Below are 1,112,320 nucleotides of genomic sequence, written 5' to 3'. Positions count from 1 at the left end.
GAATAAATCTGATCACTTTTGAAAAAAGTATACATAGAAACATGCAATACAGATTTTGTTAAAATATACTTAGCTATGCGGGCACTATGTTAAACACACTCGTGTGGAAGTGAGTATAAAATGTGGATTACTTCATTTTAGACCTCAAACGGGACTGACTTTTTAAGGAAGCTTGACGCATGTAATGATTCCAATTGTTTGAACTTCTAGTTAATATTATAGTAATGAGCCAGGGTATAAAATCTGTACTTGTCCAGTAGTTTCAAGGAAAATATTTTGGTGCACGTACTAATCTTCTAGGTTGAGTTGAGTGGCAATAAATGCAACCTGAGAGCAGTAACATCCGATTTCATCAGCTGAGAGAGACCATCTAGCTTACTTCTCTCTGTCCAGAATCATATTAATTTAGATACCTGCAAATGGCATCTGACTTGTGATATATGTAGGAGAATAATTATTTTAAGCATGAATTCTCTCTCTTTCTTGGATTGATGAACAGAGGTCTGAATCTCAGTTAACTAATAACTATTTTAGCAGAGTTTGGGAGGAGACTTGTTTAACAACAGGAGGTCAGTATTATACAATGAATATGAAATATGCCTATGCCATAATAAGGGAAACTTTAGAGTGGCCAAATGACAGCAACTGATCTGAAGAATAGAAGGGAAAGGTTATGTCTGTAATGACCTGTAGGTTCTCAGTGTACTCAATACTGTCAAAAATAAATTGGTATGTGCAAGGAGAAAACATACCAAAGAACATCCACATCCTAAGAAGAATGTCGCACATCTATATTGGCTAAAGGGAAACTAAACTGAGCTTGTCCCTGTTTGAACTCACATGGTGCTGGGCCTCCTTCATTCATTTACTTTGACACATTTTGACACATTCAATATTCTTCTATATTGCTTAAGGGTTTTGAGTATGTGAATCTAGTATTCTTAGCTGGACAAAGGGGCTCTTGTGAACAGTCAGATTTCTCAAAGTGCCCTCCTGAAAATGATCTCCAGGATGGAAAAGCTTCATAATCCCCTTATAAATGTCCATGCAAAAAGATCACCAGCAAATGAGGCCTAGTTAGTTTCTGCTTTCAGCTAGACTGTGATCCACAGTGACCTCTCACCCCTTTTCATCACACCATATTGTCAATTCAAGAAACCCTGCATTAAATCACAGATGGTCTTGTGAGGTTCTCCTAGTATTGTCTTGTGTTTCAATATGGTGGTTGTATTATACTGAGGTGTTCTCCAGGCTGTATTTTATCTTCTACTTGGTTGTAAGAGAACAGAATCCAGGGAAATGTTTTCCACTTAGAGTTCCAATCCTGTTCTCTTCCTTAGGTCTATGTGAACACAAAAGCGGACTTCACCTGCTGTGCAAAGTAGTAATGCCCACTGTCACTGAGCATTCCCTCTACCGCCCAGGAGTTCCCTACAACTCTTTATGCCTTGCTTTTTTGTTGCCACCTGGTGGACAACAGGGTACTAAGAACTGGAGGAGTGGAGCCTCAGAGGCCACCAAACTGTCCTGGAAACTGTTTCTCCAGATGCTTGATGGTGACATAGTTCAAGTGGGCAGAGGGCTGCTCATCTTCCAGGACTGAGCTGGAATGCGTTCCCTACTCTCACAAGAAAGATGTGGACTTTGTTTGCCTTTAGCTCTATGTGAAAAAGTGTTGCAAATCCTTCATCCCCTTGGAGGCTCAGGCTCCACAACGCTAAAACATGGGCATAACAACAACTTTGGCGTCACTAGAAGGGTTTCATAAGTGTATGACATGCCATCCAAATCAGTTAACATGAGAGGGCTATATAAACACAATGCATTATTGTTATTATTACTACTGTTATTATTATTATAAACTTATGACAAGTGTGGTCATCCCACTTCTCCACAGGAGTTAGGTTAAAACTCACAGCTTCAGTGGAGGCCAGATCATGCTGGGATAGACGTTCTGTATTTGTGGCCCAGACACGTGAAGTGGTATTTTTACTCACCTGGGGCTGGGGCTGGGGCTGGGGCTGGGGCTGGGGCTGGGGCAGACACTTCATTTTCTGGAAATGAAAAGAATAATGGAAGTGTTAGTCTCACTTCTCACAGGCAAAAGCTATTTTCCACAGCCCTAGGCTGCACTCAACTCCAGGCAGCCAACTCACCTGTACTGACAAGAGGGATGGAGCAGGAAAAGCATCAACCTGTGACCAAGTCACACTGCCTTTTGGTGTATGGTGTGAGGTGAGGATCTAAATGGTATTCTATAGACTTCCATGGTGTACTGATGGACACAGCACAGGTAAAATGGGGATCCGGGGTGTCCTTGCCAGTTAGTTATCCCCTCAGGCAGCAGGCAGAGCATTTAATGGCACTGAGCCTGTTTTCCTTTTCTGGAAAAGTGGACGTGACACCCATCCCATATGCATAGGTTGCAAAGAGGATGATGCATAGGTTGCAAAGTACTCACATCCTGTAGAGCCTAAGGTGAGGATGGTGCTCGGTAATGAGAGCCCGCTTTCCCCAGAGAGCAAGGACACTGCAGCATCTCTTATCATGAGGCCAACCACTGCTCATTGAGAAACAGAATCAACCCCTCTCCCAGTCATTTCTGGGAGTGCACATACCTGGAGTAGACTTCTTTCCTTTTTTAAAAGTATTTTATTTATTTATCTATTTATTTATTTGAGAGAGAGAGTGCATGAGAGGGCGAGGGGAGGGGCAGAGGGAGAAGGAGAGAATCTCAAGCAGACTCCACGCCCAGCATGGAGCACAGTGCAGGGCTTGACCGCACGACCCTGAGATCACGACCTGAGCCGAAATCAAGATTTGGAAGCTTAACCGACTGAGTCTCCAGACACTCCCTGGAGTAGATTTCTATCCACACTTATCCAAATTTTTGAGAGCTTTGGTTTTGAGGTTTTATATCTGGCTTTGGATATCCAGAATTATAGAGCAGTCTGGCAGTGAATTCTGTTAAAGAAACTTCTGTTAAAGAATATACTATGTCCAAGTAGCTAAAGGCATATCCCATGACCAAAAGGCATGGAATTTCCCCTGTTGAATCCCCATGGATTCCCTGAACTGGGAATTAGTGACCTGTGTGTGAATCAGCTTCTCCTACTCTAGGGCAGTTAATGAAGGTAATCTCTTTTAAACTTATTTTCTGCTTGATAAATAAATATCAAAGAAAAGTTTTCATATTATAAGCACATGTGGGATCCCAGGAGCTTTGTCTTTGTCCAGATCTAGGATTTTCTACTTATTTTCCCCACAGCTGCCTCTTTCCAAGCAAAGAGGAAAATAGCTCACAACAAACAGTTTAGCCCAAAGGTTATCACTATGCATAGTCCAGGCAGGCTGGAATGAACATGAAAGAAAGAATGGACTGCACCCCAACAGAAATCAAGAAAGGAGGAACACAGGACTGTCAGGATGCCACAATGTCTCCTTCCATCACAATTTTTGTGTGTGTGCTGGGTATAAACTCCAAATTAAAAAAAAAACAACAACAACAAACTATTTTCATTCAGATGACCATAAATATGTTGCTATTTACTAAAGAGGGAGAAAAATATAAAACCAAAGGAGAGAAAACTTATAACCTTATGGCAGAAGGTAACATGGCAGGAGCAATGTAGTTTGAAGATATAGTGAAACAAGTGTCCCTTGGATGGCATCGAGGGAAATGCTTTAGTTTCTTCACCACGTCATGGGAAGGATCTGTAGTGCCAGGTCAACCAGAAGACAAAACCCTGGGCCAAAGCATTTTATTTTCAGAGATCTGAGTGCAGAAATGGAAATCTAATGTTGACTCCTTGGCTTTGGGTGAGTTGTTGCAGCACATGGATATCAGAATACAGAGAGCAAGAAGCCAACTTCTTTGGCATACTATCTTTTGGACAGGGTCATTGTTGCCTAATGCCCGAGGACCTCTGCCTGGCTCTCCCTGCAGACAAGTTTCTCTGCCCTACAGCTGCAAGGATTACTTAATGCCCCAACTGTGTTTCATCCTGTTATTCTACCAGACAGGGTCTCCCTTACCTATTTGGTTAGGTCTACACTCTTTAGGTTCACATTCAAAGCCATTGCCAGTGGGCACTTCCTCCTTCCCTCTCCTTAGCCCACCCTGGTGGCCCCCTCTGTTCTAGAGCTAGTTTCTCTTTTCAACTTCTGACCTTTCTGCCCCTGAGAAGAGTGATGATCTTCTCCTCAACAGACCTTTTGTTTATTCTCTGAATGTGGTTGTGTCAGGTAGACCTCAGTTTGAATCCTGACTCTACACCTTATTAGTTGTGTAATCTGGGGCAATTCCTTAATCTCTGTCAGCCTTAGTGTCCTCATCTGTGAAATAAAAGCAAGGTGCTAATCTAAGTAAAGTGTAAGCACAGCTCCTACATGTAGATAGGGCTCTATAATTTACAGCAATAACTACTACTGTTATTTTGTCAGTCTTGGTCTATCTTTTTGATACTTCTCTGAGGATTCCCAAAGCTAATTTTCCCTTCTGTTCCCCTCCCTTATTCTCTTGGCATTCTGGACCACATGATAATATACTCTTCATTCATTAATTATTTTAAAATTATTTTCCATTTATCTCAGTGTATCTATGTTTCTTTTCCCTCCCAAATGAGTAAGGAAGGACAGGGATCTTTCATTTCCTTTCCTATCTCCCTAGCACCTCACTTTATTGTTGGAAACACATTAAATGCATAGTGAATTGATAAAAAAGAATTCAAAGGGCTTCATTGGTGATCGTGTAGGGACTATCACATTGGCCATGATTTCTCAGCATCTATGTAAACAAAAGCCCATTTTTGTAAGGGAAGCTGTGGTTACTTAAAATCCTGTTTTGGAAGTAAGGCCAAGGGTGAAATCTAATCAAATAAATAAAAGAGAATTATTCTGGATACTGAAACTGTAAATGTGTTCTGAATGTGAATTGTCCATTTCCATTGTGTTTGTAGGCCCCGTGTTCTATGTAAAAGCCCCCAAACCAAAACAAAATGAGAACTTAAAGGGCTTAGTTCAACTTCCAAGAAATCCACAGAACTTCCGATCATTAACAGCCAACTGTATTATAGTCAGAACTACAGAAATATTATAGGATATTAATGCTGGTATTTTTAGAATGTTTGCAGGAAGTGGAAGTAGGAAAATACATGCCTGCCTAGTATGGAGGCAGAGCCAGAACTTTTCCTTCTTAAAATCATAGAAACCCTGTTTCTTTATAGCTAGTGGAGGAATAAATAGGTAACAACTACTTTTGGCACCCACTGCATGAAAGGCGCAGTGTATGTTAATGTATGTTCATTCTTATCATCCTTACTACTCTCTGAAATCAGTGCTTTAATCATCCCCATTTTGCAGATGGGAAGTGAGGCCCTCTGAGGTCCCGCAGCCCATGAAGGGTGGAGCCAGGCTCTGCCCCAGGTCTGCCTGACCAAACCTGGGCTTTGCCACATGAGGCTGCATTTCCCTTCTCAGCTGCCATACTTGGTGGAGGCAGAAGTGGATTGATGGACTTTTCAGAATTGGTTGGTCTTATCGCCATGGCCACATAGCCTCCAAAGGATGTTGTCCTATCTGTAGGAGTGGAATGTGCCTCAAGTTCCTTTCCTATGCAGTGGAAACAATAGCATAACCTATCTTAAGAGTTGTTGGCAGAAACAGATGAATTCCTGTGGGAGTAGGGAAGGTGGTAGACACTATATACACTTTAATCTCTCTTTCTATGGTTATCATTGTTACCGTCACCATTTTACTCTGACACACCTGGGAGAACGACACTCCTGTTTTTCCACACGCCACTCACTAGAGATTTGCTTTATTTCTAGGTCTGTGGCTGCATCATGTTAGAACATGCTTGGAATTGGGGTGGGGGCTGAGGAAGCAGAGGAGGTAGGCCCCTCACTCCCCTACTGTAAAATGGTAATAATAATTGATGTTTGATGAAATTTACATACACTGCAGTCTGTACAACGTAGATAAATTGACCAGCCAGAAAAAGATGAACTCGCAATAGTTTTCAAGACATTTGAAACAAAGAATTCCAGCTGTCCTAGACCTGGAGAAATAGGAAAACTGGAACGGTAAAGGCCATGCATTAAAGGAATTAGACTGAAAATGCACGATTGCAGGTACGTCTCAGGACCCCAAAGCATCTCCTTTTGCCTTAAAGGAACTGCTCTTGCATTTCTCTTACTCCAAGGCATCTTTTGTCACCGACAGGTTCTGCCATGCCCAGCTTCACCCACGCCTCTAAGAGCCATTTGCATGTTCCCCAGATTCATTAGCTGCCTCTATGACAATGATTCATTCATAACGATTTCCACAGTACCCACTGAATGGGGACTGTAGGAAGAAGGACCCAGGCAACCGGAATTCATTGAGCATAAATCCATTATAAATCTCACAAGAGTGGGCATTTATAAGATAAGATGCTTGTGTGTAAGAAGCTCACAGGTTGGGGCACCTGGCTGGCTCAGTCAGTGGAGCAGGCAACTCTTGATCTTGGAGTTGTGAGTTCAAACCCCACGTTGGGTATAGAGATTACTTAAAAAATTTTTTTAATTAAAAAAAAAGAAGCTCACAGGTAAATTAACTACTCTTTTCTATCAAGTTAGTCACGAAACCAGGTGGCTTTGCACTCTCAAAACATTCGAGACTCACAACATTTGTAGTTCCTCTAGTGCCTCTGAAATTGCTGTGCGCATAGGAATCACCTGGGGTTTTGGTCAAGTGCAGATTCTGATCCTGGGGGTCTGTGGCAGCGTTCAGGTTTCTGCATTTCTAACAGGCTCCCACGTGATACTGATGTTGCCAGTCCACAGCCCACACTGAGCAGGTAGGCTCAGACTATGCCCTAAATATCACCTGATCCTGTCCCATTTCAAACGTGACTGTGAATGGTAAAGGGTCTACAGTACATGGGGACTTCTCCTCTCCGATCATAAGCTTCTTGAGGACAAGGCCTGTCTCCTCCTCCTTTTTCAAATTCTGCACAGCAGGTGCTCTATAAATATAGTTGACCGGCAGGCTGTTCCTACCCGCACAAAAGCCCCTTCTCCTCGCTGCCAAGAAATCAAGAACCATCCGCTGGCTCTCCCAGGGCAGCTTTCTTCATCCGCGTTACCCACAGGGAACACTATGTCTCCCACTGGCGACCCTTCTGCTGGCTGAATGCTGAGAGGCATTCGCCCCACCCCATCATTTCTAACAAGGGCAGGAGAGCAATCAGGCTGGAGTTTTGGCCCTCAGTGCCCATACAAGTCTTGCCTTTCTAAGGAATTCCCCCTTTCAAAATCTGGGCTGCATTTCTTAGCAAATAACCCTCAATCAGCCGTGCCACCTCCACGGTCAACTAGCTTAGCCCTGTCCAAACGCTCAGGAGGCACCAGCCTTGGGAAGCTCTCCACGTCTTTAGGTTTAGTGCAAAAGGTTTTTTATTGAACGGAGGCCCTGCTATGCTTGTGCTTATTCAAAAACCCAAAGGCAAATTTTGTAAGACTTTTGTGCCAGGTGAATAAAGTCGGGTTTTTGTCTCCCTCTTCCATCCTCCCCTATGGTCTTGATTAGGAAACACACAGATAGGATGGACTAAAGGATATATAAGTTGCTGTTTTAAGCTTCTTTTTAATAAAAGGAAGAAACTCGGAAACCCAGAAAATAATAAGCCCAAGGAAATATTTTTTGGGACAACATAAAAACTAACTAGATTCTGAACCAGCAAGTAAAGCTACCTCCTTCCTTCTTAGGCAAGGGCGGCTGTTCTTTGATCCTTTCTAGTTCACAGATATAGACTTTCTCTCCCTCTGCAACACTGAAACGCGTTCAAAGGGCTTGATCTATTTATGGTGGATTTTTCCTATGACCACCTACTGTAAAAAGCACAGGTATGCTACCAATGGCATGCCTGCACCGAAGAGTGCCAGAACATTCTAGCTGCAGGGCGCTGGTCGCAGCTAGCAAACAGACAGCCCATATGTGGCCTTGGTGCTCTGCCGGAAGACCAGGAACCCAGGAACTCCATAAGTGGTTTGGCTTTCTCCGATGCAGTCCATTCCTATTTTCCACGATCAAGCGTTCCATGGTCAGTAAATTGAGGGAGGAAAAAAAAATCTTCAGTCTTAGGAGGCATTAATAAACCTGTATGTGTCTCCACACCAAAATGATATAAACATCCCAGCTCTCTCCTTCCCTTGGGCTCACGGGCTCATATAATACATTGTTTGACCTACTTAAAAATATTTTATGGGCCCTCAGGTGCAATGTAATTTAGCCTTTTGCTAGCTTGGAGAGCATAATTACAACATATGAATATGTTGTATGGCATGGAAAAGACAGGAAGAACATATAATAACGGTTGTTATCACTGAGTGGTAGGATTATAGGCCTTTTTTTGTGGCTTTCTTCTTGTCGCTTTCTTGGGATAAAATAAATGTGCCAAAGGCATGCTTTGGTGACTTGGTGTGCAGGAGAAGACTGTTGTTCCTAACTATTATTTATTCTCAAAGTCGCACTCTTGGTTTGAAATAAACTACGTGAATCCTTTATTTTTGTGAACATTGTGGTGAATGAGGCTCTATCTGGCCAACTCTTGTTTTTGTCATTTTTGGTAGTACAGCAAATTATCTTTCTTCTTAGGTTAAATAGGCTAAACACTGTCTGGCATATCCCCCATTGATAGTGGGGTTTGGCACTGTGTGCATGTGGCAGCCTAGACCTCATAGGCCCAGCACAATGGAAACTGCTTTAATATAAAATATTATTTACACGGAGGTGTTAATAATGCTTAGGAGAGGTTTTGGTTATATGAATTATAAGCGTCACCAAAAATATCAGCAAACACAATGACAATGCATTTGTACTGGTCATATTTCTTATGCATCAAAATCTAGATTTTGGACATAAATGAATGTGTAATGTAACATTTTCACAGTTATATGCTTAATTTGTCCCCTATTTTATTCATTATAGGCTGTGGGTGTGGATATCTTATACCTTGGGATTTAGGAAATTAGACATATTTTTAGAGGCAATTCTTTACTGATTTATAATAGTGATTCCTAAAGTATGGTCTGGGATCCTCAAGAGCTCCTGAGACTTTTTTGGGGAGTCTATAAGGTCAAAACTATTTTCATAATAATGCTAAGACATTATTTGCCTTTTTCACTCATATTCTCTCACGAATATGCGGAGGATATATAATGTGTGGTGACATCAATGCTCTGAAACTAATAGAACGGGTACTGTGTATTTTTATGTTTTAAAAATTTATCAATTTTAATTTCTAACATAGTAAAATTGATGGATATAATGCATGTAAAAAAACACATTTTAGTTTCTCAATAATTATTAAGTGCCAATGTATCTGAGACCAACAAGTTTGAGAAACATTTAGAATTTATAGTAAATCTTCTTAAAAAACTGTTTTGTGGGCGCCTGGGTGGCTCAGTTGGTTAAGCAACTGCCTTCAGCTCAGGTCATGATCCTGGAGTCCCGGGGTCGAGTCCCGCATCGGGCTCCCTGCTCAGCGAGGAGCCTGCTTCTCCCTCTGACCCTCCCCCCTCTCTTGTACTCTCTCTCATTCTCGCTCTCTCAAATAAATAAATAAATCTTTAAAAAAAAAATTATTTTGTGTCTGTGCACTTTAGAAAAAATAAACTCATGTCACATGCTCCATTTAGGAAAAATCTGTAGCCTTGATTAATAAAACGAATGAAGCAGTCAAAATAAAAGCCATAAACTGATTTGGTGGGCTGAAATATAACTTATTTTCCTTTGTGTACAGTACCCGAGACAAAAGGGCAATATTGTCTAGTACCACCGCCCCTACTCAGAATTCAGCTATCTAGCCAACCTCACTTGTCCAGATAACAGCTGCTGACCAGCCAATTTAGAAGGGTCTCCAAAATGCAAATTTGGATTTGTCTCCAGCTCCCCAAGCCCTGTGCACTGAGAGTGCAAGTGCTTTTCTCATAAGAGAGCCCACCCAGGTCCTCAGCAAGCCTGGGAACTGGGACTAGGGTGAGGCAGGCCAGGGGCCAGATTTAAGGAAGCACTCACTCACAAGTGCCAATCCAGCACTTGCACGACCCTGAGAGTGAGTGCCTCCTTAAACATGATGCCGCAGGTGCCCCATGGACGCTCCACAGTGCAGCCCCACTCAGGGGGATTAAAGACCTGGCCTTGGGTCCACAACAAACAACAAAGAAAAGAGAGGGCAGCTTCACATACTGACAACAAGAGTAATAAAAGAAGACAGCAGACTTGTAGCAAGGGATGAAACAGGAGGGCTATGAAAAACTGGCCACAAATTCAAAATACAAGTAATATGAGCTCATTTAATACAAAAGCAAATAATTTGGGCTCTCAGGATACACTAACTGACGTTTATAATTTAGGACACAGTTAAGTTATAGGCAACTGTCCTTTGTTTTTAAAAGCAAGGAGTAATATGTTGTATTTTTGGTATGTTTCTATCCAAATTGGTTGAAATAATAAGGTTCAAGAGCGAAATAAATTCTTAGATATCCAAGGAAACCAGCTGTTTCAGAATTCTTCAGTCAGTTAAATCCATATTCATTTACTGTGGCTAAATATTGCCAGACCGTATTTTAAGGTTCTGAAGAGATGAAGTCCAATTGTGCATCAAGTATGCAAATTTTCAATGACTCATTATTCAGCTTGATGGAATTTCCCTGAACCCGCAGGATTTTTTCCCCCTCCTAGTCAAATTGTTCTTATGTCTTTCTAATTACACATGTTTCAACTTCCAGATGTCATTCCACACAGGAAGAGGATTAAGATATGGTTAGAATTGCATAGCAACAGACAGCTTCTCACTGTTAACATGGGGCTTGCTAAGATCTGATGAACTGTCTCTTTTGCATTATTCTTACCATATCTTGAAGTGAGAATCAAACAGGGGTTGGAGCGGCATAGATGGGGGTGGTGGTGTGGGAAAATCTCTACTCATATGAAAAAGTTTAAAAATTTAGCACAGGTCACAAGGAAATTATTGCAAAAGTGATTCGAATTGTTAACAATGTCCCCTTTTAGTCCCTGATTATGCCTCTCCCGGGGGTCTGTTCCTGGGCAGACCATCAGCATAATCACACCACGCTTACGTGCGTGGTTCTATGGTTATCAGATAAACCCCCTAAAGGCCTTGCCCCAAGGCATTGCTGGGCCTCAGATTGGGTGACTTTTTAAAAATAGAGGAAGGACAGGCCTGCTGCCAGGTGGGGTCATAAAAATAAAATTCCACAGCAGTAAACACAGTGGCAGTCAATCAATCACATCCATATGCGGTCATGGGGAGTTCTTTATGTGGATATCCCAGAAATATTCAGACCTGAGGAAGACCCCACCTGCTAAAAGCACCCCTGGTGGGGAGAGAAATCTTAATGTTCCACAAACCCAAGCCTTTCAACCTTTGGGGGTGGATACAGTTACACGGTCAACTGTGCAGGGTGACCCTTTCATCTAAGTGGGAAAGGCCATGCTCCCACAGTGGAACAGTGAAGAAACAACTGGTTATCTTCATCTGTTTAACAACTGGAGACCCTCAGCTGGACATGGCATATTTCAGTGGGAACACAACAGAGCCTCTGGAGTACAGACCTCTTATTTGAGCTGGGCTTCTGTGGGGGAAAGCGAAGATGATTCACAAGTAAAAAAAGGAAATACTCAGGGTGTTGGTGATGATGGCTAGGATAATAACAGCAACTGTTTGGGAATGCATTCTAAATATTGACAATATTTATTAAATAAATATTAAGGCAAAGAGCAGGCGTTGTTAGGTACCTTACAGTGGTTGTTACGGGTTGGTGGAAATGCCCTCAAAGTTTAGGTGAAGAGGAAGGCACTTAACACCTTATGCTATATTCTGAGTTTGCTGTTTTAGAAGGAATATACTTAAGTTCTTATGTGCTAGGTCCTGTTCTGAACTTTTTACCTTATTTATCTTATTTCCTTTGTGCAAAGACCTAATGGGTTAGGTACTATTATTATTCATATTTCACAGAGGAGGAAGCTGAGGCGTATGAAGTGTAACTAACTCAATACATGGTGCAGCAGGAATTGGAACAGTCTAGAATGTTCTATGAATAGTACACTTTGTTTATGTCACTACACTTAATAATGAATATTAGTTAATATGCATAAGGAAAAAGCCAAAATGCAGACTATATGCAGAACAACTCTAAGGACATCTAATTTAAAAAAAAATGAGAAATTAAAATGAAGAATTATACAAATAGGCGAATTTTTAGTCATAAGTAGAACATTCTGTTGCAAGATATAGAAAATTTTATTACATGCAAAAGCTGATATTTGATAAAGCAAAGAATTCCTGAGGAGTTTAAAAAGAGATTTGATACTATTTAGAGGGAGAGTTGGATGATTTTGGAGGGGAAAAAAAACACCCATTTTCTAGCCTCGGTTCTTATAAATATCTACAGTACAAGTCAAAAAAATGAATAAAACAAAATTATAAGATCTAATATCTGACATAATATTAAACATAACTTTAGGTGTTGTATTGATGTGCCAAATTGGCCCATAAAAAGATTCCTAAGGGAGTGTAAAAGGGCAAAAGGCTTATCAAAGTGGATTTCAGACTTGAAAGGCATAATGAAAGTCAGATTACAGTTAGCTTTTTATGAACTCATTTTAGAGAGAGAAGTAAGCGTGTGATTAAATGATCCTGGTTTGCCAAATCAACCACTTCCCACCCCAGTCTGATGAAATCTAAAATTTTACTCTGGAAATGCATAAAGAATGCATTGCCCATAACACAGGAGTGGAAAACCCATAAATAATCTGCCCCGTGAATGGGAACATCCTGAAATTCGGCTTGTTGTCTATAGGCGAGGCTGTCCAAAACAAATATACTTTTCATAAATTAAACCTGGGCCTAGCCACGCAGAAGAGGGAAGACAATATCGTCACTTTGATAGTTTGGGCCTGTCTTTATAAAAAGCTGTGGGGACCGAAGCCCTGTTCTCTCTCATTATGAGACAATTTGCCTATTTAGAGGAAGTTAAGTGGTAAATTCTTTTCCACAGCTTCATATTCTTTAATTACTACACTTTCAAATTTGAGGAAACTGCTCTCAAGTAAACAATGGCTACTTCATGATTACCCTAACCAGGAACACTGTAAATCAGGAATTGCCTTTCTGCATATTTTTTGGGTTTTCCTCGGGTGTCATAGGGCTGGACCAACAAGGACTCCAGAAAAGACATCTGTTCCTGTCAAGAACTGACATGGAATAAAAACAAAGAAAGAAGACATGGCCATATCCCCTCAGGTAATAAAATAAAAATTTTCTGCTTATTTTTGATTGCTCGAGCTTTCTTTAATCCTGTTCTTTATTACCTAACATATCCAAGTATGTCTAGAGATGAGGTCTAGAATTACCAGAAGTCATAGGTTGCCAAGAATATTTTGTGTCTCTTAATATAGGTTTCAAAGACTAATTAGGGAGGAGTGCAGATAAAAATAGTAATTATTAACAATCATAAAAATTCTTCTCTGTGTGTGCATAAAGAGCCTACAAGTAAATTTTAGAGAAAGTAATTATAAGAAATTTCAGCAAAAATAACAAAAATGCTTTCTAGGGCAGTAAAAAACCACAATACTTATTTTGTTTCATGGCAGTTTCATCCCACAACTCTCTAACATTTTAAAAAGGGATATATTTGCTTACAAAAGTATTGCAAAAACATTGTTTTCATATTTGTTCAAGTTTCTAAAAAGACCATTTGTTTAGGTATCGTGCCCGTGCATTTCTTAAAAGTGACTTCAGCCTGGGTGGTTTCTTCAGCGTTCATGTCAGATTCAGAGATCCTTTGAAATTGCTATAAATAAGGAAAGTGTGAATTGTGTGTCCATAAGGGGCCTAAAATAAAATGTTTCAAGGCCATGTCTTGTGTCCAAAATAAAGGGAGTCATTGAGGGAATGGAGGCTTGTAAGTGCTTTCCTTCTTTTGTCTTAGGTCCCTCAGACCCACTGGAGAGCCCAGCATTTTCCTTTGTTCGTTTCAGGAACTCTCTTACCACTGACTTTGCTGGGCTTTGAAAGGCCTGGGGAAGACTTCTTCAGATTTACTGGTTGAAAAGCAAGGATACAACTTGTTTTTCCAAAGTTTTTTTAAAGCGATATATTTAGGGCGCTTGAGAGGAAAGAATTGGCCAGTCCTTTATTTATCTTCCTAACAGGTGCAGCCCAGGCAGTCATAAAAGCAGGCTACTGAAAAAGAATGATTTTGCCAAGTATTAAGCCTCTCTGGTGTGCATTTGCCCCAGAGTATTCCTTCTCACTCATTCCTCCCTCACTCATTCCTCTACTCACAGCAGAGAGCTCAGATCTGCCCCACTCATCTCCTGTACAGTGTGGCAAAATTTTTTCAGGGGGAAGAACATCATGGTATTCATTCATACAACTTCTTTATTCCTCATCCAAATCTACAACTTGGTCTAAATGAACCATTTCAAATTTGGAGGAAAATCATTGCCCTTGATCAGATAGCTCCTCCCTCTTCCCCCATTCTTTCCCTTTCTTCCTCCAAATTAACTTTCCCCCAATTTGAATGAAAGGTCATATTCTATATGTGAGATGACATTTCCCCTCCCAAAATTTATTTTGCTCTTTGAAATAGGCCATCTAGTCTCATGCAGGTAGAACTTGAAGGTCAAGGAGCAAATCTGAGAGGGAGGTTTGCCATCACCAGGTCACCTTTCCTGTTGATGACTAAGCCTTGGGCGATGCTGAGGAATAAGCAAGAGGTAATGAATCCTGCTCTATATTCAGATAGGTTTGGGGCAGAAGTTTAAAATGTGATGAAATCTCTAGGGACCAAGAAGGAAGATAAAGCAAGGGAAAAACTCCTATGGGCTGAAAGAAAGTTTTCCTCCATTACCATGTTCCCATCCATTCCTACTGAAAAAAGCCAAGATAGTTTTGACAGATAGATCTTGTATGTTGACGTGACAAAAGAGTCCGTAGCAATGATGCCGTACCTTTGATTCCTGGAGTTATCAGAATGGTCCCTTAAAATCACGGTCATAAATGAACCTATGTTTTGTCATATGTTTGAGTTTTCAAGAAGAGATCTTACATGGAAGATGAGAAGGCTACAGTGTCTCTCCCAAGGTTGTATGAGTCACACCCAAGCACCAAGGAGAACTTACGCCTTTTCTGTACAAGTGAAGTACATGAAGGGCCTGATGTATCACAGAACAAAAAGTGAAACTCGTGTTAAGTCCTCAACTTGGTGTTTTGTTTTGTTTTGTTTTTAAAGATTTTATTTATTTATTTGACAGAGAGAGAGCGAGAGAGGGAACACAAGCAGGGGGAATGGGAGAGGGAGAAGCAGGCCTCCCGCGGAGCAGGGAGCCCGATGTGGGACTCGATCCCAGGACCCTGGGATCATGACCTGAGCCGAAGGCAGACGCTTAATGACTGAGCCACCCAGGCGCCCCTTGGTGTTTTTTTAGAAGATAATTTTTCTAAGTCCTATAGATTCTGACAGTTAACAACTGTCTAAGTGTATTAAAGAACCAGATTTTAATGATCACATACTGCAGAGATAGAATTCTGAGGAAATCATTTTTGTGGGTTGAAAAGCCATTCATAGTATTTCTAAACTAAGAGATTCTACCACAGAAGAATTTTCTAATTTCTAATTAGAAATTTTTTAATTTCATGTGGATAAGAATCACTTTTTGACAGGAAAGGAGGAATTTCTAGTGAAAGGTGATTCCTTTACATAGTAGAACCCAGAGGCAATTAACCATGAGGGCTTTTAGAACAGAATCCCAGAGACTAGCTAACATTAAGTGCTCAATTAATAGTTCATACATAAATACATGTATCGGTAAGGCATTCTGGGAGATTCCCACAAATCTGAAACTTCTGCCCACATCCTGTTACTCTTTGATTAGAATAACTTAATTTTGCTAGGCCTCAGGTTCTGCATGAATCCCCAGTGTAAGACAGGCCTTTTATTTCAAACTGAAATACAGATACTATAGTTCTCTAATGAATAAATATACAATTGATGAAGGTGGAAAGGAGGGCAATGGGAAGTGGTTACTCCTTAAAAATAAGGCTTTCTTTCTCCAAAAGGGGTTATTGAGCCATCCAGAATATTTTCAAAAGCCTAAGTCAGGACTGTTGACTAGTGACTTCCATTAGACTTCCTCCTTGATGTCCAAAGTTACACCTGTCCTTCCTCCACCTCCACAGAAGATTTTAGTTCTCCCAAGACCTAACGTGAAGCTCCCAGAATTCGGCCACGGTAGGTTGGGAGGCGGTTAAGAGAGACATCTTTTACAGGTGCTGAAAGCTCAGTCTCTTTTGAGGAGTTGCCATGTCCTCCTGGATCCTAGGCATGTATCCTATCAAGATTCCCTGCAAGTGGTGATGTCCTTCCTGGGCATGGTTCTCCCAGCTGGAGAGGAGATATAAGGAGATCTATAGGGACTGGAGGAACCTGTTCCCTGGGAGTGTTTCTGCCCATAGTTTAAAATGTCTCTGACTCTTAATCTCAGGAAACAAAGTGAGGGTTCCTGGAGTGGAGGGGGTGGGAAGGATGAGGTGGCTGGGTGATGGACACTGGGGAGGGTATGTGCTATGGTGAGCACTGTGAATTGTGTAAGACTGATGAATCACAGACTGTACTCCCACAACAAATAATATACTATATGTTAATAAAAATAAAAAAAAATAAAATGTCTCTGAAGAGTTGGTTTGGTGGCATGTTTTATTCTTGAGGCTATCATCCAGAGGGATGTTTTTATGAAACAAAACCACCCCGGTGAAAATGAAATCAGTTAGGAGAAGGTACAAGAACCAGAATAGTTCTTGAATTGCCATACTCCTTAGTCCTTAAAGGAAACACTATTAAAAGGCAATGATTTCACCAGGAAAATTGTGTAAGGGGCAGTTCCTTTAAGAATCAGTTCTGCTGGGGGCGCCTGGGTGGCTCAGTCGTTAGGCGTCTGCCTTCGGCTCAGGTCATGATCCCTGGGTCCTGGGATCGAGCCCCGCATTGGGCTCCCTGCTCCACGGGAAGCCTGCTTCTCCCTCTCCCACTCCCCCTGCTTGTGTTCCCTCTCTCGCTGTGTCTCTGTCTGTCAAATAAATAAATAAAATCTTTAAAAAAAAAAAAAATAAGAATCAGTTCTGCTGATAAGGAAATAAACAAACAAACAAAATCCCTGTACTTCCTCAAAAGATTTTAAATATATCAGTAACCCTCTTTTTATCCGTACTACCCACCATCCAAATTTAAACTAATTGAAGAATCTATGAGTATAAAATTACTGTCCTGGGTGGGGGGACTCCAACACAGAATATCAACAGTGTTTTTATGGCAAAAGATGATCATGGGGACTTTGGCATCTGTATTGATTAATTCAAAAGGAAAAAATAAAAAAAAAATTTGGGGGGAATGCTGAAGTTAAAGATAGATCTTCCTCTTTGTAGCTCTAAAATTTCATTGTCTCTAAAAGCAGAGTGGGGGGGGGCCTGGGTGGCTCAGTCGTTAAGCGTCTGCCTTCGGCTGAGGTCATGATCCTAGGGTCCTGGGATCGAGCCTCGCATTGGGCTCCCTGTTCTACGGGAAGCCTGCTTCTCCCTCTCCCACTCCCCATGCTTGTGTTCCCTCTCTCGCTGTGTCTCTCTCTGTCAAATAAATAAATAAAATCTTAAATAAAATAAAATAAAAGCAGAGTGGGTCAGATTCAGTTGTCAGACCAAGAGTAAAACTTCGTCACATCTAGGAACCAGAATAAGTTAATTAGCTTTATAGGCTCTACAGTCTGTCATCTTATTTATTAGTTTTTCAGCTTGTCATTTTCAGTGGAGCATTAAAATAACACATGCAAATTCATCCATTAAATGCAGGATAATTAAAACAATATTCTGTCCTTAGTCAGGAAACATAGAATGCATTTCATCCAAATAAGCCCTGAAGAGGCTAGTCAAGTGACAGATCAAATAAAAAGGACACTTAATACACATGTAAATCATTTGCATTACAAATAAGACACTTTAGCAGGGGTTGGACTCACTGCCTGATAGTTGGGATTAAGTTCCCATATTAATGCATGCATTTGGTGTGGTTATTTCGGGTGGAAGACTTCATCCATCAATGCCCTCCACCACTAAGTAAAGCCAACCTGTAAACTGATCACCACAGCCTGTCAACACTGGTTACTTAATTACATAAAGAAAATATATTTCAAAGACTTTTGGTAATTTGGGTAGTATTTCAACTTTAGGTTCAATGTCTAGGATCTTTTTCAAGGTTCTTCAAAACAATGGTTAAAAGCAGTTTTAAGAATTAAAATTGAAAATACTAAATACTATTTTTATGCTTCCTGCTCTTTTTTTTTTTGCTTTTATTTGCAGAAGTCAAAAATAAAGATTCAGTAAGCACTAATGAAGACTAATATGAATGAAATAATATTTTAAAAAGATATTTCCATTAAAAATTAAACTCAATGTACTTGTGCTGTTAATTTGTGTTTTTCATTAGTTATTTTAGTAATTTCTAATTCCAATTTATTTATGTTGCTAATTAGTTTTTAAATATTGATTTTTTCATAGAAAGGAGAAACTACTTATTGGAGGAAGCATTCTTCTAGTGAAGAGTATTATAATACTTTCAGTGTAATTATTTTTAAAAGGCTATATATTATGAATAAGTCTACAACAAAACTCATTAAAGAACACAATCTAGCAGTGATATTCAAAGACATTCTCTTTTACCCAGTTGTCTGATTTTGTTTTTTGCATGCAAGAATTTAGCAATATAATAAGTAATGAAGTTTCAAAAGCACTGATAAAAACAAAAAATACCTGCATCTGTCTATCTGTATATTTTAAATGTCTTTCCATGAAAAACTATAGCAAATCTGGATATATTGTCATAAATTCTTTTTTGAAATCTTGATCAAATTTATTAACTAAGAAAGCACTGCAAGCCCCTCCCACCACCCACGAATTGCAAATACATGGTAAAAAGTTTGTGACTGAACCTCAGAGAATATACTTGAAAATGCAATCTGTTCATCATGACCAATTAACATCTTTACATGACGTTGTGAGGATCCCTTTCAACTGAATGATAAAATTATAATTTGATCATTTTAGTCAATATACCTTCCTAAACCATCTGCATCAGATATATTTCAATTGGTTATACTCTTCTTATATTTTGCCTCTGGTCTGTTTATTCTAAAGGATCTTTTCCTTAAATCACAGTGGTTCTATTATTTTTAGTCTGTTTAAGAAATAAACGTATTTTATTAAAAAGCACAACAAAGAGATTTATGGATGAGTCTTACCCTCTTTCTTAGTGGGTTCTGGCATGACCACAAGAAAACGTTATTCTCCAAAGAGTTTGTTCCCCTCTGACACCGGTTGACAGAAACCCCACAAGCAGTCAGAGATGGTGCAGGTCAGTGTGACAAGCAGCTGGGGAGAAGTCCAGGGCTTTTATACTCTGCACAGCAATCATGTTGGCACCACCCTTTCTTCAACACAGGGATGCTGGAACTTGACAGCTATGAGGACCTTTCTCACATTTGTTGTCTGCACTCTGCCCTCTCGCCTACTGGAAGGAATCTCCTGTCCATCTCATGTGGCTATGAGAACACCTCTAACTTTCTAAATTCAGCTGCAGCTTCGTGTTCCTTCTTACTTTTCTCTTTCTGTCTGACAGAGGCATGTGTCAACTCAGGAGCGCAGAATGTTTGTCGGATGACAAAAAATTAAGTTAAAAATCATAATATGCTTCAACATACACCTTAATTTTCACTAAGATTATAAGGGGAAAAAGATATCTGTGTTTAGAGAACAATTTTATGCTCCCATTAGCTTTTCGTATTCACCTGTTCTTAATTATTGGTTTTAATTTTCTTTTTTAAAAGATTTTTTTAATTTATTTATTTGAGAGAGAGAGAGAGTAGAGCGAGAGAGAGAGAGCATGAGTGGGGAGGAGGGGCAGAGAGAGAGGGAGATGCAGACTTCCCACGGAGCAGGGAGCCTGTGAGGGGCTGGATCTCAGGACCCTGGGATCATGACTTGAGCTGAAGGCAGATGCTTAACTGACTGAGCTACCCAGGTGCTCTGGTTTTAATTTTCTTTCCCATTTTTATTAACATGTTAATATTAATTTGTCAAGCCAAATTTCTTTTTTTAAAGATTTTATTTATTTATTAGAGAGAGAGAGTGCACAAATGGGGGAGGGGCAGAGGGAGAAGCAGAATCCCTGCTGAACAGAGAGCCCCACTTGGGGCTCGATCCCAGGACCCTGAGATCATGACCTGAGCTGAAGTCAGATATTACACTTAACAGACTGAGCCACCCAGGGTCCCTGTCAAGCCAAATTATACTGATGATCCTGTCTCATTTTCTTTTCCAAGAATAGCAAGTGTTTCTGTTGAGGAATACTTAGCATTTACCTTTTTTCAAGAAATGTCCTTTAAAAAAAATTACAGGGCATATAAAAGAATGAAGTAATGATATACGCTACAACATGGGTGAGGCTTGAGCGCGATATGCTAAGTGAGAGAAGCCAGGTGCAGAAGACCACAGTGCACAATTCCACTGATATGAAATGTCCATGTTAGGCAAATCTATAGTCAGAAAGTCAATTAGTGGTTGCCAGGGGCTGAAGGGAGCTGGAATTGGGAGTCACTGTTAATGGATATGGAATTTCTTTGGGGGACGATGAAAATGTGTTCTAGAATTAGGTAGTGATGGTTGTACTACTTTGTGGATATATTAAAAGCCATGGAATTGTACACTTAAAAATATATGGACTGTGAGAAAAAACAGTCAGATAGACCAGTAGCCATTGTCTTGCTTCAGGATGGCAAACAGACACATAAATGTAACCTCACATATTGGCAGACTATATCAGATTTGGCCACTTTCTCCCAAAACTCTCATGGAACTGACAAAGAAATATGAACTGCCCCATGGTCAAACTAAAAAAGACACCTTGCTTTCTTTGTCTACATGCATGGCACCTCAAAGACCAGGACTCAAATTAGTTTATGTGACAAGACGACTGTTCACGTATCTTTATTGGTATGTGTTTTTGAGATTATTTTCAAGGGACTTTGATTGATTTGTACTGAACCAGCCACAGTGTCTCGTTTAATTTCCCTTGTGGCTGAGAGTGCAGCTGGTCAGACTTAGCTCTACCAAGCTCTGTGCCAAGCTAACTTTTCATATAAGGATGGAAACTCAACTTAGAACTCAATAGCATCATGCTTTAGCTATGTGGTGGGGAGGGGGAGGAAAGCCAGTTAAGGTCAGTGAACATCTTCTACAACGAAAAACTTTTTTTCAACCACATAGCGAGACTGGGCACATTGTTCTGCTTTTTAAGATATTCCTGTGCTCTTAGACATGAAACAGCTAAATGTCAGCCAGGAAACAGCAGATTCTATAATATAAAGTTAGAAGTGCCTTGAAAGATACAATAACTTTTTTTCCTGAGTCTACCATGATAGTATCAGTTCACAGCTGAAACAAATTAAAGAGGCTAGAATCTGAAGTCAGACCCTTGGGTTCTATTTTTCAACCTACCATTAACCAGCTGAGTTACTCTAAGAAAGTCAGGTGGCCTTTCTAGGCCTCAGTTTCCTTCTGTGTAAAATGAGGGGCTGAAAAAAAAATGACTTCTGAAGCCCCTTCTAGGTTTAACATCATGATTCTATATGAGTGGTCCCTAAAAAAGAATCCTTTTTTCCCCCAACATTCCCAGCACACTGAACACCACATATGAAATGGACATAAGGACAAAGTGTCATATTGCAGAAGAATGTCTATAGTGATGGACAGATTTCACACATGCCACAAAAGAGGTGCCATGCCACATTGGCTTCTGCAGAAACTCCATAGGGTCTTTAATGCACTGATCATTTTACTGAAGTGAGCTAATGCCAGGATATATTGCAACCCATGGAGAAAATATTTTATGACCTGGAAAACTTTTAGTGATACAGGACTTGATTATAAAAAGACAGAAACTTATTGGAGGAATTGGAAGTATGGACAAATTCTAGGATAAATGGTTGTGAAGTGTATAAGATGGTGGAAGTAAGATTTAAATTAGAATAATAAGTAGATTATGTGTAATTTTTCCAGGACTGTATTGTTTTAGGAACACATAACCCTTGTTTCAGATCTTACATATCCATCTAGTAGATACAGACTTCACTCCAACATCACTGTCAGGAAGTGGGGAAAATGGTCAACAAGGCTCTTTTTTTCTTTCACTAAGTGCTTTTTTGGGTTTTTCCTTTTTTATTACTTAGGGTTATATTTGGGTGAATATAGCCCTAAAATAACAACAGTTAAATCAAGATAAAACCATTTCTTGCTCACATAGAGCAAATCCAAAAGTAACTAGTTTAGAGTATTTATAGTGGTTCCACGGTGTCATCAGAAATCCAGGCTCCTTCTTGCTCCACCATCTTCCAGGTAACTTCATGGCCCTAGTGTGGCTGCTAGTGCTCTGGCCATTAGGTCCACATTCCAGGCAGCAGAGAAAAAGAAAAAAGGTCTCACTTTCTCCATTTTAAGAAGACTTTTTTGAAGCTCTACACAAAACATCTAATACATCCTATTGGCTAGAACTTGATTATATGGCCGCATTTGGCTACAAAAGAAGCTGGGAAATATAGTTTTTTATTCTCAGTGGCAATGGACTTCTATTGCTAAAGAGAATGAAGAGAATGGCTGTTGGACAAGCAAATATCAATCTCTGCCATATCTTCCAAAACAAAAGCAATAATGTTCCGTGCCCCAACCAAAGAATACAGAGAAGTATAAATATAAGCCTCATCCTCTGTCCAACCTTGTTCTCACTCCATGGTGTGACTAAAGGTCTAAATTTCCTTGCATATAAAAGTACAAACTTACATATTCATATACAGGGAGTTATTCATCTATTTTTTATTTACATTACTCTTCAACTTGCTTTTTCCATTTAACCTGTCATAGACATCCCTTCATGCTAATATATATGTGTGTGTGTGCGTGCATATATTTACATATGTGTGTGTATATGTATATATACACATATATATACCTAACTCAATCTTTTTAATAGCTGAATAATCATTCATGGTATGGATGTGCCATAGTGTGCCTTATTTTTTCAATTAACTTCCCTTTTGATGGACATTTAGGTTGTTTCCAGTGTTTCACCACCACAATTAACACTGTAGTAAACATCGTAGACTATAACCTTATATATTGATACTTTCAAATTAGCAGGATAGATTCTTAATAGTGGGCTTGTTGGTTCAGATGCCTAATTTGAATCTTAATAGATTTTTACTAGAATACGCTCCCAAAAAAAGGTTGCCTATGCAACAGGTTAATCAGCAATATAGAAGATTGCCTATTTTCTCATACCCTGGATGTTATCATTAAATAAACCAAGAACGGGGAGCCTGGGTGACTCAGTCGTTAAGTGTCTGCCTTCGGCTCAGTTCATGATCCCAGGGTCCTGGGATGGAGCCCCGCACTGGGATCCCTGCTCCGCGGGAAGCCTGCTTCTCCCTCTCCCCCTCCCCCTGTTCTGTTCCCTCTCTCGCTGTGTCTCTCTGTCAAATAAATAAACAAAATCTTTAAAAACAAAGAACAAAAAACTTGTCAACTCAATGCATAAGAAATTATTATTCATTATTTGAGTTTCATGTTTATTGGTGATCTGTTTCTTTTTCTGTGAATTGCTTTTTTCAAATCCTTTAGTTTTTATTAGTGATATTAACTCTGTCATATATGTTTCAAATACTTTCCCCTTTTTTGCCTTTTGATTTTATGATATCTTTTGCTATAACAAATTTTTAAATTTGTATTTATTCAAATCTATCATGTTTTCCTCTTTGGCTTCTGGATCTCCTGTCTTACTTTTTTTTTTTTTTTTAAAGATTTTATTTGTTTATTTGACAGAGAGACACACACAGAGAGAGGGAACACAAGCAGGGGGAGTGGGAGAGAGAGAAGCAGGCTGCCCGCGGAGCAGGGAGCCCGATGTGGGGCTCGATCCCAGGACGCTGGGATCATGACCTGAGCCGAAGGCAGACGCTTAACGACTGAGCCATCCAGGCACCCCATCCATGTTTTTGCACCTGTCTTACTTTTTTTTTAAAAAAAAGTCTCTCCACCCAGGATTATTCAAATACTCTTATAAATTTTCTTCAAATATTTTTAAATATTAAAATATTTTATTGTATGAATTAGGGGCTATAAATCTGTTTGAGTTCCCTCCCCCCAGCTTAACAGGGACTCATGCCAGAACCATTTCACTGTTACTTTACCACTGACTTGAAATGTTACCTAGAGTTTGTTAAGTTCCCACATAAACTTGAATCTATTCATAGATGCGACGTACATTTTTCACTTGTTGGTGTGTTTTCTCTTTAAACCCATTAAGCAGGGATGCCTGGGTGGTTTAGTCAGTTAAACGTCTGCCTTCAGCTCAGGTCATGATCCCGGGGTCCTGGGATCGAGTCCCACATCGGGCTCCTTGCTCAGCGGGAAGCCTGCTTCTCCTTCTCCCTCTGCCTCTGCAGCTCCCCCTGCTTGTGCTCTCACTCTCTCTCTCTCTGACAAATAAATAAATAAAATCTTTAAAAAAATAAATAAATAAATAAACCCATTAAGCAATTACTCCCTATTTACCTCTCTGTTCAGCCTCAGCAACCAACAATTTGTTTTCTGTCTCTGTGGATTTACCTATCCTGTGAATATTTTATATAAATGGAATCATACAGTATGTGACCTTCTGTGGCTGGGGTATTCTCTCTGAAATTGATACTGAATTCTGTCCCTTTCTGACAATAAATAATCTCCAACTATGAATAAGTAAATTAATTGGGAAAAAAAGTATTTTTCACCTACAGGATACATTTCCAATAAAATATTATTTTGTGCTTAATAATTATCTAGTAATATCTTTTATGTTACTTTAATTAATTGTGTATAAATAATGCTTGTAACAATAACTTAATTCCGAATACATTGCTAACACTCTAAAGACCTGTGGTCACAGAAAAAAAGTTTTTAAAAATTTCTAATAATATAACTTTTAAGGCAGAGAGATATAAGATAAAAAAATTTTTAAAACTTAAGGTAGGGTGCCTGGATGGTGCAGTAGGTTAAGTGTCCAAATCTTGATTTTGGCTCTCAGGGTCATGAGATTGAGCCCCACATTGAGCCCCACATTGGGCTCTGTGCTCAGCATTCAGTGCAGAGTCTGCTTGAGATTCTCTCCCTCTCCTTCTGCCCCTCTCGCTCATGCTCTCTCTCACTCTCTCTCTAAGATAAATAAATAAATATTTTTTAAAATGTAACATAAGAAATTATATTAAGTGGGAATAGAATCCTATAGAATGAAAATATTTACTCAGGGAGAAAGGGAATAATGTTATATTTCCAGGGGTTAAAGAACTTACTTATACGTTTTGAATATATTATCATAGGTATTATATCACTCTGACATTTTTATTCCATGGAGATATTTAAAATAGTGAGGTTACAGATTTATTTTTATTTTTGATGCCAACTTTTATAGAAGGTTGGAAATGGCATTCTTTGCAACTATTTAAGCTTATGACAGAAAATTTTAAATAGCAACTGGAAAGGGGTGCCTGGGTGGCTCAGTCAGTTAAGCATCTGACCCCCCACTTTGTTTTTTTAGAGAGAGAGAGAAAGTGTGCATGTGTGCGGGGCTGGGGATCAGGGCAGAGGGAGAGGGAGAGAGAAAGAATCTTAAGCAGGCTCCACACTCAGTGTGGGGCCCAACTCAGGGCTCGATCTCACACCCCTGAGATCATGACCTGAGCCAAAATCAAGAGTCAAGACACTTGCCGGACTGAACCACCGTAAGTGTTTGACCCTTGATCACTGAACCACCTAAGTGCCTCTAAGTGTATGACTCTTGATCTCAGCTCAGGACTTGATCTTAGGTCGTGAATTCAAGCCTGGAGTTGGATTCTACACTGGGTGTGGACCTACTTAAAAAAAAAAAAAAAAAGCACTTTGAAAATCTGTTAAGATCATCCAAAATTTTCTTTGAAGGTGCATTAGTCAGCTCAAGCTGCCATAACAAAATGCCATAGATTGGGTATCTTAAATAGCAGACATTTATTTCTCGAAGTGTGGACGCTGGAAGTCTAGATCAGAGTACCAGCATGATCAGGTACTGGTGAAGGCCCTCTCCCTACCTTCAGACAGGTACTTTCTCATTGTGTCCTCACATGGCAGTGAAAGACAGAAAGCAAGTTCTCTGGTGCCACTTTTTTTTTTTTTTTTTAAAGATTTATTTACTTTAGAGTGGGCGAGGGGCAGAGGGAGAGAGAGAATCCTCAAACAGACTCCCTGCTGAGCGCAGAGCAGACATGGGCCTCCATCTCACAACCCTGAGATCATGACCTGAGCCGAAATCAAGGGTTGGATGCTTAACTAACTGAGCCATCCAGGTGTCCCTCTGGTGCCTCTTCTTATAAGGGCACTAATCCCATCATGAGGATCCCATCCTCATGACCTCATCTAAACCTAATTACTTCCCAAAGGCCCAATCTCCAAATACCATCAATTTAGGCTTAGGACTTAGCATATGAATTTTGGAGGCACACAACTCAGTTCATAGCAAAGGATATGTGAACAAAATAGCTTCAGGGCTTTGTTTAAATGACCCATTTCAGAAGAGGACAGTGGTTAGGAAGAAGGGGCCCATAGATCTAAGTGGCAGAAACAGACCTTGCCTCTCCCCCTGATTTTCCTCTCTTCCTTTGCCTGGGCCCTTGGGGTTTTGGGGTGGGGGGCTTTCCCCAAGATTCTGTTGCTGGCCCTCTGCTCTCTATGTACATTCTCTCCCTTGGTGAGCTAATCCGCTCTTGCATTCTCAGCTATTACTTGTGAAAGACTCCCAGAACCCATCTCTGACCTTATTCCCCAGTTCTACTTCTGAACCGACCATGTGTATTGAATATTAAAAATTTAACACATTAGAGGGCGCCTGGGTGGCTCAGTCGGTTAAGCGGCTGCCTTCGGCTCAGGTCATGATCCCAGGGTCCCGGGATCGAGTCCCGTATCGGGCTCCCTGCTCTGCGGGGAGCCTGCTTCTCCCTCTCCATCCGCCTGCTTCTCTGCCCACTTGTGCTCTCTCTCTATCTCTCTGTCAAATAAATAAATAAAATCTTTAAAAAAAAAAATGTAACCCCTTAGAGATGTAATAATTACTAAAATTGTTATATTTCCTTCCATTTTCTTCCCATGCATATTTAATGGAGAGTTTTGAGCTTTAACTAAGTCGTGAAAAGCACAGGTCCAGGATCCAAAATGAGATGAGTCAAAATATAACAGAAAGCAGGTTACCTAGTAATTTAAAATGTGAAGCCTGATCCCACAGAATTATTACTGACATTCTCAGGTCCATCAGTTCTCCCAGTCATAAACTGCTTCATTGTATGCAAAACAAGGAGGAATAAGTGGCAAAGGTGATAAAAGTTTGGCGAATTTGCAAAATTTTAGCAAGAGTTTTGCAAAGCAATAACTAAAGTGAATTTTATTTCTCTTTCTTTCCGTGTGTGTGTGTGTGTGAAGTTTGTTCTATGTGCCCTTAAAGTTACCAGGACAGTGATGTTTCTACCCACGACATCATAAATTGATATTATGAATAACCGATCTTTAAATTTAGCTCACTAATGAACAGATGTTTATAAAATGGAAGATCCCCCCCGCAAATACTCAATGGGAATCTATTCCATTTTTAAAAACTTTCTTGCACAAAATGTTCCTGGACTCATCATTCTTGAAACGAGAAAGAAAGAAACCTGCCTTCTTGACATTCCTTAGTGTGACTTTGAATTTCATCTCACACCAAGTACAAGTTCATGCTGGAAGCCTTGCAGGCTATCAATAGAACTCTGCTCACCCGCCTTATTTTAAAGCAGAAGCATGTTAAGCTCTCTAAGCCTCCTCTCATAAGACATACCCTTCATCTCCCAAATTAGTCCTGGTGCCTTTGCTGGACCCCTTCCAAGACTCAGATGTTCTTTTAAGCTTCATGTCCTACCACACACCATGCAGTAGACTACAAGCAGTGAGAGTTCCTTTGCCTCAAAAATCTCCATTAATTTATGGACCCTAACAATGTCCAGCCTCCATATCTCCTCTGTGCTAACTGTGCTTATTGAAAACACACAAAAGTTTTCCTAAGTTTGATGACTGTAGATGATGTGTACATTTTTTTTTTTCAGTAAGAAACTAAAAATGAAGCAAGACAAAAAACATAGTAGAGTGTAATGTAACTCAGAGGTTCCTGACCTTGACCCATCACTTCCCATCTGCAGATTTTCATTCCTAGTTTCCGGCAGCTGAAGCAGCATTCCTACCCATCATAGTGGCTCCAAAGCTGACCGATTTGGGGAGGATAAACTCAAAGGTGACTTCCTCCACAGAGTCTTTTCTGATGCTCCAGCTGGAAATTATCTCTGACTTCTCTGAATATGGACAATCCTTGCATGGTAATTACAGTCTTGTTTACCTCATATTATCCTTATTTATGTGTATTATTGCTTAAGCCAGAGATCTCAACCTGGTAGCCTATGAGCTAAATCCAATTTGCAGATGAATTTTGCTTGGCCCACATACTTGTTTCATACAAAAAATATAAATATCATATAAAATATAAATGTATGGCTTCCCTTGGAAATATTTGGTCCAGATAGAAACAATATGGTGGAGCTCATAGGGACCACCCCAGTTTGTTTCTTGGGCCACTTCAGTCATTTGTGTTACATGCCTAGTCCAGGTGGGCATTTGAACTTAGAATACTTTGTCTAGACTATAGTATTCTTGATTAAGACAAGATCTACTTGTCTTAATCATATTTTTAGCCTTACAGCAGACGCTTAGTAATTTGCAGCTGGAAAAAAAAAAAAAGTATCTGCTCTGAGAGGCAAGCCTTTCTTTCTTTCTTTCTCTTTCTTTCTTTCTCTTTCTTTCTTTCTCTCTCTCTTTCTTTCTCTCTCTCTTTCTTTCTTTGTTTCTTTCTTTCTTTCTTCTTTCTTCTTTCTTTCTTTCTTTCTTTCTTTCTTTCTTTCTTTCTTTCTTTCTTTCTTTCTTCTTCTTTCTTTCTTTCTTCTTTCTTTTTAAACTGACTTTGAGGTATACCATTGGGATCTGGCCAATTCCTCCTCCCATTCCCTTATCCCATGGTAACACTGTTCAAAATCTATCAGTAAGTATGTACTCACCTTCTACTATGTGTCGAAAACTTGGAGATACAAAACAAACAAGTGTTGCACCCTGCCTCATCCCAAGGGGGAAATTTGAGGTAACAAGAAATATACACATGGAATAATTTGTGAGCAAGATATCATTGCAATTTCAAGACCGCACAGAAAAGTGTTAAACAGATGAGATGCTGGAGCCAGACAGAATTGGGTCTAGATCTTGGCCCTGTACTTAGAATCTTCCAATACTGAGCAAAGTATTTACCCTCTGAGCCTCAATTTCCTCCATCTTTTGCTGGCTCCCTTTCAAGAGATCTAGACGGGGACAATAATAACATCTGCCCTATAGAGATGTGAGAGGATTAAATGAGCTAACACATGTGAAGTCCGTGGCATCATGTCTGGACCTGCTAAGGGTTTTACAGGTGGAAGGGGTTAGTCCTGGCAGCTAAATGATTCAGAATCACCTATGGCAGATACAAGAACATCTCATCACTTGACAAAATTTGCCAAGCCCTCTTTCTCATCTAGTCCATATTATCAGGTGCTATATTCTACTAAAAATGGCCGCTTAATATTCAGACTTTACTCCCATGAGAGATTGCTGACGCTGTGTGTGTGGGTGTGATGAAAAAGATGGGCTTGTCACCGTGAGTCCTTTCACATGGTGGACATATAACGGCCAGCCCTGGATCTGCAGCTGCAGCTGCTATTTGCAGCCCTGGGGCCTCTGAGATGGGATTCTGGGGCTCAGATTTATTTTCTGCCCCGTGCCTTTGTTTGAAAAGACTCTGGTCCCGCTCAGCTGCCCTAACGGTTGCTGCTGTCCCGCAATGCCCTCAGTTTGCCTCCCTGGGTGAAGGTGGGTTTCCTCCCTCGGCTGTCTCTCAGAAAATTCAGGGAAGTCACCGTCATTATTTATTAGTAAACATTTATAGTGTCCTGGACATCTTGCTAAGCATTTTACATGTATTATCTCATTTAATTCTTAAAAAACTCTGTGAGATGGGAAGCCCTTTTATCGTCATTTTAAGATGAAGAAACTGAGGTACAAGGAGATTAAAATTTTTCCAAAGCTCACAGTAAGAAGTGGAGCAAGTATCTGAAAGCAGGTATGTTTCCCAGAATCCATGGTCCTTTTTTTTTTTAAGATTTATTTATTTATTTGAGAGAGAGAGAGGGCATGCAGGGGGGAGGGGCAGAGGGAGAGAGAGACAAGCAGACTCCCCACTGTGCATGAAGCTGATGGGGAGTTCAATCCCAGGACCTTGAGATCATGACCTGAGCCGAAATCAAGAGTCAGACACTTAACCGACTGAGCCACCCAGGGGCCCCAGAATCCATGGTCTTAACCATTAAACTATACCTCCTCAAATAAATATAGGTGAACATCTTTCCTTTGAAAACATATTTCTTCCAATCCTCAGTTGTTTAATGTTCCTTTAGCATGACAAAGAGGGTAACAAAGAGAGTCCCTCTGTAGGCTCACTTCATAGATCTCCATAGTGTCACCTGCAACAGTACTTTAAGGACTCTGACTAGCATTTGGGCTAAGTGAGGAAAAAGGAGTGATCCATTAGCAAAATCTGCAATGGACTTTCAGAATGTCTATCTATTGATTATGAAGTGAAAAGATCCACAAGCAAGGATCTTTGTATCTTAATTTTGAGGGAATGTGTCAATAGAATGATTTCATGAGTTAGGACCACAAATCAGACAAAGTCATAGCATCATCTTAATATTCCTAAAGGGTATATTGTCCTTAATTTCCATAAAACAAAATAGAGAAACATTTTCATATCTTAGGACTTTGTCAAGTTCTAAGTTTTTTTTTAAGAGAGAGCACTTGCATGAGCCTAGGGGGTAGTAGAAGGGGCAGAGGGACAGAGGGAGAGAGAGAATCCCAAGCAGCCTGCACTGCCAGCTCGGAGCCTGGTGTGGGGCTCATCTCACATCCCTGAGATCATGACCTGAGAGGAAATCAAGAGTTGGACGCTTAACTAACTAAGGCACCCAGAAGCCCCAACTTCTAAGTCTTTGAAGTTAAGAAGAAAAACATTTACATATCTTCAAATTATATCAACTCCAAAAGTCTTTAGGAATAAATGAGAAACCTATGCACATATCTTAAGAGCTGAAGAAACACAAAATGCGAACATCTGATTAGCATGGTTCAGAGTTGGTTGGGAGCTGCAGACTCTTGACAACGGAGAACTGGGTACTGCAAGATAGAGGACAGCCAGCCTCTGGTCAATTTTCAAAGCCCAAACCATAGTGACTACAAGAAGGAGCTCAGGTTGACAGCGGAGTGCAGAATATCTCTGGAGTTCTAGGTCTCATGTCTGGACAAAATCTCTGGTCCCAAATGATCACTAGTACCTAGAATAGTTTCTTCATTGTGCAAAGGGCAAGCTCAGTTAGCTAGCATAGTAATCATCTTCATTAAGTGATGATGTGTTTTTTTAAACTCTGGAAATATTTAAAACTAAGTGTAGGAAAGTTTCAGAGAAGCAAAACCATGGTATGAATATTTTTGTATTGATCTTTGACATTTGTACTGTACTATTTAGGAGACAGCCTCATAATTCCAATATAAAATGTGTAATTGATTTAAACTTGTGGTTTTAAGTTGAAACCTCATTGAGTTTTTGGGCAATATCAGCATATCTTAGAAAATTTTATTTTATACACACACATGAGTTATTTAAATATTTAAGGCATTATTTAATTAATAAAAGTAAAATCTTTTAAAAGAAAACCAAATATATAAATTTATAAAACTTAGCCTATTAGAGTGATGTGCTGTTTTAGAAAGATGATTTAGCTAACTAGATTTATAAATGGAACAATCTAATGCTATCTCTTTAAAAGTGATGGCTAAATTTTACCACAGGTAAAAATATAATTATTACATTTGTAAGCTCATTTTAAAAGCTTAAAAAACCTAGATTTATAATGTGCAATTACAATAAATTTTTTATTCCAAAATAAATTTCTGAATAATCTTTTCTGCATACAGAAGCCTCCAGCACACCCTAAGCCTTCCAAGTGCAGGAAGCATCTCTAACCTGTCATTTGATTCAATTACAGTCTCCTGAGATATCCAAGACTCCTATGACTAATCCTTGTAAGGGACCTCAATCCAATTCAGTTCAATGTCTATTTATTGAGCATCTCCTTTGGGCCTAACACAGTGTTAGCACTGGGTATTCAACAATGAAAAGACCCAGCACCTGCCCTCAAAGAGCCTATAGTTTGCTGGGGAGACAGACACTAACAATTCACCTCACGGCAGTTCACCATATTATCAGACTCATGGTGGAGGGATGGATTGACACCTCTTCAATACCACCTAGTGGACTAGAGCTCACCGTTGCTGATGCCACTGTTGGTTTAGTATGATTGTTGGTGACACCATGAAACTATTCAAGAAGCCAGATATGATTTCTTTCATTGGTTGAAGAAGAGTCTGTCCCCACCTGCATGAAGGACTTACAGTCAAAGTTGCATTAACCACACAGCATGGCTGTGGCTTCTCGCATATTCCTTACCAAGGTCAATAGCTCTACCACCAACCTAGTCGTCCAAGCCAGAATATTTGATTTCACATTGTCCCCACTATCCTGCAAGCTCTGCTGAGTCTATTTCCACCATAACACCATGGTCATTTACCCTCTTACAGACAAAGGGAGTAATATTATCACATTGCACATCTAGACCAAGTCTCCTGTTCATCCATGTGTCTCTATTTGTGTATGATTTGCCTCCTGGACATATTCCCAAGAAGATCTACAGAGTCAAATCCCAAACTTATATTACATAAATGACTTAAACATCTAATAACATTTTTTAAATCCTGTGGTTTGCATGTATGTGATCCTGGGCCTTCCACACAGGACCTTAGTTAGCAATCCCCCATGAACTTTGGTCTGTTCTATAATCCCAATTAGGTAATTAAACATTTTCTCCGAAGACAGTTACTAAAGAGGGAGGAGGTTCAGATACGGTATCTAAGAGCCCCTTAGACCTTCCCTTCTAGGGATTAAGAACTTTCCCACACAGGCCCTTCTGCTCCTCAGGACCATGTGGATGGGTTCTGAACCTTCCAGGCTAACACCACAAAACAAATATTTAAAAACCGAAACTAGAACAACCAACTTGGAAAAATGCCGGGCAATATTTACAAAAGCTGAACATGACCCTGCAATTCCACTCCTAGTTACATACCCAACAGAAATGCATTTTTTTATGCACATGACAAGACAAATAACAGCATTTGTCATAATATAAAGAAAACTGGAAATAATTCAATTGTTCACCACCACTATAATGGATAAGTCATGACACATTGGCTAGCAATGAGAATAAATGATATGGATGAATGTCACAAACCTAATGCTAAACAAAAGGGGTAGAGAAGCAAAAGACACAGAGAAAACATGCTATACCCTTCTATCTATGAAGAACAAAACAGGCAAAGCTGACCTATGCTGGTAGAAGTTGTAATGTTCTGTTTCTCAATCTAGATGCTGGTTACACCAATGCATTGTGTCTGTGAAAATTGAGGTATATACTTATGATATATGCACTTTTCCATATGCATATTATACTTCAATAACATTTTCTAAATGGAAACAATAAAATAAAGTATTTTAGCTATGTAAAAAATCAGCTTTGAGAATACAGGATTTGCTCCAAAATAATACAGAAAGCAAGGAACTTGGTAGAATATAAATCAAAAAGATTGGCTATGAGTTGATAGTTGTTGAAACTGGGTGATGGGTCATTATACCTATATAATGAAGGTTCATTATCATTCTTCTGTTTGAAGTTTTTGATAATAATACAAAAACCAGAGAAAAAAGCTGACTACCTATCTCAGGCTAATTGTGACTGGAAAGAGACTGCCTGGAGGAAATGAAGTCACCTTTCCCCACTTTCTCCTAGTGTGAAATCTTTGGGAAATAACAATTTAGTAAAAGCTTCTTTATTCAACACAGTAAGATGGTGGGTTAATAAAAAAAAATCTGATAATTTTTTTAAATGATATGTACCAATATTTTTATGTAAACTTTACAAGTGCACATTCAGTCATCATTCTTTTGGTATAAGACTGCATCTTTTTCTTTTTTAGATATGCTGACTGGAGATCTTTGTTATATTTATCACATAAATGACATTCATAGGATTTCCAACATTTGTTTCTTAAAAACAGAACCAAGACTTAGTCCTAGAAGTCTTCTAGATTATTACCATTTTCTAAGTCTTATAGTTCATGGTTTGACAACTTACGTTGACATTGATTTTTACAATTTGAATTAATTTATGCGTTCCACCTAGTTATTATAGAAACAACTCTCCACATTCATATTTTATCTGTTTACTTAACATTTAATTAAATTCCAATTACAAGTATAACTGGCATACACAAGTTTGGGAACAAACAATACTCTTGGTAAGTTCATCACTCCAGTGGTAGGAGAGATAAGCCTGTGTAGTTAAGAGTATTCCAGGGTGCTAGGGGCATCGGTCGGCACGTGTTTGTAGAGAAAGTAAAGAGAGGTGGTTAATTGGCCAGTCAGTTAAGTAGAGTTCGATAAAGACAGTTAAGATAGTAATATATAGGGACACCTGGGTGGCTCAGTTGGTTAAGTGTCTGCCTTCAGCTCAGGTCATGATCTCAGGGTCCTGGGGTGGAGCCCTGGGTCAGGCTCTCTGCTCAGCAGGGAGTCTGCTTCTCTGTCTCCCTCTGTACCTCTCCCCACCTTCCTGCGCTCGCGCGCGCTCTCTCTCCCTCAAATAAATAAAATCTTTTTTGAAAAATATAGTAATATCTATTATTTCTTGACTGCTTAGATATGGTACCTAACTCAAGCACTATGCTGAGCATTTTGCATAGATTATTCCATTTAATCCTTTATTAAGGATTCTGCATTCACGATTTCATTTCATTCTTCCAATGTCCCTGAAATTATCATCACCATTTCACAGATGAAAAAAACAAGTTTCAGAGAAACCGAGTCATTTGTCCAAATATATAAATATTTAGGAAGTACAAGAGTCAGAATTTCAACTTGTGTGGTCTGTCTCCATCACCCACCCTTTAACTGCTGTGGTCTCTGTTTCTCGTGTTCAGTCAGCCATGAAAAGCTGGGAAGAAATGGTTAAGACATGTCCCCATTACCTAATGTAGGAGAACACCATTTGACCAAAAATGTCCTCCACTTGAAAGTGTCACAGGCTCACATTTTGAGGGCTTACTAAATAGGGGAGAGGGCAAGACACCAGAGGAAGCCAACTGTCTGGCTTCATCTTTCTTAGGAAACTGGTTCTGAAGGGAGCAAAAGAACTTGGTAACCATAATTAGTAGCCATGAGGCACCCTCAGTAAGACAACTTCACTTTCTTTAAATAATTTCTGTGGGTATCTTTACACAAGTCAGATTCTCTTCTCTCCCCCAACTGTCTTGGTTCTTACGGTCCAGTTGCCCCCTTCTGAGGAAGGGAGGAAAAAAAATGTTAAGTTCTAAGTAGATGCTTGCAAGTTGCTCAGGGAATTTGAAATAGAAAATTTCTTTCAGATTTAGGTGGTTTGCAACCCTGATACCCTCAGAATCTCCTGGGGAACTTTGAAAAAAATACCCATACCGGGCCTTTCACTGCCTCGTTCAGGTCCACATTCAGATGTAATTGGGGTGGGTGGGACGGAGCTCCAGCACCAGGATTTTTTTTTATTCACATTCCCCCAGGTGATTAAAATGCACAGCCAAATTTACAACCACAGGTGTCAACAGTCAGACTTTTAAGGACCGAGTGGTGTAGTTGATTGGTCCAAAGGAAGGATTCCTCCAGGTGGAGCTCCCTTTTACAGTGGGGGTATTCCTGAAAGGCCACTGGAATTATAAACACCTCCTTGCTCACTAACTTTATAATTTCAAAAGGCCTATTTTTTCTTTTGTTGTTGCTCACTGACACTTCAGCTTCTTTGTCAAGTAGCAATGATCTAATAATTCTATATCATATAACTTTTTAAAATGTGTGAAAATTCACCACCTATTTTCCCCCCAATATCAATATCATGATATTCCAGGGGAGGAGTCAATGATATGTTCAGCAAACTTAGAACAAAACAAAGATATTTTTGTATTTTACTGGTCCACATCACCCGACTGTTTATGAAATAGTCTGTTAGAAAAGACCCTAACTTTACATTTTCTAACTGATTTGAAAGGGAAATGAGAGAAGGAGAGAAAGATCTGGATATTTTTTCAGAACTATACTTCCGCAGGTTATGCTAATGATGAGCAAACCCTGTGCGTCAGAGTATAAAATCGGCCCCAGAGGGACCAAAGTGGAATTTTCACAGTGCTACATGGCGCAATTGGTCAAATGTGTCATAAATTGTTATCTTCCCTTTCCTGCCAAACCCAAAAGCCCATCTTTCTTATCTATTCTGAGAAAATCCCATGTGTTTGAATTGTTCTTTAAGAGAGACAAGAACTCTGTCGGGACATTTCCATATTTACAGAAAAGGGAAATCATACATTTCCAGTTCTCTCTTATATTTCTCTTCAAGGTTTACTCAAGGTCATATTAATGTTCTTTTTTTGTAGGAAAAACTTTACAGTCGCTTTGATCAAAATGGCTTTTTTTAAAGAAAGTAAAATATTAAACTGAGCTTTTCTGATACATTTATGTTAAAAGACACCGCTGCCTACCCAAAACAAAATGATGTGTCATCACATTTTTAAAAAATTAGACTTTGCTGTTCCTTCCTTCCTCCTTGGCCATTTTAAACATGTATATTTATAGGTTTGATGAAATGCATACTTTGTATATATTTATCCCATCAACTCTACATACTTAAGGAGATTTATAGAGTCCTTTTCCCAAGCATAATGGACTGAAATCGCTCTTCGTGACCTCTCAATGTCCCTGTAGCTCTGTGTTCCCCTCTGTAAACTGAGCGACCCTCACAGGAGTCTGAAATTTTCTGAGAGAAAGGGACAGCTCTGCAGGTTTAAAAAAAGTTCTCCCCTCCAGAATTTCCCAGTTTCTAAAGACAGAGAACTAGAGACACTGGTTGAGAGGCCCTCCTATCGGGGAAGATTCTTCATCCCAAAATAAACTCTTCCTGCTCAAGTTAGAGCCTCGGGCTTAAAGTCTCAGCGTCCTGGAACCAGAACAATACAAACATGGGCTAAGTGGAATGAGACAGGAGCATTTGTACATGATGTGATCATCGCTTTGTTAGTGCAGACTCAGTGACACATCGGGAATGTGTGGAAGTTAGGGGGCATTTTAGTCAATATAAAGGAAGACTAGGTGCCATCTACTGGTGAAGAAACTGAACACTCTCCATTTTTCCAACAAAACTTAGTGTCTTTTCAGACAATGCAGTGTGCAGGAGCTGGTTATAGGATATACAAATCATCATCCTGTGGTCATGATAAGCTGGAAAGTCTGTCGAGCACATTCCCCAGCCTGCTTTGGAAACTTACATTTTCATTTCCAAAAATTTACTCTACAAAACTCTGAACAAGAGGGTAAAGATTATGTAAAAGGATATTTACTGTGGCACTGTTTGCAATTACTAAGAAAATGAGCCAAGGGCCCAGTAATGGGAGTCTGATTAAATATATTATATCTATCTGCTGCACGATAAGAGGGCACATGCAAAGGAACTTATAGCCATCAAAAAGAAGGAGAGGGGCGCCTGGGTGGCTCAGTCGTTAAGCGTCTGCCTTTGGCTCAGGTCATGATCCCAGGGTCCTGGGATCAAGTCCCACATCAGGCTCCCTGCTCAGCAGGAAGCCTGCTTCTCCCTCTCCCACTCCCCCTTGCTTGTGTTCCCTCTCTCGCTGTGTGTCTCTCTCTGTCAAATAAATAAATAAAATCTTTAAAAAAAAAAAGAAAGAAAGAAGTAGAGTTAAACAGTTTGTCATGGAGCCTATGTTTGACATATATCAGGGGGAAATAAGCAAGCAGAACAGTAATATATATATATCAGATATATATATATATGATACATTTAATGTGATCCTGTTTTGTAAATAATATGGAGGATTATTCAATAAAGTAGTGACAGTTTTTATACCATGTCCCATTTGTAACCAGGATAAAAAAAAAAAACAACACAAATGATTTTTAAAGGAAAATAAGAAATTTGCAAGATTTAGCTATGTAGTATTTTATTATTTAAATTTTTTACATTTCTAAAAAATGGTTTATGCCCTTTTTAAAAACTTGATTTACATATGCACTTCCTTTTCTAGGAATTTATTGTACAAAAAAACACTTGCACGAAATACCAAAGATTGTGTAAAATCATGCAGATGTAGAAAAGTTATAGAAATAGAAAGGGGAAAAAATCCCACATGATATACAAAAGAAAAAAATAAATCACCTGAAATTCCACTCCCCACGTATTCAATGTTGTTGGTATATTTCCTTCCTTTTGGTATGGTTTCACACTGTTCTTTTTTTTTTTTTTTAAAGATTATTTATTTATTTGACAGAGACACAGCGAGAGAGGGAACACAAGCAGGGGGAGTGGGAGAGGGAGAAGCAGGCTTCCCGCGGAGCAGGGAGCCCAATGCAGGGCTCGATCCCAGGACACTGGGATCATGACCTGAGCCGGAGGCAGACGCTTAACCACTGAGCCACCCAGGCGCCCCTGGTTTCACACTGTTCTTTACACACACGTTTTATGTGCTGCTTTTCTGCGCCACATTACAATAACTCTAGAAACTGCCCAGTTTTTTTTTTTTTTTTAAGATTTATCTATTTGACAGAGAGAGAGAGACACAGCGAGAGAGGGAGCACAAGCAGGGGGAGTGGGAGAGGGAGAAGCAGGCTCCCCGCAGAGCAGGGAGCCCGATGCGGGGCTCCATCCCAGGACCCTGGGATCATGACCTGAGCCGAAGGCAGAGGCTTAACCGACTGAGCCACCCAAGCGCCCTGAAACTGCCCAGTTTTAAAGACACTCCTTCTTACTTCCTATGCTGCATCTTGAGGTAATTTCAAACAAAGCATTCACAGTTTTACCCTCCCATCTTAGCCCCTTCTCTTTGTTAACCTACTTGAAATATTGTTTACATGCCGTCACTAAGGATAAAACTCTAGCATCTTCCAAAATAGAGACCAAGGAAACGATCAGATTTCTCTAATGCTCAACTCAGCATAATAACTTGGCTGATGAAATAAATACATGCTGAAGAGTGGCACACAGGGCCTTGTAAATAAAGGGCTGGTTGCAAATATCACAATTCTTGCAAAATCTGACCAATTAAGAAAATAAGATCCTTTGGTGAAATGAAACCAACTGGGAAGATAGACTTAATCTGGTTGAAATCTGAGTGAAGAACAGTGTAAGCCACTAGGAAAACTTATTTAGAGAAGTACTTAATAAGTCCGGCTTATGTACTTTCTCTTTAATCGACAGGGAGGCTCCTAGTGGACTTGGAAAAGCAAAAAGCAGGGGTTTATGCAACCCTGAGTGTTGACGGAAAATTTTATTCAAGTGCTTGGCTCACCTAAGAAAGGAGGAGAGAACAATTGGGTTGACAATGATAGCGAGCTGGAGGCTTGAGAGTTTTGCTACGTGAGGCCCCACTGTATTACACTGTGAGTTATTTTGGGACGGTCACAAGAGTACTTGAACCCTGAACAAAGAACCTCTCCTTGCCTTATCCTACTGCAGATGGGAGTGAAGTGTTTCAAGTGCCCCAAATCTGAAGCAACTGTGAAACTCCAACCAAAAGGCTAATGGATGGGGGTCTTTTCCATTCTTTTGGTCTGCCTTTCTCCTAAAAACCAGTAACGTTCCCAAACGCATGTTAGCCCCGTTTTCTCGTGGCATTTATAATTGTCTGCTTAGGGGGCATTTGATAGGACTGATGCAACAGAGTGGGCATCTGATACAGCTGGTGACAGGTACAGTAAGGAAATGTCACTAACTCCGGTTACACTTGGTTTTAGCCAACTTTGTCCTCAGAGCACTGCCTTCGGTACTGGTGGGAGTTGAATTTAGAAAAGGAAAAACAGCACTACCAAGAACACGTGCCCAAAGTCATTTTCCCTTGCCGGTAAGCAATTCAGGAATATTCAAGCCTTCAAGATTTTCCTACAGGAGAATAAGTTTTAAATAATAATACAGAGAAAAACACTTTTTAAGAAAAAAAATTTAGTTAACATACAGTGCAATATTGGTTTCTGGAGTGAGAAAAACACTTTAAGATAAAAAACAAGCCACATTAGGGTAAGTTGGATAATATTAGCTTCCCTTTAAGTTCAACATTACTCAGTATCCACTCTGGAAAATATCCCTGTAGCAAGTGAAAACATAGATCCCAAGCCTTATTATAGATTAGTACTGGCTACCTAGTCTTTTTCCCCTTCTTCCATTGGTCTGAACTCGACTTAGATCCCAGATGAACAAGGACCTTTCATCTAAGCAACAGACTTCCAGGGCAGTTATAAATATAGGCTCAAACTGCCTTCCTCATGGGGTTAGGTTTAACTTCTGATATATGAAGTGCTAATAGTTTCAGTGAAGACCTGGCAAAATATCTGTAGTGTTCTCTTTCCTTGTAATATATTATGATTCTATTACCCAAGCTAATTACAACTCATTCAAATGAAAATTTCTCCTAGCCCCTTTGCTTTCTATCCTCATCCCATTTGGATTTAATTATAATGCTCAAGTTCTATTTCATCAAAACATTTAATATAAGAAGAAAACCATTCTCAACTCTCCATCTCAAGAGGACTAATATAATATTACTCTTTACTGTTTATGACTACAACAATCCTATGTGGAAGGTAGTATTATCATCCTCATTTTTCAGATGGAGGAACTCTTTTTGCCCAAGTTACACAGCTAGTAAATGGTGGAGATGAGATCTGACTCTGGATTATCAGGTTCCAAGCCCATAGTCTGAAGCTTGGAGAAAATATAAGCTAACTAATACCCTCGGGCTTTCATTTTATCTCCCCCCACTCAATATCAGCTTGTTCATGTATTTTGAGCACAATTCAGTGATACGTTTGTTGCTGATACAATTCTTCAATTAATTCACTTTCACACATAATGCTTAAAGATTTAGGCAATAACATCTTCTCCAAAGATACCAGATTATCTTACACCTATGGATAGAATTCATTCACTGGCTGTGCAAATTCTACCATACTAGTAACACCCAACAGCCAAATCAATAGAGTAAAAAAGATATTTTCAGTTACAGTCAGGTGGTTGGGTCACCCCTTTCTCCTTTCCATCCTGGCAACACACCTGCTGTGGTTACTTCTTTCCCATGCCTTACCACTGCTAACTTGGTTCTCCTCTTACATTTGACTCTGACACATTCCTGCCTGCAGGTTGCCAAACACCCTTGTGATGGGACAAAATAAATAAATAAATAAATAAGTCATGTAAGAGTGTCTACAATTTTCCTTTCCTCTCTGCCTTGCCAAAGACAATTCTCCCTCTTCCCAAAGCCCTAAAAAAAAGAAGGATTCTTGCTTAATAGAAGAAAAACTAGGTCAATACAAAGATGAGGAAACTGAGTCATAGAAGTTGCTTTCCCTGGGGCGCCTGGGTGGCTCAGTTGTTAAGCGTCTGCCTTTGGCTCAGGTCATGATCTCAGGGTCCTGGGATCGAGCCCCGCATCGGGCTCCCTGCTCAGCGGGAAGCCTGCTTCTCCCTCTCCCACTCCCCCTGCTACTGTTCCCTCTCTCGCTGTCTCTGTCAAATAAATAAAATCTTAAAAAAAAAAAATATTTAAAAAAAAAGAAGTTGCTTTCCCTAAAGTTCATTCTATGGTTAAATGACAACACAAGATTCTAAATCTAAATGTTGCAGGAATTACATCTTGTTAACGCTTGTACCCCCGTAGCGAGGTGCAAAATGTGGTAGCATGGCGCTACATGTCTGGTCAAAATTTGTTGTGTGAATGAAATAGATAGGAAAGAAAAAAAAAAAGGAAAAGAGAGAAGAAAAGTGGGGCATCTGGGTGGTGCATTCAGTGAAGAGTCTGACTCTTAGTTTTGGCTCAGGTCATGATCTTCGGGTGGTGGGATCAAACCCCACATCGGGTTCCACGCTCAGCATAGAGTCTTACGGAGACTCTCTCTCCCTCTCCTCATCCCCCCATGCTCTCTCTCTCTCTGAAATAGATAAGTAAATCTTTAAAAAAAATGAGAGAGAAGAAAAGAAAGGAAATTGCTAGCAAGTGGTATTTATTACTGTGCTTGAACGCATGGGAGGCAGTGATAAATTAGGTGAAATTATTATCATGGTTGTTTTTGTGCTTCTTCTAACTAGAACCCGTTGGGTGACATCTGAACATACCTAGGTTTATGCCTAATTCTGCGTTAGAGTTGGTTGTGTAATAGTGAGGTGTTGAATTAAGTTGTCCTTGGATGTCACTGAATACCCAATTTTCTTTCTGGGTTTTCATTCCCCATGGATTTTGCCAACCAACAGATTTGGAGGCCTGTTATTTACTAGTGACTATGCAGGGTGAAAGAGGAACAAAAAATAGGTAGGCATGATAATCTTGTTGGGGGCATCACAATATAGAACCAAATAGTTACAGTACAGGATGGTAGGTGGTCTGGTGGAGAAATGTACCCAGTGCTGGGCACAGTGGACAGTAGTTCCATCTTCTATGGGAAAGAAGAAAATAGTCAGGGAAACATTTCCAGAGGAACCCTGGAGGGTATGAAGGACATTCCTGATAGAGAAAGAAGCCAGAGCAAGGGCACGGAAGCATACACATCATGCTGTGTTCAGGGACTGGTGAAAAGGCTGGTGGGGCTGGTGCAAAGTGCCTGGTGGGGCCTGCACAGTGCCAGGGGCAGAGACGAACAAGGAAGCCGAGCCAGACTCTGAGGGGCCTTCTTTGCTCAGCTAAGGAACTCAGGCTTCTTCTTTCTTTCTTTTTTCTTTTTTTAAAAATAACCAGGCTTATATCATTTTCTTGCATAGATATATATCTGTGCATTCCTTGTTCTCCAGTCTCCTTCTGAGGGGACCTGCCTTCACCAGCCTGTACCTTGGTCCTTCTGGCAAGAAGTCCTAGAAAACTCTGTTTTGGTAAGACTGCAACTGCCAGCCACAGCTTGATGAGAAGCCTGGAACAATGGGAATATTCTGGAGATGTGTGTGTGTGTGTGTGTGTGTGTGTGTGTGTGTGTGTGAAGGGGTGTGGGGAGAGACATAATAAACATTTGTCTCAAGTATGCCACAAAACATTATTTTTGTTGTCCAAGGAAAAAGTTCCTAAGAAATTTTGTTTCTTAAATCAGCTTTCATTATATATGTATTTTCGCTATTACATAATTAACTAATCTTAAAGTAAAAGGTCAATAAAATTAAAGAGGTAAATAATTCCATTTAAAATACCAACTACTAGCATTTACAAAATTTTTTGTCTTTTTTATTTTAAGCATTGTGTAAATCATTTTTTATATAACTAGTATAAAGCACACATGTCCTATTCTACTTTTTCACTTAGGGTATCTCAGAGTTCTCCATTTGTCTATTCATTTGCTCATTTATTTTATAAATTATAAAGTAGTAGTAGTAACCATAAGGATATGCGTATCTTATCTAATCGTCAAAGCAAATCTATTGGTTAGATACTCTTTTTTTTTTTTTTAATATTTTATTTATTTCTTTGAGAGAGAGAGAATGAGAGAGAGCACATGAGAGGGGGGAGGGTCAGAGGGAGAAGCAGACTCCCTGCCGAGCAGGGAGCCCGATGCGGGACTCGATCCAGGGACTCCAGGATCATGACCTGAGCCGAAGGCAGTTGCTTAACCAACTGAGCCACCCAGGCGCCCTATTGGTTAGATACTCTTGTTATCCCCATTTCAAGACGAAGAAACTAAAGCCCAAAGAAATTGACTGACATGCTTAAAGTCACACAGCCAGCAAGCGATAGACCCAGGACTCAATCATAGGCACAGTAAGTATCTAGTTCTGGCCTTTATGATTCTATTACAATGTACTTAGTACATTATGGTTTGCTTAATTACTCCCTGGTTTTTAGCCATGTGAGTTTTCTATTACATTGTTGAAGAAAAATTTATACATTTTTTTAAAAAATAAAAGGGGCCATAGAGAGGGGAGAAGTAGCTATTTCTTCAGGATATATTCCCAAAGTGAGTACCATTTATTCTAGGAAATTTGGTTATGTGGCTCAGTTCCTTTCAACAATGATGCTACTGATTCTTGCAGCCCCCAATGACCTGTCAACATATCTGCTGCTCAACGGTCCTGCCAACAACGAGGGCTTTTCTCCCCGCACTTTATTTGATTTTCTTTTCAAATCTCAAAAGAAATACCTCTTTTTTGCCACAAGCCAATAATACAATGAATAAGCGAACATTCTCCTCTGTAGGATTTCCTCTACCACAAATATCATCCTCCCTCAGATCTCAAGGTAACTAATAGTAACAGTTGAAATAATCCTTCCGTACCCTTCTCTGCCACATACAAATATATTTATACATATGGAAGCCTTTTCCTCTTACCTTTTCTAACTTGAATGGATTGAGCTATACACATTATAGTACAACTTGTTTCCTCACTGTATCGTGAATATTACTTAAAATAAATACATACAGCATTACTTTTACTAGTATGGATATACCACAAATTTTCTTTTTTTTATGTTAATGGATTTAATATTTTTGCTCAAATAATGCCACACTAAACATCCTTGTATAAATATCCTTATATTCTGGTGCTTTTATTTTTTCAGGAGAGACTCCAGAAAGAACCAAAGGGTATGAATGTTTTTAATTTTATTGTATACTGCTACATTTCTTTCCCTAAAAGTTGTAGTAACTCAAAATTTTTTTTTAGTAATTCAAATTTTTAATAGCAATGCATGACAATGTCTATTCCCTCATAATCTTGTCAACACTGGATATTACTAATATTTTTAATATTTCCCCAAATACTTCCCCCCCAAAATGGTATCTCATTGTTTTAATATACATTTCCATGATTACCGGTGAGGTAGAGTATCTTTTCATGTATTTATCATGTTTATTAGCCCTTGAGGGAAGTTTCTCTTCTATGAATCCATTTTTATTTATAAGCACTTTATAATGTATTGCTCTAATTGGAAATCCATGCATGAGAAACAACAGTCTTTATAAATCTTTATGAATTGATAAATGTAGAAGTGCTTATTTCAGGTGAGAGAGGAGTTGTATAGATGGGTTGATTGTGAGGTGTTTCTATTTACTATTTAAAATTTTTTAATAGATATTACTCTATGTGCACACACAGAGTTGTTTCTGTGTTCTCTTCATTTTGCTCTTCACTCTGCTTTTCTTTTTCTCCATAACAGATCCTGTTGGTGCCCTCCCCATGACCCCTGGGCACTAACCATTCCAGCGCATGCTTGTAGGAGTCATTTCCACTTAAGGGCCTGTTCTTGGCCCCCTGGAAGCAGGCTAAGTGGTTGGGAATTGGAAGATAAATACCTTAGCTTCCTCTCCTCTGGGGAAGGCAAATAATTTTGAGATGCCTCTGAGATGGTCTCTCAGAGTTCCCCAATGTGATTGCTCAGTGACACACCATTATTGGCCTCCTCTTCCCTGTCTCTCTTCCCCACCTCTTTATTAATGCTTCCTCCAGGAATATCTACTTCAAGCCAGGCATTTTGTGAACTGCTGGCTACATACACTCTGTTGAGTAAGATGCCCAAGGTTTTTCTCCATGTGAACTTAGTTTTATTGCTTTTTTTATTCTTTGTTTCTGAACTTGTTGAAGAGCATCAGCAAGTGCAAGTTGCAGAAAACAGATGCTACAGAGCCCAACATGGTTCGTTCATAAGGAGGTCTAATATTCAGATGGTGTTGGAGTGAACTCAAAGAGGCAGAAAACTTGGAATCTGCTCCTTTTCCCATTCTTTGCTAGGAATTTGGCATGAACATGTCTAACTTGAGACATGTTTCCATAATCAATACCAAGTGTTTACATCCCTTACCCCAGCCCTACCCCAGCCCCACCTCCCAATTAGGAACCCAACCTGACTGATAAGGAAATCCTCAGTCACAGGAGATCTCAGAGCACAGTGTTGGTCTTGACCCCACATCCTGTTCAATGGATTGTAAGGACTCCCTTCTACACACACACACACATACACATACACACACACACACACACACACACATATATATTAACAAAATGAAGAGTTAGAGTACAAGCTTCAGAAAATTTCTCTTTTAATATGTGGGTTGCTATGGGGATGGGAGTGTGGCAGAATTGGAGAGGGGCTTGTGGAAGTGACTATAAATGAAGCTTAAGTAATTTTCAAGAACGTTTTCCTCTCTAAGTCAGGCTTGAGCAAGAGCATCACGTTGGGCTCCCTTGGCTTCTGATGAACACATTTTTATGTTCACTTATTTAATAACTTCAGTGTGGTAGGTAATTGATCTACCATGGTGAACACATACCTGCCTGCCAGGGGTTGATGGTGAAATAAGACACCTTCATTAGCAAGTAGAGGCATAAGTAGGATACATAGTACCAAGCAAAGAACAGGGGCTATAAGAAGAATTCTATTTTATATTTGTTATTTATTTACATATTACATTTGTGATAGCATAAAAGGGAAAAACAGAGAGAGGCTTGGGGAAGGGAAGCTTTCTAAGGAAGCATTAGTAAACTGTGGTCATAAGAATGAGTGACAGTCCTGAGCCATGCCTGAGGATGGAAATGGAGAGCAACAGCACTGCACGGGTTAAGGAGTGGGAAAAAAGGTGCTACATTCTGGGACTGAAAGCACAGGGAGCGTAGAATCTAGTGAATGAGATGAAGAGTGGGGAGTTGGGGTTGGAGTTGGAGGTGGTGCCTTGTGCCTTCATACCATGTGTATTCACATGTCTGTCCCTAGAAGATTGTTATTTCACTCCTAGAAGTCTCTTAAACTTGGATTTTCTGTGCCTCAATTACCTCTCTGAAATATGCATTGATAACTGGGCCACCTGTTTGGGAAAAGATGAACCTGCTTTGGATAGAGACAATTACCAGGAAGGAATAAAAAATGATGTGTGCCAATAATCCCACTAAACCTTCGGGAGTATATCCCTGTGTTGATACATGAGACCATTTGCCAGGGTCACCCACGTAGGCTTTCTGTGCTTCCTGAAACACTTCCTTCCCTTGGCTCCCATGACTCATGCCTTTTCTAGTTTCCTCCTGTGTTAACATTTGCTCCTTTTTCTCCTTTGCAAGCTCTTCACTGGCTCTGGAAAGATGGGAGTCCTTCACAGGTCAGCTCTCATTTTTGCTGGTTAGTGCCTATTTATCACTCAAATTTCATTCTAAGCATCAGTTCCGTGGTGAAGGGCTTTCCTGGTCTCCTTGACGAATCAAACCCCCTTGTGGACTGAACGTTTGTGCCCCTCTAAAATTCATATATTGAAACCTTAATGTCCAATGTGATGGTATTTGGAGATGGGGTATTGGGACATAATTAGGTTTGGATGAGGTCATAAGAGTTGGGACCCCATGATGGGATTTGTGTCTTTTTAAGAAGAGGAAGAGACCAGAGCTCTCTCTCTCTCTCTGCCATGTGAAGACACAGAGAAGGTGGCCATGTGCAAGCCAGGAAGAGAGCTTTCACCAGAACCTGACCATGCTGACACGCTGATAATGGACTTCCGGCCTCCAGAACTATAATAGATCTCTGTTGTTAAAGCTGCCCAGTCTGTGATATTTTGTGGTGGCAGCCTGAGCTGACTGACACACCCCCTCTTCCAGGCATGGCATCATTCTCCTGTCCTTCAGATGTCCTTATAGTCATGATTTTCATTTAATTGGTGTGATTAATGGATTTCTTTCCAGGATTTAGCTCCATGAGTACAAATGCTCATTTCCTAAGGTTCTTATCATAAGAACTAGCTTCATGTAATGTAGTCACACAGTCCCCATGCTCAGAAGGACCCCATGCTTGGTTTAATGCTCTGCAGTCACCATCTTGAAATTCTCAATGCTTTTTGAACAAGGGGACCTGCATTTTCCTTTTTCACTGACCTCACAAATTATGTAGCTAGTCCTGCTTATCTTTTTTTTTATCTCAGCACTGAGCACAGTACCTGGTACATAGTAGATCCTCAATAAATATTAGTTGAATGAGTGGGTGAATGCATTAATAACTGACTGGCTGAATATAAAATGCCAGAGCTAAGAATTATGGCTGGGTTTGTCTGACTCCAAAGCCTATGCATTTTCTGCCTCCCCATATACTGCTATTTGCACTTACATATGGAGCTGGGTTTGATTAAATCTGCCCAAGGACCTTCCTCTCTCACTTATTTTCCAAATTATTTTCTCCTGGGGCATCTCTGGGGTAGTGTTGCTGTGGCAGCATTCTCTGGCATAAACATCCCTCTGAGTCATAGAGCAATGCCATCGCAAGGGGCCGGGACAGCTGCAGCTGTTAGGCATCTGTGAGTTACTTTGAGATGGCATGAAAAATATCTCCTGATTGGTTAAATCTACCTTACGTCCTGCCCCCGGATCTGTAGGATTGACATTTCCAGAGAATACTTTTATATACATATGAAAATACACCACCTGCTGCTGAAAGGAATGGACCTTCTCAAACTCAAGGAAGAGAATCTTTCACTTCAAAATTAATTCAGATTTTATCTGAAACTCTTTGACACCTCCCTAGTTATAGTTAATTAACAGGAGTAACATGAAGGGATTACACTTGGAATCAGGAAGTTGGGGTGGTCTGGGAGAATTGATTCAGTTTAGGTAAAGGAATTTGCGAATTGGCTTGCCTCCCCAAAACCAAGAGGTCTGTCTCCATGGTTAAGCGTGCAGTGAGATAGATTTGCAAAATCCTACCTTGAAGCAACCATCAAAGCTAAAAAGCTGGGGCCGCCTTTGGTGCAGTGCCCACGGGGCAAATATTTAGCTCTTTCAGCATTCCAGAGATGAGCTCTGTGCGCATAAACCATCTTCAAATGGCAAGCTGGGGAGAGGTTCAGGCTCAAAGAGAATTAGCTGGTGTGCTTTCAGTCATGCATAAATCATACCCTGGGTGAGGGGCAAGGGGCAAGGGTTGCTGGGCAAATGGATCAGCTCCAGGAATAGCAAGGCCTAACATTCTTTAAATAAAAATCGGACCAGGGCTTTTTTGGTGAGATTGCGCTTTGCCGCACCAACAATGTCACTTACCCTATCACGGTCGTGCCACCTTTGCTTCAGTTTGTCCTCTGGGTATTATGATGCAGGGATGGCTAAAAAATCCCATCTACTTTGGGCTCCTTGAAAGGGTGGAGGGTATTATCTTTTGGATTGATAGGTTTAAATGGCTGGTGGTTAGAATCTCAAGGAATCCTCAGTCTGCTTGGTAACTCTGTGTACCCTAAAAAAGTCTCAAGAGCTGTGTTTGAGGTCCACATGAGTCTCTGGGAGGTACAGAAAGGACACTGTAGCACATTCATCCATCCCAGACAGATCAGGAACTCTCAAAGACCAATTCACTCTCTCTGATACCATCCCAAGAGAACGCTAGACCAGGAATATCTCCTACCAGCCACTCAGCTCTCATATAATAGTATTGATAATAATGGTAAAGGAATCACCAACACTTTTTTAGTGATCAAAATATACAGAAACTATTCTACATGTATAGACATTTTACATGTATTGATTGATTTACTTTATGCAACAGGTCTCTGAGATAGGTGCTATTATTCCTCTCCTTTGACAGATGAGGAAACTGAGGCACAGAGAGTTATGTAGGGTCCCTCTGCCTAGGGAAGGGACTACAGTGGTTTTCCTCACCATATTTCAGGACTCTGTTGTAGGAGTTTGCAAAGGTGACTTGAAAAATAGGTTTCAACATAAGACATTTGGTGGGGATGCAAACATTCAGTCTACAGCAGTGTTAACCACTAGGCAGTTTTGTGTGGTAATTTTTAGGTATCTCCTTGTGAGGCCCAGCCTACATTTATTCCTTTTTCTCTGACACTCAATAGAAATGTTGGATGACAAGTTTGAAGAAATCTTCCAGACAATATGTCAAAAAGAAAAAAAGAAAAATAGAGCAAATGTAACACATGAATAATAATAAGAGTTATAATAAGAAAGAACAGAGAAAATGAAGGCAAGGAAAGCCTCAAAGAAATAATTCGAGAACATTTCACAGACTGAAGTATTTGAGCTTCTAGACTGAAAATATCCATCAAGCATCTTGGAAAATGTATGTGTCTAGTCCCAGACCTTAACATCCACTGCTTACACTACCTCTTCTCTTGGATATCTTTGAGGCATCACCAACTCCACAAGTCAAAAATTGCACTCAGGGTGTTTCTCCCCTAAAATCTTGTTCTCTCTGTGCTCCGTATCTTGAGGAAGAGTATAGCCATCCATCTAGTTATACTGCTTAAAATTCCAGGAGTTTGGGGCACCTGGGTGGCTCAGTCGTTAAGCGTCTGCCTTTGGCTCAGGTCATGATCTCAGGGTCCTGGGATCAAGCCCCACATCGGGATCCCTGCTCAGCGGGAAGCCTGCTTCTCCCTCTCCCTCTGCCCCTGCTTGTGTTCCCTCTCGCGCTGTCTCTCTCTCTCTCTGGCAAATAAATAAATGAAATCTTAAAAAAAAAAAAATTCCAGGAGTTTTCCTGACATCTCCCTCTCTCCTACTTTCTATATCCATTTCATCTCTAAGCCCAGTTGGTTTTACCTTCTGTCTTTCAGATCCATCTACTTGTCTTCACATTTGACTTCACCTCTTGCCTGGATGATAGCAATAGTGTTCTTATCTCCCTCCATCCTCTCTTAACCTTCTCTAACCCCCCTCCCCCCACCCTTTGCCCACCTTGTTATCTAGTTATCTTCTCTTTTCTTTTTTTTTTTTTAAGTAATCTCTACACCCAACATGGGACTCAAACTCACAACCCTGACTTTTGCCTCGTTGCATCCGAGAGAGCAAGATGGGTCACCAGCAGCTGTACTGGAGCCCTCCGAGGAAATTTGGCCAGGGTTCTCCTTCTTGCCGCGTCTGCTCAAACCGCCACGGTCTGATCCGGAAATACAGCCTCAATACGTGCCGCCAGTGTTTCCGTCAGTACGCGAAGGATATAGGCTTCATTAAGTTGGATTAAGTGAACTTCCTTGAATTGGTCATCCAAGATAACCTACCTTAACTGCAGATATCCAAGATACCTACTTTAATGCCAACTCATTGTACATAAAATAAAAATACTTCAATTACGAAAAAAAAAAAAACAAACTCACAACCCTGAGACCAAGAGTCACATGCTCTTCCAGCTGACCCAGGCACCCCTCTAGCTTTTTTTTTTTTTTTTTTCAAAAGACAAATCTGATCATGTCTTTCCTCTGCTCTTACCCAGAATGGAGATTCTTTGGTGAGACTGAAAATATGTAAGAGCTGCACTTCCTTTTCTGGACAGTTGGTTTCTTCAGGGGTTCACATATAAGCTGTGATCAAAATGCCTCTGTCATATGCTCTGCTAAACACTGAGAGAAACATGAGACTAAGGCTCAGAATTGGTTGGATAACTGAAGAAGAGCAGCTAAAGGGAGGACCAGACGCAGGAGTTGGATTGGCTGTTATTTTAGGTTGCACTTGATAAGAAATAAAGACCATGTGTAGCCCTTTGCCTGGTCTCTATGTCTTGGTGTCCTGACATTTTATTTCATCATAATTACAAAGAATCAAAGTGAGGTTTGACCCAGCAAAGAAAAGCATCCCTAAGTTTTGGAGACCCAGTGACAGCTTCCCATTGTTCTTTATGTAAGTATAAAGATGTCTGGCCCTACCTACTTCTAGCTAAAGCTCAGCCAGCCTGCCCTCACTGTTTCAGTCTCTGTCCCTCACTGTGCCCCTGCCACCCCAGGACTTCTATTCATGCTGTTCCCTCTGTCTGGAATGCAGTTCCCTGCTCTCACTACTTGGTTAACTCCTACTCATCCAACTCTCAGCCCTATCAGCAACTTCCCTGACAAAATCAAATGCCTTCCTCATAGGCTCTCAAAGCAATCCTTTCTCTTCTCAATAGCAATTATGTCAGTTGGTAATTTTATTTGTGTGACTATTTGGTTAACATTTCTATCCCCCCTGGACTATAAGCTCATAGGGACAGAGATTGTATGTTCTGCTTCCTTTTGACTCCTCAGTACCTAGCAAAATTTCTGGTCCATAGTAAGCCCTCAATACGTATTTGCTGAATAAATGGATAGTTGAATGACTGTATATGTAAATGAATGAAAGAATTAAGATTTAGAGTCATCAAAAATATGTTTTTAAGTGGCCCAAAACAACTGTTGTAGAATTACTCCATTGTTTATTTAAAACCTGTCATAAAAGAGCTCCAGGTAATAATTAATATAGCATGGTACTTAGGCCCTCAAATATATCCTGTGGTATTAATGTGGATTTGTAGCTGTAAGCCGTAGTTTCAAGAAGGCAAGTGCTATCTTCTGCTATAGTGAATCATGGTTTCAGTCTCTTAAGAGATCACCAGAAAGCAAGCTGGGATAATTTTATAGCTGTGAGCCTAATTTTATATCCCAATAAAAATATGATATTGCTTATTTGGAAAATTCAATAAGAATCTATTTGTAGGGGTGCCTGGCTGGCTCAGTTGGTAGAATATATGACTCTTGATCTTGGGGTCATGGGTTCAAGCCCCATGTTGGGCATAGAGCCTACTTGAAAAAAAATTTATTTATTTTATTTTTTTATTTTATTTTATTTTATTTTATTTTATTTTATTTTATTATGTTATGTTAGTCACCATACAATACATCATTAGTTTTTGATGTGGTGATCCATGATTCATTGTTTTTGTATAACACCCAGTGCTCCATGCAGTACATGCCCTCCTTAATACCCATCACTGGGCTAACCCATCCCCCCAACCCCCTCCCCTCTAAAACCCTCAGTTTGTTTCTCAGAGTCCATAGTCTCTCATGGTTCATCTCTCCCTCCGATTTCCTCCCCTTCACTTTTCCCTTCCTTTTCCTAATGTCCTCCATGCTATTCCTTATGGGCTATTCCACAAATGGGAAAAAAAATTTATTTGCAGACTTAATAGTGTAAGGAACTTAAAAAATAATAATATAAGGAACTTTGTTGAGTTACAGGCTACCCATCTTTGTGAAAGTATAGCTCAAGACCAAACTCTCCTTGATAGTCTTTGTTTGAAGTGAGATAGGAATTCTGGAGTGGCATGTGATTATCTTCGCAAAATGTCAGAATATTGTCCCTATTTGGAAAGCTCAGAGCTGGGCCTTATTGATAGTTTGCTTTGATCATTATAAGGATGTGGTTAAATGAATATCTGATGATAATAAAAGGTAACATTTACTGAGCACCAACTCTGTGTCAGGCAATGTTCTAAGTGCTCATTTAATCCACATAACAATTCTGAGTATCATTTTTCCCAGCTTATAGATGAGCAAACTGAAACACAGAGGTTATGTAACTTTCCGAAGATTACATCCCTAGGTACTCTGGCTGCAGATTACCCACACTGCCCAATATGGTGCCCACTAGTTCATGTGGCTGTTGAGCACATGAAATGTGGTCAGTCAGAACTGAGATGTGCTATATGCTAGATTTTGAAGATTTAGTATGAAGCACATACATCTCATTAAGTTTTTCTATTGATTACATGTTGAAATGATATTTTAGATAGTGTTCATTAAGACATGATTAAAATTAGTTTCATTTATTTCTTGTTTTCATGTAGCTATGAGAAAAATTTTCAATTACATTCATGGCTTATATTCTATTTCTATTGGACAGCATTGATCTTAAACTGCGTTATACTGTCATTTCATCCGGTAGCAAGGCATTTCATTGCTAATGGTTGTATTTTGTATAGGACTATTAGCAATGCAAATGGATTGATGAAGATTGTGGAAAGAAACAAAAGAGAAGCGGAGATGTCACCTGAAGTTATCGGCAGTAAAATCTCGAAACAGTGAGACAAGTTGGCTGTTGTCTTAAGCATATATAGCTCTGTGGCACTATTTGTTGTATAGAATGCCTACTCATTTCTAGACTCTGTCCTGGTTCAAGCCTTTAATGGGCAGACACCAGCAACCAATTAACATCTCCCTTATTCCCTTATAGAAAATAAAAAACACAACATAACAAAACAAAACATTCCTCTTGATTTACCTTGGTGCCCGTCAACATAACATTTCCCTCTACCTAGAGATGGCATTATTTCATAGATTTGTTCTTTTATTCCCAAGTCAGATGAAATCCTTGCCTTTGATGTTTTGAGGAAATATAGCCTCCTTCTCTCCCTTTTTGCAGATCCTAAGGAGCAATGGATGTGGGGACACGGAGAGAGGAAGAAAGAAACAAGAAGAGAGGGACTCCACATGAAGAGGAGGGGACCATGGTGGTCGTGGCCCAGGGTACAAAGAGGACAAACTCTCCTTGTCTCTCTATCCAGTGGCCACAACCCCCTATCACAATATGAGCTTTGCTCTCCTTTCCCCATTCACCATGTTCCTCACTACTTTGACTTGGAAGCCTCTTTCAGGATTTAAGTTTTAGTTGTTTTCATCTGAGTCTGCAAAGGGGCAGAGTAATTAGACAGAGGTCAGTCATACAGGAATAGAAAAGGGTGGACCACAAACAACATGGGTCCTGATGACGTCAGAAAAATTTCTTTTTAAGACTTAAAGAAATGTTTCAGAGTCACAAGATGAAATGGCGATGCCTGAAGACTCAGAACCCAAGATGTGAACATTGAGTCCCAGACTTGGGATTCTTTGGCTCTCTGAACAGGTTACTCTAAGGTACACCCTATGGGGCCTTCACTGGACAATCATTGATCCCCTAAGAACACCATGCCCAGGCTAAAGTTCTTAAAGACATAACTTAAGTATTTATTTTTCCTTTTGCCCTAGCAAGCCTCATGTGTTGACTCAGTAGGCAATGGATGTTAAGGTCAGACCTACTTAAAAAAACAAAAATTAGAAACTGCTCCCAACATAATATAAAGTGAAATAAACAACAAATGGAAAATACAATAGTATAAACAACATTAGCCTGATTCAGTTTTTTAATTTGTGTATATATTTTACTGAGTCTTCATATATCACCCACTAGAATGTAATTCCATGAAGGCAGAGATTTTTGTCTAGTTTGTTCATTGCCGTATTACCATTACCTAGAAAATGCCTGGCCCCATAGCAAATACTCAAGATATTTGTCAAATGAATGAATAAATTAATATATAATAGGAAAAAGTGCTTCAAAATGTTAATGAGGTGGAGAGATGGTAGACGAACTGTATTTTTTCTTCATAATATTTTGCATTTTCCAATTTTAAAACAACTATGAATTATAACTGGGACAAAATAAAGATTAAAAAGACTTCTGGATGATAAATTTTTAAGGCATATTCGTGTATTTAAAATAATATAAAATTTTTAAAAGCGGGGGGCACCTGGCTGGCTCAGTCAGTAAAGCATGTGACTCTTGATCTCAGGATTGTGAGTTTGAGCCCCACACTGGGCATGGAAACTACTTAATAAATAAATAAATAAATAAAATAACATAGATATTGCCTCCTTTTTACTATATGTCCTGGGGCACCAATACATGCAGGCCAAACTAGAAGACATTCAGCATGGAGGCTGCATTTTAACTCAGGACCTGCTGTCTATTGGGCACTGTGGACACAGAAGGTTGAAAATGATAGAGCCATTGCCCTTAAAGCAGGTCATAGGAAAGAAAATCTGAAGGGGTGGTATAAAGCTTTAAAAAAATCCTTGCAGGGGCACCTGGGTGGCTCAGTCGCTTAAGCATCTGCCTTCAGCTCAGGTCGCGATCTCAGGGTCCTGGGATCAAGCCCCGCATCGGGCTCCTTTCTCAGCGGGGAGCCTGCTTCTCCCTCTGCCTGCCGCTCTCTCTGTCTCTGACAAATAAATAAGTAAAATCTTTAAAAAACAATCCTTACGGGGCGCCTGGGTGGCTCAGTCGGTTAAGCGTCTGCCTTCGGCTCGGGTCATGGTCCCAGGGTCCTGGGATCGAGCCCCGCATCGGGCTTCCTGCTCGGCGGGAAGCCTGCTTCTCCCTCTCCCACTCCCCCTGCTGGTGTTCCCTCTCTCGCTGTGTCTCTCTCTGTCAAATAAATAAATAAAATCTTTAAAAAAAAAAAAAAAAAAAAAAAAAAAAATCCTTACAATTGTATTACATTTATGATTTTACATTATCACAACAGAACAAATAGAGAATTTCTGAGGAATCAGGGTAGGTGTTATTCCCACATTACAGATGAGGTTGTGTTGCGGAGAAATTGAGTTGCTTGCTTAAGGTCAAGTAGTTAGAAAATAGTAGATCCACACACACCCGGGTCTTTACACTGCCCTGCGTTTGTCAGTTTTCCAAAGAGCTGCCACAAGGAGGCTCTGCCCAGGGCTGGGGGAGGAGCTGTAACTATAAATTTGTGCTTTTCTAGCTACATGTGTCTATTTAAATTTAAATTAATCAAAATTAATTAAACATTAAACATTCAGTGCTTTAATTGTGTTAGCCACATTTCAAATGCTCAACAGCCACATGCGGTTAGTAGCTACTGAAGGGGACACCTCAGAATAGGATATTTCCATAATCTCAGAAAGTTCTATTAGATAGCGCTGTTATAAATTCATTGTAATTGGTTTTTGTTAACAAATGACAAACAGCAATTGAACAATGATCAAACAATCCATATAAGAAGTATGGATTATATGTGTATTGAATAACTTATATATGATATATAAGGCCTCATTTAAACCTCATAGCAACTTCTAGAGGAAGGCTCTATTATTATCTCCACTTGCAGATAAGAAAACTGAGGCCAGAGGTATGAAGCAGTCAAGATCATATAGCTAGCGAAATGAGATAGTTGGGACTTGAATGCGGCCCGTCTGGCACCGGAGCTGGTGAATTTAACTAGTCGGGCATTCTCAAAGTGTGGTCCCTGGACCAGCAGCATCAGCATCACCTGGAGACTTGGTAGAAATGCAAAGTCTCAGGCCCCACCAGTCCTCCTGAATCAGCAACTGGTGGAGGGGCACAGCCTGCTCCGTTTTCGCCAGCCCCCTAACCAAGTTGGGTGCATAGTCCAGTCTGAGAACCACTGCACTCTGCTGTGCTGCACCCCCACTTTTAGGCATCTCTGACCTACCCAGCCCTGTGCTCAGCATTTGCTACTGGGATATATTATTTTATTTTTTAAGATTTATTTATTTATTTGGGAGAGAGAGTGCGCACGCCGGAGCAGGGGGAGGGGCAGAGGAAGAGAATCTTCAAGCAGACTCCCTGCTGAGTGCGGAGCCCAACACGGAGCATGATGCCATGACCCATGAGATCACGACCTGAGCCCAAACCAAAAGAGTCAGACCACTTAACCAACTGAGCCATCCAGGCACCCCATTACTGGGTGTATCTTAAACTTGGAATCATATGTCTAAAAGAATCTTTTCAGCAGATAAAAGGATAATTAACTAACATGTACTGAGCACTTACTCTGTAGTAGACTCAGGGGGCCATTTCTCACTCAAATGGACTTGGAGCCATCATCTGACTTGTCCACAGTCATACAGTTAATAAGTGGTGGGGCAGGGGGGCGCCTGGGTGGCTCAGTCGGTTAAGCGGCTGCCTTCGGCTCAGGTCATGATCCCAGAGTCCTGGGATCGAGTCCCGCATCGGGCTCCTTGCTCAGCCGAAAGCCTGCTTCTCCCTCTGCCTGCCTGCCACTCCCCCTGCTTATGCTCTCTCTCTCTCTCACTCTCTCTGTGTCAAATAAATAAATAAAATCTTAAAAAAAAATAAAAATAAAAATAAGTGGTGGGGCAGGGATGTGAATCCAGGCTCCTGGCCCCAAACCCCATCCTCTTCACCATGAACCCTTACTTAAAGAATGGTGGAGAAGCAACTCTTCGTGTCCCTAAATAAAAATGAGTTTTCAAATTCTCTGCTGCTGGAATGTCCTCCTCATTGCTTGTCTCCTAAAGGACACAGACTCTCCCTTCTCCTCCCTAGGTCACATTCTATCCATTTCTTAAAGTGTATCCCAAGGGGATGGGTGAAACAGGTGAAGGAGATTAAGAGTACATTTATCTTGATGAGCACCGAATAATGTATAGAATTGTTGAATCACTATATTATACACCTGAAACTAATATGACACTGTACATTAATTATACTGGAATTTTTTTACAAAGTGTATCCCAACATAAAAATAATTTTTCACATCAAAATATATCTGCTCTAGAATGTGCCAACCTGAGGTTCAGAATTTCTATCCTGAAGGTTTTCAAACAATAAACATTCATTCATTCATTCTTCCATATAACAAATTATCAAGTGCCTTTTATGTGACAGGTGCAGTCCTAGGCAGTGAAGAGCAAACATGGTTAAAAAAGGAGGTTCCTGCCTTCATGGGGCTTATGTTCTAGTGGAAGAGACAGATAATAAACAGGTAAGCATATAAATAGAAATAATAAACACATTGTAAAAAGTAGTAGGAAGGAAATAAATAAGATGCTGTGCTAGGGGATAAATGTTTGTCATTAGGCATAAGGGTAACTTCTCTGAGAAGGTGACCTTCAGGCTGTTACATGAAGGATGAGGCAAAGCCTGTCATCCAAAGAGCCTAGGAGATGGCATTCCAGATGGAGAGAACAGAACATGCAAAGGCCTGAGGCAGAAAAGAGCTTAGCTGGTCCTAGGAACTGACACTCTGTGGAGCATTAAGGGGGTAAGGGGAGAGCTAAGCTGAGGTTGGAGATGCAAGAAGGAGCCAGGTCATGCAGGGTCATGTGGGCCAAGATAAGAAATTTGCATTTTATTCTAAATGGGATTTTATGCTTTAGCAAAGGAATAGCATGATCACAGTACCTATTTAATAACTATTTGTTGAACAAGTAAATTGATCAAGGGCATTTAAAACTGATTCTAGTAAGAAGAACTCTATTTTTGGGGCACCTGGGTGGCTCAGTCGTTAAGCGTCTGCCTTCGGCTCAGGTCATGATCCCAGGGTTCTGGGATCGAGCCCCGCATCGGGCTCCCTGCTCCGCGGGAAGCCTGCTTCTCCCTCTCCCACTCCCCCTGCTTGTGTTCCCTCTCTCGCTGTGTCTCTCTCTGTCAAATAAATAAATAAATAATCTTTAAAAAAAAAAAAAAAGAAGAACTCTATTTTTTCTTCTCAGAATAATAAAGCGGCAGCTCTAATTTATGAAACACCTTTTATATGCCACTGTGCATTCATCAAATGTCCTCGCAACAACCTGGTGAAGTGGTACTATTATCATCCCCTTTTTACAGCTGGGGAAACTGAAATTCATAGACATACCTTCAACACATTTACTCAAGTGTTTTTTGAGTTCCTTATCTCATGGATACTAAATGGCAGATCTAGTCTTGAACTTAAGACTGATTCTGAAGCCCATGCTCTTTTACTAAGTTATACTAAGTCTACTGAAAATTAGAGAATTGAAAAATCTATAATCTCCCTAGATTTGCTCTATAATTTGTAGGTAACAGCAAGTACAAAATGGGAGCTGGCTAGGTTGGGTTCAGAGCACACCATAAGCCTGTACCCCTGACCTTTTATCCCCAACTCGGAACACTACTATGCATGACACCAGGATCTCTTGTCATGGGTGGAGACAGGGAGCTGGCCGGCTCCACGTGTCTACATTCCCACTTGCTGTCCCAAAGGTCCAACTGCCTGCAGCTCCCCGACGTTATGCCCTGATTGCTAAGTCTGGTCTGGCACAGGGACAGAGGGACTCCGAGGCCAAGTAGTTGAGAATTCTTGCTGGCCGCTTGGGAGGGCCAGATAACACAAGTGAGACGCTGGCATGCTAAAAAGAGGGAGTGCTATTTTGAGAATCTGTTCAAGTAACGTTTCACAGTGGAAAAACGGTGGCACTGTGCACAGGATGTGACCTGACAGGAGTTATGTCTCAGGCGTCAGTGCCCTGGGTTTCTATTTTTATTGCTAAAACTTGCAATTTGAGCCAAAAAAGGCTGGCCCCTAAGAAATAAGTAAAGATTGGTATGAAATCTGGAAAAATTTCTGGAAATGTCATGGATCAAGATTGGAGGGTCAATCTATTAAATATATTATGCCATATCCACCAAGGAATACCATGAAGCTATTAAGATGATAATATGAAGCTCTACTTGCCCACAAAGAAATATGTTCATACTACATTTTTCTGTGTAAAGAGATGATTACACAGTGCACACTTATGGTACCATTTTGTAAAATACATGCATATGTATATGTGTATAGAAAAGGCTTGGAAGGAGATATTTTTAAAAGGTAATTATTGTGCCTTTATATCTATATTTCATGAACTTTTTACAAGAAGTATGGACTATATGTGTGCAACCAAAAAAAAAAAAATGAAGCTATTGCCATTTTGAAGAAAAAAGATGGTGATCAAAGGGGTCCCTGACCAAATGATTAAGGGGAATCCTGTAAGGTAAAGATTAGGTAAGAAAGGGCCAAAGTCCTTAACTTGTGCTTTCTTTCCATTATCCTGAAAGAAAGGGTTTTATTCCCCAAATTATACCAAAACTGCTTATACTGTGATGATTACATGTGAGATCAAGATTAGATGTATAGTTTTGGGTGCAAAGAATATCTAAAAAGTCAATGAAGGAAAAAAGAATAAATAAAAATTAATCAGCCATTATATCCACAAATTTATACTCAGTTCATGGGAACTAATTAACATGGAAAGCTTTGGCTGGGACCAGGACCACTATTTACATACGGGTAATAGAAGTCTACCAAAGGCAGGGAGCCCTGTGAGAAAAGAAACTAAATGCTGCAAGAGCTTCAGGCACCTTGACCATGAGAGTTAATATAATGGACACATTGCAGAGAGAAAATAAAACTCACCTCACCATGTGCTAGTGTCACATTCATCTACCATGTTAATTTTCTTAGTTCTTCAATTTAGAGGGAGGGTTTTTTTCCTCTCAAGCCTCCCTTGACTGGATATTCTGCCTAAAAGTTGATGTATTTAAACTGCATAACATTTTGAGTAAATATTTAATTGGAAAGAGGGTCTTTTTCATTAATACTTTGGAACATACATTAAATATTATGCAATTATCATATGTAGCACAAAGTTCTCTGTGGCTGGGTTATGGATTGAATTGTGTCTCCCCAAAATTCCTATGTTGAAGTTCCAACTCCCAGTATCTCAGAATGTGACCTTATTTGGAAATAGAACTGATACATAGTTAAGTTGAGGTCATACTGTTGTAGGGTAGGCTTTTAATCCAATATGACCAGTGTCCTTATAAAAGGGGAAAATTTGGACACAGATAGTTGCATAAAGGGAAGATGATGTAAAGAGACACAGGGAAAGAGACCAAGAACAGACTCTTCCCTCACCGCCCTTAGAAGGAGCCAACCCTGACATCTTAATTTCCAAGCTTCTAGTCTCCAGAACTTTAAGACAATAAACTTCTGTTGTTTCAGCCACCCAATTTGGTGTACTTTGTTACAGAAACTTTAGCAAATGAATACAAGGAGCAATATATCCTAAGGATATGTGTGCGTTAAATTCTAATAATAGGCATTTGAGTTGGGTCACCATATTTTCCTCCTTTATGGGGGATGTCACCAAAGCTCGAAGTGAAGAGCATACCCAAGGTCAGTCAAAGTTGGAAGTTATCTCCGTGTTCTCTTTCTACCTCTGGGTTCCTCCAGAAACTGTTCTCAATCCAATAATTAGAAGGATATTACAAATGGTAAAGCTATTTATCCCAACCAAACCAACCCCTTGAGGAGATGCAGACCTTTCTACCCATCAATAGCAGAAAGAGTCCTGGATCAATTATTAAAGGTACCATGATAAGTTTAAGGAAGACTTTGTGCTTGCTGAGTTTTCTCCAAGGAAAGAAAACCATTATCTAAAATTAAGAGTCTTAAGGGTCTATGAAAGAAAACCATTATCTAAAATGAAGAGTCTTAAGGGTCTATGAGCAGTGACAAAGCCCCTCTCCACCATTTCGCTTTTATGTCCCCAGTTTTAGTTCTCTGCAAGACGTTTACGACATTTTTGTTTGTTTGTTTATGATCTGCCTCTCCCTTCTAGAAAGTGAGCTCCATGAGAGCTGAGACCTTGTCTATCCTGTGCCCCACTGTATCCTTGATGGTGCCTGGAACATAGCAGGCTTCAATAAATGTTTTCTGAATAAACAAATAGATCATTTTAATACTAATTAATAAAGAAGTTAGGCAGTTTTATAAGATGTTGCAGTCAAATTCTGTTGATGCCAATTCTTAACGCTAGTGTAAGGGTGGGAAGATTTTTAACAAATTCAAGCTCACCACACACTCTCTGAGAGGCTGAATGGTTTCTTCCTTAATGCTGTATGGAAAGATATAATTGAATGATTGCTCTGTGTAGTAGAAGAATCTTAATATATGATGATGCATTTTGGGCTGGAAATCTGGCACAATCAACAGAAAAGAAATGTTTCTACATAAGGCTAGTAAATTAAATTTCCAAGTTTATTCCTAGGCCTAATGACTTATTAAATTTTCTCAGTACCAGCATGGTAGTTAAGATCAGAGTCTCAATAGTCAGACAGTCCAGACTTAAATTCCAGCTCTGCCCCTTCTCGGCTGTGTGACTGTGGACCCAAAGTCAAATGAGCTGAATAAGTTATTCAGTATGGAGGTAATAAGATAGCAAAAATATTTTTATGAGTTTGAGTGACATATTCCTTCTCTCACTCAGGGGACATGATAGGATATTCTTGCTTTACAAAAATGTTTTTACATCATCCTGATATCATGTAGTCCCTACATATAAATGCTTCTAAAAATATCCATAATAAACATTGGGTTGTTTTTGCCTCTGAAAATATTTACATAAGGAAAACAAAAAAAAATACTAATTTCCTGTGACCAAATGCATACAACTCATGGTTTTCCTTGTATTTTAAGGTGCCTTACATGTTTTAAAGTACAGCAATATAATAATTCCATTTGAATAGCCTAAGAAACAGTAATGTCTCTTGCATTCATTATCTAGCCTCCTTATATAAGATCAGTGATTTTAATAAAAGTGCCACACAAAATTGACAAATCATGTCACTGTCTTTAAAGCAAAACTCAAAGTTAGCTTACAAAAAAAAGGCAATGAATAAAATAATGCAATAAATAGAAAGATAGATAGATACACAGATATACTTTATGCCCCAGTCTACCCAAAAAGTCTATAAAGAAACAGGCAATAAATACACATAAAAGTGTGTTTGATAGGGTGCCTGGGTGGCTCAGCTGGTTAAGCGTCCGACTCTTGGTTTCAGCTCAGGTCATGATCTCAGGGTCACAAGATAGAGCCCTGCATGGGTCTCTGTGCTGGGCATGGAGCCTGCTTAAGATTCTCTCTCCCTCTCCCCCTGCCCTCTCACCCTGCTGGAGTGCTCTCTCTCTCTCTCTCTCAAAAAAAAAGGTGTGTTTGATAAATGAAGATAAGAAAAAACAAAATAAACATATACAAAAGATGAATAATTGAATCAGAAGTTATGAATAAGAGTGTTTAAATGGATAAATAAATGAAAGGGACTGATTGTTATTGAATTTCTATGATGTTATGTTCTGAATTTCCTGGCCATTGTGGCAACAAGGAAGGAGGAAGAAGCAAATTAGATGCAATCATTGCTTCTCAAACTTCCCCATTTAAGTTTGAGGAGAATGATTCCTGGGGTACATAAACTGAAACAGTTCACTAGAAGTGAAAAACTATTTTATGAGTTAGTATAAGAACTAATGGAAATAGTGTGTTCTATCATTAATGCATTGAAATTTGTTTTAATAAAAAAATAATGATTTTTCTTGTCCCTATCTGCATAGAATTTGTTCTCCAAAATGAAGTAGCATGTTGATCCTTAGCTAAACACCATATTCCCACAACATCATACATTTCCTCTTACTCCTGGGAAGTAAATATGCAGTTTGAAAAACATATGTTTACAAAACTCTCATATTCTGATTTATTTGTTAAAATCATTCAACAGACTTTTTAAAGTAAAATATTTAAAGTTAACACATGTGCAGGGATACATCCTAAGAAATAGTATTAAAAAGAAATAGGTTATACCTTATAAAGACTGAAACTTAGTCTTGAATTAGTTCAGCCCCTAACTGGCTTAAGGTGATCTCCTAATCTATATTCTAACCAAATCTACAAAAAAATTCTTTCTGGAGGAAATAAGATCATTCAGAGTCTATAATTTTTCATATTAAATATCTGGCATTCATTTTAAAATGACCAGACATACCAAAAAATGGGACCAAGAGGAAAAATAGACAATAGAAATAGACTCACAAATGATCCAATGGAGAGGTAGTAACTGCCTTGGCCAAGAAAAGTGTAAGAACCAAGCTGATTTGCCTCTGCCTGAGAAGTTTAGAATTTGGAGGCAGCAGGTATCATAGAAAGCAGAGGGCAACATAGGGTTGAAAACAATGATTAGTTGGAAGTCTTTAAATGGAGCAGCTTCATCTCCAATTCCTCCATCAGAAAGGTAACTCTTCTATCTAATAGGAAATTATAAATTTATTATGTGAAGAAATTGAATCAGAATGGCTCCAACTTATGGTTGGAGGGTAGAGTGAAATGTGAAGCTAAAAACACTAGTATTAAGTGAACATCTGCTTATTGAATACTTCGATCCTTTTTCTTTTTTTTTTTTTTAAGGATTTTTATTTATTTATTTGACAGAGAGACACAGCGAGAGAGGGAACACAAGCAGGGGGAGAGGTAGAAGCAGGCTTCCCGCTGAGCAGGGAGCCCGACGCGGGGCTCGGACCCTGGGATCATGACCTGAGCCGAAGGCAGACGCTTAATGACTGAGCCACCCAGGTGCCCCAACTTTGATCCTTTTTCAACCTGCTCTGAGAACTCCAGGAACCTTGTCAGTCTCCCTCCAGGAGTATTATTCTTGGGAAGATTACTTTGCAGGTGAGAGTATTTGGGTTTCCTAAAGAAACAGCCAACTCTCAACCACACCATTTTAAAGTGAAGCCCATAGTTAGCAAATTCCACCAAAAAATACTTTTTAGTGCATGTTAGTGGAGAGTCAAGAATCACCAGACATTTGAAGAAAATCACAAACATAAGACAGAAGGAAAAGTAAATAGGAAAAAAATAGAGAGGAGTACTTGGAAAGAAAGGAAACTATGCTGGAAATGGAAGAAAACTTATATATTTAATAACCTTAGAGAGATAGTAGAGGATAAGGCATAGTGGGGAGGAAATTATCAAAGAAATAACAAGAAAAATATCCTATAACTAAAAAGCTTAAGTCTCCAGGTTTAAAAGATCCCATAAATGCTCAGCATATTTTTAAAGATACCCATGCCAGGGCACAAATCAAGAAATTTTAGAATACCTAGGATAAAAAGGAGATCCAAAAGCTTTGAGAAAGGAAAAGAAAAGGAGCTATTGTCTCAAGGGCATGTAGTGTCACAAAAAACAGTGAATATGAGAAAGCAAGGGAGAAATGCCTTCGAAATTCAGAAGGAAACTGGTTTTTAACCTTGAATTCTCTACCCAGTGGAACCATAACTCAAATATAAGGATAAAATGAATATCTTTTACATATACATGGACTAAAAATATTAGCCTATTATGAAGCTACATATTATGAAGTTATAACAAAAGTTATTTGAAGGGTGCCTGGGTGGTTCCATCAGTTAAGCGACCCACTCTTGGTTTTGGCTCAGTTCATGATATCAGGGTTGTGAGATCTAGCCCAGCGGCAGGCAGAGTCTGCCCAAGATTCCCTCTCTTTGTTCCTCTGCCTCCCCACCCCACCCCCAATTCATGTGCTCTCTCTCCCTCTAAGATAAATGAATGAATGAATGAATGAATAAGTAAATAAATAAATAAATAAAATAAGAAGTTATTTAAAGATGTTCCTTAGCAAAATGAGAGGAAGCCTGATATCCTGTAAGTGTGGGCCCAGCATAGAAGAGTGCAGGCTGATAATGTTAGTTGATAATATCTAAAGTTGGGAAACCAAGAAATAGTAGCACTAGCATTTATTTAGACATGTGTCATAAATATAAAAGAAATAGCTAAAAAATTTGAAGTGGTTGCCTCTGGAGAGCAGGTCTGGAAGAAGAGACGGTTAGAACAAGGTTACTACTGTTTTTCTTTTTTGTTTGTTTGTTTTTGTTGTTGTTTTTTAAAGATCCCATCTATTTGACAGAGAGAGAGACACAGAGAGAGAGGGAACAAAGGCAGGGGGAGTGGGAGAGGGAGAAGCAGGCTCCCCACAGAGCAGGGAGCCCAACGCAGGGCTCAATCCCAGAACCCCAGGATCATGACCCGAGCTGAAGGCAGACGTCTAACGACTGAGCCACCCAGGTGCCCCTACTGTTTTTCATTATAAACTTTTTAGAACTCTTTGAAGCTTAAATTCTGTACATGAGTACTTTGACAAAAATTTAAAAATATACTGATTTCTAATTATATGGATTTAAGACTGATTAATATCACACTGTTTTCCAAAGGTATACTAATATAAACTTCCATCAACAGTGATGGAGAGTAGGTGGTTATTTTATATATGGTTTTTGCTAAAAGCATTGAATAATCTTAGCAAAGGCTTTTCTGCAAAATGATAATACTATGAAAAAATAGCAGTGACACAGGAGAGAACCTATATTAGTGCATGCCTAAGATAGTCTTTACATCAGTAGACACTATGGTGTAGTAGAAAGAATTAAATGAACCTGAATTAAAATTGACAATGGGACACTCATTAGCAGGATGACTTTAGAAAAGATAGTTAAATTCTTCTGGTATCAGTTTCTCTATCTATAAAATGGGGTGCTAACACCCACCTCAATCCATGGTATAGTCTGCCTGAAAGAGAAGGGGAAAGAGGGAGAGAGGAGACAGCAAACAAACTAGTATTCTAGTAAATTCAATCTTCTGCTCTCGTCCAGAATTGATACAACTGAGTGTCATAAGTAACTTGATTCAGTTAATGGGTCATATTTGGTCTTTCCCCTCCTCCAGAAACCGACACTAAGACAAGAATGTGAAAGTTAGTAGTCCGAGAGGTGGTTCCAGGAACTAGCAATAGGGAAATAGGGAAGTGCAAGAACATTTCTCAGCATTATTCCAACTATGGGATGAAGAAGCAGAGGTAAGTAATCTACCAACTCCCATATGTCATTGATTGAGAACTGCTTCTAAGGAGCCATTAAAAGCTTGAGTACTTCTAATGTGCCCCCTCTCATCCTCAAAGCAAGCTCTGGCAACCAGAAAATGCTCTTGGGGAAAAATCAGTATTGGTTATCTTATTTAATTGTAACTGGTTGATTATATTATTTTGAGTTCTTCAAACTTAATCCCAATGAAATTAAATCATGAAACTGGAACATTGTAAGAGTCCTTTGAACAAAGGAAAACAGATATGAAAAAAGCCTCCATATTGTGAAAGTTAGAAATTATAGACTTCAATTTCTTAGGTTAGCTTCAGTTATAAAATATAAGTTAAAATTTTATTCAATGTTTGGAGAATTTAAATACTGTGCTGAAAGTGTCTTCTCAGAAAGATAAGGAAAAGTTGTTTAGAGGCTATTTAAATTCCTATGAGCACAAAAGTACCAAGAACAAAGAGCATTTTTGGAGATTAGCCGGGTAGGGCAAAGGTCTTTAAAATTAAACTATACATGCTATGATCCTTGTTACTGTAGTTAAAAATTCTAATGAACTTTTGTCATTCTTTTGGCTGCCCACCATCTGAACCCCATTCTATGTTTGGGGAATTTTTGACCTTATAAGTCTTGATAGGATGCAGAAACAGTCTCCCACTATAAGAATTGAAAGTTCCAGATAATCACTTTTCTAGCTTTCTTTGCAGTCAAGTATGGGCATATGACCAAGCATGAGCCAACTAGAAGTTCCCTTCCCAAAATTTGAACGGGGATCTAGTGATTTATAGAAGCAGGGATGGTAGACAACCATCTGTGAATGCAATGGCAGTTGCAGCAAGATAGTTTCTGGGGGCAATGGTGATGCTATGGTAGCTCTTTTCAGTGATACGTGAGACGACGTTAAGTTGAGGCATCTAGTAATTGGTAACACTGGCAGTGTTATGTGATGTCCTAACTTGGCCAGAACTTTGATGTGGTTTAGGGCTTTACGTCTGGCTGCTTATTCTCCAGCTTCCTCAGAAATTCTGTAAGCAATATTTTTTAATACATCCCAGTGAATACCTCAGTGAGGTAAACCTTCAAAGCTGATTCCAGTTAGCTACAACCAAAAGAGCTCAAAATTCATTACCAGGAAGTAGGGTGTTGTCAGTAGCAAATGCTAAAATGTGGGATTAGCAATCTCAGACTTCTGAACTTGAATTAACATACTGCTAGTCAGTACTGAGGAAAGAAATCTTTCAAATGCCTATTTCAGATATGACCATACAAAAAATAAACTGGGAGATTATTCCAAGAGGCAGAACCAGGGATCATGAAAGACATGATGAAGGGCATTCCCTGAAGAGAATGTAAATAGGGTCAGCCTCATTGACTGACGGGAATTTACTCCTCTCCCGGGCGGGAATCTCACCATCCCTGTGTAGTTTGGGTAAGATATGCGTTATGGGGAAGTGACTGGGAGTGGTTTTCTGCTCTTGCCCTTTTCCAGTCAGACTTTATATTGTAGTTTATTGCTGAACCATGAAGAGCAAACACAGTTATGGATCAGAGGAGACAAATGAACATTTGTATGAATTATGTTTCTAGCTTCTGTAAACTTGATGCTTTAACGTCTGCCCTGCATGCATATGCCAGACACACCTGGTTCTGGACAGCCCAGTAATATGCCTGAGTTACCTTGCCTTAGCCAACTGCCTCCCTTGTCACCTTCTCCATCCCCCTCCAGGAGGAATCCTCCCTAGGGTGTGATTTTTAAATACAAGTCAATCAATCCAGAGTCTACACCCCAACCACTTCCCTTGTGGGGTTCTCATGCTCTGGGCCACTATATACCCATCCTAAACACCCCAGGGCCAGGTACCAGGCAACTAGGGGAAGCCTTTTTGCCCCACTAAATTATTTAAACTAGCCAATCCTAAACCTGTTCACCTGCCTCACCCATTTCTTCTTGCAGAAACCACGATAAAACCTCTTGCCCAGTTTCCCTTTCCATCTGCCTCATGCGTGACCCAAGTGCTTCTCCATGTAGCCATCTTGGCATGATGTGTACTCTCTTTCTTGGAATTGTGAGTGCAATAAATGATTTCTTTGATGGCACTCTTACCATGTCTAAATAATAATAGTATTAAAACTACATTATCCAGCAATTCTGGACTTGGATGTAGTAACCTGATAAGTTACTTCCTCTTAGGGAATACGTGAATAATTTCAATAAAGGCATGAACACCTTTTAAGTATGTAGAGATATTGGGCACTCAAAGTGGTGGACTATAGCAAACATTGTTGGTTTTCCACTCAACATCCATTACTCTCTCCTTTCAGGCAAAACACTAGTTTCATTCAGGTATTCATCTCTCTCTTCACTGACCCAAGGGATCATGACCCTTTTCCTCCTCCAGGATTGAATTCCATTTGCTCTGAGCCAGTCACAGTGGTCTCTTTCCCCTTGTCAGTGAATGATTTAGGCCTGAGCAGGGATCCCAGGTATGGACAATAGGACATGAGATGTTCTGGGGGGTTCTGGAAAATTTCCCCGACTGAAAAGAGGACACTGGAAGAAGTGGCTCTTTCTTTTGGACACTGCTGTGCTGATAAGAGTTGGAACTGCAGTAGTCATTTTACTCCTAGCAAACCTGAGGAAAAGGCCAATGGCAAGAAGTGTAACAAAAGACTCACCAGATAACGAAGCCAGAACAATAATGTATCATGGTAGTAGTGTACTCTTCCTTTGGACTTCTTGATCTGTGAAATAGTAAATTTTCTTATCATTTAAACCAGTTTGAGTCAGGGTCTTCTGTTACTTGCAGCCCAGAGCATCCCAATGAACTTCCCTGCTTTTACTAAGAGTTAATAAGAAACGAAGTGTTCCAAGAGTTATCAGTCTGACTTATCTGAAACTTGTAAATGTGATCTTTTGTCACGTAACTTGCTATAATTTCATTGCTTATGTAAAGCATGATTATTAAATAAAATTTTATTTGTTCACCTATATCATAAATTTTTGATTACAGGAAATTGTTCACTTAAGCTGCATATGAACTCACTGGCCTTTTGTTGATTAATCCTCCACTACAAATCCTGGGTGAGTGTGCTTATCAAGGAGAATCTTCACTAGCTTCCACAGCTGTCGGGAATTAAACTATCTGATAGCAGATCCAAACATTGTATGAAGGTTTATTCCTGCACAATTTGCAAATTTCTCATATTTGAACCACATCTACTTCTTTGACACTGACTGTTGACTCATCAGATCACCACTGAAACATTCATGTGCTCTCTTCATTTGGATTTCTGATTCTGGGGCCCACTACCAAAAACCAAAACAAAACAAAACAAAACAAAAAAAAAACCTAGATGCTCTAGATTCTTCTTCCACATTTAGTTCTTTATTTAACTAGTTCGTGGCCAAGCTAAGTCAGGGCTGTTCCTGACAGACAATCCTTGAGGTAGTCTATTTCACACATTTATGGGATGCCTCACTGTGCTTGCCTGACAAAGCCACACAATCCCTACCTGCAGACCCTTTTCTTTCTAGTAACTATCCACTGCTCTTAAAATCCATCCAGGCTTAAAGAGGCAGCCATCTATTAAATTCAAGCTAATTTTTCACCATATTGCAAAGGCAAACATAAGAGTATCTTCAGCTTTGAAATGGGGGGCAGGAAACTTGAAGAAATATGGTTCATTTTAGTTGTTAAAAATGTTTTCATTAACTTTCATCAATCCATGAGAAAGGAGTAAATTGCTTTAAGCCTATTTTACATTAATATCATCAGAATTTGTATGATCAAAATACAAACTCAAATTCCATCCAGATTACATGAGTTGGATAAAAATATTATTAACCAAAATATCTAAATATAAATTGTGGTTATATGAATGTGTACATCACTCCAACTCTGTGGAGGACAGGCATCAATAATGTTGATAATAAAGGAACACTATCCATGTGAAATGAGAATATTCTGGGTCCATTTTATATTTATAAAGTCTGGAGATTGAAGAAGAGATTTCAGGCACTGTCTTTTAAAAATCAGGAGCTGAAAAGCAGTAAGAATAAATTCCTCTTATATCCAGCAACACTGATGAACTTCGTATTGTATTGAGGGAAACAAAAGCAGATGCAAAAGAATACAAACTGTATGATTCCATTTATACGTTCAAGAAGGTGGGCATTGGGAAAAAGAGAACCTTATGAGATGCTGAGTATCCTCACCTAGATGATGGTTAAGTGGGTGTATGTATCAGTCTGTACAGGTTAGATATAATTAATGCTGCCACATTGATGCACTTTACATACTTCACAATATATGTGTGCCCAATCAACCAATAAATTGCTCTTTGGTAAGGCATTAGGTAAACTTTGGTTAAATACTAATAAAACTTACAAATCTATATTGACAGAATTGAAATTTCCTAACAGAAGAAACCATGTCTGTTTCACTTAGCACTGGACACCACCTCACTGGAGAAGAGTTTGAGTCATTCAGCCATGTGACAGTGACAAGATAGAGGTTGGGATACCATATACTAGGAAATGAAGGGCCATGATAAGAGTCTAACAAGTCTCTCTTCCCTGTCCTTTGGTGGTGGCAGGGAGTAACACCCTGTTTGAAGTAGGGCCACATGGCACACAATATATGGAGGTTTTGGTCTTTAAGGACTGACATGCTCGTGAAAATGGCCTTTGGTCAGCCCACTTTGGGTAAAAGGCAGAGCCCAGATTTCTGCCCAAGACAAAGCTACTCTGTAGAACAGTACGAAACGGACTGGGGGCTGACTGGGGGCTTTTGGGAGAATTGTCAAGATGAACCCCTCAGGCTGGCATTGGGTTTAAGTGGGACTATGGAGAGAAGTAAAATGTTAATGGAATTTTATTGTTGGCTGAATGATCTGTGTAGTAAAACCTCTTCATTTCCTCTTTGCAAAGTCTGGTAAAATTTATGTTGTTCATTTACACAGCATATTTCTTTGTAGGAAAATGAACATAAATGCTGGGTCCTACTTTTAAGGTGAGCACTGATTGGAACTGTCTTGCTCCTTTTGGGCGGCTGTAACAGAATACTGTAAACTGGGTGTCTCAAACAGAAATTTCTCACAGTTCAGGAAGCTGGGAAGTCCAAGATCAAGGCGCCAGCACATTCAATGGTTAAGAGCCTGCTTCCTGGTTCACAGGAGGCCGTCTTGTGTCCTCAAGCAGAAGGGGTAAGGAAGCTCTCTGGGTCTCTTTTATAAGGCACGAAGCCCATTTGGGAGAGCTCTTCCTTCCAAAGAACCTGCCTCCAAATACCATCACACTGGGGATTACGTTTCAACATATGATTTTGGGGAGGATGCAAACATTGTTTATGCCAGAAGGCCAGACTACATTTGCAGATGGCCAATAACATTACCTTCACTTAGTCTGCCATGTTTTTAAGAATCCCTGAGGGATGAAGGACACCAGGAGGACACAAAAAGGGCAATGGTACAAATCAAATAGGGTAGGCTCCAGGAAGCTCTCGGCCTCGACTGAAGATAGCCCATGTAGTCTAGGAAGCTCTCCTGGGTCATGGTAATACAGATGGGATATGTATGAACCTGCCAAGCAGGAAGTTAAGAAACAGGGTTTCCTTCTTCATTCCTGATGGAATGTTGAGAACAAACCATAGCTTTCAAGTCCTGGTTCCTCTCTGGATTTATTTGCTAGTCTCTATCCTTTATCAAAATCTTTTTCTTTTCTTTTTCTCCAATTGTTCCAGCCTGGTCTTAGCTGGGCTAGTTCAAGGGAAGAGGAAGTCTTGTTTCGAAGTTGGGCCAGAGAGTGGTAACAAGGCAAGAGCACCTTCTTGTGGCTGAGTAGCAGGTAGCAAGAAACGTTAGCTCCTGGATCTACCCCAGGGGAGAAATGCCAGGAAATGCTTTGTGAAGTATAAGCTTTGGAGTTCTCTTATCATTAAGGTAGGTCTTTTTTTCCTTAGATCATTTCTTTAGCACCACAGGGTTACAGACCATGAGGTCTGAAGTGCAAAGAAAATAGTTTTTTTAAAATCATGAATGTATTTTAGCATGAAGACTATCATATGCAATTTTGTTGTCACTAAAGCCATCAGATATGTTAGAGTGGTATTTTTTTTTGCCTTAGTGTATGACAGGAAAACAATATTTAAATCAATATAGGTCAAATAATCTCTACTAGCATTGTTTATCTAAAAGTGTTGCATAAACAATAGTAAGAGCAAGGACATTTCGTCTGTACTTTCAAATGGGGCTCGATCATTTACAAGTCGTTCACTGGCAGCTTTTTTTCACCAAGTCTGTACAGATTATAATCTATTTAATAAAAGATTAGAAACAATGAAGTTAATTGTTTTTTCCTCTCCAGCATTTGCTTTAAGAGAAAAATCTTGAAATTGGTAGGGATTTCTGATGCCAGGGAATCATGAAATGTAAGAGAATATTTAGCAATCAGGGTGGCTTAGCTCATGATAATCAGCATATGGACAATTATAATTTGCATTCCAGTTACTGAAGCTGAGAAAGCCTTGCTCAGGTTGAACATACGGTGAGTAGAAGATCTCTTTTTCTAAGAAATAAGATGGAGAGAGTCTTTGGAGAATGGCTTCACTGAATTGGTAAGTTAGCTTTCTTCGGATTTTGGTGATTTCCCCAGTTCTTCCATAATTCCTCAGTGCTCTGGCCATTTTCTGGTAAGTCATGGTCTTCCGATTGCCTTTTCTTTTCCCCCAAAGTTGGGCAAGTTTTTCTTTGTTTTTTGACACAAACTGAAAGATGCCTTTGGTTTTATCTACCCACTGAATACAAGATGCCATCTCAGGATTACACAGGGATTCATGAAGGTATTCGAACAGTCGGAGCTTCTTCCTGCCTAAAATTGAGAAAAACAATGTCATACTCCACATGGCTATGCACAAGGAAACAGCCTCAAGAAGGGTTTGTTGAGTGCCTACTAAATTCAAAGCTGCATTGGGACTTGAAAGTCAGAGCTCTGTTTGGCCTAACTGAAGTTTCAGTTGGACCTTGCTTTGTTGGGGATGTTGTAAAAATTTTTGTACTGTCCTTCACTGGAAAAGGAAAGCCTGGTGCCTTTTTATCCAAGTCTGCCATCTGTCAGGTGGTCTTTCTTCACCATTAAATCTTGAACTACTAGTTCTATGTCGTATGTTAGAACAACGAAACTGAGCAAAATGAACTGCAAAGTTTAGTGGTTTTAAATAAAGAGAAGCCTCAAAAGCCATTTTCAGAAAGCAAATCATTTGAAAAGGCTTTATTCAAATAGTCAAGTCAAATGAGGTAAGGAATGTGAAAGTATTTTATAAAATGCAAAATAGTATTCAAATATAAAGTAATATGAGTAAAATTAATAACAAAGACTTAGGTAAAAAAAAAAACTGGTCTACATAGTTATGCAAAAAATAAAGAATAGAAAAAACTGGAGTGGAAATGCCACCTTCATTGCCATCTTCATGACATTTTGACATCATTTATGAGCAATGACAACGGGCATTGTGGTTATTTTTCATTGCTGTGAAATAAAATGGTACCACCAGAGTTTATCTCTTTAGGAATACAGCCCTATATTTCAGAATGTCTAGACAGAAAACTTCAAGAGGATTTGTTGTGATTTTTGTTAAGTTGATTGGATGTCTTTGGCCTAACATAGAACAAAGGGGACAGCCCATTTTGTGACTTCTGAATTGGCCTGTAAATATGATGCCTTACCAGATCTATCAGTAGCTAACACATTCATGGCCAAATTCCCTTTTCCCCTAGAGAGAGTGGAATAGTGGATTCCCAAACTGCTTTGAACAGTCTCTGGGGAGTAATACTCTTGCATCAGTCATCATTCATCCTAAAACCTCAAAGGTTTTTAAGATTATCTTTTTGTGGTTGTATTATCTCGAAATTACAAATTGAGAAATGAAAGGGACTTACCAAAAAACACATCATCAATTAAAAGTCACAGCCTTAAACTTTGTCTCTTATCCAGTGGTCAAATCAATGATAATGGATCCTCACCTTTTAAAATTTGTTCTCAGTTTTGAAAAAATATTTCAATTTTTATTAAAATATGATGTGGGGCTCCTGGGTGGATTAGTTGTTAAGCATCTGCCTTCGGCTCAGGTCATGATCCCAGGGTCCTGGGATCGAGCCACACATTGGGCTCCCTGCTCCTCAGGAAGCCTGCTTCTCCCTCTCCCACTCCCCTTGCTTGTGTTCCCTCTCTCGCTGTCTGTCAAATAAATAAAATCTTAAAAAAAAAAAAAGTATGATGTGCTCAGAGTAAAAGATTCAAACAAAAGCACAAAATGAAAGTAAAATTCCAGTCTATTCTACTACATATTTTAAAAAATTAAAAAAATTTGAATATAAACATACACACATCCTTTAAAAATACCAGTGGTGGGACACCTGGGTGGCTCAGTCGGTTAAGCGCCTGCCTTCAGTTCAGGTAATGATCCCAGAGTCCTGGGATCAAGTCCCACATCAGGCTCCTTGCTTAGCACGGAGCCTGCTTCTCCCTCTCTCTCCCTCTGCTTGTGCTCTCTGTCAAATAAATAAAATCTTTAAAAAAATAAATAAAAATACCAGTGGTATCATATTATTTTGCAGTTTTTTTCAGTAATTAATATATCTTAAATCAGAGAACAATACAGAAATTAGCTATAGATGGGTAAAATACCCAGCTGTTGAAGTAACAACAGTTACTTCCGGGACTTAACTTGGGAAGAAAGAAGGAACACTTCAACTTTAAATAATGTGCATTATTACTTTTAAATCATGGAATTAAAAAGGATTAAAACAAACAATTTACTTTAGAGGGGTTTTTTTTGTTTAAGATTTTTATTTATTTGACAGAGAGAGAAAGCACAAGCAGGGGGGAGCGGCAGGCAGAGGGAGAGGGGGAAGCAGGCTCCTCGCCAAACGGGAGCCTAATGCGGGACTCGATCCCAGGACCCCAGGATCGTGACCGGAGCTGAAGGCAGCCGCTTAATCGACCGAGCCACGCAGGCACCCTAGAGTTCTTTCTTTATCAACGCATTAAGATATGCCTTCTTGCCTTTTAACAACTATGTGTTCTGTTTTATGCATGTACTATTTTTCTCTGGATAATGAATCCCCAAATAATTTTGAAATTTCATTCTGTTTCAAATGTATCCCTGTTTCAGGTGGAAGATGAAACTTTAAAAACAGAAAATGGTGGGTGATATGGCCCATACTGGCAAAGCTTTACAACATAAAACATCAATGAAAAGATAGACTTTACATCCTGGAGTTTATAGTTAGTTAAAAAAATAATAGTAATAGTGACAAGCTAAACACTTGGACTGAGGTAGAAGTGTTATTCTTCTTATATTAAATTACTACTAGTAACAGTTCAATATTCAATACCAATATTCAGTGATACAGATTTATTTTACGTGTGTGATTTTATGCATTATTCTTTGCTGGATTAGATTATTGCTGAATATTTAGAATTTTGTTCTAGGATACAGTATTCTAGGATGCAGATATAGGAACAAAACTAATTTTCAAAAAAAATATTCATTGAAAATAATTTAGAAATTATGATATGAAAAAAATTTCATTGTAAAATTATGATGCATCTTACACATCTCTGTACCTTATACACAGACAGATGCAGTAGGTAAGTTCCATTCTTTTCCTTCAACAAACAACATTGCAAGGAACATCCTAATGTGTATAGTACACACACACACACACCCCCTATGGTCTCTTGAGAAATTATCCAGTGCCAGGCTATGAGTGTAATGCTTTACATGGACTTTCTCATTTAATTTTTACAGCAATCTTACAATGTTTGTACAATTATCATTATTTGTTCTTTGAATGAGGACACTGTGGTACAAAAAGTTAAGTGATCTTCCCAGGCTCGCACAATTAATCCAGAATTCACACTCAGTCACTCAGTTACATAGTCCCTAAGAGTCGAAAGATAAATTTAAGTCTTTGGTAGTTATTGCCAAATTGCCTTACAAAACTTTGTACCAATTTACACTCCCTCCAACAGCACATGTGCCCGTGTGTGGCCCACAACACAGCCATCAGAGGCTACTATCCTGCTTTATCACTTTGCTCACTGTTAGGTGAGATCACCACCATCTTCAATTTATGAAATCAAGGTTTCAAATTTATGAAATATTGAAATTATTATGAAACTTCATTTGCAGGAAACTTAATGGAGAAGACAACTTCTATACTAAGGCCTTCATGATTAGGGTTAAGACTGCTAAAACAACTTATGGAAAAGTTCCCCTTTCTATACCCCAAATATAGACACATTATTCTTGAATATAGATTTATTTGAGTGAAGTGATACTTTGCAGCTTCACATTTTTATGAAACAATAGGAAGGCTCACCCAAGATGAATGACTTGGAGTGGTTCAGTCTGTCAGAGGTAAATTATTCTTAATCACAATACTATAATATTTTGCAAATGCAGTTCTAAACTCAGATATGAAATCCCTTTAAAGTTGATTTGAAGAAGATTTGGTTCTTTTACCTGTAAAGAGAGTGATGGATCCACATACCTTTTCCTCCCTTTTGATGGAGAACAGCAGGTTGTACCAGTTGGTTTTCAGGGATATTTGGCAGAGATTGATGAGTATTTCCTTCAAAATAGAGGTCCGCAGCACTGTTCTATATAAATAATGCAGCAGGATGTTAAGTGGGACTTTCCATGTGGCCCCCAGTTGATGGCTAAAGTCAAAAGCTGAGGACAAAAAGAGTGCTAAGCATCTCCCAAATTCTAAAAAGTATAATCCTCAACTGTAGCCAGATATCTCCCAGGGCAGAACTAGCCTCAAACCCACATAGAGAGAGGACCAAGGGATGGAAGGTACTCTTTGGCTTTGTGAAGACTTTCATATCATCCCTTCCCTGGAAGAAAGAAGAGGGGGTTGCTTCCTTCCTTCTCCCTAAAAATACCAGGAAGAAAATTTTAAAGAATTATCAGTACAAAATTGAAGTGCCAGCAAAAAGGGGAAGAAGATGGGCTTCCATTCCTCTGTTGGATGCCCATCTGGGAAAGAGGAGACAAGAGAAAGATGACAGTCAAGGGAGGGCAGAGCCAAGAGATGGGACAGGAGGAAGCAGCCTGAGCTGTTACCATTACATATGGCAAGGATATGTAGGTCTCCATGGGTTAATTCGACAAAGATGGACTTGAGACACCTTACCATACCCCCTAAGAGACTTCCCAGCAGGCAAGGAGTCCCCCCCAGCCACAAGAGGCTGTGATATATACTGGGGAGTGGGAGTTGAAGGGGAAGCAGGGTTGCCAGATTTAGCAAATAAAAATATCCGCATGCTGTATTTTACCTGGCAACCCTAAGTAAGGTAGAAGAGGTTAAGCTGGAACCCAAATTCCCTGTTCAAAGAAATGTCCTGCGGAGAGGCCTTAACAGAACAATTTAGAGGGTCAGGGAAAGGACATTTGACATAGCATGGTTGAAGGTAATGACTGAAGAAAAAAAAAAAGAAAAAAGAAAAAGCATTTCAAATTTACACCACACCACATGGCATTAAGAAATAAAATACAAGGGCGCCTGGGTGGTGCAGTCCATTAAGCGTCTTACTCTTGGTTTTGGCTCAGGTCATGATCTCAGGATCATGGGATTGAGCCCTGCATCAGGCTCTGTGCTGAGTGCAGAGTCTGCTTGAGTTTCTCTCTCCCTCTCCCTCTGCCCCTTGCCCAACTCACTCACTCTCTCTCTCTCAAATAAAGAAATAAATCTTTAAAAAAAGCAAAAGAAAATAATACAAAAGAACACATGAATGGAGAGATAGATGGTGGGGACACTTTGTTTGCAGGGAGCTATAACAATATCCATGAGTTGGTCCAAGACGTGTAGCTAGCTCTGAGCTTGGGAAGGGAAACAGCAGATTAATACAAGATTGTAGGTAAAGCCAGTGCAGGGGAAGTTTGGACTCTGCCCTATGGCTTATAGGGGAACCATACTTTTTTGCAATTTTCCAGGTGGACGAGAAGCAGTAATGTGAGAACCCTAAAAACACATCTTTCTAGAAGTCATTCAAACCCTCTGATGCTGGATGGAGAGCAATGACAGAGAGCAGTTTCCTTCTTGACAGCCTTGCTGAGGATCACGCATGTTGACTGTCAAATTCACAGCACTGATGTCTGTGAGTGTTCTCACAGTCACCGCTGCCTCTAAGCTGGGTTTCAGCAAGCTTACACCAAGTGGAAGGCAGGTATGAATAGGGAATTTGCCTGTTACTGGGAGATTGGTCTACTGGTACATGTACTCACTATCACTGTTCTCCAATTATAGACAGGTTCCTCTGTAGGCAGCACACCATAGCAGTTGGAATATCCTCTGACATGAGAGCAGTGGTTGATGAAAGCCAGGTAATTTTTGTAATCTAATTTAAAAACAGAAAAAGAAACTCCAAAAGTCAAAGTTTACAATTGCATGTGTGTGTGCAATGTGTATGATGTTTATATATGCATATATGCTTATATATGTGGTTGCTTCATCATGTGTTCTCTATCACTTTGCATTTCCCTACATTTATTGCATTATACTGGTTATCTTTTACATATCCCATTTCCCTTACTGGAGCACATGTTCCTTGCAAGCAGAGATCCCATGATTTCTTTTATCTTGGAACTTCCTGAAACACCCTGTGTAAACTCAATAGGCAAGATACCTGTATTTCACCTACACTATCTTTCACAGTCTATAGGGCAATGGGTGAGGAATAATAAGAATATTTACTCTCAAAAGAAAAGAATGTTCTTCTGAGTAGAATATCTCTTGTATGGAAGGTCTATAAGATAAAGTAGAATAACCAAAAAGCCCACTCTGAACAGTTAAAATTATCTATTAGAGGGCGCCTGGGTGGCTCAGTTGGTTGAGCGACTGCCTTCGGCTCAGGTCATGATCCTGGAGTCCCGGGATCGAGTCCCGCATCGGGCTCCCTGCTCAGCAGGGAGTCTGCTTCTCCCTCTGACCCTCCTCCCTCTCATGCTCTGTCTCTCATTCTCTCTCTCTCAAATAAATAAATAAAATCTTTAAAAAAAAAAAAAAATTATCTATTAGATAAATATCAACCAGTATGCTTAACAGCAAATAATTTTATGTGCTAGTATTCCTATGTGGAATGTCATTCTCTATATTCTTGCATTTTCATATGTGACACTTTAAATTTATGTAGGCTAGGTAACCCTGGAAGCTTTTTGCCTTTGTTAGAATAAACCCTAGATGCACTACATTAAAATGGTCTTCTCTGTTCTAATACGTCTGTGTGCCCAAGAAGCCATTTGATTACCACTAAAAGAAGGGACTGACATCTTTACCTGGGGAGTACTGAAGATCTCCGGTTGAATGTTGCCTCAGCACCTCAAAAGCATCCTCAAAGGCTTGTCCCAACTTGTCTTGTTCAACACAGGACTGCTGCAACAATGGCAGAACCCTCAAGTTATGAAATTATCAATTGAACTTAATCTTTCTGATATAAAGGAGGGTTTCTCACCCACGACACTATTGACACGTAAGATTAGGTAAGTCTTTGCTGCGAAGGGCTGTCCTGTGCATTGTAGAAAATCTAACAGCCATCAACAGATGAATGGATAAAGAAGATGTGGTATATATATACAATGGAATATTATGCAGCCATCAAAAGGAATGAGATCTTGCCATTTGCAACGACGTGGATGGAACTGGAGAGTATTATGCTGAACGAAATAAGTCAAACAGAGAAAGACATGTATCATATGACCTCACTGATATGAGGAATTCTTAATCTCAGGAAACAAACTGAGGGTTGCTGGAGGGGGGGGTGGGGTGGGAGGGATGGGGTGACTGGGTGATGGACACTGGGGAGGGTATGTGTTCTGGTAAGCACTGTGAATTGTGCAAGACTGTTGAATCTCAGATCTGTACCTCTGAAACAAATAATGCAATATATGTTAAGAAAGAAAAAAAGAAGAAGAAGAATGTAGCAGGAGGGGAAGAATGAAGGGGGGGAAATCGGAGGGGGAGAAGAACCATGAGAGACGATGGACTCTGAAAAACAAACTGAGGGTTCTAGAGGGGAGAGGGGTGGGAGGATGGGTTAGCCTGGTGATGGGTATTGAGGAGGGCACGTTCTGCATGGAGCACTGGGTGTTATGCACAAACAATGAATCATGGAACACTATATCTAAAACTAATGATGTAATGTATGGGGATTAACATAACAATAAAAAATTATATAATTAAAAAAAAAGAAGTAGAACATTAAAAAAAAAAAAAAGAAAAGAAAATCTAACAGCATCCCTGGTCTCTACCCACTCACTGGATGCCAGCAGCACTCTCTCAACCCTGGTTGAGATCCACTGCTCTATAATATACAATATTTAGAGAACAGTATTCATTCTATGGTATAGTATTTAACATTCTCATAAAATTTTAGTAAGGAGTTGTATAGCAGGAGACTGATTTGAAAGAGGGATCAAGAAAATACCTTTAATGAAACAATCTGAATCACTGCTTAAAATGGAATGCTCTTAATTTCAAAAGCATGTCCCCAAGATGTAAAATTAAACTTTTTTTTTTTTTTAAGATTTTAATGTATTTGAGACCCAGAGAAAGTGTGTGTGAGCGGGGAGGGACAAAGGGGGAGGGAGGAAGAATCTGAAGCAGACTCCATACTGAGCATGGAGCCTGAAGCGGGGCTGGATCCCACCACCGTTGAGACCATGACCCAAGCTAAAACCAGGAGTCGGACCCTTAACAGACTGAGCCACCCAGGTGCCCCCAAATTGAACTGTTTTGCAAACCATTTCATGCCCTTATAATCTAATCCATATATTTTATTTTCAAAATGGAGGACATTCATCCTTCAAAGAGGATGCTCATCCTCCAAAGAAGATTAAAATGCCAACTTACCATGCTTCATTAATATATTGACAATTCTGAAAAAGATTAATAAACAAAATTAATAGTGTATTAAATTTGCCTCTGAATTAAAAGATCTTACTCAAAGTATTTTCTGAAAATACCTTGTAGGAACCAAAAGTACCATCTGAAGTCTCTTTAATGAGTACACATTTTTCTTCTTATAAAATTGCCTACAAACTTTTTTTTTTGCTTTTCTATTATTACAAAACTTTTTAAATGTTAAAATAGCTAAAGAGAGTTAATTACCTAAACTGCTTAACTTATAAGAGAATATAAAAGTAACTCAGGAGAACACTTAAGTATTTCAAAATTCTTTTAAGAATTAAAGTATTTAAGGGGTGCCTGGCTGGCTGAGTCAGTAGAGCATGCGACTCTTGATCTTGGGGTTGTGAGTTTGAACACCACATTGGGTGTAAAGATTACTTAAAAATAAAATCTTTTCTGAAAATCAGAATCCTTTTTACCTTAGCATAGTTCTCCATTTATATTGGTGATTTCCTTTTTTTCCCCCCCAATCTTTCTGGTGTCAACCTACTGAGAATCTGGTGAAAGATAGGCTTTTTCTCTCTTGAAATGTGAATCTACATTACAAATAAAATTTACCCTATAAAACCCATCCATTGACTTTTTAAAATCCTAGGATAAGAACCCTGGTCTACTTTCTTATCCATGTAAGTTAGATATTGTTTTAAATAAACAGTGATAAAAACAAAACAAACATTAAATGGTTTTTAAAAGATGTAAGTTCTATAGAACTAAAAACAAATCTACATAACACGAAAGAGCATGTGGGGGGTCCAACACTGCTTATCATTTTATTTAGCACAAGCAACTGTTTACACAAGTTATCATTTACCCTGCAAACAGTGAGTTTACTCGTTAACACTGTAGAATACAAAGAGATGATATAATCTAACACACTATTACTATACATATCCATCAATATAATCATTACATCAATATAATATGTCAGCAGACACTGAAATTCTATTCTGCTCTTCAAAATCACTATGCCATGTCAGTTCAAAGAAAATATGAGAAAAAAAAATCCCTAAAAAAGGTAGGTAACTATGTAAGGTGATGCAAGTGTTAACTAATCTTATTGTGGTTATAATTTCGTAATATATTCGTATGTCAAATCATCACATTTTCCACCTTAAACTTGTATCTCAAAAAAGCTGGAAGACAACTTTCCAATGTGAGAGATGTTGAACATTTTAGCAAAAACTTAAGGGAAAAAAAGAAAGAAAACCCATAAATCACGCCTGGGCTATGATCCCTAATGATTATCATCAGTATATGTATTTTTAAAAAGCCATGTCAATGACTTTCAATTAACTATGCCTCAACTCATAAGCACCAAAACAAATGAGTGTTGTAGTTTGAATCGAATACTTAAATGCCTTTAACTAAAATACTCCACAAAATTATCACAACAATCACAACTCTTAAAAGTAGCAAACCCAAAGGGAAGAAAAAAGCTCAAAAACGCTATTGATCACTTCAATTGCTTAATATTTCTTGTATCTGAACAATCAATATGAGAAACATTCTTTAGGGCAAAGAAGAAAATTATCACAAGGTATTTTGAAAAACAGAGGCTAAACACTTACCAGGAAGACACTTCAACCCTTTACAAAGATGTTTCATTAATATCAGAATCGTTAAGACAGAACTGTCAAGAACTCACTGGCAGAGTTGCATTAAATAGCTGTTTTTAAGGAAGTGCTACAAAAGGGGATTTTTTTTAAAAGATACAGTGTACTCATGATGTCTATTTCACGATACAGCCAATAGACAACAGGGGCTATTATTTTGAAGAGACATGTTGAAGTTTATATCCCGTGGGCCAAAAGCATCCAAACAAACCCCATGATTCCCCGGCCCAGCCTAAATTGCAGAGCCTCTGGCCCCCCACAGACACACTGGAAACCTCTGACCTGCACAACTCTCGTTCATCCCTTTTTTGTTCCTGTTTTTCCCCCCTGATTCTAGACCCTATATTGCCTTTCTTGCCTGGACTGTAAACAACCTTCACTCTGGCCTTCCCAAATTGGCCTCTTTCCTCTCAAACCACTTCGCTCCTACTTATCGCCTTACTTAGAGATCTTAAAGGCGCAGGCTCTTGTCCTGGCATTTGAGGCTCCTCATCCCAACCTTAGCCTTATTTACCACCATTCATTTAGGAGCAGGAAATGGAATCCATTGCTATGGTCTTCCCTCCATACCTAAATCCAGCAGAGCTTCCCGAACAGTCAAGAATGGCTCATGCGTGGTGATCCGGGATACACTTGAAGTTGCTGATCTGCAGAGAGGTCCAGTTCTCTTATTTAGCTAGAAGTTCTACTGGAGATGGATTTTGGTGGCTTTGATGGAAATCATGGGGTGTACCCTCCACCTATAATGCTTCCTTCCCAGTCCATCCATCTGCCCCGTTACCCATTCCATTTTACCTGTCTTTCTGATCTAGTATCCACATGTACCAAGCAGAAATAACTTTCCCTTCTGAAACACGTGTCTGAACCACCCTTACCTAACTGCAAACTTCTACCATTTTAAAAGATACCACATTTCGCCAGGGGGAAAACCACCTAAGAATTTTTTGTAAACCTTTTGGGTGGGGAGAGAGATTTTCTGTTTTGCATTGTTGGAATCTGAGCTGACCTTTGATACGGGACTATTGTTCTAAACCATCTACTTTTTGGACCCAATTTGTTATGCAAATGTAAACACACATCCCCTCTTCTGAAATGTAGATGTTATAGTAACGACCATATAAAACTGTAATCACTAATGTTGATGAGGTTTTAATCTGTACCATTTCCATGTCTACGCCCTCCGCTTTGTTCCGTTTGATTCATTTATTTAACAAGTATGTATTTCTGAGCTTTTTTCTCTACTGGACAGTGTCCAGTGTCCTGGGACTATAACCCTGAACAAGTTCTAATAAGGAGAAATGATTTTTTTTTTTTTAAAGCAAACTACTCAAGTGTTAGATTATGAGTACTAAGAAAACGATAAGAGAAAGGTGATAGGGAGAGAGTATGGAGTCATGATGAATGGTCACGAAAATTCTCTGAGGAGAGAATGTGTGTGTGAGCTGAAATCTAACAATAAGAAAGAGTGAGCAAAAGAAATGCAGAGATGCAAAGAACCAGGGAAGTAGCTCCTGGCAGAGGAAGCAACAGGTGTAAAGAACCTTAAATAGAAATGAGTGTGGTTTAGTCAAGGCATAGGAAGAAAGCCATGGGGGGCTCAAGTAAAATGAGCCTAGGGGCTGAGAGGCAAAGTTAGAAAGTAGGAGGGAGGATCCAGAACAACCCATACATCAAGCCAGAAGAACCAAAAAATATATTTCAGAAGAATCAAAAAATTGCATGTGATAGTATTTGCCTGCTTAGCCCCATTTTACAGATGAGAAATATAAACCTAGGCTCAAAAAGGCTTCATGATTTTTCCTAAGGTCCAATTGCAAGTGAGAGATAGGTTGGGCTGGATCTAGATTTGGGTCTAGATGTGGGAGATAGGCTGGGCTGGGTCTAGATTTGGGTAATTTCATGAACATAATCTCAACCAACATGCTGGAGCCCTGTGTCTGCAGGTTAGGTTCCATTTGACCAGGGTTCTCAGTCCACATGGCAGCCTCTGTAACACTCAACAGATACTTATAGGAGTGCAGGCTTGGTACATATTTGAAATGAATGGAAAAATAAGTGAACTTGCTAAGCCAGTATTTTCCCAGCTGGTGTCTCCAGAGTTTTATTCTGCAAGATATTAATAAATGGACCCTTGAGTGGCAGCCAGGGTTGCTATGTAGAACTTCTTCAGTCAAGCTCAGTTTGTAGAGTAGGTGACTCTTGATCTTAGAGTTGAGTTCGAGCCCCACATTGGGGGGTAGATTGTACTTAAAAAAAATCTGGGCACCTGGGTAGTTCAGTCCATTAAGCTCTTAGTTCGGCTCAGGTCATGATCTCAGGATTGTGAGATCGAGCCCCGTGCACTCAGTGTGGAGTCTGCTTGACATTCTCCCTCTCCCTCTGCCTAAAATAAATAAATAAAATAAATCTTAAAAAAAAGTCTTTAAGAACTTCTTCAGCCAAAGCAATGAGCACACTGATGTTTTTTGACACAACCCAATATTATAGATGAGAAAACAGAAACATAGTTTGGTGTTCTTTGTAGGGCTAAGATGTAAAAACGCTTTCAGCAACTTGAAAAGATGATGCAAGTCCTTCTAGCATTTTAGAGGTCAAAGCTTCTATTCCTTGAGAATCTACTGAAAGCTGTTGAGTTCTGTCCCTAGGAAAATGCTATCAGCACACATTATCAGGCGACCCTCCAAGTAGGGCCAATAGACTCCAGTTTAGGAACTCCTGCTATATTGTATTTTCAAAGCCTTCTTATTTAGGGTCTAAGTACTTTTTTTTTTTTTAAGATTTTATTTATCCATCTGTCAGGGAGAGAGAGAGAGAACACAATTAGGGAGAGTGGCAGAAAGGGGGAGAAGCAGGCAAAGGGAGAAGCAGGCTCCCCACTGGGCAAGAAGCCCGATGTGGGACTCGATCCCAGGACCCTGGGATCATGACTTGAGTGGAAGGCAGACTCGCAACCGACTGAGCCACCCAGGCATCCCTAAGTACTTCTTAAGACATTTATACCCAATAGACAAACACATACACAGAACATCTTTATCGAGGTAGACATCAACGATTCCCTCAACACCAGAAGTGAGCTGAGTAACAGGGGCTCTAAAGAGAGGATTCCTGATGAAGTCTCTTTTGCAGAAGTTCATTGTCCTCAGTGGTAACTGAGATTATTTTAGAAAATCTTAAGCAACAGATGTTCTGGATTCTATATCATCTGGTGCCAAGCTTCAGGTGGAAGACTGCATTTTCTGAGAATAGAGAGCTTCATATATATATATATATATATATTTTTTTTTTTTTTTTTTTTTTTGAGAGAGAGAGAGTGAAGTCTTCTGTTGGGCTCCATGCTGGGCGTGGAGCCTGCTTAAGATTATCTCTCTCCCTCTCCTTCAGCCCAACCACCAGCCCCCCAGCTCACATGTACACTCACTCTTTCTAAAAAAAAAAAAAAAAAGAATGTGGTGCATATATACAATGGAATATTACTCAGCCATAAAAAGAAAGAAATCTTGCCATATGCACCAGCATGAATGGATATAAAAGGTATAACTAAGTGAAATAATCAGAGAAAGATAAATGCCATATGATTTCACTGATATGTGGAATTTAAGAAACAAAACAAATGAACAAAGGAAAAAAGAGACAAACCAAAAAACGGACTCTTAACTCTAGAGAACAAACTGATGGTTACCAGAGGAGAGGTAAGGTAAGGTAAGGGGTGAAATAGGTGAAGGGGATTAAGAGTACACTTATCATGATGAGCACTGAGTAGTATATATAATTGTTGAATCACTATATTGTACACCTGAAACCAATATAACACTACATGTTAACTATACAGGAAGTTTAAAATAATAATAATAATAAAATAATAAAAATAATAAAGAAATAACTCCACTATTTAAGGGATTAAAGAACTGAGTCTTAAACTTAGTAAGATCTTTGGGCGTTTGGGGCGCTCAGTCAGTTAAGCATCTGCCTTCAGCTCGGGTCATGATCCCAGGGTCTTCAGCAGGAGGCCTGCTTCTCCCTCTTCCTCGGCCTGCTGCTCCCCCTGCTTGTGCTTTCTCTCTCTCTGTCTGTCAAATAAATAAATAAAATCTTCAAAAAAAAAAAAAAAAAAGGAAAGAAAAACTTAGTAAGTTTCTGAAAACCTAGCAAGCAAATAATATTGCTAGATTTGGAAAAAGGTGCTAGAAAATTTCTTATATCAGAGTAGGAGAATTCATAGAATCACAGATTATAAGACAAATAACTAGCCCTCTCATTTCAATAATTACTTACACTAGATGATTCTTTGAAATTTATTGAGACTTGTTTTATGACCCAACATAGGGCCTATATTAATGAAGGTTCCATTTGTATTTGGAAGAATGTATATTTTACAATTATTGTACATAGTGCCTGATAAATGTCAGTTAGATCTAGTTCACTGATAATACTGTTCAAATTTTCCATATTCTTACTGACTCTTTTTGGCCTGCATATTTTATCAGTTATAAAGATTACAGAAGATTACAGAGATTACAAGGAGTAATGTCCAACAACAATTGTGGATTTGTCTATTTCTGTCTTTAGTTCTGTTCATTTTTGCTTCACGTATTTTGAAGCTCTATTATTAGATGCATATTCATTTGGAATTGTTATGTGTTCTTGATAAATTGAGTCTTCCATCATCATAAAATTTCTGTATTTCTTTTTGGTAATCCTTTCTGGTAATCCTTGAAGTCTACTTTGATATTAACCACACTAGCTCTCTTATCCTTTTTACTTTTGACATGTCCAATCTGCTGTGTCTTTGTATTTAAAGTATGTCTTTTGGGTTCAGTGGCTTAAACATCCAACTCTTGATTTCAGCTTTTTGTGATCTCAGGGTCGAGATCTCAGGGTCATGAGATCAAGCCAGGTGTCAGGCTCCTTGCTCAGTGGGGAGTCTGCTGCTCTCTCCCCACCCTCCCCTCCCCGCCCCCATCTGTGTGCCCCACCCCCCATCTGTGTGCCCCTCCCCCGGCTTGCTCTCTCATTCTCTAAAATAAATAAATAAATCTTAAAAAAAAAAAAAGAAATTTAAGTCTGCTATCTTCCTATTTGTTTTCCATTTGTCCTATTTATTTTTGTTCCTTTGTTCTTTTCTTTCTTGCTTTCTTTTGGATAAAACAAGCATTTCTATTATTTCATTTTATTTCTTCCATTAGCTTTTTATATTTTGATTATGTTATGATATGATATACTTCTGTAATTTTTGAGTTACCATTATACCATTTCATGTATCACGTAAGAACCTTATCACAGTACACAGTTGACCCTTGAACAACACAGGTTTGAACTGTGCAGGTCCACCTATATACAGATTTTTTTTTTATAAATACAGTACAGTGCTGTAAATGTATTTTCTCTTCCTTATGATTTTCTTCTCTTTTTTTTAAAGATTTTATTTATTTGACAGAGATAAACACAGCGAGAGACAGAACACAAGCAGGGGGAGCGGGAGAGGGAGAAGCAGGCTTCCCGCTGCGCAGGGAGCCCGATGTGGGGCTCCATCCCAGGACCCTGGGATCATGACCTGAGCCGAAGGCAGACGCTTAAACGACTTAGCCACCCAGGCGTCCTCTCTGTGAGTTCTGATTCTGATTCCATATCTCCTATCTGTGTAAACTGGGGCAGCTTACTTAAACTTTCTGTTTCCTCTCTGTAAAATGCGGATAATGATTTTACTTACACATAGAGTTTTGAAAATCTGAGGGAATCCATGTAACGTACTTTCGACTGTCCTGACATTTAATAAATGCTCAACAAGTGTTAAGTACTGCTTTATAATTATCCCCCTTCACTGATGAAGCAACAGAGGTTCCAGGAAGCCAAGTGCCTTTCTCAAGGTCACATGGCCAGTGAGTGGTAGAGGTGAAGGTTTTTCAAACCAGTTCTATCTGACTCCAACTGAAGACTTTTAACCATTCAACCAGACTTTGCTTCCTTATCTTTGGAGTGAAACTGAGACAAAATGAGAATGAGAATAAGAATTTGATAATGGCTCTAGAGAGGTTTTATTGAGATAGTGTGGAATAGTAGTAAACATATACTGTGGTAGCTGTGCCATCACCAAAACTGTGCATCTTCTACCACAATTGGGACCTGCAGCCTAGCTGGCAAGCAGCAGAGTCAGGACTCAAACCCAGATCTTCCCTTGCCGTATCTGGTGCCTCTTTCCAATAACCAGGTTGCACAAATATTCTCCACAGTCTCTATGTATTTACTGTAATTAATAGCTCCTATCAGTGTTCATACCAATGGAGGAAACTCCTTTGACATAAGACTAGTGAAAAACCAGGCGTCTGGGTGGCTCAGTCAGTTAAGTGTCTGCCTTCTGCTTGGGTCATGATCCCAGAGTCCTGGGATAGAGCCACCTCGGGCTCCCCGCTCAGCGGGGAGTTTGCTTCTTCCTCTGCCTCTCCACCACTCCTGCTCGCTCTCTCTCAAGTAAATAAATAAAATTTAAAAATAAAAAAAAAGACTAGTGAAGGCTCCATAGAGAAGGGGAGACAACAAATCTATTCTCATGGTCTCTGTGGGGTGCTGCAAGGGTGGCAATTTGTTATCCTGTGTTCTTTTTTTTTTTTTAATTAAATTAGCCAACATAGAATACGTCATTAGTTTTTGATGTAATGTTCAGTGATTCATTAGTTGCTTATAACACCCAGTGCTCATCACATCACGTGCCCTTGTTAATACCCATCACCCAGTTACCCCATCCCCCCCACCTCCCTTTCTGCAACCCTCAGTTTGAGAGTCTCTCATGGTTTGTCTCCCTCTCTGATTTCTTCCCATTCAATTTTTCCCTCCCTGTCCCTATGATTTTCTGTGCTATTCCTTATATTCCACATAAGTGAAACCATATGATAGTTATCTTTCTCTGATCGACTTATTTCACTTAGCATAATACCCTACAGTTCCATCCATGTCGATGTAAATAGTATTTTTTAAAAAGATTTTATTTATTTATTTGAGAGAGAGAGAGCGCGCATGAGCAGGAGGAGGGGCAGAGAGGGAGAAGCAGACTCCCCGCTGAGCAGGGAGCCGGATGCAGGGCTCCATCCCAGGACCCTGAGATCATGACCTGAGCCGAAGGCAGACGCTTAACTGACTGATCCACCCAGGCACCCCCTATGTAAATGGTAGTTATCCTGTGTTCTAAACCATGACTGATCCTGTGCAGGGACACTCTCTGACAACCTACTGGTATACCTGACTGCATTTTAGGCAGGGAGAGGTGTGCTAAACCATAGCTGAATTCTTAATACATCCTTATCTTCAATCTAGAGAGCAAGTATCCCTCTTCCCTTCAGCCCTTCTGGCCTCAGAAGCTTCTGAACTCAAACTACTCACTGGCCTGGGAAAGGGAAGAGGAATGACCTCCCTCCTCCTCTTACTGGGGTCGTCATGCCTATTTCACTTTCTAGTTCACCAGGAAGACAGGCTTACAATGGGTTCTGCTTCATCTCTAGGTCCTTTTGGTTAGGATTTTTTTTTTCCTAGCAGTTTATAAGTGGTAACCCTATGTTTTAACAAAATCCATTAACAAGGCTACAGTGTCCTTGGTTATGGAGAAGCAGCAACCCATTGCTACAGAAGTTAACTGGTTAACTGGTAAGAAACTGGTAGGGAAAGTGGGGTGGAGGTGGGGGGTGGGATACTCTGAGCTCAAAGCAGTTTGGGAAACTGACACTTAATGAGACCCCAAGTTACAGCTAAGGTATGTGTCTATAACTGGCTCTAAGTTTCTAGAGCCAGCTGGCATGCATTATGAAATATATAATATCTTTATATTGAACTTTTATCAGGTAACTGAAATTAACAATGGAAATACTCATTTTTAAAAATCTATCGAGTGCCTTTGGTATGGTTAGAAAAGAGAGGAATTGCAGGGCGCCTGGGTGGCTCAGTTGGTTAAGCATCTGCCTTCAGCTCAGGTCATGATCCCAGGGCCCTGGGATTGAGCCCTGCATCAGGCTCCTTGCTCAGCAGGGGTCTACTTCTCCCTCTCCCTTTATGTTTCTCTCTCTCTCTCTCTCTTTCCCTCAAGTAAATAAATAAAATCTTTAAAAAAGAGAGAGAGAAAGAGAGAAATCGCTCAAAGATCTTCTTCAGGGGATTCTCAGTACTTTTTGCTCCAGTTTTTCACTTTTATAATTTTTATTACTTTCACATATTCTTCATGATAACCACCACCACCACCATGATCATATAACCTTCTACTTCCATAGGATTCTGTCGTTTTCAGGGAGACGCCTCGGTGGCTCAGTTGCTTAAGCATCTGCCTTCGGCTCAGGTTATGGTCCCAAGGTCCTGGGGTTGAGTCCCGCCTTGGGCTCCTTGCTCAGCGGGGAGCCTGCTTCTCCCTCTGCCTGGCTCTCTCCCTGCTTGTGCGCTCTCTCTCTCTCTGACAAATAAATAAATAAACTCTTAAAAAAAAAAAAAGGATTCTGTCATTTTCAGCATTATCTCTGCTGTAGTACTTTGACAACTCCAGAGAGGAAAAAAGTAGTTCTCATATAGCTTTTGCTTTCCTGAAGCAGGTGGCAAAACACTGTAACCCAACATGGGATCTCAGTGAAGGTCAGATGAATAAATGAGGGCCGTGCATCATCTATACTCACAAAAGCCCATGAGGCTGGCAAGGCAAGTCTTCTTACCATATTGCTGGTGAGGAAACTGATGCTCAGATAGGTCAGAAATCACTCAGTGAGTTAGTGTTACTTAGAATTCAGGTCTCCTCATTTGCAATTCAGCTTTTCAGATATCATCTCTGGAAAATGTTGGCAGATACCAACATTGTCTTTTATTTTTTTATTTTGTCTTTATTTTAATGTTTTTCATCAATGTCTTTTTATTTGCATATTGGGCTGACTGCCCTCTTCAAGCAAATATATAAGGTACAACGCTCAGGTATCCTGGTTTATGGTTTGCATTTGATTCAGGGTGTCAGTCTGCTTCTGTTTTAATTATATCCATCTCGATATGTTATTACAGTCTCAGGAAAGCTTCTTTTCATTCTATGAATGGCTGTAAGTATATACACTGGTACATGAGTGCCAGGATATCTGTACAAAGATGGTGTTAGCAGCCATGTCTATAATAGAAAAGATCTGCAAACAACTCATATCTCTATGGAGAGGGAAAGAAAGAGGTATTTATATACACACACACACACACAAAGATAGATATCTACACAGATACACGTATATATACATTGGCGAGAGAATGAATTGTGGTATGTTCGCATAATGGAATCATATAGAAGAGTGAAAATGAATAAACTCCAGCTAAATGCAATGACAAAGAAGAATCTTGACTACAATATTCAGTGAAAAAAGTTAAACCTAGGGGCGCCTGGGTGGCTCAGTTGGTTAAGCATCCTCCTTCAGTTAAATTCATGATCCTGGAGTCCTGGGATAGAGCCCTGCATTGGGTTCCCCACTCAGCAGGTAGTCTGTTTCTCCCTCTGCCCCTCACCCTGCTCATGTTCTCACTCTCTCTCTCTCTCAAATAAATAAATAAAATCTTTTTTTTTTAAAAAAAGAAAACCTAGAAAACCACTTAAAATATGGCAAGATTTTTAGAGTTCAAAAACAACTAAACAATATATTTTAATCAGCTTTTCTTTCTTTTTTCTTTCTTTCTTATTTTTTTCTTTTATCTATCATCTATCTAGCTAGCTACCTATCATCTATCTAGCCTATCATCTTTCCATGGTGTGTGTGGGGGGGGCGGGGGTGTTTGTAAACCAAGGGAGTAATAAGCACAAAGTTTAGAGCAGTGGATACTCCTAGGAATGGAAAAGCAGGGAGATTCAAGGAAGTAGCACATAATTTATTAAAAATGTTTTAGTTTTGGGGTGGGGGGCATTTGGGTGGTGCAGTAGGTTGAGCGTCCAACTCTTGGTTTTGGCTCAGATCATGATCTCATCAGGCTCTGTGCTCAGTGTGAGGTCTGATGGAGATTCTCTGCCACTCCCTCTGCCCCTCCTGCTCGTGCTCTCTCTGTCTCTAAAATAAATAAATACATCTTTATATATCTCTTTAAGATTTTGTTTATTTGAGAGAGAGAGAGAGTGAGAGAGAGAGAGAGAGATCACGAGCAGGGGAAGGGTAGAAGGAGAAGTAGACTCCCCACTGATCAGGGAGCCCAATGCGGGACTCGATCCCAGGACCTGGGAGACGCTTAACCAACTGAGCCACCCAGGTGCCCAATAAATAAATCTTCAAAAATGTTTTAGTTTCAGGACCAGGAGATGGCTTCATATATGTTCATCTTATTACAATGAAAGCATATATACAAAGGGAACAAGCAATATAAGAAAGTCATCTAACAAAGTAAGTTCCAAAAAAGAAAATTCTAAGGAAGCTATTTTGCTTTGAATATGAAAATACTCTTTAGTCAGTGTTGCAAAATTACGTTTTTTATTCTATTAAAAGTCCTTCATGGTTCAAATATAATCTGTGTACATTTATGACAGAAATTTAGAAATATGACTGTTTAGAAAGCCGATTTTGTCCTGCTCACCTCAGCCTCCAATCAATTCTAAGTGCAATTTCTTGTTTGAAGACCTACACTAAATGGGAATAACTTTTGCCATCAGATAACACTGCACTTTACATATGGACTCTAGATTCGTGTTTCTTGGCATGCTACTTTGGAAAAATATAAAAGCAGACCCACCTGATTTTAAATATATTTGGTAAGGCATCTATGTTTTCTTATTTTGTTTAATGAGAAACCAAAAAGCCCAGTTATTTTTCTTTTGCATTCATGGTAGAGATTCAATCGTCAGATTTGTGGTACTGATTTGTGCTAATGTGCCTAAATGTTCAGGCATTTGCAAGGATCACCATCAAATAGGTTCAAAGTGAGAGTCTCTCAGGAACCTGGACAGAGGAAACATAATATTGTTCCCATTAGATGAAACAGCAAGAAGAATAAAAACAAGCTCAAAACCTCCTGAAAGAAATGGGTGAGCCGGAATATCCAAAAAGAGGATGAGTCATTCAGGAGGGAATGCTACTAATCCTCAGAGAAAGAAGTCTATTCTAGAACTATCCAAGAAGTATCCAGAAGGAGAGGTAAACCGCTTCTGGGGAAAACCATCTCTATTGTGGAGATGGATGCTGGGTGTGGTAGAATACTCGAGAATCTCTTAGGAGACCATCCTCACGGTGGGATGCAGAGACAGATAAGTTTGGGCTGGGCTGGTAGGTTCCAGGAATAACAATCTACAATATCTAACCCTAATCTATCACCATAAATGTATAGCGGTAAAGGAAATATATTTACCCGAATTCCTCTTGAGGACAGTGCTATAATAAATCATTGGAAAAAAATTGTTTGATCAACTGTGGGGCAGTTTGGGGAAGTGAAACACATGGACATCGGTGGGAAAACAGTCCAGGCAGAAGAAGCTACCAGGGAGATAGCAGGTCAAGGGCTGAAAGAAGCAATGGGGCCGTGGGCTTCTTAGGAAGGAGAGTCCTGTTTAATTACAGGATTATATTGCTTGCTTGGAGGCACTGAAGAAAGTGATCTTTATCTGACCTTTCCTGCAGTCAGAACTCACTTCTAAGTACTTCAAATATCAGATATTTTAGGGATATGGATTTGAGCGTGCACCAAATTAGGAGCCTGCCTAGGATGCCTGTTTTGTTTCCGTCTTTTCTGATGCTGTTAAACATTCACCGGGGCTTGCTCTGGGGAGGAGAGGCATTTAAATTCCCCCTCTAGCAATTTGAGTTGAGAGCCTTCAAGCCTTTACACTAGGAGTACATCAAAACAAAAGGTAGATTTGCCCTACTAGGAATTTTAGCCTGATTTTGTACCTGTCATTTCAATCCCTGAAATTGGATTAAGGCAATCCCTGTTGTTAATGTCCTTAGGCACTTTTCAGTAGAAGATTACACCATAGCCTCAAATTACTTCTACGTTGTTTCAAATACAATGTTCAGCAGACAATAAAGAATCATCAGGCACATAGATTAGGCAAATTGAAGGAGAACCAGTAGTTCATGACAAAAAAAATTAGAGATAACCACACAAGGGCTTCTGACACTGGGCTTGTCAGCCCAGGCTTAAAAATAATTGTATTTATAGTGTTTAAGGAGATAAAACAGAAGATTGAAAGTCTCAGCAGATAAATGGCAATTATTATTTTTTGTTAAAAGCAGAGTTGGGGGGCGCCTGGGTGGCTCAGTTGTTAAGCGTCTGCCTTCGGCTCAGGTCATGATCCCAGGGTCCTGGGATCGAGCCCCACATCGGGCTCCCTGCTCAGTGGAAAGCCTGCTTCTCCCTCTCCCACTCTCCCTGCTTGTGTTCTCTCTCGCTGTGTCTCTCTCTGTCAGATAAATAAATAAAATCTTTAAAAAAAAAAAAAAGCAGAGTTGGGGGGCATGACAAATATGAAGGACCAAATAGAAATTTTAGAACAGAAAAATGCAAAAACCACAAATAAGAACTCAATACATCCATTCACGCTTTCTCTATTTTACAAAACAAAACAAAGTAATTTTGTTGACCTTTTCAAAAAATTTCGACTGTTGCTTTTATTGTTTGCTTCTTTGATTCATTCTCACATTTAATACATCCTTCCTTTATTCTCTTTGGATTTGTTCTGTATTTCCTTTCTAATCTCTTATTTGGGATACTTGTCTTTAATATTTGTTTGTGCTTGTTTTGTTTTTTAACCACTATGAGCCTATGTAAGACTAAAAACATCGCTTTTGCTCTATCTCACAAATTCTGATACAGAATATGTTTACCATCATGCTGTTCTAATTATTTGTTAACTTTCATTATGATTTCTTCCTTGACCCAGGAGTTATTTATAAGTATGTTTTTAATTTCTAAATACAGTATCTCAAGGTCTTTTAGGATAACTTCTTTGTTATTAACTACTAACTCAATAGTGAGTGATTAGATCATGCTCTCCAATCACTCACTGTTGAGAAAAATTAGTAGCAAAAACAGAACCTAGCAAATTTTTTTCTGTGAAGAACCAAGTAGTAAATATTTTAGGCTTTGGGAACAATTTATGGTTTCTGTTGCATATTGTTCAATGAAATGTTATGTAGCTACGGCAATGAAGTACTTTTTTATATCAATGTGGAATTCTAAGATACATTATAAAATTAAAAGATGCACGATACTAGTGTATATAGAGGAATTTGATTGTATTTATAAGGCTATATTAAATATTATGTGTGCTTACATATACATAGAATAGCCTGGAAGGATACATAAGAAACTGTTAAAAAAATGAGTGTGTCGGGGAACACTAGTGGTTGGGTGCCAGAGATGGAAGACTTGCTTTTCACTATATACTGTTTGATACTCTTTGAATTTCTTTTTTATCATATGTATTACCTAGTTAAAAAAATATAAAACCTTTTCAAAAATGAGAGGTTGGCATTTTATCATATAACACATGTTTAATATATACCTTCCTTCTTCGTTCAGAAGAAATTTTTCACAATTAGGGATGAAAGAGGGGATGAGTGGGGTGCCTGGGTGGCTCAGTTGGTTAAGCGACTGCCTTCGGCTCAGGTCATGATCCTGGAGTCCCTGGATCGAGTCCCGCATCGGGCTCCCTGCTCAGCAGGGAGTCTGCTTCTCCCTCTGACCCTCCCCCATCTCAAGCTCTCTCTCTCTCTCTCTCATTCTCTCTCCCAAATAAATAAATAAATAAAATCTTTAAAAAAAAAAAAAAGAAAGAGGGGATGAGTAAGAGTATACTTACCGTGATGAGCACTGAGTGGGATTGCTATTGTTCTTAGTGCACAATTCAAGGAAGCCAACTTTATTTTTCCTTCTACATGCTGTAGACTAACAATATATTAATAGGAAAAAAAAAATCATGTGCCAATGTGGTTTAGAAACCAAAAGTCAGGGGCGCCTGGGTGGCTCAGTTGGTTAAGCGGCTGACTCTTGGTTTTGGCTCAGGTCATGATCTCATGGGGTCAGGGTCCTGAGATCAAGCCTGAGGTCAGACTCAGTGCTTGGCGGGGAGTCTGCTTGAAGATTCTCTCCTTCTGCCCCTCCCCCCACTCACATGTACGTGCACTCTCTCTCTCTCTCAAATAAATGAATAAATTTTTGAAAAACATAAAAGTCAGAATTTAATCTATATATTTAGGTAAATATTATGGAAGTATACACTTGGAGATTAAATTATAGAAATAATATTTTTTTAAAAAGCCCAAGAAATTAGCAACTTTCCCAAAAGATAACAGTTTACCTGTATCGATAAAGAATAGGGTTTTTTTTTTTATCATTCTCAATAATTCCTTCTTATTTATTGCTCTAACTCCATTACAGACAGTTTCTTCAAACACAAACATTTTTTTAAATATTTTATTTATTTACTTGACAGAGAGAGATAGCGAGAGCAGGAACATAAGCAGGGGGAGTAGGAGAGGGAGAAGCAGGCTTCCCGCGGAGCAGGGAGCCCTATGTTGGGCTCAATCCCAGGACCCTGGGATCATGACCCAAGCCAAAGGCAGACACTTAACGACTGAGCCACCCAGGCGCCCCACTTCAAACATTTTCTAAAGTTTATCAGAAGTTAAATTACCTTAATTCTTTGTGTTTCCTGTACCACCATTATAAATATTTTGAAAACCTTCAATATTTTTTCCTTCATATTTTTCAATCATTTCCACACTTAACATAGTAAGAAAAAATTTCCTAGTCAATTGTCCCATTAATTTCTTTCTTAATTTTAGCCATCATTGTTTTCCTTTTATTATTTTTTTTCTGATCAAGATCAGGAATTGCAATTTTCAACTCTTCTGCATCTGTGATTCAAAACCCATCACATAAGAAAAGGCCTCTTTAACGTTTGACTTTTATGATATATTCAGTTCAATTAAGAAAAAATTCAGTGTTGGGCGCCTGGGTGGCTCAGATGGTTAATCGTCTGCCTTCGGCTCAGGTCATGGTCCCAGGGTCCTGGGATCAAGTCCCGCATCGGGCTCCCTGCTCAGTGGGAAGCCTGCTTCTCCCTCTGCCTCTGCCTCTCTCTCTCTCTGACTCTCATGAATAAATAAAACATTTTTAAAAATTAAAAAAAAAATTTTTTTTTAAAAATAAAGAAAAAATTCAGTGTTGGGGTGCCTGGCTCATTCAGTAGGTAGAGCATGTGACTCATGAGCCCCACATTGAACACAGAGGCTACTTTTTAAAAAAAATCAGTGTTATTAGGATTCATTAAAAGATAAACTGAGGCACATTAAAGTTTACAAGAGTTTATATGAGCAAATATTGATTTGAATTTAGATTTCTAAAATAGTATACAAAATATTGATTTGAGTTGGGCAGCACCAAACCAAAAGTGGTTAAAAGCACTCCCTGACAGAAGCTAGGGGAAATGTTCTTAGGCGCCTATAGAGCAGATATAGAAGCAAAGCAGGGAAATTGTTTGACAGGCTACAGCTTAAGCAGTTGTTTTATGTGAGAAAGCCTAGTTTACTGTTTGTGATTGGTTGTTCTTAAATTTTTTTCTTTCTTTCTTTCTTTTTTTTTAAGATTTTATTTATTTATTTGGCAGAGAGTGCACACAAGCAGGGGGAGCAGCAGGGCAGAGAGAGAAGCAGGCTCCCCACTGAGCAAGGAGCCCTATGTGGGACTCCATCCCAGGACCCTGGGATTGTGACCCGAGCCGAAGGCAGACGCTTAACCGACTGAGCCACCCAGGCGTCCCGGTTATTCTTAAATTTCATCCTCTTGGATATGAGTGCATTTACAATTGACTATGTCCTAGGTTTTGGTTTGCTTATGTAGGCTATTAGGCATGAGAGTCACCTCAGTCTAATAGTCTCTTTGTTTAATTGCTTTAACTGATACAATTTACATTCAATAAAATGTACCCACTTCAACTGTGTACATTTCAAGTGTGTTCAGTTGGCTCTATTTAATATTGTACTGGAGGTCCTAACCAGTGTAATAAGGCAAGAGAAAGGAATAAAAAGCATACAGACTGGAAAAGAAGCTGTAAAATTGTCTTTATGTAAAGATGATATGATTAGCTATGTATACAATACTAAGAAATCCACAAAAATGCTACTGCTACTAATAAATGAATTTAACAAGGTGGCAGAATATAAGGTTAATATAAAAAAAACCGATTGTATTTCTATATATTGGCAACAAACAATTGGACATTGAAATTTGAAAACAGGATCATTTTTTTAAATTTTTTTTTTAGATTTTATTTATTTATTTGAGAGAGAGAGACAGAGATAGTGAGAGAGAGCACAAGTGGGGAGGAGAGGGAGAAGCAGTCTCCCCGTAGAGCAGGGAGCCTGATGCGGGACTCCATCCCAGGACCCTGGGATCATGACCTGAGCCAAAGGCAGACACTTAACCGACTGAGCCATCCAGGCGCCCGAAAACAGTATCATTTATAATAGCATTTTAAAAGCACAAAATACTTAAGGATAAATAGGTGTAAGGCATGAACACTGAAAGCATTGTTGAGAGTTATTAAAGAGATCTGAATAAGTGGAGAGTTATACAATGTTCATGGATTAGAAAGCTCAATATTGTTATGAAGTCAAATCCTCTCAAATTTATAGATTCTAGATGATGCCAATCAAATGCAGCACATGACTTGTAGAAATTGACAAGCTGATTATAAAATTTATATAGAAGTTCAAAGAATGTAAAATAGCCAAACAATTATATAAAAGAAGAACAATGTTGGAGACTTACCATAAAGTCACAGTAATCGATATCATAGTATGATACTGACATAAGGATAGACATGTAGATCAATGGAAAAGAATAGAGAGTCCAGAAATAGACTTACACATGTATGATTGATTAATTTTTTAAAGTGAATCTGGAATAATTTGATATACAGATGAAAAAAAAATAAACCCCAACTTTTACCTTATAACATATATAAAAATTAACTCAAAATAACTCGAAGATTTAAAGTAAAGAAATAAAACTCGAAAACTTCAATGTGAAAACATAAGAAAAAGATTTTATGCCCTTATATTTGGAAAGATTTCTAAAATAGGATACAAAATACACAGAACCTAAAACGGGAAGAATTGATAAGTTGAACTTCATATAAATTTATACCTTGGCTCTTCAAGAGATCCTGAGAAGATAATTAAAGGCCAAGCCACAAACTGGGAGAATATATGTGCAAAACTTATTTCTGATAAAGGACTTGTATCCAGAACATTAAAAAAAAAAAACCTTTAAAACTCAATAATAAGACTAAAACTCAAGTTTAAAAAGAGGACAAAAGATTTGAACAGACACTTCACTAAAGAGAAATATATGAATGATAAACACATGAAAAGATGCTCAGCATCATTCATCATTGGGGAAATTCAAATAGAAATCACAATGAGCTACATCTACACACATGCTAGAATGGGTATAATTAAAAAGATTGATAATTACTAAGTGTTAGCAAGGATATGAAGCAATTGGAACTTTCATACATTGCTGGTGGGAATATGAAATGATATAGGCATTTGTGAAATAGTCTGTTTGTTTCTTATAAAGTTGAACATGCACCTACTTTTTGACCCAGTCATTCCACTCCTAGGTATTTGCTCAAGAGGAATGAAAACATGTCTACACAAAGACTTGTACAAAAATGATCATAGCAGCTTTATTCATAATATGCCCAAACTGGAAATAATCCAAATTTCCATCAACTCTTGAATGAATAAACAAATTGCGGTATGGCCATACAATGGAATTTTACTGAGGAGAAAAAGGAACAAACTATTTTACACACCCACTCAACATGGATGAATTTCAAAAGCATTTTGCTTAGTAAAAGAATTCAGATACAAAAGACACCATACTGTAAGATTCAATTTATATGAAATTCTAGAACAAGTAAAATTATAATGTTACAGACCAGATCAATAGTTATCTAGGATCTTTTTCTCAATTTAAGAAATCAAGAGAAATGGTTAAGAGCTCAGACTCTTAAGGTTGGAAACAGACTCCTTGGGTTGAAATCCCAGCTCTGCCATTTCCAAATTCAATTTTTCCTGTGCCTAATATCAGTAACACTAACAATGACATCACTGACATTACTTATGATAGGGCGCAGAGGGGTTAAATAACTTGCCCAAGGTCACATAGCACTATCTACCTGAGGAAAAGACTCACCTTGGTATGAGTATCACCTATGGTGATACTATGCAGAGGGAAATTAATCCTCACCCTCCTATTTAAAACCTGGAATCCAGCAAAATTCAGTTTAACCCATTGATTGAGCCTGTACAAAAACAGGACAAGACTTCTGTCCTTTGGGCCCTGAAAGTCTTTAGGGAGTTATATGAGGAAACAGCTGGAGTAGTTGTGCAAGAGAAATAGACACAGGAAAAGAATTTTGAAACATTAGTTATGCATGGATATGAGATGAAGGTCTGCATGAATCAGGAAAAGCCACAGAGAGAAGGGACCTTGGAAAGGCACTTTAAAACGTGCTATTCAGAATTGTCTTCAGAAGAAGTGCTAGGTCCCCAGGACATTGCAATGGGGCCTGACTTATTCCCATATAACTATGGTTTAAGTGGGAGTCAATCTCAACTCTGTTCAGCTAATAGTTTTTATCTCTTTTAAAATATAAGTTATTAGGAATGTAGCATGTGCCTAGCATTGTTCTGAGCACTTTGCCCATGTTAAATCATTTATTCTGTACTTCTTGTATTAATCAGAAGCATGTATGCAGAAAAAAAGACATTCAAAAGCTTTTTATCCTCTTTCAGAAATGATGATGGCTGGTTAGATAGGACAAATCTGTGGGAAATGGGAAATAATGCTCCGGTAAGTATTTCTCACAGCTTATCTCTGCTTTGCAATATTCTGATTTATAATCTATTTGTATCCCTTTTAAATACAGTTTTACTCTCCCAGTTTAAGGTCCTCTATAGAACTATTCTTGGTGATTCAGAAACTCTTCTGACCTGGGGGAAAGGAGATTGGGAAACTTTGCCATTTGTTTGCTTGTCTTTCTTGGGTAGTTTATCTGCCCCCATGCTTTAGGGGAGGATGGGAAGCCACCAGTATCTGCGTTTTTTGTTGAGTGATTGATTTAGTGCATCAGTGCTTTGAGCAAGAATGAATTTGAATGGAAGGGGTGGTTTTTCTACATCTCAACCACTCCACCAGAGCCTTGGATTTCTGTTGCCAGAATGCCTTTGCTTTCAAAGGGGATTTCCATTTCTCCTCAGTTTTTATATTGCCATGGAACTAATGGTCACAAAAATTCATGTCCCCTTCCAACCACCCCACTCAGAAACTTCACTTTTTTCCTCCTTCAAAACCTCCAAGGAGGGGGAAACCATAACTTTGCTTTGAAGAGCAAGCCTAGTGAATCAAAAGCCTTTATGATAAAGGCAATTATAGTTTGGATTCTACCAGTCTTATCTACAGTAAATTCTCTACAGTGAATTATGTAGCATTCTGTACATATCCTTGCCAAAAACTTACTTTTCTGTGGCCAGAGTAGTGCCTGGTGCCAACCAGGCCACGAATAAATGCTTCTTTTTTTTTTTTTTAACTTTCTATTTTGAAATAAGTCAAAATTTAAACAATTTTAAGAATAGTACAGATTTGTCAATTGTTAATGACATGCTATATTTGCTTATATTTTTTATTTATACATATATTTACAAATCCTTTGAAAGCAAGTTTTAGACATCATGCCCCTTTATGTCTAGATAGCTGAATGTACACGTCCTAAAAACAAGGACATTCTCTTATATAACTGTGAGATAATAGAAAATATATATTGGTCTCTGCCCCTGGTTCCTGACACAGAGCTCCTGAAACTCTTATAAATTCCTAAGTGATAAGAGCAGTAGAAGCATCTTTTGTTCTGTTGAAGTGACTCTGGGTAGGCTCCTGGATGGCTCTGGATAGGGGTAGTCACCAGAAAGACCTAGCCTTGATTAGAAGCTTGGCATCTTTGGCCCCAACCCCCAATTCTCCAGAGAGGGGAGAGGGGCTAGAAATGGAGTTAATATTTGATCATGTCCATGTGAGGAAGCCTCCATAAAAATCCCAATAGTATGGGGTTTGGTGAGCTTCCAGATTGGTGAACATATCCACACCAGGAGGGTGACACACCCCAATGCCATGGGGACAGAAGCTCCCATACTCAGGATACTCCTAGACCTCTCCTTGTGTATCTCTTCATCTGGCTGTTCATCTGTATCCTTTATCATATCCTTGAATAGACTCATAAATGTTAAGTGTTTCCCTGAGTTCTGTGAACCTCTCTAGCACATTAATCAAATCCAAGGAGGGGGTCACTAGGACCTCCAATGTATAACTGGTTGGTCAGAAACACAGGTGACAACCTGAGATTATGATTGGCATCTGGACTGAACCCATAGGTGTGGGATCTGACACTATCTCGAGGTAAATAGTGTCAGAATTGAGTTAAATTGTAGGACACTCAGTTGGTGTCACAAAGAATTACTCGGTGTGGGGGGAAAATCTCCACACATCTTATGGCCAGAAGTGTTTTGTATGAGCAGTAAAGGAGACTCCCAGGGAAGAAACACACAGGTGGAAAACTGAGGTTTTTCCTTTCAATAACCATGGTATAATTACCTTAAAACAGCTGTCTCTGATTGCCATTGTAGGGGTTAATTATAATAATAACAATCACTAATTTTTATTGAGCACTTACTTTGTTCTAGGTCAAGAACTAAGAAGTGCTTTATTACATTCACTGCTTCCTTTAATCCTCATTACAGGCAAATGAACAGCTGACATTCTCATTATGATCAGTTTCCAAAGGAAGAAACTAAGGGATTCGTTAATTTGCTCAAGGTCACAATTGCTAAGTGGGATCAGAGATTTGAACCAATATGTCAGGTGCTAAAGCCTGTGCTCCTAGCCACTCTGACTTAATCTCACCTATATGATTCATCAGAGTAAGACTTCGAAAAACAACCGATTGGTTTTTAATAATAAGAATTATAAAATCCATTTGTGTGATGATAGATAACCCCAATTTAGCTATTCAGTTGAGTGTCTATTGTTAATGTCACCAGTAGTGGAGAAAACTGAGACCACGTGCATCCTGATGAGACACTGAGAACACAACACGTGTAGCATTTTTGCCCAAAGTTCATGATCTGAATCTAATTGAGAGAAACCCGAATTGAGGGACAGTCTATGAAATAACTGGCCAGCACTCTTCAAAAATGCCAGTGCTATAACGGACAAAGAAAGACTGAGGAACTCCTCCAGACATAAGGGGATTAAGAGAACCACAAAGTGCAATGTGTGATCTTGAATTGGGTCCTGGAAGTGGGGGTCAGAAAGGCTACAAAGGACACGGGCCCTTAAAACTTTCTCAACCTCTTTTGTCATGGAGGTGGGGCCATGTGATCAATTCTGGCCACAGGACTACAAGTGGAAGTGCCATGTGCCACTTCTGGACTAAGGTCCTCGCAAGACAGTGTGCTGCCCCCATCTTGCTCTCTCACCCTGCCGTCATGACCTTGGAGGCTGTATGTTCTAGGTAGAGTAGCTACAAGATGGAGATGGGTCTCTTATCAGATATAGAATTTAAATGAATAAGAAGTAAACCTTTTTCCCTTAAGCCACTGAGATTTCAAAGTTTATATTTTACTATACAGAATCTAACATTTCCTTGATTAATTTAAGTAACGTCCACGTAATGTGTGAACAATGACTTGACAATTATTTAAAAGACTAAATATACTTTCAATTTTATCTTTACTGAGAGTTGAGTCTATGTTTACTGATATTCAACAAATATTTATTGAGCTCTGACTATAAGCCTGATTGTTCTGGTAAGTGGCAAGTGAAACCAGAGTTCCTGTAATCGTGATAGGAATAGTCTAATGGGAGAGACAGGCATTCATTGAATAATGACATAAGTAGTTGCAAAGTGTTCTGCTTGGAGGAAGGGAGAGGACCAGAGGGATATGAGAGTCTGTAACTGAGAAATGTGGTCTATCACTAGCTGGGTTGCTTGGGTAACTTGGCTTGGCAGCCTCAGTTTCCTCTATAATATGAGTCCATTGGCCTTGCTTATCTTAAAGATCCCTTCCGGCTCTGTTATCTTATATTTCTTTGTCAATTCTTCCCTTTTCCCTTGTTTGTGTGAGAATTTTTTTTTAAGATTTTATTTATTTATTTGAGAGAGAAAGGAGAGCACGCCTGCACATGAGTGGGGGGAGGGGCAAAGGGAGAGGAAGAAGCAGACTCCCCACTGAGCGCAGATCCCAACAGGAGACTCAATCCCAGGACCTGACTTAACTGACTTAGCCACACAGGTGCCCTGTGTGAACACTTTTTAAGTGAGAAAAAAACTAATTTAGCAGAAACACTGGCTAGCAGAAAAGGCAACATGACTTCTTTTCAAACCACTAATTTAAATCTAATACTGTTAGGCAGCCTCTCTCAATGTTTTTGCTGAAACTTTGGAATAATGCTTATTAATCATCTTCAGGGGAACTTTGTGAACTATGAGTAAGCAAGTTTCATTGAGTAAGAAAGGCAGGAGGTTTACATCCATTTAGCAAAGATGACTCTCTCTGGGGTAGAAGTTGAAAAGTACCCATAGAAAGCTGCGAGAGGGGGAAATATCTTCCCCGCTAGCTACCTGAAACTGTATGTTATTCATGACTTCAGAAAATGTTTGAATGACAATGAAAGTGTTAACTGGGGAGAACACTTACTAATAATTTCTTTTTTCCTGATACTTGAGTGTGAATGTCTTGTAGTAACTGGAAGTCACTAAGGGATAAACAAGGGAAAGAGCTCAGAAAGATCTAGAACTTGAGAGACTTGGCCAGAGACTTGGGTCTGAGTGCAGAAGTTAGTATGCTCTAGGAGGGCCCTTGCTGCAACGCAGAAGAGACCACCCAAATGAAGGATCAAGGAACAATAACTTTACTTGGCAATGTTGCCAGGGGCTGACAATCAATACCTGGCATGTTCATTACCAAATAAATTCATTACCTAATGCCAAGCACCACAATAATGTGGAATAGTGGTCTCACATAGTCTGAGGAAAGAAATATAGTCTAAGCACTTTAAGCCAGAGAAGAAAGGGGTATGATCTTTTTCCCTGAAATGACTGGAGGTCTTTGCTATGAATTTCATAACATCTGTATACCCTAGAAAGGTGTCAAAGAGGAAAAGGACAGAAAAAAATTAGCACTAACTTCAATTCATGTGACTTTGTTTCCCACGTTGATGCCAGCGAAAAAGCCAATACATAACTGCAAAATAACTTAAAAAAAAATACATGACTAAGCAAAACTGGTATTAATAAGCCAGTTCTTCTTTTTGTAAAGGACTCGAAACTTGCTAACATAATAGGAGCAGTTTTCTCATGCCCAAAGCACCATTTTCACATCCCACATTTTGCCAGTTTGGTATTTCCTTCCTTATTGCTTAAAAGATTGTTAGAAAATTTGAAAGGAGAAAAGAATTCAATTAAAATGCATGTAAACTGTTCTTTAAGAATTCTGGTAGGACAAGGAGAATTTTAAAAATCAGAAACAATTGAATATAAGGGTGTTTTGATTTTGTTTTTGTGTTTTGAGAGGACAAGGAACTCTGGTTAATGTTCTATATCCTTAGGGAAAAATGTTGTGTTTGTGTTAAAAGTAAATATGATTTTTTCATATTTCATTCATTGAAGCATAGTAATTCACTTTATTTCATATGATTCTTGAGTTGTCTCAAACAAAAGGTCCACATGTAGCTTGTAAGGAATTTAAGGAAAAAGAGAAAATTTCTCCATAATAATACACTTGTCTAGTTTTACAGAAGGGACTTTGAGGACCCAGTGATTTTCCAATCTTTTTCTTTTTCTTTCTTTCTTTTTTTTTTTTTAGCAGTGGAACTGATTTCTATAATAAACTCTCATCTGGAAGGTCAACATATAAAACACATGAAAACTACTCTGGTGGGAGAGGGGACTGAAGACCCCAACCCAATTTCAATCCAGTACTCATTTCAAATAAACTTTCTTTGCTTTATTACTTTATCACCAGAGTCCAGCAGAAGATCTGGCATATAGTAGGGCCTTGATATATATTTGTTGAAGGAATATATTATGCTGCCTCAGTCAATATCAAATAGAGGCTATCCCTTATAATACACATTAGAAAATTTATAAAAATAAATAACTAATAATGGAAGCTATTATTTAGTGTATTATTTTTAATAGCAATTGGCCAGGTAATAGTTGTCCCTAAAATACATTTTAGTACTTGGCAAAGCAATGTTAATTCATTTTCATTTGAGAAGTATATTTTGAGTTCAACAGTGTGCCGTGCTGAAGTGAACTGGAAGGATAAAGTAGCTGCTGTCCACTTTGCCCAGACACTGTTCCCCAGTCCTTGTATGACTGGCTCCTTCTCATCTTTCACCCTTCAGGCTTCAGCTGAAATGTCACCTTCTTCAAGACCTTCCCTGACCGTTCTATCTAAAATAGCCCCTTCTCCCCAGTTAATTACATTTGATCACATTACCCTACCCATTTCCTCCATAGCATTTATTGCAATCTACACATAGCTTGTTTATTTGTTTACATGTTAAATGCAACACGTCCTCCTTTGCAGGGAAATCCCCAGGACTAAGCATAGTGGTTGGCCTATCACCAGGGCTCAATGATATTTGTTCAATGAATGGATAAATAAATAAACATGTGTAGTGCCCAAGAGCACACACCTGCCTGTGATGAACTTAGAATTTAAAAGGAGGGGCACTTGGCTGGCTCAGTTGATAGAACATGTGACTCTTGATCTCAGGTCATGAGTTCAAGCCCCACATTGGGTGTATAGATTACATAGAAAAAAGAAGGAAAGAGAATTTAAAAGGAGTTTGAGTTCAGGTTGTGCTTGAAATGGCTGTGAATGGAGGGGTTCCCCAACCCTGGAGAGGCAATCTGGAGAAATAGAAAAGTTTAAAATCAGTTAGTATCAGCTCCCTGCTTGAACACCACAGACCCACTTTTTTCCATCTTTGATACTTATCCTCACTTTTCTCAGTTGTAAATGACAACAATAACATCAATTTTGAAGTCCATTAATAAAAGTCAACTTGGGGGTGCCTGGCTGGCATGTGTCTCTTGATCTTAGGGTTGTGAGTTTGAGCCCCATATTGGGTTTAGAGATTACCTTAAAAAATAAACTTTAAAAACAGAACAAAACAGGGGCACCTGGGTGGCTCAGTTGGTTAAGCATCTGACTCTTGATCTCAGCTCAGGTCTTGATCTCAGTGTCGTGAGTTCAAGCCCCACACTGGGCTCCAAACCCAGTGTGGAGCCTATTTAAGTAAATAAATAAATAAAAATTAAAAAACAAAATAAAACAAAACAAGTCCATTTTGATGTCCATTAATTAAAGTCCCATTTTGCCATGCATGCCAAAAAGGCTCATGTGAGGAAAGAGGACTCTACAGGAGCACTTCATTGTGTGTGTTTAGCAGTGGGAGTGGGGTGGTATGTGTGACTCATCTTGAGCTAATGAATATAGTTTCATTAAATGGAGTGAGACCCAACTGGGAATATTTGGACTTCAGCTGAAGAGGGTCTACCAGAGATCTATTTGCATGAAAAACCCCTGAGCTTCATAGGAAGACTTATTCCAAGGGAATTACTGGAGAAGAAAGCCAATTTTGAGTGTTGCATGTTGTTTATCACTCAGATTTGAAGGGCTTGTGCATCATGTCAAAGCCAAGAACTGGACAAGTCGTTCTGACCCAAAAGTTTTAGTGGAGCTTGGTAGGAGAAGAGACGTCATGTTGTCCTTGGTTGTGCAGAGTATCATGGTATGAACTTCTCTGTGTGATGGCACCAAAGGGTTCACCTATATCTCTCATCACTTGGAGTCTGAGAGGGCATATCTGTGGGATTTTCAGGGCGAGGGGCTAGAAATCTTCCAGTCACATATACAGGATAGAGCCCAAGAAACATTGTTTATTGATGTTAATGAATTTCTACCTTTTCATTTCACTTTCTTCCCCTGTTTTTCCCCAATAGAACATTTTACCACTGTTTTAAAAGAATAAGGTAAAATTATGTGTATTGATATAGAACATTTGTCAAGATACATTATTGTTAAGTGTGAAAAGATACTGAACAGTGTGAATATTATGCTACTATCTAGATTAAGGGAAGCATACATATACAAGAATACCTCGGAGATATTGCAGATTTAGTTCCAGACCACTACAATAAAGCAAATATCATAATAAAGCAAGTAAAATGAAGTTTTGATTTCCCAGTCCATATAAAAGTTGTGTTTAACTATACTATAGTCAACTAAGCATGCAATAGCATTATGTCCTAAAAAATAATGTATAGTTGCCACAAACAAGGCAGGGTTTAGGGGCACCAACCTCCATACAGTCAAAAATCCACATATAACTTGGCTCCTCCAAAATTTAACTCCTAATAACCTATTATTGACCAGAAAATTTACTGACAACAACAGTCAATTAACACATATTTTGAATGTTATATATATTATATACTGTATTACAATAAAGTGAGCTAGAGAAAAGAAAATGTTATTAAGAAAACCACAAGGAGGGGTTCCTGGGTGGCTCAGTTGGTTAAGCGTCAACTCTTGATTTTGGCTCAGGTCATGATCTCAGGGTTGTGAGATTGAGCCATGCGTCAGGCTCACATGCTGGGCATGGAGCCTGCTTAAGATTTTCTCTCTCCCTCTCCCTCTACCCTTCTCTCTCGCTCTCTCTCAAAATAAATAAATAAATAAATAAATAATCACAAGGAAGAGAAAATATGTTTACAGTACTGTATGTATTTATCGAAAACAACCCACATGTAAATGTACCTGTGTAGTTCAAAATCATGTTGTTCAAGGGTCAACTGTACATCTTTATCAATAAATATTTTATTGCTAAAAAATCCTATCATCTGAGTTTCAGCAAGTCATAATCTTTTTATTGGTGGAGGTCTTGCCTTAATATTGATGACTGCTGACTGATCAGGCTAGTGGTTGTAGAAAGACAGGGTGGCTGTGGCAGTTTCTTAAAATAAAATGACAATGAAGTTTGTCATAATGATTGACTCTCTCATTTGCAAATGATTTCTCTGTAGCATGTGATGCTGTTTGATAGCATTTTACCCACTGTAGAACTTCTTACAAAACTGGAGTCAATCCTCTCAAACCCTGCCATTGCTTTATCAACTAAGTTTATGTAATGTTCTAAATCCTTTTTTGTAATGTCAACAATCTTCACAGCATCTTCACCAGGAACAGATTACACTTCAAGAAACCACTTTCTTTGCTCAACCATAAGAGACAACTCCTCATCCATTAAAGTTTTACCATGAGATTGCAATTCAGTCACATCTTTAGGCTCCACTTCTAATTCTAGTTCTCTTGTTATTTCTACTCCATCTGCAGTTACTTCCTCCACTGAAGTCTTGAACTCCTTAAAGTCATCCATGAGGGTTGGAATCAACTTCTTCCAAACTTCAGTTAATGTTGATATTCTGATCTCTTCTCATGAATTCCAAATGTTCTTAATGGCATCTAGAATGGTGAATTCTTTACTTTGCCCTGATCCATCAGAGGAATCCCTATGGTAACTATAGCCTTGCAAAATTTATTTCTTAAATAATAAGGCTTGAAAGTCTAAATTATTCCCTGATCTATGGGCTGCAGAATGGATGTTGTGTTAACAGGCATGAAAACATTAATCTCATTGTCCATCTCCATCAGTGATCTTGGGTGACCAGGTGCATTGTCAATGAGCAGTACTATTTTGAAAGGAATCCTTTTTTCTGAGCAGTAGGTCTCAATAGTGGGCTTAAAATATTCAGAAAACTGGGACACCTGGGTGGCTCAATCAGTTAAATATCTGCCTTCGGCTCGGGTCATGATCCCAGGGTCCCAGGATTGAGTCCCACATCAGGCTCCCTGCTCAGTCGGGAGTCCGCTTCTTCCTCTCACTCTGCCTGCTGTTCTCCCTGCTTGTGCTTGCTCTCTCTCTCTCTGACAGATAAATAAATAAAATCTTAAAAAAAAAAATACTCAGAAAACCATGCTGTAAACAGATGTGCTATCATCCAGACTTTGTTGTTCCATTGATAGAGCACAGACATAGTAGATCTAGCATAATTGTTAAGAGCTCTTGGATTTTTGGAATAGTAAATGAGTATTGGCTTCAACCTAAAGTTAGCTGCGTTAGCCCCTACCAAGAGAGTCAGCCTGTTTGAAACATTGAAGCCAGGCATTGATTTCTTCTCTCTAGCTATGAAAGTCCTAGATGGCATCTTCTTTCAATAGAAAACTGTTTTGTCTACATTGAAAATCTGTTGTTTAGTGTAGTCACCTTCATTAATTGTCTTAGCTAGATCTTCCGGATAACTTGCTGCAGCTTCTATGTCAGCACTTGCTGTTCACCTTGCAATTTTATGTTATGGAGATGGCTTCTTTCCTTAAACCTCATGAACTAACCTCTTCTAGCTTCAGATTTTCTTCTGCAGCTTCCTCACCTCTGTGAGCCTTCATAGAATTGGAGAGAGTTAGGGCCTTGCTCTGCAGTAGGCTTATCTTAAGGGAATGTTGTGGCTGGCTTGATTGATCCAGATCACTAAAACTTTCTCCATATTAGCAATAAGGCTGTTCCACTTTCTTATCATTTGTGTGTTCAATGGAGTAGCACTTTTCATTTCCTTTATGAACTTTTCTGTTGCATTCACAACTTGCTTACTATTTGGTACAAGAGGCCTCACTTTTGGCCTATCTTGGCTTTTGACATGCCATTCTCACTAAGCTTAATCATTTCTAGTTTTTGATTTAAAGTGAGACACATATGACTCTTCCTTTCACTTGAATACATAAGAGACCATTGTAGGGTTATTAACTGGCTTAATTTCAATATTGTTGTCTCAGGGACTAGGAAGGTCCAAGGAGAGGAAGAGACATGTGGGAACAGCTGGTTGATGGAGCCGTCAGAACACACACATTTATTTATTTTTTTAAAGATTTTATTTATTTATTTGAGAGAGAGAGAATGAGAGACAGAGAGCACAAGAGGGAAGAGGGTCGGAGGGAGAAGCAGACCCCCCGCTGAGCAGGGAGCCCGATGTGGGACTCGATCCCGGAACTCCAGGATCATGACCTGAGCCAAAGGCAGTCGCTTAACCAACTGAGCCACCCAGGCACCCAGAACACACACATTTATCAATTAAGTTTCCTGTCTTGTAAGGATGCTGTTCATGGGGCCCCCCAAAATTACAATAGCAACATCATAGATCACAGATCACCATAACAAATATAACAATAATGAAAAAGTATGAAGTATTATGAGAAATACCAAATGTGACACAGAAACATGAAGTGAACAAATGCTGTTGGAAAAATGGTGCTGCACTATGCAGGGTTGCCACACACCTTCGATTAGTAAAAAACAGAAATATCTGCCAAGTGCAGGAAAGTGAAGCACAATAAACTGAGATTGCCTATGTATGTGTATATGCATAGAATACATTTTGAAGGATACATGAAACTATTTATAGTGATTAATTCTGAGAAGGTGACCCTGGGTATGGAAGTCAGTGTAGGAGAGAGACTTTTCATCCTTTATCCTTTTGTACTGCTTGAACTTATTTTTATATATATATATAAACATATGTAACTTTTAAAAAACTATGCACTGCAAAAAATAAAATTAAATTTGAAAATGACTGATAAATTTGTCTGAACTTCCTCATATTGATTATTACTATCTATCCCAAATAAAAGGAAAAGAACACATCACTTAGAAAATAATATGTAGGGTGCCTGGTTGGCTCAGTTGGTTAAGCATCTGCCTTCAGCTCAGGTCATGATCCCAAGGTCCTGGGATCGAGTCCCGCATTGGGCTCCCTGCTCATCAGGGAGTCTTCTTCTCCCTCTACCCTTCCCCCCCTGCTCATGATCTCTGTCTCTCTCTCAAATAAATAAAATCTTTAAAAAAGAAAATAATATGTAAATATTTTCATATACATATCTATTTATAAATAATAAGGAAATTTCTCATTTTGGGTAGGTCGGTTTCTTTCCCAGTAGCAGAACCTAGCAATTCTGCTTAAAAAGTCTGGTTCTCATACTTGGGTCCAATCTTAAGGCTACCAAATACTAGCTCTGCACCTTGGGTAAACTACTTAACCCATCTAACCTTCAGTTTTTTGTTCTTTTTTTTTTTCTTTAAAATGTGGAAGGGATGCCGGGGTGGCTCAGTCAGTTAAGTGTCTGCCTTCCGCTCAGATCATGATCCCGGGGTCCTGGGATCTAGCCCCACGTCTGGCTCCCTGCTCAGTGGGGAGTCTGCTTCTCCCTCTGCCCCTTCCCCTGCTCATGCTCTCTCTCTCAAATAAATAAATAAAATCTTTTAAAAAATGTGGGAGAATAACAGTATGCATTTTATAGGGTTGTTTATGAAGATGGAATGAAGTAAAGTAGTTGACACTGACTGACCCAAAGTAAGCATTTGATAGATGGTATTAGAAAGTGCATATGATGAAAATGAAGGACAAAAATGGGAAAAATTCATGGGGAAAGTCAATATTTGTTTCCCTTTTTGAAAAATGTGGACATCCAGTGACAAATATAGATAATAGGACACATTTAGAGAAGTTCCATTTGTGTAATTGCCATCAAGTCATTTCCAGCCAGTGGTTAAAGTTTGAGTCTCTCAAGGATGGCCGACCATTGAGAGCTGAGTAGGGTGTGGGTAAAATGGCAGGACTCCCCAGCCAGCCTAGAAGAGACTAGGCTACCTCTTTCATCTATGTGTGTTTCTTGATGCTTTCACCATTCATAGTTTTTCCACGTCTCATTTAAAAAGGTGGAAAGGGCCATGGATTGAAGAGAAGGAGAAGAGTTCAAGCCTGAATCTAACTACAAGCTGGGTAACCACGGGGCTGCGATATCCCCACTTATAAAATGAGGAGACTGGCCCTAGTGATCTCCAGTGTTCTTCCAGATTCTATAGAGATGACATTTCCCCCCCCAAAATTTCATTTTAAGTAATCTCTACACCCAACATGGGGCTCGAACCCACAATCCTGAGATCAAGAGTTGCATGCTCTACCAACTGAGTCTGCCAGGTACCTCAAGAGAGATGACAATTTTTAAGAATAACAAAAGCCCCTTCTTAGTCCTAGTGGTCTCCATCAATTGTATATCCTGTGTTGCTCCATTCTGTTGAACTCAGATTGGGAGGTGACAGAGCTTTGCAAAGTCTGAACTAAAAATAACCTCTTTCCATAAATATTTTATCAGAGCTAGAGAAGTAAATAAAATAAAGACAATTAAACTTTTTTTTTTAAAGTCTGCTGAGACTTTTCACTTCATTATTTTGTGAGGAGAAGTTTCCATCAGAGGTGGGTAAACTTAAAAATGGAAATCATTTGGAGTTTAAATAAAACAAACTGATTTAGATCACTAAAACCTACTAACAAGGAGATTCATTGTGATTAATATCTCCATTTAAGTGATACAGTACTTCTACTAGGTGTACTCATTTAGCTCATATTTTCTAGCATTTTGCAGAAATGTTATACTTTATGCATAATCATGATTAAAGTGCTTTACATTTGTGGAGCTGGAACTTCACAGTCTACCAAGAAATTTTTGGTTTGATAACTTACAACCAGAACATCTATCTGGTCAAGAATTTGATAATATACAATATAGCTCTTTTCTCTTGTCAAAAACAATAAATTGATATTTGAGTTAAAGTCTATCTTATAAAACAAATACTGCAAGTTTAAAAAAAAACTTTAATGGAAATGCAAAATAGGGTACTATGTTCTGAAATGCTTCGAACTTTTTTCCCACAATAGTGAGTTAGGCAATAGTCAAAGAACTTCCTTATTTTAACTTTAAAATTTAAAACAACTTCTCTATATCAATAATAAAGACTTTGTTTTTCACCAGAGTTCACTTCATTGTTTGATATGCAACATGGTATTGGGTGTAAGGCAGTTTGTTTAACCAAGCTATTGAAATCATGATACAATACTAACTTTTATTCTATAGGACCAATCTCTTATTCTATATAATGCCAAGTTCTCACATGTAATATATTATGTGTATTTGGTGTTTAGAAATTGGGACAGAAACAGTGGTAGCAATTTTCATTGTTTCAGAAACTGCAGAGAGAAATTTGAATTTTAATATAAACTCATTTTAGATATTTTGATATCACTTATTTTTGAAAAGATCACATTGTTTAGATTGAACTGCCTCATATAAGTGGACTGGGGAAATTCCATATTGGATCTTTCCTTCATATTCTAGAAAACAATAGAGTACAGTAAAACATTTGATTTCTCTCTGGAGTGGTAATGCTGAAGTGAGTCATTCATTCATTCATTCATTCATTCAACAATGATTTGTTGAGTACTTCCTATATGGGAGGCATTGTATTAAGCCTTATAGTAAAGAAAACTAACTGGGTACTTGCATATACACAATAACCAATAATTATCTGTAGATGATGGGTCGAACAAAAGCACCAACAATAGATGCTTTAATAGAGTGAAAAAAGATGGAGTAGGGGCACTAGGGCAGTCAGAGAAAGCTTTGCTCAGGAGTAAGTGCCTGAAAAGATGTGTTGGATTCATACAGGAGGAAATAAATGGAGAAAGCACCCAGAGAGGAGAAGCAATATACAAAATGTTATAGTGTTAGTCACACGGAAGGCATGTCCAGAAGACATAAAAAGGTTATAGAAGACAGTTTTATAATTCCTTGAAGGGTGGTCTGTGGACCAGTAGCATTAACATCCCTGGGACCTTGAAGAAACACAGGATCAGAATCCGATCTCACATGTTCAGGGTCTGTGGGTGCTTTGTATATATACATTAAAGGCTGAAAAGCTCTAATCTAGTCCAATCCTTCCTTTTGCAGAAGAATCTGAACCACAGAGCAGTGGGTGGCTTCCCTGTTAATAGCAGTAAACTTCACTTCAGAACCAAAATCTAGAGAGTCCTGGAAACACTGAGTTTCCCCCCAATTCACAATGTTTGCCTAAACTAGAGAGGGGTAGCTAGTAAGTTGGACCTGACTGTGGAAGTATTTGATCGCCAAGTTAAGAAGGTCAGGCCTCATCCATTCATGTATTTAACAACCATTTACTCAACTCCAATGTAGTAGCAGTGGGGATGCAGAGAAGAATAAGAAAGGCCCTGCCCTTAAAATCCTCACAGTCTTCTGGAAAAGTAAGTAACCAACAATTATAAAGATCTTTGGAAAATGAGTTTTAAAGGCTTATGATAGAGAAATTAACATGAGCTTTATTCAGTTAACATTTATTTAGTACCTAGTACATGCTAGACTTTCATTAGAAGCAAAATGGTGGTGTTCAGGGGTATTTGAGAGTGGGGAGAAACAGATGAATCAGTTAAGTGGCTACTGCCTAAGAGTAGGAAGTAAAGGAAGAATGAATAGGGTTTGGTCACTGTGAGGCTGATGGAGGGCCAGAGAAAGCAGCAAGTTTGCATTAACCAGAAGTGGTAAGGCAAGATAGCATTTGGATCACTGAGCAGAGAAATAGGGAAGCTGGGAGAGTGAATCAGATTTGGGGGGTTTTGTTTGTTTTACTCTTCTTTTAGAAGAAAATATAGGTGTAAATCTTCATGAGCTTGGATTAGGCAATAATTTCTTAGATATGACACCAAAAGCACATGCTACAAAAGAAAAAATAGGTAAAATGGACTTCATCAAAATTAAAAGCTGTGCAGGCTCCTGGGTGGCTCAGTTGTTAAGCGTCTGCCTTCAGCTCAGGTCATGATCCCAGGGTCCTGGGATGGAGCCCCGCACTGGGCTCCCTGCTCTGCGGGAAGCCTGCTTCTCCCTCTCCCACTCCCCCTGCTTGTGTTCCCTCTCTCGCTGTATCTCTCTCTGTCAAATAAATAAAATAAAAATCTTTAAAAAAAAAATTAAAAGCTGTGCATCAAAGGACTCTATCAACAAAGTGAAAAGACAACTCACAGAATTGGAAAAGTATTTGTTTTGTTTTGTTTTTTTTAAAGATTTTATTTATTTATTCGATAGAGAGACAGTGAGAGCAGGAACACAAGCAGGGGCAGAGAGAGGGAGAAGCAGGCTCCCCGCTGAATAGAGAGCCCGATGGTGGGCTTGATCCCAGGACCCTGGGATCATGACCTGAGCTGAAGGCAGCTGCTTAACTGACTGAGCCACCCAGGCGCCCCTGGAAAAGTATTTGTAATCATCTATTTGATATAGATTTGGTATCCAGAATACGTATAGAAAACTTTTACACTCAACAATAAAAAGATAAATAATGAAAAAATAGGCAATAGATTTGAATAGACATTTCTCCAAAGAAAATATACATATAGCCAATAAGCACGTGAAAAGGTTGTTAGTTATCAGGAATTATTATTTATCAGGAATATTAAAATAAAAACCACAATGAGATACCACTCTACACCTACTGTGATGGCCAGATTTTAAAAAGTGGAAAATAAATGTAGGTGAGGATGTGAAAAATAAGATCCCTCAAACTTTGTTGGTGCAAATGTAAAATGGTGCGAAATAGTTTTAGCAAACAATGCAGCTGGAAAACAGTTTGGTAGTTCCTCAAAAAGTTAAACATAGAAAAAAAAAGTTAAACATAAGAGTTACCATATAATTTAGCAATTCCATTTGTAGGTATATACCCCACAAAACTGAAAACACTTATTGCTACAAAAACTTGTACACAAATGTTCATAGCATCATTATTCAAATAGACAAAAGCGAGGACAACCCAAATGTCCATCAACTGATGAATAAACAAAACATGGTATATCCATTTAATAGAATATTATTCAGCCATAGAAAGGAATGAAGTGTTTGATAAATGCTGTAAATGAATGAACCCTGAAAACATTATGCTAAGTAAAATAAGCCAGACAAAAATTGGACAAATATTGTGTGGTCCCACTTATCTGAAATATCTAGAATAGGCAAATTCATAGTGATAGAAAATAGATTAGAGGTTACAAGACACTAGGGGAGGGATCAGCTGGGGAATTATTGCTTAATGGGTACAGAGTTTTTGTTTGGGGTGAAGAAAATGTTCTGAAATTTGGGTGATCATTGCAAACCTTGTGAATATACTAAAAGTCACTTAATTGTACACTTAAAATTGGGAATTTTATTGTATGTGAATTACAACTCAATAAGAAAAAAAGACATTTATTTTTATTTACTTTTTAAAAAAGATTTATTTATTTTGAGAGAGCAGAGGGGTGGGGGCAGGAGGGGCAAGGGAGAGTGAAGGAGAGAATCTTCAAGCAGACTCCCCGCTGAGCACAGAACCCAACATGGGGCTCCATTTCATGACCCTGAGATCATGACCTGAGCCGAAATCAAGAGTTGGGCGCTTAACCGGCTAAGCCACCCAGGCACTCCAAGAAAAAAAAAAACACACAAAAAAACCTTTAAAGAGAACTCCTTCTCTGTTGGCAAAATACATGTCATTGAAAGGAAACATTTGAAATATAAATAGACATCTTGCTTTGTGAAAATCACACGCCTAGTTATGATTTCAAAATGCTCCTTAGTTTACAATTATAAATACACAGTATGATAAGCCCTTCTGAAGCTTATATTTATTATATATTTATATTTATTATATTTCATAGGTTTCCGCTTCATGGAATATAATCTGAGCAAAAGAATGTAACTTCCACTAGGTAATGAAACATACAGAAATGTTAAGTTTCCAACTTTGGAAACTACAGATTCTTGAGTCATGGTCATGTGTTTGAAAATCAATTTACCAAATGTATAGATCATGGCTCAGTTACAGAAAGCATCATAACCTAGTTACTCCAGCTCTGGAAATTAAATGATCAGGGTTGCTGTCCTGGCTCTGTTTCTTAGCTTGTTTCTACTTCATCTATAATTGAGGTGGCAGGAATTGAGGTTCCTTTTAGCTTTAAAATTCTGAACTTGATCTTATTGTGACTTTATAGTCAAAGGACTTTTGAACTTGTTTTACTTGCTTGGACTGCATTAAAACATTCACATTTTAAAATTTAGTAAATTATTATTGGACCATGAGATTTGAAAAGGATTAAATTATCCACTCAGCTTTTAATTGGACTAATTGATCTCAGTCTATGGAGAATTAGTTTGAAGCAATACCACCACCTGGTGGCCTCTCCTCAAATAAGACAACCGCCTCGAAAATGATAGTTCGGCCTTTATCAAACTATGACAGGTGGTTCGGATGTATCTATTTTAGGAAACACGTTTAATTATATTGCACAATATATGTTTAAGTTAACTAACGCTTATAGCATTCGCCTTAACAACTTATTTTATAATTCAACAAATTCTGTCAACAAATATTTTAGTGCCCAAGTACAAGAACAAAACAGTGAAAAAAACCACAAAAATATTGCCATTCAAAGTCAATATATAATAGGTATAGTAAATAAGCACATTATGTTTAGTGGCAAGTTCTAAAAAAACAGGACAAGGAGGATGTTGGGTAGGTTGCAATTTTAAATAGAATGACATTTGAGCAAAGACTTGAAAGGTGAGGTCAATTCTATGTGCTTGTCTGAATAATAAAATTCCACAGACTTACAATCCAAATATTTAGTTTTAATTCTAGCCTGCCACTATAATTCTGTTTCCTCAAGTATTTCTTTTTAGTAAGCAGGAACTGTAATACCAGGCCAATATTAATAAGAATGACTACATTTTGAAAAATGATATTGCCCTAAAGATAAGTATCTTTCCTAGGTAATGACTGTCTTTAGTACCAGAAAAGATACAGGAAGTGGAATTTTTGTTATCTTACTTTTCACAACCTTAAATTTTCCTTTATACATTGAAAACTATGATCCCATTAAAGTAGGAACTGCTCTAGTCTTAGGAATTGAGATTGAGAGAAGGGAGGAGAAAGTAGAGGTGCGATGTTATCACCAATAAAGATTAACTAAGTTTCTCTAAGCAGTTTATGGCTTTGCTTTTATGTCTCAGCATTTTATGAAACAATTTAAATTTTCTGTCTTAAACACCCTTGGGTTAATGAGTGCACCCTTGAGAGTAGGGTTTTAGACAATTTAATAGGCATAGCATAAGGCCTTGAACATAGTAAATGGTCAGGAAAGTTATTTTAGTTGTCCTAAATCTACATTAGAAAAAAATTTAAAGGTAATATCTTAATATTTGGGGATTTTTCTTTAGATCAAAGGTTTCTGAATGGAGAAGAATTTTTGATGCAACCAGGAAATGAGATCAAATCTTAACAGACAAAGCAAAGAGTTAAATGGGTAAAATTTAAAAATAAAGTGTTTCAGGGCACCTGGATGGCTCAGTCGTTAAGCCTCTGACTCGGTTTGGCTCAGGTCATGATCTCATGGGCCCTGAGATCCAGCCCTGCCCTTAGCGAGTGTGAAGAGTCTCTTCCTCTGCTCCCTGCCCCCCATGAATAAATACATCTTTAAAGAAAAATAAAGTTTTTGATCAAATCGCCTAAAGAGTTTTTATTACACTGTTTCCATAGTGACTTGTAATTAGGTGCTTAATACACATTATGAAAGGCTGAAATGCCACCTAATAGTATTAACAATGCTTTTTAATCTGCATATAGCACTTCAGTTTACACAGCGTCCTCACATAGGTTTCATTTGTTTATTTGGTTCAGAATATGCGGTGCAAATATAAACTTTACAGCTATCTTTCCTTTTAGTTCTCCCATTAAGGGAATTTGTATTTTCAGACAACTATGTGCATTATACTGGAAACATAAATCTGACATGGACAAAATTTGAAGTGGCAATGGTCAAGATATGACAAGTGGCAGCTGCTAATCTTGGTGAAGATATGGACTGCAGGTGGGTGAAGAACAGGTGAAAAAGGTCAGTGGAATCTCAGCCCACTTAAGTCCAACAGCTGGGACAACGTAAAGGTCCAGGTGTTTAAAGAGTCACTCAACTCTCTCCATAAATAAATAAATAAATAGATAGATAAATAAAATAAAATAAAAAACAAATAAAACCAAACTTTTCCTTGTGAGGAAAATTTCTGTGAATTTATGATTTAGAAGTGGGGAAGGGAGGCGAGAGCAACAGGCAAATCTGGTTCAATGCCTAGGCAGCTGGAAAGGTCTGAAAATTGAAGGAAAAACCAAAACAGTCCATAAACTCTGTTGAATGGATGAACATCTCTAAATAAAAACATAATGCAAAAATTATATTTGGAAGGAGGCCTAAGAGTTTACAAAGGTGACTTCTATGAAGAACTGTGGGATTGGGGGCTAGGGATAGGTTTACTTTTCTATGTACCTTTACGAATTTTTAAGACACGCACGCTCAACCTTAGAAAGATTAGAGTCTAGGAGAATCCCTTCTTCCCATCCTCCAAGTATCTCTTCCTTTCTCGCAATACAATTTCCTGTCAAGACCGGCAATACTCTCGACGCCCCTTGAGGGAACAGGTCCTCAGTCCTTGTGAACTGAACCAGTTCCTCCGTACTGCCTATCCCAGAAAGGTGGCCAGTTAGGTGGAAGAAAGGGGTGAAGGGCTCTAACGCTGACCCTACAGGCTATTGCGACTCCAAAAACCTCCAGTTAGCGGCCTCAGGTGTAAGGTTGATTAGCATTGGCCGCGCGGGGCTGTTCCTATTATTACGTAGTTCTATTTCCGTGTGGGAGAAAGCACCCAGGCAAAGGTGCGTCGCCCCCGCACGGCGCTTTAGGACCTGCAACTTCCACGACGCTGCACCCTGAGCCGGCGTCCAGTCGGGCTACAGCATCGAGGCCCAACTCGAATTCTTGGTTGGCAGATTCGCCACTGTTGGGTGTCAGAATTTAAAATGAAAATTCGAATTTCTCTATTTTGGAGACCCTTTCAGTACAAGAAAACAGAAGCAAGAGAGATTTGGGGTCCTTGAATATTTTTATCCTCTGGCTTCCACCCAGCGGGCCGGGAAGTTTCGTCGAAAGTGACGACGCGGACGCTCAGGTCGCCGTTCCTGGCGCATAGTCGCCGCGGCCCGTCGCTCCCGCCCACGCCGGGAGTCCGACGTGGAAGTTGGTGGCCGACCGGACTTCCAAGGGATCCGCCTGGGAGCCGGAGCCGTAGGCCAAGGCGAGCAGAGGTGGCGGCGCCGAGGCTCGAATAGGAGTCGCTGCCAAGGCCGGGGGCCTCTCACCACCGATAAGGGCGGACAGGCGGTTCATCATGGGTGAGGGATCCGAGAAGGGCTCCCGGACGCGCTGGAGGGGCTGCGGCCGACGGCTGGGGTCAGGAGGAGGAGAGGGCCCCGCCTGGGAAGCCCAGAGTAGCCAGCTTTTCAGGCGCGGGTCGCTGAAGACTTAACTTACCTTGGCTGTTCACCTGTGGGGGTGGACCCTGCCTCGAGCTTTTGCCGCTGCCCTCACTCTTTTTCCTTTCACCCCAGAAGGGTCAGGGGGTGGGGGTAGCGCGGGCCCGGAGAGCGCTGCGGCCTGGGAACCCGGCCCTGAGCCCTTTCCCCTGACCATGAACTTTTCCCTCACCTCCTCAGACCCAGCTCGACTTGGGGGGCAGAGTTGGCCTTGAGAAGCTTGGCAATTTGTCAGTCGCAGGTGCGCTGAGGTTTCTTGCGTGAAAAATGAGATCTGACCCCACAGTGGAAGCTTGATTCTCTCTTCCTGGCCCCTGGGATTGCGTCAATTTAAAAAATCCAAAAAGAATTGTTGCTCACAGTGTTTTATAGCCAACTTGGCATTTGCCTGCTTATCTGTAGCTTTTCATGTAGATGATAGAGTAAGGTGGAGAAGGAAATGGGGAGGGTACTGGTCATTACTGGTCAGTGAGTGAAATTTTAATATCGATATTTGGAGTGCTAATTGAGGGCACTACATTGTCATCACAAGCACAAGCTAGCTTCCCTCCCCGCTGGAACCCAAATGAAGGTGCAGATTTTTAAACTGGTTTACAACTGTCCAAATAATGCAAATTCTTTGGATTATTTTAATTCCTCTACCATTTTCCGGGGGATTTCCTTCTTGCCCTGGATCATAAGTGCTTTCCTGTCTTTTTCCATACCTCCCTTTAGTTTTTTTTTTTTCCTTAAAGATTTTATTTTTAAGTAATCTCTACACTCAAGGTGGGGCTCAGATTTACAGCTGCGAGATTAAGAGTAGCATCCTCTACAGACTGAGCCAGCCAGGTGCCCCAGTTTTTTGTTGTTGTTGTTGTTTTTAAGGTGTAAAAGGTAGAAAGGATTTTGTCAAGTTACACACCTTCTGTTACACTTTCCCAAGGTTCTCTGGCCCATGGTGTCTTCGTTTTTCCAAATTTGCGGCTTTTAATTGTGCCATTTCTTTGTCAGATAACCATGTATTGCATATGACATCACTTCAGTTGTCAGCTGTTTTTTTTTTTTATTTATTGTTAATGTAACTTTCTTTTAACCTTCTCTAATGGCTTTTGGTGGGGAAGGGCCAAAGTGTTTTTTTTCTGGTAATCATTAAAGAAAAAATGTATTTTAAAAAAGCTTCTGTGGTGCCTGGGTGGCTCAGTTGAGCCTCCCGCTCTTGATTTCGGCTCAGGTCATGATCTCAGGGTGGAGAGATCCAGCCCTGTGTTGGCTCTGTGCTGGGTGTGGAGCCTGCTTGGAATTCTCTCTCCCTCTCCCTCTGTCTCCCACCATGCTTTCCGCGCGCTCTCTCTCTCTTAAAAACAAAAACAAAACCCTTTCTTTTGTTGTAAAAAGAGTAATAAAGACTAAATCACCACCTCCCCTACTCTTAGGGATTTCTTATTTAAATGCAATCCAAATGAATCAACGCCTTAATCTGTTACCAGGAGGCCCTGCTGAGATAAAGGATAATTTTTTAATTTTAATTTTTTTCCAGGTTTCTTGAGGTATGAATGACAAAACTGCATATATTTAAGGGGTACAATGTGATGTTTTGATATACATTGTGAAATGATTACCACAATCAAGCTAATTAATACCTCTGTCACTTTACATTAGCTTTTTTGTGTGTTTGGTAAGAACACTTTCAGATCTACTCTCTTAGCAAATTTCAAGTGTACAATACATTGGTTTGCTGTAGTTACCATGCTGTTCACTGGGTCTCCAGAACTTACTCATTTTATAAGGAAAGTTAGTACCCTTGACTGACATCTCTCCCATTTCCTCCACTCCCCAAGCATCTGATAACCACCATTCTATCATTCAGTCATTCTATCATTCAATCACCAGTGGTGATTCTGATAATCACCACTCTGTTCACAAGTGCTTTTATATTACACATTACCTTATGTACAAGAAACTTTCTGGAAATATTTCATGGTACAGTGAATGTAGCTTTATTATTTTTTTAAGTGAGTTTTCTCTCAAAAATAGGTTTTGTTATTTTGGGCTTCTGTATCTCACTTTATTTTGCAAGTTATATTGGTTACAGAGAAATCTCAGTGATTGAAGGTAGTTATGATGGTGCTCGTGTACAGTGATAATAATTGCTTTTCACATGTGAGAACCTCATTGTCCCACTGTCATTCTGATTTGTCCCTTGGTGTTTAGGGGTTATGAGATCATGCTAAGGTATCTATATTCTCATGATTAGAAAGTGAGCTCCAGGGCGTGCCTGAGTGGCTCAGGAGGTTAAGCAGCTGCCTTTGGCTCAGGTCATGATCTAAGGTTCCTGGGATCGAGCCCTGCATCGCTCTGCATCAGGCTCCTTTCCCTCTCCCTCTGCTGCTCCCCCTGCTTGTGCTCTCGCTCTCTCTTTTTCTCTCAAAGAAATAAAATCTTTAAAAAAAAATTTTATTAAAAAAAATGAGCTCCATGAGGACAGTGGTTCTTGTTTCTCTTATTCTGGAATATATCTTGTGCCTTCCTGACACAGTATCTAGGACATGGTGACAATCAGTAATTACTTGATTGATGTTGGTTAATATATATCATTGGGAGCAAAGTTATGCACCTAAGAATTGAGGACAATATTACAGTATTATTTAATTTGGTATAGCTTTCAAAAGGCAAGATTAAATGTTTTGTGGACTTAGTTCACAAAATGATATTGAATGAATTTTTTTCTTTTATTATTTTTTCAGGTGGCTTTTTCTCAAGTATTTTTTCCAGTCTGTTTGGAACCCGGGAAATGAGGATTTTAATTTTGGGATTAGATGGAGCAGGAAAAACTACAATTTTATACAGATTACAGGTTGGAGAAGTCGTTACTACTATTCCTAGTAAGTGTTGGTATGATAAACTAATTGTAGGGGTTTTTGTTTTCCATCTAATGTAACTTTATTTCTGATTAAGTAATTCATATAATGTAATTTTAATATAGTAAGGTTTGTAAACTTCTAGTGTGGACATAATATTGATAACATTTTTTATAAATTTAGAGGCAATTTGTAAACCCCTGTGCATGGCTGGGTTTTGCTGTTTTTAAAGTTGGCTAGAGTTAAGCCACTTAATCTCATTGAGAGCCAGTATATTTATTGATAAAATGAAGATAATACCCACTGACTTTAAGGGGGAAATAAATGAAGTACATAAAATACTTTGTAAACCTGTTTAAAGAATTATATAGGTGTTAAGTGGTATTATTGCACCTGATGTGCTTTTTTCCCCCTATATTTGTTACTATTTTAATTAAGATTTGTTTCTCTTAAGTAATTCTATTGATTGCTTGTAAAGAACTGAGGGGAAGAGACTGACTCTTGAATTAATCTGGTACCTAAAAGTATCAAGAGAAGAAATACCTCAACTTTAAATCAGTTGTTGATATTTTAGAAGGATATTCTTAAACAGTCCTGTTTGACTACATGAGAATACTGTTATTTATACTTTTTAAATTTGTTGACGTGAATTTACTTAGAGAAGATTAATATATTTAAACTAAGTTTAAGAGTTTGTAGCATTTGCTCAAGAGTATTAAATTATGCCTCTAAAATCACTCTGTCACGCAAGGTATTTCTATATTTAGTAGTATTTAAATTTCCAGATTAAAAAAAAAAGTCTAGGTTTTATGAAAGAAGAACTTTTTAAACCCTGTGGCTTCTGTTATTTCTTTGTGCCACCTTCAAAAAATTTCAGTTCCCTTGGTTTTTGTTTCTCAAAATCACCCATCTCTATTATGGTTAAGTCTTGGCCCCTGCAGTGCACATAGCCCAGTGGATTGCATTTCAGTGAATTCACTTTACAGCATACTCTTGTCCTGTGCATATAAACAGTGTTTGTAATCGAGGTAAGATGGTGATTACACTCCTACTTAATTCTAAGGGAGACATCATGAACTTGCTTTTTAGTTTTTCACTCAGGTTTATTATAGCTATTTTTTAGTTGTGATAGGGAATGCTTACCATATACTCATTAGCATCATTTACCAATATAGATTTAAATTTAAAACAAAAATTAATTGTCCAGTTATAGCTATAAGTCATTTCTTACTTTTTTTTAAGCTTCTAAAATCTTAGTAATCAGTTTTTTCAGCATCCTCTGTATCCTTCCTTAGATTCTTTTCAATGAAAATAGTATCCTGCCTCAGCTGTGTGATGCTAGAGCTCCACCTAAAAAGGATGTCAGGGAAGAGATGGGACATCTCCCCTTTGATCATCCAGCCATGACCTTATTACAAATGAGCTCTTGAGGAAGTCTGCAGAGGGTCTGTGAGATTGCCACACTTAGAGAACCCAGTTTCCATAAAGTGGTATATAGCTGTTACTGAATCCTTAACCCACTAAAGTTTAGAATTTGGGCTTTCTTGGTTTTGTTCCCTGTTTCCTTGCTGCCTATCAAAATTCCATTTTTGGTAATATATCTACGGCTGTTCTTTCTAAACATAACCTTCTAAACACTTGTATGCCAGGATTGTATTATACAGGGAGTTTAACGTAGTAGGATTTCTATTGAGCTAAAAATTCTGTATTTGCAGAGGTGATTGGGGATTCTTATATAACCTGAAAGTGGTGCTGAACTTGCTAATTGATGGTGTGTGTGTGTATAGCACAGCAACTGTTTTGTCTTAAATGGAATAATATTTTAACCAATAATGTGATTCAGTAGTAATTTCATTAATTGCTAAAATTGGATTGGATACTTTGAAGGTAGAACGCGTTAGTCTACGTATACTACTGATTTTGATTTCTCTTCTAGCTATTGGATTTAATGTTGAGACGGTAACATACAAGAACCTTAAATTCCAAGTCTGGGATTTAGGAGGACAGACAAGTATCAGGTATGGTACAGAGACCAGATTACTTTGTAGTATTGAACATTTATTGGCCCTTTTAAGGTTAAGAGCAATAAACCAAGTATGTTTTCTTTTGTAATTTAAAGGGAAGCCACTTAATTTAAAATGAGGTAAAACTGCTTATTTGCTCAGTTGAATTAAAATAAAATTTAAGGAAGCCAGTTCTTCAGATATCACCTTAATGACAAATTTTTTCATGAAAATCTCAAGATCTACTTCAGTAGTTTTTAACTGAAAAGGGTCTTCCATTTAGTTCTTGTCATTTTGTGAAACAGACTGTTTTGGATTTTATAAAAATAACTTTCAATCCACCATTTAGGGCTAATGTGAACATAGATGCCCTCTAGAACTTAGGTCTCCTGCCCAGCATTCTGTGCTTGGCATGGCAACTGTGGATGTTTGGTGACTGTCAGTGTTGCTCACTATGGTACCTACCATCTTAAAATGTAAGTAGTACATTCTCCAAACATCCTGCTGCCTTTTAACTTGTTTTATTTTTTGAACTGCTTTTGAGTCCCTCTTTAATTTTAGCCATTTCTACTTCATGAAGTCTTCAGTAGTCAATTTAATGTCTGCTATATAAAATCATATTAAAAGTTTTTTAAGAACCCATTCCTTAAGGAGTTCCTAGTTAGAGATTTATTAAATGTTAACAGTAACGTCCGTGTATAACTTTATCTCAGTACAGTTAGTGATTTTATAGATTGATTATAAAGTACTTTCTTAGCCTAAAGTCTGAACTCATTTTGAAACTTCTTGATCCTGTGATTTAATGTTTATCATTCCACCCCCATCATATCTGAAGGATATGATACATACCATCAGAAACAATGAATCATGGCATTGATTCTAACATGGGGGGGGGTGGCAATATTGGCATGTAAACCCTCCAGTCCCCATCATTGCCAAGTCCTAGCATATAAATTAACATAGCAGGTTGTTTTTCTTTCAAATAATAATATATTCTCCCTTTCTGAATTTTCTTTAGGCCATACTGGAGATGTTATTATTCAAACACAGATGCAGTCATTTATGTAGTAGACAGTTGTGACCGAGACCGAATCGGCATTTCCAAATCAGAGTTAGTTGCCATGTTGGAGGTAAGAAAACTTTATTCGAATGTGGGGAAATCTTTTACGTTTGCTTGCTAGTTTTCATTGTTACCACATGTAGGAATAATTAAAAGGAAAGCAGGGATTTTTTTCCCCCCTTGTCGTTAGTATAATTTTCTTTTATACAAATTATTTCCTATTCCAGAAATTCGGTTGGGAAGAGAGAAGGAGACAAAAAGACAAAAAAAAAAAAATCAAATCAAATCCAGCCATGTAACTTCCTTTAAACTAGATTTCTTGATTTCTAGGAAGCTCAGAGCTGAACTCTTTCTAAACTGAAAATTATTTTAAGTTACTCCTATGAAGTGCTTTTTTATAAAATCTATTTCTAGTTGTATAAGTTAGTTTATGGAAGCAGATAAGGGTATAAATAATAAGAAAGCCTATTTGTTTGTTTTAGAATTTCTGGGTTTCTGGCACACCTCTGGCCCTTGTTTGTTTATCTCTTCCAGCTTTTTCATTCTTTATTCTTCCCTGTGTTTACAGTCCTTTAGCCATACTGACCTTTCTGTTCTTTGGATACACTAAGCTTGTACACTGATCACCTGGCTTAGGGCTTTTTGCACCTCCTCATCTTTCTGCTTGTAATGCTCTTCCTCCAGATCTTTGCATGGCTACCTTCTTGGCATGTTTTATCTCCCGTTTCTGCCTCAGAGAGCAGCCTCAGTTATTTTCTAACACCTTATTCTACCTTATTTTTTGTACCACTTACTGTTTCTTTGTTATTTTAAAATATATTTGTTTGCTTATATATGTCTCCCACCCTAAAATGTAAGTTGAGTTTACCCTAATATTCCTGATGTGTGGAACAGTGTACAACTTAAAAACTCAAAACATTGTAGTCACTGAAGATAATTTATTGGCTAACTAAATTCAGAGGATGCATTAAATAATCAAAAGTTTAAAAAATCTCCAGTTGTTAAATAAGCTTTTCGAATGTACTTATGGTTAATTTAATAATGAAATTACCTTTGCTTGAGAAAATTAGATGAGTAAGTTCCCTTTTCCTATGAGAACTATGATTCTGAATTAGCCAATCGTTGAATGCTTAAATACAAGTTTTCTAGGCCATTTGATTACCTAGGTAGAAACATTTTTGGAATACTTTGGACTTCTGATTTCTTGACTACTGACTTATAAATTGCAGACCTAATAGTTTTAAACTTCTGCTTAATTTTTTTCACAACATAGCATCATATTTATCATAAGAGCTTCTTAGACCAAATTTAAGTATAAGGAATTTTAAGGGACTGTTTAACCCATCAGTGTAATGGGTTTTTTAAAATAAAACCTTTAGTTAGATGTAATTCAAATGGTATGGATTTTTATCATAAAAAGTACTGCGTAAAAGAAATGCGTTATTAGCTTCAGTTTACAGTTCTTGAGTTGTGCTGGATTATTTGTGATATTAGGATTTGACTTGTATAATTGTATGAGAACTAAAAATTGTATTCATTCTTTAGGAAGTAATTTTTAATTGATCCAGTCAATAAATATATAATGTAAAGTACATGTAGCATATGATCAGGTCTGTTATCTGTTACATTCAAACTTAGACAAAACCACTGTAAGTGATCCCATTTTTGTACACAAAAATAAATTCTTCCTGGAGTAAAGAATTAAATGTAAAAAATAGAAATTGTTAACTCCAAGAATATGTAAGTGAATATGGTTAACATTTCTGGATAGGGAAGGTCTTTCTAAATCAAAGGATTGGAAGGAATTACAAAAGAAAAGATAGATTTAATTATATTAATACAAACAAAAACCCTGCAAATACAAATTAGGGTAAAACAGGGAACCAGGACATAGTTTTACAACCAGTGACTAAAGATTAGTGTTCTTAATCATATCAAGACCCTTTGCAAATAAATAGAAAACTGAGCAAAAGGCATGAACTTACAGTGCACACGAGAAAACTGTATTGCTGGTAACATTTGCATTTCTAATACTCTGATAAATAAGTAATGAGATGCTATGTTTGGAAAAATATGTAATTTCTAATTCTTCCAAGGCTGCATTGAAGAACAGTACTGTCATACACTGTTGATGGAGTCTAAAGTGTTATAACCTTTCTGGAAAGCGGTTTATTAATATATATATAACAATAACCCAAAAAAAGTTCATACTTTGATTCTATTTTTGGAGAATTTATTAAGGAAATAGAGATTCACACAAAGAGTTCTGTGTAATGACTGTGTCCCTTGAGTTTCTGTAATAGTCAAGTAAAAAGAATCTAGTAAGAGTCTAATACTGAACAGTAGTTATATAGTTTATGGTGTATGCATTCATAGTATAGAGTATATTTAACCATTAAATTTTTTTTGAAAATTTTGATTGGGAAAATATCCATGATTTAATGTTTATTTTTTAGAGCAGGGTATAGAACTGTATGTAAATGTGATCTCAAATGTATAAATGTATTTATTAATAAACTATAAGTATCTGAATTACAAAGCAGTAGAAAATACCCAGAATGTTAAGAGTGATCATGTTTGGGAGGTAGGATTATGGACGAAGCTTCTTTTCTTCATACTTTTCTATAATTTCAAATGATTTATAATGAACATTATAGATTCATAATTAGGGAATATACTCTTTTTTTTTTTTTTAAGATTTTATTTTATTTATTTGACAGAGAGAGAGAGAGACAGCTAGAGAGGGAACACAAGCAGGTGGAGTGGGAGAGGGAGAAGCAGGCTCCTGGCCGAGCAGGGAGCCCGATGCGGGGCTCGATCCCAGGACCCTGGGATCATGACCTGAGCCGAAGGCAGACGCTTAACGACTGAGCCACCCAGGCGCCCCGGGAATATACTCTTAAAATAATGTATTTGTTGGCATTTCTTTCTAAACTCAAGGAAGCAAATTGATTAGAGAAAATTAAATACCTTCTATTTTATTTAGGAAGAAGAACTGAGAAAAGCCATTTTAGTGGTGTTTGCAAATAAGCAGGACATGGAACAGGCCATGACTCCGTCAGAGATGGCAAATTCACTTGGGTTACCTGTGTTGAAGGACCGAAAATGGCAAATATTCAAAACTTCAGCAACCAAAGGCACTGGCCTTGATGAGGCAATGGAATGGTTAAGTATATTTCCAGAAGTCATTTGTGCATTTGTTCGTGTGTGCAGCTGTTTGCACACATGTGTGATTTCCTCTTAGTCTTAAGGATGAAATTCAGATTACTTAGCAGCTTATCATATTAAGTTCTTCCAGCCTTTTCTTCCACTGGTCTTCCATATACATCAGCTATTATTTCAATCACACCTACCTGATTATAGTTAGATAAGCCAGTCTTCTGCCTTTTTTTTAACTTCTCCCTTCCTCACCACATCCTCCATTCCTTATCCTTCAGGACTTAGGTTAAGACTGTCTTCTCAAGAACCTTCCCTTGCATGTCTCCATGCCCACTGCCTTACCACACACATAGTTGGATATCCTTGTCACAGACCAGTGATACAGTAGTTACACTATCCTGTAATTGATTAGTGCATCTACTCATTAGATTTTAAGCTCCATGAGGACTGAGACTAGTTTTCACCTCTGAGTTATCCACATCTAGCCATGCTGCAGTAGTTACAGCCCGGAAAGAAGATATTTGGTCTTTTTGATTATTCATTCAGAGCATAGACAAAAGTGAAAGCTAAAAGGCTTTCATGGAAATTGGGTTCATAACATCATTCTGCAGTGTAACTGTCTTAGCCTTCGTCATTTAAAGTGCTTTGGAATCCACTTTCAGTATAAAACTTATCATAAATGATCATGCTGTATACCTGAAAGTTTGAAGTTAATGTTATGAAACTGTCATTTTCTCTTCACAGGTTAGTTGAAACGTTAAAGAGCAGACAGTAATTCAATCACTTCTATCCCTGTGAAATGAAGACTACATCACATATCCCTTTGGAAACAGTTAAGTGTGCTTCATGCTACTAAATGTTAAAACTGTGTGATTGTTGGCATATACTGAACTGACTGCAATATTTGTAATAAATATAAAAAATAAGTATTTGGTTGGAAGGGTAGTTCACCCATGATTGAACCAACTGAATGTCTGTTCTATGTAATGTAAAATCTTTCCTTGCTTTCTTAAGTATATATTCTATTTGTATGGAATTCTTATTCAAATAGAGTCCTATTAAAGAATGTACTCTTATTGAGGAAAAACCCTCCTATTTTTGAATTAGTGGTTGCCGCTTGTTTGTATAAACACTAATAAATATCTTAACTCAGATTTTTTTCCCCTAAAATGAATTAAGTTCTTCCAAAGATTAGACTTAGTAGAGTAGGAACACAGTGTGGGTAATACAGTTTTCATTTGTTTAATGACCACTTTATTTAAGCTGTTTTGTTTAAAAGCTTTTGGGTATAGGCATGAAGCTGAAAAATTATTTTGGTGGTTAACCTCACTGATGTCTATAATTGTCATTTTATAGTACTTTATAGTAGCCAAAAAATTTTTCATATATACAGGAACCCTGTGATGTAGGTAGGACAGGTTGTAATGTCTTTATTTTATGGACATGGACCCAAGGTTCTGATAAGTTGGCTTGCTCAGGGCCACCTGCTAGTGAAGTCAGAACAGGGCTGAAAGTAAGATTTCATTGTCAAGCTCATCCCATAAACTATACCATAAATTCCTGAAAATGTCAACACTGGTAACACAGACAACCTCAATTGCTTAAATAAAATTATGCTAATTGAAGTAGACACGGTACATTCAAAATAATTTCTATAAATTTGTCTATACTAGTAGAGGTAGTAAAAACAATCCTAAATGGTTATATTTGATGGAATCCACAATGTATTAAAGGAAATTTAAAAAAATCTGTTTTAAGAAGCATTGTAAGAGATGTCTTTATTGTCTTTCATTTCTTTTATCTGTAATTGGACATGTAAATTTGGTGAAAAGTCAAAACCATTACTGGTTGTACAGGGAGAAATGGAGCATTCTTGGTTTTAAAAAGTAGACTTATTGCTAGGGTATCAAAAACAATTATGTTCAGAGGAACTTTTCAGACTACCCAGTCTACCACAGGATTGTCTATAGTGGTGACAGAATATGGTCCCTTGTATTTACTTAAACTTGGGGGAATCTTTAAGTTGGACAACCAGCATTTAAAAAACTTGATGCCCGCGGCACCTGGGTGGCTCAGTCATTGAGCGTCTGCCTTCGTCTCAGGTCATGATCCCGGGGTCCTGGGATCGAGCCCCGCATCAGGTTCCCTGCTCTGCAGGAAGCCTGCTTCTCTCTCTCCCGCTCCCCCTGCTTGTGTTCCCTCTCTCGCTGTGTCTCTGTCAAATAAATAAATAAAAATCTTTAAAAAAAAAAAACTTGATGCCCACTGGTGTTCTTGTGAACACTAGTGGTCCATTCCCTATTCCTGCCAATGCCTTTCCAGAGGCCTGTAGCCTCTTTCCTTCATACTTTTGGTCATTTAGGTCAAATGAATGTGGCTTTCTCTTTTTACCTGTGGGACTTTAATCTTTTTTTTTTTAAGATTTTATTTACTTATTTGACAGCGAGAGAGGGAACACAAGCAGGGGGAGTGGGAGAGGGAGAAGCAGGCTTCCCGCTGAGCAGGGAGCCCGATGTGGGGCTCGATCCCAGGACCCTGGGACCATGACCTGAGCTGAAGGCAGACGCTTAACGACTGTGCCACCCAGGCACCCCCTTTTTATGGGGGGGGGGGACTTTAATCTTTTTACCCATTCCCCAGTACCGTTCTTAATTTGGTCTCTGAAGTCTTTTTTGGAGACCTTCTTCCAGGCCCAAGTGTTCTCAGTGCTGCATCTGATGTTACTGAGAATGTAATTAACATTGTTTCATACTTTCCAAATCGCTCCTGATGGACAGACTTTTTCATATATATCCTTGGAATCCTGTGTGGTGCCTGGCACATTATGGCATCTTAGAGTTATATGCATGGTTGAAATAGATAGGTTATATGTTTGCCAGCTAGGAAATAGTACTGCTTCAACTTCTACTTGGGTTTCCTTCTGGTCAGTGGCAGTGTTTGTACCTAAGTAGCTAGGTGCCCCCCACCCCCCACCCCAGCACTTTAGGAACATTGTGAGAAGTGTGGGCGGAGAGAGGCCCTGGCAGGCAGATGCTGGGCAGCACATAACCCTTGCCATCTTGAATACTGAACACACCTGAAGTAGTAGCAAACACTAGCACTTGAATGATTGTGATCTGTTTTATCACAAAGGCTAGAATGATAACCAGAGCATACACTAATTTTAATATGGTATAAATTATGAGGTCCTTGTCTAGTAGGAAACAACTATACAGGTAAGTTACAGGAGTTTGAATGTTACTTATAAAAATCTACTGAATATTATTTTGCAGAACCCTGAAAATGGGAAAAGCACCAAACTTAAAATCTGAACACGAGTTCTAGGCACAAATGGCCATTCCTTCAGTTTGTTTTCCATAAAACAAGAAATTTGGACAGATCGTATCAAAGGCTTCTTTTAGCTCTAATGTTCTGTTTTATAACTCTGGTTGGTAATTGTGTGTGTCATGTGTTAACATTTAAAGAGTGGTGGAATTTTGTTATTAGAATACTTGAGATGCACTTTAAGTTGTAGAAATGTAAGCTCCTTGAGGGTAGGGACCATACCTTATTGTTAGTCTCCCTTGCATCTAGTGTGGTGCACTTGGCATACAGTAGGCACTCAATAAGTATTTACTAAATTGTGTGCAATATCCCTGAGATATTTGTTCTTTCTGATTTTTGCCTTAGTGTTAACTTCTGATTTTTTATTTTAAGAATTTTTATAAAAGCTGTACATGCACTTTAAATCACTTAGAATTAATTGCAGTCAGCCTTCTGTGATGCCCCATGTTTATGCTTTTGGCACATTACAAACCCCTTGGAAGTGTGAGAACTCCTGTTTGAGACAAACTACATCAAAACACAGATGCTGAAGTTCAACAATGTTTGAACATTTGATTTCTATGCCATATGCTATATTCTGACTCCATAATTAGAAATTACAAAAAACATAGGCTTTCAATCCTGGGTGTGAATCCTGATTATGCCACCTGCAACCTGTGTTACCCTTAGGTAAATTACCTAACCTGAGTCTCAGTTTCTTTTTTTTCAAGATTTTATTTATTTTTTAACAGAGACAGACAGTGAGGGAACACAAACAAGGAGAGTGGGAGAGGGAGAAGCAGGCTTTCTGCCGAGCAGAGAGCCCGATGTGGGACTCGATCCCAGGACCCTGGGATCATGACCTGAGCCGAAGGCAGATGCTTAACGACTGAGCGACCCAGGCGCCCAAGTCTCAGTTTCTTTATCAGTTAAATAAGAACCAATTTTAGTGGCTCTCAGGAATACTATGAGGACTAAACAAAATGTTAGCAAAGTATCTGGCACATAGGATGGATTCTTCCCTGCCCCCCCCAAATATATTGAACACTAAAGAATGTTGCTTCCACATCAGGTATAGATTGAGACAAAGATACCGTATAGGTGAACAAGATAACACCACATTGTTTTCCAAAGTGGTTTATAAGAGTTCCCTTTGCTCCACCACGCTTGCCAACACTTGGCATTGTCAACCTTATCAACCTAAAGGGTTCAAAATGGAATTTCATTCTGATGTTAATTTGCATTTTTGTAATTATTGAGGTTGAATATAGGAGTGATTCAAAGTATTTAAATAACCAGACATAGCTGATGTAGGAGGACCCCTACTCATCCAGGTGTTAATCCTGTAATTTTTCGTGTGGGGAGATAGGGATTCTAGGGACTCACATAGCCAAGGCACTTGTGTGTCTCAAGGCAGTGACTACTTACCAACTAGTACATAAGTACTTGAATGTTTAGGAACCAGTATAGCCACATCAGGTAAGTATTAATGTTTAAGGGCCATTTCTTTTTCTTCTCTGCAATGACTTTCTCCCTTCTGACACTTTTTCTACTGGATTGTCTTTGTTGATTCATAATTACTCATTATGTAACCTGGGTACTACTACATTCATTATCCATATATGCTACATACCATATCCCAGTTGTGTCTGCACAAGTAGAAATTTTTTAATTTTCATGTAGAATTTATTACATGTTCACTATGGATAGCACTTCTTGTGACTTACTTTTGGTATCTGACAGGGAAAACTACTCACCCTTTTCAGCTTATCTTCCATATAAATTTTAGAATCAGCTTGTTAGGATAATATGAAGAATTCTTGGGATTTTACACAGATATGCCTTTAACCAATGGAATCCAATTCGGGAAGAACTTTAGTATCTATCTTATGATACTAAATCTTGCTGTTCATGAACATGGTTATTTCTCCATTTGTGCAGATTTCTTTTAATGACTTTTGATAAAGTTTTATAATTTTCTCCATAAAAGTATTGCACATCACTTGTTTTATTCCTAACTTCTACATTGTCTTGCTATTTTAAAATGTGTCTTAAAAAAAATTATCACTAGTGTCACATTTTTTAGACTGTGAAGATACAGTAGTATTATGAAAATGTTTTAATTTAAAAAATATGAGCATGATTATATTAAACTGTGTAATATACAATCTTTGCCAGTTTAACTTAAATAATAAAACCTGCTGTGATTTCAGACCAGCAGATACACTGAGAAGTTCATGCTTTGGGGTAAATTGAGATACTTTATCAGCAGAGGGAGCATATTACTCCACCATTGCTAAATCTTTCAGGCTGTGGCTCTTTTGTCTCTTGGTCTTATAGCCTGGACGTAGGAACTCTATCTTTCTCTTCTTCGCTTCACTTTTATTTTTGTGTTTCTTCAGCTTTTTCTTGGCAGCAATATCAGGATTAGTTACGAACTTGAAAAAAAAATAGAAATTTTATATAACTTTTAAAGTAAATCTTAAACCAATAAAAATCAAATGCAGAAATGGGCCATTCTGTTCACCTTTAAATATCACACATGCAACACATTCCCATTAAGGAGAATCTGGAGCCCCAGCTGTAAAGTCGCCACTTCTCAAACACAGCCAGTTCCTCTTTCCTCCCCGAGTAAGTGTGACACACACGCATGCACACACCCCTGATTAAAAATATTGAGTCTAATGAACACACCATATTTTCAAACAGCAAACGTACCTCTAAAGCCTTCCTCTTTTTCCGGAGTGCCCTTTTCTCATTAGCCTGTTTCTGTACTGAGGCAAAGGCTAAGGAGAAGCTCTCAAGTCCAACCAGCTTTTTGAGTAATTCTATGATTTCCTGGGATAGATTCTTCAGCATAGGATCTAATCATACACAGAGTAATAATCAGAGATAGGCATGTAGGAAAGGACACATTTGAACATCTATAAGATCAACAACATGCAAAATATAAACTCCTACAGCATTATCACTTTTATTACTTGAACATTAAACACTGATCTAAATCCAGCCTTTACGTTTCTGAGATGGGGCAAGGAAGTGTTGGGCATGACACTCCCAGCCACCACTCCTCTGGGATGCACCAAGAAGCCCACTTTCTTTTGGAATCCTGGCTCAGAAGACACTAATTTGAGAACCCGACAAACATTTGGGGATACTTTATTAACCTCAACTCTGTGCAGACAGGGGAAAGGTAAGTGTGTCTCTAGGCCCTCTCTAATTCATGGGTCATAGATGTTTAGCTCTGGCCATAACCTTTTTTCAAGGGGGGATAAAGACTGAGAAGCTGACAAAAGTCTTTGCTTCCCCACCCTTCCCTGCCTTCTGTCTCCCAAATGCAAATAACCCACAGGTTTTTGTATTCAATTTCAGGAGCTGTTCTAGGTTACAAATTTCTTGAAGATGGGGAATAGTAGGGTCTTTTCTACCACTGAACCCCCAGTGCCTGGCAAATATTAGGATCTCAATAAATGCTGGGTGATGAGAACCAAAGCAGACCTGGCCTTGACCATTGCTTTTCCTCTGAGAGGAAGGAAACTTTCTCAAGGTTGTAAGACTAAGAATAGTTCCTGCTTTGACATTCACTTTGTTTTATTTTATTTTAAAACTTAATATCCACTTTACCTCCTCTCTTTCCAACTCCCAATTCCTTCTTTTCTTATTATCAAAAGAGACTGCTTAGGATCAGTGAGGGCAATGTACCAAATGCCCAGGCAAGAAAAATGAAAAATAGGAAAAGTAAAAATATTTTAAAAGTATTTCACACTTTTGGGGCACCTGAGTGGCTCAGTCGGTTAGCTTCTGCGTTAAGTGTCTGCTTTTGACTCAGGTCATGATCTCGGTCCTGGGATGGAGCCCCAAATTGGGCTCCTTGCTCAGCAGGGAGTCTGCTTCTCCCTCTGCCCCTCCTCCCTGCTTGTGCTCTCTCTCTCTCAAAGAAAATCTTTTAAAAAAAATATTTCACACTTTAGCCTTACAATTAACAATAAGAGAATATCAGGACATTTTATTCATTATTGTCCATAGCACCATGAGGTTTAGAACCACCTCAAGTTATGGATTTCTTTGCATATTTAACCTATGCTTAGGAGTAAAACATCTTTTAGGAAAGAAACATTCACTCTTCGACACAAGAAAGCACATAGAAGGCAGTCAAGTATAACAAATATGCCTTTTTTGTTTGCTACTAATTGTTTTGATCCCTACCAAGTTTTCTTAAACTCTGGCAGGAAGGGAGGGAAGACAGAAAGGAAGAAGGAAGCATTCAGGAAAGAAGTGAAGATTCAGAAGACAGGTGCAGTTACCCTGGTCCGAGTAGGTGCTGTTCATTTCTCGGAACAAAGGAGCTATGATCACTGGGAGATACGGCTTCACCTTGTCTGTTCCAAGATCCAGTGCTACAGCTCCGAGAAACTTAAAGATGCACGATCTCTGAAAGTATAGATCATTCATTGTTCGTTTGAAGTGTTTCTCTTGCAGCCCTACAAACAGTTAACTTAGAAAACAAGGTCTCTTTTGGGGCAGATATTACTGCTGCAGTTTTGGGTTAAAAAGTTCTAGAGACTTGGGAGGATTACTAATACCACTACAATGCTTTTTTCATGTATTTTTTTAAGTGACTACTTTCATTCTATACACTCATCGCACCTTTAAGGGGTTTCTAGGTGAATAGGCAGCCTCCAGTTTTGCGATCCGGGACAACTTCTGGATCAGCCACAGCAGCGTGGCTGGCTTGCTGTGTTCTTCCTTTGCCTCCTCGTTCTCTTCTTTGTCAGAGTCCATCTTCACATCTGCACAGGACTTGTGTTCTTTTACTTCCCCTCTGGCCACACCATCTCCTAAAGCTTCTTGTTCTTCCATGTCTTCTTTTATCTTACCTTGCTTATCCTCGGATTCAGGTTCCAGTAAATATAAGACTTTGGCTACAAATAACAAATTCTTAACAACCTTAAGGTGGGGGGGAGAGAAAGGGAGGAATTGGGACTTTGATTTCGAAATACAGCTTAGTGAAAAATAGGTATTCTACAATTAGGAAAAAAAAAACAACCATCACTGGGTATTGTACTATTAAACTGATGACTGTTCCATATTTTGATAATCTTCAGTTCTACTTTATAGTGTATCCAAACCCATTTTCATGTAACTCATCTACTTGGCCTAGTTCTACCCTCCAAGGTCACAAAGAATACTAAGGAAATGATTTCATTCCAGACTATCCATTTACATTTTTAAGAGAGCTTTCATTCCTCCTCCATTAAATCTCTTCATACAAATAAGTTTCCATTTATTGAGCAATGACTTTATACCCAGCAATTCTAATTCAACTCTAAAATCTCACTGTTAGGTACTATTATCAGGAGAGAAAAGCAAGGCTCAGAATTAAGTGACTCACCCAAAGACAAAGAAAGTGGTCAGCCAGGATTTAAGTCTTTAGAATTCAAGCCTAAGTTCTAAAGCACTGAGCTCTTTCTCCTTAAATCCCATCTCATCCAGTTAAACAGCCCAGGGACCAATTTTAGACTTAATAATAATAGACCCATATATTGAGTCCCTAACTCTGACATCCATGAAATCTCGGACATAGATGTTTCACACTAATTATGTGAAGGAGGATGCTAAGTTGGTTTTGGGTTTCTTTACCTTCCTGGTTGCTCTATTAGAGGTGCTGTGTGCCAAAAGTTTCCCCCAAATGAAGGACTCAGAACCGTACACACTGTCCAAGGCTAGCCTGGCCATCAAGAATTCATGCCAAGATTCTAATTTCCTTCTTCTAGAACGTTGGCCTTCCTGAAGATAGTCCCAGTTTTGGAGGCCTTTTCCCCTTGTGGCAGCCACTTCACCCTAAGATTACAGTGAACTAAATTCTATAATTTCTTTCATCCTGGGTCAGTACTAGTAAATCCCTTCCTGTCCCAAGTTCCTATGGTTGTATCTGTCAACCTCTGTTCAGATTGATATTATGTGAGACCCTACCTGCTACTACCCTGGCAGGATTTCTCTGGTCTCACTTTGCTATCCACCAAAAAGCTTTCCATTCTTTCTCTGGCCCTGCCATATAATGAAGCATGCTATATTTTCATGAAAAAGGGATGGAAGTATCAGGGTTTATGGCATGCTACTTGAGATCACTCTTTGGATACAGCATTCAGTTTCCAGTTGTCCCATAACTTAATCTACATTGCTGCTCTATCTTGTCCATAATGACAAGAGTCATGATCCAGTGCCTTGCTCATATCCAGATAAGACATCTGTGTCATCATCTACCAACCCAACGGCTTTACCAAAGGAGATAAAAAATAAACAATAGACCCTATTCAGAAGTAATTTACATATTTATAAATGCTTCCATTTTACTTATAGTTACATTTTATAATATGGAAATCCATAAAACTTTTTCATGATTTATCTGCCTTCTGTTAAGGACAGACAATTCTCAGACCACACTGTAACATGACCATTATTACTTTCTCTTCAGCTTCCAGGAGTAAGGGAAGGAAATTCAGTAATACAGTTTATTGCAGAACAATCACAATCAATCCAGTCAACCAACTAATGTCCTTCAAAGCTTTGGTCACAATGTGGAATAGATCTTAAAATTAAACATGAAAAGATAAATAGCCTCCCACTGTATCATCTTTATTGGGAATTTTAAATTGGAATTTTTAATGGATCCATCCCCAAGATGGATCCCAGAGCTGATCAGAACTGAACATATATTTCCGTGTATGTCTATATTTAATTCCCCAAGCATTAAAATAGGAAAACACAAATACCAAATGCAAGCCTACTGCTAGACTTGGTGGACTAGATCCCTTCTATTAAACCAGAAGGATGACAATACTTACCTGCTCTCCTAGGGACTGATCTAAGAATTTGGAATGCAGTTGATGGCAAGAGGCTAGGGAGATACTTTTCATCTGTGGAAAGAAAATGGACATTGGCAGACACAATGCAGGATATTTCTCACTGTTTTTAAAAACTCCAAGTAACTAACTGTAATAGAACAACGGAGGTGCTAGATTTTGCTCTGAATGACTTGTATAGGTCTGGAGAGGGAAGGTCCATGACCAGAAATTGTGTCATGCCTCCTACCTGCCCCAAGCACTTCAGCCGCAAAAAATGGGATACTTTCAAGCTCTGGGGCGATATAATCCCTCAGATTATTAGTAGAAAACTTGACAACATTCCAATATTTTCCTTCTTTCCTTCCCTTCCATCTTCTACTCATTCAGTATTTATGGAGTTCCCACTATGAGTCATGCATTGTTTTAGGCCCTAGGAAATCAGAGATGGATATAACATGATCTCTAACTAATATTTTCATGAACATGATCTCATTTAGGAGGCAGGACCGACAGTATTGATATCATTTAAAAAAGTATTTTCCAATGTTGATAAAGAATTTGAGGGTGGTAAAAAAAAAAAGAATTTGAACAGATAATAGAGGATGAATTTGCTAAATAAGCAAAAGTCTGACTAGACTGATACAAATTATTTTGGAAAACCCTGGCCTTGAGGTTGACCCTTCTCTAGTTCCCAGTACTCCTATAGAATCACATGTGCAACAAAGTCAGCTGTTAAAGAGTTTCTCCCTAGGGCCAACCCCAAGATAGTTACATGAAGCAGAATGAAGATCACAAAGAAAGAAAAAGGTTTTAGGGAAACCTTACCTTTTGTTCAAGGTCATTTGTTAGGAACCTTATTGCTACAGGTACTGAGAGTTTCTTTTTAGTTTTTTTGGCCTTCTGTCTTCTAATAAGTTCCTCTGGTTGGCAAGAGGCAAAGAGTAATCCAAAAATCTGGGCTGCAGTGAGCCACACCCAGCTGTGTGGATGTCTCAGGTGACAGTGCACATAACCTAAGGGAACCAAAATGCATTTTCAGATGTCTCAACTTTCCTGACTCTTCGGTGGTAAATATGATTAGGGTATGCATTCATTATCTATTATGTGCTTGGATTTAGGAACCAAAAAGGGACAAAATAGTCCCCGCTTCCTGGAAACTCTCAAGGAGCTAGGGAGAAGTGAGGTGGTGAAACACTGGAAACAACTAGAAAACCAACTCCTAACATGGTGAATGACAAAAGAGGTAGGAGTAAGCCTAGAAACAGACCGGTTCCATTAGAATTAGTTTTAGGTTCAAGGGAGATAAGGTGGCTGTAACACTTAACAATTTCTTTCTTTTTTTTTTTTTAAAGATTTATTTATTTATTTATTTGAGAGAGAATGAGAGACAGAGAGCATGAGAGGGAGGAGGGTCAGAGGGAGAAGCAGACTCCCCGCTGAGCAGGGAGCCCGATGCGGGACTCGATCCCGGGACTCCAGGATCATGACCTGAGCTGAAGGCAGTCGCTTAACCAACTGAGCCACCCAGGCGCCCACACTTAACAATTTCTAAATTAAGTAACATAAGTAATATATACAGGCACATATTTATTTCTAATAATTCTTGAAATCAGTGGAAAGTTATCATTTCTTGAGGCTTTCTGTGTGCCAGGCACAGGGCTAAGTGTGTTACATGTATTATCTTGTTTAGACCTCACAAGAGTTCTGTGACATTAGAATTGTCAGTTCCATTTTACAGCTGAGGAAAGGTTTCAGACAGGCTAGCTGAAGTGCCAAACTGTAATAGGCAAAACCAGGCCTGGGCCCCAGCTTCATCTGGCCCCAAAGCTTATACTCCTATGTTACCTGGCCACTCTGAAAAGCCTTGTGGGTTTTAGGGAACAGGATTAAAATTCTGGATGAACCATGTCATATCTGAGTTTTAGTCTATGATGCTTTATTTTATTAACAGGGTTTTACTTTTGTTCTCTGTGTATTCTATTTTGTAACAATCTGGCCATGCCTCAGTGAAGTCATACCAGAGTGGGCTATATAGTAACTTAGTAACTGTACTTAAAGCTTTCACTTCAATGTCTATTTCCCACAGACTAATCCAAATTGAATATGTTAAATTAAAAATTCTAGGATCTTATTTTTCATTTAAAGAGTGATATATAATAAATGTCCCATAGAAATTAAATGGTTTACTAAATCATGGCACATTTGCATGGTGGACTATTTATAGCTATTTTAAAAAATCATTTACTGAGTGTGTTATGGTATAATAATATTCTTATTTAGGTACAAACAAGATAATGAAATGTATTACTTGTGAAATCATAAATATATAGTACTTTTCTTAGAAAGAAACGTTTTCACTGTAATCAGTTTGAAAGGGCCTTTTAAATCTTTTTCTCATGGACTTTTTCCCTAACATTATATACTTTCTAAGTGTTCATATTCTAATTTCCCAAATCTGTTTTCAGTATTTCTATTACAACTAATGTGTTTGTTTTTAGATTTAAATAAAAAGGAAACACTTACTCCAGATTTTATTCAACGTCTCAGAGGGCTTGGTAAACTGAATAATATTACATTCCTTGATTAGTTTACTAATCAGTGTAAGAAAACTAAACAGAAGGCGATCTGCAGCTTTTTCTTCAGTCTCTTCCATGATCTAGAAACAGGATGGATGTAAGTCAATTAAGACAATTTCAAAGTCTCTGATGGATGTTTTTACTCCAGCATGTAAATCTGTACCAGGGTTTCTCATCTCAACTGACATTTGGGGTCAGATTAATTCTCTGTTGTGGGGAGCTGCCCTGTGCACTGTGGAATGAACTACAGCATTCCTGGCCTCTGCCCACTAGGTGCTAGCAGCACCCTCCACCCTCCACTTGTGACAAACAAAAAAATGTCTCCAGATGTTGCTAAATGTCCAGAGTAGGTGGTGGTGGGCTGGTGAAATCACCTGCTGGAGAAATTTTGATCTTCATATACTATGGAAGATAACTTACTTTAAAACCTCATTAAAAAAAAAAGATCCAACTACACAATTCTTTTTTTTTTCCAACTACACTAAATTCTTCCTTTCATTAATACACATTTTTTTGAACACAAATAGTATTTAATCTATTAGCTAAGCCACCTTCAGTAAAACTACAAAAATTAGCAAAAGTTTTATTCTCTGGCAAATTACTTACATCTTTAAAGTTTTCAGGATCAATTTCCTTTTCAATCACAGGAAGAATAGTTCCAAGTCTTCTCTCAAAAGAGACTCCTTCACTTTCCACAAACAAGCCACAGATGAGGGCAGCCAGTTGTCTATTTAAGCTCTACCAAAAATAAACCACCAGAAGACAATGTTAACACAACTTGGGAGGCCATTTCCAAAATCATAAAATGAAGGTGGGCATTACTCTATCCTCAGTATTTCTTTATGATGCCAGAAGTCAACAGAATATGGGCCTCTGGTGGCTAACATGAAAAATATGGCAAAATCTTCATGCCCAAGAATAACATTAAAAAAAAAATGGAACTCATCATTATCCATTGATTAATACTTTTTCCATTTTAAATTAAAAAAAAAAATCATGGTGAGTACCAAATAATATACAGAATTGTCAAATCAGTGTTGTATACTTGAAGCTAATGTAACATTGTATGTCAATTATACTTAAATAAAAAATTTTAATTAAAAAATTGAAATATTCATACAGTACCCCCATTCCCCATTCTGACTTTAATACTTAAAGCCAGTATTATGACATATGTTGTTTATATTCCACAAACACGGGCCACTGATGATGGTGGTAGAGTCAGCAATGAGATACAATCATTGACAAAAATTACATTTCATTAGCTGAATAAGCAAAACTGAAAACAAAGATACTCAATGGGGACTGGTTAAGCACGTAAGTGATACATTCATGTAGTAGTGTAATTGGCAGACAGCCATGCAGTGGGACTACATATGTATTCTTACTTAAAGTGAACACCAAAAACAGACTTTTCATTGAAATATGACTAAAAGCAACCCTAACCTTTTTTGCTCCAAACCAGGTGGTAACCATTTCAAAGAGCCAATCTTTTTTCTCAAGGTTGATTTTACTGAGTAAAGATTTGATTGTCATGGATGCCATCTTTTTACACATGGCAGAGGCATCATTCACCATCATTAGACAAAGAGGAATAAAGAACATTCCGCAGTTCTCATGGAGCAGTCCCTAAAAGAAAACAGGCAGTTATGAGCACACTCAGATTGGAATTCTCACAGGTGCCCATATGGGAGGATTGTGGCTCCCAGGGGTCAAGGGGAACACAGCTACAGTTTGTGATTCAAGGTACCTGAGGGAATGTGTCAAAGAGGTAGGAGATCATTTCCAGAGCAGACTCTCTCCCAGTCTCATGTTCGTAACTAGGGCAAGAAGATTAGATAGACTTGTTAGTATCTTTTAAATTTACCAATAATTGTTTTTAAAAATTTTAAACATTGTTTTAAGGTGTTTGTTTCGGGGCGCCTGGGTGACTCAGTCATTAAGCGTCTCCCTTTAGCTCAGGTCATGATCCCAGGGTACTGGGATCGAGCCCCGCGTTGGGCTCCCCACTCAGTGGGGAGTCTGTTTCTCCTTCTCCCACTCCCCCTGCTTGTGTTCCCTCTCTCGCTGTGTCTCTCTGTCAAATAAATAAATAAAATCTTAAAAAAAAAAAGGTGTTTGTCTATTTCTTAAAAAGTGGAAAAACCTCCATTTTCCCAATTTTAATGCTTATATATATATATGTATATATATCATGTATATCATGTATATCATGCTACCATACAGCTTTAAATGTAATTTTGTTAGATTTTTTACCATTCTCCTTAAGTAGACTCTAATGAAAATCAATGCCCAGACTGAATTCGAAAAGCAACGTACAGAACCGTCACAGGAAGCCATGCACATTGTTTGATAACCAAGTCAATGATTCATATGATAAGACCCTTAGAGAAGGTGCCATTAGGTTTAGGTTTCGTCATTTTTAAGACAGCTGCCACATTAAAATGAGAGAGGATACTAACCCTCTACCCCTGTGTAGTTTATGGCTTAAACTTACTTCAGTTGAGCAAGCATGAATTCCAAGTTTGGTCTCAATTTGTCACCCAGGGGATAGTCAAGAATATATTTCAGAAAAACCTAGGAACAGAAGTCATACAGATGATTATTTGGGTCCTGTCTCTCCAGGATTCCTGCTTCCTAACCTGCTTTCTGACACACACTGGTAAGTTATAAAGACCTTGCAAAAGAGTAATCAATCAGGTGAAGCCTGCCTTCTGAGTCAACAATGCACTTTCCTTTCTCCTCTGACCTCACTTACTCAGGTCCTGCCCCATATGCCTGATTAATACTCAAGTCCTGGCCTACTACTGGCATGGTTGTTTTGGGCTCCAAATCTAAGCTCACATGTAGGAAGCACCTCTCTTCCATAGTTGGTATGCTGTGGTGGACTCAGTATGGACTGTGGTTCAACCCTGTATTTCCCCCTGAATAAGAATGACAATGGTGATAATATTAATACTGATAATAGTTAACTATTTATTAAACATCTTCTATATGCCAAACACTGTACTAAGTGTTTTTCAGTTAACTGTCATCAGTCCCTTGGAAGGTAGGGGATATTAACTCCATTTTACAGATGAAGAGAATGACATTGGCACAGAGAGGTAAGTTAACTTGCTCAGATGACAATGCCAGAATTCCATGCCTCGTCTATCTGCATCCAAAAGCTCTGTTTTCAAGCGATTATACTAGTCAGCCTCTTTTACTAATAAACTGCAAAAGCTAAGGCACATCATTATACTTCTTAAGGCCTATTTTTTTCCCAGCCATAAAATGGGGGTATTTCTTCTGAAGGGTAACTCAAATAGAAATCAGTATGTAAAGTTCTGGACACACAGCTAGTGCTTAATAAATAATAGCTGGCCCTCTCCTCCTTCTTCCTAACAATATTCAAGGAGACTTTTTCTAAAGACCTGCTTCCTCCCTTTCCAACAGGGCCTCCTCAGCAGCCCACAGCTTCCTTCAACCCCAAGTTCATATTTCCAGTTCAAACCCTTCTATCCTGGATGTGATATGCACTCATATAATCACGGATGAACAAATGTATAAATACAGATCTTCTCACGTCACTCTCCTCCCTTGATTTCAATAGCTTTCTGCTATTAGAATAAAGCCCTAAAATCTTTAACAAGACCATAAGGTCTTGCCTGAACTGGCTCCTTCCCCATCTTCATCTAGCTCCTCTAAAATGTGAGGCCCTTACCGCCCTCAAGGTTTACCTTCCTCAGGCTTTGGCTACCTCCTTTCACCTGGAAAGCTAATCCTTATTCTTCCCTCACATTTTGGCTTATAAGCCAATCCTCAGGAAAGTCCTCCCTGATTCTAACACCAGGGTGGTCCTCAACCTGATCATATGCTTTTCCATATTTTCTCAATTCTAAGAGGCACAGTTTTTCACATTTTAACATCTCTGAAATTGGGCTATGTCTTAAAATTGATGGCATCTTACCGTGTCATAGATTTTTTTTCTTTCTTTGAGGTATATAAATAATGGTGTGTCTTGTAAAAGATTAAATAGGACAGCGCTTTCCCCCTCCTGGCACTTACGATGGTCTGTAATTAAAGAACTGGAATTTTTGCTTTGTGCCTGTCTACTATAAAAATTTCATTGATAGGGACTGTAAAAATTTTGTTGACTGCCTTTCCAGCAGCACCTGGCACCCAGTGATATGCACAGTCAGTTGATGACTGGACCAATGGATGGAAACCTTTGGTGCAGGTTACTATGCTGCAGAAGGAAAATGTCTTCACCCATGTGAAACATTCCACATGTTATGGGCTATCACTCAAAGGGCTCTATGTTAACTGAAAATGCCCTTAAGACAAAGCAGAGTTGCTCCTCAGACTTGGTAAGTAAATGGGTTCCTGAGTCTTAAAATAAAGCAACAACAATGTGACACAAAATCATCTTCAGAATTCAGCCAATGTTGACATGTCTCTATCTAAAAACCAAACTGAGAAGACAGGACCCAATCCTTGCTATGGGAATAAGGTCTCTCTACAAACCTGTCTGCACTGGACTCTGACAGGTTCGCTTTGTGCAGAAATTGCCAACTTGGATACTTTCCGCATGACATCATCAATTTCCGGGACCAACAACTTTCTTGATAAAATGGCCTAAGATACAAAAGGAAAAGACATCTAATTTCATGTTCTACTGCAGATGGGTGTAAGCTGACCTGATGTTAAAGCAGTCATAGGCAATTTCAAAAATAATGGAAGTAATCTCCAAAAGAAAAAGAACATACACTTAAAAATATTTAAAATGGTGAATTTTAGGTTTTATATAGATTTTACAATTTTTAAAAAAAAAGGAAAAAAACTCCAATGTCCAATACAATAAATACAAGCATGGTATTTTTTAACCTATATTTATTTTCCTATATTTTTATAGAAGTCTCTGGAAGTGTTAATAGAGAGTTCACATTCAAACATCTCAGTAAGTAGATATATTAACTTACAATTAATCCACCAAAATCATCATAACAATGTTTATAATTAATTTTGGAAATCTACAGCTAGTCAAAACACTATGTTCCACATTATTCTAAGTATCTAACCCGAGACTCAAATCCAACATTCTGGTGACACTGTACCTTCAGAAGACCAAATGCAGTAGCCTGTCTTGAAGTATCATAAATGTCTTCCTCAGCATATGCTAGTAGAACTTGAAGCTGCTTCTCGGTTATCTGGTAAGACTTCACTTTCTTCACAAGTATGGTCATACACTGCAAATTACAATAGTGAGGTTAATAACCAGGACATCCTACAAATGAAGATCCACTGAAATGGTATGGACTTCATACAACATCAATGCTTTTTTACACAGGATACCAATCCTCTGGCCTTAGCAAATTAATCTGGAAAAAATTCTGGCCAAGACTACAAACGACGATGGAGAAAACTATACTTTTGATGTTAATTCTGGTCCTGGCTATTTTAAGTACAACTGAAAACACCTCACCTTGAAACAATTTACCACCAGGTGGAAGTTCTGGCCTCTGGCAGCTCCAAGTTTTGCATAGTCCTTCAGCAAAAGGAAAAGGTGTTTGGTCAGCTGTTCTGCTTTTGTTTCTATGGAAGGCAGAGGGAACCTCAAGACCCAGATCAGGCATTGTAAAGCACCTGTGATCACCTGAAAAACAAAAATAAAACCGATCAACCTGTGTAGTGACCAAACGTAATAACCCAGCACCCAAGGCTGGGTAGACTCTAAAAGCAATCAAGTTGAAAGAGTGAAATACTCTGCCCAGCGCAGTCTGGAAGCACTATACCAAAAGCCTAAGAAGATAGGAAGGTTTCCTATTCTCTATGGTAGAACTTATTGTTTCTCCGTGGCAAGTAAAGATATATTGCAAGCAAGTAAGAAAAAGTGGTCACTGTATTCTTAACCTGTATGAATAAATGATTGGATGGGTTGGCCAATTTTAGCACCTTTGTTTTGTGGGTGGAAAAATACATTATAAATGACTTCTATTTTCTAGAATGGTACTTTATCCATTCTAAGCATATGTGTATAAGGTATTCTATATATTAGAAATACAAAGATAAAGAGAACATGGTCCCCCTATTTTCATTCTGTTTTTTAATTTTTAATTTTATTAAGTAGGCTCCATGCCCAGTGTGGGGCTTGAACTCACGACCCTCAGTTCAAGAGTTGCATGCTCTACCAACTGAGACAGGCGCCCCACACCCTTCCTCTATTTAAGGAACAGACAGCTGGCTCAGAAATTAAGCATGGGAACAATACACTATAGAATTTAATATAGTTAAGTGCTGTGCAAAAGATATGAAAAACATATGCTGGAACCAAGCAATTACATGAAAATCCATGAACCTCTGGGCTAAACCTTAGAGATTGCTGTTCAGCTCTACCTAACAGACCCATGCTATTCTGGTTGCTGTAATGGTCTTTTTGGACTGAATTAGATGAAGACAAAGGAAAGGCCTTGGGAGTCACAAAGGCCAGGGATCATATCCCAGCTCTGTAGTTTATTACCTATTTGACTACAGAGATGTTACTTAACCTCCTGGCACCTTCACTGTAAGAAAGGCAATCAGAAAATGGGAGAAGTGTAGGCTCTGGAGTCTGACAGACTGAGGCTCATATACTAGATCTGTGATCTGGGCCAAGTCACTTAGCCCAAGGCCTAGTTTTCTCATCCATAAAACAGAAGCATTAATAGTATGTGCCTCATGGGTCATTATGAGGATTCATACCAGTGGGGGATAGTAGTATCAAGGTTGATGAAGAGGATTAGTGCTGACACGGGGACCCCACTACTCACCCTCATAACACTGTTGTGAGGATCAAATGAAATAAGTAACGTACGTCCCAGGGCTTGTAAAACTATTAAAGGCTATCCAAATACATGGGATTATTACATTGGAAAGCAATGTAATGCAGGGAAGAGAGGTAGTTTATAATATCATAAATCCACTTAAAAACTCAATCATCTTGTGAAGCACAAGCCTTGAAGTTCTGGATATTTTGCACAACATGGCTCTTGTGAAGGAACAGAACTCACCTTCACATCCATGGAAACCAGGCAGTCTATGAGGAGAGAGACAAAAGGATCCAACATTTCCAGAATAGGTTCACTTGAAGACTTGATCTTGGAAGTCTTCAGACTCAGATGTAGCAGCTAAAAGATTCAAAACGATATTTCACACCAGTTGCCCACAAGACCAAATGAGTTAGGTAAAGGTGAAGTGATTTTAAGAGACAAACATGAAATGTTAAGATGCTTCTGTCCTAATGTGACAAAATTTTGAAGGAATGGGAAAGGGCCTGGGAGACTCTCTTGTAAGTGAAGAAAGTGGGAGCTCAGGGTGGAGCTGAGATGCTAAGTTCATTTACCAAGTGATTACTCAGCATTTACTGTGATTCAGATGCTGGCTCTGCACATAGGACATAGCAGTGATCAAGATGAACACGGTCCTGCATGATGGATCTTAGCCAGGAAGACAGACTAGCAAATAATTAATTGTAAATGCAGTGTGCTTTGAGACTTCTGTGGGGACCCAGGCAAAGGGAGGAGCATGTGGTGAGGTCCTGGAGTGGGAAGAGTGTGGGGACTAAAGAACAGAAGCCTGGGGGCTGGGATGTGTGTTGCAGTGGTACAAAAGGAAGCTAGGCCTCATAGCCCAGATGAAGGACTGGGCTCTCAGGAAAAAAGGGAGCCAATGAAGGGTTTTAAAAGGAAATAAATGATCAAGTTTTTGTTTTTAGAAGCTCACATCTTTTTTAAAAAAATTCAAAATAAATTTAGAGAAGTCCATACAAAACAATAGTGAACCCATAATAATAATGTTAGAGGTCAGAATCATTAATTCTGAGATAGTTATATCATCAAAATAAGTACTGGAAGAGAGAAATGGTAAATGGACCAATTCACCTTTTAAAAAAAAAAATCCCATAATTTACTTATAGTAAGGCATTTACAGTGGAAATGAGCAGTACTGGAAATCTAGCAGAGGATTAAAATAGGCACACTCACTGTGGGTAGCAAATTGCATTTTAAGGTTAATTCTTACCCGAAGCCCAGACTCAATAAATATGTGCATGTTGGTTTTCCTGCTCACAACAGCTTTCTGCCCACCTCGAACTGGAGTTGGGGGGAGCAGAAGACAGCTCTCGGGTGGGAGACGTGGATCTAGTGCAGGGGCTCCTCGATTTCTGTCAATCATGAAGGAGAAACAGGGAGAAGAACACTGTACGCTGCATTCCAAGCAGTTATTGTGGCCCTGCCTGGTGACTGGAGCCCAGCGCTAAGTAATGTGCTGCTCACTGTGGGCATTTTCTCTCCTTTAACCGTGAGAAACAAGAGATTCTTAGGTTGTTCATCAAGGTTGTACACAACCCCAGAAAGAGATATGAGATTGATGAACACACAGTTAAGATGAATAGTAAGGAGACACTCCATCTGAATTTTGAAAACATATGCCAAGGAGTTTCTTTTAGAACCCAGAAGCAAAATCCAAAGGAAGGTACTTTAAAACCTTTTAAGGTCTAAATATCTGTTTAATCAGTATATATTTAAAATCTACCCTAACTTTGATTCAATAAATAAAACAAAAATGGTCTCAGAGAAATGCCAAAATACCTGGCTGCTAACTCATTCATTTATTGTAAAAATAATCTCAAGGTGAAATTTATCACTTGGAAGGACATTAGCTCAAACACCACTAAGTAGTACCATCTTATAACTCAGGCAAATACATATATATATACATATATATACACTACTAAGGTAAATTATTAAATTAATCCACTTACGAGTAAGAACTAAATGGCTTATCAGAAGCAAGCACCTAAGGATAGGTTTTTTGTTTTTTGTTTTTTTTCAAACTTACTTTTCTTTTTCTGTTAACAGGGGGAGATTTTCACTGACCAAACCATAACTGAGCAATAGAATGGATTCTGCAGTCATTTCCTGATTTACAATTAATCCTGCTATGATTCGGCGCAAGGTTTCATGAACTTTCCGGGCCAGTTTTAAACTTGTGGTATTTTGTAAGATCTAAAGGCAAACATAAATATCATGCTGAGGTAACACAGAACTGCATTTTCATTTGTTGTAATGGTAGTTTTTAAAATATATATTTGCTTTTTAATATATGTTTGGTTTTGTTTTCTAATTAAAAAAGAAACATTCTTAATAAAATTTCAAACAGAACATATAAAGTATTATCTACACATAACCTCAATTCCAGAGACAACCACTATCAGCAGGAAGTGCACCTCTGGATATCTTGTACTCCCTCTTGTGCTCTCTGTTGGTGAGAATTTGGGGCACAGGGCTGGAGATATGATGTGACACTTGGAAGATGTCAACCCTCTAAGCGCATTAGAGGAAAGCACACACACATAGACATCAACAAAATGCAGTCACTACTCATCTGAAACCATGCTAATAAAGTGCTGTGATGGCCAAGCCTCAGGGTTTGATATTAGTCATTGGGCCAAATCAGAGGAACTTAATGGGAATCCAAGACCACCAACCCCAACACAAACCTCAGCACTATAAAGCTATTCCCTTCCCTTGCACAGGACATGGTATTAATAACTTTCATTACCTTGGAGGAACTTGATAATATACATGGAAAATTCACATGCTCTGTTGACTTTTTTTCATCATCAAAACATATCTAACATTCTTAGTTAGGTAAGATTAATGCATGGTAGGAACAATTACAGAGTTAATCTAACACCAAAACATTTGGAATTATGGTTAATTCTTGTCATTAAATAGTGCTGGTTTTAGTACATAAAATTGTAATAAAAGGAATTATTAACATTTATTGAATGTTCACTCCTGCAGTAGGCACAGAGAACATTATAAAGGTAAGTAAACTACAGTCCCTGCCCAATAGGAGGCAGAATGAAAACAGTGCAGAACCCCAAAGATACAAATGTAGGGACCTGAAGGGGTACATGCACCCCGATGTTTATAGCAGCAATGTCCACAAGAGCCAAACTGTGGAAAGAGCCAAGATGTCCACCGACAGATGAATGGATAAAGATGTGGTGTATATATACAATGGAATATTATGCAGCCATCAAAAGGAATAAAATCTTGCCATTTGCAACGACGTGGATGGAACTGGAGGGTGTTATGGTGAGCGAAATAAGTCAATCAGAGAAAGACATGTATCATATGACCTCACTGATATGAGGAATTCTTAATCTCAGGAAACAAACTGAGGGTTGCTGGAGTGGTGGGGGGTGGGAGGGATGGGGCGGCTGGGTGATAGACATTGGGGAGGGTATGTGCTATGGTGAACACTGTGAATTGTGTAAGACTGTTGAATCACAGACCTGTACCTCTGAAACAAATAATACATTATATGTTAAAAAAAAGAAGAAGAAGAAGATAGCAGGAGGGGAATAATGAAGGGGGGAAGTCAGAGGGGGAGACGAACCATTAGAGACTATGGACTCTGAGAAACAAACTGAGGGTTCTAGAGGGGAGGGGGGTGGGAGGATGGGTTAGCCTGGTGAGGGGTATTAAAGAGGGCACGTTCTGCATGGAGCACTGGGTGTTATACACAAACAATGAATCATGGAACACTACATCAAAAACTAATGATGTAATGTATGGTGATTAACATAACATAATAATAAAAAAAAAAGAAAAGAAAGGCGAAAGCAGTGCAGAGAATGTGAGCTTTGGAACAGAAAGATCTACAACTAAATCCTTACTTTCCTCTTTAACCATGACTTTTCTGAACCTGCATTTTCTTATCTGTTAGATGGAAGTACCATTGATCTCAGAGTGGCTGTGCGGATTAGAAGTGATAATGAAACACAATGCTTAGAACATAATACATGTTCAATAAATGCCACTTTTCTCCCGCTTGGCAATCTGGGAGTAGCAATCTGACTCCACAAAAGCTATGTTGTTAGCTGCTCACTTGACCCAGCTATAAAATTCACCTGCATTTCAAATTTTTTGCTTCTGCATCACATGGTTTACACCCAGGACTGGTTCCTGGTTTAGAATGCCCAACTAGGGCTGCCAGCTAGTGGCTACGTAGTACAGGTGCCCTTAGCTCCAAAGGAAATCCTGGTGGTCAGGTGCAGCATTAAGGCTTATCCCGCATGGCTCTCAAGAACTCATGATACCGTAACATGGGGATCTCCTGTATTGCATTCAAGTCCTTACCTCTTTTAATGGAAGGATAAGTTTTGTAACCTGATCTTTTCCTACAAACTTGCCCAGGATTTCATAAGAATCATAACTTTTGCTTCTTCGTGCCTCCATGACTTTGGAGAGGATCTGCTTCACTTCCTTCTCTTCAGCAATGGCACCAAACAACTCATGGTTAAAAATCTTTGAGAGAAAAAAGCCAAATGGCAATTATATGCAATCAGCAAGATACGTCAACATACGTAGTCTCTGATACATCCACATCAGGGGAAAGCAAGTCAGACAGGACTGAAATTAGATGGTAAGAATTCCTATTAGATTTCACTTTTTCAAGGTAGTTCAGGGACCAATTACTGAAAGACAAGCAAATACAGAAACACCTAAGGGTTTTTTCTAAGGGGAAACAAAAGAAGAATACTATATAGATTTACATATATAATTACGGAATATACAGACAGGTACTACTTCTTTGATATTACCCAAAAGCAGCTTAATTTCTCTTTAAAAAACTATATGATATGATATTTGCAACTTAATTACCAAAACTGATGTGTTTAATTCAAAATGTTTAAGTGTCTACATTTTTTTATAAACAAAGACTGTGTAGCACTTAATCCCACCCCCCAAATTATCACATTACCCAATTTTAAAAATTGATTATTAATTTTTCATTATTCTACTTTTCATTGTTCTAGGTAAAGCTTTATAACTTTTATATAAACCGCAGACTAAATATATCTCTGATTATTCCTTTAAAACAGATTCTTGGAAGTAGTTGAAATTTTTGCTTATTTTAAAGTTCTTGATACACAACATCAGCTTTCTTTCCAGAAAGGTTACACCAAAACTCACGACCTACTGGCAGTGGCAGGTGCCCATCTCACGTCACTTGATCAGCTTTTTAAACCTCTGCTAATCTAAGAGATAAGACAGTACATTATTTTCATTTCTATAGGCTATAATTATTCCTTAATTTGTGAACTGATTTCCTGTGTCCTTTGCCCAGTGAAAAAAAAACAGTGAAACTTCCTTTTTCTAAATCTTACCTCCATCATTATATCTAAACAAGAGTCCAAATCCCCAACTTGTAGCTTGTTCGTGAGGCCTTGCAGCAACATGTAAACAGTGAAAGTTAGCACATGGACCTAAAAGGAAATGCACAGTGAGAATATGAATGGTGAAGAATACCACATTAGGAAAAAAATAAGATCTAGGAAGTACTGCAGAGAGCACTCGAAGTAGTATCTGGCATTACTATAGGGAGAAGCTTTGACAAATATCACCGTGTAAAAGACTAACCAAATGATCACTTTGAGCAAGATGCTCAGAAACACATTTCCATGCTTGGGATCTATTACTGACTATGACTAAACCAGGCCAGATTTATAAAGAAAGGCACAAGAGCCTTGAATTTTAAAAACCAACCTGTGAATTAAGGGGCTTGCCAATGTTGAGTGCAATCAAAGCTGTTCTGAAGGAAACAGACAAATTTTTGCCCTTAATACTAACCATAGCTAACATTCCTAAGAGCTTACTATGGGCTATTAGTACTATTGTATTAATACCACATACATGTATTAAATCATTTAATCCTCACCCACTGTATCTATGGCGTAGGTGCTATATTATCAGCACTTTTCAGATGAGGAAGCTGAGGCACAAAGAGATCAAGTAACTTGCCATAGGTTGCATGGGTAGCAGTGGTAGAGTCAGGATTTGAAACCATATGGACCGGTGCCAGAGCCCCTGCTCTGTATCACTATACTATGTTGCCTCTCAAGCTTTTTGCATTCTTTATGCTGCTTCTAATGCTATAAAATTATCACAGTGAACATCAGATAATGATCACAGGCTAAGGAAACATAATTGGTTATCAATATATAGATTGGATTTTATTTTTTAAGTAATCTCTACACCCAGTGTGGGGCTCAAACTCAACCCCAAGATCAAGAGTTGCATGCTCTACTGACTGAGATAGCCAGGCGCTCTTCGATTGGATTCTAAAGGCGTAATTTCATATGTATCTACTGGAGATCTTTATGTACTTTTATATACTTAAAATGTTTGCTGTGGGCTTTATACTTAAAAGTCCTTTTGGAGGGGGATGAAGAATGACATTTGAGGAGTACAATTTTGCATAGTGTCTATACAGTTAACACTAAAAGCCAAACTAGTTGTTCTCTCATCCCTATTTTAATTATTTTAACAAATCATGGAATGGACTTAAAGAACAGGTGGTTAGAGAAAAAAGGGCTACTCATTTAAGTATCTCAGGTGCTCCATTAAAATATAGATGAATCCAAAAGACAGAGATATACTGTATTTATCCTTCTATGCCCAGGCCTAACACTGCACGTCACATAAAGCAGCCATGGAATAAATGCTGGTTGGAAGAACAGAATAAAAATGAATACTGACAGGGGCTCTGATCCCAGGTAAGATGAAGAAAGCACACTCTACTCTGTCTCTCCCACTGAAAGCAGCTGTTAACACCTGGAAAGGATGCACGGAACAGCTATTGGGGAAGAACACCAGAATGCAAGTACCACCAAACTTCCAAGGAGTTTACCACTGTTTTCTGTTCAGTATCCCCCAGCTAACATGCAAGTGGATGCCAGGACGAAGGGAACTCTGGGAGAAGCCCCATGGCTTCCGAGTAGGAACAGGAACATATAATGCTCTAAGTGAGGGAGGAAATCCCTGGTTTTCTTTCTTTCTATTTTCTGTTCTCCCACACCCCAGCCCCCTACAATCCTGCAGTGATGGTGGTGGCAATGGCCTAGAAATGGGAATTGGCAGGAGCCACAACTCTGTGGGAGGGGACCTTCCTCTGCTTTAGTGGAACTGCATGCTGAGAGGGTAGGCCAATGCTAGCTACTCTTCTCTTTCTGTTTCGCCACCACTAGGCCCCTCCTGTGGGCACAGCCGTGGGAAGTGACAGCAAAATGGGAGCAATAAAGCCCCAGCCTTCTACCTGGAGGACTGAAACAAACGGAAAACTACAGTGCTAGCAAAGAAACTGAAGATACAAAGAATTAAATGGAAATTTTAGAACTGAAAAACCCAACAACCAAAGTAAGAAATTCATTGGATGAGCCCAGCAGCAGGATGGAGATGAAAAAGGAAGGAGTAAGTGAACTCGAAGACAGATCAATAAAAACTATTCACATCCAAACAACAGAAAGGAAGAACTGAAAAAATAAAAAACATGAAGAGAGCCTCAGGAACCAGTGGGACAAAAACAGAAAGTCTAATATTCATTTCACTGGAGTTCCAGGAGAGGACAGAGTACAGTGCAGAAAAAGTATTTGGAGAAATAATGGCTCAAAACTTCCCAAATTTGGGGAGCAAATCTCAAATAGGCTACCCCCCCGTAGCCCCCCCTAACCGCAAAAAGCAAACTCAAATACATCATAATCAAACTACTGAAAAATAAAGGCAAAGAAAAAGTCTAAAGCAGTCAGAGGAGAAAACGATGCATTACTTAGAGGGGGAAAATGATCTGAGTAACTGGATTATTCATCAGAAAGGCCAGAAGGAAGTGATTCAACATTTTTAAAGTGCTGAAAGAAAAGTACTATTAATGATGACAGAAAACTAAGAGCATTTGCTGCCACCATACTTGCCCTACAAGACTGCTGACAGAAGTTCTTAGGCGGAAGGGAAACAATTACCAGAAACTTGGAAATTCAGAAATTAAAGAAGGACAGCAAAAATGATAAATATCTGGGCAAACTAACAGACTATTTTTTTCTTCTTGAGTTCTTTAAAATATGTTTGACAATTACAAGCAAAAACTGTACCACTGCCTGATGAAGTTTTCAATATATGGAGATATAATAGATAAACAACTATAAAATAAAGGATGAAGGGATCCATATGGCGGTAAGGTTTCTATATTCCACTTGAAGTCATAAAATACTGATTCTAAGTAGAATAATAAAAGTAAGTATGTATATGGTAATTCCTAGAGCAACCATCAAAAAACTATTCAAAGAGAGACAGTTAAAATGAATACTGATATTTTAATGTGTTAGATTTATAACCTATAGAATAGGAAGCTTTACCTTTGAGCAAATTCAGATACAGAAAGTAAAGCTAACTACCAGAAGTCTTGACTGGATACTTGAAAAAAACAAGCTACAGTTTTTCTCAAACTTGATATCACTCAGGGATCTTACTGAAATGCAGATAGTGTAGGTTAGGTGTAGGGCCCTAAACTGGGCATTTCTTTTTTAATTTTATTTTATTTCATTATGTTATGTTAGTCACCATACATCACTGGTTCTTGATGTAATGATCCACAATTCATTGTTTTCGTATAACACCCAGTGCTCCATGCAGTACATGCCCTCCTTAATACCCATCACCCGGCTAACCCATCCCCCCACCCCCTTCCCCTCTAAAACCCTCAGTTTGTTACTCGGAGTCCATAGTCTCTCATGGTTCATCTCCCCTTCTGCTTCCCCCCCTTCATTTTTCCCTTCCTTCTCCTAATGTCCTTCCTTATGTTCCACAAATAAGTGAAACCATATGATAATTGACTTTCTCTGCTTGACTTATTTCACTTGGCATAATCTAAGTGAAAATTTGGGTATTCATCCTTTCTGATGGCTGAGTAATATTCCATTGTATATATGGACCACATCTTCTTTATCCATTCATCTGTTGAAGGGCATCTTGGCTCTTTCCACAGTTTGGCTATTGTGTACATTGCTGCTATGAACATTGGGGTGCATATGGCCCTTCTTTTCACTACATCTGTGTCTTTGGGGTAAATACCCAGTAGTGCAATTGCTGGGTCATAGGGTAGCTCTATTTTTAATTTTTTGAGGAACCTCCACACTGTTTTCCAAAGTGGCTGTACCAACTTGCATTCCCACCAACAGTATAAGAAGGTTCCCCTTTCTCCACAACCTCTCCAACATTTGTTGTTTCTTGCCTTGTCAATTTTTGCCATTCTAACTGGTGTAAGGTGGTATCTCAAATGTGGTTTTGAATTTCTCTGATGGCTAATGATGATGAACATTTTTTCATGTGTCTGTTAGCCATTTGTATGTCTTCTTCAGAGAAGTGTCTGTTCATGTCTTCTGCCCATTTTTTGACTTGATTATTTGTTTCTTGGGTGTTGAGTTTGAGAAGTTCTTTATAGATCTTGGATATCAGCTCTTCGTCTGTAGTGTCATTTGCAAATATCTTCTCCTATTCTGTGGGTTGCCTCTTTGTTTTGTTGACTGTTTCCTTTGCTGTGCAGAAGCTTTTTATCTTGATGAAGTCCCAATAGTTCATTTTTGCTTTTGTTTCACTAGCCTTTGGAGATGTGTCTTGAAAGAAGTTGCTGTGGCCGATGTCAAAGAGGTTACTGCTATGTTCCCCTCTAGGATTTTGATGGATTCCTGTCTCACATTGAAGTCTTTCATCCATTTTGAGTTTATCTTTGTGTATGGTGTTAGAGAATGGTCGAGTTTCATTCTTCTGTATATAGCTGTCCAATTTTCCCAGCACCATTTATTGAAGAGACTTTTTTCCATTGCTTACTTTTTCCTGCTTTGTCAAAAATTATTTGACCATAGAGTTGAGGGTCCATATCTGGGCTCTCTCTAACAGAGAATATAGACATTGGTCTATATGTCTGTTTTTGTGCCAATACCATGCTGTCTTGGTGATCACTGCTTTGTAATATAGCTTGAAATCTGGCAACGTGATGCCCCCAGCTTTATTTTTTTTAACATTTCCTTGGTGATTCGGGGTCTTTTCTGATTCCATACAAATTTTTAGGATTGTTTGTTCCAGCACTTTGAAAAATGTCATAGGAACTTTGATCGGGATGGCGTTGAAGGTATACATTGCTCTGGGTAGCATAGAAATTTTAACAATGTTTATTCTTCCGATCCATGAGCATGGAATATTTTTCCATCTTTTTGTGTCTTCAATTTCTTTCATGAGTGTTCTGTAGTTCCTAGAGTATAGATCCTTTACCTCTTTGGTTAGGTTTATTCCGAGGTATCTTACGGTTTTTGGTGCTATTATAAATGGAATCGTTTCTCTAATTTCTCTTTCTACGGTTGCATTCTTAGTGTTTAAGAAAGCAACTGACTTCTGTGCATTGATTTTGTATCCTGCCACATTACTGAAATTGCTGTATGAGTTCTAGTAATTTGGGGGTGGAGTCTTTTGGGTTTTCCACATAAAGTATCATGTCATCTGTGAAGAGAGAGAGTTTGAGTTCTTCTTTGCCAATCTGAATACCTTTTATTTTTTTTTGTTGTTGTCTGATTGCTGTTGCCAGGACTTCTAGTACTATGTTGAACAATAGTGGCGAGAGTGGGCATCCTTGATGTGTTCCTGATCTTAAGGGAAAGGCTCTCATCTTTTCCCCATTGAGGATGATATTCACTGTGGGTTTTTCATAGATGGATTTTATGAACTTGAGGAATGTTCCCTCTATCCCTATACTCTGAAGAGTTTTAATTAGGAAAGGATGATGTATTTTGTCAAGTGCTTTTTCTGCATCAATTGAGAGGACCATATGGTTCTTCTCTCTCCTCTTATTAATGTGTTCTATCACATTGATTGATTTGCGAATGTTGAACCACCCTTGCATCCCGGGGATAAATCCCACTTGGTCGTGGTGGATGATTCTTTTAATGTATTGTTGGATCCTATTAGCTAGGATTTTGTTGAGGATTTTGGAATCCATATCCATCAGGGATATCACTGAAATTCTCCTTTTTGATGGGGTCTTTGCCTGGTTTGGGGATTAAGATAATGCTGGCTTCGTAGAATGAGTCTGGAAGCTTTCCTTCTGTTTTTATTTTTTGAAACAGCTTCAGGAGAATAGGTATTATTTCTTCTTTGAATGTTTGGTAGAATTCCCCAGGGAATCCATCAGCCCTGGACTCTTTTGTTTTTTGAGAGGTTTTTGATCACTGCTTCAATCTCATTACTGGTTATTGGCCTATTCAGGTTGTCAATTTCTTCCTGTTTCAGTCTTGGCAGTTTATAGGTTTCCAGGAAGACATCCATTTCTTCCAGGTTGCCCAATTTATTGGCATATAGTTGTTGATAATAATTTCTAATAACTTCCTATTTCCTTGGTGTTAGTCGTGATCTCTCCCCTTTCATTCATAAGTTTATTAATTTGGGTCCTTTCTATTTTCTTTTGGATAAGTCTGGCCAGTGATTTATTGATCTTATTAGTTCTTTCAAAGAACCAGCTTCTAGTTTCATTGATCTGATCTACTGTGTTTCTGGTTTGTAATTCATTGATCTCTGCTCTAACCTTAATTATTTCTCTTCTAATGCATGGCTTAGGCATCATTTGTTGCTTTTTCTCTAGTTCTTTAAGGTGTAAAGTTAGTTGGTGAATTCGGGATTTTTCTGTTTTTTTGAGTGAGGCTTGGATGGCTATGTATTTCCCCCATAGGACCGCCTTTGCAGTATCCCATAGGTTTTGGACTGATGTGTTTTTGTTCTCATTGGTTTCCATGAATTGTTTAAGTTCTTCTTTGATTTCCTGGTTGACCCAAACATTCTTGAGCAGAGTGGTCTTTAGCTTCCAAGTGTTTGAATTTCTGCCAAATTTTTTCTTGCGATTGAGTTCCAATTTTAAAGCACTGTGGTCTGAGAATATGCAGGGAATAATCTCAATCTTTTGGTATCAGCTGAGACCTGATTTGTGACACAGTATGTGGTCTATTCTGGAGAAAGTTCCATGCACACTCGAGAAGAATGAGTATTCTGTTGTTTTAGGGTGGAATGTTCTGTATATATCTATGAAGTCCACCTGGTCCAGTGTATCATTCAATGCTCTTGTTTCCTTGTTGATCTTCTGCTTAGATGATCTGTCCATTGCTGAGAGTGGAGTATTGAGGTCTCCTACAATTAACGTATTATTATCAATATGACTCTTTATTTTGGTTAACAGTTGGCTTATGTAGATGGCTGCTCCCATGTTGGGGGCATAGATATTTACAATTGTTAGATCTTCTTGTTGGATAGACCCTTTAAGAATGTTATAGTGTCCTGTGTCTCTAACTACAGTCTTTAGCTTAAAATCTAATTTGTCTGATATAAGAATTGCTACCCCAGCTTTCTTTTGAGGTCTGTTGGCATGGAAGATGGATCTCTATCCCTTCACTTTCAGTCTGGATGTATCTTTAGGTTCAAAATGAGTCTCTTGTAGACAGCATATGAATGGGTTGCCGTTTTATGGGAGCATTTAAGTCGTTCACATTGAGCGTGATTATTGAAAGATATGAATTTATTGTCATCATGTTGCCTGTGAAGTCCTTGTTTCTATAGACTGTCTCTAAATTTCTGTTCTATATTACTCTTGGGGTCTTTCTCCTTTTATAGAACCCCCCTTAATATTTCTTGCAGGGCCGGCTTAGTGGTCACATATTCTTTCAGTTTCTGCTGTTCTTGGAAGCTCTGCATCTCTTCATCCATTCTAAATGACAACCTTGCTGGATAATGTATTCTTGGCTGCATGTTCTTCTCATTTAGTATCCTGAATATGCCTTGCCAGGCCTTTCTGGCTTGCCAGGTCTCTGTGGATAGGTCTGACGTTATTCTGATGTTCCTCCCTCTGTATGTAAGGAATCTCTTCCCCTTAACTGCCCTTAAGATGTGTTTCCTTGGTTCTAAGATTTGTGAGTTTTACTATTACATGCCGGGGCGTTGGCCTATTTTCCTTGATCTTAGGAGGGGTCCTCTCTGCCTCTAGGACACAAATGTTTGTTTCATTCCCCAGATTAGGGAAGTTCTCATCTACAATTTGCTCAAATATATCTTCTAGTCCTCTCTCTCTCTCCACCCCCTCAGGGATCCCAATAATTCTGACATTGGAACGTTTCATGGTATCACTTATTTCTCTGATCCTTTTTTCATGAATTTTGAGTTTTTTTTCCCTTGCCTCCTCTTTATCCTTCTTTTCAATCAACTGGTCTTCTAGATCACCAATTCGTTCTTCTGCCTAGCTTACCCTAGCTGTTACATCATCTAGATTAAATTGGATCTCATTGATAGCATTTTTAAGTTCTGCCAGTTCAGCTTTCATTTCTGCCCTTAGAGACTCTGTTGCCATTAATCAATTTCTCCATTCTAGCTATTGTCTTCACAAATGCTACCCTGAATTCCATTTCCGACACCTTGGTTATATCTGTATCCATTTGTAAATCTGTGACAGAAGTCACAGTCTCTGAGTCTTTCCTATTTTGGGGGTTCCTCCTCCTAGTCATTTTGTTGAGGGGTGGTTGAGGGAATGTACAGAGTCCAAATTATTGACCACAACCGAAGCAAGATGCACCTGTTTTATAGGGACCTTAGGGTTGCAAGCCTCTTGTTCTCCCAGCCTGTCTTCTGGGGGAGAGGCCTGCTGCGCTGTTTGGGCAGAGTTGCCCGCCCGCTGTTGCGGGGGAGGGGATGGGCTCAGTGAAAACCGGTTTTTTGGGGCTTTTGTTCTCTGACGGCTTTCCCTGGCGGTTTTCTGCATCTCTTCTGAGAGTCAGAGCAAAAGTGATCATTTCCAACCCTCTGCCTCAGAGCGGAGAGATCGCAGTCTGTTCTTCAGTGAGCTCTCCAGGCCACACTATCTCCGTTTCTGTCTGTGCTGCTATAAACTGCAGCATCCTGGGTTGTGCACCCCTCAGCAGGACTCCTAGTCCTCACCTCCAGGTCAGGACACGTCTCTGCCCTTTGTGCTTCTACAACCGCCAGCTGCCACCAGTTTGCACATGCGCGGCCCCGCCGCTCTGGGTTTCCGTTTGGGGGACTGCCCTAAAGTCCTTTCCCCATTGCTACCAGTCTGTGAGTCTGTACCCCGTCCCCAGTGCGGAGGCTTTTGTGCTCCTGTGTTATTTCACCTTCCCGGCGCCAGCGCTTATGGTAGCTCCCTCCCCCTTCCATTTATCTTCCAATATCTGCCCGCGGAATCACGGCTCCCTGCTTCATACCTCGAAACCAACCACCTGCAATACTCTGTTTGTGAAGTTCCAGATCTATCTTCTTACATCTCAGGCTGATTTTGTGGGTGTTCACAGTGGTCTGGTAGATACCAAGCTCAATTCCGGGGACTGGTTAGAGTAGGGTCCCCTACTCCTCCTCAATCTTTTCCTCCTTAATTGTGCATTTCTAACAAGCTCCCAGGTATTGCTGATGGTGCTTATCCAAGATCCACACTTGTGGAGTAGTTAGGAGCTAGCCAGTCATGTCACTACTTAAAGAGCTTTGTACTCCATCTGGGGTTTCTATTTTATTACTTCTATCATATGGTTCAACTCTTAAAACAAATGTGTATGTTCTTTATTATTCACATTTGTGATAATACATTCAACATGCATTCAACAAGAATATTTTTAAAAACTCAGAAAATACAAAACTTGGTATCAAATGATTTGGGAAAAAAAGACAGGTTATATAACCCAGGCCTGTAAGTGACTTTATAAAAATCAAATATAAGAGCTTTTTGTTTTTTTTTAAAGTAGATTTTTAAAATGCTGATTAGAAACCTGTGAATATTCTTGATTGCTACTGCAGTGGATCAACTTTACTGTAGACAAACCCATAGCACCTTCACTTATAGAGTTCAAATTGCAAATATTTGAATTTCAATCTGACCTCCGTGAATATAAGGCACATAATGCAATTTACCTGATATCCGCGGACAAGGGTAGTGTGTAACTCTTTTAAAATATACTGTAGGTAGTGCACACCTAGATCTTCTATTATTTTTGCTAGAGTGCTGCGTGCAATGTCTCTGATTTCCTGTGCTCTGTTCTTGAGGAGGGCACACACTTTCAACAAAATACTAGAAAATGAAAAGTTAAAAAGGACTAATCAAAATACAGAAGCAAATAAAAATACAAACATCCTTTTGTCTGTTAATTATTCAGTAACCCAAATTTCCCAGTTAAGATTCGAAATCACAGCATATTGTGACAGTACTTCTCTTCCTCACAAAAGAGATTCAAGAGTCAGGAAGAAAGAACTGATTTTTGAGTTTCACTGAACTTTTCTAATTTGTCACACAATATACCTTGGCAGATTAGCTTCCATAACTTCTTGTGGAAGGGACTGCATTAGTTTAACCATGGCAAAAGCTAAAGGAACTCGAACTACTTCCTCATCATTCACAACCTTGGATTTTATGAGCTTGTGTTCTTCTTCCCTTTTAGTCTGTAAGAAAAATTTAGGTTAAACTAAAACAAAAATAAATGGATCAGGGACCTACAAACATTGCAACCTTGCATTTGAAAGATAAGCTCTTTTGATACATCTTATGACCATTTCCAAGTTTACTGTCTTAAAATGAAACTAAATTATGCAATTTGAGAATAACCCTCTAAAAATCATAAAACTAGTAGGAATAAGGTTTTTTCCAAAGGAGAAACCAGAAAAAAATAAAGCCAAATTTTCACTGATGTAGATTAAGACTGCTGTGAAATATATAAAAATCGTAAGAAATCTCTATCAATTGGGATTTTCAAGACTTTGAGTGACACTGTTGGTATATAAGAAATACAGTGCCTCAAATAAGAAGTTATATTTACAAATATACCAAATGATCAAGTCAGTATTTTACACCAGGGGCTGGCAAACTTCTGTAGAGGGTCAGATAGTAAGTATTTTTGGCTTTATGATCTCTCTTGAAGCTACTCAACACTGCTGTGGTAACATAAAAGCTGAATTAGACAGTATGTAAAACAATGAGTGTGACTGTGTTCCAATAAAACTTCATTTATAACAACAGGCTGCAGGCTAGATCCCGCCCATGGACCACAGTTTGCCAATCAATGTTTTACACTGAGAAGGAAAGGCTCTGACTTCATGAGAATCCACTGCTAAATATTAACCCTGTTAACCAGGAAGAAGATGAATTTTGAACAGCAGAGAAGTGGCCAAATGTTGAAAAGGAAAACATACTCTAATTTTTTAAAACTTTTTCTTTTTTGGAAATAAGAGTCATCTAATTAACTGCTTTGGAGATAGAAAGCATATGTCTATCATATGAAAACCATAATGAAGAAACATTAGCTGTAGCAGGAGATGAACCTAAAGATGATGAGACAAATGAAGGGAGGTAAAACTGTGAAATGTTGAGGTAAAAGAAAATCCAAAAGCTGAAGTCAATCAATGATAGTTAGGAGCCTCAGTCTGACAGGGCCACACAAACACCCGGGTTCACACAGACATCCTGCGCCCCAAACAGAATGATTACCGTAGATGCCAGGCATTTATGTAGCCGGGGAAGGATATCCCCAGTTATGGTTCCTTGGATATTTTTAATTGTTCTCTCCAATTCTTCCTTATTCCGAGGAAGGAAAGAGATGGACTCCGTGATACACTCAGGTTCTCTAGCTGGTGTCCCTTCACAATCAGCTGGATCAGGATTTCCCAATTCTTGGCTCTTGTCTGACAAGCTCTTACATTTGTTTTCCTTCTCTTCCTCATCCATTTGCTCTAATTCCATGGTTTCATGCTCTGGCAACTCAATCACTTCTATTGTGTCTATGTTTAGTAAACAACAAAAGTCACCTTAAATCAAATAAGGAAACAACACAGTTGTATTACGTAGTCTTTCCCACCAACATCCAATAAAAACTAGTCATCACTATGGGTAGGCAAGGTAAGTGCTGAGGAAACAGCACTAAATGAGAGGGTTATGGTTTTTTGCTGTCTTACAGTTTGGAGCCTAACGACGAATACAGACAAGTAAACTCACAATTATGAGGGTGGGAGAGCGAGTACAGGGTACTTTGGGAATATACTAGGAGGCTAGGCCGGGAGGAGGGTCTTAACCAAAAGAAAGCTTCTAAAGTACTGTGGTTGGAGGTTTCCAAAAACAAAAACCTATACTCATGAGCATGAAAATCATAATGGCAGCCAACAGTTGTCATGTGGAAATGTCCCTTACTATAGGGTCCAGTTTATAAAAGAAAATCAGGCAGTACAGTACTGTGGGGAAAGTCCAGGCTTGGCTCTGCTCATAAGCCATGTGACCAGAGTAGGCTCTGGATTCTTTATCGGTAAGCTGGAGATGGCACCTACTTTGCAAGGCTATTGTGAGGATTAAATGAGATAAAGTCTATAATGTACCCAAAATATGTTTCTGACACTTCACTGACTTTCAAAAATGGTAGCTATTAGTCTTTATTTTGTTTACTGGCCATGTAGCTTTGGGAAAGTTACTTTACACTTCTGAACTGTAATTTCTCATATCAAAAATAATGGGGTAACTAACAACTAAGGTTCTTGTAAGATTCTTATGAGAACAAATAAGATAATGTCTATATAAAGGCCCAGGTCATAGAAGGTGCTCAATAAATGTTTCAAACTTCAGTCATATCTAAGAAGAAACGAGACAGTTAAGCAAATTAAGTATCTTAATTTTTAATGTTTCTGTTTATGCAAAATTGCAAAATGCAGATTCCATTGCCTGAAGATAAACTGTTGAGGGGCTGTAGTACATTAATAGTTTAAAACATACATAGTTCCTACAAATTCAAGCCAGTCTTTGCTATTAGTGTGGCTCTACAGTGATTTTACTGTGAATCAAAGAATTAGAAAATTTTGAATAGGAAGGAATGTTGGAGTAGTGCAAACTGAGGGCCAGAATATTTCAATGTCTTTAGCAAAAACAATTAGCCTATTGGCCCATTTAAGTGTTCATTCTTTTCTTTTAATAGGTTAAGGAAATTTCTAATTATTCTTTATTTGATATCAATAGATACTGAATTTAATCAAATGTTTCCCTTGTGTCTCTTTAGATGACCACATGTTTTTTGCATGCTAATATGTTAAATTCCATTAACCAAGTATACCAACTTCATGAGTTAGTGGAAGCTTCCTCTATCAATCATCTGAAATGGCAGGCATAAGGTTAAAATTCCTTAAATATTTGTAGAACTTGCCTATAAAACAGTGTGAACCTGGTATTTTCATCAAGAGAAGGTTTTTAAACTATAGTCAATTTCTTTAGTGGTTAGAGATACACCCAGATTTTCTATTTCTTCTAAAGCCAGCTTTTGTATTTTATTTTTCTAAGAATTTGTATGTCTCACTCAAGTATTCAAATTTATAAGTACAAAGATCATAACATTATTTTACCTTTTTCATTTAATTGTGACCTTTTAAAATTCGTAATGTTTATTATGCCTTCTATTTTTACTGACCAATTTTGACAGAGCTTTGCCAATTTATAATCTTTTCAAATATCTAAAATTATTTTTACCTTTTATGATCCTTTCTTATTGTATCTACTTTATATTTCATCAATTGTTGCTCTACTTTTTAATTATTTCCTTATACTTTCTTTGCATTCGTTGCTTAATGTTCTTTCCATACATGCAGGTGGTAAAATTGGATTTCTATATAAATAATCTACAGCTCAGATTTTTTACCCATATAATTTAGACTGGCCTTCTCTATTGTTAAATAAGTTTTTACACAAATACTCAAACCATCTTCTTTAACTTCCTCCTGACTTATTCACTGGTCACTGCTCTAGGAGCAGAAAAGGGTGGTAAGCTGAATTTTGCCATCTTTAATTCATCATCATCAATTATCCAAGAACAGAATGGAAATTTAGTTTAAGAAAGTTTTAAAAACTTACTTTCATCATTCTGGATTTTTCTCACTTGTTCTTCAAGAGTTTTATGGTCAAAGTGGAATGCTTCTAACACTATTACTAGCAAACTGTTAAAAAAAGAAGGTACACAGAAATGTTTGCTTGATTCACAACATCATTTGATGATTAAAAGTAAACATTTAAAGACTTACAAACATTAATATTATTTTTACTAGTTTTAGTTATTTTTGATGTTAACAAACATTAACATAACCTCAATACAAGGCAAAAGTAAACTGAGATGAGTGAGACTACTTCAAGAAATAATCCAAAACTGACATTTTAAAAACAAAGAAGTTTGACCATACATACCTGACACCCAACTTTTGATTGATCTGTCCTGTCTGTAAAACATGAATGAAATGTTTCAAGTAATAGATATATGCTGACCAAGAGAGATGTCTGCAAATAGCTCCAATAACTTCTGTGGCAGCAATGGTTATATTTTCATGCTGTAAAACAAATCAAGAGCATCAACATAGAATTACATTTACTAACAAAATACAGAGCTAATTTCACACATTAAAAAGCTTAGACAGTAGGTGATCAGCAATTACAGAAAGGAAGGAATGAGCAAGCTATACTCCATTCCCCCCCCACCTAGTTCTAAGAAAAGACACTGTCAATTAAAGGAATGAAACTGTACTTTCATTAAATGGTATTAATACACTTTGGGCTTTTTTTCCACTCAGACCTCTCTGATGGGTTCAAGCCTACAGACTGTGAATGAAGTAAATTCATATGTAAAAGTTGACAAACACTAAAGTTAACTTTAACACACAGTTCAGCATTCAACAGTACACTGTGTTGGAGACATCTCTTTCATGCCATTATAGAGAACAGGGATTGGATTTACCCTCATACCTTAAACTAGACAAGTAGACAAAAATATATGAAATAGCAGTTTTCAGACTCTGGACATCAAACAGTACAGTTCAGTGCTCCCTGAGAGTATGGCAACAAATGAAGCGTGTCTTATAATTGCCCTAATTCACAGTGTCACAGCACAGGAGGAGAAACCCAAAAAGGGCCCAGTGGTCTCCCTGATGTAAGGAGACAGAGTTGAGGCTATGGCAGCTAGAGTCCACAGGGCAAAGCACCAGACAGGAGAGAGCTATACAGAGAGGTAAGCTGCACAGGCATACAAAGAAGCAGAAAAATACCTCTCACAAGAAGAAAAATCAACCAGTTGAAAGAGACCCCAAAATGACACAGATGATAGACTTATAGTAGACAAAGGCAGTAAGACGAATGATAAAATTACATTCCATAAGGTCAAGAAGGGAGAGGAAAGCAAGAACATGTTAAGGAGAGAGAGGTAAGATATAAAAAAGGCCCAAACTGAACGTCTAGAAATGGAAAAGACAGTTCTGGGAGGGAAGACACACTGGATGGGATTAAAAGCAGATCAGACTCTGAAGAAGAAAAGTAGTACTTGAAGACACAGTAATACAAAAATGAAACAAAATGAAACCCAGAAAAAAAAAGTAATGGAAAAAAAAAAAAAAAGAGAGTCTCAGTGTGTTTGAAACAACTTTGAGTGGCCTAATATATACTGGGGTCTCCAAAAGCAAGAAGGGGACCCAAAAGTATCCTTGAAAAAATAATGGCCAAAAATTTACAAATTTGAAGAACACTACAACTCAATAGATCCAAGAAGCGCAACAAACCCCGAACATAAGAAACATGAAGAAAACTACACTAAGGCACACTGTAATCAAATGGCTTAAAACCAGTGATAGAGAAAATCTTCAAGGCAGTCAGAAAAAAAAAAAAAAAGATACATTACACTCAGAGTAATAAAGATAGGAATGACTTCTTTTTGGAAATGATATAAACCAGAAGACAAAAGAGCAATTATCTTTAAAGACCAGAAAGAAAAAAAACCTGTTAATCTAGAATTCCATACCTAGAAACATTACCTATAAAAGCAAAAATGAGAAAAGACAAATAAGAACTGAAAGAATTCATCACCAGTTGTGCTACAAAAAATCTGAAGGAGGTCTTCCTTCCTATAAGGAGTAAAATGATACAGGAGTATGTCTGGATCTACCCAAAGGAATGATTGGAAAATTGTAATTAATTGGAAGTGACCAGAAATTATAAATATGTAAGCAAATATAAGAGATCTTTCCTTACTTTGGAAGATTTCTTCAAAAGATAATTGTTTATTTTTTTTTAAGATTTTATTTATTTATTTGAGATATAGAAAGAGAGAGAAAGCACAAGCAGGGGGAAGGGCAGAGGGAGAGGCAGGCTCCCCACTGAGCAAGGAGGGAGATGTGGGACTCGATTCCAGGACCCTAGGATCATGGCCTGAGCTGAAGGCAGACACTTAACTGACTGAGCCTCCTAGGTGCCCCAATAATTGACTGTTTAAAGCAAAAATAACAACAATGTATGGTGTGGTTTAAAACTGATACAGAGGTAAAATCTACAAAAAAAAAAAAAAGCTCCATGATAACTAGTAAGCCAACAGAGACAAAATAAAATCATTTAAAAAATCCAAGTAATCCAATACAAGGAAAGAAAAAAGAGGGACAAATGGAAAATAAATAACAACATCAACAATTTAAACCTAACATATTAATAATGATATTAAATGTAAATGGCCTAAAACCAATTAAAAGGCAGAGATTGTCAGATTTGATAAAACCGCCAAGACCCAGTTATATGCTATCTACCAGAAACCAACTGTAAATATAAAGTCACAATATGGTTAAAAATAAAACTAAAAGGATATACCATGTTAACATCAACCAAAACTAAATATAACTTATTTTTTCCATCTATACCTCTTTCCTATTTTACTGCCATCAAAGTATAAGTTGGTTGTGCTTACTGACTCTTTAAACTGGAATTTTGGGGAGTAATCTTTTATTTACTTAGGTAATTCTTCAAAAATTTTTGAAACAACAGGGGAAACCTAACTTTGCACAACACCATGTGATCAACACAGCATAAATTCAAGTCACAACTCCTGATATCACCTCAATTAGACTTAAATTTCTGGGTACTGTCTTTCATTATTCTAAACAATAATCTATCAAGGCCTTACAATGTGCCAGGCACTGTTTTTGGCACTATGTAGTATAATAGTGAAGACAGTCCTAAGTTCAAATACTGATTCTCATTCTGTATGTCTCTAAGAAAGTTAAATACCTCACTTATTCCCAGTTTACTTTCCTGTAAAATAGTGACAACAGTCCCTATAGGGTTAAGCTGTGGTGATGATGAAGTAAGATTATATAAAGTACTTAGAATAGTTCCTGTATCTGGTACAATGCTAATGAAAAGGTAGCTATTATTTAACTTCATTTCTTATGAGCCATTTGGGAAAACAATGATTCTGCTGATTAATGGCATTTACCAGAATTAAGTCCTATGATACAAAAATAAAAGTATACTATGTTAGGAATGTGATCATTTATTTCTAAGAGGGGAAATATTTTGTGGTTGGCCTCTGCGGGCTAATAATAGTGAAAATAAAAATTACAGCTACCATTTATAGAGCATTTACTATGTGCCAAGTACCATTCTAAGGGCATGAGAACTATTTTAAGTCTCTAATTATTGTGACAACATCAATATGGACGTTACCAACCCCACAGGCACTTTGGAAAAGTGTCATGGCATGGGTAGAGGTTTAACGGTTTCTAGATCTAATGTCCTACCTTGAGCATTTTCTCATCAAAAATTGGAGTCATGGCATAAGGCATGATGTAATTCTGAAGAGCTTTAGAAGAGAGCACAACTTTGCCTTCCATTAGCTGTTTTGCCAGTTTCTTCAAGGCTCTTGCTCTTCTGTGGATCTATGAGTTAGATAAAATAAGAATTAGTTACTGAATACACTCACCTACAACCAGCTCCATTTCAGTATCATGTTCCTTTTCCATGAAAAGATTAAAGGAGTGAAATACAGTCCATGTGTTATATGAACAAACACCTGTGCCTTGATTTGTTTCCAGAGCTATAATCCATAGCATTTGTTTAATAATGGATCCTAAAACATTTATGTACTTCTTAGGAAATGGCAGAGAAATGTGACACTATTATTGTGGTTTATGATACCATGAAAAGACCCCAGGAAAATGATCATTTCCTGTGCTAATTTGACTGATGATCATGAAGACCAAGGAATGAGAGGCTCAAAACATTTTGGAAAATTAATATATCTTTTTAAATGAGATAGAACAGTTTGAAATCCTTATTTTATAGGCAGAAAAACGACAACAACAACAACACGGATGTGTCTTCTACCTGAATGTGCTTCATATTCTCAAAGAAGTCCATTTCTGGATCATGGCAATCAGTAAGCTGTACCAAGTCTTTAAATTCTGGTTGATCTGGAAAGGTTTGAATTAAACAGGAAAGCACTGTGGTATAATCCTGTTGTATGTTCTGCAAATGCCAAGTTGAGGAAAAAAAAAAAATTTTTTTTAAGAATTTGCTTTCTAGATAATATAAAGAGACACACAAAAAAGCCTGTATAATTATTTTTTAATTTTTTTTTTAAAGTAAAACATTCCTACTGTAAACACAAACTGTAAGATCAGAAGTGATCACTCTCCTTTCTATTCCTACTGTCCTTTTAAGAATTTGGTGAGTATTTATGCAATCAAGTATTTTAATTAAATGTACTAAGCCTGACTGCTTTTCAACAACAGCCTAAGTAGGGAAAAATAAAAAAACCAAAACCCACAACAGTAGCACGTAAAAGACAAAGATACAATTGCAAACCCCAATACCTCTGTCTGGCTCTTCAATCCTTTCCTCAACTTCTCCAGGAGTGAACGATGAATGATTTCCCTATATTCTTTCTCTGTGACGTTCAGGGCAGCTAGTTTTTTGATGATACTCATCAGGCACATGCTGGCATTATCACTTAAAGACATGTCTCCTAACTGGAAACAGGAGAAGAAACAAAACAAAACAATTATTCTGTGCCATAACTATAATATGGAATATTATTTTCCAATGGAAGAGTTTACAAAATGTTACCACTCCTCTACGTGAAGATCCCTCCTAAGAAATGGCCCCCAAGTACATCATACCTAAAGAAGAACCAAATGTAGGGCTGTGAGGAATATGCAGGTATACCTCAGGGATATTGTGACTTTGGTTCCAGACCACAACAGCAAAGTGAAAATCATAATAAAGTGAAATAAATAAATGAATTTTTTGGTCTCCCAGTGCATGTAAAAGTTATGTTTACACTATACTGTAGTCTATTAAGTGTGTAAAAGCATTATGTCTAAAAAAACAAGGTACATACCTTAATTAAAAAACACTTACCATGATCTGTGATTTCAGTGCATCATAATCACTGATCACAGATCATCGTGACAAATATAATCATAATGAAAAAGTTTGAAATACTGTGAGAATCAACACAACGTGACACAGAGATATAAAATAAGCAAATGCTGTTGGAAAAATGGCACTGATAAGACTTGTTCAAAGCAGGGTTGCCACAAACCTTTGTTAAAAAAAAAAAAAAAAAATAACCCAAAACCCAAAAAACACAGTATCTGCAAAGCATGATAAAATGAGGTATGCCCGTAGTAAATAACTTTGAAAAACCATGCTTATTGAGAAGTGACACTCTGATTTGGAAAATACGGTGAAATAGACTTTTTGATTAGTTTTATTTCTCAAACAGAATGAAAGGTTCACTAAAGCCAGTTTTCAATATTCAGTGTACTGTGTAACTGAAAATGACAGATTTGGATGGTATAATTCTGGTTAGTTGTGCTCCAGTTCCCGGTTTGAACAAGGTAGGTAGTGAACGTGGAGAAAGAAGTATTGTCAACTCAGCCAACCAGGCAGTGATTTGGAATTCTTTGTGCTAGAATTTGACATAAAATATGAAGAATTAGCCCCAAATGTGGAGATTACTTTTTCATATATTACATAATCATTAATATCAGATGAATAATTATAAAACGCCACAAAGAGATTACTGATGCCATTACATGGTTAACTATAAATCAAGGGTTTCATTCTCCCCAGTTTTGAGTTTTAATTCAGTTCAGCAACATGGTACTTAATATAGTCCAAACCCTTTATATTTCTGTATCAATAAAAGTAATATAATACATATATATTATATATTACATATATATAATATAGTGACAAAATAATATAGTGACAAAACTTCAACAAAAAAGACATAATTGAAATACTATAAAATTCACCCTTTTAAAGTGTACAATTCAATGGTTTTTAGTATATTCACAAGGTTGTGCAACCACTACCACTATCTAACTTCAGAACATTTTCATCACCCCCAAATAAAACCCTGTATCAATCAGAAGTCCTCCCCTCGGTTCCCATTCCTCCCTCACCTGGCAGCCCTAGTTAACTACTAATTTACTTTCTGTCTCTATAAATTTTCCTATTCTAATACACAGCTTATGGATTTTTCAAAGTGCTTCCACATGTATTATTTTATTCAAAATTTGTCTTTTAAATCACGACAATAACAATATGGTCTTCACCAAACAAAATAGTCTGCAGCTAAAAGAAATTTTACACAAAAATCTTTGTCTTGCTCAAAATACAAATTAAGAAATCAGGTCATGTAGTTGTATTATCAAAACAATGAAAAACAATCCATAAATTTTTGCTATAAAAACCTACCTCCATATTATAGAAACAATTATGCATAACTGGAACTAGGTAGTTAACATCCACAGTTTGCATCTCTTTAATATAAGAGGTGATGGTCTGGAATGTTGAGAAGCGAACATCAAAGTTGATATCATCAAGATGTCTTTGATCAAAGGCGTTAAGCTACAAGAAATGAAAACATTGAAACACTGTGAAACACTGAAAACAGAGATGAAGGTATATAAATCTTAAATAAACAAAAATGATAATACTTTTGAAGCAAAAGAGAAATATAAGACTTTCTCTCTTACCTTGACAACATCAGTAATATATTTTAAACCACTTTCAAAATCAGAAAGAGTCTAAAAGGAATGAAAACAGTGTATTATTATTGAATAAAACCTTAACTTTTCTGCCCTCCTCCCTTCAACTCCCCCTTTCCACTCAAATTTATATGAAACATCATGTTGACACCAAGAAAGCTGTTAAGATGTGTTACATGTCATAGTTATCTTTTTAAAAAGGGGTGGTTTGGGGGTAGAAATGAGTATTACAGACCTGGAAAACTGTACAAAGCAATTGTCTTGACAACTTATTCTTAATAACTGAAAAGAGTTTTGCTAGAGGCTTGAGGAAGCTTGTAGGCTCCAAACAATGTTTCAACAGGTTTTGCACTGTCACCAAAATATCAATCTCTGTATCCTTAAGAAGAAATAGTAAGAGAAATCGCATTTCAGTAATTTAGAAAACCGGTCAACTTGGCTTTAATATTACAGCACAAAAAACAAATAATTATCAATAAGCAGCAGAAGTAGTAATTAGAAAAGTTATTTCACAGGCCTTTAAAAGTTCTCAGCATTTTAACTTAACATAAAATCCACAATAATATCCATTAACAGTTTCTTCCTTTAATTCTAATAGAAAAAGACACATGGTTTTGGAACATAATTTCTTCTATGTCTAGTTCAAAAAGGGCCAAGAAAAATGAGCTTGTTGAAGAAAAATACACACTTCTGGTTGTCTACAGATCTGTGGTCTTCTATACTGAATTACTATGTGGTAAGAGATGTTCAGTATAGCTACTAAGGTCTTGTTGAGTTTGAGCCATGGGAAGACTGACTTGAGACTGAACTAAGGTTTGAAAATCATTTTAGAAACTCTTAGCTGCATGTAATATTAATATAGACTGACTTTTCATTCAGTTCTGCAACTGTGATCCATATTTAAGATTACACAATACATTTCCTGGGTTCCAGATTTGTTATTGATCAAAGTGAGAAAGGAAAAAAAAAAAAAAATCCTGAAATGGACTGGAAGCTAAAGAAATGAAAGTGACTTTTAGGACTGATGATGGTGCTTCTACCTTCTTGCTCACCCTCATTCCTACCTCTGTCCCAATGTTTCTTCTCTATTTTTAATTTTATATTTCTGTATAAAGTCTTTTTGCAAATACATCACAGAATCAAACCAATGAAATTACCGCTCATGGATAAACCTTAATAATGAAGTGCCACTTCAAAGACAAAGCCAATGTCCTGTGACTTTGTACCTGAGCAATATTGCCACGGTGGAGGAAAGGAAGAAGAAGTGTAATGAGTAGAGAACTTTGTTCCTTGTCTCTCATGAACTTGCTGATCCTAGAGAAGGGGAAATACTGATATGTAAGCAAGATAACACAAGAGTACTCTCAAAAGTTAAACTTTCTGTAGAAAAACATGTTACAGACACAGGTGGCTTTTATGTGTTCATGTAGGAAAAGTTTAACTGACTTATTTATAGCAGTGTCCACTTTTATTTCTCTCCAACTTCAGGCTCATGGCTACTATTCTATTTCTCTTATAACATCTGATTTTGTAGGTGGGTTATAGTAAACTCCGATGCTATAATCTAACAATTAGTAATTTAAAAAAAATTTTTTTAATTATTATTTTTGTGACAATTAGTAATTTCTTATTTTACAAAGAAAATAACATTTTTTAGTGCCAAGACTTGTTTAAGGCTTTATGTACAGTATTTCAATTTAACTCCCACGATAGCCTTCAATGTAGGAATTATTTTTAGCCCCATTTTGCCCAAAGAAAACTGAGACTCAGAGAAGCTGACGTCACACAGCTAAGAAATGGTAGAGCAGACCTTTCAAACCCTGGTCTTTCTGGTGCCTAATCTCTCATCCACTTTGCACTACCACACAGCCTGTGATAAAATTTAATGAGTGTATTCTGTGTGGTTTCCCATTCTGCATAACTTAGAAATACAATAGTATAAATAAAACACTTCAAAGAAGTTCCTGAAAGATTCTAATATATCATTTTTTGTTGTTGTTGAGGTCACAGAAAAAATAAACTTTAAACAGCTAAGTCCTGTAACAATTTAAGAGTTTAAAATGGAAACATTTTTTACACTCTGGTTTATCAACCTTGCTACAGAAATCTCAATTATATATTACTAGGTCTACTGCCAAAAAGAATCTTTAAAAATCCTTGCAAGATCTTCACCTTAAAAAACAAATAAACAAAACAAACACAACCTGCTCTTTTAAATGAATTATTTTTTTATCAATTAAACTAAAAAAAATAGGAAAAATATGTGATCTCATGTAACTCAAAATTATAACTGAACAAAATATATAAATCTATTAGTCAAGTCTGGAATTTTGAAGACTGTTCTCTCATAATAAAATGAAGGCAGATGCCATAAAAGTTTTCTAATGAATATTCCAGCAGAGAAACAGAATTCTACATTAACTTAAAAATGGAGGGCATTTAAAACTACTGAAAATCTTTTCAGCTTACTACCACATTAAAATAATTGAAAAACTAGATATAATTTAGCAAAAAATAAAACCACGGATAGTATTGTTATCTTTTAAGGACCAATATATCACTTACTTTGACAGAATGCCAAGTTCCTTACTGACTTGTGCCCTATTCTTCTTCTTTTTCACCTTTTCTGCACTTATTGTGGTTTTGCTGAGATACTGGAGAATTGCAGGAACATGAGGTAGAATTAATTGTCCTCCCATCGTGATAGACTCTGAAAAAAAAAAAAAACAGTGATAAATGTTTTTATTTTAATTAACTATTTTCTTAAAGGATAATCATACACTATCTTCATAATGACAGACAAGGAGAGCACTCAATTTTCATAAAAATTTAATAAATTTCAACTCTAAAGATTAAATCACTTTTTTCTTAGTCACAATAGCTGTATTATTAGCTAAATTAAAAATTTATATCAGAGACCCCTGGGGCTTTATGTAAGCCATTTTTGGTAGTAAAAGAACTGTTAGGATAATTTGACAGGAAGAATTCAGAGACTGACAGTGGAAGTCATTTAATAATTTCCTGATGGATAGTTGAGCTCTCTGGAGCATAATTATGAATTTCTACCACTGGAAAGAAAATTCAATTTATAGAGAAAAGAAAGTCTTTTAATAATATAAGTAATTAAAAGAATCAACTTGTATTGACTTCTTCCTTTTTGAGGACACAAATGCTAGTTCAGAAATCTAAGAATCATTTGCTTTGTACAGCAAACATACCATCTGCACTTTGTGTGTATACGCATCCAGTTACTGGCAAGCTCAAAAGTGTTTCTGTGGGTTCAAAATCTGGAAGGTTAAGAAGGTCATCGGCTATATCCATCACAATAGAGGCTGTGGCTTCAGAGAGATTCTTTGCTGAGAGAATTGCAAAAACGTTGGTCAGAATATCACACTCTGGGTACCCAGGTTTCTGTTTAGCCAGGAAAGGAAAATATCTGCAAGGAAAAACATTGAAATTGTCATCTTATTTCTCAATATATTTATTTCTGAAAACATGCTCCATATGAATTTTCATATTGAGTTCAAATATATATGTGTATGAACATCAAAAGGGAAATTACTTTAAAATCTAAAATTTGATGGGTAATTCCAGGCACCTCAAAAGATTATGTTATTTAGGCACTTTATGTATCTCTCATTTAATCCTCATAACATCTCTAGAATGTGGTAACATTGTCCCCACATTACAGATAAAAAAAACTAAGACGTGTCCAAAGCCTGAGTTAATAAGTAGTAAAGCTGAGCTCTGAACCACAGTCTAAGCCTTTTCTAAAAGAAGTGTATTGAAGACAGGCTATTTTTCAATTATAAGCCTTCTAGAATGTGAACGTTTATACACTCACATAAAAACCAATGCACTACAACATGGGAATCAGGAGTACAGACCAAAGAAATATTTGCTGTATCAGGATATGCAACATTCAGAGATCATGATCATTTTTTGGGAGAGGTGGGTGAATCCATCCCCAAGTATGAAAGATGAAAGACTCACACAAATGATAGAAGCATCCCACCCAGAGGAAACACACCAACAAGGGTAGAGAGCACAGAGGCTTTCCAGCCAGTGGCAAACCAACAATTGTTTTATGTCAGGGATGTAGTCCTCTTAACAATCAGCAGGAAGGTAAAACCGAAAAAATTCAGATAGTTTTACTAATTTATCATCCTTTGAAAAAGAGCTCAAGCACTTTTAATTTACTTAGTACTAACAAACTGAGGAAAAGTTCTAAGTGGTTGTTTTCATACATCTTTGTCCAACAGATATTGGGCATGGCATGGGCAGGTACCAAGCTGATGACCTTCTTAACCTTCCAGATTTTGAACCCACAGAAACACTTTTTTTTTTTTTTTAAAGATTTTATTTATTTGAGAGAGAGAATGAGAGACAGAGAGCACGAGAGGCAAGAGGGTCAGAGGGAGAAGTAGACCCCCCGCTGAGCAGGGAGCCCGATGCGGGACTCGATCCTGGGACTCCAGGATCATGACCTGAGCCGAAGGCAGTCGCCTAACCAGCTGAGCCACCCAGGCGCCCACAGAAACACTTTTGAGCTTGCCAGTAACTGGATGCGTATACACAGAAAGTGCAGATGGTATTACACGTTACCATCTCTATTATCAATGAGGTAGGTACTGCCATTATTTCTACGCTACAGGTGGTAAAATGGAGGCTCAGAGAGGGGAGGCCAACTTTGTCAAAGAACATGCAGTGGTGCTAGGATTTGAAGCTAGGTCTGTGTGGCTTTGGAGACTGTTCTCTTAACCACTATGTTGTATGTTGTCTTAACATTTTTTCAAGCACAAAAGGTGAGAGGACTGCTTTCAGTTGCTGCCAAGGTCCTGGCAAGAACCCATTCAAATTCAGTGCAACTTCTAAGTGACCAAACTGTGTTTCTTGAACAGCAGTAGAACTTGAAGCCAGGGTATCCTGGACATGCTCCATGCTTAAGTGTACAGCTCTGTCAGAAATTTCAGTCACTCTTTCAAAACGTAATGAATACTGACTAACCATGGATTAAGAGGGACACAAACCCCCTGTGGAGGAAGGTACAGTAATAAATGAGAAATGGTCTCTGCCCTCAGGGAGCTTTAGGTAGGTCAGCTATTAAGAGATGAGTGCACTAAAGGCAGCATGTAATCACAGGCCCTTCCGGGACTGGGAAGCTCAGGGGAAGAAGAAATGGAGCCACGCGGGGTCATGGCAGTCAGAACCAGAGCAGCTATCAGAGAGAGTGGCCAGGGACAGTCCCAGTTTATCTTGGTTATCCTGGCTTAATTATTTATAGCATCTCTTTTCACCCTCAGGAATATAGTCGGGATGATATGATCACTCTAGTTAGTGAGCAAGTTTTTGTTGTCCTGAGTTCACTTAATTTCTGAGACAATTTAACCTTAGTTGTGAGCTTGAAAATACTGGCTATAGTTCAGCTCTACTTGCATCTGTCCAAATACAAAGTAAAATGCTAGACTTCTCTGTAGATGAAAACCTGTTTGAATGTCTGACACTATATAAACGGTAACCATACTTCAAAATAGAATTTTCTTTTACTGAAGAGACACATTCCCATTAAGTGGTTCTGAAATATGCATTCTTTAATTCTTCCACAAACAACAATATACATGCATATCTGTTGTTATGGAGATTTCAAGGGAAGGCAATACTTCTAAAGATTTCTTTCAGGTAAGAGTTACATAGAAAATTAGTTCTGCAGCCTACGTCCTCTATTGCTCTGTGGCTTCTATTTTTCTCCAACCCATAATGAGAAAGAAACTGCAGAACGTACGATGAAGTGGCATCCAATGATGGGGTTCTGTACCTTAAGTAAGAACCCAACTAATATAACAGGGAGTCACTACTGCCAAGTCTTCTTGGATGAAGAGTCCTTCATAGGACATGCGAATTATACAGCTATAAAACATTTCTCAAGTATGCCTATGAAGTGCTGCTTATAAATGTCCAGTTATAAGACAAGATATGAAACAGCTTTCTCAAGTTGGGAAATAAATGAAAAGAGGCCTTATTACCAGTAAAAATATTTTAAACAGGTTTTCCCAAGGAAGACAATGTCAAGCTCTTTGGTTTGTTTTTGATGACTATTTAATGATGGGGAAATGTTCATGATATAATGGTACAAGAAAAAAAATAAAATCAAAAGTTGGTTATACAATATGATACCAATTTTGTAAAAACTGATGCCAAAATATTAAAATCTTGACATTTACTGAATCAGTAGTAAAAAAAAAAAAATTTTTTTTTTTTTAATTCTACCTTTCATTCTTCAAAACAGATCAGGACAAACTTAAGTCTGTTTCCGTCACTGAAATAAACAACATAGGTTTCTACACTCCTCAGTAAATATGCATTTGGTCTGTGACACAAGCATCTCTGAACCATCTGTAGATAAAGATCTTGTAAACAGCTCATAATGTCTGTAAAAGGATGTTGATTTATGACCATGAGAACTCTATGTATATTTAGATAGTTTTACAAGAATGGAGGACATCTAGAAAATCTAAAAAAGCCTACGAAATTTCCCTGATTTTAAGTGGTAACTGGGAAAAAGACATAGAATGCCAATGACAAATCAGCTTTTATTTTTAAGCAAGCATGCAAAAAATAGGAATATTTATAGTTGGCATAACTACAGGTATCCCTGGCTTTTCGAAAGTTCATGTTATACCACTTTGCTTTTATGAAAGAAGGTGGTAAGCGAAAAGAGCCTTCACCATTTGTTTTGCAGCGAGCCGTTACAGGGGCAGCATGCACCTCTTGAGCAGTGACAACGGCCCCGTCAGGCTCCTTCCCTGGAAACTACACTCAGCAGCTCAGCATCCAGCCGCCAGAGCTGTGAACAGTGTCTGGGAGCACCTGCACTTTATCTCGATTTATTTTGTGCATCCCTTAGCAAGATGTGACCTAAAGGTATCGGAAGAGCCTAAGAGAAGTTATTTTTTGGATCTAGAAACACTAAAACATTCTTCCATATAAATTAATAGGAATTACTTCTTTGCTTTATGCCATCTCGGCTTACAAAAGGTTTCACAGGAATCCTCTACTTTCAGACAGCAGGGGAAACCTGTATCTGCCATGTTTCACATTCTGTTTTTCCCTTTCCCAGGCCAAATCAAACTACTGAAACAATTACTACAGATTAGAAGAACATCCCTATCAATTCCAATACTTCTGATTTTTAAGTATTAATGAAACTGTAAAACTAGCAAAAATGTTTAAGTTTTGCTAGAATACATACTCTACAATTTTAACTTACATTGCAAAATGTTATTTTACCTACTTTTTATAAGTGAACACTCCAAGGATATCATAAAAAGTACCTCTTCCCTGCTCTGGGGTACCCAAACCTCCACATGCTACAGTAACATTAACAGTTTCTCATGTATCCTTCTAGACATTTTCTACTTCATTTTATATTTATATCCATGCACAGGTATTTTTCTTGGATTACACTGTTCAGCAACTTGTATTTTTCTTTAAACCTGTGTACTTTGAAATTCAGTTACCTTATTCTCTTTAACGGCACCTGTGGTATTTCACCATAAATTATATTATTAGTAACCCTGACTCATTTTGACTAGATTGGTCTAAAACACTGTCCTTTTTAAAGATGGGAGAAAAAGGGTCATACCTTGCATTTCTGCTCCAGATACTAATTAGTTTCAGCAGAGGAGTAGGAGAATACTGACTCTCAGATCCAAGCCTTCTGATCTAGGACACAAAATAAAAACAGAATACAAAATAAAAACACATACAGAATTGTGTGTGTGTATGGGGGGGACAACTAAAAAGCAGAACAAATATAGAAACCACACCAGAGGATAAAGGGCCAAGGGACAGAGATTAACATTTAAAGGACAGACTGAAGAAAAAATAAAGGAATCCTAAATAATATCTACACGGGAAAAATGGCAAAGATGGAGAAAGGAAGTGCTAGACACTTAAAAGGAATGAGGTACTTTAGGTTTCAACTGGTTAAGAAACGACAGAGCTCAAGCAGCTAGAATTCCTAAAATCAAGTCTCCTCTATAGTCTTTTTAGCTATAGTTATACCAGGTGTCATTACAAAATGGTTACAAACAAGGAAATATGTAACGAGAATATCTGTGTATTTTCTCTTATGCTTGTCAAAATCCAGAGACACATCACTGAGGTGCTACAACAATTAGATTCCATTTGCTTAAGAGACACAATCATATTCAAAATAACCTTAAGTATAAATGTCACGGTATTACAGAAACCAGCTCTTGAGCTTTAGGTGACAGTGGAGGCAAAGAAAAGTGTTCTTAAACTTCCAGAACCAAAGGAAGACTCGATGTAAAAGACCAGGACATGCATTCATAGACTGTGCTGGTTAAAGTAATAACAAAGGAAGTAGCATATGGTATCCAAGCAGAATGTAGTAATGAAGTTTACCTGGGGCCAAACTGCACCATGAAATACAGCATCAATTTCTTCAGTTCTGAATTGGTAAGACTCCCAATCCAGAAAGATGTCAGTTACCATTTTGATTCCAAGACGTCTTAAATTTTTCAGTGGGTTAATAAACCTGAGGTGTATCTATAAAACAAAGATCTTCTGTTAAAAAAAAAAATGTATTTCATTCTTATCCTTGATTCCTCAAGGAGGCACTATTCCTCAGATGGCTAAGAATCAAACTGGAAATCCTGTTATTAAGTCTGTTGACTGTGGCTCTGATTCACATGGAAATTCAACTCATCATATCATACTGCTTTTCGAATCGAACAAGATGGGAAAGCAGAAGACTTAAAAAATCAAATGGTGAGATGTGCTCCATTATCACTGCCCAGTAAATTCATTTTGAAGTGTCCTTATGGGGGGGGGGAATCACAAGTGGAACAGCTGTTTTGTGTCCTACATTGTTGTATTTCTTTATCCAAGTAATTGTCTCAAATAAAATCCTAATTTCTTCCTATGAACAGAACATTCTAAATAAAACAAACTTTTTTTTTCCTTTGCCATCACAATGCCTTACATTAGGAGGAAAAAATCAAACATTTATTTCAAATGAAAGTTACTTTCTCTTTTGTTTTCATAACTTGTACTATTATTTTTTACTTTTCCTAAAACCAGGAGTTTTCAATTACTCTTATTAAAATTAGTCTAGGACCCTAGTTAAAGAATTTATGGTGTCTCTATACAGTAGAATACCTCACACAGTATAAGAGAATGAGGCGACTGAATCAAGGCATGAGAACATCTCAAAATATATAGCTCAAAGAAAAATGCAATTTGGAAAAAAATAAAAATTTGTCTGTTTAGAGGCATAAAGGCTGGAGTGGGTGGATGTCTGAATTAACAGCAAACTTCTTTCATAACAGACTCTGCTACTTCTACTGGCATCTCCTTCCCTGCGGGTTACAAAATCACAAATATGTGGCCAGTTTCTTCAGGCTCAGAGCAGAATAATTTATTGAGCCGCCACCAATGAGTCCAATGGCATGACAGCCATAGGTCTGACCTCAGCTTAAAATCTCACTGAAGGAAAATGTATTAAATTACATGATAGACTGAAAATGCCAAAGATATCCAATATGGGAGGAATTATAAATTTGAAAAGGGAAAAGCTTCATGGAAGAGGCAGAATTTCTAGTGGATCTTAAAGGAATGTTGTAAAAACCAAACAAATGAGGTAAGGTGCAACCCCTAATTGTTTTTCCATTTGATTAATATACTGTGGTCTCTGGATATGTAAGTGGCAACTTATTTTTACATGTGACCTTAGTGACCTACATCAAAATCCAAAAACCACCCTGAAATTTATGAAGACAACACAATACTCTAATATAATGAACATCAAGTTTTATGGCCACAACATCATAAGAAAATTGTAGACTTTAGTTCCTAGAGGAATAGTCCATTTGACTGAATTTCATGTATATTTAAAAGTCACCCTGTTGTTTAAATGTTCCAAAATAATAAAATCAAACTAAAACAAACCTCATGATATACACTTCAGTCAATGCCTTGTAAATGTATAACTTAGCTCAAATACACAAATGTAGAAGTTTAACTTACTTAAGCAGTATTACTGTGCAGTAATTCACTATAGTACCTCAAGGCATTCTTTGAACTTGTCCAAGAATTTTTTAAAAAACTCCAAACTATCAAAAAGCTTAGCACCTCACTAATGATCTATGAAATTGCATAAATGATCTTTTGAGTTACTGATTATTGACTCAGGAGTAAGGCTACATTACTGAGTAACTTCTAAGTTAACCAAAAAGTCAGAGAACTTTTACAGAGTTTATAAAATCTCTAACCTTTCATGATTTAATATATACAAGTATAGATAAAGTCACTATCACTCACTATAAGGCATAAATGAAAATTCTCACAGAATTCTCCCTATGGCCATGAAGCTCTCATATAACATAAAGAATTTTCCAAGACCTGTTTTCAGCTTCCACTGTTGGCCCTCCATAAGCCTCTTTTTCACAAAGTAATCAGAGTGAAATTTTAAAAACATCAAACAGACCTTATCACTCACTCCCTGGCTTCAAACTTCTCCAGTTTTCCCAGTACACTTCCAAGTGCATCCATCTCAGAGCCCATGAGGCCCTACCTACCTCTCGACCTTATGATTCTTCTCCCTCCTTGTGCTCTAGCCATCTTGCCCTTCTGTCTGTTCTTAGACAGACATATGTCAAAATTGTTCTACCTCAGGGACTTTGCACTACTAGCCATTTTCTCTGCCTGAAATGTTCTTCCCACAGCTGGGTAGATAGAGGAGTTCAAATATTACCTCCTTAGGACACTGGCCATCCTAACAGTGTGGTCACTTCCTATCACATCCCCTCAATTTATTTTAAACTCTTCATGGCTTCATGTCTCTCCTCAACATGCTCATGCTTTCCTCTACTTTTGTGAATATATGGAGTGTATTCCTAATAGCTGTTTTAAGTTTTTGGCTAATTCTATCATCTGTGCCACTGCTGCATCTGCTTCTATTGATTGGTTTTTTTCCTTATTATGAGTAAAATTTTCATCCTTCTTGGCATGCCTGGTAAAACTTGACTGGATATCAGACACTGAATTTTGTTTTCATTTAAATCATTTGAAAGCTTTTGAGTCTTGTTCTCAGATGTAATTAATTTACTTGGGAAAAGCATGAGCTTTGTAAGCTTTCTTAGCTGTTGCTAGGGCAGCCTTTATTCCAGAGCTAATCTGGTTCCACTACTACTGAGGCACTCCCCTGCCTAGGACTCTTCCTGGTGCCTTGGCTATTATGAAGTTTCTGCTCTGGCTTTTGGGAACATGAGCTGTTCCTAGCCTTGTGCTAGTCAAGAGGACTGTTCTCTGCCTGTTCCTTTCTCATGGTTCTTCCACGTCTGTTCAAGATGGATCAACAGGGACTTGATTTGGCCTTCCTTCTCAAGCAACTAAAAAACTGAAGAGAATCTGTGAGACAATGATTTTCAGATACTAGACAGTGGGCAGCAAAGGGCAGTAAGCCCTGAGAGGGTAAACAGATGAGGTGAGTCTTATACGTTCCCCAGATTCCTGCTTGGAGTTTCAGGGATTAGTGGGAGAAGGAAGAGTCCAGGCACAGGCCAGTCATCCTCCCAGGATGAGGAGACAGAGTAGCGTGGCTTGGGGAGAACGAACAGGCAGAGTACTGGAGGGGAGAAAGCTACACAGACATCTGCAGAGGTTCTCATTTACTTCCCTCTCAGGTCTCACCACCAACTGACATTATTCTAATTATTTGTGTATTTATTTTTTTTATTTTTATTTTTATTTTTTTTTTAAAGATTTTATTTATTTATTTGAGAGAGAGAGAATGAGAAAGAGCACATGAGACGGGGGAGGGTCAGAGGGAGAAGCAGACTCCCTGCCGAGCAGGGAGCCCGATGCGGGACTCGATCCCGGGACTCCAGGATCATGACCTGAGCCGAAGGCAGTCGCTCAACCAACTGAGCCACCCAGGCGCCCCTAATTATTTGTGTATTTATTTATTTATTCTTTTTCTCCCATGATACTGAGTCCTTACCTGTCTCATTCCCTACCTAGAATGATATCTGGTAGATGGTAGATGTGAAATAAGTATTTACTGAATCAATAAATGGACAGCAATTTTTGTTTGCCTTGTTCACTGCTCCATCTCTGGTGCTTACAACAGTGCCTGTCACATAGCACGGGCTCAATTAATATTTGTTGAAGGAATGAATGAAAGAATAAAGAAAATGGTGTCTAACAAAATAGAAGGTGTGTTCTAAATCCCTGGAGCTTGGTCATCAGAGAATATTATGTCATCACTAAAGCAGACTTATATCCATGTGTAGCCCAAAAAACAGCATAAAATTCTGGCTGTCAATTTTTAGTTATCATGACCATATCTGAGAGGCAGTTTACCAGGCATATCCACAAATCAAAGGAAACAGATTTTAGCCCAATTAAAACTGTGCCCATTTATCATTTACTGAGAATCAACAGCAGAAATCTGAGTCTAGATCTTCACTTCAAGTCCCACTAAGAAGCCTTTAGTCCATAAAGACATTAAGTTTCCCTAAGCTTTCCAAAGAGTGCACTCATGCCCACATACTTGTTTCAACAGAACATAAATATATAGTCTTTAATACAATTCAGAAAATATTTACTGAGCACCATCTTGTAAAGCCTCTGGCAGTTAGCTCAATGCTGGGTCTTGCTACTTATCCTTATTCAAAACATTGCACTCATAGTAGGCAAGAATTTACTTGTAAAAGACCTCTGGGCAACTCTTATCTCAAAATAACAAGGATGATGCTAACCGTATTCTGTTCATTCTCCAACCATTCTTGATAGAGTTGGAAGATGTCCTATACCTCGAGGCTCTTGAAATCAGCTCAACTAACCCTGATTCTAGTTTGAGATGTATATAGAACTAACTCACACCCTATTATTTAAAACCTCTTTAAAATATACAAGTGACATACAGCTGACCCTTGAACAACACAGGGGTCAGGGGCATTGATCCCCTGCACAGTCAAAAATCCCTGTATAACTTTTGACTTCCCAAAATCTTAACTACTAATAGCTTACTGTTGACTGGAAGCCTTACCGATACCATAAACAGTCAAATAACACGTAGTTTGTATGTTTTATGTATTATATAATGTACTCTTACTTTATAATAAGGTCAGCTAGAGAAAAGGTTATTAAGAAAATCATTAGGAAGAGAAAGTACTTTATGGTGCTACACTGTATTTATCGGGAAAAAAATCCCATTTGTAAGTGGACCCACACAGTTTAAACCCATGTTATTCAAGGATCACCTGTAATTTGCATCCTCCAACTACACATAAATATTGAAGACAGTGAAGACTGTTAGATATTCAGGTCCCAACCAATTTTCCAAGTAAAATGCTTTAGCCCAAGAAGAAAGCAACTACAGTGAATGTCTCTCACCTTTTCTCGCTGGTCAAGGATGTGTGATGCAGTCGCTGTCATGCACAGCAATATCTGCAAAATCTTTGGTAAGTATGCACTGATCAGATGACTGATGTTCTTCAATACTATTTCAAGGCTATTTAAGATACCATGCTGACGACCTAAAGGAAGAACTTTAGACAGATCCAAATCTTCTACTGCTTGAATGACTGCAGAATGACATTCTCCTAGTGAAACAGAGATATCATGTAAAAGGAAATATTACTCTCTAATTACAGCTTCCTTTTGTCAATTCCCTCAATTATAGAATATTTTCTACTGTTCCAATGATTTACAGATGATAATGTACTTTCCTAATGTATTTTCTCCTGATTCTCTTACCAAATATTCAATGAACTAGGCATGACAGGTTTTAGTATTATGACACTATAGATGAGGAAACTGAGAATAAAGGAGAAACTTGTGCCAGAATTAAGTCTCTAAGCCCCATTCTCATCCTACTTAGACTACTCCCCAAAACCTGAAATAGTAATAGTCTTTTGTTCCACCTAACAACTTCCCATACATTTTTCTCACTCTCAGCTTTCACTGTCTATGTTGACTTGAGCAGTTTCATAGAAGTGTCCTGCCTGCTACATTAGAAGCTTCTTGAATGCTGAGGATCAAATGTTTTCTCTTGCCACCCCTGGTGAATAAATAAAAGAACAGTCTTTTATAAACAGGCACCAAATTGATTTCATAATTTACTTAAAAGACTTGAATTGTTATTGCATGAGCTTTACTTCAAACCAACTGGTATGAAATCATGAACTTGCTAATTCATACACCTAAATGGTCTATCCAAAAAGAGTATCATTTATAGCTATCCTCTTACAATGGAAGCTGTTTCACTAAACAAAAGCCTTTGTCTTCCTTCATCAGAGCCAACTTCCTTTGCAGGGCAATATTACACTGAATGAAAACATTTTAACAGATGAATCCATTATCATAGACACAATACAAAATTTCATACAACACATTACCATGCAAATAAATACCTGTGTTGCCTAAAGCAAAGCGATTATGGGGTGAGAGCAGAGATTCTACCGTCAGAAAGATCTACTATTTTCTAGCTGAGTGGTCATAAGTAAAACAGTAAACTCTCTAGGCCTCAGTTTCCTCATTGGTAAAATGGGAATAGTCAAGTAATGATACCTCAGGTGGTTGTTTTAAGGATCAACTGAGCTGTATGTAAAAGGGCCCATCATAACATCTGGCATGGAGTAAATGTTAGCTATTATTATTATTATTAATTACTAACATTACATACCAGAGAACAGACCATAGAGCACTTCAGCTCACTGGATATACCTATTATATCCACTTAGTTTAGATGGTGACGTTGAGAGCATAAATATTTACTTTTCTATTTTCAAAAGTATCCAGGGCACAGGAGGTATTCAACAAGTCTTTACTCAATAGATGAATGACTCAGTGAATGAATAAATACTAAGACAATTAAAATTAATTTCTCAGCATGCCCTAAGTTTCTAAGGAGAAACCTATTCATTGTATCTGGGTAAGTACCATTTTTCAAATGGCCTAAATGCACAACAACAGCAAAAATACACTTTTCTTTTCTTTCTTATTTTATTTTATTTTATTTTTTTAAAGATTTTATTTATTTATTTGAGAGAGTGAGAGAGAGAAAGAGCACAAGAGGGGGGAGCGGGAGAGGGAGAAGCAGACTCCCTGCTGAGCAGGGAGCCCGATGTGGGACTCGATCCCGGGACTCCAGGATCATGACCTGAGCCGAAGGCAGTCGCTTAACCAACTGAGCCACCCAGGCGCCCTCTTATTTTATTTTTTTTAAGTAATCTCTACACTTAATGTGGGCCTCAAACTTACAACCTCAAGCTCAAGAGTCATATGCTCCACCAACTGAACCACCCAGGCACCCCCAAAAATACACATTTTCTAATCAGGGGCTTACTGACCCATGGATGATGATAATCGCCAGGATCAACTGTGAGCTCCACCTAATTCAATCAAACTTTAAAGGCCACCAATGAGATTGGAAGGAACAATCCCATTAGAAAGATGTCCAAGAGCATGGGAAACCTAGCCTGAGACATCTGAAGTCTACAGCAGACAATACACATTCAGAGTAGCAGGAAGTTGAGAGCTACCGTTCTTGAAGTGCTTCACAGGTTCAAACAGCAGGTCTAAGAATATCTGGATCTCCTCCGGTTGGGTCCCAGCGAGGAACCTCAGGACAATGGACATGCGGGTGCCTGAAGCGGCTTTCCCCTGAGTTTTACTGCCAGTCTTATTCTTCATTCGGCCATACAAAATTCTAATAAGTCAAAAGAATATTATTTTGTTTGCACATTAATCCTAAAACATAATACTAGTCATTTTGTTTTCCTAAGAGGCTAGAATAGCAATTCAACAGACTTAAAAGGTTATATTATAAAACAAGGAAGGATGAAAATAGAAATTAGATATTTAACATAGAAAATTTAGAACAAAACAAAAAACAACAACAACAACAAAACAAAACAAAAAAAAAACAAGGCTGAGGGAAGCAGGAACAAAGAAATAATAACGATAAAAGCAGAAAGGTGGCTCTTTGTAGGAGGAAGAAAACAGTAAAATACGCAAGCCAAATAAAATTGAAAATGAGAATACATAGATTAAAAGCAAGTAAGTGAATACAACTCTAAGTAAAATAAGGAAACTGGAAAGACTTCAATTAAATGGGTAATTCTCTGGAAAAGGAAACAGAACAAAACAAATAAGCAAAAGGAAACTTAAGAAGAAAACTTGAATAGAACAGTAATCATGAGTAAACATGGAACCCGGGCGCCTGGGTGGCTCAGTTGGTTAAGCGACTGCCTTCGGCTCAGGTCATGATCCTGGAGTCCCTGGATCGAGTCCCGCATCGGGCTCCCTGCTCGGCAGGGAGCCTGCTTCTCCCTCTGACCCTCCCCCATCTCATGTGCTCTCTCTCTCTCTCATTCTCTCTGTCTCAAATAAATAAATAAAATCTTTAAAAAAAAAAAAAAAAAAAAAAAAAAACATGGAACCCATACAGTTCTTCAGATGAATTTTTTAAATTTCAAGGAAAACTAATTCCCATGCTATAAAGTTTCATAGCTAAGAGAAAGAAGGAACAGTCCTTTCTCATTTATGAAGGTTGAGATGGGTTGAGGAACAAAAATAAAATTATAAAATTATATACCAATCTTGCTTATAAACATAAAACCCATTTCTAAATATAGTATCCAGTGCTGCATTAAAACAATATTAAAGCCAAATAAGGATTTATCCCAGGAATGCAAGAAAGAATCACTAGTAAAGCCTATTGGACTGATATAGATCAACGGCTCATAGGAAAAGTTAATATAATCATTTTAATACATGCTTAACAGGCATTCTAATAAAATTCAATATCCATTGCTGATAAAATACTAAACAATCTAGTGATAGGACTTACTTTCTTAGTATGGCAAATGTTAATTTATAATAAATGTTAGTGCTTTAACATTCGAAATTGAAACACAGTGGTTTTTAAACTTTTCGATATTAGGACCCCTTTATATTCTTAAACATTTTTGAGGTCCCCAAAGAGCTTTTGTGCATGTGAGTTTTATCTATTGATATTTATCTTGGCAGAAATTAAAATGAGTTAATGTAAATAACAGTTTTAATGAAAAATAATTTTATTTTCCAAATCTCTCCCCCACCAAAAAATAGTGAGTCGAGAGGCATGTTTTACTTTCTTTTTTTCACATTTCTTTATTGTCTTGCTTATTAGAAGATAACTGGATTTTCCCATCTGCTTCTGCATTCAATCATTTGCAGTATATTATAGTTGAAGAAAATCCAGCCTTAAACAGATACGGAGCTGGAGAAAGGAAAAAGTATTTTGTAAGCCTTCAGGTAATTCTTTGGAGATCCTTGTGGATATCCCACTTTGATACTACAGCAAACCCCAACAAGTTAAAGGCTAGTTGCAATGCAGAATCTGAAGCCTTATTAATAAGCTTTGTGATCTCTGTTACATTAAAGTCCATCTGTCTGTCTTGCACGTTGAATGGATCTTTAGCCATGAATGATTCTGTAACTTGCATCCATTATTTGGAAAACACGCCACTCCATGAGAGAACTCGGATTCAGCTGGAGTGCTTTATGCGCACTTCCCACTTCATCACATAAAACAATAAAAAGACAAGTACTCGAGGCTTAAGACTTACCAAGAACATTAAACGAAACTAGCTTTTTTTCTTTTTTTAAACTCCAGGTGTGCGACAATGAAGAATGCCCTGTACAGTTCGGAGCCACTGTCCTGGTTAGTGCTAAGGCACCCGCAGTTTTACCCACCGTTGTTTTTTGTGTTGTCAACACAAATCTGGGCACGGTGCTAAAAGGTAATGTCTTAGTAGTAGTATTAAAAAAGTTCTAACCTCGGGGACCCCCCGAAAGCATCTCAGTGACAGCCCCTGCCAAGAAGGAGCAGACCAAATTTTAAAAAGGGCTGCTCTACAAGCATTACTGTTAAATCCACTAGCAAGACAGGGATAATCACAAACACTACCACCACCGTTAATTCTTCTATGCTGTGTAGGTAATACGTAAATTAAAAAACAGAAAAAAAGAGGGTTTTTTTAACCATAAAAGAACGCAAAATTAATTTGACTAACATTTTCTACAGGCCATGAAGTTTACCTTCCAGCAGGGGAGAAGAGTGATAAGTAGGAGGCTATGTCGGACGATTGTGAGGAAAAATAAAGCAAGGTAGGAGACTACCAGGTGATGAGAAGAAGGTGTGATTTTACATAAGGTGATCAAGGAAGGCATCCTGACAATATGACATTTGAGAGGAGACTGAGTGAAAAAGAAGAGCTAGTGGTCATGTGTTCAAAGCACAGGGAAGAGCAGGTCCACTGACATGGAAGTGGGCTCTGCGCGGGGCGGTGAATGGGTGGTGGATTGGACAGGCAGTCTGCAGCTAGGTCATACCAGGCCCTTGCAGGAGGAATAAGGACTTTCTACTTTATTCCCAGTAAAATGGAACCTCAAGGGTTTTTTTCCTTTCCTTTTTTTTTTTTTTTAAAGATTTTATTTACTTGAGAGAAAGAGAGAGGGAGAGAGAGCACGGGGGAGGGGCAGAGGGAGAGGGAGAAGCAGGCTCCCCATTGAGCAGGGAGTCCGACTCGGGACTCGATCCCAGGATCCTGGGATGATGACCCGAGCCGAAGGCAGAAGCTTAACCAACTGAGCCACCCAGGTGCTCCCTCAAAGGGTTTTTTTAAGCAGGAGACTAACACTTTGATGACTGTTATTGACTACTACATTTTCAACTAAGAAAATCCAATAAAAACAATTAAAACTAGTAAGAAAGGTTTGTAATGTGGATGGTTAAATAATCAACACCAAGAATCAATAGCTTTTATATCTCATAGTTATATACCCAATGAATTATTTGTACTATTTCTCAATAATAAAACTTAGAGGAATAGAGGATTCAATTTTAACATTATTATTAAAATAACTCCATGGCAAGATCTTTCCTTATGTTAGGGACAAAATTTTTTTTTTTTAGATTTTATTTATTTATTTGACAGAGAGAGACACAGCGAGAGAAGGAACACAAGCAAGGGGAGTGGGAGAGGAAGCAGGCTTCCCGTGGAGCAGGGAGCCCGATGCGGGACTCGATCCCAGGACCTTGGGATCATGACCCGAGCCGAAGGCAGACGCTTAACAACTGAGCCACCCAGGTGCCCCAGGGACAAAATATTTTAAAATAAGTCTCTATAACAATTTGATTTCCCCAAAAGGTTCAATTAAGAAAAAAAATCAAAATAAAATAAAAAATGAAATACTCCATTATAATCACTGAAAGAATCGTAATAGTATATTCATAATTGTTTTTGTGATCAACTTTTAAAAAAATCAATTTTAAACAGTGTAAATACCTCATCAGAATAGGAAACAGATCTGCTCGGTGGGCTGTTTTCACTACTGTATTATCTTCAGAAATGCTAAAATGCACTATCTCTTCCTTAAAGCTTCTGTCTTCAAGCAATCTTTGTAAGTTTTCCCTTTAAAAATGGAATATAGCACAAATCATCACTTAAAAATCAATGGTACTTTAAAAAAGTGCAATATGGTACAGTAATTTGTATAACTGAACTAGGAACTAAGAATATCTACGTTGTGGTTGACATCCATAAAGGAAAATTTTCACAAAATGACAGGTTTTCAAATTTTAAAAGGTAAAAGTGATTATGAGGAATAAAGACTTAGTCAACAATTCAGCTGTTTAAAAGAGATTAATATAAAAGCTTTCTTCAGTTCTCACAGAGAGTGATCATTATGATTCCCTAAGTAACCACCAAGATTTTGACATTACTGAAGCAACAAGAAATGATATAACCTTCTCAACATATACTTATCAATTAGTTGTCTCTTTCCTACCTTATTATCTATGGAGAAGCATTCTTAATACACAAATATACTTTCAATTTTCATTTCTTACCTGAAAATAGCATTATGATTATAGAAGAAAAGGGAAATTTCCAGGCCTTCATAAATTTATTTTAGAAGAGGCTCTCATGTAGAAAGTTAAAAACCAGCCAAAGAAAGCACATTTCTTTAGCTTCAAATAACTTACCTGTAAGGGAGGATATGTGGATGTCTGTATGTCATTATACAATCCAGGGTTATTTTTTGCACCATTTGATCTTGATGTAGCAACAACTAAGAATAATATTTTATAAAATAAGTTAATGAAGTTACATATACACACACCATGGGATAGTAATTTACTTGTGTTAATTTGCTACATTAGATTTCTTACAATCTAAATTTTTAGATGTGGGTTAAAGCTGGTTGCTGACAACAGCCTTACATCTTCCTGGAGGTATAGCACAAATAGAATACGTGCAATGAACAAAGTGGAAACAAAACTCTGACCCCTGAATCCCACATGCCAGACCCTCGGGTCTGTCAGTCTTTTGGTCAAGGCCAAATCCCTTCATAAATTTGGGTTTATACCAGCGGGGCTGGTCCCATGATGAGGGAAAGCTCCCACAACGCTGTGAAAGTAATGGCAATCATAAGATTCCAGGAAAGAAGACCTGGCACAGAGCCTCTCAGATCAGTTAGTTAAGAATTTTGCTTCCTGCAGTTTTGAGCTCTTGCTTTATAAACAAACTGTATCTGAATTACGGGGCAGAATGAGGATAAATTCTGCTGAAATCATAGAAGTTCCACCTAAAAAACATCCAAATGAAAAAAGGAAATTTTGTATCCCCAGATGGCTTAGAATGACATCCAGTGCTTATTCTGCTTCTGACATCAAATTTTTTCTGCCATCTTTTCTGTAACTGAAGATCATATATTGTGACTGAGATAGATTCTTATTCCAACTATCCAGCTTTCACTCAGTGTAATAGATCCTGAAATCCCAGCACTCTGTAAGGCTAACTTACCTAGAAGTAAAAAGTAGTTACCTTTTTTTTTGGCACAACCCCCACTGTTAATACAGCTGATCAATGTTTAGTCACTCAAAATGTCTTTAAAATTAACAATATTAGTACAGTCTAAATCTGTTTCTCAGGACACAGAAAATAATTATTAAATTTTTGAAACACTGTACTTAAAATGTAGACATGGGCCCTATTCATCAACAATTATTAAAAACCTAAAAGTTATTTTGGTGAACAACAGAGAAAACTCACAAAGAACTGCAGTGGCAAGAATTTATTTTACTTACCTGAAGATACAGCTCATATAATTTAGATTCCAGATATAAGGCTCGTGGATTTGAAAACTTAGAGAAAACTTGCAAATGAGCAATTAACTGCCTAAAAAAAACAAAAAACAAAAACCATAGGGTATTACAGAATTAAAGAACAGAGATTTTCTTTTTTTCTTTTTAGAGACAGCGAGCACATGCATGTGGGTGGGTGGGGGGGCACAGGGAGAGGGAGAGAGAGAATCCCAAGGAGGCATGACACCCAGTGTGGAGCCCAATGCAGGGCTCGATCTCACAAGCCTGAGATCATGACCTGAGCTGAAATGAAGAGTTGGACACTCAAGCAACTGAGCCACCCAGTCACCCCCAGAGGTCTTTTCTTTTTTTTGAAGATTTTATTTATTTATTTGAGAGAGAGAGAGCATGAGAGAGAGAGCATGAGAGGGGGAGGAGGGGCAGAGGGGGAGGGAGAAACAGACTCTGCTGAGCAGGGAACCCAATGCAGGGCTCGATCCCAGGACCCTGAGATCATGACCTGAACTGAAGGCAGACACTTAACCGACTGAGCCACCCAGGCATTCCATCCCCAGAGATTTTCTTACGATCACAGTACCCACCAATTTTAGTCTTTCTGACAAGTATGCCAAACACCTTGACTATAGTTTCACTGTTAATTACACAAACAAGTTTTAGTTATTTGCATTTCAGAAATTATTCTCCAGAAATTCTGTATCTCAGGCAGGCCTTCCCCTAAAGTCCAGGCTTCCCCACCCCAGAAAATCATTCAGGATGTGCATAGAATGGTTTAAATTAAACCAGACACAGAAAGAAAGTAATCAGAACAGCGATATATTTGCAAAGCTGAACACAGATAATTTTTGGAATGATTCCTTGTCTGGTTTCTATGCAGTAGACAGAAAGATGGTAAAATACATTCTTCCTCACTTTCATACAACATAAACACTGATGTCAGGAAAGAGAGGTCCATATTTGCATAACCATAGCTCTTGCTTACCAAGAAGGAAGAAGAAAGAACACCCTGTGGTCAGAAGTTAAATATGGAGATGTGACTCCAAGCTAATGACATCATCCACTGCAAGAGGTCAAGAAGAGAGCTTCCACTACAATTACTCGCTTGACTTCTTAATCCATAGGCTCCAGGGAGCTTTAAAAATACTTGGCAAACAAACTGTTTTCTCTCTGTGTATAACTGATAAGATGTATTAGGGCTTTAAAAAAAAACCCTGAATGAATAAGTGGTTACAACTTGGAGAGATTTTATTTGCCTGTTTCAAGAACAAAAGCAGGGACAAGTGAAGAGAGACAGAAACCAAGCTGCGTGTGTGGTACTGACTTTGGGGAAAGTGACTGAACGCTTCAGAGTCTGATTTTCCTCATCTTGACAAAGACAAGATCTGGACTTTGTGCAAGGATTGAACGAAAAAACAAGAGTTATGGGGCCTCTGCTCCTAAGAATTTAGTAAACAATGTGCCTCTCTGCTCCTGGGCAAAAAAATGCAAAACTGTAAAAGTCTTACTGGTTAATAGAGAGAAAATAATCTGGAAGTTATGACCTTCTTACATATGATAGAGAAATAAGTAAGGTAGCACTTCTGCTTATATTTAGCTTAAATGCCTGTGATGGTTAGTCTTATGTGTCAATCTGTCTAAATTACAGTATTTAATTATAACATTAAATTACATGTAATGAAATACTAATCTATGTGTTGCAATTAAAGTATTTTGTAGATATTCACATTTACAATCAGTTGACTTTAAATAAAGGGGATTACCCTCAATAATGTGGATCGGCCTCATCCATGAGGTCTAAAGAGAAAAAACTGGTGTTTCCCAGAGAATAAAGAATTCTGCCACAGGACCATGACATAGAAATCCTAGTCTGTGAATTCTGGACTCAAGACTGCAGCATCAAATCCTGCCTTTCTGGCCTGCTGTCTTGTCCTACAAATTCTGGACCTGCTGGCTCCCATAATCACGTGAGCCAGTTCCTTAAATCTGTTTATACACACACACACACACACATACACACACTCCTTCATCCTCTTGGTCTGCTTCTCTGGAGAGCTCTGACTGATAGGATGTCCCTACATACTTATCACTGAGTCCTTGCAGTTTTACAAATAAACTTTTAAGACTTTCTTTTGAAACATCCATTCTTTCCCCCCAATATTTATTATATTTTTATGAGCCAGGTAGCGTTAAAGAGCCAGAGAGAGGGGCACCTGGGTGGCTCAGTCGGTTAAGCATCTGACCCATGATCTCAGCTTAGATCTTGATCTCAGGGTTGTGAGTTCAAGCCCCAAGCTGGGCTCCATGCCCAGCGTGGAGCCTATTTAAAAAAAAAAAAAAAAAAAAAAGAGCCAAAAAGAACAGGAGCCAATTTACATGTTTTCAATAAATACTTGCCAGCGAGAAGCATGACAGATTATAAATCTGGGATTATGAATGTATTGAGGTGGCACGAGGAATGTGATTACCAATTTACTCACATTTTCAATGGTGTATGTTAGCAATATTCTAAGTTTGGCTACAGACGTGGACCTTATCCTTAAAGACATTCTGATTTACACAGCAGATCTATAAAAAATTAATATCCAGGGCAAGGAGAGGCACCATGATACAAGCATGGATGGCTCTTCTGAAAGTCTGAAGCCGAGTTAAGAGAACTTTCAGTTTAGAAGAGAGGAAAAGCTTCAGTGAAGAAGTAGTACAGGAACTGTTTCTGGAAGTATGAGTAGAATTTCAGTTGGTAGAAATGAGGCAAGGGCACAGCAGAAAGAGGGAAGGACACAGAAAAGGTCCAGGGGTGAGAAAGATGAGGCATGACTGGATAAATAGTTTATTCATTTATTCACCGAAGACAAGGACTAATCTTTTGCTAGCTATTTGCTGAGGACATGAAGAAGAAAACCGTGATCTTTGTCTGAGAGGGATAGCAGGGGACAGAACGCTCAGAGATCTGTCAGGTAGAAACCGAGAAAGAACTACAGTTCCAGGATGCGCGGCCATGCTCTTTCTTGCCCCTCTGCCTTACACACTATTTCCATCAGCTGCAGAGTCCTTCCCTGCCCCAGCTGCCTGGCCGACTTTCATCTTTCAGCTTCAGTGGGGCCCTCGGTAGCAGTCTTCTCTTTGTGGTAGAATTAAGTCATTTTTTAGTATGTTCCTGTAACACGTTGGTTTTTTTGTTGTTTTTTTATTTGTCTTATCCTTGAACTCCTTTAAAAATACTTCTATAAAAAAATTCAACCAGGCATCAGACTGCTTCCTGCGTAGTGGAAGCTAAGTACCCTTCATCTTTGCAGCCCAACACTCATTCATTTGAGACACAGAGCTACAGAGAGAGAGAGAGAAAGCATGAGCAGGGAGAGAGGCAGAGGGAGAGGGAGAAGCAGGCTCCTCGCTGAGCCAGGAGCCCGATGTGGGGCTCGATCCCAGGACCCTGGGATCATGACCTGAGCCAAAGGCAGACGCTTAACCATCTGAGCCACCCAGGAGCCCCTGCAGCCCAACACTTAGAAGGCACTCAATACAGTTGCTGAATGAACCAATAAATGGTTCGTGGGAAGACTCAACAAAGGGGCGTATCAGATTGAGATCTAAAGTTTTAAAATAACATGGAAGCACCAATACACTGGATCCTTGCTGCCCCAATTCAGACAGTCTTCAAGTAAGCTGCAGGAACTTCTGAAAGCCTGATCACTTCTACTTTTTCTAAGATTTCTTAACAAGTTAGGTAAATGAACAACCCACAGGACAGTAAAGAGAATGTAAAAGCATGGGGAAAAAAAGGCAACCAGGCAAGAAGTCAAAAGGCAAAGTAAAAGTGCTGACACAGTTTATTTACAAGAGAAGAGATGTTCCATTACGTGGTCCCCTAGCAAAGAAACATAACACCCGGTGCCATCAAAGTGAAGGGGAAAGGTCCAAGAGCATTCAACCACTCCAGGCCCAATACTCTATCTGTAAAAAAGACATGATTAGATGACCCCAAAGTCCCTCCAACTCTAACAGTCTGAGGCTAACTAAGAAAAAATTAGTAATAACAAACAACCAAAAAACTCTGAAGACAGGAAGTTAAGAAAATCCCCGGGGGATATACAGCACTTATGTAAGTAATCATCTGGGTGGTTCATCTTGTCCAAGGCTCTGTCACACTCAGGCCACCAGAGGTCTCATCCCATTTCTCCTAGAACCCTGGATCTGTGATCTTTCAGCAACGCTGAACTTACTTTGCTGCAGCTCTTCTTGTCTTTTTCTTCTGTGAGGGTTCGTCCATGGGTACCGCTTCTTCCTCCAGCTCTTCGGCGTCTCCAGCAGCAGGTTCCTCTTCTACTTCCTCTGCTGCCCCCCCTTTGGCTTTCCTTCGCAGATCCTGGGTTGGAGCGACTTGAAGGTCTGCCGGGTAATACTCATTGCTACAGTGGAAAGAGATGAAGCCGAAATGTCCTCATTCTGTTTAGGACAGACGGATGCACGGCCACGGTTCAGAGTCACGCACTGAGCAGTCTTCAGCGGCACCTCAGCCGAGCCTCCTCACATTATTCTTTTTCATTCAGCCCCGCTGAAGTACCCTATCTGACAAACTACCAGTAACTGCAGTTGCACTTTTAAAATCGCACTGTTGAAAAGTCCCTTTTGGACGGAGTTGGAATCAGTCTCCCTGTTTCTGGAACCATAACTGGGGAAGGCAGTGTAGGGTTGGATTATATTAAATAATTAATTAAAGCATAGCATTAAGAGCATGCTGGTCACTTTCCACCAGACACATTCTACTCTGCCAACGTCCTTTTGCAAATACAGTGCCGCAATGAAATTCAGTCCTCTGGACGTGGTCTGGTAAGACAGATGGAACGGTCAACTCTGTTGCTTTAGGGGGCAGTCACAACATGACACTGACTCAAACTGAATGTCCAAGCAATGAAAATCAGTAAGTCTTTCCCTCTGTCTCTTTAAACTAAGCTTGTGGTATTCACATTGGTATTCACATTTATTTTTATTAAATTCCATCCCTTTAATTGTGGCCCATTGTTTTAAGTAACTAATATCATCTTGAAGGCTGTCATATAGTGCACTGGTTTTGTGTCACTTTAATTTACTCATCCAACAGTTATTCATTTGTTGTCTGTTTTGTGCAAGGCACTGGGCTATGGATGTAAGGAAACTGATCAGACAGACTTTAAAGTCTGCACTTAAAAATATACTGATAAAGTAACATGTGTGAGGACAGCACCCGATCAACACACAGAAGAAACTCCAGGTTAATACACATTAGACGACACCTGGAGAGTTGAGATGCTACACCATATTCGATTTTGTATTGTCACCCAGCAGGATCTAGCACTTAACACATTAAAAACGGATGAGTGAGGATTAAAATGAGCCAAGGTGCTGTGTCACTTATACACCATACCATCATCCACTTCATGACACCCTAGTATATTCTCAACACTCAGTTAGCCATATAGGACATATTTGTTTAAACCTTTTCTCCATACGTTAACTGAGAGAACTCACACAGAGCGCTTACAAGAGTGCTCCCAGTACGCGGCAAGTACTCATTAGATGTCACCTATTATCGGGATACTGTTGTCATCATTAGTGATTCCTGCTTCTGGTTTGGTTTGCTCAAAGAATGGTTATAAGAGACTCACAAATTAATTCTAATACTGAATGGTTTGAAACAGGTTTCGAAATACAAATTTCTAGTCAAAAACTAAAGAATAAAATAAGATAAAATAAAATAAAAAGCCCATAATATGTTTCAAAGTTGGAATTAAAGGTGACATTTGAGTTTTCCATTAGTTTGGATCATCTATATAAAAGTACTTGCTACAGGTAATCATTGCCAACTAATTTTAAATATTTAAAAAAATTGTGTATCTTTAGTCTCTAAGTCTTTTTAAATTCAGAAACCACTTCTCTTTACCGGCTCCTCTCTCCATCTCTAGTAATCCATTTGTAATCTACTTCTTTCTTTAGGGAAAAATTTGGAAACTTAACATGGTAAGAAATTTATTTCCTATTAACACCATTAGTCCTAGCTTGCATGTGTATAGCTTTTTGCACTCCACAAAACAAGTGATAAACATTATATGATCTTCAAAACAAAGCAAGGAAGCTAAATATCACTGTTTTCATTCTCTAAGTAAATTAAAGCCTGAAGAATCAGGTGAAAAAATCATTACTCTTCCACCATGGTATCTAGTGACCTGCCTGAATTTTCGCTTATAACCTTTGCCAGAATGAATTATTCACGTAAACTTTTCTACTTATGCATTGGATCCTATCTTCTCTTAACTGTTCAAAAACATGACTCCAGCAATTTTATTCCTGCTCTTGCATTACAAATTCCCCCCCCCTTCATTCAAACCAGCGTTATACAAATATATGCTGTTTAAATCTTTCATAGCTACCTAGCAACAACAGCTCTCTCTGCTCCCACATCTCCCTCCACCTGTCTGCTTCTTTTTTATAAGAACTGTCCATACTCGTTTTCATTTTTCTTCTTCATTTCCTTTTAAGCTCATTTTAATCAGGCTTTCATCCCTATTAGGTTAACCAAAACAACTCTTGTTAAGGTCACTTCTAAAGCCAATGGTCAAGCCTTATGCTTCATCTGACTGATGCCTCAGATACGTTTGATCCAACTGATTACTTCCTCTTTGAGATACTTTCTTCACTTGGCTCCTGGGATACTACGAGGTCTTGGTTCTTCCTCTGTCACTCTTTCCTGGCTTCCTTTGCTGGTTCCTTATCTCCAACCTCTATAAATAGCAGTATCAGTCCTTGGAAGTGTTTTCTCTCTACATCTGCACTTTAGGTGTGGCCTCATTCCTGGTCACTTAATTTAAAAAAGTCATCTGTATACTGATGATCCTCAAATTTATAACCTTTAGGCCAAACCTTTCCCTTGAGCTTTAAACTCCAAATTCAACTGCCTACTTAACACTCCTACTTAGATGTTTATTCGGTATCCCAAACTGAACATGTCTAAAAATGAACTCCGGATCTTCCCCACAAATCTGCAAACCTCTTCAATCCTCCCAATCTCAGTAAATGGTGACTCTCTTCTTCCAGTCGCTCAGATCAAAACTTTAGAGACATCCCCAATTCCTCCCTTTCACCCTCCTGGATGGCCCCTCTGCCCCCCAAACACCCATACGTCTGATCTGTTGGCTGACCAAACCCCACAGGCTGATCTGGTTGTAATCCTTCAAAAATATTTTTTACTGAATTCAAATCCAAGAATATTCAGAATTCAACCACCTTTCATCAGTTGTACTCTGTACAAGATAATACTAGTACCTTGGTCAAGTCACCATCATTTCTTGCCTGGACTTTCATAATCTCTGAAACTGGTCTCTCTGTTCTGGCCAACCTACAGTCTATTCTCAACATGATAGTTAGAAAAATCCTCAAGAAATTGAAGTCATGCCATCCCTCTGTTTAAACCTTCTAATGGCTTTCCATTTCACTAAGAGAAAAAAACCAAAGTCCTTTACTATCACTTAAAGGCCCTACACAATTTGGTCCCCTGTTAAGTTTTTGCCCTCATTTCCAACTACTTTCTCCTAGGGTCACTGCTCCGGCCACTGGCACTTCCTGGCTGTTCCATGAACAAACCAAGCATGTTGTGGTTTGCAGCCTGCTTCACCTATACCGATGGCAATTTCCCATATAATGAAGTATTACTGGAAAACATACTTTTTATTGAATGATTAGTACTGTTCTGTACATCATATCCCTTATCTTCAGAGTTTTAAAGTAACCCAACTCTCACACAGCCTACTTAGTCACAACAAAACGATGCTTCAGAAAGTTCTTGTTATTCTTTGAGAGTATATTCCCTCAGCATCCTGGGAAACATCAGGAGGCTCACAACAGAGTGGCTGGGCTTGGGTTACTGGAAAATAATGCCCCAGGCAGGAAATAAAACAACAAACAACAGGGCAAGAAACAACAAGGGCTTTGTACATTGATCGAATTCAATATGGCCTTTCTTATTTTGTAACCTGGAATTTTTATTTTTAGATTTTTTTAATTTAACCTGGAATTTTTATTAACATCATTTATAGGCTGGTGAGATTTTGACTTGTGTAAAATTAAGTGGTGACAAAAACTAGTTGTTTTCTGAGAGAGCCAGTGCTATACAGACATACTGACATATAAAAACACTCAGGCTACTTGGGAGCTTAAGAACTTTGCATCTTCTCTTCTTCACACCCCACCAGAGACGTTCCTAGAAAAGAATACTTACTTGATAAATCTCAAGAAAAGTGGGGAGAGCTCCCTGGACCGTGGCTCTACCCTCTCCGGGAATTTTGCCAGAGCTCGCCAGAGCAAAAAACGAAAGTTGGTGTGGTCCAGTCTTTCCTGACAGTCAGTTTTCAATGCTAACTGTTCATGATAAAGAGCTCCAACATCTCCTTCCTGAGTTTGCTCCCAACTTTCATCTCCAATGGACTCCTCGTCTCTGACATCATTTTGCAGCTCTTTCTCTGCAACGTGAAAAGTCGTCAGAACCACTAAAGAAATGTTGGCATTTGTCCTATGTGTTTCCTCAAGTGAGGGCGTTTCTTTCTCAATATATGAGGAAACAATAAATTATATCCAAAGGTTATCAAGATAATTCATTTTTCATTTGCTTCCCCATTCATGTGCAATAAAGCAGTAAAAAATTAAATAAACAACATCTTTTCTTCCCAGTCTCCCCTTCACTTCCCTTACATACCAGCGTGTACAGCTGCTTTTTCTAGATGTTCATAGTAGACTTTCCAAAATTGCTTATTTTCCATTTCGTGCGCATGAGAACTAAGAGAAAAGATCACAAAACAAAATATGTGGTATAATCCTTTTAAAAGATCTCACATAGGAAAAAAAAAGTGAAAGGATATAACTAAAATTTAATTAGGTTATCCCTGAATATAGGGCTTAAACAACATTTGTACTTCTTTATATTTTTCAAAATGCCTGCACTGAGCTGGAATTATTATTAATTAATTAATTTGAGTATAGTTGACACACAATATTAGTTTCAGGTGTACTTAGTGATTTGACAAATTATTATATTATGCTATGCTCACCACAAATCCTAGCTACCATCTGCCCTATTACATTGCTATTACAATATCACAGACTGTATTCCTTATGCTCTGCCTTCCGTTACTTATTCATTCCATAACTAGAAGACTGTATCTCCCACTCCTGTTCACCCATTTTGCCCAACCCTCCCATCCCCTCCTCTCTGGGAACCATCAGTTTGTTCTTTGTATTTGTAGGTCTGATTCTGCTTTTTGTTTATTCCCTTTTTTTAAGATTCCATTTACAAGTGGAATAATATGATATTTATCTTTTCAGTCTGACTTATTTCACTTAGCGTAATACTCTCTAGGTCCACCCACATTATCTCAAATGGCATGACCTCACCCTTTTCTGTGGCTGTGTAATATTCCATAGTATACATATACCACATCTTTCTTATCCATTTGTTTACTGATGGACACTTAGGTTGCTTCCATATCCTGGCTATTGTAAATAATGCTGCAGTAAACATATATCTTTTTGAACTAGCGTTTTTGTTTTCTTTGGTAAATTCCCAGCAGTGGAATTACTGAATCATATGGTATTTCTTTTTTTAACTTTTTGAAGAGGAATTATTTTTATAATCACAAAATACTAAAGGATATTTTTAAAAACCTAAGCAGATGCCTATAAGAAGACTATTTTTAAAGGCACAATAATGGGAACACGCATCAGGTATGAGGCAATATAGCACAGTAAAGAAAGGAGAGGACTTAAGAGAAAACTGTTTGTTGAAAGCTAATGTTAAGTGTTGATTTTTCTTCCACCAAATTAAAATATACTTTTGTTAACAAAAAGGCAAAATAAAAACTATATGAAACATACCTTTCAGAATTTGAAAAGATGAATCATGTGTTTATATAATCTGGTATCTTAGCAACAATAGTCTCAAAATGTTTATATTCTTTCTGTCATTAATTTTCCAAGAATATGATTTTTTTTTTCTGTTCCTAATATTTTACTGATCACCCCTAGGCCTGTGCATGACCACATGGACTCCAAGGAGGGGGTCAACATTCACCAGCTCCCAGATGGGAGCATGAGAAGGCCCTGGCCTAGCTCTTAGGGGTCACAGACTATGGAGTTTGAAGGAGCAGGTCTGGCCTTTCCTGAACAGCACAGGGCACCTGGCCAGGTGAGGACCAAGAGCATTTTTTTTTTTTTTTAAAATTTGGAGATTGGATATCATCTATCATCTTTAATTAATAATGCCACAGCCCAACACCCTTTTTATTGCTATAGCTGGTTGTGATTAAGTGTGTGTGTGTAGAGTATGTGTTTGTGTTCCTAAACAGATGACGGGCCAGTAGAGACTCTTAAGCAGGTCTCAGCCAACAGCTCTACTGAGCAGCAACCTGAAGACAGTCTCCATAGAGACACAGGTTAGACTCCTGCCTCCCTTTTTCCTGGCTACTTTTCATGCATTCTGAGGCCTGTGTCAGCCCAGATTAAAGTGCTTCTTAGCAAAGATCAGTCTCCAGTTCCTAGGCATCACTGCCTCTGACCACAGGGATGTCCGTGGGCAAAATACAGATTGTTAGGCAAAGGTGGATAACCATTACATAAGACATGAACTATATATGTTGTTGACTATATACGTGACAAATAAACCAGTTTTCAGACAGATAAATGTACCCAACAGGAGACAGCCTACCAGCCATGGAGAACCATTAAAGGCATTCAGTAACTGAGAAACCAACATTTTTAATAGTGGGCTATTGGTAACACATATATCAGATTCTTCCTTAAGCGCAATAAACAAAATTATGAAGTTGATGTTAGGAAGGCCTTGATTTTCAGCATAATGGTCTGATGGTTCTAAAGGGCAGTAAAAGGCAGACAAATTGGTTCCAAATTGGAAAGAGATTTGTTTATTCTACTTCTGTCAGATAAAAACCAATGGTTAGGGTTCTGAGAAGTCACACATGATATATTTCTAATCTGACAAAAAGCCAGAGTAGACCATCTGAAGACAAATGTCTGCAAAAGGACAGACTACATATGAGACACAATATATGTATTTTCTATATGATTATTAAGGTCCTTTTTAGAGCTAAGGGAATTTTGCCTTAGACAACTAGGGTTTTTTTTTTTTTTAAGATTTTATTTATTTATTTGACAGAGAGAGAGATAGCGAGAGCAGGAACACAAGCAGGGGGAGTGGGAGAGGGAGAAGCAGGCTTCCCGCCGAGCAGGGAGCCCGATGCGGGACTCGATCCCAGGACCCCGGGATCATGACCTGAGCCGAAGGCAGACGCTTAACGACTGAGCCACCCAGGCGCCTGACAACTAGGGTTTTAAAAAGTCCTTATTTTTAAACTAAAGTGTGGCTCACTGACTCAACATACATAAAATATTAATAAAATATGTAAAGTATAAATATTAATTTATATAAAAATATGAATATATTTATAATATATATTTTCTTTTCTATATACAAATAGATACATAATATATAATACAAATATAAATATACATTAATAAATATATAAATATAAATAAAAATTTAAACTGAAGTGTGGCTCACTGACTCATATATAAAATAAAATTTTGCAGTTATTACATAATATCTTGTCACTGTAAAAAAAATCAACAATGCAGATGAATCATATAAAGTAAAAAGAGAAAGTCCTCCAAAGTCATTTCACTGCACAAAGAAACATACACAGAACATTCAAACTGTTGAAAAACTTGGCATTAGAGAGAATAATTGATGTTTCCTTTTTCTTTACTTTGTCCCACAAAGGACTGGAGCTACAGATGCTATACACACCCATTCATTTAAGTCATGCCTAGAAGGAGTAGAATAATGGCCTGATCACTCCGCAGTAATAGTTAAAAATATAACGGCTTCATCCGTTTAACCCATGCTTACCTTATGAGTTCAATGACAGGATCCCAGAGGGCACTGAAGTTAACATATAACATGCCTAATAAATAACGAAGCGGCACCTGCGATGATAGGAGGCAAGTTTAGTAAATGGGTAATAAAACTACAATAGAACACCCAAAAATACAAATATCGTAACTCAGACAACCAGAGGTTGGAAAGAAGCGTGTGCTTTAAGGAACAAGTTGTAGGTACCAATCCAAAATTCAGTGTATAATAATTTTCCAACTCTCCCCAAAACGTCACTCGCTATTTAACAGAGAAGAATCATTAAAGCAAATGTACTCAAACTCACTTTAGATGTTCACAAAGGGTACAGCATTTGAATCAACAGACCTGACTCATGATTAAATTCCCACCTACCAAATACTGCTCTTACTGTTACCATGTAGGACAAAACCTGAGGAGTAAGCAGTAAAGCACAGATACCGAGGAACCCAAGACAGTACACTGTGAATGGCAGCTGGGGCTTTGCAAGCAGTGGCTGAGTTTTCAAAACTAGGCATCAAAGGTATTCAGTTCAGAGGGTCTGAAGTTTTCTCAGTCGCCTTGAGAACAACCATCATTATTACTCACATCCCCATGTGCTAGGGAGGCATCATATAGGATGGTAGTTCTAATAATATTTGGAGGTGAGGTGTTTGTTACTATTTTCGCAGCAGAGCCCTTTTCCAAAACGAAACAATACAGACCAGTAATATATAAAACAGGTTAAGAGTGGAACCACTCTGATCTAAAGGGAATGACTCTACTCGGCCGTCCTGCCAAAGGGATCTGTGATCCATCTTCAAGGGTCATGGATGAAAAATCCCCAATACCAAAAGTAGAGGCCTGACATCCTGAGGTAATGAACAAAACTGAGGAAGGATATCAAGTTTTAAACTTGACGTTGAGTACTCCTGTTGCCACTTCCTACCTACCTTCACATATCATGCACCTAGTCAGGAGAACAGAGGAGAGTAAACTATTTCCACTTCGAAAAAGCTGGCAGAGCCATTTAATTCAAAGCATCTAAGAAAACTGGAGATTTATCTAGTTGAAAAAAAAAATTTTTTTTAACTACTTGATATGTTTCTCTTTTCAAAAGCCAGCAAAACAGATCATAAAGCATAAATTAAGTTTAAAAAACAGGGACACTGTTTTATACCTCCTGTAACGGCCCGTCAGGGACTGCAGCCTGTACCACATCATGTCTTAGTTTTCTCAGATGAAGAAGCTTCTCTCTGTAATCGCTCACAGTTGCTGGGACGAGTTCTGCCTGGCGTAATATAGCAAAGGCAGACTGACGCTCTGAGAGCCCATCATCCTGAGTGAATGGAGAAAACAAAGGAGGCAGGTCAGTATTTTAATTTCCCAAAAAGACCATGAAATGTGGCCAAAGATCTAAAAAAGAAAAACAGGGCTATGTTAATGTTTTAAATTAAATAAGCAACATTTTTTTGGGTAAATGATTCATTTCTCCTCATAGTATTTACTTTTTGGTAGATAATTTAAGATTAATGTTTAGCACAGAAATAAGTAGAAAACAGGAAACTAATTCTCAAAATGACTAAAATCGACTGGCCACATTTGTTGAAATAAAAATGTGTATATATACCACTCTACAATTCTACTTTTAGAAGTAGTACTTTGCATTATGGGAATATTTCCCTATTCAAAGATATCAGCATAAGGATGTTCACTACCCTTTTACTGGAAAAGCTGAAAAATTACAAACAACCCACCTAAGCATCCATCAACAGAGAACTGGTTATGTAAGATATTTTAAACTGTGGTATACTGTTTAAACTTCTGAAGAAATGAGGTAAGCCTCGAGGTGCTGATATGGCAAAACCTCCATGATGCCATTTGTTCAAACTATACATGTGGATACAAAAAATCTGAAAGAATATTCACCAATTACCTGTGAATTTTCAGTGTGGGCAGGAATAAGAATTACAACAAAAATTTCAGTTTTTAAGATAGATATTTATACAACAGTGTTTGAATTTTCTGCAAAAGTGTCATTTTGGAAATTAAAAAATGAATTATGTTTTTAAAAAGTTATCCAAATTAACAGTTAAAATACCTCCATCAATTCTGGAAGTCGAAGCTCAAAATGGTTTAGGATCCTTATTGTCAAAAGCCGAATCTAGAGAAAGTAAAAGGCATGTTTCAAATTCCAAAGTTTACACATAAGAAACTGATTTACAGGGGCGCCTGGGTGGCTCAGTCGTTAAGCGTCTGCCTTCGGCTCAGGTCATGATCCCAGGGTCCTGGGATCAAGCCCTGCATCGGGCTCCCTGCTCCGCAGGAAGCCTGCTTCTCCCTCTCCCACTCCCCCTGCCTGTGTTCCCTCTCTCGCCATCTCTCTCTCTGTCAAATAAATAAATAAAATCTTTAAAAAAAAAAAAAGAAACTGATTTACAGCCAGTGAGATCTAAGTGTTATAGAATTAAGAAAAATATACCACTATCAGAGAGATACATGTTATTCTATCCCTTATTTCATATTAGACACCAACCAACACCTTATTCAAATAGTATATGGAATAATTTAATGACCAGATAAGACTAGAAGATAAAGTTGCCCATAGAACCATGTTTTTCTTTCAACTATGACACTATAAGCATCTCTGCAAATAAATGCAAAGAATCTGATTAAGTATACAATTCTGTTGCAATTAGTGATTTTTATTCGTATGTAATGTATTTAGATATCTCTGTACACCTGACCAAACAGCAGAATCACCTAGGGGGCTTTAAAAAACTATGCAGATTTTTTCAGTTTCAGCCCTACTGAGTCAGAATTCTGGCCTGTGAGAACCCAGAATTTGTATTTTTATTAAGCTCCCCAATGAATCCTGCTGCAATCAATTTGTAGGTCAGTGTTTAGGAATCACTGCTTTAAACAGAAATCATCCCACAGAAGCATTTTCTGATGAAGGAGCTCTGACAACCACTGGCAATACATACAGAATCAAAAGATGAGAGACTGAGGACACATCACAAAACACCATTACCTTGGATATGCCAGTTGAAATGTTTGCTTGTAACTTGGGAAATAATTCCATTAAAGCTTCCTCAGAAAGTGGCCCTTTGCAGCCACATAAGGATAATCTCTGATAATAGAGATCGGCTAACAGCAACACAGATGGCTCCAAAGGAAATGTTCTGCAACAAGATATTTATTAGACCCAACCTGCACCGTACAGTCGAGTATGTGGACTATAAGAGAAACTACAGAAAATTACAACTGGTGAAGAAACTGTAAAAGGGACCAGGTAAAAGTTTTATGCGGACATTTAGCGTCATTTTAGAGATAAAGAATCTGAGGCCTTGCAACAGTGAGTAATTTGCTCGAGGACGACAGACAGCTAGGTGGAAGCACTCACATATATCCTATCTCTGTGGGAGTTGCAGAGGGATGTTTTCTCAGGGAAAGAGCACAGAAGCTATGGCACCTACCTTAAGCTAATATGTCTCCATTTATTTATTCATTCTTATCAGGACATATCTCAAGGATGATCTGAGATGTCCGAGATGGCCTCACACAGGCCAACAAAGCAGCTTCATTCCCACTGCTTGGAACCCCCAGTTTTGGTTCCATGCAAGAAATATGCCTGTTGGAGGTGGGCTTGGTGCTGCGATCAAGAAAAATGTTCCACAACAGCTCCTTGCCGGGCACCCGCTACAGCAGTGACACTCAAGTCTCCCCAGGTCAGGAACGCAGAGAGCCCCAGATCCCACATCCCTCATGATTTACTCCCTTGCTGCTTCTGTGCTTCTGCTCAAATGTCTCTCTCATTCTTGGTAAGGCTTTCCCTATTTGAAACTGTTGTCCCCAACCTCCAGACTCTAACTATCCCGACTCTGCTTTAATGTTCTTACCACTGTCTAGCATGCTATACATTTTACTTATTTATTTTGCTCAGCGTTTCTTCTTGCTAGAATGGTAGCTCCATGAAGGCAGGGTTTTTTGTGTGTTTCATTCACTGACTGTGTCTCCCAGTGCCTAAAAAAGGGCCTGGTATGGGGGCGCCTGGGTGGCTCAGTTGGTTGGGCGACTGCCTTCGGCTCAGGTCATGATCCCAGGGTCCTGGGATCGAGCCCCGCATCGGGCTCCCTGCTCGGTGGGAAGCCTGCTTCTCCCTCTCCCACTCCCCCTGCTTGTGTTCCCTCTCTCGCTGTCTCTCTCTGTGTCAAATAAATAAATAAAATCTTTAAAAAAAAAAAAAAAGGGCCTGGTATGTGAGAAAAGCAAATGAATATTTACTGAATGAAGGAAATAAATAAATCTGTTTTAAAAAGAAATGGGACTAAAATGGATTAGACTCTAGGCGCGCCTGGGTGGCTCAGGTGGTTAAGGGTCTGCCTTTGGCTCAGGTCATGATCTCCGGTTCCTGCTCAGCGGGGAGTCTGCTTCTCCCGCTCCTTCTGCCTCTCCCCCTGCTCATGCTCTTTCTGTATCTCTCTGTCTCAAATGATTAAATAAAATCTTTAAAATAAAATAAAATAAAATGGATTAGACTCCAGAAAAAGTCATCAACTACTTTACCAGGTTTTCAAAAGGTGTGACCTTTAGAAAGGGGCTGAGCTGAGTAGAAAATGGCTTTCTGGTAACAGCCCAGTGCTATACCAAAGTCGGGAGCAGGCTGACATCAACTTACAAAAACGAAAGGAAAAACTGGGTTGTGTTGGTATGTAGTAAAAGGACCACAGGAAAGTGTTCTGAAATGGTGATCGTGTCAAGCTGAGACAGAATGAATGTAGTAGAAGTATGTATGTTGGAACAACTCAGGAAGTTCTAGAAGGTCAACACAGTGCAATGTTAGGGTTGGAAACAACCTACAACACTAGTTTACACACATGGTAAAATACGTCTCCACAAAGATGAAGAATCTGCATTTAAAGACTGTGTAAAAACTGTACTTATGTTAAGGATTCAAATCAATAATACATTTCTAATACGAATACAACTTAGGTATAAAGTAGATCAAAACAAGGACTTTCATTATGCCCAAGATTTCACAAAAACAGAAGCTTTTATATTTTATTTGTGATTAAGATAAATGGGAGGTATATTTACTCACAATACTAAATTCTTCACACGTTCCACAGGAACCAAATGAAGAAGTTCAGAAGATTCTTCCAAACTTAGCAGAGTATTTACAGCTTGACAAAGAACAAATAAGTTTCCTAAGGGCAGAAAAACAGGAGAAACTACATAACTTATTCCTTTGACACAATAACTACCAGACATCTCATTTATCTAATATTTGCTATTTATAGAAGTTCTTAAAGTGAATTTGTGCCTCCTTATCATCTATCAAATGTCAGAATATAACAGGAAGGAACTGAAAAGAGAAGGTTCCCAAGTCTTGTATTTCAGGTTTCTTAAGAGAAAAATATATTAAAAAATAGAGAATAAAATGTATGTTTCATTAGTTAAGATGAGAAGAAAAACTGGTGGTCCCACTCACTGGCATTATCCAAATTAGAATTTTTAAGGAGATGCACTTATACTTTTCAAAAGCTAATCAATTATTTTTTTAAATTAGATATTCATTTGGGGCACCTGGGTGGCTCGGTTGTTAAGTGTCTGCCTTCGGCTCAGGTCATGATCCCAGGGTCCTGGGATTGAGCCCCACATCGGGCTCCCTGCTCTGCGGGAAGTCTGCTTCTCCCTCTCCCTCTCCCCCTGCTTGTGTTCCCTCTCTCATTGTGTCTCTCTCTGTCAAATAAATAAATAAAATCTTTAAAAAAATAAAATAAAATAAATTAAGATATTCATTTAATCTTAGACCAGAGGCTGGCAAACTTTGGTTCACAAGTCAGATTTGTAGGTAGCCTGTTTTTTATACGGCCTGCAAGCGAAGAATGCTTTTTATATTTTAAAAGGGTTGTTTGAAACAACAAGCAAACAATAAAGAATATGCCACAAAGACTGAATATGAAAACCTAAAATATTTATTATCTGGTGCTTTACATAAAAATTTTGCCAACCCCTGCTCTCGATACTAGAAAAGTGCTGTCCAATACAACTTTCTGCCGTGACAGAAACGTTCTGTACTTGGGCCGATATGCAGCTGCAGTCCAGTATGGTAGCCACCAGCCACATACGGCTACTGAGCACTTGAACTGTGATGAGTCTACTTTATTCTCTAATGTGTCTGCTTAGTATCTAACAGGGAACCTAGCGCAGTAATATCTAAATGAACGAACAACTACTATACACAATGTTAGAAAGGAAACACTGTACTAAAATGAAACAAAATACCTACTTTCAAACTGCTGTTCTCAGGCTAGTGAGGAGGTGTTCAAGTATACAACAGGAAAGGGTGTTTTGAGCAGGGCAGGCTAGTATCTTGCTCAGGGTAAAGCCAATGACAGTGCCTGGATATAAGGCATATAGAGAGTGTGCGTGGGAGACGGAGAACAAGACGCAAGCTGGACTTGAAAACAAGGGGTCTCAGACACCATGGCCCCCTCTGACACTTCGTCCTCAGATTCAGCCTGTGCTCAAGCTGCCCTCACCTGGGTGCCACGCTGTGACGCACAAGTGCCACATCTCCATCTTACCCTATTTTTTCTGTATTTACCATAGAGGGGGTGGTGTCAGAGCACAATGTTAGCACTATTCTATAGGATTCCATGCGTTTACAGTCACTTTGGCTGTGCCAGAAAAGACAGAAGAAAACAAATGGGGATTGTAACTGACCTTTTCCAAAGCTGCCTCTGTCAACATTCATGAAGAGTGACTCTATGAAGCATGTGACTAGTGGTATCACCTTATCTTTCTCAGGAGGTCTGTCCAAGAAGCCGGGAGACAAAGGGAAAAGTTCAAACCAGCATTCAGTGGCTTTTTCAGGGAATAGCAAGGAAGGGCTAATAAACGCTTAAATCAGCATGCTATGTATCTCTTTCACAATTAACCAGTTTATTTTCTCACCTAATATGAGGTAACACGACAAGGGCTGCCCAAGAATGTGAAAGGTAAGTAGGATCTTTATTTGGGGGTAACTGAATTATAGATAAGAGGTGGTCCAATACTGGGGTCTGTTCTTTTCCTCCCTTGGATCTGGTCTTCTTCTGCCTTAAATAGGATCTGAAGGAAGAGAAGAAAAACAAATGTTTAAAAGAGGAGAGAACATAATCCCTCTTGACCTCTGAAGTTTAAAATAAAACTGGTTCCTTTCCACGCGTGGTAGATTTGTGGGGAGGAGGGAACTGGTGGTGGTGGTTGAATATAAGTAACAAAACAAATGCGAGTCGTTTACTGATTTTCGGTAAGAGGCTTTTTCGATGCCTTTGGTTCTACTTTTTTCTATTTTCTATTTTAATTTGCTTCATAACTTAAAGCAAGTCTCTTCTAGTTTTATGTATTATTTCTGAATTTTCTGATTCATTCAGATTCCTTCTTTCCTGTCCATTCTGCTGATGGACATATTTTTAAAAACTGGAGAGGTAATTTATTGTAATGAACGGACTTCCTTCCTCTATTCCCCCTTTCCTTTTTGACACAAATTTTACTACTTTACAAACATAGAATGATGTTGCACATAGTGGTGAATTTGACAAATGTCACTAAAGTGATTATGATTTAGAACTGCCTCTGCTTCTTTAATCTCATAAATGTTCACTCGATGACATTTTCTGACATGACATTTGGCTTTAGGTATCTGTTACTTTGGCACTTTTCTTGTTTGCCTCTTTTCCCTTTTGCCAATGAACTACACCTCAGTTCTACTTGAAAGACAGAAATCTAATTGAAAGAAAAGTCATAGAAACAGTGAGTAAAATGATTTGTTTTAATAATTTATCCCCCATGTCCAGTTTGGTTAACTTGTTACATAATAGAAGTGGAAGATCAGGTTTTTAGTCCTGTGTCCCTATTATCATGAAAATTAACTAAAAAGTTCTATTCTTTTTTGTTTCATACTTATCAAGATACTGAATGTTTGGAAATTATAACAGATAGTTTAGTTAATTTCACTGACAATTTCTGAAAGACACTATACCTTGATATATAGTCTTTCTAGTAGTAAAGACTCAACAATCTGCAAAAATCTTACAAGAAAACACTGAGATGCTTTAAAAAAAAAAAAAAGGCAGGTCATTGCTTGCCTGCTTCATCACACCTGCCAATGAGCTCCTCCAATAAAATCCACACTCCTTATCTAACCTTACAAGGCCCCATGTGATCTGATGCTGGCCTGCCTCTCATGTCCTCTCATTCCACCTTCTTCCTTGCTCCATGCTCTGTACACACACAGGCTTTCTTTTGGTTCCTCAAACATACTGAACTTATTCCTATCCCAGAGCCTTTATACTAAGTCTTCCCTCCACATGGAAAGCTTTTCAACTAGATCTTTGCAAGGCTGGATCCTTCCATCATTACAATCAGCCCAAAGGTCCCTTCCCCGGAGAGGAGTCACACTGCCTCTGCATTCATTCTCCCTCTCAACACCCTAGTTTTATTTTTCTTTTTATCATTAAAATTATCTTGTTTATTTGTTATCTGTCTCATATCCCTCCACTCCAAGAATGTCATCTCCCCCAAAAGAAGGAACCTTGTTCTTATTATTATATACCAATGCCTAGAACAGTGCCTGATACAATTAGCATTTGTCAACTGATAGAATAAATGTACCTTCTAAAGAATCTTTTCACATCTATTATCTCTTTCTAGTCTCACAACAAATCTGTGAGACAGGTGGATGGAGTATTACTAAGAATATTCAGACAAAGGTAACCATTCACATATATCCTATCTCTGTGGGAGTTGCAGAGGGATGTTTTCTCAGAGAAAGAGCACAGAAGGTGTGGCACCTACCTTAAGCTAATATGCCTCAATTTATTTATTTATTCTTATCAGGACATATCTCAAGGAGGATCTGAGATGCCTGAGATGGCCTCACACAGGCCAACAAAGCAGCTTCATTCCCACTGCTTAGAACCCACAGTTTTAGTTACGTGCAAGGAATATACCTGTTGGGAGTTGGTTTGGTGTTGCAATCAAGAGGAAAGTTCCAAGGGAATAATTCTACAGGAGTTACTAATTATTCATTCCTCAGGAATCAGAGCTCAGTAAACTGGAAAACCAACAGATTCTATTAGCATGTTTTGATAGAAAAAGCTACTTTTAAGGTCAGCAGAAGAGCAACATGTGAAGAAGACGAGCTCCTCCAGAATCTCAAGCTGACCCAGAATCAAAAACTAACTCTGCTGTGTGACTGTGGGGACAATGACACCCATCTCAAGGGATGCTGTGATGCTTCAAAGCGGAGTACTCAGCAAAAACTCAAGGAATGTCCATCTATTCCTACTGCCCCAAAGCAAACCCCAAATGCAGCAAGTCTAACAAATCCCAGAGAAATAAGAAACTTAAGTATAAACACATAGGAATGATAAGGGAACTGGTTTCCTGATCAATAATTTCTAAAAACACATCCACAACTACTGGAAAAATGATAATCAGAATCCTCACATATTTATATAAACCCTGTTTTCAATTCTAAAGGGTATTAATTATTTTTATTTTTTTTTAAGATTTTATTTATTTATTTGACAGAGAGATAGAAAGAGAGCATAGGCAGAGTGGCAGGCAGAAGGAGAGGGAGAAGCTATCTCCCACTGAACAGGAAGCCCAAAGCAGGGCTCCATCCTTGGACCCTGAGATCATGACCTGAGCTGGAGGCAGACACTTAACCGACTGAGCCACCCAGGCGCCCCAGGGTATGCATTATTTTTAATGAAATTAAGAAAGTAATCCATGGCTCTCTTAACAATTCAAACAATGCAAAGGTATATAATCTAAAAATTAACAGTCACTTCTTTCTTCCCCTTCCCATCCTCCTGACATAAAGTTAAAATTTTGTGTATCCTTAGGGAAATGTCAACTCTCCCCAAATTGATCTATAGATTAAACGCAATTCCAAACAAAATCCCACCATGGTTTTTTTGTAGACATAGACAAGACTCTTCTAAAATTTATATAGAACAGCAAAGGACCAGGAATAGCTGAAACAATCCAAAAAGGAAAAATAGAATGGGAGGAATTTTTTTTCAAGATTTCAAGACTTATTTTAGACAGTCTCTATTAGAGGAGGATAGATACATGGATCGATGGAAGAAAATAGAGAACCCAGAAATAGAACCACACATATATGCCCAACTGATTTGACAAAGGTGCAGAAGCAGTTCAATGAGGAAGAATAGCCTTTTCAACAAATGTTGCCAGAACAGTGGGCATCCACAGGCAAAAAAAGAAACTTGACCTAAACCTCACACCTTATATAAAAATTAACTCAAAATGGACCATGGACTTAAATGTAAAACATAAAACTATGATACTTTTAGAGAAGTAGGAGAAAATATCTAGGACCTACAGCTAGGCAAAGAGTTCTTAGACTTGACATCAAAAGCATTATCCATAAAAGAAAACTTGGTCAATTGAACCTCACCAAAATCTAAAACAGTGCTCTGTGAAAAATCTTAAGTGAACAAAGACAAGCTGTCAACTAAATGAATATATTTGCAGACCATTTATCTGACAAAAAAAACCTTTGTCTAGAATAGATAACGTGTTCTCAAAACTCAACAGTAAAGAAACAATCTAGTTACAAAATGGGCCAAGGAAACAAATAGATATTTCACTAAAGAGGATATACAAATAGCAAATAAACCCAGGAAAAGATGGTCAACACCATTAGCCACTAAGGAGATGCAATTTAAAACCACAATGAGATCTCACTACATCCTACTAGATTTGACAAAAAATAAAAATCAGTGATGATACCAAATGCTGGAGAGGATGCGGAGAAACTTGGTCATTCAGACTGCTGGTGGGGATATTAAATGCACAACTACTCTGGAAAACTGCTGGCAGTTTCTCATCAAACGAGAGATGTACTTAGGATATAACTCAACAATTCCACTTTCGGGCATTTATCTCAGAGCAACAAAAAGTTATGTACATGAATGTTTGTAACAACTTTATTCATCATACTAGCTCAAAACTAGAAGTGACCTAAACATCTATCAACGAATGAATCATTACATGGACAACACTACATCCATGCCATGGGCTGTGACTCCACAACAAGCACATGAAAAGATGTTCAACAAAGGGATGGACTCTTGACACACACAACTTGGATGGGTATCAAGGGAACTGCATTATTGAAAGCTGATCTCAAAAGGTGTATTCTCTAATTCCATTTATATAATATTCTTAAAATGATACAATCATAAAAACAGAGAACAGATTAATGATTGCCAGGGGTTAAGAATGGAGAGCAGAGCATCAGAGTGACTGCGGCTATTAAAAGGAAGCACAAGAGATCTTTGTGGTGATGGAACAGCTCTGTATCTTGACTCTGGTGGTGGTTATGAATCTACACATGTGATAAAACTGCATAGAACCATACAGCCAGATACACACACACCCAGAGATGAGCGCATGTAAAACTGATGAAATCTGAAAAATGTCAATTTTATGGTTGTGATATCGCAGTTAACTTATGCAAGATGTTACCACTAGGGGAAGCTGGGTGAAGAGTACACAGAACCTCTCTGTACTATTTCTTTCAACTGCATGTGAATGTGCAATTATTTTAAAATAAAAAGATTAAAAAAAAATCAGTCACCTCTTTCTTTCACATACCATCCTCCTGACATTAACCAGGTTAACCTGTTTACGTATCCTTCCATGTCTTTTCCTATGCTTACTTACACTTTCTGTTTTAACGTTGCAAAATGGGATCATACTAAACGACTATTCTACAACTTCCTTTTTTCACAGAACAATATATCATGGACATCTCCCCAGTTAATATACAGAGATCTTCATTTTTTACAGCATTCTTATGTATTATAAAGTGGATAATCTTACCAACATTACAGGGAATAAAAACTTAGAACTTACCCCACCGTCTGTTGTGAAAAGACCAGGGGGTACTTCTCAATTGCCATCGAGCCAGCAGTGGGAGGTGCTGCTTTGTTCAGAATGAGCTTGGCCAAAATGGCCAGAGCTTCATCTTTGACAGCAGCCTCATCAATCAAGAAGCAATTTTCAATATACAAGAGAAAGCTTGGTAGGAAAAGCTAAAAATAAGAAAGGAAATCACATTTATTAACAGATATACATTTCATAACACCTAAGGAAGAGAAGATTCTAACACTTCCACAGAGGGAAAAATAGATCATAAACACAGGATCAGAAATCATAAAGGCATGAGACCTCTTCTCCACAGAGACAATGAAAGCTAGAAGACCATGGAGCAATGCCTAAAAAACTGAGGGAAAATGACAAAATCTATAGTTCTATACTTACCTTGCTAGCAATATGAATAAAGACATTTTCCAAGGTACTAAATCTCAAAATTTTACTTCCATTTGTCCTTTCTCTAGCACCTCTGGAAAAAGTGTACCATCAAAATAAGAGAGTAAACTAAAACAAGGGAAAGGTGTGGGACGCAGGAAATAGGAGAAAAGCAAAAGGAAGTCCTATTACGACATCCATGCCGTGGGCTGAGAAAGCAACTCATTCAGACTTGCACTGCTCTAGGAGAGGAAAGAAAAAAAAAAAAATTGAGCTGCTAAATTTTCTGACATGTGAAAGGCTGTTGGCAGACAGACTCACTGACCAGCTATTCAAGGAAAATAATTTCCAGTTTTTAAAGAATGAGGCAATCTATAACTTCAGGAAAAATGAAAAAGTATATGAAAAAGGAAACGTAAATATAAAATACTCGTTTAGAAGGATCAATTATATGGTGAACAGGAATCCAACCAAAATTTATGATGTAACTCCACTGAGACGATGAGAGGTAAAAAAGAACCAGAACCCATCCACCATAGGAGGAAATCTACAGAAGAGTACTAAAACTAACGAATCAAGGAAAAGCAGTGTATTTGAATGATTAGAAAATATAAAGTAACAGAAAAAAATAGATAAAATCCAAGAGATGTGGTTGTTCTCGGCGAGGAAGATGGGAGTGGAAATCAAGTGACTAACTTTTAGTCCTGCTTGACTTTTAAAACTACATACAAAGAGTACTCTGATAAAAATAAGATGTTTATAAAAAGACCAAAGGTAACAGGGGAGAAGGAAAAGATGCAGTTGCTAAGAAAACCAGAGCAAGGTAAAGGGCTCTCATTAGACAGGAAGGAAAAGGGCTAGGACATGAATGAAGAAGGTTTTTCTCGAAGCAAATGAGAATATATTAATGACTAAAGGGGAAATCAGAGAACAGACACAGAGACAGGCTTCCATGAAGTATGCTATGGGAGATCAGTTACAAGGAGTGGCAAATGTTGGATGGAAGGGAGGGGATAGGGATAAAATAAACGCAGGATTTAATGGGAAAGATTTCTACCTTATTACATCAGGTATTTACTTAGTAGCAATGAAGTGCATTACTAACCATCCTGCAATCCAAATGTTTCTGAAACTATTTTCTATGCTTCCAACTCACATAAAAGTTCCTTAAAGTCTTTTTTCAATTTTACTACATGGTTCTGTAACTTCCTAAAGGATTATTTAAAAACAAGTTGATTATCTAATGTCATTTCAATGCCCTAGCATATGGAATAAAGTTTTACTTGTAAACTAAAACTGAAATGTAATTCTTTTAAAAACTATGGACTAAAACATCAAATACTTATTCTATTCCTCTCAAAGAAAAATCACAAGGATTTTAAGTTTGATTATTTTATCATGACAGATTGATAACAAAACAAAACAAATCCAAAACTTTAATTGCTCACCTGCTCAAACTGCTTCATAACAAACATAACTTCAGAAAAATCCAAAATTAAACGTCTTTCAAATCTGCTCTCAAAAATCTGTGGACCACAGGTAAGAAACATTAAGTATACAGAGAGTACTTTGTCCATTCCTGAAAATAAAAAACATCGTAAGCCTTCAAAGTCCTCTAACTTGTAAGCAGGAAGTGGTGGGACGCTTGATACAAGCTAATAGAGGCAAAAATAACTTGACTGCTGAATTGACCACTGTGCGGAGGGACACATCCAGGTGTGAGACTGGCACTGAACCCTTCTCCCTGGGAAAGTAGCTGGAGTAAGGGAGTGGCAGGCACACTTCAACCAGTTTTCTGTAAAATGCTTGCCCTTCAGCTGAAAGAACTTACTTACAAATGTTAGGGGCACTGGGTTTCTAGTGCTGAGCAGGGCTCTGCCTAAGAGCTGCCCAGTTCTTTCCCAGAGACAGAGAATTATGAAAGGGCAAGCAGCACTATTTCAAATCTTGGCTTTGTCACTGACTTGGGAAAAAATCTGTGGACCACAGGTATTTTATACCTTTTTCCATACTATATACTGCTGCACTGCATGAGTCTAGGAGGAACCTAATTGGTCTTTTATTTTCAATCCCACTTCCCTACAAGCCATCTTCTAAACTTATTAAAATGCAAATCTATCAAATCATTACCCTGCTTAAAATTTCTCCAGGGCTTTTCACTACTTGCAGGATAAAACCCAACCTAACTTTGCAAAGCCAAGGAGAGCGTCGCTGATATACACCAAACCTCCTCATGTGTCCTTGTACCCAGTGGCATACATTTTTGGACTTTTCTTTTTTTTCCATTTCTGGACTTTTTGATGCATCTTCTGCTGTTCCCTCTCCAGGAATTTTTAACCCCTTCACTGACTGGCAAATGATACTTAAACTTCAAGGACTATGCCAAATATAAGTCCTTTGGAAAGCATTCTCTGTCCCTCAACCCCAGGCAGAATGAATCATTATGTTTCAATATGACATCAATAGATTAATTCAACAGATTATAATAACTCACTCCCAGGGCCCCACTTCCCTAACAATCAAAAACCACAGGTATCAGAATGTCCACCCTGGAATACCTAGTCCATACCCAGTACATGGTAAGCTATACATGCTTGTTGAATATTTTTCATTTACTTTATCACACTCTTTTGCCTCTTTCTATTATAGCATGCAATTCACATCTCCTTGACAAGATTATAAATTCCCTGAAGGCTGAGCCTTTGCCACACTTCATTTGTATTCCCCAGGAGGCTTACTCAATGCTAACTATCTTATTAACTACTCAATTAATATCTGTTGAAGTAAATTACTTTTTGTATGGTTTCTTTGATAAGAGTCTCTGGCAAGGAAACATTTTCACCCAGGATCAAAGCAGAAATTACAGCCAAGAGGGTCTCCCGGCAAGCTGTAGAAAGACTGGCTATTTGTAATGTTTGAGATAATACCTGTAAAATAAAAGAAAAAACAATGCACACTTAGCAATAGCTTTTAATGAACAGACTCTAAGCAAATGAAGCTGGGAACTCACCTTACAAACATCGACAGGTTTGATTATCTTTGATCCGTTCCCATGTTTCACAAGTATCAGATACGTTTCTAACAACCTTTTTATCTGTTCAGAACTTTCCCCACAGTTAGTTGTGGTTACTTTTGTATGTAGATCTAAGAGTGATTCCTGCCAATGGGGAATTTAACAGAAAGAATAACTATAAAATATCAAACTCATCTGTTAATCCAATAATGAAAAGTATTGGGTGAAGCAATTCAAATTTTCACACTTTTATTTTGAAAGAAAGACACATTTACCAGGAATCACTAAGGATAATAATAGCTAATATTTTTGAGTGCACGTTTATACAGTGCTTTATAAGTATTTACTCACAATCCTCATAGCAACCATGAGGTAGAGAATATTACTGTCTCATAGTCCCACCAGATTAAAAAAACAGGGAACAGAGATTTAAGTAACTTTCCCAAGTCAGTGACAAAGCCAAGATTTGAAGAGAGGCAGTCTGGCTCCAAAGGCTGTACTCTTAACCACAATGGTCTACTACATCTCAAAACATCAAAAAAGTACAGGGGATAGAGAGGGGGAAGAAAGGGGAGGGAAATCCTAATTATGTGTGTGAAAGTATAAAGACAACAATTATAAAATACAGTCTCCAGCAGTGGTCTGCTAAACTAAGAGCAAGAACAATCAACTCTTGGGCTCCTTATTACACACAAATCCATAAAAATTAGAACTCACTTGCAAACATTCAAAAAATGTACCAAAATGTTCCTTGTAGATGTAGGACACAGTGGATTTGACCATGTTTTTGAGTGTTTCTCCAACTAAAATCCATGGTAGTTGAGTTTCTGTTTCAGTAACTGGTCCTAGTTTTTGTAAAATTAGCTTCACTGCCTGTGGGAATCCAATAATCATTAAAATGGACATGTACACTCTTATTTTTAAGTATTACACTGTTATTTCCCACTGATTATTCCCCACTCTGATTAAGCTATATTAAAATCTGATCTGGAATAATCAAAGATATGGCAGCTTTGATGGTTAAGTTAACTACATGTCTCAAAAGGAATTTCCCAACTAGGATGGAGAATTTTACCATCCAACTGCTCACTCCTCGCTCATTAATCAATTTATGTTACCTTCTAGGATCGAGGATAAAGAAAATAGCAATGATTTTATAAGTAAACATACCTAATCACCTAGAGCCTAGGTAAGCATTGTTATTAAAGCCCTAATGCTCCCCCCTTAGTGCTTTTTATTTATTCCAGACTATCCTCTCTCCATACCATTTACATAAATCTTAATTTATTTTTCTTTTAATCTCTTTCACACAGACTCAAAATATCCTCCTGGTCATTTACCTTCCCTGTACAGGAATGAAACATGTTTCTAACTCCTTTGCACATTTCAAAGAGCAACTGTCCAACTCCTTCTACCTTTTCCGGATGTTCATCAAGATCAAGAAACATTATATTGAAAAGTGCATTTTTATCAGAAACCTAAAACACAAAATGCAAATGGAAAATTGTATTTACAACACAACAAATCCAAATGAAGACATGTTATTTACTGTTCCACAGGTTCATAGTTAAATGTAATTAGGATAAAATTCTAAAAGGAAGAGACACTTAGAGTGATTTCAAACTACTATAATAGTATACCACTTCTAATTTCACACACAACACTGATTCAGTGAAATAACATAAAGCTCTGTGCCAAGAAAAACTACACAAGGCAACATTCTATCTTTTAAAGTAAATCATATACTTATGAGTAGAAAAGAAATTAATACCAGTGTTTCTGTTTCATTACAAGAACCCTCTAAAATTTACTATGGAAATACAAGCAACATTATGATATCAGTTTCTTCTGTGAAATTGTCATAAAAGTTTCTATTACTCTCACCATTCATATATTTACTGACTTGAATTAGAGGGCACTTCTGATATACATACACTGAAAGCAACCGAAAACCTAAGTGACAATAAAAGAGTGACTCATATTATTTCACATTAGTGAGCAAAGACAACCTAATGATGAGATAAATTCAAAATAGTAGAAGGTTTTTTCATATATATACATATATACACACACACACACATTATAAAAAATATGTTTCTGTTCATCAGATTCTTGAGGATTAATGAACAATAAACATATAAGATATCAGACCAACCTTTCTCATCAAAAAAGTAAAACTTTCAGCAGCAAAGTTTCTTATATGTAGTTTTTTATGAGCCAGGAGTGTACTATACATGCTATAAATGAGAAAACAAGACATGTTTAATCACATTTTAATAAATATACACTCCAAGTCAACTATATGCCCCACCCTGTACTAGGTATGCAAGGAATACTTGGCAAGTATAAAGCAAATGGTTTAAATCTTGTTCAATTACCAAGACAGAAGATGAAGGTAACAGAAAAGAAAAATCCTAGGGTTGGTGGTGCAGGTCTTATAGAAAAGACTCCATGATTAGCTGAAACTTGTAGGGATTCCTGAATGATGAGAAGAATTCAGGTGGGTACTGGAGTGCATTTGACTAGAGATAAAAACAAGAGCAAACACAGGGTGGGCAGAAACGATCACAGTCAAAGGACAAGGAAGCTAGTCCGTCTGAGAGAAAAAGGGTGTTGGGGTTTGGGATGGCTGCTGCAGATAAAGCTGCCCAGGTAAACAGGTAGCTCTGAACACCAAACAGAGGAATTTAGACTTTAGCTTACATCTGTGTAAGCACTAACTGTGTTACTTCCTCTAACCAACACAACCCCATGGAGTATAGGTACTGTTATCCCGGTTCCACAGCTAATGAGCCTGAGACAGAAAGGCCAAGCAACCTTCTCAAGGTCATAGACACGTAGCTATAACTAAATAATTACTTGTACAATCACATTGTTTAAACGGGTGACATGGTTTAAGCATGGTCTCCTATTTTTACCATATCCTCAGTACCTAGCACTTTCTTGCCCACAGCAGGTACTAATAAATATTGGCTGAATGAGAAATGAATATTTCGGAGAGAGTAATTTAGTAACAGTATACAGGATGAAATAAAAGAAGAGCTGGCAGTCCAACTAGAAAGCTGCTCAAGTCATGTGAGCATGGGCAAACAAGGGCACGAAAGAGGCTTATGGTAGAGGGAAATGCTGAAAGATGGACCCAAGAGGCATTTCAAGAGTCCTTGCAGTGGAAGCAAAGACCTTACAGTGCCCACAAGGCCCTTATATGATCTGGACCCTCCTAGTACAATGTAGCACCATCTAATTACTCTCCGCTTATACACACTGCCCCACGACCATGACTCCTTGCTGTTCCTCGCACACGCCAGGCATGCACCTAAGATGTTCTCCTGCTAAACTGTAAACTTTGCACAGAGAGGGATTTTTATCTGTTTTATTTGCAATTGTATCTCAAGTGTCGTACACATAGGCAGGGCTCAATAAATACTCACTGAATTGAGTACCTGAATAACAGAATCAAGAGGATTTGGAGTCCTTGAAGACAATTGGGTCAAAAATGCCTCTAAGACACCAAGCCTCAGTTGATGAGAAGAAAAATGGAATCACTGTTGGAAAATGGGCAACCAAACAGGGCCTAGCAGAGAGTACATGTTTACTGAACACATGAATGGATGAAGAGTTACTTTGAGTGGGAATGTATTGACTCTGATTTCAGTAATACCTAAGTGGAAATAGCCAGGCTGTTGAAGATGTCACACTGAGAGCAAATATATTTAGAACTGGAAAGCCCGCCTTAGGAGATAAAAAAGTAACAACAGAGGTCATGATCCCAAATAAGCTATACAGTGGTCCCCCCTCCCTTATCTGTGGTTTCACTCTCCATGAGCCATGGTCAACTGCAGTCTGGAATCAGATGCTCCTCCTACTGACTACGGTCAGAAGATCGACAGGAGCCCAGCATTACGAGACAACACGTACGTCGTCGTTCCCCTCACTTCATCTCATCATGTAGGCATTTTATCATCTCGCATCATCACAAGAAAAAGCGTGAGTACAGTACAGTAAGGTATTTTTGAAGAGAGATCACATTCACACAACTTTTATTACTAAAGGTTGTTCTAATACCAGTTATTGCTGTTAATCTCTTACTGTGCATTTATGAATGATACTTTATTACAGGTATGTACGCATAGGAAAAAATATAGCACATATCGAGTTCAATACTATTCTATGCTTTCAGGTATTTACTGGGGGTCTTGGAACATAAACCCCACACATAAGGGGGGACTACTGTACATTGCCCTAAGATCTTGCTGGTTTTGAATGAAGTAATCTTGGTTTCTAATACATTTTACCAAGTTTCACAGAGAACTAGTAAAGACTGGAAAAATATTTCTTTCTCATTCTTTGTTCAAAGTAGGGTAGAGGGAAGGGTGGTTCAATGAAGGGTAGGGTGAAGGGGGGTGGTACAAAAACAAAATCGACAGTTCTATCCCACACCCACACCTATATTTGGGAGGAGGGCGTTAATCTTCATATTCCTGTGGCAATTAAAGTATGTAGAAATAATCAGTAAACCAAGGGGAAAATTTGATCAAGTCCCTGACTGAAACTGATTAGAAACAATCTTTCTCTTAAACACAAAGGAACTATGGAATTCATCCTTTTTCCCTGTCCACATTTGCTCACAATGTTCCCTGAGTATCTCTTTGGGCTTAATTAATATGTTAGGGGCTGGGTAAATGCAGACATTTAAGACTGGATTCTTGAAGTGTTCACAGGTTTGTAAAACACATCATTACACTGTGAACAAACAATTATAACAGAAGTTGTGTGATGTAAGTGTATAAAATGCCAGAGGGGTTCAGAATAAAAAGCTTTTTGGCTAAGGTGCCCAGAAATACCTGTGGAGGTTATGAAAACCAAGCTTGGCTTTGATGGCCAGAGGCAGGATTTTAGTAGCTGGAGAAAAGAGAAGATCAGGTCAATACAGACTAATAGAATAGACTATGGACCACTTTGGCTGCAGAACCAATTTCGTATAATTAGAGACTGAGTTGGAAAGGCAGTGTGGTGTCAGAACGAACCCAAGGAAAAAACAATCAAAAAAACATGCCAAGTTAGGCAGCCATGTCAGCAGGTATACATGACGGGTATTGTGCGTATTTTAACTAAATACGGGGTGGGAGAGGGAAATCCTGGCTGTCAGTATTGATGAAGACTGCACTTGACCAAAAAAACAAAAACTTGAGACTTAAACACTAAAACATTTCATTACTGAGGAGGACTGTCCTATTTAGGAGCCTCAAGCACAAGCACACAGTTGTTTTCACAGAGGCAATCTTGAGTATTTAACACGTGTATATTGCTTTTGCTCTCAAAACTGATGCAAGTGGGCAGCAGGACTGACTGTAGACAGACTTGAGAAATCTTTTGGGGATGATGGAAATGTTCTTAAACTAATTATGGTGATAATTTGCACAACTTTATAAATTTACTAAATAGCACTGAATTGTAAATAAGGTAAAATAATATTTAAAAACGACAAAACCCCTAAACCAAACCCGTATTAGAGAGAGAAAAGGGTCACCTGTATATATTGGACATGTCCTTCACCATTAGTCTCCACAGGTACTTGTAAAGATAGGACAGTGAGGTGAAAGCCCATTCTAGTAACTCTGTGTCCTGAGTCTCCAGGATTGAGGTGATAGTCAGGAAAAATTCCTGAAAATGTGGATAGAAGTCCGTCTGCAGATCTCGTGCCAACTGTACAACCAAACTGGATTAAAAATAAGTAGAGGTAATTGATTGAGACATATATATCAAAAAACAAACACTGCAAATCTATTTCACGAATGATAGCAGATTGCCTGTGATCACAGGATTAATTAAACCTTTCAAATCGAGTCTTAAGAGATATATAACATTTTTCACATTTTAAGAGATTAGCAAAGAAATCAGGCTGGAGCAAGAAGGTGCATTTCATCACAAGTTATGCTCAGTCATTCCTGTAGTGTGAAAGAAAAATAGGGTTTTCTTAAATGTATAAAACAAAAGCAAAAAAAGGATACCTCAAAGATTCTGCTTTTTGGCAAAGCACTAATGTTCTGATCTAACAGAAAAGGTAAATTCTTGTTTTTAAATTCAAATACCAGATATAAGGCAAATGTAGCCATAAAACACAACCTTTATTAGTTTCTTTTTTTAAAGACAATTTATTTATTTAAGAAAGAGAAAGAGAGCATGGGAGAGAGCGAGCACAAGCAGGGGGGGGATGGGGGAGAGGGAAAAGCAGACACCCCACTGAGCAGGGAGCCCAACACAGGGCTCAATCCCAGGACCCCGGGATCATGACCTGCACCAAAGGCAGTCACTTAACTGACTGAGACATCCCAGTGCCCTTTAAAACCACCTTTCTCTCTTTTTTTAAAGATTTTATTTATTTATTTGAGAGAGAGAAAGGGAGAGAGCACAAGTGTGGGCAGGAGCAGAGGGAGAAGCAGACTCCTGGCTGAGCAGGGAGCCTGACGTGGGGCTCGATCCCAGGATCCTGAGCTGAAGGCAGAAGCTTAACAGACTGAGCCACCCAGGCGCCCCAAAACACAACCTTTCTTAAAATTCAGGGAAGCGTTATTGAGCTTTCTCTCAACATACTACTTACTCCAAAAGGGGCTGATAGGCAAAACTGTTCTTGATTTGCAGGTGAGTCTTCAGACTCTGAACTATCTCATTTTGATGATAGACCAACTGATTGAAGGACTGGCATTTGTCAATAACTTCTTTGTAAAATTTGCCTGGGTAAAAAAAAAAAAGAGAGCGAGAATAGGTTCTGCTTTTCTACCATACCACTATTTAGTTGTTTTGAACACATAAAGTGCAAATGAAGGGAGAATAAAATAGGAACAAAATGGAATATACCAAAGTGTTCTGTAAGGTTCAATTCTCTCCATTTCAGCAGACCCTCAAAAAAGTAGGTTTCAACTTCCTGCCAAGATTAAAGCAGTCCATTAATTAGGCAATTCAAAAACTATGATCAAAGTAAATAAGAATAATGATATACCTTGAGACAATGATAAGAGTCAAGAGTTTAAAAACATTTCTTTTAAAGGGCATTAACTAACACACTTAAAAAGCAATGAGCTGTACAATATAGGCACATGATTTACAAAAACAATATTTTATTGATTTGGTTGCAGCAAATAATTCTCCAAAACCTATGTAATAGTCACACTAAACAGAAAATTTTTTTTCTGTTTTCTACAATTTTAGGCCCAGGAAAAAAATGTGCTGACTTTTAACAGTTCTTTCATTCTGCTTTTAGAAATATGAATTATAACCTTGTGGGGAAGTACTCTGGCAATTATTAAGATGAAAAAAAAAAAAAAAAGCCAGGTATGTCCTCTGACCCATCAATTCCCATTTTAGAGATATTTCTTATAAAACTTACAAACATACCAGTATAAAGATGTTTATTCAGCTCTACTGTAGTGGGGGAAAAACATCAAACACCCTAAATATCCAACAATAGGAAAATGTTTAATGTAACCTATGGCCCACACATACTAAGGTATATTATATGGCTATTAAAATAGTTACATCTATATTGAATTAGAAGGATGTTGATGATAAACCCCCACAGTGATAAAAGCAAGAAATGTAGTGAAGTACATAGGAGGAACCAATTTTTTATAAGTACACACGTTTGCACATATTATATGAGAGAAAAGTACAGAATACATATATACCACATTGTCAATATTAGTTTCTTTGACAATAAGGAATGGGAGGGGTGAGATAACAGGTTTTTCTAAGTTCACCAATATGCTGTCATGTTATTTAGCTTATTATCACAGTATATATTACTTTGTACTTTGGAAAAGTAAAATCAATAAATTATTACTGTGTGTGTGTGTGTGTATGGAGAGAGAATATAAACTAGTATACACACAAACAGCATGCCAAATCTTCTACAATCTCAAAATATGTCACTTTCCCTTTGCATTGTGATTCACAGCCCCTACCACAAAGGGATGGAGTCTACTTCCTCACTCCTTGAATCTGGCCTCGCTTTCTGACTTCCTTTGACCATAATGTGTAACGGAAATGATCTTGCAACCGGCAAAGTTAGGCTTTAAGAGGCTTTGTAGCTTCTGCTTTCTCTCTCTCGAAAAGAACCTGCCATCATGAAAAGAAGCCTATTGGAGAGTAAGAGACCACGAGGACAACCAAGACTAACATGCCCCAGTCAAATGTGATTGAGACCATTGTGGACCATCCAGCCCAAGATCCTATCCTAGGCTCTCTTCTCTACTAACTCGACATTCTATCTCTTACCCATCTATCTCTCCTGTGGCCCACAAACCATATACTGAATGCTAAATCTGTAATTCCACCTCCAAAGTTACCTGTACTTCTCCAGATCCATCATTTGGATGGCCATAGGTATATCAAATTTAACAAGCCCCAAATGGAACCAACCCTGTGCTTCTCTTCCTATAAATCTATCTTGGTAAGTTACGTTCTCAACCACCCAGTTGTTAGAACCAAAAACCTTAACCCCCTTCCTCCTTTCATAACCAGCAGGTCACAAGACCTATCCATTCTACTTTTTTAGTATCTCTGGAATCCTTTCCTTCTCTCCCTCTTGATTGCTACTTAGATGACTACCATATCCTCACACCTGGTTATCCTGACTCCAGTCCTGCTCGTTCTTCCACATTAAAGCCAGAAAGATCTAAAACTTAGACCTGATCATGTCACTCACTGCCCTACAATCTTTACAATCCTAGAATGACATCCCATAGCTTCAGGATAAAATGCAAACTTAGCTTGACACATGAAGTCCTCTATGCTCCTTGACTACTTCTTCAGCTTTATCTCTCACCAGCTATGTCCCTCCACTACCCCAGTCATCATCAACACACATAAACATCACATATACAATTATAACCACAGTGAAATGCTTTGCAGTTTCTTGAATGTGACATGCATTTTCTAGCCTCTGTTTATACAGGCTTCTCTCTCAGCCTGAACCAGCATTTTCTGTCTTCTTTGCCATGCTAAAACCTATACAAATAACAAGACTCAATTCAGCTTTCATCTTGTCTACATTACCTTTTCAACACCCCACCCTATACCCACAAGGAATTTAGGTTAGGTTCCTTCAGTATGAGTTGCCAAAGGCTTATGCGCTTATCCAGATCACCTCAGTCAACACACTACATTCACAAACTGGAGATAAGGCAGCCAAAGAGACAGTGAGCAGAGTCTGACTAGAGCCAAGTGAAGAACTGTAAGAACTGAAGTTGAATCCCTAAGTTAAAGGCATGATATACAGGACCTTAAAAGGCTAACAGAGAAATAATGACTTCATGTAGCAAAACGAGATTTTTAAGTAGAGGTGTGACTGAGTTAGAGCATGTTTAGAACTGGAAAAAATTATGTGGTTTAGCCCCCCTTTTTTTTTATAAAGGAGGAAACTAAGCCCCAGGAAAGTGATGTGCTCAAAGTCTCTTTAAAATTGCAGCTTCAGGCATATGAATCTGCAGCAGAGCTCAGAATGCACATGGGAAAGGGAGAGGCTAGAATCACAGAAGCCACCTAAGTGTCTCGTTAACTGTCTAACACAGCATCACCCAACAGAACTTTCTACAATGATGGAAATGTTCCACATCTGCACTTGTCCAATATCATAGCAACTAGCCACATATGGCTATTGAGCCCTTCAATTTTTATCTTGCTTTAATTTACATTTAATTTGTTGTGTGTAGCTACTGTATAAGATCACACAGGTCTAATGCATTTCATGTTCATAAAGGAATGGCCTAAAAAACAATTCACTTCTACTAAGAGGAGAGACTAAAAAATCAACTACGAATACTTGAAGATTGGCTAATATAATGTTCTCTTACCTCATCATAGCTTGCAGTTCTATCAATCCGGTGAATAATATCAATATTCACATTCCCCAGTCGTTCAGCAAATGTAAGGAACTGTTGGGGGATATTTAATATACAATCATCATTTAATACTTATCACATCTTGAATCCCTGTTTTGAATGCTGTATAATAATCACATGTTGACAATTTCCTTGTGAAAACAGAAAATTTAAAGTTTCAATAAGCTTCCTCCTGTACTATCATGACAAATACCGGTATGCTTTGCTTGCAATTTCAGACTTGTATTTTCAATCAATCATAAAATATATAATTGTGTTTTGTAACTAGAAGTAGACATCACTGATGAATTACAAAAGTGTAAAAACAAACTCAAAGACATAGTCTTAAAGGCCCTGCACTACTTTATGAAAATAATTAAATACTTCCATGAATGTATTTGCAGAAGTTCAGTTGTGTCATTTCAAATAAAATTTCCATGCTAGATTGTGGTGGACCAGGTGAAAGCTGGCGATGTGGCCTCGCCAGATATGTTAGGTTTCATGACCCGCTACAAGACCAGGGATCTGGTTAAGTCGTTTCAACAATAGTGTTTTAAACACATACAGACAAACGGTTGTACAGTAACAAAGGAATTCTCAGGGAACAAACAAAAAGTGATGTCACAGCCATTAGCTGGAAATCACTCACCTCCTCCCGCCGGCTCGCCCAATTTGATCTTTATGGATAAAAGAGCAGTGGAGAACATCTCCTGAGCAGTTAATCTATGATCATGAATTTCACTCTGGGTTAAGGGAATTCCCAGGGAAGTCAGGCCCCACAAACTACAGGCGAAGTCGGCTATCCAGACGTCTTTCCCCACCTCATGTTTACTACACCCGGAAAATCTCCCTCCTTTGCCAGATAACGGACTCACGCTCGGCCCAGAACACTGCAGCCCCGGGAGTCCCGCTCAGACCTAGTAGCAAGGCTGAGGCAGCAGGGACCCACACCCCTGTTCTGGGCCCAAGTTCCTTTGCTCACCCGGTACGTGTTTTCGGTCTTGTGGGAAACGGGCTTTGTCTTCATGGCTGCAAAGAGGCAGGGGGCCGCGAGGACCTAGTTGGGAGGTCGAAGGGATGCAACAGACGGTACGGAGAGAAACTGCTTGCACTCTCCGATTCCCCGGTGCTCGGACTTCATCACGTGCGGCTTGTGCCCCTGGGCGCCGCCATGTTGAAGACGGGGAGGGGACTGGAGGGATCACGTGGGCGGAAGAAGCGACAGAGCAGGCGCAGCCTCCTGGGAACCCGGCGGGGCAGCGGAGAGCAGCTGTAGGCGTAGGCGTGGAGTTCTTCTTTCTCTCATTTCAGGAAAGATTTCTAGGAAAAATGTGTATTTTTATTATAAAAGAAAACATGCCAGTCAGCATTGTCAGCAAACAGTCATTACCCTTCAGCTATGCACCCTGCAAAGCTCTTTACATCAATAATTTCATAGTAAAACTCATTGTGAACGCTACGTGAACATAATTAAGGAGCATGTTTTTAAACCCCTTTGGCATACGAAGAAAGCAGGGATGTGCAGCTGGTAAGTGGCAGTCTAGCAGAAGTCTCCGAGCGTCAAAGTCTGATACTCTTAACCACTACCTGTCCAAATAAAATTGAAAAATAGAAAAGGAATTTTAGGGGAAAAAATCTTATAATTTCATGTGCAGTCAGTTAATATTTCGGTGTTTTTCCTACCACTCTTTTTTTTTTTTTTTTTTTTTTTAAAGATTTTTTATTTATTTATTTGAGAGAGAGAGAATGAGAGAGAGCAAGCACATGAGAGGGGGAGGGTCAGAGGGAGAAGCAGACTCCCCGCCGAGCAGGGAGCCCGATGCGGGACTCGATCCAGGGACTCCAGGATCATGACCTGAGCCGAAGGCAGCCGCTTAACCAACTGAGCCACCCAGGCGCCCTTTCCTACCACTCTTATGTTGTGAAACATAATTGTACAAACGGTTGTATGTATATTTTTTTCACTTATTCACTCAACAAGTATTTCTTGAGAATCTACTATGGGCCGTGCCCTGTTCTGTGAGCTGAACAAGACAGACAATAATAATATTAATATAATTCTGTTTGGAAGTATTTAGTGTGATGCTTACATCTTACACAGGAGAGATGTTAAGTAGACAACTGAATACATTCCTGCACAGAGCACAGTGTAGAGGTCAGGGCTGGAGGTGTGACTTAAATGCCTTAAATACTCTTCACTGCTGAGCCATGTTGGGTATTTAAAGCCATGGAACTGGTTGAGATCATTTAGGGAGAGAGTGATGAAAAGGAGGATGAAGAAGAGAAGACCCAGTTGGACCTTGGAGTGCTCCAACATTTAGCAGTGGACTGGAAGGAGAATGGGATAGAGAGCCAGTGAGGTAGATACAGACTAGTCTTGGCATGGAAGAAGAACCCGTGGTCAACTATGCTGAAAGGTGAGGCTAAGAAAGGAGCTGCTGGATCTGACAAGGTGAAGGTCACTGGTGACCTTGATAAGTACAGTCCAGTGTTGAAGAAAGGAAGCAAAATATGCATGGATTGTGGAGGAAATTGGGTGAAGAAGTGAAGTAGGTATAACACTTTCGTATTATTATTGGCATTACGACATCAGTATTTTCTATGTCATCACGGGGTTGTAAGTATTTTTAATGGCTCCATAGCATTCATGGATTTTTTTAATAATAAAATATAGAAGTGCCCAATAGTTGGCTGGCTTCCAGTAAGCTGTTTTTTTTTTCTTTAGGTGGTTCTTCACCTTAATGCATCACAGATCTCTTAAGGAAGTCTGTGAAAGCTGTAGATCTTCTCCTCAGAAAAGAGCAAATAAAGTCGTTCACACTAAAGTGCATAGATGATTTCAGAAAATTAGAAGTCTGCAGTCATCTGAAGGTAAGAGCCCCCACTCTAAGCAATATTCCCAAACTATTGCTAAAATCACCCCCCAGATAATTGTGTCCTTTCCTTTCTCTGTTATTTATTTTTGGTAATGGAGTTAATGGGACAATAAGGAATGGAGAGAAAAATGAAAATCAAGGACACTAAAAGAACTGACATTTGCAAGTTACGTATTGCATGGTTACCCATTATATGATCCTCATATACAAGCATACCTTACTTCATTGTGCTTCACTTTATTGCCCTTCACAGATACTCTTTTTTAGAGATTGAAGGTTTGTGGAAACTCTGCGTCAGACAAGTCTATCGGTGCCATTTTCTCAACAGCATTTGCTCACTTCCTGCCTCTGTGTCACATTTTGGTAATTCTTGCAATTTTTCAAACTGTTTCATTACTATTATATTTGTTAGAGTTATCTGTCATCAGAGATTATGACTTGCTGAAAGCTTAGATGATGGTTAGCATCTTTTTTCAGTAAAGTATTTTTTAAGGTTTTTATTTAAATTCCAGTTAGTTAACATACAGTCTAATATTAGTTTCAGGTACACAAAATAGTGATTCAGCACTTCCATACAGCACCCTTAATCCCCATCACCTGTTTCACCCATCCCACCACCCACCTCCCCTCTGGTAACCATCAGTTTGTTCTCTATAGTTAAGAGTCTGTTTCTTAGTTGGCCTCTCTCTATTTTTTCCCCTTTGCTCATTTGTTTTGTTTCTTAAATTCCACATATGAGTGAATTCACATGGTATTCGTCTTTCTCTGACCTGTTTCACTTAGCATCATACTCTCTAGTTCCATTCATGTCATTGCAAATGGCAAGATTTTTTTTTCATTCATTTGAATCACTTTATTGTAATATTTGTATTATTGTGATGGTCTGGAAGCGAACCTGCAATATCTCTGAGGTATGCCTGTATTGACAACTCTGGTTGAACAACCTATTTATATAACATGATGGTTGAGAGCATGGATGCTGGAAAAAGATTGCCTGGGTTTATGTTCTAGCTCTGCCATTTATTAGTGGTGTGACCTTGGGGAAGTTACTTACCCTCTCTGAGCATGATTTTCTTAAATGTAAAATGGAGCTAACAAAAGCAACTATTTCATAGGGGGCTGTTGTGCAGAATAAATAAGCTAATGGATGAGTGGCACTTAGGACGGTGTCAGATACCATGACTGTGCAACCTTTGATTAATTACTTATATGAGACTTAGCTTTCTGATTTATTAAATGGAGATGATAGTAATACCAATCTTTCAAGTTATTGTGTTGGCACATAGCAAATAGAATAAATATTTGCTGAATGGATAAATAAGTAAACATTTATTCTAAACACATGCACGTGTATATACATGCACCCGTACACTCATGTGTACACACCATTGCCTTCTATGTTCAGCTTGTTTCTTCCTCATTTCCACTCACCACTTGCATTTCCGTCATGAATATTAAATTCCTTATTTTCTTTTAAAAGCTATAAGAGGAGGCTCAGTTGGTTAAGCATCTGCCTTCAGCTTGGGTGGTGATCCTGGGGTCCTGGGATCAGGTCCCATGTCAGGTTCCCTGCTCAGTGGGGAGTGTGCTTCTCCCTCTCCCTTTGCCCCTCCCCATGACTTGTTCTCTCTCTCTCTCAAATAAATAAAAATCTTTTAAAAAAGATATGAGAGGTTAACCTAAATTAACCTGCATTTTGAACAATTTAAGCATCTACATGTTTTTACATACTTATTTTCATGATTTCTACTCTTTATTTCTATCCTTAACTAGATTACTGATGTCTTCTTTAGGAAGGATGAGGAGTCTCATAATTTGGATATATTTCTCCTTTTCCATTTTCCTACTCTCCCCTCGGGTTATGCCATTGCATCAAATTGGTTTTTGTCTTGGTTGTTTTACATCATAGTTGCTTCTTTGAATGAGAGGTGGGGTGACCTTGGACTCCACTGCCAGGTCTCCCAGGATCCCTTGCTCTGCCACTACTGTGTGGGTCTCAGTTTACTGAGGCAATTCAAGTGCCCCTCATGGGGTTGTTATGAAGAATCAGTAACCTAGTAAGTTGGTTTTCCAAGTGTGGTCCCCCTACCAGCAGCATCAGCACCCTATGGGAACTTGTTAGAAATGCAAATTCTCAGGCCCCACTGCAAACCTACTGAATCAGAAACTCTGGAGGTGCAGCCCCTGGTAATGAGTGTTTTCACAAGCCTGCCAGATGATTCTGATGCAGGCTTAAATTCGGGAATCACTGATTTAATGTATGTTAAAGCATCTAGAACATTGGCACATACCTCACTCTCGGTGTCTGAGGTTCAGGTTAGGTACCAGGGAGGGCCTGTGTCCGAGACTGCATTTCTTTGGCTAACTAGTTGGTTCAGAGAAGAGCATGTGTCCCAAACTGGGCTAAGAGCCCTATCTGGAACTTTGGGTAGAGCTTTAGGGAAAGAGATGCTTCCTTTTTTTTTTTTTTTAATGTGCCAAGATAATAGGAGCTTGAAGCTATTGGTGACCATTGTTATCACTACAAGGAGAAGTTGGCCTGAAAATGAAGTTTATGCAAAGGAAAATAGAGCTGAGAGAAAAATAGGGAGGGAAGGGAAAGGGAGAGAGAGATCAAGAGATTGGGATTAACTACTTTGAGCCACTGGATCCATCCATTCCTTGGGTTTTTTAGTTACCTTACTTCATTAATTCCCCTTTCATGACTACGCCCGTTTTAATTGGGTTCTGTCACTTGTAACCAAAATAATATTTACACAACTAACGTAAAATTTTTGTGTTGCTGATAAACAAGGCTGGAAACTTAAACTTTCCTCTAAACACAAATATTTATGTAAGGAGTAAGAATCAAAAATCAAATATAAAATCTTGATGATAGGAGTCAGTGTGATGAATTGGAAAGAATATCAGGCCAGGAGTCAGAAAACTTGGGTTCTAATCTTGGGAGGTTTACTCCGCTGTGTGACTTTGTAAAATTAACCCTGTGTCAAAAGAAGTAGTGTACATTTTCATGATTTAGATGTTGCATTATGTGAAGTCAAAGAATTAATTGAGTTGCTTCCAGAACTTCTTACATATACAAAATGGTAAGTTTTCAATATTAGTAAGAGAAGGCAGAGGAAAGGACACTTTTTAGTTTTACATATACCACTCTTTGATCCATGATAGAATACTTTAAAAGATACACTTAAACATGCATCTGAAGAGGATGAAAAGGCAAGCCACAGAATGGGAAAAAATATTTGTAAAACACATATCTGAATAAAGACATGTGCCCAAAATATGCAAAGAACTTTTAAAATTCAACAATAAAAAACTCAATTAAAAAATGGGCAAAAGAGGGGTGGGTGCCTAGGTGGCTCAGTCATTAAGTGTCTGCCTTCAGCTCAGTTCATGATCCCAGTGTCCTGGGATCGAGCCCCGCATCGGGCTCCCTGCTCGGCGGGGGGCCTGCTTCTCCCTCTCCCACTTCCGCTTGTGTTCCTGCTCTCGCTCTCTCTCTCTGTCAAATAAATAAATAAAATCTTAAAAAGAAATGGGCAAAAGAACTGAACAGACACCTCACTAAAGGAGATACACAGATGGCAAATAAACATATGAAAGATGCTCAATGTTATATGTCATTAAAGAATTGTAAAATAAAATAACAGTGAGATACTCCTACATACCTATAGAATGGCTAAATTCCAAAATAGTGACAACACCAAGTGCTGGTGAGGGTCTGGAGCAATAGGAACTCTCATTCATTGCTGGTGGGAATGCAAAATGGGACAGCCATTTTGGAGATACGTATGTATGTATGTATGTATGTATGTATTTAAAGTAATCTCTATACCCAATATGGGGCTCGAACTCACAACCCCAAGATCAAGAGTCACATGCTCTACCGATTCAGCCAGCCAGGTGCCCTCTGTGTTACCTATTATCTATTTCTTACAAAGCTAAACAAAGGCTTATCATATGGTCCAGCAATCACTCGCTTAGGTAAGCTAATGAATTGAAAACTTATGTCCACACAAAAATCAGCACATGAATGTTTATAGCAGCTTTATTCATAATTGCCAAAACTGGGAAGAATTAAGATGTCCTTCATTAGATGAATGGATAAACAAACCATGGTACATCCATATAATATGATATTACTCATCAGTAAAAAGAAATGAGCCATCAGGTTATGAAAAAACATGGAGGAATGTAAATGCGTATTGCTAAGTGAAAGAAGCCAATTTGAAAAGGCAACATACTGTATGACTCCCAACTATGTGATGTTCTGGAAAATGCAAAATTTACAAAGACAGTAAAAAAATCAGTGGTTGCCAAGGACTTGGGGAAAGATAGAGAGGGAGAGACGAAACCAATGAAACACAGGATTTTTAGGGCAATGAAACTATTCTGTATGATAATGTAATGGTGACTACATACCCATAGAACTATACAACACAAACAGTGAACCCTCAGGTGTACTTAGACTTTAGTTAATAATGGTGTATCAATATTGAGTCATTCATTGCAACAAATATACCATACTAATGTAAGATATTCATAATGGGAGAAGTTGTATGGAGATGGAAAGTGGGTATATGGGAATTCTGTGTTCAGTTTTTCCTAAACTTAAAACTGCTCCAAGAATAAGGGCATCTGGTGGCTCAATCAGTTAAGTGTCCGACTCTTGATTTCAGCTTAGGTCATGATCTCAGGGTTGTGAGATCCATGGGCGTGGAGCCTGCTTGGGGTTCTCTCTCTCTCTGCCCCTCCCCTGTCCCTAAAAAAAAAAAAAAAAAACCTGCTCCAAGAATAAAGCCAATTAATTTTCTAAAAATCGCACTTCCTCTTAACTTCTTCTCCTTCTAAACCTAAAGTCCTTTGGAGAACAATATGGCTACCTGAGATGGGGTTTAGAAAGACAACACCCTACTCTTAAATCCTGGGAGTGCCGACAGGAATTTGGACCAGAATCTCAATACTAGAAATCAAGAAAATTTGGATCTGTGAGATCCAAAGTGAATTAGAAAGAGAAATGAGTGCCTCCGAACGCCAGAAAAAAAATTCATTTACTCACTCAGTAAGTCTTTATGAGTGCCTACTGTGTGTTAGGCACTGATCTAAGGGTTGAAGATACAGCAGTAAAAAAATTCTCTAACCTTATGGGGCTCATATTCTAGTGTGAGGAGATAAAAAATAAACATGTAAATCTACAGATCATTAGATTGCAATAAGGGCTATGGAGATATAGTAGGTGGAGAGAGAGTGTGGCAAAAACTCTTAATTGTTTCACAGAATTTGTTCTCTTTTTCATCTTTTAGAAGAAGAATCCCTATCTCAAGTTTTAGCTGGTAATGTGGTCATACATTTTCTCCCCTCCATTTTATACCTGGGTATATTGTGACCAAGGTCAGGCCAATGGATTATGAGGGGAGGTGTTTCATGTAACTTGCAGGTCATGTGCTGAAGGATAAAGCCACTTACGTTGGAATCTTTCTTTCTCCTTCCCACTGGCTGGTAAATGGCATGGACTGAACCCTCCTTGGAAGCCAAGTGTGGAAGATGGCAGAGCCCCCAGCTTTAGATTGTTCAATTCTTGACTGTTGCATGAGAAGGAAATAAACATATATCTAATATGAGCCACTTCATTTTTGGATCTCTTGGTTATTACTGCTTAGCTGGTACCTAATTCAGGGAGCACCAGAGCAAAGTGGGGAGGGTTCATTATGTTATATAAGGTGGTTAGGGAAGCAGAAATCTGAAGGAAGGGAGTGGGGGAGGGAGCCATGGGGCTATTTGGGTGATGATAATTCCAGGCAGAAGGACAGCAAGTGCAAAGGCCCTGAGGCAGGATTAAGCTCTGGTCTGGTCCAGGACTAGCCAGGAGCCCAGCTTGTCTGGTATACAGTGAATAAGGAGGAGAGGAAGTCAGGGTTGGTGTGGGGGAGCAGATTGCATAGGACCTATACACTATAGTAGGAAATTGCTGAAACACCCTCTTAGAAAGACCTGAGAGTCTCAAGGCAAGGACAATGGAAGAGAGTCCATGGAAGAGGACATTGCCAGATGCCTTGTAGGTTAGAAGAAAGGAAGACTGCCATCCTCTTCTGGAGGGTTTATAAGATGATCTATGCTTAAATACATGTGGTAAATACAAGTGGTCATTGTGGTGTCAACACATACCTTTGGATGTATTCTTTTTTTTTTTTTTTTAAAGATTTTATTTATTTATTCATGAGAGACAGAGGGAGAAGCAGGCTCCCAAGGAGCAGGGAGCCCGATGTGGGACTCGATCCCAGGACCCTGGGATCATGACCTGAGCCGAAGGCAGACGCTTAACCATCTGAGCCACCCAGGTGCCCTGGATATATTCTTTTAATCAAATACTATATTTACAATAAAATGCCATCTGGAAAGATGTATTTTCCAGAGATTCTGTGGTGATTTAACTGAAGTGATGGGTAATACTCTACCTAGAAGTGATCAGACCCTCTGTCTGAAGAGCCATGCAGTCACGGTACTGCAAGCATTCCTCATTTTACAGATTGGAGCACCCCAGAGAAATACAGTGACTCACCCAAGATGACACAGTAAGTTAACTGCAGAACTGGGAACTAGAATCCAGATGTCCTGACCCTAAATTTAATAGTTTCCATTACAATCAGCTTAACTTCGTGCTAGGTATCAAGGTGGTGGTGGGTGTTTCAGATCACAAAATAATCCTGATGACTTTTGACCTGGGTTTGGTTGGGGAATCCATTATTTTATTTCAGCAGCAGATTTTCTTTCCTAATGATTCCTTACTCAAGGAGTGTGGAATAGAAAACTTCCCTGCTAACACACAAATCAGATCATCTGGATAGCGATGGTTAGTATTAATAAAGGACTTGGAGTTTTCAAAGAAGTTAGAACCCATCATCTCTGATCCTGTGGCAAGCCCTATGAGGTAAGCAGGGTAGATCTAATTTCTATCATATTGTAAATGAAGAAACAAAATAATCTCAGAAACAGTAAGTGACTCAGCCAAGGTGACACATCTTTGATTTATTGTGCCACACTTTCTTACCCGACATTCAAAGGACTGGTTGCCACATGCATCCTCCAGATGATTAATAGCTGACACTTTATAGCTCTAGACCCAGGGTATCTCCTTGAAAAAACAGGGGTAGGCATGTGATCCTAGTCATTTACTTGAATTATTGGGAAACAGAAGTCCTATTTCTGCTTAATGATGAATACAACAGAGTTTAAGCTGAAAGCTGTGGGTGGCCATCTTATCCAATGTGGGATAAGCATGCATGAGTATGAAACTAAGACAGACAAAGGTAGAACTGAAAGATGGAGGGAATCAAGTTCCCAATGACAAAATTGGTGCATCTAGATCTAGCTGTGTCTACCCTTGCACTTTTTAATAACATAATCCAAAAAATTCCTTGTGTGCTTAAGCAAGTCTGGGTCAGATTTCTGTCACTTGCAACCTAGATTAATTTTCATGATGAGTTATTCTGATTAATACAGGCATAGTTCATTTACCATATTTTCTGCTTTGCCTGAAAGTTAACCATGTCAGTTGTCTATCGCCACAATAAAGCTTCAGGAAAACAACAACAATGACAACAACAAAATAGCCATAGGGGCGTGCAACAAGTCTACATTTGGCTGGGTGTTCTGCTGTTCTGGGTTGGTCTTGGCTGATCTTGGCTGAGCTTGTCAAGCATCTCTGGTCTGCTGATAGCTTGGTCGGCAGCTGACTAGTCTAGCATGGCTCTGACTTGGATGACTTTGTTCTGCTTTGTTGTGGTCTCTCATCATCTAGCAGGCTAGCCTGGGCTTTCCTTGTGGCCAGCTAGAGGCCTGAGTGAGCCTGGAAGAGTGCAAGGCCCAGGCTCAGGACTCTCACACCATCATTTCCACTGTATTCTGCTGGGCAAAATAAGTCACAAAAGCAGCCCATATTCAAGGGGTGGGGAAATAGTTTCCATCTCTTAAGGAGAAGAGTTGCAAATTTCCATTGTAAATGGCATAGCTACAGGGAGGAGTGGAGAATTAGAGCTGTTTTTGTAATCAGTCTGCCACACTCATCTTTGTTTCCTTTATAAAACCATGGTGATAAGGAGGTAACATAAGCAGATGGACACTGCAACTTAACCAGATGCTCACCAAGGGAAACAGATTCCTTCAGTGTATCCAGCAGGGTACGATGCTACCCTGTCCTTATTTCACTCATTTATCATGAGTGATTTTTCTTTAACTTGGAAACACAGAAACCCTATTCTGAAAGAGACTTTAAAGGTCATCTGGCCCACCTCCACATTTTTCAGAAGAAGAAACCTGACCCCAAATTAGGGCCATCACTCTGACTTCCATTTCTGTTATCACATCACCTTCTCGCCCAGAGTCACACAGAGACAAGCCTGGGCCCTTATCCGGTGACTTCCAGTACAGCAGGCTCTCCATCATCTTGTGCTGTTCTCTTCCCACACCAAGGCAGTACAGAGTGAAGACTACATACTCGAATTTTGGAGTCAGCCAGCCTGGTTCTAATCCTTGTTTCATCACTTAATGAGCTACAAGACCTTGGACCAATTATTTGCCTCTGGGTATGATGTTAGTAGTGCGTACCTCATAGGGCTGTTGTGGGGATTAAATGAAAGAAGGTAAATAAATCACATAGTAAGTGTTCAATAAATTTTACCTATCATTGTTTCTTAAAACACAGCACTTTTCTATTTGACTTGTTCAGGCCTACATTTAGTCTGGCTTTAGGAGTTTAGGGGAACTGAAAATATCATAACTCCTAATATTTGGATTTCGGGCAGTAAATAACTTTTTAAAAATTATGTGGGAGTACAATTCCATGTTTCTTATGAGAAGAGATGCTTATAGCCTAGTTCATCTGTTTCTTTACTAACAGATATTTACTGAGGGTGTCCTCAGAGTTGGGCATTGTATTAGTTTGCTATTGGTGCAACATATTACCACAAACATAATACCTTAAAGCAATGCATGTTCTGGAGGCCTGAAGTCTAAGATGGGTCAGCCAGGGGTGCCTGGTTTGCTCAGTCGGTTAAGCGTCAAACTCTTGATTCCGGCTCAGGTCATGATCTCAGGATCGTGAGATCAAGCCCTGCATCAGGCTCTGCACTGAGTGTGGAGCCTGCTTAAGATTCTCTCCCTCCCTTTCCTGCTGCTCCTCCCCCCCGCTCCCTTCCCCACTTGCCCATGCATTCTCTCTCTCTCTAAAAATAACTAATTTTTTAAAAATCTAAAAAAATTAAATAAATAAAATGGTCAGCCAGGCTGTGTTCTTTCTGGAGGCTCTAGGGGACAATCTACTTCTTTGTTTTTTCCAGCTTTTTGAGGCTGCTAGCATTCCTTGGCTCATGGCCCATATCACTCCAACCTCTACTTTTATCATCACATCTCCTTCTCTTCCTCTGTTTCCATGGTCTCATTGCCTTCTCTGACCTTCCTGTCTCCTCTCATAAACCTCTCCCTGTGGCTTGTGCTTGTATACAGCATGGTGGCCTGGAGTAATCAGACTTCTTACATGGCAGCTCAGAGCTCCTAGAATGACTCTTCTCCATAAGCAAGACAGGAATCTTCAATGCCTTTTATGCACTTTCATGCACTAATCTTAGATAGCTTCATTTCCATTATATTCTGCTGGCTGAAGCCATCATGAGCCTACTCTATTTCTAGGGGAAGGGACATATATCACATGTCTTGAGGGAAAAAGTTTCAAAGATTTTGTAGTTAGATTTTAAAAACACCCAAATGGACTTCCCAAATCTGAATTTTTTTTTTAGTCACTATATTTTCCTTGCCATTTCACCTGCCTTGGGACTGTGAAGGTATCTGAAGTTGTCAGTGGTTTCCTGCAGGCTTCTGAATTGGGTGGCAGTAACTCTCTGGCTCTGAGGCAACAAAGCTGAAAGCTAGTGGGGATCTCCCTGAATTTAGCTTTGGAAGCCTTTCTGCCAGTTCTGCAAGCACCTATTTCCTGTATTAAGTACCCTTCTACTTGAAATAGGTACCTAGAGTGATATCTGTTTTCCTTACAGCATCATGACTGATACAAGCTCCAAAGTCTGCTCTCTCTCTTTTCAAAAATTAAATTCAATTAGCCAACATATAGTACTTATTAGTTTCAGATGTAGAGTTCAATAATTCATCAGTTGCATATAACACCCAATGCTTATCACATCACATGCCCTCCTTAATGCCCATCACCAGTTACCCCATCCCCCCATCCACCTCCCCTCCAGCGATCCTCAGTTTGTTTTCTAGAGTTAAGAGTCTCTCATGGTTTTTCTCCCTCTCTGATGACTTCCCATTCAGTTTTCTCTCCCTTCCCCTATGATCCTCTGCGCTGTTTCTATTCCACCTATGAGTGAAACAATATAATTGTCCTCTGATTGATTTATTATGCTCAGCATAATACCCTCCATTTCCATTCATGTCAATTTAAATGGTAAGTATTCATCCTTTCTGATAGCTGAGTAATATTCCATCATATATATACATATATATATATATATATATATATATATATATATATATATACCACATCTTCTTTATCTATTCATCTGTCGATGGACATCTCGGCTCTTTTCACAGTTTGGCTATTGTGAACATTGCTGCTGTGAACATTGCTGCTATGAACATTGGGGTGCAGGTGCCCCTTCAGATCACTATATTTGTATCTTTGGAGTAAATACCTAGTAGTGCAATTGCTGGATCATAGGGTAGCTCTATTTTTAACTTCTTGAGGAACCTCCATACTGTTTCCAGAGTGACTATACCAGCTTGCATTCCCACTAACAGTGTAAGAGGGTTCCCCTTTCTCTACATCCTCGCCAACATTTGTTGTTTCCTCTGTTGTTAATTTTAGCCATTCTGACTGGTGTGAGGTGGTATCTCATGATGGTTTTGATTTGTATTTCCCTGATGCTGAGTGATGTGGAGCATTTTCTCATGTGTCTGTTGGCCATTTGTATGCCTTCTTTGGAGAAATGCCTGTTCATGTCTTCTGCCCATTTCTTGACTGGATTATTTGTTTCTTGGGCATTGAGTTTGATAAGATCTTGGATACTAGCCCTTTATCTGATATGTCATTTGCAAATATCTTCCATTCCATAGGTGCCTTTTAGTTTTATTGACTGTTTCCTTTGCTGTGCAGAAGTTTTTTTTTTAAGATTTTATTTATTTATTTGACAGACACAGCAAGAGAGAGAGCACAAGCAGGGGAGGGGCAGAGGGAGAGGGAGAAGCAGGCTTCCCGCTGAGCAGGGAGCCCGATGCGGTGCTCAATCCCAGGACCCTGGGATCATGACCTGAGCCGAAGGCAGATGCTTAATGACTGAGCCACCCAGGCGCCCCCAGAAGCTTTTTATCTTGATGAAGTCCCAATAGTTCATTTTTGCTTTTGTTTCCCTTGCCTTTGGAGACCTAGCAAGAAGTTGCTGTGGCCAAGGTTGAAGAGGTTGCTGCCTGTGTTCTCCTCTAGGATTTTGATGGATTCCTGTCTCACATTTAGGTCTTTCATCCATTTTGAGTTTATCTTTGTGTATGGTTTAAGAAAATGGTGTAGTTTCATTCTTCTGCATGTGGCTGTCCAATTTTCCCAACACCATTTGTTGAAGAGACTGTCCTTTTTCCATTGGATATTCTTTCCTGCTTTGTCAAAGCGTAGTTGATCATAGAGTTGAGGGTCCATTTCTGGGTTCTTTATTCTGTTCCAGTGATCTATGTGTCTGTTTTTGTGCCAGTACCATACTGTCTTGATGATTACGCTTTGTAAGAGAGCTTGAAGTCCGGAATTGTGATGCCACCAGCTTTGCTTTTCTTTTTCAACATTCCTCTGGCTATTCGGGGTCTTTTCTGGTTCCATACAAATTTTAGGATTATTTGTTCTAGCTCTGTGACAAAAGTTGATGGTATTTTGATAGGGATTGCTTTGAATGTGTAGATTGCTCTGGGTAGCAAAGACATTTTCACAATATTTGTTCTTCCAATTCATGAGCATGGAATGTTTTTCCATTTCTTTGTGTCTTCCTCAATTTCTTTCATAAGTGTTCTGTAGTTTTTAGAGTACAGATCCTTTACCTCTTTGGTTGTTTTTTCCTAGGTATCTTATGGTTTTTGGTACAATTGTAAATGGGATTGATTCCTTAATTTCTCTTTCTTCAGTCTCATTGTTAGTGTATAGAAATGCAGCTGATTTCTGTGCATTTATTTTGTATCCTGCCACACTGCTGAATTCCTGTATGAGTTCTAGCAATTTGGGGGTAGAGTCTTTTGGGCTTTCCACATAGACTATCATGTCATCTGCATTTGAATTTCCCTGATGGCTAATGATGATGAACATTTTTTCATGTGTCTGTTAGCCATTTGTATGTCTTCTTCAGAGAAGTGTCTTTTCATATCTTCTGCCCACTTTTTGACTTGATTATTTGTTTTTTAGGTGTTGAGTTTGAGAAGTTCTTTATAGATCTTGGAGGACATTAGGAGAAGGAAGGGAAAAATGAAGGGGGGGAAATCGGAGGGAGAGACTATGGACTCTGAGAAACAAATGGGGTTTTAGAGGGTAGGGGGGTGGGGAGATGGGTTAGCCTGGTGATGGGTATTAAGGAGGGCACATACTGCATGGAGCACTGGGTGTTATGTGAAAACAATGGATCCTGGACCACCATATCAAAAACTAATGAGGTATTGTATGGTGACTAACATAACATAATAAAATTTAAAAAATTAAAAAATAAAATTACAGAATGCATAAAAAGAATAATATCATGTCATCTGCAAAGAGTGAGTTTCACTACTTCTTTGCCAATTTGAATGCCTTTGATTTCTTTTTGTTGTTTGATTGCTGAGGCTAGGACTTCTATTTTTTTTTTTTTAAAGATTTTATTTATTTATTTATTTGAGAGAGAGAGAATGAGAGAGAGCACATGAGGGGGGGGAGGGTCAGAGGGAGAAGCAGACTCCCTGCCGAGCAGGGAGCCCGATGCGGGACTCGATCCAGGGACTCCAGGATCATGACCTGAGCCGAAGGCAGTCGCTTAACCAACTGAGCCACCCAGGCGCCCCGAGGCTAGGACTTCTAGTACTATGTTGAACAACAGTGGTGAAAGTGGGCATACCTGTCATGTTCCTGAGCTTAGGGGAAAAGCTCTCAGTTTTTCCCCATTGAGAATGATATTCACTGTGGGCTTTTATGGATTTGTAGATGGATTTTATGATTTTGAGGTATGTTCCATGCATCCCTACGCTGTGGAGAGTTTTAATCAAGAAAAGATGCTGTATTTTGTCAAATTTTTTTTCTTCATCAATTGAGAGGATCACGTGGTTCTTGTTCTTTTATTAATGTGATGTATCACGTTGATTGATTTACGAATGTTGAACCACGCTTGCAGCCCAGGAATAAATCCCACTTGGTCATAGTGAATAATCCTTTTAATGTATTGTTGGATCCTATTGGCTAGTATCTTGGTGAGAATTTTGGCATCCATGTTTATCAGGGATATTGGTCTGTAATTCTCCTTTTTGGTGGGCTCTTTGTCTGGTTTTGGGATCAAGGTAATGCTGGTCTCATAGAACAAGTTTGGACGTTTTCCTTCCTTTTCTATTTTTTGAAACAGCTTCAGAAGAATAGGTATGATTTCTTCTTTAAACGTTTGGTAGAATTCCCCTGGGAAGCCATCCAGCCCTGGACTCTTGTTTGCTGGGAGATTTTTGATTACTGCCTCAATTTCCTTGCTGGTTATGGGTCTGTTCAGGTGTTCTATTTCTTCCTGTTTCAGTTTTGGTAGTTTATAAGTTTCCAGGAATGCATCCATTTCTTCCAGATTGCCTAATTTGTTGGCATAGAGTTGCTCATAATATGTTCTTTTTTTAAAAAAAGATTTTATTATTTATTTGGCAGAGAGAGAGAAAGAGAGAGAGCATACAAGTAGGGGGAGTGGCAGGCAGAGGGAGAGGGAGAAGTAGGCTCCCCGCTGAGCAGGGAACCAGATGTAGGGCTCGATCCCAGGATGTTGGGATCATGACCTGAGCCAAAGGCAGATGCTTAACCGGCTGAGCCACCCAGGTGCCCCACTCATAATATATTCTTAAAATTGTTTGTATTTCCTTGGTGTTGGTATGATCTCTCCTCTTTCATTCATGATTTTATTAATTTGGGTCCTTTCTCTTTTCTTTTTGCTAAGTCTGGCTAGGGGTTTATTGATCTTATTAATTCTTTCAAAGAACCAGCTCCTAGTTTCATTGATCTGTTCTACTATTCTTTTGGTTTCTAGTTCATTGATTTCTGCTCTAATATTTATTATTTCTTTTCACTTTCTTGGTTTAGGCTTTATTTGCTGTTCTTTCTCCAGCTCCTTTAGGTGTAAGGTTAGCTTCTGTATTTGAGACTTTTCTAATTTTTTGAGAAAGGCTGGTATTGCTATGTACTTCTCTCTTAGGACTGCCTTTGCTGTATCCCAAAGGTTTTGAATAGTTGTGTTTTCATTTTCATTTTCATTTGTTTCCATGAATTTTTTAAATTCTTCTTTAATTTCCTGATTGATCCATTCATTCTTTAGTAGGGTGCTCTTTAACCTCCAAGTGTTTGAGTCCCTTCCAGATTTCCTCCTGTGATTAAGTTCAAGTTTCAAAGTATTGTGGTCTGAAAATATCAGGGAATAATCCCAATCTTTTGGTACCAGTTGAGACATGATTTGGACGTGATTGATTCTGGAGAATGTTTCATGTGCACTCGAGAAGAATGTGTATTCTGTTGCTTTAGGATGGAATGCTCTGTATATATCTGTGAAGTCCATCTGGTCTAGTGTGTCAAAGACCTTGTTTACTTGTTGATATTCTGCTTAGATAATCTGTCCATTGCTGTGAGTGGGGTGTTGAAGTCTCCTACTATTATTGTATGATTATCAATGTGTTTCTTTAATTTTGTTATTAATTGGTTTATAAAATTGGCTGCTTCCAAGTTAGGAGCATAGATATTTATAATTATTAGATCTTCTTGTTGGATAGACTCTTTAAGTATATAGTTTCCCTCTTCATCCCTTACTACAGTCTTTGGTTTAAAAATCTAATTTGTCTGATATGATGATTGCTATCCCAGCTTTCTTTTGATATCCACTAGCGTGATAAATGATTCTCCACCCCCTCACTTTCAATCTGGTGTGTCTTTAGATCTAAAATGAGTCTCTTGTAGATAGCATATCAATGGGTCTTGCTTTTTTTTTTATCATATCTGATACCCTGTCTTTTTATTGGAGCATTTAGCCCATTTACTTTCAGAGTAACTATTGAAGATATGAATTTAGTGCCACTGTATTACCTGTAAAGTCCCTATTTTTGTAGATTGTCTCTGTATCTTTCTGTTCTATGTTACTTCTGGCTCTCTCTTCACTTAAAGGATCCCCTTTAATATTTCTTGCAGGACTGGTTTAGTGGTCACATATTCTTTTAGTTTCTGTTTGTCCTGGCAGCTCTTTATCTCTCCTTTTATTCTGAATGACAGCCTTGGTGGATAAAGTATTCTTGGCTGCATGTTTTTCTCATTTAGTACCCTGAATATATCATGTCAGCCCTTTCTGGCCTGCCAGGTCTCTGTGGATAGGTCTGCTGCCAGTCTAATGTTTCTACCATTTTAGGTTAAGGAGCTCTTGCCTCAAGCTGCTTTCAGGATTTTTCTCTTTATCTCTGAAATTGCAAGCTTCACTATTATATGTTGGGGTGTTGATCATGTTTATTGATATTGAGGGGGGGTTCTCCACCTCTAGGACTTGAATACTTTCTCCCCAGATTAGGGAAGTCTCAGTTATGATTTGCTCAAATATACCTTCTGTCCCTCTCTCTCTTTCTTCTCCATCTGGGACCCCAATAATTCTAATATTGTTTTGCTTTATGGTATTGCTGATTTCTTGAAGCTTCCCTTCATGGTCCATTAGTTGTTTTTCTCTCTTTGCCTCAGCTTCCTTCCTTTCCATCATCTTGTCTTCTATGTCACTGACTCTCTCTTCTGCCTCATTTACCCTAGCTATTAGGACATCCAATTTAGATTGCATCTCAGTTAAAGCATTTTTAATTTTGGCCTGATTAGATTTTATTTCTGCACTAAGAGATTCTCTAGTGTCTTTTATGCTTTTTTTCAAGCTGAGCTAGTAAGTTTATAATCATTATCCTGAATTCTAGCTCTGAGATTTTACTTGTATCCATATCAGTTAGATCTGTGGCAGACAGTATTACCTCTGGTTCTTTCCTTTGTTGTGAATTCCTCCTCCTAGTCATTTTTCCCAGAGAAGAATGCATGAACAAGAGAATAAAATCAAAGATATCAACCACAGCCCAAGTGAAATACACTCTAGACAAATCCGAAGGGGTCAGGAACCAAAAAAGAAAAAAAAATGGAAAAAAAGAGAGAATATAATTTCCCAGGTGGACAAAACAGGGTGATACACTTGGTCCTGAGTGTATTTTGGTCTATTTGTTAAAAGACACTAAATCCCAAAATTGTAAAGAAAGCAAAACTTATATAAATATAAAAATAAAACTGAATACAGTGAAAGGAAGCCAGAAATGAAGAGTGTATCTGTAAAATGTAAATGTAAAGATGAAAGCTAAAAAAAGCCTTAAAAACAAAGAGTTGGTAAAATAAGAAACTAGTTGAAAAGTAAAAAAAGAAAAGGAAAATTTTAAGCTGAAAGACAAAAGAATCATGAGAAAAAACCCTCAAATTCTATATACTGTTTTCCTCTAGCACTGGAGTTTTGTAGTTTTGTGTGCTTGGTGAACTTGGTGTTCACCTGTTGTTCCAGCTGGCCTTCTGGGGGAGGGGCCTGCTGTGCTGATTCTCAGGTATCTTTGCCTGGGTGGAGTTGCACCACCCCTTACCAGGGGGCCAGACTCAGTGTAAGCTGCTTCAGGTTTTTCTGTGTGGCTTTAGTTCCCTGAAGGCTTTCTGTGCCAGTTTAGAGGATGAAAATAAAAATGGCCATGCCCCGATCTCCAGCCCCAGAGCTGATAGATCAAGGCCCCTTCTCTTCAGTAAACCCTCAGGGAAAAGCAGTCTTCACTTTTGTGTGCACCATACTCTGAAGACTACCGTGGTGCAGACAGGCACCAATCCTCCTGGGGGAGGGAAGAGGATCACCACAGGCCTGATGCTTGCAGGACCCCCACACGGAAAGCCGTCACCAGATCCTGCCCCAGTTCATGGTTTATGGCAAACCCAGCTGAGAGCCGATTCCTGGGTTCGCTGACTGTACCCAGTTTCCCCGCTCCAATGCTTGGGAACTCTGCCAGCTCAGGCACCCCCATTCTTTCTGTGACTCCAGGGATCCTGAGACCACATTCTCCCACCTAGGATTCTGCTCCATTTCACCATCTAAGCACCTTTCAGGCAGAGACGTCTCTCATTGGAACAGACTTCTAAAAGTCCTGATTTTGCACTCTGGGGCTGTATGACTTTCTGGTAGCCACATTATGGAGACTCCCTCCTCCCACCATTTATCTTCCAATATATCCCCTCTGATTCACTTCTGTACACTTCCTACCTTGCAAAAAGTGGTTGCTTTTCTATTTGTAGAATTCCAGCAATTCTTTTCTTATATCTCAGGTTGAATTCATAGGTGTTCAGAATGATTTGATAGTGATCTAGCTAAATTCAAAGGACCAGATGAAATGAGGTTCCCAACTCTTCTACCATCTTGCCTCCCTCTCTCCAAAGTCTGCTCTGTTAACTGCTGTGTCTCACCTTATTAACCCTTGCCACCTTTCTCAAGCTCCCAGCCTGTTCCCTCACAACCCACCCCCATTCCTGCACAGCCAGCATGCCCTCGGGAAGATGACTCTGCTTCTTACTGCTCAGGAGAAAAGAGTACATTAGGTATGACTTCTGTCAACTATCCTCTCTTCCCAATTGGATCTATATCTACCCTTTTATTTTCTTCTGCTCCATCTTAAAAGAATTACTCTGTAATTCTGGGGGGGGGGGAAGGATAAGGTGTTTTTATATGGTACATGACACCCTTCATTTACCTTTTCAACCTAATTTTCTGCCACTTTCTCATATGTGCCAATATTACAGTAGACTAGCTGCATTAATAAAGAGACTCATAAAATAAGTGGAATTGTTGCTGTTAATAAAAATACCCAAAGATACATAATTTCTTATGTAATTATAAAATTCATTTCTTGTTCAAATAACAGTGCTGGGCAGGTGAATAATCAGTGGGGCAAGCGCACCTCTACTTAGGGATCCAGACTGATGGAGACTGGACCATTTTCAACATGTGCTTTCCAAGGTCACTCTTTCTAGACATCCAGAAGGGAGAAAGCATGTGGAGGATATAGATGGGAGGTTTTATGGGTCAGGCCTGGAAATGGTACATCTTTTAGTTAGAATTCGGTTACATGGCTACACCTCACTGCAAAGGAGGATGGGCAGTGTAATCTAGCTGAGTGCCCTTGAAGACAAGAAAATGGGTTTTGATGAATAGCTATCATTATGTGCCATTGTGCCTTAAACCTTGGAAATCTTACTTAATTTATCAATAGTTCAGCTTTATCATTTCTTCTTTATTTTTTAAAAATTTTTAAAAAGATTTTATTTCTTTGATAGAGAGCACAAGTAGGCAGAGCGGCAGGCAGAGGGAGAGGGAGAAGCAGGCTTGCCACTAAGCAGAGAGCCCAACATGGAGCTTGATCCGAGGACCCTGGGATCATGACCTGAGCCAAAGGCAGACACTTAACCAACTGAGCCACCCAGGCACCCCAGCTTTGTCATTTCTAAATTGAGGATAATTGTTGTACCTCCTTCCTAGGGCAGTTGTAAGGATGAAATGTGTTGGTACTGGAAAGACTTTAGAACATTGTCTGGCACAGAGTCAGCATCCTGTCAAAGTTATCTGCTATTATTATAATCCTTAGATGTTACTTCCTGTGTCAAGCTTTTCTTCTCCCTTTTTCCTCTTGCCCTTTTCTTTTTTTTAAAGATTTTATTTATTAATTTATTTTAGAGAGAGAGAGAGAGGGAGGGAGGGAGGGAGGGTGGGAGTGGGGCAGAGGGGGAGGGAGAGGGACAAGCAGGTTCCACGCTGACCATGGAGCCTGACGTGGGGCTCCATCCCACAACCCTGAGATCATGACCTGAGTCGAAACCAAGAGTCAGGTACTCAACCAACTGAGCCACCCAGGTGCCCCATCTCTTGCCCATTTCTCTACCAGAGTTGCGTTGTATTGTAAATACCTGTTTTATGATTGGTGGTTCTTCCTCTACATGCTTCTTGAGGGCAAGGATTGTTTAGTTATTTTTGTATCTCTAGTACCTGGTAGTCCCTGGTACCCTGGTAGGTACTTACTAAGTATTTATTGAAGGAGGAAAAGAGAAAGTTAGTAAGGAAAGAAGGAAGGAAGGGAGAAAGGGAAGGAGGGAAGGAAGGAGGGAGGGAAGGAAGGAAGGCCGGCCCTGTAAAGATCAACACCTTGTCATGGGTAGATTCATGAAAGGTCAGCCTGGTAAGCTGCAGAGCAACTTTAGTAGTCACTGTATTCCAGGTCCCAGAGGGTCACTTGATACTCCTGCCAGCTCAGGACTAAGGCTACTTGCATCACTTTCATGCCTTGCATTGGACACCCCTGTACACTGCCTCACATCCTCTCAGCCTAGGTTTACTCCAGCCAGTGCTGTAGCATCCAGCTACCAGAGGTGTGAACCTATAGTCCCTTACCTCAGAGGCACTGCATCTCATTCTGCCCTGGGGCTGTTCTTACTCCTCTTTGGACACCTGCAGAAATGTGTTTTGGCTTCCACATATGCAAACATGCAAGTGCAAGGGAGTTGGCATCTATGTCACAGGGCATCTTAACCAGTGAAGGATGGGAGCTAGGGAATAAATGTTCCCCTCTCCTGGCTCTTGGGCAAACAATTCTAATAGGGTGACCAACTCCTCCTGGTTGTCCCAGGACTTTCCTGGGTTTTTTTGCACTGAAAGTCCATGTTGCAGGAACCCCCTAACTCTGAAAGGCATTCTTTAAGGTTCCTCCTAGGGTCCCAGTGAGGTCAAATCCCAGTTGCCCAGATCTTAATAACATACCTTTATGGTCCTTCCCTGCTTCCCCAGATTATAGCCCCAAATAAACTACCTCCACGCAAGCCCCTTCTCAGACTCTGCTTTCTTTTGGCCTCTGAATTGGGTAACCCTGAGCTTACCTGTACAGTGAAGAGCGTTTTCAGTTCTAGAAAACTAAAAAAAGGCAGAGGCAGAGGAAATGAGTCACGGCCCAAAAACAGCCAAATTATCACTTTCCTGATGTTGCCACAAAATTAATCTAGAAGATATGGTGTGGTTCAAAGATATTATCATGAAATGTTTATTATAAGGTTTAATTGCTTCAACAGCAAGGTGTTAGAAAGAACTGCAGACAGGCAGAAGACTTGGCTTTTAGTCCCACTAAAAGTATTTAAAATTCTGTATGACTCTTGTCACTTTTCTTCTCCTTGGGCCTCAGTTTCCTATCTGTAAAATAGGAGGTTGGATTGGTCACTTTTGCCTTTACCAGTGGTCCTATCCTTGGCTGTTTTAGTTACTCATGGGGTGGAGGGAGGGCAGAGGCTTGAGGGAGGTCAACCGGCCTGGTGGCTAGGGAGGGAAAGGGGCTGAGGGTTCATACTCATATCAGTAGTTGAGTACATGTGGCAGAAAGATTTTATAAATGGGTCCCTGTGGACTGTGAAGAACCCCTAACTCAGAGGAGGAGCAAGATGGCAGAGGAGTAGGAGACCTAAATTTCATCTGGTCCCAGGAATTCAGTTACATAGGTATCAAACTATTCTGAACACCTACGAACTCAACAGGAGATTGAAGAAAAGAAGAGCAGCAACTCTCTGAACAGAAAAGCAACCACTTTCTGGAAGGTAGGATGTGCGGAGAAGTGAATCCAAGGCGATATTTGGGAGGATAGACAGCGGGGGAGGAGGCCTCCATCAGCTACTACCAGCAAGTGATAGAGCAGCGGAGCACAAAATTGGAACTTTTAGAAGTTGGCTCTGCTGAGGGACGTCGCTCCAGTGGCTAAGCGGGGGGTGGAACACTTGCTGGGACAGTGTGGTCTCAGAGCCCTCAGGGTCACAGAAAGACTGGGTGTGCCCGAGTGTGGCAGAGCTCCCAGGTATTGGAGCGGGGAAGCCGGCTGCAGAGACAGGGCCAAGGAGTGGGCTCTCAGCTCGGGGTTGCCATAAACCGTGATCTGAGGCACCGTCGGGCCACTGCTCTTCCATCAGGGACACAACAAGCGGCAGATCCGGGGAGACTCCCCTTCGTCCCCGGGGAGGAGCGGCGCGGGAGCTCACTGCAGGGATCTGCTGGGTTTGGAGACTCCACACGGGGTCGTGAGCCAGAGACAGAAACACTCGGTTACAGGCTGGGTGAGCAGAGTGCGGCCGGAGACCGGGGAGACGGGAGTGATTGACTGCTTTTCTCTGGGGCTCACTGAGGAGTGGGGCCCCGAGTCTCAGCTCCTCTGGGGTGGAGATTGGAAGGCCACCATTTTCACTCTCATCCTCCAAAGCTGTACGGAAAGCTTGCAGGGACCAAAAGCTCCTGAGAGCAAACCCGAGCAGATTACTTACCCCAGGCCGGCAAGGGTGGGGTAATTCAGCCTCCGGCAAAGACATTTGGGAACCAGGGCAACAGGCCCCTCCCCCAGAAGATCAGCAAGAACAGCCAGCCAAGACCAAGTTTACCTATCAATGGGAATGGCAGAACGCCTGCACTAGGGGAATACAGTACATAGAATTCATGGCTTTTTTCCCCATGATTCTTTAGTCTTTCAAAGTTAATTTTTTTTAATTTTCTTTTTTTTCTTTTTCTATCTTTTTTTTGAATTTTTCTTTTTCCCTTTTTCAACCAACATCTTATCAATCCTTTTTTTTTTTAAATCTCTTTTATTTTTCATTTTTAGAGTCATATTTTATCCCTTCATTATAGTTAACCTTATTTTTGGTGTATAAAGTTGTTCTCTCTTTAAAATTTTGGGATACAGTTTCTTCTAACAGACCAAAATATACCCTAAATCTCCAGTGTATGGCTTTGTTCTAGTCTCCCACCTGGTCACATTCTCTCCCTTTTTTTTTTTTTTTTTTTAATTTCGCTTCTTTCTTTTTTCAACCAACTTCTTATCTTATCAATTCCTTTTATAAAATCTTTTATAATTTTGATCTTTACAGTCATATTCCATCCCTTCCTCGTATTTACCCTTATTTTTGTACATATATAAGCTTTTCTTTCTTTAAAATTTTGGGAGGCACTTTCTTCTACCAGACCAAAATATGCCCCAAATCTAGTTTGTGGCACTGATCTATTCACCAGCCTGATCATATTTGATCATATTCTTTTTCTCTTCTTTTCTTTTCTTTTTTCTTTCTTTCCCTTTCTTCCCCCCCGGTTTCAGGTCTCTTCTGATTTGTTTAGTATGTATTTTTCTGGGGTCATTGTTACCCTGTTAGCATTTTGTTCTCTCATTCGTCTATTCTCCTCTGGACAAAATGACAAGACGGAAAAACTCACCTCAAAAAAAAAAAAAGGCAGTACCAACTGCCAGGAACCTAATCAATAAGGACATTAGTAAGATGTCGGAACTAAAGAACAGAATGACGATTATAAAGATACTAGCTGGGCTTGAAGAAAGCATGGACAATATTAGAGAAACCCTTTCTGGAGAAATAAAAGAACTAAAATCTAAGCAAGTCGAAATCAAAAAGACTATTAATGAGGTGCAATCAAAAATGGAGGCTCTAACTGCTAGGATAAATGAGGCAGAAGAATTAGTGATATAGAAGACCAAATGATGGAAAATAAAGAAGCTGAGAAAAAGAGAGATAAACAACTACTGGATTACTAGGGCAGAATTCGAGAGATAAGTGATACTGTAAGATGAAACAATATTAGAATAATTGGGATCCCAGAAGAAGAAGAAAGAGAGAGAGGGGCAGAAGGTATATTGGAGCAAATTATAGCAGAGATCTTCCCTAATTTAGGGAAGGAAACAGGCATCAAAATCCAGGAGGCACAGAGAATCCCCCTCAAAATCAATAAAAATAGGTCAAAACCCCAACATCTAATATTAAAACTTACAAGTCTCAGAGACAAAGAGAAAATCCTGAAAGCAGCTCGGGACAAGAGATATGTAACCTACAATGGTAGAAACATTAGATTGGCAACAGACCTATCCACAGAGACCTGGCAGGCCAGAAAGGACTGGCATGATATATTCAGAGCACTAAACGAGAAAAATATGTAGCCAATAATACTATATCCAGCTAGGCTGTCATTGAAAATAGAAGAAGAGATAACTTCCAGGACAAACAAAAACTAAAAGAATTTGCAAACATGAAACTAGCCCTACAAGAAATATTGAAAGGGTCCTCTAAGCAAAGAGAGAGCCTAAAAGTAACAGACCAGAAAGGAACAGAGACAATATACAGTAACAGTCACCTTACAGGCAATACAATGGCACTAAATTCCTATCTTTCAATAGTTACCCTGAATGTAAATGGGCTAAATGCCCCAATCAAAAGACACAGGCTATCAGATTGGATAAAAAAACAAGACCCATCAATATGCTGTCTGCAGTAGATTCACTTTAGACCCAAAGACCACCTCCAGATTGAAAGTGAGGGGGTGGAAAACCATTTACCATGCTAAAAGACATCAAAAGAAAGCTGGGGGGGGCAATACTTATATCAGACAAATTAGATTTTAAACCAAAGACTGTAATAAGAGAGGAGGAAGGACACTATATCGTACTTAAAGTGTCTATCCAACAAGAAGATCTAACAATTGTAAATATCTATGCCCCTAACATGGGAGCAGCCAATTATATAAGCCAATTAATAACAAAAGCAAAGAAACACATCAACAACAATACAATAATAGTGGGGGACTTTAACACCCCCCTCACTGAAATGGACAGATCATCTAAGCAAAAGATCAACAAGGAAATAAAGACTTTAAATGACACACTGGACCAAATGGACTTCATAGACATATTCAGAACATTCCATCCCAAAGCAACAGAATACACATTCTTCTCTAGTGCCCGTGGAACATTCTCCAGAATAGATCACATCCTAGGTCACAAATCAGGTCTCAACTGGTACCAAAAGATTGGGATCATTCCCTGCATATTTTTGGACCACAATGCTTTGAAACTAGAACTCAATCATAAGAGGAAAGTCGGAAAGAACTCAGATACATGGAGCCTAGAGAGCATCCTACTAAAGAATGAATGGGTCAACCAGGAAATTAAAGAAGAATTTTAAAAATTCATGGAAACAAATGAAAATGAAAACACAACTGTTCAAAATCTTTGGGATGCAGCAAAGGCGGTCCTAAGAGGAAAGTATATAGCAATACAAGCCTTTCTCAAGAAACAAGAAAGGTCTCAAATACACAACCTAACCCTACACCTAAAGGAGCTGGAGAAAGAACAGCAAATAAAGCCTAAACCCAGCAGGAGAAGAGAAATAATAAAGATCAGAACAGAAATCAATGAAATAGAAACCAGAAGAACAGTAGAACAGATCAACAAAATGAGGAGCTGGTTCTTTGAAAGAATTAACAAGATTCATAAACCCCTGGCCAGACTTATCAAAAAGAAAAGAGAAATGACCCAAATAAATAAAATCATGAATGAAAGAGGAAAGATCACAGCCAACACCAAAGAAATACAAACAATTATAAGAACATATTATGAGCAACTATATGCCAGCAAATTAGATAATCTGGAAGAAATGGATGCATTCCTAGAGATGTATAAACTACCAAAACTGAACCAGGAAGAAATAGAAAACCTGAGCAAACCCATACCCACTAAGGAAATTGAAGCAGTAATCAAAAATCTCCAGACAAACAAGAGCCCAGGGCCAGATGGCTTCCCACGGAAATTCTACTGAACACTTAAAGAGGAATTAATACCTATTCTTCTGAATCTGTTCCAAAAAATAGAAATGGAAGGAAAACTTCCAAGCTCATTTTATGAGGCCAGCATTACCTTGATCCCAAAACCAGGCAAAGACCCCATCAAAAAGGAGAATTACAGACCAATATCCTTGATGAACATGGATGCAAAAATTCTCACCAAAATACTAGCCAATAGAATACAGCAGTACATTAAAAGCATTATTCATTACGACCAAGTGGATTTATTCCTGGGCTGCAGGGTTGGTTCAACATCTGCAAATCAATCAATGTGATACAATACATTAATAAAAGAAAGAACAAGAACCATATGATCCTCTCAGTTGATGCAGAAAAAGCATTTGACAAAGTACAGCATCCTTTCTTGATCAAAATTCTTCAGAGTGTAGGGATAGAGGGTATGTACCTCAATATCATAAAAGCTGTCTATGAAAAACCGACAGCAAATATCATTCTCAATGGGGAAAAACTGAGAGCTTTCCCCCTAAGGTCAGGAACACGGCAGGGATGTCCACTATCACCACTGTTATTCAACATAGTATTAGAAATCCTAGCCACAACAATCAGACAACAAAAAGAAATAAAAGGCATCTGAATTGGCAAAGAAGAAGTCAAACTCTCACTGTTTGCAGATGATATGATACTTTATGTGGAAAACCCAAAAGACTCCACCCCAAAACTGCTGGAATTCATACAGAAATTCAGTAAAGTGGCAGGATATAAAATCAATGCACAGAAATCAGTGGCATTTTTATACACCAACAACAAGACAGAAGAAAGAGAAATTAAGGAATCAATCCCATTTACAACTGCAGCCAAAACCATAAGATACCTAGGAATAAATCTAACCAAAGAGGCAAAGAATCTGTACTCAGAAAACTAAAGAATACTCATGAAAGAAATTGAGGAAGACACAAAGAAATGGAAAAACGTTCCATGCTCATGGATTGGAAGAACAAATATTGTGAAGATGTTAATGCTACCTAGAGCAATCTACACATTTAAAGCAATCCCTATCAAAATACCATCAACTTTTGTCACAGAGCTAGAACAAATAATCCTAAAATTTGTATGGAACCAGGAAAGACCCCGAATAGCCAGAGGAATGTTGAAAGAGAAAAGCAAAGCTGGTGGCATCACAATTCCGGACTTCAAGTTCTATTACAAAGCTGTCATCATCAAGACAGTATGGTACTGGCACAAAAACAGACACATAGATCAATAGAACAGAAGAGAGAGCCCAGAAATGGACCCTCAACTCTATGGTCAACTAATCTTTGACAAAGCAGGAAAGAATGTCCAATGGACAAAAGACAGTCTCTTCAACAAATAGTATTGGGAAAATTGGACAGCCACATGAAGAAGAATGAAACTGGACCATTTCCTTACACCACACACAAAATATACTCAAAATGGATTAAAGACCTAAATGTGAGACAGGAATCCATCAAAATCCTAAAGGAGAACACAGGCAGCAACCTCTTCGACCTCAGCCACAGCAACTTCTTCCTAGAAACATCACCAAAGGCAAGGGAAGCAAGGGCAAAAATGAACTATTGGGACTTCATCAAGATAAAAAGCTTTTGCACAGCAAAGGAAACAGTTTACAAAACCAAAAGACAATGGACAGAATGGGAGAAGATATTTGCAAATGACATATCAGATAAAGGGCTAGTATCCAAAATCTATAAAGAACTTATCAAACTCAACACCCAAAGAACAAATGATCCAATCAAGAAATGGGCAGAAGACATGAACAGACATTTTTCCAAAGAAGACATCCAAATGGCCAACAGACACATGAGAAAGTGCTCAACATCACTCGGCATCAGGGAAATCCAAATCAAAACCTCAATGAGATACCACCTCACACCAGTCAGAATGGCTAAAATTAACAAGTCAGGAAGCGACAGATGTTGGCAGGGATGCAGAGAAAGGGGAACCCTCCTACACTGTTGGTGGGAATGCAAGCTGGTGCAGCCACTCTGGAAAAAAGTATGGAGGTTCCTCAAAAAGTTGAAAATAGAGCTACCCTACGACCCAGCAATTGCACTACTGGGTATTTACCCCAAAGATACAAATGTAGGGATCCGAAGGGGTACATGCACCCCAATGTTTATAGCAGCAATCTCTACAATAGGCAAACTATGGAAAGAGCCAAGATGTCCATCAACAGATGAATGGATAAAGAAGATGTGGTGTATACACACACACACACACACAATGGAATATTATGCAGCCTCAAAAAAATGAGATCTTGCCATTTGCAACAATGTGGATGGAACTAGAGGGTATTATGCTGAGCGAAATAAGTCAATCAGAGAAAGACATGTATCATATGATCTCACTAATATGGGGAATTTTTAATCTCAGGAAACAAACAGGGTTGCTGGAGTGGTAGAGGATTGGAGGGATGGGGTGGCTGGGTGATAGACATTGGGGAGGGTATGTGCTATGGAGTGCACTGTGAATTGTGTAAGACTGATGAAATCACAAACCTGTACCTCTGAAACAAATAATACATTATATGTTAAAAAAAAATAAGATAGTAAGAAGGGAAAAATGAAGGGGGGGAATCGGAGGCAGAGATGAACCATGAGAGATGATGGACTCTGAGAAACAAACTGAGGGTTCTAGAGGGGAGGGGGGTGGGGGAATGGGTTAGCCTGGTGATGGGTATTAAAGAGGGCACGTTCTGCATGGAGCACTGGGTGTTATACGCAAACAATGAATCAGGGAACACTACAACAAAAACTAATGATGTAAAGTATGGTGATTAACATAACATAATAAAATAAAATTAAAAAAAAAAAGAACTCCTAACTCATTTCCCTAACATTCTTGAGTTTTAGCAATCTCAAGTCCTCTGTCCACAGTGCCAACTAGACAAGATTTCAGGCCAAGAATATTTGCCTCTGAGATATTTTTTAATTATTATTTTATTTATTCCGGGGGGGGGGAGGAGCAGAGGGAGAGGGACAAGCAGACTCCATGGTGAGCATGGAGCCAGACGTGGGGCTCCATATCAGGACCCTGAGATCATGCCCTGAGCCAAAACCAAGAGTTGGATGCTTAACCGACAGAGCTACCCAGGCACCCCTTGCCTCTAAGTGTTCAGAAATATCTTTATAATATCCAAATGCCTGGAGGCCATGATCATCACAGCCAAGTCAAACCTCCAGCACATTCCAGTGTGCTGGAATGGCTTATACCTGCTTGCAAAAGCTGATTGCTGAATATTCAGGAATTTTGCGAGCCAATCAACCACAGGCAGCTTGAAACCAGTCATGATAGGAATGTTGACACCATGGAAATTGGAAAACACTACAAACAAATTGGGGCTCCCTTGGCCCCTTGAGGTGGTTCACCAGCACATCATTAGATCCAGCTTTGAACACTGGTAGCTTCTTATCCAGGACTATGGATTAAGAATTTCCTTTCATTTTTTAGATTTTATTTTATTTATTTGAGAGAGAGAGAGAGAGAACAAGCAAGGGGGAGAGGCAGAGGGAGAAGCAGCCTCCCCACTGAGCAAGGAGCCTGATGGGGGAACTTGATCCCAGGCCGCTGGGATCATGACCTGAGCTGAAGGCAGGCTCTTAACTGACTGAACCAGGTGTTCCTAAATTGTATGTCTTAAAAAGATTTTTTTTTCCTCCCATGCTGTTTGGATTGTGGACACAGTGAGCAGAGTCATTAAAACCTGTCTTTCCCTCTCCCTCAGCAGTGGCTTGACAGATTCTGTGAATCTAAGAGATGCAAATCCCTGCAGAGACAAGGCAAGTTTCTGCAACTCCAAGCCCTACAGGTTCTGACAGGGGCTGGCCCTGCCAGGAAACTCTCAGAACCACATCAGGGTGTTATGCTGCCATTTCAGGGGTTTGTCCTCATGAATTGTTGATTTGGTGGCTTTGGGTAAGGATTTTGGAAGCCTGGTTAGAATACGTGCTCTGCTACTTGGGAGACAGGGTTATGTTTAACCTCATTGAGCTTCCTCATGCGTAGAATGGATAGTACATATTTGAGAGGGTTTATGGGTTTACCGTGAAGCTAAGAAAGTTTAAGCATCAAGGTACCTCACTTGTATGGGACCCTTCTAGGGAGTCTTTAGGCATGTTGTATTTTTAATTTTACAATTGAAAAGCCCCCCCCCCCCCAAAGTGTATGAACTTCAGAGCCTCACACAACTTGGATCAGCTCCTGCTAGTGGGAGTAAATCACATAACACATGTAAAGCGCTTAGCCCAGGGTCGGGCCCATTATGAGAGCTTCATAAATAGTCCTCGTTGTAACACAGGTACTTTTCCTCCATCACCACACATCCCACATGATTATCCTCCATTCCAGGAGTGTCCTCACTCAACCACATTCTGTTCATAGTTTGCCTTTCTTCCATCTATAACATTGGTTTTTCCAATCACTTGCCACTTTGCTAAACTTATTCCATGAAGTGCAACGTTCACTGTGCTACTATGTTCATTTTAACGATGGGAAAACAATGGTTAGCAATTATGCTCTTCACAGAAGTGATGTGACGGCAAGGAGAGATAATAAATTGCCCAAATTTTCTTGGTGTGATGGGAAATCAAAGTCATATTAATGCTTAACAAAACATCCAACAGGTTGGGGAACAAAGGGCAGTTGAGGCAACACTGTGATGTTTTGCCAGTTGTTAAACAAAGAGGCCAATTGTCAGTCAAGCATGATGTAGAGACACTTCCCTTAAGAGCATGTATATCTCAGAATTATCAAAGGGCTCTAAGTCACCCTAATAATGGCCTTTGACCACAAGCAGAGAGAATGAAAGCCACATTTAGTCTTAAAAGATGCAGCACTTTACACTGCAGTTGTAATAAGGTTCTCACAGCCATTTGTCTTTACTCAGGGTGAGTGAAGGGGTGAGTGAATGCCTGTGAGCCTTGCATGGTACTCCTGCCCTGAGCTGTAAGAAAGGAACTTGACTCAGATGCAACTTGGGTGCAGCCATTATCAACAGCCTGTTGTATACAAGTGCTGTGAGTGGTGATGAGTAAAACCAGGTCTCTGGTGCTTTCTACCATGCAGTGCTGGAAAGTGTCTGGTCAGGTGGAGAGGGTATGGCCATTGGATTAGATGAATCTGGTTTAATTCTGGTTTTGCTTTGTACCAGTATGTGATTTAAATTTTTTATGTAACCTTCTTGAACCTCACATTTCCTCATCTGTAAAATGGGAATGATACCACTCATCTTGCAGGATTGCTGAAACATAACAAGTACTCTGTAAATGTTAGTTTCTTTACCTCCTTCCAAAAGCCGTAGAATCTAAGTGCAATTTTAGTCCTCTCAAAAGCTGTTTAGGTAGCTTTTCTGAATCTTGTATTATTTTAGTAGTTGAAACATTTTCTTTGTATTGCAAAAACAGTACATTTTTGTGGCACAAGAATTTAGAATAGGTAAGCAAAAAGGAAAAAATTAAAAATTACACACAATTCCAATATATAGCTATAACTTCTATTAACACCCTTGGGTTAGCCTCCCAGAATAGTTTTTATGCCTATAAATATGTATGTTACTAAAGATATAACTACAGAATACATGCAATTTTATAACCTGCTTTTCTCAATACAATAGATCATTATTCTGGGAAATCCTTGGGAAAATCTCTCTCATGACAAGGCCAGGTTAACAGTTCTACTTTATCAGGGGAAGCAGTTGAGATTAACACACTATGACAATTGTCTATTGTTGTTAAGAAAGTTACACCAAAATTTTGGGGCCCCTTTCCCAGAGAAAGGCTGTGTAGCTACTATAAGGAAAGGAAACAAGTAACATCTACAAACCCCATCTTAAAGCCCCTTTATTTGGAAGTCATGCTTGTTTTCTTTTAACTAGTAAGAAACTTATCTTGTTGTATTTAAAGCAAGGCAAAAAGAAACTTATGATTGGATACTGTCTTAGCTTGGGCTGCTGTAACGAAATACCATAAACTGGGCAGTGTAAACAGCACACACGTATTTTCTCACACTTCTGGAGAATTGAAATCTGAACTAGGGATGCCGGCAGATTTGGTTCCTGGTAAGAACTCTGTTCCTGGTTTGCAGATGGCCACCTTCTAGGTGTGTCCTTACGTGGTGGCAACAGAGAGCTCTGGTTTCTTCTTCTTATAAGGACTTAATCGCACTGGGGGCTTTACCCTTATGACCTCATCCTAATTACTTCCAGAGGCCCACCTTCTCATACCATTATATTGGGGGTTAGGGCTTCAACATATAAATTTGGAGGGGGATACAAACATTCAGATCATAACAGATGTTGTTATAAACCCATAACTTCTGCCCTAGAGAAGATAATAAGAGGGGTCAAAATACCTTTATGATCCATCTTGTTAGAAAAAAATTACTGGATTGACTCTAACAGGCAACCAGTCTACTGCTTGGATGGTTGAGGAATCTTACCCCTGACTGAGAGATGGAAGCAGTACTAACATCGGTCTATAACGTAGTGGAGCAAGGTAGAATGGCACTACTTGTCTCTGATATCTCTTGTGTCCACAATATCCTTCTCACTGAAAGGGAAAAAAGAATCAAAATAAAGTCTTGTTAGAAGAGGAGCTGTTTCCCTAGTTTGGGCACGTTTTAGACTAATCCTGACTATCTTCCATTGCCATACATATAATGTTTGTACATTATGCAGTTTTATAGATTGTTCCTCAGTTTCTCATGAAGATAGGGATTAAGAAAATGATCCAACTATTTACAAAAGCCTACACTCCAGGGATTGCCTCTTACCGTCATTCCAGCAAGTGCTGTGAGCCCCTACTATGTTCCACACACTGCTTTATGTGCTGGGAATACTGTGGTAAACAAGACAGGCAAAGTTTCTCTTCCCATGCAAATTACATCCTACTATTTGCTGACAAAAAGTATGGTAAGATAAACTTATTGCTGAAGATTTTCACTTAGCGATGCATCAGAAGCAAGGTGAAGGGAGCCACAACATGAACAGGGAGACTTTTATGAAATGTCGATTTCACTTGAGAATTTAAGGGGCAAGGACATAACTTTTTTTTTATTATGTTATGTTAATCACCATACATTACATCATTAGTTTTTGATGTAGTGTTCCATGATTCATTGTTTGCGTATAACACCCAGTGCTCCATGCAGAACGTGCCCTCTTTAATACCCATCACCAGGCTAACCCATCCTCCCACCCCCCTCCCTTCTAGAACCCTCAGTTTGTTTCTCAGAGTCCATCGTCTCTCATGGTTCGTCTCCCCCTCCGATTTCCCCCCCTTCATTTTTCCCTTCCTGCTATCTTCTTTTTTTTCTTTTTTTGTTTCAGAGGTATAGCAAGGACACAGCTTTTTAAAATTAAACATTTTATGGATTTTCAACTAAATTTTTAATGAAATTATATAGGAAATGAGGCCACACCAATATTTCTTTTTTTTAAGTTAGCATAATGTATTATTTGTTTCAGGGGTACAGGTCTGTGATTCATCAGTCTTACACAATTCACAGCGCTCACCATAGCACATACCCTCCCCAGTGTCCATCACCCAGCCACCCCATCCCTTCCACCCCCCTCTTATTTGCAGCATCCGCTCACAGCTACACCCCTGGATCACACAGGATTAGAGCTGGCTCTCCTCTGCATGTTGAGGGCATTTTGGTGGTATTGTTTGACAAGAATTGCTCTTGAGTTTATATCACCTTCATAGCATTGTTGGGAGAATTAGATGAGATGACCAGTATAAAACACCTCACACTGAACTGGCACGTAGAAAATGCTCCATACATGTTAGATCCCTATCCTGCCCTCATTCCACAGAACACTGTGAAACATCCATGGGCTTTGGAGCCAAAGAGACCAGGGTTTGAACACTGGCTCATCACTTATTTGCTGGGGTGTCTCTGAGTGTCATTTTATGTATCAGGATGTCCGTTCCTGGGGTGAGGTGCCTGTCTACTCCTCTTTGAGGGTTCTTTCCCATACCAAACTAAGATTTAAAAAAGGGAAGAGAGAAAGCATCTTTGTTACAAAGAGGAAGAAAAATTCAGTCCGTTTGCCTACCAGAGCATTTGATTTATATTATGGGAAATGGCCAATTATGAGCAGGTGATTGGATTGTCTTGTGAATGTTTCACTCAGAGGTTGGGAATAAAAGAGCTGTTTTCTTCATCCCCTTGACCTGAGCACAGCACTTGAAACCTCTTCTCTCCCACATCCAAAGACGGCCACTGGCTCCACCAAGGAAAATATTGGTGACCCCAATTAACTAGTCACCTGAGCCATAGTCTAGAAAGAATAAGCAAGGCCTTAGGGGAGGACGGAGGGCCAAGAAGAATGATGAGGACTTGGAGGAAAGAGGAGAGAAGGCATCCAGAGGGAAGGGATTGCCCGATAGCTGAGGATGTGGTATGGACTGAGAGGTGGCTCAGGGGAAAATCTCTGTGCATGCATGATAGAAAGACATCCTTCCCTCTAGTGTTCAAACAGAGAACACAGTGAAGAGGTCGTGTATTGGATGGTAATACTACTACCCTCTTTCTCCACTCTGTTCTCCTTCTTTAAACTCTAAAATTTAAGATCTAAGCACTGAGAATACTATGGTGCCACTCTACCCACCCAGCCACCAACCACTTCTGTTTGTAATTGTGACTGGTTTACTGAATGAGCTAAATTTGGTGGTATAAAACCTTCTGGCCAACTCCATGTTTTGGTAAATTTAGTAATTATGATCACCCTGACCACACTGCAAATGCTTCCCTCTACCTGGAATGTTTTCTTATCTTCCTTCCCTTGGTGAACTCTTACTTATCCCTCCAAAGTCAGATCGGGCATCATCTCCAGGAAACGTTCCTTGATCCTACTGGAGTTTCCATAATACATCTCTACCCTGTGGCTATGTAAATATGTTAGAGTATCTACTGGTAGACACATTCATCTTTTTATTCCTTTTTATCTAGTCTCGGCCCTGCCAAATAAATAGTTGCTGTATGACAATTGTATTTATTGCCCTTCGTATCTTTGGTAAAAAATGATAGTACAGGCATCTCCAGTTATGCATATTTGCAGATCAGATTCCCTGGGAAGCAGACTCTGAAATGGGGTATTATGTGCAGGAAATTAATTGGGGAGAGCTGTCAGGATCAATACCTCTGGAGTAATGAACAAAGCAAGAATGTGGCAGAGGAAGAAGTTGGGAGATAAGGCTGACACAACAGAGGCCTAGGCTAATCCCTTTGGAGCAGAAATGGCCCTGCAGACTTGTCCTGAGTTGTCATGAATTGGAGCAAGAGACCAGGCCTTCTCACCAAGGCTTTTCAGTCAAAACATGCAGACTGCACTGAGAAGGGGCATGATCTTGAATGCAGAGGCTGTCTTCAGCTAAGGATTGTGTGAGCTATTAACCATTATAGCCTCTGCAACTGAGGGAGTGCAAGGGGAGGGAAATGGGATGGCACATGCCTGTGTCCATCATAGTTCACACCTGGTGCTGCTTGAGTCCACATGCTTCCAATAAAGGGGCTTTCCTGAATAGCAAACATGAGTATGCTCTTCCTTAAAAGGTCTATACCCAAACATGGGTAAATACCTTGACATTCTGGTTTATACATCAGTTTTTTATCAGCTTGGTGAGCATGAGTTTTGCCCAGGTAGGGTTCTGAACCTAAAATTTAAGAACCAGATTTTGAATCTTAGCCTGCTAAGATATTTGGAAGCCCTCTTCATTTAGCTATCACTCTATAAATACGGCATTTCTTGAGTAATAGAAACTTCTTAGAAATATACTCATCTGCAAGAAAATTTAAAATGAATACACAAAAAAACCTGAGACTATAAGTTTTGTTGTTTCAACCCATGCAAAATAGATCCTGGACTAGGGACCCCCTTCTACCCTTGTCCCTGAAAGTAATTAGCAAAGTCCTGTCTGAATATCTCCTTCATTGACATCGCTCTTTGAATGTAAAGGTTTAAAAACCAAAGATGACCAAAGCAAGTAAAACTTTGTGAATTTGGAAATGCAACCTCTTAGGTCTGAGGGGATAGTTTGAGAGCACTGAAGTTTCAGTGGATGGTGAGAGAAGCAAAGAGGATTAAACCAAGTTTCTGTCGCTTAAGTCTTTAGTGAAATTAGAGTTGGCACAGTTTTCTTTGACTCTGAATCTGAGCCATATTTTGAAAACAAGGTGGGGCCACTGCCAAGAATAACCTGCCCTTTGTTTGACCAGTGCTTATAAAGTAACTTAGTAAGTTTTTGCAAATGTCAGGACTTATGGTCTCAGATGGGCTTCCTACTGTTATGGGTTGAATTATATTCCCACAAAAAATGTATATGTCGAAGTCCTAACCCTCAGTACCTCAGAACCTGACCTTATTTGGAGAAAGGGTCTTTACTGAGGTGATCAAGCTAAAATGAGGTCATTGGGGATACTCTAATCCAATATGACTGATGTCCTTATAAAAATCTTGGAAATTTGGAGACAGACACATGGAGAGAATGCCAAATGAACATGAAAGTGGCTGTCTACAGGCCAAGGAGAGAGGCCTGGAATAGATCCTTCCCTCAAGGCCCTCAGAAGGAACCATCCTTGCCAACACCTTGGTTTGGGACTTCTAGTCTCATTCGGTTTATGGCATTTTGTTACTAGTTAACTAGTACCTGAATGCCTCTTTTCCATTTGTCACAGAGGTAATTATAAACTATGGGATGGGTCTTCTGGTAGCAGGTAACAGAGAGACCATAAGTGAATCTAGTTCAAGCTAGTTTAAGTGAAAAGTGAGAACTTGTTATAAGGGCAGATGGTCTTCTTAGAAAACCAAAGGCATCATATCATCTGCAAAGAGTGAGAGTTTGACTTCTTCTTTGCAGATTTGGATGCCTTTTATTTCTTTTTGTTGTCTGATTGTTGTGGCTAGGACTTCTAATACTATGTTGAATAGCAGTGGTGATAGTGGACATCCCTGCCGTGTTCCTGACCTTAGGGGGAATGCTCTCAGTTTTTCCCCATTGAGAATGATATTCGCTGTGGGTTTTTCATAGATGGCTTTTATGATATTGAGGTACGTACCCTCTATCCCTATACTCTGAAGAGTTTTGATCAAGAAAGGATGCTGTACTTTGTCAAATGCTTTTTCTGCACCTATTGAGAGGATCATATGGTTCTTGTTCTTTCTTTTATTAATGTATTGTATCACATTGATTGATTTGCAGATGTTGAACCAACCTTGCAGCCCAGGGATAAATCCCACTTGGTTGGGGTGAATAATCCTTTTAATGTACTGTTGTATCCTATTGGCTAGTATTTTGGTGAGAATTTTTGCATCCATGTTCGTCAAGGATATTGGTCTGTAATTCTCCTTTTTGATGGGGTCTTTGTCTGGTTTGGGGATTAACATAACATAATAAAAAAAAATTTCCATAAAAAAAAAAAAAAAAAGAAACCGAAAGGCAAAGATCTGGGCTGTGCCACAGGGACAGACTAGAACCAGTGGCTCACTTATTATCAAGGCTGGTTCTATCTCTGCAGAGGGACTGGCTTTGAGTTTCCAGACCTTGTAGCAGGACAGATAGATAGGTTCCCAAGTTTACATAGTTGAGGTCCAGTTACCAGAGAATGACCAAAATCTCATAGTACCAAACCAGAGGAAGGGACACTAGCTCAGCTGTGGTCACTGGTTTTATTCCTCTTGTCCCTGCTTCAGACCAGTCACATACCAGCATTGCTGCTGCAAGTGGGTTATGGAGGGAAAGGGCTTAATTTATTAGGACTGCTATAACAAATTACTACAAACTGGGTGGCTTAAAACAACAGAAATTTACTCTCTTGCAGTCCTAGAGACTTGACGTCCAAGATCAAGGTGTCATGCTCTCTCTGAAGGCCTTAGGGAAGAATTCTTCCTTACCTCTTCCTAGCTTCTGTGGTGACTAGCAAACCTTGGCATTGTTTGGTTTGTAACTACCTCACTCCAATCTCTGCCTCCGTTTTTACGTGGTGTTCCCCTCTCTGTCTCTGTGTTCAAATTTCTCTCTTTTTATAAGGATACCAGTCATTGTATTAGGGCCCACCCTAATCCAGTATGATGTCATTTTAACTTATATTCTCAGAGACCCTAGTTGCAAATAAGGTCACAAACACACGTACTGGGGCTTAGGACTTGAACATATCTTTTTGGGGAACACAATTCAAAACACAATAGATGAGCAATCCAATAGGTATCCACTACACAAAATTCACTTTTATTAGTTCCTGCCTTCTTTGACTTTTCTATCTCCTGGGATGAACTAGACCTTCTTGTGCCAACAGCCTGACTTTTCAACCCCACTGTCTGTTAGCATACATCATCAGTCATCTCTTTTGTCCTCTCCCTCTTATCTCTGAAGAAGGGTCTGGATAGAGTTATTGGATAAAATACAGGACACACAACTGAATTTGAATTTCAGCTAAACAGTGGCTAATTTTGTAGTGTAAGTATGTCCCAAATATTGCATTGGAGACTTGAATTTGTATTTGCTAAATCTAGCAACCCACGTTCTTCACTTAAAGACCTGGAAGTGTTCTAGATGAAGCATGTGTTCTCCAGGATGCCATCACACCAAAATATCTATACCTGACCTGTTTTAGTCAGTTAAGTTACCTGTCTGTTGCCTGTTGGCATTTCAGTTTAAAACACCTAGTTTAGAGATAGAAGCCAGTTAGAAGATGAAAGTTGGGTGGAAGATGACCAGTGACTGAACTAAGGCAAAAATACAGAGATGAAGAGGAGAGGGGTGGATTTGAGAACCATTAGGATGCAGAATAAAGTATTTGATGCCTGTTTGAATGACCAGTTTCATCAAGTGGGCTACCAAATAAAGTCAGTCAATGGAGATATTAATACAGGAGGAAATGAGGTTGTGGGGTAAGGTGGTATCTTTGTACTTAGTCATTTTGGGTTTGGGGTGTCCTTTAGATGGTTGCATGTGGAATGCTCAGGAAGGATGGAGGGGCTGCAGATATAAATTTAGAACCTTAAACATGTATTAAGATATGAAAGTTGATATAGGAAGGTAGTTGGGATTTCCTAAAAAGAAATTATAGTGTTAGAAGAAAAGGAAATCCTGTGGAAGACCAATATTTCACCAGTATTTAAAGTAACAGTAGAGAGAATCCAGCAAGAAAACAGACATGGTTAGGAAGTAGATGAACCAAGTAAGAAGATAGACAGATATGTTTGTGCATTGTATGAAATAAGAAAATAGTGGGATAGAACCTAAATATTCATCAATAGGGCATTGGCCAAATATATTTTACAACAAGCATACAATGAAATACTGGCAGCTGGGCGCCTGGGTGGCTCAGTCATTAAGTGTCTGCCTTCGGCTCAGGTCATGATCCCAGGGTCCTGGGATCGAGCCCCACATCGGGCTCCCTGCTCAGCAGGAAGCCTGCTTCTCCCTCTCCCACTCCCCCTGCTTGTGTTCCCTCTCTCGCTGTGTCTCTCTTTGTCAAATAAATAAATAAAATCTTTAAAAAAAAAAAAAAAAAGAAATACTGGCAGCTGTGCAAAGAGTAAGGAAGCTTCTGTGTTCTGATATGGAGGAATCTCAAAGACATGTTATGTTGTTAAGTGAAGAAAGAAAGGTACAGAGGGGCATCTATAGTATGTTATGAATATAGGAGGGGAGGGAGGAGGGGAAATACGTATTGGTATTCACTTGTATATAAAGAAAAACAGTCCCTGGAATGCGATACAAGGAGCTAGTATACGAGTGGTCATTTATAGGGGGAAGGTAGGAACTAGTTAGATGAGAGGGCAGGGGTGCCTGGGTGGCTCAGTGGGTTAAGCGTCTGCCTTTGGCTCAGGTCATAATCCCAGGGTCCCTGTGTCCAGCTCCCTACTCAGCGGGGAGTCGGCTTCTCCCTCTCCCTCTGTGTGCTCTCTCTCTCTCTCTTTCAAATAAATAAATCTTAAAAAAAAAAAAAACTAAAAAAAAAGATGAGGGGGCAGAGGTGGGACAGAAAATTTTAACTGTAATCATTTTTAGACTCTTAGAATCTTAGATTAGGTGAATGTAAAATGATATATAATCTATTTGAAATGTTAAATAAACTGAAGGAAGGAAGGAAGGAGGGAAAAAAGAGGGGAGGGAAGGAGGGTAGGAAGGGACATGTTTAGATTCCACCAAGGTCTACCACAGGGTACTAGGAAGGCCATTTGGCTCAGGACATTCAGGAAGGGTCTCAAAATCACATCTCCAAAGGAAATTTTACCCACATTCACCAAGAGTACATTTATCAGCAACTTTATAGATTTTATTTATTTATTTATTTGACAGAGAGATAGAGAGAGAGGGAACACAAGCACTGAGGAACTGGAGAGGGAGAAGCAGGAAGCAGGCCCCCTGCTGAGCAGGGAGCCCGATGTGGGACTCGATCCCAGGACCCTGGGATCATGACCTGAGCCAAAGGCAGATGCTTGATTACTGAGCCACCCAGGCGCCCCTTATCAGCAACTTTAAACTTGTGTCCCATCATCAGGTATATTTTGAAGTAATGTTTTTATAAATACTTTAGTTGCCCTTTAGATAGCACAATTTGTACACCATTTATGTTTTGTTTAAAAATTAACTTGTTAGGGGTGCCTGGGTGGTTCAGTTGGTTAAGCATCCAACTCTTATTTTTATTATGATATTTTTTATTATGTTATGTTAGTTACCATACAGTACATCATTAGTGGGGTTTTTTTGCATTTTAAATATAAATTGGTGGTTCACTTTTTTTTAAATTTTATTTTATTATGTTATGTTAGTCACCATACATTACATCATTAGTTTTTGATGTAGTGTTCCATGATCCATTGTTTGCATATAACACACAGTGCTCCATGCAATACATGCCCTCCTTAGTAGTCCATCACTGGGCTAACTCATCCCCCCACCCCCCTCCCCTCTAAAACCCTCAGTTTGTTTCTCAGAGTCCATAGTCTCTCATGGTTGTCTCCCCCTCTGATTTTCCCCCCCTTCATTTTTCCCTTCCTTCTCCTAATGTCCTCCATGCTATTCCTTATATTCCACAAATAAGTGAAACCATATGATAATTGACTTTCTCTGCTTGACTTATTTCACTTAGCATAATCTCCTCCAGTTCCGTCCATGTTGATGCAAAAGTTGGATATTCATCCTTTCTGATGGCCGAGTAATATTCCATTGTGTATATGGACCACATCTTCTTTATCCATTCATCTGTTGAAGGGCATCTTGGCTCTTTCCACAGTTTGGCTATTGTGGACATTGCTGCTATGAACATTGGGGTGCATATGGCCCTTCGTTTCACTGCATCTCTATCTTTGGGGTAAATACCCAGTAGTGCAATAGCTGGGTCATAGGTTAGCCCTATTTTTAACTTTTTGAGGAACCTCCACAGTTTTCCAAAGTGGCTGTACCAACTTGCATTCCCACCAACAGTGTAAGAGGGTTCCCCTTTCTCCACAACCTCTCCAACATTTGTTGTTTCTTGCCTTGTCAATTTTTGCCATTCTAACTGGTGTAATGTGGTATCTTATTGTGGTTTTGATTTGAATTTCCCTGATGGCTAATGATGAACATTTTCTCATGTGTCTGTTAGCATTTGTATGTCTTCTTTGGAGAAGTGTCTGTTCTTGTCTTCTGCCCATTTTTTGACTTGATTATTTGTTTTTTGGGCATTGAATTTGAGTTCTTTATAGATCTTGGATATCAGCCCTTTATCTGTAGTGTCATTTGCAAATATCTTCTTGCATTCCGTGGGTTGCCTCTTTGTTTTGTTGACTGAAGTTTCCTTTGCTGTGCAGAAGCTTTTTATCTTGATGAAGTCCCAAAAGTTCATTTTCGCTTTTGTTTCCCTTGCCTTTGGAGATGTGTCTTGAAAGAAGTTGCTGTGGCCAATGTCAAAGAGGTTACTACCTATGTTCTTCTCTGGGACTTTGATGGATTCCTGCCTCACATTGAGGTCTTTCATCCATTTAAAGTTTATCTTTGTGTATGGTGTAAGCGAATGGTCGAGTTTCATTCTTCTGTATTAAGCATCCAACTCTTGATTTTGGCTCAGGTCATGATCTCAGGGTTGTGAGATCCCCACGTTGGGCTCTGTGCTGGGAGTGGAGCCTGCTTGGGATTCTCTCTCTCTCTCTCCCTCTGCCCCTCCCCACTGCTCATGCTTTCTCTCTCTTTCCCCCTCTCCCTCTAAAAAAAAAAAAAGCTAAAATAAAAAAATAATAAAAATTAACTTGTTAAATTATTAACTTGTAAATATTTAAGAAGACCTGCATATCAAGTAGCCATGTGTTTGCATTTCTTTATTTTATAGAGTTGGGAACTTCCAGAAATGATAATGGCCTGGACTTCTTTCTATGTGTTCCAGCATCAGACCTGACCTGTTTGAGTTAATGACTGTACTCAGGAAAGCAGTCTTGGGTCTTCCATAACTTAAATATGATTTTTTTTCATAGTAGGATCTCAAACCAAACCTGGCTCATTAATTTTTATGTCTGGGTTGTTATATAAAGGTGTGTTTTTGCAAACTGTTGCTTAGTTTGAATTGTGAGGTTTTTCTTCCTAATCCAATTGAAAGGGGCTGTATATATTTAAGTTCTGGATCCTCACTAGATAGAAGAGAGTTCAGGATTTCAGATTGTGCTTCTTCCACAGGATGTAGATGTATATTTATTAAAACACACATGGCTATACATAGGTTCAAGCATCTCTTTGTAAGAAAGTTCCAGTATAAGTGGAAACTTTGCTTCTACTGTTCTTGTGAGGCAGTATTGCTTAGTGGTTAGGGGCACTGACTCCAGAACCAGACTGTCTGGGCTAAATTCACTCAGCTGCTCCAACTATAAGTTGGCAATCTGGGGCAAGTTAGTTAATTGTTATGAGTCTCTATATTCCCATCTGTAGAGTGAGTATAATAATAGTTGTTCATATTAATTATTATACCTACCTCATAGGGCTATTGCAAGGGTAAGAAAAAAGTAAAAAAAGAAAAAATGTAGTAACTTCAAGCACTTAGAACAGGGTCTGGCATATAATAGAAACTATGTAAGTGTTAGCTATTATCATCCTTTTAGAGTCCTAATAGGACTGGCAGTTTTCTAAGTGACATGTTTAGTTCATGTTTGAGTAAACAACATGTAATATCCTGGATGCCTAGATATATCAGGTACTATGCTAGCCTTTGAGCAACAACAAAACACAATACCCATTTTCCATTTCCTTAAAAAAAAAAAAAAAGCACAACCCAAACATACAAATCTAAAAAAACTTGTGGCTTGGGTTGTAGAGGTTCTTTTATCTAAAGCAGGAATCCTCGGGGCGCCCGGGTGGCTCAGTCGTTAAGCGTCTGCCTTCGGCTCAGGTCATGATCCCAGGGTCCTGGGATCGAGTCCTACATCGGGCTCCCTGCTCAGCGGGAAGCCTGCTTCTCCCTCTCCCACTCCCCTGCTTGTGTTCCTGCTCTCGCTAACTCTCTCTCTGTCAAATAAATAAAATCTTAAAAAAAAATAAAATAAAGCAGGAATCCTGGGAGTGTGACCATGCTCTGTAACTTAGAACGCTGTCACTTTGCAAGAATGAATAATACGGGGTATGTATTGAGGTCCCCCATGCCAGCTCTTCCTGAATATGCATCTGTACAGTAGTCCGCACTGCCAGCATTGGCAGGGTGTGGTGACATCAAGATGGGGCTTGGTGTGGGGACACACAGTTCCTGGAATTTGCCCTGTTGGCCTCTCCTAGGGTGGCCTCTGTCCTGCTTTCCAAAAATTTTCCTCCAGCTAGTCTAAAGCTGAGATAATGAGGCTACAAATTATTTAGTTTGAAAATTCGGACTCTATTCTAGTTAAATCTTTTGTACACATTGTTAAGTCACTTGCATTATTAGCAGGGCTGAGGGGCTCCTACAGCGCATTCTTTTTCATTTTATTTAAAAGGAATTCATGGGGCTTTTTCACTTTGCATTAAGGATGAGCATGTGGAAGGGGAAAAGTGGGGTAAGAGAATTAACATTTACTTAGCATTTCAATTTAATGTGCCTGATAGAGATTTTCCAGTTAAAAGCACGCTGACCACAATGTCTTGTCTTCCCTTTACCTCTTATAAGGAAAGAAAGAACCTTTTTAAGGGTCAATGGGGATAAGGGACCAATGGCCTATCATAGTTCTAGCATCAATTGTTGTTTCTGGAGGGTGTCTTCTTTCATAGAAGCATCTACCATCACTTGGGAGGAGGGCCATAATGATTAGATTGACCTGTCCCAAACATTGGCTGTCAGACCTGATGATGTTTCTGGACTTAAGGGTTCTTCCTAGAGGTCTTCCAGGCTATTATCTATAGCTGTCAATGCATTCTCCAAATAGGTCCTAGTTTTCCTTGATGCATTACAGATCTCATTTCTCCATGCAGCTCATAGATACTTCAAGTCAGAGGCTGCAGAAATTTACTCGATGAAGGACTACAGATTAACAGCAACCATATGCTAATAGTGGAGTGTATTAAATGTACATTTAACTTGCTTGAGAGAGAGTACAAATTGGAAACATGCCCAAATTGCCATGGTTGATCTCTATCATGGCTTCTTCTGAGGCTGCCCTCAGTTCTATTACCTCTGGAAATCTTGGGGGTTTTAAAAAAATTACTATTAGATCCCTTCTCCTCTTAAGTTTCATAGAGTGGTCAGTCTGTTAGGGGTGTGTGTGTGTGTGCGTGTGTGTGTGTGTGTGTGAATCTCAGTCATGAATTTTTCCCCAGGTGGGTTGAGTTGAACCTTATTCCAACTCCATTGTTTTACCATCATCAGAATCCCAGTGGGAGGTCTCCATTCCTGAGTGAACTAAAACTCTTCCGGTGCTGGCAATGCCAGCCACCCTACATATTCTCCAGTTTATTATTATGAAAGAACATAAATGCGCATTCTTATCAGTATGTTATCTATCTATACCTGAGCTCATAAAAATGACATCTAGGAATCAGAAATTTTGTTTTTCTTAAATGGGCTTATAAGTGCATTAGGAGTGTATCATATTCTAAGTAAATACTTTCTAGATGCAATTTTAGATACCAATTATAGATTTCCTTTCATGTGCAAAAATTAAAGCATTGATTACACACTAGCAGAAATAAAAGCTCTTTATTTATCAAACACTTAGAAAGCACTTATATGTCCTAGACACTGTTATAAATTGCTTTATAATAACTCATTTCAACTTTTTCACAACCTTGTGAGCACCTACTATGTGATTGTAAAGCACTGTACTTTATTGCATTCTTATTCTCACAATAATCCTTGAAGGTACTTAGTATTATTCCCAATGTTGTGACCACTCCTCAGAAACAAGAGGGACCCCAACCCCAAATTGGGTTTGCATGTCAAGACTGATAATGGCACATATATACCAAGAGGGTATGAAAAAGTTTATTACATAATGACGCTTTCTCGGGAAAGCAGGGTGGCTCCCAAGGAGATGGCTTGAGAGAGAGCATGGAAATGGGACTGGCTCAGGTGTTTTGTTTTGTTTTGGTAGTTGGGGGATTGGGCTAGGGTGAGGGTTTAGGGAATTTTGAACTTCCCATCAACATCAAAAGAGGGAGCATCTTGGCATTCTTACCAGTCTTCCCAGATGTAGGGAAGAAGGGTGAGGCTTAAAAGCTCTCAGTAGTCAAACTTCAAAAAATGGAATCAGATTCTGTATTATACTGGTTTTACCAATGAAGAAACTGAGATTCTTTGATATTATGTTTTGAACTAGGAATGACCTTAGATCAGTCTTTCTGTGTGTAATTTATTCCACATTGTTCTGTGGTCACATACTAGGTACCCATCTTGAAAATGCACACCCCTGATCATTGTAGGGCAGTGAGAGACATAGGAAAGCCAAAACACATTGCAAATCTATCTATAACAGAGAGACTGGAAAAATAATGTAGCTTGGCATGGTGGAAGGAGCATGGCCTTTTCAGTTAGGTTATTGTTTGGCTTTGCCTTGCTTTGCTTTGGATTTGTTCACCTTGCTGAGTCTTAGTGATACAGAATACCTCCAGTGACATGGAACTTTATGAGGTATCCCATTCCATTTTAGGGAGTTTTGTTGGAAATTTCTTTCTTATGTAATGGTATTTTGCTACATTAAGTTTGGTCTGTATATGCATTCTTTGAGCACTGGCATATCAAGACAGGTTGTCAGGAATTCTAAAGTATGACTATAACTGGCCATCTGGAGAAAATATTAAAGAGGACTTTGTGTAGTAGAGGGTAGATATAGGGACAGTAAGATCAAACTCAACAACAGGTGAGAAGAAGGCCATCCTCACCCTTTTGGAAATCCAAAAGACACTGGAAACTACCCCAAGTGAGGAGAAAGTTGCAGTATCTAGGACATTCATTGATTACTAGCAATAGTTTTGGTACAACACATTTGCTATTCAAATGTTGCTATAGCCCTGTCCCAGGAGAGCTTAATTCCCAGACTGGCTCTATATCTCACAATTTTACAAGCCCAAAAGTAAATGTCTCTTTTGTAATTGTTCTGGCAAAAGTCCCAGGGCTGACTCTTCATTGATCCAAATTGGGTCATTACCCACATACCTGTCCATCAACCAATCACTGTTTTTAATCACAAAACAATCACTCTTATCTGTTAGGCCTGAGTCACTCATTTGTGCACCCCTGGGGTGTTGTGGTCAGCTTACCTGCACTGCATCAATTGAGAGCATGGGAGAGTAGATACCCATGAAAACTGAGCTGTTGCCCAAACGGTGAGAAAGTGATGCTGGGCAGGCATGACAGCAGATGCTCATGACAGGTCTGCAAAGAGTGACTTGACTCAGTTTTCATGTATTTCTAACTGTGTGAGAACTCAGCATCTTCCTCAAGGGTAGCATTCACTTGGGCTATGATGCGAATGGGGACCCTGGATTTTTGCAGTGCTTTGCTCTTCTTCCTCTCTCCCTGCTATGACTATTTCTTCAGCTTCTGGTCTTAATAGGTTTTCAATAGATGGAGGAGAGATAGGACTCAAAGCACAGACTTCCACAGAGATACTGATACTGGGAGTTCAGGTAAGTCACACTATTAAAGAGTCCAGTGCCTAGAACCTAGTGCCAGGGTCTTCATGCTGTTGATTCAAACCTTCCAGCACATACACATGCTTTCTCTATGACAGAGAAAACTGCTAATAACTATATCTTCAGAGTTGTTTCATATTTATCATAGGTCATGTGTGTCTCTGATAATAATAGTAGTTGTCATTTAATGAATGCTTACAAATGAGTTTTTGGAACATTGCCTATTTATAAACTGGGAATTGCCTGTGAATTTGGAAATGTGTGTCAGCATTAACCTGACTAGACATGCTATTTTGGTCATAAACCAATAGGGTTTTATTTTCTTATCCCTGTGTTTGACTGACATTAATTCCTTTGCTGTAAACCACTCAACTGTAGATACAGAAGTCTTCTTTCTCTGTTCCTTCACGTAACCTCAAAAGGGTAACATTTGAACTGGAGGAAAAATGGAGGTAAAGGTAGAATTTATAAGCTAAAGGGAAACATTATGTGTTCTGTTTATCATATGGTATATAATGTACTGTATAAAATATAAAAAATCACACACACATTGTATATAACTTTCTTTCTTTCCAAGTTTTAAGTTTGTGGTGTATCTGTGATTTTAACCAATTTATCTTGCCTTCTCTGATGTATGTCTTAAGAACTTACAGGGGAATCCAAATAGATGACAAGTGTAAAGTCAATTTAAAGTGCTTAATGGAAAAAAATAAAGTTCAGGGAGTACTTGACTGTCAGTATCTTAGAGCAAAATTTTGCTCTACGGTTTATTATATGTCTTTGATTTCTCAAGGTTTCAGAAGTACAGAGGTATCATTACAGAGGTATAATTACAAGGTATCAAAACCAAGTTTTCCACTTTGGTTTAGAGATTTGTTTTAATTTTCTATGCATCATTTCCAAGCTCCTTGACCTTCTAGACCCCCTAGGCCATTCTTTCTTTTTTTATTTAAATTCAATTAGCCAAAATATAGTATATCATTAGTTTCAGATAGAGTGTGCAATAATTCATCACTTGCATATAACACCTAGTGCTCATCACATCATGTGCCCTCCTTAATGCCCATCACCAGTTACCCCATCCCTCCACCAACCTCCCTTTTAGCAACCCTCAGTTTGTTTCCCAGAGTCAAGAGTTTCTCATGGTTTGTCTCCCTCTCTGATATCTTCCCATTCAGTTTTCTCTTTCTTCCCTTATGATACTCTGCATTGTTTCTTATATTTCACCTGAGTGAAACAATATGATAATTGTCTTTCTCTGATTGACCTATTTCACTTAGCATAATACCCTCCATCCACGTTGATGTAATTGATAGGTATTCATCCTTTCTGATGGCTGAGTAATATTCCATTGTGTGTATATATACATACCACATCTTCTTTATCCATTCATCTGTCGATGGATATCTCAGCTCCTTCCACAGTTTGGCTATTGTGGACATTGCTGCTATGAAATTTGGGGTGCAGGTGCCTCTTCGTTTCACTACCTCTGTATCTTTGGGGTAAATACCTAGTAGTGCAGTTGCTGAGTCATAGGGTAGCTCTATTTTTAACTTCTTGAGGAATCTCCATACTGTTTTCCAGAGTGACTATACCAGCTTGCATTCCCACTAACAGTGTAAGAGGGTTCCCCTTTCTCCACATCCTCATCAACATTTGTTGTTTCCTCTGTTAATTTTAGCCATTCTGACTGGTGTTGGGTGGTATCTCATGGTGGTTTTGATTTGTATTTCCCTGATGCTGAGTGATGTGGAGCATTTTCTCATGTGTCTGTTGGCCATTTGTATGCCTTCTTTGGAGAAATGCCTGTTCATGTCTTCTGCCCATTTCTTGACTGGATTATTTGTTTCTTGGGTGTTGAGTTTGATAAGTTCTTGATAGATCTTGGATACTAGCCCTATAACTGATATGTCATTGCAAATACCTTCTCCCATTCTGTCAGTTGTCTTTTAGTTTTGTTGACTGTTTCCTTTGCTGTGCAGAAGCTTTTTATCTTGATGAAGTCCCAGTAGTTCATTTTTGCTTGTTTCCCTTGCCTTTGGAGACCTGTCTAGCAAGAAGTTGCTGTGGCCAAGGTCGAAGAGGTTGCTGCCTGTGTTCTCCTCTAGGAGTTTGATGTATTCCTGTCTCTCATTTAGGTCTTTCATCCATTTTGAGTTTATCTTTGTGTATGTTGTAAGAAAATGGTCTAGTTTCATCCTTCTGCATGCGGCTGTCCCAATTTTCCCAACACCATTTGTTGAAGAGACTGTCTTTTTTCCATTGGATATTCTTTCCTGCTTTGTTAAAACTTAGTTGACCATGGAGTTGAGGATCCGTTTCTGGGCTCTCTATTCTGTTCCATTGATCTATGTGTCTGTTTTTGTGCCAGTACCATACTGTCTTGATGATTACAGCTTTGTAATAGAGCTTGAAGTCCGGAATTGTGATGCCCCCAGCTTTGCTTTTCTTTTTCAACATTCCTCTGGCTGTTCAGGGTCTTTTCTGGTTCCATACAAATTTTAGGATTATTTGTTCTAGCTCTGTGACAAAAGTTGATGGTATTTTGATAGGGATTGCACTGAATGTGTAGATTGCTCTGGGTAGCATAGACATTTTAACAATATTTATTCCTCCAATCCATGAGCATGGAATGTTTTTCTATCTCTTTGTGTCTTCCTCAATTTCTTTCATAAGTGTTCTATAGTTTTTAGAGTATAGATCCTTTACCTCTTTGGTTAGGTTTATTCCTAGGTATCTTACGGTTTTTGGTGCAATTGTAAATGGGATTGATTCCTTAATTTCTCTTTCTTCAGTCTCATTGTTAGTGTATAGAAATGCAACTGATTTCTGTGCATTGATTTTGTATCCTGCCACATTGCTGAATTCCTATATGAGTTCTAGCAATTTCGAGGTGGAGTCTTTTGGGTTTTCCACACAGAGTATCATGTCATCTGTGAAGAGTGAGAGTTTGACTTCTTCTTTGCCAATATGAATGCTTTTTTTTTGTTTTGTTGTCTGATTGCTGAGGCTAGGACTTCTAGTACTGTGTTGAACCATAGCGGTGAGAGTGGGCATCCCTGTTGTGTTCCTGACCTTAGGGAAAAGGTTTGCAGTTTTTCTTCATTGAGAATGATATTCGCTGTGGGCTTTTAGTGGATAACTTTTATGATATTGAGTTATGTTCCCTCTATCCCTACACTGTGGAGAGTTTTAATCATGAAAAGATGCTGTATTTTGTCAAATGCTTCTTTTACATCAATTCATTCTTAATGAATACTTATGCCAGCTGTGAATACATACCAGGGCAAACAGAGGGTTCCAGCAAGCTAATGTATTGGTGCCCCTTCAAACTGATATTATTTAAATTTGTATTCAATTCTCTAGTCAAGCTTTCAGAGGCGATCCCAACCCTGGCTGACACTTGACTGCAGCCTTGTGTGAAATCATGAAGCAGAGTCATGCCTGGATTCCTGACTCACAGAAACAGAGAGATAATAAACATGTGCTATTTTAAGCCACTACATTTGTGGTAATTTGTTACACAGCAATAGATTAATGAAGTACTGAGCAGGGAAGTTTGCCTATACCTAGCCAAAACTTCCAGTGTTAACTAGAACCACCCTTCTTACAGGATAATTTGACAATCAACTGTGTGAACTGAACATATGCTTCAGAGACATTACCTCTTGTACTGGTCAGAACTTTTTGGGCTGCCAGCAACAGAAACCATGTAAAAATGAGACTTATTGGCTTATATACCTGAGTGTCAAAGGGTATACTAAGGACACTCAACCTCAAATCTACTAAAGAGGACTATAATTGACTCTTTTGGGGATATATGCCAATATTGGACCAATCACTGTGACTAGATGGATAGGTTACTCTAAGTAGGTGGCTTGAGTTGCATGTGTATGCCTGTAGTGGAGAAGTGTGGGGAAGGGACATTGCATCTGAAGGCCTCATCATGTAATAATAGATAGTTATCCAAAGGAAAATTGAAATTTCATTTCTAGAAGAGCAAGAAGGTATATAGGGCAGGCAAAAGAGCAGATATTTTTACCATACTACCTTCAACCCAGCATGTTATGAAAATATTGCTTCCAAATACATGCAAACATTTCTAAGAGAAATTCTGGTAAATATGGAATATTAGAGTTCTATAGTTTCAGTGATTTTTTAAAAAAGCTTTTTAGTAAACTATAACATGCATTATAACGTGCACATATCATAAGAGTACAGATGGGTGAATTTTCATAAACTGAGTGTACCCTTATAACCAACACCCCATCTAGAAATATTACCATCACCACAAAAGCCCTGCTGCATGCTCTTTTTCAGTCATTATTCACATTCCCCTTCCCCTGTCAAGAATAACCACTGCCTGGGTGGCCCAGTTGGTTGAGCGACCGACTTCTGGTTTTGGCTCAGGTCATGATCTCATGGGTCATGTGATAGAGCCCCATGTGGAGCTCCCCACATGGAGGCCCATGTCAGGCTTCACTCCACTTGGAGTCTGCTTGGGATTCTTTCCCTCTTCCTCTCCCTCCCCCTCTATCCCCCCAACCCACCTGCTCATGTGTACCCTCTCTCTCTCTCAAATAAATAAATAAATCTTAAAAAAAAAGAACCACTGTCCACTTCTAACAACATTGATTAGTTTTGCCTATTTTAATATTTTATATAAAAGGAACAATAGTATATGCTCTCTTTCGTGTTTGGCTTCTTTGCCCAACATTTTTTCTAAGATTCATCCATATTGCTATTATAGTTCTAAATTATTCCTATTTCTGTATAGAATTCCATTGTGTGACTATATTACAGTTTATTTATCCATTTTACTATTGATGGGCACTTGGGAAATTTCCATTTTGGGGCTACTATTTAGAGCACTGCTGCAAACATGCTAGTGCATGTCTTTTGGTGAACACATGTATGAATTTTTGTTAGGTATATAAATAGTAGAATTGCATACATTAACATTAGTGCCAAACAGTTTTCCGAGAGGTTGTATTGATTTACATGCCCAATATTGGTGTATGTGGATTCTGGTTGCTGCAAATCTTTGCCAAGTCTTAGTATTTTTCATCTTTTTCATTTTAGCCATTCTGGTGGGTTAGATGTAATATCACATTATGGTTTTAATTTCCAATTCCCTGATGACTAATGAAGATGAACACTTTTTAATATGCTTATTAGCTATTTGGATATCTTCTTTTTTTAAGTAAGTCTTATAGCTATTGTCCCATTGTCTTTTTCTTTAATAATTTGTAGTTCTTTATATATTCTGGATATAAGTCATTTATCAAATATAATTATTGCAAATATCTTCTCCAACTTTATGGTTGCTTTTTCATTCTTAACCAGGTCTTTTGTTGAACAAAATTCTCAATTTTAACACAATCTAAATTATCAATTTTTTCCTTTTGTGCTTAGTGGGTTTTATGTTCTTTTTTTTTTTCTTTTTTTTTTTTTAAAGATTTTATTTATTTATTTGAGAGAGAGAATGAGATAGAGAGAGAGAAAGAGCATGAGACGGAGGAGGGTCAAAGGGAGAAGCAGACTCCCTGCCGAGCAGGGAGCCCGATGCGGGACTCGATCCTGGGACTCCAGGATCATGACCTGAGCCAAAGGCAGTCGCTTAACCAACTGAGCCACCCAGGCGCCCCGGGTTTTATGTTCTATTTAAGAAACTTTTCACACTTAATTGCAGCAATGTTTTATCATATCTCAGTGATATTTTAGGAACCACAAATTTAGGTGACTTCTCATTAATAATAGACATCAGTTTAGGTTGATATTTCAGTTACTTTTGAAAGGCCCTTGAATTTTTTGTTTGAGGGTAGAGCCTAATTTAGCAAACAAATGTGTTTTGGGATGTTACATTTCAGTAAAATATTATTTTCACCTTATTTTTTGGAAGGTTCTCTTTTTTAGTTCTCAAATTGGAAAGAAAACTCAAAATGTTGTTTACTTAACTTTATGACAGCTTGGCCTAAAGAAAAAAGCACCCATTTACTACAATGAGCTTTTGTCAGATGCTTTTTGGTAGCGAATCATTCACTCTCTCTGAGCCACAGTAACCTCTTCTGCAAATGTTGGGGAATAATTCCCGCCATGTCAATATCACAGTGTTGTTATGAAAATAATAGCAGCAATAATAACAATAACAATAAGATGATAAAATGCCTGCAATGCATCAACTCTTTATGGAGTAGCTACCATGGGAAGACACACTGACAAGGAGTTTGGCAAATAAGAGTGAGTATGACACAGAATTGGAGGTTTACTACCCACCAGGAGTGACAGGAAAGTATCAAAAATGATTGCAATTATGGGGAAAAGATGGTCTCTTCCACAAATTGTGCTGGTAAAACTGGACAACTATATGCAAAGGAATTAAACTGGACCATTTTCTTATGCCATACACAAAAATAAAGTCAAAATGGATTAAGGACCTAAATATGAGCCTGAAACCATAAAATTCCTAGAAGAAAACATAGGCAGTATTTTTTGACATTGGCCATGGAAACATATTTATAGATATGTCTCCCTTCAGGCAAGGGAAACAAAAGCAAAAATAAACTATTGGGACTAAACCAAAATAAAAAAGCTTTTGTGCAGTGAAGGAAACCATCAACAAAACAAAAAGGCAACCTACTGAGTGGGAGAAGATATTTTCAAATGATATATCTAGTAAGGGGTTAATATCCAAAATATATAAAGAACTTATACAAGTCAGTGCCCCCACCACCACCAAAATAATCTGATTAAAAATGGCCAGAAGACCTGAATAGACATTTTTCCAAAGAAGATGTACAGATGACCAATAGACACATAAAAAGATGCTCAACATCTATTCCACATATGAGTGAAACCATATGCTCAACATCAATAATCATTCTGGAAATGCAAATTATCATATGTATGGAATTGTTGATAATTATATTGCACACTTGAAATTAATATAAAATTGTAAATTATGCTTCAATAATAAAAAATATGTTAGAAAAAAAAGAAGCAGGAAAAGCTATATAGAGGAAGGGGTCAGTAATTTTGTTTTGTTTTGCTTGCCAACAGCCTTCACTATTCTGTTGAGGTCTGTTCAAATATCTCCTTATTTCAATAAACCCTGAGCTTTTTCAGGAAAAAAGATGATTACATTTTTTTCATGGAGAAAGTTAATTTACCAGGGAATAAACTCATTTGAATTTCTCTAGAGAAATCTTCTTATATACTTCTTCCCAAAGTATAGCAAAAGACTTTATAGAGTTACATGCAAGTAATAAAACTAAGCCAAATATAGAACCAAATATATAAAAGATTCAGCAGTTGAATGAAAATCTTCAATCTGACACTAACATTTGATACCTTACACAAATTTGTGGCTCTGTTTTGTTAGTTTCTGCTCAGAGCCTGGCTTTCTTGATTATTTTGGAGGGCTAACTACTTTTTCAAAGCCTGCTATTGATTAAAGCCATTTTGGAACACTGTGAGCAGACACCCAGTTTACAAGGCCTATCAGAAAACCTGTCTGCTTACTTTTTAATGTTATTTTTAACCAAAACTGGCATTAACCCTTCTTGGCTTCGCTTACTTTGAAAGACTTTAGACTGTGTCTGAAATCACAATCACCTCCATGGAAGACTGTCATCATGTAAGTTGTTTACATGGAAATGCCCTTGATGTAGGCTTGCCAGAGTTAGCTAATAAAAATACAGGATGCCCATTTAAATTTGAATTTCAGATAAATAACACATACTTTTTAATGTAAGTATGTTCCATGCTTATACTAAATTCAAATTTAACTGGGCATCTTGTAATTTATCTGTGATCCCTACCAAGGTGTTGAAGATAATTCAAAGAAAAGGATTTTTAAAACTGTTTTGTATAATGGTGGCATTACAGAACTAGAATATGCATCTAAATTATAAGATTTTTTTAATAAAAAGGGATCACCTTATCTTATTATCAGACTTTATAACATTATAGCCAAGAAAAGTACATATCAGGAGGTAATGAATCACAAAAAGTATGTAGATTTCATTAGTATATGTTGTTATTACACCTTGACCAGTCTCTTAAATTAATAAACAGTTCCTTGTAACCTCTCTAAAGTCAACCTCAGCTTATTTAATGAGTCAGATTGACTGGTTTTTTTTTAAACCACTTTATGGAGGAATGATTGACATGTAAAAAGCCATACATATTTAATGTATAATGAGTTTGGGTAGACCAACTGGTTTTATCCAAATATCATAGGGAATAATGAATAAAACAGATAGGAAAATTGTATTACCATGACAACAGATGAAATGGGGAATTCCCCATTGAAGATTTGCCTTAACCTTGACCGGTTCCTGGTTTCAACTTTGTTTCCTCTGACTTAGTGGTTGAGAGGTACAAGAATCTGTAAGGGAGTGCCCTAGTGCCTCATTCCTTGTTTAACCATTATCTAGTAATAGCAGCTTGTTATTACATAACCCAAGCAGTAAAACACCATCAACACACAGAGGACTTACAGAAATGAGAGGGCTGGGGCTGTGATGTATGAGGCATGCCTTCAGGAATTTTTTATCCTTTCAAGTATTTTAATAATGCCTTTTATAGAGTCAGTATTTTCCTGACACAATATGCCTTCTATACTCAACATGAATTTCCTTTGATTACATTTCTTTGTGCTCTTAGTAGTTATAGTTTTATTTTTAAAAGTGAAAATTTACTCTTCTGTGGACAACAATCAATAGAAGAATTTTGCCAGAAAGCAGGAAAGGCAATAAGAAGTCTTTTCTCATTCTGTCAGTAGGAAGTATCTTTTAAAAACTTAGACTTTCTTTGTTTAGCCAATTATTTTTCTCAAGAATTGTATCTCACTGAGTACAAAGTGAGATGCCTAAAGGTTGGGAAAAAGTTGAAGATTGTTACTGCTTTTGCAAATCTGAGTCTTGCAAGTCTAAATCTTGCCTGAGGACAGAGAGTAATTGGGACAGTAAAGATAAAAGAATTGTTAAGAGGTTCAAAGAAAATAAGCAAATAAAAAAAGAAACAATTATTAATTCTAGGAAAAGCAAAAGGTTACATAAGAAAGTCAGTTTCTTTTTAATACACTATGTGACTTGGCTATGAATAATTATATAGCCATAAAAAATATATGCTGAATTTTTCTCTAACAAAAAATTATGATACATCTCTACTGGGAAAATTGGGAACAGAAAGTGTGTGTATGTGTATGTGAAGATGAAGAAAAGAGGGACCTGATTTCTCTGGTAGGGAGGTAATAGAAAATACCTAAGCCTTAAAACATCAAGAAATAGCTATAGTACATAGCTACTTAGAAACCTGGGGGTCAATACTAGAAGAAACAGCTAAAAGAATATAAAGTGGTTTTTCAGGAATGAGGACTTAATGGGAGGGGGTATTTTGGTTATAAGCCTTATAGTCCCATTTGACTTTTTATCATATACATGTATTAGCTTAATTAAAATAAAATTTTAATAAAATCAGGACCCCCCCCAAACAAAACATATCAAATTTAAAAAACAATAAAACAAAAGGAGGGGACTGTTTCAGGGAAGGGCGTGAAATATATTCTTAGTTCCAAACACATTTTGTAAATAAATAAGACTTAGGTCCATCAATAGATTAGATTAGATTAGATAGATATGATATAGATATCCAGGTTGATATCTGGATAGATAATATATTTAGAGAGATATACAAATATATAGAGAGTAGATAGATAGATAGGTAGGAATATTACTCAGCCATAAAAAAGACTAAATTCTTACCATTTGTGACAAGGTGGATGGACCTAGAGGGTATTATTCTAAGTGAAATAAGTCAGAGAACAACAAATACCATATGCTATCATTTATATGTGGAATCTAAAAAATCAATAAAAAGCAGAAATAGACCCATAAATAGAGAACAAATTGATGGCTGCCAGGGGGAGGGGGATGGGCAAAATGGGTGAAGGGGAGTGACAGATACAAGCTTCCAGTTATGGAATGAATAAGTCATGGCAATAAAAAGTGGATCATGGGGAATATAGTCAATTTTGTATTATAATAGAGTTGTATGGTGAGAGATGGCAGCAACACTTATGAACATAGCATAATATATTGACTTGTTGAATCACTATGTTGTACACCTGAAACTAATGTAACATTGTGTGTCAACTATACTTCAATAAAAAAAAACATACAAAAAATAGATTTTAGGAACATAACCTGTTCATAAGGATGGGACTTCCTACCTTTCAAACTCAATAATGGTATGAGATCTGCCTTAGGAGATTCTAGATACAGCCTGGCTTCCCCCACCTTGCTCCCTTGTTCAATCCTTTCCCATTACACGTTGGGGATGAAGAGCATTGCCTTTTGGAGGATTGCAAAGCACCAGCCTAACAAAGCTAATGTTTCTAGGATCATCCAACTCAGTTTTCCTAGAAATAAGCATGGGAATGAAGTTTTGAGGCCTGTTGAGCCCTTTTCTGATCTGAGAATGAGTTGGGAAATTCAAACCTCCTTCCTTTCTTTGCTCTTTTCAAGGAGATGAAGGGGCTTGTGATGGCACTTGAGGGGGAAGGCTTTTGCCAGATTAAGCACATAGGGTGCCATGGGAAATAAATAAAATTGACAATAGATTCAGTTTAATGAGACTTTGACAACTTTCAGAATTCTTTTTTTTTTTTTTAAAGATTTTATTTATTTATTTGACAGAGAGAGACACAGTGAGAGAGGGGAACACAAGCAGGGGGAGTGGGAGAGGGAGAAGCAGGCTTCCCGCCGAGCAGGGAGCCCGATGCGGGGCTCGATCCCAGGACCCTGGGATCACGACCTGAGCCGAAGGCAGATGCTTAACGACTGAGCCACCCAGGCGCCCCGACTTTCAGAATTCTTTAGTCAAGCTTCAAATTTGGGGAGACAAGAGAAAGCTCTTCATCTACTAGGTTTACACTTGGGTTTAGATTGGGGTGCAGGTGCTTTCCACTTGGCTAGCAAAGTTCTCCAACTCCTAGAATTTGAAAAGCAGCCAGGGCTGGGCTGGGAGCATTTCATATAACTGTATAAGCCAAGTTTCCCCCAGGAACCAATTATCCTTTGGCATAAAACAACACTTGACCAGTGAAAGTTCCAGCACACCACCTGGTCCAGGTGGCTGCCCTTTTGAAGAAGAAAGGACAGAGGGGATACTCACAGTGCCAGTGAGCAGAACTCTCACAATGTGGGGAAACATTCCTTCTCTTCTACCTTTACAAGAAAGGAAACTTGGAGTGTTCTCTGCAATTGGCCCTTCTCATCACTGAGGCTCTGGGCCCATTTGCTATAGTAGATTGTTCTGTGCTGGTTCTGTTGCTGAGAAGACAATGATCCCTATAGACGATTTTCTGCTATTATAGATTTTTTTACTTCTTTTTTTTAAAAGACTTTATTTATTTATTTTGAGAGAGAAAGAGAGCATGAGCAAGGAAGAGGGGGAGAGGGAGAAGCAGGCTCTGTGCCGAGCAGGGAGCCTGATGGATGTGGGGCTCAATCCCAGGACCCCAGGATCATGACGTGAGCCAAAGGCAGACGCTTAACTGACTGAGCCACCCAGGCACTCCTTTACTTTCTTCTTAAGTCCTATCTCCACACTGAGAATATAAGATCCTTGAAGTCGAGGATTGTGTGATGCATTTCTTTTTTATCTGTTTCTTTTTTGGGGGGAGGGTACCAAATTACTTTATTTGAAGAATGGTACAAATGAAAGAAGTTAAGTAGATGTTTTAGCACAACTTATAGAAAAGGTAAAGGTGTAGATACTCAATATATGCTATGTGTTGATGATGACATTTACAAATACTTTCCTCTGTTTATACAAAATATTGAAGAATAGCCATCATAAAAATGTGGGTTAGACTATGAGTATAATAGGTCTTCTTTTTCCTTATCTGCGTGTTCTGATTTTTATACAATGATTGGGGGTGGGAGAGAATCTCTACCCTCAACAACCTTCTTCCCTCCTAGAGGGAAAAGGGGCCACAAATGTATTTGAACATAAAATTAACTAACTAAATATATACATATATACATTAAAAAAAAAAACAGCCAAAGCTAACTTTTATTGAGCACTTATTATATGCCAGGAACTGCTTTAAGTGCTTTACATGTGTTAGCTCATTTAATCCTAAAAATGATTCTTCTAATCACAGATGTCTCACGTTGTCTTAAGAAACATCCTGTGCTTAAAAACTGGGTTATTTCCTGATTTTACGCAAGCAGACTGACATACTTTATAATCCTAGTCATCATGATACAGTGACACCTGTACATTCATCTGAAAGACTTTAGGGACATGGTCAATATATTGGCACAAAGGTGTGCCTTCACTCCATCGTGAAATTGGGACTTGTATATGTCACAAGTATAAATGCAAATGAACTAAAGAAATTATTTCTAATCATTGGAGATTTTGAAACTGATAGTCTACTGGGTCCCATATCACTGCCTCATGGCATGACAAGAACTTGCTCACCAGATGACAATTCTCTGAGTATCACTCTGCTTAACTAATTCATCTTAAGAAGCATGGAGTGACCACATGTGCACTTGAAACAATTCTATTTAAAGTGAAATATAGCCTGTAACATAGAGAGTTTCTGAGGTTCACCTTCTAGCTCTGAGGATCCCCCCATCTGATAGGCAATGGAAGCTACCTGAGATTCTCTGATGTTTCCAGGGAAGCAAAAATCATATGTAATGAAAGCAGAGAAGTTGGTGCTAACCCAAGGCCAACCCATCACCCCACCCAAACCAGAAAAGCAGGCGCTTGATGCCATGGAATGTGCTAATTCCTTCTGCCAACCACCAGCTGGACTCAGAGCTTCCTGAGGTAGTTCCTGGAACTTTGGGCAAATGGAATTGAGAGAACAGGTCACACCACCACTGTCAGAAACTGGAGCAGTCACTGCAAGTACAGAATCTATCATAAGTACTATTAGCAATAGAAACAATCCTGCCTATTTAGATTGGCCTACTGACATTCTAAAACATTTCTCCACTTTGGCCCAGAGTCAAGAGTAGACGCTAGAGAGGGAAGAAGTAGGAGTAGCTATTGTTGGCAGAAAGGACAATCAGAATTTTGAAGCTGGGAAATCCTAAGACTTTCCATTTCCCAAAGAGGAAACAGAGGCATAGAGAGATTCAGAGACTTACCTAATATCACACAGCACGGTCAGTACTGGAATCCAGATTTCTGGACTTCCAGTTCAGCATTGTTTTACTTCAGATATTATTTTTTTTTAATAAAACAATGTAACATTTCAGAAAATGGAAAGTTTAGCAAAAAAAAAAAATTACCCATAATCACAACTTTCCAATAACTGTTGTCATTTTTATTTTCTTCTAACATCATTATTTTCATGTCTTTAACATAACTATAATAATTAATCATGTTTCTCTTTTTCAAAACCAAAAAATAAGCCTTTTCTCACTTAAAATTTTAGTGAATCTTATATGTTCATTCCTGTTTATATTTTGTGTGTTTGTTTCAAGTTTTTATTTAGGTTCCAGTTAACATATAGTGTAATATTAATTTCAGGTGTAGGGTTTAGTAATTCAACACTTATATACAACCCCCAGTGCTCATCACAAGTGCGGTCTTTAATCCCCATAACCCATTTAACAATCTCCCCCCCCCCCCCGCCCCCACACACCTCCCCTCCAGCAATCTTCAGTGTGTTCTCTGTAGTTAAGAGCCTGTTTTATGGTTTGGCTCTCTCTCTTCCCGCCCCCCCCATGTTCATCTGTTTCGTTTCTTAAATTCCACATATGAGTGAAATCATATGTTTATTATTGACTGCTTACATGCATCAGTGTACTGTTGTAAATAACACAATCCCTGTCCCACAGAACTAACATTCTAGTGGGGTAGACATAGAATACATAAATGAATAAGTAATGTACAATATTCTCCAACCAATGAGGATAATTTGTTTCTGAATAAAGGCCCTTGTGGGGGGAAATATAGCTCATTTTCTCATAGGCTGAAATTGTAACTAGCATTAATTCAACTGGAAAAAAATTTTTCTCTAAAAACCCCTAAATTAACTCTCAGTTATGCTAAAAACAAAGCCAACCCCATTAAAATACACCCAATTCTATCATAGGTAAATAACTATCATAAGACTGTGCTCACAAAGCATCTATATGCTACCCAGTGTTTATGTAATTAAATGTTTAAGAAAAAAAGAGCAATAAAGAATAAAGATAGTAGGAAGGAAAAAATGAAGGTGGGGGGAATCGGAGGGGGAGATGAACCATGAGAGACTATGGACTCTGAGAAACAAACAGGGTTCTAGAGGGAAGGGGGTTGGGGGGATGGTTTAGCCTGGTGATGAAAAAAAAAAAAAAGAGTAAAGACATGAATGAAAACGATGCACAAAATGAATATTTCCATATATTTGGAACTATTTTAAAGGGAGAAACTTAAAGCAATCCACATCATTTTCAAGGCTGCAAGGATGACACATGGGTGCTATGCCAAATGTGCCCAGTGACTTCTAGCCCAGGAAGTCCAAATCCATCTTCCTGAATGTGAAGAATGACTCATAAGCTGAAATGAAGGTATTAGTTCTTGTAACATTCCCTCCACCCCCACTGCAAACACAGTTCTATCCAGGACAGCAGGACTGAATAGAATAATGGCAGGTAGTGATAAGTGGTAGGAAACAAAAACAAAAATATATTTTAATATATTTTAATAAATATATATATGTATATATGTATGTATATATATGACTAAAGTGTCATTCAGGAAGCTACTGGATGGTGTGTGCAGCCAAGACAAAGGAGTATACCGAAGAAGACACATGAGATTCAGGTAATAAGAGATCAACTGGGAAAAGACTGGGAAAATCCCTGGAGTATGATAAACTGAGATCCCAGGGCAACAACTATGTAGCAATTCTAGAGGGCAAACAGTCCACAGTGATGACCTGATGTACTGAGACATATTGAGTGGAGATTTACATTCTTGAGGAAGAGTTTGGGAAAGAGATGACTGGGAGAAGGATGCAGAGGGTCTTCTTTTATTGAGTATATAGATATTCCCTTAGTCCCCCAGTTTTCAGTATAACAGCTAGGCTACAGTTGTATCCAGTGTCCTCTGTCTAGAGTCTCTCTGGTTTAATCTCTTCTGGAAGTGAAATTAAGTCTTCTGCTGGGGTGGGGGAGGGGCTGTTGCCCAGCTGCCCAGGGTAGGGATAAAATTTCCTCATATATAGATTTTTAACCAATTCTATTTTCAGCTGCCCCTCCCCAGCACCCTCTCCCCTTCAGGAATTATTGCTACCTCCAATTCCTGATCTTTTGGGGCTTCTGAGGCACAACTAAGCCTGCTTCCAGGCTTCCTACACTGTTGGCTTGAATTTGAGCTTCCTCTGGTTTTCTAAGTAAGTTTCTACTTACTCATCTGCTTTTCGGCTTCCAAAATTTTATTCTTCTTTTGTCTTTCACTCTGTTTATCTTTTATGGTTTATACTATTTTTGTTCCATGGCAGTCATGTCAGTGACGTTTGAGAGGGAACAAAGGGTAAATATGTGTTCAATCTGTCATGCTGTTTAAAAGCTAGTTTTCTTTTAAATTGTAAAATATTTGCATACAGTTTAATGAATAACTATAAAGTGAACAATCATTGACCAATACTCAAATCAAGAGATAAAACATTGCTAGCACCCTGAAAGCTCTCTATGTATCTCTTCCTGATGGCAACTCGCTACCTCTCCCCAGAGATAACACTATTCTACCTTTTATGATTACAGCTTCCTTCTTTTTCCTTATGGTTTTACCACTATTTACAATCATTGTGAAACAACACAGTATAGTTTGGTCTGTTTTGGAATTTTATATAAATAGAGTCATACAGTGCATGTTCTTTTGTGTCTGACTTCTTTTAGTTAACTCTATAAAATTCTACCATATCGTTGCACACATCCATTTTGATTGTGTGAGGATACCACAGACTATTAATCCATGTTACTGTGGATATACTTTTGGGTTGTTTCCAGTTTGAAGTAAGTCTTATAGATGTAGACATTCTTGTGCATACTCCTTGGTACACAGATACGTAAATTTCATTTGGTATAGAACAGGAAGTGAAAATTTGGGGTCACAGTGCATGAATATCTTCATCCTTATATTACCAATCATTTTCCAAAGTATTTGTATCAACATTATATGCATGTTCCCACTGCTCCACGTTCTCACCAACACTTGGTATTATCTGACTTTAGTTTTTACCAATTTGGTAGCTATACAACCTAACATACTTAGCGGGAAATACAGTTGACCCTTGAACAACATGGCTTTGAATTGTGCATGTCCACTTATATGCTATTTTTTCAATGAATACAAAACAGTACTGTAAATGTATTTTCTCTTCCTTATGGTTTTCTTAATAACATTTTCTTTTCTCTAATTTACTCTATTGTAAAAATACAGCATATAATGCATATACCATACAAAATATGTGTTAATTGGCTGTTAATATTATTGGTAAGGCTTCCTGTCAATAGTAGGCTATTATTCAGGGAGTCAGAAGTTATCTGTGGATTTCCACCATGCAGTTAAGGTCAGTGCCCCTAACTCCTACATTTTTCGAGAGTCAACTGTATTTTGCTTAGTTTTCCATGTACCTGGCATCACTTTATCACCCCACTTTTTGAAAGAATTTTTAAAACTCCTCTCTCATAAAGGTCAAACTGTAAGGCAATCTATATATTTCATTGTTTTTTTGTTTGTTTGTTTGTTTTTGGATATGTTCCACATGGAGCTTCCTAGTCTCCCTGGATCTTCCTGTCTTCCTCTTTCTGCATTTTATCCCTGTTTTCATAGAGCACATTCTCCAGAAGCTTTATAAGAAATGGTGTGTAGAGAATACGATTTGGGGGACATTGCATATTTGAAAACATCTTTCTTCACCTCTCATATTTACTTGATAGTTTGATTGGGTTAGAATTTTAGGTGGGAAATAATTTTCTAAAGAATTTTGAAGGTACTTTATTGTCCTCTAGTTTGCAATGTTGCTATTGAGAAGTCTGATGCCATCCTGATTTCTGATCTTTGTATGTGATTTCTTCCTTTTTTTTTTTTTAACTTCTGGAAGCATTTAGGATTGTTTATGTATGGGGTTCTGACGTTTCAGAATGTTGGGTCTTGATGTGGGTCTTTTCTTTTAAAAGATTTTATCTATTTATTTTAGAGAGAGCATGCACATATGAGTGGGGAGAGGAACAGAGGAAGAGGGAAAGAGAGAATTGCAAGCCAACTCTGCACTGAGCATGGAGCCCAATGTGGGGCTCGATCCTAGGAGCCTGAGATCATGACCTGAGCCGAAATCAAGAGTCGGTCGCTTAACCCACTTAGCCACCCAGGAGCTCCTTAATCTGGGTCTTTTTAAATTCGCTTTCTATGCACTTGGTGAGCACTTTCAATCTGAAGAATCTACCATTGAACACTCATGAAAGAAATTGAGGAAGACACAAAGACATGGAAAAACAATCCATGCTCATGAATTAGAAGAACAAATGTTGTTAAAATGTCTGTGCTACCTAGAGCAATCTACACATTCAGTGCAATCCCTATCAAAATACCATCAACTTTTGTCACAGAGCTAGAACAAATAATCCTAAAGTTTGTATGGAACCAGAAAAGACCCTGAATAGCCAGAAGAATGTTGAAAAAGAAAAGCAAAGCTGGGGGCAACACAATTCCGGACTTCCAGCTCTATTACAAAGCTGTGATCATCAAGACAGTATGGTACTGGCACAAAAACAGACATATAGATCAATGTAACAGAATAGAGAGCCCAGAAATGGACCCTCAACTCTATGGTCAACTAAGTTTTGACAAAGCAGGAAAGAATATCAATGGAAAAAAGAGTCTCTTCAACAAATGGTGTTGGGAAAATTGGACAGCCACATGCAGAAGAATGAAACTAGACCATTTTCTTACAACATACACAAAGATAAACTCAAAATGGATGAAAGATCTAAATGTGAGACAGGAATCCATCAAAATCCTAGAGGAGAACACAGGCAGCAACCTCTGTGACCTCAGCCGCAGTAACTTCTTGCTAGACAGGTCTCTAAAGGCAAGGGAAACAAAGGCAAAAATGAACTATTGGGACTTTATCAAGATAAAAAGCTTCTGCACAGCAAAGGAAACAATTGACAAAACCAAAAGACAACTGACAGAATGGGAGAAGGTATTTGCAATGACATATCAGATAAAGGGCTAGTATGCAAGATCTATCAAGAACTTATCAAACTCAACACCCAAGAAACAAATAATCCAGTCAAGAAATGGGCAGAAGACATGAACAGACATTTCTCCAAAGAAGACCTACAAATGGCTGACAGACACATGGAAAAATGCTCCACATCACTCTGCATCAGGGAAATACAAATCAAAACCACAATGAGATACCACCTCACACCAGTCAGAATGGTTAAAATTAACAAGTCAGGAAATGACAGTTGTTGGTGAGGATGCAGAGAAAGGGGAACCCTCTTACACTGTTGGTGGGAATGCAAGCTGGTGCAGCCACTTTGGAAAACAGTATGGAGATTCCTCAAGAAGTTAAAAATAGAGCTACCCTATGACCCAGCAATTCCACTACTAGGTGTTTACACCAAAGATACAAATGTAGTGATCCAAAGGGGCACCTGTACTCCAATGTTTATAGCAGCAATGTCCCCTATAGCCAAACTATGGAAAGAACCCAGATGTCCATCGACAGATGAATGGATAAAGAAGATGTGGTATATATACACAATGGAATACTACTCAGCCATCAAAAAAATGAAATCTTGCCATTTGCAACAACGTGGATGGAACTAGAAAGTATTATGCTAAGTGAAATATTTCGATCAGAGAAAGACAATTACCATATGATCTCACTCATATGTGGAATTTAAGAAATAAAACAGAGGATCATAGGGGAAGAGAGGAAAAAATAAACAAGATGAAACCAGAGAGGGAGACAAACCAATAAGAGACTCTTAATCATAGGAAACAAACTGAGGGTTACTAGAGGGGAGGGGGGTGGGGGGATGGGGTAACTGGGTGATGGACATTAAGGAGGGCACGTGATGTAATGAGCACTGGGTATTATATAAGACTGATGAATCACTGACCTCTACGTCTGAAACCAATAATACATTATATGTTAATTAATTGAATTTAAATAGAAAAAATCATGTTCTTAAGATTTTGGGAAATTTTCTTGAATTTTCCTTTGATAATTTCCTTTCCTCTATTCTCTCTCTAGAATTCCTTTAGTCATGTTTTAGACTCCCAAGATTGAACTTCTAAATTTCTTTTCTTTTAGCTATTTTTCATCGCTCTGTACTTTTGTCCTGCTTTATAGAAGGTTTCTTCAATTTTATTTTCTGACCTTTCACTAATTGTTAATTTCTGCTTCTATATTTTTTGATTTCCAAGAGCACCTTCTTATCCTCTGTGAAATTAATAGCAAACTCTTTGCATTTCACAACATGCAGAATTTTCCTGTTTTCTCAGAAAATAGTAACTCTAGATTTCTAGGGTTTCCCTTTGCTTCGTGCATTGACTCTGTTTTTTTAAGGTTTCTTTTTTTATTTTAAAGATTTTATTTATTTGAGAGAGAGCAGGAGCAGGGGAGAGGGGCAGAAGGAGAGGGAGAAGCAGACTCCCTGCTGAGCAGGGAGCCTGATTCGGGGCTCCCTCCCAGGACTCTGGGATCATGATGTAAGCCGAAGGCAGACACTTAACCTGACTGAGCCACCCAGGCACCCTGTAATGTTTCTTTTCTAGTTTGTTTTTGTCTCTGTCTTTCATGCAAAAGGTTTTTCTCTAATGGATACTGATCCCTGACTATCCATTCATATTAAGGAGAGAGGCAATAGAAGCCAGCAGGAAAGTGTGTGTGGAGGCTGGGCTCATTAATGGAAGGGTCTCACTTTAGAATGGTCAGGTGGGGGCCCTGCTTTTTTATAGAACCCCTAAATGCCAGCATTCTCTTGGGCTGTTTGGTTTCTTCAGAAAGAAATCCTCTCCAGTCCTGCCTGAGAAAGTATACAAATTTGGAAGTCCTCATGCTGGGAGCCTAGCCCGAAAAGGATAGGGAGGGTGTCTCGCCATTCAGTAGACAAACTTTCTCTAATCCCTGTCTTCTAGGAAAATGCCTCACTCTAGTGCTTAGCTGTGAGAGGTATCCTTAGCCAGAGTTTTTTTTTTACTTTAACCTCTCCAGAAGGTATCTGTAGTTTTCCACCAGGAAAAAAGAGAGACACTTACCTGACTGCCAGTCCCAAAGCACTCCTTATACGAGTCTGCTGGTTTTTCATTCTACCTCATACTCTACCTTTAGAAGTATATGGCCTCTCTGATTTCTGACTTTTCTCAGGGGTATTAGTGTACAAATTGCTTTGTCAGCTTCCTTTCCTTAAGGTATTTCACAAGTGAGGAAAGCTGAAACCTATGTCACTTTCCACTTGTCTGTCTACATTCATTCTTCCCAAACTGTGGCAGACTTTTTATTGGCGATCATCTCATCTTGCCTTCTCTCTGTCCTATGTGCTGACACCTTTTTTTACTCCTTTGATGCCACATTAGTGGTGATTTAGGAGATACTGGTGTATGCACAAAGAATATATTCTAGTACATGGTTTTCCTTCTTTGTGTATAACTTTCTGTATCCAAAAGAAGATTTGCAATTATTTGTAATAGAAGATAAATATGCAGGAAAGGTTGAAACTTGGGGAAAACAACAAAAACTAAGTAGCAAAAGGAGGGAAATATCTGTACTAGTCTAAGGGTCCGGGCTGTATAGGCTAAGGGTCTGGGCTATGATAGTACAAAAGTTGGCCTTACTAAGCTGCTATGGCAGTTTTGCGAGAAGGAGAAATATGATGAGTTTCGTAGCCCTTATTATTTAGCAGGAAGCATACCAGAACATCAGATAAAACTTCTCCTACTAAATTTATTGGGTTGGTTGATCCCATTACTTAATAAAAGTACCTAGTACTACAACTCAGAATTGATTACACTGAGTTGGTTAGAGTGAGACCCAGATAAGAAAGAAACAAAAGAAGATGAGTGTGAGTGTATAGATACTAAGTACTGATTCATATACATCTTTCCCAACTCAAGCCATGTGACGAAATGGCAATTGTACTGACCTGAAATTTCCAACTTTACTCAATGTTCCTAGGTGGAAGGATGTTAAGAAAGTACCATGTAGAGGAAGACTCGTGTGCTCTTATCTTCCTTTGCCAATTCAGAAGGATATTCTTAGAGTCCCCCAGTAACTGTGATTGTGATTTCAAGGTAAAGAATAGGCAGACAGCAGAGAATTATGTTGGTAGTACACTTTCCTTTACTTTTCCTTTCAAAAACAAGAAGAAACCGCCCATAGGTAAGTATATGAGTAAATCTAGATTCAGGATCCAATAAGATTTTACTCTCAGATTTCCAAATTTCACTTTTAGAAATTTGGGGGGAGATTCTGGATGCCAACAAGCATTGTAAAGTAGGATCAATGCAGTAGGTTTAGCATATTTTTTAGGCAACAAACAGTGCTAGGTTCTGGGGGTTTACAAAGATGGGCAAGCACAGTCCCTTTTCCCAAGGAGCTTATCTTCCACCCACAGGAGATAATAAAATGACAGACATTTAATTGAGGAGACACCTTGCAGAGCTTACCATCCTCTTAGGTGGAGAACTAGTCCCCCTTCCCTACCCTCAGGGTGAATCCGTGCAGCCCACAATGAGAACCCTGCCCTTCTGGCCAGGGATGATTGGATTAGAGGTCTGGGGACATGTGACCAAAGCTGCACCAAATGGATTTCTTCTCCCAGTGATTGAAATTTAGTATATGTGCTGCCGAAGGGAGCACCCAGTGATTGAGAATTAGAATTTAAAGTTGCTACTGGGTTTCTGTGGTCCACTGAATTAAGGGCATTTTTTTACCATGCACCTGTGGCAATGCAGAGAACACATCTGGAGAAAGAGAGGGGGAAAATGAAGCAGGCATGTAGAATGGCTTTCCATTTGCTGCTTTTGGACTCATGGAATCCATAAGATAACTCCTGCATTAAGAGCCTTGATCAAAACAACTGCAATACTGTACCACCATGAAGGCCAACAGATGAGTATAAACATGCTAAGAGGACTAAGGTAGGTGAGAGAGTACAGCTGCTTGTAAAGCAGGTGGGATTAGGAGATGCTGTTTCCTGGTGAGTTTGAGTGCCAGGCAGTGAGAACAGGAGAAAATGCTGTCTCTGTCCAAGAGAGTCATAAGTGCAAAAATAGTAAATTTTACACAGCTGGGACTTAATTCCAAGCCACATATTTGTTTAAAGGATTGAATTGCTTGTATTTAGCTTCTATTTCCTTCTTTAGTTCCCTATGAAAATGTTATACAAATAATGCCAGCTCACAAAAAATAAAATCTGAGATCGCTTTCTTCCTTCACATACTGGGTTGGGCTAAATGCATTCTGTGGATTGTTTACCAAGGATCACCTCATAAATTATAAAGATGTATGACAATGAACAAGGGTGGCCTGAAATAGACCTATGCCAGGGTACTTTTGACTGGAGGGTCTATTTTACAGGAAAAACCTGGGAGTCACATTGCTTTGCAAGGCTGACTCATGTATTGTTAGTAATATTTCAAGACAAGCCACTTAAAATATGTCCTGGGGACTGGAAATGATCTTGTTTTCCATATGCTTTCAAGTGTCTTCATTTAAGTGTACATATTTATGCCTACATTTAACATCTATCTACATTTGAACTCTACAAAATATGTGATTCGAAGAACAAATTCTGAGATCAGACCTGGAATAAAAATCTTAATTGCCACCATTTCCTTGGGCAAGTGTTTTCATCTTCCTATGCCAGTTCCCTCATTTGAAAAATAGAGATGACTCCTACTTCAAGGGTAATTGGGAGAATCACACTAGTTAATGTGCAAGGTGCCAAGCATGTTCTATGTCACATGATAAGACTCCTTAATAGTAGGTATTATTAATACTACAGAAACTGTCATGTTTAGGAGAGACTGTTGGGGATCAGAAATGTTTATTGAATGAAAAGGCTGTCCCCAATAGCACAGATTTCTTCCTCTCCTTTGTAATTGCTTACCTGCCTAAGGACTGGAATGAACTCACTGCACACCGTCACCAGAATCGCCCATTAATTTATCAGATAAGGCAATCTAAAAACTCTAGGTGTATCTTCTCCTAAGGACCCGGACTGTTGAACTGGAAAGCTGAAAGTACAGGCGTGACAATTACCCTTCGACCCACACTCCCCCATAGGTCGCCTGCTTATTTAAATGGTGCGTCCCCGCAGGTGCCAGTTGGTAACCTTTAGGCGGAGAGCTCCTTGTGGATTCGCGGCAGGACGCAGCTGGAGGCTCCAGTTCTCCCAGGTGTCCGCGGCGCTCCGCGATCCCGGCCACCCCGAGTCCGGCACCAGGTGAGGGGGGTTAACGTGGTGGAGGTGCTCCCCGAAGTCCCAGTTAGAGGAGCTGAGCTGGCTGCGGTGGGCGCAGAGGCTACTGACGGCGCCTTCCCGCCTTCCCACCTTCGCGGAGCCGCTCGGGGCTGCTCGGGGCCGGTGGGGGGACGGATAACTGGAGGACGCCTCCAATCCCCGCGGGCGCCACGCCCGCCGCGCCAGCGGCGCCGGGAATAAGAACAGAGCGCGGAGCGGCAGAGGTAAAGCTCGGGCTCCGGCAGAGCGTCGTGGGGCCACAGTTTGTACGCAGGGCCCAGGAGACCGAGCGACCATGGACGCGACGCGGGGCATCGGCACCTTCGTGGTGTGGGACTACGTGGTGTTCGCGGGGATGCTGCTCATCTCAGCTGCCATCGGCATCTACTACGCCTTCGCGGGGGGTGGCCAGCAGACCTCCAAGGACTTCTTGATGGGCGGCCGCAGAATGACTGCCGTGCCCGTGGCCCTGTCCCTCACCGCCAGCTTCATGTCGGCCGTCACCGTCCTGGGCACCCCCTCGGAGGTCTACCGTTTTGGGGCCATATTCAGCATCTTTGCCATCACCTACTTCTTTGTGGTGACCATCAGCGCGGAGGTGTTCCTCCCCGTGTTCTACAAACTGGGAATTACCAGCACCTACGAGGTAAAGGGCGGGGGTGGGGGGTGGGGGTGGAAGGGACAGAGCTTTTCAGGATCTTGGAGGGATTTTCCTGGGGGCAGACTCACCCCCACGTTGAAATCTCTCCCTGTCCATGTCCATCACCTCCCCTGCCCCGCCCCCCTTTTGGGGAGAGGTGTCCGGTGAAGGCGACAGAATCTTGGGGCTTACTCTCACGAGCTCAGTGAAAAAGAGAGGCTTCCAAAGTAAACGGAATGATTTGGACTAGTGCTCACAAAGGCCCTTTCTCCTTTAATATCTTTGATTCGGAGTCAAAGGGAAAGATTTTAATACTTTTTATCTGGGGGAGGGCAAGTTGTTCGAGTCTCAGCCCCTCCTCCTTGAAAGGAATCCCCTGTCCCACGTCCCCAGGCACCATTCACTTTTCCAGGATAGTTGGAGAAGAATTTGCACTCTCCCCTCCGTGCCTCCACACACACACACACATTCCCTGGAGAGGCAGATTCCCAAATGGTTGAGGTGCTGTAACTCTAGTCTCAGTCCCTGCATTTGAGACCAGATTCTACCATTTACTAGCTGGGTAACCTTGGGTGATTCAGTTAACTTTTGTGCCTGTTTTTTCATCTCAAAATGAAAATGATATCAACTACCTCATCCAGTTGTTGGGAGGATTGAATGAGATGATTCAAGTGTAGCATTCAGAATAGTGTCTGGAGCAGGGTGAGTGCTGGATAGACGCTGACCCTAAGGATTTGTGGTGGTAGTGGCAGAGGTGGTTTGGGGTCACTAGGAAGATTTGGCTGCAAGGTTCTTAAACAGGCCTACCTTCTCTGTATGTGGAAAGATGATTAAGGAAAATGATCTTTCCTGTTGCGTAGCTCCACTGGTTATAGATTTTCTTCAGTTGTCTGCAGGAAAGGGCTTTGCAAAGATGGGGAATGTTTGGTTTAGGTTAAAGAGCTGTTGAATGGGAGTGCAGGGTGGGGATGGGGGAATAAAAGCTCAGGGGAGTGGGGGGCCTGTTCAGTGCCCTCACTGGTCTCCTTTCCCCAGGTACTAACCCATGAGCAACATGGACAAACCGGGCAAAGTTTCCTCTCTCACAGGGCATGATTCAGAGGGTGCTGACACTCATTCTCAGCAACCACCTCAGTCCTTGAGTTTAGGTACTGTGTGCTCTACTCCAGAGCCACTGGAAAGGTGGCTTCCTAGTGAGGCTGGTTCAACTGGTGCCGGCTACAGGGCCTCAATGGCTCAAGTGTTGGTGACAAACACCTGGGCTATAGTGACGCCATCCAGGGCGAGGCACCCCTGGGGCAACAGTGCCTTCCACTCACTCTGGCCATTGTGTTTGGGAGAGTTCAGTCATCATCCCAGAAGTGAGCAGGATGGAATTTCTCTGTTTTGCTGAAAGGTAACAAACTGGCTATCCCAGACCAAACTCTGTTTTCTTTTTTTTTTTTTTTTTGACCCTTATGGTGTTTTGAAAGAAAATTAATTTAGCATTTATGATAATGAGAAGTCAAATAAAATTCCAGATTCTAGCTTCTTTTGAAAATTTAGAAGCCTGGGGGTGCCTGGGTGGCTCAGTCGGTTAAGCAGTTAAGCGTCTGCCTTCGTCTCAGGACATGATCCCAGGGTCCTGGGATTGAGCTCCATGTCAGGCTCCCTGATGAGCAGAGAGCCTGCTTCTCCCTCTCCCTCTGCTGCTCTCTCTGCTTGTGCTCTCTCACTCTCTCTATCTGTCAAAAAAATAAATAAAATCTTAAAAAGAAACAACAACAACAATTTTTTTTTAATTTATTTATTTGACAGAGAGAGATAGCGACAGCAGGAACACAAGCAGGGGGAGTGGGGAGAGGGAGAAGCAGGCTTCCCGCTGAGCAGGGAGCCCGATGTGGGGCTCGATCCCAGGACCCTGGGATCATGACCTGAGCCAAAGGCAGATGCTTAACGACTGAGCCACCCAGGCGCCCCCAACAACAAAAATTTATAAGACTGGTGACACCAGGCTCACATTCCCTGTGGTGCAGGAACTCCAGTTATAAGGCCGTTGCTCTCACCCCCTGTTAATTTCTATATTGAGGCCTCATCATTGTAGGTGCATGGTTACTTTCTTATGATAGAGAAATCTTTATCTGCATTTTTGTCTTCCTCAAAAATGCAAAAGAGAAAATGGACAGGGGTGAAGGGAGTACTTGGTTTTGAGAGAGATGTGAGAGGACATATTTCTTAGCGGATATGAGGAATATTCCAACATTTTAATATGTGAGCACCTGGCTGATCCACTGGTGTATGTTCCCTGATGAGCCCTTAGGCAGTTTGAGTCTGTGAGCTCTGATCTGTAGTTAACCAATTCCAGAACTCAGAAAGGGTTTCGAGAACCTGGCAAGAAGACTTCAGTCCCCAGAGAGGAATGCTCCTCTTAATAAGCACTGACCCATTCCTCCTTGGGGGCAGCAACATTAACTCAACCAGAAACAGATTTCCTGCGGTGGAGGCTGTTAGCAGGTTCCAGCTAAAAATGGCAAAAAGTTAACTTTTACCGAATGCTTAATACATGTGTGGTGCTGGGCTGCATGTTTTACATACACACGTTATCTGTCTCGATACTCAAAACAATCCTTATAAGGGAGGTACTATGAGAACCCCATGTTGCAGACAAAGTTAAGCTACATAAGAGAGTATGAGGCAAAGTAGACACATGCCTGGAGGCTAGGCGGTGGTGCCTACTGGCTGCTTCTGAAGGCTCTGGTAAGTCTGTTATATCCTCAGGCGGGGCTTAGAAGAGTGCAGAGAGAACAAGAGAAGTAGAACAGAACACCTAGAGTTGTGGGCATGCTGGGGATGTCCATGACTGGTGGATGCCCAGCAGTGGGGGGTCAGGGAAGTTAGATAACATGCTTTGTCCCTGACGATTGGCCATAGCAAACACTTTCTTGTGAGCAGTTTTTGTTTTATGCTGAGCGGTGGAAACATCTACACAGAATAAGAAGTCCAGCATTGAGTGATACCCTGGCATTCTTGCTCAAATATGAAATCTCTTCCTACTTACATTTCTTAAGCTAGAATTGACTGTTCAGAAGCATTTTTATTATCTATTTATCCCTGCCTTCAAAGTATAGGCCTGATAGGTGTTTAGCCACTTCCAGACCCACAGATAAGTATAATGCAGGAATCCAGTTTCATTCCCCACTTTTTCGGGATCTTTCTGGATCTATGTAATCTGTGTATTGGAACTGAGTTGTCCAGAATATGTGTGTGTGTGTGTGTGTGTGTGTGTATATGTGTGTATATAAATATATATGTTTATATATATATTTGTGGATTATATTTATTTGTATATATATTATTCATATATATTTATGAATATATATGTATGCTTATTTTTTTTTAAAGATTTTATTTATTTATTTGACAGAGAGAGAGCACAAGCAGGGAGAGGGGCAGGGAGAGGGAGAGGGAGAAGCAGGCTCCCCACAGAGCAAGGGAAGCCCTATGTGGGACTCGATCCCAGGACCCCGGGATCATGACCTGAGCCGAAGGCAGTCGCTTAACCAGCTGAGCTACCCAGGCACCCTATATATGTATGCTTATAATTGTGAATTACATTTATCTGTGGATTTGAATACCACCTTCTTAATGTCTTAGTTTTGAATAACAGTTTATAATATTTCCCCATCCATTTATATCATTCAGTAGTCTCCAAACCCCTGCAAAGTAAGAGGGGAAAGAATTAATACTGTGATCCTCATTTTTAAGAGGAGGAGCCTAAGATCTTCAGTGACTGCCCCAAGCTTGTGCAGTTACAAGTAGGACTGGGTTGAGGGCTGGAACTCCTCCCCAAAACTATACTGTGCTGCATATTTTTTACGTTTCAGTTGTTTCAGAAGGTGTTACTATATATCAGTGCCACCTACTCACTCAAAGCCATGGTCAGTTAGCTTACTTATTTATGTGGAATAATGTAGTTGTTCCCTGCCCAGATTTGGGCATTAAATGGTCCTAGACTTGCATTGTGGCTCTGAGAGCTATTAGGTTGCAGCTTTGGTGTTCTCCCTGAGCCCCGGTGCCCTCCCCCGTAACAGGTAGTACTGGCCTCAGGGAGTTGTTGGGAGGACAGTGTACACAGCGAGTACTCTATAACTGTTACCTGTGATTTTGGAGCAAAAATATCTAGTGTTGTTTCCCCAGATTATTACTTAATGTCAGTTTTTCCTCTTTTTTTTTTTCTGGTATAAAGACTGTTTTCAGCTTTAAAATTCTCCCTACGTGAGTAATAATATTCAAGTTAAAGAATGTTTGAGACCCCAGCTTCCTTCCAGCTCTAAAATTCTATGATTCTAACTCTATATTATGACATATAATATAGGAGATGGGTCGACTATATTTTAAGATACAGCAGATGCCAAGGAGAGTAGGAAAAATTGGCAGGGTTTTGGATCTGAACAGAAACTGACTTAGGCCGATTTACATAAAAAATCATTTATTTGGGAGGATATAGGGGTAACCCATAGAACAGAGTGAAGAGCTGAACAAATAGGCTGTGAAAAGGACAGAAGCCAGGGAAGCCTCTTCAGGCCACTGTCAGATCAGTCTGCTTCTGCTCCAATCATTTTCTGTCTTTATATTATACCTCCAAGATCCAGATACCCATTGGAGAGAGGAGCTGATTGGCTGAGCTGGGTCAGGTGACCACCCCCTAGTCAAAAGAGGCAGGGCACCTTGATAGACAATTCTATCACAATTGCCTTCAGTGGGAAAGGGCTGATTCCCAAGTGAATCAGGGAAATGTCTGAAGTAGATGCCAAGAGAAAGGGGAGAACAGCACTTTGCTCATTTTAAAATTGCAGAATATAATCCATTTAGATGATATTCTGGAAAAGCCAAAACTAGGGATGGAGAACAGATCAATGATTGCCAAGGTTTAGGGGTTGGGGGAGAGTTTGACCACAAAGGAACAACGTAACAGAGTTCTCTGAGGGTTTTGGAACTGTCCTGTATGTGTTAAAACCCAATGAACTGTACTTTAAAGCAAGAGTAATTTTGCTTTATGTAAAGAAAAATAGTAGCAACGTGGGAATACAGAATACAAACATTTATGAAATTGCTTTAAATTTCTTTTTTAAATTTAAATCAATTTAGTTAACATATAGTGAGTGTATTATTAATTTCAGAGGTAGAATTTAGTGATTCACCAGCTGCATATAACTTCTCATTACTTCAAGTGCCCTCCTTAATGCCCATCACCCAGTTACCCCATCCCCCCACCCACCTCTCCTCCAGCAACCCTCAGTTTGTTTCCTGTAGTTAAGAGTCTCTTATGGTTTGCCTCCCTTTCTGTTTTTATCTTATTTTATTTTTTCTTCCCTTCGCCTATGTTCATCTGTTTTGTTTCTTAAATTCCACATGAGTGAAATTATATGGTATTTGTTTTTCTCTGACTGACCTATTTCGCTTAGCAAATACCCTCTAGTTACATCCATGTCATTGCAAACGGCAAGATTTCATTCTTTTTGATGACTGAAGTTGCTTTAAATTTCTAACCCCTTTACTTGTTAAGCAGCTGATTTTTGAAACGTGTATAAAGTTTTCACATAGTAACCATTTCTTCCTTTTTTGGAAACAGTATTTAGAACTCCGATTTAACAAAGGTGTCCGTCTCTGTGGAACAGTCCTCTTCATTGTTCAAACAGTAAGTCACTCTCCATTAATTTCCTTTACCTTTTGTTGTCTAAAATGTTTTCAGCCAAGGCATCTGGGCTAAGCTTATTTGGTAAATGCATGAAAGATAAAAAAGAGGTGTTGAAAATAGGAGGAAACCAAAAAGGGAAAACCCTTGTCATTATTTTCCGTTCTTCATTCAGGTTGCTGGAGGCTTGTCATGATGGTTGTCACTTCATTTACATCGATCTTCCTCTTGGCAGCTGAGTGCTTTAGGGATGGGTTTGATAATGGAGGTCCAGGAAGGAGTTTTCATTCTCATCCCTATTTGTACTACACTTGATCTTAGCCAAAAGGCCGAGAAGCGATTCTTTCTCATCCCTATTTGTAATTCTCTTCTCCAATGGCAAGCTACCTAAGCATTTGCAAAAGCGTAGCAGAGTACCTTTGTAAATTATTTAACTTGACTCCATTTTATGTCTCTGTAAATTGCATAACTTAAATTGGTCATTAACACTTCCAATGTAAAAGGAAGGAGCCCTTTGGGGTTTGGTAAAGATCCTGCCAAAGAACTGAACCTCGTAGCTTGCATTTATCAACTGTTCAGACCCTCTTTGGATCATTTTTAGAAATGCTTACAGAAATGGAAAGTGGGGAACAAGTGTTAGGAAGATGGTACATGGCCATGTTTTCAAATCTTCAACTTGGTCAGGATAATGACTGTGGAAGGCTGGTTCATTCTTGCAAAAAAGAGGAAAGCATCTCCCACTTGCAGGACTTACTTCCATTGATCTACCCATGTAATATAATCAGACATTCAAATACTATATAATATGGCTTTTTTCATAATATGTTTTTATAGAATAAACATAAAATCATAGAATCATAATACATTTTTATAGAACAAATCACATAGAATATATATGATATATTTGAAAGATCAAATGCAGTAAAAATGTTCTGAGAAAAAAGACCATATTTTTCATACTGTTGTACCCTGGATTAATAAGTATTTGTTAGGTGTATGAGTGAAAAATAACATATACAAAAGATGGAATACAGTTTTTGTTGGCTTTCAGGATTTTTTTAGTGCAAATTTATACTTTTGTTTAATAAATGAGCATGCAAACGTTTTAAAACCAGTTTCTAAAATTTTCAGTTTTCCCAATTAATTATGCAGTGATTAATAATAGTTTGAAAGTATATGAATGAGGGACCATCTCCTTTTAAATTTATATTCTTTCTTTCGTTCTAATTGTTTAGATTGAGGAGAATTGATTTCAAGTTTGAGGTGATAGATCAGTGACTATCTGCATTAAGCACTGTGTGAAAAGTCCATAATTTTAACAAAATTGGTCATAAAAGATTTTTGTAACCTATGACCACACCACAAACAGAAAAGGAGAATCAACTTTACTTAAATAACATTTTCAAGTTACAAACATATTTCATTAAGTATATTGAAACTACTGTTTTAATTCATTGTTGAGTTTATAGAAAAAATCGATAATTTATTTTATAATTCATACAGTTTATTTGGTTTCTTTTTTCCCATAGATTCTGTATACTGGAATTGTTATTTATGCCCCTGCCCTGGCTTTGAATCAAGGTACATTCTAGAGTTACTAATTATGTCACTCACATTTTGGGGATCACTTTTAATAGACCTTATTCCCTCTTTGGGGAGATGGGGAAACGAAGGGATGTTTCCAGGAACCTGCATCAACTTGAGGGGAACAAGATGGGCTTAGTGTTTAGCAGCTTCTTTGCATTCCTGGATCGATAGCGCCAAAAGATCTATGATTAATAGAAGGGCAGACCTCCCTGAGGAGTGAATCTCTGAAGTGCCAACCTGCCATGCTCCATTAGTTCAGAATGAACAGCCCCTTTGGTCTATCACCTCGAACATGAATGGCTGCACTTTCTTCCTTGGTGGCTGTAATCTGGAGCCCATAGTCAAGAGGCTTCTGTGTTACTCAGCTCAGTTCCATTGTAAAATATGGCAGGGAGAGAGCTTTTCTTATTTCCATTTCTAATGTGGTCCAAAATGCAAGAGAAGGAGATCTGTGTAATTTGAAATATCATCTTGCTCCTAGCGACAAGATGAAAGATGGCTATGGTGTCCTTTTAAACAAATATATGAAGATGGTGTGATTGACATATTCCTATACTCTTTGGTTTTGAGCAGATAAAAGCCATGAAACTGGAATAGTTTACTTCAGCAAAAGTGCATTTTAGTCATATCCTCAAAAGGCTTTGGGAAAACCCCATATCCTTTGAATTCTTATCAATTAGATGTGAGTTTATCTCTAAAGCTTCCTTATGAAATGTACAAGTGAACTCTGATGGGATAAATGTGATGTAGTTCCTGGAGTTCATATAAAATTGAAAAGCCCTGCTAAACCCACACTCTAATTTCCTGCTTTCATGGTAAATAGATAGTAATTATTACCTAAGTTTATAAAGTACAATAGTATCGTTACAAAGAATTCCATTATATAACATGCTTTTGAATTCTGAATGTCAGGCATGTTCCATGTCAATATTACCAACATCATGAATGGGTCATTTCGTGTATAAAGAGCTGAGCTATAAACTTTATAAGTTACCTATTGGCTGTAAGTATAATGTAAGTGTAATTAAAATTGTGGCTTTAGGGTTTTAAAGTACAGTTCTGGCAGTAAGAGAGTACTGCCTTCTATCTATGAAGAACTCAAGGACTCTGCTCTCATCAGTTTATTGGACTACTCCCTAGAAATTAGAACCCAAGAGGCTGCTGCATTTTGACCACTTGAATATCAACTGCATATTTTACTGTGACCAAGGATAAATATAGTACTTGGTGTGCAACAGATGCTCCACAGAAACTTGTTTAACTGAAATGGATCTTAACGTTCTCTAGGTCCAATCGTTTTCCTTTTACCTTTTTAAAAAAATATATAGAGGGGCACCTGGGTGGCTCAGTCGTTAAGCGTCTGCCTTCGGCTCAGGTCATGATCCCAGGAACCTGGGATCGAGCCCCACGTCGGGCTCCCTGCTCAGCGGGAAGCCTGCTTCTCCCTCTCCCACTTCCCCTGCTTGTGTTCCCTCTCTCGCTGTCTCTCTCTCTGTCAAATAAATAAATAAATAAAAAATCTTAAAAAAAATTTAAAAAATAAAATTAAAAAAATAAATATATAGAAAACTTCAAACACATGCCAGTAAAAAAAGAGAACAGTATATTGAACTCTAATGTACCCTTAACTCTACGCTAAAGATTATCAACTCTTGGTTCAATTCATTGTTTCCCTCACTAGATTATTTTGCTGTAAATCTGAAGTATTTCATCATTTCATCTGAATTCAATGTCTTTTAAAAATAAGCTAATTTTTTCACTGAGGTATAATTGACATATAACATTGTATTCTATTATAATGATTCAAGATTTGCATATATTGCAAAATGACCACCACTATGTCTAGTTAACATCTGTCTCCATACATAGTTACAAAAGTTCTTTTTCTTGTGATGAAATATTTACTCTCTTGGCAACTTTCAATAAACATGCAATACAGGATTATTAATTATAGTCACCATGCTGTACATTACGTCTCCATGACTTATGTATTTTATAACTGGAAAGTTGTACCAGGATGTGTTTTGTAAACACAATTATACTATATCATATCTAAAATATTAACATTATTTTTAAAAATATCAATATGAAGTCAATGTTCAGATTTCCTTGATTTTTTTCAGTGTTTGTTAGAATTAGGATTCAAATAAGTTTATGTAATTGCAATTAGTTGATTTGTCTCTTAAATTTCTCTTTCTTGCTTTTAAAACTTTTTTTTTTTTTTTTTTGCTCTACACCTAGAATAGAGCCCAGTGCAGGGCTTAAACTCACAACCCTGAGATCAAGACCTGAGCTGAGATAAAGAGTCAGATACTTAACTAACTGAGCCATCCAGGCACCCCTTTTGCTTTTTAAAATTAAAAACCCTTTTTTGTTGAAATACAGCTTATACATAATAAAATGTACAGAAATTAAGTGTACAGTTGGATGAATTTTAACAATTGTACATAGTTGTGTGACCGCCACACAACTCAAGATACAGACTGTTTTCTTTTTTTTTTTTTAAGATTTTATTTATTTATTTATTTGACAGAGAGATAGAGAGAAAGCACAAGCAGGCAGAGAGGCAGGCAGAGGGAGAGGGAGAAGCAGACTCCCCACTGAGCAGGGAGCCCGACGTGGGGGCTCGATCCCAGGACCCTGGGATCATGACCTGAGCCGAAGGCAGCCGCTTAACCGACTGAGCCACCTAGGCGCCCCCAGGCTATTTTCACCATCTAATCCTAGGAGATTTTCTTATGCTTCTTTGTAATAAACCCCCCTGCCAACCCAAGCTGCCACTTCGATTTTTATCACCATAGATTAGTTTTCCCTGTTGTTAGATTTTATATAAATGGAATCAAATGGTGCCTTTTTTGTAACTGGTTTGTTTTGCTCAACAAAATGTTTCTGAGATTCATTCATGTTGTTACATGTTTCAGTAGTTCATTCCTGTTTATTGCTAATATTTCATCATCTGTATCTCTACATCTGTTTATCCATCAACAACATTGGGTTGTTTCCAGTTTTAGGCAATTATGAATTAAGACTACTAAGATCATTCTTGTACAGGTTTTGTTTTGTCTTGCTTTGCTTTTTTTTTTTAATTCATTTGCATTTCTTACAACCTTTTAAAGCAGAATGTGACTTGAACACTACATTTCCACTCACAAAACTTGCTGAGTTACTTTTTGAACAGCTTTACAACACACCTAAATAGGCTTACAATTTTGCTACTCTAAACAATGCTCTTCTTTGGAAAACAAGCCCTATAGATAGTTATTCCCATCAAGTTGGTTCAGTTTAACATACTAGTTTCTAGATGCCTGGTACATGCAGTTGATAACTACAGGGGATAGAAGATTTAAAAAGTAGATCCTAGAAGGTGAAAATTGTTTTAACCAATACTTTTCTTCTAAACATCAAGGTATAGCTCAGAACACTTCACTGACAAAAAAATTTGGTCTTACTAAGAAATCTGTTTGATTGCTAAACACTTTAGACCACACAGTTAACATTAGGTTACATACATCTTACAACAAATGTTATCTCCTTCCGTTAAAATAAGCCAATGTGAAACTAGGAACAAAAAACTAGCTGGGCTTTAGTTCCTAAATACCACAGCATCACACTCAGAAATAAATCTTATCTTCTCCTCAAATAGTTCTTGACACATCATATAGATTTTTAAAATGTTAACAAAAATAAAGAAAAACATTCTTGAAAATATATTACCAGAGGGAATAAAGATAAAGTATTGAATACATGTACAAATAATTCTTGGGATAGCACTTAGTCTACTTCTTCCATGCACGATGTGTTGTCATCCCCTTTGAGGAACAGCATCTCTTCGGCTATGACAACATTGTTATCATGAGCAGTAGTGTCATCTTCGTCAATACCAAGACCAAGTTTAATCATCCTGTAGATCCTGATAGCATGTATCTGAGGATTTGCTTTTGACACATATTTTTATCTCTATTGGGTGAATACCTGGAAGCAGTGTACTTAAACATAACACCTATTATAGCCCAGTACAGGGCAGATGCAGGTACAAAATTTAAGAGAGACTGGAAAATAATTTTTCTAAATGGTTGTACCATTTTACATGCCCACTCCACAATGTATGCATGTCCAAGTTACTCCAGTTGTGCTTCTGCCCTGGCTTTGAATCAAGGTACATCTTAAAGTTACCAATTATGTCACTCACATTTGGGGCTAATTTATTTTATAGGAAAACAATTGACTTTTGTACACTAACCTTGTATCCTACAACCTTGCTCTAATCACTTACTAGTTCCAGTTTTTTTTTTTTTACATCAATGATCATGTCATCTATCAACAAAAGAGAATTTTATTTCTTCTTTCCCAATCTGTATACCTTTTATTTCCTTTCTTGCCTTATTGCATTAACAAAGACTTCCAGTACAATGTTAAGAAGGAGCAGTGAGAGGGAACATCCTTATCTTGGACCTGATCTCAGTGGGAAAGCTTTGAGTCTCTCAGTCTTAAGTAGGATGTTAGCTGTAGGATTTTTGTAGACAGTCTATCAAGTTGAGAAAGTTCCCCTCTATTCCTAGTTTACTGAAAGTTTTTATGATGAATGGATGTTGCCTTTTGTCAAATGCTTTTTCTGCATCTTTTGATATGATCATGTGATATTTCTTTTTTGGTGTGTTAATATGATAGATTCCATTAATTGATTTTTAAATTTTGAACCAGCCTTGCATACCTGGGATAAATCCCTCTTGGTCATGGTGTATAATTCATTTTATACTCTTTTGGATTCAATTTGCTAATCTTCAATTTGTTGAGGATTTTTGCAGTTGTGTTCATGAGAAATATTTGTTTGTAGTTTTCTTGTAATGTCTTTATCTGGTTTTGGTATTAGAGCAATCCTGGCTTCATAGAATGAGTTGGGCAGTATTCCCTCTGCTTCTATTCTCTGAAAGAGATTGCAGAGAATTGGTATAATTTTTCCTTAAATTGGTAGAAATTACCAGTCAACCCATCTGGGCCTAGAGCTTTCTGTTTTGGAAGGTTTTTAATTATCTATAATTTCTTTAATAGATATAGGCCTATTTAGATAATCTATTTCTTTTTGCATGAGTGTCTTGGCCTATTTTGTCTTTCAAGGAATTGGTCCATTTTATATAGATTATCACATATGTGGGTAGAGTTGTTATCCTTCCATTTAAAAAGAATATAATATGCCCCTCTGCTTCTTAGATAAATGGTAGCAAATTATACAACTTTTCTCTTTCTTGGTCTCATCTTAGTTACATGCATAACTTGTCTTTCAAGCACTGGTAGAATAGTGTGTTTATTTGAACCATGATGACACATACTCTATGACCCCATTCAGTCTGGATAACTACCTCATAGTATCAAGTTGTTTCTTAGCTTCATTACAATATAAATGCTTTTTCATGTATTTAATTTAGGCAATGTTGGATCTAGGTATGCTCTCTGAGGGTAGAAACCAGTTCCATTTAACTTATTGAGTAAATTTGTTTGGGGGCATTTTATGAGATTTGGACCTAGTTCTAGGCAAGAGTAGAGAGGTATGTAGAAAGATAGTGCCCCATAAATGATATAGCTTCCTACTGATGATTTTTTGAGAAATATTTTTATTATACATGTTTCGCAGTTATGCAGACATTTTCTTTTCTTTTTTTCTTTTTACAGTCACAGGATTTGATCTATGGGGCGCAGTAGTGGCAACAGGGGTGGTCTGTACATTCTACTGCACACTGGTATGTCAAGAGCATTATCTCTTCTTTACTCTACCAACTGTTTTCCAAAGTTGAAAATTCCAATAGTTGTGTTCTGCAAACTAGGTTTTTCATATGTCCTCCCCTACTCCTACCTCCCACAGTGTAACTTTTTATAAGAAATAGTCCATCTAGGGAAAAATTTGATTCTTTATAGAACATTGATCATAACTGAAACTTTTTTCCTTTACATGAACCATTGCAGTGGTCCTCAGTGTTGTCTCCTAATTAATCCTTACTATTGCTAAATTATTATATTTGCATTCATATTATTCCTCAGCTTAGAAGCCTAATTTCCCATTGCCTATAAGCAGGAATCACAGTCAAAATATGTAACAACCAGATACTATGGACAATGATATTATTATGGATGCTAGTCCCTAGCAGTTGTACAACTCTTATGGCATATGGGACATACTAGGTCTTAAGACTTCAGTGGATTTTTTAGAAGATGGGGATCTCAGGGAGGGGATGGTTCAGCCAAGGACATAGGACCTGGAGGGAGACACTTGGGAAGTTTTTGGCAGTGGCAAGTACAAAACAATTTTAGTATTTCAACAACTGGTATGACCTTCTATGTGCATACTTGATTGAATAGCAGCCCTGCCAATAGGATAAAATCTATGATTATTTTGCCTTTTGCAATTTTACTCTGAATTTTCTTCCCAGCAATCTCCCTCTACCATTTCATTTTGCTCCAAAAGGTATATCTGGCCACACTCAACATGTCATGGACTTTGACTTCTTTATGCTTTTGCCCATGCTGTTTTCTCTTCTGGGATGACCTTCCATCTTTGCCTCTGCTTCTGTCTGGAGGCTTGGCTTAAATCACACCTTTTCCTGAAGGTTCTCCCAACCTTACTATCTACCACCTTGAGTCTATTCCTTAGCCAAGATCTATGTTTTCATTACTTTTGTCCAGCATAGTATATAACCATGTAGATGATTAATAATGTCTGATAAGAGCATTAATCCTAATATACTTTTTCCTCAAAGGGTGGTCTTAAAGCTGTTATCTGGACAGATGTTTTTCAAGTTGGGATCATGGTGGCTGGATTTACATCTGTAATTATACAGGCTACAGTGATTCAAGGTGGGATCAGCACTATTCTAAATGATTGCTATAATGGTGGAAGATTAAACTTCTGGAAGTAAGTTGCTATTTATCTCCTGGTCAATAGATCACTCCTTTTGTTGTTGTTGTTGTTGTTTTTTCTGTAAAAATAATCTCATTATTGAAGTAGTAGATTTACATTAGAAAACAAATAGATGGCTAAGAATGTGGTACAAAAAATTGAAGCTGGTAAGTTAATGTGTGAGGGGTTTCCACCAGGTCTTTAAGGGGTTAAAGCAGTCAGATGGTTACTTAGGTACATGGAATGTAACTTCCTCCTGAGAAAGGATTGATAGCAAAAGAGTGTTTTTCTTTCAGATATTAAAATCTGGAATTGGTCAAAGGGTGGGGTAGGGTAATTAGGGAAGAGATAGTGGAGAAATAAGAAAAGGAAACCTCTTAAGAGAAAAACACTAAAGGGCCATGCTGTCATTTTGACAGTTCTTTGTTTCAAGTAGCCTAGAGAATTTTTCTATTGGTATTATATATAAATATTTTATAATATTCTATTATTTCTAGAAGATTGACTAGAAAGTTATGACTAATGCCTAAAGTGTCAGTATATTGTATGATATAGCATTTCTTAAACAGCTATTTAGGTTTCCTAGAGAAAGACCAGTGGAGAAACTAGATATTTTATCACATATATACCACACAACTTAGAAGAATATTTATTTTTATTTATTTATTTTTTTTAAATTTTATTATGTTATGTTAGTCACCATACAATCATCATTGGTTTTTGATGTGGTGATCCACGATCCATTGTTTTCGTGTAACACCCAGTGCTCCATGCAGTACATGCCCTCCTTAATACCCATCACTGGGCCAACCAATCCCCCCTCCCCTCTAAAACCCTGTTTGTTTCTCAGAGTCCATAGTCTCTCATGGTTCATCTCTCCCTCCAATTCCCCCCCCACCTCATTTTTCCCTTTCTTCTCCTAATGTCCTCCATGCTATTCCTTATGTTCCACAAATAAGTGAAACCATATGATAATTGACTTTCTCTGCTTGACTTATTTCACTTAGCATAATCTCCTCCAGTCCCATCCATGTTGCTGTAAAAGTTGGGTATTCATCTTTTCTGATGGCTGAGTAATATTCCATTATATATATGGACCACATCTTCTTTATCCATTCATCTGTTGAAGGGCATCTTGGCTCTCTCCACAGTTTGGCTATTGCGGCCATTGCTGCTATGAACATTGAGGTGCATATGGCCCTTCGTTTCACTACATCTGTGTCTTTGGGGTAAATATCCAGTAGTGCAATTGCTGGGTCATAGGGTAGCTGTATTTTTAAATTTTTGAGGAACCTCCACACTGTTTCCCAAAGTGGCTGTACCAATTTGCATTCCCACCAACAGTGTAAGAGGGCTCCCCTTTCTCCACAACCTCTCCAACATTTGTTGTTTCTCTCCCTGTCCATTTTTGCCATTCTAACTGGTGTAAGGTGGTATCTCAATGTGGTTTTGATTTGAATTTCCCTGATGACTAATGATGATGAACATTTTTTCATGTGTCTGTTAGCCATTTGTATGTCTTCTTCAGAGAAGTGTCTTTTCATATCTTCTGCCCACTTTTTGACTTGATTATTTGTTTTTTGGGTGTTGAGTTTGAGAAGTTCTTTATAGATCTTTGATACCAGCTCTTTATCTGTAGTGTCATTTGCAAATATCTTCTCCTATTCTGTGGGTTGCCTCTTTGTTTTGTTGACTGTTTCCTTTGCTGTGCAGAAGCTTTTTATCTTGATGAAGTCCCAAAAGTTCATTTTTGCTTTTGTTTCACTAGCTTTTGGAGATGTATCTTGAAAGAAGTTGCTGTGGGTGATGTCAAAGAGGTTACTACCTATGTTCTCCTCTAGGATTTTGATGGATTCCTGTCTCACATTAAGGTCTTTCATCCATTTTGAGTTTATCTTTGTGAATGGTGTTAGAGAATGGTCGAGTTTCATTCTTCTGCATGTGGCTGTCCAATTGTCCCAGCACCATTTATTGAAGAGACTGTCTTTTTTCCATTGCATGTTTTTTCCTGCTTTGTCAAAGATTATTTGACCATAGAGTTGAGGGTCCATATCTGGGTTCTCTATTCTGTTCCCTTGGTCTATATGTCTGTTTTTGTGCCAGTACCATGCTGTCTTGGTGATCACAGCTTTGTAATATAGCTTGAAATCGGGCAACGTGATGCCTCCAGCTTTGTTTTTCTTTTTCAACATTTCCTTGGCGGTTTGGGGTCTTTTCTGATTCCATACAAATTTTAGGATTGTTTGTTCCAGCACTTTGAAAAATGTCATTGGAATTTTGATCGGGATGGCATTGAAGGTATAGATTGCTCTGGGAAGCATAGACATTTTAACAATGTTTATTCTTCCGATCCATGAGCATGGAATATTTTTCCATCTTTTTCTGTCTTCTTCAGTTTCTTTCATGAGTGTTTTGTAGTTCCTAGAGTATAGATCCTTTACCTCTTTGGTTAGGTTTATTCCGAGGTATCTTATGGTTTTTGGTGCTATTATAAATGGAATCGTTTCTCTAATTTCTCTTTCTACAGTTGCGTTGTTAGTGTATAAAAAAGCAACTGATTTCTGTGCATTGATTTTGTATCCTGCCACATTACTGAATTGCTGTATGAGTTCTAGTAATTTGGGGGTGGAGTCTTTTGGGTTTTCCACATAGAGTATCATGTCGTCTGCGAAAAGAGAGAGTTTGAGTTCTTCTTTGCCAATCTGAATACCTTTTATTTCTTTTTGTTTTCTGATTGCTGTTGCTAGGACTCCTAGTACACTATGTTGAATAATAGTGGCGAGAGTGGGCATCCTTGACGTGTTCCTGATCTTAAGGGAAAGGCTCTCAGCTTTTCCCCATTGAGGATGATATTCACTGTGGGTTTTTCATAGATGGATTTTATGAACTTGAGGAATGTTCCCTCTATCCCTATACTCTGAAGAGTTTTAATCAGGAAAGGATGTTGTATTTTGTTGAATGCTTTTTCTGCATCAATTGAGAGGACCATATGGTTCTTTTCCCTCCTCTTATTAATGTGTTCTATCACATTGATTGATTTGCGAATGTTGAACCACCCTTGCATCCCGGGGATAAATCCCACTTGGTCGTGGTGGATGATCCTTTTAATGTATTGTTGGATCCTATTAGCTAGGATTTTGTTGAGGATTTTGGAATCCATATTCATCAGGGATATCGGTCTGAAATTCTCCTTTTTGATGGGGTCTTTGCCTTGTTTGGGGATTAAGGTAATGCTGGCCTCATAGAATGAGTTTGGAAGTTTTCCTTCTGTTTCTATTTTTTGAAACAGCTTCAGTAGAATAGGTATTAGTTCTTCTTTGAATGTTTGGTAGAATTCCCCAGGGAATCCATCAGGCCCTGGACTCTTGTTTTTTGGGAGGTTTTTGATCACTGCTTCAATCTCATTACTGGTTATTGGCTTATTCAGGTTGTCAATTTCTTCCTGTTTCAGTGTTGGCAGCTTATAAGGTTTCCAGGAAGGCCTCCATTTCATCCAGATTGCTCAGTTTATTGGCATATAGTTGTTGATAATAATTTCTAATAATTGTTTCTATTTCTTGGTGTTAGTTGTGATCTCTCCCCTTTCATTCATAATTTTATTAATTTGGGTCCTTTCTCTTTTCTTTTGGATAAGTCTGGCCAGTGGTTTATCGATCTTATTAATTCTTCCAAAGAACCAACTTCTAGTTTCATTGATCTGATCTACTGTGTTTCTGGTTTGTAATTCACTGATTTCTGCTCTAATTTTAATTATTTCTCTTCTAATGCATGGCTTAGGCATCATTTGTTGCTTTTTCTCTAGTTCTTTAAGGTGTAGAGTTAGTTGGTGAATTCGGGATTTTTCTGTTTTTTTGAGTGAGGCTTGGATGGCTATGTATTTCCCCCATAGGACCGCCTTTGCAGTATCCCATAGGTTTTGGACTGATGTGTTTTTGTTCTCATTGGTTTCCATGAATTGTTTAAGTTCTTCTTTGATTTCCTGGTTGACCCAAACATTCTTGAGCAGAGTGGTCTTTAGCTTCCAAGTGTTTGAATTTCTGCCAAATTTTTTCTTGTGATTGAGTTCCAGTTTTAAAGCATTGTGGTCTGAGAATATGCAGGGAATAATCTCAATCTTTTGGTATCGGTTGAGACCTGATTTGTGACCCAGTATATGGTCTATTCTGGAGAAAGTTCCATGCACACTCGAGAAGAATGAGTATTCTGTTGTTTTAGGGTGGAATGTTCTGTAAATATCTATGAGGTCCATCTGGTCCAATGTATCATTCAAAGCTCTTGTTTCCTCGCTGATTTTCTGCTTAGATGATCTGTCTATTGCTGAGAGTGGAGTATTGAGGTCTCCTACAATTAACGTATTGTTATCAATATGACTCTTTATTTTGGTTAACAGTTGGCTTATGTAGATGGCTGCTCCCATGTTGGGGGCATAGATATTTACAATTGTTAGATCTTCTTGTTGGATAGACCCTTTAAGAATGATATAGTGTCCTTCTGTGTCTCTAATTACAGACTTTAGTTTAAAATCTAATTTGTCTGATATAAGAATTGCTACCCCAGCTTTCTTTTGAGGTCCGCTGGCATGAAAGATGGATCTCCATCCCTTCACTTTCAGTCTGGATGTATCTTTAGGTTCAAAATGAGTCTCTTGTAGGCAGCATATGGATGGGTCCTGTCTTTTTATCCAATCTGCAACCCTGTGCCATTTTATGGGAGCATTTAGGCCATTCATGTTGAGAGTGATTATTGAAAGATATGAATTAATTGTCATCATGTTGCCTGTGAAGACGTTGTTTTTATAGATTGTCCCTGTAAATTTCTGTTATATATCACTCTTGGGGTCTTTCTCCTTTTATAGAATCCCCCTTAATATTTCTTGCAGGGCCGGCTTAGTGGTCACATATTCTTTCAGTTTCTGCCGGTTGTGGAAGTTCTGCATCTCTCCATCCATTCTAAATGACAACCTTGCAGGATAAAGTATTCTTGGCTGCATGTTCTTCTCATTTAGTACCCTGAATATGTCTTGCCAGGCCTTTCTGGCTTGCCAGGTCTCTGTGGATAGGTCTGACATTATTCTGATGTTCCTCCCTCTGTACGTAAGGAATCTCTTCTCCCTAACTGCCCTTAAGATGGTTTCCTTGGTTCTAAGATTTGCAAGTTTTACTATTACATGCCGGGGTGTTGGCCTGTTTTCCTTGATCTTGGGAGGGGTCCTCTCTGTCTCTAGGACGCGAATGTTTGTTTCATTCCCCAGATTAGGGAAGTTCTCAGCTACAATTTGCTCAAATACATCTTCTAGTCCTCTCTCGTTCTCCACTCCCTCCGGGATTCCAATTATTCTGACATTGGAACGCTTCGTGGTGTTACTTATTTCTCTGATTTTATTTTCATGGATTCTGAGTTGTTTTTCCCTGGCCTCCTCTTTTCCCTTTTTATCTATTATATTGTCTTTCAGGTCGCTTATTCGTTCTTCTGCCTCACTTACCCTAGCTGTTAGATTATCTAGATTGGATTGGATCTCATTGATAGCATTTTTAAGTTCTGCCAATTCACCTTTCATTTCTGCCCTTAGAGACTCTATGTTGTCATTAATTGATTTCTCCATTGTAGCCATTGTCTTCACAATTGCTAGCCTGAATTCCATCTCCGACATCTTGGTTATACCTGCATCCATTTGTAAATCTGCAGCATAAGTCATAATCTCTGAGTCTTTTCTATTTTGGGGGTTCCTCCTCCTAGTCATTCTGTTGATGGGTGTTTGAGGGAATGTATAGAGTCCAAATTATTGACCAGAACCCAAGCAAGATGCACCTGTTTTCTAGGGACCTTAGGGTTGCTGGCCGCTTGTTTTCCCAGCCTGTCTTCTGCGGGAGGGGCCTGCCGCGCTGTTACTCAGGCAACCCTGTTTGGGCGGAGTTGCCCTGCCCCCCTGTGGCGGGGGATGGGCTCAGTGGGAATCAGTCTTTGGGGCTTTTGTTCTCTGGCGGCTTTCCCTGGTGGCTTTCCACATCTCTTCCGCGAGTCAGAGCAGAAGAGACCGTTTCCAACCTTCTGCCTCAGAGCAGAAAGATCGCAGTCTGTTCTTCAATGAGCTCTCCAGGCCACACTGTCTCTGTTTCTGTCCATGCTGCTATAAACTGCAGCGGCCTGAGTTGTTCGCCCCTCCACAGCACCCCCAGTCCTGCCTCCAGGTCCGAGCACGTCTCTGCCCTTTGTGCTTCTAAAACCGTCAGCTGCTCCCAGTTCACGCATGCGTGACCCCACCAGTCCGGGTTTCCACCCCTGGGGCTGCCCTAAAGTCCTTTCCCCATGCTACCTGTCTGCAAGTCTGTGCCCCGTCCACAGCGCGCGAGGCTGTCACTCACCGGCGGTGTAGGATCCCCACGGCCAGGCACCCTCCCACTGCCGTTTATCCTCCGATATCTGCCCGCGGAATCAGGGCTCCCCGCTTCGTACCTCAAAACCAACCGCCTGCGATATTCTGTTTGTAGAGATCCAAATCTTCTTACATGTCAGGCTGGTTTCGTGGGTGCTCAGAGTGGTCTGGTAGATATCCAGCTCAATTCCGGGGACCAGTTGAAATAGGGTCCCCTACTCCTCCGCCATCTTTCCTTCTCCCTTAGAGGAATATTTAAAACACCTTCTACTGTGGATCAGTAGTGTCATTCTTGTTATCATGTTCAATATGGGGAGGGGCTCATTTTGACATGGACTGGCTTATTTCCTCTTTAAGCAGTCCTACTTTGAGACAGGCAAGCCGAAATCGTTGGCAAGAAGAAAGAAAAAAAATTTCTTACTTGGTGACTCTCTTCTAGTTTTCTGAAAATGGTGCTAATGTTTGAGAAGAGCCTTTTCAGAAATTGGACTGGGACAATGTGTTAATTTGCAGAGAAAGTTGAATTATGATGAATCAACTTCAACTATTTTCAATAATCTTTTTTTTTTAACCTCAGGATTCAGATTCCAAGGAAGAGCACCTCCAGTTGTCCTAGCTTGGGCATTATTCCATCCCTTAGTAGGGGTGGAGCAGGACATTTTATTGACAACCATTTAGACTATTTTATGGTGAAATGGTCTTTTCCCCAAAGTAAATTGGGTTGTTGTTACTAGAGGACAGGAGAATGGATACCAAGAAGCAGAAACAACCAGTGGCCACTCAGAAGATCTTGATTACTCCTAAATTTCCTAGTAGGCAAGACTGAAGGGAGGGGGTATGGAACCAATCATTTTTCTGCAAGATAACTGTCACTTTGTACAAAGGCAATCCATATTGCTGCACTGAAGTGACAACTTGTACACCAATAAGAGATTCTTAAAAGTAAAAGATTAGACACTTTTGTGACTTTTACTTTAGAGGCTGCCAACCATTAAATAATAATGAAAAGCCTTATTGTATATCCCTTGTGAGTCTGATATGTTTGAGAATATGGTGGGCAAAATATCTGCTCTGGTGGTGATAAACCAAGAGAAGGATTTTGTGTTGGTATTTTCTGTATGGTCTATAGTTGTCTTATATATTCTGTATGGCCTAAAACCACTAAATTGGGTGTTCTAAATCTTGTCTTACTTCCCTCGAGTAGATTCCTGAATCCTTTTGTCTCTTGATTTCCATTAGCTAATATAGTAGCTGTTTTCTCTATGGGTTAAATGGTCAACACCCTTGAAACACTTAAACTTTGATATGAAGTGTTAAAGAATAGAATAGAGGCTCTTATATTTCCATAGGAATGCTGGGATATACATGAAATCAGAACACTTTACTCAACTAATCTTAAATATAAGATTGAAATGGATTTGCAGAATTTCATAATTTTTAGAAAGTTTCTATGAAAGCCAATTTTGCAGAAATTTGTCAACCTCATCATGGATGAACAGAATCATTCCTTCCAAGATAATGCATTAAGAAGAGTCAAAGAAACATGTATCATATGACCTCACTGATATGAGGAATTCTTAATCTCAGGAAACAAACTGAGGGTTGCTGGAGTGGGGGGTGGGGTGGGAGGGATGGTGTGACTGGGTGATGGACACTGGGGAGGGTATATGTTTTGGTAAGCACTGTGAATTGTGCAAGACTGTTGAATCTCAGATCTGTACCTCTGAAACAAATAATGCAATATATGTTAAGAAAGAAAAAAAGAAGAAGAAGAATGTAGCAGGAGGGGAAGAATGAAGGGGGGGAAATCGGAGGGGGAGAAGAACCATGAGAGACGATGGACTCTGAAAAACAAACTGAGGGTTCTAGAGGGGAGGGGGGTGGGAGGATGGGTTAGCCTGGTGATGGGTATTGAGGAGGGCACGTTCTGCATGGAGCACTGGGTGTTATGCACAAACAATGAATCATGGAACACTATATCCAAAACTAATGATGTAATGTATGGGGATTAACATAACAATAAAAAAAAAGAAGAGTCAAAGAAATATTAAATACAGAAGTTGAACTTTCTTTGTAGCAATATTTTGGATTTAAGTACATGTCATAAAGTGACTTTTCACTATTAGCATTTAACTTGTGCACACAGCATTTTAAGAAAGCATGATTATAATGACATGGTAATTTTAGAAGATGAAAGCCTTTAAATTGCATTAATTGACTGAGTTCTTGAGCTTGAATATAAATTAGAAATATGACTGTACATGTGCTAGGAGAGAAATTATATATGCAAAATGTGTCAATTTTGTGTTCATTTCAGTACCATATCTATTGCTCTGATGCACTTAGGAACTTTACTGTCTTTATTGCTCTCTCTCTTTTTAGTTTCATGCTCTTCTCTGATTTCACCATAGCAGACTTGTTTAAATAACAGTTTCCTAAGGCCACAGGAGAACAATTTTTATGAAAGCTCAGAATAATTAGAACATTAATTTTTCTTCAATCCCATCCAGAATTTCCAATTCTCTGAAAGTATCCATTTTTATTTCATTGAACTTAAATTAGGAATATTTCTGCCTTTTTTATTATTTAATAAATTTGTACATATTTATATCTGTATGCATATTTACATAGATATACATTGCTTGCTTCCAAAAAATATTCTAGGAGAATTTTCTATAGTTTTTTGCTGATAGTTAAAATTTGTTTTCTGTTTCCTTTCATTTAGTTTTGATCCCAATCCTTTGCAAAGACATACATTCTGGACAATTATTATAGGAGGGACCTTCACATGGACCAGCATCTATGGTGTCAACCAATCCCAAGTGCAGAGATATATTTCCTGTAAAAGCAGATTCCAGGCAAAAATGTAAGCCAAACTATGGTATGGAAATCATTAATAACCATCAGTTGTCTTTATTGAAACTTGTTAATTAGTCAAGCTTTGTTCAGGTTTAAGCCTTTTGTATCATGAAATTCCAAGAAATAAATGATATACTTAGTTATAAAAAGATCAAGTAAAACAAAGTGGTACTTATATTTTAAATCAGATATTTGAAATATTTATATGATTTATTAAGTAAAATAAATCTTATTAAATAAAAAGGCATTTATTGTATATCTATTTGTATAAGGAGTTATGGAGGATAAAAATTAGAATTATATGGCTCTTATAATGAAGGAACTTAACATCTAGTTAGGAAAATATATACAAGTGTGCAAAAAGTGAAATAACACTAGAAAGGTATGACAGTCCCATTGAACAATATAATGATAGAATAAATGGTCAAGGACATTATATTGCCAGATGTGCTGGTATATTTTATTTTCAGACACAGTCATGGGTTTATAACTCTGCTCTAATACCTGCTATTTGAATGGGCTAGTTACTTAGTCTCCCTGAATCTCAGTTTCTAAACTTATAAATTGAGCATAAGAAATATTATATATCTCATGAGAGGTATTGTAAAATATTATGCTTCGCAAATACTTGGTAGGGATCCAATAAATGTGACCTCAAATCATAGGACGTGAAGGCAGAAAATGGGTGAGAGATTCCTATCAACCAAGCAGATCCTGAATAATGACCATATGTGGGCAGGTGGAGAATAGTGGGAAAGAATTCCAGATATACATTGATTTGGACACAGCCCAGAGGTCAGAAGGATGACATGGTCAAGCCCATCTTGACTTGAGGAAAGAGTATGAGTGGTCGCTGGTTCTTTCTCAGGAGGCCTCAGATCAGTGTGGTGACCACCACTCCCTATGCTGATAAATAAAGCTGACTGGACCCACATGCATTTAGGAACTTAAAAATTATAAATAGATTAAGAGTAACAGGGTGATTAGAGTAGGACAAGGAATGGCAATTCTATTTCTATTCAAAGAAGAACATGAAAATATTGTGATGTCACATGTTAAAACTCAATATATTGAGAGTAAATTGGTTTAGACATTATCTGTCTTTGGAAAATTCCATAGTAAAAGATCTACACAAATATCAGCACAGTAACTGGATATAGAATCCCCAAAAGTGAGCTTAGGAGTTCTGGTATTTTAAGGAACTTTGAAGGAATGTAATTTATCCATCCAATAATCCACTGGACTTTAAATCTATATTAGAGCTGATGCTTCTCCAAAATTAATTGTGCATATGCTCTTCTGTTTCTTTGGGAACATGAAACTCAAAGGGCCCAATTTTATAACTAAGAGACCAACATTAGAGCTTTAGATCTTTCTTAATAAGAAGCAATTTCCTTTGGAATGGCCCTCAGCAGACTCCCTGCGCTGAGAGGAACCATTTTCTCCTACTTTTTAACACTGGCTCCATAGGAAGAATGAATCCCAGTCAAAGAGTTAAGACCTACTGACATTGATTGACTGGGGACAGTATCAGATGTTATTGATAAGTGATCTATTTGAGTGGCACTAAAGTTAAATAAAACTATATAATAAAGTATTAACCTCATATATGAACAAGGGTATTTGAGCAGGAAAGTGTCTGGGTATGTTTTCTGATGATTTGGAGATGAGCTGTAGTTACTTATACTATTTTTAGTCAATAGCAAAACATACAGTAAATTTAGTCAATCAAGGGAAAAGGCTATAGCAATCTGTTGTTTGGTAGCTGTTGAAGGTGAGTTCTCCTGAAACAGACTCTGAGATGGAGGTTGGCATTCCAGAGTCTGTGAGGGAATCACCACCTGTAGAAGAAAGAGAAGAGAAGGAAGCAGAATTGGCCCGAGAGAGAAGTTGGATTGTAATGCATTCTCAGCCAAGGCCTTAGGGAAAGCCCTAATGCTGAACTGACTCCAGTTTTGTCCCAGGTTAGGGTAAGGAGACTGGGTTTTAAGATTCTGAATCCAGTAGTCATTGGACACAGGTGCCCCAAAGAAGGAGGCGTGACATTGGGGATTGTACCTCTCTTCAGCCTAGGGCAGCTTGTTACAATATCCACTACAGCACTCCTGGGAAAAAATGTAGACACCTTAGAACAATGTTTACTATTCAACTGATTATTAAGACATAGAACTCAATGCCATTAGCACTCATAATGTCAATAATTACCATTTAACAAATGTTATTACATGCCAAGCACTGTGTATATGATACATACTATTTCACTTAATCTTAAAATTCTGCGAGGTAGGCATCGTTATCTATAGGTGTACATGAAGAAGCTGAAGATCAGATAAGCTAAATTACTTGCCCGGGGTCACATATGGTAGATGGAACCAAGATTTATGTTCAGATCTGACTCCAGTGCTGTTATACAAACCTTTACAATCTCCTGGAGCACACACCATGTATTATGATGCTGAACATTGTTTGGGAAGATACCTGTTCAAGGAATGCAGGTTTGCCTCTCATACTTATTAGGTGATATTACAAACCACATTTAAACAAGTTTAATGAGTTTCTATGTAGATGCTAACAATGTTTAGCAGTCTATAACTGCATTACTTCTAAAAGCAAAATGAATAATAATTACTGCTCTGTTGACCATTAAAAAATCCTTATTTCATGACAAGAAGACCTGAAGTAGTATAATTGGATACCATTATAAAGCTGACAATGCCCATGGAACTCTGACCAGGAGGATACATTTATTCAATAGAGAATCCCCCATCTATTCCAAGTATTTCCAAATACAGTGTTGATTGACAGCATAAGCAGACGGTTAGTCTAGAATAAAACAGATAGCATTTTTGATAACCAAAAGATAATGTGCATTTATTGAGTAATCATGAAGGTCTCTTCTGTTTGTGTAACAAGTTTCCTAATCTTTGGGATGGAAATTACAATTGACATTTGCTGGTTTGTTTTCACTTCCTTAGGTCTCTCTACATCAATCTTCTGGGGCTCTGGGCAATCCTCGCCTGCTCAGTGTTATGTGGGCTTGCCCTATATTCCAGGTACCGTGACTGTGATCCTTGGACAGCCAAGAAAATATCTGCACCAGACCAGGTTCAGTACCATGTCTTTCTTACATGTGCATTAATGTTATCCAGAAAGCTGATTAGTTGGGAGGAAAGAGTATTCATGTTTTTGTAGAGAAACAGCAAATGAGAACAATATAATCATCTTTAATTTCTCGAAAGCATTTGGCAAAATTTATTTTAGCAGATATAGCAAGAATGAAGAATGCTGTATCCAAGATTAAAATACTGAAATACCTGGAAAATTTCAAGCCCATTGTTAAACAGAATTAGGTCAAGACTGGGAGTAGAAATGTAAACACGGTTAAAGAAAAAAAAAAACATGTAAACCATGGTAGTGTAAAATATTTTGTGGGTATTCTTAGATCACTTTTTTATCAACAGCTTACCTTCCAGTTGTTTTTTTTTTTTTTTTTAAGATTTTATTTATTTATTCATGAGAGACAGAGAGAGAGAGAGGCAGAGGCAGAGGGAGAAGCAGGGTCCCCGCGGAGCAGGGAGCCTGATGCGGGACTCGATCCCAGGACGCTGGGATCATGACCTGAGCCGAAGGCAGACGCTTAACTGACTGAGCCACCCAGGCGTCCCTACCTTCCAGTTTTTAAATGATAGAGAAACAGATCTAATGAGTGAACATTTATTGAGTACCAACTACGTGGTGAGATTCTGTGCCCAGAGCTTTGCGTGCTTTATCTCTTTTAATTCTCGTAACCTGGTAATTCTGATTTTAGAGTTGAGGAAATGAGTGACTTGCAGAGAGGTTATATTACTTGCTCAAGGTCACATAGCTGATAAATAAGTATAGCCGCAAGCATTCATCATACTGTCGTAAGTGCTTTATATAAACTTCAACTTTGAATCCCCACAGCTACACACTGAGGTAGGTGCTATAATTTTCTCCCTTTCAAAGATGAGGAAACTGAGACACAGACAAACTGTGTAATAGCTAGTAAACCTAGAACCAAATTCAAGCACAGGGAGTCTGCCACTGGAGTCTTAACTTTGTTTTTTGTTTTTTGGGTTTTTTTAAAAGATTTTATTTATTTATTTGACAGAGAGAGACACAGCGAAAGAGGGAACACAAGCAGGGGGAGTGGGAGAGGGAGAAGCAGGCTTCCCATGGAGCAGGGAGCCTGATGCGGGGCTCGATTCCAGGACCCTGGGATCATGACCTGAGCCGAAGGCAGACACTTAACGACTGAGCCACTCAGGTGCCCCCAGAGTCCTAACTTTGAACCTCTATGCCATATACCACCTTTCAGAAAGTATAGCTAGAATTCAATGTTAGACTCCGAAGCTTGAGTTCTTGCCAAAATTATGGTCTAAGACTGGCTTGCAAATTAAGTGTCCAGGGTACTCTTTAGATTGAAGATAGATTGAAATTTATGCTGACATAAATGCATCACATACTCCTGGAAAAAAATGCAACTTGGTGGGGTTAGAAAATGAGAACCTCCTTGAGCTGTGCCTCTCAACCCTGTATTCACATGTGTCCTCCTGTTAATAAATAGATCTTTCCTATTTGCTCAGAGAATCTAATAATCATGTTTACTCTGAAGATGGAGGCACTCTTTCCTTATATTCTTTCTAGTGAGGAATATTTTGTCTATAGTTTATATCATGAAGATAATAGGGATGTTAAAAATGTTTCTCATATATCTTCCCCGATCCCTAGACAACAACAAAAAATACCTACAACTTCCTATCCTTGAGACTTCTTGTCATAGAATGCATTCAGTGGTGTCTTGCATGCATGCACCTTTAGAGAGCCTGTGCTAAATTTTTTAAAAAGAAAGAGGTTTCCTCCTAATTGGATGATTCTGGTATTATGTTGATTATTGAGGAGTTAATTCAATTAACATTTCCCTAGGGATACAGTGCACATAAGGCACAGTAGTAGAAAGTCAGGTCAAAATCTTAACCCAAGGAGAGCAAAGATATATTTCTGCAACACTGCTGGAGCTCACCCTGGGGAAGCAAGATTAGTGTCTAGATAGAGTTTTACTATTTTTCTATCTATCAGTCTCACCTTGCTGGTTCTACCTATACCTGAGGGGGCCACTCAGAATATGAAATATCACACCAAAGACTTTTGAGAAAGTTGATGTTATGGTAGAGGATTTTAGATCTTGTTATCACAGTAACGATGGAAACTTTGACTTTTGCTTATGTATGGAATACTGTTTGAAGTTACACTTTTAAGATACCTTGGGAAAACTGGAACTTGATTTCATATAGAGATAAGTTCTATTCTCTCTTTCTGAGAATAAAAAATTAGTAAGCTTTGGATAAAGTGGAGACATTCTTAAAACAACTCAACACAGATCCTTGCCACAGTGGAGGATGTTCTTCAACATCCCATAACAAACTATTGTCAAATAAAATCAGAAGAGGCTGATAAGAGAGGACATGACATCCACTCTATACTATCGGAGAAGGACTCGAGGCTGTTTCAGTGCAAGTGAGGGGACTTTTTCTAGAAAATTATCCTCTTAGGACCCTTTTGATTTAAAAATCAGTTTTGCCAAAAGACTGTCACGTGAGATAGTATGGAAGTAATACACCTTCCCATCCTTATTTAATATTTATTTTTTAAAAAGTAACTTATCAAAAGGTAAGTTGGTATCAGGAACTTTTTAAAAAGAAGCAAGTTTCAGGAACTTCCCAAGGTTACTCTCCACTTGTCACTATGTCTCATACTATATGCAACTATAATTACACTTTCAGTCCTGGGTAGTGATTAACGTTCTTAGAGGTGAACTTTGAGTCATCAAGTAAAGTTAAGTGAATGCTTCTTATTACGTAAGCATAGAGGTATGTAAAATATTTCCTTTAAATTGATTTATTATTCCAAAGAATGAGAACAGCTGCCTTTTATCAAGCATTTACGATATTCCATGTACTATATTAAAAACTTTACATAGATGATGTAATTTAACTTTTATAGCAAGTCTATGAGGTTAGTATTATTATCCCTACTTTACAGATGAGGGAACTGAGTTTTAGAGAAGTAACAAAAACCACTTCTGTCTGAATCCAGACCCTGTATCCTTAACTACTCTGCTATTCTTTTAAGTGTTAGCAATAAAAGAGTTTGATTTTTCATATTTGGAAATTTCAATTATATGGAATAGGTTCCTTTAGTTCTTAAAGAACACAAGATAAATGAGGCATTAATTAATTTTATTTGATAGCAAATAGCACTCAGAAGTCAATTTTGGAATTTTTCAGCTCATGCCTTATTTGGTACTGGACATTCTGCAAGATTTTCCGGGACTTCCTGGACTTTTTGTGGCCTGTGCTTACAGTGGAACATTAAGGTATGTACTGTGACTCTAACAATACATGGTTTCCCTGTTGGGATCTTTCTTTTGTTATTGGATATTTTTGGGGATAAAGCTGAATTCTGGACATGAGCACAAATGGCCCAAAGTGGGTAATCTACTCCATGTATCCTCTCTGTTGGTCTCACTTTTATCCATGTGGACTATCAGTCTATTATCCTCAGTCTCCACTTTTAACTTGGTCTCTACTGTAATACATCATTACATACTCTGTAGGGTCACCATAATAATGATCAGTTGATGGTAGTTCTCACTGATTATCAAAAATGGGTGCCTATAGTCTTGGTTTAAAATGTATGTATAGCTAAAGCATGGTCAAATGGAAAATTATAATTAAAATCTCCTATTATGTGCTGAATAATATACACTGTCCAAAGAATCTTGTTCTGTGTTTCAACTTATTCATTGCACTTTCTTCCAGTGTTTGTGCCAGGGAATTCTTATTATAACCATGTACAGTGTATGTTAGTAAGGATCCAGGAAATTAATATTATTGATATTAATGGCATATGTTTGTGAGGATTTATGACAGTCCTTTCTATGCACAAAGAAGTCATTATATAGTAGTACTATGTAGTCTGTGTAGATTCTTTCCATAGACACTGAGGATTTATTGCAAAGCGGAAGCAACATAAAATTGTTTTCTCACTATTAAGCCTATGGATGTTACCTGAATCATTCTTGGATGATAACAGCTTCCAGAAAGAGGATGTTGTGATCATTAAAATATAGTAGAAATCTGGTTATATTTCAGAAATGACAGTTTGTTTCCCCCTTTCTTATTCCTACTTAAAGTATTATTAAAGTTAAAATATTATAAATCAAAAGATTGATTTTTCTCTTACAGCACAGTGTCCTCCAGTATTAATGCTTTAGCAGCAGTAACTGTGGAAGATCTAATTAAACCTCACTTCAGATCGCTCTCAGAAAGGTCTCTCTCTTGGATTTCCCAAGGAATGAGTGAGTTTCCATTTTCACAATTCCTTTTTACCTCCAGGAGATGATTTTTAGAAATACCAGAAATCTTTTCCATGGAAGATACAGAGTAAGAACCTTCAAGTGTAAATGTACATATACATATGCATGCCTATGACTAAATGCAGTTATGCCATATTTGCAATCCAGATTTGAGAGACACTTCAAGCAATTAATTTTCAGGGGTCCTTATTTTTTTTTTTTAAGTTTTAACTTAAATTCCAGTTAATTAACATACAGTGTAATATTAGTTTCAGTGATTCAACACTACCATACAATACCTGGTGCTCATCACAACATGTGTACTCCTTAATTGCCATCACCTATTTCATGCATCCCTCTACCAACCTCTCTTCTGGTAACCAAAAGCTTGTTCTCTATAGTTAAGAGTCTGTTTCTTGGTTTGCCTCTCTCTTTCCTTCCCCCATGCTTATTTGTTTTGTTTGTTAAATTCCACATACAAGTGAAATCATATAGTATTTGCCTTTCTCTGACTGACTTATTTCACTTAGCGTTATATACTCTAGCTCCATCCATGTCATTACAAATGACAAGATTTCATTCTTTATGGCTGAGTAATATTCCATTGTATATATGTACCACATCTTCTTTATCCATTCATCAGCTGATGAACACTTAGGCCGTTTCCATAATTTAGCTATTATAGACAATGCTGCTATAAACATTGGGGTGCATGTATCCCTTCAAATCAGCATTTTTGTATTCTTTGGGTAAATACCTAGAAGTGCAATTGCTGGGTCATAGGGTAGCTCTATTTTCAGCTTCTTGAGGAATCTCCATACTGTTTTCCACAGTAGCTGCACCAGTTTGCATCCCCACCACCAGTGCAGGAGGGTTCTCCTTTCTCTGCATCCTTGCCAACACCTGTTATTTCTTGTGTTGTTGATTTTAGCCATTCTGACAGGTGTGAGGTGGTATCTCATTGTGGTTTTGATTTGTTTACCTGATGATGAGTGATGTTGAACATCTTTTCAGAGGTCCTTATTTGGCTGTCTTTCTTTTCTCACTTCTTCCTTTCCCAAATCTATGTTAAAATTCTTAGCCACAGAAAAAAATTCAACACTTTTCCTTTTCAAACTTTAGCCAACAGTTTTAAGAAATACCCTTAGTTTGGAGCCAAGAGCCGCACTTCTTCTTTATTATATAAGAGGGCACTGTCAGTTTAAAGTACAGAACACTGGGTGTTACACACAACTGATAAATTATTGAACACTACATCTGAAACTAATGATGTACTATATGTTGGCTAATTGAATTTAAATTTAAAAAATTAAATAAAAAAAAGCCTAAGCCAAAAAATAGAATACATAGTCTGTATGTATGAATTGAAGATAAAGAAACAGAGTGTTGTGATTTTTGACCCATCTTTATTGTCTATTCTATCTGTACACGTAGACTGCCCTGGAGATAGTCAATTAAATTGTACAAGGAATGTTCAACTTCTATTGATAGATTGTAGGACCTTATTAGGGGTTAAATATCAGGTGAATGGAAAGGTTTAAAGACCCCAGTTCCCAGATATCCCAAATATAACAATCTGACTCAAAGAAATCTGGCTAGTGTACTTCATTCTTTGTGTTTGACATTTTGGTTATATGTGTTCTGGAATGAATGACTAACAAACTTGTTTTTGAAAAAGAGTGTTTAACTTGAACCCAGTAACACTAGACTGTCAAAGAAACAGTGAATAATATTCTATTTTGAACCACAATTCTATATGTAATTGTCTTAATGATAGCCTGGAATAAATACTTAATTTATATTCTTCAGTGTCCCTTGAATTTAAATAACATTGCATCATCTTATTATGTGCCCAATTTTAATCCTGGAGCATAATTTCAGAATGATACAATTCTTCCTAAAGAGTATTTAGATTGATTCATTATAGGATTATTGAAGCTATATGGTTTTAAATAGAAGCTTTTGAAGCCAGACAGACCAAGTCTTGCTTTACCAGTTTACTAATCTCAAACAAACCCAATAACCCAATACAGCTTGAATTTTTTGTATGAAAAATGTTACAAAAAATATTCATCTTGCAGGTACTATGAGGTTTAGAGATAATACATATAAAATAGGAAGCACTAGCTGGTGCTCAAGGAAGGATGTTGATGATCATTAATAACAAATTAACTCTGCTAGTGTGGATGAGGTTTTCATTTACTTTGAAGGGTTATATAAAGTCATTATTTTGAGGTCTGTACAGTAAGGACATCATAGAGAAGAACATGGCAAATAATTTGTATATGTTTCCATCAACTTTGAATACCAAAAACCCACAGTGGTGACCATTTATGAGCTATCAGATAGAGAAGACTCAAGATAAATATGTTGGAAATACTATTTACATTAGGATTTGGAGGCATAAAAAAAATCATTGCGACATGAGCTCTATGTACAAATTTAGTGTAAGGTTTCCATTCAGGTGCAATAAGGTTATTTACCCAATATACTTAACAAAGGGGTGAGTGCTGGTGTAAATTAGATAGATATAAGGAATGCACTAATTATATGAGCAAATTTATCATTCCTTTTTTTGTGTTTTGATTTTTATGTGTGGGAAATTATATTGACTGATTTCAGGTGATTTGTGCTAAATGGAAATCTTCAAAAATAAAAATCTGGGGGCATGTGTGTAAATTTTCCTATAGTTTAAAAAGTAAAACATGTATTTGGAGAAATGAAGGGGGGAAATCGGAGGGGGAGACGAGCCATGAGAGACTATGGACTCTGAGAAACAAACTGAGGGTTCTAGAGGGGAGGGGGGTAGGGAGACGGGTTAGCCTGGTGATGGGTATTAAAGAGGGCACGTACTGAATGGAGCACTGGGTGTTATATGCAAACAATGACTCATGGGACATTACTTCAAAAACTAAGGATGTAATGTATGGTCATTAACATAACATAATAAAAAATATTACTAACCAAACAAGTCATAAGAATTATTAAAAAAATGTATTTGGAGAAAATCTGGAAAGTACTGAAAGCCAAAAGAGAAAAAAAATTCTATAATTTGTAATCTGACCAGCTGTGGTGGCTTGAGAATTTCTATAAAGTTTGGAAAAACAATTTGTAGAATGGGTAATATCATACTTGATACTATCTTCCTTTGTAATTTAACAGGAAAGGCTTGGGGATGTTGATGGAGATTACAAAAGGGCTAAAGGTCATAAACCACCCCTTGGTGTGGATTGTAACTTCCCAGGAGGAATGAATACATCAAATCAGATGACTCTAATTTCTGAAGTTTATTACTCCCCTCCCCCATCATGTCATACAGAGCAGAGCTGGACTGTGTCCCGTTTCTGGCAAACTGAAAACAGAGACCTGAGCCTTCCTTTATAAACAAATGTTTATGGAGGATTAGATTAATGACACAATAGTTCTTAGCCTTAAAATCCCTATGGTTAATGCTAGGGATTTTTTTACTTATATAACCTAATGTTGTCACTAATCCCAGGACACAATATCAGAGTTTTCTTTCCCCTTTGCACACTGCTGATCCTGTAGGAAAACACCCCTTCCCTTTTTTTGGCTGGCTCTGATGTATGTGGCCGTTTTTCACCACAATCATATTAATTACTTTGAATCAAAGGTGGGTAGCTTATTCTATTGAGAATTCTAATCCTCTGGGTCTGAATTTTACAATGGCTTCTACATCATCCATCTAGGTGTGCTGTTTGGAGCTCTGTGCATTGGAATGGCTGCACTGGCATCACTAATGGGAGCTTTGCTGCAGGTAAGAGCTGATTCTGCAGGGTTTGAGTCATAAACACTGAATTCGTCCTTTTTTTAAATGTTAATGTGACCGTCCTTCCAGACTTCTCTATCCATCTATACATAGCCATATCAAGGAACAGAGTTGACTAAATTCTTTAAAAATTTTTAAATTAAATTTTCTATTTTGATATAATTGTAGATTTATATGCAATTTTGAGAAATAATACAGAAAGATCCCATATACCCTTTACCTAATTTTCCTCAATGGTGTGAGATTTAGATTGATGTTCTTTTTTCCCCCCTTTCTCTATAGATGTACAATTGTAAAGGCTGTCTTTCTTCCATTGAGTTGCACCTATATCAAAAATCCGTTAGGCTGCCTGGGTGGCTCAGTCAGTTCGGCGTGTGACTCTTGATTTCAGCTCAGGTCATGATCTTGGGGTCATGGGATTGAGCCCCTTGCCAGGCTCTGCCCTGAGCACAGAGTCTGCTTGCTCCTCTCTCTCTGCTCCTTCCCCCACTTGCACATGTGCTTTCTCTCTCTCAAATAAATAAAATCTTTAAAAAAAATCAGTTAGGCATATTTGTGTGGGCTTATTTCTGGTTTCTCTTTTCTGTTCTATTAATCTATGTGTCTGTCCCTCTGCCAGTAATATATAGTCATGATTTTTGTAGCTTTATAATAAGTCTAGAATCAGGTAAACTAATTCCGTCTATTTTTTATTTTTTAATTTTTTTTATTATTTTATGTTAATCACCATACATTACATCCTTAGTTTTTGATGTAGTGTTCCATGATTCATCGTTTGCATATAACACCCAGTGCTCCACGCAGAACGTGCCCTCTTTAATACCCATCACCAGGCTAACCCATTCCCCCACACCCCTCCCCTCTAGAACCCTCAGTTTGTTTCTCAGAGTCCATGGTTCGTCTCCCCTTCCGATCTCCCCACCTTCATTCTTCCCTTCCTGCTATCTTCTTCTTCTTCTTCTTTTTTTTTTTTAACATATATGGTATTATTTGTTTCAGAGGTACAGGTCTGTGATTCAACAGTCTTACACAATTCACAGCGCTCACATACCCTCCCCAATGTCTATCATCCAGCCACCCCATCCCTCCCACACCCCACCACTCCAGCAACCCTCACTTTGTTTCCTGAGATTAAGAATTCCTCATATCAGTGAGGTCATATGATACATGTCTTTCTCTGATTGACTTATTTCGCTCAGCATAATACCCTCCAGTTCCATCCACGTCATTGCAAATGGCAAGATTTCATATTTTTGATGGCTGCATAATATTCCATTGTGTATATATACCACATCTTCATTATCCATTCATCTGTCGATGGACATCTTGGCTCTTTCCATAGTTTGGCTATTGTGGACATTGCTGCTATAAACATCGGGGTGCATGTGCCCCTTCAGGTCCCTACATTTTTATCTTTGGGGTAAATACCCAGTAGTGCAATTGCTGGGTCGTAGGGTAGCTCTATTTTCAACTTTTTGGGGAAGCTCCATACCGTTTTCCAGAGTGGCTGCACCAGCTTGCATTCCCACCAACAGTGTAGGAGGGTTCCCCTTTCTCTGCATCCCTGCCAACATCTGTCGTTTCCTGACTTGTTAATTTTAGCCATTCTGACTGGTGTGAGGTGGTATCTCACTGAGGTTTTGATTTGGATTTCCCTGATGCCGAGTGATGTTGAGCACTCTCTCATGTGTCTGTTGGCCATTTGGATGTCTTCTTTGGAAAAATGTCTGTTCCTGTCTTCTGCCCATTTCTTGACTGAATCATTTGTTCTTTGGGTGTTGAGTTTAAAAAGTTCTTTATAGATTTTGGATACTAGCCCTTTATCTGATATGTCATTTTCAAATATCTTCTCCCATTCTGTCGGTTATCTTTTGGTTTTGTTGACTGTTTCTTTCGCTATGCAAAAGCTTTTTATCTTGATGAAGTCCCAATACTTCATTTTTGCCCTTGCTTCCCTTGCCTTTGGCGATGTTTCTAGGAAGAAGTTGCTGCGGCTGAGGTCGAAGAGGTTGCTGCCTGTGTTCTCCTTTAGGATTTTGATGGATTCCTGTCTCACATTTAGGTCTTTCAACCATTTGGAGTCTATTTTTGTGTGTGGTGTAAGGAAATGGTCCACTTTCATTCTCCTGCATGTGGCTGTCCAATTTTCCCAACACCATTTGTTGAAGAGACTGTCTTTTTTCCATTGGACATTCTTTCCTGCTTTGTCAAAGATGAGTTGACCATAGAGTTGAGGGTCCATTTCTGGGCTCTCTATTCTGTTCCATTGATCTATGTGTCTGTTTTTGTGCCAGTACCATACTGTCTTGATGATGACAGTTTTGTAATAGAGCTGGAAGTCTGGAATTGTGATGCCACCAGCTTTGCTTTTCTTTTTCAACATTCCTCTGGCTATTCGGGGTCTTTTCTGGTTCCATACAAATTTTAGGATTATTTGTTCCATTTCTTTGAAAAAAGTGGATGGTATTTTGATAGGGATTGCATTAAATGTGTAGATTGCTCTAGGTAGCATTGACATCTTCACAATATTTGTTCTTCCAATCCATGAGCATGGCACGTTTTTCCATTTCTTTGTGTCTTCCTCAATTTCTTTCATGAGTATTTTATACATTTCTGAGTACAGATTCTTTGCCTCTTTGGTTAGATTTATTTCTAGGTATCTTATGATTTGGGGTGCAATTGTAAATGGGATCAACTCCTTAATTTCTCTTTCTTCTGTCTTGTTATTGGTGTATAGGAATGCCACTGATTTCTGTGCATTGATTTTATATCCTGCCACTTTACTGAATTCTTGTATGAGTTCCAGCAGTTTTGGGGTGGAATCTTTTGGGTTTTCCACATGAAGTATCATATCATCTGCAAAGAGTGAGAGTTTGACTTCTTCTTTGCCGATTTGGATGCCTTTTATTTCTTTTTGTTGTCCGATTGCTGTGGCTAGGACTTCTAATACTATGTTGAATAACAGTGGTGATAGTGGACATGCCTCCGTGTTCCTGACCTTAGGGGAAAAGCTCTCAATTTTTCCCCATTGAGAATGATATTCACTGTGGGTTTTTCATAGATGGCTTTTATGATATTGAGGTATATACCTTCTATCCCTATACTCTGAAGAGTTTTGAGCAAGAAAGGATGCTGTACCTTGTCAAATGCTTTTTCTGCATCTATTGAGAGGATCATATGGTTCTTGTTCTTTCTTTTATTAATGTATTGTATCACATTGATTTGCAGTTGTTGAACCAACCTTGCAGCCCAGGGATAAATCCCACTTGATAGTGGTGAATAATCCTTTTAATGTACTGTTGTATCCTACTGGCTAGTATTTTGGTGAGAATTTTTGCATCCATGTTCATCAAGGATATTGGCCTGTAATTCTCCTTTTTGATGGGGTCTTTGTCTGGTTTTGGGATCAAGGAAATGGTGGCCTCATAAAACGAGTTTGGAAGTTTTCCTTCCATTTGTATTTTTTGGAACAGTCTCAGAAGAATAGGTATTAATTCTTCTTTAAATGTTTGGTAGAATTCCCCTGGGAAGCCATCTGGCCCTGGGCTTTTGTTTTTGGGAGATTTTTTATTATTGCTTCAATTTCTTTAGTGGTTATAGGTCTGTTCAGGTTTTCTATTTCTTCCTGGTTCAGTTTTGGTCGTTGATATATCTCTAGGAATTCATCCATTTCTTCCAGATTATCTAATTTTCTGGCATATAGTTGCTCATAATATGTTCTTATAATTGTTTGTTTTTCTTTGGTGCTGGTTGTGATCTCTCCTCTTTCATTCATGATTTTATTTATTTGAGTCATTTCTCTTTTCTTTTTGATAAGTCTGGCCAGGGGTTTATCAATCTTGTTAATTCTTTCAAAGAACCAGCTCCTAGTTTCGTTGATCTGTTCTACTGTTCTTTTGGTTTCTATTTCATTGATTTCTGCTCTGATCTTTATTATTTCTCTTCCCCTCCTGGATTTAGGCTTTATCTGCTGTTCTTCCTCCAGCTCCTTTAGGTGTAGGGTTAGGTTGTGTATTTGAGACCTTTCTTGTTTCTTGAGAAAGGCTTGTATTGCTATATACTTTCCTCTTAGGACTGCCTTTGCTGCATCCCAAAGATTTTGAACAGTTGTGTTTTCATTTTCATGTGTTTCCATGAATTTTTTTAATTCTTCTTTAATTTCCTGGTTGACCCATTCATTCTTTAGTAGGATGCTTTCTAGCCTCCATGTATCTGAGTTCTTTCCGACTTTCCTCTTATGATTGAGTTCTAGTTTCAAAGCATTGTGGTCTGAAAATATGCAGGGAATGATCCCAATCTTTTGGTACCAGTTGAGACCTGATTTGTGACCTAGGATGTGAACTATTCTGGAGACTGTTCCATGGGCACTAGAGAAGAATGGGTATTCTGTTGCTTTGGGATGGAATGTTCTGAATATATCTGTGAAGTCCATTTGGTCCAGTGTGCCATTTAAAGTCTTTATTTCCTTGTTGATCTTTTGCTTAGATGATCTGTCCATTTCAGTGGTGAGGGGGAGTGTTAAAGTCCCCCACTATTATTGTATTGTTGTCAATGTGTTTCTTTGCTTTTGTTATTAATTGGCTTATATAATTGGCTGCTCCCATGTTAGGGGCATAGATATTTACAATTGTTAGATCTTCTTGTTGGATAGACCCTTTAAGTATGATGTAGTGTCCTTCCTCATCTCTTATTACAGTCTTTGGTTTAAAATCTAATTTGTCTGATATAAGGATTGCCACCCCAGCTTTCTTTTGGTGTCCATTAACATGGTACATGGTTTTCCATCCCCTCACTTTCAATCTGGGGGTGTCTTTGGGTCTAAAATGAGTCTCTTGCAGACAGCATATCAATGCGTCTTGTTTTTTTAATCCAATCTGATACCCTGTGTCTTTTGATTGGGGCATTTAGCCCATTTACATTCAGGGTAACTATTGAAAGATATGAATTTAGTGCCATTGTATTGCCTGTAAGGTGACTGTTACTGTATTTTGTCTGTGTTCCTTTCTGGTCTCTGTTACTTTTAGGCTCTCTCTTTGCTTAGAGGACCCCTTTCAATATTTCTTGTAGGGATGGTTTCATGTTTGCAAATTCGTTTAGTTTTTGTTTGTCCTGGAAGCTTTTTATCTCTCTTATTTTCAATGACAGCCTAGCTGGATATAGTATTTTTGGCTGCATATTTTTCTCATTTACTGCTCTGAATATATCATGCCAGTCCTTTCTGGCCTGCCAGGTCTCTGTGGATAGGTCTGTTGCCAATCTAATGTTTCTACCATTGTAGGTTACAGACCTCTTATCCTGAGCTGCTTTCAGGATTTTCTCTTTGTCTCTGAGTCTCGTAAGTTTTACTATTAGATGTCAGGGTGTTGACCTATTTTTATTGATTTTGAGGGAGGTTCTCTGTGCCTCCTGGATTTTGATGCCTGTTTCCTTCCCCAAATTAGGGAAGTTCTCTGCTATAATTTGCTCCAATATACCTTCTACCCCTCTCTCTCTTTCTTCTTCTTCTGGGATCCCAATTATTCTAATATTGTTTCATCTTATGGTATCACTTATCTCTCAAATTCTGCCCTTGTGATCCAGTAGTTGTTTATCTTTTTCTCAGCTTCTTTATTTTCCATCATTTCATCTTCTGTATCACTAATTCTCTCTTCTGCCTCATTTATCCTAGCAGTGAAAGCTGGATAGATTTTAGTTCTTTTATTTCTCCAGAAAGGGTTTCTCTAATATCCTCCCTGCTTTTTTCAAGCCCAGCTAGTATCTTTAAAATCATCATTCTGAGCTCTAGTTCCGACATCTTACTAATGTCCATATCAATTAGGTCCCTGGCAGTCGGTACTGCCTCTTGTTCTTTTTTTTGAGGTGATTTTTTTCCATCTTGTCATTTTGTCCAGAGTAGAATAGATGAATGAGAGGACAAAATGCTAACAGGGTAACAATGACTCCAGAAAAATATACACTAAACAAATCAGAAGAGACCTGAAACCGGGGGAAAAGAAAGGGAAAGAAAAAAAAAAGAAAAAGAAAAAGATAAAAACAAACAAAACAAAACAAAACAAAACAACAGAATATGATCAAATATGATCAGGCTGGTGAATAGATCAGTGCCACACACTAGATTTTGGGAGTATTTTGGTCCGTTAGAAGAAAGTGCCTTTCAAAATTTTAAAGAAAGAAAAACATATATGTACAAAAATTAGGGGTAATATGATGAAGGGATGGAATATGACTGTAAAGATGAAAATTATAAAAGATTTTATAAAAGGAATTGATAAGATAAGAAGTTGGTTGAAAAAAGAAAGAAGAGGATTTAAAAAAAAAGGCGGGGGAGAGAATGTGATCAGGCAGGAGACTAGAACAAAGCCATACACTAGAGATTTAGGGTATATTTTGGTCTGTTAGAAGAAACTGTATCCCAAAATTTTAAAGAGAGAAGAACTTATATATATATACCAAAAATAAGGTTAACTACTATGAAGGGATAGAATATGACTCTAAAAATGAAAAATAAAAAGATTTTTTAAAAATGGGATTGATAAGATGTTGGTTGAAAAAGGGAAAAAGAAAATTTCAAAAAAAAAAAAAGGTAAAAAAAAAACTTTGAAAGACTAAAGAATCATGGGAAAAAAGCCATGGATTCTATATGCAGTATTCCCCTAGCTCTGGAGTTCTGGTGTTCTCATTGATTGGTAAACTTGGTCTTGGCTGGCTGTTCTTGCTGATCTTCTGGGGGAGGGGCCTGTTGCCGTGGTTCCCAAATGTCTTTGCCGGAGGCAGAATTGCCCCGCCCTTGCCCGTCCGGGCTAAGTAATCTGCTCGGGTTTGCTCTCGGGAGCTCTTGTTCCCTGCAAGCTTTCCCTACAGCTTTGGAGGCCAAGAGTGAAAATGGCGGCCTCCCAATCTCCGCCCCGGAGGAGCTGAGAACTCGGGGCCCCATTCCTCAGTGAGCCCCCAGAGAAAAGCAGTCAATCACTCCCATCTCCCCGGTCTCCGGCCCCACTCCGTGCTCACCCGGCCTGTGACCAAGCATTTCTGTCTCTGGCTCACAACCCCGTGTGGAGTCTCCAAACCCAGCAGATCCCTGCAGTGCACTCCCACGCCACTCCTCCCGGGGGACGACGGGGAGTCTCCTAGGATCTGTTGCTTGTTGGGTCCCTGCTGGAAGAGCAGTGGCCCGACTGTGCCGCAGATCATGGTTTATGGCAACCCTGAGCCGAGAGCCCACTCCTTGGCTCCATCTCTGCAGCCGGCTTCCCTGCTCCGATACCTGGGAGCTCTGCCACACTCAGGCACCCCCGGTCTTTCTGTGACCCCAAGGGTCCTGAGACCACACTGTCCCAGCAAGTGTTCCACCCCCCGCTTAGCCACTGGAGTGACATCCCTCAATGGAGCAGACTTCTAAAAGTTCCGATTTTGTGCTCTGCTGCTCTATCACTTGCTGGCAGCAGCTGATGGAGGCCCCCTCCCCTGCCATCCATCTTCCCAAATATCGCCTCAGATTCACTTCTCTGCACGTCCTACCTTCCAGAAAGTGGTCGCTTTTCTGTTCAGAGAGTTGCTGCTATTCTTTTCTTCGATCTCCTGTTGAGTTTGTAGGTGTTCAGAATGGTTTGATCACTTTCTAGTTGAATTCCTGGGACCAGATGAAATTTGGGTCTCCTACTCCTCTGCCATCTTGCTTCTCCCCTCTCAGGTAAACTAATTCCTTCCACTTTATTCTTATTTTTCAAAATTGTTTTAGCTATTCTAGCTCCTTTGCCTTTCCATATAAAGTTTAGAATAATCTTCTGTATATCTAAAAAAAATGATGCTTAATTTTGATAGAATTGCACTAAACCTATATATCAATTTGGGGAGAAATGACATCTTTACTATGTTGACTCTTTGAATCCATGAATATAGTATATCTCTTCATTTATTTAGATCTCTAATTTTTCTCATAACCATTGTGTAATTTTCAGAATACAAGTTCTGTGTATATTTGGTGAGATTTATACCTTATAATTAAAAATTTGTTTTAAGTTTTTTTAAAGACATTTATTTGAGAGAGAGAGTGAGCTTAATTGGGGGGAGGGGCAGAGGCAGAAAATCTCAAGCAGATCCCCACTGAGTGCGGAGCCCAAAGTGGGACTCAGTCCCATGACTCATCAGATCATGACCTGAGCCAAAATCATGAGTTGGCTGCTTAACCAACTGTGAGCCACCCAGGTGCCCCATAATTTTTTTAAAGTATTAATTTTAATTCCAGTTAGTTAACATACAGTCATGTATTAGTTTCAAGTATACAATATAGTGATAGTGATTCAACAATGCCATACATTACCTGGTATTGTACTCATCATGACAAGTGTACTCCTTAATCCCCATCACCTATTTAATCCATCCCCCCATCCATACCTCCCCACTAGTAACCATCAGTTTGTTCTCTATAGTTAAGAGTCTGTTTCTTGGTTTGTCTCTCTTTCTTTCTTTTTTTCTTTGCTTCTTTGTTCTGTTTCTTAAATTCCACATGAGTGAAATCATATGATATTTGTCTTTCTCTGACTTATTTTTCATAGCATTATATTCTCTAGCTCTAGCCACGTCATTAATAATGGCAAGATTTCATTCTTTTTTCTTTTTTATGGCTGGCTAATATATATATATAATCTCCAATCAGTGGACACTTGGGCTGTTTCTATATCTTGGCTATTGTAAATAGTGCTGCTATAAACATAGGGATGAATATATCCCTGTGAATTTGTGTTTTTGTGTTCTTTGGGTAAATACCCAGTAGTGCAATTACTGGATCATAGGATAGTTCTATTTTTAACTTTTTGAAGAATCTCCATACAGTTTCCAAATATGTATTACCATCAAGGGTGGCACCAGTTTGCTTTCCCACCAACAGTGCACAATGGTCCTTTTTCTTCACATCCTCACCAACACCTATTGTTTCTTGTGTTGATTTTAGCCATTCTGATTGTTATGAGGTGATATCTCATTGTAGTTCTGGTTTGCATTTCCCTGATGAAAAGTGATGATGAGCATCTTTTCATGTGTCTGTTGGCTGATGTCTTCTTTGGAGAAGTGTCTGTTCATGTCTTCTGCCCATTTTTTATTAGTTTTTTTTTTTTTCTGGTGTTGACTTTTATAAGTTCTTTAAATATTTTAGATACTAACCCTTTATCAGATCTGTCATTTGCAAAAGTCTTCTCCCATTGAGTAGGTTGCCTTTTAGTTTTGTGGATTGTTTTCTTCACTGTGCAGAAGCTTTTTATTTTGATGTAGTCCCAATAGTTTATTTTTGCTTTTGTTTCCCTTGCCTCAGGGGACCTACCTAGAAAAAGTTGCTACAGCCCATGTCAGAGAACTTACTGCCTGTGCTTTCTTCTAAGATTTTTATGGTTTAAGCTCTCACATTTAGGACTTTAATCAATTTTGAGTTTATTTTTGTGTATCATGTAAGAAAGTGGTCCAGTTTCATTCTTCTGCAAGTTGCTGTCCTGTTTTCCCAACACCATTTGTTGAAGAGACTGTCTTTTTCCTAGTAGATAGTCTTTCCTGCTTTGTCAAAAATTGACTGACTATATAATTGTGGGTTTACTTCTGCATTTTCTATTGTGTTTCATTGATCTAAACGTCTATTTTTGTGTCAGTACCATACTGTTTTGATTACTACAGCTTTGTAATACAACTTGAACTCTGGAATTGTGAAGCCCCCAGCTTTGCTTTTCTTTTTCAAGCTTGCTTTGGCTATTTGGGGTCTTTTGTTGTTCCATATAAATTTTAGGATTGTTTGTTCTAGTTCTGTGAAAAATGTTGTTGGTATTTTGATAGGGATTGCATTAAATGTGTAGATTGGGTAGTATAGACATTTTAACAATATTTGTTCTTCTAATCCATGAGCATGGAATATCTTTCCATTTCTTTGTGTCATCTTCAATTTCTTTCATCAGTGTTTTATAGTTTTCAGAGCACAGGTCTTTCACCTCCTTGGTTAAGTTTATTCCTAGCTATTTCATTATTTTTGGTGTAACTGTAAATGAGATTGTTGTCTTAATTTCTCTTTATGCTGCTTCATTACTGGTGTATAGAAATGCAATACATTCTGTAGATTGGTTTTGTATCCTGTGACTTTACTGAATTTGTTTATCAGTTCTAGCATTTTTTTTTTTTTTTTTTGGTGGAGTCTTTCAGGTTTATATATATAGTGTCATGGCATCTGCAAATAATGAAAATTTTACTTCTTCCTTACTGATTTGGGTGCCTTTTATTTCTTTTTGTTGTCTGGTTGCTGTGGCTAGGATTTCCATAACTATATTGAATAAAAGTGGTCAAAGTGGGGGCACCTGGGTGGCTCAGTCAGTTGAACATTTGACTCTTGACTTTAGTTCAGGTCATGATCTCAGGGTCGTGGGATCAAGCCCCATGTCGGGCTCCATGCTCAGCACAGTGTCTGCTTGGGATTCTCTCTCTCCCTCTCCCCCCCACTTGTGCACTCTCTCTCTCTTTCTCTAAAATAAATAAATAAAATCTTTAAAAAAAAAAAAGTGGTGAGACATCCTTGTCTTGTTCTTGACCTTAAGGGAAAAGCTGAGCTTTTCCCCATGAAGTATGATGTTAGCTGTGGGATTTTTGTATATGGCCTTTATTTTGTTGAGGTATGTTCCCTCTAAACCTACTTCGTTCAGAGTTGTGTTGTTTTTTTTTTTTTATCATGAATGGATGTTGTACTTTGTGAAATGCTTTTTCTGCATCTATTGAAATGATCAATTGAAATGAATGAAATGTATTTAGTTCTTATTCTTTCTCTTATTGATGTGATGCATCACATTGATTGATTTGCGAATATTGAACCACCCTTACAACCCAATAATAAATCCCACTTGATTGTGATAAATGATTTTTTTAATGTATTGTTGGACTCAGTTTACTAGTATTTTTTTAAAAATATTTTTACATCTATGTTCATCAAATATATTGGCCTGTACTCTTTTTCTGTGGTGTCTTTATCTGGTTTTGGTATCAGGGTAATGCTGGCCTCATAGAGTGAATTTGGAAATTTCCTTCCTTTTCTATTTTCTGGAATAGTTTGAGAAGAGTAGGTGTTAATTCTTCTTTAAATGTTTGGTAAAATTCACCTATGAAGCCATCTGGTCCTGGACGTCTGTTTATTGGGAGTTATTTGATTACTGATTCAATTTCTTTGCTGGTAATTGGTCTGTTCAGATTTTCTATTTCCTCCTGTTTCAGTTTTCATAGGTTATATGTTTCTAGGAATTTATTTCTTCTAGGATGTCCAATTTGTTGTTTTTCATAATATTCTCTTATAATTATTTGTATTTCTGTGGTGTTGGTTGTTATTTCTCCTCTCTCATTTGTAATTTTATTTATTTGAATCCTTTCTTTTTTTTCTTAATAAGTCTGGCTGGAGGCTTATCAATTTTATTAATTTTTTCAAAATCAGCTCCTGGTTTTATTGATCTGTCCTACTATGTTTTTAGTTTCTCTATCATTTATTTCTGCTCTGATCCTTATTATTTCCTTCCTTCTGCTGGTTTTAGGCTTTGTTATTCTTTTTTCTAGCTCCTTTAGGTGTAAGTTTAGGTTGTTTATTTAAGACTTTTCTTGTTTCTTGAGGTAGGCCTGCATTGCTATAAATTTCCCTCTTAGAACCATTTTTTCTGCATCCCAAAGATTTTGAACATTGTGTTTTCATTTTCATTTGTTTCCATGTACTTTTTAATTTCTTCTTTTGCTCCCTAGTTGACCCATTCATTGTTTAGTAGCATGTTATTTAACCTCCATGTATTTGTATTCTTACAGATTTTTTTCTTGTGGTTAACTTCTGGTTTCATAGCATTGTGGTCAGAAAAGATGCATGGTATGAGTTAGATCTTTTTTAATTTGTTGAGGTTTGTTTTGTAGCTTAATATGTGACCTATTCTGGAGAATGTTCCATGTGCACTTGAAAAGAATGTGTATCCTGCTTTTGGCAATGGAATGATTTGAATATATCTGTTAAATCCACCTGTAGTGTGTCATTCAAAGCCATTGTTTACTTGTTGATTTTCTGTTTAGATTATTTGTCCATTGATGTAAGTGGGGTGTTAACATACCCTAATATTAGTGTATTACTATCAATTAGTGCCTTTATGTTTGTTATTAAATGCTTTATGTATTTGGGCACTTCCATATTGGATGCATAAATATTTACAATTGTTATATCTCCTTGTTGGATTATCCCCTTTATTATTATATAGTGTCCTTCTTTGTCTCTTTTTAGAATCTTTTTTTTATTTTTATTTTTAAAGATTTAATTAATTTATTTATTTGAAGGGGGAGGGGCAGAGGGAGAGGAAGAGAATCTCAAGCAGACTCTGTGCTAAGCATGGAGCCTGATATGGGGCTCAGTCTCACAAACCTGAGATCATGACCTGAGCTGGAATCAAGAGTCAGACGCTTAACCTACTGAGTCACCCAGGTGTCCTAGAATCTTTTTTTAAAGTCTAGTTTGTCTGATATAAGTATTGCCTCTCCAGCTTTCTTTTGATGTCCAGTTGCATGATAATTGTTTCTCTACCCTCTCACTTTCAATTTGCAGGTGTGTTTAGGTCTAAAGTGAGTCTCTTGTAGGAAGCATATAGATGGGTCTTGTTTTTTTTATCTATTATGTCACCTTGCATTTTGATTGGAGCATTTTGTCCATTTACATTCACAGTAATTATTCTTTTAAAAGATTTTATTTAATTATTTGAGAGAGAGAGAACACAAGCAGAGAGGAGGGCAAAAGGCAAGGGAGAAGCAGACCCCCCCACTGAGCAGGGAGACCAACGCAGGGCTTGATTCTAGGACCCTGGGATTATGACCTGAGCCGAAGGCAGATGCTTAACCAATTGAGCCATCCAGGCACCCCTCACAGTAATTATTGATGGATATGTACTTATTGCCATTTTATTTGTGGTTGTTCCTTTGTGGTTGTTCCTAAAGATTTTCTCTGATCCTTTCTTGTCTTTCTTTCATGGTTTGCTGGTTTTCTTTAGTGATAAATTTGGATTTCTTTCTCTTTATTCTTTGCATATTTATTAGTGGTTTTTGATTTGTGGTTACCATTAGGTTTGTATATAATATCTTCTGCATATAGCAGTCTATATTAAGTCGGTGGTTGTTTAAGTTTGAACCTATTCTTTACTCCTCTCCTTCCCACGTTTTAGGTATATGTTGTCATATTTTACATCCTTTATTTTGTGAATTCCTTCACTGATATTTTATAGAAATATTCATTTTTACTGTTTTTGTGTTTCCTACCTTCATACGTTACTTTTAGTCTTTCCTTTCTACTCATAGAGTCCCCTTTAGTATTTCTCACAGGGCTGGTTTAAGGATCATGAACTCCTTTAGTTTTTGTTTGTCTGAGAAACTCTTTATCTCTACTTCTATTCTGAATGATAGCCTTGCTGGGTAGAATATTCTTGACTTCAAATTTTTCCCATTCAGCATTTTAAATATATACCATGCTAGTCCTTTCTGACATGGACAGTTTCTGCTGAAAAATCTGCTGATAGCCTTATGGGGTTTCCCTTGTATGTAACTGTTGCCTTTTGTCTTGCCGCTTTTAAGATTTTTTTCTTTATATTTTACCATTTTAATTACAATATGTCTTGGTGTGGATCTGCTTTTGTTGATTTTGTTGGGGGTTCTCTGTGCCTCTGGGATCTAGATATCTGTTTCCTTCCCCAGATTAGGAAAGTTTTCAGCTGTTATTTCTTCAAATAAATTTTCTGCCTTCTTTTCTCTTTTTGTTCTGGGATTCCTATAATATAAATGTTACTGTGTTTGATGGAGTCACTGAGTTCTCTAAGTCTGTTGTCATTTTTCATAAGCCTTTTCTCTCTCTTTTGTTCAGCTTGATTACTTTTCATTACTCTGTATTCTAGGTCATTGATTTGTTCCTGTGTTTCTTGCAGCCTACTGTTCATTCCTTCAGCATGTTTCTGATTTTGTTTATTGGGTCCTTTATCTCTGCTATATTATTCTTATCTCCATGTTAATGGTCTCACTGGTGCCTTCCAGCCTTTTCTCAAGTCTAGCAAGTATTTTTATGATCATTACTTTAAATTCTCTATCAGACATGTTACTTGTATCTGTTTCATTTAAATCTCTAGCTGTGGCCTTGTCCTTTTCTTTCATTTGGGACAAATGCCTCTATCCTCTCTTTTGTCTAAGTCTCTCTGCCTGCTTCTCTGTGTTGCATGCACTCTGCTATTGTGTCCTGGCCACTTTATCCTTCAGGCCAATTGTCTGCGGAGGCTCTCTTTGCCTACTGTGAGCAGTATTTGTTTCCCGACCTGAATGTGGGGAATTTTAACTAGGTGTACTCTGGTCTGCTTATGAAATGAGTCCTGTTGCCACAGCTGCCAGAACTGAAGCCCTGCAGAATTCGTGGATAGGGAGACATGGTGTGAGCAGGGGTTTGGGCCAGTCTTCTGGGGGAGAGGGCCCACTGTGCTGGGACTGAGGCAAGCATGACTGAGATGGGCAGTTCCACTGGAGTGGATGGGTCTTGGTGTAAGCAAGTTGGGTAGTGAGTGTCAGCACTGTACTGGTTCCCACAGGTGGCCCTGTGCTTATGCTGAGGGGCAGTGAAGGCCAGTTATCTTTGTTCCTGGAGGGGTCTCTCCATGAATGCTGCCTCTCTGGGACATGCTCCAAGAAGAGCAAATAACCTCCCCACTATGTGCCCCAGGCACTCTTCAGATTGTTGTTTCCATGCTGTATGTCCACAGGCTATTTGCCCTGCTTTCTCTCCAAGAGGAGCCCCAATGCCCCTGGGCTCTCCCGAGCCAAGCCCACTGACCATTAAAACTCCAGGCTTTAAGCCCTGCTGGTTGCAAGAACTCATGAAATTCAGCCCCTCTCACTTTCCAAGCCAATTGCTGTTGGGAATCATCTTCCCTGTGCACTCCCCTGTGTGCCAGTCTGTCTCTTACCCTTGCCTGGGACCACAGCTCTCTCCCTACCACAGTGGCCACAATCTGTTTCTCTCCCAAACTATGTCTCCACACTTCCTACTTTCTGCCATGTGGCCTCTTCTCTACCTTTAGTTGTGGAGTTTGTTCTGCCAGTCTTAAAGTCAATTTCTGGGGTATGTACGATGACTTGATAGTTATCTAGTTGTATTCATGGGACAAGGGGAGCCTAGATTCCTCCTACCCTGCCACCATCTCCCTCCTTATCCCAGTATCTAATTTTTTAAGTGATTATGAATGATATTGTACTTTTAATGTTGGTGTCCATGTGTTTGTTAATATGTAGAAACACAGTTGATTTTTGTATATTTGTATTGTATCCTGAGACCTTGCTGAATTTACTTATTAGTTCTTGGGATTTTCTACACAATCACGTCATCTTCAAATAGGAACAGTTTTATTTCTTCTTTTCCAATCTGTGTGTATAGCTTTTATTTCTTTATTGCACTGGCTTCAACTTCCACATCATGTTTAATAAGAGTAGTAAGAATAGATACCCTTTCCTTGTTCCCCAGTCTGGATGAGGAAAGAATTTAGGTTTTCACTCTTAGATATAATGTTAGCTGTAAGATTTTAGTAGATGCCCTTTACAAAGTTGAGGAAATCCCCTATTTCCCTATTTTCTATCTTTCTGAGAGTTTTTATTATGGATGAATGTTGAATTTTGTCAAGTGCTTTTTCTGCATTGATTGATATGGTAATATGATGTCTTCTTTAGTCCTTTGACATAATCAGTTACATGATTGATTTTCAAATGCTTAACCAGCCTTGAATTCCTGGAATAAACTTCACTTGGTCGTGGTGTGTAGTTATTTTGATATATTTCTGAATTCTATTTGTTAATATTTTGTTAAGGATTTTTAAAAAAATTTTTTTATTGTTATGTTAATCCCCATTCTTTACATCATTAGTTTTAGATAAAGGATTTTTACATTATGAGAAATATTGATCCGTAGTTCTTTTTTTTTTTTGTAATAGCTTTGTCTGGTTTTGGTATCACAGTCATTGTAGCTTCATAAAATAAAGTGGGAAGAATTATTCTCTGTTTTCTTAAAGAGCGTGTATAAAATTGATGTAAATGATTTAAATGTTTGGTAGTATACTCTAGTGAAACCATCTGGGCCTGGGTATTCCTTTTTTGGAAGTTTTAAAATTAAAAATTAAATTTCCATAAGTTATAGGGCTATTCAAATTATCTATTTCATATTGAGTGAATTATGATAGTTTGTATTTTCAAGAAATTGGTTCATTTCATCTAAGTTGTAAAATTTGTGTGTGTGGAGTTGTTGATAGTATTCCCTTATACATTTGGTGTCTGCAGGGTCCTGTAGTGTTATTGCCTGTTTTATTCCTAATATTGGTAATTTTATCTTTTTTTCTTTCAGTCTTGCTTGAGGTTTGTCAACTTCATTGATATTTTGACAGTTTTGAAAAACTGTCTTCTCATTTCACTGATATTCTGTATTGTTTTTCTATTTACAATTATTGCCTTTTGTTCTTATCTTTATTCTTTTCTTCTGTTTGCTTTGGGTTTATTTTGCTGTTCTTGATATGAGACCTTAGATTATTGATTTGAGACTTTTCCTCTTTTATAGTGTGTGCACTAATTGCTAAAAATTTCCCTGTCAGCATTAATTTAGCTGTGTCCCACAACTTATCATATTTTGTATTTTTAAATTTCCTTTGAGATGTCCTTTTGACCCATGAATTATTTAAAAGTATGTTACTTAGTTTCCAAGTGTTTAGAAATTTTTCTGTTATTTTTCTGCTATTGATTTATAGTTTCATTCCAATGTGGTCAAAGAGCACACTCTGTATGATTTTAATTCTTTAAATCTGTTGAGGTCTATGTTACAGCCCAGGATATGGCATTTTGGTACATGTTCCATGGGCACTTAAAAAGAATGTGTATTCTTAGGTGTTAGGTGTAGTGTTCTAGAAGTATTAATTAGATCCTGTTCATTGATGGTGTCATTGAGTTCTTCTATATCTTCTGATTTTCTGTTTAGTTGTTTTTATCAATTGGTGAGAGTGGAGTGGTGAATTCTCAACTATAATTGTGTATTTGTCTATTTTCCTTTTAGTTCTATCAGTTTTTGTTTCATGTATTTTGAAGTTCCCATTTGATGCATATATATTTACGATTTCTATGTCTTGGTGAACTAATTCTTTTGTCATTATATAATGTTTCTCTCTGATAATTTTATTTATCTAAAGTCTAACTTATCTGATATTAATGTAGTTACTCCTACTTTCCTTTGACTAATGGTTGCATGATACACCTTTTTTCATCCTTTTACTTTGAACTTGCCTAATCATTATATTTTGAATGAGTTTTTTGCAATCAGTATATGATTGGGCCATGTTTTTAAATATATCTGCCAATTTCTGTCTTTTTATTGATGTATTAGAACATCTTCTACACTTACTGTAATTATGGGTATGTTAGGGTGTAAGTCTGCCATTTTTTATTTTATGTTTGTTCTTTCTATTTTCTTCCCCCCCCACCTTTCTGTAGGATACATGAACATTTTTTAGAATCCATTTTATTTATCTGTATTGTTTTGAGTTTGCCTCTTAGAATAGCATTTTCAATTGTTGCTTTAGGTATTACGTTATATAAACATAACATAATCTACTTGTTTTGTCATTTTACCAGTTAGAGTACAGTATAGAACCCTTACCTCCCTTTATGTCTGTTTACCCAGTTTTTAATACAGTTGTCAAATATTTACTCTACATACATTTTGAATTACATTAAGCAGTGTTATCACTTTTGTTTCAACAATCAAATATAACTTAGAAAACTCAAGAGGAGAAGGAAAGCCTATTATATTTAGCCATATCTTCACTTATTGTATTTTTCCTTCCTTCCTAATGTTCCAGGGTTCCTTCTTTTTATCATTTCTGTTCTGTTTAGAAACTTTCTTTAGCCATTCTTTTAGGATAGGTCTGCTGGCAAAAAATTCTCTTCGTTTCCCTTCATCTGAGAATGTATTGATTTCCCCTTTATTCCTAAAGATATTTTTGCTGGGTATAGGATTCTGAGTCAGCAGTTCTTTTTATCCAGCTCTTGAAAAGTATGTGCCACTTTCTTCTGGCCCCCATTATTTCTGATGAAAATTTTGCTGCCACTGTAATTATTTTCCCGTGCAGGCAAGGTATCATTTTTCTCTGACTACTTTTAAAATTTTTTCTTTGTTGTTAGTTTTCAGAAATTTATTTCAATGTGTCTTGGCATGTATTTCTTTGGGTTTGTCCTATTTGGAGTTTGCTTGGCTTTTGAATCTGTAGGTTTATATTTCTTGTAAAATTTGGGAAGTTCATACATTATTTCTTTGAGTACTTTTTAGCCTCACCCTTTTTCTCCTCTAGGACTCTGATGACATGAATGTTAGATTTTTTGTTATACTTGCACAGACCCTGGAAACTCCTTTCATTTTTTTAAAGTCAATATTCTCTCTGTTGTTCAGATTGGGTAATTTCTATTGGCCTATCTTCCAGTTCACTAATTCTTTCCTCTTTCTCCTCCATTCTGCGGTTGAGCCCATCTATTGAGATTTTTATTTCAGTTAGTATTTTTCAGTTCTAAAAATTTCCATTTGGTTCTTTATATCTGCTATATTTTTGCTGAGACCTTCTATTTTTTTCTAAGACCTATTTTTTCATTTATTTCAAGCATGTCTTAATTACTGAAGCAGTTTTGTCATGGCTATCTGGGACCCCTGGACCTCCCCATGATCCAGAAAGTTGAAGGTCAATGCTGAGCAAAGCAGGTCCTCCAAACTCCTGCTTTAGATCTAAAGCTTGGGTCCATTCTGGTTTGCTTGCTTGTGGCATACCAGTTGGTAAAATAGTTTGATCTCATCCTGATTATATGAATGAATGAATGATGTCCAGAAGCTCTAAGCTTATCTAGCACATCTAAGCCAAATCAATAAAACTCCTCTGAATGTGCTTTTCTCCATAGTCTGCATTATTGCTTATAACTATTATTGTGATTGAGTCCCCTTTTTTTCATATATCAACTCTGGCCTGAGTATATACATTGAGGTGTTCTAGTAGGGTCATCATAACTCCAAGCCAGTTCTTCCTTGCTTCATTTCTAACCAAAGTATTATTTCCTGAGACAGACCTTTTTTGGGATGTATTCTTTGTGCCTCCAAAACTGGCTCACAAGTCACACCATCATAGCCTGCTTCATGGGCCATGTGACTTATTTCACATTTTGCAGTGAAGTCTGTCTTCCTTCCTATTGGGCTTTGGTTCAAGAGAAGTTATGAAATGACTCCCTAGGATTACATTCTGAACCCATATCCTCCTCAAACACTAGTTATTTGTCATCTCCATCCACACTCCTTTCCCTAGTCCACAAGGTAGGCTTCTTATTTTTTTTAACGTAGGACTGCCATCTATATTCTATAAAATTTTTCTTGACTTGATACTTTTTCTTTGATTTAGTTATTCTGTTATCAAGCCCCTTTACTCTGTAGAAAAACCAAGGTGTCCTCTAATCCTTCTTTTATGGTTCTATCCACTCTTAAAAATTATCCATTGGCTTATTGGGAACTCACATCTCTTAGGATTTTCAGCTTTTGCATTTTTCCATGAACAGATGAATAGTTGAGACAGAGAAACAGAAGCATTCAAGTTCTGATTACCTATTTGCCAATTACAAGGTTGCCATGATTTTCAGGAAGAGATTGATTACTTCAAATCCTCATTCTGATGGAATTACTTTGAAACACTTTGACTTGGTATTTGAGATTGCTAGTTGCTGACTTTATTTATTTATTTATTTATTTAGGCAGCACTCAGCATATTTGGCATGGTTGGTGGACCACTTCTGGGCTTGTTTGCTTTGGGCATTTTGGTTCCCTTTGCCAACTCAATTGTAAGTATAAAGAGTGAGTATGTGTAAAGCTTACTTTCCCAACTATAGTAGCAGCTCTATAGTTTTTTCTCAATTGGAAAGATATAGTTCCTTTGATATCTGTCATTAGTGACTTGATGACTTAAATTACTCATATTGTCTTTGCTGGGGTATAAAGTAAAGTGCTATGCACTGGGACTTTGCATATATGAAACTAAATGGAAACTGCCAAAATAATATATATTATAAATATTATATAGCTAAATCATAATATTATAATATAATTATATAACTAACCATATAACATAGAATATATAACATAACTAAAAGATATATATTATGAAACAATATATATTATATTGTACACTATATATAGTATATATTATGAATAGTATATAATATAACTAAAGGAGCAACATTTTTTGTGCATTTATCTTTTTGCCCTTCTTGAAAATCACTAGGATTTCTAGAAACATTTTTTTAAATTTAAAATAAATTAACTGACATATAGTATATTATTAGCTTCAGAGGTCACTAAACTCTACCTCTGAAAATCACTAGGATTTAAGGAAAGGAGATCAACAGGCTCAGATGTGAAAAGATTTAAGGGAAAAAGAGCTGAGGATACCTGTGAATAGCCAGAGTACAGCAAAGAGAAGCAATAAGATAAGTGTTTCACCACCTTGACCAGAGAGTTTATAGTCCTGATATTTAAAGCTGTAGTTCCAATATCATGGTTCTGGCCCCAAAGGGGTGATCATAATTGGGAATAGTATCCAGAATGAGGTAATATCTCTTTTCTACAGAGACATTTCTGTGCTTTGAAGTACTAAATTTTGTTTGGAATAAATTAAGTTGAAATTATTTCTCTGAAAGCCAGGAGAAACAGGGTCAGTCCTGCTGTAAGCTGAAGTTCAGGAAAAACTGATAATGTATATATGGTTGTTTCATGCAGACGTTGAATAAAAGCAGAACCATGACTTTGCATTTAGAATTCCATTTTCTTCATGAAGCATTAGGGATTGGTAAGGCAGCTACTAATAAGGGCTATTACCATTATTATTAACAACAATTCTTAAGGAAAATAATTCTTAACAGATGATAGCTACACCTGTGGTAAGCATAGCATAGTGTATAGAGATATTGAATCACTGTGTTGTATCCTGAAACTAATGTAACATTGTGTATCAACTGTACTCAAATAAAATTTTTTTAAAAAATAATTGTTCTCAGGGAGCCTGGGTGGCTCAGTCAATTAAGCGTCTGCTTTCGGCTCAGGTCATGATCCCAGGGTCCTGGGATCGAGCCCCGTGTCAGGCTCCCTGATCAGCAGGAAGCCTGCTTCTCCCTCTCCCTCTGCCTCTGCCTGCTGCGTCCCTGCTTGTGCTCTCTCTCTCTCTCTGTCAAATAAATAAAATATTTAAAATAATAATAATTATTATTCTCAAAAAAATAATTGTCAATGAAGTATCATATGAAAAGCTAGTTTGGTAGAAATTAATCACAATGAAAGAATAGTTTGTATCTACCTTGGAATGTTGAAGCTTTGATTAGACTCTTTGCATTATGAAATGCACAGTGGTTTGTTGAGTGTCTGAAATATTAAGAAAGACTGACTTGGTTTTTGACATTTACTACCATACCACCGTGGGTTGCCTTCAGAAAAGCTGTAGCAGACTAGGTCCCACATAACCTTTTCTCAGGAGAAGTATGATATTATTACTCCTGTCATAGGAGGTACCTCTTTTTACAGTACCCACATTTTTCATTAGCAGAATATCTACTCTTGCTTTGGAATGGACTCCCTGCCTTCCTCTCTCCCTACGTCTTTCTCTCCCTTCCTCTCCTTCTCTCCTTCTCTTCCGTTGCTTTTCATCCTCCCTCATTTTCTCCCTCCTTCCCCCCCTTCCTCTCATTCATTCATTGAATATTTATGAGCTAAGCACTGTCCTGGGAATAAAGAACACTGAATATTTCTGCCCTCATGGGCTTTACAATTTTGTGGATTTTTGATCAAGCCATGTACAATGCTGAGAATAAGCAAGTATGGGCTGTCAACAGCTGGCTACACTACTATTCCAACCTCATATTATTGAAAAAATATTTATTGCATGCCTGCTATATGTCCGGCACTGTAGGTGCTGGGGTACCAAAACCAAAAATATCTAATTCTGCTTTCAAGGTTCACAGCTTAATGAAAGAGCTCATAGTGTTTGTCCCCAACGTAAGTCATCTGATCTTGTCATCAGCCTTCATCTTATCCCATCAACACACCATTCTTTTTTCCTGCCCTGTGATTTTGCTTATGTTTTTCCCCTTACTTCAAATATTCTGCCCTGTCTTCTCTATGGTGAGCCCAAGGCAAAAGCTGCTCTGTCTGGTCAGTATTCTTAAAAGAAGGGGGAAGTTTTCACCACAGAAGAAGAGGCCTACCAGCTTGAGGTTTGCTTTTGGCCCACTCGTTTGAACTAGGGCTTAAATCATTCAAGGTCCGGCAGAACACCTGGACTGCTGGTGAAAAGCAGAAGTGGGGAACCCAAGTTTTCCAAAGATTGAGAAACCAAATGTCTTCAGAGGGGACATCTCTTCTTGTCTTTAGAAATACTTGGTGTGGTTGTATGCAACATTGCAGTCATTTGTGAACACTGCTTCCTATTTCCTCCCTAATTACCCTGAAGCACAGTTACAATCATGCATATTGTTAAGTATGGAAATGAACTCTGTGTCTGCTTTCCCCTTCATAGTCTGTTGTTCATTTGGCATACCATTTGTTCACAGATTAAGCAAAAATAGAGGGGGCAATTGGCCTGGGGTCAACCATGTGATTGTTGTAGTTCTTCGGGTGTGAAGAGAGGAGGAGGCCAGAACAGAGTGCTAGCCATGGAAACAGAGTAGAAGGGATGGAATTATGAGATTGACAAAAAGAAAAATGAGCAGGGTGAGATAGGGATATGAAAAGAGAATGGAGTTACTGAGTCCCCAGGGCTCTGGGCTGAGGGTCCAGTGGCCCACACCACCCTTGACAAGAAGCAAGGATCTTGGGAGAGAGAATGCTTTTAGGAGAGAAGATGGTAAATCTGGCTTGGACCATGCTGAGCTTAATCTTCTGATGTTAATTTCTATCTCAAAGAAAACTATATTATTTTTCTTTTAAAAGCATTCTTGTTTTACAGGGAGCACTTGTTGGCCTGATGGCTGGATTTGCTGTTTCTTTGTGGGTCGGAATTGGAGCTCAACTTTATCCTCCACTGCCTGAAAGAACTATGCCACTAAGCCTTGAAACCTATGGCTGTAACAGCACATACAATGTGACAAATTGGGTGACAACCACAGAAATGCCATTTTCTACTAGTGCTTTTCAAGTACACAATGTGGGAAGGTATTGAATTAAGCTTTATAATGTCATATTTTAAAGAAGTGGATGTGACAGGTAGAGAACCCCAGTTGCTTTTTGTCTTGCCTACAGTGCTGTGATTTTCCCTAATTCTGAAACGGGTGGAGCCCTTGTGGCTTTCTGGCTATAGTATTTTGTTTGGAAACAACAAAAATTACTGTATGTTCTTAATTTTGGTAGAAACCTCTGCCTCACAGATCTGGAGAAGACTTGAATAATAACAAAAAAATTCTATTATGGGTAAATGCTACCAGATATCAGCTCTAGTTGAATGAAAAATCAGCTTGTGAACTAAAAATGTTTTAAATGAAAAGCAAAATTATAAAAGAAACGTTGCTTATATAGGTTTTGAAGTATAGCCTTTATAGTCTAAAAGCTACAATCATCTAAATATGTTAGATCATTCCTATTTGTTTAGATTTAAAAATTCCTGATCTTTAGAGCACTGGCAATGGGTTGCAGCTGTGATCAACTCACTTGCTAGAGTTTTCTGTATGCAGTATATTTTGGGCTCTGGATCCTTATTTCATCTGATTTAATGAAATGATGTAGATCTATGGGTAGGTGAGTGTTCTATAATATAGTGGATATAGGGCAAGACTTTCTTTAGTGGACAATTAAATGTCTAGCGTTAAAGCATAAACCCCTTGGAGATATTCAAGGAATACAAAGATGAGGTTGCTGCCCCCAAATTATTGCCCCCAGTTCCAGCTTTCCTAGAATGAAACCATTAAAGACTCATCCGCTTTGGGTCAAGACATGATGGCTGCCTTTTAAACTGGACGCACTCCTGAGAGAAGGAATGTGACTTATTATTCGTGATTCATGTTCCAAACAAAACCCAACTATGAGAATGGTTGCCAATGGAAGTTCAATGCTGGTAAATGCTGCATGAGTAGAGAGAAAAGGTAGTTCCAGAGCCTGAGGCATATTTGGGGGAGGTTTGACTAGGTGGGGTGCCGTGGGGTGAGGGGCAGAGAAATGCCAGAAGCAGTTTGGACAAGCATGAACACACTAATGTTTGTGGGGGGAGGGTAGTTGTTTGAGTCAGAAAGGGAGAAAAAAATAATAAAAGGGTACATGGGAGGACGTTCAGGATATACTTCTTGTTTCCCAATTTTGCTTAGCATTTGTCCTGATTGTATAAATCTCTTTATTAAAGAGTCTGAAGCAAAATATTTATTTTGATTCTGAAACAAATAAATTAGCTGAAATAAATTTAGTATGTGCCTGGTACCATAATAATTACTTTTATATGTTAGCTTATTTGTAAAATAACAGGTAATAAACAAGAATTTCTAAGAATGAACTATATACTCAGCTCTGGGCTGGCCATTTATGTAGTATCCCAAGAAAGTCTTCACCTCTTATTCACTGTGGTTCCTGCCTTCCAGGAAGTTATAGTCTATATGGAGAGAGTGTGCTAATATACACAAAACAATTAATTCAGTAAGCACAGTAAGTATAAAACTAGCACATGGTAAATAGTAATAAAGACTTGATAAATATCTGTTAAAAGAATGGATATAAACAAAGTTGGAATGATTAGCATCAAGACTTTAGAGAGGTAGTACTACTTGAAGGATACAGAGGTTGGCTAGAAGGAGAGGGTCTGGAAAGTCACAAAATGACCAGAAGGGAAGTTGGACAAGAAAATAAACACTTAAACAATACCCTGTGGTAGGTAGTATTCATAGGCAATCAAGAGAGCCAGAGGGATGAGGAGCCTAACTGTTGCTGGTGGAGTCAAGGAAACCTTAGGGGAGGATTACGTGAGCTGGAATTAATCAGGTGAACAGGGTTGGGCAGAAGGGACAGAAAGAAGTGTATATTGCACAGTGGAGAAGCAGTATATGCAAAGGCATGAAGGTCTGAAGCCACATGGTATTTTAGGAAATCATATATAGTTCAGTGTCCCTAGAGTACAAAGGAAGTAAACTACACAGCTGAAGATGAAACAAAGTACCCTTTGGTTGCCTAGATACCATGTTTCCATTACCTACATTTAGTTTTTATTCTTTAAGTTCCCAATGCTTGATGGGTATATACTGATAGCTCGTCGTAGTTTTAATTTGCATTTCCTTTATGATTAATTACATTCAATACCTTCTTATTATATGTTTTTTGGGCCATTTCCATTTGGATATTTACTTTTGCGACTTGGCTGTTGAAATCTTTTTTTTTTCTTAAGATTGTATTTATTTATTCATGAGAGATACACAGAGAGAGGCAGAGGGAGAAGGAGGCTCTCCATGGAGCAGGGAGCCCGAGGTGGGACTCGATCCCAGCACCCTGGGATCATGACCTGAGCCAAAGGCAGACGCTTAACTGACTGAGCCACCTAGGCACCGGCTATTGAAATCTTTAATCCAGTTTTAAATGGATTCTCAGTTTTTTTCTTATTTATTTAGGACTTTTTGATATAGTCTAGGTACAAAATATATTTTGAAATATTTTTCTCCTGCTTTGTGGGTTGTATTCTTATTCTCTTAATGATACTTTTTGGTGGTCAGAATTTCTTCATTTTAATTAAGTTCAACTTATCAGTCTTTTTTTTTTTTCTTTCAAGTTTTTATTTAAATTCCAGTTAGTTAACACATAGTGTAATATTAGTTTCAGGAGTAGAATTTATTGATTCATCACTTAAATATAACACCCATTGCTTATCACAAGTGCCCTCCTTAATGCCCATCACCCATTAAACCCATCCCTCCACCCATCTCCCCTCCAGCAACCCTCAGTTTGTTTTGTATAGTTAAGAGTCTGTTTTATGGTCTGCTTCTCTCTTTTCCCCCCCATGTTCATCTGTTTTGTTTCTTAAATTCCACATATGAGTGAAATCATATGGTATTTGTCTTTCTCTGGCTGACTTATTTTGCTTAACATAATATACTCTAGCTCCATCTACATTGTTGCAAATGACAAGATTTCATTCTTTTTTATGGCTGAGTAACATTCGATTGTGTATATGTACCACATCTTCTTTATCCATTCATCAGTTGATTGACTTTTTAGCCCTTTCCATAATTTGGTTATTTGGTTGATAATGCTGCTATAAACATTGGGGTGCATGTACCTCTTCAATTCAGTATTTTTTTATCCTTTGGGTAAATACCTACTAGTGCTATTGCTGGATCATAGGGTAGCTCTATTTTTAACTTTTTGAGGAACCTCCATTCTGTTTTCCAGAGTGGCTGCACCGGTTTGCGTTCCCACCAACAGTGTAGAAGGGTTCCCCTTTCTCCACATCCTCGCCAACATCTGTCGTTTCCTGAGTGGTTAATTTTAGCCATTCTGACAGGTGTGAGGTGATATCTCATTGTAGTTTTGATTTGTATTCCCCTGATGATGAGTGATGTTCAGCATCTTTTCATGTCTGTTAGCCATTTGTAAGTCTTCTCTGGAGAAATGTCTGTTCATGTCTTCTTGACTGGATTATTTGTTTTTTGGGTGTTGAGTTTGATAATTTCTGTGTAGATTTTGGATATCAACCCTTTATTAGGTATGTCATTTACAAATATCTTCTCCCATTCCAAAGGTTGCCTTTTAGTTTTGTTGATTGTTTCCTTCACTGTGCAGAAGCTTTTTATCTTGATGAAGTCCCAATAGTTCATTTTTGCTTTTGTTTCCCTTGCCTCTGGAGATATATCTAGTAAGAATTTGCTATGGCCAATGTCAAAGAGGTTGCTCCTGTGTTCTCCTCTAGGATTTTGATGGCTTCCTGTCTCACATTTATGTCTTTCATCCATTTTGAATTTATTTTTGTGTGTAGTATAAGAAAGTGGTCCACTTTCGTTCTTTTGTAAGTTGCTATCCAGTTTTCCCAACACAATTTGTTGAAGAGACTGTCTTTTTTCCATTGGATATTCTTTCCTGCTTTGTCAAAGATTAGTTGACCCTATAGTTGTGGGTCCATTTTTGGGTTTTCTATTCTTTTCCATTGACCTATATGTCTGTTTTTATGCCAGTACCATACTGTCTTAGTCACTACAGCTTTGTAATATAACTTGAAGTCCAGAATTGTGATACCTCCAGCTTTGCTTTTCTTTTTCAAGATTGCTTTGGCTATTTGGGGTCTTTTGTGATTCCACACAAATTTTAGGATTGTTTGTTCTAGCTCTGTAAAAAAATGCTGGTGATATTTTGATAGGGATTGCATTAAGTGTGTAGGTTACTTTAAGTGTAGACATTTTAAGAATATTTGTTCTTCCAATCCATGAGCATGGAATGTTTTTCCATTTCTTTGTGTCATCTTCAATTTCTTTCATAAGTGTTCTATAGTTTTCAGAGTACAGATCTTTTACCTCTTTGGTTAGGTTTATTCCTAGATATCTTATGTTTTTGGGTGCAATTTAAATGGGATCAATTCCTTGATTTCTCTTTCTGCTGCTTCATTATGGGTGAATAGAAATGCAACAGATTTCTGTACATTGATTTTATATCCTGTGACTTTACTGAATTTGTGTATTAATTCCAGCAGTTTTTTGGTGGAGTCTTTCAGGTTTTCTACATAGAGTATTATGTCATTTGAGAATTAAACCAAGGACTATAACAAGAAATAAAGAAGGGCACTAAATCAAAATAAAGGGGTCTATCTAGCAAGAAGATCTAACAATTGTAAATATTTATGCCCTCAACTCAGGAGCACCCAAATATATAAAACAACTAATAACAAATTAAAGGAACTCATTGATAATAATACAATAATAGGAGGGGACTTTAACACATGACTTGCACCGATGGACAGATCATCTAAGCAGAAAATCAACAAAGAAACAATGGCTTTGAATGACACACTGGACCAGATGGATTTAACAGATACGTTCAGAACATTTCATCCTAAAGCAGCAGAATACACATTCTTTTTGAGTGCACATGGGACATTCTCCAGAATAGATCACATACTAGGTCACAAATCAGGCCTCAATAAGTACAAAAAGATTGAGATCATGCCATGCATATTTTCTGATCACAATGCTATGAAACTTAAAGTCAACCATAAGAAAAATTTGGAAAGACCACAAATACATAGAGGTTAAAGAACATCCTACTAAAGAATAAATTATCACTCTTTTCCTATATTTTTAGTCCTTTGTGTGTCCCAATTAAGAAATCTTTGCTTTTCCTGAGGTCATAAAGAGATGCCTCTAATTTTTCATTTAAAAGCTTTATTGTTAACTATTTCCATTAATGAAATGTAATATACTTTGGAATTGATTTCTGTAGGTGCTGTAATGAAGACTCATTTTTTCCCATATGGATATTCAATTAACTAAACACCACTTATTGAAAAGACATTTCCTTTGCCCCATTGCAAGGCAGTGTCAAATTAGACGTAAACCAGATACTATTTTCTTGTGCGTCTGTATCTTGATTCTCTATTCTGCTCTATTTTGTCTGTTTTTCCCCCGGTAATACCACATGATCTTAATTTCAATAGCTCACTTCAATGTGTTTCCCTTCTTTCTGGGATCTTGGCCCCTCAAGTCCTAATTGTTGTGACTCTCTGGTGTCTTAAAAAAAAAAAAAGCCTGCCTGCCCCATTCCTCCACTTTTTAAAAAAGATTTTATTTATTTATTTGACAGAGAGAGGCACAGCGAGAGAGGGAACACAAGCAGAGGGAGTGGGAGAGGGAGAAGCAGGCTTCCCGCCGAGCAGGGAGCCCGATGCGGGGCTCGATCCCAGGACCCCGGGATCATGACCTGAGCGGAAGGCAGCCACTTAACAACTGAGCCACCCAGGCGCCCCTCCTCCACTTTTTTTACATTGTTCTTAGCCAGATGGGTGTTCTAAATCAAGCTACTCTATTAAAGCTGAAATTGGGATTCTAGAACAATCATTTTGAAACAGATCAGGTCATGTTACCCTTCCATTTAAAATACTGCCACAAGTGCCGTTGCCCAGAGTAAAATCCAAACTTCATACAAATCTAACAAAAAAAAGACCTCTGCCTTCCTCTCATCTTGTATTACTCTTATGTTGCTCATTATGGTTTAGTCAGCTGGTGTTTACCTCTCTCTAGGATGCTTTCTTCAAGAACTTTTTGGTATTCAGATCTCAGTTCAAATGTCACTTCTTCACAAATGCCTTCTCTGACCACACATTAGAGTGTAGTTCCTTCTTTCCATTTTGTTTCATGTTACCTTGTTTTATTTTCTTTATAGTACTTCCACCAGTGGAAATTATTATATTTATTTGTTTAATTATTTATTGTATTTCTCTCTCCATTAGAATGCAAACTTTATGAGGGCAGGAGCCTTATCAACCTTTTTTTATGGTAGACTTTCCAATGGCAAGAACAGGGCCTGGGACATAAAGCAGAGTTGAACGAATACACATGGACATTTAGTATTATAGTGTATGGTCAAGGTTAAGTCAGGCTTTTAATTCTTGATCCAACAAGATCAAGTTGGAACAGTAGATTATGACATTAAAAACATTGTTAAATATTTTGTTTTGACTTTGCCATGCATGAAGATTTTCGAGACTGCTCTGGTTGCTAGTAGCATTACATGAAATCTTACAGTTATGCTTTTGTTCTCTCTTAGGACTCCACTGATGGATAACTGGTATTCTTTATCATATCTATACTTCAGCACTCTTGGAACATTGGTAACGGTATTCATGGGAATGCTAATCAGTTTACCAACAGGTAACTATCTAAACATTAGTATTGTTGTATTTACCTCTATATCAGCTTTTTCTGTATCTATTTTATAGCTATTTATGTTATTTTTCTATAGTCCTGTTAACAACTAGTTTAATTACTTGTTCCATTTTCCTCATGGGAAATGTGAGTGCCTGGACTTGAAAGCAGAAGATTCTATTTGAACCTTTGTTCTGCCATTTACTAGCTGCATAGACTTACGGAAATCCATATGGCTACTCTGAGACTTAGCTATCTTATGTATAAAATGAGAATAGTGACAATTGACTTGCCTATCTCACAGGTTGCTGTAAGATAAAAATAAAGTGCTTGACAAAATCATATGTAGCTACTACAATGCTAGGATTTTACATGTATTATTACAACAATCCTGTGTCATGATCTTTTCATTGTCCTATGCTGACTTTTTGTAAACTGTAAAGAGGAATACACACGTAAGGAATGATAATTACAATCCTTACATTTGAACATAGTGTGAGGCTTTTTTCACATGTCCATAAACTTTAAAAACATTATTTAAAAAAACAGACTGATAATACACATCGTATACACTGCTCTCTGGGATTGCTATAGAGCTTTTCTTCTGGGACTTCATTTTGTCTTCATTCTGTGAATTCCCTTGGTGTCCCTCCTGTGTTGGATTCCCTGTTGCCTGTATTGCATTATTTATAATTCTTGTTTATCCCCTTAACTGAATGGAGCACATCCTTTAGCATGTTCTTGAGAAAGGGTAGACAAGAGATTTTGAAGATGTGGTGTCTCTGGAAAAAAATTCCTTTAATTATCCCTTATACTTGATTGATCATTTGTTTGATTAGAGAATCCTAAAAAAAAACCACCTTTCTTGTTTCTGAGAGGATGTCTTAATTTTCTCCTAGCTCATTATGTTGTTATTTAGAATGCCAGTGCCATGCTACCTGTTGGCCCTTTGCACGTGACCCATTTCACAATGACTGCTTTGCCTGAAGACCCTTCAGTTTGAGGACATTTTCCTATATTATTTCTTTTGTAATTTCCTGTGATTTTCTGTTTTATCTCTCTGGAAACTCTTGTTAGTCAAATGTTTGAGTCTCAGATAGTGATTCTAATTTTCCTCTCTTTTCTCTCCTATTTTCCATCACTGTGTCTTTTAGGTGACTACATGGGATAATTTTCCAATTTCTTTTCCAATAACTCTCAAAGGAGCACTCTGATCCAGTTTTGAGAATAGTCTATAAGGGAAGGAGGGCAGGTAGGAGGCTATTGCAGTAATCCAGGTGAGCGATCATGGTGGCTCGAAGCAGGGTAGTAACGTAGAGCTAGTGAGAAGTGCTGGGCTCCCTGATTTCCTGCATTCCCTCACCCATGTACATCCATAACAACCAGAGTGGGGGAAGGTAGCCCCACTGCCCTCTTCATCAAATGTGCAGTAACTAGTCAGAAATCCTATACTTTGTCCTAGTATGTCTGATGTCTTTGTTTGCTTTCTACTACAAAGCTACAGCACTGTGCCACTTGAAGGAATTCTATCAATCCTGTTTTGTGGCTCCTGAATAGCACTGCCTTTCAAATTCTGTGATACTTGTATTTATAATTAATAAATTATATTAATAATTAGCAGTAATATTAATATAATCATATCAACAATTATATTAATTATAATTATTATATATTGCAATGCATAATTATACATTTATAATAAAGTTTGTAGCTATTTATTACTTCTCAAACAGTTGTTTTAATCTATTCTGTTTCTTTTCAAAGAGGACTGTGCCTTTCTTCATAAATTAAATTACCAACACAGTAAATTTATTCTTTTGTTTGTTTTGATATATTTTAAGACAGATTTTAAAGTTTTCTTACCAGTAACCCAATTATTCAGATCAGGAATATACCTAAACCATCTCCTTGTACTATTTGACCTTAGATCCTTGTTCAACCCATTCCTTTTTCTTTAAGAAAATGGAGTATCAGAGCATTCCCTTTGAGCACTCCCTTTTTTTTTTCCTTAAAAGTTTTTATTCTGATGACCATATATGACTGCTTCTTTTGTTTTATAAAGTCATGCTTTACCTAGGTGAGCAGGCATCCACTGATAAAAAACAATTCAACTTCATTAATTTCATAAATGACTTATTTCCACTTCACAGCAGCAATGAACACCTTGAAAAAATAATCTAGAAACATGAAATCCTTGGGAAATAAATAGGAATACTAGGAATACACTGCCTGGGAAATAAATAGGAATACTAGGACTCAGTAAGAATTCCGGCCATACAGACTTGGTTGGCATTTCAGTTTCACCTAACCATGTACTGTATACCGTGAGTGACCCTGTCTCCTCATTAGTAAAATACGGTAAATAATGCCCTAAGTAGACCACGAGCTATGAGTAGAATAATTGTTTTACTCATCTCTGTCTCTCCAGCATCTAGTAGAGTCTCTAGTGGATGGTAGGCACTCAACAATGTTGAATGAATTAACTTAAAGTTGATCCTGTCTCCAGAACAGCAGAGGTTCCCATAATTAAAAGCCTAATATTTGTACTGAAGTGGTGGTTCCCAAATATTAGAGAGCATGAAGATCACTTTAGAAATTTGGTAAAAATCAGGATTCAGTGGCCCCACTCCAGAGTTTCTAACTGGGTTGGTCCAGGTTGGAGTCTAAGAATCTGCATTTGAAGTATGTCTGCTAGATGATTTGTACAAAAGTAGTTTGAGAACCCACAGTTTTAAAAAGCTTTGTCTTTGATCTACAAATAAAATACCAAAACAAAGAAAAATTTTTATAAAGCAGAATGTTAGGGAAGAGGAGTTGAAACACCAATCATTATATTGATTTTTATTTAACTAATTTATTCAATAATTCATAATTTCCTGCATTTCTTCATGCACATCTACATTCATAGCCATCAAACTAGGGGAAGGCAACTCCTCTGAAGCAGAGGCAGATGGCTTGATATTTTATTGGTAGATCACAGAGGATGCTTTTAAATCAGTTTCCCTACAAGTATTGGGCTCGTAGGTTAAGTACCATTGAGGTAGGTTACTTGCATTTAAGAACCATCTCATTCATCTTTAAACAGTAGACTCATTTGTCATACTGAGGGGCTTGCAGGATCTAAGACTAAAAGAAGGGAAATGGTGAACCAAGTATTCAGCACTATGTAAAAGATTCTCTTTCTCTGTGTGTTTTATGAGTGCCTAGAGATGAATGTGCACAAGTTAAATGCTTGTATGATGGGCCATCACTGGGTAGTTACAGATATTTTTGTAACATTGTAAATGACGTAAATGTTTTTCAGGAGGAAGAAAACAAAACGTAGACCGCAGATTCCTATTAACCAAAGAGGACTTTTTATCCAATTTTGACATTTTTAAGAAAGTAAGTTGGCTTTCTTTCTCCTTAAATTAGTAAGACTGTGCTTTTATCACCAGGATAGAATACCAGTTAATCCTCAGACTCTTTTGAACTCTGACGGACAAGGAAGGTATTTGCCCTATTCTTTGATGGTCTATTTCTGTCGTATATCTTGTCTTCAATAGACCAAAGCTGATTTAGAGAAAGAAAAGCAGTAACAATTATTTAGAATTGAATAGTTCCTTTGTTTTCCAATCACTATATTAACATTTTCTTTTAGAAGGAGCATATTTTAAGCTATAAATCTCACCCAGTAGAAGACGGTGGAACTGATAATCCTGCCTTCAACCATATTGAATTGAACTTCCCAGATCAAAGTGGCAAGATGAGTGGGACTCGTTTGTGAAACATCTGTGATACTAGATGATCTTAAACAGTGACCCAGTTATATATGTTTTCTAAGATAATTGGATCAGGTTTAGATTTCTTTTTGGGGGGAGGGTTCTATAATGAGTGAAGTTTTTGGGGAAACTTTTGGGGGTAAAATTTTGTTAAAGCAAAGTGCAAACTCTTCACTTACTAAACTCATTAATTGATGCTGCTCTGGAGTTAAGAGTTTCAGCATTGGCGTTTCCCTCTATTTCTCTTTTATTTTAATGAAGCTGTCATTATGAAAGTTATGACCACATATATGCTGAAGGATTAACATACACATATACACACATACTTGATGGTCAAAAAGAGTATTTTTAAATTTGGGCATTATTAAAAATATTTTCCATGCATTTGATGCTAGCATATAAGTTTTGGGGTTTGCCAAAATCAGAAGTAATACTGAAAAGACCTTTTCTCCTTCAACATACTCTATTTTTAGGAAATAATGAGGTGACAGATCTATGTTGTCTAGATCTTTGCTTCTCATTGATCCATATCAGCCCTATCAGGGAGCTTATTAACCTTGGAACCAATTCTGGTTCAGGAAGGTGGTAATCAAGAAGCATCCTGTTTGGGACAGAACATGGCCCCAATGATCAAGGTCTTTTTGGTGCTATGTATCTATTCTTGTGCCTTTTTTTGCTAATTGTCTAGAGCTCCTGGCCATTGGCTGCTTATATTGCCTTACACTCTGGTTTTTACATGCAGTCCTAGTTTCTGACCCATCAGCTCAGGTTTTGTTGTACACTTTACTTTGCTTGCCTTCCTAGTTTCCTATCTACTGTGTTACCTTGGGCTTCTATGTCTTGAGATACCCAATGTGAATCATGCTACCCAGATCCTGGTTCACTAAGTCCCAGACTACAAATTAGAAATCCTATGAGCCTGATACTGACTAAAGTACTTTCAGCATAGGTACTTGTGGATTTGGTGACCCAAGAACATTTACATAATTAAAATGGTTAAGCTATGTGGAATTACATGATTGTGTTGAATGATATTAATTTGAATGTCAACTAATTTGCAGTCAATTGAATTTAAAGTGCATATGCTTAGAAGTCTTGAATTCTAGTGTATTCACCCATTTAAAGAGCTAAAGTACAAAGGCAAACACTACTTTTTTTTTTTTTAATATTCTGAATTACTAACTATATGCTTTGTTCCATGCTTTAAAACTTCAAGTAGCAATCTCAATTGCTAAGAGTTTGGTCACAGACTTTTATCAATAACATTTATTTCTACAGTTCCCACATTAGATACTGTTTAGAAATGTGTTTCTTTTGTTTATTTGCTTGCTTTACAATGTTTTAAAATAACGTGAGAAACATTTAGGTACATTAAATATATTTTAGAATTAAATACTTTTTTGCTTATTTCCTGGTATTTAGGTAAGTATGCTCTGTACTTTTAAAGGTTGCCAATTGAAAACATGAAGCAATAAAAAAATAGGAAGTAGCATTTGTCTAAAGAAAGATTTATATAACATTTAAATTAATGATGTGTTCATATATTTCATATGTGTATAGATGTTATTTTTTTAATCAATATGTTTGTAAGCATGCATCAAACTGTAAATCTTTCTACATTTTTTAATGAGTAGGAAGATATAATCTTATTTGTTTTATGCAAGTGTGATTTGAACTATTATTTATTTAATAAGTGTAAATGCACATGTGCGTAGAATGCTTCAATTGTATGGTGACTAACATAATAAAATAAAATTAAAAAAATCAATTTTGGAAATCAAAGTCCAGTTATATAAATAATTTTTTTTCCTTATCTAACTGCAAAGGGATTATGCAATGTATTCTTTTTTTTTTTTTTTAAGATTTTATTTATTTATTTGACAGAGAGAGACACAGCGAGAGAGGGAACACAAGCAGGGGGAGTGGGAGAGGGAGAAGCGGGCTTCCCGCAGAGCGGGGAGCCTGATGCGGGGCTCAATCCTAGGACCCTAGGATCATGACCTGAGCCGAAGGCAGCCACTTAACGACTGAGCCACCCAGGCACCCCTATGCAATGGATTCTTAATGAAAGATATGATACTTCCATTCTTGTCCACTTTATTTAACTAAATATATCTTTGTGACTTTGGGAACTGTTGATATTTTACCTTTATGAACACATAAGAGTGCCAGACCAGATTCTTAAGAAATCAAAATACTGTCATTAATTATGAAAAATCATTTATCTTATCTGAATCTTTGGGTGAAACCAAAAAGAGGTAAAATGTTAATATATCATAATATAAATGAAATCATCTAATGTTCTTAATTATTTCTGAATTACAACAATCCCAACAAGAGGGAAAAGCCACGTAAGTAGTCTATTTTCATTTTGTCATTGACAGATTGTATGACCTTGAATTTATCCTTAATCTACTCTAATGATGGAATTTAACTCTAAACACTTAACTACCTCACAGAAATAATGTGAGTATAAAAGATTAGATAGCACTTTATTAGCTCAAATAGTGTTACTTAAAATTTTAATATGATTGGAAATCAAAATTTGAGACAAAGGTCACTTGCTAATTTTAAAAAAAGACAAACTGTTAATAATTTGTAATGTAATGATGTGGAGATAGTTCCTTCTCTAAAAAATATGTGCCATAGAAATATTGAACTCTATTTAGGAATCAGCAGGATTATTCAAACAGAGAGAATGGAAACTTTACTTTAAATAAAGCTACAGACCAATCGTATTCACTCCATAGAGAAATGAAAATTTTATATGTAGGATGTAAAATGGTATAAATATATATGCATCTATTTGATTGCTTATGCATTAATTTTCTCTCTAGACCAGTGGTTCTAATGGGGCAGTTCCTGCCTGAACATTTGGAAATACCTGGATACATTTTTGGTTGTCACAGCTGGTGATGAGGTGTTACTGGCATCTAGTGGATAGAATTCAGGGACACTATTAAACATCCTGTAATACATAGGACAGCCCCTCTTCACAACAAAAATGATCCTGCCCCAGTATCAATAGTGTTGGGTTTAAGAACTCCTCCCTGACAGGTTAAGGTTGCAATCTTGATTTTCCTGAAGTTACACATGCTGGTTTTGTTCCTTTAGGGAAATTCCCTTGACTCTTCTATCTGATCATTCTCATCTACAGGTGAGGATTAAAGTTTCACTGGCATACGCAATGTTAGGATACAGAATAATGACCGTATATTTTCATAGCATTTTGAAAATATTAAGGAATATAAAATTGTGAATAATTATAAAAACAACTCTTATGAAAGTTTCATTTTGCAACATGATTTCCAACATTAACGCACATTAAGATGAAGGAAATATCAAATATATGAATATGAAGATTTCATAATTTTGTTTTACTTTTGAAAACCCCAGGAAGTATAGTTTATTTGTTAACAACTCAGTTTCTGTCCATGATGTAGACACAAGGGACAGGGATAGGCTTGAGATCAGGGGAATGACTCTCTGTGTCAATTCTTGTAGGAAATTCTTAGTTTTTTCCAATAATAGTTGTTGATACAGAGTCAACTGAATGCATGTGCAGTTACTGAAAATTCACCACATAATTTAGTTATTGTAAAATTTACTTTTATATATAAGTTGTGTGCCCATTGTGAAAAATCTTGAGGGAACTGAACATTACAGTGTAAAACATGTTTGCATTTCTGATTTTTCAACTTGCTGATTAAACCCTCTGCAAGTGTCTTTGCAGTTGTCTGTTCTTGGGGAAGAAAAGTCAAATTGAATATAATTAAGTTTATCAGGTTTTACAGAGTTATTTCCACTCTACCACATAAAGGACTTTTTCTGTATATTACATGCAGATTATAAAAGTGTAAGCAAATAAACATGCAGAACTTTTGTCGCTGAAGAATATTTTATGCTTTAAGTAATTAACACTGTATTTGAAAATAAAAAGTCACATCTTCAGTGTGATAACTGGATCCTAGGGTAGTTCTATTTTTAACTTTTTGAGGAACATCCCTACTGTTTTCCACAGTGGCTGTACCAGTTTGCATTCCCACCAACAGTACAAGAGCGTTTCTTTTACTCCACATCCTTGTCAACACCTTTTGTTTCTTGTGTTGATTTTAGCCATTCTGACAGGTGTGAGGTGATATTTCATTATAGTTTTGATTTGTATTTCCTTGATGATGACTGACATTGAACATCTTTTCATGTGTCTGTTGGCCTCTTTGGAGAAATGTCTATTCATGTCTTCTACCCATTTTTAGTTTGTTTTTTGTTTTTTGGGTATTGAGTTGTATCAGTTTTTTATTTGGGATACTAACCCTTTATTGGATATGTCATTTGCAAATATCTTCTCCCATTCTGTAGGTTGTCTTTTAGTTTGTTGATTGTTTCCTTTGCTGTGCAGAAGCTTTTTGTTTTGGTGTAGTACCAATTGTTTATTTTTGTTTTTATTTCCCTTGCTTCAGAAGACCTATCTAGAAAAATGTTGTTACTGCCAATGTCATAGAAATTACTGCCCGTGTTCTCTTCTAGGATTTTTATGGTTCAAGGTCTCACATTCAGGACTTTAATCCATTTTGAGTTTATTTTTGTGTATGGTGTAAGAAAGTGGTCCAGTTTTATTCTTTTTGTCCCAACACCATTTGTTGAAGAGATTGTCTTTTTCCCCATAGCATATTATTTCCTGCTTTGTTGATTAATTGACCACAGAATTGTGGGTTTATTTCTGGATTTTCTATTCTGTTCTATTGATCTATGTATGTATTTTTGTGCCAGTACCACATACTGTTTTGATTACTACAGCTTTGTAATATAACTTTAAGTCTGGAATTGTGATACCACCAGCTTTGCTTTTCTTTTTCAAGCTTGCTTTGGCTATTCGGTATCTTTTGTGGTTCCATTTGAATTTTAGGATTGTTAGTTCTAGTTCTGTGAAAAATGCTGGTGGTATTTTGATAGGAATTAAATTAAATGTGTAGATTGCTTTGGGTAGTACAGACATTTTAAGAATATTTGTTCTTCCAATCCATAAACATGGAATATCTTTCCATTTCTTTGTGTCATCTTCAATTTCTTTCATCAATGTTTTATAGACTACAGGTCTTTTACCTCTTTGATTAGGTTTATTGTATCTATTATATCTATTAGTGGTTTTTGATTTGTGGTTACCATTCAGTTTATATAGAACATTTTCTGCATATAGCAGTCTTTATTAAGCTGATGGTTGCTTAATTTTGAACTCATTCTTTACACCTTTCCCCTCCATGTTTCAGATGTTTGGTATCATCTTTTACATCCTTTTGTGCTTCTCTTGACTGATTTTTATAGATTTACTTTTTTTTTTTTTTTTTTTTTTGCTTTTGTGCCTTTTATTTTTCTTAGTCTTATTTATGGTTTTTGTTTTCCACTCACAGTCACACTTAACATTTCTTGTAAGGCTGGCTTAGTGGTCATGAATACTTTTCACTTTTGTTTGGGAAACTCTTTATCTCTCCTATCCTGAATGATAGCCTTGCTGGAGAAAGTGTTCTTGGTTGCAGCTTTTCCCCTTTTAGCACTTTGAATACATCATGCCACTTTCTTCTGGCCTGCAAAATTTCTGCTGAAAAATCAGCTGATAGCCTTATGGGGCTTCATTTGTATGCGACTGTCTTCTTTCCTCTTGCAAACTTTAAAATTATTTCTTTAGCACTATTATTTTTGCCATTTTAATATGTGTTTTGGTGTGGAGCTGCTTGGGTTGAATTTGTTGGGGGCTCTCTGTATCTCCTGAATCTGGATCTCTCCCTCCCCAAATTTAGGAAGTTTTCAGCTATTATTTTTTCAAAAACATTTTCTCCTCCCCTTTCCCTCTCTTCTCCTTCTGGAATCCCTATGATGCAAATATTTTTATGCTTGAGGGAGTCACTGAGTTCTCTAAGTCTATTCTTATTACGCAGTATTTGTCTCTCACCTGTTCAGCTTGGTAAGTTTCCACTACTCTATTTTCCAGATCACTGATACATTCCTCTGCTTCCTGTAGCCTACTATTTATTCTATCTATTGTATTTTTTGAGTTCTTCATTTATTGAATTCTTCATTTCAGATATGTTATTTTTTATCTTTTTGTCAAGGGTCTCACTGATGTTCTCCATCCTTTTCTGAAGTCCTGTGAGTATCTTTATGGTCATTACTTTAAATTCTGTATCAGACATATTACTTATTTCCTCTTTCACTTATATCTCCTGTTGTGATTTTTGTCCTTTTCTTTCATTTGGGACATATTTCTGTGTCTCATTTTGTCTACCACTCTGTATCTATTTCTGTATTAGGAAAATCTGCTCTTGAAAGTAGAAGACACATGAAGAAGAGGTCCTGTAGTGACCTCCAGTGTAGTGTCCCCTGTTTACCAGAACCTGGCTCTTCAGGGGAGTCTCTTATGTTTGTTGCTTGCATTCTGCTATTGCATCTGAGTCACTTTACCTTTCAGTCCAGACATCTTCACTGACTCTTTGCCTTTTGTGGGCTGTGTTTGCTCTCTGTGATGTTAGTGAGACCCAGGCATGCTGCCTCTGAGGGGCCATGACAGCAGAAGGGCTTTTTCTGGGTGGTGGTGTTAGCAAAGTGCACTGAGTTGCTAGTCCTGGCCCTATCCCCTACAGCCCAGTAGCTGCTGGGAGTGCAGCATGCAGTAGCTGAAGTGGCCAGGGGCCTGTAGCATCTGTTCATGAAGTGGCTGGGTGTGGTATCTGTGCTCCTCGTGTCTATGTGAGCAATGGCTGGGTAAGAAGTGTGCAGCCGGGGTGTGCAACACCTGTGCATGCAGTGGCTGCATAGGATGTGTGGGATTTAGCAAAATTTGTGCTGAGCACCAGTCCTAGGCCAGATCTCCTGAAGTATGGTGGCCATGGGTCTATGGCACACATAGGCAGTGGCTGGGTGAGGTACATGTGGCATTAACAAAATTTACACTGAGCCCAGTGGCAAGGCCAGCAGGCTTGGAATCCTCAGGAGAACTCATGAGCTGGGCTCACTGTGAGCAGGTTGGGTAGCAAGTGTCTGTGCAGTGCTGCTTCCCACACATGGTTCTGTGTTTATGCTGGGGAGGGGGGGCACGGGTAGGAAAATGTCACCTGCCAGCTCCTTTTTTCCCCAAGAAGTCCACCAACATGCTTCAAAATCAGTATAAACAGATTTCCCTCCCATTGTGCAGGAAAATGTCACCTGCCAGCTCCTTTGTTCCCCAAGAAGTCCACCAACATGCTCCAAAATCAGTATAAACAGATTTCCCTCCCAACTATGTTGCCTCTCCTTGGGCTGTTGTTTCTTTAAGCCAGGAGACTGGCTATCACTCACCTTCCCATTGCTGAGTCAGTTGACTTAAAGCGCCAGGCTCCAAGTCCCAGTGGTTATACAAATTCATGGAATTTAGCCCCTTCTAGTTTTCAAAGCCAACATTATAGGGATTCATTTTCCCCATGTGGGCTCTCTGGTGCTTTCCCTTTTCCAAGACTACAGCTCTCTCCCTCCTGCAGGCAGCTCCTGACCACTGTTCTTGCCCTTCCTAACCTCCCCAGTGCAGCTTCTTCTATACATTTAGTTGTGGAGTTTGTTCTGCCAGTCTTTGGATCACTCTCCGTTTTATTTACTTGGATGTGAGTGATATCTAGTTGTAAACGCAGGATGAGGTGAGCTCAGGGTTCTCCTACTTCACCATCTTCCCAAGGCTCTCCAGCTGATACCTCCAGTTTTGTTTTGTTTTTTCAAGATTGCATTGGCTATTCAGTGCCTTTGTGGTTCCATACAAATTTTAGGATTGTTTGTTCTAGTTCTGCGAAAAATGCTGTTGGTATTTTCATAGGGATTGCGTTAAATCTGTAAATTGCTTTGGGTAGTATGAACATTTTAACAATATTTGTTCTTCCAACCCATGAGGAATGCTATGGATTTTTATGTTAATTTTGTTTCCTACAACTTTACTGAATTCTTTAATTTTTAGTAATTGTAGTCAGACTTTATATATTTTCTCGATAAAAAATCTGTAAATAGAAACAATTTTACTTCTTTTGCATATCTGATGTCTTTTATTGTCTGATTGCTCTGGATAGGACTTTAAGAACTATGTTGAATAGGAGTGATGAGAGTTGGTATCTTTGTTCTTGCTCTTAGAGGAAGAGCTTTCAGCTTTTCACTATTGAGTATGATGTTAGCTGTGGGGTAGCCATATATGACCTTTATTATGTTGAAGTATGTTCCTTCTATACGTAATTTGTTAGGAGTTATTATTATGAACAAATGTTGAATTTTGTCAAAAACTTTCTGTGCATCTATTGAAATAATCATATTTTTTTCTTTCATTCTATTGATGAGATGTATCACTATATTGATTTGTGTATGTTGAACCATCATTGTACCCAGGGATAAATCCCACTTGATCATGGTGAATGACCCTCTTTTTTTTTTTAAAGATTTTATTTGAGAGGGAGCATGAGCAGGGAGGAGGGGCAGAGGAAGAGGGGCAAGCAGATTCTGTGCTGAGCACAGAGCCCAACGCAGGGCTTGATCCCAGGACTCTGGGATCATGACCTGATCCAAATGCAGATGCTTAACTGACTGAGTCAACCAGGTGCCCCTGTAAATGACCCTCTTAATGTGCTGCTGAATTCAGCTTACTAGTACCTTATTGAGAATTTTTGCTTCTTACTCATCGGGGACATTGGCCTGTAGTTTTCTTTCTTTATAGTGTCCTTTTCTGGTTTTGGTATCAGAGTAATCCTGACCTTGCAAAATGAGTTTTGAAGTCTTCCATCCTCTTTGATTTTTTTTTTCTTTTTCTTTTTTTTTTTTTTTGTGGAGATTTGAGAAGTATTGACATTAATTCTTAAATATTTGGTAAAATAGACCATTGAAGCCATCTGGACTGGAGCTTTTCTTCGTTGGGAGATTTTTGATTACTGATTTGATTACCTTACTAGAAATTAGTCTGTTTAGATTTATTTCTTCCTGATTCAGTCTTGGTAGGTTGCATGTTTCTAGGAATTTTTTCATTTCTTCTAGGTATTCCAGTTTGTTGGCATGTAGTTGTTCTTAGTTGCCTCTTAGGATCTTCTTATTTCTGTGGATTAAGTTGTAATGTCTCCTTTTTCATTTATAATTTTGTTGATTTAGGTCCTCTCTTTTTCCTTGGTTAGTCCTGCTAAAGGTTTGTCAGTTTTGTTTAACAAAACTAACAGTTGGTTTTATGAAAAGATAATCTTTTGGAATTTTCTTGTTATTTCTGCTCTAATATTTATTATTTCCTTCCTCTGCTATCTTTGGCCTCAGTTTTTCTTCTGTTTCTAGTTCCTTATGGTGTGGAGTTAGGTTATTTGAGATATTTCTTGTTTATTAATGTAGGCATTTGCTGTTATGAACTTCCCTCTTAGAACTGCTTTGCTGCATCCCATAAGTATTTTGTTTCAATTTTCATTTGTCCCAAGATAATTTCTTCTTTGATCCATTGGTTGTTCAGGAGATTGTTATTTAACTTCCATGCATTCATGAATTTTCCAGTTTCCTTTATTGAGGTCTAGTTTCATACCATTATGGGCAGAGAAGATACTTGGTATGATTTCAGGCTTTCTGAATTTGCTAACATATAGTCTATCCTAGAAAATGTTCCATGTGCATTTGAGAAGAATGTGTATTCTGGTGTTGTCAGATAGAATGTTCTCTATATGTCTGTTAGGTCCATTTGGTCTATAGTGTTATTCAAATCTGCCATTTCCTTATTGATTTTTCTGTCTGGATGATCTTTCCATTATTGAGAGTGGGTACAGAAGTCCCCAACTAGTACTGTATTGCTGTATTGCTGTTCATTTCTCCTTTTAGCTCCATTACCTTTGCTTTATATATTTAAGTAAGTGTTCTGAATGTTGGGTGCAAATATTTACAATTGTTACATTTTCTAGATGGATTAACCCCTTTATCATTGCATAGTGACCTTCTTTGCCTCTTTTTTACTATTTTAGCTTAACACTTATTTTGCCTAACGGAAGTATAGCTACCCTTGGATTTTGTTCTGTTGGTTACCATTTATTTGAAATATCTTTTTCCGTCTCTTCACTCAGTCTATGTATGTCTTTTAGGCAGTATATCATTGGATTTTTTTTATGCATTCAGCCATTCTATGTGTTTTAAGAACCTGAATCAGGCAGATCTGCATCCCACCGAGTTCCCTGGTCATGGCTCTGCAGATAAAGCCACTGGTTGGGACTACTTCTTGGGCATTGCAGCTAGGAACTCAGTTTTCCAAGATCTGACTGCTGGTTGTTGCAAGCCCCTCCCCACTTCTCCATCACAATCAGATTCCCAGTGGTCAAGTCCTGCAGATTCCCCTGCAATTCCTGGGGGTAAAATTGGAATGGGATTCCTAAAAAGTGACCCACAGCACTGGGAGTGCTGGTTGTCCACACTGGGCTCTCTTTCCCTCCCCTGGAGGAACTGTAGGCTCAGGCAAGACCTCTTGGCATAGCACAGTACCAGCCTGGAGGAGGGGCAATGTGGTCAGCATGTAGCTGCTCCTCTTACTCTTCTAATGTGGTCTTTTTTCGGTCTCCATGGTACAGAGGATGCTTCAGCATTACCCCTGCATTCTAAGTTTCTCTCAGTGGTCTTATCCATGAATAGTTGTTAGTTTTCATTTTGTGAGGAAGAGCAAAGTCAGGAACCTATGTCTCCATCTTGGTGATGTTACTCCTGACACTTGATTTCTTGTAAAGTACATCAGAAATTCTCTTCTATAATCTTCTTTGCCTTTCTCCCCTCAACAAATCTAAAACCACCTTAAGATGTTCACCACATTTTCCTTGTACCCCAAACAGGGAAGGTAAATAAGTACATTCACTGTAGTGGTAGAAAGAAATGAAGGAAAGAAGAGTGGGCAAGCAGGACGGTGGGAGGGAAGAGGAGGGGAGGGAGAGAGTATAGGAGGAAAAGAGGAAGAGAGGAATTGTATGCCAGAAATGTATCAGGAATTGTGATTGTCAGAAGCACTTGTAATAGCAAAGGCAGAATTCCAGAGGCAGAAAACAATTCTGGCTATAGAGCTGTCTTAAGTTCAACTTATGCTCAGACCAGGTAGAAAGTGGTACTTAAATGTTTACTTCTTTATCCCGACCAGTGTGTGTGGTAGTCCTCTACCTAGCTCTGAATGTTCATGGCCCATCCCAGACCCAAAGAGGGGTTCGCAATTCTTTCCTTTGTCCCTGCTACTCTCCCTGCCCCAAGGATTTATTGGGCCATGATGCTTGGAGCTTGGAGAGGCATAGCAAACAAAAGTTACAAGCTGAGTCAGTAGAGCAAGTTTTGTCTTATTGGAATGTCTCTTTGCATTTCATCTCGAGACTTTTCATAGAAATTCCTCTCCCAGGGGCTACTGCAAAGTACTTCACAGACTTCTTAGCCAAAGACTGAAAAAAAAAAAATTCCTTCAATGTCCTTTTGTCTTCAGTTTCCATAAAGTGCATCTCCTTAGTTTAGGCCCTGCTAAGGTTAGAATTTCATTCCTAGGAACATTAGGTCATGGAAAGACAAAACCAAGAAATGGTTGAAGTTCTGGCCTGCCCAAAGCCACTCTTGACTGCCTGTTTCTATACAGACTAAGAAAACATCTAAGGTCTTTGGGAATCAATCAGCTTAAGAGAACACACATCTGAAAGAGGATAGTGTTTGATAGATATGGTAATGGGAGCACTCTCATCTCCCTAACCGACACAGGTAAGATGGTAACATTGTTCAATGGCAGGTTCTGCTATCTCCAGAAAAAGTTACCACAACAGGCATGCTTAGAAAAAAAATTTTTTCCCCCAGGGTATGTCTTCTTCCTAGGATTAGCAGACCAGACTAGTAAGCTGGATAATCAAAACAGCATAAGTGTCATTGGCTATATTTCATATTTCTTCTTCAAAGTATGTCAATGGCATTTTCCAAGTTCTTCTGTGAGATTTCTAATTAGGTGGCTTGGTACTCTAAAAAGGTAGCATAGAAACAAGATGGAAAAGGTGGATTTAGAAAAAATATATATAGTCTCTCTGAAGGGTGAAGTGATTTCTCAGGAGTATGTAGGAGTAATAAAGCTTTCTTTAAAGATCCCACTCTGATTTCTCTTATTCTATGAGAAAAAAATACAACAGAATTTCAGAAGACCCAACTGAAAATATTCCATGTGCATAAATTTATTTTAAATTTTATTCCATCACATTATACAAGCATTAAACATGGCTTCATGTTGATGACTATTTAAATGTGAAAATTTATCATTCATGTCAGTACCCTTTGGCTATTTACAAGTAAGGAATTGCTATGTACTTTATATATCTCTGTATTTGTATGTACATATGTAAGAATACATGACTATACATATGTACACACAGAAATACATCTATGGCCATACACATAGCTATAGATATGTCATATATAATAATCTCCTCAGAAAGATCTGAAATTAAAAAAAAAGAAAAAGTTGTAAACAGGGTCTTGTCTGCATTATTCGGTGACATGGAATTAGGACCATATGATGACATTCTAGGAATGTGTGTCCAGGTGTCTGAATACCCTTATTAGCCCAGTGTCTGTAAAATTCACATGGGGTAGAATGCAAAAAAGGTAGCAAACAGGCTGAAAAACAGGCCCAGTATACAAGTTCCCCTTGGTTTTAAAAACTTGAGAATGTAACTGCCCATGACGTGCATGCTTGCTTGGTCAAGAATGGTCTATGGATAGATAGCAATTGTGTGCTGCAATGTGATTTCACAGCAGCATGATTTCCCAGGTAGTCCTTTAAGGGTGCTGACCCCCCCGATGCTGCCAATGTCTGCGACATGCACTGCGGTTGTGTTTTAGTCATTCACTTGAATGTGCTTTTGCACAGCTGGGAGAAGTAAACAGAATTCAGGTCCTTGGCTTGGAAATGAACAATTACCTAGAAAGAGAAAAGAAGGTATTAAAACCCTATGTACACACAGTGGCTTAAGAACGCAGTGTGCAATGGCTGGTTTGTACTCACATGAATCAAAGGCATTCAAAGAATTTGTAACCCCAAACTGAATCAGGTATGGTATAAACATTATTGTACCTGCTTTAAGACTGAGTCAGAAAGGCAGTCTGAAGCAAGGTGACACCCTGCCAACCGTTGGCAGAATAGAGACAGACAAACACTATGCTTTCAAGCAAAAATCAGAAATGGCCTCCGGGGAGAAAGCAGCCCATAGTGATGAGACCAGAAGAAACTCCCAATTGGTTACAGCCCTACAGGCCAATGCAGCCCCTGCTGCACCCTGGTCTCTAGCCTCTGGAGCTCCTAGGAACAGTGCTCTTCACTAATGTCTGCTTCCTACCCCCAAACAAAGCCATTTGGATAGTTAGTCTTTCTCCTCTGACGGCTGACCAGAGCCAGAGAAGAGGTGATTTGAATGGGTGTCAGGGTCAGGGGTTTGGAACAAATTCTAGGATCCCAGAAGGTTAAAAGCTGGATAGGCTCTTAAAGATTTGTTCAGTCCAACTTCTTTACTTTTGCAAATGTGGAAATCAAATCCACATGAATATTCCATTCCAGATCCTACAGATAGAGAATGGAAAAGCGAGGTCTAGTATCTGGCAGACTGTAACAAAATGTTTAACAATACAAATCCCCTACAGTATTCTTTTTTTTTATTATGTTATATTAAACACCATACATTACATCATTAGTTTCTTTTTTTTTTTTTACCGTAGGTTTCTTTTTTTTTCATTTTTTTATTATGTTATGTTAATCACCATACATTACATCATTAGTTTTTGATGTAGTGTTCCATGATTCATTGTTTGCATATAAAACCCAGTGCTCCATGCAGAACCTGCCCTTTTTAATACCCATTACCAGGCTAACCCATCCTCCCACCCACCTCCCTTCTAGAACCCTCAGTTTGTTTCTCAGAGTCCATAGTCTCTCATAGTTTGTCTCCCCCTCCAATTTCCCCCACTTCATTTTTCCATTCCTGCTATCTTTCTCTTTTCTTTTCTTTTTTTTAACATATAATGTATTATTTGTTTCAGAGGTACAGGTCTGTGATTCAACAGTCTTACACAATTCACAGTGCTGACCATAGCACATACCCTCCCCAATGTCTATCACCCAGCCACTCCATCCCTCCCACCCCCACCATTCCAGCAACACTCACTTTCCTGAGATTAAGAATTCCTCATATCAGTGAGATCATATGATACATGTCTTTCTCTGATTGACTTATTTCGCTCAGCATAATACCCTCCAGTTCCATTCATGTTGTTGCAAATGGCAAGATTTCATTCCTTTTGATGGCTGCATAATATTCCATTGTATATATATACCACTTCTTATTCCATTCATCTGTCGATGGACATCTTGGCTCTTTCCATAGTTTGGCTATTGTGGATATTGCTGCTATAAACATCGGGGTGCATGTGCCCCTTCAGATCCCTACATTTTTATCTTTGGGGTAAATACCCAGTAGTGCAATTGCTGGGTCATAGGGTAGCTCTATTTTCAACTTTTTGAGGAACCTCCATACTGTTTTCCAGAGTGGCTGCACCAGCTTGCATTCCCACCAACAGTGCAGGAGGGTTCCCCTTTCTCTGCATCCCTGCCAACATCTGTCATTTCCTGACTTGTTAATTTTAGCCATTCTGACTGGTGTGAGGTGGTATCTCATTGAGGTTTTGATTTGGATTTCCCTGATGCCGAGCAATGTTGAGCACTTTTTCATGTGTCTGTTGGCCATTTGGATGTCTTCTTTGGAAAAATGTTCATGTCTTCTGCCCATTTCTTGATGGATCATTTGTTCTTTGGGTGTTGAGTTTGATAAGTTCTTTATAGATTTTGGATACTAGCCCTTTATCTGATATGTCATTTGCAAATATCTTCTCCCATTCTGTCGGTTATCTTTTGGTTTTGTTGACTGTTTCCTTTGCTGTGCAAAAGCTTTTTATCTTGATGAAGTCCCAATACTTCATTTTTGCCCTTGCTTCCCTTGCCTTTGGCGGTGTTTCTAGGAAGAAGTTGCTGTGGCTGAGGTCAAAGAGGTTGCTGCCTGTGCTCTCCTTTACGATTTTGATGGACTCCTGTCTCACATTTAGGTCTTTCAACCATTTGGAGTCTATTTTTGTGTGTGGTGTAAGGAAATGGTCCAGTTTCATTCTTCTGTATGTGGCTGTCCAATTTTCCCAACACCATTTGTTGAAGAGACTGTCTTTTTTCCATTGGACATTCTTTCCTGCTTTGTCAAAGATGAGTTGACCATAGAGTTGAGGGTCCATTTCTGGGCTCTCTATTCTGTTCCATTGATCTATGTGTCTGTTTTTGTGCCAGTACCATACTGTCTTGATGATGACAGCTTTGTAATAGAGCTGGAAGTCTGGAATTGTGATGCCACCAGCTTTGCTTTTCTTTTTCAACATTCCTCTGGCTATTCGGGGTCTTTTCTGGTTCCATACAAATTTTAGGATTATTTTTCCATTTCTTTGAAAAAAGTTGATGGTATTTTGATAGGGATTGCATTAAATGTGTAGATTGCTCTAGGTAGCCTTGACATCTTCACAATATTTGTTCTTCCAATCCATGAGTATGGAACGTTTTCCATTTCTTTGTGTCTTCCTCAATTTCTTTCATGAGTATTCTATAGTTTTCTGAGTACAGATTCTTTGCCTCTTTGGTTAGATTTATTGCTAAGTATCTTATGATTTTGGGTGCAATTGTAAATGGGATCGACTCCTTAATTTCTCTTTCTTCTGTCTTGTTGGTGTATAAGAATTCAACTGATTTCTGTGCATTGATTTTATATCCTGCCACTTTACTGAATTCCTGTATGAGTTCTAGCAGTTTTGGGGTGGAGTCTTTTGGGTTTTCCACATAAAGTATCATATCATCTGCAAACAGTGAGAGTTTGACTTCTTTGCAGATTTGGATGCCTTTTATTTCTTTTTGTTTTCTGATTGCTGTGGCTAGGACTTCTAATACTATGTTGAATAGCAGTGGTGATAGTGGACATCCCTGCCGTGTTCCTGACCTTAGGGGGAAAGCTCTCAGTTTTTCCCCATTGAGAATGATATTTGCTGTGGGTTTTTCATAGATGGCTTTTATGATATTGAGGTATGCCCCCTCTATCCCTATACTCTGAAGAGTTTTGATCAAGAAAGGATGCTGTACTTTGTCAAATGCTTTTTCTGCATTTATTGAGAGGATCATATGGTTCTTGTTCTTTCTTTTATTAATGTATTGTGTCGCACTGATTGATTTGCAGATGTTGAACCAACCTTGCAGCCCAGGGATAAATCCCACTTGGTTGGGGTGAATAATCCTTTTAATGTACTGTTGTATCCTACTGGCTAGTATTTTGGTGAGAATTTTTGCATCCATGTTCATCAAGGATATTGGTCTGTAATTCTCCTTTTTGATGGGGTCTTTGTCTGGTTTGGGGATCAAGGTAATGGTGGCCTCATAAAACGAGTTTGGAAGTTTCCCTTCCATTTCCATTTTTTGGAACAGTTTCAGAAGAATAGGTATTAATTCTTTAAATTTTGGTAGAATTCCCCTGGGAAGTCATCTGGCCCTGGGCTTTTGTTTGCTGGGAGATTTTTGATGACTGCTTCAATTTCCTTAATGGTTATAGGTCTGTTCAGGTTTTCTGTTTCTTCCTGGTTCAGTTTTGGTAGTTGATACATCTCTAGGAATGCATCCATTTCTTCCAGATTATCTAATTTGCTGGCATATAGTTGCTCATAATATGTTCTTATAATTGCTTCTATTTCTTTGGTGTTGGTTGTGATCTCTCCTCTTTCATTCATGATTTTGTTTATTTGGGTCATTTCTTTTTTTTTTTTGATAAGTCTGGCCAGGGGTTTATCAATCTTGTTAATTCTTTCAAAGAACCAGCTCCTAGTTTCATTGATCTACTGTTCTTTGGTTTTTATTTCATTGATTTCTGCTCTGATCTTTATTATTTCTCTTCTCCTGCTGGGCTTAGGCTTTATTTGCTGTTCTTTCTCCAGCTCCTTTAGGTGTAGGGTTAGGTTGTGTATTTGAGACCTTTCTTGTTTCTTGAGAAAGGCTTGTATTGCTATATACTTTCCTCTTAGGACTGCCTTTGTTGCATCCCAAAGATTTTGAACAGTTGTGTTTTCATTTTCATGTGTTTCCATGAATTTTTTTAATTCTTCTTTAATTTCCTGGTTGACCCATTCATTCTTTAGTAGGATGCTCTTTAGCCTCCATGTGTTTGAGTTCTTTCCGACTTTCCTCTTGTGATTGAGTTCTAGTTTCAAAGCATTGTAGTCTGAAAATACGCAGGGAATGATCCCAATCTTTTGGTACCAGTTGAGACCTGATTTGTGACCTAGGATGTGATCTATTCTGGAGACTGTTCCATGGGCACTAGAGAAGAATGTGTATTCTGTTGCTTTGGGATGGAATGTTCTGAATATATCTGTGAAGTCCATTTGGTCCAGTGTGTCATTTAAAGTCTTTATTTCCTTGTTGATCTTTTGCTTAGATGATCTGTCCATTTCAGTGGTGAGGGGGAGTGTTAAAGTCCCCCACTATTATTGTATTGTTGTCAATGTGTTTCTTTGCTTTTGTTATTAATTGGCTTATATAATTGGCTGCTCCCATGTTAGGGGCATAGATATTTACAATTGTTAGATCTTCTTGTTGGATAGACCCTTTAAGTATGATGTAGTGTCCTTCCTCATCTCTTATTACAGTCTTTGGTTTAAAATCTAATTTGTCTGATATAAGGATTGCCACCCCAGCTTTCTTTTGGTGTCCATTAGCATGGTACATGGTTTTCCACCCCCTCACTTTCAATCTGGGGATGTCTTTGGGTCTAAAAGGAGTTTCTTGCAGACAGCATATCGATGGGTCTTGTTTTTTCATCCAATCTGATAGCCTGTGTCTTTTGATTGGGGCATTTAGCCCATTTACATTCAGGGTAACTACTGAAAGATATGAATTTCGTGCCACTGTATTGCCTGTAAGGTGACTGTTACTGTATATTGTCTGTGTTCCTTTCTGGTCTCTGTTACTTTTAGGCTCTCTCTTTGCTTAGAGGACCCCTTTCAATATTTCCTGTAGGGCTGGTTTTGTGTTTGCAAATTCCTTTAGTTTTTGTTTGTCCTGGAAGCTTTTTTCTCTCCTTCTATTTTCAATGACAGCCTAGCTGGATATAGTATTCTTGGCTGCATATTTTTCTCGTTTAGTGCTCTGAATATATCATGTCAGTCCTTTCTGGCCTGCCAGGTCTCTGTGGATAGGTCTGTTGCCAATCTAATGTTTCTGCCATTGTAGGTTACATATCTCTTGTCCCGAGCTGCTTTCAGGATTTTCTCTTTGTCTCTGAGACTTGTAAGTTTTACTATTAGATGTCAGGGTGTTGATCTGTTTTTATTGATTTTGAAGGGGGTTCTCTGTGCCTCCTGGATTTTGATGCCGGTTCCCCCCCCCAAATTAGGGAAGTTCTCTGCTATAATTTGCTCCAATATACCTTCTGCCCCTCTCTCTCTTTCTTCTTCTTCTGGGATCCCAATCATTCTAATATTGTTTCATCTTATGGTATCACTTATCTCTCGAATTCTGCCCTCGTGATCCAGTAGTTTATCTCTTTATTTGGTCTTCTATATCACTAATTCTCTCTTCTGCCTCATTTATCCTAGCAGATAAAGCCTCCATTTGTGATTGCACCTCATTAATAGCCTTTTTGATTTCGACTTGGTTAGATTTTAGTTCTTTTATTTCTCCAGAAAGGGTTTCTCTAGTATCTTCCATGCTTTTTTCAAGCCCAGCTAGTATCTTTAAAATCGTCATTCTGAACTCTAGTTCAGAATGTACTAATGTCCGTGTTGATTAGGTCCCTGGCAGTCGGTACCGCCTCTTGTTCTTTTTTTTGAGGTGATTTTTTCTGTCTTGTCATTTTGTCCAGAGGAGAATAGATGAATGAGAGAACAAAATGCTAAAAGGGTACAATGACCCCAGAAAAATATACACTAAACAAATCAGAAGAGACCTGAAACCAGGGGAAATGAAAGGGAAAGAAAGAAAAAAGGAAAAAGAAAAAACAAAAAAGCAGCATATGATCAAATATGATCAGGCTGGTGCATACATCAGTGCTACAGATTTTGGGCGTATGTTGGTCTGTTAGAAGAAAGTGCCTCCCAAAATTTTAAAGAAAGAAAAACTTATATATGTACAAAAATAAAGGTAAATATGATGAAGGGATGGAATATGCCTGTAAAGATGAAAATTATAAAAGATTTTATAAAAGGAATTGGTAAGAAGTTGGTTGAAAAAAGAAAGAAGAGGATTTAAAAAAAAGGGGAGAGAATGTGATCAGGTAGGAGACTAGAACAAAGCCATACACTATAGAGATTTAGGGTATATTTTGGTCTGTTAGAAGAAACTGTATCCCAAAATTTTAAAGAGAGAACAACTTATATATATACAAAAAATAAGGTTAACTACAATGAAGGGTTAGAATATGACCCTAAAAATGAAAAATAAAAAACGATTTTTTAAAAAAGCGATTGATAAGATGTTGGTTGAAAAGGGAAAAAGAAAAATTCGAAAAAAAAAAAAAGAAAATTAAAAAAATTAACTTTGAAAGACTAAAGAATCATGGGAAAAAAGCCATGAATTCTATGTGATGTATTCCCTTAGTTCTGGAGTTCTACCGTTCTCATTGATCAGTAAACTTGGTCTTGGCTGGCTGTTCTTGCTGATCTTCTGGGGGAGGGGCCTGTTGCCGTGGTTCCCAAATGTCTTTGCCGGAGGCGGAACTGCCCCGCCCTTGCCCGGTCCAGGCTAAGTAATCTGCTCGGGTTTGCTCTCGGGAGCTTTTGTTCCCTGCAAGCTTTCCGTACAGCTTTGGAGGCCGAGAGTGAAAATGGTGGCCTCCCAATCTCCACCCCGGAGGAGCCTAGAACTCGGGGCCCCACTCCTCAGTGTGCCCCCAGAGAAAAGCAGTCAGTCACTCCCGTCTCCCCGGTCTCTGGCCTCACTCAGTGCTCACCTGGCCTGTGACTGAGCGTTTCTATCTCTGGCATACGACCCCACGTGGAGTCTCCAAACCCAGCAGATCCCTGCAGTGAGCTCCTGCACCGCTCCTCCTGGGGGAGGAAGGGGAGTCTCCCTGGATCTCCTGCTTGTTGGGTCCCTGCTGGAGGAGCAGTGGCCCGACTGTGCTGCGGATCATGGTTTATGGCAACCCCGAGCTGAGTGCCCACTCCTCGGCTCCATCTCTGCAGCCAGCTTTCCTGCTCTGATACCTGGGAGCTCTGCCACACTCAGGCACCCCCGGTCTTTCTGCGACCCCGAGGGTCCTGTGACCACACTGTCCCAGCGAGGGTTCCACCCCCCCGCTTAGCCACTGGAGTGACATCCCTCAGCAGAGCCGACTTCTAAAAGTTCCGATTTTGTGCTCTGCTGCTCTATCACTTGCTGGTAACAGCTGACAGAGGCCCCCTCCCCCACCGTCTATCTTCCTGAATATCGCCTTGGATTCACTTCTCTACACGTCCTACCTTCCAGGAAGTGGTCGTTTTTCTGTTCAGAGTTGCTGCTATTCTTTTCTTCGATCTCCTGTTGAGTCTGTAGGTGTTCAGAATGGTTTGATCCCTATCTAGCTGAATTCCTGGGACCAGACAAAATTCAGGTCTCCTACTCCTCCACCATCTTGCTCCTCCCCCTCCCCTAGAGTATTCTATAGCACTTTATTGTTTCATACGTGTCTTGCCTTATTTGAGCTGCATATTAGTTCTGCGAAACAAGCAGGCTCAGAAAAATTAGGCAATTTCCCCCAAATCACAGAGCCAAATGGCAGATCTGGGAAATGGCAAAATTATTATGTTGCAAAAAATGTCTTGCCTTTAGTGAAACCAAGGCCTACTTTGGAATTGAGGGTCGGGGCATCATTCAATATCTATATACCACCATTATCCCTGTGGGTCTGGGGTCTGGGTGATTTCCTCCCAGTCTACCCTCCTATCCAACTCATGGTAGCTTCCTGGGACTCTTAACACAGATATGGGGTGACACTAATTCACTAACTTAACAAACATCTCTGCAGATATCTGTTACATCTTAACCAATACAAAAAGTGAAAAACATAACTTTTTGCCCCTGTATATCTCATTTTTCTTTTGGAGACCAAATTTTGAACAATGTTTTCAAAGTTAGTCTTCAATTAAGTGGAGAAAGAGAAATGAAGGGTGAGGAAGGCAAAAGAAACGCTATAATATTAGATTCACAGAACACCAAAATGGAGAACTCATCTAATTATTTTATCACTGAAGCAACGGAGGCCTAGAGGTTAACTGACTTGCCCAAGGACACACAGCAAATAGACCTGCCAGAGAGATTTCAGAAAAACTTTCTGATAAGATATGTGGGAACATTATGAAACTTTCCTACAATATTTTTAGCCTTAATCCACCTAACTTTTATTAACAATTGCATTTAATGGGTGCCATGTACTTAACACTATGCTAACTAGTTGGAAGAATAAAATTACCATCCATAAAGACTTTCCTGAAGATGCTTACAATTGTGCTGGGGAAGCCTGATAACTATTTGAAAATCATAAATTAACGATACAGATCCATATATATGTCAATACATGTAGCACTGATGAAATAACCAGAGAAGTTTATAAGAAATGAGTCTCAGTGGGCTTAAGAGTGGGGAAAACTTCTTAGAGGGTATGATGTGACATGCACCAGCCTGGGAGGGAACAATAAATGGGTGATGAAGGGAAGGCAATCTTGGGTGAGAAAAAAAGGTGACTTTAATATCCCCAAGGCAACATGATTCTTCTTTCTGTTTAAAGAGAATTGCCAGACTGGAAGGGAGAGAGGAAGGTTTATTTCAGGGAACACCGAGGCCAACTCCTAAAGACCTTGACTGCCAGGCCAAGAGTGGCATGGAGGTAGAGAAGAGTTGCAGAAATTATGTGCAAAGGGAAGATAAAGTTCAATTGTGCAATTAAGAAATAAGCTGGTTTGGGAAGCTTCTAAGGAGTTTGATTTCTATCAGTAGGACAATGACAAGCTTTGATTCAGGGAATTTAAAGTGCACCCTTCAACCCAAGGAGAGCTTTTAGACCATGAGCACACCTCTCACCTACCTGGTCACGGCCACTCATTGTGGTGTGCTTTTCCATTTTTCTTCCTCTCCTTTCGTTCCTTCTGGAGACGCTCCAGTTCTGCTTCATACATCATCTCCTGAATCAAGTACTTCTCTCTTCTCATTCGATCCCTTAGATCTTTTGGGAGGTCTGGGATCAGATATGAAATGAGGTGCTTTATACAAAACACGAGATGCTAAAAACATAAAGGAGAATGAATACAACAAGTTAGGTCTATTGCCCACCCTCAGCTGGAAAGAGCTCTGGAACTTGGTGGAAGAACTCCTCTCACTCCAGGGATATGGAGCCTCTTGAGTGTCTAGAAAGTGGAAGGAGGCCAGGGAAGGTATGTGAGGATAAATCACAGGGATAGGCGAGGACTGAACTTGGTCTGATGACACCTCATAGGAAATGAGAAAAGGAATCAGGACAGAATGTGGAGAAGGAGTGGTCAGAGAATGCAAAGGAGAGCCAGAAGTACCTATACCATGGAGTCAGGAAACCCAGGGTTAAATCCTGGTTCTGTAGTTTTTACTACTAAAGAGCTGTCTGCTTACCTGGGAATAAATCACTCTGAGCTTCAATTTACTTATGTATAAACTGGGCATTATTGTGAAAATTGTAAGAAAATGTTTCAAAATGCTTTGCAGATTGCTAAATTTGCTTTGCAAATTTTTATTGCAAGAATGATCAGGAGGCCTAAAGGAAGTGATCATTTCAGGAAGAAACTTTTTTTCTGGTAAACTGCCACAAATTCTTTACCTGACTTATTAACAGCTGAAACTCTAGAAACACTGTCATTTCTGTTTGTCTATATGATGATGACCAGGAAAGTACCAGATGATAATTTAAAGGCGCTCATTATTCTAAAGTATTAAATAAGTGAATTCCCAGGGAAGAACAGCTTGTCTTCTCTTGATTACCTGGAATGAAGGAAAAAACAATGGAGGAAGAGGTATAGGAAATGTCTAGTCCAAGCCAAGGAGCAGTCCTGGTTTGCGTTAATCTGGCTTTAATATATGTGACGGGAGATGAAATTTCCATTTATAAGTACAGTCCTAGAAATGCAAATGATTTCTAGTAGCAATTTTCTTAAAGACTAAAAGAATATAGGTAATAGCTAGGTAGATTAAAAGTCAATTTTGAGTCTAAGATAACGCTTATTTGTGTCTTGAGTATGAGTGATGTCATGATGACACACAACCAGAGGCTACCACTTGTACAAGAGCCAGTTTAGTGTTTTCCAAACTATAGTCCTTGAACACCTACATCAGAAAGAATCATCTTGGAGGGCTTGTAAAAAGCAAATTACAGACATGATGTATCTGAGTCTCTAGGAGTAGTGATGAAAACTGCAGTTTTCTTAAAGTTGAAGAACAATGGCCCTAGAACATTAGGACTGATGATTTCTGACTTATCCATTAACATTCAACAATGGAGTTTCAATTGTTTATTGGACAACTCAAGGGGAAGAAAAAGATTTTAAAAAGAGGGTGTATAATATCACTATAATACTTCTGGACATAGTCACATTGAAAGTTCTCACACTTACGTTTATGTATTATTCTTAGTTACTTAATTATGGCAAAGGAATTGGTTAAGAGAACTTACCTCAAACACAATGATAAAAGCCAATCGAGCTGCTAGGACGTGCCAAAACTGCAGTGTGTAGCCATAGGGCACCAGTGAATGAGGAGGGTCACGGTAGTCTCGGTATCTATAAATATACAGGAGAATGAATGTTACATTCCAAACCATGATTTTCCCGACTCCCAAATCTCATCCATTCCCACTATGTAGTCCTCATTCATGATAGATAGTTTAAAAAGTTTCTCTATCCTAGATATTTGTCACTTGTCCATCATTTCTTCTTCTGGTAAAAGAATATCTCTTCTCTGGGGAATTGTCCATGTGGGTTAGCAGGGTTCACCGCCCCCTCCCCCGACCCCAGTTCAAAAGATGAGTCAGACCTGATCAGTGAGACCCTTCACCAGGACTTCTGCTAAAATGATCATTTACTGAATTATAACTAAGTCCACAGAAGGTAAAAGCCTGGAGCTCCTGCTGGCCATCACAGACGGTGTAGAGAGAGCTTGCTTGAAAAGGAAGTCATCTGAACACAGAGCCAGTAGAGAGGCACTGTCTTGCTGACACTGCTGGAGGCTTGAGATCCAGCCATTAGTAGTGTTAGTATCATCCTGCCAATCTCCCAGTTATCTGAACCAGTTAATTTCTTTTTAAGTCCATTTATACTGGATTTCTGCCACTAAGGAGTCCTTCCTAATATATGTTCCCACTATAACTTTTGAGTCAGCATCAAATTCCATAAATATTTGTTAAATACCTTTTAGGAACCAGGCACCTGTCCTAGGAACCTAAAATCATTTGGCTCCATTTTATCTTTGCCATTATCATTACTATTACCATAGGTGGGCAAATTGAAAAATGACTCTCAGTATTATAGAGTTTTCATGTGTCTTGAGCCCAGTATTCTTTTCAATAACCCCAGAAATGAGGAAAGGTCTAGAAATGCTAATTCTTCCAACAGTTCTATGTGTAAACATACCAAATTCCCTTATCTGAGGAAAAGTTATGATTATCCAGGCTCTCATGTAAGATAATACCTAACCTCAAGGTCAGCACTAATTTGTGTATGAGGATACAAGATAACTCCTATGCCGAGTATCTTTTTTTAATTATGTGTATTTGACATACAATGTCCTATTAGTTTCATGTGTAGAACATACTGATTTGACAATTCTATACATTAGTGTTCATCAAGTATAGTCACCATCTGTCATCATACAACATTATTACAATATTTCATTTATTTCTTTTATTTCATTATTTCTGTTTGCTGCTGTTATTTTATTTACTGAAAGAGAGAGGGAACTTATTTTGATTTTTTTTAATGCTGCACAAGACAATATTTATTTCATTTATTCCTTTTCTTTTATTTCATTTATTTCTTTTATTTCATTATTTCTGTTTGCTGCTGTTATTTTATTTACTGAAAGAGAGAGGGAACTTATTTTGATTTTTTTTAATGCTGCACAAGACAATATTTATTTCATTTATTCCTTTTATTTCATTTATTTCTTTTATTTCATTATTTCTGTTTGCTGCTGTTATTTTATTTACTGAAAGAGAGAGGGAACTTATTTTGATTTTTTTTAATGCTGCACATAACATTATTACAATATTGACTATATTCCTTATGCTGTACTTTTCATCCTGAGACTTATTTTAAAACTGGAGATCTGCAATTCCCATTGTCTATTTAGCCTATCCCCCTACCCACCTCCCCTCTGACAATCATCACTTTGTTCTCTGTGTTTAAGAGTCTGGTTTTTTGTTCATTTGATTTGTTTTTTAGAGTCCACATATAAGTGAAATCATATAGTATTTGTTTTTCTCTGACTTATTTCACATAGCATAATACTCTCTAGGTCCATCCATATTGTCACAAATGTCAAGATCTCATTCTTTTTAATGGCTGAGTAATATTTCATTGTATGAATATAAACTACCTCTTCTTTATCCATTCATCTATCAATGAACACTTAGGTTGCTTCCATACCTTAGCTATTATAAATAACGCTTCAATAAACATAAGGGTGCATGTATCTTTTTGAATTTTTGTTCTCATTTTCTTTGGGTAAATACTCAGTAGTAGAATTGTTGGATTATATGGTATTTCTAATTTTTTGAGGAACTTCCATAATGTCTTCCACAGTGGTTACACCAATTTACATTCCCACTAATAGTGCACAAGGATTCCCTTTTCTCCACATCCTCACCAACACTTATTTCTTGTCTTTTTGATACTAGCCATTCTGGCTGGTGTAAGGTGATATCTCTTTGTGGTTTTGAGTTGTATTTCCCTGATGGTTAGTGATGTTGAGCACCTTTTTATGTGTCTGTTGGCCATCTGTATGTCTTCTTTGGGAAGATGTCTATTCAGATCCTCTGCCTATTTTTTAATCTGATATATATATATATTTTAAAGATTTTATTTACTTATTTGACAGAGACACAGCAAGAGAAGGAACACAAGCAGGGGGAGTGGCAGGCAGAGGGAGAAGCAGGCTTCCTGCCGAGCGGGGAGCCTGATGAGGGGCTCGGTCCCAGGACCCTGGGATCATGACCTGAGCCGAAGGCAGATGCTTAACAACTGAGCCACCCAGGCGCCCCTAATATTTTCTTTTTTGGTGTTATTTAATTTCTTTATATATTTTGGATATAAACCCCTTATCAGATGTATCAATTGCAAATATCTACTCTCATTTACTAGGATGCCATTTTGTTTTGTTGATGATTTCCTTTGCTGTGCAAAAGTTTTTTCTTTTGATGTAGTCCCAATAGTTTATTTTTGCTTTTGTTTCCCTTGCTTGAGAACACCTATCCATAAATATTTTGCTGAGGCTGATGTCCAAGAGATTATATTGCCCATGTTTTCTTCTAGGAGTTTTATGGTTTCAGGTCTCACATTTAGGTCTTTAATCCATTCTGACTTTATTTTTGTATATGGTTATAAGAAAGTGGTCCAGTTTCATTCTTTTGCATATAGCTGTCCAGTTTTCCCAACACCATCTGTTAAAAAGACTGTTTTTTCTCAACTGTATGTGTTACCTTTTTCATAGATTAATTGACCATATAGGTGTGGGTTTATTTCTGGGCTGTCTATCCTATTCCATTGGCCTATAGGTCAATTTTTGTCCTAAGCAGAGCATCTTTGAAAAGTATCAAGTACTATAGAAATGAGTTGTCACTATTATCATCACAATCATCATCTTAATTCATTATATACCTTAAGTATTAATGATAATTATCTATTTTGTCAGTAAAATTATATTTATGATGCATATCTGGTACTGAAATTAAGAATTAAGCTATTAGTACCTTCAAGCTATTGGTTCTATCTATAATGATGAGGATTAGGTAATTGTCTAGAACACTTTTATTTTAATATATCGTTACATAAATGGTTCCTGTCAAAGGTCCAATTTATTTAGGACTAAAAGTTTACATGAACTATTCTTTCTTTTACTTTTTGCAGAGCACAGCTAGTCAAGAATCAGGAACTGTGTTTTCTGCAATTAAGATAATAAATGTGATTCCTGTGTTTGTCTTTAGCTACCTATACTTCAAATATAGTCTGAGTAAACATTCTAAAAGAAAAATGGCAGTATGCTTTTTATTATACATATGATTATTAGACCAAAGTGTATTTATAAAGAACAATTTATAAAAATTGTTTCAAGAGTTACCCTCATTAACTCCTTAAACTTTTTACATGACAGCATTCATTAAAACAGAAAATTCCTTTTGGAACCTACTGCTCCTTTCCTACTATGCCTCAGCTCTGCTCTTTTAGCCTTCATTGTGACTGCTCCATCTCTTAGCTTCTTAGACCTTGTTCAGCTTTTCATTTGAAGAATGTTAGTAAGTCTCTCCCTCCCCAGATCCCTTCTAAATTCACTGGGTAGAAAATCATGGTTTTCCCTTGACTGTTTCCAAAGACACAATATAGATGTATCATTCTTAAATTTCTGCTACAAATTTGTAGCAAATAAATGAATTCATTTATATATCAAACATAAGCATTCATTAAATAAAAGTATGAAGACTAGAAAGATGAAATACTTTTTATGATCCAATGATGAAACAGATTATCAAACATGACTCTATTTGTCAAATTGTACATATATGACTAGTAGTTTGCCCCCCACCCCTATCTCGCTGTTTGGCTTTATGTGGTTTCAGTTACCCTCCCTACCAGTCAGGAGGCAGATGATCCTCTTTCTGTCTGTTGTCACAATGTCAATAGTAGCCTAATGCAAGGTCACAATGCCTATGTCATTCACCATGCTTCATTTCATCATGTAGGCATTTTATCATCTTACATCATCAAAAGAAGGGTGAGTATAGTACTAGAAGATATTTTGAGAGAAACACCACATAACTTTTCCTACAGTATATTGTTATAATTGTTATATTGTTGCTAATCTCTTATTGTGCCTAATTTATAAATTAAACTTTATTATGTAAGTACGTATAGGAAAAACATAGTATATATAGGGTTTGGTACCACCCACGGTTTCAGGCATCCACTTGGGGTCTTGGAATGATCCCCTGCAGATAAGAGAGGACTACTGAATTATGCAAATATGAAAACACTTGTTTTTAGGTGGTGATCTTACATTTTAATTAATGATTTTTATGTATTTTTAGAATTAACATTCTTAAGTTGAAAATAGAGCTACCATATGACCCAGCAATTGCACTACTGGGTATTTACCCCAAAGATACAAATGTAGGGATCCGAAGGGGTACGTGCACCCCAATGTTTATAGCAGCAATGTCCACAATAGCCAAACTATGGAAAGAGCCAAGATGTCCATCGACAGATGAATGGATAAAGATGATGTAGTATATATATACAATGGAATATTATGCAGCCATCAAAAGGAATGAAATCTTGCCATTTGCAACAACGTGGATGGAACTGGATGGTATTATGCTGAGCGAAATAAGTCAGAGAAAGACATGTATCACATGATCTCACTGATATGAGGAATTCTTAATCTCAGGAAACAGAGGGTTGCTGGAGTGGTGGGGCGTGGGAGGGATGGGGTGGCTGGATGATAGACATTGGGGAGGGTGTGTGCTATGGTGAGTGCTGTGAATTGTGTAAGACTGTTGAATCACAGACCTGTACCTCTGAAACAAATAATACATGTTAAAAAAGAAAAAAAAAAAGAAGATAGGAGGGAAAAATGAAGGGGGGGGATATCGGAGGGGGAGATGAACCATGAGAGACTATGGACTCTGAGAAACAAACTGAGGGTTCTAGAGGGGAGGGGTGTGGGGGAATGGGTCAGCCTGGTGATGGGTGTTAAAGAGGGCACATTCTGCATGGAGCACTGGGTGTTATACACAAACAATGAATCATGGAACACTACATCAAAAACTAATGATGTAATGTATGGTGATTAACATAAAAAATTAACATTCTTTACATTTTTAATAGTTAGAAAGCACTTCTGTTCATAGCTATGGTGAGTTGACAATATATCAGATAATTAATATACAGAGATCCAGTTGCTGAGAATATGCATCTATTTGTTCACCTCTGTATAGTATACATCCATTTGTGGGTCTATCACAGAGCTCTGCTAATTTGTGCACAAAGGAATGCGATGTGTCTAACACTGGCACTTCTGATTCTTGTTCTCAGAATCTATGAAATTTTTAAGAAGTTTCAGTTTTCAGAAGCAGCAGGTTTCTGGCCTTCCTATTCTCTTAAGCTATTGTATCATAAAGTCAAGTTTCTCTCTAGAAAACTCCTTACTGCTACCCTAAGGCAATTAAATTGCAGTGGTGCTAATGAGTTTGGCTGTCATCTGCTTCATTGCCCTCAGCTGTCTCCAGAACTATGCACTGGAAAGCACGCTGAAACCAAATTTGGGGTCTACCTGACTTTATGATCTTAGGTAATTCATGAAGCTTCTCTGGACATCAGTTTTCCCTAGTAACACAATTAGGGTCTCTCCATGTCACCAGGCTCTATAATTTTGGACTCTCTTTTCTTCTTTGAGTTTGCGGATGAATGTTTAGGTGGAGCTCTCAGTTGATGTGCCAGCCTACTCCTGATCCCACTGGCCTTTTCAAATGAGGCAGAGGTTTGAGAGGTGCTCAGATGTCATTTGTGCCCTATGTGTCTGTTTTTGATGCAGTGCTATTTATTTGCCAAATGACTGGCTACATGTTTACTTGTGCAAAGAAAACACTTCCCTGGTCCTGCTATAGAAAGAGACAGAAAGACCAGTTTCAAAGCTAACCGAATCAACATTTTACTCCTCTCATCTTATTATCTTCAAAGAAACTAAGTGGCATTAATGTTTGGAGGAATTTTTTCAAGTGAGTCAGAGCTGTTTTCAGAAAGTAACACTTGTAGTTTCTTGGCTTCAATTTTACATGAAGGAAAGGCAGGACGTTCCCACTTGACTTAAGTTAGTGCATTCTCTAAAGCTGCTTTTGTTTCTCAGGAAATGGATTATTGGCTTGCAAACGTATTTTTTTCCAGTGCCAAGTATAGTTAATTCATTCCCATTTTTAAAGATCTAAAAGTATGTGTACCTTTAAAAGAATGATACTGAACTTCACATAACCACCATCCAAGTTAAGACACAGAACATGGTCAGTAACTTAGAAATGCCTCACTGGCAATCCCAGATACCCAAAAGTTAATTACTATTTAATTTTCTGCTTTTCTCTATTGTTATACTACTTATACAAGTGCTCCTGAATAAAACAGTGCTTAGTTTTGTCTGCTTTGAACTCTATATAAATTAAATCATATTGTATGTTATTTTTTATTACATCTTTAATATGCAATTTTTAAATTCTCAAATCTATTCCATTTTCTATTTATTTGATCCAGTGACACCACTAGACTGATTATTTTAATTTTATACTAATTCTAATGTAAGGTAAATCTCCACTTTATTATTCTTCAAAAGTATCTTGACTATTCTCATCCTTGGCATTTCCATATAACATTATTTTCAACCTCAGGTACACAGAATTGGCCTAATTATATTTAATTTTTTTAACTAACCTCATTGATCAATTCGTGTTCTTTTCTCTAACCTTTATATTTATTTAATACTTAATATGATGAACTCTCATATCTACCATGTAACATAAGAATTAAAACATTATTCAAGAATTTACACCTTACCCTCTGTGCTCTTCCTTCTCATCCCCTTGCTTTCCTTATCTTGAATTTCATTTTTATTATTAACAAATGTTTGTATCAATATTCATTTGTCTGAATATTATACTGTTTAGTTTTGGTTTTGAACTTTATAGAAAAGATATTATACTGTATGTACTCTTCTGAGGTTTTTTCTTTTTTTCTTTTGCTACCATGCTACTAAGATTCATCCATGCTGTCCTAAGTAACACCACCAAGGATGTTAGCCTGTAATTTCTTTTCTTGTGGTGTCCTTGTCTGGTTTTGGAGTTAGGGCAATGTAAAATGAGTTAGGAAGTATTCACTCCTCTTCTATTGTTTGGAAGATTCTGAGAAGAATTGGTATCAATTCTTTGGATGTGTGGTAGAACTCACCAGTGAAGCTGTCTGGTCCTGGACTTTTGTTTGTTGGGAGTTTTTGTTTGTTTGTTTGTTTAGAAAGGGAGAGAGAGTTGGGAGGCGGCGCAGAGGGAGACAGAAAATCTTAAGCAAGTTCCATGCCCAGTGTGGAGGCCCACTTGGGATCCATCTCTGAGATCATGCCCTGAGCTGAAATCAAGAGTCAGATGCTTAATCGGATGAGCCACCCAGGAGCCCCTGTTGGGAGGTTTTTGATTACTGATTCAATCTCTTTACTAGTTATTGCTGTGTTCTGATTTCCTGTTTCTTCCTGATTTGGTCTTGGTAATTTGTATGTTTCAAGGAATTTATTCTTCTAGGTTGTCAAGTTTCTTTCTTTTTTAAGACTTTGTCACAGACAGAGAGAGAGCAGCAGGCAGAAGGAGAAGTAGGCTCCCCACTGAGCAGGCAGCCCGATGTGGGGCTCGATCCCAGGACCCTGAGATCATGACCTGAGCCGAAGGCAGATGCTTAACCAACTGAGCCACACAGGCACCCCCTAGGTTGTCAAGTTTTTGCTACATAATTGTTCACTAGTTTCTTATCCTTTGTTCTTCTGTGCTGTCAGTTATAATGTATCCTCTTTCATTTCTCATTCATTCCAATCTTTTTTTCTTGGAGAGTCTAGCTAACAGTTTGTAATTTATTTATCTTTTCTTTTTTTTTTTTTTTTTTTTTTTCCAAACTTGCCTTATTTATTTATTTATTTATTTTTTAATTTTTTGATTGTTATGTTAATCCCCATACATTACATCATTAGTTTTAGATATAGTGTTCCATGATTCATTGTTTGTGCATAACACCCAGTGCTCCATGCAGAACGTGCCCTCCTCAATACCCATCACCAGGCTAACCCATCCTCCCAACCCCCTCCCCTCTAGAACCCTCAGTTTGTTTTTCAAAGAAGAACCACCTCCTAGTTTCATTGATCTTTTCTATTTGTTTTTACTCTTATTTCTGCTCTGATCTTTGTTACTTTTTTCCTTCTACTAACTTCATTTGTTCTTTTTCATTTTGTTTTCTTCTTTGAGGTATAAAGTTAGGTTGAGATTTTTCTTGTTTCTTGAGGTAGGCATGTATTACTATGAACTTCCCTCTTAGGATTGCTTTTGCTTTATCCCATACGTTTTGGTACATTGTATTTCTATTTCCGAATGTCTCAAGCTAGGTCTTATTTCTCCTTTGACCCACTGGATGTTCAGTAGCATGTTTAATCTCCACATATATGTGAATTTTTCCAGTTTTATTTTTGTAATTTCTCATCTTATACCATTGGGGTCAGAAAAGATGCTTCATGTGATTTCAATCTTTTAAGATTTATTTATTTGAGAGAGAGAGAACAAGCAGTGGGGAGGGGCAGAGGGAGAGAAAGAGAGAGAGAGAGAGAGAGAGAGGCAGACTCCCTGCTGAGCAGGAAGCCTGATGTGGGGCTCGATCCCAGGACCTGAAGATCATGACCTGAGCCAAAGGCAGACGCTTAAATGACTGAGCCACCCGCACGCCCCGTGATTTCAATCTTCTTAAATTTATTAAGACTTGTTTTGTGGCAGAACATGATCTATTCTGGAGATTTTTTTTTTAAATTTAAATCCAATTTAGTTAACATATAGTGTATTTCAGTTTCAGAGGCAGAGTTTAGTGATTAATCAGTTGCATATAACACCCAGTGCTCATTACATCAAGTGCCCTCCTTAATGCCCATCACGCAGTTACCCCAACCCCCCCACCCACCTACCCTCCAGCAACCCTCAGTTTGTTTCCCAGAGTTAAGAGTCTCATGGTTTGTCTCCCTTCCTATTTCATCTTATTTTATTTCCCCCCCTTCCCATATGATCCTCTGTTTTGTTTCTTAAATTCCACATATGCATGAGATCATATAATTGTCTTTCTCTGGTTGAATTATTTCACTTAACATAATACCCTCTAGTTCCATCCACGTCGTTGCAAATGGTAAGATTCCATTTTTTTGATGGCTGAGTAACATTGCATTGTATATATATACACCACATCTTCTTTATCCATTCATCTGTCCATGGACATCTGGGCTCTTTCCATAGTTTGGCTATTGTGGACATGGCTGCTATAAACATTGGGGTGCAGGTCCCCCTTCAGATTACTATGTTTGTATCCTTTAGGTAAATACCTAGTGGTGCAATTGCTGGATCTTAGGGTAGCCATATTTTTAACTTTTTGAGGAACTTCCACACTGTTTTCCAGTGGCTGCACCAGCTTGCATTCCTGCAAACAGTGTAGGATGATTCCCCTTTCTCCTCATCCTCACCAACATCTGTTGTTTCCTGACTTGTTAATTTTAGCCGTTCTGACTGGTGTGAGGTGGTATCTCATTGTGGTTTTGATTTGTATTCTGGAGAATGTTTCATGTGCACTTGAGAATTATGTATTCTGTTGCTTTAGGATGGAATGTTTTGTATATATCTATAACATGCTGTATAGGCCAATGTTATTTTTCTGTCAGGATGATTTATCCATTGATGTAAGTGGGGTATTAAAGTTCTCTACTATAAGTGTCTTGCTATCTATTTCTCCTTTAGGTCTATTAATATTTGTTTTATATACCAGGTGCCCATGTTGGGTATGTTGGGAAAGTTGTTGGATTGACTGACCCCTTTATCATTATATAATGATCTTCTTTGTCTATTACATTTTTTTAAAAAAAAATCTATTTAAAAATCTATATTTAAAGCAGGCAATATAGTTTTCCCAGCTTTCCTTAGGTTTTTATTTGCATGGAATATCTTTTTCAATCACTTTATTTTCAGTCTATTTATGTTCTTACATCAGAATTGAGTCTCCTAGGTAGCAAATAGATCAGTTTTGTCTTTTTATCCCTTCAGCTACTCTGTCTTTTGATTGAAGAATTTATTTTATTTACATTTAAAGTTGTTACTGATAGGTATGTACTTACCACCATTTGTTAATTATTTTGGCTGTTTTGGAGTTCCTCTCGATTCATTTCTTGATCTCTCCTTTTATGATTTGATGGCTTTCTTTAGTGGTGGGCTTAGATTCCTTTCTCTTTCATATATCTACTATAGGTGTTTTGCTTTGTAGTTATTAGGCTTACATATAACAACTGTCTAAGTTGATAATTATTTAAGTTTGATCACATTCTCAAGCTCTATACTTTTACTCTCCCTCCAACATTTAGTTTTTATGTCATAATTTCCAAATTTTGTGTATCCCTTAACTAATTATTGTGGTTATAATGATTTTTACTACTTTTGTCTTTTAAGCTCATACTAACTTTAAGTGATCATTTCCACTTCTTTTCTATATATTTACCAGTGAAATTTATACTTTCATCTGTTTTCTTGTTACTAATTAGTGCCCCTTCATTTCAACTTAAAGAAGTCCCTTTAACATTTCTTGTTAGGCTGGTCAAGTAGTGATGAACTCCTTTAGCTTTTGCTTGTCTGGAAAACTCTTCATCTTCCCTTCAATTTTGAAGGACACTGTTGTTGGGCAGAGTATTCTTGGTTGGCAGTTTTGTTTTGTTTTTTTCCTTTCAGCACTTTGAATAAATCATGCCACTTTCTTCTGGCCTATAAGTTTTCTACTGAGAAATCTGTAGTTTTACGTGTGTGGGGGGGGTTCCCCTTGTACGTAACAAGTTGTTTTTCTCTTGCTGCTTTTAATATTCTTATAACTTCTGATTATAATGTCTTGGTGTAATTCTCTTTGGGTTACTCTTATTTGGCTCCCTGGATCTGGATGTCTGGGTTCCACCCCAGAGATTCTGTTTTAATTTTCTAGGTCATAGCTTGGTCAAGAGGAGATTTTAAAATTCTCCAGTGGATTTTAATGCATGATCAAGGTTGAGAACCACTGCTTTAAAACCACTCAGTCAGAAAGGGCTGTCTGAGCAAAACTTCCCCATGGCAGAGCCAGCCCAGGTTTGGCTAAGAGTGCCATACTCACCTGCAGTACTTGAGAGGAGTCCCCGAGAACTCACTGCCATCAGACTCAGGCTCAGATCGGTTCTCAAAGTCAGAAATTTGAAACACAGATAAGCTGGCATTTACATAGCCAACCATGCACCTGAAAAAGAATTCTATAACTAGATCTCTGATCACCTCTGCATCCAGTTCACTAAAGGCTTTACTTCCTAGAAGCTCTCGCACTTGTAAATGCCTTTAGCTGGCTCTGCCTTGTCATAAGCACTCAAGTTAGGATATACTGAAAAACCCTGGGTATGTGGAATCAGAAACAAGTCATTCTTTTATTCTAGTTCTTCTTGTTCAGAACCATCATACAGAATATCACTACCCCAATCAATACTTCAGTGAAATAGGGGAGAGACAGCATTGCATGATTAGTAGGCAAATCACTGTTTCTTTCCTTGATGATGTAAACACACATGCACACACACATTCCTTTATTAATGAATATCTACGCTCTCATAATGCCCTGGATATGACTGGTGTTACTATGACCTTCCTCCAAACTCACATCCCTTGCTATAGTCATGCTAGACTATATTCCTTGCATATACCATATGCTCTCATGCCTCTGTTCAGGTTGTCTTTTCTATTGGGATTCCCTATTCATTTCCTTCTAAGTAGAAATAGTGCTCATTTTTCAATGACCAACTGAAATGGCACCCCTTCTGGGAAGATGTCCTAATCCCCCCAGAAAAAACCTCATTCCCTCCTCTGTATGGTGCTGCTGTACTTAATACATTAGGTACATTACTGTACAGCTTGTGCTAGACTTGCCTGCATAGATGAAGGTCTTCTTTAGACTGTAGTTGTTTTTGGAGCAGAACAGGTGTCATAAGTATTTTTTATATCTTGTGTAGTGCAGGAATCCGTTAAATATCAAATTCAATTGATTTTATTTGAGGAAAACTAAAGCATCAGAGATTCTGTCAAGGTCTTAAGCATGGACCAGGAATAAAACTATTGCCTCCATACCCCAGGGCTAATAAGCTTCTTGAGGACATAGCTTCTATTCTGTACTAGGAGTCCGTATATTAAAATACTAAAAACTTAGGTTTGAGGGTCAAATTGTAGCTCTTCTGCTTTCTAGCCACGCAAATTTTGCAAGTTATGTAACTTCTTTAAGCAACAAAAGTGCCTACCTCCTAAGAGTCATTGTGGGGATTAAATGAAATGATACATGTAAAGTGAGTGATAGAGTGCCTAGCCTATAGGAAGATCTTAATTAAATGTGAGTGGCTATCATTAATTTCTTGTATCTTGCAGAAGGTCAATAAATAATTATTGATTTAATGAATAAATCATAGCTTTCAAATTCTCTTCATTAACTTGTCTGGCATGATTATTCCAAGCTGCTGAACACCAAACCAAAATGAGGACACAAACGCAGTTCTGAGAGAACATGAGTTCTGTGTGCTGTCTTGATCAAGACAAATCACTGGGGTTTTATCATGGCCTTAAAAAAATGAACCAAGCAGAAGGACCCATTTGTCAAGTCACTTATGGGGGAAACAGATGGTCAGTGGGTATGTAATATGCCTTAATCCAACTGGCAGCAGGTCTCCCCTACCATTCCTTGGAAGGGTAATTTGGAATAATGTCTCCCTCCTCTTTGAACTGCCTAGAACATGACATAAAAGCAAATTAGTGCTTTGATTATTAGCTGTCATAGAGAAGGAGCCAGTTTTTGTGAACTATAGAATGTAGCAGAGTTTTCTCAGGAGCCAAACAGTGGGAAAGGAAAGGTGCTCTGGAAACTGGCAGAAAACAGGCCCAACATTGAAATGAAGTACTCACAACCCCTCCCACACTCATCTCCCAAAGCAGCCCTGCCACTTTATTGAAATTAAAGCTGTGGCCTAATGGCTGCTCTGTCCAAAAACTCAATTGAGAAAAATCTAAATTTAAATAAAATATCAGTCTCATGGACAACACTCTACTTTCAAAGTAAAGAGGATGTATCTTTGAACTATTTATTAAGCATATTCATGTAATGTCAGTCATAAATCCAAGTTAAAAATGTGCCTTTGGTGGTTCTATACTCCTGCGTACAAAGCATCACACATGGACGTAAGACATGTATACATAGTTATCAGCTGTGTAAGTCTTCCTTCCATATCCTTTCCATAATCAGGGAAGAAGAGGGACTGCTAAACTCAACTGTCTGGGCATTTCTCAAAGTCTTTTCACTGTGGTAGAATCTTATCTATTGCCCACAATAAATAGTGGAGGCACTCATCAAATCAGGGAAATGAGATTTCCCACAGTTCCCTGTATGAAGTTCAGCCAATGGCATTCATGTGTGAATTCGGAGGCCATAGGCAGCAGTAGATCCCATGTCCATCCCTATATGCTGGCAGGAGATCACTATACCCTCAATGTGGCCACCAGCTCCAAGTTAGAGGAAAGATGAAGCTATACTGATGATGAGGCAGAGAGAGCGAGAGAGAGAAAAGTATCAGACAAAGGAAGGGTTTCTGTAAATATAAAAAATGTTAATTTTCTTAAGGGACTGGTAGATGGCTTCTGAAGGATTTCCAAAAAAGGAGATTCAGAAAATATCTTATGTAAGGGTAGGATTGTTTGAATTAGGATGCATGCCTTTTCCAAGTAACTTCTGTAAAGATCACATTCATTTAAATTTGAGAATTCTGGTTTTAAAACCATTCATGACTTACTGTTTTAATCCTTTAATGAAAAAGATCAACTAGTGATCATTAGTAATCAAGTTTAAGGAAAAGAAAAGAACCTGAAGTTGACTTTTGAGTTTGTAGATTCCAGATCAAACTTATTGTGCAGTGTCTCTGAATTTTGCTATTAAATTTGCCTTTGAGGTTTTAGATATAGTGACACAAACAGAATGTGGATAGGGCTCAAATGATGAAAAAGCTAGAAGAAATAAGATCTGGTTTACGCATTTAAAGTCAAATGTGCCTTATAGATAATAAATGACAAATTTAAAAATTTATAATTAGGCTAATGAGATGACAGAAGAAAGTGGACTTCTGACTTATTGCAATAAAAATGTCAGATATTATGAAAAAAGAAAGATTAAATCTCTGTACAGTTGGCTTTATGTTTTTAAATGAAACTTTGCAATTGGTTATGTTGGTGATCTACTGACTTACAATTTGCAAAAATATATTACTTTATTAAGATATTTGTGGTTCATTCTGTGACAGTTTGAACATGTGTCCTTGATCAAGTCTCTAAGTCCTTATTATTTCACTATTTCTACATGAAAACCAGCTATATACCTTACAATAATCCTAAGGCCTGCACATATTCTTAAGGAATGTTCCACATCTCTAGCTTGATAACGAAGTAATTAGTTTATTAAAACATTCAATGGATGGGGGGGGCTCAAAATGATCTTTTGTGCTATTTGAAAAATAATTTATTGATTAAAACTGTTCTGTCAGAGTTAAATTTCATAGTATACACCTTCAATTTTGCTTCATAATTTGTCTCCAAATGCATATTCAGAGGTGATTTTAGTTCTCTAAGCACTTTTCTAGAGGGCTCATATGAAAATCACTTGAAAGAGGAAGTGACTTCATTTTGCAAACAATGAACAATCTGAGCATGGGCATTGGTCCAGGAATCTACCTAGGCAGGCTGCAGCCAAAAAGAAGAAATGTCTTAAGAGGAAAAATGAAACACTTGAAAATTGCCTGTGTACCCATTGTGTGGAGTACATTGCCTTAACTCACAGTATTCCTCCCATGTTCAGATCTGGCTGGAAAATGAGAATGTCCTCCCCTCTATGCCCCTGAAGATGCATTCACTGAACACTCACGATAGTAGGGAGACTGGCTGGAAGGCACAGCCAGGAATGGCTGACACATCCTGTCATAGATATAATGGTCATGTGAACTGAGTGACTGGATATATGCATGAAATTCTCATCTTTGGAGAAGCCAGGGAAAGCTGAAAAAATGGTAAGAAGGAGGCCCTGAGGTAGTCTGGGGTTTTGGAGGTTGGTTTGGTTGGAGTACTTTTGATTTAGAGTCAGCTTCAATTGAAATAAGGCATTTCTACAGGTGAATTAAATCATAATAAGTGGAATTTGACTATGCACATACTACCTCAAAAGCCTGTAACATTCTAAAATTTGACAATGTTGCTCCTCTATGAAATCATTTCTAGCATTTCCAAATTGGGAAAAAAAAAAAAAACCTTAAAAAGGATAATAGAGTAGCTGGTGGGGCAGAAAATAAGATTCATGAAGAAACTTATACAAATGCAACTATTTGAAAACAAGAAAAATGACCAATGGATTAGAAGATAGAAGGTAGATCTATAAATATTCAAAGTGGCAGAAGGCTCTTACATGAAAGGTTATATATAAAAAATAGCCCAGGGAGCCCAATAAACCTAAATCAAGGAGACTGTTAAATTTTAATCTCTATGAATATTGTCTTAAATCTACTGTCAACATTCTAAAGCTTTTTTTTAAATTTTTAAATTTTAATTTTTTTTTTTTAAGATTTTATTTATTTGACAGAGAGAGACACAGTGAGAGAGGGAACACAAGCAGGAGTGGGAGAAGCAGACTCCCCACTGAGCAGGGAGCCCGATGCGGGGCTCTATCCCAGGACTCTGGGATTATGACCTGAGCCGAAGGCAGATGTTTAACTGACTGAGTCACCCAGGCGCCCCTACATTCTAAAGCTTTGATTCACTATCAACTGCACATAAATGTTTCCATTTTATTTTTGGGTTCCCCCCAAACCAAAACAGGTTTCATTATATTTGCGGTCCAGAAAGAGTTTAAATAACCATTGGGACTTAAACCCTCGGGGAGTTCTCTCCTGTTAGATGAGCTGGATAAACATTTATTGACAATGGCCCCCAGGGCTGTGTGGTTCAGGATGGAGAGCACTGTATGGCTCTAGGCTTTGCCTTCATGTGGATTCTATCAGTTACTCTGCCTTGTGATTCTGGATTTAACCTCTCAATCTTTTTCTGCTCTTCAAAGTGAGGGTAATAATGCCTGTCCCACTCCCGGGGGGTTGTTTTGAGAATCAAATGCAAAACGATGGGAAAGTGGTTTAAACAAAGGCAAGCTTTTCTAGGCTCAGTCAAGCAGAGAATGTTGGCTACAGTCAGAAACAATATGTGAGTAGTACAACATAAGCCTTTAAATCTCTTAAAATGGGATGGTAGGTTCACTTAAAGTTGCTTGATAATTAGTGTCTAATGGCCACATGGTTATTATAGTAAAGAACTTTATAGAAGCCTCTTCAAATACCTGGATTGTAAGCTTTATTGCATTCAACCATCCATGCCTTAGAGCAGTAATGTAGGATTAATAATGAAATTGGAGCTAGGCCAGGGGTGCATGAATTTGGCTGACTTGATTTGGTAGCACTTTATTCCTTGGGGCTAATTGAACTACAGTGGTTATACGGATTAGTTTAGTTCTGACTAGTAAACCAGGAGGTAGGGCTGCCTGTGTGAGTAGTCATAGCCCACGTGGGGTGATTTCTGGGGCATTGAAAAGTCTCCCAAAACATACTCCACTCTGACCTACAGACCTCTAAATCCCACAATTAGAATTGGATTATTTTTACTTTAGCCAAACAAGGATTTTTCTCCCATTAAAGTAGGTTAAATTTCTTGTCTCTTTCCAAGGGTATAGGAAGGAAATCTAGGCGATGTGTTATAATTTTGCCTGGACTTTACCTGACCAGAAATACCCAGAAAGCCCTGGCTTTTGGGAATCACTTAGGTGATGCCACAGAATTGAATTTGCCTGGGGTAATATGTACCTTGGTCAGGTCAATAGCCAGGAAAGAATCATTCAGTTATTTATTCCACAAATATTTATTGAGTACCTAACAGGGTACTTAATGCATGGTTGCATATTTCCCATGCAGAATTTGCAGAGTCTCCATATGATGTCACAAGAGGAATCAGATTCTAACTGTTCCTCTTACAAACTCATAAAAATGGCATAACTGTATACTCTATCATGTGCTACTTTTTTGGGCTACACACATTAGCATACCATACATTTCTGAATTCATAGTGGGCAGGGCTCAGGGGTAGGGGAAATGATTAATTCCACCTAAAACTTGTGTTACTTATATTGAACCCCATCTCTTCAGTAGATCATGATGTGTTTTCTTTGGCTGAAAGTGTCCTCATAATTCTACCTCTCCCACTACCATCCTTCTCATCCTGGGTTGCTCCAATGCAGGAGCTTCTGTCTGAGTGTACCAGCATCATACAGTGCATAGGGAGTGGGGATTTCATGATAGTTTTATGACAAACTTACTTTTGTCCAGCTTCTCCTTGGCCTGCACAAGGTCCATACTTATAGGCATACACCAAGCGAGGGATAAAGTCAGATGTTATCGCGATGACAAATGCATTTGTAATAACCGAGAGAATTCCAATGCCTTCAAGGATGCCATACCAAATTCCTATTCAAAGAGAAGTGTTATATTAGTTCCAGACACAACAGCAGAGATAATAGTACAAAAACAACTGGGGTAACTCATTTCAATAGTCCTTTCCATGGGTCCTTTCAAATTCCCAAATACACTTGTAACCAAGAGTAAGAATTTGTACTTGCAAACACCTTGGCATTGGAGGAGTTTCTGGGAAAGTGCCAATGCTCATGACTTAATGACTCAGTCAGGATCAGACTTATGTCAGAGAGTTCTGGTCAGCGATAAGGCACTGATACATTATCCAGTAAGATGAGCGCTCACACTGTTAAACCACTACCAGGCTGGGAGCTCCTGAAGGGTGCTGACATCTGGGTGGGCCCAGTCCCTGCTGCACTGACCTAGGGTAGGTACTCACTGAATGTGGGTTTGTTTCATAGGGAGGTTAAAGACCGCTGTGAGTCAAGTACATCCATATTCAATTCTCTTCTATACACACTGAGCACCTGCTGGCTCTGTTCTAAGCATTTGATGCAGAAATGAATAAAAGATGGTCTCTGATCTCAGGCGGTGCACAAGAGGCTGCACCTGATTCGACTCAGCCTCTCTTGTCAAAGACCAAAGGCCATCTCTGTCTTTCCCTGTGACTCAGGGAAACATTTGGGCAAAACAAAGTAAAGCAAATGGAAGATTACTTTAAAAAGGAAAATAAGTGATAATCAAAATTCTAGATTCCAAGTTCAAATAAAATCGAGAATCTATTTAAGCACAAATTCTCTAGTACTGGAAATTATAAATTTCCAAATAGGCAACTTTACTTCTTGTCTCTTATTATTTAAAGCTAACATAATTATTCTTTTGCAAGAATAAGTTAAGTCATCTTACATGGAAACCATAAGTAAAAATTTAAAGTTGATGTTTGTTTTTATTTTATCCACCAGATGGTTAATATCTTAAAAAAATTTCAAATCCAACTTACCTATGTCTTTGGCCCTTGAAGCTAAAGGTCGCCTCCACTGTGTGACAAATTTGTACGCATCAAGTCGAATTTCAATTATGTTATTCAGTAAGGCCAGAAGTGGTGCTAGGGGAAAAGCTGCCACAAAGATAGTTGTGAATCCAAACTGAAGAACTAGGGAAGAAAAAAGGAAAAAGAACAAAGAATATTGGTTTTCCATTACTATTTTCAAAAGGATAATAATCTTAATGTGTCCTTGTCTTCGCCCATATTTTTTCCAATATAGAAGCCCAGGAAATATCTCTTCCAGAAAGATAGCCAGGACACTGGAGAAAGAGGTACTACCTGGGCCTGGAAGGAATGACATCCTAGCAATGATCATACCTAGGATCCAGATCTTGTTTTCTAACTACCATTCTCTAATAACAGGGCTCCTTGAAAAAATGTTTGATTCCACAGCCATGGCAGGGAAAATACAAGGGGAGGCTGGAATATCTCATGATGCCAGAAAGTTAGGAAGTCCTTGAAATCAAATGGGGAGCATATCAGTAGGACACAGGACAAACTTGAAGGAGCTACCAATGGCAAAACCTGGAACAATACATACAACAAAATAAATGATAGTATTGGGTTAAATCCAAAGACTAAATATCTAAGTCCATACTGATATAAATGCTTATATAAATAACTGAATAAATGGAGGAGAAGGGATAGCTCCTCCCTATGGTAGAATTTTAATTAACAAATTAGAAAATAAATGCATAAAAATAAATGTAAAAAGAATGATAAAGATAGAAAATTACCATTGGTCAACAACATCACAGTAATTATTGCAGACAAGAACCAGTAAAGAATGCTAAAATTAGTAGGGGGAATTATAGTAAAAAAAAAAAATAGGACATTTATATATTCTCAAAAGTATCTCCATACATGATAGTAATTACAAAGAAAAAAACATTATCTTTACAGTGGAAAAACCTGGTAGCCATCACCTTCACCAAGTAAATATTACTTGTAATAAGACATATTGACATCTCATGCCCCTGATATGATGTACTGAGGATACATCGTTTCTGTGGTGATCTTGCCAAAAAGGCATCATGAGAAAACGTTAGATAAACCCAAATTGAAGGACCTTCTACTGAACTCTAAACCAGTACTCTTCAAATATATCAAGATCATGAAAAACAAAGAACTGTCATAGATTGGAAGAAACTAAGGAGACACAACATTTAAATGCAATGTTGGATCCTGGACAGTCAAGGACAATAAAAAGTAAAAAAAAAAAAAAAAAACTGGTAATATTAAAATAAGGTCTGTGATTAGTTAATAGTGTTGTATTAATGTTTATTTTCTGGTTTTAATAAATATATAACATATTAACATTAGGGGAAACAAGGTGAAGACTATATGGGAGCTCTGTATTTTGCAACTTTGCAAAATAGAATGTTAAAAACAAACCGAAACAAAAAAAAAAAAAAAAAGAAAAAGGCAGTCCCTGATGCAAAGCAACCAGAGAGCATAATAGAAAATTTAAAAATACAATTTATTGGGCATTGTGGACTGCAAAAAAGTACTTGGCTAAATGGATGACTACATAGTTTGTTTTTGCTTTTTTAGACTATTTTAGAAAGTAACAAAATAATGACTAACACATATTCCATTTCTATGTAACAGCCACTGTTCTAATTACTTCACATATATTAGCTCATTTAGTTTTCACAATTACCCTATTGTAGGCACTAAGAGGTCAGGTAACTTGCTTGACACACAACTAAGAAGCAATTGCTAATGTGGGTAATGTGGTTCAAGAGTCCTGAAGAGTCAGTCCATTTACCTCATCTCTTTGGCACTGCCACCTCCAGGATGTCACCTGTCTTTGGTCACATTCATACTCTATGCCTATGCTGCTGGCCCTTCACCCACCAAGAGACACAGGAATCTCCCTTAGTTCTCCCCTTGGCTTCCTCTTTCTGCTTTCTTCTTTCCTTAGGTCAGTCCATCTACTCTCATGACTTCATTATTATCTCTCTGATAAGGATTCTCAATTCCCTATCTCTTACTCTGAATCTTACCAGGGAATTTCTAGTTGTCTGCTGTTAATGCTACAGAAGCAGCACTCTCCAAACCCTGATTCAATCTTAAACCTCAATCCCTCATCCTTAAATCTGTTCCTCCTTTCATGTCTTCCTTCCTTTCAGATTTGTCTTGCAAAAAAACCAGGTCTCCTCTAGCTCACTTTTCATGACCATTAGCCTCCAAGTCTCCACTCTCCCCACTGGAGTTCAGACTCATGTTCTAACTGACTTCTCTGCCTCAGACTTTCACCTCCCTCCGCCATCTCACTGCTGTCAATATTGGTTAAAGCCCGTAATCAATCATTAATCATTTCCCTATTCCAAATGTTTCAGAAGGTTCTCATTGCCTATAGACTAAATCCCCAACTTTTCACTGTGCCATTCAAGGATCTTCCAAGCCTCATGTCCAAAATTACCTCATGCCTAGACAGGCTTCCCAAACAATCCTCTACTTTGGCCACATGAGACTTCTGGTTTTATGGGGTCATGTCATATACTTAGTGTTTTTATTCATACTCTGGTGAAATTCTATTCTTCCTTCAAGGGTAAGCTTGATGTGGCCTCTGCTGGAACCTCTCATAATTGTAATTACTGCTTCCTCAGTAGCTTCTGCAACTCTACTTACATTGGAGAACTTATTTTGTCTTGATTTTATGGCTCTTTCCCTGTATGGTACTGACTCTTATGTTTAAGCCTTTGATCCATTTTGAGTTAATTTTTGTGAGCGATATAAGACAGGGGTCCAATTTAATTTTTCTGCATGTGTTTATCCAGTTTTCCCAACACCATTTGTTGGAGACTATCCTTTCCCCATTAAGTATTCTTGGTTCTCTTGTTGAATATTATTTGACCATACATGAAGGAGTTTAATTCTGGCTTTTCTATCCTATTCCATTGGCCTGTGTGTTTAATTTTACTCCAGAAAGATACTGTTTTGTTACTACAGATTATAATATGGTTTGAAATCAGGAAGTGTGATATCTCCAACTTTGTTCTTTTTCCTCTGGACTGTGTTGGCTATTTGAGTTCTTCTGTGGTTCCACACAAATTTTAGGTTTTTCTTTTACATTTTTTGGTTAAAGATTTTATTTATTTGAGAGAGGGAGAGAGACAGACTCCCCACTGAGCAGGGAGCCTGATGCGGGGCTCAAATCCAGGGCCTGAGATCATGACCTGAGCTGAAGGCACCTGCTTAACTAAGCCACCCAGGCACCCTGGTTTTTTGTTTTTTGTTTGTTTGTTGTTGTTTTTCTGCTTCTGTGAAGAATGCCATTGGTATTTTAATGGGGATTGCATTGAATCTACAGACGACTTCGGGTAGTATGGACATTTTAACATTAATTCTTCTAATCCATGAACAGAAGATGTCTTTTTTTTTTAATTTCTTTTTTTTATTGTTATGTTAATCCCCATACATTACATCATTAGTTTTAGATATAGTGTTCCATGATTCATTGTGCATAACACCCAGTGCTCCATGCAGAACGTGCCCTCCTCAATACCCATCACCAGGCTAACCCATCCTCCCACCCCCCTCCCCTCTAGAACCCTCAGTTTGTTTTTCAGAGTCCATCGTCTCTCATGGTTCTTCTAGATGTCTTTCAATTTGTGTCTTTTCAGTTTCATTCAGCAAAGTCTTATAGGTTTCATTTATACAGATCTTTCACTTTCTTGGTTAAATTTATTTCTAGGTCTTGACTTTGATGCTATTCAAGATGGAATAGCTCTCTTTCTCTTTCAGATGTTTCATTCTTAATGTATAGTATATCCTGCAACTTTACTGAAATTATTAATTAGTGCTGACAGTTTTTTTTGGTTGAGTCTTTGAGATTTTCTATATATAAAATCATTTCATCTGCAAATAGTGATAATTTTACCTCTTTTCTGATTTGGATGCCTTTTTTTTTTTTTTTTTTTTTGGTCTTACCTAATTGTTCTAGCTGGGAATTCCAGTACTATATTGAATAAGAGTAGGGAGAGTGGGCATCCTTGTCTTGTTCTTGATCTTAGAGGAAAAGGTTTCAGTTTTTCTCCACTGAGTATATTAGCTGTGGGTTTATCATATATGGCCTTTATTATGTTGAAGTATGTTCCTTCTATATCCAATCTGTTGAGGGTTTTTATAATGAAAGGAAGTTGTATTTTATCAAACGCTTTCTCGGAGTCTATTGATACTATCATATGATTTTTATTTCTTGTTCTACTAATGTATTACATTCGACTTGCCTATTTTCAACCAGCCTACATCCCAGGGATAAATCCCATTTGGTCATGGTGTTTGAATTCAAGAAGACATTAAAATGATTAGTTTACTAATATTTTGTTGAGAATTTTTGCATTTATATTCATCCAGGATATTTGCTCATAGTTTTCTTGTAGTGTCCTTACCTGGCTTTGGTATCAAGGTAATTTTGGCCTTGCAAAATGAGTCTGAAAGTGTTTTCTCTTCTTCTGTTTTTTGGAATAGTTTGAGAAGGATTTGTATTAATTCTTCTTTAAATGTTTGGCAGAATTCACCAGTGAAGCCATATGGCCCCAGGTTTGCTGTGGTGGGATATTTTTTATTACTGACTTAATCTCTTTGTTTGTGGTCTGTTCAGATTTTCTATTCCTTCCTGATTCACTCTTATAGGCTGTATGGTTTTAGAAATTTATCCATTTCTTCTAGGTTACCTAATTTGTTGGCATGTAATTGTTCATTATAGCCTCTTATAAACCTACGTATTTCTGTAGTGTCTATCGTATTATCTCCTTTTTCATTTCTAATTTTGAGTCTTCTCTTTTTTCTTAGTCTAGCTAAAGGTTTGTCAATTTTTTTCAACAAAGCAGCTCTGTTTTGTTGATCTTATCTATTTTTCTGGTCTCTATTTCATTTATTTCTGCTCTCATCTTTATTTCCTTCCTTCTAGTAACTTTGGGCATAGTTATTTTTTTTTTTTCTTGTTCCTTGAAGTATAAAGTTAGGATATTTGCGATCTTTTAAATTTCTTAATACATGCATTTATTGCTATAAACTTTATTCTCAAAAACTGTGTTTATTACTTCTGGGGATGATGGCAGAGTAAGAAGATCCTAAGATCACCTTGTTCCTAGATATACCTAGTTAACACCCACATCAGTGTAAATAACCCAGAAAATGACCCAAAGATGGAAAGAACACTCTCCACAGCTAATCCTATAGGAGAGGCTACATCAAAAATGGTAGGAAGAGTGAAGACACAATTGGTAACCAAACTGACCTGTGAGACTGTCCACTGGAGGGAGTGACATCACAGGTATAGAGAAGGGAGAAGAGTAGACCTTACATGAGGCATCCCAGGAATGGTGGACCAGCTTTGGGAAATGAATCCCCATAACAAACATTTGGCTTTCTAAAAACTCATGAAGTTAAATGCCTGTGGTTTTCAATCAGTGGGGTCTAACATCTGGAACTTTTAAAAATGAGCAGCTCAGCTCTGGGAGAGTTAGAGGGTGATAGGAAACTCAGTCCTTGCCCTTAAAGAGACAGCACAACAAACAACCCCACAGATATAGGATAGAAACAGCAGTTTTAAAAACACCTGGGGTATATGGGAAGACTTATTTACTTATCTCAAAACGTGTGCTGGAAGGGCAGGGATCTTTAGGAGACTTCTCCAAGAACAAAAGAACTGGTGGGTGCCATTTCTCTCCCTGTCCCCTAGCCTAGATACATGGACACCTGTGAAAATCAGCATGAACACCCTCCACCTAGCTTGCTAACAACTCACCCTGCCCCTGTGCTCTCCTATGAACCCACCCCATCCAATCCACCCTTGGCAGGAGTCCATCCAAAGCAGTGGCATTGTGCAAGCAGCACCCACAGTGGCCAGCAGCACTCCAAAGTGACTCATTCCCTGGGGAGAGGGAAGATAAACCACACTTACCAGTCCAACTGCAACCCCAGCAGTGGTCTTGGGGCAGACATCTGGTCTGACTGCAGGCCCTGCCCACAAAGCCTCTCAGGGGACAACAGAGGGAGTACACCTGCAGTTTGGTGCAACTACAACTGTGGCAAATGCCTAGTCTGACTCACTCAAGCCCAAGGTGGTCCCAAACTGGCCCACTAACAACATAGGGACTAAATGATCCCCACAATAGGCAAAGAGAGGCACTGAAGATGATTGGACTGAAGACAAACATGGTTCAGCCCCAACAGTATGGCACACAAAACACACATAGGAGATACTCCTGAAGTGCCCAGTTCTGGTGAACAGGGGACATTGCACTGCAGGTCAGTACAGGATCTCTTCTTCAAAAGGCCACTACTTTCAAGACCAGGAGATGTAGTTGACTTTCTTAACGCATAGAAACAGATACAGAGTTAGACAAAATGAGACAGAAGAATATGTCCCAAATGAAAGGACAGAAGAAAATCACAGCAAAAGAGCTACACAAAACAGAGATAAGCAATATGCCTGCTAAAGAATTTAAAGTAATGGTCATAAATATACTCACTGGACTTAAAAGTGGAGGATCTCAGTGACACCCTCAAGAAAGAAATAAAATATAAAAAATGACCAATCAGAGATGAAGAACTCAGTAACTGAAATTAAAAATAAACTAGAGGAGATAAAAAGTAGACTAAAGGAAGCAGAAGAACAACTCAGCAACCTGGAGGACAGAGTACTAGAAAGCAACCAAACTGAATAGGAAAAAGAATATTAAAAAAAAATGAGAATAGATTAAGGGAACTCAGCAACACCATGAAGCGTAACAGTCTCATCATAGGGATCCCAGAAGGAGAAAGGAGAGTAAAGGGTGCAGAAAATATGAGAAATGATAACTGAAAACTTCCCAAATCTGGGGAAGGAAGTAGAAATCCAGATCTAGGAGGCACAGAGAGACCCCAACAAAATTAACTCAAGGAGGTCCACAAAAAGACACATAATAATCAAATGGCAAAAAGTAGTGATAAAGACAAAATTTTAAAAGCAAGAGGAAAGAAAACCATTACATATAAAGGAAACCCCATAAGACTATCAGCTGATTTTCAACAGAAACTTTGCAGGCCAGAAGAGAGTGGCATGATCTACTCAAAGTGCTGAAAGGAAAAACCTATGACCAATAATACTCTATCCAGCAAGGTTATCACTCAAAATAGAAGGAGAGAGAAAGAATTTCCAAGACAGGGTGCCTAGGCAGCTCAGTTGTTTAACTGTCTGCCTTTGGCTCCGGTCATGATTCCCGGGTCCTGGGATTGAGTCCTGCGTCAGGTTCCCTGATCAGCAGGGAGTCTGCTTTTCCCTCTCCTCTGCTGCTATGCGCTCTCTCTCTCTGTCAAATAAATAAAATCTTAAAAATAAAAAGTTACAGGAATTCATTACCACTAAATCAGTCTTAAAAGAAATGTTAAAGGGGACTATTTGAATGGAAAGGAAAGACCATAAGCAGGAATAAAAGTAGGAAGCATAAAAGCAGTAAAATTAAGTATATCTGTAAAAATCAAAGGATTCACAAAATAGAATGATGTAAAGTATGACACAATATACCTAAAATGTGGTGGGGGAGAGGGGAAAGAATTTAGTGCTTTTGGAATGAGTTCAAACTTAACCAACCATCAACTTAATATAGACTGCTATGTGCATAAGATGTTATATATAAACCTAATGGTAACCACAAATCAAAAATCAGTAATAGATATAAAAAATTGAAATACAAGTATATCACTAAAGAAAGCCATCAACCTATGAAAGAGAGCAAGAAAAGAAAGGAACAGAGAAGAACTACAAAACAACCATAAGACCAGTAACAAAATCGCAATAAGTACCAAAATATCAATAATCACTTTGAATGTACATGGACTAAACACTACAATCAAAAGACACAGGGTGACTGAAAGAATAAAAAAGCAAGACCCATCCATTTGCTGCCTACAAAAGACTTATTTCAGATGAAAAGGCACATGCAGATTGAAAGTAAAGGGAAAAACATTTATCATGCAAATGGAAGTGAAAAGTAAGCTGGGTAGCAATATTTGTATCAGACAAAATACACTTTAAAACAAAGACTGTAACAAGAGACAAAAAAGGACACTACATATTTATAAAGGGAACAATTCAATAAGAAGATATAATTGTAAATATTTATGCACCTAACATGGGAGCACCAAAATACATAAAGCAGCTATTAACCCTCCAAAGGAAGTAATCAATAATAATAAAATAACAGTAGAAAAATTTACCATCCCATTTATATCAATGGATAGATCTTCCAAACAGAAAATCAACAAGGGAACAGTGGCTTTGAATGACACATTGGAACAGATGGATTTAACAGGTATATTCAGAACATTCCATCCTAAAACAGCAGAATACACATTCTGAAATTCAAGTGTATATGGAACATTATCCAGAATAGATCATGTTAGGCCACAAAGCAAACTCAACAAATTCAAAAGACTGAAATCATATTATGCCTCCTTTCTGACCACAATGCCATGAAACTAGAAATCAACCACAAGAAAAAATCTGGAAAGAACACAAATATATGGAGGTTAAATAACATGCTACTAAACAATAAATGAGTCAACCAAGAAATCAAAGATGAAATAAAAAAAATACATGGAGACAAATGAAAATGAAAACACAATGGTCCTAAATCTTTGGAATGCAGCAAAAGCTGTTCTAAGAGGGAAGATTACAGCAATACAGACCTAGCTCATGAAGCAAGAAAAACTCAAATAAATGACCTAGCCTTATACTTAAAGGAGCTAGAAAAAGAACAAACAAAACCCCAAACCAGTAGAAGGAAAAAAGGAATAAAGATTAGAGCAGAAATAGGGCGCCTGGGTGGCTCAGTTGGTTAAGCGACTGCCTTCGGCTCAGGTCATGATCCTGGAGTCCCTGGATCGAGTCCCGCATCGGGCTCCCTGCTCGGCAGGGAGTCTGCTTCTCCCTCTGACCCTCCCCCCTCTCATGTGCTTGCTCTCTCTCATTCTCTCTCTCTCAAATAAATTAAAAAAAAAAAAAATCTTAAAAAAAAAAAAAAAAGATTAGAGCAGAAATAGATATAAAATTAAAAAAAAAATACTAGAACACATCAATGAAACCAGGAGGTGGTTCTTTGAAAAGATCAACATAATGATAAGCTTTTAACCAGACTCATCAAAAAAAAAAAAAAAAAAAAGACTCAGACAAAATCAGAAATGAAAAAGAAATAATAACCAATACCACAGAAGTAACAAAGGATTATATGAAAATATTATAAAAAATTATATACCAACAAATGGGACAACCTAGAAGAAATGAATAATTCCTAGAAATATATATGCTTGTAAACTGAATCAGGAAGAAACAGAAAATTTGAACAGACTGATTACCAGCAATGAAATTGCATCAGTAATCAAAAAACTCTCAAACATAAGTTCAGGACCAGATAGCTTCACAGATTAATTCTACTAAACACATAAGGAAGAGAATTTTAATTAAACTATTCCAAAAAACAGAAGAGGAAGGAAAACTTTCAAAATCATTCTGAGGCCAGCATTTCCCTGATACCAAAACCAGATAAAGACACTACAAAAAAAGAGAACTACAAGCCAGTAGCTCTGATGAAGATAGTGCAAAAATCCTCAACAAAATATTAGCAAAACCCAGCAATACATAAAAAAATCATTCACCATGATCAAGTGGGATTCCTGGGATATAAGGGTGGTTCAATATTCATAAATCAATCAACATGATTCATCATGTCAGTAAGAAAAAGGATAAGAAATAAATCATTTCAGTAGATGCAGAAAAAGCATTCAACAAATAAAACATCCATTCATGATTTAAAAAAAATCACCACAAAGTAGGTTTAGAGGGAATGTATCTCAATATAATAAGGCCATATATGAAAAACTCACAGCTAACATCACACTTAATTGTGAAAACTGAGAGCTTTTTCCCTACGGTCAGGAACAAGACAAGGATATCCATTCTCACCACTTTTATTCAACATGGTACTGGAGGTCCTAGCCACAGCAACAGACAAGAAAAAGAAATAAAAGGCATCCAAATTGCTAAGGAAGAAGTAAAACTTTCATTATTTGTAGATGACGTGATACCATATATAGAAGACACTAAAGACTTCACCAAAGAAACTACCAAAACTGATAAATGAATTCAGTAAAGTTGTGGGATGTCATATCAATATACAGAGAAATATGTTGCATTTCTATACACTAATAATGAAGTAGAAGAAAGAGAAATTAGGAAAACAATTCCATTTACAATTGCACCAAAAATAATAAAATACCTAGGAATAAACTTAACCAAGGAGGTGAAAAACCTGTACTGTAAAACTATAAAACATTGATCAAAGAAACTGAAGATGACACAAACAAATGGAAATTTATTCCATGCTCATAGATTGGGAGAATGAATATTGTTAAAATGTCCATTCTCCCCAGGGCAATCTACAGATTTAACGAAATCTCCATCAAAATACCAAAAGCATTTTTCACAGAACTAAAATAATCCAAATATGTGTATGGAACCACAAAAGACCTTGAATAACTAAAACAATCTTGAAACAGAAGAACAAAACTGAAGGCATCACAATCCCAGATTTCAGGATATACTACTAAGCTATAGTAATCAGAACAGTATGGTACTGGCACAAAAATAGGCATATAGATCCATGGAACAGAATAGAGAGCCCAAAAATAAACCCACAGTTATATGGTAAAATCATCTATGACAAAGAAGGCAAGAATATGCAATGGGAAAAAAGTCTCTTCAAATCCTGCTGGGAAAATTGGACAGCTACATAAAAAAGAATAAAACTGGACCACTTTCTCACTCCATACACAAAAATGAACTCAAAATGGATTAAAGACCTAAATGTGAGACCTGAAACTATAAAATCCTAGAAGAAAGCACAGGCAGCAATTTTTCTGACATTGGCCATGGCAAAATTTTCTAGATATGTCTTCTAAGGCAAAGGAAACAAAAGCAAAAATAAACTACTGAAACTATATCAAAATAAAAAGCTTTTGCATAGCAAAGGAAACCATTAAAAAACAAAAAGACAACCTAGTGCATGGGAGAAGATACTTGCAAATGATTTATCTGCTAAAGGGTTAATATCCAAAATATATAAAGAATTTATACCACTCAACACCAAAACAAAACAATACAAAAAAAAAACAAAAAAACAAACCCAATTATAATGCAATGAAAAACTGAGAAGACATGAACAAACATTTCTCCAAAAAGGACATACAGATGGCCAATAGACAAATGAAAGGGTGTTCAGCAGTACCCATCATCAGGGAAATGCAAATCAAATCCTCAATGAGATATTACCTCACACCCATCAGAATGACTAAAATAAAAAACAAAGGAAACAACAAGTGTTAGGGAGGATGTGGGGAAAAAGGCACACTGTACCCTGTTGGTGGAAATGTAAACTGGTGCAGCCACTGTGGAAAATGGTGTGGAGGTTCCTCAAAAAATTGAAAATTTAATTACCATGATTCAGTAATTCCTCTACTGGTAAGAATATGAAAACACTAATAAAAAAATGCACCCCTATGTTTATTGCAGCATTATGTACAATAGCTAAGATATGGAAGCAATCCAATAAAGAAGAGGTGGTATTTATATACAATGGAATATTAGCCATAAAAAACAATGAAATCTTGCCATTTGCAACAACAGGGATGGATCTAGGGGGTATAAAGCTAACTGAAATAAATTGGTCAGAGAAAAACATATACCAGATGATTACACTCATATGTGGAATTTAAGAAACAAAACCAAAGACCAAAAACCCTGACTCTTAAATATAGAGAACTGGTGGTTACCACAAGGAAGGTGGGTGGGGAGATGGGTAAAACAGCTGAAGGGGATTAAGAGTACACTCATCATGGATGAGCACTGAGTAATGTATAGAATTATTGAATCACTATATTGTACACCTGAAACTAATATAGCACTGTACATTAATTATACTGGAATTTTTTAAAAAACTGTCTTTGTCCTATAAGTTTTGGTATGTTGTACTTCCATTTTCATTTGTTTGGAGATATTTTATTTTCCTTTTGATTTCTTTGATCCATCGGTTGTTCAGAAGTACGTTGTTTAGTTTCCACATACTTGGAGATTTAAAGTTTCTTCTTGTTTACTATGTGTAGCAACACAGAAGAAGCTTATACACATGATATTTAGTGAAAGAAGCCAGTTATAAAACAGTATATATTGTACAATTTCATTCACAGGGAGATTAAAAAAAGGCAAAATTAATTTACGGTGTTAGAAATCAGGAGAGTGGTTAGTGAGGGTGTTATGACTTGGAGAGAAAACAAAGAGCCTTCTTTGATAAGTGATAATATTCTATTTCTTGACTGACCATACAGGATGGCAAACATTTTCTTTAAGGAGCCGGACAGTAAACATTTGAGGCTTGGTAGGCCAGTCTCTGTCAAAACTACTCGACTCTACTATTGTGCAAAACCAACTATAGACAATATGTAAATAATTGGATATTGCTGTGAACCAATAAAACTTTATTTACAAAAACAGGCAATGGACTCAATTTGACCTGAGGGCTGTAGTTTGCCAAATTCTCACCTATATAGATCGGTAAATATGTAAAAATTTATTGATCTGCACACCTATTTATATACTTTCTGCACTATTATACTTCAAATATGCTTAAAAAGATAAATAACAAAGCACAGAAGTCATTAAGAAAATGAGAAGAACAGAAGGAAGCAGTTAGGATTAACCAGTCTGCTTGAGATGCTTCTGAGATTTGTTTCTTGCCGCAGATACTGCAGTATTTGGAGCACTACTAATTCTAGCCACATAAAAGCTTCTTTTCAAGCACTCAATATACCAACATTATTGTTCATTTCCTTCTTTACGGGAGAAAAGTCCATTAAGAGACCTCAAAATGGTTAGTTCTCTTAATGAATTCCCTTTATTAAGTTTTATTATTAATGCCCACATTGATTTCTTCTCTAAGTTATATTATCCTGCCATTCTATAACTGAAACTCCAAAAATACCAGTAGATACTTAAGACATAAGCAATCTAAGAACATTAAGCATCAATTCTACTACTCCTTTAATTTTCAGATTTTCCCAGAAAGAACTCAGAAGTAATGCATCTCGCTCATCGCTACCCCCACTTTTACCCCAATGTTACAGAGCTTAAACATAACTGAAAAAAAAAAAACCACCCACACACACTCAATATATCTGCTGAGCAATTTTGTTAGCTTTTCTCCCCTGGGAGATAAGAACAGGAAAATAATAGTGATGATACAAATAACATGTACCAAGTGTATCCTAGGAGCCCAGTCATTGTTCTAAGCCCTTTCCATTTATTAACTCATTTAATCCACCCAATGACCTTATGAAATGGTTACTCTCTTTATTATCCCCATTTTAGAGGTGAAAAAATTGAGACAGAGATTAATTGTCCAAGTTTCATAGTTAATAAGTGATAGGGCTGGGATTTGAACCCAGGTAATCTGGTTCCATAGCTTATGCTCTTGGATACATGCTTGGGTACATGTACAACATACAAGATAAATAGCTTGGGTTTGCTTAATAGAGAAATCTAATTCCTTCAATGTAAGTGCAGCATAGCTTAAGCATTCCCAGCTTCCTGCCATCCTCACCAAGAGAAATGGCTGCTCCCCCACCCCTTCTACTGATGCATCCTGCAGCATCTCGGACACTTTATAACTCTGGCTTTCCCCCACTAGCCCATGTACTCTTTGAGAGCTGGGACTCTGCCTTATTCCTTCTTGTAGCTCTAGTGTCAAGCATAGCATCTGCCTGGACATAACATGGCTCAATACATGTCTGCTAAATGAGTGAATCAATCATGCCATGATAACTCCTTTTTCTTTGGTTCACCAAGTTTTCCAACTCATTTTTGTTTCCTGGTGATTGATTACAAGGGACAGGACACAATGTCATGAAGAATTTGAAGTGCCTAGGCTTTTGGCACCATCTCTACGGATTGAGCTTCTTAAAGGAAGAAACTCCCTCCTTGCATTCAGCTGGAGAATCCCCCCACACTGCTGGCCTCAATGATAGAGGGTGCATGTCTAGCTGAATATAGCTTGAGATCTAGAATTGGCATTTAGAATTAATAAGATAAAATAAGATATTTGCATACTCATTTCTAAGTATTCATCGAAGAGTCCATAGGCATTCATGGGCTGAAGATTGTAGTCCTTTTCCCACTGTGGGAAACTTATTTTTCTTTCAGGCCCACGTTCTTGTCGTACTTTCCTTCTGGTCCACCAATTCTGAATTAACCTGCACAACAAGATCAATTCCTTTAAAAAAATATATGACTGTTCATAAGACTTAAGACAGACTTCAAATATAGAACCATAGTTTAAAAATGTTTAAGATCAGCTGCCAAGGAAATAAAACCTTGGATTAGGAAGACAGTATCAATGGCTATACTTCATGCATTTGCACTTCAAGTGAACAGAATGACTTTTTAACTATTCATGAAATTGTTTCATGTTCAGTGTCGTCTCAGAGGGTGGGATAGAGGACTAAGAACATCTATAAACTGATCTTCTAGCACCAAGGTAACACCCAGACCTCGGAGTAGAGGAAGGTTTGGCCTAGCTGACTTAATTTAGGACCCATGGGCAGTCTTACCATGTGGGTCCTGACCTGCATACTCTGAGGGCCTGGAAGATCTGCAGACCCACTAAATGCTTCCCCTCTTAGCACATGGAAGCCTGCACATCTACAGCTGGACTTGCCTGCTTTTAGCTTGAGCTCAACACGGGCTCTGAGTCCCAGTAAAATACATCTCACACTGGTGAGGTTAACACATTAATCTTTAGTAAGTTCAGGAGTGCATCTTATGATATGGAACAGGGTTGAGGAAATGGGTGCAAGAGCCAGGTGTGTGTGCTATAGGGGACAAGGGAAAATTGAGGGGTATTCAAGAGCAGACATGCCAAAAAAACACAAAAACAAATTGTGAAATAAAGGAAATAATGGGACGGGTATCAAAGACAAACGACCTACTTCACAATTTTGCTCTCTGTCCATACTACTAGAAGATAAAATACAGTTCCCTTGATGTCTCTGACATTTTGATAAATTATGGCTTATACTTTAAAGTAGCATATAATGTTAATTTTTAAATTTTATGCATTTAAAAAAAGTTTCATAGAAAACATCAAGCACTTGGCATAAGTTTTCTAAAAATCTAAGAATAGAAAATTACTGGGATAGCTTCTGACTGAGAGCTAAGAGGTGACTTTTTCGAAGTGATCCAAGTTCTAGCTAATCGTTCTGGCTGAGTGGTCCTCCCTGAAACCTGGAGTTCTCTATGGAGACACCAAGCTGACATGGAAACCAATAGGTGTGGAATTAAAGCAGAAATAGAAGTAGCTGATTTATGTTCCTTTAAAACTTAACTGACCAGAGCTGAGCAAACATAGCAGAATTCAAGGTTATCCTTAAAAAAGTGATGCAAGTTTTTGCCTATTGTCATCAACATAAACTATTATCACCAGGTGACCATATTTTTACTCGTTAAGATATGTTGACTTAGAAATACTCTAGTTTCTTTTCTCCGTCCCTAAACTTTTCTCTTTTCCATAAGTTCCTTTTCTGTACAGTTTGAATTTAAAGTAGTTTAAAAAAATTACCATTCCTGATTTATCATGGGGGTGGGATGGGTAGAGCTCTAGTTAATGGGTTCTAACTAGTGAGAGCCTTGTAATGCTACAGCATGAGGGTCAAAGGCATTATTTAAAGGAGCTGCAAGCAAGTGTTCAATATTTAGGGCCCCACAGAGACTTTTTAAGAATATTCACTATCATTCATACTTCTTGTACTAAATCTTCCTAAAGAGCCAATGTTTATTACTTTCATGACTGCCTTTGAATAACTGAGCATGAGCACTTTAGCTCCAGGTATATGTACTGCCTTAACTGCTCAGTCTGCATTGCTTATCTTACTTGCCACACCTAGAAAAGCCAATAATGAGCAACGCTGCGTCTCAACTATAGATGTCTAAGGTACTTACGGGTAGCCAAGTTCCATGAAATTATTCCAGGTCTGCTTTAGCACCATTATAATACCCATTTGCATACAGAGATCAATAAGGCATCCACTAGGGTGGCACTGCGAGGTAAGCAAACACAGAAATTTCAGAATCAATGGAGAGGAAGAAAGAGTGTCTGGTTTCTAATCTGCACAAAATTGCCCTAGGTTATTTAATATAAGACTGTAGAAAATAAGGAATGATGGGAGAATACAGACCTCTTCTAGTCTCCATCTGTTTATCAGCCTCAAGTAGGCACCTGGGTGTCCTGTAAATCTTTAACACACAGAAAAACAAACCATTAGCATACCGTAGGTCTAAGCTTTTCGTAACTATTGTGTTCAGATTAGCACATCTCCAATGAAAATTACTGGTACAATCAGGTCTGAGAGAATTAGGAAACTCTCCAGAGCTGCCATAGCTGCAGCTTCTGGAATTCTCCAGGGAATATTTATTTCCCTTCTAGACTATCTGGCTGCTGACCACAGAGGCCAGCTCTTGTTGCTCGCTGTGACTTTGAACATTTTCTGCTAAATATCAAGTGCTCTGGCCTGTGTAACAAACAGCATGTTGGATTGAAACACATTCTGATCTTTTTGAATAGAAGTTTAATAAAAAAAAACAACAGCTTTACTGTTTGACTAGAATTCCACACTGAAGAAGCTCGATACTGAGGAGAAGCTGCTGCATCCATCCCACCAAAACGCAACACTCACCTGTCTCCGGTTCTTATAGCCTCAGAAACTACTTCCCGACACAAAAGAATTCATAGGGCATGACTACTTAACACAGGAGCCTCTGCAAATCCTCGTAACTGCTGGATTCAGAAGTTGCCCACTCTCTTCTGGCATCCTCTGTCAGCCCCTTTCCTGTCTGGATGTCCTTCCCTCTTCTGTGAAGGTGGGCATCCAGAACACACTACAGACCGCCCACCCCATTAGGCCACCTGCTCATATAGGTGTGAGATCCTGGGGCCTGACCCAGGTGTGGATGGAGCCCACAAGTTTTAAATCCATCCTTCATTTGTGCAAATGCTTTTCCTCTATGTACCTTAGCAAGAAAATGCGCACAGGTAACTTTTGAGTGGAGCGACCATTCCCCAGGATGGGAATAGGAAGGGAAAGGAGGAAGCTAATCTCTTTTTACCCTTTGTGTAAATCACTCTAAAGGAGGTGCTTCTCTCTCACCCTGGTCAGTGACCTCTGAGTGCTCTGTCCCTGGCCTGCAGAAGTGTGGAGAGATCAGGTCCTTACCTTCCAAGGAAGAACGCGATGTAAAATGTGGAGCTGTTCAGATTGACAAACTGAAAAAGAAACATTTTCAGGGTGAAGCTGTTCTCCCACTCAGACTCTGTGCGAGGCTGTTCTGTGGACACAAAGGGAGTAGAGTTTGAGAGGTTGCCTTTGACCCCTTCTTAACTCCCTCTGCCCTACTCCCTATACACACAGGGCAGGAGCAGAGGTGTCCTAAGGAGGCTGCACGAGACCCCAGTTTGCCTATAAATGGTGTGTGATGGAATGCACCACCCATGAGATCCTCAAGCTTGCAGACCAGCCCCAACCAGGGTGTGGTGGGAAGCAGCTAGTGACATATCTGAGGGGATGCAATATCCAGTTTGTTCTGCTGTGACAGGATGCCCAGAGAGCCTGGAGTAGAGAGAATGAGGGCTGAAGGGGCCTCATTTCCTTTTGCTCTTAGTTTCTGCCTGTGGGGTAGGGCCTGTGTGGGGTCAGGTCCTCTCCCAGCTCCTAATTAATTCCTTGTTCTCAAATTCTATTCTGCTGCGGGAGAGGGAGTCAGACCCCCCCTCTCAGAATACTGAGAGTATCTGACTTCTTTGCCTCTCACCCTCATCCATCATTTTTCATTTGCATGGACAAATACCAAGGAGATGACCTCATTTTAGAGCTTTTACTGTATATTACCATCTGTATCTTACAGTATTCTGACCTCAGTCAGGCGCCAATTCTCATCTCCTTATATTTTGACTTCCATAAAGCAAGTGCTCTTTGGACATTGTGATATGAATCAAAATATGAATCAAACTTCCAACTTGACATCTCATGTCAAATGCACCTATCCTTCCCTAGGAGCTGCATCCTCATCCCAAGCAATGTCAAAGAAAATATATTTAATTCCATAGTACTTTCTCTGTTTCCACATTCCCTGAGCTTCTTTCTAATTGCTCTTTACCATTTCACCCCATCAATTCCTTTTCTACTAATTCCTCAAACTGCTTGCTAGGAGCATATCTGAGAAGGGGGAGGAGAATCATATTTAACAAGGCTGTACTGCTGTTGAGGGAAAAAAGACAAAGGATTTTTTAAGGGTTTTAGCTTTACTTCACTTGTGCTACTTAACTATTGGTTACATAGGAAGGTCTCCCAGGTTGTTAGCCAGCTGGGTGGGTGCCCAGGTATCCTGACCACAGATGGGCCAGAGCTGTATCTCCCTGGAAACTTTGCCAGCCTGGATCAAGGTGCCATTGGACACAATCTGCTAATGCAGTGACCTCTTCTGTGGATATAAACCTCTTTCTATCTTTCTGGGCAAGGCGTGGTAATGATGGAGGATTTTATCGACATTAAAGGAGATATTCCAGGTATCTAGCTCTGATCTGGCACATAGAAAGGCTCAATAAATGGCATCTTGTATTATGATTATTATAAATAAGAGCACTTTTGTGATTTCTCCCCCCCTCTGGACAAGTTACATATGGGAATGTGCTAAAATAGGTTTACGTGTGGGAGCATGTAATTTTCTCAAATTGCATAGAGTAAAATGACTAATGTTTCATTAATAAAATTGGGACAATTTCTTTATCTTGAAAACATGGAAAATGTACCGTGTATAGCCAGCTACCAGATTGTTCTAATGTTTTATGGAGTCAGAGAAATGTTCTTAGGGTGAATGTTATTTCTATAAATGTCAGTAATGATCAGGCCACCTACATTCCTAGTAGAAGGTCCCCAGTCTTCAAAGCAACTAACCTTGCTGTGGTTTTTATATACCACAAAAACTTGATACATTTTTAATTAAATAAAAATTGTAGGCAATAGCAAATGAACACTTTTCTAAATGATTTTGGGTACTTTACTACTTTTGTGATGCTATATTTTTGTGCATTAAGAGAAAACCTGCCTCAAACTACATTAGCTCATGATAGATAATGTTTATGACAGGTTTTAAAGCTTTAAATAGAAATGATCCCCCAATTACTAGATGTATTTAAAATGTCCTGTTGAAGGCAAAGAACAAATTATTGTATGCAGTTCGAAATAAAAAGAGTATTTCTTTTGAGCAGTGTTTCAGAAATCAGTCTTTGAAAAGATACTTCCCAGACCACAATACTGTACCATGAAATAAGAAGGGTCTCACTTACCTAAATTTGTCAGAAGAAGCGCAACTTTTTCATAAAGCTGTAAAATAAGTTCCATACATTTAACAAAAAAGCTGTAGATGCTACAAAATCCATAATTATAAAGGAAATAGGCAATCACGTCACGAGTGAAAATAATTTCATTAACCGCCCATTACTCAACAATGAACACATGGTAAACAAACAGTTGTGTCCTTTCAGGGCAAGAAAGAAATGCACAAGGTCGCATTTTACTATTTTTAAAATCTCACTTCCTATGTAGGAATAATTAATTGGCAACAAGGCTAGCTGCCACTAATTGCCAGCTTGCTAAATGAGCTGGGCAAATCACAACATTCCTGGGCCTCAGCATCTCTAAGACTGATCTGATGGTAAGATTCTGTAATCTCACTGTTTATGGACTGGCTGTATTTTCTAGATTAGAGCATTCATAAATACTGAAGTGATGAAACCTTACTAGGAACTCCTAAGCTTTTGATACTCTGCTTTTCCATTAGTACATTGGATGCATCCTTAACTCACCCAGCCATCTGGTAAATGGAGGGTCCTGAGAGGGAAGGGAAAGTGTGTGTGTGTGTGTGTGTGTGTGTGTGTGTGTGTGTGCGCGTGCGCACACACACACCTGTGTATGAATCTGTATATGGAAGTGCAGGGGGCACAGTTCAGGGCAAACCCAGCTCTAGGAGATTCCCCAGAGAGGGTATAAATTGAGAAAAAGAACAAGTGTCTTCTCTAAAATGAGAGACAGTAAAATGGAAAGGAAAACTGGTCAAATGGATTGGAACAACATGAAAATTAAGATCACATTTAAAGTAGTGAAAATGACCTAGTTAAAATTCCCCAGGCTGGAATTATGACTTTACCAGCCAGCAAGCTGTAGAGCTTGGGCACATTACCTCATCTCTTCTTCAGACCACTGTTTTTCTTTTATGTGATTGAGAATGGGTATTGGACTCATTGATCTTAAGGTCCTTCCAAACCTCTGAATTCTCTTATCCAAGACTTCTGCTAACTACAGAATTAGGTAAAATACGGATTGTATGACTCTAAACTTGGTTTTGCTATATAGTAAGATAACTAATATGGTCATAGTATCACATTTTGTGTACAGAAGCCACAGACTCTTAAGAGTCCAAAGTTAGAAGAGATTGGTGTAATTTTCAATAAGAAATCCTGTGGTATAGTCATACATTTAAATTTTATCTTAAAAATACTGGTTAACCACAGATTAGGACAGATGTTTTAATAAAATATATTTTACTGTTACACTCTATCATTAAAGTTATGTAATTTTCAAGGAAAAATAGGTTTGACTGGTAGACCACCTTTCTCAAAATACAATTTTTGATTGTCCAGTTTATCCTTTAGATCTTTCATGTTGACATGCTTTTGTCCAAGTGCCTCACTTTGCACTCCTGTCTCAAAGGTTTTGGTAGCTGGTGACATGCCAATGTTATTTTGGTTTGGACACCGAAAAAAAAATGGAACTTAAAAAAGGAATAGCACAGGAGTCAAAATATGATTAATATTAACCTTTTGAAAAATAAGGCAAAGTATATGGGGACACAGTTGGGATCCATAGCATCTGTGAACATTTTATAAATGTTGAAAATGCAAGGGGATGGACAGTGAGGCTTTGAGCAGGATGCAACCAAAAGGGACAAATAAGCAGAGGGCCTGATGACCAGCAAGAGACTTTTAGATGAGTGGCTTCTGGAAAAGGTCTGACTTCTCATTAGGCAGTTCAGATAGAAATCATGGAAGGTTTGTTCTGATAAAAGCAGTAGAAAATCTGTTTCCAAACTGGATGCCACAAATTCTAAGAGTTAAAATCTGTAACTGACAAAAAGCTTTCTGATTTTAAGTAAAATTCCAAAAGGAGTTATGAGTACTTCTAATTTGATCTTGTCCACCCAATCAACGTATGTGGGCTTGTTCTGATGCAAGCCATGTTTTCTGGTTCACTTCTTTCTCAAATAAAACCCTGTGGTTTTCACTGTTTAGAGTATAATGAAATATTGGATTCATATTGGTATGGCTGAATAAAAAGGATGGTTATAACTTTCAGTCTCCTCCTGGGATATATTCTTTGTTGGCATCTTTTGTTTCTGACCACCATATTGAGATGTTCTTTGGTCACTAGTGAAGCAAAATGGGATTAAAACAGTATGACAAGGACCAAGAAAATCCATCCTATTCACTCCATCTTTGAGGTATTTACTTTTCAAGAAGAAATAAAATGAAAATTAGTAAGTGCCCCTTAACCAGTCACTAATAAGTATAATATTTTGTTGGGATCCAGAATATTTTTTTTAAAGAGCGCCCCATGCTAGGAGCCCAATGCAGGGCTTGAACTCACTACCCTGAGATCAAGACCTGGCTGAGATCAAGAGTCAGATGCTTAACTAATTAAGCCACCCAGGTGCCCCCAGATCCAGAATTTTTTATAAAATAAATTTTATTTTATTTTTAGAGTATACACTACATAAGAGTAAATACACATCACAAACAAAACAAAACAAACAAGAGTAAATAGATGTCATAAAATCTAGAAAATAGGCATCCTTATATATCTGCTTCTTCAGTTAGGGTTGGACAACTCTAGCAGAAACTCAGAAACAGGGTATGTGATCTATAACAATATTATTTAAAAATTACAGGCTGTAATGAACAGAAGTTAAAAACCAATCTAGATCTCAAGGTTTTTATATTAGATTAATGGAAAGTATTAATGATTCATGTCTAAATGATTATTTTTTTTGCAAGACCAGTATGGCCAAAATTTCAAGTAGTTGAAAATAATTTATGTAGCTATAAAAAATGTATATTGTAGGGTCATGAAAATATCTTAAGTAATTTCAGAAGTCAGTAGATAGTTTAGTTCTGAACTGGTCAAAGCTACATTATAGTTATTAGTCTGTCACCTGTTATTTATGTGATGTTTGCTTAAGGACTTACTTTTTTATTTTTTGGATATTCTGATGAAAATCCTTCCAAACTATATTACACACTCAGTTGCCTTCGTAATGGAACCTGCAAGGCCTCAGGGCATAAGACAGGACTAGAAACGTGTTTGCTGGGATGAGGATGTCATCAGACATGGGCTGAGGAGAGTAAGGCGATTGCTTCTGCACAGAAGGGTCTTGGATGATGCTGCTTTGAAAGTTCTTACATATGTTTCTTATTTTCTTTCCTTCCCCTTGGCTTATCAGTTCCTGCCCTTGTCAGAATTCTTGCTTTAGGGGCGCCTGGGTGGCTCAGTTGGTTAAGCGGCTGCCTTCAGCTCGGGTCATGATCCCAGAGTCCTGGGATTGAGCCCCATATCGGGCTCTCTGCTCTGCGGGGAGCCTGCTTTTCCCTCTCCCACTCCCCCTGCTTGTGTTCCCTCTCTCGCTGTCTCTCTCTCTGTCAAATAAATAAATAAAATCTTTAAAAAAAAAAAAGAATTCTTGCTTTAGTAACCTTCTGTTTTTTCAGTCTGATGTTGGTGAGAAATTAAAACACCAAAGGTGTTCACGTGTACCTAAAATAAATGAAAATACCCCTTAAGGGCATTCATAAAAATAATACATGTTAGCTTTGGTGTGTAGACTCTACATCATCCATTTTGGTGACTCTGAAATGCTTGTTAGATGAAGCATAGAAATGCCTAGTAGTCTAGCTCCCAGCACATAGTAGGTGCTTTGCAATGTCCATAACTATATAGTTTTCCCACTCCCTATGCTCCCTTCTTCATTTTTAGTTTACTTTCTCTTTTCTCGGCTGTGTCTCATGAAGTAGAGATTGCTAGATAAGTGATTTCCAGTCCAACAAAGTATCATTCTGACAACATTGGTATGTCTGCTCAAAATGTATGAGCAACCATGTATTTATAGACTCACTGCATGTATTTATTTCTTAAGATGTATAAATTAAATTTTCAATAAGACATTAGAGAAAAAGAGGGCCTTAATTCATTGCAAACTACCTGGACACAGAATATTTCACTACTCTGGCTGGTTAATTTCACCATGAATCACTCCCCTTTACAATGCATATATTCCACAATTAACTTTGAGACAAGCTGAGTCCTGGAGGAGAGAGGGCCAGGGTGTGCCACACATCCACTCTCAACCTCCACTTGACCACACACTTATACAATCATCATGTCAAGTGGTTTAGCAACTGCTCTTATTTCATTTTTAGAACTTCTGTATTCTGAAACTTTTTTCTAAAATAATATAGAAGTCCCTGTGTATTTTAATAATAAATGGTAACAGTAATAGCAGTAATAATAATAAATCAACTATATTTCATTAGCTCAGTGATGACTTGCTCACCTAAGAATCCTAAATGAAGTTTTTTATTATTGGGTAGGTTGAATTCTCTTAAGAATCACTCTTGAGTTTATTGGTTATAGAATTTAGAATTATTTAAGGAGCTAGAAATGACAATCCAAACAGATTAAACTATATTGATAATAGCATTAAATTACTTGGCCTTTGGAAAACCCTTTTCTAGTGATGAATTTCAGCATTATGGCCCAGATTTAGGATGCAACAAAACTAAGGGTGAGGGAGCCATAATTAATTGAACAGCTACTCCATGTCTATCACTCTACATACATTATCTTATTTATTCCCTGCTAAAAATCTCTAACGTCAATATTTTTATGTATAGGTTGACCTCAAATCTAAAAATGTCAGCAAATAATACTATTCTGCAAATAATAACAATTTACTGAGAGCCTACTATGTGCTAGGCCTTGTTCCAGACACTGGGAAATAACAAGAGTAAAAAAAACAGACAAAAGGGGCGCCTGGGTGGCTCAGTTGGTTAAGTGACTGCCTTCAGCTCAGGTCATGATCCTGGAGTCCTGGGATCGAGTCCTGCATCGGGCTCCCTGCTCGGCGGGGAGTCTGCTTCTCCCTCTGACCCTCTTCCCTCTCGTGCTCTCATTCTCTCTCACTCAAATAAATAAATAAAATTAAAAAAAACAGGCAAAAGTTTCTGCCCTCATGGGCCTACATTCCAAGGGAGAAGACAGATAATAAAATAAATTAAAAACAGTGTATTATATGGTAATAAGTACCACAGAGAAAAATAGAGCAGGCAAGGGGATAGGAAATTGTTAGATGGCAGGAGTGGGTTACAATTCTAAAACTGAGTCACCACGGAAACCTGATATTAGAAAAGTAACATTTGAACAAAGAAATGAAGGAGGTGAGGGATTAAGCCATACAGACCCCATGGGGGGGAATATTCCAGGCAGAGAGAAGAGGAAGTAAAAATCCCTAGAGTGAGAGCATGGCTGGCACATCCAGGGAACAAAGGGAAGGCCAGCCTGGAGCAGGAGAAGCAGGGTGAGTAGGCAGGAGACAAGGTCAGAGATGTCACTGGGGCCAGAAGGAGAGCCCTGGAGGCCACATGAAGATGTGAACTTTTATTCTGAGCAAGAGGAAAGCCACTGGACATGGTGAACAGAGCAGTGCCAGGAGCTGGTTCACAGGTAAGAAGCTCGCACCAGCTGCCGTGATGAGTCTAAACTGAGGGAGCAAACATGGGGGCTGGGAGACCAGTTAAGAAGGCACCGCAATATCCCAGGTGGGAGCTACTGGGATCGTGGACCAAGGTGGGACTTGGGGATGTGTGAGAAGTGATCAAACTCTGGAAACAGACACTGAGAGAAACAGAGGAGTCAAGGGTAATGCCAAGGTTTTCAGCCTGAGCCACTACCACGGGGGGAGCTGTGGAGGAACTGATATTGGAGGGAAGAGAGGGGTTCAGATGAGGGTGGTGGAGTAGGCAGCTGGATGTATGGGGTTCAGGGGAGACATCCGGGCTGAAATACAGAATTGAAAAAGGCCTGAAATTAACACAAGCAACGTGTACCCTCCTGATGTGTCCCTTGCAGGGTTATCTCAAACAATACTTTGGATACTGACCACTTTCCTGTCATTCAGAATCAAAAGGAAATGGGAGCCAGCCCTGTTGAGCTATGTCACAGATTCTGGGCTGGGCCTTTAAAATACGTTCTTTCTCGGGGCGCCTGGGTGGCTCAGTCGTTAAGCGTCTGCCTTTGGCTCAGGTCATGATCCCAGGGTCCTGGGATCGAGCCCCGTGTCGGGCTCCCTGCTCAGTGGGAAGCCTGCTTCTCCCTCTCACACTCCCCCTGCTTGTGTTCCCTCTCTCGCTGTGTTTCTCTCTGTCAAATAAATAAATAAAATTAAAAAAAAAAAAAAGTTCTTTCTCTAAGTTTCCCCAAGGGGTATATAAACAGTGTTATCTTATTGGGTAAATTAAGGGAACGAAGATTCAGAGAGGGCTAGTGCCTTCCACTATAGAAAATCCTGGAGCCTAGATTTGACTCAAGCTTCTCAATCCCCAGACCTGAGTGCATCTCCTGCCAGGCAGTTTGCCGCCCAGCCATCAGTGCTACATGACAGACTCACCCCTCCGAGGCTGGGTCCCTTTAGCAACAGAAGAAAACCGCAGACCACAGAGTTTATCCATCAGGCTAGTTACCTTGTAGTTCACTTACCACATTCAGCAGCATAATGATGCAGAAGTTGATGCACACGGCAGTCCCTGTGGTTGCAACCTGAGAGTTATTCCTGATTAACGCCCACTTAAAGGCAGCAAAAGTGCTGACAGTCACCACCCGGTAAATGACGATCCCGAACACGGCAGCGATCACCACACAGATCTGGGAGGAAGACAGAGAGCCAGTGAGCACCGTGGTGGAATGTCTCAGGAGGAGAGTTCCCACCACTGCAAAATCCCACCTTTGTAAAACAAGAAAAGGAAATGACAGTACTGACTTAAAAAACCACAATAAAATGCTAACTTTTCACTGTGGTTAATACTTTCTCTTGCCTGTATTTTCTTTGTTATTCAAATAGAAGAACCATCGTTCTTGAAAGCTGATAAACTGTGTAAGCTATGGGGTGACATTTTATTAAGCAGTGTATTAGATTGAGCATTATTATTATGGAAATCTTATGATGTCACTCTTCTGCGTAAAACTCTTCATTGGTTTCTTTTACTCTTAGGATAAAAGCAAAGCCTTAATGGTGGCAAGACTTTCTCCACCTCATGGAATGCCATATTCCCTTTTGTCTGGGGACTCCAGAACCCTCATGGTTTCAAATGGGCTAAACTTCAAGACCATTTCCTTTGCCTAAAGCCAAACACACACACACACACACACACACACACACACACACACACACACACACACAGGGCCTAGTTAATACCTATTCCTCCCTCACACCTCAGCTCCAGAACCACTTCATAACTAAAGTTTTTCATGACCCTCAGACTTTGTTATTGTTATATAGTACCTATACTCTTCTTTAGTATCCTATTTATAATTTCTAACAATTTGTTAGTTTGATTATTGACAGTCTCCCCCATTTAGAAAGTACAGTAGACCCCCCCCACCATCTATGGGGGATATTTCTAAGGCCCCCAGTGGATGCCTGATACCTCGGACAGTACCAAACCCTATATATACTATGTTTTTTTCTATAGATACATACCTATGAGAAAGTTTAATTCACAAATTAGGCACAGGAAGAGACTAATAACAGTAACTAATGATAAAACAGAGTAATACACTGTAATAAAGGCTGTGTGAATATGGTCTCTCTTCCTCTCAAAATATCTTATTGTACTGTACTCACTCTCCTTGTGATGATGTGAGATAATAAAATGCCTACATGATGAGATGGAAGTGAGGCAGATGACATAGGTACTGTGATGTAGCATTAGGCTACTATTGACCTTCTGATGATATGTCAGAAGGATCATCTGCTTCTGGCCTGGGGTTGACTGCAGGTACTGAAACCCCAGAAAGCAAAACTGCAGATAAAGGGGAGGGGGGCACTGTAAACTCCATCAGGGCAGGTACGGCATCTGTTTTGCTCACCATGGTTTGTACAGCACCTTAGCATAATTACGGGTGCATAATAAATATTCAGCTATTTGTTGCTGAACAAGCCAACTATTTGATAGGTACATAATCTCTTATTAATCAGTTATGAACATTGAACTGAGAGATCTTTCTCTGAAGATTTCATGGTATGTGACAAGAACACGACATGTCTTCTATCTACTGGGAACCTGAGACTCCAAAAAGTTTGTGTCTTTCATTAGGTGACTCAATGTATCGGAGTAAATACTTTTACTAACTTAGTTATCAAAAACTTTAAGCTGAGCCTCAGGATGGACTCTGCTGACTTAGAGATTGCTAGAAGCAGTCCTCTGTTTTACACCGTTTTTGGCTTCCTATGAGTGACATGCTCTAAAAGCTTGAGTATAAACCCTAGCTGGAACTGGCCAAAATTACTACACTAACAACTGCCCATATCTTAATCTTCGAGCTATTGATGGGGAGATCGGGGAAATCTACACTGAATTTTAGGGTGGCAATGTGGTGGAATGGACCCCTCACTGGACTCAGTCAGAAGTCAGGTCTGGGTCATGGCTCAGCTTCTACCTAGCATTGTGACTGTGGACACATAGTTTGTCCTCTCTATGGCTTTGGCTTCCTATGCTCTAGGTTGCCCATCTTAGAGTAGGAAAAACTTACTCTATGTCTACAGGTCTTGTAAGAAACAAAAAGCAAGACAATAAATATGAATGTACTTATTAAAGTCAAAGGATGACACAATTGCTTACAGAGCAGTGTCTGTAGAATTTGAATCTTGGTCTGAGCCAAGAGACTCCTGGGCATGCTGACCACCCTTTCATCTCCCCAGTTTCTTTGGCTAAAGAGGGGGGGCAGGTAGTATGTCCAGATCTGCTGTCATCTTGTCCTTCCTAATCTAATGATCTACAATACCTATTTATACACTCCACCATTTGAAAAGAGGAAAGGAGAATCCTAACCACGACTTAACCGTTCTAAAATGACATTTCTGAAAAATTTGCGTTAAGTTCTGTTCAGTGATTAACAGGGTCAAAGCTGATCACCAAAGGACTTCTTTTTAGGAAAAGCCAACAACCTAGGTTCAAGGTAGTGTTTTTCAAACTGACATAACCATTAGTGAATCTGGAAATCAATTTTAGGGGGTTATGGCTGGCATTAAAAAATAGACTATAATAAAACAAAAAAATCAGAGTATTGCATATTGCAAAGGTGAGCATTGTTTCAGTTACTCTGTTTAGTTTTATACATCTCCTGGCATGGCGTATACTGGGTTATGACAGAGAATGTAGTTCTTGTATGGGCACGGCAAGCAAAAGGTTTGAAAAACCCTGCTGCAGGGCCTATCTCAACTTTTATTTCCTTTCAGCAAGGCACAAAGAGGCAAGCAGAAAGAACTGAAGCTCTTGGCTGTTTACTGGCTGATCCTGAACAAGCCCCTTAGCCTTCTGGAGTCCCAGTGGCTCCAGCTGGAACACAGGGACAGTGTACCATCTCTGACCGCCTCATGGTGTCTCCGTGAGGAGTAAATAACAGAATGTGCAAAAATGTTTTGTAGAATTATGCAAATGCCTGATCTGATTATTGTTGATACCACGCTACAGTGTACTTAATGAAACAAAGAGTTTTGTAGAAAAGTTTCAAACCATAAAAAATATCCCAGATGCAGAAACGATAAGTCGGCTGCATTTATCTGCAAATGCTTGATATGGTTCTGGCTTTCCCGAAATGGGATTCATTCGCTCTTTCTTGGAGTACTTGGCTTCAAACTGGGGCCGTATTTCTTCCTGAAGAACAAACAGACACATTTTTTTATGCATTGGAGAGATATATACACCCAATTAAAAAAAACTTTTTATACTCTACTGTAAAACTGAATCAACAGCTACCACATTAATAAGTCAATCAGTGAAGTGGGCTCAGAGACCCAGGTTTAAAGGTTTGGAAATTGGCCACTTGAAGAAAATCTAAAGGGTGATGATCTAGACTTATTATCACCAAGACAGTGTAATTTAGACTAATAGTTAAGTGTCTCTGTTTCTTATTAAGCTGTGCTTGAAGAAACAAACAGAATGAGAAAAGGGACCGCCTCTCCTGTCCCTAGCAGTTTGAAACAACTACTAAACTTTTACTTTTATTACCAGGGAATGTTATGGACACTAGGGAAAAGAAAGTTTCTGAACAGCAAAATGCCTAGAATTCATGTTGTGAGTTACAAGGGCAAATATAATTCTTAGTTTCCTCCTACAATTAAAAATTTTTTTTTCAATTGAGGCAGCCAAAAATGTGAATCTACTTTTTAATAAGCTCCTGTAAGAATCATTCACCTTTAACCAGTAGGTTTTAAATGTATTAATTGGTATTGAAAACAAGGTAAACATCCTTCAAATCCAGCTAAAATCAAGGCGGCTCTAATTCTACATCAAGCTGAGGTTTTGTTTCATTTAGTTGAATCCCATCTAACGTGAAAAGCTTCTGACTAAAAAGCAATTATGGGATTAGGAACAGGAAATCAGCAAAAGGGTATGCTAAAGTGGTTCTGGTTAATTAAGTACCTATTCTACGTGAATGTCTTTCAAGAGGAGGGAAATGAGTGGAAAGTCTGGTGAAATGGAGATTGAGTTAACCCAGGCAGAAATGCTCGGGACTCAGATGGAGAGACCGACAGGAAGTGAAGAAGGAGCTGACAGAAGACAGGTTCTGGACAACGGGCACAGTTTGGCAGTAGCCTGGGTGTGCAGGAGGAAGGGCAGCCTCACTCCTCCTGCACAAGAGGCCCAAGGCTGGACTTCACTCAGTGACAGGTAATGGGGAAGGACGGGGGGAGATACAGTTATAAACAGGTTCTGCCTTCTTTCACTTGTTTTAGGAAGTGACACTTGAAGATATAAACAGAACAGACCTGGAATCTTCTGTTTCTTTGGGAAACTCTGAATTTATCAGGCTGTGAGTGTCATCTAAGAGTCACTGAGTTAATTGTCCAGGGACTTGAGGCCGATCAGGAGCTAGACCTGTGTTTCCGGGTGTCGTGGGCTAAACTGTGTCTCCCTTCCCCTGAAAATCATTTGTTGAAGCCCTAACCCGCAGTACCTCAGAGTATGACTGCATTTGGACAGTCTTTACAGAGGTAATTAAGGTCAAGTGAAGTCATTACAATGACCCCTACTATGACTGGCTCTTTACAAAAAATTTAGACACAGACATGCACAGAGAAATGATGATGTGAACACAGAGGGAGCAGACGGCTGTCTACAAGACAAGGAGAGGAGCCTGCAATGGATCTTGCCCTCACAGCCCTCAGAAGAAACCAACTGTGCCAACGTCCTGATCTCAGACTTCCAGCCTCCAGAAATGTGAGCAACTAATTTCTGTTGTTTAAGCCACCCAGTCTATGGTCCTTTGTTATAGCAGCCCCAGAAAACTAATACACTGGGTTCTCCGTGAAGAAGTCATGAAGCTAGTTAGGGCTTTCTGTATTGCAATCTGAGTACCACGGGCTAGAATAAGAGGCATTTAGACATTTCTACCAAGGAGGCCTTCTGAGGAGTGGTTTCCCCTCAGCATTTATGGACTTGAGGTCATACTTCTGAGCCTTTACAGCTCTGGGCACTGTCCAAGGTTTCTGGAGAGCTCACAGAAACTTTTCCCTGGAATTCTCTCACGAGGTTTCCTTCCATGTACCTAGAGCTGTAAGACTAATACTCTCCTGCTAAAGTAAAGAAAATGGATACCATTTAAGAAAACTAAACAAACCTTACTATTAATGCTTCTGATGTCTCTACCTACAAGTGAAATGCTTTACTGAGCCACAGAATCTTAAACTACAAAGCAATCACAATATTGTCTTTTCCTTCTTTTAAATTCTGTTCGTTTTTATACTACCTGAAGTTTTTTTTGTTTTTGTTTTTTGCAAAGACAGGTATTGAAATGCTTTATGAGTTAACCTGACTTCTGTCACAGAGCAGAGGGGTAACTCAAGAGGACTGTGTGTTTGTTGATTTGCTTTTTGAAAAATTCTGATGTAAATAATACAAACCTCCTCTTCTTCCCAGTCTATCAGATCCCAGTCATAGGCAATTACGGCTCGCCTTCTTTTCCAGAACTCCAGGAAAACTGTCGCTGGAACAAGCAGAGAAACACAAAGATGTTTTTAAATAAAACAGTGCTGTTAACTGTCACTGAATAATGAAGTCATTGCAGAGAATGACAGTTGTTTGTGTAGCATCCTTGAATATCAGAATTTCTAGCTCAGCTTCATTTAACAAGGACCTTTTCTGAGAATTACTAAGCTTGTGTCAAACATAATGAAAAATTAGAGATTTCATTTAGAATTAAATTAAGCTGATTTTCAAGTCGAGGCAGAACAGACTTAGAATAACAAAGCTCCCGGGATATAAAAATACAGAAAACTAGGTTACCAACATCTTGCTCATTGATAGAGTATTTATTTTTAAAAGCAAGGGGACAGGTAAGGGCAGAAAAGCAAAAATAAAACTTAGCAGTTTACATGTATTTGACTGGTAGTGATGCTGTCCCAAATCCTCTTCACAACAAATATCTATGTAAAGCATATTTTACTTTTTTATTGAAAGAAACAATTTTACTATTTTACTCTTTTTTCCCCCAAACTATTTCTTTGTTGTTACATTAAAGGAAAAAGTGTGCAAATTCCGTTAAGAACCTTTTTTAATGAGGCGTGGGGTAGCTGGTTTTCCCACCCAGGGAAATCTGGAGGTTTATCCTCATTCAGGCAAAGTAACTTTCTACTCAATTCAATTATTATACAATGACAGAGGGGAAAAAATAATCAAGACATAATCTCGCTGCCTTGGAAGTCACAAGCCAAATGATAGGACACAGAACACACATATATACACACACGCTCAAACTTGGAGGATGACTGCAACACAAGATATCATAGAGACATCCAAGAGACAGAACTTGTGGGTCCATCTCTCTTGGGCCTTGCTATGGTACTTAGACTTACAGAGGCAAGGGTCCAGGGCCGACCTGGTAGGCAGGATTTTCTAAAGCAGGGCTTTAGTCAGGACTGTACACTCTGGCCTCAGAAAGGCCTGATGGGGGACCGTTCTAGGACAGCCTAAGGCCACAGGAGACGCATCCAGTCTGTCCTACTGGCCCTACCACCCCACCTGGGGGTCTCATCTGAAGGAACTGACTTCTACGACAGACCAGTGGCTGTCAGAAATATTCCACCCTTTCTTCTCCCTAGCATGTGCTGAATCCTGCCTGGAGGAGAGAGAAGCTCTACTCAGTAATTCCCTTTTGTGGCTAATAATCCTCTTCCTCCCTTCCGTGACTTGGGAGGATGAGAAGAAATTAGTTGCTTGTACAATTGCCATTCTTTTGTGTTTTTGTGTGAAAATACATCTGAGGAAGAATCTGCTGCTATCTCTAACCATGAACTAGGATATAATCAAATACAGGTTGTCTCCGTTCAAGGCAAATATTCAATCCCACACCCTTATTATTCCATGATTTAAATTTCCTTGCCTAAATACTCCCAGGCCCAGGAGCCCACTGCACTTTGAGCGTATCTAGTTACATGCCGCCTTACATCGTGAATTCACATTTTCCTCTTTGTCTCCTTTGAAGCCGGCTTTATGTTAATATACATATTTGTCTTCTACCACTGTATCACTCAGTACTATAAGTTTGATTAAAAACTATTATTTCTTTTATGGATTGATTCTCAAAAGGCTTAAAATTTCTAAGTGTTTTGTCAAGATTTTCTACTCTATGGAATTCTTTCCACAAAAATTTGGTCTAAAATACCTTTTTCTCAAAGTATCAGAAGGTTTAACCTTACTGCTAGCATTTTGAACTTCTCAGATTCCAATCTATCTTTCTATGTAGATAATGCTTTTTTGAAAACAAGGTCTGACCAGGTGTGGGTATCAAGGAGCCACACCACCTACAGAAAAAGCCCCCATTACCAGCCCAGGATGCAAGGCTCCTGATGACCCTGCCTGTGTCTAACTCTCTGCCCTAACTTGTACCCTAGACTCCAGGCTACCTCACTAGCAGTTTTCACAGGTGAGCTGTGACGTGAATTTCTTAGCGTTGCCTACACTGTTTCTTCGGCTTATAGTGTTCTTCCCTGTTTGGGTCCATTTAGCCAATCCCACTCTTGCTTCCAGATTTGGCCCTATGTGTTCTGCAATCACTCCCTTTGAACCTTTTCTATACACATGCTGAGTTGTGCAGGTAACTCTAGGTCAGTGCTGAGCATAGCATTCAGCACCTAAAAAACAAGAGAAAAACTTGAGAGTGTCTATCACTAATTGTGGGCTTCTTGAGAATAAGGGCTATATATTAGCTGTCTTTATATCCCCAGGGTCTAGCACAGTGACTGGCATCCAGAGAGGCACGGTAAATGTACAAATGACATGCTGTCATGAAAATGAAAGCAATGTGACAAATTATTCTTTTCTTATTTATCTAAATCTTAGAAGAAATTAGGGTATAAGTTTGAAAAACATGCAATTATATCTTGTGAATGTTTTTTTTTTTTTTTTTTTTTTTACAGAGAGAGAAAGAGAGAGAGCACAGGAATGGGGCAGGGGGAGAGAGCGAGAAAGAATCCCAAGTAAGCTCCACGCCCAGCACAGAGCCTGATGCTGGGCTCAATCTCATGACCCTGAGATCATGACCTGAGCTGAAATTAAGAGTTGGACGCTTAATGGACTGAGTCACCCAGGTGCTCCAATAACATTCTATTCTAATTATTACTCCTACTACTTGGTTGCATGGACCCTGTGGCAAGGACTACCTACCTCTAAGATGCATTCTTGCCTTTTTCCACAGTAAAAGACTGTTGCTGGTATCATGGCTGCCCATCTATACCGTAGTTCTCGGATCTCCTTGCTGTTAGATATGGCCAAAGGACAGTTCTCACCAGTGGAGTGTGAACAGAACAATGTGACGTATGCCACTTGCCTGTTGATATCTTAAGACAGTGAGGGTGCTTCTTCCACATTCTCTTTACCCTTTTGGATAGGCGGAGCCCACACAACTCAGACGATATTATGCAAATGATGTCAAGGTCTGGGAGGATGGTAAACAACTTCTTTGTAGGAATATGAGTCCCTGAATGATCCTGTGGTGCAAAGCCATCTGCCAATCTGGAATGCTTACCCCATTCAATCACTGAGACATTGCATGAGGCATAAAGGTGAAAAAACTTACAAATTACTTCCCTTACATATTTTATATAGGGCAATATCAAGCCACAATAATCCGAAACGTTATTAGTTTTAGTGATAAGACAGAGCTTTGAGTGCTCTCTTCTCTCCCTTTTCTACTCTATACCACGTTGTACTACTTACCTAATCTACCCACAAATGAAGTTCATCCGATGTGTTAACATCAATGCCAAATAACAACCCTCACAGCATTAGAAAAATCTGAGACTTCTGAATTTAAGTATAGGAAGGGTCAAGGTTAGTGTTCAGGTAGGTTTGTGTTCAAATACCAGGATACGTGGCTCAGAATTGTACACAGTTGAGAAGGTTGTCACATGTAGCCCATAAAGGACACAAAAAGGACACGACAGAGTGTTCTGCAGGCCATCCTCTATTATCATTTTCTTAAATAGAACAATTATAGTCAATTTCAAATCAATTTGTGGCAGACTTCTATGCATTTACCAAAACCATTTCTTATCTTTCTAGTCATAGTTAGATTACATTTTCCAGCCTTTAGTACAGTTAGATGTGGCCACGTTTTGGTAAATGGAAAGTAAACAGAAGTGATCTATGTTAGTTTTGGACTAAAAAATTAGGAATTGTATCACCCCTATCCTTCTTTTCTTCTTTTGAGGGGTGAATGGAGAGGACTCTAAGGATCCAGAAGGGGATAGAGCCACAGAATAAAAGGAACCTGGGTACTTAAATGACCATGTAGAAGGCTGACAACCAGAAACGCCTGGCTGGGTTTCATGTGCATTTTTTTTTTTTTTAAGATTTCTTTATTTGAGAGAGCGTGAGAGAGCAAGCATGGGGGGGGGTGGGTTGGGAAGGGGGGTTGAGGCAGGGCTTGATCCCACACCTTGAGATCACAACCTGAGCCAAAACCAAGAGTCAGATGCTTAACTAACTGTACCACCCAGGTGCCCCTCATGTGCATGGGTTCTACTAAATATCTAGGTTTTGCTTTTTGTGTATTACAGCAGTTAACTGTAGTCATCCTAACTGATACAGGTTTTTTTTTTTTGGAAAGTACAACCATGGTTAACATTTTGCAAACAGGAAGAAAAAACCCACTGAGTTACTATTTTTTGTCACCTTCCTAAGGCATTTTGAGAGTCTTATGCAGGAAAATCTCCCCTTTAAGCTGCATACCATTGGGTTCCATGGCAGGGTTGAAATACTGCACTATTTAGTCACTGTATAGTAAAAATTTATTACATTTTAGGTACTATGTTTTATTTTCTCAAAAATCTGTCAAGGTGGGTATTATTTTCATCATCCTATGAATGAAGAATCTGAGGTCCAGAGAACTCACATGGCTAAGTAAATGACAGAACTGGGATTTGGGCCTAACATGGTTTTTTTTTTTTTTTTTTTTGGTGGGGGAGCTTAAAACAGCAAATTTATTCTCTTACAGTTCTAGAGGTTAGAAGTTCAAAATCAAGATGTTGGCAGGGTTAGTTCCTACTGGAGGCTCTGAAGGAGAGTATCTTCTATGCCTTTTTCCTAGCTCCTGGTAGTTGGTAGAAATCTTTGCATCCCTTGGCTTGCAGAAGCACTATTCCAATCTCCCTGCCTGTCTTCACAAAGCATCCTACTCTGTGAGTGTCTGTCTCTCCATTTTCTCTTCTTGTAAGGACAACAGCCATACTGGGAATACAGTATGGCCTTGTCTTAAGTTGATTACATCTTCAAAGACCTTATTTCCAAATAAAGTCATTTACACAGGTACCAGGAGCTAGGACTTAAACATATCATTTTGGAGGACACAATTCAATTCATAACAGGGTTATTTGGGCTATTACAATGACTAGGGGCAACTGGCATTTAGGGTAAGACCCAGGGATGCTATCTGTCTTATAGCTAGAAGGTCACAGTCTAATCTGGGGCTTCTAATTTCTATTGAATCAGGAAAAGCCGAAAAGAAAAAGAAAGCCTACTCTTTGAACCAGAGGAGGACTTTGCTGAAACTAGTTATAAAAACCAAAGTACCATACCTCAGGTTATAGGTTCCCTGTGAGAGCCTGGCATTTACTCTCTATTTTTTCCCTTAGATCTATGCTTTTTCTCTAGAGGCCTGGAAAAACCCACATTTATTCCCAAAGATGCTAGGAATACATGCTGCTAGTTTTTGCCCTTTGGTAACATAATAGGTATTCAAAAGCCTAATTTGATCCTTCATTTGGAAAATTTCTAGCCTGGGAGTTCAGAAGAGAATTGTGTCTAATGCTAGAAAATTAATTATAAAGACACGTTTACTCCTTATTTTTGAAAAAATCCCAAGGGCTTAAAGATCCTATAGCCTAACTTCTGTTAGACTGTGGCCAGAAATAAAATAGGCAGTATATAGGAAAAAGGAAGGATGATTTTTATTTCAGAAAAGTGACCTGCTGTCTGATGACTCAAAGCATTTTCAGAAACCTGGTCAACATGATTCTCTTCCTAGGAAATTACACATAGTCATTTTTCTCCCAATTCTAATTTCCTTCTTTTTAAAAGTGAAATGAATAATACTAATGATTTCATTATTTATGTCCTTTATAACTTTCTGAGAATGTTCATTTGGAGAAGGTACAGGGAAGTTACATGGATGTGCTTCCCAAGAACTTAGAAATAGAGGAATGAGGTCACCTCCCGAGAGCTTAACTCATAAAACCTACACATAATGAATGAGCTTAATAAGGAGTCACAAACTCAAATGCTAAAATGACCAGAGATCAGTACAAAACCTAGAAGAGGAAACCACACAATAGGGAATGGTGGGGAGTGGGACCAGTTGGGGAGTGTGTGCACCAAGTAAAGTGATAGGTGTTCTTCAGTTTCCACTGACGGCACTGTGGCCAGATCTTCAAATTTTTCAAGAGAAACTATAAAAATGTATCTTCATGTGAACTATCTCAGTTTCAAAATAATAGTTTATTTGTATATTTTTAAAATTGGTGAGGACCAGAGTATTTTTATTGGTTGCTAATTTACAATATTTGAGGTGGGCTTTGGCAATAATAATGCAAGTGAATGTAAATGAGTGACTAGAGAGTTTGTGTAACACCCCAAAATGCCAAGATGAAATTAATTTCAGGATCCAGGAAAAAACAGGAATGTGACTATATTTTAAGAAGCTGAAGCTTAATTATTGTTATTAGAACCGTTCTGGAGAAAGTCAATGTATCCAGATAGGCGGTGGCCAACTTGTAACTTAGGAAAAACAAGGGTCTAAGGATACAAATTTTGCAGTTTAATCTGATGTAGGGTATTAGAAGTGTATCCTGACATAAATCGGTCTCTGGGGTATTCTATGAAATGAAATAAAGATGACTAAGTATTCAACAGAAAAAAAATAGTTGCTCCCCTTTTTCACTCATTTAACAGTTATTAATTGTATTCTTTTGATGTGCTAGGGATTCGCTAGCTACACTGATTTCCAAGCTCAAACAACATATGATGATTAATTCGGCTTCTTAAGTATTCTGACACAGGAAGAAGGTGCTCTAGATGGTCATTATAAAATAATATTCTCTACCATATACTTGCATTTTCACATTCTGGATTATGCACTAGTGCTTGCAGAGTTTAGAAGAGGTTTCTGTTTGCCCAAGTCCAATTAGCTTTGGGTATTCCAAAAGTGCTTCTGAACTGGTAAAGATGAGGAGACACCATGGGTAATGGCAGTTTCCCCAAGTGACCACAGTTCTCTGAGGCCCTGCCTGAGTGTATGCTTCCCTTCTATAAAAAGCCATCAAGCTACAGCAGACTGAGGATTTTTGCTTCTACCCATAAGGATTAATGGCTTCAATATAAGAAACAACTGTTTTCAGCACTGGACAAGACATAGTACAGAACTGTGATCCCTGAGAGAAAAGAAATAAGTAAGGTGAGCCTTAGGATCACACCAGCTCATTGTTTGGAGGTCATTCACAGGCTACAATTCAGGTGGTTGAGCCCAAACAGAGCCTAGTGGTCTTACTGAGCTTGGGAGATTAGAGTGGGGAGAGTGAGGTAGCAAGAATTTGTGGGGCAGAGTACCAGAGAGAAGGGAGCTATATTGAAAGAAAGCTCAAGGTATCAGCAATGAAGTTCCTTCTCCTCTTTACATGCATGGGGTGAAACTAGATGAGGCTGCTTGATGGTAGCTAAACAATCCTCAGAATTCAGAGGGCTAAAGGAAGTTTCCAATCCCACCAGTCAGAGTACAGAGATGTTGCAACACACAGAACTGATACAAGACCTCATAAAGATCATCTCTTAGTAGTGGGTCTGGACCTACCCTAACAAGCTAATAACAAGTCTCGAGGTGATTTAACTGGGCTGCAAGAGAGCTAACTGCATACCTAAACAAAGTCCAACAGTAAGGAAACATAATAAAAAACAAAATTCAACACTCTTCAGTGTTTAATAAAAAATTCCCAGACATACAAATAAGCAGGAAAATAAAGCCTATAAACAGGAGAAAATTCAGTAAATCCCAGGGAGATAGCCCAGAACTGACAGAAATGATAGAACAAGGGTGATAAAACAACTGTTATAAGTATGCTTTGTATGTCAGGAAGATAGAAAAAAACATGAACACAATGAGGAGAGTAATACCAGGCATAAAAAGCCCCAACTGACTGAGATTTGAGAATGGAAATTGAAAGTTATGAAAAGAAAAATACACTGGATAGGATTAACAGAAGACTAGACTTTTCAGAAAAAAAAAATCAGTGAATCTGAAGACAAATAATAGAAACAATTACAGATGAGACAAAGACTAAAAAGAATGAAAAATGTGAACGAGGCATAACTGACCTATAGAACAATATTGAGTGATTCTGGAAAAATTTCAAAATTGGATAAAAATTAAACTTATTGATGCAAGAAACTTAATGAACCACAATTACAAGAAATGCAAAGAAAATGACAACAAAGCACATCTCAGTCAAATTCCTGAGAATAAGAAGTAAAAAATCTTCAAAGCAGATACAAGGGAGGAAAATCTTATGTAGAAAAAAAAAAGAAAGAAAAGGTCAGCAGACATCTTATAAAAAACTGTGCACGCCTCCACACAATGGAAAGGCATCCCTTAAGGCAGGGTTTTTCAATCTTGACACAATTAACATTGTGTCAACGGTTTTGAAAATATTAAGTCATTTTTCTACATAAAAACAGTCCATATGTTAGTGGTACTTTAATCTTCAGATTAAATGATAATCTGAGATAGAATTGTCAGATGATCTTCCAAAAGAAACTCAACAAGGCCATATGACTTCAGGAAAAGAAAGACTGTAAATTTAGCAATGTTTCTCAAACTCAACACTATTGATATTGTAGACCATTTAATTCCTTGTTGGGGGGGTGGGGTGGGTGTTGTTTTGTGTATTGTATGACATTTAGCAGCATCCCTGACCTCTATCCACTAGATCCAGATGGCAGTATCACTCCTTTCTTTCAGTTATGACAACCAAAAATGTGTCTACACATTGTCTAATGTCTCCTGAGAGGCAAAATTCACTCCTGATTAAGAACCTATGCTCTAAAGTATTGAAAGAAAAAAACCCCCTGCCAACCTAGAATTCTACATCCAGCAACAATATCTTTTAAAAATTAAAGTGAAGCAAAGATATTTTTAGATCTTAAAAATCTGGGAAAATTCATTACCAATAGACCTGCATTATAAGAACTTTAGTTTTTCAGGCAGAAGGAGATGATACCAGATGGAAATCTGGATTAATATAAAGATAGGAAGAGCACATAAAAACAAGTAAATAAAATACATGGGTAAATGAATTTTTTCCTCATTTCAATCTCTTTAATAGATAATTACCTGCTGAAAGCCAAAATAATAACAATGTATCAAGAGGTTTACAACATGTAGAGTAAAATATATAACAAGAATAGCAGTAAGATATAGGACAAAAATAGCAGTATATGGCAATAATAATACAAGGGACAGAAAATAAAAGGTGAAATATACCATTTTAAAGTTCTCATACCACATGTGAAATAGCATTATATTATTTGAAAGAAGGCTGTTATAAATGAAAGGTGTATATTATAAATCCTTGAATAACCTTATAAGAGTAAAACAAAGAAGTTTTAATAACTAATAAATCAATAGTGGAGATAAAATTAAATCATGAATTATATGTTAAAAAAAAAAGAAGATAGCAGGAGGGGAAGAATGAAGGGGGCGGAAATCAGAGGGGGAGATGAACCATGAGAGACGATGGACTCTGAAAAACAAACTGAGGGTTCTAGAGGGGAGGGGGGTGGGGGTGGGAGGATGGGTTAGCCTGGTGATGGGTATTAAAGGGCACATTCTGCAAGGAGCACTGGGTGTTATACGCAAACAATGAATCATGGAACACTACATCAAAAACTAATGATGTAATGTATGGTGATTAACATAATAATAAAAAAAATAAATAGAAAAAAAATTAAATCATGAAAATACCTAATTCAAAAGGAGAGAAAATGATGTAAAATAAAACAAATAAAATAACACATATAAAGCAAATAAAAAGAATGTATATTTAAACCAAATGTATTGATAATTACATTGAAGGTAAATGGTATAAAAATTCTAATGAAAAAGCAGAGATCACTGGATTGGATAAAAGTAAGACTTACTATTACCTGTGTATAAAACACTTTAGATATAAAGACATGGATAGGTAAATGTAAAGGAAAGAAAAATATACCACACAAACCCAAATCAAGAAAGACTGGCATGGATGGGCGCCTGGGTGGCTCAGTTGGTTAAGCGACTGCCTTCGGCTCAGGTCATGATCCTGGAGTCCCGGGATCAAGTCCCGCATCGGGCTCCCTGCTCGGCAGGGAGTCTGCTTCTCCCTCTGACCCTCCTCCCTCTCATGCTCTCTGTCTCTCATTCTCTCTCTCTCAAATAAATAAAATCTTTAAAAAAAAAAAAAAAAAAGAAAGACTGGCATGGCAATATTAATATCAAAGCATACTTGAAAACAAGAAATATTATTGGGAATAATGACGGAAATTTCATAATGACTAAGGGGCTTCAAGTAGACATAACAATCCTATATTTAAAAATACATGAGGCAAAATGTGATATAACTGAAAGGCAAACTAGATGAATCCACAAATAAAGTTGGAATTAGTATAAATACAGATGACTAAAACAAAATAATCAACCAAGTGGACCCAAATGAAACTTACAAAACATAAAACTTAACAACAGCATAATATATAGTCTTTTCAAATGGGCATGGGACGTTTGCTGAGATACCTTATTGTGGGCTATAAAACAAATCTCAGTAAATTTAAAAGGAATAAATCATGCAAAATATGTTCTCTGAGTTAAACTAGAAATCAATAGCAGGCAGATACCTAGAAAATCTCCCAAACTTTTTTAATTAAACAATACACTTCTATATAACTCATGGGTCATAGAGAAAATCAGAATGGAAATTAGAAAATATTTCGAACTCATTAAAAATGAAAATATAATGTGGAGGATACAACTAAAGCAGTACTTAGAGGAAATTTATAGCATTAAACTCATATTTGAAAAGAAGAAAGGTCTCACATTAGTGAACTAGGCATTCACCTTAAGAAATTAAAAAAGAAGAGCAAACTAAACCTAAAGTAAGCATGAGGAAGGATACATAACAGCAGAAATTAATTAAAAAAAAGAAAACATAAGAACAATATAAAAGCACCATTAACAGCAAAAGCTTGTTCATGAAAAGATCAATAGAATTGATAAATTCCTATGCAGAATGAACAGAAAAACAAGAGAAAGACATGAACTACAATTTCAGGAATGAACAAAATTATATCACAAAAGATTCCACCAAAGGTAAAATATGAGATTATTATGAACAAATTTATGCCAATAAGTTCGCAAGTTTAGATAAAATGATAGAGTCCTTGAAGACAGAAGAAATAGATAATCTAAAGAGCTCTATATCTGTTAAGGAGAGTAGGTTTGTATTAAACACTTTCCTGCAAAGAAAACTCCAAGCCCAAGCAGCTTCACTGGTGAATTCTACCAAACATATAAAAAAGAAGTAATATAATTTTTATGTAAACTTCTCCAGAAAACAGAAAAAAGAACATTTCCTCTATGTGGCCACATTACCGCATAACCAAAAAAACACTGGAAGAAAATTATAGACATTTATGAAAACTGATGCAAAAACCCTAAAAATATTTTAGCAAATCAAATACAGAAATATAGAAAAAAAGATAATACAGTTGACCCTTGAGCAACATGGGTTTAAATTGTGTGGGTTCACTTATATGATTTTTTGGATACAGTTACTATAAATGTATTTTCTCTTCCTTACAATTTTTTAAATAATGTTTTCTTTTCTTTAGCTTACTTTATTATAAGAATACAGTATATAATATATATAAACATACAAAATATGTGTTAATCAACTCTTTATGTTATTGGTGAGGCTTTCAATCAACAGTAGGTTATCAGTAGTTAAGTTTTGGGGGAGTCAAAAGTTATATGTAGATTTTCAGCTGCACAGGGTTTGATGAACCTAATCTCTACGCTGTCAAGAGTCAACTGTATATTATGATGAAGTGGGTTTGTTTTGGAATTCAATGTCACTGTAGTATTTGAAGGTGAATCAATTTAATGAATATATCAACCATCTTTTTAAAAAGCAGGATTATCTTATTAATACAGATGAACACTTTTAACAAACTCAATATCCATTCATGATAAAAATTCAGTCTCTAGAAATAGAAGTAAAATTCTTAAACTCGATAAAGGGATATTTACAAAAATGTATTTCCCATTATACTTAATAGTATAAGACAATACTTCCCCCCAACACTGAGAACAAGGAAATGATGTCTGATGTCATAAATTCTATCTAACATTATTCTGTCAGTGTAATAAAGTAAGAAAAATTAAACCCATATGAATTAGAAAAGAAACAAAATTGTATTTATTTATAAATGTCATAATCATCTATGTTGAAAATCCCAAGGAATCTACAAGAAAGCTAGTAGCACTTATAAGTGAGGATATTTACAGGATATGAGGTAAATGTACAAAAATCAATTCTACTTTTATATAGTAGCAATGAGCAACTGGAAATTAACATTACAGAAATAAAACTATAAAAAATCAAAAATATTAAATAGTGATAAATTTAACAAAATATCCAAAACTATACACTGAAAATAATACAAAATTGCACAGAGAAATTACAGATCATTTAAATAAAAAGTTAAATAATGTTCATGGATAGACATATTTGATATTCAGTTTTCAACCTTCCCAAAATGATCTCTTGATTCAACTCTATCGCAGTAAAAATATCAGCATCTTTTCTGGTAGAAACTGACAAATTGATTCTAAAACACATAGGGAAATGCAAAGTCCCTAATATAGCCAAAACAATGTTTAAAAAGAATAACATTTCAAAGCTTACTATTATGTTATAATAATCAAGACAGTGTGTTATTGCCATAAAAGCACACATATCCCAACAAACAAAAGTTAAGGCTAGACAGCTTCACTGGGGAATTCTACCAAATATTTAAAGAAGACTTAATACTAATTCTTTTCAAAGTCTTCCAAAAAATAGGAGATACCATTTTTTTAAGATTTATTTATTTTAGAGAGAGCGAGCGAGTGTGCACACAAGAATGAGCGAGTGGGGGGAGGGGCAGAGGGAGAGAAACCCAAGCTGACTCCATGCTGAGTGCAGAGCCAGATGCAAGGCTTGATCCCATGACCCGGAGATCATGACCTGAACTGAAATCCAGAGTCAGATCCTTAACCAACTGAGCCACCCAGGTGCCCCGAGGAGGTACCATTTCTAAATTCATTTTGTGAGGCTAGAATTACAGACACCAAAACCAGACAAGGATGCCACAATAAAAGAAAATTACAGGCCAATATTGAGATGAACACAGATGCAAAATCCTCAACAAAATATTAGCAAACCACTGGGTGTTATATCTAAGTGATGAATCACCAAATTCTACTCCTGAAACCAATATTATACTATACGTTAACTAACTAGAATTTAAACAAAAGTTTAAAAAAAATAAAAAAGTAAAAAGTAAAAAAAAATATATTAGCAAACCAAACTCAACATTACACTAAAATGATCATTCACTATGATCAAGTGGGATTTATTCCAGGAATGCAAGGATGGTTCAACATCCATAAATCAATCAACATGATAGACCACATTAACAAAATGAAAGATACAAATCTTATGATCATCTCAATAGATATGGAGAAAGCATTTGACAAAATTCAAAATCCATTTATGATAAAAACTCTCAACAAATTGGGTATAAAGGGAGTGGATCTCAACATATTAAAGGTCATGGATGACAAGCCTACAACTAACATTATACTCAGGTGAAAAGCTAGAAGGTTTTCCTCTAAGATCAAGAACAAGACAAGGATGCCCCCACTCTCACCACTTTTATCAACATAGTGCTGGAAGTCCTAGCCACAGCAATTAGTCAAGAAAAAGAAATGAAAGGCATCTGAATTGAAAAGGAAGAAGTAAAACTGTTACTGCAGATGACATGACATAATGTAGAGAAAACTCTAAAGATGCCAATAAAAAAACTGTTAATAAAAAAATTAATAAATTCAGTAATGTTTCAGGATACAAAATCAACATATAAAATTTATATAATACATAAATGCATCAAAAAGAATAGCTAGGAATAAATACATCCAAGGAGTGTGAAAGATCTGTACACTGAAAACTGTAAGACACTGATGAAAGAAATTGAAGAAGACACAATTAAATGGAAAGATATTCCATTTAATTGGATTGGAAGAAATATTAATATTGTTAATATGTTCATAATCTACAGACTCAATGCAATCCCTATCAAAATTCCAATGGCATTTTTCACAGAAACAGAAAAAACAATCCTAAAATTTTATGGACCCACAACAGACCCTAAATACACAAAGTGATCTTGAGAAAGAAGAACAAAGATGGAAGCATTGCTCTCCCTGACAGAACCATATATAGAAACTGAATTTTCATTAAATCAAGTTTATATCTCATTTATACATGGAGTCTAAACACAAACAAAGAAACAAACAAAACCCCTAAGGTCATGGATACAGAGAACAGATTGTGGTTTCTAGAGGTAGGGGCTGGAGGTGGGCAAAATGAGTGAAGGTGGTCAAAAGGTACAGATTTTTACTATAAAATATACATATTTTGACTATAAAATATAAAACCATAACATAAATGCCATGGAAATATAATATATAGCATGGTGACTATAATTAACAATCCTGTATTGTTAGTTGCTAAGAGAGTAGATCTTAAAAGTTCTTAACAAGAAAAAAAGTCTGTAATGATGTGTGGTAATGGATGTTAACTAGTGTTATTGTGGTGATCATTTTGCAATATATACAAATACTGAATCATGTTGCACACCTGAAACTAATATATGTCAATTATAGCTGAATAAAAATGATTTTTTAAGAGCACACATGCGGATCAAAAAAAATTCCAGATGTAGATCCACACATATATGGACAATTGATTTCAAGGAGGAAAAGGATAATCTTTCAAGTGGTACTGAACAACTGGCTATCCATATAGGCAAAGAAATAGATCTGACTTTACCTTATATACAAAAATCAACTTGAAATAACTCATGAACATAAATATAAGAGCTAAAACTATGAGCTTTTTAAGAGAAGACATAGAAAAAAATCTTAGAGACCTTGAGTTTGGCAAAGATCTTAAATAAAAAATTAAATGCACAGACAGAAAAGAAAAAAAGTAAAACCTCTTGCTTTTCAAAAGACACCATTAAGGAAAAGAAATGCAAGCCTCAAACTGGGAATAATATTTGAAAAAATATATAAAGAATACTTTTAACTTAAAAATAGGAAAACCAATAACAAATGGGCAACAATCTGAACACACACTTCACCAAAATGAGCAGATTTGAAATAAACTCATGAAAACATGTTCAACATCACTAGTCATTAGGGAAATGCAAATTAAAACCACAGTGAGATAACACTATACATCTACTAGAATGACTACAATGATACAGACTGATAATTCCAAGTCTGTGAGAATGTGGAACACCTGAACTCTTATATAACGCTGCTGGGAATGCAAAATGACACAGGCATTTGGAAAACAATTTCTTATAAAGTTAGACACTTATCCTAAGATCAAGCAATGCTCCTCCTAGTTATTTCCCCAAGAGAAATAAAAGACTTATGCAAATATGCAAAAATTCTAATATCCAGTGATTCTCAGGTTTATTTTTTAATAGGCTAAAAACTGGATTGGATCCAAATGTTCATTAATTAGTAAATGGATATACACATTTTAGTATATCCAGGAAATGAAGTACTATTCTGTACTAAAAAGGAACAGACTACTGACATTTGCAACAACATAAATGAATTTCAATCACATTAATCTTAGTGAAAAAAGCCAGACACAAAATGCTAAATATTGAATGATTCTATTTGCATGAGATTCTAAAACAGGTGAAATTATAGTGGTAGAAAGTAGGTTAGAGGTTGCCAAGCGACTCACTGCAAAGTCATGAGGAAACTTTCTGGAGGATGAAAATATTCTATTTCATCATTATGGTGATGGTTAAGTGACTATATACATTTGACATAACTTGTAAAATTGTACATTTAAAGTTGCTGGATTTTATGTAAATAATACCTAAATAAAACTGATAAAAACTTCCCATAATCCCCTCACCCAGAGAAAACTACCATTAATATTGTGACATAATCACTTTGTTTTCATTAGTATTTAAAATACTTGAAGTCACATTTATTTGTACACTTTATATCCTGTATTTGCAATTTTTAAAATACAATCTTTGTGTTCTATTACTTGCTTTGAAAGACTAATTTTTAATGGCTGTTTATAATTCCCTTAGAGATTCTTCTGTTGTTGGATATTTATTTTGCCTATTATAAATAACTAAAACTAGGAAAATACATTTATGTGTAAGGTTTTTATTCTGTAATTTAGATATTTTCTAAAGCCGATTCTGCATATTTTGACTGAATATTGGAACAGCCTTCTAAGTGACCCCACTTTCACTCCCCTCTTGCTGTTGTCAGAGTTACTTCCCAAACACAACAGATGATGTCACTCTCCAGCTTACAACTTCAGTTGGCCTTCTGTTGTCTACAGGGTGAAGCCAAGGTTCCCTGTTGAAACACAAATGTCTTATGATAAACAAACCTCAGCCCTCAACATACTCTCTGTTATGGGTTGAACTGTGCCTCCCATTGAAGATATTGATGTTTGATGGCTGCATATTATGCAGCCATCAAAAGGAATGAAATCTTGCCATTTGCAATGACATGGATGGAACTGGATGGTATTATGCTGAGCGAAATAAGTCAATCAGAGAAAGACATGTATCATATGATCTCACTGATATGAGGAATTCTTAATCTCAGGAAACAAACTGAGGGTTGCTGGAGTGGTGGGGGGTGGGAGGGATGGGGTGGCTGGGTGATAGACATTGGGCAGGGTATGTGCTATGGTGAGCGCTGTGAATTGTGTAAGACTGTTGAATCACAGATCTGTACCTCTGAAACAAATAATACATTATATGTTAAAAAAAAAAAAAAAGAGAAGATAGCAGGAAGGGAAAAATGAAGGGGGGGAAATTGGAGGGGGAGACGAACCATGAGAGACTACGGACTCTGAGAAACAAACTGAGGGTTCTAGAGGGGAGGGGGATGGGGGGATGGGTTAGCCCGGTGATGGGTATTAAAGAGGGCACGTTCTGCATGGAGCACTGGGTGTTATACACAAACAATGAATCATGGAACACTACATCAAAAACTAATGATGTAATGTATGGTGATTAACATAACATAAAAAAAAAAGATATATTGATGTTTTAACAAAGCCCCAACCTCAGAATATGACCTTATTTGGAAATAAGGTAACTGCAGATTAACTAGTTAAGATGAAATCATACTGGATTAGGGTGGGCTCTTAATCCAATTCGATTTAGTGTCCTTACAAGAAGATTGCCATGTGAAGACACAGAGATACAGGGAAAATGCAGGTGAAGATGGAGCCAGAGATTGGAAAGATGCACCCACAAGCCAAGGAATGTCAAGGATTGCTCACTGTCATAAGAATCTAAGAGAGAAATATGGGACAGGTATCCCTTCAGAGCCCTCAAAAGAACTGACTCTTTTCATACCTTGATTTTTGACTTCTAGCCTCCAGAACAGTGAGAGAATAAATTTCTGTTGTTTTAAGCCATCCGGTTTGTGGTCCTTTGTTACAGCACTCCTAGGAAACTAATATGTACGCTATGTCCCTCTCACGTTGAATGGCCTTCCTTTTCAGAACCTAGCCCACACTGTTCTCAGTTCAGAATGTTTTCCACACCTCCCTCCAAATCCACTCTTTGTTTGGCAAATTTGACTTGGTTTCAGGATCTCCTTTTGGATGAAACCATCTCTGCTTTTCCTTTTGGCTTCAGGAAGTGGGCAGCATGGATCCTCATTTTTCCCATTGTAAACAGGAAAATTGATATCCTATACTATAATTACCATCTCTCCCTCAACATACTATGAGATTTTTGAAAAGAACAGAGATAACATCTTACTCATTTTTGTATACCCATTGCCAAGTGATAGAATGTACAGTCTGCTGAGTAACAAAATCTTAACACATCCCACAAAAAGTGCATGACATAGTATACAAACTTTGGAATGACTTGAGTTAGGCAGACCAGATTGGGTTTAAAATCCAGACTCCACCACTTAGCAGTTGCTGGGTAATCTTGGGCAAATTGCATACGCTCTCTGTACCTCAAGATGTTCATCTATAAGACAGAGATTATAATTTCTTTCTGGTGGGTTATAAGAAATTGATGAGGTATCATATGTGACTATAACTACACACCTAATAGGCATTTAGTAAATAAATAAATATATATGTGTAAATATTTATATATATATTTATATATATAAATATATAATCATTATATTTTGTTGGACCTATACATAAGACTATAAAGATAAAATTAGTATAAATATCTAGAAATAAAAGGCAATTATTATAAAACTTATTTTCAAAAATGAGACCTACTTCACTTACAAATTACTGACAGAACCATATAAAGGATCTTTGAATTTCCATTAAAATAACCACAATCTTGTTATTTTGATTGGAGAACACTGAGGACCTTGATATGTTTATTTACTGAGGTCAATTTAATTTTGGGCAATCAAAGGAAAAGAAAAAAAAAAAAAGGAGAAAAAAAAAACAACCAGAAATGAAGAAAAGAGAAAGATAATCTGATTCCTGACGAGTCTCTGCCAACATCTAGCTCCCTAATGACTCATTTTTTTTTTTTTCCCTAGAGAGAGAAGCTATTTTAGGCCTTAATGGTTTTGTCTCTTGACTCTTTCTGAACAAAAATGAACATTGAGGAAAGAGTCACACTGTGGTTCGAGCCCAGAGCCCTAGGCTCACAGTGTACCTTGAGGGTCCCCGGGAGGACCAGCTATCACAAAAGTAGTGGGGTTCTGGCAAGCTTTTAACCCCACACAAAGGCCCTTCCCAGCTGCTGTGGACTGGTTCCAAATGGAGCCCTATTGTTTCTTTGGTGAACACACAAAGCAAAAGGCAACAAAATAAACATATCAGCCCCATCCTTCAGAGGTCTTATAAACCACTCACATCTGTTCTCAACATCTCTGTATCTAGCAATTTCCCAAAAATAAAGTGCATTTGTGTTCTTAAATGTAACTTGTCAATCATAAAAGATGAGTCTGAGACCATCAAACTGAGCTCCATTAGAACTGACACACTTTTATAGAACATCACCATTGCAAAACAGTATAAATGGGGCTTGGGACAAGTTTAACAGTCCTTTAAATTTAGATCTCTGAAGCAGAAGTAAATAGGGTTACAAACAGTACATGAACTAGCAATAGAGTGTAGAAGCTAAGAGTGCCCAGTTTAACTCCTGACTTTGCCACTTTCTAGCTACTACCCCAGCTTCCTCATCTATCACATGAAGATAATAATAGTACCTTCCTCAAATGTTGCTATAAAAATTAACTGAGATGATACTGTACAATGTGTAGGATGGTGTCTAGTAGATAGTAAGCCCTCTGTAAGTGTATGCTATTATCATAGCTGTTATTATTGGCCATTTTAGATTTCTGCAAAAAGCATAGACTCATCTACAATGAAACACCTGGGGTAAATCATTCTTTTTCTCAAACTATCACATTTCTGGGAACCACAAAAGATTTAAGCAGTAAATTGTCAACTAAGAAAAAGCAATTCAGAGGATGAATTATTCCAGGCTTGCCTTGCCTGGAGTGGCCCTAAAATGTTCCCTTCTGCCCAAAGGTTATTACAATATATCTATAAGATTCTTACTGATTACCCTCCAAGGCCCAAGGACTGTCAAATCTCTAACCCACCCACTTGCAACTCAGAAGCTTCTCAGCTCCATGCTCCAGGCAGCCACCACCAATCAACTGAGGTTGGCAAGGATAAAATACAACTATTTGTTATCACCAGCATAAGATGTTACAACCTGCAAAGAAGGGATGCAATCCCCTTTATAATGGTGGTACTGGGTGAGGGGTCAGGGAGATTATGACCTCTGCCTTTTCTCCATCCATCCATCCAACAAATATGAATCTGTCTTCAAAAGAAATGTATGAAATTGCCAATAACCATAACGATCGTCGAGGAACATGAACCTATGAGGTAGATAAATTGTGTATGCAAATCATTTTAAGTGTCCAAAGAATGCCAGAAGTCAAATGTTAGACAAATGTCATTATACCAGAATTTCATTTCTCTACAGTCTCAGAGGATAAACTGGGAGAAGAAAACATTATTTCAGTCAAAACTGGTTAAATACTAAAGTGGGTAAGGGAGTTTTGTGTATTAATTCTTCCAGTAAATTATTCTCTATACATAAGAAGTAACTCATTACATAGTAGACTCATGGCCCAAAGCAGAGCTGCCCAATGGGTATGCCAGGGATGATTATAGGTGTGCAAGAGGTAATAATCCCTTCATCTCTTGGGGCAGGTAAGGCAAAGGTACTTAGGGCAGTATCATGTACATCAGTATGCTGTGCAAATAGTATCATTTCATATGTGTGCCATGAATGGAAAAAGTTTGGGAACCACTGGTTTAATAAATGAATACATTTTCTAAAGTATCCTCAATTTTAACTATGGCAAAGCTTAAGCACTGGGTGGCTTATTATACTTCCTATCATGGTTACCAATACAAATATGTTCTAGGAAAATCCAGATATACATTCTTGATCTGAGAGCTCAGTCCCATAACCAAAATTCTGTTATGATTAGCTTCCTTTGTTTGCAAGGGACAGAAACGCACATGCACTAAGGTATAACACAGATAATGAGGGCTTTTCACAAGTCCTATCAAGGGAGGCAGGAATCCCATGGGAATTAAAAGACTGAGCCTATTCAGAACAGGATACAGAAGCTAGCAGTTTGAGAGACTCCAGCCACAAGAGATCCTACGTCTTTACCCTGATATTCTACTAACAACATGACTTCGCTACATTCTCTCTTTCTCTTTGGGGGATTGTCTTGCATTTTCTTCCAGTTGGCTACCAGTGGGCTTCTGGACCCTCTACTTTATATCTCTTTCACTAGTACTTTGCTTTTGCTTATTTCTAGGTTCTGATTTCTCATAACTTCAACCTGCTTTTAATTCTTCCTGATCCCTGCTTCTACCTCATGGTCAATCTCAATTTCCTTCTTTGTCCCCACTTCCTGTCCTGTCTGCATTTTTCAGTGTCAATTCCTATTGCTAACTCCCTGTCTCTCTCCATACTTTTCAATCCACATTCTTGAGAATAAGCCTGTGGGTGATCTTTCCAGTTCCTCTTTCTATAGAACCTCAGGTCTTCTTCCAGGCCACTTACTACACTATGTTTTGACTAAGGTCTTGGGTCCAATCCCCACTGAATAAGAGGGGCTGGAGTCACAGGTTTCAAAATATGTTCCTTCAACAGAGCTGTAGTGGGAGAAATTTTCCTTTGGAGATCTCTAGGTAGGGAAGATAGAATATATCTAGAACAAGCCTCCTCAAGAGAACAAGGTTTTTATATTTTCAGTTTGATATCAAAGAGACCATTTAAACACATTCATTGTCTTAGAAAGAAACTCTTTTGATAATTTGCTTCTCTATCCCTTCTCTTTCCTTTTCTCCATCCATCCATCCAACAAATATGAATCTGTCTTCAAAAGAAATGTATGAAATTGCCAATAACCATAACGATCGTCGAGGAACATGAACCTGTGAGGTAGATAAATTGTGTATGCAAATCATTTTAAGTGTCCAAAGAATGCCAGAAGTCAAATGTTATTAAGTTCAAAGGACGAAGATGACAATTCAGCTAGTCTCTGAAAGATAGAGAAGATCTGATATTCATTCCAGACATAAAGAACAACATGAGCCTAAGCCTTGAGTTAGCAGAGTTTTGTAACATCAAAACAGAGATTCTGGCATTTTAAGTTCTAGAGGAAGTGCATAATAATTGTGAAAAATTCAAACAAATTGAAAAAAAATATACTCTAAATTTGTTCACTCTTTTCTATACTACTAAATCAAAACATTATAATGATTCCACGAGAAAGATACTATGAAACCCATTTTACAAAGAAGTAGGTTAAGTACTTTCTTTGGGTTAAGAAATTCTTTAAGTGAATGTTCCATCACACCTTGTTATTATGGAGCTTTTGACTTTAGCTGATATAGAAGAACTCAATTCAGTTTTGTAAGTAGCTCTTGTTTTTTGGGGCTCATTTTAACCAGAACTGGAAGGAAGCCAGAGGTGGGCACTTATACATTAGCTGGATGAAAAGATTCCACTTACAACAGAAAGTCCCAAATACTTCTATGAGTACTTAGATCTTTACCAGACTTTCTGACATACTATAAGGTTTATTTTTGTCTCCAACAGAAGGTGAATTTTACTTTAATAATGGGATGTTGATGAAACTGTTGAAGGTTTAAGAGAAATCAGATGTATTTCCTCTCTATGACATTACTTTTTAAATAAACTAAATGAATTTTTAATCAGCTCATGTCTAATAGAATGGTCAACTGAATTTACTTAAGCCTCTTCCTTTCATAGCCACATGACAAAGTCAGATTTCTGAAGGAACATATTATAGAGCAGATAAAGGGAACTCAAGTTACGTGGCTATAGAACACTTACCCCAGACTGCCATGAAGACAGCAAAGAAGACAGTCGCTCCATTATCAAAGAGGTGGGTTACCTGGGAACAATATGAATCAGAGTTAAACTAGTTTCTCATAAACTGTATTTCAATTCACACTTTTTTTCAAGTTCTGTAAAAATAAATGAATGTTGCAAGGTTTCTTTGGGAGATATTCCTTTTGGATCATAATCAAGAAGGGGGTTTCTCCAACTATGAAGTAGTTTGGATAAGCAAGAGAGAATCTGTTCCCTTTAGGTGGTTATCACCTAGCTGAACATTTATCAGCAGCCCCAACAGTGCCAAAAATTTTTCTTTTATGCACCATAAAAACTGTTATATGTGGACATATGGATATACTTATATTTAAGACCAGGGAGGTGTTATTGTTGCTGCTTTAAAGCCTCCTGATTTCTATTTTTAATGCCTCATTTATTTACTTTGAAAACATGGCTATTTTGTTTGTGTAGTTTTGAGCAAACATTTTCTGGGCTGCTCTCTGGATTTTAGTATTACAAAGAAGACAGAGCAGACCATTAACAAAATCCACTTCCACCTTTATTAAAGCCTCAGGTAATCATTGTATTTACCTATTACACATAACACAAAGACAGCTATCTACTTTATTGCTAGATAATATATTCTATCACAAACACCACAGCAGAAAGCAAAGACATTCGTCCTGCAAAACTGCCACGCTCATTTCCGCCTCCAGGATAAATCACACCAATGTCACGCGGAATTGAAATGATGACTGAAACGTTCATAAAGCATAACCTTTTTTGGGTGCTTTATAGCTCTCTATAAAATATACTTTACTATCCCTTGGAGAATGTGCCAACTATAAACAGGTCTTTTCCTGTTATATCAGAGTGTGAAGTATTTCAAAATTTCCCAAAAGTTTATGCCTTCTTTTTCTTTGAACATAGGAGAGAGGAGCAGCATTCAAATACCTAATGTAGATAAAAGGCAAAAGCCAATTTATTTCATATGCCAGAGGGAGTGTTAAGTTGTATATTGCATACTGTATAATGCACTGAGCATTAAATCAAGCCCGAGAGTTCCAGTGGTGTATATGGGTGGTCTGTGCTCTCTATTAGGGTGTTTACACGGAGTTGGTGGAAGTTGTAGCCTGCACCATCAGTGTAGATTCTGGAATGAATTGTGGTGGGCATTGTTTTTGGCTGTTCACATTATCTTTCTCCCCTCTCCTGGTAGTAGATGTCTCTCATGTAGGTCACTAGGGGCATGTGGCTCAAATATAGAATTGATTATAGAGTCCTTCCCTGGGACTGATAAACAAACATTTGGAGAGAGACATTTTTCTGCTGCACTTACTTGGAAATATGTGACTCAGGAGGGGTAAGTTAATGAGGACTCCTGGTTCCTACTAAAATGGCAAGTTAAAATAGAGTGATGGCTCCTTTTGCCAAAATCAACCCTAGAGAAGCAAGATATTAGATTCTGGGAACTAACAAAACACAAAAACAAAGACCCTGAGAAACCCCCAGGCAGATGGTAAGTTGCCTTGAACAGGTGTGTGTGTGTGTGTGTGTGTGTGTGTGTGTGTGTGTGTGTGTGTGTGTGTGATGGAGGTGGTGGGATACAGGGAGACTTAGTGGCAGTTCCCAAGCAAAGTGGGAGCTTGGCTTGGAGCAATACACAAGTTCTACTCCAGCCTCTCCCTCAATGGTCATTGGACAGTTAGGGTCTCCCGTCAAATCGGCTGCGACAGGCCAAACCACAGGGGCTGGTGGTTGGGGTAATTTCAGAGTTCTGCCTGGTTGAGGAGATGAGGAGGTGCTGCCTGGCCAGCTGTCCTCAGGCATTCTCTCCTCGGTCCAGGTCCTCTTAAATTTCAGGCCTGGTAGTTTATAATCAAGGAAGAGTGGCTTTATCCAATTCTGTTTTGTTCCCGGGCAGGCTTAAAAATGAAACGCTGACCAGAAAGTCCTCTGGAAAAGTGCAGCACACAGTGGTGCCTGAGACACACTGTCCTCTCCTTTCTGTAAACTCACCAGGAGCTGAGTGCCTGGCCTCTGACCATCACCCAAAGTGGTTGACACCTCCAGGGGACAAACACGCACAGGTCAAAATAATGAAGTATTTGGGGAAGACAGCTGACTCCAAAGAATTCCAAACTAGGCAATATACATGTTCTGAAATAGACATTCTGTAACAGTAGACCAAGCATTTTTAAAAAGCATAAAAACATGCTTAAGGAGACAAAGAAGATATAAGCCTCATGTTGTGACAGTTAGCAGCCACCTTCCCGATCATGTGAGGAGAACCTCTCTGAAGAAGGATCATGTAGACAGCCAAATAGAGACATCTGAGGCCTGGAGGATCAGTTTAGGCCTTGAGGCCCTTGTCCTCAGACAGCGTGAGCTATTCCAGTACATTTTTCCAGTGAAATGAGCCAATAAGTCCCTTTTGGCTTCAGCCAATTTCAGTTGGGTTTCTGACCTCGCAAATGTAAAGGCTGGGGATAAAGCATTCCTGATCGGCAGAACAGCCATTGATTAGATTGGATCTGGGCTCTGATTGGATCCAATATCCCTATGCATCCTCAGTCCCATGAAATGATTTGGCCTTTCTAATAAATGCTTCTAAAGGAAACTCTACAGAACTTCAATTCTTTCATCAGAGGCTTTTTTTAGCTTTCATTTTACTAAGTGTTTTAAGGAAGGACCCACTCTAAAATCCAGAATCCGAACATCTTGTAGCCTCAGTATGGCACAATGATATGTTCTGCAATCAGACAAACCAAGGCTTAGCTAACTTAGCCTTACTGCTGTGTGACCATGGATGAGTAATTTTTACCTCTGAGTAAAATGAGAGTGATAACATCTACCTTGAAGTTGCTGTAAGAATTAGAAATAAAAATGTAGGTTGCCTAGCTACTTTTATGTATACAGCCTGGCTATTATTATAATTATTATTGTTCTAGATCAGTATTATTGTTCAGTAGAATAACTGCTCAACTAGCTCCTATAAAATCTGAGCACTCTGAACTATCCATGATGATCCTTTTAGGGAACTATCATGGATCTCCCTAAAGAGAGAACTTCACTCAGGTCATATCTTTCCATGTAAAAAACAAATATCCCCGAACAACAATAACAAAAGACTGCATTTCTGAGATTCCCAAAAAGCAGAATTTTTGCACCTGAGTCATTCAAGCTTAACTCATGATCTTTAAACAAGATTATATTACTGACAAAACTCTCTTGATTCTCACCAAACCTATATTTACCAAGCTCATTCTGTTAGTTTTTCCTCACTCACTTGGGTCTATCTCCAAAGGTAGGGAGAGTATTTTGTGCTTTTTTGGTCTCGTGTAGCACTTATCCAGACCTAAGATCACAGCTGGCTGCTGTGGTTTGGGCTCTACCCACATAGATTGGCACCTGCGGTGTTACAGGCATCATGGATGGGCGGGCTCCTGGGCTGTCTATCAAATGTTCTCTCATTTAAAATGAACAAAACTCTGCCATGCCAACAGTGTAATTAAATAGATCCAAGCTGCAGGGATTGCAGATATTCAGTAAAGTCTGCCGACCCTTTTTGTATCTGAAATCTGGGAAAGTTGACAGGTAGTGGTCTTGGAAAAGTCTTCAGCAGCCCATACTCTAGCTATTGCTTTATATTAGTGACAATGTCCATAAGTAAGAAATAAGGAACTTGATGAATGTATCTAAAATTTTAATAAAGTAAGGCATAACATGAGAAAGGGACATGAAATAACATATAATAGACATAATAATGCTATGTATGTTTTTTTCAAAGTACTTTTCCATATATGTACTATCTTCGTTGGTCTTCATGATAAGCCATGGGGCAGAAAAGGTAGGTATTACTGCCTGCATTTTAGAGATGAGAAAGCTCAGCCTCAAAGAGACTGTCCATGTGCCCGGTCAAGAAGGCAAGTAACTGAACTAGTCCTGAATCTAATTTTTTTTTTTTTTTACAATAACAATAATGAAAGAAGAAAATGATGGCGGCTCTCATTTACTGAGATCTTACCATCTGCCAAGCACTTTGATCAGTAAAGATTTTATCTCATTTCTTATAACAATCGTGTAAAACTAGCATCATGTTCTCCATTTTACAATAAGAAAACTGTGGCTCAGAGAGGTAAATTACTTGTTCTGGGACTGACAAGTGGTAAAGAGCAGAGTCAAGATCTGAGTCTTTCTCTGACTCTAACAATCGTACTCTTTGCAGTGTGCATACTGCAGCTTCCTGTGATGATAATCAGAGCTAATACGCAAACAATGAATCATGGATCACGACATCAAAAACTAATGATGTACTGTATGGTGACTAACATAACGTAATAAAAAATAATAAAAAATTAAAAAAATAAAATAAAATACATATACATATACAGTAAAAGACATATTTGAATAAGAATACCAAGTGATAAGAGGTAACCCTCTCCTACAATATCAACTTGAGACTCAAAGACCAGCAATGACAAAGAGAATATAGTTACCCTCTGTTCCTCAGGGAAAAATTCAAACTACCCAAAATGCCACAGATTTGAAATTACCTTGGCATAAACGCAGCTATCTGACAGCCTCATGAATGGACAATATTTATCGCACACAGGACACATGATGATATCTGTAGCTTGGCAGACTTCTTTACTGGAAGAGAGAATAGGACTCCTTTTTAATGACATAAGAGCATGTTTTCTTCTCCAATTTCACCAGAATCCTTAACCACTAAATAAGATCCAGTAGATTATTGTCCTTAGAAGCTTCCTAGCCTTCTGTTATTAATGTAAACAAGCGCCTGCACATTTTAATAATTTGATAAACCTACTTATTTATGAGGTTGTTTCTTGGTTTTACATATTAATAAGTTAAAACTCTGAAAATACATGAAGCACAACATTGGATATTATACCCTAAATGACACAAAAGTCATTCACAACACTGCACAGATTTGAAGCAACTTCATACTGAAGTATAGAAACAACCAGGTACCTAAAAGTGCCTGCTTCAATCTCTAAGTGCATGGTAAGTGAAAACCAATAATGGAGGGCTGAATAAAAATAAGATGCGCTAGTTCTAGGGGAAAACTATATCCCCATTAACAATTCCACCAGAAAGTAAAATATTTTTACAGGAGGCAGAATCAATCAATCACTTTTACTTTTGCAACCACTTTTAAAAGGCACATTTATTATTTAAGATCATCGTCTAGCCTGGCAATAAAATCTCTATGAATACCTTAAACTATATTCTGGTGAGAGAGCTAAGATAACAATCCTCAACACTGAATCATTCTCAAGGCCCCAGCAAGTTGGTAAGATGTCTTTCCAGCTTAGGTTTAAACAGTCCTTGTAAAAACACAGCATTCATAAAAAAGGATTATTAACCCACCATTTTGCAGGATTAGCAGAAAGAGAAAAGGTAAAAAAGTCAGAAAGAGAGCAACTTTTAGCCAGTGAATGGAAGTGATTTTTCTGTGGACACGGAGTGGCTTATATGTCCATAAATGTAAAGTCTGATTCCCTGGTAACTGAAGACTACAGCAGGAGGCAATGGATGGAACATCTAGTGAACTGAGCCTTCTGAATTCTTCCCAGGAGTGACTGAGAAGGAAGTTAGAAGGAAAAGTGGGCCCACAGTCCGGGAACATCCCCAAAGCACCACCACCCATCTCTAAATTGAAGCAAAGGCAGGCTCACCCAGAGCTCCCCATACCTGACTTGGCAGTGATCCAGAGTAATGACTCCATACAAAAAGACAAACAATCCAATGAAGGCAGCTGGGAAGAGCATGCCGGTGTACCAGCCCAACCAGGCAAAATACAACCCAATCTTCTCTCCAAAGTACCGCCTGTTTAAGACACAAGAGCCTTGCAAATCATAGTGAAGTGTTTAGAATGAGGCATTATAAAATACTTTGCTCAGTCATGTTACTGGCCTTGCTGATACATGCATCCAAGAGAATAGAGCACTTGACCAAACTAAGGCTCTGGCTTAAATTTCTTCTCCTATCATTATATATCAGAAATAGATGAACCCTTCCATAAAAGAGCATGATTATATACAAGCTTGTTCTGAGAACACAAATAAACCCATGCGCATTCAGGAAGATACGACACTTACTAATACAGAACCAGGAGAATTTGAAGTATTGGTGACAACACATCATCTCATCTTTGCTATTTCTGAGTGTGTGCTTTTTTGTAACAAATGTATTATAATTACATATATCTTTAAAAATAGGAAACAAAGTTATTGCAAAAAACTTTAAACACCCTTTCAATATTTCATAGCTTTCTAAGATGTTTACAATGCTAGAATCACAAGATATTAGAAAGAAAAAAACTAATTACAGAGATTCAAAATGAATTGGTTATGAGAGCAACTTTTCCTTTTAAGTGATGATTTTTCACAAGTTTCAACATCTACCTCAATAAATATTTTTTCTGAGACTAACCAGTCTGCCTAGTGCCCTGCAGTGTGTGAAGTTTAGAAATGTCCAGGGAATTCCTTGCTTTTTCTTTCTCAAACACCATTAATAATATAATTGACTTATGTTAGAATACAACCCAAATTCTGCTTTCTATGCCTCTCAACTGCTATATTTCATTAGTTAGAAGTTAATTACTTTTTAGTCTAATATAAGAATATTCTAATTATTTTTTTTAATTTGCAAAGTTAATTTATTCAGGAAAAATATGAAGAAGCAAAATATTTTAGATTATATAGACATGCTTACATTTTTTAAATTTTTCCTTTCTTTTCTATTTCTAAGATTAAAAATACTTAAATACATTCTTTCAATAGAAGAAAATCCATCATAGTAGTCACTTAAATCACCTAATAGCTTTTTTTTTTAATTTTATTATGTTAGTCACCGTACAATACATCATTAGTTTTTGATGTAGTGATCCACGATCCATTGTTTTCGTATAACACCCAGTGCTCCATGCAGTACGTGCCCTCCTTAATACCCATCACCGGGCTAACCAATCCCCTCTCCCTGCTCCCCTCTAAAACCCTGTTTGTTTCTCAGAGTCCATAGTCTCTCATGGTTCATCTCTCCCTCTGATTCCCACCCCCCTTCATTTATTCTCATTCTAAACAAATGTTGCTGACCACCTGTTTCCAAATCCTGGCTTCTGCTTTTCTCTTAGAATGTCCAATGGTTCCTAAAAGCTCCGAAAGATGGAATAAAGATCATTTATCCTATCTTCTACTGTGTCTCAACAGAAACTTTCCACTCTCTGAAGACTTTTCCAACGTACATTCAAATACACAGATATATTCTTTTATTCATTCAACAAATAAAAAAAAAATACTTTCCATGTGGCAAATATTGTGCTAGGAGCTGAGGATACAAAATCAGCTTGGTCCCTGCTCTTGTGCAGCTCACAGGCTGACAGAGTAGACAGACATCAATCAATTAAAGAAATAATTTTATAATTAGAACATTGGGAAAAGGGCTACAAAAGGAGATGAACACAATTCCCCAAGTATATAAACCAGGACCATGTGACCACCCTACTTAGGGGAGACTTCTCTGAGGAGGTGACTATTAACTAGGTGGGACTGGGGACAGGATCAAGTGTTTCCAGCAGAGGAACCATAAGTATAAAGACCCTACGGCAGAAGGGACCAGGTGAAATAAAGGCAGTGTGCCTGGAACACTGATAACAAGAGATGGGCTGGTGAGGTAGGTGGAGGCTGGGCCTCCCGGAGGGTCTTATAAACCATGCTAAATGCATTGATCCTTGTCTTGAGAGAATGTGAAAATCATAAGAGAGTTTTAACATTCAAAGGACATAATCAGATTTAATTCCAAAAAGATCACTCTGCTTGCAGGGTAGAGAATGGATTGGAAATGACCAGAATGGGAAAAGGGAGACCAAGTATGGGACAATAGCCATCATCCAGGTTATTAGGTGAAGAAGGCAGTATGATAGAGGAAGTCCTGGGGTGTGTCCAGAATCAAGAGACATGGAGGAAGCAAAATCTGTAGGATAAGAGCTACTTAAGAGTTGAGATTCCCTAGATACTCCACAACTTCATTCTAATGAAATATTGCTTATGCTTTTCATCTCCATTCCTTTGGCCTATACAAATCCTACTCTCTTCCAGGCTCAGCTCTACAGAGCCTTCCACGGAGGCACCAACCCATATCTATCCTTTCCATTTTTCCAAATTGTTATAAAACTAATCACCTTCATCATACATTTTACCTAACTGCATAGTCTTTTATTGTTTTCTAGTTGTTTCAAGTATGCAGAGCCTGTTTTACTGAAGGAAACTGAGTTTCTCAGATATGGTGGCTTCCATTTGTCTTTGCCAATATTATTTAGCATCATACTAGAAACACAATGGGCAGTTAATTAACACTCATTGACAAACAGGTGGATATTTTGCCTGCAGTAATTTTCTGTAATTTTTGATCAGTGTAATCCTGTAATATTGGGACTGAGGCTGGTAAGAGCACTTACTTGTATTTTTTTCTTCCTCCACTGTTTTAGCATGTATTGAGACCGGTCAAAAGAAAATGATCTCATCTCAGAAAGTATTTTCCACTCACCCAGATCATCTGGATTATTTGTTACTAACACAAAGAATAGTATACAATTCATCAATGACCCTGGGTCAGTAGGAATAAATACTTAGTAACAAGGACTCTGGCAGGAAGAATGACTACCCAGGGAGACAAAATGTAAAGTGAGTTGTCTTATTATGTCATTTTCCTCTGGGCTCATTTTTTTAAGGGCACTAGTGAAAGTAAACCAAATCCAGCTAGTCTAGAAAATGAGACATGATTTTCTTTTTTATAAGGAATCCACGAAGTGTGGATTGTTGCTACCCAATTTTAATAACCAGTCTCTAAATAATGAGATGTCAGAGTATAATGCTGCCATGGCAGAAAGTTGGACATAAGTAGTTAAAAAAACATACATTTCCACTGTACAATTATCATAGGTTAAAAGCTGATATACTAATATACTAATTTGACTTGCAGAATTAAAACAATCTTTAAAGGTTATTAGTTGAAAATTACAATAAGCCTGAAATTTATTAGAATGATAGAACTCCATTTTTCTTACTTACATAGAAGGTGTAAGTGTGTAAGATTAATATTCCATTTGTCACTAATATATGTAAGCCTGTCACCTCTCTGCAATGGTTACTGATAATTTGTCAATAACAGTCACATGGATGACCTGCTCCATATAAAGTCCTGTGGAAGGCCTGACTGATCTCACAGGCCCCTTCCTGAGACCTTTTTGGAGGAAGCACCATCCTCATCAGAGTGAGGTCTAGTTTACCAAGAATGACCGATGTCCTCTGATGAGTTGCCTTCTTGAGATGAAGCCAGATTTGAGTAAGAGCTGTGTAACTCAGACTTTTTCCTTGTCCCAGCTGACAGCCTGCCCTAATCATTCTGTGCAAGTTTTATATTTGCAGCTGGTTAAGAACTCACCTTACAAGATCCAAAGGCTGGTATTTATACCACACGCCCCAGGAGGCCCAGCACTCATAGAGCAGATGTCGGTGGTTTTCCGCTCCGTGGGTTCTAATGGAGTTTTTACTTCTGTAACTTCCCTGGGATAAAAACACCACCTTCCAGTGAGGTAATACCAAAAAATCCATAAGGAAAAGCTGATAGTAATACTAGTCTTTTATGGAAGGAGTAGTGATAGAGGTGATATTAGAAAGAAATGGATCCATACTATTGAAAGGAAAGCAGTTATTGTGGACATAATCTTGTTGATGGTGCTATGTAGTAAAAAGCACATGCTTGCTAGGAATCAGGCAGGTTTGAACTGAGTTCAAATTCAGTTCCACTACTTCTTAGCTAGGAGACCTTAATTTCTCTGAGCCTTAGATTTCTAGTTCATTATGGAACTAATAATTCCTGCCTCATTAAGTTTTTTAATGGTTTGAGTGAATAAAGTGTCTTGCCTAGAGGTCATGCCCAAGACTTAGCTCTCTTTTCCATTTGTCTCAGGACAGGGTGGTTGGTAAACAGCCACAGCTGTACCCTTGCCTTATCCACACAAAAACCCTAAAATACAAAAGCTGGATAGTACCTCAAAATTACAACAATTCAAATCTAATTCAACCACCGCATGGGGCAAATGAGGAGACCCAGGGCCAGACAGCTGGAGGTTTTTCTGAGTTCAGTTAGTGGCAATGCTAGTTTCATAAACAGAAAAAGTACTTTCTGGAGGACTAATTATTAATATTAACCTGAGAAGTTCTTTCTTAGTGGAAGGTGAACAAGACCGAGAGACAAGAAACTCAGGTTCTAGTCTCAGCTCAACCAACAACTCACACAGTAACTAGAGGGGGCTAACCTTTCTCTAAACCTCTATTTAAATTTTTAACATGAAACAAGGGCAACAATATCTTCCCTTCTTGCTTTTCTGCCTCTGAAGGTTATTAGGATGTTAAAGAATATAATTAAGTTAAACTGAGAGGAAAGAGTCAGCAGTGATTATGTTACTGTTTCTGCTATTACTAATTTAGAAGGTCTCTTCTCATAGAATACAGGGTTTTACTGAGGCATGAAAGCCAAAGAGAAGAGGCCTTGAATTACTCCATGTAGTTTCAGAGCTGCATCTTCTCAGACATCGTCATACCTGCCACCTACTCACCTGCACAGATACTTCTGCTCACCTACCATTGTTCAGACACTGCCCTTGCTACGGGCAAGGGCTCGGCTGTGGGAGGATGCAGTTGTCACTGAAATCTTTTTTGGGCAATCCAATGAATAACTACAGGAAGCACATGCTGTTTTGGGGGGTGGGAATCTGTCTTGAGAGTTCAGAATCACCTGTGTGTGGCTTTAAAAACCTTTGGGTCAAAAGGTTTGCTTTTGTCATATGAGAGGGATCATTCCAAAAATGTTTCATGGAAGTCTGTAAATAGGGTCTGAGACCAAAGCTTCTAGTTTTCTTAATGAATAAGATTTGTAAAATTCTCCATCACCTTTGCATCCTTGTGGTGTTTAAAACAACAGAAGCAGCACTGTAAGCCAAATAAAAGGTATGTTTTGGAAAGACTTGCCATTTGCGAATTGTTGGAACTGTTCTGCAAAGTTTACTGGCAAACCATTAACATTGTTTCCAGTAGAAGACTTCTGGAAATAACTCCCAGGAGTTCCAGCCTGGCTAGTTTGTGAGGTCCTACAGGGTATGGGCAAGGATAATCGTCTTTGTGCTCTTTGTCACACAGTGACCGGTACAAAGTAGGGGTTCAATACCATGAAGATGACAACAATCTCTCACCAATCATAAGGATTATGTCCCTGAAAACCTATGTGTACAAGAGAATTCTGGGTTAAATAACCCAAGATTGAATGGGGAAAGCAGGGTTAAGGGTAACCACAGTTATATTTGCTAAAGTCCTTATATATGACAAAAACCACGTAGCAAATAAAGAGAATATCAAAATTTATATATCTTAAATGAGCAATAATAGGTACAATACTATTCATTTCCATTCATCACCCTGTGGTTACCAGAGGCTTTTCAAGATGGTTCCCTCCTACTCTCTAAGGAATAGCTATAAATTTCTTTGTTACAGAGACCATACGTTTCAGGAACATTTCCCCCATGGGTCTGGTGCCTCATGCAAATTTTCAGTGCTTCTTTAATTTTATGACTTGGAGTTCCTCTGAATCCATGCTGAGTGACTCTTGATTCAAGTATTCTTACAATTACATAGAAAAAGATAATATAGAAATAAATCTATCATGGGGGAGAGACGTCACAATGCAAGTAGACCCTCCCTAATTATCCACTGAATAAATTAAATTCATTCTGAACAAATGTCATATCAACAACTCAGTTAATGACTATTCCCAGAAGCTAATTTAATAACAAGAAACTGACAGAGGAAAGGCAGGACAATACCTCATGCAGAGGAAATGCAGCTTCATAGGAGCCATTGGTAAGCAAACGATTCAGACCTAAAACAAAAAAGTTCAGTTCGAATTAATACTGGGTTTGAATCCTCACAACGTTCAAGACTAATATAAGGGTGGTACTTTTTGGAGAAAACAATTAGGGTTTCAAACGTGATTCAAACCCAGCTGGGGACTCCAACAGTTTAGAAAGTTTGGCTATCTGCTAGGAAATTGGAATCGAGAGCTGGGAAATTGGATTTTCAAATAGAAAAAAAAAACAACAACAACAAAAAACGGTGAAGTATACCTACTACAGTGCCAGGCACAAAGATGGGAATGTACTGAGGAAAGTGGGTGAATTTATCATACCCCCAAAAAGGTTTTCTACCAGGAGCTCTTTTTATATTTTCATTCAGAAGCTTTAATGTGGATAAATCTAACCCTTCTGCATTGGACTAGTGGTATGATTTTGAAAAAGTCTTCTTGTCCTCAGGCCTCAATTTTTTCATACATAAAATGGGGGAGGGGTGTTGGATATGTGGATCTCTTTTAGAGAGAGAGCACATGTGCACAAGGGAAGGGAGGGGTAGAGGGAGGGAGAGAGAGAGAGAGAGAGAGAGAGAGAGAGAATCTTAAGCAGGCTGCATGCTGGGCATGGAGCCTGATGCAGGGTTCGTCCTCATGACCTTGACTGAGATCATGACCTGAGCTGAAATCAAGGGTTGGACACTTGGGGTACCTGGGTGGCTCAGTCGTTAAGCGTCTGCCTTTGGCTCAGGTCATGATCCCAGGGTCCTCGGTTCGAGCCCCACATCGGGCTCCCTGCTCAATGGGAAGCCTGCTTCTCCCTCTCCCACTCCCCCTGCTTGTGCTCCCTCTCTCGCTGTCTTTCTCTCTGTCAAATAAATAAATAAAAATATTAAAAAAAAAAAAAGAGTTGGACACTTAACTGACTGAGCCACCAAGGTGCCCTGGATATGTGGATTATTTTAAAAATAGCTTTATTGAGGCATAAATGACATACCATAAATAGCACAGATTTAAAACATACAATTTGAGAAGATTTGACTTATATATGCACACCTGAAACCATCAGCACAGTCAAGATAGTAAACATATCCATACCCCAAAGTTTTATCATGCCACTTTGTAACTGCACTCCTCCCTATGCCATCTCCAAAGCAAACACTGATCCGCTTTCTGTCATTATGAGTTTGCATTTTCTAGAGTTTTATATAAATGGAATTATACAGCATTACTCCTTTTTATCTGAATTCTTTCACTCAAGATAATTTTTTTATTCCATCATAGAGATATATAACTGTTTACTATTCCCCTTGATATTTGTTTCCAGTCCTGAGCTATTACAAATAATGCTACTGTGAGCATTTATGTAGAAGTCTTTGTATGGATATCTGCTTTTATCTCTCTTGGGAAAATACTGAGAAATGGAATAATGAGATCATATGGTGGGTATATATTTAACTTTATTTGCCATCTGCATATCTTCTCTTGTGAAATATCTGTTCAAATCTTAGGCTCATTAGTTTTTTTTATTATTGAGTTATGACTTTTTAATATATTCTAGATGTCTTTCATTAGACATATGCTTTGATTTTTTTTTTCTCATAGTATGTGGATTCTCTTTTCATTCTCTCAAAAATATACTTCAAAGGGCAAAAGCTTTAATTTTGATGAGGTTCAATTTATCCATTTTTTTCTTTTATGAATTGTATTTAAGAAATTCCCAACTAACCTAAGGCCACAAAAATTTTCTCCTGGAGTTTTTATAATCTTAGGTTTTATATTTATTTTTTTTTCAAGAATTTTTATTTATTTATTTGAGAGAGACAGAGACAGCACAAGTGGGGGAAAGGGACAGAGGAAGAAGCTGACTGCTGAGCAGGGAGCCCGATGTGGTGCTCAATCCCAGGACCCTGTGATAATGACCTGAGCCAAAGGCAGATGCTTAACTGACTGAGCCAACCAGGTGCCCCTAGGCTTTATATTTAGATCCATGATCCATTTGAGTTAATTTTTATATATGGGTTAATTTTTTTTTTTTTTTGCATATGGTTATGAATTGTTGCAGCACCATTTTTTGAAAAGAGAATCCTTTATCTATTGAATTGTCTTTGAGCCTTTGTCAAAAATCAATTGTCCACATATGTGTGGCTCTACTTACGGATGCTCTATTCTGTTCCACAGATCTATTTGTCTATCTTTACATCAATACCACACTCTTTTGATTACTTTAGGTCTATAATAATTCTTGAAATCAAGAAGGGTTAATCCTCCATTTGTGCTTTTTTTTTTTTCAAAGTTACTTTGGCTATTCTAAGTTATGAATTTTTTAATCAGCTTGTCAATTTCCATAGACACATACACACACACAACCTTGGGAGTTTGAATGAGATTGCACTGAATCTATAGATTAAATTGGAGAGAACGGACAATATTGAGTCTTCTGATCTATGAACAGGGTGTATCAGGGTATATTTTTTAAGTCTTAAATTTCTCACAAATGTTCTGTAGTTTTCAGTGTACATACCTTACATATCTTTTTTAAAGATTTATTTATTTGAGAGAGAGAGAGATGGGGAGACGCAGGAGAGGGAGAGAGTGTCTCAAACAGATTGCTCTGAGCACAGAGCCCAAGTGCAGGGCTCAATCTCAGGACCCTGAGGACCACGACCCAAGCTGTAACCAAGAGTCAGATGCTCAACAGACTGTGCTGCTCAGGCACCCCTTACATATCTCTTGTCAGATAAGTCTTTCATATTTTTTTTTTATATTATTGTAAATGGTATGGTCTTTAAAATTTTAATTCCTTAGTGTTTGTTGCTGGTTTATAGAAATACAATTGAGTTTTGTATATCAGTTTTTTTTTTCTTGCAACATAGCTATACTCATTCTACTAGTGTTTTTTTAGATCCTGTTGGAGCTTCTATACAGATGATCATGTCATCTGAGACTAAGGACAGTTTTACTTCTTTTTCAATTTGGATGCCTACTATTTTTCTTGTCTTATTGCATTGGCTAGTAAAATGATGACTACAAGAGAAGACATACTTGTCCTGTTCCTTATCTTGGGGGAAAGCATTTAGTTTTTACCATCAAGTATAATTTAACTATAAGTATTTTATAGATGTACTTTACTAAGGTTGAGGAAGTTCCTTTCTATTCACAGTTTGCTGAGTTTTTATCAGGAACGAATGCAGAATTTTGCCAAATGCTTTTTCTGTATCTATAGAGATGACCATATTGTTTTCCTTTTTTACTTTGCCAAAGTAAAACAACAAACAAACCACCAAACAAAAAACCAACCTTGCAGACCTAGATAAGCCCTACTTGATCATGATGGATTATCCTTTTTATGTATTGTTGTGTTTTATTTACTAAACTTTGTTTACAATGTTTGCCTCTATATTCATGAAGTATATTGATTTGTAGTTTTCTAGTATAGTCTTTGCCTGGTTTTGGTACCTGGGTAATACTGCTCTCATATTCTCCGCACTTCAATTTTGTGAAAGAGTTTTGTAAAATTGGTATTATTTCTTTCTTTTTTTTTTTTTAAAGATTTTATTTATTTATTTGAGAGAGAGAAAGCATGAGAGGGGGGAGGGTCAGAGGGAGAAGGAGACTCCCTGCCGAGCAGGATCATGACCTGAGCCGAAGGCAGTCGCTTAACCAACTGAGCCACCCAGGCGCCCCTCTTTCTTGAATGCCTGATAGAATTCACCAGTAAGATAATCAGCCTGTGCGGGTATTTCTGTGAGAAGATTTTCAAGTACAAATTCAATTTCTTTAATACATATGTATCTAATTAGGTTCTTCTCATTTTTAATGCTTGTATATATGTTTATTATTTTTTAAGTTTTACTTAAACTCCAGTTAGGTAACATACAGTGTTATGTTTCAGGTGTACAATGTAGTGATTTAACACTTCCATATATCACCCAGTGCTCATCACAGTGCATTCCTTAATCCCCATCACCAATTTAACCCATCCTCTACCCACCTCCCTTCTGGTAACCATTAGTTTATTCTCTATAGTTAAAAGTCTGTTTATTGGTTTACCTCTCTCTCTTTTTGTCCCTTTGCTCATTTGTTTTGTTTCTTAAATTCCATATATGGGTGAAATCATATGATATTTGTCTTCCTCTGACTTATTTTGCTTACTATAATACTCTCTAGCTCCATCCGTGTCATTGCAAATGGTTAAGATTTCATTCTATTTTTATGGCTGGGTAATATTCCATTATGCATTTATACCACATTTTCCTTATCCATTCATCAGTTGGTGGACACTTGGGCTGGCTACTGTAGATAATGCTGCTATAAACATTGGGGTTTGTGTATCCCTTTGATTTAGTATTTTTTGTATTCCTTGGTTAAATACCTAATAGTGCAATTGCTGGATCATAGGGTAGTTCTATTTTTAACTTTTTGAGGAAACTTAATACTGTTTTTCAGAGTGGCTATACCAGTTTGCATTCCCACCAACAGTGCAAGAGGGTTCCCTTTTCTGCACATCCTCACCAACACCTGCACAATCTATACATTTAATGCAATACCTATCAAAATACCAACAGCAGTTTTCACAGACCTAGAACAAACAAAAATTTGTATGGAACCATAAAAGACCCCAAATAACAAGAGCAATCCTGAAAAAGAAAAACAAAGCTGGAGGCATCACAATTATGGGTTTCAAATTATATTACAAGGTTGTAGTAATTGGGGCGCCTGGGTGACTTGGTTGAGCGTCTGACTCTTGGGTTTGGCTCAGGTCATGATCTCAGTGTGGTGGGACTGAGCACTGCATCAGGCTCTGCACTCAGCGCAGAGTCTGCTTGAGATTCTCGCCCTCTGCCCCTAACCCCACTTGCTCTCTCTCTCTGAAATAAGTAAATAAAATCTTTTTTTAAAAAGCTGTGGTAATCAAAACAGTATGGTACTGATACAAAAATAGACACATAGATCAATAGAACAGAATAGAACACCCAGAAATGAACCCACAATTATATGGTCAATTAATCTTTAACAAAGCAGGAAAAAATATCCAACGGGAAAAAGTCTCTTCAACAAATGGCATTGGGAAAACTGGACCACTGTCTTACACCATACACAAAAATAAATTCAAAATAGATTAAAGACCTAAATGTGAGACCTGAAACCATAAAAATCCTAGAAGAGAACCCAGGCAGTAACTTCTTTGACATCAGCTGTAGCAACTTATTTCTAGATATGTCTCCTGAGGCAAGGGAAACAAAAGCAAAAATGAACTATTGGGACTACATCAAAATAAAAAGCTTCTGCAGAGCAAAGGAAACAACAAAACTAAAAGGCAACCTATGGAATGGGAGAAGATATTTGCAAATGACATATCTGATAAAGGGTTGGTATCCAAAATATGTAAAGAACTTATATAACTCAACAGCCAAAAACAAATAACCCAATTAAAAAATGGGCAGAAAACATGAATAGACATTTTTGTAAAGACATACAGATGGCTAACAGACAGATGAAAGATCCTTATATCACTTATCATCAGGAAAATGCAAATCAAAACTACAATGAGATATCACCTCACACCAATCATAATGGCTAAAATCAACAAAATAAGGTTATTTTTTCTTGAATGGGTTTTGATTATTTGCATCTGTCCAGAAATGTGTCCATTTCACTTAAGTTGTTGAATTTATTGACAAAAGATTATTCAAATATTCCCTTAATATACACCAACATTTTTGGTGACAGCATCTCTCCTATTCCTGGAAATTTAGGAATTTGTGTTTTCTCTCTTTTCTTCCTGATAAGCTTGGCTAGAAATTTGCATTAGTTTTCTGTCACTGTGTAACAAATTACAAAAAATGTAGTAGCTAAAAACAATAGCCATTTATTATCTCACAGTTTCTTTTGGTCAGAAGTCTGGGCATGCTTTACCTACATTCTCTGCTCTGGGTCTCACAAAACCAAAGTGAAGGTTTGAGCTAGACTGCATTCTTACCTGGAGGTTCAACTAGGAAAGGATCCACTGATTATTGACAGAATTGATTTCCTTGCAGCTGCTATGTTCACGACAACTTGCTACTTCAAAACCAGCGAGAGGGAGGGAGTCCCTGTTGCCGCAAGTTTCTGAGCTGGGGGCAAGCCTAAACACTCTTTTAAAGGGCTTGCCTGATTAGGTCAGGCCCACCCAGGATGATCTTCCTTTTGATTAAGTCAAAGTCAAACTGATTAAGAACTCTTTCACATCTGGAAGATCTCCTAAACTTTTCCAAGTAATGTAACATAATCACAGGAGTGACACAATCACTTTTGCAATATTCTATTGGTTAAATGTAAGCTATAGTTTCTACCTACACTTAAGGGAAAGGAATTACACAGGGCATGACTAAATGGGAAGTCACCTTGGGTGTGTTCACCATAGGGTTTATAAATTTTTTCAAAGGAATAGCTTTTGGTTTCATTTATTTTCTCTATTTTTTCTGTTTTTTATTTCTTCGATTTCTTCTCTTTTATTATTTCATCTACCTACCTTCTTTTTCTTTTTCTTGTTTCTTAAGGTGGAAGGGAAGGTCATTAATTTGGACATTTCTTTTCAGATATAGGCATATGGTACTATAAATTTCTCCCTAAGTACTGTACACTTTTTGATATATTGTTTTCATTTCCATTGAGTACAACATACTGATTTTTCTTTTGATTTCTTCTTTCACTGAGGAGTTATTTAAAAGGTATTAGTTTTAAATATCTGTAAAATCTTGAGATCATCTTCATATTAACATCAAATTTAATTCCACTGTGGTCAAAAAACATACTCTCTATGTATGTTTTTTAGGTATATAAAGAGACTTGAATCTCTTTAGATTTATTAAGTCTTGTTTTATGTCCCCAAACATGGCCTATCTTGGTTATGTTCTATGTGCACTTGAAAACAAAACAAAACAAAACAAAACAAAACAAAACAGGTATTCTGCTGTTGTTGGGAGTAATCTAAAAGATCAATTATGTTCACTGATAAAGTTGTTCAGGTTTTCTAACCCTTACTGATTTTCTATTTATTCTATTAATTACTGACAAAGAAGTACTTAAATATCCAACTATAATTGTGGAGTTGTCTATTTCTCTTTTCAGGTTTCAGTTTTTGCTTCATGTAGTTTGAAGCTCTAGGCTTTTAGGATTGTTACATCCTCCTGATAAATTGCCTGAATTTACTTTTATCCCTGGTAATATTCTTTGCTCTGAAATCCATTTTGTCTGATATCAATATAGCCACTTCAGCTTTATTTTGGTTAAGCATCTCATATAATTTTTTTTTTTTTAAGATCTTATTTATTTATTTGACAGAGTGAGAGACAGCGAGAGAGGGAACACAAGCAGTGGGGGAGTGGGAGAGGGAGAAGCAGGCTTCCCGCCGAGCAGGGAGCCCGATGTGGGGCTCGATCCCAGGACCTTGGGATCATGACCTGAGCCGAAGGCAGACGCTTAACAACTGAGCCACCCAGGCGCCCCTCATATAACTTTTTTGAACACCTTTTACTTTTAACCTATTTGTGTCTTCAAAGTTTCTTGCAGGCAGCAAAGAATTTAGGCCTTGATTTTTTACTCAGTGTATTAACTTCTGAATTTTGGATTGGGATCTTTAGAACATTTATGTTTAATGCTCTGTGAATTATGAGGTGTTCCAATTTCACTGGAAATCCTTTGGGGTTGTTCTTTCACTGGCTTTGGGTAGTTTCCTAATACACATGCACTAATTAGTACTCTGCTAAATACTTAAGGGGGGCCCTCTGATGATCTTCAGGGTTCTCTCTTGGTGGAACTTTCTGCTTTTTGGTACTTTGTTCTGTGAACTCTAACTGCCTTGGTTTCCTTGGACTCTTAGCAACATCTTCTCAATTCAGGGAGTCTACCAGGTTCTGCCTGGGTTCTCCCTCCCTAGGCTGCCACCTAGAAACTATGTCAAAGTAGTAAGCTGATGTAATCATGGCACTCACCTCATTTGTTTTCTGTCTCTCAGGGATCTCTATTTTTGGCTGCCCACCATTCAGTGTCTTGAAAAGAATAGTCTCCTACACTTTTTTTTTCTGTTTTTCCTTTGATTATTTCAGGTGGGAGAGTAAATCTTGTGCCTGTTACTCCATCTTGGCCAAAAGTGGAAGTTGAATGCGTTGGTCTTTAAAGTGTCTTTCAAGTCAAGAATTATGCTGCTTCCTAAAATGTACCTCAAGGATGATGACTAGAAGGATGTCTCTCAAGTGGCTAATAGGGGAATGCTCCCTACGCTTAGATCCTGATTAGAGTCCAGAAGCTTAGTCTCACTGGAAAATGGAACATGCACTGATTCACTTTTTACTGATGCAGGGTCAATCAATGTTTAGGTACATTTAATCACAGTAATACAGTAATGTGTTTTAAGATGACTGACATTAACACTAAATGTCCAAGAAAAACGTGAAATGCAAATATCTGTAGGGCTTTTGTATTTTGTCTGGCAGGCAGGAGGCCCTCAATAAATACCTTTGTAATGAATGGATAAATGATTATGTGGAAAGCTCTGATTGCCTGGAGTCTCTATTGAGAAATACACATATCTCATCAATAAACTGAATTTCAAACATCTCAGATATTAGAAAAAAACAGAATTCACAGGGACCTAATAAGAGACTCTGATGATGACCCCCGTAAGTTTATTATAATTTATCAAAATCCTGCAAAGTGAGAAAGTAGTTAATATTTGAAATCTACCACTTCACTAACTTCCCCTTTGAGCACCAATTTTGAAAATACAAGTCAATTTCAAAATTTATTTTATGTACTTATATTGTTAAATAAATCTATGTTGCTCTATTAATTGCTCTATTTTGAAAGTGGATTTCAACAGGTTTGATTTTCACAGTTGTAATAAATTCAGAGTGAATCCGGAAAACTTATATAGTGGTAGTTTACACTCCAGCAAAAAGTCCTTACAAATCATGTTTACAAATCAGTATTTTTGTGTTATCTCTAATCAATGTTGGGTCATGGAAGATGCCACTTTCAGATAGAGTTTCAGGTAGAAAATAACATTAGATAAATACTATTCTATCAATAAATTAAATTTTCTTCTAATATGTTATTTCTTTTATTTATGAAACCAAAGATGACAATGAAACATCAGGTCAACAAGCATTTGTGGTTTTACTCCATATTTTTCAGCATAATGCCTGACCCTAGGTTAGTAATTTACTCTGTGATTGGTCACTTCTAATTAGATAGTTCTCCAGATCATCATTACCAATTTTTAAAGCACTGAACTGATGAATGGATAAAGAAGATACATACTATATATACATATGGTATACACACACACACACACACACACACACACACATCTACACACACAATGTAATATTACTCAGCCATAAAAAAAGAATGAAATCTTGCCATTTACAATGATATGGATAGAGCTACAGAATATTATAATAAGTGGAATAGTAAAAAAACAAATACCATATGATTTCAGTCATATGTAGAATTTAAGAAACAAAACAAATGGGCAAAGGGAGAAAAAACAGAGGGGAGGCAAACCAAGAAACAGACTCTTAACTATAGAGAACAAACTGATGATTACCAGGGGGGAGGTGGGTGGATGGGTTAAATTGGTGATGGGGATTAAGCAGTGCACTTGTTGTGGTGAGCACCGGGTGTTGTATGGAAGTGCTGAATCACTATATTGTACACCCGAAACTAATAAAACACTGTATGTTAACTAACTGGAACTTAAATAAAAACTTTAAAAAATAAAAGGCACTGGAGTTCTTGGATAGAATTCTCTTTCTTCCAACAAATGAGAAACTTTTATAAAGGTCATTTCTTACCAGTAACAATACAACACTTCCTGCATTCCTTTAGAATATTTACAAATCACTGTCTCCTTTTGTCTCCATCTTGACTACTTGTAAAAATAGCTCACATCTTGAGATGCAAAAGTTAAGTGCAATAATTGCTGAATGGCCACATTGTACACAATTTTTACTGTGTAAGGATGATGATGGTTGGACATTAATCATGTTTAAAAGATTTTCCATTCAGTTCAACAAGCACTCCTACTATATGCCAAAACTGTCCTAGGCAATGATGCTAGAAAGATGAATAAGGCAACTTATTTACAATGAAGGAGCTTATCGTCCAACTAGCGGTTTTTAGCTGCAGATTCTCAACACACTAATGTGTTATAATAAATTGTGAGGTGTGCTGCAAGTTATAGCATCAATATTAGTAAAGGCATTGTTTTTTATAAATTTGCATTTTATAAAATAATTCAGACTAGCTACTGCCATAATCATTTAACTTCATTTTTTTTTAGCACTTTCATGATACAATGTTAACTGAAAAAGGTATGATAAAGTTAGTGTAGTATACCCTAAGTCTGTTAAAATTACATGGGCAAATGGGGGATAAATATGAAAAAAGTAATTAACATAATATTTAAATTATTTAGTACACCAAAATGTTAACAGTGGTTCTCTTTAGGTGGTAGAATTTTCATAATGTCATTGAAAATAAAGAATTCAAGATAATAAGAGTTGTACATGATTAATTATCAAATAAACACTCTAAAAGTAATTGCCATTGGAATTCATGGGAAGAGGGAAAAATTCCTTCAAGCTGGAATGGTCATGGAGGACTTTATAGAGAGGACGTGTCTCAAACATGGGTGATTGATGCAGAGAATATGAAGATATACCAATCCACAACCCCGTTGATGTTAAGAAAGATCTAAATCAGGTTTGATTTTACCATACCCACCTACATAAACTCTCACTGAACATATTATTTCAGGTGTATCCAGATTTGGACTAGATAGCTATCATTTTCTCTCTATTATATTTTAATTTATGCAGCTTGGGATCAAAGTAGTTTTGGCAGCTTCACATACGAGTGACTCACACTGAGCTTGCATTCAACTAAGCCTCTCAAGTCTGTTCCTCTCATGATGTTGTTGAGCAACAATTCTCCCACACTGTACCAGGGTAGTTGTTTTGCTGAATTCGAGTGTAGGACTTTACATTTACAAACCATTAAATGTCATCTTGTTGGATTTGCCTGAGATTTCCAGATCACTGAGATTTTTTAGGCTCCTGACTCCAATGACAAACATATTTAATGCATTCTTCCAGAGTCCACCCCACCTGAAAGCTTGATGGGCAGGCTGTTTAGGCCAAGTACCAGTTATCAATATATTTGCCCCTTAGCTCCAAGTACACTTTCATTGCCTACTTTGCAAAAATGGAGCTAGACCTTGTAAATCTTTCTCCTTTACCAGATCGTACAATGTTAAGCTTCGTCCGTAGAAGGCCCTGGAAAGACCTGGAGGAGGAAGTTTGTCTTCCTGGCACCAGTCTGCTCCCTCAGCAGGCTTCTGCAACACACGGCTTCTATGGCACCAACTTCCTACAGGGCGTGATGGCCAGGAGCACACGGCACCTCCCCAAGGGCAGGTATCTCCTTGAACAGCTTCACAGGGCAGTGCTGTTGGTGCAACACCTCCCAGTGAATGGCTTCCCTGGAACCCCTCTAGGCAGTTCCCCCTCCAGTCCCCCCAGAAAACTGCCCTGCCACCTAGTGAACCACAGCTACACCACTTCCAACAGAATCTAGGTCTCAGCTTTGTGGGGAGAGTCTCTCTAGAAGTGGTAGCTGCCCCTAATATCTGCTGTATCTTTATTCTCTAGAGTTCTCCTTAACCTTTACTACCCAATCCCTGATTACTCCAATCCTCTCTCATAGTTTTTATATTAATATAAATATTTAATAATATATTTTATATTAAACTTTCTCTGTAAAAATCATGTGTGATTTTTTGTCTCCTGACTAGGTCATTATTCAAACTATTGATAAAAATCTTGTTTGGAAAGAGATAAGGACAAAGCCACCTGAAACCTCTTGATCTATGATAATCTGTTTAATAAGGGAGAAAATCTGGTAATATGGAAAGGTTCTCATAAAAATGCCCCAAATATAAATTATAAGTGTCCATCAATAGATGAATGGATAAATATGTGGTATATATACATACCCCCCACACACAATGGAATATTACTCAGCCATAAAAAAAGAATGAAATCTTGCCATTTGCAACAACATGGATAGATCTAGAAGATGGACTGCTAAATGAAGTGAATCAGTCAGAGAAAGACAAATAGCATATGATTTCACTCCTATGTAGAATATAAGAAACAAAACAAAGAATAAAAGAGATAAACCAAAAGACAGACTCTTAACTAAAGAGAACAAACTGATGGTTACCAGAGGTGGGAGTGGATGGGTAGGTGAAATAGGTGAAGGGAATCAAGGTATACTTATCAGGATGAGCACTGTGTACAGAACTGCTGAATCCCTATATTGTACACCTGAAGCTAAGATAACATTGTATATTAATTATACTGGAATTTAAAAAGTCAAATGAAAAATAAAATACATATATATGAATTATGGAAGCTGTTTAATGGGGAAGGTGATTATTTGGAGAATTTGCTCATGTGTGACAGCTTGTCTCTTCACTTGCCTAGAACAACTCCCCCTACCTCCTCCCCTGCCACCACCATCTTCCCACATCAGCCCCTTCTTTTCATCAGGTCTCAGTTCAAACCCCGGCTTCTCAGTGAAGCTTCCCCTGACCGCTTTATCTCAGCTTGAACTCACCATTTCAATTTTTTCATATTACTCACTGTATTTACTTATTTGTTTATTGTCGGCTTTTAACTTCTTGAATATATGCTCCAGGAGAGAACCATGCCCATCTCCCCAACATCCAGCCCAGTGCCTGGCACATAATAAGCATTCCATAAATATTTGTTGAAACTGAGAGAATTTCTCTATGATCTTAGGTAAATGAGGTAACATGCTATTTTAAAGAGATCTAAGAATGATATTAAGATTTTTACACTTGTGAGTTATCCATCAAGGGAGTAGAGATTTTATAAATGATGAGCGGTTCTAGAATTGATATAAACTTTATAAAACCAAAGGAAAAAAGTCTGTAATCCCCAAAATTAGATGTAGCTTGTTATACTAATATACTACTTACCAATTTTGTTTTTTCCTTCTTCATACTTTATTCTTTGTAAAATATGATGTACGATTCTACTTCTTGTGGCATTGTTGAAGAAAGTGTCTTTGTTGTGTATGATGAAGCTGCACACACATATTGAAAACACAAGCTGAAGGTTAACTGGAGATGATGAATCTAATCTTTGACATAATGTGGTATTACTCATACAGAGGTGTCTTCAATCAGTCACAGAGAGGATAGGTCTGGAACAGCATAAGAGAGCCCAGAGATCACACCAGGGGCAGGAGGCTCACACACCTCAGTAGTTTTGGTTCTTGGTCTCCTGAGCATTAACACAATTATGCCAGGAAGGAGCTGGAGCTAAATGCAATTTAGAAACCTTAAAATAAATTTTTTTCCTCAGTAAGGTCATTAGATAATTCAACTAAAAATGTATTTTGTTTTTATCTCCTCTCATCTCCCACCCCACCCCTTCCATGTCATAACCACCTGGTTTTTCAGAAATTTTAAGATGTGAAACTGGTTTGGGTGGTGGATATAGGAGTTAGGTAATAAGCTCTGGTCTGGCTCAGGGCCTCTGTCTGTTCTTTTCCCATGTTCCTTGCTTGATGGGACTCCTCTCCTAAAGCATATACTTAAAATTGCTTTCTTTCTCAGCCAGTGGATGACCCAGGGCTCACACACACACACACACACACACACACCCCCAAGAAACTGGGTTTCCCAGTGGATACTCCTACCCTACTGACGACTGAGAGGGTTTAGGTGACAGAGCTTCCAGGACCACAATATCCGGCATGAAGTGGACAAATGGTACAACATTAGACATACTGTAAGTATAACTGCTTCATAAATTGTGAAGCTTATTAACTCAGCAAACTTTTATGAGGTACCTCCTAAGAGTGGGGACACTGTGCAAGGCATATCAACATTGGCAGCCACGGCCTTCAAAACCCAGCTCATAAGCCGCCTCCCCCAGTAGGCCTCCTCACCCCTCCAACTCCACTCCTTTCCCACAGAGTTCAGTATTCCCTCCTCTATGCTACTTCTTATCTTGTAAGCACATCGATTTATCAATTATTCTGTATTGTCACTTTTTTTCATTCATTCATTCATTCATTCATTCATTCACTTTCATTCAGCAAATGTTTATTGAGGGCTCTGTCTAGGGTACTGATTACAGAGTGGTAAACAAAACAGATAAAATCTTTGTTCTTGAGAGGCTTACAGTCTAGCAGGAAAGACAAACCATAAATGAGATGAACATAATAGTGCAGCAGAGATGGGCAGAATCAACCTCCCTTTGCATGTCTGTATCCCACACAAGACTGTGAACTCATTCAGGAAGTTTGAATCATACTAATTTCTGTAGCCCCAGCATCTAGTGAGTGGCTGGTACAAATTATAGGTATATGTTTTTGAATAGCAGTAGTTGAGGGTCATTCGGATTTATGTTGGGAAAATTGCTATTAAATGTTTTTCTTCAAGAAGATGGATTCCCAGGAGTTGTCCAAATGTCAGGAGGAAGAGAGAAAACTGACCTAGAAAAGATAGTCCAGGCACGGGGTCTGGTTTGGGAACAGCGGGGAATGTGAGTTTGGGATAACATACAAAGTGGATAAAGGCCAGAGAATATGAAAATAAAATGCAATTCATGTGAGTTGATTCCCTGGAGAAGTATTTTCCTCTCACTTTTACTTCCCTAGGATTCTGTTATAGAATACTATTCTCAGAAAAAGTAATTTGACTTGGTGGATGAGAGATAAATGCTATGTGAGTGAATGAGGAAGCTGCAGAGTTTAGTTGGTATTTTCTTTCGGTTTTTCTGAAAACATTTTATTTCATCAGAGGGAGAGAGGAAAACCGAAAGTTACACTGAATGCAGTTCCTTTTATTTTATCCTCCTCTGCTTTTTCACCTTATTTAAGACAGACCATTCCATTTTAATACCAAATAAAGATGCCATAAAGAAACAAATAAAAAAGCCCATTTTTGACTCACAATACCAGATGATAACTGAAAGCTCATAAGCATGACCATGCTTGACAGGACAATTCTGGCCTAAAAGCCCATGTCCCTCCACCGTTAAATGGTTTTCTGCTTTCTTCTCCTTTTACAGCACCACATTACATTCGGGAGCTCATGTAATAGTTCTCTATAATAAGCACTGCAGATGAGCTTCAAAATTTTGTTCTCTTCTTCCTTATATCTAGGTTGTACCTGGAGCCTGGAGATTCTATAGTGGGAACAAATATATAGGGCACGTGCCAGGCACTATTCTAAGCACTCCAGATATATTAACTCATTCAATCCTTGCAATAACCAGGACATAGTATTTTATAGCTCCATCTTACAGGTGAAGAATCAGAGAAGGTGAGTGATGCACCCAAAGTCACTCAACTAAGGGGGAGAGCCAGGATTTCAACTCAGGCAGTCTGGCTCCAGAGGCTGCCCTCTTACCCACTCCACTCACCTGTCTCCCTGTGCCAGAAGCTTCCTGACTCCTGGAGGCTGCCTCTCCTTGAGATTAGCCCAAGAGTTGCTCTGCCTGGAATGCTTTCCTTGCTTCCACTCATTCTTTGAGCCTCAGCTCAGGGCACATCTCACTCTAAGGGTCTTCCTTGATCCCCTTGCCCTCCCCCTGAAAAGTAATGTGGTGCTACAATAAGAGAAGGAGGGAGAAAATCATTTAATGCAGCTTTAAATTCTAACATTACCCTTCCTTCCCCTGAAGACTTTGAAGTGAGACAGTCAACAGAATAAACCCTAGTTTTGTCACTTACTATGTGCTATTGGGACTGTCCCTCAACTTCCCTGGATCTTGGTTTCCTCATTTATGAAATGGGGAGAACACTGTAATTACCCTCATAGCATTTTTGTAGAATCAGGCGAGATGACAAGGATTGCAGAACCCCACTGTCCGGTGTTTAATAAGCTCTCAGAGTTAGCAGTCATCGTTGCTGTTGTTTCTATGACATCATATAGAAACTGTCTGCCTACATACCTGACTTCTCTGGATGAGCTTCTTGAGGGCAGGGACCAGCCATGCTCATCTCTGTATTCTCAGCACTAGTACGGGGCGTGGCACATGAGCAGCCCTTACAATTGGCTCAAATGAACTGACCTTCTGGAGAACACTTGCTAACATTGGGGGCTATGTGACTAAATATCATCTCCTTATACCTTGGCATCTACTTCTTCTTCCTGGAAATATTTCTACCCATTTCATCTTTCCAGCTATCACATGAACCATTCTCTCCACATTGCCAAAGGATTTTCATACATGGTGTGGAATAATCTCATTTTCTCTGTTACTCTTTGAAACTGAAGGGCTAAGAGAAGGCACAGTGATGATTCTTGGCATCATTGTTCTCAAACTTTCCTTAACCACTTAACCAAAACAACTTCCTTCAAATGAAATCACACATATATACGCATGCACACACACATGCACGATGTAAGCTGAGCTGTTCTGGCAAACATAAAACGTGGGGGCTCAGTCTCTGAGGTGTCAGCGCTCTGTGTAGGCTTAGAAACTCTGCTTTCATACATTACTGGTGGGTCAGCAAACTAGTAAAAATTCTTTAAGGGCCATTTGACCAAGTCCATCAAAATTATATATATCTTATATATATGTTTAGTTATAATAATATTAATAACTATATAGAATAATTACATTATATAATATATATACTTATCTTCTGGCCAGCAATTCTTTTAGAAGTTTATTCTACAAATACATTTACCCATGTGCAAAGTGGCATTAAGATAATAAAAAACCCTCATTATGGCATGGGTTATAATAGCAAAATTCAGTGGGAGTAAAGATAAATTATAGTATACCTCAACAATGAAATACTCTGCATCTGTAAAGAGATTAAGGGTGTTCAGTATAGATATAAGAAGATCTTCAAGATACTACAGGGGAAAACAAGGTTCAAAATAGTCACACAGCTATTTGTTGTTGCTTTTTTTTTTTTTTTAAGATTTTATTTGAGAGAGAGAGAGCACACGCAAGCAGGTGGGGGCAGAGGGAGAAGCAGACTCCCCGCTGAGCAGAGAGTCGGACATGGGGCTCAATGCCAGGACCCCAGGATCATGACCTGCAGCAAAGGCAGATGCTTAACTGACTGAGCCACTCAGGTGCCTCACAGCTATTTGTATCAAAGAGAAAAACATACATATATAAGGAAGTACACATAAATGTAATCATGTATTTATTTGCTTGCACATGCACAGGATGACTATGGAAAGGACACACAGACATCCAGAAATACTAGCTGCCTCTGGGGAGATCTAGGAGGCTGGAAAGGAAGGAAACTTCACTGACACACTCAGGAAATTTTTATCATATGTAAGTACTACCTATAAAAAAAAACATGAAATATTTTTTAAAAGAAATTTTTAAAGGGAAAATGCAATTTCTGTTCTAGGTGTGTTCTCTTCTTCGCCCTGAAGGATAAGGAGAGGAATAAACTGAATTGGCAGAGGAATAATTATGTGATTGAGGCTCTGCACATATATCTCCTTGTCCTACCCTTTGGAGTGGTTATGTAATATGCCCAAAGTCACACAACTGAGGAAGGATTTAAAACCCATCTGTCGGTTCCAAATTTTCCCATTCATCTGTAAAAGGAACTGCTGAGAGCACATGCCTGCCTGTATGCATGTGTGTGTGAATGGCACTTTCTGGATGCTTTCATCTGGCCCCATGAGGAAGGCCCTGCTGACCTGTCACCAAGTAATAGGCAAACCTGAGCCTGAAGTTCCTACAGATTCCCCTCTAGGGTCTCTACTCCTGCTTTCTCTGGAGGTCAGCAGCCCTCAATTTTCACTTGATGAGCCTCCCAATCTCCTCCATGTTAGGAAGGGCAAAAACTGGACGAGAATATGCGATGAAATTATGTTTTAGCTACAGACTCCCTGAGGCTGTGGTTATTTGCATTCTGTTATATGTTTTCCTGCAGCCAGCCATCCATGGCAGTGTTGTAAAGTACTGTGATATGCTGGCTGTAAATTTTATGTAAATGTTCTGCTTGTTCTGTACAAAGAATTGTTCACTGAGAGTGCTACATGTGGAGGTGGGCAGTGGGTACAAGGGAATGTGGGTGTTATGCATGTATGTATTTTGAGTGAAGGTAATGAAAAGGTGGAAAGAACCTAGTTTTTCTCCTCAGAGGAGCCTCTATTCTTATTAGGTAAAATGAGAAACACACAAACATTCAAGGGTGTGAATTGGGGAAAGGTGTTCATTAGAGCCGGGTATAAAATCAGCTTATCATTAAATGCGTTACTTTTATTTTTTTTTTAAGATTTTATTTATTTGACAGAGAGAGACACAGCGAGAGAGGGAACACAAGCAGGGGGAGTGGGAGAGGGAGAAGCAGGCTTCCCGCAGAGCAGGGAGCCCGATGCGGGGCTCGATCCCAGGACCCTGGGACCATGACCTGAGCCAAAGGCAGACGCTTAACGACTGAGCCACCCAGGCGCCCCTAAATGTGTTACTTTTAAACAAATACCAACTCGTGTTTTATTTTTTAAACTTTCCTCTTAGGCAATAGCTATTAAGATATGACTACACTTCACAATTAATTTAGTACAAATTATCTACAGTCCAGTGTTGTTGAATAGGAATTTCTGAGATAATGAAAATGTTCTTTATCTATGCTATCCAAAATGGCAGCCACTAGTCACATGTAGCTACTGAACATTTAAACTGTGGATAGCACAAATGAGAAAGTAAATTTTTACTTTTACTTAATTTTAACTGATTAAAATTAAAATATAAATAGCCACATGTGGCTAGTAGATAGACAATTGCCTCAAATGTGAATGACAATTTGAGCATGTGGGCAAAGCCTCAATAATGGAATCCTTATCCTGCATCTCCCTTTGACTACAAAAACTGGAGGAGGAGAGTGAGTGAAAATGCCCTATAGGACTATGTACAGGTCATGGGTTCAAGTCTTCCTCTTCATTTTAGCTGTGTGGCTTTGGGGAAGTCAGTGAGTTTCTTTGGTACACAGTTACTTGTCAGGAAAATGAGGGTCATATGTCTTGGTTGCCCAAGGATGGGGTTAATCACAAAGTGAGACTATAAAGTATTGAGATAGATCATCAAACCTAGTTGGTAGGTGACTGGACAACTCAAACCCAACATGTCCCAAATAGAATTCTTGATCTATACCCTTGTAAGGTAATCTGCTTTCCCCCTCATCTTTTCCATCTTAAAAAAATGGCACTGTGACACATCCAATTTCTCAAGTCATAAACTTGAGATGCATCCTCTATCCTCTCTTTCTCTCATGTTCAATATCCAATCAAATTCTTTGAGTTCCTCTTCCCAAATGTTATCCTGAATCTTATCACCTTCTTTGCTTTGAAGTTGTTTCCAAGAGCACTGTAATAATTTCCTAACTATTCCAATTTCACTTTCTCCCATCAGTTCATTCTCTCTATAGCAAGGATCTTTTAAAACAAAATCTCATCCCTCTTCTGCTTAAAACTCTTCACCAACTTCCCATAGATTTGGAATAAAGCCTAAACTCCTTTCCATGGTCTACATGCTCCTGCTACATGGTCTGGTCCTGCCTACACCAATGCGCTTATTTCTTCTCTTCTTCCTCTTGCTCATTATAAACCAGCAACATTGCCTTTTGTTCTGCCCTTGAAAAAACCCAGCTTGATACTGTCCAGGGCTTTTGTTCATACAACTCCCAGGTTTTTGCACAACTTGTTTCTTTCCAACATTTGGGTCTCAACTTAAATGTCACCTTTAATACCTTAGCTAGGATAGTTACCCTCCTGTCCCTCAAGTCTCTCTCTCTTCTATTACCTTGTTTTATCTTTTTTTCTTATGTTTTACTTTCTGAACTTTTTTTTTTGGCGGGGGGGGAGATGTATCTACACGTTCATTGTCTGCCCACCTTCCCCTATGGAATGATTGCAACCAAATACTGACTCCACATGGGACCAGTGGAAGAACTGGCCAGCTTAACTCAGGACAACTGCTTAAATAAAAGAATCAGGAACAAATAAAATGTGTTTTAAGTTAATTTTGTGATAGAATCTTATGTAGCAATGGGTGACCAATATGCGAGTCTTTTCTGATGGCTAAAGTTGTATTATTTCATAATACAAAAAGAATAGTGAAATCTAATGCTTTGAAAAATATTTCAGAAAACTTTCTCAATTAGACTTTTAAATAGAGATTTATTTTTTAACAAGGAGAAGAAAGGTGATACAGTTAACTGTCACTTAAATTATGTCCTCAAATTAATGAAAATCTAAGTAGGAACAAAGCAACCAATTAATTTTTTATGTGACAAGGCCTATTTTGAGAGTTTTTTTGGGCTTTAGGTACCGCAATGCAATAACTAACTTCTTATCTTAAGTGTAGCTGTTATGAGTAAAAGGATGAGATAACTATCAGACCAAATATATAATATACATAATATTTAGAGTTCTGACCGTTTGGTAAAGATTTTAAAGCCTCTTCATAGGATTAAGGCGATAAAGCTGCTGAAATACAAAGCAACGTGAGACATTTTTCTTATTCCATTGGTCATTTCTAATTGTACTTCATGACATGTCTTTTCTATTTGAACATTATTAAATACAAATTAAGCAATACTTGCTCTTGAGACTTCCAGGTAAAGATGGGAAATTAAACACTTGCATTTAATTTGGCTCTCAAGGCCTCATGAAAATAACATTAATGTGTGTGTGTTTACTTTTTTAAAAAAATATTTTATTTATTTGAGAAAGAGAGAGAGAGAGCACACAAGCAGGGGGAGAGGCAGAGGGAAAGTGAGAAGCAGACTCCATGAGCAGGGAGCCCTATGCGGGGCGGTGTGTGTTTACACATAAACTTTACCTTGAGGTATAAACTCTCAAGGAACAAAGACAGCCCAAAGCAGCAGCAAAAAAATGTTGGAATGTGAGAAGCAGACAAACAGGTAGTAACAGACTTTAGCAGATTCCTAAACCAGCTCTGGGCAAGACCAAGAACAGTCATATTTAGACTACAACATCTCACAAAATTTTAGAACTAGGGCATCAGTGGCCTCTAGAAGCCGGGTGAAGGGGATGCTAAAATAAGTACTGGTTGAAAGCTGCTTAGGAAGAAGTTAGATCCTGAGATCTTCACCTGTACTTTAACAGAAGCCTGGAGAGTTGCGTTTTGTTTTTTGTGAGGATTTTTTTTTTTTTTTTTTTTTGCATAGGGTAATAATACAGCCCCTGAAGTATAAACATCAGACATGGTTAGGGGTAGAGGAACCATAGCGAAAACTGGAGGACCAAGTGAATGTTTGCATTCTGGATGCCAAGATTCCCAACTGTCTTCATCCGCTTAGGCTCCAGAACATTGGCAGCCAGGTTTTGACTTTCTAGACAGGACACTAGCAGAGACTTCTCTGGGAAATCTGACCAGTTTAAGATGAAATATCTGAAGAGGGAGAGATTAGAGACTCCAAAATGAACCCCGCCCCCCAGCCATTTCCCTTCAACAAAACTACCAGTTGATAACCCCATCCATTACTCTGAAATTGTACTGAAGTTTTACATTTCCTATTCTTTAACATGGACAGTCAGCCAAAGATTACTGGGTATCTGAAGAAATTCATTAACGAAAGAGAATAATAAAGACAGTAAAAAATAAACAGAAACATGTTAGAGGATATTAGACTATGTGGAGTGATCAGACATTAAAAAAATACCATTATGCTCAGAAAGTTAAGATATTTTAATTGTGAAAAAAGCTCAAAATAGGATTTTAAAAAGCCAGAACATTATGAAAATTAAAATAGCCCTTGCAAATTAAAACAAAATGATAGCACAATTTAAAAACTTAATAGAAGCATTTGAAAATAAGTTGAAATCTTCCAGAAAATAAGTTGGGAAAAATCTCCTAGAGCAAAAATTTGCAGATTAACAAAAAGGAGAGAAAAGACAGACATGAGAGGATCAGCTAGGAAATCTATAAAGAAAAAAGGGATAAATCATGTGCAAAATTCAAAAATTATTCAAGAAAATGTCCCTGAACTGAAAAAGAGTATTCAAGTTGAAAGGGTCCAGGGATGATTCAATAACACAAATGAACACAGAGCTACCTCAAGATACGTTACTGTGATATTTCAGAACACTGGGGACAAAGAGAAAACCATACAAACTCACACAGAGGAGAAAACAGGTTACAATAGAGAGAATTAGGAATTGGAACGTTTCTGAAGTCCCAAGTAGCAATACTGAGTTTTGGAATCAAAGGAATAAGACCTTCAAAATTCTGAGGGAAAAGTATTTATGATCAAACAATCATAAAGAGTGAAACACAATAAATATGTGTACTCTAGCTGCTATAACAAAGTACCACAGATTGGGTGGCTTAAACAAAATAAATTAATTTTCTACACTCTGGAGGAAGAAGCTGCCTCAAGCCTAGATGGAATTACTTCTTATAAACCCAAAAGATTGCAGGCAAGAAAAGGAGGAGGAAAGCTGCAGGAGAGAAAAGAGGACAAGAGAAAAAAGTGGTATCTTGGACTTGCTAGCAGTTCAGACCAGTCCTAAATTATCTCCATCTTTAGCAATGGACAGAGAAAATCAACATATATAGAATGCACATACAGCAAAATTATCTATTCATATATCAGGTACATTTATTATTAATAGGCAAATTTATTGAACATTTACCATAGGCATTTATATAGTGTGCTAATTTTCACATTGCACGGGTAGTATTAAGTATCCCAATTTACAGATAAAGAAATTGAAGCTCAGAATGACACAGCTTGTGAGCTGCAGCGCTGGGATCCGGGGCCCAGGTCTCACAGACTCCAGAGCCTGTGTGAGCTCAACCACTAAGCCTTAAGGACAGACACTGTGATTCATTCATCCTTGTCCAGCCCTACACAGTGCCTGTCACAGAACTGGTACTTGATGCTGATTGAACTGAAATGGATATTCAGGATGAAAATATGAAAGCACTGCCGTATTTACATTTATTAGAGATCACTGTTATTTCCCATTCAAAAGTGAGCCAGAATGAAGAGGAAATCATTTAAAAAAAAAAATCTGTAAAAACAATTTGGAAACCTAGTGATTTCCTAATTAATCCTCAGAGCAGAAAAATCCAATTTAGAATAACCCAGGCCTCAGCTCTCTACTAATTAGGGTGCTACTGTAATTGAGTCAATAGTTAAGGTTTTGCCTGACTTACTAAGGCAATTATCACTGCATAAATTGATCATTCAGTGACTCATCCGTGGCTATTGTCTTAGTCTGGTCTTGGTCATGGGTCTTATTTTTATATTCCCTTATATTGGAGTGGAGTAGGACTGAGTGCTAACCAAAGGGACAGATCTACTTTCTTGCAGTTCATCTATATTGCTGTGGTCAGCAAACACCTAGAAACTCTGACAAGTATCCACAAAAATTGAAAGTTGGTAAAAATTTATTCTCCATAATTCCCTGGTCTTTTTTCTTTTTTGACATCCCCCTCCCCATCTTAGTGAGATCCTTTATCTATCCCTGCTTAGCCAAAGTGCTCCCTCTTAGCTCTTCCTTCCTCCTCTTATTTTTTTTTTTTAAGATTTATTTATTTGAGAGAGAGCGCAAGCATGAGCAGGGCTGGAGGGGAGGAGAAGGAGAAGCAGGCTCCCCACTGAGCAGGGAGCCCGACGTAGGGCTCAATCCCAGGACCCTGAGATCATGGCAGGACCCTGAGCTGAAGGCAGACACTTAACTGACTGAGCCACCCAGGCGCCCCTCCTCTTCTTTATTTTTAGATCTCTAGAAAAGAGCTGATAAGCTTACTCATAATGGGTTATAAATGAAGAATAACATTAAAACTTTCATCTTTCCCAGGGACATTTATTTTAAATGCGGATGACTTTAGCCAAAGGATTAAATTTCACATTGTAAAACTCCAGGTATTAGAGGTTGTACAGTCATGGAGTTCTCTCTCAGCTCCCTCTTCTCTACCCTCCTCTGTAATGCTAGAGCAGGGACTCTGCCAACTACAGTTCTACTTGTGGCTGGCTCTCTGATGTTCTGCCAGTAGGGGGCACTACAGAGAGGGATTGGAAGGGGAACAACAACAGGTGAAGGGATCTGGTCTTTGCTGTTTGCCTAGTGTCCTGACAACATAGATCCAGCAGTGATTCTTCAGTCTCAAAGTCGCAGTTGGTTCCAATTTCCATCTTAAAAAAAAAAAAAAAAACCCACCCCAAACTAGACTCACCACATTGTCCCACAGCCCAGAGGTACTAGCACCAGCAGGGCAGCATTTCCTCCTCAGAGGAAATGGGGGGTCAGCTCCAGCGGGCAACCTTCTCTGAGCTCGAAGCTTCTGATAAACCCAACTTCTTCCTTCAGACCCCCTAGCCCTAGGGGCAGTATCTTCTTCCCACACCTCCTGCAGTTAACATCTGTGGACTCAGTGCTCCCTTTATGATATTTTATTTCTCTGATACTTATTTAATGGATTCTCCACATTAACCTCTCCGCTGAAACAACTGCTAGGTTTCAGTTTTCCTGAGTGGAGCCTGAGAGGTCCAGGGAGCTAGAAAGAGAAACATCCTTCGGGAAAAAGGCCTTCTCTCTCTTTGAAATCATATACAACATAAACAACCATCTACCTATCCTGCTTGTTAATCTGACAGGAATATCACCGTGGTATCAAGATGGTTTCTGAATTTGAATTTTGAAATATTTCAATTCCAAGTCCAATTTCTACCCTACAGAGTTTTTCTCTCATCTGCCTGTCTTTGTTAACTTGTATGGAAACTTTCTTTCCTAAAAATATGGAGGGTGTTCAAAACAAAGCAAAACAGTGCAAGACGTCATCCGAACCCTAGGTAGAGCTATAGACTAATGTGCTATATAAATGTGACAGGACAAAATAGTATTAACATAACGTATTCCTGGGTAGATTCCCAATTTGCTGCTTTTCTTAAAGATGATACATTCCTACCCATTATCATGGACTTGCAGTCCCTCTTTCTGGGGAGAAGTACGATTTCCCATCCCATTTCAGTGCTTGGCCCTAAGACTTGTTTTGACCAATGGAATATGAGCAGAAGTGATTATGGCACATCTGAGCAGAAATTTTAAGAGCCAATGTGTGGCTCTACCATAACTTTTTCCCTCTGTCATGAGAATGCACGTCTTAGGTATAGGTTGCATCTTCAACCAATATCACATAAGAAAGAAAACATGTAAAGCAGAGTATCAGCTGGCCCACAGCTAATATATTATGTGAGCAAGAAATAAGTAAGACGCTTTGAGTAAGACATGGGGATTTGAGGGATGTTAGTGTAGCAGAACCTAGCATAATCTGACTGGCACAGTCTCTCACCCAACAAAGGCAATCCTGTAATTTATGGCTTAATTTACTCTGTCCTGAAGAGGATGGATTTTTTTTCTTCTTCCTTGTGGAGAAGCTATGCCAGTCCACGTAACAAAGTGATGGGAGAGAGGGGTAAGGCTTATGGGGAGGAGAGGAATGAAAAGCCGTGGACGCTTCAGTGGAGGAGAGATACTTTTGTCAGAGATAGTAAGGGAGGGTGTGAAGGAAGAAGAAACGATGATAACAAGTGGTTGCTGAGACCATGTACTTGGCTTTTTTGTGTCCTTTGAGAAACTTGAATAAAAACTGGAAATCCCTTCTAACTACTTTTGGCTGCTGAATTGTGCTTTGTGCAACACCAGAGATATGGAAACAAATAACTGGGGTACAATATAATCACTGCTGTAATCACAGTATTTACAAAGGCTAATGGGCCCAGAAGTCGAACGCCATCTGCATGAGACACGAGGGGTTTCGCAAAGATGACAACATCTGAACTAGTTCCTGAGGGAAGAACAGGCTTTCACCAGATAGAGGGAAGAGCACACCTTAGGAACACATAACAGGAGTCCCAGGATAGGCAGGTAGCCTCCAGTGCTGCGTGGTAGGAACTTTTGGCACATCCAGCCTAGGAGGCTGGGAGGAGGGGAGAAAAGCAGTTTTGTGTGCCATGCCCTAAGGAGTCTGAACTTGATCCGAAAGGGCTTAGGAAACCCTTGAAAGCTGTTAAGCAAGGAAGCAATGCAACCACATGTGGCAGTGCGTTTTATTCACTGCTAAGGGATGAGGGAGGGTGGAAATCCAAGGTACTCTCCTTGTCAACCTGTGGGCTGTGAACTCTTGGAGGAAGGGTATACTAATTGTACAAAGGTGCTGTATGAGTTAGTGGTAGGAGCCCTGCGTGTGCCCCAGCTACATGGGTGTGGTGGATATGGGAGTGGGGAAAGATGAAGGAGTTGAGCAGACTTCTAATTGTTCATGCAAGAGTTGGTGGCCACTTTGACTAAGGCACTGGCAGTGAGGTCGGAAAGGAGGAGCTAGGACCAAAAGGACTGAGTGGTAATGGTGGACAATGAGGAAGAGGATAGTGTCAAGGTTGGTCAACATGCAGTGGTGACACCATTAATCAGGAGTGGAAAACACAAAATTGATGTTGTGGGTGTCGTACTGGGGGTGAGAAAAGTGGGAAATGAGAAGAATCAAATTTATTCCCAGGGATAAAGACATTTCTAAGACATGGTTCTGAATTATCAGTCATTTGTTGAATAAAGTACTATTCACAAAGGCCCCAGGTTTAACTCCTGTCCCCCACCCCCCGCAGTGCCATTCTCAGATGTAAGATGCACCCTGTCCAGGCTCTGGATTTTAGAGGGCTCATAAATCAGCCTCCCCAGATGTACTGCTTCCCACAGGGTGAGGTATTGGCCAGGCCAAGAGGATGTGCCCACTTGCAGCCTACCCCCAAATCACCAAGCCATTTCTGGTCTTTGTGGACCTCTCAGGCCTACCTCCTAAAGACAGATCTATGCTTACCAAGTAACCAAGATGTTTGCAGGGGACATGGACGGCACCTGGGCATGGGGCTTGGGTGTCCACCCACATGAGCCTGAGGCCACTCAGTGTGGGACAGAGCTGGGGATAGGAAGAGAAGAGGGCAGGCCATGAAGGTGGTGGGGGGGAGGATTTTCCCCACACCCCACCAATGGAACAGATTTCTAAGAATCCTGAGAACTTAGACGTTCAGGTCTTTATGCAGGTATATTTGTCAAGGTAGTAAAAGAAACTGTTGTACTTGTTAACATGATTTGTTACTTTTAATTATTTAGACATATGGTCTATAAACTTCATTTGTACTCTTGCCCCAAGCCTTACAATTGTTATAAGCAGGTCTGCCCTTCCTTTAGATTCAAGAGTGTAGGTTTAAAAGAGATAAATCTATTGTCTTTCATCCCCAAATCCTAATGAAGATAAATATGGGAGCTTGGGTTTGAGTATGCTAGCAGAGTAGGTAAGAGTGAGCTCGTGGAATCTGTTCAGGAGGATTTCCCACTTCTGCCAGCTCTGTAACTCCGATAACTGACTAACCCTCTCTGTTCCATTTCTCCATTTCTAAATGGATATGACAATACTACTAGTCTCATGAATTACCTGATGTCTAGTGAGTGCTTGATGAATGATAGCTGTGGTATCTTGGAAAGAGCATGGGTTTGGCAGATTTGGGTTCTAAACCCAAAGTTTGCTTGTTACTGTGTAGCCCTGGGTAAAGTACTTAACTTCTCTCTGAGTCTGGGTTCTACCTTTTATAAAGTAAGGATAATGAAATTATGCATAGCTGGGTTATTGCAAATAAAACAATGAATGAAGAACAGGCAGCACAGAGCTCCCCTACTGATCTCCCTTGTTCCTCCGGACCATTGTTCCAGATGATGTAATGCACAGTGTGATTATTCAACATGCAATCCACCCACAAATGCAGTCCTAGTCCCTTTGCTTCCCTTTTTGTTAACCCTTGCTTCCTTTATTATATGGAAATTTGGCAAAACTTCCCTTTTCCTATAAATGCTTTAAATTGCCTTTCTACCATTTTGTGAGTAAAACAGTATCTTTCCAAATTTAATATGCTCCAGTTTAAAATTTAAGTTAAAAATATGTTCACATATATAAATATACATATGACCACAAAATAACATTCTCTACTACAGTGTAATACTTGGCACACAATACATTAAAAGTATTTGTTGAATGAATTGATGAAAGAAATTGAACATGACGCCAACAAATGGAAAGATATTCCATGCTGATGGACTGGAAGAATTAATATTGTTAAAATGTCCAAAGCAATCTACAGACTTGATGCAATTCCTATCAAAATACCAACAGCATTTTTCATAGAACTAGAACAAATAATACTAAAATTTGTATGGAACCACAAAAGACCCTGGATATCCAAAGCAATCTTGAGAAAGAAGAATGAAGCAAGAGGTATCATAATCCCAGATTTCAAGATATACTACAAAGATATAGTAATCAAAACAGTATGGTACCGGCATAGAAATAGATACACAGATCCATGGAACAGGACAGAGAATTCAGTAATAAACCTATGCTTAGATGGTCAATTAATCTACAATGAAGGAGGCAAGAATATATAATGGGGAAAAGACAGTCTTTTCAATAACTGATACAGGGTAAACTGGACAGCTACGTACAAAAGAATGAAACTAGACTTTCTTCAACCATACACAAAAATAAACTCAAAATGGACAAAAGACCTAAATGTGACACCTGAAACCATAAAAATCCTAGAAGAGAACACAGGCAGTAATATCTTGGATATCAACCTTAGCAACATTTTACTAGATATCTCTCCTTGGGCAAGAGAAACAAGTGCACAAATAAACTATTGGGACTACACCAAAACAGAAAGCTTTTGCACAGCAAAAGAACCATCAACAAAATAAAAAGACAACCTACTGAATGGGAGAAGATATATCCAATAAGGGTTAATATTTTAAAATATATAAAGAACTGATACAACTTGATACCAAAAAACAAACAAAAAACCAAACCAAAATCAAACAAAAAAACCCCAACTAATCTGATTTTAAAATGTGCAAAGAACCCGAAAAGACATTTTTCCAAAGATATACAAATGGCCAACAGACACATAAAAGAGTACTCAACCTCACTCATCATAAGGGAAATGAAAATCAAAACTACAATGAAATATCACCTTACACCAGCCAGAATGGCTAGAATAAAAAAGACAAGATAAACAAGTGTTGGAGAGGATACGGAGAAAAAGGAACCCTCATGCACTGTTGGTGAAAATGTAGAAAACAGTATGAAGTTTCCTCAAAAAATTAAAAATAGAAATACCATATGATCCAATAATCCCACTACTAGATGTTCACCCAAAGAAAACAAAAACACTAATTCAAAAAGATATATGCACCCCTATGTTTATTGCAGCATTATTTACAATAGCCAAGATACAGAAGCAACCCAAGTGTCCATCCATAGATGAATCAAGAGTTGATACACACACACACACACACACACACACACACACACACACACACACACAGGAATATTACTCAGCCATAAAAAAGAATGAAACCTTGCCATTTGTGACAACATGGATGGACCTAGAGGGTATTATGCTAAATGAAATAATTCAGACAGAGAAAGACAAATACCATATGACTTCTCTTATATGTGGAATCTACAAAACAAAACAAATTAACAAAGAAACACCAAAAAAACCGACTTTTAAGTATGGAGAATGAACTGGTTGTTGCCATAGGGGAACGGGTAGGGGAACGGATGAAATAGTTAAAGGGGATTATGAGGTACAAACTTCCAGTTATAAAATAAGTAAGTCACAGATGAAAAGTATAACATGAGGAATACAGTCAACAATATTGTAATAATGTTATAAGGTGACAGATGGTGACTACACTTACCATGGTGAGAACTGAGTAACATATAGAATTGTTGAATCAGTACGTTGTACACCTGAAACTAATATTAGCATGTATGCTAATCATGCTTCAATAAAAATGTATTGTTGAATGAATGAGTTAATAAATGAAAAAACTATTTATAGGTGGATAAATGGAAAATAAAAATTTCTAAGTGCCTTACTCATAGTTGGTCCTACAGATACTAAGAAAACACAGCTAACTAACTATGGGGTTTCCAGACACCCAAAGGTGTATTTTCCCACATGACTAGGTGCATCTTTTGCCTCTTACACTAAACTCATTAAGTTATGTCCTACTTAAAAGAAGGCACATCATTTTCAGAAACATAAATCTCAGGCTGTGTGGCTTGTTTCATTTTCAACTCAGTATAAAACTTTCCAGGACAGATAGGTTTCCCCTGACTTTATGGATCAATAAAAACAACCTGCATATTGAGGATCCTAATGCCAAATAAGTGATTGCAATAAAACATGTGTTGTGAGCCCTGCTGTAAGTCATGGGGGCACTAAGAGAACATTAATCCCATCTAAATCAATATCAGTATCTCTTTGCCTAAAGGACTCTCTAAAGATTTCAGATCGATGAAAACACCAGAAAAACTCCGAACAGAAAATACAAAAAAAAGGCACATGCTGGAAGAATCTGTAGCTTCAGCCATCCATGTTGACAGGAGTTAGAAAATAAACGTACATATATTACTGATAAATGTGAAATGGCAGTGTATCCTGCCTTCAGTCAGTTTGGGCTGCTATAAAAAATTACCATAGACTGGGAGGTGGCTTCTCAACAACTGAAATTTATTTCCAGGAGACTGGAAATCTGAGATCAGGGTGACAGTATGGTCCAGGTCTGGCAAGGGTCCTCTGCTGGTTGCAGACTTCTGGTTGTATTCTCCCACAGTGGACAGTAAACTAGCTCTCTGGTTTCTCTTTAAGGCACTAATCCCTTTCATGAAGGCTCCAGCATCATGACATAATCACCTCCTAGAGGTCTCGCTTCCTAATACTATCACAGTGGAGATTAGATGTAACATGTGAATCGGAGGAGGCATAAACATTCAGTCCATAACATATCCACAACACTGAATAACATTTAGATTGAAAGGAATGCTATTCCAGTTCAGGTCAGATATTTAACTTTGCAAAAATTAGCCTTTGTCACCTCAAACTTGCCCTTTATACACTAACTGCAACTTTTCAGAGATTCTCCCAAGAAATTTCACTGTACTCGTGGTTCTTCTTCTTCATCATCATCATCACCACCACCACCACCACCACCACCACCACCACCATATCTATCAATTATTGAGTGTTTTCTATGGGCCAGGTACTGGACTAAATATTTTACACAAGTCATTTCATTTAATGTCCCTAAATCCTATTGCCACAACCCTCTCTTCTTTCTTTTCCTCCTGCCCAAACTTACCTGTCTTCTGTTCTGGACCCTTGGGGTTTGCAGATTGGCCAGTTTATATAGTTGTGCTATAGGCAGAATAATGTCAACGTCCTAATCCCTAGAACCTATGACTATTTTATATGGCAAAAAGGATTTAATATTTCAGATAGAACTAAGGTTACTTGTCAGATTACTTCAAGGTAGGGAGATTATCCTGGACCATTCAGCAGGCCCAGTGTAATCACAAAGGTCCTTAAAAATGGAAGAGGAAGGAAGAAGAGTCAGAGAAGGAGGTGGGATGACAGAAGCAGGGTCAGAGTGAAATGATGTGATGTGAAAAGAACTCAACCACTGTTGCTGGCTTTGCAGATGAAAGGAGGGGCCCAGAGCCAAGAATGCAGCAGCCTCCAGAAGCTGGAGAGGGCAAACAGATTCTCCCCCCGAGCCTCTACAAGAGAATGCAACCCTGTCACACCTTGATTTTAGCCTGGCGAGACCCATGGCAGACTTCTAACACTTGCATTGTGTTAAGCCATGAAATTCATGGTGATTTTTTTATAGCAGCCATAGAGAACTGATATATAATGTTTGAGGATAAGACTGGAGCCAGAGTGCCTTACCTTAGAATCCAAGTCCCACTACTTACCGACTGTGTTTCCTTGGGCAAGTTATTTAACCTCTCTGTGACTGTTTCCTCCTCTATAAAAATAGGGATGACAATGCCTTACTCACAGGCCTAATAGTCATCAAAATCCCTACTGTTGTATTGAATTACTTTCTTTGAAATAATCTGAGTTTTGAGAGGGGCCTTCTGGAACTACAATGTTCCAATGAATGACTGACCCTAATGTTGATAGCTTTGGGCCGCACAGCTGGCTGGAGCAGGAGAGCTTTCTGTGGGGTCGGACTCTTAGGCTCCCATACAATTATGGCTGATAAGCAACGTGTAGGTCCAGTTTGGGTGATACCATGTAAAACCACCAATTTGTATTGTACAATGATTTATAAAGATGTCTACCCACAGGTTTGCTTTTATTATTTCTCAAACACGAATATACACTGAAATGGAACATGAGGCTCTTTGCTTTTTAATCAATTCTCAGCTATAATTCTTGCAGAATGTAGTTCAAACAACAAAGATTTACATGAGGTTAGTTTAGGATATACTGCAGTATTTTGCTGATGTCTAAACTCCTCCAAAACATTATAGCCCCAAGCAATTAAGTCTCTAGAACCATGCTGAGGGACCTACCAAAAACAGCCCATGGAAAAGCCCTACAAGATGTTTGCTCTAAGGACGTTGCTAAGGAAATTGTTCACTGCTTTATTCACAGCCCTCCCCCCTTTCCCTGGGCGAGAATTTTATTTCTTGCAAATGCTAGGAAAATGCTAAGAAAAGCTCTGCTTCACTAAGGGATTGGTTTTCTTCCTCTCCGACAATCAGAACTATGTGACTTACTGTGTTTCTCCCTCTGCTCTACCCACTATGCTTAAAGCTCAATTTGCTGGCTCATTTATTAACCATTACAGATAGATAGGCTATTGAGGGCTGCAAATCTAAGCCTGTTTTTTTTTTTTTTTAACTTGAATGCCTGCTCTAAATGATATTCTCCTTAATTCAGAATATTTACTTATATTTTACCATTTTGTTTACCCCACTTCAAATGCTTTAACAAATTCCAAAGCTAATCAGGTATACTTACATGCACCTGTTTGCGCTAGTGTAATGCAGCTGGAAGGTAAACTGTACTTTGGCTCTCCCTGTGTGGCACAAACCTGAGGTATCAGCATTGTGGAGAAAACACACTTCTGCTCGCTAATCTGCCATTGATTGGAGCGACTACGAGCAAGCCACTCAGTCTCTCTGACCTTCATCATACACCTGTACCCTCAGAGTTGTAATGCACCTATGGTACAACTCTGGAATACAGTTACAGATAAATGGTGGCTACTACCACCTTATCAGCACAACTGTTGCTACCACTACTTGAAGACAGCTGTTACACAGCCAAGTGACTGATTACTACTGTCCGTACCTCACTGCCATGGTTTGCTGGCTTATTCAGAAGGCAGTCAAAGAGAGGTTCCAGAGAACCTCCCACCAACAACCCTTCAGCAACTTTCTTCTGTCCTTACCAGCCCTCACTGCCCCCAGCACCAAGATTTCCATGGTTAGTTCTTTCTTGGGCACAAAGAGCTGTGTTGTTTTGTTATTCCTTAAGATCATGGTCTAAAAGGGCAGAAAAAAGCATGTAAGCCAATTTCACGTCAAGTGGTCTTTTGATGCACACACTTGACATTTCCCACATGCACATGACATATGCATTAAAATGTATGATGTAGGAGTTAAGTGTCAGGCATTAATCCTGAGAACAGAATTTAATAGCCATAAAACTGGATAGGGAAGATAGTCTATTAGCAAAATTGAGACCAAAAATAAATCAACAAGCCAGGGGTAAATTCAAATAGAACACGGAGACCACAACTGACTGACTAGTTGACTATGGTTTTCAACTTTTCATATGGATGTTCTGGGTTTAGATGAGAGAACCAGACTCTGGAGTCCCGGCTCTGTCCTCCCGAAGTGGCAACAGTGTCAACCTCAACTCTGCTGTGCCCTTTCCTGTTCTGTTAAGTCTTATGACCATAATCATACCCTAGGTGTCACTGGCTGCCAGGCAGGAACTTCTAGCCCTCAGTCGCTCAGAGTCTAGCAGGGGGAGAAAGGCATGTAAGCAAATTTCATCTCAAGGGGTCTTTCGATAATGTCGGTTTCATACATGCAGAGGACACATGCTAAAATGTTTTGTGTACAACCAAGCTTTGCAAGGAAATGGGCTGATACTGAGTTATATGTGATATCTATTGTGACTGCAGACTTTTAAAAGCTAGAAATGTAAAAATATATATACATATATAAATAAATACATCATCTCTCACTGGGATGTCTGCAGTTGCCTCCGAACTGGTTCCTGCTTCTAGTCTTGCTTCCTACAGTCTGCTCTTAAAGGAGTTGGAATGATATTTTCAATAGTTAAGTTAGACTATCACTTTCCTTTGTAAAAGCCAAGGCTGTATATAATCAGCCTCCCTCTTTCCCTTCTAACTCATCTCTGTTGCTGGTCTCATCATTTCTATTCCAGCCACAAAGGTCTTATTTTCACCCACATGTGCTCACAGATTAGGGCCTGTGCTTTGGCTGTTCCCTTACATGGAACCCCCACTCTGTTCCCCTCCTCTTATCTCCTTTAAGTCTTTTTCTAATCACACCTTCAATCTGAGGCCTACGGAAGAATTTCTTTTGAAAATTTAACCTGCACCCACGTCCCCATGCCAGGGTTCTTCATTTTTAACCCCTACTCCTCTTTTTCTCTTTTTCCATAGCATTTATCACATTCTAACATGCTTTACAATTGATTTTTTTAACTGTTTACCTCAACACTACTGACATCCAAGGCTGGAGACCTCTTTGTTGCGGGAACTGCCTGTTCACTCCATCCCCTAGATACCAGCAGCACTCTCAGCTTCCAGTTGTGACCACCAAAAATGCTTCCAGACCTTGCCAAATCATGCACCTACTGAGAACCACTGGTTTATAATTTATTGCCAGTTAGCCCCAGCTACAAGGTAAGCCCCAGGAGAACAAGGATCTTGGCCTATTTGTTCACTGTTGATTCCCAAGCACTGAGAACAACAACAGGTGTGGGGCGAGCGCATGAATGAGTAACTTTTTAGACATATGCACCTACAAAAAACACAAATTTCAGAATCTTCTACTAGGAAATGGTCAATATTTAATTTCGCCTCATTTTTCATAGGTTTGCATAAAAATAAACTAATGGCAATAAGAGGAATAAAATTACAGGGAGAAACATTTTCCCGCTTATATCTAACACAAACATTTCCTGAAGGGCAATTCAATTGATCTAGTTCTTGAAAGAATGTATCGTATATCTACTATAAAAAATGGCACGCATCTTATCTACATTTCCTTTTCTCTGTCTACCAGCACAAACCTTTCTTTTGAGTATCAACCTTAAAAAGTAACTGCCTCACGGATATTACTGCAAAAGCCATTGTAAGAACAAAGGGTGATGCTATTTAAGCAGGCTAACATTCACAGACAAGGAGGTGACAAGGAAAAAAATTAAATCTTAAATGGAATTGTCTGTCATAATTATCAGATTCAACAAGGATGTCAGAGACTGGGTGGTCCTGCCCGAAGGGTGTCATGTAATAAAAGCCAGTAAAGCAATGGTTCTCAAGTGGAGAAAGTGCTGTGATTTTGAGCCCATCCCCTCCCCGCCACCCAGGAAAATTTGGCAATGTTTGTAACATTTTTGATTTTCACAACTAAGGGGAGAGGGGGCTGCTGCTAGCATCAAATGGATAGAGGACAATAATCTACTAAACACTCTATAACACACAGGACGGCTCCCTACAACAGAGCTATTCAGTCTAAAACATCAACAGCACAAAAGCTGAAAAATCCTATAAGTAGACTGTAATGCTTAAGACTGTGGAATCTGGAGGCTCCCTGTCTGAATTTGAATTCCCACTCCATCACTGAGACAGACTGCTGAGTTGTTCAGCAAACCTGCTTCCTTTTCCCTCTTGGGCGTACAGAAAGACTAGTTATATTAGCATCCCTTGAGTAGAGGTAATTACGTGACTGAATTCTGGTCCATGAAATGTGGGTTTAAGTGCTCTACACCACTTCTTAGCCTGGCCCATAAAAACTTCCTACAAAATTACTCATCTCTCTTTTCCTGTCAACAAGATGCAAGGGACCTTGGGGATGGCAGTTACTAGACAGAAGCAGCCTGGGTACCTGAATGACTGTGCGGAGCAGAGACATTGCGCTTGATCATTCATGGTAACCCACATTAGACAATGATGTGAACAACAAATGAACTTCTATAGTGTTAAAGCACTGATATTTGGGGGTTGTTCCAGTGGGTGGACTAACCTAGCTATGTGACCTTCTGCAGATTCCTTAACCTCTTTGTGCTTTATTTTCCTCATCGGCAAAATGGTGACCATAATACCTCCTCTCTCATAGGGTTGTTGTAAGGATTAAGGTTCTTAAAATAGTGTCTGGCATCTAGTAAGAGCTTTCCTATCTGTAAGTGTTTGGTGATACCATATAAAATGACCAATAACAGCATATGTGGACTTGCAGACATGTATACTCACTGGTTTGCCTATATTGCTTCTCAAACACTGATAATGTTCAAACAGAATGCGAGGCTATTTGTTTTTTAATTGATTCTCAACTTTAATCTTTTGTACAATGTAGTTCAGAGTATAAAGATTCATGATTAGATTATCCCATGTTGTCTTTATTACTCGCATCCTTACTCCATTCATTTAATAGACAAATATTGAGCATCTATGGTATGCCAGGGATTGTGTTAAGTATCAGAGATATAATTGTGAGCAAAAACAGACATGGTATATGCCTCCATTGAGTTTAGTTTACCTGGAGGGTTTAAGTATTAATCATATAATACCCAAATAATTACAAAGGTACAGAATTTCAAATTTAAAAAAATGTTACATAGGAAACATGTGACTTAAAGAGAATATAGCAAGGGGAACTAGTCTTTGGAAGGAGGAGAGGCGGGCTTCCCTGGGAAGAGTTCTGGAGCTGGGTTTTGAAGATTGAATAAGAGTAAACAAGGGGAAAGGGAAAGAAATGGGAAGAGAATTCCATGAGAGAAAACAGCATGTGCAAATTCCCTGACGGAGGGTGCATCCAAAGAACTGAGAGAGGCTGTATGTGTCTGGATCATAAGAAGGGAGGGTGGAAGACAGTGAAGGCAGATAAGGTTGGAGAGGAATTGATCTAAGGCCTTGTGGGTCATCTCAATAATTTTGGTATTTATTCTAAGGTTTTTAAACAGGATTAAGTGACATGATTAGAAAAACATCATTCTGTATGCACTTGGGAGAATGGGTTGGAGGTGGGCAAGGATAGAACCAGGGAGACCTGTTACATTACTTCCAGGTTTCAGAAGTGAGATGATGGTGGACATTGAGAGAAGTTGTTAGATTACAGAGACTTAACTTGTAAAATCATCAGACTTTGGAGATGTAGTGAATGCAGAAAGTAGAGGTGAAGGAGAGGTCTAGAATAGCTTCCTGACTCTGGTTTCAACAACTGCACAAATATTAGTGCTATTTACTAGACCAGGGACAATGGAAGTGGACCACACTGGAGGAGAGAATGGGTTGAATTTGGTCTGAGAGGAGTGTGCAGTGAGCTAACTTCACACCATCTATATTCTTTCTTCACATGATTATTCTATTTTCATTTTTATCTATTCATTTATCATTTAACAAATCATTATTAAGCACCAACTATGAGATTCAAAAATGATGATGTAGACATAGCCTTTCAAGAACTTTACTGTCTATATGGTTCTATATCAAGAGCTATGATAGAAAAAAATATGTATTATCAAGATATAAAAGAATGCACCTCACCCAGAATTTATTTCTAAAACCTAGAAGTAATATAACTAATCTCCCTGGTTCTATCCTTGCCCACGTCCAATCCATTCTCCCAAGTGCATACATAATGTTGTTTTTGAAAAGCACAAATAAGGTTGGAAATCTTGGGAGGTTTTCTGAAGGAAACACCTCTAATGAAATCTGAAAGAAGGGAGTCTAAGGGAAAGAGTACACCAGGCAGAGGGAAGACCCTGTGCAACAAGAGACAAAAGGGCTCTGTGAGTTAAGGTCAAAGCAGTTCATTATGGATGAAGTGCTCAACAGGAAATGGAAGCAGGAGCTAGTGAGCCAGCTTAGGACTCTGGGCTTTATTCTGAGCACAAAGTATTTTTAAGACTTCTTTTCCATTTTGATCATTATTTATTAAACTCCTAATTTTTTTCTCTTTTTCCACTACATTCATGTACATGCACACACATGCACACACACACACAAATATCTATTCTCTTTTATTCCTAGACAAACACAATATCAAATATTCTGCAAAACCAAGAAGTCACATGGGATTTTGGACTGCATTTGGACAACCAGGAAATCATATTATAAGCCCTAGAGCTCATTAACAAGTTACTTCTGATTACTTTAAACCCATTAGTGTCACCTTAAGGAAGCATCCATCTTTAGGGAATTTTTTTTTTTTTATTATACCAATCATTTCCAACTGGACAGCCAGCACTCCTCAAGTCTTACTTCTACACATTCATTAAAGAGATGTTGTCCATGCGGCATGACAATTCTCAAAGAGAAAGAAATCCCTACTGCCCATGATGTTCAAGCCCCCTGTTTAATTTTTCATCACCCAACTGCATGATGGAACTGCCTAAACTACCCTCTTGATCCCACTGAGACCTGATTCTTAGGTTTCCTTCCTTCCAGCTATCCCTCTGCTTTTTCCTTCTTGGTTCTCAGGTCTGGAAAGCTCATCTTCCACTGATCACTCCTTTTTCAAACAATAATGCCAGGTTTTCTCACACTCTATGCCCATTCACAGAAAACTACCTGTAGTTCTTCAGACACTCCATTCTGTTTCATGCCCATATACCTTTTTTTTTTTTTTTTTGAGAGAGAGAGACAGAGAGAGGGTGGAGAGGGGCAGAGGGAGAAAGAGAGAGAGGATCTCAAGCATGCTCCATGACCAGTGGGGAGCCTGATGCAGGACTTGATCTCACGACTCTGAGATCATGACCTGAGCCAAAATCAAGAGTGGGATGCTTAGCCAACTTAGCCATGCCCATATACTTTTATACATAAATTATTCTTTCTTGAGATCTGTTCCCCCTACTACCTACCTGGACAAATGTTATCCTTCAAGACCCATCTCAAGCATTTTTGTGTGTGTTCAATTCTTATTTTTTAGAACCTCCCTCAAAATCTGCAGTGTGGAGCCCTCTTTCTTTTAAGTAGCAGCCATCATATTGTGAACAATTATTTAAAATGGTCTTTCTGTCTCTACTAGGCTGGGGTAAAGACTGTGTATTATTTATCTTTATATCCTCTGCACCCAGACAGTGCCTGGCAACAAGTAGAAATCAAATCAGAGACTGATGAATGAATTAATTATTCAGTGAACCAATGCCCAACATATCAAAAAAGGTCTCTCAAATTTGTGATAGAGGTGGCTGAGTACCTCTGTGATCCCACAGGCTATCATCCCTCATTTATTATATATTTTAAAATACTTATAAAGATATGAATCTTGGCTCTATTCTCTAGAGAGCCTGCTGGGTGCCCAGGTGCTTCTGACTTTGAGAATCCTGCTAAAAAATTTGTTCTAAAGCAAGAAAGAACATCAGGAAACGTAACCAGCCTGAAGATGAGTAGTGGGAAACCTTCCTCTTCTATCTACCTACATCCATTTGAAGTAAAGCAAAACCCCAGGCACATACCCTATATTTCATTGATTCTTCTAGCCACCTACTTATCCATTCATGTATCTATCCATCTGAAAATTATGAGACGCTCCTGCACTGTGCTAGGTATTCTCAGGCAGTTGAGAAGCAAAGGGAAAATTCTGTATGTAAATCAGACTCTACTCCAGAAGAATTTAAAACATAAAATCACTTGTCTAAGAAACTTCAAGATAAACAACACAGGCATAGCAAAGGTTTAAGTTAAGAGCAGGAACATGTCAGCTTTCATCTGTCTTTTTCTCTTAAAAAACACCCATAGGTCTTGATCTTTGAGTTAACATGAAACCCTTTTCATTTCTTATTTCCTGCAGAGGATATAGCTAGGATTTTGAGGCCAGGCTGTGAATTTCATGTCTTTTTCAATAACCCTTTTAAATTTTCACATAATGTGGCTGGGTTGGCATCAATCTGACTTGTGGGGATCCAGAGTTTGGCTATTTTAGAGGCTTATGAAGTTGTTTCCCTTGCATTATACATTATTATATATTATATATTATATATTTTGATGCAGAACATCTACTCTTTGATTTTTCTTTTCTTCTTCATCTTCTAGAAGTCCAAAGACATTAACTGATTTACTGTGCTGAAACATGCCCCCAACCATACATTCCCTGTAACCTGACATTCGCCATTTGGTTTATTTTTTTCTCAAAGTTAACAACCTATTTTTTTTTTTTTTTCAAAAAATCTGTTACCCTCTTCCTCCCCTTGGGAAAGTCCATTTTACTAAAGCTGTCTCTATGGCTGGAGCGGGGAGAGCCAGGAATTCTGGAAGTCTGGCTGAGAGCAAGGCTGGGCCAAACTTATTTATTTGCCTTTTGAGAGGCTGTTTTTGCCTAGTTGTTTACAGTCTTTGGCATGCTTTTCTCTCCTACCACTGATTCCCCCCCATCCCAATTTCTTGTCATCTCAAAAGCTTCAGAGTCAATTCTCTATCACTTTTGCAATTCCTCAAAGGCTTAATTACTTAGCCAACCTTTCCCCCTGCATGTCAAAAGTGAGAAATTACTGTTCAGAGACTGTCTGACGGAGAGCCAGCAAGTGGGCTACTCAGGGATATGGCTTTTCCTGGGGGAACTTGGTGAGTTGCTGAAGAAAAGGGAACTGAGAAGTGAACAGAGATTGATTAAGACAAACCAACGACCCCTCTTTTCAATAGGGCCCGGGGTAAACCAATTTCCCTGTCATGTCGGTTATATGCTGATGAGCCTACAGGGGCTCTGAGCACGGGGACTGGCAGAGCCACCAAATAGAAGGATCCTGGGTCTCTGAATCACCATGGAGAAGGTCGTTCACCCAACACACATATGAACACATGTTCTACTATGTCAAGCCACTGAGATATGGGGATTGTTTGTTAGAACAGTTAGCTTACCCTTATACAAAAGGGATATGAACACTCACAGGACTTTCAGGGAAGAAAGGCACTAAGCTGTTCCTTCCACATGCCAAGGACTCAAAGGCGTGCAGAAGGCTCTACCACAGCTGCATGTCCTTAGTAAGATAAAGGCTTTCACATGAAACACTCACTGGTGGATCCTTTGCTGGCTGAAAGGGGCAGTGTAGCAGTCATTCTCCTCCAGGTCTGGTAGTGTCTCCTTGTCCAGCCTCATGGGCTTCTTAGGTAACCATCTCCGAAACCTGCTTATTTGTTTATCGATCCTGTGGTACATGAAAGGCAAGACCAAAGGGTACAGCATGTCAGCATTGCCCCATAACACAGGAGGGAAGTCTCCACAGAGCCATAATTATGACACCACACACTCCAGGCACTCTCACTGTACATGAGTACATGATAACCCCGTTTTACAGACAGAAAGAAGAGCGCCTCAACTCCAGTGTTTTTTCGATCTCATCACAGGTCCTCAATATTATTGTCTATGAAATAGTGGCCAAGAGTTATATGTTCACCCACATGCCAATAAATGACCAAGGCTGGAAGGCTCTGGAAAGGAAGTGCACAGCCCCTTAAGCAAAGCAGCAGAGACCTTAACTTCTTACATTCTGCAGGTTCTAGAAACTCATTTTGTATTTGGAGAATTTCCCCATCTTCCCTTGGTTAGGGAAGTGTTCTAGCTGTAGTTAACTTTCAGCAGGGCAGCTGACAGCAATCCCAGTGGTTGCCTGTGTGCACAGAGCGTGATGTCATGATTTGCTTCCTGCCTCTCACACCTTCCCTGAGCTGCCTCTCAGCAGACAGCAGGCTGTTCAGCTTTCATTCTGTCTTTCAAGCTGACTCCATGGCTCAAGGTACGGGGGCATGATGACACATGTGTCACTCTGGCTAGGGCGCACAATGATGCCAAGTCACAGAAAACAACAGCATTGTTAGGGTGGTTTACAAGCCACAGTTTTCCCCTACCCCTTTCCCAATTCCCTCTGGCTTCTGCTGATGAAAACATCTGGCTTCCAAGTGACCAGACTGTCAGTCATTCACAGAAAACCACTAGAAGGAGCAAAATGCACAGCACACTTGAAAACAACTGTGCTACCTCAGCTATCTATACCCACTGAAGAAAGTATCTTCTACGAGCACGTATCAAGTAGCATTTCTGTGAGGCAGATTGAACAGGTACCATACTCAGTTTACACATCACAGAAGAGACCCATGGAAGGTATCCAGTTCAAATTACCCAGCCAGTGAATAAAGCCAGGAACAGAATGCAGGTTTTGGACTCTTGATTTTAGGGATCACCCTATCAAAGTAGTTGATACTGGAAATCTTCAATTAAGGGCTACAGAAGGGACGGATTCCTCTAATGAAGAAAATATCTAAATGCCTTCTAGGTCTATTAACTACACATGGAGTTTGGGCAGGATTTCATCAAAAAATATTTATATGGCAATTTATCCTTTTCAATGAAACTTCCAGGTGAAGGAATTACTTTTCCCATAACCAGTCAGCTCCAAGATGAAAAATAATAGTTAACTCTTTTACCACCTCTTTTATTCTCTGCAGGGCTCCAGTCTCACCACAACCTCCTTCTGCCTAGTGGTGGCTGGCCTTTCTTCAGAACCCGTGAAAGTTCAAAGTAGACAGAATCTCACAACTTCTCTAGGCCCTTTCTCTCAAAGACAACTCGTACCTCCCACATATACACACACACAAATAAAGATTCTACTCAGGGTCATGTTCCCAGAAGAGAATAGTACATTGGAAGGGTCCAAAGCAGGGGCGGGGGGAACAGTTCCTATCCCCTCCATCCTTCCTCCTCCTGGTCCTCTCCTCCCTTACCACTCTTTAAAGACACTTAAAGTATAGTAACATAATGCACATCAGAGAGACAGTAGAACGTAGTGATTGAGAACATGGGGTTGCAGTACCTGGATTCAAATCCTGGCTCTGTAAATATTAGCAGTGTGACCTTGGGCAAGTTATTTAACTTTGCTGTGCCTTAATTTCCTTATCTATAAAGTGGGCATGATAATAATATTCAGTTCATAGGGCTGTGGTGATTAATCAATATGGACATGAAATCTCCAGAACAGTGTCCGGTGTATACTAGGTACTGGCTATTATTACAATCTTTTTCCCCCCAAAATAAGAATTTGAGCACCCAGCTTGCCTCTTAACATTGTCTTTCTTTTCAATTCAAAGTTAATTGTGCTTCATCAGCATCTACAGCTTGTCCAAGTTCAATGATTTAGTCCTTAAATGGACTCATAAATTATACTTCCTAGGCTAAGCTGGTGGCCTTCCCCATAACTCCTGGCTTTATTTCATCTGATTGCCTTTAAACTCATTCAAGAAAGAGGACATTGGCCCAGAGGCTTTTCATAATAGAGCTTTTACCTCCCACACATCTCCAGTCTGTGGCACTAATCGGATTACACTTCGAGAAGTTCACATTCTTACAGAATCTGGGCTCTGCGTACCACGACTATGAATTAAATCCAGCTGGGTACAGTGCTCAGCGTGGATAAAAACAAATAAAGCTGTGAAAAAGCAGACATCAATACTCTATGGGAATGAAATGGCAGCTTTCAGCAACAGCTTATAGCACCACAACTTAAATGAAATGTGGAGATGGTGAAGAGAGAGTGGAACAGGGTAATGAAAATGATTCATTGAAAAATGAGGAGGGGCCAGAAGTGGAATGAAGAGAAGGGAGGCTCCTAAAAGAAGCTGGGATGTAGAACTGGGGTGCCTAAATCCTGGTTCTGTTGCTTATCAGCTGTCTGACCTTCCACGATTCACTCACCTTCTTAAGCCTTATTTTAAAATGGACTAATCATCATCATCACCATCTTACTGACCTTGCAGGGTTGTCAGGAAGCCTGTGCTTCCAAAGGATGGTGTGCATGCAATGCTTTGGAGAAGCTGCCAGGCAAATAGTGTTATTAGTAACTTCTTAAGGACCAAGGAGGCTAATATAAAAGTGATGGAAAGCAGAGGAACTGGGCTTTTAAAACATTATGGTGGAATAAAGATATTCAAAAGATATCTTAAAAACAAAACCCCTGAGACACTGGCTGGGGGTGGGGGTGGGTAAATCGGCCTTCAGTGGGGTAGCCTGAGCCGAAGCAGGAGGGCAAAGCATGGACTGTACAGGTTCTATCACACATGCTGGTCCATGCTGTGTGCTCTTCAAAATGACAGAAACAAACCCTCAAATGTGGTCAGCGGTTTGTACCCTCTTCTGGGCAGAATGGTTCCTGAAAGATGTGTGTACCCTAATCACTGGAACCTGTGAATATGTCATGTGACATGGCAAAGGGACTGTAAGCAAGGTTACGGACCTTTAGAAACGGAGAGCATACTGGATTACTCAGGTGGACCCAACTTAATCATATGAGCCATTTAAAAGGAGAGAACTTTGCTTAGCATATTACCCTCTAGCTAAGCGAAGTCAGTCAGTCAGAGAAAGACAAATATATGATTTCACTCATATGTGGAATTTAAGAAACAAAACAGATGAACATAGGGGAAGGGAAGGAAAAATAAAATAAGATGAAATCAGAGAGGGAGACAAACTATAAGACACTCTTAACTCTAGGAAACAAACAGGTTGCTGGAGGGGGGGTGGGTGGTGGGATGAGGTAACTGGGTGATGGGCATTAAGGAGGGCACTTGATATAAAGGAGCTCTGGGTGTTATATGCAACTGATGAATCACTAAATTCTACCTCTGAATCTAATAATATACTGTATGTTAATTAAATTGATTTTAAATAGAAAAATAAAAGGAGAGAATTTTCTCTAGCTAGAGATAGCAAAGATAAGGCAGAGGGGGGTGGCAGAGAGATTCAAAGTGTGAGAAGGACTCAACTGGCCATTGCTGGCTTTGAAGATGAAGAGGGCCAGCAGCCAGGGAGTGCAGGCAGCCTCTAGAAGCTGAGAATGACTTTTGTCTAAGAACCCTACAGAAATTGCACAGAACTGAATTGTGCCAGCAACCTGAACAAGCCTGAAGATTATTCTCCCTCATGGCCTCAAGAAGAGCCTAGGCCAACCAACACCTCGACGTTAGCCTTGAGAGACCCTGAGCAGAGAAATCAGTTAAGTCTCCTCCCCTGGACTACTGACCTGCAGAATTGTAAAATAATAAATCTGTGCTGTTTTATGCAGCTAAGTTTGCAAGAATCTGTTACAACAGCAATAGGAAATTAATAGACCTCTGAAAACAGTCTTGATCTGATCTTCCCCTTGAGACCTGGCCCTGGCTGTTCAGGCTCCCAATGTTGAGGTTAACACTCCACATGCTACTCTACCTGCCAATCCGGTGGCTCTGGGAACAAGGATCTGTTTCTCTGTGGCTGGATGCCACTCTTCAACAAACACTCCCGTCCCAAACTTGCTACTTAGGCATCACTGAGGATCCTCTTCCACAGTGCAAGTAAAAACACAGTGCAAAAGCCACCAGGCTGGAAAGCACGAGACCCAAGCTGAGTTTCTGATTCTGCTGTTTTTTAGATACTACATGTTGCTTGTGATGTGGGCAATAGTATCTTGGCTATATTCTAAACAAACTTGAATTAATAAAGAGCTTTCTTTTTCACAGTATAATAGATAACCTTTCATACAGAATGATGGACTCTGAAGTTGAAGTAGGTTCACAACTTGTACATCTCTCTAGGGATGAGTGCCATACTGGGCAAGTGACTAAACCTCATTGACTGAATGCACCTGTTTCATGAGTCAGTGGTGAGGACTACACAAGATAACAAATATCAGGTGTTTGCTCAATGCCTTATATGTACAAAATGCTCAGTTCAGTGGTGGTATCTAGGATGAAGAAGATGATGAGGATGATAAACTCTTATGTAGAGTTATCAATGGGAATTTAAGAGCTAAGATTCTCACTTGTATATTGAGGTCTGTGCTCCCATCTTCATCTAATAAACTTCCCTAAAGAGGTAATCCTGAAATTCTCTTAGATATGTGAGTTGAGGAACCGACTAACTAGAAAGTATCCAATTTGTCTCGTATGCATAGGAGTTGGGCTTACTTAATAAAGTCTTTACTGACTGGGAAAAGCAAAGAGAAAATGTTGGCTTAATGATTTAGTATTGATTTTGGTTGGACACATTATCATTTTGTTCCATTTCTGCCATTTATTGAGCAAAAGCCCTCTTATAGACTACATAGGCAAATCAATAAAGAGACAATGGATCAATCATCCACTTGGGCATTTCTGGCCTTTACTTGTCAAGCTAATATCTGGACTAAAATGTGGGTATTTTTATAGAAAGTTGTTATTACAGTAAGTTCAGTGTCGTGTTCCCCCCGCCCCGCCAAGCTCTAGCTCATGGCAGGTCATGTCATGAGTGACTGGAAAGAGCTGCCAGCACAGGACAGGTGAATGGGCACATACTGCAAGCTGTGTCTTGGAAATGTGCTTTGGGAAGGTTCTGCTTGAACCTCTTTGATCCTTGGTTCCCTTGGCTGCAAAGGGGAGACTATACTATCCACCTCAGTGGGTAGTGATAATTAAAGTGGTGATAACTAAAGAAAAGGCCACATACCAAAGGACTTCACTCCCCACATGCTAAGCCATCAGTAGGCCTTTATAAAGTACCTACTGTGTGCAGAGCCCCAACCTGGATGCTGTGGGTATACCCTGAAGAAGACCAAGGCTTTTCTCTTGAGCCACTAACAACCCAGGAGGGAGTATGTACTAATGACAACTTAATTAGGCTAAATGAAATGAAATAGGCTACTTCAGAGACACCTGGTTTTCCCCAGATCAGACTATTATAATAATAGCATCACATTTCAAACAGATTACATTTTTAGGGATGATATACCTAGAGGGAACCTACAGATAAACTTTCCTCTCTTTTTTTTTTCTTTTTTTAAATGGAGGCACCACACAGAGCCCTACATTGCAATAAATGAAGCCCTCCTGGACTGATAACAGTTAGACAGCAGGAGCCTTGGATTTCTTTTTCCTCTTCTGAGAGCCAAGTCTCCTATATTTATAGCCCTCTCCTTGGATAGGAGTTCGGATTCTTTTAGGTCACAAGGCTACTAACTGGGGCACAACCTAAATATCTCATAGAAGAGTCCAAAGGCTCTGGAACATTTACATGTATTAATTTTTTAAAACTAGGATGGAAAATACAAGTCATTTTGTCATTTGCCTGTATACTCAACTGATAAGATTGCAACTGCACTGAATGTATAATGTAGCAGGGGCAGCAGACATTCTGCCAAATGACTGCAAAGGATAACATTAGGCAGGTATGCATGGGGGAGTGGATGGAAAAGGAATGAGTAGTAATGAGACTTTAGCTACAAGCCACTGACCATAATCAAATTTGTTCCTTTGTAATCACATCTTCTACAGACTATATTTGCAGTATTTGGCGAAGGCAAAAAAAAAAAAAAAAAAGGCAGAAGACAGATGATAAATTCCCTCTCTTTATTGGATAGGCAATTTATAAGGACTATAAGTCTGCCCAAAGAGTCAAAGCAGCATTTATTAGACCAAGTACATGATGAAAATAGCATTTACTCGAAGAATATAAGTCTAAACTACATGAGTGTGTTTTATGCGAGTAGGGTGATTTTCAAAAATAAAGATATTTGTGAAAAGATGCTTTATCTCTCTGCCTGCTCAGAAACATCATAAAATCATTTCCCTTGGCATTAAAGGAGATAAGGTTGTTTCAGGGATGCTTTTGCAAAGTAATGAAATTATCATTTATGTGGATGAAACTAAAAGCTAAATTAAATATCCATATTTAGTATGATATGAGAATTTTAGAATACTAAGTCAATGTTTTATTATTGGTGTACAACCAGGATAGCCAGATGTAGATGTGCCCTTCAATATGGCATATCAGAGCTGGCTACAAAGAGATACTCTCCATTGTCTAAATCTGTTCTGAGGTGAAACAAGAGTTAAAATAGTTACCAAAATTTCTGACAAACTGCACTTTAAAAATGACACCAGACATTGGGCTTCACTAAGGTACACCACTACAGTGATGTGTTAAGCAGTGTAGCTTGTCTTAGAAGGCATTCTGAATCAATGTGTCACACTATGACAATTAATTAGGATTTCTTTTCCCTTCACTTTGAGTCTTCCAGTTATATATAAATGAGTCTTCCAGTTATATCCTTTTATAGTTACGACTTATGCACTTGAAGTAACACTAACTTTTTCAGGCCAAAGTTTACTGTTCAGTAAGTTGTTCTTTCAGTTCAAGAAACAAGGATTTCCCAAACTTTTACTCACTTAAAACCTCTCTGCTGCACACATGGAGAATATGTGATTGGTCACTTGTCACAGTCTCCTCTCCTCTGCTTCCTTCCTCTTGGCTCCTGTTCTTAAGCCTGTCCCCTCTCTATTTTCCTCTATCTCAAAATTTATCAAGGTAGTAGTGAACTCTCACTGCCTCTGATTCATCAGGGCCTTCTATTCTCCACCAGCTGTAATTTGGGTCTATTACCCTCCTCTCCATGGCTGTCATTCTCAAAATGTAGTCCCAGATCAGCCACATTAGCATCACTTAGGATCTCGAGAGAGGTGCAAATTATTGTGCCTCACCTCAGAAACTCCAGGGGTGGGCTGGATAATCTGAGTACTAAAAAATCCTGAAGGTAATCCTGAGGTCCACTCAACTTTGAGAACCACCGCTCATGGAGACTGCTATCATGGCAGTTTTCACTAACTTCTAAATATTAAAAATTGATTCTCATCTCTCAGCCTCCATCAGAAGCTGAAGAACACCCATTCTTATGGGAACTCTTTCCTGGTCCCTTTGACACTGTCCTCCCTTAGGTTGCCTCCTTAAATTATTCTTTTTCATCTTCCTTCCATCTCTTCCTGCCTCCTTAACAAGATTTTCCAAGGAATTGCCATTGGCTCTCTTTTTGCACTTTACATCCTTCCCTGGGGAACTCCATCCACTCCTCTGGCTCAAGTCATGACTTCTATACTTCTGACTCCAAATTGGATTCTCTAGTCTTACTTCCAGTTTCAATTGCTTTGCCTTCATTTCCAGAGGCCTTCAGGACACCTATGTGTCAAAGATCTACTTGTGAGTTATAATACAGAATTATTAAAACAAAAATCATCATCTTTCTCACCATACCTGTACCTCTTCTGAATTTTCATTCTCCTTTCACCTTCCACATTTTCCCAATCCCTTAGATATAGAAACCTTTCTCTCCCCCATCTCTCAATTTCCAAATATTTGCTAAGTCCTTTTGCCTATAGTTTCATAATCTTTCTCATACACTTTGCCTTTTTGCTCTGTAGATTATTTTTCATCTATCCAGAACTACAATCTGAACGTTCTTTGGAGTAAAAGCTGAAGAGACAGAGAGATTATGGCTTATTTTAAGGAAGAATTTCCTAAAAGTCAGGTGCCCAGAGTTGTGTTCTGAAATTCCCTGTCTCCACAGATGTTCAAACATGGGATGGTTGACCATTTAGCAGAGGTTCAGGTATCTGTTGAATGGCTGGACTTGATGACATCTGATGTCCAACCCAACCCTGAGATTTATGGTTCCTTTTACCACCATTTTCTTTTAAGTCCTCATTGCTCACCCCTCCCCCATAGTGAGGGCAAATGTTTCAGTTCCAAGTCTGTGTCTGACACTTTAGGCACCCCTGGTTTTTCTATGCTTTTCTATGTGACCTCCTTTTTCCTCACTCAAATCTTCTCACATGTGGAGATTCATTTGCCCATTCACCCCACCTACTATGTGCTAGGTGCTGGAAATATAGAATTGGAAAAGCCATCCTTGTCTTCACATACCATCCAGGTGGAGAGATGGACATCTACATCATAGATTAGAGCACAGGTCCAGCAATCTTGTGTTTTAATAAGCCCTCCAGGTTATTCTGATGCTGGTTAAAGTTTGAAAACTGCTGAGGACTACTGATATAGGCTAATATGTTACCTCAGAGTTTTATAGAAGGTCATCATATGACAAGGGACTAATCTAAATCATGGTGAATCCAAATGTCATGGCTGTTGTCTAAGCAAAGAAGAACTGCTAGTAAGGATATTGTGCAGGGAAATTTTAGAAAACACATCTTAGTTTCTTTGGATGTCAATTCTTGTATCATACTTTATTGAGGGTACATGTATTTGAGTAAATCCACTAGAATTTGTCAATTACTCTTACACTTATCATTCTGCATAGCACATAAACAGAGTAAACTTGAATCTTAATTCTCACAGAACTGAACAATAGGATTTTCAGAGAAATGTAATGGTCTCCAAATTTAACCATCAGCTCAACTCAGGGTAAATGATCACATAAGACCAATTAAAATTTTAAAATTAAATTTCCAGTGATCACAACAGAATTGAATTAAAGGACATCACTGATGCTTCCCCCTTTCTCCCTGGCTTCTCAAAAATCGAGAAACAAACTTTAGAAGGATACATAGTACATTAAAGGCAATCTTTAGCCAGCAGAATTTTGGGTGGGTGGGGGAGGTTTAAAAAAAAAAAAAAAGGTAGGAAGGGCTTCTGATAAGGTAATACATCTGCATATTTTATTAACAAAATGTTACTAATATAGGAGGGCCCCACCCATTGGGGGCTAGACAGCTATCAGCTTTTTGAGATGTTGTCTGTCTGCACTTCAAGATTTCAAGTTACTTATATGGTGGAGGGTGGGATTTGTGTGGAAAAAATAACATTCAGACCAAAGATGTGCTGAACAGCTGGGTTTTTTGGTAATTTATCTAATAGAATGGGCTAAAAACAAAAAACAGCCCCAACACACGTGCAGATAAATTCTGTCCTTCTGAGTGTGGAGAAATCACAAGGAAGGTTCTTAGAGAAACATTTCCATCTTTGCTTTTTTCTTTTCAGGCTAACCTGAAATAGCTATTTTTGGATTGTGCATGGCAGCCAGTTTTGCCACGGGACAAAGGCCCATCCTCCCCAGCTTGTATTCCTTGTCACTGTTGGAACAAACAGGCCAGCATATCAAACACATCATGACAGAGCATGCTACTAACCTGCTCATGAACTTGTACCGGCGGGGCAGGTAATAGATTTTTCTCCTGGAAGAACAGCAAAAATGAAGCCAGTCGAGAAGAAAACCCATCGTCAGTTACAGTTTGAACTAGCAAGGAAGGAAAGGAGATTGAAGATAGAAGCCTGTAAGAGGTGAAGAAGAAAAAACTAAAAAGAGATTAACAGTGAGAAATGTAGTGGGAACATAGGGCATGCATTTTTGAGTAATGAAATCTTATGAAATACTTTCCACGGATATTTCTTCCTCTCATTATCGTCATTTTTTATGGTTGCTCCTCACTTACACAGCCTGTGCAATGATTTGGAGCAACTGGTATTCGTATGAATTTAGCCGAGGTCAGCTTTTCTTCAAGGAATGAAGACATGGACAGCCACCCTCCTGGCTACATGCACAATTTAATGGGCATACTATTATATTAACTAATATTTACACAGCGCTTTAGTTTACAGAACACTTCTCTCATTTGACATAGGCAGGGTAATATAAAAATATGTATTTTACAACCAGTATGGGAAGAATACTGATCAGCATCAACATCCTGCTGCAAATAACCACACTGGGGCATACTTCCTAACCACTGGCCCTGATTACAAGTGAATTAAAGAGGTAAAACAAGGAATCTTGGAAAAAATTTTTTTAAAAGTGAGACTTGTTAAGAATGTGTTGTACTTCTGTATATTTGCATTTTTTAAAGCATTACAGATTAAAATGTAGGGTGTAATCTGAATGGAGAGCATATGGATTAGATGCTTTATAAAAATGCAATCAGCCTTTCTATAGTTTGGGCTTCCACCAATGGAGTAGTAATGAAACTAATGTGGTTTATATGTATTCTGAACTGTTACTGAGCTCTCTCACTTAGAGAAAATGGGAAGACTATATACAAGTTGCTTTGCATATCTGTGAAAACTTAAAAATATATTCATGTTTTTAATAGGTAAAACTAAGAATAAGAAGAAGAATAAGAAGCAGTGGTTGCTAGGGGTTTGTGCTAGGGTGGGCAGCACAAGGGTTGGACAGATGGAGTAAAGAGGATTTTTAGGGCAGTGAAACTACTCTGTGTGACACCATAATGGTGGATACATGACATTATGGATTTTTCAAGACCCACAGAACTATACAACCCAAAGAGTGAACCCTAAAGTAAACTATGGACTTTAGATAATAGTAATAAATATATCAATATTGGTCCATTAATTTTAACAAATATACCACATTAATGCAACCTGTTAACAATAAGGAAACTGTGAATGGGATGGGAGGGGATATATGGGAACACTGTACTATCAACTCAAATTTCTGTAAACCTAAAAATGCCCTAAAATTAGTCTATTAATTAAAAAGAGTCCATATCCATGGACATATAGGTATTTAAGAAGCAAATTTTATTTACAAATTCCCATAAGAAAATTATTCTTCAACTTTGTTTCAAACATAGTAGGAATAAAAATCCAAGGAGACTAAACTTGGGATTCAAACGTGTACTCTACAGAAAAAAATAAATACACATAACATTCTTTGAGGCATTCCCTGTAGCCAAACTGATGTTTGTACATTTTGTGGAAGTGATATGGCAGGAAAATTCCTCCTTTGGAAATACTTAGATCTTCTTAGGCTAGAGTTATTTATCTGAAACACTGGATAAAATAATAGCACATATTTTAAATGCATCAGGCTGTAGTTAGTGAAGCTATGCTTAGGTAAAATCATGTCAATATTAATGAGGCCAATTAGTGTCCACACATTAACAGTCTTTTCTCCTAAAACTGTCCTGCAGGAACACCTACATTTAAAAAGAAGACTATTACATATAATAGTCTATTCATAGTTAGTATGGTTACCATTTATTCCCTGGATCACATTCTCTTAATGCGGCATAAGGAAAGTATTAATGTTGCTTGGAGGCAGCGCTTTTCTGCTACATAATGAGCATGCAGAAGTGTTGGCTATGATACAGTCAGGCCCTTCATATATGAAGTGCTTCCAGGTACTAGGAACTTGCTATACATTAACACTGCTCAAGTTTGTACAATTTGCTTGGGTTCTTTGCTTGAGAAATGTGTTCAGGTGTGAAGTTTTGTGAGACTGCTGGGGACGGATAATGTATCAATTTCACTAAGTTTTACTATCTCACTTTTATCAGAACATAGACTTTTGATCGTTGGCTATAAGATGCTGGTCTGATATATGACTCTAGCTAAGCATAGATTTCTTTTCCTTTTAGTCTTGATGTGTGATATAGTATTAATCCATATTGGACAGTTATAGCATTGATAAATAACTGGCTTTAATTATAATTACAGTATAACAAGTTTCAATGGAAACTAAATTGATAAATGACTCAGTGATTTTATATAATATTTTTTAATCCTTGGGTTCTCAGATTTCCTTTGTCACATTTTAAATATACAAATAAATCAAAAGTTTAGGACTATGTTTATCTCAATTCCTTTGAGAATTTTGCCTTGAGGTAAACAGATGCTAGAAATCCCAACCTCTATTTTGACTTGGTATTAGAACATAAAGGCCAATAAACAAAGAAAATAAGATGCACCAGGGAGATACATTACAGACCTCTGAATGGAAACTGCTCTTCTCTAAATGTGTCCCTAGCGCCTCTCCGTCTCTATAATTTTCCACAGCTCATTAAGAGGTATATTTTAGAATTGGCACAAGTTTGCCTGGTTTCTGTCATCTGACTTGGTCTTATTGGCAAATTGTGAATCAAGAGTATTTAATTCTTTAGCCCCTTTAGAACTGTCCTTGGTACTAAATCCCTCCATCTCCTTTAGAAGATTCCATTATTTACTTCCCACATATCTTGGCATTTATAATTTCAAGTTTAATACTTTATTTTATTTCCATCTAACAAATACAGATCACTTTTCTTTAATCTGTATGGAAAATATGAATATTCACTATGAAATGAAGGTAAATTAATCCTTTAAATAACTAAGCAATCCTCATATTTTCTAATTACCCTTGGAAAAAATATCTATGCTTGTTTTTGCACAGTATTTATGACTTGACTTTTTTAAAATTTAAAAACAGTTTATTTAAAAAATAGATCATATTTTTATGAAATTTTTTGAACTTGCTTTACTGGAAGCAGATTTGAATGTCAGGAAGGATCTGCACCACTGATGCCTGGGGTCTGGCCATTCAAAGCAGCAACACACAGGACTTCTGAAAATGGCATTTTAGAAATGAAAATGCTACTTGGAAAATGCTTCTTTCTCATAGGCACTTGACAAATCTACCTGCTAAGGACTGAATTAGCCAGAAATTTTCACAAAAAGCCATGAAGTCATTAGAAATCACAAAGACTTATGCATTTCCTAAACATTTTAAAGGATCTTCTCTAATAGTGTTCCAGTCTGCATTTCAGTTTTATTTGTTTCAAGAGAGGAGCACATTGGTTTACAGGGAAGCAGCAAGGAGTAGGGAAAATATATTTACACCTACCTGAAAGGCATTCTTACATTCATTTGTTCTGCATATCTTCCAAGCACTTCCCATGGGGCATGCAACTTCACAAAGATAATGTCACTATTTATTAGAGAGGACTGAAACAGAAAAAAGAAACTAAATTGAAAAGTATATCCAAGTCTCCTATGGTTTAAATTGAATTGGAACTTAGAACACATGAATCTATATGGAGTTTAAGATTTAGGGCATTCTTCACCAAAGAATTGGGTCCTTATGTGTGCATCCATTCATTCAAAAAATATACCACTGTGTGTCAGGCACTGGAGACCCAGCTGTGAACAAAAGAGATATGAATGGCATTTACATTCTGCAAACATACAAAAAAAAAAAAAGAAATAGGCAAAAACAAGTTTAAAAGAAAAGAATAAATTCAGATGGTGATGAATGTTCTGAAGATAATGAAGTTAATGGGAGAAGTTATAGGGAGGAGGGCACACACTACTTTGGGCAAGGGGTGCAGAAAAGGCCCCTCTGCAGAAGGGACATACAAATTTGAGACACAAAGGAGCCAGGGCTGGGTAAGAGCATGGGATGTGTGTTCTAGGTGCAAAGGCCCTAAGCTGGGAAATTGCTTGGTATGTCTGATGTTCCGGGGGCAGTAAGGAGAGCAGAGTGGCTGGAGTGTATTTATCATGAAAATTAGCATAAGAAGAGGCTCAAAAGATGAGAGGAGCCAGCCTGTGTAGTGCTTTACCAGCCCCAACAGGACAACTGGACTTTATTTTAGGAACACTGGAAAGTCATATTGATTTAGGTTTTCAAAGATCACTGTGGTTGCTGCACGGAGAAAAATTATAAGGGAGAAAAAATTTTGCTGCAGCAAAAGCAGAGAGAAGAAGAGATGCTCTCCATCAACCAGGCAAAAGCAAAAATTGGTGGTGGTGGAGATGGGGGGACTTGGTGATGTGAGCCTTGCATCTGGGTCAATGTCAGGGAAGGCTTTTTCAAAGGACTATGTTCTTTGGCCCAAAACTTTTGCCTCCTCTTGGGATTTTTATCAACACAGCACATAGACAGGGAAGTAAAGCAAGACTTTATATTTTATTTTTTAAGAGATTTTATTTATTTATTTATTTGAGAAAGAGCGAGCGAGAGACAGCCCAAGCTGGGGGAGGGGCAAAGGGAGAAGGAGAAGCAGACTCCCCGCTGAGCAGGGAGCCCGATGCGGGACTCGATCCCAGATCCCAGGACCTGGAGATCATGACCTGAGCCAAAGGCAGACACTTAACTGACTGAGCCACCCAGCACCCAGGACTTTACATTTTAATAACCACCCAACAAGTTTTGTTCTATGTCTCTGGCCAAAGGGACAACTCCAATTAGATTTTCTTTGGAAGTCATTTCCCAGGGGGAGGGCTGGGTTGTGGAAGGAGGTAGAAGAAAAATGAGAAAATAGTGAGCCAAACCGGCTTAAACCAGCAAAGTGGTCTATTATTTATCCATATCTTTTTCACACAGGCTCATTCTGGACTGCATGCCATTTAAATTTTTATAGTATAAGAATGTCAACAGATGTGTTAGGCTTTTGTGCCTAACCTCTCCTTGTAACAGTATTTATAAACAATCCAATACTTTTACACAGCTGACAAATATGGAAGCTCAAATTTATGGGGTAAATCTGCACTACGGGGAATTGTTTTTAAATTGCAGATGATGTGCAATTGCAATTCATTGCTCATATTTTCATTCAGAGTCTTCTTGCTGGGCTTATAAATATTTTACTTAATTTATAAGAATTCTTCAAGCTATTATGAAAATCAAATTGGTATCAACTACAAAGTTCCCAGGGACTCTGACAGTGCTGAATTTCCCAAGAGGAGGAGGTCCTGGGCCCAAATTCACAATGGTGGAGGGCACCCTTTGATACTGGTCTGAAAAACCAAACATTCTGGCAATTCAGGACGAAATGAGGTTTTATATTCTAGCTTGGGACAAGCAGATCTCTGACTGTAAGCCCCCTAAAAACAAGGAAAGTTTCTGTTATTCACGTTTAAATCCTCTGGGCCTAGCACAATGCCTGGTCCAGAAGGAGGACACAACCAATACTTATCTAATTCAGAATATGGTTAGTGAAATGTGAACAGTTAGTCCTGGCCCAGACGAAAGCTGTTTGTCCTGTGAAGCAAGAAGTACCTGCAGATGAAGTGACTCTTGAAGCCAGCATAGCTGATAACTGCAAATGAGGTGCCCACCCAGGGAACAGACAGGTCAGTACACACTGAAGATGTGATGGACCAGTGCTGGATCTCTTTGCACGAATTGGTTTTCTATTTAGTAACCTATTATATCCAATTCTCTCTATACTGGGTACTTAGAGCTATGTAGCCAGGGCGAGTGTGAATGAGCTCACAAGTGGCAGTGTCCATACAGAACACGGAGAAACCGCACACACCCACAAAAATCTCCATCCTGTCCCATTCATGTCTGCAGATGTAGATCTGAGATGTCTCAGCTTATCAGTTGAGCATTTTTGTACATTGGAAAAGACTGCCATTTATTTTCCAATATATAGTACAGTTTTCCAAATTATAAAACAGAAGAAAGACTATTTTCTAAAAAATAATGGATCTTATTGTTTATATTAAAGATATACTTCAGAGTCTGGGAAGGTTTTGTGGCTTTCCCACCTGGAAATGTTAATTGTGATAATGGGAATTCTTTAAACTCACTTAGCTTTCCTATAAGATTCTACATTTACTTGTTCTTTTTTCTCTCATCTTCCTACACGACAAAGAGGGAAACCATACAACAAGGAATATGGGAATGTGACTGATTCACAGATTCAACCAAACTATGATTTATAGCAGAATATAATCTTAGGATATACTCTCTTCATAAAATTATTATAATAGCTAAATTTACAAAAAGTAAATACAGTGGAATAAAAATCATTTTGTAGCTCTCCATGAATATATGAAAACATTAAAGAGAATACATTAAAATATTCTACTTAGGGCACATTTTTTAAATGCCACATTTATGTGTGTGGAAAAGCCAAGTTCATCATCTGAACACATACAAAGTCAACTAAAATTCTAATGTGGGATCTCTTCCATTTTCTGCAAAAAAGTATAGCTGTTTTGAATCATTCAGCATGATAAAAATAACTTCATTTTGCTTATTTCAATTATAATAATTATAAAGCCATTACTTTATTATTATTTTCTAGAGCTTTGTAATTTTGGAAGCACTTTCACATTGTTACCTCATTTTATTCCTACGCAAACCTTGCAAGGGAGGCTTTCCTTCAATTTCTTAAAGGGGAGAGAGAGACTGGTCAAGTAATTCACTCATAGCCAAACTGAACATTTATCCCAGATACAGTTAAGACTCACATCCCTTGACTCCCTTGTCAATTCTACCTAATAAATTCTGAGGTTTAAATAATTTCTGAATTGTTCTTTTATCAGTTTATATAAACTAAACTGAAAAGAATTCTATATATTAGAAAACAAAGCAATAAAAATGAAGCAAAATTAAGCTATTAATGAACTGAGATTTGATTTGAGACAATTAAAAGTTATTTTCATAATCTTGAGAAAAACGTTAACTGAATTCCCTTGGACGATGATGGATGTCTATTCATAGGTCGTGTGTGTGTGTGTGTGTGTGTGTGTGTGTAACTTATTATTTACACTCAGTTTTTAAAGGATGAACTGAACTTCAGCCCAGAAAAATAAATATGAAACAGATTACTGCTAATTATATGGCTCATATATCACTTTTTTTTTCTACCACTGAAAGATTATGCTACTGTTTCTAAATAGGTTTTTCCTCATTATTACATGTTCCTTTCCACATAAATCCAAGTGCACAAGTGACAAAGCGAAGAGAAATGAAAATGATTTTTTGAAACAGAGTTGTTTCATTAATATCCCACCCTTTAGTTTAGAACCATGGGGAGAAGAAAAATGGCCAGTTAGAGGAGTTTGGAAAACATCCTGAGAAATTAAGAAGTAGCAAGGAAACTACCTCCAGTAGAAAGAGATAATATTCACAGAAAACATTCCTTCTTTCTTTCCTTCATTCAACAAGATCCCATTCAACATCTTCTATGCACTAGATGCTAGGAGTGCAAGGATATATATAAGTCCTGGTCCTCGCCTGGGTATGTCATGATTTAGTAAGGGAAGGTTAGATCAAGCACCAGTAAGGAAAAAGAGAAATATCATGCCATTATCTAATTTAAGGCATCTCTCTCAGACATATATGGATGCACACATGTTTACATCTCATGACCCCTGATACCATTGCTGAGGAGATGCTGATGGAGAGACAGGTTGGAAGTGGGGCATGGAGATAGAGCACAAACTCAGTTTTGGAAATGTTAAGTTTCAGTTACCCATGAGAAGATGCCTTGTGCATAGTTAGATAAATTAGTCTGGAGCTCAGGGGAGCAGTCTAGGCAAGAGATACAAAGTAAGCATGGCCAGGACATAGATGGTATTTAAATCTATGGGATTGGAAGAGGTCACTTTGAGAGAGAGTATAGGTGCAGAGCCACATGGGTAGCTGAACTTCAGAAGTTAGTTTAAGAATGCACACTCTGTATTTGTATCTTTGGGGTAAATACCTAGTAGTGCAATTTCTGGGTCATAGTGTAGGTCTATTTTTAATTTTTTGAGGGACCTCCATACTGTTTTCCAGAGTGGCTGCACTAGTTTGCATTCCCACCAGTACTGTAAGAGGGCACCTGCACCTCAATGTTTATAGCAGCAATGTCCACAATAGCCGAACTATGGAAAGAGCCCAGATGTCCACTGACAGATGGATAAAGAAGATGTGGTATTTATATACAATGGAATATTACTCAGCCACCAAAAGGAATGAAATTTTGCCATTTGCAACAATGTGGATGGAACTATAGGGTATTATGCCAAGTGAAATAAGTCAGAGAAAGACAATTATCATATGATTTCACTATATATGGAATTTAAGAAACAAAACAGATGAACAGAGGGGAAGGGAGGAAAAAATAAAATAAGACAAAATCAGAGAGGGATATAAACCATAAAAGACTCTTAACTCTATGACACAAACTGAGGGTTGCTGGAGGAGTGGTGGGTGGGGGATGGGGTAACTGGGTGATGGGCATTAAGGAGGGCATGGGATAGAATGAGCACTGGGTGTGATGAATCACTAAATTCTACCTCTGAAACTAATAATACACTATGTGTTGACTACATTGAATTTAAATAAAAAATTAAAAGAGAAAAAAACAAAAAAAGAATGCAGACTCTGAGGTCAGACTACATATATTCATATTCATATGTGTCTCTCTTACCAGCTCTGTGATCTTGGGCAAGCTATTTAACCTCTCTGTGCCTCAGTTGTTCAACTGTAATATGGGAAATGACAGCAATAACTAACTATGGAATCATATTAAATGGCATAATATGGATAAGATGCATAGGTAAAAACATGTTAATTATCATGATCTCCAAAAAGGGTCACGCCGTATTGGTGGTGTTGGGAAGAAAACAGCACTCTTACTCATCCAAGTTACAAACTGTAAATGTGGCAAATAAGGAACCAATATCTAAGGAGAATTTTCCAGTCTTTGACTACAAGTTTAAGTCTGAAGAAACCCTGAGAGTCAAGCCCCCAATTTCTGTCTCAGGATCCCTCCATGGTCCCCAGGGTCTCTTATATGTTCCTCAAGGACATTCATTCATTAACATTCAACAGATATTCACTGACTACTACATATCAGATACTCTGTGAATATACAAGGTAGACAGAATTTAGTTCAGAGTAGTAGACAAACATTAAACAACACATAAACATATGATTTAAAATTATGAGACGTGCCAAAAAGGAAAAAATATAATGCTGTGGGAGAGAAGAACTGGAGGCACCTGGCTTTAGATTGCCTGGTTGACCTCTGAAGGTATGGCATCTAACCTGAGATCCAAAAGATAAGAAAGGGCTAGCCATGGAGAAGCCAAATGAAGAGCATTCCAGACAGAGGGAACAACAAGTATGAAGACCTGGAGATTGTACCATAAATTGAAAGGTGACTGGACATTGTAAGGTGTGAAGTAGGGAGAATTACCTGAGATGAGTTTGGAGAAAATGGCTGAAAATGGAGAAAATGGCTGAAAATGGAGAAAATGGCTGTGGACAGATCATGCCAGGCCAAGTTCAATGTGGTAAGGAGTTCAGATTTTATTCTGTAAGGTCACTGAAAAATCACCAATGGGTTAAATGCAGGAAGGTAACAGAATTATTTGTTTTATAAAGCATACTGTGAATGTCCTGTGGAAAATGTCCCAGAGGGAACACAAGACTTGGAAGGTCAATAGGAAAGTTATTCCAGTAGGTCAGGTGAGACCAGATGATGGCTGAAACCAGAAGGCAGATATAGTGAGGAAAAAATGGACAGACTAGAGATTAATTTGGAGGTAGATTTGAAAGGATTTAGGACTGGTCAAATGAGAAGAGAGAGAAAAAAATCCAGTGTCCAGATTAGTGTGCATGTTGTTTCACCTGGAAAATGAATGGATGGCTGTACCAAACAATGAAATAGAGAAGAATCAGGGAAAAGATGTCTGTTTACTTTGGGATATGCTATGTTTGAGATCCCTAGGAGATATTTACACTCAAGTGTGAAGTAGGCAAATGGGTATGTGAGTCTGGCTCGGGGTGGGGTTTGGGGAGATGGGACTTATTAATTTGAGAATTACAGACACACCATTGATATTTAAAAGCACAGAACTTGATGAGGTTACCTAAGGAAGTTGCAAAGACTAGGCACTAGGGCACACTGACATTTAGAAGGTCTGGAAGAGGAGAAAGCAACCATCAAAGGAGACTAAGAAGGAGCCACCAGAGAAGTAGGTGGGAAACAACAAGAGGGACAAAACAAAGCTGGGAGGAATGGGGGTTTCTAGAAGGATGACAGCTCAGGGAACCCTTCCCACAGCTAACCCAGGCTGCTGCCTCAAGTTGGCCTTATTCAGTAGTGCCATTTGTCTCATCTCTGCTGCTGCAGCTGCCTCTTTGTGCTTGCTGACACTGCCACTGGCCCTGGCTCTGAAGAGGATGCAGAGCTGAGGTGGAACAGTTTCCAACAGTGTTCAGCTCTTCCCTGAAGGGAAGCCAGGAGCTTCCATGAGGAGTCAGAGCTAATTTCAAGGACGGCACACAAGTACCAAGCCAGGTCTCTCCCAAGTGCCTCTCCCTGCCACATGCAAACCAGCAGCAAAGAATGAAGCCCACACACGGCTCCCTTTGCCCACAATGGGGAGAGCTGTCAGCCCTCTCAGAGCACTTTGTCAAGGGCTCAGAAGTGCCTTGAGTCTGTGCTCTTCACCTGGAGTTCCCTGTCTCTGTCTGTATGCTCTCCACACTTCTCCCAGGAATTCTCAGGCAAAAACTCCTGCCAACCTCCCAGGATTTCTGAGATGGACATACAGATCGACCTCCCCTCTACCTCCATGCCTTCATCACACATACATATGCTGATTTCAAAATAAAAGCTCATTGCAATTTGAGTTTCATTTTACATCTATGATATAGGTCTGAATGAGATCATGATCTTGTACATACTCACACATGGATAGAGCATGTATGTGTACACATAAAGGAAATATACCAGAAATCACATTTGCCACAGAAACCTTATTCTGGGAAATTTTTATCTATTTATTTTCATTTCAGGTCCATTTTCACTGGTTGGTTTATATTAAAACAGGATGGTGGCAATTCTTAAAAAGTAGCAGGAGAGAGAAAAGCAATTTAAAAGGATTTGATTAATCATTTATTTATCAAACATTTATTGCATGTGTATTAATCACTAGTTCTGTGCTGAGAAAGGGTCATTGGTGTTATAAAGAGGCAACTAACTCTGATGTGCCTTGGTCTACACAAAAAAGGAGCCAGTTCCTGTCCATGAGAAGCTAATACCCTAGCCATGGAGATACAATAACTGAATATGTAATTTGAGGAGAATTATAAAACAATAAATAAACAATGCATGATATGTAACCTTTCTTCATACATTGAAAAAAAAAATAGAGTAGAGAAACCACATGGTGTAATGCTTAAAAGTCCTAGCTCTGGGATTCCTAAGCTTTGGAATTCAAGGTTCAAGGGCCAGATAGGCTACCATAGTAGCTGATGACCTTGAGCAAAATATTTCATCTCTATAAGCCTCCATTTCTCTCATCTGTGAAATGTGAATAACAGCATTTACTTCAGATTTCTTCTGAGAACTACAAGGTTTAATGCATGCAAAGTATTTAGTTAGTTCCTTGTGCACTAAAAATGCTCTTTAAAGGGTGAGGAAGGTATGTGAATCATCATCAAAGGCATTTTGAAAATATTTTCAAAAGTTAAAGCTTTGATTGAGGAACAAAAAAGATCGCTTCTTCCAACCTGGTTTGCAGATTTTGGCCATGAAAATGTAGTGATGGAACATTAGGAATAAAGAGGTATTTGCTTGGAGGGACTAGGAAAGGCAGTTGCATGTGAAAACTAAAGATTGTTTCCTCTCCATTGATATTACAGAGTGAATGTCTGGTTCAAGGGAGCCTGCCTCTCTCACTTGCAAGCTCATTAGATTCTGGTTTCATCTAAAATAAATAGAAAGACTGGGGTTATGTCTGTACCCAAAAGGAAGAGGGAACAGGTGGAATGGGAGAATGAAATGGAGGCCTGTTTGGGAATAGTCTCCATAGGTCTAGGTTCGTCCACAGCACCCCGAGAAGTCTTGGGGCCCTACAAGAGATTGCTGAAGTTAAAAAGGTCCCTTTATCATCTTAGGTCAACTGAACTCAAAAGATGATGCCAAATCCTTTATTTAAACTTGAAGGAAATGGTCTTAAAAGAGCTGGAACTTAGGGCACAGAAGACTAAAAAGACCTAGGCATAGATACTTTCCAAAAGTATCCAGAAGTATCCTTGCCTTGTCTTGAAAGGTAACCATTGGCCAACTGGGTGCTGCGGTGCAGTGGAAAGAACACCTGGGCAGGAAAGAACACCTGCCACAGCTTTCCATTGCACACCTGGGTAAGTCACTTCACTCCTCTCTCAGTTCCCCTCTGACCACACAGAGATAACATGACCCCTGAGCTGCAGACTTCCACAGTCTTTGAGGCACAGATTGGAATAAGCTATGAAAGCATGTTTAAAACTACCCAGTCCCGGCCCTGTCTCTGACTGGACCTTCGATTTGGAAACTGATCTCTTCCTCTCTGCCCTCAGTTTCCTCACCTTCAGAAGGAAGGTCTGGAATCATTCAGTTTGTTCCAAATGTGTTCAGTGGAAGTGTCCCTGGAAATCGTGGTGGTCTTTGCAGATGACCATGAATCTCATCCTGGGAACTGTAATTTAACACTCACTCACTTATCCATTCATGTATTCCACAAAACTTTACTGAGAGCCTGTGAGGCGTCAGGAGGACAGCTATGAATAAGACAGACCGAATCGTTGCTTCTGTGAATTCTACTGGGGAGAGAGAGACTCTCAATAAACAGGTATATAATATTTCTGATGGTATGCTTTGAAGAAGAATAAAGAAGGGTAAGGAAATAGAAAGTAATGGTGGGAAGAAGATATTATTTTAGATAGAGTGGTGTGAATAGGCTTTTTGATAAGGTGACATTTGAGCAGAAACCTGAAGAAAGCACTTAAGAATGCAGTTTCATTATCCAAGGAGAGAACATTCCAGGCAGCAAGAAGAGTCAAGGCAAAGGGCCTGAGGCATAAATATGCCTCCTGTTTCATTTTATTGAGCACAAAGGGTCAAATCAGGGTAGTCACTTGCACCTGTTCTGTATACCCTAGGGCAAATAGCTGGATGTCACTTTCTCATAACTGTATTGGTACGAAAACAAAGCAAACCCTTAAAATGCTGGGTCAAAAAGAAAAAGATATTAATTTCAGCTAGGAACTTAGATAAGCCTCTTGGAGAAAAAGACCGCAGTGGTTCAGACCTAAAGACACATACAGATTGAAAGTGAAGGGATGAAAAAAGATATTCCATGCAAATAGAAATAAAAAAATAAAAGGCAGGGTAACAATACTTATATAAAAAATAGACTTTAAGAAAAGACTATAACAAGACACGAAGAAGGGCCTTACATTATGATAAAGGGACCAGTCCAACAAGAGGATATAACAATTATAAATCTCTATGCACCCAACATAGGAGCACCTAAATATATAAAGCAAATATTAACAGATGTAAGGGTAAAAATTGACAGTAGTACAATAATAGTAGGAGACTTTCACACCCCACTTACATCAGTGAGTAGATCAACCACACAAAAAAATCAATAAGAAAACAGTGGCTTTGAATGACACATAAGAACAGATTGACTTAAGAGATATATACAGAACATTCTGTCCAAAAACAGCAGGATACATATTTTTTTTCAAGCGCACATTGAATATTCTCCAGGATAAATCATGTTAGACCACAAAACAAGTCTCAATAAATTAAGAAGATTGAAATCACATCAAGGATCTTTTCTGAGCAAATTGCCATGACCAGAAATCAATTACAAGGAAAAAAAAAAAACAGAAAAAACACAAACACATGGACATACTACTAAACAGCCAATGGGTAAATGAAGAAATCAAAAAGGAAATAAAAAAATACATGCAGACAAAAGAGAATGGAAACATAACTGTCCCAAATATTTGGAACATGGCAAAAGCAGTTCTGCAAGTATATAGTGATATAGGCTTACCTCAAGAAACAAGAAAAATCTCAAACAATCTAACCTACACATAAAGAAACTAGAAAAAGAGGAATAAAGCCCAAAGTTAGTAGAAGGAAAGTAATAATAAAGATCAGAGTAGAGGAGCACCTGGGTGGCTGGGTCAGTTGAGCATCTGGCTCTTGGTGTTGGCTCAGGTCATGATCTCAGGGTTGTGGGATCCAGCCCTGAGTAGGGGGTCTTCACTCAGTGAGGAGTCTGCTGGAGATTCTCTCCCTCTCCTGCTGCCCCTCCCCCTGCTCGTACTCTCCCTCTCTCTCAAATAATAAATAAAATCTTTTAAAGATCCGAGTAGAAATAAATGAAATGGAGGAAAAAACAATAGGAAAGATCAATGAAACCAAGAACTAATTCTTTGAAAAGATAAACAAAATTGATAAACCTTTAGCCAGATTCATCAAGATAAAAAGAGAGAACTCAAGTATACAAATTTGTACAACCACTGTGGTAAACAGTATGGTGGTTCCTCAAACAATTAAAAATAGAAATACCATACAATCCAGTAATTCCACTACTGAGTATTTACCCAGAGAAAATGAAAACACTGTGTGTGTAAGACAGTTGAATCACAGACCTGTACCTCTGAAACAAATAATACGTTATATGTTTAAAGAAAAAAAAAAGATAGTAGGAAGGGAGAAATGAAGGGGGGAAAATCGGACGGGGAGATGAACCATGAGAGACTATGGACTCTGAGAATCAAACTGAGGGTTTTAGAGGGGAGGGGGTGGGAGGATGGGTTAGCCTAGTGATGGGTATTAAAGAGGGCACATACTGAATGGAGCACTGGGTGTTATACACAAACAATGAATCATGGAACACTACATCAAAAACTAATGATGTAATGTATGGTGATTAACATAACATAATAAAATAAAATTAAAAAAAGAAATGAAAACACTAATTCAAAAAGATATATGAGCCCTATGTTTGTTGCAATATTATTTACAATATCCAAGTTATGGAAGCAACCTAAGTGTCCAATGATAGATGAATGGGTAAAGAAGTTGTGGGCTGTGTGTGTGTGTGTGTCCCTATATTATACCTTAGAGGATATTATGTTAGGTGAAATAAGTCAGACACAGAAAAACAAATATCATATGATTTCATCTGTATATGGAATCTAAAAAACAAAACAGAAACAATCATAAATACAGAGAAGAAATTGGTGGTTGCTGGGGGGGGAGGGTGAAGGGGATAATGAGGTACAAACTTTCAGTTATAAAATAAATAAGAATGAAGGGGGGTAAATCAGAGGGGGAGACGAACCATGAGAGACTATGGACTCTGAGAAACAAAGTGAGGGTTCTAGAGGGGAGGAGGGTGGGGGGAATGGGTTAGCCTGGTGATGGGTATGAAAGAGGGCACGTTCTGCATGGAGCACTGGGTGTTATACACAAACAATGAATCATGGAATACTACATCAAAAACTAATGATGTAATGTATGGTGATTAACATAATAATAAAAAATAATAAAAAAAATAAAAAAATAAATAAGTCACGAAGTGAAAAGTACAGCATAGGGAATACAGTCAATAATATCGTCATAATGTTATATGGTGACAGATGGTAACTACACTTACAGTGAGCATAGAATAATGTATAGAATTGTCAAATCACTATGTTGCACACCTGAAACTAATACAATATTGTATGTCAACTCTAATTCAATTAAAAAAAAAACAAAAACAGTGGCAGCGGTAGTGCTACCACATGCTAGGAAGTATTTTAGGGGTTTTACATACATTAAATAATATAATCTTCACCAAACCCTATGAGGCAAGCATTATTGGTATCCTAATTTATTGCAGACAAGAAATCAAAGCACAAAGAGGTAGAGTACCCTTGCTAAGATCACACAGTAAGTAAGGAGTGGAGTCTAGGTTCTCATCAAGGCAGCTGGACTTCAGAACAATTCTGCACCAGAGGAGAGCCGGGGCTAAAGGGAATGTATTTTCTCATGGATTCAATTCCACTGTCATTTTATTTTTTGGAAAAATGCTTAGTTACACATTGGAATCCAGGGTATAGTGCATACAGTTCCCTCTACACATCCTAAAATGAATGTTAAGGCCAGTAGTCAAAACAAATTTGAAACCCAGTTCTTCCACTCACGATGTGTATTTCTGGGCACGTTATTAGTTCATGAGCCTCCATTTCCTCATTTGTAAAACGGGGATAACAACACACACCTTGCAGGGTTGTTCTGACATTGACATGGTTGTGCTATAAATGGTTGACTAAGGATTTCATCTTCTTCCCAGAGTTACTGAATGCTTGATGGACATTCCGCTAACCCCTTGCTGATGCTACAATTCTATTCTCTGAAACTTATGGAGAATTGTACATTTCTGGAGGGGTAAAGGCTCGAGGTAATCACGAAGCAATTTCTGCTCCTCTCAGCAGGCCTGCCATCTAGCCAGCTGTGTGTCATGCCATCTAGCCACCTGCACTTTTCTGAGCTTCCATTTTCTCTGAAAAATAAGGGTGTACATCTCTAAGGAGATTTTTTTTCTTTTTTGCATTTTTAAACTTGATTCCCTTAGGGACACATGAGAATTTGTGAGTATAGTTCAAAAAGACTCTTCAGCTGATTCTGATATAATTCTCTCTCTACAACTCATGCACTCATGCACAACACACAGTCACTATGCCCTGGTGGAAAGAAACCTCTGAGGCACTGTATATATTCCTAAATGGCCTCAATGTTCATTCCCTGAGAATGATGTTAGCGTCAGCAACAGGAAATACATGTGTGAAATGACCGCTCACTCCTCCTCAGCAGACATTTAAATGGGGTTGTCCATTCATGCTCTAGTCTCATCTACTTGTTTTCCCTGGATGATCTCATACCTTCCCAATGGCTTTCAATGTCACCTATCGTCCAAAGTCTCCCAGATTCTTATCTCTGGCCCAGACCTCTCTTCTGAGTTCCAGATCAGCCTAGCCAATGACTACCATGATACTTGCCCTCGGCTGTCTCATTGGCACATCAGACTCTATGTGTCTAAAATGGATCCACTTCTCTGGTAAAACTGCTCTTCTCCTGAGTACCCCCAGATTCAGGAAATGGCAAAACCAGCCATCAAGTTGCTCAAGTCCAGGAGTTGTCTTTGACTTCTCCTTCTTCCTTACCCCACATACAATTACTCACCAAGTCTTATTGATCTTCCCTCTTAAAATGCCTTTGAATCTGCCCACTTCTCTCCACCTCCACTGCCACCATCCTCCTTTGAGCCACCATCATCTATCTCCTCAAAGACTGCAACAAACAGCCTCTTAGCCGGGCTTGTTCCAATTCCATTCTTCTTCTTTTTTTTTTTTTTTTCCAATTCCACTCTTGCCTTGTGTATTTTCACTGGCATCAGAAACATCTTTAAAAATGCATTGTGATCCATGGTTTCCCATGGCTCTCTGGAAAATCACTAAAGTGGTTATTTCATGCCACTCTTTCTTTCTCTAGGTTCCAGTCACATGGGCCTTTCTTCTTCTTTCTAAATCACCAAGCTCCTGACAGTCTCAGGGTTTCCTCATATGCTATTTTCTCTGCCTGATAAATTCCAGGCTCTTTCAGGTCTCAAGTTATTTGGTAGGCAGAATTTTAATATTATCTGCAAGATTCCCACCCTCCTGTTGTACTCGTCTGGTATAACCTCCTCTCCTTGTGGAACCTGTGAATATGAGGGGCTATCACTTCTGGGATCAGGATACTGATCTGCTGATTGAGTTAATCATAAATACAGATTATCCTGGATTGACCTTAACTAATTAGGTTAGTCCTCAAAAGAGAGCCTTGAGATCAGAGAGATTCTGCTGCTGGTTTTAAGGAAGTGAGCTACTGTATTGTAAGAGGGTCGGGGCGCCTGGGTGGCTCAGTCGGTTAAGCGTCTGCCTTCGGCTCAGGTCATGATCCCAGGGTCCTGGGATCGAGCCCCGCCATCGGGCTCCCTGCTTGGCAGGAAGCCTGCTTCTCCCTCTCCCACTCCCCCTGCTTGTGTTCCCTCTCTCTGTCAAATAAATAAATAAAATCTTAAAAAAAAAAAAAAAAAGAGGGTCTATGATGGTGAGGAATCATGAGTGGTTCTAGGAGCTGAGAGCAGTCCCTGGTTGGCAGCCAGTAAGAAAATGGGGGTGTTGGTCCTACAACCTCTAGAAACTAAATTCTGCTAAAAACCATGTGAGTGAAGCTTAAGCTCCAGAAAGGAATGCAACCTGGCTGACACCTGATGGTAGTGTTGTGGGATCCTGATCAAAAGACCCTGTTGAATTATACCTGGAATCCTGACACCTGCAGAAACTATGAAATCATAAACATAGGTTATTTTAAGCCTCTTTTAAATTTGAGGTAATCTCTTATGCAGCAATATAAAACTAATACACGTCACATTTCAATGAGTTAATTCTGTAATTATGTATTACACTGTTGTCTCTAGGAGACTGTTCAGCTTCTCCATAGCTGTATTCCCAATACCCAGTATGTTACTAAGCACACAGACATTGAGAATGAATGTTCCCTAAATTAATTTATGAACATCTTGGAGTCTAGACTATGAATAGCTTTTTCATGTTGTTGATTACTTTGTTAAAACCCTATTAGAAAAAAATTCATCTTCTTGCTACCACAAAGGCTTCAAAATGGCTTAAATTTATGAGGAGCTCAAGTAAACACTCCTCTAGGTCACAATCAGGAGAGATCCAGTGGTAAGGAGCTAAACACAAATCTTCACACAGTTCATCAAAGGTTCCCTCTATTGCCCTTAAGTGAACACCAATGCAACCTACTCTTGGTTACTCTGTATCAACCCTGGTGATTCCTACATCAAGCTTAGGAAACTTACTTCACATCAGGTTATCTGAAGAAAATCAATATCTGGTCTATCATTCAAGATGGGCTAAGTTATGCTACAACAACAAATAACCCCAAATATCAGTGACTTAAAATGGTAGAGCTATTTTGTCAATATGGTAGCTACTGGCCATGTGTGGCTACTGAGCACTTAAAATATAGCTAGTCCAAATTGAGATATGCTAGCTGTAGAAAATACACTAAATTCTGAAGACTTAAAATACCTGAAATAAAGAATGTAAAATACCTAATTTCTATATTGATTACATGTTTAAATAATTTCATCTATTGGATTAAATAAAACTATTAAAAATTGATTTGATTTTTTTTTTTTTTTTTACTTTTGACCTGTGACTATTAGAAAATTTAAAATCACATAACTTTTATTGGCTGGTGTGCAATGACAAAGGTTGATTTCTTTTTTTTTGCTACCTGTCCTTTGCAGGTCAGCTCACTTTAGTAATTCAGTGATTCATGATGATGGGTCACTGTGTCAGAGGGAAGGAAGATCCCAAAGGGTCTCATAAGGACACATGCCACTTCTGTGCCCATCCCATTGGACAGAAATAGTCATATGGATCCATTTGTCTATAAGACCATCAGGAAGAGGGATTATATCTGATGAGTAGTGCTAATTAATACACACTGGTATAGAATAGCCTTCCTCCATCACCTACTTAGGATCACAGTAAATCTAGCGTATAAAACAAATGTCTTTTCTTCCTCACAACATAATGAATCATAAAGCTGGGGAGAGCATGTGCTATGGTGAGCTCTGTGAATTGTGTAAGATTGTTGAATCACAGACCTATACCTCTGAAACAAATAATACGTTATATGTTTAAAAAAAAAAAAAGAAGAAGAAGAAGATAGTAGGAAGGGAAAAATGAAGTGGGGGAAATCGGAGGGGGAGACGAACCATGAGAGACTATGGAGTCTGAGAAACAAACTGAGGGTTCTAGAGGGGAGGGGGGTGGGAGGATGGGTTAGCCTGGTGATGGGTATTAAAGAGGGCACGTTCTGCATGGAGCACTGGGTGTTATACGCAAACAATGAATCATGGAACACTACATCAAAAACTAATGATGTAATGTATGGTGATTAACATAACATAATAAAAAAAAGTGTTATATCACTATAGTGGGGGAAAAAAGTCATTCAAACAAACAACGTTATTAAAGGTAATCTTAACTACATCCCAAGCACTATATTGGCCCCTGGGGATATAGAGAAAGCTAAGACCTGTTCCTGCATCTCAGGGAACTCACATTTTAGCAGAGCCATTATTATACTAACTATAAATAATGCGATGGATATGAACAGAAGTTGGTTTAATGTCCTATGGGAGGATAGGAGTGAAAATGCTTCCTTTGTGGATGATCCCTCTGTGTAGCACTAAATCTCTCCTCGGAAGTAAGGAATGTCATTTCTGATCTACATAACCTGAAAAGTCCTTTCACTTGTTACAGATCATCATAACATCTCCCTGTTCCTTCAAGGTAGCATATTAGATAAGTTGAATGTGGAGACATCTATATCACTATTATGCTTTATATTATCATAAATGATCAACCCACTGATAACTAACATACGAATAACCCATGTGTCATTATGCCCTTACTAAATTACAGTGATTAACAGCCATAAAATAAGCACGACCCAGAAAGGACAGATGCACAGGGTGGCTGGTGCCAGTGAAGAAGCAATTTAACTTTGGAAATACCTTCTAATGAGCTTGGAAAGGTTAGGACATCCTTCCTAGGCCTGTTCTATTTATCTTTTGGTGGAAATGCTGATCAAAATTGGAGAATGCAATAATAGGGCACATAGCTGTATAGCTTACAAAGTGCTTTTTCCTAAAGGTTATGAAAAAGTTGTCAAGAATGGGGTTCATTGAGTTTTGATAACAAAGAAATGTACCTGATAGGTTATACCTAACTCATATCAGCATTATGCCAGTAAGGAACCGATGTATCTCCTTTGCCTATTTTATAGCACTAAGATATCTATCTATTGACATAGATATAAATATACAGATATATATTAGGTATTATATAATATATAAATATTAAATAGGTTAAATATTAGATAATATAAATGTTAATATATATTAGATAATGCATTTGAAACCATGTTGTGTGGGTTACATTAATGTGTCCCTGACATTGAGTTCTCTTCTCCTTCAGGGAAAATGGTCTTCTGAGTTTTCTGGTCCACTATGGTAGGCTGGAACCATATCATGAGCTCTGGCTATTGAGCTGTGAGCAGAACCTTGAAGACTGCTGTGTGATTCATCTTTCCCTGCTACAGAAGGAGGTGTCTGGGTGAAACTTCCCTGGTAACTATAAGAGTAGTCTCCTTCCCCCTCCCCTATTATCCTGACATCAAGAACTAAACCCTGTTGCCTTAAGCCTCCGAGATGACAAAGCCTTGAGTGACATGGGAAGTTATATAAAGATCTGCATGGAACTTCATGAGATCACAAGGAGATCTAGCAGGAAAGAGAACCCAGAAACAAGACTGAGGATACTCCATTATTTTGGAGATCAAACAGAAAGTAGGCAAGCAAGGGAGACTGAGAAACGGCCAATGAAGAAGGGAGAAAGCTAGGAGAGCATGACATGCTCCAGAGCCAACTGAACATTTTTCAAGGTGCAAACAACAAACTATGAGCAGCGATGCTGCTGACAATGTCAGTAAGATAACAGAGATGACATGACTGCTGGATTTCGGTAATGGCCGACCCTTATGAAAGCTGTTTCTGTTGAATGAAGGAGAAAGCTCAGCCTGAGTAGTTTGAAAGGCAAATGGCAGGTGAGAAAGCGGAGACAGTGATACCAGACAAATCTTTCAGGAAGATTTTCTGTGAAGTGGAGAAGAAAAATGGGGCAGTCATTGGAGGAGAACATGGGGGTCAAGGGATTTCTCTCTTTAAGATGTGAGTTACAGAACAAAACCAAAAGACAACCGACAGAATGGGAGAAGATATTTGCAAATGACATATCAGATAAAGGGCTAGCATCCAAAATCTATAAAGAACTTCTTAAACTCAACACCCAAAGAACAAATGATCCAATCAAGAAATGGGCAGAAGACATGAACAGACATTTTTCCAAAGAAGACATCCAAATGGCCAACAGACACATGAAAAAGTGCTCAACATTGCTCGGCATCAGGGAAATCCAAATCAAAACCTCAATGAGATACCACCTCACACCAGTTAGAATGGCTAAAATTAACAAGTCAGGAAACGACAGATGTTGGTGGGGATGTGGAGAAAGGGGAATCCTCCTACACTGTTGGTGGAAATGCAAGCTGGTGCAGCCACTCTGGAAAACAGTATGGAGGTTCTTCAAAAAGTTGAAAACAGAGCTACCATACGATCCAGCAATTGCACTACTGGGTATTTACCCCAAAGATACAAATGTAGGGATGCAAAGGGGTACATGCACCCCGATGTTTATAGCAGCAATGTCCACAATAGCCAAACTATGGAAAGAGCCAAGCTGTCCATCGACAGATGAACGGATAAAGAAGATGTGGTATATATATACAATGGAATATTATGCAGCCATCAAAAGGAATGAAATCTTGCCATTTGCAACGACGTGGATGGAACTGGAGGATATTATGCTGAGCGAAGTAAGTCAATCAGAGAAAGACACGTATCATATGACCTCACTGATATGAGGAATTCTTAACCTCAGGAAACAAACTGAGGGTTGCTGGAGTGGTGGGGGGTGGGAGGGATGAGGTGGCTGGGTGATAGACATTGGGGAGGGTATGTGCTATGGTGAGCACTGTGAATTGTGCAAGACTGTTGAATCACAGATCTGTACCTCTGAAACAAATAATACCATATATGTTAAAAAAAAAAAAAGCAGCAGCAGCAGGAGAGGAAGAATGAAGGGGGGGAAACTGGAGGGGGAGACGAACCATGAGAGACGATGGACTCTGAAAAACAAACTGAGGGTTCTAGAGGGGAGGGGGGTGGGAGGATGGGTTAGCCTGGTGATGGGTATTAAAGAGGGCACGTATTGAATGGAGCACTGGGTGTTATATGCAAATAATGAATCATGGAACACTACATCAAAAACTAATGATGTAATGTATGGTGATTAACATAACATTATAAAAAAAAGATGTGAGTTACATGTGAGAACATGTTTGTAATGATTGAGAAGAGAACAAAAACTGATAATGCAGAAGAGAGAGGTGACAGTTACAGGAGCAATGTTCTCGAGAAGGTGAAATGGGAGGGGATATAGCACATAATAGAAGGGTTCCTGGGATAGTGGCAGACACTTCATGCATAGCAACAGAGGGAAGACAGGGATAGGGATAGATGCAGAAGATCCCACCCGACTGCTTCTGTTCTCTATCAGAGCATAGGCAAGGTTATCAGTGGATCCTGTGTGTGTGGTGGTGGTACAAAGGTGAGACAGTCGACGGGTGAGAAGAAAATGTGGAATAACAGGTGGCCAACTCCCTCATCTATTTAGTCTCTGGTCAGATGTCACCTTCAATGAGCCCCCTACTCAATACCCTATTTAAAATCAGAGTTCCTTCACCCCCAGTACTCTCATATCCTGTTCTACTCTTCCCCTTGCCATATCACTTGCCACCTTCTAATATACTATGCTATTTTCTTATTTATTCTGTTTATTGTTCACTGTCTCCTTCATTAGAATGTAAGCACCATGAGGATAGGGTTCCTTTGTTTTGTTTACTGATGTTGATGATGGTGATGAAATGATGGCTAAAAACATGGTTGGGACAATTAATCAACAGGCTCATTATCATATTTGAGGTACTTCCCAGTGACATTTTAGAACATTTAAATTAATTCAAAGCAAGTTTTAGCTCCAAATATTTAAGGGTTTACTTAGACCTCTCTTTCCCTAAAAAGACTTCATTTTTTTTAAAGATTTATTTATTTATTTTAGAGGGGGGAGGGGCGGAGGGAGAGGGATAAAGAGAATTTCAAGCAGACTCCCCACTGATCACAGAGCCCAGTGTGGGCTTGATCTCATGACCCTGAGAGATCATACCTGAGCCAAAGTCAAGAGTTGGACATCCAACCAACTTAGCCACCCAGGCACCCCAACAGACTTCATTTTAAAGGGAGATAAAGGTACATGTTCACTAAGTATAAACAGAATTTTTAAAAAAAGGAAAATCACAAATTAAAATTCAGTACTGACTTGCTGATTGCTTTTCTTTGTTTTGCCAACCAAATAGAGTGCTGTATGACATAATGAATCAAGACTAGTAGTTGTTTTTTCATTCTACTAGAGTTTGTACAACTGCAGGGCGGGAGATCCCTTCCAGCCATCAGAATAACAGTGGATGCCTCAAACATAATGTATACAGTGTTATCCATGAGTTGCCGAATAAGAACTAGATTTCAGAAAACCCACAGGCACTTATTAGTTTGAAAAGCTGAATCAAGGCAGCCTCAAATGAATGCTAAAGTGATTTACTGCTCTGCACTCCAAAATAATATCCTGGCTAAACCAAGGAAGCTATAGACAGTGGAGGAGAAGAGGCCCCAAGAGGAGACATAATGCTTTTCTGAAACAGTAATAGACATGAGGTCTCACCATGTGTAATTTTCTTTCCTGCCTGCTGGACTGCTAAGGTCAAGGGAAACAGCGGGCAGTACAGTTTCATTCTTCTGCCTGCTCTACTCCCAGCCTTCCATAAAGCTCTTTTTAATTTCAACACATGTAAAAAAAGTCAGAATGGAGAACAGAGGTGGAAAAAAAAGAACTCTAGTGAGCAATAAACATCATTTTCTTGTAAGACCATCACAATCTTGGTTAAGTTTGCAGGTAATAGCTGACACCATTGGTTTATTAAAACTCTTGGCCTGAAAGAAATCCAGAAATGAGATGACTCTATTTAAATAGAAGCAAAATGGGATGGATTTGTTTGCAAAAAAGCTAAATGACACTACGTTAGACCACTTAAAAAAAATAACTAGGGGTGCCTGGGTGGCTCAGTTGGTTAACCGTCTGTCTTTGGCTCAGATTGTGATCTCAGGGTCCTGGGATCAGGCCCCGCAAGTCTGCTTCTCCCTCTCCCTCTGCCCCTCACCCCTGTTCGTGCTCTCTCTACTCTCTCTCTCAAATAAAATCTTTTAAAAAAATAACTAAAAAATGTATATCTAGCTAGTATCAGTCCAGTCATTAAGGCCTAGGAAAACAATTATATCTGACATGAATTATATTCATGGGAAATTGCTGAATGAGCATAAACAATGTGAAAGTCAAGATGAAATGATGATCCAGGCACTATGCTAGGCTCTGTAGGGAAGCCCTTGCAGTCCTCATGGGATTTCCATGAACTAATTAAATGGGGAAGCAGAGATGCACAGAGGAGCCCTGAGGCCTCAATCAGAAGTTATGCCTTTGCTCATACTGTTCCCTTTCTGGAATGCCATGCCCTCTACTTTCCTGCTCAGTAATACCTATTCATCTATTCATCCCAGGCCACTTCCTTGAGCCTTCTTGAAACCTCTGGACAGAGTTTGAAGTTTCCTTAGTGCTTTCACAGAAACTTTTCAGGCTGTGTACCAATCATCTGTTTCATAGCTAGCCAACAAGTTCCTCAACATACTGAGCATATTATGGCAGGTTATATTTTCCAAGGATGGCCCTGACAATAGCTTTCATTCTACACATCTTCTAGAACATTTCCACTCTTCATCAAAAGGTAGAATCTGTCCCTTCCCTTTGATATAGTAGAAGAAATGCTTCTCTATCTAGGTCATAAAAATGCACTTCTGCCTTGTTCTCTTGGAACCAAGCCACCATGTGACAGGGAAGTCTGAAGAAGAGGAGACTCAGAAAAGCCTGTGGAGAGATTACATGGAAAGGAATCAAGGCCCACAGCCCACAGGCCAGGTTGAGCTCTTGGCTAACAGCCAGCATTAACTTTCCAGCTCTGTGAATCAGCCATCTTGAAAAGGGGTCTCCCAGACCCCTAGAAAGAGCTGCTCTAGCTGATACTGATACAGAGAAAAGCTGTTCCTGCTGGCCCTGCCCAATTGCAGATTTGAGAGTAAAATAAATGAGTGCTATTTTAAGCTACCAGTTCTGGAGTTGTTATACAATAATAGGTAACTAAAACACTTTATTTTTGATTATCCACTGCCTGGCACAGTGCCTGGAATATGACAGACACTCAATACACATGTGCATGATGATCAATACTCTAACACAACAAGAGTTGGAAGTGGTGGAGAGGACCTTCCTCTTTTATTCCTCCTGTGGGCAGTTGTGGGGGGAGGAGTTTTCAGCTTGTCTTTCCTTTGTTCTTTCTCTTTCCTCTGCATCACAAATAGATGGATGTCTCTTTATGCAGGCTGTGAGTTACTATTCCTCAAATTAAAGATTTGGTCTCAATGAATTTAGCTCTGCTTTGAACAAAGAGAACTATTTGGTGTTAGCATCAAAACAAGGGTGTGGGTGTGGAGAAGTCACTGTGATTGTGGACAATTCACCCAGCCATGCCCATGTGAAACACCAGAAAGGGCTATCCCACCACCATCTTGGTGGGGGTGGTATTAAGGTTTATGACTTACAACTGTAAAACCATTTGGATATGACAGAGAGGGGGCTGGCATAGCCCTAAGTGAAAGGACAGGTGGCTTAGTCAATCCTGTTAGGAGTAGGGCTGATGGTTGCCTATAATGTTTTTTTGTCAGCTTGGCATCTCTGCCCCTTCCTAAGGCCTCCTCCCTATCGCTGAAAAAAATCTAGGACTACATTTTCCAGAATCCCTTTCCCTGTGAAAAGATGAGTGAAGCCTAGGTGAAATCTGGAAGATGGAAAAGAAGAAGCTATTTTTCCATCCCAGGTAAGCAGTTAGAGACAGTTGTATAAGTTATCAGTGTAAGTTAAAGACAGCTTCAGTAAGTTTTTTGAGAATCATTTGTGTCATAGTCAGACATTCTTGAGATCCCTATAGTGGCTTCCAGGCCAGCTCCTGGGACCCACCCTTATGGTATTTCAGGAAGAAGTTGGAGGTGGCTTCCCTACCCTTCACTCAGTAGCCTTTTCAGCAGTGGTGTAAGCTTCTATATTGAACGCTTCATTCTTGGAAGACACAGAATGGCTTATCCTCATGCAGAACCCTAACTCTAAGCAGTTAGAAACAGTAGGGAAGACATGAAAAGAAGAAACTTTAGTGTAAGTACAGACAAAAGCGTGGAAGAACTCAAAAAAGGTTGCACCAACAGAGGTGACAGCTAAACTGATGAATGGCAAAGAACAAGTTAAGGAGGCGGTTTGCAACAGGTCAGATCTCCCCAAAGAGAGACTGCTCAAGCATTTGATTTGTCCCTGCTCTGTGCCCTGGAAGAAGTCATTTAGATGCAAAACACCACAGTCCTCCCCCCACCCTTCCCCCAGCCAAACCAGCTGGTTCCCCCTCCCGTAGTATCACCTCCCTATTCAGTTGTTCTACTTAGTCTTCCTAACCTCATCTCTGCCCACACAAGCAAAAATGCAAGACAAAAGTAAAACAGTGGAAAACTCTAAACTGCCTTAAAGTGTAGGGCTTAGGAATGCAAATTCCAATTTCTCTGTGCGTATTAGCTCCCCCATTATTTTAGAGACTTTCTCTGAACTTCTGGAATGAAATAGTGACCCCTCCAGTATTCCTGCATATTTTCTCCATAGTACTCATCACATCTGACATATTTGTTTATTTAATGCCTCTATTCCCACAATAAGAGCAGATACTCATTAGATATTTGATGAATGAATAAAGAATGAATCCATCTGGAAAAGGAGTCATCAGACACTAACAACTGCTCTTAAAATATGCCTAAAACACAATAGGAAGTGAGTTAAACCTTGGTCTCTGCCTCAAGGGACAGTGCTGCATCATCACTTTTGCAACCAAAGTATATCAGGCTTGGTTAATAAAATTCAGCTTATAATTCATCTTTTTCAAAGTTTCCACCTGCAAGGATTACAGGTAGGAGACCGTGGATTTATAGTTTTCTGGACTGCTTCAAAACTTTGAAATTTCTCCACCTCATTAATGAATAAGTAGTGCCATATCCCCAGTATATATACTTTGAGTAATCTTCAGCAGTTTAAAATAACATGTAGTAAAAACAAAAGACACAAAAATAACAGCATAAATAAAGGACTTCAGTTCCGTTCAGAGGTGCAACAATGCAATGCCTACATTTGGTACATAGTAAGTGATGACAATGCAAAATGTGTTTTATATCAGACAAGTTCAGTTTAGACCACTAGGAAGTTTTTCAGATTATTTTGTCCTGTGGGATGGTAACAATAGTTCATAATACCAACTCAGTTCTTCAGCTGGGCCTTGTATAATGGGTATTTTTTTCTCATTAATGTTATACTGTCTTTAGCAAAGGAATATACATGAGTCATAAGAAATATACACTGATTTAGAATAAAGTTTTGAGTAAGTCAGTTCAAGATAACTTTGTACTGGTCATCTTGACCTGGCAACAGAAGTATCTTCCTAAAATAAGCAAAAGCAGTGGAGGCAATGATAATTAGGCCCTCGGATCTTTAACTGGTCTAAAAATTATAGTAAAAGTAAGGGGGTTGGTGGGGGAAAAGGAGAGAGAGAGGGAGAGAAACAGAAGAGACAGAGAGAAGAGAGGGAGACAGAGAATAAGACAGGGATAGAGAAGGAGAGAGAGGCCTCCCCCACAATTTGATGAAACTGTCTTAAGAAGATGGAGCAGTAACTGGGTATTTACCCCAAAGATACAAATGTAGGGATCCGAAGGGGTACGTGCACCCTGATGTTTATAGCAGCAATGTCCATAATAGCCAAACTGTGGAAAGAGCCAAGATGTCCATCGACAGATGAATGGATAAACAAGATGTGGTATATATATACCATGGAATATTATGCAGCCATCAAAAGGAATGAGATCTTGCCATTTGCAACGACGTGGATGGAACTGGAGGGTGTTATGCTGAGCGAAATAAGTCAATCAGAGAAAGACATGTATCATATGACCTCACTAATATGAGGAATTCTTAACCTCAGGAAACAAACTGAGGGTTGCTGGAGTGGTGGGGGGTGGGAGGGATGGGGTGGCTGGGTGATAGACATTGGGGAGGGTATGTGCTATGGTGAGCGCTGTGAATTGTGTAAGACTGATGAATCACAGATCTGTACCTCTGAAACAAATAATACATTATATGTTAAAAAAAAAAAAGAAGATAGCAGGAGGGGAAGAATGAAGGGGGGAAATCGGAGGGGGAGATGAACCATGAGAGATGATGGACTCTGAAAAACAAACTGAGGGTTCTAGAGGGGAGGGGGGTGGGGGGGATGGGTTAGCCTGGTGATGGGTATTAAAGAGGGCATGTTCTGCATGGAGCACTGGGTGTTATACGCAAACAATGAATCATGGAACACTACATCAAAAACTAATGATGTAATGTATGGTGATTAACATAATAATAATAATAAAAAAAAGAAGATGGAGCAGTGAGAACAAGGACGTGATTCTGATGGACTGATATGGGGCAGTTGTAGGTGACACCACAAACGACTGAGTCCTGGCAATGAGGTAAGACTTACCATTGGTATCTTTGCTACCTACCAGATCCTTTTAAGGCAAGGACCCTCAGGCCAAGAGGTGATGGGGTTGAATGCCTGAGATCATGAAACAGATGACCAATGGTTGAAGCCACTCCCTTTACTGTCAATACCAACAGCAAGCATTTACTGAGCACTTAATATGTGCCAGACTCTTACCTAAGCACATTATAACATGTTAACTCATTTGATCCTTATAATAGCCCTATTAGAATTATCTGCCACGTAATAAGTGAAGAAATTGAGGCAGTAAGAGGTTGAGAACCTTACTAGTTATTTATTAAGCCCCTGAAAGGCCAATCTTACCCTATCTTTCCCCTCAAATACATAGGTCTCTTTCTGATTCAAGAGTCTGATGTTAAGAGTGTTTAAATCAGTTAGTCTGCAATGAAATAGCTGCCTTTAGTTCCTCTAGCTACCTCATGTACACTGCAACACACTATATAATGTTGGATCAAAGAGTCTAACTCAGTGGTTCTCAACAAGGAATGATTTTGCACTCATCTGCTTCCCTTCCTGGCGATATAAGACAATGACTGAAGACATTTTTGGTTATCATAACTTTGGGAGGAGGCGCTACTGGCATCTAGTGGGTAGAGGCTAGGGATGCTGCTAAATATCCCTTGGTATACAGGACAGCCCCCTACAAGGAAGACTTATCCAGCCCAAAATGTCAATAGTGCAGAAGCTGAGAAACCCTGGAACTAAATTGATTGGTGTTACCTAGACACAACCATGGAAATCAGCTCTTCACTGACTGGGCAAAATTAAAATGCCCATATGCATTTCTTCTCTCTTTATTTCCATCAAGGACCCTCATGAATTCCCTGGTTATTGGGATCTCGAAGTGAGCCATCTGAACACCATAGACTTGGCAACATCTCTACTACAAACTCATTATCAGTGGTAGTGAATGCTAATGGTGCCTGGCCCAGAAGTCAAGCTTCCATGAATGTTGGAGAATCACCTTTTGTCAAAAAGGAGCAGCATCCACCTCATACCACCTCCACAAACCTCAGCCAATAACTAACATGGGGACCCTTGGTTTAAAGGTGACCCAGCTCTGTGATGCATTCTCTGCTGCAGAGCTTCCCTGTTGAATCAAAGAACACATTTTTGGCTTAGCTTTTCTCAAAGGGCACTGTCCTGCTCCCGGAGAGAAGGCAGGCAAATAACCTGGGGGCAGACAGTGTGGAAATAGTGATCTGAAAAATGCCTGCGGCACACAGCGGGGAGATTATTTGCTATTCTAGAGGCAGCATTCTGGGAGACATCTCTCTAGGAACAAAGGAACTGGCTGGTGCCATTTCTGTCCCCCACCCCTCAGCATAAACACAGAACCACCTGAGGGAAGCAGCTCAGCCCAGACACTGGCTGCCTAACTTGCTTACACCAATCTCCCCCAACACATACACACACACACGCCTCCCTACCCACCCCTATGCTGCTGTGGATCAGTCAAGCTTGCATCAGTCCCAGCATGGTGGGCCCCTTTCTCCAGAAGACCAGCACAAACTCCTGCTTACACCATGTCTCTTGACCAGGTAGTTCTGCAGGGCCTCAGTTCTGGTAGAGTCTGTGTCAGGTCTCATTTCACAAGCAGACAAGAGCACACCTAGTTAAAACTCACCACATTCAGGCCAGGAACCAAACATTGCCTGCTGCCGGCAAAGAGTCTCTGCAGATGACTGGCATGAAGGATAGAACAGTCAAAACACAACAGCAGAGCACACACAACACACACCAGAGACACTCCCTAAAGCGCCAGGCTCTGGGCACTCTATGACCTCTTCTTCATAAGGCCATTACTTTTAGGAGCAGGAAACATAATTGGCTTTTCTAACACAGAGAAGAAGGCAGAGACTTAGACAAAATGCCAAGATGGAGGAGTTTATCTCAAAAGAAAGAACAAGAGTGGCACCTGGGTGGCTCAGTCAATTAAGTGTCTACCTTTGGCTCAGGTCGTAATCCCAGGGTCCTGGGATCAAGCCCCACATTGGGCTCCCTGCTCCACAGGGAGTCTGCTTCTTCCTCTCCCTGCCTCTCTCTCTCTATCTCCCTGTCAAATAAATAAAATCTTAAAAAAAAATCTTAAAAATCTTAAAAAATCTTTAAAAAAAAAAGAAGAAAGAACAAGATAAGGCCACAGCCAGAGATCTAAGTGAAACATATAAGAAACATGACTAATGGAGAATTTAAAGTAACAATCATAAGGATACTCACTGGGCTTGAGAAAAGAAGACATGATTGAAACCCTTAAAACAGAGATAAAAGACTCCAGAGATGAAGAATACAATAAGCAAGATTGGAAACAGGCTCAATGCAATGAACAGCAGGCTGGAAGAAGTGGAGAAATTGATTAGTGAGGGACCTAGAAGACAAAATAATGGAAAACAATGAAGTTGAACAAAAGAGTAAAAGAAGAATTAAGCAACACGAGGATAGACTTAAGGAAATCAGTGACTCCATCAAACATAATAACATTCATATTACAGGAGTCTCAGAAAGAGCAAAAGGGGCAGAAAATTTATTTCAAAAAATAATGGCAGAATACTTCCCTAATCTGGGGAAGGAAACGGACATCCAGATTCAGAGGCAGAGAACTCCCAACAAAATCAACAAAAGAAGGCCAACACCAAGACATACTGTAATTAAATTTGGAAAATATAGTGATAAAGAAAAAATCTTAAAAGCAGCAAGACCAAAGAAGTCCTTAACTTACAAGGGGAAATCTATAAGGCTAGCTGAAGATTTCTCACCAGAAACTTGGCAAGCCAGAAGAGAGTGGCATGATATGTTCAAAGCACTGAGTGGGAAAAATCTGCAGCCAAGAATACTCTATCCAGCAAGGCTATCATTCAGAATAGGAGGACAGATAGAGTTTCCCAGACAAACAAAACCTAAAAAAGTTTGTGACCACTAAACCAGCTCTACAAGAAATATTAGAGGGGACTCTGAGTGTAAAGGAGAGACCAAAAGTGACAGGATCAGAAAAAATGTCCAGAAACAACCAAAAAACAAGTAATAAAATAGGAATAAATACATATCTATCAATAATTACTTTGAATGTAAATGGACTAAATGCTCCAATCAAAAGACACAGGGTGTCAAAATGGACTAAAAAAAAAAAAAAAAAAGCAAGACCCATGTATATGCTGCTTATAAGAAACTCATTTTAGACCTAAAGACACCTGCAACTTGAAAGTGAGGGTGTGGAGAAACATTTATCGCACAAATGGATGTCAAAAGAAAGAGTAGCAATATACATATCAGACAAAATAGACTTTTTTATTCTTGTATTGTTTTTATCCTGCTTTGGTATTAGGGTAGTACTGGCTTCATGGAATGATTTTGAATGTGTTACCTCTATTCCATTATTTGTAAGATTTGATAAAAATTGTCATAAATTTTTTTTTAAATGTTTGGTAGAATTCACCAATGAAATCATGTGGTCTTGGGCTTTCCTGTTCTGGGAGATTTTTGGTTCCTAATTCAACTTTCATTCTTGTTATTGGTCTAAGAAGATTTCTTATTTCTTGGATTCAAGATTCATGATTCAATCATGGTAACTTGTGCATTTTTAAGAATTATCTTTTTTTTTTTGTAAGTCATCTGATTTGTTAGTATATAATTGTTTATAGTAATCTGTTATCACACTATGTATTTTCTGTGGTTATCTGTTGTATTGTTTCCTCTTCCATTTCTCATTTTGTTTTTTGAGACTTTTTTTTTCTTAGTTAATGTAGTTGCCAATTTTTTTGGGGGGGGGACTGGCTATTACTTTCAATGTTATGTTATTGCTTATTCTGGTCTTTATTTTATTTCTGATTTTTCTTTGTTATTTCTCTACTAAATTTCAGCTAAGTTTCTTCTTTTTCTAGTTCCTTGTGGTGTTATGTTTATTTGAACTTTTCTTAATACAAGCATGATAGCATAAATTTTACTCTAACATCTGCTTTTGCTGTATCCCATAGGTTTTGGAATACTGTTTTCTTTTTCTTTTGTTTTGAGACATAGTTTGATTTGCCATTTGATTTTTTATCTGACCCCTGGCTTGTGCAGTAGTGTGTTAATATTTACATATTAAATATTTAATATTTACAGTGTAGATTTTCCAGTTTTGTTTATTGTTGATCTTTTGTATTATTGTGGCTGAAAAACATACTTGGTAAGATTTCAGTCTTCTTAAATTTGTAGTACTTGTTATGTCTCTTTTTATGTGATTTAACCAGGGGATTCTTCTGTGTGTACTTGAAGAAAATCTGTACTCTATTTTTATTGGATGGAATGTTTTACATATATATTTTAGAACCATGTATTCTGAAGTATGCTTCAAGTAAAAAATATTCTTGTTGAAAAAAAATAATAACTGTAATTGAGGGTACTCATTTAAAATAAAGCTTATCAGAGGGGAGGTGGGTGGGGAGGGGAGGTGGGTGGGGGGATGGGTGAAATAAGTGAAGGGGATTAAGAACTCACTTATCATGATGAGCAATGACTAATGATGTATAGAACTGTTGAATCACTATATTGTATACTTGACACTAACGTAACACTGTCTGTCAACTAGAGTGGAATTAAAATAAAAAACTCAATGAAAAAGCCAATGGTAACCCCTGAAAGACACTGCTATGGTCTGAATGTTTTATGTCCCCCGAAAATATGTTGAAATCCTAATCCCTAAAGTGATGATATTAAGAGGTGGGAGTATTTGGAAGGTTATTGGGTCAGAAAGGTGGAGGCTTCATGAATGGGATTAGAGCCTTATATATAAAAGAGATCCCAGAGAGCTAACTCACCCCTTCTGCCATGTGAAGACACAGTGAGAAGGCAATGGCTCTGAACGAGGAAGTGGGCCCTCAGCAGACACCAGATTTGTGGGTTGCTTGATTTTGGACTTCCCAGTCTCCAGAACTGTGAAAAATTTCTATTGTTTATAAACCATCTAGTCTGTGGTATTTTGTTATAGCAGCCTGAATGGACTAACACAGACCTTCAAGGAACCTCTAGGGCTTTGATGTTCAGAGAAAAATCTGTTTTATCTGCTCTTTGCTTATGATTATCCTTAAATTTCTTTTCCCTTTACCTCAACCTGAGACCCTTGGTAATACATATGTGTGACATATAAGGAAGTAGAGATTATTAAGTAAAGTAAATCTCTCTTTTAAGGCCAGAAAGCACTAGAGGACAGGAATTTGGATAGTTCAGTTTGTCCTGACACTCATTATCATGGTTTTAACTATGAAGGAAGGGAGGAGTCCCTGTTTCTCTTCTCCTCATATCTCAGAGCTTTGGATCCTGAGAGAGCATCTACAGCAACTAGCTGGATATGGTTGCAGAACATACACAGGGATGAAAAAGAGAAAGGGTAGTATGAGCAGGAAGCCTATGTAGGCAGAGAACATCTGGGTGAAATTAGTTTTAAATGGGGAAATCTTTGTGATTTTCCCTTGATTAGGGTAAAGCAAGACTAGGATGGGCAAACAAGTATAGTTTAGGTGTTTGTTTTTTAAAGCTCTGATCTATAACTTCATTCCCTGATGAATCCAAAACCAAATCCTCTGGAAGCAGATAAATATCTGAACCTTGACAATGCTAAACTTGTTACCTAATGTATTCTGAGTTTTTCCAAGAGCATTACAGATAATGATGAATCTCATTAATGCATATACATTAGCAACATATGGTCAGTTGATGTTGCTATTCCTAATGGTTACATTTTAAGGCATTTGTAAACTATACAAAAAACTTTCTGAAGTTTGCCTTGAAAACTATTTTAAAAGTAAGTGTTAATAGCTGGGTCATAGGGTAGCTCTATATTTAATTTTTTGAGGCACCTCCACACTGTTTTCCAAAGTGGCTGTACCAACTTGCATTCCCACCAACAGTGTAAGAGGGTTCCTCTTTCTCCACAACCTCTCCAACATTTGTTGTTTCTTGCCTTGTCAATTTTTGCCATTCTAACCGGTATAAGGTGGTATCTCAATGTGGTTTTGATTTGAATTTCCCTGATGGCTAATGATGATGAACATTTTTTCATGTGCCTGTTAGCCATTTGTATGTGTTCTTCAGAGAAGTGGCTGTTCATGTCTTCTGCCCATTTTTTGACTTGATTATTTTTTTGGGTGTTTAGTTTGAGAAGTTCTTTATAGATCTTGGATACCAGCCCTTTATCTGTAGTGTCATTTGCAAATATCTTCTCCCATTCCGTGGGTTGCCTCTTTGTTTTGTTGACTGTTTCCTTTGCTGTGCAGAAGCTTTTTATCTTGATAAAGTCCCAAAAGTTCATTTTTGCTTTTGTTTCACTAGCTTTTGGAGATGTATCTTGAAAGAAGTTGCTGTGGCCGATGTCAAAGAGATTATTGCCTATGTTCTCCTCTAAGATTTTGATGCATTCCTGTCTCACATTGAGGTCTTTCATCCATTTTGAGTTTATCTTTGTGAATGGTGTTAGAGAATGGCCGAGTTTCATTCTTATGCATGTGGCTGTCCAATTTTTCCAGCACCATTTATTGAAGAGACTGTCTTTTTTCCATTGCATATTTTTTCCTGCTTTGTTGAAGATTATTTGACCATAGAGTTGAGGGTCCATATCTTGGCTCTCTATTCTGTTCCATTGGTCTATATGTCTGTTTTTGTGCCAGTACCATGCTGTCTTGGTGATCACTGCTTTGTAATATAGCTTGAAATCGGGCAACGTGATGCCCCCAACTTTGTTTTTCTTTTTCAACATTTCCTTGGCGATTTGGGGTCTTTTCTGATTGCACTCCTGGGTATTTACCCCAAAGACACATAGTGAAAAGAAGGGCCATATGCACCCCAATGTTCATAGCAGCAATGTCCACGATAGCCAAACTGTGGAAAGAGCCCAGATGCCCTTCAACAGATGAATGGATAAAGAAGATGTGGTCCATATATACAATGGAATATTACTCGCCATCAGAAAGGATGAATACCCAACTTTTACATCAACATGGGTGGGACTGGAGGAAATTATGCTAAGTGAAAAAGTCAAGCAGAGAAAGTTAATTATGATTTCACTTATTTGTGGAACATAAGGAACAGCATGGAGAACATTAGGAGAAGGAAGGAAAAAATGAAGGGGGGGAATTGGAGGGAGAGATGAACCATGAGAGACTATGGACTCTGAGGAACAAACGGAGCATTTTAGAGGGGAGGGGGTAAGGGGATGGGTTAGCCTGGTGATGGGTATTAAGGAGGGCACGTCCTGCATGGAGCACTGGGTGTTATACGAAAACAATGAATCGTGGATCACCACATCAAAAACTAATGATGTATTATATGGTGACTAATATAACATGATAAAATAAAATTTTTAAAAAAGTGTTAATATACTTTATTTAGCTGTTATAACTATAATGATGATAATAAAGATTTATTAAATGCTTAAAATATGACAGGTATAGAGCTAAGCACTTGATATGAATTCTCACCTAACTATCATAATAACCATGAAATATATCTCATTAGTCTCATTTTGTAAATGAGCTAACTTCCCCAGAAGCACACAGCTTTTAATGGTGGAAAAAAATAAGCACTGAGACTGTCTAGCCCTAGACTCCTAATCACTCTATTAGCTATCTATGACTATATAACAGAGTACACCATGAATTTACAGGCTTACTACATACACTAGGGATTTCAGAGTTTCTGTAGGTCAGAACCCAGGCACAGCATAGCTGGCTTATCTGCTTTGGGGTCTCACCAGGTTCCAATACAACTCTTGGTTAGGGCTACAGTCTCATCAGAGGCTCAAGTGAGGAAATGGATCTGCTTTTAAATTACCCCCAGTTGTTGGCAGAATTTACCTCCTTGTGGTTGTAGGACTGAGGTCCCTGTTCTCTTGCTGGCTGTCAACTGGGGGAAACTCTTGACTCCTAGAGGCTTCCCCACCTTTCTTTGTACCTGGCCTCCTTCATAGACTGTCTTACAACATGGTAGCTTACTTCCTTAAAGCCAACAAACAAGAGTCTCCCTAATACAGTTGACTAAGATGGAGTCTTATATACCATAATATCACAGAAGTGACTTTCTACTACATTTGCCGTAGTTTATTGGTTAACAGCAAGTCACAAGTCCTGCCTGCATTCAAGGGGAGGAAATTATACAAAGGTGTGAAAACCATGAGGCAGGTCTCACTGACTTTAAGGTTCTTTGACCACAACCACTAGGCAAGTAACAAAATGGAATCATGCTTGCGCCAACTTTTCAATTTTTGCCAAATGTGCATATCATCTACAATATTTTAATTATTTAATATTTATTTATTTAATATTTACTTATTTAAAATAATTTAATTATTTTAATTTAAGGTAAAGTAAAATAAAAAAACAAAGATTTATACTGTACTATGTATTTGCTTATATGGTCTCACTTAATCGTTGCACAATTCATGGTAAGCAATATCATCTTCCTTATTAAAAATACGGAAACTGAGATCCAGAAATGTTTGGTAAGCCACTCAAGATGACACAGCTGGTAAGTAGTTGTAACAAGATTCAAATCCATGGCTCCTGGCAGTCAAAGTGCACAAGAACTACAGTCTAGACAGCACCCAACTTCATTAGAAATCCCAACTTTCCTCATTCCTTTTCCTAACTCTACCTGTCTCCTCAGCCTTTCTCCTGACCTCCTCAACTCTGAGATCCATCTTCAAATACCAGAAATCAACACAATATAAGAAAGAAGAGAAAGTATGCTCAGGTTTTGATCCTAGCTTTATCTCTTGTTGGCCTTGTCCCCTGGGGCAAATTATTGCTTTGCTTCAATTGTCTCATCTATAAAATGGGGAGGGATGATAATAGTAGGTGCTTAATAAATATGAGTTAAAATTTTAATACTATTTTTGTCATAATCTCAAAGGAAAACGTCCAAGATAACTAACTTTGAGTGTTGTGTATGTGTTTATTGCAGTTAGGTTTTCAATCCTTCCAGAAATAAGTGAAAATAGAAAAAATTTTGACAGAATGCATTATTTTGCATTTTTGTGTGTGTGCACACGTTTTTAAAGCTTACTATAATTAATCACATTTAGGAGCAATGATGTTGAGTAGGACTGAGTGGATGGGATCTTGAGCCCAAAGCCAAGAGTTGGCCTTAGCTAGGAGCATGGTCAGGATACCCTTAGCACGAGAAGGAAGGTTGCATTTGTGGGCACAGATGCAGGCAAGTGGGTCCCTGCAATGGGAGGAACTTATGGTCATTCTTTTCTTACTGCTTCAAGGACATTACTCCGTAAATTCTTCCTTCGCTCTTCTACGACAATTTTGCAAAGTAAGTGATTTTTATTAACATGAAAATATGCAGTTATTTCTCCCATCTTAAATAGAAAGAACTCTTTCTTGACCCAACTTCTTACTCCAGTTATCACCCCATTTCTCTCTTTTGAAAGAGCTACTTATAACTGCTCTCTCCAATTTTCTCCTCCCATTCTTTCTTGAATATACCTCGGTCATGCTTTCACTTTCACCTCCCCACAGAAACTTCCCTTGCCCAGCTCACTAAACTCATTCACATTGTTAAATTCAATAGCTAACTTTGGTCCTGATCTTACTTGCTCTCTCAGCAGCATTTGACACAATCGCTCCCTCCTGAAACACTCTCCTCCAGGCACTACCACCTCTGAGTTCCTTCTGGCTCCTTTCTGCTGACTCCTTTATCCTCCAAATTCACAACACAGGTATGTCCCACAGTTCAATACTTGGATCTCTTTTCCATTTGTAGTCATTCCATTGGTGAGCTCATCCCAGTGTATCTCTCCCAGTCAGAGCTCTCCTGTATTCCAGACTCTTCTGTCCTACTTAGCATCTCCAACACTGGGACACACCAAGCTTAACCTGTCTATAAGAGGACCCACTCTTCTCCGCATCCCTGTAAATGGCAACTCCTTTCTTCCAACTCCTTAAATGAATAGCATAAACAGATAAACAGCCTGTGACCCTTCTCTCTTACATCACTCTCTCAAAGTGTCTGAAATTCCCATAAGGTCTACTTTCTACTCTTCTCAACATTTCTGCTGTGTGCTTGACCAACCCACCATCCTCTCCTAATGAACAACAAATCTCCTAATGAATCTCCCTGCTTCTGCCCTTGCCATGACTCCCCTTTCCATTGTCCAAAATCAGCAGGCAACCCGCGTGACCCTAATAAAACAGAAACCAGATCTGGTCATGCCTCTGCTCAGAACTGTCCAAGGATGTCCTTGTCACTCAGAAAAGCTAAAGTTTCCCAGTGACCACTAAGGCCTGATGTCCTCTGTCTTCCATTGTCTCTCTGGAGTAATTTCTCACTATTCTCCACCTTGCGCAGTGACTACTGTCATATTGGCCTCCTCACTGTTCCATGAACACACTAGGGAAGCTTCTGCCTCAGTGCCTTTGAACTTACTGTTCCCTTTTCATGGAAGAGAGGTCTACCCTTGCCAACTTCTATAAAATTACAAATCCCTTCCAACACTTCCTGCTTTACTTTCTTCCCCATAATGTTTACTGATATTTTATATACATTTACTTTTTAATTTTGTGCTTAAGTTCCAACAGAAAGGGCTTTCTGTCTGTTTTACTTACTGCTGAGTTCCTAAGTACTTGAAGCAGTGCCTGGCATAGAGGGAGTGTGCGTGTTTGACGAATGAATTAACTATCATCAAAATGGTATGATTTATCTAATTATAGTTATTTCTGTGGGTCTAAAGAGAAAGAGCACTTCATTAATACACTACTACTCACACATTCCAAGCAATTCAAAAGTCATCTACAATTTGATTATTTATATGAAGGAAAAGATAAACTTCTTATTGATGATAATCATTTCAAAATAGGTACCAAAACGCCAATGACGAACATAAAATTATTTAAAATTTTTCATTTTAGAAAAAAAATCTGAAATGGAAAATGTAAGTAAATATGAGTTTACCTTTAAAAAGGGGGATTTCCTTAAATAGACACTAAGAAGCAGATCATTTGGACTTAATGATACTTCACTTGGGAATTTTGCTGTGGACTGCTTTCTCTGGGCTAATATGAAAGATGAGTTACAGAATGTTAAAGACCCAGGGTGCCACAAGCACTTAGCTGCTGACTAATCAGGCAGGGGTAAAGTTTTTTTTTAGAGAAGATTAAATTTGACTATGTCTTCACTTTTATCATGAATTAGATTCTCCTAGTTGTTTCTTGAAATTCAGTGTTAAAAGAGAAAACCATTCTCTTACTGTCAAAATGTTCAACTACAGAGCCTGTCTTTACCCATTTGAAGGCAAAACCTCTAGGTCTGTGAAACATGTTTTCCATTAATTGTTGGGCATCAGGACACACAGCTAATGAAGAAAAAAACACTAATCATACAATGTATTTAGTGTTAATCATTTTCTATATATATGGATTCATAGTAGGCTTTCTGGGTTTTCTTTTTTGTTTTCCACCTTGAACTAAGTTCTTTGTTTTCTGTGTAAAAGAGTGAAGTAGCTTCTGGAAGCTGAAATAGCTATTGATATTATGGTCTCTTGGCTGTAGATGTTTATAAAACACTTGATTTAAATAAGAGTGCTTTTGATGGCTTCTAAATCTAATAACACAATGTAGATACAAGTTTATTGTTCAACTAAGGGACATTCTATTTTAATTATTAGTGACAGGGAAAAAATTAATTTATCTATAATTGCCTGCTACCTCTCAGGCAGAGAGGAACCTCAAAGACTCTCCTTGCTGAGCCTGCTGTGGCCATGAGAACACAGAGCAGAGCTCAGAGGCTGAATTAGGGCCAATTATGCCATGTATGCAAAAGACGAGCTGGGCAGTGGGAACGGCTGCTTAGAACGAAGGTTCCAGAAAGAGGAAAATCTAGCTGTTGGTAGTGGATAGAGAATTGTGGGGAAAAAGGAGAAATAGGAATGCTGCCGTCCAGAGAAGTCTTGGAGGGAAAAGGAAGAAGAAATGCTTAGATAAGTTTTTATAAAGTTTTCTATATGGTGACATCACCCTTTTTCGAATTGCTATTTTTTCTAATATACATTAAACAAATACCTAGCTATTAAAATTTCAAGAAGTCACAACCAAACAAAATTATCTTGTATACAATCAAAATCATACAGCAATCATCCAGCACACCATGGTCAGCAAAACTGGGTAACAAAAGGCAGAACAATTCTCTGCTGCCTGCTTTAATTCCAGTAGATGAATACTGTAGCACAGACGATATTTTAAGAGACACATAGAAGATTTGCAATCTCTGTAGTATTGGGTATTATTCAGAAAAGTATTGAACTTTTTGAGTTTTAACTAATAAGTCATAAAATGGCATTATAATGATCTAGGCAGAAGTAACCCCAGGAATGGAGAACATAGTTACGAAGCTTAAAATAGAAATCTCTCAGTAATTGAACAAAGCTACATAGTTTTGATGGGAATTAAGACTCTGACAGAGTCAGGGGCGCCTGGGTGGCTCAGTTGGTTAAGCGACTGCCTTCGGCTCAGGTCATGATCCTGGAGTCCCTGGATTGAGTCCCACATTGGGCTCCCTGCTCGGCAGGGAGTCTGCTTCTCCCTCTGACCCTCCCCCCCTCTCATGTGCTCTCTCTCATTCTCTCTCTCTCAAATAAATAAATAAAATCTTTAATAAAAAAAAAAAAAAAGACTCTGACAGAGTCAGAATGGATCAGAAGAAGGACTTTCATTATTAAGGATCAGGTGGCAATTCACATTGCTTTATATAAAAATTCTGAATAAGGAATAAGAATAAAAGGTGAAGGAATGATTTTTAAGGATAAAAATATTAGGGGTGCCTGGGTGGCTCAGTCAGTTAAGCGTCTGCCTTCGGCTCAGGTCATGATCCCAAGGTACCGGGATTGAGGCCCATGTCGGGATCTCTGCTCAGCAGGAAGCCTGCTTTTCCCTCCCCCTCTGCCTGCTGCTCTGCCTGCTTCTGCTCTGTCAAATAAATAAATAAAATCTTAAAAAAAAATAAAAATATTAATGCACTACCAATGTTAAGAAAAGAGTATACAGTTGTCTCCATAAAGAAGAAGATTTATCAAAGATACGTTCTATGGGTAGAACAAAGATTTCCTGGAACCCCACAAAAGTGGAAACAACATATTTAACTCTGTGTGTTGCTCCAAGGAAACCTCCAACTGAGACAGTCTTTGGAGAAACCCGGATTCACTTTCCTGAGAAGGAGAACCTGTTGTGGCCACAATCATCTTGCCATTTTTTTTTTAAGATTTATTTATTGGAGAGAGAGAGCAAGAAAGAAAGAGTGAGAGAGGGTGTGCTCGCAGGAGGAGGGGCAGAGGGAGAGGGAGGGAAAGGGAAAGAAGCAGACTGTGCACCAAGCAAGGAGCCAGATGCCAGGCTTGATTTCAGGACCCTGAGATCACCTGAGCTGAAATCAAGAGTCAGATGCTCAACCGATGGAGCCACCCAGGCGCCCCTTGCCATTTTTCTAATTCTCTTTTTGGAGATGTTCCAGAAAAACACTGCTCTGTTTCATAAATGCTCAAGAGTTGAGGTCAGTCTAACAGATCTGGAAAAATCCCACATATCTAAAGTGTCTTAAGATCAGCATGCAATCTGTGTGTGCCATACAAAGAACGTGGATGTCTGATTTCAAAGATCTATCCCCTCAACCTTGAGAAGCAGAATCAGAAGCAAACATTTTTAACTGCCAATATGTTCTTCTCATTGACTATGAAAAGCTCCAGAGGCTTTGCAAAATGTTTAAGGAAAATGTAAGAAGAGTTATGTAATCTAGCTAACAGGGCCAAGTTCTATAAATGTTCATGGTATTTTGCGGTACACAATAATCTCATTGTGGGCCAGAGGTGTGGCTGGGCCTCTGGTACCTTCCTTAGTAATCTTTCCCTTAAAAATCCCTATACGGAGAAAGAAGAAGGGGAGAGAACAAAACACTGGTAAGGTAACCCTTGAGTTACTGAGCCTGATAAAAAGACACCTGAATGTCTCTTAAAATGGAATCATTTTCTATAGTCCAGCTGTTTTTGGCCAAATCAGCCAGACAGTCTCTCCTGGTATGTGAGGATGCCCAAGCTCATTATGTTTCCTGAAATGTAAAAGGAGGCTCCAGAGTGGGATGATTGCATTTTATCCAAAGTTTTCTTAAATCCATGTAATAGAACCCTCCATTCACACAGAGAAACTGCAGACATAGGAATTCAGGTAAATCGTAACACTTTGAAACAACACTTAATTGAAATAAGAGTATTTTGATTTTCATGGAATCTTTTGGCATTATAATGCTCTCAAAGGCAAACTGTGCTTCGAAAAATTAATTATTGGAACATTCCCCAAACACTGCAGACTGGCAAATTCTGACCAAATGAAATGTTCTGTTAATATAACGAACATAACATAATGGCTTATTTTTAAATCGCCTCTCAATATGAATAGATGCATATTTGTGTTTCTTCTCACCCAAGCAAACTATTTACCTCTTTCTCCATTTGTAATCCTTCTGCTCTAATATTTCTTTCAAATACTTCTCTCTTTTCGGTCTGTGGGTTGGATTTTCTGTACACAAGAATATAGTCAATTCGACACTTTCCATCTCTGAAGTAAAGTCCATTTGACTTGTTTTTTTCCGGCACTGTCTGCACACAGAGAGAAAGAAACCAGTTTAAGACACTCATAAAAATGAGCCTGAGGTAATATTAAAGAATTAAAAGTAAATGAATTTTTCATTGTGTTTTACCAAAATTACATTTTTATTAATGAAAAATGTAAACAGTAGGGAAGAAAAAACAAGAATTGGAAAAAGAATTGTGCGAAGTGGACAAAACTTAAGACACCTAACAATAATACCAAATGTTGGCAAGGATGTAGGACAACTGAGAATGATCATATTCTAAAAGTGAGAGTGAGAACGGATATACTTACTCTGGAAAACACACTGGCATTATCTTGTAAAATTGAACATTTGGATAACATACAACCCATAACAAGAAAAATCCTTATTAAAGCAACTTGGAGACATATATATGACTATCTATAGCAGCATTGCTCATAAGAGTAGAAAATAAAAAATGTGAATCAATTCAAATGTCCATGGACAGGCAAATAGGTAAATAAATTGTGGGACAGTCATACAGTGGAATAGCAGTAAAAATGAATGAACTACAGTTACATCGAATAGTAAGCACATATCTTAAAACAACATAGAAAAAAAACAAGTCACAGAAGACTTCATACTACATGATTTTTAATAAAGCACAAAATAAAATGAATCTAGAAAGAAGTTTTTAAGGCTATGTATGTGCATGGTAAAGCTATTTTTAGAGCGAGAGAATAAAAAACAAAAATTCAGGAATATGGTAGAGGGATGGGATTAAAAGTAGCTTTGGTGGTTTTAGTATTATCCTAGTTCAACATTCCTCAAAAATTTTGCCCACGGTAAGAAAAAAACATTTTACTTTGTGATATCTGTGTGCATATGTAAACATACCAAGGATCTGAGACAAAAGTTTCACAAGACAATACTTATCCTTTCTACTTGCATACATGCTAATATTAATTTTCCATTCCACTAAAAATAATTGGAGTTAGTAACCCACAACTAGGTTGCCATGATAATTTGAAAAATATCATCTTAGTTCATCAGTTGGATGGTAGTTTAAGGTGTTCATTTTATTATTATGCTTCAAAACTTACATGTAAGTTATAAGTATTATTTTGTAGTGACTACATATATAAAAATTAAAGAACAAAATAGTAGGTATAATTTTCTTCTAGGCTCCATAGGCTTGTTATAATCATGCACAACACTGAAAGAGACTATCAAGTACAGGCCGGTTAGGCTCGAGCCAGGTTTCTCAGGCTGATAGATTTCAAAAACATGTCTATGAACCTAGGAAGTGGAAATGGGATTAGGGGGCTGGCTACCTTTTCTATAGGCCCAGTTTACATCAGTTTTCAAGTAGTGGTGTATGGGAGGCAAACATACCAGACCTCCAAGGTCATTGCTATAATGTACATTCTTGCATAAGTGCTATGCATGCCAGCTCATCCAAAAGGGAAAATATTAGCCAGAAGGGATGGAAATGTCACATCCCATGCCTTGGTGTAGACATTCTCAATAGATGATCAATCCTCACTGATTATTTTTTTTGGTTTTTGCTTTAAGAGGTACTCAGAAGCCTACCCAAACAAACACTTTCTTAACAATTATTTGCCAAGCAAATAATAATAATCTAAATCTGTAGATTTAGCACATCAGCATCTGCCTGCAAAAACAAGGTCTCAGCCACGGCATCATGAGGGGGGTTAGCAAAGCCTTAACCCTCCTGAGACTGTTTCCTTATCTGTAAGTTAAGGAGATAAGACTAGGTGCTCTTTGAGGTCCCTTTTGAGATATCTCCTTTATGTCACATCATAGTACTCAAGGTAACTGTGTGAAGAGATGACAAAGGAATGAGGTTTAAAAAAAAAATACATGGACAGTAGCATATGGTGTTGGTAGAAAGAGGTCTGGGAAGCTTGGTAGAAGTAAACAATTTTTCCTGTTCAAAGGCGTCATCCTGTCAATGGTTAACTGGCTCTGGAATAATAAGAACAAGAGGACTATGCAATAAAAGACTCTTATTTTGTGTTCCTATTACCTATACCTAATGCATATACAAAGAAGGTATTAAACTCCACTGAGACAAAATCTAAGCAAGAGTGAATGCCCCTAACAAAAGACTTTTCTTCCAAAACGACATATGAACAGATGGATCTATTTACACTTGCAATGAGTTTCCAGATTACAGAGGCAAACAGAAACTACTGAAAGCTGGTCCATTTTGTGTGACTGTTCTATGTGCTGGGGGATTTACACAAGGAAGTCCATGCTTGTAAAGCTTTCTTTCTACTAGTGACACTCAGAATGTAGACTATCATAAAATGACAAGTGGTTTTATCTCCCTTTATATGAACGAAATGTCTCTAGGTATAAGAAGGGAAATACATCACTTAGTGAAAGTTTGTTTTAAACATAGGTAGATTCAGGATCCCTGAAATGTGCTAGACCTATGGAGGAAATCAAAAGAATATAAGACCTGCCCCTTGTTTTCTGGAAACCTACAGTTCAATGAAATGATGACTTTAAACAATCCACTGGAATATGCTTCACAGGTTTCCACCTGGATGAAATATTGTACTTGTGAGAAATCATACACTTACCTCTCCTCCTGCTTCCAATCTGCTAGCATCATCTGAAGTACTGGTCAGGTTTCCAGGGTGAAGCAGAGAATCGTCATCTTTGCAAGGGCTGTTGACAGCTTCTAATTCATCAAAAAGAATATTGACATCCTTGGCCACTAAAACCAAAATAAATACATTACAAGTGGGGTTAAGAATTTGGGATCTTAAAAGAAATACCAAAATAGAAGACACCTCTCTTTGGCTTCATATTTGTTCATTGTTTCAATAACACCTTGAATGACAGGTATATTATTTCCTAAAAGAAAAAGATGTCAGATATAAAATATGTTTGATTAAAGAGTGTCTTGATTAGGCAAGATCAAGGACAATGTGAAGCAAAGTAAAGTACCTCCATAATATAAATAAAATTTGCCTTCAATGACAAGAGGAGGTGTTATGTTTGTTTAGTTTTCTTTCACATACTTGTTTAGCATAAAGTACTTTCACTTATTACTTCTAAGAACTCATTCTCTGTGTTGGACATAACCTTTGTTATTTTATCTCATTTTATTTTTCATGAAAGTGCTATATAACTTGCTAAGTGAACCCATATTATGTGCCAACTGCAAGGTTCAGTAAGATCTATAATTTTATTCCTTTGTTACTTCCCAAGGTCTAATAACGAAAACCTCATGCAGTAATAAAGCATGCAGTTAGGTTTTCTGCATTTCTTCTTTCTCTAATCATGAATTGAAATCATGAAGTTACCCATTCAGGGGCTTTCCCAAGAGACTGTTGATGCCAATACATAAAGCACTATATATCAGATTTCCAAATAAAGACTATAACGGTCAAATGCATAATGCCTTGAAGTGGACCAGAAATGACAGTTCAGCAGTAGTTAGTGCCAGGTACAGGACCCTTCCTTAGCAACTCCAATGACAGACCAACATTGCAATCACTCAGGGTTTTTAACCCACCACAAGCTGTGGCGCAGAATGATTTGTAGGCAATACAGTACTATTCACATAGCACATACAAGAGTATTCATCCTTTCATTCAAAAAATTTTTAGAGAGGTGCACACTATGTTTTGCACAGAGTTGAGTGATAGCCATACCCTGATAAATAAAAGTGACTTGTCTTCCTGCCCTTGTGGTAGTAAGTAAACAAAACAAATAGTCGAAGAATGGTAAATTGCATTGAGTGCTATAAAGAAAAGAACACAGTATGGATATAGAAGGAATAGAGATCATCTACTCAGATGGTGTGACCAGGTTCTAAAGCAGCTCATTTAACATCTAAGTTTTTCTTCTGTAAAATAAAATCGGCATGGCAATAAAATTAACATTTACTGCTTAGTATGATAGGCTGAATCATGGCCCCCAAAAGTGATCGAATTCCTGGAACACATGAATATGTTACCTTCTATGGCAAAAGGGACTCTATAGATGTGATTAATTCAAGGATCTTAAAATGGGAGATTATGTTGGATTATATGTGTGGGCCCAGTGGAATTACAAGGGAGGCAAGAGGGTCAGAATCAGAGAGACAGATTGGAAAATGCTAAGATGTTGGCTTTGCAAATGGAGGACAGAGCCATGAGTCAAGGAATGCAGATGCCCAAGAATGTAGGGAAAGGCAAGAAAGCAGATTCTCCCCTAGGCCTGCAGAAGGAACACAGTCTTGCTGGCACCTCGATGACTTCTGACCTCCAGAACTGTAAGAAAATAAATTTGTGTTAAGTCACTAAGTTTGTGGTAATCTGTGGCAGCAGCAAGAGTAAACTAATACACTTACTACAGGTGTTTAGACCTCGCAGCTCCAAAGAAAGAAACATCATGGTCTTTTCATACAACTGGGATTTAGGAGCACCTCTGCTGTGACAGGAACGCAAGGAAAGGAACAGTTTTGAAGGAGCACAGTTATGTCTAGTGTGGGAGATGTCAAGAGGAAAGACAACTTCTCTGACAACCCTACATAAAGAAACTCCCCCTCCTCCAATTATTCTCCATCCCTTCTCACTGCTCATTTCTTCACATCACTTATCACAAACTGTAATTATATTGTTTATTCATTTGTTTACTGTGTGATGGATATTTACCCTTTTAGAATGTAAGTTCCACAAGGGACCTTGTCTGTCTTGACCAGAGGTCCTGGCACAGCCCTCAACACATATTTGTTTAATGACAGAACAATGATCTCAAGGTGGACACAGTCTAATGATGTCTGAGAGCCCCTTTTCTCCAATGTCTTATGGTTCTAGGACTTTGCATATACATTTTTCCTAAAACAATTCTTATTCACAAGCCAGGAGCTCCACAGTTGCAAGTAGATACTGATGAAATTTTTAAGTACATAGTGATTAAATTTCAAGTAGATATTGATTAGATTTGAACAACAGGATAAAAATATTTCAGCAAAGTAGATCTGCTTACAATTCTAAACTCCACCGATCAGCTATGTGAACTTGTGTTCCCATTACCTCACTGGTGAGGCAGGTATGGGAAACTTCTCTCAGGGTGGCTGAGAGGATTCAGTGAGATCATATACATGTTAGTCTGACCCACGGCAGATCTGCAAGAAATGTTGGTTTATCAATTTTAGACACTGGGGCCTTACGTCAGCACTTGAGCCTTAGCAACACAAAACAGAAAAGGTGAGGCATTTACAAGTTGGAATGGTTGTTATGAAGGGTAGACTTGGGGTAAGGTATGAAATAAAGAAGCTAAAGAGGACACTGAGATTCATGTCCAACTGACTGACTGGCACCCTGGGTTCAAACTCTTGAATATCCATTCATCCTTCCATGAGAATTGCCCCTTTGCTTTTGCTAAGGTAGAAAATTACCAGATCATCTTCTGCTGGTGTCACTTTCTGGTGTTGGTAGAATCAGTTCTATAAAGCCCTCTATATTCTGGGGTTCCCAACTAGGACTCTGTTGTCACCCTGGAGATATATGGCATTGTCTGGAGACATTTTTGATCGTCATGGCTAAGGAGAGGGGGGTAGTGCTAATATCTAGCAGGTAGAGGCCAGGGATACTGCTAAACATCCTACAATGTCAGAATAGCCCCCTACAAGAGTTATCTAGTGCAAAACGTCAATAGTGTTGAGGTTGAAAAATTCTGCTCTACATTAAAGGCGCAACTATTTGATTCTAGAGGAACCAGCTCACTTGAAAAAAGAAAGAGAAGTCTGTTTTCCCTCCTGCTGCCCATCAGTATTACTGTCCGAAGTTGTTATGGGGCTAATGTTACCTGAGTTCTCAAGGGAAATCAGTATGTGGTACAATCTGATTTTTAGAGAATTAAGTGTTATTAAGGCACTGTTTTCACCTGCCAGCCTCTCAAGAGCCTTAGCAGAGATTAAAAATGCTGATCTGTATGGAGATTAGCATAACAATAAAAAAATTTTAAAAAATGCTGATCTGTCAAAAAATGCTCAGCTGAACACATGGTCAGAAGAAGACAGTAGAACATGTAGACAAATATACAGACAGAAGAAACATGTGCCCTTTACCAATACTCCCCCATTGTTACTGACAGAGCAGCTTTACAAGCTAAGTTTTAGAAACAAAATACAATATCCTTTGAAGCAAACTTACATCATTTCTTTAAGGAGAAAAACAACCCCCAATTTCAAAAGTTAATCAATTTTTTAAAAAATCTGTTTATTCGGCAAGTACTTAGTGGGTGCCTACCTTGGCCAGACACTGTGCTGGGTTAGGTCAAGTACTGGACATGGCAGACACGGCCCCTGTCCTCACACACCTCACATCCAGCCAAGGTGACAGTGGAGCCTTTTCATCCATGGCATGGATGTCACAAAGATACTCTACATCCAAACAAAGTTACTTTTAATGGATGCCTTCACCTTCCATGCAACCCAAGTAACAGACCTGCACTGCATCCACTCAGAGAGGGCTGTGTGAACAGAACTGGGAAGCTGAGTCACAACAGGTAGACACCATACACTTGGAAAGCAAGAGAGAGGCTCACATGATTCTCCCTCACAAAAAGCCGGCACTCAGCCTTATTTTTTTTTTTTATTAAAGATTTTATTTATTTATTTGACAGAGAGAGACACAGCGAGAGAGGGAACACAAGCAGGGGGAGTGGGAGAGGGAGAAGCAGGCTTCCCGCCAAGCAGGGAGCCCGATGTAGGGCTCGATCCCAGGACCCTGGGACCATGCCCTGAGCCGAAGGCAGACGCTTAACGACTGAGCCACCCAGGTGCCTCGGCACTCAGCCTTAGACGACCAGGGAACAGAACAGCAAAGACTCACATGTAACAGCTACACAAGAGTCAAAAACCTCATATTGCCTGGGAGACCAAAAACCTGCTAGAGTCTGAGTAAATCATCAAACTCAGCATAGGAAAGAGATTCTGAGTAAATCATCAAACTCAGCATAGGAAAGAGATTTCTGTAGGCTGACTTGCTATGTTATTCCACAATAGAGACGGAGCAGAGAAGTCAGAGGACCAGAAGGCAGAGTGATCCTGACATATTTCATGTGATGGGAAGGCAAGTTTACCTCAACAGTACTGAATCTACTCATTAAATACTTATAATTATTTATTCAGTGAAAATCCCTTGGATTATTACCCATTATTCATTCTCTACGGGGAAAAAGATCACAAATATATTTCAAGGGCTCAAATAAATAAGCAAATAAATTAATGATCTTCCGCCATTTGTTCACTGAGAAAACATTTAGGTTAGGTGCTAGGGTGGATGAAATCGAATCAGTGCTAAAAAGGCAGGGAAAATAAACAGTAAGTGTGTCTTTTAGAGAGTAAGAAATAAATACTAAAAAATCAAAGCCCTCGACTCACTGCTCTTTTAACTCTCCTATTCCTCAAATGCAGCAGAAAAACCCCACAGAGGCATTAACAGCACAGGAGTATTTAATCTCAGTATTTTCTGACGCAGAGAAAATCAAGTGAAATTATAGGTCACTGAAGAGAACATGAGAGGACTGTGTAGTGTAATCCAGGTTTCTATATCTGCCCTCCAGAGTGCCAGTTCATTTTACTATTTTTGTCCCGAGTTCCAAATTATTACATCTGATATTCAGAATTCTGAAGATATTGCATACTGACCTCAAAGCCTCATTAGAAAACACACAAAAAAGGACACCTTCAGGAATGATTTAGAATGAAAAGAAACAAAAAAGCTTGTTTACATCTTAATTTGAACATTTAGCTGGCTGTTTTATAACAAGTTCATCTTTATATCTAGCCCTAGGGTCTCTTCCAGGTGAAGGCCCAAGGCAGCTGTAAAACTGACTAGCAAATAGGAGGTGCTCAGTGCCCATTTTTAAGTAAATAAAAACTAGTTGTAAGATTCTATCAATTTGTTTTCTTATTCTAGTTATCTTAGTGGGATTGCTTCAAAGTATCTGTTTCTCTCAGACCCAGAGACTGAGTATGAAGTGGGAAGGGAGACAGAAGAAAGGGCACTATTGAGAGCCAACCTTGTATTAAGGATTTTCAGGTCTGTTTTCCCTTTTTTTCCTCAAAATACCTTAGGAGAAGGGCATTATAAGAAAGAAGGCAGGTTCAGAGACAGTAAGTAAGGCCATACAGCTAGTAAGTGACAGAGATGAAACCTAACCCAGTTCTGACCCCTAAATCCATGCTGTTTCTAGCTGGCTTCTTGTTTCTGTGGAAAGCATCCTACTGTTCTTAAATCATGTTTGGCTTGGGGAGCCTGGGTGACTCAGTCAGTTAAGCGTCCAACTCTTGGTTTCAGCTCAGGTCACGGTCTTGGGGTCCTGGGATTGAACCCTACATCGGGTTCCCAGCTCAGTGGGTCTGAGCTCTCCCTCCGTCCCTCCCCCTCCTCCTCCCTTCTCATGCATGTGGTTGCACACACTCGTGTGCGCTCGCTCTCTAATAAATAAATAAATAATCTAAAAAAAATCGTGTTGGCTTTCAAGCACAGGAAGTCCTTTAACCACCAGCCAGCTATCTTGTCACAGTTTTAATATTTATCTGAATAAAGCTAGACTTTACATCTGTTGCTGGACAGGTCTGACACTTTTTAAAATTTAACAAATAGATCCAGTTAAATGTTTTTAAAAATTCAGAGAAACACACAGACTCAGCACAGCTTTGAGCACCTTAGGCCGGGATTTTAAAGACCAAACATTACTTAACATGTATACCAGCAAGCCTAGGACTCTGCTCAATATACTTCGAGTGAATCTTACAACATCCCTAAGGCAGAGACTCTTTGGTTTACCAATGAGAGGAAAAAAGGGCCTAATTTGGAAAACTCAAAATGAAGTAATTGGAGAAGACATAAATCCTCCCTTAGCTAGTTTTATTCCTTTCCAAAGGTCAGTGGATTTCAAAGTGTGTTCCCTGGAACCCCAGGATCTTTTGGGGGGAGCTTCAGGGGAGATGGAAGGGACAAAGAGGAAACTGAGTGGGAAAAGCACTACACCCTCTACCCCCAGCCACCCCAAACAACTAAGTTAACTTTTTTATATATTGAGATTATATGTGAAAATATATTTGAGTGAGAAACAATAGATTCTACTGCTTTAAAAAGTTTGGAAACCTCTGCTAGTGTGGTACACCAACAATTAAATGATTATACTAACATCTCCCCAAAGAAAACCTGAGGAAAGAAAGCTAGGGTTCTAATTGTTATACATATGAGAGTAGGCACTTTTTTTCTGCCATGGGAAGTTTACTTGAAATACATTAAGATTCAAAATATATCTCTGCAAAGAAAAAAGTCATAAATTTTTTTTTAAATATGTGGTCATTAAAAAAATTTCATTGGCATTTCCTGGCTCAGTAATGATACAGTTTATAAAACAGAGCATAGACCATAGCATGGGGCATCCATAGGACACTCTGTCATGGGGCAAAGATCATTAACTTGTTCCTGGGAAAGCATGTTTCTCATGAAGAGCTTCTCTTGCTACTAACTTCATTCTAAAGAAAAGGACAGACACCTTGATTACTTCTACAACAAGGCAGATAATAACAGTACCTCTTAACAACCTGAGAATGATACTTAGAGAAGAACCAAGTACGTAATTCAAGCTTTGCTCAATAGCCTTGATTATCTCTTCACAACATGAAATGAAGTCAGTGATGTTCTGCATTAAAGATCCTCAGAGTCTCCTGACCATAACTTCCCCTTCTTTGGAAAAAGCATGAGCTCTGGATTCAGACAAGCCTGGGTTCAAATGCTAGTCCTCACACCTACTAGCTCTTAGATTGGGTTATTTAACTTATTCAAGCTTTAGTGTCTTTATCTTTTCAGTAGGGATAATACAATGGTCCCACACACGATTGTTGAGAGGAATGAAGACAAGGTAGCAGCCAACAGTAATGCAGCATTTGCCATGTGCCAGGCACCATACTAAGGGCTTTTCATAGATTTACTAGAGCTATCCCCCTTCAGATGTAGAAATTAAGGCAAATAGAATTTAAGACTAAATGCAGTAATATGGGTAAAAGGTCAACCACAGAGTTGCCAGGCAAGATTATATGTTCAATATATGTCAGCACCTCCGTCTTCCCCATCTTCCCCTTTGAAACAGCATGACCATACGGATTAAAAATAAAACTGGAAGTCAGGGCTCAAGAAATTGGATTCAAAATGACTCATTGGATGTCATTGAGAAATGACTCAGTCTCCGTGGGCACAGAAGCACAGAGCTCCACCAAAGCAGGAACACCACTGTGATCACGTGGACACACGTGCAAGCACAGAGGGTCCGACCACAGGGTAACAACGATCCTTCCAACCTCCAAGTCCTCATTTCAAACACTTTGCTTTTTGCTCTCTTTCCTTCGTTAGAACCTAATGGACTATAACACAATAATGTGCCGTGGTTTGAATGCCACTTGAGAGTCCCCACAGTCTGCAACTGTATATACTAGGAATCAAGAAAAGAAAAACTGAGGACAAAGCAGGAGGGGTGGGCAACAAAAAGTGTGGAAGGGGAGAGAAATGATCCCTAGAAAAGGCTGGGCACTGGTCATAATTTAAAGCAAGAATTAAAAGGTTCAGTATAGCCTTTGAATAATATCTTCTTTAATGGTTTGCTGATATAATAAATGCACATACACATACACACCTGCTTCATGGACTACAGAGCTTTAAGATGTGATTCTCAATCTAATTTCAGAATGAAATATTTCTAAATGTCTACTTCTAAAAAATGTCCAGATTTTAAAAGTCTGGTGGCTAAAAAGCAGGGTATTTTTGTTTTAATTGATATTATTGTACCTAATACAGTAGGCACTAAAATCCTTGGACTGTTAGAGGGTAAGAATCTTACTAGACAAACTCATCATGACATCAAGTTAAATCTGTCTCTAAGTCCCCACTCCAACTGGCCTGGTAGACCAGGTCAACCACAATTTAGATAATTAATTTCAGTCATTACTGACATTCCCATTCCTCTACCCCCCATATGAAGGACTGTAAAAGGTTCTGACAGAAGTTTTGTAAAGAGCAGAATGTTTAGAGACCACTCAGGTCTCCAAGCCACACTGCTACTGCTGAGCCACCCACTTTGCAAGTTTAGAGTAGAATTCATTCACTCACTCACTCACTAACAAAATTTGTTGAGCAGCTACTATACTCTGTATTCCGTTTAGGGTACTAGAGATACAACAAAGAAACGGGAAGATGAGACTGCCCCCTTCCCAGGATCCCTGAAGTTCCCTGAATTATGGAAGACCTGCTCCTTCCTCAGGCTGGAGAATCATAGCCAAGGCTGGCTGTTCAGGTGGCTCAAGTGCAGACTCCAGGCACACAACCCAGCCATTACCTCCCTTCCCCCCCCAACTCATGGGAAGCCATGCTACCACTGCAGGACAATCTAAGGGAACTGGACAGGAAATGCCTTTTCTCCCTCTGTCTGTGTGGGTATCTCTGTGTGTCTGCCTCTTTTTATGAAGGATTAGCCACTCAGAAGCCCAGACTTTCAGAAAACAAAAGCCAGGAACTTCAGATAACAGAGAATGCTGCTGAAACAAAGGAGTTTAGGGGACCTAGCTACCATCTTGGGATGGGGAACAACGGGTTAGAATAGAGAGAGGGAAAAATTACATCAAGGAAAACACGCACACGCACGCACACACACACCCTTACTTTATACTGCCACATAGAAATGCTTTCCTCCTAGAAAGCAATCAAGTTGTTTTCATTTTGAACAATAAAACAAATGTGATCTGTGTTTTAATTTCTCTTGAACTGAACTGTGCACCGAAACGTTCACTACTGCTTTAAGATACAGTGCATAATATAGTGCCAGACACACGACAGGTGACATGGAGAGATGGGTGAATAACTTTTCTTCTTTATAAGTTGTACATCTGTTATAGGGAAAGTTGAGAAACAGCTTTTAAATAGCTAGCCTCTCTAAAACATCTTTTGAACAGATAAAGCCATTTTTAGGGCATAAGCACTACAGGAAAAAAATGTAAACATATTTTACAATCTAGAAGCATGGGGAAGAATTCTTGCATCAAGACATAACAAAATAAGATTTTTTTAAAAAAAAATCCAGAGTAGTTCACTTTTCCTAATCGTGTTTATTTAATCTTTTATTTATCAGAACAAGGGCCAGCATATGACTAAATATTGACAATCAAATATTAACCATATAGCCTTGGGGAGGTATACTCAATTTTTTCACCTTTAAAATGGAGAAAACACATCTACTATTTCTTGTAGGGTTGTTTTAAGAAAAGAGATAGTAAGGGAAGAGCACTTACTATAATGGCTGGCCTACCTTAGACACTCAAAAAATGTTTCAAATTCTCTCTCACTCCCAGCTTGATCTTAAAGATCATACCTATATGTCCACAAAATTCCAAGAAAATAATGAAATCTTTCCATCATCTAAACAAAAATGTTTGCAGGAGAGAAGGAATTTTTCTGATGTCCAAATCCTATCTATTTTTACATTTTTGTAATTTGGTCTCTCGAAGCTTCCTATAAACAATAATCTAAGGTACAGCCCTTGAAGAACCAAACTATATGTTTTTATACTTAGAAATTTCAACTAACTTGTTAAATATCTGAATCACATTTGGAATCTAGGGTGAAACTGAAGGTAGATAAATGGCCCAAATCTTTCCTACCCAAAATGACGTTGGCCAAGTAGGCAGCTTCCCAAACCTACTTAGCATAAAACTTATTTTTTTTAAACAAGAAGACAGATTAGTTCCAAAGTATTAGAAAATCCTTAAACCTATAAAGAGTTTATTTGCATTTTAAGGTGAAATAATATTTCCCTTTTCTTATTTTTAAACTTAAATATTAACTACTCATAAACATACGCTTCTACTTGTTCACAAAGAGCTCACCATTCTAAACAATAAAAGTTATCATATACAAATGTGTCTTTAGTAAGATATGCTAACAAAAATTACTGTAAAAACAGTCTTATAAACATTTAATTCATTTTGATGTAAGTTCATGCAGCCCTAAAAAATTTTTAAGTTCATCTCCTGCACTTGCATAGAAGCCAACTTTTATCACTTATTAAAATTTAAAAAAAAATCCTTTCAGCACTATATAATATATCATCTTTCAAATCAGATGAAGTAATTACAGAATTTTATAACTTTCCATGAAAAAATTATTTTCGCTCCAATGTCTATTAATTGGATTTTTAATCTCCTGGGGAAATTTTTTCTCTTTTATTCATAACCTAATATTAAGGGATTGCCCAAGCAGAACAAATAGCTGGTCTTTTGTCTTTTTCATTAAAAGTATTTCTCTTAGAACCAGCCTCATCTTCAATTTCAGGATCCTTTTCCTTGATGTGTTTAAACCCCATACTGAGCACATTCAGAAAGGAATTAAATGAAGGGTAGGAGACCCTCCATTCCAGTCTGGCCTCCATTCTTGATATTACCTTGGTATGTAACTTCCACCCTCAGTTGTCCTACCTATAAAGTGGAAGTATTAATTATTTCAGAAGGTCAGGAGGGCAGTATGATGACAAAAGGGGATAACTGCTATAAAGATGTTTAAAATTGCTCATTAAAAGTTTAGTATTAGAAATGCAGTGTCACAAAACTAAAAGTAGCAAAAAATTACAGTGGTTCTTCCTACAGTGCTCTTCAGATCCAACTCCTTCAAACATAACACTGTAGAATACTATTTGATTTTAAAAGAGTATCATTATCTAGTATTGGAGCTCTGATAATGAAACACGAATGTTAACGACTTAGTCTATGATACCACATCATCCATCCTCAATGTTAAATCTACAACTTGACTAAATGTATTGATTAAGATCAAATTCTTAGTAAAAACTATAAAACAAAGTAATGTAAGAAGAATAAATGATTAATCAAAATGCTTAGAAGAGAGGGGTCACTTCTCAAGTCACAGCCCATCATCAGTGACTTGAGATACTCATTTTGGAGAATAAATTTATGATTTCAGGTTACTGCATCAACATTTACTTCTTACTACTGTACATCTGAACAAATGAATAGTATTCTAGTAATAGTATTCTCAAAAATTTATTTGATTATGATTAATCAAGGAATCTAAAAAATTATAGTACCTAGCAATTTACTAAATATTATCGTATACTAAATATAGAACTAGAGTTCTTCCATCAGGCTTCTTCAAAGACTCCAATACTGTGTGGCTCAGTTTCACAAACTAAACCTGCATTTCACTAACCATCTCTTCTGGTCTCAAAATTATTTTACACAGTATCTCCTTTACGACATTTTTTTTTTAAACTTGGCATCTAGGGTTTCTAGTTTTATTATCCCTCCCAAGTATTAGAATAGTTTCTCCTTTCATGGTCAAATTAAAATTTGAGGGAAACTTACTTTCTTGTATTGCATTAAGAATCTCTGAAAAGTCCACATCACTCTTTGGGCCGTCAGGTAGTATTTGCATATCCAGCTGGTAGCCTTGCAAATCCACACCTCCTTCTAGAGAAATGAAAGATATTCATGGAGTTTGCACTGGTTATCAGAGAGCCCAGCATTAGGGTCCCAAGGAGAAGCAACGTCAAAATCTAAAAAGAACAGCCAGCTGATTTGCCAATGATCCTCCCTCTTAGAAAAATGACTTTAAAAAAAAATGAGAAATATTACCAGCCATTTGCTCCTTATGGGACCAACAAGGTTTAATTGTATTTCCAACGTAAAAAATTAGGCAATTACTTTATTAAAATACCACACACTTCATAGTATTTACTGATGACTTCTTAGGTGAAGAATAAAACATGTTAGCCTCCACCCAAGGACATTTAAAATTATTTTCAGCTTCACATGGCTAAAAAGTAATATTCAACACAAATACTTTTTTTTAAGATTTTATTTATTTATTTGACACACAGAGAGAGAGAGAGAGACAGTGAAAGCAGGAACACAAGCAGGGGGACTGGGAGAGGGAAAAGCAGGCTTCCTGCAGAGCAGGGAGCCTGATGCGAGGCTCGATCCCAGGACCCTGGGATCATGACCTGAACCAAAGGCAGACGCTTAATGACTGAGCCACCCAGGTGCCCCTCAACACAAATACTTTATATCATCTTCTATAAAATTATAATAATTCATTCTTAGAAAAGGATTTAATATTCTTGATATCACAGGAAAAAAGACATCATTTTTCCCATCACAGTTGAACTTCCCTGCTATATCATTTTTCAATTATACCAGAATACTTTTATTTCTTCTATGAAGTAATTAAATCTCTTGTGCTAGATTTGTCTCATGTATTTTTGGTATGCTCTAAAGAAGAGGGTTTTTTTATGCTGTTCCACACACCTATAGAACATTTAAGGGTGCCAAAGAAAACAAGACATCAAAAAGTAGCTTTATCACTAACAATAATAAACCTTCAAATGCTTTTTAAAATAATCACTAAGAACATCTCCAGTCCTGAGGAGTCTAGAAGGGCTAAAAAGCCAGTGCTAAAATAAAAAGATAGCCTGATGAATAGAGTGGGACATAGCTTCCAATATTTTTGTAGAAATAATTATTTCATAAGCCCAGGAATTATTCTTAGCCTTGAATAAATTTCAGTTACACCCTGAAATCAAAAGAATACAACACAGTCACTATCGTATAAGGACACTCATTCTAGAAGGGACATGAACACAGGTAATATAATAGACGATGAGCTTTAGAAGGGCAGGAACTTTTACTTGCATGCTATCACCCAGTACCTAGAACAGTGCCTAGCACCGAGTAGGCAGGCCCTCAATAAATGCAGGCTGAATGAATGACTAAGGCTACATGATAATTATGAAACAAAGGCCATAGAGCCACAAGGAAAGTTATAAGCCCAGATTATGGAGTCCTGCAAACCAGCATTCAAATTCTTATTAGGAAACACTGAATCTCTCTAAATCTTGGTTTTCTCATCTATAAAATAGGGGTGATAATAACAGTCTCACAGAACAACCATGAAGACTAAATGAGATAATGCATGAAAAGCTCTTAGCTGTCAAATAGCACTCAGTAAATGGAAGCCATTATATTATCATCCATAATAATGTGTTAAAGGAACATTGACATTTATACAGAAACTAGCTACTGAATAACGAGATGGAAGTCACAGGTCTGTTCTTTGGGACACCAGCATGCATTTCAGTGACTATCAAGCATGTCAAGCACTGCAGATACAGTGAACTTCTTAAATGCATGCATGTGGTTGTCTCACTGAAGTTAACAGTTGAGACTAAGCTTTTCAACAGGAATTAAAATGGGTTATTTGGTTCCCCCCGCCCCCCATGGCCAGTTACTGTGCATAAGTACGGGGAAGTTCTGCTGCTTTTCAACCTCTGCTAAGGCTAGATGCCCCTGTTCTGCCCAATAACCAAAGGCCTCATAATAACAATGACAAAAAATAAATAAGAATATTCAATACTGCCTATAGGCTGGTTCTGGGCTATGTACTTTACCATCTCATTTAGCCTTTACCTTTGAAAACAAGGTGCACTGGGAAGGAATAATTTGCCCAAGGTCACACAGCTACTACGTTGTCAAGATGCAACTCCAACCCATGCTCCCACCAGTCTTGAACACTCCCATATCAAAGCAGTCACAAATACAGGCTGTTAGAAATAAGGGAAATGGATTTACCAATAGTCCCATATTCTAGTGCTTCAGACCATGACCAATACCATTACATAACCTAAAAAGCAAATGACTTGCTAAATAGGCTAATAAACAGGAGCCCAAATTATTTACCTTGTGTGTCTTAGTCAGGAGCTCATAAATTCATATAGAAGTAGTTTTGACTAATAAATAACTACAGTTTCTAATAACCAAAATTCCACAAATTTTAGTAATTACTTTTTTGTTAGAGAACAGTATAGGAGCATAGAAAGTCACAAAAGAAGCAACATAAAGGAGGCATTCAGGTCGTTAAAGTCTGTCTTTAAAGAATATTTAATGCTTCAGATATCAAGAAAATGTGAGGAAAATGGATACAAGGATAAATAGATTTGTTTCAAGTATGTTTATAAAAAATACCTTTTTGACCACAGAGTTGAGGGTCCATTTCTGGGCTCTCTATTCTGTTCCATTGATCTATGTGTCTGTTTTTGTGCCAGTACCATACTGTCTTGATGATGACAGCTTTGTAATAGAACTTGAAGTCCAGAACTGTGATGCCACCAGCTTTGCTTTTCTTTTTCAACATTCCTCTGGCTATTCGGGGTCTTTTCTGGTTCCATACAAATTTTAGGATTATTTGTTCCATTTCTTTGAAAAAAGTGGATGGTATTTTGATAGGGATTGCATTAAATGTGTAGATTGCTCTAGGTAGCATTGACATCTTCACAATATTTGTTCTTCCAATCCATGAGCATGGAATGTTTTTCCATTTCTTTGTGTCTTCCTCAATTTCTTTCATGAGTATTCTATAGTTTTCTGAGTACAGATTCTTTGCCTCTTTGGTTAGATTTATTCCTAGGTATCTTATGGTTTTGGGTGCAATTGTAAATGAGATTGACTCCTTAATTTCTCTTTCTTCTGTCTTGTTGTTGGTGTATAGGAATGCCACTGATTTCTGTGCATTGATTTTATATCCTGCCACTTTACTGAATTCTTGTATGAGTTCCAGCAGTTTTGGGGTGGAGTCTTTTGGGTTTTCCACATGAAGTATCATATCATCTGCAAAGAGTGAGAGTTTGACTTTTTCCTTGCCAATTTGGATGCCTTTTTACTTTTTGTTGTCTGATTGCTGTGGCTAGGACTTCTAATACTATGTTGAATAGCAGTGGTGATAGTGGACATCCCTGTCACATTCCTGACCTTAGGGGGAAAGCTCTCACTTTTTCCCCATTGAGAATGATATTCGCTGTGGGTTTTTCATAGATGGCTTTTATGATATTGAGGTACGTACCCTCTATCCCTATACTCTGAAGAGTTTTGATCAAGAAAGGATGCTGTACTTTGTCAAATGCTTTTTCTGCATCTATTGAGAGGATCATATGGTTCTTGTTCTTTCTTTTATTAATGTATTGTATCACATTGATTGATTTGCGGATCCAACCTTGCAGCCCAGGGATAAATCTCACTTGGTCGTGGTGAATAATCCTTTTAATGTACTGTTGGATCCTATTGGCTAGTATTTTGGTGAGAATTTTTGCATCCATATTCATCAAGGATATTGGTCTGTAATTCTCCTTTTTGATGGGGTCTTTGGTTTGGGGATCAAGGTAATGGTGGCCTCATAAAATGAGTTTGGAAGTTTTCCTTCCATTTCTATTTTTTGGAACAGTTTCAGAAGAACAGGTATTAATTCTTCTTTAAATGTTTGGTAGAATTCCCCTGGGAAGCCATCTGGCCCTGGGCTCTTGTTTGTTGGGAGATTTTTGATTACTGCTTCAATTTCCTTGGTGGTAATGGGTCTGTTCAGGTTTTCTATCTCTTCCTGGTTCAGTTTTGGCAGTTGATACATCTCTAAGAACGCATCCATTTCTTCCAGGTTATCTAATTTGCCAGCATATAGTTGCTAATAATATGTTCTTATACTTGTTTGTATTTCTTTGGTGTTGGTTGTGATCTCTCCTCTTGCATTCATGATTTTGTTTATTTGGGTCATTTCTCTTTTCTTTTTGATAAGTCTGGCCAGGGGTTTATCAGTCTTACTAATTCTTTCAAAGAACCGGCTCCTAATTTCGTTGATTTGTTCTACTGTTCTTTTGGTTTCTATTTCATTGATTTATGCTCTGATCTTTATTATTTCTCTTCTCCTGCTGGGTTTAGGCTTTATTTGCTGTTCTTTCTCCAGCTCCTTTAGGTGTACGATGAGGTTTCTTGAGAAAGGCTTGTATTGCTATATACTTTCCTCTTAGGACTGCCTTTGCTGTATCCCAAAGATTTTGAACAGTTGTGTTTTCATTTTCATTGGTTTCCATGCATTTTTTTAATTCTTCTTTAATTTCTTGGTTGACCCATTCATTCTTTAGTAGGATGCTCTTTAGCCTCCATGTATTTGAGTTCTTTCCAACTTTCCTCTTGTGATTGAGTTCTAGTTTCAAAGCACTGCAGTCTGAAAATACGCAGGGAATGATCCCAATCTTTTGGTACTGGCTGAGACCTGATTTGTGACCTAGGATATGATCTATTCTGGAGAATGGTCCATGGGCACTGGAGAAGAATGTGTATTCTGTTGCTTTGGGATGGAATGTTCTGAATATATCTGTGAAGTCCATTTGGTCCAGTGTGTCATTTAAAGTCTTTATTTCCTTGTTGATCTTTTGCTTAGATGATCTGTCCATTTCAGTGAGGGGGGTGTTAAAGTCCCTCACTATTATTGTATTGTTGTCAATGTGTTTCTTTGCTTTTGTTATTAATTGGCTTATATAATTGGCTGCTCCCATGTTAGGGGCATAGATATTTACAATTGTTAGATCTTCTTGTTGGATAGACCCTTTAAGTAGGTTATAGTGTCCTTCCTCATCTCTTATTACAGTTTTTGTTTTAAAATCTAATTTGTCTGATATAAGGATTGCCACCCCAGCTTTCTTTTGGTGTCCATTAGCATGGTACATGGTTTTCCATCCCTTCACTTTCAATCTGGGGATGTTTTTGGGTCTAAAATGAATTTCTTGCAGACAGCATACCGATCAGTCTTGTTTTTTTATCCAATCTGATACCCTGTGTCTTTTGATTGGGGCATTTAGCCTATTTACATTCAGGGTAACTATTGAAAGATATGAATTTAGTGCCATTGTATGGCCTGTAAGGTGACTGTTACTGTATATTGTCTGTGTTCCTTTCTGGTCTATGTTACTTTTAGGCACTCTCTCTGCTTAGAGGACCCCTTTCCATATTTCTTGTAGGGCTGGTTTCGTGTTTGCAAATTCCTTTAGTTTTTGTTTGTCCTGGAAGCTTTTGATCTCTCCTTCTATTTTCAATGACAGCCTAGCGGGATATAGTATTCTCGGCTGTGTATTTTTCTCATTTAGTGCTCTGAATGTATCATGCCAGTCCTTTCTGGCCTGCCAGGTCTCTGTGGATAGGTCTGTTGCCAATCTAATGTTTCTACCATTGTAGGTTACAGATTTCTTGTCCCGAACTGCTTTCAGGATTTTCTCTTTGTCTCTGAGACTCGTAAGTTTTACTATTAGATGTCGGGGTGTTGACCTATTTTTATTGATTTTGAGGGGGGGGTTCTCTGTGCCTCCTGGATTTTGATGCCTGTTTCCTTCCCCAAATTAGGGAAGTTCTCTGCTATAATTTGCTCCAATATACCTTCTGCCCCTCTCTCTCTCTCTCTTCTTCTTCTGGGATCCCAATTATTCTAATGTTGTTTCGTCTTATGGTATCACTTATTTCTTGAATTCTGCCCTCGTGATCCAGTAGTTGTTTATCCCTTTTTTTCTCAGCTTCCTTATTCTGCATCATTTCGTCTTCTATATCACTAATTCTCTCTTCTGCCTCGCTTATCCTAGCAGTTAGAGCCTCCATTTTTGATTGCACCTCATTAATAGCCTTTTTGATTTCGACTTGGTTAGATTTTAGTTCTTTTTTTCTCCAGATAGAGTTTCTCTAATAACTTCCATGCTTTTTTCAAGCCCAGCTAGTATCTTTAAAATCGTCATTCTGAACTCTAGTTCTGACATCTTACTAATGTCCGTGTTGATTAGGTCCCTGGCAGTCGGTACTGCCTCTTGTTCTTTTTTGTGAGGTGATTTTTTCCATCTTGTCATTTTGTCCAGAGGAGAATAGATGAATGAGAGAACAAAATGCTAACAGGGTAACAACTACCCCCCAAAAATATACACTGAACAAATCAGAAGAGACCTGAAACAGGGGGAAAAGAAAGGAAAAGAAAGAAAAAAGAAAAAAAAAGAAAAAGATAAAAACAAACAAACAAACAAACAGAATATGATCAAATATGATCAGGCTGGTGCATAGATCAGTGCCACACACTAGATTTTGGGCGTCTTTTGGTCTGTTAGAAGAACGTGCCTCCTAAAATTTTAAAGAAAGAAAAACTTACATATGTACAAAAATAAGGGTAAATACGATGAAGAGATGGAATATGACTGTGAAGATGAAAATTATAAAAGATTTTATAAAAGGAATTGATAAGAATAGAATTTGGTTGAAAAAAGAAAGAAGAGGATTTAAAAAAAAAAAAGGGAGAGAATGTGATCAGGCAGGAGACTAGAACAAAGCCATACACTAGAGATTCAAGATATATTTTGGTCTGTTAGAAGAAACTGTATCCCAAAATTTTAAAGAGAGAGCAACTTATATATATGTACCAAAAATAAGGTTAACTACTATGAAGGGATAGAATATGACTCTAAAAATGAAAAACAAAGATAAAAAACTTTTGCACAGCAAAAGAAACAGTCAACAAAACCAAAAGACAACCAACAAATGGGAGAAGATATTTGTAAATGACATATCAGATAAAGGGCTAGTATCCAAAATCTATAAAGAACTTATCAAACTCAGCACCCAAAGAACAAATAATCCAATCAAGAAATGGGCAGAAGACATGAACAGACATTTTTCCAAAGAAGACTTCCAAATGGCCAACAGACACATGAAAAAGTGCTCAATATTGTTTGGCATCAGGGAAATCCAAATCAAAACCTCAATGAGATACCACCTCACACCAGTCAGAATGGCTAAAATTAACAAGTCAGGAAACGACAGATGTTGGCGGGGATGCGGAGAAAGGGGAACCCTCCTACACTGTTGGGAATGCAAGCTGGTGCAGCCACTCTGGAAAACAGTATGGAGGTTCCTCAGTAAGTTGAAAATAGAGCTACCATACGACCCAGCAATTGCACTACTGGGTATTTACCCCAAAGATACAAATGTAGGGATCCGAAGGGGTACGTGCACCCTGATGTTTATAGCAGTAATGTCCACAATAGCCAAACTATGGAAAGAGCCAAGATGTCCATCGACAGCTGAATGGAGAAAGGAGATGTGTTATATATATACAATGGAATATTATGCAGCCATCAAAAGGAATGAAATCTTGCTATTTGCAATGACGTGGATGGAACTGGAGGTATTATGCTGAGCGAAATAAGTCAATCAGAGAAAGACATGTATCATATGACCTCACTGATATGAGGAATTCTTAATCTCAGGAAACAAACTAAGGGTTGCTGGAGTGGTGAGGGGTGGGAGGGATGGGGTGACTGAGTGATAGACATTGTGGAGGGTATGTGCTATGGTGAGCACTGTGAATTGCGCAAGACTGTTGAATCACAGATCTGTACCTCTGAAACAAATAATACCATATACGTAGAAGGAAGAAAGAAGAAAGAAGAAAGAAGAAAGAAGAAAGAAGAAAGAAGAAGAAGAAGAAGAAGAAGAAGAAGAAGAAGAAGAAGATAGCAGGAAGGGAAAAATGAAGGGGGGGAAATCGGAGTGGGAGACAAACCATGAGAGACTATGGACTCTGAGAAACTGAGAGTTCTAGAGGGGAGAGGGGTGGGGGGATGGGTTAGCCTGGTGATGGATATTAAAGAGGGTATGTACTGCATGGAGCACTGGATGTTATACGCAAACAATGAATCATGGAACACTACATCAAAAATTAATGATGTAATGTATTGTGATTAACATAATATAATAATAATAAAAAAATATCCTTTTATAGGACTAGGAAAAAAGGCAGGAAGAAAATAGTCCAAATGGGTACACAATTTGTCTCTCATGTATAAAATTATGGGTATATATTTTTTTATTCTTTATCTTCTCTATTTTTTTTTACAATAAACAAAATATTTTTATAATTTTAAAGTCATTAAATTCAGATTGTGGCATGGGGAACATTAAATATTGAGAGTTCAGGATTCAAGTCTTTTTTTTTTTTTTTTTTTTTTTTTTTTAAAGATTTTATTTATTTATTTGACAGAGAGAGAGACAGCGAGAGCAGGAACACAAGCAGGGGGAGTGGGAGAGGGAGAAGCAGGCTCCCCGCTGAGCAGGGAGCCCGATGTGGGACTCGATCCCAGGACTCTGGGATCATGACCTGAGCCGAAGGCAGACGCTTAACGACTAAGCCACCCAGGCGCCCCCAGGATTCAAGTCTTAAAGACTACAGATGTTAAGCCAGTAATGGATTAATCTAACATAAAATTTTCTAAATTAATGCAATTCTTAAAATATATAATTTAAAGAGCTCCAAATTGCAGGATGCAACATTCTCATCATGGTAAACTGTAAGATCACATTTAGAATCCCTAAAATATAAAGTATTTTCCTTCCTCTGCTCAGAAGAAATATAAAATATACTTTAAAGTGTAATATAAGGGTCTGGAACTTCTGGAAGGAAGTCATTCATTAATGTCCAACATGACAAAGTAGGGGATGCTATAAAACAAGGACTTTTGTAAACTTTCCTAAATAGAAAGTGATCACTTGTGCAAGGACATTTGCAAATGAATCCTTCAAGGTGACGATCTTTACCTTTAGCTCATACTGCCCAGTGAGCAAGACAAAATACTTCAATACAAGAAGTTCTATGTCTACTTTGAACTTCTGATATTTATTTGTTGTTAGTCCTATAGTTTTGATATGATCTCTAAAATCAAAGCTCTTTCTACAGTCACTGATGCCTCTGACTTTAAGTCAAAACACAAAGCTCTTTTTCAGAAGCAAGATGGTGAAAGTGTCATAGTTTCAAACTGATGAAGTTTTAAAATAAAACATAACCCACTGGGTTTCAGTAATTGACATGCAACCAAATGTAATCCCAAGGAAACTAAACCAATAAGTTACATTAAAAAGGGAAACTTTGAAAGGATTCATGAAGATGTGGAGAATATAATGAACAATTTTAAAAATCAAAAATAGCCATAAAATTCATGTGATCTCCAAATCTGCCTTGAGCTTTTCTTACACTTGATTGAGTGATGATACTCAAATCTTAATTGTGACTCTGTTGTGTGAGAATAAAGCTGAAAGTAGTTCCAATAAAAAGGAACTTTGATAACAGTGCTTACGTTTAAGACCTTCCGCTGAGCAAACAATATGTTAAAAAATCATTTTAGATTTGTAACTAGTTTACATGGACTTAGCTAAATGCTTATATACAAAAGGAATTAAAAAAAACAAGCTCTAAATAGGAGTCTCAATTAGCACATACATCGATGCCTCTCCCATTCCATCTCTGTCTGTAGAAATCCCTTTCTACTTTTAAGGCCCAAACTAAGTGCTCCACTTCAGGAAGCATTTCTTGACCCTAACAAGCAAACACCATTTTCTACCATTTCTATTTTGAACTTCTATAGTTACCTATATTTTATCTTTTCTATGGTACATGTTTTCCATCAAAAATAAGGTAAAGTATCTAGCACAGTTTGGAGTAGACACAGACAACATGTGAGCTCCTATCTTTTCCCATCTAGATTTTCTTCTTCATCTCTAGCACCCTCAACTAGATTATAACATGATGGAGGCCTGGGACCAAATTACATCTACCTTTTTATCTCCTATAGAATCAAGATCAAGGCCTTGAACATACTAATTGCTCAATTAAAGCTCTTATACTGCAATTTCATATTACTAGTAACAGTGGATACAGACTGAGAAAACATCCCAGTTTTCTTTCATCATCCATAATTTTAAGGCATCTTGATAGGTTATCTATCAAGACAACTATGAAAGACATGTTCTAAATCATGCATTTACTTTTTTGTGAGCTCTTCTCAAATCTTGTCAAATAATAAAGAAAATGCTGACGTACCAACATCTTAAAGCTTATAATGAAAGTCAACAGTTGCCAACCTTACCCCTTTCTCAACTCCAAGCCTATTCCTTTAGCACAAATACTCTCAAGAGTTTGTTTTTACTTCTTTTGGCTATTTCCATGTGGGTATTCCATTGTTTCTTGATCAATTTTATATATTACTTATTATTTCCTACTATGATAAAAGACAATATAAGTTATATGACTGACTGCCACTTCCTCTTGTCCTCCACCCATCCATCCAATCATTATTTTTAGTTATTCTGTTATATTGCCTTAGTTTAACATTAAATGACTTAAAATTCAATTTCTTGTTCAAATATAAATAGATCTTATATTTGCAAATTAACACAAAGTGGTATAAAAAAGCAGATTTTGATACTACATTGACCTGGATTTGAATTCCATTTTTATGTGACCCTGAGCCATTAAATAATGAGCCTCATTTTTCTCATTTATAAAATGGAAAGGATGAAATTTTTGAGAAGCTCCATTAAAAATTATGAACAATTGTTTACATACATGCAATTATGGCTCATAGTGTTAGATCATCAAGTGATGATCAATTTTCTATGTCTCATCTGTCTAATTTTATAATGACATATTCCGTCTCTAAAAATTAAGGCCAATTCCAAGTTTAGGGTCTAGACTAAATGAAAACAATGCATTAAAAAAACTCTGTAATTAGACTTGGAATAATTATTTCATGTTGAAACAAATAAAGAGAAGTGTGACAAGTTAAATCTTACCTTCGCCATGCAACACAAAAGAGAGGGAACTCTATAAAGTAGGCTAAAGGGGACAATGGTATTTACTGTGATTTCCTCATAATGAATGATGCTTGATTTGAGCATCTGTCTACATTCTATTTATATTCTGCAAATAAAAATTGGTAGTTCCTGTCCTGTGAGGTATTTTTAATACAAATTGTCAAGTGCAACATTTTTACAGAATAGCAAACAGTGATACATCAAAACTTGATATAAATATCTAAAATAAATCCTCACCTGTAATATTTTTGGACTTAATAGGCTGCAGAAAACACCATTTCTGTAATTGAGAGTTTGTTTTCAATTCCCCATAGTGAATTCAGTGTTTCTATGACAGTGTTAAGATGAAGAACGGTATTAAGAAGGGGGAGAGGTACATTCTGTCTTCTTTACAAACTTTCCCTGCATCAGACAGTGTTCAAGATAGATCTTTTAAGGAGCAAGAAAATAAATTCAGTTCTTCTGAAGGATCTGAAATTGGAAACCCTAGATTTACACATGGGATATTCCACTGGTTCTAGAAAAACTTTCCATCTCTGTGTCTTTACTTCATTTATAGTGCTTACCAAAATCTATTTAGTATGCTATAAGCTAAAAAAGCTTCGCAAGAGAAGATGCTTCATAAGTGCTATTGTGGTGAGCACTGTGAATTGTGTAAGACTGTTGAATCACAGATCTGTACCTCTGAAACAAATAATACATTATATGTTAAAAAAAAAAGAAGAAGAAGAAGAAGAAGAAGAAGAAGATAGCAGGAGGGGAAGAATGAAGGGGGGAAAATCGGAGGGGGAGATGAACCATGAGAGACTATGGACTCTGAGAAAACAAACTGAGGGTTTTAGAGGGGAGGGGGTTGGGGGTGGGGGGATGGGTTAGCCTGGTGATGGGTATTAAAGAGGGCACATTCTGCATGGAGCACTGGGTGTTATACGCAAACAATGAATCATGGAACACTACATCAAAAACTAATGATGTAATGTATGGTGATTACCATAACATAATAATAAAAAAAAGTATATCAGAGAAAAAAATAAATAAAAATATAGATCAAAATTAAAAAAAAAGATACACAAATCATTCTTTCATATTAGTGTTGCATAACTATAAATCTAGTGATATTGCAAGATCATTCTCTTACAAAAGAAAGCTCAGCATTGTATTAAAAGGAATAAACAGACTGATTCACCCACACCAATCACTGTAAAATCTAGATATTCTTTCAAATGATTAACACTGAGTAGTTCTAAGGACTCAATTCTGGACTGGGTTCTGACTGGAGAACCACATTTGGCTAATAGCGGGTAGATGTTTTTTGAGTCTAAAATGGAAAGAATAATTCTAGTACTTGAGCCAGTAATGGCTGACTTTCAACAAAATTGTTTCCATGTTTCTCAGGATTGGCAAAACAGTGATCTCCTAAATTATAATGCATCCTTGCACTAGGAGTTCCAAAGAGGGCTTGGAAATCAGAGCTGCAAAGCTCCAAAGGGCAGGAAGGATCTGTGAGTCCTGCAGGCAGCGCTCCATGGGGGGCAAGCAAAGGAGGGGGGGGGGAATCTTCCAATCTCCTAGCTGATGAGTTCTGTTGCTATGATGACATGCATTCTTACAGAGGAAGGGAAGAAAAAACCTCAGGATTAGGAGGGTTTACAGAATAGAAACTGTGAGACCTTCAGCATTACTACAATGTTGCTATTCTCTTAACTTGCATGATAAATCTACAGAAGAGCTTCAGATGAATGTATCAGAGTATGGCCTTGCAAGACAACAGCCTCATGAGCGTTCTGTCCATTGTGTACATGACCTTCACCTCTAACTGAGGAAATTAAGCATAGTAGAAGTTTACTATTAACTACCATAATTAAGGGCTTAGGTTGGGGTTAGGTTACTAGTTATAGTTGTATGGTCTTGAGTTAAGTTGTAATTTAAATCTTTCCCAGCTTCCTAAATATAAAATTTTTGAAATAACCTTGGGCAGAAGGTAAGAGTTTTATGTTACACAAAACACAACCCTTGTTCCAGAAATTAGTCATTTGGTTTTCCTTGTGACTGCCTTTTCTGCAGCTTTTCTTCATTCATTTTGTGTGTTCAAATGGTTGTGAAAGGATCCTTCAGAAAATTCTCTCTTTATGCATCATATAAGTCAAAATATGTGCATATGTCCCTCAGCAAAGGGAAAAGAAAATGTAAATATCTAAGGGAAGAATTTGGCACATATTTTTAGAAAACACAATTTTGTTACTCAGCAAATGAGAGCAAGGAACACAGATACCAATGCCCAAAATAGCTTGTTTTCCTAAGCACCCCATATTTACTAAACTCACAACACACATCAAAAAGGAAAAAAAAAAAACTTAAAGAGGAAGAGATTCAAATGAAGGATGATTAGTGTTATTTCCAAATCATACAACTGACTGTTCTGAAAGACACTGCGTTCACCTTCAACACTACGAGAAATGAAACAGAAGTCGAAAGTAAATCTTATAGTTCTTCTACCACATAGTTTCAAAGCCACGTGGAAGATCTTATCTTCCAGTCACATGAAAAATCCATTTCACAAATAAAACAAACATGTAATTTCACCCAGCTTCAGATCTATTCAGGAAGAGTAGCCAGGTTCTTTAGGTTCAGTAAAGAAGCTTCAGTCACAATTCTCAATGTTTGTTTCCAGATAAAGTGAAAAAAAACACCAAAATTTCACTCTCAACTAACTCTCATCTTCAAGGGGAAAAAATGGCACAGCTGGGAAAAAAACTCGTAAGAAATTAGATATAGGTCTTAGTTAGGGTGCACCAATTACTGATTTTATACTTTTGGGCAAGCAATTTCCTTTCCTGAGCCATAGTAAAATAAGAATAATTCCACCTCATGGACTAGTGGAAGAACTAAATGAGATATAGAAGAAATATTTGTGAAAGCCCCTTAGAGGGCGCCTGGGTGGCTCAGTTGGTTGGGCGACTGCCTTCGGCTCAGGTCATGATCCTGGAGTCCCAGGATCGAGTCCCGCATCGGGCTCCCTGCTCGGCGGGGAGTCTGCTTCTCCCTCTCCCGCTCCCCCCTCTTGTGCTCTTTCTCTCTCTCACTCTCTCTCTCAAATAAATAAAATCTTAAAAAAAAAAAAAAAAAAGAAAGCCCCTTAGAAACAGTGAGGCATCATTTAATGTGAGGTAGTTGTCTTATGATCATTACTGTTTTAAAGAACAGCCATCCATTTGCTTTTTCCTTACTTTTTCCCTAGAGAATGAGTTGAATCTCGACTCTCATTCTGGCAGAACTAGAGATAAGTCAGCCTTCATTTGGCTTCTTAAGGAAGACACAAGTCTTTCTTAGCTTTTTTTTTTTTTTTTTAATCTCTCCTTACTTGCTCCTTGTCTCTCTCTGTCCCTTTCCCCATAGCTCCTGGTACTGCTGTTTTAAGAGGTGAAAGACAACATGAAAGGCACTTGCTGAGTTCAGTCTGTTCCCTAATTTGAGATCAGACCTTGACATGAGGGCCAGAAAGTAATAGTTAAACTCAGGGAAATGGGAATGTGTTCCATAATATTGGAACCAGAAAAAGGGAGGATGAAAAAAATAAAGGCCTAATGCAGAGTAAAACAAAAAAGAAGCTACAAAGTAGAGCATCACTTTCCAATGAAATCCTGGTCCTTTCTTCAGCATGGTCTTCTTATGCTAAGATTTGAACTATTATAGGGCTTGTAATTTAAATTTTCCAAGGCTCTGTTATACTAACTTGCTAGAAATATATTGCCACCACATCATTTGAAGAAGAAGGTAACATTAGCACATTGAATGAAAGAACCTGATTTCAAGCTATATTACAAAGCTGTGATCACCAAGACAGCATGGTACTGGCACAAAAACAGACATATAGAGCAATGGAACAGAATAGAGAGCCCAGATATGGACCCTCAACTCTATGGTCAAATAATCTTCAACAAAGCAGGAAAAAATATGCAATGGAAAAAAGACAGTCTTTTTCAGTAAATGGTGCTGGGAAAATTGGATAGCTATATATACAGAAGAATGAAACTCGACCATTCTCTAACATCATACAAAAAGATAAACTCTAAATGCATGAAAGACCTCAATGTGGGACAGGAATCCATCAAAATCCTAGAGGAGAACATAGGCAGTAACCTCTTCAACATCAGCCACAGCAACTTCTTTCAAGATACATCTCCAAAGGCAAGTGAAACAAAAGCTAAAATGAACTTTTGGGACTTCATCAAGATAAAAAGCTTCTGCACAGCAAAGGAAACCGTCAACAAAACAAAGAGGCAACCCACGGAATGGGAGATGATTTTTACAAATGACACTACAGACAAAGGGCTTATATCCAAGATCTATAAAGAACTTCTCAAACTCAACACCCAAAAAACAAATAATCAAGTCAAAAAATGGGCAGAAGACATGAAAAGACACTTCTCTGAAGAAGACATACAAATGGCTAACAGACACATGAAAAAATGTTCATCATCATTAGCCATCAGGGAAATTCAAATCACAACCACATTTGAGATACCCCTTACACCATTTAGAATGGCAAAAATTGACAAGGCAAGAAACAACAAATGTTGGAGAGGTTGTGGAGAAAGGGAACCCTCTTACACTGTTGGTGGGAATGCAAGTTGGTACAGCCACTTTGGAAAACAGTGTGGAGGTGCCTCAAAAAATTAAAAATAGAGCTACCCTATGATCCAGCAATTGCACTCCTGGGTATTTATCCCAAAGACACAGAGGTAGTGAAAAGAAGGGCCACATGCACCCCAATGTTCATAGCAGCAATGTCAGCAATAGCCAAACTGTGGAAAGAGCCGAGATGCCCTTCGACAGATGAATGGATAAAGAAAATGTGGTCCATATATACAATGGAATATTACTCAGCCATCAGAAAGGATGAACACCCAACTTTTACATCAACATGGATGGGACTGGAGGAGATGATGCTAAGTGAATTAAATCAAGCAGAGAAAGTCAATTATCATATGGTTTCACTTATTTGTGGAACATAAGGAATAGCATGAAGGACATTAGGAGAAGGAAGGGGAAAGTGAAGGGGGTGGAAATCAGAGGGGGAGACGAACCATGAGAGACTATGGACTCTGAGAAACAAACTGAGGCTTTTAGAGGGGAGGGGGGTGGGGGGATGGGTTAGCCTGGTGATGGGTATTAAGGAGGGCACATATTGCGTGGAGCACTGGGTGTTACATAAAACAATGAATCAAGGAACACTACATCAAAAACTAATGATGTACTGTATAGTAACTCACATAACATAATTAAATTAAATTAAATTAAAAAAAAAAAAAAAAGAATCAGACTACCTGATGTGGAATCTTGCCTCTGCCATCTACTGGCTGTATGTCCTTGGGCAAGTTATTTAACCTTCTCTGTGCCTTAGTTTCTCCAGCCATAAAAATAAGGATAACAGCATGAGCATATTAGGGAAATTAAATGAGATAAGGAATGTAAGCAGCTTAACGGTTCTTGAGGTTGAGAATATGGTAGAGTGATTAATAAATTGTAGCTATAATTTTATTTCTGTCAAACACTTAATACCTCTGTATACAGACAGAACTACATTGCAGCTTCACTGGAAACAACAACATCCTAAAGTTTCTCTTGTGTGAAATCAACTTGTCCCAGCATTTAGACACCATATATATACATAAGGACAAAATAAGCATAAAGGGCTGCTTAGGTTTTAAATTAAAAGATAAAAGGAATTGTGTTAGAAATTATTTGGGAAAACCATGAAACATATCAGTAAAAACACCATTTTACAAACTCTAAAAGAGACTAAAGGACAAATTCTGGGATTAATGATATCCCTCTGGGACTGTGTGATAGGCCTAACAGATAAAGAAAAAGCAATAGAAGAAATATTTTAGATTGCAGAAGGCTTCTAATTCTATTTTATATGGCATAGTCATTAAAATGGGATAATGTGATCTATACCCACTAAGTTTTACAGTTTTGAATTCAAAAAATTGCAATCAGTGCTTCAGTTTACTCTGCTCTTGACCCTTATAGTCCCAAGCTTGGTGACATTTAATACTTTTATTGTCGGTCTATAAAGGGGAATAGAAAATAATATTCATTAATTATGAGTGGCTAAAAGATAAGGTCAAGTTGAAATCAAGACACAAGAGAAACATCTGAAATAATCAGAAGAAAAACGAAACCACACAAATACAAGACAAAGATAAAGAGCTCCTGTGTCCGTATAGCACAATGAAAATATTAATTCCAGCACAAGTTAACCGGAAAACTGCTCTATGGTACAGTGACTGAGCAAGAAAGGGTTCTGGGACATATTCACCTTCAGGCTTCTGAATTTTGTCTATGATAGTGAAAACAAAAGTGATCACTACCATTTATAACTGAGCACCTACTACGTGCCAAGGATCATATTCAGCATTTTACATTAATGAATTTATTAACTTGTCCTAACAATGTTACAGAGAGTTGTCAGCTATAGTGCGTAAAAATACAGAGTACCCAGTTAAATTTGAATTTCAAATAAACAACTAATAATTTTTTATTATAAGTGTGCCCCATGCAATATTGGGAAATACACCAAAAAGCATTTGCTGTTTGTTTGAAATTTAACTGTGAGTCCTGTATTTCATCCGGCAACTCTAACACCATGAAATAGGTATTAATATCCTCATTTTGCTCATCAGAAAACTGAGATTCACAGAACCTAAGTCATTTGCCCAAGTCTGTATACCTATCAGTTAACATATCTGGGTTCAAAATCTCTAGCAACAAAGCCTATATTCATAACCAGTCAATGCATTTTCTCTGTTATTATGTTCTCTCCTGTATATGAATGGTCATCCCTCCATCCTCCTGTTGACATTCTAGTTGACCTTCAAAGTCCAATTTGTAGACTACATACTTTGTGAATCCTTAAATTTTTCCCACTAAGAATATTCCCATAACTTTATTTGTATCTTCATTCCAGCCCTTAAAACAGCTTGACTTCTATTATAGCAGGTTACATACAGGTCCCTATAGTGGACATTCTTGCATGTACATTTCTCTTTTCTAACATCCCCTCTATTTCCTTTTGGGGCAGTGTCTTTCCCTTACCATATGTAGCTCAGGTGGGAGGAGAAATTGAGGGGTCCTACAATCCTATTATAACAACTGAAGGGAGAAATCTCCTTCTGTCCTATCCTTTCTTTCATTACAACCTACCCAGCCAAGGGAAAGGTATATGGTCAATAAGACTGCTTCTTCCAAGTCTTCAAAACTTGAGCCAAATAATGCAAAACTAAGACAAATGGTAAGGGTTCATTTATTCCAGATAATCAAATAATTCATTTCTTGGTTTCTGTTCCTTTTCCAAGGCTGGTTCCATCCATAGGCTTTCCATCCATATCCTCCAGATTTAAATTCTTTCTTTGCTTGGATTAATAATTAGTTTCAGTTGTTTATAACCAAAGAACCCTGACTGATTTCTCTTTGGACATGACTGTAAGCTCCCTAAGTCCATGTATAATAGAGTTTTATACCATTCCAGTCCCAACAAGTTACCTTCCAAATAAATATTTGTTTGTACATAGTAGGAACTCAGAAATGTTTGTAAACTTAAAGGGGGATAAATGAATTGAAATTGTTCAGGGCTGATAGCATAGAAGATCAACAAAACTCTTATTTTTTCTTTTTGTACTTCACAACAAGTCTGAGTGAGCTTTTAGAAAGCACTTTGAGAATTGGGATTATTAACTTTGTAAAAAGTGGATGGATCACATAATAGGCCTCAATATTACTAAAATGTCTATGATGCTTCTAAGATGTATGACTCACTACAAATAAGTTTGCGAGCCCTTTTATAATCTCCCAACAGAGAGCTATGATGCATTAGTGTAAGTATACTAAAAATAAAAGGATGCAACTGAAGTCACATCTTTCTTGCAGAAGTTTTAAATATACATATTTAAAAACAGGTTTTTAATTATAATTTGTTTAATATAATTTTTAATTATAATTTGGTGCTAAAGAATTTTTTAAAAAATTAAAAAAAAAGAATTTTTTAATTTTATTATGTTCTGTTAATAACCATACATTACATCATTAATTTTTGATGTAGTGTTCCATGATTCATTGTTTGCGTATAACACCCAGGGCTCCATTCAGTATGTGCCCTTTTTAATACCCATCACCAGGCTAACCCATTCCCCCAACCCCCTCCCGTCTAGAACCCTCAGTTTGTTTCTCAGAGTCCATAGTCTCTCATGGTTCATCTCCCCCTCCGATTTCCCCCCCTTCATTTATTTATATTTTCTACCATTAGCCAATGCAAGTAGGGTTCAACATCTATGATAAAATTATGGATAAACATAGTGATGTTTTTAAGGTGAGATCAGTGACTTGACAGATGCTAAATTATCTCACACTGACACTACACCATTAGAAAATACTTTAACACTTCTTTAAATTACATTAATTTCAGCATAAGATGTCAAATAAACACTGACTGACTCTACCTGGATCAGACATGAACAAAATACTCTATGTAATTCTGGGCACTGTATATTCAAAGAGGCAGTAATTGAAATAAGATGGTTTCTAACAGCAGAGTGAGTAGGATGGTAAATAATCTGAATACCGTAACATTGAAGGAAGCATTGAAGGAACTAGGAAATGTTTCAGTTGGCAAATAGCTCAAGATGAGTTTTTAAAGGAACATCATTTGAAGGAATTAGATTTAGTCTGTGTAACTTCAGAATGCAAACCTATACCCAGTGGGTGGACTAGATTTCGACAAACAGCAAATAATCATTTAGTAAACCTTTCTGTGAATAAAGCATGGGGTCAGTGCAGATGGAAATAAAAGATAAATTGAATATAGTTCCTGCCTTCCAGGAGAACTATGAAATCTAAAAAACATATGGACTTCAATAAAGCTTCTGAATTCTGTGGAAGTACTGGAAAGTGGGAGACCAATTCTGAACAGTGAGGTCTAGGAAAGCTTTTGAGAGGATGTGGAATTGGGTTACATTTTGAGGAATGAGAAGGGCTAAGTAGAGATTTACTGGGGGAAGGGGTATTTTCAAAAGTGGGGAAGGAGCATGTCCAAAAGAGCTTATTTGAGAAATAGTGAAGAGCTATATATGGTTAAAGTAGAATAAGGCAGGCTGGGGTACAAAAGATAAGCCAGGATCTTACCCTCTAATGGTGGCCTCTTTATTGACCATCTTCTATGTGTCTAGCACTAGAATGAAGGTATGTATGTAGATGCTGCACAAAGGCCAATTTTGGCCCAATAAGAGTGCTTACTGTGGTATATTCCTAATAGTTCATGAGTTCTTGCTCATAACCCAAAAGAGTCAGTGATAGTATTTTCTCCATCCTCGATTAGAAACAGGTTCAGAAGGGAGCTTGAATTCAGACTCAGGTCTGTCTTACTCTAGAGCCCACGCCCCCCACTACAGGGTGAAGCTCAGAGTTCAAAAGAAGTGTCTTTCACTGGAGGATTCAAGTCTGTGCTACACCACCTGGTAATAAATGAGGGGAAACCATCAGGGAGAACTTATACTGATCCTTTTACTTCTGTTTTCTTACCTTGGCAAGAATCTGACCAATTTCTGACAGAATCTTAACTGACATTTTAAAGTATACACATTGTAAAGTTTAAGATGATTTTTATTGAACAGGTAAAAGATTCACCTTTACATTATTAGAAATACAATAATTTTTTTTGTAAAAAAAAAAAAAAAAAAGATAAGCCAGGAAAAATAGGAAGAGGTTAAACTACTAAGGGCCTAAGAAACTGAACTCACAAGGTTGCACTTTCTTCTGGACAGCCATAAAGATTATTAAGTAGAGGAGGGATAATATTAATGGTTTTCTTTGGAGGAAAACTTTGAGATGTCCCAGAAAATTAATTAAAGAAAGCTGTGGAATGCAATTCCCCAACATCCAAATCCCTTCCACTGGGCCCTCCAGAATTCTCCTCCCATCATCAGTCTTTTCTCAGATTGTTCCCTTCATCATCTTGCTCTTATGAAAGCCTGGCTCTTCCAAAGGTCACTGCTTCCCTGTGGCTCTTTCCTATGGTACTATTTGTCTCCTATAGTCCTGACACCAATGGACCTGGAGAGGAAGAGGTATCTTCCTTGAGTCTTAATGGCACCTGCAGACCACTGGTCTTCCCTATTCCCTAAACATCCCCAGTCTTGAATCTCAGGTTGTTATATCACCTTCAATCCTTCATCATTGCATTCACCTGCTGCCTCCGGGTCATGCTCCCTCATTTCTGGATGAGGTCAAGTCCTGGCTTATTATCCCTCTTCTAAACACTATTCAATCCTTGACAGTTTCAATATCTATATAGATGATCTTTCCCAAACCCTGGCTTCTCAGTCCCTGAGAATTCTTTCCTCCAATGATCTTGCCCTCCACCCTATTACAGCCACTCATTTCATACCCTAGTGTAGACCTTGTCATTACTAATAACAGCAAACCCCTCCATAATATCAGTGCCAGGCATGCCACTCACCCTCTTAAAACCACCTCTTAACTTTCTAGCTCTTCTCCCTACCCTAAACCTGACACCCTTTCAACCCCTCTGGAACCTCCAACTGATTCTATCAACTTCCCATTGCCCCCATTCCCTTATTGGCTTCACTCCCCTCTTTACCAAGCTTGAATCACATAATTCAATGTGAATGTCATCATTCCCTCTCATACACCTTTGATTCTCTCTCTCTCTTTTCCTAATTCCTTGGCAAAATCACAACCCTGACTAAATGTTAACTGTCCATCTATTCCATGTCTTCATGTATGTACCTAAACAAAGTTAAAGAAAAATACACAACCACGATGACCTGTCCTACTTTAATTTCATGACCATGAATCTCAAATAGCCCTTTAATAACTTCATTCTCATTCTCAATGGTGACCTTGCTTCCTACATTACAGATAAAACTGATACAGTAGTAAAGAACTTTTTAGACCTTCATCACACTGCCAACAGCCACATGTACTCTGTCTTCCCATCTGTTATCACAGATAAATTATTCATAATTCTATTGTGCATAGTTCTCATCTATCACTGACACACACATCATGAATTCTCCCCTCTCCTGAACATCATAAATTATCTGCTGGAGATGTTCTATTTTGAAAAAAACAAAATGCTCTCTTGACTTTACTTCTTCTCCAGCCAGGGCCTTATTTGTTCACTAGCCTTCACAGCAAAACTGCTTTTAAAAAAGTTGTCTATATTCACAATATCTAATTCATATCCTTCCATTTTCTCTTAAACCCACTTTAATCAGGGTTTCACCCACACCACTTCACCAAAACTGTTCTTATCAAAATCACCATCGATTGCCACTTTACTAAAATCAATGGCCAACTCTTAGCTCTCATCTTACTTGACTTTCAGCAATATTATCCTATATAATCACTCCTCTCTTCTTGATAAACTTTCTTTACTTCCAAAACATGTAATTTCTAGTTTCTAGACATCCTTGACAGTCATTCTTTCTTAGTCTTCATTCTCTCCTACCTTTACTATTGGAGTCACTCAGATTCCAGCCCTTCATCATCTCCCCTTCTCCATCTTTACTTCTTCCTTCTGTCATCTCTTTTCATCACTTGGCTTTAAAGACCATTTATATGTCAACAACAGTTGATTTTATATCTTCTTCCCAGACCAATCTCTCACATCCAAGACATGCTTATTTCACCACCCACATGATCTCACCAGTTCTTGATATTATCATGTCCAAAATCAGACTTCTGATCTTGGCCCTACTCTTCCCTAAAACCCACCGAATGTGCTTCCCCTGCAGCCTTCTCCATCTCAGTTGATACCAATCCAATTTATTCAGGCCAAAAACCTTAGAGCCATCTTTAGCTCTCCTTTCTCTCTTACCCCACATCCAATCCACTGGGAAATCCTGATGGCCCAACTTTAAAATTTTTCCAGAATCCAAATTCTCACTACCATTTCTGCCACCCTTAGTTAGAGCTACCATCATTCCTTTTACCAGACTGTTATGATGGCCTCCTGTTTGACCTTTCTCCTTTCACCCTCTCCATCTATAGTGTATTCTCACACAGTTGCCAATGTGGTCCTCTTAAAATATAAGTCACATCAGGGCACCTGGGTGGCTCAGTCAATTAAGCATACTGCTCTTGATTTTGATTCGGGTCATGATCTCAGGGTCCTGGGGTCAAGCCCTGCATCAGGCTCTGCACTCAGTGGGGAATCTGAAGATTCTCTCTCTCTGCCCCTCCCCCCACCTACTCGTGCACTCTTATGTTCTCTCTCTCTCTAGAATAAATAAATAAATCTTAAAAAAAAAATAAGTCAGATCATGGGATTATTCTGCTCAAAAACCTGTGAGAATTCCCATTTTGCAAAGAGCTCTAAGTCCTTATAATGGCCTTCAAGGCCCTGCTCTATCTGAGCTTCCTAGGCTGGTATTTCCCCTCATTCCAGGCTCAGGGGGCCTCTGTGCTGTTTCTCAAACTTCCAGACTCATTCCTCATTCATTGATGTACCCCAAATACTTGAAGAGTGCCAGGTAACCTAATAGGCCTCCAATAAACATTTGTTGAAGGCAAGTCAGATAGAACAATTAGAAAGCTATTGTAATTTGTCAATGTTATCCCAAGAAAGCTGAAAAAAATGTACAATAAAGCTATTGTAATAGTCTGAAAAATAGCTAATGAAGATTCAGTTCAATCCTACCCTGCAAATGTTTTCTGAAAGTGCAAAGATAAATAATTCCTGCCCTTGAAGACCTTATGGTGGAGAGACAGACAGGTAATTTTAAAATGTTAAAAGATAATAGAACAAAACCAGGGCATCCTAGAGAGAGCAGCATGAACAAAGGTTGGGAGACATGAAATACCATCATGTGATGGAGAACTGAAAGCAAGTCAGTTTGATTAGATGTGATGGTCTGGTTGATATGACTATTTGGCTAGACTACAGTCCCCAGTTACTCAATGAACACTTATCTAGGTGTTGCTGTGAAGGTGTTTTGTAGATATAATTAAAGTCCATAAACAGTTGCTTTCAGTAAGAAAGATTATCCTAAATAATCTGTGCAGGACTGATTCAATAAGTTGAAAGGTCTCAAAAGCAGAGCTGAGGCTTCTCTGAAGAAATTCCTCCTATAGACAGCAGCTTCAGCTGTGCCCAAAAGTTCCAGCATGCCATTCATGATGGCCTGCTCTATGGATTTCAGGCTTGCCTACATAGCCTTCCCAATTATGGAAGCCAATTTCTTGTAATAAATCTCTAAATATCCATCTTCTCCTGGTTCTGCTTTTCTGGTTGAACTGGGACTGATAAAGTAGAATATAAGGCTTAAGGCAGAAAGGGGTAAAAATGAAGGATGAGAGGCAGTAGAGCTAGATCAGGAAAGGCATTTGTTTTTTTACATGCTCAGAGGTTTGAACTTTACCTCATATTCAGTAGGATCAACAAGCCGAATGACAGGATTAGGGGTAGAGATGAATTATTCTGGATTTGATATAAAGGATGTACTGGGACAGGAAGCCAGGGGAAGAGAGAGATGCTAGTGGTTGGGAAACCATCCAAGTTACCTGTGAGAGAAGTAAGAGGAGAACCAAGAAAGAAGGTCATCATGGAAACAAGGGAACAGTGTTGTGGGGAAGAAGTGGTGGTCCACCCTGGTCTGGTGCATCAGAAGAGTCTGCCACTCAGCATTCTGTGATAAAAGGAGGTCACGAAGGGCCTCAAGACAGCTGTGATAGAGTGGATAATCTAGAAACCAGATTGTATTAGGTTCAAGAGTGGCTAGGAAGTGAGAGAGAAGAGAAAACAAGAGTAGATCATTCTTTTAGAGGAGGAAACATGGCAGAAGAGAGAAAAGGTCAGTGTCAAAAGAAAATGATTAGAATGGAAGAAGCTTAAGCCTTCTTAAGCCAAAAGCAAGGGAGGAGAAAAGACGAGAAAGAGGGTACATATTCTCCTGAGTGAGGCTCAAGAGAGGAGGGGTGGCCAAAGCCACAGGTGAAGTCTTGGTCAAGGACAATGGGAGGACCTTCACTTTCTGAAAACTGGGGGAAAGAGAAGTAGAATGAAAATAATGCAGAGATAAATTTGGAGGTGGAGGGTAAGGAATCTGCAGTTATTCACACCCAATGGCCCTGGGGTAGCTCAGTGAGTTTAGGAAACAAGGTTATCAGTTGAGAGAGAGATAGTGTGACATATCTAGAGACGGAGGCTTGGCTTCAGTTGGAGCTGGGTGGCCACCTGCCAGGACATAACCAGAGGAATCAGGATCAGGTTCAGGACTTCTAAACTGCCTCACAATTCAATGTTTCTATGAATCAGATGGGCAGAAATGTTGCCTTATTCACTGATGTTTTCTCAACACCCAAAACAATGCCTGGCATGTAGAAGGCACTCAAAGTAAATTCGCTGAATGAATGAATGAATGCATACTTAGATAAGCCTCTCATCCAAACAAGCAAATAAAACCTTTTAGTTGAAATTACCTATTTTAATTTAAACTCATTTTAACATTTTTAAGAAATCACAGATGTTTTCCAGAGCCTTGAAACTTAATACAATCCCAGTCTTCGCTCCTAATCTCCAGACAATACAGCCAAGGCAAATCAGATAATGCAGGCTTCAAAGTCAGCATTTTTACCTTGAATTTTTCCCTGGACTATCTTAGAGCAAATTATCAAGAAAATGGCCAAATCTTTATTTTATTGTATTATACAATTAAGCTTTTCTGAACTGAGTAAGAGTTTACTCACTCAGATTTTCATTTAGATTCTACTATTATAGGTAGAATGTAGCCTTAACCTTTTCTGACACATCAAGCTCTTTCTCTTCTTTTTGGTCTTGGTGACATTTACCACTGACCAAAGGGAAAAGAAGGGAAAAAACAAGACTCTTTAAAAAGGCAAGTTTAAAAAAAATAAACATAAAAAAATAAAAAGGCAAGTTTAACTGGAATAAAAATATAATGCAGGCAATATTAGGTTGCTGCTAAAATGGGTATCTGTTGAATATTTCCCATGCATTACCTGGGTGGAAGACTTTGGTTTTCCCATTGGTGATTCCAGAAGAGCTTGCCTCCATTTTTATTGACCTTCTGCCTGGTGGAAGTGAGGAATGCCTGACCACGGGCAGGCGACGTGATCCTGGGCGGCTTGCCACACTTCGCCGTTGATGGATTTGCAAACGCTTTTCAGCCCCATGAATAGATAAACTTAAACCTGGAATGAGAAATAGCACCATTATTATTAAAGAAGTCACTTCTGAATGGTTAAAATGCCAAATTATTTTCTGGCATGAAATACAGACAGCATAAGTAATTATGGTTCAAATTCTTAAGGGATGCTAATGACACTGGAATTCTGATACTGATTGATTTTCACATTGCATTATTCACTGAACATTAGTTCATTCAAAAGTGGACATTCTCAGTTCTCATGACAAGAGTTTTGTGAATGAGATCCAATAAAGTCAAATATTAAAATTTTTTCCAAAATCCTGGGAAAATATGCACTTATTTAGATTAGAAACTGTTGCTGGGGTATCTGGAATTTCAATAAAAATCGAGCAATTTTTTTTCCTTTCTTAAAAATATTTTAATTCCAGTAGAATTAACATACAGTGTTAGTTAGTTTCAGGTATACAATATAGTGATTCAACAATTCCATACATCACCCAGTGCTCAATACAACAAACGCTCTCCTTAATGCCCATCACTTATTTCACCCATCCTCCCATCCCCCCATGTACTTCCCCTTCACTAACCATCAGTTTGTTCTCTATAGTTAAGAATCTGTTTCTTGGTTTGTCTCTCTTTTTCTTTTGCTCATTTGTTTTTTTTCTTAAATTCCACATGAGTGAAATCACATGGTATTTTACTTTCTCTGATTTATTTCATTTAACATACTCTCTAGCTCCATCCACGTTGTTGCAAATGGCAAGATTTCATATTTTTATGGCTGAATAATATTCCATTATATATATATATATATATATATACCACATATTCTTTATCCATTCATCAGCTGATGGACACTTGGGCTGCTTCCATAATTTGGCTATTATAAATAATGCTGCAATAAACATATGGATGCATGAATCCCTTTGAATTAGTGTTTTTGTATTTTTTTGGGCAAATACCCAGAAGTGTGATTACTGGATCATAGGGTAGTTCTATTTTTAACTTTTTGAGAAACCCTCATACTGTTTTCCACAGTGGCTACACTAGTTTGTATTCCCAACAACAGTGCAAAAGGGTTGCCCTTTCTCTACCTCCCCACCAAAACTTACTGTTTCTTGTGTTGATTTAAGCCATTCTGACAAATGTGAGGTAATATCTCATTATAGTTTTGATTTGCATTTCCCTGATGATGAGATGATGAATGATGCTGAGCATTTTTTCATGTGTCTGTTTCTTTGGAGAAATGTCTATTCATGTCTTCTGCCCATTTTTAATTGAATTATTTGTGGGTTTTTAGGTGTTGAGTTTTTAAATATATTTTGGATAGTAACCCTTTATCAGATATGTCTTCAAATATCTTCTCCCATTCAGTAGGTTGCCTTTTAGTTTTATTGTTTCCTTCACAGTGCAGAAACATTTTATTTTGATGTAGTCCCAACAGTTTATATTTGCTTTTATTTATATAGTGTCCTTCTTTTAAGTTTTTACAGACTTTGTTTTAAAGTCTACTTTGTCTGATTTAAGTATTGCTACTCCAGCTTTCTTTTGACACCCATCTGCATGATAAATGTTTCTCCATCCCCTCAATTTCAATCTGCAGGTGTCTTTAGGTCTGAAATGAGTCTCTTGTAGGAAGCATACAGATGGGTCTTGTTTTTTTAACCACTGTCACCCTATGACTTTTGATTACAGCATTTAGTCGATTTACATTCAAGGTAATTATTGATATATATATATGTGTTAATTGCCATTTTGTTACTTGTTTTGTGGTTGTTTTTGTAGTTTTTCTCAGATCCTTTCTTCTCTTTCTTTCATGGCTTGTTAGTCTTCTTTAGTGATATGCTTGGATTCCTTTCTCTTTATTCTTTACATATCTATTAGTGGGCTTTGATTTGTGGTTACCATTAGGTTTGTAGATAAAATCTTCTGCATATGGCAGTCTATTAAGTTGATGGTCGCTTAAGTTTGAACCCATTCTTTACTCCTCTCCAGGTTTTAGTTATGTGGTATCATATTTTACATCCTTTTATGGGTCCCTTGACTGATTTTTTACAGAAATACTTATTTTTACTGTTTTTGTATTTTCTATTTTTCATACTCTCATTTATGATCTTTCCTTTCCACTCAAAGAGTTCCCTTTATTATTTCTTGTAAGGTTGGTTTAGTGGTCATGAACTCCTTTAGTTTTCGTCTGTGAAACTCTCTCTCCTTCTATTCTGAATGATAGTCTTGCTGGATAGAGTATTCTTGGCTATAGATTTTTCTCCCTCAGCACTTTGAATATATCATGCCACCCACTTCTAGCTTGCAAAGTTTCTGGTGAAAAATCCACGCATAGCCTTATGGGGACTCCCTTGTATGTAACTGATTTCTTTTCCCTGGTTGTTTTTAAAAATTTTTATCACTACTTTTCACCATTTTGATTACTATGTGTCTTCATGTGGATCATCTTTGGTTGATTTTGTTGGGGGATCTCTGTGCCTCCTGGATCTGGAAATGTTTCCTTTCCCAAATTAGGAAAGTTTTCAGCTATTATTTCTTCAAATAAATTTTCTGCCCCCTTTTCTCTCTCTTCTCCTTCTGGGATCCCTATAATGCAATGTTATTATGCTTGATGGAGTCACTGAGTTCCCGAAGCCTATTCTCATTTTGCGTAATTTTTCTCTCAATTTTTCAGTTTTATTACTTTCCTTTACTTTGTCTTCTAGTCATTAATTCATTCCTCTGCTCCTTCCAGCCTATTTAGTCCACCAAGTTTATTTTTAATTTCACTTATTGTGTTCTACATCTCTGATTGGTTCTTATTTATGTTTTCTATCTCTTTGTTAAGGGTCTCACTGGTGTCCTCCACTCTTTTCTCAAGCCCAGTATCTTTATGATCATTATTTTAAATTCTCTCTCAGGCATGTTACTTATATCCATTTCACTTAGGTCTCTTGCTGTGGTTTTGTCCTATTTTTTCCATTGTGATATAGTCCTCTGTCTCCTCATTTTGTCTAGTTCTCTGTGTCCGTTTCTGTGTGTTTGGGAAGTCAGCTACATCTCTTGCTCTTGAAAGTAGTGGGCCAGCTGCGCACTTTTAACTAGGTAGTGCTGGTCCTCCTCCACAGGGGATATACAGCCTTAGCAGAGACCTGGGCTAGCCTGGCCACTCCACAAAGTACCTGCAGGTGAGAGATGCATTCTTAACAAAGTGCCCACATCTTCCACAGGGGGTTGGGAGATATAGTGTTGGTGAGGTCTCTGTGGGTCTTTTCAGGGAGGGGATCTGCAGCACCAGGATTGAGGCAGGACTGGCTGGAGGGGCAGGGCACAGTATAAGCAAGTTAGGTAGGGAGTGCTGGTGCCCTGCTGGTTCCCACAGGTGGCTGTGTGTTTATGATGAGGAGTAGGGGAGAGAAATGGCACCTGCCAGCTCCTTTGTTCCTGGAACAGTCTCTCAGCAAACTCTGATATTAGTAACTAACTTTCCTTCCTGTAAGCTCCAGGTGCCTTTCAAACTGCAGCTTCCAGGCTGCATCTTCACAGGCTGTTTGCTGTGCTATCTCTTTAAGGGTAAGGGCTCAGCTTCCTATTGCCGTCTGGGCTCTGAGAGCTGAGCCAGCTGATTTTTAAAGTTCCAAGGTTTAAGGCCTGCTGATTTTAAGTACTCGTGAAATTTGGTCCCTGATTCTCAGAGCCAAATGCTATAGGGATTTCTCTTTCCCTTATAGGCTCCCCAGTGTGTTAGTCTGTTTCTTACCCCTCTCTGTACCTGTGGCTAACCTCTGTCCAGCAGTTAAATCCACAGGGTTTAGGTTCCCACCAAGCTCTTGCCTCTCCTACCCTGTTCAATGTGACCTCTTTTCTACATCTAGTTGTGGAATTTGGCCAGTATTTGGGTCCTTTTCTGAGTTGTTTGCTCTGAAGCAAGTATTACCTAGTTGTATCTGTGAGATGAGGTGAACTTAGGGTCCTCCTACTCTGCCATCTTCCTAGGAGTCCCCAAGCAACTTTTAATTAAAAAAAAAAAATGAAGCAACTTTTTTCATAGGATTCATGTATAGACCTCAGTTGAAGATTGAACTCAGATTTATGCCTCTGATAATCAGAATTATGTACCTTTTTAGAGGTAATTTACCCAGGAAAATTTCAAACATACCAAAAGCAAAAAGATTAGTGTAATAAATTCCGTGTACCCATTACTTAGCTTCAACAAATATCAAGATTTTTTCCATAAAGCTGGGGAGAAAAAAAAAGATTTTTCTAATCTTGTTTCATCATATTCCACTCCCTTTGTTGTTGATTTGCTTTTTAGGTGCTAGAATAGTTTAAAGCAAACTCTAGACATCATGTCAATCTCACCAAAAACAATATTGATTGTATTGACTTACACTGATTATATCAATATGGACTACACCTGATACATATGAACCATATAAAAAATTCAAGATATTTTAAAATAATAAAATTATTAATAATCAAAAGATTTTTTAAAAGAACACTCATTGATCACCATTAGAGGTTGCTAAAACACCAATTCATTATTCAGAAAATTGATAAAGGGAAAGAAGCAGGCATTTATCCTTGCCTTTCCTTTACTAACCATATTTCAAGGTAACCAAATAGTTGATAAAATAATGTTTTCACTACAGATTTCCAACTAATAAATTACTGATGGAAAAGAGAATTGGAAAGTAATTTTAGAAGCCTCAGTGAGATATGAAAGGTAAGTTTTGTCTAAAGAAGCACTATGAGGACAGAGCTAGAATTCAAACTCATGGAAGACTAAATCCAGATCTTTAAAAAAAAAAAAAAAAAAAAAAGGCCAAGGAAAGATGTTAGCCTTATTTAATGCCAACAAGCCAGGGGAACATGGTCAGGAATTATGCCATCTGATGGAGGAAAGTTGAGCTTCACCAAATTGCAGAATTTTTTATTAAGAGGAGAATATCTTGAAATTTGAAGGTAGAAATTAGATTTGGAAGTTACCTTAGTGGTTGGCTAACTAATCCAGTGCCTTATATAGATGAAGAAACAGCCTGGCAGGGAAAGACCGTCTACTTATTATCAGTACTGGAAGGCCATAGTAAGAGGTCTATTTAAACCCAGAAATGAGGGAAATAAAAGCCTGCTCAGAGGTAAAGTGTAAATCTGCAATCATGGGTCATGTCTGAGGTATAAAGAGTTATCTTAAATTTCCCCAACGGGTGGAAAAATGATGTGACCTGGGCCAAACTGTAAATTCTAACAAATGTTAAGAAAGGATGACTCAAATCAGAATGAGGTTTGGTCAGCCAAGCGTAACAAAAACAACAAACAACAACAACAACAAAACTTGTAATAAACAAACATGAGTAGTGCCCATCCAGACAATAGCCTAAAAGTTTAAGTGTTCCAACAGCCAGACAGTCCTGAGACACAATTTTTCTCTTTATTCTGCCCTTGCCTATTCTTTATTCTCCCTTATTCTGCCCTTGCTCTAACAGCACTCACCAGACAATCTTCAGATTAGGATTTGGTTTCCACTGCAGGGAGAGAGTAATCATACCAATGTTCCCATCGACCCAGCAACCAAGGTTCTCAGTGTGGGCTAACAAACTGGCATCCTGAATTTCTTTCTACACTTATATCTCCTCATGATTGCTTAGAATGAATCTGCCCACAGATCTGGTTTCTAAGGCCACAGTGCTATGAGCCTGAGATTTGTTCTTGGGAAATTCACACAGGTAAGGCCAGCCATGGTGGGTGACCCCTTAGGAGACCCCCTGGCAGCCTTCCCCTCACAATGCATGCCCCACTCTGATGCTCAGGTGCCTAGGCAAGTGTGAGCCTTTTACTCCTAGGTGTTTCTCTGTGGGCAGAACTAACACAATAGCATCAACCTGGTATTATTCCACTCTGTCATGTTCCCTACCATGGTTGTATGTTCTATATTTCCAGAGAGATGCAAAATGAATTATCTGTAGACCCTCCAAGAATGCAGAATGTAGACAAATTTTCAGGTGACAGATGTAAGGGCTAGGAGATGTTTTAAGTCAACAGCAGACAGCACATGCAGTCTGAGTCTGCAACCATGAAACAGACCACTCTTGAAAAAACATTTCTCCTTGTCCCTTTTACAGAGGATTATTGGGCTAAAGGAACCAGGACTATGACTCAGTGGCTACTTCTAGCTCATATAAAACTCCTTTCAAGGAAGTATAAAATGTTACAAATGACAATAAAAATTACACTGTGAAAATAAATGGCATAGGTACTTGGAATTGTTGAATTCCATATTAAAAATACAATAATGTAGATCATGGGGGGATATGTCAAAAAAATTCATGAGTATTGCCAGGAAAGGATGGATATGGGGAAGATGGGTATGTTATAAGGGAATTGGGGAGGAATTCTTACTGTCTCAGCAAATTCATATGGCCCTCCAGAAATTAAGATTTCTCAGAGGTGCAAATAAAGGACCTGGCCCATCAGAGCTCTCTTTATACAATGGTTAAATCCACAGGGGAGAGATAGAGCACATAAGACATCAAATATACTCCAGATATGAAAAGTTAACATTTATCGAAGACTCAGCAATTACATCTTCAGAAACGAATTATCAGTCAATAAATTGCATCATCCAATTTGTTCTTAATTACTTTGGGAAAAAAATGTTGAGGCTGATCATCTATTAAATGCCAGGAACAGTGCTAAATATTGGTCATTACACCATTAATGCCTCACCCTAATCCTACGAGACAGAGAATTTGTATCTACATTTTACAGATAGGAAACCTGAGGCTCAGGTTACTTGTCCAATGTCACACGAGTAACTGAAATTTTAACCCTCATCTTTTCCACTACAGCATGCAGCCTGATGAATTTACTTAATTATATATCAATACATAGGCTGTTTTTTTGTGGGTTTTTTGTTTTTTAGAGAGGGAGGGGGAGGGGCTGAAGGAAGAGAGAGGAAGAGAGTCTTAAGCAGGCTCCACACCAAGCATAGAGCCTGACATGGGGCTTGATCTCACAACCCTGAGATCATGACCTGAGCTGAAATCAAGAGCTGAATGCTGGACTACCTGAGAACAGGCAGAGCAGAGTCAAGAGCCAGCCAAGGAAATGACACTGAGTCTGTTGACCTGTGCAACCAATTTTTAATCTCATGCTTACTGTTTCACTATATATTCATCGTCTTTTCCTAGACTCCTTAAGGCCTGAAACTTCGCTGCTTTCCTCGGCTTCAGCAGACAGCTTCCTCCCCAACGCAGCTAAGATGGAGCCCAGGCAATGTCAAGTTTCTAATCTTACCACCTTTCTACCTCCAAATATCTTTCAAAAAAAGTACCTTTTTTTCTTGAGCCCTATCATCTACCTTACTTGATAAAAGATCTGCAGGCAGAGCCTTGAGAAACACACACCTTTAGGGATGAAGAGAGCAAGAACAGTAGGTGTTAAAATGTTGAGTGCTGGAGCCAGGGTTTCTGGGTTCAATTCTTGGCCTTACCATTTTCTACCTATTTTACCTAGTACAAGTTATTTAATCTTTTGTGCCTCAGTTTAATCACCTGTAAAAGGGGACAATAACAGTTTCCACCTCACGGAGTCATGAGAATGAGTTAATACCTACAAAGTGCTTAGGGCAGTGCCCAGCATACAGCAGGTACGCAGTGCAGGGCAGAGGTCATCATTGCCTTCTATCAAATAAATGACTTCCCTGCACTTTTCACTCTCACTCCTTAGGCCCTAGAATTTAACACCATTGCCTCTGGTCATCTGTTTTTAAACTTTTCCTTTGGTTTCCATGACACTCATGCTTCTTGCTACTCCCTCTCCTAACTGGAAACTCTCTTCCTTGTTCCCAAAGGTGGGGGTGTTAGTTTCCTTGGGCTACCATAACTTATTACCACAGCTTTGGTGGCTTGAAATAACAGAAATTTATTATTTCCCTGTTCTGGAGGCTAGAAGTCTGAAGTCAAGGTATTAGGAGGACTGTGATTTCTTCAGAAGCTCTGGAGGTGACCCTTTTCTCCTTGCTTCTCTCAGCCACTCATGGGTTCTGGCATTCCTTGGTATTTCTTGCCTTGTGACCACGTCACTCCAATGTCTGTCTCCATGGTCTCATCACCTCCTATCTCCCTCTGCCTTTCTCTTATAAGGACATGGGTGATGGCATTTAGGGGCCACCTGTAATACAGGATAATTTCTTCATCTTAAGGTCCTTAATCACATCTATAAACTCTTTCCAAATAAGTTCACCTCCACAAGCTCTGCGGATTAGAACATGGATGCATATTTGGGGGCTATTATCAGTCTACCACGGGGGGGCGGTATTTCCCAACATTTTGACTTTGCTCTTCTCTTTCTCTTAATCCTCTCCCCAAGCAATCTTCCAGATCCCACATCTCCAGCTATTGTCTTCATGTGGTCATCTCCCAAAGTCACTCGCTCTGTCTCCCAAATTTCAAGCCCATATTTCCTACTTGGCCTGAATCTTCTGAGAAATTCGATGAGTCCACAGAAACACAATAAAGGTTTAATATTTTGATAAGAGAACACAAGCTCAGATTTCTTTTAAGTACCTTATATTTTCCTTAAAATCCTATCTAAAAATGGGAGTATTTTTCTCAATAAAATAAAATTCTTTGGTGCTCTTTCTCTCTGGCTTACTTCCAAGGTGCACTAGCTCTGGCTGCATTGTGCAGAAGTGCACCCATGTAAAAGCGATTTGCTTTCATCTAAATGTCACTCCTGTGATTCAGAAGAGCTCTGTGCCACGGGAACATCTGCAGTTCTGCCGATGTTTTACAACTTGCAGCCAGAGCGCCTCTGTGTTGCATCACTCTCCTTGTCATTTCTTAGATAAATTACTTTTCAAACCACTGAAAACCTATGTTTTGAATGTCACTACCATGAGCAAAACATAAAACTCACCTATTCCTGATTAAGAAAAAAAGTAATTTGTGCAAGGGGATATTTATTTCTACTTTTCTCTTTTTTCTCAGATTTAACTACAAAGTAGAGAACGAATCTGGCACTTCCTCTTCCCAAAACACTTATGAGAACAGAAGTGAAAATTCTCCTGGCTGCTTCTCAGGCTTAGAATTGCTTTCCCAAACTTCTGGAGCTTTTCTAATATCCTCTTTTATTTGGTTCAAAATACATTTTACAAAATATTTATAAAATAGGCTGATACCCCCCCATATCCTAGGGAGGAAGAAGACTCAAACATGTAGATTGCACATAGCCAAGGGTGTACGCCAATTATTATTAGCTTAGGTATAATCCCATTACAGGGGGCAGAATTTGTGCAACCTCAATCAGATGAGCTCAGGTGGACCCACGGCAAACATTCTGAGGAGCTCTGAGTGTCGGAAATGGTGGGTAACTGAATGTGGGCACGTTCCAGGGAGCAGTCACAAATGTGGAGATGTAACCCATTTGAGATCCCTCTGGAGGCCTGAAGATGGAGCACTGTTTAGTCTTATTAGATCTGATGAGAGGATTTGCTACAATCCAACCTTCCTCCATCACACCAGGTCCTTGGGTGTGTCATGTCTCCTTCAGTTTGGTCTCCCTGCATTGTAGCAGGTTATTTGATGGATTGGCATCAACATATTACACAAATCCAGCAGTACCAACACATCAAAACACATCAAAACTTCCAAGTCACTGTTACTTGTAATTTTTTGTGACAGTTGTCTATCTAAAGCCACATGAACTTGGCATTCAAGCACTTTGAAAAAAGACCAAAATGCTAAAGATTAGATATATTACCTAGATTTAACTTTTGGTTCAATGTCTACATAAAGAATTTACAGAATCAGAAAGGATAGGAGCCTATAAGAATGTATAACCAGCATTACTAAATTAAAATAAAGTGCTGCAGATAAATTACCAGGGTTTCTCTCCTTCAAAGCCACCTCTAGATCCTACTATATCCCCTTTTTGTAACTTCTTTGTTTCTTATGCCTGAGGCTGATTGAGAGTTTCCTCCCCCCCGCCCCCACTACAGAATTTTACCAGAAGCACTTCATTTCAGGAAACCACAGTGACACAGGGAATTACTGTCCCCAGTTCATACCTTCTTGCTACCATGTGGCCCATCAGTACTTCCCAATAAGGAGGGAAAGTATGTTCCCTGCTCTGTTGATTTTGGACTTGGTCATCATGACTTGCACTGGACATAATGAAAGCAGAGACATGAAACGTGCTTGCATAGTTTTGCCTGAGTTAATTATTCCCTGCCCCCCCCCCTTAGTTCAGCACTTCTGAGGGTCCTCTACAAGATCTACTCCTATTGGATGGCCCCTTTTCCACAGCTCTCTTTCTGCTGGGCTCTAATATTACCCTTGCCTCTTTACAAATAGTTAAGCTCCCACTGTTGCCAGACCCTGAGTGCTTCACTACCTCTTAATTTCCGTAACACAATCCCTCCTATGCAACATAAGAATCACTTTTATTAGTCTGTTCATTTGTTAGAATTCTGTTTTCTCCTGAACCCTGGTTATCAGAGACTTGGAAATCCATCCCTTTCAATTTTAACACTTAAAGCTTCTACATCCTCATAAGTCAATGACAACATCACTGAGAACTTCCTTGGAAGGTTCTCAAAAACTTCATGTGTGCTAACCTTCACCTTTATTCCCCAAGATTTTCTCATTTTATGACATTTTTGTCATCTTTTTTTTTTTTTTCTTCACTACTCTGAAGGCTAATCTAAACCCTGGATTTCTCACTTCACCTCATCCTGCAATATTTTACTTATCCTAAATCTTACATTCTCACACTGGGGAGCACTGAGAAAATGGCTATGGAATTCTTGTCATCCCATGAAAGTTTAAGGGTTTTCCTTGTGTTCTGTGGCCTTAGACACAATGTACTCCGCCCCCCCCAACACACACAGAGATATAAAACTTCTAACATGAAATTTGTCATAGATCATATTTAAGGATGTAAACAAGATGGAAGTAGGCAATTACAAGAGTATCGTTTAAAATTAACATCTTGGGAAAGAGCTCTTTTTGAGACCTTCAATTGTTTTTGATTGGTTCGTGGAACAAACATTTGTTAAGAGCTCACTCCGCTAAGCACTGAGGATTCGAGGATTCAGAGATTAAAGGATAAAGTCCTTACATTCATGGAGTTCAGAGTCTGACAAAGGAGGCACACCCCAGTCCTAAAAGCAAAGAGCTAGGGCTTCCAATGTCATCTGGAGAAAGATATCAACACTTCTTGGATTTAAAAAAGATCAGGTCATTTTGTCTTTCCTTAAGCAGCCAGTGAAAAGGCATCTCTGGTTTTTCTAAAACAAATTTAATTATTTGGAATTTTTCATAACAGACAGTGGTGTGGTCAAATGTTATCACACCCCATGTACATACAGTTAGGGGTAGGCAACAAAAATAACCAAGAAACTAGGTGTCCGCTTCACATGGTAAAACCCACACATTGTGAAAAAGTAAACATAGCAATTCCTAAATTTCAGTGGAACCACTTATTAAGTGGTATCTCCAAGTGAGCAACTTAAATAGCATAAGAACATTATTCCTTAAGATCCTTGGACTCAACTTTAACTTATCTTGGCAATCAATAAAATGCTTCTAGAAGTGAAACAAAATGGCTTATTACCAGTAACATCAAATGATAAGCATTAACCCACTAAAAGGAATAGTACTTTATACAAGATTTTGGTCATTTAGGCAAGTGAGCAAAAATTTAGTTAGAAAGAACTCTTTTTTACAAAATAACTTATTTCTACTGATAATGACTAAGCTCTACACCCTCCTAGGCCCAATCACAGAAACAAGGATGATGAAGGCAGAATCTGTGTTCCTGCAAGGAAAAAAAAAGTATGCAGAAGTAACTCTAACAGAAAGGAGAGGTGAAAGGGCCACAAGGGAGGTATTCAGATTATGTACACTCCAAGCACACTTCTCCTATAAAGAGTCATATAGTAGTTTTGCTTTGTGGGTCATATATCTCTGTTGCAATTATTCAACTCTGCTGGTATAGCTCTAAAGAAGCCATTGACAATTTATAAATAAAGGAGTGTGGCTGAGTTCCAATGAAGTTTTACTTTTAAAACGAGGCAGTGAGTCAGATTTGGGCTGTAGTTTTCCCCGCTCAGAGTTGTGGGGAAAGGCTATAAGGAAAGGCTTCATGAAGAGAGCAGTACATGGTGTCACTAAGTTTAGACAGCTGGGTAAGTTTCTAATAGGCAAAGATGGAGGGAAAGAGTATTCCTGGCAACAAGGCAACAAGGGCATGAGGGTATACAAGAACAGAGTGAATTCATGGAAGGAAGAAGTGTCCAGTTTCGAAAATGTTTAAGATAGGTGAGCAGTAACACTGGCTACTTAGACTGAAAGTAATGACAAGAAAAACTGACTTTTATATGGAATTTTAAAATTTTTAGACAATTTGTCAAGAGCCTTGAATGCTGCACGAAGAGTATAACCTTCACTTCATTTTAGGACAGTGAGGAATCACTGAAGATATGTGAGCAAGGTTGGGAGGGTGCATCATCAGAACAGGGATTTAAGAAGAGATTGCCTACTTCAACTGGGGAAAAAGATCAGGGTAAAAACCATAGGCGCCTGGATCAGAACAGTGGCAGTAAGGATAGTAAGGATACAAACAGAGAGACTGCAAGTAGATTCTGTAGAATTTGATAAACTTTTTGGGGTTTAGGGGTGTGAGGAAAGAATCAAAATTATCTTTGGATCTGAAGATAGTAGCAGAAATAAAAACAGATGGGATATTTGATAGGCAAGATGTTGGATTAAGCTTTGGATATGCTAGGTCTCTGGCTCCCCCTAGAAAAATAACTCTTTTCCAGGGTTATTATTTTTAAGCCATAGTCTTTGGATTTGGACATCCAAATAAAATGGTTCACCCAGCACTGCCAGAAATAGAGGTGTGGAGTTTGGAAATGTTGCTGGCTGGAGTTCTTTGCCTAGAACTGCACTGAGGGGGCCAGTGAAGGAGACAGATTAATGCTAAATCTCTGAGAGATACCATAATTTTTGTAGAAAAGAAATGAGATCTCAGATAAATCTTGAGGGAACTTCTAGAAGAGGAGTAACCAAAATAACAGAAACAATTGTCAGCATTTGTGGAGGGTTTACTACTTGCCAGGCATCATTCTAAGAGAAACAAATATGTTAAATCATTTAATCATTGTGTCAATCATACATGAGACATACACATTCTTTATTTCCATCTTACAGATGAGAAAATTGAAGTGCAGAAATAGTGTGTAACTTACCAAAGGTCACACATAAGTGGGACAGCCAGGATTTGAACCCAGGCAGCCTGACTAGCCTACACAGCAATATTGCTCTCAGTAGGAGAAGGGAGTCAAAGGGACTGACTGCATGCTAAAGGAACGTTGAAGAAGTTGAGAACAGAGAGAGGTTTAAAGTGAACTGAGACAGAAATGGATGCCAAAATACAAAAAGCTGAAGAATGAGAAGATGGGCAGTAAACACAGGAAGTGCAGACAGTGAATCCAATACCCTGAATTTAGGCCCTGTGGCAGGCAGAATAATGGTTCTCCTGGAATCTGTGAATATGATACCATACACATGGCAAAGAGGACTTTGCAAATTTGATTAAGGACTTTGATATGGGGAGATTATGCTGGGTTATATGGGGAAACCCAATCTCATCATCAGGCCTTAAAAGCAGAGAACCTTTTGTGGCTGGGGTCAGAGAGAGATGCTCGATTGCTGGCTCATGGAAGGGACCACGAGGCAAAGAATATGGCAGCTCTGGAAGCTGGAAAAGGAAGGGAAACAAATTCTCCCCTAGAGCCTCCAAAAGAAACAAAGCCCTGCTAACAATTTGATTTAGGCAAGTGAGAACTGTGTCAAACTTCTACCTTGCAGAACTTTAAGATAATAAATTTGTGTCATTTTCAGCCACCAAGTGTGTGGTAATTTGTTACCACAGCAATAAAACACTAATCCAGGTTCCCATGTCTTCTTAATCTGATTAATATTTTTGCTAATGATTCCAACACCCTGGTCTCTCAGCCTATCCCAGGCCATCACCACTGACAATGAGCCTTCCCCAGAGTCAGCATGGCCTCCCAGATGTTCAAGGCAGTGTACTCAGGGGACAGGGAAGGAGACAGATGGTAAAGTTGGCTCTGTCTGAATTTCCTTAATCAATATTTAATTTAACTGGCCATAAAACAAATGTTAATTCAGAAAAGTCTAAAAATTTATCAAAACTAACTTCAGAATACAGCCCACTAATTATTTACTGATTACAGCTCTATGCTAATAATGGTGCAATTAGATTTTTAGCTGTATAATGTGCTTCTATAGACACTAGGTTTAACAAATGTTTGAAAAACAGAAACAAAATGACACTAAATTACATGCACTTTGAAATTTAACTTTTTAATCAAATTTACAATGATTATTTCCGGAAGAACAATGAAGGTTATTTATGTGATTTGAGTTATAAAACTGATCTTGACTAATTTCAGTATTACTTAATTAAATTTCTGATACAGTTAATTAATAAAAATTTGTATGGCAGACAATTTTTATATCTTAAGGCCCATTTGAAATGCCTTAAATTGTAAATGTATATTTTTTTCTTAAACATTTAAAATAATTTATCCCTTACTTTGCAAAAATATTTAGCAAAAGGATTTGAGATAGCTCAAAGCAAGGTATATTTTTATTCTATATGATCTTTAAAATTATTTTGTCATCTGTTACACAGTGTTGAAAGCCTGTCCATAAGGCAACATTGGCCTAAATAATACGTTAGTCCAGATGGACTTAATAGATATATACAGAACATTCCATCCAACAGCAGAATACAAATTCTTCTCAAGTGCAATGGAACATTCTCCAGGATAGATCATATGTTAGACCACAAACAGGTCCTAATAAATTTAGGAATACTGAAATCCTATCAGGCATCACTTCTGACCACAATGGTATAAAACCAGAAATGAATTACAAAAAAAAAAAAAGGAAAATACACAAATATGTAGAGATTAAACAACATGTTCCTGAACAACCAATGGGTCAAAGAAGAAATCAACAGGGAAATCAGAAAATATGAGCAAAATAAAATGGAAACACAACATACTAAATGTATAGGAAACAGCAAAAGCAGTTGTAAGAGAGAAGCTTATAGTGATAAACACCTACATTAAGAAAAAAGAAACATCTCAAACAACCTAACTCTACACCTCAAGAACTGGAAAAGGAAAAACAACTTATGCCAAAGTTAGCAGAAGGAAGAAGCTAACAAAGATCAGAGTGAAAAGAAAACAGACTCGAAAGATCAGTGAAATGGAGAGTTGTTTGTTTGTTTGAGAAGATCAACAAAATTGACAAACCTTTAGCTAGACTAAGAAAAAAAGAAAACTAATAAATGAAAGAGGGATTACAACTGATAACACAGAAATACTAAGAATCAATAGAAAACTACTATGAATAGTTGTATGCCAACAAATTAGATAGCCTAGAAAAAATGGATAAATTCCTAGAAATGTACAACTTACCAGGACTGAATCATGAGCAGAAAATCTGAATAGACCAATTGCTAATAAGGAGATAAAAATCAGTAATCAAAAGCCTAAGAAATGAAAGTCTAAGACCAGATGGCTTTATTGGTGAATTCTCCAAACATTTAAAAAACTGAATACCAATCATTCTCAAACTCTTCCAAAAAACAACTGAAGAGGAGAGAGCACTTCTAAACTCATGTTATGAGGCCAGCATTACTTTGATACCAAAGCCAGACAAGGAGACTACAAGAAAAGGAAATTACAGGCCAACATCCCTGATGAACATCCTCAAAAATCCTCAGACAAAATATTAGCAAATTCAATTCAACAGCACATTAAAAGGATCATACATACACCATGATCAAGCTGGATTTATTCCTGGAATTCAAAGATAGTTCAACATATGCAAATCAATATATGTAGTACACCACATTAACAAAGTGAAAGATAAAAATGATATGATCTCAACAGATGCAGAAAAATCATTTGACAAAATTCAACATCCTTTCATAATAAAACTCTCAACAACCTGAGTATAGAAAAAATGTACCTCAACATAATAAAAATAAAAACATATGACAAGCTCAACAGCTAACATCATCCTCGATAGTGAAAAGCTGAAAGCTTTTCCTGTAAAACCAGGAACAATATGAGGATGCCTATTTTGACCACACTTATTCAAATGGTGCTAGAAGTCCTAGCCAGAGCAATTAGGTAAGAAAAAGATTGAAAGGTATCCAAATTGGAAAAGAGAAAGTATAGTAAAATTCTCTCAGTTTGCATGATGTATTATTTATAGAAAACCCTAAAAACTCCAACAAAACTGTTAGAATTAATAAATTCAGTAAAGTTGCAGGATACAAAAACAACCTGCAAAAATCAGCCACACTTCTATACACTAAGAACAAACTATCTGAAAGAGAAATTAAGAGAACAATCTCATTAATGGTAGCATCAAAAAGAGTAAAACATTTAGAAATAAATTTAACCAAGCAGGTGAAAGATCTGTACACTGAAAACCACAAAACATTGATGAAAGAAATTTAAAAAGACCCAAATAAGTGATTAGATATTCCGTGCTAACAAATCGGAAGAATATTGTTAAAATGTCCAAACAATCCACAGATTGAATACAATCTCTATCAAAATCCCAATAGCATTTTTCACAGAAATAGAACAAACAATCCTAAAATTTGTATGGAACCACAATAAATCCCAAATAGCCAAAGCAATCTAGGGAAAGAAGGACAAAACTGGAGGCACCACACTTCCTGATTTCAAACTATGTAACAAAGCTATAGTAATCAATACAAAATGGTACTGGCATAAAAATCACACACAGATCAATGGAACAGAAAAGAGGATCCAGAAATAAATTCATGCAAGAGCCAAGAATATACAATGGGGAAAGGACAATGTCTTTAATGAATAGTGTTAGGGAAACAGGATAGCTACATTCAAAAGAATGAAACTGGACCTTTATCTTACACCATACACAAAAATCAACTCAAAATGGATTAAAGACTTGAATGGAATACCTGAAACTGTAAAACTCCTAGACGAAAACATTGGAGGTAAGCTCCTTGACACTGGTCTTGGCAATGTTCTTTTAGATTTGATATCCAAAGCAATGACAACAAAAGAAAATAAATATGTGGGACTACATTAAACTAAAAAGCTTCTGCACAGCAAAGGAAACTATCAACCAAATGAAAAAGCAACTTACTAAATGGGAGAAAATGTCTGCAAACTATATATCTGATTAGGGGTTAATAACCAGAATATATAAAGAACTCATACAACTCAATAACAAAAAAGGAAAGAATCCAATTTAAAAATGGGCAGAAGATCTGAACAGACATTTTTCCCAAGATGAAATACAAATGGCTAACAGGTACATGAAAAGATGCTCAATATCACTAATCCTCAGGGAAATGCAAATCAAAACCACAATGAGGTATCACCTCACACCATGCTAGGGTGTCTATTATTGAAAAGTCAAGAAATAACACATATTGGCGAGGATGTGTAGAAAAGGGGACCCTTGTACACTACTGGTTAGAATGTAAATTGGTACAGCCACTATAGAAAATAGTATGGAAACTTCTCAGAAAATTAAAACTAGAACTACTATATGATCCAGAAATCCTACTTCTAAGTGTGTATCCAAAAAAAAGTCTAAACATTATCTTGAAGAGATATCTCTACCCCCATGTCCACTGCAACATTTTTTACAATAGTCAAGACATAGAGACAACCTAAATGCCCATCAATGGATAAAGAAAATTTGGTAGATACCATGTATTATATAATATTATTAATGTAATATTATTCAGCCATAAGAAAGAAGGAAATCCTGCTATTTGCAATACATGGATGAACCTAGATAAAGACAATTACTGCATGATCTCACTTGTATGTATAATCTAAAAAAAATCTAAAAAAAAAAACTCATGGAAACAGAATGAATTGGTGATCCCTAGGGTTCAGGGGGTGGAGCAAACAGGAGCAAACAGGATGAGGCTGGTACAAGGGTACAAACTTTCAATTCTAGGATGAATAAGGTCTATGAATTGAATGGATAACACTGGTGAATGTTGTAAATACAGCTAATACCGTATTATACAAATAAAATTTGCTGAGAGTAGAACTTAAGTGTTCTTACTGCATACATATATACATATATACCACACACACACACACACACACACACACACAGAGTAATATGTGAGATGATGAATGTGGTAATTAACTTGATAGTTGTACACTTTAAATTTATTTTTTAAAGATTTTATTTATCTATTTGAGAGAGAGTGTGCCACAGAAGGAGAGGGAGATGGACCTGGGGCTCAATTCCAGGACCCTGGGATCATGACCTGAGCCAAAGGAAGACACTTAACCACCTGAGCCACCCAGGTGCCCCTAAATATTTTTAATTATATCTCAATAAAGATGAAAAAAAAAAAAGGCTGTGTATTAAATCATTGTTGCTATGACAACTGCTTTTCTCCCTTTTAAACAACTGTGTTGGATTGTAAAATTCCACAAGCATGTAACATTAGAGTTGGAAGAAAGCGTACAGATCATCTATTCCAACAACCTCGTATTCTAGATGAGGAAGCTGGAGTCTAGAACAGTTCCATGATAGGACCAGACAACACCACAATTTCAGCAGCAGAGTAAAAACTAAAATCAGATCTTCTGGTCTCAAACTCTTCCATCACAACAGACTGCTAAGACTTAACGATAGAAACCTAATGGGAAATCATTTATATTACGATTTACATATTATTTAGAGTGGAGAATTTGATAAGCACAGCCAATCAATGCTTGAATATATTCTGCAAATAAACTGATGAAAAGGCATATGCTTCCACAAAATCTGACTCCTAGGAGTGCACTGGGTGGATGCATGACAGGTGTAGGGATATAAAGAAGGGAATTTCAGAGAAAATGGTCACATAGATAAACTTCTTCACAGCTTAGAGTAGGTACTCTTGCAGCACAAAGGCCTGGCTGGAAGTTGTACTAAACATACCGACACGTTTTTGTTTCTGTAAAGATTTTTATTTGTTTTTTTGAGAACGAGAGCAGGGGGAGGAGTAAGGGGAAGGGAGAAACAGACTGTCCGCTGAGCAGGGAGTCAGATGGCAGCCTGATCCCAGGACCCTGGGATCATGACCTGAGCCAAAGGCAGACTCTTAACTGACTGAGCCACCCAGGTGCCAAAACACAGCAACATGTTTTAGTGAGGTCTTGCATATGGGCAATGGTGGTAAGGATCCACTGGCAGTGACCTTAATTTACTCACCTCACAGAAAAATCACATCATTAGAAAGAAATATAGTCAAGGTTTTTTTTTTTTTAATCTGATGTGGAAGCTGTGATCCATGCTGTTCTTTGGATATGAAATGAGAATTAAGTTTTGATGTAACTTTTTATTTTTTCAATTAACTTCAGACTTAGAATATTACAATATATTTTCCACACTGCAACAGAGCATGGTGATTAAGAACAGATTCTGGAGCCAGACCTTCTGGATTCAAGTCTGGACTGTGGCCTTGCACTTCTATGCCTAGTTTCCTCATATGTCAACAAAGGATAAAGACAAAATCTATCCCAAAGAGTTATTGTGAAGATTAGATGAGTCATGTGTCTGGAACGGTACCTGTCTCTAATAAGCACTCAATAAATATTAGCCATTATAGAATGATTACCAAGATGTAATTAACATATCCATGATATCACATAGTTAATGTGTGGTGAGAATGCTGAAGATCTCAGCAACTTTCAAGTATACAAAAAATGTCTACATACAACTTTCTCCAAATACTTAGCTTTTAATTCATCAAATATTTATTACACATTTACAATGTGCCTACCACTGTGCTAAGTGCTGAAATAGATGCAAAAGAAGGAGACGATCTGCTCCCAGCCCTGAGGGATGTCCAATCTCACAGGCAGACCACAATTACATTCATAAGCTCTAAGCCAATCCCAGATCCCCAAATGAAACTGGAGCTCACAGTTATCTAAAGCTATCAGCTCCACTAGTGGAGGTTGAGACTAATCTATAAGTCTCCAAACTTCTTAATTTCTTACTCCTTTATCTACAACATGATTTCCACTAGGACAGGAATTATATAAAGTAAAAAGCTAAGTTGAGTGAATAGTAATACATCTACTATTGACAAGGATATGTTTCAATGGCTTGTTTCCCTATCAGAAATTTTAACGGCACTAGAAATTTTAGAAAGTGAGATTTATGGCACTAAACTCAATACATTAATACCAGGAGGCACACAGAACCCCTCTCAAAATCAATAAAAATAAGTCAACACCCCGACATCTAATAGTAAAACTTATGAGTCTCAGAGACAAAGAGAAAATCCTGAAAGCAGCTCGGGAGAAGAGATATGTAACCTACAATGATAGAAACATTAGATTGGCAACAGACCTAATCACAGAGACCTGGCAGGCCAGAAAGGACTGGCATGATATAGTCAGAGCACTAAACGAGAAAAATATGCAGCCAAGAATACTATATCCAGCTAGGCTGTCATTGAAAATAGAAGGAGAGATCAAAAGCTTCCAGGACAAACAAAAACTAAAGGAATTTGCAAACATGAAACCAGCCCTACAAGAAATATGGAAAGGGGTCCTCTAAGCAAAGAGAGTGCCTAAAAGTAACATAGACCAGAAAGGAATAGAGACAATATACAGTAACAGTCACCTTACAGGCAATACAATGGCACTAAATTCCTATCTTTCAATAGTTACCCTGAATGTAAATGGACTAAATGCCCCAATCAAAAGACACAGGCTATCAGACTGGATTAAAAAACAAGACCCATCGATATGCTGTCTGCAAGAGACTCATTTTAGACCCAAAGACACTCCCAGATTGAAAGTGAGGGGGTGGAAAACAATTTACCATGCTAATGGACATCAAAAGAAAGCTGGGGTGGCAATCCTTATATCAGACAAATTAGATTTTAAACAAAGACTGTAATAAGAGATGAGGAAGGACACTATAACCTACTTAAAGGGTCTATCCAACAAGAAGATCTAACAATTGTAAATATCTATGCCCCTAACATGGGAGCAGCCAATTATATAAGCCAATTAATAACAAAAGCAAAGAAATACATTGACAACAATACAATAATAGTGGGGGACTTTTAACACCCCCCTCACTGAAATGGACAGATCATCTAAGCAAAAGATCAACAAGGAAATAAAGGCTTTAAATGACACACTGGACCAAATGGACTTCACAGACATATTCAGAACATTCCATCCCAAAGCAACGGAATACACAGTCTTCTTTAGTGCCCACGGAACATTCTCCAGAATAGATCACATCCTAGGTCACAAATCAGGTCTCAACTGGTACCAAAAAATTGGGATTATTCCCTGCATATTTTCAGACCACAATGCTTTGAAACTAGAACTCAATCACAAGAGGAAAGTTGGAAAGAACTCAAATACTTGGAGGCTAAAGAGCATCCTACTAAAGAATGAATGGGTCAACCAGGAAATTAAAGAAGAATTAAAAAAATGCATGGAAACCAATGAAAATGAAAACACAACTGTTCAAAATCTTTGGGATACAGCAAAGGCAGTCCTAAGAAGAAAGCATATAGCAATACAAGCCTTTCTCAAGAAACAAGAAAGGTCTCAAGTACACAACTTAACCCTACACCTAAAGGAGCTGGAGAAAAAACAGGAAATAAAGCCTAAACCCAGCAGGGGAAGAGAAATAATAAAGATCAGAGCAGAAATCAATGAAATAGAAACCAAAAGAACAGTAGAACAGATCAATGAAACGAGCTGATTCTTTGAAAGAATTAACAAGATTGATAAACCCCTGGCCAGACTTATCAAAAAGAAAAGAGAAATGACCCAAATAAACAAAATCATGAATGAAAGAGGAGAGATCACAACCAACACCAAAGAAATACAAACAAGTATAAGAACATATTATGAGCAACTATATGCCAGCAAATTAGATAACCTGGAAGAAATGGATGCATTCCTAGAGATGTATCAACGACCAAATCTGAACCAGGAAGAAATAGAAAACCTGAACAGACCTATAACCACTAAGGAAATTGAAGCAGTCATCAAAAATCTCCCAACAAACAAAAGCCCAGGGCCAGATGGCTTCCCAGGGGAATTCTACCAAACATTTAAAGAAGAATTAATACCTATTCTTCTGAAACTGTTCCAAAAAATAGAAATGGAAGGAAAACTTCCAAACTCATTTTATGAGGCCACCATTACCTTGATCCCCAAACCAAAGACCCCATCAAAAAGGAGAATTACAGACCAATATCCTTGATGAACATGGATGCAAAAATTCTCACCAAAATACTAGCCAATAGGATCCAACAGTACATTAAAAGGATTATTCACCACGACCAAGTGGGATTTATCCCTGGGCTGCAAGGTTGGTTCAACATCTGCAAATCAATCGACGTGGTACAATACATTAACAAAAGAAAGAACAAGAATCATATGATCCTCTCAATAGATGCAGAAAAGGCATTTGACAAAGTACAGTATCCTTTTGATCAAAACTCTTCAGAGTATAGGGATAGAGGGTACATACCTCAATATCATAAAAGCCATCTATGAAAAACCTACAGCAAATATCATTCGCAATGGGGAAAAACTGAGAGCTTTCCCCCTAAGGTCAGGAACGCGGCAGGGATGTCCACTATCACCACTGCTATTCAACATAGTATTGGAAGTCCTAGCCACAGCAATCAGACAACAAAAAGAAATAAAAGGCATCCAAATCAGCAAAGAAGGAGTCAAACTCTCACTGCTTGCAGATGATATGATACTTTATGTGGACAACCCAAAAGGCTCCACCCCAAAACTGCTAGAACTCATACAGGAATTCCGTAAAGTGGCAGGATATAAAATCAATGCACAGAAATCAGTGGCATTCCTATACACCAACAACAAGACAGAAGAAAGAGAAATTAAGGAGTCGATCCCATTTACAATTGCACCCAAAACCATAAGATACCTAGGAATAAATCTAACCAAAGAGGCAAAGGATCTGTACTCAGAAACTATAAAATACTCATGAAAGAAATTGAGGAAGACACAAAGAAATGGAAAAACGTTCCATGCTCATGGACTGGAAGAACAAATATTGTGAAGATATCAATGCTATCTAGAGCAATCTACACATTCAATGCAATCCCCATCAAAATACCATCAACTTTTGGGGGCGCCTGGGTGGCTCAGTCATTAAGCATCTGCCTTCGGCTCAGGTCATGATCCCAGGGTCCTGGGATCAAGCCCCACATTGGGCTCCCTGCCCCACAGGAAGCCTGCTTCTCCCTCTCCCACTCCCCCTGCTTGGGGTCCCTCTCTCATTGTGTCTCTCTCTGTCAAATAAATAAATAAAATCTTTAAAAAAAAAAAATACCATCAACTTTTTCCAAAGAAATGGAACAAATAATCCTAAAATTTGTATGGAACCAGAAAAGACCCCGAATAGCCAGAGGAATGTTGAAAAAGAAAAGCAAAGCTGGTGGCATCACAATTCCAGACTTCTAGCTCTATTACAAAGCTGTCATCATCAAGACAGTATGGTACTGGCACAAAAACAGACACATAGATCAGTGGAACAGAAGAGAGAGCCCAGAAATAGACCCTCAACTCTATGGTCAACTAATCTTTGACAAAGCAGGAAAGAATGTCCAATGGAAAAAAGACAGTCTCTTCAACAAATGGTGTTGGGAAAATTGGACAGCCACATACAGAAGAATGAAACTGGACCATTTCCTTACACCACACACAAAAATAGACTCCAAATGGCTGAAAGACCTAAATGTGAGACAGGAGTGCATCAAAATCCTAAAGGAGAACAGAGGCAGCAACCTCTCCGACCTCAGCCACAGCAACTTCTTCCTAGAAACATCACCAAAGGCAAGGGAAGCAAGGGCAAAAATGAACTCTTGGGACTTGATCAAGATAAAAAGCTTTTGCACAGCAAAAGAAACAGTCAACAAAACCAAAAGACAATCGACAGAATGGGAGAAGATATTTGCAAATGACATATCAGATAAAGGGCTAGTATCCAAAATCTCTAAAGAACTTATCAAACTCAGCACCCAAAGAACAAATAATCCAATCAAGAAATGGGCAGAAGACATGAACAGACATTTTTCCAAAGAAGACTTCCAAATGGCCAACAGACACATGAAAAAGTGCTCAACATCGCTCGGCATCAGGGAAATCCAAATCAAAACCTCAATGAGATACCACCTCACACCAGTCAGAATGGCTAAAATTAACAAGTCAGGAAACGACAGATGTTGGCGGGGATGCGGAGAAAGGGGAACCCTCCTACACTGTTGGGAATGCAAGCTGGTGCAACCACTCTGGAAAACAGTATGGAGGTTCCTCAGTAAGTTGAAAATAGAGCTACCATACGACCCAGCAATTGCACTACTGGGTATTTACCCCAAAGATACAAATGTAGTGATCCGAAGGGGTACGTGCACCCCAATGTTTATAGCAGCAATGTCCACAATAGCCAAACTGTGGAAAGAGCCAAGATTTCCGGGACGCCTGGGTGGCTCAGTCGTTAAGCGTCTGCCTTCGGCTCAGGTCATGATCCCAGGGTCCTGGGATCGAGCCCCACATCGGGCTCCCTGCTCTGCGGGAAGCCTGCTTCTCTCTCTCCCACTCCCCCTGCTTGTGTTCCCTCTCTCGCTGTGTCTCTCTCTGTCAAATAAATAAATAAAATCTTTAAAAAAAAAAAAAAAAGAGCCAAGATTTCCATTGACAGATGAATGGATAAAGAAGATGTGGTATACACACACACACACACACACACACACACACACACACACAATGGAATATTATGCAGCCATCAAAAGGAATGAGATCTTGCCATTTGCAATGACATGGATGGAACTGGAGGGTGTTATGCTGAGCGAAATAAGTCAATCAGAGAAAGACTGTATCATATGACCTCACTGATATGAGGAATTCTTAATCTCAGGATCGGGTAGGGTATGTGCTATGGTGAGCACTGTGAACTGTGCAAGACTGTTGAATCACAGATCTGTATCTCTGAAACAAATAATGCAATATATGTTAAGAAAAAAAAAAGAAGAGGAAGATAGCAGGAGGGGAAGAATGAAGGGGGGGAAATTGGAGGGGGGAAATTGGAGGGGGAGATGAACCATGAGAGATGATGGACTCTGAAAAACAAACTGAGGGTTCTAGAGGGGAGGGGGGTGGGAGGATGGGTTGGCCTGGTGATGGGTATTAAAGAGGGCACGTTGTGCACGGAGCCCTGGGTGTTACGCACAAACAATGAATCATGGAACACTACATCAAAAACTAATGATGTAATGTATGGTGATTAACATAACAATAAAAAATTAAAAAAAAAAGAAGTATCATCAGGTACTTGAGGACAACTACATAAAGAAGGCAAAGAGTTACACCTATCAAGTGCCCAACGTATGTTGGACAGAACACTGTCCATATATTATCTCCCTGAATTCACTGGACTATAATCCCATGGGGATAAGACTAAGATTAATTCACTACTATCTCCTCAGCACCTTCCATATTGCTTGGCACACTATAGGTCCTCAATAAATGTTGAATGGATCCTTACACAGCCCAGCACATCACATGGCCAACAGGAGAAGTGGTACTCAAACTTGCTCAAACTCTTCCCACCCCACCAGCATATCTTTAATGGACAATATTGCTTTGTGATTCTAGAGGCCATGATTTGTTGACTAGCTAAAAAACATGACATTTTGAATAATACTAGAAAAAAATTGAGATACAAACTATGGTATTACTCACCTGCTCACCACTGGGGGAAGGGCCATACTATCGCAGACTCTATACTGATTAGTGCATATTAACAAGAACAGCTCTGAAATATAGCATAGTACTCAAGCACTTGGGGTCTGGGGTCAGAGATTTATGTCTGAATTTTGCCAATTACTAGCAAGTTCTCTGAACCCCAGTTTCTTCATCTGTTAAACAAGGACAGTAATAGAACCAATTCTGTCTAAACTCCACTGTCCTTCTACTCTAGACTTGCACCTGGAACAACTGAAAGATGCTGGAAAAAGGTCATTCAACCATGTTGACTGTAAATGGATGTGTGCAAAATCTCAAATGGGACCTAAGCACAAGATTGCCCCCAAATCCTACCTTCTTATATAAACTGACCTGTCAGTTCTCCAAAGTGACGCAGCAAACTCATGACACCTTCTACAAACACCTCAGCTACTAACCTCATGTCAGACTCCTTCGAAAAAGAGGCAGTCAGCCTAGACCCAACTCTCAATCGCCAACCTACCTGAACCCATAGGCTCTGTCTTCTCTGCTTTTGAAATAAAGATGTCTATTCTTACAATCACCCCCCCACCACGTGTCCTCCACATGCTCTCTCTCACCTACTCAAGCACTTTCCCCACGATTGTTCCCTTTCTCACTGCATCACCAGTATCTCCCTGTCTACTGAGTCCCTCACATTGCAGATAAACATCCTTTACTTTCAAAAACATCCCTTGACCCAGCAGCCCCTTCCAGCTACCATCACATTTCCCTACACCCTGCCCACCACAAAACTGCAGGTAGAGTCATCTGTAAGACCATTTTTTTTTCAGCCAATCCCAATGGGCTTTCTGCCCTTTCCACTCTACTCTGCCTCTTGTCAAAGTTGCCACCAATCTCCATCTTGTCAAATCCCATAGTTATTTCTCTGTCTTTATTTTCCTTGATTCGCTCACAACTTCTTCCACCATAAAAGCCTTTCCTTGCCTTGCCCTCAGGACCCCACACTCAATTTCCTCTGCCTCACTAGGAATTTCTCCTAGGACTGACAAACTTATATATGATTTATAGGATCCACTGAAGAATGAAAATGTAGGGTCCTTAAAAAATTAAGAATTCCATGACAGTAACAGTAAACCATTAAACCAAGCATGGACCCTTTAAAGCACAGAAGCCCTGTGCACACACCTGTGAAAGTCGCATGCCCATGAAGCTGGCTCTGGTTCCTTCCTCAAGGTTAGAGGAACCCTAAACACCAACACAAACCATCTTCTTCTATCTATGCCCTCCCTCTAAGGCTCTCATTTGCTCTCCTGGCTTAATAACCATATCTATGCTGATGACATCTAAATTAAATCTTTAGTCCCAACCTCTCCTAAGGTCCAGACTTTTTTCTATTTTGGGAGGGAGAAAGAGAGTGTGTGAGTGTGGGTGGGGTGGGGGTGAGGCAGAAGGAGAGGAAGAGGGAGAATCTTAAGCAGGCTCCATGACTAGCACAGAGTCTGATGCGGGGCTTTATCTCACAACCCTGAGACTGCGACCTGAGTTGAAATCAAGAGTCGGATACTTAACCAACTGAATCACCCAGGCACCCCAAAGCTCCAGACTTCTTTATCCAACTGCCACCTTGGCAGCATGTCTAGGAGAGATCTCAAACTTGATAAGCCCCCCACAAAAAACCCAAGAACAATAACTTCTGCGTTTTCCCACATCCTCCCCACAAAGCTACCCCTGCCTCAGTGCTCTGATTTCAGTAAATGACAACATTCTCCCAGTTGCTCATGCCCAAACTTGAAAGTCATTCTTGATTCCTCTGTTGTTTATATCAGAAGCAATATGTCAAAAAATCCTATAAAATATATATATATATATATATATATCCCTAATCTGATCAATTTTTATTACTGCTTCCACTCTAGCTTAATACTTGGCCCATGAGAGGAGCACAATAAATATAAGGGGTAAATGGGGTTGTTGTGAAAATTATGATGTAATTAGTATAAAATCCTTATTGCAAGTTGGTGCTCAATAAATGGTAATTGTGGATGTGATTAATAATTAATAATAATAGCAAAAACAGTATGTTTATGCATCATTGTGGCAGATACTAGTCAGTCACCAAACCTAGCTCTTTTTTTTCCCCCACACAGCTAGATTGCATTCCCCAAGCTCCTTCTCCTGCAGTGTTTGTGCCCATGTGTCTGAGTCCCTGTAGTGTTTGTGCCTGAGTGGGATGAGGGCACAGGCGACGTGTGCCACCCTGGCTCACAGAACCTTCCTGCAGGAAATCACCCACTCTCTCTTCAGGGTGTCAGTGGGTTGGTATATATTGGAAACCACGTGTTGACGATGGCAGAGGACAGTCTTGGGTCCTTGGAGATGGGGCAGAATTTCACTTCCTCCCTGCAGGATAGCTGGACTTGAGCTGAGTGAGAGACTTCTACTGTGTTCAGCCACAGGGATTTTAATGTTCATCTGCTACAGCCACAAGTTAATTTAATTAACACAAACTCATCACTTCTCTGGCAGCAGGTCTCTGGAGTCTGTGTAGTTTCAGAAGGAGAGAGCCCCACAAAGGACTGGCTTAGGAGTCCCAGCTGTAGGATGTTGGAAGGAGCCTCTGAAAGTATTCTTTCCAGTAATTATTCTATGTGACCTCTGGAGTCAGGCCAAGAGTAAACTTAGGATTTTTGTCTTTTTGTTTGCTGGCACGTAGTGGGCACTCTGCGTTTGTTAAATTAGTAGATGGTGGGGAGAAAAGGTCCTAGGTACTTAGGACTGAACATTATTTACTTCCTATGGGAACCTCAGGGAAGCATTTGGATTATACGATAATTACTTTCAATGATTTGTAGAAATCACATAGTAAGTACTTTGTAGATGGCCAATGTGTCCCATTTTTATAAAATTACAGCTGCTTGAATATAAATTAAAGTGCAAACCAGGTCATTTTTGTGGCTTTTTCCTATCAACGTACAAATTAACAAGGTTCTTATGGTAACGTATTAGTTTATTAAAGCTAAAAGAGTAACTAAATTGGATTTACATTTATTTTTAATGACTTGCTTAGCTGAAAATGTGTGTTAATTCTGCAGCTAATCCTCATTATCACTTGACATCATAGAGTGAAAGGCAAATGGTTACCTGGACACAGGAATCCATGTTCCTGACTATAGCAGCTTGCCAGGGTTGCTCGGAAAATTGAACTGACCTCATGATCATACATTCACTCTCCCTTGGGGGCTGGTGGGTATCCTTCAGCTGCCCTGTTCCACTCCATCTCCTTTGCTCCCACTCTTCCCTGTGACAGCATCTAGAGTACTGTGACACAGCTGTTCTGTTTTTATAATTTCTTCCTAACTGAAAGAAGGGCAAAGCAGCACAAGGTGTTACTCTTTTGTAATTCCCAAAGCTTAAGTCAGAGCTTGGCATTTAATAGGTGCTTAACAAATGCTGAATGAATGAATGAACAAAAGCTATTGAAAAAGTTCATCCAGTAACCATCTGGCTGCTGAGACTAGGAAAACAACATCCTCAATGCATCATAAATTCAGTTGAGTTATTAGTGGCAATCCCGTATAAATGCAAAGACATGTCAGCTAAGCTTGCTGCTCAAAATTTACAGTCGGCCATCATGCACCGAGCAGCCCTGTGTACAGAATGGTAAATAATTAACAGTCTGTGCTCTCGGGGCTCTCAGTCTACAGCAGGAGAAAGACTTGTAAAAAGATACATTAACAAACCAAGAGGTGTTTAGTGCTATAACAGAAATGCATCCAAAATGCACTGGGGCACAGCTCTGGGAACAGCTAATTGCTTCTAGCAGTCTCAAAAAAGAAAAAAAAAAAAGAAAAGAAAAGAAAAAGAAAAAGCACTTCATAGAGAAGTAGACTTTCAAGTTATATATTGAAAGGTGCTAAAAAGTTTGGCATGGAGAGAGAAGGGTTTCTCACAAACACCACCCCATTTATTTGTACAGAGTTTGATTAAAGAAATTTTTATCTCTTGAAGAATATGGCTTAGATAGTTTCATGGGCATAATGGATTATGTAGCACCTTTTTGTCTTGTCTAGTCCTTTCAATAAAACGGACGTGATATATGACCTTCTTTCTTTTAGCAACAGCTCATCAAAATTTAAGGGGATATAAAAACTCAGTAATCACAAAGTGATGGATGGAGATAGACTACTAGGTCTGCCCTAGTAAAATGATTTCCAGGAAATAATTAATAGCCCCATACATGGAGACAGTGATGTTAAGAGGCACGTAAGAGGCCACCTCTTAAAGGAGGTTTTTTGTCATCTCCTAGGACTGGGTAGGAGAGATGCAGAAGAGTAAGAGGACCCATTCTCCATATAAATAAAGACATATCCCAATAATACCTGAAAAACACCACTGTGGAGAAGGAGACTTCTTTAGAAACAACGAACCTACATCCTTAACTTATAGAATATTGTAGAATTTTATGTTTGAAAATCTAAAGTAATTTCAAGAACAAATGAAAAAATAGTTCTTGCCTTGAACTAATGCATACAGAAGCTGGGATATTGATTTCCTGGACTATGGATCACCCTGCCACACTACAAAAGTTTATTTACTGTCCTGCAGTATCTAAAGGAAGGGCTTGCAAACCCTAATTAAAATTTAAATGAAAGTAATCATCAGATAAAAATGATCCACAGGCTAAGGGAATAAAATAAATTATGCTATGACAGTATTTGAAGAAAACAGATCAGGATGGTTTTCTAAAAAAGAAAAAAAAATCCTACAAATCTATGGAATGACAAACTGTCATGTTTCAAGGACTACACTGTAAAAAAAGTTAATGAAAACTGAAAAGAAATCCTCACTGTATTTAGTTTTTCAATAGACAGCCGAGGATGCTTAACTAAATTCCATCAGCTGAAATACATGATAAGGATGTCTAAAGAAAGTGAAATAATTATTTTGCGAACTTTTAAAAACGGGAGTCACAGGATGCTCTGGAGTTATAAATAAAGTACATTTAAAACGAGATTGGCTGCATAACTGTATAAAATATTACAGGAAAATGACAAAAGTGCTGACTCTGTCCCTCAACTTAGGATCTTCTTAGCTCCTTTCTGGCAACCCTTCCTACATAGTGACAATTGCCTTGAGTTCCAGCAATTGCTGTCTCCCATCACTGCTTCAGGCCTCCATATCCCTTTATGAAATTCCTCTCAAATTATCCTAACCTGAACATGTTATTTGTTTTCTACTAAGACTGTGAAGTGGGATTCTGGCATTGGATTGCTCATGTTATTTGAGAAGTGCAGGCAAAACCTCCTTGCCAGGAGAAAAGGGAAGGCCAATGACCCAAGCCAAGGATGACATCAGTTACTTAAGTTGTCACCAGTGGTGGCACAGGATGAAGTACAGGTGGAAGGCAAGGTGCTGGGTGGTTAAGAGGCCAAGGCAATTTATTGCTATGGTGATGGTAGTGATTATAAATATTATCAAGTCTCTTATCGCAGCCCTAGAAGGTGTACAAATGGAAAATGAGAAATTGAAATCTGTGAATATACAATTGAGAGCATGCATGAATAAGACAAAGTTCCCATAGCTCCTCATCTCCTACAGTATAGCAATCCCTCATCTTCTAGAGTCATGGCTGAGGACCAAGCCTAGAGCCAGATTATAAAGGTTGTAGAGCTGCAGTGCTGATCAACAATCAGCTCCACCAGGTGTGTGATATTAAGGTAAGGTCTTGGTGGGCAGAGTGTGTGATCCTGATAAACGGGCAGACATAGACAAAGCCAAAAACTCTGAACCCATAAAATCCTCCTGCACATGGGGATAGACATTTCCTCCCTAAGGAAATCAGCCTCTCCCTGCATAATAACCTGTTGGCGGTTCATCCTCTCCCAGAACCCATTTCTACCACCTCTCATTGCCTCTAGGTCTATACCTAAGGTTAGGTCCTAGTAAAGCCTGGGGAGAACCTCGCCAATCTGTATTGTCAGGAGCCAGGGGAGAATTTGAGAGTTTCTAAGGGCACTGGTCTGGTTTAATTCAGCACCAGGATACACTCACCCAAGATTTAGGATTTAATGTTTTTGCTGAGCACCAGAGAGTGGCATCACTGATTTGACAAATCATCAAATTAAAGCCTGGACTCAAAGGTGCCCTAAGTTTATGATGTCACATTGAATCTTCCTGCCATCCTGTATAGTAAGGGTCAGCGAACTATGGCCTATGGGCTAAATCTGGACTGCTGTCTGTTTTGGTACGGTCCGCAAACTAAGAATAGTTTTTAGTTGCTTTAATGTTAAAATACAAGCACACAAACAACCACCACCACCATCACCACAACAAAAATTATCAGTCTTTGGCAAAAACAGTTGAATTTTGTGTCTTGACCAAATATTTACCATGTGGCCCTGTACAGAAGTTGAGGGAGCTGATTTCTACTGTAGGGGAAAGAGTCTAAAGCCTTAGATGGGATGCTGAAGTGGCTCTGTTACAAGCAATCACCAATCCCTAACCAGAACTCCCACACTTCACCAAGACTGGGGAGGGGGGCACCCTTGAAAAGCTGCAGCTGTCCTCTGCAGGTGAAGATGGTATGTGGCAGGAGGATGCTGAAATGAAATCAAGTTCTTTGATCTCAATGAAGATAAAGGGATCCAAGAATGGTAGAAGCCAGCTGGTGGTACCTGACTATCAGTGACGAGCTGGATGCAAGACTGAGTGGTAACTGGAGCCTTGATCCACAAGGATCAAGATTCCAAGAAATGAAATAAAAATAGATTGACCTATGAAGGTGCTACTTGACACATACGAGAGGAAAAATTCTAGGTCTGATGGGCCGAGATCTAATGCAGTCACTACAGTAGGGCTTCTCAGCCTCTTACCAAGTTTCATTAACCCACAGCTTCTCAACAGAGGGAGAGGCTGAGTCCTTTTGAGGACAACTCTACAGTGCTGCCTCACGTATCCCTCAAGCCTTCCCGGGAGGATCCTGTGGCTATTTCTAAGGTGACTATGCACTAGAGAAAGAAAAATACTCAGAACGTCCACAAACTAGATACTGGGTCTGAATTTACACTGCTCTCTGAATTACTGCTTTGGTGCACGATTCAAAGGAGGGCAACCTATGGAGATAGGTGATAAGAATCTTGGCTTGAGTCCACCTCACAGTAGGCCCAAAGGACCAGAGACTTATCCCAGGGCTATTTCCCCAGTCCCAGAAGGTACAGCAGAAACAGATATATTTATCAATTGGCAAAACCCCCACACTGATCCACTGACTCATTGAATTAGGGCCACATGGACACTCCTAGAACTACCCTATCCAATAGAATAAACTAAAATCATTGCCACACACGTAGGGGAACTGCAAAGATTACTGCTACTACCCAAGACTAGAAGAATTAAAGGGTGGTGATTCCAATCTTATCTTTATTTAACTCAGAAAAAGCCAGATGGTTTGTGGAGACTATTGGGAGACAATCACAAACTGAACGAAGTGGCATTGCCAATCACAACTGTGGCTCCAGCAGCAGTATTTTTTATTGTGGGAATCAACAGACTGTGGCATATGGTATGTAGCTACTAACCAGGCAAATGCTATTTCCCTCCATCCCCATAGTAAAGGAAATCAGAATTAATTTGCTTTCAGTTATAGGGAAAAACAGTATACCTTTACCGTAGCAGCAGATCCCTCTGTCGTTATCATTCTCTGGAGCAGTTCTGCCAGGACCACTATTCATGGACTTGCAGCATGCCTTATCCGTTTGCTGTGTTATCTTATCTAACATGGCCTGTGTCCAGGGAATGTATTTGAGACAAAAGATACTCTCAACCACGGATTTACTGATCTTACCATGTTTCCACATCAACAGCATTTTACATAATTTATCTCCGCCTCCACCAAAATATACTGGTCCAGAAACAAGGAGGAGAGGTGAGAGCGTTCTTATACTAACTCTCACCCTAATACCTAACAATCCACTTACAGAATTTTTGCTTTTCATCCCCATGACCTTGACCACCTGATCTGGGAAGTCTTAGTGCCTTAGTGCCTGGTGACATGCTTCTAATCAGGAAACACAGTCAGAGTTCCACTGAGTTGGAAGCTGAGATGGCTCTGGGTCACTTGGGTTGGTCTTATCACTAAGCAGGCAAGAGAAGGACTCACTGACTAATCCCAATTACCAGGGAGAAACTGGGCTAATACAGTATGGAGGACTATGTTCCTCCATGGAACCAGGGAACACTGAAGCAACCCAATAAAGAAGGGACGCCAGAACTGAGATTCTGCAGGAATAAAGGTGTGGGGTCGCCCTCTTCCTGCCCTATCTAGCCAAGAAGCTGGAGGAAGTAAGGGACACAAAGAGCGAGGGTGGAGAAAGACAACTCATGCAACAGAATCCAGCACTGCAGCAACTGTGCTTTGCATTGTTCCTTTATTCCCTTGCTCCTGGTTTGAGGATGGAGCATCACTGAAGTGACATTATTCAACAATGAACCATAGCTGATGGGGCTTGCTGAAACCCCTGTGAAGGCAACAAGGACATTACACTTAGACAAAAGATAAACGCATATACAGAGGGGCAAAAGGGGTGGACTGTGCTATCACCCACTGTCCCTCCAGATCTTCTCTCCACCCTCTCCATCCTGTCCTATGCACTGAGAGGCTGACTTGGATGGGTTCTATCAATGGACTCCTCTCCCCTGTGGCTTCTGGTGGGTTCTGCCAATGAGAGCCAGCAGAAGGCAGGAAAGCTAAAGGAGAGTGATGTCAGGCTATTAATGTCCCTGTGTTAATTGCTGCCATCTGGAGGCCAACTATGTAGTTGGCCTCTAGACTTAAGCAGACTCAAATATACATCTTCATTTCCAGCAACAACTGGCTGTGTCCCCCTACACAAGTCTGCCAGAGGCTTCTATCTACCTCTACCCCCTCAGGCCTAGTGGAGGTAAACAGAGCTGCAGTTACAACCCCAGAGCGCTGTACTGTTCCTGTGGTTTCCTTACACCCTGCCCACACCTTTGCAAATGGTCCCTTTATTACATTCTTCTCAAATTATCCTAATTTGAGTGTTCCATCTGTTTCATGCCGAGACCCAGATTTATATAGCATCAACAGGGTAAAACAAAATGCAGCTTTTGTGAGGCATTATTTTGTTTTTCTGAACACACACACATAAGAAAAATGATGAGATCGGCTCAAGTAAAGTCCTTGAGGCAAAAGCAGAGCTTATTATGAAAGGTAGGTGTGTGTGTGAGAGAGAGAGAGAGAGAGAAAGAGACAGAGAGTGAGAGAGGGAGAGAGAAAGAGAGAGAGGGAGAAAGAGGGAGGGAGGGAGGGAGGTTGAAAAGGGTGTTCCCACTGACAAACCTAACCTTAAAGGGAGAGGAAGCTGTAGTGACAAGGGGGAAAGAGACCCAGGCCTGTCTGGCCAGTTAGAATACCATATCCTCTTGGCCACTGTGATTGGCTCAAGAGTGAGCATATGATGGTATCAGAGTGATATTTTGGGACTTTTGCTGCAGTGACCCAGAGCAAGGAAGGCATCCACAGGGCTGGAACCACTGTCAGCCACCTTGCAGCTAAGAGTAGAAAGCCTGCCTGAGAAGGAAGCCAACCCAGAGGAAAACGGAATCCCTGGATCAAATCATGCCTGAAGCTAGATATTCCTTTGAACTTCTCTTTTGCTCAAGGCACTTTGAGTCATGTGCTCTGTCACCTACAATAGAAGAAGTTCTTCCTGTCAGTGACAAACCAAGGACATGGTGGGATAAGCCCATCCTGGGTGCAGGCATTAAAAGGGTAGATTATAAAGAATTTAACAACAATAATAGAACCCACTATGAGTCAGTCTGCTTTTTATTATTACCATTCACTGGTAATTTTAAACCTTTTCAAAATATCCTCTCCTTAAGTTCTAAATAATTGTGGCAGTTACTATAAAGTTTAATAACATACCATCCATATATGTTTTAAATTAGCTTATTTTATTATCTTTAAATAAACTTAGTGTTCTAACTGGCAAGGAATTCAGAGAACTCTCTATTCTACAGTTGACCTCCAGACTTAAGCCAACTCAAGTACACACCTTCATTTCAAAATTAAGCTCAGAAGTAGGCCCAATTCAGCCTAGTGGAATTAGAAGAGGCTTCCCAGAAAAGCCAATACTTGAGCTGAGTATTGAAGGTCAATGCCTTCGTCTCATGTCTAAATAAGTCTAAGAGATTCCTAACTGGTCACCCTTTTCCTGTTCTACCCACCTGACAGTCGATTTTCATCACATCAGCCAGATCCTTTTAAGACACACCTCTGCCCAAAAAAACTGCACAATAGCTTCCCACTTCACTCAGACTAAAGATCAAAATACACTGATCAAAAAGCCCTACATGGTTTGTGCAGCCCACCCCCAACCTACCCCTCTGACTCTGACTTCTTTGTGTCCTCCTAAGCATGCTCCTGTCTCAGAGCCTTTGTATTTGCATTTCTCATTGCTGTGAACCCTTCCAGCTCCTCTTCATCCCCTGTGCTCATGGCTTTCTTCCTTGCTTAAGAAATCTAATAAGCACCTTATCTACTAGGCTTTCCTTTCCCCGCAAAAATTAGCAGCACTGCCCTGCCCCACTCCCACATTCATGATCCCGCTTATCCTCTTTATTATCACCACCTGGCATACTATGTATTTACTTATTTGTTAGTCATCGGTCTCTTCCAATAGAATATAAGCTCCCAAAAAGCTGTCCTCACAAGGCTTAGAACAATGTCTGGTGTAGAGTAGGCTCTTGATAAATATTTGAGAATAAATGAACAAACCCGGGGAATGGCTTTTTGGGCACTGGAGAAACTGCTGAGACAAAAGACAAACATGAAAAAGTGTGCGCCATTTAGGGAATTTAAATTTAGAGAGGAGGGAGAGAACGGAAGGGTAGGCAAGTAGGAGCCTGATCACAACAGCTTTGTGTATGCATGTTCTCCCAGATGCCGGGAATCCTTTTTGGGAAGAAACAAATGAAATGGGGCTGGTGGGAGGAGGAGAGGGATTAAGACAAAGCTTCCACTGGACCAAGGCGAGCACACAAAGCAGCATGTCGATAATTCCTCAACATTCAGAATAGCATGTATTAAGCACATTTTGAACCAAATAAAATTCTTCACAATCCCTGGTTAAATAATAAACTTTGAATCAATAACATTCACTTGCCAAGCTTTAGCATCAGGATTTCCTCCTAATTATAATGCCCAGTGGAAAGATGGTCAAGATGCAAGCTCAGCATCCAGCTCCAAACAAGCTGATATGCAAATACACCATCCCTCCAGCCAAAGTTGTACTAATGGTACTTTTTTAAATAAAGCTTTTTAAAGGCCCTGGTGGCATGGAAAATACAACTTAAGAATCCACATTGAACTGTTCCTTTGTGCCTGGAAAATTAGCCAAGGAGCTACCACCAAGGAGGTGAATGTACTTCTCGCAACCACAAATACTATGATATTTAACACCAAATAGTCATTGATCACCTATCATGTGCCAGGCAATTTTTTGGTGCCTTTCACTGATCTATCATCATCTAGTGCCCACTAAACGTCACACATACTGCTAGGTGCCCAGGGTTAAGAAAGAACGAGACAGCATCCTGCCCTTAAGAAGCCTCTGGAAACACGGCGGATCTCTAAACACAAAACTGTCATGCAATAGGTCAGGCACTACTATAGAGATGCAGAAAAAGTGCATTCTCAGAGCAAATGCTCCAAAAGTACTTAAATTTTCAAGTCTGCAAATCATCCGTGATCCATGTATAGGATTATACATTTTTTAAAAGATTTTTTTATTTATTTGAGAGACCAAGACAGAGAGCGAGAGTGCGCGTGCACACACACACGCAAGCACAAGTAGGGGGAAGGGGAAGAGGGAGAAGCAGGCTCCCCGCTGAGCAGGGAGCCTGACGTGATGTGGGACTGGATCCCAGGACCCCAGGATCATGACCTGAACTGAAGGCAGACACTTAACCGACTGAGCCACCCAGGCGCCCAGGATTATACATTTTTATGAGCTTAAGATGCTAGAAGAGTTTATTGTATTAGTCAGGATGGATTAGATTTTGCCACAGAAACAACCCCAAAAATCTCAGTGACTTAAAACAACAAAGATTTATTTCTTGGTCGGGTTACAAGTCCTGTTGTGAGTCAGCTAGGGGACTGCACATATCATCACTCAAGAGACTCGAGTACAGCTATGGTCAAGAATCAGAATACTCTGTGGTGCCTGGGTGGCTCAGCCAGTCAAGCGTCTGCCTTCAGCTCAGGTAGTGAGTGATTCTGGGGTCCTGTATCAAGCGCATGGGGGCTCTCTGCTCAGCAGGGAGTCTGCTTCTCCCTCTCCCTCTGCCCCTCCCCTCTACTTGTGCACAGGCTCTCTCAAATAAATAAAATCTTAAAAAATATTTAGAATACATCAAAGCATGCATTGACTCTCGAATCTTTTGCTCAAAAGTGACATCTATCACTACCACCGCATGTAGCTGGCTCTGGCAAGCCATATGCCCATATCTGAGTTCAGCTGAGTAGGGAAGAGCAACTGTATGATACTGTATCCCAAAAGAGGGAAGGAATCAAGTAACTGTGAACAGCCTGGAAGGCTACCTTAAAGATGTAACAGAGTGGAAGTATAGGAAAGTGCTGTTCCTGAATATGTTTATATTACTTTGTGCCCTAAGGCTTGACTTTCCCTAAGGGTCCTTGCTCTTTTTCTCTGGGAGATGAAAATCCAGATACACAATGACTCCTTTTGTGAAATTCTACTCCTATTTGGCAACTGTGTGACTCTTGCTTCTAATACAAGTTTGAGTCACTGCTGTTGGGAGTAATTAGAAAATGAGGAAACGGGGGTGGAAAATAGAGAAAGGAAGCAGGGCAGATGGCAGAAGAGAAGTGTTTTTTGCGATGAAATTATTGGCAAGAAACAGGAAGCTAAGGGAAAATAGACCCCAAATCCTGAAACTCCACTTGTATCTCTGAGAAGAGAGAAAGCTAAATCACACCGGCATTGATTATTTTCTGTGCCTGGTTCTTCATTTCAAGTAAGACAAAAGCCTTTTTATGTGCAAATTAATGTAAACAGAGGAAATTAAAAGGGATCTTCTTTGAACTATGAAGGAGCATAAAGTTTCTAAGAAGCAAGGAATAAGTAGAAATTAATTATATAATCCATACCCATATAAATATAGAAAATGTCAGTTTCCTATATTTAGTATGAGGTTTATAGCTTTATTTTAACAAATATAAATTATATATGTGGTTTCCAGAGGCGTAGTTTAAAAAAAATTGCTCTTCCTGACCCATGAAGTCCCCGATCTCAAATTCTTCTACCTCTGATGACAGAATTTATGTTTTCATACATATATCCCTGCCAAGAAATTAAGGAATGGTTACATTTAATTTTCTTTGCTGGTTCTAACGGTTTGATTTCAAATGGAGGTCTTTAATATTTAATCTGTTTCATTTTGTCTTCTCCCATTGACCTATTTAGTAAGAAAAATCTTTTCTAAGAGAAGCAGTAACATAGATTATTTTATAATTTCAGTTTAGGGAGGTTGTAGTTCTGTTACAAACTCACAGAGCTTCAGAGATCATCTAATTTCTTTCTTTTGTCCCACATCTACCACTTCTCAGAGCTGATGTAAAGCACTCAACCTCTTATTTCACATGGGTGATTCAATGATGCCATCGTTTTGACAGCTGAACCCTGAAAATCTTGATGTGGCACCACACCTGTCTGCCTATCAGCTTCACAGGGAGGCAGGATGGCCTGGAGCTTATGAGTGAGGGTCTTAGAGTCAGTACTTCCCTCAGCACGTGCATTAATTAGTGACCCTGGGCAAGCAATTACATTCTCTGTGCCCTTGTTTCCTCATTTAAGGGCTGTAGTGAGGATTAAATAAGATCATGAATGTAAAGCGTTTAGCACCACACGTGGAAAATAACGAGTGCCCCATAAATGTTAGTTACTATTATTACCACCTAGTATTGTCATTCTGTCATGAGGAGCTACTCTACCCAAAAGAACTTCTGGTTCTGCTTTGTCTGTTGTACATTTGAGGTTGTCCATTTAAGAAGGTTTGCTGAACTTTATGTTTTTTTTTTACCTGCAAACTTCTTAGCAATAAAGAGGAGTTTTTAAAAATGTGATAATGTCCATGGCCCCTGGCAGTGACCTCCAAATGTACCTGGATGTCCTCTCAGGCATTTCAAGAATGCTTGAGCCTCCATATGCCCAATAAAGGCTGCCCCACTCCCATAGACACCACACTGCTTTGCTCCGACCGAAACAAAAGCACCACCACCTTAAATCTTGATGAACCCAACTAACTAGAAAAGAAATGAAGTCCACAAGAGAATCATATTCTGCTCATCTCTCCCTCAGCCTTACCCCTACCTCCAATCAGAAAGTCCTGCCAAGTTTCCCTCTTAAATATTTTTTTAAAGATTTTATTTATTTATTTGAGAGAGAGAGAATGAGAGAGAGAGAGAGAGAGAGAGAGCATGGGATGGGGGAGGGTCAGAGGGAGAAGCAGACTCTCTGCTGAGCAGGGAGCCGGAGGTGGGACTCCAGAATCATGACCTGAGCTGAAGGCAGTCGCCCAATCAACCAAGCCACCCAGATGCCCTCCCTCTTAAATATTTTAAGATCCTCTGCTATCCTAAAAGATAAAGCCCATACTGCTTACCGTGACAAGCACAAGCTAGCCATCTAGTCATTGCCTTAGATCCTGACATTCTCTGCCTCACAAAAGATTCTCCTATAATATGAAATGGCTTTGGTTCCCATATTCACCTTGCTATTTCCCACCACATGCCTTTGTTCCTGCTGGAACACATTTCCTTCACCACAGTCTTCACATAATGGGCAAACTTCTTTCTACCCACTCTTTATGATACAATATAGACATCATATTCCACAATTTCTCTCCCACCCACCTTGCCAAGCTAAAATAGTATCCCCTCTTCTGTGTTCTCTGAATACCTTCTACCCATCTCTATCATTGTCCCCACTCTGTTTGACCATTATTGATTTTTCTATTTTTCCCGACCAGCTATAATAGCTGGCCATATAACTTTATTCACCTCCTTTTCTTCAGAAGCAGTGCTTAGTATAGAGCCATGAACAGATGTTCAACAAATATTTCCTGAAAAAGGGAACAAGTTTACCCTCAGATATACCTCCACATAACAGTGTAAACTTGGAAAAGTTTCCTAAATTCTATAGCAATCATTTTCCTCATTTATAAAATAGAGAACAGGCTAAGACCTCTGCCTACCATAAGGGACCATGATTCTACAATGTGTGCTTTTCTAAACCCAGCATTTGCAATTAGAGGCAGAAATGAAAACTGTGGCTGATTATATTCAAAACCATTTAGCAAAGTACTCAAGATCTACAATCCAACAACTTTCCTTCAACTTCATCTGTCACCTGCCCCTTTCCTTCACCCACTGTTCCAGCCACACCATCAATATCAATGTTCTCTAAATGCACTGTAGAATTTTCCATGCCTCTGGCTTTGTCCATTAAGTTTTCTCAGCATGGTACATTCTCCAGCCACTCCTTGCCCAGGGAGAGCCCACTCTCTCCTCTACCCTTCACTGTAATGCAAGCTCTTCTGTGAAATTTCTTCCTTTGGATTAGAGGAAGATTAAATTTGACTATAGCACTTGTTCCTTTTGCCCTAATATTATAAAACTTAACACAGCTACGTCCCTGACTTCACTGTAAGTTACTTGAAACATGAAGTAGGTCTTATTCATCACTACAGTGTTCAAAATGCAGAGCTGCCCTCCCAGAGGTATTAAAAAAATGCTCTTGGTTGCTACGTAAATGTATTTCCATAATGTTACCATAAGATGAGAAAGTCCACTCAAAGGACAAATTGGCAATGCCTGACCAAGAATTTTTAATTGAACATCTTGCTTCCTGAGATATTAGCCATAGAAAATAATGTAAAAGCTACATATTCAAAAAAATATTCTGGGAAAATTTGTTTAAAACAATGAACAACTGAAAACAGGAAACTCTCTAAGCATGATAGAGTACGTCAATTCAAGAAACTATCATAGAGCCATTAAAAGTGGTAATTTGAGGATTACTTAGAAATGTGGGAAAAAATGTAAACAAGAGAGTTAGAACACAAAATTAAATATGTGGCATAGTCATAACTACAAAATCCTATGAATAAAGATTTGAAGAGACTACATATAGACCATTCTGCCCCAATTATGGGATTATGGGAAGTTTTCTTTTCCTTTTTTATAAATCACCTCCAATGTTAGCATAAAATTGTTTTAGTAACTAATGATAATAATAAAAAGTTTAAGGACAGAAAGTAGAAGTTAATGAAGATAAAAAACAGAAATAAAGGAGAAGAGGGAGGAGGAACAAGATGGCGGAGGAGTAGGACCCTAAATTTTGTCTGGTCCCAGGAATTCAGCTGGATAGGGATCAAACCATTCTGAACACCTACAGACTCAACAGGTGATCGAAGAAAAGAATAGCAGAAACTCTCTGAACAGAAAAGCAACCACTTTCTGGAAGGTAGGACGTGCAGAGAAGTGAATCCGAGGCGATAGTCGGGAGGATAGATAGTGGGGGAGGGGGCCTCCGTCAGCCGCCACCAGTAAGTGACAGAGCAGCAGAGCGCAAAATTGGAACTTTTAGAAGTCGGCTCTGCTGAGGGACATCGCTCCAGTGGCTAAGCAGGGGTGGAACCCTCACGGGACAGTGTGGTCTCAGGACCCTCGGGGTCACAGAAATATCGGGGGTGCCTGAGTGTGGCAGAGCTCCCAGGGATCGGAGCAGAGAAGGCTGCTGCAGAGACGGAGCCAAGGAGTGGGCTCTCAGCTCGGGGTTGCCATAAACCGTGATCTGCGGCACAGTTGAGCCACTGCTCTTCCAGCAGGGACCCAACAAGCGGCAGATCCGGGAAGACTCCCCTTCCTCCCCCGGGAGGAGCTGCACAGGAGTGCACCGCAGGGATCTGCTGGGTTTGGAGACTCCACACAGAGTCGGGTGCCAGAGATAGAAACGCTCGGTCACAGGCTGGGTGAGCACAGAGTGCGGCCGGAGACCGGGGAGACGGGAGTGACTGACTGCTTTTCTCTGGGGGCGCACTGAGGAGTGGGGCCCCGAGTTCTCGGCTCCTCCAGGGTGGAGATTGGGAGGCCGCCATTTTCACTCTCGTCCTCCAAAGCTATACAGAAAGCTTTCAGGGAACAAAAGCTCCCAAGAGCAAACCCGAGCAGATTACTTAGCCCGGACCAGGCAAGGGCGGGGCAATTCCGCCTCAGGCAAAGACATTTGGGAACAACAGCAACAGGCCCCTCCCCCAGAAGATCAGCAAGAACAGCCTACCAAGACCAAGTTTACCCATCAATGAGCACGGCAGAACTCCAGCACTAGGGGAATACTGCACATAGAATTCATGGCTTTTTTTCCCATGATTCTTTAGTTTTTCAAAGTTAATTTTTTAAATTTTCTTTATTTTTTTTCTCTTTTTTTTGAATTTTTTTTTCCCTTTTTTAGCCAACATTTTACCAATCCCTTTTTTAAAATTCCTTTTTATTTTTCATTTTTAGAGTCATATTCTATCCCTTCATTGTAGTTAATCTTATTTTTTGTATATATATAAGTTGTTGTCTCTTTAAAATTTTGGGATACAGTTTCTTCTAACAGACCAAAATATACCCTAAAGCTCTAGAGTATGGCTTTGGCTTTGTTCTTGTCTCCTGCCTGATCACATTCTCTCCCCTTTTTTTTGTTTTTTTGTTTGGTTCTGTTCTAATTTCTCTTCTTTCTTTTTTCAACCAACTTTTTATCTTATCAATTCCTTTTATAAAATCTTTTATAATTTTCATCTTTACAGTCATATTCCATCCCTTCATCATATCTACCCTTGTTTTTGTACATATATAAGTTTTTCTTTCTATAAAATTTTGGGAGGCAGTTTTTTCTAACAGACTAAAATATGCCCAAAATCTAGTGTGTGGCACTGATCTATTCACCAGCCTCATATATTTGATCATATTCTTTTTTTTTCTTTCCCTTTCTTTTCCCCCTGGTTTTGGGTCTCTTCTGATTTGTTTAGTGTATATTTTTCTGGGGTCATTGTTACCCTGTTAGCATTTTGTTCTCTCATTCATCTATTCTCCTCGTACAAAATGACACGACGGAACAACTCACCTCAAAAAAAAGAACAAGAGGAAATACTGACTGCAAGGGACCTAATCAATATGGACATTAAGATGTTGGAACTAGAGTTCAGAATGATGATTTTAAAGATACTAGCTGGGCTTGAAAAAAGCATGGAAAATACTAGAGAATCCCTTTCTGGAGAAATAAAAGAACTAAAATCTAACCAAGTCGAAATCAAAAAGGCTATTAATGAGGTGCAATCAAAAATGGAGGCTCTAACTGCTAGGAAAAATGAGGCAGAAGAGACAACTAGTGATATAGAAGACCAAATAATGGAGAATAAAGAAGCTGAGAAAAAGAGATAAACAACTACTGGATCATGCGGGCAGAATTCGAGAGAGAAGTGATACCATAAGATGAAACAATACCAGAATAATTGGGATCCCAGAAGAAGAAAGAGAGAGAGGGGCAGAAGGTATATTGGAGCAAATTATAGCAGAGAACTTCCTTATTTGGAGAAGGAAACAGGCATGAAAATCCAAGAGGCACAGAGAATCCCCCTCAAAATCAATAAAAATAGGTCAACACCCCAACATCTAATAATAAAACTTACAAGTCTCAGAGACAAAGAGAAAATCCTAAAAGCAGCTCGGGACAAGAGGTCTGTAACCTACAATGGTAGAAACATTAGATTGGCAACAGACCTATCCACAGAGACCTGGTAGGCCAGAAAGGACTGGCAGGATATCTTCAGAGCACTAAATGAGAAAAATATGCAGCCAAGAATACTATATCCAGCTAGACTGTCACTGAGAATAGAAGGAGAGATAAAAACCTTCCAGGACAAAAAAAGACTAAAAGAATTTGCAAACACCAAACCAGCCCTACAAGAAATCTTGAAAGGGGTCCTCTAAGCAAAGAGAGAGCCTAAAAGTAACATAGACCAGAAAGGAATAGAGACAATATACAGTAACAGTCACCTTACAGGCAATACAATGGCACTAAATTCCTATCTTTCAATAGTTACCCTGAATGTAAATGGGCTAAATGCCCCAATCAAAAGACACAGGCTATCAGATTGGATAAAAAACAAGACCCATCGATATGCTGTCTGCAAGAGACTCGTTTTAGACCCAAAGACACCCCCAGATTGAAAGTGAGGGGGTGGAAAAACCATGTACCATGCTAATGGACACCAAAAGAAAGCTGGGGTGGCAATTCTCATATCAGACAAATGGGATTTTAAACCAAAGACTGTAATAAGACATGAGGAAGAACACTATATCATACATAAAGGGTCTATCCAACAAGAAGATCTAACAATTGTAAATATCTATGCCCCTAACATGGGAGCAGCCAATTAAAAACAAAATCAAAGAAACACATCGACAACAATATAATAATAGTAGGGGACTTTAACACCCCCCTCACTGAAATGGACAGATCATCTAAGCAAAAGATCAACAAGGAAATAAAGGCTTTAAACGACACACTGGACCAAATGGACTTCACAGATACATTCAGAACATTCCATCCGAAAGCAACAGAATACACATTCTTCTCTAGTGCCCATGGAACATTCTCCAGAATAGATCATATCCTAGGTCACAAATCAGGTCTCAACCAGTACCAAAAGACTGGGATCATTCCCTGAATATTTTTGGACCACAGTGCTTTGAAACTAGAACTCAATCACAAGAGGAAAGTTGGAAAGAACTCAAATACATGGAGGCTAAAAGCATCCTACTAAAGAATGAATGGGTCAACCAGGAAATTAAAAAAGAATTAAAAAAATTCATGGAAACAAATGAAAATGAAAACACAATGGTTCAAAATCTTCAGGATGCAGCAAAGGCAGTCCTAAGAGGAAAGTATATAGCAATACAAGCCTTTCTCAAGAAACAAGAAAGGTCTCAAATACACAACCTAACCCTACACCCAAAGGAGGAAGAACAGCAGATAAAGCCTAAACCCACCAGGAGAAGAGAAATAATAAAGATCAGAGCAGAAATCAATGAAATAGAAACCAAAAGAACAGTAGAACAGATCAACGAAATTAGGAGCTGTTTCTCTGAAAGAATTAATAAGACTGATAAACCCCTGGCCAGACTTACCAAAAGGAAAGAGAAATGACCCAAATAAATAAAATCATGAATGAAAGAGGAGACATCACAACCAACACCAAAGAAATACAAACAATTATAAGAACATATTATGAGCAACTATATGCCAGCAAATTAGATAATCTGGGAGAAATGGATGCATTTCTAGAGATGTCTCAACGACCAAAACTGAACCAGGAAGAAATAGAAAACCTGAACAGACCTATAACCACTAAGGAAATTGAAGCAGTCATCAAAAATCTCCCAACAAATAAGAGCCCAGGGCCAGATGGCTTCCCAGGGGAATTCTAGCAAACATTTCAAGAAGAATTAATACCTATTCTTCTGAAACTGTTCCAAAAAACAGAAATGGAAGGAAAACTTCCAAACTCGTTTTATGAGGCCACCATTACCTTGATCCCAAAACCAGACAAATACCCCATTTAAAAAAGGAGAATTACAGACCAATATCCTTGATGAACATGGATGCAAAAATTCTCACCAAAATACTAGCCAATAGGATCCAACAGTACATTAAAAAGATTATTCACCATAACCAAGTGGGACTTATTCCTGGGCTGCAAGTTTGGTTCAACATCCACAAATCAATCAATGTGATATAATACATTAATAAAAGAAAGAACAAGAACCATATGATCCTCTCAATAGATGCTGAAAAAGCATTTGACAAAATACAGCATCCTTTCTTGATTAGAACTCTTCAGAGTGTAGGGCTAGAGGGTACATACCTCAATATCATAAAAGCCATCTATGAAAAACCCACAGTGAATATCATTTTCAATGGGGAAAAACTGACAGCTTTCCCCCTAAGGTCAGGAACACGGCAGGGATGTCCACTATCACCACTGCTATTCAACATAGTACTAGAAGTCCTAGCCACAGCAGTTAGACAACAAAAAGAAATAAAAGGCATCCAAATTGGCAAAGAAGAAGTCAAACTTGCTCTTTGCAGATATGATACTTTATGTGGAAAACCCAAAAGACTCCACCCCAAAACTGCTAGAACTCATACAGCAATTCAGTAAAGTGACAGGTATAAAGTCAACGCACAGAAATCGGTGGCATTCCTATACACCAACAAGACAGAAGAAAGAGAAATTAAGAAGTCAATCCCATTTACAATTGCACCCAAAACCATAAGATACCTAGGAATAAATCTAACCAAAGAGGCAAAGAGTCTGTACTCCGAAAACTATAGAATACTCATGAAAGAAATTGAGGAAGACACAAAGAAATGGAAAAACGTTCCATGCTCATGGACTGGAAGAACAAATATTGTGAAGATGTCAATGCTACCTAGAGCAATCTACACATTTAATGCAATCCCTATCAAAATACCATCCACTTTTTTCAACGAAATGGAAGAAATAATCCTAAAATTTATATGGAACCAGAAAAGACCCCGAATAGTCAGAGGAATGTTGAAAAAGAAAAGAAAAGCTGGCGGCATCACAATTCTGGACTTCAAGCTCTCTTACAAAGCTGTCATCATCAAGACAGTCTGGTACTGGCACAAAAACAGACACATAGATCAGTGGAACAGAAGAGAGAGCCCAGAAATGGACCCTCAACTCTATGGTCAACTCATCTTTGACAAAGCAGGAAAGAATGTCTAATGGAAAAAAGACGGTCTCTTCAACAAATGGTGTTGGGAAAATTGGACAGCCACATGCAGAAGAATGAAACTGGACCATTTCCTTACACCACACACAAAAATAGACTCAAAATGGTTGAAAGACCTCAATGTGAGACAGGAGTCCATCAAAATCCTACAGGAGAACAGAGGCAGCAACCTCTTCGACCTCAGCCACAGCAACTTCTTCCTAGAAACATCACCAAAGGCAAGGGAAGCAAGGGCAAAAATGTACTATTGGGACTTGATCAAAATAACAAGCTTTTGCACAGCAAAGGAAATAGTTGACAAAACCAAAAGACAATTGACAGAATGGGAGAAGATATTTGCAAATGACGTAACAGATAAAGGGCTAGTATCCAAAATCTATAAAGAACTTATCAATCTCAACACCCAAAGAACAAATGATCCAATCAAGAAATGGGCAGAAGACATGAACAGACATTTTTCCAAAGAAGACATCCAAACGGCTAACAGACACATGAAAAAGTGCTCAACATCGGTCGGCATCAGGGAAATCCAAATCAAAACCTCAATGAGATACCACCTCACACCAGTGAGAATGGCTAAAATTAACAAGTCAGGAAACAACAGATGTTGGTGAAGATGCAGAGAAAGGGGAACCCTCCTACACTGTTGGTGGGAATTCAAGGTGGTAGAGCCACTCTGGAAAACAGTATGGAGGTTCCTCAGTAAGTTGAAAATAGAGTTACCCTACGACTCAGCAATTGCACTACTGGGTATTTACCCCAAAGATACAAATGTAGTGATCTGAAGGGGTATGTGCACCCTAATGTTTATAGCTGCAATGTCCATAGCCAAACTATGGAAAGAGCCAACATGTCCATCAACAGATGAATGGATATAGAAGACATGGTATATATATACAATGGAATATTATGCAGCCATCAAAAACAAACACAACATCTTGCCATTTGCAACAACATGGATGGAACTAGAGGATATTACTCTGAGCGAAATAAGTCAATCAGAGAAAGACAGTATCATATGATCTCACTGATATGAGGAATTCTTAATCTCAGGAAACAAACTGAGGGTTGCTGGAGTGGTGGGGGGTGGGAGGGATGGGGTGGCTGAGTGATAGACATTGGGAGGGTATGTGCTATGGTGAGCGCTGTGAATTGGGTAAGACTTTGAATCACAGACCTGTACCTCTGAAACAAATAATACAGTATATGTTAAAAAAAAAAAAAAAAAAAGGGAGGGAAAAATGAAGGGGGCGAAATCGGAGGGGGAGACGAACCATGACAGACTATGCACTCTGAGAAACAAACTTAGGCTTTTAGATGGGAAGGAGTGGGGGATAGGTTAGCCCGTGATGGGTATTACGGAGGGCACGTATTGAATGGAGCACGGGGTGTTACATGCAAACAATGAATCATGGAACACTACATCAAAAACTAATGTATGGTGACTAACATAATAAAATAAAATTAAAAAAAAAAGAAATAAAGGAGAAAAAAGGATGTGCTGAACAAAGCTGACATTACTAACACATAGAAGCTACGCATACAAATATAACAAATAAAGTGATCAGAGCCAAGTTTGAAAATAAGAAATGGAATAGTCCAGGTACAAAAACAAAGAAGAAACTCAATTCCCGATAAGAAAGCAGAAAGTGATACACTTGTGGTGCAAATGGGTTTCAGATTAAGACATAAGAATTTAGGAACTTGGGTCATAGAGCATATGAGGAGGTAAAAGCAATGGGCTTGGGACCACATGAGGTAAGAGCTAGTATTAAGTCTCCCTAAACAAAGCCCCGTAACTCAAAATGTCACCCAGTCCATGAAAAAGGCACTAGATAAACTCTGCCCACTCACTCAAGAAAGTAGCAAGGAATCTTGCTGATTGAATAATGCCATGAGAAAGGAATAAAGAAAAACCACCTATGAGAAATCCAAACCCTAGGCTTGATCATGCATAGGTACAGAATTCAAATTCATATTTGCATGGAGTGAGAATCCTGAATGGAGAAATTAACATAGAAACTGGTTCAAGATCTAAGTCAGTTAGTAGCAAACATCAAATGTTTCCGGAAGGACCCATGTAGGAGCCAGGTCATATGGAACTCCACCAACGCAAACATAAACAACCACAACAATCAAAACTCCTGCAGAAAATCAGTTCACAAAGGAAAGCTACAAACTACACAAGAAAATGGAACATGATGAGGAAGATTAAGTATATAAAAAACAATAATTTGTGCCCCAAGAATTAAAGAAATAGAAAATTTTTAAAGAGACGATGTTTTACTATAGCAAATTAGTAAAATGGACTAGGACATAGTTCTATGGGAATAAAAGGTTGTTCTGAAAAAGAACCAAAAAAGAAGCCAACTTAAGAGAGAGTTAAAAAACTAGAAGATAGAACTGGGGAAATCATGTAGAATGCAGCAGAGAATGAAATGAAAAATATACAAGATCCATTAAGAAAGCATGAAGCATAGAATAGTCAATGCTGTGTATACACAAGTTTTAAAATGAAAGAAGAATAGCAAGGGAGAAAGTTCAAACTAGTGACTGAAAAATGTTCACAACTGAAAGAAGACATGGGTCTCTAATACTTCTTAACCTGACCACAGCTATCACAACTTAAAATTGCACTCCTTCAAAGAAAACAGGAAATAGCTAAAGCAAATAAAGACAACTGCCAACAAAGAAAACATGAGCAGACTGACAGATCGCTCATCAGCTACAAAAGATGCAGGAGGCAATGAAAAGGTATCTTCCAAGAATGTCTAAGAAATTATCTTCTAAGAATTGAGGAAAGATAACTCCCTTTAGAATTCTATACTCAGCAACACTATTATTCATAAATGAATCAAAAGAGACATTTTCAAGCAAACATGAAAGGTTTTACCATGCATAGAGCCAAAAAAGATGCTCCTTGTTAAGAACCAAGGAGAATCCGAAGGAATAAGTGAAATGCAGAAAGCATAATAATAAGCAAATAAACTGGTTATTATGTTGGTAAAGCTACATAAAACTACTGACAACAAGAAATAATAGTTAATATAAGAGGACCAGAAAGCAGGTGTAAGTAAAATACTAAACCAAAGTACTACATAAAGGTGTAGGAAGATTTAGTATTTAGATTCTTGTGCTATTGGGAAAGAGGACAGAGATATTATCTTTAGCCCTTGACTAATATACATGTTAAACCTCTATGGATACTACTTTCTTAAACCTCTATGGATACTTGACTTTAATAAGTCAAGGAAAAATGCTATAATTTATATATAAGGTAAAGGTAAGTAAAAGACTATAGTTTTGAAAGTCTGAAAGGAAAGACTATAGTCTTTACTAACAGGAAAAAAAAATTTGTTTAAAGCCCAAACCAAAAGGAAGCAAGAAAGAGAGAAAAAAAATAATAATACAGAAAAGAAATAGAAAGCACATAGTAAAAGTGAAGACAAAGAAAAGTTGAGGTTTCAGATGAAAGGAAACTAAAGAGATAAGACAACTAAATACAATGCCTGAGCCCAGAGAGGAAAAACTTTGCTGTAAGGACATTATTGGGGCAATTGGGTTAATTTGACTATGGACTGCACATTAGATAATAGAATTAAACCAGTATCATATTTCTTGAATTTGATCATTAAACACTGGCTTATAAGAGCATATCCTTGTTTTTAGAAGATACTTAGGATTATAGGGTCATATAACCGCAGCTGACTCCCAAATGGTTCAGAAATAGTTACAATGAAAATATGAATAGACAGTGATAAAATAAATGTGGAAAAATATTAACAATGAGTGAATCTAAATAAAGAGTATTAAGGAATACATGGCACTATTCTTGCAACCTTTCCGTAAGTTTGAAATTTTTCAAAATAAAAAGTTCTAAAAGTCAACAGAATAAAGGAGAGAAATCATATGCACACTAGAGGAAATGGGAAATTTCTTAATCTGATGATTAATCTGCAACAAACATCATACTGAATGGTGAATTACTGAAAGTTTTTCTTTGAGATAGAGTACAAGGTACATATGCATGCTATCACCAGTTCAACACTGAACAGATGAAATTATCCAGGACAGTAAGACAAGAAAGAGAAAAGGTTTGAAAGGAAACAAACATGACTATCAGTATTTATAGATGATATAATTATGTTCATAGAAAATCCAAGAATCTACAAATAAATTTAGCAATGTTGCTAAATATAAAGTCAGTAATTTAAGCATTAAATATATCTCTAATACCAGTAATAAAGAGAAAATTAAATTTAAGAAAATATTGTATGAGCATCAAAATAACAAATATCTAAGACTAAACCTAAAAATAATGTTATGCATTATTATGTATAAAGAAAACTGGAAAACATGACTAAAAAAACTAAGTAGCCTTAAACTAATAAAGAGCTACACTGTGTTCACAGATTGAAAGTTTCAATATGTTTAAAATATCAATGCTCCCCAAATTGGTCTCCAAATATAGATCCTATCAGGTTTTATATATAAGCTTATGCTAGAATTGATATGTAAACCCAATAGGCAGAATAGGAGACCTTCTTGAAAAAGATAAAGAAGAATCTTATGCTGTTTGCGATAGAGACACTGACTATCTTTAGCCTTCAGTAAGTACACACATAAAACACTTCTGTGTACAATTAACAGTAGACTTTAATAGGTCAAGGAAGTATACTGTAATTTCTACAGTCAAGATAAATGAAGGGCTTTATAGGTTTCAAATGAACAGGGAAAAAAACAGAAGAATTTGCCAAATCTTCGATATCAAAAGTTACTTTTAAACTACAGAAAATAAGAAAGAATAGTATTAGTGCAGTGATTAATAAATAGACCAATGCACCAGAAGCAAGAGCTCAGAAGAAGATGGATGTGAATAAAGATATTTGAATTATGGCAAAGATAATGACTGAGAAAGGAAATCTTTTAAATAAGTATGTTTAGATCTAAATATGAGGGTAAAACCAGTAAATTTTCTGGGACATCTTATAAGAAAATAACTTAGGGTAAGGAAAAATTTCTTCAACAGGACATACAATGTACTAACAATAAAGAAAAAGACTGATAAGTTAGACAACACTGAAATTAAGAAATTCTGTATATAAAAGACATTATTAGGAGAGTTTTGAAAAGTCAAGCTACAGACTGGGAGAGGTTTTCAACACAGATCCCAGACAAATGGCTTGTATCCAGAAAATATAAAGAACTTCATATTAATGAGAAAAAGATAATAATTAAGTAGAGAAATGGGCAAGAGATTTGAACAGGCAACTCACCAAAGAGGAAATTCAAATGGTCATGAAACATATGAAAGGTGCTCAACTTCATTAGTCATCAGGGAAATGCAAAACAAACCCTAAGATACACTTACACACACACCACATGTATTATTAAATTGCTTCCAGAAAGCTTATACCAAGTTATGCTTCCTAAAGGACTGCCATTTCACCTTATGCTCACTAAGTTTGAGTATTATCACTATTATTAATTTGCCAACCTAATGGGTGAGCCAGAATGATAACAGTTTTAACTTGCATTTTTGGAATTTTATAGATTTTTATTATTTTTACATATATATTGACTAGACCATGTATATTTTTCTTTTGAGACTTTTCTGTACTGCTTCTACTATAGACTGTCCGTTGTGGTAAACACTCTTAGTTCCCTCTTTCTTAACTAAGAAAGTGCAGATTGTAGTCAAAGCAGCAATGTAGCCAGTTCAAAATACTTGCTCCTAAAGACTCCCCTGAAGGTAAGAGCAGTTATGTGACCCAATTTTGGCCATGAAATAATCAGATGCTTACTACTGGAGGTTCTAGGAAAATGATTTGTTTCCTAATGAAAAAGAACAGTCTTAGCTGCCCTCTGTCCTTCCCCTTCTTCCTCTTGTCTGGAATCAGAACTTCATTTCTGGAGGACAATTTTGTGAACAGCATGACAGCCACATACATGCTTAGTATGGTAAAAGAAGACTATATCCTTGATGCCTTCCTAGAGACTTTTGAACAAGCCTTGAATTACCTACCTACTGGCTTTCTTTAATGTGAGAAAAATAAAGCCCTATTAGGACGAGCCTCCGCAGTAGGGTTTATCACATATATCTGAATGCAACCTAACTGATACTACAAATGAATTAAAAAAGGATAGGTGTAAGTTATTTTTTTAAATACACTATTTTCGTTAATTAATGCTGTAAATGGGTTTTAGGAAGTTTATAAGCAAGAAAACACCAATTTCAAAAGAAAATATATGCTAGATACAGGTGGATGAAAAGTTCTTAAGAGAAAATTAAGAGCAGAGTACTGAAAAATGTAGAAAGGTAAGCAATTTTCTGATAAATTATAAACAAGCAGAATTAACCCAAAAAGGAGTAAAAACCAGATAACCAATAAGAAAGTAAAAAATGGAAGGAAGAACATTTCCTCACCGACCTCACACATTTTCTGATCTTGCCCTCCACCTAACTCTCCCCCTGTTTCAGCCACACTAGACTTGTTGCCATTCCTCCCACATGCCAGGCTGCTCCCACCTAAGGGTCCCTGCTAGGCTCTTCCCTCTCCTGGATGTGTTCCTTTAGGTATCTATGCTTTATCAAACAGCTAGAGTAATTTTTAAAAAGAAAGTCATGTCTGATCACTCCTCTATTTAAACCCTTGGAATAGTTCCCATGTCATTAGGAGTAAAAACCCAAGTACTCAACAATGGTTTATGAGAGCTGGACCACTCCTGCTTCGAGCCCATTCTCTTTCAGACCTCATTTCCTGCTCTCTCCCCCTCACCCACTCTGCTCCACCCACAGTAGCCTTCTTAATGTTCCTTCAGTATGTATGCCAGGCATACTCCCACTAATAACCTTCACATTTGCTAATCCTCTTCCTGGAACATGCACATCCACACATCTGGTTGGCTTACTCCCTGGCCCCCTGAGGTCTCTGCTCAAATGTGTACAGAGCAGTGAGGTCTCCCCTCAAGGCCTCACTTCAAATATCCCTCATAGTTGTTATACTCTGCCTCTTTTATTACACACCACCTGATGCGTTATAGAAGTACTCCTTTAAGAAATTTCAACTTTTTAATGAAATTGTAAAAATATATAGGAGGAAATATAGGTAAATATCTGTCTGCATTGTGGATGTGGAAAGGATTTATAAATACAAAAGCTAGGAAAGATTCACAAAGAAAAACATCAATAGATTTGATCTAAATAAAATTTCCTGAACTTGCCTAGTTCAAGAAAATTAAAATGCAAGGAAACTAGAATTATCTGAAAAAAAAAAATTGTGACCATAGAAATATAGTTTACATGGAAATAGCATTAAAAATTTATGAAGTAGTAAATCTCCTAAAGACAAATACAAAAGGACAGGTAGGGATAGATATTTAAGAAAACGGGAGAGAAATATGGGTCACAAATTTCTAAAATATTCTATTTCACTAATAATAAAATTAAAAATTGAATCAGGAAGATATAATTTTGCATGGTTTTAAAAAATGACAGTGTTGAAAGAATATAGTGATATGGGCAATCTCATCAATTGATGGTGGAGCTATAAATTAATAGACTTTTGCTGGAGGCATTTTGGTAGTTTGTATCAAGAGTTTAAAAAATATTTATATCCTATGATCCAGTATTGAGATTTTCAGGTATAAATCTAGGGTAATCATATATGCAGACTAACATTCAAAGATAATGTCACTGCAGCATATTTTATAAAAGCTAAAAATTGGAAACATATACCCCACAATAAGAGAATGGTTAAATAAATTATGTTGTATACATAACATGGACTATTAATGCCCCTTTAAGAATTTAACCATCTGGGAAAATGTATATTATAATATTATAATAGTTGAAAAATGCAGGATGCCACATCAAAAATGTATCATCAAAAATGTCAAAGGAGATAGACCAAATATCAATAATTTCTGCATTTATATTACAAAATAAGGACTTTTTCCTTTTTAAAATATATTTCTATATTTCCTAAATTTTTCTCAATGATCAGGAAAAAATTAGACCTAATGAATTTTATTTAAAAGACAATAAAAATGCATGTTTTAAAATATAGTGCTCATGATCCAAGTTCTGCCAGTTTAATTATGAGTTACAGTGAATATTAATCATTCTATTGGGTATTTCAGGTAAAATTTATGCCTATCATTTAGATATAAGGAATAATAGACTATCATTTTGTAATGCCAGAAAAATCACCTAAGGCAAAAATCAATAGCTCCAAAACAGAAAAACAAAAGAAAGTGATATTGAACCTGGCACCAGTACTATGGGAAATCCTACCAGGAAGTGCTGCTCATTATCATGATCTCTTATCAAAATGGAAAGACTAGGAGAAGAATGATTCTCTTTAGTGGTTAAGACGGTACATGTACAGGGAAGAACCATGCACATCTAGGTCAGTCTTTTAACTGTCTCAGCCAACTGTTGTGTTTGCTATTACTTACTACCTTTCCAAATTCCTTTCTTTAATCCCACACACAGTCCCCTCTCCAAGAATCAGTGGCAGAATAGTGTTGAAACTCTGATGAGATGGGTGAGCCCGGTGATGGGTATTAAGGAGGGCACGTACTGCATGGAGCACTGGATGCTATACGCAAACAATGAATCATGGAACTCTACATCAAAAACTAATGATGTATTGTATGGTGACTGATATAACATTAAAAAAAGTATTAAAAAACTCTGATGAGAACATGTTTAGAGTTATTTTTATTAACAGTGTTTAAACAAGTATACTCAAATTATTATTTAACCTATAAACACAAACATTCTAAAAACTCAGCCTCAACGGTAACTTACTGGAAGCTCCCCAAGATCTAGCTGCTCAGGTACTTTCAACTCATTTCAACCAATTCTACTTATTAAGAAAAGACCATGTGCTTAATGGTCAGAGCCACAGGTCCTGGATATTCAAGGTACCACCGGAGTTCTGTGATGACAATTAATAGGACAATTGAGACAATCCCTGTTTTTGGCAATTTGCCAATATTACAAGGTATGTACCCAATGATCCAGCAGGTAGAACTCAAAAATTTTTCCTGCATATACAAATGTACATCTCAAATAACAGGTACAAGGAAACTAATTCATAGATACAGAGTTTGAAATAGGAACCCAAATATCCCAACAATAAGGTACTAAAGTAAATGAATGGATTGGGATACATTCATAAAGTGGATCACCTTGAAGTTAAAAGAGATAAAAAGAAGGTCCTTGTGTATTCATTTACATCAGATGTTTACTGAAACACAGCAGTGAGTAAAAAAAATCTTAAGTGTGTAGCATATGGTACCATTTATCTTTTAAAAGGCATAAAACTGCAATACTGATTGCCTTGGGTTGAAGAAATTGTTAGCTGGGGAACAGAGGCAGGAAGGAGACTTCTCTGTATACTTTCTTGTATCTTTAAAATTTTTAACAGGTTATATAGGTGTTATGTCTATAAAAATAAAACACTTGAAAAATACATACATAGGACAATTTATCTGTATGTTCCTGTTTCTCCAATATGCACAATAACAATGACTGCTAACAGCCCAAGGTTTTTTTTTTATTCTACTAAAATATGTGTCTACTGTAATAGGCAAATGTTCTCCAACTCAGAACAATGACAACCATCAAAATATCTTTCTAGCCAAAGGTCAGGATTCTTCTATTTTCCTTATCAGTTAATTCACACATTCATTGATTTAACTATGATTAGCTGAGTACTCTCCATGGGCCAACATCTGTTCTAGGGTTACAAAGTGGAAAAGACACAGGTCTTATTTTTTTTTTAAAGATTTCCTCCCTCCCTCCCTCCCTCCCTCCCTTCCTTCCTATTAGAGAGAAAGAGAGAGAGAGCACATGCGCACACAAGCCTGGGGGTTGGGGGGAAAGGGGCAGACGGAGAGGGAGAGAGAATCTCAAGCAGACTCCCCACTGAGTGCAGAGCCAGATGTGGGGCTCGATCTCATGACCCTGAGATCATGACTTGAGCGGAAATCAAGAGTCGGAAGCTTAACGAATTGAGCCACCCAGGTGCCCTGACATAGGTCTTATTTTAAGATACTCACTATACAGTAGGAAAGACAGAAGTAAACAGACAACTTATTCAGTCCATAACTATTTATTTAGCATCCATAATGTGCAAGGCAAATCAATACAATGTGATAATGTGGAAAGGAAGAGCAAAGGCCAAGGACAGCCCAGACAAGGGTGCCAGCTCAATCAAAAGAGGTGAGAGAAGTCTAAGAGGTAAGTGGGAATTACCCAGGGCATGGAAGGGGTAAGAATTCTCTACCATGTCCGAATGTAGACAAAACCAGTGGTACATTCGGCAACCTACCAGTGGTTGGCTTGGTTTGAGAGAAAGTGCGAGGGGGTCATGAGGAGAAATGAAACTGGGGGCAATGGACCAGGAGAAGTGAGACCACAAAGGACCAAGTTCATACATTGAGATGTTAGCCCAAAAGCATCAAAGGGACATAAACGTTTTCAAGCATTTGGGATTCCCACAGTTTCCAAATGTGATTGTACATCATTATCACCAAAGAGTTTGATTTTCAGGTTCCACTCCAGACATACTGAATGAGAATTTTAGAGCATGAAAATTTAAGTTTTTAAGATGTTGGCTGGTGATTTTGATGGTAAACCAAGTACAAGAACCACTGGTATCTAGGATCTCCTGACAGAAATTAAAAATACTTTGTTGATGACTGAGAAAGAGACACAGAGAGGTCTTGCCTCCTCCCTCCCAATGCAAGTGCTGAGTAAGCAGAAAGCTGGCTTCACTGGGATTTTCCCAACACTTAAGACAGAGAAAATGGAAAGCAGGAACAATGAGATAAGTCAAGGACAGTCCCCCAAAGGGGAACATTTACAAGTCTCTTACAAGGAGAAAAACAAGCAATGAGAGCTCAGTTGACAGAGACACAAAAATTTCTCCTCTGATTTTTTTTAAAAGTCAGTACAACACACCAAAGCAGACAGCACACTTTAACATTATTTTATCTCAGCAACAGAGTTAAGAGTTACAGCATCATATTGGGCATTTGGATGCACACAGCACATACAACCTCAATTGGCCTGAAAACTGCAAGGTATTTTCACCATCTGAGACAGAATGAGAAGCAGCAATTTGCTACTGTATGTGCTTTACTGAGGACTGGGACGAACTTCACATTCACTCTTTAATGCATCTCTATTTTGTGCTTGCCTTCCTTTTTAAAATTCATCTTGGCCACACTTCGAGGTATTTTGCAAGATAATTACACAGCAATTCTGACATGGAAACAAAAGAAAAGGGAAAAAAATAAGGAAAACCAAAACACCCCATAAAGATATAGTTTTAAACATTTAATGGTCTTAAATCTAGATGAGTCACATACTAAATAAATATGACAAAGTGTATGCTTATTAAATCTATTCAGTCACTCATTCCATGAGTATTTATTGAGCACCCACTCTGCAGCAGGTACTGTGATAGGTGTGGTTAGCAGTGATCTAGACAATATTCTTTCCTGCCTTTAGTTTGTATATTGGTGAAAATAGACACCAGACAAAACACAACAAGGATATGGGCTAAGTCCCATGAAATAAGGGCACTAGATGATGAAGGAACATACAATGTGGGGACCTAATCCAGCCTGGAGGTCATGGGGAGCCTTCCCTATAGACTTTGCTAAAGATATGATCAGGGAAAATAAGTAGGACTTAGAGAGGGATGGGGAGGGGCAGAGGGAGGAAATATATGTGTGAATAGATTGGGGGGTAATGGCAGAGAGGGAATGAGGGTATATTCCAGGTAGAGGGAAGAGCATAAGAAAACGAGCAGAAATGAGATAGAGCATGCTATGCTTGAGGAACTGAGAACATTCTTATGGCCAAGCATAGAAGGCAAAAGGAGAGTATCAAGAAAGAAGTCTAGGGAGATAGGCAGGGGATAGATACACATGGTATCTACTTCATCCAGAATATTCCCATAAATCAGGCAGAGATATGTACTTTTGCCCCAGTTTACAATTAGCTCTCGAATATAAAATTTAAGTGGCTTGGCCAAGGTTACCAAATCAAAGCCAACTCAGAAGTCTGCTGCAGTAAATCCTCTTGTCTAATGGTTCTATCAGATGTTCAAATCAGGACATTGCTTTAGCTCCAAATTATGTAAAGTTAATCATAACTTTAAAAAAGAGAATCAAAATGCACATTATCCATACTTCCATTTGAGCAATGATAGAATTTGGAAGCTTCATAATTTTTATTTTCTTTTGAAGGACTGTGTACTAAAGAATAACTTCTGATGCCTTAATAGATATTAGCATCAATAAAAATTTTTCTGTTTATAACACCAAATTGTTGAGTAATATAGTTTTTTCAAAACGTTTCCATTGGGGGAAACTGAATAAACTGTATGTGGATTTTCTCTGTATTATTTCTTATGATTTCATGTGAATCTACAATTAATCAGAATAATAATTTCAATTGAAAAGTCAAATTACTGGTTTAGCCTGAAGTATCAGTAAGATGACGAGAGAAAATATGACCCTTATTATTGTGATCTTCAATTTTTCAGTGTTTAGAGTATTAATTTGTTCAAGGTCTTGGGACTATACAGAGCTAACACTAAACAAAGGATATCTAGGTGCAAGATGCCTTACTAATTAATTTGCAATCTCATTTATGCCTCACAATAACTGTAATGTCAATCTATTAACTAATTCAGATGAAATATTAGAAAACAAACACAAAGCAGTTAAATAATTTTTATAAGCTCAGGACTTGTGAGAGCCAGTGCCAGGATTCAAATTCAGGTCTGTGTGACCCCAAAACCAGGTTTCTAAGTTACCACCCAGGTCCTAGCTTCTTTCCTTCCACAGGTCATTCACTCACTTGAGGCATCCATGTCTTCTATTCAGTGAAGAATTTGAACCAGATGGCATCAGATTTCACTTCCAATTCTAAATATCTGGTAACTTATATTGAAATGGTAAAGTAAATGTTATATATGCTATCCAAAAAACAACTCTATAATAAAATATTACTTTTTCCCCATTCCCCCCCCCCCCCCATTTCTTTAGTCTGGATGGCTGTTGGAGGGAACTATGCAGTGTGCTTTTTAAAATTCTTTGAAAGTTCATCATACAGACATGTATCATATATAAATGTATGTATCACATAGATAATAAAAAGATTCTATAGCAAGTATCTTAAGCCATGAAAAAAGGAAGCAAATTTATTGGCTCGTGTTACTGAGATGTGCAGGGACAGGCTAATTTCAGTCACAGATGGATACTCAAAAAGCCCCTGGCAAGAGACAAAGGAGGGAGAGAGACTGCCTTAAGCTGAAAAGGAAACAGAGACCTTGACTCCAAGCTATCTTGACCCTTTAAGCCCCACAGTAATTACCATATGCCAGCCAGTCCTCTACCCACATGAACTTTTCTTTTAGATGTCATCTCAAATGTCTAAGATTCCCTTAAACTCACATCCCCCTCTGGGTCCTACTCTCTCTGGCCCCTTTACAGCTTCTTAAGAGAAATCAATGCACTCACCATCTCCATCTGCTTTTCCCTCCTTCTGTTCACCCCTTAATCCCTCCAATCTCCCCCCACCCCTAAATCGCACCAAAACCACTTGTGCTTAGGGCACAAGGACTTCCATCTTGCCAATATGATGCACCTTCTGTGCTTTCAGCTTAATCTTCCAGTAGAACTTGACAGGATAGACAACTACCTCAAACTTCTCTTCTTGGATTCAGCAATAAAATATTCTCCTGGCTTTCCTTCTTCCTCTCGCGCTGTTCCTTTTCAATCCTTCAGCTGTTGTGTAAGGAGATCAGATCCCTGAGGCTGCTATATGGAGAGACCTCAAAGAAAGAGTTGCCTGAGGAGCCCCAGCCACTGGAGTCTTTCCAGCCAGGCAATCTTTGTGAGATGGAAAAGCTTTGAGGGGACCCCAACCCCCAGCTGCTGCTTAAAACCACGACTAAGAACTACTTAGATGAGCCCACTCAACCCCCAGAATCATGAGAAAAAAAGATTGCTATTGTTTTAAAAAGTTTTATTTTTAATAATCTCCTCTTCCTCTACCCACCAATTAAACTGGATTTCACCAAGGTTTGTCCAGGGCTCTTTTATTCTCCCTCTTCCTTGCCAATCTCCCCCATCCCCATGGTATTAATACTGTGAATATATGGACCCTCCCAAATTTAACTCTTGTCTTGACCGCTCCAATGGCTGGCTATCTATACCTCCATGTGGATGCTTCATAGGCTTCTCAAGTATAATAAGCCCCAACCTTAACTTTTCATCCCTCCTTCTCTATCCCTCCCAAAAAAAGCCAGCTTCTCTTCTGCTTTTCTCAATAAAGGGCTTGCTCCATCCTCCACCCATTAGATAGGCCAGAAATATCCTTCTGCCTTATCATCCCACACAGCTAGTCTACTGGCAGCTCTTGTTAACTCAGCTCCCAAAATATATCTTGAACCTATTCCCTTCTCTGCAAGTCCACTTCCCCCATCGAGTCCAAACCACCATCCTCCTACCTACAGACCCAACACTTAATGGGTCTCCTCACATAGAGTTTTATCTCTTTCAAATACATTATTGACAAGGGACAGAGGAATTGCTGTGAAATGAAATTCAGAGCATGTTTCGCTCCTGCCGGAAACCCATAAATGGCTTCCCAAATCCATATAGGAGAAAATATAAAACCCAGTTGCACCTCCAAGTACTCCCCCCAAACCCAGAACTGTAACTTTTCATCCTTCCTATCTCTTTCCTAAGTATTGCATTTCTTTCCTCTTGGTACTACTCCCATTCCGTTATACTGTTTTTTTATTCACAGCCCTTAGCAACAGCTGAAATTATCTTTCTGATTTATTTAACATCTAATTCCCGCCTCCAGAATATAAGCTTTGTGAAGGCAGGCACCTTATCTTGTTCACCTCTGTAACCCTAATGCCCAGAACAGTGCCTGATGTACAGTGGACACTCAATAGGTAATGGCTGAATGAATGAATGCAGCATTAACATCTTTGATGTGCCTTGCCTTATCTCTGAAGAAACAGAAATAAAGTAGTAAGTTTATTAGCTTGAATTGTATCTGAAGAGAAGTGTCTAATAACCAATATTCTTTCCTTCTGACCACTTTTTCAATATGAACAATATTATATATTCCAGATTAAACTCTAAATTCCTACCACCACTCTCAGATTATTCCATGCCACTCTATCAGCATGGTTGATTTACCCTAAAATGACTAATCAAGCTCTTCCTTTCTCCTTGTTCAAAATTCTAATCAAGTTAAAAAGTAATTTATCTTGGAGGGATGGCAGTCATTCCTAACAGTAACAGAATCTTCTTTTCTCTCTCTGCCTTCTACATTACAGGGTACTTTTTGATACTGGTAAGATCCCCAATTCTGTTGAACACTTTGATGAGGATTTGGATATATAATTCTGGGACCAGAAGTTAAGGAGAATTAAACTGCTCTATAAAAAGAAATTGAAGTTCTTAGGAACAGAGGTGTGAAGGATATTTTCTTAATATAGATGAGAAATATTTTTATAGAGTTATAATATCATAGTGATGGGAAATTTTACCAATCCAGACACTTCTTTAGAGAACATGATAATTCTTGACTGGCCTTGACAATTTGTTTTCTCAGAAACATGATTTGGTAATGAGGAGGATAATGATGGTGGTGGTGGTGGTGGTAGTGACCACTAAAATAATAATAATAATAATAGTATAGTTATTATTTATTAATTATAATAAAAATTATTATTAAGTAGGCTCCACTCATGACCCTGAGATCAAGACCTGAGCTGAGATCAAGAGTCAGATGCCCAACCAAATGAATCACCCAGGCACCTCAGAGACCACTAAAATTACTAAGTGATGACTATGTACCAAGTACTGTCCTAAGCAGCTGGAGTGCACTACTTCAGTCCTCCTTACACTTGCCTAGAGTCCCCCAGAGAGTAAGTGACTGAGTTGGATTTAAACCAATATTTTGGCAAAAAAAAAAAAAAAAGAAAGAAAGAAAGAAAAGAAAAGCAACAGCTCCTTTACCATAATTCTAACAAAGATCCACTGGCTGGTGATGCTGGTGAAACAGGAACTTTGGGAAAAAGAAACTGTATCATGTAGGAGTTTGTCCAAAAAGAAGAGAAAGCCTGAGTTAAGACAAACAGGATTTTAATAAAAGTGCTTATGGGCGCCTGGGTGGCTCAGTTGGTTGGGCGACTGCCTTCGGCTCAGGTCATGATCCTGGAGTCCCGGGATCGAGTCCCGCATCGGGCTCCCTGTTCAGCGGGGAGTCTGCTTCTCCCTCTGACCCTCCCCCCTCTCATGCTCTATCTCATTCTCTCTCTCAAATAAATAAATAAAATCTTTAAAAAAAAAAAAAAAGTGCTTATCAACCTTAGAAGTAAAGCAAGCATGATGTTATGCTCAGGCTGTTCTAAATAGGAACCCACCTCCCTCGAAATGAGCCAGAGACCCTAAGAATGACAGCCACATAACACACACGTATTGGGTGCACACACACACGCACAAACAGCTCTGAAGAGCAGGCAAAACAGCAAGCTTCTAGAGAAAATAATATAGTTAGGAGAGAACTTTCTGAGGGTGTCAGGTTTTAAAACAGGCACACAGAAGATGGTAGGGGAAACAAGTAACAAAGAATGAAATAGACGAAAAGCACTGACCTGTAAGAATGTCAGTCAAGTTTAACTAAAGCCAGGAATGAGATGGAGCCTGTCAAAGATGACAAAAAGGTTAGGCTGCAAAAACAAAGACATTCAGAGCCAGGAAATGAGTAAGAATATTATGTCCTTGGCTTTGGGTCGGGGGAGGGGAGGGAAGGGAGACTGCAGTATGAGCATTTGTCAGAAGCTATACTGTATATTTGGCTGAGATATATGCCAGTGTCAGGTCCACCAATCTGGTTGACTCTGCTACCAGGTAGATTCTAGACACCCACAAGGAGGCAACACACCTTTCTTAAAACACACTAACAAAAATGTCATTGAAGATAAACAATCATCCGACTTCATTTACTGTCTTCTACAAAGAGAAAAAAGTAGACTAAATATTGTTTAAAAGTCCTTGATTAAGATTAGAAAATGATAATGAGAAACCCATAAATTATTTTAATAAAGTTCAACTTTCAGGCTCTGGTAAGTTTTATCCTAAGTGTCTGAAAGACTAGCCCAACTATGCAGAATCAAAAAATGGTTGTATACTAACACAAAATGTAACAGTCCAAATTCTTCCTTGCCTCAGGACCTTTGCACCTGCTGTTCTGTCTGGATTACCTTTCACCCTGGCTCTGTTTATGGTTTGCTCTCTCACTTTACTCAGGACTTTCCTCAATCATACCTCCTCAGCCTTCCCTGACCATTCTATTTGTATAGTTTGCAACCTCCTATCCTATATCCATCACTCCCTATCCTCTTACCCAGCTACATCTTCCTTCATAGCATTTACGACTTCCAAAGAGATACTTCCACCTGTTTATTATTTGCCTCTGCAGAGGAATATAAGCTCCATGGCAATATGTATTTTGCTCATTCACGACCTTATCCACCATACCTAAAACATACCAGGCACTCAATGTATATTTGTTGAATGGATGAATAAATAAATGATTATGTGCATGAGTAGGAAGACCTAGCTCAGTAACAGTTTTTATGGAAAAAGTCATGATGATATCAAATAATGGCAAGATTAGTATGAGCCAATAAAGCTAGGTGGGAGCATTTCTTAAATGTAACTTTAGGCCTTATTAGTATAACAGTAATATCTCAGGAATACATTAGAGTCTCTCAAGTGTATTTACTTTCATAATATCTATCTTTGGGCTGCTCTCCCCAAATTTCTGTTCCAGTAGATATGTGGTGAGGCATGGGTTTTTTGTTTTGTTTTGTTTTTTAGAGAGTTGCCATTGCTCACTTTCCTTTAAGAACCAGTGGCTAGACAAATGGAGACAGTCATTTCATTGGGTTTTGTCAAATCATGCTGTATGCATACCTAAAGGATTCTATCAGGGTCTGGAGAGCCAACTCAAAAATAACATGATGTGGTAGTTTTGAAGGTAGTTTTATTGTATATTGAGTGGAGGCTAACCAAAGACAAATGCAGGAAATAACATTTCATAGTCCAACATGCCCCCTTGGCCAATTCACAGTTGAGTAAACCTGACCAGTTCCTCCAATAAATGTCACTTCAAGGATCTGTAGAGGAGTTCCGATACTGCCAGTCTGGAAAAGGGATATGCTTGGCCTGGAAATGAAGTGACAACTTGTGAGGGCTGCCTTCACATACCTGAGGGTCTATGACTCAAAAAAAGGGATATGGTTTTATTTTGCTCCTAAATCCTCTAGAACAACTCAATAGGAACAAGTAAAAAGAAGAGTGCTGAACAAGGAGCCATCCAACCTTGGTCCATCTCATTCTTCTCTGACACTTGTTACTACTAACCAGCATGACCTGAACAAGTTGTTTACACTCTCTGGGTCTCAGTTCCCCAACTGTAAGTGGTATAATGACTGTTTTTTTCTGAACCAACCTAGTAGTACAAACTGTTTCAAACTGGGGAAGTTCAAATGGAAACTGACAACACAGGTTATCAATGTGGCTAACGTCATTTATCCTTAAGACGACATTTATACTATCCTTGAGTACCAGAAGGGCTATGTAAAAGTACTATGGGATCCATGTTTGGATGAAAAGAAGCAGTGTAGTTATGTGACTCAGACTTCAGAGAAGACCAATACACACTGTAGACTACTGTACATTTTACAATAATTCACTAGTTTTCTCAGAGTCTAAGATCACAGACACAGAATCATTGTTTCTTGCCACCCTAAATTAACCAGTGGACAGCATCCAAATCCACTCAATCTACACAAATGAAACAAAGCTCTGCCTAAAGAAGTCTCTAAAATACTTACTTGTTTTAAATCTACAGCAAGCAAATTTCAAACAAGCAGCAGGTCCTGGATATTTTATCTTATTTCAATGAACGGAAGATGTCTCTGATTTTAAGATGCCCATTATATGTACTGAGAATTAAAAACAACCAACAACAACAACAAAAAATACTACCACCAATTAAACTATGAAATGCTTTCTGATCATTTATATTTTTTATTTTGTCTCTATTGAAAGGCTCTTTTAAACTTACTTAGACTGGTATTTTATCCTCTATCATTCTTGTACATAAATTAAAAAGAAATAGATTGGTTAAGTTATCCCTAATCTTTATTCATTTGCACAGTGTGAATGCCCAAATCAGTTTTGACTAGGTGTTTCCAGTCTCCGTGCTTTCCACAACATCATTCTCTGTGCCATTGAGAGGGATCCCATGTTATCTCAGATTTTCTCATTGGAGTACTGACACCAATTCTGCAAGTTCTGGTACAAAACCACAGATAAAGGCAAGGACATCATAACAGCAGACTGGCCAACAGCACATATAGGATGCATCTTAATTCCAGAGAGATAGAGACATGCATCTTAGAATCAGTAAACTATAGCATATAATTCCTGCGAGAATCAATTTTGAAAAATCTTCTGATAATGCAATAGGCTTATCTTCCCAAGTACCTCATTGGTGGTGTTCTCAGTCTTCCACTCTTCAAGGCTGGATTTGGAACCTACCCATCTTGTCCCTTTTCTTTCATCTACTCTATCTAACTATATATATATATATATGTATTTGTTATTATGTTATGTTAATCACCATACATTACATCATTAGTTTTTGATGTAGTGTTCCATGATTCATTGTTTGCGTATAACACCAAGTGCTCCATGCAGTACGTGCCCTCTTTAATACCCATCACCAGGCTAAACCATCCCCCCACCCCCCTCCCCTCTAGAATCCTCAGTTTGTTTCTCAGAGTCCATAGTCTCTCATGGTTCGTCTCTTTTTCAATCCTCACTTCACAATGCCTGAAGGACATGCACTTTACTCCTTAGTCCCACAGCCACATCCTCTTCCAGGACTCCATCCATTTCACACACACTTTAGGATCTCAGTCTAACTGCCCTTTCCTCTTGCAGTCTCTCTGCAATCCAATGTATCAGAATCAATGATGACCCTAAAACACCCTTGTATTCATTAATTCTTTAAGAAAAAGGGAGCCAGTGAAGATGCCCAAACACCAAACTCCCTTGAATGCCCCCATAATCTGACCTCACTCAAACTATTTCCCACCTTCCTCATCACACATGTGGCCTTGATGCGCAGGCTGTTCTAACTTTTGTGCCCACCATAAGCATTCCCAACATGTCTTTGCTCAAGCTATTGCCCACTTACCCAGTTCTTATCCCTTTCTCTTGGCAAACTCTTCCTTGACTTTTTCAGGCCCCGTGAACTTCCCCTTTTTCTGTATTCCTGTTACACTAATGGTATTTCTTGGTTTTAGACCAAACATGCACTCTATTCCTCTTCCCTATGAGACTGTCAGCTTACAATCATCAAAAACTTAACAAATCTTGGGGCTCAGTCATCTCCTGTCAAGTTGGCACCCAACTCATTTTTAGTTCATGCCCCTTCCAACCATTTGCTACTACATCCCCTCATCTTCACTACCACCAAACTCAGCCAGCTGGTGCCATTGTATCTTATATTCCATACTTAATCATCACAGGGATAAGCTAATCAGCCATGCCCCCTACCCTGACCACCAAAAGGCCAGCTATGTTACCGTGTAATATTGAATACCCAAGCCTCCCCCATTTTGAAGAGAATCAGCTGGTCTGTTAGAAAGGAAGGGGTAGTTCCAAGAGCTATGGGGATTTTCTGAGAAGTGGAATTGCTTCAATATGTCTATGATGCTTCTATCAGACAATCACATACTGACTTGGAAATCTAAAGATAAAAAATCGATTAAAGCCATACTTTTATGTGACTTAACCACTAAAACTCTTAGGCTCTGACTTTTGGGCATAAGAAAACAATTTTTATTCTTAATACTTCTCCCAACAATGGTTAGAATTAAGAGATGTAATATGGTACAGACTCTGGAGCGAGGCTGCCTCTGTTGGAGTCCCAGATCCACGGCTTAGTAGATGCATGACCTTGGGCAAATGACTTTAAATCTCTGTGCCTTAGTTTCCTCATCTGTAAAATGGGAATGAGGACAATACTGCTTATCTCATAAGGTTGTTTTAAGGATTAAACCAAAAATTCTCAGAATATATCTGGCACAGAGTAGGTGGTCAATAAATATTAGCTACCACTATCATTATCATAATTGTTTTTGATTATTGTTATTATCTTTTACTATTAAAAGAACAGCTGGCAGACCTGGTCCAAACACAAGGCAAAGCCTGGCTCCTCTGACAGCCTTTCCTCAACCCACCCACGAACAGTACTTTTCTCTGACCTCTTGTTACCAGTGCTGTTGAATCACAGTGCTCTTCACTTTCAGTGTAAATTCCTTCTCTAAGGATATCAACCCAGCTTCCCTCATGACTTCTACTCCTATTGTCTCTTAAAGGTCTTCTGACATCTTCACTTAAACAAACCTTCCACAAGAACTTCACATATAACATCTCTCTCCTAGCTCTCCTTGACCAATGGGATAAATCCCAATCCCTCAGCCAGCATTCTTGTGTGCATCTCACATGGCACTATTACAGTGTTACCCTTTATCAATGATCTAGAACTTGGCTCATGATGTTCTCTTCACCTGGAATCTCTTTCCCTTTTTCTCCATTTTATCATAAAAACTTTCTCAGGAGCATTTCCTGTGCCTTGATGGAATACCTTCTCTTTCCTCTAGACTCTCAAAGTGTTCTATTCCAAATATTCTAGTATCATAGCCATTATAACATGGTATGTTAGTTAATGGCTTCTCGCTTTCTTGTTAAAAGTTTAAGGAAAGGCTTCATATTTAAGTTCATTTTTGCACCCCTAATGCCTAGTACAGTACCTGACACAAAATGTTTTTCAAATTGATTAATAGGCTTCCAAACCCAGACAAGCCTTTACTAGGTGTTTTAAGTACTTAACACAAATTTACATTTCTGTCTGTGAGGACTCCAAAACCTGAGAGATGGAATATAAAGGGAAGTAAAAGAGGTATTTTGCAAAAATTATCAACTCCAATAAATACTGGTTTAGCAGACAGAATATTATAAGTAATGCTTTATATTTTTCTGGCATTGTCATATTTTTCACTGGATGAATGGGGTCCTCAGGCAGTGGTCCTGCTGTCACTAATTGAAACGTGTTTTCCTGATTTCAGCTTGGATTGTTTTGTTGATTCATGTAGCACCTTGCTTAATTAAATAATACAAGCGTTGGGTTACATAAGGGCACCAAACTTCCACTTCATAATTCAAGAGGACATGGTGGAAGGAGCAACTCAGCATTAAATAAATAGCTGAAGATACTGGCAGCACCAGTTGCAATAGAAAAATTCAAATTATCAGGTGCCTAATAGCTGCCTGCAGCCATACGGGATGCATTTCATTTTACATTTGGATGTTCTTTGGGTACACTGCAGAGAAAAATTACAACAACAAGCCCAAAAATTTCCACATGGAGATAAAACAGTACAAATAAACCAATAAATCAAATCCCTATATTGCAGTAAAATAGTCAACTACATTGGTATTACAAATCATGCAACTAATACAGATATTATGTGTATCTCTCTAAAATCCTTTTTAGCAGTTTTTGTTTTCAGTATTTCATAATATCAAAGCAATCATGCCAGGGACAGGAAAAATACTGAGTAGAGAATAAATTGCAGAGATTCAAATCCCAGCCCTTCTATCCTCTGTGACTTTTCCTTATTCCCTGTCATCTCTGTAAGCCTCACCTATGTGTGATCAAGGAAAATAAGTCCCTCCCTAAGTATTGTGCCCAAACTATTCATTATTCAGTCACTCAAAATGAATTTAAAAATACATAAAAGAGATATGCCAACAAACTGAGGGTTCTAGAGGGGAGGGGGTGGGCGGATGGGTTAGCCTGGTGATGGGTATTAAAGAGGGCACGTTCTGCATGGAGCACTGGGTGTTATACGCAAACAATGAATCATGGAACACTACATCAAAAACTAATGATGTAATGTATGGTGATTAACATAATAAAAAAAAAAAGAGATAAGCCAGTGGGACGCCTGGGTGGCTCAGTCCATAAGCATCTGACTCTTGGTTTCGGCTCAGGTCATGATCTCACAGTCAAGGGATCCAGCTGGGTGTGGGGTTCCGTGCTGGGTACAGAGTCTGCTTCAGATTCTTTCTCCCTCTCCCTCCCCTTTGCTCCTCCCCGCACATGCTCTCTAAAATAAATAAAATCTTTAAAAAAAAGATATATGTCAGGCACTCTACAAGCAGTTAAGGAAGCAAAATGAGTAAGACAGGTCTTTCCGTGAAAGAGCTCACAGGCTGGTAGACACCTAGCCAGGCCTGTCCTGCTGCCTGGGTACAGTGAACCCCACCCGCATGCCTAATGTGGGGGCTCACTGTAATGTACTGAAGGCACACATCTGTGCCTCCTATTAGACCATAAGGCCCATGGAAACAGAGGCCACGTGTTGTTCATGCATTGCCTCCACGGTGGTCTAGTTCCCTCCTACATCTCTTATCTCATCTCCCTCTCCTTCATTCTACTCCAACCACACCGGCTTCCATGCTGTTCCTGAACCTGCCCAGGGTACACATGCCTCGGACCCTTTACATTTGTTGTTCCCTTTGACGTGATCGCTCTTCCTTTGCACATCTGCATTGCTTGCTCCCTGTGCAAACCAGTTTTTGTTCAAATGTCCCCTTCCTGCCATGACCTTCCTTGACCACTTTTTGAAACTGCAAGTTCTGTACCAAAGCATTTTCTACTACTCTGCCATGATTTATTTTTCCTCTGTCACCAACATTACTAACACAACCCAAATTTTACTCATTTTGCTCATTGTCTCACTCCCTCACCAAAAGGCAGGCTTTCTGAAGAAAGGAATGTTTATATATATACTACTGAATATAGCACATACACCTAAAATAGGTACTGGTGCACACAGTAAGGGATTAACATGCAATGAATAAACTATAGGAACTCTAAAAAAAATAGTATAATACAATCTGTGCTCTCAAAGAAATGAGAATTTCTGGAGATTGAAGGGCAAAACTGGTAGGGAACATCTTGTTTGGTCACCAACCATCTATTTCTCCTTCTTAAAAGCATCACATTTTTCTTTTAAGGAGGTTATCTGTTTCCCACTATGTGTAGTCTTTGGGGATGGTAAATCCAGGCACCTGGCCTTCTAGGGCAATCAAAAAAAACAAATCCTTTAACTTATTGCCCTGGTGTGGTTGGGCTGAGCTCGTTACATGGTCTCTTCCAATTTGCATCCCAAGAAATTGCCACAACAGTGTGAGAAGTGGTTGGAGTTCATTCATCTCTTCAGCGGCTTGCTGATCCAGCTACGAGACCATCCACCAGATTCTTCATTCCTCATCCATTTGATACTGCCTTGTTCCCATCCATTCCCAGCCCTGGTTCTCCGGGCTCTGGTGAATTCAGTGGGCTAGGCAGAGCCTACCCCCAAATTTTCTTTTTTCACTCAAGTTAGCCAAGTCCATTTTTAAAGCTTCTAGCCAAAGAGCCCCAACTGATACAGCATGAAAAAGAAAATAATTCACAGTGGTATCTATTTAGTGACAAATAACTTTCCTTATTTGGCTCAGAGAAGGATATAAGTCCCATGGGCTTCATGTAAGAGACGGGACCAGACCTAGTCTTTGAAGAATAGACAGGATCTGGATGTTAGAGAATGATGAGGCTCTGAGGCAAGGGAAACAAAACCATGACTTTAAGAACTCCTATGTGCCAGGCACTCTGATAGACACCTGACCCAAGACCAGCAAGAAAGTGGTGGAGCTTGGACTGGAGGTAGTATCAAAGTGTGGTTTCAAGGGAATATAAGATTAAGTGACTAACAGAAAAACTGCTTAATTAGAGAAGAGCTGAAAAGATTTGAGATTAAGTATGAGGTAGTAAATGGTAGAACATCTCAGTTTAAATCTTCAGGTTATGACTACTCATCTCTGAGTAGGATTCAGGAATAAAAGTGAGGCTAGAAACAAATTTGGTAAGAAACACAAAAATTTGTGTTTCTTACCAAATTAGTTTATGGAATAGTGAATGAGTTATCTAAAATGGTAAACTAATGTAATTATGCATATTACTAACAATATGTTCCATTTGTTTATTATTCTTTTCATACAATGTCTTCCTTGAGCTGCAACAAAACCCAATGATTATCATCAGGTGCTGGAATGAAGGTGTTAGTTTTTCATTTCTCAATTACTTAAAAATAGAGACTGGGCACCATAAGTTACATATTCCATTTTCATTACACTGTCTAGTTCCTTAATACTTCTCTGAAAACCATGCATAACCCTTCATATGGGCTTAGTTCTGGTGTTCACAATTAAATGGAGAGAAACTACTGAGCATTTTTTAAAGATTTTATTTATTAGAGAGAGATAGTGAGAAAGAGCATGAGCAAGGGCGAGGGAGAAGCAGACTCCCCGCTGAGCAGGGAGCTGGATGTGGGGCTCGATCCCAGGACCCCAAGATCATGAATGACCTGAGCTGAAGGCAGACACTTAAATGACTGAGCCACCCAGGTGCCCCAACTACAAAGTATTTTGAAAAAAAAATTGTTTTACTTGGTTAGAAGCGTCAGTCCCAGGCAATCAGTTTGCTAAAAGTCCAAAAATCAGTGCTTACACACAAGTTTAAATATTTATTGAGCTTAAGTGTTCAAAGCATTAGCAGGAAATGAACAATATATTAAAGGCGATGAGATAGATCTGGGAAAGAAAGCAATGACTGAAATCTTGTTTCCTTTACCTTCTTTTTATTTAAGATGGTATCTTTAAGAACATGTAGTCCATAATGGTCCAATAAATTCATTTCTGTTGTGATAAGATAAACCTAACTCAGCATATCTTGAGAGGTAAATGGTTTTAACTTGGCAGGTGATTACCTGAAATCATTGATCAGTAGGTCTGAACACACACACACACACACACACACACACACACACACACACACAAGCAAAAAGCACAGCAAGGAAAAGAACTATTAGCTGAATATTCCTGACTAAAGCAAATGTTCCAACATCAGCAACATAAAATAACGTTTACCTAAATGGACACTTTACACATGTTTTTGAGAAATCAGAATGACTCCTGAGGTGATGAGTGAATGCATGCAAATGTCATCAGTTCTATGTGGATTAGAAGATTGGGTTATTTAAAGAGATATTCCTTTGTCACTGCTAGTTCTCCCTAATAGGTGTTTCAAAGAAACTACTGGTCTTGCTTCTTTGCCAACTGACCCCAACACCTACCCCAACCTACCCTTTAGCAAAGACAGTTTTGGTCATAGATTTTATAGAAAGGATTCCTGCATTGAACAACAAAAAAAATAAGTATGGACCTTAGTGGGCCTGCCGGGCCTCCTGAAATATAAGGGTACATAATTCTCCTGCAAAGGTCATCTGTGCTCTTTCATGATAGGTGGCATCTTGAAAACTTACACAAAGGAGCAGGGGAGGAGGAGACTCCCTTTCTTCATCAGCCTTCACTCAGAGGATGTGCAGCATAAGGGCTAAGCACAAGGATAGCAGAGACTGATGGGTCTCAGCTCAAATCCTGACTCTGACGTCAGAAATGAGTATTGGACTGGTAACTTACAAATCATATCTTTTGTAATATGGGAATAAAGATGGTGACTGCTATATTTTAACTTCCCAATACATATTAACCACCAATATTTTCAGGTATGCAGGCTTCAGAAAAGAAGACTCATTTTATAAATTATTTAGTTCCATTCCATCACTCCACTAGTAAGTGGTAGCCCAGAGAAGTGAGGGGACTTGCTCAAGGGGTCACATCTAAGTGGCTTAGTGGCAGACAGCCATGCAAAACCCATGTTTGCCTACACCCAGGCCACTATAGTACAACTTGAAGCCAGGATCACAGATGTATTTCACGAACTACACTTTATTTAAGTATTAAACATATCCTATGGTCAAACTTGCCCATACCCTTTTCCTGTGCCAGTCCTTTATTACTACGCTCAGGAACCCAGTGTTCTCAGATTGCTTTCTTCCTCCCCAGTCCCATCAAAACCAGCTCATCACTTTTCCCATGAGTAGAAATAATTGATTCTGGTACATATCACATAGTAGGCACACAAATATTCATCAAATCACTCAAAATTGAGTGACTTTATTTATGAAGCTACCTGTTCAAAAACAAAAACTCAAAAGGATCCGATCTGGAATTTTAGCAAATCTCCATCAGAAAACTGATGGAGGAAACATTTTCTTTTTGGAGGGGGCCCTCTCCAGATACCTCTGAAATGCGTAATTCACAAGCATCAATATACTCAGAGGGCCTTATGCAAGGCACCTGGTACCAGGAAAATGGCTAAATATCAACTATGAGATGTTTGCAATAACGTCAAAGAAAAGTCACCCAGTACAGCGTGGTAATGTCTTAAATGTCACAGCGTTTTCTACTAAAGTACTTTTATCAATAGCCACAGGATCTTTATACAGTTTTAAATATCATTTCAAAATGGCATATTTAGCCAAGTTACAATGCAATAGAAAAGGCATTGTAACAACACAAGTTGTAAACACATTAAAATTTTAAAATGTACTATACACATATTAAGCTTTTCATGAGAGGAAATACATTTTTATGTTACTAAGGTATAGATCTAGTCTACTTTCCACAAGAAGCAGGTTTCTTATAACACTTATAAAAGCCTTCTATCACTGAAACAGCCAAAAAAAAAAAAAAAAAACAATTTTAAAGATCTTTTTTAAAAAAAATATCCAGACTTTTGTGCTCAAAGTAGATGGGTAAGCCAAGAGTGAATACAAGTTGAATTAACCATGTCTTAAGATAAATATGCTGGAGTAGTGAAATAAAATGTGAGAAACATGATCTCAGCAGCCAGGTCACGACTGACGGCAGGAGCAGAGCACTGTCTGAAAACCTTGTTCAAGCAAGGAGGATGACAAAAGAGCCCTGGAAGGGAGACTGGAGAGCCCATGTGATGTTCATTATGACCCAAGAAGCAACCCCATAAGTGTCATCTGCTATCAAGGCTGACAAGGCTGTCCCGGGTGACAAAGCCTACTATGGTGCCATCCCAAGTAAAGGAAAAGGCATGTTGGGATTAGGTAGGAGAATCTGTTTGGGTCCTACTCAAAGAATACTTTGAAACACTTGTGTAGAAAAATGTAACAGACTCCTAAGTACTGTTTAATTTCCAAAGCATCCTAAAAACACCACTCATTTTCTTAAGCAAATGTAGAACCATCCCCTAATTAATCCCCTGGTTTTCCATCTCAGACTTCTTACCACTTCCATTTGAAAAAGCAAGTAGAAAAAGGTGGTCTCCTCACATCATCTGGGGTCTCTTACATATTCTCTACTTTAAACAGCAACTCTACATTGCTTCAGAAACATGGTTGACAAGTGGAAGAAGCAGCCACCAAGTCCAGCAATAAAAACCATAAAACATTTAGAGAGCATTCTACAGTTTATAAAAGCTCTCATGTCTATATTTTCGCATAAGCTCCAATATAAGGATATGCAATAGGCAAAATGACTACTCCTCCGTATAGACAAGAACTATATTTCAAACAAATTAATGGACTTGTCCAAAGTCACACAATTATTGAGTAGAAGAGCCAAGACTAAATATAATACTGTTATCACTCTCTAACATGGTACAACATCTCAAATTGTGGACACAGGTCCTGAGAAACCTATAGAAAATATGGAGTGACAGAATTTTACATGGACAGTGCATCATGGAAAGCTATGGCACCCATTTCACAGAGGACTAGGTCGTGGCATTCATTAATTAAGTCAAAGAAAGAACAGTATACAAAGTTTTTTGTGCAGCTCATTATACTTAAAACTGATTCTTCCTGCAGTGTTGCAATCAAGCATAACCCAATATGCACAACTTTAATATTGAGTGAATTACCTTGTACTGATTTCTTCTCTGAATTCTACCCAGGAGTAATAAAAATATCTTCATAAAGCAAAATACCGATTTTGACTTACATTCTAAAAATTCTAATGACAGAATTCCTACTGGTGATTTCTACACATATTGTACTGTGTTAAGGGAGAACAAAGTCAATTTTTAACTTTTCCACTAGGACTGGGATAATCTAACAACTAAATTAAAAATCTTGATATGAAAGTAGAAAGGGACTACTTCTGTAGAACAGCTACCGTATGCCATACTTTGTGTGTTGGCCATTATACATATACATGTGCATATGGGCATTTTTATATGCATATATAAAGAACTGCACAAGTACTACTGACGATACGGATATAGATACATAAGTCTCTAGGGATCATCATAATTACTTTATGGGGTAGGGATTATTAAATTTATTGGACTGATGAGGAAATTGAGGATCAAGAGAGACCTAAGTTACTTACGTAACTTGCCTGAAGTAACTCACCTAATAAGCAGCAGTTAGTTATTTGTTGTTGTTGTTGTTGAAGTAGGCTCCATGCTCAGTGTGGAGCCCAATGTGGGGCTTGAACTCATGACCCTGAGATTAAGACCTGAGCTGTGATCAAACGTCAGATGCTTAACCGATGGAGTCACACAGGTGCACCAACAGCAACAGAGTTAGTTTTATTTATTTATTTATGTTTGCTTTCATGCTGTAATGATTTTATTTTTTTTAATTTTATTTTGTTATGTTATGTTAATCACCATACATTACATCATTAGTTTTTTTTTTTTTTTTAAGATTTTATTTATTTATTTAATTGACAGAGAGAGAGAGACAGCGAGAGAGGGAACACAAGCAGGGGGAGTGGGAGAGGAAGAAGCAGGTTTCCCGCCGAGCAGGTAGCCTGATGCGGGGCTTGATCCCAGGACGCTGGGATCATGACCTGAGCCGAAGGCAGTCGCTTAACGGACTGAGCCATCCAGGCGCCCCTACATCTTTAGTTTTTGATGTAGTGTTCCATGATTCATTGTTTGCGTATAACACCCGGTGCTCCATTCAGTACATGCCCTCTTTAATACTCATCACCAGGCTAATCCATCCCCCCACCCCCTCCCCTCTAGAACCCTCAGTTTATTTCTCAGAGTCCATAGTTTCTCATGGTTCATCCCCGCCCCCTTCATTTTTCCCTTCCACTATCTTTTTTTTTTTTTTTTTTTTTTTTTTTTTTACCTATAATGTATTATTTGATTCAGAGGTACAGGTCTGTGATTCATCAGTCTTACACAATTCACAGCACTCACCATAGCACATACCCTCCCCAACATCTATCACCCAGCCATCCCATCCCTCCCATCCCCCACCACTCCAGCAACCCTCAGTTTGTTTCCTGAGATTAAGAATTCCTCATATCAGTGAGATCATATGATAACATGTCTTTCAACATAGTTTTAAACCAAGGTCTATAACACCAAAGAACTTGATTTTAACCCCTACATTATGACAACATATATTGACTCAGTTTTTCCATACAGTAATGTATTGAAAGAAATCAAGATATATTTTTTGCACATGGAACTCTACCAGCAGAGTACTCTAATAAGGGTACTTTGTCCTAACTAAAGAAGAACAAAGTTTAACTTAAGGATCTAGTAAGCTATATTAGGTTAGAGAGAAGAAAATTATTTATATATGTATTTCTAGCTCCACTTTTTGCCCCTGTTCTTACCTGATTCCTGCTTAACTCCTGGCAATGGGATATCAGTCTTCCCATTCCTTTACAATCAATCATGTATAAAAATTACAAAGAATAAGGTGGTACTGTGTGGGCTGTTATTTTCCTAAATTAAAATAGCACAAAACCAAAAACTTGAAAAAAAAAAACACGGACTCATAAATATAAATACTAGTAATTTTGAACATTTTTTTCTTAAAGTCTCCTACACACACAGGCAAATCACTTAAAAGACTTCTACAGTTTTTAGAGAAGTGAAGGATTACTAAAGGTGGGAAAGCAACAGCAGACCTGCAGTGCTATAATCCTCCTTGCATGAGCCACTGCCACTTGGCAAATGGGAATGAGATTATCAATAATTAAACACAGTATCTAAAGTTGAGAAACAGAATAATCCTGTAAGTGCTCTCTCTGAATGGCGAATATATTGGGGAAAAGGGGAGTGGGTAAAATATTAAATATATGTAAGTTTCATACAAAATACTAAAAGGAACACAAATAAGGAAATGGTCTGAAGTTAGACTAGACATCCTAACTGGCCAAGACAAATGAGACTGTGGACCCTACTTTGAATATAAATGCCCAGCACCCCCTAGTGGCTGGTGCACATTTAATTTTTTTTTTTTTTTTTTTTTGTCAAGAACACATTAAATCTTGTTTCTAGAAATAAGACTAGATTCAGCCTACCTCTTTACATCTGAAATCATTTCAGGGGAATACTCCTTTTAGCCCTATACCACTAGAAACCTTCAGTTTCTCTAAGATATACATGTTAGAAGTGGGGTAAGTAATGAAGGCAAAATATATAGGATAAAGGGACGTCATGTAAGTTTTCTCCTGGGGAACTGACCCGCTCTGGAACTTCCGCTAAAGTCCTTTGCGCCTTTAAGTGGCTGGACTTCATACCTATTTTATCACACACAAAAACCAGAATCTAAACCATAAAGCAATCAATGTTAAGAACATTTTCTTTGTTACCTAAATAATCTTACAGAATGAGATGTGTCTAATTATATCATCAAACATTGACATTTAAATTTCCTCCAAACCAATCATTTGTGAATTCGATTCATTCAGTTAGTATTTATTGAGCTCCTACTATGTGCCAGGCATTGTTCCAGGCATAGCAGGAGACAAAGCAGTAAAATAAATCCCTACTTTCGTTGAACAATACAAACAAAAATACATTTAATTAAAATGTATAGTTTCTTGGATTACAAACAAGCTAAGGGGGAAAAAATCAAGGAAGAAGAGATATAAACTCTTATGGGGGAGGGGTTTCTTGTTTTTTGTTTTGTTTTGTTTATAAGTTTAGATAAGAAGACCAGAGAGAAATCAATGAAAAAGAGATTTTTAATAAAAACCTGAAGAAAGTGAGAAAGTGAGCCATGCATATAATGATGGAAAAACTGCCCAGGCAGAAGGGAAGTACAAAGGTCTTAAGCAAGAACATAATCGGGTGGGTTCAAGGATCATCAAAAGGGCCTGTGTGGCTGAAACAGGGTACATGAGGAGGTGAAAAGTAGATGAGTTGAATACAGAACAGTAAAGAAAGCCACATCGTGTAAGGGCCATCATAACAACTTTGGCTTTTATTCTGACTGAAGCAGAAAGCCATCATATGATTTCAGAAAAGAAGTGATATGATCTGACTTTAACATTTTACAAAATTACTCTGGCTGCTGGATTGAGAAGAGACTTTGAGAGTGAGAATGAGGAAGGGGCAGGACATAAGCAGGAAGACCAGTGAAAAGTCTTTAACAGTGAGAGAATGGTGGCTTGCACAAGGATGGTCACAGCAGGGTGGTGAAAACTGGTCAGATTCTGATTAAATTTAGATTATTTTGAAGGTAGACCCAAAAGATGTGGGATATGAGAGAGTGCAGTAAAGGAAGATACCAAAGGTTTCAGCCTGAGTAACACAGAACAGAGCAGTCATTAACTGAGATCGGGAAGACTGCGGGAGGAATTAGTTTGGGGAAAATATCAGGAGCTCAGTTTTAGCCATGTTAAGTTTGGAATCTCTATGAAATCCCATACTTGGAAATAGCAGTAACAATGAATATTCCTGAAAGATTTATATATTGCATTTACAATCAAACACAGAGCAAGGTAAGGAAACAGAGCATTGCATTTGGGAGAAGGAAAACATCCCTACAAATTCTCACAGGCAACACTAGTTCAGCACCACGGACAGTGCCGGACCTATTGGTAGGAGCAAATACAAAAAGAAAAAAAGAGAGAGAGAGAAAGGTATTCGTCACAGTACATCCATGAGTTAGATTAGTGGAACTCAATGTATCAATATTAATGAATCATCCTGGTTATCTGGAGCCATTTTATTAGTTGCATCCATCAAATCATATCATACTGAATCAATGACCCTGGTGAATCTTTCTGTGGCCAATCACCATTTTCCATATTTTTCTTTCTCAACTACATCTTCAGACATATAGTTTTCTGTCTTTAAACACATATTTCAGAAAAATCTGTTTATACATTTTCCAAAGTTGTCCTCTTCAATCGTTTTTCATATCCCAATTCAAATTTTCAGTCTCTATTACATTATCTTTCACTTCTAGCCGTTATTCTTTTTCAACTAACCTAAGCTCATTTATATAAAATATCACATCAACCACTGTAGAGCATGGTGCAACTAATTTGCCCATCATTGGTGCTTGGCTGATGATTATATTTTTCTGCCTAATGATTTGACTGGTCCAAATTCCTCAGAGAGATATATATATATATAGTCCTAAGATGGTTAATGTTGGTAACAAGTCCTATAATAAAGTAATTTTGTGCAATTTAAGCTTTTTGTTTAATAATATCTAACATGTTATAAACAATAACACACAAATGTTGCAGGGAAACATCTGAAAATGTCCAGTCAATAGGCTGTAAATAATCAAAAATCCAGAATCACATCATTCTCTTTTTAAAAAGCTGAAAACACAGATAAGCATACTTCGGATCATTTACCAAAGTAGCATTAAGTTATGTAGAAATATGTTCATGACCATAATTAAGGGTTTCAAATTTTCACACCAAGCTGGAAATCCAGTTATCAAAGTCTAACTCCATATCTAACTTGGTCCTTTGCCTGTGAAGCCTGGACATTATCCTAGCCTTTACCCTATCTCAGCCATGTCTTATTTATCCTAAAATGTCCATTACATTTTTTAGATTTTGTATCCAGTTAATTATATGTGGCAGGATGGTGCCATTTTGGAAGCCCAATGGGTTTAAATTCCACCTTAGCCTATCTACCTATGTATGATCTTGGCCACATTATTGCTTATCTCTTAGCCTTAGCTTATATATCAAAAAATAAAAAGATATATTACAGAGTAGTTAGAAGATAAAGAGTCTAGTATAGCTAGACTAGCTCTCCAGATAATCCAGTAATTCCGTATTTGTCTGTTTTCCTAAATGGATGACTATCAAGCAGACTGAAATACTTTTTACTTGTAAACCAGTAATAGCTACTATCTGATTCCTTAAGTAAAAGATTTTAGGGTCCTAAGTATGAAAATGTAGACAGTTGGGACATATTCCTGCCTATGTCATTATTGATACCAGTGAAATTATTTTTAATTCAAGTAAAAAGATAATTTATGATGAGAAACATGAGAGAGCTCACCATTTTATGACAAATAGATTCAATTTTATACAGCTTTTCAACAAAAATCTATGCATGACTTGCACAGAAATATTTTACTCCCTTCTAGATATTAAGAATATTTTTGAAAATGGACAATTAAGCAAGTTAAAAAGTAAAACCACAACATCTGAGTTTAATATTCATAATATATTTCCTTTGTTTCTGACTCCACTTAATGTGTCAATACTAGAATTAAAATATCTGTCATGGGAGTTTCTAGGACAACTTAGTTTTCTGGTCTCTGAAGCCATATCCTCTGTGAAGTAAACATTCACTGTTTTTGTCTACTTCATTGATAAGATCTTTCCCACAGGCTGCCAATGTTGCTTTATGCATCACATACTTGGATGTTTTGGACAACTAATTCATTCCCATCTGTGACAACTTGGCATTATCCAGAGTTGTATTTCGGTAGAATACCAGACTCTTTCTAAATCAGTTAATATGGCATTGTACTCTGAGATCAGAAGTCATTTTGCGCCTATCTAAGAAAATTCATTCTTTAGAAAAATCTCTAAATCTACAAATTTAAACTAAATAGAAAGAATGTTTGGTTGGAGGGTTTTCGGAAATCTGTGCTACTGTCTTTTTATGTTTATTTTATTTTTTTATGCCTAATGGAATTTCCTAATCTTGGAAAGGAATTTTTTAAAAACTTTCATTCATTCAACAAGCATTTATTAAGCCCTTCCTCTGCAGTACGGAGTCCTTTTTAAAGTGAGGAACTGGAGACTTGGAGGAGCAAGTGACATGACTAATGTACAGGAAAGCTAAGTCCAAGTCCAACACCAGATCTTTCTGCTCCTAACCCAGGGCTCTTTTGAAAGTGCACAGTCTCCTACACAGCCTCAAAAGCTCTCAAATGTGAAAAACGAGCTCAGAAATCCTTGGTTTGATTTTTATGTTGACATTATTTTTTCAATTACTCATCTGCCCACTCACACCCCCCAAAATTCTCAATATTAACAAGGACTGTCTTTTAATGGCACTCTTTGTAAGTTTTATAGTACTTTTATTCCTATTGTCTAACTGGTTGGTTACTGTACCAAAAAATCCAATTATCTTTGCTATATGTGAACTATTCTAACATAGTACATGTTTATGTAAACTTTAATTGCCTACCGTTTCATCAAATCCACTCTGTGAGTGTATCATAGCTCATTCTCCAAATAGATTTTGTTGCTACCTGCAAAGTCATCTCCAACTACAAAACATAGCTTTATCAGATTTATAAAATACTTAGAGATTGTACAGTTTGTAATTCCGTTCCAAGTGGCTTCCATTCCAAGTGGCTTCCATTCAAAGGGGAAGAAAATGAAGAACTTTATGGGAAAATGAAATATCTTGATTTATACAAATAAATTGGTTTTAAAAATTGTTTAATATAAAATTGTTTTAAAATACCTGGCTCATGATTTAAGTCAAGGATGACACTACAAAGCCTTTAATTTTTCAGAGTGCTATCCTACATGTGAAAGTAAAAGGTAGCAGCAATATATGTCCCAACTGTCTTATAAGCAACAAGAAATGAGGGAGAATGGGAGGTGTGGAAAAGAAGAGATAAGTGTTTAACAAAAAGGAGTGACCCTCTACCTTTAAGTGATATATTTTACCAATTCTTTCTCACGATAATCTACTTATAGAGGGCTTCCTGAATTGGCATAGAATTTGAGCTGGCTTACCTAAGACTTTACCATGTGTATAGGTAAATTAATTTTTAAGTAGAAGACATAATTTGGCTGTGAATTTCCTATTAAGGCACAGTAAAAAAAAAAAAGTATTTCTATGCCTTTAATAAACAATGTTTATATAATGCAAGAAGTAGGTGGCAAAGAGGACACTGAACCTAGATATAATTGCAGCATAAAATTACTTCTGTGCATTATCCATAAATATAATAAAAAAACCCACATACTTGAATGAAAAAGTTGAAGTTGGATTTTTTCAAGTAGATCTGTTGTTTTCAAGCAAAAAATACATCAAGAGAAGGATAATATAAAACAAAGCATAATGTAGTAAATGGTAAGATCAGAAAGGAAATAACAAATAGAAATATTTCAAGTTTTCGCCACAAAGCTACTGCAAGTTTGCGTTCTTCTACCACCTGCCCCTCTACTCCTCTATCAAGTAATAAGTTGATCAAGATTTAAGACTTTGTCTCAAAAAAAAAAAAAAATCCCCCCTCCCACCCAGTACCTGGGATAACACCCAGTTAACACTCTTATCCATGCTCTTTGCTCATTTTTTGGACTCCCTTGGAAAAATGTTTCCCTCTGTCCTGTTCTCTCTGTGTGCCTGTGTGTGCATGGGGTTGGGAGGGGGTGCTCATTCTTCCAGACTCTCTCTCACACACTTGCTGCCAGGTCCAGGGGCTGCTGTCTCACTTGAGAAGATATGAGAAGGGTGACTGTCAAGTCTCAAAGTAAATGCTCTCTATCACTTGAACACTAGTAGGTGTGGACTTTTTCTTCAAATGGAAGTGGTTAGATGCAAGACTCAGGCTGGGAATTTGGGAGGAAGAAGTGGAGAAACACCTTTGACTTGCCAACTGGTTCACAACAATCCTGTTTTGTGCAGGAGTTCTCCATGTGATCCAGCCTGCCTGCCTGTTTAGCACAGGGGTGAGCAGAAGACTCTGCTGGTAAGAGTCACTTCATTTGCTTTGCTTTGGTTAAGCTGCTCAAAAGATCCATATGCCCAGCTTTTTTGTTTGTTTGTACCCCCATGGAGTACAACAGGAATCTATTTGGTAAGTGTGGTCAGGGTGAGGATTATAGAGCCAAACACCAAAGAACCTTAAAACTTTTTTCCATCAAGGAAAGTACTGGTCACTGATTGTGGTGTGGTGCAAACAAACACTTGCATTCAATGCTGGTGAACATGTCAATTAAAAGAATATCTGGGGAGAAGCAGTTTGAGAATATCCATCAAAATTCAAAATATGTATAACTGTTGAGTGATAAATTCCATGTCTACATATTAATCCTACAGAAACATCAGCATATTTACTCCAAGATATAGGTACAACAATGTTCACTAAGTTGGTATTTATACTGAAACACTAGAAATAGCCTTCTGTTTATCAATAGTGGAAGACCTACCTAAATTATGGCACACTGTATTTATGATCTGGAGTACCACACTGCTGTTAAAAAGGATGAGGTGGACCTACATATCCTGACATGTAACATGCTCCAAGACAAATTAACTGAAAAAACAAGTTGAATACATATATAGATAGATTCATTTTTATTTTTAAATTTCATATATATGACTCCATCTCTATTTTTATGATTATCTGAAAGCATATTGCCAAGAGCAGTATAAATGTAGCAGGGGGATAAATTGAGTCATTTCATTTTTATTCTTCTAGTCCATACTGATTTTTAATTATAAAAATAAAACATTTTAAAGTACTATACTAGGTGTACCTGTTTAAAAACTGCTATCTATCAAATAGCGGAGAGAAAGGCAAAACCTTTCTCAGTGTTCCAGTCACTGATGCCTAGATTGTCCCAAATAAAGCTCACATTTGTGTTATTAGTTCTTGGAAATCAGTCCCTAAGCTTTGGTTACCCATTTGATGGCATACTAAGGTACCATATGGCAGCTTACTAGATAGGACTACACTGAATAAACCATTTCTATAAATAAAACAGCTGACAATTACCTTCAGGGTATCAACAGATAAATTTGGGAGCCAATCAGAAATACAGGTATGTCCCTTCAGTTCTGACAAATGTAAGCACTTTTATTCGAAAGTGTGCTCCCTATGGCAGAGTCAGAGCGTGCCGGAAAAATGAGTTTCAAGGCTATTCAATACAGTGCTGACTGATAAAAAGTAGGATATGAAAAATGATGCCCAGCTGAGCACAATGCAGATAAGTGGACCTTGCATCATTAATAAAGAAGTCAACCAGCACAACCAGGGTCAGGATGACAAAGCAGAAGGAAGAGAAGGATCCATTCCTTTATCATTTTCCTTTTCAGCACACACAAAAAAGATTAAGACTACAATTCTGCACTGCACACCAGGGATCAACAGGCCCTTGGGAAACACTATGGATTTAAATCCAGTGGTGCAGGTAGTCCAGAATCTCTACTGCTGGCTTAAATTTTGCCTATAGACCAGTTCTATTTTGAGGGGGAGAAAAGTAATTGACATAACAGTAGAGAAAGCACTGCTACGAGTACTACTGACAGCTCTAACACTCTCAATTTCTTTTATCAGGGGGAGTTAGAGATAAGCTTGCTGACTTACATTTTTCTCAGTTTTGAGAAGTGTTTGGTTTTCGTTGAGACAGTAGTGCCACAAATGTATTTCACAGAATAAAAGAATTGTTCTGTAATCATCCCCTCTCATTGCTCGGTCAAATCTCATGCTACCTAATAATCAGGGTAGGTAAAGGGGGGCGTTGGTTTTGAGAAAAATGATCTTCTTGCTGGGGTGGAAAGAAAATCAGGAGACCCATCAGTTTGAGTTTGAAAGAGTTTCTTTGGTCATAAAAGGAAGGAGTAAGATAGATTGAAGAATGAATGGGTTCCAGCAGTGTGGCAGGTTGAGGTCAAGTGGGAAGGCTTCTCTTCCATTCTACACATCTTCAAATGCTAAAATGTAGCTATACAACCACACAAATTTTAAATGCCAAGCCAAGTAGGAAGGAAGGGAGGGGGTAGGTGGGGGGGGGAATGGAGAGGAGGAAGAGACCCAAAGACAGAACAAAAAGCAGAAACTATGCCAGGGCTGCCCGAGGCAAAGAGCCTGAGGACAGAGAAGTAATTCAGAGCCACCACATGCCAAACATTAGAGATAGAAAGACAAAAACTGAGGGTTTTAGAGGGGAGGGGGGTGGGGGGATGGGTTAGCCCAGTGATGGGTATTAAGGAGGGCACATATTGTATGGAGCACTGGGTGTTACACGAAAACAATGAATCATAGAACGCAACATCAAAAACTAATGATGTACTGTATGGCGACTAACATAATAAATAAATAAATAAATAAATAAGACAAATAAAATGTCGCATCACCATCAAAGGAACTTGGTATGGGCTCCAACTGGGGTTCCATGCAGGGTAAGTGTGCATGGGGTTGGAGTAGGCAAACAGGGAGGGAGAATAAAGGAGAAGAGACAAGACAAAAGGCAGAGACCCCCTCCAACTTCTTCCATAGCTACCTCAAGCCTTTCATGCTTTTCACCACAGTATTTAAAAGACCTTGTAGACAACAAATGAAAAACTATCTTATGCTTAGAAAAGGGTGCTTGGTACCTATGTTGTTGCTTTTGAAACTGTTCTTAAGTCAACCTTCATATCATAAAAATATGGAGCAGACAGGCTATAACCATTAATCACCACAAAGAATTTCAAAATACACATTTCTAAAATAATTTAGAATTCTACTAGCATTGATGCTCATTCTTAACTATCCCACGCCATAAAATTCAGGATACTAAAATATTTTTATACCACTGATCAATCTTACTTTAAATCATAGGGATGCATATCCACTCCTAAAGCTGCTATTTACTGAAATATGGCTTTCAAAGAAATTATAGTATTTAAGCTCTCCAACATTAAATACTTTTCTCCCCTTTTCTATAAATACTAGTAGTACCTATCTGACAGTTAGCACTGGGAAACTGTCATACTACTGAAAAAATAAACGTCCTCATCTATCCTGGGATTTCTACAATTATACTTAACTTACATTTGAGAATACTGAATCAGATAAACTGCAGAGTAAAAAATTTTGACATTTCTTCCTCTGCTTATGTTATTTAATTCATTCTAAATCACTAAAACATCATTTGAAGACCTATCAGACAACTGAATTCATTGAGCATCATCTTTGTATTATTCAGGTCATTTAAAACAGACAGACAAAAAAATACATGATCAGCCTAAGTTTGAGAATAAGAGTTAATTAGGTTGGAAAAGACCCTCCTAGGATAGGTGATCTAGCCTAGAATTTCTCAGTCTTGGCACTACTGAGATTTGGGATGGATAATTCTTTGTTGTTTGCAACTGTTCTGTGTGCTATAGGTAGGCTTAGCAGTAGTTCTGGTCTCTATCCACCAAATGCCAATAACACCCTCCAAATCATGATAATCAAAAATGTCTCCAAACATTGCCAAATGTCCCCATGGAACAAAATCACCCACAGTTGAGAACTACCAGTCTGCAAATTTGGAAGTTTAATCACAGAGTTTCAGCAATTTACTCAAGGCCACAAAGCTAGAGTAAGGCATTACTGGGAATAGAGCCAAATTATCTGAATCTTAGGTTAATATTCTTCCAACAATGCCTCTCTGTTTCTGTCATTAGATATTACCATATTAGGTAATTAGATGATCATTCAGTTTATAATGATGAAACTGATTAATAATAAACAATTTTTTTTACAATTTTAAAAATCAGTTAACTCTATTTGCACCACCTTCAATTTTCTTTAGCTACTTGAGGGCAATCTAGGATTTACAAAAAATTAGCCTAGGATTATTTTAAGATGCTCAACTTTAGATGAACATATTTAAGCGTCTACCATTTACAAAGGGTAGCTATTATTGTAGCTGACGCAAATTTTTCAAGGCCTAACATGACAATACCAGCATGTAGCCAAGATCTGTACCAGCAATTTTAAAATACAATTTTCACATTATCCTTTTTTTAGTCCTTTTCCAAGTGTCTGCTCTCTACAGCCAATATTTATAAGGGCCGGTCATAAAATTCTATACCTGAATGGTTGTTTTGACCTTTGCAAAACATGAGCTTCAGCACATTGCTATTCAGTAAAACAAGCACTGAGTGTCTAGCTTGTTCACCTTGCTAAGTCCTGTGTATAAAAGTAAATGAGACATAGTGCTTACCTTTGAAAGATATACAATCCAGTGTACAATATATGCAGTCAGTTTTAAAATAATTCTACAAAAGGTTGTCACGGTATCAAAATTCAGGAGCAATGAGCCCAAACTGGGGTGTTGGGAAAAGCTCCCTGAAGAAGGCCACACATGAACTGAGTTTTTAAGGATAACATATTAGAAAGTCAATCAAAAGTGGGAAGAGCATATCAACAAAGGAAATAGCAAAAGCAAAGGCAAGGGGCCATGAAACAGTGGGAACTGAAATTTGTTGTTTAATCTTTCAAACCATGAAAAGAATGACAAAGATTAGGCTAGAGAACTAAGGAGGCCAGGATGCAAATGTTTTCAAAAATGAATTATTCATGAATATGTTCCAAAGCATGCATTTCCTCATTTAAAAACAAGATCAGTTTTTAACACATATGAATTATATTTATATTAAGGATATTATAAAACCTACACATGGTTATAGAGTAAAATTTTTTGCCTATGAAATATAGTCCTATGTTCTGAGTCTTAAGTTATGGCAGAGTCTTCTACAAGGAGAAGCTAGAAAATAATTTGCATAACCAATCATATTCCAGGGGACTAGATTTTCCCCAGTTTCCCCCAAATCAATCATGCCCATCACATTCTACAAGGTCATGATTTCTAGACATTGCCAACTTAACCAACTTAACCTCAATTTAATCAACAATGTTCAGTCTCTATAAAATGTAAAAAGACTGGTATCACAACTCACCAAAACTCAGAGTTTAAATTGGCTCATCTTTAGCATATTCATCTACTTCTGTTCCCTTTGGAATTGTATAATTTTCAAAAATTGTGCTTGCTCCCCAAACCTTTTTGTGCCATTTATAATTATTGTAATTCTGTGATTTTTTTTTTTTTCTTTTCTTTTTAAATTAGTGTGTAAGCCAATGAAATTTGAGTATATATTTTAAAAGAGTTGGTACTTCTATGAAAAAAGTTAAAAGCTTTGGAAACATTTGATAAAGCTGAATCATAAAAAATTGCTATAGAATAATAAACTATAGTAATAATGAGGAAAATCATAAAACACTAAATGAACTATGCACTTAGATTATTTTCATAAGTATCTAAGTCCTCATAAGTCATGAATTACATAGTCATGGTTTATACAAGATAACACAAACAAATTAACAGATTAACAAATTAACAGATTCTTACTTGAAGAAAAGCCCTTAGCCCCACACAAAAGATTAGCAAATCAGCCTAATTTGTGTTTTCAGTTTTCAGTTAAAATGAAATGTTCAAAAATGCATACGTTAAGTTGTCTCAATTATTCTCTCATTTAAACACCTTTTTCCATTGACCAACAAAATTAGTCCTAAGCAATTTAGAGTAAAAGGGCTTCTAACTATTTCTGATGATATTTAGAAAGTTCACTCCACCACAGTCATCAGGGAAATGCAGATCAAAACAATTAGGTACCAGTCATACCTATTAGAATGATCAAACTCCAGAATACTGACTGGTGAAGATATGGAGCAACAAGAACTGTCATTCAGTGCTGATGGGAACGCAAAATAGTATAACTAACTGGAAGACAGTTCAGTGGTTTCTTATAAAACTAAAAATACTCTCACCATGTGATCCAGCAATTCTACTGCTTGGTATTTACTCCAAGGAGTTGAAATTTTATGTGCACACAAAAACCTGCCCACAAATATTTATAGCAGCTTTATTTATAATGGTCAACACTTAGAAGCAACTAAGATGTCCTTCAGTAGGTGAATAGATAAGTAAACTATAATATGTCTAGACAATGGAATATCGTTCTATGTTAAAAAGAAATGAGCTATCAAGCAATGAAAAGACAACGGGGCTTAGGGGGGAGAGGGAGGACATTAAAATGCATATTACTCACTGAAAAAAGCCAATTTGAAAAAGCTACACACTATGTAATTCCAACTATAAGACATTCTGGAAAAAGTAATACTATGGAGATAGTAAAAAATCAATGGTTGCTAGGGGCTGAGTGAAGAAGGGATAAACAGTCAGAGGATTCCCATCACAAAGGATTTTTAGGGCCATGAAAACACTATCATACCATAAGGATGAATAATATTACACATTTGTCCAAACCCACAGAACATACAACACCAAGAATGAACCATAATGTAAACAATGGACTTTGAGCAATTATGATGGGTCAACATAGGTTTATCAATTGTAACAAATGTATCACTCTGGTACCACTCTGGTGGGGGTTGTTGATAATGGGAGAGGCTATGCATGTGTGGGGTTAGGGGTATATGATAACTCTCTGTACTTTCTGCTCAGTTTTGTTGTGAGCTTAAAACTGCTCTTAAAAATGTTTTTTAAAAAAGAAAAAGTCTACAGTATGAAAGTCAGTGACCACTTTAACAGATAAAAATATGGAACCCAACAATTGAATAACAGTATTTCCTTCTGTCATTCATGGCTATAAAGTTTAGCCATCACTTTAGTAAGGAGATGTAGTGATTACATTATAGTAAAACCTTCATTTCACATATATTATAATTTGTTAGATTCATGGCTAAGTGAGCAGTTTCATTATAATATTGCTTTGATTCTTCTCAAGTATTTTGTTTTCAAAATCTCAAGACATACCCAAATCAAAAATCCCTAAACAGGGATTATTACCGTTGGTTCTATCTGTTGGGAACCAGTTAAATTACTCAGAACAATTACTAATGGAATATAAACTGTATCTTCCTGTTTGGACCTTACCAAGTAGGCATGTTCTACAAGTATACCCCAGAGTCAGATTAATCAAGTAATTTTTACCTTTTTAACTTATTTTTGAAAGGTCTCTATGGCATACAATCATGGAACTATATAAATGTCCAATCATGCCCATTGATTGAATTTTGTATTTTCCCAGATCTGTACAAAATAACAACTCAAAGGCAAATTGTATTTACATTTCGTATCTCTGCCTTCAAGAAAACTCTTCCTAAGTCATCCCCCCCCCACAACCAAAAAAATATCTAAGATTTTTTCTCTAAAACTCTGAAGGCATACCAAGTAAAGATACAAATCCTCAATTCTAAAAAGCTTACAATTGAAAAGCTTAGAAAAAGTAAGTAGTATTGTTAGAAAGTGCACCACCATAAGCATATAAACTGCCTTGCAATGTTCATAGAAGATAAAGTATAACAATAAGTTTAATCTGATAGATTCCAATTCACCCATTTTTATCAATAGCTTTATTTTGTCAATACCTCCTTCTCCCTTTATACCCAATTCATCCCCAAGTCATGGTGATTCTACCATCTATCTATTTCTTAAAATCCATTCACTTCTAAATTTATGGCCACTAACCTAGTCTGGTCTAGTCTCTAGACTACCTCATTTCTCGACTGAATTACTCCCATAGCCTGCTAACTGAGCTACCCATATCCATTTCTTGCCTCCTCCTTAAATAGTTCATATCCCTTCCCAAAACGGGGCTTTTGCAGATGCTCTTCCCTCCATCTGAGCTACTCTTAACCTACTCTAAACTGAATAATGCCTCCTCATCTTTCAGATCTTCAAGTAAATACCATTTTGCCAGAGAGGTCTTCCCTACTACTACAAATTATAATTCCCCAGCTATTCTTGCTCATGTAATTTTCTTCTTACTATTCAAAACAATGACCATAATTTATTATATATTTAGTCACATGTTTATTTCATATGTCTATCACACTGAACTTTAGGTTCTTTAAGGACAGAGATTATATCATATTATTCAGTATTGTATGCCCACTGTTTAGCAGTTTGTCTGGCATACAGTAGATGCTCAGTAAATATTTTAAATAAAAAAATATTATGTCATGTGGGTAGTGCTATGACAGTTACATATTTTAAATGCTTTGGGAAGATAATTAAAGAACACTGAATTAAACATATTTTAAAAATTAACTTCATTCTCTTCTAAATCTTACCAAACTTTCTTTTTAACATTCATGGATCCCATCTGCCAATGTGCAAAATGCATTTCTATACACAAATTGTATAAACAGTTAAGTATTCTTGCTTATTTATTGCAATATTTAAATATGCCAAATTTTTCAATTGTTTAGTTTTATGGTCATAAATAATCTTGTCCTCAAAAGACTCTTCTGTCGGTTGGCAAAAAATAGACACTCAAATTCGCACACACACTCATATATGTAATGTTATCTGCTAAAGTCTTACTAACAATAATGCCTAAAATAATCTTATTTTAAAATTAGTAAGTCTAAATTGTAGTCTAGACAAAATAGGATTACTATTTATACTCCTTTTATTTCCACTTTCAAAGATGTGAAAACAAGCTTATAAAAACTTGTAACAAATTTAATCCCAATAAGTAAATGGCAGTATAGTTAGTGAAATACCATGGGTTTTGCTAAATATTGAATATGCTATATGCTAGATGTTCAAGTTATCTATTAATGACTAGTTTCAGATCTCTAGCTAAATCATGGACATTAATTATTTATATAGAATAGTTAATATTTGTCTTTCACCAACCAATGTCAAATATCAGAAATTTCAACATTTGAAATCCAAGTTCCAGGATTAACAAAGTCAATGATTGTGTTATTACAACAAATACTGGTCTTAACAACTCTGAAAGCTCAAAGTAATTTGCTGAGGACCTTGGAGAGATTTAAATCCAGGCTTGTCAGATTCCAGAGCTCTACAAAATGGCCAAACTGCAAATAGGTCATTTTTTTGTATGATCTGTTTAGACTACATTCCTATGTTTTCCAGAATACTTAGGGAAATGATAATCACTTATATATTATGTTTATATATCATAAATATTTATTTACATTAATATGTATATATATTATTATTTATATTATATTATTCTCTCTCTCATTCAGCCGCTCAGGAGTCTTCTTGAATGCACTCTTTTATCTCAGATAAATAATCTCAGAGCATCTACTTGATCTATGAAAAAAATCTCACAATCCTGCCCCACCAATTTATAGTCCTGTCCCTATGGCCCCCTCTCCCTCTTTGTTCTCATGGGAATTCAACTCACAGTTTTTCACATGTTCCCATTTGGGATGTAGAGGAGATTCCAGAACCTTATGGCCCCCAAATTTCAGCTAATGGACACATATCAAGCTCAATTAGGATTCTTCTCACTTGGTTTAGACTAAAGGATAAGCACACTCTTTCCACCCCCACTACTCAACTGTACTCCAACTTCAATCTCATGCATAGGATGGTGCAGATAGTAACTAATTCTGGCACTTAATATCTATCTCTTAACATCTTCTGAATGGGTAACTGATATGCGCAAACCTATTATACTAGTCTTGGTCTTTGGGATCTCTGGTAAAAGTGAGATAGAGCCTGCTTTAATATCTTGTTGCATTTATAGCAATAAAAATATACAAAAAACTAGGGGAAAATGTCATTTTTTAAATAAAAATAGGAGAGCCTATCATTCATACTTTGATAAATGATAAAATTGGCCCTGCTCCTCTTGCTTTCTTCCATCCTTAGCTTACTGTTCCTGGGCATCTTGTCATGTGAACTTGCAGTCTCTTAAAAATTAGAAGAAAAAAAAAACCAGGGATATTGATGTAAATGGGCATGAGGAGTCTTATTGAGTTGATGAAAATATTCTAAAACTGGTTTATGGTGATGATTTCACAATTTGAAAAATTTACTAAAAATTATTGAATTCTGCAAGATGGTGGAGGAGCAGGAGACCTAAATTTCATCTGGTCCCAGGAATTCAGCTAGATAGGGATTAAACCGTTCTGAACACCTACGAACTCAACAGGATATTGAAGAAAAGAATAGCAACAACTCTCTGAACAGAAAAGTGACCACTTTCTGGAAGGAAGGATGTGAGGAGAAGTGAATCCGAGGCGATATTCGGGAAGACAGATGGCGGGGGAGGGAGCCTCCATCAGTCGCTACTGACAAGTGATAGAGCAGTGGAACATAAAATCGGAACTTTTAGAAGTCGGTTCTGCTGAGGGACGTCGCTCCAGTGGCTAAGTGGGGGTGGAACCCTCACTGGGACAGTGTGGTCTTAGGACCCTCGAGGTCACAGAAATATCGGGGGTGCCTGAGTGCTGCAGAGCTCCCAGATATCTGAGCAGGGAAGCCAGCTGCAAAGACGGAGCTGACGAGTGGGCTCTCAGCTCGGGGTTGCCATAAACCATGATCCGTGGCACAGCTGGGCCACTGCTCTTCCAGCAGGGACCCAACAAGTGGCAGATCCGGGAAGACTGCCCTTCCTCCCCGGGGAAGAGAGGCATGGGAGCGCACCACAGGGATCTGCTGCATTTGGAGACTCCACACGGGGTCGTGTGCCAGAGATAGAAATGCTCAATCATAGGCCAGGTGAGCATGGAGGGCAGCCAGAGACCGGGGAGATGGGAGTGACTGACTGCTTTTCTCTGGGGCTCACTGAGGAGGAGGGCCGCGAGTTCTCGGCTCCTCTGGGGCGGAGACTGGGAGGCCACGATTTCACTCTTGTCCTCCAATGCTATATGGAAAGCTTGCAGGGAACAAAAGCTCCCGAGAGCAAACCCACGCAGATCACTTAGCCCAGCCCTGCAAGGGCGGGGCAAAGACATTTGGGAACCAGGAAACAGGCCCCTCCCCCAGAAGATCAGCAAGAACAGCCAGCCAAGACCAAGTTTACTGATCAATGAGAACGGCAGAACTCCAGCGCTAGGGGAATACAGCTCATAGAATGCATGTCTTTTTTCTCCCTGATTCTTTAGTCTTTCGAAGTCAATTTTTTTAATTTTCTTTTTTTTCTTTTTCTTTTTTTTTAATTTTTCTTTTTCCCTTCTTCAGCCAACATCTTATCAATTCCTTTTTAAAAAAATCTTTCTTATTTTTCATTTTCAGAGTCATATTCTATCCCTTCATAGTAGTTAACCTTATTTTTGGTATATATGTAAGTTGTTCTCTCTTTAAAATTTTGGGATACAGTTTCTTCTAACAGACCAAAATATACCTTGAATCTCTAGTGTATGGCTTTGTTCTTGTCTCCCGCCTGATCACATTCTCTCCCCGCTTTTTTTTAAATTTCTCTTCTTTCTTTTTTCAACCAACTTCTTATCTTATCAATTCCTTTTATAAAACCTTTAATAATTTTCATCTTTACAGTCATATTCCATCCCTTCATCGTATTTAACCTTATTTTTGTACATATAAGTTTTTCTTTCTTTAAAATTTTGGGAGGCAGTTTCTTCTAACAGACCAAAATATGCCCAAAAGCTAGTGTGTGGCACTGATCTATTCACCAGCCTGATCATATTTGATCATATTCTTTTTTTTTTAATCTTTTTTTCTTTTCTTTTTTCTTTTTTTCCCTTTCTTTTCCCCTGGTTTCAGGTCTCTTCTGATTTGTTTAGTGTATATTTTTCTGGGGTCATTGTTACCCTTTTAGCATTTTGTTCTCTCATTCATCTATTCTCCTCTGGACAAAATGACAAGACAGAAAAAAATCACCTCAAAAAAAAGAACAAGAGGCAGTACCGACTGCCAGGGACCTAATCAACACGGACATTAGTAAGATGTCGGAACTAGCGTTCTCAATACCCCAACATCTAATAGTAAAACTTACGAGTCTCAGAGACAAAGAGAAAATCCTGAAAGCAGCTCGGGAGAAGAGATATGTAACCTACAATGGTAGAAACATTAGATTGGCAACAGACCTATCCACAGAGTCCTGGCAGGCAAGAAAGGACTGGCATGATATATTCAGAGCACTAAATGAGAAAAATATGCAGCCAAGAATACTATATCCAGCTAGGCTGTCATTGAAAATAGAAGGAGAGATCAAAAGCTTCCAGGACAAACAAAAACTAAAGGAATTTGCAAACACAAAACCAGCCCTACAGGAAATATTGAAAGGGGTCCTCTAAGCAAAGAGAGTGCCTAAAAGTAACATAGACCAGAAAGGAATAGAGATAATATACAGTAACAGTCACCTTACAGGCCATACAATGACACTAAATTCCTATCTTTCAATAGTTACCCTGAATGTAAATGGGCTAAATGTCCCAATCAAAAGACACAGGCTATCAGATTGGATAAAAAAACAAGACCCATCGATATGCTGTCTGCAAGAGACTCATTTTAGACCCAAAGACACCTCCGGATTGAAAGTGAGGGAGTAGAAAATGATTTACCTTGCTAATGGACACCAAAAGAAAGCTGGGGTGGCAATCCTTGTAACAGACAAATTGGATTTTAAACCAAAGACTGTAATAAGAGATGAGGAAGGACACTATAGCATACTTAAAGGGTCTATCCAACAAGAAGATCTAACAATTGTAAATATCTGTGCCCCTAACATGGGAGCAGCCAATTATATAAGCCAATTAATAACAAAAGCAAAGAAACACATTGACAACAATACAGTAATGGGGGGGACTTTAACACCACCCTCACTGAAATGGACAGATCATCTAAGCAAAAGATCAACAAGGAAATAAAGGCTTTAAATGACACACTAGACCAAAAAAATAAAAAAATAAAAAAATAAATAAATGACACACTAGACCAAATGGACTTCACAGATATATTCAGAACATTCCATCCCAAAGCAACGGAATACACATTCTTCTCTAGTGCCCATGGAATATTCTCCAGAATAGATCACATCCTAGGTCACAAATCAGGTCTCAACCGGTATCAAAAACTGGGATCATTCCCTGCGTATTTTCAGACCACAATGCTTTGAAACTAGAACTCAATCACAAGAGGAAAGTTGGAAGAACTCAAATACATGGAGGCTAAAGAGCATCCTACTAAATGAATGGGTCAACCAAGAAATTAAAGAAGAATTAAAAAAATTCATGGAAACAAATGAAAATGAAAACACAACAGTTCAAAATCTCTGGGATGCAGCAGAGGCGGTCCTAAGAGGAAAGTATATAGCAATACAAGCCTTTCTCAAGAAACAAGAAAGGTCTCAAATACACAACCTAACCCTACACCTAAAGGAGCTGGAGAAAGAACAGCAAATAAAGCCTAAGCCCAGCAGGAGAAGAGTAATAATAAAGATCAGAGCAGAGGGGCGCCTGGGTGGCTCAGTTGGTTAAGCGACTGCCTTCGGCTCAGGTCATGATCCTGGAGTCCCTGGATCGAGTCCCGCATCGGGCTCCCTGCTCAGCGGGGAGCCTGCTTCTCCCTCTGACCCTCCCCCCTCTCATGTGCTCTCTCTCTCTCTCATTCTGTCTGTCTCAAATAAATAAATAAAATCTTAAAAAAAAAAAAAAAAAAAAAAAAAGATCAGAGCAGAAATCAATGAAATAGAAACCAAAAGAACAGTAGAACAGATCAACGAAACTAGGAGCTGGTTCTTTGAAAGAATTAATAAGATTGATAAACCCCTGGCCAGACTTATCAAAAAGAAAAGAAAAATGACCCAAATAAACAAAATAATGAATGAAAGAGGAGAGATCACAACCAACACCAAAGAAATACAAACAATTATAAGAACATATTATGAGCAACCATATGCCGGCAAATTAGATAATCTGGAAGAAATGGATGCATTCCTAGAGATGTATCAGCTACCAAAACTGAACCAGGAAGAAATAACCACTAAGGAAATTAAAGCAGTCATCAAAAATCTCCCAACAAACAAAAGCCCAGGGCCAGATGGCTTCCCAGGGGAATTCTACCAAACATTTAAAGAAGAATTAATACCTATTCTTCTGAAACTGTTCCCAAAAATGGAAATGGAAGGAAAACTTCCAAACTTGTTTTATGAGGCCACCATTACCTTGATCCCCAAACCAAAGACCCCATCAAAAAGGAGAATTACAGACCAATATCCCTGATGAACATGAATGCAAAAATTCTCACCAAAAAACTAGCCAATAGGTTCCAACAGTACATTAAAAAGATTATTCACCACGACCAAGTGGGATTTATTCCTGGGCTGCAAGGTTGGTTCAACATCTGCATATCAATCAATGTGATACAATACATTAATAAAAGAAAGAACAAGAACCATATGATCCTCTCAATAGATGCAGAAAAAGCATTTGACAAAATACAGCATCCTTTTTTTTTTTTTATTGTTATGTTAATCCCCATACATTACATCATTAGTTTTAGATATAGTGTTCCATGATTCATTGTTTGTGCATTAACACCCAGTGCTCCATGCAGAACGTGCCCTCCTCAATACCCATCACCAGGCTAACCCATCCTCCCACCCCCCTCCCCTCTAGAACCCTCAGTTTGTTTTTCAGAGTCCATCGTCTCTCATGGTTCTTCTCCCCCTCCGATTTCCCCCCCTTCATTCTTCCCCTCCTGCTACATTCTTCTTCTTCTTTTTTTCTTTCTTAACATATATTGCATTATTTGTTTCAGAGGTACAGATCTGAGATTCAACAGTCTTGCACAATTCGCAGCGCTTACCAGAGCACATACCCTCCCCAGTGTCCATCACCCAGTCACTCCATCCCTCCCACCCCACCCCCCACTCCAGCAACCCTCAGTTTGTTTCCTGAGATTAAGAATTCCTCATATCAGTGAGGTCATATGATACATGTCTTTCTCTGTTTGACTTACTTCGCTCAGCATAATACCCTCCAGTTCCATCCATGTCATTGCAAATGGCAAGATCTCATTCCTTTTGATGGCTGCATAATATTCCATTGTATATATATACCACACCTTCTTTATCCATTCATCTGTTGATGGACATCTTGGCTCTTTCCACAGTTTGGCTATTGTGGACATTGCTGCTATAAACATCGGGGTGCACATACCCTTTCGGGTCCCTACTTTTGTATCTTTGGTGTAAATACCCAGTAGTGCAATTGCTGGATCATATGGGAGCTCTATTTTCAACTTTTTGAGGAACCTCCATACTGTTTTCCAGAGTGGCTGCACCAGCTTACAGCATCCCTTCTTGATCAAAACTCTACAGAGTATAGGTATAGAGGGTACATACCTCAATATCATAAAAGCCATCTATGGAAAACCCACAGCAAATATCATTCTCAATGGGGAAAAACTGAAAGCTTTGTACAAAAGCCTAAGAAGGAAAGGGCAGAAATCTGGTGAGATTTAGGTTTCTCTCTCAATTCTGGTAGTATCCTGCCCCCATGGAGAGGAAGGGTCATTGGTGGCACCAACAAGCCCCATAGGAATCAAGGAAGAAGGGAAACTCTATGCAAGGATATGCTGCATCTCCCCTACTTGGTATAGGTACCTTTTTTTTTTTCCCCGTTAAATTCTCTATGCTTGTTAAGAGAACAGTAATGGAAGAACTACTCTGGAAGAACTTATGCTAACAACATTGCTTTTCCTTTTGAAGTGGTGCTACAAATATCTCCTGGTTCTTGAACCCAGCTGCACATGGGCAAGACCATATTCCCAAGGTAAGAAAGTGGAGGAGAGTTGGAGAAAGAGAGTCAACCCCTGAGCAACAGCCCCTCCTCTGGCCTTGCAGTCATCCAGAAAGCCCAGCTGTGCATGGTTATGTTCACCTCAACTCATTCTAAAATGGATTTGACCGTTTAAGAAATACATGTATTCAAGATTTCAAAATAAACGTTTTTCGATATTCAAACAAGATAAATGCACACAAAAAAAATAAAATTTAAGTTAAAATCAGTATCAAGGAACAGGGAAAACAAGGGTAAATAAAGATTTTCAACTCAAATTTAGTAAAACATTAAACAATAATTGTGTCTTTTCAAGATTCTATACTATTTTTTTTACTACCTATGTTGTTGTTAAAATGTAGATAAAAGGGGCACCTGGGTGGCTCAGCCGTTAAGCGTCTGCCTTCGGGCTCAAGTCATGATCCCAGGGTCCTGGGATCGAGCCCCACATCAGGCTCCCTACTCAGCGGGAAGCCTGCTTGTCCCTGTCCCGCTCCCCCTGCTTGTGTTCCCTCTCTCGCTTTGTCTCTCTCTGTCAAATAAATAAATAAAATCTTTTTTAAAAATGTAGATAAAATACTGAACTTGACTTATGAAAACTACACAAAATGTAGGCCTACTCACTGAGGAAATACTGACTGTGTGCCTACTATGTGGCTGCCATGTGCCCGCTATGTGCTATTCCAAGCACTGGGGAATACCAGTGAGCAAGACACACAAAATCGTTGCTCTCTTGTCCATGAAAACAAATAATATCAAAGCAAGTGAGTAAATTATATAGTGTGTTAGAAGATGGGAAGAAAAATTAAGCTGTAAAGCAGAGAATATGAAGAGGTGGGAGGTGGTGCAGTTGCACATAGGGTAGTTGAGCAAGACTTCACGGAGAATTTGAGCAGACTTGAGGTAGGGGTTTGGTTGGCTAAGAAGACAAACAGAGAAGGTGTTCCCAGGCACAGGGAATAACAATGCAAAGGTTTGAGATTGTAAAGTGCCTGGTGACATGCTGCAGGACCAGCAAGGAGGCCACTGTGGTTGGAGTACAGTGAGCCAGTTGAGTATGGGGGGAAAATAGGATAAGATAGAGTGAGGAAATCATTTAGGTCCAGGGAGATCAAAATAGGATTTTGAGCAGAGGACTGACATGACATGACTTCTGTTTTAACCAGATAACTCTGGGCATCTGTGCTGAGAACACAGGGTAACAGTCAAGGTCAAAGCAGGGAGGCTGCTGTAATGATCCAGTCATGAGCGGACTGTGACTTTGACCAAGGTGGTGGTGGTGAAAACTGTTGTAATGACGTATTTTGAACCTATGCTCTTTACCTAATAAAGGGACTAAACTTTGATCTACCTTTGAGATTTTGTTTTGGGTAAAGCATGTATCAAGCTGGCAATTATTTTGATCATACTATAGGGAGTAATTTGTGGTCTTCAAACACTTTTGTTCATGTAAGTCCTAAAAAATAAAAACAAAAGACAAACAAAAACCTACGTATCACCTCCCAAAGTTTTGATTCTCCCTATGAAGTTTAAAGCTGACATCATCAGAAACTTATATAGAATTACAAAAAAAATGTAATTTATGGCATATGTAAACAGTAAAATTTTAATAAAAAACTTCTATTTCCCACCATGATGACTATTTTTATGTTTCAACTTTACTGGGCCACAAGGTATCCAGACTTTTGGTCCAACATTATTCTGGAACAGGTGTTTCTGGATGAGATTAACATCTGAATGAGTAAAGCAGTCTGTCTTCCCTAAAGCCTGTGGGACTCATCCAGTCAACTGAAGACCTGAATAGAACAAAAAGGCTAAGAGGGAACTCTTTCCTGACTGCTCACTCAATTGGGACATTGGTCTCTTCCTGCCCTTGAACTAGAACTGAAACACTGGCTCTTCTGGGGTCTCAAGCCTGCTGGCTTTTGGACTGAAATTTATACCATTGGCTCTTCTGGGTCTCCAGCTTGCCAAGTGCAGAACTTGGGACTTCGCTTCCATAATCACATGAGTTAATTCCTTATAATCTCTTTATCTCTTTTTCATTCATCCTTTTTCCTCTCTGCCCTCTCCACAACCAGGTGTGTGTGTGTGTGTGTGTGTGTGTGTGTGTTTATGTATGTTATTAAGTTCTGTTTCTCTAGAGAAGCCTAATATAAGCACCATCACCCACTTTAAAAATAATTCAAGCTCCTCCTTTCCAGTTGGAAAATTTATATACTGAGTTTTTCTTCTTTAACTCTTATATTCAGTCTACCTCCCCACAGAAGCTTATCCCAAGATAGCATATGTTTATGTTAGTAAGTCTTTTATTGCTCACACTGCCATACTACTTTGTAAGAAAATATTTCAAATTGCCGCTCTGTTCAGTGCCCAGGTGGATTCTACACCCATGCACAATACATTACAGCAAGATTTAGGACAGATAAGAGAGATGTCTTTCTTCGCTAAAATGGGGAAAGAGTAACTGCGAAAGGGTGGGGAGAAACAACACTGAGCACACAGTCCAGATTTTGGGAAACTATGCATTTGGAACCTTCCATACTTTCCTGAGTGTTCAGGTACACCCCCAGGAATACTTGTTTAAAGTCCCTGGAGTAGACCACCCATTTGTCCAAGTACTAAAGAACTTTTTTTTTTTTAAGACTTTATTTATTTGAGAGAGAGACAGAGGGCACAAGAGTAAGGGGAGGGGCAGAGGGAGAGGGAGAAGCAGACTCCCCACTGAGCAGGGAGCCCGATGCTGGGCTTGATCCCAGCACCCTGGGATAATGACCTGAGTCAAAGGCAGACACGTAACCAATTGAGCTACCCAGGCGCCCCAGTAAAGAACTTTCTATGTATAATCCTGGCCTAGCTGCTTGGTTCCCCCCACACAACCCTTGGAAATAAGGAGGGCAGCTTTCTATTCAGGCAAATGTCTTTGTTAGCAACTCAGCTCACTCTAAAGGATGCTAACCCCAGCTTTAATTTGACACTCTGCTAGGGCATTGTCTAACTGGCCACACAGAATTGCTGCGCTCTAGGCCTATGTGGGAGGGAGTAACACCACCTTTAAGTTCAATGTCAATGAATAATTCTCAAACCTCAGCTGAGAATAACAATACACAGGGAAGACTGAAGGACAAGTAGTCCATCTACTCTTCACATTTCTGGGCCAAACCACATCAGCAGAGAATGGAGTACCTGAACAGAACCTTGCAGTTGCTTTTACAAAATTTGCTTTGAAGCAATGCTATTAAAACAAATGTGTTTTAGGAGAATCAGCCTTACAAGACTTGATGATTTTCAAAATAAAACACAGTGTATTCTTTATGGGGACTTCTGGGAGAAATTCTTGTCTGATGTTGGTGCCAAGAATAGTTATAATCATCCTGAGCAACTGGCTTCTCTTTACTCCTACAAGAGCTTCCTCTTCCTGCTGGCTGACAGAAAGCTTAGAGCCAAAGTTGTGGCCTCTGTAACCTATGCTTAGGTCATTCTGACATGCACTTTAATTGTATACCTGGTTCCATTTTGTTCCCACCATTTCTTCCTTGCTTTTGAACTTTTACTATGTCAAATATAATCTATTCCTATCAGCAGCCTAAAATTCCTTCTAATAGGAGATAAAAGACCTATAATAGCTATATATGTACTGGAGTTTTGTCCTATAATCTCATGCTCCTTCTACATCCTTCTACATCCATGTACAGAGCTATTTCCCTTTGAAAGGCTGCCTTTTTTAATGTTTGGAGTCATGAATATGCCATAGACTACCATATAAAACCAAGATGCCAGGAACACAGGGTACAATCATTAGGGTCTCTAGAAGTATTTCAAAACTAAACAGGGTAGGGGCACCTGGGTGGCTCAGATGGTTAAACGTCTGCCTTCGGCTCAGGTCAGGATCCCAGGGTTCTGGGATTGAGTCCCGCATCGGGCTCCCTGATCCTTGGGAGCCTGCTTCTCTCTCTCTCTCTCTCCCTCTCTCTGTCTCTCATGAATAAATAAATAAAATCTTTAAAAAAAAAAAAAAAAAAACTAAACAGGGTACAGCAGTGTTTAATCAACAGAACAACAATAAAAAACAATGTATCTATGTTTCGATTAACAATCATCTTTTGAGCTCCTACTTTGTGTCAGACACTAAACTAGATGTAAAGAAATTAAAAGAAAAATAAGAATGGTTCATGTTTCAGAAAGACTACTACAGTCTGGGGAGGAGAACAGAGGAATTACATATGTGTATGTGTCTGCATGTATGTATATATGCACACACACACATATTAACACAATGACGTGAGTCTATCTAAGCCTATATAAAGTCACAGAAACAGAAGCCAATTAACAGAAGAAAGATTTTACATTGACTGCCGTGGTTTAAGGGACTCCTTTTTATCCATCACTCTGGCTATAGTAACTAGAGTTCTTTAATTTTGTGACTTGCAATGACAACACAGATGAATTTAAGAAAGAATGAACCCACCCATTTCAATGAGGACTGTGCATGGTTGACTGTATGTACAGTTAACTAGAGAAAAATATGTGTCAAAACTATATCCCTTGATCAGTTATGGCCAAGAGAACAGTCTTTACTCCTACACGGTGTTGATCTCTAACTTGTCTTATACTGTGGAAATTTACCCTGTCCACAGTGTAGAACAACCTTGGGCATGGTTTTCATCCTCAATTTTGCAAGGGAAATCTGAATTCTTATGAACAGCCTAAAATCCTTCAAAAGGCAAGGTCTGACAAAAGGGGTACCTGGCTTGGATCCATAAAAAACCTTCATGAGTGTATTTTCTGTTTCATAATAGGACACACCACATGATTTACAGAAATATACTTACTATTTGTAACAGACAGCACTGCACCACTCAAAGATAACTTCCAAAGATAAGGGAAGTAGCCTTGACTCAACTCTCTGGAACATATTATAACCTCTTTGCTAATAAAGAAAAGTACCTAGGCTTGAGAGAGAACTCTTAGCTAAAAGCACTTGGATAAAATGTTAGGCATTTTGTAATTTTTTCAGCCACACTTAATTCATTTTCTCCCATACTCCTAAGATCCATGATCTGTGTGTGTCCTTTCCTGTGTCCCCCACATTGTTCCTTTGACCCACGTCAATGCAAATGGGCTGCCAATTTCTTACATTATCAGAGCCCTGATTACTGTTTGCTGAAAATTCTCAGGCTGTGAAATTGCTTAAAGTTAAATTTAAGTGTAGTCTCTTTATCAATTTTATTGCCCAGGAAAGTAGACACTGTTTATATACTTCCAATTAATCCTATTTAACAGAGCCTCTTAGAGTAAGGCAATCCTAGGAACTCTACTGAATCATTTCACACATTCCAGTGTGGCTTACAAGTATACAGATGCATGCAGGAACCCTGCAAGAGTTCACCATGGCCCACTCACCATACTGGCTGTGTTGACTGCTCTTGCTACAAGGGCCCTCCCCAGCTATTCTTTCCTCATCTCCCTTTAAAATATTGCAAATTTCCTTAGCAGCCGTTATCTTATCCATACTTGCCCATTTCACTTCCTAGGCATATCTTCCTGCATCCTTTTAGCTCCAATTTGGAAACAGATCCAAAATCCTGCCACCCGTCAACCACATGCAATGCCACCACCCTCGTCCATCATCACCTCTCCTAGATTTCTCGACTAGTCTCCTAACTGATCTATTTATACCCTGACTCCCTATGACCTGTTCTCCATGAAGCAAGAAGCAAGATGCTTTCAAGGCTACCAGACAAATCATTACACCCCTGTACTCAAAACACAGCCCTGACTTCCCATCTCACTCTAACACCTAATTAATACTTCCATGACCTCTGGCTCCCAGCTCCTCCTCCTTCACTCGGCTCCAGCCCTCCTGGCCTCTTCGCTATTCTTTAATCATGCCAAGCACAGTCTCCTCTCAGGGCCTTTGCACGAGCCGTTCCCTCTCCTTGGACACTCCTTCCCATATATCCTCTGGCTTACACCCTCCTCCACACCCCCTCAGGTCTCTATTCAACTATCACTCTGCTGAAAAGCATGTCATGAGGAGTATGCTCCACACCACCCCTCCCTTTCCCCTTCATTCTGCTTCATTTAATTTACCAGTGCCTATCATATCAGTTTATCTATCAGGTTCTTTGTCGGTCTCCTCTCACTCGAATGTAATCTCGCTGGAAGCAGAGAAGATATATATCATATACACTGCTGCATCCTAGAAACCTAGAACAAAGCCTGGCCTATAGGTGAATGTAATAAATAATTGCTGAATGAGTGAATCTTACACAGAATCACTGTCATTCTTAATGCCACAGCCCTAGTTTAAGAGAAAATAGTCTCTCACTGGGCTTGGTGTTGTAACCTCCACACTAGTATTCCTGATTATATACCCCTGCTCTTCTCCTTCGTCTTCCATATAGCTACCAGAGTGATGTAATCTACAATCTGACCTTGTCTTTTCTGCTAAAAAATCTTCTCCAGTGTCTATGGAATATACGAAAATTTCCTCTGCATGTTATATAAAGTCTTTGGAGATGTGGCAGCTGTCCTTTGGCTAAGCATCATCTCCTTCCATACTCTCATAGACTAAATTACTTGTAACTCGCTCATGTCCCAGTGACTTTGCACTTGCTAGTTTCTGGTGCAGCCAGCCTTCCCTACTTTGCCCACCTGGCAACAACTCATTTAAATGGTCCCAGTTCAGATGCCACCTCCTCAGTGAAGCCTTCCCTGATTGTCCCAGGATAGCCTTAAGCACTCCTACTCTAGGATTCAATTCCACCCTTCATATAATTTCAAGAAAGTACATTATTATAACTTGTTTTCAGGCCAGTCTCCCAGTAAACAGCAAACCCTTTGATGAAAGGGACATCTTATTAGCATATTCTTAATGTTTGACCTATAGTAAGTACTTACTAAATGCCTCCTGAATTAATTAGTAGGCAAATAAATTAATACAAGACAATGTTACAGAACACTGTGCAAAAGGATCTGAGCAACTGGTGTTCTCAATTTGAGAGTGAGAAAAACATGTATTAAATTCAATTAGAGATTCAAGGCAAATATGTATTTATAGTTAGATCAACAATTCAAAAGATGGGGTTAAAAGAAAAGTGAATCAATCACGTCCATCTATGCAAATTTTCTGTATTTTTTCCCTGGTTATTTATTCATTCTATGGTGCCTAAAGAACACTCCTATTCCTTTCTCATCCCTCAATACCTCTGGAAACATATGAAGACTAGACAAGAACCTATCATGAAACTATAGCAAATTATTTAAATAAAAAAACTACTACCAAGATATATGAAGAATACTCTAAAAACACTATTTAGATCCATAAAGGATTTGAATAAATGGGAACATATACTCTGTTTGGGGCACAGGTTGATTCGATTTCATAAATTCTCAATAAATTAATCTATAAATTTAATCCTTTCCCCAAAACATGATTTTTTTTCAGTACTAGACAACTTCTAAAGTTTACATAGAAAAACAAGCGTGTAAGAAGATCCAGGAAACTCTTGGAACAAGGAATAATAAGAGGAGACTAGCCACACCAGATATTAAAACAAACTAGAGAAAACAAAACAAAACAAAAAAAAACTAGAGAAATTAACAGTGTAGAGTTAGCCAAGAAACGAATATTAACAAAACAGAGCAAACTCCCCAAACAGTTCAAACTGCTTAAGGAGATTTAATAGATGATGCCACCCATTCATGCCACCTCCACCCTGGTCTAAGTAAACATCAGCTTTCTCAAGAATCTATCACAGGCAAAGAAAAAATACATAGTTCAAAAAATGGGGGCAACTAGGTAGTTACTGGGAAGAAATAAAGTTGAATTTCTATTTCATTACTAAACTATGTGTGAATAAGAATAAAATCATTAAAATACAAAAAAGACATTGTTGAATTAGTTTTATGAAAGTTTTAGAAATCTTTCCTACAAACTGCCACATAACAACTCCTCCCTAACCATCCTGCCTCCACCTACACCAATCCCATCTCCTTGCTTATTCTCTCTCTTGGAAACAGCAAAGGACACTGTAGCAGTAACCTGCTTAGACCACACACCACCTAAGGGGCAACCATCCCTAACTCTCCTGTCCCAGTCAAAGGAATTTAACCTTATTTGCTGCTATCTTGCTCCTTCCCCCCCACCCACCTCGCTTTTCTCTTTTCCTGCCAGAAAGTCACTTAGTATGTCTAGTAGGTCTGCTCCATGGACCCCTGTGGTCATTCACTCCTTCCATTCCCCAGTTCATAGGTCACTGTGATACAGACTAGCAATTCAAGTAAAACTGAATCAGCATTTAAAAGACTGATAGCAAAAACTGAGATCTTTCTAAAAAAAAAAAAATCATCATAAAATCATTCATCTAAACATGTAGAAGAAAGTATGATAATAATCATTTAAAGAGAGTCTGCTCAGCAGGTAAATACGTACACACAAACATACATATATAGAATTTCCCCAAATTCCTAACACCAGAGAGACAAATAATGATAACAAGTTAACAACTGTTGGGCAACAAAACCATCTTGCAGACACTGTGCTAAGCACTTTCCATGTACTATCGCATTTAACACTCACAATAACTCTTAACAGGTAGGGACTGTTAGTTACTCTCAGTTTTACAATTGAGGACAATGATACACAAGGAGACTATGCAACCTGTCCAAGGTCCAAAGGTGAGTAAGCAGCAGAGCCAGGATGGGAACAAGACTGCCTGCCCCAGAGCCCAGTCTCTCCACCACCAGGAGAGATTCTCCTTTAAATCCTAATTCTTTTAGAAGAAAGGTAGAAAGTACTGACCAAATCTTGCTTGGAATAGAACAGAACACTGATACTGAAATTAAAGATCACATATAATAGGGTAGGAATTTTTTTTAATTCTTAAATATTGCTTTTAGTTGCAAGGAACTGTTTCTATTAACTGACTCACCCAGGTGTTTAGGCAGGACCTGTTTTTACAAATGTTGCTCATTGACGTACATACGTGTATCTCACTGGCTTTATCTTTCTTCCTTCCCTCCCAAACTGAAACTCCTTGCTAAATTTCTTGTCTGTTCACTTTCTAGTTCACTCTGACCTCTTCCTAATGAGCTGTGCTCACTGGTAATGTCCACCATTTCCCTGCCCCCCTCCCAGGGCCAGAGCTCCCTAAGCTCAAGCTCCCAGTCTCCCAGAAGAACACTCCAATCTGCTCTCCTCAGACTCAAGTGAGAGACAGGTCTGTTTCTATCCTATATTCTTCATCTAAATTCTGACAGTTCTACCCTTGAGAAAAATACTCATGAGCTCTGATGTCCATCTTACTTTTCCTTTCAGTCAATTTCAGAGCTAAACGTCTGATTATAACTTTGTTCACAGTACTCCAATTGTTTCAACAACTGCACTTACCTAGGGGAAAAAACCCTCAAGACTGCAGTTTATGTAGACTAGTCAGAAAGTAAATATAAAAACAGTAAGCTAAAAACAATGCATGGAGCCAAATAATTTAAATATTATGAGTAAGTTCAATAAATGGAAAGCCCAAATATGAAGATAAGAGTAGCATAAATATTCTTCATTTTCACCATTGTGCGTATTACCATCTGACATGCTTTGTATCTGCTAATGTGTTTGTCTGTTTGCTCCTCCCCTTTCTACCAGAACGTTAGCTCCATGAAAGCAAGACATAGATGGTTTTGTTCACTGTTTCTCCAGTGCCCAGAACTATGCCTGAAGCATGGAAAATGCTTAATAAGCACTTGTTTAGTGAGTGAGCTTCTTTTCTACCTCATCATCTCTCACTCAAAATCTATTTGCTTTCATGCTCTGGCCAAGGTATCTAGAGATTATCCTTACAACTCCATTCTTCTCAGGTTACATCCAGGGTGGAGAGGCATCTGACGAGATCCAATTCTCAGAGGCACAAAACTTAACTTACCACTCCCTAAACATATGTTCCCTGATTCTTTTAGAAAAAAAGGAAAGTGGGAAGAGGCAGAGCAGAAATCATACCTTGGGGATGAATGGAACTGATTACAGTTTTTTAATAAGCTACTCTTTCACCTACATGAACATAGCTTCTCCCTTCATATCCCCACTGATTAATAAAATGACTGTATTCTTTGTAAATAGCACAAAGCTAAGTGCCAAAGAAAAAGAAATAGAAGCTGTAAGGAGTAAAGCACCAAAGGACCATGGGGTTCTTTACACTCTGGACAGTATTTTCACAGGCACTTCAGTGACCTCCATCCCAAATTCTCTCTAGGTCTAAACTGATTGATTCAGATTAGATTTCCTGGCTTCATTTCCTTGTGATGACTTTGAATGTCAAAGTGTACCCTCAAGGGTAAACGGGCTGGGTGAGAAGCAAACGTCTTATGTGGTTATGTACTGAGCAACTGCTCTCTTTCCCTGCTGAATACAGACTTTTGATTTAATTAAACTTGAGGAGAGATTCCTTTTTGGCTTTATCCAGGCCGTATTAATTATCTCCCATCTTTCAGAAATCATAAACTGCCACTTAGCTCTTCTGATACCATCCCCATATCCCCCACCCAAAGGTCCCTGGTCTTTCCCTGCATTTTCCATTTTACCACCACCACCACCACCCCCTTCCCCCCAAGCCATCTCCTAGTTGCCCATCAGATCTCTAGGTTCTTGCTTAAGCCAGCTCCTCAGTCTGGAATGCCCTTTCTACCCCCTGACTTATCTGCATATCTACAGCCTAGTAGAATCTCTGCCTTATAGCCAGGTCATTTACACATGAAACAAATCCTTACTAGTTTGTGACTTTTCTTAAATCTTTCATTCCTGGGGACCTAACATAATGCTTTGCTTAGAGAAGGCACTTAATTCTTGTTGTTTACTTTATTGAAACTCATTTGGAGACAAACATTTTCTGGGGGTTTTACATAGAATTTCTAATGGATTACATTAGGATGACTGCCAATCTCTTTATCCTTCTCAGTCTAATTCATATAGTCACATTATTTTGAAAAATTAAGCTCTCCACATAGAGCACTAGCTGCTAATACCAGCACCCTAGGTTTTATATGGTGATTCCCAATCTGCTTGTTAAGGATTACTGGGTATCTGCAGTCCACTAAACTAGGCTTTGGCATATAGAGATGAAAATAGAGTCCCTGCCCTCAAGAAACAAAATGTCTATTTGGGAAAGAGAACCAGTAGACAAATAATCACAATACAGTCTATAAAGTCTTATGAGATCTTTGTACTGAGGGATGTTAAGAGGACAGACACTGTCGACCTAACTCAGCTTTGCACTTTAATCTGCAATTAGTTCCCTAGACACCATGCTATCTAGACTACCCATTTAGGATTCCAGGGAACAGTTTTTCCAAAGAAGGGAACACTCATTTTGTGAATCACAATAGTACAAACAAGTTTAGCTAATTAATCTCTTTTGTTCAGTCAGGTAACAGAACAGAAGCTAAGAATACGGTTTTGGAAAACTGGAAGATACATGTTGTAATGATAGCAAAGGTGCCTTTTCAGGAAAAGAACTTGTCAATGGAATAATCACAGGCAGAAACTGACCAAGCAAATGGCTTTTCAACTGGATTCTTTGAGAAACCATGTGAAACAGTAAGGTCACTGGCGAGGAATCAAGACTAACTCCATGAAGCATAACTAGACTCTGACCACCCTCAGAGATGGCAACATCCAGCTGTTTCACCACTGGATCTGCACTGCTTGGCATTTGGATGGACACAATAGGTGCTCAATAAGTATTAGGTGAATGAACGGATGAAAGAATCAATCCATAAATATCACTCCCTCTACAAAACTGATCATCAGTTAAATAGTTGAAGGGCAGGGGGGTTAAAAACTAAGCAGAGTATTTGTAAGATTCTTTTTTTTTTTTTTTTTAAGATTTTATTTATTTATTTGACAGAGAGAGACAGCGAGAGAGGGAACACAAGCAGGGGAAGTGGGAGAGGAGAAGCAGGCTTCCCGCGGAGCAGGGAGCCCGATGTGGGGCTTGGTCCCAGGACCCTGAGATCATGACCTGAGCCAAAGGCAGATGCTTAACAACTGAGCCACCCAGGCACCCCAGTATTTGTAAGATTCTTAGAATGTTCAAAAGAAAAGCAAAACTTCAATACAAAAAAATGCATTTCTACATAAGCATGAACAAATTACCATAAATATTGGCTTGATGTGACTCACTCGGACTGGTACAGCCACGTAATCTGCATGAAATGAACCCAGAAATAATGGACACCAGTGAGTTAGATGCCACAAAGCAGTTTTGTGAGCAATGAATGGCACAGTAAGTGTCAGCTGTGTATTGTGGAAAGGGCTCTGCACCAGGAATGGAACAAGGATCTGAGTAAATCCATGCACACTGCACTAAAATGTCTTGCCCAGGTGTTAACCAGGTCTCCAACCCTGGGGAGGCACTTAACCTCCCTGAGCATCAGCTTCCTTATTTAGGAAATGAGAGGGTTGATAAGACACTCTTCAAGGTCCTTTACTGAAGGTAAGGAGAAACATTTCAAAATGTCCCAGGGTAAGCAGGTAGTCATATACACAGGAGCTCCGTTCATGAAGGTTCACCATTATCACACTTTCCTGAATAATTCTGATGTTCATGTCATGGTCATAGTTCTAGGATCAAGGGAATGTATAGCCCACCTCCTCTCCAAGAATGTCTAACCTGGATCAATTGCTTTAAAAATTACCATCCAAAATGGATGGACTCTGAGAAACAAACTGAGGGTTCTAGAGGGGAGGGGGCTGGGGGGATGGGTTAGCCTGGTGATGGGTATTAAGGAGGGAATGTTCTGCATGGAGCACTGGGTGTTATTCGCAAACAATGAATCATGGATCACTACATCAAAAACTAATGATGTATGGTGACTAACATAACATAATAAAAAAAATTAAAAATAAAAAAAAATTACCACCCATCTAGTAAAAAATAGAGGTAAAACAACAGTTCATAATTTTCAATAGCTGAGGGAGCCCTCTGAGATTATCTGGCCCAAGCCCAAGGTAGCAGATAGGAGTCTGAGTCTCACAGCAGTTGGTGCCTGGGGCTGCACTGGAACTCTGGGTCCTGAAGGCATCCTGTGACTAGCTCTCTTCTTTGACTGTCTCCAGACACTCATTCCCTCTGATACTCACAGGAGGTCCCCAGTGGGAGACCAACAGGAAAAATGTAAGTAAGTAAATTCCTGCTGTATTACAAGATGTCTACTTTCTATAAGAATGGCTGCTAGCTCACACGAGCCAAAAGGTCACTGATGCCTTACAGCAGATCCCTAATTAAGGGTCAAAGATTTCTATCAGCGAAAAGGCTTCTGAAACAGTCATTATGTGTTTTTAACAATTTCTTGGATCTTCAGACTTAAGAGCCAACAGTTTGACTGGAGAATTAAATGCTAAATAAAGGGAAGAATTTCCCCCTTTCGTCTTGCATTATTTTGGGGCTGTGATTTGGTTCTCCTCCAAAATTCTGCCATCTCCCTCTACAACCCAAGAGATATAACTTGCAACATAAACATTTATGACAGTCTGGCTAGATTATTATGCTACTGAGGACATGATTTTCTTCTGCAAAGCTGTCTAGTGACTATAGTCCTAGATGAATTCAATAGGGAGGCACAGATCAAAAATGCAGTATTCGACACAGCTCATGAAGCATTTCTTCTATTTCATACAATCTAAGTTGCCAATTGAATAGCAAGTTCCTTTCAAAGTAGATCACCATAGCTAGTGTTAGAAGTGGTCTTGAAACTCTGTTAAAGAACAGTCCTCTCCCGAAGCAGCTTTATGTGGGAGTTGTACATTCCTCTTTTTTCTCTATAAAAAAAAAAAAAAAAAAAAGGCTCACGGAGAGATGGCAAAGGGACTATATTAATCATAGTGGAAAAAACACCAGAAAATTCAGTCAATATCCTTAATATGATTCATCCAATGCCCAAAGAAAGGCTGTGTCACATAATCAAATTTTCTTTTTTTACTTTGTAAAAATAAACTCCATAAACCCCCCTCTTAATACAAAGACCTTGTAGGTAGTAAACATGTCAAGATTTGAGGGCAGTCCAACCTAGACAGATCTAGAATGTCATTAATTAAAATGCAGAACTGATTCTATTTCTGGTCCTGGTAATCAACTATGGAAAATAGTTTCAATGACAAGAATGACTGCAGAGGCATGAGGTTGTATTTGTATTATTGGGGGCAATTTCTTCCCTCGTGAACAAGATTGCAGGTTGAACTCTGGAGTCCAGCTACTAAAAGAAAAGCTGTAACCAACTCTTCATTAGTCATCAACTTTCACTGCCTGAGTTTCCATGTGTACACGTATGCGCGCTCACATACAGAAACATACATAAAGCAGAAGTAGGAAAGAACAGAAAGGAAGAGGATAAACATGGAATACTGATTTACAACAGAAGCTGCAGGTTTCAAATTAAACCACCACCAAAAGAAACGGTAAAACATAGTTTTAATGATAGCTGTAATTAAGAAGCGTGAAAAATGAATGAGTGCATCTACACCAATCTAGGTGCTTCTAGACCCATTTCAAATCAGCAAAATCAGCTGCAAGGTGCAGCAGCTAAATTAACACACACAAATAAAATGTTGTGGTGACTTCATCCCACCAAGAGCCTACTGGCTCCACTCAGCACCGCTTTTATCAATTTTTCCTGCAGTAGTTTTCTATGCTGCCTTCAGAGACCCTGCAAAGGAATTAACATGACACCATGCTGTGAAACAAGGAAATGCTGTAGAATGCATTCTCCCAATTCAAAGAAATTCCCAAAGGCATTATCTGGAGGAGGGGTGTAAGAAGTGGGGAAATCCCTACAAAAACAACAACAACAACAACAACTAGCTAGAGGTTGCTAAGCAACAGCTTAGGAATTTTGTTCTATTCTTTAAATAAGCATGCTACAACTATTAAAAATATGTTCACATAACAGTCATAAGTAAACAGTACATTTCTGTATGTTTCCATACATACATACATATATGCACATATACACACACACACAAAATTCTGATTGCATAAGCAAACATTCTGTTCAGCAAGATAAAGAAGGCTAAGGAATTTTTTTCTCTCAAAACTGAACTTGCTACTAATTAAAGGGAAATATTTCCTAAATGCATCCAAAATTGCTTGCAGTGTGAAATACGGAGTCTATTTCCATGACATACAAGCTGATTCTAACTCTTTCCATCTTGATGAATAGCTCAAATTGTGTTGCCAGGCACCTGATAAAAAACCTTGCAACTGGAGGGAAAAAAAGAATACGCAAGGTAAGAAAACACCATTAAGGATGAAAGTAAACAAGTAAGCATGAAAGAATGATCAAAGGAAGCCAAGAAGTCTACCAGTCAGATCACAACACTGCTATGAGCCATAATTGAGTGTAGGAAAAAGAGTGGATATTAGAACAGCTAATCCAAACAATGCTGAAAGTATTTCAAACATTACTTAAGGATTCAGAAACTACAGTCCGCAAGGGTTCTAATTTTTTGTTTTGATGCTGTTAACCTATTTGCTGGTTTCACTCTGCAACTGGTTTATCATGTAAACATCCACAAATTCTTGCTCTTTATTTAAATATATGCTTTCATGTAAGAACCCTCCACCAATTATATCTACTTTGAACCCAGGGAACAGAATAAAAGCATATGCTGGATGTCATCACCACTATTTTAAGAAAAATCCACACAGGCAGTGGAAATAAAAGTGGTGTGAATGAGCAAGACAGTTAAGGAACTTTATATTCCAAACTCCCAATCAACAGGGGGAAAGACTAGACATTTCATCCCACTCTTTTTTTCTCATTTGTTACGAAAAATCACATTAATATTATTAGTGCAGTATCTTACAAATCACAGGCTGAATTACATTTGATCAGAACCCTCCCTAGAGTGAAATGGATCAGAACTGGAAACCCCATACAAAATCAAGTAAGACAAACCAGCTCCAGACCAAGGCTGGAAAAGAACTAAGCAGAATTACCACGGTGAAGCTTATTCTTTGGAATGCCAAAGTAATTCAACACACCTGCTACCAAAAACAAAAAGAGAAGAAAATCCCCTTGTGAAGAGAGCTACTCCCATCAACCACCAGTGAGAACTATACAGAAATGTTCCTGGTTTCCTATGTGCTGCAAGAGGCAGGTAGCCAGCAACAGACCTGAAGTTGTGGTTCTGTCTACAGCAAGCCTCAGGAGACCCGGTGAAAAATTAGGGCACTCTTCTAAGAGTGATGCCCTGGAATAAACAACCTGCCTGTGGATGCTGCAACATGCATGTTCTTCCTCATAAACCTGCTTATTTTCTACTTAGAAAAGTCTGACCATTCCAGTAGCCTCAAAGCATTTTCTCTCCCAGGAGGATGAAACTATGTTGTCAACTCAAAAAACGTTCCTATCATCACTGCCCCACCGGCCTCCGAAGAGGATGTAAAATATGCTTTGCAGAACAGGCACCCTGAGATTGATTCCAAAGGAAAAGCAGCAATGAGGTCATGAATTACTCCATCCGCCAGTGCAGGATTCTGCCCGCTGCGAATGTTACTGCCCAAGTTGTAAAGCCCACAAGATACAGGGCCGTTCTGGACTTGGGGAGGGGGAGGGCGCGCAGGTACTTCAAGTGCTGCTGCCCAGGGCAGACTCCGACATAACTCACATGGGTGCTCGTCTTCACCTGGAAAGACGGAGTAGTTTGCTATATGGGCCGCCCAGCCCCGGCCCTTCCGGATTCTGAGAGTGCACCCGCAGCACGCCAAGGATTCATCTTGCCCAAATTTGTCAGTCACCCTCCACAGATTCCCCGCACACTGCTGCAGTTTACCATCGTGAACACATTCCCCTGGCTGCCGCTTCAAGGACAAAGAGAGAGTGCTAATGTTTCCATCCCAGCTGAGCAGCTTAGGTTTATGAAAAATAAAAAATAAAATAAACATTAAAAGACAAACAGTCCAGACAAATGACTTCTGGCCTTCTAGTTAGCAGGATCACCCCGGACACGGATCCATGAAAAAAGGGAGAAACGCAGAGAGAAGGTCACTAAAGCTTAGCTGGGAAGAGAGGGAGCGAGCGAGAGCCTTCAGTTCACTGCAGAGCAGCTCATTCAATGCAAGCACTTACCATAAAAATAGAAAGAGTCAAAAGAAGGAGAAGGGATCCTTCCTCAGTGTCTTAGGCGGAAAGAAATCCAGGCAAGGCTCAGGATGAGGCCAGCAAAGTGATGAAAGGCGATAAAACCACCACGCACAAGTCCTTTTCAGCCTCCCCTCGGCCCACATGCAGTTGTTTGTGCTGTAAAAACCCTGAGAAGTCTGGAGCAGGACTCTCCGGAGAGTGAGCTGGAGCGAAAGCAGCCTGGTGGATTTCACCGCCGGCTCAGAGCATCACGCCCAGGACGTGTCCTCCCCCGGGTGCAGGGGCGTCCTGGTCGGGGTTGGCTGGGCACCAGGCTGGGGTCGGGAACATGAGAGGAGGGGAGGAAAGGAGCCTCTTTGGAGTGGAAGGAACTGCTGGGGAGAATATATCAGTATTCCATATCAGTTATTGCCGGCGACCAATCAGCCCAGCCAAGGAGCCTTTGTCAGTGCGACAGGAGAGCATCAGAAGCCAGACGGTTCTGACAGGGGCAGGACAGCCCCCTGCCTCTAACAGAAGTTTGGCAGGATGGGCATCTCACTCTCCACCTGTTGCCGATTCTATTTGCTCATTATTAAAAACAAGCTCTAAAACCCCGTAGTGACACCAGATGCTCAGGAAGTTTCCTGTGCATCCCACAGCAACTCACCAAGAAGCCAGACTTGAAACCCTCCCTAAATGAGATCTACTGGCATCTCCAGACCAGACAACCTGCTCATGTGCACGGAGAGGTCACCCCGAGTACAGCAATGGCACTTTGGACGTGAGCTTCTTTATGGCCAATGCACAGGATGAGAGAACCAGGGACTGGTCTCCCTATTACACAAGTGAAAAATTTAGGCAGAAAAGGGTTAAAAGGTCTCTCCAGAAATTTGCCTCTCCATTTCATCATTTTCTTGTGCAATACATGCACAGAAGTAGTTGTTAGAGATGAATGTATGAGGATAGCTAAAAGTTCCCTTTGAGGTCTCTTAAATCACCCGTAAGACAGAGACTGTGTGGTTTTGGGTAAACAGCCCTGTACAATAGTTCATAGGCACACTGAAGTGTGAGAAACTGTGCAAGATTCATGGATGAGGCACAGAGCAAACCCCTTTGTGACAACTAAAGGATGAGTAGAGAAGTTGACACTTTTCCCTCTTGCTTTTCTCCCCCCATTCTATTTTAATACTGAACCTATAAACTTAGCACATATATATGAATCTGTTTGGGGTTGTGATAATTAAATTAGATATGGGAGTAGGTTCTCAAGTTAAATGCCAAATTGGACTCCACGCTAAAACTTTAGAACTTTTTTTTAACGTGGGGAGATGGTCTTGGGTCACCTTTTTATCTTTCCACAAAAGATTAATTTCCTTGTGCTAGCCAAGAATTAATGGGAAGACACAAATGCTCCTAGGTTTGTTTGTTTTACAGGTGGCTTACATGGTACAGAGTTTAATTTTAGTTCTGTCTTTACCTAGAAGTTGAAGTATCATTTGGACATTTTGTTGTGATCTCTACCCAGAGGCAAACTAACTTTGGGGTGCCTGAATACCACAGGTTAAAAGGAAGGGCTGGGCTCCAAGGAAGCAGTTAATTCACCACCAAAATGAGTCAACAACAGGAGGCCATAAAAATGTTCCACATCAAAGATGAACATAATAAAATGGAATTTCTGAAATGAAGAAAGGATGGTTTGCCAGGGTAGTCCTATGTACATTAAATAAGGAAAACCTGGAACATAGAGTCCCAAATTCTGTTTCATTATTCACATCAGTTCAACTCCAACCAGCAAACACTTAAAGAATAGCCAACTATGTTTCAGAGCCACAGAAATGAAAGTGACAGATCCTGCCTTCAAGAAGTTTATAGTCTCATGGACAAATTTAAATCTTCTTTTCGAAATTTCAACACCATCATTCTGACCAAGACTGAAAATGTTCTACTATTTTAATGTCCCTCCAATAAAGCCAAGCCATGACGTTGGACTTTGGACTCAAAGTTCTAAATTAGCCTAACAAGGTGTTTTCTGTAATCAAAACCCTGGGAAATATAAATGTGTGTGTTATTTTTTAAAATCTCATTAAAACATGAAAAGGTTTTTTTAACTAAATGTTTGCTTTTATCAGCATCCACAGTTTCTGACACTGCAAAAACATGGGCAGCATAACAAAGAATATATTTAATAAGGGAATATTATTTAAAGCTCCCAAAGTAATTGAGATTAATACTGTTTATGGAACAGGTTCAACAGCTTGACTATACAGGGTGATAATGAAGCATGAAAATGATAAACCCGCAGAAGTACAAATTACTTAGATTAAATAACTGCACATCTATATACCAATTAGGTCAATGAAAACAGGTATTCCAGTCACTTACCCTAATGCAATTAATTTTTTAAAGTTTGGCCACTATTCCGCTCCTCCCTTCTCAAAAGATGATAGAACCACCTTCCATTTCAGATAGCAACAAATGCCAATTAGATTTTGTGAAGGACAAAACATCCAAGTCATTTACAATTGGGACAACTTCTGGGACTACATCTTGTTCACTGGTATAACACCAGTATTTAATGCATAAAAGGTTCACAATAGGTATTTGTTGGATAGCCATATGAAGGGCCAAGAGAATGGCTAAAATTCAACAACATGATTTAACACTTTTTTCAAAGACTGGAAGGTAATTTGAATTATGTACCTATACCTGCCATGTGTTTTAAAAGAAAAAAAAAAGATAGCTTTTCCAGAAAATTTGCTTCAGAGAAGCCTGCTGACTGAGCTTTATAAAGTCTGAAAGACCAGGATTCCTAAAGCTCAGTCTTTCAACACTGAAATGATTCTACTTTCCGTAACGAGCCTGAAGAGAAAAAGTAAAAACATACCTATTTTCTAGATCACCAAGAGGGTAACTGGCCATATACTTCCATTATTGACATCAGAATCTGTTTATAGAGGTATGAGAATCAAGGAATTTTAAGTAACACGCTGCCCATCAATGGTTTTGAAAACGAAGTTAAAAATCTCCCTAAAGAAAAAGCCTATCTCTTACCGAACTTCTACAAACCAGTGTCTAAAGGTACTAACATATACTGAACCCTACCTTGTGTCAGACTTTATTCAAGTGGCCTCACTTATCTTAGTCTTCACAGCAATCCCAGGACATGAATAGGATTTTGTTTATCGCAGTAACTGGGAATCGAGGAGGTTGAAGGAACTTGCTTGCCCAGGTGGTAATACCAGTATATGAATAACCAGAACAGCCTCAAATGCTTCCTCTTCTCCATGGAAACCCAGGATTTGGACATAGGAGAACCCCCAAAATCTTTTTGACTAAACAGGTCAGATGCCTTGGGGACTCTTCCCACAGTGTTATATGAATTTGGGTGAGTAGGAATGAGACAACTCCATGTTAAGGAAGAAACACTCATTTTACCCCAGATTAAATGTAACCCTTTTATGGCAACAGAAATGAATTCTTGATGCTTATAATTTGAAGAGCAAGCAGTTGGTATTTGTTGATTTCTTTTTCCCAATTCTGACCCTATATTACATGTTAAAACCAGGATGAGTGGTCTCTAATGACAAGAGTGGAGAATATTCCAGAAAAGTGTGGGATCTGACATAAGCACTGCAGTACAATCCTTTGCCTAAAACCTAAATTCTCCTTCAGCATTCAGTGGGTAGCCTGAAATGGAAAGAGAGTAAGTTGCTCTGCTAATGTTTCCCTACCAGCGGTCACTGGATGGGAATGATTTCTCCAAAGTGCTTAGTAGGTGGGCTTTCAAATATGCAACAACAGTTCCAAATACATAAAAGGTAAATAATCTGTAATACATATAGTCATAGCATCCAAGTCTTCAAAAATGTGTTTGCACTCAGCATTTCTCAGCCAGAAGAATCCTATGGGATCAAAAATCATATCACATAGAGAGGATCCCTAAGATCACAGACCTAAAACATTTTCTCTCCTTTTTGAAGACAGAAAAATAAATCAATGGTTGGCTTGAAAAGTCAGAATTGGGTTGAGTCTGGGGAGACCAAAACAAGGTGTGTGTCCACACAAATGGAAAGCCAGTGTGTGCATCCAAAAATCCAACTGGTATGTCTCTACATTAGTCTTTAAGCCTCACTAATGTTACCCCTACAGTTATCCTCAATGAGTAATTAGGCATGACAACCAATTCGGGGGTTTGTTCCTTCTCCCAAACTATGACAATAATTTCTGACTTCTCCCTTGTCCCAACCCAACGTCCCCCAGCCATCAGCATCAGCTTTCTAAAATACAGCAAGTATAATCATGCCACTGCCTCGCTAAAAAGCCTGGGAAGCTCAGGCCAAATACAGCTCTTCCTGAGCCAGGCACTCAAGGCCCTTTGCAATTGGACTTCAATCTACCAGCATCATTTCCCATCAGTCCTTCTGTACAGCCCATGCTCTGGATACACCCAATTACCATGATAAAGGAATAGGGTGTCTGAGGAACACTAAGTATCTGTTTTTCCTAGAATAACCTTCTCTCCCTAGAGAAACCCTACTGTTCACCCTTTAAAACCCAGTCTTTGGTTATTTTCTTGGTGAAGATTTCCCCAAAGTGACTTAATCATATCTTCCTCTGTATTTTCATAGCATTGTTTCTAGTCTTGTATTATAGGGCAAGTAACACCGTACTACAATAATTTGTATCTTTTGACCTATTTAAGATCATTTCATGGTCCCAGTGTCTGGCACCCAACAGGAGCTCAATATATTCATGAGTGAGTCCATTTTTTATACTTCTTCCTCCCAGGCAAAAGCACTCTGAAGAAAGCACAAATTTGTTTTCTGGAAGTCTGAAGGACTACAGGCTTATGAGCCATATATATTTCCTCCTTCCATCAGGAGCTTCTGTGGTTTAAGGCAAGAGCCCTGAACTAGAATCATAGGAGCAAAGCCCCAGCCCTGTCCCCTGTGTCACCTCAGGTAATCTCTTAACCTAATGAGAAGAATAAAACAAGTTCTGCTTACCTTTGAGGGCTCTTCTGAGCCACAAATGAGGAACCATATAAAGTACTTTGCAAACTATAAAACTATAAAATATGGTAGTAGGCAGAGTTACTGCCACCCTATCATCATTGCTTGATCATTGTTAATATCCATCAAAGCCATCACAAAATTTAAGACAAACATCTTCTGAAAGGCAGCCTAGGAGGCCAGTGACTCAGCACTTCTTCTTTCCAAGTGCCTTGCTCAATCATGCCGGTCTGCAGTTAGGGGTGATGGAAGGGTTAGAAGGCCCAGACTCAGGTCCTAGAAACCTGGTCCCTCACACCCAGGTCCCTCATCTAGGAAATGGGAATCACAATGCCTATCTCACTAAGCTATTGAATGAGATGGGATATGCATTTATATGCAGTATACATAAATCTGAGTCTCTAATAAGCATTCCATTACTGGTTGGAAAAAGCCATTTATCCGTCATTCTACGGTATCTACATACACCCCAACCACTGCCCTCCTTCTGTCTCCTGAACTCACAGAGCTCATTCCCACCACAGGATCTGTGTAGGTGTTTCCTCTGCCTCAGATCCAAGCAAAGGCTTCCCTAATCATTTTCCAGCATGTTCCTCTCTAGACTTTTCACATTTATCTCTACCTGTACAATCTTATTTGATTATTGATTTAACATTTGTCTTCTACATTATAAAGTAAGCTCCCTTCAGGCAAGGATGGTCTCTTGTGCTTATTGTGTCCCCAGAGCCTAAAAGTAAGTGTCCAGAACATGCTATGTACTCAGTACTCATGCTATATCACCCAGTACATTTTTTGAATATTTACAGCATGACCAATATGTATATATTGTTTAACTGCTCCTGTGTTTTCTACATCTATCCAAAGTTCTAATCATCCTTGTCTATTGAGGGGGAATGAAATTTTTGAAGTCACTTAATATGATACTCAGTACAATGTTCAAGTTTATACAGATATTTAATAATGTATAACAGACATTAAAGTATTATTCAGGGATGGGGGCACCTACAGGCAATATGCCAACTCCTGCCCCATTAGAAACAGGAATTACCAAGAATGGCATACTGATCCTTACCTACACACAGGAACTGAAGAACTGAGCAAAAATGTTAAATTATGTTTATTTCACAAATCAGGGGGTTTACCAGATCCTCATTTCACATTTTCCTTCTCTTTAATGTTAAAATTGCTCTGGTCCAAGCTCATCCTGAGAAGTTGACAAGGTCCTTGATCTCTGAAGCATCAACTAGAACAAATGGTCTTTAGAATACTAGCAACCCAGGAATCTAGGCAATTTCTCTCCCCTCCCAGGGAGCTGTCTTGAAGGCAAGATATAGAAATCCTCCCGAGCCTGACCACATCATCCCTGTTTCTGATTAGCCCAGGCTGAGAGGAGGCCTAATAAATAAATAACCATGGCAGTCCTGTATAATGTATGAAGGTTATTTTCCAATGGTCATCTGGAAGGACATAGTTTTCAGTTAGAGTATTTTCAATTAGCAATAGCATGCCAATCTACAAAACAGGCATATCGATTTGTCATTGGCAGGAAACAGGTAGTTTTGTTTTTTTTTTTTTAAAGGGAAAAATATCCTAGACTCGATGCCAAACATATTTTTTTCCCCTAACCTGTTCTTCCTCTGGATTTCCTTTTTTCCATTTAAGAGCATCACTCTCTACTCTGTTGCTCAAATAAAATATTTATTGACCCTTATGTGGAAGACTATTTTGGCTACTCTATAGGGTACCTAGAAATCTCAGCATCATTCTTTTTTTTAAGATTTATTTAGAGAGAGAGCAAAAGAGCAAGCAGAGGGAGGGGCAGAGAGAGAGGGAAAGAGAATCTCAAGCAGACTGGCTCATTGAGTGTGGAGCCTGCTGCAGGGCTTGATCTCACAACCCTGAGATTATGACCTGAGCCAAAATCAAGAGTCCAGCGCTTAACCGACTGAGACACCCAGGGATCCCCACCCCCAGGCATCATTCTTTCACTCTTCTTGCTCATACTCCCTCCTAAACATTTCTTCCATCCATCAGCTCCCCACTGCCACAACCCCAGTCTCATTACCAATTCTCCTCTGGGCTAATGTGATGGTATCAGAAGCAGCTTTCCTGACTTGCATCTCACTCTGTCCAATCCATCCCACACAGCTACCTGAGGATTTTTAAGTGAAAACACCATCATGCCCTCTCCCACTAAAAACTCTTCCCTGTTTCTTACCATATGCAGGATGAAGGGTACTCCTTAACTCACACATCCCCATTTGATTCCTCCCAATCATCCATGTCCTAATACTCAGAGCTCCAGAACATGCCAAGCTATTTAAAATTCCAGGGTCCTGACCCAAGCTTTTTCCATTGCTTAGAATTTCTTCTTCCTGCCCTCCTCTTCCTGAACTCTTACTGTATGAGACCCAACTCAAGCATCTCCCTCCTCCTTGGAGCATTTCTAGACATGCACTCCCTACATGCTAGAGTTAACCATTTCTACATTATGGCACTGGTCACATGGTATTCTATCTTCTTGGCAGATTCCTTCAGGAAAGTCCTAGTCCTAAGTTTTATTTACCTTTGTATCCCCAGAGATGAACTCTCCCTGGACACACTCAAATAAATGGTAATAGTGAGACTGGGCTCCTCTGTGTGTCTGACTCTTCTACTAGATTCTGTGTTCCCTGAGGGATTTAAGAGTATCTTGTCTTTTTAACCTCTCAGCTTACTACAATGTCTGGTATATATGGATATTCAGTGTTTATTTGTGGAATTGTTTTTAATATGATTGGAGAAAAAATCTTTCAGTTCAAAATATTTTAAAATCCCTCTGAGCTGATTTTTAATTAGCTCACTTTTTATTTAAGAATTCTCCTTCTCCTTGAAATTATAGAACACCACAGGCATTAATTTACTCCACAAAGATTCAATCTCTGAAACTCCTGGCTTTTAATGGTAACCCAACTAATTAGGGCACCTTGGGGACAATAAGGCATTCCAAACATACTTTCTACTTTGAATTGCCTGGCAGAGGAAAGTCTATTGATTTTCTTGAGCAGCAGGACTTTCTTGGAGAGATTTCACCAGCATTTAAGTTTGGAGGGGACAGAGTCCTATGTTCCTGAGTGCAGAATTTCACTCTTAGCAGCAGGGCTACCAATGGGCTGTGGCTGTTCCTTGGAAATCCAGTGCCCCACCCAACATAGAGGCACAGCTGCAAGATAGGGTGTGGCTGAGGAAGTAGGGCAAGACCTAGCACTTACAATGGACCCTCCACACCAGCCAATTTTCTCACCCACTCCCCCTACCTCACAGAAAATTAGCTATGATGGATCTAAAGAACAGGAATAAAACTCCTCTGTCCATAGCTGCAATGGCCTTTAGCACCTAAAGAACTAGTCTCCCCTTGGTGTGACTAACTGGGTGACATCCTCATCAGCAAGGAAGTCCACCCAAGTGACTGCAGACACCTGGCCAAGTCAGTTGGAGTGGGGAGCAGAAGAACACCTGCATTCCTCATTCTTCCAAAGTTGCTGTTCCACAAGCAGAAAAATCAAGAATGAACCATAATATCAGTGCTACAGATGTGATTATCTAGTCTGCCCTTTTTTAATACAATTTTCCCTCATTTCTCTGTAACCAATCTTGAGTTCTATTATTTGAGTTGAGAGGAGAAACAGAATGAGCATTTTAAATAACTATGACATGCTCATATTTTGGTAAAATGAAACTAGGCCATACACTGACCATTCTATATCTTCGTAGGGATGGATTTTTCCATTTATGAATTTTTAAGAAGTCCCTTGAACCTCTAACAAAAATAAATCTGTATCTCTGGTGGGAATGCAAAAGTCATACAGCCACTTTAGAAAACAGATTAGTGGGTTCTTTAAAACACACTCTTATACTCTTACCAGAGACTGTGCTCCTTATTTTTACCAAATTGAAAACCCATGTCCACACAAAAACCAGCACACAAGTATTTATAGCAGCTTCATTCATAATTGCCAACACTTGAAAACAACCAAGACGTTCTTCAGTAGGTGAATGTCCAAAACCTGTGGTATATCCAGACAATGGAATATTATTTTTCAACACTAAGAAGAAATGAACTATCAAGCCATGGAAAGACACGGAGGAAACTTGGATGTGTATTACTAAGTGAAAAAAAAGCCAATATTAAAAGGGTACATACTATATAATTCCAACTATATGACATTCTAGAAAACACCAAACTATGGAGATAGTTAAGATAAATGGTTGCCAGGGGTTAAGTAGGTAGATGAATAGGTAGAGAACAAGGAATTTTATGGCCCATAACTACTCTATGATACTGTAATGGTGGATACATCATATATTTCATGGGTTTTGTCAAAGGTATAACCTTGAGAGTGATCCCTCATGTTCACTACGGGCCTTGGGTGATGATGTGTTAACGCAGGTTCATCAGTTGTAAGAGATGTACCACTATGGTGAGGTATGTTGATAATGGGGGAGGCAATGGATATGGGGACAGAGGTATATGTGAATTCTCTATACTTGTGCTCAGTTTTGTTGGGAACTTAAAACTGCTCTAAAACAAAGTCTATTTAAGTACAAAAAGGAAAACTCACTTTCCCTGCAGACTATGGGTTTGTTTTTTGTTTTACACATTTCAGTTGCTTTATGAGGTAGAGACTTCTGGAAAATGAACTTTTTAAAAGAATAGTGAGAGGATTCCCCATACTCCAAACAAAGTTCTAAGAAATTCACTGTGGCAAACACAGACAAATCACATGACTCTGTCTTTATACCTCAGAATCCCAACTATGAATGTGATAATGTCTGGAATGTTCCACTAATACAGTTTCTATTGTCAAGGCCTAGAAAACCAGAACACTGAACATATTGTGAATTCCACTAAAAATTTGAAAAGAAATTTAAAATTTTTCCTCTTTCCTTCTAAGGATCTTCCCCTTTTAGGTTTATTGTGTATTACTGCCTAGGAGTAAAACAGGAAAAATGTGTTAGGATAAGAAAAAATTGGCATGTAGGTCTCCATGCAAGACAAGAGAAAGGCAGCTACAAAGATTTAACCACACCTATAAAATTATCAAGTTTCAACTGCAATACCAGAAAATAAGAAAAGTGAAAGGAGTATCTCCAAGAAGGGTCTTGGAGTGGCTATGTCTGGAGAAAAGGAGGAGGAAAGGGGAAGGTGGTCAGAAAAGCATAAGGGAAGCACGGAGGGAAAGGATGCCATGTCCATGAATAAAACAGTGACTGTTCTCCTGAAGTTCACAACATGGTAGGTTAAAAAAAAAATATGAGTACATAGCTAAATGCAACATAGGCAGATGGTGATAAGCTCTAAGATACAGATACAAGGGGGGATGCAGGGGAATTTTAGAAGACCTTCTGAGGAGGGCAGATTTGGCTGGGCCTCAGAGAAATGAGGTTTTCTGCAGGTAGAAGCTGGGACCAGCCACGAAGATCACACCTAATAAAGTTATGGCCAGAAGTAAGAGAGAACTGGGTCAGGAATGAATGGATTCATTCGTTCATTCAGACATTCAATAAACATCTTTTTAGCTCCTGCCAGTGGCAGACATTGTAGGTGGTAGAAGAGGTTAAGCAAAATATGATGAGCAGGGACAAAACTGTACACAGCTTTGAACTTTAGGTTGCATTTTTTTATAGGCAGCAGAGAGCCTGGTGGATGGATGCCATGGGTTACTTGCTCACCCTCAATTCCTCCCTCTTTCTAGTCTCCATTCCCATACAGAGGCCAACAAATTAAAACCTACATTTACCAGACTCCTTGAAGCCAGGACTCTGAAGGAGAATTAGGTTCCATGAATTCGATGCATTTGCATGAGTTTGGAAGGTGGAAATTAGAAGGAGACCATTTTCTTGACCTCTTTTGGCTGCTTTTCAATTTGGTAAGGTTATAGAGGAGTGAGGTTTTCCTGCAGCACCATTCTGGGGTACATGGTCTTGCTGGGTAATGAAAGGCAGTTGAGGGGCATTAGCACCTCTGGCTTCCTGATTGATGAACAACACCTATGGCTGAAGTTCTTAAACTCCAGACTTTTAGTAGAGACCTTAGAGGTAGATTCTTGGCGCATCCTTCTAATCCTCCTCTGATTTTATAATCCCTAATTCCCCATGTTAAATCCTCTCATGATTGGAATACCTAGAGTGGCTTCGGTTTCCTACACTGAATCCTGATAGGGGTAGCCAATAAAGAGTTTTAAGCAAGAGAGATATGATCAGATTTGTGCTTCAGGAAGAGACCTTGGCAGCTGCTTACAGGACAGAGTGGAGACAAATTTGGGAAACTCTTAGGAATGTCCAGCCTAGACCAATGTGCCTGGAATACCGGGACTGAACAAAAGAGTTATAGTGGGAGAGAAAAAGGAATGAAAAGAAGATATTTCCTAAGTAGAATTTATTGGATCTATTGAAAATGGAGATGAGAGAAGAAATTTAAACTTGGCCCTACTTAATCCCAACTCTTCCAGGGCCCTCTGCACTTTGTTCTTCACCATCATAGCACCTATCACACTTTCTTAAAATTCATCCTTCTCTGCAAGCTTCAGACCTTCTTGCTCTTTGCTGCAGCCTAAGTGCAGAGCACAGTGAAGATCCCATAACAGAATGATCAGTGCACATTGGTTGGGTGGATAGAAGGGAGGAGGAAAAAAGGGAGGGAGGGAATCTCCAACCTCAGAGCCACTGTGAGGACTGAGATTCTATTAACCAAGTAATCACAGGTTGAGTACTGCTTGAATAATGCTAAATCTTGGATTAGATGGGGCATCCAGGTGAAGATAAATAGCATACCAGTAGACACAGGAATCTGGAGGCTGGGAAATAGGAGCTTTGACACAAATTTTGGAATTACTGCACAAAATGAAAGCTGAATGTTTCACAAGACAATGCTTCAGTAAAGGTTGGGTAATATGCATATTATTACAACTACAAAGAGAGTCTATAAAATGCCAGTCACCATGTGAGACACTATATGCACATTGTCCTTTTAATCCTTACGACAACTTATAAGTGAGGTGTTCTCATCCTCATTTACAGAGAAGGAAACTGAAGCTTAGTAAAGTCAAGCACTGCCCAAAGTCACATACCTGTTGATGACAGAGCTGAGGTTCAAATCCAGATCTGCCTGACTCCAAAAACTGTGCTCATTATTCTCCCTCAGACTCCATAAGAAGAGTTAACAAAAGTGACAAAGGACTGGTCAGAGAAGAAAGAAGTAGAGAAATGCTAGAACATAAACGCCAATTAAGCAGAACAAAAAAAAAAAAAAAAAAAAAAAAACAGGGTAGACTAGAAAATGCTCACAGGAATCCAAAATCAATCAGGAGCTTCTTTAACAAGAGCAAGATGTTTTTGGGCCAAAGAGAACAGTGAAAGGTGGAAATCAGAGATGTGAGGGGTGAAGGCAATGAATAACAAAGGTCCCCAGGAGATGGAAAGAATGAATAAGCAGCCATTGAGAAAGGAAGGAAAACAGATAAATTTTTAAGACTGAGTTGTGGTCCACCACCTGATACCTACAAAGGAAACGATGAGTATCTGAGAAATGATTTAATTTGCCAAAAAGCCTAACAGATGTTAGGCATATGCACTGATCGGGCTACAAACAAACAATTTTCCTTTTGATTGGAATTCTATCAATCTATTTTGTAGCATGGATTAGCTCATGCAAATAAGAATCTCTGACAGGAAGTTAAATTTGCCTTTGGTCAGCCAAAAGAAAGTGATCAGTAATTATCATTTATTAAATGTTGCCCTTTTTTCTTCCCCCCATAGTCTTCCAAAATCCATGGAAGGGGATAATAAAAGGGTCCTTCATAGCAAAACAATTATTAACTGTCATTAAAGACTATGTCAGCAGAACTACAGAAACACACAGAATACAATCAGATATTATCTAAATAGCTACAAACATTGGAATGAGAAAAGAGAAAATGGAATACAATCAAGCAGAAAATAGATTGGATTTAACCAATCTAGTAGTTAAGCAACCCGGATGGATGATTATGGACCTAAATCAGACTACAGAAGATATAACCAGAATCCATCAGATGAGGACCACAAGACCATTCATTCCATGTGGACATGTGGATTTGGAGACCTCCCTGCTATAGCAACTATGAAAGAGAGGTCTACATGTCCTTCATAGTTTTAGGAAAAATCCACCTGGACATCAGCACCTCCTGACCTTAAAACCTAGCGGAATGGTTGATGGTAGAATTACTTTTTTTGGTGGATAAACATCTGTTAAGACTGGGAGTATCTAGAAATTCATGGAAATAATATTTTAAATTAAATCTGTCATATCAGTATTTTTGTGTTTGATATTTGAAGTGTTTATAATGTTTAAGAGAGCATGGCATATTGAATTAGCTAGCAGATGACCACTGCAATTCCAAATTAAATTATGTGATTCTGTGACTTCAAGTTAAAAGGTATGGGAGAACTTTGCTAAGCTTGTTACAATATTGGAAGGTTTAGGAGAAGTTTCACTACATTATACATTTATTAGATTTGTAAGAATTAAGAAAATTTTATTAGGCAGGAAAATGAGGTCTTAAAAAGAAAGTATTAAAATTATTAATGCATTGGGCGGGGCAGAGCAAGATGGCAGAGGAGTAGGAGACCTGGATTTCGTCTGGTCTCAGGAATTCAGCTGGATAAGATCAAACCATTCTGAACACCTACAAACTCAACAGGAGATCGAAGAAAAGAATAGCAACAACTCTGAACAGAAAAGCGGCCACTTTCTGAAGGTAGGACGTGCGGAGAAGTGAATCCTCGGGAAGATAGACGGTGGGGGAGGGGGCCTCCGTCGGCTGCTTCTGGCAAGTGATAGAACAGCAGAGCACAAAATCGGAACTTTTAGAAGTCTACTCTGCTGAGGGACGTCGCTCCAGTGGCTAAGCGGGGGGTGGAACCCTTGCGGGACAGTGTGGTCTCAGGACCCTCAGGGTCACAGAAAGACTGGGCGTGCCTGAGTGCAGCAGAGCTCCCAGGGATCGGAGTGGGGAAGCCGGCTGCAGAGATGGAGCCAAGGCACGGGCTCTCAGCTCGGGGTTGCCATAAACCATGATCTGCAGCACAGTCGGGCCACTGCTCCTCCAGCAGGGACCCAACAAGCAGCAGATCCGGGGAGACTCCCCTTCCTTCCTCGGGAGGAGCGGTGCGGGAGCTCACCGCAGGGATCTGCTGGCTTTGGAGACACCACACAGAGTCAGGTGCCAGAGATAGAAACACTCGGTCACAGGCTGGGTGAGCGCAGAGTGCGGCTGGAGACCGGGGAGACAGGAGTGATTGACTGCTTTTCTCTGGGGGCTCACAGAGGAGTGGGGCCCTGAGTTCTCGGCTCCTCCGGGGCGGAGATTGGGAGGCTGCCATTTTCACTCTCATCCTCGAAAGCTGTACAGAAAGCTTGCAGGGAACAAAAGCTCCCGAGAGCAAACCCGAGCAGATTACTTAGCCTGGACCGGGCAAGGGCGGGGCAATTCCACCTCCAGCAAAGACATTTGGGAACACGGCAACAGGCCCCTCCCCCAGAAGATCAGCAAGAACAGCCAGCCAAGACCAAGTTTACCAATCAATGAGAACAGCAGAACTCCAGTGCTAGGGGAATACGGTACATAGAATCCATTGCTTTTTTACCATGATTCTTTAGTCTTTCAAAGTTAATTTTTTTTTAACTTTTTTTTTTAATTTTTCTTTTTCCCTTTTTCAACCAACATCTTATCAATCCCTTTTTTAGAAAACATTTTTATTTTTCATTTTTAGAGTCATATTCTATCCCTTCATAGTAGTTACCCTTATTTTTGGCATATATATATATTGTTCTCTTTAAAATTTTGAGATACGGTTTCTTCTAACAGATCAAAATATACCCTAAATCTCTAGTGTATGGCTTTGTTCTAGTCTCCTGCCTGATCACATTCTCTCCCTTTTTTGTTTTTTTTTTAAATCCTCTTTTCTTTTTTCAAACAACTTCTTATCAATTCCTTTTATAAAATTTACAATTTTCATCTTTACAGTCATATTCCATCCCTTTTTCATATCAACCCTTATTTTTGTACATATATAAGTTTTTCTTTAAAATTTTGGGAGGCACTTTCTTCTAACAGACCAAAATACACCCAAAATCTAGTGTGTGGCACTGATCTATGCACCAGCCTGATCATATTTGATCATATTCTGTTTTTGTTTTGTTCTGTTTTTGTTTTTCTTTTTTCTTTTTCTTTTTTTTTTTTTTCTTTTCTTTTTTCTTTCTTTCCCTTTCTTTTCCCCCGGTTTCAGGTCTTTTCTGATTTGTTTAGAGTATATTTTCTGGGGATGTTGTTACCCTGTTAGCATTTTGTTCTCTCATTCACCTATTCTCCTCTGGACAAAATGACAAGACGGAAAAAATCACCTCAACAAACGGAACAAGAAGTAGTACCGACTGCCAGGGACCTACTCAATATGGACATTAGTATGATGTCGGATCTAAAGTTCAGAATCATAACTTTAAAGATACTAGCTGGGCTTGAAAAAAGCATGAAAGTTATTAGAGAAACCCTTTCTGGAGAAATAAAAGAACTAAAATCTAACCAAGTAAAAATCGAAAAGGCTATTAATGAGGCGCAATCAAAAATGGGGGCGCTAACTGCTAGGATAAATGAGGCAGAAGAGAGAATCAGTGATATAAAAGACCAAATGATGGAAAATAAAGAAGCTGAGAAAAAGAGATAAACTACTGGATCACAAGGGCAGAATTCAAGAGATAAGCGATACCATAAGACGAAACAACATTAGAATAACTGGGATCCCAGAAGAAGAAGAAAGAGAGAGAGGGGCAGAAGGTATATTGGAGCATATTATAGCAGAGAACTTCCCTAATTTGGGGAAGTAAACAGACATCAAAATCCAGGAGGCACAGAGAACCCCTCTCAAAAATCAATAAAAATAGGTCAACACCCCGACATCTAATAGTAAAACTTACGAGTCTCAGAGACAAAGAGAAAACCCTGAAAGCAGCTCGGGAGAAGAGATATGTAACCTACAATGGTAAAAACATCAGATTGGCAACAGACCTATCTACAGAGACATGGCAGGCCAGAAAGGACTGGCATGATATATTCAGAGCACTAAATGAGAAAAACATGCAGCCAAGAATACTATATCCAGCTAGGCTGTCATTGAAAATAGAAGGAGAGATCAAAAGCTTCCAGGACAAACAAAAACTAAACGAATTTGCAAACACGAAACCAGCCCGACAAGAAATATGGAAAGGGGTCCTCTAAGCAAAGAGAGAGCCTAAAAGTAACATAGACCAGAAAGGAATAGAGACAATATACAGTAACAGTCACCTTACAGGCCATACAATGGCACTAAATTCCTATCTTTCCATAGTTACCCTGAATGTAAATGGGCTAAATGTCCCAATCAAAAGACACAGGCTATCAGATTGGATAAAAACACAAGACCCACTGATATGCTGTCTGCAAGAGACTCATTTTAGACCCAAAGACACTCCCAGATTGAAAGTGAGGGGGTGGAAAACCATGTACCATGCTAATGGACACCAAAAGAAAGCTGGGGTGGCAATCCTTATATCAGACAAATTGGATTTTAAACCAAAGACTGTAATAAGAGATGAGGAAGGACACTATAGCATACTTAAAGTGTCTATCCAACAAGAAGATCTAACAATTGTAAATATCTATGCCCCTAACATGGGAGCAGCCAATTATATAAGCCAATTAATAACAAAAGCAAAGAAACACATTGACAATACAGTAATAGTGGGGGACTTTAACACCCCCCTCACTGAAATGGACAGATCATCTAAGCAAAAGATCAACAAGGAAATAAAGGCTTTAAATGACACACTGGACCAAATGGGCTTCACAGACATATTCAGAACATTTCATCCCAAAGCAACAGAATACACATTCTTCTCTAGTGCCCATGGAACAGTCTCCAGAATAGATCACATCCTAGGTCACAAATCAGGTCTCAACTGGTACCAAAAGACTGGGATCATTCCCTCCCTATTTTCAGACCACAATGCTTTGAAACTAGAACTCAATCACAAGAGGAAAGTTGGAAAGAACTCAAATACATGGAGGCTAAAAGCATCCTACTAAAGAATGAATGGGTCAACCAGGAAATTAAAGAAGAATTAAAAAAATTCATGGAAACACATGAAAAAGAAAACACAATTGTTCAAAATCTGAGATACAGCAAAAGCAGTCCTAAGAAGAAAGCATATAGCAATACATGCCTTTCTCAAGAAACAAGAAAGGTCTCAAATACACAACCTAACCCTACACCTAAAGGAGCAGGAGAAAAAAACAGCAAATAAAGCCTAAACCCAGCAGGGGAAGAGAAATAATAAAGATCAGAGCAGAAATCAATGAAATAGAAACCAAAAGAACAGTAGAACAGATCAATGAAACTAGGAGCTGGTTCTTTGAAAGAATTAACAAGATTGATAAACCCCTGGCCAGACTAATCAAAAAGAAAAGAGAAATGACCCAAACAAAATCATGAATGAAAGAAGAGATTATCACAACCAACACCAAAGAAATACAAACAATTATAAGAACATATTATGAGCAACCATATGCCAGCAAATTAGATAACCTGGAATAAATGGATGCATTCCTAGAGATGTATCAACTACCAAAACTGAACCAGGAAGAAACAGAAAACCTAAAGAGACCTATAACCACTAAGGAAATTGAAGCAGTCATCAAAAATCTCCCAACAAACAAAAGCCCAGGGCCAGATGGCTTCCCAGGGGAAGTCTACCAAACATTTAAAGAAGAATTAATACCTATTCTTCTGAAACTGTTCCAAAAAATAGAAATGGAAGGAAAACTTCCAAACTCGTTTTATGAGGCCACCATTACCTTGATCCCCAAACCAGACAAAGACCCCATCAAAAAGGAGAATTACAGACCAATATCCTTGATGAACATGGATTCAAAAATTCTCACCAAAATACTAGCCAATAGGATCCAACAGTACCTTAAAAAGATTATTCAGCATAACCAAGTGGGATTTTTCCCTGGGCTGCAAGGTTGGCTCAACATCCACAAATCAATCAACGTGATACAATACATTAACAAAAGAAAGAACAAGAATCATATGATCCTCACAATAGATGCAGAAAAAGCATTTGACAAAGTACAGCATCCTTTTTGATCAAAACTCTTCAGAGTATAGAGATAGAGGGTACATACCCCAATATCATAAAAGCCATCTATGAAAAACCCACAGCGAATATCATTCTCAATGGGGAAAAACTGAGAGCTTTCCCCCTAAGGTCAGGAATGTGGCAGGGATGTCCACTATCACCACTGCTATTCAACACAGTATTAGAAGTCCTAGCCACAGCAATCAGAAAACAAAAAGAAATAAAAGGCATCCAAATCGGCAAAGAAGAAGTCAAACTCTCACTCTTTGCAGATGATATGATACTTTATGTGGAAAACCCAAAAGACTCCACCCCAAAACTGCTAGAACTCATACAGGAATTCAGTAAAGTGGCAGGATATAAAATCAATGCACAGAAATCAGTGGCATTCCTATACACCAACAAGACAGAAGAAAGAGAAATTAAGGAGTCAATCCCATCTACAATTGCACCCAAAACCATAAGATACCTAGGAATAAATCTAACCAAAGAGGCAAAGAATCTGTACTTAGAAAAGTATGAAATACTCATGAAAGAAACTGAGGAAGACACAAAGAAAAACGTTCCATGCTCATGGATTGGAAGAACATAAATACTGTGAAGATGTCAATGCTACCTAGAGCGATCTACACATTCAATGCAATCCCCATCAAAATACCATCCACTTTTTCCAAAGAAATGGAACAAATAATCCTAAAATTTGTATGGAACCAGAAAAGACCCCAAATAGCCAGAGGAATGCTGAAAAAGAAAAGCAAAGCTGGCGGCATCACAATACCGGACTTCCAGCTCTATTACAAAGCTGTCATCATCAAGACAGTATGGTACTGGCACAAAAACAGACACATAGATCCATGGAACAGAATAGAGAGCCCAGAAATGGACCCTCGACTCTATGGTCAACTCATCTTCGACAAAGCAGGAAAGAATGTCCAGTGGAAAAGGACAGTCTCTTCAACAAATGGTGTTGGGAAAATTGGACAGCCACATGCAGAAGAATGAAACTGGACCATTTCCTTACACCACACACAAAAAATAGTCTCAAAATGGTTGAAAGACCTCAACGTGAGACAGGAGTCCCATCAAAATCCTAAACGAGAACACAGGCAGCCACCTCTTCGACCTCAGCTGCAGCAACTTCTTCCTAGAAACATCGCCAAAGGCAAGGGAAGCAAGGGCAAAAATGAACTATTGGGCCTTCATCAAGATAAAAAGCTTTTGCACAGCAAAAGAAACAGTCAACAAAACCAAAAGACAACCAACAGAATGGGAGAAGATATTTGCAAATGACATATCAGATAAAGGGCTAGTATCCAAAATCTATAAAGAACTTATCAAACTCAACACCCAAAGAACAAATAATCCAATCAAGAAATGGGCAGAAGACATGAATAGACATTTTTCCAAAGAAGACATCCAAATGGCCAACAGACACATGAAAAAGTGCTCAACATCGCTCGGCATCAGGGAAATCCAAATCAAAACCTCAATGAGATACCACCTCACACCAGTCAGAATGGCTAAAATTAACAAGTCAGGAAACAACAGATGGTGGTGGGGATGCGGAGATAGGGGAACCCTCCTACACTGTTGGTGGGAATGCAAGCTGATGCAACCACTCTGGAAAACAGTATGGAGGTACCTCAAAAAGTTGAAAATAGAGCTACCATACGACCCAGCAATTGCACTACTGGGTATTTACACCAAAGATACAAATGTAGGGATCCGAAGGGGTACATGCACCCCGATGTTTATAGCAGCAATGTCCACAATAGCCAAACTGTAGAAAGAGCCAAGATGTCCATTGACAGATGAATGGATAAAGAAGATGTGGTATATATATACAATGGAATATTATGCAGCCATCAAAAGGAATGAGATCTTGCCATTTGCAACGACATGGATGGAACTGGAGGGTGTTATGCTGAGTGAAATAAGTCAATCAGAGAAAGACATGTATCATATGACCTCACTGATATGAGGAATTCTTAATCTCAGGAAACAAACTGAGGGTTGCTGGAGTTGGGGGGTGGGGTGGGAGGGATGGGGTGGCTGGTGATAGACACTGGGGAGGGTATGTGCTATGGTGCGCGCTGTGAATTGTGCAAGACTGTTGAATCACAGATCTGTACCTCTGAAACAAATAATGCAATATATGTTAAGAAAAAAAAAAAGAAGATGATAGCAGGAGGGGAAGAATGAAGAGGGGGAAATTGGAGGGGGGTAAATTGGAGGGGGAGACGAACCATGAGAGACTATGGACTCTGAAAAACAAACTGAGGGTTCTAGAGGGGAGGGGGGTGGGAGGATGGGTTGGCCTGGTGATGGATATTAAAGAAGGCACGTTCTGCATGGAGCACTGCGTGTTATTCACAAACAATGAATCATGGAACACTACATCAAAAACTAATGATGTAATATATGTGATTAACATAATAAAAAATTAAAAAAAATTATTAATGCATTACAGTGTTTAAGAGAATTTAATTAACTAAATGAGACCAAACTGTAACCAGATTCCTTGTGACTATTAACATTTATAAATTTAAAATTGAATAAAAAGTTTGAGTTTAAAAGTTTAAGGAAAAAATAGAATTTTAAATTTGTAACTTTAATAAAATATTAATGTTTAAATGGCTGACAAATACAAAGTCTTTTGCAAACACAAAAGTCCCATCAAGGATAGCAAGAAACTCACACTGACATGGGTCACGGATACGGAGAGACAAACATCTGGAACCTACGTATCAAGCACTTACTCTGTGCCACCAACTGACAGAACAAAGATACGTAAGACAGCATGGTGGGGAAGACACAACGAAGCACAGATGAATAACTGCAACATGACTGAGAAAAGTACCTCAAAAGGAGGATGGGCCAGGATGTTTGGGGAGCTTGGCACAGCCAGCCCAGATCTGAGGGTTAGAGAGGGTTTCCCTGGGGAGCAAGCACTTCTGAACGGAACCAATGGAGTAGAATGGGGAGTCCCCTAGAACAGCAGTGGTCTGAATCATAGCAAACCAGGCAATCATCTACAAAGAAAGAGGTAAAGGAGGTGGTTTTAAGGGCTTTAGATAGATCTCAAACAGTCCCAACGTAGAATAAAAAAAAAAAAAAGGCAAGAAGCGAGGCTGCATTGCTTGAAACAGAGGTTTCCTCCACTTAAATAAGAATGTTCCTTACGCTGCCTGCAGGCTCATTACTATGACAATAATGGCATTCAGCTGCATGCCTTATATGAACCAGGAAGAATCTAGAACCAATCTAGAAGAAACTGGAACCAATCTACTATAGAGGGGATTTCCAGTTAACAAAAAAGGAGAGTTCATAGGCCCTTAGAATATTAAACCTTCAGTTGCACTTTAGTGACTGCATAGTTCTGCCTTCTCAATCCTGCCTACATTTCGGAAAAATAGAGATGCCAAAACCCCACCCCAGACCTGCTGGATCACTCTTTGGAGGTTACAGTCCCAGAATATATGTGTGTATGTATTTGTTTTGTTATGGTGGTTTTTAGTAATAGCAATAGTAGCAGTTGTAATATGTTTGCTGTGAAACAAAATCTCAAACACAAGTATATAAAGAAATTTCCCTTCTTCACCTTCCCTAATCCCAGAGGTTATTTATTCCATACCATGTATGACTGTATGAGTGTGTGTATATTTTAAAGGCCCCCCAACTAATAGATAATGTGTTAATGGTAGAATGTGGGTGGTGGGTGTTCACTATAAAATTCAAACATTTCTGTTTTAAGACTATCATAATAAAATATCCAGGAAACAAAATCTCTCCAACTGATCAGGATGCACAGTCGGGGCTGACAATCACTGGTCGAAGCCATAACCTAAATTGACAAATGAGAGAACTTTGGACAACAGAGGTAATGTTATGTGCCCCAAACCTAACAGGGTATAGAGGACAGAGTCAGCCCACGAACCTGGATCTTCCAGCTCTCTGTCCCGTGTTCTTGTCAGCACACCATGCCATCTCCAACAGGAGAGGCGGCCCCAGAGCAGACCAGGAAAGAAGACACAGGAGTTGCCTTTTCTGAACTTTAAATGACCAGGAATCTTGCATTTTTATTTTTCCTTGTGGCAGAAAACAACACTAGAACTCAGCTGCTATAATCTTTAATTTGTGTATGTTAATTAAATTATACTTACCTACCTTACCGACTCACATTGCCTTCAAGTACTTTAAGATTCCACAGAAAACTCGAGCATACATTCACCCTCATTTGTCTTCAAAAGTACCAAAGTCTATTGAAACTCTGCTGTGGCAGAGAGGAAGAAAAGACATTTTCAAAAATGTTAAGCATTATCTTCTAAAGTCAATGAGGAATGACAATGAAATGACAGTATAAGAACATTCCTGATCATAAGTGAATATCAACACAGTAAGTCACAATTTTTGAATGGGGGCTATTAGTGTAAGTAAAAGGTTGGAAGATAATCTTTGTAGGCACTAAGATCCATTTTGTGGAAGGAAGTGGAAAGACAGGGATTAAATTAAATAAGTCTGAATTCCGAGTAGTATCGTTACAAAATAAGGCCACTGTTTATTGCCAAATTTTATATGCAACAAAGGCAACTTTTTCCGTTTCCCACATAAAACTTAGAAAATGTCTAACTTATAGAATCTCTTTGTGGAAGAGCCCAAACTTTAGGGAAACTAAATGTTAAGGCTACATCTGCCAGCCTAGGGAGAATTCCGGCAGCTGCCTCTTTGTCGTGGCTTTTTGCTCTTCCCAGCAGTCAGTTCAAAATATAAAAAGATAGGGACATAGAAATCAGGAGACCTGGTTTCTAGTCCCAGCTTTGTTGCTCAACTGCTTTTTCTCAGCCTCCTTACCTGCAAAAATGGGGACTAAATGGTCTTTGAGGTGCCTTACAATGCTAAAATCCTGGACTGAATACCTGTGTGTTGGGGCGCCTGGGTGGCTCAGTCGGCTGAGCATCTACCTTCAGCTCAGGTCATGATCCCAGGGTCCTGGGATGGAGTCCCGCATCTAGCTCCTTGCTCAGCGGGGAGTCTGCTTCTCCTTCTCCCTCTGTCCTTCCCCCTACTCTTGCTCATGCTTTCTCTCTCTCAAATAAATAAATAAAATCTTTAAAAAAAAAAATGAATACCTGTGTGTTCCATCTAAGACATTTGACAGTGTCCCTAAGGAGTAACCTTAAATAAAAATACCTGGATATTTTTCTCCTACGCAATCATTGTTGCTCATCTTCCATTCATTCCCAGCCAGTTCTTAAAAATGTAGTCTGCAAAGAAAAGTTACCCCAAAAGGAAAAAAAAAGGCTAAGAGTTATTTGAAAAGGCATTCCTTCTTCCTTTTTTGATTAGTATTTGTAAGAGATATAAATGCAAAAAAAAAAGAAAAAAAATCAACTGACCAGTGTGTGGGCCCTGAATATGAAGGGGATTTTCTTCAGTCTTAAATTAATCCTTAGAAACACAACTCCTTTTTTTTTTTATTATGTTATGTTAGTCACCATACAGTACATCATTAGTTTTTGATGTAGTATTCCTTGATTCGTTGTTTGTGTATAACACCCAGTCTTCCATGTAGTACATGCCCTCCTTAATACCCATCACTGGGCTAACCCATCCCCCCACCCCCCTCCCCTCTAAAACCCAGTTTGTTTCTCAGAGTCCATAGTCTCTCATGGTTCATCTCCCCCTCCAATTTCCCCCCATTCATTTTTCCCTTCCTTCTCCACGTCCTCCATGCTATTCCTTATGTTCCACAAATAAGTGAAACCATATGATAATTGACTTTCTCTGCTTGACTTATTTCACTTAGCATAATCTCCTCCAGTCCCATCCATATTGATGGGAAAGTTGGGTATTCATCCTTTCTGATGGCTGAGTAATATCCCATTGTATATATGGACCACATCTTCTTTATCCATTCATCTTTTGAAGGGCATCTCGGCTCTTTCCACAGTTGGCTATTGTGGACATCGCTGCTATGAACACTGGGGTGCAAAGAGGCAACCCACAGAATGGGAGGATTTTTGCAAATGACACTACAGACCAAGGGCTGATATCCAAGATCTATAAAGAACTTCTCAAACTCAACACCCAAAAAACAAATAATCAAGTCAATAAATGGACAGAAGACATGAACAGACACTTCTCAAAAGAAGACATACAAATGGCTAACAGACACATGAAAAAAATGTTCAGCATCATTAGCCATCAGGGAAATTCAAATCAAAACCACATTGAGATACCACCTTACACCAGTTAGAATGGCAAAATTAACCAAGGCAAGAAACAACAAATATTGGAGAGGTTGTGGAGAAAGGGGAACTTTCTTTACACTGTTGATGGGAATGCAAGGTGGTACAGCCACTTCAGAAAACAGTGTGGAGGTTCCTCAAAAAATTAAAAAAAGAGCTACCCTATGACCCAGCAATTGCACTACTGGGTATTTACCCTAAAGACACAGATGTAGTAAAAAGAAACACAACTCTTAAAGGCTACAATTATTTTTTTTTTTATGACAAATTCAGGTAGTGACTTCACATTAAAAAGGTTCCCAAAAGGTATCCCATCAACAGACTCCAGCAATTATACTGGAGTCTATATTCCCTGATCCCCATAATAAAAGGTCTAGAAAGAAAAGTAAACTGAGGTGGCAAGACCTCATCTTCCCAGGCAGGGAGGCCCTGAGTCATTTCTGGTGTTGAATCCCTAGGGTGATTTTGAACCAAACCATTACTTACATGAGTTCTAACATGGATCTAGCTCTCTGCAGACTGCTCTCAGGAGTTCATTCTGACAGCCTGAGCTCCAGCAATCACTCTACTCACCACCAAGAAGAGGTCAGGAAAATCTGAGCATCGAGGACCCAATGACTTGCCCAGAACAGGCTTGGGAGCCAGAATGCCTAGCCCTGAGTTCTGGGTCTACCCATTCCTAGCTGTGTAACCTGGATAGGTTACTTCCCCTCCTGTATAATGGGAATAATAACTGCTACCTTCTAAGGTTTTATGAAGATTAAGAGAACTAGTTCGTGAATGAATAGCACCAGACATTATAGCAAGCACTCATTAAGTGTTTACTATCATCATTTAACCTTTTGGCACCTTTACTCAATGCTGCTTTTAATCATCAATTGGTAAGAAGTCCATGGTTACAGTACGGATTGCAAATTTTTAAAAATCTGAGTATCTAAAAACACACCTGGGAGAAAGCTACTAAATGTTTTCAGTAACAAGCAAAAGGCTCTTATCTCTAAAATGTCAGAATGCCAAACACATACACACACGCACACATAACCTGTACCAATTGTCAGTAGCTTCACCCCTGGAGTAGCAACTAACAAGCATGTGAGCATCCTGTTCATTTTTCTCTCACTCCTTTACTATATTCTAGGTACCACATTAAGGCTTTTCTATGTATTATGTCACTTAATACTTAAAACAACTCTATGGTAGAGATCAGTACTGCTTTCACTTTTCAGGTGAGGTACTTAAGATTCTGAGAGGACAAACAACTTTCCCCAAGGTCACACAATTAGGAAGTCTTGGATCTAGGAAGTGATCCCAGGTGTGATGACAAACACTGAACTCCCAACCATTGTATCATACTGCCACCTGTCATTTACACCTGCTTTGATGAAGGATATAAAAGGAACTAATAATGCAAGAGATACATATTCACATGCACATGGATCACTCTTCTTAGAGGAGAGGGTTCCAGTTTGGGTCTATGCCCTCCTTCTGATCTCCAACTCACCTATGTTCTACACATCATTTTTAAGAAATACATTTCCAAAGAGCTGTACTTCCAGTATTTATTTCCTGGAGGAAGGAAAAATAATTCTATTTCGAAGACAGCTATTTTAATGTGCTTAGTTTTTCACTCAAACCCTACATAAGTATTCTTCAAATGCAGATTTGAAAAGACATTTATATATATACATTTTTTTTAATTGTAGAGGGAAGGAGGACGAAAGATGGTGTGTGTAATCAAGCTTTGAATTACATAGCCCTTTCTCAGTTTACCTCTTCACCCCAGAGAAGCACAACGAAAGGTACCCCACCCCCTGAGCATATCAGACCTTTAGACTGAAATACAGCTTGGAGGAAAGATTACACTGGAATTTTTTTTTAATGAACTTGATACAGTCATTGGGCTTCAACTGCACTTACCGTATAAACAGGTAAGCTAAAATTATTCCCTACTTTTTCATTTGTGAGATTGTCCAAAGAGAATTAGATTGATTTTCCTATAGTGAAATTGACAGTTGTGAAAAAGAATTAAAGCCAAAACTTTCTGTGACCAAGTAGAAAACATACGGACCAGGGGTTATCTCATCTTGGTTTGTATTTGACTAAGCAACGTGTGTGTGTGTGTGTGTGCGCGCGCTGGGAAGGGGGCAGCGTGCATATGCACTTCCCAAATGTATGTGTGTGTACCAGGGGTCATCTCATTTTGGTTTGTATTTGACTAAGCATCATGGTGTGGGTGGGTGGGTGTGTGTGTGTGTGTGTGTGTGTGTGGGTGTGTGTGTGTGTGTGTGTGTGTGTGTGTGTGTGTGTTGCTGGGAAGGGGGCAGCATATGCACTTCCCAAATGTCAATTCCAAAATTCTAGCTCTATTTCCCATCAAGTATTTTCATCTCCTTAGATGTTTCACCTCTACTCACTGAGGAATAAGTTAATCAAAAAACTCAATATGTTTCAGGTGTTGCCTTCTCCAGGGATATAATCTCAAGATGTTGAGGTCTTTCTATTCTATTAGTTATACCCTGTGACCTAAAAATTATTGGGTTGCTCCAGTCTTTTCGTTATAAAATGTTGTTGATGCAGTTCAGTACATCCTTAAGGAGGTCAAGATTTAGAGGTAATTTGCTTTGGGTTTAGTTTCTGGCTATTCTTAAGATTTCATTAAAATAGATCCTAGAGCTTAATGTTTTTGAATGTTATAATTATTTAACTTCCTTTTCTTAAAAGCTTTCTAGACTACTTTTATCAGGAAGAAACCACACAGGACATAGAAGCAGTTCTGTTTTTCCAAGTCAGACTCTAGAATAGCAGTTGGCAAACTTTCTATGAAGGACCAGAGAGTAAATATTTTCTGCTTTGCAGGCCATACCGTCTCTGCTACAACTACTCAACTCTGCGATTGTAACATGAAAGTAGCCATAGATGACACAAAAACAAATTAGCATGACTGTTCTAAGAAAACTTTATTTACAAAACCAGTAATTGAGCCACATGTGGCCCACAGACCATAGTTTGCCAACCCTCTCTGGATCATCCCAAGAGGCTGAATTTCTAAGGGTGGCTGATCTTCTACCCAACATCACAATAGAGGTTGTTTTAAAAATTGAGTGACTTGGGTGCTATAATTATCCATATACTTTATGTACTTGTCTGCTTATCTGTGTTGTATTTCATAATAAGGTTAGGTTTTGTTTTTAAGTAAGTGACTAAGTGATCCAGGAAGCTGGTTGGTCAAGGCTTAGAAGCAGGATACAAAGGGAACTTTTCTGGATAGGTCAAAGATTTTCACGGGGATTGAAAAATTTTAGAGTTGGAAGAAAGTTAATATTATATAGTCCAACCTCCTTCCCAATGGAGGAATTCCTTTTGCAACATCCCCAGCAGGTATTCAGTTCATCTGTGAGGGAAAATGTTTCAGGTTGGATTGGGGGGGAAGGATTAACATTTTATAAAGCAAAAATTGGTCTTCTCTACTTCATTCAATAGATACTCCTATGGACACCAAAAGCAAAGGCAACAAAAGCAAAAACAAATGGGACTACAACAAATTAAAAAGCTTCTGCACAGTAAAGCAAACCATCAACGAAGTGTAAAAACAACCTACAGAATATGAGAAAGTATTTGCAAATCATGTGTCTGATAAGGGTTTAATACCCAAGGTATAAGAACTTCTATAACTCAATAGTCAAAAAAAAAAATCTGATTAAAAACTGGGCAGAGGAACTGAATAGACATTTAAAAGGAGACCTACAAATGGCTAACCAGTATATACATAAAAAGGTATTCAACATCACTAATCAGGGAAATGCAAATCAAAACGCAAATATCACCTCATACCTGTTAGAATGGCTACATCCAGAAGATAAATAAGTGCTGGCAAGGATAGAGAAAAGGGAACCCTTGTGCACTGTTGGTAGGAATGTAAATTGGTAGAGCCACTATGGAAAACCGTATGGAAGTTCCTAGAATATTAGAAATAAAACTACCATATGATCTAGCAATCCTACTTCTGTATATTCAAAGGAAATGAAAATAGGCTATTGAAGAGATATCTGCTCTCTCATGTTCACTGCAGCATTGAGTGTGTAGGTTTCCTCACACCAACAAGCAATTCTTAGGCACCACCAGGGTGTCCAAGATTTCAACCCAATTTAATTCCATTCTGACCCTATCTACCTGGAGACTGCATCAGATTCCACAGATAAAAGGGCTCAGCCCCACAAGACAGTCCTCCACACAGGGGCCAATTGCAAGCCTAGGTTATATATTATCTGTGCTTCTAACCAACTAGATAAATGAAAATCAGAGGTTTCTAAAACCCTCTCCTTGGCTTTGATTAATTTGCTAGAACAGCTTATAGAACCTAGAGAAACATTTTGCTTACTGGTTTATTACAAAAAGATATAATGTGGGAGTAGCCAGATGGAAGAAAAGCATAGGGCAAGGCATGGGGGAAGGGCACAGAGCTTCCATGGCCTCTCTAGGGGCACTCTTCTTCCAGCCCCTCCACACGTTTGCCAACCCAGAAGCTCTCTGAAACCTGGCCTTTTGGGGTTATAGGGAAGCTTCATTACATGGTCATGATGGATTAAGTCTTTGGCAACAGATGAATCCTAAAGCTCTTCTTCCCTCCTGGGACTGTAAGTTCCAACCCTCTAATCACATGGTTAGCTCCACTGGTAACCAGCCCCCATTTTTGCTTTACAAAAGTCACCTCATTAACAGAGAGCTCTATTGCTCCCATCACTTAGAAAACTCCAAGAGTTTTAGAAACTCTGTACCAGAAACGGGGACCAAAAAAAAAAAAAATTCTTATAATTCACAGTATCACACCAAGATACACACACACACACACACACAAGAATATTATTCAGCCATGAGAAAGAAGGATATCCTGCCATTTGCAGTATGGATGGGCCTTGAAGACAATACAGAAAGGCAAATACTGCATGGTATCATTTATATGTAGAATCTTAAAAAAAAAAAAAAAAAAGTAAAACATAGAAATGGGGGCTAGGGAAAATAGGAAGAGGTTGGTAAAAGGGCACAAACTTTCAAAAATAAGTATCCCTGTAAAATGACCAGGTTCAAATCATAATACTTGGCTCTGTGAGAACACAAACATCTAAGACACTGTCAGTCTCTGAGGGAGCTCACAGTTTAATGGAAGAAATAAGATAGGATGCGAAGAGTTACAACAGAAAGTAGAAAAAGCACAGTTATTATGATTTAAAGATAACCAACAGACAACCCAATTTAAAAATGAGGGAAGGACTTGAACAGGCACTCCATAGACCTAGGAAGAGATGCTCCATGTCATTAGTAATACAAAGAAATACAAAATAAAAACCACAATAAGTTACCATTTCCCATCCACTAGACTGGCAAAATATAAAAGACACTTTCAGGGCTGGCAAGGATGTAGACCAATGAGGGCACTCAGAGCTGTTGTGGGGACTGGATGAGTTTATAGGTGTGAAGTGCTCAGAGGATTGCCAGGCACAGTGAACACTATGTGAGTTAGCCATCCGTCGTCATCATCATGGTCATTGAAATTATGTATTGATGGTGAAAGTGTAAATGGATATAACCTATTTGGAAAACAATTTGGCCTTTAATATGGCTGAGCAGGTTTATAGCCTGTGGCCCAGCAATTTCACTCCTGGGTAAATCCTTCAAGAAACTCTTGCACCTGGAGACATATACAAGAGGATTTATAAGAAATTTGTTTTTTTTTTTTTTTAATATTTATTTATTTGAGGGAGGGGAAGGACAGAGGGAGAGGGAGAGACAGTCCTAAGTAGACTCTGTGCTATGCACAGCACCCAACATTGGGCTCCATCTCATGACCCTGAGATCACAACCTGAGCCGAAACCAAGAGTCAGACAATTAACCAACTACACCACCCAGGCGCCCCAAGAAAATTGTTCTTAATAGCCCCAAGCCGGAATCATGCAAGTGTCTGTAAATGGAAGAATAGAGATGTTAGGTGTATTAATACACTGGAATACTATACAGGAGCAGATATGAATGAACTACACCAGTCCATAACAACCTAGATGAATCTTCTCCAATTTATCTTCAGGTGAAAAAAAGTCTCAAAAATACACTGTTCCTGTTTATATAAAATTCAAAAACTAAACTATGTATAATGATACATGCTAATTATCCTTGAATTTTAAGAAACAAAAATTTTAAAAAGTTTAAAAAACTAAACTATGTTGAAACTATACTATATGAATGTATAGTAAAACTATAAAATAAAGAAAATGAAAATCCCCAAATTTAGTAGTTACCTTTAATATGGAAGAGGAAAAAAAATACAATCAGGGAAAGGCCACAGGAGTGTTCAAAGGCAATGTTTATGGTCTTTTGTTTAAACCGGGTGGTGGATAAACAGGTATTTAAGATTGTGTCATTCTTTATCTTATGTACACTTTATAAATATTTTATATCTACTCAATAATTAATACACCTATTTTTAATAAGAATTAAAAGAGGAGAGGTTACTTCTGACTGGGAGAAACTGGAAAGGTAGGCCACCATGGCCAATAGGATTCTTTTTTTAATCAACCTGGTTGGTGGCATGGCCTTGGGATTCTGCAGCTGCTTTGGGCTCCAAGGGGGGAAAAAAAATCTACAATTAATTAGTGTGCCCTGGTCACAGATCTCTAAGTGCCAATATTCCCTGAGGGTTTGGCACCCCTGAGTTGAGGTGTTCCTGGCCTACAAGTCATTACATTATGCCGCATGATCTCCCTGTGACTCAAATTCCATCTGTGTTGGGTGTTGAAAGAGTGCAGAGATTTAGGAGTGAAGGAATACAGGTCAGACAGAATAATAGGAATATTTCAAGAAAACCAAAGAGCATTTTGGTTTTAGGCCAAAATCTGCTAATTTAAGCCATTCCTTTTCAATAGAGGCCATGATGTGGAGGGTATTATAGAATCAATCATATTCTAAAATCACTTAGATTTGGCTCAAAATGTGTATTTTTAGAGATAGGCATATCCAAGGATATAACAATTCTCAGCAACTTAGACCAATAGGTTAAATTTAGATTCTGGATACCCATCAGCACCTCTGCTCCTTCCTTCCTCCCTCCCTCTCACTGCGGTCTTAGTGCCAGGCTCTACGCTATGCTCAGAAAAAGTCCCTGCCCCCAAGGATCTTAGCATTGCACTAGAAACAGTTTAATAGATGCAACACGCACACCGCCCTCACATCAAGACAGGGCCTCTTACACTCTGTTAACTATGAGATGTATGGATTTTCAGCCTTTTTAGATCCTCTATACCAGCACTCCTGCCAGAACAAAGGGGTCAAATAGGAGCTAGCAGTTCCCAGCCACAAGTCCTCTTTCTCACCTCCTTCAACCCAGGAGCTGATCTGAACCCTTACTTACACCTCAGGAAAGGGAATACAAGGAAACTGGCAGAATGTACTTTATAAAAACCAAGACAGAATAATCTTTTCCTAATAGACATAAATGTTTTTAGTTATTCTGCTTTGCCTATTCCAAAAAGGCTATGGGTGATTATAAGATATAAAATATGGCTATTAAAATTAAAACTCATGTAATGGAAGGAAGAATCACGGTTCTGAAATCTTAAGCCAGGAATTTTCAAACTTTAACATGCCTAAGAATAACCAGTGTTCCATCTAAAATGTAGATTACTGGGGCTCCTGGGTGGCTCAGTCGGTTAAGCATCTGCCTTCGGCTTGGGTCATGATCCCACAGTCCTGGGACTGAGCCCCACGTCAGGCTCCCGGCTCAGTGGGGAGTCTGCTTCTCCCTCTCCCTCTGCCCCCGCTTGTGCTCGCTCTTGCTCAATAAACATCTTTAATAAAAAAATTTAATAAAATAAAATGCAGATTATTAAAGCCCAAGGACAGCCTTCTTAAAACTGACTTTTGCTAAAATGATCACTATAACTGAAAGCTGAGCTTTGAGTTTCCTGGTAGCCAAAGCAAAAAGAGGAAACATGATGTATTATGTAACTATCACTATATCCAAACATTTTACAAATTCTAAAAGTAATATAACATGGGTTTTTATTACTATTCATATAATAAACAATCTCTAAGCTGAATTGCCTGAAATATGTAAATGCTTTCTCCTAAAAGTCTGAATAATTTGGCTGAGAAAAAAAATGTAAAAATAGTATCAGCCAATAAAATTCTAAGTTCATTTTACTCCTGGAAATAATGTGTTAAGCCAATGTCCTGTATCTATTATAATTCTAGCTCTGGCTTCTAAGCCTCCCCAAGAGGCTTTCATGGTGTTTAAGTTCAACAAACTTAATGGAGCCCTACCATAGTCCTATGGGTGGGAAACAAAGAGGTCATATTAGACATGGGAGTGAGAGTATCCTTCTAGAATGTACCTGTACTTTTTTATGTCCATAGAACTGACAAAGGTTTCCTAGGAGTAATCTACAATCCGAATGACCTGCCCCTCTATGATAATTCTATTTGTATATGTATATTCCTTTACAGTTCTTATCAAGAGTCCCCATATGCATTAAACACCACAATTACCTTGTATGCAAATTTCTAACAGCCTCACATCACAAATCAGGAAACTAGGCTCAGAGAAACTAAGAGAGTTGCCCAGTAGATAACAGCTGGTAAGGGCAGAGGCAAGAATGAAACCCCAGGGTGTCATCCCTCCATCCCAGTGGGAAGACCATGCTAGACACTCATTGTTAGATCACAACACCAAAGTAACAATTACATTTTTATTATCTTCATGAATATCCTCTTAATCTTTCTACATTATTTATTAAGAGGTCAGATCAATCGCAGGAACCAGCTAGATCAGTAGCATTTTTCCTTTGTATAAAAATCACAAATACATACTTCTCAGGATATTCCTGCATCTTTGATGAGAAAAGTGAGATTGATAAGGTTGCATAATTTTGTAATTAAATGAATGATACACAAGAAAATTGAGTTCTACAGTCCCGTGAGAAAGTATGAATGTTGTGAAGGTTTAAAAAATGACTCCATGAGGGGGAGGAGCAAGATGGCAGAGGAATAGGAGACCTAAATTTCGTCTGGTCCCAGGATTTCAGCTAGATAGGGATCAAACCATTCTGAACACCTACAGACTCAACAGGAGATGGAAGAAAAGAATAGCAGCAACTCTCTGAACAGAAAAGCGACCACTTTCTGGAAGGTAGGACGTGTGGAGAAGTGAATCCAAGGCGATATACAGGAAGATAGACGGTGGGGGGAGGGAGCCTCCGTCACCCGCTACCGGCAAGTAATAGAGCAGCAGAGCACAAAATTGGAACTTTAAGAAGTCAGCTCCATTGAGGGACGTCACTCCAGTGGCTAAGCGGGGGGTGGAACCCTTGCTGGGACAGTGTGGTCTCAGGACCCTCGGGGTCACAGAAAGACCAGGGGTACCTGAGTGCAGCAGAGCTCCCAGGTATCGGAGCAGGAAAGCTGGCTGCAGAGATGGAGCTGAGGCGTGGGCTCTCAGCTCGGGGTTGCCATAGACTGTGATCTGGGGCACAGTTGGGCCACTGCTCCTCCAGGAGGGACCCAACAAGCGGCAGATCCGGGGAGACTTCCCTTCCTCCCCCGGGAGGAGCAGCGCGGGAGCGTACCACAGGGATCTGCTGGGTTTGGAGACTCCAAACGGCGTCAGGTGCCAGAGCTAGAAACACTTGGTCACAGGCCAGGTGAGCATGGAGTGAGGCCGGAGACCAGGGAGACAGGAGTGATTCACTGTTTTTCTCTGGGGCTCACTGAGGAGCAGGGCCCCGAGTTCTCAGCTCCTCCGGGGCAGAAATTGGGAGGCCGCCATTTCACTCTCATCCTCCAAAGCTGTACGGAAAGCTTGCAGGGAACAAAAGCTCCCAGAGCAAACCCAAGCAGATTACTTAGCCCGGCCTGTCAAGGGCAGGGCAATCCTGCCTCCAGCAAAGACATTTAAGAACCACAGCAACAGACCCCTCCGGCAGAAGATCAGCAAGAACAGCCAGCCAAGACCAAGTTTACCAATCAATGAGAACGGCAGAACTCCAGCACTAGGGGAATACAGCACATAGAATTCATGGCTTTTTCCCCCGTGATTCTTTAGTCTTTCAAAGTTAATTTTTTTAATTTTCTTTTTTTTCTTTTTTGAAATTTTCTTTTTCCCTTTTTCAACCAACACCTTATCAATCCCATTTTTAAAAATCTTTTTTATTTTTCATTTTTGGAGTCATATTCTATCCCTTCATAGTAGTTAACCAAAAAAAAATTAAAATTAAAAAAAATAATAAAATTTAGGCATACAGTTTCTTCTAACAGACCAAAATATACCCTAAATCTCTAGTATATGGCTTTGTTCTAGTCTTCTGCCTGATCACATTCTCTCCCTTTTTTTTTTAAATCCTCTTTTTTTCAACCAACTTCTCATCACTTTTATAAAATCTAATTTTCATCTTTACAGTTATATGCCATCCCTTCATTGTATTTACCCTTATTTTTATACATATATAAGCTTTTCTTTAAAATTTTGGGAGGCAGTTTCTTCTAACAGACCAAAATATGCCCAAAAGCTAGTGTGTGGCACTGATCTATTCACCAGCTTGATCATATTTGATCATACTCTTTTTTTAAAATCTTTTTCTTTCCTTTTTTTTTTTCTATTATCTTTCTTTCCCTTTCTTTTCCCCTGGTTTCAGGTCTCTTCTGATTTCTTTATTGTATATTTTTCTGGGGTCGTTGTTACCCTTTTAGCATTTTGTTCTCTCATTCATCTATTCTCCTCCTGAAAGCAGCTCGGGACAAGAGATATGTAACCTACAATGGTAGAAACATCAGATTGGCAACAGACCTATCTACAGAGTCCTGGCAGGCAAGAAAGGACTGGCATGATATATTCAGAGCACTAAATGAGAAAAACATGCAGCCAAGAATACTATATCCAGCTAGGCTGTCATTGAAAATAGAAGGAGAGATCAAAAGCTTCCAGGACAAACAAAAACTAAAGGAATTTGCAAACATGAAACCAGCCCTACAGGAAATATTGAAAGGGGTCCTCTAAGCAAAGAGAGAGCCTAAAAGTAACATAGACCAGAAAGGAATAGAGATAATATACAGTAACAGTCACCTTACAGGCCATACAGTGGCACTAAATTCCTATCTTTCAATAGTTACCCTGAATGTAAATGGGCTAAATGTCCCAATCAAAAGACACAGGGTATAAGATTGGATAAAAAAACAAGACCCATCGATATGCTGTCTGCAAGAGACTCATTTTAGACCCAAAGACACCTCCGGATTGAAAGTGAGGGAGTGGAAAATGATTTACCTTGCTAATGGACACCAAAAGAAAGCTGGAGTGGCAATCCTTGTAACAGACAAATTGGATTTTAAACCAAAGACTGTAATAAGAGATGAGGAAGGACACTATAGCATACTTAAAGGGTCTATCCAACAAGAAGATCTAACAATTGTAAATATCTATGCCCCTAACATGGGAGCAGCCAATTATATAAGCCAATTAATAACAAAAGCAAAGAAACACATTGACAACAATACAGTAATGGGGGGGACTTTAACACCACCCTCACTGAAATGGACAGATCATCTAAGCAAAAGATCAACAAGGAAATAAAGGCTTTAAATGACACACTAGACCAAATGGACTTCACAGATATATTCAGAACATTCCATCCCAAAGCAACGGAATACACATTCTTCTCTAGTGCCCATGGAATATTCTCCAGAATAGATCACATCCTAGGTCACAAATCAGGTCTCAACTGGTACCAAAAGACTGGGATCATTCCCTCCCTATTTTCAGACCACAATGCTTTGAAACTAGAACTCAATCACAAGAGGAAAGTCGGAAAGAACTCAAACACATGGAGGCTAAAGAGCATCCTACTGAAGAATGAATGGGTCAACCAGGAAATTAAAGAAGAATTTAAAAAATTCATGGAAACCAATGAAAATGAAAACACAACTGTTCAAAGTCTTTGGGATGTGGCAAAGGCAGTCCTAAGAGGAAAGTATATAGCAATACAAGCCTTTCTCAAGAAACAAGAAAGGTCTCAAATACACAACCTAACCCTACACCTAAAGGAGCTGGAGGAAGAACAGCAGATAAAGCCTAAATCCAGGAGGGGAAGAGAAATAATAAAGATCAGAGCAGAAATCAATGAAACAGAAACCAAAAGAACAGTAGAACAGATCAACGAAACTGGGAGCTGGTTCTTTGAAAGAATTAGTAAGACTGATAAACCCCTGGCCAGACTTATCAAAAAGAAAAAGAGAAATGACCCAAATAAATATAATCATGAATGCAAGAGGAGAGATCACAACCAACACCAAAGAAATACAAACAATTATAAGAACATATTATGAGCAAATATCTGCAAGCAAATTAGATAATCTGGGAGAAATGGATGCATTTCTAGAGATGTATCAACTACCAAAACTGAACCAAGAAGAAATAGAAAAACTGAACAGACCTATAACCACTAAGGAAATTGAAGCAGTCATCAAAAATCTCCCAACAAACAAGAGCCCAGGGCCAGATGGCTTCCCAGGGGAACTCTACCAAACATTTAAAGAAGAATTAATACCTATTCTTCTGAAACTGTTCCAAAAAATAGAAATGGAAGGAAAACTTCCAAACTTGTTTTATGAGGCCACCATTACCTTGATCCCAAAACCAGACAAAGACCCCATTTAAAAGGAGGATTACAGACCAATATCCCTGATGAACATGGATGCAAAGATTCTCACCAAAATATTAGCCAATAGGATCCAACAGAACATTAAAAGGACTATTCACCACAACCAAGTGGGATTTATTCCTGGGCTGCAAGGTTGGTTCAACATCTGCAAATCAATGTGATACAATACATTAATAAGAGAAAGAACAAGAACCATATGATCCTCTCAATAGATGCAGAAAAAGCATTTGACAAGGTACAGTATCCTTTCTTGATTAAAACTCTTTACAGTGTAGGGATAGAGAGTACATACCTCAATATCATGAAAGCCATCTATGAAAACCCACAGCGAATATCATTCTCAATGGGGAAAAACTGAAAGCTTTCCCCCTAAGGTCAGGAACATGGCAGGGATGTTCACTATCACCACTGCTATTCAACATAATACTAGAAGTCCTAGCCACAGCAATCAGAAAACAAAAAGAAATAAAAGGCATCCAAACCGGCAAAGAAGTCAAACTCTCACTCTTTGCAAAGGATATGATACTTTATGTGGAAAACCCAAAAACTCCACCTCAAAACTGCTAGAACTCATACAAGAATTCAGTAAAGTGGCAGGATATAAAATCAATGCACAGAAATCAGTGGCATTCCTATACACCAACAACAAGACAGAAGAAAGAGAAATTAAGGAGTCAATCCCATTTACAATTGCACCCAAAACCTAGGATACCTAGGCATAAATCTAACCAAAGAGGCAAAGAATCTGTACTCAGAAAACTATAAAATACTCATGAAAGAAATTGAGGGAGACACGAATGGAAAAACGTTCCATGCTCATGGATTGGAAGAACAAATATTGTGAAGATGTCAATGCTACCTAGGGCAATCTACATGTTTAATGCAATCCCTATCAAAATACCATCCACTTTTTTCAACGAAATGGAACAAATAATCCTAAAATTTATATGGAACCAGAGAAGACCCCGAATAGCCAGAAGAATGTTGAAAAAGTTGACTTCAAGCTCTATTACAAAGCTGTCATCATCAAGACAGTATGGTACTGGCACAAAAACAGACACATAGATCAATGGAACAGAATAGAGAGCCCAGAAATGGACCCTCAACTCTATGGTCAACTCATCTTCGACAAAGCAGGAAAGAATGTCCAATGGAAAAAAGACTGTCTCTTCAACAAATGGTGTTGGGAAAATTGGACAGCCACATGCAGAAGAATGAAACTGGACCATTTCCTTACACCACACAGAAAAATAGACTCCAAATGGCTGAAAGACCTCAATGTGAGACAGGAGTCCATCAAAATCCTAAAGGAGAACACAGGCAGCAACCTCTTCGACCTCAGCTGCAGCAACTTCTTCCTAGAAACATCGCCAAAGGAAAACAAGGGCAAAAATGAACTATTGGGCCTTCATCAAGATAAAAAGCTTTTGCACAGCAAAAGAAACAGTCAACAAAACCAAAAGACAACTGACAGAATGGGGGAAGATATTTGCAAATGACATATCAGATAAAGGGCTAGTATCCAAAATCTATAAAGAACTTATCAAACTCAACACCCAAAGAACAAATAATCCAATCAAGAAATGGGCAGAAGACATGAACAGACATTTTTCCAAAGAAGACATCCAAATGGCCAACAGACACATGAAAAAGTGCTCAACATCGCTCGGCATCAGGGAAATCCAAATCAAAACCTCAATGAGATACCACCTCACACCAGTCAGAATGGCTAAAATTAACAAGTCAGGAAACGACAGATGTTGGCAGGGATGTGGAGAAAGGGGAACCCTCCTACACTGTTGGTGGGAATGCAAGCTGGTGCAACCACTCTGGAAAACAGTATGGAGGTTCCTCAAAAAGTTGAAAATAAAGCTACCATACGACCCAGCAATTGCACTACTGGGTATTTACACCAAAGATACAAATGTAGGGATCTGAAGGGGTACACGTGCCCCGATGTTTATAGCAGCAATGTCCACAATAGCCAAACTGTGGAAAGAGCCAAGATGTCCATTGACAGATGAATGGATAAAGAAGATGTGGTATATATATACAATGGAATATTATGCAGCCATCAAAAGGAATGAAATCTTGCCATTTGCAACAATGTGGATGGAACTGGAGGGTATTATGCTGAGCAAAATAAGTGAATCAGAGAAAGACATGTATCATATGATCTCACTGATATGAGGAATTCTTAATCTCAGGAAACAAACTGAGGGTTGCTGGAGTGGGGGGTGGGGTGGGAGGGATGGGGTGGCTGGGTGATAGACATTGGGGTGGGTATGTGCTATGATGAGTGCTGTGAATTGTGTAAGACTGTTGAATCACAGACCTGTACCAGTGAAACAAGTAATATATGTTAAAAAAAAAAAAAAAAAGGTAGTAGGAAAGGTAAAATGAAGGGGGGAAATCGGAGGGGGAGACGAACCATGAGAGACTATGGACTCTGAGAAACAAACTGAGGGTTCTAGAGGGGAGGGGGGTGGGGGGATGGGTTAGCCTGGTGATGGGTATTAAAGACGGCACATATTGAATGGAGCACTGGGTGTTATACGCAAACAATGAATCATGGAACACTACATCAAAAACTAATGATGTAATATATGGTGATTAACATAACATAATAAAATTTTTTAAAAAAAGACTCCATGAATAGGTTTCTTTATCTTCGCATTTTGGTTTTTTCTTGGTTTCAAGAGAGAAGCTATTTGTCACATTGTAAATAGCTATCTAAACAGATAGTTCCTCACACATTAGATGTTACCATAGCCATAGAGATTCATGACATGACATTTTTAATATCTGGTAATTACTTAGATTTAAAGGAGTCAAAGTCAGATTCTATAAAAACATCATTTTGCCTTTAAAATTAATGCTACTCCCACTCCCCTTTAAACATCTAAGTATGTGAACTCAGTGTAGGGAAATCTAAAAACTTGGGGAAATTGTAACATTTTAAATCACAGAAAAATATCATGTCTTCATTCAATGATACTAGTAAAAACTAACCTAAAAGTACTGCATTTACAGCTCAAAGCTGTAACAAACCAAATAAAGCAATTAGATTCAATGAATGCATTGAGGACCTCTGATGCTCAGGCCCTGGGTTAAAAATACAATGAAAATACAGGAATAAGATGAAGTTCCTGACCCAGGGGCACTCAGAGACCCAAGAGAGCTGGATATGTAAGCACATAAATTAAAATGCAGCATGAGAAGGGCTGAAATAAATGTAAAATGTACAAGGTCAGGGTCCTAACATTTTCCCTGGCTTTCAAAGAATTTGTCATCTCCACAACCTTCATTCCACCCACTGTGTGAAATTACGTGTATTACAAAGCATTGAGGACTTGTCTCTGGTCCCTCTGGTTTGGTTTTGACCTTGTTTTCTGCTGAGTTAGAGGAAAGAATGACTCTTAGGTGAGCACAGTACGCGCTGAACATACTAAGACTCAAATCTTCCATCGCTTCGATTCCACATGGTCTCAAACACTGCGGGTTCTGGCATTACTCAAATCCTACCTGAATAGCTTCTCCTACCGTTTTGTTAAACAACTTTATTACATTAATTAAGTCACACTTCCAGCATAAAAATGGCCCTCCTACGCAGCTTAATGTGAATAAGGGGTGGCATTATCAGACAAGAACTGAGATGTAAGATTCTCTTGCCAATCAGTCATGGAACTGCAACTTAGACCCTTAGAGCGTGACTCAAAAATCCAAACCTTCTAGCAGTGCCTCTCCAGAGAAGTTTACTTTGCTATCCATCCCCAGGATATCAATAAAATCTTTCATTCCTTCCAGTTTTAGGAAAACAGGGTTTTACCACATTTTCATTCCTTCTCAGTACATTTAAGGAAACAAAGCAATTTGACATTTTTACTCATTTTAACTGATGTCCTTCTCAGATAGGCAGCTTTCTCCTTGCAAACACTAATAGCTGGAATGACGGTATAATCAAGCGAGCAGTACCACTAACTCACCTATAAGCACTACGGCTGCCGGACTCACCTCTTGTCAGCCTCCGTAAGAGTGTGACCAAGAGTATTAGCTATCATTTTATACGTTACCAGCACCATTCCTTCCAGAACACATGTTCAATTGAATGATGCTCTGAGGAAGCATACAAACAAAAATGATCACCTGGTAATTAGCCCAGCCGTCCCTGGGTATCAGGTGGTTTTCCAGTTTAAAAGTAGTCTGTAGCTAAATGTATGAGGTCTCCTCAGAGGACACTCTTACCCAAATTTGCACCACCACCCACCCTGTCCTTGCATTTTCTCCTTGAGATGCTAACAGGTGGTCCTCAGTTTAGGAAAGAAGGAGTTACTAAGCCTTTTGTTCAGAACTCAGAAAGGAAGCTCGCCATGTGACTAAGGAGTATGTATGCCTCTTAGACTGTCAGGACGAAGCCCCAGTGCTGGCTCATGCTCAATAAATGTGGGGTAGACTGGTGAGTGAATGCAAGAAGTGGGGTTATAAGTCATGGTAAAATTCAAGGCCAGTTCACAAAAGCCCACATGACTAAAATAAAGCACTCAGAACCATGAACGGAGGATGAAGCACTCTGGGCACCAGTAGCTGCTCCTGCATCAGGGCTGGAAGGGGCACAGGAGCCACTCATTTAGAAAGGAAGAAAGACCAGAGAGGTCAGGAAACTCATTCAGAGTCACACAGCTAGGCTCCCAACTAGCACCCTATATGGACAGAGGAGCTGCCATTTGAGGAACAACCTAGTGCAGTCAGACAGGTATTAACTGTTAGACTTTGGGGCAACTACTTCCCATCTCTGCTCCTGGTTTTCATGGCTGTAAAATAAGGATAATGACTCCAAATGCTGATGGCCAATGTCCAAGCTGCCAGCATCATACTGAGTGCATGGAAGACCCCTAACACAGGACCTGGTACACAGTAGGCACCCAGTAAATATTAGCAACTTTATCTTTCCCCTACACATCACCCAAATGGCCTCCTTCAAATCCCGAAGCAGCTCTGCATTCCCATGGGATCAAGATTTTGTGTCACACAGGGATAGAGGCAATGGAGTAACCCTGTAAAGAAATGCATGGGAATGATAAACCCTGAATTCAGAATAGTACTTACCTCTGCGGGGAAAGGAAAGGTACATGAGGGCTTCAAATTTACCAGCAATATTTGAGGTCTTCAGGTAAGAAAACACATATTTTAATGTGTTTCTCATATCTGAAATATTTCATGATAAAGTGTTTAAATAAAAGACCCAAATCCTTGAGAAAATGGCACAAGGAACCACAAAGTATATATAAGGGGGCAAAAAAGGGGAAAAGTTTGGGAATATGGGGAACTGTCCCAGGGAGGGGTGCTGAACAACAACAGTAGGATGCTGGGGTGGTCCCTGAGGAAACAGGCTCAAGAAGGATACATGACAACCTTGAACTCCATCACAGTTTCATCTGGTCCTCCTAAGAAATGTATAGAGAAACAGAAAACATTGCTTATATTTACATTTCCTTTCAACCTTTAGGTTTGAGGTATAAGTGCCTTTTGTCCAGGGGGGAAAAAAAACAAAAACCCAGCCACATTGAAGGGGTCACGTGTCCTAACTGAGTCAGCTCAGCCACACTGACCACAGACCTTAGCAGCTAGGCTTTTCCCAGCCCCTCCTGATAGCTCTGAAGATGTGGAAAAGAGAAGAATTAGGGGAGAAAAAACAACTGAGCCAAGACAGAGGAATCCATTATGAACTCATTCTCTCCTCATTCTGATCCCAGCCAAATTTTAAAATGCTCTTAAATTAGTCTGTTCTTAATTTGACAAGAATATATGCATTTCACAAGGCATGCAGTAGGTTCTTAAATACATAGAATGAAATCAGTACCCCCACTGCATACAGATGGTCCATGTTTGGAGAGATGGAGAACTAAGAAGACACAGTGAGGGGCGCCTGGGTGGCTCAGTCATTAAGCATCTGCCTTCAGCTCAGGTCATGATCCTGGAGTCCCAGGATTGAGCCCCGTGTCAGGCGCCCTGCACAGCAGGAGGCCTGCTTCTCCCTGTCCCCCTGCTTGTGTTCCCTCTCTTGCCATCTCTTTCTCTGTCAAATGAATAAAATCTTAAAAAAAAAAAAAAAAAGACCTAGTGAAAGGAAGAGATTTGTCCAAAGACTTAACATGTTCCAATGTGTCTCTGAGCAAAATCATCCTCTTTAAGTTTCCACACCCTCAAAGGAGTATTATTAATACCTAATTATAGTAAGTTGAATAGTGCTCTCTAAAACATACGTTCACCTAGGACCCCAGAATGTGACCTTACTTGGAATAAGGGTCTTTGCAGATATAATTAAGGTAAGAATCTTGAGATGAGCTCATCCTGGATTAGAATGGGCCCTAAAGGGGCGCCTGGGTGGCTCAGTCGATTGAGCATCTGACTGCATTTTGGCTCAGGTCATGATTTCAGGGTCCTGGGATGAAGTCCAGGGTCAGGCTCCATGCTCAGTGGGGAGTCTGCCTAGGGGTTCTCTTCCTCTCCCTCTGCCCTTTCCCTTGCTCACACACTCTTTCTCTCAAATCTTTAAAAAAAAAAAAAAATAGAATAGGCCCTAAATCCAGTAACAGTTGTCCTTAAGAGACAGAAAAGGGAAGACACACCCAGAGAAAGCCATGTGAAGATGGAGCCAGAGATTGGTGTTACACTGTCACAAACCAAGGGAAGTCACCAAAAGCTGGAAAAGGAAAAGGAAGTTCTTCCCTAGAGCTCCTTAGAGGAAGTACAGTCCTGCTTGATTTCAAACTTCTGGCCTCTAGAATTATGAGAGAACAAATTTCTGTGGCTTGATGCCACTAAGTCTGTGGCAATTTGTTTTAGTGGTCCTAGGAAACTAATATAATACCTTACAGGGTCAATGTGAACATCAAATAAGATCATGCATGTGAAAGCCCATGGTGAACTATTTAAAGGGATGTAAGTGGTAGCTGTCACTGAGTCAGAATTTGGAGGAGTAACTTATCTTCTGTGAGGAAAAAATTCTAGACCTGCCCCTGAAGACACATACCCAGCAGCTCTCTCCAGACAGGACTATTAGAATTTTGGGATCCGCCTCCTTTTCTTGCCGGCCCCAGACCTATTCACTCCACTAATATGGTGTGCCTTTGAGGAGGATTCAAGCGTCAGCTGGTGCACAAAGAAGGCACCCATCTGCTCTCGGACATTGACCACGTGGCAAGCATTACACTCCGGGGTCACCATCTGCACTAACAACTCACATCCAAGTACGGTTCAATGTCAAACTTACTCTAATCCTGAATGAGCCAGGAACAAGGGCAGGTGACTCTGGGGCCAGAGTTTCCACAAACAGTGCATCTGGGTCAGAGTATTTCAGAGCAGATCAACTCCAGGCTGAAGAAGGGCGGGCCCAAGGCAAGGCCCTCAACTGTCAACCTCAGATCCAAGAAACCTCATCTAGGACAATTCCCAGGTATAACGTGATCCAGGATGTCTTGGGTGTTTATTATTTTCCTTTATACCAAAATCCACAGTCCCTGAGGGAATGGGGAGTAGATATACATTACTTGAAGTACGTAAACAGACAGTGTAAAAGGGCAGAAAGAACATCTTAGATGGATGAAGAAACACAGAGAAGGAAAAAGTGCTCCAAGAACCCCAAATGAAAATGAATGGAAGAAAACAGTGGGATGGTCATCTCTGATGAATTTAATGGTAACTTTCAACTTCACAGTATGCTTGAATAGAAGCTGGTACTGTTCCCATTTTACAAATCAGAACAAAGAACAGGAGGCAGGCTGGCAATTCTGTGTTCAGAGAAGAGACATCTACTTATCAGGAATTAACAGAGTAGACTCAGTAGCCTTCAAAGGTTTCTCTCAATTCTGAAATTCACCTTTCTCAAATGTAAAGTTTTCAATCACTCCCTCCTACATAAGGTCAAGGTTCTTGGCATATAGCACTGAAGGCTCTCACAATCAGGCCTACTTTAGCAACTAAACCAGGGAAAGAAGGGTATATAGGAGTATCAGAGATAAGATGGAAAGGAGGCAGGCAGAGGCTAATCATGAAAGGCTATAGAGATTTAACTTTATTCTCTAGATGACTGGAAACTACTAAAGTTACAAAGGGAGTGGCATAACCAGATTTGCACTTTAGAAAGATTACGGCAACAGCCATGTGGAGAATGGACTGGAGAGACTGCAAGGAAGACCAGTGGAGAATGGATTGGAGAGACTGCAAGGAAGACCAGGGACTAAATATAGTCCAGACAAAGGTGAAAAGGGTTGAACCAAGGCAGGGAGAGTGGGGATAAGGAGACATACAGACTCAGCAAGGCTTACTACCTGAATGTGGGGAACAGGACAAAGCAAAGAACCTAGGATTAGTCTCATTTTCTGCCTTGGACAACTGAGTACATTCAACAAGATAGAAAACACAGACGGACAGAAAAGAATTTGAGGCAAAAAGATGGTTTTTGGTTAACCTGAGTTAGGGTGCTGTGGGACATCTATATGGATATGTCAAGAAAGATGTCAGAAAGGGTCAGGTGGAAGATCTGAGCCTAAAATACAGAATACAAACCTCAGATGAAATAGGATTAGTGGCTACAGACCAGGAAGGGTAGATGGAGTAAGAGGAGGCAAAGGGCGGACTCTTTGAGGATACTGTTATTTTAAGGGACATATGTAGGAGAAGGTCTAGTGATGGACAGAGAAGCAGAACAGAACTCATGGCTACAGAGCTTTAAGGAAGACATATCCCAAGAGTTGAAATATCCCATAGAGAGAGAGCATATTCCAGTGAATCATAACTATTTACATAATAATTTTCTCTTCTGAAAGCCTCAAAGGGGTCAGGGACCCTACATTTTTATTTTTACATCCTCAATACTTTACACAATGGCAGGTGCATAGGAGGTACTCAAAAAGTATTAGATGAATTAAGTCTAACTAGATTTATGGTCATGAAAATAGCAGTAACTGTGTGTCGGCCCTAAAAACTTTAAGTTGACTGACTTTTTGAATCCTTACAAAAACACAATAGTGTAGGTATTACCATCATCTCTACTTTATTTTTAAATTTCAGAGCAAATAAGACCAAACAGAAAGTTCAGATTTTTTTGGCTACTATTCTGTGTTTTAGTCAAATGATAAGAATATTTCTAAGTAGTACAACTGAATTTATACAGCAAATTTTTTCCTCAAGATGCAAGACAGATTAAAAAAAAAAAAATCAATGTTGGGTCAGGTGAGAAGAGGTATCACCTAACTGTTCTCCTGCCCCTTGTTAATTCTTGAGCTTTCTGGTCAATCCCTATTCCATCATTAAACCACATTATAAAATAATTTTCTGTGCACAAATTAAAGTGACACCTTCAGTTTCATCCTGAATCTCCAACTCAAAAATACTAGCTTTAGCAGACTTTGCAGTGTTGTAATTTGAAGCTACCAGTACAAACCATAAAATTTCTTTAAGAAAACATGAGGGTTGGTAAGGTCCTTAATAGTCGTAACAATGACGGTTTTGGTGTTTGGGATTTGCAAAGATAACAAAAGCAAAAAAACAAGTGGGACTACAACACATTAAAAGCTTTCACACAGCCAAAGAATACCATCAACAAAATGAAAAGGCAATCTACAGAATACATGTATCAAATCCTTGTGTTATACGGCTTAAATTAATATAATGTCATACATCAATTAAATCTCGATAAAACTGGGAGTAAAATGCTAGCAGCACAGACGGATAATGTACAATATCCAAAATCACTTAGATGGAACTTTTAAATCTTCCTGGTTGCATTTTATTTAGCAAGGAAATGGTATCTAATGCTTCATAAAATGGTAACAGGAATACTAATAACACTTGAAGCCCTGACTTGGGATTAAGTTGGGAAAACTATCCTTTTCATGCTTTACCACTCAGACCCTCTTTGCAAACTATGCTATTCTAAGACCAAATGATGCTCTGATAAAAGAGTATAAGATTAAAATAGTAAAAGATTTGCCCTCTGTCACACTTTTCCTAGAACAGAGAAAATGGTTCAATGTTAAGGTATCAAAGGACTTCTCTGCATGGGGAAGGTAAGTGAGAACATCAGCTGCAATATCAGCAAATTTGAGAGCAGGCAAAAGCAAAGTGAGTACTCAAAAAGCACCAAGAAAACAAATCATTGTGTTGAGCAGGAGCTAGTAAACTGGGAAGAAATTTAAGGTTAAGTCAATTAATGGTAATTAGATGAAGATAATCAAGGATGACTGTAACCCAAGTACAATGATTATTACAAAGAGTTTTAAGGATTAGGGATACAGCCTTAGTTTAAGGACAGAACCAAGACTTTAATAACCAAGTCTTTAATTCAACAAATACTGATCAACAATTATGTATCACTTACTGTCCAAGACCATAGGGATCCAAATTCAAATCAGACATTTTCCCTGCCTGCCTGGCACTTACCATCTGGCAGGGTGATGATACACACTCAACTAGAACTCACTGTGGTTGTCTGAATAAGGTGCTATGGGAACACAGAGGAAGGAGCATGGGGTAGCCCTCACAGAGAGATGACATTTGATCCAGATCTTAAATTTTATCAGGGAGAAGAGAAGGAAGAACAGGGCACTCCCAGTATGAGTAATAAGGTGCTATGGGAACACAGAGGAAGGAGCATGGGGTAGCCCTCACAGAGAGATGACATTTGATCCAGATCTTAAATTTTATCAGGGAGAAGAGAAGGAAGAACAGGGCACTCTCAGTATGAGTTCAGCATAAGTAAAGGCAGGAAGACATTACAGTACACCAGCAGGGCCAGAATGTAGGATCTTTGAGGGCAACAAAGCTAAGAAGATAGCCCAGGCAAAAGCATGAGAGTCTTAAATTCCATACTAGGACATTTGGACTCATTATCGGTGGTCCCTGACCACCGAGAGTTTGCATTTTTTTATTTGTGTAACACCTAAAATTTATCCTTAGAAACATTTAGTATATTCATAATGTGTGCAAACATACCACTATCCAGTTCCAGAAAACTTTCAAAACTTTCAAACTTTCAGCACTCCTAAAGGAAACCCTATACACATTAAGCAAGCACTCCTCATTTTCCCCTTCCTCCAGCCCCTGGCATCACTAATCTGCTTTCTGTCCCTATAATTTGCCAATTCTGGTTATTTCATATACATGGAATCATAAGATATATGGCCTCTTGTGTCCAGATTCTTTCACTTAGCACAATGTTTTCAAGGTTCATCTACACTGTAGCATCTATTAGTACTTAATTCTTTTTTGCAGCTGAATAATATTCCATGGCATGAGTATACCATATATTGTTTATCTACTCATCAGCAGATGGACATTTAGATTGTTTATACCTTTTGGCTATTGTGAGTAGTGCCACTAGGAACACTGGTGTACCAATTTTTGTTTGAACACCTGTTTCAATTCTTTGGGGTATGTACCTAGAAGTAGAATTCCTGGGTCATATGATAATTCAGTGTCCCAGTTATTGTAGAAGTACCAAACCCACTGATGGTTTTCAAGCCAAGGAATGGCACGTTGGGATCAATGTTTTAGCCAATGATAGCCAGTGGCTGGAGAAGGACAGAAGAGACTGGTAAGAGAGTGAAGTCCAAGAGGCCATCCAGGAGGCTACTGTGTCAGTCAAGAGTAAAAAGTTTTAATCCACAGCAGGGGAAGTGACCACGAGAATGAAGAGAAGAGGGTAGATTTCTGAGGCAGATTGAGCAAGAAATTGATGAACAACTAAATATGGGAAAGGATGGAAGAAATTTTATTCACAGCTCTATGTTAGAGTTCTCTCATCCCCAGTGCTTAACAGGGACCCTGCTCCATAAGTAATCAAAGAAAAATGTCATGTCTGGCTGAATAATGATGCATGACATTGTTCATAAGAGAACTGACAAATCACGACTGCACATGAGGGGTTAAAGAGGACTTTTTACTCTGTGAGAAACAGGATGGATAGTGATGCATTTTGTTGAAACAAGCAACACTGAAATGGTTTAGACAGGTGTTCATGGAAATATGAAGGTAAGGATGTCCAGCAGACAGCTAGAAATTCAGAACGAAGTCTCAGGGTAAAAAAAAAAAATTGGGACAAAAGACCATATTTTGAAACAGACTATTGGCAGCCTTACTCATTAGGATCGCTCATTTAGATATCTAACTTCATAAATTAACTCAAAATACAATGGCATAAGTATCTTCCTAGGAAGAACTGGGGAAAATAAGTAAAAATAGTGGTGTGGGTTGTGGCTTAATCTACATTATGCCCAGAGCTAGGACTCTGGCAGCCCCAGGCACATCTCATGTTGGCAGATCATGCAATCGTCAAGCATCTACTTTCCTAAGACTGCACTGGAAAGGAGGTGCTTCTACAAGGAAGTTCACATAAAAGGAAGACAATATAACCAGGGTATGAGGAGGACAGCATGGCATCTATTTTGGGCAAATATCATTTGCCCAGTCCCAAGGACTCAGATCTGAAACCTACCTGAGAAAAGGGCCTCCTTGAATCAAGGAAGCAATGTGTGTGAGATAAGTTGTGATAAATGGTGTCATTGGCTCTAATTCTTTATCCTTCCCTAATTCCACATCCTTCTGCCATGTAACTTTACAGTGCCTGCCACTGAGAGATATTCTGCCCCATCCTTAACTCTGGGCTCAGCCATTTAGCATGGATTGGTCAATGGGATATGAGCAAGTATGCTGCCAGCAGAAGCTTGCAAAGCTTTCTCTTTCATGACATCATGCCAGGGCTAACATACTGGAGGATGAAAGACTTATGGAACAGAGCAGAATCGTCTAATTGCTCCAGCTGAGGTCAGCCTAGATCAGCCAATAGCCAGCCAAGACACTGAATGAGCCCCACCCAGATCAACAGAACCACCTAACCCCAGATGCACAAGTAAATGCTTAGTGTTGTAGGCCACTGAGGTTTTGCAGTTGCTTGATATACAGTATTCCTGCAGTAAAGATCAACTGAAACAGGATTCTTTGCCACAGTTCTTTGTTGACTCAACACTGTGGAAACTTCAGGGAACACAGAGCCCCTGTGTGGGATCCAGCTTCGAGACAGTCCAATTTTCACAGGCATCAGGGAGGATTTAAGGAACATTAACAAAGTCTTCAAGTAATTTCCTTGTACGATAGACCTGGCACATACCCCCAGAAAAAATTGTTCCTATGACCCCCATATGGTTTCAGAAGGATTCAAAGTACTGTTTTTCAACTTAAAAGTTGCAATTCATTAATATGAATGACATCAATTTAATAGATCTTCATAATGAGTACTTTTTTGGGGGGGGAAGAATGGAATGAAAAATACCAGAATACATGACAAATAATAAGGCTAAATACTTTCTGAAACTTTTTTCAGGGGAGATGAGGGGAGGGGAAGATCACAATACAAAAGTATTTCACACTTTGAGTCAAAAAAAGAAAGAAAGAAAGAAAGAAAAAACCCAAACTTGAAAGCCACAAGCTGAGAGAAGGCAGCTGAATAGCATTTTACAGCCCACCAAACTGGGCATCCAAGCCCAACCCAGGAGAAATGAGACAGGTAAGAGAAGGAATCAGTGAGCCAGAGTAATTAATAGCAGCTTTCGCTCGCATTTTAGAATTTTAAAAACACTTTTGTCTACTATACCTCATTTGAGTCTCATAACAGCTCCGTTTCACAGATGAAGAAATCAAGGCTCAAAGAGGCCAAGCCCTTGGTGCTAAGGTAACAGAACACGTGACGCAGCATGGGCGAGAAGCCAGGTCTTTGGTCTCCACATTCTCACCATAATCTTCACCAGCTTCAAAGCATCTTTGAGATCGCTCTCAACCTGCTGCCACACTCAGAGATTGCACCCCGTTTCCAAAATCTAAAGTAAACCCCCTCTTGCTAGACTCCCTAGTAGGGTTTCCTTTTTGTTTGCTTGGGGCGAGTAGGCTATGCACCGGGGCGGGAGCCGGGATCCAACTGCGCCGCCAGGTGGCCGGGCTCGCCCTGGGCGGCCCTGCGGTCTGCGCGGCGCTGGGGCTCCGGCTGCAGCCACCGCTCCACCTACGCTCCCCCCGCAGAGCTCGACCGTCAGCCCGCCTGCCGCTGCCGCCTCCACCACGGAGCCCCGGCGCCGCCCCCGCCGCCCGCCGCCCGCCTCCGCTCCCCGGGCACGCTCCGCCGTCCGCCAGCCCGCCGCAGCCACCACCGAGTCCCGGGAGCCCCAGGCGCCGCCCGCGTCCTCCGCCGCGGCGGGTCCTGGCCCGCACCTGGGCCAGCGGCTGCGCTGCACCCCGCCAGCACCGCCCGCGAGAAACCCCTAATAGTGTCTTTGTTTTTCATGGAGCTGACCAAATTTTATTTGTATGATGACTTAATAGCTGTTGCATCCACTAGCCTGCATCACCCTCATTCCATAAAGAAAGGGGACTTGTCCGGGTTCACCACAGTATCCCCAGCACCTGATGGAGTGCTTGACACATAGTAGGCACTTGATGGAACAGCTAATTAATAAATATAAATCACACTACCTCGGAAGAGAAAACTACAGCCAACTCTCCCATTCTCCATTAGAACCCTAAGTCAGTTGTATCCTTATTTTCCTGAAAAAGACAAATTTCCAACCATGCAAGCTCATAACAAGGTGAACAGTGATCAGAAGGGGGTTACTCAACCCTTTAGCTGTCTCTTTGCTGGAGAAAACTATAAACTGAACCTGAATCCAAGTGCTCAGAAAATCTGCCCAGATGCTGGACCTCTTTTTCCACAGAACTAAGCCCTGATCCTCCACCTGGTTTTGCCTTTCCAAATTATTTACAAATCAGCTGGTACCCAACAAACCTGCTGAACTCTGATGAACTACATCTCAAAAATCCCAACCTACTTTAGCTCGGCACTCTAACAAACAAGCAGCCAGTCATCTCCTCCCCACTCGGCCAAGGTCTGCGGAGACTTACCTCACCGGAGGCTTGAGAGCACCACAGTTCCTCCACCTCGCCTTCCCATTTATATCCTCTTCATTTCGACCAGCCAATGTGGTGGATGCCAGCCTGCCCCATCTTACTCCCCCAGCTGCTGCCGGTGTTGGCGCTCTATGGCTCTCAGCTGAGTCTCTCTCTGGGCCTTGCTCTCAAAGAAAATTTCTCAAGATCACCCCCTTCCCTGTAACAGGTTGCATTCAGGCAATGATGGGCGGGTCCAAAAGCCCCGTGGTGGAACAATTTTGAAGGGTCATCCCAGCTCCAGATCTCCTTTTGTGATGGGCTGAGGCCTTTGTGCATCATTGCAGTCCAGATCCACTCTCTGCCTAATCCTCCACCCTTCCATCCCCCCTACACACACATATGCCTTGATCCCAATAAACTTCTTACATGTACATCTCTCATTCGGAATCTATTTCCCAGAGAACCCAAACCAAGGTTTTTGGGTTGTGGGTTTGGTTTTTAGTATCTAAACAATGCATATGAAAAAGTGAGAACATTTATACCTCACAGGTCAATAATTTTCCCATCACAAGCGACCTCCCACTTACAACTGGTGGTAAAGCAAATGTCTTTATGGAGTGCTGTTTTGGGAACTCAGACACATGTTTTGATCAAAACAATACTACCAAGGATCTTTAAGAAGATCCCTTTCACAGCACCTGCCCCTTGGTAGCCATACATTCTTTGGTATAATATTGTTATCTGCATCTCATACTAAATTCCAAGCTCCACAACCATCACATGGGAGCATGTTAGAAATGCAGAATCTCACCCCCCCACACACACACACCTACTAAAAGAGGATCTGCAGTTTAACAGATCTCCAGGTGATCTTTATTCACATTAAAGTTTGAGAGCCACTGGTCTAAGCTTCAAAGCTTCAGTATCATATTTTAACTTTATGGAAATACTTGGGATCACCACTCACTCACATACCACATCTATTAATCACAAGTCCAACTGAAGCTATCTCTAAAATGCCCATCATATCCACACCTTTGGAACTATTTCAATCAGGCCCTCTTATCTCTTGAGGACAACACTTGGAGTAGCAAGAGTTTAGATGACTAGATGAATGGATGACTTTATTGGAGTATCTGAATGCCTTTGATTCTAAAGTATATTATTCTTTGCAAATCAGATTTAATACAGCTTTAAGTCAAGCTTTTCAATTTCTTATGTCAGAAATCCTCAAGTAACTTCATAGCTGCATCATTTAATTGACTTTGTCCTCATGTGCCATTAATAATTTCTTGATTCACTGATGTCTTCAATCTTCTAAAACTAACTACCACACGGAGAGAAGGAATTAACAGGATTGTGCTAGAATCAGAAACTTGATTTCTGAAAAGAACAATACAGCCAAATTTAAAAGAACAAAGGGAAATTAGGAAACTTGAAGGAAGCTCAGTGATTTATTTCTCTTAGCCAATTGTCTTGTCAAATGAATATTTCCAATGATCCTCTTAGTCCTAAAGTGCAGGTAGTCTCCAACTAACATGAGTTTTTCTCAGAGCAGTGGCATATAAATGGTGGTTAAGATTCTGGACCTGATCACAAATGTCAATTAATTCATTGAAAGCCAAAAAAAAAAATTGGAAATATCAGAGTAATAGCCTGAGAGAACCCAACAAGCACATGCAACAGTATCACTATGGACAATGAGTTCGGTGCTCAACCTTGAATAGAAGGATACAGCTACTCCCAACTGTTGTGGAATCAGCCTTGGTACACTGACCCACTGCCTCAAACACCAGTCCCTTATCTAAACAACCTCTCCTCAAACGCCTGCCCTTCTACTGTCATATCTTCTACCCCGTCAGTATTCTAGAAAACCACAAATCACCTTCCAAAAAGCCAGGACAAGTGGTTTTACTTGTTACAATTACCTAACTTAAGTAGGTTAATCATCAGACCCATATTTCACATAAACTTTACCAGTAAATTTTTTCTGTAAAGTTAAAATTGAAATACTCCTGGGGCACCTGGGTGGCTCAGTCAGTTAAGCATCTGACTCTTGGTTTCAGTTCAGCTCATGATCTCAGGGTCATGAGATCGAGCCCCTAGTCAGGCTCAGCGCTGAGTCTAAGATTCTTTTTCCCTCTTCCCCTACCCCTCCCACCATGTGCACACATGCTCTGTAAAAATAAATAAGTAAGTAAGTAAATAAATAAATAAATAAAATCTTTTTTAAAAATTGAAACACTCTTTCAGGGACATTTTGACAAAAGGAAAAATTTTGAAGGCAGAAAGAGAAATAGGTAGGCACCCATTCCATTATGATTCATATAAAATATTAAATTAAAACCAGAGAAGGCAGAAAAAGAAAAAAAAAAGAAACTGAACAAATGCAATGAAAAGAAATCAGCTACAAACATGGTGGATATTAATCCAACAGCATCAGCAATCATTTTAAATGTCTAATACATCACTTAAAGGACAAATTGTCAGAGTGGATAAAAACACAAGACCCAACCCTATGCTGTGTATAAGAAATCCTCTTTCTTTCCTTCTTTCTTTTCTTCTGTCTTTCCTTCTTTCTTTAGTTTCTTTCCTTTCTACCTTTTGACCTCTTTCACTTTTTTAAAATATAATGGCTTAGAAACTATATCTAATTTATATTGTCCTGTTTTTACAGCTGTCCTTGCATTACTCTATACCATGAATTGAGCTGGGCTGACACTCAAGCAGAACTCTTGACTTCAGCCTGACTGGGCACACAGTGCACAAGCAGGGGCAGGTCAGTAAGCATCTCTGGGCATCTCTAAAAGGGAGACCACTGAGCTCCCAGCTGGGTCAGATTATTCTCGTGGTCACATCAGGAGCTCAAGTTGCAGGGTCACTTTTTGTGGCTCCCTACCTCTGAAATTTAAAACTCCCGTTTCTTTCAGCATCACTTCTGAATGTATCTGGTCACAATTTGTTGAAAGAAGTTAAATTCATGCTATTAAATAGATACCTCTTCTAAAGTACTCTATATCTCAGACAAATTCATGGCATCACCATAGTCTGGCGTATCTTAAGTTTCCTGAGTTCACACATACAGAAGCACTGGTAAGCTTATGAGGTCACTAGGAAAGGTAAGGGAACATCTTGATCCCATGGCAAGACACAGTGCTGTGCTTAGATTGTAGGAACACAGGTAAAAGCTAGACACTTGGGAAATGATTACCAATCTGAAACAGAGAATAGTCATTTCACATCTTTCTTCCCTTTCACAAATGAGGAGCCGCTCAGTCAGTTAAGCGTCCAACTCTTGGTTTCAGCTGAGGTCACAATCTCAGGGTTGTGGGATCAAGCCCCGTGATGGGCTCTGTGCTCAGCATGGACTCTGCTTGAGATTCTCTCTCTTCCTCTCCCTCTGCCCCTCCCCCAGCTCGTGTTCTCCCTCTCTTAATAAATAAATCTTAAAAAAAAAAAAAAAGGTGACACCTTAAACCCTTAAACTTGGGGGGAAAATCTCCCTCTTTGGAAAGAAATTCCCTCCATGCTTTCGACTAGGATACAGTTTGCAAAAGGCTCTTGTTAAATATAAGATAAAATTCATTACAACCCACACACACATTCTCAACAATTAGGTTAACCAGAAGCAGAATTCAAAAAAACAGGACCAGATTTAATTGGTGTAAATCAGTGGTTCTTAACTGGGGACAATTTTGCACCCCCCACCCAGGGACATTTGGCAATGTTTGGAGATAACTTTTGGTTGTCACATCTAGCATCCAGTTGGGTAGAGGCCAGAGATGCTGCTAAACATCTACAGTGCACAGGACAGCCCCCACAGCAAAGAATTACTCTGCTCAAAATGTCAGTAATACCAAGGTTGAGAAACTAATAGAAGTGAACAAGAAGAGAAAAGGCCTAGGTGCAGCATGAAATAAAATTTAGGAAGAATTAAAGGACAGGAAGAAATATGGAAAAAGGAAAATCAAAAGTGCCAAAGGCATACTTTATCAAGAACAGCCCCAGGGCACCTGGGTGGCTCAGTCGGTTAAGCATCTGCCTTTGGCTCAGGTCATGATCCCAGGGTCCTGGGATCAAGTCCTGCCTCGGGCTGCCTGCTCTGCAGGGAGTCTGCTTCTCCCTCTGCCCCTCCTCCCACTCGTTCTCTCAATCTCTCTCTCTCATAATAAATAAATAAAAAATCTTTAAAAAAAAGAACAGCCCCAGATAGAGCAGCAAGAACAGAGCCCTGGAAATGCCACAAAGGCAGGGCCCATTGCAATGACAAGGTATAACACACAGAAAGAGAAACTCAGAGGGAGGAAGTAGCATTAAGAATTAATGATGAACATGGAACAATGAGTTAGGGACCATGTCACATGCATTGCAGAATGTTTAACAGCATTTCCGGCCTCAAACCCTGTAATACCTCCTGCCCACTTGTGTCAACCAAAAATATCTCCTGATGTTGCCAAATGTCCCCCATGAAACAAAATCATTTTTGGTTGAAAACCATTCTTCTAGAGGGATCTTTTTTAATTAAAAAATATATATATTTCCCCTCATTATTTCTTTCATCTTAGTCCTTTCTTTTAGGTTCAATTTCCTTCTTTTCTAAAATAGGCTTTTCAGTCATTCTTTCACTAGGTATGCATTGATTATACTTTCCCAATCTTTTTCCAAAAATGTTCTTATACTGACCTTCCTCTCCAATAATCATTTAGCTGGATTTAGAATTTTGAATTGGCTGAATGGACTATTTCCTTCAGCACTTTTAAGATACCAATCCACTATCCTCTGGACTTTATCATTATTATTGGAAAGTCTATCCTCAGTTTGTTTCTCACTTGCAAGAAATCTGTTTTTTCCCCCTCAGTATTCTAATATTTTTATCTTGGTGTTTTGTTGACTCACCATAATATGTCTATAATATGTTTAGTTTTACTTATTCTGCTTGGTATTCATTGTGTTTCTGGAATCAAAATATTTGTGTCTCTCATCAATTCTGGGAAATTCTCATTGTCTTTTTTTAATATTCTATGTCTCTCCATTCTTTCTAGTCTCTTAATCTAGAACAGGATTTCTATTAATTGTATGTTGGACTTTCTCATTCTGTCTTCTATATTTCAACTTCCTGCTTCTTGTTTTTCTACCTCCTATCTCTCTATTTTGCTTTTGGGGTAATTCCTACAGCTCTATCTTCCAGGCCTAATTCTCTCTTCAACTGTGTCTAATCTGCAGTTGAAATGGTCATAGAAGATATACTTCCTATATGCCAGGCTCTACACTGACCAAACAAATACATGATTAAGACATTAATTCTCAACTCAAGAACTTTACATCTAATAGGCCAGCCGCACATGAAAAGAAAACTATTTCACAATCTAACAAGAGCAGAATTCAAGATGTCAACAGCAATTGCCAGTGGAAAGAGAAAAAATGATTAAATATGCTGAGGAGAAAAGGAAAAGAATACACAGAGAAGGTCACCTCTTAGGTAGGTTTGAAGAAAAAAATTTCTAGGAGAAGAGTGTAAGGAAGGGTATCCATGCAGATGGCACAGCATGTGCAAAATCATGAATCTTTGAGGATCAGTAAAGAATTACAGGTAACCACGGTGTGGATGCATCTGAAGAGAGTAGTGATAGATGTTAGGGGGTCAGATAAGCTAGTTAGGAAAGCCCTCAAGTACCATATATGAAGTGTTTAGACTTTATTCTGTTGGCAATGGGGGAAATAACAGAGGTTTTCACAGGTGATAGGAGAGGGCAGTAATAGAGGAAGGGAGGAAGAGAGCAAGAGAGAAAGACAGAGAGATGAATTTGGAAAAGTGACCCCTGTGGACACGGAAGAATTAAGACGTAGGGAAGCTGGTTATAAGAAGACTACACTAGTCCAGGTAGAGATGAATGAGTTTGAGCTGAGATAGTGTTCGTAGGGTTGATGATAATGCTCTTAATTAGAGATATTTCTAAGGTAAACATAACGTACATGTGACCCAGCTGGCTGTGGCGGCTGATGGCCAGCAGAGAGTTGAGCATGAGGACACTGACTTTTTGGCGTCGGAGTCTGGACAGACTGTGACACCATTAAAGAGAGTAGGAAATTCAACTCTGAGAGCTACCAGAAGAAAGTTCCTTGTGCAGCACATAGTTTTAAGATGTCTGGGATATATCCAGACTGAGAGTTCTGGAAGGCAGGTATACATCCATCTTTAAAGCTTGGCAGAGAAATCAGACAGGGCAATAGCACTTTTAGAGTCGTCAGCATGCAGCTGGGCACTGAACACAACGGGAGAAAGTGACCGAGAATCAGCTGGTGGCAGAGAGTGACCAAAAATGTGAGTCATGTGCGGGTAGTGAAGCAAGTTGCGAAGCTTGATCATCAAAAACTGGGTCTCAAACGTACACAGAATATCTGAGACAGAGCCAGTTTCCAGACTTTCCTCCTGTGGTTCTCTCAAATTTATCTTCTTTTAATTGATGAAATAATTCAGTAACATCTTTTGTACTCAATATATTTTTATGACTATATTTTAATGTTACATTTTTATAACAGCATATTTTAATACTTTATTATTTGTATTTTAATAGTATGTTAATGAAATAATTCAATAACAAAATACGTATGTGATCACCTAATGTGAAATCTTCTATCTTAGCTCTTATTACACTGAATTAAAATACTTGATTTACTTATATGTCTCCTCCGCTAGACTCTGAGCTCCTTAGGCGTGATGCCTTACTCAGTTTTCTATTCCAAGGACTTATCACAGTACATGGCACAGAGTGGGAACTTAATATGTATTAGAGGGATGGATGGCTGGAAAGGATGAGTGGATAGAGCCAGCCGGACAATGGAGACTGTTTTTGCAACTTAACCTGCTACAATTGATTTACTGATTAAAATATTCTCCACCATGAGGAAGGAGTGCCATGTCCAGGGCCACCATGCAGAGTTTCACAGGTTGTTCACTGTGCAAGGTGGCAAGTAGGGTTAAGTAAAGTCAAATCAAGAGAACCTATTGTACAAGTTAGTCATGCAGTGGCATAGGGCAGTGGCAAGAGTAAAAATAGCTCAATAAAATAACAATCCCAGAAGCTCTCGGCATTCTCTGTCTTTTTAATTGCTTCTAGAATTGTAGAGTGGTGGGGTTTATAAAGTGGAAACATTATTTTTAAATATGCTTGGAGAAATTCTTAAACATAAGAAAATCCCAACAATCAATAAATAAGTATAGAGAGATTTTGTGACTAAAGCTTGTCAGCTCCTCCCATTAGACCTGCAGTGTGTGCAGAAGAAAGATGGCTTAGAAATGTGAAGGGATGTCTGGCAAAATCTGGAATCCTTAGGAAATTCTGGAGTAGTGGAACTGACTTATCTCACCCCAGAGGTTTCTTCAAACTAGCAAGAGAAGCAAAAACTAAAATATAAACAAATAATGACATTAACCTTACTTTAAAAAAAGAAAAAACAGGAAGGAATGAGAAAGTAAACTAGATGCTTTCACACAGAAAATACATATTAAAATCGATAAATTGCTGTAAGAAACCAAATAAATATAATAAATAGCCTATACATAATCGTAATTGAGACTTACAGAGGCTATGCCAGCATGTTCAATTTTCTATAATAAAATACATGCTTGTTTAATATATCTTTAAATGTTGAGGTTAACTTTGTAAGTATACAAATAAAAATAATAATAAACAGTTGCTTGGAAAAAATCCAGTATTTTTTTGCTAATGGAAAGTTCCCAGGAATGAAGAAAACTATGTGCTTTTAATTTGTTTTTCAAGATCTGCAAGTTAAAAATAGAAACCTCCTCTAGAAATTGGATTGCTTCTGAGTATGGTGCTCTATGGAAAGAAAAAAAGTCAACTCACAGAGAAACGTGATAAAATGTTAACCTGGCAGCTGCCATTTCACACTCCTCTTTGCCAAGAAATGCCAGAACCCTGCAGCTACCCTGGCCAAAGGCAGCACTTCATTTCTTAACTTCAGATTTTATTAAACTTTTAAAGCAAGCAGAGTCGATTTCCATTCATGATAACATCAAAACCCAGGAAATTTCAAAGTTCAACAACCCAGATCGTGATTTTTCTACTCTCAAATTGATCCTCAATCAGGACAATTAGATAGTTCGTTTTTGCCATAGCAGAGCTAACGGTATGCAAATGTCCCTCAAGGCTCAATGGTGGGTAATACCATCTAGCCACTTAACCAAAGACACTTTGGAGGGGTTTCCCAGGGTATGTAGATGAACCTCAGAAACCAGAATCTCAGGAGAGGGCAGCCTGCAGAATACAGACTGCTGAAGCTTGCTTTGTGCCATGGACACAGCATCCCTGGAGGAGTCCAGGAATCTTCATTTTTAACAAGTTCAACGGTGATCCTTCACATTTAGTACTGCTTGAGATTGCTTTTGATAATCTGGAACTTCTGCAACGTGAGCATCTCACCTCTAGGTGGCAGCATCTGTTAATTGTTCAGTGTCATTGGGAATGGTGAGTGTCAACTTCAAAAGATTTATTTCCAGAACAGGAATTACACATTGGGTTTGTCCAACTAAGCCATTACTCCTAAGTGCTATATCTATAGAAGAAAAATGTGGCAGAATACATTTTTTTTTCGTAATTTAGAGTTCCAACTTAGACTTCAGAAATAAAAACAATTAACTGGTTATCCCTGCATAAAGCTTTCTGTAACTCATTTAAAGTGAAATGTAAGTGATAAATTTTAAGGCAATATGTTGTGAGCATTTTTCTTGCCCTGACTGTTTCAGTCATGACCCCCAAAGATCACATAGATCAGCGGTTGGCAAACATTTTTTGCAAAGGGCCAGATCGTAAATATTTTAGGCTTTGCAGGCCATACACTCTCTGTCACAATTACTCAATTCTGCCATTGTCACAGGAGAGCAGCCAGAGACAATACCTAAATGAATGAGTGTGGTTATGTCCCAATAAAACTTTATATATGAACAATGAAATCTGAATTTCGTATAACTTTCACGTCTCAAAATATTATCATTCTTTTAATTTTTTTCCGACTGTATGGTCTGAATGTTTGTCCCCCCCACCCCCAAATTCATACATTGAGATCCTAATACCTGAAGTGATGGTGTTAGGAGATGGGGCCTTTGAGAGATGTTTAGGTCATGACAGTGGAACCATCGAGAATGAGATTAGCATTCTCATAAAAGAGACCCCCCAGAAGTTCCTTGCCCCTTCCACCATATGAGGATACTGTAAGAAATCTGAGACCTGACAAAGGGCCCTCACCTGACCATGTTGGCACCCTGATCTCAAACCTCTAGCCTCCACGACTGTGAGAAATGAATTTCTGTTCTTTATAAACCACCTGGTCTGGGCATTGTTATAGCAGCTATGACTAAGACGAAATTAGACTTAATGAATGAATGACGACACCAATCATTTTTTAAAAAGCAAAAACTACTCCCAGTTCTTGAGCTGCACAAAAACAGGTGGGCGGCTCAGATTTGGCCCATTGGCAGTAGTCAGCAGACCCCTGACATAGATCCGTTTGGGGGAGCAACATGAATTGGTGGTAACTAAGGGACTCAAAAATGACTTACTGATAACTTTTCTGAATACAAGAGTTTAGCCCAAGAAAGATGCCTTGTCCCTAAACAGAGGATTAAAGAAATTAAGCAAACAAAAATTCATATGACAAAACTGAGAATTCTGATTCAGGGATGATTTCCTGATGATTTTTTACCAAACAGAAATAACACTTAGATCAAATATTTCTAAACACACCTAACTTTCTTTCAAGGTCCAGCCAAGCCATGAAAGGCCAGTGAACACAGGGGAATTATTGGGGTCCACGGCATCATACAAGCAGAAATGCAGATGCAATTTGTTCAGCAGGTAAAGGCATGAAGGAACCCTTAAATTCACTGAGTCCTGAATCTCCAACAGGAAGCCAACACCATTACCTGTCGTGTCTTGACTGAGGGTTTCCTGGCTGCTGCTGCTATAAGAAGGCACTGGAGTGATGGACAGTGACGCTGGGCAAGACAAAGGTGCAGCCGGCTCAGTCTTGCAGCTGAGGGATCGGTGGTACACAGGGATGCCCGCATCTTTGGAGACGAAGAGAGGCAGATCTGATGGGAGGGTGGGTCTGCCTTGTGCGTATGGGTTTTTCCAGTGGGTGAGCCCGATTGCAACAGGCCCGGAAACATCATAACCTGGCAAGACAAACACAGTAGGTTAGAAGCGGCAAGCAAAGCCCCTTACCATATCCATTTTCGTATTTCTCAAAAGTCTCAGCTATGAGTCAAATCGAACACCACCTGAGATAAGGGTGCATGTTACTAATACACAGGCAGGCATCAACACATTTCATGGATCGTGTTCACCATTCAACATACATTTAGTAAGCAACTGTACAAGGAGACTGTTACTATTTCAGCTCCATAGATGAGGAAACTGGATCTCAACTTGCCCTGGGTCAAGCAGCTGGTAAGTGCCGGAGGCAGAATTTAAGCCCAGATCTGTCTGACTCCAAAATCTGTGTTCTTTCCCCTAAACCATAACTAACTACAGTACAAAGTGAAGTGAAAGAGATAGTTTAAAGTAGGACAGAAATGCCCCCACCCCACCCCACCCAGGATCTCAGGGGAGAAAGCTCTTCCGGGTGGAGGAACAAGGTCATGGAGAAGGTGGTATGAACTTGGCCCTTACAAGCAACCTAGAGGCCAGAGGAAACAGAGGGACAGATCTGTTCTGCAGATATGTTTTATTTGACCCATGCTTTTCTTAATTTGAAGTAAAATTAAAATTAACAACAATAAAAATCTAGAGAGTTCTCAAGAGAATCCAGGTTTCTGGCTTCTCTTGAAAAATCTCTTGATCTTCTCCTCAAGATCAAGAGACATTGGACCACATTCCCACATGGCAAGTGTCAGCTGGAGCAACTCCAGCAGCTACTCTCTTCAGGTGGAGTGAGGGAATTCCAGTCTGCCACAGTCCCCACCACTCCTTAACACCCCACTCCCAGCCTGTTTCCCTCCTTTGTCTTATATTCCTAACTTCTCCAGGCCTTTATATTTGCAAACTAGATACAGGATTTAGGAATGTAAGTATATTCCAGGGGAAAAAAAAAAAAAAAAAAAACAAGAATGGCAAGGTAAGTTGATACAAGACATTTGAGGGTCTTAAATGTCAATGTAAGAAAACTAAATTTTTTGGCAAGCAAAACAATATTCCTGAAAGTCTGTGAAGTGAGGACTGGCATAGTCAAATTAATGGCAGCTAAAGTAGCCAGAATCTGTCCCTTCTTGCTCTGGTGGTTGTCTCTTCTGAGAGGTCTCCTCTGACACCCCCACCCTTTTTTAACCATTTGAGAAGGAAAGCCCACTACAGAGTGTTGGTGTGTGGGGACTGGAGGCATTGGAAGAGAAAGTCCAAATTAGGGAGGGCAGGTTGAGGAATCAAGAAAGCCCAGAAGAGGTAACAAGGAAGGACACCTGTGTAGATTCTGCAGCCTGAATGATGGTGTCTGGGGCCGCCCACCCACACTGTGCTGGAAACCACTTGAACAGGGTACGTGTCAAACAATCCCTGCCTACACTTTAACAGCCAAGCATTTTATTCTTCTCATGCGTGGCTCCTTCATGAACTGAGCCTTCCTCAAGATTCGAGGATGTCTTAGTCATCTTTGAAACTCCCTCCCAATGTCTCTCTGTCCAGCTCTTTCCCTCCCTCCTCTTCCACCAGTACTCAGCACAAAGCTAGGCTCGGAGCTGGTACTCAGTGGATACCCACTGTTCACTGAGTTCCTAGATGCTGGTGGCAAGGAGAGGATACAAAAAGCTGTGAAGGAGAGGCTAGGGGAGTATTACTAAGGGACCACATTTAAGTGTTGGCAGCAGGAAAGGAAAAGAAGTCCAGAGAGATACGTGACATTGACTAAAGAAAGTAGCTTGGGGCCCCCAGGTAGCTCTGTCCCTCACTAGCTAGATGTCAGAGAACACTTGTGGCACACAGAATGGGAGATTTCCTCATCCTAACTGTGGCGATCAGGACTGGCCTTGCAAGGGCTGAGGAAGATGGAGTGTGTTTTTAGACATGAGGAGTTTGAGCCTTCGTGGAAATATCTATGTGGAAATGTCTGGCAGGTAGCTGAGAGAAAAATGGAAGGATCAGAACTGGGACCAAAGCCATAAATCTAGTAGTTACCCACACAGAAGTCATGGGTGAGGCCTAGGAACAAACAACCTACTTCACTGTCATAAAATAATAAATCCACTAAAAATTACAATACTGTCTAACACTTACTGCCATTGTGCTAAGGGACCTACCAGCACCACCTCATTTAAACCTCACAATAATCCTGTCAGGCAGATACTACTAATATTCCCATTTGACAGATAAGGAAACTGAGGCCGACAGACATTATTACTTCCTCAAGGTCAATAGCTCCACAGAAGCAACAGTCAAGATTTAAGCCTAGGCTCACTGAAGACAACACAGGTGCTAAGAGAGCAGGTGGCAAGAGGGATTCTGGGCACTTGAAATGGGGCCTATCCTCCCCCCTCACACACACAAATCATTCAGGTTATTTATTCCTTCCTGAACAACTTTATACAAATCCCAATGGACCAGAATGCTCGAGGAAAGGGAAATGGTGACAAACTTGAGAACGTGCCTACTGGATTGTTTGGACTCTTCTTGGTAAGTCGCCTTCCTAAAAGGTGAGTTCTACTACGTGGAATGTAGTGATGAAGGTGAGGGCTTTGGAGCCTCTGAAGATAATCAATGAGCACACCAATTCTCAGTGTTTGGAACTGCAATGGTGCCAGAGCTGCCGAGGACTGAAATGAATGCTACGGACCCCAGGCCTGCCCTGATCATATTGGTCGGACTAAACCTCTGATGCAAATTTGTTTATTGTATGATCAACTCTCTCCCACAGCTCACTCGACCATAGCAATGAAATTCCAGAATTCTCCATTTAACTTGATGTTCCTTTATGTTTTTTTTTTAAACTTGAAAATGTATCACCTTCTATTTACACCAGAGAATCCTTTTACAAGAAGAATAAATATAGGACCATGTTTTCCCTTGCCTGTTGCTTCATTCAGAAACTTGCTTAAACCCCTCTTCTCTTTCCACATTCCCAAGCTCCTCTGGAGTCATTATACAGAATAGAGCACAGAGCAAAAGTATTATGTTTAAAAGTCCCAATGAAATCTGGATTCTCCACAATTTCAGATTTTACCGCTTCTTTTATAAAATGATAGCTGACTTAGAGTATACAGTTAATTTTGAAAAGATGTCATCCACATAGCTAACAAGCCCTTTTTTTTTTAGTTTAGAAAATTACCACATCATTTACTCCAGAAATGGAGTTCATTAGCAAATATTTTAATCCATGCTATTGATACAAATTGACTATGATAATATCTGCATGATTCTAATGGAATATAAATGGACCAGCCTAAATTTGCAATGAGGTCAAAGTATTTTGAGAGGATAACCAACCATCCAGGGGAACAGCTGGTGTCCAAATGTCCAAGAGGCAAGTAACAGAAATGTCACAGTGGTAGCCAACCCATCCTCCCTTAACCACCATCCTGTTCCCTGTTGGGGAGTTGGGTAGGAGCAGGGGTCTCAGTTCCCTTGGAGTTCTATGTCAACATATCACCCAAAATCATGAAGAGAGGCATGTAAGGAACACTCAAAATTGTAAGCTGTCTTGAGAAAAAATGCTCATTAACTATGACATGTTTATATCTCATACATAGGTAGAGTGGGAGTTTATGATCAGAAAATAAGGACTTATCCAAGAGTCTCACAGATAAATAGAAAGATTTCAGGAGTCTTTTTATTCTGTTCCTTAGTTGTTTTTGTTGTCATTGTTGTTTCTTAGTTGTTTTATTATTGTTGTTTTGTTTAGCAATTCTTCTTTTGGTAGGCATAGGTTCCTATAAGGAACTATTAACAGGAAGTCCACAAGTATGCTATTTTCTTAAATGGAATGGATGAGTAAATATTCCGTAAGAGAAGGACTGAAGTACAGGAGACGAAAGAACAAAATGTGCTTTTAAGAAAGAACTGCTGGGTGATCCAGAGATCTGTCCTCCCTCTGGTACTTTGAGTCTAAGGCTGTTAATTATTTTCTGCTTTTACTATAAATATTGCCCAAGTGCTTTGAACTAGAAAGACTGTGGGCAGTGAGGGGCGCCTGGGTAGCTCAGTCAGTTAAGCATCTGCCTTTGGCTCAGGTCATGAGCCCAGGGTCCTGGGATCCAGCCCCGTGTGGGGCTCCTTGCTGGGCGGGGAGTTTGCTTCTCCCTCTCCCTCTGCCTGCCATTTCCCCTGTTTGTGCACGCGCTCTCTCTCTCTCTCTCTCTCTCTGTCAAATAAATAAAATCTTTAAAAAAAAAAAAGACTGTGGGCAGTGGACACTGCCTGATGCCTGCACAGAATCCACCCCTCTCCGTCCTCCCAACAGAGTCCTACTTTGGGAATTCAGCGGGCCCCCACTCAGCCAGAGCACTCAGGGCAAGCTGATATTATCCCCTCCTCTGCCCCCCCAACTCTGACGAGTCCAAAGAGACTCTCATCTCTCCTGCCAATGATTGGTTCACGGGGGGGTCATGTGACCCAATCCTGCCCAGTGAGATAGGAGCAGCCCCTGAGGGCTTCAGGAGAAAGTTTCAGCTCCTCAAGTGAAAGCCTGAGGAAGGCACCAAAGCTCCTTTCCCTCCGATCATTGTGTCTGGATGCAGTTCCTGGAACCATGGCAGCCATGTGGCTGCCACACTAAGATAAATTCTCCCAGAAGGCAAAGGGGAGAAGGTCTTTCACAACATCATGAGCAGCTTAATCAACCCATCCCAAGGACGGACCTGCCTCTAGTCTTCCTGTTACGTGAAATAAATTTCCTTATGGTTTCAGCCACTTTGAGTCAGGGAACTGAAGTGACATTAAAGAGCCTTTCAGTTATGCCGTCACCTTCTGAGAAAACAGTCTGTCATATCCACCTCCCCTTCAGAGGCGACTGCATAGTAAGGACCTGCTGTTATTAGTTTCCCAGGGTGACTCATGAAGTACCACAAACAGGGTGGCTTAAAAAAAACAAATTTATTCTCTCACAACTTTGGAGCTAGAAGCCTGAAAAGATGTCAACAGGGCAGTGCTCTCTCTGAAGTCTCTAGGGGAGAAACTGTTCCATGCCTTTCTCTTAGCTTCTGATGCTGTTGGCAATCCTTGGTGTTCCTTGACTTACACACATAACCCTCTAATCTCTGTCTCCACCATCACATAATGTTTCCCTGTGGGTGCCTCTTCTCCCCTACTTGTAAGGACACCAGTCATTTTGGATTAGAAGAACACCCTAATGGAGTCTTTTCCTAACTTGATTATATCTGCAAAGATCCCATTTCCAAATAAGACCACATCCAGAGGTTAGGACTTCAACATCTCTTTTCAGGGGACACAATTCAACCCATAACACCCTGATATAGTGGCTGAAGCTGACTAGACTAGGTGCAAAGTGACGTAATAAATATTTATTTGGTCATTGAGATGACCAAAATATATTTTCCAGATATATTTGGTCTTCATCCACAGTTGCTGAAAATGCTTCAGAGCCATGAAACTGACATGGGTGTCTTGTTACTAATGAAGGTGACTTTGGCGTCAGAATTGAATTGAAATCTCAGACACCAGTAGGGTGTCTGAAAATTGCTTGGTACTGGGGGGCCGAGGAGAACCTCCACACACATTGGACTTGGGTCTAGGAACCCAAAAAGACCAAGAAAGGGTACTAGGCCCATGGCAAATAGCAAGAGTGTCATCCAATGGGACTAAATTACCTGGGTTGAAATCCCATCTGTTACTACCCATGTAATTTCAGTCACTTTTTAACCTCTCTAGAATTTAGTTTCCTCATCTGAAAAAATGGGGAAAATAACAGTACCTAACTTGTAGATTTTTGTGAAGATTAAATGAGTAAATACAGAAAAAGTACCTAGAACAGTGCTTGGCACCAAGAAAGCTCCCATTGTGCTCCTCACTATTTATCCCTCCACTTTCACTGACAAATGTCTTAAAAGATAAGTCTCTATTCATAGCTCTTCACTCCTTACTCCAAGCTTTGCAACCTGGCTTCCCTCCCACCACCTACTGCCATGTCTCTTGGGGATGTCACCAGGGCAGCCCTTGAACTCTAACCTCCTCTGCCTCTCCTAGAAATTCCCTGGGCTTTCCAAAAACTGTGTTCACTTGGTCTTCCTACCTCTGTCATTATTTCTACCAATTATGCCCCCTCTAAAGACTGGCTGTTGGCCCTCTACTCACTCCATGTACCGACTCTTATGATCTCCTCCTCTTGCAAAGATTCGACCGACTTCTCTGTGCAGAGAATACCAATATCTTCATCTCCTGCCCATTCTCTCCTGTGGGTCATTCCGAGGTGGGAGTCTTACAGGCCCCTCAAGCCCGGCATATCTAACCTGTAGCCATCAAGTCTTCTTCCTGACTGCTGTATTTCTAGAGATGGCTCAGACTCCCTGTAACCCTGACTCAAAGTCTCAAGGCAAACCTGTCTCTCCCTCTATCCAGTCAATGACTAGTCCTGCCAGCTCTCCTACTCTGTCCCCCAGACCTGCTCTTTATCCCACCTCCCAAGTTCATTACTGTCGCATATCAAGAATAAAGTCACAGCCACTTACCTGTTATAAGACCAGACCCCCCTCCCCATGAAATCCATCTCGTTCACCACCAGAATCCCTTCTTTCATCCATGCATTCATCTTGTCACCCTCCTCCTCTGAACCTCCCACTACTTAACAAATGTCTTTAGGAATGTCATTGTAGGTTATTTAGTGTTTTCAAACCAGGGTCCATGAACTCTCCACAAGAGTTTTTTAATTGTTTTTATTTTTCATTTTAAAGTTAATTTAATCATTTAAAAATTAATAGATGTATATTGTGGACCAAGTTCTACCACTTAACTTTAGGGCCTAGATTTGCTTTTGTATTTCCATCAAGTTGGCACCAATTGGTACACTCAATGAGAAAAGGAGAGAGACGGATATGTCAAGGTGCATTCATACCAAAGGAAGATCCAATAAGCCCACCAGCTTTAGCAGAGGTTTCATAGTGGGTTGAACAGAGAAAGCTGGTGGCAGAGCAGAGTTATCAGGAACACCTAGCAGTAAAGCTGTCCTGAACTCAAAGATCCCACCCTGCCGCAGTGAGTACCACCTCGCATTACAAGAAGTAATGTACTTCAGCAAGGTAACAATGTCTGTCATATTAAATTAATGTGACAGATTTGTTATTTTTTGCTTGACAGTGCTTTAAGTTTTATTCGTAAATTCAAGTTGATTTGTATGGCTATAAGGTGCCTATGCTTAGTTTTATGTTTAAACACACTTAAGTATCATTATAATAAAAATAATTTAAATCAGGGGCGCCTGGGTGGCTCAGTCAGTTAAGTGTCTGCCTTCCGCTCAGGTCATGATCCCAGGGTCCTGGGATCGAGCCCCACATCGGGCTCCCTTCTCAGCAGGAAGCCTGCTTCTCCCTCTCCCACTCCCCCTGCTTGTGTTCCCTCTCTCGCTGTGTCTCTCTCTGTCAAATAAACAGATAAAATCTTTAAAAAAATAATTTAAATCAAATTTAGGGGTTTATAACTATTATTTCTTTTTATAGGTGTCCGCATTACTGAGGTTTGAGAAACCACTAAGAGCACAAACTTTAGTGCCAAGCAAACCTGGATCGAAATCATGGATACATTCATTAATCATTGGCTAGGTGGAAAAGATCAGATTTCCTCATCTGTGAGATGGAGAAGTAATAGTACCCTCCTCATATAGTCCTGATTAAGCAAAATAATGTACGTTAAAGGCCAAGAGCAGCAATAGATGAATATAAATCTTAGAAAGGAAGTCAATTTTAATATTAAGGTAATATTAATATATACAGGTGATATACAAATTAAAAAGTTAAAGCAAATCATGAAATGTTGGGAAAACGTGGAGTTTTTTGGTTTTGGGGTTTTTTTTCCAGCTCTCTGGACCACATTTCCTCCAACAATATCTATGCAAAAGCAGTAAGAATCCACAAGAGGGTGCTCCAGCAAGGTGAGTCCACGAGCATTTGCTCCGATTCTGAAAATAGAGGCTCCTGCTATTACATTTTCTACTCATTTCTTCCTCAGCACCCCCACCCCAGGTGTTTCCAAGCAATAATAATTTTAATAAAACAAAATGTCAACATTGCTCACCTACGGTGATCTGGCTGACACAACTGTAGTAGCTGCCTGTCGTGGCAGAGGAAAGGTTATAACTCCCGCTGCTCACGTCTCTGTCTGTTAAGAAAATAAAAGAGAAGGTTGATTATATCCTGGTAGACACCATGAACACAGTTAAATATATGACTGCTGGTAGATTAACCAGGCCGCTGTTCCGGGCAGTCTCCTGCTCCTTCATTGGTTCATTCATTGATGCTTAGCTAGGGCTCAGTGCAAGCACCTGGAACATTCAGCAAACAACCCAGACTGTCCCACACAGGCAATTTCAGTTCGGTGCCACTGTTATTAAACTGGGGGTGATAAAGGATGTTGGCAGACGTGCAGGGGCAGGTGAGAGAACACTTGATCTAGAGAGGGTAGCAGGTAAGACTTCGGAGAGGAAGTGATATCTAAACTAAAACCTAGGGACGCCTGGGTGGCTCAGTCAGTTAAGCTCAGTCGGTTAACCGTCTGCCTTCCGCTCAGGTCATGATCCCAGGGTCCTGGGATCAGTCCTTGCTCAGCGGGGAGCCTGCTTCTCCCTCTGCCTGCCACTTCCCCTGCTTGTGCGCTCTCTCGCTCTCGCTCTCACTCTATCTCTGGCAAATAAATAAATAAAATCTTTAAAAAATAATAAAATAAAATCTAAAGGTGAATAACACCTGACTAGGCCAAAGGGGGAGGAACTGAGGGAAAGATCCAGACAGAGAAGCTTCATCGTGGGTGGAGGCTCAGAGGCCACAGGCAGCCTCCTGAGTCGGCAGCTGAGCGCAGGAAGAGGAGAGGTAAACAGCAGCTAGATTATGACAGGTCTTATAAACCACATTAACAAGTTTGGCTCTTGCCTAGAGAGCCGGATCCCATTTTCACTTTGGAAAGATCACTTTGAGGCCATGTGGAGAACAGACTGGAAGAAGCAAGATGAGAGGCAGAGAGACTCCTTGCTGGGACCACTGCAATAATCCTGACTGGAAGTGAGGGTGGCCGAGCCAAGGGAGAAGTGCCAGTGGGGATGACAGAAGTGGATGCAGTTCCCTTTGGGGCTAAAAGTACAACATGCCGCTCTGAATTCCTCACAATTGTGAACAGAAAATGTTCTAGGCACTAGGGGCAAAAGAAAACCAAATGCTCCACTGACATAGCATCTTAGGATTTTCATCCACATCGCATCATGCATGAGGTAGGACAAGGCAGGCATCACCCCCACCCACCCAAGCCCAGTCTCTGACGGGAAGGCTGAGAAGGCTCTGGGCACCAGGGCCACACCACGGCATGCAGCAGAACAGAGCCCACACTGAGATCAGAACTACTCCAAACTGTTTAGGAAACACAGCAGGGCATAAACACGTGATTTTAAAACATCAGAGTAAATCCACATTTTCTAATATAAAACTCTTCAGATTAGAGACAAAGAGTCATTATGATAATGGTTACCACACTGACCTAAAGAACTATTTGAGTATTATGTTATGTAATATCAGGAAAACTTTGAAACTCTGATCTATAAATGGTGAAAATTATAGGTCTGAGGGAAAGAAATAATTAAGAATAAGTCAACTGCACTCAGAGAAGGGTTTATGGAAACATTCTGAGAGTCAGATTTTAATGAGACCACGATGCGGACTGGTAGAGAAGATGGTATGGTACGTGAATGCTCTTAGGAGGAAAGAACAGCGGGCACGTGGACAGAAGGAAGGAAGTGAGAGGCATCTGCAGGGGCATCCCTATATGCCTGTGGTTTGAAAGCAGTCGGGAAATATTAACAAAAGCAGATGGTGAGCCAGAGGGCAGAGAAATGGTGGTGGCCTTCAGAAGCCACGTCAAGGCCACGGTAGGTCCACAAACAGGAAGGTAAAATGCTAGAAAACATTTTAAACTATTTTGAATGTGGGAAACATAATTTCAGCAAGAGCACGTGGCCAACTCCTCTTCTAGGAAACATTCCCAAGCCATCCGCACTCTCTAGGGTGCTTTCAGAGCATCAGACACGCCCCCACCAGCACTGAGCAGGACACACTGCACTGGTTCACATAGATATAAACCGTGGGCTTGTCAAGGACATACCCATGTGCTACTCAATTTGTAATTTCCAGAATTTAGTGCTCTGTCTGTCATCCGATGTATCTTCAGTACACGTTCATTGGTTGAAAGAAAGAAAAAAGGATGCATGAAATTAAAAAAAAAAAAATAGACAAATGGCCATTTCCCTTTTCTGTTAGTGTAACTTCATTAGAGGTGGCTGGGATCAAAGAAGAACGCTGGGCTGGGAATCCACAGGTCTGTGTTTTAAGCCTAGTTCTGCTGCACATAAACTCTTATAACTTAGTCAAGCTGTTGGCTGTTTCTATCTGAAAATGGTGACAATAATGCTTATCCTACTTCTTTTAGGCGGGGGGGGGGGGTTGATAAGATATGGTTAATAAAAATAAACAGGCTACACAAATGCATAGTTAGCAAATAATTCAGAACACATTTATGGAATCAGCTGAATCAACAAAATCCGGACCTAAAACATATCTAACTGCTCTAAAGTTGTCATTCCTAATTCTTTGTAAATCCTTTGCTAATGATCTGTCCTTAAAAGATTTTCGGAAGGGATGAGAACTGCAAGGGGTAAGGTCAATGGCACCAAAGGTGATATATAAATAAATACATAGAGAAATCCACAAGCCCAGAAGTGCCTACGCATGGGGAGGAGAGAAAAGAAATGAAGGAGAAAAGCATACTTAGAAATCAGCAATCAACAAAGAAGCAGGATGCTTGAATAAGGAATGAAAGCTTGGGAAGAGGCCATAAATAAAACTTAATGGTAAAGCTACTTACATTTGAATAAAACCTGAATGGTAAAACTAGGGCATAATTTTGGTGGCAATATTCTGAAAAGACTCAAACGGCAAAAGTATAAAGACCTGTGGCAGTCATAGCACAAGTTATGGCATTCTATGTAAAAGAAGGTGCTTCCCCTGTGTAGGAATTAAAAATAAAAATGCTAGATTTGGGGGGGGAGGGCCTAAATATCCATTTAATCCTTTAGGGACCAATTGCACTTAAAGAAAAAGTCAGGTAGCTAGTGGGAAAATTCGAGACTCTGAATGAGATTAATAAACTTCGTGAGTTCTGGAGTCAATATCTAAATGAGACACCTGGTTCCAAGCCTTGGGCACATTATTTCATCTCTGTGTAGCTCTGTTTCCTCATACGTATGATGAGAATAATAAAGGCACTCACCATGTAAGGCAGCACATAGAGTGTTCATTAGCGTTAGCTATGATTTATTTTATATTTCAAAAGAACAAGGATATCCATAAAATAGAATGCCATATAGCAAAGGAAATAAATGAAGTAAAGCTACACAAAATATCATGGGTAGATCTCACAAACACTGTTGAATGAAAGAACCAACCCCAAAACAACACATGATCCTACTGATGAAAATTTCAACAACAAAACTAAACCATATTGTTTAGGGATGGACGCACACATGGATGGTAATACTGTAAAGAAAAATAACAAAATAATTAGCACAAAAGTCAGCATGGTGGTTCTTTTTGGTGGACAAGAAGCAACTTTGATTTGGGAGGGGGTACCAGTACAGGGATGGGTTCTGCAGTACTGGAAATGTTCTGTTTTTTGACTTAGGTAGTGGTCACACAGTATTCATTCTGTATTTGTTAAACTATAAATTTCTCTCTTCCCCCCCCATCTTTATATATGCTATAACTCACAGTAATTTTTTTTTAAAGATTTTATTTATTTGACAGAGAGAGACACAGCGAGAGAGGGAACACAAGCAGGGGGAGTGGGAGAGGGAGAAGCAGGCTTCCCGCAGAGCAGGGAGCCCGATGTGGGGCTTGATCCCAGAACCCTGGGATCATGACCCGAGCCGAAGGCAGACACTTAACAACTGAGCCACCCAGGCGCCCCACAGTAATTTTTTTTAAGAAATAAAGAGGGGCAGAAGTCATGACAGGGCAAACCAGGAATGAAAATTCTGAAAAAACATCTAAGAAAAGGCGATGGTGGGACGCCTGGGTGGCTCAGTCGGTTAAGTTTCTGCCTTCAGTTGGGGTTAGGATCCCAGGGTCCTGGGATGGAGTCCCACTTCGTTTCAGGCTCCCAGCTCAGCAGGGAGCCTGCTTTTCCCTCTGCCTTTTGCTGTCCCTGCGTGTGGTCTCTCGCTCTCTCTCTCTGACAAATAAATAAATAAAATCTTAAAAAAAAAAAAAAACAAGAGAGAGAAAAGGAGATGGTGGTGGAATCAGACAATACTAGTTATTGAGCGCTTGCTCTTTATCAGGCACTACACTAAACATTGATTATTTCATTTACATCCTTATTTCATTTAAGCTTCAAAACAACTCTTTTAAGGCAGGTATGATTATCCCACTACACAGATGAGGAACTAGAAGCTCACAGAATTAGGGAATGTGCACAGACTCATACTTCTGAGAAGTCATGAAGCTAGAATTAAAACCCAGGTTTGTCCTACATTAGACAAATATTTGAAAACAGAGGGTTAGACAGAAGGAGGATTAATATCACAAGCTGGGTTAGGTGGATTCCTCTGGTATATGGTGCTAAATCTCTGAAAGTCATTTATCTGATGTGCTAAGCAGTGAGGGTCTACAGGGAACAAGGTGGACATCATCTTATGTATTTCTCTTAACAGGAATGTTGTGACAAAATTAACACTTTTTTTGGTCTCAAATTATTTTGGGTATACTCATTAATAGAATGCTCTTATAACAAAAGAATACCTCACCCTTTCAACACTCAACTCTATCTTACTTTCATCTTAACCACAGGTGGTGGCGGGGGGAGAAAGAAAGTACTGCACCTATTTATGTCTTTCCACTGACTGGAGAATTCTAGGAAATATGTAAGCAAACCTAAGCAAAAATTTTCAATATAAAAATGATCATTATAATGCCTAATTTGGGAGATTTAAAAACAAAGAATAGAACTAAAATACTAAATAATAATAGTACATGAGCCAGGAGTTGGGTACTCAAAGTCAAAGGACTATTCAGGGGCGAGGTCAACATATTAAATTTGGAGTTAGTTAAATAAAGTGTAATGAATAAGTATAAGATTTGTTAGGCATGATTTAAGTGAAAGTAGAAGAGTAATTATTTAAAACAACAGAAATAGACTGTATTTCCAAACCAGTTTATTGTGTTAGAGGGAGAGACAGATAGATGGTGGGGAAGAATGAGAGAGGAGACTTAACAGTAAAAGTTTTTTTAAAAAGGTTAACTTAGAAAAAGGAAATAAATTGGAATAAAGCACAGGAATAAAAAACAAGACAAAGAAAATACAAAGTAAAATGGTATAATTCAGTTCAAATATATTAGTAATCACAATACATGTAAATGGTCCAAATCTGCTATTTAAGAGATTGTGAGAAAGGTTTCTTAAAAAAAAATCAAATGCTATTTATAAAAGAAATGCCTAAATCATAAGGACACAGAAATGTTAAAAGTAAAAGATATAAAAAAAATAGCAAGCAAATACTAACCAAAATGAAGCCAGAGTAGCTATGTTATTTTTAGATAAAAAAGGCTTTAAGACAAAAAGCATTGTTAAGGATACAAAGGGTCAATAAATAATGATAAAAGGTTCAAGGCTCAATGCTTCAGGAAGATATAAAAAAATTACATCTGTGTTCCCAAAATAAAATAACCTCAAAATACATGAAGCAAAAATTAATAGAACTGCAGGGAGAAACTGACAAATCCACCATCGTAGGGAGAGATTTCGGCACACAATAACTGGTTGAGCAAGCAAAAATTTAGTAAAAATAAGGAAAATTTTAAGATTACACATCACTTGGGCATTGTATTAAAATGAAGATCTTAAAAAAAAATAAAGATCTTGATTTAGCAGGTCTGGGGTGGGCCTTTAATTCAGCATTTCTTTTCTTTTTCTTCTTTCAAGTTTTACTGATAGAACTGACGACTGCATTTGAAGACTTTCAGCTGGTGCCAATGTTGCTGGTAGAGGGACTCCAGACTGAGGCAAAGCCCTCCCCTGGAATCCACAAAGCCTGGAGAAACATCTCACCAACAACAAAAGGAAGGGGATTTTTTAAAAAGGAAAGAAAATGTTTTCATTAAACCCTTAAAATCATATCATAAATCTGCTTATACACACGAACAGATGAAACAAGAATTCACCAAAAAGACAAATGATGCATAAGTACTGACTCCACAAAAACAAACATTATACAATTGCTTTCATAACTATCCACACTAGGGCACTGGAAATATTTAATTTACAAAATACATAGTCATTGTGTAGTGTGAGCTGCCTACTGCATCTGATTTTTTTAAAAATCACTTTAAATTGTTTATAAAAGGTTCTAGAGAACCTACTAGTAGTATATATACTTTCATATATATTTCTATATATATTTTATATATAATTTTTATATTATATATATAATGATATCTGTTTATGTACATATGCATATATCTATTCCTCAGAAATACTGGTGTGATTTATTCCATATTTGCTGTATATTTTACAGGCTTACAGAAAAGTTAATATTTAAGACCCACCCTTTCCTCCTAGCCATATAACCCGTATATCATCAGCTAACCTCCCTGGGCTTCAACTTCATCCTTTGTATTGTGACTGAAATTCACTCATTCAAAAAGTGTTGACTGCCCACCACATACAGTAGACACAGGCTGGCCCCAGGTAGGAACTGATGTCTTGGGAGGTCTCAATAAGGTGCTGATGAATCAATCAAAGTGCAGAAAGTGTGCTTCCACTCAACACAGTATTTCCTATAATCCTATACCAGATCTCTTTATTACTACAATAAAAACAACACATCATAGTGCTGTATACTAAATTGCTATAGGGCTTTCTAGGTTTCATAAAATGTTTGCATTTGCTCTTTCACGTGATGTTTGCAACAGCACTAGGAGACAAGCAGGGCAGGCACTACTCGTAACCATACTAGTAGTAGCAGCCTCTGCATCCCCCATGGGACCTGAGCTAGACCCAAAGTCCTGGAGGGCAAGGCCATCCTTTATTCATCTTGTGCCATAGTGCCTGGCTCTGCCTAATGCATAGAAGGCACAAGGAATGTCTGCCAAAGCCTCTAGTGAGCTTTCAAATACTTTAATCACCATTCCTGAATTTTAAACACTGTGCCTGATACTCATTATCTCAGCTTCCCTTTGATTCCGCTCTCACAGTCTCCACACTGACAAAAGCCCTTTCATGAAGCCTAATTGGAGAAAAGCCTTTCCTTTCTTTTCTTTCCCTCTTTACCTATTTGATTCAGTGCTGAAAATCCTATATTTTATTGTCATTTTTTTCCAGAAGGTAAAGATCCATTTCCTATTAGTACAATGTAAGATTCATGAAAACAGGTAGTTTTTGTTTTTTGTTTACCTCCAGAACGTACAACAGTGCCTGACACAGTGAGAACTCACAAAACATATGTTTAATTGTCTGTTCTAGAAACTTAGAAGCTGTGAACTGCTTGTCTAGGACTATGTTCTAACAGAAAACCCTACATGGCTATTACAAAGAACATAATGGTTTTTTTTTTTAAGATTTTATTTATTTATTTATTTAACAGAGAGAGAGAGAGAGAGAGAGAGCAGGAACACAAGCAGGGGGAGTGGGAGAGGGAGAAGCAGGCTTCCTGTGGAGCAGGGAGCCCGATGCGGGGCTCGATCCCAGGACCCTGGAATCATGACCTGAGCCGAAGGCAGACGCTTAACGACTGAGCCACCCAGGCACCCAAAGAACATAATGTTTTAAAGAAAAAGATTAAAATGCTTCTTCACAGCATCAAAATAAAATTTTAATTTAACCTTACCCCAGAAAGAGACTTTTAAAATGTGGAGGCTGAGGGTCAAAGAATAACGTGTACATGCTTTGCTGCAGCTTCTTAATCAAAAGGATCCTAATCAATGTTGACCATGAATGTCTGGATTGCATAATAACAAGCATGCCAGGTGGTGGAAGGCAAAAACAAGAGAAGTCATCAAATACCTCCTTGAATTTATTTTGTAAATAAAGCATGAGTTCCAGTTAGTTAGCATGCATCTGATTGTACCTCATGATGTGGATGCTTTTGGTCTTTTGCTTGTTCCTCTTTTCTGAAGGGTAAAAGTCATTCTGCTTGTTATTTGCAGTAGGGAAATGAGGTTTTAAAAACTTGTACGCAGTGTACTGCCCCCTGACATAGTCCATTCAGTCAGTCAGACAGCCAAAGATTGATCACTTATTATGTGTCAGGCACTGTGCAGGGCACCAGGAATACAAAGATACAAGATATGGTCCTTGTCCTTTGGGATTTTACAACCCACAGAGGGGAATATTCACAGTACAGAATGAAGAGTTGGGTGAGAGAAGACCTACCCTGAGACATCCCAGGTCAGGGGGAAGGGGAGTAAAGTGAGCCTTGTTAAGGTGGAGGGGGGTGTTTTTCAGAGCATGGGCCAAGGTCCAGACACCTGAGAAAACCTGATGTAATTAGTCATGCTGAACCACCATGTCCCTAAAAAGTGGGATGCTGGGACCTCAAGAGAAAAGGGTGGTCAGCTCCTTAAGGACCTTCTTTGCCAAATGAGGGAAGTTAAACTTTGACTTGCAAGCAGAGGGGAGCCACTGAAGTGTTCCAGGCAGGAGAATACAGGATGAGATTTGCAGCTGGGGCCAGAAGAGACCAGGACTAGAGGCAGAGAAACCAGCTGGGAGGCTGCTACTGCATTCAGAATGAGCAATGATGGTGGCCTCAGCTAACGTAAGAGCAGTGGGCAGAGAGAGGAGAAAACAGAGTAGAAAGATTTTAAGGAAAAAGAATCAACAGGACTCGGTGATTGAGAGTATATTGGCTGGAAGAGCCACTGACAGTAACAGCTGATGCTTCCTGAGTACTCACTATGTACCACACATGTGCACCTATAGTAATAGTACTGCCGTGACCCCATTTGACAAATAAGAAAACTGAGACACGGGAGGTGAATCCCTTTGTCCAAGGTATTATGGTTAGCATGTTCCAGAGAGGACTCAAAGAGGACTCCGAGGATTCTGGCCTAGGTGCCTAGAGAGAGCACAATGGCCCCGGCCAACCTCTCCAGGTTGTCACACTCTACCAACATGTGCTCCTGGCAGCTGGCTTTGTGGCCCCTACCATCTCTCCCCTTTACCTTTGTTCATGCTGCTCTCCCTCCCTGGAATGTCCTCCTTCTCCCAATTAGCCTCTTAGCATCGCCTCCTCCAGGGAACTGTTCCTGACCTATCCCTCACTCCTCCCAGTCCCCACCCCCCGTCCCCAGCACTGCACTGTAATTTTCAGTGTAGAAGTCTGTCTCCTCCAGCTGATCCTGCCATCTGTGAGAGAAAGAATGAGATCTCACTCATTCAGGCGCTCCTAGGTCTGGGCGAGAGCCTGGCACATAGTTTGAGCTCAGCAGCCGGAGAGCTGGAGTTATTCAATGGGAAACAGGTAAGGGAGGGGAATTCTGTGTTGGATACACTGAGCTGCACTGAGATGCTAGAGAGGCACACATATAGAGAAGGCTAGCCCACAGCTAGGTATACAAACATAGCACACACAAGAAAGAAGTTCTGAGTTGGTGATTTCCAATGGGGAATCACCTGAATAAAGACAAAGTCAGAGGAGGGGAAATTATGCCCTAGGCTCTCACCCCTTCTCTGCCTCATTTCATGCTCATGTTGCATGATTAGGCTTGGCTCTTACTATACCCCTTTCCCATACCCTCTTCTAATCACAAATGCTGAACTTCTGGTCACCCATGGTCTTTAAGCTTCGCTCACGCCATGCCTTCTGCCTGGAATTACCCACATACATATTTGCTCGTTTTCTTCCTCTTCCTAACTACCCTTAGCCCAAGGCTCCAGAGCCAAACTCTATAAATCTGCATTTGGGTTCCCCATTTATTATGTGAGGTTAAGTAAGTTCCTCAACCTATCCATGCCTCAATTTCTTCAAAATGAAAACCAGGCTAACACTGGACCAATTTCCTAAAGGTTTTTGTGAGATTTAAGTAAGGCAATTCATATAAAGTACCATTATTAATTGTTTATGTCCCAGCATGCCCCACACTTCTACTTTAAAACGCAGAAAACTTTGTCACCCCAATTTAAAGGCCTCCCGATAAGGGACTGACCCTGAATTTAGGGTTATTGTCCAGCATTTGGTAGGTGTCTAATTAATGTCCTCCAAATGGTTAAGAGTGAGATTATAAAGTCATGGACAGAACCCAGGCAAACACCAACATAAACAGAGGGACTCCACAAAGAAGCAACTTAAGAGGTAGGAGGAAAATGAGGGGAAAATAGTTATAAGAACAATACTGGCTCTGACTACATTTCCTTCTTGTCTTCTACTTGCTCTCTCTGCTCAAGCCACGCTGACCTTCCAGCTAGCTCTGAACATGACAATCTCATTCCTACCCCAGGGCTTTTGCTCTTTCTGTTCCCTTTGCCAGGAATGGTCTTTCCCCACATAATGGAATGGTTCATTCCTTTCCTTCATTTAGGTGTCTGTTCAAATATCTCCTCAGAGACACTTTCCCTAAAATAGCCCCCACTGTGCTCTGTAAGCTCCTCAAGGCTCTTATTAAGCCTCTTCAGATCCAAAGCTGACAGGTCCAACCACAAGTCATTTTCTAGTTCAGACTAGAACACAGCCCCTCTGCCTCCTTTTGCATGGCCAAGAACAAATCAAGTCTCAGTCATTTCTCTCTAAAGGAGACTTGTCACCCATCCTTCGTCTCATGCACATGGTTATATAATAAGCTAAAAGTGGTTAAGAACCTAAACCATTTAAAGGACAAGGAAAGAAAAATCAGTGGTGAGTACAAAAGGTCGAGGCATTAAAAATACAGAATTTTTATAAAACTGCATCATTCACTGAACATATATTTGTTAGACTGCATATTACAGTTACTAATTACCTGAGTCTCATTTCCCATTTCTAGAAGATATGAGTCTAGATGGCTGTCTGAAAGTAAAAATCCATGCTAAAATACAGAAAGAACAAGTTCCAATATAGGATCAAAAATGCATATTTAGATGGGAAGCTAATGAGGTTTACTGGAGGCTGCTGCTAATGAAATGCATACATAAGCCAAATTTCTCTCTCAGGAACCTAAAACACACGGTCTACAGTATAACTGTTCATTCTCTTGGCAGCCCCTGTGCTAAAGATAGGACTAAGGCATTTTATTAAATCAGTCAAATGAATATAAAAATTGAACCCTATAAATTCCGGGCAAGAAACTTAGATCATTCCCCATCATGATAGCTAAACCCAAATCCAACAGAACTGAAAGGGAACATTTTTTAAAGCAGTTCAGTTGTCAGAGAGATGATTTGTAGAAGGTTCCAGAGCCTGACCAAGCTCTCATCAGATAATGATCTGAACAACATTCAGCGGGTGAGGAATATGTTGAATGTGTTCAAATTTGTTTTTCCTTAACTCATTCACTAGGATGGAAACCCTGATGGACTAACTTATCTTGTCATGTCTTGGGTCACTTCACTACGGACCAAAGAATTAATGGGCACTCTGTGGCCAAATGTATTCACCACTCGAGGGATGAGGAAGGAAGAAGAGTGTTAAGAATATATTTAAAATAGTGCAAAGTCTAATTGATATATTTATTTAAATCTGTTTTAGTTCCCTTTAAGGTCTTAAAGAGAAACCTGTGTAATTGTAAGTTGCCAAAAAAAAAAAAAAATAATGATCTGCCACCCCTTTAATTACTGAAATACACTTGTTTTTCAAAAACAATTTCACTTCTTCTGACTTCATTTTCTCTACCTGGGTGCCCGATTAAGCTTTTAAAAGTTTCTAGAAATTTAAAGAACTGATTATTACTATCACTGACAGTATCCACAGGGCAGCATGTGAAATCTAACACCATGGATCCCTCTGATAGAAAAAGGTGTAAAAATAGGTATCTGCCAATGAATATACCTAAAGGACCATCAGAATGCTGGACTATCCCCAGATGGTAACCCAAGAATGACAATGTTTTGTGTTAAATGTGCAGCATGAGTAAGAACAATTCACAGCCCAGCAGAAGATGCACTAACTTAAAAAAAAAAAAAAAAAGAATACACGACTATGCAATTTGTAATCTTCTCACAATTCCTTATCAATTCACAAGGATCAACTGCAAACCCTCAGAGCCACCTGAGTGATCATTTTAAACAAAAAGACCAACCGCTTTAACCTTGGGAAAATGGCAGGGGACATCACTGGCCTGGAGATGAAGCCTCCACACCAAAATGCAGCAAATTCCCTCCCACCAACCCCAGGTTTGGAGAGGTCCCCGCGAAACATTCTCCAACAATTCTCATTACCTTCACGTTTAAAACGCCAAAACTAGATGTTATCACTCACAGCAACTGATTGCAAGCCCGAGGGCGGGGCGGGGGGGGGGGGGTTACTTGAGTTTCAGCCTCCTATAAGCCAATCTCGGCAGCATCTCTGACAAAGGTCTATAGAGAATTGCTTTTTCCCCACAAGCAGTAATGTTGATAAGCCTTTTGGCTTCCCCAGTGCGCTGGGATTTCTAGCTGAGCTTGGAAACCTTCATACTGTGATTTTGCTTTCCTTAGAATTCTGCAATGCCTTTAAAGAAATAATAAAAAAAATATATTTCTTTAGCCAAAATTGGGTGGGGGGAGGAGAATAATGCCTTCCATTTCCATGGAACTTTTATTTCCAAGCTAATTTTTTTTTGCATTAAAAACATATTTTGGGGCATTTTATTTTAACCCCATAGCATCTGTCAGAGAGATGTGCTCATCTCTGATTTACAGATGGAGAAATACAAAAACAAAAAAGTTTAAATAACTTGCCCAAGGTCAGTCAGGGACAGGATAAGCGCTGACTGAACGCAGAACCTCCTAACTCCAAGCCTCACACCGCTAGAAACGAACTTAACACCCTTATCCTTTCCCTTCTGTGGTCTGAAGTGGGTGGAATTTTTCTGGAGACCCAAAGCTCCCAGACACCTAAATTTTAGGCGTTTTTACTCCATCAACTCCTTCTGCAAATACCCCCTTCCCAGGTTCAAGGCAACTCCAACCCCGCAGAGCCTCGCCACCCCACCCCACCCCACCCCACCCCACCCCACCCCCAGGCCAGCGCGCGCTGCAGCCCCCTCCCTTCCGTCCTCACCCTCCCGGGAGCCGAACCCCGAAGTTCCCCGGGGTGCTCGGACGGCTTCCCGGCCCCGCCCGCCCCAGCCGCCCCGAGAGCCCGCGACCGCCCGCCGTTACCGTATGCCGTGAGGGAGGCCATCCTGGCTCGCGTCCTGCCCAGGTTGGCCAGGGCGTCGGCCAGAGCGGCCGCCTGCACGCCGCGCCCCTGGACGGCCGGCCCCTTGCCCCGCAAGTGCATGCGCTTGGCTCCCGCGGCGCCCGGCCGCCCCGCTCCTGAGCATGCCCAGTCAGCCCGCCGCGGTCGCCCCTGAGAGGTGCCCGCGGCTCGCAGGTGCCCCCGGCCGGGTCTCGGTTGCAAGGGCGCGGGGACCGAGGGCGCAGACGGTCAGCCACGCTTCGGGTCCCCGCGCTCCGGGTGCCTGCGGGGATTGAACCTGCAGCAGAAGACTGGCGACCAGGAGAGAGGAGGAGCGAAGCAAGCCGTGGGAGGTGCCGGGCGCGCGGCGGATGCGGCCCCTACGGGCGGACGTCGGGCAGGACCCGACTGGGTCCGCTTCAAGCAGCGTGCCCCTCCGGCTGGGGGCGGTAGGGTGACGCGGGCAAACGTGGGGTCGGGGAGTCCCGAGCGCGCCACAGCGTCTCGGACCTCGAGCCTTCAGCTCTTTTCCTAGGGAAGTTCCACTGGAGAACACGCCTTGGGACGCAGGGGGTGGCACCGGCCGGGCCTATGACTCTTGGGTGCGATTCCCAGCCTAGGGGACAGTCTCAGAAGGGTTTGCCTCCGAGACCAAAGCCCAGGAGAGAGTGGCAGCTGTGTCCTATGGATTTTTATTAATGAAGTCCTTGACCACTAAGTACAGACTTCTGACCCCAACAGCCCAGACCTGTCCCAGCACATCATCCTGTCACCTTTATTGGTGCATTTGTCACCCCACGAGGCTGTGACTAGTGTCCTATTCCACACTGACTACCCGGGCTTCAATTAGAGCAAGAACGCGTATTTGTTGAATGACTGAATGCCCGAGCCCCTCCCAGCTCTCCCTACCTGAAGTCCACCCATCCTATTGTGCGGGTTCTCCTTTTGGAATCAGCTCAGGGGCAAGTGGGAGGAGAAAGAGACGTGGGAAGCCAGTGGGTCCCAGGGGAAGGGGAGAGGGGAGAACCGGAAAAAGAGGGAGGCCGCCCAAAGAGCCCTCCAGGTCAAGAGCACACGGAGCTTTGCCATTCCCAAGAGTAAATTGGTAAAGAGTGGGGAGAACAGGAAAAAAGGAGAGGCCGCCCAACGACACCCTTGGGGTCAAGAGTACTGGAGTTTTGCAATTCCCAAGAGTAAATTCACAAGCCCATGAGTGCGCCCCCCCCCCCCACCCGGGGCTTCCACTGGCCTAGTCCCCGAGGGAATCACGGCCTTGAAAACCACCAGGGTCCCACAAATTGGATGGCGATGTCGTCAAGGCTATTAACTGCGTTTGGGGTTGTGCCAACTCGGGTGGAGGCACAGAGAGGGCAGAGAAATCTAGCGAACGCAAGACTGGGCGTTTCTTTAGGAAGCTTCCCACGCAGTCCTGCTCTGGCCGCAAGCCCCTGGGCTCCCGTGGCCTAACCCAGCCCGTCATCTTTTTGCTCTGGCGACCCTCGCGCCCCTCCCCGCTCTCCTTCTCTTCTGGGAGGGCAGCGAGGCGGCAGCAGGTGACCCGTGGTGGAGGCTCAGGAATGAAATATCGGTGCCCACACTTCCTCCACCTTTGTAACAGGTGGAGCCACACCGGGGGAAAAGGGCGAGGCCCGCCCTGGGGAGTGAGAGCGCATGGATCTGACAGGTTATGCTGGCTAGGTCAACCAACCACCAGCGTGTGACCCTTAGACACCCTCTCTGAGCCTTCATTTTCCCCAACCGTGAGGGTAACCGTTGTTACTGCCATGCCCACCTCATAGGAGGACAGCTGGGGTTAGGTGGAATGCAGACGGTATCATCCCTGAGGCCTCTGAGGCTCTGGCTTGGACACTGCTCCTGCCTTAAACTTGCCTCCTGAGAGCCCCACACGCTTTCTCCCCTTAGGTCTCTTCAACCTCTCACTCCACCTGACCCCACACTGAATTGCCGCCTCCAAGTCTAGAGCATGTGGAAACCTGCCCCAGATCCAGGATGAGGAGACCAGTGTAGCCCGAAGTGGGCTTCAGAGCAGGCCTGTCTCCCCTAGTGCACCCCAGGCCCCCGCCCCGACCTCAGCAGCCTCCCTATTCCCACCCCCCATCTCTTTAGCACCCAAGGCTGGGCGCTGGTGTCAGCCGGTCCCAACTCTGGTCCTCTGTACCACTGCTGGTACCCAAGGCCATGTGCAAGTTGTCTTCTGACTTCCAGCTTTCCTCTCCCTTTTACTTCCACATTTTAGCTCAGGTAGGGTCATGAAAAAGGACAATCAAAATGAATTACAAATTGCACTTTAATTCTTTTTGGCAGCTCTTTCTAATTAGCAAGAACTAAAATGTAGTGTCTAATTAATTAACCTCTCTTAAGGCCATCTGAACCTCTGCCCAAACAATACCACTCCAAGTCCTTGAGATATTCAGTGTCCTCAATAAAATTAAGATTGAAAATACCGGGCCTCTTGGTTGAGGAATTGATGGACAAATACACCTCAGATTTACTAAGACCCCTGTGCTGTCAGGTGACACTGAGATCTTTAAGAAGCCTCCTGTCTCCTGCTCTGCAACAGAAAGGGGTGGTCTCCCTACCTCGCATTCTTGAGGGGAACAAAGGCCAACAAAGAATTATGATACTGTCATGGCTATTAAAGAAACCTGGCCGCCAGGAGCACGCGGTTCTGTCTTTGCAAGATTCACAGATGACTTCACCAAGGAAATGACATTTGAAAGATGAGGTTCAGGATTTGTGTTGTCGCCAGTAAAATTTCTTAAAGACAAGCTTGTCATTCAAATTTTCTGATGTTTTATTCATTTCCTGTGTTTTCAGGAGTAAAATATGAACTGCTATAACCTTGATGAAAGCTGTGTTCTAAATCTTTCCAGGAAAATGCCTTTTTTCAGATGATAGACTGAGGAAAACTCTTTTCAGCATGCTCTGAACTAGAACTATTTGATTTACTACTAACTGCCTGAATGTGATTATATTGATTTGACAATGGAAGAGACTGACTCTCTGTGATTAACATTTTTAATAACATTTTAATTCTGGAGTTTAGTAACTACTCTGCAAATACTCATTCTTTAAACTATTAATGTGAAAAGTAATTTAGTTTTCATTTGCCCACGATCAACTTGACTTAGAATTTGGTCCATTATCAAAGATTTAACAAATTGGACATTTTAAAATATTGCTTCTATTGACTGATCAAAGCTTTATGGCCCTACCTCCTCTGTATTCCTGTAACACTTAATATACTTGTATATTACTTATTATAGCATTATTACATCATATGAGAGTTTGTCTATGTGTCCATCTATCTCCCCACTGGGAGGCAGGAATCATGTCATATTTCAGTGTATCACAACACCTAGCCCATTATTTGGCCCATATTAGGTATTTGACAAATATTAGTTGAACCAATTAGTGTGAGAGAAAAAAAAAAATGTTTGACTGTGGGGGAAGGGTGATTGGGAAGACCTTAGGAGACCTGAGTTACAGGTTTTATTCTATAGATCTCAATCATCTTCCTCACACAGGAAAGACTATTACATGAAACTATGTTACAACTCACTTTGGCCAGGCCATAGAACTCTGTCAGAACTGTAATGTCTGTTCTGTTGAGGCATAAACAAATGAAGTTCTTCCTGGAACTGGATGGTTGAGGAAAGGGTCCATGAGTGGGCTTCATGGGGTTCATGAGTTCCTTAAGAATTACATTCAAAATTGGGTGTGTATGCACATTTTTTTTTCTGGGATGGGGAGAGGATCCATAATTTTCATCAGATTTTTAGTGGTAAGCCTGATCCAACAGAGATTTAAAAAATTAACGGCATAGCAAGTATTTTACAACCAAAGCATAACCTTTAAAGAAAATTACAATGATGGAGAATTATAGCTACATATTAGATCCTTTTGCTATAACAATAATGACCCCCTTGGATCCAGGCTTTAATTTGCTATACCCAAAAAAATATATAGATAAAATGAAATAACAATCTTTGTTTTTCAAAATTCCAAAATTAAAAAAAATTAAATTATATAAAGTATTTAACCCTTCATGGTTAAATCTGAGGTTTTTAAATGGAAATGTAAAATCCCCAAACTATTTTTCTGAAACAAAACAAAAACAAAAACCCAATTACATAAGATATCAAAGAAACAGATACATCAAGTTCATGTTTTCGGACTTTAAATCAATGTTTATAGCACATTCTATAAAATTTGGCAAATTTGTAACAATGGTACAATTATTTACATACACTATAATTAATTACATATATATGCATACATATTCATTTTTAATATATTTAAGCACATATAGAGTCCTATATATTTATATATAATAACATATATAGTCAACCAATATTAAGACTAACAAAATAAATGCCATTGACCATTTGACAGTTAGGGAAACTGAGTCACAGAGTGACTAATTAACTGTTAGTAAGGATGAATCCAAGGTTTGAAACCAGATTCCAGAGCCCATGATATCCTGTTCCCAAATGTTGTTGAATATACATAAACCATCTGATTGTCTTACTTTCTAAATCTTCTATTTAAAATATTATTTTACTTATACTTTTTCCCTTAGAAAAAATAGGGAAGTTGCACTGAAAGGTAGAAGGTGTGATGGTCTAGAAGAGGCTAAGTGAGCTTTCCCTAAGTACATCAGGGCCAGCCAGTTGAATTGCCCTGCAGAAGTAAACATGAACAGTGAGTTCTTATCTCAAAGAAAAGAGTAGATTATTTGATTTCTGGCTTCCTGGTCTCCATTTCTCAAGTGTCATGAAAATATCACTTCAATTTATAATAAAAACTTTTGCCGGTAATATGTGTTTGGAGTCTGTTTCATGCATTCTGTCTTTGTATGAGTACCTTTCATAACATATCACACTAATTATTGTCATGGCAACATAACTGAATATATGATAAAACAGAATTTGCTTTTAAGGGACACTGCCTTTTTATCAAATCCCATGCATTAATATAGGATCCCATTTAAATTTAAAAATTTAATTTAATTAGAAAATTTAACATAGGATCCCATCACATTTACCTTAAATATGCTTTATGTTGTTATCTATCTATCTATCTATACATAATTTTTTCTGAAAACAGACACATGTATCTCATCCTAAAATTCTGAGTGTTGCAATAGCTGTGCAGGTGAAAATGTTTTATATTCAGATCCATTTGGTTGGATGAAGTTGGATCTACCCTATTCTAAATTCATATTTATGAAAAACAGTACCACAAACTTCCATCTCAATGTGAAAGGCCAAAATGTCTACATTAAAAAACTATTTCCTGTGTCCCAAAAAGCAACCTTTGAAAATATTACCTTTCTGATCTTCAGTGAACACCATTTAATAAGAGTCCTATACACCCAGTATTTCCTCTGAAATTTGTTCATCACATGACCTCTCTGACATGAAAAGGGATTATGTGGGACTTGTGTTGTCCAGATCAGGAGAGGAGGAGTATGACCAAATTTGCTAGATGGTAAACTATGAAAAGATAAGATTTAGGTATTATTTTGCTTTATTTCACCCACGGTACTTTACATGGCAGAAGCCCAATAAATGTTTATTGCTTAGAGACTCACAGAAGGTCAGAGCCATGAGGAGACTTAAAAAAAAAAAAAAAACACTGGTTCTGGGGTCAGCCTGAGTTCAAATTCTAAATTCCTCCACTTATTAGTTGTGTGACCTTGGGCAAATAACCTAACCTAGCCTAACCTAGGCCTCAGTTCCTCATCTGTAAAATGCGGGTAATAATAATAGTTATAGCATAGGATTGTTGAGGGTGTTGAATGAGTTAATATGTATAAAACCTTTAGAACAGTTACCAATAGATGTTAACCCCTATGATTATTATGTCCAGTTTTCCAGGATTCCCTTAGGAATGCCAATCAAGTAGTAATTCCTTTCCATTCCTTTCACCAAGTGGTGGCATTCATAATATTGAACAGACAATACTGTGCCAGGCACCACCAGTCAAACAGGGACCCCAGGCTTGCCAGGCATAACCATTTTGTTGCTGGAGAAGTCCAGGGGAACCAAGGTGCCAGGCGATGGGGGTCTTGGGGCAATGCCTCTTTATTACCAACCAAGTATGGAGGTATTTTAATACTTTATAACTGGTATCAATGTGTTCTGGCTGCATACCAGTTCTGCTTCACACCTTCCCATCCTAGACATCCAAGTCACAGAACTCCCTAATCACTCCAAAGAGCAAACTTGACCTTACCTGAAACATAGTTAAGTTTCTAATTCCCTATTGAGAGAAGTGAAAATGAACATGGTGGGATTATCAGAATGCACATAACAAACGGATATTTGGGAGAGACATTTAAACCCTCTATTTATGACCACTTGTTAATAAGAGACATTTTAAATATCTCTTTGATACAACATGTATGGGGAAAGATGGCTTAAAATAACATCCACTCATTCAAAATAAAACTAATAACCAAGAGAAATGCTGAATGGATTTTGCTAGCTGTCTTCTGAGAATAAATTTCATGTGAGAAGAATATGGTCATTAGGGAGGAAAATATTTGCCACAGACTAAGACATTAAAAGTAAACAAAACCCAGAGAAGATTTAAACAACAGTGGCAGGAGAATCCTTAAATGAAAAGAACATGTTAAATGAAAGAGCTCCCTGGTTCTCCATTCATTGACTTGAACTAATGGTTCTCCATTTGATGAAACAACCCAAAGCCCAGAGAGCTAATACTGGGTCACAACAGCCTTTCATGTCAGGTTTGATCTTTCTGCCTCTCGTGGGGCACTTTTGTAGGTTCCTCAGAGATTTCCCCTCTGGGAATATCCATCTAAACTTCTCAGGACACAGGCAGTCTTCTCCTCTGGCTAGCTGCTCGTGCTTCATCTCTCAGCCCTCAGGACTCTGGTAGTTCACCCTTCTCATTTTCAATACTGTAATTACCAGTGTCTGACCACCTCATTTGCAAACTTTGAATGAGGAATATAACATCTCATATTGGAATGGAACATTTTTCATTTGTTTTGCTTTTGGCTTTTGGGGACATCAGTCAGAAGAAGAAGAGGAGAGGAGAGGAGGGGAGGGGAGGGAGGGGAAAGGGACGGGAGGGGAGGGGGGAGAGGAGAAGAGAGGAGGAGGGGAGGGTAGAAGAGAGGGGAAGAGAGGAAAGGAGAGGAGAGAAGAGGAGAGAGGAGAGAGAAGAGAAGAGAGGAGAAGAGAAGAGAAGAGAAGAGGAGAAGAAGAAGAGAAAGAAACAAAGAAAGAAAGAGAATTCCATTTTTTTCACCAAGACTTTATTTTTTTAGAGCAGTTTTAGGTTCATAGCAAAATTGCAGGGAAGGTACAGAGATTTCCCATATAGCCCTACTCTGATTCATGCATAACCTCCTAGATTACCAACATTCTCCACCAGAGTGGTACAGTTGTTACAACTGGTGAACATACATTCACACATCATAATCTTTCACAGTCCATAGTTTACATTAGGGTCTCTTGATAGCATACATTCAGTGGGTTTGGACAAATGTATAATGACATATGTACATCAATATGGTATTATACAGAGTATTTTCACTGCCCTAAAAATCCTCTGTAGTCTGCCTATTCATCCTTCCCCCCCAACTCCTGGCAACCACTGATCTTTTTATTGTCTCCATAGTTTTGCTTTTTCCAGAATATTATATAGTTGGGATCATACAGTGGTAGCCTATTCAAATTGGCTCCTTTCACTTAGTAAAATGCATTTAAGTTTCCTCCATGTCTTTTCATGGCTTGATAGCTTATTTATTTTTAGTGCTGAATAATATTCCGCTATCTAGGTGTACACTTCTATTTATTTATCCATTTACCTACAGAAGGACATCTTGATTGCCTCCAAATTTTAGCAATTATGAATAAAGCTGCTATAAACATCCACGTGCATTCTTTTGTGTGGACATAAGTTTTCAATTGCTTTGGGTAAATACCAAAGATGGTATAGGAAGAGTATATTCGGTTTTGTAAGAAACTGCCAAATTGTTTTCCAAAGTGGCTATACCATTTTACATTGCCCCCAGAAATGAATGAGTTCCTGTTGCTCCATAAATCCTCTCAAGCATTTGATGTAGTCAGTTTTCTGGATCTTGCCCATGCTAATAGATAGGTAGTGGTTTCTCAATGTTGTTTTAATTTGCATTTCCCTGATGACATATAATGTGGAGCACCTTTTCATATGCTTATTTGCCATCTGTATCTTCTTTAGTGATGTATCTGTTAAGGTCATTGGCCCATTTTTTAATTAGGTGTTTGTTTTCTTATTGTTGAGTTTTAAGAGCTCTTTGTATATTTTTGGATAACAGCCTTTTTTTCATCAATATGTCTTTTGCAATCATTTTCTCCCAGCCTGTGGCTTGTCTTCCCTCTTGACATTGTCTTTCACAGAGCAGAAGTTGTTAATTTTGATGAAGACCAGCTCATCAGTTCTTTCTTTCAGGGATCATATCTTTCGTGCTGTATCTAAAAAGTCATTACCATACCCAAGGCTATCTAGGTTTTCTCCTATGTTACCTTCTAGGAATTTTATAGTTTTGCATTTTACATTTATGTCTGTGGTCATTTTGAGTTAATTTTTGTAAAAGGTGTAAGGTCTGTGTTTACATTTATTGTTTTGTTTTGTTTTGTTTTTGCATGTAGATGACCAGTTGTTCAGTACCATCTGTTGAAGAGTGGGTCTATTTCTGGGCTCTCTATTCTGTCCCATTGATCTATTTGTCTATTCTTTCATCAATACCACTGTCTTGAGTAGTGTAGCTTTATAGGAAGTCTTAAAGTCAAATAGTGTCAGCCTCCAACTTTGTTCTTCTTTAATATTGTGTTGACCATTCTGGGTCTTTTGCCTCTCCATACAAACTTTAGAATCAGTTTGTCAATATCCACAAAATAACTTGCTGAGAGAAATTGACATCTTGACAATATTGAATATTCCTATCCATGATCATGGAATAGCTTTCATTTATTTTTCTTTGATTTTGTTCATCAGCCTTATAGGTTTCCTCACATAGATCTTGCACATATTTGTCATATTTATAGTTGAATATTTCATTTTTGGGGGGTGCTAATGTAAATGGTATTGTGTTTCTAATTTCAAATTCTACTTGTTCATTGTTGGTATATAGCAAAAATGATTTTTTTTTAAGATTTTATTTATTTATTTGACAGAGAGAGACACAGTGAGAGAGGGAACACAAGCAAGGGGGAGTGGCAGAGGGAGAAGCAGGCTTCCTGTGGAGCAGGGAGCCCAATGTGGGACTCGATCCCAGGACCCTGGGACCATGACCTGAGCCGAAGGCAGTTGCTTAACGACTAAGCCACCCAGGCGCCCCCAAAATGATTGGTTTTTGTGTATTAACCTTATATCCTGCAACTTTGCTACGATCACTTAATACCAGGAGAGTTATTTTGTTTGAGAGGGTGGGTTGTCAATTCTTTTGGATTTTCAACATAGCTGATCATGTCATCTGTCAACAAGGACAATTTTATTTCTTATTTCCCAATCTAGATACCTTTTGTTTCCTTTTCTTGCATTAGCTAGAGCTTCCAATATGATGTGAAAAGGAACGGTGAAAGAGACATCCTTGCCTAGTATCTGATCTTAGCGGGAAAGCTTTGAGTTACTCACAATTAAGTGTGATATTAGCTGTAGGTTTTTGTAAATAGTCTTTACTAAGTTAAGGAAGTTCCTCTCTATTTCTAGTTTACTGAGAGTTTTTATATGAATAGGTGACGGATTTTATCAAATATTTTTCTGCATTTTTATATAATCATGTGATTTTTCTTTTTTAGCCTAATGATGTGCTAGATTACATTAATTGATTTTCAAAAATTCCATTTGAGTATTTTCTGTTAATCAATCTTCTTGATAAACTTCATGGTAAGATACTTGTCTTATATGTCTTAGATTCCCAGGGGTGTTACACAAAACAGAGGAATTATACCCACCATTCCATAAATTAATTGCAATTCATATACCAATGCATTGACATGAGTGTTACACAATAATGATATTAAACCATACCAATGAAACCTAATCAATCAAATCATACAGAACTGGTCTTTATTAGAGTGTGTCTATGCGAGTTTCTAGTGGATGACAGCCACTTAAAGTAGTGGAGCCAGACCCATTAAAAATCATTAAGGAAATAACTTGAGCCAGTGGCCATTGCTGGGTACTTAGACCACACCAATTACTTCCTTTCCCCTTTAAAACAGAACAAAATTTGTTTCTTCATGTTTCTATTTCTTCTCTAAAAACCCTATGTTCTTCAGGAAAAGTGTGTTCAGGTTAGTGTTTTGTAGGCCTGAGTGGTCTAAAGATAAATCCATCTGCCTTGGACAGTGATTAATTCAGTTAATCAGACTTAAGCAAATCAACTCATGGTGTTCAACTAGTCATGAGCTAATTTGTTTAAGAATGAGGATATAGTACAATGGAATATTATGCAGCCATCAAAAGGAATGAGATCTTGCCATTTGCAACGACATGGATGGAACTGGAGGGTGTTATGCTGAGCGAAATAAGTCAATCAGAGAAAGACATGTATCATATGACCTCACTGATATGAGGAATTCTTAATCTCAGGAAACAAACTAAGGGTTGCTGGAGTGGGGGTTGGGTGGGAGGGATGGGATGGCTGGGTGATAGACACTGGGGAGGGTATGTGCTATGGTGAGCGCTGTGAATTGTGCAAGACTGTTGAATCACAGATCTGTACCTCTGAAACAAGTAACACATTATATGTTAAGAAAAAAAAAGAAGAAGAAGAAGATAGCAGGAGGGGAAGAATGAAGGGGGGGAATCGGAGGGGGAGATGAACCATGAGAGACGATGGACTCTGAAAAACAAACTGAGGGTTCTAGAGGGGAGGGGGGTGGGAGAATGGGTTAGCCTGATGATGGGTATTAAAGAGGGCACGTTCTGCATGGAGCACTGGGTGTTATGCACAAACAATGAATCATGGAACACTACATCAAAAACTAATGATGTAATGTATGGTGATTAACATAACAATAAAAAATTTTAAAACTAAAAAAAAGAATGAGGATATAGTTTCTTAATTTCTTTAAAAGATAACTATCTAAAGTAAAAAATAATAGAAATGTATTATAGGATTTATAAAATTTATAGATGTAAAATATATAATAATAGAGAAGAGGTGATAAATAGAACATATAGAAAGATTCTTGCATTATATGTGAAGAGCCATGTTATTAATTCATACTGGTATATGATGAGTTAAGGAAGCCTTCTCTAATCCTCAAGCAAAAAGTACAACAAAGAGTAATAGCTAGTAAACCAATAGTAGAGATAAAGTGAAAAAAACAAAAAAACAAAACAAAAAAACACTCAATCCCAAAGAAGACAAGAAAAGAAGAAAGGAATAAAAAACGGGTTGGACAAATAGATAACAAATAGCAAGAAGGTAGAATTAAACCCAGCAATAAAAATAATTACATTAAATATAAATGTTATACATATCAATTAAAGAGAAGAGATTTTTAGATTAAACAAAAAAGCAAGACCCAACCATATACTATTTACAAGAAATGTGCTTTAAATATAAAGACACAGGTTAAAACGAAAAGAGTGAGAAAAATATAACATGAAATGCTACTAATAAGAAGCTAGAGGAGGTATATTAACATCAGATTAAGTAAACTTTAAAACGAGGAATGTGGCCAATAATAAAGATGCACATTTTTTATTAAAAGGATCAATTCATCAAAAGAACACAGCAATCCTAAATATTTGTGGACCAAAATAGATGAGGCAAAAAAGTGACAGAACTAAAGAAATAAATTAACAAATTCACAATTATAGTTGGCTACTTTAACATTCTCTCAGTAACTGGTAAAACAAGTAGAACAAAAAAAAAATCGTAAGGTTATAGATTTGAAAAATATGGATCAATTTTACCTAAGTGACATTTATAAAACATTTCACTGAACAATAGCAGAATGCATATTCTTTTCATTGCATATGGAACAATCACTGAAATAAACCACACCCAACTATAAATAAGTCTCAACAAATTTAAAATGATTGAATCCTATAGAGTGTGTGCCCCAATTACAATTGAATTAAATTAGAAACCAATAGTAGATAGATACTTGGAAAATCTCAGAATACTTAGAAATGAACCATACACCAGTTAAATAACCCATGGGTCAAAGAACAAATAAGCAAAATTAGAAAATATTTTGAACTGGATAAAAATTGGCAAAAATCATATCAAAATTTGCAGTGTACACTGTTAGCACCTAAAGGGAAATTTATAGTTCTGACTGCTTATATTAGAAAATAAGAAAGGAAATAATAGAGATAACAAAGGGATGGAAACCATAAAAGCAGTAAAGAAAGTCAATAAAACCAAAAGCTGTTTCTTTGAAAAGATTAATACAATTGAAACCATCTAGCTAAACTGATCAAAAAAAAAAAATGTGAAAAGTCACAAATCATCAATATTAGAGATGAAAGAAGGATGGTGACTATAAATTTTACAGATAATAAAAGAATAATAAGATAATATTATGATAATTTCATGCCAAGAAATTTGACAACTTAAATGAAACGGACAAATTCCTTTAGAGACACAAACTACCAAAACTGAACAAAAGCTATTTTATTTCTAATACCAGCAACAATTTTTTAAAGCTCCATTTATAATAGCATAAAAAATACTTAAGAATAAATTTAGTGAAAATTGTACAAAATCTGTATTCTTAAAACTAGAAAACATTGCTGAAAGAAAGTAAAGAAGACCTAAATAGATGATAGATATATCATGTTTGTGTATTGAGAAACTCAATATTGTTGAGATGTCAATTCTCCCCAAATTGAACTATAGATTAAATGCAATCCGTTTGAAAATTCCAGCAGGCCCTTTAAAATATAATAATAATAAAATAATTCTAAAGTGTATATGAAAATGGATAGTCAAACAATTTTAAAGGAGAAAAACTGTCCTGGAAGATTACATTACCTGATTCAAGATTTACTCTAAAGCTGAAGATTCAAGATCGTGTAGTACTGGCATAAGCATAGACATATAGATCAATGGGAAAGAATAAAACACCCAGAAATGGATCCAAACTTACATGGTCAATTGATTTTCAACAAAGATGCCAAGGTAACTCAATGAGGAAAGGATAGTCTTGTCAACAAATGGTTCTGGAATGATTGGACATTCATATGCAAAGGACGGAAGGAAGGAAGGAAGGAGGGAAGAAAGGAAGGAAGGAAGGAAGGAAGGAAAGGGGAGGGGAAGGGAAAGGGAGACAGGGAGGGAGGGAAAAAGAAAGATGAATCTTTATCTCAGGGCAAAACAAAATTTAATTTGAAATGGATCACAGCCTTAAGTGTAAAAAGCTAAAACAATAAAAATTTCCAGTAAAAAGCATAAGAGAAAATCTTTGTGATCTTGAGATAAGTAAAAATTTCTAAAATAAGACATAAAAATCATGAACCATTTAAATATTGATAAATTAGGGGGCACCTGGATCACTCAGTAGGTCAAGCATCCAACTCTTGATCTCCCCTCAGGTCTTGATCTCAGGGTCGTGAGTTCAAACTCCAGGTTGAGCTCCATGCTGGGTGAGGAGCCTACTTTAAAAAAATAAAAATAAAAAATAAAATAATATATTGATAAATTAGACTTAAAATTATAAAATTTGCTCTTCAAAAAACACCATTAAGAAAACAAAAAAGGCAAGCCCCAGATTGGAAAAAGAAAAAAAATTCACAATATTTGTATCTAACAGAGGAATTGTACCTAAGATATATAAAGTATTCTTACAGCTCAATAATAGATTAGCTATTTCCCTTCCCTTTCCCCCCAAAAATGAGAAAACTATTTGAACAGACACTTCCCAAAAGAAGATTGCAAATAGTCAATAAATGCATGAAAATATACTCAGCTTCTCCACAGTTCTTTCCTTCCTAAAACAGTCTGCATTGGGATCAATTCTGTGGGCAAGACATTGACTCTTAAGTTCCCCTATTCATTTCAAGCATTTATTTAGGGAATAGTTATTGAGCATTTACCTATATGCTCATTAAACTATTATAGAATTGGTATGCTTTAAAAAGGGCAAGACAAGGGGCACCTGGGTGGTTCAATTGGTTAAGCATCTACCTTCGGCTCAGGTCATGATCTCAGGTCTTAGGATCGAGCCCCACATCAGACTCCTTGCTCAGTAGGGAGTCTGCTTCTCCCTCTCTCCTCCCCCCTGCTCATTCTCTCTCTCTCTCTCTCTCAAATAAATAAATAAAAATCTTAAAAAAATTAAAAGGGCAAGGCAAGATATAAAAGAACCATCATAACATGGTTACAGCAAGTAGTACCCTTTTGTTGGCAAATGTATCAGTCAGCTTTTGCTGCCTAACAAACCACCCCAAATTTTATTAATTTAAAATAAGCAATCATTTATTTGGCTCATGATCCTCTGGGAAATTTTTCAGGTATGAACAAAGTTTGTTCAGGTAGGAACAAAGCTCTACTGGGCTTTTTCATGTGTAGGTGGTTAGTTAGTAGATTGGTTGGGCTGATTGATCTAAGATGGCTCAGCTAAGACAATTCTTCTCTGTTTCATGATCTCTCATTATTCCTCAAGGAGATGATCTGTACTTATTCACATAGCAGCTGTGATGAAGGGTCTAAAAACCATCAAGAGAGGAAAAACTCTGATGCACACATGGTTTTCAGACCTCTTCTGTGTCCTGTTTGTGGGCATCTTTTGTCCAAAGCAAATCACCTAACTAGGCCAGAGTCAGTGGAAAGCCCTCAAAGTATGTGGGTATGAATACAAGAAGGAGAAGAATTTGTGGCCATTTTTGTAATCTACCACTATAAGCAACACAACCCGTATCAATCCAAGTTAACCAAAAGGAGAAATTACTGGTTCGAGTTATTGAAAATACAAGAGAACCAGTAGTAGCTGAATCCAGGGGTTCAAATACTATCAGCAGAACTCGTTCTCACTATTCCTTGGCATTCCTTCTTTTTTTATTTCATTTCTAGAAGGCTCTCACTTTGGTCACAAGATAACCTTTAGCAGGTACAGACTTTCATCTTAACCTCTCAACATCCTAAGAGAAAAAGTGGGTTTTTCCCCACTTTCCAGTGGAAGTTTTAGGATTGAGTCTCCCTGGACCAAGTTGAGTGGAGCACCTATCTCAATAAACCTATCTCAGTGACCAGGAAGACAAGAATAAATTGATTCTTTAGGCCTTGGTCATATGCCCACCCCTAGTGGTAGGAGGGCAGGAGCACTCTCATCTAAATCATATGGACTAAGATGGGAAGAGGTGAATTCCCTAAGAAGGGGGACTTGATGCTTAGCTGCTGACACAACAGGTGTCTTGAGCTATAAAAATATCCTGATGAAGAAGATGTTGCTATGTCATAACAGGATTGGAAAGATATTATTATTGCTGCTGTTGTCAACCTGCTATCCCTGACTGCTAGTCATAATGAATTTGCCCTGTGCCAGGCACTAGGCACTTCATGAACTCTAAATCATAGGGCTCTGGATTAAGAGAAGCAAAATTTGGATCTGAAGTATGCTTCATCCTGGACTCAGAGAGACGGAACTACTGAGTTGTCACCTTGGGGAAGGGTGAATGGATTCTATGTGCAAAGAAGAGTACACTGAAAACTTGATGAGGAAAGCAGATTGGGGTATATATAAGTGGCGCTTACCAACATTTCCAGTTCTTCCATTCTACATGCGCAGGAGGAGCACTGCATTTCTTTAGCTTGTTAAAGTCAGGAATTTCCATGAAACTGTTTATTAGTTAAAAAAGAAGTGTGAGCAGAAATGATACATGTCACTTTCTAGGCTGAAGTATTTAATTGCTATGGTGATCATACAAGAATCTGTTAATATTCAAGTGCCATAAAAATGAGGCAATGTGGAATGCTGAGCCTGGAGTCACCCAGACCCACAGCAGACTTTGCTTGAGCGAGAAATAAACTTGAGTTGTTACTGCAGTAGAATCAAGCTTAATTGGACCATTACACAAATAATACTACAAGACAAGTACATGTACATCAATTTTGTAGGTGAAGAAACTGAGGCATAGAAAGTTTAAACAAACTGCATGAAGTCCCATATCTAGCGAGCAGCAGACCCAAGACTCAAATCCAGGTCTGTCTAATTCCCAAGTCCATGCACAAAATCTCCTGGTCCCTCACCTGGCAGGAAGGACGGAAGGGAAGGAAGGAGGGAGGGAGAAGGGAGGAAAACAAAGCAAGAAATAAGGGCATTATTTTAAAATAGCTCTATCTCCTCAACATAACCTCAAGCACATACAAAATATGAAACTATAGGAAGAGGACTTTTTAGCTGAATAAGTTTGCAGTCCACTTGCATGATCTGAACATCCATATTTAATGGGAGAATGCATTAGTGTAAGGATAAGAAAGCCCAGGTTCTAGTTCTGATTCTTTGTCTCTGTGTCCTGTTATGTCACCTAACTTCTCTGGTTATATGTATTTACATATATTTTTAAATTAATGAGTTAGCAGGTCTACTCATAGTATGATAAATGATAAAATGCCTCTTCTAGCTGCCTCTTCTTGACTGCCCTCTTCAACCCATTTTCAAATTGGCCTGTAAATTGACTGCTCTCACCAAATGTATCAATTGGTACATGGTTAGAACATGATTTCATTTGTCCAGATTTAAGTAGGTATTGGTACATTCCAGGCACATAACATCATTGTATATCTGTGTATCTCTTGGATATCTTGGACACTGCATCAAGTGGTCATCAGGGTTGAATCAAATAAACACATATAAATGTCTTAAGTAATATGAGGTTTTCTATTTTACTTTTCTGTAATTTTCAGATTTCCATAAAAGAACATAATTTGAGGGACTCCTGGGTGGCTCAGTCAGTTAAGCGTCTGCCTTCAGCTCTGGTCATGATTGGGGTCCTGGGATCGAGTCCCACATCAGGCTCCTTGCTCAGCAGGGAGCCTACTTCTCCCTCTGTGTGACGCTCCTCCTGCTTGTGCTCTCTCTTGCTGTCTCTCTCTCTCTCTGAAAAATAAATAAATAAATAAATAATCTTTTAAAAAAAGAACATAATTTGAAAATATCATTAATTTTTTAAAGGGAAATCTGATGCCTAAACAATTTAAAGATGTTTTAATAAAGATATCAGGAAAGAGGATTATATAGGTAATGTAAATAAATGCTACAAGTCAAGTAGTTACATTGATTTTACCCATGACAAATATATAATTAATTTTAAGCAATATTTAAAATACAAATGAAAACTATATATATACATTATAATTTCTGACAAAGGTAGCTAAGTACCATACAGATGAGAAAGAGCTGATAGATACTTGCCCATCTTTCACACTTTTACCAAGTTCTGAAGATGCGTAATTTTTGCAGAGTCAGGGTCCAAAAGTTCATGTTGCAGGCATCTTCACAAGAAACTCCTGAGGCATGGCCTATTTTATATTGCACACCTCAGGACTCTAAGATCTATTTATATTCTGTTTAACCTCCTGATGTAGTTTGAATCTTTTTTATAGCTTAAAATTAAATTGTGAATTTGGGGACAACTAATTCCAGTGAATTACAACTGCCTCTCAAACAGATTCCAGGATGTACTGTCCCCTAAATATATGTCATTGTTTCAGAGAAATCAAGACAATTTCGTAGGAATCTGTTATATTCTGTGATTGCAGTAAATCCTATTGTCATGACATTGTTACCACAAACATTTCTTTGTTACTAAAAATAATATTACTAAGTTTTACCACAAGTATTTCTCAGTATAGTGGAAGCTTAAATAGAATGCGGCAGACACCTCTTTGAAGTTTGTTGTGATGTGTTTTGATCTCTAGTATATTCACTACAGCATTTCTTAGATCTCTCATTCTTCCCACAAAGAAAACAAGGTGGATCCAAGACATAAATACCAATAATATTCTTGGGCTTCCCTCTGAGAGCACCTTAAATTGGTAACCCTCCCAACATACTTGCTTCACTTTCCCTTAGTAATAGCATCCTGATTGTGTACAAGATAGTAAGCTCTGCTACAAACTTCATTTCCCACTGCAGGTGGCTGCATGGACAGTCCTGGCCAATGAGATGTAAGCATGGGGTTTGCTCATACTGATGGTCTGCTGGAGATCTGCTGGACTTGCTCATTCACCACTCTTTCCTCCTTCTTGCCTTGACTCTGAGCATGATGATCGGAATTCCTATAACCATTTTGAGACAATGAAGGAAAGGTCAAAAGAATCTCAGGGAGATATGCATAACCATTGTTGAGCTGATAAACCAACAGAAGCAACTATCTGCTTCTCGACTTTTTTATGGGAAAAATAAACTCTTGTTTGTTTAGGCCACTGAAGTCATGTATTTTATTACCTACCGCTAACAACATTTCTAGTGGTTATATGTCTTCAGCCCAGTCTTGTAATCAGGTAGATAGCAAAGCTTTTCTCTAATCCTTAATAGAAATCAAGTATGGGGATTCCTAAAACATTAATTAGAACAGCTGCCCATGCACCTGTTTCACTAATGAGCCACCCCAGATGACTTTTGCTGTCAACTGTAAAATCAGCACTCAGATAAGCAATTATTTTTATTATTCAAAAAGCTGCCCTGCTCCCAAACCTCAAACCCTTACATCTGCCTGAAATTGTCATCTATTTGAGATGGGATTGTGTGAATAATAGATTTTCTCAATACTCTGTGTTATTATTGCAGCCCAGTCTGAGCATTAAAGACAAATTGGCTGTGAAAGGAAATCACATGGGAGAAAACACTAAGGTCCAGATTATTCCAGTTGATTAAATGAAAGCTCAGTTGGTTACAAAGGTCTAAGCTCAAAGGAGTGCGGGTGTATTCAACATGAGATGCAATTTCTTTGGAAGGATGAACCATGTAATTTAGGAAGATAAGAAATGCTATCGTCTGTTCTCATGAAGTAAGAGTTAAAGACTATGAGATACACTATAAACAATCTTTTGGTTAGAAGCAAAGATGAATAAACAAAATGAAACTAAGAATGAGTAATGGTAATAACTCCAGTGACTTTTACAAAGCACTTACTCTGTGCCAGTCAAAGTACTCTACACCCAATTTTTTCTCATTTAACCCTCACAACCATAACGTGCAGAAGTCACTCTTAAGATTTTATTTTATAGATGAGGAAATAAAGACTTGAAGAAGTTATGCAATTTGCTTGAGCTTACACAGCTAGCAAGAAACAGAGTAAGGATTCAAACCCAGGTCTGTCCGGTGCCAAAGCCCATGCTCTCAGCTCTGCTCTGCAACCACTGTGCTGTACATCTCCCCCTGCCAGGGAATCGAAGCACGCCAGACCTGAGAGGCCCTGGGTGAGCATCCAGCCCATTGGCTCCCAAAATTTTCAAGCATGAAGACCCTTGTTATCTTTCTTTTAAAATTCACGGTTGAAAACGGCCAACAGACACATGAAAAAGTGCTCAACACCACTCGGCATCAGGGAAATGTAAATCAAAACCTCAATGAGATATCATCTCACACCAGTCAGAATGGCTAAAACTAACAAGTCAGGAAACGATAAATGTTGGTGGGGATGCGGAGAAAGGGGAACCCTCCTACACTGTTGGTGGGAATGCAAGCTGGTGCAGCCACTCTGGAAAACAGTATGGAGGTTCTTCAAAAAGTTGAAAATAGAACTACCATACGATCCAGCAATCGCACTACTGGGTATTTACCCCAAAGATACAAATGTAGGGATCCAAAACGGTACGTGCACCCCGATGTTTATGGCAGCAACGTCCACAATAGCCAAACTATGTAAAGAGCCAAGATGTCCATCAACAGATGAATGAATAAAGAAGATGTGGTATATATATACAATGGAATATTATGCAGCCATCAAAAGGAATGAAATCTTTTCATTTGCAATGATGTGGATGGAATTGGAGGGTATTACATTGAGTGAAATATGTCAATCAGAGAAAGACATGTATCATACGACCTCACTGATATGAGGAATTCTTAATCTCAGGAAACAAACTGAGGGTTGCTGGAGTGGTGGGGGGTGGGAGGGATGGGGTGGCTGGGTGATAGACATTGGGGAGGGTATGTGCTATGGTGAGCGCTGTGAAGTGTGCAAGACTGTTGAATCACAGATCTGTACCTCTGAAGCAAATAATACATTATATGTTAAAAAAAAAAAAAAAAAGAAGAAGATAGCAGGAGGGAAAGAATGAAGGGGGGAAATTGGAGGGGGAGATGAACCATGAGAGACTATGGACTCTGAAAAGCAAACTGAGGGTTCTAGAGGGGAGGGGGTGGGAGGATGGGTTAGCCTGGTGATGGGTATTAAAGAGGGCACGTTCTGCATGGAGCACTGGGTGTTATATGCAAACAATGAATCATGGAACACTACATCAAAAACTAATGATGTAATGTATGGGGATTAACATAAGATAATAAAAAAATAGGAAAAAAAATTCACAGTTGAAAACATGCATAGTGACAAAAGTAACTGTAAATTCAATAATGCTCTTATATGACTCTACATTATATTTATCACCCATATTTATTTGGAGAGTCGTAGTTCATATAAATGTGAGACCTAGAATTCATGGAGTCTAGAGACATTACTTATTGAACATGAAATTTATGGACCCTTTGAAATATTTTCCTGACCCTCCTACCCAGGTTGGAAGTTGGTCCTCTGAGTAGCAGATACCAAGACCAGATTAGCTGTGCAAAAGATTTATTGAAGGATATTTCTGGGAAGGGTAAATGGGATGTGGACAAGAGTAGGCTTGGAGAGGCTGCAAATCATGATACAGGTCCAATACCTGAGAAGCAGGTGTTGGGTAGAAAGGGTTGGGTAGGAAGAGACTCAGACTGCAGTGCAGTTCTAAGGAACTCTTGCCCAGCTGATGGAGAGTCTCTGAGCCAAACCTGCCCATCAGAGGAAGCCCAAATTGGGCCAGCATCAGTACCCCTGCCATGTTCAGTCATTGGCTGGAAGCAGCCTGGTAGAAGTGTGGCCTTAGGTTCGCAGGGGGAGTAACTGGGGGCTGTTAGTCAACCATGTTCCCTACTGGATGGTTTAGCACATTTCCAAGGCAACCACAGGTTAAGAATCAGGGACATAATCCAATAACCCCATTTTACAGATGAGGAAAATGAGGCCCAATTACATTGAGCCACATGATCAGGATGAGAATTTACTTGATCCAACTCGCATGTCAGCAGAGTGCTTGAACACTTTGACTCTGAAGTTAAATTCACCTGCAAAAGTCATGACATGTTTAAGTGTACTTCCTTGCAATTGGAACACAAATAAGTCTGGGAGATCTAATACACAGTACAATGATGATAGACAACAAAACTGTATTATAAACATTAAACTTAGTAAGAGACCAGAACTTTAATTATTCCCACCATTAGGAAGAAATGATAGTTATTGATATGATGGAGGTATTAACTAATGCTGCAGTGCCAATCATTTTTCAAATAAATGTATCAAACCAGTATGTTAAACTTACACAATGTTATATGTCAAATATATCTCAATAAAAAATGATAATATCATCTAACTCATAAGACTGTTGTGAGTTTCAAAAGAGAAAACACATGTAAAAATGCTTAACACAGTACCTGGTCACTAGTCCCTCAACAAATGGTAGCAATTATTATTTCCACTCCAGTGTTTTTTTCTACTGGATATAGATAAACTAAAAATGCAGACATCTTTATGCCCTTATACTTTTTCTTCAATTTATCCTTTCATAGTCATAGAAAAGTAATCCAGTCCTATGGGAATTTTTCCTCAATTACCTTCCATGTGTGCAGAAACTCCAATGTTTAAGAATATTATCAATTTTCCAGATCTTATATCAATATCAGTATTTCCAGAACAGGTGGCCTCTGTGCTCCAAGAGATAAATATATTAAAAATAAACAATTAAAGTAGTTTTAGGAAGAACTCACTCAACGAGTATTTAAAGTTGAATCATTTAGTCCTTTCAATATGAATTCAGTTAAGTTTTATTCAGGATAAAAATAAGCCTCTGATCTTAAAATCCAATTCAATGCCTTAAAATATTTACTAAAGTGGAGGAGAACAAATCAATGCTACAAGGTCAGGGAGGAACGTGCATATACTTGGAGAGTCACCACAGCTCCTCAGGCCTTTCATGGAGCTTAGCAAGGGGAAGTGAACCCCCAGCCAGGTGGGGCTGCCTCTGGGGTGCTACATGAAAATAAGAGAGTCTTATAAAAGTCATACATTCTCAGTTCTAGGGAGGGCACAACTTTTTTCTCCTTGGCTGAGAAGACAACTTTCCAGGGCTCCTGGGTGACTCAGTTGGTTGAGCATCTGACTCTTGATTTTAGCTCAGGTCATGATCTCAGTCATGAGGTCTAGCCCTGCATCGGGCTCCTGGCTGGGTGTGGAGCCTGCTCTCCCTCTCCCTCTCCCCTACTCCGTTCTCTCTCTCTCTCTCAAAAAAAAAGACTACATTCCACCTACCTTTTTCAAAAAACCACTGTACTGGCACAACAATGGGGATATAGTTGACTTTATTGAATTGTACATGTAAAAATGGGTAAGATGGTAAAAAAAAAAAGCAATGCGGAAACTGTGTAAGGAGGGGGGAAAGAAGGTACAAGAATTCTCTATTTTCTGCTTAATTTTCTGTACACTAAAACTGTTCTAAAAAATAAAATTTATTAATGAAAAAAAGGAAAAACACATTATGCTAAGTGAAAGGAGACAGATACAAAATGCCATATGCTTGATTCCATTTATATGAAATTCCCAGTATAGACAAAGCTATAGGGACAGGAAGTAGATGGTGTGTATTGGGGGATGGAAGGTGAGAGGATAAATAGGCAGCACAGAGGATTACAGAAAAATATTCTGTATGATATTGCCATGATGGGTACATGTCATTATGCACTTGTCAAATCCATAGAATATGCAGCACCAAGACTAAATCTTAATGTAAACTATGGACTTTGGGTGATTATGATGTGTCAACGTAGGTTTATCCTTGGTAAAAAATGTTCCGTTCTGGTACGTGATGTTGATAACATGGGAGATTATACATGTGTTGGTGCAGGAAGTATATGGGAAATCTCTTTATCTTCCTGTCAATATTTTTTGTAAACTTAAGGCTGCTCTAAAAAAATTATGTAGATAGTGGTTGCCAAGGGCTTGGAGAGAGGAAGGAACGGGGAGTGACTACTCATGGGTTTGGGGTTTCTTTTGGGGGTGATGAAGATGTGCTGGAATTTGATAGTGGTGATGTTTGCAAAAGTCTCTGACTATATTAAAAACCACCAAATTCTACACTTTAAAAGGGTTGATTTCATATTATGTGAACATGTCAATAAAACAAAACAAAACCTTGTACTGAGTATAATGAATATCTCATCTTCTTTCATTTGACCAGGAGACAGTGGAATATAGGAGAGTGGAGCATAGAGGGAAGGGAGCCAACAAAGGTGTTCCTCTCTCCTGCCTTGCAACCTTGCCCATCACCCTCTGATGAACTAACTGTACAGCAAGGCCACTACTGAACCAACTCTCAACAATCTTACCCTTTCTTAGTCCCTCCAATTACGTGTATTTTAAGGTGCATGTGGTCCTCTGCTTACAGGTAGTTTCTTCCGTGTGCTTTTATTTCTGCTTTTCCTAATTCACACCACAGTGGTCTATTAACTCTTGATTCCTCCTTTCACTCTTTTCCATTCAACGCATACTCTTTCCACTTCTGCTTTATCTATTGTTCTCACAGATAGACAGGTAAAACTCCCTCTGCCTGTCCAGTTATTCATCCATCCATTCTTTCATCCACTCATTCACTTATTTACCCATTATCTGTCTCAGGAATCCCCATTGTTTTGAAGGAAAGGGCTGTCTCACCTCCTGGAAACACCAACAGAAAACAACTATCCCAACAAAACAACCACCATTATCTATCAGTTTCTGTGACCAGGAACTATTGTGTTTCTTTACCTCATAAATTTTCAGCTGCTGCTACAGAAAAGGGAATGAAGCAACTGTCCATCAAGGCCATGGTCTGTCCAGGTGACTCATAGATAGATTGCTTTAGTACTTTGACAATGACCATTTACAAAGGATGGTTATTTTGCCACTTATATGTTGAAGGAAGTTGAAAGAAATGGCTTACGTGTTGTCTTGGCATATCCTTCAGTTCACTGACAGACATTTATTGACAAACATTCACAGACAAAACCAGAAGTTTCCTTCCCCAAAATTCCCCCCTATAATTCCATCAGTTTTAGACTTATAAAAAAGAGTGAACTGAAAGTAATTTGGCAAGCAAATTGTTATTATTAGTTTCAAATACCTCTTTGGAGGAATATCCTTAATAGTGATTCAAGTATTAGTATCAACTAATTTAATGATATCAGCCCAGACTGGAGCGTTATCTATGAGAAAGAAAAGAACCAATGTAAGGTTGGGTCATTTTTTGGTGCCTTTGAGAAAGCTCCACCATGGTGGGCTCACCCTCCCGCTAACTTTTCTTCTTTCAAGTCTGAATTCAAAAGTCACCTCCTCTTACAGTAAGTGTTTCTTCTTGTCTCTTGTTTGGGTGCTGATTTTTTTTGTTTTGTTTTGTTTTGTTTTTGTCCACCAACAGCACTCTGTGCAAGACACAGGCTAGGAGAAAATATTAGCAATACAAGTAGATGACAAAGAATTTGTATCAAAAAATCAAAAATATCTCTAAAGACCTCTTAACAACCACAATAAGGCAAACAACCCTCCATTTTTTAAAAAAATATGTAAAGGGCATATATAAATAGCCAATAAGCACATGAAAAGAACCTAAAATAATTAGTTAATAGAGAAATGCAAATCAAGTCACCATTAGAATGTCTAAAATTAAAAGAGTAACAATACCAAGTGTTGATGAGGATGTGGAATAACTCAACTCTTATTTATTGCTTGTGGGAATGTAGACTGCTATAGACACTTCAAAAAACAGTCTAGTGGTTTCTTATAAAGTTGAACATATGCTTACCACATGACACAGAAATTCCACTTCTAGTATTTATCCAAGATAAACAGAAACAAAAGCCCACACAAAGACTTGTATGTGAATGGTCACATCAACTTTATTTATAATAGTCCCAAACTGTAAACAGCTCAAATGTCAATCAATGTGTGAATAGATAAGCAAATTGTCATATACCCATACAATGGGTAAATGAAAAGGAACGAACTGCTGGCACAAGCAACGACATGGGTGGATCTCAAAATGTTATGCTGAATGAAAGAAGCATGACACAAAAGTATAAATAATACATGATTCCATCAACATGAAACTCACAGGAAATTTCAATTTAATCTATAGTACAGAAGGCAGGTCAGTGGTTGCTTAGGTCCAGGAATGAGAAGGGAAAAAAGGGAAACTTCTGGGGTGATGGAAACATTCTATATCTTGACAGTGGTGGTGGTATGGGTATATACATTTGTCAAAACTCTTGAAACTGTACACTTCAATTGTGTGCATATTATTTATGAATTATACCTCAGTCAAGTTGGTTTACAAGTATCTGAACTCTCCTGCACCCAGCTCTTAATCTCCTGTAATCTACCTGCACTATCTTGTCTCTCATATTTATTATAGGGCCTGGTGTTTACCCTTGCAACCTTCAAACCTATTCTATAGAAATATGGAAGCCTCAAGTACTTCATTGCCTGTGGTGCTTAACTTCAGATGGAAACTATGTTTAGTCATTTCTTTTTTTTTTTTAAGATTTTATTTATTTATATGAGAGAGAGAGAGAGATTGAGAGAACGAGTGGAAGGAGGTGCAGAGGGACCCTGGATCATGACCCGAGCCAAAGGCAGATGCTTAATCGACTGAGCCACCAAGGCTCCCTGTTTAGTCATTTCTGACCTCTGCTTTAGTTAAGGGACTGGTTCCAAGGGTAGTTGCTTCACATCCTTCATGAGAAACCCTGAGTCATCCATTTCCCTCCATTTCCAACCCTGTGTTGATTTTTGGCATGATTTCTGAGGATAGTGTAAGCTTAATGGAGACACTATATTGTATCTTTCTTCCTGCCCATGAGTGAAAGTGGTTTATAAACTAGAGATGTGTGCTCCCTGTCTCACCTTACTTCTTCGAGAAGGTGATTTTCAGATCAATAGGGAAGCTAGTGAGGCTTTTTCCACATCCCCAATTTGCTTGGCCAACTTCAGTTGTGGACAGAGCACATTCATCTTTCTCTTTACCTAAGAAGATCGTGCTGACAGAGGGTCAATTTGATTCCTTGCAGAGCAGTTTTATTCCAACTGAGGAAAATGATCTTTGTTTTCCAAAAATCTTTCTCTGGATCACAGTGTGGCAGGGTTGATCAGTCTACATTGGCCAAACAATAATTCCAATAATTCAACCCTTCTTGCATTTAGAGGTTTGTTTTGCTAAACGGAAAGCTTTCAGCAGGGAACCTCTTAAGAAAGGAAAATTGCTGGACTTAGCAACCAGTATAGATATTGAGGAGAGTTCAAGTTACTTTCTGAATAAAAGGGAGAGTAAAAGCAAAAATTCAAAAACCAACCACAAAATCAGCCAAGTGAACAGAGCTACCAGACTGTAATGTTTCATAGGTGTAGCTGACACTCTGCCAAACCCCTTTCCATCCCACTGCTTCTTTTAGGCGTACTATAAGCAGAAAACAATTGGAATTTTGTGTGACTACTTTGGACGTCTTAGGATGTTTATTAAATGATTATACAGATGTTACAAGTAGCCCTCGGGCAGCATTAATAATCTTCTACATGAAACATTCTGCTCGAGGGTTCTATCAGCATCAGACAAGATAGTTCATGTGTATAATTGCAGGGACTCCCATATTTTCCAGATTAACAAGACTGTTCTATTTCACCAGTGCTGTCCTTATTCTTTCTGAGGTTTTCAAAATCTTTTAGGATCAAATAAGATGACTTATGAAAGTCTTTTGTAAACTCCAACATTATAAATAAAATTTGATGATTTCTAAGATATCCATTAAAAACCTACCAGATAGTAAAAGATGTGAGCAGGCAGTTCATGGAAAAAGATACACAGTTGGTCTTTAAATATATAATAATGCTCAATTTTACCCACAATAAAAGAGATACAAGTTAAAATTACACTAAGATGCCATTTCTCAACTATCTGGTTGGCAAAAAACTCAAGACTAGACAATATACTTAGGGCAAGACTATGGGGAAGAAAGAGAACTTTTGTATATTGATGGTGAGAAAGAAAAATGGTACACCCCAAAAGGGGGGGATTTGGCATCTTCTAGCAAAATTATATATGCATTAACCCTTTGACCCATCAATCCCACTGCTAGAAATTTACCCTGAAAAATACACCTTCACAAATACAAAAAATATGTACACATTATTTATTATTACATTATTTGTAATAACAAAACATTAAGGACAGTCCAGATACCCTCTACAGGGCATTATAAGTAAATTATGGTACATCCACTCAATAGAATACTATGCAGCCATCCAAAAGAATGAGGAAGACTTCTATGAACTGATATAGAGTAATTTGCAGGACATACTGGTAAGTGATAAAAAGCAAAGTACAAGAGTGTTCATAGTATGCCGTTTTGTATAAGAAAGAGGAAATTAAAATGTATATGTATATATTTCCTTATTTTTGCAAAAAGAAAGTCAGGAAGGATAAATTAAAAATGGCCCATAGGGGGCAGCTGGTGGGGTGTAAGAAATAAGGGTGCTAGCAAGACTATTCTGATTAGAACTTTTTTACTAGTCTTAACTTTTAAGCTGTGTAAATATTTTATATAGTCAAACCATAAAACTAAATAAAAAGTAAACCTTAATATTGACTACAGAAAGAAGTATTTCTACAATAAGATCGCCACATAGAATAATAAATTAATTCAAGTAACTTAAATATAATACTAAGATTATACATTCTTAATGGAATATATTTTAAGATCAAAATAATTGCAAAGACATCTTGAGCTTAGTAGGTTTATAATTAACAGGGTTATTGGTTGTTGTGTTTCTGAACCCATATTGTGTTTATTGTGCTATTGTGTTTATGACAGTATAAACAAGTAAATACATTGATGTTGAAAACCAAGGTTTTCACTGTGGGATAAGGAAAATACATATATGGTGTGGGACATTAAGGTTTTGGGTTGGTTTCTACTTCAATTGAGGAATCATTATGAATTCATTATTTAATATTTTTTCTAGCTTTATCTATAAAAAGGGCCAGAAGCAATGATACTCCAGGAGTAATGAGCATACCTCACACTGAGTTTTTCGTTTGTAAATGCCATTTCTCATTCAAGGAAACCAGGGTGTCTTATGGACATGGTTCCAGGTCTGGGGCAGGAAATATAAAAGGTGATGTCAAAACATCTCAGGCCAGATGTCAAGGAAGTGCTCAAAGATTAATGAGGCTATGTCAAAAGGACAAAGAAGCACTGAACTAGTTTTAAGAAATTATGATCCCATAGTGATACTCAAAAAAGGAGGAGGGGGAAGCTTTTTTTTAAAAGAATACTGTCAGAAAATAAAGGGAAAAAAAAGAAAATGGAAGAAAGAATAGGAAAAAAAACCCATAGTTTTGTCCCCTTCCATATATTAATTGATTAAGGCAAATCATTAATAGATACTAAAACCATTGGATGAAAGATAGTTGGGAAGTAGAACATTCATGAAATCTCAAATAACCATAAATTATTATTTACATGGGGAAAGTAACCTTAACAATGAAAAGATCTCTGACCATCACACTATCCAAGTGATCAAACTTCATTCAACCAATAGTAGGACAATGTAGCATGAGGTACCTACTGATCTGATGCAATAAAACATCACCTATGACACTTTCCAGCCAAAAATGCTTAACCAGCATCTAATCATGAGGAAAGAACAAAGCAAATGCATAATGTGGGATAGACTACAACACAATTGGCTCAGACTCTTAAAATGTCAATGTTATGGAGTAACAGAGGGAAGAGAGGTTCTATTCTGATTTACACAGACTAGGGACTCATCATAAGGAAATGCAATTCATAAAACTCTATTGGATCCTGGATCAAAAAAAAGAAATGAAAACAGGCATAAAAGATGTTCTTAGGAAAAACTACAGAAATTTAAATACAGACTGTATATTGGAACACGGTAGATAATTATTCATTTTCTTATATGTGATCATGCTACTATAAATGTAGAACGACCTTTTTCTTAGGAAATGCATGTTGAAGAATTTAGGAATGAGATGTCATAACACCTGCTATGAATTTTCATATGGTTAAGAAAAGATCTATCTGTATAGAGAAAGAGCACAAGGTGCATATGCTGACAAACTGGTAAATTGACATAAAGGATATGTGGATGTTCACTGTATGAGTCTCACAACTTTTCTATAGTCTGAAATGTTTTAAAATAAGAAGTTGGCAAGGAAAAAAATATCCTACCTGATAGTTTCAAGGTTCCTTTTTGTGATCCATACCCTCATAGCCTAAAGTTAGAAAAAGAAAGGGGATCCTCGTTAGATGCAGAAAAAGCTCTAATCAGGGCAGTGGTTAAATGTTTAGGCTTTGGAGCCAGACAGACCCAGGCTGAAGACCTGTGCAAGTTACTCTAACTCTGTAAGCTTCACTTCCCTCAACTATAAAATGAGGTTAATGACAGTACCCACTTCAAAGGACTCCCAGATTCATGAGATAATCCACAACAAGTGTTAGCAGGAAACCAGCACATAGTCACCACTCACAGATGCCTGCTCTGATTTCCAAAGTGCAATGTGACTTCTCATTAACACTTAAATATTTTTACATGACATACCCTATGGCTCAGATCAGAAATACTAGTTTCAATATCATCCATTTATCTGTTTACTTACTTTTCAAGAGCCTTCTCTGAAAAGCCCTAAAATAAAATTAATAATGATGAGGAGGAGGATAGTGACAGGAAGATCATGTAGACAAAATGCAGAAGATGACAACTCACATTTTTAAGTTTAAGAAAATGCCAATGGGGAGGGGATCAAAAAGACATAATTCAAAGTCAAATACTCACATTTTTCAAAAGGTAGGGACAATTTCAGCAGATCTTACTTTGGGGTGGAGGGGTCACAAAATACTTTTAGAATCCGATAGACCCACTACCCCAAAAAACAGACATAGGGACATGACCCATGCAAATTAGAAGTTCATGGTCCCTCTGAGGCTTGTTCATGGACTAATAGGTGAGCATTATTGCCTCATGAATAGGGACATGGTGGGACCGAAGGACAAGACCCTCACTCTCCAATACCTCCATGTAAGATGTCTACAATCCTGTCACTGGACAAGCATTATGCCACCACTAGAAAATTGAAATATGCAATTCAACCTTGGGAGTAATAAAACAGATTCAAAACAAGTGAGCTGGATCTATTCAAAACAAGTGGGGCCTTGGAATAGATTCTCTTAGGGAGCAGAGGGATGTGAAGGAGAACAGAGGTCAAAACATCCTGCTTATGTAACACAGAACTCAGTTGAGCTAGAATCCTGGGAGGGGCTGATGGCCTTGTTTTATTCACATGCAGAACATCTAATCCTTGAGCAGAGGCCTCTAGGTCTGGAATCTGTATTCAATGAAGTTGAAGAGCCTCTTCAACTCAGGAATTTGTGTAGTTAACAAAATGATTTATCGAGTGTGATTGAGCCCACTCTGTTAGGAGAACTATTTATAGCTATGGCATAAACGCACCATCCACACACTACAGAGGATGTACAGTGGGTTCCAATAACAGTTTCCAGCCTTCCTCCTGAGGATGTGGTAAGTAAGAGAACTTTCTCGGAGCCGGTTTTGTCCAGATCTCCATCTGCGTGCCCTGCTTTGCCCTTGTCACCACAGACAACTTATTAAAGAGTCTTAGTCTTTCCTCTCAGCACTTGCTCAAATTACAGCCCTCATTGAGCTACAGCCCTCCATTGATTACTGGAGGAAGTATTGCATCCCTCCAACACAACTTGCAAGATGTCAACTGTGGATTTGTGACAACAGAGTGCTCTCTCTCTCTCTCTCACCCAAGCACTCTCTGGTCCTGCTTCTCTCTGCAGAACTAAAATCCCTCAGCTCCAGCAATGCATTCTTAAAGGATGCCATTCTTAGCATTTTGTCAACAGGAGGAATATTTGAAACTCTTTTTGACCAGAAGAGTCACTTGGTACTTGTGATCTCCCTGAAAATGGATTGCCCATCAAAAAGAAACAGGGAAGCCAGGACACTCCTATGTAGTTCCTCAGAGGCCATAAGTCAAGCCATTACTCTTTAATCACTTCTTGTCCAACATCATGAGGGCCCACCAGGTGTTCTACTTGCTTTGGACTGCTGTTATCTTAATTAGACCCAAAACCATAAAATCTGAAGGACAGCTGGAAACATCTTGCTGTTTTCCTAGAGCTATTCCTCTCAGGCTCAGCTAAGTATATTTCAGAGGTGTTCCAGAGTGGCCTCATATGGGCCCACAAGGGCGGACTGTTAAATTTTCAGGAATTTTGCAAGTCAGTTGTTGAACTGTTGGTAGCTTAGAATTGGTAGCTTAAAATTGACCTGATAGGAATATTTACACCAAGGAAATAGGCAAACACTAAAAATAACGGTTCTCTCTCCCACCCACAGCTGGTTGTTAACTGTCTACCAGCATACTACTATTAGTAATGGTAACCTATGCAGTCTTTGTAGTGGTTAAACACACAGATTTTAGAGTCAGGCTAAACTGAACCAGAGTCCTAGCTTTACACTTACTATGTTACTTTAGTTTCACAAAATAAAATTAAGATATAAAAAAGTACTGTGCTGTGTAAAACCAATTTCTCATTCCTCATGTTTCCATTTGGAAAACTTCCATTAGACTCATATTCCTGGCTTTTCTCTGATCCCCAAGGGAGGAGAAGTAATGTAGGTGATTGGTGAATTTAGGAGAAGAAGCTGAGCGTGTGTGATTCTGCCATCCTAGCACATGGCATCAAACATCACGGGCTAAGACAGTTGCTTGAGCATTTAAAGGTTCTGCACCCAATTCCAGTGCAGGGGGGTGGGGTCAGGGGGGTAGTCCCCATACCACTCAGCAATTCTTGGACACCAACTGAGTGTCCTACAATTCAGTTCAATTCTGACACTATCTACCAGGAGACAGCATCAGAATCCACAGGTTAAGGGCCCAGTCCCACAAGACTGCCCCCTCCACTTCAGATGCCAACAGCCAAGTCCAGGTTGTCACCTGTGCTTCTGATCAACTGGCTATGAATCAGAGGTTTCCACAACCCCCTCCTCAGTTCAGCTACTTTGCTCACAGAATTCAGAGAAACATCTTACTAGATCACTGGTTTATCGGAAGATGTAACTCAGAAACAGCTAGATATGGGCAAGGGGATGTAGAGTTTCTATACTCTCTCAAAGAGTGACATTCTCACTCAAATCTCCACGTATTCACCAACCTAGAAGCTCTCCAAACCCCGTCCCTTTGGGGTTTTACAGAGGCTTCATTACGTAGGCATGACTGATTAATCATTGGCCATTGGCAATTGATTCAACCTCCAGCCTCTCCCTCCTCCCCTGAGGTCAGGAGGGAGGGACTGAAAGTTCCAACCCTCTAATCACAGGATTGCTTCTTGAGGCAACCAGCCTCCATCCTTAGGTGCTTTAAAAGTCCCTCATTAACATAACAAAACACACCTTTATCACTCTCATCACTTAGGAAATTCCAAGGGTTATAAGAATTTTGTGCCAGAAACAGTAACAAAGACCAAATATATATCTCTTATTATAAATCACAATATCCAGCATCCCTATCAGGTACACAATATAGCCAGGAGGAAAGAGGCGGCCACACAGAAAGGCATGCCTCCTTCCTGTAAGGATACTTCTCAAACACTACATGTGACATGTATTTACATCCTATTGGCCAGAACTTAATCATATGGCCCTTCCAACTGCAAGGGAAGCTGGGAATTTGTTTTTATTCTAGCCAGCCACATGTCTAGCTAAAACCAGGATTTCTTTTAATATGTAAGAAATAAATAACAGATATTGGGAGGAAATTAATAGTTGCTGCCACAGCATATAAACATTAGACACAACTTGCTCACAGTAAACATTTAGTGAATATTACCCATAGGTCTTTTCTTATCAAAAGCATCCAAGTTATTCTATATCTCTATGCCTATAATTACGTGGAAGTTAGAAGCCAAAATATTCCTTTGGCTAAAGGTTTTTATTCCTATTTTCTAGAGTCCTCTGTTTAAAATCCCAACATCCTTTGGAAGGGCCAACCACTAAGAGGGAGAAGTGACGAGTGTATTAGCATTCATTGCTCTTGTGTGTACTTACGAGGCGCCCTGGGAACCAGGGAAGGAAGTGAAACTTTTCAGTCAAGTGTGAGACTAGAGTCACAGGTTTGGCACAGACACTGTCCAAGATGTATATACACAGAGAGCACTGGAGTGTGATGGAGCCATGAGGATACCTGGTTGGACACTGGAACAGGAGATGCATAGGTGCAAATTATAAACATCTTCTAATTCCTTATTTTGCAAAAAAAACTGGCCTTGAATTTTTAAATGAAGCAGAATCTGATTCTTTGCTTTTTTTCCCCCCCCTAAAATTAAGCCTTTTTCTCATATTCTTCTCCTTCTATTAGCCAAGACATTTTTCTGGGTACCTTTCTTGACTCACCATCTATCAGCTTCAACTGGATCCTTTCCTGCAGGGAAGGCCTGCCATGTGCTCTCTGTGTGAGCCTGGGCAAGTTGTAAACCTCTTTATGCCTCTGTTTCCCCAGATGTAAATGGAGACAATAATAGTGTCTATCTTATAAAGTTGTTGTGAGCTCTTGAAACAGAGCCTGGTACATAGTAAGTACCATATAAATGTTGTTATTATACTTAATTTTGACCCATATCACATGCTACTATAACTTTCTAAAGGTAGGGATTTTTTTATCTCATCAAAAGCCTATGAAAATGATAGGTTTGATCATTGTAATGCTTTCTCTCAGAGATTATGAGAGTTATACCTATACAAGTCATCACCAATATGACATAAATGCATTAAGTATGGTTCAGAAGGTGCCTGGGATTACCTGTGTCCATTTTAAGTTCTGTAGCATTCTACTCTGTTGGTATAGAGAGAAAAGAAATAATTCATTCCTTTTTTCATTCAACAAACACAATGCTACATTAAAGATACACTGAGCCACAAAACATGCTCTTTCCTTAAGAACCTCACAGTTTTGTGGGAGAGCAGGTATCCAGGATACTGAAAGCAATGTTGTTGTATTGTTGTCTATAACATTATCTATGTATCATCTATCTATCTATCTATCTATCATCTATCTATCATATAACAGTGAGAAAGGGAATATTTAACAGAATATTTCCTATTGCAAATTACTGAAACCCAACTCAGACTAGTTTTTAAAAGGGGAGAATTTATTGGCTCATTCCTTCATTTATTCAATAAGAAATTGCTGAAATATCTACAGGTAAAATTTTCAAACATTTTAAAGGTGGATCTGCATCTCTAGAAATCTCTCTCTCAGTCTACTCCTAAGCTCTGCTTTCCTCTGTGTTGGGTTTATTCTCAGGCTCTCCTCACATAGGCCCAAGACAGCCACCAGATTTGTCTGCTAGTTTAGCAACTTCAGCTGAAATCAGGAGCCTCTTTCTCAACTGATGCTGGTTCTCAGTGGTCTGGGCAAGTCATGTGCCCATCCCTGAGCCACTCACAGGGACCCTAGACTGGGAGTTTAAACTCAAGTGCCCTCTCTGGACAGCTGGAGGTGGGATCAGTCTCACCCAAACCTTACGGACAAAAAGTAGGAGGAATGGCTTCATCAAGAAAAATGGGTGTTATTACCAAATGAAGGGAGACTAGACATGGGGAAAGCAAAACATCCACAACTATAGATCAGCTCCTGATCCTAGTGGACAAGGTATGGGGACAGGGTTTCAAAGAAAATCTCATGGAGGAATTGATGTGTGGAGTAAGTTTTGAAGGGCATTCAGCATTTAGCTGACAGATCGGAGAATTCAAAGCAAAAGGAAGAACATGTATAAAGACCTAAGGATGTGAAATCATGGCTTATTTAGAGAAACAAGTAGGATAGGAAATGATTTGTGGAGAAAACAGACATGAGGCAGGGAAGCATGAATTCAGAATGAAGGTCTCTGTGTGCCAATATGAAGATAATGTGGGCACATGTGTCTTCATATCTATGGAGATTTTTCCATGCTATTTTATTGACATAAAAGAAATTAATCTAACACACACACAAAATTGAAGACAGAAACTGTAATTTATTTTTGTACATTCATTGCCTGGCACAATAGCCTTTTAATGTTTATAGATGTGAAACTGAAAAGTCTTTTGAGCTAAATTAGATTATTTCTGTCAACCATGCCCACATAGCATAGTGCCCTGGTACATTTTAAGTGTTCAATAAATGTCTTAGTGGTCACTAAATCAATTTTTGATGATCTATATTTATTTTTCATCATTCCTCAGATTTTAGCTAATTTGTTGTTACTTAATTCTCAGAAAACTTGGAGCAAGACATTGAGATGTGTTTAACTTAGAAACATTATTTTGCAGACTTATACCCAAATCAGCCCCCCCACACACAAAACAAAACAAAAACTTTAACATTGTTGTCTGGTGACTTGCAAAATAAGAAATATAAGTTAACTGTTTATATTTGGAAACTCTAAGATAAAACATAGAAAGTGGATCTTCATGATTGGTAAGGATTATTTTTTTATTTGAGTAAGACCGAGGTCAGTTCACCCTTTAATGAGTTTCTCATGAATTAATTTCATATATTTGCTGGCCTATCCTTCCTACTCTCCCAGAGCCCCTACGAATATATAAAATAAGAGATAATCATCCAATCACTCCTCTTAGGGTTACTGTTATTATATATCATTATATAAACTAATACTGCTATTACCACAGGTTATAAAACTGAACTTTAACAGGATCAATTAAAATACTGAGAGAGTAATGACATATAGAAACTGGAATTCCACCTTAGCCAAAATGATCATCTGCCTGTGGTTTCCCTGTATGTGCAGGGGTTTGAGGGGCAGAGAATCCTCTGGGCATATTTCCCACAGGAGCCTCTACCAGACACCTTCTATCCCCCTCTTGCCTGCCCTAGTCCCTCAGTCTTGAGCTTGTCTCTCTGAGTCATTTTGAAACCTGATGTTGCAGTCGATAGCCTTAATAGAGGGAGAGGGGAGAGATCATTCATCGCTAATTTGATGAATATTTATCAAGCACTAATGATATGTCAGGAGCACTCTAGAAACTGGGGTTACAGAATCTCTGCCCTCATGGAGTTTTTATTCTCATGAAAAAATACATATATAAAACAAATAAATATGTAATGATAGATAGTAGATAACACCCTGTATAAATGGAGATAAATAAGGCAGAGAGGGGGGTCAGGGGACATAGTGAACAGAGAAAGCCTCTCTTGGAAGGTGAAATATGAACAAAGATCTGAAGGAGATAAAGAAACAGTCATGCTGATAGTTGAGGGAATACTGTTCCAGAATGGGAACAGCAAGCACAAATGTACTGAGGCAGGAATGTATCTGGTATGATAGAAGAACACCAGATAACCAGTGTGTTGGGAGCAGAATGAACAAAACAGAGAATAGGAGGAGATTACACCAGAAAGAAACGGACACATTGCACGGTCCCTGTAAACAGTGGGGAATATCCACACTTGCTTTTCATTATAGAATGCCTTATGTGTCTCCTCTGTGTGTTGTCATTTTCCCCCCTTCTCTTGCTTTTTATTTACTGTTGAGTAAATGTTCCTCAAGAACATTTGTCATTTTGACTGCCCAGAATCCCAGTCCTCCTTTTCTAAAGCAGCAAGGTGATTTTTTTTTACAGGGAAAATGGCATCTTCACCATTGCTTGTGCTAATCAAAGTGCTATATGTGTCAGTGATATATGTGTCAGCTCAGCCAATCACACCTCTTTCCCTGGAATTAGCTTCTTCACTAAGATGGAGAATTATTGAAGGTTTATCAACCTGACCATAATACTAAAAAGATTGTCCAGTAGTTTCTGATTCCCCAAAGCTACCCTGATTTTCCTGTCCTTTATGAGATTGACTGTGAAGCTTTTCTCTCAATTCCATAATCTGACCAAGACTTCCAGCAAATTCAATTTTAACTTAACAAAGAATACCTAACTTATCATCAATCTACCCTGGCTCTTGTTCCTGTCACAACTCTTATCATATGGTGTTCTTATTAATGCTAGGTTGTGGACTTGCAGAAACTGGTCCTTTCATAGCTAAAATAAATTTGTCATTAAAAACTAAAATTCCAATCTGGAGAAAGTGCTAACATTTTCCAGTTGGTTTATCAGGATAGTTTAAAAAAAAAAAAAAGCATTGTTTGCTATGATTTGACACACTAGAAAAAAGTTATCTCTAGAAGAGATAGAATAAAGAGAAAAAATGGGGGCGCCTGGGTGGCTCAGTCGTTAAGCATCTGCCTTCAGTTCAGGTCATGATCCCAGGGTCCTGGGATTGAGCCCCGCATCAGGCTCCATGCTCGGCTGAGAGCCTGCTTCTCCCTCTCCTATTCCCCCTACTTGTGTTCCCTCTCTCGCTGTCTCTCTCTCTGTCAAATAAATAAATAAAATCTTTAAAAAAAAAAAAAGAATAAAGAGAAAAAATAATAAAGACAAGGCAAGGATTAGAATATTGTGATTAAGCACATAGGCTCTGGCATCACAGCTTGAGTATGCAGCTCAGCTCTGCCCTCTGGTAGCTACTCAACTTTAAACAAGGGCTTATCTTTGGTTCCCCTAGAAACAGACCCTAAGATGAGGATTCCACTGCAAGAAATTTTAGGAAGTGATCCTAGGAAACACCAGTGGGGGAAGTGAGAGAGGGACGTGGAGGCACCTAATTGAAAGTACATTACCAAAACAGTTTTCCTCAGAAAGATGGCAGCAGAATAGGAGGACCCTATGCTTGCCTCATCCCATGAATACAACTAGATAACTATCAATTCATCCTGTACCCCAGAAGTCAACCTGAAGACTGGCAGAACGAACTCCACTACTAAGATTAGAGAAGAGGCCACACTGAAGAAGGTAGGAAGTGCAGAGATATGGTGTAGGGGAGAAACAGGTCCTGGTTGCTGTGAAGGGGAGGGAGCCAGGGTCTTGGAGAAGGGCTAAAGAGAAAGAGAGAAAAGCACACAGGGGAATACACAAAGAGAACATTTCCCTATAGCCATTGGCTTAGAAAGTGAGAGGGGCTGAATTTCATGAGGATACTCACTGGACTTGAGAAAAGAATGAAAGACATCAGTGAGACCCTTACCACAGAAATAAAAGAGTTAAGAAAGAATCAGTCAGAGATGAAGAATGAAATAAATGAGATTAGAAACATGCCTGATGCAATGAGCAGCAGGCAGGAAGAAGCAGAGGAATGAATTAATGACCTAGAAGACAAAGAAATGGAAAGTAATGAAGCTGAACAGAAGAGAGGAAAAAAAATTATGCAAAATGAGAACAGACTTAGGGAACTCAGTGACTCCATCAAATGTAATAGGAGTCCCAGAAGAAGAAGAGAGAGAAAAGGGGGCAGAAAATTTATTTGAAGAAATAATACCTGAAAAATTCCCTAACCTGGGGAAGGAAACAGATATCCAGATCCAGAATGCACAGAGATCCAACAAAATCAACAAAAACAGATCCACACAAAGATATATTATAATTAAACTGGCAAAATACAGTGATAAGGAAAAATTCTTAAAAGAGGAAGACAAAAGAAGACAGTGACTTATAAGGGAAAACCCATAAGGCTATCAGCAGATTTTTCAGCAGAAACTCTCCAAGCCAGAAGGGATAGGCATGATATAGTCAAAGTGCTGAGTGGGAAAAATCTACAGCCAAGAATATTCTATCCAGCAAGGCTAACATTTAAAATAGAAGGAAAAATAACGTTTTGCAGACAAATGAAAATTAAAGGAGTTCATGACCACTAAGCCCTTCAAGAAATACTAAAGGGGACTCTGCAAGTGGAAAAGAAAGACCAAAAGTGACAGTATGAAAGTAGGAAACACAAATGCAGTAAAAATGAATATTTCTATAAAATAATCAGTGAAGGAAATCACAAAATAAAAGGATGTAAAATATGACAACATATACCTAAAATGTGGGGAAGACCAGAGTAAAGAATGGAGTCAAACTTAAATGACCATCAACTTAATATAGATTGCCATATGCAGGTGTTATATACAAACATGGTAACCACAAATCAAAAACTACTAATAAATATGCAAAGAATAAAGACAAATACAAATATGTCACTAAAGAAAACCAGCAAACCATGAAAAATAGAAAGATAAGAAAGGATCAGAGAAAATCTCTAGAAACAACCACAAAATAAGTAATAAAATGACAATAAATACATATCTATCAATAATTACTTTGAATGTAAATGGACTCAATGCACCAATCAAAAGACATAGGGTGTCAGAATGGATTAAAAAAAAAAAACCACGACCCATCTATTTGCTGCCTACAGGAGACTCATTTTAGACCTAAAGTTACCTACAGACTGAAAATAAGAGGATGGAGAAACATTTATCATGCAAATGAACACCAAAAGAAAGCCAGAGTAGCAATACTTATATCAGACAAACTAGACTTAAAACAAAGACTGTAACAAGAGGCAAATAAGGTCACTATATAATAATAAAGGGGACAATCCAACAAGAACATATAACAATTGTAAATATTCATGCACCCAACATGGGAACACCCAAATACATAAAATGATTAATAACAAATATAAAGGAACAAATTGATAGTAATACAGTAATAGTTGGGGACTTTAACACCCCACTTAAATCAATGGATAGATCTTCCAAACAGAAAATCAACAAGGAAACAATGGATTTGAATGATACACTGGATCAGATGGATTTAACAGATATATTCAGAACATTCCATACTAAAACAGCAGAATGCATGTTCTTTTCAAGTACACCTGGAACATTCTCCAGAAAAGATCACATAGTAGGCTGCAAAACAGACCTCAACAAATTTAAGAAGATCGAAGTCATAACATGTACCTTTTCTGACCACAACATTTTGAAACTAGAAGTCAACCACAAGAAAAAATCTGGAAAGACAACAAATACATGGAGGTTAAGATGCTACTAAACAATGAATGGGTCAACCAGGAAATAAAAGAAGAAATAAAAAACTACATGGAAACAAATGAAAATGAAAACACAATGTTTAAAACCTTTGGGATTCTAAGAGGGAAGTTTATAGCAGTACAAGCCTACCCCAAGAAGCAAAAAAATCTCAGATAAACAACCTAACCTTAGTAGCTAGAAAAAGAATAACAAATGAAGTCTAAAGCCAGCAGAAGAAGGAAATAATAAAAATTAGAGCAGAAATAAATGTATAGAAACTACAAAAACAATAGAACAGATCAATGAAACCATGAGCTGGTTCTTTGAAAAAATTAATAAAATTGATAAGCCCCTAGCCAGACTTATCAAAAGAGAAAGGACCCAAATAAATAAAATCACAAATGAGAGAGGAGAAATAACAACCAATGCCACAGAAATACAAATAATTTTAAGAGAATATTATGAAAAACTATATGCCAACAAATTGGACAACTTAGAAAAAATGGATAAATTCCTAGAAACATATAATCTATGAAAACTAAAACAGGAAGAAATAGAAAACTTAGACAGACTGATAACCAGCAAGGAAATTGGATCAGTAATCAAAAAAATCCAAACAAACAAGTCTAGGGCTTGAATTCTACCAAACATTTAAAAAAGAGTTAATACCTCTTCTTCTTAAACTCTTCCAAAAAATAGAAAAGGAAGGAAAACTTCCAAGTTCATTCTATGAGGCTAACATTACCCTGATACCAAAACTAGATAAAGACACCACAAAAAAAAGAAAACTATAGCCAATCTCTCTGATGAATATAGATGCAAATATCCTCAACAAAATACTACCAAACTGAATGCAACAATAAATTTTAAAAAATCACTCACCACGATCAAGTGGGATTTATTCCTGGGTTACAAGAGTGGTTCAATATTTGCAAATCAATCAACTCGATACAGAATATTAATAAAGGATAAGAACCATGTGATCATTTCAATATACACAGAAAAAGCATTTGACAAAGTACAACATCCATTGATAATAAAAACCCTCAACAAGTGGGTTGAGAGGGAACATACCTCAACATAATAAAGGCCATATATGAAAATCTCACAGCTAACATCATCCTCAATGGGGAAAAACTGAGAGTTTTTCCTCTATGGTCAAGAACAAGACAGGGATGTCCACTCTCACCACTTTTATTCAAAATAGTCCTGGAAGTCCTAGCCATAGCAATCAGGCAACAAAGAGATATAAAAGTCATCCAAATCAGCAAGAAAGAAGTAAAACTTTCACTATTTGCAGATGACATGATACTATATATATAGAAAACCCAAAAGATTCCTCCAAAAAACTGCTAGAACTGATAAACGAATTCAGTAAAGTTGCAGGATAAAGAATCAACGTACAGAAATCTGCTTCATTTCTACACACCAATAATGAAGCAGCAGAAAGAGAAATTAAGGAATCAATCCACTTACAATTGCACAAAAATAATAAGATGTCTAGCAATAAACCTAACCAAAGAGGTGAAAGATCTGTACTCTGAAAACTATAAAACACTGTTGAAAAAAATCAAAGATGGCACAAAGAAATGAAAAGACATCCCATGCCCATGGATTAGAAGAACAAATTTTGTTAAAATGTCTATACTACCCAAAGAAATCTATACATTTAATGCAATCCTTATCAAAATACCAACAGTGCTCTTCACAGAACTAGAACAAACAATCCTAAAATTTGTAATGAACCACAGAAAAACCCAAATAGCTAAAGCAATCTTGAAAAAAACAAAAAGCAAAGCTGGAGGCATCACAACTCTGGACTTGAAGTTATATTACAAAGCTATAGTGATCAAAAGAGTATGCTGCTGGCACAAAAATAGATGCAAATATCACTAGAACAGAATAGAAAACCCAGAAATGAACCCACAATTATATGCCCAATTAATCTTTGACAAAGCAAGAGGGAATACCCAATGGGAAAAAGACTGTCTCTTCAACAAATGGTGTTGGGAAAACTGGACAGCTACATGCAAATGAATGAAACTCTACCATTCTTTTTCACCATATGCAAAAATAAACTCAAAATGGATTAAAGACCTCAATGTGAGACCCGAAACTGTAAAAGTCCTTGAAGAAAGCACAAGCAATAATTTCTCTGACATCAGCCATAGCAACTTTTTTCTAGATAGGTCTCCTGAGGCAAGGGAAACAAAAGCAAAAATAAACTATTGGGACTACATAAAAACAAAAAACAAAAACATTTTTGCACAGCAAAGGAAACAATCAACAAAACTAATAGGCAAATTTATGGAATGGGAGAAGATATTTGCAAATGACATATCTTATAAAGGGCTAGTATCCAAAATATATAAAGAACTTACATAACTCAACAACTAAAAAAAATGAATAATCTGATTTTAAAATGGGCAGAAGACTTGAACAGACATTTTTCCAAAGAAGACATACAGATGGCCAACAGACACATGAAAAGATGCTCAACATCACTTACCATCAGGGAAATACAAATCAAAACTACAATGAGCTATCACCTCACACCTGTAAGAATGGCTAAAATCAAAAACACAAGAAATAACAGATGTTGGCAAGGATATGGAGAAAGGGGAACCCTCTTGCACTGTTGGTGGGAATGCAAACTGGTGCAGCCACCGTAGAAAACAGTATGGAGTTTCCTCAAAAAATTAAAAATAGAACTATCTTACAATCCAGCAATTGCCTTACTAGGTGTTTACCCAAAGAATACAGAAATTCTAATTCAAAGGGATACATGCACCCTGATGTTTATGGAAACAGCCCAAGTATCCATCGACTGATGAATGGTTAAAGATGTGAGATATATATGGATTATATGGAATTATATATATCATGGAATATTATTCCACCATAAAAAAAGAATGAAATCTTGCCATTTTGCCATTTGCAATGACATGGATAGAGCTGGAGAGTATTATGCTAATAAAATAAGTCAGTTAGAGAAAGACAAATACTATATGATTTCACTCATATGTGGAATTTAAGAAACAAAACAAACAAGCAAAGGAAAATAAAGAGAGAGAGAGACAAAACAAAAAACAGATTCTTAATTATGGAGAACAAATTGATGGTTACCAAGAGGGGAGGTTGGTGGGGGGAATGTGTTAAATAGATGAAGGGAATTAAGGAGTGCACTTGTAATGAGTACTGGGTGATGTATGGAATTGTTGAATCACTCTATTGTACACCTTAAACTAATATTACACTGTATATTAACTAACTGGAACTTAAATAAAAATTTTTTTTAAAAAGTACATTACCAAAACAGTTACCTCTAGGCCACTGGAGCATAACCTTATTAGGAGTCCCTGGGAGGTAGCATGAAAAATGCTGCTCAGTTCTATCCCACTTAAGAAGCAAGGGAGCTGGGGTATTTATACAGCCACTCCCATTAATCACTGGTTAAAGACTAGCGGTGGTGGGGAGGAGGGTGTTAGGTTGGGGAGATGAGCATAATTCCCCAGCACTTCTGGCCTGCTCTGATGGCCAGGGAAACAGATGCAGACCCTTGCAGTGGGAAGTCAGCCAACATCTGCCAAAATGGTGAAGACCTGAGGAACATGGGAGGGGGTACTTAGCTCTGTAAGCATCAGCTTTTCCCACGTGTAAAATGGGAATCATAATAGCACCTCAGAGAGCAGCTGTGAAATTAAATGAGACGACGCATATACCCTGCATCGCACATGGAGTACACAGCAAGTTCAGTAAATGTGAGCATTGTGAGAGAGACAAAGAGGGGAGCACATGGGAAGCCCAAGAGGAATGAGTAGGGAGAAGTAGGAGGTGGTAAATAGGAAAAAAATAACTTCTATGAATTGAAAATATAAAACAGACCTTGTGAAAGAAGCAATATTCTTCAACACGTTCCAGCAGCAAACAGGGCTTTCTGTAAAGACCTTTCAAGAGATTTGCTTCTTGGGGCGCCTGGGTGGCTCAGTCGGTTAAGGGGCTGATACTGGATTTCGGTTCAGGTCATGATCTCAGGGTCGTGGGATCGAGCCCCTCTTTGGGCTCTGCACTCAGTGCAGAGTCTGCTTGTCCCTCTCCCTCTGTTCCTCCTCCTGCCCTCTCTCTCTCTCTCGGATAAATAAAATCTTTAAAAAGAGTGAGAGAAATTTGTTTCTTGAGAGTCAAGAAGAAGGTTTGAACAGCAAAGCCCTTCATTGCCTGAAGGTTGATAAATACAGTGGCAAGAAAGAAGGGAGAAGAGAAAGGATCTGTTTTTCTGAAATCATGCTTCTAGTTTACTTACTGTCTTTACCAGCGAGGAGTGTAATTAGTTCTTTCAATATGACAAGCACACCCAAGTTCCTGCCTTTTCTAAGAGGGAAAGGAAATTGGTTCATAAAGGTGTTAGCACTATTTTTTAAAAATGAAATGAAATGAAAGCTCTTTTATGAATTTTAAATTAATCTATTTTTATTAATTTATTTGTAATGGGTCTGGACTCTAATTTTTTTTTCTTTTCAACAAGTCATATAGCTCATACCTCCTCAGTAGGTATTATATCTGCTCCCTCCCAGTTCAGATTCTTATCATTTCTTGTGTAGATGCTTCATTCAACATTGATTTATCCCACCCAACTGGGTGTCCTACAATTCAGTTCAATTCTGACACTACCTACCAGGAGATAGCATCAGAATCCACAGGTTAAGGGCCCAGTCCCGCAAGACTGCCAACAGCCAAGTCCAAGTTGTCACCTGTGCTTCTGATCAACTGGCTATGAATCAGAGGTTTCCACAACCCCCTCCTCAGTTCAGTTAATTTGCTCGCAGAACTCAGAGAAACATCTTACTAGATCACTGGTTTTTCAGAGGATGTAACTCAGAAACAGCCAGATATGGGCAAGGCGATGTAGAGTTTCTATGCTCTCTCAAAGAGTGACATTCAAAGCAAGGATAGGGATAGGGAACAGCAAGGGTAAGTTTCAGGGACAGCCTCACTGGGAGAGTAAGACTGAGTAAGGGCCTGAAGGAGGTGAAGGGGTGAACCATGAGGTGTCTGGGGAACAGCATTTCTGGCAGAGGGAACAACAAGTTCAAAGGCCATGAGGTTTTAAACACTGATTTTGAGATGCCAACTTGACGTAGAAGTGGAGCTGCCAAGTGGGTAGCTGCATGCATGAAGACTCTAGAGTTCAGGGGAGATCACTGAAAGCACCTTCTCTTGCTTTGGGCCCACCCTCCTCCAGGTAGGGTGACCAACTGTCCTGGTTTCCCTGGGACTGAGGGGTTTTCCAGGATGCAGAACTCTCGGTTCTAAAACCAACAAAGTCCTGAGTAACAGTTGGTCACCGTAATTCCAGGTCATCCTACATGCCAGGGGGATGCTTGTAAATTATAATCCTAAAAAAGGAGTCCTAAAAATCCTTCAATAGTTCCTTCCAGCTTGAAGGATAAAAGTTAAAGTTCTATAGAATTTAGCATAAAAGTCCTTTTCTACACTAGCCCAATATCTCACCTGCCCCTTCCTCACCAGCACCCCATCCCCTGCTGGCCACCCCCACAGCCAACACACCTTTCTCAACAACCATCCATCTCATGGCTTCCTGAATAAGTTAACATACTGTCAACTATTCTCTTTGCCCATCCCACACCTGACCTCCACTTCTTGGTGTAGCTAAAATTCCTCTCTCGCTCGTCTCATTTCATGTGCCGGCTCCTGGGATCCTTCCTGGCTGACACACATGTTTTATCTCCATGTCCGTGGTGCTCATTCTATCCTGCCAAGGGCTGAATCCAGGCTTAGTGGGTTCTGAAGCTTATACAATTTGAGGGGCCCTCTTTAAGAAAAATAATACAAAATTACAAATACAGATGTAGGCATAAAAGTGTGTTATTTATTTAGAAGGGACACATAAAAATGAGAAGTCCTAAAGATTAAGATTCACCGTAAATTTCCCTCTGACCCCGTCCTTTCCACCCTGCATGGTAATTGTAGATTTACTTGTCTGTCTCTCTTAGACTGTAAGCTCTTTGGGGGCAGAGAACTTACCTGGCGTGTCTTTGCTTCTCGATTGCCCAGTATATAGAAGCAGCTCAATGGATGTTTGTTGACTGACTAAATGAATGGTCAGGCTGGGGGTGACAAAGAACACTGGTCTTTGAGTCACATTCTGGTTTTCGCGACCTTGGCCACTGACCAGTTGTATTACCTGAAGACAAGAAATAAGGATATTAACCTCCCAGGTATTAAAAGACATTAGGTGAGCTACCTTCATGAAACAGCCAGGTGGGGTGCCTGGCCGGAATACGTGCTGAATAAATATCCATTTACTCTCTTTTCCCATCCTTGGGTTCTCTTTGCCTTCCGTCAGTCATAGGTCCCCAAGGCTGGGATATAAGCCAGAAAGTGATGCCAGGGCCTATGAATACATGAACTTATTCAGTTCCACTGGCTTACATTTCAGAACCAAGATCAATGTTTTAGCTGAAATATTTTCCCTGCCACTCACGAGTTAAGATTACTTAATTGATCTTTTGACCATCATATTTGTCTGCAGGTCAGAAGGTACATCTATAATGTGCCACTGTGTGCTTGAACTCAGTCCAGGGTCTGTAAATAAGGATGGGAGAGTGCTGTTTCTGCCATTTAAGCCAATCAATGTTATTGTTTTAAAGAAACCAATTTCCTTCCGTATAAACCCAAGTATATAATAAATAAATAATTCAGCTTCCCTGAAATATTTATTACGGGCAGGTGGCATTTCTGCTCTCTGAGAAAAGCAAGTTGTCAAAGAATTGGATGCCTTTGGGTAACAACGCCACGAGCGCTAATCATAGCAACTCTGTATCCATTGCTTTCGGTCATTTGTCCAATGAGCAGAGCAACCTTGGGAGTTAAGTAGAGCATCACCGTTTTAAAGATGAAGAAACACAAAAAACAGTAAATAAGGTTACAGAGCCAGTAAGCTCAGGAGTCAGTAATCCAACTGATCTCTTTTGAACATGCTGCTACTCTCTGTGGAGGGCAAAAATTATAGTCCAGAGTGACAGCTCTTACAAAGGACCACAATCCCTAGAACCTCTTTCCAGATGATCCATTCTGCTTGTCTGTACCGCCCGGACAGACCCCAGCGTTTATCATACCGTGCATGGTGTCTGATTCACTGTGCCCTGTTCAGGAACCAGCATCCCAAACCAGGCCTGATCTCTCAGGCTGAGTCTATGGTTGGGCCAGTGAAGATCTTCAGATAACATCCCTGTGTATTTCTTTTGGAAATCTCTAGTTTTAAGATGACCTCGCTCACTCTACTCTTTGCTACATGTTGTTCAGGTGGCTATTGCCATCAGTCACTGCTTTTTCTTGGATGGAAATTACCTGTTGATGATGATGATGGTTAAAGCTAACATTTGTCCAAAACTTACTACATGCCAAGGACTGCACTAACAGCCTTACAAAATTTCATTTAATTCTTAGGACAATCTTTGAGGTAGATATTAATGTCCTCGTTTCTTTAACTGCGACACTTGAGGCCTAGGAGGTTGCAGGAAATAACTAGTTCTAGACTCCACAGGTAACGAGTAATCAGCACAGCCAGGATTCAGATTGGGGCCTTGCCAATCATATGATAGATGTGCCCTTAGCCACTATGATACTTCCAGTGGGAGAAGAGTCGGTATTAGCCATTTTGTAGCATAAGCTCCAGCCATATTTAGGAGATACCTTTATTTCTTTTTTTTTTTTAAAGATTTTATTTATTTATTTGAGAGAGAGAGTGAGAGAGAGAGAGAGCACAAGAGGGGGGAGCGGGAGAGGGAGAAGCAGACTCCCTGCTGAGCAGGGAGCCCGATGCGGGACTCGATCCCGGGACTCCAGGATCATGACCTGAGCCGAAGGCAGTCGCTTAACCAACTGAGCCACCCAGGCGCCCAATACCTTTATTTCTAAGCAAAGGGTATGTATCCCTCCCTCCATCCATCCATCCATTTGCTCACACTGACTCTTCCCTTTGCCTGGAATGTTGCTCTGCTCTCCCTGTATTGTGGAGCTAACCCCCTTCTCAACCTTTAATCCTCATTTATAAATTTCACCTCCTCCTCATGATGTGCTGCATATCTTACTCAGGGGTGGATCCGGATATTGTGGGGCCTCAGCTACAAGGTGCAGCCATGGAGGATGACCTTAAGGGTGATCAAGGGTAGAAACTGGAATGAAACAGCGCAACTAGAGCTCAACTCTATTTCCCCGTCAGGTTTGGTATTTTCTGGATGCTTGATGTGACATAATCACAATCCTCTATAGCTTAATGTCTAATCTGAGTTTTAGAGTGGCCTTTCTCTAAGATATTGAACCATCTCACCTCAGTAGATAAACCAAGTTTCAAACGATTTAAAACCATAACTGCTGTGATTCGGGAGTTGCTGGGCTTTGTCTTCGGCATCCCCCAAAGTTGCCATCGATAGAAAAGCAAGGGCAAGCAGTGCAGACCTAACCTGAGGCTCCAGATGTCAACACCTGTCATCCTCATTTCAGGGGCCAGCTCAGTCTGCAATGTGTGCTCATTAGAGCTATTTTTGCTTGTACACCCTTTGTTAAAATCAGATTGCAATAAATGTAATACTGTATTAATAACTCCTGCTGAAACTTAGAATTGTTTGTTTCTGATACACTAACAGGAACTCAGCCAGTTATTACCCACATTTTTCCAGTCCTACAGAACTGAATCTGAGTGGTGTCACGTGATCTCCTCAAGGGCACACAAGCTGGTAGGAGTAGAGCAAACCAGGTTATGATTACAATGTAAATGTCCTTTGTACTCTGCCACACTGAATTTCCTAAGAACTAAATAAAAAAAAAAACCCTCAGAAAACTAGGTTTGATGGCTTCAGCAATCGTGCTCTGGATTTACACTTCTGTGTACAAAGTAGTCTCACTAGAGAATAATAGATGATACACAGTCAATCCAAGATAGTATTTCCAAATGGTATTTCCAAAAAGTCTGTATTAGAGCCATCTGAGTATTATTTCCTCCCCTTTGATTCCTTTTATTGTCAGTTATGGAATTGTTCCACTATTGAGACTAATGGGTAGATGCTGCCCCAAAATCGGACATTGATTTAGATGTGCTCATTCCTTTTATTAGTACTTCGGCTCAAATCTCCCAAGAAGCTTTGCTTACAAATCCCTGGACATTTCTAAATCTACCCCTAGACTCTGGGTCCTCAGGGGGAATTAAGGGAAGGCCACAAGTTGATCTTCACAAGACCAAATCAGGCTTCCTCCAAATTCTGCTTCCCAGCCAATTAAGTACAACAACCCTGCATCATTTCTCCTCTTCTGTGGCACCAGCTGTTTATCATTGGAATAAGTCAACTTGAAATTACAGATAGAACCCACGTCCCCCTCTCTCCTCCATCCCAGAGCACTTCCTGGGAGAAAAAGGGTAACAATCGGGTTACATTTACTGTTAACAAACCATATTTCTCTACATCTGTCCCACTCCCCTGTCTCCCTTATTACTGGGGGAAGGACACTCCTGAGCTCATCAATAAAGGATTCTTCGCTTCCTCCTGTCCCCCACCATCTCAGCCCCCCTCACAGAGGTCTTTGTCCAGGTCTCAGCCACCAAGACCAGTGCAGTACTCCCTCTGGCATCTGCCTGGAGCACTGTCTCCATCACGCCATGGACTGCCTTGGCTCATGGAGGCATTGGGACCCACAAGACCTGCACTCAGGTCCCTTCAGGTGGCCACCAAGGCTACCACCATCCTTCATGCTCCCTGCATTGACCCTGAAGTCTCACTGTGATGCTCACAGCTACTCTGCTAGAAAGAGGAAATGCTCTTTCTGTGCATGTGGGTCCTTCCCCAAGCATGGCCCAAAGCCTTGCTGACCAGTGTTCCAGACACTCATAGGGATGTGTGAGAGCAGCTCTTGAGTTTTTACTTGTAGCTTCTCCTCTAGGACTCTCTTGGGAGCACTTGGAAGGTGAAATGCACTATTCTCAAACCACTCCTGCCTCAGACCAATGAGACATTTTTCTCAGGCAGAATTTGTGTGCTGGACCTCTGTCCTTAGCACCAACTCCCTCCCAGGAGGATCTAACAGCCCCTTGAGCAAAGAGGTTCTGCCAGGCTCATGCCACCGGCACTTTTTCTATGTGAGTAAATCCAAGTAGCAAAAAAAAAAAAAAAAAGATTACTCTTCAATCAGGACCCTTGAAACCGAGGTATGGTCAAATCATCTGCTTCCAACCCTGAGTTTACCATCACTCAACCCCAAAACATACAGGAAGTTGTTGGCAAACTGGATTGGTTGACTTCCACAAAGCACACCCAGCAGATTCTCTCCACATGAGGTAGATTGTTCAGGCATGAGTGGTCCCTGCTGCACCCCTGCTCCCTACTCCAGACACACCATAGAATGTGCAGAAATTCGTGCCATGAGACAGCCTGCCCCAGCCAGCAATTCTGTGTCACCTCCACTAATCTTCCAGGTCTGAAGTAAGCAAGGACACCTGTTTGTTCCTGTTTGGGGTGGCCCCTTCTTAGCGGTTGCTAAGGTACTTAGAACAAGAGCCAAGAAAAATGTAGCAATTGTGAGAATCTTTGCAATTCTAGAATCCCTGTGATATGCCTGAGTCAGGAAGGTGCTTACAGAAACATCATGATTTCTTCTCTGGGAACTTTACTTTTCTGAAAGACTATTTGACACTTGTCCCTTTGATAGCAACAAACACAAGGCTATTGTGGGCTCTGAAAGAACAAACTTCCTTCTGGAAACTGTTGCAGAAAGAGGACAAATGAGACCAAAACAAATACAAATGGGAGCCAAAAAAAAAAAAAACCCCAAAAGCCAACCCCAACATTTTTTTCTCCCTGCCCCTCCCCCTTCCACGCCGCCACCCCTCCACCCAGCCTCAGGTTTAGCTTCTGCTGGAAGTACCTACTGCCAAAAATGTCAGTGCAATTAAGTTCCACTTAGCCTCACCCATGGCTTCTCCCTCACCTGGAACAATAATAACCTAACAAACGCTGAATACCCTCAAGACATATTCAATGCTCTGTTCGTGTTTCTGCATTTATAGGACAAATGGAGAGAATATGACCAATATGATGACAGTGAGAAATTAATACTACCTGACCAAGCACTGTTCTCAGCAAAGTTTGACTTAGTCTGGGCAGAGTGAGAGAAAATTCAAGGGCACAGAGCAAATGGCAGAAGGCTGGCAGATGCCCTAGACTTTTGTACACATGTCTAGAGCTCATCAGTTCCCTAATATGAGGCAGGCACTGTGAAGTACTTACTTAGTTCCCTCCTTAATCCCCCCAATCCTGATGTGGGTATTATCATCCCTATGTATAGCCCAGGAACCCGGGGTTCCTCAGTGACTCGACATGGCTTCCACAATCACAAAGAAAAATATCCCTGAGATTCTGGCCAAGTCCTTTAATCATGAGTGCATTAGTCAAAACTCAATTGCGAAAGACAGAAACCCAGCTCAAACTAGCTTGGCTGTAAGAGGGAGGAACTTTTAGATGATCTAACTAATTTCAGACATGGCTAGATGCATGGACTAAAAAAATGTCACATGGACTAACTCCATCTCTCCATTGATCTGTTTATCCCAGCAGCCTGCCACTGCTTCATTTTGTGTGTGTAAATTTTATTCTCTTCTTCTGTAGAATCTGCCCCGTAAGATCAAATGGGTCTAGCCAGCGTTATATTTTATTTCATGATCCCAGGAGAAGAAAGAGACTGTCTTTTCCAGAATCCATAATTTCTCAGGGAAGACACTGGCTCTCTTCAGGTCGTCTCTCACTTATCCTTGAACCAATCACCACAGTAGGGTGGTTGAATCCCATGATTGACAGCCAACCAGGGCCATGCAGAGAGGGAAGTGGTAGCTCTTCGAAAGGAAGGTTCCTGGCCAAACAAGGCAGGTATCCAACAGAAACAGAACTTAATAGAACTAGTTGGGACTTAATTTAGATGCAATCCCTTATGAACTTGGGTCTACCAATTTTTATGGTGTTAATATCCTTTTGTTTTACATGCTCTCCATAATCTGTGATCTATGTATGGAAGTGGGATGCAATGACAAACTTGGAAATACCAATGAAGTTTGTGTGTGTTTAAAAATTAATGTAAGAGCCAATAATTAGTGGTTTTCTTTCTAGAACAAAAAGTTTGTTGTTAAAATAGAGTTGCTGGAATCTTTTAAAAACTGTTTTTTAAACAATATAGCATCATCTTGCAGTGTTCTTGCCAAAAATGTTTAACCCAAAAAAAAAATGGCTTGGGCTCTCTAAAAATGTCATTTTCATAAAAGACCGCCCCCCCCAAAAAGAAGGCTGAGGAGCCATGCCAGATCAGATTAAGGAGACCCAAGAGTCATGACAACTAAATATAGAGTGTGATCTTTGATTAGATCCTGGATTTAAAAAAAAAAATTCTAAGTGGCATTACCAGGACGATTTAGGAAATTCAATACTAAGATCTATATATTAGATAATAATATTGTACTAACATTACATTTTCTGAGTGTGCCTGTTGTGTAGAAGAATATCCTTGTTCTAAGGAGACAATTTGCCAAAGTATTTAGTTGATGAAAGTCAAGATGATGAAACTAATTTTCAAATGGTTCAGAAAAATAAATGTACCCATAGATCTGAAGAGAGAGAAAATGAGGCCAAATGTTAAGAATTAGTGAATCTAGGAGGAGGGTATATGGGTGTTCATTACATATTGTACTGTTCCTGTAATTTTTCTCTAGGTTTCAAATTTTTCCAAATAAAATATTGATGGGAAGGGGGAAAAATTAAGGTACAGTCTCATAATAATCTAAAATTCAACTCTACCACCCATAATACAGAATGAGAAATTAAAAAAAAAAAAAACCTCTGTCGTGTAAATAAGGGGTCATTATTGCCATGTTAATTAAATGAGGCGAGTTTTAACAGTTTTAACAGAGCTGCAAGATCCAAACCTGTTCAAGTCTGGGACGCTGCGGTTGGCGCCACCTGGCGGTAGTTGTCTGCTTCGGCTTAAATAAGGATGCTGGTGTTCTGGGTCCTATCAGCAGTGATTCCAGGAAGCTCCAGGTAGTCGATTATTTTATTTCCTTGACCCGATTTGGGGGTTCGGCCAGGTGTATTCTAGGAACAAGGAGACCCACTCTTCCTTTTCCTACTTCCCGAGCAGAATTACGGGTTGAGGTGAAGGTGCGCTGGGTCTAGTCCACATGGGGAGCCCTGGCATCCGGAGGCTGCCTTCTGTGACAGTGAGTGGCAGGCTTAGCTGCTCTCTGTGACAGAGTCCCTGGGTTCAGGAACCTAATGTCCGTCAGTTCAATGGGGAAGTATTTGGAAGAGTTTGATGCATTAAATAGTGGTCTTCATTCTAGAACAAAAATTATGTTGTTAAAATAGAGTTGCTGGAATGTTTTAAAAACCGTTTTTAAGGGAAATCAACAGAACGATGCAGTTTCAGGTTTCAAGGACCATGTTGTTTTAAAATATTTTTCAATTTCATTTAAAATGTTTTCATCAGCTGTGCACACATGTATGTCGGAATACCGACCTGTACACATGCGTATATATGGGTACACACACTCACACACACACACACAGAAGGTATTCTAGCTTGTTTTCTGAATGGAAAATTAGTCACACGGTAACACTTTTATGTGCCATATCCCCACTACTTCATCTTCTTTTTTTTTCAATGTTGTTAGTACAAACAGTGTATATGGTGCAATTTATTTAATAGTTCTATTTGTTAATGATTTATATCTTGCCTATTTTAAAAAAAAGTTTTGATGTGCTTTATGATGCTGAATCCTATATAAAGCAAGACAAAAAAAATTATAAGGTTGAAAAACCATCAAGAGGAGAGATGCGCATGAGGTAAGTTAAACAGTCACAAGTTTAGCTTTGGGTTTCTTGGGTAACAAAAGGAAACAAAATGGGCCATTGCTCCTGGATCCTCACCAGGGTGTAGTTTGGCTGCTCACTCCCAGGTGAGCAAAATAAATGGATGTCAATTCTTCACAAATTAATTTATAGATCAATGACAAAAATCCAACAGGACTGTTTTTAGGGGGAGAAGACAAAAATATTTTCAAGTTCATGTGAAGCAATAGACAAAGGTGAATATAAAATATAAAATAACTTCCAAAAAGCAGTAGTAATGCTGGTGGCATGGAGTGAAGAGTCCTACAAAGTAGAAGATTCTAAAACAATATTTGAAATAGTGTGGTACTCTTTCAAGATCAGACAGATCATTGGACTGGAATGAAATTAAAAGATGTAGACCCAATTGCATAGAAGAATTTAATATGTGATTTTTCACAAAGGCATTACCAAATAATGCAGAAGAGAACAATAATTCAATTAATGGTATTGAAATAGCAATTTGGCAGGAAAATTATTTAGACCTTTATCTCACACATGCATCCCAATACATTTCAAATGGATTCAGTCTTAAAATATAAAACTCAGACCATTTTTTTAAAAGCAGAAGAAAATAAAACAAATATTTATCAAACTTCTGGGGGGCAGTCCAAACTTGGGAGCGATTGAAAGAATCACAAGAGTGAGAGATTTCACTGCGCACAATTTAAAACTTCTTCACATAAAAAAATATAAGACAAATAGACCGGAAAAACTATATATACAACAAGCAAAAAGGAAGGGGTTAATATTTTTCACCTTTATGTAATAAAATTTAAACAAATTAGCAAGAAGACCACTAAGTCTGCTAAGGATAAAAATGAGCAGAGGACATTAATAGGAGAAATTCCTGGGGCACCTGGTGGCTCAGTCTGTTAAGCATCTGACTCTTGATTTCAACTCAGGTCATGATCTCAAGGTGGTGAGATCAAGCCCCACGTCAGGCTCCCTGCTCTGGGGGACTCTGGGAATCTCCCTCTCTCTCTCCCACTCCTTCTGCACCTCCCCCGGCTCGTGAGCACTCACGATCTCTCTCTCTCAAAATAAATTTTAAAAATCTTTAAAAAAAAAATAGGAGAAATTGCTCAGCCTCAAAAGAAATGAGAATGAAAAGAACAATAAACTTTGTATTTTTCACTTATTAAGTGAGTAAAACTTTAAGGAAAAGAAGATCACTACCTAGAGTTGGGGAAGGGAGAGAGTGCCGTGAAAGGTATGTTCTTATCCCTCTAATGGCGTTAGAAACCAAGAAAACTTGTTTCAAAAACAGCTGGTGATATTTATCAAGAAGTATAAGATCATTTTTTTAATATTGACCAGTAATCCTAAAAAAATTAAGGTGTTTCTGACAAGTAAAAAACTTTTTAGATTAGTTGCACTAAAGAATTCCTCATTTGGGGCGCCTGGGTGGCTCAGTCGTTAAGCGTCTGCCTTCGGCTCAGGTCATGATCCCAGGTTTCTGGGATCGAGCCCCGCATCGGGCTCCCTGCTCCGCGGGAAGCCTGTTTCTCCCTCTCCCACTTCCCCTGCTTGTGTTCCTGCTCTCACTATGTCTCTCTGTCAAATAAATAAATAAAATCTTTAAAAAAAAAAAAATTCCTCATTTGTCTACAGCCACTAGTATATACTTTAAAGTTGATGTGCAAACTTTTTAGATATCTAGAAAAAAATTCCTGCTGCCTGTACTTCTGTTGCCCACGGCAAGACATTTGTATTCTCCATATGAATGCATTCTCAGAAGTATTGTAAGCCTGATGGGAAGTTAAAGTAACAAGTAAACCTCAGGGTGGCTTAGAGTTCTTTGTTCTCTTATAATGTGACCGGTCTTTCATCTAGCAAAGATTTATTGAGCACAATCTGTCCACACACCACTAGGAGGGCTACATAGATTGATATGACCCAGTCCTTGTCCCCAGGAAGTTTAGAGCCTAGTAGAAGAGTGTGTAAGTCATGTTTAGGAGCATCCAAGCAAAATTCCAAAGTAGAAAACAAGAAATCACTATTAGAAGTACCAAATGTGGGGCACCTGGGTGGCTCAGTCAGTTGGGCATCTGCCTTCGGCTCAGGTCATGATCCCAGGGTCCTGGGATCGAGCCCCGCATCGGGCTCCCTGCTTCACGGGAGGCCTGCTTCTCCCTCTCCCACTCCCCCTGCTTGTGTTCCCTCTCTCGCTATGTCTCGCTCTGTCAAATAAATAAATAAAATCTTTAAAAAGAAAAAAAGTATCCAAATGTAACACTTTATTTTAAAATATCTACTGTATATGCTCATCACACCATTTTCAAAGCAAGTTTCTAGAATGATATGGTACTGGTCTCCTATTACCTCACTAGTAAATGAAAATGCAATAGAAACTCAGGAGAGAATCTTTGTAAATAAGCATCCTGAGGTGAACATTCTTCTAAGAGGCTCAGATATAGTGAGCAAAGGATGAGCCATTGACAAAACACTCTTGACAGTTCCAACAGTTCCAGTTGGAGAGGTGGAAAGATCCAGAGACACATCAAGCTGCTCCTTCTGGGATTTACTATGGGGTATCTATTCTGGCCTGAGCAGGAATGTGCTACTAACATTTGAATCTACAAGAACCGGGGTCTGCAAATACACAGTCAAGGTCTCACCAGCCCTGGTCCAAAGTACAGTGTCTTCTTTCTCTTGTAAATTCTTCTTCATTCCCAATTGAGAAGTTTGCTAAACTTCTTCCTTTAGTACGGAACCACATTCTGCCTTTACCTATGTATTTGTGTACATTTTTATGTGTCAGGAGGTATCTAGCATATAGTAAGCACTAAAAAAAAAGTTGTGTATGGTTATTCTGGGCAAGCTGCACCGAAGAAGTGGAATTTAAGTTGATTTTTAAGTAAAGAAGGTCATATATAAGCCAATTTTATAGAAATTGGTTTTTCCCAATAAGCCTAATGCTTCACCTTAGTTTTCATTTCTGATGCTATTTCTTAGAACCACTGCATACTTGGTACATATTGATTTTATTTTTGCTCCTAGAAATTTAAGCAGTGAATAGAGGTTAATTTGTTATCTGGTCCATTGATTTTTGTCCTAAGGGAATGGGTTTCATTTTCAGCATTTCCATCTATTAATTGCTACTTGTACCATCAGTGGATTCTCCAAGCTGACTTCTGTTGATATCTAATGTATTTTCTGAGTCACGCAATATTCCTGTGGTTATTGTAGTGCTTGGTCATGATGATTTCATACTTATTTCCAGACTCTTTAGAATGTTGCAGATATGTAGAAGGTCCCCAATAAATAGTAACCTTATTCTTTATTCAGGCTCTGAGCAAGTTGGGAAATAAAACAATGAGTAAAGACAGAAACCAAAATATTGACCTTATTCATAATAGAAGCTCGATGGGAGGGTAGTATTTATGATATCTAGTGGGCCTGCAGCCTGGATTAAATGATTTCAAGCACCAAATTCCAGGCAGAAATGAACCAGAAAAAACCTCCACTTTGACCCACCCCCTGCCTACCCCATAGCTCCCGCATTGCAGTGCAGAGTAGAACTTTGCTCTGGGAGGCAAGCTCCCTCCCAAGAGGAATGAGGGGGGGAATTCTTCCTAAGTTTACCAATCAGGTAAGTTGCTGCCTCCCCAGTGTGGAGTGGGGAAAGGGAGAGAGGCCAGGTGTTAAGTGACTGAGCGCCTTTCATGGGAAAGAAACATCAGGAGATGAGAAAAAAGAGGTCCCCACTAAAAAGATGCATATTGAGAAACAGTAAGAGGGACTGGAAATAAAAATATTTGGCATATTTTGCCTGTTTTCCAGCCATGGAGACCTGAGTAAATAGCATCTCCCTGAGCCTGTTTTTTCACCTGGAAAATGGAGATAATATCTGCTCTTCTTACCCTTCAAAGTGTTTGTAAGCTGACATAAAGTAATGCAACATAAGAGACTCAGCATGACGGTATGATATTAGCAGAGAAAAACTTATACAAACTCCTAACTGAAAAATCACAGGATCAAGAGTTTGATCTCTTAGCGGATGGTTTCTTTCTCTCAACTTTTAGACAACATGCCACTATTTGTAGACTTGTTTCTTAAAATGCTCCCAAGTTCCTTCCCCTTCCTCCTGTGTGTTTCTCATTGTAATTCTAAGGTGACAAGAGATTCCCCCAGGGGCCTCCAGGACCTTTCTATACTTGGACCCCCCAGCTCACTCCCTGAGCTATGTTAGCACCCTGCTTTCCCACAGGGTACAGGAGAAAGCTCTGCCCCAGTTCTCTAAGTGAAACAAATGGCTCACTCCTCCGAGGCCTGGTATACCTGATGCTTCACAATAGCTTGACTCTTTGTCATTGATGGTCAGGGACTCCAAGGTGAATCTGCTCCTTCCCCAATGTCACAGGCTCCGGAAGCCTCAGCAGCAACTCTTCAGTTGCCAAGCCAGAAAAATCTGGGCTTCATTCCTGGCTCCTACAGCACCCTACACTTCCCACATGAAAATAATTGTTACCCTGTCTTGATACTCTCTATGAATTAGGTGCCCTTTTAAATGCTTTATGTGTCTTGTCTCTTTTAATGCTCAGTACGGTCTTGTGAGGTAGGCCCCAAATTTTCTCCCCATTTCACAGGTGAGGAAGTTAAGGCCCAGAGGGGTAAAACAACTTATGGGGGTCCCACAGCTGGTAAGTGGTCTTCCTGGCATTTGAACTTCCGTATCCTATCAGTTGCCACGTCCTGCATATGCGTTCTCCTGTTTTTCAAAATCTGTTGCCATCTTTTCTATCCTACCATCTTTGTTAAATTGGGGTCCTCGTCATCTATTTTCCAGATTGTTGCAGCTTGTAACTGAGATGCCCTTCCCTCTCTTGTTGGCCCCTGCCCACCTCTTCAAATGTATCTCCTCCAACTCTGCTTACCTGTGTCCTCCACTTGTCCCGAGTGTCTTCAGTTCCCAGAATATAATGTGTTGTTTCAAGTTTGCATGGTTTGCCACTTTTTCCAGTATTTCTACTTGGCAAACACCTGTTCAATCTTCAAGACCCAGTTCATGTGTCTTCTCTTCAAAGGCTTCTCAGCCATCCCAAGCACAGTTGACCAATCCCTTCTTTACATTTTATAAGTCTTTGTGTATTTAAATATTTCTTTACCTGTTTGTCTTCCCAAATCAACATGATCTCCATGATGACGATGTCAATTGATGATAATAGTAATACGGGAAGCTCCGATTTATTAGATGCTTACCATGTTACCAGATACTCCCCTAGGCACTTTATAATCTTCCTCTCTACTCTTTACAACTGCTTTGCATGGTATATACTATGATCCCCATTTTACAGATGCAAAACTAAGACTTACTGGTCTCTGTATAACTACACTTGGTACACCTCTGGGAAGAGGAATTCAATAATTGTTGAATTCAAAATATAAATAAATGACTTCATAATCCTCAATTATTTATCTTTGGAAAAATATTGCACTTAAATACACATAACTCCAACACAGACAGATCTTCAGATTTATATAGAAATGTACTATAGCTATAATCTGTTCATAAATTTTTTTCATTGTGTCCTATTTAACTCTATCCAAACACATTTCATATATTTTTCAGCTTTATCTTTTCTTATACTTTTTTATTTTTAAAAATCAAATTAATTTATTTCCAGTCATAATGGAGAAGTAAGAGCACATGGAATCTCTTTTCCAGCCCAGATACATCAAAATGATATCTTATATATTTTTACATTTAAAAATACAGTCACAATTAAAAATAAAGTTTCTGTGGAACAGGAACAGAGTCATCCATAGTAATGAGTGAGAACTGAGGCTACAAACTTACAAATGAATCAGGGATCCAAACCCATGAAAGATAGACAACAAACCAAATAAATAAGAAAGTCTATACTCAAAGAAATAGATATACAGCAACCCGCAAGGGACTTTTAATTATATTTAAAATCTTGAAAGAGATAAAGGATGGGGGTTATAATCAAGAGCAAAGAACTGTGAAAAACTACCAATTAAAAAAATTCTGGAAAATATAAAGGTAGTCATTGACATAAGAAGTAAAATAGTTCACTGGATTCAGTTAAAAAATCAGTGATTAAAAGTGAGGACATCATTCAAAATACAGCACAGAGAGATGAAGTGACAGGAAATTAAAAGTAAAATAAAGAGACCTGACGCACAAACTGTAAGGCTCTGACATAAGTCTGCTGAATAAAAAGGTCTATCAAAGGTAAATAAAAATGTATATCAAGGCATATCAAGCAGGACAACTTTTTTAAAAACTTCCACTCTTAAATACTTTGTAGAAGCATAATTGCAGAACGTCAAAAAAGAAAATTCTTAAAAACCACTGTAGAAAAACTACAAAGAATGACAATTGGACCGATACAAAACTTCTAATCAGTGGAAACATGCAAGAATAAATGGAGCTCTGTCTCCAGAGTGCCAAGGAAAAGCAATACTCAATCTAGAATTCTATACCCAACTAAAACAACATTTAGCTCACTTGAAGTTTGTATCATGTGAAAGTATTCCTCATTCCCAAAAGTAAGTATAATAAAAAATTTTTAAGAGAAAATGAAATAGATATTTTCAGGCAAAGACTAGTTTATTATCCAAAGACCTTCCCTGACAAAATTTTAAAAAGAAGAAAAAATCAACAACAACAATAAAAAAAAAAGAAGAAAAATCCCAAGTAATAAATCCACAAGTAAGGTGAGGAATACAATTATTGGCTATAAAATAGAAATAGTTATTGGCAGCAAAAATAGAAGTAATAATTATTTTTTCTTATTTAGAGACAAGATGGAACCTAAAATTCTAGATAATAATGTGAAAAATAACAATGGGTGGGGCTAGGAGGGAAAATAAACATAGCTAATTCCTTGTTTTCTTTGAAAGTTATATTTTGCCCTTGTGTTCAAATGTTTAATGTAACCATTAAAAGAATAAAACCAGAATGTTCACAAACTGGTACAAAGCAGGAGGGGAAAAGAGAGCTGAAGGCAGGAAAGGAGAAAAAGGAAATAGAAGAGAAAGTATAAAAACAGAAACTCAGAGTAAAATAGCAGAGATACTCCAAATACATCAGCAATCACAATAATGTAGATGGATGAAATTCACATCATAAAGAAACTCCTAGATCGACTGGAATAAGAAAAATAGGATATCTGCGTATGACACAGTTGAGTGGAAACTTTCCATTTCCTCTGAGCTAAGGGTGTATGTGTGTGTGTCTGTGCTGTGTGTGTGTTGTGGGGGGAGAGAGGATACTAATTCAGTCTATGGGCTCTTTGTAAAAGATTTTGGTGGCACTTCAAAGTTCTGTGGGCCCAGTAGCACAATTTTAACTTTTGCCTATATTCTTTTACAAGGTGTAATTCAGTTAATTACATGTTTTCATTGAAAGTTCATCTGAAAAGTACAGAATACCAAACGCGAAGCAGATCAAAGTGAATTTTCTAAAAGGTGATGTCTATGGGAATGATTAAGAGACACCCCCAAATATCAGCTGGTTTATTCACCATATTAGAAATAGGTCAACATTACCACGTTATTCTAAATACAGCCATTAAAATTCCAAGGAGGGAAAATTTCACATATTACCGTTATTCATCGGATAATTTTAGCCAGACGATCATTCTTTCCTGGAGCCTGTATAAATCAATTGTAACAAACTGTGCAATTATCACCCTTGCAACTGACGGCTTTGTGGCAGATTTAAATTCCATTTTGTAAGTCTGCCAAAAACTCTCCTTTGCCTCCTAAGCTCAAAAGCCAGAAAGCAGCTGAAAGATGGTCACTGCTTTGTTCTTGAATGGAGCTAATTACAGAGATGTCTGCAGCGGGATGGGCGCTCTGCAGTCGGTGTGTAAATAGGGACCATTAGAGCTCATTTCAAGCAGACATCACTTCTAAAAAAAGAAACAGAACTTCAGATTTTAATTACTCTCATAGGAATTGTTACATTACACAGAACCTGACCATTTTTTCCCCTCACAATTTAGTTCAACTATCATGACAATTCTCTGTCATAAGAATGCTCTAATTTTAACATTTCTACAGATGGGTTGGTAAGAATGTGAGGTTTATTCCTCCCTTCTTTCCTCACTAGATTTATTTTAATCCTACATCACAGTCAGTTTAAAATAATTTGCATAGTATTGAAATATGTATTTCGTTCCTACACCTTTTCAGGGTCGTTACTTTTTAGTTTTTAAAATTCAACTAATCGACCATTTATTAATATATATATGTTTTCCAAGCATTGCACTCAATGCTTTGGAAACATTTTCTGGCTTAATCCTCATATCTACCTTATAAGTGTTATTCTCATTTTATTTTTTTAAAAGATTTTATTTATTTATTTGAGAGAGAGAGAATGAGCACAAGCGGGGGCAAGGGGGGCACAGGGAGAAGCAGACGCCCCTCTGAACAGGGAGCCGGACATGGGGCTCGATCCCAGGACCCTGGGATCATGACCTGAGCCAAAGGCAGATGTTTAACTGACTAAGCTACCTAGGCGCCCTATATTCTCATTTTATAATTGAGGAAATTGAGGTGTGGTACGTGAACAAGTTCACACAGCTGGTAATTGGTTGAGCTGTGATTTAAATCTAGCTTCCAGGGCCCTTTCCTGCCAGCAAAATTTAGAAAGCAGTACCAAACAGTGTCTGCCCCTAGGGAACTTGGCTAGGAAGACTTAAGATAGTATCAGGTAGTTTAGGAACTGCTGTAGGAATTTTGGCCCTGTGTGTGTGTGTGTGTGTCCTTCTTTGTGTGTGTGCGTGCGTCCTTGTGTGTGTGTGTGTGTCCTTCTGTGTGTGTGTGTGTGTGTCCTTCTGTGTGTGTGTCCTTCTGTGTGTGCATGTCCTTCTGTGTGTATATGTGTGTCCTGTGTGTGTGTGTGTCCTTCTGTGTATGCGTGTGTGTGTCCTGTGTGTGTGTGTCCTGTGTGTGTGTGTCCTTCTGTGTGTGTGTGTGTGTCCTGTGTGTGTGTGTGTGTGTGTGTCCTTCTGTGTGCGTGTCCTTCTGGAGTATGAGGAATCATGGGGGCCAGGACTCGGGGGGACGGTGTTGACAGATGAGGTAGACTGTGCTCTTGGCAGTTTTTAGGTTGTGGTCCAAGATCAAACGATTGACCTTTCTTTAAGAACTGTTAAGCTTATAGAGAGGACTGCTTTGAGATGCACTTTCTTTTTCTCATTTACTTGTATTCTGTGTCTGTGTTCTAAGCCCGACAATGTGCATTATCTCACTGATTTTCTTCTCTCTATCCTAAGAGTATTTATTATCCACATTACACAAGTTAGTGAATCTTTTTTTTTAGTGATTCATTATATATTGTTTTAGACTCTGTTTTATTTTATTCGCAGTGACCCAACTCTGCTCAGATGGAAAAGCACCTGTCCTCCTTGAATGATTCATTTGGTGGGAACAACAAAACCATGTGCCAAAAAAAACCCCCCAAAAAACAAAAACAAAACAACAACAAAAACAAAAATATCATGTGCCAGAATGTTCTCTAACCCATAAAATCCCTCTATCGAAAAGAAAAATTTTATCATTTTATTATTGTTCATTGAAAATTAATCAGTGTTTCTTTTTCCTTTTTTATAGCCAGACTCTGTTTAGCCTCACCTCAAATTCTGTGTAGCATGTCGGCTTGAGATTTTAAAATAAAATGGGATACAAGGAGGGGTGGGGAGGTGATAAAGAAAAAAATAGAGGCGGGGGTTATATTTACAATTTAATTGTGATCTCGGTCTATCTCTCTCTCTCTCTCTTTTTCTATCTATGTCTTTTTCTGGAAGGACAGTATTGCAGGTCAAGTTCCCCAGGGAAATCGACCCTGAGGTGGAGATTTGATTGCGTCATGTTTACTGGGCGGTGCTCTCGGGTCAGCACCTGTAAGGGAAGGAAGCACAATTGGGCAGAAGTAGTAGTTGGACTGTGATGATGTCACAACTGACATCCAGCTGATCCCACAGGGAGCTCTAGAGCCCGGATGGTCCTTCACAAAGGTCCCAAATTAAGGAAAGAGGGATGAGCCCTTCTGCACATGTGTCAATCGGTCACTGACTGCGGGCTGCCCCCATAGCTGAAGTGGATCTACGCAAACAAAGGCAGTTGGGAATTGGGGAACTTCAAAACGCAACTGGGAGTCAGATGGTGAACCTGCCAGCACTCTGGGCAGCTGGTAGAGTGAGTGCTCCAGTCCCAAAAGGCACGGGTGAATCTGGGTGGCATTTACCACAGCATCCATGGAGATTTTTTGGGATTTTCTTAATTATGAAATACTTCAGATATACAAATGGAGAATAATATAACAAACACCTGCATGCCCATAATCTGGTTTAAAAAAAAGAGAACATTACAAATTCAGCTGAATTATACCCAGTGTACTTTTTTACCCAATCCCATTTCCTTCCCTCCATCAAGAAGTAATCACCATTCTAAGCTTGACGTTTCTCTTTTTCAAGTAAGGTGACCAATTGTCTTGATTTGCCTGGGACCGGGGGCCTGCGGGTAGGGGAGTGTCCCAAAATATGAAACTTTCAGTAATAAAACAGTAAAAGTTGCAGGCAAACCAGGATGGTTGGTCACCCTATCAGACCTATTTTATACTTTTTCTACATATGTATCAATTCACAAATCATGTATTATATTCCATGTTTAAACTTTATGTAAATGGGATCATGTTGCCTTATCACTCTACAACTTGTTTTTTAAATGCTAAATATAATATTTGTAAGATTGAGTCATGTGAATAATTATAGCTCAAGTTCATTCATTTTCACCGCTCCAGAGGATTCCGTGGCTTGGATACACCACAATTTATTTCTCCACTCTGCTGTTGATGGGACATTTCCGTTGCTTCTGGCTGTTCACTTCAAACCATGTTGCAAGTGGCATTATTGTATGTATCTCCATGCGCATGTCTGAGTTTTTCCACGTAGGGGTAGAACTACTAGCCTGTCTTGCAAGCACACCTTCACCTTACTAGTTAACCAGAAAATTGCTCTCCAAAGTGATTGTACTAATCTTCCTCCCCACTAGCCAAGTTTGAGGGGTGCTAATGCTGCCAGTCTTTACCAAAGTTTGCTATTATCCTATTTTGAAAATATTGAAATTGAAGAGATCTAAGATTCTTGTTTTCTTTTTAAAAAATCTGCATTGTTCCCTACTGATTTTTAGGTATGTTAAAATGTAAATATTCACCAGATTTTTATTCTGTAGGACAATGATTTTGTTCTCACTTTGTACTTGAGGACATACTCCAGGTCCAATCAAGTTTTGAACACCCAGAAACCATCACAATGCTTGTCACATAGTAATCACTCAGTGCATACTTGTTGACTTAATGAATAATCAAATTCATTGAGTGTTCTATTTCTTGATCATGTTATATTTCTTAAATATCTATGGAGAACCTTAGTAGTCATTAATTCACTCAACAAATGTTTGTCAACTACCTACCATGTTCCAAGTGTGGGAATATAGCAGTGAACAAAAAAGACAAAAACCCTTGCCCTTGTGAAACCATACTCTAGTGTCATGTACTTAACCCCAAGCTGCATTAGATGAAGAGACAGCGATCAGTTAGGCACAAAGTGACCAGAGAAGGCTGCACGAAGGAGATGAAGCTTAAGCTAGCCTCAGAGGATGGTGCACTGAAGATCTCAAGGGAAAACTCCAGGCACTGAGGTGGAAGGGAATGGAATGTGGTGTAACATGAAAAGAAGTGAGTGGAGGGATTCAAAGTGGGAACCAACAAAGGCCCTGGAAGGCAATTTTTAAGTTCATATTTCTGGAGTAAAAAACACTGACTCAAAGTTTTGGAGCAAAGAAGCAACATGGCAAAAGATCTGTTCAGGGCAGATAGGTCTGGTTGTTTAGTGTGAAAAGTCTGAAACCTGGGGATTGAATAAGGCTGATGCAAAAAGCCAGAAACCTGGGAGACTTCTAGACTCTCCACCCCGCCCCACCCCCCCCCACACACACACCTGCGTCCAGGGAGTAGCCAAGTTCCTTCAATCCTGTCTCTTTAGTAGCTTCTGGAGTCACAATGCTGGTGGATGGTTTCCCTAAAAGGCAAACCCAATCATGTCACTGCTGTTTCGCATCCATCAACTGCCTCCATACCCCTTACAATAAAATCCAAGCTCTAAAACATGGTCCACAAGGCTCCGCATGACCTAGCTTTGTGCACCTGTTCCCATGCCCTCAGAGCTCTGCGTTACAAACTCTGAATGATGTTTCACATTTCCATAACTCGGCATCCTGCCACTCTTTGTACTCAAAACATGTTTCCCCGAGGATCTGGAAACTTGTTCTTCCTCCAAGTTCCAGCTGCTGCATTAGTTTCTTAGAGGAGCCTTCTGTAGACACTCATTCCCAATGAACACCTTCATACACTCATCACATTGTGTTTGCAGTTATAAGTTTGTCTTCTCTGCTAAAGAGGGAGCTTTTTGACAGCACAATCGGGGCCAAACCATGGACACAGCTTACGTCCATTAGATGCAAGCTCCACGAAGAGTCCACCCATATCTCTTTTGTTCACCATTATCCAAGGATGAATGCATATAGACAATTAATCAATCTTTGTTGGATTCATGGAAGATAGAAAGTACTTAATAAACATTGAATGGATGAATTGCAAGTGTTATGTCATGGGAGGGGAATTGGACTAAATTTTCCAAACACCTAGGGATTCATACTTTTTTACGTATTGCCTGTTGATTAAAAATTGTAAAGCTAGCCATCCGTAGAAACTTAGTTTATATGATAAGATGTCACCTTGGTGACATGCCTTATGTTGTGTGGCTCACAATCAGGCATTTAGGTGGTGCATCTGTGTTGTTGAAGATGGCGATGATAAACTTATTATTAAATAGCAAGTATCTTCAGTTTGTGATTAAAGAAATGGAAATGTCAAGGGGCTTAATGACTAACTCAAACTCACCCCACAAAAATGCACAATCTCCCTCTCCCAAGAGGCATTTTCCTTTTCAGTCCACACTTTATTTATTCACAGTCCGCCAATATCATTGCAAATGAGCTCAAGCCATTTAACTTCAAAGCCAGCCAGAGCCTATGACCTTGAGATTTAAAACCATAAAGGAGCACAAAGTGAACAACCATTTTTATGTACTTTCTGGACGACCACAGATCTCTTTTCAGACCAAATGTCATTACATGGAGGGCACTCCTGCAACTTCAGAAGGGAGATACTAGAATCGCCCAACAAAGGACTCCGGTTGGCATACTGAAAAACCCCAGCACAAGGCCCAGCTCACAGCAGGTCCTCACTTGAATGAACGAGTGTTCATTCCTAATTTCTCTTATAAGTATCAAAGATGGCAACCATACAAAAATTAGGAAAAAAGCAACTCTACTATATTTGTAATCTTTACTCTTGAAGATTATTTCACTTTGTACCTTGTTCTTGTTTGAAAAGAGTCCAAGCATTTCCTTCCTGTTCCTGACATTTTTATAGCTGTAAATAAATAAATTATCTTAACTCTTTCTTTTCCTTCAGTAACTTCCCTTTTGCTTCCAAACAAAGACCAAATTCTTGAGCCAGGCCTCAACGCCTTACAGTGGGCATCCTCTTCCCCCACTGTTCCTCTGAAAGCACCTTGCATTGCAGCCCAAGGGAACTCTCTGCTATTTCCATACATGTTCTAGAATTTTCCACCTGTGCCTTTGCTCACACAGATGCTCCAACTGGAATGCCCTTTCATGCTGGCTGCAGGAGAGGGTAGCAGGATTCAGAGCTTCAGCTATGGTTCAAGACAGGCTCCACCACCTACTGTTGTATGACTTTGAGTGAGTTACTTGTGCTGGTGGTCCGCCTGTTTGGTCTTAGACACACCCTTTTCCCTTCCCCTGCTCCCCTCTGAGCCCTACAGGCTGTGTTTCCCGGACCCCAGGGTCAGCCAAATGGAGGCACCAGTGGACCACCAGTGGACCACCAGTGGACAGGGAAAGGAAGAAGCTGGAGTGTTTCTTGTCTCGAGTAGTAGCAGCATCTCCTCCTTGGCTCCAGCTACCGCCAGACAGGCCTGCTGTGATTTCCGCTTCCTGGGGGTAAAGAGAGGTAAGGAATCCCAAGGATCTCACTTGAGCCCTGCATTCAGCTATGCCTGAAGCAGTAGGATGTAACCTGCAATTCTCATTTATGTGAGCCAATGCATTCTCTTTTAAAACTTAAGCCATTTTGACTTGGGTTTTTTTTTTTTTCACCATAAGGAGCAAATAGTATTTATTAATTTAATCCCTAAGTAAGAATAACTTCTCACTTATCAAGTACATGAGAGAAAAACTATTCTTAAATCACTAGGATGCAGGGTAGAAAATACTACTTGGTGTAGGAAAGATGTGACTTCAGAAGTGGGAGAGTGACTTCCATCATGACCTGTGGGGGGTGGGGGGGGGTGGATGGAGCCAAGGCATTCAGGTTGAAATGGGAAGCCAAGGAAGGGTTTTGAACAGTGGTATGTCATGATTTAAGCTGAGCTGTAGGCAGATTGCTATGGGCACAGTGTGGCCTGTAGAACCACTGCATTGCACAACTCCAGGGGGTGCCATTCACTTAGAATGGTGTTCCCTGGAGTTGTACCATGTGCAGCCTTGAGCCATGGAGAGAAGCTGAAAATATAGCCAAAGAGTTTCTGTCCTCCGGGAGAGAGGTGCAGGAACTTGGGCAGTAATAGAAGGCAGGGGATGGATTTTAGACACACTCTAAAATAATTGGAAAGTTTCAATGTGGGGAAAGGAAGAGGTGTCAACAGAAAGATGGGAGCTGGGAGGAAAGTAGATTTGGTGGAGACAGAAAGTTCCTTTTCAGACAAGAGATTTTAAGGCAGTAATGGGAGGAGGCTGGTGGCTGCTGACAATGGAACTGGGCCTCGGGGAAATAGGGCTGGGAATACAGATCTGGAAATCATTCACACGGAGATGGTACTGGAAAGCACAGTTTGGAAGAAATTGCCAAGAGAGAATATATGTGTTAGGAGAGGGCCAAGGAATGTTCCTTAGGGAGCAGCTACATGAAAAGGGCAAAGAGGGAACATGAGTCAGAAAACTGGACTGATGAGGGAGGAATCAGAGAATCGTGAGAAAACTCAGAATCATGTCAGAAGAACCAAGGATGAGTTTCAGAAGGGACGGGCTGGCCATTCCCACACCCCCTTCTCCCTCTACAGTAATTGCTGAAGTGTTTGTCAAGGGGCACGTGGGTGGCTCAGTCGGTGAAGCGTCCAACTCTTGATTTGGGCTCAGATCATGATCGCAGGGTTGTAAGATCGAGCCCCATGTCCGGCTACTTGCTGGGCTTGGAGCCTGCTTGAGATTCTTCCTTTCCCTCTCCCTCTGCCCCTCCTCCCTTCTCTTCCTCTCTCCCTCTCTAAAAAATAAAATAAAATAAAATTGAAGGGTTTGTCAAGATGAGGCTTCCATCAGCCTGGGTCTCTGAGCAACTACGGTGAGCAGAGCCCCAGATGACCCGGATGGACATCTAGCTTGAGTGAGAAGTAACCTTTGTTGCTAAAAGCCAAGAGGAGTGTTTTATTGTTTCGGCAGCAAAGCCCAGCTCATCCTGACCAACACATGGTTGCCACTTGGGGATGAGGGAATGGGTAGAAAAAGCATAATCAGAGATCATAGCATGTTTGCAGGATTAGGGGGGAAACTGGCAAAAGAAACTGAATATGTAAGAGAGGGTAGAGTTGGTTGGTCTTGGCTCTGGGGAGGGTCAAAGGCTGTGTTATTCCCGTGCACAACAGCACACCAGTGCAGCCTTCCTGGTTATGTGGCCAACACACCAGGTCTTCCCAGGATGCCACTGGGTCCTGTGGAGCTATAGGCCAGTGGGGAAGATGCAGCAAAAGCTCAGAAGGTGTTGTTCTGTGATATACAGCAAGAGCAGGTGTCCTCTCTCATCTGCTAGGGCAAGGCACTGAGATGTCCAAACCCAGGAAGCATCTCAGAACTGCACTCCCCGGACATGAGACAGGCAGCTGGAGGGTGACCAACCTTCTCCATGCAGCCGCGTGGAGAGCTCATCTCGGTTCTGTGGAGCACTTAAGACCGAGGTGGAGCTTAGTGGAGGGGGTAGGAAGAATCAAGCACAGGAAATACTCTATAGTATTTCCTATAAATACTATAGAAGAGAAGCAGCCTTGTGTTAAAGAAGTGTGTTTCTTGATTTTAAGTAATGGCTTACCCAGAAAAAGCTCAGGTCCCTTTCTGTTTCCAATCCCTTGTTTAGACTTGATTCTTACTGCTCTATTTTCTGAGTAACAATTGATGGTGAATGACCCTTGTTCTTGAGGCTCAGGTACATCCCATCAAGGTATTTTATCCCATGGGTAAAATAAATCACAAGGAAAGAATTGGGTGAACTATAGTAAAAAAAAAAAAATTAAAATTAAAAAAAAATCACACTTTTTTTTTAAGCCACTTGAACGAAGATTGTCATCTCCTGAAAAGCAGTGGCCAGTCTTGTCACTGTGTCCCCAGCATATAGCTTAGTGTCTGGCACAGAGTTGGCACTCAGAAAAACTGTTTGCTCACTGAACAAATGAACGAATGAGTGTTTTGCTGCATTGCGGTTGCATAGATTGCTTTAGAAAAAAAATCATAATTACAGGTAATACAAGGAATCTGCTGGGCTGGACCCATGCATCTGGGACCATTGAACTATAATTCATAGACCCGAGGGACAACTACCTCTGCCATTTTGACTTCACTCTGCTGCTCAGAGCTTGGCTTTAATTGTGCAGATAACGGGCTCAACCAACAACAAACTCCCTGGCCTGAGTTTCCCCATCCGTTCAGTGTGAGGACTGAAGTAGTTAGCAGCAGGACCCTTGTTAATCTCTGTTACACTCTGACTGTCTCTCACATCCCTGAAAATACGCATTTTTAAACAAAAGCCTGTCTAGTAAGTTGGGAAGTTTCTAACATTTTTCTTCTGTGAAACTGTAGCCATCTGTTGTTAATGTAATGAGAGAAATCCATACCTTCAAGGCCCCTTATTACTGCCCTCTTCCCCTCTCCTCTCCCAAAATGAGCAGGTCACGTCTGCAGACTTCTTCAAACTCTACCCTGATATTTTCTCTGGAAGACACTCCTTTCACAGTAGGTGGGTCCACAACATTAAGCCAGAGGTTCCCTTTACACACACTGATGCTTATCTCCCTCAGTAAAAGGGTATTTCCTTCCTTCCTTCTCTCCTTCCCTCCTTCCACAAGCATTTAGGCATTAAATACAGGCACTAAATGCAGGAGATGCAACTATGAACAAGTGAGACGTGGAGTTCCCATCCTAGGTTTGGTCAGAGATTTAGATAAGTAAGCAGATCGGTGTTTGGTGCAATGTAATGACAGGAAGAATGTGAGTTGGGAAGAAAGTACGCTGGAGGCATCCAACCCAGGCTTGGAGGGTCTGGGTTTCTGAGTGAGTGATGCTTACGCTGTGATATGAAGGTTAACTGTGAGCCAGGTGAGGGGCTGGGTTGAGGGAAGGAGTGGATAGTCAAAGGAATAGCATCTCCCCTCTCTGAAGACACCGAACTCTGCTCCCTTCTTAACTTGCTCTGATCTCAAAGGCTGTAATTTTCAGGAGTATTGACTTTTTTTAACCTCTAAGGAGACTTGGGACTTCATGGACTTCAAAAACATCTTTGCTGATGCCTACTACGGTAAATGGAAGCTACTGCATTTTGCTGTTTAAAGGCATTTGCCTTCCAAGGATGTAGAGAAATAGGAGCTCTGGTGCGTCATTGGTGGGGATGCAAACTGGTGCAGCCACTGGGGAAAGCAGTATGGAGGGGCCTCAAAAAATTAAAAATAGAACTATCCTGGGGTGCCTGGGTGGCTCAGTCATTAAGCGTCTGCCTTCGGCTCAGGTCATGATCCCAGGGTCCTGGGATTGAGCCCCACATCGGGCTCCCTGCTCCGCGGGAAGCCTGCTTCTCCCTCTCCCACTCCCCCTGCTTGTGTTCCCTCTCTCGCTGTGTCTCTGTCAAATAAATAAAATCTTTAAAAAAAAAATAGAACTATCCTGTGATCCCCTAATCACACTACTGAGTATTTACCCAAACGAATTCAAAGGGATACATGCACCCCTACGTTTACTGCAGCATTATTTACAGTAGCCAAATTATGGAGGTAGTCCAAGTGTCCACTGATAGATGAATGGATAAAGAAGATGTGATACACATACACACACACACACACACACACACACACACACACACACACACACACTGGAATACTACTCAGCCATAAAAAAGAATGAAATCTTGCCATTTGCAATGATGTGGGTAGATCTAGAGAGTATAATACTAAGTGAAGTAAGTCAGTTGGAGAAAGACAATACCATATGATTTCACTCATTTGTGGAATGTAAAAACAAACAAAGGGGAAAAAAGAGACAAACCAAAAATCGGACTTTTAACTATAAGGAATAAACAGATGGTTACCAGAGGGGAGGTGAGTTGGGGGGGTTACGTGAAGGGGACTAAGAGTACACTTATCTCGATGAGCACTGAGTAATGTATAGAATTGTTGAATCACCATATTGCACACCTGAAGCAAATATAACACTTTGTTAACTACACTGGAATTAAAATAAATAAATAAATAAATAAATAAAGGCACTTGCCTTCATTTTACCTCAGTGCTTGGGATTAAAATTTAATATGTCACGTTCCCCTCCTCTTCCAATGAACACCACAGGCTGGCCTGTTCTCCCACAGCTACTTATTGGGTTCCAAAGCACCCAGCACAGGGCAATGAATTATTGGAGAGATCTACATGGTGCAACTTTGTATCACATTTGCAGGGCTGCGTAAGAGAGATCTATTTATTCATTTTGGAAGAAGCATACGAAACCTGTTCATTCAGAGGACAATCACTTATTTTCAATAGTTTTTTTTTTTTTTTTAATGGAGGTTCTAGGGCCATCTACAACTTGGTATTTTTACCAATATCTATCCCCATTGCACTGTCAGGAATTTGATTTTAATTGCTAATTTTAGTATTTTGTAGTATATTTATTTTTCTTTTATTCATTCACCCAGCAAACATTTGCAGAGCACCTCTACTTCATCACATTGTTCTACATCCAATGCGTTGAACATAGTTAATAGCTTTATAAATATTAAATTAAAGACATAAAAATATACTAATCTCTAAATCTATTCAAGCTTAGAATACTTAAAGAGTAATCCAAAAACAATTAAATCAAGAAAACTTTTCTCAGAAGAAAAAAAAAAAAAGCAGGATGTTATATTTCGGTGGATTTTTAAAAAGATGCCACCTAAGTCCTACTTTCTTTATCATATTAACATAAAGAACAAATCAAATTTGTAGAGAAGTGTAAATAGGTAAAAATAAATTTATCCTTTAAGTTCAGCTAATCAATCTTAGTAGGTATTTTTATATTTACTTTCAGTTTTCTTGAGCCTTAGTTTCCTCATCTACGAGAAGAGAGTCCACTCGTGAATTTATTAACAAACATACACTGAACGCCTACTATGTGCCAGGCACTGGTTTAGGCTTTGGGAACACAGTGGTAAACAAAACAGACACAATTCCTGTCTGTATGGTGCTAATAATATTCTCATGAAGATAATAATACTAATATGGGATTGCTCGGAAGATTAGCTATTAATGTAATTAAGCATTCTGTGAGTTGACAAGTGCTTTGTAAACCCAAGGCTCCTGAATGTGAGAACTGCTTTATTCTTCGTTCTATCTCCACAACTCGGTAGGTTTCAACAAGTGGTGATCTGAGTAGATACAAGTGCATCAACACTATCACATTTGACCACTAGAGGTCCTCCACAGTCATACCCAACATTAATCCATTCTATTTATCATATTCATTCATTCCAGTATAATTTACCAAAAGTAATTTAAGAAAGTTGGTCATATTAAATAAAATGTATTACATGAAACCCTAAGGGACTCTCCACAAGAGATTAATTATATTAACCTAGATATCACATCCCATGCAATAAGAATTATGCTATCCCTGGCTGAACACCAAAAATTAAGAAAATACTCTATATTAATGTTTTATCACAGCAGTCTCGCAAAACAAACCACTTCACCACCATACATACTTCTTTTAAGATAAATCAACGTAGGGATGCCTGGGTGGCTCAGTCAGTTAAGCATCTGCCTTTGGCTTAGGTCATGATCCCAGGGTCCCGGGATGGAATTCCGAATCCGGCTCCCTGCTTGCTCGGCAAGGAGCCTGCTTCTCCCTCTGCTGCTCCCTCTGCTTGTGCTCTCTCTCTGACAAATAAATAAATAAAATCTTAAAAAAAAAGATTAAATCAATGTCTACATCATTTTTAATGGCTATATTATATTCTATTTTATAGTTATACCAATATTACTATGTGCCAAAGTTAACTCATCACTAAATTTTTGCATGTATTATTTCTTCAAGATCAAGTCTTGTGTTTTCCTATAAGAACAAAACAGTACATTTATAGGAAAACAGCTTAAATTTAATAAAATATTTGTATTTTCATATTTACTGGCAATTGTTTAATGTTTTCCTAATATTCCCCCAAATTTCATAAACTCATGAATTTAAGTTCAAAACTTTATACACAAATTTTCCCCACAAATATTTAGGAAAATATAATAAGAATTTGGCCTACGTGGTGTTTTCCTGTTTTCTTTTTTAAAACATCACAGGAAATACATATTGAATACATACTGAACTGCTTTTTATAATTGCTCTGATCATGAATATACAAAAACATGAGTATTTCAAGACTCTTCCCACTGAGTGTGAAATCAAGACAGAATTGCAGGAACTGGAAATTCCTACTGTCAGGAGACTTCCATGAACACAAGACTGGTGTAGGCCATAGAACTGTGCTTTAATAACTGATAAATTATTTCCATTATCTTGGTGATTATTAAATATGAGCCTTACTGAGACAAACTTCTAACAGATACAGCAACTTAGAGAACAAATACTGCTCTTTAATGGCAGAATCTTACAATCTCCTGGGAGCAGCGACGTGAATTCCACAAGTATGAAAAGGGCAGTTTAAGTAGCAAAATCAAAACTATTCTCAAATTATGAGTGCTTAATTTATGCAATTTCTCACATGAACCGAGTGATCAGAATGCATTCACAACACACAAAAAAAGCACACTGAGAATTTGATGCATATGTTTAAGTTTTAATACTTGAGAAAATAGAAGTTAAAATTTGATACATACACTGCTGCACAAGAAAAGAATACATACAAATTTGGATTCCAATGGAGTCAGTATGTGGACCTGCATGTACAAATGTAACAAAACAACCTGTTATTGAAGGCTTTTAAAGAAGTAACAGATTTTTAAATCAGGTAGAGATTAATAGATTGCAGAAGGAACAGTAATTGTTTCTCAAAAAATTTCCCTTATCCATTAAAAATTGTAAACTCCGTGGGGCGAGGAAAGTTAGAGGTCACCTAATTCATCAAGATATTTTGAAGATGTAAGACATAAATGCCCGCTGTAAGCCCAAACAATCTAAAAATAACCAGCATTTCATTTTCCTCTGAAGATCAGTTTGATATACCAGTCATGTTCACAAATTTTAGCAAAGAAAAATAAAAACTCATTCCATTCTTTTTTGAAAATACATGTTATTTTTTTCCACCAGGTGCTTTAGTAATTTAAGCTTAATTCATTTTGTTAAATATGAAACATGAAAAATCTTTTAAAACCTTGCACTCTTAGAAGAAATGAAAATGTCTTTCCAACTTCAACAATGTATTTTAAAAACTGTGAAAATGATTAGAAACACTAGCTCTTCAAGAGCATTTCAAAATATATTTGAAGAAAGTATCTTTCGGCTGTTGTTTATTTTTGAAAATCTTTATCTTGAAAGGGTAAGCTTCAAGGGTATCTTGAAAGGGATCATTCAACATCAACACAATTGGAGAAATTCCCTACTGATGAAGAATAGGGTCATTTACAAATTAACTTCCAATTTTCCAAAACATTCTTGGAATTTGTGCCAGATGCCTATGGGATACTTTTATTCCTGATTACTCTATATAAAAGTTACTGTTTAATATTGTAAAATCTACTTTATTTCATAGGTTGGTTAGAATATCATTGTTTTTTAAGTTCTAGAAGTTACCAATACCGAAGTACTGTTTGATTTTATGTGGGAATAAACTCCTTCTTGAAAGTTAAATTCTTCTCTTTGAAAGATGCATTAAATATTTCTGATCACTAAAAATGTAAAGCTTCTAGCACTTCTTGAACACTGATTTCACTTTCCAAAAATGTAAATATTTTCTCAATGCCCAGAGCAACAGAACTAAACCAAAATTTAGAGACTGTCTCTTTTAAGAAGTATCCATTATTCCAAAAACTAGCCTGCATATATCTCTGATTTTAACTGTATTCCTCAGACAAAAGATCACTTTGTTTTATACAAAGTTTTCTTGCTTTATAATCTATAGAATGTTAGTAGTCAGCTTAAGATGCTTATCTTATAATTGCACATTTGTGTAAACCATTATTTTTCTTTAGAAAACACATTGTAGCTTAAAATAGGGAAACACAAACCTCAATATTGAATATAATAACCTATGATAACTGATAATACTATAAAGTTATTAAACACACCCTTAAAACTTCTGAAAGTACATTAATAATTTTTTAAATAGCCACAATCCCTTAAAAAAACAAATTATTTACAAATACCTTAGAGCAAAGGAACCTATGCAGTCATTACATGATGTGGATATGTTCCTTGGAGAATCTGCCTAGAGAGCAGAAAATGCTGCTTATATCCTGTCCACTTGCCATTGAAAAACTGAAAGCAGCATGACTTTACTAAAGAAAATTAATGTAATTGGAAGGATCTAATTAAAACTGGCATTGTGCTATCTAAAGAAAAATAACAATCACGTGATAGAATTTTTATATAGCACCAACATAAGATTCTTTAATAACACCTTAATTTTAAGATTGTTAACACATAGTTCTGATGTTAAAACATTATTTAAATGTAAAAATTCATATCTGCACTCAGAGGAAACTATATTAAAATATTTGTAATATGCAAAAAGTTACTAAATCAGTTTCCCCTTTCACATTGCACAACATCCATCTAAAATATAAGGTGTAGATTCTTATAAATAATATATAAAAAGTCTTGGGTTTTTTTTTTTTTTTACTAAATTTCAGTTTATATTTCAATATCTTGTGTTTTTTTTTTTACCAGAAATATAATAAAATATTACCAATGTTAATATAAGCCAGTCAAAAAAATCAGTTCCTTCTGATTTGGAAAGCTTAAAAATTTTAAGTACCAGGATTCTGCCAACCCTCGAGTAACATCAAGCTAATCAGCAGCAGCCACTGGTGTATTGTTCAATCAGATAATCCTGATCAAAAAATTAAATTAGGTGCCTTTTGTAAGACAAGTGCCAAACCGTTGCTATTTTACCAAAATGCAATAACTAATATTAACAGCACCACGGTTGCTATTAGCCAGTATATAACCTCCATATTTAATACATATTCAAAAATACAGCAATTATAGTTGTAACTCTAGTAGTGTTATTTAACTCACTTCCCTTAGAGGGCAGACATTAACAAAGATGCTATGTATCGAAAATCATATCAACGTCTATTATTAATAAGAACCTTATGGCAAGTTTACAACTGTCTACCTCAAAAGGATACCTTCTGGAAAATTCAGAAATGTGAATTCTGATACACCCTTCACCCCCATCCCCAACCTCCAACCCCCACCTTACTGTGCCTAATGTCTGAGCTATTCGGACAAACACAAACAGGAGAAACTTTCAAGATGCGAGGCTAACACATTCACTCTCTTCCTTTCCCGTTTTCTTAAAACGACACATTTGTATTTATTTCCTAGGTTTCTTACTTCCAGTCATAACAAAATAATGGTCATCGTCTTCCTTCTTCTTTGTGGTAGGTTTTTTATCTCCACTAACTGCTTCCTTACCAGATGAGGGTGGTTTCCTGGTTGAAGCCGGGGCTTTGCCACTTTTCGGAGGCCCTTGAGCTGAATACTGGCTCTTGGTGGCAGCCTGTGCTGACTTTGGTACACGTGGTGTCCTGACAGAGGACTGGGGAAGACTCACGAGGGACAGTGGAGTACGGCCAGGGGACTTCGAGGAGCTGGGTCCCTTCTTCTGGGATGGACTTTTATTCTGGGGCTGCTTTTTGGCAACTGAACCCATATTCTTATCTTTTGATTCCTGTGCAACTTTTGTGGGTACAACTGAGGATACGGAGAGTGGCTGGTTTACATTTAAGGCTGACTTAAGTTTCTGTGCTGGCACTGCCCTGGCTTGGGGGGCTCCATCAGAGGGCTGAGATCGTGTTCCTAGACTTGTGGGTATAGTTTTGGAACTGGATTTTGTCATTTTTGCAGGGGAATGGAGAGAGGGGGAAGGTTTAGGCCTTACGTGTGTATTTGCCTTAGGCGGCTTTGGACGCTTTGATGATGAATTTGAATGTGCCACGGAGTGAGACTCTGCAGTATCCCTGGAAGGTACAGGAATGTGTTTCAAATGCTTTGGTTCAGTTTTTCCAGAAGACTTATTTGGCAAAAGTGCAGACTCAGGCACATCTCTGGGCTTCTGGGATGTAACAAGCTTGGCCTGAGTACTGGGTGATGAGATACGTTTTCTCACTGACTGAGATTCACAAGGTGCGGTTCTTGATGAGGCGGGTGAAGAAGTGCTTTTATCTACTGCATTGTTTGAAGGAGCCTGTGGTTTCTTTGCGATGCCTTTTGAAGATTTGAGCTTAAGATGAGAAGACGCTGCCGGAGAATTTGGCAATTTGGAACAGACCAACACAGAGCCCAGATTCCCTCCTTTCAGGGAAGATGCAGGCAGCATCGCACCCGGTGGACGTACCTGCTTTTCTTTGCTCCTTGGAATACCAACTGGCGTGCCAGGTTTTGATTTTTGTTTCTGAAACCTGCTAACAGCTGACAAAGGATTCATTTCAGGAGGCTGAGGTGTTCTGGCGGACGAGTCAGGTACACTTTCATTGGAAACTCCTTTTTGAAAGGCTAGAATTTTTTGTTCTAATGTAGCAAACTGTAATATTCGACAGGGATCATATTTAAGCAAAAATCCTTGAAGAGTATCCCAGCCTCCACCAACACGGACCATGACATGTTTTCCATGAAGCATCTTTTCCCCCAAAAGAAAGTAAAAAAAAAAAACAAAAACAAAAAAACGTAAGATTCACAGTTACAATTCATTAGCAGTCATAATTTGTGATGTATATGACCTATGAAATTCAGAGTATTTGCCAGCAGCTTCACCATAAATTGATAGCCTATTTCTTATATTATTAAAATAATCAATTTAATTCATACTGAATCATGCAACTAAATACAGGTCCTCTAATTTGTAAGAAAAACTTTTGCACATAACTTGCATCCTAAAAATCCAAATTACAAATATACAAAATTGCAAGGGCAATATTGTTCAATAAAGAGGAAGAAAAGAGAGAGGAAAGAGGGAGGGAGATGAAGAGAAGGAGAAATGAGTACTTACAGAAACTATGCCTCATAATAAAGAAAAAAAATTATGGAAGGAAGATAAAAACAACTAAAATTTGTACTTTACAATAAATTACTTTCATATATATTTTAGCAATTTAACCTTTCATAAACCTTGATATAATTTATGATTAATTCTTCTTTGCAGGCAAGAAAATTATGGCTCTGCGAGGTTGAGGAAATTGTCTCAGATCACACAGCTCTGGCCTGGCCTCAAACATACCAGGCTGCCCAACCCAAATGGTGCTTTTGTGCAGACAAGATGCATCCTCGGGTGGGCCAGCACAGTCCCAGCTGATTTTCAGGCCCCTGTTCATTCAGCAGGCAGCTCTGCACCATTGTAGGAGACTGCCCTGCAAATTTTAACTCTAAATCCCATGCTCTGTGCACCATCATTGTATCAGACTGCCTTAAAAAAAGAAAGCTAATTAAAAAATAGAAAGTCTTGGAAATGTTTCTGTGTGAGTTGGGCGGGGTGTGGGGAGGTAATGATAATACATGAAATTTAAAAATATGGATGGTGAAATATTTTTAAATACTTCTATATTATATTCCTAAATTGGGAATAAAAGAGCTCTTGTATCAGAAGTGGACAGAATACTGAACAGGTGAAACTTCAATCTCTTTACCAATAAACGGGACAGTTAATCAACTGCGGATCGCAGATGGGACAAAGGAAGGAAATGAATATGCACATCAGGATACTGGTAAACACACTGATGCTGTGTCAATGAAAAAAGATTTTATACTTAAGACCCAATCTATACATTATTATTAACTGCAATGTTTCTACCTCCTTTTCTTATTACTGATATTTAATCTTATTACATGTATTGTTTTAGTTTTTTCTTATGATGGGAAATTCCTTTTTAGAAAATTTGAAAAGTTTAAGAATAAATTAGCTGAGGTATACAAAGATTTTTTTCCCAACAATTATATTAAATGTCTGAATAGTCTTAGCTACCCTTGGTAGTTTATTGTGTTAAAGGTGTCTACCCAAACTCATTATATACTCATGAAAGCAAGTATTCCATATTTTTCCTGTACAGTAAAATTATTTCATTAATAACACTCCCTATTCCAATTTTTTAAAAAGTAAAAGGAAAGCAAAAGGAATTTGGTAAAACAATAAATCCAATTTCAAAATAAGACCTGTATGTAAATAGGATGTAAATGATGGACTTACTCTTATAAAGAGTATTTTATCCCCAAGTCGGTACCGTCCTTCAGATAAGTACTCAATAGAGAATCGATGGGAACAACTACAAGGAGGGTCCTCAGCAATATGTTTAACCTAAGATTAAAAATAAACAAAATTTAGTGCTTGTGACAAAAAATATTTAACATTAAAATGCAAGGTTATTTGATAGATGGGAAAATCAAATTCAAAGATAAAAATTTAAAGACACTTGAACCATTTATTATCTCTCCTTTACTTGTTGACAAATATTGAGATTAGGATTTTTTTTTAAGTAATCTCTAGACCAAACATGGGGCTTGAACTCATGACCCTGAGGATCAAGAGTCACATGCTCCACGGACTGAGCCAGCCAGCTCCCTGAAAGATGCTGAGATTAGACATTAATCTAATAAAAGCTGACAGTGACAATCTTTTTTTTTTTTTTCCTTTTTTAAAGTAGGCTCCACACCCAATGTAGGGCTCAAACTCAGAAACCTGAGATCAAGAGTTGCATGCTCTCCTGACTGAGCCAGCCAGGAGCCCCAGTGATGAAGTCTTGGGTCTCCCTCTCTCCCTCCCTACCCCACCTCTCGCCCTCTCTCTCCCTCTTTCTGCCTAAGCGCAATCAGGGTCCTAATGCACTCATTGACCGCTGGAGGTCTGTGAATGTGTACAACAGTGAAGTCAATTCAAAACACATTCATTAAGTCATAGGAAACACCTGAGTTCATTGTTAAGCTTGAATTGTTTTATGCCCTGGATTAATATATCTGTGTCAAGTCAAAGATAGGCCAGTCACATAAAGCTTAAGTAGGAATTCGCACTTGTCCCTTAACACTATGCTAAATTAACATTTGGAGGGGGATATCAAGATTGTTCCAAAGTTACTGTTAAAATAACCAGAGGCGTATTTATATCTATTCACCCAAGATTGGGTGAAATTCTAAAGAATTCAATTCAAGAGGCATTTTTCTAAAAGTGCTCACTTTGTTTCAATAGTCTGCTAAGGAGATGAGAATTGGGGAGAAATCCCTACTTCTATCCCTCAAGGAGCTTACAGAATTTTTAACTGCAGTAAACATCTAAAAAATTATAAAAATGAATATAAAAAGAAATTCAGGAATTCTATACTTAAAATATGGAAATTATAATAAACTGATTAAAAAATAAAAATATTTGTTGAGATGTTTGATTGAAAAAAGTTGCATATCAGTCACCATGGAAAATATTTTGTTTTCCTAAAATCACATTTTTGAAAAAGCAAGGCCATGAAATATTTTTCTCAATTATTTGTCACACAGTGTATATCTACACAAACTCATTTAATTGGACTTGGGTATGATGTTAAACCAAAGTCTCTTCAGATATGCCCAATTTAGCTAAGCACTAAGAGAAATGCATGATTGTCTTCATTATCTACCCAAAATGAACAGCTAAAGGTGGATTCACCAGGGCATGATCAGAAGGGTCCGGAATTTATCTCTCTACATCATTCATCTAACAAAATAATATGATCGTAAATAGAACTGATTTTCATAAGCCATTCAATTAAGTTTCTCTCGTTCACAGCCTGGTATGTGTGTCTGTGTACACACACATTCATGCACACACATGACGCCTGCATAAAAGAGCTAAATAGAAACTGAACATGGGTAAAGAATTCACAATTATTATAACCGTTTACACATTAGTTAACCAAAGTAATCTGAAAGGAGGTGTTTTTTTCGGTCACTACTTTCTATCCCTAAAAGTTTCATAAGCATACAGAATTATAGCTAAATACAGCACTCTAAATAATGAATCAGATGATAATTGTTCCTTACTTTAAACACGACTCTAAAATCTCTGTAGATCATGTATGTATAGGTGGACACTGAATGTATTCATGTAGCACATGCATATTTAAAGAAATGTGTTCTTTTTTAGTGTTCACAACAAGAATGTAAATATGAAAAGTCATTTGCTTTGTTTAAAATATCCAAATACCACTTACATTCAGCAGTAAAAATTAGCATTAACCCACAATCTAAACAAAGGAGTAGGCCTAAAAGAAATAAGAGCTACGGATAAAAAGTGTTCTCTTATGGTTTTATCTACTGCATAACTAACATTAAAACACTAAAGGAAATAGCTAAAGAAATTAAAATCATCTAAAAAGGCACTAACCTATTGATTATTTTCATTCTTTTTCTTATAGTTTGTCTATATATACATACTTTTCACAAAATATTTTTCTTATTGCTACATAGTCTTCAGAATGATCACATATAATGATTATTCTGTTAAGATAATGAATCCTAATTCACCTAGCCATTGCTCTATTTGAGAGTATTCACATTGCTTCTAATTTTCACCACTATAAATAGCACAATAAATACTTTCATTTGTTCTGGGGGATTACCCTTCAATTACAATAAAAATGAAAGAGGAACATTTTTGTGGTTCTTGATATCCATTTGTCAACTTGTTTTGCAAAAGTTTACATCATTTTCCATCACAAGTAGCAATCCCTAAGTAGACTTTTACCAGAATTTATCAGCACCAGGTTTCATAATTTTAAAAAATTTTTACTAATGACGCAAATTGTGTATCTTAATTCCTTGATTCTCAGCAAGATTCAACACTGTATTTTCCTCTTGTGTAAACAACAGTCCTTGCCCATTTACTTCTGGAAATGCTTTTCTTATCAAACTGTACATAGTCTTTCCTATTCAATAAAAAATATTTTACCAATGTTTTCTTCTTTATTTAATTATTATTTTAGGTTCTATAAGATTTAAAATAAGTTTTATTTTTTAACCTACTGCATTACCACTGTGTCACACACTGACATTGACAGTCATCATATAAATCAGTAATATAGGTAAAATATATTTTGGCCTGGTAAAGAATATTCAGGCTGACATTTTCTTTTTTTTTTTTCTTTTGTTAATCCCCATATATTACATCATTAGTTTTTGATGTAGTGTTCCATGATTCATTGTTTGCGTATAACACCCAGTACTCCATGCAGAACGTGCCCTCTTTAATACCCATCACCAGGCTAACCCATCCTCCCACCCCCCTCCCCTCTATAACCCTCAGTTTGTTTCTCAGAGTCCATAGTCTCTCATGGTTCGTCTCCCCCTCCGATTTCCCCCCCTTCATTCTTCCCCTCCTGCTATCTTCTTCTTTTTTTTTTTTTAACATATAATGTATTATTTGTTTCAGAGTTACAGGTCTGTGATTCAACAGTCTTACACAATTCACAGCGCTCACCATAGCACATACCCTCCACAATGTCTATCACCCAGCCCCCCCATCCCTCCCATCCCCCACCACTCCAGCAACCCTCAGTTTGTTTCCTGAGATTAAGAATTCCTCATATCAGTGAGGTCATATGATACATGTCTTTCTCTGATTGACTTATTTCGCTCAGGATAACACCCTCCAGTTCCATCCATGTCGTTGCAAATGGCAAGATTTCATTCCTTTAATGGCTGCATGATATTCCATTGTATATATGTACCACACCTTCTTTATCCATTCATCTGTCGATGGACATCTTGGCTCTTTCTACAGTTTGGCTATTGTGGACATTGCTGCCATAAACATCGGGGTGCACGTTCCCCTTCGGATCCCTACATTTGTATCTTTGGGGTAAATACCCAGTAGTGCAATTGCTGGATCGTATGGTGAGCTCTATTTTCAACTTTTTGAGGAACCTCCATACTGTCTTCCAGAGTGGCTGCACCAGCTTGCATTCCCACCCACAGTGTAGGAGGGTTCCCCTTTCTCCGCATCCCCATCAGGCTGACATTTTCTTAATCTGTCTTGCAAGGATATCCAAATCTTTTACTATAGACTTTTATTATGTTAAACAAAACAATCAAAGCAATACTTTCTAAATGTTTATCAGTAATGACTTATTTGTTATTTCTTAAATAATTTTGTATTTTAAGCACTTTCATCAAATACAACGGTCTGAAAAAGACCATAATTCTAAGCAACAGTGGAAGCAGAAAATAATGTTTGCTACTCAGTTCACCTCCATCACTCACTAGACTATAGTCACTCCAGAAGACACAGCCCACAGCTGGGGCAACTGCTAGTGACCTCTGCATAATGATGGACAGGTAAAGCTCTAAGACTTCCCAGTTGAGACCCGTCATCTAAAAGTCTGCATACATTCTGTCAGGGGAATATTCCCCAAAACCCCATCAATTTGCTCTTACAACTTTTCCTCCTCCTATATATTCCAAGTATCAGTGTACCATTTACTTAGAAACCTTAAAAATCACCCTAGGTTTTCTCCCTCCCTATCAGAATTAGGATTCTTCAATTCTACCTCCAAAATATGTCCTATTATTGTTCCTCTTGCTTCACCTTCACTACTGCTGCCCGAGTTCAGGTTCTCATCATCATAGGCCTGGATTATTACAATAAAACCAATATAACCTCTACATGACCATGAGAGTAATCCTTATAATTTGCAAATCAGATTATAACACTACTATGTTTAAAAAAAGAATCAATGAATTCTTTGGCTTCCAGTACCCTTCATGAGGGATTCCAGCCTATTTGCCTCCCCACTCCTCAAATACACATCCATTCCTCATCATACACAAACAACAACACATCACCTTTAACATATGGTGCCCTAAATTCACCAGGGAGTGGAAGTTAGTACTGGCGTATGTTCTGAATAAGAAACATTCTCTTTTAAACACAGCATCACCTGTGGCAAACTATGAGACTCTGACACATCACAGTTGAGAGAAAATACAGCAATTACTTACAGCCTCATGCAGCTCTTCATGCTGACAGCACGATTTCGGAATGCTAATGGAATCTTCAGGCCCAGAAGTATTAAGTAAGGTCTCTTCTAGTTCAATTTCTTTCTCAAGTTTTACTAATACTGGTGGCTCAACCCCATATCTGAAAACCAGTTAGGAGATCTCATCATTCAAGAAAAGTCTGACCCATTCACTTCCCTGCATATCACAATAGGTTATGTTTTATTTTTAAAGTGAAGTCTATATGACTCTCTTCCACCAATTGTTTCACTGGAACATCTGGAAATGCTTTTTAATGTCCAAGAGCTGTCAAAAATTCAGGATATAATCTTCACATTACAGCATATATTGGGATTACTGGATGCTCCAGTATTCAACCAGGGATCCTGAAAGTTAGCCCCCTTTAAAGTCAGCTTCAGAGTAAAGATGGGGCTGAGTCAGGTATGGACGACACTAAGCCTCAGCCTTCTTATCAGATCCTCTTTGTGTCCAGATGATCTGCCTTGCCTTGAATTGCTAAGAGTTTTACATGCTTTTACCATATTCTTAGTCTAAAAAATTTAAGCAACCACTTTTACAGTTTAATACTAAATGATGGCAAGGTATATGGGTGAGCATATGTTGACACATGACACAGCTCATGCAAACAGAACAAAGTTAATAATAAAAAAAATAAATAAAAGATAGGAAATTAAGTTATTTTATTTTAATCAAGAATTATTTTATTTTAGAAAATAGTGTTCTATCTAAAAGTAGCTTTTAAAAGATTAATGACATTGAAATTCTGAAATAATGTGGAATACACACCTCGACACAATTCGACCAATTTCAAGAAGACAAAGATACACCTGTCTTGGATCTTTGTGCAAAACTGTGAAAAAATAAGACCACATATTTTAAAGGGCAAAATTAAATAGGGAAATACATTTCTGGCATGGAAGAAGTAAAAAAAATAATAATAATGAAGACAGGAGGTTTACTTGTTTGGAGACTTAGAAAAGACATTTTTCTCTACATATTATCATCGTCCATAAATTTTTTTAAAAACTGGCTAATAAGAAGAGGACGAAAACTTAGCATGTACCCTAATTTGTAACACTTTAAGTCTAAAAAAACTAAGGGCTTAGTAACATTACATTGTTTATATTTCAGGTCTCTCAACAGGAGATATTATTTGAAGAGATATATCACCTCAATTTTATTCTAAACTATCTTTAGCTTAGGACTATGTGTTAATGGCCTTCTCAAACTTTTTCAAAATCAGAAAAGAAGGAGTATTTCCTAACTCATTCTATGAGGTCAATATTACCCTGACACCAAAGCCAGACAAATATATCACAAGAAAACTAAAGACTAATATCCTTTATGAATATAGATGTAAAAATCTTCAATGCAATACTGGCAAACTGAATCCAGCAGCAAGTGAGATATATCCCAGGAATGCAAGGTTGGTTCAACGTATGAAAATCAATCAATATAATCCACTATATTAATAGAATAAAGGAAAAGAAACACACAATTATCTCAGTAGACACAGAAAAAGCATTTGACAAAATCAAATACCCTTTTCATGATAAAAAAAAAAAAAGGAAGATTCAACAAACTAGGAATGGAAGGAAACGTTATAAATCTGAAAATGGGTATCTATGAAAAACCCAGAGTTAACATCATTCTTAATGGTAAAAGACTGAGAATCTTCCTCTGAAGACTAGGGAGAAGACAAGGATGTCCACTCTTACCTCTTCTATTCAAAATTGTATGGGAGGTTCTAGACAGGGCATTTAGGCAAGAAAAACAAATAAAGGGCATCCAGATTGGAAAGGAGGAAGGAAAACTATCTCCATTTGGATGACACTGTCCTTTGCATAAAAAAACCCTAAGGAATCTACAAAAAATAGTATAAGAGCAAACTCAATTTCAGCAAAGTTGCAGGATACAAGATCAATATACAAAAATCATTTCACTTTATACAATCTGAACATGTAATTTAAAAAACAATTCAATTTACAATGCTTCAAGAAGAATAAAGTACTTAGGAACAAATTTAACCAAAGAATTTTATGACTTGTTTACTGAAAACTACAAAATATTCTTGAAAGAAATTAAGGAAGATACAAATAAATGGAAAGACATCCTGTGTTCATGGATTGGGAGACATAATATTGTTAAGATGACAAAACTCTTCAAACTGACCTACAGATTCAGTGCAATCCCTATCAAAATTCCAACAGCCTTTTTTACAGAAATGGTTAAGCTGATAAAATTCATATAGAATTGTAAAAAGACAGACTAGCAAAAACAAGAACAAAGTCGGAAGACTCGCACTTCCCAATTTCAAGACTTACAACAAAGCTACAGTAACCAAGACAGTGTGTTAGTGGCACAAGGACAGATATAGAGACCAGTGGAATGGAACTGAAAGCCCAGAAATAAACCCAGACATTTGTGTTCAGTTGATTTTCAAAAAGGGTGGCAAGACAACTCAGTAAGGAAAACAGCAGTCTTTTCAACAGATGGTGTTAGAACAACTGGATATCTACATGCAAAAGAATGAATTTAGACCCTTACTTCACAACAAATACAAAAAAATAACTCAAAATGGATCAAAGACCTAAACATAAGAGCTAACACTATAAAACTCTTAGAAGAAAAAAGAGGTGAAAATCTGTGTGACCTTGGATTAGGCCATAGTATTTTAAATATGACACCAAAAGCACAAGCAATCAAAGAAAAGATAAATTGAACTTAATCAAAATTAAAAATTTTCATGCATCAAAGGACACTATCAAGAAAGTGAAAAGGCAACCTAAGCCCTGGATGAAAATATTTGCAAATCATATATCTGATAAGGGCCTAGTATTCAGAATAAATAAAAAACTCTTACAAGTCAACCAAAAAAAGACCAATGACCCCCCAAAAATGAGCAAAAGATTTGAATACAGATTTCTTCAAAGAAGACACACAAGTGGCCAATAAGCCATGAAAAGATGCTCAACATCATTAATCATTAAGGAAATGCAAATCAAAACCACAATGAGCCACCACTTCACATATCCACTAGGAGAGTCATTTAAAAAAAAAAAAACAGTAACAAGTGTTGGCGGAGATGTGAAGTTGTTCGTTGCCAGTGGGAATGTAAAATGGTGAAGCCATTGTGAAAGCAGTTTGGTAGTTCCTTAAAAAGATAAATATAGAATTACCATATGATTCAACAATTCCACTTCTAGCTATATCCCTGAGAGAATTAAAAACATATGTTCACTCAAAAACCTGTAAACAAATGTAGACAGCAGCATTATTCATATTGACCAAAAAGAAAAAACAATCAAAATGTCCATCAGATGATAATGTTTTTTAAAAATGTAGTATATCCATACATGGAATCATTCAGCTCTATAAAGGAATGAAGTACTATTGAATGCTATGACATAAATGAAACATGCTAAATGAAAAAAGCCAGACACAAAAAGCCACATATAGTATGATTCTATTTATTTAAAGGGTCCAGAATATGCAAATCCATAGATGCCTGAAGATGCCAGAAGGACTAATTGTTAATAGCTATGAGTTTTCTTTTGTGAATGATGAAAATGTTCTGGAATTAATTAGTGGTGATGGTTGCATAACACAGTGAATATACTAAAAACCACTTAAGTGTACATTTTGAAATGATGAATTTTATGTTATGTGAAGTGCATCTCAATTGTTTTTTAAAGATTTTATTTATTTATGTATTTATTTGAGAGCGTGACAGAGAGCGAGCACACATGCGCAAGCAGGAGAAGGAGCAGAGGGAGAGGAATAAGCAGACTCCACACTGAGCGCGGAGCCCGATGGGGGCTTGATCCCATGACTCTGAGATCACAACCCAAACCAAAGTCAAGAGTTGGATGCTCAACTGACTGAGCCATCCAGGTACCCCAAAGTGTATCTCAATTTTTTTAAATGCTATAAATAAAACAAAACCAAATATGCTTAAAATGGTTAAGACAGGAGATTATGTTCTGTATACTCTAGCACATTAGAAAATTTTGTTTAATATTTTAAAAGGAACCCAAATACTAATCTAATCCTTCAAACAAAGATCCTTAATAAAAAACAAAGCCAGACAAACAAAAAACCCTGATCATTAGAATTCAGCCAAAGGCACAATATGGTAGTTGTGGATCATCTACCTTTCTGTTCCTGTCCTTAGAGTTAAAAGCTCTAGGAAACTTCTGAACCCTAACAGAATAATGGTTTGTGTGATGAATAACATGCACATTGACTCCCCCAGTGGAAATGGCAGTTCTTTGATTCATTAATATCATCTATTACATACCCCAAGCACAAAGTATACCCTTCCAGAGCAATAAAAAGGCCTATATTTGACTTTAAAATCCATACCAAAAGGAATTTGTCCTGCAATTTTTATTAAACTTGTTTCTCTAAAAGTAGCTTTTAAGCATAGCGTATTTGTTTTTTTTTTAATTGCTTTGATTTCCTAGCAAAATGTAAAAATTTAGAGGCTTATCTCTGAAACCTTTAGAAAGTAAAAATACTAGCGCATCAGTTCAATGCCTAGAAATGAATTACTGTTACTGGCAGTGCTTTATTTAGTCCTATGCTGACCTTCAGGACAGTCAGAAGAGGGCTTCTACTAACAATGAGAAATATACAATTTTATATCCTTCCAGAAACAATAAACTGGAAATTAGAGAATTCAAAGCATTTCCTCTTTCCTTTGATCTCTACAACCTGCATATGCCATTAATGAACCTCATTGTCAATAACAATCAGCACACCTGGATTAAAGCAGGGTGCAAAATGGGAAGTAAAATAGTAACCCGTTACATTTTTTTAATTGTATACCGGATAGGAATATCCAGAGGAATATCAAATGGGTAGCAGTGGGAGCAGCCTACCCTGTGTGCAGGCAACAAGGGTGTGCACAGTCAGAGAATTTTATTTTATTTTGTTCTGTTTTTAGTTTATTTGCTCAGTTTATGTTTGGCATAGAACTATGAACAGATGGTTACCTAATAACCTGAATCTTTGCTTAAGGCAGTGAACTAGTTATTCCTTTTTTTTTTAATTCAGAGAATTTTCAAACTATAATAAAACCACCTAAAAATTTGTTTGTTTTTTATTATCACCATGAACCAGCAATTCTAAACAATGTCAGTGATAAAATACTTCTCTCTACCAGGGAACCCTACTACTCCCATGATCTCCACCCACCCTTGGTATGCTACTGTTCCTATCAAAACATTAAAAATTCTATGTGTGGGGGCGCCTGGGTGGCTCAGATGGTTGAGCGTCTGCCTTCAGCTCAGGTCATGATCCCAGGGTCCTGGGATCGAGCCCTGCGTCGGGCTCCATGCTCAGCAGGGAGCCTGCTTCTCCTTCTCCCTCTGCCTCTCTCCCTGCTCATGCTTTCTCTCTCTCTCTGTATCTCTGTGTCTCAAATGAATAAATAAAATCTTTAAAAAATAAATAAATAAATAAATAAAAAATAAAAATTCTATGTGTGTATGTATATACATATATAAATGCTCTAAGGAAATATATATATAATAGTCTAAAACTTAGCTAGCTTCCACGTTAGTCACTGCACAGATGCTTCTATTGACTTAAAGTAAATGAGACAATATGTCAATAATTCTTCAGTAGAGTATGACTTTTTGAAATGAATTGTCAAAAACATGACTCGTTTAGACAATCAACTTGACAGCTGCTGTTTACAAGGTAAATCTAAATACCATGAGTATATCTCATTTGGCCTTCTGTTATTTCTATAATTATCCAGTTAAAAAGAAATTACTAGTAATTTAGACTTTGGTAGAGTAATTCTTGATGAAAACATTAATTAGCAAAGCATTAGTCCAGAACCTTTCCTTGACCAACTCATTTAGGAAGTAAAATATTTCTAGGGCATTCTAAATATAAAAGATCTTTATAAATAAAAAGCTTAATATATATGGTTTAGAATCTGATTCTCCAATTGTTTTACATATATTTAAAGTATAAATTTTTCTAGGAAAATGAGATACAGCATTTGAGTCCTTATTTGGAAAAAAAATTACATGTGAGACATACAAAAATACCCTAATAAACATTAAACACAGTGATAACAACACTTACCTAAACCTTCAGATTCAAAGAGGTAAGTCTCATCAACCCCAATGTGCCTGCACCAGTGAAGGAAGTTTGCAGTATTGTCTCTAGCAAAGAATGAACCTGAGGCAGCATCCTTCTTACAGGGCACTTTTCTCATTGGAAAATTCTGGAAAAGATGAAAGAATAATTTCAAAAACTCATATGAAGGATATTTTCATTAGATATCCATTTTAATATCACTAAATAAATATGACTAAAAAGTTCAGAACATTAGGAGGAAAAAGTATCTTCAAAAATTATTTTATTTTACTTTAAGTATATTCCAGGAAATGACTCCTAGGAAATCAATCTATTCAAAATTAGCAGTATGATCAAGCATCTCTAACCTCTTTCTTCTTAAAATGACACTGGGGTCTTAATTAAAATAAAAAATGACAGTCTAATAATTCCAAAGCGTATCTCTAAATGTCTCTCCATACACAGTTCAATACAAACACAAAATTATTGCTATGTTAAAGGTTAATGGACACACTCATTTTTGCTTACTTCCTTATTTGCATTCATAAATATGGTTCTGAGTTTCTTGAGGAGACTGTCAAATAAGGAAGTAGTAGCCCATTCTTAATTCAAGTTCTTTGAAAATTAACAGTCTAAGTTTTATAGAATCCTAATTTTTTAACTATCTGGACTAAGAATAGTTAAATAATCCTGCTGAGGCAGAGGGGTTTTAGTTCTCTTTTATATTTTAGTTGAAAAAGCAATTTATGCTAAGATTTTTAAAAATGCAATAGGCACAATAGGGTATAAGTCTGTCTCCTACCTCTACCACTCAGTTCCTCTCTCTTCCTAGAGATAACCACTTTTACCAGTTCCTTCTATACCTTTCCTGTTGTTGTATTTTCCAGAATTAAAATGGCCTTGTGAGTTTTTCTAATTGTCAAGTGAAATTTTCTCACTCACACGTTAGTAAGCATCTCTATGCACGAGGATACACATATCTGCACCTACAGAATGCCACACAAACATGCTAGTCCACAATCTGATCTGTGTGTGTATGTGTGCACACACACTTAACAACAGGCTGTAGGCATCTTTTGAGGTGAAAAATAACAGATTATTAAAATAATAATAATAAATAAATAAAATAATAAATAATTAAAAAATAACAGATTATTAAAAGAGTCATTTCTAATGAATGGATAATGCATTCCACTCAGTTTAGGTACCATAATTAATTTTTAACAACTTCTTTATTGATGAGCATTTAAATTGTTCTTAACTTTTTCTGCACAATCAAGTTCTTTGAAAATTAATTTGTGAATTTGTAGTTATTTTCTTAGAATAAATCCCTGGGGGAATTATGTTATGTATCAAAAGATGTGCTTTACTTTCTATATATATATAAGATGATAGCAATTTATATTTCTACCAACACTAGGTGAGTATCCAGATGCCACACTAAGAGACCCCAGATCTCATAGGTGACCCGTGTTTGATGAAGAGAGGAAACCTTATCTAGTTCAAATCATGATTTCAGGGTCACCGGAGGAAAACTGCCTAAAAAAATTATTATTCATTCAATCAAATTATAGAATTTACCACCAAGACAAAGTATGGGGAATATAAAGATGGTGATGATGATGGTAGTAATAATAGCAGTAAAAATAATAACTGTGTGCCAGGAACCATCACAAGCTCTTTTCTCATTTAACTCTCACAAGTAAGAGTATTGTTCTCAAGGAGAGATAACTACTTACTGGATATTTACTTAAACTAGGCACAAACCTAAATACCATCTATACATTTCTTCATTTAATTTCATTAAATCCTTGCAAATAAATCTGACAACATAAATGTTAATTCTCCCATTTTGCAAGATTAGATAAATTACCTAAGGTCTTATACATAGTTAGGTGGAAGTTTGCAACCTTTCAGATAGAAATGTACATAAACAAATTAATATGTACCAAGGTATAAAATCACCTACTGTCAGGGTGCCTGAGTGGCTCAGTCGGTTAAGTGTCCAATTCTTGGTTTCGGCTCAGGTCATGATCTCGCGGTCATGAGATGGAGCCCCACGTTGGGCTCTGCACTCAGTGTTGAGTCTGCTTCAGATTCTCTCTCTCTCTCTCCTTCTGCCCCTCCCCCTGCTCGCTCTCTCAAATAAATAAATAAACAAATAAAATCACCTACTGTCAAACATGTTCTTACCCTGGGTTCTTCAGAGTCACAAGCTTTTACCATGTTTTGAAGAACATCAATCAGTTGGCATAATAGTACTCCATTATCAAGTTCTTCCAATAATCTTTCTGCCTTAACTTCAGTACCTAAAAACATATTTCAAAGTTAAGATTCTACTAGAAACAGTAAATTCAAACAATATGGTTAAAATTTAATTAAACGTAATTAGATTATAGCTGAAACATGAGACAAATACTAGATCAGACTCCAAGTATTCACTCTTAGAAGCTATAGTTAAAACAGATAATGCAAAATTAAGACAACCAAAACAAAAATATCTGTGATGTAGAAGAAAAAATAAAATGACATTTTATCTCATTTCCTAAAAACCAGAATGTTTTATATTTCACTATTAACTGTTAAAGTTTTGATTCACTGCACATTACTACTGCTTGCACAAGAAAAAGATTCTCCATAAATAAGATGGATTTTGTTATGATTTTAAAATTAAAGATAATAGCTAACAAACACCCAGAGAATACCGACTTTTTGCCTCTAAAATCCTTTCTTTAGAATCATTATTATTACATAATAAGCTTTTTAAAAATTATCCAAATCATCAAACTGATATGAGAACATTAGAGTGTGCAGTGTTTTTAATTATCTTGGAAAGGCCATAGATGAAATTCTGTATTTAAAAGAGAGCGTTTTTCTGGGGAGAAAGTTCAGAGCACCCTAGTCTCTAACTGAGTAAAGAAAATATGAAGCCAGATATTTTCCAAGCTGATACTTCCTCCTAGGTTTCACATGCCTCTGCCCCTCAATGCCTCAGAAGTAGCAATCATCTTAACTACAATATATATTCCCCTCAGAATCTCATGCCTTATATGAGATGGGGGTGGTGCATTGGTAATAGAGACCCCAAATCAGACCTATACACTTAAAAAAAAAAGTTTTAACATTAACAATGATAATGTTGATTATTCAAAGATTACTACAGATCGCTTCTGTTAAGCCTCAAACTGCCTTACTATCCAAGCCCTAAGGCTCGGGGTGAATTGGAACATCTCCCCAACTAGAATGTAAGCTTGTGAGAACAAGGATATCAAATATTCCATTCACTAGAGTATTCCTAGCCTCTGGAACGATCACTCCTTGACAAAGAGTAAGATTCTCAATAAATATTTAGTAAGTAAAAAACTACAATTCTGAGTATCTTTTCAAGCCTTACCTAATAAACCAGATAGCCAGATTGACAGATCTTCTTGCATGGGCAACAGGGTGGCTTCATGCCTCACAGCTATCCACTCATCATACTGACAAACATCAGCCAAACCTGGCCCGTGTCTGGGGGTCAGAGGACTCCGTGGACTTAGAGGCAGGTCTTCTCCAAACCACACCTAGAGAAAACACCAACCAAATGGATGCAACCTTGTTAAAAGTTAGTATAGCCCACACTTATACTCAAATGATGAATTATAGACCATATATAATATACATATGTGTAAAATCATAGCAGTTCACTGAAAGTTCATAAACTAGAAGCAAACTATTAATCTAGAAACTCGACACATTTTCAGTATTCAATACTGTGGTAAATCAATGAATGCATTCTACTACTATCAAACTACAAGATAAAAGTCAACAAATAATATTTTTCCTTCACTGGCTAGCTAACTAGTTTTTTAATAAGTTACTTGAACCACAGCTTCAGCCTCTCAGCTATAAAATCAGCCAATGTAACCTGCCTTACAAGATACATCTTTGTAGCATCTAGCACTGCGCCTAGCAACATGTGTGGTATAATGGATAAATGAATGAATAAATGCATAAATGGCATTTTATAACTTCTGATCATAATAACAGTGTCATCTTAAAAAAAATTCTAAATAATCTGGTATGTCACCTGATTCTTTCATGACCCACAATCTAAGAATGGTTTTTACATTTTAAAATGGTTGTTATATAAGTACCTACAGAATAGCCTCAATTTTGCCTAACTGACTCGCAAAGCCAAGAATATTTACTACCTGGCCAATCCCTGGTTAAGAATAAAAACTGACATAAACATACTATCAAACCAACACTTGCAAAATTTTGAAATACAATTAGATATGTTTTAATATAAGATTATTTAGAGAGAAGACTTTCATTTCTCAATTCAGGAAGGGGTATTTGAGCTCAAGGGAAGTGATGAGGGATTCTCACTGGAGGGAAGCTTGAAATGAAGGGTCAGAGCTTGAGTGAGATGAGAGAGTGTCCACACATGGGGACAGTACCAGACCCTGAGTAGGATGAGGAGGGTGTCCCCAGGGGAAGATGGGGGAACATCCCAGTGCAGGGTGTCAGAGCCCAAGTGAGCTGAGAAAGCCATCAACTCAGGGAGGGAATGGCAGCAACAATGGGAGATTGTTATATTCACACGGATTTATCAAATGGAATCCAGGTTTCTCACTGCCAAAGAAGAGAGGTACAACTCTTCTATGCAGTGAGAGAAAACTAGAATGAATCCTATGGTGACTGGAATATCTTTTACTAGAAAGCAAAGAAGGGCTCAAAGAATGATAGGGACAAACCAAAAGGACATAGAAGTCAGCATGAAGGGACTTCTACTGGCTAAATCAAGAGCAACTTGAGGATCAAACAATAATATAAATGGATTATAACACACTGAATAAAATAGAAAACTATTAGTTCATATAGCTATAAATACATGAATAAACTGGGATTTTGATGAGGAATGAGATTTTTATATAGTTTCAAAGTACTTCCCCACAAAATACTTATTACAAAGAGAAGAAAGAGTAATTTTACAGTAGAGAAACCTGACAGACAGCAACTTAACCAAGTGACAGAGGTAAACACCATCAATAATGGGACAAATCAAAATCATATTCCACCTGAAAGGATGCAATGAGAAAACACAGTATCCCTCTGTGATATTCCTGCCAAAGATGCATAAACTGAATCTAATCATGAGAATACAACAGGCAAATCCAAACTGAGGGACATCCTACAAAATAACTGGTCTATGAAATTCAAAAATGTCAAGGTCATTAAAGAAAGCAAAGATACTGCTCTAGACAGATGAAGGGACATGACAACTAAATGTGGCATGTAATTCTGAATTGGACATTATGGGAACAACTGAAAATACTTGAATGTGCTCTGAGTATTAGGTGGCAGTACTGTACCCATGTTAATATCCTGGTTCTAATTATTCCATTGCAGTTGTGCAGGACGATGTCCTTATTTGTGAGAAATACATACTAAAGTATTCAGAGGTAATGAGGCATTAGACTGGCAACTTATTCTCAAATGGTTCAGCAAACAAATATCTCTGTTCTACACTTAACAGCTACTTTGCAGGTTTGTGATTACTTTAAAATAAAGGTTTTTTAATTTTTTTTAAAAAAAGAGGTATGAGTATAGGTAATACCAACTGAATCTATTCCCTTCTTGATTTTTAAATGTAGATCATTTTCCCTCTAAAATATATTAAACTTATTGAGGTGTGTTTAAGGCAAGTCTTACTACCTGAAATCAAAATCCGTAACACCATTGTTAATCCAGACAAACTTTGGAGGAAAAAAAAAAGAAAGAAAGAAAGAGCTGCTTCCAAGTTTCTATGATGAGAAACAAGCAGATTAAAAAAATCCCAAAGGCAAAGAACGAACATGAATACATACCACGAGAGGCAAGCAGGAGTAGTGAAACTCAATAAAAATACCCAAAGATTAAAAAATAAATAAATAACTTATTTGAGGGCCATTATTTCAGGAACTAAGGGTAGAGATTAGGGAATGAACTCCTAAATATATAAAGATCTTATAAAGTTTTAGGAAAAAGACAAGATGTCTTTTTTACTTATTTCTCTGAATTCTCTTAAAATTATTTCAAAGGGAGTATAGCAAAGATTTACTATCTAAATCTTGCTTTCATAAGCATGTCTTATTTCTGTTTGTAACCCCAGAACTCAGTATAAGACATAGCACATGGTAGTCAGTTAAATATTTGTTGAATAATTGAGGACATTAGCAAATGACCTTTGCACCATCAAAATCAAGATGCATCTTACAGTCGAAGGTATTTTATAGCCAATAGAATGTTATTTGTCTTTTAACCATTTGGCTGAGTTGAAAAAAGGCACAGCAGTTGCAAATGTTTGTCAAGGAAAGATGTGATATAGTTAGAAGGGTGGTTTTGGAAAAAATCATGTGTGAAAATGGAGAAGCTAACATTAACAGAAGCCATTCTAATTTCTTGTCACATTAGGGAAAAGAGTACTTGGATTCTCCTACTCTTGCCAACAAAACCTGGGCTATAATAACCTGGGCTAGTCAATAGCATATTAATGTTGTTAAAAGTTAGATGTTAATAGCAAAAACTGCATGTATAAAGGTTGTTCTCAAACATGTGAAAGCTGTCATTTGCAAAGATTCTTAATCCATAGGCAGTCTATAGATGAACTTGAGTATGTACATAAACTTAACTTACAATTAGGCAAAATTTTATGCCTATATACAAATGGGCCTTTTCTTAGTTCATAGCTTTTTGTCAGATTCTCAAAGGGGACTATGTATGACCCAAAAGAGATCAGGAACTATTGTTCATTGATTTTTAGACTGTATGTTTATTTACTAATCAGAATGAAAGATACAAAAAAAGAGGGGCAAGGAAGATCTTAATGTATTAAATTAATAAGAAATCAATTGATAAGCTATCTATTGGATGTCTCCTCTCTACAAGGCACTTATGAATAACTACATAATTGTCTAATATAATTAGCAAAGAAAGAGGTAAAAATCCTACAAAGTTTTCACACTCATCAGGGAGAGAAGCAAAAACGTCCATGATCCGATGTCAAGAGTCAACTCTTGGAGAAGAATTAAAAAAGATGGATCTGTACACTCTAGATCAGAGAAGGTTTCATGGAACTATAAAACAAAACTATGAAGAAAGACACCAAGTTAAAATATTAATGGCATTAGGGTAGAATGGTCAATGCAGCAATTATAAAAGGCACCCTATAAAGAATCAAGAAAATATAATTAACATGAAACTGATGACATTTCTGAGACTTAGATAAAAAGAGGATAAATAGAAATAATCAGATAAAAAATGGTTTTGAGTAATAAAGGAGTTTTGAGCATACTCAATGTGGATTCGAGAGGACCCAAAGAGCAAGAATAAGACATCTTGGGAGACTGCCATGGGCTCCCAAGTCCCAAAAGGAAAAGAGTATAATAGAACTCTTTATTAATAGAGTAGAGGATATAGCTGCAGAGTACACATAGGAGGGAGTATAAGCAGGATCATATTCAGAATTGTTGTTAACATTTGATAAATAAATTATCTTTAGTCTTCACCCACTGTCATCTTGATAAGCCTTCTTTCAAAAGAAACAAAGAAAGGAAGGAAGGAAGGAAGACTTTCATGACACAGGTATAATCTCCAGTTTTATAATGTGGAGAGTTTTGTTATACCAATGATACAACCAAACTTCTGAAGTGTCTACTATGCAACATACATTCTAGTAGGCACTTTGCTCATATTCTCTCATTGATTCCATTGATTTCCTCAACAATGACCTCACCTTGGAGGTGAGGAAGCAGAGGTAAAATAAATTGCCAGAATCTCACAATCAGAGTGGCAGAACCAGAACCAGAAATGATTGATTCTAAAGGTCTCACTTTGCAAGGCAAATTATATTTTCAACTGCTTGTATCTTTATAGGTAGAATTTCAATGTGATTTTTATCTTTAAGATTCAAGCATACTCTAGTTATATCAAAAGAAAACTTTTAAAAGAATATAAGAATAATATAGCAAATACCAATTCTGGAAATCATTCAAATGTAAGATTATTCTGGTTTGTCTAATTATCTCCATCTTGCCTCCCCTCACCAAAAAACAAACAAACCACAACAACAACAAAAAAAAACCACTTTAAATTTTAAGTTTTGATGCCTGGTCATTTAGAGGCATTACTGGGCACAGGCATAATTATCTAAAATAAATAATTTATAATTGTTTTCATTGAGAGTTCTTTTAATTACAAATACATACTAAATTACAAATACATACTAAAGGAGAGGAAAACTATAAAATGTTCCAATTCTCTTCCCAGGGTAGTAAAAGTAAGATGGACTCACCAATTCTAAGGAATTTTTGACTCTTATAAATAATTTGTATAAATGAAAGCTTAAAATTAAAATCTTTGCAGGACTAGAAAGTTAAAATATAGTAATTCCTGTTATTAAAATTTGATGCTTAAAAGAACTAGTACAGTAAAAACATTTTGGGATAATTTTAGTATTCTACTAATTATTATAATTTTATATAATCTCACATAATTATTATCTCATAATTTAGATACATATTTTTCCAAGAAAAACACTTACTTGAATTGCAGGTTGCATGGTCATCTATATTGAAATGAAATTGCTTTTCTGAAAATAGAACAAAACATTAATATGCAAATAATGGTAGTTTTCCTACGCCCCAAGCCCCCAAATTACAAGGAATCTGCTTTAGTCTCCTATTTGACTGAAAACCTAAAACTTTTTCTTCTATTTGGAATAGTGTGACTGTAGGAGAATTCAATAATCACTCCTAGCTTCTCACTTATGAAAGTACTCCTCATTTGAAAGAGGAAAACCTGAAACACATTTAATACATAGTTTCTGGCACGAATATCAAGGTAATTCTTGAAGCATCTGGCTAGAAAAATAAAACTGACAATAAAACTTAGCACATATAAAAGTCTCCCCAAATTTTCCCCTGTAAACATAATAATGCAAACACCAACAGCACAACAACTGATACTGAAGTCAAGCATCTCTCATCTGATTTTTATAAAGAGATCATATAAGTTCATCTGGACTAAGCTAAGCTTAGCCATTAGCTTCTTCTGCCAGACAACAATAAAGACAGACATCAACTTTAACTATAAAACAATACTCAGTGCCTTTCCATAATAATTTTTCATAAGCTATTTTCTCCATAAGGTACTAAAGACAAAAAAAAAAAAAAAAGAAACAGCAATTTTAACTCCAAAGTACTATTTTTGAAATCTATAGAAAAAAATACAATTTTAATTAATTAGGTTAATACAATTATTTAATGTATTTTTAGATGGGAAAAAAGGTGAAGAGTTTAAAAACACTCAGGATAATAGAGACTATACAAAACCTAGGATTTTTGATTGCTTATAGCAGCATAATACACTAGTCTATTTTTTATTATAAACCACCATTAAAACATTATAAGAAAAAAATAAAAATGGTCTATAATGCTGTCAATTTCCAAGGAAAAGTTACTTTCTCCTCTAAGTTATACCAAACATACCTCATGCACAGTATCAACTACACACACCACTTTCCTTTCAGGAACATTTCCTCTGGTACCAAAGTTGAACTTGAGCTAAATCTAACTGAAAAGTCTAATATTACATCACGTTTTCTTTGCGGGAAGGCAAAGGACAGCAGAATGTCCTTTTTGATGTCATTTTTCCTTCTCTCTACCATAGCAAAAGGCCAAAGTACAATTGAGCATTACTAATGAGCTTGTTATGCTTCCCACGAGCTAATTCAGTGGGGAATACATTTTCCTTTAGCATAAATAATCCTTTGTCCTCAACAAAGATCCACAGTAAGAAGCTTCCGAGACCATTTTTTAAAAATGCAGCAAAGAAGCTGCTCCTATTAAAATAAGGAGTCCCACACAATCAGACAAGAGCTTTAACAGTTGGAACTGCCAACCCAAAACAAAAGAGGGCCTAAATTATAAGGCGTGTGCAAAACAAGAACAGTGACACATTCACAAAGAAGCTATCAAAAGAATGTTTAGTAGTTGCACTTTTTATGGAAAATGCAACAAAACTAGTTTTATGAAAGAAATGAAGAGTTTGTGCACAACCTTCAGTCACTTGAACTTTAGCAGAAGAGTCTTTTATATACATATTTTTCAAAGCATTCTTCTTGTGTAATGCAAAGAACTACTTTTAAGATGACAAAAATATAACCATCTGAATTACCTTTAAAAAGAAATTTTCTAATGAAATCATACTCAGATAAGCTATAATGTATCTTCATATATGAAAAACTATCACATATGCAAATATATGCTTTTATTGGGAAACTTCTATAAACTGATGAGATTGTATCAGTGAATCAATTAATTAATGAGTACTCATCATGTCCCAGAGAGCCAGTTATTGATATTTTCTAGTCATTTACTATTCTTTTCTAAACGATTTTTGTGTCCTCGGGCATTTAATCCCAAGAGTAGCATCTATTCTATAGTTACCCCGAGTCTGCATCACAACCACAATTCTTGCCTCTTACTCATTTTGTTACTACCTATTTTCCTCTTTTCTATCTTTCCCTAAAAGTCTCAGTTTCTATTTTTCTCACATAAACCAATTATGCTGAATCAGCAACACTTCATTTTTGGAGCTGCATCTCAATCACCAAATCATTGCCTTTATTTTGTTTTGCTTTTGTCTCTCTCTCTTTTGGGAGGAGCATATTTCAATTCTTTGCCAACTTGAGGAAGTCTTTTCCCTTAGATTTGGGCAAAAAGACCTCTCGTGACCAAACTATACTGTAACCCTGCTGGGAATCGTTCACAAGACCAGGAGTTTATACGGAGATCTTAAAGGAAGAGTACTAAACTTTTAAAATCTGAGGAAAACAGAAACACAGAAGGCACTCACTCATCCACCTGATGAACAGGATTTTGACCTAACCCACTCATCCTAGAAACAGATTCAGTCATGAGATCCTCAAGATCATTTATGGTTAGCCTCTTCATACCAGTTTGACTTCAGATCAGAACGGGGGGAAATGCCAACCTGTTGAACGGATCCTTTTTCCCATAGCTGTAGGCTTTGAAACTGAGTACATTTTTATCCCCCACCCACATTATAAGATATGATGGGAGAGCATAAGGTGGCATAGAGCATTCCTAGTGCAAATCGGGGGGGAGTTTGGAAAAGAATGGCAAAAAGGCAAAGAAACACAGTAAGTTTTTTCAGAAAAATAATGACATTAACTGCCACCATACCACATTTAGCACTCAGACACCAGATTATTGCCAAAATACATAAACTGCAGGGATACGATACATGCCAAAATTGGGATAGTGAATAATGCCTATTGCTGAGGAGAGGGAGGAAGATGAGACTGGGAAGGAATGCACAGAAGACTTTCAACTGTACTGGTAAGATTTTATTTCAAGATAAATGGTGAGAACACGGGTGTTATTATACTAGTCTGTACGCCTTTCTGCATGTCAAAAACCATTTCATCATTTTTTAATGCTTCACTTAGAAAAACAACTGAAGAAGATATCCTCTCTGATTTGTTCGGGGTGGGGGCGGTACTTTCTTAGATTTAAAATCTTCAGTTAAATATTTCCTAATTGCCTAATAGAGAAAATAGAAATGCTATAGCTATACCAAAGATATTTCATTTTTTAAATGTGTACTAAAATGTGTACTTTATAGTTGGTACCATAAAGGTACCAACTATGGTAGTAGAAAGTAGCAGACACATCTGGTTTGAATTCCAGGTCTAGCATATTAGCTATATGACCTTGGGGTGCTTAACTTTTCTGGTTTTCAGTGTTCTCATCTGTAAAATGAGATACCACCACCTCCTTCATATGGTTATTATAAAGATTAAATGAGATGATACACATGAAGTACCTGACACATAACTACCACTTAACAAATGAGTTGGTATGATTAATACTATGATGAGACATAATTATAGTTCATTTAATATAACTTATCAAATTAAAAAGTGATAAGGCTAATAATACCCAGAAATCATTAAACATAATATGGGAAGCTTCTTTTACTAACAGATAAATAAATATAGTTATAAGTGAAAGCAAAAGCTTTAAAATAGCCATGTCATCATGGGGAGGATACTCAGATATGAATTTGTGACTCACAGTTCTCTTTGCTAGAATACAAGTCTTCAGGAACTTATCTAACATTGGCCCTTTGCTCCATTCAGCCTGTCTCCTCGTTATCCTCACTCAGTTTTGTTCATTTCTGTGGCTACATCACTGTTCAGGCTGTATGCTTTTCCATGGGGTGTACATTCATTCATTGATTCAACAAGCATTTACTCTTCCTCTTTAATGAACTAGAACCACAGCCAAGAGACACAGTAGTGAATGTAAAAGACATGTGACTGCCCTTATGGAACTAATACACCAGTCGGGAAAATTTTAAAAAGCAGCCACACAAATGAATACACAGTGTTAAATCATGATAATTTTACTTTGAAGGAAAGAACAGGGAATGAAACAGCAGGGGCCTATTTTAGACTTAGATTTAATGATTAGAAATGGTTTTACTAGAGGGAAAACATGAATTTGAAGAATGGTAGGAATTAGGGAATGAGAGGAAGAGTTCTAAGTACAGAGAATAATTTCTGCGAAGACTCTGAGGAATGCGGCACATTCCTAGAACTGAAAGAAGCAGGTATGGCTGCAGCATGGACAATGTGGGGCTTAGGAGGGGATTGAAAAGTTAGGCAGCAGCCCCATCACACTAGGCCTGCTGAAGAAATTAGGTTTTATTCTAGGTGCAGTGAGAAGCCGTGGGAGAACTTTAACCAAGGGAGAGACAATGTAATTTTGAGTTTCAAAAGAGCTCTTTGAGGGGGAGAGAGGAACACAACAGTGAAATAGTGATGGGTTTAACAGAGAAAGGGGGAGGGAAACAGAAAGGGGAGTGGATAGAGATGTGGGGAAAAGAACCAGGGGAAACAATGAAAGGAGACACAGAAAGGGTAGAAACAGTGGGACCATATAGGAAATGGGAGCACACGGGAAAAGAGATGGAGAGGAGCCTGGCAGAGGAAGAGTTAGGAAATCTGCAGGACTGCAGTAGCTCAGTGACAAACGATGGTGACTGAGCTAGAACACAGACAATGTCTCCACTCAAGAGAAGTGGATGGAGTTTATATCCACTGCAGTCAGAACCAAGACCTGATAATGGTTAGAGAGGAGCGGTGAAAGGGAGGGATGTAAGGGCAGAGTGAAATGTCAAGTATGACTCCCAGGTTTCTGGCTTAAGCAATTGAGTAAATACATAGTGGGAGCATTTACTGAGCTGAGGATGATATGAGTATGAACAAATCAAGGCAGGGAACACAATAGGTCAAAAGTGCTGTGTTTCGGTCATGTTTAATTTGAGAAACCTTTAAAGACATCCAAGTGGAAGTGTCTGTCTGGCAGTTGGTAAAACCAATCTAGAGCTGAGAAGAAAGTTCAAGAGGAGGTAGAAATTGTCGGCAAATACTTGGAAGGTAAAGCCATTGAGAAGAATGAGATCATCTGAGAAAGAAATGGAGAAAGCAGTGATAAGGGCCTAAGAACAAGTCCTGAGAAAATCCAAAATTTAGACATGAGACAAGGAGTTAGCACAGGAAATAGAGAAAGAATAGTTGAGAAGATTCTTCATTATCTCAACTAACCCAGGCTTATAATTTGTTTGATGTACCTCCTCCCAGTAGCCCTTCCTGACTTGCCTGAATTACTTCTGATTCTATCTTTAGCTCTTAAATTCACATAGTGACTTCCCCAATCACTTGCCGTTACACTGCTTCATACCATTTTCTGTTATTCTGTACATTGCTTTGCCAACTATATTTTAAGTTCCTGGACTGCTGCTGGAAGCAGTATTAAAAGAAGTAGTCAAGCCTAAAGTTTAGGAAACACTTTTGGTAGGAGAAATATCAAAATCTCTAGGGAAAATTGGGTTGTCACCCTTCTTCACAGTGTTTCTGCTGTGGAATAAAATGTGACAGGAGCTTGAAAGCAGCTACATAGTAGACAAGTATCTACTGGGAGACATTTTTTTTTGTATTCTTTATTATTTTTATTCATTATTGACATGAATTGATAAATGACTTTGCCTCTCACCCAGCATGTCCAAGGTGGAATATGTACAGTGGTTACTGAACTGTGTGGTACCTTTACCAGCAGGTCAAGTGAGATGCCTGATAACCAAAGGAATCACAAAGAAAAAAAATGACTAAGAATGGTGTATAGGCGGAGGGTCCAAGTGAAAAGGATAGAATAGCTTTGCCAAGGGGCATGGATTCTGGATGCAATGTGTTACTCAGGAATTTGTGTGCCTCAGTGGACAAGTACGTTTTTATCACATCTTAAATAAACTCTACTTGTGGTAGACAGAATAATGGTTCCCCAAAATGTTTACATCCTAATCCCCAGAACCTGTGAATATGCTACCTTTGTGGGCAAAATGGGCATTTCAGATTGAGTAAATTAAAGACTTTGGGATGACAGATTATCTTGGTAGGGCAAATGAATTCACAAGAGTCTCTATAAGAGGGATGCAGAAGCCAAAATCCCTGATGAACATAGATGCAAAAATCGTCAACAAAATATTAGCAAACTGAATTCAACAATACATTAAAGGGATCATATACCATGATCAAGTGGGACTTACTTCAGAAATGCAAGGATGGTTCAACACCCACAAATCAATCAACATGATATACCATGTTAACAAAATAAAAATCATATGATCATCTCAATAGATATAGAAATAGCATTTAACAAAATTCAACATCAATATATGAGACAAATTCTCAACAGAGTGGGTATAGAGGGAACATAACTCAACATAATAAAGGCCATATATGACAAGCCCACAGCTAACATCATATGGTCAAAAGCTGAATATCTTTCCTCTAAGATCAAGAACAAGACATGGATGCCTACTCTCACTTTTATGCAACATAGTATTTGGCAGCCATAGCCAAAACAATTAGACAAGAAAAAGAAAAGTATCCAAATTGGAAAGGAAGAAGTAAAACTGACACTATTTGCATATTACATGATATTATATATAAAACACCCTAAAGACCACCAAAAAACTCTTAGAACTAATAAATGAATTCAGTAAAGTTGCAGGATTTAAAAATCAATACATAGAAATCTGCTGTTTCTAGACACTAAAAAAAGAGAAATTAAGAAAATAATCCCGTTTAGAGTTGCATCAAAAAGAATAAAATACCTGGGAATAAATTTAACCAAGGAGGTAAAAGACCTATACTAACTGAAAATTATAAGACATTGATGAAAGAAATTGAAGAAGATGCAAATATATGAAAAGATATTCCATGCTCTTAAACTGGAAGAATCAATATTGTTAAAATATCCATATTACTCAAAGCCATCTACAGATTCAATGCCATCCCTCTCAAGAGTCCAATGGCATTTTTCACAGAAACAGAACAATCCTAAAATTTATATGTAACCATAAAACCCCAAATAACCAAAGCAATCTTAATTAAGGAAGAAGAACAAATCTAGAGGCATCACTCTCCCTGTTTTCAAACTGTATTATAAAACTGGAATAATCAAAACAGTATGGGGTAGCTACACTTGTGGTGAAGATAGCATAATGTATAGACTTGTGGAATCACCATGTCGTACACTTGAAACTAAAGTAACATTGTGTATTACATATACTTCCGTTAAAAGAAAAAAAAACCAAACAGGGGTGCCTGGGTGGCTCAGTCTGTTAAACGTCTGCCTTCGGCTCAGGTCATGATCCTGGGATCCTGGGATTGAGCCCCATGTCAGGCTCCCTGCTCAGAAAGGAGTCTGCTTCTCCCTCTCCCTCTGCCCCACCCCCTCACTGGTGCTCTCTCACTCTCTCTCTCTCTCTCAAAAAATAAATAAATAAAATCTTTAAAAACACACAGTATGGTACTGGCATGAAAACAGATATATAAATCAATGGAACAAATTAGAGAACCCAGAAATAAACCCACACATTTATGGTCAATTTATAACAAAGGAGCCTAAAATATGTTAGAGTGAATGGACAGTCTCTTCAATAAATGGTGTTGGGAAAACTGGACAACCACATGCAAAAGAATGAAACTGGACCACTATCTTATACCATACACAAAAATTAACTCAAAATGGATTAAAGACTTGAATTTGAATGTAAGACCTGAAACCATAAAACTCCTAGAAGAAAACATAAAGGTAAGCTCCTTAACATCAGTCTTGGAGATGACTTTTGGATCTGACTCCCAAGGCAAAGGCAACAAAAGCCAAAATAAATAAGTGGGACTACACAAACTAAAAAGCTGATGCACAGCAAAGTAAACCATCAACAAAATGAAAAGGCAACCTACAGAATGGGAGGAAATATTTGCATATCATATACCTGATAAGGAGTTAATATCCAACTCAACTCAATAGCAAAACAAACAAACAATCTGATTAAAAAATGGATAGAGGACCTGAATAGGTATTTGTCCAAAGAAGCATACGGATGGCCAACAGACACATGAAAAGACACTCAAAATCACTAATCATCAAGGAAATGCAAATCAAAACCACAATGAGATATCACCTTACACCAGTCAGAATGACTATTATCAAAAAGACAAGAAATAGGGGCACCTGGTGGCTCAGTCGTTAAGCGTCTGCCTTAGGCTCAGGTCATGATCCCAGGGTCCTGGGATCAAGCCCCGCATCGGGCTCCCTGCTGGGAAAGAAGCCTGCTTCTCCCTCTCCCACTCCCCCTGCTTGTGTTCCCTCTCTTGCTATGTCTTTTTCTGTCAAATAAATAAATAAAATCTTTAACAGATAAAAAGACAAGAAATAACAAGTGTTGGTGAGGATGTAGAGAAAAGGGAAACCTCATGCACTATTGATGGGAATGTAAATTGGTGCAGCCACTATGAAAAAACAGTATGGAGGTTCCTCAAAAAATGAAAAACAGAACTACCATATGATCCAGCAATTCTACTTCTGGGTATTTATTCAAAAAAAATGGAAACACTAATTTGAAAAGCTATATGCATCCCCATGTTCACTACAGCATTGTTTATAATAGCCCAGATACAGAAACAACCTGTGTCCACTGATGGATGAATGGGTAAAGATGAGTACAATAGAATATTACTCAGCCATAAAAGAGAATGAAATCTTGCCATTTGTGACAACATAGACAGACCTTAAGGGCATTATGCTAAGTGAAATAAGTCAGATAGGGAAAGGCAAATACTGTATGATCTCAATTATGTGGAATCTAAACAAACCAACCAACCAAGCTGATAGATAAAGAGAACAGATTGGCGGCTGCCAGAGGTGGGAACTAGGGGGTGGGTAAAATGGGTGAAGGGGTTCAAAGGGTACAAACCTACAGTTTATAAGTCATGGGGATGTCATGTATAGTATGGTGACTCTAGTTAATAATACTGTATTGCATATTTGAAAGCTGCTAAGAGAGTAGATCTTTAAGGTCCTCATCACAAGAAAAAAATTATAACTCTGTATGGGGATGGATGCTAGCTAGATTTATTATGGTGATCATTTTACAATACATACAAATATCAAATCATGTATGTTGTACATCTGAAACTAATATAATGTGATATGTTAATTGTATCTCAATAAAAACAAATACATTTTTTAAAAAGAGGGATGCAGGAAAGTCAGAGAATAATGTGAGAAGCAGAGAAACAGATCTGAGTTGCCTCACTGCCAGCCTTGAAGATGGAGGAAGGAGCCCAAAGGAACACAGGTCCTTCAAAGCTGGAAAAGGGAAAGAAAGGGACTTCCTCTGGAGCCTCCAGAAAGAAGGAACCCCATCTTTTTTTTTTAGCTCATTTTAGATTTGTGACCTCCCAAACCATAAGATAATAAATCTGTGTTGTTTTCAACCACTAAGTTTGTGGCAATTTGTTCCAGCAGTAATAAGAAAGTAATACACAGGAAGCTGTGCCCAGAGGGTCAAGACATTTGGCCCCAAGAAAGCAATATGCATCCAGAACATGATTGGACGATATAGTGAGTCCAACAGATTGAAGCAATGAGAAAAATGGCACCAGTTTATATAGTATGCTAAAACATAAATAAAACCAAACAAACAAAAAATGCAAAATTTATAGGTAAAACCCATTGTGCTATGTGTTCTCCATCATCAAATGGCCCTGCCTTTGTATAACTGAGATCATTTATTCATTTACTCACTCATTGAAATATTTACAAAGGCTTCCTGTGTTTACTATTTCAGGGAATAGCACCAACATTCACCAAGTTAAATAGGTCATCCTTGATTCCCTCCTCTCCCACGCCTCCACCACCTCCTTGCATCCCTCAGTCAAAACAGTGACCACATCTTGTTGCTTCTAACTCTAAATTTTCTCTTCAATATCTATGGCCACCCCTCTAGTTCAAGCCACCATCACCCCTCTCTCTAGGTTTACTGAAACAGCTTCCAACCAGTCACCCTTTCTCCAGCTTTGCAAGCCTCCAACCTGCTCTTCATGTGCTGCAGCCAGATTGAGCCTTCACAAACCCTCATCTGAACGCCTTTCTCCTTCCCTACTTAAAACCCTTAATGACTCTCCAATTCCTTCAGGATAAAGCCCCAACTCCTCAACAAAGCTAGCAAAGCCTGATGGATCCCCTCTAGCCTCTTCTCTTGACCCTCACACTCCAGCCATACTGAACTTCTTTTAGACCCTTCGAGCATGCTCTCTCATCTCTGGGACTTTGCACCTGATGATCTATCTACATGCAACAATCTTCTTCCTCCTTTCTTCCAGACTCATTCCTACCTATCTTCAGATTCAATTCCTCTAAAAAAACACTTCCCAAACTCCCTCCCTAATTCAGGTTACATAGCAATATATGCTTTTATTTTATTCTATACTTTCTAAAATAAGAACCTTCTGGAGGTAACATTCTCCATTTCTTCTACTGGGTAGAAATTAGTGCTAAAATTAGTACCAGAATTACTCCTAAATACAATAAATGTTGCATTTATCACTAAAGGGAATACGAAACAATAATGAAGTAAATCTGTGGTATACTCATTTAAGGAAAAAGCAGCTTCCAAAGCAGATAAAGATTTTCAAGAGAAAGAAGATTCTTACAGCTTCATAAAAACATCACATGTTATTTGCAAAATTATAAAGACTATTCATTTGTTGGGAGTCTTTGCTTTTCTATTTGAAATTTTCCTCTTGCAATGTTTTGTAGAGATTCAACCTGAATAACTTAATTTCATGTTCAATAGAACTATTCGTTTATCATAAAATTTTTAAAGAACTTAAAATCAGTTTACCTTTATATATGATAAACTAAAAGACTCTATGGAAAACATACCCATACACAAACACTAATAAAAAGAAATGTAAAAACAACATAAAGCATCTATTAACAGGAAACTGCTCAAATAAGTTGTCATACATTCAGTGGATTCATTCAGCCACTTGAAAAAATAAGAGCTATATCTACTGATATGAAAAGATGTTATGTGACCAAAAGCAATCTGCAGAACAGTATGTATAATTATGTTACTGGAATCACAATGTTTTCTAAACTGAGGGAGGGAGGGTATAAAAAAAAACTTCTGAACACAAGTTTTTCAACAGCCAATTTTATTTTTAGAATCCAAAATAGTAACAAGTCATCTATCAAAAGAAAAGTCATTATGTTTGAAACTATATAGAGTGAGCTCTTCAAACATAGTTAATTGTACACTGTTACAGAAAAGTATATGTTGTGTGATAATATGCAGAAATCTCTATCAGTCAGCACTTCAGCAATATCTATCATATGACTGATGGTCATAGTACTATAAATTCCTAAGATGCTTTCAACATCAAAGACAAAATTAATGTTTAGTGCATATGCTACATTTTATTACATCCTAGTTCTCTGGAAATTAGTAATTTATTGATAAAATAAATGGCAACTTTCTGTTAAAACAACCTACTATGTAAAAATGTAATAACATGAGAAAATGTTTTGTGTTTTTAGAAGGAGAAACACTAAAGAAATACAAATGCAATGACTGCCTTATCTTGTAAACATGCCTCCTGAGGCATTTCTTTATGGCATTTAAATTTCAATTAAAAATTGTGAAACTGGAAGTGAGATAAACTTACTGACAGACTCAAGTTTCCTATTCTCTCAAATTCTACGTACATCACATGGTTCATTAGGTATGTAAAGGTGTATCTGATATCAAAGTATAGAAAGCAATAGGTAATAAGAAGAAAGTAAAACACATGAACACAGACATACACAGACATGTTACTGAAAGTAAACTATAACAATACATATTAACCTTAACCCCTGACTTTCCTCCTCAACAGTTGGCTTGAGAAAAATTATTGAAATAACTGAACTTTCTTAACTCCAAACTTGAGATATACAGGGGGAAAAAAGTGCTGCATAGTAAAAATATAGTGAATACACCAAAGCTAAATGGGAAAATACAAATTAGGAAACATTACTTCTGAACTGGCCAATGCTCCAAACACCATTGGACTCATTTAGTTTTTAGTAATAGCAAATATGTTGCTGACATTCTTCTCTTATCACACACTTTGATCTACCATCACAAATTATTTCTTACTGTTTTTTTTATTAATGAAGTATTCAAAAATAAAACTATATCCATGGCAGAAATGAATCTGGGCCATACAAACAACTCTGCGCAGAGAAGTTACGTAATGCCAGGAATATAAATGAAGGGCAGTGTGACACACAAAAAAGGGGGTGGACTGAATTCCGAGTGGACTTAGTAGGTTATTTGCTTTCTCTGAGCTTCAGTTTCCTCACCTGTAACATTCAGATTAACACCAACTACATTACAGGATTACTAAAAGGTTTAACATTAATGTAACTAAAACACCTAAAACACGTACCTGCACTGTCTAGGTAATAATGTGTTTGATAAATAGCAACAGTTACTATGCTTACAGATATTAAATTAATCAATGAATAAGAACTCATCACTGCCTCTGGCACTACCTTTACCTCCTGTGCCTCTCAGGCCCTTGAGTGTAGCTTGAAACTTTTTATCCAAATTAAACAGCATAGAAATAATAATAGCTATATGTCAGGCACTGTACTAAACTATTTACATGGATTATTTCATTTAATCCTCACGGCAATCCTCCCATTGGTAAGGTAGGAACTATTATTAACCTTCTTTTACAGATTAGAAAATTTAGGCTTACAAAGATTAAATAACTTGCCTAAGGTCATACCCACGGTAAAGCCTGATTTCAGAGCCTGCATACTTAGCAATTTTGCTATGCTAAAAAGAAATATTACTTTTAATTCAATAATGTCAAAATAGCAGACACCTACTATCCAAAGCTGTTAAAGAATTTTTGAAACACATGAATCAGACAACTTGTATCAGAATCTATGCTAGAAGATTCTCACCAGTTTCCACTTTTTCATTCAAATCCAACCCAATCTCCTCCCAAAGAAAACCTGAGGTGGCTAGAATTCCAATTCCTAATAATTTAAGTGCCAAGAAAGGTGATCTTATAGCAGTTCACCAACTGCTTATCTTCTGATAAAGTAGTTACTAGCGCTCTTCACACGAGCAAAACAAAACCCAAAGTGTGACTTGGACTGGGCCTGCAAAAATACATCTCTTCACTTGAGAACTGGATCAGCAACTCCGCCATGCATACCACAAAGCACTCTTAAATCCATAAAATTCAACTTGAAAAGATTAGTTAGGAACCAGGAGTGACTGCGTGAGGAAGGACACCTTCCAAAAGTTTCCCCAGATTTCCAGGGCAATCTACAAGCCTTCCTTTTCTTTTTCAATACACCCCCCAAGGCAGCCCTCCAAACTAAGGGGTGTAGCTGGGAAAGCAGAGCCCTGCCTGGACTGGAGAGAACAAACAGGGAAGAGTCTGTAAACTTTGCTAGAGTGCAAAATGACCGTCTGTGTCGTTCTCTTTCCAAGGTCAGTGACTTCATTAATTCTTCCAAAGGATGGTGTTGAGTAATCAAGTGACCCTATATGTGCTCGGCGCCTGGGGATAAGGGTACCCCTGGAGACCTTCAACTAGCTTCAGGCTCTGATCTCCCTCTCGTTTCTAAAGCAGACCAGTAACGGCTCGATACCTCTTCCCCAACCTACTAGGTCCGCACCTGCCGTCCCCCGCCCCTGCACACCTGTTGCCCCTCGCACCGCTCCAAGGTGGGCTGGAGAGGGCAGGCAAAACCTCACCTTGACAGCCCCAGGGACCAATCAGAGGACACGGCTCTCGCGGCGGGCCAATCGCAGAGTGTCTTGGATCCCGCAGCTCCGAGACCCGACCAAACCAGCGCTTCGACTCGGCGGAGCGCCGGGGGTCCTCGAGCCCGCAGACTGAGGCGCGGCAGCCCCGAGAAGGCGAGGAAAGGCTCGCGAGGAAAAGAGAAGACAAACAGAGAAGTACTCACCCGCCCTGGCGCGGGATGGTCACTTCTCCCTGCAGGGTGACATCTCGGCTCAATCTGTGCGAAGCTGGCACGCCCCTGACCAACTGCCGCTGCCTCCGCCTGGTCTCAGGGCTCGCCGCGGTTCGCCGCCTGTTTCGAAAGGACCAATCAGAAGGCGGAGGGGGGCGTGGCCGGAGGCCCCGCCCCAGGCCGCCGGGAGCACGCGACCCGCGCGCGCGTCTCAGTCAGCCGGGTGCGCCCCGCCTTCCACCGCTTGGAGTCTCCCAAGTCTGGTGCCCAAGCCCCGCTTTCCACAGAAAAGCGAAGTGGCTTGATCACGGGGCACGTCCCCCCCATCTGGCCCCTCGGCGACCTCAACAGCCCCGATATTTGTCCCGATAGGCAGAAGAGGTGAATCAACGTCGTCTGTGAGCATCCTGGAGAGTTGCAGGGTAGAGTTCAAGGGTGTTGCCCTGAGTCTTACCCAGATCTGTTAAGAGCCCCTCCCAACCGTAAACCACTGGAGATCTGGCTGTAGTGAGGGCGCCACGGTTTCCGGAGACAAACTGTCACCTAGTAGGAATCGGAGTCCTACGGAGAAACCTTCCCGACAGAGGTCCCTCTTCCTGTGAGGGTTGGTGTTGAAAGATGGAGAGTATCCTGTAGCTGCGGGCCACAACTGGAAGCAAACAGATGATGTTGGCTGTTACTTCAGGAAACACACGAGAAGGGGGCGGGGGGTGGTAAAAAATTAACCTCATCACAATGAGGGACGCTTACTAGCTCGGAGGGTTGAAATAGAGCAGAGACTGGACTTCAAGGTAGCAATAAATAGGTCTCTTATAACTGTAACTGCAGTGTGACTTGTTAATAGTGGGGGGGTGGGGAATCAGTGGCCAAAAGCCTGGAGGTCCAGATCCTTTCCTCTTAGTTCGATTTTATCAGATCATATCACCTCTCTGGTCCTCAGTTTCCCATCTGTAAAATGAGCGCGTTGATCTGGAATGATGTTCTCTCTCTAGAATTTATTCCTTCATTCACTCATCAAAAACAATCAGGAACGGGGCAACTGGGTGGCTCAGTCCTTAAGTGTCTGCCTTCAGCTCAGGTCATGATCCTAGGGTCCTGGGATGGAGCCCTGCGTGGGACCCCCTGCTCAGCAGGGAACCTGCTTCTGCCTCTCCCTCTGCTGCTCCCCCTGCTTGTTCTTGCTCTCTCTGTCAAATAAATAAAATCTTAAAAAAAAAAGAAAACAAAAACAATGAGGAGGTCCTGCTGCTGCTTTGCTGAGGGACTAAAATGAAGAAGACAGTCCCTGCCTTCAAAGTGCTCAGCGTGGTAAAGGCTCAGTGGAGGTCCGAAAAGGAGAGAACACCTAACAGTCTTGGAAGGTGATGGTCAGAGGTTTGAAAGGAGCTGAGTTTTGAAGGATGATTAGGAATCTAACAAGAGCAAGGATAATGGGGGATAAGGAGTGCTTTCCAGGCAAAGAGAACACATGGTTCCAGACATGTGAGAGCACCTGGAATGTTCTGGGAATAGTAGTTTTGAATGACTAAAGATTAGGGATTGGGAGATAGATCAAACTGGAAGAGTAGGCACAGATGAAAGGTCTGGTAGGTGCTGAGGAGTTTAAAATTTTCCTTGCAGTCATTTGGTTTATAAAAGGGAATGATTGGTTATAAAAAGGGAATGATATGATGGTATGTTTTAGAAAAAAAAAACAAAACAATTTCCAAGGATTTTTGAAAAACAGAGTGAGACTGGCGACAATTCTGAAAACTAAAAGTTAACAATTACCTAAACTAATTCAAAAGGGATGGAGAGGAAGAGGCCTCTGGAGATACCTAAGAAGCTGACTTATCTGGACTTAGTAATCATGTCATAATGGTGCCAATCTAAGAAACACAGGGAAAACAACCATGGGGAAAGAAAACTGCACTTTGGTTTGGTGTGTGTTCAGGTTGAAGTGTGAGAGGAACATGCAGGTAGAGGTGCTCAGAAGGGATTTGATTGGTTGGTGCAGGAGATAGATATTTGAGAAGTTAATTCAACAAGTACTTGCCCCACACCAGACTCTATCCTAGCACAAAGGGTCCTGTTCTCACAGAGCTTACATTCTGGGGTGGGGCGGGTAAGATCCTCATCCAAAACTTGACATGTAAGTGGTAATTCAACCTGATGCCCTATAGTGGGCCTTCTTTTTACTGAATTGATCCCAGAACACTTTGGTGTCCCTGACTACAATAGATCAATTGTCACCTATTGTTCAAATAAATGTATGTTTTATAGTGTTTCTGTTTAAAACTAAGGACAATTTGTCATATTACTTCATGTAGCCAAATTTCCAAGTGGAGTAGTAGCTTTAAATTGGACTTATTGAGTACTAATATCAAAATCTGTACACTTCTCTACAGAACTTTAAGAGTTGTTTGATGAGACATTAGTTAACAATTTTTTCTTACATGCATACTATGTGCCTAAGCATTTGAATACCACTTATTAAAAATTGAAAGTATGCTATACTTATATATGTACATAAACACTCTGTATCTCTCTCTCTCTCTCTCTCTCTCTCTCACACACACACACACACACATCCCACTTAATATTTCTAAACCATTTACTGAAACTTTGACAGCAGGGTATTTTATGCTTTCTTTTTATTCTCATTGTCTATGTAGTTTGTCTTGGTAACTGCTGTACCTTATAAAGATACAAGACAGGAGGAAAGTGAATCTGCAATCAAAAAGTCTAAGCAAATCACTTCTCTTTAAGCCCATATCCCTTACTGGTTAGATGTGTACATTGGGTGAGGAGTTCCCTTCTAAATTCTTTGATTCTTGTTGCTTTTCCCTTCTGTATAATAAGAAAGTTCTCTTGTTGCTTTCTTAACCTCATTTTTATTTCCCAGTTAGTACCATTTTAGTTCCCAGTTAGTACCTCACTCCCTAAGTGCACTCACCATCTCACCTATCTTGATTTTAACACTACAATTAGTAATTGAGGGTTCTACCTAATGAGGTGAAATCTACTTTCATGTGTAGATTTTCTAATTGGTGGTTAGGTTAATAGCTATATTTTAGAGGTTCTTACTTTACTTGAAATTGCCATGGTTGCAACATGCAGAGCAAGCTTCACCAGTCTGTTTTCATCAGATGATAAAGTCTATTAGTTATGACTTTGCCAGAATTGTGAAGATGTGCCCCCACTTTAAGAAAGCACCATGCTTGGAAATCTAAATTTAAGTTATTACATTAGGAATAATCACTTATCTGACTAATCAAACGGAAGAGCCTCTCAAAATCATATACCCCCTGGATGTTGAAATATGATTTGGCTTTTTCACAGCCCTGCAAGAATGCTCTATTGCTTAAAATATACCATAGTTACAAAAATAAACTCAAAATGGACTAAGGGCTTAAATGGGAGACCCAAAATCATAAGAATCCTTGAAAAGAACACAGGCAGTAATTTTTCTTACATCGGCCGTAGCAACATTTTTCTAGATTTATCTCCCGAGGCAAGGGAAACAAAAGCAAAAATAAACTATTGGTTCTACATCAAAATAAAAAGCTTCTGCACAGCAAAGGAAACAATAAAACTAAAAGGCAGCATAGAGAATGGGAGAAGATATTTGCAAATGGCATAACTGATAAAGGGTTAATATCTGAAATATATAAAGAACTTATACAGCTCAACACCAAAAAAAAACACAAACAATCCAATTAAAAATGGGGAGAAAACATGAACAGACATTTCTCCAAAGAAGACATACAGGTGGCCAACAGACACATGAAAAGATGCTCAACATCACTCATCATCAGGGAAATGCAACACCACAATGAGATATCACCTCACACCTGTCAGAATGACTAAAGTCAGGGTACCTGGGTGGCTCAGTTGGTTAAGCGTCCAACTCTTGATTTTGGATCAGGTTGTGATCTCAAGGTTGGGAGTTGAGCCCCGCATTGGGCTCCATGCTGGGTGTGAAGCCTGCTTAAGATTCTCTCTCCCTCTCCCTCAGCCCCTCCCCCAAAGCCCCCTCACTTAAAAAAAAAAAAAAAAAGGAATGGCTAAAGTCAAAAATACAGAGAACCATAAGAAATATAAGAAGCAACAAGTGTTGGCAAGGATGTGGAGAAAAAGGAAATCTCATGCACTATTAGTGGGAATGCAAACTGGTGCGGCCACTGTGGAAAACAGTTGGAGATTCCTCAAAAAATTAAAAATAGAACTACCATATGATCCAGTAATTACACTACTGGGTATTCACTCAAAGAATACAAAAACACTAATTTGAAAAGATATATGCACCCCTATGTTTATTGCAGCATTATTTACAATAGCCATTATGGAAGCAGCCCAAGAGTCCATCAATAGATGAATGGATAAAGAAGACATGATAGGGCGCCTGGGTGGCTCAGTTGGTTAAGCGACTGCCTTCGGCTCAGGTCATGATCCTGGAGTCCCTGGATCGAGTCCCACATCGGGCTCCCTGCTCGGCAGGGAGTCTGCTTCTCCCTCTGACCCTCCCCCCTCTCATGTGCTCTCTCTCATTCTCTCTCTCTCAAATAAATAAATAAAAATCTTAAAAAAAAAAAAAAAAAAAAAAAAAAAAGAAGACATGATAGATAGATAGATAGATAGATAGATAGATAGATAGATAGATGATAGATAGATGGTAGATAGATGATAGATAGATAGATAGATGATATAGATAGATAAATAAATGATAGATGATAGACAGATAGATACACACACACACACATATATATATATATATATACAGTGGAATATTACTCATCCATAAAAAAGAATGAAATCTTGCCATTTGCAACAACATGGATGGATCTAGAGAGTATAATGCTAAGTAAAATAAGTCAGAGAAAAGAAAACTATCATATGATTTCACTCACATGTGGAATTTAAGAAAACAAATGAACAAAGAGAAAAAGAGACAAACCAAAAAACAGACTCTTTAACTATAGAAAACAAACTGATGGTTACCAGAGGGGAGGTGGTGGGGGGTTGGGTGAAATAGGTGAAGGGGATTAAGAGTACACTATTCTTGAGGAGCACTGAGTAATATATAGATTTGTTGAATCACTATATTGCACCCCTGAAACTAATATAACACTGTATGTTAAGTACACTGGAATTAAAAAAAAACAAAACATAGTTGTTGATTTTTTTTTTTTTTTTGCTTTTGATGGGTTTATTAGTTGTTTTTTTCTGCATTTTGTGGCTGCTGCTGCTGGTTGCACTTAATTCCTTGACATTATTGAGTGTCAATCTATGGATTATACCTTGTGTGAAGTACTGGATAAAATTTGGGGGCAATAGAGGGCTTGATTTATTCATAATTAACTAAACTACTCATTCAGCAGATAATCTATTGAGAGCCAACTACATTAAAAACAATACTAAGCTCATCTTAAAGAAATGTTACAGATTTGCATTAACAAATAATATGTATAAGGAATTCAATGATATAAAATTTGATAACAACAGTTGTTGATAACAAAATTTGATAACAACAGTTGTTGTATCTATGTAGTGGATTGAATAGTGTGCCCCCTCCCCAAAATTCATATCCATCTAGAACCTCAGAATGTGACCTTATTTGGAAATAAGATCTTTACAAATGACCCCCCTCCTCAGTTTTGATAATTTGCTAGTATGGTTCACAGAACTCAAGAAAACAGTTTACTTACTATTACTGGTTTATTATAAAGGGTACAACTCAGTAATAGCCAAATGGAAGAGGCACAGGGCTAGGTATGGGGGTGGGGGAGAGGACATGGAGCTTCCGTGCTCTCTCCAGCACACTGACCTCCCAGCACCTCAATGTGTTCATCAACCCAGAAGTTCTCCAAACCCATCATTTAGGTGTTTTTATGGTAGACCCATTACATAAGCATTATTGATTAAATCCTTGGCCATTGGTGATTGACCTCAATCTCTGGGATCATCTTCCTTCCTCAGAGTCTGGGAATGAGGCTGAAAGATCCAGCTCTCTAATCACATGGTTGGCTCCTCTAGCAATCATTCCCCATCCTGAAGCATCTACAGCCCCACTCCCATCACCTTATTAGCATAAACTCAAGTCTGGTTGAAAGGGGCTTGTTCTGAATAACAAAAGATACTCCTTTCACCCCATCAGGAAATTCCAAACATTTTAGAAGCTCTGTGTCATAACTGGGGACAAAGAACCTACATTATTTCTTATTTTATCACAATTAGTTTTCCACATGAGAAGAATTATTATTTACTATTACAAGGTCTTAACTATGTGAATAAATCTGCACCTACATGATAAACTCCTAGCTCTGTGTACAGTGCTCCCTCAGTTCCAGTTCATTTCCCATCACTTTCCCTACAAGGCATCTGCCTTGTAATCTGGGAAACACCAAACCACATTCAATTCCTCAAACTGGATCTCCTCCTTCAGGCATTCAGAAATTGACTTCTCTGTCTGAAGTGTCCTTTCTTTACCACCCCTCTTCCTTGGTGGGCCTGCAACTTCCCACTTTTCATTCATTAGCTCAATCCCTTGAGATGGTAGGTGCTGGTATCTTCATTTCACAATGGTGAAACTGAGGCTCAGGAAGGGTTGTGCTAAGCGTTGTCTCTCCCCAGATTACTTGTGCTTTTTTAAAATCTGCACAACTCATCACCCCCTGCTTTTGCTCCTGCCACTCCTTTCACCTTGAACCCCCTTCCCTCTCACCCTGATCCAAGGAAGTCCTGGCTACCCTTCCAAGTCCAAGGGAATTGCCACCTTCTCCATGAGACTTGCCCAGTGAGCCCACAGAACTTGCCTCTGCACTTCTTTGTAAACCCCTCCAGGCAGTTACCGTGTCCTAAGGATCTTGTACTTAGTGAGGACACAAATCTTCTTGTTGTAGCAAGTGGAATCCAACTAATGCTAGTCCCACCTCATTCCACTATGTTTAGGACTTTGGCGTGCTAAGCAAGCTCCATTTTGTCTGACTTCAGGAGAAAGGGACATATAAGCCCATTACTTATAGAAGGTGTTTTATTGTATTCACCAAAGGATAATGGGGAGAAGAATGCAACAGTATAACAATGAATGAAGGAAATGAAATAATTCCTGCTTTGGGGAAGTATACAACAGCTGTGCACCCAGCTGTAGGAGTGTTTTCCAAAAGCAAAACAAAACAAACCAAAAAAAAAAAAAAAAAAGATTAATTATATGCACTGAAGCGAATAGTGAGTGCTCTGAAGAGAGAAAAGGGAATATCCCATCATGGGAGTTGTCTGCATTTGTAAATGCTGCTTCAAGATCCTAACTGCAAAAGGGTTTGCTTGAGGGAATACTTTATGTGAGAACCATTAATTTTTCTGTATGTTATCTCTTTGAACTTCAAAGAAAATGAAATGATCCAAGGGCTATTACAAATAAATGAATATTCACCAGGACTTCTCCAGGGATGAGAAAAACACTTGTGTTATGAGAGTTTATCTTTTTGTTAATTACCCATCACCGCGCCCCCCCCCCCCCCCCCGCAGACACACATACACCAGGCCCAATAGGATGTGATTCACCATTTAAATATATGGGTTTGTATTTTTCAAATTTTGTTCCAGAAGAAAAGCCTGTTGCCATTATGTTCAGTTTATTGCCAAAATTGAACACAACTCTGATAAAATGTATGCAAATAAGGTAAGATGAAGAGCAAAATGAAATTTTCCCTATTTCAACAGAGAGAGGTGAAGAATGATCAATTTAATTAGGCAAACAGGGCATGCCAATTAGAATGAAAGAGTCCCTGAAGCCTTGTAAAATACAATGTAAAGAAAGTCATCCTATCTAGCTCTATATTTACAACTGTGGAAGTTATGTAATTACTGCATAAATATTCATCAAAATTCTTGTGTGAAACCAGGTACAAATGAAATAAAAGAAAGTTATACATCAGATTTATATTATGAGGGAAATAAAGAGCTAGATGCTATTGCCCCTTTGATGCTCATCACTGCACATCCCAGATTTCACAGAGAAGTGGGGTAAACTTATGGTCATTTACTCTCCATGACATCAGCATCTCTGCATGGTGATGATTGAAAGTCCGCAACTCAGTCAATCGACCCAGGAGACAGGCAAAATGTTGAGGATTTTCAGGCTGATAAATCTTGCACAACTTTTGGAGCACATCAAGCAGTGGTTCCTGAAGCTTCTCTACTGCCTCTCTGTCCTTTATGTATTGTCTGTCTGTTTTGATGTTTAAAATATAAAGACAAAATTAAAAAGTGGAGAAGTGTTAATTTGGCATAATTATAGCAACAGTAACTTGCTTACAATGTAACTTACAAATGTGCACTTTTAAATGTACATAAGTGTTTAACTTGATGAATTTTCACACACACACACACACGTATGCATGTAATCACAACTAGATCAAGATATAGAACATTTATTGCCCCCCCACCAGAAGACTCCCTAAATTCTCCTTCTAATCTATGCCCCCAAAGGTAACCCATATGGTGGACATATGTATCATTTCTAGTAGGTATATTCTAAGTAGCGGAATTGCTGGGTCATAGAGTATATATGTGTAATTTTAGTAAGTATGGCCAAAAAGTTTTTCTTTATTTTAATTATTTGTTTTATGGTAAGACAAAGTAACAACTAGTTTCTGCCTTGATATTATGTATAAAGATGGTTTAAGGCTAACATTGAAATTATGCTTTACAAATCATGAACGTGGCATCACTCTCAGATTATTAAAATAATCCAAAAATACAGACAAATTTTATGTGCAGAGATATCCATTTTGACATTGTTTAAAACAACAGAAAAAAGGAAACATCCTGAATATCCAAACATGGTAACAAGTAAACGATTGTCCATCAATATGATGGATACATATATTTCAACAAAGTTTTACTGATATAATTTTCTTTGAGAGAGAGAGTGCATGCATGGGCACACAGAGGGGGAGGGGCAGGGGGAGAGGGAGAGAGAGAATCTTAAGCAGGCTGCATGCCTACCTAGCACAGAGCCTAATGGAGGGCTTGATCTCACAATCCTGAGATCATGACCTGAGCCGCAATCACGTCAGACACTTAACTGACTGAGCTACCCAGGTGCCCCATTACTGATATAATTTTTTAATGACATGGGAAAATAAACTTAAGAAAAGGATAGTATGTTCTCTATTATTTTAAAAAGTATGTAATTCCATTTAGGTCCCTGTTCAAATACCAACCCCTCAGAAAAGCCTTTCCTGACTACTAATAATAGTAACATTCTGCCACTTTCTTTCCTTATACCCTCATCTTTATATATATATATTAGCATTGCCACCTCCTGAAAATTATTTTTGTTTCCTCATTTATTGTCTTTCTCACCCTACTGGAGTGCAAACTCCATGCAGCTGTCTCTTGCCCGTTTCTTTACTGCTATATCCCCCAATGTCTGGAACCATGTTTAGTGCTTAGTAGGTGTTCAAAATGCAATTATTCAATGAATGAGTGTGATGTTTAGAAAAAAGGCTGAGAAGAACTACACTGAAATATTAACAATGATTCCATTTGAGTGGTGGGATTACAGGCCATTTTACTTTTTTTGTGTGTTGCTGTGTCTTCCAGTTCTTTAAGAAACATTATTACTATTATTGTGGAGAGGGAGTAGAACAAACAAATGGCATAAAAATAAAAATGTAACAATGAAATTACCTGGAGAGAGGATAACAATTGCTGTAAGCAGGGCATACTCTTCCTGAGTCATTTTCAATTCTGCAATGCTTTTATAAAAACTAAACATAGGTGTTATGTACTCATCAGAGATACCTATGGGGGAAAGATGAAAAATTACAGAGGCATAATAAAATTTTTGAGCGACTAAAAAGTGTAAAACTATAAACACATTGTACATACATGCACATGTTAATATTTATGCACAAATGCACAAATAATGACTACATATTATGTGTCCAGTCAAAGGCAGGTCATCGCAAATATGGTCAGTTAACAAAATCCTCAAAATATCACCTAATCAGTGATTTGTGTGTCCCTGATTTTAGCAGTGCTTTTGTTTCAGTCACTGCTGTCCGACAATAAATGATAATGTTCTCAAATTGCCCAAAGACTCTCCCAACTTCACCATTTTCTAGATAGGGTTTGGTTAATCTTTTTAATATTAATTTCTATAATCATGGTATAGGTAGCATCTTAAACAACCAACAAAAAATTATTGTTCTTAACCCCAGAAGTATAAACATCTGCACTTAATACATCAGCTAGAGTTCTTCTCAGAGTCCATTGTCTACTAGGGCATTGGTACTTGGCTGTTCTCTTCTAAGTCAATACACCCAAAATCAAAAATACCATGTACAGATCTAAACTCCTCATCTTCCTCAAAATCCATCCCATTCCTGGTATTCCCATTCTCAGTGACTATTATCTTCACCCACCCATCTGCCCCTGCCTGACAACTGAGACTCGGCCCTCTCTCTAACTCAGGCAGGTGCCGAGTCCTATGATTCAACCTGCTACCTCTCCCTGGGTGCTCCCTCTCCTCTCCATGACACTGGGAATTAATTTCCTTTAAGTCCTTATTTCTTTCCATCTGGATTACTTCAACTGCCTCCTCACTGGTCTTCCTGTCTTCAGTTCAGTCCCAGAATCACAAAATTCAAATCATACCCTGTCCCCGCAATTCTTACAAACCTTCAAAAACTCCCAGTGGCTTTTGTCATAAATGTTCTTCCTTTTTACATGGGAAATTCCAGGACCTGTCCCCTGCCTATCCCACTACCCACTACTCACCTACATGATAATACTAGCAGGATCCACATTTATTAAGTACTCATTATGTATTAGGCACTGTTCCAAGCACTTCTTATGCTACAATTCATTCAATCTTCTTAATACTCCATGAGATGGGCACCAAGAAATTATATAATTTGCCCATAGACACACGGTTGGTGAGATGTGGAATCAGGATTTGAACCACAGCTAGCAGACTCCAGAGTCCTGGCTCTTAGCTGTCACTAAGCTGCGTCACCTTTCTATCATCCAGCCATGTTCAGCCACTTGGAGCTCCCTAAATTACTCACACTGCCCGGTTTTTATATTCTCTCTACTTGGAATATCCCCCTTCTCCTTTATCTAGATTAAACCTCTTCGTAACTTAAGACTCCTTTGTGTCACTTCCTCCACTCATTCAACAAGTATTAATTTTGTGCTTGTTCTGTGCATAGCTCCACTCCAGAAGAGCTTTGACTGCAGAATTACAGAGAAAAGAAGGAGGAGGAGAAGGAGCAGGAGGAAGAGGAGGGGAGGAGAAGGAGGAGGAGAAAAAGACCATAGGAATGAAAAATAAAAAGACTGTGATGTGACTTATGGATGAATTAAGATGAGGATGAATTTCCCAGAATTGGTCTACACTAAAATCGACTGCTCTATTCCATCTCCAACCAGACCTAGAGCCATACAGCTTTGGCCAAACCAAACTAGAATATAGTTGGATTCCAGACACTAAAGAGTACAATTATCATCTAATATTATGCTTCACAGAGTCAGAAAGTCTAAATCCTTACCTTTAGAATAATCTAAAGAGTCTTCCCAAACTGAATCCCTGGTCTTTCTCTCTTTAGTCAGAATGTCACACTTTTCTTCCCCGTTGACTTTTGATTCTTTAATTGACCCCAGTGGGCTCTCTTTACAATAGTGTCTTTGTTAAGCAACTTGGGTATTACATCATGTGGAAGATTCCAACTTTTACAGATTGAACTGAATACCCATGACTAAACTAGATACAACTTAAAAATGCAGAAGATTGAAGTATGTGAGCCTGGGAATACCAGTCCTGGTTTCCAACAAACATGGAGGTTGAGTTAGTGAGCCAGCTCTGAGTTTGAAATCTGACCTATGACTTGATGTTGGTCACAGTACCTAAACTTTCATAAGCCTCAGTTTCTTCATCTGTGAAATGTGAACTATAACAATAGCATTATATGAGATAATATATGTGTAGTGCTTAGCATAATGCCTGGTTGATAGCAAACCCTCAATAAATGTTAGAGCAAATACTATTATTGTTATTCAGGAAATTGGATCAATTTATAGATCATTAGTTCATTTTTATCTCAGTTCACCTTAATTTTAGTTAGATTATGCTTATTTACTTTTGTGTTTACAAAGCTATGTTTTTGTTTTGTTTTTACATTCTGCACTTTCCTAGAGATGAATACAAATTGGCTGATCGGTGATTTGCTTCAGTATTTTTCTAGGTGTTAAAGCTAAACTAAGATCTATATTTTCCTGGTAAGGTTTTGTTTTTTTTTTTTTTTTCCACTTTAAAAAAGAAAAATGGCAGTCTTTAGGCTTTCCTCAGCATTCAGGGACTACACCCATCATTTGTGGCTACCTGAAATAATAACTCATGACCATGCTATTTTTTAAAATAGTATACATACAAGGATTTGGCGATAATATTAAAGGCAGCTGATTTGAAAATATTTAATTTTTAGAAATCATCTTTGACTACCTCATTTCCTATTTTGTCTTTCTAAATCCGCATTAACCTTCCAAAAATGCTACCTCCGTTAGCTATCTAACTATAGCTAATACTTTTGAGGAGAAAAGAGGTAAAGATATTTGTTATGATTGTTCATAATGTACATATTGTACAAGCTAACAGTGAATATAGTGAAAATGTAGAAAATAATAGAATTTTTAAAAAATAAATTTCCTACAGCATAGATCAAATATAAATCTGCATTTAGAATTGGAGTTAATAATCAGAATTAACCACAGCACCATCAACAAAGGGGTGTTTTAAGTGTTTATGGACCAGCAATTTCTAACCTAAGAAATGTAACAATAATATCATTCCAAAGGGGTAATCTTTTCTTGTTTCCCTGCCTCCTCCTTTCTGGAGATATGCTTCAAGTTTGTTTCATTTTTTGCTCCTATGCCCAATTAGCTGATTTTTGGCCACAAGGGGGGGCTATTTTCTAACTTAAGGAAGTTAAAAAAAAAAAAAAAAAAAAAGTATGTTTCTGCTCCTGTTTCTTGCTTTGCCTTTTTTAAAGAAAGAGGTATGTACCTGAACAATTAATTGTTCAATAATCAAAAATAGTCTTTGAGAGAAAAACTACTTGATAGAATTAACTATGCTATTTTAAGTTATTTTGAATGTAAATGTCTTTTATTTCCTAATTAACTTCCAAGTTTTGATTGGGAACAAAAAATAAAGCAGAAGGATGTGTGTGTGTGATACAAGAATACATATTATATAAGACACCATTCCTGGTATTTTAAATACCTCTATCTGATTTATTATACTTGATGGGATCAAGATAGATCAAGAATCTTACTAAAAATGATGCTTTTTGCTCAAAATCATGTAATTTGACATTTTCCTAGAAACGCTGTGGCCAGGAAGAGAATCAGCCTGAGGGCAGAGCCAATACACCAAGGATAGCGGAGCAGAAATTTGAAAAAGACCTGTCCTTACTTTTTAGGCCATATTGAATTGGATTTTCTGTAATCATCAGCCAAGGGCATCCTAACAGATAGTTCCTCTAAAAATAAGATACATTTTTAAAGTCTTCATGCTTTTTTGCCTGAAATATAAGGCAAACCCTGTTAGGCTAGGACATACCACTCATGTTTCAAGGCAACATTCAAATTTTGCTTTCTCTGTGGAGCTTTCCCTGTGTCAGTGAAGCAGAATTAGTTGCTTTCTTCTCTAGGTCCATTTCTATTGCAGCTATCACAATTCATATCTCTCCTTCCCAATAGAGTGTGAAATGCCAGAAAAAATTCTATGAGAACAGGAACCAATGCTGTATTCCTGGTGCTCGACACACTGCCTGACCACTAAAGGGTGCTCCATAGATGTTTCTCACTCATCTCTGTATCCTCAGTTACCAGCATCCTGTCGGAGACGTGGTAGAAATTAACAAATGTTTGTTAAATTGGGCAATATTCTGTTTTGCTAGTTCCCTGCAATGAAGGTGACATAGTTGTGAGACATGATGGGGCAAGGGATGCCCTTAAGACGATGGAGACATTCTCATGGTGTTAAGAGATTGGACCCTAACCTCTACTTGAACTGCTAAATTCTACACAGAGAGTCATTTGTGCCATACTGTTGGCCTTAAGTGAAAAGCTGCCATCAAGTTAGCAATTCAAAAAACAATTACTTTCAAAATAAAATATTTAATTTGAAATATTTAATAAATAACATGCTTCCCATTAATCCTAGTGACTAAAGGTTATGTGGCTAAGTTAGATTTCACTGGTGCTTAGGAGTTGCCAGGGTTTGGATTGTCAAGTTCCAGATTCGTCTCAACAAAATTCACCAATTTTTGTACACCAGCTGTGTCCCAGGCACTGTGATAATGCTGGGAATAACCTTCTAGCAGTCAACAGATTAATGGAAGAAGCAGATACATAAATAAATTCATATTGTCCAATACTGGACAAGTATAAAAGGCTTAGGGAACACAGCTGAGAGCCAATGAAAATGCTGACTCCTATATTAATTTAATACTTTCTCTTATTTTGAAAATGTCTTTTTCCTACAGTTTGAACCCCACATTTGTCTATGCCAAAATTACATGACCACTTTTAAAAGCAAAATGAGGTGTTAAGAACTCCAAATTTTGACTTATGCATTTACTTTTCTTATAAATATTCTGTTATTTGTTCTTAACATTTCCAACCCTTTTTTCAAAGTCAGTATCTGAACCAATAATCAGCTTACATCAGCTTCTTTAGAAAAGTTAGTTCTTAAAATTGTTTTCATTTGTTGCCGAAGCTAAAGCAGTGAAATCATGTGCATTTAAAGAGCAGAAAAACAAGCCCAATATACTGCACAGAGTACACTTGACCATGCTACTGTAAACTAGCTACAACTCCATCATGCTAATAAGGATCTCTCATTTCTCTGACCTCCCTGATTCTATTCACTTTATCATTTACCTAAAGCCAATTGCAAATAGCTACCTGCTCCTTATATGTTCTCTCTCAACCAAAGGGCAGGAACTGTGTTTTACTAGGTCTTTTCATTCCTTACTAGCTGACAGTAGAGCAAATATTAGACCATGGTGAGTGACAGGTGCAACATATAGAAAGAGCACCGGGCTCTGAGTTGGATCACCTGCGTTCATCTCCTGTCAATCTGCTGATTAGCTGTGGGACATTGGGCAGGTCAGTTAGCTTCTCTAAGCCTGTTTTCTCATCTATAAAATAGGAGCATAACACCCACCTTTAGGGGCCATTGAGAATACAAATAAGATGACGTGTATAAAAGCGAACCATTACAAAATCACAAGATAAATATTGTCATCCTGATAAACACATATGAATTGAATATTTCATTTATGTCTGTTATGGGAATCAAAAAAGTTCAAAAATATCATAAATTTCAGAGGTTATTTATATTTGAAGTTAACAGAACAATTTGCATTGGTCTGTGAAAAGTTATTGCTAATTTCCTTAATGTTAAAATGTAAACTCATTCAATGTTAGCAATTTCAGTGCTGTCGTATTTTATGGTATCATATGATAATTCCTAGTTTTAATAAATATTTCAGCTTTAAAATCTAGTTTGCATAATAGTACATTAGGAATAATATAATTGAGGCACTAGAATTATATAGAAATAACCCAACCACAGGTTATGTCAGATATAATGTTCTGAAGCCTCAATTAACATAAAAAAACACTATAATCCTCATTAAGTAAATGTATCTCAGGAGACAGTACTTTCGTGTATGTAATTGGGATTTAATAATAGCAAACAAAAGAGTATGAATTTGAAGAACAAGAAAGGAAATTTCACATTATATTCTTTAAAGAGTTCTGTAGGCATAGACAGGGCAACTTTGAGATGATATGTTTCTCTAGAATTAAATGTACAATAGAAAGAAGAATGTGTTATATTTGCATAAGAATAAAAAGTTATTCTGAAAGGTCATCTTGCAAGATCAGGTTTTTATGTGGTGTGTGGAAGAGCCAATGTTCCGAAAATCCACCGGGAGAAGCAAATTCATAAATATTAATAAATGGAAACATCATTATAGATAATAAAATACGAAGCAGCATGTGAGTTTGAATGGGTTTTATTGTCACAATATGTGGTTGATGTTTGGGTAAAGTAATCTATTTATGAACTAGAGGCACACATATTTATTTCTACAGTTCGTATTCTGGAAAATTTCATTCTTGAACTTTCCTGAAACTTGCAAAATCACAAGTTCTGAAACCTATGTTAATCAAGCAAGTTTTTTTTTTCTATTTTAGTACCTATTTTTAACCTGCAAGACCCTCACAATTTCTCACCTAGTTATTGCATTGATTTCTTTATAGACTTGTCTCAATCCCTTTAAAACTTCCTTCATATTACTGCTTGAAAGACTTTTCTACAGTACTGCTATGGTCATGTCATATCTGCTCAGAAGATTACAAAGACTCCTCATTATACAAGAACTATATTAAACTATTTTTATGGTGTCCAATGTCCTTTAAAATCTAGCAGTTACTACATTTCACCTTCAGAAATACTATCTTTCAGCAATATCATGGTATTTGTGAATCCAACACATGGATGTTCTCACACCTCCACATCTTTGCACTTGCAATTTCTATATTATTATTTAATGGCTATAGCTCTTGGAATGCCTTTCTCAGACTTTTGTGGTTTGACAAGTTCTTAACCATCCTCCATGATTCACTTGTCAACTTCTTAAGCCTTTTCTGACTCACCAAGTAGACTCAGGGAAGGCAAGGACATCTCTCTGCTTCAATTTCATTTTGCATATACATCCCTCCTAGTCCCAATTACGCTGCACATTGTTTTGGAATCCTTTGCTTATACAACTTACCCATTAGTCTGTAAGTCCTCAGGGGACAAAGAACATATTTCCTCATCTCCATACCCTCAATAATTATACAGTGCTTGGCACAAATCAAGTATTCGATGTACATTTGTTGAATAGAAAGATCTCCTTTATTGTGCCTATTGATTGGTAACTCATTTCCCCCTCCTACTCAATGGACATAAAGTTTCAGTTAAGCAAGATGAATATCTGCTATACAATATGTACCTATAGGCAACAATGCTGTATTGTACACTTAAAATTTTGCTAATAGTGTAGATCGCAGGTTAAGTGTTCTTATCACAATAAAAATAAAAAATCAAGATACTCAAGTAGCTGCCCAAGTGACTGGCTAAACCAGCAGTCAGAAAAATTGATTAGTTAAGAGAAGACAAGCAGTAAGACTTATAGAACTGGATGGTACCTTGGAGGTTACCTGATTCAACCCTTCTCCCTTACCCCCAGCATCCTGGACGAATGGACAGATGAATGAACACACACACACACACACACACACACAAAATACATTCCAGACCATGTAAAATAAAATCTGTCCAGAATCAGAATCCATATTTCTTGATAATATACTGTCTTTCAAAGGGTGAAAATCTCCAACAATATATTTCTCAGACTCTTTCCCTTCTCTCCATTTCTTCTGGGAGCATGTTCTTGAAACCTCTTGCCTCCTGAGAGATGTCTCCCATCCTGGCTTATCCTAACATTGCTGGAAGATTTGTAAAGCATGACTGATGTTTTTCCTCCCCTGCTCAAAAATCTTCAATGTCTTCCTATTTCTTAGAAAATAAAGAATAAAGCCTTTATCCTAGCATTCAAGGCCCTCACCATTTGATTCTGACTTTTAAAAAAATTCTATTTCCCTTTGATGTAACCCTTAATCCAATCAAACTCAACTACTCATTCTTCTTTGTGTGCATAACCTGAGCTTTCTTGCCTCAGTCCTTTGTTTCTGTTGGTCCTTCTCTCTTATACCTCCACCCTGAATATTCATATCTAATATCATTCAAGGCCCAGCTTGCCAATGAAATCCTTCCAGAGCCTTACCAACTAGAAGTCACCCCTATCTCACTTTCCTTCCACATTTCATTAAAACTATCAATGTATAGTTCATGTCTTTCTACTAGACTATAAGCTTCCTAAGAGAAGGAAGATGCCTGATTCCTCTCTTCGCTACCTCCACAGTACCTTGCCCTTAAATATATGTTAAACTAATAAATCAATGGATATATATGAATAATGCATCTTTTTAAAATGTGCATTCTTTAAATCCATCAATGATGATAATTATGCTTTCAGTATTTAAGAGAAGAAAACACAATAATTATGGGATGGCTGCTTTTAAAAAATAATTTTCAATTTTTCAATTATTTTCCTTATATTGCAAATGCAGAACTTCCTAAAAACTTTCCTTCCAATATCTATTCTAAAACACTGATTTTATAAGTACTTAAACTTGTTCTAGTCATTCATAAAAAGATAATACTTTGGAAAGAAAAGATCTTGAGCCATCATTTCATTTCATTCATCCCTCCCCTCCCAATCCATATATAAAGCATCTCAGGAAAATAAAAACTTACCCTATTTTAAAACTCTTCTAAGATAAATTGCACAGAATTCCTGGAAATTTATTCCAATGTCTCTTAGCTCTTTCTGTCACAGTATTCCTCCATAGTAAGTTCAGCTCATACTATTATTTTATTTTGTCTATTGAGAGGCAGTGTAGTACAGTAGTTTAGACAGGGCTTCTAATGTCAGACTTCCCGTCTGTCTCTGGGAAAGTTATTAACCACTCTCTGTGTCAGTTTCCTTATCTATTAAATTTGAATAATAACAGTACTTATTTCATAGGACTTTGCAAGGATTTGATGAAATCATATATGTAAAGTATTTAGGACAGTGTCTAAAACCTAGTAAATGATGTATAAATGTTGTTAATAATAATTCCTTTTATTTTGCTTTGAATAGAGATGGGTAATAGTTTGATTCATAGTCATTCATACATGAAGATTTTGAACAAATGAATCTTTTTTTTTTGGACTGAATTATCTCAGCTCCTGTATGCTATGTTTTTTATCAGACTAATTTTCCAAACTTTAAAAAATTCCTCCTTTGGCCCTTAATCTTAATATATGGCAAAGAGTATTTTTGGTATTTTGCTAATACAACCAGGATTTTTGAACCAACCCTCTAAACAACTCAACTATTTAATTCTTACTTGCAGGAGCAAACTCTTTACCATTAACCAAATCACTTACCACTCTTCCGAATTCTTTCTTCCAGTAGGTCAGTATGTCCAGCTGGAAGTTTCTTATTGAAAATCTCAGCTGAACGGAGGAACATAGCTTCAACTGCAGACCCTTTCAGCAAAGCAATCTGATCTTCATGGTCCAAAGTCTGAAATCCTGGATGAAGGTGATAATCAAAGCAGTATGAGGGAATTGTGAATTCTATATAACAATATTTCATCATCACTATCATCCCCATTGATAAAGCATTTCCATAAAGTGATTTTATAATCGTTTTAAGATTGGGTATGTTGAGGTTCCGCTGCCCTCTTTCTCTTCAGCGAGGTGGCCGAGAGGTTTAGTGGCTGCTGCCAGCAGACGCAGAGATGCAGATCTTTGTGAAGACCCTGACGGGCAAGAACATCACCCTCGAGGTTGAGCCCAGTGACACCATTGAGAATGTCAAAGCCAAAATCCAAGACAAGGAGGACATCCCGCCTGACGAGCAGCGTCTGATTTTTGCGGGCAAACAGCTGGAAGCTGGCCGTACTCTGTCAGACTATAATATCCAGAGAGTCCACCCTGAACTTGGTGCCACCTCCGGGGTGGCACCATCGAGCCTTCCCTCTGCCAGCTGGCCCAGAAATACAACTGCGACAAGATGACCTGCCACAAGTGTTATGCTCGCCTGCAGCCCCGCGCTGTCAACTGCCGCAAGAAGTGCGGCCACACCAACAACCTGTGCCCCAAAAAGAAGGTCAAATAAGGCCCCTCCACCGGCTCTTCCTTTGCCCGCAGGGCGGCCTCCTGCCCGAGCCCCAAGGCCCTGGGGCCTCAATAAAGTTCCCCTTTCATTGACTGGAGCAGTAAAAAAAAAGAAAAAAAGAAAAGATTGGGTAGGTTGAGTCATTAAGTATCGATTGTTCTCTCCCAAATAGAAGCTGACTTTTATCTTCATTGAGTAGGATTTGTTGAACAAGTTGGGTAAAAAAGGATGTCAGATCCCCATCAAAAATACATATTATGGCAGAACAGACTGATTCAGATGAAGCAGCCCTCAGAAATTAGAAGAAAACAAATTCGCTTTGAGCCATTATATTAGTCAAGTCTGGTGTCATAGGGTCAACTCTGCAGAATGGAAGCATCCACAAACCAGAAAAAAATCTTTACATATATCCAGACATTTAAGGGAATATTTGGCTGATTCATTAGTTCATCTGGACAATGGGGACATTTTCAAAAAAACAAAACAATCAAGGTCACGTTAAGATACCTGCTCTGAGCTCAGCACTGTATCATGCAGGGTAGAAAAAATCAGAGAAATATGGGAATGGATTGATAACCTGAAGGAACATACACACTTGGAAAATCCAAAGTCCTTATCCTGGCTTATATGCCACAGTCGCCAGCAGCCTCCCTGACATCATTTCTTCTTCCTCCTTCCCCTCACTCACTGTGCTCTAGCCACACTGACCCCTGGCTCTGCTGTGAACATACAAGCTTGCTTTGCCTCAGGGGTAAATGCCCTTCCCCAGCTATCCCCAAGTCTCACTCCCTCACTGTATGCAGATCTCTACCTCAAGGTAATCCTCCTAAAACAATACTCCCCAGAACTCACTGGTTCCTACCTGCTTTATTTTTTATTCATAGAATTTACTGCTACCTAACATAATAAATTTATTTGCATATTTGTTAATTGTCTGCCACATCTAATAGAGTATAAACTTCCTGGGGGCAGAGACTTTGCCATTTTGTTCACTTTTGTATCCCCAGGGCCTGGCACATAATTGATATCCAAGAATTATTTGTTGAATAATTGGATGACTGAATAAATGGGAAACAAACACAAGCTCCTGTGCACATATATACACACACACGCACGCGCATACAATACATATAAAGATAAACTATACCATTGGGGTCTAAATGGCTTAGAAAAGTATTAAATAACAATGGGAGTTTAGAGAAGAGAGTAATGCGAAGGATTAAGAATCACTATCTTAGTGAATCTAAGAGCTCCTTTGGGGACAGGAGCCGTTCCTGCAGGGTCTCCAGCACCCTGGACAATGCCTGGCACAGATTATGTTCAATGAACTACAGAATGAAATGATTCATCTCTACTATCTTTCACAAACACCCTTTCATTTTTGGAATTACAGTGCTATTATTACTATTTATCATAATGCCATTTCCATTATTATTGTTAAAATGTTAATTTTAACTATATTGTTACTATTGTTAAAATTTCTCAGGAGTTTTGGGTCTTTTATCTCCTTCTGTATTTTAATTTTTTCTTTTTTAGAAAGTTTTTTTATTTTTTAATTTTTTAAAAGTTTATTTTTAAGTAATCTCTACTCCCAATGTGGGGCTCAAACTCTCAACCTCCAAATCAAGAGTGACATGCTCTCTCAACTGAGCCAGCCAGGTGCCCTTGCTTTACTCATTAAACATACATTAATTGTACTCTTTCCTCCCCTCAGGAACTAGTCTAATCACAGGGAATAAAGAGATGTGTCAGTTATTGCTGTTGTCTTCAGATAAGCTACCTTTTATGAAGAAGATTTTTTTCTTCAATTATTTTGTGATTCAAGACCAACAGACCATTTGAACTGAAAAACTCTCTTTTCACAAACAACCAAAAACATCATATTTCTCCCTTTCCCAATTCCTCCTCCCACACTTTCTATTCTTGTATAAACTTGTTTTTGATCAAGATTGCCTTAATTAGCATATAACAAATTAAGTCCTTCTTTCATTGTTAATAAAAAATGAGAGAATATTAATGTTAAAATGATAATGAGCACTTTCTCCTCACATTTTATGAGTTTTATGTAGGCTTATGTCTATCCATGACACTTTAATAAAATAATAGCATAATGCTGGCCAAAGAAGACAAATTAACCTGTCTAATTAAAATCTTACATCAGAAGTTACTTTCTATAATTTAATATTACAGGGTTATGCTCTTGTACAAGGTATTAATTATACTCTTTTAGATCACGGAATTCTATTGTACTAATATATTTTTAAAACACCGAAACAACTTAAATGTATTGGCTTAGATAGCATTGATAATGTAGCTGGAAGAATTGGGAAGCTGGGAGATAAGAATCTTGAATTCTAGTTACTGGCACCATCCAAATGACTATGGATAAGTTCCTCTCCCTCATTCCACAAATATAATTGTTCATTAAGCCCTATCAATTTTTGAATCTCTCTTCATTTTGTTTTCTCTTCAGTCTCCCACTGCTGTTGTTTTATTCCAAGCCCTCTGCCTTGATCAGTGCAGTAGCATCCTAACTGATCCCTCCTCCTTGGTCTCTCCCCATTCAAATCCATCTTATATAAAACTGATCAAGTCATATCTATATAACATAAATCCATAACTTCCCTGTCAACACAAACAACAGCAAAGAGGCACCAAAAGCTCTCTACCGTCCAGGGGATGATTATTAAATTCCTTAGTTAGACCCTTATCAGTCTGGTACCAACTACCTTATGTCTAACCAAGGAGCCCACCACTTTATGCTGCAATCACATTGAATTTTCCTCTCTCATCTCTAATAATCCTGTTTTTATTTATGCCTTATATTTTACATTTTCACAAGCAGATCTCTCAACTTGGAAGTTTCCTTCTCTTCTATACCACCAGGAAAACTGCTTTATCTTTTAGACCCGATTAAAATATTATTTTCTTTGAAGTCTCCCTGTCTTTCTCAGATACAATTAGCAACCTCTTCCTCTCTGTTCAAACAGCACTTTGTATATAATTTTTTATTATGACCTTTCTTTAATCATTCCCTTTGAAGGTAATAGCTAGGTACTTAGTATGAAATAGGTATCAACAAATGTTTATTAAATGAATAAATGGATAAATGACAACTTTGCAAAGTCTTGATTTCTTAGTCTATCAATTCAGAAGAACTATTATAAATGATTTCACATATCTTACCTGGTTCTAACATTTCATGCCTATAGTACTTAGACACATTAATTTAAATCAGATGTGAAATAATCACTACTTTACAATGAACAGAACTGACTCAATGTCACAAGAATATTGCACAGTATAACAGAAAAGTATCTACATGTAAAAATACCTGGCAGTTTTTTTGTGAATTCTACAAGAATCTGTACATGACTCGTCGCCATTTCAGTTAAAATGAGAAAGTTTTCTTCTGCACTGAATTCTTCTTTTAACTAAATTTTAAGGGGAAAAAAAGCAAATGATAAATAAATAGATAAAAGGATAAATCAACACAAAATCTAAACTAAAGAACCAGATTTGGATAATAAAATTTAAATTCCAGCTCATATTTTTCAGATCCTTGGAGGATAATTACTATCACTTAGATAGATATGAGACTTCTTAATCTTTGTTTAATGCTGCTAAAATTCAAATGTATAAACTAAATTCTCAGCTCTAATTATTTCAAAATAACAAATTCATATATAAACTCTACCTCCAAGGTACTAAAAGCTCCAGAAAATATTAACTTTAAACCCATGTATTTTCAGATACCTGTACGTACAATTTTATTTGTTATTTCCTGAGGCATCCTCTGTTTGCTGTATGAATCCATAATATAATGCAGAAGATTCTGTTGATCTGGGGTGAGTTCAGTTTTCTCCTACACTGGCAAAAAAATAAAAGATGTTAGGGAAGGTGGTTATAAGGCATTTTTTGTATATGTGCATCCATCTGGAGTAAACTTATCTCAGAAATTGTTGATAAAAGCCCTAAATATGGCAGGAACTATGCACTCTGATATAATGTGTACTGTAATTGCTTACTCTGGGTCCTTGGGCAAGCCATATCACATTTCACTATATGTGTCCCAAGTTGTTCATTTTTCTGTTTGTAAAATAGGGATAACAAAATATCCATTTCATGTACTTCTTGGTAATATATAATAGTCTGGATATGAAGTCTATCAAGCCCATTCAGAGAGAAGTTCAGTGAAAGTTCACTAAGGAAAAGTTCCCACATTTTAGAGCATTCATATAAAGCAAGAGTTGACAAACTATGGCCCATCAACCAAACCCACCTGGTTTTGTGACTCGATTGGAACACAACCATACTTACTTGTTTATGTGTTATCTATGCTGCTTTTGCACTAAAATGGCAAGAGTTGAGTAGTTGTCATGGAGACCTTGTGGCCAAAGCCTAAAATATCTGACCCTTTACAGAAGAAAGTGTTTGCCTAGCCCTGAAGTAGAGTCATCAATCTGGACAATTCAGACCCTGAACATCACTTGCTCCCTTACTAGCATCTTTTGAAGAGTGTGGATAATTGTGTCAACTCTTTGCTTCCTTATACCAAAGTGTGATTGAGGAAGTACTATGGCAAGATAATATGAAATTATTTTTTTCTGAAATGAATGCAAAAATACTATACTTGGAAAACTAAATGTGGATGAGGTTTTCCTTGTCGGTAGTATAATAAATATTAAGAAGAATGTGACTTAAGCAAGCATGGATTTTTGTTTTCTCAACTAATGGCAAATTAAAGTTCCTCCATATACCCTGTGGATTATCACCATGTGTTTAACCAATCATCCAAAATGCTGTTCCTCTATTTTGTCTCAATTTGTTCAAAGGATTTCTTGCATAATTTGTGAGCTCTATGGGAAAGGCTTTTCTCTATTGTTCCACAGATGTGTATCGACTCAATTTTACCCATTGATAGGGACTAATCCACAAACCTCTACTGAATACACATCCTTCCCACTTTACATTTCCCTTCTTAATGACAGAGAAAAGAAAATGGTCATCAGAACTCAACCTGAGGGGTGCCTGGGGTTCTCTGTTAAGTGTCTGCCTTTGGCTCAGATCATGATCCCAGGATCCTGGAATCCAGCCCAGCAGCGGGGGGCTCCCTGCTCTGCAGGGAACCTGCTTCTCCCTCTCCCTCTGCCTACCACTCCCCTGCTTGTACGCTCTCTCTCTCTCTCTCTCTCTGTGTCAAATAAATAAAATCTTAAAAAAAAGAAAAAACCCTCAACCTGAAAAATCCATTTTCTACACTGAACCATTTCTACTGGCAACCTCTTGGTAGTAGGAGTGGAATGGAGCCAGGGAGACAGACAGTGTTCATTTTACTTTATTTACTGCTATTATTTGAATTTATACACCAAAGCAGACATTACTTTCTCGATTAAAAAGAAGAAACCCACTTAATGTGCAACTGGAATGAAATTCTGCTTATGGTGGCTCTAATTTTAAAGCCTCCCAGACAGGTCACTACATGCCTAGAAGCTCAGCTGCTATGGGCTTTAGCGGACACCATTGCATGTTATTACCCTGCATGACTTGGTTGTCGAGGTCACTTGTCGCAAATCCCGACCTTCGCTGTCTTCATTAATGGTCTGATCTGCATGCTGCTTCACGTTTTTTCTTAGTCGTTTAGATTTACACTGAATTTCAGTTAACAAGCCTGAAAAAATAAAACACAGAGATTTCACCACAGAGTCGTATTGGGTCTGTGGTCATGAGGCAGTTGATGTGTAGTCAGCTCACATCCATGCAATTTGGCACAGAGCTAATTCTAGCCCTTCTGAATTTTGAGACTTGGCCTTGAACAAGAAATTTATCCCTCTGTGACTCTCAGTTTCTTCATTTATAAAATAGGAAAAATATCTACCTCCAAGAGTTTTGTACAGATTAAGGATAATTGGGGCTTTTTTAAAAAATGTACTTTATGTAAAGAATTTGTAATACTAAAGCATTGTACAAATGCAAAGTATTCAGTCAATAAAAAAGTGAATGACACTCTCCCCATTCCAGGTCTGGGGGACCCTGAAAGCTAGTGTTTCACAACATAATGTTAATATTATTTCTCATCCATGTTCACATAATTGTATCATAAAAAGTATATTTAATTTCACATTAAACACACATAAGGAAACACATACTGAGCAAAACAAATGTCAACATCCTTTAGGGAAAATTTTAAATCTTCTTAATCTTTAGAACTGTATACATTATTGAGAACATAGTTAGAGATGGAAATAACTCAAAGGGACTTTGAAATTTCCTTTTGAAGAATCATATAATATCAAAATTAATTTATACTTAAACAGAGTTATAAAAAATAATGCAGAACAATCTTCCATATTCCCATTTAACGTCCTTACTCTCTCAATGTTAATGAAACTAAGTTCCAGGAATTTCTTTGTCCAGGGAATTTATTTTATAAGATCACATGAACGCTCTGCATCTGTTACTGGACAAGTTTACATTAATTATAGTACAGACTCTTGTAGGTGGAATCACGAAAAATGTCCTCAGTGCTCCCATTGGAATGAGTTCATACTTAAGTGATGAGCAACATGAACTCCCCAGTACCAAAGTAAGCATTTCCATTGCAAGATTGGATTCCAGCAGTAGTCCCTACTGCAGTCTCTTGTTTCATATGCTAAGAGGAGATAGTGATCATCTACTATAAAACTTTCATCCACCCAGAGCTGGATTATTTACACTGACCTATTTTTCCCCCTCCTGCACACATTATTTCTCTGGGTCCATCCCAGTCGCCTGTACAGCGTGGGAACAATAGAATAGGAGTCACCTTCCAAAGGCTTTTATTCCATGTGGCATTCCCTCCCTGAATGTTATCATCCCCTTGGTGACATTTGTTTGTCATTTGTGCTTTGAGGAGGAATAGGACATATCTCAAAATCTGAGTGGTCTGTAGAATTTGCAGAATGAAAAATTAATATGTTATATACTAGCATGCATTCCAAATTGATGAAGATTATGGTTCCCCACAAAACCAGCAGTTAATACAGTGTCTCTTTATCAGATCAAAGGGCCAAATTATATTAAAACCCACAGTAGTTAATTTCCTGTGTAAACCTATACAAATTGGTTCAAAGCTGCAGTAAGAGAAGAAGGACTTCTAATAAAATGACTTGGTTTAAAACTCTATTTAGACAATTCAGAGGCAGTTATACCTTATAAAACATTCTTAATCTTTCCCACAACTGTGAATTTTTATGCTAATTAAACAATAATAAAGATATTAAATCAAATTTGGAGAAAATTTTTAGGTTGTTGTCATTCTTGGTAGCTTATTACAACATGTTACTTTCACTGCAGATTAATGCCACTTCACCCCACATGTGATTCTTGCAACAAGGAACAACAAAAAGCTGCTTCTTTCAGGGGAATAAAATGCTCTGTAGCTGACACTTTGGACAATTTCAGTGGCTCATTACCCTTTTCAAGAAGTTGGATGGCTTAGTCAATCCCTTCTTTAGTACGTGAAGTACTAATCCGATGAGTTACCTGCCTTCTGCCTCCTAAAGAGATTTTTTTTTTAAAGATTTTATTTCTTTATTTGACAGAGAGAGATACAGCGAGGGAGGGAACACAAGCAGGGGGAGTGGGAGAAGCAGGCTTCCCGCCGAGCAGGGAGCCCAATGCGAGGCTCGATCCCAGGACCCTGGGATCATGACCTGAGCCGAAGGCAGTCACTTAACCGACTGAGCCACCCAGGCACCCTCCTTAAGAGATTTTTAGTGGAATTTAATTGCTTGATGTGAATACCTGTATACATACATTCAGCCAACATTCCCATCTCTTTGCATTTCCTTAGGCGACACTCTTGGCACTTTCTTCGCATGTACATGTCCATCACACAGTTGCCCCCGTTTTTACACTTGTACACGGCATTTTTGGTAATGCTTCTCCTGAAGAAACCTGTGGAAGAAACACAGAAAGGAGTAAAAGGGCTCCTAACAACTTCTACTCAGAAAGACACATTAGGATTAAGGCAAGCCAGAGCACTGTCTCGAGAACCCCTGGAGAGGGATGCCTGGGTGGCTCAGTCGTTAAGCGTCTGCCTTCGGCTCAGGTCATGGTCCCAGGGTCCTGGGATCGAGCCCCGCATCAGGCTCCCTGCTCGGCGGGAAGCCTGCTTCTCCCTCTCCCACTCCCCCTGCTCGTGTTCCCTCTCTCACTGTCTCTCTCTCTCTCTCTCTCTCAAATAAATAAAAAAAAAAAACCCTTGTCCCTCTCTCACTGTCTCTCTCTCTCTCTCAAATAAATAAAAAAAAAACCCTGGAGGGCACGCGGGTCATCCTTGAGTGTACAGGTGGCAAAGGTACTTTCAATCTCACCGCAACATTCAGAAGGCTGTCATTTTCAATTTCTCGCTCAAAGATAAAGACACATTTGAATTATAGCCTCTCTTAAGAAAAATCTTAACTTTTGGGGGGAGTGGTTAAAGATTTATTTGTTTGAGAGAGAGAGAGGGAGCAGTGGGAGGGACAGAGGGAGAAAGAGAGAGAGAATCTCAAGCAGACTCCCCACTGAACTTGGAGTCTGACACGGGGCTCAGTTTCAGGACCCTGAGATCACGACCTGAGCTGAAACCAAGAGTCTGTCACTTAACCCACTGCACCACCCAGGCTCCCCTTTACTTTGTTATTTTAAGATAGGTTACTTTCCTTATACCTTTACTGGGAGACAGCTGTGTGCCCGTGAGCTCTAGGGGCCAGTGGTACAAAGGCGAGTAAGTCGTCCCTGATCTCTTAGTGTTTATAGCATTAAAACCATGCAAACAACCAAACAAGTGAAATTAAGTGTTCCTGGGCTGGGCTGGGCAGAGGAAGCAGGGAGAATGGTCAGTTCTGGGTGAAGAGATCAGACTCGGAAGTAAGTGTTCAGCTAAGCCTTGCAAAACGAGTTGCTATTTACCAGGCAGACTGGGAGAGGTCACAGTGATGGCTTCAATTCAGTGTTTGATATGCCCAGCCTAGTGTCATAATACAAATTCCAACCTTGATTTAAAAGCAAACATCTCCCCTGAGAAGGTGTAGCCACAGCGGCAGCTCATTACAGGTAAGCTGCAGGCAGGAAGGAAACACAACTGCCTTTCTTTCTCTTTTTCCCCACTTGCCACCTCTACTCTTTCTCCTCCACACTGCTAACTGTAATTTCTGACACTTCCAGAGTCAAGGTGAAGCAATGAAGAAGGAGAGGATTGTGGGAGGCAAGGGGAAGAATTAACAGGAAAGTGCTAGTTGCCTGTACTATTAGAAGCTGGCTTGTGCCTAGCAAGTTTCTGAAATTGACTCCTTCTCTCTTGGGTTGGGTTCTTTAGAGAATGCCCACCACTGGGATTTGTTCCTTTGCAATTCCTCAATGAGGGCAAATACATCTCTATTCTAGCCCATGACTTGTATCCCCTTCTTCCGCACGTAGGAATTTGGCAATTCACCTCCATCCTTTTTACTCTGAAATCCCTCCATGTGGCCTTCTTGTCATGAGCTTAAGACAACCCTGTGCCGGCTTTCTCTGGTCCAGCAAACTGTGGGGAGGAGAAATCTCTCCCATTTATCCATAAGCAGCCACCATACCGCTTGCTCTTTCAGCTTTTCAGGTGAAAGTCAGATGCCAGTCTCCTGTGTCCCTCAGCTGTAAGGGATACGTATCAATTTCCTCAAGTGATCCTGTTGAAGACCCTTTTGTTGGGCATAGGGTAGCAGGGCCTACTTAATGTATAGATTACACCTAGGGAAGGGCGGGCACGTTTTCCTAATCCTCGCAAAAGTACCATACTTTCAGTGGTGGTCCTCAGGGCAGACACCTGCATCCCACACGACCCCCCTTTGCAATGGGATTTATAGCACGCAAGTCACACACTCCAAAATCTTTAAAGACTACTCTAGAATTTCCAACTCCTGACTGCTTCATACCCTCAAAGTAGGTGAGGTTTTAACTATTTCTTAACTACCCACTGCAAGATGGGCTCACTTTGGATGTAGCAACTAGCGTCTTCATGAATGCTGAAACTGAGACACCAAGAGTCCTTCCTATTTTAACAGCCTGTTGGAATAATAGCTAACATTTATTAAGCACTCACTGGCTGTTGTTCTAACCACTTCACCTGCATTTAGTTATTTAACCTTCATAACAATTTTATGATGAAGATAATATTATATGTTCCCATACTACAGATGTGGAAGAGAGGCACAGAGACTAAGCCTCTTGGCCATGATCACATGGTTAATAAGTGGATTAGGAGGATTCAAACTCAGGCAGAAATTTCATCACAGACATGGAGATTTGTACATTCGTTATGACAATTTTTTCCAGCAGAAGGCAATAAAAATTGTTCTAGTAAAGTAAGTATAATACGACAATGTCCCAATAGCTAGAAATTGAGTGTCTTGAGGAAAAGGCATTATATGGCTAGGAATGGCCCTGATTAATTCTGAGTAGGGGAAATCAGAGAGCACTTCAATGAAGGAAGTAGAATTTAGCCAGGTGTTGGAGAATAAATAGGGTTTTGAAACATGGACTGTGAGGAAGGAAGGACATTCTGGGAAATGAGAAAGTTATGGAACTGCCAAGGAAGGTTAGATGATCTATTTTGGCAGGAGAGTAGAGTATAGGGAGAATTAGTGGAAGGTGGGTAAGGGCACGTAGTGGGACAGAATATGGTTAAATGTCCTTCAACATGATGCAAAAGCTGTTGAGTTTTTACCATGCAGAAAGAGAAGCCATTAGAGGGTTTTGGCCGAAGAGGGTGTGACCTAACCTGCATCTTGGGAAGAATCCTTGGGGCAAGGTGAAAAAATGTGGAACAGCTGAGAGGTGATTGGCGCCTGAACTAGATGGTGAGAACAGGGAGGAGGAAACAGGGAAACTCAGGACTTGGTAACTAACTCAACATAAAAACAGAGGCTGAAGAAAAAGTTAGAGATAGCAAGGTTTACAAAAGTCATAGACTTGCTTGTGAATCTGTCAGCTGGTATAACTTTCAGGAGGAAAGATCTTACCATTTTCCTAAATGTCAGATCCAACTACACAAAGTCTAAAAAAAGACTTTGTGCTTCAGATCAACACTGATACTGGGAGTGCAAATACCAAAGCATGCATTTTAAAAGAGTCTCTAGGCAAGAAAAGGAAAGAAGGAAGGAATAAGGAAGGAGGGAAGAAAGAAAAAGGAAGGAAGGAAGGAAGGGAGAAAAGATCCCAGAGGCCCCTCCCTCTCTCCCTCCCTGCTGAGGGACGGAGGGAGGGAGGAAGGAAGTTAGTTTTTTTCCTGGTACCAAATCAATGAGCTCAATGATGTTCTTTAGTCAACCTGAATATTCATGAATATTCAGCCCCTCCCAGGAAGGATTCCATTTAAAACCATCGTAGATACTGATAGTTCAATAGTTAACAGAAATAAACCTCCTTATTCCAAGATGAATCAAAGGAACAGTGCTAGGACAATTCTGCAGGGTTTTGTTTTTTTTTTTTTAACTCTTGTATTAACTGAGAAAGAAATCATTATCATCTCAATAGATGAATTAATTAGCTTTCACTTTGAGATGGCAACACAATATTATCATTATATCACTTAAATATAGGCACATATACTGTATTTATACTTATGCAAATCTATCTATACACATACATCTGCCTCTGTCTTGTGCATATTCAACAAGGCCCAGAAAAGTCATTTGAAAATGAATGGAAAGGAAATTCACTGAGGAACAGAGACTCCCTGGTAATGAAAGATAAGTAGAGGGGGCTGACATTGCCATCTGAGGAAGGTGTAGCTCTAGGGGAATTCCTGCGGTGGCAGGAGAATATCTATAGCATAGGAAAATGGATACCTCCAATATACAAAATATTGCACATCCTGTTTCTCTGCTTCTTTATACAGATGTAACTCACATACCATACCCTACTCCCAACGCATATATAAATATGTATGCGTGTGCACACACATACACACACACAAGGACACATGAACGTGCACACATCAGACTCCAGTGACTGACAGTAACTACCCATTAGTTTGAAATCAATAAAATATTAGTTGTTTAAAATTTTCAGGGTCTCGGGGCGCCTGGGTGGCTCAGTGTGTTAAGCGTCTGACTCGGTTTCCGCTCAGGTCACGATCTCAGGGTTGTGAGATCAAGCCCCGCGTCAGGTTCCATGCTCAGCAGGGAGTCGGCTTCTCCCTCTCCCTCTGCCTTCCCCTGCTTGCTCTCTCTCTCTCAAATAAATAAATAAATCTTTAAAAAAAAAAAAACTTTCAAGGTCTCCATACTTTTTAAACAGCAACAAATGCATAGAGCTGAATAACTAGTATGTTTACATGCACTGTAGCCTAAATAGAATTAGCCTTTAGGTCTATCTCAGCACATTGTCAAATAAAAAGGACTCCACCACCCACGTACATAGAACTTACTTTGTATCAGGCACTGTTCTAAACACTTTGCATATGGTGATTCATTTAATATCCACATCAATCCTATGAAGTAAATTCTATTCTTATCTCCCTCTTACAGCTAAGGAGACTGAGTTACACAGAGATGAAGCATTTTGCTCGAGGTCCTACAAATAATAAATGGTGGAGCTTGGATTTGAACCCTGATAAGCTCAGTTCCAAACTCTATGCTCTTAATCAGTACATTAGGCTATCCTTCTAGTAAGGAGCTTACATTGCTTAAAATTGTCTTTAGACATTAATCTTTTTAGAACTTGATTATAGACTCCTGATCACCTGGCAGAAGCTGTTTCAGACTATTATTTTCAAAAAAGCAACCCTCAAACTTCTGAGATGGAGTTGATGAAAATTATTATTTTTTTAAGCTTTCATTTTAATTCAAGTTGGTTAACGCACAGTGTTATATTAGTTTCAGGTGTACAATATAGTGGGTGATTCAACACTTCCATACAACACCCGGTGCTCATCATGATAAATGCACTCTTTAATCCCCATCACCTATTTCACTCATCTTCCCCGAACACCCTCCCCTCTGGTAACCATCAGTTTGTTCTCTATATATGAGTCTGTTTCTTGGTTTGCCCATCTATCATCTATCTATCATCTATCTATCTATCTATCATCTATCTATCTATCTATCTATCTATCTATCTATCTATCTATCATCTATCATCTCTCCGTCTCTTTTCCCTTTGGTCATTTGTTTTGTTTCTTAAATTCCACATATGAGTGAAATCATATGGTATTTGTCTTTCTCTGACTGACTTGTTTCGCTTAGCATTATACTCTCTAGCTCTAACCATGTCATGCAAATGGCACGATTTCATTCTTTTTATAACTGAATAATATTCCATTGTATATGCATACCACATCTTCTTTATCTGTTCATCTATGGATGGACATTTGGGCTCCTTCCTTATCTTGGCTATTGTAAATAATGTTGCTATAAACATAAGGGTGCATGTATCCCTTTGAATTAGTGTTTTAGTATTCTTTTTTTTCAGACTTTTTTTATTCATTTCAGTCAGATAGAGAGAGAGCACAAGCAGGGGGAGAGGCAGCAGGAGAGAGAGAAGCAGACTCCCCACTGAGCCAGGAGCCCGATGTGGGGTTCGATCCCAGGACCTGGAGATCATGACCTGAGCTGAAGGCAGAGGATTAACCATCTGAGCCACCCAGGCGCCCCATGTTTCAGTATTCTTTAGGTAAATTCCCAGTAGTACAATTACTAAATCACATGGTAGTTCTATTTTCAACTTTTTAAGGAACCTCCATACTGTTTTCCACAGTGGCTGCACCAGTTTACATTCCCATCAAGACTGCAAGAGGGTTCAGTTTTCTCCACATTCTCACCAACACCAGTTGTTACTTGTGATGAAAATTATTGACTATTTAGTGCCTGCTAATAATTTTGAGTTTTTCCCTCTTTAACCTATTGGAGAACCACAGACAGACAAAAAATTTCACCTGACTTCTCCAACACTTACTTGTACCAACTATAATCCGTATTGATTTTTTTTCTTAAATACATTTTAAAAGGACTGACTTTGGGGCACCTGGGTGGCTCAGTCGTTAAGCGTCTGCCTTCAGCTCGGGTCATGATCCTAGGGTCCTGGGATCGAGCCCCACATCGGGCTCCCTGCTCTGTGGGAAGCCTGCTTCTCCCTCTCCCATTCCCCCTGCTTGTGTTCCTTCTCTCGCTGTGTCTCTCTATGTCAAAAAATAAATAAAATCTTTAAAAAAAAAAAAAAAAGGACTGACTTTGAATTATTTTGGGAAGTTGCCTAACATCCTTTCAAAGTAAACAAATCTACAAACAACTTAGTAGTCAAAGGGCATTCATCAAACTTCTATACTTCCTTCTGTCAAAAAAATACCACAAAATAAGAGAAAAATTCATTGAAACAGCATAGTCTCTAAGAGTTAGAATGCAACTCCGTCAGTGTATCAAAAATGTTGATGAATCCCTGAAAGCTAAAAAACAGAGTAAATTTATGAAAAACATTGCCCAAAACAGGTGCAGAGAATGCAGGATTAGGAGCAATGGAGGAAACTCCAAATTCAGATACAAGATGCTGACGGCCTATAAGCATTCAGCGGGAGCACTGTGCTAAGCCAGGAGTTGGCTAACTACAACATGCAGGGAAAATTCCACCCCCTGTTTATTTCTGCATGATCTGCAACCTAAGAATGGTTTTCACATGTTTAGTGAGTGAAAAAAAAGTCAAAAGAAAATTATTTTGTGGTATGTAAAAGTTGTATGACATACAAATTTTAGTGACCGTAAATAAAGTTTTATTGGAACACAGCCAAGCTCATTCATTTACCTGCACATCTGCTTTCACACTACAATGGCAGTCAAATAGCCTAAAATATTAACTATCTGGCCCTTTACAAAAAGTTTGCCATGCATCTAAGCCATGGATAACTAGTATTTGCATGCAGTCTCAAGCAAAGACTATAAACCAGAGGGGGAGGACAATGCCCAGGAGGAATGGGGAGCCCCCATGCCTAGAAGATAAGGACTGAAACATTCTATCCAACCACACATCTTGTACTCCCTCCAGATTGCTAAAAGCAGGCTGCACAAACACAAACAGCATCAGAGGGGTGAACAGGGAATCTCAGAGGCTACTTAATGAAACCACTCTCCTTTCTGAAGTCATTTGAGAATTGCCTTTGTGTGAGTTTGCCTGGGAGGCAACTCTCAGTCTATCCTACTTTCACCTTAACCTATTAATATGAGGTACAGGGTCTAAGTATAAGACATTGCAAGGAGAGCTCCCACAAAGGCAATTCTTAAATTATATATTCTAATACTCATATATATCACAACTAGAAATGAAGATACTTAGATGCCTCATTCTTTATTTTTTAAAAGTGATAGGACTAGTGGTTGTCATTTCAATGTGTGAAAGGGGCTGACAACCCTACTTAGTAATTAAAAAGATGGTCTATTTTGTATACAAGTGAGTAGTGTTCCATAATTTATAGTTGTGCCTGCTTTTGGAAAGGATGGTGGTGGAGAACACCAGGAGATCAATCTGTCAAATAACCAATGGGTTTGGATTTGCCATCACCTAGATTTGTTTGTTTTTCTCTTTGTTGGTGTGTTTTTTCCCTAAACACAGAACCAACTTTTAAAACACTCATATGCAAGGAAAATGCTGTTAGTGCTGACTGTCTTTGGAAAGTCAGTGACAGAAGGATACAAGGAAAGAGCACAGAGAATAAAATATAGCTCAGGAGTTCTGAGGATTTGACTACAAATTCTATGCCATTCTTTCATAGCTGTGAGACCTGGACAAGTAACTGAGTGTTGGTATCTTTATTTGCAAAAGGGAGATGATAATACCATCTACTGGAGCCATTATAAGGATAAATGAAATAAAGAGTCTGAGGTAGGAATTGCCGAGCCCATAACAGAGAGTCATTACATTCCCTAATTTGAGTCCATTAATGTGTATTTTTTCAATAATTTTAGCAATGCTAAAATGAAAGGATAATTTATTGAGTGATTCATGTACACTTTGTTCTTTGTTCTTTCTCCTATTGTTTTTTTGGGGGGGTTATCCTTTTCTTCCCCCCTCCTTTTTTTTTTTTTTTTTGCTTTTCTTTCCCAACCCAAGAGGGTAGGCATTTTTCCATGTTCACTTGATAAAACAAAAGCTAAAATTGTCCATCTCTAAAAACAGATAACTCTCAAATAGGGCTTTTGTTTTCAACTCCTCATTGAAAGGGTTATACTGGATCATCTCAAAGATGATGGAGGTGGAAGTCAATGCTTTTAGATTGGGAAAAGGAGGGGAGGGGTAATAATGCTCTGCGTGAGCTTGATTTTGCATGTCTTTAAGAGCCATTCAGACTCCCAGGTGGGCAAACTCCCAGGAGCTGGAGGCTTAAGCAAACTAGAGGTTTTTTTAGTCACTACTTTCATTTTACATATTGCTTATATATTTAGTTTAAACATTTTTTCTTGTTTAAATGTAATTTTTATTGTCTTAGTTTTGTCTAACATCATTGCTACATATTTATTTGAAATTTCAATTTTTATCCACTGGATAAAAGGAAAGGAAATCATCCATTTAATTTTTCTGTATATTCTTTTTGATACTATTTCATTGCTTTTATATTTGTTAATCTTTTATTTTTTTGTCTTACTGTTTTCTCTTTTTGTCTGTTTTAGTTCAGTTATATAAACTGTTTCCCGGCTTTGCTTTAAAATGGTGACTAAGAGAGCTGGAATTTTGTCTGTTTTGTTCACCATTGCATCTCCTATGCTTAGAATAGTGCCTGGCATATGGTTGATCCCTAATAATAGTAGCTGAATAAAGAACTGAATTAATGAATTCAAACTCTCAGAAGCTGGAGGCTTAATTAATAGGAAGAGAAATAGTTTTGAAGACTGTTTATGATTAAAGTTTGGGAGGCTGGATGAACAGAAAAATAACAACAATAAAATTATAAGAATTCACCAACAAAACAGCAATAACTAATGCTTATTGAGCAGTCAAGTGTTCCAGGCATAGAGCTAGATGTTTCAAAAACAATGTCTCATTTTTTCTTCACAATTATTCAATGATAATAGTAATAATAATGGACATTTATTGAGGGTTCACCATAGGTAAGTACTATGTTAATTGCTTTACACACATTATCTTGTTTAATCCTCCCACCAACCCCTAGGTACCTACCTCAAAGGGTGGTCCTGAAGATTGAGTGTGTTAGTACAGGTAAAGTCCCAGATAAAGCCTGCATATAATAATCATTTGATATATCTTATCTATCAGCAGCACCACCATCATCCTCATCTCAACCTCAACCTCCTCCTCCTCATCTTTATTATTATCCTCATTTTATAGGAGAGATGTCTGAAGCCCAGACATTCAGTAACTTGGACATCTGGGAAGAGAATCAGCGGTGGGGAAGGGGGTGTTGAAATCTGGGTTGTCTGCTGTCAGAATCTGATTCCTCTTGTGATTTCTATAACACTTATTACAAAAGGCTTTCAATGCGGTGATATAGTTTAAGCCCCACCCCCTTGCATCCCACTCTAAGATAATTTGACCTATTGAGTTCAGTAGGATCGTTATCAGATTTTATAAAATCAGATCTCAAAATCAAATAGGATTTTAGGAATTTCATGCGCGAGTCAGGGCATCTCAGCCCTGACCCATAAACAAAGGGCCCATTGGAAACACTCTGCATCTATTCCACACCCCAGAATAGTTTCAACAACTATGAAGTCTTTCGTAGAACTTCAGAACTAACAGAATATGTTCAAAAGGACACCCATTTACTCATAAAATGCCTTTTAAGAATTCTACCATTCTCTCGCTGATAGGTGTAGACTCTCCCAGCCTGGAGATGGATGTGACTGACATTGACCTATTTGGAAATGCAGCCATTTGAAATTTTCAGTCAGATGCAGATCAGTTTTGTTAGTTGAGGCTTGACGTTTGAATCAAAATTCATCTACACATCAGCACATTTTCATATGCCCCACTGATAACGGGGAGAAAAGAAAGCTCTTGAGGTAATCTAGTGCTGAGCAAATGGCAGTCACCGTCACCGTGTTATGCTTGTGTTCTCACAATTATTATTTTAAAAAATGTATTGAAATTTCTCTCCTTGATGCTGTAAATATCGACAATAGAACATTCATTAAAATTAAAATATTTCTAACATGAGACCAATGAAATCAGGGTGTTCAACCATGATCTTTGTTTTGTTTTTAAGTTTTGAAATATTTTTCGTGTGTGTGTGTGTGTGTGTGTGTGTGTGTGTGTGTGTGTGTAAGGATCACCAGTCTGACAGACCCACATCAAAGTCCTAAAGCAAGAGAGCTGCCAGGATCTTTACATATAAAATTAAGTTAATTCTACAAAGACCCTGTGAAATAGATACTGCCCTTTTTTTTGCAGCATGGAGGCTCAGAGAAGCAAAATATTCCATAAACTAAGAATTGGCTGGCCGGATATCCACGACACCTACTTCTACTCTAGTGTATGTTCTCTATTGTAAAGGCGGGAAAATGGGACACAGTCTTTCCCAGACTCCCTTGCAGCTAGCGTTGTGGATATGATTTAAGCTCTGCGGGACAGATGCCCTTTTAAGACTGTTGTCTCTGCTGGCAAGCAGGGCTGTGGAATTGTGCTGTGGCAGCGTCTTGGTTTCTAGTTGCTAGCTTCGAGGGCATTGAAAGGCAAGACGGGGCATTCATAATGTGTATATTAGATTTAGCTGACAAGCCATCACTCTGGAGCCAGTAATTACGGTGCAGGCAGCTTTCCGATCCCTAGATGGCAGCTAAGGCAGTGCCTTTCTGGAGCCAACAGCTCTGTGTTAGCTTCCTGTTTCCCCATCTTCCTGACCGCAGCAATTCCCTGGCAGGCCAGTTCTACAGGGTGACCCTGAGCATCCTCTTGGAGACTCAGCATAGAACCTGCTCCTCTGCTCTTCTAACTTCACCCATATTAATTCCTTACTGCTTGAAATTTTGCTTTCTGTTTTATTTCACTGAACTCTGACCGATATATTAAGTAACATCTTTACTCAGCCACAAATGACAGTCTAGATTCAATGCATGCTTGTGAAACCCAAAAGTCCACACCCTTCCTTTGATGGAAAGCTACGGAGTAAGATTCATTTTGTATCTGGTAAGCACAGATACCCAAGGGGTGTGGGGGACCAAGCTGGCCAAGCTGATAGGCCTACCTGGTATGGGGTACTGGTTCTTTCCCTTGTACTCTACTCTGTGCTGTGAACCTCCTCCCTATTCACTAAGCTAGGATAATTTTCATTTGTTTCCTCAAGAGAACATATACAAAGCACAAAGGAGTTCATTGTTGGCTTTTTAGTCACCAAAGCCTAAGCCTCAAGATCCCAGACACTAAGTTTCCCCAAGTTGGGAGACAAATAAAGAGAAAATGAAAAGAGCCAAGACATGTTAAGTGGATGAGAAGGCCCTGAGCTCTGTCCCTCCCACCTTCATGCCCAGACTGTACCCTGGGATGTGTGTATTGAAAGATTATAGAAACTCCATGTCATTCGGGAATCCTAGAACAGAAAAATTCTTGTGCCCTTTCCTGGAGACAGCCTGGTGAGGCACCTGGGGTTGCCTGTCCTCAGGGCGGCATAGGAGCAGACGAAATGGTCTCTCTGGGCAGCCAGACATGCAAGCACCACACTGGCAGAACATCAGGAACCCACCAACTGAGCTGCGGGACAGGAGGTAGGCTCGACAGGAAGGAGAAGTGTGCTCAAGACCCCAGAATGGAGCCTCAGAGACCCTTCTCACTGGTGACTGAAGACCAGCTAGAATAACACCCAACAGACTCTCCACTGTGTTAACAGCGGTGAAAACCAGAGCCCCACCCACAGTGCCCAATCCCTCCACAACGCTGCATAATCATGGAATTTAGACAAAACCCCAGAGAAAGGTGGGGTTTTTTGGGGGGGAGGTGAGTAGAATAACCCTGAATTGAATGAAATACAGTTTCCATGAATTCAATCCAGCTATACAATTCAATCCAGCTATACAAAATGAGTTTATATGTCTCATATCCATGCCCTGAGTGTTGTACTCTCCCGCTACCCAGCTTCCAGTTAATTCTCACACTCACCCTCCAGAGTCATTGGTCTACAACAGGGTCAGCAAACTACAGCTAGGCCTATGGGCCAAATTCAGCCTACTGCCTGTTTTTTTTGTTGTTGTTGTTGTTTTTTAATTTCCTTGCCTATTTTTATAGGTTAAATAAATCCACGGCTATGCCCCTTCTTTATGTGGGTGTTTGCAGAGTTGAGTAATCACAACAGAAACCGCTATGGTGCAAAGCCTAAAATATTTACTCTCTCTTTGCAGAAAAAAACATTGCCAACCCCTGATGTAGAACACAGGCTCTTCCTGGCTCCATCTCATCTCCTCCCTGCACTCTGGTCCTTTTGCTCCCACCATGGGAGCAAAGTCTCAAATCAGAATCAGTGAAAAAGCTCTGCCGTTCTCTGTTCTTAAAAATTATACCTACATCCAGATCCAGCTTTTTCTTCCTGAATTCCCCCAAGGATGGGTTCTCTCTTGAGCACTTGTCTGTCCCCTTGTGTCCTATGACCCCACAATTTCCTGGTCCCCACCCCATCTCTGGCTTCCTTCTATAAACTTTAGGGGAGATTCGTCCCCTGCCTGCTTTTAAAGTCAGTGTTTTTGGGGGTTGTCCTAGGCATACTGGTTTCACTCCAGTCACCCGGATGCCCCAGATTCTTCTTGGGAGGACCAGGTTTCACCAGTGTTCACCTGTAAGGAGGTGAGCCAACCCAGATTACTGACTTCAGGGGTTTATTCCCTTGGCCCAGACAATACCAATACTTTGTCCATTGATTTAGTCAATATTAGCCTTGAGCAAATAGCTCAGAGTAGAATGATCACTCAGTAGGCAAGGATTAAAAGACAGGGTAGCCTCGTGGTCAACAGCAGAAGTTCTGGAATTAGATTTATAAGCTGTAGATTTGAAGCTCCACCTCTAATTAGCTGTGAAGCCTTGAGTAAGTTCATTAACCTCCTGTACTGCACTTTTTTCATCTATAAAATGGGAGTGAAGTATTAGAACTAAAAGGTTTACTATTGAGGTATAATAAATACATCAGATAATAAAGTCTTATTCTCTTTGATCTCAGTTTTAGAAGAGATGAGTTCAACAGTTTCTCTTTCTTGCGAAAAACAACAGGGGCGCCTGAGTGGCGCCCAATTCTTGATTTCGACTCAGGTTGTGATCTCAGGACTGTGGGATTGAGCCCCACGTCAAGCTCTGTGCTGGGTCTGGAGCCTGCTTGGGGTTCTCTCTCCCTCTCTCTCTCTACCCTTCCCCCTGCTCGCTCGCTCTCTCTCTCTCAAAAACAAACAGAAAAAACCCATAATCTATAAATTTATTTTAACCGTATGAGAGGTTATAAATAGGAAATAGTTTACTTATATATAAGCTAAATACACTAAAAGGCTTCTCCTAGAGATTTAGAACAGGTAGGAGTGGAGGAAGAGGAAATGGGACATTATCTGGGAAAAGGGAAGAATCCAGTCTGAGGGATTTCAACAACCAATAGAGTAAAACCTCAAGGAGATAATGGCCAACCAGAGATGCTTACCTTTGCACCCCTCACAGGTCAGTGCATTATAATGGTATCCAGATGCTCTGTCTCCACAAACAACACATAACTCATCCCCTTTTATTCTCCCTGCTGATGCACCCATTCGGGCCTTTTTTGCTACCGGAATCTCTGCTACCTCGATCTCTCCCTGGTAGAGAGCCTCAGCCGGCATTCGCCTGAGTTCATATATTCCAGGAGAATACCACTCCTCAGGCTGCTGGGGGTAGAAACCCAGGTTGGAATAATAGGATGATGAGGAAATCTGTGGTTGAACTTGCGGAAACGGAACATTGTTATATTGTGAGTATGGTTCCACTTCTAGATTCTGTCCCAAAGGTCCTGTTGCTTGTTCTGTTAGTACACCTGAACAAGAGTAACAAAATTGGAATTAATGTCTAAGAAAAGACCAAAATTTAACTATATAAAAATTGACAACTTTTTTACAGCAAAAAAAAAAAAAAAAAAAAAAACCCACTGCAAAAGGATTTAATGACGAATTACAAGCTCAGAAAAATATCTGCAACATAAAAGACAGACCAAAGACTCATATTGTTAATAGGTAAAAAGCACTTGCAAACCAGTAAGAAAAATTCAACAACCCCACGGGGGAGAAAAAAGGATAAAGGATATGAGTGGACAGTAGAAATACAAACACAAAGTGTTTTATAAACATACAAAAATGCACTCACTTATCAACAATTAAATTTAAACTGCGATATAAAATACGACCATGTTCATCCTCAAATGAGTAAAGGTTAAAAATGCTCAATAGAACACTCTTAGAAAAGCAAACATTCTTTTTTTTTTTTTTTTTTAAGATTTTATTTATTTGAGAGAGAGAGAATGAGAGAGAAAGAATACATGAGAGGGGATAGGTTCAGAGGGCGAAGCAGACTCCCCGCTGAGCAGGGAGCCCGATGCGGGACTGGATCCAGGGACTCCAGGATCATGACCTGAGCCGAAGGCAGTCGCTTAACCAACTGAGTCACCCAGGTGCCCCAGAAAAGCAAACATTCTTAGACGACAATTTTTCAGTATCTTTCAGCATTTGAAACTCAAATACTCTTTTAACCCAGCAGTTAGACTGCAAAGAAATTTATTTTAGAGATAGGCATGTATCTGTGTGAAAGGCTTCTGTAAAGATGTCCATGTGCAGGAACATCTATAAAAACTATAAATCAGGAACAATTTAAATATCCACCAATAGGAGTCTGGTTTAAATAAATTACATTATGTCTATGCACTGAAATACTATGTAGATGTGAAACAATGATTTAGATCTATATGTACTGATAAAGAAAGGTTTCTATGATATGATGCTATTTGAAAATATTAAACTATAGAATAATGTATATATTTATGTGGGTATTAAAAGAACAATGTGTGTGTGCACATGCATGCACAAGGCAAATTTCTGCATGATACAAAAGAAACTGGATGATGGTGACTGGAAAGTGAGATTGTTGCTTTGTTTTCTGGGGTGGGAGGTTGCACAGTCTTTACACTGTTTGTAACTTTGTCATGTAGATTAGTATTTTAATCATGGTAAAACAAAGAAGGAACTTAAAAAAAAAAAAAGAATGCAGTGGCTGGAATTGTGTGGTTCAAATCCCAGTCCTGTTACTTATTTTCTGTGTGCATGTTGGTAATTTATTTAACGTCTTTAAGGATCAAATTTCTCTTCATAAAACAGGGAATAATAGGTACCTCATTAGGTTGATGTGAGAATTAAACAAGATAATGCATGCCAAACACTTTGCTAAATGTTTGGCACACAAGGAGTGCCTGATAAATTATAGTTGTCATTAAAATAGTAATAATAATTATTATTCTACTGCCATTATTACAAAATGAGCCTTTTATCTATAAAACCTCTAGGTATTAGAAAACTATCAGGTTATGAAAATGCTTCTATTTCCTAGAAACACAATCTACTACTCTAGAAAATAAAAATATTTAAACTATGCAAAACACTAAAAAATTTAATAAACTAAATAAGATAGAGGAGAATATACAAATGTGTCCAATTCTTCAAAGGATGGTCAGGCAACCCTAGACCGAAATTCCAACTCCACTTCCGATGAACAGTGGGACTTTGGGCAAATTACTGAAACTACTGATGAACCCCAGTTTTGATGGCAGCAAGCTTGGGATGAAAATATCTAGATCAAGGGTTATGCTAAGGATTGATTGAGGTAATACAGATTATTCCACAGTTTCTCATCTGAAACCCTTGGGGTCACACATGTTTTGGAATTCAGAATTGATTGCTTGTGTTTTAGAACAGACCACAGTGCTATTTCTCCCCGCGTGGTCTGGGACAGAACTCAGAATCAAACACAGCAATCTTTTCCATGGTGAAATGTATAAATATTCATACGACACAGAATAAAGGCCATAAATATCCTCACATCCATTCAGGTCAGGTTTTGCCACCAGAGAAGTTTGTGTCAAACTTTGGATAAAATGTTTAGTTTTTAGAGCTTTTGGAATTTAGAACTGTCAATTAGGGACTGTGGATCTACGCATCTATACATTTGCAGTGCCCCCAAAATAGTTGTGGTTGTTATTATTGCTACTGCTACTATCAGCAAACTCTTAGAGACTCCATCCTAGTGCCAGGCACTTGTATATTTTCAGCTCTTTCTCTCAAAATCCTATGAGGTGGGTAACATTAGGATCCTCATTTACAAATGAGTAGCCTGAGGCACAGAGAAGTAAGGCAACTTTATTCCCACATACCTAAATAGCTGAGATTTGGACTTTGATAGTCTGACTTCAAAGCCATGTGCTAAATCACTCCTCTCTGGGATAATTTCAGATGTGTGATGCTTGAAAGCATGATAGTACACGGTTTTCTCTTCCTCCCTCTGTACTTCAGTTGGTGAGTACCTTCAATGCCTCTGCTTACAGGTAAGCTGCAACCAGGTGTGCGAGGCTCCACATGATCCTACCTTTTCTTTTCCGGCCATTTCTCCTGTTTTGACTTCTCTAACCCTTGAATGTGCATTACTGCCTCCAGACTCAGGACCTCCCTTCCCCACCCCAAGCTCTGCTGCTTCCTGAGCCTGGAACCTTCTGCAACACAGCCATTTGCTCACAGGGCTTCATCTCACTATTCTCCACTTATCTATCTCTAAATTTCCTTTTAAGTATAGTTTCTCTTGGGAAGTCTTCCCTGACTCTAGGTCCCTGGGTGTTCTGAGTCTAGTTACATGGTACTTACCTATCCTCCCTGGGCTGCGCTTTGCTCATCTCTAAAGAAAAGACTTCATGTTCGATGACCTTATATTCTCCTTTATATCTAAAATCTCCATAAGTATATGACTAATAGACTACGGACATGAGAATTCAGGGCTCTTCTATAATGGCAAAGTGGAATATATGCATACCAAAAGTTTGTTGAAAAGAATGCTTTCTGCATTGATCCAGAAAAAGATTGTCGAAGCACAAAGTATACACACACTATCTGGGCAAAAATTAACTTCCTGTCTTTTATGCCTGACTTCTCCATATAAAACCAGCATTGAGTCAGTATATCTGACAAAGTTTTGGCAATGGTGCCTTGTCTTATTACCACAGAATAGAAGAATATGAAAAGATGATATGATTACAGCAAAAAGAAGAGAGAAAATATAAGCAAAATCCTAATCTATTTCATAATTAAATATGACTAAAATTTGTTGAGTGAATAGGTTTGAAAAGAACTGAAAAGCATTAAAAGCATTAGTTTCACTTACACTTATTGCTGAATTTTATCCTCCAACTGATCTTACCCCATCAATTACCTGTTCCCAGGTATTTGCTATCTGCTATCTACTATCTCATAAGGTAGTTCCGAGTATAGAATAAAGTAGTTGAGAAAAGGTTTTGATAAGTTGGATGTCAAAAAGACATGTTTGTTTCCTAAAGAGCCTAGCAAAATCCTGATTTTACTAGTTAATTGATAGTTAATTAGTAATTATTAACACTTGGTCTGTTTTGAAAACATAAGTTATAGGATACTTCTTTCAATTATAAATATATACTGAACACTTGCTATTTTCCAGACAGTGTGCTAGTCTCTGAGAATACAATAGTGAACAAGACAGACAGAATACAGATACAAAAGGTCCCCCCAGTCATTCCCTAGACATGCGAGCACGTGTGTTTGTGTGTGTGTCGTGTGTGTGTGTGTGTGTGTGTGTGTAGAGATGTCAAGGGCTGGGACAAAAACAAGCAAACAAATACCAGAACTTTCTGATAGAGCATCAGATGTGGAATGGGAAGAGTAGATCAACTTTAAAATATGCTTTCTAAAAAGGTAAATTTATTTCTACTTTAATACAATTTAAAGGGAATAATAATATATGAATATATACCTATAAATTTGATTTATCAGTGCTTTTCTGGAATCAATCTATCAAAAAGTGGGGGAATTTGGACTCCTTTATGACAGGTAATGCTCCCTGAGAGTTTAGGAAGAACTTTTCTTTTTTTGAGATTTATTTATTTATTTTAGACAGAGAGCGCAAGCAGGGGAGGGGCACAGGGAGAGGGAGAGGAAGAGGAAGAGAATCTCAAACAGACTCCCCACTGAGCACAGAGCCCAATGCGGGGCTCAATCTTAGGACCCTGATATCATGACCTGAGCCAAAATCAAGAGTTGGACACTTAACCTATGAGCCATCCAGGCACTCCTAGGAAGAGCTTTTAAACAGGAACACATGAACAGACAGACACCTGGGGTGTCTGAGACCTCCTGCAAAGGAAAGCAAAATTCTTCTGAGTAGAGAGTCTCTAGCATTCAGTAGTTTCTCTAAAGGGATACCATCTAAGGGAACTTTCTGAGGTGAAAGAAATGTTCTGTACCACCAATATGGTAGCCACTAACCATATGAGAATATGGAACACTTGAAATGTGGCTAGTGATAATTGAGAAACTGAGTTTTAAGTTTTATTTAATTTTAATAATTAAAATGAAAAATTACATAGCCACATGTGACTAGCGACTAGGAGTTTGTGATCAGAATCCCTGTGTACCCAGATGGGAGAATCAGGCTCATGTTGTAATGAAGGCACTTTGCCATGATCTCACAGTTTGTTCCTGATGAGCCTGGTAAGGGTTCACATTATATCCATTTTTTTACCCCTGACCCAATGCTGACCATAGTAAATGTTTCATGATCTTTTGTTAAAATGTTTCATGAATGGAAAAATTGCCTTCTCTGCCTTCCTTTATTCCTAATCCATGGTTTCTTAACTAGATGATACGGCTTCATTTGTAAGCTGTTTGCCATTCCTGGCCTTTGTGACGTTGGCGCCTTTCCCTGGCTTACCAGCTGATCACCTCCTCTGTGAGGCCTGTCCTAGCTCCCCTTGGTTAATCTCGCCTACTCTCTGTCCACACCATTACTGTAGCACATAGAAGCATATACATTGTTTGGTTTGTTTATAGGCTTGTCCTCTACGCTAAACTTGAAGTGGTATGACACACTGGTTACGAGGGCCCTGCTGCATAGACAAATCTGGATTCAATCCACCTACAACTTGCTAGATGAATGAATTTGGCAACGATGTTGAACTTCTTTAAGCTTCTCTTCCTTCCTCTATAATGTGGAATAATACAGTACCTGGGTGAAAGTTTGTAGTACAGATAAGCTAAGACAAAGAATATAAACTGCATTGTGCTGGACACAGAATAAGCATTCAATGCATTTTATTTTATTGTTGTGGTTAACCTGTGAGCTCTTTGGGGAATATATTAGGTTATATTCCCCCCCCGCCACCTTTTTTTGTTCATTCCTGATGCCTTACACAAAGCCTGACACAGTGTGCTTAATAAATATCTGTTAAATGGAAATGATGGAAAAATTTGCTTCTCCTGCCTTCCAACTAATTTCCTAAATACAGTGTCAGTCACTTTTAAACAACATATTTAAATAAAACAGTATGCTGCTAAGTCTATAATCAAAAATTCAAAATTATAATTATTGTAAAAATGATTAGAGTTTCTCTTTTAAGTGAAAATATAAAACATAAGATTCTGTTTTGAAAAAATATTAAAATAGACAATATTATATTATATGGTCTATGTTTTAATTATAATCTATGTTTTACTTCAGAGAAAACAAATAGCCTAAGCCTAAAGCTGAACTCTTTACTCATCTGATTTTCCATTGATTTGGGAGAAATCTGCTATGAGACTAATTTAGTAAATCAGTGTTTCTCAATCTCTTTTTATTTTTCTCACCACAACCCATAGTTTGAAATACATCTTATATCATAATTCCTTTGTACACTTAAACATATGTAGAAGTTATTGAAACAAGATTTCCATGAAATAACCCTTATCCTCACTTCTTGAAGTGCATTCTGACATTTCTACTCTACTTCTATTCTATTCTATTCTGTTCTATTCTATTCTATTCTATTCTGTTCATTTTCAATGGTGGTCATAAGCCACAAATAGACTTCATGACCCACTAGGATCTGAGACATACGATTTTTAAAACACTGCATTAAGTAACGTACTTCAAAGTGCTTTTTCAAGCGTCTACAGGCATTAATGTTAGAACTGCCTAGTGTTTAACCTGAAAAAATCTTGCTAATTTCACATAATATTCAATGAACAATTTTAGGGAAAACATACTTAGATTTTATCTCAATGAGATACTCACCTGTCTCGAATCCTCAAAAATTACCCCACCCCAACTTCTCACCCCAGTCTTCCGGATCTGACTGAGACATCTTTGACAGAGATCTGTTGCTAAAATCTCAAACAAAAGCCCCCCACTTCCTCAGTCCAGTTGCAAAGGTTCGGCCAAGAGCCCCTGTGAATAGTGTCTTACCTTTATCAGGCTTCATGCTCATCATTTCCATGATAAATCCTGATGATGTGTGTCTATGGCAAGGACTACTTTGAATTGGATTTTCTAACCCCTGAAACTGCATTACCATTCTTAGCTTACTCACAGCAACTAAAAATGAGACTAGGTAAGGAGCAATAGAGGCCAGAGGTTGTATGGTTTACTGATTAACTTCATTACAGAGAAGAATATTTGTAAATGTTTATGAGAAAAGTCCTCGATGCCAAGTTGCTTAGTAAGCTGGAAACCAGTCTCTTAGCTAAATATTTTTGGGGAGCACTTTCTAGTTTTAGAACTTAATATGTAGAGTAGGTTTCTGTTCAGTGGCTCTAAAAGTGGATTTGGGGTCAAGTGACATGCTCTGTGTCTCGAAATTTGTTCCTCTCAAAAGGCTACAGAATAATATAATTTTGTTAAGTCAGGAAGCATTAAAGCATAATGCTTAACAGTATAAGGCCAAATGATCTGGGTTTATATCCAATGTTAGTGGAATTGTGTCCCCTTCCTCCAAATTGGTATGTTGAAGTTCTAACCCACAGACCTCAGCATGTGACATTATTTGGAGAAAGGGTTTTTATAGAGGCAATCAAGTTAAAACAAGGTCATGAGGGTGGTCTCTAATCCCATATAACTGGTGTCGTTATACAAATGGGAAATGTATACACTGAGACAGACAGACATAAAGAGAAGACAGCATGAAGAGATACAGGGAAAAGGCAGTCATCTACAAGCCAAGGAGAGGATCAGGAATAGACACTTCCCTCACAGCCTTCAGAAGGAATCAACCTGCTAACCTCTTGATTTTGGACTTCTAGCGTGAAGAACAGTGAAACAATCCATTTCTGTTCTTTAAGCCACCCAGTCTGATCCTTCATTACAGGCTCCTCAGCAAACTAATACAACGAGACTCCCTTGGTACTCACTAGCTCTGTGGACATGGACAAATTCCTGAACCATTTCCTTTCTCCATTTCCTCACCTGTAAAATGGGGCTGATAACCATACAGCCTCATAGAGTTACTAGGAGCATTAAATAAGGTAATGTTTATAAAATGCTTAGCACAGTGGGTGGCTACACACCATCATTACATTGATGTTATGATTATTTGGCTTTGGACTCAGGTTGTAGGGCGGCTTGCTTACTGAGTAGGAATAATTTCTGCAGCATAACCTGTGGATATCAAGCCTATGATTGTTGGTTATTTTTTGGAAGAAAGGACTTTAGAATAGGATTCAGTAGGCCCAGGGTTAAGCTCACACTTAATGCAACCAGACGTCCTGTATAACCTTAGGTCAGTCTCTCAGCTTCTGTGGGCCTCATTTGTCTACATCAACAGATGGTAAAACATAGATAATAATTCCTGCCCTACTTCCCTCATAGATGTGTTGTGAGGATAAAAACACAATAAATAAGCAGTTTGAAAGGCAAAAGTGATCTATATAAATGCAATCATCATTGCCAAGACATTTCTATAGCCTTCACACGTTTACAAGTGGTTCCATATGCATTACATCATTTGATCCTACTTGCATCCTCTGAGGAAGGTATTATTTATGATGCCCTATCTTCTACTGTATTTTACAGACTCTACAAGGCAAAGCAGGATGCTAAGTGATTTGTCTAAGGTCATGCAATTAGTGAGGCATTAAGTTAGGACTTTAACCCAGGTCTTCTGACTCAAACCCCGTGGTTGAAACACTTAGGGACACTTGCCCTTATTGCCACGAAAGAGGAAAAGAGTGATGGTCCATGGTTATGTCTCAGTTTGGATTGCCAAATTAAGACACAGTTTGCAAAGCTATTCTCAATCCTTAGTCTACTTCTGACCTCATTCTCTTCTCCTCACAACCCCAGAGCTATCATTGCCTTGGGAGGACCATGGGTGGGGGAGCTACTCCGAGGATGTAAACCAGGGCAAACTATCTCTGAACCTTCTATCTTATTTTTTTAAAGATTTTATTTATTTATTTGACAGAGAGAGAGAGCACAAGCAGGGGGAGCAGCAGGCAAAGGGAGAGGGAGAAGCAGGCTCCCTGCTGATCAAGGAGCCCAATGTGGGGCTCAATTCCAGGACCCCGGGATCATGACCTGAGCTGAAGGCAGACGTTTAACTGACTGAGCCACCCAGGTGCCCCAATAAATCTTATTATTTTTTTAAAAAGAATTCTCTACTGACTTACTCAATGGTCAAACAAATGGGCCTCTTGCCCTCAGAAACTGCTATACTAACAAGGAAATGAGTAGGACAATTTAGCTGATCCAGGAAACTGTTGTTGCTGAGTGAAATTCACACAGGATATTCTCATAAGACTGACTGGACCCCTTTGCTTCTCTCTTAGTGATGCCCAACTGCCTCATGCTATTTTTTTTTCTAAAAATACATTTTTCCCCTGCCATTCTTTGCACTGAAATACTAGCCACTAGCCATATATGGCTACTTAAATTTAAATTAATTTAATTAAATGAGAATAAATTCCTCAGTTATGCTAGTTTTATTTTAAGTGTTCGATAGCCACATGTGGATAGTGGCTACTGCATTGGACAAAGTAGATCTAGAATATTTCATCATCATGGAAAGTTTTTTTTTTCTTTTTGAGCGCTGTGAATTGTATAAGACTGATGAATCACAGACCTGTACCTCTGAAACAAATAATACATTATATGTTAAAAAAAATCATCATGGAAAGTTCTATTGGTCTTGTTGCATATGGTACTTGGGAGCAATGTGAATGACATGTCATTCATGGTATGTGGGAGCATCAGCTATGAACCCATGAAAAAAGGGAAGTCCCGGAGCAAATGCTGGCAATGCTTTTCTGAAAACTATCCTTGAGAAGAGAGTTGGTCAATAGACTTTGAGTGATGTAATCTCATTGGAAAGTCTTTCTCCACTGAGAAGGTGAAGTGTTCTCTTTGCCTTGTTCCTTAACCATCCAATTCTAATTGCTTATCCTGATTATATTCTGGATGCCACTTATTACCTATGGAACTTTAAGCATATTATTGAACATCTTTAAATCTCCGCTTTCTCACCAGTAAAAGGGGAATAATAATGATATGTACCTCATAGGAGTGTTGTGAGAATTAATCAATGACAGATAGTTATAGAGCACTTATGATGTGCCAGGCATTCTTCTGAGAACTTGATTAAATAAAGCAAGTCACTTGCATAAAGTTGAGGCGTTTGCCTAAGACTTCATACCTATAAATGACAAAGATGAACTTGAATGCAGGAAGTCTGCTAACAAATCTAAAATGTATTTAAGCATGATATCCGTCATGTAGAAAGCACTCAAGAAATAGTAGCTGTTACCATTATCACATTTTTTTTATTCCTGAAGATGCATAAGTTTGCAACCTGGTTTTATAGTCAACCTTTCTCAGCTTAGTTATTCTGAACATCCTTGAGATCTGTTTCTTAGCCTGCAAGGTTGAGAGCAAGACCCTGGATGGCAATGGAGTTGCCCACAAGCTGGTCACTTGTCTATAATTCTTCATCTCCCTCCATGCTTTTTCCAAACTATTCATGCCTTATCAAAAGAAGTAGTAGTCCATTTTGCCTTAAAAAAGGTCTCTGTCGATAGTTCTCTACATCCTACCATTTCTTAACTCCACTAACAAGGTTTACCAGATCTGAGATTCCTGGGAGAGCAAAAACCAAGCCATAGTGAATTAATAAGAATCTTAGATATTGCATAAATCTGTGGAAAAGATGTGGGTCAGAAACAATACTTAAATTATGCTAAAACAAAACTCCAGTTTTGTCTGAGCCAATGGTATCTTTCCATCTTCTGGAAACTTTGGGCTGTGATTTACCCATTAGATCAGAACTACCTTCACTTGAGTTAAACCCAGTGAGATAAACCCAGTCACTTCAGATACCTGAAGTCAAATTCAGAAATACTCCACAAAACTGCATCTCAAGACCTTGAATTTTAAAACGTCTGGTTGATTCTGTAACATCTGAAAGATTCTTTTAATTTAAGTAAAAGACATAAGCAAGAATCTGATTCCAAAGTAAGTATCTTCTAATAAAAATAAAGCTTTACTCAGAGAAAACAGGCATAAGCAGCTGAGAGAAGCACAAAGTAAAACAGCTAAAGGAAAGGGATTATGGGAGAGAGGCCTCCTGCCACTTGCTGGGCCTCATTCAGAATGGGTCTTTGGAAAGACTATTAGATATCCTAATAAAAAATAATATAAAAACATGGATTCCACAGCTATTGTTAGCAATGCTGTAATATCAAGATGAGATAGAACATGTGTTTCCTTCCTTAGGGCACCCAGATATTTATTTCCATACTGTTGGTTTTTGTTGGCTCCATGAAGATTCTTTGCATTCAACAATGTAAGATAAATAGAACTTCCTTCCCTTAATGAGTAGAGTGGTTTGTCATTTCAACAATTTAAATAGTAACAACTACATTGCAAACTCTGGATTAATTATGTTATGTGATGCCTTCAGAACCTTTTCCCACACAGCCATTCAATTCTCCTAGCAAGCTGTGACGTGTCATCATTATCCCTGTTTACAAGGGACAAAACTAAACTTCAGAGTATCTCCATGGCCTCCAAGACTATTTCTTTCAATTTCATTGCTTATTTCCACTCACATTTTGTGAACTTTCCCCCCATATCCCTAAGCTAAGAGAACCAGGACTCACTGCACTGGGAACAATAGGTAGGGGAGCATAAGACAGTACCTTCTCTTGCTTATTCTGTCCTATTGTTAGAATGCTTTCCTGTTAGTCGGAAATTCTGCAGTTTTTTGAGTTCTTAAAGCACAATTTGCTAAAAGAATACACAGGTTGTATTTAACATACCATCTCCTACCCTATTCACCGTTCCAAACCATGGGAAGCCGTGGACTTTGCCATTATTACCTTTTATTATGCACTAATTGCATAAAGATCCTGCCTTCTTCACTCATCAGAGAAGCCTTTCTCAATTCACTAAATCAGTATTTGACCAAGTTTCCTGGCTTGCAGGATGTCCCAAAGGAAAAGAGACTTATCTCTTTTGGGTGATCATGTCCTTCCATGCCAAGTCCTGTGCGTGGATTGAGTTACCAGTGAGCTAGATTCCCATCTGGATTTGTCAGGGACATGTGGCTGCAGAATAAATTAAAGGACCTCACAAGGTCATTCTGGCCCCATCTCTACAGTTCCACTCTGTCTAAGGTTCTTTCCTTCTTTTCTGCAAGGACCAGCCTAAGAAAACAGAGCTCTAGAGCAAATCTGCCCTATCCCCCCTCCCCCTCAAAATCTTAGCCTTCCTTTGAGTATTTAAACTGATCTGGGGGAAAAATCCCATTTATAGTATGTGGCAAACCCCTCTCGTGGCAGCATCTCATCCTTCAGCCCACCCCTCATTTCAACTGTAGCCACAGCAAATGATCACACGTGAGCTCAGACTCACCTCGTACTCAGTCTGTCATTTCAGGAGCATGCCACACACTTTTTGCTTTCTGCCCAGAACTTCTCCAGCATCATAGGAGAGAGACCACTTGGCCTGATTCCACTGGGAGTAGTAAAAGCACAACCCAGAAGTGCCAGAGAGCTCATGACCCCAGGGGTGATCTTCATCCTGTTAGTAACTGTCCCAGTTCCTGGTCCCTCAGAAGACAATTCTCCATGCTACTCCCAGGGGTGTCAGGTTCTCTCATCCACCGCAGTGACCCTCATATCTCATCTCATGTTGGTTTTCCTCTTTCCCTGTCTCATGACCCTAGTCTTTTGCTTCCACAATCCATGATCACCTCTCACATAAACTGCCTGCATACAAGTCCTTGCTTCGGGCTCTTCTCCTCAGAGTAACCATTCATACATGTGGAGCTGCTTCCCCTTCACCTTAAGCAAAGCCTTCAGAGAGTGAAGGGTCCATAGCCATCTCTAGAAGACACTGAAAGGCCTCACTCCAGAGGTCATCACTGTCTCTGGTGCCCATTAGTGAGTGCTCATCAGTATTTGCTGAATAATCTTCATATTGTCTTCCTAATGTCCTAACATGGAGATTTCATTATGGCCCTTATAGTCACCTGCAGGGAGGAGGACCATACCTAAGGCCACCTTAAAAGTCACATCGTGTGCCAGATGAGTACCAATGAGTCCAAGTCACCACTTTCTGGAACAACTGTAGCAATTTGTGGACTCAAATGTTAAAACTAGGCAGTGGTTCCAGAATTCCCAGTCTAATAATCTCCTTTTACTCTTGCTGGTTAATGGGAATGCAAGGTCCAGAGCCAGTTCTCTAGATCCCTTTCAACTGCCCTAAATAAAAATGAAAAGACAAGGCCCTTCTGAGTCTATTCCAGACTTGGAGCTTTTGCATTTACTATTTCCTCCACCTAGAATGTTCTCCTTGGCTTCTTGCCTTTCAGTCTCAACTCAGTTGTCAACTCCTCAGAGGTCTTCTCCAATCACACAAGTTAGAACAGCCCCATCCTTCCAGTTACTCTGATATCACCCTTTCTTGTTGTTTTCATAGCACTCACCACTACCTAATGTTATTTTGCTTATTTATTTATTTGCATGTTTATTGTGAGTCTACCCTCCTCTAGGATCTTGCCTGTCTTATTCCCTGCTTTATTCCAATGACCAGTATATAGTTGTTACTCAACGTTTGGGTAAAGACATGATAGCTATCCATATTCTCTACCATAAGCCTCACTCTCCTGTGCTGTAACAACATGATAGCTGTTATTCATTACACAGACCATTGGAAAAGAACTCCACTCTCCGCTAGTTGAGCCCATGGGTTAACACTTGCAAGTCTCTGGCATATCTCAAAAACCAGGAATGGTGAGTTAGGCACTGCCAGTTACTCATCCACGGGCCACAGTGTTTTCCCTGGTGCTCTGCATCCTAAGCTTAGGGTGGGAAGCCCAAAGAATCCATCAGTGTCATCAGGACACAAAAGAGGATGGGGAGGAGGAATAAGGAAATTAAGATGCAAGGCTTCATCCACCCCTTTGGCATACCTTTAGCTCAGGTTTGTTAACTAGAGTGAGGCTGAGGGCATGGGAGGAAAGAGATGTAATAAAAATGCTTAGAGCTAGCTCTAGAACTTAGTGCAGAAAAGGAAAATGTGTCCCAATGGCCACACCGGATATTAGTTTACCAGGAGAGAAGACCAGATGAAGATTTGAGGAAACTGCTCCAGCCAGGAATAACAGCTGTGCTTGCAGCTCATGCAGCTTGTACTTTCAGAAATCTTAATGACAGTGTTAGGAAACAAGATGAGAATGTGGTCTAGCAAAGGAGAGCTGAAGGAAAAGCAACACTGAAAGCATGAGTCACAGTGCTTCCTTAAGCAATCATTCCCAGATGCTTCTAACTTGACAGCACCCCCACAACTTTTTTCTATCTGCTCACATCTTTTTCACCTCATGTTTGATGAGGTCAGCCTTCAATCTAACGTGCTTGCTTAGAGATCTTACCATGTAATCATAAAATTTCAGTGAGGTGAAAAAATAATCTTAGGTGAAATTTTCCTTAGTCTATGATATGCACTTACAGTTCTAATTATCCTGTGAGCTCTGATTAGTAGACAAAAATTACGAAGATGTCTATGCACTGACTATTTTAAGGACTAATAGAAGGGTAGACCAGAAGCAAATGGTCAGGTAGCTGGGTTGGGAGATAGGGCCCATTGGCCTTGAATGCACACACATGATGAAGAAAAGCCAAATGGAAGAAATAAGACAACAAGTATGTCTGAAAACTGGCATTTCATAAATAATTACTACTGCCTTTGGTCTCTCTGAGAGTTACTGATAAATATCTCTTTTTCCCCCTAAACTTCTTTTCTCCTTTCCTTTATTACTTGATTCTTATTTATCAAATGCAAACTAGGGTTAATAAAATATGGTCACTGCCCTTAAATGCTCTTATACTGCATGGGGCAGGTAGATATGTAAACAGGCAATACAAATAAAGACCTCTCCTTGGAAATGACCCACTAAACCATTACACACTAAGATGCTAATGACTAGTAGGTAATAGCATAAGCTATTAATTAATCTCTTTCAAGGATGTCAGTAACCAAATAGGGGATCATGCCTTCAAACATTGAATTTTGTGGAGTTTGCATTTTCACTATCATAGTCTACCATGGTCCATGCATTAATGTAGAGTGGAAAACTGGGAGCATCTAAGTTTCCCAGCAGGGCTATTATACAGAAGGGAATTATTTTACAAGTGGCAGAAGGCTTCCCTACCTCATCCCAAATATTGCTGCTGTTCAGTCTTTGCTGATGTTCCCAACTGAAACTCTTTAAAATGACAGTTTTTTTCATAAATGCATAAAGTGAAGCAATATATAATTTTATGGTATCATCTAGTTACAGATCTACTGAAAACAACTTAGAACAGTTTGTCCTCAATCCAATTGAAATGACTAATCATGACATTGTGCCATATATCCCCCAGCACAAGATGAATAGTGGAAAGGAAACTATAATCTAAGTAACCTCAGCCTTTTATAGGTATAATATTAAACCATAAGAAGTATGATTTCATACTTTAGTACATGCTATAATAATATCAGAATTAGCCTGTACCAGGAATCCATTTCTACTCCCAGCTCTGTTAATTATCTAGCCTCGTGGCCTTGGACAAGTCACAAAGCTCTCAGTCTTACAGTCCTCATCTATAAAAAAGAAGACTATTAGGTTCAATAAATCCAAGGTCTGATCTACCTCCAACCTTGCATAGTAGCTAATGTTTATTGAGTACTTAGAAGGAACAAAAACTTTTACCAGGCTCTGTTGGATTCATCATCTAGGCTTTTTTCTCCTATATTTCCAAGTTGCACTTTGTTTTTACTTGTATTCAAATGAACCTGACAACTTACCAAATAAATTGTCAGAAAGAGAAAATTCTTCTGTGACAGGTAAGTGGGAGTGTTCGATGAGATTCATTCTTGATCCCATCCAAACTGTTCTATTTGAGAATGCCCCTTCGTTATGGTGGTCTTCAAAAAAAGAAAAAAAAAATCTGAAAGACAAATAAATAAGTAGAGAGTTTGAGGAAGGGTTGGCAGTTTAGATAGTTGGTTAAGAGAGAGAGAAGGAGGGACCAAGCTTATTCACAAAATAGCAAATGGATCCCTTTATAGACATTTTGCCATAACCTTTCTGTACATAGCTGTTTTCAATATTTATCATTTTTACACCTCATCTGGACTCATAAATGTCCAGGATATGTGCTTTCAAAAGAGACACTCTCTAAAGTATCGGAAACACCATATGTTTTCATTTAAATTTCAGCACTTGAGAAATTTGGGCAAGATTTGATGATATTTTGGTTATGTCTTTATTTCTTTTACAAATAGAAAAAATAGAAACAAATAGAAAGGCATTGATTAAAAATGGGAAAAATCGATGACTTACTATCTTAAGCCTTATTCCAAAGTTGAGCAGGTATTTACAAAGACACAAAAGTGATTTCAGACCACTTTCTGCTGGAATCTTCTTGAGTAGGCACTATGTCAGCAAATCAAAAATTCAGAAAGTGTTCTCTCAGATCTTAATTTTTGCTTTTTAGAGAAAATTTCAGGGGCTTGCATTTTCACTCTCAGGGTCTACCATGGTCTTATATTTATGTGGGCTAAAAAAAACATTATGGTATAAAGAAAAATAATGGTAAATCTCACCAAAGTGTCTGAAGTTTCATCCTGAGGAAATGTCCAGAATGAATCCAAGAGCCCAAGAGAAGCAATGTCCACTTTTAGTTATATTTTTAGGTCTTCTTTTCCTCCTGCCTTCCTTCCTCCCAATATGTCTCCTACTTTCCTGAAGAGGTAATTTGAAAGGTCAAGTAATGAAAAGTTGTGCTATCAGAATCTCTTTTCCAAGTCTGTTTTCTGAGGATGATTTTCAAACCTTTTTATCTTGTCTCTACCAATAAATCATTTTGTCTACAAATAAATAACTATTTATATTTGCTATTCAGGAAGAGAATATAGGGCTTCTATTGGACAAATATGTATTTCATTAGAATGTCCCTACTATTTGTGTCTTTATTTATTTCTCTTTCACTCAGCAGAATGTTCCAGTTCAAGCAGAAGTGAGTTTCAGATATACTGGGCTGCTGATAAGGTAGTCTACCATACTATGCTGCTGCATCCATTCCTTTATTCATGCTTTGAAAAAACATTTATTGAGAACTTATTCTGCACTAGGCTCTGGGCTGGATCTTTGGAGATAAAACAGTAAAAGGAAAAAGAAGTGTCCATGACCAATGACATCAAGCTTAATGAAGAAGAGAGACATTAAAAAATAATCACGCATATACACAGATGATTACAGATTATCATGAAATCTGTTGATGAAGCCTAAGACCAGGATGCTCTAACAGAGAGGTTTGGGTGTGAAAAGGAGTGAAAATAGGGAAGTGGCTGATGAAGGATGTAGTTTCAAGGGCAATTTCTAAAGATGGTCAAATCTAGGGTACATCTGAATTGAAGAGAAGACACCAGAGAGTGGGTGGTTGAAGGGGCAAGAAAGAGAGAGAACCTCCTGCTACAGGATACAAACCATGCCCACTGTGGGAATGCAGACAAATCTGGGTCCATCTAGTGAACCAATGGCATGCCCCTACCAGAATCTATTCCCCAGGAAGCCAAGGGGCCTGTTGGGAAAAAACCCATTCTAAAGTCAGGTGGAGCCAAAAACCATGACCTTCACCCTAAAGCAAAATTAAGTCTGAGAAATGTGTAATTCTCACTGTAGTACAGCGTTTGGCCAATCCATACTGGATTCAAAAGGCTTTCCTGCCACCATAAGGTGAGAGGGAAGGCGATAAATAAAAATGAAATCTAGAAGCATTGATGTATAAAGTAGAGGTAGACACTTCCAACAGAATACTTCCAACAAGCAGGAGAGAGGACTCATTTCAGCGCCACCCTCGTGCTCACACAACTCTGCCACGTATCACAGTGGAACTTTGACCCCAAGAGGACCAGGGCCTTTCTGGGGGCAATTGTGTAATAGTAGCAGCACGCTAGGTATCACCATAACCCTCAGAGAAGCAGAGGAATCGTGACCACTGGTCGGGTGCTGTTCTCACTCATGGACGCAAAAGGTAATGGAAGCAGCAGCCAGAACAAACCTGATCATGAACAAACATGAGGAGACCCTAAGGCACTTCTGAAATACTTGGACTTTGACAGAAAAGCTAAAGGACCTGAGGAATAAACCAGTGAAAGTTGAGTTGTTACTGTTAATGAGACTTCATTCATACTCACAAGCTAGTTGCAGACTAGGGAAATTCAACGTTCAATACGTGTACATGAATTATACAGGCATATATTCACTGTGTATATATTAATATATCAATTATGTATAATAATTGTGTATACATGTCTGCATATTGTATAATAAATGGGTTGAAAAGCCTCCCCAAAATTCAGACAACTACTATTCTAGATAGAGTTCCTCCTCTGGAATAGGAAATTCCACAGTTTACCATAATAATAATTTCCAGGAACCCACAATGTACAGAGTCAGGAATTTTTCCTAATATTCAATCCAAATGTATACTCTGTGATATAAGATCCATATCCTTTGGTCTTTAAGAAAAAAATAGGAGATTTTGGTAGTTTGACTCTTCCTTTGGGTTTCCTTCTGTGCTAACTTTTTCTAACATTTGTCTTTTTTAATCTTTAGTCATGTTCATCAAGCTTCCTCATACTTCCATACCATATGATAGCTCTGTAATATTTTCCAGGTATACTCATCTTCATTTTGGATTCTTATATTTTCCTTTATATGTTCATATAAACTTGGTACCTTTAGTTTAAGTGCCTGGCACATAATAGGCCCTCAAGAAATGTTGGCTCAATTAAATAATCTGTATTAATTATTTTTCTGCTTAGTTCTGCCCAATTCCCTGCCATTTGGCATGCTCTTTCTAGAAGTGGATATGATTCTCCTATTCTAGATAAGGATATGATTCTCCTATTAGCACATAATTTATCAATCTCTCACCCAAAGCCCAATTCCTCTAATTCTGTAGCATTTGGGTTATGAAGGCTTCAGCCCCTGGCTGAAGATCTATTATGTGGGTGCCCCTGATTAGCTAACAAGAAAGCCTTCCAGAATCCAGAATCCATGGCAGAGTCTGCTCAAACCAGGTTTGATGGATTTATGATTCCTGAAGGGGCTTAAAGAAAAGGAAACTCTTTAATTTTTGAAATGGTAATGTAAGCACATGGTAGGCAAATCAAACAGTACACTGAAAAATAAGTCTTCCTTCCAGCTCTGTTACCCATTTCCCTTACCAAAATACAACTACAATGGCCAATTCCTTGTGTATCCTTCCGATACTATACCCATTCTTAGCATAAAGGGCCCTTAAACACTGTACATTAAACCAGGGTTTGGCAACCTATTGCCTTCAGGCCAAAGCTGGCTACCCACCTGTTTTTGTGTAGCCTGAAAGCTCACAATGGTTTTACACTTCAGAATGGTAGAAAAAATCAAAAGAAGTATACTTCACTACACGTGAAAATTACATGAAATTCAAAAGTAAGTGTTCGTAAAATGTAATTGGCACACAGCCACACCCATTTGTTTATGGAATATCTATGGCTTTTCTCCTCCAACAATGGCAGAGGTGGGTAGTTGGAATACACAATATATGGCCCACAAAGCCAAAAACATTTACTATCTAGCCCTTTGCAGAAAAAGTTTGTTACCCTGCCTTCAACGAATAACAGAAGAAAAATGTTTAACTAAGTAATATTATAGGCAAACTATGAATAAATGTAATGATTGCCTTGGGAGTGTAAACCCACTAATACACATCTCATAATAGTAAGATCTTTACCTCTTAGCAGCTCCTTAATGGGATTGGTGAGTTTAGCCTTATTTGGCTTGTCATTTAATGAGCACCTACGATGTCCCAAGTATTTGACAACTGTTTCCATATATATTATTTCTTCAATTAGGGTTACTTCTATGTCCTCCTTTCTCCAATATTCTTCACCCCCTTGTTGGGGGAAGAACTGCAAGGGAAGACTAACTCCCAGGAGACCCCACACCTTAGTTCTGGAGGCTTTTTTTCCCCCCTCAAATCCTCCCTTCCATATAAGGAGTCATTTTATAGGTTGAGAATAAGCAATGGGTATTCTCTATACCAGTGGCCTTTGAATAGTTTTGTTCATTTACTCCCTACAAAAAGTTTGAAAAACAATGTACTCCATCAACACATTTTTGGGTTTATATCTGTAGTTTTTCACTTTAAAAAGTTGCAAAAAAATTAACTTCTGACATATAAAAATTGACATTTTTACATGCTGTTACATTACTCTTAAATCTATTCAATTACTCTTCAACGTACTCTTAAATACCACAGCAACTTAATAGCCTCCCTCATTCTTCAAAGAAATACCAAAAAAATGTTCTTTAACATCTGGAAAAAAATTTTATCATTCCTATTCTTCTGTGAGTTCACATTTCATTCCACTTCAATGCAGAAGTTTACTCTGATATAGCATATTTTATTACTTGAATGTCTATTATTGATCATCATATCATACTTTTCTACAACAAAAACATGCACATAAATTTGGATTTTAAAAAACATCTAGTGAGCTTAAGATTTTTAATATTTAAATAAAAAATATTCTGGATTGAGTGTATTACTACTTATTATCAGTGTCCATTTCATCAAAACTATACATTGCCCCTTAGGCGTTCTCTATGAATAGCATGGATCATTCTCCTTGGTGTCAAAGAGCACAGCTAGAGAAAGTGGTCCGTTGTGGATGAGAGAGCATGCAGATGAGAAAGGAAGTCACCACTGTCAGGCATGGGACACAGCCAGAGATGACTGAGCACATGCACCAGAAGAAGAACACCTCCTTAGAAATACAGTTAAAAGGTTTTATTTAAATACTGAATGTTGAGAAACTGTAGACAGAGAGCCTAAAAATTCTCCAGAGTTAGTAACGAAAGCCCAGATCACAGAAAGCCATCATTTCTATTCAGATGAATTCATGTGTGTGTTAATACACAAAGTTTAGAATCAGAGCAAAGAAAGAAAAATATCTGAATTTGCACACAGACTTCCCCACCTTCATGCCTTGTTTTCCTGAAAAGTTGTTAAAATTTAAATGAAACTAGCTTTAAAATAAAAGACCCACTGCAGAAAATTCAGACAATACAAAAAAAGCATTAAAGAATACCAAATTGCATTCTATAATTTTTTTTTAAATTTATACTTCCACCAGCATGGAATAAGGGTGCCTTTCTCACGACACCTTCATCAGCATTACTTTCAACAATCTTCTCTAATTTCATAAGTGACAAATCCTATCTTACTGTATTAAATTGCATTTCTTTGATTATACTAGTAGAGTTGAAATTTTTTTTACATCTTTATTGTCTATACGTGCTAATTTCTTTCCATTTTCTGTTTATGTCCTCTGCCATTTTTCTATGGAAGTGTTCATTCTTTTATTGAATTAGAAGAGTTCTTTGCATATTGAATGTAGTAGTGTTCTGGAATATTTACTACAAACATTTTTATTTTCTTTTAATTATCTTTACCTGAAAAGTTTTTCCATTGTATGTAGTTAAATATATTAGACTTTTTAAAGCCTATTTTTATTGTTTTTTATTTTTAGTGTATGGTAAAGGGGAGTTTTCTCAGAATTGCTTGTTGAATACTTTTTCCCATTGATTTATGCTCCTTCTTTTAATGACACTGAATTTAGTTTCCCATTGATCTATCTTGTACCAATATTATCCTTCCCTATTATTGTTCATTCTTTTTCAGTATTTCCTAACATATTCTCATCTTTTTATTCTCTGTAATAAATCATCACATCTTGTGTCACATTCTTTTTTTAAAAAAAAGTTTCTTAAAAAAAATTTCTTTAGGAGTTTGAGATGTACCAAACCTATATACTTAGCTAGGAAGATTTACATCTTTATAATATGCAATTTTGCCTTTCGTGGGCAAGTTATGTCTCCTTGCACACTCAAATGTGCTCTTAGAGCTCTCAGCTCTATAGATTTTTTTTTTCCATATATGCCACAACTTCTCCGTGACGCTCCTCCGTCATTTATCTTTCTCCTCCTCATGTGGGAATTAATGATTTCACTACATCTGTCATCTTCCCCACTATAGCACCAGATTGTAAATTCGAAGAAGACAGGAATCATAATTATTTATGATTAAATATCATATATTTCTTTTGAATCCCCCTATCACACCTGGCAGTGCCACACATACACAGAAACAACAGCTGTGGTGTGGTAGAAATGTCATGGGGGACGGGACATGAGAAGATTAAGTTAGAGAACTGTGCTGACCTTTCATAGCTTCATGTATAACCGAGGACTAGTCACTTAACACTCTGGTCCCCGTACTACGTAAGTCTTTACACATATGAATAGGTGACATGGACAAAAATGCTCACTGCATCGTTTCCAATAGTAAAAAATTGGAAACAGTATAAATGCCCATCAACAAGACAATGGATACAATAAAGAAATAGTATATGCATAATGCTATAAGTATATTCATAAGTGTTATGCAGCACTTAAAGTGAATGAACTAGGACTATATATATGTATTCATATGGATAAAATTAAAAACATCACATTGAGCAAAAGAATCAGGTTGCAGAAAAATACAAGCAGTTTGATAAAATGTATGTAAGTTCAAAAATATACAAACAATGCTACATATTACCATTGATAATGTAATGCAGGAGTCAGTAAACGCTGATTCATGAGCCAAACCCAGCCTGCCAAAGACCAAATTTGCCTTTCTGCTTACATATCTATGGCTGTCTTCACACAACAATAGCAGAGTTCAGCAGTTTCAACACAGTCCACATGGTCTGCAAAGCCTAAAATATTCACTATCTGGTCTTTATAGAAAACACTTATGATCCCTGCTCTAACCTATAGAGACATGTATGGAAGTGTTGAACCCACAGTCAGAATAGTGCGGCAGAAGGACCGGGTGTGTACATAGGGAATTTCCATAGCATCTGTAATGCTCTCATTCTTAAGCTGGAGGGTAAATACAAGGAGGTTGATGATATTATTCAATTTCTTTGCATGTGGGAAGTATTTCATGATGATAAAGTTTGAAAGAAATTATATATGTAAAAATCTTCCTCATCTATAAAGTTATGCAAGTTCATATAGGATTTTGCTCTTCTTACACATTCTTAAGGCTCTGAGGAGAAAGTATTCTTTTCTTAAAAAAAAAAAAGATTTTATTTATTTGACAGAGAGACAGAGAGGGCACGAGCAGGGTTGGCGGGTAGAGGGAGAAGCAAGCTCCACACTGAGCAGGGAGACCGACTCGGGGCTGGATCCCGGGACTCTGGAACCATGACCTGAGCTGAAGGCAGATGCTTAACTGACTGAGGCACCCAAGCGCCCCGAAAGTATTCCTTCCCATAAAATATTTGGGGATTCTAACTGTGGCCAATGAGGCACTACTAGAAATATTGAATGGCACAATAAGATCTATGTTCAAGAGTACTCTAGTGAGAAGGTGGGATGGGGAGAGTAAACACTGAAAGGTGGAAATTCGTGGCTGAAGTGAGGGGATTTCGTGCTTCGCTTGGTGGTGTCTGGAGAGATGGAAAAGAGGAGACTTGAATACAGCAAACATAAAGGGGGGTGGTGGAGAAAGAAGCCTGATGATTCAAAGTTTAAGCCCTGGGTATTGGTGGAAGCAGGAACAAAATGTTTATTTTACTTTATGTTTATTTGTATGATGCTGTAAGCTAAGTCTTAACTTAAGGACCCAGGAATAGTTTCAGAAATGGTACACACTGTTTGTTTTTAATGTGATAAGACACATAGTGACTGGTAACTTAGACTCCCACTTTCTGGTTATCAATTTTTACTTGTTTAGATACTATGTGTCACCGGAAGTGTACGGAGTTCCTCTGATGTAGCATAAACCGTTTGCAAATAGAGACCTTGGAAAGACCCTATTCCAATTAAACAGCTTTGACTCTGATTTAGAAAAATCTCAGTTCTCAGAAGATGAAGATAAAACCAGTTACATTTGCTGGTTCTCTATAAACTCTTCACACCCAAGGACACCATCCTTGGTGTCAGTTTTCTCAGATGAACCCAGTTGTTGATGGCAAAGTTAAATATGTAAATCATTCTTAAAGAGCAGGGAAAATGTAGACTTTTTCTAGCTGTCATTATTTCATGCCCAGGGGAAGCTCTGGATTCAGCCCAAAGTCTGGAAGAATGTTCTTAAGAAAAAGAGAAAGGAACTCTTAAAAAAAAAAAAAAAAAAGATTTGGTCTCCCCAGAAGCACTCAAACTGAAGTAATTCTTTTCAGGGCAAAAATACAAATTTAAGGTACATAGATCCTTCCCAAAGTCCAGAGAGATGTATAAGACAATGTTTGGCCAGTACCAACCACAGGTCAGGCAGGATGACCACGAGGCAGTATGGTCATTGTGACCACATTACTCTGAGAGTCGTGCCCTATAGGAACCAGACAGTATTTATTACTATCACAGTAACTAGTACATATTTTGGGAGATATAGATTAAAATAATACCTACCATTTTATGAGTACTTAACTATGTGACAGCATCCATGTTATGTTATCTCATTTAATCTGTAATAAGCCAAGTAGGTGTTAACATACACACTTTATAGATGAGAAAACTGAGGTTCAAAGAGACTCAGCAAACTTCTTAAGGTCACACTTCTCAAGGACACATTGACCTTCTCACCTAGTGAGAAGCAGAACAGGGATGTAAACCCACATCTAACTCTAAATTCATGCTCGCTCGTGCAGCTCTCCCACCGAGACTGTCACTAACCACTTACCAATCCCTAGTGAGGGTGAATTGGCAGTTCTGCAAGGTCACGTTTGCCTAAGGCAGTCGATGTGTTCATATGCACTAATTAATTAAGCCTGTACAGAGTTTGCCTGTTACATTATTTTGTTTCTTCTTTCGTGTTTCTCAAGTCTCCATTTAAAAGTATATCACCTTCAAGCATTGTGAACCAAAAATACTTAAGCCAACAGACCTCTACAGCTCTTTGAGTTTCTGTGCATGGGAGATTACACAATGAGGCCTAAAGAATGGCTAAGTTTTATTTCCAACTGGATATAAAAGTTGAGGCCCCTAGGGCCACGAACCTGACAGTGAGTACTCCTTCTATTCTATACCTGGTCTATTGCTTGTCTTGCTCAAGCCAGGCTTCTCAACCACCTTGACTAGTGCTAACCTCTAGGAGGTTTTCATACTCTGGGTACCTCTTCTTGTCACAGTCTTAATTCTATCTTTATGTTTGTGGTGATTGGTTGTCTATCTCCCCCACTGGACCATCAGTTCTAGGAGAGCTCACCCTGGATCTCTAGTGCCTAGCAGCCGCCAGGCACATATTAGATACACAATAAATACTTGCTGATTGAATGAATTAGAGGATGGATGACTAAACTAACTAAACACACAAATGAATAAATGAATAGTATACCTTCACAGAGAACCACCTTTAGAATCAGTCTTGTTTGGGCCACAGGATCATTAGTGAATAGAAATGTACAAGAACACACATAAACACTGAAGAAGGATATTTTAAATCACATACAAAACCTGATAACTAAGGCTGTTTTCCCACAATGGAGCCCTAATTACTGAACTGTATCCATTCTTGTTGGAAATCTCTTAACCATTTTATACATGAATTGACCACCTCAGGAAATAGTTTTAATAACCCTCCCAAATCTCCTTTTGTTAATTTCTCTCCCCTTAGAATTACCAGAAATAGTTTTTTGTCTTCTTAATGTTTACTCTTCACAGTCAGGAAATCTGTCTCTTTTTCCCCACAATCTGCTATAGTCAGAATGGGCAAAAAGTTGTTTATGCTTTCTCTATTACCGACCTATCGTCTTTTTTCCCAAAAAATTCATTGGTTCTCCTGAAATCTTATGATTACCATTTATGTAAATTATTTGTTATTTGCAAAAGTAGGCACCATACATTATTCCACTCTACACACCCTTTTGCAATGTGAGTTTGCCACTACCCATCAATAGATGAAGTCTATTCCCCAGCCCTTGAACTTGAGCTGGTCTGGTAACTTCCTTGACAAGTAGAATGGTAGATGCTATGAGACATGTGAGTCAGGCCTTAAGAAGACTTGGACCTTCTTTTCCTCATCTAGGAATGTTGCCCTGAGACTGACACACTCTGTGTAGATGCCCCCAAATACAAAACCTCTTGGACAGAGAAGTCCAACTATCCCAAATATCCCAGCTGACGGCCACATCAAGACTTCATACCTATTAGTAAGGCTATCTTGGACCTTCCATTCCAGTTGATCTTCTCTATCTGAATAAGCCACATGAATGAGTCCATGCAAAAGTAGTAGAGGGACTACTCAGCTGATTCATAGAAATATGAGAACTATGAGTAATTATGAGAACTAATTATGAGTAGTTAATCATTACTCTTTTAAGTCACTATGTTTGGGGTAGTTATTACAAAGAAAAAAATAATAGATATAGAAAGCAGTACCTGGAAGAGGGAGAAATTTTTTTTAAAAAAAGGCTAAAACATATGGCCAAATGGTTTTGGGATTGGGAATTGGGCAGGACCTGGAAGGGCAGTAAGGAGACTGCTCTGGAAATTGGAAGAATGGTGAAGAAATTACTATAGGAAGCTGGGATGGTCATATTTTGTAATCATGAAACAACTGGCAACATTGTCACCTGTCACCTCTCAGAAGATGGAGAGTTTCCTAGTGAACTTGTGGACCTGATTAAGGAGATTTCCAAGAAGCATAATGAGTGTGTCACTTGGTGTATTTAGCTGCACATGATAAGCTCCATAAAGAAAGAAATGAATTAAGGAAGGCACTGTTCATTTTGTAAGCAGAATTTAAAGTAAATATGAAGGGTTCAAGACATGCTAATTGAAAAGTAAGATTGTTTGGAGCATTTTTGGTCTCTCCATCTGGCAGAAGATTCTCAAGTATGAAATGGCCTCAGGGTAGATATCACATCATGAGTGTGGCTATAAGATCCTTTGCTAAGAGCTCAAGAAACTTAAGGAGGTGCCTAGTAGACATTCGCATGTAGGTAAAATGTCTTCTCAGAACGTCAGGGGCGTTATCCCATAGCATTATTCCACAATAACTTGACATGTCCAAAGTAGAAAGAAGTCTGTCTCAAAAAATTATGGATGTAGGTTTTCAGGCACAGAGTGAGTCCTAAAAAGTCTCATGATAAATCCAGAAAGTGTTATGCAAATTGCTCTAGTAAGACCAATGCCATCTTGAGCCAAAAGCTGACTTTGCAATTTTTCCCATTATGCAGTGAAATCTATTTCCCCACCCCTTCAATGAGTTGTTATTAATATGACTTGCTTTGACCGACAGACTTGTTCTACTTCTGAGGCTAAGCCTCAAGAGACCTGTAGCTTCTGTTTTCACCCTCTTGGAATAATGTCCTGAGACCATCATGCCATAAAGAGACCAGGAATGAAATACTCCAGGCAAAAGAGACTTAGCCATTCCAAGCATCCCAATCAATGGCAACATCAAGGACCCTGTCTTGGGAGTAAGACCTAGCTGATCCTCCAGTTGAAATCAGCTACATGATTAAGCCCAGGAAAAAGCAGAAGAACCACCTAGCCAGCCCACAGAATTATAAGAAATGATAAATCAGAGTGGCTCAGTCAGTTAAGCATCTGCCTTTGGCTCAGGTCATGATCCCAGGGTCCTGGGATCTAGTCTCACATTGGGCTCCTTGCTCAGCAGAGAGCCTGTTTCCTCCTCTCCCTCTGCCTGTCACCCCCCTGCTTGTGCTCACTCTCTCTCTCTGACAAATAAATAAATAAAATCTTTTAAAAAAAGAAATGATAAGTCATTATCTTTTTAAGCCATTAAGTTTTGGGGGTAGCTTGTTACATAGTATTAGAGAGTTTGTTATCATCCCCCAAATGAACAATATGGCATGTTGGCTATTGTCTCACTAACATCTAAAGAAAGTATTTTCTTTAAAGTAATAGGTTTACTCTTTAAAAATGGCATCTCAATGTCAATTTCCAATGTCACTGCCAAGTGAATTCATTTACTCCCTTATTTATTCAGTCAATATACATTTATTGACTCTGTGTCAGGCGCCAGACATACAAAGACCAAAAAAATCATGATCCTTCAAGAAGCTCAGTAGAAATGTCCAGCAAGGAAAACCCAATTCAAATAGTCTAGGGGTTATTATGACAGAGGTAAGCACAAGTCCCTTCAGGACCATAAGCAAGGACATTCATTCAACGTTCATTAATTCCCCACTATGTATCAGGCTTTGATCTAGATCTTGGAAATAGAATGATAGATGGGACAGGAAAAAAAATCACCTCTGTCTTCAGAGGCTTACATTCTAGGGCAAGAGATGGATAATTTGCAAATAAACAAAAAGTAAGAATTCCACTGGTGATAATAAGAAAATAAAGGGGACAAGGGATAGAGTGATGCCACTGGACACTATTTTGGACAGAGTGAACCAGGAAGAGCTCTCTGAAGAGACATTTGAGCTGAGAAGTGGAGGATAAGGAGTAAGCTATGCAAGAGGGAAATAAGACCAAAGGCAGAGTGGTCAGCAAGTGCTAAGCGCCTGGGCGTGGAATACGGGAGGAACAGCAAAAGCCCAACGAGGCTGGCGATGGGTGAGCAAAGGGACAGTATAGGAGATGGGGTCTGAGAGAAGACAACTTTCATATGGCCTTGTTGACTGTGGTAAAGAGCTTTGCTTCTATTCTAAGTGGGAATCATTGGTGGGTGTCAAGCATACGTGTGACTAGGAAATCTTTCTGAGGATGGAGGGCTGCCTCTTGAATTTATTTATTTTTTATTTTTTTTATTTTTTATTTTTTTAAAGATTTTATTTATTTATTTGAGACAGAGAGAATGAGAGAGAGCACATGAGAGGGGAGAGGGTCAGAGGGAGAAGCAGGCTCCTTGCTGAGCAGGGAGCCCGATGCGGGACTCGATCCAGGGACTCCAGGATCATGACCTGAGCCGAAGGCAGTCGCTTAACCAACTGAGCCACCCAGGCGCCCTGCCTCTTGAATTTAAACTTGAATCGACATTAGACTAGGTGGAGGGCATGCAGTGGGGATGGCTATAGGAAGGCAAATCGCATGCTGTGTTCTGAGCAGTCATACGTTTTTTATGCCGTAGCCAGTGGATTCAGTGGGAACCAGTGGGGGAAGGATGACCTATTCAAAAAATAGTGTCCAGAAAATTGACTATTCCTTTGAGGAGAAAAAAATTAAAGATGTTTATCTTGCATCACTCTTGAAAATAAGTCTCAGGCAGATTAAAGATTTTAAAAATTATAAAATTATTGGGAGAAAATATAGGAAAACACATTCATGACCTTTGTGAATGAAGGGGTTAAGAAGAATTTCTTAAACAAGAAATAAATAGGAAAAGAATAAATTTGACTATATTAAAATCAAGAAGAAATCAAGACACCAGAAACAGAGCTAAATATATGAAACAAACTGGGAGAAAATGTTTACAACATAAATAGTAGCCAAAAATTTGTACAAACACCACATAAATAACTCCTATAAATAAAAACAGAAAGGATAAACAATCCAGGAAAGAAATTGGCAAAGGATATAAAGAGAAAAATTCACTGAAAGGAAAATAAAAGTGGCCAATAAACATACAAAACATCTGAAGCTAATTAATAATCAGAAAATGCAAATTAATATAACTAGATACCATTTCCACCTATCAGATTGTCAAAAGTTTTTTGCATGATATTATGTATTCTCAGAGACTGCTAATGGGGGCATAGTTTTTCATCTTTCTGGAATGCCCCTGAGCAGTGTGTATTAAAATAAAATGCAATTCTAACTCTTAAATATCATCCCTGGATAAACCTTGGCACATGTGCACAGGATGTTCACTGCAGCATTGATTCTGTTTAGAGCAGGAAGTAAAATCTCAAAGTTTTATTAGGATTTTATCTTGAAAAATACAAATTAATCAATATTTTTATTATATTCACACATATTAATTTTAATCACCAGAACTCTGTTGTAATACTTAGACCTAACAAAGAAAAAAGGTATTACTTTTTCCGTGCAGTATTTCACTTCACAATCAAGTTGTGTTAGATTAGCATTGTACTGACACAAACTTACAGAAAGGAGAGAGAGGAAGAATAGCAGACACTGCTTTATTATCAAAATTGGAAAGCGCCAAACTGAGGGAAAACATAACTCCCTGTGGAGGGCACAGGGGCTAGGGAATTACAGAGTGGGGTGAGAGAAGAGCAAGGTGGGTGGATATTTTTATATAAGGACAACTTCTGCTTCCCCATGCAGCTAGGTAACTAAGGACATGTGTATAGTGATACCTTGTAGACACAACTCCACTGGCAGTAAATACTACCGCAGTAAGAAATACCTGGGAAGGGGCACCTGGGTGGCTCAGTCGGTTAAGCATCTGCCTTCAGCTCGGGTCCTGATCCCAGGGTCCTGGGATCCAGCCCCGCATCAGGCTCCCTGCTCAGCAGGGAGCCTGCTTCTTCCTCTCCCTCTGCTCCCCCTGCTTGTGTTCTCTATCAAATAAATAAATAAAATCTTAAAAAAAAAAATACCTGGGAAGAAGATAATTGTTCCTATTTCTCTTAGCCCCTTCACGATCTCTGTTGCTAGGATGAAAGAAGAAAATGAGACTTTTAGCAAAACGAAAGGGGAAATTCTCCCTATTAAGAAAAGAACACATACCTTCATGCTTTCCTTCATCCACCCACCTAAGGACAATGCGAGCCTTTTCAAATCTGTCACATGGTGATGTGTATTCTCCTGGCTTTCATAACCTGTAGACTCTGTGAACCACAACAGTGCTGAGCTCTTCTTGGACATCCCTAATCATAGCACCATGGTGGGTTCATGGAGTCTTTCATTAAAATGCTCATAAGTGAAGTCTCCAACCAGCGCTCCCAGACTAATCTCTGGGTTAAAGCAAATAGCGTTGAAAGTTTCCACTTCCCCCTGCTCATGGCGCAGTCACTAGAAAACACCCTACAAGGCTTTAGGACTCTTCACAACTGTGCTAGGGCTTAACACATCATCCCTGGCAACTGAAATGTTTGCAGGCTGCTCTTCCTGCTCTCCCATTAGTCCAGATTTCAAGTTTTCCCAGCTTCCAACAATGTCGGGGTAGCAAGGAAAGGACTTTGGAGTCAGAAAGACCTGCCCTCATGTTCAGTACCTGCTACTTCCTGACTGTGTGATCGTGGACAGATTATTTGTCCTCTTTGAGGGGGCGCCTGGCTGGCTCAGTAGGTAGAACATGCAACTTTTGATCTCAGGTTTGTGAGTCCTAGCCCCATATTGGGAGTAGAGTTTACTAAAAAAATAAAAATTGGTTGTCCTCTTTGAGCCTCTGTTTCCTCATCTATAAAATGAATATAAGAAAAACTCCCAAGCAGGCTTACTGTGAGAAGGAAACAGGCAGTTTATGTAAAGCCTGTGACTTGTTAGTAGGCGCTCAAAGTCAGCAAAATCCAGGACACACTCACGGACACACACATTTCTTTCCTTACAAAGTACTCAGGGCCTCACAACTATTGGGTGTTCCATCACAATCTGGCCAGATTTGGGAAGTGTGGAAGGCGTGGGAAGACCTGAGTATATTCCTTTCCTTCTTGGACTCTGGAGAGAGGGCAGAGGAGCCTGGAGAAAAACACAGCTGCAGACACCGAGGAAGGGTCTCAGGACAAGAGTGTGTCGTCCCTGGCTGGTACTTATCAGCTACCTCCAGTTGCATCAGCCACATTGCAACATCCTCAGCAAAACAGAAAAGTCCACGGTGCAAATGGCACAGGTCCATCATTTGGAGGAGGGGTGACTCAAAGATGAAAGTGCTTATCATTTCATAAAATCACAGCTAGAAACCCAGTGATGGCTCCCTCAACATCTTTCTCTACTTCTCTTGTCGATACTCTGAGGTCCCTTTATCTAAGGCAGTCCCAGTGGCAACATCAGATTTCTTTAAAACTCAGGTGAGTTTCCCAGAGAAAGAATCCAAAGTGAGTCATGTGTATCCCCCCACCTTCTAAATAAAAATTCAGTTAAGAGAAATGATCCAGGCTCACCTTATAGTTAGTTGCCTATTTCACTATGGCAGTAAGCAGACAAGGTGATGCCTTATCTGTGATTCAGACTGTGGACAACTTTAATATCAAAGTTCTTCCTAACATTTTCCATCTTTTTTTAGTATTTCCATCCGATATTAATATGATAAGTGGAAAGCAAGTTTACAACTGAAATCAAAAGAGAAAGCTTTTTAAACCTACTCTTCTCCTAGGAAAAACTTTTATTTCAGTTACGCATGGCTTAAACATTGTCCTGTCCCTAGGTCCCAAGTCATTTGAGATTAGCAATATTCCCAAACTCACAGCAAGATTTGATAAATCACCAAAATAGAGCATACTATTCAGGCCAAACTGTCTATGGAATCAGAACAGAGACATTTCTAAAATTCACTGTCTCTGGTGGTTCTCTTGGGTGACCACAATGTTTAAAAGATATTCCTAAATAATTTGTCAATAAGGTAAGCAACTGTTAGACCCATGAACTCCTGCTTCCTCTTGTTTGTTTTTAGAGTTTTTCCTTTTCTTTCCCTTCTTGTTTTTAGGATTTTACATCAGACTCTACTAACTTACAATTCATTCACTGACCAAACTTCCTGATGTTAAAGAGAAATTTTAAATGACAACTTCCCCTCCGTTGCCTTCAGATAGACACCCGGTCCCAGAGGAATTAGGTACTCACTTGGATTATCTCAGGTTGGAGATGAACTTTCAAGGCCCTGGGAGGATTCTGAGTCCAGTCTTCTTCTCCAAATCGCGGCAATTTTGCTACAAATGCTCAGAACCTGGGTTTGCATTGGGGTGAGTCCCGGAGACAGTGGGGTGAGGAGGAGGAGGAGGAGGAGGAAGAGGAGGGAGTTCTAGTAAAAGCCGTGGATGATCACAGTCGGCCTTCCGGCTCAGCAGCAACATCTCTTCCTTGGCTCCGTGCCTCATGAACACAGATTAGTCATTAACAATCCTTTCCCTGATAAATGATATAAACATAGAAAGGAACCTTGGGAGGGCCTCAATATTCCCAGGACAAACTCCCAGAGCCCCAGAGTAGGGAATGGGACCTGGCTGAGGAGCCCTGAAGCTAGCCTTTTAAAACACTTCTCCTCAGGCTCTTTGGTAGGGTTCTGAGTCCCCAGGTTTCCGCAGGCTTGGTCTGAAAATGAACTGTCCTCCCCCTTCCCCCCAATTTCTTTCAATAGCTCCACCACCTCCCAGGGACTGAAGTTAGCAACTGAGCTTTCTTGACCCTTCCCTCTCCTGGGCCTCCTATAGCAAGTAATAACAGATCCATGTGGATTCTATCTTTGGAATGTCTCTTATTTCCAACCCACCCTGTTCCTCTGCTGATTTGGGCTTACCACAGCCTCCTTTCTGAAGAACAGCATTGGCTTCATATCTCTTTTCTCTTTCCTTTTTTCTTTTTTTTTCTCTTTTCCAAGTTGCACAGCGGTATAAAGCGTGGGGGCTCTGGTCAGATGCCTACTTCTTTGTCACAACCCTGAGCAAGACACATAGCCTCTCTGAGTCTTAGTTGCCTCCCCCGTAAGGTGGAGATATAGTATCTCATGGGCTGTGGTGAGAATTACATGTTAAAAATGTGTAAAATGTTTGAAAAGTGCCTGAGCTACAGCAAGCACCCAATACATTTCAGCCATCATTATTTCTTTGCTTTATCAATTGAACTGACGTTGAACGGTCATCTGCATACTATGTACCCAGCAAGCCCCTTGCTAGATGCTCTCCTAATCAAAATCCCCCAATGGATTCCCACTGCCATAAAAATAAATTTAAAATGCTTTGGTCTGACATTTAGAACTCCTTCCACTCTCTAACAATCTAGCCCTGATTTATCTTTCTAGCATTTTCTTACATCCTGTCTCTTCAGAGACCTTAACTTCTTACCCACCTATGCCAAGCTCTCCTGGCTCCATGCCTTCGCTCAAGTTTCTCCTTTTACCTAAATCACCTTCCTTTCCTATCCTCAGGTCTTCCAGGCCCACCACAAGTGCTGAGTTCTCCCTGAAGCCAACCCTATTCCTCATCTGCCCCTACTCTGCCCACCAAACCCTCCTCACCTTTTATTTGTAGTTCTCTCATTGTCCCTTAATCCCTCTGACCTTGTATATTATAGTCACCTACTTACCTCTTTTACAAGAACAAAATTTCTGGAGGAAAGGCATGGTAGCTTACGTTTGTACTTACTTACGTTTGTATCCATCCCTGGTCTTCACATAGTGCCTCTCATGGAAAACTATTGCATAACTATTTGTTAGTTAAATCAATGAGTGAGCTGAGAAAAGAACAACTTTCCAAAGTAGCATGTGCACACATGGGTGTGTGTGTGTGTTCGCCCGTATATGTGCATGTACGAATGTTCCCCATTGTAAAGTTAGTGGGAGGTCTACATTCAAACCTCTTAGGATTGCTATATTTTACGTCTCTTATTAAGTGGCATCTGTAGGTCCTACAGGCTCTCACTCCCTATGCCTATGGGCTCCCTATATACTGAAGCATGCCCCCAGATACACACCCAGATACAAGGAAGAGGGGGAATCCAGCCTTGTAAATTCTCCCCTCCCATTTGAAGAGTCTGGTGACACTCACACTGCTCTGCAACTCTGGGATGCTTGAAGGACTCCTGCATGACTCCCAGACCAATTCTTCTTGGATGGCAAGAGCTATGTTATGATTTCATTCTCCCCAGCAGCAGTGGAAGGTGATGGTTAAGGACACAGACTTGCGAACCTATCACTTGGGTTCAAATCTCAGCTCTGCCACGTTTGAGACCTTCGGATTTTCCATAACATCTCTGTGTCTCCTCATCTATAAAATGGACATATAATTACTACCTATTTCACGGGGTTATTGTAAAGATTAAATCAATTAATATGTGCAAAGTGCTGGTACATACAGAGTGTCTGATACATAGACGTGATCTCTAAGCATTAGCTACTACTGTTTTTCCCTAGGCATTTCACACTATCATTATCTGCCCAACTAGACTAGATCTGAAGGATCTCAGGTATTGGGAGTGAAAGTATTGAGGAGGAGAAAACTTCAGAGTAAGGAAAAGGCAACATCAAAGACTCTGAGCCAGGAGGTAGCTTGGAGAATCCCATGAAGTAAAGAAGGCCAGTGTTTTTCAACTAAGAGCACAGAGGAGGTGTGAAGAAAGACGGATAGGGGAGGTAGGGGCAGTGGTGTGCTGGGGAACGTTTAACAACCTCTCAGAGAGGGGCACACACACACACACACACACACACACACACTCATGTTTCAACTTTTTAGATATTAGAGATGTGTAACATGTTTCACAAATAATAACAAGACACAAAGTTTTTGTATATTATAAATTCCATGTAGCCAACTGACCCTCATAGAATGCTTTCACTTAGCTTTGCTGAACTCTTGTATTGGTAGCCAATTTTCAACCATGATTTGATCAACGGAACTGTATTCTGGTCCACGAATGCTTTTCCCCATACATTTGCTGTCATGAAATCACATGTGTGAAATAATGTTGAACTGCCACCCTCACAAAAATTATACTCATTAAATCACACCCTCTTTCAGTTCCAACATATATGTTGGAAATTCATTCATTAACCAGTGACATGAGCAGCTTTTTGGCTGAATCAAATAATAGTTTTCAGACATTGGAAGACACGTCTTCATTTTTGTGTATGTGCTCCTCACAATGTAGAGCTACAAGCAGGGCACACCTCTTTTTTTTTAATTAACATATAATGTATTATTTGTTTCAGGGGTACAGGTCAGTGATTCATCAGTCTTACACACTTCACAGCGCTCACCATAGCACATACCCTCCCCAATGTCTATCACCCAGCCACCCCATCCCTCCCACCCCCCTCCACTCCAGCAACCCTCAGTTTGTTTCCTGAGATTAAGAGTCTCCTATGGTTTGTCTCCTTCTCTGGTTTCATCTTGTTTTATTTTTCCCTCCCTTCCCTTTGATCTTCTGTCTTGTTTCTCAAATTCCACATATCAAGGCAGGACACACTTCTAAGTTTAATCTTTATTATTAAAATTTTCTCCACCTAGGCCAGAGATCGCAAACTTTTCTCTCAAGGGCCAAAAAATAAATATATTAGGTTTTGCAGCTACATCTGGTCTCTGTCCTATTTTACAACCTTTTAAAAATATAAAACCTCTTTCTTAGTTTGCAGGCTGTACCAAAATATCCATGGGCCAAATTCTGTCTGCCAGCCCTGCCTTCCTTAGACAACGACAAAGCAATAAATCAAATCCTGATTCATGGATTTTTGCTCATTTCTGTAGCGTAAATATCCTCATCATGGCCAAACTATCAATGAGACGTTACTTAACACGAGGTTGAGAAGAGAGGAAGGGTGGTACACCATTACTTAGTATTTCCACCTTACAGATACATACAATAGATGTGAATAACCACAAGAGCATAGATAATTGTAAAATATAGCAAAATAACTAGGAGATGATGAGTTTTGTATTTATTATATCTTTTTAAACAATGCATTTAATTGTAAGTTTATATACTTTAATTTTTAATATGGCTATGTTTAACAACCTGCTCAGAAATTCCTGAAAATTTAACAAGTGGCTCTTAGGAACCAGAGCAAGCCAACTCAGCACCCCACTGAGGGCATGAGGGCCCCTTCCATCTAGTCCTTATAAGTCAGAAGCTAGGAAGTAGTATCTCCATTTTACAAATGAGGAAACCAAGACTTAGAGATCAGCGAATTGTCAAAAGCAACAAAGCTGGGGCTTTAAACTTAGGTTTGTTTTCTCCAAAGCTAATATAGTCCCTCCTATACTTTATTCCACTATTAAGCCAGGCAAAGTGAGATCAAAATATTTATGAAATGCTTATCAGTACTGGGATATTTTAATTAATTGCTGAATAGGGTAGAGATGAGGGAAATCATTAACATATTGTTAGTGATCAACTCTGGTATAGTTTTAGATGTGTAGCATAAAAGCCACTCTGCCAAAAAAAAAAACGATCTCTATTCATAGAAATTCATATTTTTTGATTAATGCTTTGGCTTTTTTATCTTCTCTAATTTCCTCCTTTTTTTTAATTGAAAATTTCCCCCACCCACCCTAATGAGTGAGTTCATCATAAATCAAAGACAAGAAAAGATCCCAAAGCAAATGGGAAGCAGAACAGGCAAACTTTGAATATTAGAATAGCAAAGGTGTGACCTAACCTAGGGACAGGAGACATGGGTGACCACCACAGTCAGAGAACAGAGACAGGACACTCAGCTTCACAAGGCAGTGACCACAAGGAGGACACTAAAATAGAAAGGGAAGGAAGGAAAGAAAGCATGGATAGTTGAGTTGGTCTCTTTCCCCATTGGCTCAGTCCTGGCTGTGAGTGAATCTTTATCCCAACACTGAGTCAGTCTTATCACAAGTTTGTCTGCAGCAGTCCGTATACTACCACCTTAAGTAACTTCCTTTCTCTGTCTAGGCACCACAACCCTAAAGAAGCTGTGTTCTCAAAACCAGAGAAAATTTGTAAGACCTAGGACAACATGGTAGGGGCAGTGCCAAAAGTGTGGGTATTCACAGTCAGGGACCTGGGTTTGAGTCCTGACTCTGGTCTTGTCACGTGACCTTGAGCAAGTCAATCTCTGGGTTTCCTCCCCTCAAAATAATATAATAATGGAAAACAATGCCTAGCTCATAGGGTTATTATGAAAATCAACATGAAATACCACATGAAAATACATGGTACAAAAACAGCAAAGAGAAGCACTGGCAGGCCCCGTAAGATGTGAAATCTTCAGAAACCATGAGAGTCTGACCCATCTCTCTGCAATCAACTTTTAAGTGACTCACTAAAGTCACAGGATCTACATTGCAGAGATAGCCATCCTATAGATGGTGAAGTACATAGCTGGACATTCATCTAAACCTGGACAGCCAGTCTTAATGATCAGAACCTTTTAAAAATAAAATATGCACAGTATTACTCAGCCATCAAAAAGAATGAAATCTTGCCATTTGCAACAATGTGGATGGAACTAGAGGGTGTTATGCTAAGTGAAGTAAGTCAGTCAGAGAAAGACAAATACCATATGATTTCACTCATATGTGTAGTTTAAGAAACAAAACAGATGAACATAGGGGAAGGGAAGGAAAAATAAGATAAAGACAGAGAGGGAGGCAAACCATAAGAGACTTAAGTATAGGAAACAAATAGAGTTGCTGGAGGGGAGGTGGGTGGGGGCATGGGGTAACTGGATGATGGGCATTAAGGAGGGCACTTGATGAAATAAGCACTGGGTGTTATATGCAACTGATGAATCACTAAATTCTGCCTCTGAAACTAATAATACACTATATGTTAAGTAAATTGAATTTAAATAAAAAACTAAAAGAAAAAAACAATTTTGTTTCTTCAAATCAAAAATATATATATTCACAATCTGTTTTAACATGTAACCCATGAGATAGAACATATATTGTACTTAGGACGCTAGTTTCTCCACTCATCCTAGATCAAATGCACTTTGTTTCTGTATCTTTTCTGCCCCTCCCTTTTTTGGAGGGGTCCTTTATTGTTGTTGTTTTTAATTCATAAGTAATAATGGTCAGTGTAGAAAAATAGAAAATGCAGATAATCATAAAGAAGGAAATAAAATTTACTTATATTCTTACAACCCATAGACTCATACAATATACTATTAACACTGATATATTTTCTTCTTAATTTTTAATGCAAATAGATATATCACATCTTCTCTTTTCATAAAAAATGATACTATGTGGTATATACTGTTCCGAATCTGCTTTCCTCTTTTACTGTATCATAAATATTTTAATATCATTAAATCTTTCACTACATATATAACATAATTTAATGGCAATACAATATTCAGTTCATAGATATAAAGCCCTCATTGATCAATTGCCTACTGCTGAAACTGACTTATTTCCAATTTTCCTCCATTATAAATAATATTGCAATGATCATCCTTTGTAGCTAAATCCTTGGCTACATCTAAGATTATTTCCTCAGCCTGTTTTTCTAGAGGTGGAATGAATGGGTCAGAGTGAATAAATTTTTAAGATTCTACAGTAAACTTAGCAAACTGTTTTCAGAAAGATTGTGTCAATTTATATTCTCCCAATAGGATCTCAATATGTCTATTTCTTGCCCTTTGCCAGCACTTGGGGGCCTTGTGGGTGGTTCTCTTTTCCAGAGGAAATGTCTTCTGAGATGCCTTCAGTCCTCACTTACCCCTCCTCGTACAGAAGCAACATGGACATTCAAGCAGTGTCTTTTGAACTGTGTGACATGACCCATTAGTGGTTCATAAAATCAAGTTAGTGGGTCGTGACCAGCATTTGCTTGTTTTCAATGAAATGGTGTATTTTTTAAGATAGCATAGCAAATATTTCCATTGTAAGTAGAAAGGTACGTACCAATTAATGGAGCTTTTGTTTTACTTACATATGTGTGTGTTGATGAGGCCTAGATTTCAATATAACACAGTTGTAAGATCACAGCGTAGATCTAAATCAACACTGGGTAGATCTAGACTAAGCACTGCTTAGTCCAAAGCTGATGAGGCTTGGATTCAGGGCATAATTTGGTGGGGAAGGAAGCCAGGGGAACAGAAAAAGTACACACATCCCATTTTTATTCCCTGGTAGGAAAATGCTATTGACGGAAATGTGATAGAACTCTCAAAGATACACAAAATTAGCTCCTTGAAAAAAGTATAACTATAAGTCATGGTTTTATAGTAGGTGAAATTATAAATTTCAGAGTGTGACAAGTAATCTGTACCTCTCTTCTCCACATATTTTGGGCACATTATGTCTATAGTTACAGATCTGCCTCTGCTTCTCCCTACCGGTATTTGGGGGGCAACTCATCTAATCTCTCTAAGCCCTACAAAATGAGGATGTTCAACCATATGACAGCCAAGGTCCCTTCCACATCTGTGGCCCCAGGGGTCTGTGTTGTGCTGATCCATTGCAGGTTCTTGCAGTCCATTAACAGGGCTGTTTATGAGCATGTAACATTTGCAGTCACAAGGGGCCCCTCACTTAGAAGGCCCTGTATTTGGTTGAATGCTCTATTGTCATTGTTTTGAAAATTCTTAATAATTTTTTAACAAAGCGTCTCATATTTTCATTTTCCACGGAGCCCCACAAATTATGTAGCTGGTCCAGTCTATTAATTCAGACATGAAGCCTTCCTGATAGGAACATGGCATTCTTTCCACCTTGGTGGATAAAGTACAAGCTGCTTAGAGGGTTTATGACCTACACTGTTTCAAAAGTCTGTTGTGCACTAGGAACAACACATAAGGGAAGCTGTTTAGAACTTTTGTTCTGCCCAAGGCTTGCGTTCAATTGTTCTAGCCCCAGCTGGAGTGGAATGTCCAAACTGCATTCAACTCTTATAAAAAAAAAAGTCTTAAAATAGGACGAACCATTTAATGCCATGTGCTGCTAATATGGGTTAATTGGATGTGAAACATTCGCAGCAGGTTCTCAATAAAAGATACAATAGAAAGATGAAGGTTGGTGTTGGGCCTGAGTGTTATATTATGCCCAACCTGCATTTTAAACCCAAAGGTTGCTAAAAAGATTATTAATAGGTAGAACAAAGAACACATTTGGGGACATGGCCCATTTTATATTTGAAAAGGCCCCATCTGTTGGGGAAATTCAGCTGATAGCTCAATGGTTATCTATCTTTCTTCAGTGGGGACAAGGCTACTTATCATCAAGAAGGCATATTTTCAGAGCTCTACAGTGGTGGTGATACTGTATTTACACTATTCCTTTTGTGTTTCAGGGGCTGAATGTAGGCCATAACTATGGAGCAGAATCAGATATGAAAATCACAATGCTGGTCTCCTCAGAAATGATTCTGAAACACAGGAGCCAACCAGGTACTTAAAACATCAGTCTTTACACATAGAACAATCACTTACTAAACGTCTGCTACTCAAAGGCTTTGTTTACCCTTTGCAGAATTCCCTAATCAGCATGGTCCATATGAATGTTATCCCTTCTCGGTACCCTCAAAGCACCCCATGTTCACCCTTCTCAATGTACTTTTTATTCATTATTGCAACTGTTTATTTCTTCATGTTTGTCCTTCACTAGTTTGTAAGCTCCTTGAAGGCAAGTCTTGTGGTGTTTTTTGTTTTTTTTTTTTTTTAATCTCTTTCTCTCTAGTCCTAGCACAGCACCAAGCCTAGTACAGGTGCTCAAAAAATCTCTATGGGTAAGTAAACAAATGAATGACATATGATATATGACGAGCTCCTACAAATCAACAAGAAAAAGATCAACACGAAACAAAAATGGGCAAACCACTTGCAAAGATGATACATAGAAAAGGATGTACATATGACCATTACACATATAAAAAAAATTGAAATTCAATCATAATGAGAGCCATAATAAAAGACAAAAAAGGACATTTAAACAGCCGATAACACGTAAAAAGACATCCACACCCAGTCATAATAAGAGAAATGTAAGGTACACTGAGATATCATTTTTCACCCATCAGGTGGGCACAGATAAAAAGAAGTCTGCTAACATATTGTACCAGTGAGGATGAAGAAACAAGCACTTCCATCTATTGCTGGTGGGGATGTAAATTGGTACAATCCCTAAGGAGGACAGATTGTATGTGTGCATAACTTTTATCCAGTAATTCCATTTCCAGGGGTCTATCCTAAAAAATACACATGCACATGTGTGAAATGATACTTGAACACAGAGTTAAATTCACCTGGTATGCTCCAGATGTGCTGTATTGATTGTTAAAATATTGAAATTCTTCCTTATGTATTGGTAAATAAGCTGTCCTGAGCCCAACACCCTACTGCTGCCCTGTCAGCCAGCCCTTCCCCCCAAACCCCCAGACCTTGATGCAACGGGGCAACTCAAGAGGTCACGCCTGATAGGTCACGCCTGATACCGCAGGGGCCTCCAGGACCATGCTTCAGCACTGCGGCCAGCCTCATTCTGATTGATCTGTGCTTGTGCTGTAAGGGCTGTTAGATACTTGGATCTCACTCCTACGTTCAAGGCTGTTCACTGCAGCATAGAATCTAATAGCAAAACTTGGGAAACAGCCCAATCAAAAGCTAACATTTATTGAGAGCTGACTATGTGGCACACACTGTTCTAAGCACTTTACATTGGTTCTCATATTTAATCCTCACAACAGCCCTAGGTAGGAGGCACTATTGTAATTCCCATTTTACAGACAAGAAAATTGAGGCACAGAGAAGTTACCCAACATCATATAGCTAATCGGTGATGAGCCAGAACTCTGTCAAGGTAGTCTGATTCCAAAGCCTATGCTCTTAGAACAAAATGTGCTTCAGTAGAGACTGGTGACGTTAATTAGGGTCTATCCACGGAATAGAAACTTATACAGCTATAAAGAAGATGGGGACACTCTTCATGAACTCATAATGGAATAGCATCCAAGCTAAACTACTCATTGAAAAGAAAGTACAGAATAATGTGTGTAGTAGTTATCCAATATGTGGATCTACACACATGTGTGTATATGTATTTATATACATACACATATATATGTATTTGAATACACATATGCATATGTATGCATATACATCACACATAAAATCACAAATTGGATATGTAGGATGTATCTGGAATGATATATAAGAAATTGGTAACACTGGTTGCCTACCTCTGGGGGACGAGGTATTAGGAAAAAATGTTTGCAGTGTGTACATTTTGCACCTTTTGAATTGTATACTATGTGCACATACTGCCTGTTTTAAAAATTAAACTGCAAATTGGTGTTTTAAATGAATGATATATAGATAAAGATTCTGAGGCAGAAAGACAAAAGAGCTTACAGAGAAATAGAAGAGGTGAGTGAGAGTCCACCCTCCTGGTCATCAGGCAGAGCGGAGTCTTTAAAGAAAGGGGAAGTTGGGAGGATATTCAGAGAGTTGGGGAGGGCATCCCTGGGGTGAGGCAGAGGTAAGGAGACCCTGATAAACTTTAGGACACAATGAAGTGAAGGTCACTGGAGGTCTGTGTGTCCTCTATGGTTGTGAGTATATGCATAGGAAGCCAAGATCTGGGCGTAGAGGGCCTGGGAGGGGCCCCTGAGGTTGAATGCAGATTAGAAATCAGCCTTGTGGTGCCCATCTTAGGGAAATTCAGAGGAACATGAACTAGAAGTGCCCAAACCTCATCCTGGCTCACATCCAGGGCTGGTAAGGAGTTAAGCTGTGGAGCCATTCTCAAAGGACTGAACAAGAAACAAAGAAGTAATTGAAGGGTTGGTGGAAAATGGGGCTGAGGAAAAATGGTTCAAGGAGCTGATATTGTTGGCTCTGAAGGAGGACAATTACTGTCCCCTACTTGACGGCACATCATTGTCAGTGGGATGGTGACCAGCTGTTCTCTGCCGCCACAAAGGATACAAAGAGGGAAAGGGCTTCAACTGCAGCATGAGCAATCTAAATTGGATTCAGAGAAAATCTTTTCATTGGAAAAAAAAATGAAGTTGTTAAACACTGAGGGAACAGATTCTGAGGGAAGATAGGGTATCACTATCCCTCCCTCTAAATTAGACCTGATGGTATAGACACCAAGCTGCAGCCGACTTAGTCATCCTTGGTGTCTCCCAGGGTCTTCATCTGAAGCTGTGGGTAGTAACACCAACCTCATAAAGTTGTTATAAAGGTGAAAAGAGAGCCGGTGTGTAAAGCATTTAGAACAGGGCCTACTCTACAGTAAATTCTGAACAATAGCAGCTATTGTCCTTTATGGTAAAATAGACAGTGTCTACTAACCATGAAGGTCTTCAGTGATTTCGATGATTACTTGGGATGGTCCCAGATGGTCTTTTTAATTCAAGCAAATATCCCAAGTGCTTCATCAATAGTTTTATGTCCACAGCTTTATAAGGAAATTCTAACTTTTCTGGAATAAATAGTAGACCATTCATCTCATCTGCTTTGGTTGTAAGGAGTTCTGATGTCAGCCATGTTCCCAGAAGTCACATTTCTGACAACCTTATTCTCTGGGGGAGTATAGATAAGAGTTTTTCAAATATTTTGGATTGCAACCTATGATAATAAATAAATTTCATACCACAACACAGTACACAAATGTATACACACACACATTCACACATGTGTAACTGAAATAAAAGTTTGCAAAAAAAAAAAATGCTTAGGCTATCTATGTGTTATCTATTCTGATATTTTCTATTTTATTGTATTCTGATTTTTAAAACACTGATCTTGACCCACTAGATTGATTTCATGACCCACCCATGGATTGTGACACATAGTTTGAAAAACTTATGTCAAGTCTAAGACCATTGGGCAAGTTCCTGACCTGTTCTGGAGTCTACTAGCCCAACTGTAAAAAGGGGATTAAATTATCAGTATCTTGGTGTCTTACGAAGTTTAATTTAGAACACTAAGTAACAATGGACCTAACATTTATTTAATAGACTCTCCACAATTAAAGTTGATTATGCCATTAAAATGGCCACCCTAAAGTCCCTGTGTTAAAGCTGGGCAGAGGTCCTGACACAGAGCCCATATGCTGTTACTTGGTAGGTATCCTCCCCAGATCAAGGTGCTTGGTTTCCCCTCCGATAACAAATGCTCATCAGCAAACCTGAAAAGAATGTAAGAGCAAGGTGAGAGGTAGCCACAATGCAAGAAACTAAAGTGTTCCCCAAAACATGAATGGACAGTGCTTAATATTAAAGCCCAGATGAGAATGAGTGTTCAAGAGCTACAGAAAGAGGTAAATTATGTCCTCTTCTTCCATTTAAAAGGCAGGGTAGAGCAGAATATATGTTAGGAAAAAAAAAATTCTGTTCCAAGTGGCAAAAATACAAAAAATAAATATTTTGTTTCTTAAAGAGTATAGATTAGATGCTGAAAACATTAATGGAAAGAGCTCTTCCTTCAACTAAGACAAATGAAAGAAATATCAGTATCATCAGAAAAAAGAGATGGTCATTTCACCTGTAAACACAGCTCCCTTTAACTTGGCAGTTATAATTCCTTGCCTTGATCCTGAAAGAACTAAATACAAACAGTTCTCAAAGTTTGCTTCTATCATGATTATAACTTCTTACCATGACCAGTGAAGCAGGATATTAATGGAATGATCATTTGTGTGTGTCGTCGCTCTATTCTCCAGTCCCTCCAGAAAAGCCACCATTCTACTAAGGGAGACAGATCTCGTGCATTTCCTTTTCTTTGCCTACACAACCCCAAGCCCCCCACACATCCAACTGAGAAGAAAGCAGAAAATTCCTGAAAGATCTCTTCAAAGAGATTTTAATGGTAACCTAAGAGGAGAGAGAGAGAAGAGATGGTTTGGGGGCAAGATTAAGAATTTTAGAGACCCTTACTGAGAGGAATATGGTGCCAGTACTACCATCCTCCAAACATAAATCAAAATAGAAACAATACCAACCCATAACATCAATAAAAAGAAATCCAATTGAATTTAGATTTCTTTTGATCAATAAAATGATTTTTTGTAACAGCAATTATTTTAAAAGTGTGTGTGTGTGTGTGTGTGCCCCCAAGCCCCTGCCCTGTGAGTACCCTAATTGACTATTCTACCTTTGGGTTTATCTAACCCTTAATACTTGAAAGGAAAGATATTCCCAAGACTGGAAAGTGGAAGATTAGTAAGAACCCCCACTCTGCCTTGGGTAGTAGGGGAACTTCCAAGGGAATGGCTCCAGTGGATATCTAGAAAGTTTGGGCTCTAAGCCCAGGGGTTCCAAGCCCTGCCAAAGATTCAGGCATCCTGTGTGGTGCAGAAACCAGGGAGCTGCAGAAAGGCCGCTGCAGGCTGGGACAATGGGCAGCCCAGTGGTGAACATTGTGGATGGTGTCCTATGACTGATGAAATTTTACTATGTGTAAAAGCTTGACATAACACTGCAGTAGAGTCCCAATAATGACCAAGACTGAATCTCTTTCCAGCATGGCAGAATGGAAAATAGGTTATTTTCATACACTTGAGTTTCTGGCCAGCAATTTAAACTTGCTCACTCCTGGACCTGACACTCTGGTGGTACCTTTGCAGATGTGGCTGAAATCTTCCTTCCTGGACCACGGAGCCTCTGGCCTTTGAGACCACTTCTTCTACCATGTCAGGCAATTCTCTCCCCTGGTCCAGTTTAGCCAATCAGACCTTATACCTTGGGTATAAGCTGTCAGGTTGGCATCTTACAAGCAGGACTGGAGCAATAGGCAAAGATGAGCTGAAAATCTATACCTATCTCTGGGGTTTACATTTTAGAAATAAACTCCTACTCCTACTACAATAATACATCATCATCCATTATATTGAGCATATATGAGACAAGGTGACACTTTGGGGAGACACATCTCATTGCAAAATGATAAATTGTTTCAGACATAAGATGATGTCAGCCCATCCCTCTCTTTTCTATTTGCAGGCAGAGGAAGGGAGTGTGTCCGTATCAGATTTGGGGATCAGATATCACGGATGAAGCTGAAAAGAGTGAATGCTTTGTTACTTTAACAAAGCCCATTTTCAAAGCTTTGTCCCTCTCTGCTACTATACTTATCAAAGAGAATCAGATTATCATCAGAATGAGGCCCAGCATAATTTTATAAAGAAAAGGAGATCATTGCTCATTGGATTTTAATTACTAGGTTTAATTTTGTCGATGCCACCTCCTTTCATTTTTTTCCTCCAAAACACATCCTTGGATGTTTCTCCCATCCTTTCTGATTTTATGATTTCCTATCTATAAGTATTAAATACCTGGTTTATTAACATTTTTTCTTAATTGACTTTTAAAATTCAGTACTAAGCATCAGTCTCTATGAATCACTTTGGTATTATCTTCTCTGTGAAGATAATGGATAGTTTGTTAGTATTGCTCTTATAGCATAATATTAATAGCATAATATTAATAGCAATAGCATAATATTAATATCCACAAATTTAGGCTTCCCTGGGCTTAATTGCTGAGTGCACTATATTGAAAAACAAAGCTACTATTTACTTTATAAAATGAACAAAATGTGTCTATAACAACCACATATGATATCTAAAGTTATAATCAGAGCTGGAGTTCCTCTTCTCCCTCCTAAAACGTAAAAGGAAGTAGGACAGAGAAGGTGATTATGAAAATCAAAGAGATCCTCAGCTATAGTAGAAAAGGGAGCATATGAATATCACTCAGACCCATGAGGTCATGGGGAAGGTGCAGACCACTCATCCTCAGGCACAATGTGATATTAGAAGGATGTTTTCCAAATCAGAAGTCTTGATGCATGGTGTAATGAGAATGAGTGTAGTTATGAGCACAAGCACTCCCCACTTCACCCTAATTCATTCATTCATTCACTTATTCAATCATTCATTCAATACATATTTATTGAGCTCCTGCTCTGGGCCAGTCACTGGGCACACAACAGTGCACAAGAATGATGCATTTCCTATGTTCATGAGGCATATTATCCAGTAAACTCCAAATCTACTTTATTTTTTTTTCAAATCTACTTTGTATAAACAAACAACATGAAAAAAATGTATAAACGCAAAAGCAACTGAAACAGATTTAGACATCCATGGCTGCAAATAGGAAACAAAAAAACTAGACAATAATCATCATTCTCATTATGTCCTGACCTGGCATTCTGCATATAATTACCCTAATACTAAAACACTTTCCAAAGTAGATCCTGTTACCTTCTTTACAGCTAAGGAAGCTGAAGCTAGCTAAGCAGCTTGCTTAAAGCCAACAGCCAGAAAGTCCAAGTGGTGGGGTTTGAACCAAGACCCATTAGCCTTCCAATACCACTCTTTCCCTATATAAGGACATCTTCTTTGGGCAGAGGGCTTTTCCCCCAAGAACCAGAATCATCATATTAGAATAACAGAAAGAGACCTACCTAGAGCATATTAGCTTAGCTCCTTCTAGAAATGCTTCATAAGGATTTATCATCTCTTTTTTAAAGACCATTAGAAAAATAACTTTTATATATAGACCCCTTCTGTTTCTTCTAAAATACTGTGGTTGAAGGTATCATCATTTACATTTACCCCTGTTATTAAAGTCCACACAATAACTTGTTTTGCCAAGCTTACATGCTTTCTTATGTTAGATATATAATTCATCACATTTCTCTTTTTGCTCTAGCTTCTAGGAACTTCTAAGCTTAATATCTCTAGTTTTACTTTAATTCACTCATTTGTTCATTCAGCAAACATTTATGGAAAATGATTACTGTGATTATTTTGTCCCTGTCTCAAAGGGCTTTTGACTTCCTTTTTATCTTTATTGTAATTGCTTTGCTATTATATGTTTATTATAATGTATTTTATTACATGGGTTTTTGGAAGTAGTCAGGAGAGTATAAAATGTAAATGATAGCTAAAATGATTTTACTGTAAAAATGATAGGATCTGGGATACACTGTAATAACAGTGACTGAGAGCACAGGGCTTATAATCTTGTAGACTCTGGGTTCAAATCTTGGTTCTGCCCCACTCACAGTGTAAACTGAAACAAATTACACTTTCTGAGCCTCTGTTTCGTAAAATGGGACTAAGAATTCCCACACAAGATGTCTATAAAGTTTAAATAAGATAATATATATAAAGCATCTGGCACTGCCTGGCACGCAGTGTTTAATAATTACTACTTGGGATTAAAGCAGGTAAATGTACAACAAATAATTCTACCCATAAATACCCAGTCTCTGAGGTGGGGTGAGCCTGGTTTCCATGGAAAATAAATGGACATTTTTAAAACCTCAAAATTTAAATTAATTTTAAACTGCTTCCCTTTGGTCCTCTCCAAGATTCTCGGCAATGTTCCATCACCCCTGGTTGTTGAGCCCTCTTGTCTAATTATAAACTAAATTCTGGCTTGTTAGCAGAAAAGATTTTCTCAGGCTCTGTTCTATAAACAATACCAGAGAAATCACAGATGCTTTGAAAACTGGGAGAGCCCTCCCAGTCTGCACTTTTTTTCATCTTAAAGACCCCACAAATGACTCTGGCTTTAAAAGTTGTATATTTGCTATCAACAAGCACAGCACCTTATGCTTTCCTCATTGACGACATGAATCACATTGTCTTATAGTTTATTTCCATGTCTGCCTCACCCATTGGAAACTTCTTGAGGGCTGGCAGTATTTCTCATTCCCATTCATCCCACTTCCTAGCCCAGTGGCAGGCATATAGTAGGTGTTCAATAAATATTTGCTGAATCAATGAATGAACTAACCAATTAATGAAAAGCTACGTGAGGCCAAGGACCATATCTAATGTATTGTGTTTTCTTCCCATAGCACCTATCATAGTGAATGAATGAATGAATATTTAGCTGAGCTCACTTGAGCTACAAAGAATTTTTAAATAATAATAATTTAAATATAATTTTTTTAGCTTAAGCCACAAAATAATAACTTTTTTAAACCCCAGAGTCAATTTTTGGAGAACTTTCAAAGCCATGACCAGCATTTAAGTTTGGATTTCTTTGTGACTATTTCCATCAAAATTCTCAAACAAACCTTGTGAAGTTCTAACAGTGTTCTAATGTGGAGTCTTGGGTTGCACTATTTCTCTTAGTGATAGGGGAAGCTTGGACAGAGAGGGGTGAATGGACTCCCCCAAAATCAGACTGAGTTTAACAAGGCCTGCAGGTGGAGTCTGATTGTGTTCTTCCTAGACCTTCATGTCTAGAAGACATGAAAGAGGCCTGCCAAGGGTTCAATCACTATGAACACCCAGGAGACTCTTGAGAAATAACCTTTCCAAAATTGGGTTCAAGGACACCAAGCCCATGGAAAGGTGTGTGGGGGGGGTGGGTGATGCTAAGTACTTCCTTTCATGAACTGTTCACTATCTCAAGTGGTCTCTCTGTCATGCACAATATCAACTTGCACATGAAACTCAGCCCCTTCCTGGATTCCCACTCACACAAAAAACCCAACCTCACAGAGCCTTTCTTTGAGTCGTGACCTAATAAAAGTTTGGGGAGTCTAGATTTCTTTGTCAAGTAACTTGGTACCCCTCCCTTTCGCTTCTTCCCAATATCTTCATTTACCCATGCAGAGAAATACCCAAACCCCTCTTATTCTACCTTCTCTTCCTAGTCTTTGCCCTGATGCTTATTTTCACACTCAAATGACTCACAAAGATACTTCCCTAAACAAGGCACTTCCCTCCATAAGAAGACTCTTGTACCAGCTGTTAAAGAATGATTTTCACCACTTGGGCAGAGTTGCCTAATTGTTTCCCAATATCTAATCTCCTTTTATATGCTTAAAATTAGAACTCCTGAATTTTAGCTGGGTACATGGACATCCAGAATAAAGACTTTCTCAGCCTCCCTTGCTGCCGGGTGTAGTCATGGAATAGGAGCAGAACTAATATGAGCAACCTCCTAGTACATCCTTACAAGGAAGGAGCATGTCCTCCACTTCCTTTGTACCTGCTTCCTGTTGGCTGAAATGCGGACATGAGGGGGAACGCTGGAGCAGCCATCTTGGACCATGAGAAAAGACTGTGTGTTGAGAATGACAAAGCAACAGGATTGAAGGTATCTGGGTCCCTGCCACCACACAGCAGCTATTTCAGTCCTGAACCACTTACACGCAGACTATTATGTGAGGAACAAATAGACTTTTCCCTTGTTTAAGCTACTTTTATTTTGGTTCTTTGTGACAGCCATTAAAACTATATCCTGCCCAATACACCTATTTACACAGATATTGGCAGACATAAGCGGCATCAGTAAATACTGTGACGGGCATTCTAATCAGATTATCCATTAGAGTAAGCCCTGTTCATTTCCTTTCTGTGGCTTTTTTTGTTTTCCTTTTTCATGTAGAATCATTCTGCCAACTCTTATCAAGTCGACAGATCTCTATTGTTTTGGGTTATAAATAAAAAGTTTAGCATTTTATATGCAATGGGATTTTTTTTCAAACATTTCCAATTAACATAGCATGCTTCTGAATTTAGCTTTAGTTTACATTTAAGTTAAATTTAAATTTTCTATTTAAATTTCTATTAAATTTTCTATTTAAATTTCAGTAAGCTTAAAATTTTTCTTTCAGATTTTTTTCTTCTATAAATGTTTTAGTATGAAATCTTCAACTATATAGAGAAATAACATATCTTTTTAAAAACCCCAAGAAATCACTAACAAATCTTAAGGTTTTTTCATACTTGGTCCATTTAAAGTTTATGGATAGTATTCTACAACTTGCTTTTTCATTCAACATTAGGCTCTAGTTCATTCATTTTCATTCTCTTTTATAATTATTCTGCAGTGTTTCCATTCTGCCATTGATGGACATTAAGGTTGTTTTCAATTTTTCACTATTCCAATCAATGCTGAAATGAACATTCTCACATCTAACTCTGGGGGCACAGGTTCAAATGTTTTCTAGGACATGTCCCTGGAACTGAAATGGTAGCATTGTAGTGTATGCACACTTTCAACTTTAATAGATTTTACTGAATTACTCTCCAAACTTGTTCTACCAATTATAATCAGAGAAAGACATGTATCATATGACCTCACTGATATGAGGAATTCTTAATCTCGAGAAACAAACTGAGGGTTGCTGGAGTGGTGGGGGGTGGGATGGATGGGATGACTGGGTGATAGACATTGGGGAGGGTATGTGCTCTGGTGAGCATTGTGAATTGTGTAAGACTGTTGAATCACAGACCTGTACCTCTGAAACAAATAATACATTATATGTTAAAAAAAAAAAAGAAGAAGAAGAAGAAGAAGATAGCAGGAGGGGAAGAATGAAGGAGGGGAAATTGGAGGGGGAGATGAACCATGAGAGACTATGGACTCTGAAAAACAAACTGAGGGTTCTAGAGGGGAGGGGGGTGGGAGGATGGGTTAGCCTGGTGATGGGTATTAAAGAGGGCACGTACTGCATGGAGCACTGGGTGTTATATGCAAATAATGAATCATGGAACACTACATCAAAAACTATGATGTAATGTATGGCGATTAACATAACATAATAATAAAAAAAAAGATGATGCTGAACCCACTAATTCTGAATAACGTAAACAATTCATTATAATTTGTGCTAAATAAAGTATTTTAAAATATAAAAAAATTATAATCTCTTTTCTCTACATCTTCACTAACATATCTTGTCAGCTTTCTTACTTTTTGCCAATATCATGAGATTGAACTCGTATCTCATTTTAATTTGCATTTCCTTGATTACTGTTTAGGCTTATTTGCCATTCAGTTTTCCTATTCTGTGAGATGCCTCTTTATATTCTTTGCCCATTTTACTATTGGGTTGTTTGGATTTTTCATTGATTCATAGCTAAATCTTTACATATTTGGAATCTTAAATTTTTCTAGTTATATGCATTACAAATATGTTCTCTCTCTCTCTCTATGGGCTTTTTAACTTTCGTGCACAAAATTTGAACACTGTAATGTCAGTTTTTTTCTCTACAAATTGTGCTTTTGTCTTAAGAAACCCTTTCCTACCTGAAACCATAAAAATATTCTTCAATTTTTTATTCCAATAATTTTAAAGTTTTTCTTTTCAAATAGAGGTCTTTAATCCATGGAGAAATAAATCTAAATTCAAACTTAAATTTTTTAAAATCTGGGAATACCAAATTATAGCTTTTATGACAATTGAAGGACCAGTGAAAGAAAAAAAAATTGTGAAAAAGTAGAAAATACACCCAAAAGAGTCCAGAAAAAAGATCAGAGATAGCTGAAAGAAGTCTGTTGTATTTTTTTCTTTTTTATGTCACTTTTAAAGTATTCTTCAGATTCTTTCATCCATTTCTCATGCAACATATGATCTTCAGCTTATGTATCAAGCTCAATTTATGCCCCACTCCAGATCTGCTCATCTTCACAGACCCTGCAGTGCTGGCCACTTGCCTTTCTTCCCAGGCTGGAGCAATCCCAGAGATGGCTCACATCCCAGCTGCTGCCACCATCACCTCATATCCTAACATCTCCAATTTTCTCAGCCTCCCCAGGGATGAGGGCTGGGCTTAGCCACGGATTCCTCTCTGCGCCAGCTGTGTGGGAACTGCAGCAGGTCCAGGGTGCAGCCCCAACCTGATTTTCCCAGCCAGTGGTTGCCCAAAAGGGCAACATTAGGCAAGTGAGGGAAACTCGGTGTCCTGTAGGGCAGGCTTTTCCCAATGAAGCAGAAGATGGAAATAGGCTTGCAGATAATGTCATGCCTTTATTCTTCTTCCACAGTCGACTGTTCTAAGAAGCAGTGAATCCATGTGGCCACCCAAGAGATGTTCCGCATTAGCTAGCAGCATTTTCTTGAGAAGGTATGTCTAAGTGGGGCAACATACCAACTTGTATTGCTTTCCCTCCTCTGTCTTATTCCCATTTTTCCCTCCCTCTTGCATTCTTAAGATTGCATCCTCTTCTCCAGTAAGCATTGCATGGAAAATTTGCTTCATACTCTCTTTTCCAGGGATCCTACAATAAGACAGTTTGCTTAAATTTTTCAAACATGTGTTATCCATCAGTTACTAAAATTTATTTTTTATCAAAACTGGTAAGCAGTTTTGAATTTGCATATATGACACATTTTTAAGGCCAGGGAAGTCTACTGGGGAACTTCTAGGAGGGATCTTTCTCCCTGATAAAACAGAGAGCAGCATGAGAAGAAAGCTGTCTTCTGCCTTCAAAACCCTCTTCCTTCCCACTCTAAATGTGTTATGTGGGAACCTGAGGTTTGGTACTTCAGGTGACATCTTGAAACTCTGAGATGGCCTTGCAAATGGCAGAGCTGAAAGGTGGAAAGAGCCTTGGTACCCGATGACCCCTCTGAACCCCTGAACCAACCCTGGAACAGACTATCTCCAGACTTCTTGTTCCGTGAGATGACACTTAAAGATCATCCTTGTTAGGCCATTATTGGGTATTCTGATGTCTGCAGCCAAAGTCTCCCTAAATAATGCAGGTATCATCTGCACACCCATGTTAATTGGAGCCATAGGACTGAATGAGACCAGCAGAGAAGGCCTTGGGCAGGACTCTGAAAAATGCCAATGTTAAAAGGACAGACAGGAGGGAAAGGAATCTATCAAGGGGTGTTAGAAGGACCATCTCAGACATTAACACTCTCAAATAACAAAAGCAACAGTACTCATAATCTAGCAGCACCACAAGGAAGAAATGTAACTGAAAACTGTCAATTTAGCTCTTTAATTGCAAATCTGTTCAAATATTTGACCAAGATAAGGAGGAAAACAGGAGCCACAGGTTTTTATCTAAATAAACATTGTGGTTGTTGTTTTTTTTTTAATTCTGGTAACTGTATTCTTTTTGTTTCACCCCATTATCCCAATCAAGAATTAGTGTGGAGTAATTGATTGATAGATAAAGTGAGTATCTTCAAATTCCTTGCTTAAGAGTTTCCTATGGCGTTGGGTCATGAAATTCACTTGGCCCTGGAGAAATCATCATTGCTTGTCAGCATGAAGCCAAGCTGATGAACAATCCTGACAACATCACACACCAAATTAGCGAGCTGGCCAACTTCAGATTTCTCGACTAGCTACTGTTTTTGCCAAGTTTTTAATTGTGAATGGACATGATAAGGTTATCCCTCTCCCTTCACTTAGAATAAATATTTGTACACTCACTGACATTCCGCTGTCCATATAATACATTTATTCAGCCACTGTGTGATTGGTGGTTTAAGGGGAATACTCTGCTAGACCATAGCATAAAAGATGAGGTCGGGGAATACTTTGTGGGAGATAATAGTGCAATTTTAGAAATGTTTAAGGTAAACTAATTTAGCTCTAGAAAGAAGAAAGGGCCTGGGAAAGAGCTCCGAAGTCAGAGTTGCTGTTAAATTTCAACCCGTCACTTAGAAACTGTGAGAAATGAAGCAAGTTGCTTAGACTCTCTGAATCTCAGTTTTTGCTCTGCCAGATAGAGATAATAATATCAACTCCCTAGGGTTGTTCTGAGGACTAAATCATGTCTGAAAGAGCTAGCACAGTGCCTGGCTTATAGTCCATTTTAATAACTAATAATCCTAAATCAAAACATTTACAGATTGTTTTTAGTATTGGAAAAGATTATTGAGGCTATCTATTAACTACATTGCAAAATCATTCTCCCATGCATCCTTAAGTTTCTTAACTTTGTATATAGTGTTTTTCTTTGGGCAAAAAATATCCACTTTTATGTAGTCCTGTCTGTCCACTTTTTTCTCTTCATGGCTTCTATGTTTAGGTCTTGCTTAGGAAAGCCATTCTCATTTTTAAGATTTAAATATGTTGCCCCTTATTTTGTCCTAATATTTTTTTAGTTACACATATGTAATAATCTGAGACTTTGTTAGATTATGATCTAACTTTATTTTTTTTCCAAATCAATATCCAGTAATCTCTCTTTTCTATTGAAATGACAACTTTACCACAGATTAAATTCTGTAAATGTATGCCTCTGTTTCTAAACTTTGTCTTCTGTTTCATTGATTAATTTATCTATTTCCACATAAGTACTGCATTGCTTTCATTAATATTACCTTATAGTATGTTTTAATATTGGTAAGGCAAGATCCTCATTATTCTTTTTCCTCAAAATATTTTTTATTCTAACCCATTTTTTTTCAATCAGATGAAATTTGGAATCAGTTTATTAGTTTTCTTTCAAAAAAAATCCAGCTGTAAACATTACTGAGATTGGATTGAATTGATATGTTTATGAAATTCAGTCTTCCCATCCAAATCTATTCAAAATGTCTTTTGTGTTCTCTAAAAGAACTTTCTGAACATTTCTTGTTAGGTTTATTCATATATGTATATATTATAGTTTTTAAATTATAAGTATGATTCTTGTTAGGATTTTGATGCCCATTTTATAGTTTTATCACTAAGATAAACAGGAGTTTTATTTGATACTTTTAACTGGTCCTCACTACTATCCATGGGAAGGCTATGGTTTCTAGCTTCTTGTGTGATCATGTGTGATCTTCTGAATCTTCATATTAGTCTGCCTAGTTTTTCCATTGGGTTTCTTGAATCTTTAAAAATAGAACATCAGATTTTTACAAAAAGTGACAATTTTATCTCTTCCAATCAATATTTATACTTTCTTCTTTTTCTCATTATATTGTATGTTTTAAGCCCTCCAGCATAATGTTGAATAGTAGCAGAGATAATGGGTTTCCTTGTCTTGTTTCTGACAGTAGCAGGAATTATTCTGATTTTCACCATTAGGTATAATGATTTTTCCAGTCCTCCTTTTGCTGAGTGATTTGATGAGGTACACGCACTGAGTTTCATCAAATGTCTTTTCAGTATCTACTTCCACCTGTTAGTGAGTAGCTTTTCAAATGTTGAGGCATCCTTGTATTCCTGGGATAAACCTTACTTTTTTTGTGAAATATTATTTCTTTCTACATTGCTGGATTTAATAGGCTGATGTTTTATTGAAGAATTTTTCCTCCATTTATCAATGGGTAGGCATAAATTTTCCTTTGTGTGTGTGCTCTCTGTGATAGTTGTTATTGTCGCTCAGGTCCAAGCCCACCCTTCTATACTTTGATTCGTGATGCTAGAACTCTGCAAACCACGTGTCTGCTCTGCCAGTTGGCTTTTTATTAGGCTCTGACTAACAAAGAAGACTGCAAGGCTGGAAGAGGAAGAGGGGATTTACTCCTTCCTGACAGCGTGCTATGATCTTCCTGTTTGCCCCTCTTCCTGTTTGTGGTATTCGGGCAAAGCTTCTTCACCCAGGCAGCAGCAGCTCCTTCCCATAGCAACAGTTGACTCCAGTTGGTGGGTTTTTTGGGTGACATGCGTATATATATATATATATATATATATATATGTTCATTTCATCATTGTTTACAACTGCAAATATATGGAACAACCTAAATGCCCATATACAGGGGACTGGTTGGATAAACTATGATACACCCACACAACAGAGTATAATGCCACTATAAATAAGAATTAGAAGATTTCTATGAGCGATAGGGAGCAATCTCCAGGATACTGCCAACTGAAAAAAAAAAATAAGCCAAGTACAAAGAGTATATATGGTTGGTATCCTTCCTGTAAGAAAGAAAAGTACATAAGAAAATATATGTTTCTGCTCATCTGTGCAAAAGAAATGCAAGAAGGATTAACCAGAAATTAATGAGATTATTACCTGTGAGGAGTGGGTGAGAATGATATGGAATGAATGGGGGAAGGGGAACGGGGTGGTAGGGATAGCCTTGACTCTTAGAATCATGGTCATGTTTCATAGACCAAAAGAGAAAAAATCAGTTAACGTCAATCAAGATGAGTGTATGCAGAGTGTAGGGGACCAGGAGGACCCAAAATGGGATGCAAACAGTACAAGTGAAACCTAATTGTATTACACGTGAATAATAGAGACACACTTGCTGCACCTCTGCAAAGTCAAATCAGAGTCCAAACCATACAGCAAGGACCCACTGAACAAGCCTGAGACTGCCTCATAGCCAGAGACCTAACTTTGTTATGCTTTTTCATGCCTGCACTTATGGAACCCTCTAACTGTTTCATTGGATTTCAGTTATTTGTCATCATCCTTAGCAACAACCGTAGCTAGCATCTGAAGAAGCCATAGGTTTAGGAAAATGTTCATTATTTTTAGATTCGGCTCTTAGTTTAAGAAATATCTGCTATTGGGATCAGGAGCATGCCCTGCCAAATAGGGGGCAGAGAATGAAAGAGATTGATTGGCATAGTGTTGATGGAAAAGGAAATTCTTCTTTTGTGAAATAAAGGGCACGATGTTGGACAAAAAGATTTCATAATCATCAGTTTCTATATGACTTTAGAATGTTCTTCATGCTCATTAACAAAGATTAATTATAGTTAGCCTTTTCAGTTTAATCAAAATTGGAAGAGAAGTGGGCACAGGTTTTAAAAGCCTGGTGAGACACTGAGTAGGTGAGTGCTTAAATGAATCACGGTTGGGGATCTTAACTCTCAGGTTATCATGATGTGTTAGGTATAATGCTGAGAAATAATCAATAATCAAGAAGTCATTTTTTTTACCCTTAAAAATATTGACCTGCTGATTTCACACTCAACAATTTCTCACTAAGAAGTGATCAGAGACATGAACAAGTGTTTACATACAAAGATTGCAGCATTATTTTTCATAGCACAATAATGGAAGGTACCTAGATATCCAACAATAGAGAAATGGCTAAGGACATTATGTTATAGTTATACTGTGGTATATTACCCATCTACTTAAAATGTTTTCCAAAAAATAAAGTGTTTTCCAAAACCATCCAATGACATGGGGAAATACTCAGAATATTAGAAAATAACACTATAGGGAAGTTTGCCTGCATGATACTGCCTGAGAGCAGAAAAATGTTGGGTATCAATAGCTCAGAGGTATTTTCATTATTTTTTTTAAAGCAGATAAAATGTGTGTGTGTGTGTGTGTGTGTGTGTGTGTACTGGTTTATATATGTATTTATATATTTTTGTAAATATGTATGCATGCACACACAGGAAAAAGCCTAGAACAGTTAACAAGGAAGGAAAAAATGACTACATGGAAACACCAAAATGTTAACAATGTTTATCTTTAGGTAATAGGAACTTTGGGTAATTATTGTTTTCTTATTCATATTTTAGATGTTTTCCAGATATTCTGCATTAAACGTGAGTTACTTTTGATAATTTTGTTTTTCCTGTTGCTCATGCCAATAATCTTGGAGCTATTTCAAACTTTTTTTCTGTAAGATCCCATATCCAATGCATCAGCAAACCTGTCAACTCTACCTTCAAAAGAGTTCTGAATCTATTCGCTTACTTACTGCTTCCCCTTATGATGATCCAAATCACTGTCATCTGCCACCTGAATTTCTGCCATAGCCTTCTTTCCAGTCTTTTGGTTTCCACACTTGCTCTCCACTTCCACCCCCATCTCTAGAAGGACCAGAGGAAGGGTTTTCAGATAAAATTATGGGGAGTAAAATGGGGTCCCATTTACAGAACAACAAGCCAAAGTCTAAAGAGGAGCATTTCTAATGGGGGAATTGCAGGAAATCTGATACATTTCAAGGAATACTAGAGTCTAACATTGCATATGAAGTTATGTTCCTACACTGTGCTTAAATTACACACCCCATCTCCCATTATCCACTCAAAACACACAGTGAAAATCTCTTATCCATAGTAAACTTGAGTTAGTGATGCTTTGGGTTGCTTGTGATAAATCCATTCAGATCTAGCACAGAGAAAGTAGGAGACAAAATGACACACGAAGAGCAGGAAAGAGACTGGAGTAAGAAGTGACTGCCAAGAATCTTCAGAAAGCACTGAAGTAGGCACTGAATTTCCCACAGTGCATGTGATGGAGGTTTAAGCCATTTTATTCCCACATGAAGAGAAAAGGGACCTCAAAAGTCTGGAGAACATGGGGCACCTGGGTGATGTAGTTGGTTAAAGGTCTGACTCTTGGTTTGGACTCAGGTCGTGATCTCAGGGCTGTGAAATCAAGCCCCATGTCAGGCTCTGTGCTCAGTGAGGAGTCTGTCTGATATTCTCTCTCCCTCTCCCTTTGCCCCTCCCACTCTTGCTCTAACTAAGATAAATAAATCTTTAAAAAAAAAAAAAGTCTGGAGAACTTAAGTACATCTACTCAGGCAATTATGCTACATTAACACAATATCAGGGGGAAAAAGGTTGGACAGATGCCATTTCCACGTTGCTTTCTAATTGGCTTCATGCGAATATCTCATGAGCAGAGGCTGTGCCTCATTAATCTTCACATGTCTGACACCTGCCACAGGACCTGCCAAAAAACAGGTGTCAGAAAACTGTCGTAGAATGAGTGGATTAGTGAATTAGGAAGGAAGAAGGAAGGGAGGGAGGGAGGAAAGAAGGAAAGGAAGGAGAGAAAGAGGGTAGAGAGGGAGGGAAAGGAGGAAAGAAGAATGAATGAATGAATTTACAGATAACAATAAGAATGGCTAGTGCTTCTGGAGGATTTACTATACCAGGTGCTATTCTAAGCACTTTCACTTATTAACTCATTGACTCAAGATTAGAATTCAATTCCCCTTGGCTTTATGTACCTCGTATATTTTCATTATCAGCTTCACCAATGATCAGATCCATGGTGAAAAGAACTCTCTAATGAGACTGATTTGAAAAAGCAGATGTCCTTAATTAAAAAGAAGATGCTCATCAAATCTGTTCTTATGTAAGTTGTCCAGGTGCTGTTGGCTTATGAAAATGTGTATGAACACCAGAGGCTAGAAATGCTGAGGGGATGTCCTCATTATTCCATTATATGAGCAACTAGAATTGACAGGCTAAGTCAAAGCAAAGTAATTATACTGTTAATTCAGGCCTCCCCAAAAGCTGCTGGTCTCAGCAGTTGTCTTAGTTCACTAATAACAAACCTAACATAGATTTGTAAATTTTTCCCAAAGGTCTTTGAGCACATTCTCTTTCATTTAGTCACTCAACAAGTAGTTATTGAGCACCTACTATGCACAAGGCACCACTCTAAGTGCCTGGGCACAGTAGTAATCCAAACACTGTCACGGCTCCATGGAGTTCACATGACCTCACAACTGAGACAGCAGGACAGTAATCCCCACTTCACAGATAAAGAAGTTGAGGCTCAGATTGCTTAAAAGACTCCGATCATGATCAGAGATAATGGCACTAGATTCTAAGTCTTGGTACTTAGAATTTAAAACACGGTAACTTGTATAAACTATTTCATCTCCTTATATAGAGATGAAATAGTTTACAGTGTTTTGGTTTCCCCTCAGACTGTAGAATATTTTGCCACGTGTCACACACACAGTGTGCAGGTTGAACCCTCCATTCCCTTGTGGCAGTGTTGCTTAGAGGATTCAATAGGGAGACTCCTGGTGGGAAAGCTGTAGGCAACTTCGAGTCCACTCTTTCTCTCAATCATAAGATTTGCCCTCAGCAAATCTTACCCAGAACCCAGTTACCTCCCTCTACCTCCATTGCTACACTCTGGCCTAAGCCCTGTTCATCTCTTGTCTAGGTGTCCACCGTCTTTCTTCCTCTTCACTTCCCTCACCACAATGGCCAGAAGGATCCTTTTAACATGTAAGTTGGATCTTGTCACTTCTCTGTCCAAAACCCTACAAAGACTCCCCCATTTCACTGAGAGTAAAAGCCAGCCAGCATCCTTGTGGTGGCTGACAAGACCCTGCACAATCTGGCCCCCACTTCACCTGAAAACATCTCCTTCATTCTCCTCTTTGACTCACACTGACCTCACTCTTTCTCAAACCCACAGGGCATGTTTCTACCCCAGGGACTTTGAACCAGCTCTTCTCCCTGCCTCAAAGTTTCACCCCAGATATCTGCATCTTCATGTCTTCGCTCAAGTATTATCTTCTTAGAGGCTGCCCTGAGCACTCTATTTGAACTTGCCGTACTCTCAGATAATTCGGGTACCCCTTACCATGCTCTATTTTCCATGTCACACTTACCACCTTCCAAAAAACTATATAAACTATTTCTATATTATCTTCATGGTCTTTCTTCTTCCACAAAGTCAGGAATCTCTCTTCCTTTTATTTTCTTATGTATTCCCAGAAACTAGAATAATACCTGGCATATTATAGGCACGCAGCATGCATAATCATTATAATAATAATTATTATTGCTATTATTGTGAATGTCAAGGGGCAGGAACTATGAGCCTTTTAGAAAAAGATTTTCTCACTTGGAGACACTAAACTTCAGAGAAGGAGATGAAAACTTTTCATAGTCAAAGATAATTAGATGTGAATCCTAGCTCTGCCATTTACTTTACTAATACTTACCTCACAAGGTTACAGTACGGATGAAGTGATGTGATATGTACCAAGTGTCTGGTGGAGCAATCCAAGCATAATTAATATTGACTCTCTCAAACTAATACTCAAGTAGCAGTTTTGTTTTACTTTGGCCAGATTCTTACTTAACAGCATGGCTTTGAACACATTTCTTCCCCTTTAGAGCCTTGGTCCACAGAGCTAGGTTCTCTCAGTAGGAGCCCATGACCATGGCTTGGAGAGTTCCAAGGGGACTGGTGGGAACCTGGGGCCTCACAAGACATTGCTTCATCCTTTCCAGTGGATTAGCTAATCTGCCTCTTTTCGTTACCCAGCCCTTTAAAAGTCAACAGATAATAACAGGAGATAAATAAAACCTTTGTCACTTACTGCTGCCTCAGTTTTATGCAAGTGATGCAAAAGGAGTTGCAACAGGAACCTTTGAACAGGAGACCAGTCAAATGGCACAGGCTATTAAACTTGTTTAGAATGCAGCTTTTTTTCCCCACTGGAATTTCTCAAAATTAACCAACTGCACTAATCAAGACCCTTCCAGACAGCTGTTTAGAGTAGTTATTTCCAAACTTCTTACCACTAGACATCCCCCCTTTTCTTCCCACAACCTCCCCCACATAAACCCAGGTCTCCAAAGTTCTTTCTACCAAATAAATTGATGTATCAAGTGATAATTCCTGTATTTTACATTAGTCAAACTAGTGAGTATAGTCAAAGACTTACACTCATTGGAACTTCCAATCAGCATGAGGTAGACATACTTTCACACTGCATGGTTATCCTTTGAGCCACAAACAAAGAAATGTGAGGTTTTACACAGCCTGAGCGGCCTAACTGGAATTATATTCATTCATTCAACATAGACTTGATGAACACCTATTATCTGCCAGACACTATTCTAGGTGCTGCAATAAAGCAGTGAACAAAATGCACAAAAATTCCTATCCCCGTGGAGTTCACATTCTAATGAAGATACAATAAAGAAGAAAAATAAATAAAATATATAGATAGCATAAGTTCTAAGAGAAACATAAAGCAGGAAGGAAAACGGGATGTTCAAAACATGGTAGGGGTACAGGGTTGCTCTTTTTAATGGTGAGGTTAGAAAAGTTCTGAGTGAGAAAATGACAATTGAGCAAAGATCTGGAGGAGGTGACAGAGTGATCTCTTGAGACATCTGAGAGAAGAGGAATAGGCACTGAGGAGGAAGCATGCCCAGTATCTATGGGGAGCAACTAAGGCCAGGACAGCTAAGACAAGGACATAAGCAGGAGACACAGGAGAATAGATCAAAGAAAGTCTTGGAATTGGTGCTTAGGATCAGTTTTTACTATTAGTGAGAAAGGAACAATTGAAAGGTTTTGAGAAAAGCAATGACTTGATCTTCCATTTTAATGGCATCATTCTAACAGTTGTGTGAGGCAGTGGGATGTTTCCAGTAGTACCTTGAAATATTAAAAAAGGCACAGGAGGGATGCCTGGCTGGCTCAGTCAGTGGAGCATATGACTTTTCATCTCAGGGTTGTGAGTTCAAGCCCCACTTTGGGAGTAGAGGCTACTTAAATATAAAATCTTTAAATAAGAATTTCCAAAATTGCTTTGTTAAAAAAATTAAAATATAAAGGGCTCATGAAAGTAGTAAAGGCTATCTCAAAGATGCAGAGCTGAAGCATTACTAATAATAGCCAAAAAGTGGAAACAACCCAAATGTCCATAAATTGATGAACAGATAAACAAAATGTGGTATATCTATATAATGAAATATTATTCAGCCATAAAAAGGAATGAAGTACTGAAACATGCTACCACATGGTTGAACCTTGAAAGCATTATGCTAAATGAAAGAAGCCAGTCACGTAAGGCCATATATGATCCCATGTATATGAAATGTCCACAATAGGCAAATCTGCAGAGACAGAAAGTAGATTAATGGTTGCCAAGAGATGGGGAAAGGGGGAATGAGAAGCAACTGCTAATGGGTACAGGGTTCTTTTGGGGTGACAAAAGATGTTCTGGATTAGATAATGATGTTGGTTGCATAACTTTGTGAATATACTAAAAGCTACCGAATTTTACATTTTAAAAGAGTAAATTTTATGGTATGTGAATTAATCTCAATTTTTTTAATAAAAGATTTTGGCTTTTGGAAAGCACAGCCAAGAAAATTACTTCTCTCTGCTCTCTGCCCAGTCACCCTCCTCCCCTCAGGAAACACGCAGCACTAAATAAAGTCAATTCTGTGAAACTAGTCAGTGGTCAGCCAGAATAATTTAATCCAGGAGAGTGGATTGTGATTGTGACTTGTTTCTTTCTTCCAAATGCCTCTCACATCTACCCTTGACTATATGTCCCTATCACCATGACCCTTATCTACTTCACATGGATAAATGCATCAGCCTTGCTGGGGTACCTACCTCTTTTCCTTCCTTTCTTTAATATCCAATCTGTTCTAACAGAACAATCACAAGACACCACTTTCATCACTCCTGTGCCCCACTTAAGAATCTGAAGTTGCTTACTCAATGCATTTCCCATGTCAGAGAATGTATTTTCTAAAGAAAACAAAGAGAGATTTGTCATCTATGATTTTTGTATTGCTTCCACCTTAGAAGTGAGTTTGGATGCTAAAATGTTAAAAGAAGTTTTGTTGGTTTACATGGAAAATGGAATACAGTATTCAAATCAGAGCTAGCTTAGAAAATTTAGGAAGAAAGGTTGATGTACCAACTGTTTATTGAATCAAGTTTACCAGACTATTCCTGGCTTTTTTAATTCTACAACAGTCCTTTTCCTTTATTCCTTGCTCGTCTTATGTCTGCTCTGATAGGGAGGCCTTCTTCCTCCCTCCACTGTTCTAAATCTTGCCTTCTTTTTAAGACCCAGCCCTGGTTCCTGCTCCTCTGTGAAGTTTTCAGGCTAGCCCAGTAGTCTTTCACTTTGGCTGTTCTTCGGAATCTGCTGACATTACCAGTTATCCAGAGTGTAGTCTGGGCATTACTCCACACCCTTTGGGTAGATTTCAAGTGTCACCACGGTTGAAACCCATTACGCTAGGCATATTTTTTATCCTGGTATATGTAGGAATAAACAAGACAGACAAAGCCTTAACTCCCATAGAACTCATTCTGCAGTGGGAAAATAAGCATATTTTTTCAGAGAGTGATTTTAAAAATAGATTAAAGCAAATAGGTAATGAAATAAAGAGGAGCTAAGAGAGTTGGAAGAGATAACTTTAGACAGAGTAACTTCAAGTATTATGAGAATTCTCACATGTGAAATCTAGAACCGTCAAACTCATAGAAGCAAAGAGTAGAATGGTGGTTATCGGGGCTGAGAGTGGGGGCAGGGAAAATAAGCAGGTGTTGGTCGAAGGGTACAAAGTTCCAGTTATGCAACATGAATGAGTTCTGGAGATTACTATACAGCTTAGTGCCTATAGCTAGCAATACTATACTGTATACTTAAAATTTGCTAAGTGTAGATTTTATGTTAAGTGTTCCACACACTAATAATATAATAATAGGGGATATGAGGAAATTTTTGGAGATGGACATGTCTTTGGTCTTATGGAGGTGATGGTTTCATGGATGTATACCTATCCCCAAACTCATAGAGTTGTACATATTAAATATATACAGCTTTTTACATACCTCAATAAAGTGGTTTTAAGAAGAAAAAAAGATTTTCAGTGACAGTGAAATCATTTTCAGTGATTAACTGAGACCTGAATGATGAGAGGAGTCAAGATATGAGGGAGGAGAAATTCAGGCAGAGAGAACAAGGTGAGTGACAGAAAAGAGGGCAATGAACAAAGGGAAACATGGAACAATACAAGATTGTTAAGGAAGGCAGATGATGTAGCAACTTGTAGGTCATGGCGAAATTTTGGTTTTTATTCTAAATGTGATGAGAAGCTGTGGTAGATTGTTTGCAAAGATGACCACTATAATCCTTGCATCTCTATGTGGATGCCCCTTTGCAAAATGATTTTGAGACTCCTTTCATCAAGAGGCAAAGTCTACTTTCCCTCTCCTTGAACTGAGGAGATTGGCCCTGGAACCACGGGAATGTGGCAGAAGTGACATTGTGGGACATCAGAGACTTGGCATCAAGAGGCCCTGCAGCTTTCATACTCTCCTCCTTATAATACTGCCCTGAGTCCATGAAGAAGAAGCCACCAGCTAACTGGAAGATGAGAACATCCAAACACCATCAAACACAAGATGGCTGAAGTCACATGAATGACCCCAGGGGAGACCAGCAGAAGAACCACCTGCCTGAGCCCAACCCAAATTGCTGACCCATAGAAGTGTGGGCCATTAAATAGTTTTGTTTCAAAAACATAAAAATTTAGTGGTGGCTTGTTCTGCAGTGATAGACAAGCACTACAGAAATCTTTGGAGTTTTAAATAAGGAGCAAAATCAAATTTTTATCATTTAAAAAACCAATTTCATCCCAAATACACTGATGAATCCATCTGTAAAAACCATGGTTTTTGGGGCACCTGGGTGGCCCAGTCGGTTAAGCATCCAACTCTTGATTTTGGCTCAGGTCATGATCTCAGGGTCGTGGGAGTGAGACCCACATCAAGCCCCACATGGGCTCCATGCTGGGCATGGAGCCTGCTTGAGATTCTCTCTCTCCCTCTCCCTCTGTCCCTACTCCCTTGCTTGCACATGCACATGCTCTCTCTCCCTCTCTCTCAAAAAGTAAATAAATAAAAATAAAAAAAATAAAACATGGTCTTCAATCTTTCTTAAAAAGATAAAAATATTATGGCCTTCATTAGAGAGAGTGCTGCTTACAGGTCTATGTTGGAACACAGGGGTCTTAAAGCCTTCTCTTCAAAATGAAATCTTATCCTCAAGCATATTAAAACCATGTGAAACCACAAATACTAGACAAAAAAAGGTGCCAAAAGTCATTTGACTCTTTACCCCATTTCAGCTAAGAATAGTATGAGAAAAATTCTGATGAAAACCAGGATAGCGTTTTAGACCAGAATTCATTATGGAATATGTTTCTAAAGAAGACTAAAAAGGAAGTATCTGTGAACCCTAAACTGTGGAGTTTCAATTCCATGTTATGCTGAAATAATCAAGGAAGCATTACATACATCATTCTTAAAAATGTGAAAGATTAAAAGATGATCTTTGAACGCACAATCTCAGAAACAACTTTAAAACAACCAGCACTCTTAAAATACAAAAAGCTGTTTTGTGGAAAAATTCTGTAATTAGTAAAAGCCAAGATGTTTGCTCTTGCTGTGCATAATTATTTGATCTGCAGAGAAATAGGATTCACTTTTGTTATATAAATAGCATGATTTTGTAAATGGTTCTTTAAGTGATAATATTTAACCAAGCTTTATGGCTATTTATTCACAGTACCTCATAGTATTTTCCATTAATTTCTCAAGGATGTTAACATTATCTTCCTGGGGTGTTCATCATCATGTTTGATCACATATTATGGTCAAATGGTATATGGCTTGAAAGAAAACTATGCATAGTACTTTCAAAATGAGTTTACCTATTTAAGCCCAATGTCTTATAATCATATCTTATAAGAATATTCGGAAAGGATGGGAGAGAAATAAATTAGAGAAGTTCTCACCTACCTGATCGCCCCACCACTTGAAGCCAAGCTCCCCCACTCAGTCTATGACAGTAGAGAAAGAAGAAGAAAAGGAGTATAGAAACAGACAAAAATGAAGAAAGGAGAGTCCAAGTGAAGGAAGGAACTAGGGGGAAAATAATAGAGAATAAACAAAGGAAGTTAGATGAGGAAAAGAGAAAGGGAGATGAGGCCAGATGCTTGAGTGAGAGAATTAGGCTTTCACAAACGGCGTGTCAGTTACAGCCATCGTGTAACTATTAGGTTGCCTTCCACTGAGCACCTGGAGCTCATTCTGGGCAAACCTTAGCCTCTTTTGGATCATGGACAACTTTGAGAATATGATGGGAGCTATAAAATATAGATAGATCATCTTTCTGGGCAGAAGTGAACATAGATGCTTACCATTTCCTTCATATTTTCTGAGGGTGTTCTATGAAATTTGGTGTTCTATCCCAAATTGAGAACTTTCAAGGTCTCAAATCAAGGCACTTGCTTTGAGGTAGCTTCTCCCACACCAACATTATCCGAAACCACTGTGGCTTTACTTGGCTTCAGGATCTAACTATAATTGCTCCTCTTTCCCTTGTGATACTCCCTTCACATGAAATGTGTGGCTCACCTTGCGGGAAAAGCTCAGCCTCCTCCCTTAGTTTGGGTAAAGGCAGTTACATCTGTTCTGCCACAGGCCATGGCTGAAAGAGTTGAAAGACTCTTAAGTTGGTGGTATGTCTTAGTTATTTGACTGAACTCAAACTTTATTTCAGAATCCAGACATTATGAGTGGAAGTGTGTATGTGGAATAATAAAGTTAATTCATATATCAGGACCCACAAAATGAGGGCAGCCCTAGTGGCCTGGCCCACACCACAAATCTAAACCCAAGCCAGCCTGCACATACAGAAAAAACACTTGTCAGGGAAACCTAACACACACCAATCACAATCCTGCAACTCAGCGTTAGCCAGCTTACCTGACCCTAGAAAACAGGACCTGCTCGCCTTGTAGGAAAATCCCCAACCTCCTAGCCAGTCATGCCCTATTTCCATGTTGCCTCTTCTAATGTACCCTAAAACTCATGCTTGTCCCAAACCCTCAGGAACAGTGTCCCAATTGTTGTGCGGCACTGTACTCCCCTAATCTCAGGGCTGCTTTCCCTGGGATAAAGGACACCAAACTCATTACCGAACTGTTTTAGTTTTTAGAAAATTTAAAATAAAAGTAAATAAATTGCTTAGTTTTATCATTTGACAGGAGAGAGACAAAGGGGGAAGAGAGAGTAGGGGCAGAGAGGGGAAGGGAAGGGAGAGATAAGAGAAAAACACTATTACTCCGTGCTATTCCTGTGTTTGAAGTACTTTCAGGCCCTGGAATTTTTGTTAGCTAGTCTCTTCAAATATAACTATTAAAGAAATAAAAATAAATAAATAATAAATAAAAAAGCAAAAATATAAATACCATAGAATTAAAATAATCTTTAGGCATGCCTTAAAAACAAATCTTATATGTGTGTGTGTGCATCCAAAACAAATAAATGTTCTTTAACAACTGTAAAAAAAAAATGTATTTCAAAGCCACCTTGAAATTGTTTTTCAGACAGCCACATTTTTGAGTCATCTGTTCTGTTGTTGCTGCTAATAAGCTTAACTGGTTACTTATTGAATGATAAGTAGAAATGGAAAGTCAGGTTAATTTTCCCTGGAAAATATCTCTTACAGATGAAGTCAAGGATTTATAAGCAAGAACTATTATTTAAATAGTGAAAATTTAGAAATTGCCTAAAACGTCTAACAATTGGTCTAGGCACAGAAGATGAAATAATACTAATCAACCATTTTAAAAACTCGTGTTTTCAGGGTGCCTGGGTGGCTCAATCGCTTAAGCGTCTGCCTTCGGCTCAGGTCATGATCTCAGGGTCCTGGGATCAAATCCCATGTGGGGCTCCGTGCTCAGTGGAGAACCTGCTTCTCCCTCTCCCTCTGCCTGCCACTCCCCCTGCTTGTGCTCTCTCTCCCTGTCAAATAAATAAAATCTTTAAAAATTAAATAAATAAAAATAATTTAAAAATCGTGTTTTCATCTGCAAGGATATGGAGCAATGGGAACTTACATATAATGATGGGAAAGTAAAATGAAATAGCCACTGTGGAAAAGTATTTGGTAGCTTCTTACAAAGTTATACACCTACCGTATGACCCAGCAGTCCCACTTCTAGAGAAATAAAAACATGTGTCTACAAAAGGACAAGAATGTTTATAGCAGCTTTATTCACAGTAGCCCCCTCTCCCACAATTTGGAAAAAATCCAAATGGCCATCAATAGGAGAATGGATAAACAAATTTTGTTATATCCATACAATGTAGTATTATACACCGATTTAAAAAAAGGAACTACTGATAAACACAGTAACATATATTAATTTTTAAAATATTATACTAAGGGAAAGAAGTAGGATTCAAAAGCGTTGATTCTATATGATTCCATTTATACAAAGCTCAAAAACAGGTAAAATTAACCCACAATAATAGAAATCAGAATAGTGATTACCGGGAGGGGTAGTATGCAGGTATATGTATACATAAGTAAAAATCTGTTGATGTGCAAACCTAAGATTTGTGCATTTTACTCTATGTAAATTGTTTCTCAGTGATTATTTTAAAATCATGTTCTCAAAGAATATTTAAAGACACAGGAATTTATTGTATAAGGTTAAGTGCAAAAAGCGAGACATAAAACTGTGTATTGCAGTATGATCCCAAATTGTTCAAAAATATATACGTGTACAGGAAGACTGGGGGCACATGTGCTGAATGGTAAGAATAATTAAATCTGCTATAATATTAGGGTAACTTTATTCCCTTCAATATATTTTTCTATATTTTGAAATTTTTCTACAAGGAGCATATATTATATTTTTTAGGGAAAAGAAGTTTTTTAAGTGTCCTGTAACTACCCTCTCCTCCCCATCTCCATTGCTCCAATCCTGGCTCTGCTCTCATTTCTAAATTATTATAGTAGACTCCTAACTGATGTCCCAAACTCAAGAGTTTATCTAGCCCAATCTGCTTCTCTGGATATTTCTTTCTTTTTAAAAAATAGAATTCTATTTTTGTGTCATGCATGCAATATTTTTTCTTCCCCTTTAGATTAGGATTTATTCTAATCCCTGCATAGACAATAAAAAGCCCACCCTTTATTTAACCCATCCATCCAGGATTTTGTCATTACCACAACACTGAAACTGCTCTAGTCAAGGTCACCAACAATCTTCATGTTGCTAAATTCAATCATCCATTCTCAGTCCTCATCTTCCTTGACCCTCCTTTGACACAACTGATCATGTCCTTACCCCATGTCCCCGTCTGAGCCATGCTTTCTTTCTTCATTTGGCTGCAAGGTTCCTCAGCCCACCTCCAAACTCCCCTCTATCCCCCATTTTCCCATCTCTTCTGCTGATTCCTTTTCATCTTCCTGATCTCTCTATGTAGGAGCATTCCCTGGGCTCAGTCATGTTCAAATCTTGATGATCTCATCTGGTCTCATGGCTTTAACTACCACTGTGAGATGTTATGATGACTCACAAGTACACAGCTTCAGGTCTGACCTCTGCCCTTAACCCCAGACTGTTTCCACTGTCCACCTCATATTGCCACATAGATATCAATAGGCAAGTAAAATTCCAAAATCAAATATGTCCAACTTCCTGATCCCTTCCTCACCAATCCTGATCCTCTCCAGTCTTCTGCCTCCTAGTAAATGTCCCATCTTCCTTCAAAATGTGTCCAGAACTTCAAGGAACTGGTGTTCTTTGAATATGACAAGCGTGTCCCCCCTTGAGGGTCTTTGTACTTGCTTTTTCCTATTCCTGAAACTCTTTGCCCAAATATGCTTCTGTCTTACTCCCTCACTGCCTTCCTTTCTCTGCTCAAAGTTCATTTTATCCCTGAACACTCAAAATAACCCAACAGCCCCCACACTCCCTATCCCCCTTACCCTGTTTTATGTTTGTTTTTAGCATTTATCACCCTCTGATATACTATGTACTTGAGTTACTCATCAACCTGCTTATTTTTTGTGTCTGCCTCCTAGAATGCAAGCTCCATAAGAACAGATACTTATTTTGTTTACTTATTTTCTATCCCTAGTTTTTGGACCATTGTAGGCACTCAATTATTGAGGTGCTCATTATCAGTGCTAAATAATTGTAGGATGAATGAATGAATAATGGAATTTCTATTCCCATGGCAGGACTCAGTGGTTGGCCTCCACTGAGAGTGATTGGGCGGTTATTTTGATGCGGGAAACAAACTCCCAAATGTCAATGGCTGTAGCCTTTCTATTAGGGAGTTCCCACCCCTCACCCTGGGATTCCTCCAATCTCCTGCCTAGGGGATATAAACCTGACCACCAGCTTTATGGAAGTTCAGCTCACAAAGGCAGCTGAAAGCTTTCAGTATTCAGTATGCAAACTGTTAATTTCCCTGTGTTTAGTAAGGTTCATTCATTCATTCCTTAGACAAATCTTTACCAAGTGACTATTAAAGCCAGGCCTGTTCCAGGTACTTGAGATATATCAGTGATCACAACAGACTAAAATCTCTACCTTTTGGAGCTTATATTGAGCTATGACAGGTGTTCTTGAGTCCAGAGATTCCCCGTCCAGAAGATAAACCCCCTGTTTCCCACTAGGTACAGGGAGAAGCAGTTCCTCGGTTGAGCTGGTCAGGGACTTTCAGCAGGGTTGGGAAATCTGGCAACTCTCACTTTCAACCAGTCCTTGTGTTTTCAGCCCCCTTCCTCTGATCTCACTCTATCCCCGCCCCTCCCCGTCCTCCAGAGGTACCTTGTGCTGGTGCCTTCCATTATTCAGCTTCCATGGGCGCAGTAACTCAAAACAGCTGCCTTCTTTTTTCCCTCGGCTCTGCTAAGGTCAGTTAAGGCTGATGTATCCCCATTCAACTTCCTAAATACAATTTTCACTATTTCTTTTGTGTTTGTGTTTCCATACCTGGGGTGCCTGGCCTGGGAAAAATTCAGTCCCCTGGAACCTGCCCCCACCCCACTCCCCAAGACACAGACGCCCAGTAAGCACTGGGTTCAAACTTTGCATGTTACTGTTTGTGTAGCCAGGGAAATAGGGAAAAGACAAGGGCCTCTAGTTCTTAATCTCACTTTAGTCGGCAGTTGGTGAGAAGAGGGATCTCACCTGTTCATCTGCTGTTTCACCTGTCCCTGTGCGTGGGTCTAGACTAAAGTACCAGGGCTCATTCCATCAGCTGGCTCATGCCTCGCTGAAATAACTGGGACACTCTCCTGACTTTGAGAATCACTGTTGTCTGGAATTACTGCAGCCAGGAGAAGCAGTGGAGAACAGATTAAAAATTAAGAATTAAGATTAAAATATGGCCACTAGAGTCTTGCATTTAAGTTCTGCTCTGAAACACCATTTATTAATAAATGTTTGGAAATAGTTGAACTTTCCTCATGGGGTTGCCATGAAAACAAAATGATCATGTATGGAAAGGCCTTAGCATAAGGTCTGGGACATAGTAATACATGAAATCTAAAGAAAGGCTTAGTTTTCCTTGTCCTTCAGATAGGTCCATGAGGCTATTAACTCAGGTTTGAGTCAGGCCAGAATCTATTCTGCTTTAATGAATTGGTATTTTTGTGGTCTCTCGTGGAGGGGGCTCCAAGTTCCCTCGCATACCAAATTTGCTCCCTACAACCTAGTTCAGATCTTCCAGAATGCCACATAGCAGAATCACATCATTTATGGCACTTGGAGTTAGGGGACTAATTCAACATGCCAAGTGAGAGTTCAAAAGACCCTGAACCTAGGCTGGAGCTGAGTAGAGATGCAATTAGTGTTCACTCTAGGGATCCACAGGCTCTCCTTTATTCCCCAGCCACCTCTGAAATTAGGTTGGGACTATATGGCTAGTGTAGGTTGATGGATTAGAAGCAGAAACGACAGTGTCATTTCCAAGTGAGGCAGTGAAATGCTAGTGTGCCTCCTTCCTCTTGGCATGGTGATATCAGGGGTCATAGGTTCCAAATGGTGAACTATAAGATGTGAGTGGAGAAAAAAACAAATCCTAGATAGCTGAGTGACCGTCTGAAACAAGCTTCCACTCCACCCAACTCAACCCACACTCGATTAGTAACATAAGAGAGAAATCAACACTTGCTGTATTAAGCCACTGAGATTGGAGGTTTATTACCACACTGTCTCTAAGGAGATAAATCTGTTCAAGAGAACTTGTGAAAATAGAATTAAAAGGGACTTCAGCATCCATTAATGACAGGCTACATAATTCAGGTGAACCTTCACACTAGAAAAGCTGAACAAAAAAAAAAAAAAAATTTTTTTTTTAATGTCTATTCAACAGCATTGGAGAGTCAGCATGGAAGTGAAAAGTTACCTGGCTACCATCTGGCCATCCGGGTGAAGATAAAAATCCAGAGAAGTGAGCCTGACATTTGAGGACTTTTCTCCTGGGAGCATCTGTTAATGATAACAAAGCCAGTGTTTGACAGCTGAGCAGTCTGATGGCTGGCTGTAGAGACAAAAGTTGGGTGCCCGTAAAGCACAGTAGTATGGGTTGGGACCCTGGAGTGCTGTACTCCAGGAATAAAGTTGAATTGAAAGTAAAAGAGCCTTCATGCTGCCTGTAGCCCAGCTTTGAGTCATCTGGGTGGCCCAGAAGATCTCAGACTTTGCAACTGGAAAGTCTTTGGGCTCTTGGAAAGAATGAACAAAAATCCTTTCTAGGGAGAGAGAAAAAAAGGAATCATTTTAAACCTAAAATCATTTCGACAATTTTTCTTTTTTTTTAAGATTTATTTATTTATTTTAGAGAGAGAGAGCGAGAGAGCAAGAACAAGCGTGAGCAGGGAGAAGGGCAGAGGGAGAGGGAGAGGGAGAGGGAGAGAGAAAATCTCAAGCAGACTCCCCACTGAGTGTGGATCCCAACCACACAAGGCGATCCCATGACCCTGAGATCATGACCTGAGCCGAAACCAAGAGTCGGACGCTTAAACACACTGAGCCACCCCTCTACAAACAATTTTTCAAATATAATTTTGGATACAGAGAAAACCAAGTACAGACAGAGATAAGATAATGTGAAAAAGAATCAGCAAAACCCACAGAAAATAGAAACAAAATTACATGGTCTCCAGATATTGGCACTGATCAGACTTTAAAATAATTAGCTTACTGTGTTCCAGGAAATAAAATACAGGATTGAAAACGTCAGTAGAGAACTAGAAATATTTTTTAAAAGACATAGCAGAATTTTAAAAGAATCAATAAAAGTTCTCAAACTGAAAATACAATAACTGAAATTAACAACACAATGGATGGATTTTTTTTTCTCCAGATTAGACTTTGCTGAAGAGAGAAGTAAAGAACTTTAAAAAAATCAGAAATAAAGAACTGAAAAAAAAATCAGATATCAAGAATGACACAGAAAGAGGAAAAAGCCTGGAAAATATAGAAAATGTAGAAAAGATATGGAAGAGACTGTCCTACACCCTGTCCAGCATTCATGTAACTGGACTCTTAAAAATTGCTCAGAAGTGAAGCAAAAGCAGTATCAGAAGAGGTAATAGCTGAAATTTTTCCAAAACCAATGTAAACATTGATCCACAGACTGAAAATAAAATTCAATAGATCTGGCAGGGAAGAGAGAGAGAAAGGATTACATTTTTAAAAGTCACAGATGACTCCAAGATTTCTAGCTCCAGCAATAGAGTGATGTGATTCGCTTAGATAAGAAACAGAGAAGGAAGAACAGGTGTGTTGGGGTCAGGAGGAGGCAGTGTGAAAGAGAAACAGTACGTTCCAGTTTTTGCCTGTTGAACTTAACATCCACACAGGGATACCAATGTGCCATGATTTCTTGAATAAATTTTTTTTTTTTTGGTCATATTTAGGAGTCTCCAAGACTTGCATTCTTTAAAAAGAGCCAGTCAAACCTTTCTTGTCTCAAGAATCCAACACGCTCAGGCTTTCCGTTCCCTTCTGCTGAATCTATGGTTTGCCTCCAAGGGTTGACCTCCAAATGGATATTTGCAGCAAAATATACATGGACTTGAAAACTGCATCTGCCTGGTGTTCAGATGTAATTATCTGTGCAATGCAACCTTTGCAAAACCCATCACAACAAAATAATGTGTTTTCATTTTCAACACCACGATCCAGGGCTCCATTCTTTTTTCTTTCTTTAATATTAGAAGGGCAAGTTATACAGGCACCTTAAATGCTTTGATTTCTCAAAATGTGGGATTTCTGCATATGACGTTGACTTTAAATGATGGAATAAATACAACTTTGTATTGCAGTCTATGATATTACCTTAAGGATTATCATGAGTTTTTTAAATGGTTATTTGACTTTATTAACAGAAGAAAAAATAAAACAATGGCTACCATAAATTTCTCTCTCTCTTTTTCTTTCTTTTTTACTTAGAAAACAGCACAACCTTCACAATAAATTCTGTGGCTAATGGATGAAAAGTATATAGCATGCTTTCTTATCAACTGAAAAGTTCCCAGAAAGGTTGCAAGATGATCATGATGATGATAGCTAATGTTTATTGAGCACTTTCTACATGCCGGGAACTGGTTCACAGGACTTACATGCATTCACTCATTAAAGAGATTTAGAGATACAGGATAACATAAATTATATACCAATGACATATAGAATATTATTTACTAGAGAGTCAGGCAATTTTTTTTCTCTCAAAATTATTCTTTTTTAAAAATACACTGCAACTCTACTGGTACAATTAGGGACAATAAATGTATACGGGAGAACTTACAAAAAACACTTTATAGTAAGCTACACAAGTAAATCTATAATTTTTCCTTGACATTGTATTTTTCTTCTGAAAGTAGAAATAAAATTTTCAAAACCAATGAACAGGAAAGTAATTTTATTTTCAAACAATCCTTTACATGCCAACTTTAAATTTTAAAATATCATTAGATTTTAAAATATATCCAGAGAGTATCCATGTTATTGCCTTATGCAATCAAAGATGAATTTTTCAACATTAGCTATGGGTCTAGTTGTCACAGGTGCTTTCATTCATGCTTTCATTTCATTTCCCATTTCATTTCAATTACTACTATGTTATTGTGATTTTCCCCAATACCATTCCAAATACAGTCATTAGGAATACTTCAACCATAGTTGTGCATAGTTTGATCAAACTTCCAAATATCACTAGCAGAAATGGCTAAAGACATACATTTTTTAAAACAGAAGACTCTTCCAAGAGAATTTTACCCAATAAAACACATGAACCAACTTCTTAAATTACTAAATGTCTTAAAGATGTATAAGTAATTTGGGGCATTATTTATTTAACTACATTCTTGATACCATGAAGGGTCAAAATTTAGCCAAGCCCTTGTTTACTTCTCAGCCATTCTGGACATCAGATTCCTAAAAATTTAGCTATCTTACTTAGCTTATTTTCCTTTTTTTCTTTTCTTTTCTTTCTTTCTTTTCTTTGTTATGTTTTAACCTCTCTCCGAACCCAGGATCTTTGAATCCAGCCCCTCATAAATACCAATGCTTTCATACCAACCCAGATGTTTCCCATCCCCCATGCCTGCCAAAATCAGGAATTATCCCCAAGACAACCCTCTCCAGTTTCAGTTTTCATTATTTAAAAAAAAAAAAAAAGTCTTCTCTACTTTGACGTGAAAACTTCTTTCCCAAAACTTCCACCTATTTTGGACCCCACCAGTCTCAGCCCTGGCCCTTGGGCAAATCAATATGTTGTTGCTCTAGTGTCCTTGGCTGTAAAATAAAGACAAGAAAGGTATGTCATAGTGGTGTGGAAATTAAATGAGAATGTTTACAAAGCACCTGGCACAATGCAGGGCCTCCATGAGCAGTAGGCTTTATTGGGAATAGGAAACCCTTTTCTGCATGGCTGCCCTCAGAAATGAGGTGACAGCTACTGTTTTCTCTGCTCTAGGCCAAATATGCTCAGTTCCTTCGATTTTTCTTTGAACAGCATGGTACTGTCTCCCTTATTCTTCTAGTCATTCCTTTCTGAATAAGTTCAGTTCTTTGAGAAACTTTGAGAACACTTCTTTGAGAAGAGTCAACTGCCAATCCAAAAAAAATTATATATTTATCCCCATTTTGTCAACTGGGAGCAAGCTCCATACCCTAACATGTCATTGCAAGATAATATTTTTCCTTTCTTTCTCTATTGCTGATTAGCTTTCCTCTCCTCCCCTCTCCTACCTCCAGTGTCGCCATATTTGACCCTCTGGCAAGCCGGGCTATGGGAAAGGCAATAGGTATGGATACTTTCTGGCTCTAGGTTAAGAGAAGACGGAAGTGCCCTTCAGACATTAGGCTGTATCTGAGAAGTTTCCCTCTTCATTCTGGTAGGATGTCAGCTCTTCCTCATTGAGGGTCACTCCCCTCTGTCCTCTCCATTTCTTCTTCTGGACTTCACAATTCTGGGCGGTGGCACCATAAGACATCTTCTTTTGGGGACTTGCAAAACTCTCGTGGTTGAGTTCTGTCTCCTCCGCTAATTCATCTTGGTCAATGATTCCACACTTCTCCTCAGAGAGATTCTCAGGGTCAGCCCACTCCTGCTTCTCCCCCGAAGCAAAGACTCCATAGAAGATCACACCGCTGTAGTGCACTAGGGCAGCTATAAGGAACACATTCTGCCATTCCTCACGGGTCTAGACAAGGAAATACAGTACCAATTAGTGTTTTAACCAAAAATAGAGATTAGCAGTTTGTTCTAGAGGCTTCCACTGGGACAAAAATCTCCTGCCCACACCCAATGGCAGTGCTGTGTTTCTAGGGAAGGCATGTGTCAGATGAATGCCCAGGAACCAAACAGAATTTGAGTGTTTAAAAAATGAACGTTAACACTACAGTGAATATAAAAAACACTACAGTGAATATAAAAACACTAATGAATGTGCATTTTTTTAATTTAGAAAACTATTTTTTAAAATAAATATGTAAAAATACATCTAGCAGCATTTCACAGGTCTTTTAAATATACAAATGGGGTTTCCATTCATATGATAGGTTACATTAAACTTGCTTTAGTAACCCACCATTTTAAATATCAGAGGCCTCCTTTTTTTTTTATGTTATGTTAATCACCATACATCACATCATTAGTTTTTGATGTAGTGTTCCATGATTCATTGTTTGCATATAACACCCAGTGCTCCATGCAGAACGTGCCCTCTTTAATACCCATCACCAGGCTAACCCATCCTCCCAACCCCCTCCCCTCTATAACCCTCAGTTTGTTTTTCAGGGTCCATCGTCTCTCATGGTTCGTCTCCCCTTCTGATTTCCCCCCTTCATTCTTCTCCTCCTGCTCTCTTCTTTTTTTTTTTAACATATAATGTATTATTTGTTTCAGAGGTACAGATCTGTGATTCAACAGTCTTGCACAATTCACAGCGCTCACCATAGCACATACCCTCTCCAATGTCTATCACCCAGCCACCCCATCCCTCCCACCCCCCACCACTTCGGCAACCCTCAGTTTGTTTCCTGAGATTAAGAATTCCTCATATCAGTGAGGTCATATGATACATGTCTTTCTCTGATTGACTTATTTCGCTCAGCATAACACCAGAGGTCTCCTTCTTGCTTGCTGTTGCATACATAACAATATTTGAACTATGAAAATGCTCACTCTTGACTGTCAATAGCTTATTTATAATCATATTATCTGTGAAAAATACAGTAAATCAAAAAATAATGGGAATTTGTGTTTAAAATTAGGTGAAGTCAGTATCTGAGATTTAGTGGTCATGTTACCCATCCCATCATCTCATGAACAGAGAGGGAAAACAGATCCTCTGCCTATAAAATCCCCAAAGCCCACCTTCCTTTTCTATTAAAAAAAAATAAGAAGAAGAAGAAGAAAAGTTAACCTACACTTTTTTCTCCAAGAAGCTGGAAGACTTTCTGAAATCATATTAATAATAGGCAATCCAACTAAGAAAATAGTCGGGTAGAAACTCCATAGAATCAAAAAATTCTTGTTTGTGGGAAGCAGCATCCTAAAACCTTTTCAATGACAGAGATTAAGAAAAACCATGTGGCCTATGGTTGAACTCTGGGTAGATCTGGGATCCTCCTCTACTACCCACCCTCGTCTAAATACACAAAGGCTCAGTAATGACTGAGTGCCCCACCCTTGTAGGTTCTTAGGTTAGGCCATTAATGTATTGTTCATTTTCTTCATAATAAGGAAGTATAACAGCACTAATATCTTTACTCTGGAACATGCTAAGTAATAGATAGAAACGGGCTATAAAGTTTAATTATAAAACAATCTTGAGTAAATTATTTATCCGGAGTTGGTCACCTCAGTTTCTTCTTTGTGTCTCTAAATAGTCCCTATGGTGTTCATTTTCCTTCCCCCAGCCCAACACACACCCCTTTTACTTCTCAGTTGAGGAAATGTGGAACCAAACATCAATCAGCCCTGTTGCCATCAATAAACAATAATTTTTAAAAAAAAGAAGAAGAAGGAAGAAGAAAGTTCAAACAACACAGCCAAGGTCGAAGACACACATTCACAGGCTGGGGCAGGGCCTTGAGATCTCAAGTTTACACAGTAGTTCAGTCTTCTGATACTGCAACCCAAAGCCCCAAAGGAGACCATTACCTTGTGCTTGGTCATTGCACCGACAATGAGGGGACAGACCATTCCAGAAAGGGTCCCCACTCCATTTGAGATCCCCATGAGAATGCTGGCATAGCGGGGGGCAATGTCCAGATGGTTGACGTTAAAACCTACAGTGAAGCCAAAACCTCAAAATCAGAGTTACGAACATCTGGGGAACGACACTGCTTTTCCCAGCTCTCATCAATCTATTTGGTTCCCCGTACCATATGACTAATGGACACCTCTCCGGAGACAGCTGGGTTGAGGATTGTCAGGCTGTGTTTGCACCTAGCAGAAAAACGTGCTGTGATTGATCAGCAGTGGCTCCCATGGGTTCTCTGTGGGGAGAATTATGACACCTGTGCTCCTAGGTGGAACTCCAAAATAACAGTGTTTTGGGCAATACTGAAAAAATCGAAAGGATCACATTTACTCAGAGTAAACTATCGCACTGATTGTTTACAGCGTGATTAGAACCAAACCTGGCCTCATAATACCCTCACTCCCGAAAGGCCACCAGAGGTAAGCCCGTCTTAGTGGCCACATGGCACAAGGGAAAGGTCCTTTTCTGATAACAAATATTTGCACAAACATTGGCAGAATCCTCTGTAACTTACCAAAGACTTTCACATGCATACTTGATTTGGAGTCTGTAAATCTGGATTCGAATCTTATTTCCACCATTTAAGTAAGTTTTAGGCCTTTGTTTTCTTCTAATAGGGGGGTAAAATGACTACTTAACTCCTAAAGATGCTGTGAGATGAGCCTCGGGAAATACGTATGCAAGAGCCCTTGGCAAGCAGCTAAGCTCTGCTAACGGCGCGGCTACCACCACCAGGACACCGCCCACTGCGGCTGCTGGGCTAGGTCTCCCTCTCTTTGAGGTCTTCTATCAGAAGATAATGCTGCTGGGAGTGGTAAGATACTAAATTGCCAATACTTCACTATTTATCAAGAGAGAAGAATGAATGGGTGGCTCAGTTGGTTAAGCGGTCCTTCGGCTCAGGTCGTGATCCCAGGGTCCTGGGATCAAGCCCCACATCGGGCTCCTGCTCAGTGGGGAGCCTGCTTCTCCCTCTGCCTCTGCCATTCCCCCTGCTGGTGCTCTCTCTCTCAAATAAATAAATAAAATCTTAACCAAAAAAAAAAAAAAAAGAATGAAGAATGAAGGGGGAGGAGCAAATGCAGAGGAAGGGACTAGGCTCCAAAAGAGGAGGAGGCCACCGGCCCTGGGACCCAACTCTACTAGTGTTGCCCAGGGGAGCATTCTAGAGTCAGACAGACCTGCCTCTGGCAGCTTTTTTTTTTTTTTTAAGATTTTATTTGTTTATTTGAGAGAGAGAGACACAGCAAGAGAAGGAACACAAGCAGGGGGAGCGGGAGAGGGAGAAGCAGGCTCCCCACGGAGCAGGGAGCCGGATGCGGGGCTCGATTCCAGGATCCTGGGACCATGACCTGAGCTGAAGGTAGACGCCCAACAACTGAGTCCCCCAGGCGCCTCCAATTGAGATGCAAACATGGACAAAGGATTTAAACCTTCTGAACCTCTCTGCTTCTTCTTCTTCATCTATAAGCTGGCATAATCATTCTTATAAAATTATTGTGAGAATTAAGTTAAATAATGTATGTTAAGGACATGGTACATAGAAGTGAAAACCAACATGAATGTTCTTTATGGCTGGTTATCCATCTGTCTTGTTTACCACTATCTTCCCTGAACTGGCAAAGTGTCTGGTACGTAGTACGCACTTGATAAATAATTGTTTAATTACACATTTGAGCCATTGAAATTACAGCAGGGGATTGTAGGTTTTGTTTATTCGTGTTTTTGTTTTCCTTTGCCTTGCTTTTTAATTCTCTATTCTGTGCAAAGAACCTGAAAATAGGATTTTAAAAAAAAATCTTTTTTTTTCCTAATCTGGCACATTGGTTGTTTTTCCCTACCTCCTATTCAGGGAGAATTTTGAGAAAACCTTTTTGTAATAAATATACCTTCTCTTTCAGATCAAAGTGGCAGACAATCAGAATATAAAACAGCTGCAAGATTAATTAATCTTACTGTTGATTTGAAAGCGATAAACACTTTATTAGAAAAGAACCCAGAGATAAGAAGCAATTAGTATGATCGTTGAGCATTATATTCTGATACAAAGCCCAGGCATCTGCGTTCAGCTAAAGATAATGTGAGAAAAGCCATTTAGATTTCTAGCTGCACAATCCTGGTGTTTAGGAGAAAAAAATCATTGAGAAACTGAGATACTGATAGCTTTTTTTTTGTAGTGGATATAAAAAAAAATGCACACGAGGTAGGAGAGTCTGTCTTCTCTACATAGGACATTTCTCAAAGTAAGCATCACGCATCCCCAAATCTTCCTAATCTCACCTGTCTTGGCTCTCTTATTGATAATCAGTTCCTAAATGGTACCAGTCTTCCCTGGCATCCCTATGAACTTATAAAGTGGGTAGATAGCAGATCCTGAGCAATCATTGCCCCCAGGGCTCTTGTCCCTCCCACAGTGTCTCTGTTGGATCATGTAAACCTTTTTTCCAATCCCAGGAAATTTACATGGGCAAGTCACCTCACTAAACCCTAGTGTCCTCACTGGTAAAATGGATATAGCAATATCCTTCTCACTGGGTTGTCAGGAGGATTAAACGAGATTATGTCCAAAAGTTGCTAGCATTGAGTAAGTGCTGCTAAAAAAAAAAAAAAAGGCAGGTGCTGTGTTTTGGTATAGTGGGTTTCTCTCCTTCTGATCATGGTATAATTGGCAATCCAGGAACAATGTGAGCCTAAATATTTCATTATCTCTGGAGACAGATATGAATCCTTTTTGCCTCATGGAGCTATCAGAGGAAGGTGCTTCACATCTGGTGGAAACAAGTCATGATTGCTTTTTCTTTGCTACTCAAAGTATAGAACATAGATCAGCAGCATCAGCAGCACTGGGAAGCTTGTTGGAAATGCTGAATCTCGGGCTGAATCAGAATCTGTATTTGGCAAGATCCTGGGGTAATTTGTACATGCATCAAAGTTTGAGAAGCCCTAGGCTAAAAGTGAATAATAACTGAACAACACAATTCACAATAGTGAATACTTACTAATTTTGTTGTGCATCTGGCTCTGGGCTAAGGGTTTCAAATGCTTTATTTCTACTAGAATGTAACCTTTATGAGGACACCATCTGATTACTTTTTTCCGCTGTAACATCCCTCCTGCTGCAAACAGCACCTGGCTCATAGGAAATGTGAGTGAATGCATGATTTATCTCAAGTGCATGGCTATCTCCCAACAACCCTGTGAGGTTGCCATTATACCTCTCCAATTGCTAGGTGAGGAAACCAGGGCTTGAGAATTTAAATAGCTTAGCATTTTTTATTTTATAAATAGCAAATAGTAAAGAGAGGCCTCGAAATCACATCTATGCACCTCCAAACCCAAGTTCTTAGCTGCATGCTACTTTTAAAATAGACTTTCCCCCCGCCCCAATTTCACTGTCCAACAGCTCTATTTATTTTGAGAAGATCAAGGCTTTATTTTAGGGTGGTTGAAAAAACTATCAGAGACTCCATATTTTTCTTCTCCGGGATATTCTTACTCTGATCTTTCAGGCAGCCTAGAACAGTAGAAAGAGCACAGGCTTGGAGCCAGCCAGAACTGCACTTTACTTCTTCCTTTGCCACTAACTGTATGACAGTAGAAAAATATCTGATTGTTCTGAGTTTTAGGTACCTCATCCGTGAACTAGTGATATTACCTACTTGCTTCACAGTGGTGAGACATACACACAGTCCATGTAAACTGTCCAGTGGGTGATCACTGTCAGGGTGTCAGTCTGGTTTAAAGGTAGGAGAACAACCAAATTTTACTTTCTCGTCCAGTTGTGCATAGGGAGCTTCGGAAGCCCAAAGACATGATGGGACAGCGCACTGGCCTTTCCCACACGGTAAGGAGACTGGTCTCTGCTCTCGTGAAACGGGGAGACTGATGGCGCCTTGGGTAGTGTGAGAATTCCACAGAGGGCTTTGAACAGTCCCAGGCAGAGTCTCTGCTTGGTCAAGGTTAGCTCTCACTGGCATCATTATTATTCTTACTCCCTGCTCTCGCCTGTTGGGAAAGTCACTTCCCCTCTCTGGACCTGCATTTCCTTCTTGAGAAAATGAAAGCCATGGAGAAGACAAAATCTAAAGAATCTTTCCACTCTAAAAAAAAACTTCCGATTTTATAACATGATGTCAAATGACTACATTACTGGACTTTTGAGCTAATATTAGCCATTCTCTAGTTGGAGGTGAGGATCGAAAACGTCACAAGAGCCTCTGTGAGGTGGGGTGACCTGGTCCTGAAAAGGGCCACTTCACCGGGACACATGTTTGTGCCTCTGCCCATAGCTCAGGGGGGTTATCTGTACTTTGTGTCTTTTTTCCAAGCAGGGAAGTAGGGACAATTCCAGCTTGACTGGGCTCCTAAGCCTAGTCCTCAAAGTCATTCCCACATGATGAAACTCTCTAGCCAGGAGCCTGTTCCTTAGGAATGGCCTAGCTACTAAAGGAAAGTGATACAATATTCCCTTTCCCTTCCTTCCTCCCAAGACTCGCTGAATCTGTAGAAAAGATTTGGAAAACCAAAGGACACCTCACCTGAAATAGCAAAGCCGCTAAATCCTACAGCAAGCACCAGAAAGGAGATGGCCACCCCTTTAGTATGGGAAAAGCCAACCACCAGGAGTAAGGTTGCCTCCATGCCAAAACCTGCAAATGGAAACAGCAGGAAAAAAATATATTGTTTTCAGGTCCGTCAGCTCAATTCATGTATTTATCAAATAAGAATCTATTCCTATTTCCACAGACCTAAGTTTTTAGTATCTACATTCTGGCCCATTGCTTACAATATTACCTGGGTGCTTCACGACTACCTGACTATGTTAACATTACCCAGGTGTTCTGTGAGCCTTCCATTGTACACCCTGGTGCACTCTGAATACTGAATGGTTCCAGCAGGTTCCAATGATGTCCCTAGGATGGGGAATGCTTATTATCAGTTGCTTCATGGGCAGTTGCCCCTGCCATTTCTAGATACTAAAACTCTCTTATATACTGTCAATGATCCCCCTTTGATTATATAAGTGATGGCCTCTCACAGAAAAAAAAAAAATAACAACACTCTAATATATATTGCCAGAAATGACCAGAAAGCTATAGTGAATATCTGAAACAAAAAGCAGCACCTCACTTCTTGTAAAGCATCAGACAAAATTCTTCCCTTTCAGAAGTTCGCCAAGCTCTCAGGCCTCCTCATAAAAGCCATGAGATATTTGCACAGAAGTACAGCAGGACAAAAGTACTTTCTGTTCCTTTCATTCTGAATAAGTGAATCCAGTACAATAAAAAAGGATGAGGAAATTATGAAGATGTTCCTTCTCACAAAACACACACACATACACACACACGAGTTCAATCAACAGTAGACAGAAAGACGATATAAGTGCCATTTCCAGGTATATGAAGTGCCCTGGGAGATGAAAGACAATGATGCTTCATTCTGGAGACTGTCTGCTGATTCCAGACATCACCCGACTGTTCTGTAGTTACCTCAAAAACTACATACTCAATCAAATCTCTGTTCCCCTATTTTTTACTTCTAAATAAAGAACACCACCACCATATCACCTCCACCATGCTCTCTCTTCCTCTCTAAATTAATCTCTCCACCTGTGTTTAGAACCCAGACTTTAGAGTCACACAAGCCGGGGCTCAGATTCCACAACAAATCACGAATTACGTGACCCTGGACAAGTCACTCCACCCCTTAGATGCCTCATACCCCAAAATGGGGCTAATAATACAACCTTGTAGGATGCTGGAAGATTAAATGAAATTGGGTATATAAGGCAACAAATCACATGAGCACAGCTCAAAGGTCAACCAAAAGTGGGGCACCTGGCGGGCTCAGTCAGTGGAGCATGCAACTCTTGATCTTGGGGTTGTGAGTTCGAGCCCCACACTGAGTGTAGAGATTACGTAAAAAAAATAATAAAATCTTAAAAAGAAAAAAGCCAACAAAAGTCAAACATGCAAATCTCAGAACCACCTTGGATAATTCTCACTCTTCCTCAGCTTTCACAGACAAATCTATGGGTGTCAAATCTCACCTCTGCTGTCTCCTCTGCCACTGTCTTGTCCTGGTCCCATTACCCCTCACCTGGACCAAACTCCTTTTGGTGTCCCCTTTTCTTCCTCCTCTGACCCATTCTCCACATCATTCTCTCTCTAAACCACAAACCTAGTCCATTGTCCCTTTGCTTAAAACTTTCGTCAAGGGTTCCACATTATTGGTATAGCACACATAATGAGCCTTTCCTGCTGTTCTATCTGCCAGCCCTCACTTCCCTGCTCCTAGGCCATATAAAGCCCTCTGTTGTAGTCAGGCAGATCCAGGAGCCATTTCCTACTCCCAACACTTGTTACATGCCCCTAACGTATTTTCAAAGGCTCTTCCTTTGCTCAGGATACTCTTCTCCTGCCACTTATATCTCTTTTTCTGGAGAAACCTTACTATCCTTTAAAGTCCAATTCAAACATTGCCTCTTCTAGGAAGCGTCCCTGACAGTCCTGCCCTTCCCCCCACCAGTGAAGCTGACATCTCTTTCTTCTTACTCGTTTTACAGAACTTTTCAACATTGCTTTGCAATTTTTCATTTGTGTTTCTGTCTCCCCCACAAAGATACGAGTATATAGCACAGAGCCTGGCTAGCATGCAGTGGCATTCAATAAATAATATTTAATGAATTAATGCAAAGTAAAGAAAATGGGACTCAGAATCAAGATAGTTTGGTTGAAATACAAGCTAAAACACTTTTTGTAGACCGGTAAATTGCTTACCTTCTGAGCTCATTTTCTCAAAATTATCAAAGAAACAGGGCAAGCATCGGTAATTGTTTTAGATGTACATTAAAAGAGATGATGGGGCACCTGGGTGGCTCAGTGGGTTAAGCTTCCAGCTCTTGATTTCAGCCTAGGTCATGATCTCAGGCGTGGAGCCTGCTTAAGATTCTCTCTCTCCCTCTGCCTCAGGCCCTCCCCCTGCTTTCACACCCTCTAAATAAATAAATAAATAAATAAATAAATAAATAAATAAAATCTTTTTAAAAAAATCTTTAAAAGAGAATCACATGAAATGGAAAAAGCGGTTTTTCTCAGCTGTGGGCTTTATACCACTGCTACTTATTATCAATTTTGTTTCAACATTTTAAATTAAATATAAGGGAAAATCGCTAGTGTTTCATATACTAACTATATGTGCTTTAGAAATGCCCTGTCTTAAATAGCAAGGCATCTGGCTGTAAAACGAGTAAGAAGAAAGAGATGTCAGCTTCACTGGTGGGGGGAAGGGCAGGATTGTTGGGGACACTTCCTTAACACTCTAGACAAAAGTTGTACCAAAAAATTAATTCCTCCGAGCAATCAGAATGGAGACATTTTGTGAAGAATAAAACTTATGAATGATACATTGGTTCATCTGTAAGGGAAGAAAAATGATCTTTGCCAAATAGTAGATTTCCAAAGGGAGAAAAAAAAAACATTTAAGAGCTTAAATGGTTCCTAGTGAAAAAATGCTAGAGATAGGACTATATGTTTCAGGAGCTTGAGGATAAAACTTGAACTTCAGAAGTGATCAAGAGACCTTGAAAGTGAACCTATAAGGGCTGACAAGAGGAACAGAACTAGGACTTAAAGGTCAGAGAAAAATGTTCATTTCATATTAGGCAATCTAAAGTTCACACAGGCAACCGATTCAGCCAGACCAGAATTTTTTACTTCAGTCACGCTTTACATGTGCTATAGAGGGAAGTACAAGGATTTGACATCTGTTTTTGAGGATCTTGGAAACATGCCCTGATTGAGAAAGAACTAGAACAGAGCTTCATGTCTTAGGTAATCTGTTTGCTTTAAATGATTCTAGCAGCAAACATCCCTTGCCTATGGAAAGAAAAGAAGGTGACAGACTCTAGGAAATGTGTGCTCCTTCTCAGATGAGAAATGTCCTCTATATTTCCTCTTAGAGAACATGAAACCAACTAAATTCTCTAGAAGATCATGCAAGTGCTTCGTTATGTACAAATCAATCTGGATTCTTCAGTGATGGCACAAAACTCTCCATGTATTTATCTCTAGCATCTTTGTATATAAGCAAAATAGGACAACCATTTTTTAAAACATACAATGTAGAACTCACTGGTCCTGCTATTTCAACATATAAAATGACATGAAAAGACATGTGAACAGGTTTGGGTTGGTTTTTGTTGTTGCTGTTTTGTTTGTTTTTTAAAGATGGGAGAGAGGCTAGGGAGATTCTATGTTTTCATTCTAGTTTCTGGAACAAAAAAAAAAGATTTATTCTCAACAGTCACTTCGTTGCACTTTAAAATCTTTGAGAGTCCTCACCACCACCACCCAACACCGACACTATCGATTATGGAGGAACAATGGCTGAAGTAACTGCAGCAAAATTAAACATAAACAAGACAGTCCTATACAATATGTTCAGAGTCTTCAAGGCATGTGGCTTGAGAAGCGGTTGTGCAAGTGGGGTTGAAATCCAGAATTTTCTTTCAAGTTCCAGGTTAAGAGTTTGCATATTTTTGGCCATGGGAAATACATTTGAATAGCAGATAGTTATTGAATGCCTCCTTAGAAAAACTTCTGTTTTGTCAGTGTCTTAAACATAGGACAGGAAAAAGGCATTAACATATATTGAGAACCTTCTATAGGTTGGACCCATGCTAGGTGCATTTGTACCTTGTCCCATTTAACATTCATAACAATCATTGGAAGTAAATACTATTATTCAGATTTTAAAGAAGGAAGTTAAGCTCAGATAATTTAGAAACCATCCCACTCTCTGTACCTCCATTGATACCACTTTAGTTCAAGACACCATCTTCTCTTGACAGAGTAACTGAAATAGCCTCCTAGCTGGTCTCCCTTCTTTCACTCTTTTATGTTCTATGTTCTATTCTTCAGATTTGAAAGCATAAATCAAATCACATCACTTTCTCTGCTTTAAACCCTCTATTTGCTTCCCAGGGCATCTCAGATAAAATCCAAGCTCTATGCGTATCTACAAAGCCTCCTAATATCTGGCCCCAGTTGAGCATTCTGGTCCCATCTCCTATTACTCTCCATCTCACTCCTTAAGCTCCAGCCATTCTGACTTTCCTTCCTTCTGCTCTCTGACATGCCACATTCATGCCTGCCTCAGGGCCATTGCTCATGCTATTCCTTCTGCCTAAAACACTTTCCTGCAAGAGCTATAATAAGGTAGTATATGATGAGTTACCACCCAAGTGTATGCATAGGAAGGAGCAGTCACTGGAGGTTGATGTCGACTTCACAGGAGGGAAGATGAACCCATGTGAAAGGACATGTGGTGAGGACTAGGGTGAGAGGTGAAGGTGCACAGAGCTCACAGTAAAGAGCAAGGGAGTGAGCAAAGTCAGAGATGGAAAAAGATATCCAGGGCCTGGTATAGAGGCGGCTATTCAGCTGGGGCAGAATGTGATAATCAGAGGAGAGGAATTTGGCTCCTGTATTAGTTTCTGATTGCTTCTGTAACAAATTATCACAAATTTAGTGGCTTAAAACAATACAAACTTACTATCATACAGTGCTGGAGGTCAGAAGTCCAAAATGGGTCCTAGAGGGCGCCTGGGTGGCTCAGTTGGTTAAGCGACTGCCTTCGGCTCAGGTCATGATCCTGGAGTCCCTGGATCGAGTCCCGCATCAGGCTCCCTGCTCGGCAGGGAGTCTGCTTCGTCCTCTGACCCTATCCCCTCTCATGTGTTCTCTCTCTCTCATTCTCTCTCTCTCAAATAAATAAATAAATAAAATCTTTAAAAAAAAAAAAAATGGGTCCTAGAGAGCTAACATCAGGATGCTAGCAGAGCTGTGTTCCTTCCGGAGGCTCTAGGGAAACTCCATTCTTGCTTTTTCCAGCTCTAGAGCCTGTCTGCATTCCTTGGCTTGTGGCTGTATCACTCTGACATTTGCTTCTACCATCGTATCTCCTTCTCTGACTCTGACCCTCCTGCCCCCTCTTAGAAGGAACCTTGTGATTACATTGGGTCCACCCAGATAACCCAAGATAATCTCCCCATCCCAAGATCCTTAATTTAATCACATCTATAAAATCCCTTTTGTCATGTAGAGAAACATAAGCACACATTCTGGGCATTAGAACTTGAACATTTTCAGGTAGGCATCAATCTGTCTACCTCAGCTACCATAAACCCAGTACCCCAGAGTTTCACCTCTCACCTACCAGAGAGCAGGTCCACACCTGCCAACCTCCTGTAAAAAAGTTCATGTCAATTAGAGCCAAACATCTCTGCCTGGGTCCAGTAGTCAAACGGCTGGGAGACCTGATGCCAACTCCCAAACTCCCTGGTCAGACTTTATACCTGAAATACTGTGGGATCAGATCATGTCTGCTCTTGTGCAACCTCCATATAATCTTCACTTCTAAGTGGACCTGACCTGTCTAATCTAGAGTGACAGTCCACCCCTTCCCTCCTTTCCAATGTAATATCTATTGCAACTTTTCACCCATACATGGCACTATACTCTGCCTCCTGACTGCCCACCCTGACCCTTCCCCCCTGACCCAGTCCCCAGGAGGAGTTCGCAGCAGTGACTGGGACATTGGCAATGAGCTCAGACAGACCTGGGATCTTGCACAGCATCTGCCACTTGAGCAAGTCACTTCATTTTACCCCAGTTTCCTCACTGTAAACCACAGTGTGGTTATAAGGATTAAATAAGATAATGTGTATAAAAGATGTCGCTTAGTGTCTCACACAGAAAGCATCCAATAAATGCTAATTTAAAACACAAAAACAAAAAGAGACAAGGAAAAAGTGAAAGGTTTAAAAAAGGTGAGCAGTCATAAACATGGCAGGGTTCACGATTACTTTTACCTACCTCTTTTGGAAAATCACCCAGCTTCCTTGTCTTTGCAAAATCAAAACATAAACAGGAACTAAATACAGAAAAGAGGATGAGATGTGTGTGTGTGTGTGTGTGTGTGTGTGTGTACCCCATACACAAGCATAGGCTAAGAGGAAAGAAGACTATTCAGAGGAAATATTTTTCTTGTGTTTCTTACCAAAACCTGTATGTGTAGAAAGGGAAAGGGATTAGGGAATAAACTACAGAAGCAAAGGATTATGTGTGTGAAAGGATTATGTGTGTGGGAGAATGTATGGGAAGGATAAACGATAAAGATACGTCACAGGAATTCAGTTCACTTTGGCTTAAGAGTAGATGAAAGAAGCATTTCTGCAGTTGGGGGTGTGTACTGATTTACCAACTAAGTTGTCCTATCTCAGGCTGCACAAGTATGGGCTGGAGGACCATTGGCAGGGATGTGATGGACACTCAAGTATCTACCGGAGGATGGACTTAGGGGCCTTCAAGATCCTTTCTTTTTTTTTTTTTTTTAAGATTTATTTATTTATTTGAGAGAGAGAGTGCAAGTGAGGTTGGGGGGGGGAGGGACAGAGGGAGAGAAAGAGGGAGAGAAGCAGACTCCCCACTGACGTGGAGCCTGACATGGGGCTTGATCCCAAGACCCTGAGATCATGACCTGAGCCAAAATCAACAGGCAGCCTCCCAACAGACTGAGCCACCTAGGTGCCCCAAGATCCTTTCTCATGGGTAGACATAACCTCCAAAATATGCTCTGCAGCTCAGTTTCATCTCATTCTGTAAAGGCTGCTTAAGCCACCTATGAAATCCATAGTACCTCCACAATTCATGATTTTTCTGACAGCCGTTGTGGTCAAAATTTTTCTGCTTCTTAAATAATCAGCCAATTGTCCTCCAATAGGCACAATGATGGTCATAACCATGTGTGGGACTGCTGACAGGAGACCCACCTGGAATGAAAAGAAACAATGAGCTATTTTTAGCTGCTTTGGAGAGATGCACTTCCCTAATCCCTTGCCTTCCCCCCCACCACCAAGTTTAATTATCTAATTACCTCGGACCCAGATGGGCCTGAATTTTGTAATAAATAATGAACAAGTGGATGATTTTAGGTATAGACCTGTCTCTGCCACCAGATTGGAAGCTCCTTGAGGGCAGACACGACTCGTGTTCATCACGGATGCCCCAGCACCTGCCATAGCGCCCGGCACATGCTAGTCAAACACTTGGTGCAGAGTGAGCATTCATTGATGGCAACCACTGTGACTCGAGTACACTAGCTTCTCCAAGGTCACTTCAGACAGTGCCTGGAGCTGTGCGGGCATCGACCTCTACTAGGCCGCTCTTCTTCCCCTAGTAGAAAGAAGGTTACATCTTTCATGATGATGGTTTATGTTTCACCATCTACATCTTTCCTCCCTGAAACACAGACAACCTAATGACAATGGCTGGGGATACTGAAAGAGGTTCTTTGTAAACCACACAAGGCAATGGTTGTTATTGCTATAACTACCATTACAGAGAGAGGGGTAGTCTGCAAAACGAGCTTTAAGGTTCTTACTGCTACTCACTGAGTAATTAATAGGGGGGAAAAAACCCACAAAAACCTCTTACCTTCAAATCTTTTTATCCTTACTAATATGCAGTCCTTGAATTTAGCTTCAAAACCACTTTGAGATCGAATAGAACATAAATCTTTAAAAGCAGCTTAATACAGCTCTGATCCTTATGAAGAAGAAATTAAATAGCTATGTATACTGTGCCCAAAATGTAGAACTTGTCTGACCTCTAGGGTATTAGGTCTCATAAAACTGTTATGAATTCTGATCAGCAATTTAATTATTTTATCACACAAAGATTTTCTCAGTAGAAGTGAGAGATTTGAAGTTCAAGAACATCTGAAGCATCTCTGTGTTTACCTTACTTATTGCAAATCCAAAGACCTCTTCGAAGTAAGCAGGCTGACTTATTAACAGCAAATAAAAAGTCCAGCTTCTGCAAAAATTTGCCACAATGATTGCATAAACCGGCAATGATGTGAAAAACCTTTTCCACGGTGTGTTAAATTTCTAGAGAGTAAAAATACCATGAGACTTTTAGTGACTATATTGACATATTATTTTTCTTAAGAGGACAACACAATTACGAAGAGGAATAGAAAAGAGACAAGTCTTTGCATCTATACTTACACTGAGGCTAATCACGTTGGCTCCTTCTCCTATACTTGTCTCTATGTAGGTCCTCTCCTCACTGGATATTGTCGGGTGAGCAGCTGGGCACTCATAGGCCTGCAATAGCCAAAACGTGTACCAAATAATCCCAAACATGCCTGCAGTAAAAAACAAAAGGCTTAATGATATGGTTTCCTTGTCTTCCATCTCTAAATATTCCAATTCTCAAAATATTCCCAGATGGCACGATGTTCATCTAGGAGAAAGTATTTTGTTGCTTTTCCTGCTGTTGTTGTTGTTGTTGTTGTTGTTAACTGGTATTTAAGGAAAGATAATATTGTTCTCATTAAGAAACTCAACTTTAATATAAGCATTAAAAGAATCCTAAGCAGACAAGTATTCCATTTATATGATAAACTTGTTTTAATAATCTCTATTTTCATATAGTAAATTCTTAGCCAACCCCGTTATACAGTAAAATACCATCTCTGTGAGTCTTCCATGGGAACTCATGAAGTCAAATTACTCACCATAAATGTAAAAGACAGAGGCCCATCCAATGTACTGTACCAAGACCCCAGCCAGAGGCATGGCTATCACTGCCCCCGCATAGGAACCTGGAATAAGAAAACACGGAGGAAACTTGACTACTGCCCCACGGGCCTCTTCGGCCCTTCCAGAGTTCCTGTTGTGGAGATGCAGATGAATCCAACTGAGCGAGAGCCAGATGCCTCCGTGCAGAGGGACAAACTCCCCGTGTGCCTTAAAATAGGGCTTCCGGGAGAGAAACGGCACTGGACGCCCTTTAACTTTATCCAGGGACCATGGAGGGATGAGACAAAGAATACTCAGGCACAGCAATTTTGAATTACATGAAAGAATCGGACAAAAAGATGAGAAAAAAAAAAATCTAGGAGAAATTTGAAAAATTCAACCAGGTACAATATTAGGGACTCTAAATAAGATAGCAAGCAAAGGAACAAACGGATCTGCCTTTCAGAGCTCACAGTCCAGAAGAATTATCACCTCAGTCTTTAAATGAGGGACTTCAAACTAATAAGAAAATCATACTTTCTAGAGTCTTGATTTCTTTTAAAAAATCAGGAAACAGTTCTATTCCAGAATGGCAGAATGATTTTTTTTTGAAAATCAGGAAACAGTTCTATTCCAGGATGGCAGAATGAACAGGAAGGCTCCTCTCTCCACCCACCTCCAGAATGGGCCCATTTCTAAGTTTATTTCTTTGTAAAAACACTTAACCTTGTAAATACTCACCTATATGTTGCTACATCTTGTCTAGACAAGATCACGAAGGCTGGAGGCCGTGGGTCTCCACCATCCCCTACAGCTCCAAGATGATCTGCTGTAGAAACACAGCCCTAAAAACTCCCAATCACTATTACCTGAATCAAAAACATTTCTCCCTGAAATTCCCTCTGGGCTGTGAACAGAGATGTTTTGAGAATTAAATAAACTGTGTGTGTGAAGATGTTTTGTAAGCTGTAATTAGTGCCGCACAAACCCCAATTTATCACTTGACTGTAATGTACAAAATGACAATGCATTTTTTTTTCAGCCCAGACTTCCTCAAACCAGTAAGACAAGCATTCCAAGGCATATTGTTTAGAAAGAGCTGCAGGCCTGACTCTGCTGTGGGTGTGGAGAGGGTGGACTTCCCTGGGCCAAATTTCCTAGAAGTGAGGGGTAGGGGTAGGGGAATGCCCAGGACAGGGAGGGTCCAGGGATAACTCCCCACCTAAGATGCATTGGGTGCTTTTTGTGTGCCCACTACTATGTTGAGGATTCCAGACTCATGATTTTAGTTAACCCTTCTTTCAACCTCTTGGTGTTGGTACCAATATCATCTCCATTTTATAGCGGAAACCAAGGCTGGGGGAGGGGAGATAAACTGCCTGAGGTCGCACAGCTGTGAGTGACAGGAACCAGGTCTATAGGAACCCAGAGCCTTTACCCATAACTATTTAGTAATTTGGTCCTACCTCCTCCACTCCAAAACTCCCATTAATTCTTCATAGTAGGAAGCATTCTCTCATTGAGGAAATTTTACACTTGAAACTGTCCTTCCCTGTCTAGTAGACAAACTCTTCCTCATCCTTCCAGACATGGCTGAGTGTAATCTCCTGCCACACCCACAGCCCCTGAGCATACCTCAGTGGGGCGTGCCACCCAGACTGCCCTGGGGGAGCTCACTGCACTTTGATCCCTCTGTGGGTAGACAGTGGAGGAGACAGGAGCCCTCCAAGGATTGTTGAATGGCGTGAGGAGGGGGAGTAGCCATTAGGAGTGGGCCGGTCCCCAGTTCTGTCCTCACTAGCTGGGAAAATTTATTTGACTAGGTATCTCCTAAAGTCCCTGCCAACTCCAGTATTTTTTGTGTAAGAGCGGATTAACGTCAAATTTGGGTTTCCTTCTAATGACATTTTTCCTTGGCTGTATTTCAAACCAAGGCCACACCTTAGCTGAAGTAATAAAGGCTATGACTTTGATCAGGTAACTTTCCTTGAGAGTCAACCATTTCTTAAACCAGCCCTTGAAGGGTTATAAAGACGCTAAGAATGGGGCGTGGCAGCTAGTCATTCTTGCTTTGCTGGCAAATCAAAATGAAAAGCCTTATAAATAAACCATCCAAAGAAAATAAGATCAAGGATCTAGAGTTGGCACAAGGTCAGTATTGGAAGTGGAGATGATCTTGAACTACAAACAAGAGGACAGAAATGGTTTCTAAGGACAAGAGAGGCTAAAGATGCAAAGACATCTCAACTGTGCATGCAGTTCCAAGCTAGGCATAAAATAGGCACATTGGTGAATACTTCACACCAAAGTCCCAGGGATTCTAAATAATAATAATAATAATTATTATTATTATTATATAGAATATTATTATTACTATTATTATTCAAGGAGGTAAAGAGAAAGAGCAAGGGAGAAATAAATTAAAATATTCACAGAAATTAAGAGGAAGCTTTATTTCTCCCTTTTGCTAAGAAATACAGGTTGGTTTTTCCTAGGAAAGACATACTAGCTTGAAAAACTAGGCAGAGCTAAATTCTGATCCTAATTTTGCTCAGTCCCCATTGTGACTTTAATGGCCTAAGGCACTTTTATCTTCCTGGGCCCCTTTCCCCATAAAAAAAAATATTGGAAAATATATTTTACAACTGTGTTGATGGTTTCAGCAGGCACTGTCCTTGTTAAATTATTGATTGGTATCTAGGTAGACCCTTCAAACACTGACTATTCTGGAGATACATAGAGGGCCAGCCCCAGAAACATGACTTGGAGTAAGACAACCTTAACAAGGTGAAGTGTGGTGACCTAGGAGTTAAAGTCACTTCACTGCTTAAGAACCACTAATGTACTTTCAGGTAAGATGGATGGCCTCCATTTTCATCTGGAATATAATGGCAAAAAATAATTAAAAGATCTCTATGACAATATGTACATAGTAGTGTGTAGTGAGGAAAGTTCTGAATTAAGAATCAGGTGGTCTAGGGGCCCTGGTGGCCTAGTCTGTTAAGTGTCCGCCTTCTGCTCAGTCATGATCCCAGGGTCCTGGGATGGAGCCCCGCATGGGGCTCCCTGCTCAGCAGGGCATCTCCCTCTCCCTCTGCCCCTGCTCTCTCTCTCTAATAAATAAAGAAAATAAAAAAGCATCAGGTGGTCTAGCTCCCGTTCCATGCCCAGTGTAATCTTGAACCTTGATTTTCATTCAATGAAACTAAACTTTAAACTTTAGTTTCAGTTTCCCTGTCTGTAAAAAGAAGAGAGAAAGGTTTGATGATTCTCTTTTTCTGCTTCTCACCTCGGCAAATATCATGTGTTGGCAAATTCAACAACCACTTCTAACCCCTTCTTTCTGACCTTTCTCTACTAACAGTGCTGGAAAAGCTAGCACTTGGATTCCTAGCTGCTTCTGCAGTTGGTAAAGCATCTGACACAATTAGGGCCAAGGAAATATGTGGAAGCCTGATAAGGGGTTTCTAGAAAGCTTTTGCTTTGCTGATAAAAGGAACAGATGTGGTTAGGACAACCATTTCTACTTCTTCCTGCCTAGAATGTGGGCTTGAGGCCTGGAGCTGTAACAGCCATCCTGTGAACCTGAGGAACAAGTGTGAGAGTAAAGAGCTATCACTTCTAGGACAGTGGAATAGAAAGTCAGAGCATGCTTAGGCCCTGATGGATCATTGAGCGGTAAAACCAACACCAGCAATCACTCACCTTTGGACTTCTGTTATGTGAAAAAAAATAAATCCTATGTAGTAGGGTCTTCACTTGAAGACAAAGCATTCCTAAATAAAACCGATGATTCTAATACACTTACCACAAAAAGAGGTTGTGGCCAGTCGGCTTCTCTCCAAAGGTGGTGCCCACTTACTCCACATCCCATGGCAGGCAGGGTAGGTCACACCCTGGCAAAACGGTTGAAAATAGATTATTTGATTTGACTTCAGTTTCTGTTTGTGTTTAAAATGTGGATCCTGCTTCTTTAAGAGAGGCTACAAGATAAAAACCCAATTCATAAATACCAAGTAGCCTGTGTCAGCTATTTTAACTCACAGCACATATGCTACAATTTGAATATCAGTTCCAATGTAAGAATGGTGGGGAATGGGGAAGGGGTCTTTAGATTTCATATTATTATAGAATATTGGTGTAGATAGGGATTTCTGCAATCACCTGGTCCATCCCCTCATTTCAAGATACAGAACCTGAGGCTAAGAGCCATTAAGTGACTACATTCTGGTCTTCATCGCTGTTAATAGTATGTTCTTTCCACCCATCAGTATTTTCCAAAATGCAGTGTATGTCCCTCTAGTAGAACTAGAGTTGGATTTGAGTTGCTACAACAAACCAAATTTTTTATCCTAATTGGTGCATATATACTCTAATAGGCTTTAGAAAACAATGTAACTGATGCATGAAACCCATGATTTCAAAGATATTGTTGCTTACAGTGAGATTCTTTTTTGTGTGTGGTTTTTTGTTTTTTGTTTTTTGTTTTAATGAATTGATCTAGGGAAAAACTGTAGGTAAATAATAGTACAAATTGTACATGGATATGACAGAAGCAACGGAGGTTAGAGGTGAATGACTGAGCTTGGGCAACAGCGTTCTACATCGAGGCTTGGTAAACTATGGCCTGATTTAGCTCACCATCTGTTTTTGTACTGCTCTTCAGGAAGGACTGGTTTTTACATTTTTTTCCAAGGCTCACATTTTTATTTTCTTATTAAGTCTTTTTTTAATTCCATATAGTTAATATAGAGTGTTATATTAATTTCAGGTGTACAATATAGTGATTCAACAATACCCTGAGTTAAATCTCTGTGTAACACTACACCCTGGAAATTTACAAATTTTTAATAAATGCATTTAAATTGTTTTAGTGGAAAGGGCCCCTGCTATGTGAACTATAGGATTTGGGCTTCAGTTTCATCATTCATTAAATGACAGGGGTTGGATTAGATTATCTCTAAGATCATTCCTGGCTCATGTGAAATTCTGCACTCTATGAAAACGGTCCTTTATTGTGTATACATTTGTAATCACACAGGCATTCTAATTAAAGTATTCATAATTATAGTTAAAACTGGAGAGTAGAAATAGCAGGACGAGGTGGAAGACCAGAAAACTAAATAAAGCGGGTTTTCTTCAGAAGCTGAATTATCTACAGGACCATTCTGTATTTAGCAGTAGCAAAAACCATTAAGGAAAGAATCTCCCACCTCCACTAGACCTTGCAAGATTCTGACACACATGACACAGCCGTAATGCACTCTGGCCGCAGAAGGGATGAACATGTTCAAGGTTGATGTTAAGAAGATGGCGGCTCCAAAGACCCTGAGGGACCAAAACACTGTATTAGGGGGCAGGCCCACTTGTGGATGTGGCACTTCAGTTACACATCAGGAATGAACCTCTCCATTCATGGAAAATTACCATGGAAATTAATAAAAAGAGAAATAGATGATGTTGTTAGGGTCTGATGTGTCCCAAGCTAGACTGTTGGGTGGCTTTGAATCCTGAGCTCATCCTTGGACCCATTACGGACAGGTTGTTGGCCATACAGGAATATCCCTCCTGAATGAGGTCCTGAAGCTGGAGATTGACAAACGTGAGATGAGCTTGCTGGAGATGCACCATTCTGCTTGGTTCTACCCAACTGACTCATTCTGACTATTACCACATGACATCAGCGCATTAGGATTGTGTCTCATGCTTCACAATTCTGCTGTCACTTTACCAGGAGGTCATACTATCTGAAAGCAGGCTGTGTCCTGGGACTAGTCAAGCACAAAACAGGCTGTGTCCCTGTCTGAGCCCCCAGCTCGCTGCCCAGTCCCCCATGCCTTCTCCTCCCTGCCTGGACCAGAGTGTCCTGGGAAAAGAGAGCAGGCAGCATTTTCTTCTTTTCTCACACACTAATGATGCTTCAGCCCTTTTAACATGTTGGGAAATATGTGTGATTTTCTTTTATGGCAGAAGTGTAAGCAGTAAACCTTGAGACCCTGTGAGCCAGTATTTTATCACTTCTTGAAAAGAATACAATAGGTAAGTGATAATAAATGAAGAACACAAATTAGACCAAAACTTAAGTAAATAAAGTCATGCTTGTACATATTTAGATCTTATGGTATTGACTTTCAAACTTTTTGACCTTCACCCATAAAGCAAAATATATTTTATATTGCAACTCAATACATTATCACACACACAAATGTAACCAAAACAAGTTTCAAAAACCAATACTTAAGTGTGCAATGAATTAAGATATTTTCTACTCTATTTTATTCTATTTGATTATCCTCTTTTCCATTTTTCTCTCTTTTTCTTAGAAAATGCTCATTGGTAAATCACTATGTTGATTTCATTACCATTTAATTATTTGTGTTTTAGAGTTTGAGAAACACTGCTTTATAAAATGTATGGTTCATGAGATCTATACGGGTACAGTGACACAGGACATACAATTGGAAGGAAACTGGAGACATTTAGTACAACTTTTCTGCTACATATACGTCCTACGTTTCCTCCAAATGGCCATCTTCTTCTGCTTGAACACCTCTAGTGACAGAGAACTCCATTGCTCCTTGAGGCAGCTCATTCTGTCTTGGATAATTTTAATTGCTCAAACACCTACTATAAAATTTCAAGGGCATTAAAGACATCTTGCAATTTAGAGGCAAGCCCCTACTAGACACATGACAATATCTGTCTGGTACTGGACTATATTAACATAGTACATAGAATGTCACTTGTCAAAGGAAACTCAAACACAATCTAAATCATGCTTTATTTCACAGATGAGGAAACAGACCCAGGGAAGGAAAAAAAGTGACTCAGTAGAGGTCACCAAGTGAATTATTTAGGGTCCAGGAACTATTTCTTCTGACTCAGACTCAATTGCTCTTTTTACTACATAATCACTAAAAGAATTACAAGATAAATTAAGTTAGACAAAAAAGTAAATAACAAGAGACTCTTGAGAACAGAATCATATCAATATCTGTGAATCACATCTATTGGAATGGCTCCTGTCTTTCATTCTGCATTTCTAAATTGAGAGCAAACTATGCAAACTTTATAAAAACACAAAATCATGTTATGATCTGTACTGCATTCATGTTATTTCAGTTTGCCTTACCTGTTAGCAGCAAACTTATTTGAAATGAAACCACCTGGAATTTGTGTCACAATATAACCCCAGAAAAAAGATCCATGGATAAGGCCCACTGTCTCTGGATCCCAGTTAAACTGTGCTGTCTGAAATGAGAAATCAGATATAGTGGTGTTTATAAGAAAACACTTGCCTACCATTTTTCACTGATGACCCTACATAACAACGCACAAGGTCCTTCTTTCCTTCTTTTATTCAACAAATATTTGTGGAGGGCTTCTTGTATGCTTGGGATATAGTAACAAATACGACAAAGTCCCTGCTGTCATTGAATTTGCGTTCTAGTGAGAGCAGGAGAGATTATGTACAAACTTAAATACATACATATGTATGTATTAAATATATAAATATGTATTTAATAATGATACAACTCTTAAGCCATTGAAAATTCCAGGGCTAGACCCCCTTTCCTCCCTTTCTTCCCAAAGTAACTCATTCTTTTCAGACTCCTTGCAAATGTTCCTTCCTCTGAGGACATGGGGTACCTGGCTGGCTCAGTCCCTAGAACATGCAACTCTTGATCTCAGGGTTGTTAGCTCGAGCCCCACATTGGGTGTAGAGATTCTGCTTGAATACCTCTAATGACAGAGAACTCTACTGCTCCTTGAGGCAGCTCATTCTGTCTTGGATACTTTTAATTGCTCAAACATCTACTATAGAATTTCAAGGGCATTAAAGACATCTTGCAATCTAGAGGCAAGCCCCTTCTACTCACACGGCAAAACGTATATGGTACTGGACTATATTAACATAGTCCATTAAAAATAAAATCTTTAAAAAAAAAAAAAGCAATGATATCAAAATGGAAGGTGTTCCTGTTATGGAGGAAGGGTTCTTAATTATCAACATATTATGCCTTATCAACTTTTGTCAGTTTATTTTCCCATCACAAGTTGTTATATATTTATTTGCTCATTTATTCAACATTCACCTAGTGCCTCCTGTGTCCCAGATTAGGTGCTAGACAGTGTAAATACTAATTCAAACAAGAACTGCCTTTGTGTTCTAGGAGATCACAGTCCATGGAACATTGGCCTGTCCTCTATACCGTATTTCCCATTTTACCAATTAGGAAATTGAAGTTTAAGAGTAAAATGAAACTGGGGCACCTGGCTGGCTCAGTCAGTAGAGCATGCGACTCTTGATCTCAGGGTCATGAGTTCAAGCCCCACGTTGGGTAGGGATTACTCAAAAAAAATAAATAAATAAAATGAAACTAACAATCATGCATTCAAATCAGCTCACCAAATTTTTATTTTGTGCTACTATGTGCCACACATTGTTCTAGGCACTGGGGATACAACAGTGAACAGAACAACAGTAATTGCTCTCTTCACAAAGATGCCAGTGGGGACAGCAGATAGTAAACAAGTAAACAAGTACAGACTGTGTTAGATGGTGATCAGGGGTGAGGAATAAAAATAAAGCAGGGAAGGTGACAGGAAGTGCCGGACAGGAGTGAGGTAGAGTGCAATTTAAGATAGAGAGGGAAGGCTTCATTGAGGAGGTGATTTTTGAGTAAAGCCCTATAGGAAAGAAGGGAGTAAATCATGCTGTTCATTATCTGAGAGAACTTTCAAGGCAGAGAAATAGCAAGTGTAAAGACCCTAAGGTTAGAGGAACAGCAAGATGTCAGGATAGGTGGAAGGTAATGAGTGAAGGACATGAGAATCGGAGTTAAAGTAAGAGAGGTTCAAATGATGATAGGCCCTTTAAGTCACCAAAAGGACCTTGGCTTTTACTCAAAGAGGGATGGAAACCATTGGAAGCTTGGAGCAAAATAGGGACATAATTTTGTTTAGGCACTGTCCATGTATTTTCTCCCTTAATTCTTAGAACACCTAGAGGTAATTCTTGGCTCTTCTTTTGTAGATAAGGAAAATAAGGCTTAGAGAGATTAACTTACTTGCCCAAGGTCATGCAACTAGTTACAAGGAGAGCCAAGATCAAGGAACCAAAGATTGAAGGCAGAGGGATCCACTTCATCCAGAGGCTAATTACCAATCACAATGTCTCTTGCTCATAATTTTCTCTCTTAAAGGGATGGTTCTTTCTGGTATTCTCTGAAGGAGATGATACATGACAAACAGGACTTGGGCCTGCTGAGAACTGAATTTCATCGTCACTTGAGCCCCGTTAGAATCATAATGGCCCCATGCATGCGCCATTACTATAAGCCAACCACTGTGTCAGGTACTGTGTTGGGTGAAGAAAGACCCCCAAAAGATTTATACACAAAATCTCTGGAATCTCTGAATACTGCTTTATTTGGGAAAAGGGTTTTGTTGATGTGATAAAATCAAGGATCTTGAGATGAGTTATCCTGGATTATCTAGCTGGGCCCTAAATCCAATGACAAGTGTTCTTAAAAGAGAAAGGAAGAGAGAGATTTGAGACAGAAGAGGAGAAGACACACAGAGAGGAGAAGCCATGTGAAGACAGAGCTAGGGATTGGAGTTATGCTGCCACAAGCCAAGGATCACCCAGAGCCCCCAAAGCTGGAAAAGGCAAGGAAGGATTCTTCAGTAGAGCCGTCAGAGTGAGTGTGGCCCTGGTGAAATTATCTCAAATTTCTGGTCTCCACAACTGTGCGAGAATAAATTTCAGTTGTTTTAAGCCACCATGCTTGAGGTAATTAGTTACTGCAGCCTTAGGAAGGAAACTAATATAGGTACTTAAGATATTAGCACCAAATTATCTCGTTTGATCTATAAAACAGGCCTTTTATTCCCATTTTACAATAAGGGCAGTGAGGGTCAGCAAAAAACTGCTAGAAATGACAGTTCCTGCCTCCCTGCTCATTTCCTTCAGAAAGCATTCCCCATCCTCACCCTGGGTCTCTCCTCTGCTGACTGGACATCTGGCCAATCAGGCTCTCTCTGTCTCTGTCTCTCTCTGTCTTTCTCTGTCTGTCTGTCTCGCTCTCCAATCTGAACCCAGAAATTATACTTAGACAAGACTGAATACTTGAACTGAAACTAGTCCCCTTTTAGTCAGGGCCGAAGTAAGTCAGCTCCCAGGCAAGACACTTCAGCTTTGGAGGACAGTGAGAAGCCATGGAAAAGGAAAGAGAACAGTCCATGGAGAGACCTGGGACAGTGGAGCATACTCAGAGAGAAGCAGACCGTGTGGAGCAAGCAAGCAAGCTGGAGACCTTAGTTAAGGATTTCTTCATTCCTCATTTCCTCATTCCTAGGAGGGCCAGCTCCACTCTGCCCTTCCTGGCAGAGCCTCTGTTTATGCCTTGGAAAGAATTAGGTAGACTCCTTTTCCACCCCTCATGGAGTACAGCCAGGATTTCAGTCCCACTACAGGCTGGACTCCCCGCTGTCCAGGGCACGGACTGCACAAATATACACATCAGACCTGCTTTTTTACCCTCACTCTCATGAGATCCCCTACAGCCCTACCATAATTTCCTTTTTAACTTGACCTGGTTCCACTGCATTTCTATTCCTTGCAACCAGCAATCCCTGACCAGGACATAAGGACAACTTGCTCAAGGTCCCAGAGCTAATAAACAAAAGAAGTCAAGTGTGAAACCGGGTCTGGCCAATTCGAAAGCCCATCCTCTCAACTCTACAGGACTCATGATTCATGGGAAGGAGTTTGGACTTCTCCTGAAGGTAAAAAGAGATAATCGCAAAGTTTCTCAAATGTCAGTCATTTATTGCTTGCCATATGCCAGACGCTATTCTAAGTGATTCACGTGTTTTAAAATTCATAATTATTAAACTAAAAATGAGTATTCACACATCAGCTAAAACTACCCTGTATACAACTAGTGAGTATATGCCAAATATTTGTAAGACCTATATATTCATACTGCTTACTTCTCTCCCTCTTTTGAAAATGAGGATTTCAAAATATCTCAGTGAAAAATATCTAGTTCACCCCATAAAATGAAAAACCAAATAAACAAAATACCAGTCATTCAGAGCCTTTCCTAATACAATTAGTAAAATCTTTGTCATCAGGTTGAACATGCTCAGTTGACATGTAAGCTTTGTTCTATTTGAGTAAGAGAGAAATGGCCTGCTATAAATTGGAGTTGTCCTAGAGCTTCTGAAATGCTCCCAAACTCCTATTTTTGAGACCAGAAGAAATGATGCAAAGCGTATTTTAGATCTCGATCAGTTTCTCTAAGACTCCAAAGGGAAAACCATAGAAACTAGAGAGCACACACTAGCATTGTTCCTTAGGTTTGTCAAAATGTCTTTTCCATATGCCTCCAAACAGACTCTGTTGACCTAGGCCTATCTTTCCAGGCAACAAAGAAATGTACACCAGCAACTCATTTTGATCTGGGCCTCGGCAGACAAGTTTTAATTAGCTGGCCTTGCTCACAAAAGGCTGGGAGAATACATGTGATACACATCTGAAACCTCACTAATATATATCATTATATAAAAAATGCATGGCTTGCCCCATCACACCTCTCCTGTCCTCCCTCCCCACCAAAAAATAAACAACGAGCATATCCTTTCAGAACAAATTCAGCTGCGGCATCAAAAAGAGGCTAGAAGACTCTCCATTGTGCTCTTTACTTCTGGCGGAATAATCTCTTAGCTAAAAGAAAAAAAAAGCCTGCAGGGCCAACTAAAGACCTTTTTTTTAATGGATTAGAATCAAATTTTCCCAAACCAGTGCTTGGCAGGAACTGTTCCAGGTAATGCTAATAGATGTGGCATGAAAGAAAGTGTTCTACAATAAAGTTCGGGAAATAATGCATACACAGCCCCCTCTTGGAGACTCTCACAGGACACAGCACAATAAAAGCTCCCATTTCATACAACACCTTCTTCCTAGCACAGCCTACAGAACAGTGATATGCCAAACACCAGTTTGGGGAACTCTGATGTAAATGTTTCTCCACATATGGGCAGGGACCAGAGAACTACTAGATGCCTCTCTGCAATGTGCATGTACCTCCACACGAGTCATTCCCGTGCGTGTGTTCAGTACAATGAAACATGTATCCATTGGGCATACACTTTTGGTTTTTTCCCCATAGCCTCAATACTTCTCTAGGCATACCATGGAAGAAATCAGCCTGATTTTATCTTTCCAGTGATTCATAAAAACAGTGCTTTTTTTTAATTTAAATTCAATTAGCCAACATATAGTACATCATTAGTTTTTGATGTAACGTTCAATGATTCATCAGTTTTGTGTAACACCCAGTGCTCATCACATCATATGCCCTCTTTAATGCTTTTAAGTCACATCAGACTTGCTTATGACTACAACAGCCTTTGAACCGGGCCTCGTGCTTCCACTCACTTCAATCCCAGTCTACTGGGAGACCACTGGCTGGATAGCGATCTTTCTGGAACAGATTTGATCATACCACCACTCTGTGCAAAGCCCACCCAGGACTCCCTACGTGTCTTATCAGGCTTTACCTGGCCTAACTCTTATTTACCCTGGTGTCTCCCTCTCTTGAGGCTCAATCATGCTCTACTCTCTTACAGGGGTTCTCAGCCTGGAGTCCAAGGATGGAATGCTGTGGATCCGTGAACTTTGATGGGGAAAATCAGCATTTTTAGTTTCACTAACTGCTAGCTGAAATTTAGCATTTCCTGTGGTTATGAATGTAGGCAACAAACCACAGTAGTATTATCAGTACCTGTGACTCCATCACGTGGAAATTATAAACCTGTTCATATGACAGTTGTCACCACTATCTTAAACTATGGTTTATACTTCAAACTTCAAAGTTACAGTAATTTTATTTTATTTTTTAATGATTTTATTTGTTTATTTGTCAGAGAGACAGAGGGGCGGAGAGCATAAGCAGGGGGAGGGGCAGGCAGAGGGAGAAGCAGACTCTCTGCCGAGCAGGGAGCCTGATGTAGGACTTGATCCCAGGACCCTGAGCCAAAGGCAGACACTTAACTGACTGAGCCACCCAGGTGCCCCAAAGTTACAGTAATTTTAGACCCATTGTTAAATTTTGTCATCGATGTGTTTATAAAGAAGCTCATACGTTTCCATATCGTTAATTTTATTTTTAAATACTTTGATATCTGTATTCCAATATAATTGGTTTCCTTTATAATACTATGCATTTTATTTTAAGAATTTAAAACATTATTTTGACAAAAGGTTCATAAGTCTACAGCAGGTTGCCAAAGGGGTCCATGGCTCAGAAAAGATGAACTCCTATCTCAGTTCCTAAACACATCATTTTCTCTCTCTCCCTCCTTCTCTCTCTCTCTCTCTCTCTTTCCTTCTCTCTCCCTCCCTCCCCTTCTCTCCTACAGTCTTTCACATAAGATGTTCCTTTTTCTTCACTCTTCCTCGCACTTCACTAAAACACCCTTTGTCGGTCGATTCCTCCTTATCTTTCGGAACCAGCCATCACTTTCTCTGGGAATTCTTTCTTGATATCTGGGTCAGCACTCTCCTATTTGGCCCCCAGCATTCTGAACACCTCCAACATAGCACCTGCAACCATGAATTATGCTTACTTACTGGTACAGCTCTATGACGACAAGGGCCCAACCTGTGCTTTTCATCATTCTCTTCCCTTCACCTTGCACAGTGCCTGGCACATGGTAGCCATTCTACCTTTTTGTCACATCAATGGAAGAGGTGAGGTGCTTTCTTTCCCATAACAAAGTATTAGCACAGCTGTGGCCAAAAGAGCTCCCACCAAACACAGACACTGACCTGAATTTCTGGTTTTCCATCAACGTATACAGTGCTGTTGTTGACCATTTCCACGATGGCTACTCCAAGATTGCACCGAATCCCAAAGGAAATGCAGAAGCCCAGCCCACTCATAATGGCAATGAGGTAGCGCTTGGGAAGGCCACAGCAGTGGCAGCTGCAGAGGGGGGGCCTCTGCCTGGAAGTCTGCACTGGCCTTCCTTCTTCATTCAGCTCAGTGTTATCTTCTTCCTCATTCGTCCCATCAATTTTTCTATAGTGGAAGAAAAATGGTCAGAGAAGAAAGGCTGGGATTTCAGAGAGAAAAGGAACTATACTAGGCAAAAAGAAAAGGTCTACCAAAGAAGAAAAGGGGAAACCCAAAGTAGGATGCAGCCTGCCTTTTTAAAAGTTGTTATTGTCATGAAAATAAATAATAGTGGCTAAAATTACTGATATTCTGGGTATTGTATTGCACTTTAATAGGCATTAGGTCATTTAGAGTTCACAACAACTCCATGACATAGATGGTGTTATCTTGCCATTATACAGGTCAGGAAACTAAGTCACTTGAGGTGGGATGTAAATCCAAGTCCAAGTCTGTGTCCTCAACAATATGCTTTACTGAATTTCCTGCCAGAAGAGTATTGACAGATTTCATCCACGTTGCATGACCTAGCTATCTATTGCACTTGACCTTGGTTTTAGTGTCACCTGAAGCATGCTAAAAAGATATACAGTAGAAAATCAATCCATTTGCAGATTCTTTTCTTCCTCTTTATCTAAATCTTAATAAAATATTAGATAGAGGTAGGGAGGCACAATCTATCAATTTCTACCACTTTCTCCTCCAGCTACCTCCACTCTCATCGTCTTTTTTTAGAAAACTCAGAAGTCACTTTCTTCAGTTCCCTACCTCCCATTCTTTCTTGGACCCATTCCAACCAGGCATCCCCAAAACTGTCCACCAAAACAGCTCTTCTTAAGGTCATCAATACCTTCCATTGACCTTTGACTCAATGCAATGGTCATCTTAGGTCCTCATGTAATCAGCCTATCAGTACTTAACACAAGTTCTTCCTTTATTTTCTCCCAAGAAACCACACTCATGTGCTCTTCCTCTTAATTCTCTGACCATTCTTTCTGTTTTGTCTCGTAAGATGATTCCCTACTTCCTTGACTTGTAAACACTGGGATGTCCAGGACTCAGCTCACAGATCTCTTTTATTTTCTATCTACACTCTGTAGGTGATCTTATCCCATCTGTGGGTTTTAGATACAGATCCCAATTTTCATAAATAGATTTATTTGACATCTCCTTGGACACACAATCAGCATCTCAAACTTAACATATCCAAACTGAGTTTCCCGAAAAAAAATTAATTCCCGAAATCTTTCCCATCCCAAGTAATGATAATTTTGTTCCTCCAGTTGCTCAGGCAAAAATCGTGAAGTCATCCTGAATGCTTCATTTCTTCTCCAACCTATACCCAAACTAGGAGCCAGTGTGACTTAGTTTGAATGTTTATTCTTCCACTTGCTTAGCTGTGTGACTTTGGCCTAGTTAACCTCTCTGGGCTTCTTCTGTTTCTTCATCTGTAACCTAGGAATTATATAAGTAGTTTCTTCTTCGTGGGGTTCTTCTCAGGATTATCATAAGTGGATTATTATATTTAGACCATTTAGAACAGAACTTAATACATGTAAAAACTCAATATAGACCAGCTACTTTTTTTACATTAATCCCCACAATCATTTAATGAGTCCATTCTGTTAGACTGAGCATTGACGCCATGTATTGCCGCTTATACTGATGTCCAAGAATCATTTGGATCACAGGACTATTTATAATGCATAGCCCCGATGGTCTCCATGAATTTCTGGCATCAGAACATCATTTATAATTTGTATAGCATGAAAAACTGTTTCTCCAATGTTGACACACCATTACAATAGTACTAGCAGTATTAGCTAAAACAGGGATAATATATAACAGCTACACTAATATTTATATAAAACAAATTCAGTTCTCTCTCCCCATTTCATATAATGACCTCAATATGGTTAAAACAGCTCAGTGAGGTATAGGAAACTTAATACTTCCATTTGACACAAATGTAACTGTAGTCCAGAAAGCAAGAGTGGATTGGCCAAGACCCCAGAGCCAGAAGAGGGTAGAGGCAGGGTGGGAAGGCTTTCCCCTGACTATCAGGTCCACTGATTCCCTCTCACGTGTGCTTCCCGGCTCACCAGGCTGTGTTTTGTCTCAGTGAGCTTCCCATCACCTTGTCATCTGCATTCTGGACCTTGCCCCAGCCACCGTGGACAACCCAGTAGAGGAAAGTATTTAAGAGAACGGACTCTGGAATGAGAGAAGCTGAATGCTATTTCTCCCATGTGCTAGCTCTATGACTTTGGCCAAGCCACTTGACCATTTGAAGCTACAATATGCTGGTATTAGCTTGCCAGGGCTGCCATAACGAAGTACCACACACTGAGTGGCTCAAACAACAGAACTTTACTTTTTCACAGTTCTGGAGGCCAGAAGTCCAAGATCAAGGTGTTGGCAGGATTGGTTCTTTCTGAGGCCTCTCTCCTTGACCTGTAAATCGCCAAAACCATGAGAGACTCTTAACTATAGGAAACAAACTGAGGGTTGCTGGAGGGGTGGGGGGTGGGGAGATGGGGTAACTGGGTGATGGACATTAAGGAGGGTACGTGATGTAATGAGCACTGGGTGTTATATAAGACTGATGAATCACTGAACTCTACCTCTGAAAGTAATAATACGCTATATGTTAATTAATTGAATTTAAATAAAAGATTAAAGAATTTTAAAAAAAGATGGCTGTCTTCACATCACCTTCCCTCTACATATCTCTGTGTCCAAATTTCCTCTTTTTATAATAACACCAGTCACTTGGATTAGGACCCACCCTAAAGACTACATTTTAATTTAATTAACTCTTTCATTTGTTTATTTGATTAATTTCTACATTCTTTTATTTTTCATTTAATCTCTACTTTCTTTTATTTCCTTTATTATATTTTTAATTTTAATTCCAGTATAGTTAACATATGGTGTTATAGTAGTTTCAGGTGTACAATACAGTGATTCAACAACTCTATACATCACCCAGTGCTCATCATGATAAGTGTACTCTTTAATCCCCATCACCTATTTCACCCATACCACTACCCACCTCCCCTCTGGTAACCATCAGTTTGTTCTCTATAGTTAAGAGTCTGTCTCTTGGTCTCTCTGTCTTTTAATTACTTCTTTAAAGAACATATCTCCAAATACAGTCATATTCTGAGGCACTGGGGGTTAGGACTTCAACATATGAATTTGGGGGGAACACAACTCAGTATATAACAACCCCCATCTCTAAAATGGGCTAATGATCATAGCTATCTCATCGATTGTTTTAATGATTAAATGATATGACGCACGTAAATTATTTAGTGCAGTGCCTGGTACATGAAAGAGCTTTTTATTGCCAGATGGTAAATACTACTATTATTGCTATTAATAAAATTGTTACAAGTCATAAGCTCAGCTTCTCTCTATAATCATGCAGATGTTTGGATGAAGAGTAAGACAGACTAACATTTTCAGGCACCATGGAGCCTTGAGGAGCTTAATTAAAGACAGCCCCAGCTGCTATGCTCTGAATGCACCAGGGCTTTGGCTGGAGGACTACCTTCCCACAGACTGCTCCCCACCAAGCACAGAGCGCAGCAGGGATAGAGGGCAAGCCCTTTCCTGCAAGAGGCAAGACTCGTCTGACAGGCATCTGGCTCCAGGGCTCCCCATTGGCCTTGCAAAACTTCCTAGTACTGGGGTATAGTCTGAGACTCTTCCTACAAAATCTTCCTTCCCTTTCTCCTACATCACAGTCCAAATGTTCCCCCAGCCCCCCTCGTCTCTTTCCCCATTTTCCCGCAATAAATCTCTTATGTATCTCTCCCTGTCTTCGTAGAGGGCCTGAACCAACACAAGCACCGTCTGTGTGCCTGATGCCATCTGGGATATCCTGAGAGTTTCCAGAGGAAGGACACAATAGTAGAGGGGCAGAGAGAAAAGTAGTGTGATAAAGGGGAAGATAAGCTCCACGGAAGGAGGTATGGGCTCCCCAAGTAGCAGAACTTACAGCTGCCTGACCTTGAGCCGCCTCTCCCAAGTTGGAGACAGGATGTGGGGAGCTGTGGAGAGAAGACTTGAGCGCTGGGTCCCAATTTCCCTTGCCCCAAGCGCTCGCGGAGTCACCAGGCTTCAAGCCACTGTGCCACCAGGCACAAACATGGATCAACCACTAGAGGGCCCCCCGAGCTGTTTGTGTGTCCCTTGTACAACCTAGTTGTGGCAGGAAGGGCCCACCCACATCAGCAGAAAGTTCATTTCCACCAAGGGGGGCTAAGAGTCAGATTTGATTTGTTTTAAAAACAGTAAAATAGTGGAACATTTCTTGTATAGGCAAGCTCAGAGAGGAAGATTCTCAGCCCCCTCCCCTGTATGATGGGACAAGCCAGGCTTCATTGCCATCAGTCAACCCAGGTTTGATAGCCAGCTCGCCAAATTGTGTACTAGTTGTGGGACTCTGGGCAAGGCAAGTTGGCCTCTCTAAATCTCACATTTCCTCATCTGTAAAATGAATGCAGTATTTATCTCACAGAGCTGTTGTTGAGATTAAATGAGCCTACACAACAGTGAGTAAAACATTACCGGCACGAATGAGTAGACAACGATTCAGTGTTAGGGCCTACACCATCCCCCATGTGTCCTAAGTATTTCACACGTTCCCCAGTCGGAACATTTATCACATTGAGTTAGTTATTTGCTTTCATCAGCATAGTAGGTGTTGAGTAAATATTTGTTGATCTGAGAAAGTGAATGAGTGAATGAATGCCTCCCCAGGAGAAGTGAGCATGTTGAAGGCAGAGTCATTTCTGACTCTTCTTTATTCCCAGGGCTCAGCATATGGCCTGGACATGATTAATCCCTACGAACTGAAGGGAACTGGTGGACCCCTTCCAGACTTCACTCCTGACTTGAAGCACTTACACGCAGAGGTAAAGATCTGTTCACCCCTGCCCAGAAACAAGTTTGTTCATTTTTCTAAAGAGGGTTGAGGTCATAAGAAGTGGAGGGCTTTAATTATCCAAAAGAGCTGTTTATCGTATTAGGTATTTTGGTGTTTGCCTGCACTCGGTCTGTAAGATCGGAGAATCTTCATTCTTGCCAGGGTAACATGTGTCTGGTTGTTTCTCCAAATGCAGAGAGCTACATTCTGTGGGTTGCTGGCCCTTTACACACTAGGAAAGTATAAGCCCACTGTTCACAAACACAATTGTCCAGTAAACATGTCAGCCCCAGGAGTCTAATTGCTTAAGATATGCTCCATAGCCTTCAGGCACTTATAGAACTACTTACTTACAATTCAAATGTACCCAGTAATTATGGAGCAGGTTTGGTTTGGTTTTGTAGGCAATAAGGTCAACATTTAATGGAACACAAAACGAGCAGACTTACAGATCATTTTATGGCTTTTTAAAATCCATTCACTTGCTCACTTATGGTAAATGTTGATTATGGGCTGAATTGTGCCACCACTGCCCGACCCTAAATTCTTACTTTGAAGCCTTAACCCTCAGGACCTCAGAATGTATTGGGACAAAGGGCCTTAAAGAGTAATTAAATGTCAGGGCGCCTGGGTGGCTCAGATGGTTAGGCGTCCGCCTTCGGCTCAGGTCATGATCTCCAGGTCCTGGATCAAGCCCCACATTGGGCTCCCTGCTCAGCAGGGAGTCTGTTTCTCCCCCTTCCTCTGCCTCTCCCCACTACTCCTGCGCTCGCTCTCTCTCACTCTGTATCTCTCTGTCTCAAATGAATAAATAATAAAAAAAAAATTCTTTAAAAAAAAAAAGAGAATTAAATGAGATTATATGGATTGGCCCTAATGCAATAAGACCTGCGTCCTTATAGGAAGAAATTTGGACACACAGACATCAGAACTGCATGTCCACAGAGGAAAGACCATGTGAAGACACAGCGAGTAGGTGGCCTTGAGGAGAAACCAAACTGTCGACACCTTGATGTTGGGCTTCGAGTCTCTAGAACTGTGAGAAAATAAATTTCTCCTAAGTTACCCAGTCTCTGGTACTTTGTGATGGCAGCTTAAGCAAACTAATACAGTATTAGGGGGCTGAAGGATACTGACTACCTTCTCCAGCGGTACTGTGTGAGGTACATATTTATATATACATCTATATACATAATCTCCCTTAATCCCCAGAACGATCTTGAGAGGTAGAATTTATCCCTCTCTTACAGCTTGGGAGACTCAGAATACTTCAAAAACTTGCCCAAGAGGCACCCAGCTGCAGTGGGGAAAGTGAAAACACAACCCAGATTTGATATCAAGCCCCTCCTACCAGTACGCCACAGGACCGAACTAGAAAGCACCTTACACATATCAAGTGCTTCACCTAAGTAGACATTTTTAAAGGTTTTGGAGAAAGAATATTGAAGAAGGATTGAGGAAACATGCCCTCGAGTCACAATCCTGTGTCAAATGCTGAGTCCGGTATTTATTAGCTGTGTGAACTTCAGGTACTTAACCTCTCTGAACCTCGATTCCCTGAAAGGGGACAGGACTAATGTGAGCACTAGAGGAGAGAACGTTTATAAAGCACTTAGTATCATTCCTAGCACTCTATAAATAATCAATAAATGGTAACTTTTAAAGAAGGGAGGGGGTACTTAAAAGCTGACTCTGGGAGTCTGGGATTTGCAATAGGATCTCAACAGTGTGGCTCTCAGGACATCAAATTCTAAAAGATCTCAATAAAATTCAACTCCTACCCAGTCAGTACTGTCATACTACCTGTATTTTTTTAATTTTTAAAACTAATATTTCCCTCTTCCAGTAGACCATAATAAGTCCAAAGTCAGGAACCAAAGATCCCTAGCACCTGTCACAGTCACACAGATTCTGAAGTGTTAACCTGTTTTGATTTTCCTCCTGGTAATTTCATCCTTTCCTCTCCCCTCATTCAAGCAGAGAGTCGGTGATTATTACCTAATCAGGGAATGATAAGATGGACAATAAGAAAAAAAACAAAAATAAAAAGACTTGGTCTCTATGGCTTTTTCATTCCGAAAGCCTAAGCTTTCAGGTGACAGGCAGCTCAAAGTCCAGTCTAGCCCATAGACATGTTTTGTTTGTATGGTTTGGGGGGGGGGGGGCGGGTGTGGTTTTTCAGAATTTGGATTCATTTCCAGAGTTTAAAAATCAGGAGAGTGCTCCCAAATAAAAACAAAAAGATATGTTCAAGTCTTAACCTCTGATATCTGTAAATATGACTTAATTTAGAAATAGGGTCTTTGCAGTTATAATCAAGTGAAGATGAGGTTATATTGGATTAGGATGGGTCCTTATCCAATGACTGGTGTCCCTATAAAGAGAGGGGAATCTGAACACAGATGCAGAAGCTCAGGGAAGTAGGCCAGGTGACAACAGACGCAGAGACTAGAGTGATGTACGTGTCTACAGGCCAAGGAATGCCCAGGGTTACCCGCAGCCACCAGAAGCGAGGAAGAGGCAAAGATAAACCCTCCTTCAGAGGCTTCACAGAGAGCGTGGTCCTGCTGACACCTTGATTTTGGACTTCTGGCCTCCAGAACGATGAGTGGCACGTCGGGTAGCCATGGCAGCAGAGACGGAAGGTATGTCTAGGATCCACTCACCAAGACTGATGCAGCTACCACTGCTGTCAGCAACGAAACTAGTGCTGAGCCCTGATAGAGCACAATCCCTGAGAGACAAACCAGCCCGTTGGTGGCAAATTGTTTATATCAGACCCCTTCCATCTTGGAAAGGGTAGCAGTTCATCCTGACTGGGACTGACCTATATTCCATGTATGAGCCTGCAAGGCTTGGCCTGCGTCACTACCTGAGGATTCACAGAATGCTGATTAGCCAACATGGGATCCCACATAACATCACCTAAGACCAAGACACACAATTTATGGCAAAGGACGTACAGCAGGCGGCACAGGACGATGGGATCCACTGGTCCTACCACAAGCCGCACCGGGCAGAAGCTGGTGCGAAGGAAGCCTCTTAGAGATGCAGCTGAGGCATCAGCTCGGAGAGGAATGCCTGCGAAGATAGGGTGCCGCCCTTCAGGATGCAGTATGTTCCATAAACCAACAGTTATTATAATGATGCTGGGTCCCCAACAGGCAGAATATATTGGTCTGAGAAACACAGGGTGGAAGTGGGAGTAGCCCACTTACCATCATGCCCAGTAACTCACTTACGGAATATCTCATCTCTTCAACTTTAGACTCTGTGGGTCTAGGAGTCCTGATGCCCAAGGAAGAATTCTTCCACGTGGGAATACAATGAAAATCCCATTAAATATAGCTATCACTGCCGCCCAGTCAGGTTGGGGTCCTCATGCCAAGACCAAAAGGCAAGGCCAGGGGTCACCATAGTGGCAAGGCTGATTGGTCCTGAATTGGTCCTGATCTTCAGCAGGGGCAGCCCACAGCCCATGACTGACTGATGCAGAGACACAAAAGACTGGCCCCTTTGCCTAAAGGGACAGCTCAGTGCCAATTATGTGATCTGGCCCCTGTGTATTACCTGAGATCACATCCTTGCTTGGTTTTCTCCTTTCCTATCCTGCTTTACTCCCTGCCTCCCAATTTCCACCTCCGTAAATCACAGCATAGGCTCTCCAAGTCCCTGTCTCAGGGTCCACTTTTAGGAAACCCTAGCTAAGATAGAAGTGGAGTAAAATGAAGCAGGGAAGAGAGATAGGGAGTAGGTAAGAGGAGGAGGGAAGGAGGGCTTTCTCCTTAAATAGGATGGTCAGGAAAGTCCTCCCTGGGAAGGTAACCTCTGAGAAGAGACTTGAAAATGGGAGAATAAGCCATCAGGCAATTAGAGAGAAAAAATTTCAGGGTGAAAAACAGGATGCAAAAGCTGGCATGGGAGTGGGTATGGGGAGTTTCTGTAAGAGTGCAGTGTGGCTGGAGTCGGGGTGAGGCAGGAAAAGAAGGCCAGAGATTAAGTCAGAGTTCTCAAGTTCCCACAGATCAGGTAGGGCCTTAAAGGCCATTGAAAGGATGCTGGCTTTAATTCTGAGAGAGGTGGGAAAGCACGGGGAGGTTTTGAGCAAGGAAGAGATGCGACCTGACTTTGCTTTACTAGAATTACCCTGGCCAGTCGGAAGCCAAGTTGCCTGAAGTTGTGCGGGGAGAAAGTAAATGATGGCACAGCCATTAGAACCCGGGCTCACCTGACCTCAGAGCCCACTCTCACACGCTGACATTTGGCAATGGAGTAGACAGTGCATGTCTGGTACATAAGTTGAATACACTGTCAGTGCATGCTGAGGATGGACACAACACAAAAGGATTGGCTCCATCTCTTTAAAGGGAAGATATAAACACTTATAAGGAGACCAGGCACCCCTTCCGTTTCCCTAGGGAAGTCTTCAATACTACAACTGATTAGGAGAAAAGCCCATACTTGCCATAAGATCCAGAGGTTGCTGGCTACACTGCAGCCCAAGTAACTCCCTAAACCTAAATGAGTCATTAAGTTTCAACACAGTAAGCGGGAAGAGCAAAGACAGAGAGGTCACAGAGTGTAATGACTAAGAATGATGGGCAGAGAACATCTGGTCTGAAACCCAGCTCTGCCACTTATAAGCTATGTGACCTTGGGTAACTTACTTAACTTCTCTGTGCCTCAGCTTTCTCATCTAAAATGGTTAACTGCAATAATCCCCACCCCATAGGGTTTAATGGAATTAAATGTGTTTACAGGGCCTGGAACAGATAATGTCTGCCATTATTATTTTATTATACATAAGCAATTAGAATACACCCATATTGTCATGTAAATTGAATAAATCTACATGTCAATTTCTGGATATCAACTTCCAAATTTAATGCCTTCTACGTCATCTGTTCTAATACTGGACTGTAAGTGAACATATTCTTTCTTCCACACTTCTGAAATACTATTGTACTTTTAGCTGATGAAATTGTTCAGCTGCTTTTTATCAATGACTCTTCTCCAGAAAGGCTAACAATGCCTGACTGTAATCAGCCCCATGTGTGAACTTCAAATGCTTCCCTATGCATTTGCCATTCCCCTGGTCATGAGGAACTCTCAGTAATTAAAAAGCACCCCAAGAGGGGAGCCTGGGTGGCTCAGTCAGTTAAGCATCCAACTGTTGGTTTCCGCTCAGGTCATGATCTCAGGGTGGTGAGATCGAGTATCGAGCGGTCAGCGTGGAGTCTGATTGAGATTCTCTCTCCCTCTCTCTCCCTCTGCTCCTTTCCCCCCAATGCATGTGTGTGCTCTCTCTCTCTCAAATAAATAAATAAAATCTTTTTTTAAAAAAGCACCCCAAGAATTCCATTTAGATGATGGTTTCAGTTTTCTTCTGATTTTTTTTTTTTTTCCATTGGACTCTGCTAACTGGTTTTAGGTGAAAAAATCAGCAAGGGGAGGGAATGTTCATCATATACCAGGCTCTGGGCAAGGCACTTTATATATAAATATCTTACAGACAAGGTGAACACCAAGTGTGTGTCAGAGTTGGTCTCCCTGGAGGAACCCTAATTCTGGAGCTCTGCTCAAAGACTGTCAGAGCTTAGGGTCAACTTGGATTGCTAGTCAATTAATGCCCTTTTTTTGCCTTCCTCTGCCAATAATTTCCTTCTAGGATCACGGAAAGAAGGGGTTCGAGTTTGGCTCTATTTTTTCTCAAGTCATCCTACTATTAAGCCAACAGTGATAACGTCTAGCATGCATTTAGTGCATTCTGCATCTCAAGCCCTGTTAGCCATTTGTCTATTGTGCTGTGATTCACTTCCAAGGAAACCATCCAGAGTCCTAAACACATAGCTCCATTTCGGGTTGAGGTCGTACAACTTGGAAATTATGAATTTTGTTATATTCCTAAGCAAACCAGTGTGGCAAACAAAAGAATCTTCAAGTAGATCATCTAATCAAACACTGTAAAACCAGCTCTTAGAATAAGTCTCTTACCAAAGAAGGTGATTTAATTTCAAAAAAAGCAATTCAACTTAATGTTGGAAAGAAAATTCCTAAGTGCTTCCTTGTCAAATATTGTATAAACTAAGGTACAGAGTTTGATGATTATAATGGGGACTGTAATTGACTATAGTCCAAAGTCATGGTTTTTGTTCCTGGCTTTGTCAGATTGCTTTGTCCTCATACTTGAATATGACAACCAAGCCATTGTACCTTCCTTTTTCGTTTTTAATCAAATGAACACCACCACAGTAAGATGGACTTTACCTGGGGAGTATGCAACACAAGGCTAAAACATTCTTCAAAGAAAAGGTCATTATAATCACTTCCTATGTTTGGCTGGTTTATCCTGCTGTCAGCTAGGTTTTTATCTATACAGATAATTCAGCGTGGGTCTAATTGAAACCTTTTTGTTTTTAACTTTTAAATTAAAGGAAGGGCTGAACCCAGTTCTCTTACTATGAAAGTTCATCAAGAGTGATACAGTGGAAATTTAACACTGACAGGAGCCCCTATGTTATAAAACCCAAGGAATGGAGTGAATCTCTGTGCCTACAAATAGTCCTTTGCATGCTAAAGTTTTTTTAATTTAAGGGATACCATATAAAAGTTAAAAGGAGATGCCAGATGGCATTTTCACTCATGAGGATTAGAAATAGTCATTCAAACATATAAAAATCTTATCAGGAGTATTTTTCACATTTATTTATATCTGAGGGTTTAAAGAAGTCATCTTACCTTGTACATAAGGACTGCTTATTAATTCATCTGTAAAACCTAGAAAGGCTATGTCTATTTAAAAAATCACAAATTAAAATGTCACATCAATTCATTCATTTGTGGCAAACTCTCCTTCTAATAATAATGTATTTTACTTTAAAAAATATTTATTTTTTGGTTTGGACAAAAACATTCACTTTAATGATAGTACATAATATTTTCCCACTGTAACCATGTAAGTTTTTTTTTTTACCTAAATACTAGTTTTTAAAGATACTTTCTTCAAACTATTGTGTAACTCTTCTTTTCTTTCAAAACCATACAATCAGCAACCACCCTATATAGTTTATATAACAAGCTAAATGCATATCTAATTTTCATTTATAGTGAAAATTTCTTAAAAATTACTTCAGCTGAAAGCATAACCATGTAATGGGGTTCCTGATTTTGTCATTATTATTGAATTAACAGGAAATATTATCTCCCTAGATCTTTTCTAATTCAATGCCAAACACACAATATGCAACATCACCATCTCTGCCATATAAGCAGAATGTCTGTCTTGTTATTTTCCTAATTCAATCTTACACTTTTGAGGCATCTTTTTTTTTTTCCCCTCCAGACACAGTGTATTGGAGCTGGAAGGGGCTCTAGAAGCCGTCTAATCGGACCTACCCATTCCTTTTTAAAAATGTGACTTTTAAAATATGAAGCAAAGTCTTTCAAACACTGGCAATGTGAAACTACTCAGAAATAGACCTAAAGTTTGCGTTCAGACTTTACCTTCGCAAAATCCCCAATGAATCTCCCACGGCGTTCTTCACTCCTTCCTTTCCAGGTTTCAGAATTTTTTCTTTGAAGGTATCAAATGCTTTAAAAGGCATTTTGAATGGGTGAGGGGGACCTCCAAGCACTAACAGTTAAGTCTCAGGAACTGTCATCCTTTTTCATTTCCAGCGTGGGGACCACTCTGCTCTCCTCCTCGATGAGTACCCTGAAGTCAGTTCTCATGGAGGTAACTACTTAACATCAAAAAGGAGATGAAACCCAGCCCAGAGCTTCCAAGATGAAATACCCCCAAGGTCCCCCCCCACCCCCCAAAAAAAGAGGCCAAGCAGTGTCTGGCTGGGAGTGCAGTCCCTTGAAAGCTAGAGCTCAGCAGCAGCCCGTGGCACTGTCTCAGGCAGCCACTCTCAGGCGGAACGCAGCCTTGCTCCCTCCCCGGGGCTGCAGCTGGAGAAGCTGAAGTGGGCTCCAGCCCACGAGGTGTCCTGAGACCAGCAACAGCATCTGCAGCCTCTCTCCAGCCCCTCCTGCTTCTTCTGACCACATCCCTCTCCTGCCTCGCTCAGCCCAGCCCGTGGCTCTCACTGAGTGATCCTTTCCAAGGTGATGCTATAGTAACCGACACAATGCCTGCCCCTCAGCCTGCCCCTCAGCCGCTGGGGCTTATTAATGGGCTGTCAGCCAGAGCAGACACTCAGGGTGAAGTGAATGAAGCATTTACAAGTCCTCTGCTTCTCTGAGGTCTAGCCTTACAGACGGGCTCTCAGCCACCCCATTACACCTCATATGCCCTCGTGGGAGCCATGAAACAGTCTCTCAGCCAGACACTAGTGTGGATGTGGTCCTTGGAGGAACACTTGCCCTCCAGGAGGCTGACTGCAAATATCTAGGAAGGCATTCGTTTGCTCCCCATCAACAGAGCAGGATCTCTCAAGGTGAGGTGTGGAGGTGCCATTGGGACCGCCTAACTGAAGGCATCTGAGCCGGTCCTGGTACGTGCTTAGACCTCTTCATGGGTCCTCACTGTCCGCAGGAGAAATCCAAGTTCTTTATTATTTATCATGGCTCACAAGGCCCTCCATGGGACCCCAGCCTTGTTTCTTGTCACTCTGCTCTTCCTATCAGCCCTTCACTGAATTCATCGAGGCCCATATAGCCTCCAGGGTTTGCTCAAGCCGTACCCTCTGCCCAGGTAACACTCCACACCCTTCATCTGGGAAGTGTCAGGGGATTCTTAAGTCTCACCAAGACATCTCTTCCTCTAGTAACCCTCAGCGACAAGGTGTCCCTCCTCCACGCCTCCAAATCACCTGGCCTCTACCCCGGTAGGACCTGGCACATAGTGGGGTATAACCTAAAGGGTAGTTGGACTGGGGTTAAAATAGCACATGTTGCTCCCACATTTACGGGCAGCAGGTGACACCTCTGTAAACGACACTGCCATGAAGAAACAGCTTTCATCTGCAAGGCTCCAGTGCTCCAATCTCCCAGCCTGCACACACCTGACAAGTCCTGTGCTGTGGGCTCTCAGATTCCCCAAAAGTCACATCCACAGGGCTGGTCACTGCCATCTGCAAGCTGCAGTCCGATCCTTCTTCAAGATTTGAATTAAGTTATCTAAATCAGAGCCGGATCTTTGGTAGATTAAATACTACTACCAATAATAACTATTATTGTTATGGCTAATATTTTATCGAGCTCTATGGCCCAAATGCTGTTAAGCACGCTTCATGTATTATCACAATCCTCCCAACACTGCTTTGTGATTAGTAACTCATTTTTCCTAATTTCACTAACAGGAAACTGAGGCAAAGAAGTTAGACTTGCCAGATGTCAGATCCAGCCTGGCTACAGCTGTTCTCACCTGTCTCTCTTTGTGTCTCTCTCTCTCTTTCCTCCCTATCACACCCTCCGCTTTGCCTCCTCTGACTTTACTGAGGGATATTTTGTATATTGTATAGTTCATCCATTTCAAGTGGACAATGATTTTCAGTAAATTTACCAAATTGTGCAATAATGGTGGTTATTATGTGCTTATGCTAAAGCACAAAGCAGATAGAACAGATCTATCACCCCCAAAAGATCCCTTTTATTCACTGTTAATCCCCATCTCCCATCCCCACTCCCAGTCCCAGGCAACCATTAATCTACATTCTGTCTCTATAGATTTGTCTTTTCTGGACACTTCATATAAATGGAATCATACAATATATGCTCTCCTGTGTCTGGCTTCTTTCACTTATAATATTAGTATAATACTCATGCTTTACTTTATACTATAGTAGATTTTACTATACTATATATAATACTTATACTGGCTTCTTTCACTTATAGCAATAAGTATAATAATCACGTATAATAATTTTGAGGTTTGTCCAAGTCACAGCTCATATCAGTAGTTTGTTCCTTCTTTTTTTCTTTTCTGTGGAATATTTCACTATATGGGCTTACCACATGCTGCCTGTCCATTGACCTGTTGATGGACATTTAGGTTGTTTCCAATTTCAGGTTATTATGCATAAAACTGTAAAGAACATACCCGTGCAAGTCTTCTCATGGACATATCTCTTCATTTCTCTTGGGTAAATACCGGGAGTGAAATTGCAGGGTCATATTGTAGGTATATGTTTAACTTCTTAAGAAACTGCCAAATTATTTTCCAAAGTGGCTGCATTATTTTATATTCCCACCAGCATGTATGAGGGCTCCCATTTCTGCACATCCTCACCAATATTTGCTATCTATTTTAGTATAACCATTCTAGTGGGTATGAAATGGTATCTCATTGTGGTTTTAATTTGCATTACCCTGATGACTAATGACACTGACCACCTTTCCGTGTGCTTATTAGCCATTTTTATGTCTTTTTTGGTGAAATTTCTATTCAAGTATTTTAACCACTTTTTAAATGAGATTTTTGTCTTATTACTGAAGCATATATGTTTTCGATCCTTTTTTCTGATTGCGTTCTGCAAATATCTTTTCTTGGTCTGCCATTTGTCTTTGCATTTTCTTCATGCTGTATTTTGAAGTACAAAAAATGTTTAATGTAGATGAGGTCCGATTTCAGTTTTTTCTTTTATAGACTGTGCTTTTGTTTATATATCTAAGTAATCTTTGACTAACCTGAAGTCTTAAAGATTTTTCTCCTATTTTTTCCTCTACAGGTTTTATTTCAGCTCTTACATTTAAGTCCATGATCATTCTGAGCTCATTTTTATATATGGTGTGAGGTAAGCATCTAAATTCATCATTTTCCATGTGGATATCCAGTTGTCCCAGCACCATTTGTTAGAAAGGCTATCCTGGGTTAATTGCCTTAGCACCTTTTGTCAAAAAATCAGTTGAACATAAAGATCTATTTCTGGACTGTCGATTCTTTCTATTGATCTTCATGTCTGTCCTTATGCTAGTATCACAATGCCCTAACTATAGCTTAATAATAAATTTTGAAATTGGGAAATGAAAGCCCCTATTCTTTAAAAAACAAAAAATGTTTTGGCTATTCTAAGTCTTTTACATTTCCATATAAATTTTAGAAGCAGCCTGTCAGTTTCTGCAAAAATTCCTGTCAGCCGTGTGCTCTTAAAAGGATAGTTTCTGGCCACCAAACTTGCCACCCACAAACCCTCAAGGCTGAGAATGCTAAGACCCCAGGACATCACACATCCGATCACTCCACCAAGTCTTTACCTGTTTCCAAAAAAGCTCACTCATTCATCAAAAGCAAATCCAGGGGACCTGGGAGGCTCAGTCGGTTAAGCGTCTGCCTTCGGCTCGGTCATGATCCCAGGGTCCTGGGATCAAGCCCCGCATTGGGCTCCCTGCTCTGCAGGAAGCCTGCTTCTCCCTCTCCCACTCCCCCTGCTTGTGTTTCCTCTCTCGCTGTGTCTCGCTCTATCAAATAATTTTTAAATTTTTAAAAAAAATTTTAATTTTTAATTAAAAATTTTTTTAAAAATTTTTTAAAAAAAGCAAATCCAATCACAATATGATAAGCACACTCTCTCGCTGCAGAAAGCATCCACTGGTAGAACTTCTAACCCACATCTCAGTCCCTAGATACTCTTAGGTTGCTTATCTCTTAGAGCACACAATGGAAGCAGTACTAGACAGAGACCACAAGAACCTCTTTCTGAAGGGTCAATGGTGGCTGAAAACACTAACCATTCCTAAAGAGTTGGCTTTCATGTTGCTCATGAAACACACTTAAGTCTACAGAAATTTCTTGGTGGTGATCTGGATGGTTGATAATGGTAATAACTAACCTTTGTGGAGTAGTTTCTCTGTGTCAGACTTTAAGCACTCAACTCATGTAACCCCCGCAACGACCCTCTGAGATAGGTACCATTCATTATTATGCCATCTACAGATGAGGAAATGGAGGCACAGAGAGGTGAGGTAAACTTGCTCAAGTGTACACAACTAAGAAACTAAACAGAGGTGGGAGATGAACCCAGAAAGTCTGGCATCAGAACCTGTACTTTTAGCTTCCACACCAGAACTGTGGACAATAGAAACAAGAAAATATAAAACCAGACTTTAAAGAATTGAGGCTCATTTTATTCACTTGTTTTTCTTGAAGGCCTACTATGTGGCAGGCCCTTTTGAGGCACTGTGAAAGGCTGAAATGTGAAATGCCTCTTGAAGAAACAAACCAACCAGAAAATGAGTCCGTCCTGCGTAGCGAGTGCCACGTATGGAGTTAGGGGAGTGCAAGCAAGGACACCGCCCTCGGCTTGCTGATGGGGAGCAGGACAGGGCTTCCTAGATGAGGGGGTGGTAGTGTTACTTTTCAGGGATGAGAGAGTAAGGCAAACGAGAGAAAAAATGTGGGAGCAAAGACTTACATGAGAAAGCATGGCATCTGAGGGAAACTTGCCTACCTGCAGAGTTGGGTGAGTGTGCCATGTGGTAGAAAACAGAGCCAGAGTGATGATCATGAGCTTTATATAATTCAGCTGTTAAACACTGGATCCCCATCTCAAAATATCGAATAGTGTAAAGATACAGGAAATGATGTGTAGAACAGAACCCCGAGGGCCATGAAACGAAAGTTTTGGCTTGTTTTGGGATAGGTAGACCGAATGTTTATTAGAAAAGATTCCAGCCGACATGTATTAGATGACTTCCTGGCATCCTGTACCAAAAAAGACTCTTCCCTTAGAGTCTAAGGGAAGACCTTAGACTAAGACCTCTTTAGAAATATTTGTCCAGATCACAGCAATTCCTCATTCTCAGGGAACTTCCAAGCCTTTTATGGTGATAGGCCTTTGTATACACTATCATGTTTCCCAGCTCCCCTGACCACTGCTGGATGGATCAGGGCTGGGCCCCTGCACCAAGCTGAGGCAGTCAGATGCCAGATTCTCCTGGTAATTTAACTTTGGAATTGAAAGACTGCTAGTTAATTGTGCAGAACCCCGGGGCTGTAACTGTGAAGTGGCTACATTCACCTATGGACTGGAGATGCAGAGAACACTGCTCTGGCAAAGAGAGGAATGAAACAGAATGAAACTACTAGGGTGAGTATGGCTCTGCTTGTAATGGCCTTCCAGTTCCTGTGTGTCTAGACCCAGCTGTCCTTCTACCCTTGGGTTTCATGAAATACCCACACCCTTATAACAAATTGACCTTTTGTAGCCTACTCTAGTTAAAGACAGCTTCTGCTCCTCACGGATAAAGAATTTTGACCATTGCAGTGAATTAAAACTCAAATCCTATAATGCCAAGAGTGCCTTTACCTACACCATACCGGCAAGCCTGACTGTCCAGTTTAATGACAGGTAGGATTTCTAGTCCCCAACAGTGAAAGGGGTAGAGCTCTTGGGCTGGTTGTGAGCCGACATTCCAATCTACCTGGGATGGGAGTGCGGGGAGAGGGCGGGTAAGCAAACAAATCCCAAACAACCTGAAGATAATTATTCAAGAACTTAATTCCACCAAATCCAATCAAAGTGTTAGGTGGAGAATTTTAACCAGGCTTAAGCTTATGACCAAAAGTTATTCACCCTTTCAGATAAGAAACTTCATAAGGAAACAAAGGTAATGAAGAAAACATCATTTTGTGGTCCCTTCTCTCCTGAATTCTATGTCACCTTGTCCAGCCGATCACTTTCTCCACCCTAGCTCCACACTCCTCCTACCCATCCTCCATTACATACTGAGACCAGCATAAAAATTTCTATTTTTTCCAGGACTTCCCTCAACCTTTTACAATTTAAAATTATATTGTTGATAACTATCAGTACTAATCAGAATGTATATAAAACAATTTTTTTCATCACACTTCCATATTTAACATTCATTCTTTTATTAATAATCAAGGTTGTATACAAAGCAATTTCAAGTATCTCATTTGATTCTCACAACCCTGTGGAACACGTATGGATATCAGACTCAATTCTGCCCAAGGCAACCTGACAAGTAGAATGTGGGGATCTGGGGGTAGGTCCTTACACCCATTTCCTGAGTTCATAATACCACAGTACACAGCACACTGTGATCCTATAATCCTACTGTGGGTACTGAAGACTGCCTTTAACATAACTCAGGAAAGGTGTGCTCAAAATCTTTGTACCTTTAAAAACGTCATTGAGGGGCGCCTGGGTGGCTCAGTCCACTAAGCATCTGACTCTTGATTTCCGCTCAGGTCACTGTCTGAGGGTCTTGAGAGCAAGCCCCGAGTCAGGCTCTGCGTTGAGCATGGAGCCTGCTTAGGATTCTCTCTCTCCCTCTCCCTCCACCCCTCCCCCATCTTGAGCTCTCTAAAAAATAAATTCTACCTCTGAAACTAATAATACACTAGTATTAAATTGAATGTAAATAAAAAATTAAAGGGGCGCCTGGGTGGCTCAGTCAGTTAAGTGCTCAGGTCATGAAATTGACATAAAACACTGACATACTAGCCCCTGGGTTGAGAGTGCCACTTTTCACCCAAGTGTGATAAGATATCCTTTCTAAGGTTAATGGGAACCTTTAGCCCATTCTATAGTAATTGCTTCCTTATCTGTCTTTCTGACTTGAGTTTCCTGATAGCATTTTATTCTCACAAAGTAGAATGATAAAGTATATACACAAAGTAGAATGACCAGATATTATCTCCATTCTACAAATCAGGAAACTGAGGCTGAAACTCAGTAATTTGTTCAAAGTTACAGTTTGTGGTAGGGGCAGGATTTAAACCTATCTGATTACAAATGTTCATTATGCCCTGCTGATTCAGGTCCATCAATAAAGCATTGTTGGTCCCATTATATTTCAGCTCACTATGAGTTGGGTACTAGAATTCAATTAATTTGGCTCTATGTTCCTAAATCATAGGAATATAATTTTACACCATTATTAAATAAAACACATCTCCATATACTTTGCAAACATAAGGTTGCATATATGGACACCTTGGAAATATATCCAATTCTATTTTTGGTTCATCACTGTAACTGCCTAGATATTAGGTGTCATTAATTTTTTTTCCCAATTAATGAAAATTTAAAAGACAGTCAAATAATCAAAATATAGAAAGGCAGGATGTCCACACAGCATGGAATAATTTCTAACTGTTTCACATTTTTCATAGAAGAATTTATTCATGACATGCATTCCTTGTATTTATGAAGCACTTCTAACTTCACTCTTAACTGCTTCTTTGATCCTTATAACTACCTAGAGGATCAGGTTGGGCAGACTACCCCACTTTACTGTTGAAGCCAACAGCATGGAGAAGACCAATAACATACTTAGTTCTTTTGAGGTACCGGGAAGAATTGCACTAGAAATCATACCCATATATTCATCTACTGTTGGAGCCAAAAGCATGGAGAAGACCAATAATGTACTTAGTTCTTTTGAGGTACTGGGCAGAATTGCACTAGAAATCATACCCATATATTCATCTGCTGGCTGTCACTGGATGCCTTTAACAAATTACTTATCATTTCATCTTAGAAAATCCCATTCCCCACAGCCCCCAGCACAAGACACTTAATTATCAACTCTCAAGTCTGTTTTCTGGCTATAAATATTATAGACGAGAGAACTTATTTAACATGTGTTATTGTCTGGACACTCTTGAGTATATAATGGTTCAGACTCAGTCTGATATCCCTATTTGTAAGTAATTGGGGAAATACTGGTTCATTTCATCCATGGAAACAGTTTCCAGCTCTGCTTTACACACACACAATGAATGGTGACTTGAAAATAAGATTCAATAGCTTAGGTTGTGTCCAAGGCCAAAATATCCTAGAAAATCTGATAAATTAGCAAATGCAGTTGCATTATAATAAGGCAACCTGAAAATGTGAGCAGAAATCAAGATCAGAGAGGATATTTTGAAGAATTTTTCACCACCTTCACTTTAAGTTCAGATGGAAGCCAGAGTGTCCACATAATTTCAATATATGGAGCAGCTAACAGGCTTCATATTTAGGGCATAAAGAATCAAGATTAAACAAACCTTTACACCTTGGACGCGTATTTCTTGTGAGGTGCTATCCTCATAAATTCAATACTAGAAGCCAAATACTCTAATCAATCTATCACAGCCTGCTGGTGTTCAAACATACCTGCAAAAGTGCCAATGGAGTAGACCATTAATTGGGAGACAGTGACATCTTCTGGTAGTTTATAGACTAAATACATTTATGCCAGACTTTTTTTTCCTTGGAAACCAGCCACTGTTTTAAAGGAATAGATTTACTTACCTATTTGGTATACCTTTATTGTACCCATAAGTGCAAATTCTTAAATTTCTGAAATGAATGAAACATAAATTAGCTAAAAAAGGACATTATATAGCTCACTTGCTCCTTGCCTTGTCATCCCTGGGTTCATCTAATATGGACGGTTTTAAGCAGCCAATGTTAATTCCACTTTTCCTGGTAATCAAAGTCATTTAACCAGACTTGCCTTAATTCAAGCATTTGCATATAATCTTCAAATTCCAAAAAACCTGCTCCCTATTCCCCTCCACAGTGTATACAGCTTAATTTGGGAAAATGTGATCCCTAAAGTAACCATTTGATAGCCTCAAAAACAATTTTAAAAGGACAGCATAAACAACTCACTGTAAGCATGTTGGAAAAAAAAAAAAAAAAGGCAGCATGCAAGGCTGACCTCCTGTCCCAGCTCTTGAGGAAGCCTTCCACACTCCTAAGTCTAGGTTGGGCTTGTCTCCTATGTAGATCTGTCACGTTACTGTCCTGTGATTGTCTGCTTACTCAGCTATCTTTATAACTACAGTGCAAATTCCTTGAGGGCAAGGCCTATATCTCATTACTATTTGTGTCCCAAAAATCTCACTTTGCCAAACCTATAACCTATTTTTGACTTCTTTTTTGAAGAATGCATTCAAACCATGCTAGGTGAGGTACCTGTTCTTCATTCAAACAGATACTATTTTAGAGGCCTATGTCCATCATTAGGAAGATGAGGATATCTATTGAACACCTACTATGTGCCTGGAGCCTTGCCAGGTACTTCACGCACTTTAATTTCATTTAGTCCTAATAAGCCCGTAAAGCATGATCCTCATTTTATGGCTGGGAAACCTTATTGTGGTCAGCTAGTGAAAGAGACAAGACTTAAACTCATTCATTCCATATATTTATTTATACACTTATTCCAAAATGAGAATTTCTAAAGAAATGTTATAAAACTGCAAAGAAAAAAAAAAGGAAATCAGAACAAAGGAGAGAGAGGAATTTAAAAAATCAGAACCAGAAGGTAAACACTAAACAGTGCATACTATTAACATACTATACATTTGCTACAAGTAGACTGCAAATTTGGCTTAACTTCCCAGCTGTTAATATGTGATTTGTTACATTATTCAGAGACATTCTTTTAAAGATAAGGGCAAACCAGTTACTTAGAAGCACATTTACTCCTGAACTGAAACCTGAAATTTCTCCTATGGGTCCTCAAAGAAGCTATTGTATCTTAAGAGTGAACCATTGTCATCCCTGGCATGAATTTAAGTTTCACAATACAGTCCAAAGCTAAGTGTGGTAAAGGAACTGGATGTGTAGCCAAAGGTGCCCCAGACACAAAAGTCTCCATAGATGGCTTAATTTCATTCACAATTTCTAGAGAAATGGACTGATTACTCAATTTTTTGGCCTCTTCCATACATTTCTCAAAAATGAGATTCTGAACATTGGGCAATAGAGTTAGTTAAAGGTTGTTCTCTGACAAGTACCTGGGGCACAGGTATTATTGCTGATTAAGGGCACGTGCATAATCACTGGTGCTGGGAGAGAGAGGACATCCCTTCTGAAAGTGGAGCAGCCTAATGAGGATATTGCTTCAGGGAGAGGCCTTGCCCCCTCTTCACAAAAGTGATCTTAAGAGTACCTACTGTTACGAACCATGAGAGACTATGGACTCAGAAACAAACTGAGGGTTCTAGAGGGGAGGGGGGTGGGGGGATGGGTTAGCCTGGTGATGGGTATTAAAGAGGGCACGTACTGAATGGAGCACTGGGTGTTACATGCAAACAATGAATCATGGAACACTACAGCAAAAACTAATGATGTAATGTATGGTGATTAACATAATAAAATAAAAATTTAAAAAAAAGAAGAGTACCTACTGCTAGAGACAAGATTTTCTTAAAAACAAGTTTGGATCTGTTTCAACACACGAACAAATGTATAAATCATGCCACCTCCATACAGCATGAATGCTATCGTTTTAGCTTGAAATTTTTTAAAAGCATACCCAAAAAACCCCAACTTTATCTGGCTCCAGTCCTATGCACTCTTATGCTTCTAGTGTCCCCTGAAAATGCCCCATATCAGACTTTCATTTGATCATTGCATTTAGAAAAACTGGCAAGCTTAAGGACAGAGACTTAGAAGAGACCTGTATGAATGTTGATTCCTACCTTCAAACTCTAGACATTAAAGTCTCAGTCTCACTGACTCATTTATAAGGTGACTTTCCAAGCAACCGAGGCCACTTGAACAAAGGAACACAGAAAAAGTAGAAGGAAAAAGACAAAAATTGGAACTGCATCAAAAAGGAATAATTAAAGTAGCTAAACCATATTTCCACTATGAGCACATTTCAAAAGAACTTTTAGGAAGGAAAGTTTTCATATAGGCTAGGTATATATAATCAACCCCATTATCACTTTTGCTAGCAGCGTAAATGTATATCCTATGGCCCATTTTTAAATGGCTTAGTAATAACATAGTTGTCAAATCATTCAGGTGTACACCTGAAACTAATGTAACATTGTGTCAACTTTATAGTTCAATAAAAAAATTAATAATATTTTAAAATTTAAAATAAAATGGCATAGTAGATTCAGGAATCTACCAGTAAGGGTGGTCAGGAGAGAACCCACAGGTATCTGAATGGGGAAACTTAAATAAAATAATTGTTACCCAGTATGGTGGTTAACTAATTAAAGGGATAAAAGAGGACTTTAACCTTTGAGTACAGAAGGAGCAGTTGCAGAAAAAAAGCAGCTACCTCCAGGCTGGGAGAAAGTGAAAAAAATTAAGGAACTAAAGACAGCTAGCTGCCTGAGGGAATGGCTGAGCTGTCACGGAAGCAGCCCACGGGAGCTGCTCCAAAGGGGGAGTAAGGTTGGGAGAGCCTCACCGGCGCGCGGCTGGAACTCTCCTGCTGGGGCTGCTGAGCTCCTATGGTGAATTAAAACGGAGAACCCGGACCCAGAAGTGAAGTGTCTTCTTGCAGCTCTTCCTTTGCAGTGCCACTTTCAGGGCCCTCTATCAATGAAGCCTAACATTCTGCCAAGCTGTCGAAAGAGACAAGTTTATAGGGTCCAGCTGCAGCATCACAAAGCAGGGCAGAAAAGGATGGGTTTGGAGCTGGGAGAGAGCTAAGTTGGTAACTGCCATGGTTCACTCTTAGGGCTACTTAGCCTCTGTATACACCTACACAATGTGATACAGTTGCTACTAGCAACACGTGGCTACTGAGTCCCTGAAATGTAACTAGCCTGAATTGAGATGTGCTCAGTGTAAAACATATACTGCAGCTCAAAGACTAGGTTACAAAACAAAACGTAAAATATCTCATTAAATTTTATATCAATTCTTTGTTGAAATACTTTGGCTCTATTCAGTTAAAATATATTATCACAATTAACTTCACCTATTTTTGCTTTTTAATGAGGTTACGACAAAATTTTAAATTATATACGTGGCTTGCACCTCAAGTGAGTGGCTGGAGAAACTTGGCTGCTTTGGACAGAAAAAGTTTCTAATATCCAACAAGCTCCATTTTGGCGAAATGGTTTTTCCCACTGCACCCCCCCCTCCTCAAGGTTACGTACTTTAATTCTGCTACATGTCTGGGTACTGCAAGCACTGCTAACCCGGCTCCCCCAGCCCTCCTCCCCTCCTCCCCCACAATTCAGAGAAGCAGAGAGGCTGATTCTGACCACAAACATTTGTTTTGTCATCTCCCTCTCCTTCTTCAATGCTAATTTTTTCCAACATAAATATACTTCTGGTATCAAATGAGTACTGAACACATACTTGCTACATAGAATAGTCTCAACAACTCCAGAAGAATTCGTACAATAAGCGATATAAAACATGCAACATGGTAGGGAGTATCAGATTGGAGATTAGGAAAAAAAAAAAAAATCTAGCTTCTATTCCTGGCTCTGACCTCCTTGGGTGAGGCCATGTAAGTATCTGGTCTTCTATTTCTACATCTGCTTAGAAAATGGGCTGAATTATTCCAGTTTTATTCAAACTACATCATGAAATTCTTTTGGAGATTGTAAAGATGTGTGTGTGTGTGTGTGTGTGTGTGTGTGTAATGAACAGGATAGAATTTTAAAAAAATCAGAATATACCACATGTATTAAAGACATTTTCTGAAATTTTTGTTTCAGGTATATATTTTATATACTGGTTTGCAGTGGAAGATATATTACTTACTAAGTGTCACAGTTACA

The 1,112,320-nt window shown here is 38.7% G+C and overlaps 8 protein-coding genes, 2 long non-coding RNA genes and 2 pseudogenes across 24 annotated transcripts; 6 read left to right on the top strand and 6 right to left on the bottom strand.

The window, feature by feature from the left end:
* The first annotated feature begins 51,224 nt into the window (after positions 1–51,224).
* LOC118555263 (small ribosomal subunit protein uS14 pseudogene) lies at positions 51,225–51,552 on the top strand (annotated as a pseudogene).
* Positions 51,553–73,179: 21,627 nt separating this feature from the next.
* SPIC (Spi-C transcription factor) lies at positions 73,180–84,109 on the bottom strand. The gene is made up of 6 exons (XM_036123345.2): positions 84,052–84,109; positions 82,427–82,452; positions 80,854–80,950; positions 79,804–79,916; positions 78,065–78,173; positions 73,180–74,378 (listed from the first exon to the last, which is right to left on the bottom strand). Exons 2-6 carry the CDS (start codon positions 82,427–82,429, stop codon positions 73,951–73,953), a joined length of 750 nt encoding a protein of 249 aa, XP_035979238.1. The 5' UTR covers positions 82,430–82,452; positions 84,052–84,109; the 3' UTR covers positions 73,180–73,950.
* A 39,023-nt stretch (positions 84,110–123,132) lies between these two features.
* Positions 123,133–134,177, top strand: ARL1 (ARF like GTPase 1). The gene is made up of 6 exons (XM_036123350.2): positions 123,133–123,342; positions 126,207–126,344; positions 128,257–128,338; positions 129,342–129,453; positions 132,370–132,548; positions 133,287–134,177. The coding sequence occupies exons 1-6, from the start codon at positions 123,339–123,341 to the stop codon at positions 133,315–133,317; spliced, it is 546 nt and encodes a 181-aa protein (XP_035979243.1). The 5' UTR covers positions 123,133–123,338; the 3' UTR covers positions 133,318–134,177.
* A 2,383-nt stretch (positions 134,178–136,560) lies between these two features.
* On the bottom strand, positions 136,561–237,514 carry UTP20 (UTP20 small subunit processome component). Of its 3 annotated transcripts, none has more exons than XM_036123346.2 (62): positions 237,303–237,514; positions 236,294–236,374; positions 233,301–233,367; positions 233,044–233,176; positions 231,973–232,161; positions 228,598–228,679; positions 227,783–227,920; positions 227,160–227,315; positions 226,440–226,586; positions 226,222–226,356; positions 224,878–224,955; positions 223,034–223,212; positions 218,057–218,212; positions 217,826–217,914; positions 216,198–216,303; positions 214,128–214,278; positions 213,195–213,257; positions 212,274–212,432; positions 211,112–211,188; positions 207,887–207,966; positions 207,413–207,653; positions 203,385–203,570; positions 199,150–199,240; positions 198,046–198,131; positions 197,348–197,473; positions 193,556–193,722; positions 191,406–191,614; positions 186,411–186,554; positions 185,626–185,705; positions 181,202–181,419; positions 180,549–180,693; positions 179,210–179,297; positions 178,219–178,362; positions 177,972–178,022; positions 177,691–177,843; positions 175,797–175,952; positions 175,309–175,449; positions 174,723–174,860; positions 171,361–171,500; positions 171,034–171,116; positions 168,640–168,956; positions 167,458–167,597; positions 167,073–167,229; positions 157,466–157,564; positions 156,435–156,602; positions 154,123–154,289; positions 153,304–153,445; positions 152,295–152,411; positions 150,731–150,901; positions 150,363–150,494; positions 149,773–149,883; positions 147,764–147,843; positions 147,017–147,086; positions 146,713–146,895; positions 145,873–146,004; positions 145,214–145,346; positions 143,516–143,703; positions 142,691–142,762; positions 140,493–140,792; positions 140,150–140,276; positions 138,564–138,709; positions 136,561–138,283 (listed from the first exon to the last, which is right to left on the bottom strand). In XM_036123346.2, exons 1-62 carry the CDS (start codon positions 237,345–237,347, stop codon positions 138,128–138,130), a joined length of 8,406 nt encoding a protein of 2,801 aa, XP_035979239.2. In that variant the 5' UTR covers positions 237,348–237,514; the 3' UTR covers positions 136,561–138,127. The 3 variants fall into 3 exon arrangements, with proteins under 3 accessions (XP_035979239.2, XP_035979240.2, XP_077932601.1); XM_036123347.2 differs by having other exon boundaries at positions 168,640–168,929; XM_078076475.1 differs by lacking the exons at positions 228,598–228,679; positions 233,301–233,367; positions 236,294–236,374; positions 237,303–237,514.
* On the top strand, positions 147,476–154,329 carry LOC144382409 (uncharacterized). The gene is made up of 2 exons (XR_013449320.1): positions 147,476–147,928; positions 154,143–154,329. It is a non-coding gene; the product is annotated as an uncharacterized LOC144382409 (long non-coding RNA).
* A 71,124-nt stretch (positions 237,515–308,638) lies between the features above and the next one.
* On the top strand, positions 308,639–379,338 carry SLC5A8 (solute carrier family 5 member 8). The gene is made up of 15 exons (XM_036123352.2): positions 308,639–309,379; positions 314,985–315,050; positions 316,577–316,628; positions 322,302–322,369; positions 323,384–323,538; positions 332,622–332,762; positions 335,731–335,860; positions 339,064–339,152; positions 340,024–340,136; positions 343,844–343,911; positions 363,739–363,825; positions 366,978–367,183; positions 373,748–373,851; positions 377,150–377,229; positions 377,486–379,338. Exons 1-15 carry the CDS (start codon positions 309,029–309,031, stop codon positions 377,609–377,611), a joined length of 1,836 nt encoding a protein of 611 aa, XP_035979245.1. The 5' UTR covers positions 308,639–309,028; the 3' UTR covers positions 377,612–379,338.
* Positions 379,339–389,789: 10,451 nt separating this feature from the next.
* Positions 389,790–823,623, bottom strand: ANO4 (anoctamin 4). Of its 5 annotated transcripts, none has more exons than XM_078076469.1 (30): positions 823,297–823,623; positions 810,004–810,087; positions 801,699–801,950; positions 621,966–622,157; positions 595,794–595,898; positions 583,993–584,129; positions 581,268–581,426; positions 540,598–540,698; positions 537,113–537,157; positions 527,212–527,343; positions 499,040–499,146; positions 485,969–486,024; positions 483,532–483,653; positions 479,782–479,916; positions 478,620–478,716; positions 474,064–474,124; positions 451,668–451,750; positions 449,278–449,418; positions 446,243–446,407; positions 439,726–439,762; positions 437,597–437,708; positions 436,562–436,619; positions 436,326–436,423; positions 434,439–434,581; positions 420,242–420,394; positions 419,148–419,295; positions 412,845–412,964; positions 401,357–401,462; positions 399,746–399,941; positions 389,790–390,540 (listed from the first exon to the last, which is right to left on the bottom strand). In XM_078076469.1, the coding sequence occupies exons 1-29, from the start codon at positions 823,415–823,417 to the stop codon at positions 399,750–399,752; spliced, it is 3,462 nt and encodes a 1,153-aa protein (XP_077932595.1). In that variant the 5' UTR covers positions 823,418–823,623; the 3' UTR covers positions 389,790–390,540; positions 399,746–399,749. The 5 variants fall into 5 exon arrangements, with proteins under 5 accessions (XP_077932595.1, XP_077932596.1, XP_077932597.1 ...); XM_078076470.1 differs by having other exon boundaries at positions 595,794–595,895; XM_078076471.1 differs by lacking the exon at positions 595,794–595,898.
* A 75,105-nt stretch (positions 823,624–898,728) lies between these two features.
* GAS2L3 (growth arrest specific 2 like 3) lies at positions 898,729–937,978 on the bottom strand. 2 transcript variants are annotated; one of them, XM_036086022.2, is made up of 9 exons: positions 937,646–937,978; positions 923,767–923,814; positions 918,595–918,763; positions 917,394–917,509; positions 915,207–915,348; positions 909,891–909,954; positions 909,087–909,225; positions 904,315–904,422; positions 898,729–902,754 (listed from the first exon to the last, which is right to left on the bottom strand). In XM_036086022.2, exons 2-9 carry the CDS (start codon positions 923,788–923,790, stop codon positions 901,450–901,452), a joined length of 2,067 nt encoding a protein of 688 aa, XP_035941915.1. In that variant the 5' UTR covers positions 923,791–923,814; positions 937,646–937,978; the 3' UTR covers positions 898,729–901,449. The 2 variants fall into 2 exon arrangements, with proteins under 2 accessions (XP_035941915.1, XP_077932594.1); XM_078076468.1 differs by lacking the exon at positions 937,646–937,978 and adding an exon at positions 924,713–924,754.
* Positions 937,979–944,592: 6,614 nt separating this feature from the next.
* NR1H4 (nuclear receptor subfamily 1 group H member 4) lies at positions 944,593–1,012,000 on the bottom strand. Of its 7 annotated transcripts, XM_078076464.1 has the most exons (12): positions 1,011,091–1,011,246; positions 1,009,588–1,009,641; positions 995,611–995,749; positions 994,810–994,952; positions 979,106–979,471; positions 965,281–965,433; positions 963,033–963,166; positions 961,262–961,360; positions 960,830–960,929; positions 956,760–956,906; positions 947,330–947,443; positions 944,593–945,863 (listed from the first exon to the last, which is right to left on the bottom strand). In XM_078076464.1, exons 4-12 carry the CDS (start codon positions 994,886–994,888, stop codon positions 945,625–945,627), a joined length of 1,431 nt encoding a protein of 476 aa, XP_077932590.1. In that variant the 5' UTR covers positions 994,889–994,952; positions 995,611–995,749; positions 1,009,588–1,009,641; positions 1,011,091–1,011,246; the 3' UTR covers positions 944,593–945,624. The 7 variants fall into 7 exon arrangements, with proteins under 7 accessions (XP_077932590.1, XP_035941905.1, XP_077932593.1 ...); XM_036086012.2 differs by lacking the exons at positions 1,009,588–1,009,641; positions 1,011,091–1,011,246 and adding an exon at positions 1,011,770–1,012,000; XM_078076467.1 differs by lacking the exons at positions 1,009,588–1,009,641; positions 1,011,091–1,011,246 and adding an exon at positions 1,011,770–1,011,999 and having other exon boundaries at positions 965,293–965,433.
* On the top strand, positions 957,101–957,619 carry LOC118531791 (ubiquitin-ribosomal protein eL40 fusion protein pseudogene; annotated as a pseudogene).
* Positions 1,012,001–1,055,688: 43,688 nt separating the features above from the next.
* On the bottom strand, positions 1,055,689–1,099,672 carry SLC17A8 (solute carrier family 17 member 8). The gene is made up of 12 exons (XM_036086030.2): positions 1,099,375–1,099,672; positions 1,086,809–1,087,061; positions 1,080,101–1,080,219; positions 1,078,182–1,078,296; positions 1,076,777–1,076,864; positions 1,072,965–1,073,051; positions 1,072,453–1,072,592; positions 1,072,183–1,072,332; positions 1,071,081–1,071,213; positions 1,063,919–1,064,029; positions 1,059,278–1,059,405; positions 1,055,689–1,057,313 (listed from the first exon to the last, which is right to left on the bottom strand). Exons 1-12 carry the CDS (start codon positions 1,099,473–1,099,475, stop codon positions 1,056,969–1,056,971), a joined length of 1,770 nt encoding a protein of 589 aa, XP_035941923.1. The 5' UTR covers positions 1,099,476–1,099,672; the 3' UTR covers positions 1,055,689–1,056,968.
* On the top strand, positions 1,083,460–1,092,813 carry LOC118531802 (uncharacterized). Of its 2 annotated transcripts, none has more exons than XR_013449319.1 (3): positions 1,083,460–1,083,759; positions 1,091,759–1,091,860; positions 1,092,774–1,092,813. It is a non-coding gene; the product is annotated as an uncharacterized LOC118531802 (long non-coding RNA). The 2 variants fall into 2 exon arrangements; XR_004915402.2 differs by lacking the exon at positions 1,083,460–1,083,759 and adding an exon at positions 1,090,794–1,090,912.
* Positions 1,099,673–1,112,320: the final 12,648 nt, after the last annotated feature.

This window comes from Halichoerus grypus, chromosome 6 (genome assembly GCF_964656455.1).
Source record: "Halichoerus grypus chromosome 6, mHalGry1.hap1.1, whole genome shotgun sequence".
Lineage (NCBI taxonomy): Eukaryota > Metazoa > Chordata > Mammalia > Carnivora > Phocidae > Halichoerus > Halichoerus grypus.
The sequence above is the reverse complement of the archived record's forward strand: the minus strand, read 5'-3'. Positions and strand labels throughout refer to the sequence as shown.

What these genes read in the sequence shown, in the direction of transcription:
- SPIC (XM_036123345.2), bottom strand. An exon ending in AGATCTTCAGTACTCCCCAG is followed by an intron (nt 79,917 to 80,853) that starts GTAAAGATGTCA and finishes TTTTTAAATTAG; the next exon opens with ATTACAAAAATTACCTGGCT. An exon ending in ATAATTGGAGAACAGTGATA is followed by an intron (nt 78,174 to 79,803) that starts GTGAGTACATGT and finishes TTATTTATATAG; the next exon opens with AACAGTGCTGCGGACCTCTA.
- ARL1 (XM_036123350.2), top strand. An exon ending in AGTTAGTTGCCATGTTGGAG is followed by an intron (nt 129,454 to 132,369) that starts GTAAGAAAACTT and finishes TATTTTATTTAG; the next exon opens with GAAGAAGAACTGAGAAAAGC. An exon ending in CTTGATGAGGCAATGGAATG is followed by an intron (nt 132,549 to 133,286) that starts GTTAAGTATATT and finishes TTCTCTTCACAG; the next exon opens with GTTAGTTGAAACGTTAAAGA.
- UTP20 (XM_036123346.2), bottom strand. Translation starts at nt 237,347, where the DNA reads ATGAAGACAAAGCCCGTTTCCCACAAGACCGAAAACACGTACCGG. An exon ending in TGGTGGTAAATTGTTTCAAG is followed by an intron (nt 150,495 to 150,730) that starts GTGAGGTGTTTT and finishes TGTAATTTGCAG; the next exon opens with TGTATGACCATACTTGTGAA. An exon ending in CTGCATTTGGTCTTCTGAAG is followed by an intron (nt 149,884 to 150,362) that starts GTACAGTGTCAC and finishes TTTGTATCTTAG; the next exon opens with GCCATTTTATCAAGAAAGTT.
- SLC5A8 (XM_036123352.2), top strand. Translation starts at nt 309,029, where the DNA reads ATGGACGCGACGCGGGGCATCGGCACCTTCGTGGTGTGGGACTACGTG. An exon ending in TCCTCTTCATTGTTCAAACA is followed by an intron (nt 315,051 to 316,576) that starts GTAAGTCACTCT and finishes TTTTTCCCATAG; the next exon opens with ATTCTGTATACTGGAATTGT. An exon ending in GTACATTCTACTGCACACTG is followed by an intron (nt 322,370 to 323,383) that starts GTATGTCAAGAG and finishes TTTTCCTCAAAG; the next exon opens with GGTGGTCTTAAAGCTGTTAT.
- ANO4 (XM_078076469.1), bottom strand. Translation starts at nt 823,417, where the DNA reads ATGCACTTGCGGGGCAAGGGGCCGGCCGTCCAGGGGCGCGGCGTGCAG. An exon ending in GATTACAAATGGAGAAAGAG is followed by an intron (nt 540,699 to 581,267) that starts GTAAATAGTTTG and finishes TTTCTGTTTCAG; the next exon opens with TCCTCTCTAATAAATAGTGA. An exon ending in TGTCTTCATGGCAGTCTGGG is followed by an intron (nt 451,751 to 474,063) that starts GTAAGTGTTCTA and finishes TGCTTGTTCCAG; the next exon opens with CGACAGTTTTCCTGGAGTTC.
- GAS2L3 (XM_036086022.2), bottom strand. Translation starts at nt 923,790, where the DNA reads ATGACCATGCAACCTGCAATTCAA. An exon ending in CCATGCAACCTGCAATTCAA is followed by an intron (nt 918,764 to 923,766) that starts GTAAGTGTTTTT and finishes TGTTTTCTCTAG; the next exon opens with GTGTGGTTTGGAGAAGACCT. An exon ending in ATGAAGAGCTGCATGAGGCT is followed by an intron (nt 904,423 to 909,086) that starts GTAAGTAATTGC and finishes TTTTAATCTTAG; the next exon opens with GTTAAACATATTGCTGAGGA.
- NR1H4 (XM_036086002.2), bottom strand. Translation starts at nt 986,047, where the DNA reads ATGGTAATGCAGTTTCAGGGGTTAGAAAATCCAATTCAAAGTAGTCCT. An exon ending in GGCTGAATGTATGTATACAG is followed by an intron (nt 963,167 to 965,280) that starts GTATTCACATCA and finishes TTATTTTTTCAG; the next exon opens with GCTTGTTAACTGAAATTCAG. An exon ending in AGGAAATAACAAATAAAATT is followed by an intron (nt 960,930 to 961,261) that starts GTACGTACAGGT and finishes CTTAAAATTTAG; the next exon opens with TTAAAAGAAGAATTCAGTGC.
- SLC17A8 (XM_036086030.2), bottom strand. Translation starts at nt 1,099,475, where the DNA reads ATGCCTTTTAAAGCATTTGATACCTTCAAAGAAAAAATTCTGAAACCT. An exon ending in ATGGAAAACCAGAAATTCAG is followed by an intron (nt 1,080,220 to 1,086,808) that starts GTCAGTGTCTGT and finishes TTCTCATTTCAG; the next exon opens with ACAGCACAGTTTAACTGGGA. An exon ending in GTGCAATGACCAAGCACAAG is followed by an intron (nt 1,057,314 to 1,059,277) that starts GTAATGGTCTCC and finishes TTCCTTGTCTAG; the next exon opens with ACCCGTGAGGAATGGCAGAA.